This window comes from Lepidochelys kempii, chromosome 11, assembly GCF_965140265.1.
Source record: "Lepidochelys kempii isolate rLepKem1 chromosome 11, rLepKem1.hap2, whole genome shotgun sequence".
NCBI classification, from domain to species: Eukaryota; Metazoa; Chordata; order Testudines; family Cheloniidae; genus Lepidochelys; species Lepidochelys kempii.
This window is the reverse complement of record NC_133266.1, coordinates 70,541,715-71,466,592: the sequence shown is the minus strand read 5'-3', so window position 1 is coordinate 71,466,592 and position 924,878 is coordinate 70,541,715. Positions and strand designations below refer to the sequence as shown.

Here is a 924,878-nt window from a genome sequence, read left to right as displayed (position 1 = left end):
CCCATTGTTATTACTGCTTGCTGTGTGCTCCACAATATCTGTGAGAGTAAGGGGGAGACATTTATGGTGGGGTGGGAAGTTGAGGCAAATCGCCTGGCCGCTGATTCCGCCCAACCAGACACCAGGGTGGTTGGAAGAGCACAGCAAGGTGTGCTGCACATCAGAGAAGCTTTGAAAACCAGTTTCATGACTGACCAGGCTATGGAGTGACAGTTCTGTTTGTTTCTCCTTGATGAAAACCCACCCCCATGGTTCACTCTACTTCCCTGTAAGCCAACCGCCCTCCCCTCTCCCCTTCGATCACCACTTGCAGAGACAATAAAGTCATTGTTGTTTCAAATTCATGCATTCTTTATTCATTCGTCACACAAATAGGGGGATAACTGCCAAGGTAGCCCAGGAGAGATGGGAGAGGAGGGAAGCACTAGGTGGCGTGGTGGAGGAGGGAGGAGGGAAGGACAAGGCCACACTGCACTTCAAAACTTATTGAATGCCAGCTTTTTGCTGCTTGGGCAGTCCTCTGGGGTGGAGTGGTTGGGTGCCCAGAGGGCCCCCCTCTCCCCCCAATCTTGGGCTATGAGGGTGAGGAGGCTATGGAACTTGGGGAGGAGGGCGGTTGGTTACACAGGGGCTGCAGTGGCGGTCTGTGCTCCTGCTGCCTTTCCTGCACCTCAAGCATACGCCGGAGCATATCCGTTTGATCCTCCAGTAGCCTCAGCATTTAATCCTGCCTCCTTTCATCACACTGCTGCCACCTCTCCTGTTGCTCCAGTCATCTATCCTCCCTCCTGTCCTCGCATTCATTTTGTGCTTTCCTGGACTCTGCCATTTTCTGCCTCCATGCATTCTGCTGGGCTCTTTCAGTTTGGGTGGACTGCATGAGCTCAGAGAACATTTCATCGCTAATGCCTTCTTGTCTGCACTAGCCTCTGGGACGGAGATGCTGGTCGCAGCCTTGAGACATTTGCAGCTGCGGGAGGAAAAAAGGAGAGATTAAAATTGAAAAAGACACATTGGCCATTTAAAAAGAGGGGCTGATGTTTTGGGGTTAACGTGCAGCACAAACCCAACTAAATCCCCACACACACACGCTTCACCCCTCCCCCCACCACATGGCTAACAGCAGGGATGATTTCTTTTCAGCCACAGGCAAATAGCCCAGCAGGAATGGCCACCTCTGATGTTCCCTTAATAAAATTCCCCTATTTCAACCAGGTGACCATGAATGATATCACTCTCCTGAGGATAACACAGAGAGATAAAGAACGGATGTTGCTCAAATGCCAGCAAACACCGGGACCACACGCTACCATGCTTTCTTATGCAATGATTCCAGACTATATGCTACTGGCCTGCCGTGGTAAAGCGTCCTACCATGGAGGACACAATAAGGCTGCCCTCCCCAGAAACCTTTTGCAAAGGCTTTGGGAGTACCTCCAGGACAGCTTCATAGAGATGTCCCTGGAGGATTTCCGCCCCATCCCCAGACACGTTAACAGACTTTTCCAGTAGCTGTACTGGCCACAAACGCATCCCAAATCTTCAGGGCAAATTAATCATTAAACACTCTTGCTTTTGAACCATGTATTATATTTACAAAGGTACACTCACCAGAGATACCTTCTCTGCCTGCAAGGTCTTGGAGCCCAGGTTGATAAACAGTTCCTGGCTGTCAGGGAGAACAGTTTCTCTGCTTGCCTGGTGTGCACTATCTTCAACCTCCCCCTCCTCATAGTCTTCCTCATCCTCAAAATCCTCATCCTTGTTGTGTGAGACTCCCCCCTTGCAGGAGTCCACGTACAGGAGTGGGGCAGTGGTAGGGGCACCCCCTAGAATTGCATGCAGCTCATCATAGAAGTGTCATGTCTGGGGCTCTGACCCCAAGCGGGCGTTTGCCTCTTGGGTTTTTTGGTAGGCTTGCCTAAGCTCCTTAAGTTTCACGCGGCGCTGCTGTGGGTCCCTGTGATAGCCTCTCTCCTTCATGCCCTTGGAGATTTTTTCAAATATTTTGGCATTCGTAGTTCTGATAGCACGGATTCGTCTCCCCATACAGCGATCAGATCCAGTATCATAGAATCATAGAATCATAGAATATCAGGGTTGGAAGGGACCCCAGAAGGTCATCTAGTCCAACCCCCTGCTCAAAGCAGGACCAATTCCCAGTTAAATCATCCCAGCCAGGGCTTTGTCAAGCCTGACCTTAAAAACCTCTAAGGAAGGAGATTCTACCACCTCCCTAGGTAACGCATTCCAGTGTTTCACCACCCTCTTAGTGAAAAAGTTTTTCCTAATATCCAATCTAAACCTCCCCCACTGCAACTTGAGACCATTACTCCTCGTTCTGTCATCTGCTACCATTGAGAACAGTCTAGAGCCATCCTCTTTGGAACCCCCTTTCAGGTAGTTGAAAGCAGCTATCAAATCCCCCCTCATTCTTCTCTTCTGCAGGCTAAACAATCCCAGCTCCCTCAGCCTCTCCTCATAACTCATGTGTTCCAGTCCCCTAATCATTTTTGTTGCCCTTCGCTGGACTCTCTCCAATTTATCCACATCCTTCTTGAAGTGTGGGGCCCAAAACTGGACACAGTACTCCAGATGAGGCCTCACCAATGTCGAATAGAGGGGGACGATCACGTCCCTCGATCTGCTCGCTATGCCCCTACTTATACATCCCAAAATGCCATTGGCCTTCTTGGCAACAACGGCACACTGCTGACTCATATCCAGCTTCTCGTCCACTGTCACCCCTAGGTCCTTTTCTGCAGAACTGCTGCCTAGCCATTCGGTCCCTAGTCTGTAGCTGTGCATTGGGTTCTTCCGTCCTAAGTGCAGGACCCTGCACTTATCCTTATTGAACCTCATCAGATTCCTTTTGGCCCAATCTTCCAATTGGTCTAGGTCCTTCTGTATCCTATCCCTCCCCTCCAGCGTATCTACCACTCCTCCCAGTTTAGTATCATCCGCAAATTTGCTGAGAGTGCAATCCACACCATCCTCCAGATCATTTATGAAGATATTGAATAAAACCGGCCCCAGGACCGACCCTTGGGGCACTCCACTTGATACCGGCTGCCAACTAGACATGGAGCCATTGATCACTACCCGTTGAGCCCGACAATTTAGCCAGCTTTCTACCCACCTTATAGTGCATTCATCCAGCCCATACTTCCTTAACTTGCTGACAAGAATGCTATGGGAGACCATGTCAAAAGCTTTGCTAAAGTCAAGAAACAATACATCCACTGCTTTCCCTTCATCCACAGAACCAGTAATCTCATCATAAAAGGCGATTAGATTAGTCAGGCATGACCTTCCCTTGGTGAATCCATGCTGGCTGTTCCTGATCACTTTCCTCTCATGCAAGTGCTTCAGGATTGATTCTTTGAGGACCTGCTTCATGATTTTTCCAGGGACTGAGGTGAGGCTGACTGGCCTGTAGTTCCCAGGATCTTCCTTCTTCCCTTTTTTAAAGATTGGCACTACATTAGCCTTTTTCCAGTCATCCGGGACTTCCCCAGTTCGCCACGAGTTTTCAAAGATAATGGCCAGTGGCTCTGCAATCACAGCCGCCAATTCCTTCAGCACTCTTGGATGCAACTCGTCCGGCCCCATGGACTTGTGCATGTCCAGCTTTTCTAAATAGTCCCTAACCGCCTCTATCTCCACAGAGGGCTGGCCATCTCTTCCGCATTTTGTGATGCCCAGCGCAGCAGTCTGGGAGCTGACCTTGTTAGTGAAAACAGAGGCAAAAAAAGCATTGAGTACATTAGCTTTTTCCACATCCTCTGTCACTAGGTTGCCTCCCTCATTCAGTAAGGGGCCCACACATTCCTTGGCTTTCTTCTTTCAGTTCTTTCGGTTCTTTCAGTACCTCCCATTCCATCCATGCTGGAGCTGTTTTGCAATTCTGGGACTCCATGGTCACCTCTGCTGATGAGCTCTCCACACTGGCCAAATAGGAAATGAAATTCAAAAGTTCACGGGGCTTTTCCTGTGTACCTGGCCAGTGCATCCAAGTTGAGAGTACTATCCAGAGTGATCACAATGGAGCACTGTGGGATAGCTCCCAGAGGCCAATACCGTCGAATTGTGTCCACACTAACCCAAATTCAACTCAGCGATGTCGATTTCAGTGCTAATCCCCTCGTCAGGGAGGAGTACAGAAATCGATTTTAAAAGCCCATTAAGTCGACAAAAATGGCTTTGTTGTGTGGATGGGTGCAGTGTTAAATAGATCTAATGCTGCTAAATTCGACCTAAACTTGTAGTGTAGACCAGGGCTGGAAGACAGCACGGCCTTGGGTACACTAGGAGCTAAAACTTTCATTTTTTAATGAAAGTTTAGTTTCTGGAGCACAACATGGCAGCAACTTATCAGCTTGAGGGCTTCACCTCTATATAATCCATGTATGCTTCATCCTCTATGTGTGCCCTGGCACAGATTTCACAGATTCTTCCTATGCTACATATCTTTTTATAAAAACCTTTTAGCTCTATATTTACCTACTTCCTTCTATTTCCCCCTGCCCCTTCACATTTTATTGTTGTTGCAAGAAGAAAGTAAAGGGGGTTTTTTTGCTGGTTTTTGAGTTCCTTTTCCATGAGTGTTTGGTCTTTACACTTTTTGTCCTCCCCTTAACTCAGATCCTGCTCTGCAAAATTCACCCACACAGATCCAAGTATCAATCTTCCCACACTGCCGACTGCTGCTCCATTTAGCCTGCCGACTCCACCTCTCCTCTTCTGAGTCGCTTTCCTCTTCAGACTTTCTTCAAGGCCAGCCTCCCTCCATTGCTGGGCGGACACAGCTGGCAGTGCAGAAAGGCAGGGACAAGTGGGAGGGTGGCAATGCAGGGAGTTTTCATTCAGCAGTGCTTCCTTAGTAACACAGCAGCTGCTTTGAAGCTCCAAGGTCCAATTTCTCCAGCTGAAGTTACTAGTAATAAAAAGTAGCAGCTAAATATATTCCAAGTGTACTTTAGAGCAAGTTCATTCTACCTTTAAAGCTTTGTCTGAGAATACAGAACAAAGGCTGTAAATACATAATGCACCAAATGGTTGGAAAGCCACTAAGCTTGCTACATGCAACATACCCTGACAAAGCCATGTTACCAATGAAGTGGAAAACTAAGCAACTTAAAACCATGCCCTCTACTCTGTATCCCACAGAAACAGACTTTACCACTTACATCTGTACATCTGTACACCCCAGACCATGCACTGCTTCCCTGAGCTCTCTCTTGTGCATACTTCACCATACTACCCCTGTCCCAAGGCAGGGTTAGCAGTCTGCTGTGGGTGGGGGAAGTTTGGTAAAGGGTGGGGACAGAAGTCTGGCAGAGGTAGTTGTGGCATAAAGCAGTTATTTGAATTACTTATGCCCAAAACCAGCCTTCACCCAATAAAGCTTTGCAAAAGTCAAGATTCACTTAACCCGTTATATTGCTACAATCAGTGCAGTCAGTTCTTTGTGGAGTGGAGGGATGGGGGGGACCTGGGTAAAAAAATAATCTAAAGAGTTCAGCTCTTTCTGTTCAGTTACATGGGAACAGGGTGACTGATTTGTTTGATGAACATTGACTATACACCAGCCTACAATTTGATTAGAGTCTACTGAGAGTTAGGCTGTTCATCACTCAACATGGGTGATGTTCACCCCGTATGCAGGAAGCCCCTGAAGGAGCTATAATAATGATATATCAGAATTGGAAAAGGTATAGAGAAGGGCAACAGGTGATTAGGGGCCTGGAATAGCTTCCATTGAGGAGAGATTAAAAAGACTGGGACTTTACAGCTTGGAAAAGAGAGACTACTTAGGTGGGATATGATAGAGGTCTATACAATCATGAACAGTGTGGTGAAAGTGAATGGAGAAGTGTTATTTACCCCTTAACATAAGAACCAGGGGTCATCCAATGAAATTATAGCCAGGTTTAAAACAAAGGGGAGTACTACTTCACACAATGCACAGTCAATCTGTGGAACTCAGTGCCAGGGATGGTGTGAAGGCCAAAACAATAACTGGGTTCAAAAAAGCATGAGATAAATTGGAGGATAGGTCCATCAATGGCTATTAGCCAAGAGGGTCAGGGAGAACCCCATGCTTTGGGTCTCTGTAAGCCTCTAACTGCCAGATGCTGAGACTGGACTATAGGGGATGGATCACTTGATAATTGCCTTGATCTGTTCATTCACTGTGAAACATCTAGCTTTGGCCACTTCCGGAAGACAGGATATTGTGCGAGATGAACCATTGGTCTGACCCAGTATGGCCCTTCTTATGTTCTTAGACATCACCAACTCTCGCAGCAGGGTCAATATTACTGTAAGTTCCAACCTATGGGTCTCATTCTCCTTACACCAGTCAGGAGCAAATCCACATAGCATTGTGCAAGAGGATCCTGACAGAGAACACAGCTTGTGAACCGATACAGGGGAGCTAAACCAAGTCCTTCAAGTCTGGAGTGGGAAAGCAGTCAAAGGTCCAGGACATGCTTAATCACATGTTCATTTCCATTAGATTTCCTTTTCTTGCCCCCCAGTTTCTGTATATTCTCCTCCAGGCTAAGAGACTAGAACTACAACCAAGTTGTATATCATGACAATGAGAAAATTTTGATTTATGTCTACATTTCACTGGTTCACATATTCATTCAAGCAAGTTGACAATCTGTGTCAGTTCTTAGGAGGGAACAGTTATAATGCCATCAGTTCTCAGTCACTTCTCATTAGGTTGACTTAATCAGAAATCAGTTTTACTATTTCATTATATTTTCCCTCTGTGTTTAGTGATGTTCCACTTGGTGGCCAAATACCAGAGAAGATATGAATGCTCTGAAGCATATTTGTAGATCTCTGACTTGAAACTGATTTGAAATATTTACCTTGTCAGGAAATTGAGTTACACTCCTAGTTACTATAGTCAACATCTAAGCTTTTGTGGCCAGTGTAACGGAATCATAAGTGGTTTGTCAAAACCCCCTCCCCTCTCAAATACCCAAGATATATCATTGCAATTTATTTCACATTTTACTGTATTCTGAATATTGCACTGTTCTAGTTGTTTGACATCAGTGGGAATTGGATCAGGCCCCAATGAGAGTTTCAGTGGACTGCAAATAAGATTTAAATCAGGTAAATTGAATTTAAAAAATGAACATAAGATTCTAGTTAGTAACCAACAATGTTTTTCAGGGGGAAGATCTCAGTGCTTGGCAAACTTTCACAGCAGAGACACAGCATGAGAGTTTTGTATGAAAAATTTAAATCATTTTCCCAGTTTTTCAAGAGAAAACACAAAGCCCCATCTCCTACTTGACTTATAATAATGCTTTATTCTAAAGAGTAACTGCTTATGTTACAATACCTTCCCTCCACAAAGAGCCAGGGTGTTCTTGAAACAGGCCGTGATATTGTCTTTATGACTGGGTCTTTCAACACATATGGAGCATCCCCAAAAAATCCATGAGCTTGTCTTTCTACACCAATGACATTGCAGGAGAGGAGCCTGTCATAACCATACAGCTAAGGGTAGCCTAGAATTCCTCCTTACCTGTAAGCGGTTAAGAAGCTCAACTAACCTGGTTGGCACCTGACCAAAAGGGCCAATGGGGAAAGAAGATACTTGCAAATCAGGGGCGTGGGGCTTTGGTCGTGTGTTCTCTTGGGAAGCAGAGAAGCATCAGGTCAGAAAACTCCTTCTATAAACCATCCTAAAATGAGTCTCAATATTGCAAAAAGAGTAAGTAAATAAAGCAAGGCGCATTAGATTATCTTTTGTTTTAGCTTGTAAATTTTCCCTTTGCTAGAGGGAGATTTATTCCTGTATTTTGTAACTTTAAAACTAAGCCTAGAGGGAGTTCTGCTCTGTTTTTGAATCTTTTGTTACCCTCTAAAGTTATTTTCCATCCTGATTTTACAGAGGTGATTCTTTTACCTTTTTTAAAAAAATAAAATTCTTCTTTTAAGAACCTAATTGATTTTCAGTGTCCTAAGACCCAGGGGGGTTAATCTGTGCTCACTTTGTAACCAATTGGTTAGGATATTATTCTCAAGCCTCCCCAGGAAAGGGGTGTAAGGGCTTGGGGGGATATTCTGGGGGAACAGGAACTCCAAGTGGTCCTTCCCCTGATTCTTTGTCTAAATCACTTGGTAGTGGCAGCATACCGTCCAAGGACAAAGGATTTGTGCCGTGGGGAAGTTTTTAACCTAAGCTGGTAGAAATAAGCTTAGGGGGCTTTTATGCAGATCCCCACATCTGTACCCCAGAGTTCAGAGTGAGGAGGGAACCCTGACAGAGCCTGAATATCCTGTCTAAGGATCATTTCACTAACCCTAAGCCTCCTTTGGGAAAGCATGTGGCAATTGTTAACTAACACAGCACTAGCATGCAACAGTTACAGACCAATAGTGAATGCAAATGGAAGTACAGAGGGAACTATCAATATCTAACCGAGAGACACCTAGTACTAGGCCAATATGAGACGAAAATAGGTTTTGACAATCTAAGGAGACAGCCTGCCAAGTTTTAACACCCGACCAGCCACAAGATGCTTATGTGCATCCCTTGGAATGGGATAGATTATTCAAGTATGTTATGTTCTCAGATATGCATTTTCCCCACGGAACATTTGACACATACCAGCAAGAGAAGTACTCAACACAGACAGGAAAAAAAATGGTTGGTGCACATAGGACAGGTGATGACAGGTCCAGGTACTAGAATGGTTTATAAAACACTTTCAAATAAAACTACACTAGTACATCATGTCATCTGCACAAAGTGCTATTTTAACATCCCTCAGGATTCCCCAGAAGATCAATCAAAATGCTAAATAAAGCCAGGTGGAGTCATACATCTCAGTGGAGCAGAGTGGTGACAGGGTGACTCATGTACTCATTTGGGTTGGGTAACCCCAGAGGAAAGCACCTTCGCGGGGGTGGGGGGGGGAAGGTGGTATGGAGTGATGGTGGAAAAGCTAACTCAGATGGCATAAAGTCCACACAGACACATGACTCCATAGACCTGGATCTTAAGAACCTACATCTCTGAGTAAGAGCATTGAGAGAGAGGTTACTTAACATGAGTGGTAATATTTTCTGTGTTCCAAAAAAGGGAAGCACTCTAGGCACAGTGCAGCTAAACACTGATGCCATGGTAACACGTCACTTTGTAGACAGTGAAATAGAACAGGTTTCAGAGTAACAGCCGTGTTAGTCTGTATTCGCAAAAAGAAAAGGAGTACTTGTGGCACCTTAGAGACTAACCAATTTATTTGAGCATGAGCTCTAAGGTCTCTAAGGTGCCACAAGTACTCCTTTTCTTTTTGAAATAGAACAGGGAGCCATGAGGATGGATATTTCTACCTCGGCTAGTTTTCCTCAACTCGGAGACATTGCCCATTATTGGCAGGTCCTATGAGGCTGCTTGGTCTTTTTCTGAAATGGAGGCTGGAGAACGCTACAGAAACAGTGTTAGAAGGCAAGTGTTGTGTGTTCTTCACTGTGGTAGTGAAGAAAGCACTGTGAGCTCAAGAAATCTGAAAGCCAGTTCTGCTGCAATTAGGAGAAAGGGAGTGCTTTGAACAGCTAGTTATGTGCCTCAGAAGGGCTGGGTTTAGCCCTTTAGAATACACTCTCAGTTCAGGAAAGATGTCTGTGTGCTTCCCAACCCAAACTGTGAAAAAAATCAGGGGTCAAGCCCCCCAAAAATCAATGTGATTGTCGTAAGAATAAGGTTTAAAGAAAATCAATTGGGGGGGCATTATTTTCCTTCAGTTTAAGTCTTTAGGAGTCATATTTCTAAGCTTCTCTGTAACCACAAGGGTTAGAAACATCCTGCAATTCCCGCATAATCAAGTATCTAGAAGCTGGGCCTTTAAGAAAACCAAGTATCACAAGACAACACAAATCCCAAGAACTAGCAGCACTGTGGTAGCAGGAGATACTACAAGGGCAGAAATGCTTACAGGCAGCTACAGAACCTTGTTCCTTCCAACGAGGTTATCAGAATACTACCCTGTTTGCTTTGAGTTGCCAGTATTCCATTGAATGGCTGAAGAAGTAGCTGTAATGATGAGCTAAGAAAGTGTAGGAAGTCAGTCCATGCCTTTCAGCAGCCTTCCCTCAACCTTTGATACAGAACCACAAAGGGAATAGTGTCAGCTCTGGGAAAGGCTGCAGCTGTGAGCCTGGGGAAGGCTGCTCGATCTGTTTAGACAAGTCTCTTGAATGCAAACTCCTCTTATGTTAAGACCAGGTAGGATTTTATATTTAGGAGTTACTTGAAAAATATTCAGCAAAGAGTCCTGTGGCACCTTATAGACTAACAGACATATTGGAGCATAAGCTTTCGTGAGTGAATACCCACTTCATCAGATGCATCCTACGAAGTGGGTATTCACCCACGAAAGTTTATGCTGCAATATGTCTGTTAGTCTATAAGGTGCCATAGGACTCTTTGCCGCTTTTACAGATCCAGACTAACATGGCTACCCCTCTGATGTCACCTGCCATGCCTCAAGGTCCTGCCATTAGCCAAGTTGGCCATATATTAATCAAAGAGGAGGAGGCTGGACAGCAGAGTTCCTTGTAACTGTGACTGTGGAGCTCAGTGCTGTGCCCTTGTCCATTCACATCTCCAGGCAGATTTCCTCTGCACCGCTGAACTCTGGAGCAGCAGTGGGTGCTGTCTGGCAGTGTGTGGCCCACTCTGGGACCCTGGCTGTAACCCTACGACCCTCCCTCTCCCATGACTCCCCGTCCTATTTTTTCATTTGTTGTCCCCCAGGCTTAGTTGATCCTTGTGGTTTCTGAAGACGGAGAGGCCCTTTTGGTTTACTAGACAGATTCACCATGTACATGGGACCAAATAGACCTGTGCACTGAATGAGGCTCCTGCTTCTCTTCTCCCTCATCCCTCTTATTCATTCCTCACCTCCTCTGCATCCCATCAGGCTGCAACTTCTCTCTTACCATCTGCTGCAGATGCCCAAGGAGCAGTGTGCACATACGAACATGTCCCCGCTCAGTTCTGATGCCCAGCACCACAGCAACCCCTGGCAGAGGGCAGAAGTAATTACATGCAATGTCATGTTCAACTTCTGAAGGCCTCGGTTGGAGCATGCCCAGAGCGGACAATTTTGGGCAAATTTAGCCGACAGACTCTAACAAGTCTTTAACTGAGCTGTATGAATGGAGATTTTGAGGCTTTCAACGTGGGCACATTTTCATGGGGATGGCAAAAGTCACATCTCTTGTATTAATACAAATATCCTGCTAAATTTCAAGACTCTGCACCAAAGCATGAGGCTCTACAGCTTCCCAATTACAGCTAGAATCTTATGTGGGCAAAAATATGGCTTCCCTAATCTTGTTCTCAGACTGAACCAATTTTACTGCAACTTTCCTAATAAACTGGGCCTGAGGCAGACACCCAGCATGGAGAATTTCAGCCCAAACTGTTAACATTTGGCAATGTTATCAGCAAGTGAAAACAGAGCCTTATCATGGGAAGTGTCTGGCATTCTTAATTCTAGCACTGCCAGCTCCACTTAGAATTATTTGTTTTGTGGCAGTGCATTTGTTGCATCATTTTTGTGGAAAGGGGGCTTCCATTCTACAAGCTAAGGTGTGTAATAAGATAGGTTTCAGAGTCCTTGTTAGAGGGGTTGTTCTGACAACACAAAAGTCAGACTGAAAAAGCATCTGGAGTTAAAGCAACCAGGATTTTTAAAGTAGATTTACGGGGGGGGGGGGGGGGGGAAGCTCACCATCGCCACCATATACAAGTCCATATAATGCTGTCTAATAAAAAGCTCTGGCGTCTTTTCAATTAATTTAAATTGACAGGAGCATCTAGTTTGTAATTTGACTGAATCTACCCTCTCTCAGCACTGAATTAAGATACTGATTGTATCCTGCAGCAATTTCTAATGAAAATATCGACGCACAGATGATGGCATCTTCCCCTTAAGAAACAGAGGAAGCAGTGGAGTCACTCCAAGCCAGTCTTGAACAAAAACCCAATAGAATTATTTGCATGGCAATTCTTGGGTCAGCTGTTGCTCTTCATCTATTGGTTCAATTCTTTGGGGGAAAAAATCCAGTTCAGTGCTCACAAAACACCGGTAGGTTGGAGGAGGGGCTGGCCACCTATAAATCCTGAGGAGTCAATGGAGACTCAGCACATCTGAAAAGCAGTCCACCTGCTTTATTGCTCCCCTCCCCTTTGAAAGGTTGACTGTGCAGTCAGAAATATTCTGGAGAGTTACTGTGAGAATTTAGAAGCCATAGTGTCTTCTACTGAAGCAGAAATTGTGGTGGTTTGTATGTTCAAGTGTCAGTGTAGACAGAACAGCGCTAGTTGTAATTATAGAATGTTTCAGCTCTTACATAATTGCCTAGCACTGTGGGCACCATCTGACACTTGTCCAAGATTTTGTTTTACTTGATTTTAACAATAAATGACTTTGTTTTAGTGCCTGTTAAACTGGAAGGCTTATACAGGGCAGCTCTGCCTAGAGCCCAACAAGGTATTGCTAAATTCTCACATACAGTTCTACAGATCAATCTCATTTTCATCACCCGCAGACACGGAGTCCAATTCACTGTTTTGTCATAAGGAGGTCTGGGTATTTATATAAAAATGAAAATGACTTTTAAGTGAAGACAATAGTTAACTATATCTTTATCATGCAAGCAACCGGGGAAATTGATTCATTGCCGAGTGGACTCAGACCTGACGGGGAGCAATACACTAATTTCAAGCCCTTTGGGGAAGTTAGATTTACCAGAAGTCAAATCCCCAAAGAAAAAGTGGTTCTAAATATCATATCAAGAAAACTAAGCTAAAAGGATGTCAAGTTGAAGTCCAGCACTCAACAGGTAGAAAATGCTAGAATTAAGATTTCCTCTGCAACCTTAATTTGGCCCCTTATTTGTATGTGTCTTTAATAATGCCCCAGCCTTCTCAAATTGGACATGCAAAATTAGCGATCACTTCACAAATCTGTTCGTAATCTCTCAGTTCCCCAGCTGTAAAAGGGTGATAATGCTCTTGGTCTTAAGGATTTGTGAAGGGAAGTACATTAGCCATTTGTGCAGCACTCATACTATGGTGAAAGCACCACAGAAGTGTCCAGAAGGCAATTAATTTTGTATGTAGGGCAGGTTTCAGTAGTGTGTGATTAAATAAGGCCTGGGACTACATATCAAAAAAGAAGGATGGGAACAAAATGGAACAGCTATCCATTCATTGAATGAGGCAGGGATCCCATGAATAAAATAGTATGTGATCATATCATTTACAAGTATAGAACCTGTTTGTAATAACTCAGTTCAATGGGGACCAACCTGAGCCCTGGAATAAATTCCCATTCATGTCTTCCCTTCTCCTGCCCCTCCAAAAGCCTTCCCGCATTGAGTCCTTTTTAAACCCTCTGCTTTATCTGTTCATCCTGCTGGAGACTTCCACTCTATCCACTCCCTGAGAAGAAACTAGGTCAAAATCATTTCCCCACTTAGGTCACCACATTAGCATATCCATTGTTCACTCCAGAGCACTGTCATTAAGATTAACAACTCTCCATTGTCCCTGGTCAGGTACATACAGGCTGCTGCCTGTGTCAGAAAGGGGTAGATTCCACACCCAAATCAACATGGTCCCTGTTGGAACACTTTAATAACAATTTCATGACACCAGCCAACAATAGTAAGTTGTACGGACAGATTCCCAAATAGTCACAGGAGCCTACAGAACACTGCCCATGTAATTGCTAGGCAAGTGGTGAGCTCTGTTATGGAAACAGCTAGTCTTAGTGAAAATGTGATTCACTCCTCTTCCCCACCCTTATCCACCCATTCATAGAAACGCCTAATTCCTACCAAGTTCTTGACCTCAGTGATATCTTGTAGCAGTGAGTTCCAGAAGTTACTCAATATGCCTCTGTGACGGGTTCAGTCACAGAGACCCCCTTAGGACTGTCACCTGACGTGCTGAGATTACCTCTAAGCCTGTTTTTCCTGCCATCTTGGGACTCCAGAACCCTGTATTGTTGAGCCAGATATGCTAACCTGCTGCAACACAGACCCAGGGTCTGAACCACGCGCCCAAAGCTGCAGACTAAACTGAAAACAGCTCAGCAAGTACTCCTATCTCCAGCACCCAGACACCCAGCTCCCAATGGGCTCCAAACCCCAAATAAATCCATTTAACTCTGTATAAAGCTTATACAGGGTAAAATCATAAATTGTCCACCCTCCGTAACACTGATAGCTGTGCATATCTCTCCGTTTGCTCCTCTGGGTATTAATCATGTACTCTGGGTCAATTAATAAACAAAAGTGATTTTATTAAGTAGGATTTAAGTGGTTTCAAGTAATAACACACATAACAAAATAAGTTATCAAGCAAAATAAAACAAAACACGCAAGTCTAAGCCTAATACATTAAGAAACCAATTACAGATAAAATCTCACGCTCAGAGATGTTCCCATAGCTTCTTTCGCAGACTGGACTCCTTCCTAGTCTGGGCCCAATCCTTTCCCCGATACAATTCTTGTTAGTTCCAGCTCAGGTGGTAACTAGGGGATTTTTCATGACTAGCAGCCCCCTTTGTTCTGTTCCACACCCTTTTATAGATTTGGCACAAGGTGGGAATCCTTTGTCTCTCTTTGGGTTCCCACCCCTCCTTCTAAATGGAAAAGCACCAGGTTTAAGATGTATTCCAGTATCGTGTGACATGATCACATGTCCTGTGAAACCCCTAGTCTCCATTCTTCCAAGGCTGGCCTGCATGTACCCCTGCAAATAAATAGAGCCATTTTCAAGTGATTTTTTCTGAAGCACCCTTAATGGCTTCCACTTAATATGTTTACATCTGTAATACAAGTTTATATCTTATTCTCCTAACTCCAGACATAGAAATAATGCTTGCAAACAAATGGGATGAACACACTCAGTAGATCATAAGCTTTGTAATACCTTACAAGAGACCTTTTGCATAAAGGATATTCCAGTTACATTATATTCACACTCATAAGCATATTTCCATAAACATATGGAGTGCAATGTCACAAGTTCTTGACCTCTATGATATCTTGTGGCAGTGAGTTCCAGAAGTTACTCAATATGCCTCTTTCATTTCTGACTGCTGAAAAGATAGAGCTCTAACAAGCTCATTTACCCTTTCTGTTGCCATCTTCTGCTGACTGTTCTGATTCCTCAGCACTACCTACTGGCATTCTGCACCTCTCTACGTGAAAAACAAGAGGGCAAAGCATGGAACTGAAGGCTGCTCCAAGGAAAAAACACACCACACGTTAACAGAACACAGTTATGAGATTTCACTATAAATCCCTTGAGATATTGCAAGGTAATTGTACCAGCAGAAACACTGCAGGGTAGTGAACCAGATACAGATAATCCCCAAATCTCAAATGCTTCAGAGACCCCCAGACTCACCATGAGGAAATTACCTTGTTTTTATAATGAATTCTTTTAAATGCACCTTTCACCTATAGCACGGATCCTTCCCTTCAATATGGGCCACTTTCTGCTCTTCATGATCCAAGGTTGTGACTTGGTGCTTCTTGTCTGCTTCCTATTTGGCACATTTAAAAGCAGCATCTTTAAACTGCTGCATTTTTCAACTGCGGGGAGAAGGGAGGCAGACAGATCAAAGGGGGAGAGGAAAAACAAATGGTGTAACAGGGACAGAGATGGGGGTGGGGGCAATGAGGAAAAGTGGTCTGTTCTATCAGATTTGTATTATGTTTCCTGGAAATTCATGGGGTAGTCCTGGGTGCTATTAAACTGTCACTCCTTCCCCTCCAACAAAGAAACAACTAAGAAATGTTTTGAAATTAAAGTTAATAGATATAGATGCACCTGAAACTCTTCAGAGAGGAATAGAGAGCTGCTAAGAAATAAAGCAGGGAATACAAAAAATTAGCGATTGGACTAAATCATTAACTCTTTAGAGCAAGGACTTGGTATGTTGTGACTGTTGGCATCTACTTTTGTAGAGTGTAGAAGAGTGAACTCCTGGCTGGAGCATCCCCTCATGGAAGAGCATGCTAGAACAGCTCTTTTCTGTATAGTGCACCCCCTGCCAATAGTCACGCAGAGGTTACCTATAATGTCCTACTTGGTCTGCCTCTTTTCTCAACTCAGCCTTTCAGCCAATCACTTGAAAGTCTCTCCCTTTCCGTGGCAACAAGGGTGCCACTAACAGTGTTCCACCTCTGCCCCATCTTGAGCTATTCCTTGGCCCATCCCCTTGAGTCAGTCTTCAGCCCAACCCTGAGCCCACCGGTCCTTACCCCAGGCATGTGCGCCCTTTCTTGGGAATGGGAGGGGACCCAGGACCAACCTGTGCTCTGGTTCTGGCCCAGGGACCCAGTTTTGAGCAGCTAGGTCTCCCTTTCCAGACACAATGTTGCTTCTCTGTACCACTTCCTGCTTCCAAGCCCTTTGTGATACTTCCCTGTGGCCTGTGCCTAACAGGTCTCTAGGTTCTCCCTACATCCTTCCTGCTCCTCCCTTCTCTGCTGGAACACCAACCCCTCCAGACTGCCTCTATGCTGTGCCCCCTTTCCAGAGCCCACCCCAGGAATTAATTCCAGCCTTATGGCCTTCAATCTACCTTCCCCCAGGCTCTTCTCAGACAGCAGGAACTCCGCACCTCTTCTCTCCTAGGTTTCTCTGTCTTGGGTCCCTCTCCTGGACTTCTCCTACAGCTTTCACTTCCTCCACAGCTGGATCAGATAGCAAATCAATGAGGTGCAAGAAAGTGGGCTGACTGAGCTCTCAGACTCCTGTGTAAACCTTTGTTCACCTGTGTGGGATAGACACCCAATTACATAGAGCAACAAAAAATACCATTGAAAGTATTCTGGTAAGATCATTTTCACTTACAGAATGACTGACATCTTGTAGGGTTCTCTATGGCAAAGCTGGAAATATGGTCTGGTACATAAGCCCTGCTTACATGTTACACGAGAAACTACTACAAAACTAGCAAAGAATGAAAAAGTAATGGGGGAACCACCACACCGATAGAGGCAACTGATTGACCTAGGTCCTCAAGCACAGAGATAGTGCCTAAAGTTTACGTGCTCTTGCCAGAGCACATAGTTGCTGAGATCAACACACTGGAAGACCATCAGAAAGACCTTATTAGCTTGGTTGCAATTGTTGACTTTGCTCTTCCACATCCTGTGGGCAGACACAGGGAGATGCAAACACCTGCTACTCAGATTTGAAGGAGCTTTAGTGTTCGTGTTCTGCCTCATGCAAAGATGTTAAGACTGTGGGGTTATCATGAAGCTAGTGAATTCTTCTATTACCAAAAAAATCTGAGGAGGGTCATTCATAGTAATCAGTTGAGTGGTACATAGGGTCAAAGAACTGGTAATGGGGTGATATATTTAGGTTCACCTCTGACACTAGTTCAAATTGGCTAGGTTGGTAGTGAAAGGCAATGGTTTGCCAATGGTGTTTGGAGGTTAATGCAAAGAGAGAAGCCATGTCTATTGCATAGAGCACTGGACTGGGACTCTGGAGACCTAAGTCTAACTTTTAGCTCTGTCATCAGTGTGCATATTGTGTGTGACCTGTGTCAAGTCACCTAGTCCCCATGCCTTAGTTTCTCAGCTGTAAAAAAGGAAAAACTGCCTCACAGGGTGCAGGGGATAACTACATTAGATGTTGAGGTGCTCAGATGTCCCAGTAATGGGGGGGCCATACACTCATGATAGAATTTACAGGTTTGTGTCTTTGTAGCATCTGATCTGCTACTATGGAAACAGTTGCCTAGACTTTTTTTTCTTTTTAATAACCTGGCTTCTTAGAAGAGTACGTGAAGAGATGTTCTTCAGATTATATTGAGCTATGGTAATAACTTGTATTTAGCAAGTCTCCTGTGACTTGCTAGATTGCTGATTTCTTTTTATAACTGCTCAAATGAAACATGCATGACCTGTCTGGGGGTAGGAGTCTCATCGTTAATATTACTGCACTCATCACAATTGAACAATACGGTGGAGAATAATGAAATTCTCTCTTCTCCAGCTAAGTAGTTTTTAATCACATTAGCCATAAGGACCCCTGCTGCTAATCCTTGCTCTGGGCCCTCCATGTCCTGAAAGTAAAGCCTGATAGGGAATCCAATTAATAATTCACCCCATAGAATAACTTATTCACAGTAACAGAAAAAAAATTCATATGGAAAAACCTTGCAGCCACAGATTTCAACTCTATTGCTTCTCTTCCACAATCTGGAATACTTCAAGCCTCATAAAGAAGAGAAAGCTTTTGACAAGGCATATCAAAACAAACCCTGAAAACTCTTATAAGATTTTGGGGCAGAATTCTAGTCTCATCAGGAGTAACTCCAGGGAAATCAATAGAGTAACCCCAGGGTAAAATCTAGGATCAAAATGATGCATTTCATATTTGTTCAGTAGTTGCCATCTGTGCTGAAGGTTCAAGACCCAATTCCCATTGTAATACCAGCACTTTTGTTTTTCAGACATCTGTCTGACCACTGAAACAGCCCCTAAAAATATGAACTTTAGTTAACTTTTTCTGAAGTTGAGCTAAATCACTAGTTAACTTCAAATTGTATATTTCAAAGGCACTTCTTTTGAAAGGGGAACTTCAGTATTATTCACGTTAAAGTTCTTTTTTGTGACCAGAGTTTTATCCTCTAGTCATAGTGAAGCTCTTTTAGACTGTTTTGTATTGTACATATATGTACACATAAGATCAGCCAAGGAAAAAGTTTTTAAAAGGGTTTTATTTGAAATAGTTGTATAGAGTAATTAAATGCAGTATAACAGCCCTCCTGGGAAGCAATTATTTTCCAAGTTTAAGTGAAACAGTAGATGTAAATACAGTCTGAATGAGCTCTTCCTGACACCTAGTGATGAGCTGTGGAAGAGGACTTCAGGAGCTGATCTCGTTTGCATGGACACACCCACCCAGCCTAGGTGCTCAGCATGATGGGGTGCTTGCCCAAATGGTCACTTTTGGCTGGTGTTGGATCCTCAGTCTCCTTGTTATTGGGTCAGAAGTAATAAAGGGTTGTTATCCTTGTGTGAATTGAGGGCAGCAGAACTGTACTTGGCAATCCTGATTGAGGGACTCACCCTCAACTGAATGGCACTCGCTAGGCAGGGGACATGGGTTCCAACTCCCAGGGAGTTGAGAGAGGGTGATGATGGGTACTTGTACCTGGTGGTGGGGCCCCTGCCTAAGGACCCCCCAGATACCATTTGACCCTTCCTCTCTCCACTGTGTAATAAAAGAGCTAATTTAGACTCAATTGAGAGTCTTGTTACAGGCCACAGCGCTGAAATCACCAATATCTAGGTTTAAGTATTAGGCCTGCTTTGGGACACTCTCTCTGATACAAGAGACTGCCCACTAGTAGTGAGGCTTCCCCCCCTCCCCAAAAGTGGAAATCACTAAGCCCTGTATTAAGTGGTGGGACCTGAAGGTATCTCAGCGAATGGCTGACAGGGCAGCCAGTGGAGAGTGTGGCACTCAGCCAGCGGTGGAGAGGACCAGAGCAGGGCCCCAGAGATTGGTGTGGCAATTGGCCATCAAGGCAGCTGGCAGAGAAGGCCAGAGCAGGGTGGCTGGTGGTGAGGAGCAAAGCCTGGCAGAGAGGTGTGACGATCAGCCAGCAGGACGACTGGCAGAGAAGCGTGGTTAGTGAGTGCCCGAGCAGCAGAGCGAGTAAGGTGCCTTCCTACCTCCTCCTCTATCCAGGGTGGGAGGTGAACTCTGCAGATGCACCTCTGAACTCTGGGGCTGCACTGACCAAGGACAGCTACTGTGAGTGGGGTGCACGTTCAGGGGACTTTTGGTTGCTGGACTTAAGAACCTGAGGGAAAAGTACTCTGCCCGACTTACTTGGGGGTGGGTCTTTTGCTCATGGTTTTTGTTTGTGAACCCTGGTTGTGCATCTTAGAAAGGGCCTCATGCTTCAGTTGACTATGATGTGAAAATAAATGAGCCACAGAAATAATGCACATTCAGAAACTGCAGCTACTACAAGTCTCCCCATATTGTACATTCCTCTAACATCAGCCTAAGGAAAAACTACTTGCTGGAGAAATTGCTGCAGAAAAAGTCCAGACAGCATAACCTTGGGGGCAGGGCCCAGAAAATATTACAACACTAACTCCCAGTCTCACTGTTAGCGCTTCCATGTTCATTCGTGGGGCATCCTTACTTGGTATTGATTTTCCTCTTCCCTCATGTGAAGGTGTGGACTCACCACTGGAGTGCCTGCTTATGGCCAGGAATGGAGGCTCTTTCCTCTTCTAGCAGCAGCTGCTCTGGTGGTCCATCTCTTCCTGGGACTTTGGCCTTCCAGCCAGCTCACAAAATTCAGTCTATGCCTTCTGGGGTAAGAAAAGTACAACTAATGGTCCAAAATTTTCTAACAGAGCCTTCTGTCCCCTCTTGGGCTATTCCTCAGCCTGGTCTTTAGGCTCAGTCTTCAGCCCTACCCTGGGCTCAGTAGTTTTTAGTAGTTAGTAGTAGTTTTACGCCGTGTCCTTGGGGCTGATAGAGGAAGCCAAACCCATCCTCTACTCTGGGCTCTAGCCCAGATTCCCTGTATTAAGCAGCTAAGTCTGCTTCTTCAGACATGCTGCTCTTTCCCTCTGCTACTTCCTACCTGCAAGCTCCTCATGTTGCCTCCTGAAGCCTGTGCTTAACACTGCCTCTCCTAGGGTCGCTGGATCTGGCTTCTCCCGAGATTCCCCTCTGCCCCCGACCCCAAACTCCTTTCTCTGCTAGGATGCCCACCTCTCAGGATTGCCTTCCCCAGGCCTTTCCCTGAGATAATGTACTCATCTCCTCTCTCATGGGTTCCTCTATGTTGAGTCCCTCTCCTGGGGCTTGCCCTCCCTCCCCACCCCGGCTGTCTGGAGTCCCAGGACCCTCACTGACTTCCTTGCTGGCAGCTGCCTCTCCCTGTTAATGAAGCAATGTTATTATAACCAGCAAGGAAAGCTGTGAGCTCCTATGTGCAACATAGGCACTTTCTAGTAAGAAACATTGTTCACTTTCAACCAAGAGAAATAGCAATCAAGAGATTTTTGGAGAATAAGCACCTGATAACTAGCAAAGGGGCTTACTCGGCAACTGTTTATTCCCATTCCTTCCCTGCTGCAGGGAACAGGTTAGCACATTAATAAATGTATATACAGGCATTTTATTAGTCTTACTTAGATAATTATAAATCCAGGTCAACTCCTTTAAAATCAGTGGACACTGAATCCAGCTGACATTAACACCTGAAAGTTCAGCATAGTTCTAAAGACAACGCTGGCATAATAGTGCAGCATTGTGACAGATTCATGTACAAGCAATTTTTTTAAAGGAGTGGTTCTCAACCAGGAGTACGTGTACCCTGGGGGGTATGCAGAGATCTCCCGGGGGTACCTCAATTCATCTAGATTTGCACCTAGTTTAACAGGCTACATAAAAAGCACTAGTGAAGCCAGTACAAACTAAAATTTCATACACAATGACTTTTTTATACTACTCTATATACTGTACACTAAAAAAGTACAATATATTGATTTTATTATATGGTAAATGAGAAAGCAAGCAATTTTTCAGTAATAGTGTGCGGTGACACTTATTTTTATGTCTGATTTTGTAAGCAAATAGTTTAAGTGAAGTGAAACTTGGGGTATGCAAGACAAATCAGACTCCTGAATGGGGTACAGTAATCTGGAAATGTTGAGAGCCAAGTGTTTATGCAGAGGTAGGGGCAGAAGCATGAAGGTATTTGTGCCTTATCAACTGTGATTCCAGTATTAGTACAAAGCTGTAATTCTGACACCTCTGTTTGTCCTAGTCTCTCCAAAGAACTCTTAACCCTAAGTAAGGTACATATGCTGGATGCATAACAGAGGATGTAGTTGTCTGATTCTGCTGTTACACCTGTGCAAGACAGAAGCCCACCGAAGTCAATGTTAAGCCGGTTTTACTCCAGTATTGCGGAGAACAGAACAACAGCCATGCCTAAAGTTTGGAGATCTTCATACTAAGCCTTGCAATCTAATTAACGGATGTATTTCCAGTCAGACTGGAGTCTGGGGGGCAGCTTACCCAGATCTCATACTGATTTTACAGTGATGCCACTGACATGAGAATCTCTGGGCCACATTCACCCCTGGTGTAGCTCCATTTAATGTGAGTCACATCAGGCGCTGTTCAAAGGCATTGCAGTTGGAACTTTGGCTGGGATTCCAACAGCAAGTGTTGGACACCATGTCCCAACAGAATACACCGGAACGAAGGCTTCTTTTCAAGCCATTTCCCTTTCTACTGCTGTGTAATAGAGGATTGGCATCCACAAACTGACACAAAGGGGCAATGGTAACGTCAGACTGTGTGTCATCTTAACCAAACAAACTGTGGCACTGTCTTGCTGAAGATCGTCTGAGACTGAGAAAGCTTGGATACACGTGAGGCAGCCCAGTGAGTTGTCTCAGCTGCAGTTCTCACGTGTTTTGGGAGAGCTGTGAATATGCAGCATTGTTAAGTCAGTTTGCCCCTCAGTGAAGAGCTGTGCATTTCTTAGTAGTGCTGCTAATTATAAAAGTAACCTCACTCAGAAAAAACATTTGCTTCCAAGTGATGGCTCCATGTAGTTTACCCTTTAAAGTTTCCTTAGTGATCTGTCTTCTGCAGCCCCACCAGCCTTCTCTCCTTTGACTAGGAAAAGGCCTTCCTGAAGCTTCAGGCTTCAATGTAGACAGTTGAGTTTTAGATGCTTAAGTTCAAAAAAAGTTCAAATCCTCACTCACCGATTCAGCATAACCCTCAGCCAGAATGGGAAAGAGCCTCTACAAAGTAGTTTAAGCTTAGTTCTCAGCTGGCTCACAGGAGAGCCAGCCTTCATGTTGAGGATCAGAGAGTTTGAGACCAGGGTTAGTCTCTGAGAGTTTCCAGATAACATCCCTGTCTTTAATGCACACTTTCAGGCCTAGTTTACTGGCACTCACTTCTTTGGCAAAGAGGGAGAGGAAAAAAAAGACTGCTCAGGAAAGTACTGCCACTGAGTCAGATTATAGCCCTGGAGAACTGTGTAGGCTGACACAGGTCACATTAAGTTACATATCTTGCAAGTACTCCAGCAGTAACTCTTTCCTTACAGGGGACATTTGCACATATAGGTGGAGTATAGTAACCCATGTAGAAGCAGGGTAAATTTAGAGCAGACTCATTTATAAAGAAAATATGTATGTTCATTTGGGTGCAATGCAAGATTAAGGACTCATTAGCCAGTTGCCACTGGAAAATGGAGCATGGAGGTCAAGTGTCTTGAGAATGAGGGAGAAGTGCCTGGTTCTATTTACATTATCTTGTTTCTGCAGGACTACTCTATAGGAAGTTACGGGGTTAGGACATTACAAACAACCAGAATCATTTCTGAGGGTGGGTCACTCTAAAGCTGCTTTTGGTTTCTACCCATGTACCCAACTTCTTCACCACCTGACAAACTTGGATGAAAGCTTCTGGGCAATTAGACATGTAATGCCTTCTATGGAGAGTTCAGAAAAGTTCCCATTCTGGTTCCGTGCTCTTCCAGCAAACCCAGTTAAGGACCAGATTTTATATTCCACTATTTCCAAGGTAAGTTTGGTGCTGGCTTTAGAGCAGCCACTTTCATGTCTCTCCCTACTCCCAAACCTTTTTCTTGCTTTTGCCCATCGCCTGTTAAACATGACTCAGACAGTGCTGAACTGGAAGCTATTATGGTACTTTCTTCCTCAGCAACTTACACTGGAGATGCCCCTCACTGAGTGGCGGTGGGGGCAGACATTCATACTGCAGTGATTAAACACTTTAGGAAACAGATGAAGCAAGAGAGCAGATGGCAATGTGCATGGAGACCTCTGTACAGGAGGGAATTTCCCTTTTCAACATCCAATCTACATATTGGGTACAAAAAAATTGTAAAGTAAGTTTGATACCCTCATGGGATTTCTGGTGACACTTGAGTATGTTTCATAATATCAGAAACCCCTTGATGGTATTATATAGCCTTGTAGTTACCTACCACTTAGTTCTTTGTATTATATAAACCATGCTGCCAGTGACTTGGAAATTGCTACAGAACCCACTAGTAAGTTATCAGCTGATCTAAAAAGGACATGAAGCAGTTACCCATTTTGCCACATGGTGCTTTGTCCATTTACAATGGTTATTGCATAAATGAAGAGCACTTGACATTTGTGCCCTCTCTAACTCAAAGCCCTGATGGTGCTTGTGCACAGGAAAACAATTGTCAGCAGAATGTGGCAGCTTATTGGCAGGACAGAAAGAAATCTGATGAGGTTCAATAAGGATAAGTGCAGGGTCCTGCACTTAGGACGGAAGAACCCAATGCACAGCTACAGACTAGGGACCGAATGGCTAGGCAGCAGTTCTGCGGAAAAGGACCTAGGGGTGACAGTGGACGAGAAGCTGGATATCAGTCAGCAGTGTGCCCTTGTTGCCAAGAAGGCCAATGGCATTTTGGGCTGTATAAGTAGGGGCATAGCGAGCAGATCGAGGGACGTGATCGTTCCCCTCTATTCGACATTGGTGAGGCCTCATCTGGAGTACTGTGTCCAGTTTTGGGCCCCACACTTCAAGAAGGATGTGGATAAATTGGAGAGAGTCCAGCGAAGGGCAACAAAAATGATTAGGGGACTGGAACACATGAGTTATGAGGAGAGGCTGAGGGAGCTGGGATTGTTTAGCCTGCAGAAGAGAAGAATGAGGGGGGATTTGATAGCTGCTTTCAACTACCTGAAAGGGGGTTCCAAAGAGGATGGCTCTAGACTGTTCTCAATGGTAGCAGATGACAGAATGAGGAGTAATGGTCTCAAGTTGCAGTGGGGGAGGTTTAGATTGGATATTAGGAAAAACTTTTTCACTAAGAGGGTGGTGAAACACTGGAATGCTTTACCTAGGGAGGTGGTAGAATCTCCTTCCTTAGAGGTTTTTAAGGTCAGGCTTGACAAAGCCCTGGCTGGGATGATTTAACTGGGAATTGGTCCTGCTTTGAGCAGGGGGTTGGACTAGATGACCTTCTGGGGTCCCTTCCAACCCTGATATTCTATGATTCTATGATTCTATGACAGATCTCAGAGGCAGTTCCGAGCCTTCCACTCCCATTGTAAAAAAAAAAAAAAGGAAGATACAATGGTCTGCTGTTCCCGGACTCATGCTCCCCTGCCTGCCTCTTAACAGAGATTCAGTAAGGCAACATTTCATACAAATACATATAAACACCATAAGGAGGAGCTTTATTCTAACCCAACATCTTTAGGTTTAGAACTCTTGGGAAAAAAATTATGCTTGGGCTAAATCTAGAAAAGAGGTTCTTGTCAGAAGAAAACCCTTAAGAATTAACATAGGAACTCCCATACTTGATCAGACCAATGCTCCTAGTAGCCTTTTAAGATACTGGAGTTGAGACTAAGTTAGACTTCAGCCTCAGACTTGGGGAAATTATTAACAAGCTTGAGTGTTACTGAGGGTCCAATAGAAATGTGCCAAGCATTTGAGACTTAATCTGCAAGGTGAGGAGCACCCTTGGTTTGATTCCTCTCCCATCTTTTGCACTTTCCTCCATGTTGCCCCCTACACTTACAGTTCTTGTAAAACAAGCTATTTCCCTTTACGCATTAACTCTCTAGAGTCTTGGCCTGCTATATTTTTCTTTAACAAAGTTTCCCCCACCCCATCCAATACTGGGAGAGGAAAAGAGGAAACTATTTTAGTTTGTGTAATGAATAGTAAGTGTCTAATGCACTATCTTGGCCCTATTCTCATTTTAATCTAGATACTCGATTGGAAGAAATGCATTGGAGACAGGAGAACTAAACTGGTTCACTGAGCAGAGATCCCATGCAGCATTCAGGAACTTGACTACTGATTTTATGTAGGAGGCTCTTGGATGCAATAATCTGCAGCAGTGTAAAACCTTAACGTGCGTAGACAAATAGTACATTTAAGTGCACATACAGTAAATGGATGAAGTTTGTGAAGGGCTTTAGACATGAGAACTTTCTGACTTAACCAGCCTTCAGTGTACAGAGAGCTCTTCCCTAACTGAGTAAGCCAGATGGCTCAGAGGTTCCTATGTAACTAAATTATTCAATTGGATCCCTAATTCACTACTGATATGAAACATTGTTCTGAATAAGCACATTCATTTACAAGATATTAATTCAAACCTGTTGTACAGCAGTGCAAGTAATTCAGAATTGCACTCAATCCCACTGCACTTGTTTCTACAGTATCCCCAGCCACTGAAGTCCACCACTGGGAATAACGGTTAATGCTAGTAGCATACATGAGGCTATAGGTGGCCACTGGGGTGTGCTAGCAGTTATGCTGCCCAAACTTAATCTGAACAGGTTTACACAACATGGCTGCAAAAATACCACAGAGCTTCTGGTGCTCTTTAAATTCATGCTCCCATTGTTGCTACCTTCCATGGAGCTACAACAGTATTACCAGTGGGCTGAGGGTACGTTTCAGAACAAGGCTTTTGCAGAAAAGGCCCTAGGAGGTGAAGGCACTTCCTCTCAGCAGTTCAGAGGCAGACCCAGAACAACCCAAGAAGCCTGACTTGCCTTTCTTCTCCAACTACTGGAACACGAAGCTTTCTCATGAATCCGTACTTTTAAGCAGTCTCTAGCTTTAGGTGCTATTCTTATGTTTCTAGAAAAGCTACGAGCAATCATCTTTTTCATGTTTGTTCACTCATTTGTGAAGCTTCATGTGTAAAACTAGATGCCTGAAGCTATCAACTATCTTCTCAACGCTGAGCTGAAGTCACCACACTACAGCCCATAAATCTTGCAGCTAAAGAGTCTGCAAAGCCACAGGCATTTTTCCAAACTCTAACTTCCAACAAAACCTTGGGATTTGAGTCCTTTCATTCTTTTTTGAACTCTGAAGGATAGTGACTTATGAACCGAACGGTACAACACTGTCACTGCAGAGTAAATTTTAGCTGAGCTACAGTGGCTGAATGACTCAAAATGCTGCCTCAAAGAGACTAAAGATAACCTCAGAGTTTCCTGAAGCATTGCCCAAAATACCATTTGGCATATTTAGCAAGAAAAAAAATCACCCAAGGGGCCCTAAGCTTCAGCTAATGACACTCAATGACAGTAAATGAGTGGTGTAAGAGTTTCTGAAACAGGAGTTCAAGTTCAGCTAATAGCTTTCACCACAGCAGACAGAGGCTGTTATGAATTGGATTTGAAAGTGCATCTGCAGTTTCTATCGTGTCTCGATTCTACAGTATCTAATGCAGATAGGCAGAGCACTTAGTGATAGCCATGTTCAGACAACGAGTTTAATTGAATCAATGTTCTTAACTCAATATGTGGGAAGAGCTCACCTCATTCTACAGAGCAAACATTGCATTAGACTATTGTATGAGAGTTCAGGGACATTAACTGACAAGTCCAATAAATTGCCAAAAGGATCTCATGAGGTTGGCCTCAGCACAAGATTGTATAGCTTCACGGCTGTGGGTCTAGCACCATGTCCTTACTGCTGGTGAAGCACTGTCAAAGCTGACCTATTAGGTAGTTGAAAATGCCATTGGCAACCACTATTAGACATATAGACTACATTTTTCAAGAGGGTCTGACTGATGCTGGAGCCTAAGTCCTGCTTTCAACAATGAACGTGGACACTTATGAGGCTAAGTGGCTTACTCACTTTTGAAAACTAGAAAGGAGCTACTGGATGAAGTTTGTAGCTGGATCCAATTTCAGAAGTGTTTGGACCAGGCCTACATCTGCTCATGAGACCCACTTGAGGTCCAGCAGTACTAGGTCTTGTTGGAAGGACAATTTACCAAATACACAATTAAGTATTACTGAAATTGACTAACAGTATTAAGAGATAAAAAACATGCTAGTACACATGACAATAGAGATTGCCTGCTTATTGCAACTGCAGCAGAGAGTTTAGGGGAAGGTAATAGCTTTCTTGAAAACCAGGCATTTTTGGGTTCCACAAATATTTGGCTGCTGGTTTCATCGTAGATCTTAAGCCAGCAGCTTACCATAGTCTATTATAGAGAAATCCACCACCAATTAATCTAGAAGGCTTCTTGAAAAGTGATTTTTTTTTCACCATGCCCACAAGAAAGTGTGCTTATTTTTGGCATTAACATTACAGCATAACAAGCACAGCTTGGCTGAGCCTAGTATAAAACATATATGTGCTCAGATGACAGAGTTCCTGGAAGTGTCTTCCCATATCCATTTGTTCAGATTCCCAGCTGATTCTTCCCAATAACACTTCTCACTTATCTGGTTTAGTGAATTAATTCTCAGTTGTCTACTACTTTATACACAAGGGAGTGCCTTGAATTTAGACACTGTTTGGGCCAAAGCACATTGGGAGCACTCAACTCTTCTACTGATGAGCAGGGGTTGCGGTACCTTTTTTGTCCTACTCTCCCGATCTATAGGCCAGCATGGCTCTTGCTCTACAATCCCAGAGGGGATCTTTGAGAAAGAAATTATCCAAATGGGCCTAGAAAGTGCTGTGGGAACTGAAGGAAGGAGTAAAATGGGGTGTTTTCAAGTCATACACAGAGCTATTGCCAAGCAGCAGTCTTTTTCTATTTGCTGTGCTAAGGTGATCAAAAAGGACACAAACTCTGGCTTGAAACCGGCAAACCCAAGCACGTTTTTTTTTTTAAATTATGCCAAAACCATGTTTTAAGCATGGAGTTGCATTTTTACACATTGGAGGTTTACAGTTAGAGGACTTTGAAAGTACCCTAACAGTGTCTGTCCTCCAGCATCTGGAACATTTAGGATGTGGTCTGAAGCTCGAAGTTGGCATGGAGGTGAAGGTTGAGGAAAATGCACTGTACAACTATTACTGCAGCTTCAGCCACGCTGTCTTACATGCTCAGATCAGGATAATGGATTGCCTGCTTTGACTAATGACATTCCATAGCCATAAAACCAGCCTATCAGTTGCATTGACTTGAAAATTGTCAAAGAGTTGAAAGCGAGGCAACAAATTCCTCATCTCATCTCCATCTCACACTGGCACTGCACCTTTTCACTACAATCCCAGGGTGCTAAGACCTTTGCAGCACAGCCCTTTTCAATACATGCAATAGTGCTTAGCTGGAAGACAGTGACTGGAGCTGCTGTACTACAAGTTAACAAGCCACCCAAGTGCCGCTCTTGAAGTTCATACCTCAATGGAAGGAAATCCTTGCAGTGCATGGATTTTATAGCCCTTAATTTTTGTAGGGAGATGGACACAATGGCACTGTGAGAGAGAGTGTTGAGATTTCCGATCATAGTAAAAGCCAAAGTTCAAATGATTCACACGTTCCCAGTATCAGAATTTTTCCCCATATCAAGTCTTTAATCTTTACTTGCAAGTCAAATTTCTACGAATGTCACGACATGTTTCGCCTGTGCTAAGTTTTCAGGTCTATTTTAATTTGAGCTCTCTTAACAAGTTATGAATATCAGCTAGTTTGTCATTTTGACAACTGAACTGCATTAAGTTTTATTATAGTGTCTGCAGTTCTACAAGTGTACACTAGGGAAGACATTGCGATGGCCTGCTTGTAAAAAGATTCATTCTTCCATCTTCTAGCTGATTTCTCAAGTCCTTACTAACAAGCACTTACTTTGGATAATTTGGAGCATAATGGTGTTGCATTCACACACTTACTACCATACAAAAAAAAACTAAAATAGTCTTATTTTACGAGATGATTTACATCAAGTAACGCCAGGCTGGCTGTTTCAGTATGTAGAATCAGAATTTATGAGCATCTATACAAGAGACGGCAGCTGGGACCGCCAAGTACAAGATGTACTTTGAAATGCTTCAGTTCTCCTAAAAAAGGAGTAGCTATCCAGTCATAAGAATTTGGATAAGTTGCTACAGAGGGTGGGGTTTGATAGTGGTTAGATCTATATGGAGAGGGAACTTGTGTTACATAATTTCTAAAAAGGATCTGTTCTGTTCTTGTTCAATGAGTAAAGACATTTTGTTTACTGTCATGGGTATTTAGGACCTGCTTCACTGTTAGAAGTAAAACTTTTTCCTTTTAAAAGCCAGACTCAATATACCTATCCACAGTGTTGCAAACACTTGTGATTTTATCGCAAGTCTTCCAAAATTTGGCATTTCTGGAATCCTGCAATTGGGAGAACTGTGGATTTCCCTTTAACTAAAAGTTACTAGCCCTCATGGTTATGGAGAAGCTAGAAAGTGTTACCCAAATGCCCCCACAACAGTTTGAACTCAGTAGGCAAAAAACCACCCAGACACTTTTAGGAAAATCATTTTTCAGCCACTTGTGACTTTTGGGGGCCTGATATTTTGTCTGACACCAGGGGTTGGCAATACTATGCACATTTAGACATGTGATGAAATGAGAGGCTGCCTCCTCACAGTCCATATTAACCAGGTACGTGTCCCCCTTTTCCTCCCACACCTCCTGCCCATCCAAGTCAAGGGTCCGTATTCATGCTGCAGTAGTTATCCCTGTGTGCATTCCCACCACATCAGAAAGCCTGTCTGCCTCAACACTCCCTATTGTTAAAGCCACATTTTGGCTGGGTGTTTGGTTTCATCAGCATTAAAGCCTGGTAACACCCATAGCTTACCTGGTTCAACTTGGTATTGATACACGTTTAGTTAAGTTGTCAGAGTAACAGCCGTGTTAGTCTGTATTCGCAAAAAGAAAAGGAGTACTTGTGGCACCTTAGAGACTAACCAATTTATTTGAGCATAAGCTTTCGTGAGCTACAGCTCACTTCATCGGATGCATACTGTGGAAAGTTTAGAAGATCTTATATACACACAAAGCATGAAAAATACCTCCTTGTATTTCCCCTTGTAATACCTCCTTGTATTTCCCCTTGTTTTTTCCTACCCCCCCCCCCCCGACGTTCTTGTTAAACCCTGGATTTGTGCTGGAAATGGCCCACCTTGATTATCATACACATTGTAAGGAGAGTGATCACTTTAGATAAGCTATTACCAGCAGGAGATTGGGGTGGGAGGAGGTATTTTTTCATGCTTTGTGTGTATATAAGATCTTCTAAACTTTCCACAGTATGGATCCGATGAAGTGAGCTGTAGCTCACGAAAGCTTATGCTCAAATAAATTGGTTAGTCTCTAACGTGCCACAAGTACTCCTTTTCTTTTTACTTAAGTTGTGTTAACCAATGTAATAGTGACCACACAGTTTTGCACCAGTTTATCTGTTTAGATTGCACTCATAAATTACATCCGGTAAGCTTGCCCTGGTAAAGCCAAGTCCACACATTGGTGTGCAGAAGTTTAAACCAGCAGAAGCAAAATTGGAGCAACTCGCTGTTAGACAAGCCCCAATTCTCCACCACTAGCAACAGGTAAAGTGGCAGATTCTTAGCCTTGACCAAGAACCTCAAACCTGAACTGAAGCTTTAAGGTTCTATGCTGTTTGGATTATGATTTTCCAATCAGTAATTAAACATTTCAGTACTTCAGCACCAATCTCCACTCTGGGAGAAGAGCTTTCTGCAGCCAGTGCAGACCCCAGAGAACTATTAAGGGTCCTACTGCTGAGTACATAGGCCATCCACACCCTAGAAGATGTCAATTTTTGGGAGGAGTGAGCCTGAAGACTTACCCTCAAAGTTGGAGGACATTGACTAGGCTAGCCAGCTGCCCTCTCAAAGTTTGAGAGATGCAGAGGGTCAGTCTGCCATGGCTGGAGCAGAGAAGTGTTCTACCTTTTTATTATGCCAAGGTAAGGGTGTCTAGGCTGTTGGAAAATCATAGGGCATTACTGGGGAGGTTAGCGTAGTTTAGCAGGCAAGATACTAGAGCTTTGATTAAGATCCAAACCCAAGCCTCAATCCTTTGGAGGTTGGTCAGGGCTTCTTTGCTTTTTCAGTAGGTCACTGACCAACTAAGCACAGATTTGTTAGCGTTTATTGAAGGCAGTCTGCCAACTCTACAGAAGCCACTAGAGTTATGGAAACAATGTGAGCTTGTATGCCACTGCACAAGCACACAACAGCTATAAGCAATGGCACCATTATTTTAACAAGTTACTTCATGCATGAGCAGCCTTAACATCAGTTCATGCCCCATGACAGAAATAGTAAGCTACACTGCTACCCTGATAGGCATACGCCCTGCACGTACCCAGGCTACTGCTACAGAAGTCACTGATCAGCTAATTGTTTCCTTCACCCATTTCAATTTGTTCAAATACTGGTTTCAATATGAAAGATACATTGGGAACAGAGTTTGCCCTGCAGTACAGAATTAGACACAAAGACAGCAAGGAGAAAAATTCCACAGTAACACCAACTAGTGAAAACAAGAAACTCTATAAATAGAAAGATTCCTTTTAAGCTGCTTGTGACTTTAAGCCCAATTTTGAGCTAATATCTTTCTATGGAAAGACTCTGCAGGAGAGCTCCCACTATCAAAGCTATAAATAGCCTGAATGCATTAACAGAGATCTTTTCATTACCAAAGTTATTTTCCTGTTTTGCATCATGTCACTGTGGCTCCCAACCCATTCTCATTTCACAGACTGCAATTGTGTAGCTTCCAACCCAGGCTATTTGCTGAGAATTCCACAGGAAGAAAACAGGATAGATACAAAAAGCTGAAGCTTATTATTCCCATGCCAGAAAAACAGGTCAAAAAAGGCTAAGAAGCATGAGCCATGTCTTGAGCATTTTCAGAGCTCCGGTAAGCTTTGTTCTCATGACTTGCTCATGTATCAAGTGCTTCAAACAAAGAATCGTGTGTTTTATTTTAGGGACCTATAATTATTTTCAAAAGGCGTTCAAGGGAAGCCAAGTTCAAAGTCAAGGAAATTGTCAGGATCAACTACAGTAGATTCTTGTATCTATGTTTGTACCAGGTACAGCTCAGGCAATAAGTGTGAGCTTCCTAAGCCTCCTGAAGTGCTTCAGTGCCTGGGAGACCTGCTTGATTTGTCATGTGGTTTCACTGACACAAGCCTTCAGCGTAGATGAGCTGCACCAGGTTAAAGGCTTACACTTTTGTCATTGCTGTGATGGGCACCAATATGGCATCTACATTAGGGGTTTGTAGCTTCACCAGTGTAGTCACATCAGTGCAAGCCTCCTTACTCTCAGCAAACCCTTTGTCCATGCCCACTCAGTTATCTTCTCTGCTGGACACCTTTGTTATTAGTGCCACCTACCTGGTGGTTTTATCAGGTGGACATGTATCCTCTAGGAACAGTCTGCCAAGTTCAGTTCCTATAAAGGAGGCAAAACCAAACTACCAGTTTGGGCTGGGTTTAAAGCAGCCTAAAAGCTAAAAATATCTATGGACATCAATCCAAACTGCTTCAAGTTCTTGTTTTAGTCCAAGTTGTAACCCAGCATTACTTTAAGTCAGCATGGTTATTTGAATGTAGTGATGTATTAACATCTCCCATTAACTGATCAGGTCATAGAATATCAGGGTTGGAAGGGACCCCAGAAGGTCATCTAGTCCAACCCCCTGCTCAAAGCAGGACCAATTCCCAGTTAAATCATCCCAGCCAGGGCTTTGTCAAGCCTGACCTTAAAAACCTCTAAGGAAGGAGATTCTACCACCTCCCTAGGTAACGCATTCCAGTGTTTCACCACCCTCTTAGTGAAAAAGTTTTTCCTAATATCCAATCTAAACCTCCCCCACTGCAACTTGAGACCATTACTCCTCGTTCTGTCATCTGCTACCATTGAGAACAGTCTAGAGCCATCCTCTTTGGAACCCCCTTTCAGGTAGTTGAAAGCAGCTATCAAATCCCCCCTCATTCTTCTCTTCTGCAGGCTAAACAATCCGAGCTCCCTCAGCCTCTCCTCATAAGTCATGTGTTCCAGACCCCTAATCATTTTTGTTGCCCTTCGCTGGACTCTCTCCAATTTATCCACATCCTTCTTGTAGTGTGGGGCCCAAAGCTGGACACAGTACTCCAGATGAGGCCTCACCAATGTCGAATAGTCCTCTTCAGTGCTAGATAAGAGGTGGGTTACCAAGCTTTATGAATGGGATTGTGGTATGTAAAGTTGAGAACCACCAATTTACACAAATGGCAGCTCACTCACTTCCTGCATGTCTGATTTATAAACAAACATTTGGCCAGTCACTCCAGAATGTGATCAAAACATTGCTCCATTTGAAGGGCAGCAGTACTTCGATACAGGAATCCCTGTGATAAATAGATGTGAACAAGGTACGTTCCACTTTCTAAGCATTAATCATTCAACTGCAGCGTTAAACTGGTAGGCACAAACTGATGTTTGGAGTCTTGCCTCTTTTGCAACAATAAACTCATCTACAGCCTCTCTCCTCCAACCACATAGCAGGACACCTCCCCGCCACACATACTGAATAAGTCCCTTCCAATCTCCCCAGCACCTCCTTGTAGCTCTCAGACAGACTCTTGCTGCCTGCCCCATGTTACCTCCCCAGCCTCTGCTCAGTCTCAGCCATCTCAACTCTGATGTTTCCTTTAGCCTCCTAGCATGGCTGCTTGTCTCAGGGGACAGCCAGAAACCAGATATGATAAGTATTGTCTGCCCTCTTAGTATGACAAATCCACCCAAGTAAATCTTCAAAGGTACCTCCCAGCAACTCAACTCTGGCCTTCACAGGACAGTGCTTTCTGCAGTATCACATCCCAACCCTAGGAAACTAGCCAATCCCCAATGTATTTAATAATTAGAGGTAATAACCCTGAGTTAGATAATTTTGTTCTTGGCTTTTGAAACCTTGGCAGCGAACTTGCCCAAGTGGCCTCTAATTTTGGGATCCTAAAATCCAAAACACTGGACATTGTTTCCAAAGCCTTGAGCACCCAGAAAGCCAGTTAAAATCACTGAGACCTATTCAGGCTAGATTTTCAAATGCAGTAAGACTTCAGAAGCTGTACACACAAATTAGAGGCCCCCTGGGGAAGCAGAGGTTAGCTGCCATGCCCAAGTTTCCCCATGTATAAACAGGAATACTATTTCTTCATGTGCATAAAGCTCTTTATGTTGTTAAGAAGAAAGTTACCTGAGGAATGGCTAATACTTGGCAACAGCTGAATGCACACTGAGGGATGAAACTGAAAGCTGAAATACCCCTAGCACATTTAACTATGAATAAGTGACGGGTCACTGCATGTTGCTACTAACCTGAGAATACCATGCAGGTTTTGCAATGCCGAGGTTCTAAGCACTCATGAAGGAAAGAACTTAAGGGCAGATCTTCAACCTGATTCAATCTGCTTCATGCCAGTAACCTGGTACTTGCTACTGTTGATTGCCAAGCACAAGGAGTATTTCTGTGTTATCTAAGGTCTCCTCACCCAAGATGTCTAACAAGAAAGACATGCATAGCTAGAGCACCTTAATGCTTTGGCAATCCTTGCCTGCCTGAATGGCTCGTTGGGGCCATGGCAGCTGGTATTTTACATTAGCCCTTAGGCTACTCAGGTACCTTACGGACCAGGCTGGTCCACAAGCAATCCTAAAACAAGCAAGCCAGCCTCAAGCACTTCAATACAATGTGGGAACACAAGAACATTACAGTGCTTTTGCTTTTCACATCCATTATCAGTTTGTGGGTTGTGGCTGTGAGGGGTTTGGGATCTTCCAGTATTTAAATAGATTTATGCACCAGAAAGTGATTTACAGTCAAACAGTACCAATTCTCCACAGTGGCAACACCGGACACGCCTTGGTGTTGTGTCCAGCGAGGTGCAGATATAAACTGAAGTAGTTGTGGTTTTTCCCTAGGTGGTTCCTAGCTTTGAGTCTAGGAACTACAATTCCCAGGATGCCCTGGGCAAAGAGGGAGAGGGGAGAGAGGAGAAGTAAGGAAGAATGAGAGCTCTGTGCAAGAGCGAGGGGTATAAACCTCACCTTTGCTATTGTCAAGCTTCCTGAGTCTTCCTTAAAGAGGTTCAGGTACCAAAAAAAACCTGGTGATGAGCATGAAAGAACGAGAGAGAAAGAGAAATTTAACTTATCCAAGTACCTCATGATTCCTGCTGTTGTGACTTGCTGCTCACAGGGAAACTCTGCAGGCCTAAAGCCTGCTGCTATCTGCAACTGCAGCTTGTGAGAAGAGAAATTTAAAGAAGCAATACTTATTTTTTCATAGTGCTCCCTTTTCCCCAGCCAGCACCTTCCTCTGCAGTTCCAAGTACCCCAGCTGCATCACAAACAGCTTTCCAAGGCCAGCCAGCCATTTCTGTGACCAGCATTTCTTACCACCTAATTCTTCTTCACCTTTCTTGTTCAATTCACCAGATGTCTCCAGCTTGCTTCCATACGTGTTACCATGTAGCAATTTCTGCCTCCATCATTCTTTATGCCTACCCCAGGAGATCCTCCACTGCCATGATAACGATGCAAGTTTTACTTCAGCAGCTAGATGCCTGCTATATTGCTATGCTTGCAGAAAGTAGAAAGCCTTACTGCTTCAGTTTCTCAATCCTGCAAGGAAACAAGTCTTCAAGCATCTCCTTCCTCCTACTGGCTAACCACAAGCTACAACTCCATATGATGCTGCCTCCAAGCCATGGCTGATTAGTAGAGAATTAAAACAAATATTGCTGAAAGCTTCAGCTTCTCTTCCCATGCACAGATGCCTCACAAGCCCAACCACTATATAACTTCATAATGTGAGATCAATGCAACTTATGAATTTCCCAGTTTCACAGATGAAATGATCAGAGATCAAATTGTTATGAAGATGACCAAGATTTGAGATTGACTCCTCATAATGGAAGGCCCTGCCTTGGAGAAAGCCATAGAAGCCACCTGGTGAGTGAAAAGCATTATCCCCTGTGCTAAGTCACTTTTTGAGCTTGTCTTTGAGCTTGCAGAGATTAATGCAGTCCAATATGAGACTGCAACCCACAAAGCTCCTAAGTCTACACCCACAATACTTTTACCCTGCTACCCACCACTAATGCTACAAATGCAGCAATCCTGGTCCAAGGCAGACTTTCAGGGCGTCCTGCCACAAAATCAGTATGCAAGAAGTGCAACAAAAGGATATTTGGCTTAAGTCTGCGGTCAATATTGTACCTGGAGTTCTCACAGATAACCTCTGTGAAAGTGTAACACTACCATAGTAGCAATGGTAATCAAGCACAAAATGGTTTCTTTATATCATCCAAGAGCTAATGACCTAGTTGAACAGGCTGGTGAAAGAAAGTTTGCAAATAAGACCATGGAAAGAAGCTTTACATGAAACTTTGCTTTCAGAACCACTCCATGCTCAACAGAACTACCATCCTTGAAATTGTTAGGAGGATGCAAGGCCAATACACTTCTTATCTGTCAAGGGCTTAGGTGCTCTTCTTTTTCAATCAAACCTTCCAATGCCACTATTCATGAAGTGTTAAACAGTAGAAACAGACCAGATGTAGATCAGTGTTGTAGCTATGCTGGTCCCAGACTTGCAGAGCAGCTCTGTGTAAGCTTGTCTCTCCCACCAACAGAAGTTAAGCCAATAAGAGATATTACCTCACCCACCTTGTATCTAGCACATAGATCAGAAAGGTGCTAAACTGCAAAAGTTTCAAACTGGAGATTGTTCCTGTGAAGCTACCATACAAAATCAAGGAAGTATTTTCTGAGATATTCATGCTGTCATAAATATAAAGGAAAGGGTAAACCCCTTTAAAATACCTCCTAGCCAGAGGAAAAATCCTCTCACCTGTAAAGGGTTAAGAAGCTAAAGGTAAGCTTGCTGGCACCTGACCAATATGACCAATGAGGAGACAAGATACTTTCAAAAGCTGGGAGGAGGGAGAGAAACAAAGGGTCTGTGTGTCTGTCTGTATGCTGCTTTTGCCGGGGACAGATCAGGAATGGCGTCTTAGAACTTTAGTAAGTAAGCTAGCTAGGTATGTGTTAGATTATGATTTCTTTAAATGGCTGAGAAAAGAACTGTGCTGAATAGAATGACTATTCCTGTCTGTGTGTCTTTTTTGTAACTTAAGGTTTTGCCTAGAGGGATTCTCTATGTTTTGAATCTAATTACCCTGTAAGGTACCTACCATCCTGATTTTACAGGGGTGATTCCTTTACTCCTATTTACTTCTATTTCTATTAAAAGTCTTCTTGTAAGAAAACTGAATGCTTTTTCATTGTTCTCAGATCCAAGGGTTTGGGTCTGTGGTCACCTATGCAAATTGGTGAGGATTTTTACCAAACCTTCCCCAGGAAGTGGGGTGCAAGGGTTGGGAGGATTTTGGGGGGAAAGACATGTCTAAACTACGTTTCCCAGTAAACCCAGTTAGAGTTTGGTGGTGGCAGTGGAGATCCAGGGACAAAGGATAAAATTAATTTGTACCTTGGGGAAGTTTTAACCTAAGCTGGTGAAAGTAAGCTTAGGAGGTTTTCTTGCAGGTCCCCACAACTGTACCCTAGAGTTCAGAGTGGGGGAGGAACCTTGACACATGCCCTTTTCAGATGACTACATCTGAGGAGATTCTTCTGTATTAATAGATGAACGTCACATTTCAAGATTGTCTACAGCTCAGCCAGCAACTGAAGAAAATGCCAATGTCCACCTTGGACTAGAGAACCTTGATGGACAATCTACAGTAGCTGGAATTGTTCTACCACCTAGTCTTCTTCCTGCCTCTCTAAGTATCATCTCACGCTTCTCCTAAAAGACTGCCTAAAAAGACTGTTCCCTGACTCATGTGACAGTTTGGAAGTGACTGTTTAAAGTTTTGCAATGATTATTCTAAAGGGGAAACTTATGTTGTATCTAGGTAGGTGCAGATAGCTACCCCGGTTTGTATTTGTAACTGTGTTCTAGGTGGCTTCTGTAGCTTTGAGTCCAGGAACTACAACTCCCAGGATGCACTGGGCAAAGGGGGAGGAGGAAGAGAAGAATGTGAACTCCATGGGCGGTGGGTATACAAGGCCTCAGGAGGCTGCCTCCCCAAACAGCCTGGCGAGGCCACACGCACACCCCACCCTCGAGCCCCCTCCTGCCTGCTTCCAGTTCCCTTCCCAGTGCTCCAGAGCTGGGGTCATGCCACCCACCCGGCACTGGGGCTAGCCTCCTCCCATGGTTTGTTCACCCGCCGCCCACGGTAAATTCTGTGAAAGCGTGAGAATAACCTTATGGTTTACCTTTGCTGTTATCAAGCTTCTCAAGTCGTCTTCAAAGGGATTCGGGTACACAACTTGGGGCCTCTATTCCAAACTCATTTTAAATAAGCTTTTACTTCAATGAATTTAGTCCCATTTACAATCAGTGAGAGGAGAGTCAGGCCCTGCTGTTATTCTTGCCCTCACATGGCTTCTGTGCTTCACTATAGATGCTCTTTCACCCATGCATTCTGTTGGATTTGCCCAGTTTTGCAGAATTATTTTCCTTGTATTTATCATGGTGCTGGATAGTATTCTGGCTTGTGGGTGTTCCCAGAGTGCACTAGAGCTTCTTTTACATGATTCTAGCCTGCCTGCTTGTGTGCATGGGAGTTTGTTGCCTGAGAAGACAACAGGGCTTGGCTACTCTTTACAGGACTCTCCAGAAGTTGATTCTAGCTGCCCTGTACCATTTCATGTCATCATCTGCCAGTATCTATTTCTTGATAGACATCAAGTTGTTCTCATTTATCAGCTTTCCACTGATTTTTTGGAAAGTTAGCCCCAATCACTGACCTGTACTGAATCCTTTCATCAGTCAATGCACATTTCAGGCAGCAACTTCAGTCAGAGACTGCGCTGTAGTTGTTTGGGCCACACACTTACTGGATTTCTGATACCCTGAACTTCATTTTGATTTCATTGATATTCAATCAGAAGCTGCTCTGCATCCAGGAGATTGTTCCCTGTCCCAAACTATACTTGTTTCAGAGTAACAGCTGTGTTAGTCTGTATTCGCAAAAAGAAAAGGAGTACTTGTGGCACCTTAGAGACTAACCAATTTATTAGAGCATAAGCTTTCGTGAGCTACAGCTCACTTCATCAGATGCATATCGTGGAAACTGCAGCAGACTTTATATATACACAGAGAATATGAAACAATACCTCCTCCCACCCCACTGTCCTGCTGGTAATGATCACTTTAGATAAGCTATTACCAGCAGGACAGTGGGGTGGGAGGAGGTATTGTTTCATATTCTCTGTGTATATATAAAGTCTGCTGCAGTTTCCACGATATGCATCTGATGAAGTGAGCTGTAGCTCACGAAAGCTTATGCTCTAATAAATTGGTTAGTCTCTAAGGTGCCAAAACTATACTTGTGTTCACCAGATTCTAGAGAACAAACATGTCTCCAGAATCTAACTGCCTATACATTCAGTTATATGCAGCTTGTAAGACAGTCTTTAACCCCATCTGGTGACCTTCAGTAGCATCTCATAAACTACATCTTAAGCATGGCAGAGCTACTTTTGACCAACCCCTATGACTAGAGCCCTTCTCACAGCTTTGACATTGAGTAGCTAATCAGTTAGAATCATCATCATATTGTCCCTTATCCCCCCCGTCCATAGCAGAGGTTAGTGAAGTGTCAGCCTTAACTGAGTTTTTTGTTTGTTTTCCCACCTTTAAAACAATTGCTCACTTGGTCTCCCTACCATGGTGCCGCTGCTTACCCTCCTCCTCCCCCCCCCCCCCCGCCCCAACCCCTGGGTCAGGGTTATTACCCAATCCTCTTTACCTTCCCTCACTATTAAAGTCTAATTTGGACTGTATCATTTTCAGACCAGGGCCCTTTCCCCATATAGTACCAGGTACATTTATGACATCTTGAACAGACAATACTAGGAAGCAAAGAACTTTCTTTCAAGCTTCTCCCTCCCACTTGGCTCCATCCTTTTTCTGAATATTCTTTTAAACTTAAGCAGAACTTTTTTGGCATCCCTTTTACATGATCCCTGAAGTTACCTAAACCCAAAACATCTCCACTCCTAAATTCCATGACACCCTAAGGACACACTATCGAGCTCACTCCATGTAGCCTACTGAATTTTCATGTCTGCTGATAAAAGATGGAAGGGCTTTAAAGGACAAATATCCTTACCCATTTCCCTCTTGTTTTCCTCCTCTTTATGGCTGTCCAGTTAAAAATAGTTTTGAATTTTTTGCTAATGGGCTGAAACTCAACCCAATCCAAGAAGTACTGACACCACTTGATCAAGCTTCCTTACAAGACAACTCAGGGAGTCGGTAGGTAAGATCCCATGGGAAGCAAGTCTAAGGGGAAAAACAATAGACAGGTGGCAGTTTTTCAAAGACGTTATTAAGGGCACAAGAGCAAACTCTCCTACTGCATAAGAAAGATAGGAAGTATGGCAAGAGACCACCCTGGCTTAACCAGGAGATCTTCAGTGATCTAAAAATAAAAAAAAAGAGTCCTACAAAAAGTGGAAACTAGTTCAAATTACAGAGGATGAATATAAACAAATAACAGAGGTATGTAGGGACAAAATTAGAAAGGCCAACACACAAAATGAGATCAAATTAGCTAGAGACCTAAAAGGTAACAAGAAAACATTTGACAAATACATTAGAAGCAAGAGGAAGACCAAGGACAGCGTAGGCCCATTACTCAATGGGGGGAGTGAGGGGAGATAACAAAAAATGTGGAAATGGCAGAGGTGCTTCAGGATTGGTAGTGATTGGATGTCTAACGTAGTGAATGCCAGTGAAAATGAGGTAGGATCAGAAGAGGCTAAAATAGGGAAAGAACAAGTTAAAAATTACTCGGACAAATTAAATGTCTTCAAGTCATCTGATGAAATTCATCCTAGAATACTCAAGGAGCTGACTCCTGCGGGAAGCGGCGCAGGCCAAGGGACGTGCTTGCCGCCCTTCCTGCAGCCCCCATTGGCCTGGAACGGTGAACTGCGGCCAGTGGGAGCTGCAATTGGCCAAACCTGTGGATGCAGCAGGTAAACAAACCAGTCCGGGCCGCCAGGGCCTTTCCCTGAAGAAGCGGGTGACCGGCTTTGAGAACCACTGGTCTAGGTAATACTTAGTCCTGCCTTGAGTGCAGGGGACTCGACTAGATGACCTCTCAAGGTCGCTTCCAGTTCTACGATTTACAGCTTGATCAAGACTCAAGTTTCAGATGGGCAGCCAAGCTTGAGCTCACCCATCACTGAGGATGCACAACCCAACCCAGTTCCCATTTAGATCAATACAGATTTTATCTCTGGGTTGCACCCGTGTGCTGCTCCCCTTCCTAGGGAGAAGTGTTACCCTATTAGCCCAAGGCGCTATTGGAAACCAGAGTGTTTTATTAACCCTCAACAGACTCCACCACTGAGATTGCACGAGCCCCACTACTGGAGTGCTCTAGGAGCTCCCAACTCTGGGCCAACCACACCTTTGCCCTGCAGAGCTGCACCCTTCGGATCTCCGTTCCAACACTTAAAGGGGCATGATACAGAAACACATAGCCCAGGCATTCCACCCAGTTCTTGCTCCAAAGAGATTTCATTTTATACCAATCTACTACACAGGCAGCCAGTTGGCAGGCAGGAAGCATCGTGCAGAATCTCATACTAATGAAAATTTACTCCATAACCATGGGCATAGTTTGGGAAGCAGAGGGCATTGCCCCCCAAAACTGTAAGCCTTGGGAAGGTGTGGAATTTGCCCACACAAGTTGGCCTGACTGGACTGAGCCCCCCCAGCCCCCCAATATAGAAGCCACCCTGTGCATATGGGGCACGACGGGCTCCTCTGCTTCCCAGGTAGTCCCAGTAGATAATTTAGCCCATTCCCCAATATCATAACTGAACTGTGTTTGTTAACCCCTGAGGAAAGATGGCAAGTCCAACACAGGGATGAGAACTCATCCAGTTTACATGAGAAGGACTAGCTGGATTTTAAAATAATGTTCATTTATTTTCATGAACTCCCCCTCAACGGTGATCTAAAGCACTTATAGCAGGCAAAGTCGACAGCAAAAAATCCCCAAGCAGTAATATCTGGTTCAGCAACACACATTAGTGTCTGATTTCCCTTCTGCAGTTTTATCTTGCCACTTCAGCTTGTATCATGCTACAAGAGCTAAACTGGACACTCAACCAAGTCTGCTTGGGCCATTATTCCACTTCCCTCTCTTTCAGCCTTCCTCAGTTCTGTATAGGCATCTTCCTATTTTTTCCTCCCTCTTTCCTCTTCCATGCTCTTATTTTCTGCTTCCCTCAAGCTGCTCTTCCTCTGAATGGGTCACAGTTTAAAGGAAAGTTGCTGCCAGACTTGGACCTCTCCTACAAGTTTTGGAAAGACTCTGCCCCTTTTCAATGTGATCAGTGACTGGCTACCACTAGCAGTAGCGATGCAGAACCTCCGCTAGCAGCAGCAATGTAGAACTGCTAGAGACCCAAGTAGTGACTACAGTTCTAAGTCCCTGCCAGTGAGCAGTTAGGTTCTGGTCGGTATTCTGACTGTGGGGGGAAATGGGCAGTTTCAGTGTGGCGTACTCCAGTGGGCTTCCTCCTCTGTTTAAAGCCTTGCAGGTTAGCAGTCATTCAAGTTGACACCCACACTAAACACTTCCAGTCTAAAAGTTGTGCTAAGAAACTGTGCTCTAAAAAAGTCAGTTGTGGGGCTTTGGTTGACCAAGTATCCATCCCTCCAAATCCCTGGAGCAATATGCCAGGTAATTCTGACACCGCTATGGCTATAGCAGTTTGGCCTTGTCTACGCTAGGATTCTTGATTTACTATTGCCAGCTCAGTCCTGCCACTGCCTGCAGTGAGAGTGGCTGTAGACAAGGTGCTGCCAGCCTTCAGTACCAGGGTCTCTACACCTGCTCTGATCAGGGTGGGGTGTCAGAGTGCTCAAAGCTGCAGTAATGGCATGGAGCCTTAACACTGTTCCTGCTCCACCAGTACTGCAGTGGGAGGGAGGTTTGAACAAGCAATTCTCCCCCCAAAGAGAGCGCCAAGCTCCAGAAGGCCAGTGGTGCATATAGGCCTCACTGAGAAGCAGTCATATGTAAGGATCACAGCAGAGCCCATGTATGTATTCATCCCCCACTGCAGGGAATCTGAGCCCAAAGCCCATGCATGATTCTATTTTAACTTCTGCACAATCTGAGTGTTGTCTCCTGAGGGCACAGGTTGGAATAGTATCACCACCATTCTCCAAATGGAAACCTGTTTGAGTACAGTACTGCTTGATGAAGGTTGTCAGGATCTAGCCTAATGTGACTGGAGCTTTTAAAGTTCTAAGCATGCACAAAAAGCCTTTTCCATCGAGCCTCAGATTACACTTACGCAGTCCATAACAGTGATCCTCCAAGCCTGGATCAGCAGATGGGGGCTCATGCTGCCTAGCTGAAAGTGTAGATGTGGTGGCGTGGGCTGGAGCTTGGGGCCTGAAGCTCATCCCCAGGCTTCGGAACCCGAGTTCCAGCCCAAGCCACAGCTTCAAAGCACTGACTACACAGCTCTGTTTATCACAGTAGCACAAGCCCAAGTCTGTTGACCTGGGCTGGACGGCTTACTGCTGTGGGCTGTGTAGCTGTACCCTCGCAGTGTAAAGGAGTGAGCGCACAGTGCCAACTTCCCAAGGAGGTCCTGTGCAATGCTGGACTACCAGCAACTTGTTGGCTTTTGTCTACGGCCTTGAGACCTGTTAGATCAGACAAGTGGTGCAGTGATTATATCAACTCATCCTAGAGTAACCCACGTGCAGATTTCAACTTGCTGGAGGTCTGTATGTGAACCAAGCTGACATGAGTAACAGCTTTCCCCCTTGCTTTCTGCTTTCTTTTTGTACACAGTATATTCAAGTTACAAGAATGTTGCTCAGTGAAGTGCAGAAAGTGGGTTTCTTGTAAAGATAAATATGCTGGTTGATAATAAGCATGCTGTGATGGGGTGAGAGCCCCACACTAGCCCTGCAAGGGCAGAGCTGAGCCAGGTGGGCCCACTTAGCTAGTTAGGCTGCAAACAGGGGAGCTTTTGGCTGAAGACAGCTAATTACAGTGAGGCTCACCTGTGCAGGGACAGTGTAAAGCTAGGTAAGCTGGCTGAAGGGGCAAGGGGGGTTCTGTTGTTGACAAAGGCTGCAATTATTCCCTGAATGGAGGGAGCTAGAGGCTGGCAAACGGAAAAGGGGAAGCCAGATAAGGAGGAAGAAGCCCAGGGAAACAGCATCCAGAGGTAGGACTGTATCTGCTTGTTATAGGGTCCCTAGGCTGGACCCAGATGTAGAGGTCAGGCCCATATTCACCTACCAGCCACTGGGAAGGGGCAAGGACATAAGAGAAGAAATGCCAGCTGGACAGTCAGCCCAGAAGGCCTTTGATTTCTCTGGAAGGGGAGGAATTTAGTGACCTGGCCAAAGGGCTAAGCCACAAAGAGGATGCTGCGGTTCCTGAGGCTGAGAGAGGGGCTGCAGGCCAGACAAAGATGATGGCATACAAACTGCGGATGGGGGGCATCGGACTGGAGCTAATCCCCAAAGTGACCAGGAGGAAGTGCCGTACCAGTGACAAGTTGTGCACCCCAGGACATGCAAACATTCATATTTGGTACAGGGGAAGGGGAAATGCTATGTATGTAAACCTGCTCCCTAAACAACTGCTGTGTCTCATTTTTGCCCTACAAATCTTTACAGTATCAGTTCAGTAATAAATGTGGCCCTGTTGGCAAAGGCAAAGTACCACCTATGTTACTACATAAGCTTGGAAACCTTAACTTGTATCTTAGTAACCAAAATCTTCAACATATATCTCATGACTATTCCTGATTTTTCCTTTCTTCAAGGTAATAGCAACTGTGGTGAAGAGATTTGCACAAAGTAAGCTGATTGTGATGTTTTCCATATGAGTTGGACTTACCGCAAAGAGCCCTTGTCTAAATACACTTGTAGTCTTTAGAGTGCAAGATTGCAAAGCCATATATGAGCAGTGTGTTAAACTACAATGACAGGTTTCAGAATAACAGCCGTGTTAGTCTGTCTTTGCAAAAAGAAAAGGAGTACTTGTGGCACTTTAGAGACTAACCAATTTATTTGAGCATGAGCTTTCGTGAGCTACAGCTCACTTCATCGGATGCATACTGTGGAAACTGCAGTAGACATTATATACACACAGAGACCATGAAACAATACCCCCTCCCACCCCACTGTCCTGCTGGTAATAGCTTATCTAAAGTGATCATCAAGTTGGGCCATTTCCAGCACAAATCCAGGTTTTCTCACCCTCCGCCCCCCCACACACAAACTCACTCTCCTGCTGGTAATAGCCCATCCAAAGTGACCACTCTCTTCACAATGTGTATGAAAAACTACAATGTTCTCCATCTCACTTGTATCATGAGACTTGTTGTGCCCTATCCTACAAAGCCTGTCACTCAGACTGTCGTTACTTCTTGGGAATGCTCCTGTTAGCTACAAGCTGCTGTGGCCTCACTGAAATATTATTAAATGCACTCTGCTTTAAAACAGTCTTAAATTATTAAATGCTCCTCTGCCATGTACATTGGTCAAACTGGACAGTCTCTACGTAAAAGAATAAATGGACACAAATCAGATGTCAAGAATTATAACATTCATAAACCAGTTGGAGAACACTTCAATCTCTCTGGTCACGCGATTACAGACATTAAAGTTGCGATATTACAACAGAAAAACTTCAAATCCAGACTCCAGCGAGAGACTGCTGAATTGGAATTCATTTGCAAATTGGATACAATTAACTTAGGCTTGAATAGAGACTGGGAGTGGCTAAGTCATTATGCAAGGTAACCTATTTCCCCTTGTTTTCCTACCCCCCACTCACGTTCTTGTTAAACCCTAGATTTGTGTTGGAAATGGCCCACCTTGATTATCATACACAATCTAAGGAGTGTGATCACTTTACATAAGCTATTACCAGCAGGAGAGTGGGGTGGGGAGAGAGAAAACCTTTTGTAGTGGTAAACACCCATTTTTTCATGATTTGTGTGTATGAAAACAAACATCTGCTGTATTTTCCACAGTATGCATCCGATGAAATGAGCTGTAGCTCACGAAAGCTTATGCTCAAATAAATTGGTTAGTCTCTAAGGTGCCACAAGTACTCCTTTTCTTTTTGCGAATACAGACTAACACGGCTGTTACTCTGACACCTTAAAACAGTCTTGTTTGTGGTCTATATTTCTCTGCCTTGTCTTTATTAAAAAGAGGAAACATAAAAGCAGGCCTCTATCTGCACCTAGATCTTTATAATTTCCAGCAGAAACTGTCCGTAATCTCAACTGATTTTTGCAGAACTGATTATGTTGTCCAAGCAAGGGTTATGATTAGGGTGTGGGGTGTAAGCAGCAGGAAGGGGATGTCTTGAGACAAGTGAGTTTTTTGTTCTAAATCAAATTTGTTGAACAAAGAACAAGGGAAAAGAAACAAAGAAAAATGTGACAAAGGAGGGTTGTTTCTAAAGGGAATTTTTCATGTTTTTCCATCAGGCATCAGCTGTTCTAGCTCTTATGGACTATTTTGTTAATATTCTTACTAATGTAATGCTCAGCTCCAGCACTACATCAAGAATGTAAAAGCAAAACACCAGCCATCTTTTTGTCATTTAGTTTTCTTCCCTGCTGACAACTGAAAGTTTAATTGTACCCATATACAATTTACGCATTAGCGTTCTCTTTTTTCGAGATATTAGATGAATATTCCAGTGTCTGATGCATAAAAGACATTTTTTCATACAAGCTAGTCAATGGCTTCATGCAGATAAAAGACAGGATCTGCCAGACTGCTTCCTGGGCACCAACCCAAGGAATACATTTGGTCCATGACACAGCTTGTGTCACACAACACCAGAGCCTTTAGACAACAAACAGTATAGAATTGAAGAGGAACAACTGTACAATATGGCTTGCAAGAAAATGAGCATGTTTACCTCTCCTCTTAAAACAATCACTAGCTAGTCTCCTGGAGTTGCTCGAGGGCTTAGCAAATTGAGCTAAAGAATTATCCTAGTCTTATCACTCAAAAATGTTAATAAAAAATCAAGGCATCCAATATATGTATAGGTGCAGATTATGCCAAGACCACTGTAAGCAGGGTGCTACATGGGTCCACAATCCCCAAGTACCTCTGAGATGCACTATGCCTCTAAGTCCCTGCACAACCCTGTACCACCCGTTGGGAGTTTACAGTACATGTGGACTGGATTCCTCCCTGCCCCAAGCTAAGGAGGCTTGCAATCAGGGGGGTGCTAACTGAAAGCAGGAACTGCTAACAACAGACTATAGGGACTACAATTTTGACCGATCCTTGAATGAAGGCATATGAAGAACACCTTGTGCCTCCCCAAGTTGTACTTGTACACTAGTGCCAGCTTCAGTCTGGCCCCAGAAACAGGCTGACATTCATAACTCCAGAGTTACACAACTCAGCAAGAGGACAGCAGTCACAAAACTCAAGTCAAACTCCACTTAGAAGCTAAATCACATTTATAAAATTTGCTTGCTTGTTCTATTTATTGAGAATGAGAGAAAGTGTTTCCTTCTCCATACTTGGTATTAGAAAAGCCCTTTTGTAGCTTACAGATGTAATTGTGTACTTCTCTCAGCACTTAGTCCAGTCCTGGATCAACTGATTCATATGCTAAACTCTGAACAAGTTTCAATCTTCATCTGAGGCTGTTAGGAATGGTTCTCCTTTCGTTGACAGGAAAGAATGAGGTTGAGTAACTTACCAGAGCCAAACAAGTAGGCTGTTGGTAGAGCAGACAATGGAATATATATATATATATATATATATATATTATACACATATACACACACATACACCCCATTCAACTTCAAGTGCTACACTCCTGTTTTTTGCCTTGTTAGAAACAGCTTCGTGGGTGAAGCTGAGCTATATAAATATGTAAAATTAAGTATCTCAGTTTTAATAATGCAGCTGATACCAAGAGTACCATGATTGTAGGTCATCATGACAGCTATTAAGTGATCAACAGTAGCCCTAACTCCCACGGATGCTGGAGCCTCCTAAGGCTTGTCTGCATTAGAAAAAGGATTACTGTTACAGACAAAAAAATGTAAAGAGTCACACACCCTCCAATATTACTCTACTGGCAACAGCTTTAAATGTAGGCCTGGCTTACAATGACAACCAAGGTTACATCCATTTATTTTCTGGACAGTATTCGTTTGCATGTGGACAACCCCACCACACACCTGTCATTTAACATGCACACTGCAGGGTTACCCCAAACAGTGCGCCTTTCCTGTATTTCAGTGCAACCCCATGTGGCGTCACTTGAGAGCTCTGAAGTCACTATCAGTCGGTGTTGTGGCTATTGCTGCAGCCTTCTTATCAGGTGCAGCAGTGGCTGCCAGCCCTACTAATGTGTAAGCTGAATCAACAGCTCTGGCACAGAGGTAAAGTGGGTGATTTTCATGCCTCCCAATGGGTCAAATGCTGCTCCTGTTTAGTTCAATAGGTGCCCAGAACAAAACAAAAAAGGGCCAAAGAAAGCACTTTACAATTCAACTCTAGCTGAAATTAATACAGAAGGATGTGGAAGTAGTACAGTGAGGTACCAAAGCAGTACAAACAGCCAAAGCAAGGTTAAAAACTGAAGCCAGTTCAATATGTTTAAGCCTATCTAGTGAAGGAAATAGGTCATTGTCCTCCTCCAGCCTTTATAATAGAGGTTAAGGGGCACAGAGAAATCTGATCTGTTTTAATGGGCTGGAAATGGGTCTTATTTAAATGTATTTAATGGCTTCAATGGAGCAAAGAGACTGAAATATGCTCTGCATATCAAATACTGTATGTAAAGCAAAAAAGCTGCAGGAGGGAAGCCAGGTGTCAGTATGCACTGCTAAAACAGATAATACTAACCAAGAGTTCCTGCTGCATCAGCACTACTCAGCTACAGATGCATTTCAGGATACTCATGGACTGAGAGATCATTGTTACAGCAAGGAAACAAGGTTAATGAAGTAGAGGCCAAGCTTCCAAGGTACCTCCTGGCATAGGTTCTGGAACTAAGGGAGCTGGAGGTGTGGGGGCACCCCCTGGCTTGAAGTCATTTCTATCATACGCAGAATTTACAGCTGGGTTCAGTGGCTCTCAGCACCCCTACTATACAATCTTTTCCAGCACCCCTGCCTCCTGAGAGGTGCTAGACTCCTTCAACTCCTGTAGCTCCAGCTCTCCAGCCTTTGTTTATAGCAGAGCTATTACTGACAGACAGGGCTGGTTTTCTGTCATGGCAAGGCACCCATGAAGTGCTAATAGCAAAACTGCAAAAACCAAAAATGTGGATGTCTCTTCCCCAAGTAATTCCTTTATGCACTCTGCAGACCCACGTGGGAGCAGTCCACTCTTCACAAGCAAAATATATAAAGCTCACGTTTTAACACATTGGCATGAAAAGCTAGAATAATTGGAGTCTTACTTGAAAAATGCATTTCTTCTAATAGAAATTCACAGAGCCTCAAATACACAGTACACAGCAGCATAGTCCTACTAAGGATAAAAAACAGTGTTTACTGAATCATTGCATTAGTCACCGTTGATAGCTGGTTTTAAGAACTAGTCAGGCTAACCAGACTGGAACCAGTTATTCTAATAGTGTCAGATAGCCACAAGTGGCTAGATTGGGGTGTTGTATTCAGGGCTACACTAATCACTTGTCTTATGAAAGGAGATTCAAAGAGCTTGGCTTGATTAGCCTAACCAAAAGAAGGCCGAGGGGAGATGTGATTGCTCTCTATAAATATATCAGAGGGATAAATACCGGAGAGGGAGAGGAATTATTTAAGCTCAGTACCAATGTGGACACAAGAACAAATGGATATAAACTGGCCATTAGGAAATTTAGACTAGAGATTAGACGAAGGTTTTTAACCATCAGAGGAGTGAAGTTTTGGAATAGCCTTCCGAGGGAAGCAGTGGGGGCAAAAGTTCTATCTGACTTTAAGATTAAACTCGATATGTTTATGGAGGAGATGGTATGATGGGATAACATGGTTTTGGTAATTAAATATTCATGGTAAATAGGCCCAATGGCCTGTGATGGGCTATTAGATGGGGTGAGATCCGAGTTACCCAGGAAAGAATTTTCTGTAGTATCTGGCTGATGAATCTTGCCCATATGCTCAGGGTTTAGCTGATCGCCATATTTGGGGTTGGGAAGGAATTTCCTCCAGGGCAGATTGGAAGAGGCCCTGGAGGTTTTTCACCTTCCTCTGTAGCATGGGGCACGGGTCACTTGCTGGAGGATTCTCTGCTCCTTGAAGTCTTTAAACTACGATTTGAGGACTTCAATAGCACAGATATAGGTGTGAGGTTTTTTTTGTAGGAGTGGGTGGGTGAGATTCTGTGGCCTGCGTTGTGCAGGAGGTCAGACTAGATGATCATAGTGGTCCCTTCTGACCTAAATATCTATGAATCATTCAGAAGGGAATCTCAATTCAGAAGAAAGATGCACACATTTTGCACATTGAAAAGTCAGATACCACTTACAGAAGATGTAGAAGTGCATTTGAAAGCCTTGTACTTAAATAGGAAAGAGTGGCTTGCTACAGCTGGAGATGCCACAAGTTCAACAGGGTTTTTAATATTTGCCAGTATGATGGGAATCCATTATGGGATAGAACAGTCATTTGGAAAAGGCCAGGAAGAACAACTGCAGGAGCACAGTTTAGTCAACGGGATACAGAAAGGACTCAAATTTGGGTTCCGTTCTAGACAGCTACTGACCTTCTGTATGTCAAGTCATTTGCCTTCTGTGACTTGCCCATCTTTTCTAGTTTGAAGTTTGTGGGGGGCAGGGACCATCTCACCTTGTTGTACAGCACCTAATGCTATCTCTCTGCTTCTGAGCACCTATAGGCATTACTGTAATACAGACAAGCACTTAGGCGTCTCAGCCCCCAGACATCTCTATTCAAGGGCCACACTTCCATCCACAGGAACACAGAATACGATAAACCAGAAAGTTACCAATATCACAACACCAATGCAATAGTAAATCCTATCCTGGGGTTCCCTAATTCATGAGCACAGGTTAGAGGATCTGGCATGTGGTGACATGGCTCCAAAAACAAAAGCACCTTAACTGTCTGGGGATTTGCAGCTACACCTAAGTGCATACTTTCAACATCAGGGCAACCCATCAACCAGTGTTAAGTAATTTAGAAGCATGATCTCACCATCTGAAATGTTAGCTAGCCATCTGGAAATTAGAGGCAATTAGCCTGATCCAATGGGTTACCAATATACTTTCAGACGCATGAAAGAGTAGTAAGAGGTTATTCTTTGTTGGTTCTTCTGTCCCACTCAACCTGGTAAATGTCTGATTACTATTTATAGCTAGTAAGAACTTGAATGTTGCTCAGATCCATAGCAGTTTTAAATACTGACATATGAATGTGTTTTCTAGCCATCAGAAAAAACAATTATTTATTACCAGCATAATAGTCATAGAATATCAGTGTTGGAAGGGACCACAGGAGGTCATCTAATCTAACCCCCTACTCAAAGCAGGACCAATCCCTAATTTTTGCCCCAGATCTCTAAATGGCCCCCTCAAGGATTGAACTCACAACCCTGGGTTTAGCAGGCCAACGCTCAAACCACTGAGCTATCCCTCCCCCAAAATACTAGGGAGATCATAGAATCATAGAATATCAGGGTTGGAAGGGACCTCAGGAGGTCATCTAGTCCAACCCCCTGCTCAAAGCAGGACCAATCCCCAATTAAATCATCCCAGCCAGAGCTTTGTCAACCCTGACCTTAAAAACTTCTAAGGAAGGAGATTCTACCACCTCCCTAGGTAACGCATTCCAGTGTTTCACCACCCTTTTAGTGAAAAAGTTTTTCATAATATCCAACCTAAACCTCCCCCACTGCAACTTGAGACCATTCCTCCTTGTTCTGTCATCAGCTACCACTGAGAACAGTCTAGAGCCATCCTCTTTGGAACCCCCTTTCAGGTAGTTGAAAGCAGCTATCAAATCCCCCCTCATTCTTCTCTTCTGCAGACTAAACAATCCCAGTTCCCTCAGCCTCTCCTCATAAGTCATGTGTTCCAGACCCCTAATCATTTTTGTTGCCCTTCACTGGACTCTCTCCAATTTATCCACATCCTTCTTGTGGTGTGGGGCCCAAAACTGGACACAGTACTCCAGATGAGGCCTCACCAATGTCGAATAGAGGGGAACGATCACGTCCTTCGATCTGCTCGCTATGCCCCTACTTATACATCCCAAAATGCCATTGGCCTTCTTGGCAACAAGGGCACACTGTTGACTCATATCCAGCTTCTCGTCCACTGTCACCCCTAGGTCCTTTTCCGCAGAACTGCTGCCTAGCCATTCGGTCCCTAGTCTGTAGCGGTGCATTGGATTCTTCCGTCCTAAGTGCAGGACCCTGCACTTATCCTTGTTGAACCTCATCAGATTTCTTTTGGCCCAATCTTCCAATTTGTCTAGGTCCCTCTGTATCCTATCCCTACCTGCCACCGTATCTACCACTCCTCCTAGTTTAGTATCATCCGCAAATTTGCTGAGAGTGCAATCCACACCATCCGCCAGATCATTTATGAAGATATTGAACAAAACCGGCCCCAGGACTGACCCCTGGGGCACTCCACTTGATACCGGCTGCCAACTAGACATGGAGCCATTGATCACTACCCGTTGAGCCCGACAATCTAGCCAACTTTCTACCCACCTTATAGTGCATTCATCTAGCCCATACTTCTTTAACTTGCTGACAAGAATACTGTGGGAGACCATGTCAAAAGCTTTGCTAAAGTCAAGAAATAATACATCCACTGCTTTCCCTTCATCCACAGAACCAGTAATCTCATCATAGAAGGCGATTAGATTAGTCAGGCATGACCTTCCCTTGGTGAAACCATGCTGACAGTTCCTGATCACTTTCCTCTCGTGTAAGTGCTTCAGGATAGATTCACCTAATGCAGTGTGAGAAGGTTGCCTTCTTAGGTGAAGCCATTCATTTCTGTTGAAGGATCTTAGTTTTCTACCTTAGAAATAAGGTAGTTCAGCTACTTTATCTTATACCCATCCAAACAATACTATAGTCAGAAATATTTACATGCACCCTGTCATAAACATTCAGCTAAGGGTAGCATAAAATCCCTCCTTTACCTGTAAAGGGTTAAGAATCTCAAATAACCTTGGTGCCACCTGACCAAAAGGACCAATAAGGGGAGAAGATACTTTCAAATCTGTGGGGGAAGGTTTTTGCTTTGTCTCTTTTTGTGGGTTCTCTTGGAGCCAGAGAGGAACCAAGGGCAGGAAAAAACATCTCTTAAAACCCTGCTTGAATTAAGATCTAGGATTACAAAAATTGTAAGTAAAGCAAGGAAAGGTGTTAGATTATCTTTTGTTTTACCTTGTGAATTTTCCCTGTGCTAAGAGGGAGGTTTATCCCTGTTTTTTGTAACTTTAAAGTTTTGCCTAGAGGGGAATCCTCTGTGTTTTGAATCTGATTACCCTGTAAAGTTACCTTCCATCCTGATTTTACAGAGGTGCTTCTTTTACTTTTTTTTCTTCTTTATAATAAAGTTCTGTTTTTTAAGAATCTGGTTTACCTATTTGGTTGGTATATTATTCTCAAGCCACCTCAGGAAAGGGGGTGAAGGGGTTTGGGGGGATATTTTAGGGAAACAGGAACTCCAAGTGGTCATTTTTCCTGAATCTTTGTCTAACTCACTCGGTGGTGGCAGCAGTACCCATCCAAGGACAAGGAAGGATTTGTGCCTTGGGAAAGTTTTTAACCTCAGCTGGAGGAAATAAGCTTAGGGGGTCTTTCATGCTGGTCCCCACATCTGTACTCTAGAGTTCAGAGTGGGGAGGGAACCCTGACATTAACACACCCCCTTTCAATTGCAGAGAGTCCAATGCAAAAAGTGAGGGAAACCGTGGGCAATAGTAAATGCAGTATTATTTATTCCAAGCTTTCCGAAATCATGCGTTGATCATGAGATTCATGAAAATCAGTTTGGGTTTTTTTAGGTCAGCTGAGTCTAAGACTCAGCTCAATGGCAACTTTCTGACCATCAGGCTGAAATGAAAGCATTTATGAATACCACATCCAATCGATCCCAAAGGGCCAAGGAATGTCCCAGGCATCAGTGGCCAGAACCAGATTGATACTGGTGAAAAACTAGAAAAAAATTGTAAAGGGAAAATGGGAGGGGGACAGACCCTCCAACAGCTGGTTAGCACAGCCAGAAGCTTCAGCCACCTCTACTTGTCTGTAGATCACAGAACTAGTAGATGATTGCCATTAGCACATTCCAGCAAGACAGTACACCCCACTTTAGCTCTGCCCATCCTCCCAATTCAAGGCATCAACATGTTAAATTGTGAGACCTTGAGAGACCCCTCCTAGCCAGAGAAGAGAATGGAGGGCACATGGAGTCACTGGCATGGAGAGTGGGACACTTGTAGGAGGTCCCAGAAATACAAGGGGATGGCACACTGGGAGCTCATTGGTGGAATGAAGGAATACCAGGTGCCCACAGTGTTTGCTGTAAGCTTGGCCTACAGAAGCAATAGTGTGAGAAACAAGGTGAGAGACCCTCTAGTTAAATCTGCCTACTGATCAGAGCTTTAGGGTGCACTCTGGTCAAGTTTTTAGATGTCACTGCAAACATGAAGGCTAGACATTTTTCCCTAAGTGAAAATGGATGATCTCACAGAGTCCATTGACTCCGGGGGCCAAGCTTTGAACAACAGCCAAATAATGATATTTCTCATAAAGTGGTTCAAGTCAGCAACACTTGAGAATATCTGCTAAGTTCATTTTAGTAATATGTAAGGGACTAAAAATAAAGGCGTTTACAAGCATACTCTAATTTTGTTACTCCAGCACCCTTATGTCAGAATCCATAGAACATATGGTAGCAGCCTTGAGTGAATGCTCCAGAATAATGCCATCAGGACAGAAATGACTTGTTTCTAAAGTCTGGTGTCACAAATGTGACCCATTCAAGCATTCTCCCTTTCAAATATAGTTGTTAGTTAAACTGACACTCCGCTACTGCCAAGCTCTGCTCCTGGGGCAAAGCCTACTCCATGCAGGCAGAGTGCCCTCTCTCAGCTGAACAGGTGGTACTCTAAAGCTCAAGATGTGCTGGGGAAGCCATGCATGCATCATACATGGAGTCCAAATACACTGTTCCCTACATGGGGTATTGCAAGGAAACTTACCACGGAGCAGGGACGGCCAAGGCTAGGGATTATAATGTTACATATCCTGCTGCAGAAAGTGAGCTCTGGGTAGCAGAGGCTACCTTAGTGATTAGGCTGGAATAGCTTCCACAGGGAAGTCTCAAAAATTCTCCATGGTCTGGAGGATGGAAGGGATTCTCCCTCTCCCCCCACTTACCTGTGGGCAATTTTTCATTTGAGATAATGGTGTGGATTTGTCCCTTTGTTACACCCTGTAGTGAGGCTGGGTGGCCTCCCTCTGAGCGGGAGAGTGAGGGACCATAACACGCACCTTGGAGGGCCTAGATTGCCCCGCCCCCCCCATCACTGGAAGTACCAGGCATGGCCAAAAGTATAAAAGGCTGACCCTGCAGCACAGTTGTGGGAGAGCCTGCAGAGGAGAAGGACGCTCTGCCTGTTCTCCCGCATCCCCGAGAGGAACCTGTGCCTGGCTGTTCCTGATTCCCAGATGCTGACAAGGACTGGCCCGGAGTACCTGCTGCTGTGTATCCCAAGGAGCTGGAAGAGGCCTGGAGACCACAGGTACCAAACCCCAGGGAGGCAGGAAGTGGCCCAGGAGCAGCCCCGGAGCAGCCGGCTGCAGAACCAGGTGCGGCTCCATCGGCGTGTTGCGGCTGGATCCCCAACGACGCAGAGGCAGCCAACCCTGCCCCTGCCAGGGCCCTGGGCTGGGACGCAGTGAAGTAGGGTGGGCCCGCTTCCCCCTGCCAGCCCACCATGGGGTGGCTGATCCCCTATGCTGTGCAAGGAGGCTCTAGCTCTGAAGAGTCACCCTTACCAGTCACCCTTAGAGACTGTTCTGTTTGCTGGCTGCCTGAACTCCACCCAGGCCACAGCCAGCCCAGATAGACTGTGTTTAAGGGTGACTACTTGAGCTACCCAAGCCCAGGCTAAAGCCTGACACTGACTATTAATCGCCCAGCCCTATTGTGGACTCTTGGCTGTCTTGCAGACTCTGGTCCTGGTCAGACAAGGCCAGTCTGAGTGGCCTCCCTCCGATCGGGAGAGTGAGGGACCATTACACACCCATGATATCCTACTGAGTTCAGTGGGACCGCACCAATGTGAAGGAAAGAACACCATCCCTGAACTAACCCCCATCAGATGCCAGACCTATCCATATGTTCGGAGGAATTCTTGTCATGCTTACCTGGCAACTCAATTAAATGTTATTTTCTGTATTACTACCAAAATAACTTTAAAAATGAGTCACTGAAACAAGAGAACCCACAAGAGTGGAGTATAACTCCCTCACACTAAGACAAGAGGGATAATTGGCCTTCTCTAGCTCTTACCTACCACAAAGTCATGGGCCAAAGGGACCACCGTAGAATCATAGAAGATTAGGGTTGGAAGAGACCTCAGGAGGTCATCTAGTACAATCCCCTGCTCAAAGCAGGACCAACACCAGCTAAATCATCCCAGCCAGGGCTTTGTCAAGCCAGGCCTTAAAAACTTCTAAGGATGGAGATTCCACCACCTCCCTAGGTAACCCATTCCAATGCTTCACCACCCTCCTAGTGAAATAGTGTTTCCTAATATCCAACCTAGCCCTCCCCCACTGCAACTGGAGACCATTACTTTGTGTTCTGTCATCTGCCACCATGGAGAACAGCCTAGCTCCATCCTCTTTGGAACCCCACTTCAGGTAGTTGAAGGTTGCTATCAAATCCCTCCTCACTCTTCTCTTCTGCAGACTAAGATCACCAGATCTAGTCTGACCTCCTGTATATCACTGGCCCCTAAGCACCAGCCAGCCACCTCTACACCAAGCCCAACACAACCAGAATTTGACTGATGTTTACAGCCCTCAAGGGACAGAACTATTGTGTGCCATGGACATCGAACAGGTCATTTGATCACAACTGCAACACGCCTTCAAGTCAGAAGTAAAGCCATCTGGTTGAGATGAAGTTCTTCCAGTCGGAGAACCATATTAATGAGAGGCAGCAAGACATGATTTGGTTTCCATTAACCACTTGAAAGGGAATTGCTCCTAAGGGTTACAGAACCATGACCTAGATTATGAAAGCCACAATATGCACTAGAATTACAGCATATAAATCAAAAAGAAGAGGTACAGAGAAGGGCAACGAAAATGAAGAGGAGTATGGGAGCAGTTCCATTCAAAGGAGAGATGAAAAAGATGGGGACTATCATCTCAGGAAAGAGACAACTGACGGGGGATATAATTGAGATCTATAAAATCATGAGTGGAGCGGAGAAAGTGAATAAAGAAGAGTTATTTACCCTTTCACAAACACAAGAACTAGAGGTCACCCAATGACATTAATAGACAGCAGATTTAACACAGACGTAAGGAAGTATTTCTTCAAGCAATGTAATCAACCTGTGGAACTAGTTGCCAGGAATGTTCATAGAATCATAGAATATCAGGGTTGGAAGTGACCTCAGGAGGTCATCTAGTCCAACCCCCTGCTCAAAGCAGGACCAATCCCCAACTAAATCTTCCCAGCCAGGGCTTTGTCAAGCCTGATCTTTAAAACCTCAAAGGAAGATTCCACCACCTCCCTAGGTAACGCATTCCAGTGCTTCACCACCCTCCTAGTGAAAAAGTTTTTCCTACTATCCAACCTAAACCTCCCCCACTGCAACTTGAGACCATTACTCCTTGTTCTGTCATCTGCTACCACTGAGAACAGTCTAGATCCATCCTCTTTGGAACCCCCTTTCAGGTAGTTGAAAGCAGCTATCAAATCCCCCTCATTCTTCTCTTCCTCAGACTAAACAATCCCAGTTCCCTCAGGCTCTCATAAGTCATGTGCCCTAGCCCCCTAATCATTTTCTTTGCCCTCCATTGGATGCTTTCCAATGTTGCCAAGGCCAAAAGTATAAAGGGGTTCAAAAAAGAATTAGGTACGTTCATGGAGGATAGGTCCATCAATGGCTGTTAGCCAGGATGAGCAAGGCTGCAACCCCATGCTCTGGGTGTCCCTAAACCTCAGACTGCTAGTAGTTGGGACTGAGTGACAGAGGATGAATCATGCAATTGCCCTGTTCTGTTTGTTCCCTCTGGATGGCCACTGTCAGACAGGATACTGGTCTAGATGGACCATTGATCTGACCCATTCTCTAGTCCTAAAGCAAGACCTTTGACATTCTGTATTCTTGTATTGCAAGACAACCTATGTATGCAACAGCAATGTTTAGTGATGGATTCCATATATGCATAGCTTTCAGATTTCTCTTGTCACACTCAACAGCCCTTCATCCTATAGCCAAGCACAGTTTGTTCTCAATAGTATTACCAACCCAGGTGTAACTTCATGTTAGAAATAAATCATTTTAACAGAGACCTAGAGCATTAGAATCAAGCTAAGTGGAATACAGGCTGTTAATATTTCTCTATGCTTTTTGCCCCCCGCCCCGAGCAATTCCAAGAAATCCATCACCAAAGTGCTTGCTCAGCCAGTTTACTTAGATCACATTAACATCTGGAGCCAGATAAGATCTAGAACCCATTCTGCTAGGCACTTTAGAGATGCAAGACAGTCATTGGCGCAAAAAGTTTAAAACTCAAATAGATGGGAGATGGGGAAGAGGAGATTCAGAGAGAGAGAGAGGAAGTGACTTGTGCAAGGTGTCACAGCTCCTAACACAACAGGTTAGCGGCAGGCCAAGGGCCCAGGTCCGATTACCAAGCTTCCTACCCTAGCCAGCACTACCTCCACACATACTTCTGCTGTGATGAGACCCTAGTAAGCACCATGCGTGGTCAGCTACCTGAACCCTGTGCTCCTGCAGTATCCTGCACTGAGACACCCAATTAAATAGGCTTCATCCTCTTCTAAGACACGTATTCTATAGCATGTAGATATTCATGACATGTTTTCCCTTACCTGACTTTCCAGCTCGATGCTCCCCCGGTGTTATTAAAGCACACATTCCTCATTGACTACATGCAAGTCAAGAACCAGACTCTGGCCTTGAGTCAGGTTTAAATAGATGGTAGAAGTACACAAGTGCAGAGTGTGTAATTCACCACTAAAATACTGTTTCAATGCTTGAAGATAAATATGCTACCTGTGTTCTTTGGCTCCTCAGTCAAGTCCAGAGCAGATATCCCTTTGTTTTTATAGTGCCTGTTCTTCAGTCTACAGCATCTGGACCTTGAACTGAAAATGCCACTTCAGCCATAATTGTATCACTTAACTTGGTGCTACAATGTACCTCACTACTGCCTGGGTGCCTAGTGTTAAGAGGAAGGAGTAAACAGCTTTGTCAGTATCCCCCAGAGGGATCCAACAGAATTGCAGTCCAGGAGCAGAGCATAGTATATTCCAGCTCTACTCCCACGGAACAGCTCACGCCAAAGGCAATGAGTAGACAGGTAGGTGTAGACTGCACCCCACAAAGAGTTCACTGTGCTTATGCAGCCTCTACATGTCCAGGATCTCTGGGAGACAATGCCTTCTATTGTGCCCCCCAGGGCTCTTCAACTCCCAACTATGCCCTATGCCTGAGTCACAATCTCACCCTCCACACATCACTTGTACCCATGTACCATATGAGTTACACACCAAGATACTGACACGACAACTAACTACACCATTGCTACTATCGGGGCAACAAACTGGTACTGTGTGAAGATAAACGGTGATTTCTTCCAAAGAATGCCTCTCCAGACGAAAAAGCAAGAGAACTTCAGCAAGTATACTTCTTTGAAAAGTAACGAAGCCATGTTATTATACTGAAATCAGTCAGCCCTGTCTTCTTTTATTTCAAGTGTGCAGGAAAAAGTTAGGGTTGGCACACAAGATCTTAGATGTGACTAAAATACAAATGCATGGTTTGCCGCTGCCACCAAGCACGCTCCTTAGATGAGAAGCTGCATTCTTTTTGTCAGCAAGTCAAATTCAGTTTTGTAATGGTTAAATTACAAGAGGTTTAAAACTACATTGATGTAATCATTTCCTTTGGATCTTGCATACATATGCACAGTTGAATCTTAATTGTGATCATTAAGATTGACATTCCATGTACCCTGCGTAGGTGTAATTAATAAGCAGACTGCAAAACCAAATCCAGCAGGCATAAAAAGGTTTCAGAGTAACAGCCGTGTTAGTCTGTATTCGCAAAAAGAAAAGGAGTACTTGTGGCACCTTAGAGACTAACCAATTTATTTGAGCATAAGCTTTCGTGAGCTACAGCTCACTTCATCAGATGCGCATGCATCCGATGAAGTGAGCTGTAGCTCACGAAAGCTTATGCTCAAATAAATTGGTTAGTCTCTAAGGTGCCACAAGTACTCCTTTTCTTCAGGCATAAAAAGGGAGGCTGGATCTTTTTCTTATTATCAGAATTTTGCAACGATGGGGCTCATCTGAATTAGCCAAGGTTTCATTCAAGTCATTGATGCCAGAGTTTACCTTGGTTTGAAAAAGTATATTGAAGCCTATTGGAAATTATCCAGTTAAATTGCTAGATCTTCAAAGGAAGGTGTTATATGCTCTACTAAAGGGAATTTCAGTGTAATAAATATGGTTGCAAGTCAATGGGTCAAACTTCAGTTTTGTTGCTTTTTGTGCACGTCTTGCTTCTGATTCTGTTCTGTAATTGTAAGATCCTGCTGGGGATTGAGAACTTCATCAACAGCAGCCCTATGTGGTGAGCACTAGGGCATTGATCAAAGTCAGCAGGAGCTCACGGGAATGGAGTCCCAGCACTCTCTAACAGCAGGAGCCCACGCTTTTTTTTTTTTTTAAACTGCCTCACTGGAAAAAGGGGAAAAGTGAAGCCTAGTAAAGAAGGTAGGGTAATTTGAAATTCAACAGAGGAAAAATTCTTGAGCAGGGCTCAGACTCTAACATTGCCACTATAGGGTACTTGCTTTCATGCTCTGACATACCAAAGAGGGGTGGAAAGGAAATGATAAGGAAGCTACTCAACACACTCAGATCAGATTGGGTGTGCAAATCTGAGCTAGGCTAACCCAATTAACATCGCCTCTCAGTTTAAGTTTTTAAATGGAGGATGCACAAGGTGAAAGTACAATTGTCATTAGCTAGAGGGGTTAAGTGAGCACCAGTTCCAAAAAAGTAGCCTCGCTGGAAATGCGCCTGCTTACAGAGCCAAGTGTGTTATCCCTGAATGTGTCAGCATCTCTAGCCACTCAAGCTGCATTCAGACAAGTACTTACACTTGAATACTGAGACCAAGGCCTCATGGATTTTGTCACCTATCAATTTTATACTTGTATATGGAAAGCAGGGAGCTACTCACACAAAGATTGTTCTCTTGCTTTTCCCAGCAATTCCCATGTGCTGCCTGGTGCCATGAGAGCTATAGTGCCAACTGGCATGCTACACCTGGCTTACTACTGACTGCCTGGACCTAATAGGCTTGAGGGCTGTCAGCTATCCATGCCACTCAGAGGCAGTGGTAAAACTTCTAGCGACAGCAGCCGCTACAGGAGGAGCCTAGCACCATTCACCAGAGCTGTGTGCACTTGGAGCAATAAGGAAACCTTATTATACTTCAGCTTGTCTCACTGCTGCATCTTTGCTACCCTTACGGTACATCTGCACTGCACAAATCTTAGTGCAGCTGTAGAGTACAGACACTGCACCCCACTCCAGCATGGGTATACACAGCAGTGTAAACAGTGAGGCACTGCTTCGGCGAGTAAAGAAACCTGAACCCTGTGGGTATGTACCCTACACAGCTCACTATACACCCAAGCAGTGCCTCACTGTCTACACTTCTTCTGGCTGCTGGAGCCTTTCCCTGCCATAGGGGCTGCCAGAACCTTCCCCCGCACCAGAACCTTCCACTGACATGCATAGCTACACACTGCAGCTTGGATGCAACTTGCCTTTCAATGCATCATGTAGTTGCACACAACTTACATACTACCTCCAGTGCTGTGCACCGTAGACGTAGTGCTAGCAAAGTAGACTGGTATTTTGGGGCACTGCATTACAGTATAGCTATTGAGAGCTCCATTTAAGAGTTGTCTGGTGAAGCTATTTGCAGTGCACACAAGCTGTTGGCCCAACGTGTAGGAAATGTGCAAAGTATTCTTCAGTGCCATCCACTGGCACCATATTTATTTAAACACTTGTGTAAGAAATGTGTTTATTTAAGTAGATTTATTCAAATAGACTAACAGTTCCCCTGGAGGCACATTCATTATCTTGGCATTGAGTGACCAGAAATCTTTCCAGCATTCTAAGCTGAATACGTAAATGGACCAATTGTCAAAAGAAAAAGCATAGCTGGCATTAGCTGATAGGGTGACTCATAAAAGTCATAATTGTGCTCTAACACCATGGCCTTCCTTCCCCCTCTCTCACATGGGGGTGATAAATTCATCCCCGAGTGAAGGTAAGAGAGTCTGCAAAATTCCAAGGCAGAGAGCTCTGTCAAGCGTGAGGGTCACATCAGGAGCATGCGTCTCCCAGGAGGGAAAGTGAAATGAAGTATCTCTGCTCAGGCCTCTGGTTTGATGTCTGAAGCTTGGTTATTACTGCAATGCTATTTCAGTTTGAGCAAAATTGGTATACAGTCTCAAAATTTAAGGCAGCTATAGAGAACTAGAGATTAATGGATGCAAGAGATAGTATTGTGTTTAACCTCCTGTATTTGAACTGCAGGTACCTACTACATTGTTTACACTCCACTTTACTAAGGGTCAGGGTTTTACAGCAGTGCCAAAAGCCAATTCTGAGTTCAGTGTGAGATTATTCCTCCTTCGGAAAGTGCCAGTACATGTGCCCTCCCTCACACTCCACCACTCCACCCCAATCTGACATCATTTATCTTCTCTGCATATGTTAGGATCAGGAAAGGCGCAAGCTGCTTTCTCACTATGTGGTGGCTGTTCTTGCCTAGGTTGTATGTGGTCAGACATGATGGCTGCAAGTCTGTGGAAATGCAAGCCCCACTGGGAATAGAGGTTAAGTCCCCATGACAACCATATGGCTGGGGGAAATGAATTAGATAGCTGAAAAGCAGCAAAGAGATTTAACAGGCAGGGTTGTCAGCTGTGACAGTTGTGCTCAGAGAAGGATAACTGATTGAGTCATAATTAAATGAAATACAATGAGATTTTAGAGACGGTGTCTGTGAGTGAGAGCACACTGAACACTGCTTTTCAAGTCCCACTTGCTAGACTGTTATTCCATTTTATTTGCATCATTCTATTTTACTGGAATCACATAAAACTCATTTAAACAGTGAAAATGGAAGAGATTGAATGCGCGTGATTGCTGACTAGCCATGATTGTTACTGTAATATTCAGTTGAAGCACAAACATGTGTATTGAAGTGTTTTCTTCTTAATGACTAGCAAGAACGTTATCTCCTGAAAATAGGCCATACTCTGCTGTTACAGGGATGAAAATCATTGAGGACCAGATCCTGCTTTTATGCAAGTCAGACCATGCCCATTATCTCCACTAGGAGAGATTTAACCCTGTGTTGACAGTAGGTTTTAGTACTTCCTCTTCAGACACCTTATTAAGATTTCTCAAATCCCCCCTTATTTTAGACTTTTGAAGTATTCCTCTCGTACAGTGATTCTCAAAGCCGGTCCGCCACTTGTTCAGGGAAAGCCCCTGGCGGGCTGGACCTGTTTGTTTACCTTCTGCGTTCGGCCGATCACAGCTCCCACGGGCTGTGGTTCGCCACTCCAGGCCAATGGGGGAAGGGCAGCCAGCACGTCCCTTGGCCCACGCCGCTTCCCGCAGGCCCCATTGGCCTGGAGCAGTGAACCGCGGCCCATGGGAGCGGCGATCGGCTGAACCTGCGGACACAGCAGGTAAACAAACCGGTCCAGCCCGCCAGGGGCTTTCCCTGAACAAGTGGCGGACCAGCTTTGAGAACTACTGCTCTAGTAGTTTTTTACTGGTCCTATTCCTTCCCATGAGGGAGGGACACTGGCCATATGGTTATGACACAGGACTGAGTTAGTAAATCTGAGTGAAGCCCAGCCACAAGCTTCCTGTGTGACCTTGGTTCAGTCACTTCATCTCTTCACGCCTCCATTTCCTAGTCAGTATACTGGAGACAAAGCTACTTCCTTCTCTCTCACCTAGCAGTAGTGTTTGTAAGATGCTCACGTACTCTGGAGTTGAGCGCCATAGAAATGTCCATGAGTGAAATCATGGCCCCACTGACAAAGTGAATTTTGCAATTGGCTTCCACAGCACCACAATTTCACCCTATAAGTCTGATTAATTTTAAAAGCAAGTTCATGTTTTGATTTACCAGATCTTCCCTGTTGTAAAGAAGGCTCCTCCACAATGACCACTCCATTTGTAGGATTATCTGCATCATAAAATTTATACTTTGACTTAGACACACAGCTTCTGGCAGCTTCAGTAAGAGCTACATGTCTGATGAAAGAACTATACCCTGTTACATAGCTGTCATAAATATAAAGGGAATGGTAACCACCTTTCTGTATACAGTGCTATAAAATCCCTCCTGGCCAGAGGCAAAACTCTTTCACCTGTAAAGGGTTAAGAAGCTAAGGTAACCTCGCTGGCACCTGACCCAAAATGACCAATGAGGGGACAAGATACTTTCAAATCTGGAGCAGGGCAGAACAAAGGGTTCTGTCTGTCTGTGTGATGCTTTTGCAGATCAGGAATGCAGCCTTACAACTCCTGTAAAGTTAATAAGTAATCTAGCTAGAAAATGTGATAGATTTTCTTTTGTTTAATGGCTGGTAAAATAAGCTGTGCTGGAGGAAAGGTATAGTCCTGTTTTTGTGTCTTTTTGTAACTTAAGGTTTTGCCTAGAGGAATTCTCTGTGTTTTGAATCTGATTACCTTGTAAGGTATTTACCATCCTTATTTTACAAAGGTAATTCTTTTACCTTTTCTTTAATTAAAATTCTTCTAAGAACCTTATTAATTGTTCATTGTTCTTAAGATCCAAGGGTTTGGGTGTGTGTTCACCTGTACCAATTGGTGAGGATTATTATCAAGCCTCCCCCAGGAAAGGGGGTGTAGGGCTTGGGGGGGGGAGCTATTTTGGAGGAAGATGTCTCCAAGTGGTCCCTGTTCTTTGTTTAAAACGCTTGATGGTGGCAGCATACTGTTCAAGGACAAGGCAAAGTTTGTACCTTGGGGAAGTTTTTAACCTAAGCTGGTAAGAATAAGCTTGGGGTCTTTCATGCAGGTACCCATATCTGTACCCTAGAGTTCAGAGTGGGGAAGGAACCTTGACAATAGCCATCTGACACTTAGTTGAAGTCCCAGATTTCAGTAAGTTGCATCTTGGATCAGCTTTACAACTAATACAAGATTTTTTCCCCCCTCTCCCACCCGAGGTCTTTTCTCCATTGTCATTACTTGTGGTGTTCTTACCTAAGAATCCTGCTACCTTCATATTTTTAGCTATAGCTCTTTGCCATTGTAAATTGTGACAGCACATATTCTGCATATACTTCATTAGAGCAGCATCCTACTCATAGAATCATAGAAGATTAGAGTTAGAAGAGACCTCAGGAGGTCATCTCGTCCAAGCCCCTGCTCAAAGCAGGACCAACCCCATCTAAATCATCCCAGCCAGGGGTTTGTCAAGCTGGGCCTTAAAAACCTCTAAGGATGGAGATTCCACCACTTCCCTAGGTAACTCATTCAAGTGCTTCACCACTCTCCTAGTGAAATAATTTTTCCTAATATCCAACCTAGACCTCCCATACTGCAACTTCAGACCATTGCTTCTTGTCCTACCATCCGCCACCACTGAGAACAGCCTCGCTCCATCCTCTTTTGAACCCCCCTTCAGGTAGTTGAAGGCTGCTATCGAATCCCCCCTCACTCTTCTCTTCTGTAGACTAAATAAGCCCAGTTCCCTCAGCCTCTCCTCATAAGTCATGTGCCCTAGCCCCCTAATCATTTTCTTTGCCCTCCGCTGGACTCTCTCCAATTTGTCCACATCCTTTCTCTAGTGGGGGGCCCAAAACTGGACACAATACTCCAGATGCGGCCTCACCAGTGCCGAATAGAGGGGAATTATCACTTCCCTCTTCCACTTCCCTATAGTCCTATATATGTGTGATGCAAGTACAGTAATCAGTTCTGGGTATTAATGGACTGGAGAACAAAGAAAAAGAGAAAGAAACATCAAGCTAAGCATGTATAATTTGACTAAGAAGCGGGGATGTAAGTAGAAACTACACATGAGTGCAGACAGAGGGAATGGCATTTATGGTGGAACATGGAGTGGAGTTAAAACTGGATAGAAGCAGTGAATTTGGACTGATTTAGTGAATCTTTACTTCCAGTTAAAGTTCTTTCTAGTTGCGGTAAATCAATTTGTGATCATACTAAGCTAAAACTGACAGCTGTTCCAACTCCAGACTTTTCATATGAGGAAAAGGAAAGTGTGGGCCCCTTAATGAATGGGCCAAGGAAAGTGTGGGCCCCTTAATGAATGAGGGAGGCAACCTAGTGACAGAGGATGTGGAGAAAGCTAATGTACTCAATGCTTTTTTTTTTTGGGCCTCTGTCTTCACGAACAAGGTCAGCTCCCAGACTGCTGTGTTGGGCATCACAACATGGGGAATAGATGGCCAGCCCTCTGTGGAGAAAGAGGTGGTTAGGGACTATTTAGAAAAACTGGACGTGCACAAGTGCATGGGGCCGGATGAGTTGCATCCGAGAGTGCTAAAGGAACTGGCAGCTGTGATTGCAGAGCCATTGGCCATTATCTTTGAAAACTCGTGGCGAACGGGGGAAGTCCCGGATGACTGGAAAAAGGCTAATGTAGTGCCAATCTTTAAAAAAGGGAAGAAGGAGGATCCTGGGAACTATAGGCCAGTAAGCCTCACTTCAGTCCCCGGAAAAATCATGGAGCAGGTCCTCAAAGAATCAATCCTGAAGCACTTACATGAGAGGAAAGTGATCAGGAACAGTTAGCATGGATTCACCAAGGGAAGGTCATGCCTGACTAATCTAATCGCCTTCTATGATGAGATTACTGGTTCTGTGGATGAAGGGAAAGCAGTGGATGTATTGTATCTTGACTTTAGCAAAGCTTTTGACACGGTCTCCCACAGTATTCTTGTCAGCAAGTTAAGGAAGTATGGGCTGGATGAATGCACTATAAGGTGGGTAGAAAGTTGGCTAGATTGTCGGGCTCAACGGGTAGTGATCAATGGCTCCATGTCTAGTTGGCAGCCGGTGTCAAGTGGAGTGCCCCAAGGGTCGGTCCTGGGGCCGGTTTTGTTCAATATCTTCATAAATTATCTGGAGGATGGTGTGGATTGCACTCTCAGCAAATTTGCGGATGATACTAAACTGGGAGGAGTGGTAGATACGCTGGAGGGTAGGGATAGGATACGGAGGGATCTAGACAAATTGGAGGATTGGGCCAAAAGAAATCTGATGAGGTTCAATAAGGATAAGTGCAGGGTCCTGCACTTAGGACGGAAGAACCCAATGCACAGCTACAGACTCGGGACCGAATGGCTAGGCAGCAGTTCTGCGGAAAAGGACCTAGGGGTGACAGTGGACGAGAAGCTGGATATGAGTCAGCAGTGTGCCCTTGTTGCCAAGAAGGCCAATGGCATTTTGGGATATATAAGTAGGGGCATAGCGAGCAGATCGAGGGACGTGATCGTCCCCCTCTATTCGACATTGGTGAGGCCTCATCTGGAGTACTGTGTCCAGTTTTGGGCCCCACACCACAAGAAGGATGTGGATAAATTGGAGAGAGTCCAGCGAAGGGCAACAAAAATGATTAGTGGTCTGGAACACATGAGTTATGAGGACAGGATGAGGGAACTGGGATAGTTTAGTCTGCAGAAGAGAAGAATGAGGGGGGATTTGATAGCTGCTTTCAACTACCTGAGAGGTGGTTCCAGAGAGGATGGTTCTAGACTATTCTCAGTGGTGGAAGAGGACAGGACAAGGAGTAATGGTCTCAAGTTGCAGTGGGGGAGGTTTAGGTTGGATATTAGGAAAATCTTTTTCACTAGGAGGGCGGTGAAACACTGGAATGCGTTGCCTAGGGAGGTGGTGGAATCTCCTTCCTTAGAAGTTTGTAAGGTCAGGCTTGACAAAGCCCTGGCTGGGATGATTTAATTGGGGATGGGTCCTGCTTTTGAGCAGGGGGTTGGACTAGATGACCTCCTGAGGTCCCTTCCAACCCTGATATTCTATGATTCTATGAAAATTGTAGAAAATCCCTTTGGTAGAGACATTCAGAACTACACTGGACAATGCACTACAAAGTTTAATAATCAGATAAACATTGCATTGGAAGGAAGATGAATTAGACATGTCTTTTCCATCTCTATGTTCTCTTAGTGTGGGCTAGAAACTATGCCACAAAAAAGGGGCAAAATACTGTGCTGCAGATAAAGAGGTCTGAAACCATAAGTTAAAATTGTACTCTGTGCTTATGGATATTTTCTGCAGTGGTATTAATTGTACTTACTGTACAAGAACAGTTAGTGAATTTTACTCTGACAGTCGAAGTAACATTTAATATGTTGTAAAAAAACTGTTCAAAAAGCACTTACTACACAGCATTCAGTTCTCTCCATACATTCTATGCAAATTTCTGCAAGCCACATCCACCTATGTGGGTGTTTCCCTTGAGGAAGTCCTATAGTATTTATCAGCAATAAAACCAATAGATTTTGTGCAAGACACTAGAGAATCTGAGTTTTTAAAGTCATCCTTGAGATTCCTATAGTTCTCCAGTACATTCTTCCTGGTGGTTGGATAACATCTACAGAGAACATCCAACTTTAGTAATGGACGGGGAAGACATCTCATGACATGGTGTACCACTACTTCAGAGCTATTTTGCTGCAATGGTAGTTACTACATTATTGGCCTGAAGCAGCAAACCTTTACATGTGGAGTACTTACTGATGCGCACAATCCAAACTGAAGCCAATAGGTCTATTGATAAGGCTTGTCGGTTCAATCATGTGCCTATCTTCTGTCACTGAGGAATGAAGTGACAAAAGCATTAATTTATTAGCCATTCTTCACACAGCTGTCAAGTTGAGCCTCCATGATTAGCTAGCTAGGAAAACCCTGTTTCCTACCAGCTTGATAAATCACTCCTTCCAGGCACTTTCTGGCATCTCCATACTGGGGTCAGGGTTCAAGTGATATGAAGCTTTAACAAGAGGAACTGAACTTCTGATATTTACTGAGTAAGCTGAACAGCTGTTCACTTGCTCCTTAACATCTCTGGATTTGCACTTTGAGTTCTGAAACTTCAAAACCACCATTGTTACAGAGCATCACAATACTGAGGTTAGGGGGCAAGATACCACATATGTGTAGATGCCTGAATAAATTGCCTTCTTCTAAGGAGTGCTGAGCACCAAGCAACCGGAGAGATGCCGGCTGCTCAGCCCTTAAAGAGTATTACTCTACATCTTTGATTCTGCACTGTGATCCCCAGTGTAGACAGAGCTGAAGACTCTGGTTTGGGTCAGGAGTCCACACAGACAGATCTCATTACCAGGTTGGAGGCCTCTAACTTCTTTTGTCCTAAGTGTTTCAGGGCCAGTCTAATGCAGCTGTGCAGGTCAGTGAGGGGGACTGACCATTTGTGCAGCTGCATTAACACTCCCTGCACTTCAGCTGGAGAAGAACCCAAGCACCTGATCAGGGAGAAAGTGGGGAGGGAATAGAATCCTAGCTCTGCACCAGCCAACCACTGAAGTAGTGCAAGGACGGAAAATAGCCTGCACTCAGTCAAGGGCTGGCTAAATTCCTTCCTCCATCCCACCCCAAAGCAAGGGAGAATGTGACAGGCACAATTCTTTTCCAGCGCAGCTTCTGCCACAGCATAGCAATGCACTATCCCCTCATAACAAAAACTAAAAACTCCATTTGGCCCCCAGTTTGTGAAGATTGGAGGAAGTTACAATGTAACAGCAGCTCCTGTGTAAGTGCATTTCTGACTGGAAATAAATGTCGGAGCCTGAAATGGCCAGTGTAGGGAGATCACAGAGTAAGCAGACGGATTGTATTTATTTGTGAAGAATCCATTAGTCAGTAAGGAACTACTCTAGGAGCCTTTTTGGATCAAGGTAATAAACCTACTTACTGAATAAAAGGAGAATTATTTGCCTTCTCTCCATAACATTGTCAGACATTATTTCAAGCACCCATCCCCCTTTTTGGAAATTGCTACAACTCCTATAACTTAACCTAGGGTGTATTCCAGGTGTATTGGGTCATTACAGGAGTTAATGCCTTGAGCAACACAGGTGTGTCTTGCACAGTTTCAATCTGTCAGCTGCAGGTAGCCTATAACAGAGCTGAAAACTGAATCCACAGCTCTCCTGCACATCTGAGTTCAGTACCTTATTGAGGTCAGAACATGCAGGGATGAAGTGAGAAAGGCCAAACACCATGTAGAGTTGGACCTTGCAAAGGGAATTAAAACCAGTAGTAAAAGGTTCTATAATCATATAAATAAGAAGAAAACAAAGAAAGAAGTGGGACCGCTAAACACTGAGGATGGAGTGGAGGTTAAGGATAATCTAGGCATGCCCCAATATCTAAACAAATACTTTGTCTCAGTCTTTAATGAGGATTTTAGGGATAATGGTAGGAAGACAAATGGGAATGAGAATATGGAAGCGGATATTACCACATCCGAGGTAGAAGCCAAACTCGAACAGCTTAATGGGACTAAATCAGGGGACCCAGATAATCTTCATCCAAGAATATTAAAGGAACTGGCACATGAAATTGCAAGCCCATTAGCAAGAATTTTTAATGAATCTGTAAACTCAGGGGTTGTACCGTATGACTGGAGAATTGCTAACATAGTTCCTATTTTTAAGAAAGGGAAAAAACGTGATCTGGATAACTACAGGCCTGTTAGTTTGACATCTGTAGTATGCAAGGTCTTGGAAAAAATTTTGAAGGAGAAAGTAGTTAAGGACATTGAGGTCAATGGTAATTGGAACAAAATACAACATGGCTTTACAAAAGGTAGATTGTGCCAAACCAACCTGATCTCCTTCTTTAAGAAGGTAACAGATTTTTTAGACAAAGGGAATGCAGTGGATCTAATTTACCTAGATTTCAGTATGGCATTTGATACGGTTCCACATGGGGGATTATTAGCTAAATTGGAAAAGATGGGGATCAATATGAAAATTGAAAGGTGGATAAGGAACTGGTTAAAGAGGAGACTACAACAGGTCATACTGAAAGGTGAACTGTCAGACTGGAAGGAGGTTACTAGTGGAGTTCCTCAGGGATTGGTTTTGGGCCCAATCTTATTTAATCTTTTTATTACTGACCTTGACACAAAAAGTGGAAATGTCCTAATAAAGTTTGTGGACGACACAAAACTGGGGGGTATTGCCAATACAGAGAAGGACCAGGATATCATACAGGAAGGTCTGGATGACCTTGTAAACTGGAGTAATAGTAATAGGATGAAATTTAATAATGAAAAGTGCAAGGTCATGCATTTAGGGATTAATAACAAGAATATTAGTTATAAGCTGGGGACGCATCACTTGGAAGTAACAGAGGAGGAGAAGGACCTCAGAGTATTGGTTGATCACAGGATGACTATGAGCCGCCAATGTGATATGGCCGTGAAAAAAGCTAATGCGGTCTTGGGATGCATCAGGCAAGGTATTTCCAGTAAAGATAAGGAGGTGTTAGTGCCGTTATACAAGGCACTGGTGAGACCTCATCTGGAATATTGTGTGCAGTTCTGGTCTCCCATGTTTAAGAAGGATGAATTCAAACTGGAACAGGTACAGAGAAGGGCTACTAGGATGATCCAAGGAATGGAATACCTGTCTTATGAAAGGAGACTCAAAGAGCTTGGCTTGTTTAGCCTAACCAAAAGAAGGCTGAGGGAGTCTTCGAAGGGGAGCAGTGGGGGGAAAAGACATATGTGGCTTCAAGACTAAGCTTGATAAGTTTATGGAGGGGATGGTATGAGGGGGTAGCCTAATTTTGGCAATTAATTGATCTTTGACTATTAGCGGTAAATATGCACAATGGCCTGTGATGGGATGTTAGATGGGGTGGGGTCTGAGTTACTACAGAGGATTCTTTCCTGCGTTTCTGGCTGGTGAGTCTTGCCACCATACTCAGGGTCTAGCTGATCGCCATATTTGGCGTCGGGAAGGCCCTGGGGTAAACAAGAGGAACATTGGTCAGTGCGGGGCTGATGTTTAGATTAACAACTCCCAATGATCCTTTTCATTCACGTCCAACTGCCTTGCTGACAAATAGTTGACACATTTGACCCACAAATTAGTTAGAATCATAGAATATCAGGGTTGGAAGGGACCTCAGGAGGTCATCTAGTCCAACCCCCTGCTCAAAAGCAGGACCCATCCCCAATTAAATCATCCCAGCCAGGGCTTTGTCAAGCCTGACCTTAAAAACTTCTAAGGAAGGAGATTCCACCACCTCCCTAGGCAACGCATTCCAGTGTTTCACCACCCTCCTAGTGAAAAAGTTTTTCCTAATATCCAACCTAAACCTCCCCCACTGCAACTTGAGACCATTACTCCTTGTCCTGTCCTCTTCCACCACTGAGAATAGTCTAGAACCATCCTCTCTGGAACCACCTCTCAGGTAGTTGAAAGCAGCTATCAAATCCCCCCTCATTCTTCTCTTCCGCAGACTAAACAAGCCCAGTTCCCTCAGCCTCTCCTCATAAGTCATGTGTTCCAGACCCCTAATCATTTTTGTTGCCCTTCGCTGGACTCTCTCCAATTTATCCACATCCTTCTTGTAGTGTGGGGCCCAAAACTGGACACAGTACTCCAGATGAGGCCTCACCAATGTCGAATAGAGGGGGACGATCACGTCCCTCGATCTGCTCGCTATGCCCCTACTTATACATCCCAAAATGCCATTGGCCTTCTTGGCAACAAGGGCACACTGCTGACTCATATCCAGCTTCTCATCCACTGTAACCCCTAGGTCCTTTTCCGCAGAACTGCTGCCTAGCCATTCGGTCCCTAGTCTGTAGCTGTGCATTGGGTTCTTCCATCCTAAGTGCAGGACCCTTCCGTCCTAAGTGCAGTTAGGTAGCATACATGGTGTGTTCTTGGGAAACAGAGACTGGAGTTAAGCTAATAAGTTATTTTGAGGATACAGCCATTTCCCTCTATACATTTGGAATGATTACTGCAGTCATTTAAATTGGTCTTTTATAATCCCAAATATCCTAACACTGAACTTATTTTCCTGAGGTCTACTATATTCTTCTGTTTCAGATTCTACGTAGGTCTTGCAGACTCCACTATTCCCCTGTATACTTCAAGGATACTCAGTCACTCTACTGTTTTACAGCTGTCATTTCTATAATTGAGATCAGTTCCGCTCCCCAAAGTCCCCATTGCTTTTCCTCCCACTATTTTACACCCCTTAGCAGCCTCTTAGCTTGTTTTGATTCACTGATTTCACTAATTAAAGCAGCCAGTTCGTGTTAGTTAGCATGCAAGATGGTAGAGTCACATTTCAGAAAACACTGCTTAAGATCAATTTTTGACTTGTGCAAGTGAAGCCACTTCAAAGAAAGTTGGCACCTACTAAGTCCTGGACAATGCTGGAGATTTTATATGCCCTGTAGTTGAAGAGCTATGCTTTAGCCTAGGAATCTTATTAATCCTTTTGGATACAGAGCGTGGTGGCCTAGAATAAAATTTTCACATTGCATATATAACAAAGGCTGCAATATGCTATTAAAGCAATCTTAGTGATGCATAGCGACACTAATCTCTCCTCCAGATCTTTCAGGATTTCTTTTTCCCATCATGTTTTATTATGTCTCATCCTGTCTACTTCTGGCAGACTTACTAGAAGATTGTTTTTTTCAAACTGTATTTGACTGTACCCCTCATTCCTCCTTTTGGTTACCAGTTTTCACTTGTACAGCACTTAGCAAAAGGAGGCCTACTGCAGTTCCAATCTTTAAGCCTTCCTGTAACTAAGCCTTTATTGGAAGAGACAAGTATTGCTAATAAATTCACCATCTAGTTGCTCACTCTAGTCCGCATACTGTGTTAAAACACTATCGTGACAAGCCCATGCAAATAAATAAATCAGCTATTGACTTAATTTGTTATTCATTTTGTATGGGTCTACTCTGGAAGATCCCATGTAAAATTCATCTAGTACAAAGTGTAGTTGCCTACTTTTCTGTCTTTCGTGGAACAGAAGTCACCTAGTCATAATGTCATCAAAATTCACTATCTGCAAGTATTCTACTGTATTCACTTACAGTTCATCAATAGTCACAAACTTGTTCAAAATATTAGTGAATAATTTTGGTGAACTTTCACTAAAATTTTGCAATGTTCACCCCCAGTTCCGGGTGTACACCTCCGAGTGTCTGCAGTGAAACAGCTATATTTACAATGCTTGATGTCAGTCTCTAGGGCTCCCATTCTGCAAAACCGTTTCCAAAAAGCTGTTGAATGCTTACCTGACAGTTGCTATCCTCTTATAAATCAACAACCCTACTGGAAAGGATCAAATGGATTCTGCTAACACACTGAGAAATGTGACTTATTACCACACCTAGCTGTGTACTGAGAGAGAGGGGCTCTTTAGTGGAGGGATCTAGACTATAGGTTTGTCAGTCCCTGAAGAACCCTAGGAATGTGGGAAATGCTTAGCTGAAGCCTTTGTAAAGGGAAGATACTGCCTTCCTTTCTCTGATTGTTACCTTACTCCTCAAATAGTTGAATAAACCAGACTGTGCTTGGCCAAGCAGGGAATTACGCTCCCCTCTGTTATGTTCTCACCTCGGCATTGACAGAGAAATACAAAAATACTCTATCTGGAAGGTTGCATGATAACACTTTATTTCTTGGACTCCAGAATCTAACACACAAACCAAATACAGACACAAGGCAGGCTGCTTCTTAAAGCAGAGAGGCACATCTCAACCTTCCTTTTTCCAGGCTGGCTCTTTGCAGACTGCCCAAAGAGGACCTATATCATAGGCCTTCCCTCAGAGCAGAACCAGGATAACCCCTTTAAATTGTAACAGTTTCCAAGACCCTCCCCTTCCTATCCCTTTGCTTAGACTACTCTCTTTTGGGTCTGGTGCAAAATCATCCCCTTCTACTGGATTATTTGCCACCTTGAGCAAACAAGTGGGCAGGGAGCTGAGCCTTGATTCCACTGTGCCCCCTGAAATGTTTGAGTAAAACACAGATTTCCCCCTCCCTTGTTATCTGCAGACTCTGTACCATCCAGATAAATGGAAAGGTTTAGTCATGTCTGACCCCCTCCCCGCCAGCATATTTATTATATTCACAGACTGAATGCACTCATTTTGTCTATTCACTCCTCTATCTTACAAGGACAGTGAAATGTTGTGGTCATGGCCAATCCAGCCTGTCTGAATACATTCCATGAACTTCACTCAGCTGATCAGCTAACTATTTGCAGTTTCCTACCCTTTTTGCATATAAGTAAATTGGGGTGAGACTGGCTCTGTGTTACCCCTTGAACAATATAAAATAGATTCTGTTTCCAGAGAAACACTTCCTCCCAGGCTCTTTCAGCAATGTGCATCTGGCAGTATCCCCCGCACTGAAAAGTAGCTTTGAATTGAGTGCATTGCTGTAAAAATTGCTACAAGTCTCAGCAGACGTGATCTGGCTGTCTACAGCTTGCTGTTAATGTAAGTGCACCACACCTAGCACATGGTAAAGACAATATCAACATATATCATAGAATCATAGTATCATAGAATATCAGGGTTGGAAGGGACCTCAGGAGGTCATCTAGTCCAACCCCCTGCTCAAAGCAGGACCAATTCCCAGTTAAATCATCCCAGCCAGGGCTTTGTCAAGCCTGACCTTAAAAACTTCTAAGGAAGGAGATTCTACCACCTCCCTAGGTAACACATTCCAGTGTTTCACCACCCTCCTAGTGAAAATTTTTTTCCTAATATCCAACCTAAACCTCCCCAACTGCAACTTGAGACCATTACTCCTTGTCCTGTCCTCTTCCACCACTGAGAATAGTCTAGAGCCATCCTCTCTGGAACCACCTCTCAGGTAGTTGAAAGCAGCTATCAAATCCCCCCTCATTCTTCTCTTCTGCAGACTAAACAAGCCCAGTTCCTCAGCCTCTCCTCATAAGTCATGTGTTCCAGACCCCTAATCATTTTTGTTGCCCTTCGCTGGACTCTCTCCAATTTATCCACATCCTTCTTGTGGTGTGGGGCCCAAAACTGGACACAGTACTCCAGATGAGGCCTCACCAATGTCGAATAGAGGGGGACGATCACGTCCCTCGATCTGCTCGCTATGCCCCTACTTATACATCCCAAAATGCCATTGGCCTTCTTGGCAACAAGGGCACACTGCTGACTCATATCCAGCTTCTCGTCCACTGTCACCCCTAGGTCCTTTTCCGCAGAACTGCTGCCTAGCCATTCAGTCCCTAGTCTGTAGCAGTGCATTGGATTCTTCCGTCCTAAGTGCAGGACCCTGCACTTGTCCTTGTTGAACCTCATCAGATTTCTTTTGGCCCAATCCTCCAATTTGTCTAGGTCCCTCTGTATCCTAATCCTGCCCTCCAACGTATCTACCACTCCTCCCAGTTTAGTATCATCCGCAAATTTGCTGAGAGTGCAATCCACACCATCCTTCAGATCATTTATGAAGATATTGAACAAAACTGGCCCCAGGACCAACTCCTGGGGCACTCCACTTGACACCGGCTGCCAACTAGACATGGAGCCATTGATCACTACCCGTTGAGCCCGACAATCTAGCCAGCTTTCTACCCACCTTATAGTGCATTCATCCAGCCCATACTTCCTTAACTTGCTGACAGGAATACTGTGGGAGACCGTGTCAAAAGCTTTGCTAAAGTCAAGAAACAATACATCCACTGCTTTCCCTTCATCCACAGAACCAGTAATCTCATCATAGAAGGCGATTAGATTAGTCAGGCATGACCTTCCCTTGGTGAATCCATGCTGACTGTTCCTGATCACTTTCCTCTCATGTAAGTGCTTCAGGATTGACTCTTTGAGGACCTGCTCCATGATTTTTCCAGGGACTGAGGTGAGGCTGACTGGCCTGTAGTTCCCAGGATCCTCCTTCTTCCCTTTTTTAAAGATTGGCACTACATTAGCCTTTTTCCAGTCATCCGGGACTTCCCCCGTTCACCACTTGATATACAAGCTTAGCCTTTAAATAGAACATGGAGTTTGTTGCTCTGCATTTAATTTTGGCTCCAATTATCCACCCGTGACCCTTTTAGAGCCCTAATAAGCACGTCAGGAAGGTTCAGGGTAATACAGGGTAAAATTCTGATCATTTACAATGGAGATGATCTGGATAATTCATTAAAATCAAAGATTTAAATTCAGATAGGATTCAAGTTCACCAGCACTGAATTTGAGCCACTTGCACCTATTTAACCACACCTGAATTTATTTAAGTCACATTTGTTTTTCACCAGTGTAAGTGACAGTTCATTGGTCTGTGGAAGTTGGAGGCTTGCCTAAACACAAATGCAGACACCTGTACTGGATTTGGAGCGTCTATATAAAGGCCTGATATAAAGCTTGATAGGAGACTTTCCATTGGTTTCAGGGGGCTTTAGAGCAGGTGGAGAAAGCTTTCCTTGGGAAAGTTTCAGTATTTGCAGGTTCAATGTATGTTAACTTGGATGCCACACCCCTACCAATCTTTTGCAGTAAGATCTACTGTTAAGTTGCTATCCTTCTGCCTCAATCCATCCACTATGTGTATGGAATTTTCAAATGTGATCTATTATTTTTTTAATGTTTGTATTTACTTTGTAAGGATCAAAAAGGAAAATTGCTCCTTACTGCCTGTCAGAAAGTCAGATGTAAAGAGCAAACAGGAACAAGTAAATTGTAAGGACACTTTTTTTCAAAATTTAACATTTCAGAATCTAACCTGTCAACTTGTGTCCCACTGTTTATTTTCTATTGGGAGGGATGAGTTAATGAAAGTTTTAAGTATATGGTTATCCTCTTTATGGGTCTATTTCAAGTGGATGCAGATTTCACTGCCAAAAGTTCACAATGCATCATTAGCTTGTCAAAAGCTAGTCCAATCAGCATTTATTTTGACAAACTTTTTTTTTTACTGATTGTTCCAATAGATGCGTAACCACTGAACTCTAGTGTCATTGCCAATACAGCGCTTTGAGCAGAAAAAGCAGAAGGCAACCTTTTACTGCAGTGTCTCTACTGGAAAGGCTTGGACAAAGTTGAGTCTTTGTGCTTGCCAATATTTAATTGCTGTGTTTTATCATTGTTTCTTTCATGAAGTAGTAATCTGCAGGATAAAGTGCCTTAGTCAGATATGCTTGAAGGCAATGCAAACCCATCTCTTAACACATTCACACCTCACCACAGAAATGTTTGATTATATCCCCTTTTGCATGATAGTTCTGAATACTCTAACAGTAAAATATAAATTATGACCAAATGAAGATAGAAGGAGCCTTAAATTTCAACTTTATTCCCTGAGGATACACAAGCACCTCCAAATATGCCCTATGCTTTGGGGTTAATCCAGATCATCTTTAGCCTTAATCTACCCCTACAAATGACAGCACAACGAGCAATTCCTAGATTCTACATTCATCTCCGCCATAGTGTCAGTTCAGTGTAGCTGTGTCAGCCCCAAGATATTAGAGAGACAAGGTGGGTGAGAAACAAATGTGGCTTAAATAAATCTTTTGTTGGACCAACTTCTGCTGGTGTGAGCTTTCGAGCTTAAACAGAGCTCTTCTTCAGGTCTGGGAAAGGTACTCTGAGCCTCACAGCAAAATGCAAGGTGGAACAGTTTGTTTAGCATTTGTAGTTATCGCACATTGTAAGGGAACCATTCAAGGTAGAGTGGCCCGTTAACAACTCTATAATTCTATAACAACTATGCAGTCATAGGACAAAAAGAGGGTATTAGTGGGTTACAGATTATTGTAATAAACTATAAATCCAGTGATCACCCTCCAGTTTCCCTAAGCCAGACACACTAGCATCTCACCTATGTTTATGTAAATAGAGGACATGAAGCTTTATCCTTTCCCTGCTATGAGGAGATCCCAACGTATCACACACTCACCTTTCCATTATACAGTCCAGTATACAGTCCAGAAATTACCATACTACACCAAACAGTTTGCCATTTTAGAGGCCAGTAATTCACTCTATCTGTAAGGACTTAAAACTGCAATACCGTTTCCATATTAATCCCCCTGTTGAGGATCATAGACCTCCCCCCATCACCTTTACCCAATCCACTATACGTCATCTAAGCAGCTAAGTGATGCGTAGCCTATTTAAAACTAGCCCAGTTAAGACTTTTACTAAGGAAGATTTCCACTTTCTGTAGAATGGATTATTTTTGTCTTTAATTCCGTGATTCACAGTCCCTAGAGCTCTAGTATCTAGAAATGTTAATTTAAAGTCTTTCCATCCATTGGGAAGGCCTAAAAGTTTTGTGTTGCCTGTTACTTTATCCAGTCACTCCACTCTGTTCATCCATCAGTGATTTTGGATCTAGGCTCAAGTTTATCTCCAAAAGATGACAATGTATCTAGTTCTGTTATTTGGCATCAATAAAAGTTTTAGAGACCTCCTGGTCTAGTCAGGAAGATAAGGACAAAGATGGCTGCTACAGTATGCTTTGCATCTGTCTGATTTTAGATGTAATACTCTCAGATCTGAGATTTGTTTTGAGAATTACCTCCTGTTTCTGGTATCCAGAAACAACTCATGATAACTGCTGAGATTCCAAACAGGTTATGCCAATTAATATTTTCAGGATTTATTAAATTGTTATTACTCAATATTATAATTACAGTGGATCCCTAAATGTCCATTGAACTAGATCTTGTGCCATGCCTTTCCTGGGTTAGTATGTCCCCTGAAGAAACAGAAAGGCAAAACCTTGATTGATCAGATTGCACCTGGTGCATTTCTGAGGGGTTGTAATGTCATCTACCTGAGAAGACTGAAATTTACATAAATACCAGCCAAATAGCTAGCTGCACCCCTGATCCCATGACACACTTATCCAGAAAATCCCCTTCAGGATGTTTCCATTAAGCAGAAATCTACCATCATCTGTTACCAAAAAAGGAATTCTAGAGATGCAGAAGAGAGTTAAACAGTAGGAGCTCTTCACTGGCTCTGGATCCAGGTTGGGGGCCGGGAGGGGGGAATCATACATAAGTTTTAAGCATGGAACAAGAATGCTTATTATGTCACTACTTTGAATACTAGCACAAGGGGACGGAAGCTCAGAATTGCTACAGGAAGATTTGTTCAGACTTGCCATAGTTAATCAATTGGCTCAAGAAAAGAGGGAAGCATGATTCGGAAAGTATAGTTTTAACTTTTAATTACATACCAGTGTTGTCCACAAGGCTTCCCTTTTGTTTATGAAGTAGCTTCAGTTTGTTCATGCCTAGCCATTTCTTCCCTTCTCTTTAGAATTTACACTTCCTTTGCAGTATCCTACGACGATGCTGACAGGATTGTGATAGAGGAGTTGCTTCGACAGGGAGACATCCTTCAGAAACAGCAGCTCTGAGGGCCTTCACCATAGATTTCAACACCCAGGTTGTGTATTTAACCACTAGACAATTGGGGAATTATGGAGCTATGCCACCCTTCAAAGCACAACCAATGTGTCTAGCAGATAGGGACTGTGCAAGTGGCACAAGCATTCTGGAGCGATTCTACGTGTTCCCCCTGGTGTGGCTGGCTGGCACAAGCAGCTTCTTCTGGTGTACTCAGGCCCCTCAAGTCATCTCTACATCCCCCTGAGCTCAGGGTCAACAATTCTAGGCCCTTGTGGGAGTGACAGACAATTTGGTGGCCACAAGATGCTACATGTATGTTAGAGCAATGCATCCTCTAAGAGTTAGAAAATCTAAACAAAATATCAGAACAACCAAAGGCCAGCAAGCCTCAACTTCAGTCCACCCTAGTAAGATCAGTAGGCTTGACAGAATTCAATTTTTAAAAATAAATTTCAATGTCCATGTTTATGATTAGGCTTTTTTTAAAATCTATTTCAGTTATCACAGTTGTGGGAAATTATGGGCAGGGAGCAGATAACTTAATGACAGTAGACTTGAGAACTAGATATGGAGCCATTAATCACTATCCATTGAGCCCGATGATCTAGCCAGCTTTCTATCAACCTTATAGTCCATTCATCCAGCCCATACTTCTTTAACTTGCTGGCAAGAATACTGTGGGAAAGATGAAAGACAGTAGATGATGAAAGACATGAAAGTAGAAGATGAAAGACAGTAAGCTTTGGTAAGATCTCTTCCAACCCTACATTGCTATGATTCCTTAAATTAAGAAGTTAATATGTCCTGCCATGTGTAGACATTAAGCAGCAGGCAATTACAATACAGTAGCTGAAAAGCCACCGGATGTTCAAGGCCATAGCAGCATAGACATTGCAGCTCATGCCGAGCTCAGGTTCTCAAAACTAGGGATTCAGATGGGCTTGAGAGATCAAGCAGCAATGTCCATACAGCTATTTTTAGCACACTAGCTGGAGCTTCGCTTGTATGAGTCAATCTATCTGGACTGGGTGGCTCACTGCCAGCTGCAGAATAACTATACTGTTTCCAGGACATAAGAGAATCTTGTATGGTGGTTTGCTCTTTGAAATGAAGTTTAAGTCTGGAGTCCTATAATTTGTCCTGATCACCATGTAGCAATTCTACAGCTCCTTCAGCAATCTTAACACCTCCTTCTGAGGGTACTCCATACCTGAAGCTGAGGAACTCCACCATGCTTTGGAGGCTTACAGATGTGATGAACTTAAGGAAATACTGAAGCTGCAGAGTACTTTAACTGAACAGATTTGAAACAGCAATTAAAGTCATGTGGCTTGGGTTCATGGTTCAGCTAGGGTTCATAGTTAGCAAGGAAAGCTGTGTTGTCACTTCCCCTTTGCCAGCACATCATCTCAGTACAATCCTCCTGTTCCCTGAAAGTTTAAAAAGCAACAGAAAGCCAAGTCTCATGCAACAGTGCTATTTTAATGCAGAGAAAGTATTCTTTTTCAAGACACTTTTGCTGCTCATTTTCTCCTGTAATTCCTGTGTAATTCCCCCTATTCATGCTAACCAGGCCCCTCTTCCTGTCACTTGTTTCCCTTTCTCTTTGTTCCCTTTTCCCCTACATATGTTATCTAGTTCCCAGGTCTGCCTCTCCATCCTCACATACCATCTAGAAACAAATTACCTGCATTGCTTCTGTAGATGTTCCATTTTAGGCTCTCATTTCCCCCCTCCTCCTCCTCATGTATCACCAGCCCTTGGAGACAGCTTGACTTTTAGGTGTCTCGGGTACTCTGCAATAAAGAGCAGTGGAATATTAGAATATAAGATCTCATCCCTTAGCCTCCTCCAGTGGAAAGAAACTAGTCAGGCAGATCTGAGTTGAGGAGCAGAGGGACCAATACAAGAGTTCTGCAACTTTATCTCTTCCCACCCCCACTCATGTTGTCAGTGCATCATACATGGGGCTTTGTTCTGCTGGTCAGGGGTGACCAGACTAGGACATACGAGGCAAAGCCATAGTGCTATTCAATTTACAACATGGGAATACCCTGAGTAACAGAAAACTGGATCTGAATTACCTCATGCAGCAACTCCTATCTACTAAACCAGGTAGGCAAAAGAGGAGGGGTGGGAGCAACAGCATCACATAGTCTCCTGGCCTTATGGGCAAGCACTGGATTTATATGGGTTTTCCTGACCTTTGCTGATGTAAGCAGAGTCAGAACGGGCTGTACCCTGACATCTGGTGGTGAGCTGTGGAAAAGGACTTCAGGGGCTGATCTTGTTCGCATGGGCACACCCACCCTACCTAGCATGATGGGACTGCTGGCCCAAATGGTCACTTTGACTGCTGTGGGATCCCCAGTCTCCTTGTTATTGGGGCAGGAGTAATAAAGTGTTGTTATCCTGGTTATGTGAATCAAGGACAGTAGAACTGTACTTGGCATTTTATGACAGAGGGACTTGCCCTCAACTAAGTAGCACTTGGTAGGCAAGGGACATAAGTTCCAAAACCTAGTGAATTAAGAGAGGGTGGGGACAGGTATTTGTATTTGATAGTATGGGCCCTTTCTGAGGGATCTAAACACTACTTTGAACCCTCCTTTCTCCACTGTGTAATAAGAGCTAATTTTACTCCATGAGGAATCTTGTTATGTGCTACAGAGCTGAAATCATGATACCTACATCAAAGCATTAGACCTACTTTGGGCTAATTGTGTATCAGCACTGAGGCTACCCTACTACCAGCTGAAGTTACTAAGAGCTAAAATCATTTAGAGCTGTGTTAAGTAGTATTAGTGGGGGTGGGGAGGCTAGCAGGAGAGCTGGCAGGGAGGAGCAGCTGCAGAAGACTGCAGCAGAACCCCATGGAGAGGTGTAGCAATTGGCTGTCAACATGAGCAGCGGAGTACATAAGGTGCCCCCATACCTTCCCCCCTTCCACCCATGCTGGGAGGTAAACTCTGCAGAGGAACTTCTGAACTCTGGGGGGGGCTGCACTGACTAAGGGCAGAAACCATGGGAGGGGTGACTTTGGGTTGCTGGACTCAAGAACCAAAGGGAAGGGACACGCCCCAATCTGCTTGCGGGGTGGGTCTTCTGGTTCATGGTTTGTGTTTATGAACCCTTGTTGTGGTGTTTTCCCAATTTAATGTTGTGTTGTTTACATCATGTTATTAAAGTTTTTTGCTACACTGAGACGCTGTGCTTGCGAGAGAGGAAGTGTTGCCTCTTTGAGGCACCCAGGGGTGTGTGTGTAATTTTCCCAGGTCACTGGGTGGGGGCTTGAGCTGGTTTTGCATTGTATTGTTGAAAGGGAACTCCTATGTACTGAACCCAGCCCTTGCTGCTGTCAACTTGGCCTGGCAGAAGGGTTACACTAGTGTCCCAAAAGCCAGGCAGATTTGGGATCATCTGCAGTTTGACAGGGTCAGACACTCAGTATGTCCTGTAGGAAAGAGATATTGCCCTGTCTGGAGCGAGCGAGTAAGCAAGCTCTATGACTGCAGAATTTCTGCACACCATCCTCCATGCCTAGGCCCAGCCAGCTCAGTTTCAGTCAGCTCAGTGCCAATTTAGGTCTTGTCATTGCCACTGTCTCCAGTGGAGTGAAGCAAGCACAAAGTGCATCTTTTCCTGTTCCAGGATTTCTCAGGGGGAATAATCACAATAGAATCATACTACTAGAACATTCATTCCATAATTCATGTGTCAGGTACCAGTTATGAAAGATGAGCATCTGTTCAGCCCATGGAACACTAAAAATTGGCTCCTTGTTCTGTAAAAAGAGAGTAATCAATATATTCTATAGTGTAGCCTTCTCATGGAGTTTCAGTATTTAACTTGAGAAGATGCCTATGGTATTTGATGGACATTTACTGTTGTCTATGATTGCCTTGCTTGGACTGGCACCCATGTGTCCCTTTTTGACAGTAGCCTCCTCCCCTGCTTGCAGCCAAGTGGAGAGGAGAGGAGCAGTGGGCTTTTTTCCCTTTTCCCCCACCTTCCTCACCTTCTTTCCTAGGGCTTGTTCCCCTCTCCCTCTCCTGAATGGCGGGTGTACTCAAGGGTGGGGCTCCCTTGGTTGCTCTTGTTGCCCTTCCCCAATCTTTTCCTGCGGTGATCATCTCAACCGCCACTGCCAGGTTACTTGCCATCACCCCCACTGGGGCGCTAACGCCAGCGGGCATGTGTGGGGACTCCATTCTTGCCATGACCTCTGCCTCCTCCACCTCTGGCGGAGCCCCCTCAGCCAGCAGGAAGGGCCAGGGGAGGAAGAAGAAGAAACAGCCTGTGGTGGGGCTCCTCCCACTCCTGCCATGGCCCTGTTTTCAACCACAGCTCCCTCTCTTCCCTCCCCCGCTGTTCCTTCCACTGACTCTGGCTCGTTCCTCAGTCCCCAGAGCGTACGCCCAGGTGGCTGCGACCCCTCTGCTCACCGCCTTGACATCTGGCCAAGTCGCCTCCTGTAGTACCATCCCTGGAGGCCAGAGCCCCTTCCCCACCCTAACCAGGAAGCATGGCGTTCACTGCCTCCTGGTCCCTGGTGGCCACAAAGGGGGTAGATCTCCTTACAGAACCCCTGCTACACAATCTCCACCTCGGTGTGCAAGTGGTGGAGTCCTCCCCGGTGCACCAGAGGTTGGTGCTGGCAGGAGTTACCAGAATCAGAGATGTCCTGGACTATGACCGGGGAGACCAGGTGGCGCTCAGTCAGCACATGGGGCTCTCCACCCTTCGTACTCCCCGGCATGTATTTCAGGAAGTGAGGGCAACTCGTCTCTCAGGTTTACCTTGAGCAGGTACTGCGGTTTGGTGCCCCTCACCCTGGGCCTCTGCCCCAAGAGCTTCCGCAGCCATTCCCCCCGCACACAATCCTGAGCCAGCTGCAAACTGCACTAAGGGCACATCTGTACACGCTCATGCTCCATACTCTCCATACTTCATCACAGTATTCAAACTCAATCCTGTTTTAAAATGTAGGCCCGGATGTCTTTCAGGTAATTCCAATATTATTTGTATCCAGATTGTTGGGTCTGCCCCCTCTTCCACCCTACTCAATCTCCATTTTATCCCTGATATTGATCCTGGACCATGCAGAGGCCTCCTTGACTTCTGGAGAAGATGACTGTGCTGTAACTGTCCCTGTGAGGGAAATTTATCTGTAGTATCCCCCTTGTGCTTGGATCTAGCAGCTAGGATTTAAGCTATGCTATCTATTAGCCATGCTCTAAATCATAGAATCATAGAATATCAGGGTTGGAAGGGACCCCAGAAGGTCATCTAGTCCAACCCCCTGCTCGAAGCAGGACCAATTCCCAGTTAAATCATCCCAGCCAGGGCTTTGTCAAGCCTGACCTTAAAAACCTCTAAGGAAGGAGATTCTACCACCTCCCTAGGTAACGCATTCCAGTGTTTCACCACCCTCTTAGTGAAAAAGTTTTTCCTAATATCCAATCTAACCCTCCCCCACTGCAACTTGAGACCATTACTCCTCGTTCTGTCATCTGCTACCATTGAGAACAGTCTAGAGCCATCCTCTTTGGAACCCCCTTTCAGGTAGTTGAAAGCAGCTATCAAATCCCCCCTCATTCTTCTCTTCTGCAGGCTAAACAATCCCAGCTCCCTCAGCCTCTCCTCATAAGTCATGTGTTCCAGACCCCTAATCATTTTTGTTGCCCTTCGCTGGACTCTCTCTAATTTGTCCACATCCTTCTTGTAGTGTGGGGCCCAAAACTGGACACAGTACTCCAGATGAGGCCTCACCAATGTCGAATAGAGGGGAACGATCACGTCCCTCGATCTGCTCGCTATGCCCCTACTTATACATCCCAAAATGCCATTGGCCTTCTTGGCAACAAGGGCACACTGCTGACTCATATCCAGCTTCTCGTCCACTGTCACCCCTAGGTCCTTTTCCGCAGAACTGCTGCCTAGCCATTCGGTCCCTAGTCTGTAGCTGTGCATTGGGTTCTTCCGTCCTAAGTGCAGGACCCTGCACTTATCCTTATTGAACCTCATCAGATTTCTTTTGGCCCAATCCTCCAATTTGTCTAGGTCCTTCTGTATCCTATCCCTCCCCTCCAGCGTATCTACCACTCCTCCCAGTTTAGTATCATCCGCAAATTTGCTGAGAGTGCAATCCACACCATCCTCCAGATCATTTATGAAGATATTGAACAAAACCGGCCCCAGGACCGACCCTTGGGGCACTCCACTTGATACCAGCTGCCAACTAGACATGGAGCCATTGATCACTACCCGTTGAGCCCGACAATCTAGCCAGCTTTCTACCCACCTTATAGTGCATTCATCCAGCCCATACTTCCTTAACTTGCTGACAAGAATACTGTGGGAGACCGTGTCAAAAGCTTTGCTAAAGTCAAGAAACAATACATCCACTGCTTTCCCTTCATCCACAGAACCAGTAATCTCATCATAAAAGGCGATTAGATTAGTCAGGCATGACCTTCCCTTGGTGAATCCATGCTGGCTGTTCCTGATCACTTTCCTCTCATGCAAGTGCTTCAGGATTGATTCTTTGAGGACCTGCTCCATGATTTTTCCAGGGACTGAGGTGAGGCTGACTGGCCTGTAGTTCCCAGGATCCTCCTTCTTCCCTTTTTTAAAGATTGGCACTACATTAGCCTTTTTCCAGTCATCCGGGACTTCCCCGGTTCGCCACGAGTTTTCAAAGATAATGGCCAATGGCTCTGCAATCACAGCCGCCAATTCCTTCAGCACTCTCGGATGCAACTCGTCCAGCCCCATGGACTTGTGCACGTCCAGCTTTTCTAAATAGTCCCTAACCACCTCTTTCTCCACAGAGGGCTGGCCATCTCTTCCCCATGTTGTGATGCCCAGCGCAGCAGTCTGGGAGCTGACCTTGTTAGTGAAAACAGAGGCAAAAAAAGCATTGAGTACATTAGCTTTTTCCACATCCTCTGTCACTAGGTTGCCTCCCTCATTCAGTAAGGGGCCCACACTTTCCTTGGCTTTCTTCTTGTTGCCAACATACCTGAAGAAACCCTTCTTGTTACTCTTAATATCTCTGGCTAGCTGCAGCTCCAGGTGCGATTTGGCCCTCCTGATATCATTCCTACATGCCCGAGCAATATTTTTATACTCTTCCTTGGTCATATGTCCAACCTTCCACTTCTTGTAAGCTTCTTTTTTATGTTTAAGATCCGCTAGGATTTCACCATTAAGCCAAGCTGGTCGCCTGCCATATTTACTATTCTTTCGACTCATCGGGATGGTTTGTCCCTGTAACCTCAACAGGGATTCCTGGCCATCTGTTCCCTGAGGGAGTCGAAGTCTGCTTTCCTGAAGTCCAGGGTCCGTATCCTGCTGCTTACCTTTCTTCCCTGCGTCAGGATCCTGAACTCAACCAACTCATGGTCACTGCCTCCCAGATTCCCATCCACTTTTGCTTCCCCCACTAATTCTACCCGGTTTGTGAGCAGCAGGTCAAGAAAAGCGCCCCCCCCAGTTGGCTCCTCTAGCACTTGCACCAGGAAATTGTCCCCTACGCTTTCCAAAAACTTCCTGGATTGTCTATGCACCGCTGTATTGCTCTCCCAGCAGATATCAGGAAAATTAAAGTCACCCATGAGAATCAGGGCATGCGATCTAGTAGCTTCCATGAGCTGCCGGAAGAAAGCCTCATCTACCTCATCCCCCTGGTCCGGTGGTCTATAGCAGACTCCCACCACTACATCACTCTTGTTGCACACACTTCCAAACTTAATCCAGAGACACTCAGGTTTTTCTGCAGTTTCGTACCGGAGCTCTGAGCAGTCATACTGCTCCCTTACATACAGTGCTACTCCCCCACCTTTTCTGCCCTGCCTGTCCTTCCTGAACAGTTTATAACCATCCATGACAGTACTCCAGTCATGTGAGTTATCCCACCAAGTCTCTGTTATTCCGATCACGTCATAGTTCCTTGACATCACCAGGACCTCCAGTTCTCCCTGCTTGTTTCCAAGGCTTTGTGCATTCGTATATAAGCACTTGAGATAACCTGTTGATCGCCCCTCATTCCCAGTATGAGGCAGGAGCCCTCCCCTCACAGACATTCCTGCCTGTGCTTCCTCCCGGTATCCCACTTTCCCACTTGCCTCAGGGCTTTTTTTTCCCCCGGTGAACCTAGTTTAAAGGTGAACTTAGTTTAAAAATGCTTATTTAGGGCTAATAACCCACCCTAGCTGCAGTAATTTATCTGCTTTCCTCAGGAAACACAATCTGTGTAAACTATTATTGCCCGATAAGTTGTTTTCCAATCCTGCTGCGCAAATGGGAGGGAAGTTAGAGTGGAAAAAGGCGCAGACCAATCACTACAAAAATAACTTGGTGTCTCACTTCAACAGTCTTTCCTATACATCCCTTTTAAACATATTGTTTTATTTTTCAGCCTGATCCGTGTGTGGAGCTGTTTGTTATGGGTAGCACTAGAGACCAGCTATCAAGTCTTAGGGCCCCATTGTGCACAGTATGGCTTGGAACTGAACAGAACTGCTGCTGGATGAAGCTTGTTTAAAGCTTGAAAGTCACTGATGCTGCATATTTGTCTCTTAATTTTATCTTACATAGCCAGAAATGATTCTTGAACCACAATTAATCGCTGCAGAAGGAATACCCAGGTTTTAACAGCTGGGGCCATTCCCAGCACTGCACTGTTAAGCTGCCTTACTGAATAGAACTAGGTCATATACAAACCTGAGCAAACCAAATACAAATGTGAAGGTGGACCCATGCCCAGGGGCCTGGGTTGGTTCTAGACAAGGGAAATAAGCAACTGGAGTTGATTACACATTTATGAAAGAGAAAGCTACAAAAAAAGACATGTAAGATGACTTCTACTAGGGAAAGGATTCCTGAGCAATGCAGGCTGGGATATTCCCTAGATTCATCCATGGACAGAAAAATGTGCTAGAGGAGGCATATAGTTGGAACTGTGTTTTCACTGTGGACTTAGACTTCCTTTTCTCTAGAGCAATACATTCTCTCATGAAGTGAGTTTTTCAGATGGCTAGTCTGCTTAGTCTAAGGAGCCAACAGCAGATGTTGAGAAAGGGCAAATAGTAACTTCATTTTAGTTTGTCTTCAAGGTCTGTGTTAAAGGTAGCAGCTGATGGCAGTTACAGTAGGGATGTTCACATTCTTATGTTAGACTATGGTCAATTATTCTGGATATTATATATTAAGTTCAGATTCTCTGCACTGACTCTTGGCATCTAAGAAGTCTTCTACAAGAGTTTCATACCCGGGATGAAAGGGCTGCAGCCAGTGTGCTAGATAAAGTTACAGCTGGTATTTCAGTAATTGTTTCAATACAAATTGAAAGAAAATGAGTTTGTTTTTAAAGTGATGAGATCTCAAACACATTAAAACCGGGCAACAGGCTCCACATAGAATCACAGGGTTAGAAGGAACCGCAAGGGTCATCTAGTCTAACCCCCTGTGAAGATGCAGGATTTGTTTTGTCTAAACCATCCATGATAGAAAGCTATCCAGCCCCTTCTTGAAAATCAGCAGTGAAGGAGCTTCCACAACCTCGTGCTAGGCAGTCTGTTACATTGTCCTACTGTTCTGACAGTTATGAAGTTTTCCCAGATATTTAATCCAAATCTGCTCTGCTGTAGTTTGAACCCATCGCCTCTTGTCCAGCCCTCTGGCAAGAGAAAACAATTTTTCTCCATCTTTTTTATGGTAGACTTTCAAGTATTTGAAGACTGCTATTATGTCCCCTCTTAATTTCCTCTTTCCCAAACTAAACAGACACAGTTCCTTCAGCCTTTGCTCATATGGCTTGTGTTCCATCCCTTTGATCATCTGCTGCTTGCCTCTGGATCCTTTCCAGTTTCTCTACATTCTTTCTATACAGCTGAGACCTAACCAGCGCTAAGCAGAGCAGTACTATCACCTCCCATGACTTGCATGCTATGCCTCTGTTGACGCAACCCAAAATTGCATTTGCTTTTTTCACAACAGCATTGCATTGTTGACTCCTTTTGAGGTTGTGATCCATCACAACTCCCAGATCCTTCTCAGCAGTGCTGCTGCCAGGCCAGTTATCCCCCATTCTGTATGTGTGCATTTGGTTTTTCTTCTCTAAGTGTAGCACCTTACATTTGTCTTTGTTGAATTTCATTTTGTTGTCTATAGCCCAGCTCTCCAAATATGTACTGGGATAGGTGCTTAGCCTGCTTGCAGCTTTGGAACAGAACCAGAGTTGTCGGTCTCTAGCAGCACGGGAATACCCCACACCTAGAGTTCCCCTTAGTTGAGACAACTGCCACAGTCAGGATAATTCTATTCTACTTACCTAAATTAGAGGTTGTACTAATGGTAGTCAGGACTCTGTGCTCAGATCATGGAATTTCCTGAGGAATCTGACTTTTCACCTGACGTGCAGTTCCCTGTTTGGCCATGGGGTCTGCCATTTTGCTGCAGCCAGGTGTCTGATGTTTTGTTTTCTGCTTCACTAGGGGCTGGCTGCAGCTTCCTCTGTGGTGCTTTCACCACAACAGGGTGTGCCTGACATAAGTGGTACAAGGTGTGCCTGACATACCATACAAGTGGTAGAGTCTGAAGGCAGGATAGACCACTTGGTTTCTCAGGACCACTCTTACCTACGTTTGAAACCTGTGGGGAGAAAGTGGCAGCCAGGGACCAAGAAGATCAACTACAAGTGCTTGGCAGAGCTCCAGGTCACCTGGGCTGTAAGTGTGCAGGGCTGGATTAATGCTATCTGGGGCCCTTAACACTATAGAAGACCCCTTGTGGCTCTATCCCTGCACAATAGCCACACCCTCCACCTGAGGGGCAGTGACCTCCTCCAAAAAAGGCAGGACCAGTAGCATAGGGCCCCCTTTTTAGTTCAAGGGGCTTCCTCCCATTGGGAGGAGTAGATGCAACAGCAAGGTCCCCCTATACATGTCCCCAAAGAGGCATGGCAGCAGGCTGGGTCTCCGCACCACTGCATACATCTTCAGCTTCTAGGTGAAGTGGGCAAAGCCTGCTGCACTATTCTCTTCCTTCAGAGTCCTCCATAAGGGTTGTATTGTGAGGGCTCCTGGAGCAGTAGGTAAGTCGTGCAGTTCATCCCTGTCTGAACTATTCTATCTGCAGACTCCAGTGGACATCACTGCATTGAACACTGAGGACTGGAAACCTTTAGCTCCCTTCCAGCCCTACATTTATATTTTAGAGAGGTCATCTAGTCTATTCCCAGCACTGCAACAGCACCAAGTAAACCTAGATCATCTCTGGCAAGCATGTGTGCAGCCTGTTCTTTAAAACTTCCAGTGATGGAATGGGATTCTAAAAGCTCCCTTGCTAACCTATTCCAGTACTCAACTGTTCTTGTTAGAAAGATTTCCCCCCCCCGCAATAGCTAATTAAGTCTCCCTTGCTACAGATTAAGCGGATTATTTCTTTCCCGTCTTCAGTGGACATGGAGAACAATTGATCACCATACCCTTGTAACAGCCCTTAAAGATATTTGAAGACTTATCAGGTCTTCTTTTCTCAAAACTAAAGATCCCAGTTTTTTTAACCTTTCTAGATAGTTCAGGTTTTCTAGGCCTTTTATTATGTTTGTTGTTGTCCTCTGGACTCTCTCCAATTTGTCCACATCTTTTCTGAAGTGTGGCACCTAGAATTGGACACAGTACTCCAGCTAATGCCTCAGGGACAAGTACAGTCAGACAATTACCTCCCATGTCTTACATATCACACTCCTGTTAATACACTCCAGCCTTTCTTGCAACTGCATCACATTGTTGACTCATATTCAGTTTGTGAACCACTATAACCTCCATGGCAGACCAGATGCAGGAGTGGTTTGGATGGGTACTTTAATGAGATTTCCCTGCCCCCAGCCTTCGAAAAGTGGCTTGGCTTAATGCACATGCTGGAGATGACCCAATCCTCCAGGCCCGTCACCAAAAAATGAACGATGGGCACCCCTTCACTTTTAGCACTGAGCAAGAGCCGGGCTTTCAAACGCTATAATCAATAAAATCACATTGTACCTGATCAAGTGTGTCTGTCCTTATTGCATGCTACTAAGGAAATAAACCTGACCCAGAAGTCTCAGTGGGGCAAGGACTGGGATTTGACACTCAAGTTTCTAACCTATTAATTTAGTTTCCGAATTTTAGCAAAAGGAAGAGTTAACAATACTTCAGTGTGGACCTTAAATTACAAACAAGATAGTTTAAAGCATTTGAGTTTTTTCAAGCTTTCTTCATGCTCACAGAGCAGTTACAAACATTTCCTGGTCTGCAGAGTGACCAGTGGGAACAGCACAAGTTGGATGGATGTGCAGAGAACCAACAGGAGTTCAATAGCTCTTGGCATCTTTTCAGGAAACTATCCCTAGTGTTCCTCCCCAGCCTCTCACACCCTAAGGTGTGAACTTAGAGGTAAAGAGCTGATGCCAGCAGCATGAACTTTCAGCAATTTCTGAGGCTATTCTGTGGACTTGCCAGAGGAAGATGTCATGTAGAGCAATTGCCTTCAGTTCCAGATGTACTCTGCTACTTGTCCAAGAAGAACCTTCAACTACATGTCCTATTCTGCTTGCGAATGTAGCTGTGAGGACTCAGGACCTCCTAAAGTCAGGTCAAACACATTGGCCCTGACTTGTACTTGGCACAGGAGCCAAGGGAGACAGGAAAGCTTGCTTTAAGTGACTTTTTCACTTCCTGTATTCTTGTCCAGGCTCCCAGCATAGATAAGGCCTAATGCTACTGTCCTTGGTAGAGATGCAATTTATACTTGCACAAGCATTCTTTTACTAGCACACCTTACAGAATCTTAGAAATATATGTACCTATGTTGGAAGGAACCTCAAGAGATCCTCTAGTCCATCAACTCATGCAGCGATAGGACCAAGTATACCTAGACCTTCCCTGCAGGTATTTGTCTAACCTGTTCTTAAAACCCTTCAACAACAGGGATTCCAAAGTATCCCTTGGTAACCTATTCCAGTAGGTAACTCCCCCTATAGTTAGTGAAGGGTTTCCTAATATCAAAACTAAATCTCCCTTGCTGGAGACAGAGCCCATTACTTCTGGTCCTACCTTCAGTGGGCATGGAGAACAATTGATCACTGTCCTCTTTGCAACAGCTCCTGACATGTTTGAAGGCTATCATCCAGTCACCCCTCAATCTTCTTTTCTCAAGACTAAACTTGCCCAGTTTTTTTCTTAAGCTTTCCTCATAGGTCAGGATTTCTCAACCTTATAATTTTTGTTGCTCTCCTCTGGACTTTCTCCAACTTGTCCACATCCTTCCTAACATCTAGCACCCAAAACTGGATACAATACTCCAGCTGAGGTTTCACCAGAGCCAAATAAAGCAGGACAATTACCTCCTGTTACATATAACAATCCTGTTGATACACCCCAGAATATTAGCCTTTTTTGCCATTGCATCACATTGTTGACTCAAATTCAATTTATGATCCACTATCACTGCCTAGCCAGTTCCTCCCCATTTATAGCAGTTCCCTAAACAAAATAAGCCATGCCGGCAAAAGAACTAGCCACTAACACTGCACCAACACAGTAGGGCAGAGGTGGCCAACCTGAGCCTGAGAAGCAGCCAGAATTTACCAATGTACGTTGCCAAAGAGCCACAGTAATATGTCAGCAGCCTCCCATCAGCTCCCCGCTCCCAGCGTCTCTCACCCACCAGCGCCTCCCCCTCCCCCTCTCTCCCCACACCTCCTGATCAGCTGTTTCATGGCATGCAGGAGGCTCCTGGAGATGAGGGGGGAGGAGCGAGGGCCCTGCAGGCTCAGGGGAGGGGGCAGGGCCTGTGGCAGAGCCAGGGGTTGAGCAGTGAGCACCCCCTGGCACATTGGAAAGTTGGCACCTGTAGCTCCAGCCCCGGAGTTGGTGCGTATACAAGGAGCCGCATATAACTTCTGAAAAGCCACATGTGGCTCCGGAGCCACAGGTTGGCCACCCCTGCAGTAGGGCTTATTGCCAGTGTAAAAATTGTTAAACCAGCATTATGCCAGCAAAAGTTTTTAGTGTAATCTTAGCTCTTTCAGTCAGAACAGTCTCAGGGTGACTGTAGCTTGTACTCAGGTTAGCCAAGAGTGGTTTGGGGGACTAGACAATCACCCCCAAGCATGCTGCTGAAACACCGCCTGTGGTGGAGGAACATAAAGGAGTCTTAGGGCAGTGGAGAATCAGGTCTATACCTTTTTGTATAATGGGTTAAAAATGATATTTTGTCAAAACAGCCACTCTTATTCAGAATAATGTCCTTTAATTGCGGTCTCAAAACATAAGCAGAAAATCCACAATGGAGAATATGCAATACTTCATTTTATATAATTAACAGTGCGATGCTGCCTATTAGCCTACCTGTAAATTGAACTATAAAATGGTACATTTATAATAATTATGCAGTAAGCTGACACATTAACCAATAATAAATCCCCTGTAACATAACCTTTGTAAAGAAATGTAAGTAAAAATACAAGATTGCAAAGCTATATTAGAAGAATCCATAAGTCAAAGTTAAATCTGTCGTGCATCTCTTTGTTCTTGGTAAGAATTAAGGGCCCAGCCTAATTCTCTACCACCTTGAACCTTGTGTATCACTTATGCCTGTGCAGCTGGTAGCATATTAAGACCACCTTGCATGCACTTTCACCATGGGTAGATGACTACACAAAATGTGAGACAATTAAAAAAAATCAGGCCTAGTATGTTTATATTTTGTTATGTGGGCAATTCAAGATTGGGCTCCTTGACTATTGATGTCCCTATTGCTCCGTGGTTAGGGTTGTGAAAGAAATTGTCACCTGGAAAAGGTACTTAATACTTTTATTCAAAAATTGGTTTATGAGAGACAGCAATGGATAAAAGGTAGACACAGGGAAGCCTAGGTGTTATTAGTTTTCATTTGGTAGCTATCCAAAATAGAATAGTTAAATAAATAATCTTGTAGTATTTAAAGCTTATGTGTGCATTAGCACCAACAAGGATGTTCAGGAGTTATATCCTGACCAGCAAAGGCCTATGAAAAATTGCTACTCACTACCCAAGAATGAGGAAAGCTGTTTCTATGGTGTTTTCCTTTCATCAGAAGATGTTAGCCTAGGGCCAGGGAATGAGAGAAGGTAAGAAGAACCAATCTGACAAGACTGGTTCTCATCAGGAATTACTACCCCAGACACAGAACAGGGATAGCTGAGAAGGAGCAATTTCTGACAGGAATTACTACCCCTGGGAGAATGAGAAACAAGCGTTTTGCAATGAGAAGCTAGGCATGATAGAAAGTTAATGTCAGATTTTGCCGGTGGCAGAAAGACAGCCACAGAGTGGTTTACTGATACTACCCTTGTTCCTGGGTATTACAGTAAGGTAATATTGAAAATATATTGCTGAGATTGACAGTGAACTAAGTTCTGCTGGTGTTCTACAAATGGAGCTAAGGCAGTCAGGACAGACATTCCTGTGCTAGAGACTAACACTTAGTATAGGTAAACCAACACTGCTGGCTCCTTCTGCCACCATATAGACACTTTTGGGTATGGGAAGATTAGTTTCTTATCAGTATAAGAGGGGATAAACAATCCAGTGCTAGAAGTGGGGAAGGAATAGCTAAGTAGGTGGAACTGTGACCCTGTTTGTGACAGAAGTCCGAGCATAAGCCTAAGTGAGTTTGAGTGGAGCTATTCTAGCTTGAAGGAAGGGTTGGTTCTCCAGTAAGAAAAATCCAGAGAAAGCTTTGTAGAAAAAAGGAAATGTTTTATCATGAGTTGAAGTACTAGAGAGGATTCGTTTGATGTAAGGCCCCGTTAGAAAACAAATGAGGAACTGCAACCACAGGCTGGTCCACATACAAATCTAGCATCCAAAACATTGGTCTTATTTCAGTTCCGCATATCAGAATTCAATATTTAATTAATTAAAATAGGATATATTGTTGAAATCAGTTCTATGGGATTATACTGTAATATGGAAGGTAAGCTAATTTGGGTGTATTAAACTACAAGTTATTATTGTAAGAACATACATTTACAGGTCACTTGACATTAATGATAGTGTAAGCATTGAAATAGAGGACATAGTACTACCCTGAAATGCTGGCAGCCTATTTCTGTACTCAGCAATCCATGCACTTACAAGCCATCCACCTATATAATTGGGTTCTCCCTTTCTCTAAAGTATTCACAATACCTACCAACAAAGCAAGAAGATAGCAGCCTATAGATTAGAAAAACATACATGTAAGCTTTTTTTCCCCTGCTTACTTTATATCATATCTCTACACTAGTTTCTAACATCACACAATATTTCACCTTCTCTTACAACTGCACAAGTTCCTAAATTGCATCTTATAAGATAACATTGCAGATGAAGATAGATATGAGGCTCCAAAGAATCAGTTTGTATTACTGATTAGTCATAGCACATCAACACAGCCCTACTTCTTTAGGGAGTAAACAGAAAAAAAATCTTTTTTTCATCTATGGTTAAATGACTTATTTCACCCAAATGACCAGAAGAGCCACGTTAAAATAAAATAATATAAAATAAAAAAATCCAACTCTCCAGTCCATCTGAGAAAATGATAAACTGTATCATTCCTTTCATTCCATAAAGAAAAAACACTAATGTTTTTCTCTTCAAACTCTGTACCAACCTACAAACTTTAACAATGACACACATTTTATATTAACCAATAATAAACACAAAGCTCACCATGCATCACCTGAATTCTTATATATGGTGGAGGCGGTCCTTTCCTCTTTCCACAGTTGTTTCTGCCTCATCCTGCGTGTCTCTGTGGGAATGAGAGACAGTTGTGGCACTTCCCAGAGGAAAAGGGATAAACTATTTCCATGCCAGGCCAGAATACAATCTGTACACCCAGTGATTTTGGAAGGTCTGGATAAATTACATATCAAATGTTTTATCCACTATTATGTTTACATGGTGAAATAATTCTACTAGATTAAAAAGGCACAATTTTCCTTTCTGGAGCTCTTGCTAGTTTGTCTATATTATGTTATGTTTTTCTAGATGTTATAATTTAGGCCACAAATTCAAAACTGGAAGTCAGACCAGTGCTGTTAGTAGGATTTGTTTTATGCTACTAATGTAAAAATTTACCAGAGTAATGAAAAGTATTTAGTTTACAGACAACTGCTTTCAAGGGTTTCTATCTAAGAATGATATTTTATTTAACTTGAAACTGGGACGTCAGGTATCTGCTGAGGCCATAGCAGGGCTCACAAAGCAATGCTGTATTTCACATCCCCTCTGATATACTATGGATTGCAGTTGTCATTTTTTTTGAAAAGACAGAAATGCAAATAACTGACATGTTAATGTTTGAACTTTTAGTACTGCAATTATTCATGCACAGTAACTTGTCTAGAGCATTTTAAATTAACATTCTGTCTTTTATCTTTTTTAGTTATTTAATAGTCAAAAGCAAACAGTGATGCAAAGCTCTGCAATAGTTCTGAGGAACCACTGAGTTATGTCTCATAGATTCATAGACTTTAAGGCAGTGGTTCTCAAACTTTTGTACTGGTGACCCCTTTCACATAGCAAGCCTCTGAGTGTGACCCCCTTATAAATTAAAAATACTGTTTTACATATTTAACATCATTATATATGCTGGATGCAAAATGGGGTTTGGGGTGGAGGCTGACAGCTCGTGAACACCTCTGTAATAATCTTGCAATCCCCTGAGGGGTCCGACCCCCAGTTTGAGAACCCCTGCTTTAAGGCCAGAAGAGTCCATCACGAGCACCTAGAGTCTGACCTCCTGCACATTGCAGGCCACAGATCCTCATCCACACCCACTCCTGTAATAGAACCCTAACCTCTGGCTGAGTTACTGAAGTCCTCAAATCATGATTTAAAGACTTCAAGTTACAGAGACTGCACTAGTTTAAAGTGACCCGTGCCCTCTGCTGCAGAGGAAGGCGAAAACCCCTGCCAATCTGACCCAGAGGAAAATTCCTTCCTGATCTCAAATATGGCGATCAGTTAGACCCTGAGCATTTCAGCAAGATCCATCAGCGAGACACCTGGGAAAGAATTCTCTATAGTAACTCAGAGCCCTTCCTACCTAGTGTCTAGAGTTGCCACCTTTCTGTTGGCTGGTAACCAGAACCCCGAGGCCCCATGCCTGCCCCACCTCTTCCCCCAAGGACCCACCCCTGCTCCACCTGCTCCCTCAAGGCCCTGCCCCCTTCTCTGCCTTTTCCCCTGGACCTCCCTTCTCCACCTCTTCCCCCCCATGGCTCTGCCGCTGCTCCACCTCTTCCCCCACCGTTTGCTCCTTTCCCCCTGACCCATCACTTCTTGGATTGTCTCAAGGAGCCTGCCTGCAGGTAGGAGATGGCCCTGGCAGAGAAGGATCTGGTGCGGGTTAGTGACCCAGTGCCTCCTCCTGCCCCACGGTAACCGGACTTTTGGGTCGGATGTCATTTAGGGTTGCCAGGTCCCCTTTTCAACCGGACTTTCCAGTCGAAAACTGGCACCTGGCAACCTTAAATGGCACCCGGACACAGAAGCCAAAACCTGGACTGTCCGGGTAAAACCCGGATGGGTGGCAACCCTACTAGTGTCCCATCACTGGCCTTTGGAGATATTTGCTGCTAGCATGCCATTGTAGGCAGTCTCATCATACCATCCCCTCTGTAAACTATCAAGCTCAGTCTTGAAGCCAGTTAGGTTTTTTGCCCCCACTGCTCTTCTTGGAAGGCTGTTCCAGAACTTAATTCCTCTAATGGCTAGAAACCTTCATCTAATTTCAAGCCTAATATTGTTGATGGCCAGTTTATATCCATTTGTTCTTGTGTCCACATTGGAGCTTAACTTAAATAACTCCTCTTACTCCCTGGTATTTATCCCTCTGATGGATTTGTAGAGAGCAATCATATCTCCCCTCAGCCTTCTTTTGGTTAGGCTAAACAAGTAAAGCTCTTTGAGTCTCCTCCAATAAGGTAGGCTTTCCATTCCTCAGATCATCCTAGTAGCCCTTTTCTGCACTTGTTCCAGTTTGAATTAATCTTTCTTAAACATGGGAGCCTAGAACTTCACACAGTATTCCAGATGAGGTCTCACCAGTGCTTTGTATAATGCACTTCCTCTATCTCTACTGGAAATACCTACCCTGATGCATGCTAGGTTTGCATTAGCCTTTTTTCACAGTTGCATCACACCAGCAGATCATAGTCATCCTGTGATCTGCTAATACACCCAGGTCTTTCTCTGCCTCTGTCATTTCCAACTGATAAGTCCACAGCTTTTAGCAAAAATTCTTGTTTTTAGTTCCTAAGCGTATGACCTTGAACTTTGCACTATTAAATTTCATCCCATTTCTATTACTCCAGTTTACAAAGTTGTCCAGATCGTCTTGTATGATATTCTGGTCCTCCTCCATATTGAGAATACCTCCCAACTTTGTGTTATCCGCAGATTTTATTAGCAAACTCCCACTTTTTGTGCCAAGATCATTAGTGAAAATGTTAAATAAGATTGGTTCCAAGACGGATCCCTGAGGAACACCACCCATTATCTTCCTCCGGACTGACTGTTCACCTTTCAGTATGACTTCACCTTTCATCAGTGATTTTATTGATAGATCCATACTGTTAAGCATTACAATAGATGATAGTTCCATGTTGTGCTGACAGGGTGTTAGGGTGCACATTTGGTATCAGTGATCTTTGGGTGAATGGATTGACACCAGCTCTGGCTCTAGTATTTCTGCTGCCCTGGGTAAACTGGAAAAATATCCAGCCCACACAGCCTGCAGTGACTTACATAATAAAGTCACTAAATGGCTTTCACCCCCTAATGAGATAGACCAGAAGGAAGTGCAGTCACAGACTACTGCAATCCAACACTTAATGCAAAATTGTTGGTTTTGTGCTTAGTACATGGGTTAATGTAATAAATGCAAGAGACTATAGATAGACAGATGAGATACCATGCATCTTTAATCTGGAATTTGGAGTCAGTACAGTAGTGAGAGGGGTCTATTTCAGTCAGTGCCAGTCTGTGGGGCTTCAAGCTCCATGTGAGTATGCCATTAACCAAATCTTCCTCTCTTCCACTATCACTTGTTATAAGCAATGTCCCTGATCATCTCTGTTACATGTGGTCAAAGTCCTCTGGCTTTGGTCAAGGTGAGCTATTTTCAATATTTATAAATGTATTATTAACTTTTCAAGGGTGCAGAAAATGTTCAAGGTGCCTCCTAAAATGAGCAAAGGCTTGGTCCCTGCCACATAGCAAATTCAAGGAGACAAGCTGAGTGAGGTCCTGACTAGAGAGGAAAGGGGGGCATGTGGGGATGGAGCACAAGTCCATCTTGCTGGTCACTCAATGAGGCATGTGTACCCTTGGCAGCGTTGCTTTCCTCTTTGGTGTCGACCCACACTTCGGGGTCAGGGAAGGAAAATCTGGTTCCCACTAAAGAGATGACTCCCCCCCCCCCATGATGGTTTCAGATAGTTTTTTCCCTTTGCACTGAGAATGTGTAACCCACTGGTGAGTGTATGTTACAAGTCACTGTCTGCAGTGATCCATAGACCACAGAGGATATGAGTTGTTACAGCCACAATTTAAAGCAGCTTGGATGTTTAGCTCAAGTTTTAGTAACATTATATGTGTAAAACTCATACTTTTAGCTCTGTAGGTCCCTGGTTCAATCTCGCATATATTAGTCAAGATGGTGGCCACTACAAGTGCGCTTCAGGGACCTCAATCCCTGTTCCCTACAGAGATGAGACTAGTGATGTATTGAGAACTGTGTTAAAATTGACAGATTTCAGAGTAACAGCCGTGTTAGTCTGTATTCGCAAAAAGAAAAGGAGGACTTGTGGCACCTTAGAGACTAACCAATTTATTTGAGCATGAGCTTTTGTGAGCTGCATCCGATGAGGTGAGCTGTAGCTCAGGAAAGCTTATGCTCAAATAAATTGGTCAGTCTCTAAGGTGCCCCAAGTCCTCCTGTTCTTCTTCCAGCACGAGGCTTTTATGTTTTTATCTAACCTTTCTTTTCCTGGGCCGTGAACGTAACAGGCTTCGGGGTGGGAGTGAGGGGTACAGGGCAGCAGACACTGATTTAGCACCACCCCTCTCTCATCTCCTCCTCCCCGCCCTGCAACCCCCTGGCTCCACCCTCCTCCCCCCCCTCCCGCCCCCGGATCCTCCCCCTTCCCTGCCCCAGCCCGCCCCCTGTTTTTCCCTCCTCCCCCTTCCCGCCCCCTGATGCTCCCTGCTCCTCCTTCCCTTCCCCCTTCCGCCCCCTAACTCTCCCCCTTTCCCGCCCCCTGGTCCTCCATCTTCACCCCCGTTCTGTCCAGGCTGTGAAGGGCCTGGTGCCTCGCAGGGACTACCACTCCCGGGAAGCAGCGCGCAGGGGCGGGGCAGCAGGCGAGCGCGGTGACGTCACGGGACGGGGCGTGGCCTGCGTGAGCGTGCCGCGGAGAAGGACGCGGTAGCTCTAGCGGGGCGGCCGAGCAAGGCTCTGTGGCGTGTGGGGTGCCCGGCCCCTCCCCCGCCCCCCTCGGCTGCTTGCGGCACCGGGCACCACAGCGAGGCCGGGGCCGGGCAGCCGTTGGGGGCCAGGAGCCGCCGGTATCCGCCCCGCTCCCCGTGGGGCTGGGGCCCCCGCGGGCCGCCGCGATGAAGTGACAGCGGGCGGGCTGTGCAGTGCGGCTGCCGGGCGGCCCCCTGTGCCCGCGGGGAGCGCTGCCGGCGCGGACCCGAGCCGAGCGGCCGCGCCATGAGCTACCAGCAGCAGCTGGCCAACTCGGCAGCCATCCGCGCCGAGATCCAGCGCTTCGAGTCCGTGCACCCCAACATCTACTCGGTCTACGAGCTGCTGGAGCGGGTGGAGGAGCCGGCGCTGCAGGGCCAGCTCCGCGAGCATGTCATCGCCATCGAGGGTAAGGGTTGCGGGCCGGGGGCTGGGCTGTCGGGGGCGCTGGGCCGGTGGGGGTGGACGCTGCCCTGGGGGTGGGGGTGGGGCTGCGCCAGGGCCTTGCTGCAGTGCCCGCGGGGCTGGATGCTGCTGTGCAGTCTGTTGGCTGTGCCCGCCTGGGGGCTGCCCTGCTTGGGGGAGCTGCACCGGCCTGCCTGCCTGCCTGCAGAGCCCTTGCTGGTGGGTGCTGCCCTGCAGCCTGCCCGAGGGGTGGCTGTGTTGGTGCGTGGGCCGCTTTGAGGCGCAAGAGCGGGGTGGCTGGATCCGTCCTAGGCAGTGGATGCCGATGCCCAGGGCTGGGTTCTTCTTTATCGCCCTCTTCTCCGCATGGGATAGCGCGTTAGTTTCTGTGCAGAGGAGCAGCGTAGATCTCCCACCTAGCTAAAGCTGGATTGGGCTGAGGCTTGGGGCGGGGGAGCAGAGCACTGTGGAGTCAAGTTTCGAGGTGCTTGCAGATCGCTGCCAGGATAGGGAGAATAGCGATCTTGTTAGGGCTGTGTTGAGGCTAAGGGATGAGTCTTTCCTGCATTCGGAGGGATTTGGTGCAAGGGGAATTCTTTGGCTTTCTGTTTGTGTTGTAAACCCTTATGCTATAAATTCCGACTTAGATATATTAAAGGGCAAGCAAGTTCTACAGCTGGTTTATAAGACAACAGTATATACAGTATAAGAACGTAGGTGCGGAGTCTGCAAAGTAGAGAGAACCAGTTTTACTTCATAGATGTGAATATGCATCTACCTATAGGACAGTTCTGAGTAGGCTATTGAACTGTCTTGGAGGTGCATGATTACAAATCCATTGCTTCTGAAAACTCAGGTAAGATAAGCTTTTTCTGTTAGATGTGTTGATGCAGCAGTATGGGAATGCATTGGAGCAAAAACCGTATATGATATAGGGAAGCTATCGAGGTCAAAAGTTGATGACCTGGACCAAATTTAGGGCAGTAATTACAAACTTTCGCAATAGCTTTCAGTATGCCTTTTACTGTAGGGGACCTACTGAGTTATGACCTCGTGGTCCTACCATTAATCTGAAGCAGAAATCAAGTTAGCAGAAGAATAATTGGAATTGACATCTAGCTAAAACCATTCAGCTTGGGTTTCTGTCTTGTCTTTTTAAAAGCATTTGTAATGAAAACCTTATAGGAATAGATGCTGTTGAGGCACAGTCATTTGAAAGACTTAATTACCCATCTTGAGTGTTATGAAATACAATTTGCGTGGCGACACACATATAATGTTACATAGCGAGTTAGTATTTGAATAACATAATAGATCTGAATAGCAAAACATAATGACAGCAATGACCAATTTGATAAAAGACATAATTTGATCCAGTGATGCATGGGGGTGGGGGGAAGGGTTCAAACAAATGCATCATACTGCTGTGTTTGCTTTGTGGTGCTTGTAACTTACCTGAAATCATGGCAAATGGTTGTCATTCTGCTTGCTCCTGTTTCTGATTCCTCTACTTTACTTTTCATTGAAGGTAATGGAAACTTATTAATGTGCACTGTTGGGAGAATGTAACACGAGCAACCACTTTTTTCTCAGTACTGTCATTTTTTCTCCCTCAGAGAGAGAGAATGCCCTGCTTTATAATGTTTTCACTGGTAGGTAACATTAAGTATGAAGGGTATGCATCATCTTCTGTAGATGAGATGCCCCGAATGTCCTACTACAAACAAGTGCATATTCATCCCTCTAACAAGATTTTGGATTAGAAGAGGCTCTCTATAATGCATCAAATTTCCACTAATCTGTTGATCCATCTAAAGGGAATGTGAAATCAAACTGTGTGTATATCTATCTACATAGCATATAATTTATGTATGTATTCTCATTTATCCCATATTATCTATATCTGGCTCACTTCATATGAAAATCATTGAGTTTTTTAATAAAACTAAGATGATGCATGGCAGTGCTGATATACTTCAAAAGCTGGGTCTAGGAGTTGATGAGTAAAAATTTCTTAAAGCATTTTGTAGCTGTGTTACTTGCATTGGACAGTGAGTCAGGAAACCAGTAAAACTGAATCATGAGAAACATGAATGAAAAAAGAGATCTTTTAAAATCATGCTACCTTATGTTCTCAGGGCTTTCCTGGTAACTGAGACTCTTGTGTGGCATTCATTCTATTTAATCAACCATTGGATTGTAACATTCAAGTCAACAAGCTCACTCTTCATTCATGTTCAATTTGCTTTAAAAGATATAGACATCTTCAGGGATAATTTATCAGATCCACAGTAATTTCCTACAGTGTATAAGATTGCTATACTCTCTTAGCTCAGCTTCTTTTGGTTATGTAAGAAACAAGTATCTGTACTTCTGACTGAACTTCATTGAACTTAGTGATATTTATGAAATATTGGTATATTCTCCGAGGAACCTTCCCCAAGGAAGTTGTCTTTCAAATTTGTTTGCAAGTTTGACATATTTGAGTAACAAAATGTGTGAATACATTGTATAACTTGCTGTGGTTTGTACAACTCCATAGTTATTAGTAGTCATGTGAAATGTTGGGGTGTAGTTGCAGGAAAACTGATATGTATGGCATGACAAATTTTGGTTAAAATGGAGTATAACTTTGACACTTATACCTTAGCAGGTACAACAAATCTGGTGGTAGAGAGAAATATGCCTGATGCCTCTGCAAATGGTATACCTGCTACTGCTGGATTTCTGATAAAGTCAGATTAGAATGGATTTGGAATTTGAAATCTGATAACTGAGTGAGGCTTATTTTAATGAATTAAAAAATACAACATCATTCTGAGAACTCCCTAAGTAAAAAAGCCATTTATCTAACAAATCGTTTAAAAATTGTAAGTACCATAGATCTTTAATTTCTAAAGCTATTGTGACATTATTATTTTAACTTTAATACCTTTTAAAAAAGATATAATGGGTTATGTCAGTGCAGCTGCTGGAACAAGAACTATTGAAATATCTTGAAACTCAGCCAGCTACAGTCGTTGACCCCATGATACTTATGATTTTTTTTGTTGTAATTTCTTTGCATTCATTTAGCTCTTGAGATGCACTTAGTCCTATAGAAGTAAGTGTATTTGGCAATCACTGAATGTGCTACCACACTGAACCTATATGATAGTATATTGCTTACCGTACATGATTCTCAAAGGTAGTGTTAAAGCATTACAAAAAATCTTGCTGATATTTGTGAACTTGTGTATATTGTTGCCTGAGTTATGACAATTCATAATGTCAGTTTTACTTTAGGTTCTTAGGGTTGCAGTATTTGTGTTCAAACACTGCTTGGAAATGTTTTGCTTAAAAACTGTTTAATTAAAACTTTTAGTTGTTTGTGTTTAATATATTTTGGCACAAGTCTGTGCCTTTGTCTTGAAGTTCAAACACCACCTAACTGAAGTATAAAATGAGTTATAATTTTCATTTGTTACACTTGAGATTTAATTGACTTACCGATATTCCTGAAATGTTACAAAACCCCAAGCAGTAACTGAAGAAAGTAATGTGTAGTATTCTTTGCGCAAAGTGTCTTAAAACAGGGCTGTTTTAAGAAATTTATCAAATATACCATGAGATGCCCAAAATATTTGGGATTTAATATCTGAATGTTACAGCAGGTATGTTGATGCCATTAAGTGAAAGATAAGTAATTAAATTGGATCAGTTTTCTTGTTCTGCTCTCTCCTGCTTTTATCAGCTCCACCTAGCATTTGATTATAAAAGCTTAACCACTGAATGGTATTTCTAGCATCAGTAATATTTTAGTAATTCTTGGCAGTATTATAGGACATCATTTAGTGATCTGTGGTCTGTAATTAAGCCAACATTACCGACTACACCAAACTTTGCTGTGGTACTTCTGTTTGCTACACACAACATAACTGACAGCTTAAGTTACTTGGTCTAGGTTTTGTGTCTTATAATACATTTCTAATTCTTCATCCAGAGGCACACTTCTTATCCTTAATACAGCTACCACAACCTTCAACACTGTTCCCTCAACTTATCCTTCTGCAAACACAACTTTACCAAATTTCTCCCTGCCAATGCTATATATAGCACAACTATTAGTTGTAGTCTGTGTTGGGTGGAGCTAATTGGTAAAACACTGCTTCAGGTGCTGATCAGAATACATTCGCTTGTGTTGGGGAGAGAGAGGCAGGAACCCTGTGTGTGTGTGTGTGTTAAACACCAAAGGACTTGGGCTGAAAGATTAGCTTTAATTGACATCTGCAACGGATAAAAAAAACTGGGTTTTTTCCATTCATTTGCTTCTTTAGGATGTATAGAAAGCCTAAAAGGTGGGGTTTGTGTGTGTGTGTGTGTTTTTTTTTTGGCAGGGGTAAGGTGAGGGTATTTTACTTGAAAATTTTGGATATGTTAATTGGATAGCCTTCAAATTTGGTGAAGGTCTTGCTATATGTCCCGGAATGTTCAGTGTGAATCTCTCTCCCTTTTAATTGGAAGGGAGGAATAGCTAAAAGATTCAAAGGTGTAATGCCTCCAGAATGATAGTTGGCTACTTAATTCAGTAACTAAATTCTAGCAATTGTATTAAAAATAATTTTCTTCTGCATTGCTCATTGTTTGCTTTCACATCATGTGACTAGAGAAGTAACATCAGTGTTTGAGTAGCTAAAACCTGAATTTCTAATTTAGGGGAGAAGGGCAGATGAGTTTTAATTTTTTTTTATGTATAAAATAGGTTCAATCCCAATTTTAGTTTTTCTTTTGCCAGGTCACCTTTAAACCTCACGTCCTACTACTTGTAGTGGCATCTGAAACCACCCTGGGCGGGGGCAGTGGGTTGGGGAGGGGAAGGAATCTGGCTCTTAAAGCTGGCAAGCTCTGCTTCACGTTGCTTCTTTTAGCTCTGTTGTCCTTGATCTGAGAGTACAGTAATAGTCCCACCACAGGAATAGTTCTAGTATATCAATACCAGGTGTGATATGAGAATAATACAAAAAAATAGGGACTAAAAGGTAGAGAAGGAAAAACAGAAGCATGTTGCTCATTTTTGGAGTTGGAATTGCATTAGTTTCTTTTGGTTACTAATTCAGAAACCACCATTATTGCATTAATAGCTGCAAGATACAAAATAAACACCTGCCTACTCATAAAAGAAACTTTACTTGGTATACCATAATGAGGTAGTAGCGTGACCCAGATAGCATAGAGTTATTGCTGCTGCTCCTGCTCAACTTCTAATCTGTCATGTGTGCCCCTCATTCCCTATGAAAATGTGGTCATGGCTAAGTGGTGATTAACACAACAGTGCATGAGCAATGTCTGTGCTTCCTTTTCACCTTTCCATCTAGTCAGTCCTAATGTACAATATTTTTAGGTTTTAGAAAACCTGACTTTGATGTGCTAATAAATTCAATTTGAATGGCATCTCATTTTTCAAGATCAGAGCTGGAGTATGTAGATGTAAGCTGCTGTACTTAATGTGTGCCTCCTCATAGGCCTTGAGGTAAGGCAGTTTATCAGGAGGTAACATGTTTCTGACAGATTCCTTTTAGGTAGGGGGTGACAGATGCTTACCTCTCTGTCAGGTTGTCGTGTATTGTCTGCCTCACAACAATGGTTGCTAAGCCTGATGCTAATCAAAAGATTGTAAAATCTACAGGAAAGAGAACCTACAGGAGAAAACAGCACAGTGAGGGTGGTTCTGTTCATGACTAAGATCAAAGGATTATTCTGATATCGGAGGCAAGCTGATATCTCATGAATGGAAGATCACAGCCAAGTCTGGCTGTAAAATGCTGGACTTTGAGTGACTATTGCTCTATAAAACATTAAAATGCCTGGTTAAGTCTAGGTTCTAGAATGCATGTTATGATTATATTTTATTTGTAACCATTTGTTTCCAATATATCTATTTGCTATCACTTGAATCTCTATACTTGGTTAAATAAACTTGTTTTCACTATAAACATAAGTGCTGTGTGTTAAAGTGAGTGGTCTGAGGTGTAATGGTAAGCTGGCGTGTATTGTTCCTTTGGGAGCAGTAAATCTGAGTCTCCTGTGGAGTAGGGGCTGGATATTCCAGGGAGATTCTTGGAGGACTCTGGATTTGGAGTGTGCCTATTGCTAACCTGTAAAGAGACAGTGGGGCCTACGTAGGCCTAGAGGGGAGTGTTCATGTTGCCTGTGGCTGGTGGAGTTAAGAAGCTGAGCCGTGGCAGACATGGACAAGGCTTGCCCAAGGTAAGGACACGTGGCAGCAAGGTGTCTCATAGCCCTGGGTATCCCTGAGGCATCATGTTTGGCATAGATCTAAAACATCTCTTCGAGATATAGTGGCTGCTTATTGTTAGTCTAACCTAATTAGGTTATTAAGATTTTGGACTAGGAAGGAGGAGAGTTGAATTATTTTAAATATTTGAATTGCTCATACTAATGTGAGATTTATTTTTGACTTGTTTTTAGACACCCGGTGCTTTAGATCAGTGGCTCTCAACCTTTCCAGACTACTCTACCCCCCTCAGGAGTCTGATTTGGCTTGTGTAACCCCAAGTTACACCTCACTTAAAAACTACTTGCTTACAAAATCAGACATAAAAATACAAAAGTGTCACAGCACACTATTACTGAAAAGTTGCTTGCTTTTTCATATTTACCCTATTGTAAAATAAATCAATCGGAATATAAATATTGTCCTTTCATTTCAGTGTATAGTATATAGAGCAGTGTAAACAAGTTGTCTGTATGAAATTTTAGTTTGTACTGACTTAGCTAGTGTTTTTTATGTATCCTGTTATAAAACTAGGTAAATCTTTAGATGAGTTGATATACTCATTGGAAGGCCTCCATGTACCCAAGGGTAAATATACCCCTGGTTGAGAATCACTGCTTCAGTGTAGTGGTTTTCAACCTGTGATCTGCAGACTGTCTAAGATTTCCAAAGAGGTCCACACCTCCATTTGAAATTTTTTAGGGATCTTCAAATGAAAACAGGTTGAAAAACAACTGCTTTAGTGCAAGACATTGCTGTGATTCAGCAACATCATTAGAAGGTGGTCTAATATTAGCTCTACCTCTGAGGTTTCTCTGGTGACAAGTATGATGAAATTTATTTTTTGCCTGAGGTATTGAAACCTAGAAATCAAATGGCAGAGGTCATTGAATCAAAGTTCACGGAAGGGGAAGACTCTACCTATTTTCCAGGTATATGGAATAACTTGCCCAAATGCTATGTGGCTCTTCAGTTTGGATATTGAATGTGCTACTAAAATTGCTTAATATATATGTGTGGTTGCAAATACAAATTCTGGGCTGACTTCTTTAACTAGTGGAGAAACACCCATGTGCATGTAAGTGTACTTCATGTTTAAGAATCATATTTAAATGAAGTGTATTTGGCTGCAGTGCTGCTCATTCTCCACACTCTATTTTTGGGCTGGATTGCTGTCATTACTTGAGCTGCTGCTGCTGCTCATTCTCTTAGCATACTGAATAATTTAAACACTTTTGTAGCCATGGAACTTTGTACTGAAATACTGTCAAATCTTGAGCTGGGGCTGGGTTGTTATTTAAATAAGGCGTCTAACGATCATCTGCTGTGTATGTTTATGAAGTGCTGATAAACTATGGCACTACGTGAATAAGTGTTAAAGGAAATAGTGCAGGTGAGTGCCAGTTGATGTGGTGTAGTGCAGTGCAAAGGGTCTATCCTCATGAGATGGTCATGGACATTACACTTGTTTATCTTTGAAACAATGAGCGTGCTATGCAGATCAATCCAAACAAGTGACAGTAAAATCTTGATACCACATTACCCAATAATATCATGTCATGTTTTTGAGACACACCTATAGATTTTTCTGAGGGTAAAAAAAATTCAGGGCAATTTTTCATTTGCATGCACATCCATGTGCCTTAGTTACTATGACTCAAGTTGTGCAGTGCTCTGAGCTGGTAACCCCCCCTGAAATTTAATAAATACAAACCAAACAAGTTTTCTAAGACTTAGTGTAAGGATTCTGAAGTCTGACAGCTTGAGGCTGTCGCAGGTCTGGACATGTATATCTATTTGGAAAGCTGGCAATCTCCTCCCCTTTCTAAAAGCAAAGCACCTGTTTCTAGCTGCAAGATAATGAATTTTAAAGATCCTTCCAGTGACAAAAAAGCTGTCCCTAGCTCAGAGCTAAGTCTTGTCATGGTGGGTGTAGTTTTTTGGGCAGTGCTGAGGGAGCCCTGATTTTGGCAAGACAATAAACTTTTTTGTGAAGGGGAGGTTGGGGTCTAAATGAACTTCAAATCTTAGAGTAAGTCATGGGGAGGTGGGTTAGTAAGAGGGGGTTCAAGTGAAGCAGTCAAAGGTGCAGGATAAGTCTTAACACATGAATTTCTTTCACAGATCTGATTTGTATGTACTTTCTGTGTGTGTACGTGAAAAGACACCATGCGATTAATGGTGATTCTAAATAGGGATAGTGGTCTAAATGTATGCCTCTGTATACTATCAGGTGGTTAGAGCAAAACTGCATTAAAGCCGTTTTTATATTTCCACTGTGGGGGGACAGATTTGTGATCTCGAATCCAACAGACTTTTAAGTTTGACAAAACAGAAACACTTCCCTGTTGTGGGTGGTATGATAGTGTTGGTTCCTGATTGCACATTTGTTCGGCCCTCTCTATGCACAGTTAGTTTTACTAGCTTCAGTAGCATATACATAATTCATAATGGCTTGTATCAAAAAAGAAAAGGCATTCCTGCCAAATTAAGACTACAATAGGTTTAAAAATCATGAAAATATTAATTACATAGTCTCAATTGCTTGGTTTCATTCTTATCTAGTGGATGATACATTCTGCTAATAGTTGTAGTAATATGTTCTTAATTGATTGGGATATGTCTCTCTAACGGTAGAATTTTGTTTGCTTTTCTTCAGCTAATAAAAAATGACTGTAGAAATTTGTAGCTTCCTTTCTTCCAGCTTCTAAGAGGACACTAAATTGATGCCATTGTGATAATATCAAAAGCTTAGTGAAGGAGTGGGTATAGCTGATTAAAAACACAATGCTGTGGTAATACTCTGTTCTCAAGCCAGAGATGGACATTTTACTAGTAACAGCTGAGAATGACCTCTCTTTTCTTAAAGCAAAGAAATAAAATAAGAGATGCTCTTGCGATGAATTATTCTGATATCTTCAGTCAATTGTGTTATGAGGGTTTAGTAGATTTTCCAGGCAGTGTGCAGACTTCCCATGCCTTTTTGTTTGGGAGTATTAGTGTACATCTGTACGGAATGATAACACAGCATAAATTAGAAGTTCACACTGCAATGTGTATAAAACCATTGCTTTTAATTTCTGTTTAAATTAGTAAGTCTTATGCACTCTGTAAGCAGTGTACATGCCGTAAAGAAAATCAGGCTCAAGCTTTAAAATCAGATTTTGACAGATCTTATGCACTGAAAGTGAAAATACATACTGTAACATACAGCTCTGTTGTCCTAATACATCGAGATCAAAGCTATCTCTACACTGCCTCATAGCTGAGACTGGGGGCGTGAATAGTAGTGTACACCAAAGCAGTGTGCACCTTTTGAAGAGGACTGCAGTAATGAGAACTAGGAACCTTTTATTTCACACTCACAGCATTCACATGGTGGCGGGGGTTACAGTGCAGCACTTCTGTGGGCTCTGCTATTCACACCTCTGTAGTTTAAACTGTGGGGCAATGTCCATGAGCTCCAAGACCATGCAAAGCTGACTATTAATTTTGGGTGCTCAATCTGAGCCACCCTAAAAGGCTTGACTTTTTCTTTCCAGGTAGTGGGTGCTTTTCCCGTTAAATAGTGGTAAATTGTGGTGTCCCCAAGGAATCTGTACTGGGCCCAGTCCTATTCAACATATTCATAAATGATTTGGAAAAAGGGGTCAACAGTGAGGTGGCAAAATTTGCAGATGTTACAAAACTACTCAAGATAGTTAAGTCCCAGGCAGACTATGAAGAGCTATAAAAAGATCTCTCAAAACTGCGTGACTGGGCAACAAAATGGCAGACGAAATTCAATGTTGATAAATGCAAAGTAATGCACACTGGAAAACAATTCCAACTATACATATAAAATGATGGGGTCTAAATTAGCTGTTACCACTCTTGAAAGATCTTGGAGTCATTGGCTAATTCTCTGAAAACAGCCACTCAATGTGCAGCGGCAGTCAAAAAAGCAAACAATGTTGGGAATCATTAAGAAAGGGATAGATAATAAGACAGAATCATATTGCTTCTATATAAATCCATGGTACGCCCACATCTTTAATACTACATGCAGATGTGATTGCCCCATCTCAAAAAAGATGTATTGGACTTGGAAAAGGTTCAGAAAAGGGCAACAAAAATTATTAGGGGTATGGAATGGCTGCCGTATGAGGAGAAATTAATAAGACTGAGACTTTTCAGCTTGGAAAAGAGATGACTGGGGAGGGGGTGTGTGGGTGATATGATAGAGGTCTATAAAATCATGACTGGCATAGAGAAAGTAAATAAGGAAGTGTTTACTCCTTCTCACAACACACAAACTGGGGGCCACCAAATGAAGTTAATAGGCAGCAGGTTTAAAACAAACAAAAGGAAATATTTTTTCACACAATGCACAGTCATCCTGTGGAACTCCTTGCCAGAGGATGTTGTGAAGGCCAAGGCTATATAACAGGGTTCAAAAAAGAACTAGATAAATTCATGGATGGTAGGTCCATCAATGGCTATTAGCCAGGATGGGCAGGGATGGTGTCCTTGGCCTCTGTTTGCTGGAAGCTGGGAATAGGCAGCATGGGATGGATCACTTGATAATTATCTGTTCTGTTCATTCCCTCTGGGGCACCTGGCATTGGCCGCTGTTGGAAGACAGGATACTGGGCTAGATGGATCTTTGGTCTGACTCAGTATGGCTGCTCTTATGTTCTTAAAATCAGGCACCTTTTGTTGAGCACTCAGAATCACTCTTCACTTCCAAAATCACTGTCTCAGTGGTTATTTTTATCTTAATCCTTTACTACGTAAACAAAATGATGATTAAAAACTGTTCTCATGTCCACTTTTCCTTTTTTAATAAAGGATTTGAGTCTTTTCACCACTTGGAAATGGTCATAATACTTAATTTAAGGCTATTTAATATTTGAAAATCCTTTGTAATTTGTCTTTGACATCCTTGTAAAATGGGTATTACCTACAGTTTCTGAATGACGAAACATTGCCACTAGAGTTCCCTGAGGTTATAGCCACAAGTAAGAGTTCCTGGTCCCTTGCTCAGATGTCACCTCTCTCTCAATTGACCTGTCCTTGTTATCTAACATTGTGCATGATGTGAAGTCCCGTAGGCAGAATTCTTAGTGGATAAGAGTCTAAACTCGTGATACTGAAATTACTACCAAGGGGTCACTGGTTCTTGACAGCAGTTGGACTGAGTTAGAAGAAACCATGATGAAACAATCTAAAAACAATATTTTCAGTGTTTGAATTCTTGGTACCTTAAACATTTTTACGCTTGGGTATCTGTTGGTCAGTGTATTTCACCTCAGTAGAGATGCTTAAGGCTCTTTTCCTGTTCCTCCTTTGAATTAAGACTCACTGCTGGAGTGCTGCAGCACTGCACTCTGATGTCTGATCTCCCTGTCAGTTTACTCGGCCTTAATCTGAGAGCTACTCTAGGATCACTGCTTTTCACAACAGAGCTTGAGAATACGAATGAGTCGCTCCATGTCTAGTTGGCAGCCGGTATCAAGTGGAGTGCCCCAAGGGTCGGTCCTGGGGCCGGTTTTGTTCAATATCTTCATAAATGATCTGGAGGATGGTGTGGATTGCACCCTCGGCAAGTTTGCAGATGACACTAAACTGGGAGGAGAGGTAGATACGCTGGAGGGTAGGGATAGGATACAGAGGGCCCTAGACAAATGAGAGGATTGGGCCCAAAGAAATCTGAGGTTCAACAAGGACAAATGCGGAGTCCTGCACTTAGGATGGAAGAATCCCATGCACCGCTACAGACTAGGGACCGAATGGCTCGGCAGCAGTTCTGCAGAAAAGGACCGAGGGGTTACAGTGGACGAGAAGCTGGATATGAGTCAATAGTGTGCTGTTGTTGCCAAGAAGGCCAATGGCATTTTGGGATATATAAGTAGGGCCATTGCCAGCAGATCGAGGGACGTGATCATTCCCCTCTATTCGACATTGGTGAGGCCTCATCTGGAGTACTGTGTCCAGTTTTGGGCCCCACACTACAAGAATGATGTGGAAAAATTGGAGAGAGTCCAGCGGAGGGCAACAAAAATGATTGGGGCACTGGAACACGTGACTTCTGAGGAGAGGCTGAGGGAACTGGGATTGTTTAGTCTGCAGAAGAGAAGAATGAGGAAAGATTTGATAGCTGCTTTCAACTACCTGAAAGGTGGTTCCAAAGAGGATGGCTCTAGACTGTTCTCAGTGGTAGCGGATGACAGAACAAGGAGTAATGGTCTCAAGTTGCAGTGGGGGAGGTTTAGGTTGGATATTAGGAAACGTTTTCACTAGGAGGGTGGTGAAACACTGGAATGCGTTACCTAGGGAGGTGGTGGATTCTCCTTCCTTAGCGGTTTTTAAGGTCAGGCTTGACAAAGCACTGGCTGGGATGATTTAATTGGGGATTGGTCCTGCTTTGAGCAGGGGGTTGGACTAGATGACCTCCTGAGGTCCTTTCCAACCCTGATATTCTATGATATTCTATGAATGATTTCAGAATAGCAGCCGTGTTAGTCTGTATTCGCAAAAAGAAGAGTACTTGTGGCACCTTAGAGACTAACAAATTTATGTGAGCATAAGCTTTCGTGAGTTACAGCTCACGTCATTGGATGCATTCAGTGAAAAATACAGGTGAATGTTTCACCTCTCAAACTGCTAGGGACGAACTATGCGTTCTCAGTAATTGAAACCTGTGAAAATTCTTCTAAAAGCAGCCTGAAGATGCTGGATACTAAATCTGCCTTCCTGCTGACTCTGTCAAATGGTGTTGGTGTCCTTTAATGGAGAGGAGCTGTTTCCACTCTGGTCTGTCTTCTGCTAGTGAATTTGTTTTTTAAAAAAAAAAAAACCTTCAGGTAGAGAAGACATCCTAGAACTAACCTTATATCATCTAGGTATTTCCTTCACATTGTAGTTTATTTTATGGAAACAAGGCTTAGAAAAGAATAGTGCATGAAGAAACCATACCACTGTTCCTCTTCATGCTCCATACAGCTCAAGAATGACATTTTCCTCTCATCAGTACTAGTTATCAGTGTTATCTAGGACAAAACATTGTTTTCTTAATTTGATATATTGCCTTTCCTTTGGCGTTAAACGGATCTCCATATAGGTTATATGGAGAAAGTATTTACATCCGTTTAACTTTATCATCAGCAATAGCTCATCCAGGTTTTCAACAGTACGTTTAATCATGATACCTCATTCATCCTGACCTTCATAGACACGAGTTTAACAAAGTATGAACCTTCTAGATGTGTGAAACCTGGAAGCTACTTCAATTCCTAGCTAAAATGTCAAACCTCTGTAGATGTGAGTGACTCACTCACCTGATGTGAGCCTCAACCTCAGCCTGCTCCAAATATCAGACCTTCTCCAAATTTTTATAAGTAGCTTACATTAGGGATAGTTTCACTTACCTAAAGATCCGGTTCTCTGTCCTTAGTTCTTAAGCTCAGGTTATGTCTCCACCAGTGCTTCCCAAACTTGTTCTACCACTTGGGCAGGGAAAGCCCCGGCCGGGCCGGTTTATTTACCTGCTATGTCCGCAGGTTTGGCCGATCGCGGCTCCCAGCCAATGGGAGCTGCTGGAAGTGGCGACCAGTACGTCCCTTGGCCCATGCTGCTTCCAGCAGCTCCCATTGGCCTGGAGCAGCGAACTGCGGCCACTGGGAGCTGCGATTGGCCGAACCTGCGGATGCAGCAGCTAAACAAACCATCCCGGCCGGGGCTTTCCCTGCCCAAGTGGTGGAACAAGTTTGGGAACCACTGGTCTACACTATTAAAAATAAAATCCCCATGGCAGCAAGTCTTGGAGGCTGGGACATAGTTGGGGATTGGCCCTGCTCCGGGCAGGGGATTGGACTAGATGACCTCCAGAGGTCCCTTCCAACTCTGATATTCTATGAACTGACTTGGACTTGTGCTACAGGGCTAAAAATAGTAGTGTAGATGAAATCTGAAATCTGGCAAGAGGGAGGGTCTCAAAGCCTGGGATCCAGCCTGAGTGGGAACAACATAGATGGAATCTTTGAGACTCTCTGCTGCTGTGTTTGCAATGTAGATGTACCCTCAGATTTCTGGCACTGAACTTCTTTACCTCCATGTTTGTTTGCTTATAGCTGCTGGACAAGATTCCTACGAAAACTGTGCAACTTCAAGCTGCTGGTGCAAGTCCTCACCACAACCTTCTTAATCATCAGCGGATGACTCGCTAGTTCTTGATTGGCTGTGAATTGATGTAAACATATTGGGAGTCCTGTGCATTATAGAACTCTGTCTTCCATCTGTCCTTGAAAAGATGGAGTTCTGGTTAACCAAAAAAAGAGGATCTATTTTTTTTACCTTTTTAAGCTCAAATACTAGAATGTGAAATTGATTTAAAATCATTCTACAAAAGACCAGAGTGGATAGTCTATTAACGTCAGTTGTATTCCAGGAGATATTAAAATGTTTGAGGGCCTCCAATATTTGAAGTTTGTAACAGATGAAATCAATGTATCAAGCATGAAAATAATCCAGTAGGCTGACTCCTGGAAGTATTAAGGTGTATTTTGCAGGGTATTCTTACTCTTGGGCTCAGAAGCCTACAGCTCTGTCCAATGAGACTTGCAGTGCAATCATTTAAATGGCAGTTACTTTAACAAGCACTTCAAGAACTTTTCTGCTTGGCTAATGCAGCTTTGAGCTTTCCTGCCTCCCTGGGTTGCAAACAAGCAAGGGATTAAATTCACCAAAAAAACTTGAATTTTTTTTTTCATTTTTCTTGAAATAACTTGTTGCCTTGCCTTTTTCATTCACTAAGAACTACTTCTTGCTTCTTTCCACGAGTAATGGCCAGACCACTGGATATTCATATAGGAAAGTAATAGTTGACTTGTCTTTTATTTCTTAAAATAGATGACCTCCACTGTTCCAGACGGAACCTTATTATATTTTTTAAAAAATTGTATGATCTCTACAAGTTAATAGAATTCTAGTTTTATCATCTATAATACTAGTATTGGCATCCTTCACCTACTAATTAAAAAAAACTGCTGGTTTTGGATGCCACCTTTGTCCGGGTAGTGCCGCAGCAGTTCAACAGAATGCTCATTCTCCCATAAGGCACTTAGGTTCAGAGCCTAGTTAGATGAGTTATAGCTAAAGCAGCGTTTGTCTTCCATTTTGATGATGAAGTTGCTTCCTGTAATTTTTTTTTAATATAGCACCAAAACAATTCCAGCATGGTTGAACCAGTGACTTCAGTAAATTGAATAAGGTATGCACTTAATATGATGGAATGTGTAGTTATTAAATATCTTCTAGCATATTGTAAGTGGATTGTGAGGGACAAGGTTGAAGATAGAATACTTCAACTAGCCAGACAAATGTGATTCCAACTGCTCTGCCTTGGATGGCACAGTTAAAAATTAAACATTTGTGAACCAGTCCATTTTTTTACATCATAATTACATAGCTCAGAATCCTGCTGTCTGACTGGATTTTTCCTTCATTCAGCCCACTTTACAAGTAAATGTTTTCCATGAGTACTTTATCTTCAGATGCACATGTATGTCTGCTGATAGATCCTACAAGATGAGTTGTAACAGTGCAATATTGTAATTCCACAATTAGACCAGAATTTTACAAATTAGCTTTATCGCCATCTCTGTGAACTTTTGTATTAATTAAATGCTAAGCACTATAATGGGATGGGTCTATTTAACTTGATCTCATAGTAAAACTAAGAAAAAAATTGCACACTATGGAATCATAGAATATCAGGGTTGGAAGGGACCCCAGAAGGTCATCTAGTCCAACCCCCTGCTCAAAGCAGGACCAATTCCCAGTTAAATAATCCCAGCCAGGGCTTTGTCAAGCCTGACCTTAAAAACCTCTAAGGAAGGAGATTCTACCACCTCCCTAGGTAACGCATTCCAGTGTTTCACCACCCTCCTAGTGAAAAAGTTTTTCCTAATATCCAATCTAAACCTCCCCCACTGCAACTTGAGACCATTACTCCTCGTTCTGTCATCTGCTACCATTGAGAACAGTCTAGAGCCATCCTCTTTGGAACCCCCTTTCAGGTAGTTGAAAGCAGCTATCAAATCCCCCCTCATTCTTCTCTTCTGCAGGCTAAACAATCCCAGCTCCCTCAGCCTCTCCTCATAACTCATGTGTTCCAGACCCCTAATCATTTCTGTTGCCCTTCGCTGGACTCTCTCCAATTTATCCACATCCTTCTTGTAGTGTGGGGCCCAAAACTGGACACAGTACTCCAGATGAGGCCTCACCAATGTCGAATAGAGGGGAGCGATCACGTCCCTCGATCTGCTCGCTATGCCCCTACTTATACAAGATCAAGTGGAGTGCCCCAAGGGTCGGTCCTGGGGCCGGTTTTATTCAATATGTTCATAAATGATCTGGAGGATGGTGTAGATTGCACTCTCAGCAAATTTGCGGATGATACTAAACTGGGAGGAGTGGTAGATACGCTGGAGGGGAGGGATAGGATACAGAAGGACCTAGACCAATTGGAAGATTGGGCCAAAAGGAATCTGATGAGGTTCAATAAGGATAAGTGCAGGGTCCTGCACTTAGGACGGAAGAACCCAATGCACAGCTACAGACTAGGGACCGAATGGCTAGGCAGCAGTTCTGCGGAAAAGGACCTAGGGGTGACAGTGGACGAGAAGCTGGATATGAGTCAGCAGTGTGCCCTTGTTGCCAAGAAGGCCAATGGCATTTTGGGATGTATAAGTAGGGGCATAGCGAGCAGATCGAGGGACGTGATCGTTCCCCTCTATTCGACATTGGTGAGGCCTCATCTGGAGTACTGTGTCCAGTTTTGGGCTCCACACTTCAAGAAGGATGTGGATAAATTGGAGAGAGTCCAGCGAAGGGCAACAAAAATGATTAGGGGACTGGAACACATGAGTTATGAGGAGAGGCTGAGGGAGCTGGGATTGTTTAGCCTGCAGAAGAGAAGAATGAGGGGGGATTTGATAGCTGCTTTCAACTACCTGAAAGGGGGTTCCAAAGAGGATGGCTCTAGACTGTTCTCAATGGTAGCAGATGACAGAACGAGGAGTAATGGTCTCAAGTTGCAGTAGGGGAGGTTTAGATTGGATATTAGGAAAAACTTTTTCACTAAGAGGGTGGTGAAACACTGGAATGCGTTACCTAGGGAGGTGGTAGAATCTCCTTCCTTAGAGGTTTTTAAGGTCAGGCTTGACAAAGCCCTGGCTGGGATGATTTAACTGGGAATTGGTCCTGCTTTGAGCAGGGGGTTGGACTAGATGACCTTCTGGGGTCCCTTCCAACCCTGATATTCTATGATTCTATGATGGTAAGCTTACACTGAATCTTAACTGTGAAAGACCAGATGTAAAATATTGTACCTGCAAGATGTTACTATAAAAAGGATTTTTTTAACCAGTTGTAGATTTTGAGCATTTTTGCTATCTTAAGCATCAAAAACTAAGTATTATGTATAGTTGGATCACAATGGTAAATTACCCATTGATGAAATAAATAAATATGAACAGTTTTTTTTAAAAAGCAGCTAAATGTCTGGTGGCCTTAATTAAATCTATAAGTTTTCTGCATTCCTTCAGTTTACATACACTTTTTCAAATGCCTTAGCTTAATCTAAGTAGATTTCTTTTGATATCGACATGGCATTCTTGGATTTAAAGCTGCTAGTTTGGAATTTAGATGAAAATACTTAAGTGTCTAACTCCAAAATATAAGGAAAAATATTGATGTACTTAGATGAAATGAAGTGAAATTTGTAGGAAGAGTAATTTTGATCTTAATTGGTGTTTCCATTAGCAGAGAAAAGAGGCAGTCATATTCAGTGGGATTCTAGTGTTCGAAAAACACTGTTTAAGATTTAGTGTATTTGTGAATTTGTCAGTGGAAGGAGGAATTCTCCATATTGCTGCCAATAACATTCCTTTGTTAGTATTGTATCTTTAGTGAGAAATCTCTCCAAAACTCTCTTGGTTGAGTTCAAGACACTCTTGCAGTGAATTGGAAACAGGAGCTTATGGCACTTACAAGCGGAGGATTAACCTATCAAACAGGATTAGCTATTTACTCTGAGTTTCTGCAAAAAAATACCATACAAATAGCTTACATAATGCTCTTATCAAGGAGTATCAACATCACCGCCTCCCTGAGATGGCCCAGACTTAACTACTTCCTTCTCCTTTCCTTTCCGTTTTCCCATTGCTTAATTTCAGCAAGGCTCTTAACCAAATACCGGAAATAAACACCTAGGATCAATAGCAAGGTTTGTAATTTTAGCTTGTCTTTTTTATTATCCTTCTATGAAAGCAAAGAAAGCTAAGGAATATAATCCTAGCATGTGAACAAAGAATATTTTTGTTTGGTGTTGCTTGAGACCAAAATCTCGAGACCAATAAAAGGAGAAGAATGGCATTTCGACAGTACTTTAGTAAATGTGTTTAAATAGTTGTTTGAGCTGTTTGAATTTCTCCTGCAACTTGCTCATTTTACAACTACAGATGAAGTTTTCTAACTGTCCTTAACTGATGCTGGGTTTTGTCCATATGTATCATCACCAGTAGGCTGATGGGCAGACAGTGCCTTGAGTTACATCTGTACATCCCTCTCAATTGCCTTTATGGTAATTCAGGTTTTAGAGAAGATAATTTGACTTACCCCAGCAGTGTAGACAAGGCCTAAGTCGACCTAAGTTATGCTACTCCCACTACATGAATAACATAGCTGGAGTCGAGATAACTTAGGTCGACTTACCGCAGTGTCTTCACTGTACTGCATGGACGAGAGATGCTCTCCCATTGACTTACCTTACTCTTGCAGAGCCACTGGCCATTATCTTTGAAAACTCGTGGCGAACCGGGGAAGTCCCGGATGACTGGAAAAAGGCTAATGTAGTGCCAATCTTTAAAAAAGGGAAGAAGGAAGATCCTGGGAACTACAGGCCAGTCAGCCTCACCTCAGTCCCTGGAAAAATCATGGAGCAGGTCCTCAAAGAATCAATCCTGAAGCACTTGCATGAGAGGAAAGTGATCAGGAACAGCCAGCATGGATTCACCAAGGGAAGGTCATGCCTGACTAATCTAATCGCCTTTTATGATGAGATTACTGGTTCTGTGGATGAAGGGAAAGCAGTGGATGTATTGTTTCTTGACTTTAGCAAAGCTTTTGACACGGTCTCCCATAGTATTCTTGTCAGCAAGTTAAGGAAGTATGGGCTGGATGAATGCACTATAAGGTGGGTAGAAAGCTGGCTAGATTGTCGGGCTCAACGGGTAGTGATCAATGGCTCCATGTCTAGTTGGCAGTCGGTATCAAGTGGAGTGCCCCAAGGGTCGGTCCTGGGGCCGGTTTTATTCAATATCTTCATAAATGATCTGGAGGATGGTGTGGATTGCACTCTCAGCAAATTTGCGGATGATACTAAACTGGGAGGAGTGGTAGATACGCTGGAGGGGAGGGATAGGATACAGAAGGACCTAGACCAATTGGAAGATTGGGCCAAAAGGAATCTGATGAGGTTCAATAAGGATAAGTGCAGGGTCCTGCACTTAGGACGGAAGAACCCAATGCACAGCTACAGACTAGGGACCGAATGGCTAGGCAGCAGTTCTGCAGAAAAGGACCTAGGGGTGACAGTGGACGAGAAGCTGGATATGAGTCAGCAGTGTGCCCTTGTTGCCAAGAAGGCCAATGGCATTTTGGGATGTATAAGTAGGGGCATAGCGAGCAGATCGAGGGACGTGATCGTTCCCCTCTATTCGACATTGGTGAGGCCTCATCTGGAGTACTGTGTCCAGTTTTGGGCCCCACACTTCAAGAAGGATGTGGATAAATTGGAGAGAGTCCAGCGAAGGGCAACAAAAATGATTAGGGGACTGGAACACATGAGTTATAAGGAGAGGCTGAGGGAGCTGGGATTGTTTAGCCTGCAGAAGAGAAGAATGAGGGGGGATTTGATAGCTGCTTTCAACTACCTGAAAGGGGGTTCCAAAGAGGATGGCTCTAGACTGTTCTCAATGGTAGCAGATGACAGAACGAGGAGTAATGGTCTCAAGTTGCAGTGGGGGAGGTTTAGATTGGATATTAGGAAAAACTTTTTCACTAAGAGGGTGGTGAAACACTGGAATGCGTTACCTAGGGAGGTGGTAGAATCTCCTTCCTTAGAGGTTTTTAAGGTCAGGCTTGACAAAGCCCTGGCTGGGATGATTTAACTGGGAATTGGTCCTGCTTTGAGCAGGGGGTTGGACTAGATGACCTTCTGGGGTCCCTTCCAACCCTGATATTCTATGATTCTATGATTCTTCTTGGGGGGGTGGGACTGGAGTACCAGAGTTGACCGGAGAGTACTCTGCCATCAATTTAGCGGGTCTTCACTAAATACGTTAAATCGACACCTGCTGCGTTGATTGCAACAGCGTTGATCTCCCTGGTAATGAAGACAAGCCCGTAATGTTCAGAGGAGAACCCAGTCTGACTTAATCTTTGTACCGTGTTTGTACTTGTGGGTTTAGTTTAACACAGCCTTTGGATTTTGTGTTTGGACACTTCTGTTTTATGAACAAGAACTGTAACGTTTAACTTTCCAACTACTTCTATTGGGTTGAACATCCGTGGTAAAACTACAGAGCAGGATTCATTCAAAGTTGCAGGTTCATGCAGTGTACTGTTACGAGGTTCTGTCTGTTCTATTCTTGTGAGCCAGTAAGCAGCTGATATATAAATGCAGGACTTCTATTGTCGTTCTATCTCCCACGAGAATGAAGCTAGTAAAGCAAAGGGAGTGACATAGCATGTCAACCAAAAGAAAACAAGTCTAAATTTAGGTCTTACAGTAACCCTGTTAGAGCTCACAGGCAGAAACCCAAAGGAAACCTCAAGTGTGAAACTTCTTTTCTGGCTTTGCAGCCACTCTTTAACAATGCAAATTGAACTACCCACTAAAATCAGATAGGCACACTTAAATATAAGTAGTTGAATATATAAATATAAATAGTTAAAATACTTAGCTTTCCAAATGTTAGGGTTAGACCCTTTTGATAAATGTGAATCAAAAGCAAGGCTCTCTAAAAATGCAGTCTGCGGCAGCTTAGTCTTGCCTTATTTCCAGTGGGGTTGGAGGGGTTAGAGACCCCAGTGAATCTCATAAGGCTCATGGGGGTGGCATGTGAACAGGTGTTGGGAGTAAACATCATTTGGGGAGCAGCTGACAGGCATACTGGGGGGTAACACTTAAGCTGCCATCCTTTGAGTCCGACAGTGCTTTGCTCAACCTTTAATTGCTCTGACAAGAATTCCTTGATACTACTATCAAACAGCTTGCAATTCATATAGTCTAGCACTGCTATACTCAGATGTCAGTGATACAGGACCCAAATTAGCGATTAGCATTATCCAAAAGATCCACAGTAGTGTGAATTCATTGTCCATTCATTAAAAGAAATCATAGTTAATTACGAGATTAAAATAGTCACGATTAATCGCACTGTTAAACAATAATAGAATACCAATTTAAATTTGACGTGGAAGCATGTCCTCTGGAATGGTAGTTGAAGCATGAAGGGGCATATGGACGTTCAGCATATCTGGCATGTAAATGCATTGCAGTGCCGGCTACAACAGTGCCATGCAAATGCCTGTTCTCACTTTCAGGTGACATTGTAAATAAGAAGCTGGCAGTATTATCTCCCTTAAATGTAAACAAATGTGTTTGTCTTAGCAATTGGCTTCACAAGAAGTAGAACTGAGTGGACTTCTAGGCTCTAAAGTTTTACATTGTTCTGTTGGAGCGCAGTTATGTAAAAAAATCCCACATTTGTAAGCTTCATTTTCATGATCGAGATTGCACTACAGTACTTGTATGAGGTGAACGGAAAAATATTTCTTTTTACAGTGCAAATATTTGTGAGCACTGTACACTTTGTATTCTGTGTTGTAACTGAAATCAATATATTTGAAAAGTAGAACATCTAAAATATTTATAATATGTTTAAATTGGCATTCTGTTATTGTTTAACAGTGCAATTAAAACCGCAATTAATCACAACTATTTTTAAAATCTGCTTAATTTGTTTTGCGTTAATCGCTTGTGTTAACTGTGATTGACAGCCTTAATATATTATTCTCACACCAAAATGACTAACCAAGTATTTTATCAACTACAATCGGTTAATAACATAGTAAAAGCATCTAGATTGGTTAAGTAAATCATAGTGTTTTAACATAATGTGCTGCAAATAGCCACAGGAGACACATTGAAGAGCCACTTGCGGCTCACGAGCCTCAGACTGAGAGTCACTGGTCTAGCACTTGCCCAATGTAGTGGATGGCACTAGGTAACTGGATGCCAGGATCTGCTTTGGAAATCACTATTTCTATTAGCTACCTGTGATGGCAATTATATAGTGTTGCTATAAAATAGTTTACCTGTTCATGTCACTTTCTGGCCTAAGGCTGACAGGAAGGCATTTAGAGTGATCTGAGAATGATCCAAGCAAAGCTCAGGATCCTGAACACCCTGGTGTGTGACAGTGTCCCAGAGGCTGCTGTTCTTTGTCTTTCAACTACTTAATAGTGCTCGGCCCAAATGCTTGTAAATGTGCTATATCAAGCAAGTAAGCAGATGTCTGGAGCAAGAGGCATATGTGATTTGTGTGACTAGCTCAACTGGTGGATTCTTGGGATTATGGCATTCACTGTAGCTCTGGACAAAAGGGGAAAAAAAAGGAAGCTGGGTGTTAGAGGTATCTTCTGAGTTGGTAGCGGGAGGATTGTGAAGTTCACGAACAGGAAGCGGTTAGGGATGTGCTGGGAATTGAGTGCCCGGGACACTATGACCTGCTGCTGGACTTGAAAGCTCAGATTGGAGCAAAGAAACTGGCAGGCAAGGGTTTCTTTCTCTGTCCCATTCCCAAACTGTTTCCAGATGGATTCACAAAGTATCTGGGGTGCTAAAAAACAATGAACTAGACAAAGTTAATAATCTGCCACCCTTTTAAAACGATATGTTTCAGCAGTACATCCAGCTCCAAGATATTGGTCTGAAATTGATCATATAGCCTTTCCTTAAGCAGTCATTAACATAGTATTTGAGTACCTGTCTGACATTATCAAGTTTCCCTAGCTCATGGGTGTATTAAGGAGATATGGAAAAACAAGACACAAAGAGTTTGTGACATGCCCAAGTTTGCAGACAAAATGGCAGAGTTGAATTAGGGCCTCCAGAATCCCAGTCTCGTGCCTTAACTACAAAACCATCCTTCATGTTAAAACTATCACATTTTGATGGAGAAAATGTCTAGCAATCCTACTGGGATTTGTGAACCAAGGTGACGAGCACTAAATTTGCATCCAAAGTAGAAAAATGACAATTATCCTTCATTGGCATTAGAATCCTGTCCGGTATTTTGTGAACAAACTTCCAGATGCGCTTGGGTTTGCATCTTAAAATTGTTCTAGTTAAATAAAAATTTAACATGGTACGAACGTAGACCTCAGTAAAGGACTACGACATAGGAGGGGCCACATAAACCGAAGCACAACACTTGTGTTGTCCAAACAAATTTTTCATATACAAGATATAAAGTCACCTGTACTGATTTTAAGTTCAGCTTGTTTCATATGTATTTGGATAGAGTGTTTCTATGTACAGTATGGTTCATTTACACACTTATATAAACTAAAATGAGATAAACATGATGACAAAATGCTAATGAATCGGCCGTTAGTATGTTGTGTTGAATCAGGCCACAGGCCTTGTGAAATGCTCTGGTGGGACATAGATTGGGCACCCCTACCTTAAGCAATATTAAAGATGAGATCTTTAGAATTTCATAGGGGGAGAAAAAGTTAAGGTTTCCACTCTGTTCATAATACCTTGGCATGACAACTAAGACCTATTAAGGCATTAATGTTCATACAAATATGTCGTCTTGAAGACATCTGACTTATTGGTGGTGGATGGCACACAACTCCTGTTATTCTCCTGTGGCTATAGGTAAAGGCATATTAAAGGAAGCAGATCCAGAGAGCTGAAACTAAAGATGAGACAATGGGTGGTTGAAACAGAAAAGCAATTGCATTAAGAATGTCCCTGTTTGGTCCTTTATTGTGCTCGTTTGAATTTTTTTTAAGCTTTTTTTGTTACGATTTTACTCTAATACCTGTAAATTAGAGTTTTTCTCTGCAGTTGATAGTATTCTTGTCAGTTTAAGAGTTTCTAGTCAATTTGTACAGGCCTTTGACACAGCAACAATGGAGAGGGAAAACTGGAATTGCTGTAGTACTTGAAAATAGTTCTGGCCTTTGACTAGATTTCAAATAGATGATCTTGCTTTACCTGTCAATGTGAAATGGTGTTCCAGAACTGAATTCAGTTCCTTGAGGGTCATGAAATTAATCTCTGCTTTATACATACACACCACTTGGTGACAACCATCAAGTCTATTACAGAAATAAAATGAAAATAAAGAAGCAAATTCATTTCCTTCATCAATAAAATCTATGCAATACACTATAATATAATGCTAATGTGGTCAAGTCAAACTATTAGCATCTAGCATACTGTAAGTGGCTTTAAAAAAAAAAAAGAGGGACTGAGTCTTAAATGCTTCCCTGGACACCATGCCATTTTGCATTTGTACTTTTTAGCTACTTCTTAAAGTAAGGTTGATTCTCATTGGTTGGTAACCATTAGAACATGTTGATTTGCAACTAAATATAGCCTTTAAACTACACTTGGTGCTGTTTGCTAACCAGGAGGATACACTTATCTGTACATAGTTAAGTACTTATATGGTTTCATTGACTTTTGTTAAGATTCTTAATTTTTACATTTTTTATTATGTTAGAAAATGGTGAATGATATAGTTCTTAAGTACTGGAAGAATTTTTTATTTGATTTGTGCCAAGCTGTATGTGGATGGGAATTCAAATTCAATTAAAATGCACAAAACATTTTCAACTACTTTTATTTAGCTAATAAAAATATCTTAAGATACATAAGAGAAAAATGCACTAGTTTATCAAAACTAAAACAAAGGAAGTCTTGTCTGTAGTTAGTGAATTGAGTTGATGGCTTCTGGTCACCATGTCCTTCAAGATTTTATAACTAGTAGATCTCATTTTCTTACACCTAGTTTTTTGTTCATAAATTAGAAGAGAAAAACAAGCTTTCCTGTTTTTTTGCATCTTAATTTTGAAGAAACTAGTTATTGAACTGAACTAACTGAATAAACCGAAATGAAGAAAATACCTCTGGGACTGGGGAAGAAACTATTGTTAAAGCTGTTGTTAAAGCAAACTCTGGTTCCAAGTGCATAGCCAGTAACTTCCATCAGTTGAGTGTCTGACTTGGCAACATACTACTTAATGTAATTTTTAATTTAAATTATTTTAATAGATTACTGTAAATTGAGGCCTTAATATAGGTTGTCATAATTTTAAATTTTATTTTAGGTACGTTTATATTTTAAAATAAAGCTGTATTTAAACTGATTTAAATAATAATTTTATTTTTAGATAGCTTTTATCAGCCCTGTATCATGTAGAAACCTTAATGTCTCGCCTTTAAAATACATTACTTATTTTTATCTCCCTTTTGCACAGAATATAGGCAGTCCCGAATACTAATTTGCTTCTTACGGCATGAAGCATTCAGTTGTGATTCTTTGCATGTGCATTTGGCTGCAAGTGCTAGAGTATCTCTTAACCTGAAAAAAGTACGTACCCATACTCACAAACGTAGTGCAGCTGCAATCTTTCTGTGATAGCTATTGTCATTAATCACCTGCAAGTATACACCACCCCAGTTCTTGAACTGTAACCTCACATGTTCAAGGTTACACTTAACATGTGAAAATAAAGAATGCTAACTACTCAGAAAAGTGCTTCTGAGTAGGATTGTAACAACTTTGAGAACTACGCTTTTTCACTCTGGGAGTTACCTTTCCTGCCCTGTCTAATTATCCTTCTCCCCTCAGAAGAGGCAAGGTTGTAACGCCTGGAGCTGAATAACTAAGATAACACCTGTTCTGTTGCCAGAGTATGCTCTAGCATTTAGTGACATAATGTAGGTGTATGTATTTAGAATTTTTGTTATTGACTCATTTTGAAAGACTTAGAACTTCTGAATAGAATGGATCTAGCCAGAGAGAAGACTCCTTGCTGAGAGGCAGTATACCCACATGTTCACTTGTGGGTGTGCAAATAGCTGCAGCCCTTGGGGAGCAGTAATTGACGTGCAATCACATTACAGATTAAAAATTCCCGCTAGCTCAAATACTCTAGTACTTAGAGGGCATATTTCCCTTGGCAATGACTGCTTAACACATTACTTAGCTAATGGTCGCTCTATCCAAAGTCATGAGGCCTGTGCGTACTTTATGACAAATACTTCCTTTTTAGTTTAAAAAAGCTAATGGAGCACAGAATACTTTCCTTAAAACACGAATAAACTTTTTGCTTCCTTTGAATTACAGTGGAGTATCATTAAAGGATTAGTAAATCAATTTATTATGCTAATTTGGCAGTCTGTGCAAAATGCATGTGCTAACTGTCCTCTGTTACAGTCCCTCTCCAATGTCTTCTATTACAAAAGGTCTTCAGAAATGAATTTACATGCAAGTATGCAGATATTTTAAGAACTGCACCAACGATACACAGGTAAATGTGTTAAAGGAACAAAGGAAGTTCTATTCATTTATCTAATGTTAGTATGTGTTAATTACAGATATTGTCGGATGCCAATGAAATTATCCAGGTGGCTCATTACACTGGGTAGGCTAAAGCAGTTTTATAAGATAACAGTTCTACAACTGCTGTATAAATATTACTGAGTTCTGAGAAGCAACTATTATAAAATAACTTGACCTGAGACTCCTAGTGCAGCTCCAGAAAGAGAAATATCCCCAACTGTTTTATGGTGAAGAAAGAATGAAATGGAATACAATGTGATATTTCAAGAACTATGAATTTACAGATTATCAAGGATATTTTTGAATGGCCCATCTCATTTATACATAACTGATGTCCAGTACATGGTGAATTTACTGTAGATGGGTTATAATGGATACTGTGTAGGAAGAGGTTTCTTTTACACTCCATGAATTCTCAATACAACAAACTGTCTGCAGAATAAGAGAAATGGACAAATTTACTCTTGTGCTGAACTTTAAAGATCATCTCCACCTTAGAATGTCTTGTCTTGGAGCATAAGCAAAGACTTCCTGTACAAATATCATAATTATGAGAATCTATTTACATAAATTAGGTTTGGCAGATTGACTTTTTTTTATAATCTCTATGTATAATATCAGTCTTTGTTTTTAAGCATTTTTAGATCATTTTAAATTTTCACTGTTGCACAAAGTTATTTCAAGCGTTTATCTGTTTAAAGTTTCATAGTTGCAGGAAATGATGGGTGAAAAATCAGACAATTTAATGACAGTATGTTGAGATTCAAAAAGTTAAAGCTTTATAACTGTTTAAAACATTGTCAAAATATACAAAATAAATATCTGTTGAGTTTGGTTTGAAGTTCTCAAGCAGCGTTTTTCTTTGTCTATCTATAAATGTTGATTATTGATGGAAATATTTTTTTCATGATTTGTGTAGTGTAATAGTTAACTGATGTTTACTAATATAAATCAAATCCTACCAAGCCTATATGTAATGCCCAGAACGTATTGAACTCCGCTATTTAGGTAGCATTTGTGTAATATGTTCACTGCCTCTTTTGCTTTTAATTCTTCTTTTTTCTGGGGGAGGATAATTTCTATTGTCTTGAGATAGTACAATGTATATACATTAGAGTAAGGTTTTTACAGGACAAGTACGTATCAAGTATTCTATACCTGTCATGCTTTGCAAATGTTTTCATTTTACCTGTCATTTGAATTTGTTTGAAGCTGTCATAAGTTGAAAAACATTAAGAGTAGGCTTCTGGGTTTGTGATTTTCAGCATGTAAACAATACTGATCATTTTTACAGGTGTAAGATCGAAAGCTTCTCTCTCATGCCAACAGAAGTTGGTCCAATAAAAGATATTATCCACCTTACCTCTCTAACTTTCACAGGCTCATTTTAAAAGGGGAGAATAGAGTGTATATATACAATGTGGCAGTTAGAATCGAGGACAAGCTCAGTGACAACTAAACTTTGCCATAAGTTGAGGAGGGAATTCCCGTACTCTTTGCTAACCAAAGATGCTCTATTCTAGAGGTGGGCAAACTACGGCTCGCAGGCCACATCTGGCCCGCGGGACTGTCCTGCCTTGCCCTTGAACTCCTGGCGAGAGAGGCTAGCCCCTGGCCTCTCCCCCACTTCACCCCCTCCCCCACAGCTTCAGCTCACTGGGCCGCCAGCACTCTGGATAAGCTACCGTAAACAACTCATATGTTGCTATTCAGTAGCAACATACTTGTCACTTAAACTTCCACTTAAGAATTGGGTTCCACAAAACCTACACTTACCTTCTAACACCTGAAAAATATATCCCTTCTATTCAAGTAAAATACTGTTGCCAAAATGGCCATTGAGTTTTTTACAGCATGTTCATAAAGGTGAATTGTGTTTTGCAGTCAAAGATCTTCTCACTGGATCCAATTAAATCTGAAACCTAATCCGCATACAAGACTAGCTTTGCCACTCTTGCATATATATTCTGACACATTTTCATTACGTGACCTACAAAAAAACTTTCATGAATGTTGAGAAAATAGAGTTCAAAGGGAATATAGACATATTACACAAACTACATTAAAACATTAAGGTTGCAAAGTCAGGAACTCAGAAGTTAAGAAATGCCAGCCTTAAGGTTGCCTGTGGAACTTTTGTTTAAGCCCCTTTATGTATATGCGTTATGAGACTCTCCCTAATTACACACTTTTTTCCACAGCATTTTTGCCTCATTCAGTGGACAGGATGGGTGTTGCTCACTTCATGACCAGATTTTGTTCTCTCCTCATTGTTCAATGTGCGACCCTATGCCTTATTTACTGAACACTATTCAAAATCTGCTCTGAATACAGAATTACTCATTTTCTCATGGGGTTTTCTAAGGTGCTCATGTCTATAGTATCTCAGTTCTTAATATTTATCTTCCCAGCATCCCTGTGGGGGTGGTATTATCCACATTTAACAGATGAGAAGCTGAGACATTAAGGTAAAAGATATCCACTAATTTTGGGTGTCCGATTTGAGGTAGCTCGGACCTGATTTTTCTGAGTAGTTAGCATTATATAGCACTTAATATGTTCAAAGCACAAGTCTCAATGATTGATTGCAATTGAGCCATGAGTGTTCAGCACTACTGTAAATCAAGCCTTAGGTTCCGAAGTCAGAACTGAAAGTGAGGAACACGCAGTTCATGACCACCTGCAAAGAGTTTAGTTAAGTGACTTCCTGAATATCTCATAAACTCTGTCAGAGTCAGAGGGACAATGTAGTTCTGCAGGGTAGTGTTAAACTTCCTTAAACATGAGAGAACCATCTTTTTCCCTTCCTGCAATCTTTTTCCTCATTTACTACTCACCTTCCAAATGCTGCAACAAATGAGCCTGGGGTTCTTCACAGTACACTGCACACTACGTCAAGCTCTGTGGACCTGGTGTTTCTAAGCGCATGCTTGACCCTCCACACTGCATTGTAAACCTGGGTTTACAGTTGCTGGATGCAGGTTTCTCAGCCATACTAATGTATCCATACTGCACTACACAGACCTTCTGGCTCGGGTCTGCAGTTTGACCTGTGTCCATTCTGCAAAATGTCAGGGCTTAAGTCACTGTGAGACTTGGTCTCTGACCCCTGCCTCCCCTCCCCTACTCTTTCCCCACCCAAGGTTCAGAACCCAGGTCCTGCATGCTTGTTGACCTAAGTGAGGCTGATTTTTGTGTGACAGAAGGGGTGCTGGGGCTTAAACCTGAATCAGAGCCTGGGCTCATGAGTGGTGTAGACGTGCCTTTAGACAACGGCTTCCTTCCATACACTACCCTGATTCATCCCCTGAGAAGGTTTATCCTGTGCACAGAATGAGGTAGTGTGCTGTGGAAAAAATAGCGTAATTAAAGATTGCCTCATAATGCATATGCACTAGGGAGCTGAATTATGGTTGCACAGGGCAACCCTAATTCTGACATTTCCTAACTTCTGCATGCTTGCCTCTGCAGCCTTCATAATCTTGCAATGTAATTTTGTTTTGTGTGTAACTTCCCAGCTTTTAAATAAGCAAACTGAAAAAATAGTAATTCCATCATGCTACATGATATTGACACACATGTGGCTTCTCAGCAAGGTTGAGGTTTCAATCTTGCTGAGAAGCCAGAAGCTAGAGGGGGATGAGAGAGACACGGGCCAGTGGTTTACCGATAATTGCTGATAGCAAAGGAATGCTGAGACTCAGAATCTTGGGTTCCATTCCAGACTCTCAAGAACAGTGGCCTTTAGTGGACACAAACTCTTCAGCTCATTCACCCAAGTTTGACCCTTTTTGCTTTGTCCCTTCCAACCTGGGTCCCAGGTGCTGGCTTGCAGCCTTACCCCAGTCTTGGTTTTGGCTCCCTACCTTAGAATTAAATTGCTTCTTCCTCCATGCTTCCTGTTTGCCAGTAAGATGGTCATTGAGAGCATAGGAGTGAGGAAAAAATACTTAAATTATCTCAGCCACCAGAGTTTAGCACAACTTTTCAGTGCGAGTTTCCTCCAAATATGTGAAACAGGGTATGACAATTGAACATTTGGACCTATAAATCTGATTGAGGATGGAATTCCTTTGGAAAACAGTTTCCAATTTCAAATGAACTAAGTTGAATTATGACAGGTTTCAGAGGAGCAGCTATGTTAGTCTGTATCCACAAAAAGAACAGGAGTACTTGCGGCACCTTAGAGACTGACAAATGTATCGGAGCATAAGCTTTCGTGGGCTACAGCCCACTTCACTGGATGTATAGAATGGAACATATAGTAAGAAGATATATACACACATACAGAGAAGGTGGAAGCTTCCATACAAACTGTGAGAGGCTAATTAGTTAAGATGAGCTATTATCAACAGGAGAAAAAAACTTGTGCATGTGTGTATGTATATACATATATAATACACACGCACACACCTTTTTTCTCCTGCTGATAATAGCTCATCTTAACTAATTAGCCTCTTACAGTTTGTATGGAAGCTTCCACCTTCTCTGTATGTGTGTATATATCTTCTTACTATATGTTCCATTCTATACATCCAGTGAAGTGGGCTGTAGCCCGCGAAAGCTTATGCTCCGATACATTTGTCAGTCTCTAAGGTGTGCCGCAAGTACTCCTGTTCTTTTTAAGCTGAATTGGTGTCTTCCTGCCTAACTTTATAGGGGTAGTCATGCTTTTAAACTGTAACACTATCACTCATGTACGCTGAAAGAAAATCAGTACACTGTATTCAAATGTATTTTTCCCCCTGTTTACCTGAGTCTTTCCTCTTTGCACAAACCAAGCCAGTCAGTGAGGCTTCCTACTTGAAAATATAAGACTTTTCTTGGTAAGTCAGAGGTACTAGCTTACGGAGCATGGTTTGTGTGATTGTGCAGATAGTGCCAAAAAATAAAATCCTGATTCTTCTGAAAGGAGTAACTAATAAGAAACCAACATTGTCCTTCATGCAGTTTTTCACCTAGTTTGTCTAATCACTTTGAAAATACAGTAGTAGTATTTAATCTGTGCCCATTCTATACACAATCTAAGGCAGAACACTTGATTCATAAAGGAAAGTGAAGCACTATGCATGTGCTCTGTGTAGTTTTAATGACGGTTATTTAAACCAAACATTTTCAAACCTGGCAAAGCATGCCACTGAGGACTACATAAATGTGAGTTTTGAAGCTTCAGATGAAGCTGAGTTGTCAGACCATAAAATTCAACCATAAATTAAAAAATGACTCAGTCGATCTTGTCAAACTTCATGAAAGATTCTGGGCTGAGAATGAGCATGACAAACTTTCTCTTCGAAAAGAGAATTTAGTTTAAAATTCTGACACTGTAATGCGATTTAGAATGGAAGAGCCATCAATTCAAGCCATGTGTTAGTGTTGCTATAGTATCTAAATGGTCAGCTGCAAATGTTCACATAAATGGGATTTTTAATTCTCAAGCCATGTCTACACTATCAATTATGTTGGCAAAACTTATGTCCCTCAGGGGTGTGAAAAATCCATCTCCTGATGGACATAAGTTTTTTCCGGCATAAGTGGTAGTGTGCACAGCGCCGTGTTGGCGGGAGAGCTTCTCCCACTGATGTCGTTACCGCTGCTCATTGAGGATGGTTTATGTTGAGGGGAGAGCTCTCTCCTGACTGTGTAGAGGGGCCATACAAGTGATCTTACAGTGGCGCAGCTGTAAGCTCTCTAGTGCAGACATAGCCTTAGTATTCAATAGAGAGGTTCTTTAGTCTGACCCTTATTTTGTGGTGTGAAATTTAATTAGGTCTCTTATGTTTCCAAGAAATTTTGGGATAAACTGGTCTTCTAAAAACTACTCTGGATAAAATATATAGGAAATGAAACTCTTAAGTCCTCTTTATGCTCCTTCTCTATTCTGCATGGCAGAAGTTGTAGGGAATACTTAATGGGGGAGTCTTCCTCAGACTATATCATGCTAGTGAACACCTGCAGAAAGAAGAATATGAATGTAGTTTAAAGTAGTCTTCCACCTCTTAAATCACTGTTTGACATGCATTACTCACTATTTTAGAAAGAAAGCTGTTCTGTGGATTTTTTTTTTTTTTTAAGTATTTCAACAGCCAATAAGTGATATGCACAAAACTAGTAAGCTTGTGAGGACAAGGAAGAGTTCAGTCTGGCTGAACCCTAATAAAAACCATGGTGTTTCTCTTTAGTCTTCCACTAGCCAACAGGACCGCAAGTAATCATAAAAATAAGCAACCCGAGAACTGAAATGATCTGGACCATTACATTTTTCTCCTCTTTCAAGTATTTAATCACTGCTGTGCAGTCACTTATTGTAATCCGTTAACTTACAGTATAATGTAAATACCATAAGGAATCTTTATTAGACTTTTTCAGTAAATTGTAGCTGATTTATATTTCCACTTATATTTTTTGTTAGCAACCCAGCATAAAACTGAGTCTTGACAAACAGAAAATCCGTAGTTTGAGAAAGAGATTGTGTATACAAGAGAGAATTGAAACACAGGTAGCTAAACAGATGGGACACCACCAATAAGTATGGATGGCATGGTGTCCAAACTGGTTATTCTGTCATGCATGCAGTTTTGCTCCATGTGAAGACTTGACTCGTCCAATAGTTGCAGTTGCACAGCTTTCTGACACCTATCTCTCAGATCAAAAAACAGCTGCTGAAGTTTGAGTAACAGCCGTGTTAGTCTGTATTCGCAAAAAGAAAAGGAGTACTTGTGGCACCTTAGAGACTGACCAATTTATTTGAGCATGAGCTTTCGTGAGCTACAGCTCACTTCATTGGATGCATACCGTGGAAACTGCAGCAGACTTTATATACACACAGAGAATATGAAACAATACCTCCTCCCACCCCACTGTCCTGCTGGTAATCGCTTATCTAAAGTGATCATCAGGTTGGACCATTTCCAGCACAAATCCAGGTTTTCTCACCCTCCACCCCCCCCCACAAATTCACTCTCCTGCTGGTGATAGCCCATCCAAAGTGACAACTCTTTACACAATGTGCATGACAATCAAGTTGGGCCATTTCCTGCACAAATCCAGGTTCTCTCACCCCCTCACCCCCCTCCCAAAAACCACACACACAAACTCACTCTCCTGCTGGTAATAGCTCATCCAAACTGACCACTCTCCAAGTTTAAATCCAAGTTAAACCAGAACATCTGGGGGGGGGGTAGGAAAAAACAAGGGGAAATAGGCTACCTTGCATAATGACTTAGCCACTCCCAGTCTCTATTTAAGCCTAAATTAATAGTATCCAATTTGCAAATGAATTCCAATTCAGCAGTTTCTCGCTGGAGTCTGGATTTGAAGTTTTTTGTTTTAAGATAGCGACCTTCATGTCTGTGATTGCGTGACCAGAGAGATTGAAGTGTTCTCCGACTGGTTTATGAATGTTATAATTCTTGACATCTGATTTGTGTCCATTTATTCTTTTATGTAGAGACTGTCCAGTTTGACCAATGTAAATGGCAGAGGGGCATTGCTGGCACATGATGGCATATATCACATTGGTGGATGTGCAGGTGAACGAGCCTCTGATAGTGTGGCTGCTGAAGTGTCTTTTATGGAGATTTCATAAGGTTTCCAGGAGCATAGGGCAATTGTGGGGCAAGAGGTTACACATACATAAATCCAGAGGGGAGACTGCCCTAAGCACCCGGGTACTAGGCTGTTTCCTAGTTGTCCCCTCAAATGGGAAGGTTCAGTTTTTGCTCAACAAGAATTTTGTTGGCAATTATTGAGAAGCACTTGCGAGGTAGTAGAAGTTGTTAAAGAAGTTACTGCAGGGAATGACTATATGGCTGCAGAGGGGTTCTCCTCCATTCCCCCATCCCTGGCACAGTGAGAGGCTCGTACAGACCTAGAACTACCAGTGATGTCTGTATAACTTGATTCTCCTTCTTGTAGTGAGCTGGGCCTGCATTGCGCCAGCAGGTCATCAAGATCCTGGCATTACTGTGGAATGGTCCTTGCTCCCATGCGTAGTCTGGCTACCTTGCATGTTGACTGGTCATTTGGGTACGGTCTTTAGTCTGGGAAGTCCATGGAAGTTGCTGCTGTGGTGACAGTTCATGTGGCTCTGTATGTAGAACTGTTGGGGTTTGACAGAGATGGTCAGTGAGCCAGATATCAATGAGGGCCAGACAACTAACTGTCTTAAGCTGTGGGAGCTAGGGATAGAACTCACATGCATGTTCTTTTTGACAAACCCAGGAGTACACTGCCAGAAGGGGGTACCAATCACCAGAGGGACACACAAACATTGGTTTTGGTCATTGCAGGTTCCTGGCCATATATGTGGAATAGCCAGGTCAAGTATATTGGGTTAGAATTTCTGAAAATGCTGAGCAATCAGAGGGAACTGATGACACTGCACAATATTACAATGAATGATATCATCCCCATGGTGACTGCTGGCTTAACAACCCTCTGATTACATAAATCCCAAACCATCAGAGCATCTGTGTGCTCAGCAGGTGCATGATGATGATGGAATGTGCTTTTGGGTGTGAAAGCAAGTGAGAGCTGACGTAGAATCTTAATTTGCTTGGTAATAGCCAAATTATGCAAAATTTAACATGTTGCTATTATATGTGAATGTCATGGTGAAATGGTCTTTGAACAATTGAGTGAGTAGGTAGTGGGACTTGGAGCAAATTGTGCACAGCAGATAGTCAAGATGTTGCACCTGAGGCTAATTCCTTGTATTAGGAGACCTCTTCCTGCTTCCCTAGAAAAAGCAGCAGATGTTGAAGATCTCCTTTTTCTCCCAGTTTCCCTATACTCTGGTATAAAGCTAGAGCTAGGGAGGCACTTGGCCCTCATTTGAGGCTACACCTACTGACTCAACATTAATGACAGCGTTCATTAGATCCACTTGGGTGCAGCAGTATTTGTACAAATAAGTGGCTTCTGGTGAAGTTGACCCTTCTTTAGTAAAGACCTGACAGGCCACCTAATCAGTGACTAGTACATCGGGTTGTGGTATTAGTAGTATTCGCATTGTTGCGGCTACTGTATCAGAGCTTTGTGGTCAAACTGGCAGGTGCTGGTGGAGAATGATGCAGTGGATGACTAATGGCTAACGTTGCTTACAGCAACATTGAGATGATAGTTACTGGAAGCGTTTTTTGTAGGTGGACACAATGTGTTAGTGTCAAAGTGCTTAGCATGCCAAGGGTGTCTATTATAGATAAGGCCATACAAAACAAGATAGCAGGTCTTTGTGACCACGTGGAATAAAGCTGAACTCTTATGAGTAATAATAGAAGATAGATGGAATTTTCAATGAATACGTCATGTACAAGAGTAAAATTTGGTGATGTGGTCATTTGAGTTCATATAGAAATCTGATCACTAATCAGGTTTGCCCTGGCAGTTTTTTTAATTAATATTTAACTTTAATATTTAATGTTAATATTTCAGTCCAGCAGAACAGCTGAAAAATAAGAGGGCTGATAAATGGACAAAGAATTTCTAAATATATGGATGTGTATGTGGGTAATAAACGCATTTGAGTAACTTCAGAACTAAAGGACTCTGGTTTTCAAAATTTATAAAACCAAACCTGTTGAATTCTCAAGGTACTCATAGCCCTATGGCTGTGAGACTTCAGACAGAGCTTGCAATGGCCATAGATTTCCTTAGGGCTTGTGTTTTTGTTTTAGTGAGACATTGGTTTCACTTGATTTCACAAGTAAAGTACTTTGAATTGGATGTAGTTTGGTTTCTGCTTCCCTCCTCCTGTTGCAAAGTGCAGATTACATGAAATGGTGGATTTATGTACTTCTAGAAGGTTATGTAATACTGTCCCTAGTGCATGTATTTTACAGCTTGCCAGTTTCTCAGAGCTAAGGTTTTTTTGTTTGTTTGTTTCTACTAATTAGTGGAGGCCTGTGCTTCTGGTTTGATTTCTAATGATGGTATCAGTATGTGTACGAACCCCTGGTTCATTATATTTAGCACCAAGTATTAGAAGTAATTATTTTGTTTTTCCACAGAACAGCAGGGAAGAAGAATCCCGCATTTAAAATAAGGGCTAGTCTATACTATTGCACTACAGCAGTGCAGCCGCAGAAGATGCGATTGCTGGTGAGAGAACGTTCTCCCGTCGGCATAATTACTCCACCTCAACGAGAGGCAGAAGCTGTGTCGACAGGAGAGCATCTTCCCCAGTGTAGTGTGGTGTGAACACCGCTTTAAGTCCATGTAATTTACATCACTCGGGGGGAGGTGTTTTCACAGCCTTGAGTGACATAAGTTACATCAACTTAAGCGGTAATGTAGACAACCCCTAAGAATCCCCCAGTACAACACTGGGAATTATTGACAGGAATAGTATTTTGAAACCCCTTCTGAATATCTTAAAGTTGACTGATTTAAAATGGGTTTTGTACACTTACATAGGTAGTAAAAATAATTTGACATTTGTAGAACGTCTAGGATTGAAAACTTTTTTGACGTCCATCCAGTTTTACCAAATAGTTACTTAAAAGACCATGTGAACAAACTCACCATATGTAGTATTTAAAGAACAAATACTGATATCCTATGGCTTCATTGTGTTTCCTCTGTTTACAATTTTAAAAAGCCTAGGGCTGAATGTTGTGAAAAGGAAACAGCTGGAGTACATGTGGGTATGTTGTAATGTGCTGCCAGTTAATACAATTAAAGTTAATACAGTATTAACCTAAGGTTATAAAAGAAGTATTTATTGACTGAAAAGACCTCAGTGTGCATAAGATGAGGAGGTTTGTAGCTCGGGGTATTTGCTGCTTTTTCACTGAGAATGCTGCTGCTTTGGCTTGGAAGTCGAAATTTGGAGCCAGACATGTACTCTCACCTATCAAGTGTTTTTGACCAAAATTCTTTAAGTGTTCTTTAAATTTCAAGGAATGGCTAAGTTTCTCAGATGAGGTTACTTATTCTGGATTGCTCAATCTACCTTTTAAATGTATATTACTTTTCGCTGTCCTGATAATTGAAAAACTGTTTTACCTAAGCCAGGCTTGCAGTGTAGCTGAAATTTAATTTTAAATATCAGTGCTCTTGGTGCATAGCTGCTGTGTACATACTTACACTGAACTGGCCAAAAGGCCATAAATATGAGCTCCAAACACTCTAAGAAACTTAGGCTATGTCTACATTAGCACTTCTGTTGTCAAAACTTCTGTTGCTCAGGGGTGTGGAAAAAAAACACCCCCTGAGTGACAAGAGTCAGTGCGGTCCACACCGGCACTTTCGTTGGTGTGGACTGCACTATGTCGGCAGGAGAGCTATCTCCTGTCGGCAAAGAGCACCTACACGGGAGATCTTACAGCAGCACAGTTACATCGGTACAGCTGTGCCACTGTAAGCTCTCTGGTGTTAACATAGCCTAAGTGTAGACATGGGCTTAGGCCTGTGCATCTTTGTTCAAGCTCTTTTCATCCCTGCAGCTAAGGACTTTATCTCAAGAAGACAACCTGAATTGTATTTAAAAGAAGTCTGAAAGGCCTGTTTTCCCCCCCACCCCTCACCATTTGTGGTCTTCTACATCATGCATTGGTCCTTGGCTCTTTATAATTAATATTGAAGACCTAGTTTAGTTAAAATGACTGATTTATATATTTTTGACCTACTAGTGTTGCAAGTAGGATTCTGTGACTTTCTGCGACCTCTGTGACTACTTCAGCAATCAGTGTGACTGATCGCAGGGGCGCCCAAGCAGCTGGCTCTGGGACCAGCTGCTTGGCTAGCCCTAGGGCCAGCCACACTGGCCACTGCTGGAATGGCTCTGCAGCCAGCCTCTTGGGTGGCCCCAGAGCCAGCTGCACCAGCCATTGCTCTGGTGACCCCAGGCAGCTGGCCTTGGGGACCACCCGAGCAGTGGCCGATTTGGCCACTGGCTCTCCCCATGAGGGGTATTTATGGTATAAGTCATGGACAGGTCACGGGCTGTGATTTTTTTTCTTGCTGCCCATGACCTGTCCATGACTTTTTACTAAAAATACCCATGATTAAATTGTAGCCTTATGTATGACTGCTGTAACCAAAAGATGAGAGGAAAAACAATTACTTCAATCTTGATTCTGCTCATTGAGTTTACAGTTTACAGCACTTTGGCTAAGTCTGCTTCCATGCTGGGTTTTTCACACTAACAAGGAGGAATCAGTGTCTAAAATGAAGTGGCAGGAGGACTAGGGGCAGGCTTTAGAAATAGAAGCTAACTTGAATTTTTTTTACATTACTTGTATTTTATGGTGATATAAATTAAAACACTAATCATAAGAGTGAAAATAAGCTTGAACACTTGGAGATGAAGCTTACTGGCAGTTTTTCATGTTTGAATATCTGCAACTCTCAAGTCTTTCTATAAACAACAGGAAACAAATATTACAGATAAAGGAGATGCACCTTTCAATATTTAAGTTGGTCGTAAAACTACTCAAAGATAGAAAATCTGATCTAAAAAGATAGACCTTGACCTGCAATCACATATATGTATCTTCGGGCACTTAAATCTGAACCTGTCACTTCAAATACTTAGGTATTTTGGACAATGGAGGTAACTTGATCATAACCTTTTTTTAAATGGGGATAGGGCAGCGTATGGGGTAAGGACCCTTTCCCAAACCTTGTGACAGTTTTCCACTGTATGTACAGTCGGTCACAAATGTGGAAGCCCTCTAATAGTTTGCTTAGGGTTACCATATTTCAGGCTCACAAAAAGAGGACACTGCGGTGGTGGTGGTGGGGTGGGGGGAGGACATTTGGGGAAACTGGAGGGTTACCTGCAGCAGGGATACTCACTGGAGGGGGAGGGGGGCAGCTTCGCTCCCTCTGTCATGGTGACAGAACTGGCACAAACACAGGATGCATTGACAGCTGTCAGTCAGCGCCTACCTCTGGGACCTCTCCCCAGGGCTGGGAGCTGGGGCCTGGGTGAGTGGGATCTGGCAGCTGTGACTGCAGTGGAATGGACCTATCCTCTGCTGATGTATGGGAGGGACCATTCGGGAAGTGGACCAATCGGGCTCTTTCTGAGCTGCAGCGTCCGCTTTGAAAAATCCTGGACTTTGCCTCTTTGAAAAATCTGCCGGAACAGAGGATGGAGGCTTAAAAGAAAGGCAATGTCCTGGAAATCCTGGACGTATTGCTAATCTTTTTTTGAAAGACTTCAGTGAGAACAAGACTTGGATGAGTATACTTTTATTTTCTCCTTGCAGCCTTATGATTGAATGCTGTCCAGTGGCAGCTCCTTCCTAAGGCTAATATGTAAAATTTACAGGGAGTCCAATTTTGAAAAAGTGGTTTATTGTATAATCAATCAGGTGTAATCAGTCTCGTTCATTCACTGTGAAATCTGAAATTTGTCTAGATTGTCACAGCCTTGAGCTGCTACCTCCTGCTGTGGGGCAGTATGTGGGGCAGGCTTTATGGAGAGCTGTGTGCTGCTGTAAAGTACACCATTAAAAAGATGATAAACCTTTCCTGTGTGTGATCATTCCTTCATCACATGACTTGGAACTTGGCACTGGTCTTGTTAGTAATTGAAAGAAGTCTACGAACTGTTCAGATTACATCAATAACTTGAGGTCAGTAGTGTTGTCCTCAAGCACATCTCTATTCCCTTTTCAGATTTGCTGTAAAGTGCTTAAATATTTGGCTAATTTGACAATTTGGTTCAAAAGTCATAGATTTGTAACTCAGCTTAGAGTTTTTCTGACATGGTTCACAGTATTTTTTTTGTCGCATATAGGACTCATTATGCTCCAGTTGATCCAGTTTTGGGGACAAACTTTTTTCAGTGGAAAAAAAGATGTTTCTCATAATTTTGATTTCTTGTTACCAAAGAAACCTGTTCCTTAGACAATATACCTAACTTATCGTAAAAAAGTCATACTAAGTTATAAAAACGGTCAAACTGTAAACAGGATCTACATACAGTGCTGACCCCAAATGTGAGAGAAACTAATTTTTGAGATAGTTGATGATAGGCTTGTTGATTAGATACTACTTAGAAATGAAAGGGAAAGGCTGTGGATCATAGAACAATAAGCTTACTTACAAATGTTGATAGTTACCTGGTTTAGAAACGGGGCTGATAAATAGGTTAGCTGATCTACAATTTACCAAATGCATTTTTACTTGTGTTTTCAGAACCAGCAAACTGATTGGTATTTTGAGTTATTGGGGTGTTTCACTCACTTTCAAACATTAAGTTGTTTAAAAATCAAAAAAATAATTTTTAAATGAATTTGGAACACTTTTTCAATTCAACCATCTCACAAGTCGATCTGTTTCAGGAAGTCTGAAATAAATGCGTGATGCCTTTGTTGTGTCAAGGACACCTGCAAAAACTGAAAAGGGAGTAAATATGGACTAATAAGAAATCAGTGAAACTAATTGTTAGTGACAGAGCCATTGAGTTATTACTAACTGCTGCGGGAGGAATGCCTTAAAATGACAGATCTAATTACATTTGTTCTAAGATTTACATAAACTGCTGGTGGGAGAATATCTATTCCGTATTTGAAGGTTATTAAAAAGACTTTGGCCACAGGTAGAAAAAGTATGGTTTTTGAAACCATATTGGCTTTCATGTGGCTTCTGCAGCATCAGTTAAATATTTTCAAGAGAATTTGTTCATAGTTCATCATGACTGGTGGGAAAAGTAACAAGCTATCACTGACTGTTCACTATCACTAAGATTTCCGAAAGTTAGAACTTTTAAAAAGGCAAATAGTGAAAATTATTGAGTGGAGTATAAATGTGCAGTGTACAGAGTGGAAAAGCATTCTTTTATAACAAACCTTCTGCAATGTAGAATAGGAGGGATAGCAAATTACGATGTAGCTGATACTCTTACAGTAACAGAAATTATCAGCATTTGTGAATATGCAAACAGTGTGGGCCGTGCTAGCTGCTTTATTGTAGTATTAGTTCAGAAGACTGTTAACCAAATAGCACCTTAACTGACAAATACTTGGTTACACTGTTGAGGTAGGCGTACACTTGTTAATGTGTTGTTAATATGTAAATGACTGCTTAACACTTCTGTACAGAAGTGAGATTGACTCAGTTCTGTTGGCCCACTTGCTTTATATCTTAGTTTTGGGACTAGATGTAGTTCCTTATGTTTGTCCTGGGAGTAGTGGGGCAAGTGTCGTTGACATAGCTAAAAATCTCTTTGCTTGAAGAAAAATTACTGCAATTACTTGAAGAAACTTGCTGCTTACAACATAAAACGTCCTGATCCTGCACAGGGAGACCTGTATGCCCATGTAAATGGAGCTCTGCATGAATATAGGGAATCTTCTGTGTAGTGCATTAGGCATAGAGCACTTATTTAAGACTTGTATAAATCCTGTTTAAATCCGATTCTCCAGCCTTGTCCAGTATTCCCTCTATTTTTTCCCATGCACGTGCAGAATTAATTTTTTGTGCACTAATATGGAGGCGATGTGTGACACATCTCCGTTTTGGTGCATGTAACAAAATTCATGTGGCGGGGGGTGGGGCCAAGGGGAGGGGGCTCAGGGTTGGGGCAGAGGTTTGGGGTGTGGGGTTTAAGGGCTCTGGCTGGGGGTGTGGGCTCTGGGGTGGGGATGAAGAGTATGGGGTGCAGGATGCCCCAGGGTTATGGCAGGGAGAGAGGACTCCCCCCAGCTCCCTCTCCACACAGCATCACCTGGGCTGGGGTGGGGTGGGGGGAGGGGAGAAGTGCCTCTCCCTGCTGCAGAAGCTCCTGCGCTGGGTTGGTGCGGCGGGAGGGGCCCCTTTTCCTGCTGTGGTAGGTCTGTGCTGGGGGAGAGGCATTTTTCCCTGCTGCAGCCCTGAGCACCTAGGCAGCGCTTAATAGGCTGCTGTGCAGCTGCGCAGCTTAGCGGGAACTTAGGCCTTGTCACTGTATCTTCTGGTACCATCTGGGCTTTTTTCTTCACTTTCCACTTAGATTCTTGTCCTCCCATCCTAGTTCTAGGTCTTAAAGCTTTAATCTCAAAGTACAGCATTATGTTTGATGTCTTCAGTATTAGAAAAGCCAGTGACGCTTACATTCTCTAAGGGGAACTCTTTTTTATGTAAGAGGCTAGGAAAAAATGTGACCAGGGAGGTTATCTGAGTCCATTCATACCAAAGGGTATTTTCGGATGTTAATAAACAGCTTTAACTCTACTGCATAGCAGTTTGACATCAACTGATCCTCATTATTGGATTAGAGCGATTTTCTGAGCTTTTAGGCTTCCCTTTATATTTATATAGCATATTATAATATCTACACCTTTGTACTGGTATCTGTGATAGCAAAGGTGGAGCTCTTAAAATGCAATGTAAAAATTAAATACAACAGTTTATCTGGTAACTAGAATATGCTTGTCTATGAATTTGTAGTGCCAGCTTTTACTTGGTAGCTAATGCTTAATACTGCTAAATAAGGTAGAAGATGAAGGAAGTTACCTCTGCTGCAGGATCCCAATTCCCTCTGCAGATGAGAACAGATAGCTTTTTGAAAAACTTCACTGGTGTCTTCACCATGCAGGATATCCTCATACACTGAATTGCAGCTTGGCTTGATGTAAAGTTTAACAATATTTGTTAAAGAAATAGACTTGTGCTCTGGTTTCAGCTAAGAACGCAGGTGTCAGAGCAACAACCTCAGGTGACAAAAACAGTTGTGTTGTGGGTTCACCAAAACGGGCTAGGAGATTGTTAGCCTGCCTGCAGTTGACCATAAGTACATGGCCACATACTGCACATGTTTGTTTTTTTGCTTTTTAAAACAGTATTTATTTGTTTGGAACTACAGTTGAGATAATTGTAATTCAAGAACTGTAGCTGGTTATGATAACTGTAAGCTGGCATCCAATAAGAACTCTAATGAAACTAACAGTTTCAGATTAGCAAATGTATTAAATATCAGTTTAGTGAAATCTTATTTCATACTTTGATAGCTACAGCTTTATTTTATGAATGCCACTTAGTAATTTTTTCATTAGCCAGAAAATAAAATAAAATTAAAATTGATAGTAACTTGTCAGTTTATAACTGGAAGTAGTTTAGGAAAATATGGCAGCAATGGAACTTTAAGCTTCCTGATCTGGCTATTTTTGTATTCTGTCAGGCTTCCTCAAACACTGGCTATTAAATCATTTGTCTTTATCTCTGATATCACTCCCTTAAGCTTTGCAGGTGCTTCAGTTCATCAAAGTAAGGATCCATTTTGAACCTGGCATAGTAAAAACAAGCTTCTGCATGAATTGCCAATGTACCTCAACTGTCTTAGGCTTTCTGTTGTAAAACCATATTGAAGTAGAAACTAGCCACTGTCAGACTGTATTATCCTGAGTATGGAACTGAGGACTAGGATCATACAACTAAATTAATTACATAACTAATCCCAATTAGATTTTTTTTTTCTTTCAAGGTCAAAGCTAGTGTGTTTTTAAATGTGTATTACACACTTTGGAGAAATGACACCTCTATCATTTGTTTGGTACCTCACTGGAGAACAGACCTTCTGTTTGTTTGGTTTTTGTTTTTTCTGTTTGCTATTTCCTTGGAAAAGAGCAATCCAATATGCTTGTAACAAAATTTCTGACAGGTAAGTGTGATTTGCCTGCTTTAATACACCAATTTGGACAGCTGGGCTCCTCTGTGACTTCTGCAGCAGCCAGTGTGAATGACCTCAGGGCTGCCCAAGCAGCTGGCTCTGGGGCCAGCTGCTCAGGTGGTCCTGGGGACAGCCACATTGGCTGCTGCTGGAGCAGCTCTGCAGCCAGCTTTACCTGTTGGTGCTTGGGTGGCCCCAGGCAGCGGCCCTGGGGACCGCCTGAGCAGTGGCCGGTGTGGCTGGCCCCAGGAGGCCAGAGCAGCCCACTGGGGCACCGTCTCCCCTGTGCCAGCGTCCCCCTGAGGCATCCCCCGCAGCAGCAGTCCTCACCAAGATTTAATCTGGGGCATTTTTAGTAAAAGTCATGGACAGGTCGCGGGCCATGAATTTTTGTTGACTTTTTGTTTATTGCACGTGACCTGTCCATGACTTTTACTAAACATACCCATGACTCAATTGTAGCCTAATTCATGATATTTAAAGTCCTGTTGTTTACAACAAAACTGCATCTTTGATGCTGTGGAGAGGGTGAAATCACCCATCTGCCAGTTGGGTCTGGAGGGGAAAATTCTTTGAGTGCAAAACAGGCAATTTGTCAGGCCTCCAAGATCCTAAGAACGCCAGTTCTGTGCTGCAAGTAAGTGGAGGGAGGACGTGGTAGTTAGCAGAAGCAAGAGGCTTTTGAAAAGCCCAGGAGAGCTTAAATTAGCGGTGTGGGGGGACATGTGAGAGCTAATGGGTGAGCCCAGTCCCCCATCCCCAGCCTATAGAAAAGTTGCAGATGGGGGAAGCAGCTCCTTTCTTGCCATATATATACTTTTATGTGCTCCATCCCTACCCCTTTTGGGAACTATTACATTCTTTTCAGCCAATTCAGGATCCCACTGTTCATTGCACTCTCCAACGCATTGCTCTATGAAGCCTTGTGGGAGGGTTACAGAGAGGAACAGTTCAGTAAGATGGCAAAGATGGTGCAGGTGACTGGTCAGTGGATCGATAATACACTTGGGAGATAATATACCTATCCTTTCCCTGAAGGAGATGTGCAAGGACTCCCAGACTGCTAGACCCAGTGGGTTGAAGTAGCAGCAGCTGCTTCCCAAACTACTGAGGTGTGGGGGGAGAATTCCTTCAAATCTCATCCAGTCAGTACTGCCCCATGAATTCAACTGCTGTTCCTGAATCCTAGTTGTTAATGTCAGTTTTGTCCATTATTGCTGGTCACTTGCACACAAACATTAAGTCAGTAGGGGGTGTAGTGGGAGCAGTTTGGTTTTGGGAAGAGCATGGCTAAAATAGAATTAATCTCCTTCTTCCCAAAAGAGACACCCTTGAAAACTTACCTCAATGTGTATAGTCTACCTGTAGCTTGAAGTTAGCCAGGGAAGTTGATTTAAATCTGTATCGCTCTCCTCAAAAGTGGCTGAAATTCTCATAGAAATCATTAACACCTGAAATAAGTATCTGTACATTGCTTGGGACCTGGGTACTTGAGAGAGAGAGAGCACCTCTCTTCTCAGTGTCAACTGCCACAATTGAGTTAAGCAGAGGTGTATGAGTTGGGATCTCCCTCAGTATAAATGAGGGAGTTACTGGTGGGTTTTCTCTGAGGACTGTTTTTTCCCTTTAGGTTCTTTAGTATGTCCAGTCTTGAGCTATCTCACTTAAGATGATAGAAGACTCTGTGGGTTGAGGTGGATATGTTTATGGGTAGTCCTTTATTTGGTAACTTCTAACTTATAGGTGTCTGCTGTTTGTATTTTAGAAATGTAAAGAAACAGACATGTCAAGTAAGCTGGCCCTGAGATCAAAAACCAGCCTGCCTCATTTTGGGAGATGTGCATAGAATTGTTACTCCTGAGAGCATTCGGCGCCCAAACATAAAAAGTTCTGCACACAATATTTTAATGACAGGTTTCAGAGTAACAGCCATGTTAGTCTGTATTTGCAAAAAGAAAAGGAGTACTTGTGGCACCTTAGAGACTAACCAATTTATTTGAGCATAAGCTTTCCTGAGCTACAGCTCACTTCATCGAATGCATACTGTGGAAAATACAGAGAACGTTTTTATACACACAAACCATGACAAAATGGGTGATTATCACTACAAAAGGTTTTCTCTCCCCCCACCCCACTCTCCTGCTGGTAACAGCTTATGTAAAGTGATCACTCTCCTTACAATGTGTATGATAATCAAGGTGGGCCATTTCCAGCACAAATCCTTTATTTATTGACAAATGAAACTTGCAGAATTTTAAAATATTGTAAAAAGAAAAGGAGTACTTGTGGCACCTTAGAGACTAACCAAGAACTTTAACTTCTTGTTGACTCTTGTTCCATGTGTGATACAGGCCAGCAGTAAACCATACAGGCTCAAATAAGTTTCCTTTGTGCTTCCTTGAGTTTTGTTGCTGGTATGTATTTCACATTAGTAAAGAGTTATCTTGCCTATCTCCTCAATGTCTTTTGAGGTTTACTGAGCATTGTAATATTTCAAAGGAAAATCAGTATACTCAGAGGTGCATTCAATAGTGTGGCATATGAAAAAGCTGTATGCAGTAATTCTGTGAGCCTAAAATGTAACCACGAGTAACAGATACATCATCTTGGATCAGTCTTCAACAAGATGGTAAATTATACTGTCTTCACTAACCTGACTTTTTACACTTGTGTTGGGAAACATAACTCATTTAAATAAGTAATCCAGCTCAATTTAATGATAGGCAGTAAAGGTCATTTGAGCCTTTGACTAGGCTTTGGGGACATAACTGTTCCTAGACCTTGCATTTTCAGTGCTATGGCTCATATGACTTGCTTATTCTTTAGATAGAAACAATGATTAATGAAATGTGTCCTCAAAGCAACTTTTGGAAATAATTTTTTTTTAAAAGATGAAACTGCCTATGAGGAAAGTTGGCATTGAATGTATAAGGTGTAACTGAGCCACACTGTAAAATATGATGCAAGCATTCATCAAACTAAAACCAAAGTAATGTCTATATGTTGCATAGGCCAGGTCTGCACTACACTTTGTATAGGTATAGCTGCGTCGCTCCGGGGTGGGAAAAATCCACACCCCTGAACGGCATAGTTATACCAACCTAACTCCTGTCGACATAGCTACTGCTTCTTGAAGAGGAGGATTAACTACACTGACAGGAGAAGCTCTTCTGTCGACATAGGAGTATGTTGACTTAAGCACTATAGTGGTGCAGCTGCTCTGATGCAGCCTTTTAAGTGTAGACCTACCCATAGTAGTAGCTCTCAAGTTGTCTTGTAGATTGAGTAGGCGTAACTATTTATTTGTTGTGTGTAATGAATTTGTAGCGCTTGGTTTCTGTGCATTTCAATAAGAAGTGCAATAATACAAGTCAATATATTTGAAGTAATTTATGAACACAGAAGTGTTGATTTAAACACAGTTAGGCTCTCTTGAGTCTAAGGCTTTGCCTACACTACTACTTTTGTCGGTCAGGGTCGGAACCCCCCCTCTCTTCCCTCCCCCCGACCAACATAGTTGCATGGACAAAAGTGCTGGTGTGGATAGCAGTATGCTGCCGCTCGTTGGAAGTGGTTTAATTATGCCGGCAGGAGAGTGGCTACATGAGAGAGCTTACAGCAGCACAGCTTTAGCGGTACAGCTGTGCCACTATAAGGCCTGTAGTATAGATGTGGTCTTGGTGCCGTCTGTGGTAGACACCCTTTGCATTAATTAAATTAGTGAGTCAGTTTCCCTTGTTGAAAAGAGGATAAAAACCTTAGATCATGGATAGCTCAGTGGTTTGAGCATTGGCCTGCTAAACCCAGGGTTGAGAGTTCAATCCTTGAGGGGGCCATTTAGGGCTCTGGGGCAAAAATTGGGGATTGGTCCTGCTTCAAGCAGGGGGTTGAACTAGATGACCTCCTGAGGTCCCTTCCAACCCTAACCTTCTATGATTCTATGATGTTGAGGATGAAAAGCTATGAAGTACACATTGTGTTTTTGTATTACAGTAAAGTTTGGAATTGCACTGGAAGACCCAACAAATGACTGACTTTAAAAACAAATTCAGTAAAGATCTTGGTTGAGTAATATGTGCTTGATAATTTCATCTTAGTCTTCATAATAGAACAGTTTCTTTGACAAGTGTATTCAGGAATAGTAAGGAATGGGAACAGCTGTTCCATAGTGAACAATGTCACTGATGGACCAGAAAGCTAATATCTACTTTAGAGAAACTTGGATTCTCTGCCCCGCCCCCAGCTGCAGGCAAAATGACATGACGGGAGGACATAGATTTTGAGCATTTAATGATGAATGCTAAGTTTTGCAGTTTCCATCAACTGTCATTCAAGCTTAACTAAATGCTTGTGAAGTATAAGCCCTTTTAGCCAATAACCAGGTGACTGCTACTCCACAAAGTTGATCAGAAATGCGATATGACACAAACCACTGTTCTGAACTAAACTGAAAGGAGCCCCAGTGAGAAATGAAAGATAGAATTTGTAATATAATATTCAGTCACAGTTGTTTTTCTTTTAACAGTTACTCAACTCAGCATGCTTGTTAACTAAAGCCCAGGAAAGCCAGTCCCATTTTGGAAAGGCTTATATGGGCTACAGAAATTCGCTTCTTGGTTACTGATTTATAGTTCTCAATACAGCACTTCAGATGCCTATGAAAGTGGCTGGTGGCCATTTAGAAAATATATGGAATACTGTACTCAGTGGAAAATAATTGAATGGAGATGTAAAATTCATATGAGTAACATAAAAGCCTGGAAGGTGCTGAAACTATAGTGGAAATTGCAGTGCACTTTTAACTTGGAATGAACTTTCCCACAGTCAACAAATTTGTGAAATTGCTTTTCTAGTAGAGAACACTGGAAAACAGTGAACTAAAGCAATTATCAAGCTGAATATCAGATGAGTAGAATGAGGACTTATGAAAAGTTAAATGACTGTTCATTAGCTTTTTGAGATTTTTAAGGTGGGAACTAGTAACTGTAAAAGTCTGGAGGTCAGTCTAATTTAGGTATGTGTAACTAACTGAAAAAAATTTTTTTATAATACCGTGACCCATTATTACTGTATGAATAAATTGTGCTTATGTTCATGGGCTCATGCTGTTGACCTAGAAAGCATACCTACAAATGGGGAGTAAGTGTTGGCAGAAAAAAATATTTTCAAGAGTAATTATGCCAGTGGGATTTGGAGTGTATATTGAAGTGCAGGTGTACTCTAAGGATTTGTCTACACTGGAACCTGAAGGACACAACTTTCCTCCTTCAGAGGTGTGAAAACAGCCACTCGAATGACAAAAGTTTTGCCAACGAAAAGCACCAGTGTGAACAGCGCTTTGTCGGCAGGAGAACTCTCCTGCCGACAAAGCTACCGCCTCTTGTTGGGGGTGGAAGTTTTTTGTCCGTGGGAGAGCGCTCTCCTGACAAACAGCAGCTACGCTGCACGCCTTTCAGCAGCACAGCTGTGTCACTAAAAGGTGCTAGGTGTAGACATAGCCTTAAAAGGTGGTGGGGCTAAGTGCTAAATTTTGCTCCATATATCTATGTAGTACTTTGTATCACTAAATGGATATTGGCATTTAGTGCTGCTTATTTTTGATAAGATTGCAAAACTGCAACTGAGTTAGATGGACTTTCTTCATTATTGCTCAACAACTAAACTATTTACTGTGTTGCAATTGGTTAAATCTGTTCAAACAGTTGAAAGCAGTGAGAAGAACAGGTGTCAACATAGACCTGATTTGTCCTAGAAAAACTTTAACAGTTGGTGATTTAAGGAAAAGGAACTTCAGCTTTTACTATTGGTTCTCAAAGCGAAAGTTGAGCAGGTGCTTGAGAATATAGATATGGAAACTGAGCATTTTTCATATGAAATATTGTTAAATAGACAAATAGCCCTCAATATTAGTTTTTCTTTTCTTTTCTTTTCTCTTTTCTTTTCTCTTTTCTTTTTTTTAAGAGCAAAGGTAGAGGAATAAACAGAACAAAAATGTGAATACCCATACATCTCTTCTCATTTTCATTCTGTGGCTTTCCCCTATGCCTCCACTGCTTGACTTTTTATCCTGTTTTTCTTTTGGCTTCTGTAGCAGCCCTGTGCTGCAGTGTCCAATCCTGTCAGTTCCACTCACTATAACTTGGTTTGGGGAATGTACTGAAGCCAGAGTTAGATTAAATAAAAGTAGTGCAAATTGAGCAAACTGCAGTGCCTTGTGTGCATATATTAAATGACAGTTGGTGAATCTACTTTGCAGGCCAGTCAATTTCAGTGGGTATCAAACTGTTCTACATGTAATGTCCTTATTATCCTCAGTGCTATTATGGTCCTTAACTAGCTTCACTAACACTGATTTAAAGCTGTTCTGCCTGATGAATTTGCTGTTCACAAAATCGGCTTATTTCAAAACTTAAAAAATAATTAATTTCAAACTCTGAAACTTGTAAAGTCCTTTGTAAAATACTGGGAGGAAAAATGAACTGGAACAACTTAGATGAAACTTGACAAACTTCTCATCTGGACAAAACTCTCTAAAACTATTGAAGTTTTTGTTCCAAATGTGCATTTTTAGTTTAACTAGTTGCTAGACTTCGCAGTGTATTGTTTCACACAGAAATTGCTACAAGAGCAAGAGAAAAATGACTCTCAGTCCAATGAAGAGGTCTGTTAAGGGCACTTAACTTGTAACTTTCATAGTAATGATCTGGTACGGACTTCTTTAATAAAAAAAAAAAAAAAGTTTCCTGAAGTTTTCTTTCATGTCTTGATGAGCCATTCAAACATAATAAAAAAAAAGGTCTTTCAGATTAATTTCACTTTGAATTATGACCAAGTTAGAAGGATGAATTTGCTTCTGTGCAGTGAGCCAACACGGGGCCTATTTAAGGTCTAATTTAGAAATGCAAGTCAAACTGAAGTAGAACGTATGTGCACTTTGTACTTGTCCTCCGCCACAGAGTGAATTGTACTCAGAATCATCTCTGCTTCACTGGAAGGCTATTCTTGCAAGAGTGATGCAATTTTTAGCTTACAAAACCTTAGGTATTGGCAAATGTATGCTTGTAGACTTATAGGAGGTTAAATAATAAAGTTTAATGAGAAATGAAAACACTTAAATCACCATAGGAAACGTTGGTTAAGTGCTTGTGTGCCATGCTTGAGACAGAGCAAATGTAAAGGTGGGAGGCTATGTACTGCTTTTACCGGCATCAATAATTGCTTGCTTTCTGCTCATAGGTGTACTAAGGTATTCCTTTATAGTCGGGACTGGTGTAGATGAAAGTAGCAGGGCTGTGATGTGTGGTAAGGACAAATTCTAACTTACTAGGAAAAACTAAATTGTTTCAAAGACACATGAAGAAAATCAGCCAACTAAGAAATAACATGTTTCAGAGTAACAGCCGTGTTAGTCTGTATTCGCAAAAAGAAAAGGAGTACTTGTGGCACCTTAGAGACTAACCAATTTATTTGAGCATGAGCTTTCGTGAGCTACAGCTCACTTCATCAGATGCATGCCGTGGAAACTGCAGCAGACTTTATATATACACAGAGAATATGAAAAAATACCTCCTCCCACCCCATTGTCCAGCTGGTAATAGCTTATCTAAAGTGATCATCAGGTGGGCCATTTCCAGCACAAATCCAGGTTTTCTCACCCTCCACCCCCCCACACAAATTCACTCTCCTGCTGGTGATAGCCCATCCAAAGTGACAACTCTTTACACAACGTGCATGATAATCAAGTTGGGCCATTTCCTGCACAAATCCAGGTTCTCTCACCCCCTCACCCCCCTCCCAAAAACCACACACACAAACTCACTATCCTGCTGGTAATAGCTCATCCAAAGTGACCATCCTCCCTACAATGTGCATAATTAAGGTGGGCCATTTCCAGCACAAATCCAGGTTTTCTCACATCCCCCCCCACCCCCATACACACACAAACTCACTCTCCTGCTGGTAATAGCTCATCCAAACTGACCACTCTCCAACGCATTATTAAGGATCTACAACCTATCCTAAAGGATGACCCAACACTCTCACAAATCTTGGGAGACAGGCCAGTCCTTGCCTACAGACAGCCCCGCAACCTGAAGCAAATACTCACCAACAACCACATACCACACAACAGAACCACTAACCCAGGAACTTATCCTTGCAACAAAGCCTGTTGCCAATTGTGCCCACATATCTATTCAGGGGACACCATCACAGGGCCTAATAACATCAGCCACACTATCAGAGGCTCGTATACCTGCACATCCACCAATGTGATATATGCCATCATGTGCCAGCAATGCCCCTCTGCCATGTACATTGGTCAAACTGGACAGTCTCTATGTAAAAGAATAAATGGACACAAATCAGATGTCAAGAATTATAACATTCATAAACCAGTCGGAGAACACTTCAATCTCTCTGGTCACGCAATCACAGACATGAAGGTCGCTATCTTAAAACAAAAAAACTTCAAATCCAGACTCCAGCGAGAAACTGCTGAATTGGAATTCATTTGCAAATTGGATACTTTTAATTTAGGCTTAAATAGAGACTGGGAGTGGCTAAGTCATTATGCAAGGTAGCCTATTTCCTCTTGTTTTTTCCTACCCCCCCAGATGTTCTGGTTTAACTTGGATTTAAACTTGGAGAGTGGTCAGTTTGGATGAGCTATTACCAGCAGGAGAGTGAGTTTGTGTGTGTATGGGGGTGGGGGGGGGGGTGAGAGAACCTGGATTTGTGCTGGAAATGGCCCACCTTGATTATCATGCACATTGTAGGGAGAGTGGTCACTTTGGATGAGCTATTACCAGCAGGATAGTGAGTTTGTGTGTGTGGTTTTTGGGAGGGGGGTGAGGGGGTGAGAGAACCTGGATTTGTGCAGGAAATGGCCCAACTTGATTATCATGCACATTGTGTAAAGAGTTGTCACTTTGGATGGGCAATCACCAGCAGGAGAGTGAATTTGTGTGGGGGAGTGGAGGGTGAGAAAACCTGGATTTGTGCTGGAAATGGCCCAACCTGATGATCACTTCAGATAAGCTATTACCAGCAGGACAGTGGGGTGGGAGGAGGTATTGTTTCATATTCTCTGTGTGTGTATATAAAGTCTGCTGCAGTTTCCACGGTATGCATCCGATGAAGTGAGCTGTAGCTCACGAAAGCTCATGCTCAAATAAATTGGTTAGTCTCTAAGGTGCCACAAGTACTCCTTTTCTTTTTAAGAAATAACATGCATCTTATGTCTTAACTTAAGGAAAGTGCTCAGTGTTATGAAACAAAGGTTCAGCTGAGGGTGTTTTAAATGTTGGTTCATTACAAGGATGTGCACAGTGATAAGTTTTTCTGCTGCTTTTGTACCTTGCTTTAATTGTTTGAGATACTGTTACTGAATACTGAAAGATCATTTTAAGTGACTGAGAACTTAATTTTCCATCTATGAGTAAAGAGTCTGCCTTGTGATTTCAGTGTTGATAGCATGCTTTCTGGAATATTTTAGAGTGGTAGCTGTGTTAGTCTAAACTATTGCAAGGATTGGTTACTCTAGAAAATCATTTAGTGTTGGTTTTTATAGCATTGCACCTGTGAGGGATTTTTTAAAAGGCATTAATTTAGCATTGTGTTCAGGATTGTTCAGAAAAAAAGTATAGGAATGCTAGTTGAAATTGTGGATTATGAAAAGAGGCTTTGCTCTCACTTGTTTCTCCTTTTCAGAACAAAATGGAGATTAATTGAAGGGATTTTAAATGTTTCTTGAGTGCAGTTTGGCTTTGTACAGAGAACATTGCCATAATTCTCTAATTTGTTGGGAGGGGTAAACACACTAATGCAGTGTAATCTGGTAGTGAGTTAGAATGATGCCAGACGGTCACACATTCCCTAAACTATTTTTGGGTGTTAATGAAAGTGTTGAATCAACATCCTGGCGTGCATTTGGTAGCAGTTGCGAATGTGTCATTTACTTTTCTGTTGGGAATGGTGGATAAAATATATTGGTATAAAAGCAGATTCAAATATTAGTATGTGTTCAGTTAGCAAACAAGTGCTGTAAGTACTTTTACCACCATTACTGCTCTGGTGTCTGTCCACGGGTCTGAAGTGGTGGTGTCAACAGGGCCTAGAGATTCAGGTTGCTCTCTACATCTGGGACTCCAACATGGCTAGGAACTACATTTGTTTAGGCAAACAGTACAGTGGTGTTACTTTGAGATGGACTGGAATAATTTCTTCATGTACTTTATGCCTGTCTGTTGAATTTGCATTGGCGAGAGGCCCCATTTGGATTTGTTTCTTTCTGAGATGTAACCCTGAAGTCATGTTAAACCTGTGCTACAGTTTAGGTTTCTTGATTAAGAAGGTTAGTTGTAATCATTTTAAAGCAAAAAGTTCTTGGACTGTGAAATTCTGAGTGCTGTGTTTTTGGTAACTTACCAATCTTATTTACGTAGCTTAAAATGTTTTTGAATTTATGAGAAGGGATGTGATAACTGCATGGTATGAAAAGCTACATATTAGTGACATTGCAGACTGATAACCTAATGGCTTGCTCCTAAATATATGTAGTGACATGCTTGCAAAATGAAATGTGGGGTTTTAAGGACAATATTTTTCAAAATTACTACTTTTGCAGCTGGCGTCAAACTGCCCAGAGGAGGTGGTTTTCCATAAGGTAGGAAGGCTCTTTTGGTGGATTTCTAAGACTGAAGCCAAAGATGCTTGAACGACCCAGGAGGGGGGACCAAAGTTTATCAATGACTATTTTGTTTTCTTCCAGGTCATGGATAATAGTGTAGGGCCAAGAACTGACACCTGCAGGACCCCACTAGAAACACACCCGTTCGATTCCCCCTTTACAGTTTAATTTTGAGACCTATCAGTTAGCCAGTGTTTAATCCATTTAATGTGTGCCATGTTAATTTTATATCTTTATATTTTTAATTAATATTCGTCCAGTACCAAGGGAAATACCTTGCAGAACTCTAAGTCTAATACATCAACACTGTTACCTTTATCAACTAAGCTTGTAATCTCATCTAAAAAGGTCAAGGTAGTTTGACAAGGTCTGTTTTCCATAAACCAATGCTGCTCTGCATGAATTATATTACCCTCATTTAAATTCTTTGTTAATCCAGTCATGTATCAGCTACACCATTATCTTGATCGGGATCTATGTCAGACTGAGAGGCCAATAATTTTCCAGGTCATCCCACCTACCCTTTTCAAATATCATAATATTTGTTCTGACATAAGTTACATAGAATTTAAATTTTTTGTGTTACCGCAGACTTCATTTCTATAATGAGTTATTTCTTTGCCTAAATGCATTTAAAATCCATAGACTAACTTCCAATGTATCTTTCATTAAAGACTGAAACTCAGCAGTCTGTTTCCAATAGTGGAAGTGAATAAATTATTTACTTTATCATTTAGGGCTGGCCGTCTTTACATGGAAAAAGGTGGATATTGAAGTGGAGCAATTCATTTTAGCACTAAAAATCAGTTTCAACAGAAGTGTCCCACCAGCTCTGTGAAGCTAATTGGCAAATCTTGGGCTTTAAATGACATGTTTCCAATGGCATAATGTCAAGATGAGAAAACATTATCCTGTATCAGGCATCTCTACTTAGGAAATGGCCAGTAAGTAGGGCTAAATTTCATTGGAAGGAAAAGTCTGTCAGCTATAAAGATTCTTTCCAGGTCTGTCACATGTGAGTCTGAGTGAGGTCAGAATACTTTAGAAATACGTGGTTCTAAGACTCTTTTAAAACCCAGGTATTAGGAAACTGAAGTGGGATAGAATCATTTGAGTATGCCCAAGTGATTGGAGAGATGAGGCAATATAGGTTGAACCTCTCTAATCCAGCACTCCCTGGTCTGGCAACATCCGTGGTCCGGCGTAGGCACCGACTCCGTGGGTGCAGAGCATTCACTGGCGCCAGGCTCCCCCTGTGGCTGGCAGCCGGGACCCCAGGCAACAGCAGAGGGGCTGGTGGCCGGGACTCAGGGCAGGGGGCCATGCTGGGCACAAATCCTGGGGGTGCTGCAGCACCAGCTGCACCTATGGAGACCTGCCGGCACTCTGCATTGACCTCCTGTGGTTTGGCAAATTCTCTGGTTTGGCCCCAGTCTGGTCCTGAGGGTGCTGGACTAGAGAGGTTCAACGCTTATAAAATTTTGATTAATAGGTCATGCTGCTTGAATAAAGGTCAGGAGTACCTGTAATGCAAGTAACAAGTGGTTTTCTTGCAACTTCCAAAGTATATTGATGTAGTTGCTTTCTTATTGTGAAATGTAGGCACTGGGGAAGAAATAAATCTGCTATACTGAAATGAGGGATGTTTCAATACTGGAAAGTAAACCTCTTTGCATTTCAGCCTGCAAAGCTTTTCACCTTTGAAGATATTTTCAAAAATGTATCTTTGACGAGTGGAGTCACAAGCTAGGCGAAAGGAAGTGCACACAAACAGGAAGACTTGGCTGACCTTGGCAGAAACTCAAAGTGTTTAGTGACCCAGCTGTGATTTGATTGTTCAAAACAATAAATATAGGCATTCAACTTCTAGTGTTCATGCGGGCCTTGTGCCACAGGTACTGTAAGGAAGAGTATCCTTTTGACCTATTAAATATCTAGTGATACTAACTTTTAATAAAATATGAAATGAATTATACTCCAGGGTATATAGGGAGGGAGGTTGCCATGAGGAATTGCTGGTTTTAAATTTGTGTTTCAAAAAGGCATACTTACATAAAGGTTGCCTAACTATTCTTTGTAAATATGAAGGGGTTTTTTTGCGTGCTAGCTTGGGATTTCAGTTTAGGTTGACAAATGAATTAGCATTCTCATAACTAGTCTAGGTCAATTCTCTAGGTTGAATAGGAATGACAAATCTGAATTCAACAATGTTAAACACAAAAATAATTTGGTGCATTGTGGGTGTGTAACTGACATGATTCTAAGTTTTGCTGGACAGTTGTCATAAGCTATTTGTGGACTAAAAACAAAAAAAATGCTGCATTATTGCACACTTATTACTCTTCACAACAATTCCTTGAGGAATTGTTGATAGCAAATCATGACCTTAAGTCCACATTTACAAAATTGGACCATATATCACTAGTGATCTGTGATGCACTTGGTGGTGGTCAGAAGTTGTGAATGCTTCTCCTTGTCTCCACTTGCCAAAAGGCATTATAAGACAGCTAAGGATGCATAACTTTTTATATTGTATGTGTAAGCAATTGCAATAGTGGTGTTATGTGGAAGCTTATGGTAGAGGGTACGGTGGTCCTCGCTGCAGACAATGCTGAGAAGTCCTGTCTTAGGCTGTTTGCCAGTCATTGGATCAGTTTGTCATATCATTATGATGAATCTTAACTGAAGACAAAAGGTGAATTTCATTTTAAGATTGTAGCTTCAAAACTGTTTTCAGCAACTTTTAGACACTACGTGGTTTAGTCTTTGCTTGGCCAACTTCCCTTACCTCACGGAAGTAAAGGACAAAATTAACCTACAATAAAAACCTGCTTGCATGATTCATCTTTGCTGACTGAGGGGTATTCAGAACACTGGCAGAGCACTTGTGAATCGTGTCCGAAAACTTATAAATGGGTTTTAGCTGTTGCCCCAAGAAATTAAGGAAAAACAATTTTGAACTGGTTTATCTAGGGAGCTTGAAGCAGTAATTAGACTGTAAAGATATTATTTAGCAATGCTAATTTGTTTAACATTGTTGAGGTTTTGCTAAAACAAACTAAGACTTAAAGAAATATGAGCATGTACTCTAATGTGCACTGCATTCTCACTGATATCCCTGGGAATAAAGCACTTATTAAAGACACTGTTTAAGTGGTGTTTGGAGCAGTAATTCATTGTTTCAACCTCGTACCTGCCTCCTAGAAAATGCTGAAAGGATTGAACGTATGTTAAAATCATTATTTTTTATCAGATCAACAGTCATTTATAAATAATCAGAGCACACTGAAAATGCAGCCTTTCTCCTGTTCAGGGTGGGACACTAATTTTCTTTTTTTATATTTTAAACATTTTTTGCTTGGCTTTTCCAAAATATTCTGTCCTGTTGGTTTAGTTTCAGGGCTTGTACTGATGCTGTGCTCAAGACCATTTTTGAGCAGGAGATGTGTTGATGGAGGCTAAGGCATGTAGCAGGAAGAAAGCATACAAGAGTGAAAAAGACCTGCTTATTTTAGCATTTGATTAGGAAATAGGCTTCATGTTTCAGTGTAAATAAACTATGTAATATACTAATCACGGTTCAGAGGCAGTTGCAGGAAACAGTGGACTAATGTATTAGCCTCTTTCAGAACTGTGTTAAAATTGAAAGCTTGGCTTCGGTCCAGTCCAAGTGGCAGTTGTTAACAGCACACTGTTTGACATAATGACCGCCTGTGTTTTTAGGAGGTTGAGTACTGGAATAGGAGAGGCGTATCTGCAGTATTGCCAACCTCGAGCCCTTGGGGCAGAAGTTTACCTCGTTTTTTCCTGCATATTCTCTTCATACCTTCTTTAATGCCACTTTAGCATTAAAATGATCAGGCGTGCTTTCAGAAATGAGAAAAATCTGTCATTCAAACAAATTGAGAACTGGTCAAAAAGTAGCATTTGAACTGCTGCAAACATATGGTAGTATCTGATAGTACTGTACTCTGTACTGTGAAATGTTGGATGGCAAAGGGGATCTTGTTAGGTTCTCTTTTGAGTACATACTTAAGCTGGTTATGAAAATATAATTTTCAAATATTAACCTGCAAAATGGGAATTTCTCTAAGTTCCGGAACTATACATTTTGAAGAATAGCTTTTTAAAAACCTAAGCATCACTGAGACCACTAAGATGAATTATAGATCAAAAGTACTCAATATATTAGTGTTTACATATGTTGATGAGACCCGTAGAGTACCTCCCAGGGTTTCTCATAGAAAGTACAATGGGGATTGTTACCCAGATCCCTTAAGGAATTGCCTGCTAGCACAGAAGAGGCCAAAGTGGTATGTTTTTCCACCTCCTTTCCAGATTAAAGGATTTCCAATAGTCCTTTTTAGAAAAGGAATACTCACTTTCATATAATAAAACTTTAAAATACATGAATTAGAGATTGTAAAAATGTTACCGTAACCAGAGTTGGGACCAGTCTCACTCCAACTAGGTGGAAGATTCATCCAGCTGTTTTAATATATAACAAGGAATTGTGGCATTTTGATGTGTTTAATCTTTCCACAGAAAAGCTACCTCAAAGCAAAAGCAAACTCTGTTAGGGTTTGCCTAGTCTAGTTAACTGTAACTTTTCCTAATAGTTATGACTAACTCTGACCTAATATCTACCTCTGGAAAAATGTTTAGATGGGGAAATTTTAGGATTTTTCTAACGAGTAAATGCTTCTGTAAAGGCTTATCTAAATGCAGTAAGGTGTATTTTGAGATGTGAAAGCTACAGTGTTCTTAACTAATGCAATTTAGAACTTTCAGTGCTTTAGTTAAAAACATAATAGTTTGCACAGCTCAAAATACATCTTTTATTGAAGCTTAGCTAAGCTCCAGATGCAACACAAGAGGCTGGCAGAGATGGTTCCTTTTTAGCTTTTTCCTTCTTGGTGAGTACTGAACAGGGTAGACACTAATTTCCAGTATTATGTGGCATTTTCATCTATTTTCCTGTGTGATCCAATTAAACTAGCCATGCCTACTAAAATCAGATCAAATTTTCCCACTGTTGTGGGCATCCTTCTGTCTCTCTCTCTCTCCAGGGACATGACTATAGTAGCATCCTATTCATGAATTTATTTTGTGAATCTTCTTGTGGACCAATAACCAGTACTGTTCCAAATTTATGTTGTTTTGGCCTTTTATTTTTCAGTTGCTATAGTTTAGAGCATCTGGGTTAGTTTCTGATTAATCATGTATTACTCAAGAGATTGAGATTTCAGAACAGGTTTTTTGAGGGTTTTCCTTAGCTCTTAATCTGTCAGTTTTCATAGGTATGTTGTATGGACATTTCATGTATTTTTGACTAAATAACAATGTGAAAACACATACATTAAAAGGGGGAAAATGACATTCTTAATACTCTGAAGGAAAGATCTCATTCTACTTAAGTTTCAGCAATTGAACTGGTACATGGAGGATCCCTTTATACTACTGGTATTTATATATTCTGAGACTAGTGCTTTTGGCCTCAGTGTAGTACTCGTCTGTAACTAAGCATCAGGATTCAGAGTAACAGCCGTGTTAGTCTGTATTCACAAAAAGAAAAGGAGGACTTGTGGCACCTTAGAGACTAACCAATTTATTTGAGCATAAGCTTTTGTGAGCTACAGCTCACTTCATCGGATGCATACTGTGGAAACTGCAGAAGACATTATATACACAGAGACTATGAAACAATACCTCCTCCCACCCCACTCTCCTGCTGGTAATAGCTTATCTAAAGTGATCACTCTCCTTACAATGTGTATGATAATCAAGTTGCGCCATTTCCAGCACAAATCCAGGTTTTCTCACCCTCCGCCCCCCCCGCCCCACACACACACACACAAACTCTCTCTCCTGCTGGTAGCCTATCCAAAGTAACCACTCTCCCTACAATGTGCATGATAATCAAGGTGGGCCATTTCCAGCACAAATCCAGGTTTTCTCACACCCCCACCCCCCCACACACACAAACTCACTCTCCTGCTGGTAACAGCCCATCCAAAGCGACCACTCTCCCCACAACGTGCACGATAATCAAGGTGGGCCATTTCCAGCACAAATCCAGGTCTTCTCACCTCCCTCCCCCCCCACCCCCTCCAAACTCACTCTCGTATGTTGCAGTTTCTGTGAGGGTGAGATGTGAAAGTGAAATCTTCATTTCTTCTGTGATTGGCTTTCCCTATTCTAAGTGCTTGCTGTAAATCACTGGTGTGAACTGAACGAGATCATTATGCTACTGTAAACTTCAGAAAATGAAATGGGAACATTTTGTCTACATACTGAAAATAAAGAAGAGTAAACGGAACAGCTCTGAATAGCAAATTTAAAAACAAGTATTTCAAGGAAGGAATTAGAGTAGTGTGCCCATTTTTTTTATTCAATCAATGTAAGCATTTTATTTCACTTTGACAACACTAAGCAGTTTTCACATAGTCTTTAAAATGCTGCCCCCTTCTGGTTATTGACATATCTGTGTGCTTGGTTCAATGGAATAAAGGTAAAGATTGATATCTATTCTGTGTAAATAACATGTAAGGTGTTTAGAACTTAAAGCCATATCTATCTGTTCTCACATAATACAGAAGGAAAATCAGGAAGAAGAGTGAAAATACTTGATTTTAAAAAGATGCCGTGAAAGGCAATAATTCATAACTAAAATTTGTTGTTAAAAATATGGCAAATAGAACAAATTCCAAATTCTGCTAGACCATAACTTTGAAAATACAAAAAGTGCTTGAAAACTGATACCTTATGTTGCAAATATTGTAGGGAAACATAAATTTTCTAGTTCTCCTGCATTAGCCCAGTCTGTAGAGTACTATTAATTTAAATAGACGTTTAATGAGCAATTGTCTTTCATTTTCTGAATTCTGTGAAACACTAAGTAGATGATGAAAAGAGTATACCTTAATTATTCTTGATTCTTTTCATAATGTAAGGTGTTACAGCATACTGATTAAGGTGAAAAAATTGTATGCACCTACAACAGGGAAAGTTTGCAACGTTCCGGAATTTTTAAAATTAATGCAGACATAATACAATACCTACTTAAGATGTAATTTTTTCAGTCCAGTTTGCTCTGTTGGGAAACCATTGCAGCTTGAGGTTGGCCTTCAGAGGAAAAATAAATAGAAAAATCAGCATTTCAGGAAGATGTTTTTGTCTTAAAATGCAATGCTTACTCAACTAGCTGACTCAGCTAGTGTTTCTGCTCTTTACATATGTCTTGTGTATACAAGTGCCAACTGATGTTACTCTACAACCCTGAGGAGCAAGAGCTGTAAAAACAGTTCTGGAGATGAGTCAAGCAAGAAGCATTTCTTTAACATCCCACCAATGCTCCCTTCTTTGGGTTCAGATAAAATAGGACGGCAGTTCTCAAACTGTGTGGGTTGGGACACCAAAGTGGTTCACGACCCCATTTTAATGGGGTTGCCAGGGCTGGTGTTAGACTTCCTGGAGCCCGAGCCCACAACGCTAGGGCCTGGGGCCGAAGCCCCAGGGCTTCAGCCCTGGATGGTTGGGCTCAGGCTAGAGGCCCCTGTTCTCCCCCCCGCCCCGGGTGGCGGGGCTCAGGTGGGCTTAGGCTTTGGTCCCCCTTCCTGGGGTTATGTAGTAATTTTTGTCATCAGAAGGGAGTTGCAGTGCAGTGAAGTTTGAAAACCCCTGAAATAGCATAATATCCTAAGCCCTTCTGTAAGGATTGCAGAATCTAAATATTACTAATTTTCAGTGTAAATACACCTCAGCATGATACATTCAACTCTTAATGTTAAGGTGCATTGAATGCTTAGCTATTCCCTTGGGCTAATTTTAAAGAAAATAAGTCCCATTTCTTTAAATCGACAGCATTAACAATAAGGTATTAAGTTTATAAATGTAGTCATTAGTTACCTGATAGCTAGAATGGGTAATTCTTGAGGGAACTGGAAAGAATAAGCAAAAAACCTCAAGCATAATTTGTTTTAAAATGGGTATTTGTTCTGGCAAAATAAAAGATATGCCATCTTTTTCACAACTACATTCAAAGTAGGGGCAAACCTACACAATAAGAAAATAACTTTGACACCACTAAAACTAGAATGTAGCTGATGTTATCCAGTTCATGGATAGTAACATGAGAACTGTTTTTTGTTTGTTTTGGTCTTTTTTTAAACAAACTTAATAGAAATTGAACCTGAACAATGATCAGATAAATCAGAGTATGTTAGAAGCAGTATTTCATGTATGGTTTCCAGCAATACTATTGCTCCTCTCCAACTTGGAATGAAACTGACAGAATCAAATCCATGCTGGAGGAAGTCTAAGCAAAAGGGAAATACACCGTACATAATTTTGCCTCGGGTTGCATTCCTCTTGGAACAGTATTAAAATGATCAGATATATAATTTTTTTCATTTTGATCATGAAGTTGGCTCCTAGAAGGACAAACTTGCTTTAATCACAGATGATCACCGATGATAAAACTGCTCTTTCTGCCAGATATGTGCTATAACTGGTTTTGAAAAAAACTGTGCCAGTATCTTCTGCCTTGTGGGGAAAAATGGAATATCGTAGAAACATAATTATGTAAGAACTAAAATAGTAGACGAAAAAACTGGTCTGCCCTTCCAGAATATGTTTGTGTACGCTTTGCACCTGAGAGCAGAAGAAACAATCACAATAGCTCCCTGGTAGAAGACTGGGAATTTGCCTTATGGAGTTCATGGACTAAAGGTAATAGTGCTAGGGAATGAATTGCAAGAGGAAAGAGAGACTACCAGGGGCGGCTCTACCAATTTTGCCTCCCCAACCAGTCGCTGCCGAATTGCCGCCGCCGCTGCAACAGCAGCAGAGCTGCTGCCCAAAAGCAGCCATGGCGGGAAGAGCAGCGGAGCTGACGCCAAATTGCCGACCCATTCTGAATGCCTCCCCAAGCACCTGCTTGGAAAGCTGGTGCCTGGAGCCAGCCAGCCCTGTAGACAACACTGGATTTAGGAATTGCCTTCTAAAAATGTTCCCTAAATCCGGAACGTATAACCATGCCTTGTAATTCTAGGCATTGCCTTTTAAAAGGGTGAAGCCCTGTTTCTGAAGTTAAAATAATGTAGAGTTGTGAATGTGTGCATTTGCCTAGTCAGGGTACATGGAACATGTTAAAAGTATCTGTACTTGTATGTTTGATATGGAATATTCCTGGTACTAAAATTATAATCTACGTTTTATCTACTGAAATTTATGTGGGCATTCTGAAGTACTGAAAAGCTTGTTTGCTGTTGTACTGCTTAACTGAGATGTTTGCAGTCTGATCTGTGACCAATGAGTAAATAAGGTGGTCAGATTGCTAGTGCACTGATGGGGTAGTTTTTGTTTCCTGTTGAATTAAAGTAATGTTGAAAATGGACAGATTTAGTGATCAAATTGCTGTAACTTCTATAGTGCTTCTGCATTTTGTAATGTCAGGCAGTCAAGAAATGTGAACTTGCAGCAAACTATGGGATTGACCAATTAAAATTGTTTAGAAAATGGTAAACAGCAAGTGTTCAATAGTTGGATCACACTTGTTCTACTTTTTCCTTTTGGATATGTAGTTGGATTAATGCAGTTCCTTTTTTCACTTGTCTTGTTGGTTTTATCAAGTTTGTTCAAAGAAGGTATATGTATACATTCAGCAAAGCTATCTTATGATATAGAAGCTTTTCTACATACATAAACACTACTATTTAAGATTGAGATTTTAAAATATAATAAAGAATAAAATATGAAGTGTTTTCGTTTAAACAGAATTTTACAACTGTTAACAGTAGGTGGAGGTAGTGAGATGTGTAAGCAAGTCTGAAATGGCCAGTTCGCATGTGTTAAAACAAATGATACAACATTGAATTGTAAATTCATGGTTTATATTCCCTCCATGTAAATTTCATTGAAATTACAGATGAATGAAAACATAACTTTTACTAAAAACTTTTACTGATAAGACATTTTACTTGAGCAAACTACTCAGTATGTTTGCACGGGGTGGTTTTCCTGACATGGCTCACAAGAAAAAAATTACTCCATCTTTTTAAGGCCATGTTGAAGTTATTTTTACAAATGACTTTAGAATGATAGACAACACTTGAATTGCTCGTCTATAGCAGAGTTTTTCCAAGGTGTGCCCTTTAGTAACTATTTTGGCTAATATTTCATTGTCTGGTTTTCAGACTTCATTCAGTGAAGTTAGCTGCAGGGTACAAGAACAAATGTCAAGATTGAAATAATAGAAGAATGGCAATGCTGACTTAACATACCAGATCTGGCCAGAGATCCTTCTTATCAGTACAGTAACTCCTCGCTTAAAGTTGTAGTTATGTTGCTGAAAAATGTGACTTTAAGCGAATCCAATTTCCCCATAAGAATTAATGTAAATGGGGGGGGTTAGGTTCCAGGGAATTTTTTTCGTCAGACAAAAGGCTAATTTTATATATAATATATATTATGGTTGAGGTGGTGAAGTCAGAGGGTGGGATATTTCTCAGGGGATGCCTTACTGCTAAATGATGAACTAGCTTTTGGCTGAGAACTCAAGGGTTAACTCGTGGTTAATGTAGCCTCACGCTCTACAAGGTAGCACGAATGGAGGGAGGGGAGACAGCATGGCAGACAGAGACCAACACCCTGTGTTGTGTGTGAGAGATGTACATTGCTCCTTTAAGTATGCTGACCCCACTCTTTTATGTACAATGCCTTTTTAAGTTAATCAGCAAGCTGAGAAGGCCAGGAAGCTGTTGTGCATTCCCCCCACCTCCCTCCCAGCAAGCAGGAGAGCAGCTCCAACGCAGAGAGCAGGAGCAGCACATGGCAGTGGGGGGAGGGACAGCTGAACTGCCAGCAATTGGTAGCCTGCTGGGCGGCTGCCGCACAGGGAACTTAACGGAACGGGGAGCTGATGTGGGGGCTGCCGGTCCAACCTGGTTCCAAGCCCCCCCCCCCCCCCCCCTCCAGCTAGCTCCAATGGGCGGCTCTTCTTGCAAGCAGTGGACAAAGCAGGCGGCTGCCAAATGATGTTGTAAGGGAGCATTACACAACTTTAAACAAGCATGTTCCCTAATTGATCAGCAACGTAACAATATTAACCAGGGTGACTTTAAGTGAGGAGCTACTGTATCTTGTGTCTGACAATACCAGTACTGCATGCTCCTGAGGAAGGTGCAGTTACGTTGTGTCCCTAAGGAAAGTTTCTTTCTAATTCTAATCACTTAATTGTTTTTATTACCCTTCTAAATTTTCTACCCTATGTTATGTAATTGACTTTTCATAATCTGTAAGCATAACATTTTTAAAATTCTACTAAGACCTTTGCCTCATGGGATTCATTATTTTGTGGCAACGAGTACCTATTTATAAAAAGGGGAATAAGGACAGCCCACGGGATTACAGATCAGTCAGCTTAATTTTGGTACCCTGAAAGATAATGGAGCAAATAAACAATCAATTTGTAAGCACTTAGACGATATAATAACGTGATAAGTAACAGGCAACATGGTTTTGCCAAGAATAAATGTGAAGTCAACCTAATATCCTCTTTTGACAGGGTAACTGGCCTTGTGGATTGCAGAGAAGCGGTAGATGTGGTGTATCTTGACTTTAGTAAGGCTTTTGTTTCTGTCTCGCAAGACCTTCTCATAAACAAACTAGGGAAATGCAGCCTAGATGGAGCTACTATAAGGTGGGTGCAAAACTGGTTGGAAAACCATTCCCAGGGAGTAATCAGTGGTTCACAGTCATGCTGAAAGGGCATAATGGTGGGGTCCTGTAGGGATCAGGTCTGGGTCTGGTTCTGTTCAATATCTTCATCAGTGATTAAGATAATGGCATAGAGAGTATGCTCATAAAGTCTGCGGATGATACCAATCTGGGAGGGTTGCAAGTGCTTTGGAGGATAGGATTAAATTCAGAATGATCTGGACAAATGGTCTGAAGTAAATAGGATAAAATTCAATAAGGACAAATGCAAAGTGTTCCTTCCTAAGTGGAGTAATCGGTTGCAAATGTACAAAATGGGAAATGACTGCCTAGAAAGGAGTACTGTGGAAAGGGATCTCAGGGTCATAGTGGACCACAAGCTAAATATGAGTCAACAGTGTAACATTGCAAAAAGAGCAATCTTTATTCTGGGATGTATTAGCAGGAGTGTTGTAAGCAAGACTCGAAGTAGTAATTCTGCTCTACTCTGTGCTGATTAGGCCTCAACTGGAGTATTGTGTCCATAGCTATTAGTTTTATAGATTCCAGCGCTAGAAGGGGTTATTGTGATCATCTAGTCTGATCTCCTATATAATACTGCCTAGAGAACTGCACCAAAATAATTTCTAGAGCAGAACTTCTCAAAAAACATACACTCTTGATTTGACATTCATGTGGTTTTGAGGTGGTTTAGGAATAAAAAAAACTATGCTTAATTTTTGCGTTTATTTTTACAGGTTTAGTCCATTCATATGAAGTTATTAATATGGCCAGTGTATTTTTCATTGCAGTTAAAATATATATTTTAACCTGGCTTCTGATAATAATTCTCTAAAGCAGCTACATTAAATTCCCAGGAATGGCTGATGTTTCCCAAACCTGCCTCGTAGGTGTTAGTCACAAGAGTTTAATAGTAATTCAGGGAATGTTTTTTCCTGTAGAATACTTGGCATAAGAGGTCTTTGGAGTGTTTGCCTTACTGTTCTTATTTACTGTATTGTATCTTGTACTGGCAATTGCTACACCCTATAAAGCATATGCACTGATTCAACAAAGCCCTGGGAAAATAGAATCTTGAAGTTGCTTTTCACTGTTCCCTCTTGAGCAGTGAAGAACAGATAAATATACACCTCTGAAGTGTGGTAGTCAAGAGGACTAAAAAAGAAGGGAATGAAGCAATAGAATCTATGAGAAACCAAGGGAAAGAGTGACTCATCAGAGGGGGGTAAAAAGGTAAAATAATGTTAAAGGGAAATCAAGAACAGGGAGAAAGTGACAAACTGAACATGTCTGCAACTAAAATTAAATTGAGTGACCTGAGAACTCTAGGAAAACAGTTGAAAAACCAAATAATCCACCCAGCAGCTTTTATTAAGTTTTCTGCATGCCAGACTTAATTATTAGTTTTTGTTTCTACTCCTTCACCTAACCCATCCCTCCCATAATTGCTTATTCCATGGATGCTTCCTAAGAAACTACCTGATGATTTTAACTTCAAGTGTTGGTCTGTAAATCATAGTTTTAGTTGTACCTTTCTATTTTATGTATGTGTGTAGGTGTGACTGTTGGAACTAAGCTTCCCAAAATAGGGGCCCCCTTTCTTTGTATCGGATGCAACACAACTTGTACCTTGCTCTCACATAAAATTAAGTTTAATTGGTTTCTATTGCTCTATTTTCAGGAGTTAGTGGTAATCATATTTCATCTCAGAAGAGCTGGAGGCTGTTTTGGTCCCCCCTTCCGTTACAACAAAACTTTGACTGAGAACTTCAGGCAGGTGCACCATCACTACAGTGGATTAAAATTGCATTAGGAAAAGCAAGAAGAAAGAAAAGCCGAGAGGAGAAGCAGAATTCACTGGAAGGTTTTGAATCCCAAAACTATTTGAGAGAGCCATAGGCATGGAATTGTAAACAGATGCAATCTGGGAACACTGCAATGCCAAAACCATGACCTTCCCTCTTCCTCTTGTTTCATCTTCTAATTTAATTTATAAATAACCACTTACTATCTTAGATCAGATGATGCATGCCTTTTCTATCACTCTCACTCTGTCTGAATATACTCTTCTAGAGGCAGGATTCAACTCGTAATGGGCTTAGGCCTGGTCTACACTTCACAGTTAGGTTGACGTAAGGCAACTTACGTAAACCTCATTATGTCAGTATAACTGTTACAGCCCTATCTCACTGATGTAAGTGCCATACTACATCGACATAATAACTCCACCTCTATGAGAGGCATAGGGTTTATATTGGCATAGTTAGGGCGACACAGTATCTGTTAGGTTGGCTGTCTTGTCAATTTCACGGCTCAGCTGAAGCCGTGAAATTGACAAGAAAGCCTGGCTACCCAGCTGGGTTTCTGCTAGGTCTCCGCTCTCCAAGCCGGGCTGCCACCCAGTAATTACTGTGGTGGCTGTAAGTCAACATAACGTAGGTCGACTTAAGATTGTAGTGTAGACATGCCCCACATGTGTAGCAAGGGAGGTACTGGTTAGATACTACAGAAACCTTGCTAACTATAAGGATAGTTAAGTACCGGAAAGGGTTTCCCAGGGATGTTGTAGAATCCCTGTCATTGGAGGTTTTTAAGAACAGCATAGACAAATACCCGTCAGAGATGGCCTAGGTATAGTTTGTCCTGCCTTAATGCAGGAAGCTGGACTAGATGATATTTTGATGTCCCTCCTAGTCTCCTTTTATAGGATTCCTATATTTAAGTGACAGGAGGTGTGGTTTCTGGGAGAAAGTGATGTTTTTAAGTAGTTGAGCAATTAAGCAGACAGGCAAAGGAGAGTTAAAGTTTTTATGTCTTGTATTAACTTCAAACTCTGAAAATTAAAAACAGCAAAAAAGTTTGTACAGCACTTGACGACTGTGGACACCTTTTTTTTGAGAGAGAGAGTTCAGTTCACCCTATTGTTTAGGGTTTTCATAAAGTTAGTACAGATGCAAGTTGATACTTTAATCATTGGCATTTTTTCTAAATGTATGATTTGAGTACTTTTTCTCGTCAGTCTGTGGTATAGCTTTGTAAGTTATTTATAGCGGTGGTTCTCAAAGCCAGTCCTCCACTTGTTCAGGGAAAGCCCCTGGCGGGAAGGGCAGCCAGCACGTCCCTTGGCCCCCGTTGCTTCCTGCAGCCCCCATTGGCCTGGAGCGATGAACCGCGGCCAGTGGGAGCCGCAATCGGCTGAACCTGTGGATGCGGCAGGTAAACAAACCGTTCCGGCCCGCCAAGGGCTTTCCCTGAACAAGCGGCAGACCGGCTTTGAGAACAGGATTTGAGTGAGTTTTGCGGGACCAGTATGATGTAATCGGAACAATCCATAATGTTCTGTTACTTGGTTATTTCAGCTTCTCATACTTTTAGTCTTGTTAAGAAAAAGATACTTTATGCAAAGCTAAGTTGTTTTTATTTTTTAAATCATTGTGATTGTGTTGCATTTTTCCTTAGTCTACAAAATTACAACTTCAACTTGCAGAGGTTGTGGCTGCTTGTGGATAGAATAGCACACCTTAATATTGGCCAATATTAGAGCATAATTCTTTTTTCTGTTGAAGGCAAACTGTTATCCAGAAACTTTCATTACCATCTCTATCACAAAGCAGAGTATAAGTTAATGCTGTTCATAAATGAACTTGGAGCTTTAGCTTGGCATTCTTTAGACTGACTAAAAGTAGACTAAAACCAGCCTTCTTACAATCGTAGCTTAATCAGGAGAGAAGCAAAAGCTGTTGGTGGTGATATACTCTGCAAATCTTATCTGTCTATTCTGAGGTCTTTCAAGTAGAAGTAATAGGGTAAGAAGTATGAGGCAATAGCTACTATCTAAATAAATGAAGGCTATTCCCTTTTCTGCTGTTCCTCTTTGGAGGAAAGGGGTTGCAAGAGGCCACATCTGATTCTCTGTAATAGGACAAAAGGACTAGTTCCAGAGTCTCATGGGGAAGAATGTCCTAAAAAGTGCAGTGTGCATTGATATAGAGGATTCATAGGTACCTCAGAGGAGAGAATTCTATGTGAGGGAATTAATGGTGAGGATTAGCCAGGAGGAAGCCAGATTTTTGGGAGAAGTCTGTTTTAGGGAACAGTGGGTTATCAGTGGCCCCAGTTTCAAATCTACTAAAAACCCTTGGAAATGGATTTTGTGGTAGAACCTAGTAGCATACTATTTTGTGTACATTTACTGTGTATTGTATTTCTACTAAAACATTAAAATGTTGGTGTTTGCTGCACATACGTGCTATCTTTATTTACTGTACACATGCATATACTCCCTATTTTGTGTTTAAGGTACTCGCATAACTGTTAGAACTATGTAACCTAGACATAAAAGGTGTGGGAGGTAAAGACTGCTTTCATAGGCCTGTCCTACACTACTGTGCCTAATTCTGACAGGAACTAACTTTAAGTAGCTGTTTCTTCTACTTAGAGCCTAGGGATGGGCTTTTCAGAGGTGTCTAAGGGAGTTAGTCAGCTCCTTTTGGAACTCCAGAGGAGTTGGATGCTTAACTTGCTTTTGAAAATTCCAGCTGAGATGTCTACTGTAGTTTATTCCATTTATCAAGGAATAGTTACCCATCCCTATAGCTTGGATCTCTATCCCTTGTCTACTTAATTGGTCCCTGGGGTATTATGGTGTTAAATATTTCCAACTGACTTGTGGAGGAAGAGCAGTTCCAGATTAAAACTGATGCCACAAACACACACGCTGCTTTTGGTCCACCTGTTTCAGATAAGGATAAAGTTTCTGTTCATAGTGCTTTTATTTGGTAAGGCATGGAATCAAAACGATCCTCTTGGTCCTAAACATAGTGTGTTTAAAGTGAGGCAACACTGGTGAAGTGTGAGGAAGGCTATAAAGCTGCTTTTCATACTTCATCTGAACTCCAGATAAATGGTTTGTCTCAAACTTAGTTCAGCATCATATAACAAGCAATGAAATCGTCCCACAAAGAGTAAAGTTGAGAGACGGAGAAGAAAAAGAGGTTTGATAAGACCTCAAGCTTGACTATTTTCTTTCTTCCCCAGAAGTGATGAACCATGGGCAGAGTAGGACAAAGATTACTCCGATGAGGCTAAAATATTATTGGCCTAGAAACATTCTGACATTCTGGAAGCACTGTGAATAGACAAGTCTGTTTGTCCTCATTTATCAATAAAACCAATAGGTGATTATCACTTTTATGTTAATGCTGGAAGTGATGGGTCTGAACTTAGGTTAACATAGAAGTAGCATACTTGGTGCATTTTGAAAACTGTTGTGAATTGATATCCAAAGAATGTGCTGGAGTGTCCTTGTACAGGCCTTATAAAATGTGAGGAATTATTCTCTTTATTTACTCACATGGCAACCATGATTCAGAATCTGCTTACAGAATGTGTGTACTTAGTATGCTGAAACAGCATTCAGCATGAATATAGTGAGCGCGCTCTCTCTCTCTCTCCTTGCTCTTACTGTATAATAGAGAGTTTGTATAGAAGTTGTCATATGGTGATATGGCTTTAATACTAAAATGGAAAAAAAGCTCTGAGCGTTTACTTAGCAATTCCAGAGGTGGGTATGAGGATGCCATTTTTTACTGTGGGATTCCTCAATGTAGTGCCTCTCTGGGCTCATGCTGATTAAGGACACATTAAATACACAGAGGAGGGTTTCAACATTTCCCATAACTTATCAGAAGTTGACTTTTTAAAATTAAGGGTTTGTCAGTGGGTCACTGTACATTCGGTTTATTTTTACATCTAAATTTCCTTTTTTTAGTTGTACAATAGGAGGAAAGTGAGGCTGAAACTGATAAGCATGATAATGCACAGGGACATTTTGTCTGGATGGCAGTGCGACTGTCCAGACACATGCCCGTGTAATATTTTATTTTTTCATTTATTTGGTGATTTGTGTACATGTGATTATGAATGTGACAGCCTTTGAATTGGATTAAACTGCATTATTATCCGTGAATTTTTACAAATGAGAAGACTATTAATACACTTGAAATGGTTATTTTATTAACTGTTTGCTTTCACCTTGTCCTTTCTCAGTTTTATTGGAAGGATTGGTTTGTGTAGTAGAGCAGAAATAAAGGCTGATATCAGTACAAACCCACTGTTTATCCTCCTTTTTGATGATTTCTAGAGCATTTAGCTAACATTACCCTTACTGTGGTATGAAATTTATTTTTACTCAATTGCTGGGCTTTGATTCTACATGGCTGTTTAAACTGGGGCACAGATGCATCTTCAGTGTATAATGCATGTGCATAATCATAAGTGCGGGATTGCAGTAAATAATTGATGTCAGCTGGGGCCCTTGGTTCTCGTAATGAGATCTCAGGGGCAAAGCCTCGAGCGCTTGGCTCCTTCCAGATGATCTATGAAATGGGCTTTGCTGTTACGGTTATTCAAACCGACAAATACTTAGTTAACAACTAATGGGATTTGTGTGTTATGGGGAAAGGAGATTCCTTAGCAGTTCATTCTATCCTACTTTCATTCCTCTTTGTCTCTTTAAGGATGAGATATAAAGGGAAACAATTTGTGGATGAAAATTAAAACATTTTTGTAGCACAACTGATGACTAGCACTGACTTAAACTCAAGTGCTGCAATAGATTAAGGATTTTTTTCGGATGTTGGCTTCCTTTTATGGGCACACGCATGACATAATGTTTGTGTACACGCCCTCAATGGGAAGAAACTTTAAAATCTCTGTGGTCAGGTGTTGGTGCTTGAAAAATAAATGTTTAGAAAGTATATGTGCCTGTGGTCAGGTTGAGGCTGCTTTTAAAAAATAGTGTTTGATCTTAACTTTATTTGGTTCAGGTATATCAGAGTTAAAATATTGTGAGGGTATTGCTAGTTTCAAACAAGGTTGGTTCTCTGAAAGGATAAATTTGGTGGTTGTTGAGATGAAACTGCTTGCTTGTATTATGTAGCTCTGGTGGTAGTGTAACAGGCTTGTATTTTCGTCTCCTGATTTGCAGCTTACTCACCATCTACTGAATTATATAAGAGAAGTGATAAGAAACATGACTTTATTTGCCTAACATAGGTTGGTTTCCTTTAATACAAGTCTTATAAAGTCCTGTAATCAAAACCTTCCAGTTTCAATGGAGCCACTAATTAGAGTTCTGAAGTTCATGTAAATGAGATACTGTAATTTGGGAACATTTTTCAGTTAGTGAACTTCCACTATCCTTTCAGTGCAATAAGAGTTGGGCTCTGTGTGTGTGCTGGAGAACCTCGACATGTATTTTTCAACCATTTATGGTTTTCCAACCATATTGAAATCCTGTGGGGGAAAAGGTCAAGTTAGCACACCTAACTGTAGTCTCAGCCTAGTGTTTACCAGGGCACATTATTTAGTTATAATTATGAATAAAGAGAAATATGAAGTTATTAATATAAATTGTTAATTACTCTAAAATATTCCTTTTGTGAATGTGTTTAATTGGTACAGACTTCCCTAGTGCGTAGTTCTTTAGCAGTCCTGAAAAGCTCCTGTAATTAATAGTAAATTAACATATGGTTATGCTTTGTGGTTTATGCTATATTTCAGCCCATCTGCTCTTCCTGACACCTGGCTTTCAGTGGTCCCCATGCATCATTGCTACTTCAGATGTTACAGCTCAGCCAGTTTCACTATTAGTATTTTCTCTTTTGCTTGCCTTTCAAAGTCTGTTTAAAAGGCAGCCCACCTGTGAATGCATGACTGTGTTCAGATTTGTATTCCTGAACAACCCAACCCCTGTGAGAGAACTCCTCCTGATCTGTGCTACCCTAATGGATTACGTGGGGAAGTGAAGTGGACTGCAAGATTCTACTCTTGAGGTGACTCAAAACATCTCCTCTGCTTGGCACTGTTCCTAACTGCATCAGCTTGTGTAATCATTCTCTGCCTCATTCCACTCAGTCAGTCCCCCTCTGCATAATACAACCTCCCTGAGTGCATCTGTTAGTGCATTTTAGCTACACGTAAGTCTCCAATGCAGACTCACCTCTGCCATGCTGTTCACAGTGAAATTCACTGACTTGTATATAAACTGCAGCCTTTCCCCTTTGTCCTAATCTTGTTCTCTGACCTATCCTTGGATTGACAGTTCCTTGGATCAGGGACAATTACTACTGAGGACATTTAGAAAGCCTCTAGCACATAATGGATATTATTGTAAACAAATTTTAAGATGGGGAACTGAACTATGGAAAGCTGATCTGCCATTATTGGAGGAAACAGGCCAGAGAGGCTGTGTCTGTCTACACGGCACCTTAGAGTGTGTGGTGTGTTGTCCTCCCACCTCCATAGACAAACTTGTGCTAGCTCTACTTGAGCTAAAAGTGGCAGTGTAGATATTGTTGTACAGGCAGCAGCTTATGTTAGCTGCCAGAGTCCAAGCTTGCCTTCCCCCCACCTCCACCCCTGGGTTCGAACTTGGTGGCTAGTCTTAGCCGGTATATCCACACTGCTCTTTTTAGCATGCTAGCTCCGGCAGAGCTAGTGCAAGTCTGTCCTCCTTGGCTGGGAGGCTCGCTCCCAGCTGCAGTGTGATATACCCAGCATGGCTTGGTTCAGGCCAGGGGTTTTCTGGATTTGGGGTGTGTGTGTTTGTGTGTGTTTGGGAGTAGCAGAGTGGGGAAGATCATGCTGGTAGCAGTTGGTCAGGATGTCTGGTGGAGGAGAAAGTGGGTGAACTTTAAAAACAAAAACAAGGACATTTTTGGTACTTGTTCTCTTGGGAATAACAGGTGCTGAGCGTACAAAGCACTACTTTGAATGGTTCAGTGTTTAGCTGTGTGGTGCAGTATTATGAATATTTTACTTAGATTTTCAGTTCCTTGAAAACAGGAGTTGTCTTCCTGTGTTTGGTGGGCATTGGTGTTTTGTAAATGCTACTATATTAGAAATAAATAATTATATGGTCACTTGATATAATAACACACCGACAAAACTCCTAACCATAAGGATGTTGCTAAATTTACACACACATACTGCCTTCATTCTCTGTTAATTAAATCAGCTTGATCATAGAATCATAGAATATCAGGGTTGGAAGGGACCCCTGAAGGTCATTTAGTCCAACCCCCTGCTCGAAGCAGGACCAATTCCCAGTTAAATCATCCCAGCCAGGGCTTTGTCAAGCCTGACCTTAAAAACCTCTAAGGAAGGAGATTCTACCACCTCCCTAGGTAACGCATTCCAGTGTTTCACCACCCTCTTAGTGAAAAAGTTTTTCCTAATATCCAATCTAAACCTCCCCCACTGCAACTTGAGATCGTCTGACTTGAGCTTTCTAGCTTGAGTAAAAAAAGGAAAAGCTGAAGGATTCAGGTATTCCCTACACACTTATAACACAGAATTACAGCTCATTGGTTTTGCAGTAAAGTGACCCTTGTGGGAGTGAAATTGACAATGTGGACAAAGTAAGTTGTTTTTGTTCTCGTTTACTTGCGCATAGATTGCTTTTCCTTCCAGTCTCTCTTAACCAAAAATCCAATCTATTCTTCTCTTCCTACAAACACCAAAAGAAAATGACTACGTTTATCCTTAAAAATAGTTGAGAGGAATTTAGCATGTTAATTTCTTATGTGAGTGTACATGGCAAATTTAGTGCAGAGCATAACAAAACAGTTAGTTCAGCTGTTCTGCAGAGACTGAATTCACAGAATAAGCATGTGTTCTGTTTTTTCCCTGAAGCTTAGCATGTAAAGATCCTATGGGTTTCTGCAGAAATGGTCAAATCCATTTTTCTTTTTGCCTCTGGCCATTAGAAGAGAGAAATCAGAGGCCTGCTTTTCAAACAAAACATGCCAAACGTTTTTCTTTCAACTTCAATGTCTCCCTGCTTTTTAAAAAAAACAAAACCCATTATTCACATTTTCACAGTTTAAAGAATTGCATAGTTGGAAAATGCAGATGAATGCCTTCAAAATAAACATGAGTAAGACAATTCTGAAAATATGTCATGGTAAGAAAGACTGAGTTCCAAGTCTTCAGACATTTTTAGCAAAGGTTGGAAAAATTTTATATGCCCATTTCAGCCATGCTGAAGCATTCATTAAACAAATGTACAGGTTTAATTCTAAACTTCATTGGCTGTCCTGGAGTTTTATATTTAACATTGGAATGTAACTATGTGAAATAAACTTTCTCTAGGTATTTAGGAGTTGATCATGGCCCTACATTTTGTTACCATATTAATTTGAAATACAGTGAAGAACACTTATTTTTTGGCTACCTGAATTGATCTTAGCTAACTTCATTGCTAGCATCTTTAAAATCCTCTACTTCATGTTTTAAAGTAAAATAGTTAGACTGCTGTGTGAGTGAATAAAAAATGAAGAAAATTAGGTTAAAATAACAAGTATAATTTAGCCTGCCAAAAGCAGCGAAATGCGGAATTAAAGCTTCCATTGTTATCCTTATGTCACCCTGTTGTCCTTAGCTACTGGAATGATCTCAGAATGTTGTCTATTCTTACATACCAAATGTGCTGCAGTACTAGGCAAAATATAGTGAGCTAAGTATGGAATAGTAGTTCTAAACTGTGTCATAAGGCTCTTAGAGGTCATTATACAGTTACATAAGTATTGTGTAGACCAGCGGTAGGCAACCTATGGCACGCGTGGGATCTTTCAGTCAGAGGGATTCTGTTTCCAGGTGAAAGCACTGATGGACTCTTGTGTGTGTGGAGGTTCTGAACATAATTTAAAACTAATCTTGAAGAATAACAGATAAAAAATGTCTAAAAGGGCCAGCATCCAAATTTAGGGTTAAAGACTTAAAAGTAGGCATATTAGACATGCCTTTGTCTTACATATTCATGGAGTGAAGAGGGTTACTGGTTTTTATTTCAGAGGAACAGCCGTGTTAGTCTGTATTCGCAAAAAGAAAAGGAGTACTTGTGGCACCTTAGAGACTAACCAATTATTATTATTTTTATTTGTGTAGCTTTCACCTCAGAAGGCAGAAAAATAACGTCTCACATAAGGAAGAAATAAGACAAGTTGCTCTCATTCTTTTTGACCAATGTAAACAAGTGGCTACTCAAGTTTTTCCTTACTAGTGAGTCTGAAAGGTTGAATACATACTAAATTGTCTTGAATTGATTCTGACCATTGACTCCCTCTTTTGATGTGTGTTCCATGAATCTCAAGATCTGCAAGTTGGACAGAGAAGTACAGGAAGCTAGGCTCCTGATCCTTAGTTGAAAGGAGCTTCTTTGCAGGCCATCCATGACAGCCCAGTTTGCCTCTTCTGCTGTCAGAACCATAATAGATTTTTCAGTCCTTCCTTGCTTGCCCAAGTCAGAAATACCACATGAAGGCAATTAGAAGTAAAATTGTAGTTTTAGACACCAAAGACTTAAACAAAATGTGTTTGGCAGTTGCAGGATGACATTGCCTATAACAAGTCCAGTTCCGAAAAGCAGTGTTATTTACTGAATAGGTTTATCAAAGCTTTATTGAGAGATTCAGTGGTCACTTCTTGTGAACTTTTTCCTAGGTACAAGAGAAATGTTTGCAATTCAATTGTTTCACTTTTCGTGAACAGTGCCTAATTGTTCAGTTGACTTAATAGGCTTTTCTTACAAAAATATATTGAATATGTGCATATACCAGTATGTTAATATTACACACACAGAGGTTATGAGAAGCAGGACACATTGGACAGCTGAGGCTGGGATTGTGAGTACACCAACATGATACACTGATACTAGCATTCAAGTGCATTACTGTGACAGTAGCAGTCAACGTTCTAATCACATTACTACAGTGACGGTTCTCCCTGTATATGATGATGACATAAAATAAGTACTAGACTAGATCAGAAAACTAGTTTTAAAGAGAGTCATTTTTTTATCCTTAGTTTGTAGGAAAAAGAGGAGCAATAAATTAAGAGGAAGAGTGGGTGACAATTGAAGTCAAATTCAGAACTGATATACATAAGCAGAATGCCACTGATTTCAGTGGGGGTCTACTAACTTATATCTGGTTTGAATGGTCCTTTTTGTGCAAAAGCACTTGTTTAGAAATATATCATCAGTAACGCCAGATGAATTTTAGTTGACTTTTTGCACTGATTTCTATTTGACTAATTTTAATGTGATTTTCTTTAGTCTGTGGAAAATCTAGCTTTTATGCTGCTTTGGTCAATTTCAGGAAAGCATCAGTCCTAAATTTCTTTTCTGTGTTCTACAACAGGTGTTAATTCACACACTACACTGCAGAGAGTTGAGGGTAACAGCAGTGAAATGTCTATATAGTTTTGTTCAATATTTCTTAATTGGGGAAAACCAAACACATAAGCAATTTGTCGAGAATAGTTGAGTGCAATTTGAAAGGTCACAACTTAGCCAAAATGTACATCCTATTCTGAACAAATGGTATTTATTACATCTTATTTCCTTGTTGATCCAGTAATATACTGGCAAAAGAGACTGAGCTCTGTGCGTCTGTCATACCAATAGTCATGAGTATTTTTGTACTAATAGACCTTCCCTTTCCTTGTTGAAAGTTAACACAGCTGCAGACATAGTCTACATGATGTAGTTTGCCAACTGAGTAAAACATCTGAGATTTATGTGCTTTCTGCATGATGACCTCTACTTGTTGATTCAGAAATATAAACAAGTGCTCTCCTGTCATTATTGGCTTTGGTGGAACTTGACCAAAAATCAAGACTACTTTGCTGTGCAAAATTTAAAGGTATGTTCTGAAGCCCTGGATGAAAAAAAATTTCCAGCTGTTTTTGAGCTTTATGAGAAATTCAGTTCAACATTTTGAATGATTTTTTCTGGAATGCAGAAAGCCATTTAGAGGGTCCTGGGCCAACAGGTTTGGGGCTTTCACCCTATTACTACCCTTTTTGTGAATCCAGCGGAGGAATGCAGACTGAGAAGCAAAGCTACTGTGTGGGGGGGAAGTTTGCACAAAGCCTGCCTGCTTTGTGCCTGGTGTAATATTAACCCTGCATTAGAAATATAGAAGCAGATCCTCTTTCCACCCTTCCAAGAAAATTAAAGAAAAACCTTGATTAATATTTTCAAAACTGACTTGAAAGCCCACATCTCATTGAAAGTCAATGAGACTTGGCCTTCTAAATCACTTCAGAAAATGGAATTTAGGCTCCTAAGTCATTTAGCGGGCTGGAAAATTTTACTTTGAGACTTTTTATTGCTTGTGTAAATTTAGTAGTAACTGAATGATGCTGCTGCATAAGTACCCTATTGTAATTGTAAAGGAAATCCAGCAATTTTTAATCTAAACCAAGGTTTTTAATGAAGTTAAGATAGCTTCCCAACTGAAACATTGTATCTGATATCTTGGCTAAAGTAGCTCTGTTTGGTTTTAGCCCCAACATTATGGTCCAAATACAAAATTTCAGAAGTAGATGTATTGGTTGTACCATGTTTGGGGATGGAAAATAATTTTCAAACAGCAGGAAGTGACCTTCTTTTCCCTAACATTTGTCTTGCTTCCAGCTATGTTGAGGGCCATCTGAATACAGAGACCTTTTGCATTAGAGAGAGCCTTTTAATTCAATATTTGTCAGTGAAAAAATCATGATTTTTTCAACTAATTGGGATATTATAATATAATGTGTAGCAAGTAAAAAAGCTTAAACAAGCTTGAGTGTAGTTGGCTAGCATAGCTTAAGCTGTGTCTTCGACCCTGTTCCCTGTGTGTGAAGACTACCCAAGGTGTAAAATTATTTAGCTCAAGAAATGGAATATAATACAAGCAGAAATTTAAAAATGACTTGTTGATTTACTATTAGGCCAATATTGCTTGCATCTTTGGTTAAATTATTAACTAGTCTTGCTTAGTTGATGATTAAGTGAAAGCTACTTATTTCATCATTATGGGATTTTGGTTTATTTTTTAAAATTTGGCCTATGTACAACTTTGAGCCTCATCTGAGTGGTCACTGAAACCTGCCAATTCACATGTTCCAATGCTGTTTCTGAGGTTAACAGATGGCACACTGTGTTTGCTACTGTGGCTCTGAGAATATGGAAATAGCTCCAGTATAGTTCTACATCTTCCCCTCTCTCCCTAGTTAAGAAACTCCGCTCATTTCTTTGGTGTCTGTGTATAACCACTCCATTAGTCATTTTTATACCATTTAATTTTTTAACTTGATTTATTTTAATAGTGCTATTCCCAGGGGCTTTATAGCATGTACAACTACATGATTTGAAAAAAAACCTCCTTTTGCTTTTCAGTTAGCACAGTCTTTTTAAAATTTGCATATTGACTTTAACACTGATCTTAAAACTAGTTTTCATAGATTCATAGATATTTAGGTCAGAAGGGACCATTATGATCATCTAGTCTGACCTCCTGCACAATGCAGGCCACAGAATTTCACCCACCACTCCTAAAAAAGACCTCACACCTATATCTGTGCTATTGAAGTCCTCAAATTGTAGTTTGAAGACCTCAAGGAGCAGAGAATCCTCCAGCAAGTGACCCGTGCCCCATGCTACAGAGGAAGGCGAAAAACCTCCAGGGCCTTCCAATCTGCCCTGGAGGAAAATTCCTTCCCGACCCCAAATATGGCGATCAGCTAAACCCTGAGCATATGGGCAAGATTCATCAGCCAGATACTACAGAAAATTCTTTCCCGGGTAACTTGGATCTTACCCCATCTAAAAACCCATCACAGGCCATTGGGCCTATTTACCGTGAATATTTAATTACCAAAACCATGTTATCCCATCATACCATCTCCTCCATAAACTTATCGAGTTTAATCTTAAAGCAAGATAGATCTTTTGCCCCCACTACTTCCCTCGGAAGGCTATTCCAAAACTTCACTCCTCTGATGGTTAGAAACCTTCGTCTAATTTCTAATCTAAATTTCCTAGTGGCCAGTTTATATCCATTTGTTCTTGTGTCCACATTGGTATTGAGTTTAAATAATTCCTCTCCCTCTCTGGTATTTATCCCTCTGATATATTTATAGAGAGCAATCATATCTCCCCTCAACCTTCTTTTAGTTAGGCTAAACAAGCCAAGCTCCCTGAGTCTCCTTTCATAAGACAAGTTTTCCATTCCTCGGATCATCCTAGTAGCCCTTCTCTGTACCTGTTCCAGTTTGAATTCATCCTTCTTAAACATGGGAGACCAGAACTGCACACAGTATTCCAGGTGAGGTCTCACCAGTGCCTTATATAATGGTACTAAAACCTCCTTATCCCTACTGGAAATACCTCTCCTGATGCATCCCAAGACGACATTAGCTTTTTTCACAGCCATATCACATTGGCAGCTCATAGTCAACCTATGATCAACCAATACTCCAAGGTCCTTTTCCTCCTCCGTTACTTCTAGTTGATGCGTCCCTAGCTTATAACTAAAATTCTTGTTATTAATCCCTAAATGCATGACCTTACACTTCTCACTATTAAATTTCATCCTATTCCTATTACTCCAGTTTACAAGGTCATCCAGATCCTCCTGTAGGGTATCCCTGTCCTTCTCTAAATTAGCAATACCTCCCAGCTTTGTATCATCTGCAAACTTTATTAGCACACTCCCACTTTTTGTGCCCAGGTCAGTAATAAAAAGATTAAATAAGATTGGTCCCAAAACTGATCCTTGAGGAACTCCACTGGTAACCTCCCTCCAACTTGACAGTTCACCTTTCAGTAGGACCCGTTGTAGTCTCCCCTTTAACCAATTCCCTATCCACCTTTCAATTTTCCTATTGATGCCCATCTTATCCAATTTAACTAATAATTCCCCATGTGGCACAGTATCAAACGCCTTACTAAAATCTAAATAAATTAGATCCACTGCGTTTCCTTTATCTAAAAAATCTGTTACTCTCTCAAAGAAGGAAATCAGGTTGGTTTGGCACGATCTACCTTTTGTAAAACCATGTTGTATTTTGTCCCATTTACCATTGACTTCAATGTCCTTAACTACCTTCTCCTTCAAAATTTTTTCCAAGACCTTGCATACTACAGATGTCAAACTAACAGGCCTATAATTACTTGGATCACTTTTTTTCCCTTTCTTAAAAATAGGAACTATGTTAGCAATTCTCCAATCATATGGTACAACCCCTGAATTTACAGATTCATTAAAAATTCTTGCTAATGGGCTTGCAATTTCTTGTGCCAATTCTTTTAATATTCTTGGATGAAGATTATCTGGGCCCCCCGATTTAGCCCCATTAAGCTGTTTGAGTTTCGCTTCTACCTCAGATATGGTGATGTCTACCTCCATATCCTCATTCCCATTTATCATGCTACCATTATCCCTAAGATCCTCTTTAGTCTTATTAAAGACTGAGGCAAAGTATTTGTTTAGATATTGGGCCATGCCTAGATTATCCTTGACCTCCACTCCATCCTCAGTTTTTAGCGGTCCCACTTCTTCTTTCTTTGTTTTTTTCCTATTTATATGACTATAGAACCTTTTACTATTGGTTTTAATTCCCTTTGCAAGGTCCAACTCTACTTGACTTTTAGCCTGTCTCACTTTATCCCTACATATTCTGACCTCAATAAGGTAGCTTTCCTTACTGATCCCTCCCTTCTTCCACTCCCTATATGCTTTCTGCTTTTTCTTAATTACCTCTCTAAGATGCTTGCTCATCCAGCTTGGTCTACAACTCCTGCCTATGAATTTTTTCCCCTTTCTTGGGATGCAGGCTTCCGATAGCTTCTGCAGCTTTAATTTAAAATAATCCCAGGCCTCCTCTACCTTTAAACCCATAAATTCTTCAGTCCAATCCACTTCCCTAACTAATTTCCTTAATTTTTGAAAGTCAGCCCTTTTGAAATCAAAAACCCTAGTTGCAGATTTATTTTTGTTAATCCTTCCATTCAATTTGAACTGAATTAGCTCATGATCACTTGAGCCAAGATTATCCCCTACAACCATTTCCTCTATGAGATCCTCATTACTCGCCAAGACCAGATCTAAAATGGCATCCCCTCTAGTCGGTTCAGCAACTACTTGTTGAAGGAATCCATCAGCTATCGCATCTAGGAAAATCTGAGCCCTATTATTATTACTAGCACTCATCCTCCAGTCTATATCTGGGAAGTTAAAGTCTCCCATGATCACACAGTTTCCATTAGTATTTACTTTATTAAAAACATTAAAAAGGGCTCTATCCATATCCAAATTAGATCCCGGTGGTCTATAGCACACCCCAAGCACTATCCTAGGGGAGGCTCTAATAGTTTTCTTCCCCAATTTAATTATTGCCCAGACAGACTCAGTCATATCCATTTCATCGCTTCTTATTTCTTTACATTCTATCTCATCATTGATATACAGTGCTACTCCACCACCTTTACCTTTATTTCGGTCTTTCCTAAACAGCACATACCCTTCAATACCTGTAGCCCAGTCATGACTACTATTCCACCAGGTCTCTGTTATACCTATAATATCTGGTTTCACTTCCTGCACCAGTAACTCTAGTTCCTCCATTTTGTTACCTAGGCTCCTTGCATTAGTGTACAAACATCTTAATTTTTGCTGTTTGGCCTCACTCACATTCTGTACCCTATTAGGCACGGTTATTTTACTACCAGTATAACCTATTAGACTTGTATCTACACTGCCCTTCCTCCTACCTACAGCTGTATCCACTCTTACTTCATTTTCTTTCCACTCTATGCTAAATTCTGGCGTGGAGATTACCTGGACATCTCCCAACCATCTCCCCCAAATTCCTAGTTTAAAGCTCTCTTAATCAGTTGTGCCAGCCTCCATCCTAGAAGTCTATTTCCTTCCCTACTCAGATGAAGTCCATCCCGAGAGAACTGTCCTCTATCCATGAATGCCTCCCAATGGCCATACATCCCAAAGCCTTCCTTATAGCACCACTGCCTAAGCCATCTATTGATAGTCATAATCTTGTCACACCTTTGTTGCCCTTCTCTAGGAACAGGCAAAATCCCACTAAAGATCACCTGAGCCTCAATTTCCTTAAGCGTCCTCCCCAGCCTAACATAGTCTCCCTTAATACTTTCCAGTGAGAATCTAGCCGTATCATTTGTTCCCACATGAAGGATAATTAGGGGATTCTTTCCCGCTCCCTTTAGAATCCTTTTTAACCTCAGGTCTACATCCCGTATCTTAGCACCTGGAAGACAGCACACCCTCCTATTTTCTGGATCAGCTCTGGTTACAGGCCTATCTATTCTTCTCAATAAAGAGTCCCCAATCACATAGACCTGCCTTTTCCTAGTGACGGTGCTATTCTCCAGTCTATCCCCTGTTCCCTCTGGCTGCAAGTTTTTTCCATTCCCATTCTCCCTTGTAATCCTTTTTCTTCAAATTGGTAATTACCAGAGATTAAAAGTTTAATAGTTTGTTTTGTAATTTTGTAAACATATATGCATAATACTTGATGTTGGATGACGAAGAGTCAGGATACACTTCGCTCAAATGAGAAATAGTAATCTTGCGTTGGGTGGGACAAAAGAGCACAGCATATGATTACACAATCTTCAGAAATAGAGATCACAGTAATCTTATAATTTAGAGGAATTATATTTTGGTAGATTGCAGGATTTGCCATATCAGTTTACTTACCTGACAATTCATAAGTGATTCTGAATCCAGAGCAAACCATTACTAAAACTTACACAGTAACGGCAAAAAATAAACCTCACAAGAATAGGAACAGTCTTTCTTACCTGGTTGCTGTCTGATCAGATGGGGCTTTCAACCTTTTGAAGTTATTACTGTTTAGGTTTTTTTCTATCGTTTTCTTCAAGTCTGGGGAGAACTTGCCTCCCAGACAACGATGTGGTTGATTGTTGCCCTAGAAAGGGTTCTGACACTGAAATATTATAAAAGTGAGGGGGAAGGTGAGTAAATGGTAAGCTCTGTCTTCTAATATTTTTCCATGTTTAGAGACTGACTGACTTTCTCATTAAGCTTTTTCACAAATGGATGCTCCACTCCCTACATCAAGAGGTGGAGCAACAGCTGCTGGCACAACAGAGGGTTCTTGAAATCCTGCTTAAGGAGCAGTAGCTCCTCCCTTCTTCTGAAAAATCTCAGGGAGCAGCAGTTAGGTAAGGATGGCTGACAGCTGAAGTGTGAAAGGAATCTTATCAATTACTGTGATATTTCTGATGGTTGCTAGGGTCATATCTGTACCCTATACTGCTTCCCAGAAATCTTTCGATCTGTCTTCAGGAGAGTAGTGATAGACTAGGCCTGTTCATCCTCTGCCACACTCCTAGGATCTCTGAGAGACTAACTCTTCTTTAGCTGGAGAGGAGGAGGAAGTGAAGTGGGATACATAATATCCCCATGGCCTCTTGCCTCCCTCTGTAGTAGGCAGATTGCCAGGAGAGGCGTAGAAACAGGCAGTGGGTTCTTGAGCTACAGCCGGAGGAGTAGGGAGCTCAAGGTCCGTTTCATAGTAGGCAGCCTGTTGAGTTTGCCTGCAACTCGTGCTCTTTGTTTCTAGCTCTGAAGCATAATTTGGTAAAGGTGCTTTTCCCTAGCTTCTGCTTCTCAGTCTATCCTTGACTCTTAGTGAGGGGTTCTGCTCCTCTTCCGCTTCTTGAAGGCACAGTTTCTATTGCCACAGGTGCAACTGTTGCAGTTGGTCCTTCTTCCTACTGGTTGCTGTGGCTTCCCTGCCTTCACTTCCTGCAGCAAAGGACATGGTGAATGGAGCTGCACTTTGAAAATGTCAGTTCTCAGCCTCATTGACAATATAGGGGCTAAAAACAATCAGGAATGTATTGCTGTAACTGACCACTACGAATCCTTGTGTTCCATATTCAGGTTCAGATACTGTACTCTTAAGGGCATATTTGAAATATTGATGTAGGTGGGTAAGGGGGAGAAGGGCTTAGGGGTATCGTGTTGCATTTTTTGGGGGCTTCCTGGGAGACAGGCCAGTCCTTGCCTACAGACAGCCCCGCAACCTGAAGCAAATACTCACCAACAACCACATACCACACAACAGAACCACTAACCCAGGAACTTATCCTTGCAACAAAGCCCGTTGCCAACTGTGCCCACATATCTATTCAGGGGACACCATCACAGGGCCTAATAACATCAGCCACACTATCAGAGGCTCGTTCACCTGCACATCCACCAATGTGATATATGCCATCATGTGCCAGCAATGCCCCTCTGCCATGTACATTGGTCAAACTGGACAGTCTCTACGTAAAAGAATAAATGGACACAAATCAGATGTCAAGAATTATAACATTCATAAACCAGTCGGAGAACACTTCAATCTCTCTGGTCACGCGATCACAGACATGAAGGTCGCTATCTTAAAACAAAAAAACTTCAAATCCAGACTCCAGCGAGAAACTGCTGAATTGGAATTCATTTGCAAATTGGATACTATTAATTTAGGCTTAAATAGAGACTTGGAGTGGCTAAGTCATTATGCAAGGTAGCCTGTTTCCTCTTGTTTTTTCCTACCCCCCCCCCCCCCCCCCAGATGTTCTGGTTTAACTTGGATTTTAACTTGAAGAGTGGTCAGTTTGGATGAGCTATTACCAGCAGGAGAGTGAGTTTGTGTGTGTATGGGGGTGGGGGGGATGTGAGAACCTGGATTTATGCAGGAAATAGCCCAGCTTAATTGTCATGCACATTGTGTAAAGAGTTATCACTTTGGATGGGCTATCACCAGCAGGAGAGTGAATTTGTGTGGGGGGGTGGAGGGTGAGAAAACCTGGATTTGTGCTGGAAATCACTTTAGATAAGCTATTACCAGCAGGACAGTGGGGTGGGAATAGGTATTGTTTCATATTCTCTGTGTATATATAAAGCCTGCTGCAGTTTCCACGATATGCATCTGAAGAAGTGAGCTGTAGCTCACGAAAGCTTATGCTCTAATAAATTGGTTAGTCTCTAAGGTGCCACAAGTCCTCCTTTTCTTTTTGCGAATACAGACTAACACGGCTGTTACTCTGAAACACTTCATCTCTGGCATCCAAATGCACCTCAGTGGTGGTCCCATGGTAATCTCCTTGCTTAATGTGGGTTGCCAGACCCTCAGATTTGCCTGCAAGCAACTATGCTTTTCTGCAAGCTTTTTGTTTTTGCTCAGTATTTCTACAGACATGTATGTAAATTGTTTCTTGCCTGCAGACACAGTAAAGGGGGTCACTTGTCTCACTTGTGACAGAGAAAAAAAGCCTATGCCTGCGATGCCTGTGAGGAAGCAGGAAACAAGTTAGAGAAATCAGTCCCTTGGTTTTTACTTTTTTGGCATTTGTGCTTCTTAGTGATCTTTAATCTTTGAGGCAGAAGGACTGGGGAAGCAAAAGAGTTTGCTCTGGCAATTTTTCCTTCAAATAATTCAAAGCAGGATACCGTGGGATTGAGGTACGTACAACATGTCTGCCATCATGGATGACTGATTCTTCTCTCCCTTTCCTGGTGCTTATGGACAAAGCACCCAGTCAATGCCTCAGAGCTGTTTAACACTTAACTTTCTCTTTGCAGCTTTCTTTAATTTAAAATTTACTGAATTTACAGATAATTTAATAATTACATATGTATGACCCTCCAAGTTGAAAAAAAGTCAGTTTCCAAGATTCAAGCACTGGTTTTTTTGCTTCAAGCATTTAGTCCTATATAAAGCTAAGTGAAAAAGCTACTAGAAATGCAGTGCAACACAGACCGTAGCGTTTTGGGCTGAGGAAAGCAAATCTTTTCTTTAAGTGAAATTAATGCTCCAATGCTTTGAGGAATCAAGTAGGTGAATGATTTCTGTGTGAGTAGTTAGCATAATTCAAGATTTAAGACCCATTTTGTATAGGTGTGTAGATTCTCTTGAGTTTAATATTCATAGGTTTCAGAGGATCAGCCGTGTTAGTCTATATCCGCAAAAAGAAAAGGAGGACTTGTGGCACCTTTAGAGACTATTTGTTAGTCTCTAAGGTGCCACAAGTCCTCCTTTTCTTTTTAATATTCATGTGACTACTGAGGATGTGTATGAACAGTCCATGATATTTTGTCAAAATTATCTTTACAGTCACTTTACACGGCTCATACATATTTTTCTATATAGATATGGGTATCTATCCTTTACCTTCAATGATTTGGTTTAGTGGAGAAGTATCTGAATTGATCAATGTGATCAATAATTATCCTGCTTTCCACTCTCCGGAGAAAGGATTTGGAAAAGAACATCTGTTTCCATGACTGATAAACAACATTCAAGTACTTTTTTTTTTTAAATTACCTAAACTTTGCCAACCTTCTTGCAAATGGTTGAGCATATGTAGAAGCTTTCGTGTACCCATAACCAGAGTAAATACAGTTTAAAAAAGTCTTTGGGATGATAAATACAAAATGGATCTGGTAACAGTGGGAAAAACAGGGGAGACCATGTGAGTTAAATCGGTTCAGTTATAATTCAAAGTTAAGGGAAGAGGGCATACAGAATAACTTGGTTTTCTGCTGTTGAAAATGATGGATTAATTGAAATTTTGACTCAATCTAGCTTCCTCTGAGCTTTTATTTAAGCATGACACAACGTAATAGCCTTGTATTTACTTTTTGATTTAATATTTTATATTCATCTAGCTCATTTTCCACTACTACATTCATTCACTTAAACTCTTGTGTAGCCATTAGTTCCTTCATATTAAGCACTTAAACACTTCCATACATGTGGCATTGTTCCACATTTACTGTATGATTTCAATATCAGTTTTGTTTGGACGTAAAGATTTTTGACCATCAGACTCGGGGGGAGGGATAGCTCAGTGGTTTGAGCATTGGCCTGCTAAACCCAGGGTTGTGAGTTCAATCCTTGAGGGGGCCATTTAGGGATCTGGGGCAAAAATTGGGGATTGGTCCTGCTTTGAGCAGGGTTTGGACTAGATGACCTCCTGAGGTCCCTTCCAACCTTGATATTCTATGATTCTATGACTCCATTATACTCTTAGATACAACTGTGTAACCTCACTAACGTCAGGTTGGGACTGGCACCTTTTTCAAAAGCTTAGTGTTAATCTTGATTTTTGACACTGTCTCCCATGGTATTCTTGCCAGCAAGTTAAAGAAGTATGGGCTGGATGAATGAACTATAAGGTGGATAGAAAGCTGGCCAGATTGTCGGGCTCAATGGGTAGTGATCAATGGCTCCATGTCTAGTTGGCACCCGGTATCAAATGAAGTGCCCCAAGGATCGGTCATGGGGCCGGTTTTGTCCAATATCTTCATAAATGATCTGGAGGATGGTGTGGATTGCACCCTCAGCAAGTTTGCAGATGACACTAAACTGGGAAGAGAGGTAGCTATGCTGGAGGGTAGGGATAGGATACAGAGGGACCTAGACAAATTGGAGGATTGGGCCAAAAGAAATCTGATGAGGTTCAACAACGACAAGTGCAGAGTCCTGCACTTAGGACAGAAGAATCCAATGCACCGCTACAGACTAGGGACGGAATGGCTAGGCGGCAGTTCTGCACAAAGGGACCTAGGGGTGACAGTGGACGAGAAGCTGGATATGAGTCAACAGTGTGCCCTTTTTGCCAAGAAGGCCAATGGCATTTTGGGATGTATAAGTAGGGGCATAGCGAGCAGATCAAGGGACGTGATCGTTCCCCTCTATTCGACATTGGTGAGGCCTCATCTGGAGTACTGTGTCCAGTTTTGGGCCCCACACTACAAGAAGGATGTGGAAAAATTGGAGAAAGTCCAGCGGAGGGCAACAAAAATAATTAGGTGATTGGAACACATGACTTATGAGGAGAGGCTGAGGGAACTGGGGATGTTTAGTCTACAGAAGAGAAGAATGAGGGGGGATTTGATAGCTGCTTTCAACTACCTGAAAGGGGGTTCCAAAGAGGATGGCTCTAGACTGTTCTCAGTGGTAGCAGATGACAGAACAAGGAGTAATGGTCTCAAGTTGCAGTGGGGGAGATTTAGTTTGGATATTAGGAAAAACTTTTTCACTAGGAGGGTGGTGAAACACTGGAATGCGTTACCTAGGGCGGTGGTGGAATCTCCTTCCTTAAAAGATTTTAAGGTCAGGCTTAACAAAGCCCTGGGTGGGATGATTTAGTTGGGGATTGGTCCTGCTTTGAGTGGGGGGGTTGGACTAGACCTCCTGAGGTCCCTTCCAACCCTGATATTCTATGATTCTATGAGGTTTGTCAAACAGTATCTAATGTTGGGGACTGCTGGCTCTATGTACTGAGAGAGCTCCCTCAGGAGTGAAAGGACGATGAGCCATACGGTAAGTGGTCCTCTTGTTTAATAATAGCTCTGCTCAGCATGGCTCATGGTTGGTGTACATAAAAGCAGATGGTGTATATTTGAAGAATGTTGGAGTAAGCTCAGCATGTAAAGAATGTTTTGGCATATTACAAGACATTCTAAGAAACCACATTTTCAAGTAAGAAATTATCTCTTCAGTTAATTCTCATTAAGCTTGTAAGGAGAAAAACATCTCTAAGAAGTTATTTACACAGATGTAATTGTCAAAAATCCTTATTTGAAAGTACTTATTATAGGACTCTAAATTTTCAGCTCATTTTATCCATTTTTTTTATGCTCAGAAAAATCAGTTGTCCTTGTAATACTACATCAAATTAATGTTCCACTTCAATTAGCAATGCTTGATAAACAAAGAACAGAGTGACAGCTCAGACGAGTGTAACATGATTTTTTCTTTAATTTGTCCATTTTGTGGTGATTTTTAAGTCTCCTGTCATCTACAGCTTTCAGCTAATGACAGGACCACTGAAGGCACGTTTGTTCTCTTCCATCAGTATGGGACCACCTTTCTTTGCTGCTGTCATGGCAACAGCTCCTCCCAACACCACTACCTCCATTAGATGTTCCCTTAGTTATTTGAAATGAGGCATGTATGTTTGTTCCAGCTCTGAGATGAGGCTGCATTATGTATGACTCGAGAATGACAGGCAGCAGGAGTGTGAAAAAACAAAGGGAAATGCAGTGAATGATGGACAGATTGCTAAAGCATTGCTAGTGTGCTTTCTGTTAAGTTAGTTGACGTAGTTGACATTTCTTAATGAATTGTCAAAAAAACCTTATTATGGGGCCTGTGTCCTAAATATGCAAATAACATTAGCAGTAGAGAAATGGTAAGCAGTCACTCAGTGTCCACAGAACTGGCAATAATCCTGTATTAAATATGTTGAAAATATTTTGAGTATTTCTGATGTGCTGTTGCCGAAACAGCTCTGCCAGTCTTCAGCTAACTGTGTCGTACATGTTCTGGTAGACTGCATTAATTTATTATCTCAAGCAGCCCAAGCTATTAGTTTTTTCTATCAATTGTATTGAAATACTTGAGTTTCTGTAGATGATACTTAAAAAAAAAAAATCTGGGAGTTCCCGCTAATTAATAGATATTGGACCAAGATAAAGGCAAATATTCTTCAAGGGATGGTCCCTATATATATTCCACACGTGGGGATATGCATGTGCCCGAGTCAGGCATGTTTTGCAAGCAACGTCTGTTGGCACACACACATGCTCAGAACTGAAGACATAAAAGGTGGTGTGGACTGATGTCTTTCCAGTTCCTTCTTACCCCTGCATGGTCTGAGTTGGAATCTTCATTGTCCTCAGCTTTTTTTTTTTTTACTGTATCATTGCTGTAAGCAAGTGTATATAGTTAGTTTTTTAAAATAGTTTTAGTAGTCTTCCCCCCAGAACTCAGGAAGTTCAAGAACCGAGACTTGGAAAACATCTGGTGGAGAACACAGTGATGACCCAATCAGATCTGGGTGGGGGTGGGACCCCATACAGCAGTCTCACCAAGTGGACAGTGTCCTTCTGAGCACGAGCTTGGGGTTGGAGGCTGAGACTGTTAAGCCTAAGGAGAAGGCATCACATGAGAGCAAGGGGACTCTCATAGACATGGGGACAAGCCATGCCCTCAAAAAAAATGCCCGCAAGAAAGAGGATTCCTTCCCATCAGAGTTCGGATAGATGGCATGCACAGGTACTAAGGACTTATGCCTGAGTGAATCTTCTCGACAGGAGAAGGTGAGCAGGGGTATAGCTCTGACAGTTCCTACGTTGGCTCTGATGGTGAAGGCTCGGGATAAAGAGCTCCTGGTGCTCCCATCCACTTATAAGACCTGATGCTGTATTAGTAGCAACACGGCCCTGGAGGGAGCCAACCGATGTGGTGACCAAGGAAGCTCTGGTTCCATTGCTCTGCCAGTGGACTCTCCTTGTACTCCAGAGCAATCTGAGACCTACATCTCATCAGAGGACATCTTGGCTCTTCCTTATCTGCATTCACCACCCCCATCAGGACTATTCTGGAACACTGTGACACCAGAGGAAGAGACTATCTTGATAGATGCAGAGTTGTTCTCCCATCTCACCTGTTTGTGTTGAGGCGCAATCATCAGCACCATTGGTTCTGCCAGAGATAAGGGATTTGGCTTTCTCTTTGGATGGGTCAGAAGACCCGCAGAAGTCTTTGGCATTGAGCAGAGGTGGCATGGTACAGGAGCACCAGAAGATCAGAGTTCTGACCTCCAGCCAGATGCAGTTGGCCAAGAGACAGGTGGTATCCTGTGCATGGGGTCTTACTCCACCAGTTGATCCAGCCTACTGGCAATATTGGAGATCATAGGATCCCTACCCTAGACATCCAGGAGTTGTATTTGCCATTGCCTGGACACGTACGACTAGCCCCATCAGAATATTCAGAAGGGGAAGGTGAGCTGGTTCCAGGACCAGTCTGGTCTTTCACAGGATGAGGCAGTTATTCTATAGTCTTTGTGTCTGCCAGATGACTTAAAAGCAATATCAGATTCAGCTTGAGTAATTCTAGGACCTCAACACAGTTTACTAGACGTTCTTCAGCCTTCTCGTCCCAGTTGAGTGACCCTCCCCATCGAGGCCATCATGGACCTGGCAAAGATGATTTCACTCATTCCTGCTGCTTGTACTCACTCCTAAGGGGGCCAAGAAGTGCTATTTTGTGCCGTCTCGGGGGGGGGGGTGTTCTCTCACCCACCCCCTAACTCTCTGATTTTGCAGGTGGCTAGAGAGCGGCCCAAGCACCAGCACCCAAAGGCTATTCCCTTTGATAAGGGATACAAGCAACTCAGCCTTCTAGGGAGAAAGGTCTTCTCTTCCACCTGCCTGCAGTTCAGGATCTCAAATTATCAGGCCCACTTGGCCAAATAGGATTTTACTAATTATACTGTATTTACGGGAATTTAAGGACACGCTCCCTGAGGAGGATAGGACATGCTTCCAGGCCTCAGTGAATGAGGGCAGGTTGGTGGCCAAAACTTCCTTCCTTCCTTCCTAGCCATGGTGGTTGTGGCAGATACTGCACCTAGAAGGATGGCTATGGATGTTATGAAGAGAGACTTGTGGTTGCAATCCTTGGGTTTCCCTAGAGAAGTGCAGAACACCATCCAAGATATGCCCTTCGATACTATAAACCTATTCCATGAGATGGATGAGTCTCTCCACTCTGTCAAAAACTCAAGGACAATGCTTTGCTCACTAGGCAAGGTGGTCTTGCTCTATACTCCTGACCATAAAAGAGAAACACCATATATGGGTATAGGGTAAGACCACCTCCTTGCTCCTTTTACCACTAACATCCTCAGGAACTGCCACATGGAGGGTATATAGATTCAGGAACACAGCCATTGCTACATACACCACTGCTTGGTACTGTGACTTCCAAGCAAAGAGTTTCTTTTTTATGGGATTGACTAAACCTGTGTCCCTTTATTGATTCCGCTTCATTCCCCTCCTCTGACATTCAGAGGCCACCGTACCCAACTTGATGCAAACTGGAGGTCCCTAACTACAGGCACATGGATATTAGAGATTTATGGTTGCCATGTGAGTTTCTGATAACTCCTACCCACAACCCCTCTTCCTGGTTCCTTTTCGGGACCACTTTCATGAGGAGATTCTATGACAAGAGGTGAACTCCCTTTTCAGTGGAGCCATGGAAAGGATTCTACCTCAACATTAGGGGAAGGGATTCTATTCTCCTTACTACTTGATCCCCAAGAAGAATGGGGAATAGAGTCCAATTCTCTTTCTGACAAATCTGAATATGTTCACGTGAAAACAAAAATTCTTCATGATATCCTTGGTATCACTAATTTCCTCATTAAAGGAGGGCACATAGTTTTTGGCTCTCTACATGAGATATGCTTTTTCGCATAGACATCCACCTGACCCGCAGGTGGTTCCTCTTTAATCAAGACCATTACCAGATCAGAGTCCTCCCCTTCTAGTCTACAGTCTAGCCACAGTATTCAGGTCTTTGCAAAGGTTTTTTCAGTAGTGGCAGCTTGGGTGAGAAGAAAGGGATTTTTATTATCTTCCTCAGTGACTGGCTTAAGACTTGTCAGTTCCTACAAGGAAGTCCAGCAGGCAATCCGTATTCTTTTCAGCTTTCTGTCTTCCCTGGGTGTCTACATCAGTCGTAGAAAATCCATGCTGACCCCAACGAGGTTCATAATTTTATGCAAGAGCATATCTACTTCTCGAGGTTTCATGTGTGCTCTCATATATCAGGTCACTCTCAGACCTAATCAGGACATCAATTAGAACTTGTCTTTCCCTCCTTGGCCACATGGCTTCATGCGCATAGGTGATGCTGTTCATCAAGTTTAATCTTTTCTGCCTACAAACCTTGTTGCTCTCTGTGTACTCACCAGAGAAGGGTAACATAAATGACCATTCTGCTCAAATTTTGAGGGTCTCTGTGGACAAATCCAGAGTAGGCTTGGGTGGGCATCCTATTCACACTAACACTCAAGGTAGCCATTGTTATCAATGCCTCCCTCTTGGGTTGGGGAGCTCAGATGGGTGATCATATGGCACAGGATATCTGGACCCTACAAGAGTCCAGAACGCATACAATTTTACTAGATCTCAGGGCAGTCTGTCAAGCCTTCAGTGCCTTCTGCCCACTCATCTGAACCTAACGTGGCCAAATATTATTGGACAAAATGACAATAGTATTTTACATAAACAGGGGCCAAGCAAGATCTCTCCCTCTGCGACAGAGGTAGTCACCCACTAGACTTGGTACATCAGCCATTGAATAAGCCTATCAGCAGCAGATTTATCAAAATTCTATAGTGGACTACCTGAGCAGACATTTTTCCACAAATCATGCACGGGAGATTCACAGTTTGGTTCTCAATGACATCTTCGAAATGCTGGTCTGGGACTTTCTCGCCTCACTAGTGAAGAGGAAACTTCCTTGGTATTGCTCCAGAGTAGCCCAGGGCAAGGACTTACAGGTGTCATGGAAGGATTGCCTGGGGTACGCCTTCCCTCCCAATCAGTTGATACCACAAGTTGTATAGAAGATTCACCAAGACAGCTTGGGTCATTCTGTGCCCAACTGATCAAGACATTTCTGGTGTACTGTTGAAGTTTTCAGTTCAACCACCATGCTGGACCTTCTAACACAGCACAGTGTCAGGGTCAAGCACCCCAGTCTGGGACTGCTGCAACTCAGAGCCTGATATTTGGATGGATGTCTGAAATAGAGTGTTCATGTTCCAAAAGGGGCAGTCCATCCTTAATCAAAGCAGAGAAGATTCTGGTAAGCTGTTATTTAGCAAAATGGAAGTTTCTCTTCTTGGACTCACCAGTGTGACTTGTTTCCAGAATCTGCAAAGAACAAAGGAAGGCTACGATGCCAGTACTTTCATTTTACATTTGTTATAAGGTGGATAGTTAAACTGTTGTCTTAAAAAAATATACACGTGCACACGTTCTTGCTTTCTAGGTTATCCTTGTCAGCCTACATACTACTGTAAGGTGTTATTTTCATAGAATCATAGAATATCAGGGTTGGAAGGGACCTCAGGAGGTCATCTAGTCCAACCCCCTGCTCAAAGCAGGACCAATCCCCAATTAAATCATCCCAGCCAGGGCTTTGTCAAGCCTGAGCTTAAAAACTTCTAAGGAAGGAAATTCCACCACCTACCTAGATAACGCATTCCAGTGTTTCACCACCCTCCTAGTGAAAAAGTTTTTCCTAATACCCAACCTAAATCTCCCCCCACTGCAACTTGAGACCATTACTCCTTGTTCTGTCATCTGCTACCACTGAGAATAGTCTAGATCCATCCTCTTTGGAACCCCCTTTCAGGTAGTTGAAAGCAGCTATCAAATCCCCCCTCATTCTTCTCTTCTTCAGACTAAACAATCCCAGTTCCCTCAGCCTCTCCTCATAAGTCATGTGTTCCAATCAGCTAATTATTTTTGTTGCCCTCCGCTGGACTTTCTCCAATTTTTCCACATCCTTCTTGTAGTGTGGGGCCCAAAACTGGACACAGTACTCCAGACGAGGCCTCACCAATGTCGAATAGAGGGGAACGATCACATCTCTCGATCTGCTCGCTATGCCCCTACTTATACATCCCAAAATGCCATTGGCCTTCTTGGCAACAAGGGCACACTATTGACTCATATTCAGCTTCTCGTCCACTGTCACCCCTAGGTCCCTTTGTGCAGAACTGCCACCTAGCCATTCGGTCCCTAGTCTGCAGCGGTGCACTGGATTCTTCCGTCCTAAGTGCAGGACTCTGCACTTGTCGTTGTTGAACCTCATCAGATTTCTTTTGGCCCAATCCTCCAATTTGTCTAGGTTCCTCTGTATCCTATCCCTACCCTCCAGCATAGCTACCTCTCCTCCCAGTTTAGTGTCGTCTGCAAACTTGCTGAGGGTGCAATCCACACCATCCTCCAGATCATTAATGAAGATATTGAACAAAACCAGCCCCAGGACCGACCCTTGGGGCACTCCACTTGATACCGGCTGCCAACTAGACATGGAGCCATTGATCACTACCCGTTGAGCCCGACAATCTGGCCAGTTTTCTATCCACCTTATAGTGCATTCATCCAGCCCATACTTCTTTAACTTGCTGACAAGAATACTGTGGGAGACAGTGTAAAAAGCTTTGCTAAAGTCAAGGAGCACCACGTCTTTGCTTTCCGTTCATCCACAGAACCAGTTATTTTGTAGGTTACTGGTGTCTTCAAGAGCTAGCTACACTTCTAATGGCCATTGACAAGTTTTCTCCATCCTGTAGATTACTAGTATAGAATTAGAAAGTGCTTTTGATACCCACCCACGTGTTGTTTATATAGACTGTTCTATTTGCTGATAAATGCAATGTTGACTCTTACATTGAAATTAAAAAAAAAAAAGCTTGTATTAACTCGCCCAAACCTTAATCTTATTCTCATTTACTACTTTAATTTTGTTTTAAACCAGTGTTTTAAGGTCCGTGTAAGAACTCTGTACTATGTTTTAAAAAATTATACAGCATATTTAAGGTGGATAATTCATGAAAGAGTTAAGCTTTTTATATTTGTGGGGCCCTTGACACACCTCTACAATTGGGCTTGACCAAAATAACGGACCTGCCCAGACTCAATCCAGAAATATGGAAACAAGTCAGTCTGGAGTTGACATTTCTCCTACTCCCACCACCTGAGTCCATGTAGATAAATTCTTAGCATCCAAATTTGTACATTAGTTTGTGCCCAATTTTTAACATTAAATTTACCTCAATGTCAGATAGTTTAGAGTTACATTATGATTGAATATGCAGAAGGCCTCAAGTTCCAACAGGTTCGTAATACTGTGGTAAATGTGTCTTTAATGGACAGGCCACCCAACTTTGAAGTGAAAATGAATCTGCAAATCTGTGATCATCTTTAGGGAAGATACAGTAATTGGACTAAGCTTGGACTAATTACACCTTCTCGCTTCTCATTGTCTCCAGCAAGGAGGTGTGTTAATTATGCCCATAACAGCTTTTCTGTTGCAGAAATCTGTTCCCCAGTGTTTTTTTTGTCTCTGATCATACTGGGTTTGCAAGAGCTCTCTGTGGGATAGCCCAGGTATAGCATGCTAAAGTGATAGCACAAGAATAAACACTTAGTAGTTTCATATTGACAAAACAAATGCTTGTGTGAGAGGAAAGCTAAAGTGGGGAAGAAGGCTTTGAAAGTGTACTGCAAAGCAAAAAAGAGTATTTGTGATAAAGGAATAGTGAAATCTTAATATTTCTGCTTTTTTAACATTCAAAAAAATTAGGTCTGATTATAGCTCTTTTGCTGGTGGACTAGATGGTGACATCTCATGAATGAAATGTGATTTGCTGCTCTCCCAAATTTCAGTTAAAAGGAAAAAAAGATGTTGAGATTAAGGTCTGATCTAAATAGTTTTATTACTGTTGCAATTCTGCTTATGGGTGTGACTGTCTTAGCCTGAAAAACAGGATGTCTTAAATACGGAGGAGTCCTCCCAACTGGGAATTAGGTAAGCGATGGCATAAGCCTGTTGTGATGTCACTTAGTCCTTCGGTAATAAACAGGGCAGTCCAGAGCTGATATTCCTGAACTTTATGAAGTATTTCAAAACAAATCAGGTGAGTAAAAACAAGTGTCACCCAATAACTGCTGATGTGTAGGTGTCGTGGAGATGCAATATTTTACATTTAGTCTGTTGGGGGCAGAAAAATCCAGTTACAGGCAATCAGAGGACTGTCTTGAAGGGTGTTTTTAGGAATGTGACTAGTAGCCATATGTGAAACAAACTTGAGGGGTTATGTAGAGCACATTGCGAAATATCGATGCATGTTTTGGGATTAGAACAAAGCAGGATCTACATCAAATTAATGCATACTAATTTCTGCTTCAGTGGTTAGATCTGGGCTAATGCAGTGTGTCCAAACAATAAACCAGGCTACAGCAAAAAAAAAAAATAGCCCTGACTAAGTCAGGGGCCTGTGCCATTCTTGCTCATGTGACTGAGACACATAGGTGACTGACTGGCCCCTAGAGCAGATTTATCTGAAGGCAAGAGAAGCCTTTTAGGCTGAGATTGTTGCAGATTGGAGTAATTTTTTCATAATTGTGATGTGTATATTTGTGCCTGTATAGTTGCCAACTAGATGTTTGTTTCCATTTACCTCTTTTTGTGTTTCTCTGTGGTGATCAGCCAATACAATTTGCAGTGTAAGGGAATTAGAATTAGGTAGAAATGTCTGAGACGGTATATTCATTCACCAAAGATGGGGAGTTTGTGCCATGAGCATTTTTCTGGAGCCTGCCATCATGCCCTTGAGAATCTAAGCTTTCACTTCCGAATTAAGTCATTATTGAGAGAACTCCAAAATAGAAGCTGTGAATAAGCTGGTGTAATGATATATTCCTGAGCCTGAAACAGCAGCCTTCCTCATTCATTTCATTGAAGTGTTGACACGGAAGCCTACCAACTATTGAACTAATTAACTATTTTGTTTCTGATCAAAGCATATAAGAAAGGAAAAGGGCAATCATGTAATAATCTGAATTATCTACTGAGATTGGCATCCAAGTTCTACTGAGGGATAACTGAGTCAAATAAAGCCCTAAGTGGAAGAGAATCTGTAGTGTAATCAGTTCCACGATTAAATCCAGGCCAGGGTTTAGGCAGACCATATGTGCTTCACTAAGGAACACAATTTGTGTTCTAATCTGCAAGCTAGAGATCCCGGTTGTTACAGGTCTGCGAGCCCAGCATCCTACGTAAAGAATTCCCTTTGTGTTTGTTATACCTGAGTTGTCACTTATATATTGCATGGCATGGTACAGTCAAGTTGGGCATCTGAACCTCACCAAGCACAATAGAGCACACAAGACAGTGTTTTCAAAACCTGTACAACTTTCTGAAGGTTGTCACAATCTGTTTTATGGGCTAGGCTTAGTTTGTGGCAGAGTTTGGATGTATATCGCTGCTTTTTCTCTCCAGCCATACCCCTAAAGATAAGGGCACATATCCCTAAATGTGAATATTAAAAATACCATTTAGGGTGGTTGCTGAGTCTCTCTCTACTCATGATTCTTTATATTCAGAAAAAAATGTAGTCCATCCCTGTTGGCCAAGTCAATACAAAATACAGTTTTTGATTGTACTGTGGGAAAAGCCTGCTCCTTATGGCAAAATACACTGGTTTAAAATTCCTAATTGTCCAGGAATTGTGTTAACTTTCTGCCCACCACTGCTCATTAATACCAATTCTGAGCACAGTGTTAAGTGGTTCGACAGTATCTTCCTGTAATTTTTTTCTGCTTCATAGTCCATATTGTATATTTTTAGCTAAATACTGATGTGATGGAAGACTTGAAAACTACAGTATACTTCAATTTTTCTTAAGTATTCTGTGGTGTGAATTGCATTGTTTCAATGGTTGTATTAAGATTACATTTGTTTTAGAGCTTAGTTTTAGACTTAGATTTTGTAGAGCTTTGTAATGTTGGCAGACCTTGAAGCTTAAACCATTTCCACTTGCTCCAAGTATGCATGTTGGTCAATGTGGTGAAGTAAACTGTAAATATTACTATCTCAGGATATAGTGTACCTGGCTCTGAATGATGGATAGAAAAAAATTGAACTTTTGCTGCATATTTTTGGTTATTAATCAATTAAGATATTTACGTTTTCTGGTGAAATAACAGTGTTCCACAAGCAATAGTAATATTTCTTGATCAGCTTAGTCAATCATCATTTGCTAATTATTTGTTTCTCTTGCATTATCTTAGAAATTATTCTAATGCTCATTAATATTTCTGGATTGACTGAACAAAACTGAAATCCTGCTTGTTCACAAAACCAGGTAAAGTCCAAGTGGCAGTATACAAGCTTTGCCACAAAACTTTGATGGTGGATCTCCGCTCTTAGCGGGAAAGAGTGCCTCTGAAGTCAAAAGTAGGTATTCCCTGCCTATTGAGCCATTGACAGGTCTCTGTCTCAGCACTTGTGAAATTGGCCTTTTTTGCTTGCTGCCACTTGCATGTACCTGACTTGAAGAGCTCTGTGGAAGCTGGAAAGCTTGTGTGTCTCACCAGCAGAAGTTGTTCCAGTAAAAAATATTACTTCACCCTCCTTGACTCTTTAGCAACCAAGAGGAACCGCTAGGAACCACCCTGTCTCATTACGAACTAGATACTATCACCTAAAGCCACTGAACAACAGTCAGATGGTTTTGACTTTCTGTTAAGAAGCTGGGCCAGGTTTGATCTGGTGAACTAGTTTAATGGTTTATCATGGTTAGTAATGTTCTGAAACATTAGTCCTTCTTACACCAGAACTGCTTGGAAGACAACTTGAGTCTTGCTAGCTTCCTAATACACTCAACCATAGTAACTGTCTTCAGATGGAGAATTCACACATGCGACTATAGGAAAAAAAATTTCACACCTGGGTATTCTTTACTGAAGGAATGTGTTGTCAGCCACATGGGACATGTATTGATTAAACGGTGTCTAGAAGTTTGTTTCCGACACATACCTTTCCATAGCAGAAGGGTATACAAAATTTAGTAATTTATAAATGAGGGAACAAAAGTTAAATTCTCTACTTGAAGTCAGATCTGCATCCCAAAATGTCTTTTCCTGTTCACTCCTATGTCACCGGATGTTGAGCTGCCTTCAGGATATGGTTTGATTCAGAAAGCCTCATCAGATTACATGGCAAGTCAATTAGTATGCTCAATAAACTGTATTAAAAACGTTACACTCACCTGTGAGTTGCTGTTGGGAATGTAACTTTAAAAGTAACCTGCCCTCTCGAATCCAATACTATTTGTTTCAGCTGTTAATTTAAAGAAAAGCTAAAATGGGACCTTCAAACAGATCTTAATGCGTCTCTTAATAAAAAGCAAAGTAAGACCCCTATGATTCTGTACTACTTAAGAGTGTTGGAAGTTGGTAATTAATGCAGCAGCAAGGACTAGTTGGTGGTTACTCCTTACAAGTCTACTCCTGTGTGCTGTGCTCAGCATTTTCAATGGAAGTAGTCTGACAACACAATCCTGACTTATTCCCCTGATCTGAGAGCCCCATGACTTGGAGGGAAGGAGTTAATTAAGTAGCATTTCATGAGGAAAAATGGTTGCTGCATCCTATACCCTGGGAAACTTGATGGATCAGGGCAATAAGATTTTGGGAGATCACTTAAGTATCCAGACTCCTGGGAGGGAATCAGTGTGGAAAAAATTGCAGAGGGCTATAACACAATTCACATATGAGGTTGGCTGAGGCTGAGGAACTGTTGTTTGTGCTGCATTTTAAAGTTACCCAGTTGTGTTAATGTTTGCAATAACGTCGTCTTTCCTGTTCCGTAAAGCAGCGGTTTCTGTGAAGGCTGTCCAGGCCTGGAGACTTTCTTGCAAGTCTATAGTAAATTTTGAAAGAATTGGGGTAAGTTTGATACAGGATTTACTAGTCATTCAAAGGTTTTTATTACTGGGAGTATTTAATTTATGAGTTAATAATACATGCCACCAAAAGAATTACTTTTGTTGTTTCATCCTTTCATGTTACCAAGAAATCTGAAGTGCAAAATTCTTCCCACCTTTTCTTTTCATCAACATTTCCCTGGTAACCCATTATGTGAATTGTGTTTGCAATATTTGTCCTTCACATGCCATATTTGAATACTCTCTCAGGTTGAGTGCAAACACTAAATTCTTTTTTCTCATTTATTGGAATGTATACCTACTCTACTTTTTCCATAATGATACAAAATTAATCTCTTCTTCTTTCAGGCCTTTCACAAATTGTTAAATTCCCGTTAAAAATACTGTGATGCAAGTTGGACAGCAAGTGAATGTTCCATATCCAAACAAAGGGAAACCAGATTAAGTATTTGTTTTCTGTCTAGTTTTTGTGTGAGTTGATGATTTCATTGCTACTGCTTCCCCAGTCTGCTACCAATTTGTAAAGGGAGGAAATTTTTCTAATTTGCTACGAGCATTGTGACTGCCACCAAAAGGTATATCAAGGTATAGTAGTAGCTGTAGTTGCTGACAGTCTTAGTAAAATCACTAAAAGACAATTGAATAGTATGTATGTTATGGTCTTAGATTTTTTTTTAAAACTCAGTACTTCTGCAGGGTTGGCTGTTACCATCAAAAGAGAAGCTGTCTTGCTAGATTTTCTTGAGTATGAGAATTGCATCTAGAATGGCATCTTATGTGACAGTGACCAGTACCAGAGGCTTCACATGTGGGGGTAAAAACCCCACAGAAGGCAGATGTAGGGTAAACTTCCCACCTTATGTCTCATATTTGTCTCTAATGGAGATAGTTTTAAGTCCTGAAGCTTATGTTTTAATATCCTTTTCAGAATTGTTATTGTACCTTTTGGATATTTTTGTAACTATAAACACTGCAGTCTCGTTTTGTGTTCATAGCCTTAACTTCCTGTGGGAATGGGTTCAACAGTCTACAGGCTAGAGTTTCCTTTTATCAGTTTTGAATGTCAGCTTTTAATTTTCTATTGAATATCCCCTTTTCTCTTACGACTCAGAGAATAAAAGTTCCATATCTACCTTTTCTATACCATTTATATACTTTTATCATGTCCTCTTATTTATGTCCTCGCAAAGCAACGTATTGTTCCTTCTGTTTTCACTTCTGAGAGATGGCTCAAATACATATACTTCTTCAATCCTAGAAGTTTTCTGCCTTTGCAGGTTTCCCATTTTTCATTCAAGTAAACTTGAATGTAAAATCCATTGTACATAAATTTCTACACATTAAATTACCTTTGCCTATTTATTGGAGATTTAAGATTTCAAATTAAGTGTTCTATATATCCATACTGTGGCTAATTTGCAAATACTGAAAGAATGTGTAATAAATCTTTTAAAAACTCCTCCTGTATAATACATGAATTTATCAATCAAACATTCTGTAGCCTTAGCCTTCAATCCTTCTAAAGCAGTATTTCCTCTAGGGTAATTGTGGTCCATGTTTTGTGCCAAGGGCAAAGTTTCACTAGCATCAAGCTAGTAAAAGTATATGAAAAATGCTGCTTTCCTTTCCTGAAGTTTTTATTTGTGTGACTAGTCTGAGAACTCAGTATGTACACTGCAAAGCTAGTAGAATAAGTAAAGTTCAGTACTGTGGCAAGATGCAATATATTTTCTATATATTAAACTCTTGTTTCAGTTCTGTAGCAATTCTAATAGATGAAAAACATGTCTCCCAACTTTAGTAATTGATCTTTTAGCTACTCTTTCAGTTACCCTACAAATAGATTTCTAAGTCAACTAAGTATAGTTCTGAATACTGAAAATCCCAAATAACGAGCTGATACTTGCCATGTGATTTACTGGGAGATCCACTTTTTTTAAACCCCTTGGAGTGGTACATAGCCTACTCAAGCAACACTCCAACATGTGCCAGGGTGTGGTATAGCTTCCATGGTGCCTTGATGAATCACAGCATTGGCCTGCTTGGAGTGAGGGAGCTGGGTGAGCGGTAACTTGTTCAGCATAGGAAGTGGCTTTGAAATTTTGTAACATGATCTGTGACCTTCTAAACTACTTTGCCAGCTTGCAGAAGCACATAAAGTAATAAACTGCTTGTGTGTTCCGTCTCAAACTAGCTCTGTGAAACAGCAAGGCTTGAACAGACTGTGATGCCACGTGTCACCACAGCACGCATCATGTTGTAGTGTGAGTGCTGGCAATATGTGATGTAGGGCAGTGTTTCCCAAACTTGGGACGCCGTTTGTTCAGGGAAAGCCCCCAGCAGGCTGGGCCGGTTTGTTTACCTGCCGCGTCCGCAGGTTCGGCCGATCATGGCTCCCACTGGCCGCGTTTCGCTGCTCCAGGTGAATGGGGGCTGCGGGAAGCGGCGGCTGGTATGTCCCTCGGCCCGTGCCGTTTCCTGCAGCCCCCATTGGCCTGCAGTGGTAAACCGCGGCCAGTTGGAGCCGCAATCGGCTGAACCTGTGGATGCGGCAGGTAAACAAACCGGCCTGGCCCGCCAGGGGCTTTCCCTGAACAAGTGGCGTCCCAAGTTTGGGAAACACTGATGTAGGGGGATCTGAAGTAGAGAGGGAGAGAACTTGAAATCATCTCTGTGCTGAGAGCTTTATCCTCTTGACACTTGTGGTGGCAAACAAATGAATATACTTCATTACAAGTTGATTTCACCTTCAAATATAGTTTATGCTACGTAACCTATAGTCACCTGAGTAAACAAAGTGATCTTGTGCAGATATAGTTGAACATTAACCAAGCAATTGAATTACTTTGATCCACAGCAGCTTCTAGTTAGCCCCAGGAAAAATAAGTGTTGATGATGTTTTATAATCTTTGTTGTTTCTTCTTAATAGTTAATGGCCTGTGTCATGACCTAATTTGATCTGTATTTTAATATGGATTTACCGTATTCCCTCCTGTATTTGCCATACTATGCTTCATGTTGAATCAGAAATAGAAACTGAGTTCTGTTGGTAAATAGCACGTGAAAGAAAATACTTGTTTTATTTCCACAAAATGTATGAATGGAAGAGATCCTGATAAAATAAAATCTATTTCATGTGCTGGACCTGAGTTGAATTGGTGTCTGCATTTGTCTAGTTCAGCATATTAGGAAGAACTGCTCCTAATGACCTTCATGGCTGCAAGCAATAAAAGGTGTTGCAAATTGATCCACGAACGCTTCATGCCATCTGGCCAGGGAGTTACAAGAATATCCCGATTTTATACATTCTGGTTCACCAAAGAACGTCATGTAAGGACTTAAATGAAAGCCAGGGGAAGACTGGTCATTAATATTGTTGTGAAATGTATGTACAGATACTATGTAAGGAGTTATGTATACTAGAAATAAGTTCTTAGATTCTGTGTCACAGCACAAGTGGGGAAACAGGTTTCCGGTTGCACAAGATATTGATTCACCTGTCTCTGTTACCTTACAATGTTTATTTACATGCTAACACAGTAGAGGCACGTTTACATATGAAGTCAACGAGGAAGAGCACACAGCAAGCAGGGGTAGAGAGAGTTTTTCTGTACTATATTTGGGGAACAAAAAACACCCTGTCTCCTGCATCTAGAAAGTAAATGAGCAGTACATTTATGCTCATGAAAATGAGCTCACAAAACCCAGCAGAGGACATTATGTGGTGGAATAAACTTCTTTATACAGGAGGTTAGCCTGCTAAGGTAAGTTTTAGTCTCTAGAAAATGTTATGACTTTGCTTTATATGTAACCTTTTGTTTCCATTTCTCTTATTCCCTCTCTATTGAATCTCTAATCTTTGATATTCAACTTATTCTTTTTCACACTATAAATATAATCTCAGTGCTGTGGTATTAAGCAAGGAGTTGACCCTGAGCAGACTCTGACAAGCTCGTGTGTGCACTGTTCCCTTGGACAGTAAACCTTGTATTCCTGAGTGTTCAGTGGATAAGGGCCTGGACGCTATCAGGGAGTACTTCAAAGGGGCGTGGGGACTGGGGGACGCCTATTGTTAACCTGCAAGACAAGGTAGGGGTTGGCATAGCGCACAGAAGAGAGCTTGGGTGGCTAATGGGCTGCTGGTGGTGTCAGTGCACCCCCCACCCCAGTTAAACACAATCAAGCCTTCCTCACAGTGGAGGCAGGTGGAGTAGCAAGGTGATTTACAGTTCTGGGTGCCTCAAGAGCCATCATACAAGTCTTTCATCTTCCTAAAGAAAGGCACTAGGAGGGCTGCTGTGAATGCTAAATGGGTCTCTAAGAAAATACATCCAGTAGTTCCATTAATTTAGATGTCACTGACACGCAACTTGATAAGAGGAAAGTTAGCCCTCTATCCCCATTCTGAGTAGCCATTTCTTCTCCTGTAGGAAGGTGAGCTTAATTTAATTGGATACCAGTGGACAATCTTTGACTTTTCTGAATTATGTGATCCACTCTTATGATTGATTGTTTACCAAACTATCGAGTTCTCTAAAAAATTTAAAATCTCTAGACTGTCCATTTTGAAGCTTCTAAATAAAAAAAAAGTTTTATAATTCATTGTGTTAAACTGTGTATATTGGCCCATATTCTGTCACCTATCACCAGAAATAATAAAGAGAACTACTTGGGTGTATGTTGCAAAGGGCAGCGTTAGTCTGAAGTGCACTCAAGTTTTAATTTTATCATGCGCGTATGGTAGTAAGTTTGAGTAATCAGATTCAAAATTTTCCCACTTGGAGAGTAGTGTGGTGGGAAATTTTGTGGGCTGGAAGAGACTGGAAACACAAACTTCCTGGGTATCTCCTCTTGAGAAAATTTCCTTTTGACTTAACATCTGTTTCTCTCTATCTCCAGATTAACCTTTAACATTATATTTGTTTTAAAGTTAACTCTTAATTATACATAGGGAAAATGGGACTGTCTTACAGCTCCATGTTTGAACTGTAGATTTTCTGTGCATGTTTCCAACAAAAGTGTGAAATTTCTGTATACTAGGTGTTATCCAACCAGGATATAAAATGATGATTTGATGCACTATAAAATATACGTGGGACATACTTTTTAATCATACTGTAGATTGGACTGCATGTGATGCTAACAGTGCTCTAAAATAGAAAACATTTCTTTAAATGTAAATTTTCTATTTCCCAAGTTACCATTCATCAAGCATTTGAAACCACACTTGTGCTTTGTTATAAATTTGGACAACACTGCCACATATGAAAGTTCCAAGCCTGGACATGCTGCAGAGATTGTCTGCCTTATGCCCATAAGTTATCTTTAGGACCAATGAAATCAATGTGCTTTCTGAGCATGTTTAGTAATGCAAGTGTCCTAGAAGTATTTTCCAACAAATATTTGTGGCAATATTTTGCCTTAACTAAGGCTGCAGAGAAGTATAGAAGTCTTTCATTAGTTTTAAACACATGCATCGTCTGTTGTAACTGTGCAAGTACTGGCTTAGTTGCTTGTGACAGAAAACTATGTTTTAACCCCTGCTGTTCCACTCTTGGATCATACTCCTCTTTGCTCATGGTAATGGTACATTTATTCAAATATTAGTACAAAGACATCCATTTCTAACAGGTATTAGATCATACCTAGTATCCCTAGCCATATCTACTCTTCAATGTAAACCCAGGGTTAGTAGAACTCGAGTTAGCAGAGCCTGGGTTTGTTAACCTAGAGTGTGAATGTCTCCACGCATATGTAATCAAGCAGGTACTGTTGAACCCTGGATCCCAACTTGCTTCTCCATTATGTGGCCCTGAGTCAGCCACTCATATCCCAGACTTATTAACGCCCTCCCAAAATGTGGTCACCCTATCCCTTTGTTCATGGTGCGATGTGCGAAAACTTGACTGTTCACCAAACTTGACTGTCCACAGGAGAAATGTCAACCCATGGGGTTATGGCATACTTTTGGCAGACTCCCAGAGTACGAGTCTGGTGAGGCTGCATCTACACTGCAGAGCAATAGTGCTGGACTCTGGGTCCCGGCTTGACTCAGTCTTAGACCTTTCATCCCCATAGCTTCCTAGGACCCTGCATCTGAGCCTTGAGTTGGTGCAGTTAGTGTGTAGTTGGAAGAGGGATTAGGCTTGAGTCTGAATTTGAACTCTGGGCTTATTTTGCAATGTAGACATACCCTGCTTGTCCAAAAGCCAGTTGGGCTTTCAGATGTCACAGCATGCATCAGTCATCAGTGGTGCCCATCTGGGAACTCCTTGCCTGATCTCTCATAATCTTATGTAAGACTGGTTGGGGGCCAACAGAAAATAAGAGAAGGTGACAGTCTTGTAAATTCCCTTCTCCCTCCCAGTATACTGCTTTCACAGTGCTGAGGTGCTCTGTCAACAAGTTTGTGGCCCTTTGAGTCGCTTTTAAACTTCCTAAATTTAGCTGTCACAATAGGGACTGCTCAATATTAAAATTTTAATTTTTATGAGTGAGTAGGCCACAAACTGGTACTAAAAGCTGTCTGGCTTCTGAGAGGCCAGTCAAAATCTAGTTTGAAGGAAATCTATTAAAAATTAGAAAATAAGTTAATTTTTTTATCAGCCTTTTACTAGGACCTACATTTTCAGAGTGAAAGGCTACACTTATGGCCCTACTAAATTCATGGCCATGAAAAATGCATCCTGAACTGTAAAATCTGATCTTCCGCTGTGAAATCAGGTCTTTTGTGTGCTTTTACCCGATACGGATTTCATGGAGAGAACAGTGTTTCTCAAATTGGGGGTCCTGACCCAAAAGGGAGTCGTAGGGGAGGTCACAAGGTTATTTTAGGGGGTTGCGATATTGCCTCCCTTACTTTTGTGCTGCCTGCAGAGCTGGGTGGCCGGAGAGCAGTGGCTGTTGGGTGGACACCCAGGTCTGAAGGCAGCGCCCCACCACCAGCAGCGCAGAAGTAAGGGGGGCAATACCATACCATGCCACCCTTACTTCTGCCCCGCAGCTGGTGGTGGCTCTGCCTTCAAAGCTGGGCTCCTGGCCGGCAGCTGCCACTCTCCAGCTGCCCAGCTCTGAAGGCCCTGAAATTAACCAAAATGGACTGTGAATTGGGTAGGGCCCTAGCTATACTGAATGAACTGAACAATATTTTCCCTGTGCTGCTTCAGGTTGTTCAGAGAGATGTTAAGCAGGACAGTGAGTATCAGGCACTAATATTGCTGCACTATTGTGCATGACCCCTGTGCAAGACTGCTTCCTCTCTTATGCTTTTTGAAGACCAGTCTAAAAAGAAATCTAAGAATAAACATAAGTTAGATCTTTTAAGGTAAGAATGTAAAGCTTGTGCTAGTGGAAAGAAGCTTTAAAATTGGTCTAAAGTTGAAAAATAAATTGCATGAAAGGTAAGAATACACAGTTGTGATGTTTTACTAAATATGTGTGATCTTTTTATATCAAAATTCTTTACAAATTACTGCATTAACATCTTAATTTGTAGAATAAAAAACTGTTTACCTTTTACCAATATCAGCTATTTGCACACTTTCTTGAGTGACCAGTGACTGATGCTGACCCTAGCTCAGTTTTTTTTATGACTTCCTTAGATTTTCAGGGAGCACTCTGTGTTTTCTGTTTGGGAAGCACTTATGACATTGTGAGGTGCTATTGGAGAAACAAAAATGCTGTTAAGGCTTAAGTTAGCATCTGCTCAGCTGCTTTTGTCTTCCCCTTTCTGTAACAAAACTTCCTCGATTTTGATAAAATATTGAAGAAAGCAATCTTGAAAAACTCTGCTTTGCAACAGAGTAGGTTTTGAGTTCTATTACAAGCAGCTGCTTAGGTGACTATAATTAGAATTTTTATGTACAATTTCTGACCATCTGAACAGTATTAGATACAGTGGGAGAGCTTATGGAGTATGTCGACATTGCAGTGTAAGCTCAGGGTTCGAAATCCGGCTCAAGCCTAACCCCCCTTCTGTCTATACACACACATCCCACTAGCCCAGGGCTTGGTCCCAGGACCTCACTGGGTTGGAGGGGCTGAGCCTGAGTCAAGCCAGTACCTAGGGTTCAAGCCCTATTGATCTGCACTATAAATGTAGCCTCGTAGAAGTGTAGGACTGGAAGGGATCTCAGGAGGTCTTCTAGTCCAGTCCCCTGCACTCAAGGCAGGATTAAGTATTATCAGGACCATCCCTGAGAGGTGTTTATCTAACCTGCTTTTAAAAACCTCCTATGGCAGTGTGTCCACCACCTCATTAGGCAATTTGTTCCAGTGTTTAACTACCCTGATGGGAAGTTTTTCCTAATGTCCAACCTAAATCTCGTTTGCTGCGATGTAAGCCCATTGCTTCTTGTCCTATCCTCAGAGGTTAAGGAGAATTTTTCACCGTCCTCCTTTTATGTATTTGAAAACAGTCTTCCAGCCAGTTATCCACCCACATTATAGTAGCTCCATCAAAAGCCTTACTAAAGTCAAGATATCACATCTACCACTCCTCACTCCCAAATCCACAAGGCTTGTTACCCTGTCAAAGAAAGCTCTTCGGCTGGTTTGACACAATTTGTTCTAGACAAATCCATGCTGACCGTTACTTACAACTTCTTATCCTCTAGGTGTTTGCAAATGGATTGCTTAATTATTTGCTCCATTATCTTTCTGGGTACTGAAGTTAAAGTGGCTGGTCTATAATTGCCCAGGTTGTCCTTATTTCCCTTTTTATAGATTTGCACTATATTTGCCCTTTTCCAGTCCTCTGGAATCTCTCCCATCTCCCATGAATTTAAGAAGGTAATCACTAATGACTCAGATATCTCCTCAGTGAGCTCCTTGAGTATTCTAGGATGCGTTTCATCAGGCCCTTGAAGATATCTAACCTGGTGACTTGAAGATATCTAACTTGTCTAAATAATTTTTAACTTCTTCTAAAATCTCTATTTTAGCCTCTGATCCTATAGTAACTCCTCGCTTAACGTTGTAGTTATGTTCCTGAAAAATGTGACTTTAAGCGAATCAAATTTCCCCATAAGAATTAATGTAAAGAGGGCGGGTTGGGTTCTAGGGAAATTTTTTTCACCAGACAAAGAACTATATATTATATCTACACACACTGTATACCTTTTAAACAAACAATTTAATACTGTACACAGCGATGATTGTGAAGCTTGGTTCAGGTGCTGAAGTCAGAGGGTGGGATATTTCCCAGGGAATGCCTTACTGCTAAATAGTGAACTAACTAGCTTGAGAGCTCAGCCAGGAGCTCTCAAGGGTTAACACGTTGTTAACGTAGCCACACGCTCTACAAGAGGGCACGAGTGGAGGGAGACATAGCAGACAGAGACACACACCCTGTGTGTGGCAGAGAGAGAGATGCGCATTGCCCCTTTAAGTATGCTGACCCCACTCTTAAGTACATTGTCTTTTTAAGTTAATCAGGAAGTTGAGACAGCAGCTGCTGCCCCAAGCTCTCTGTCTCTCTCCGTCTGTGTCCCCACCCTGCTCTATATGGAGAAGGGGTAAGCGGGGTGCAGGAGCAGGGAGGAGGGGGCCACCCTGACATTAGCCCCCCCTTCTGCCCCACACAGCAAGCAGGAGGCTCTAGAGAGCAGCTCCAAGGCAGAGAGCAGGAGCAGCACATGGCAGTGGGGGGAGGGACCGCTGAACTGCCGGCAGTTGCTGCTGGGCGGCTGCTGCACAGGGAACGTAGGGGAGCTGATAGGGGGGCTGCTGGCCCACCCTGGTTCCAAGCCCCAACCAACTCGCTCCAACGGGCTGCTCTTCCTGGAAGCAGTGGGCAAAGCAAACGACATTATAAGGGAGCATTGCACAACTTTAAACGAGCATGTTCCCTAATTGATCAGCAACGAAACAACGTTAACCAGGACGACTGTAAGTGAGGAGTTACTGTACCTCCTTTTCATTGGCATTTACTATGTTAGATGGCCAATTGCAGCTAAACTTGTTGGTGAAAACTGAACAAAAATAAGTTATCTTGCACTTTTGCCATTTCCACACTTTCTGTTGTTGTTTCCCCCACCCCCATTGAGTAATTGGCCTACCCTGTGTTTGGTCTTCCTCTTGCTTCTAATGTATTTGTAGAATGTTTTCTTGTTACCCTTTATGTCTCTAGTTAGTTTAATCTCATTTTGTGCCTTGGCCTTTCCAACCTTGTTCCTACATGCTTGTATTTATATTCATCCTTTGTAATTTGACTAGTTTACACTTTTTGTAGGACTCTCTTTTGAGTTTCAGATCATTGAAAATTTCCTGCTTAAGCCAGGGTGGTCTCTTGCCATACTTCCTATCTTTCCTGCACAGTGGGATAGTTTGCTCTTGTGGCCTTAATAATGTCTCTTTGAAAACCTGGCAACTCTCTTGAACTGGTTTTTCTCCTTAGATTTAGACCCCTACCATAACATCACCCTTGTTTTTTATACCTTTTATCCTTCCCAGAGACTTTCAACATCTCTGCCTCAGTCCAAGTGTATATATCTTTGATATAGACGGCAACATCACCTCTCTCTTCCCCCTGCCTATCCTTTCTTAGCAAGCTGTAGCCTTCTATAGCAATATTCCAGTCATGCCCATTATCCCACCAAGTCTCTGTGGTGCCAACTATGTCATAGTTGTGTTTATTCACCAGCATTTCTGGACTAGTGTTCTGGGAGTCCACCAGAATAATCCCATGAGATGACTTTGTCCTCTGAGGGACTGAACAGCTGTTTATTTCGTGCATTTAAAAAAAAGGGGGGGACAACACTTCTTGGCTGTCAAAATGTATTGGTTGACTTTACAGGTGGATGAACTCAGCAAATTTTAACTTTTCACTACTGGGCAATCCTTACGGCTCAGAGATGATAAGTATAACTAATACGAACATTGTTCCACGTTGCACCAAAGCAACCTGATAGTCAAGTTTTCCCACACTGCACCATGAACAAAGGGATGGAGTAGCCACATTTTGGGAGGGCGCTAGAAAGTCTGGTGTGAGTGATTGGACTTGGGGCCCACAGAATGAGTGTAGACACCTGAAGCCCCAAATTGGAACCCAGGATTCAACCGTTCCTAACCTGAGGTTACAAATGAGTGTAGATGTTCACAAGCTAGCTTAACAAATCCAGCATCTGTTAGCTCAAACTCTACTAACCCTGGACTTACATTACAGTGTATACATACCCATGTAGTACACAAATCCATACTACTACATAATGCATTTAAACATTCTACAACAACATGGGAATAAGTCCGTTTAATCTCAAACAAAAATCTTTATAAAAACTCTTCACTTTCTGAACATTTAGAATCATAGAATATCAGGGTTGGAAGGGACCTCAGGAGGTCATCTAGTCCAACCCCCTGCTCAAAAGTAGGACCAATCCCCAATTAAATCATCCCAGCCAGGGCTTTGTCAAGCCTGACCTTAAAAACTTCTAAGGAAGGAGATTCCACCACCTCCCTAGGCAACGCATTCCAGTGTTTCACCACCCTCCTAGTGAAAAAGTTTTTCCTAATATCCAACCTAAACCTCCCCCACTGCAACTTGAGACCATTACTCCTTGTCCTGTCCTCTTCCACCACTGAGAATAGTCTAGAACCATCCTCTCTGGAACCACCTCTCAGGTAGTTGAAAGCAGCTATCAAATCCCCCCTCATTCTTCTCTTCTGCAGACTAAACAATCCCAGTTCCCTCAGCCTCTCCTCATAAGTCATGTTTTCCAGACCCCTAATCATTTTTGTTGCCCTTCGTTGGACTCTTTCCAATTTATCCACATTCTTCTTGTAGTGTGGGGCCCAAAACTGGACACAGTACTCCAGATGAGGCCTCACCAATGTCGAATAGAGGGGGACGATCACATCTCTCGATCTGCTCGCTATGCCCCTACTTATACATCCCAAAATGCCATTGGCCTTCTTGGCAACAAGGGCACACTGCTGACTCATATCCAGCTTCTCGTCCACTGTCACCCCTAGGTCCTTTTCCGCAGAACTGCTGCCTAGCCATTCGGTCCCTAGTCTGTAGCTGTGCATTGGGTTCTTCCATCCTAAGTGCAGGACCCTGCACTTATCCTTATTGGACCTCATCAGATTTCTTTTGGCCCAATCCTCCAATTTGTCTAGGTCCCTCTGTATCCTATCGCTGCCCTCCAGCGTATCTACCTCTCCTCCCAGTTTAGTATCATCTGCATATTTGCTGAGAGTGCAATCCACACCATCCTCCAGATCATTTATGAAGGTATTGAGCAAAACCGGCCCCAGGACCGACTGCTGGGGCACTCCACTTGACCCCGGCTGCCAACTAGACATGGAGCCATTGATCACTGCCCATTGAGCCTGACAATCTAGACAACTTTCTACCCACCTTATAGTGCATTCATCCAGCCCGTACTACTTTAACTTGCTGACAAGAATACTGTGGGAGACAGTGTCAAAAGCTTTGCTAAAGTCAAGATACAATACATCCACTGCTTTCCCTTCATCCACAGAACCAGTAATCTCGTCATAGAAGGCGATTAGATTAGTCAGGCATGACCTTCCCTTGGTGAATCCATGCTGACTGTTCCTGATCACTTTCCTCTCATGTAAATGCTTCAGGATTGATTCCTTGAGGACCTGCTCCATGATTTTTCTGGGGACTGAGGTGAGGCTGACTGGCCTGTAGTTCCCAGGATCCTCCTTCTTCCCTTTTTTAAAGATTGGCACTACATTAGCCTTTTTCCAGTCATCCGGGACTTCCCCCGTTCGCCACGAGTTTTCAAAGATAATGGCCAATGGCTCTGCAATCACAGCCGCCAGTTCCCTAGCACTCTCGGATGCAACTCGTCCGGCCCCATGGACTTGTGCACGTCCAGCTTTTCTAAATAGTCCCTAACCACCTCTTTCTCCACAGAGGGCTGGCCATCTATTCCCCATGTTGTGATGCCCAGCGCAGCAGTCTGGGAGCTGACCTTGTTAGTGAAAACAGAGGCCAAAAAAGCGTTGAGTACATTAGCTTTTTCCACATCCTCTGTCACTAGGTTGCCTCCCTCATTCATTAAGGGGCCCACACTTTCCTTGGCTTTCTTCTTGTTGCCAACATACCTGAAGAAACCCTTCTTGTTACTCTTAACATCTCTGGCTAGCTGCAGCTCCAGGTGCGATTTGGCCCTCCTGATTTCATTGCTACATGCCCGAGCAATATTTTTATACTCTTCCCTGGTCATATGTCCAACCTTCCACTTCTTGTAAGCTTCTTTTTTATGTTTAAGATCCGCTAGGATTTCACTGTTAAGCCAAGCTGGTCGCCTGCCATATTTACTATTCTTTCGACACTTCGGGATGGTTTGTCCCTGTAACCTCAACAGGGATTCCTTGAAATACAGCCAGCTCTCCTGGACTCCTTTCCCCTTCATGTTAGTCCCCCAGGGGATCCTAGCCATCAGTTCCCTGAGGGAGTCGAAGTCTGCTTTTCTGAAGTCCAGGGTCCGTATCCTGCTGCTTACCTTTCTTCCCTGTGTCAGGATCCTGAACTCAACCAACTCATGGTCACTGCCTCCCAGATTCCCATCCACTTTTGCTTCCCCTACTAATTCTTCCCGGTTTGTGAGCAGCAGGTCAAGAAAAGTTCCCCCCCTAGTTGGCTTCTCTAGGACTTGCACCAGGAAATTGTCCCCTACGCTTTCCAAAAACTTCCTGGATTGTCTATGCACCGCTGTATTGCTCTCCCAGCAGATATCAGGATGATTGAAGTCACCCATGGCGTGCGATCTAGTAGCTTCCGCGAGCTGCCGGAAGAAAGCCTCATCCACCTCATCCCCCTGGTCCGGTGGTCTATAGCAGACTCCCACCACTACATCACTCCTGTTGCTCACACTTCTAAACTTAATCCAGAGACACTCAGGTTTTTCTGCAGTTTCATACCGGAGCTCTGAGCAGTCATACTGCTCCCTTACATACAGTGCAACTCCCCCACCTTTTCTGCCCTGCCTGTCCTTCCTGAACAGTTTATAACCATCCATGACAGTACTCCAGTCATGTGAGTTATCCCACCAAGTCTCTATTATTCCAATCACGTCATAATTCCTTGATATCACCAGGACCTCCAGTTCTCCCTGCTTGTTTCCAAGGCTTTGTGCATTCATATATAAGCACTTGAGATAACCTGCTGATTGCCCCTCATTCTCAGTATGAGGCAGGAGCCCTCCCCTCACAGACATTCCTGCCTGTGCTTCCTCTCGGTATCCCTTTTTCCCACTTACCTCAGGGCTTTGGTCTCCTTCCCCCGGTGAACCTAGTTTAAAGCCCTTCTCACTAGGTTAGCCAGCCTGCTTGCAAAGATGCTCTTCCCTCTCTTCGTAAGGTGGAGCCCATCTCAGCCTAGCACTTCTCCTTCTTGGAACACCATCCCATGGGTCAAAGAATCCAAAGCCTTCTCTCCTACACCACCTGCGTAGCCATTCGTTGACTTCCACGATTCGACGGTCCCTACCCAGGCCTTTTCCTTCCACGGGGAGGATGGACGAGAACACCACTTGCGCCTCAAACTCCTTTATCCTTCTTCCCAGAGCCACGTAGTCTGCAGTGATCTGCTCAAGGTCATTCTTGGCAGTATCATTGGTGCCCCCGTGGAGAAGCAGGAAGGGGTAGCGATCCGAGGGCTTGATGAGTCTCGGCAGACTCTCCGTCACATCGCGAATCTTAGCCCCCGGCAAGCAGCAGACTTCTCGGTTTTCCCGGTCAGGGCGGCAGATAGATGACTCAGTCCCCTGGAGTAGAGAGTCCCCAACCACCACCACTCGCCTCCTTCTCTTGGGAGTGGTGGTCGTGGAACCCCCCATCTCAGGACAGTGCATCTCACACTGAATAAAAATTGGCCATGCAGAAATGCTTAATGTGACTTGCAACACAGATGCACGTGAGTCTGACTGATCCCTGAAGTAAGGTTATAATTAGGAATGTGTAAATTGGCTCATTAATATTAACAGCCCTGTAGAGAGCAGAAGATTTGTTTTGATGCAGTGTGGAACAATATGTTAGTATCCAGTGATGTTTACAATCGCGGAACCGTAAGTTATTGCCTGGTAGTGAAAAGTTAAAATTTGCTGAGTTCATCCACCTGTAAATTCAACCAATGTGTTTTGACAGCAGTGTGTTTTGCTTTTTTTTTTTACTGCAGGAAATGACAAACAGCTGTTCAGTCCCCTTGTGTATATTTGTAAGAAATCAGACTTAGGGCATGCCTGCAGAACGTTACCCTGTATAAAAGGGTACAGCTTGCTCAAGATGGAGGGGCACCGAATTCTGCATGATATGTGAAGTGTTTCATGGCCCCCTCTCTGACTAATGGGTTGTTGCTTCTACCATTGAAAAACAGCATAAAGGTCACAGGGAGGAGGAAGATAAGTAAACTAAAGGCATGGAAGAAAAGTACTATTTGAGATCCCTTGGTACACCAAAAAAGCTGTAAAGCACTGAAATTGTGCGAATGGAAAGAAAAATACTACTTTCTCCCTTGCAGCAGATGTGTGGGGGAATGGAGCTTTAAATAGATCAGATATCTATTAGCTTTAACTTCCATATCAGTCTCTATCAAGCAGGATCCACATAGCATGGAAAGAACTCTGGTAGACATGCTGTCAAGGTTCCTCCCCCACTCTGAACTCTAGGGGACAGATGTGGGGACCTGCATGAAAACCTCCTAAGCTTACTTTCACCAGCTTAGGTTAAAACTTCCCCAAGGTACAAATTAATTTTATCCTTTGTCCTTGGAATATCCACTGCCACCACCAAACTCTAACTGGGTTTACTGGGAAACGTAGTTTGGACACGTCTTTCCCCCCAAAATCCTCCCAACCCTTGCACCCCACTTCCTGGGAAAGGTTTGGTAAAAATCCTCACCAATTTGCATAGGTGACCACAGAGTTAAACCTTAAGTTACAAAAAAGACACACAGACAGAAATAGTCATTCTATTCAGCACACTTCTTTTCTCAGCCATCTAAAGAAATCATAATCTAACACATACCTAGGTAGATTACTTACTAAAGTTCTAAGACGCCATTCCTGGTCTTTCCCCAGCAAAAGCAGCATATAGACAGACCCAGACCCTTTGTTTCTCTCTCTCCTCCCAGCTTTTGAAAGTATCTTGTCTCCCCATTGGTCATTTTGGTCAGGTGCCAGTGAGGTTACCTTTAGCTTCTTAACCCTTTACAGCTGAGAGGATTTTTCCTTTGGCCAGGAGGGATTTTAAAGGGGTTTACACTTCCCTTTATATTTATGACACATTCAAACATTCTCTCCCACTTCCTAGTAGCCGGCTATGAAAGTAGGTGGCTATTCTTGATGCAGGGGATGTAACAGTCTCCCAAAAATGTTTCCGATTGGTGTTTGGTTAGTAGCTTAATGACAAACTGCTTTGGACCCAGTATTCTTAGCTCATGATTGTGACAGATTTGCAGATCTAGTTCTACAACACTCCAATTTATTGTATTCTTGACCACCCTGCCCACAGCGTACTCCAGTCCATGAACACCTGCCCATATCCAACTCTTTTCTCTCAGGCCTGGTCTGCGCTGCAGAGTTAGGTTGACTCAAGGCAGTTTACATCGGACTCACTATGGAAGTGACTACACTTAAATTTCACTCACGCCAAAGTAACTGCCCCACTATGCTGACTTAACTCCACGCCTCTGAGCACCATAGAGTGAAGGCTTATGTAGTTATTTTGATGCAGGAAACAATAGGATTGCACTATAGGAAGGAGGAATTGAATTTAATGAGACAGTCACATCATTGTTCATGTTCTGCCAGGGGTATTCACTTGGTGTTCCAGTAGGTCTTTGCCATTTCTGGGTGCTATGATCATAACATCAGTTTTCAGAGTAACAGCCGTGTTAGTCTGTATTCGCAAAAATCTTTTTGCATAACATCAGTGAATCTTGTGAGACTTAATGGAGGCATTATTGGATTTTTTCCCACAACTAAAATGCTGGGACACTCATAAGCAGTTAACGAACTGTCTGTTATTCTGTTTCGTAACAAAATCTAGAAATGTAGTTGTATGTGATAGGTTAGAGGAAACTTTTAAGTAGAAGTGTTGATTTTAATGGGTTTTGGTGTCTTGTATTAGTGTCAGACTCCGGAGCCAAGCATACTTTTTTTTGTCTTCCTTGGTTTTCTTTTGAAGAGAAATGTATGTAATCTCTGGTAGACAAGAGCTGTTATGGTTCTGCGGCATTTGCACACACAACCAAATGCCTGGAATAGTCCCCAGGATTTTTTCCTAGCCTCCAAATGAAGAACAAATAACCTTTTGTGTTCTGTGAACCAGGACTTTGAGGCCTTCCTTCAAGATACACCTTACACGTTTGCAGATGTGGTGAGCACAGACTTCTCCATGCTGCAGATGGTTGCAAATCACTGCACCACTTTCAGAGAAGAGAAGAAGAATATTCCCCTTGGTTTCAGTGTGTATTGAGCAATATATTTAGTCCAATTTTTCTCAAGTTAAATTTCAGATGGAAATAGTTTAGGATCCTGAGAGCTCTTATGTGCAAATGTTACATTATGAAATAAATTTTACTAAATCACATAGGTCAGAGCATTAATTTGTTACAGGTAAAAAAGTGTAATATATGACCCAAATTGCAGACTTAGATTCTTAAGTGCTGAGTCCTCTCTCTTTTTGAGCAAGACTACAGAAGTAATTTCTTCCAGTAGCTCTATGTATTGTCTTTTATCATATAGGGTAATGGGCAAACATTAGTAAACATAAAGGATGTATTGAAAAGGATTTTGCATGTTTTTGAGAGTTATAACTGTCCATGTCACATCTCTGAGTAGCAGAAATTAGTGGAAACTAATATTCAGGGTAGCAATTGATTAATTAAATTGCAAGTTGATTCTTTTGTTAAAGACCACTAGTTGTATGAACGAAGTTGAAATAATTCTAAAAATATGTAAAGTGTCCTTTGTCCCAAAAGCTCTCCAAAACAAAGTGCAACAATGTCCCAACTTTTCACCAACAAAAAAAATTATATTGTCATGTTAACTTAAACTCCAACCTTAAATTTTGTAGGAACCAGCTATTGCAAAATGTGACTAAAGATTTCCATTAAATATGTTTTAAAACTATGGAAACCTTTTAAAAACATGTCATTCCCCTGAAGTGCTCAAATCAAGCTCTACTTTATTATGAGTGAGAATCAAATGTTGTAGAAACTTAGCATAAGAAAATGAGTTGTCAGTTGATTTTCTCCCTAATGGGCTCCTGATGTTCCATGTTCCTTTACAACTGGGTTCTCCTCATCTTTTCAGCACGGGGGTCTCCTCCTTTTTAACAAACGCACTCATGGGGTTCACAGTGTAATGCCAGGAAGCAGACCTGCTCAGAGAATTAACTGCCTCTCTAACTTCCCAGTGCTTTTGCCTCCACTTAAAGCTAGTAGCTTCTCATTCTCCTTTTTCTCTTTAGGCAGGAATTTATTTCCATTATGTTTTGGTTTTATTTTTCCTTCAGCTTGTTGCACCTGGTAGGGAGAGAATTCTTGAGAACAAAATCCCCACTAACCCCCCACCCCAAAAAGGGGCAGGGACATAGCAATGTAGCAGGCCCAACTAAGATCTAAGTGGTTCTTGCTCACAACCCCTCTGAGCAATATTGCACTGCCTCTCTAATGTGCCAGGCAAGCCTTGAGCTGCTTGGGGTGGAAATTCAGCAGCAGGAACTTGGCATTTTGGAAGAAGCAAGCCAGATGGCTTTCCCTTTTTTTTGGACTGGGGTGTGAAATAATAGTGCCCAGGAGTCTCCGAGAGGCTACTAAATCAATTGGCATGAAAAACCCACAGCACAGTGAAAAACCACTCCTTTCAGGTTGCCTCAGTAATCAGATATTTTCTCCCCAGTTCTTGTGGTCAGTTTCTTGAACCCTTGCCTCATTGGTGGTGTTGATGGCTTCCTCTATCAAAGGGCAGGTCTAACACTGAAATCACAGTTGACACCAAACCAACCACTCAGGTGGCTCAGATTCCCATTGTTTTGTACCAGTTGCCGTTACTTCAGGGAAGCCTGAGGATTCTGTGTACTAATTCTGTTCTTAGCTCCCTCAAAGATGGGTTTGTGCTGAGTTTGTGGCTGTTGAGCTTCTTTCTTTTGCGTCCCTCAAGCATGGCCTAGTCAGTCCTCAATTGTACTGCTATGTTCTGGCTTGTTTTTATACGGTGCGGTAGAGCAGTCTAGTCCCTACTGCTAGCCTAGCAGTGTCAGTAGAGCTGGGTGACATTTTTTTAATTAATACTTTATTCAAGACAAATTGTGTTTGGGGGTCAACAAACTGTTCATGAATCTTGTCTATTTTGGGAAATACCTTTGGTCAAAACAAAAAGGAGATTGTTTGGGCTAGATTTCAAAACGGGAGGAGGTGCTTGGGGGTCTTATAACTCTTAGCCCAGTGGCTAGCGTACCCATCTGGGAGACCCACTGTGTATAGTCACAGGAATGGGGGCTTGAACTTGGATCTCCCTCCTCTCATGAGAATGCCCTAACCACTGGGCTATAATCAGTCTTTTTCTCTCAGGTCCAGCTACTATTCAAGTACTTTATATAAAGTGGAACAGCTTCAACAGGAGAAAATATAAATAGACCCACCTCAAAATACCCTATAACCCAAGGATTAGGTCACTTTTCTGGGAGGTGAGAACCCTGTTCAGAATCTTCCTCCACATCAGGCAGAGGAGGGAAGTGAACCCAGGTCTACCACATCCCTGGTGAATGTCAAAACAACTTGGCTAAAAGTTAAGGCAGCTGCCGCCGCCTTGGCCTCAGGATGTTTTGTGAATCCAGCCTTTCATTTCCTTTATTTTTTTTAAAGTTATGAATAACCAGAAAGAAGTTAGTGGTTTTTTGTTTTGGTTTGACCTGAACCGATTTTTTTTTCACATTTTTTGGAACTGACAATGAACTGAAAAATCATGGTCTCTGAGGTGATCGTAATCACTGAGGTGAAATATTGTTAAAACTGATTAATTTTTGTTTCCCCGCCTCCCGAGTTGGTCAGCTGTCCAGTTTTTGCTGCTTTTTGTCATTTCACAAATTCTTTAGGAAGGGATTTTCATGTGCTCCTAGGTGTCATACATAGTCTTTCAAGGTAGACAAGATGATAATGTACAAAGCTTTAAAAAAAGTCGGGGAGGGAACTTGTTAGGGGAAAAAAGGCCTGGAAAGTTTTTTGGCAATCATGAAGAAAAAAAGCCACAAGCCCAGTTGCTACATTTCTTTCTCCCATTAGGGAGGATCTTAATTTTAAAAAAGCAACCGCCTATTCCTGAACTTCAGAAACATCCTTTGCTTTAGTCCCTGGCACTTAGCAGGGCCCACAGGTTTCTCCCTTAATTGAGTGTGACCCAGACTAAGGTCCAGTGTTAACAAATTCCAAGATCAGCTTTTTTTTTTGGTTTGTTTTTGATCAAGCATTTTGCACCAAACAAATACTGTGCATGATTTTCATCGTGTAGAAACTAACATTCAAGTCAAATGAAGGCATCTGCAGCAGAATAACACTGTAACAATTATAAACTCTAAATTATGAAAACAAATGAGTAACTTGTTCAAATGTGTGCTTTCTGAAATAAATTTTAATAAACTGAAAGGACAAAGCAAGTAATTTCATTTCATACACATAATACTTTAGAAGTGTGATTTGTCTGATGCATGCAGAAAGCAGCGGTTTTAAAATGTCGTCAGTAAGTAGCAGCGGGAAGTATGCATAAGAGGTTGACATAGAATATTGTTAAACATTGGTGAGTTGTGATGTTAGTTCCACTTTCTATACTTATATAAATTATTTGACCTCCACGAGAGGAAATGTGAAGACGTGTTTTGCCTTTCTCAGTCTTGGAAAACTATCACTAAACATCAAATCCATTAATGCTATTTACCCTTAATAGCCAAGAGTTTGTGGAACATGAGGATGTGAACAGCTGTGTTCTGTACAGGGAAGAAATAAGTACAGTTGGGAAAGATTTGCAGATGAAAGCTAATATCACAAGCAAAGAAATCAATAGTGTTAGCAAGAGTCAAATCAATTTTAGGCATTTTTTGCAAATTTTCTTAGCCCTTCTCTATCAACATGTGTTGATTTAATTGGAAAAACCATTTATAATGTCCCTTTATTTTCAGGACTTCACTGCAATTTCCCCCCTGCCATTATTCATAATTGAAGTCAGTGTCCTTCATCAGGCAGCACTAGTTGAGTACTCCGTGGGAAGGATTGGGCTTTGTCTTTAGAAAGCATTCCCAGCATGCCTCAGTGCTTAGTGTTTTCTCCCTTTTTATGTGAAGCCAAAAAAAAGCTCTGGCTCTACCATTACTTCCTTCTTGGTGGCACTGTTCTAAACAGGACATGCTTCAGTAAGGTAGGATCTTCCTTTTGTTGTCACTTCTCTACTGCTCTCTAAGCTTATCGGTCAGCTCAACATTGGAAACTTCAAACAACGTCTCAGCGGAAGTCCATAAAACCTTAACAGAGAAAGCAACTCACTCCAGGAATCTGTAAAAACCCCTTCCTAGGAAGATTTGACTACTCTGCATCTCCTGATTCTGTTGTGACAACCAGAGGTTGTCCTTTCTGGATCCTTCTGTTGACTATACTTCCGCAGTTCCTTCAGGTGCACCACCTTGCACTAGAGAGGTCACCCAGGCCAAGAAGAAGAAGAAGAAGAAAAAAAAGTACTTTGGCCATTTTATGAAGATTCCAAGGAAAGGAGAGAGAAATGATTACTTGAGACTGACTTCATGGCATTCTTTAACAGGGGAAAGGTCTGGGTGTGACAATAGGAATTATCGGCTCTCGTATACATTTTTGGAGTAGTTAACTTCCACTGGTAGGGAAAAGAGATGTTTTTAGTTACTCTTACTGAGCAGACTCTGGATATGCTACAGTAAACCAGCTTACGTTTGCTCATATTTCAACAAAAAGCTTAAAATAGCTTGGTAATTTTCTATTGACTGTAAACTTGTGGCAAAAATTGGAGTGTTAATATAACACTTTTTCTCTGCTTTATGGAGAGAGAAATGAACTGAGCAAAAACATTTTAAACTAAGGAAGGTTATTTGACTGGACCATAATTTTGTTGCCAACAGTCTTTGGGGAAATTTAGTTCGGTATTAGACTTTTAAAGTTCCCATGTCAAATTGTTGGTTATAATTCATTACATAAATTAAATGTGAGAGTGGGGACATGAAGCAAGATCTGTAACTGGTTTTTACCACTTGAGACCTGCAATCATATTAACTAGTTGTTACATTATCCAAAAAAATGAAGGCAGTCTGAGTTGGTGCTGTTTCTGATGGTTAGTGGGTGTGTATTGTGCAAGTGGAGGACTGTTCCACTTCTGTTGGCTACCTTACTGATGCTACTCGACAAAGTAGATGGCTGTTGATCGCCTCTTGGGGATGAGGTAATGGGAAAACATTATATGTTGCTTTCTCACTTACCTTCTGATGGAATTCATTCAGAACTGAATCTGTAGGAGAAAGTATAACTGAATAAACTTTGTAACACATAATCATCATGTATATTACATAGGTATGAGTGAATCAATTAACAAACCATCTAAGGAACATCTGCTATGCTTGGGCTATAAGTGTCTACATACAAATGTGAAAATATACAGCTGACAAAACTGCAAGTGTCTATATGCCAAAACAATAGAGTATTAAAACTAGATACTCGTATGTGGGCAAGAAATTACTTGTGGATTAGATCTGCTCATTCTACGACTATGGAGGCAGCTTTGGTTTTTACCTGTTCTTTGGTGAGTTCAGATATTTTCTGCTGGATTGCAGTAGCACTGCACTCTGACCCCCTGGTCACTGCCACCTGAAAGGGCAGCTCTAGACTTGCTGCTGTGCTCACAGGGTTTGAGTTAAAATTTAATGCTGGAACTTTAAATGAACGGTCTGGAATAGTCAGAACCTGTTGATCTCCTTTTAGGGCAGCCTGAGAATCATTTAGTGTTGCATCTGCATTACTTTAGCCTCCCTCAAGTGTGTACATGTTTTGTCTCCTAGCCCAGCCCACCATTTCCCTACCCTTATTACAGTAATGCAACAGATTGATTTAGCCCATGCTGCCAGCCTGACACCACTGTCCAATGCCAGCCATATGAATCCCTGTTTATATGGTCTGTTCTTTTTGTTGTGTTCTGGGCTCATTCTTTGCTCATCAGAATTCACATTTTATTCCTTTTCCACTAATTCCCTTTTATACTCTAAACATTTGCAAGTATTACCCGATCACCTATGAATACTATTAGCCTATTAATGCATTCTGTTATGCAATACTAGCATTTCCAGTGCTGTTAGTGTTCCCCAGCCAAGGGATGTTTGGCATGCTTTGCCCTGTCTTTTTCTCACAGCATTAACTTTTCTAACTTCTATACCTGCTCTGACAGTAGGGCTTCAAACACCTCCTGACATCCTTTGAAAGCAATGCTTTTACAGTCCGTTTAGAAAAACAATTCCTTGGAGAGAGTTCAGAACGCTGCGTTGCTGGGCAGTTACAAGTGCGTTCTTCAACCCTTAAATACCCTGCTCCTTTAATAAATAAATCAAAAGTGGCTGCTGCTACCCGCTGCTTTTAAAAACCGAGTTTGGTTTGAAGGTGGGGTAATGAGTTAGAAATACAGCAGAAGTCTGGAGTTGGATATACCTGTGTTCAGGCCAAGTTAATCAATAGTGAGAAACTTCTGCTTGATACCATATGCAAGACTTTACATAAGCACAAGTGGTTTTTGTGAGGGCTTGGCTACATTTGCGAGTAAGAGCACATGAAAGGAGCCCCAGGCGCACTAGGTCACTACCCGTCCGCACTGGCAAGGCATGTAGAGCGCTCTGACTCCGCGGCTAGAGCGCTCCTGGTACTCCACCTCGGCGAGTGGAATAACGTTTGGTGCGCCCCCGCTGGAGCGCTGCGGTGCCAGTGTGGTATAATAGGTGGACGCCCTCGTTTGTTAGTGCGCTCTGATAGGCCTCCAGAAGTGTCCCACAATTCCTGTTCTAGCCACTCTGGTCATCACTTTGAACTCTACTGCCCTGTCCTCAGGTGACCAAATACCAAATTCTCTGGGGATTTTTGAAAATCCCCGTCCTGTTTCCTCAGCCAGGTGTGGAGTGCTCTCAGTGAATTTTTCCAGGTGACAATGCCTCCATGCGCCAGGCGATCCCCAGTATGGAGCAGTGGTGAGGTGCTGGACCTCATCAGTGTTTGGGGGGAGGAAGCTGTCCAGTCCCAGCTGCGCTCCAGCCGCAGGAATTACGATACCTTCGGGCAGATATCAAAGGACATGATGGAAAGGGGCCATGACCGGGACACACTGCAGTGTAGGGCTAAAGTGAAGGAGCTGCGGAATGCCTACTGCAAAGCCCATGAGACAAACAGTCACTCCAGTGCTGCCCCCGTGACCTGCCATTTCTACAAAGAACTGGATGCGATACTTGGGGGAGACCCCACCTCCATTCCAAGTACCACCATGGACACTTCAGAGCCCAGTTCAACAAGGCAGGAGGAGGGAGCAGCAAAGCGGGAGCGAGGGTGCTGAGGTAGAGGAAGACACCCCCGAATCCCTAGATGCATGCGACCAGGAGCTGTTCTCAAGCCAGGAGGAAGGTAGCCAGTCGCGGCGGCCGGTGCTTGGGGAAGGACAAACACCAGAGGAGGTTCCCGGTAAGCGGTTTTCCTTTTGGAAAGGAAGTTATTCGGTGCGGGCTCTTGGGCAGAGGAGGGTTAGGGCTGCATGCATGCCTAGATGCAGAATAGGGCATTGATTGTACTCTCTCACATCGCGGTAATCGGCCTCAGTGATCTCTTCAAAGGTCTCATCCAGAACTTGGGCAATCCGCTTGTGCAGGTTTCTTGGGAGAGCCACAGTGGTCCTTGGCCTAGTAAGGCTAAGTTGTCTGCCCCACTGTGCCGTAAGGGGCGGGGGGACCATTGCTGCGCACAGGCAAGCTGCATAAGGGCCACGGCAGAAGCCGCATTGCAGTAGAAGAGCCTCCCTTGCTTCCCAGGTCACGCTCAGCAGCGAGATATCTTCTAGGATGAACTCCTGTGGGAAAATGTGGGGACAGTGTTCAGTATAGGGGCTCCCTGCCACTGTTGGCTCTCCCCAAGGCACAGAAACCTAGAGGACAGTACAGCCATGAAACAATCAGTCATGCTTGATTCTGTGCTTGCTTACCATTTTGGCGCTCCCTTGGGTTATATGCGCTCGCTTTGGGATGGGCAAATTATGCTATTGTGTAAAGTGTGCTTGCCCTTAAGTATGGGGGAATCACTGCTCTGTCTGGTGTGAATAATGCTGTCTCTGTTAAGTGTTGCATTTTGCCTTTACAGATGCAACCTTGAGATCTCAGCTGTCCATGTTATCACCGGCCGAAAGACTCCAAAGAATCATAAAGAGGCCACGAAGAAGCAAGGAAGACATGTTGCATGAGGTAATGCAGCATTCAAGTAATGAAAATCAAAAAGTGCAGGAGTGGCGGGACAGTGAAAGGAGGATCCACCAGCAGAATGAGGAGCACCGGCACAAAAGCGCGGTGCTCCGGGAGCAAAGCACGGATCGGCTGATAAGCATAATGGAGAGCCAAACGGACTCTATCCAGGCACTTGGATTTTTTGGCTTTGAAAACATTCTTTATTATTGCATAAAGTAAAAGATACCATAGCCCAAGTAAGAAACAGGCACTGCTAGTCAGCGTAGCAAACACAGATACCGACTAACATTGGAACCACTGCACTTCACTCCCGTGCAGGGCACCAGACATTACTGGTGGCTTTCGGCCTCAAATTGCTCCCTTAGGGCATCCCTAATCCTTGCAGCCCCGCGCTGGGCCCCTCTAATAGCCCTACTCTCTGGCTGTTCAAGTTGAACCTCCGAGTTCCATGCCTGAGTGAATCGTTCAGCCTTCCCTTCACAAATGTTATGGAGGGTACAGCACCCGGATATAACCGCAGGGATGCTGTCATCGGCCAGGTCCAGCTTCCCATACAGAGAGCGCAGGCGGCCCTTTAAATGGCCAAAAGCACACTCCACAGTCATTCTGCACCGGCTCAGCCTGTTGAACCGCTCCTTGCTGCTGTCAAGGCTCCCTGTGTAGGGTTTCATGAGTCACCGCATTAAAGGGTAAGTTGGGTCTCCAAGGATCACAATGGGCATTTTGACTTCCCCTATGGTGATCTTCTGGTCTGGGAAAAAATCCCGGCTTGCAGCTTTCTGAACAGGCCAGTGTTCTGAAAGATGCATGGGTCATGCACCTTTCCGGGCCAGCCTGCATTAATGTCAATGAAATGTCCACGGTGATCCACCAGTGCCTGGAGAACCATAGAGAAATACCACTTCTGATTAACATACTGGGAGGCTAGGTGGGCTGGTGCCAGAATTGGAATATGCATCCCATCTATCGCCCCTCCGCAGTTAGGTAAACTCATTAGTGCAAAGCCATTCACAATGTCATGCGCGTTATCCAGAGTCACGGTTCTTCTGAGCAGGATGCGACTAATGGCCCTGCAAACTTGCATCAACATGATTCCAGTGGTCGACTTTCCCACTCCAAACTGGTTAGCGACTGATCGGTAGCTGTCTGGAGTTGCCAGCTTCCAGATTGCAATAGCCACCTGCTTCTCCACCATCAGGGCATCTCTCAATCTTGTGTCCTTGTGCCGCAGGGTGGGGCCGAGCTCCTCACACAGTCCCATGAAAGTGGCTTTTCTCATCTGAAAGTTCTGCAGGCACTGCTCGTCATTCCAGACTTGCATGACGATGTGATCCCACCACTCAGTGCTTGTTTCCCAAGCCCAAAAGCGGCGTTCCACGGTGGTGAGCATGTCTGTGAATGCCACAAGCAAACTCGTGTCATATGCCTTACTCGAGTCGATATCGGAGCCCTCATTGTCACTTTGGATCATAAGGAATAACTCAACTGCCAAACGTGACGTGCTGGTGAGACTCATCAGCATACTCCTCAGCAGTTTGGGCTCCATTCCCGCAGACCGAAAGGGAAGACAGAGTGCGCAGTAGAAAAAACATTGATAGATGGTGCCAAATGTGGAGGGAAACACAGGGATTGCTGGGATGCGAACCAATGCATCACGGGGCGTTGGGACAGGACCCAGAACGTCCCGCCCCCTTCCCACAAGCCACAGCGCCAGAATGGTAAGAAATCCTCTGTGGGATAGCTGCCCATAATGCATCGCTCCCACTGCTGCTGCAAGTGCTCCAAATGTGGCCACATCTGTGCGCTTGCAGCTGTTAGTATGGACAGATGGCAGCGCTTTCCCTACTGCGCTCTCCAAAGGCGGATTTAACTCAAAGCGCTCTACATCCGCAAGTGTAGCCATGCCCTGAGGAAGCAGGAAGCTCATCTGTTTTTCTATCTCTTTCCTTTATTCTTTGTTTTCTTGCAGGCATGCTTACTGATGATGATGATGATCCTGGTGTTCCTCCAAAACAGAAAAGCTGTCACCTTAAGTAGAGTGGTTCTATAAGAGTTTTTAATCAGATTACACAATAATTGCAGCAGCTATGAGCATTCTAGAATGAAATGTCAACATCAGGGTCTCATTATAGTGCCTCTACTAATTTAATTAATAACGTTGTCTGTTTAAAACATCTGTTAGAAGTTTGTAACATAAATTTTATGTGAAGTATTTGACAGATTTACACTGGACGCATTCCACTGTTTTTTTTTAAAATAAGATGTTAGTACAAATTCTGCAGCAATTAAATTTCTGGCTTTTTTGTTGAAACAAGTTTTCCAGCTCAATTCCTTAAGTGCAGCCATTTTAGAAAGTTCTAGCGTTTTCCTGCTAACAACTAAATAATTGCCAATATTTCCCACTTTTAATATAGTCCTAGTGAACTGTGGCTTTCCCCCATAATTCCTGTGTTCAGCTGTAAAGGACAAAAAGCAGTAATTTATGCAGAAAGATGATCTTTAATGTGAATTGTCAGTGTAGAAATTCTTTCATTAAAATTTCACCCAATACAATGACATGGAAGCAAACACGCATAACCAAGGAAGAAATGTGGTGGGAATAGATCAGTATGGTGTTGCAGATGAAACATTTTGTTAAAATGTAGAACAGATGTGAAGTAAATTTTTATAATTATGCCAGGAATTTATTTTAAAATACCCTTTCCTGAACTGTTTGATTAGAGTGGTTATGAAAATGGACAGCTTAGGTGCCATTGCACGTGTTCTCTCAGTTGGTACTCTGCGTGTATGCATGCACACTAAAAATAAGATGCTCAAGAAATACTGAGAATTGCTTTCCTCTCTGCAAAGAGCTGCTAATGAAATATATAATCTGAGCCCTTTTAAACCTGGTCTTCAGGCCCATTGAATTAAAAGATCCTGCATTACATCTTACAAACTAGCTTATAGCTTCCCTGAATCAGCTTTAAAGATATTGAAAATGTGGCTAGATAAAGCATAAAAGCTAAAAGATGTGTCCTCATTCCCCTAGCTGCATGCATGGAATGAAGAATAGACTGCTAATTACTTGGAAAGAGGCCATTTTTTTTATCGCATATGAAAATGTCAGCCTATCCCTGGTGATCATTTCTGGATTGACCTGCATTTATATGTAGTATGGGAATAGCTGTTACACACTATGATGTAATATTTTGTGGGTGGAAGGAAATTTCCAAGAAATCTAGCACAGATCTATAAAGTGTTTTGCTTTTATACTATGAATTTATGAAGGACAGCTAGTGGAGAACTCACGGTAAAGTTGTGTGTGTGATATTTAACTAGTTCACGGTTTGAGTCTTTGAAACACAGTAACACCAGAATTTTAATTCTTTATCCAGGTCCAGAATGTATTGAAAAACTGAAATTTAACATTATTGTACCACTATCCCACTCACCATACATAGATGCTGCATACTGAAATGTTGTTCAGTTACTGAATTATTGTAGGGTTGCCCAGGAATAGCATTTCTCAATTTTCTGACTTCTAAACACTTCATAAAACTGTTTAGACATTACTCCTATTATACCAATAGAGTAACTGAGAGACACCAGAGGTTCAATTGGTTGCCCAAGGTCACACAGTGAGTCTTGGTGGTAGGATTTCTGGACTCAGAGTCTTAGCTTCAATTAGCTCAACTGTACCTGCCCCTTGATTCCAAGCTATCACACTTAGGAGTATTTTAAGTTTCTCTTCTGTTTTACTCAGGGTGGCACAGAGGTTTCAAGGGGCCTGGGGCAAAATCTGAAACTGAGCCCCCACCCCTTCCAAAAGAATGGCCACTGAGGGTAGGCCCTAGGGGAGGGAAGGTGGACTAGAGGGTGAGCTTGCACCACACTCATCCTGCAGCAGCGTCTCGGCTCCTGTCCTGCAGGGCTGGGCCCGGTTCCCCTTCTTCGAGCATTGCGACACCACTCAGGTTTGGCCTGGCCGGTGCTTCACTGTGATGGAGGGGCTGCCAGGCCAAATTTCAGTGAGTGACGCTGAGGGATTGCAGTGCCTCTTAGGTTTGGCCCACCTGCCTCCGTCATGACGGAGGGGCCACTGAGCCAAACCTGAGTGGCAGTGAGACCCTGCATGCCCTGTCACATCACCACTCGGTTTGTGAGCCCTCTCAAATGTGGGCCTAGGGCAAACTCCTCCCTTTGCACACCCTGGCTGGCCTTGTTTAGTAAGTAAAAAAACAATAAGTACAGTTATAGCCACTTTGCTTTTCTGTATTGTATGTGTCACCTCATGATCTTACTGCTTCACATACACTAAGCTTCTCAATGCTCCTGTTACATAGGAAGTACTACACCTATTTTGCAGAAGGCAAAGTGTACAACAGTTAACTTATTTGACCAAGGACATTCAGTTGTTGGGAGAACAGACATAGAACCATGGAATACTACTTTCTGCTGAATATTGCTTTTTCCTACTTTGCAAATACTTGATTGTGAAACTGTGTTATCTACCATACCTCATTCATTAGATTAACTGAAGCATGTTGATTGAACTGGTAGATCCCTGTGTGTTTTGGCCAGGAGTTCCTCTGATCTTGGTGTTCTGGCTTCCTCTGTGAGATAGAAGACCGCTTTCAAACAAAACAGCACCCTTGTAAGGCAATCTTATTGAAAAGTAGTGGAGTAATCAACCAGACAGTGATTCTGCCAATGAACAAAGACTGGAAAATGCTAGTCAATCAGAAAGGGTGTGCTAATTCTAGCTTGCCTGAAAGGAATTACAATGCAATGCATTTGACGTTGAGGGAGGAAAGTGGAAGACAGGAAAACACAGAATAGAACAGGGAGTTTTAAGGTACTCTAACCAATTGAAAAAAGGAAAACTTTACAGAAGGATCATCGTAGAACCATAGGTTTTGAAGGGAGCGCAAGGGTCATCAGTCTAATGCTCTGCTAAAATGTAGGATCATACAAGCAGTCTTTTCTGCATTGATTTTACAAGTGTATGTACTTAAATACTTGAATTGCAGACTTGCATGAATTTTATCAAAGTACTTTTTCATTAATTTTGTAGGCTCCTAAGTGCCTAAATCTCATTCACACTGAGATTTAGGCTCCTAAATCGGTTAGGCATTTCAATGCTCAACATCTAAATACCTTGAAAAATATGGGTGTTGGGGGTAGGAGGAGAGAATCCTGAACATGCAGTTAACATCTATCCTGAGGTTTTTCAAGGAAGAGCAGTCCACAGATATGCACTTCAGAGTTAAAATTCTCTTAATGCCCAAGTAGGAAAGCTGAGTTATGCCAGGGTGTATGAATGCAATGCTCCTGGGCTTTCTCTCTCCGGTCTCTGCTGTAATGACTAAAATGCTAGGTAAAGAATATTAGTCTTGAAGAAATTATTGAACATAGTGTTCATATTTAATCCACTATGTAGCAGCTATAGTCATGATTTTCTTATGCAGTTGAGAATTCTGTTAATTTAGCAACGTCAGCTAAGCAGAAAAGGTGAAGTTGAGCCAACCCCCAGCCACCTGAGATGAAATAGGGTAAAGTAGCCTGCTAAGTACAATATTTTGGGGGGATGCCCAGATCAAAGGAAGATTACCAAAAATAAAATGCACAGCAAAATAAATAATTTTGTTTTTCATTTGGAAAAACAATTTTTTATTAGAATGTCTTTTGCTTTGATTTTAAATGTTTTTCCTGACCACCACTTATTTTAACTTGCTCTAAACCAAAACCAGTGTAGAAACAGTCAGTGATCAGGGTTATTTCTTTTTATCTTCTGTGTCTACTGTTGTGAAGTCAGCCTGATTCATTCTGACAGTTCTTTCCTGTTCTTATTCATGTGATATTTATCTACATACATAGTTCTGTGCTTCAATTTTGAATGTGATGAAGTCATAAAAGAAGGTTGAGAGAGGCTTTACTTCATAAGCATAAAATTCTTCTAATGTAGCGTTTTGATTTCTGGCCTGTTCACAGTATGTGAAACCTTTGACAGAAGTCCCGATTGATTCTTCCATGTTAAATGTGTTCATTACAATGGTATTTCCTGGACAGCTGGGATTGCTTAGCTTTAGAACTAAAATGGCAAAAGCAAGGAAGTGAATTTGCAATCAGTTTTTTGAAATGTAAGAAATTTGTGCTAAATATCCCACTTTCCATATTGATGGAATTAAATGGGAAATGTTTTGGGGACTGGGGAGAGAGTGGATCAATGCTATGCTTTTTATGCCATTGTGTACATTAGAAGCCTAGTTTCAGAGTAGCAGCCATGTTAGTCTGTATTCGCAAAAAGAAAAGGAGTACTTGTGGCACCTTAGAGCCTAACAAATTTGAGCATAAGCTTTCGTGAGCTTCATTGCATCTGATGAAGTGAGCTGTAGCTCACGAAAGCTTATGCTCAAATAAATTAGAAGCCTAGTTTCAGAAATAACCTTGGGGCCTTCAAGGTGAGCGAAAACTGAAGTCATCGCAGTAATGACGTGTTTTCAAGTAGTGTGGTGGTTACAGCATTAGTCAGTGCTCCCATTCCAGGCAGTATAGTGATTTTTAAATGATACAAGACTAGGCCAGAAAAAGGACTTGGTTTGATATTGATACCATATGGGAGATGTTAATTTCTGCAGTTCAAATATCCACATTTTAATACTATTGAGCCGTGGTCTGTAGTAAAATAAAACTAAGCCAATGCATAACATAATTTTGACAATCTGTAAACTGGTGTATTTGTAAGAGAAAATGTGCACTGGTTTGTAACCTTTATCTAAAAGGTGGATGGAAGAAGTGCTTGCAAGTGTGTTTTTCACTTTTAATTTAACTTAATTTTTTAAGTCTCTCTTGCTTTTCATACATGTTTCTTGTTTGAAGTTTATTTAAATTAAATGAAGCATGTTGATTGAGAATAACTGATAATTCAGCTGGATTTAGATCAGCAGAAGGACTCGAATAGGCTCTCAGTGGATTTTACTTAAACTGCATAATAATGTATAATATAAAAGGTAGGGTTTTCCTCTCTGGTAGGTTGAATAGTTTATAGAATAAACAAGTTTTCTGATACTTGTACAGGTCTACAACAAACTTTTCAACTTACAAGTTAAATATCTCAAACTTGTCCTTTTCCATCCTTTTCCAGGCCAACAGTTCAGACTTTCTCCCACTCTGGTGGCTGCTATTTTCTTTACCCTTTTCAGGCATGTTAGCTGCATCTGCTTTCCAGCCAACTAATACCCCTACAGATCTGTCAGGGGAAATGGAACAGTGAGTCTTGGCCCTACTGGGAAAGCCCCAGACAAATCATCCAAGTGCCTCCGTGTACCCAGACAAGTGGTATGCTCAATCTGCATTATATCCAGGATATGCCACTGTGCTCATCATCATGATGTGATTGCCTTGTGATGGGGGACACTTATCTCCCGTGAGCGCCTTCTGCTGGTTGGGTGTGAACCTACATGCACACTCCACTCACAGTGCCCTAGTCAGCTGTTGGCCTCGTCAGGCGGGTCTTGCATGGCCCAGCCCTCCAACTAAGTGTCACAGTCTAAAATGGACAAACAAACCATAAGAATGGCCATACTGGGTCAGACCAAAGATCCATCCAGCCCAGGTGCCCCAGAGGGAGTGAACCTAACAGGTAATGATCAAGTGATCACTCTGCTGCCATCCATCTTCACCCTCTGACAAAGAGAGGCTAGGGACACCATTCCTTACCCATCCTGGCTAATAGCCATTAATGGACTTAACCTCCATGAGTTTATCCAGTTCTCTTTTAAACCCTGTTATAGTCCTAGCCTTCACAACCTCCTCAGGCCAGGAGTACCACAGGTTGACTGTGCGCTGTGTGAAGAAAACTTCCTTTTATTTGTTTTAAACCTGCTGCCCATTAATTTCATGCGGTGGCCCCTGGTTCTTATATTATGGGAACAAGTAAATAACTTTTCCTTATTCACTTTCTCCACACCACTCATGATTTTATATACCTCTATCATATCCCCCCTTAGTCTCCTCTTTTCCAAGCTGAAAAGTCCTAGCCTCTTTAATCTCTCCTCATATGGGACCCATTCCAAACCCCTAATCATTTTAGTTGCCCTTCTCTGAACCTTTTCTAATGCCAGTATATCTTTTTTGAGTTGTGGGGACCACATCTGTGCACAGTATTCAAGATGTGGGTGTACCGTGGATTTATGTAAGGGCAATAAGATATTCTCCATCCCTTTTTTAATGATTCCTAACATCCTGTTTGCTTTTTTGACTACTGCTGCGCACTGCGTGGACATCTTCAGAGAACTATCCACGATGACTCCAAGATCTTTCTCCTGATTAGTTGTAGCTAAATTAGCCCCCATCATATTGTATGTATAGTTGAGGTTATTTTTTCCAGTGTGCATTACTTTACATTTATCCACATTAAATTTCCTTTGCCATTTTGTTGCCCAATCACTTAGTTTTGTGAGATCTTTTTGAAGTTCTTCAGTCTGCTTTGGTCTTATCTGCAAACTTTGCCACCTCACTGTTTACTCCTTTCTCCAGATCATTTATGAATAAGTTGAGTAGGATTGGTTCTAGGACTGACCCTTGGGGAACACCACTAATTACCCCTCTCCATTCTGAAAATTTACCATTTATTCCTACCCTTTGATCCCTGTCTTTTACCAGTTCTCAATCCATGAAAGTATCTTCCTTCTTATCCCATGACAACTTAATTTACATAAGAGCCTTTGGTGAGGGTTTCTGGAGATCTAAGTACACTATGTCCACTGGATCCCCCTTACCCACATGTTTGTTGACCCCTTCAAAGAACTGTAATAGATTAGTAAGACATGATTTCCCTTTGCAGAAACTATGTTGACTTCTGCCCAAAGATTTATGTTCTTCTATGTGTCTGACAATTTTATTCTTTCTTATTGTTTCAACTAATTTGCCTGGTACTGACATTAGACTTACCGGTCTGTAATTGCCAGGATCACTTCTAGAGCCCTTTTTAAATATTGGCGTTACATTAGCTATCTTCCAGTCATTGGGTACAGAAGCTGATTTAAAGGACAGGTTACAAACCATCGTTAATAGTTCTGCAATTTCACATTTGAGTTCTTTCAGAACTCTTGGGCGAATGCCATCTGGTCCCGGTGACTTGTTACTATTTATCAATTAATTCCAAAACCACCTCTAGTAACACTTCGATCTGTGACAATTCCTCAGGTTTGTCACCTACAAAAGACGGTTCAGGTTTGGGAATCTCCCTAACACCCTCAGCCATGAAGACTGAAGCAAATAATTCATTTAGTTTTTCCACAATGACTTTATCGTCTTCAAGTGCTCCTTTGGTATCTCAATCGTCCAGGGGCGCCGCTGGTGGTTTAGCAGGCTTCCTGCTTCTGATGTACTCAAAGGTTTTATTACCTTTTGAGTTTTTGGCTAGCTGTTCTTCAAACTCCTTTTTGGCTTTTCTTACTACGTTTTTACACTGAATTTGGCAGTGTTTATGCTCCTTTCTATTTACCTCACTAGGATTTGACTTCCACTTTTTAAAAGATGCCTTTTTATCTCTCACTGTTTCTTTTACATGGCTGTTAAGCCACGGTAGCTTTTTTTGTTACCTTCCGGGGTAACAAAATCCAACAAATGGTTGACCCTCTTCATTGTCTTCAGCCCTGTCTCTGGGTCTGTTTAAATTCCAGCCCCTTTCTCAGGCCTTTTTAATGCTTTTAGCCCCTTCTTGCGGCTTAGGCCACTTCACCAGTGGCCAGCGGGGTGGGGGCTGCCTGCCCACTACTCTAGGTCACAAACCCAGGGACCCTATAAATAGCAGCCATGTGCTGCTTTCTATAATTGCTGCTGCATTTCCTGGGATGCTTCCTCCTCTGTCCCATCACCTTCTTGGAGTCTCTCTTCCTTGTTTGAGCAGGATATTTCCCAGGCCTCCTTGCCTGATGAGTTTATCTGTTTCTACCCTGACTTCTCAGGATCTTCTCTTAGCTCTCTTTGTCTGGAGAGCTTGTAAGGGGGTCTGCTCCCTTTTTAACCAGGATTCTTTCTCCTAGGCCTCTGTGTCGGTGAAGTATCCCAGCCCTCTCTCTGCTTGAGTAGGGTTTCTCCTCAGTCTCTTTCCCTGTGGAGTTGCCACCGCCTTTCAGTCCTCCTTCACTCTTCTGATTCCAGCCAATAACTGAACAGCTCAGGCCCAGTAGCTCCTTTTAACTGAGCCTGCTGCATCTGGGTTGGTTGCTTCCCTGTGGTCTTTCTGGGCAGGTCTGGAGGACCCACCTTCACTGCTCCTTTTTGTGGGTAGGGTGTGATAGGACCATAAGGCCTCCAGCAGGGGGTCTCAAAGGGCCCCAGTATATCCCATCACATGCCTATATATAGAATTGTTGGGGATACATGAATAGTCCAATAGCGTTTTAAAAAATTTACAAGACTAAAATCTTTATAAAATAGATAGTGTAGTAGAAAAGCACATAATGGTGCCCACATGGGCTGATAGGCATAACTTGTTTGTGGCTTCACAACTTGTGATTAATGTGAATGTGGGTTAGAACCTTTATACACATGATTATGGACTTAACATTTGCTACAAAAATATATACATGTAATGGGGTCAGTTTGTTTTGGTTTTAGGGAGAGCAAATGGCTGAAAAATTGTAGTTTCCTGTCACCCAGGGGAACCCCCAGCTAATATCTGACAGTCTTACAGTAGCCCACACAGCTTATATTCCTTGTGAGCTCATACGCTCAGAAGGGACTGGATGGATGTGGCCACATTGCTACTATATTATGGTGCTGGGTGGCCATAGCTGGCTAACATGCTTCAGAGCCAGTGTAAATCCAAGCGTCAGAATGAGAGAGTTGTAGCTGGCTCTTCTGTGTACTGCCTTGGCTGTGTTCAATGTGTTAGCTGACCCATGATATATAAACTGTACATACTGAGTATCATACCCTGAGGGGAATTTTCAAAAGCCCTGTGTTGGCCTAATTCTGCTCCAACAGTGTAACACTCGTGTTTATTTCAGTGAGAGTAGAATTAGTGAAAGCTCAGAGCGTATGAAAAAGGTCACCTACTATATACACCTATTAAGCCTACACAGTTTGTGCACATGTATAGATGTATAATCCACATGCTTTTTTACAGCAGCATATTATTTGTTTAAGCCCAAAGAAAAGGTGGGCAGCAGTGGGGAAGAATACCTGCTGGAATCTTCTTTCTGCACGTGTGAGACTATGTGTACGTGGTAAAGGAAGGATTAGAAACCGTGTAACTGATGTAGCTGTTACAACGCAGGTTTCTGTTACATTAATATGTATAGTATAAAAGCAATACAAGGGGAAGGAAAGTTTAGATTGGAAGAATTACACTGATACTGAATGGTTTGGTCTACAACACTTTCAAGTTTCAAGTACTGCTTAAAATGCTTTGTTTGCTTGCTAATATTAACTGGAAATATAAAAATACCTCATTTAGTATAGAAATCACTATGGTTGACTAATAACTATTAAAACTTAAAAAGCCAGATTTCCAAACATGTTTGGCAACCAACAGCTCGTTTTAAAAAAATAAATAAATAAATAAAAAGGGAAGCTGATCTGTTGTGAAAATCTGATCTCAATTAAGGGTTGAACACTCATAAAGCTTGGCCTCAAAGTCAGGGTTTAAATAGAATCATAGAATATCAGGGTTGGAAGGGACCTCAGGAGGTCATCTAGTCCAACCCCCTGCTCAAAGCAGGACCAATCCCCAATTAAATCATCCCAGCCAGGGCTTTGTCAAGCCTGACCTTAAAAACCTCTAAGGAAGGAGATTCCACCACCTCCCTAGGCAACGCATTCCAGTGTTTCACCACCCTCCTAGTGAAAAAGTTTTTCCTAATATCCAACCTAAACCTCCCCCACTGCAACTTGAGACCATTACTCCTTGTCCTGTCCTCTTCTACCACTGAGAATAGTCTAGAACCATCCTCTCTGGAACCACCTCTCAGGTAGTTGAAAGCAGCTATCAAATCCCCCCTCATTCTTCTCTTCTGCAGGCTAAACAATCCCAGTTCCCTCAGCCTCTCCTCATAAGTCATGTGTTCCAGACCCCTAATCATTTTTGTTGCCCTTCGCTGGACTCTCTCTAATTTGTCCACATCCTTCTTGTAGTGTGGGGCCCAAAACTGGACACAGTACTCCAGATGAGGCCTCACCAATGTCGAATAGAGGGGGACGATCACGCCCCTCGATCTGTTCGCTATGCCCCTACTTATACATCCCAAAATGCCATTGGCCTTCTTGGCAACAAGGGCACACTGCTGGCTCATATCCAGCTTCTCGTCCACTGTCACCCCTAGGTCCTTTTCCGCAGAACTGCTGCCTTAGCCATTCGGTCCCTAGTCTGTAGCTGAGCATTGGGTTCTTCCGTCCTAAGTGCAGGACCCTGCACTTATCCTTATTGAACCTCATCAGATTTCTTTTGGCCCAATCCTCCAATTTGTCTAGGTCCCTCTGTATCCTATCGCTGCCCTCCAGCTTATCTACCACTCCTCCCAGTTTGGTATCATCCGCAAATTTGCTGAGAGTGCAATCCACACCATCCTCCAGATCATTTATGAAGATATTGAACAAAACCGGCCCCAGGACCGACCCCTGGGGCACTCCACTTGACACCGCCTGCCAACTAGACATGGAGCCATTGATCACTACCCGTTGAGCCCGACAATCTAGCCAGCTTTCTACCCACCTTATAGTGCATTCATCCAGCCCATACTTCTTTAACTTGCTGACAAGAATACTGTGGGAGACCATGTCAAAAGCTTTGCTAAAGTCAAGAAACAATACATCCACTGCTTTCCCTTCGTCCACAGAACCAGTAATCTCATCATAGAAGGTGATTAGATTAGTCAGGCATGACCTTCCCTTGGTGAATCCATGCTGGCTGTTCCTGATCACTTTCCTCTCATGTCAGTGCTTCAGGATTGATTCTTTGAGGACCTGCTCCATGATTTTTCTGGGGACTGAGGTGAGGCTGACTGGCCTGTAGTTCCCAGGATCCTCCTTCTTCCCTTCTTTAAAGATTGGCACTAATTAGCCTTTTTACATTACATTTTTACATTACATTACATTTACAAATACATTGCCCTAAGTTGACTTGACATAATCTTTCTTGAAGACCAAACCATGATACTCTCCTTTGTGCACTTTAGCTCACTAGCAGTACATATGTTGTCCTGATAACTTGATTACATACACTTGGGAGGTATCTGCAAAGCTACTTCATTATTCACCTTCAAATCCCTCCTCAGTATTCTCTTTTGCCAGGATGCTTACCAAAAAATTGACAATGACTTGACAGTGGTTAGGCTGCTGGTTGTGTGCTGAGACATATCATACTAACCAGTATTGGCTCATTGTTTTATTATACTCCCCTGTCTGTCCATTTCTCTCATACTTGTTCCTGGAGGCAGGGACCATCTTTTTGTTCTGTTTGTACACACCTAGCACAACAAGGACCTGGTCCGTGCCTAGGGTTCCTAGGTGCCACACTAATCCAAATATGCATATTATAAATACAGTTGAGATCTTTCAAGTACATATCCATATTGAGTACATGGTGGTGTGGTGTGGCATAAGAGGTATTACTGGTATGAGCTTGATAGAAAATTACTTACGTATCACTGCCACTTCCGTTCTACGAAGGTCAGCCCAAATGAGTACTGGTAGAATTTTATCATTACACATTATTCTGTAAACTCCACAAGTCATAGTCCATTTTAGCAAAGTGTTCGTTTTCCAGAACTTATCGGGACTGATTTTTTTATCCCACCTGTAAAGCCAGATGACTCAGTTGCCATGATTACAACTACTCAGAACAAAGAAGGAGAAATGAAAGTAACTTCGCTGCACACCATTTGTGCAGGATTTTGCAGGGGTAGAAGGTCAATATTTCAGGAACCTGAGTGCCTTCCCCTCCTAAAGATAAAGCTTCCATTTCTAGATATGTAGGTTTATGAGCTACAAGACTTGAAACTTGTCACTGGTGCAGCATTGAATACTCTTCTGTATTGTTGTGCAGATGCAGTTTTGTGGAGAATATTTCATATTGGAAGGGAAGGAAGGGGCCATTTCTGTTTGAGTTCTTAAATGTACATTTGGAATGTTTGCAATAGCCTCTGGACAAAGACTAATACTAGTGAGGAAGGAGCTCTGCTTTTATACTGCTCAGCTCCCAGTTAGGGGCCAATCCCTTGTTACACCACTGCTGAGTTCAGATTCTCAAAAGTGTGGGGGCCAAGGCCCCCTGTTTAAAAATGGAAGCAATGGCTATTTGGTCCCCATCTTCAGTGCCCATGATCAGAATCTATTGTTGTAATGCATTGAAAGGCATGTTTTTGTGTGTTTAGTACAAAGTCATAGTAGGCTTAGCACAGCAGATGTGATTTTTGAAAATAATAGAAAATTATTTCTGCTGGAATGTGATTCATTGCTGGGACCTTATCTGGTAAGTAGAGATTAATTCTTTCTAAAATTCTAACTTAAATGTTTTGTAAGCAGCTTTTCTCTTGATTAGTGTTCAGTTTGGGAGTGTGGATGAGTTTTGTTTACTAGTAAACATTACTGTTGTATAAATCTATACACATTTATCTATAACACTCCTGGGGGAATTCTCCATTACTGCGCATGTGCAGAGTTTATGTACCCTGCAGAAAATAGATTCTGTTGGACAAGCACTGCAATTAAACCTTTTGCACACCAAGGACTTCTGAGGCCCCAGAACAGAGGGCAGCCAGCTCATGGGCTGGAGCAGTCAGCTGCAGATAGGGAGGGACAGTGGCTCTGTTCTTCATGGTGCTCTGCCCATGGGGCCAGGTAAGGAGGCATAGAATACGGTGGGGGATGGAAAGAGCAGGACACATGGAGCCGCTGGGGGGTCTCAGACTAGGATTCAGAAGGACTATTTGAGGGCACACTGTGGCAGGGGCACAAGAGCTAGCTGGGTGACAGCATTGAGCCAGAGGCTGAATGGGAGTGGAGGTGCAGGACCACATAGGAACATGTGTGTGGCTGAGTAGGGGTTCAGGGCCACATGGCATCGGGGCTGAAGCACCCACAGGGAAAAATCAGTGGGTGCTCTGCACCCACCGGCAGCCAAGCTCCCTGTCCCACCCCTCCGAATCTGCTTCCTCCCTGAGCGCACTGCGTCTCCGCTCCCCCCTACCTCCTCCCCAGTGCTTGCTGCTGTCAAACAGCTGTAGCAAGCACTGGGGAGGAGCAGAAATGTGGCATGCTCAGGGAGGAGGGGCCGGGGTCGGGATTTGGGGAAGGAGTTGAATGGGGCAGGGAGGGGGCAGAGTTGGGGTGGGGATTTTGGGGAAAGGGTTGGAATGGGGCAGGAGGGGGCGGGACAGGGGTGGAGTCGGGGTGGGGGCTGGGGTTGGCGGGGGTCGAGCACCCACTGGCACAAGAAGAATTCAGCACCTCTACCACATGGGGGTGGGGGGAGAAGGTGCAGGGACACATGGGGAGAGGGGCAGAAGTGCCTGACTTAATGTGCGAGGCTAGGAGTCAGCCAGCGTCTGCAAGGGAGAGGCTCTCTAACACCTTCCCGCCTCCAACCCCACCCCCCCATTCTATACTATTTCCACCTATTCTCAATAACCCTCCAGGCTCCTTCCCAGCAATTATTTCCCTATCCTTCAGCTTCTCCATTACCCCTGACTCCCACAAACTTTTGCACTGCTTCTGGGGGATGCAGGAAATATGTTCTTCTTTGTAGTTTAGATGAATTATTACTCAAAGTTTTGTATTAATATGCCTAGTAAGGAATCCTTTTGTCAAAAAAATTTTCCTGAATCTCTTTTGTTGTCTATACTGTTCCAGACATACTTGCTGACAGGTATTTTAAAATAAATTACCAAAATAATTGAAACTGGCATGATTATATTGTTGTTTTGACAAATAAAATATATGTAGAATTTTTGCAGAATTTTTAAATATTGTGTGCAGAATTTTTAATTTTTTTGTGCAGAAGTCCCCCAGGAGTACTATAAGAGCTTATATGTACATTCTTCATTGTTTCTCATTGCATGCATATTAGTGTGTACAAAACATATCAATTCAAATATTTGCAAAGCATAACATAATTCTACTTAATAGTTCTGAAGTGAATTACTTGATATTAAATTTAGTTGAAAATGTACGTTTCATCAAAGGTTTTTTCATTTGTGCTCACATCTAGAGAAGTAACATGGAGTAACTCAGCCAGAGGTTATGGGTCTTTTATGGGAGTGGGTGGGCAAGGTTTTGTGGCATGCAGTATGCAGGAGGTTGGACTAGATTATCATGATGGTTCCTTTTGACCTTAAAATCTGAGTCTGAGTCTAACCCTTCCCAACTATTAATTTGTAGACTGACTATCTCGTGTTTTCTTCATTGTGTAGACTGCCTCACTTGAACTAACAGCAGTAATGTACAAAATGGGGAAAACTAATCTCTAGTGACTTCAAAAGTGTCTTGAAAATTCAGTATCCAAAAGATGTAGGGAGGTGACATGGAGTATGGTAAATTTAAACATTGTAAGAGTTAATTAGGTGGCAGATAAACTTTAATTTACTTTACCTTTTTTATAAAAAAATCTACCAAATAGCATTATGCGGCCAGCTGGTTGGATAAGATTCTGAGGCCACTGCAAGAGTACGTATAGCCAGTACTCTCTATTGTTTCAGGTGTTAATTCTTTTTCAACATCCTTACTGTTGATTGGATTATTCTGTCAGTGAACTTTTTTATGTTAGATACATAGAATTTGTTTTGTGATTAAAACCTTTGTTTAAAAATCTGAATAAAACAGTTCATGCATTTTAAAAAAATTCTTTCTACGTGTGTTATTTTACTTTGATAGGCTGATGCTTTATGCTGCTTCACAAGTCTTCTGACATCAAAGATGATAGGCTTCCTTTAAAAAATTCATCACAGTCTGAAAGAGTCTCACACAGAGCTCCTCCTTTTGGTTAAGTTTAACTGTCTAGTGAGAAGACAACCTTAAGGTTAGCTTGTTATTTCAGTATCGACCTGATTGCAGTCAGGATGTTGTAGGCTGATGAGGAGGAATAGAAAGAGGAATAGGCAAAATGTGTTAATCATGCTGGCTGCAGGAGCTTGAGGACAAAAATCAAAAGGACGCTGCTGCAGAAGAACATTTAAGATTTTCTCCTTTTTCCTTGTAAAGAAACTATTCTTGGTTCCATTAAAAAAAAAAATTAGATGGTATGTCTTGCTCAGCCATCAAAATATAAAATGTAACAATATAAGTCCATTACTTTTCAAACACCTTCATAACTCTCCCCCTTAGTAGAGTATAAGGGGGTAGCCGTGTTAGTCTGTATCCACAAAAACAACAAGGAGTGTGGTGGCACCTTAAAGACTAACAGATTTATTTGAGCATAAGCTTTCGTGGGTAAAAACCTCACTTCTTCAGAACCCTTAGTAGAGGTTGTTTAAAGAGAACTTGCGGTCAAATACCTACCTTGCACCTACATTGTATTAAGCTGCCATAATTGTTTGTTTCCATATAACCATTGTCATAACTGGTTATGGCCTATTAAACATGAGAATGAATGGAAAAAAGAGGAAATGGAATATGTGAGCATTAGCTTTAGTAAGGGAATGAGCCTTGGTAACAAGCATGACCTAAATGGGAGTGAAAAAAGCATAAAAATCCACACTTTGAAATTAAAAGGAAAAAAATTAAACTCTTGCTATACCATATAGTTTAATAGCCATTATAATTACCTATACTGTACTATTAGAGAGGACAACCATTGTTTGACATTCAAAAGCACTTGTATCTTGAAAAGGAAACACTAGCATTGTTTTCTTAGATCTGTATTACATTAAATGATGCCTTCTCAGCTAAGAGCTTTGGATAAAAATAAAGGTTTAGGATGCCTTGCTAAGATTTTTTTTATCTTTCATAAATGAAATTGTAATGAAGTTAGCATATTTATCAATTCTTATTTTCATCAGGCATTTTTTCTCTTCCTGGTTTTAGGTTTATAAAGGGACTAACGTAGTTAATTTTCTAAATGTAAATGTGATGGCCTAGGACCTTCCTACCTGAGGCATTGCCTCTGCCTATGTAATCAGTAGAAGCATGTTCACTACAGCCTCCTCATTAAGACAGAAGAGGTGGTTTGCTGACAGGCCATTTTGCATAAGGGACCTTAACTTCTGCATTCATTCCTCCCTTGATATGAAAAGCCCAAATTAGTTGAGGTATGCGGCAAAGGCCATTTTGTTTTCCAAAGCATTTAAGGAGAGTGAGGATGGGGAGAATTGAACTTTTTAATACAGAAAATAGGAAATAACTCATGAGGTGACTTGGCAAATGTTGGTTTTTCATTGGTAGCCACTTGAATTTGTTTGGGGTTACTTAATTTAATCTCTTGCAGACAAAAGAATTGCCTACGGTGAATTGAGGCCTTACTTAGTGGACGATTGCATAGTTGTACAAGAGCTCAGACTAGTGACTTAATGCAAAACCCTGTGGCCTGAGGCAGAGCTTAGGTTTAGATTCTGGATTGCTGTTAACCTCCAGCACAATATTATTCTTATCCAGATGCCTTCTCTTATTCCTTCATTGCACATTGATTTGTAGTGACAAACAGTGGACGTAAAGCAGTCTGTCTTTATCTCTAGATAAGAAAAGAGAGTGAAATATCTCGGTTTTATTGAACTGAACTGTTCTGGTGACCTAATTTCCCTTTATTCCACAAAGAAAGTTTGCTCCAAGAGGCAACTACCTGGAGTGATACTTTGCCTCTAGAGTTTAACCTACAAGGATATTAACTGTACCACGTTATACACAACATTAAGGCTGTGACATGTGCTAACAAAATCAAGGAATTTCATTGTAGAGCCTTAAAATGGTTGGATATCTTCTGGCACTAAAGCAAAACGGAGGAATGTAAAGAAAGTTACACTCAAAGAGTTCAACTCACTGCCTAAAAAACTGTATCCATCTAAAATGAGGACTCATGACAATGCAACAGAACCATAATTATGTAGGATAAGCTAAATGATGTATAGTTTTTGTAACTTTTCAAATGCCAAGAAGGGAAGAATGGAACATCCCATGGCTTTCAACATGTATATAATGGAGAGTAGCGATAGGCAGTTTCTACAATGATTAACATTATAAGAGTATTGAATTTTTAAAATAGTTTAAAAAACCCATAATCATGACAAAAAGCTATATCCGAAGTGCTATCTTTTTAAACTGTGTGTTTGCTTAAGAAGGGAGTTTCATCTTGATATAACTTCATTAAAGATGAGCATTAGAAATATTACTTGATATATTTAACTTTTAGAGTGGTAGCCATGTTAGTCTGTATCAGCAAAAACAATGAGGAGTCCTTGTGGCACCTTTGAGACTAACGAATGTATTTGGACATAAGCTTTCGTGGGCTAAAACGCACTTCATCAGATGCATGGAGTGAAAAATACAGAATATATAGTATAGCATGTGAAAAGATGAGTTGCCTTACCAAGGGGGGGGAGGGGGAGTCAGGGCTAATGAGCCAATTCAGTTAAGGTGGAAGTGGACTGTTTTCAACAGTTGACAAGAAGGGGTGAATACCAAGGGAGGGAAAATTACTTTTGTCGTACTAACAAGGCCAATGTAATCAAGGTGGATGTCGCCCAATTCCAACAGTTGACAAGAAGGTGTGAGTATCAGCAGAGGGAAAATTACTTTTTGTAGTGACTCATCCACTCCCAGTCTTTATTTAGGCCTAATTTGATGGTGTCCAGTTTGCAAATTAATTTCAGTTCTGCAGTTTCTTGTTGGAGTCTGTTTTTGAAGCTTTTTTGTTGAAGAATGGCCACTTTTAAGTCTATTATTGAGTGTCCAGGGAGATTGAAGTGTTCTCCTAATGGTTTTTGAATGTTACAATTCTTTGTCTGAATTGTGTCCATTTATTCTTTTGCGTAGAGACTGTCCGGTTTGGCCAATGTTTATGGCAGAGGGGCATTACTGGCACATGATGCTTTATATTACATTGATAGATGTGCAGGTGAACAAGCCCCGATGGTGTGGCTGATGTGGTTAGGACCTATGATGATGTCCCTTGAATAGATGTGCGGGCAGAGTTGGCAACAGGCTTTGTTGCAGGGATTGGTTCCTGGGTTAATGTTTTTGTTGTGTGGTGTATAGTTGCTGGTGAGTATTTGCTTCAGGTTGGGGGACTGTCTGTAAATGAGGGCTGGCCTGTCTCCCAAGGTCTGTGAGAGTGAGGGATCGTCCTTCAGGATAGGTTGTAGATCCTTGATGTGCTGGAAAAGTTTTAGTTGGGAGCTGTAGGTGACTAGTGGCGTTCTGTTACTTTTTGTTGGGCCTGTCCTGTAGTAGGTGACTTCTGGGTACCCTTCTGGCTCTGTCAACTTTTAATTACTCGTTAGCCATAATCGTGGGTATTTAAAAGATCATCAAAAGGAATGTCATGAATGACCATCATGTCATAAAATATACTTGTCTTTGACAGTTGCCCTCCTATGCATTTGTCTGGTTCAGTTTCAGTGCTGATAGCTTTCAGAAAAGAATTAGAAGAAAGATTTCTATTGAATAATAGATATGCAGTTGCCCTTCATCATATAGTTGCTGAACCAACAAGAGGTGATGGCATTTTAGATTTGGTATTCATGAGTAGGGAGGACCTCATAGAACTGGTTGTAGAGGACAACCTTGGTTTGAGTAATCAAGAGCTAATTCAGTTTAAACTAAATGGAAAGATAAATAAAAATAGATTTGCAACTCCGTTTTTTTATTTCAAAAGAGCTAACTTTTTAAAAAAATAAGGGAATTAGGGAAGTGGACTGGACTGAAGAACTCAAAAATCTGAATGTGGAGGAGGCATGGAATTTTGTCAAAGTTGTGGAAACTATTTGAAGTCTGCATCCCGGGGAGGGGGAGAAAATTTGTAGGGAAGGGTGCAGACCAGGCTGGATGAATAACCATCTCAAACAGGTGATTAAGAGAAAGCAGAAAACCTACAAGGAATGGAAAGTGTGTTGGATCATCAAGGAAAGCTACCTCTTGGAGGTCAGAAAGTGTAGAGATAAAGTGAGACCTACCCAAAGCCAAGAGGAGTTGGACCTTGCAAAAGGAATTAAAACCAATACTAAAATGTTCTATAGCTAAATAAAGTGTAAAAAAAACCCAAAAAAAACCAAAAAAAAAACCAAGGAAAGAATTGGGACTGCTAAATGCTGAGGATGGGGTGGAGATTAAAGATAATCTGTGCATGGCCTAACACCTAAACAAATACTTTGCTTCAGCTTTTAATAAGGTTATGAAGAGCTTAAGGATATTGGCAGAGTGGCTAATGGAAACGAGGATATGGAGGTAGAAATTACCATGTTAGAGGTGGAAGTCAAATTCAAACAGTTTAATGGGACTAAATCGGGGGGCCTGGATAATCTCCAGTGTGTGCCTTGCACGTGGAAAAGAATGTGAACCAGTCACTCCTTGATCTGCACAAGCTGGCAACTGACAAGAATGACCCTCATTTGTGTGACTTCATTGAAAATATTAAAGGAATTGGCACATAAAATTGTAAACCCAATAGCAAGGATTTTTAATAAATCTATAAACTCTGGGATCGTACCCTATGACTGGAGAATTGCTAATATGGTACCTGTTTTTAAGAAAACCTAATCTGGGATACTACAGGCGTATTAGTTTGACCTGAATTGTATGCAAGGTCTTGGAATAAATTTTGAAAGAGAAATTACTTAAGGACATAGACGTTAACAGTCACTGGGATAAAACACAATATCGTTTTGTGAAAGATTGTGCCAGACCAATCTGATCTTCTCTGAGAAGATAACAGATTTTTTTAGACAAAGGAAATGCAGTAGATGACTTACTGAAATCCAGGTAGATTACATGTGATACAGTTCCACAGGGGAAATTTTTAGTTAAATTGGAGAAGATGGGAATTAATATGAGAATTGAAAGGTGGATAAGGAACTGGTTGAAGGGGAGACTACAATGGGTCATACTGAAAGGTGAACTGTCAGGCTGGAGGGAAGATACTAGTGGAGTTCCTCATGGATGGGTCTTGGGACCAATCTTATTTAACGTTTTCATTACTGACATTGGCTCAAAAAGTGGGAGTTTGCTAATAAAATTTGTGGATGACCCAAAGTTGGGAGGTATTGCAAATACGGAGGAGGGCTGGAATATCACACAAGAAGATCTGGATGACCTTGTAAACTGAAATAAAAGCAATGGGATGAAATTTAATAGTGCAAAGTTCAAGGTCATGCATTTAGGGACTAACAAGAATTTTTGCTATAAGATGGGGACTTATCAGTTGGAAGTAACAGAGGAAATGGAAGACCTGTGTGTTTTGGTTGATCAGAGGATGACCATGAGCCACCCATATGATGTGACCGTGGAAAAAAGGTAATGTAGTTCTATGGTACATCAGGGGAGGTATTTCCAGTAGAGAGAGGGAAGTGTTAGTACCATTATACAAGGCTCTGGTGAGACCTCATCTGGAATACTGTGTGCAATTATGGTCTCCCATCTTTAAGAAAGATTAATTTGAATGGGAACGGGGCAGAGAAGGAATACTAGGATGATCTGAGGAACGGAAAACCCACTTTATCAGAGGAGACTCAAAGAGTTTGGCTTGTTTAGATTACCAAAAGATGGTGGAGAGGAGATATGATTGCTCTCTACAAATACATCAGAGGGATAAATGCCAAGAAGGGAGAGGAGTTATTTAAGTTAAGCTCCAGTGTGGACACAAGAACAAATGGATATAAACTGGACGTCAAGTTTAAACTTGAAGTTAACCATCAGAGGAGTGAAGGTCTGGAACAGTCTTCCAAGAGAAGCAGTGGGGGCAAAAAACCCTAACTGCCTTCAAGACTGAGTTTAAGTTTATGGAGGAGATGGGATAAGACTGCCTACAATGGCCTGTAGCCAATCTGCAACTGCCAGCAGCAAATATCTCAAAATGGCAGGTGATGGGATACTAGATGGGGAGGGCTCTGACTTACTGCAGAGAATTCTTTCCCAGGTGTCTGGCTAGTAAGTCTTGCCCACGTGCTCGGGGTCTGATTGCCATATTTGAGGTCGGGAAGTAATTTTTCCATGTGTCAGATTGGCAAAGACCCTGGGAGTTTTTCACCTTACTCTGCAGCATGAGACACAGGTCAATTGCAGGTTTAAATTAGTGTGAATGGTGGATTCTCTGTAACTTGAAGTCTTTAAACCATGATTTGAGGACTTCAGTAACTCCGCAGGGGTTGAGAGTCTCTTACAGGAGTTGGGTTGGGGGAGGTTCTGAGGCCTGCAATGTGCAGGAGGTCAGATGAGATGATCATGATGGTCTCTTCTGACCTTAAAGTGTCTGAGTCTATGAATGCATGCTAGTGTGGAAATTAACTGCTACTAAAGTACAACTGCCTTTTTTCCTTGTGATTTTTCATTTGGCTTGAAATTCAGTGTGTTGTTTCCTTCTGTCACCTGTTTATCCCTAATAGGTTTGGTCATGCAACTGATACATTGTTGGGCATCTTGTTAGATCAGCTGGGCATTTCTAGTTGCAGATTTAACAGGACACAGAGATGTATTTGCCTTTGTATCTGAAAACAGCTTAAAGTCTGTTTTTTACAATGCTGTATTGGAGAAAGGGTGTGGCTTTTCCATTGTTACAGAAATGAATGACAAATCTTTAGAAGCAATCTGGATAACTGGCTTGTGTCTTACAACTGGGAATGTCAGAATGATTGCAGTCTGCCAGAGTGTTTTCTGGAAGAGGTGTTAAGACTTAACTCAAGTGGAGAGACAGATTCTCTGCTAGGAGCTTCATGTGTATGTAGGAGTCTGCCCAGAGTGGCCTTTCAGAATTAAAGCTTAAATGATCTACAATCAACCAGCAGCCAACTGGAAATATATGCGTTAACATTCGCTATATCCTTTCTGAGCTGTAACATGGAAAAATAGGTTTTCTGGCAACCTTTAAAAGAATAAATTGTCTTAATTGTTATTAAGGGATAATTTTCTGAGCATTTTTAATCCTCCCCAGAGGCTCAAATGGAAGAGAGTAAAGGCCAAGTTAAAAATAATTTTAAAATATGAACCTCTGATAACCCGGGATGCTGAGGAAGTTAAAAATAGTTCTAGAAGCAGTTTGTATCTGTAGCAGGGGCTACTAACAATGGCTGGTACTTCGTGTTTTGATCATGTTGCTATTAATGTTAAATGTTCAAAAAGTAAAGTGTGCTAGAGGCTTATATTCAGCAGTGATTTAAAACTAAACTCGATTGTGTGCTTGGAGGTGGGAGACTGACGACACTGGCTAGAAGGAAAGCACATTTCGGAGAGGTGCACAGCAAACCTTCATATGGTTATGCTGATCCACCTGAGGCTGACCTGCTGTGTTCTAGTTCTAAGCCTCTCCTGTGCAGCATGGTTTGAGTGTGAAGTTAGAATTCAGGCAAGCGTAATGAGTTGTTACCTTAGTCTAATCTTATGGTAAAGTATCTTGGTTTGCGTAAGGCAAAAGACCCGCCAAAATACTTTGCAGTTAAAGCATCTTCAAAAAATAGTTGTTTAAACACATGCAGTATTGGAGTAATTGACAAGTAGCATAAAGGGATGTTTCATAAATTAATATATACTAAAAGCCAATTAATATCCGTCTATAATATAGCTAGCAGAATTGTTTGTATCATGACTAATTGTGTGCGTTAACATTTTAAGGTGTCATTTTGCAGTAAATGTTAGTACAGTAGCTGTTTGTCCTTGAAGAGAAGCTAAAGGAGACCTGTTGGATCACTGAGTCTGCACATCTTCAAGTATAAGATAAAGCTGGCTATCTTTGTTAGAACATGTATCCACTGTGATTTTTGGTAGAGTAGAGGGAAATCTGCGAGGAAGCCAGCAGACTTGGATTTGGATAGTTTAGTTCAATTCTTGGATATGCCACAGATTTCCTGTGTGACTTCAGACACCACAGTCTCTGCCACAGTTCCCCACCTGTGAATCATAGAATCATAGAATATCAGGGTTGGAAGGAACCTCAGGAGGTCATCTAGTCCAACCCCCTGCTCAAAGCAGGACCAATCCCCAATTTTTGCCCCAGATCCCTAAATGGACCCCTCAAGGACTGAACTCACAACCCTGGGTTTAGCAGGCCATTGCTCAAACCACGGAGCTATCCCTCCCCCCAATAAGGATAAGGATACATTTTCCTGCCCCACAGGGAGATAGATATTTAAGTATTTCTGTTGTGCTCTGATACTAAATTGATGAAGGTTGTAGAAGTACCTTGATGGACTGCCCTTGAACTTGGCCAGTAGGCCACAAGAAGTGATGGTTTTATTTATTAGATATACATATTTGACATATTTAACTTGTTTTATAGCATTACTTCATTTGAAGGAATTCCCTGGAGGGAAAATGACTCCTTTAGCAAACAGTATTTTCCTGTTTTTTCTTGCTTTTAGTATGGACAGGGCCTTTGACATCGTACTTTTTGGTTCAGTGACATTTATTTAGACTTCACTGTGTGGTATGCAGCAATTTTTTTTTATAATTGTATGTATGTATTGTAAAACTAAACGTAAAGTTTACAAAGTTGTATTCCTGCTATGGTAATCTTACAGTACTTTGTTAGGGTAAAATACCTATATATTCAAGAATGCTCCGGGGAAGTTGGTAATGATATGGGGTAAATCCTTTGTCAATTATGGAGGGGAGCAATGACTGCACATTTGAATGCCAGCAAACTTGGTTGCATTAAAAGAAGTCTTATTTCAGTTAAAGGATGGTAAAAAATGCATGACTAGTCAGTCTGAACAGCAGATGAGTCCATCCACCACTGGTGGTCTCTTTGAAAGGGATTGTGTTTGTTCTTTGCTGAATGGTATCTGAACTACTCTTTAATATATGTACTCTCATAAGTGATGTGGATTGTAACAACCCCCCAAGAATAACGTTTATTTGACTGAAATAGGATAAATTCTATTGTAACAAAATCCAAAACCTGTCTGCAGCTTTCCAAGTGTAATTAAATGTTTATGCTGCAGAGCTTTTCACATGTGCCATCCTTTCCATTGGGACCTACTATTTTTTTCTGGTGGGGAGAAGGAGTGGGACTTGTGAATAGATGCCGGCATATACAGTCAACAAGGGATGTAACTACTGTGTTTTATTTGAAAAGAATAGTGTGTTTAAAGAGAGGTTGAAAGAACACTTGTAGACTATTCATTTGTGCTTGAAAGTAGTTCCACTGAAGATTCAGTCATCTAAGACAGACAAAAATGGATTCTTCCACTCTGTAGTAAGAAACCTACTTGCATGGTACAGCACAGTGGAAATTGTGGCATGGATTATTTTTTTGGAAGAATTTGCAATAGCCAATGATGCTGAACACTAAAATGTCTGTTAGGTTGTGTGAAGTGGTGTTGTAGTTGTGTTGGTCCCTCCCAAGATATTAGAGAGGCAAGATGGGTGAGGTAGTTTAAGCTGTGTAATCTTGGAAGCTTCTCTCACCAACAGAAGTTGGTTCAATAAAAGATATTGCCTTACTGACTTTGTCTCTTAGAGTTATGTTAATATTTGGTGACACTATATTACCTAGTGAAGGTATTGTGTGTGCTTTCACAAATACTGTATGATTCAGGACTACTTTAGCCCTGAAAAGCTAGAAATATTAGTCTGGAAATGTTAAATGTATAATGGCTTGCAGTATAGCGGAGTGAAATGATTAAATGTGCTGTAACTTGCACTTATAGTAAATGACCATTTAGGGGAGGAAGTGGCATTTTTAATATTCTGAAAAGCTTCATATAGATTTCAAAACTTTATCTTGCTATGGGAGTAGAGATGCAAACATCCACCCAGAAAAGATTGTAGAAATTGTGAATATTTGTTTTTTTTTAATCCGAGTGCATTGGTGTGACTGAAGTGTGCAAACTCTATCCTGGCAGCAAAATGAGCTGTAAAATACAGTGAATCATAATGTTACAAAAAGAAAGGTTAAATAGAAAGGCAAGGATGACCGATCTTAATTCACCCTATCATATGAAGTTATTTTAGAGGGTTCCAACTAGGATGACCAGATGTCCCGATTTTATAGGGAGAGTCCAGATATTTGGGGCTTTTTCTTACATAGGTGCCTATTACCTCCTGTCCTGATTTTTCACACTTGCTATCTGGACACCCTAGTTCCAACTAGTGAATGATCTGTTAGATGTGTTACAATGCATGGGGACATTAACAACACAAGTCATGGCTGTAATACAGAATCCCGTTGTTTGAAGTTGCAGTAATTTTTTGCATGTAGGTGAGGCGGTTTGCCCAATACTAAGGTTATTGTAGCACTGAAATAGGTGCATCTGTTTTGATTTAGTTTTGAAGAAGGCACAGTAGGGGCTATCATCTGCAAAACTTTGGTTTGCTTTCTTGGTTTTAATAAAATTTTCTTAGCTTCTCTAGTTTATGCCGTTTCCCCCCCAGATGTGTGTTGCTTGTGAAGGGTGCCAGATTTAACAGCACTGGAAAATGAATTCACTCTATGCACCAGATAGGCCATGAGTAGAACCACTGGAAGCTCTCCCACAGTTTTTGACCTGCCAATGAGTTTCAACCCTGACCTGGTGGCATCTACAGGGATGAGAATATAGCTCATTCTGGATATCCTTTCCATTTTTGGCTTCTTAGAGACTATCCTCAATGCCAGTTAGTGCCCTTGGTAGTTGACTGAGAGTATGTGACAAACTCAACTTATTTTACCCACCAATCAGCTGTCTTTGGTAATACACAGTCATTACCCACTGACAAGGACTGGTTTAGAAATGGAGACCAACAGGTGAAAAGCTGCATATGCCATGATAGGTTCCAGGTGTTTTTTTTTTAAATCCCTGAACATATTGATATCAACAAGTGGAGGAGGAATGACTGGAGGTGGTCTGAGATTTTGTAGGGCCATTAGATGAGTGACTTCACTTTGGAAGCAGTGATCTGGCTGGGGCAAGAGGTCCAATGAAGTGGATATTCACCCACAAAAGCTTATGCTCCAATACATCTGTTAGTCTATAAGGTGCCTCAGGACTCTTTGCTACTTTTACAGATCCAGACTAGCAGGCTACCCCCCTAATGTTTTCTCTATCTCTTGTTTGGTTCTCCTTTCCACTTTTAAAAAAGAAGCCCTTGCTGCTGTGTAATGGGCGTGTTTGGGTCGAGCCTAATCATTCCCCAGAAGAGCAGTAATCCACTCCAGCATTTCAATCCTGCCGCTACTGCTTGAGGCTGAGCTCTCTCCGAACACCGTGCGGACTATCTCCTGTTCCTGATGCTGGGGGGACTCGGCGGTGCGCTGACTGCGGTTGGAGGGGATGTTTGTGTGGGGGTCGGGTTACTCTGGCCCTCCTGCAATTGGCGGCGGCGGGCGTTTTCATTTTAAACATCTCCCTCGCCTCAATTCGGGGCAGTTGATTGTAGGGATAATTCTGCGCAATTTTCCATTCGGAGCGCGGAGGAGAGGGAAGATAAGCAGATTTATTCAGCAAAAAGGACACAATATGCCAACGTGCAATCCGCTGTAAACAATGAAATTTGCAGGCTGCTTCGGCTCCAACCCTATGAATACCAGACCCTGCTTCTCCTGAGCGATGCATTTCGGGATCTGCAGGAGGATGCATGCAGTTACTACATGGATTTTAAGCGGTGCTGCGAGTTATTTTAGGGGCGGCTGAGAGAGCTGGTTATTGCATAGATGGATGTCTTGGAGAGACCAGCCTAGCGGTGCCGAGAACCGGCGTGGAGCAGCTCCCTCCTGAGCCGGAGGGTCGGCGGGTAGGGTTGGTGATGTGAATCCCCTGCCTGCCTGCCTGCCAACCCCTGCGCCCAGCAAAGTGACTTCGCTTTGGGGCCGCCCGAGCTCGGCTGGGGCGGGATTGGTTGGCGTCGCCGCGGTTTCTGTGGCTGTGCCGCGAAGGGAGCGCTCGTCGGGGCGGCCCCGGCATGGCTCGGCTGGCGGCGGCTGCCGCCTGACGGGAGGAGCGGGGCGGGAGCCATGTACCTCTTGGACAGCAGCGAGCCGCGCGCCGCCGCCGCCTCCCCCGAGAGGATGCAGCGGGGAACCCCCCAGCGGAAAACCGTCTACCGCATCTCGGTGACCATGGTGAAGAAGGAGCTGCTGGCAGCCGAGGGCAGCGGCCCCGGCCTGGAGCCGTCTCGACCCCGGCGGCGGGCGGGCGGCCAGCCGCCGGGCTCCGCCAGCCTGCCCCGGGCCGGGCTGTTGCTGGAGGAGGCCGAGGAGGAGGCCGAGGAGCAGCCGCCCAGTCCCTGCGGCTTCCGCACCTTCCGGACCCTGAGCACCGGGCAGCTGGAGCTGGGCCGGCTGCAGGTGGCCAGGCGCGCGGGGCGCCGCTCCCCCCCCGAGCTGCCCCGCAGGTGGCCGGGGCCGGCGGGGAGCGGGAGCGGGAGCAGCCCTCCCCCGGGGGGCGCTGTCGCGGGGCCGGGCTCGCGGGGGAGCCCGTGTGCGCTGGGAGCGGTCCCCGGGCCCGGCGGCGAGAGCCCCGGGGCGCCCCCGGAGCACGGGCTCGCAGCGCGGGGCGACCCCGCGGGCCGCCCGGCGGAGGCTGAACAGGGGCCGGGGGAGCCGGGCCGGCTGCGGCGGAGCTTCAGCTTCCGGCACTGGAGCGGCGGGGACCTGGCGCGGGCTCTCTGTCGGGACACGCGCCACAGCAGTTCGGGCTGCCTGGCCCCGCCGCCCGGGCCCGCGGCCGCCTCGCCGGCCGCCCGCGCCGAGCCGCCCGCGCCCGGCGCCGAGAAGCGCAACACGCTGGACGTGGGCGAGGTGCTGAGCAAGGCGGAGCCGCTCTCGGAGCTGGAGCGCTGGGAGCGCGGCAAAGGCAAGAACCGGACCCTGGATAACAGCGATCTGCAGCGGCTCTCCGAGCGCCTGGGCCGGGGCAGCCCCCCGAGCAGCGCCGCCTCCCACGAGCACAGGCTGCTTCGCTTCTTCAGCGGCATCTTCACCCGCAGGGGCGGCACCTCCACCCCCTTCGGCAGTCCCGGCGGCCGATCACCCAGGAGCAGCTTCTCCAGGCCCAGGGGCTACTTCAGCAGCCTCAGGAGAGCCACGGCGGATGTGCAGTCCAGCAGCGAGAGCATCAACGGCTCGCCCCACAAAGGTGCCCTTTCTTGTCTGTCGGGGAGCTTCGGGCGGGGGATGTTTGGGGATGAGACTCGCAGGGTGAATAATAGCACCCCTCTGAGGAGGAGACGTGCACTGGATCTCCTGCTGCTCCTCTTACCCTTATCGCCAGTTGCACTCATTCCTTTGCTCCAGTGTCTATTCAGCGCTGCCCGCCACCTTCTACTCAGGTGCAAGAGGTAACCGCTTATGATGAAGGCAGATTGCATAAGGAGTGAGGAAACACCTTCTTGTAGCTTTGTTCACTGCTAGGATAGTTGAATGTGACACAAGTGCAGCTTGTTCATTTATATAAGGGGGATAAAGAATGCCTGTGTTACTTTTTTATATAGGTTACTAGGTCACTCTGTGCTGTATTGTGGTTTAAAATCCTTTTGACCAGTTGGAGTATTAGAGAAACTGTGTTAAGTCTGTTCTAGAATACTTCCAGTATTGGTAAGTCTATTTTAAGGGTATGATCATGAGGACAGGCAAAGTATCTGTGTTTGTCCATAGATGGTTGGTGAAGCTAAAAAGCCATGCAGATATCAGCAATGTAAAATATTCCTTTTACACATTCCATGTAAATTAGAGCTTGCAGTAGTTAAGTATTATAAACTTACTTAGAAAATAACAGGGAGAACTTCTGGGACTCATTGCTATTAATCTTTTTGGAATACAAAAGTAAACTACCTTTCAGATTAAGTTCATGGAAAGTAAGTAGAATAGTTGGGATAGATTCCCCACACTGACAGCAGTTTGTAAGGCCATCTTTTTAAATCTGGCCTGGAATAAATTGTCTACTCAAAAAGAGAAACATTAAATATCAACCTGAATTTAAATTATGCAGCATTCGTGTAAAAATCATATTTTTCTGGTTCTCAATAGTGCTATCTTCTGGAATTTTAATAGGTAATCATAAATTTTCTATTACATTAATTATATCAGCAACTAGACTAAAAATACACCAAAGAGATTAAGGAAAAAAGGTTATGGACATATAGTCTACAACTGAAGTACCTCCACTGTCAGAGGTTTTTTAGTATTTTTCTTTGCATGTGCAATAGAAAAATGTTTCCAGAGTATATACAGGTGTTCTTTTATTTTAAAGAAATAGTATTATAATTTTTCATCCATAGCAAAGTGTTGCAGATCCAGTGACCCAACAGTTCAGGTGCAAATAATGGCTGCATGCTTTAGGTTGTAGACATCATTATAGCAAAGTTGTAATGTATGCAAATAATAACTTCATGCATAAGAACACTCCATCAATAAAATATTAAATATGTCCATGTGGGATTGCAGCAAATGCTACCGTAACTTGTGGTCTGACCTCTAAAGTTTGAAGTAACCACAACAAAGATATTAGTTTATTTCACACAGCTTTTGGTATTTGCTTCATGCCAAAATGCTTAGAATGTAACTTATATTGTTTTAACAGTACAGAGATATGTATGGAAAGTACAACATTCTTACATTGGGTGTAAATATGTAAAGAGGAAGGGACACTTTCATCCGTCTTATAAAGAGGTATGTGCACTATTGGTTAAGCAAAATTTCCAGTGAGTTTTTTTTCCAAATGCCAATACCATAAAGCTTGTCAGTGAAAATTTTAAAACTAATTGCAACCCTTAATGGGCTAATTCTTACCCTACTTAAAAAGTTTGTTTTACTCTATTATATATATGACAGGTTTCAGAGTAGCAGCCGTGTTAGTCTGTATTCGCAAAAAGAAAAGGAGTACTTGTGGCACCTTAGAGACTAACCAATTTATTTGAGCATGAGCTCAGGAAAGCTTATGCTCAAATAAATCGGTTAGTCTCTAAGGTGCCACAGGTACTCCTTTTCTTTTAGTATTATATATATGAAAATATAGTTAAATGTCATGCACTGCTTACTGTGTGAGTCCCATTTTTGTAGGTTGGAGTGTCTGTTTTCAGCTCAGTAGGGTGTGTGTGTGTTTTGTTTTTAAATTCAGAACAATCTTTATTTTGTTTTTCCTCCAACAGTAACTCCATCCTTCTCCTCAAGAAAGGTGTATTTGGTTTCAGTGCTGTTGTTTTTTTGTTGGTGGTTTATTCCATTTGTTGTTGCTACTACCAGCAAAGTACTTCTTTCCAAAAAACACATTTTGAATTTAGTCTTCAGTTTGGGCTGATGCTTCTTGGTATAATGCCAAGAAATTCAGATTTAACTAATTTTGTCCTTTACTCAGCCTCTTTGTTTTTGGGTGCTGCTAGGGCTTTGGAGCTGACATGTCAAATAAGTTCCAGTATATAAATAGACTGTGTCAAGATAAGAATGGAGTGGCAGTCCTTAACTCTGCAGACTTTGACTCCTGACCGTTCAACTTTGACCCTTAATGTAACCTTTACGTTTTGCTGCCTTCAGTTTTTAGTAAACACCAAATAATATTTTAATTCATCAAGGTGTTATGGAAATCTGAGGTTGAAGTACTGGTGAGCAACAAACATCACAAGGAGCAACATATGCAGGAAGGAATGTTTTCATCTCATTTTCTTTTTTGTAGAGAGGACTTAAGTTATTAAAGCAGCTTCAGTATCATCTAATTCAACTTTCTATGAATCTTACTTTGGAGGGTTGGTATTTCTAATTTTTGTAGACATACGTGATTTTTTTTTTTAGTTCATATATTTTATATGTTAAGACAAAATGCTGAACCAAAACAAGGCATGTATAATGAGTAAGAAAATAGATGGCTTCCACACCAGTGTAAGGGAAAGGAAATTTGGTACCGATCATTCAATGTTTATTGAATGTTTTTTGTGTGTGGCTTTTGTTTTGAAATTGGCTGCTTGTCTCCAGGTAGTATGTGGCAACCTCAAATTTCTAAAATTTTTGAAGCAATACAATGACAGAAAAACATTTTAAAGCAAAATTACTTTCCAAAGTTAGGTGATGATACTTTACATCGTGTTCTCCCAACTTTAAGTGGGGGAGGCTCCTTCAGGAAAACTAAACCAGCTGTGCTCCCTGCAATCCCTCCATGCGCTGGTAAAGGTTCCAGCCCATTCCTGGTAATTCCTTTGCCTTGCCCTCTTCCCCCTCCCCACCAGCTCTGGGAAATGCATGATTTGATACTTTCGCTCCTTTCTAACATGCTTTGAACAACCTGAATTAGTTAATGTTGTCATTCAAAGTATCACCAGCATCAGAGTTACCACTCCTTAAAGTGGACAGTTCAATTCTCACCTCAACTGTTGTTTAGGCATAGAGCTAAAGCATATAATTTTCAAAAGCACCTAAGTCCCATTGAAAGTTAAGACTTAGGCTCATAAATCACATTAGTGCTTTTGGGGGAAAAAAATGCCCAAAGATTTGACTTGAAAAAAAAAAGGAGGCCTCTTTGACACTTAGACAGTTGTTTGCATCTGCCTTCAGGAGGTATGTGTGCGCCCCATATTTTGCGATGCTTTGCTTTGCATATTGAGCTAGTCATTAGCTCACTCATGGTTTTTGTTTTCATATGCATCTTATTTTTTGGTAACTTTTTAGAAAAAATCATGTATTTGTGTGTTCTAAAGCAAAACCACTCAAGGGTTGAGGAAGCAACCAAGAAGGCAGGAGTCTGGGGCCTGAGAGATTTTTGTACTGGAGCTTATGATAAAGCAAATCACAATGAGATATTGAGATCCAATTATCCTTACAAGCTCTTACCTGAAATATCTCTCTAGGTCAGAGACCTTGGGGAATTTCATTGGACTCCATAGTTTACACCATTAATTTTTTTGCTTTAGTGCACTGACCCAGAAATCCCCTTCTTCCAAGAAGCTTATGTTGACTAACCCTTACTTTGAGCTAGGGGTGTTTACATCTCAGTTGTTTAGATCAGGATCTAAAACATAATGGCTGGAAAATATTATTTCCACAGTAATTTTCTAGTCTGTAAGGATTAGCTGTGTTTTTGAATTAGAGAGTGGGCTTTGTCCAGACATTGTCATGATAAAATAAAATCCAAGTGATAAAGGGATTCTAATCATTTTAGGAATTGTCATGAGTTGGTTAAGAGATTTTATTTTTATTTATTGGGGAAGTTCTGTGTCAGGCAGACTGGATGACAGCTGTACTGATACAGCCAGATGATTAAAAACTGAACTGGTATTAAGGTCACTGGCTGTATTAGAGAGAAAGGGAAAGATTAATGTTTGTGCACTATTCAAGTATACACCAGATGCTGGCAGTGGTGGTTTTCACATTTTCTGTTTAGACAAAAATCAAATTTTAATTTCTGAGGTTGCTCTGTATTAACTTGACTGAAGTCAGTAGCTAAATGAATGGCATTTGTAACTTTGTACCTTTGTAACTTTCTGCTCAGGGCCTCAGTCTTGGCTGAACACTGAATGCTACAGTAATACAACTGATAGGTAATCCTGCATGTTCGGGTATTGGCATGCTTTCCCCTCTTCTGTCCCCCTCAAGCCAAGCACTGTTGGCTAAATGAGTATACATTTTGGCTTAAATCTGGCATCTTCTTGGCTTATGTACATGTCAGTTGTAATATTTGGCAGATCAAGAGAATTATGGCGCTTATCTAGATTAGTTGCTCTCAACCTTTCCAGACTACTGAACCCCTGTCAGGAGTCAGATTTGTCTTGCCTACCCCAAGTTTCACCTCACTTAAAAGCTTACAAAATCGGACATAAAAATACAGAAGTGTCACAGCACACTTACTGGAAAAAATTGCTTACTTTCTCATTTTTACTATATACAGTAATTATAAAATAAACAATTGGAATATAAATATTGTCCTTTCATTTCAGTGTATAGTTATATAAAGCAGTATAAACAAGTCCATTATATGAAATTTTAGTTTGTGCTGACTTCACTAGTGCTTTTTATGAAGCCTGTTGTAAAAACTAGGCAAATTTCTAGATGAGTTGATGTACCCAACGAAGACCTCTGTGTGGCCTTGGTTGAGAACCACTGAGCTAGATTATTAGACCATTAGCTACCCAAGGTCTAGAGCATAAAAATACCCTCTTCCCTCTTTTTTCCCCCAAGCCCCCAATCTTGTCTTGATCTTGATGAGCTCAGGTTGCACCCGGTAAATGGTGGTGGTTTTGTTTTTTTGTTTAGAACTCGGCAGCTTGGGTTCAAGCTATAGCAGGTCTGAATGTCCATTGCAGGGCATTGGTATTCAGAAGTGTACTTAAGCGGGTCTGGACACTTTTTTTTCCCTAAGGCAAGAAAATAGAACTCTAAAGTGTTGAAGGTTACTGCTAATAGAGAACTTCAAACCTCTGTGGTACAGACTATTACAGTTTCTAAAAGAACTTAAGGTCTGTTGAAATTAACATGGAACAGTTGTTTACACTGGAACATTATTCTTCAGTTGTGTTCCTACTATCATGTTTCCAAATAAGTGTTTTGTAGGGAGTGCAAATTAACTGCTGGTGCACTGTAGACTTGTTTCATTCCTGATGTGGGTGAAATATAAAAAGGAGCATTATCAAAGATTAGTAATATATCAGTCTTGCCCTTTACAATAATGTTAGGATTTTCTCTAGGCATCTGCAGTAAACCTACAGAAGCGGGAGGTTTGTACGCCAAAAGAATCCAGAGTGGACATTTTTGTATGTGAGCAAAAGAAATGCCATTAAAAATCTAATTTGAAAAGCAGATATCTATTCTGTTTTAGGAACACAAAGTTAACTTGAAGGAATCTTAAAAATAAACTATTAGCTTGACTCTGTTCACATATTTCAAACACGTGTACAATTACAATGTTTGTTATCAAATAATTCCACAGTGTGTACAAAATAACTCCAAAGGTTTTTTGTAGCAAACTATCTAGCAAGGTTAATGTTATTGTGATAATACATGGTATGCTCCCTGTCTTTCAAAAGTGTCACTTCCTTCATTTCTTCTCAGACCTAGTAACCTAGCACAGGATATTAATTTGTATGCAGGAGCTTCTCATTATTATTTTATTGGAGCTTTGTGTAGTTGTGAATAAAATAGCATGATCGTGGGAAGAATTAATCTAGGACCTAATTTTTCATAGATTACTTAACACCATAACTCCATTTAAATTCAACAGGAGCTGTAGGTATTCCACCTCTAAAAATGAGGCCCATGATCTACGAAAAGCACATGCAAGTTTTGTAAGAAAATAACTGAATTCTTTACTGCTACACATGAACATCCTGGTGAGAAAAGCAATAGGAATTGCAACTGATGCAAAAGCAAAGCTTTTGACACGGTCTCCCATAGTATTCTTGTCAGCAAGTTAAGGAAGTATGGGCTGGATGAATGCACTATAAGGTGGGTAGAAAGCTGGCTAGATTGTCGGGCTCAACGAGTAGTGATCAATGGCTCCATGTCTAGTTGGCAGCCGGTATCAAGTGGAGTGCCCCAAGGGTCGGTCCTGGGGCCGGTTTTATTCAATATCTTCATAAATGATCTGGAGGATGGTGTGGATTGCACTCTCAGCAAATTTGCGGATGATACTAAACTGGGAGGAGTGATAGATACGCTGGAGGGGAGGGATAGGATACAGAAGGACCTAGACCAATTGGAAGATTGGGCCAAAAGGAATCTGATGAGGTTCAATAAGGATAAGTGCAGGGTCCTGCACTTAGGACGGAAGAACCCAATGCACAGCTACAGACTAGGGACCGAATGGCTAGGCAGCAGTTCTGCGGAAAAGGACCTAGGGGTGACAGTGGACGAGAAGCTGGATATGCGTCAGCAGTGTGCCCTTGTTGCCAAGAAGGCCAATGGCATTTTGGGATGTATAAGTAGGGGCATAGCGAGCAGATCGAGGGACGTGATCATTCCCCTCTATTCGACATTGGTGAGGCCTCATCTGGAGTACTGTGTCCAGTTTTGGGCCCCACACTTCAAGAAGGATGTGGATAAATTGGAGAGAGTCCAGCGAAGGGCAACAAAAATGATTAGGGGACTGGAACACATGAGTTATGAGGAGAGGCTGAGGGAGCTGGGATTGTTTAGCCTGCAGAAGAGAAGAATGAGGGGGGATTTGATAGCTGCTTTCAACTACCTGAAAGGGGGTTCCAAAGAGGATGGCTCTAGACTGTTCTCAATGGTAGCAGATGACAGAACGAGGAGTAATGGTCTCAAGTTGCAGTGGGGGAGGTTTAGATTGGATATTAGGAAAAACTTTTTCACTAAGAGGGTGGTGAAACACTGGAACGCGTTACCTAGGGAGGTGGTAGAATCTCCTTCCTTAGAGGTTTTTAAGGTCAGGCTTGACAAAGCCCTGGCTGGGATGATTTAACTGGGAATTGGTCCTGCTTTGAGCAGGGGGTTGGACTAGATGACCTTCTGGGGTCCCTTCCAACCCTGATATTCTATGATTCTATGATGACCAATATGAGGGTGAGTTTGAAACTCACGAATAAGGGACAGTGCACTTCAATTATAGTTTCTTACATTTTCTGTAATTTCCAGTTGTTGAGGATACTTTTTAAGGATTATCAATAGTTCATATAAAGTTACCTTGATGTAGAGTTATTGTAGTCACCAAAACAATGAACATCCTTATTCTAACTTGGAAGGAGACTCCAAAGACCTGGTCGTCCCTCAGTTACATAGTGTGTACCTGGAAGCCCAAGAAACATTTATATAGCATGATTGTTTTCTTTACAAGCTCTTAAAGACGAAAAACTTAGGTTAGGTCATCTTTAAAAGGGTTGTAAAGATAGCTTCTATTGCAAACTCTTTTTATACATGAAGATGCTGTTGAAATAACTTTAGTTCCTGGAAATGCCTTTAAAATTCTTTTTAATTGTATGTTGTAGGTAGCAATTGATATTACCTCATCTCTCTAAAATGCAAACATCGTATTTCCAGATCATTTGATAGTAAAAATTCATTTGGGAGCAACATAAAGATATTGCAGAAAAATGTTATATTAAAATATTTATAATAATTACTCGATGACACACGTCATAAATCTTGTATCCATGAAAGTTGGATTTTATAAATGAAGATTTTTGTAGAATGTAAGTGTTAAAAATTATGTACTGGTTTCTAAGCCAAAATCTGACTCCTGCTATTTTAATTCTGAGACCTCACAATTACCTCCATAGAGTAATGAAGGACATTTTGGTTTAGGAGATAAGAACAGTTTATGGATGTGGCCTTTTATCTCTGGAGCTGCAATAAACTAAGAATGCAGTCCTTTGGAGCTGAAATGAATCTAGCTGTTTATTACTGGCAGTTCATTTGCAAGCTGCTTAGCAGTTGCTAGCTTATGTAATTCTTGTGTTCTTTTATTCTCCATTTCAGGGTTAGGGACAATTCTGAGAGACAGATTCCCAATTTTGGATATGTATGAATTAAACTTCCTCTTTCTACCTACAGTCCCATGATGGATTTCAAGCAAATTGCTATCTTTTATCTGAGGTTTTAAATGCTAATCTTTGTTGAAGCAGGACTGAACTTGAGATGCCAGGAATCACAAGTGGAGGGCAGAAAGCACTCTGCTGACTGCTACCAACTCCAGTGTTTGATTTGCTGTTCATGCACTGATTGCTTCAGATTTCCATGGATATGAACTTGTTGGTGGGGTTGTCCAGTTAATTGGAGAAATAGCCCATTAATACTCTCAAGATTTCCAGAAATATTTCCCAGCAGCTGTTGCTCACCCAAATTGTTGTTAATTTGAAACCTCCAGGTAAATATATTTTGAGAAGAGGTGGTTCTCATAACACTAGTGCTAGTTCTGGCCACCTATCCTCACGATGATCATTGTGTTTATTCTAGTCATTAAGACAGGAGGAAGCCACATATAAAATCTTCCTTCTGATCTGAGAATGTCTTTCCTTGTGGTACATAGTACATATGCTTTTGGGGAAAGGACTGCTGCTTCCTCTGTTTTGTAGCGTGCCAAGCACACTGGCACTCAGTGAATTTGTTTCCCTGTACATATGCACATAGTGTTGTCTACTAGGGGCAATCCTCCAAATTAGTGATGTCCCTGATGTTTTGGTCATCACTGTACTATGATGATCCCTAATTTCAGATTGTTCTGTTGTTGGCTGTAAACGTTATTGACCACTAAAGTGTGGCACTTGAGAAGAAAGCTATGCTTCTTGACTCTTTGAAAATAAAGCCGTCTTAGGAAAGAGATTCAGAATTACTGGTAAAAGAAAAGGAGTACTTGTGGCACCTTAGAGACTAACCAATTTATTTGAGCATAAGCTTTCGTGAGCTACAGCTCACTTCATCGGAATGCATCTGATGAACTGAGCTGTAGCTCACGAAAGCTTATGCTCAAATAAATTTATTAGTCTCTAAGGTGCCACAAGTACTCCTTTTCTTTTTGCAAATACAGAATTACTGATGTTTATTCTGACTAAAAATGTTCTACTTATGTGGACATTATTATTACATGACTGACTGAGAAACTGGGACACTGTCCCTAGTATTCCTTATGCAGTTGCTTCACTCTGGAATCTTCTGGTCTGACAAACATTTTTATATATATGTTGGCAAGGGAGATTGCTTTTCCATCTCAATCCCTAGATCCCATGCAGAAAATATTTCATTGTGTTAATAGAGAACATGAGAATTAACTCTCTCTTGTAGCTGTTTAGAGTCAACTCTATTTCAGCTGTTAAAATTGGACTTTAGGCCTGGTTAGAATGTTTGACAAGTTGGTTTTATTATGCACAGGACTTGAAAAATGTACCTGACACTTACTAGCTTGAGCCTAGTAGTCTGTGCTGCCACAGTAAGGGCAATTAAAACAAAATAAAAGTTGTGTACTATTGTTGTTATTAAATAGAGTAAGGAACATATTGTCAGTCACTTTACTATTTCAGCTGTAATAAACATAACTTGTAACTACCCCTTTCTGTTAAAATGTCCATTTTATTTATTACCTGAAACTATATTTTCTCTGATTTGTAAGCACTGGGCAATTGTAAAGTCAGACTGAGTGAGCTGAGTCTTGTTTAACTGTGTCCCTGACATCTCTCTATTGTTTGGTGCTGCTTACTGTTCAGGGGTTCTTTAATTTTGATAGTTAAATCAATGAGTTAGAGAGAGTAATTTGTTCAATAACGTGGAAAGTCCACAAATTCGGATATCAAAGAGCCTGGCATCCATCACTTCTGCTTCATTTAGCTCTTCAGGAGCCACTTGCTTGGAAAAAAGGAGGTGAAAGTCTACCTTGTTTTGGAAGGCATTCAGTACATTCTTGGCCAAGGTATTTTCAGTATAAAAGGAATAGTGCAATCTTTATTTTGTCCATTTCTCATTTAAGCACTTTTCATAGTTCAGTGGCTTTCCACTAGTTATATCGAGCAGCTTTGAGTTTCATAAAACACTTTACACATAGGTCTTTGTCTTGCCAAGTAGAGCAAATTATAAGAGTTGCTGTCCTTACTTCCTGTAGTTAGGATTCAGAGAAACCATCCCTCTTTTGCTTTGTAATTTTTAGTCATTAATGGTGATTTTTGTGTTTATCCTATGAAAAGTCAAAAACTAAGAATTTACTGTGCTCTAAATTGTGTTACTGCTATAAAACCACCTCTAGCTTTTCATGCTGTTGTTCCCCACAGCAAACTCTTTGATCCTAGTCTAAGAACACACAGGATGGCAGAACAGCAATTGTGTCATTATTATGCATATTAAGGTTGTTAGATCAGGAAAACACCCTATTTTTGCTCTGGATAACTTTAATATTTCTACTGTGCTGTGGAAATGTCTCATTGGCTGAGGACAGAGGCAGGGTTTGCTTTGTTAAAGGGGAATCAGTGTTCATGAAGAGTGCTGGATTGATAGTCCTAAAGGCTGAAATCTTCAGTTTCTTTTCTGAATAATTATAGTACTTTATGGGCAACAGTACGAACCTCCCCACTACGCTGCAAAATTAGATCACCCCAACAGAAACAATGTCTTGGAGAGGCGCATAACCATTCAGTTAGCCTTCCAGTTTGTTCATCTTGTGATGGTGGTTTTGTGATATGGTAAGTGTCCACTTCACCATCCATTGGCTTTTAAGTGACTTAGGTGGAATAAGTTGGTAATGTCTTTAGTTTCCTGGCAACTGAGGTGGAGTTTAAGTGGGTATAGTAAGAGTGCCCTGAGCCATCTGTTTCCCCAAAGTTCTTACACTGATATTTTTGAGATTCTTCTTTGAGTAGATGCAAACATGTATTCCAAGTAGGGGCATGCATGCCTCGCACACTAGAGATGGAGACTTTTGCCTAGCAGTAGCTGTAGAGAGGTGGCGCTCATGCCTCTTATATGTAGCCCCTCCCCTGGCTATATGAGGTGGCACCATCCAGGCCACCCTCAGTTCCTTCTCACCGCCCATCAGCTGGAGTCGGAGTTCTTTGTGGTGGTTTTCATAACCTTGCATGCATTCTTTTAGCCTAGCCTATTGACCATAGTTAAGAATTAATTTGAGTTAGTTAGGATTAGTTTAAAAAAAAAATAGAGTATACTCTTTGCAGCGTGCTCCCTGGTAATGCCCTCACTGGGTTTCAACCATTGCCCTTCGTGTGGAGTGGCCATTCCCAGCAGTGATCCCCCACATGCAGAGCTTGCTCTGTGTTGGCGAAGAGCACTGTTAGATCTGTATATCATTCAAAAAGAGGACTCAGGTGGTGCAGGACCCTCGTCTCACACACAACCTGCTTGAACAGGCCATGCAGCCTGACCTGTTACCTAGGCTTACCTTGGGCCACAGCAGCACTTTCCAAGCCTGAGGGAGATCTGCCTCTCATTCCAAGGCAGGAGCCTCTCCAAAGAGGCACAGGCGCTGTCCTCCGTCTTTGGCATAAGGGAAGAGGTCTCAATCCACCCTTGATGTTGTGGACAGCATGGCCTGGGCGATGTCCTTGGCGATTACTATAGGGAGGGCTTCCAGACTCCAAAACTCGGGGATCATTCTGGATGTCCAGGAAGCAATTGAGGACTTGCCTTTCGATGGCAGAACCTTGTTTTCAGACAAGTTTGAAGCCCTGTATTCCTTTAAGGATTCATGGCCTACCTTAAGGTCTTCCAGGATGTACACGCTGTCCATGCAGAGACATCACTATGGGGTGCAGCAACAAAACCTATACAGGCTGCAGCATCCTTTTGTGCAGCCCTTTACCCGAAAACAGTGAGACTACCCCAGGAAGAGGGACAGGTCTTACAAGAGGAAGCACTTGAGTTCGGTGCCTGTCTGGTCTGTTTGCCCTCCCTTGGTGCCTGCTAAGCACCTGTTTTGACTCATTGGTTCAGAGCACCATTCCAGTTGTTCTTCTTCCACCCTTCTTGTCTGGTTCCTTTGAGGACAGGCTGGCCTGCTTTTATGATGCCTGGGTATCTTGATTACCTCCGTTGGCTGAGTCCTAAATATTGCCAGATTGGGCTGCACCATCTAGTTCTTCTCCATGCCCCCTTTGCACACCCCTTCCTGTCCCACTTCAGGGACCCCCTCATATGAGACACTGCTCTTCAAGCAGGTCAGCTCTCTGTTAATGTTTGGTGTGATGGAGGAAGTTCCATGAGAGTACCTGAGTCATGATCCCAATACTCCCTGCCCTTGGATTCTGGTATAAGGAAATACTGGATGAGGCCTATCGTCGACTGTCACGGACTTAAAAAATCAATCCAATACATGAGGTTCTGCATGGTCATACTCTGAGTTATTCTTCCTGCTTTGTCTCAGAACGACTGGTTCATTGCTCTGGACCTTCAGGACACTTCTTTTTATGTGGCCATTCTACTGAGTCACAAGAAGTAGTTCCTTCCCTTCATAGTAGAACACCATTTTTTAGTACACAGTTCTCCTGTTCAGCCTCTCTTCTGCCCATCGAGTCTTCACCAAACGCATGGCATACCTCAGGAAGAAGGGAATCCACATCTTCCCCTACCTAGATGACTGGTTACTGAGGGCCAGCTCTATAGAGGAGGTTCTTACCCACATTAGCATCACGCTCTGTTTACTTGACTGACTGGGACTCATTCTGAATACCGCAAAGTCAACCTTGAGTCCTACTCAACAAATAGGGTTCGTTTGGAGCCCTGTTAGATTCCACTAAGTCAAGGGCATTCTTGCCAACCGACTGCTTCCAGGAGATTAAACAGCTATGTTTGTCTACAGTTGCGACCTTGCACAACCGTTTGTGTGTGTCTGAGCCTATTGGGCCACATCTCTGCTTATACCCAGGTGATCCAGTTGGCTAGGTTGTGTCTACAGACGCTTCAGTTGTGGCTCAAGATAGTTTACTGCCTTGTCTTGCATTCTCTGGACAGGTTGGGTTGCCTTTCTCCACCAGTCCTGGAGTCCTTGCGCCCGGTGGGAGTCTCCATGTAATGCGTGCCAAGGAGTTCCCTTCGCTTGGCATTCCCAGACTAAATCATTGGTTACTGATGTGTCCCTTCTGTGCTGGGGGGCGCATCTGGGCTCATTGAGGGTGCAGGGCTTGTGGTCAGAACAGGAAGCCTCACTCCATATAAATGTGTTTGGAGCTTTGGGACATCCACAACACGTGTCATGCTTTCTGAAATTGTATCAGGCATTCAGTGGTTCACATACTCACCAACAATACCACCTCCATGTACTGATCAGCCTATGGCAGTTCTGTATTGAAGACATCACCCTGGTAGCTATCCACTTTTCAGAGGTGTAAAATGGTCTCACGGACCATGTCAGCAGGATTTTCTTGCCGAGTTACAAATGGTCCCTGAAGTACAGTGTCCTTCAGACTGTTTTTGTAGCATAGAGCATCCCCACGATTGCCCTATTTGCGTCAAGGGAAAACAGGAAGTGTCACCTATTCTACTCTTGGTGGGGTATCAGCGTGGGCTCTTTTTCTCTAATGCTTTGCACTGCAGCTAGTAGTAGACTCTCCTGTATGCCTTCCCTTCTGTCCCAGTCATTCCCCAGGTCATTGCCAAGCTCAAGGCGGATCGAGCCAGCCTCATCCCAGTCGTCCTGGCATGGCCGAGATAGTGTTGGTTCTTGAACTGTGATGAAATGGGAAACTTTCTGAATATTTTGCATCAGTGCTGCATGTTTAATTAGGTGGTGGGAAGGGGTTTTACTGTTGCAGAGACAGAGAGGACCAGGTGTGACTGCCGCCTGGACCCAGACAAGGGTCAGGACGTTCTGTAACCTAGCAACTGACGACCCTGGGGACAACCCTCTGCAAGAAACCACCAGACTGCTACCAGCTGGAGAACAAAGAACTGAGGCGTAAAGCCAGGGGACCTGTTTTGCCCAGGAATCGGAACAAATGATGGACCGGGGCTGTTGGGTGTGGTATAGTGTATGGGGCTGGAAGCAGGTGACGTGCTTCTGGCCTAGGGACAAAGGGGTCTTAGCCCACCTAGAGATCCAGATGGACTATGCTGTAACTTTCTATTCTCTATGCTACCTAAGAACTTTCTATGCTGTTCCAGTCATCCAGTAAGCCCTTCTGTTTTTAAAACGCTAAGAGTCGCTCCAGTCTAAAGAGGGTGGGGGTGCATTGCTCCCTTTGAGCATGCAGGTCTTCCCCGGGGGTCCTATTCAAGTGGACTCATTGAGGGGAGCTCACTGTGTGAGGCAGGCATGCTGAAGGCTCAGAGGGTTTGGACCCAGGAGATGGTGAAGCCAAGGGGTTTACCCCAGTGAGAGTGTGACCCTAAGGGGGCTAACACTCTGAAGGTGTCCTCCCAGGAACTATTCCAGAGCCATGCGAGAACACCAGACCAGTTCTTGGACCTCCTGTCAGTTCAGGCTTCCATGACTTTTCCTCTCCTTGCTGACGACCTCGTGCAGGACTTCAGCTGCATCCTGAATCCGAAGGTCAGTTTCCTACACCTTACAGCGTGGGTGCTGTATGGCTGAATGAGGAGGAAGAGTGTTGTTCGGAGGCTGTCCAACAGGTCCTACTTAAGAGTTGGAAACCTTCCACTTGGACGGTCTACTTGGTGAAGTGGAAGAGGTTTTCCATGTCTCCTTGGCCTGTGGGACCCAGCCAGTGGAGCTTCTATCCAGGACATCTTAAAACAGCATTTCTCAAATGCTTTTCTTGTGGTCACACTCCTCCCCTTTGATGAGGGGATCGGGGGCCAAAGTAGCAGCCCCTTCCTGTTGCTCCTGGATGCACTGTCTTAGTGTTGATTGCTGGGGCCACCAGCAGTGGTTGGGCCCTGCTCCCCCTGTGGAGACACTTGGGGCACAATGTTGGAGGACCATGCAGCTGGTGAGTTTCACACCTTCCCAGGGGCAGTGGGATTCAGGCTTTGGGCCTGGGTTAGCGGGGCAGTAGGCTCTGGCCACAGAGCTTCGGGCTCCAGCCCTCCACTGCCTCCTTGTCCCTAGGCTTCTTGACAGGGCTTTGTAAATCTTCTGTGAATAGAGATTTTTGTATGTTTGTTAATCTCTTTTCACAATGGACTTACTAGCTAGCAATAAATAAATTACAATGATTTGGCCGTGTATATGTGCATATTTATTTGTTTTGCCTAAACCTAATTAAGTATTTTAGGAAAAAGCCACCAGCAAGAATTGGTGGCCGCACTCTGAGGCCACCAAAAATTTTGTTCTGAGAATCCCTGTCTTAGAGTACCTGCTACACCTTCAGGAATTGGGCTTGGCACTCAGTTCACTGAGAGTTCACTTTGCAGTAATATCCATATTTCATCCACCTAGCCAAGGGAAATTGTTTTTTTCCAACACTGTGGTGATGACATTTCTTAAAGGACTTCTCCACCTACATCCTCCTGTCTGAGAACCAATTTAAGTTTTGCAGGCTTCTGGTATGAAGGAGTTAACTACATAGCACAGTACTACAACTGTTTATATCCATGTATAGATGCATAAGTTAGGACTGTTTGCTGGATGCCAGATGAAGATGATGAAGTTAAATGAGTCTTGTTCTGAAGAACGCATTTTGTAAATACAGTGTTCCAAGGTATCTGGCAGTTAATGGCCTTTTCCAACCCACGCTGATACCCTTGTTAGAAAGAATGCTGGTTCTGCTCAGAGTAAGGAGTGACAGCTAGTCAACTGTAAAACTATAGAATTTTGGCTACTTACATGCGCATTCCAGATGTGGTTAATATTATACCTGGTTGTTTTTAAGTATCTCTGAAAAAGTGACAGGTTTCAGAGTAACAGCCGTGTTAGTCTGTCTTCGCAAAAAGAAAAGGAGTACTTGTGGCACCTTAGAGACTAACCAATTTATTTGAGCATGAGCTTTCGTGAGCTACAGCTCACTTCATCGGATGCATACCGTGGAAACTGCAGAAGACATTATATACACACAGAGACCATGAAACAATACCTCCTCCCATCCCACTGTCCTGCTGGTAATAGCTAGACCAAGTACTGAAAACACTAGCCTTCTTTTTTGTGTTTGCAATTTGTGGGCACAATAAAGCTCACTTAAATGTCGAAGCATCTGTTTTGGAGGTTTGGTTAAGTCGTTGGATGTCTAAGTAGCATTAATTATGCCTGCACTTTTGTGGGCTCAGAATTGCTTTAGACCTGTCTAAGTCTGGGCTGAAAGTTAGGCCCGTCTGGGTCCTTCATTTTTCTTCTTCTTTCATATAATCTTATAGATGGATGGACATAGAGTTGGTGATTCCTAAAGCAGAATCTAGTCGTGCTAGTTGCAGTTGATTGATTGTGCACTCAAACTTAAATATGCTCCTACTATAGCTTTCCAATGTCTAATTGTTGTTTCCTCTTCTGTACTTAAATATCTCAAATCTGGTTGTTCATAATGGTTGTTAAAGTAATGATCCAGCAGCAGACATACATGTGTGGTCTTTGAATTTTTGGCTCTCTGCTAACCTAACACCTTTGACTGCCAACATACTTGCATCAATTCTGTTGTTAACCTGAAGCAAGGAATTGGCGGTGGGAGGTTTAAAAAGAACCCACCTCAGATGTAGGGCTAATTATACTGCATTGCAGCCACTTAGTGCCTGTAACTGAGTCTTTCATTTCTCCTCAGAGACCAGTAAACCTGACACAACCAAAGAATGCTTGTCTGAAAAGCATGTTATAATATATAAATCCTTGGCATTGACACAGGAGCTGTAGACACTGCTGTAGACACTGAACTTAGGGTCTCTAAGTTCAAGCCAAAAGGATAGTTACTTTTAAGAGATCAAGACACTGGGAAACTAATTGTATGTTTATGGAGTTAAATTTTTCAGTTTCATAGGATAACTCATCCAGTTTGAGGGTATACGTTTTTTTTCTATGATCTCATTTGGAAATTCTAGGAGGTCTGGGACAACAGACTTTCTGCATTTTGTCCTAAAAATATGTTCAGGAAGGTGTATCATGTGATTCATTTTTAGCTATTATGCAGGACTTGCCCTCTGTCCATATAGTCCAGGCTTTTTTATAGTGAGGTATTTTGACTGTATTTGGCAACCCATATTTTAAAGTTTTAGTTAACTTGCTCTGGTGGATGTAACAAATGGACACTAATTTTGCCATTTCATTGTCACCAAGCAAAACAATGCTAGATTGACGAAATAATGTCTGAATTCCCAAATCAAGACTAGGCAGTACCTGCAGCTGGTACAATAGATATGAAATCTCTGTCACCAGGGAGTGTGAATGAATTTAGAGGCAAACCCAACCTCCACGTGAGTTACAAGGTTGGATATTGGGGAAACTCGTTGCAGGGCAAGCCGCAGAACATCACCAGAGTCGTGCTCTGGTCTAGCAGTTGAAGTAGTTTCTACAGATCTACTGCTCACACTCAGCTTGTGTGTGGGGAAGGCAGAAAGAATGAGTGGTCCGATTATCTCCCCCAGTTCTCTCCTTCTTACATGCATAGTGCCCCTCCAAACATCTGGGGAGCTCCATGCTGTGGTTCCTATGCACTGTCTTACCCAAATTCTTTGGATGCACTCTTGTCTGCATTAATCATTTATTGGATACCCTCTGGACCTGCAGGGGAAGGAAGGGCAGACATTGCTTCTTACTGCATTGGCAGTTCAGGTTGGAAATCTTAGTAACTGTCATCAAAAAAGCGACTTGTGTATTATTAAGATATGTCGCATGTTATGAGATGCATTTCATTTAATTTCTGAGGACAAAATTTACCTACTTCAAAAACAAAAATTGAGTGAGAGTGCATACATATACATTATATCTATATAAAGTATATTTCAGCCAGTGAAGGCAGCAGGTTCCTTTTGTCAGTGAAGCAGTGAGTCATGGGAGATTTTGGTGCCTAATCCTCCTCATCCTGGCATGACTCTGCTTCCCAGTTTTTCCTTGTCTTTCTGTCAGAAGCCACTTGAGTGTAAAGGCTTTCTTTTGGTACAGCTTTCCTCAGCTGGCCTTGAGATTCAGCATGGAGCTGAAGCTCTGCTTCTCTTGCTTCATTCATCTGTGGTTGCACCCATTGATAGTGGGAGCAGCCTGCACTGTGTTCAGGCCTGCAAAGACTTGCAACAGCCAGTTGTCAGCACGAGAGCTGGTGGGTGGAAACCAGATAAAAAATATTATGCTTCCCGGTACAGAGAGAACAAGAATTGGTGCTAGGCCATGAGAGCCAGGGCAGGGACATCAAGGAGGAGCTATGACTGGTTCAGAGTGGAAATGAGAGGGATCCCACCCATTACCTCCCTTAGATCAGAAACATGGCTCTCAATGGCCTATGCAGCCTCCGTTTCCTCATGGAAGTTATAGTTGCATGTCATCACTGGACAGGATTGAGAAGCTGGAAGTGAGAGATTTTTCTGACAGTCTACCATAGAGATGTTCCTCAAGTGCTATTTAACCCTACTGGGGTATCCTCATATTTTTCCAAGAGCTGACTTCCTGGGATCAGTGGCACTCTGACCACTCCCATAGTTATTGCTCCATTTCCTCTATCTTCAGTTAGATCTCCAGGAATTCCCTGGAAGGCTTCCCTCATCGATGAAACCACCTCTGACCTGGGTGGATAGAGAGGCCCTGTTCCATTCATGATCATCCTCCCATTCTTCACCTCAACTCTGGTGCCAGCCTGCATAGGTGCGGTGCCTAGTCCCCTTTTAGATCAGTACAAGGTGTTTGGTCCAAGGGTAAAAGAAACTTCACGTTGTTTTTTATCAGAAATCAGGTTTGTCTGGAGTTCTATAAAACTGTTATTGATACACAGAGAGGTGAGAGGTAAATTTCTTTTAGCCAAAGCTCCTTGTATTAGGTGACAGTCCTGAATTATGTAGCTAGATCTACCATATTGGAGGAACCCTACCACAACCACCAGCAGATCTTCATAAACCAGCCTCTCAGAGCCTGGGAGTTACCATGTCCCCCTCCCTCTTCCTCCCACCGGTGAAGCCACTGCTGTTCATAACTTTTACTACCAAAGCTCCTAGGAGCCCCTTGTGCTAGGTCTGTACAAACACAGAACAAAAAGGCAGTCCCTGCTCCAGAGAGCTTCCAGTCTCTTTTGCAAGTTGTGTTAAGTTTCACTTTTCCCAGAGGATGTGTGGGAGCAGCTGGGAGAAAGTAGGATTTTCTGGAGTCTGGCTGAGGGAGGGGAGAAGGGAGCTTGAGAAGGGGCTGTGGCCCAGAAGGCAGAGACTTGCAGGAGCTTCTCAACACCCTCTAAGGCTAAATTGGTGTATTAAAAGTGCGATTTCAAATTCTGTATGAAATAATCACGTTTAACAGATTAGACTAATCATTGATTCCCTCCTGTGGTTTTTACAGCCCCCTTCTCTCTCAAAATCAGGCTTAGTTACACTTTTCAGTCTTAAAATAGTTTAAATAATTTATTTGAACATATTGAAAGATTATACTCAGGCATCTTCCTCTGAAATCCCTGCAGCCCCGTAATGTGATCATGGGTCTGGGACAGACCAAGCAAATTCAAGGGAAGGAGCTTTTGGATGCGATACCTCTTCCTGGTAGGTGCCATTCTGATGTCAAAAACAGGAAACTGCCCCAAAGGAAACTAGAGCTAACAACCTCCGTATATGTATCCTGAAACATTTGTTATGGGGAAGGTCTTTAATGCTGTTGTTCACTGATAAAATATGGTCCTGTCACAGCTCTTCTTTGCTGTACCCTCTTGCTAAACCTGTAAGAAATTATAAAGGGATTAGGTCAGAGGGTTGCAGATATATGCAGAATTAACTTGTGTTATCATGTTGCATAGGTTGGGATTTTAAGTCATGCAGTCCTTATTTTTTAGGGCAGATAGAAAACTGTAAAACTACAAAACTACACCATGTTACAAAGTTACCCTTTTGACCTGAGTGGTTAGCCAAAATTTCGGTTCCTATGGGTTGCTCTCCTTTAGGAGGAGAAATTGATGGTGAAGTCAGGTGTCTGATGCAGTCCTGTTACATTACAAAGAATGTAGACACGCTCCTGTTTCCTGAACACAATAGGAATCATGCAGCTGGAGGCAGTTTCTTTGCTCACAGTTCCATGCTTCTTTCCAGCCAGCACTGTACCCAAAAGCTCTAACTACGCTACTGAACTACAGATTTCAGCTTGCACATCTGTTTTGGTCAGGGATATAAAGAGGTGTAATACCTGACGGACATAGCTGTGCAGGCAGAAGTCTGTAGCGTAGACAGCTGTACTGGCAAAGCTGGGGATTCGGGAGGAAGGATGATTATACCAGTAAAAAGTGCATCTCTGCCAGTATAGCTGTCTCTACACTGCCCGTGTTACAGCCCAGCTGTGGCATGGGCAGTGTAGTCACACCTCATCGCCGGGGGAGAGCTCTCCCGGTGATCACGTGCTGTCTACACTGGTGCTTTTCAGTGCTAAAACTTTTGTTGCTCAAGGGGGTGGTTTTTCACACCCCTTGACGACTAAAGTTTTAGTGCTGAAAGTGGCAGTGTAGACACAGCCTAGGAATGTTTTACCTGTCTAGCATACTGATATTCCTGTACCTATAAATCACTCCTAGTGTAGTCATGGCCTCAGGGTCACACTAAATGTTTTGCTCTTGCTGTCTTTGGTGCTTCCTTACTGCGTTCTATGTGTGCCTCTGTGGTTTCGTCTACTCTCTGGCTGCTTCTTGCTTACAGACATATAGCCGCAATCAAATCAATACCTGGCCTCTGCATTTGTTGTTAGACCTCCAGGGAAATCCCGTGGACTGCATGGTCCATCTATTACCCAGGGTGGTATGTGGTCTAGTAATTGAGTGGTGGATTTCCATTGATTCAGCTAGCATTAAACAAAGGAGCATTTAATTGTTAGCTTCCTTCCATTCAGGCTAATGAGGTGTCATGCCCAGCCCTTCCAGAGAGGTTTCAGAGTAGCAGCCCTGTTAGTCTGTATCTGCAAAAAGAACAGGAGTACTTGTGGCACCTTAAAGACTAACACATTTATTAGAGCATAAGCTTTGTGCATCCGATGAAGTGGGCTGTAGCCCATGAAAGCTTATGCTCTAATAAATTTGTTAGCCTTCCAGAGTGGTTCACTGGTTGCCCATCCCCCAGCTTAAGTGTTGTACCTTTGTGAAGATAAACTTGTGAGCAAACAGATACAGTGAGGAAAAGATGGAATTACTTCATTGGTTTGTAGTACACAACCACTCCATTTCCCCAGTATTATATGATACAGACTAATTGTAAAAAGTTCATTCTTTCATTCACTAGCTTAACTTCTTTTCTGCAGAATAACTCTAGGAATGTGCCATTGTCTTCATCCCATATAGTGCTGGGCTTGTTTATTTGCACTTGCTGCCCTTTGTCAACTACCATTCTTGCACCCGCCTGTGTGCTGGCACAGGTTTAGAAAGATCCATAGTTTAAAAAAAAAAATCCTTCAGAACCTTATAGAGAAAAGATTTGGCAGGAGAGCTATGACCTCAACAAAAATGTCAATTTTTCTTTTTGCTAAAGTAATTAAATGTAAAACTCTAGGTATTTGTTTCTTCTGCTGCAGAAAACTGCGTGGTGAAGAACTGAAATTAGTACTGAGGACGCAGGTATTGGGATGAGATACATGAGCATGGAAAGGTTAGCCTGTGTATGGAAGATGACAAATAGCGTTCCTGTAGCATATAATATTTATCTTTAAGTGCTTTAGTCACATACTGACTAAATTTAGCATACGAAAACAGGCAGTATTCATACCATAAACATCTGCTGTAAAATAGCCTGTTACATATACATCTAAAGAACAGAAATGTCTTTCTGACTATTGTATTGTTGTAATGGATTTTTGTGGGTACTTTGAGGTAGGTATAGAATATAGTCTGTGTATGCATTGTACATTTGACTTACTCCTTCAGTTGGTGCTGTCAGTGTGCTGTTGATTTGAATATTTGTTTTTGCTTTGATCACAATTATGATTTTTAATAACTACAAAAAGATTGGTTTCAGAGTAGCAGCCATGTTAGTTTGTATTGGCAAAAAGAAAACGAGTACTTGTGGCACCTTAGAGACTAACAAATTTATTTGAACATAAGCTTTCGTGAGCTACAGCTCACTTCATCGGATGCAACCGATGAAGTGAGCTGTAGCTCACGAAAGCTTATGCTCAGATAAATTTGTTAGTCTCTAAGGTGCCACAAGTACTTGTTTTCTTTTTACAAAAAGATTATATTTATTTGTTGGTTGGGTCTGCTTGTATATCTGTGTGGCTGTTTTTCTGTGAAGATTATAAATAGCCAAATATGTTAACAGTACAGTGAATCACTGTTAGAAGAAGAAAAGGAGTACTTGTGGCACCTTAAAGACTAACCAATTTATCTGAGCATGCTCGGGGGTCATCAGATAACGAACGAGACTCTGGCATGCTAACTAGTTATGCGACCCCCGAGCATGCTCAAATAAATTGGTTAGTCTCTAAGGTGCCACAAGTACTCCTTTTCTTTTTGCGAATACAGACTAACATGGCTGTTACTCTGAAAACTGTTACAAGAAGTTCTCTTCAGCTCAATCTTTTCTAAGGGTTCTCTTTATTTAAAGCTCTCCTAGCATCTGTTGCCATTTACTAAAATTAAAACCTCAATATAAACAACGCAGTTTTGATTGAAAAAAGAATACAGAATGTAAGTGAGGAACTGTTCAATTATGTATTTAAAATTGTGGCTCAAATAATTAAAATGGCTTTTAGGAACACTGTTAACTTACTGGACATGAATAACAGAAGGTTGCCATAGTTAGACCGTTATCTGAGTATGGTGTCATCCAGAGTTTGTGGTGGGAGGAACTGCAGTCCTTGTATCTGGGTTGATATACAACAAAAGAAAACTTTATCGCTAAGAAGAATTTCCTTACTTTCAGTGTTTCCTTTTCTTAAAAAAGGACATGTAAATTAAATTCTACTTCTGTCTGAAATGCTTTGTAACGTAACTTGGTTAAACACCTACAATTACTATAGTCAAGAGTACGGTTTTTTTTCTGGCTTGCTCATGTCACATGGGACATTGTGGTAAATTATGGATTACTACTACTTGCATTATCTGTATCTCAGGGTAACTTTTTGTTGCAGTATGGGGCAGTGTTCTGTCAATCTTAGGTGTAAACACAGTCGATCATTATTAGACATCAATAGTAGACATTTTATGAGAGTGCTTAGATACGCTTATTGGTTGTTCTGTGCTCTGTGGTACCGGTGTACCAAAAAAAGCACAACCTGATGAGTAAGCATCATAGTCCTCTTTTGCACTGTAACCTCTGTATCTCTCACTTATCCATATGCCTTAATTGGCAATCTTACTTCTGCTGTTATCAGTGTGAGGCTAGCAGCGGTAAGAATTTGTTTGTGCAGGGAACCAGCCCATGTCTATAAGCACCCATGATTTTGGGTGGTATCTATTCTGTATACAGGGGTCAGAGCATATGACTACACTGTATTTCCCCTTTGTGAGAACATCAGTGTTAGCCAGGAAAAGAAAAAATAAAGTGTGTATTTGGGTGCTGTCGGTCAGGTGAGATATTAGGTCAGATTATTTAAGAGTACTGTTGTTCTTCTCTTCCTGCTCCTCATTTTAACTCTTTGCTGAAGTGTAGGCTTGAATTTTCTTTTTCAAGACTTTCTAGAAACCGCTATACATAGTCAAACCCAGGGGTATTGTATACAAAAACCTGAGGTAATGGCCTAACTGCTCCCAGAAACGTGAAGAAAGAGTACCCCCAACATAACATGTAATTATTTGTTTAATACAATCATTTTTAAACAGCATATGAAATATTTGAAACAATGTTAAGGGTGTTACTTACTGGGTAGTAAGTCTAGAGGTAGTGTGCTCTTCCTAAAGAGTTTTCCAGTCTGATGGTTCTGCTATTACAGTGTAGCATTTCAGTAAGACATTTAACCTTCTTTACTTCAGCATGCACACCCACATTTTGTTTCCCTGTGATTATTTTAAAAGATTGTATTTTAGGAGATTATTTTGAGAGAGAGCTACTCTCAGTAGCTCGTATGTTCCTCCCTGAGTGCTTAGTGGCTCAACTCTCAGGCTGAGGATGTGAACGACCTACAGAACTGCCTGTGTGTAATAGCGACTTTCTGTAACTTCAATAAAAGCAGGGTCCACAGCCAGCAAGTCAGAATCTTTAGCTAGGTTCTTTACTTACTGAGAATCAGGTTAATATTCAATGTACAATGAAGTATTTTCATTTTCTATTGGAGCTGCTTTTTTGGGACTTTTATTAAGGCAAAGCTTCTATTAGTATAGCCATCTTCTGGATGTGTCTGGGTGCTTCTATCCGAGTCCTTTGTACTACACTTAGCACGAGTGTACAGACGTAGATTCAAACCAGTCCGTTCCATGCCTCATCCCCACTGCTTTCTTTGGACTACAATAAAAGAAAGTGCTGCGGCAATAAAAGCACATTGGTTACACGTCTGGCTTTTAGGTCTATAGCCACAACACTTTCTGCTTTAATCCATTTCAGTACAGTCATTTCTTCTCATGGTGTGGGTGGTTGTGGCCACCAGCAACAGGGAGAGAAAATTCTAATTCTGATTGTAAAACCATTATAATTGTCAGGGGACTGGATCAGGTCTAGTTACTGAAACGGCTTTTAGCTAATTTTGTAAGGAAGCTAACTAGATTTCATGTTTTTTGTCTTTTTATTCTTTCTAGTAAAGGGAGAAAATCATTTGGACTCTTAAGGCCCTCTATCCCTTCATTCCTCCTGTCATTGCTTTTTGGGCATGTATGTAGCAAACTCCCATGAAATAGGTTGGAAACTAAATCCCCCGCAAAGTTGGTATAAATGTGATTGTTGGTCAGGTAAGATGACAAGGTACATATCAATCTCAGAAGAAGTCCTTCAGTTTCTGGGCAGGTATCAAATTTTAGGAATAACTACACCAAATGCTATTGTCTTATCAAAATAAATTTGTATTTGAAAGCAGTTTCTTTGGTGCTAAAAGTGTGTGTAAGATATATTCAGATTTTCCACAGTGGGTTTGTTTATAACCTATAGAATAATTGGGTAGTTGATTTATGTCTTTATCATGTTGGATACCTGTGTATGTTGCCACCTGCTTCTGTGCTCTGTGTGTGAGAGACACTGTGCTAATTGTAATATGCTTCTGAATTTGGGTGAGCAGTGCTGGAGATCAGGTGATCCATTTATTTACAGTTCACAAATCTCCAGCTTTCACAGCCAGTAGCTACTGAAGTGTATCTAATTCACTGTTTGACTTCCCATTGTGCACAGTACAATAGGGATTTAAGGCACTGTAGGCAAGCACTAATAAATTTAATGGAGGACTCCAACTGTAAAAGCTGTTGTTCTTCATCTTACTGATACAGTACTAGGAGTGTCCCACTTTAGCAGAATGAAAGAGGTTGGTGTTGCATGATGATGTCAGCTCTAGCCGTAGCTTTTTAGCTGGTGAAATGGAGCCCTTTCAGTACCATGTCACAAGCATCTTCCAGAGGTGTGCAGCACTGTTTCCATAATGCACTCCAGCTATGATTTGGAGTGTATCTGCAGATAATGTAGGTTATAGTGTACATCAGTAGCACCACACTAAGAGAAATGTTGTGAAAGTGAGTTCTTTGAAACAAATTATAATTTAACTCTCTGCTGTATACAAGGTAACATTAAGTGCAATGTGTTTTTCTGCTGTGGCTTTCATTCCCAGCGTGTTTCAAATTGTGTTCCAAAGTAATGAATTATATTTCTGAAGTAAATTATTGAAGTGGTGATTGATACTGCAGGGCAGAATGACACATTATAATTGAGAGCCCCTAAGAGAGTGGGTTGTGCACTTTTTGGTGATTACTGCTTGTGTGTTGGCAGAGGTGGCAGCAATGATATGCTCAGCAGTAACTCACCGATAGGTTTGGACATTGGAACTTGTTTATTGAAAGAGAGAACGACTATTTTATGTTTTAACTGTAATCTTCAATAGGGGTTAGTTTCAGCATGTTGATGTAAGTTTTGAATCACACCTCCGTTTGTTTTGATTTTTGGGGGATGTTTAAGTGGCAAATATTAAATTGAACTACAATATTGTAAGATTACCTTGTATGTAATTGATACATTGATGGTGATATACAGGAATTGCAATGGGAGGACAAGTGAACTTCTGCTTTGGTGTTTGAATAGGCGACTACTTGTGGAGGAGGCTCTTCTGGTTGTCTTTTGATGGAGGAATTGGAATGAACATTGTCATGTTCCAAAATCCAGACCTTGCTATTTTAGATTTTGCTCTTTATTGCACAAACACTGGTAAAATAAGGGACCATAGGTGATTCTAAAATCAACAAATTTTTAGACCATTGCAGCTTAATAAAAAAACCCCTTAATTGCATTGAAATCTGTGAAGTTTATTTTAGTGAGATCATACTATAATCATGGTTTAATTACTATCTCACTTTTTTTTTTGCCTTTTACTTTAGTTTTGATTTGGTGTTGGAAGATAGTCTCTTGAGAGATACTAGAGCTAAAAACCAGCGCTGTACAGTATACCAGCTTCCAGAAGTGATAGACCATTGGTCTTACTCCAGCAGTCCAAGAGATCCTGTGTTATACAGGAAGTCAGACTAGATGATCACAATGATCTCGTCTGGTTTTGGAATCTATAAAATCATTTGTATGACTCCTTGATTCAAGGAAAGGAGACTCTGTTGCCATTCTATACCAAGGACAAAAGATCTTTGCTCTTAAAATAATTTCTCTTCAGAACAGAATCTCTTCTTCGGGCTGTTAATCGTTCCATAGATCTCCCTTGCTCTTTCCTTGATCAGAATGGAAATGCTTCATGTAGTTGTTGTCCTCTAGAGCAGTGGTTCTTAACCAGGGGTCTTGGGCCCCCTGGGGGGCCGTGGGCAGGTTTCAGGGGGTCTGCCAAGCATGGCCAGGTTAGACTTGCTGGGGCCCTGGGCAGAAAGCCAAAGCCCCACCGTGCAGGACTGCAACCTGGGGCCCCAAGCCCAATCACCCAGAACTGAAGCTGAAGCTTGAGCAACTTAGCTTCATGGTGTCCCCTGTGGTGTGGCGCCCCAGGCAATTGCCCTGCTTGTTACCCCTTATTGCCGATCTTGGCATTTATGTGCAGGAAAATAGTTGTGGCACAGCTGGGCCATGGAGTTTTTATAGCATGTTGGGGAGGGGGAGGGCTCAGAAAAAAGAAGGTTGAGAGCCCCTTCTCTACAGTGTGTGTCAACAGATGACTACCTAAGGCCTTCTCTGCATGAGAAAATTGGACCAATTTTATTTAAAGGGTGACTTTGAAACTGATTTTAGTTAGACTAGTGCAAAAGTCTTTTACATGCTTTCAGTTTTAAACCAGGCTTATTATGGTTTAGTTTAAATCCCTTTAGGAATCTGTGTGAGCTAAGCCAAAATAAACCTCTCATAAACTGGTCCAAATCCTTGTGTAGACACTACTTAGGCTTCTATAACTTGGTTTAAAAACCATTTAAGTTAAACCATTTGAACTTTCTTGTGTAGACTAGGCTATTTTGTCCCTGACTGTCAAGCTGTGTTTCCTATGGTTCTATGAGATGCTGTCTGCTGGTTTTCTAGAAGGTATAGGCTTCATGCCACACACCAACATGGACCCTTGTAGTGGTATTCCTAATGATATTGCTTCATCAGTCTCTGTTCTCTGGTGGAGGGGAATTAGTTTGCCACCTCACACTTTACCCATAAGGACAGTGGAATACATCTTTTAAATCATTTCTCCTTGTTGTCCCTGACAGATCAAAAGGGAAACTGACCTACATTGGCCTAAAGTGGTTCATCAACTTTGTAGTAAAAATCCATTTCAGGATGTGGCTGTCAGTTTGTGATACTAACAACTGGTGTGGGAGACAGCTAGGCACCGGCCAGTATCCAAGATATGTACATTTATCATCTCCTGTATGCTGTCCCAAATGCTGATCAAGGTTCACATAGGGCTACCTCCAGCTCTTTCACTGGTTGTGTGCGCATATCTGATAACACTTAAATTTCTTTGCAAAAACTACTGTGGGAGTTGCTGGAGTCCTCTAAATGTAAAAACTGGCATCCATCCCCCCAGCCTGGATGACTGGCTAATCTGGGCTGTCTCCCAAGAAGCCTAACTATGTGCAGTATAGAGTACTACGGGTTTTTGATCTGTTAAGCATGATATGGTTAAAAAATCGTTTTCCTTGGCAGTCACTATCAGATGTAGAAATGTGGTTCAGCAGCAGAAAGGATAAGTCCATTGTGTTGAGTACACAACATAATGGAACTGCTCAAATTCAGTGCTCAGATCCCCAGATTCTCTCTGTCAGAGGGCCTGAGATGACTTTGCTACCATTAGGGTCTCTTATGTAGGAGTTCACCTCTGTGTGGGATTGCGTTTCAGAGCCTTCCTATTGTTTCTACTACACCATGGCATGGTGAATAAAAATTAGACTTTCATAAAAAAAAAAAAACAGGAATCCAATTTTTATTTAAATTGGATTTTTTGATTTTGTTAAATTATATTTATTTTTAAAAAGAAACCTGTTTAAAATGAAATCTGAATTTAATACAAAATATGTTAAGGCTCTTCTCTTCTTATGATTTAATTGGAAGTGTGAAACATGTTTTGGTAAGAGAAGTTTATGTATCCAAAACCTTTGATGTTTTGTGTAATAAAAATAAATTTTAAATATTGTTTTGTATGTGTAATTAAATTCTGGTTACCATTCTAATGCAGCTTGACACCAATCATGAGCAAAAAGTTAGTTATCTAGAAATAAGCAATATATCATTCACCATTTTCAGACGTACTAAAATATACAATTAATACACATCTGAAAATATTAAGCTATATAATTGCTTAAATAAATATATATAGTGTATCCTTCTAGGTAGCAAAAAGATGCACCAAATCTAGTGTGAAGGCTCCATTTAGTTGTCAACATATTTTAAAGGTGATCTTAATCAATTAGAAGGCACATTTCTTTAGAAAATAAATTAAATAAAATGGAAAAGATCATGAAAATTGGTGATTTAAATTGAGGGTTTCTACTTGGTGATTTAAATTGCCTTAATTTAAATCAGTGAACCCTGCACAAGGGGTGCCCAAATCTTTTTAAGAATAATTAGGCAGTCTGTTAAAGAGCAGCTCTGCCATTCTGGTTTTTATTATGAGTAGTCATGCACAAAGCTAATTGTTAGATAAGGTTTCTCATGTTCCATTTTAGTGACTTTTTCAAAGTTAACTTTGAAATGGAGTGAAATAATTTTATTTTTAGTAGTTGTTTCCTATATACATAAGATGATCAAAACCCTCAATACACAGTCCCTACCTCAGTGAAGGGGACTGGATTAGATTGCTTCCAGTCCTACATTTCTATGGTTGCTGTGAATAGAGCATGCACCCAGTTTAGTCATGCACAGACCTGAATGCACAAGTGCAAGTTTGAGTATGTATGCACAAATGTTGACACAGCCATCCATCAGGAATAGGGGGTTTGGGGGTGGACCTTCACATGTATTCTTTGAAGATTAGACCAAAAATATAGCTGTTTGTATTGGGAGGAAAATTATGCTCACCACATAGTCATAAACAATGACTTGATTGGGAGGTCCCAGTACATGCAGTTTAAGGAATGTCTCACATCTCACTGCTCATAATTTAAACAAAACGTCTGGCCAACTTAGAGGCAGAGTTTATAGGCTTTGAAAGGACTCTAATGCAGCCTTTGACTAAAAAGTAACAATTATGTGAAATCTGGAGGGAGGAGTGTAACTTGGGATGAGGGGTTGAGAGGAAGTCAACATTTCAAACTTTCAAATGCCTGAGGTCTGTTTTTTACAAAGAAAATGCAATTTTAACGAAAAGCTACATTGATGTTCGGTATTTACTTTATTGTTTAATGTGACAATGAAATTGGTAGATCCACCATGAAATTACAGCCCATTTCCTGGGCACTGTTTGCCGACTGTTGTATGATAAATCTGTTTAGGTTAATTTGGCTGAGTGTCCTGTCTCAACCACCACTAGAGGAAACTGCAGTACCTTAATATGGCTCATTCCATTTGGTTGCCTAATTGCTTATACGCAGGATCTAAATATAATTTTTAATTACCATCTGATCTTGCTCAACGTGATGTAACTGTAGTACCAATAAGATGCTATAGACTTATACACAGGGTTGGGAAAGCTATTTATCAGATGTGGTATCAGCATGGCAGCAATTATGTACTTGGATTGTGAAGCAAGATCAGGTTTATTCTAACCAAATTAAAGTAAGCCCTCTTTGGGAAGTAAGCTAAAGAAAATTTACTTAAGTATCCCCTGTTTCAGTGCTGTCCCTTTCTGATTCCTTTTCTGAACACAATAAGATGGGTCGGGACAGAATGACCATGTGGTAGCAGTTTTGTTTGTCAGTGAGTTACTTATCAGAAAACACCCTAGCATCTCTGTGACTTCCTCCTTGCTGACTCTGCCAACAAGGGTGTAAGGAAGAATCAACTGCCTTCACCCCTTAACAAATTCGTTACTGATGATGATAAAGCTGAAGTGTGTATTTAGTGCAATATACATCATCATGCTCTAACAACTGTTCTGTGGACTTGATTTTCAGGTGCAAAGAATCCTAGTTCTTGTAGCCAGCACAGATTCTGCCATGAATTGAGTGTTCCTGGTTGGCTCTTGGTAATATTTAAGTAATTAAAACCGTTGCGTGGGAGCAACTAAGGCCGTGTCTACACTACAGACCATAGAGCAGCACAGCTGCATTGCTATAAGATCTCCCTTATAGCTCCTCTGTGCCGGCTGGAGAGAGCTTTCCCACCGGCATAATTAAACCACCCCCAACGAGCAATGGTAGCTATGTCAGTAGGAGAGCGTCTTCTGCCAACATAGCGCTGACTGCACTGGTGTGTCTGTGGGTCTAACTTAGGTCATAGAATCATAGAATATCAGGGATGGAAGGGACCTCAGGAGGTCATCTAGTCCAACCCCCTGCTCAAAGCAGGACCCATCCCCAACTAAATCATCCCAGCCAGGGCTTTGTCAAGCCTGACCTTAAAAACTTCTAAGGAAGGAGATTCTACCACCTCCCTAGGTACCGCATTCCAGTGTTTCACCACCCTCCTAGTGAAAAAGTTTTTCCTAATATCCAACCTAAACCTCCCCCACTGCAACTTGAGACCATTACTCCTTGTCCTGTCCTCTTCTACCACTGAGAATAGTCTAGAACCATCCTCTTTGGAACCACCTCTCAGGTAGTTGAAAGCAGCTATCAAATCCCCCCTCATTCTTCTCTTCTGCAGACTAAACAATCCCAGTTTCCTCAGCCTCTCCTCATAAGGCATGTGTTCCAGACCCCTTATCATTTTTGGCACCTTAGAGACTAACCAATTTATTTGAGCATGAGCTTTCGTGAGCTACAGCTCACTTCATCAGATGTTTACCACGGTAAACATCTGATGAAGTGAGCTGTAGCTCACGAAAGCTCATGCTCAAATAAATTGGTTAGTCTCTAAGGTGCCACAAGTCCTCCTTTTCTTTTTGCGAATACAGACTAACACGGCTGTTCCTCTGAAACTTATCATTTTTGTTGCCCTTCGCTGGACTCTCTCCAATTTTTCCACATCCTTCTTGTAGTGTGGGGCTCAAAACTGGACACAGTACTCCAGATGAGGCCTCACCAATGTCGAATAGAGGGGAACGATCACGTCCCTCGATCTGCTGGCAATGCCCCTACTTATACATCCCAAAATGCCATTGGCCTTCTTGGCAACAAGGGCACACTGTTGACTCATATCCAGCTTCTCGTCCACTGTCACCCCAGGTCCTTTTCTGCAGAACTGCTGCCTAGCCATTCGGTCCCTAGTCTGTAGCGGTGCATTGGGTTCTTCCATCCTAAGTGCAGGACCCTGCACTTACCCTTATTGAACCTCATCAGATTTCTTTTGGCCCAGTCCTCCAATTTGTCTAGGTCCCTTTGTATCCTGTCCCTACCTGCCACCGTATCTACCACTCCTCCTAGTTTAGTATCGTCCGCAAATTTGCTGAGAGTGCAATCCACACCATCCTCCAGATCATTTATGAAGATATTGAACAAAACTAGCCCCAGAACCGACGCTTGGGGCACTCCACTTGAAACCGGCTGCCATCTAGACATGGAGCCATTGATCACTACTCGTTGAGCCCGACAATCTAGCCAATTTCTACCCACCTTATAGTGCATTCATCCAGCCCATACTTCTTTAACTTGCTGACAAGAATACTGTGGGAGACCATGTCAAAAGCTTTGCTAAAGTCAAGAAACAATACATCCACTGCTTTCCATTCATCCACAGAACCAGTAATCTCATCATAGAAGGCGATTAGATTAGTCAGGCATGACCTTCCCTTGGTGAATCCATGCTGACTGTTCCTGATCACTTTCCTCTCGTGTAAGTTCTTCAGGATTGATTCCTTGTGGACCTGCTCCATGATTTTTCCAGGAACTGAGGTGAGGCTGACTGGCCTGTAGTTCCCAGGATCCTCCTTCTTGCCTTTTTTAAAGATGGGCACTACATTAGCCTTTTCAAGTCGTCCAGGACTTCCCCCGATCGCCATGAGTTTTCAAAGATAATGGGCAATGGTTCTGCAATCACACCCGCCAACTCCTTTAGCACTCTTGGATGCAATGCATCCTGCCCCATGGACTTATGCACGTCCAGCTTTTCTAAATAGTCTCTAACCACTTCTTTCTCCACAGAGGGCTGGCCACCTACTCCCCATGCTGTGTTGACCAGCGCAGCAGTCTGAGAGCTGACCTTGTTCGTGAAGACAGAGGCCAAAAAAGCATTGAGTACGTTAGCTTTTTCTACATCCTCTGTCACTAGGTTGCCTCCCTCATTCAGTAAGATGCCCACACTTCCCTTGGCTTTCTTCTTGTTGCCAACATACCTGAAGAAACCCTTCTTGTTACTCTTAACATCTCTTGCTAGCTGCACCTCCAGGTGCGATTTAGCCCTCCTGATTTCATTCCTAATGCCCGAGCAACATTTTTATACTCTTCTCTGGTCATTTGCCCACTCTTCCACTTCTTGTAAGCTTCTTTTTTATGTTTAAGATCCGCAAGGATTTCACCGTTAAGCCAAGCTGGTCGCCTGCCATATTTACTATTCTTTCTACACATCGGGATGGCTTGTCCCTGTAACCTCAATAGGGATTCTTTGAAATTCAGCCAGCTCTCCTGGACTCCTTTCCCCCTCATGTTATTCCCCCAGGGGATCCTACCCATCAGTTCCCTGAGGGAGTCGAAGTCTGCTTTTCTGAAGTCCAGGGTCCGTATTCTGCTGGTTACCTTTCTTCCCTGTGTCAGGATCCTGAACTCGACCAACTCATGGTCACTGCCTCCCAGATTCCCATCCACTTTTGCTTCCCCTACTAATGCTTCCTGGTTTGTGAGCAGCAGGTCAAGAGAAGCTCTCCCCCTAGTTGGCTCCTCCAGCACTTGCACCAGGAAATTGTCCCCTACACTTTCCAAAAACTTCCTGGATTGTCTGTGCACTGCTGTAGTGCTCTCCCAGCAGATATCAGGATGATTAAAGTCGCCCATGAGAACCAGGGCATGCGATCTAGTAGCTTCTGCGAGTTGCCGGAAGAAAGCCTCATCTACCTCATCCCCCTGGTCCGGTGGTCTATAGCAGACTCCCACCACTACATCACTCTTGTTGCACACACTTCTAAACTTAATCCAGAGACTCAGGTTTTTCAGCAGTTTCATACCGGAGCTCTGAGCAGTCCTACTGCTCCCTTACATACAGTGCTACTCCCCCACCTTTTCTGTCCTGCCTGAACAGTTTATAACCATCCATGACAGTACTTCAGTCATGTGAGTTATCCCACCAAGTCTCTGTTATTCCAATCACGTCATAATTCACACCCCTGAGCGACATAAATTTTACCAGGAAGAGTTGTAGTCTAGACATAGTCTCAGCCGTAAGGTGGAGTAGTAAACATTTAACAATGGGAATACCCTTTCTTTGGTCCTTTCCCTATATTAAATGATTTTATTTCAACTGGGGCAATAGTTCGCACATAATTCTTCAGTCATAGCTATAGTATATGACACCGGTAATCTGTTCCACCCATAGTTACAGATATTTTTGAGACTTTAGAAGATACTAAGGGGAGGTCTACAGTTAAAAGGCTGCAGAGGCGCAGCTGCACCACTGGTTGGTGAAGACGCTGCTAAATTGACGGGAGAACGTCTGCTGTCCATGTAGTTAATCCTCCTCCATGACTGTGTTGATGGGAGAAGCCCTCCCATTGACGGCACTATCTACACCGGGATTTAGGTCAGTACAACTGTGTTACTCAGTCAGGGTGGATTTTTCACACCCCTGAGCAATGAAGTTATACCAATGTAGGTTTCTCATATAGATCTGGCCTAAATCAAGCTTAGTCATAGTAATTTCAAAGCAGGATATAGTTCAATAGAAGGGCTGTGTGAGCTGTTACTATGCATTACCCTTTCAGACTGTTAATCACTAGGCTATGCTGGCTCAATAGGGCAGGTGATACATTACCCTATCTGAGCTTAAGGGAAGTGAGCCTGTGTAGTATAGGTTGGGAAAGGCACTTGTTCTCATTGCCCTTCAATATGATGGTAATGTGTTTGTGCTACAACTGAAAATAAAATTTTTTTCCTATTCTTTTGATTTTTAAAATGTACAATTAAAGGCCAGGATCTTGACCAATTGTGAAGGGCATAAAGGAAGTCTTGCTGGGTAACTAACTGCTGTCTGTCACAATGTTTCATTGCCTGGGTCTTTGCTCATTAACATTCACTTAAGTAAGACTGTTATTAATAGAAATATCTTCAGTCACATTGAGAAATGTTGGATAACCATGAGTTCATAGGTAGCTGCTCTTAAAAGATTGAACTATATTAACTATTGCAGTTCAGTTTTTATCTTGTACAATATACATAAAAAACGACATTTAGGTCGTAAAGTTAAGCCCTTGAATGTTAGGCAGTGTCAGATTTAAGGCTGCTCACTCAACCTTAACTCTGCTCCTTTGTGCATTGAACCTGTGCATTGAATATTGAGCTGTGGGAAAAGTAGTATGTTACTATGTAATCAAAGACTGTAATATAATCCGTGTGCACAAGGGATCAGAAGTAAGGTTGCATGTACAACTGTAAATCTGCCATTTCCTGACTTTCAGGTGCGTGACCTAACAACCTAAATAATGCACTTTTAATGTAGATTCTTTGTATGTAATATCCCAACTTTTAAAAAGAAAAATAAATTCTATTGGGCACAACTGTAACAGCCCTCCCTCCCTCCCCCCCACCTCCTTCCATGAATCAAGAGCAGGGTTTGAATCCTGAACCTTCAGCAGTGCAATACAGATTGCTACACTTGAGCTAGCTTAGCTGTTAGAAGAGGGCACTTACCACAAGGCCGGGAGAGGGGTTGCTGGCACCATGTGCTAGATCTGGGAAGTGGCTGGATGGGAATTCCATGAGCATGCACTGCACTGGAGCCAAGTGTTCCTGTCCCATGTAGTGCAGATGGGATGCTTGGGGGCATTTGGTGGGTTGGGGCAAAGAGGTATAGCTCTTTCCCCTGCACCCCTCCCACTGTCCCAGCAGCTCCCAAACAGTCCTAGTACAGCGTCACTGGCAATCGCATGGGCTCAGCCTTAAAATGTTAGGGTACGTCTACGCTGCAGTGTAAGCCTAGGATTCAAACTCAGGTTCAAGCCTAACTCCAGTCTGCCTACAAAGAAATTGTGTTACCCAGGATTCAGACGCAGGGTCCCAGGGCAATACTGAGGCAGAGGGTCCGAGCCTGAGTCGAGCTGGGACCTAGGATTCTATCCCCGGTGCTTTGCAGTGTAGATGCAGAAACTGCTGGACTTGTGCTCTGGGAGTCTGCCAAAAGAATCCCACAGGCTGACTTTTTGTCCTCTGGACAGTCAAGTGTGGTGGACAGTCCAGTTTTCTCATGCTGCACAATGAATAAAGGGCTAGAGTGGCCACGTTTTAGGAGGGTGCTTGGAAGTTTGTGATATGTGTCGTTGGATTTAGACCCACAGAATGTAGTTGTAAATTCTGGAGCCCCAGGTTGGGATACATTGGGATACATTCAAGATTCTACAGTTCCTAACCTGGGGTTGCAAATGAGTGAACCTGCTCAAATCCTAGGTTAACGACCCCCCAAGGTCTGCTAATTTGAGTTCTACTAACCCTGGCCTTATGTTGCAGAAGTGAGCTGTAGCTCACGAAAGCTCATGCTCAAATAAATTGGTTAGTCTCTAAGGTGCCACAAGTACTCCTTTTCTTTTTACATAACCTTAGTCATCTGTTACCATGTTGGCATGCTGTCAAAACATTGAGGCACACAGCCAAAGGAGGGAAATACAGTTTCTAATAGTTCTTATCTCAGCCCATTCTGAACAGAATTTCATGGGACAAAGAAGAGGCGCTTTTCTAGCCTAAGGCCTTTCTCCCTTCCATTTCAAACACCTGCTGCAAACAGATTTTAGAGTTTCTAAATATCTTGCATAGTGGAAATTGTTAAACCATCTAAGTGAAGTGATTGCTACTAGATGTTCCTGTAACTCTTATGGTTAGGCTCTCTGATGTGCTTTTTCTTCCCCAAAAATAAGATTTTGAGAGGAAACAAACATGCTAGTAGATTAGCTTTTGAAGAATGCAAATATTTTCCACATCGCTAGTGTTTTTCTAGCCCTTGGCAAATATCTCTTGTCCTCTTTCCCCCTTAAAAAATAATCAACTGGCTCACCTCAACCCCATTTATTACCGCATTGTAAATTCAAACTTTTAAAATTGTGTGTAGTTCAGATAATTATTAAATGAATGGATAGTTTTAATCTGAGATATATGTAGATTTCCTTAGTTGGGTAAGCAAAGTTGACAGCAGGTAGAGAATGAGGATTTTTAATGGTTTGTGTTCAGGTTTTATTTTTGAAAATAGAAACTGAATAGAAGTTCATTTTGGTAGGTCTCTGACTTTGATAAAAATATCAAATATAAACTATTCATGGAAAAGGGGAAATAATTTTAAGACGTTCTGTGTAATTAGGGAGTGGGGGAAGCCAAAGGTATACATAACTTGTATTTAAAATCCCTCCCACTGCTGTGTATGCTGCAAACATCAAAACTGACTTCATTAGCAGAATACGAAATGCCTGGTTACAAAATACCTTAAAAGCACAAGGCACTAGTTCATCCAAGACACAAATGTATTTAAAGTAGGTGTTTCTGGAGTAGTAGTAAAATCCAGTTGTGCTTAACAGGCTAATGGGCATCGACAAGTCAAAAATTACTGAGACAAGTTAGATTTCAAGTCACCAGGGCCTCATGAAATGCATACTAGAATACTCAAGGAGCTGACTGAGGAGATACCTGAGCCATTTGCAATTATCTTTGAAAAGTCATGGAAAACGGGAGACATTCCAGAAGTCTAGAAAAGTGCCCATCTATAAAAAGGGAAATAGGGACAACCTGGGGAATTACAGACCAGTAGATGTGATATATCCTGACTTTTTAGTAAGGCTTTTGGTACTGTCTCACATGACCTTCTCATAAACAAACTAGGGGAATACAACCTAGATGGAGCTACTATAAGGTGGGTGCATAACCGGTTGGAAAATCATTCCCGGAGAGTAGTTATCAGTGGTTCACAGTCATGCTGTAAGGGCATAACGAGCGGGGTCCTGCAGGGATCAGTTCTGGGTCCGGTTCTGTTCAATATCTTCTTCAGTGATTTAGATAATGGCATAGAGAGTACACTTATAAAGTTTGCAGACGACACCAATCTGGGAGGGGTTGCAAGCGCTTTGGAGGATAGGATTAAAATTCAAAATGATCAGGACAAACTGGAGAAATAGTCTGAAGTAAATAGGATGAAATTCAATAAGGACAAACACAAAGTACTCCATTTAGGAATGAACGATCAGTTGCACACATACAAAATGGGAAATGACTACCTAGGAAGGAGTACTGCGGAAAGGAAAGTGGGGGTCATAGTGGACCACAAGCTAAATATGAGTCAGTAGTGTAACACTGTTGCAAAAAAAAGCAAATCTAATTCTGGGATATATTAGCAGCAGTGTTGTAAGCAAGACACGAGAAGTAATTCTTCTACTCTACTCTGTGCTGATTAGGCCTCATCTGGAGTAGTGTGTCCAGTTCTGGGCGCCACATTTCAGGAAGGATGTGGACAAATTGGAGAAAATCCAGAGAAGAGTAACAAAAATGAGTAAAGGTCTAGAAAACATAACCTATGAGGGAAGATTGAAAAAAATTGGGTTTGTTTAGTCTGGAGAAGAGAAGACTGAGAGGGGACATATGTTTTCGAGTACATAAAAGGTTGTTACAAGGAGGAGGGAGAAAAATTATTATTGTCCTGCTCTGAGAGTAGGACAAGAAGCAATGGGCTTAAATTGCAGCAAGGGCCCTTTAGGTTGGACATTAGGAAAAACTTCCTAACTGTCAGAGTGGTTAAGCACTGGAATAAATTACCTTGGGAGGTTGTGGAATCTCCATCATTGGGGATTTTTAAGAGCAGGTTGGACAAACACCTGTCAGGGATGGTCTAGATAATACTTAGTCCTGCCTTGAGTGCAGGGGACTGGACTAGATGACCTCTTGAGGTCCCTTCCAATTCTATGATTCTACGACTAGGGGGGTGTTAATATCTGATATGGTCTGGTTAAATTGCAAGCCTGCAATAAACCCTGATTTGCTAGTAAAGGGCTGCACAGTCAAATTAAACTCTGAGCACCTGCTGATTGTGGTTTAACAAGGAATGAAAAGCCTGCTTCCAGTGAGTTTTTCTCCCATGATGCTACACATAAGTCATCGTCTATTTGGATTGCCGGCAAAACCTCTATGATGCTGCTGAAAGTTCTAAAAATATTTCTTGGCTCCTACAATAATGGTTTATTGTTCCTTCCTGAAGAGCTGAGTCCCTGTAATTAGTGAGATTGTGAAGCTTATTTTTGGTTTTGGTTTGTTTTAGTTTTGGATGCTAAAGCTACTGTATTGTAGTTAAATATTGACACAGCCATGATGAGACCAGCTACAATTGTTTCAGCTGCTGCAATGTGCACAGTTGATAGTGTAACTGGATGTCCTGAGTGTGGTCTCTTGTTGTTTCCTCCCCCACCTGGCCCGGAAGAACAAATTCTTACAGTTGAGGCCTTACCAAATTCAAGGCTGAGCAAAATGCCATGAAATTTGATATCTTCCTTGAAATCTGGCTCGTGTATGGGAGGGGCAGGGCTGGGCGCTCTTACTGTGTGCCGGGCCCCAGATGCTAGTCTGGACGGGCTGTGGAAGGACAGGACTTCCTCTTGCCCTGGAGGGGCTGCTCCTGGAGCTGGGTCAGACCCACCTCCAGGAACCTCCCCAGGTTGCAGGAAGCTCTGCGGGGGTAGTAATACCACGCCCCCCCACACAATAGTCTTGCAACCCCCCGGAGCCACCTTTTGTGTCAGGACCCCCCAAGCTTACAACACTGAAAGATTAAAATATCTGAAATAGTTAAATTTGCGATTTAAAAAATCCTATGACTGTGAAATTGGACAAAATGGACTGTGAATTTGGTAGGGCCCTACTTATAGTGGAGGAGCTGCCAAACATGATGTGACTTAGAACAGAAGATAATGAGGCTTTTGACACTACATTCACAATCAACGTATTTCCTGTTGGAGATGGTTCTTCCATTTTGCATTTACTTAGGAGGGGGACATCTTTGAAACAATGAGAAATTGATTCCTTTTAATTTGCAACTTGCTTGTATACCAGGGAGTTGATTTGTTTTAGGAACATACATTTCTACCAAGTAAAATCCAAAATAATTTCCTTGCCTTCTTCCCATAGGTGTGGTTTTTAGAGGCTAAAATGGTCATGTTTGGGTCTCCTTTCTTTAAACAAACGCATCACAGCAGAATTGACTACTGGGAGTTGATTCTGGAAGTTCTTTTTTGTTTAGTAATGATCATACGGTGTGCCCGATGAAAACTTTTCTGTTAGAAGCCTCTGCCATGTGTATTTTTAATAGGTTTAGTTTGAACTATCCATATTGATAAGCTGAAATTCTTTTCTCTAATACTTCAATTTTCCTTATCTCCATTCAAAGGCTACCTTTGGGATGTCTTAATGGCTGCTAAATCCAGTCTCTGGGACTGAAGCGATCTTGTGTCATTTTCTAGCTCTGCCACAGACTGCTGGTCTGACCTTAGGCAAGCTACTTTATCCCTCTGCCTCAGCTCCCCATCTGTACTGTGCGGAAAATATCAATTCTTTAACTCACTGGTGCTGAGGATACATTTTTTAAGTAAGAGCCTTTGGCCTAGGAGAAGCTGCAGTGGACTGGGAATCAGGAGACAATGAGTTCCAGTCCCACCTCATGTACTATGACCCTGAGATACCGTGGTGGTGATAAACTATTGTGTCTCTAAATCTTGATAAGGCTGTCCAAGGATTAAAAAAAAAAATTCTCAAGGTAACTTAACATTGAACAAACGCTGGTGGTGGTCCCTGCAATTCAAAATATGTTAGAGGAGCAGAGCGGTGTAGTTTGCAGTGCAGCTTCCCATTCACCTGTTCATTGGATATGTAGAAGACTACATTCTCCACAGCTGTCAGGATGATGTTAGGGTTGGTGGTGATAGAGATTCATTCTGTGACAGGTTGGATCACAGAACCCCCCTGGGAGCTGCAAACTGATGTCAAGACTACTTCTGCCCCTGCTTTCCCTGCCAGCTTAGGACTCCAGCACCCTGTTTTGCTGAGCCAGACACGCCAGTCTGCTCCAACACAGACCCAGAGTCTGAACCATGTGCCCCAAAGCTGCAGGCTTAGTTGAAAGCAATTTAAGAAGTGTGCCTGCCTTTAACACTCAGAAGCCCAACTCCCAATGGGGTCCAAACCCTAAATAAATCCTTTTTACCCTGTGTAAAGCTTATACAGGGTAAACTCATAAATTGTTTGCAATCTATAACACTGACAGAGATATGCACAGCTGTGTCATCCCCCGTCCCCCCCAAGGTATTAGTACATACTCTGGGTTAATTAATAAGTAAAAAGTGATTTTATTAAATATAGAAAGTAGGATTTATGTGGTTCACTTTGTTCTGTCTGTTACTACTTGGAATTACCCAGCTAAATAAAATAAAACACGCAAGTCTAAGTCTAGCACAGTAATAAAACTGATTACAGATAAAATCTCACCCTCAGAGATGTTTCAATAAGTTTCTTTCACAAACTGGACACCTTCCTAGTCTGGGCACAGTCCTTTCCCCTGGTACAGCCATTGTTCCAGCTCAGGTGGTAGCTAGCGGGTTTCTCATGATGGCCTCCCCCTTGTTCTGTTCCACCCACTTATATATCTTTTGCATAAGTCGGGAATCCTTTGTCCCTCTGGGTTCCCACCCCTCCTTTTCAATGGAAAAACACCAGGTTAAAGATGGGTTCCAGTTCAGGTGACATGATCACATGTATCTGTAAGACCCCAAGCCTTCATTCCTCCCAGCCTGACTCATAGGAAGGCCTGCCTGCAAATAGAGCCATCCACAGTCAGTTGTCCTGGTTGATGGGAGCCATCAAGATTCCAAACCACCATTAATGGCCCACACTTCGCATAATTACAATAGGCCCTCAGAGTTATATTTCATATTTCTAGTTTCAGATACAAGAGTGATACATTTATACAAATAGGGTGACCACACTCAGTAGATTATAAGCTTTGTAATGATACCTTACAAGTGACCTTTTGCATGAAGCATATTTTAGTTACATTATATTCACACTTATCAGCATACTTTCATAAAATCATAGAGTGCAACATCACACATTCATTTTGTTTGATTTTCTCCACTGTATTGCTACAAAAATATTTTGGGATTTTTATTTTGGTTATAAGAATAAACCCAGACATGTTCAGGTTCACTTGTCTTTGAAGGCATTCCAGCTGAAAGAATCATAACAACCATTCCACCCAAATTATGTCCCAGTATGACAAAAATACATACCGTTCATCTCGTACTTTAAACTGAATTTCAACTGCTTTTCTGTTTAAAAGGGGAACTCCGTATGACCAGTGCTGAGCTTTTCTAAAACTGGAAATATTTCCTAAACACTACAAAAAACTTTTCCATGGGGAGAAAAAACACAATATGCTTCGAACAAACAGTGTAAGAAGTAAGAAATAGAATATAAGAAGTTACCATTCAGCTAACTTTTCATTTCCATTTCATGGCATACACGCAAGAGATATCGAGTACAATTTCAAAAGAACTTCATCAAGATCCCAATACTCAAACACACACCTCAGACAAAACTTATTTTATAACACTGTTCTTAATAAACCTCTAAGTAATTATGATATTCACCTTTAACTGAATACATGGTCCCTCTATTTCTTTCACTCATTTTACAAAACAGCTTTAATATATCTGAAACCCATTATTCTACAACTTTTTAAATGACTCCTCCCCCTCACTGTTAGGATCATTAAAAAAATAAAGGTGTAATTTGTACAATCCTTCTTGCCCTCCCAGTTCTCCTAAGTAGATCTCATACCACTTTGTAACAAGCCAAAATGTAAACTGACTCCTTTCTAAAAAGACTATATCCAAACACTGCAGAGATATAACTGTCTCTTCCAGTTCTGTTTCTTATTAAAGCCATAGCTGTTCTCCTTTCTTCTCCTTGTCCCTACAGATAAGCTAGCAGGGCAGCTATTTTCTGTTATTTGCTAAACATACTAGTGTATTGGAAACCTTTTGTGGTTTTGTGAAAGAGTGCTACCGGTGATCTGGAAGACCAAACTTCAGGAAGTTTTATGTAAATGTAATTTGAGACCCTAAAGATGATGATTTTTTGTTCTAATAGGGCATATATATTGAACTGATGGTAGGTGTGGGTTGGTTAGAACCAAGTGAATTCCACAAATCTCTTTCCCAGTAGAATTTGTTTTTACTAGTTAATTTTTGCTTTTCAATACAGACAAAATCCAACAAGAAAACTAATTTAAAAATTGAACTCTCTCTAATCTTACAATTACCATTGTAACATGCAGGATAGTGTTAATATACATATGCAAAAACCATTTAAACAATCTTAATATTTAAACTATAAATCCAGCGGAGTCCATACTTTTCATCTAATGCAGGGGACACCACACTGACAAGGCAGGGAGGGGAAGTATGAAAGCAGGGGAGAAAAAAGGAGGAGAAAAGGAAGGGGGCAAGAGGTCTGAACCAGCCATTACATTCTAAACCAGAGGTGAGCAAACTACAGCCCGCAGGCCACATCCGGCCCGCAGGACTGTCCTGCCTCGCCCTTGAGCTCCCGGCTGAAGAGGCTAGTCCCCAGCCCCTCCCTCGCTGTCCCCTCTCCCCCGCACAGGGCCAAGCTTACCCATACGCAAAGCACATCTGTATGCTGCTCTGGCTCTTCCCCAGGGCCCCGCCCCTGCTCAGCCCCCCCCCCCCCCCCAAACAAAGCACTCACCGGCAGCGTGGCTGAGGCCGGCTTGCTGCACTCCCGCGGCCGGTGAGTGCAGGCCCAGCCCCGCCCCCACTCCAGTTCTCCTGAGCTCTGCACCCAGGCTGGGACTGCACTCACCGGCCACGGGAGTGCAGCGACCCGGCCTCAGCCACGCTACCAGTGAGTGCTGGGGGGGTGGTTCCCCCCCACCCCTCAATGCAGCCCTGCCCCCACACGGAGGCTGCGTAGGGCCCCAGAATTACTGGGGATGGCCCTGCCCCTGCAGCCTCACCTTGCTGTACCGCCAGTGGTCTGGCTGGTTCCGGCCGGGCCACGCAGCTGCGTGCTCCTGCCGCTCTGAGCAGCATGGTAAGGGAGCAGGGGGGGTTGGATAAGGGGCAGGGGGTCTAGGGGGCAGTCAGGGGATAGGGAGCAGGGGATGGTTGGGGCAGAGGTTCGGGGGGGGCGGTCAGGGGATGGGGAACAGGGGGGTTGGATAGGCTTGGGAGTCCTGGGGGGCCTGTCAGGGGGCGGGGGTGTGGATAGGGGCCGGTCAGTCAGGGGACAGGGAGCAGGGGTGGTTTGGATAGGGGGTGGGGTCCCAGGAGGGGACAGTCAGGGGACAAGGAGCAGGCTTGGATAACAATGGTAAGAATGCTCAGTGGTTTTGATTCCCCCTCCCTGCCCCCCAATCTCATGTGACATCACAGAACCTAGGAAGAGGAGCATGTTTGTTTTCATACTTCACATGGCCACAGAGGTTAGAAATAAATAGTCTTTGTGATGTGAATCCCCTTAGAATCATAGAATATCAGGGTTGGAAGGGACCCCAGAAGGTCATCTAGTCCAACCCCCTGCTCAAAGCAGGACCAATTCCCAGTTAAATCATCCCAGCCAGGGCTTTGTCAAGCCTGAAAAGCCTTACCATTAGAACACTCAGTATGACAGCTTCCCCGAGTGCAAACGGTCAGTGATGTGAGAACTGAGGGACAGAGGCTGATAGGTGTAAAATAAAAAGGGTTTTGTAGCTAAATAGCTATTGACTGTTCTTACCATAAAGTTCCTAATACATTTACAAATCAAACAGTTTTCTTTTTCAAAGGAGAACTGAAAGATGCCTACACAGTTCCATATAGAAATCAAGGGCAATAAATATGATTGTGCTGCATTTCATTACATATTATGCATGCCCTACATGGTCTCACAGATAAATGTTCCTAAACAATTCAAACACACACTTTTTTGTTATTTCTTAAATGGATTAATTTTTTGTGTAAATAATCGTCCCTTTTTCTGAGGTGTTTTCTTAAAGACCACAATCTGTGTGCTTTAAATGCAAAGGTGGAAAAAATGGAGACAAGTCTCCCTTTTTTTGCTGAGTTGTCCAGTCAGAGCACAGGGCTCATTTACTGAATTATTGCAAGTAGTTGCAAGGCATGAGGCAATAGCCATCCTGAGCATCTCTTCCCCATCTCAGCTAGTTGTGCAGCTGCTTTGGTATCCTGCTTTGCACTCAAATGGAAAGAGTAATGCCAGTACTGCAAGAATATTTTGAATGTATGCAGTGTCTGTCATCCAAGGCTCTAAGATCACTGGTCAAATGGGCACCAATTTTACAAAAGAATAAAAATGTAACATGCGTAGAGCCTAGCAGTTGCCCAAAAGTTGGTGTCTGTTGTCAGAATCTTAAATAGAGCCCAGATCTCCTGATTTTGGTCCTCTGCTCTTACCATTAGGATTGATGCCTCTATCCCGCTTGACTTTTGTGTTTTTGCTGTAACTAAGGCCTTCACGCTAATTCCAACACAATATTAATTCCCTTTGAGAGAGAACTGGATTGTATTAACATTTTTTGACATTTGATGAAAACCTTTTTTTAAACAAGTCAGCTGTGCATTAGGGCAATAAATGTAAGAAGAGAATAAGATTATTCCTGCTGTGCTGCTCTCTGTTCTCATTTGTATGTTTTCCAGGAATTGTCTCCAAATCATTGCATGAATTATATCAAATTAGGGAAATTGGGCTCACTGTTACATATGGTATGAGCTGGGAAAAAGACAGTCTGTTTTGACAACCAGCATTGCAATCTCTGAGACATGACTTGAATAGTAAAAAATGTTTATACAACAACAGATTTCTGAAAACAAGTCATAATTCTCCACATAGAGAAAATGAATATTTTTCCAAGAGTGCTGTTATGCTAATGTGTTGGACTCATTCTCTGTAGCTATGATTTAAAGCTCATAAAAGCTAATTTAAACTTACTAATAAAATACAAATTAAACAGCATTAAAAATGAACTATGAATTGATCAAGGAATTATAGAGTTAAGACTAACTCATTAATTCACATTATTGTGTCAGTGTAGTGCAGAGTCTTAGACGCCTCACAAGATAGTGTATAATAGTAATAATTCTTTAGATGTATACCTTTACATATTGCGGAGTCCTGAGGCGGGCTGGGTGGAGTGTATGCTGTTTTCGCAGTCTTGTTTAAGAACTGCTTTTTAAAAACCAGCTTGCATTACACCAGCTTCCAACTATGCTAGGCTAACTACTATGGATGAAAGTGGACTAATCAAATGCTTCTCTACGGTTTTAACAATGGTTTTAGTATGTTTCGTTCCAGTCACATGTAGGCCATTTTAGGGGGAATGTCTTCAAATGCTCAAGCACTGCCTGTGTAGAAAATCTTTGGACCATGAGCCAGATTATTCCCTCACACCCATATAACCACATTGACTGGATTTGTACATGGCTGTACAGGCAGAATTTGGCTCTATGTATATTAACCACACTCACTGCTAAAATACAGCTACCTCTGAGGTGGAATGTGATGGCCAATTCCACAGCATTGCTATTACAGTTATTAGAAGTGAAGAATGAAAGGAGGTTTTTTTATTCCATGTAAAAACATTTCAATAACGTTTTAGAAACATTCCTTGGTGACTTCACCCTCCATGCTGATTACCCTCTCACCATGTGGGTTGTTGACTTGATTTGATCTTCATGAAGCACTGCTTGTTTTCTTCTCTGTTGAGTTCCCCCTCTCCAATCATCACCTTGTCTTTTTCAGCATCATGCATCAGCCTCCTTCCTCACGCCCTGCCTTTCTGTGATGTCCAGTCCATCATCATTGACAACTGCTCTCTTCCCTTCCATTTATACTTCTGTTGATTCTCTCCATGCTTCACTCCACTCTACCTTTGACTCTACAGCTTTTCTCTTGCGTTGCAAATTCTACCCTACCAACCACTATCCCTGGCTCACAGCCAGCATCTACTTCCTCTGCTTCTGCTTTCATGCTGTAAAGCATCCCTGGCAGAAATTTTGAGACCAGGCTGACTTCCTCCACCATATATTTGTTCTCTCCTCCTTTACTTCTGCCATCTTCTTTGGTAAACAGCTCTATTTCTCCATCTTAACTGAATAACACACCTGCAATCCTAGTCATCTTGTCGTCATCTTTGACTCACTCCTCAAAACCCTCCCCTCCTTCTGCCTTCACATGTCTCTCTGCACAGGATCTCACCATTGTTTTTCTAAGACAAAATCTGATTACCTCATTTCCACCCCGCCCCCTTCAGTTTGTCTTCCCTCTCTCCCACGCCATCTCCTCCTGCTTCCGGTCACAGATGCCCAAGTTTCTAGTCTGCTTTTGGCTAACTTCTCCACTTGCTCCAATGACCCCATCCCATCTCCATTGTGTCCATTCTCATCCCCTCCCTCACTCCTCTCCTTAACCTCTCACTCTCCTCTAGCTTTCCCCTCATAGTACATACATGCTTAAGTTTCTACCACCTTTGACTCCACTTATCTCTCCAGCTACTGCTCAATCTCCCTGGTCTCTTCCATCTTTTATCTCATTGAATGTGCTGTCTACAATTGCTTTCTTGAGTTTCTCTCTGTTCATGTTTCTGTCCCATGCAGTCCACTAAAACTGGTCTCACCAAAGTCTCTGATGTCTTTCTAACCAAACTCCGAACCATTATTTCATCCTTATCCCTTTTGACCTGTTAGTCATCCTCTTCTTGAAATGTTGTCCTCCCTTGGGTTCTGTGATTCTGTCTTCTGGTTCTCCACCTATCTCTTGATTTACTTCTTCAGCATGTCCTTTGCAGGATCCTCCTCATCCCCCCTCGCCCCCCCCCCCCCCGAAACTTCCCTGTGGTTCCACAGAGCTCTCTCCTTTTCCCGTTTTTTTTCTTTCTCTACAATTTTAGTCTGGGTAACTTCCTCCACAGATTCAACAGCTGATGACCCACAGGTCTCCTTTTCTATTCCAGACCTGTCTTCTGTCCAACCTAAAATCTTGGCCTGTGTCTCTGACATCTTGTGGATGTCAGTGTGGTATCCCTAATTTCTTGATCACTGTAAACACCACCATTAACCCTGCCTGTGATCCAGCCCTATAATCAGGGTGTTATCTTACAGATGCAGACCTCTCGTGGTCCTCGTATCCTGGCTATGTCTAAATGTTGCCAAATTTTTCTGTGCAACAGCTTTCTGATACAGCCTTCCTGTCCAGCCACACAGCTAGAACTCTCATCCAGGCTCTCATTATCTCACATCTCAATTGCTGTAGTATTCTTTTTCTCTGGCCTTGCCAAATGTAATCTTTCTGTGCTCATATCCATTCCAAATGCTGCTGCAAAGATCATTCTCCTAGCCTGTTGCTTTGACCATGTCACCCTCTCTTTGAATTCCTCTGCTGGCTCTCCTGTCTTTATGGCATCACCCATAAATTGCTTGTCTTTCCTTTCATGGCCTTTCACGACTTACTCTGACGGTTCCTGTCATCTCTTATTCACATGCATGTCAGGTCACATCTCCAGTTGATGCATGATGACAACCTCCCTCTCCCTCTTCTTAAATTTTTAAACAATCATCTTCATGCTTCCTTCCATGCTGCCCCTCACGCTTGGGAGGAGCTCCCTGCAAACATTTGCAAAGCCATCTCATTCTCCTTAAACCTCTCTCCTTTCTGTGACACCAACAAAAAACTTACAGGTAAGCCAATAATGTACAGACTGTCATGTTGACAAGTGTTGTTTCATTGTTTCCTGCTACTCCCCCATCTGTCTGTCTCAATCTGTTGTTTCTTATTTTATACTTAGCTCTTTGGGACAGGGACCATCTTTGTGCTGTGTTTGTACAGTGCCTACACGAGTGGAGTCCTGGCTCATGACTAGGACTTATAGGCACTCTGGAAATACAAACAATAAATAATTGTAAATAAGTTTTTCTTCACTTTAAAAAAAGAATTTTCTGAAAGGCACATGTTAGTTCTGATATAATTTATTATAATCATCTGCATTTATTGTATCAAATGGCACCAAAGAATTTCTGTCATCCTATTATATTGATTCGTTGTCACCACTAACTTTTAAGCATTACATAAATATTGACTATGAGAAGACAACTTAATATACTTAGGAAAAAATGCACTAATACTACAGAATTTCATATGCATATTTGCATCCATGAAGGAAAGAGGCCAAGATTTCAGCAGTGACTAGTGACTTTGAGAATCTCAACTTTGGGGTCCCCAGTTTGAGACCCATTAAGAGTCTGATTTTTTTCCCATCATTCTGTAAAACTCGGGCCTCCTAGTTATTTCAGGTTGAGCGTTTCAGAAGGGATGCTCCCTCCCACAATCACTAATCATTTTTCAAGTCTTGTCCATAGACTTTCTGCTCATTACAGTTTAAAAATGTATCCCCCTTCAGACAGAATCTAAAACAGATAGGACACTTTGACCTCCTTTCTGGCCAAATAAAAACAATAGGATAGATTGCAATGACATGGAGTCTGCATGGACCTCTGATTTGTTTTATAGGCTTACGTGGTATTGAAATTTTCTGCTCTCTGTACCATTAATAGTTGCATTTAAACAGGCTTTGAAAACAGACATGCACTTAAGTCAGAAGGTTCATTTACAAGCCTGCATGTCTTATGCTAGATGAAAGATCACAACTTCATGGTGGTTCCCCTGGCAGATGCATGTTAGATTTCAGGCACCTGCACTGTCAGGTGACCCACCACCATAAGACAGGGGGAGGCGTTTAGGGTCGCTATTGGCTTGCACACCTACCAAACAACTAGAACCAAGTCATGCTGCCTGATAGAGCCAAATGACCTGGCTGTGGAAAGAATTTTAGGTAAGGCTCCTTTTTCTACTTCCCCTATATCAACATGTTTGAGTGGTAAGGTCAACTTATGTCTGTATAAGAGAATATATTATTTTATTGACCTATCAGTTAAGAAATGTATTGGTCTAACAACAAACAGTAGTAAATCCATTGCAGTGGTAGGATCTCAGACACAAATCAGTGTGATTTGAAATGTATTACATTTTGATAAATGACTCTGGCTTCACTTCGGTGTTTTTTTAGTATCAGGAAACCAAGATCCCTGTCTGTGACCACTTTTGTTCCTTGAACAGGCATTGTGTGGGATCTAATTTAAATGAGAAACACAGCCTAATTTATACTGAAAATAAAAACTCTTCAAGAAAGCTTTGCCAGCCAGACCAAGGAAATTCAGTTAAGAAAGATGTTCCATTTTCACCCATAGCACTTGCACCGTTCATAATTACACTGTGCCTACCTAAAAATTTTCTCCTGTAGTTCCAGTTGAAAAAAGTAATTCTCTGTTGCTAACCATCAGTTTCTTCTCACCTTCCCTGCGTGTGCCTGCATTTCAGATATTGCATGAGAGTGAAAAATAACATACAAAATGAGTGTGTGTTTTACTTTTCAGTGATTTCTGTGCACCACATGGATTGTCTGGCTGTTAACTTTGTTATTTATGTAAAGTCTGTATTTCATTCAATGCTTGTTTTATTTGAATTCTGCATTAATGATGATCAACAGTTTACTCCTGGGGGAGTTGTGCATCCCTGTGTGTGCACAAAATTCATGGCCCCGCAGATTTCTTTGCTTCTCCCCAGAAAAGTGGCTTCTGATAGGGAAGCAAAGAGCCCCTCCCCAGGAGTGCAGGCAGGTCGGTTTGGGTGCCTGGAGTAGCCAGTAGAGCCGTAAATCACAGCTGGGGGAAGGGGATCGTCAGTCATGCATGTGTGAGAGAGAGACGCTCTGTCCTGCTTGCTTGCTGTTGAGGCACACTCAGTGTGGAGGGCAGGGCTTTGCGGTGTTTCTGAGGAGGTGGGCGTGGGACAGGCACTGTCCCCTCAGGCCGAGCAGAAAGTAGCAGCCTGCCTGCTTAATGACTTGTCCCCATTGTTCTTGGTGAATTCCCCCGAAGTATAAAACAGGTGTAAAAATGTGAAGGCAACTTTACATCACCAGAGTGGTGTAAAGGAGCCTTATTTTAAAGGACAGTATGGCCTTATAAATGTTTATGGTGTTTTCAGTCCAAAAATGTAGGAAATGCTTTAGTGATTAGAACTGGTCTATCAAAATGTGCTCCGTGAACCGTTGCTACTGACCTTTCTGGCCATGGTCGGTAGCCAATATAAATTGTGAGTTCGAGTTCCCAGCTCTTGCTTGCTCTTCAGCTACCTATTGTGTAACACTGAGCATATGGTTGCATATATTGACTAATAACTAGAAGTGTCAATATTAGCTACATTACTATTAGACAGAAGGGGTTTGTTGATTTCTTCCAATGCTCCCCACTCCTATTCTCCAGCCATTGTATTGTAGTTTAAATAAATTACCAAAATAATTGAAACCAGTGTGATTACACTGCATTATTTTAACAAATAAAATATGCAGAATTTTTGCAAAATTTTAAAATATTGTGTGCGGAATTTTTAATTTTTGATGCACAATTTTTAACTTTTTGGCGCAGAATTCCCCTAGGAGCAACAGTTCCTGCCAATGCTGAAATGTCAAGATTTTCCTGAAATCCTGAGGTGGGCAATCCAGTAATATTTTAATTTCCCACCCTCCAAAATGCCTTGACAAGAAAGTTTCTTGTGCTTCTATCTTGATTTTTAAAAAAACTACCGTAATAAATAATCCTGCTTTATTTAAAAGTCTTTCAAACACTAATATTATTCTTTGACAGCTAATATGTTTTGGAGGTTTTCTCTTCACTGTTCACTAAAACTTTGTAGAGAGAGAACTGAATTCTACTTCTACTTCCTATCTAATCCTAATCTTTTTGTACATTTACAAATGTGTTAGATTAGAATCTCTTATGCAATAATTAAAAAATATTAACTGCAACTTAATATATCCTTTCAAGAGTTTTCTAAGGGTAGAATATTCCTGCTGCAGAGGTGTGATCTTTTCTGGTGACTTGAAATCTCACTGCACGTTTGTATGTACAACATACTTTGTAGCCTCTCCATCCAGACAGTATAGATTGGAAAGATTAATGGAGCTATAAGTATCCATAAACCAGGTATAATTGTGGCTTCTTACTGTGCATCTGGTTGATAATTTATGAGAACAAATAAGGGGTCAGTTTCCTTATGTGGAGACAGAAGAAAGCTGGGAAGATTGATGGCACATTTAACTTAGTGAAGATGAAGTTTGATCTGGGTGATGACCTTTAGCATCTTAGTCTTTTCTTCTCTGCTTTATTGTTGCTTAATGAGGGAGAACCACAAGCTAGTGGGAAGTTGCAGAAATCATCTACAGCAACTTCTGACAAAGTATTTTATGAAGTGCTCTGTTTCAAAGTAAATTGACTTTAATTTTTCCACTTTTATGTTGACAGAAGGGGGCTACTTACATGCCTGTTGAAGATTCTCCTTTCCCTTTCCCCTCGCTGTTTTTGCCTACTTTATATCCTTTGCCTTGAGCCCCCGTGGTGTTACCACCATCCTTTCCCTAAAAGAGATTAGTTGGGTTGGTTCAGCAGTCTGTTGGCAATTATGCTGAATGACAAGGAAGTATGTTAATACAGCATGTTTTAAAAATAATTCAAAAAATGTTTTTACTCAGGATCTGTTTAAAAACAATGCAAAAATGCTCTCTTGCTTTGGCTTTGCGCCAATGCATCTAGGGCTTTTCACAACCACTATATGCTTTTCAGGCAGAGAACAAGGATTAGATTATTTGTGTAGGTAAGAATAACCACAGATGTAGCAGCTAGAAAAAACAAACAAACATGGCATTATGCCAACATTTCTGATAGAGAAGTCCATATCAAGTTTAAAAAGAAACTGTTATACCATGATGGTGAAGAGATGATTTTAAACATCCAGGCCCAGTGTTTATTGTATTATATAACAGCAAAATTTAACTTTGCGGTGGTTGCTATTACATTTTGTAGCCTTGGCTATCTGGCTAACATAGGTAAGGCTTTGTTTTGCTTGCTTATGCATTGATAGGAATATTAATAAAACTGTTTTGGAAAGAAGTCTGCTAGTTAACTGTACAACAGCACAAGTACGATACTATTGCAGTCAGAATTAATGGTTATTGAAAAATACTTCAGTGTTCATTTATGAATCTTTAAATGTATTTCTGTCAAGAGGGTAAATCCCTTCAAAATTCAATAAATTAGAGGCTTAGATCTTTAGTCATGTTAGACCTAAGCTACTTATGTATCTTTGTACAAGCACTAAGTATTTAGATCCTTTTGCCGGTTTCTCTACATATTTCTGACATGTCTTATGGGTGGGTAGTGCATCTATGTGACAAATAGAAAATGTTTAAATTAAAACCATATGTGCTGCTAAGTTTTCATTCTTTGCTCCACTGTGGAAAATATATTTGTGAAACAATCTGTCCTAACAACAAATGAACTGTGATGGAAGAAGAAACCATTAGATTAAATAAATATATCATTGTTAAAAACAATGACATAATATACTTTTGTAAAAAGACTTCTGCTTTTAAAAACAGTTTTTGTGCTTTAGAGCTATGGCTCTTCTTGGAGTGCTTTGTTCATGTCGATTCCGATCAGATGTGTGTGCGCACTTCTGCACGGTGGCTGGGAGATTTTTCCTATAGCAGCATCTGTTGGGTCGGTCCGGGTGCCCCCTGGAGTTGCGCTTTCATGGTGCTCAATTTTGAGTCCTGCCAACCTGCCACCTGCTCAGTTCCTGCTTACCCCCTCTTCTGACTCCCCGGAGCCGTGATATGCTGTGGTCCCCAGGGTTTAAAAACTCTGTGGTCTGCATAAAGTGCATGTCAAAGAGTGATCCACACTCCTCATGTTTATGGTGCCTATGGGAGTCCAAAAGGATCGTTGTAAGATCTGCCACGAGTTCCGCCCTGAACTCATAAAGAAAGGGAGCAGTGGCTTAAAGTGATCCTCTTGGAGGCAGCTCTAAGCCCCCATTCGGACCCTGGCTCAGAGGACCTGGCTCCTAGCACTTCCTTGTTGATACAGAGCGCCCTGCTGCCATCGAGTTTGGTGCCAAGAAAGGGCTCGTCCCGGGTTGCTCGGCACCGGCACGGCACCTCCCGAGGCCCAGCAGAGAGCAGGCACTGGTCTCACTCACCGGTGCCTCAGAAGAAAAATAAGCTGGACAGTTGGTCACCCCCGGCTAAATCTAAGGAAGTGAGACTCCAGGTGGGCCACAGTTCCGGATCTCCCATTAGGGCTGCATCAACTCCTGCCCAGGCGAGGCAGTTGAGTCCGGGTCCCCCACTCCCACCAGTCCCTACAGGCAGGCAGCTGCCGCTTCCTTCAACGTCGAAAGCTTTCGAAGCTGCTCGGGATCTGCTGCACCTTACAGTGCCGTTCTCGCTCCCTAGGAGGGAGGAACCTCTGGCTCTGGCGATCCCACCCTACCCCCAGGTGCAGTCAAGAGGGAAGCCGGCAGTGATATCCAGGCATTCCCCCTCTCCACATCCTTCGGCACTGGCCCACTCGGACAGAGAGCCTAGTCTCTCCCCAAGCTCAGCTCCTCTGTGGTCTTCAGTCTCAGAGACCTCAGAGTCTGACTCCTACCGCCCTTGGAGGAGTAAGAGCCAATGATCAAGGTCAAGGTGAGAGCTCCAGGCGTGGCCACTCAATGGCAGAATACACCACAGTGGCCATTCTGGACCCCCTGGGCCTTTCACCAGAGCCAGGGAGGGATCCAAGGGCATCGCTCCACAGCGTCTTTGATGGCCTGAGCCACATTCGCCCCGCCGTCAACAGTGCAGCTCGCCTTGGTGCCTATCCACACGCTGACACCATTGACTGTGGCGCCTTCACTAGCATTGGCATCAGCGACTCTTTTGACCTTGGCGCTGACAGCGATCTCTGTGCTGATTGCTGCTCCGGCACTGACAGCATTTTGGGCACTGACAGTGGCACCTTAGTCGGCTAAGGCACTTGGTTCGGCACCAGCTCCACCGGTGGCACCATCAGTGTCTCCGGTGCCCGCACCAATGCAGAGTTCGGTATTGACTGCCCTGGCGTGGACAGGCACTTCATCGGCACCGACTTTCCCGCGGGACTCCTTGAAAGCTGCTGGCAGGGAGCAGCTGCTCCTTATAGGGGCTTCCTCCTTGTTGTCTCTGGACGAGGCATTGGTAGCCATAGCCACAGCCCCAGCGCTTGAGGACAATAGGGTGCTACAACAGTTGTTGCGAAGGGCTGCTTAGGGTCTGGGCATTAAGGCTGAGGAGATGATTGAGGAGGCTGATCTGCCTCCTCGGGTCCTTCTCGTATTGCCGTACCACTTAAGATTATTGTGGATACCACCAAGACCCTGTGGCAGATCCCAGCTTCCTTGCCACCCACTGCCAAGCACAAAGAGAGGCATTATTTCATGCCCTCCAAGGGGTATGAACATTTGTATTCCCTCGCGACTCTCTTGTTGTGGGCGCTGCCAATCAGTATGAGTGGCAGGGTTTCAGGGGCCCTCCAGTAAAAACAGTCCTTTCGGGAGAAAGGTCTACTCTACAGGGGGTCTTCAGCTCCATGTTTTGAACCAGCAGGCCACCGTCAGCACCTTTTACACCTATGTGGCTATGGCCAAATTTGCGGAACTCTTCCCTTCAGAGTCCTGAGCCGAGTTCTTGGCCTTGGTGGAGTAGAAAAAGCTAGTCTCCTGAGCTTCCCTACAGGCTGCGTTAGATGGTGCTGATGCCACCACTAGAGTCATGGCTACTGGGGTGGCCATGAAAAGGGGTTCCTGGTTCCAAGTCTCGGGGCTCCCTTATGAGGTCCAACAGACCATTCAGGACCTCCCATTTGAGGGTGAGACTCTTTTTTTTTCTATGAAAAGACAGACGAGGCTGCATAGCCTGAAAAACTCACGAGCCATCCTCAGGTCTTTGGGCCTGCACCTTCCCGTCACACAGCAGAAATGCTTTAGGCTGAAACCTCCTCCAAGGTTCTGTCAGCAGAACCGCCAGGATGGTTCTCGCAGGAGGAACACGAGTGGCAGGAAAAGACAACACCCGTTCTCAGGCCAGGGTTCTGGCCAATCCAAACCATCTTCCGGTCCGAAACAGGCCTTTTGAAGGTGCAGTAGAGGACCGCGCACCAGATCCCCAACTGGAGCCAAGCTGCCTTACCTTCTTGTTCCGACTGTCCCCTTTCTACCGTGCATGGTCCTGTATTGCCTCGGACCTCAGGGTGCTCTGAGTGGTAGAGAGAGGAATACTCCATCCAATTCTGTGCCCTCCTGTCCTTCCACCCTCTTTACCTGTCGCTCTTCAGGGACCATTCTCATGAGTAGCTCCTTATCCAGGAGGTGCAGTCACTCCTATCTCTAGGGGCAGTGGAGGGGGTTCCTCAGGAGCACAGGGGCGAGGGCTTTTATTCCTGGTATTTCCTAGTACCAAAAGCCAAAGGCAGCCTCAGGCCTATCTTGGACCTGCAAGAACTCAACAAGTTCTTGAAGAAACTCAAGTTCCGCATGGTCTCTTTGGCCTCCATCATCCCCTCACTGGATCCAGCAGACTAGTATGCCGCCCTCTACTTCAAGGACGCATATTTTCATATCGTAATCACTCAGCCCCACAGGAAGTACCTCAGATTTTGGTCAACAGTAACCACTACCAGTTTACCGTCCTTCTCTTTGGCCTGTCAGCAACACCTCGAGTCTTCAAGTGCATGGCAGTCGTCTCCGTGTTCTTGCGCAGGCACCAGGTACAGGTGTTTCCGTACCTCAACGACTGGCTGATCAGGGGCCACTCCAGGACCCAAGTGGAAGCTCAGGTCAGATTCATCAGAGCCACCTTTGACAACCTGGGTTTCCTTCTAAACGAAGCAAAATTGGCTCTGTCCCCTGTCCAGAGGATAGAGTTTATAGGGCAGTAGTGGACTCTACCCAAGCCAGGGCATACCTTCCAGAAGCAAGGTTTTAGGCCCTGAGTGATACCATTCAAGGCCTCAGACAGTTTACCACCATCACAATGAGAAAGTGCCTGAAGCTTCTCAGACACATGGCTACCTGTACCTACATTGTGTGGCACGCCAGACTCCGGCTTCAACCTCTTCAGTCAGGCTCTCGTCAGTGTATCACCCAGCCTGGGACAGCTTGGACAGGATCGTGACCCTGCCTGGCCCGGTCCTTGACTTTCTCCTGTGGTGGCTCGACCCTCAGGAGGTGTGTTCAAGGGTTCCCTTAGCCACTCTGCAGCCATCTCTGTTGCTAGTGATGGACACATCAGACTTGGGCTGGGGAACACATCTGGGAGACCTCAGGACTCAAGGCCTCTGGTCTCAGGTGGACCTGGGTTTCCACATCATCGTCAGAGAGCTGAGGGCGGTGCGCCTGGCATCTCAAATCTTCCGGGCACGCTTAATGGAACAATGTGTATCAGTCATGATGGACAATACAGCAGCAATGTTCTATATCAACAAACAGGGGGGCGTACACCCCTCTCTCCTGTGCCAGGAAGCCCTCATGCTGTGGGACTTCTGTGTAGAACATTCGATACACCTGCAAGCATCGTACCTTCCTGGGGTACAGAACGAGCTGGCGGACCACCTCAGCAGGTCGTTTCACAGCCAGGAGTAGTCCCTTCGTCCAAGTGGTCCCTTGGTCCGGACGTCATGATTTCAATCATCCAGAGGTGAGGCTTTCCCCAGGTAGATCTATTCGCCATGCGACACGCTACGAAGTGCCACCAGTGCTGCCACTTCCAAAATCACAGCCTGGGCTCCAGTGCGGACGCGTTCCTCCTCCACTGGGGAGTTCTCTCCTGTACGCCTTTCTGCCCGTACTGCTCGTTCTCAAAGTGCTCATCAAGATCCAGACACAACAAGCTCTGGTCATATTGATAGCTCCAGCCTGGGCCCATCAGCACTGGTACACATCTCTCCTAGACATGTCAGTGGAAGCCCTGATTACCCTACCACTCTTCCCGGACCTTCTGACACAAGGTCACGTCCGTCTTCATAGAATCATAGAATATCAGGGTTGGAAGGGACCTCAGGAGGTCATCTAGTCCAACCCCCTGCTCAAAAGCAGGACCCATCCCCAATTAAATCATCCCAGCCAGGGCTTTGTCAAGCCTGACCTTACAAACTTCTAAGGAAGGAGATTCCACCACCTCCCTAGGCAACGCATTCCAGTGTTTCACCACCCTCCTAGTGAAAAAGTTTTTCCTAATATCCAACCTAAACCTCCCCCACTGCAACTGGAGACCATTACTCCTTGTCCTGTCCTCTTCTACCACTGAGAATAGTCTAGAACCATCCTCTCTGGAACCACCTCTCAGGTAGTTGAAAGCAGCTATCAAATCCCCCCTCATTCTTCTCTTCCGCAGACTAAACAATCCCAGTTCCCTCAGCCTCTCCTCATAAGTCATGTGTTCCAGACCCCTAATCATTTTTGTTGCCCTTCGCTGGACTCTTTCCAATTTATCCACATCCTTCTTGTAGTGTGGGGCCCAAAACTGGACACAGTACTCCAGATGAGGCCTCACTAATGTCGAATAGAGGGGGACGATCACGTCCCTCTATCTGCTGGCTATGCCCCTACTTATACATCCCCAAATGCCATTGGCCTTCTTGGCAACAAGGGCACACTGCTGACTCATATCCAGCTTGATCAACATCCAAACCTTGAGTTGCTTCACCTTACTGCGTGGAAGCTCCATGGTTGAACCCGATGGAGCTTTCCTGTTCAGACCAGGTTAGACACGTCCTCCTTGGCAGCAGAAAACCCTCTGATTGCCACATACCTTGCCAAGTGGAAGAAATTTTCAGTCTGATTGGCTCAGCGCCATTCATCCCTGACGCTTGCCTCAGTGCCACATATTTGGGACTACCTCCTCCATCTGAAGCAGCCGGGGCTTTCGTTGTCATCAGTAAGGGTGCACTTAGCTGCCATCTCGGCCTTCCACATGGGCACGGAGGGCTGCTCTGTGTTTGCTAATCCTGTGGTCAGCCTGTTCTTAAAAGGGTTCAACGGGCTATACCCTCACATCTGGCAGTCTGTCCCTGCCTGGGAACTCAACCTGGTTCTTTCTAAGCTCATGGGGACTCCGCCCCCAACTTTTAAACCATTAGCGATATGTGCCCTGCTCTATCTCTCTTACAAGGTGGTGTTCCTAGGAGCGATAACCTTGGTCAGGAGGGTGTCTGAGCTCAGGGCCCTAACATTAGAGTCTCCCTACGCCATGTTTTATAATGACAAAGTTCAGCTCAGGCCTCATCTTGCTTTCCTCCTGAAGGTTGTCGCAGTTTCACATCAACCAGCACATCTTTGTCCCGGTATTGTACCCTAAGTCTCATTCCAGCAGCAGGGAGCAGAGGCTCCACTCTCTGGATGTCTGCAGGGCTCTAGCATTTACATCGAGGGAACAAAACTGTTCAGAAAATCAGTCCAGTTATTCGTGGCAGTGGCGGACAGAATGAAAGGTCAGCCTATGTCGTCACAACACATCTTGTCATGGATAGCGTCCTGTATTCACAAATGCTACAGTGTGGCAGGGGTTCCTGCACCCCCGATCGCTGCACACTCCACCAGGGCGCAGGCTTCATCAGCAGTGTTCCTGGCTCAGGTTCCCACTCAAGAAATCTGCAGGGCTGTGACGTGGTCCTCTTTCACCACGTGCTATGTGATTCCCCAGCAGGCCAGAGGCGATGTGACCTTTGGACAAACAGTGCTTCAATCAGTGGAAGACTCTGACCCCACCACCTAAACTTGGGCTTGTGAGTCACCTGTTTGGAATTGACATGAACAAGCACTCAAAGAAGAAAAAAATGGTTACTCACCTTCTTGTAACTGTTGTTCTTCGAGATGTGTTGTTCATTTCCATTCCAGTACCCACCCTCCTTTCCCTCTGTTGGAGTATCTGGCAAGAAGGACCTGAGGGGGCGGCGGGGCGGCGGGGCTCTATATTGCGCACCATGAAGGTGCAACTCCAGGGGGTGCCCGAACTGGCCTGACAGATGCTGCTATGGGAAAAATCTTCCAGCTACCGTGCAGATGCATGCGCACACACCTGATTGGAATGGACATGAACACCACATCTTGAAGAACAACAGTTATGAGATGTGAGTAACCTTTTTTTTCCGCATTTTGCATTTTCGTTTGGACAGAAAAGATATGTGCCTAAAACTGAAAACTGGCAGTTTGCATAAAAATCTGTTTGTGTTTTGTATTTTTAGAATTTGATTGAGTTGCACATAAACATTGGCAGCTAGTCATTTATTCAATTTTCCATTACAATTTCCAAATAGAAAAGAGCAAAATAGAAAGGAATTGACAGCTTTTTTAATGGGTGTTTGTTTTCTTTTTTTGACAATAATGTAAATGGACCTTTGTTAGGCACTGTAACAGTGTTTCTGTGTGGTGTGAGGAGAAGGCCAAACTGCATAAATTCTGTACTTCTTTTTATAGTCTGGCCAATTAATTTTTTTTATAAATTCATTTCACTTAGTGATAAGTTGGTAGTAAATTTCACTGTTCCTTTTTACAATATTTTGCGACTAAACTTATATCAGTGAAGTGTAAAAACATGGTTAACAATATGTGGGGTCACTTCTGTACTTTAAACAAAGATTTTTGAATTTTTGATAGAATAAATGATAACATTGGGGCTCACCAGGAGATAGTCCAGGAACCAGCCTGTGTTCAGGAGGACATTTAATTTGTGTTTCAAGTGAATCGCCGTTGAATGGCCTGGGTTTCTGGCTTTGTGATGCATGTCAGGTGAGTGAAGAGAATGAGCAGAGATGGTTTTGGAGAGAAAAGCTTTGGAGAGAAAACTAAAATAAGCGTATGTGAACAACACTGTAGTGGCAGAACTTCCTTCTCGCTTCCTGCTTACACCAGTGGTACAGTGAGTATTGAAGGAAGTTCTAGAGCAAACAAAAGGAAAATTAGGAAAGTGATGTCAATCTCTATCCTTCCTGCCTCCCCCCCACTCCCGAAATAAAACTGAATAATGACAAATTTTGAAGTTGACTTTGAATATTAAATCTACTGGATATTGTGGAAGTATTTTATTCCTTATATTTATTCTTGTCGGTTTATACCACCACATCATTGATTTATATGGAATTTAACAATCAGAGGGAGATAAGACCTCTGCATTCATAAACTCAGTCTGACTCTAAACAGGTTTAGTATAAATGACTTAATATTTAAGTGTAAGTAGAAAGAGATGGCATTGAAGAAGGATCAGCATTGGAGCATAAGTGGAAAGCAGTAAGTGTTAAGGAGATATTGAGAGGAAAGTAGGGGAGGTGTTTGCGTGTGGGTAAAGGAGGCAATTCCAAGGTAAAAGCCATGAGATGACAGTATTGGAAGGGACAAAGACAGCACTAGGGGATACAGATTAGGTAGACTATAGAGTGGAAGGGAAGTGTAAGAAAGGAACAACTCTAGAAAGCCTAGCAGGAGCTTGTTTTATGCAGAAGAAAGAGCCCATGAAAAAGGGTTGCGGGTTATGTGGTCAGATCCAGAGAGAATATAACAGTGTAATGCTTGATATTCTAAGTATAGAGATTATTTCTTGGATATCTTGTAACAAATTTATAAATGCACAGAGTAAAGGGTTTGGTTTTTGAGACCGACTGGAAAAAACAAACCAACAATGGCGTCAATGTGTGTTTCTTATGTGACTGTACCTGGTTTACATTTAAATTGATTTTCACTGTAAATCTATTGTGCAATCAAGAGAGGGAAATGAAGCAAACTTCTCAGGTATGTCAATAAGTTTGTGATATCTGTACTCCGTCTCTCTGCCAGTAAGATAAGTATTGAAGGATTCATGCTCTTGAGCACCAGAGTCATAATTCAATACTAGGTTAAAATTTTTCTCTAGTACAGAAGTGTACCTATGCGCTACACAGAATGATGCATAGGTAGGGTAGATTGGAGGGAAGGTGTCCTAAAAATGCTTCTCAAGTTCTCAAAAAACTGGGCATTTCAACTTAGTTTTATTTATAAATATCTGTTTCAAAACAGAAACTCTAAATAGTCTTGTAACCTTTAGACAAAATCACTGATTCGTATGAAACTCATCATACCTCTTCTTCAGCTTTCCCAGGAATACACAAATAAGTAGCCACAGCAAATATGCTGCTGAGAAACTTTTTGGAAATATTCCGTATCCACAAACAATCAGAGGACTATATTGTGTACATTTATTTACTTATGTGTGTTGTTTATGTATGTGTATAATAGTTTGTACATGTACTTTATGTAGCTTGTATATTGGTCCCATCTTCTCAATAGATGCATAATTACAAATTAATAATTTAATAAACAAAGTAGTTGAAAGTGCTTTAGGTCACGCAAAACCCAACCATAGGAATTGTTGCACCATACAACTTACTACATTTTTACTTTCTTGTGATTCAGTGCACCATCTTTCTTCTTGTTATGCTGAGAAAAGATCCTTTTGCTACACGTATTCCAGAAATAAACCCCTTACTTTCTTTGTAGTGCCTTGTCCTATAAAAGAACAGGAAAGGGACCTTGGGATACCCAGAGGCAAGCTTTTAAGAGGCTTTCTAAGAATCATAATAGATTCAAGCCTTTTATGTCTTTTCTTGAAAAGCCTTTCTTTTCTTTCCTCTTTACTCCCTTTAGGGACAATTGCTATGTTTGTCAAAAATATATCTGTACGATTCATGAGTTTTGGTTTTAATTAATCGTCAAGGCCAAAATAATGCAGTGGTACAAGGGACAAAGTACCCAGGCGGAAAAGAGATTGTACAGTAAATCAGATGGAGTAGGCATAAGGGCAGCAGCAGATGGATGTATTAACCTTGTCAGGTTGATAACAATTGATTGCATGTAGAATCAAGGCATATAGGCAGTTTGATCAGGTCTCAAAATATAAGCTGTCTTCTCTTGTCAAAACTATGACAAGATACAGACTGAGAAAATTTAGATGGTTTGAACTCTTTAAGCAGGAGAGACAAAAATGTGGCGGGGGAATATCTATCTGATAACATTCAGATACAACTACTGAATCGGTAGCATGACTGACTAGCTGGCTTGTTAATGAAGCTCTGTGGAAGGAAACAGTTTGATTGGAACTTCAATATGACACAAATTCCCAAGTGTAAATTATTAAGGCATTTTAAGCCGATCAGATTGTGTTGGCCCTGGAGCTAGGAAGACAACTACTTGCCCTATAACCATGCTGTTAAGGTCAGCTGTAATGCTTTTGCTGCTAGTATCTGAAGCTGGACTTAAAATGGATGGCAGAGCTTTCTTAGTAGAAAGTTATCTCATTTGGCACGCATTTCCATGACTGTATGTGCTCCAGTTACAATTCGGTGGCTGTCAAGGCACAATGGGGCAGGTTTATTGTATTTTGTTTAGTGTTGTATTTAAATTTTTTTGTGATGGCATGGTGTTCTTCTCAAGTAACCAAAGTGGCATTGTCAGTAATTTTTAGGGTTTGTGCCCACTGTGTATTTTATTTTGAGCTTCTCCCTGTCCCAGCATCTATTTTATTTATAAAATCCGTTAGTGTGCACCAGTCCAAATTTCAATCTAGTGTCATTACTGAAGGTAACTGTGGTTATTTCCTCAGTGGCCAAGATCTCAGTGTTGCTAATGGGGAAATTGTTGCCTGATAAAGTCGCCTTCTCACTATATAGGCCCTTCACGGGAAAGCCATGTCTCTATAGATATTGCCTCACTTGCCTCCTTTGGGCATGAAAACTCTCATGTGACATCCAACTAATACAAAAAATGAATTAAGAATTGTTCTCTGACACCATTAAGGGCCTCTTCAGGCTTTCACAAGTAATGCTAATGCGGGTGAACGGTGGTATACACATGGTCTCTCTCAACCTGAAAACCTCAACCTCTCTCAACCTGAAACTCGCACTGCCTCTGAAAAAGATAAGGGGGCAGAAATCTCTTTCACACAGATGTAAGGGACTTCGCTTTTACTTGAACATCTGATCTCAAGTATCAATTTCCTTATCAAAGTGATACAGTGGGAAACTTCATGTAAAGCTGAGACTATTCAGTGATGGGAAGAATTGACTTACAATCCTGGCTATTACCAGGCATGATAGAAATGAGTATTAGTCATTTGGCAAGTTGAAGCAGTTCCTGAGATACAACAAGAGAAAATAGCACCTCTGCACCTGGTAGCTAGAACAAGTGCAGGGTGCTGATGTGAGGTTCACAGGCATGCTCAGTTGTTGCAGAGCTATCTGCATGATTCACAACCAGCCCTGTCTGGAATTTGACCATGTTTCAGGCTCATTCAGTTTGGGGGAAAAAAAAGTCTGCCTATAGCTTTGGTCAAAATGAAGCTAATGGATGTTGTCTAGAGGGGGTACTATATGGAGTTGTGCAAGAATTGCAGGAACAGCTAGGTGTCATTCCCAGTGTAAAGCTACCCATGGGCATGACAGGACATGATTGAAACCATCCATGTATGTATAATCAGAGTAATATAACCCATTTTCCATATTATTTCTCTCCTCAGACAGTAGGACACAAAAAATGGAGGGCTCTGTGTACAACACTGGTTTTCAACCTTTTTTCTTTTGTAGACCCCTAAAAAATTTCAAAGGGAGATGCGGACCTTTTTTGAAATGTTAGACATGGTCTGTGGTCCCCAGGTTGAAAACCACTGATCTTACAACATCTGAATAAGTTCCTAAAGGAGTGTTATCTGCACATTCCCATTTTATCATCCCATAGATAATTGCTCCTTATGGATAACATTTCTCTCTTTCCCCCCTCCCCCCCAGCTTGATCAAGACCTTTTTATCTGATACGTGCTCTGAGTCTCTTCTAGGATCATGGCAATATTCATACTGGCTTTAAAGCACAAGCAAACTCAACTACTCTCCCAGGACAATTTTTCTGATTAAAGCTTTGTGGAATATATCTTGTGTTTGTAATAAACAGACATACAGTGCCAGTGAAGTCAGTTCTTGGCCTGGGTTCCGGATGAATGCTATCAAATCCAAGGTGTCATCTTCGGAAAATGTTAACAGAAGGATAAAGGAGTTTGAGGTGCAAGTGGTCTTCTCATCCATCCTCCCCGTGGAAGGAAAAGGCCTGGGTAGAGACCGTCGAATCGTGGAAGTCAAAGAATGGCTACGCAGGTGGTGTCGGAGAGAAGGCTTTGGATTCTTTGATCATGGGATGGTGTTCCAAGAAGGAAGAGTGCTTGGCAGAGATGGGCTCCACCTAACGAAGAGAGGGAAGAGTATCTTCGCAAGCAGGCTGGCTAACCTAGTGAGGAGGGCTTTAAACTAGGTTCACTGGGGAAGGAGACCAAAGCCCTGAGGTAAGTGGGGAAGCGGGATACCGGGAGGAAGCAGGAGTGCGCGAGAGAGCAGGGCTCTTGTCTCATACTGAGAAAGAGGGACGATCAGCAAGTTATCTCAAGTGCCTATACACAAATGCAAGAAGCCTTGGAAACAAGCAGGGAGAACTGGAAGTCCTGGCACAGTCAAGGAATTATGATGTGATTGGAATAACAGAGACTTGGTGGGATAACTCACATGACTGGAGTACTGTCATGGATGGATATAAACTGTTCAGGAAGGACAGGCAGGGCAGAAAAGGTGGGGGAGTTGCACTGTATGTAAGGGAGCAGTAGGACTGCTCAGAGCTCAAGTATGAAACTGCAGAAAAACCTGAGTCTCTGGATTAAGTTTAGAAGTGTGAGCAACAAGGGTGATGTCGTGGTGGGAGTCTGCTGTAGACCACCGGACCAGGGGGATGAAGTGGACGAGGTTTTCTTCCGCAACTCACGGAAGTTACTAGATCGCAGGCCCTGGTTCTCATGGGAGACTTCAATCACCCTGATATCTGCTGGGAGAGCAATACAGCGGTGCACAGACAATCCAAGAAGTTTTTGGAAAGTGTAGGGGACAATTTCCTGGTGCAAGTGCTGGAGGAACCAAGTAGGGGCAGAGCTCTTCTTGACCTGCTGCTCACAAACTGGGAAGAATTAGTAGGGGAAGCAAAAGTGGATGGGCACCTGGGAGGCAGTGACCATGAGATGGTCGAGTTCAAGATCCTGACACAGGGAAGAAAGAAGAGCAGCAGAATACGGACCCTGGACTTCAGGAAAGCAGACTTTGACTCCCTCAGGGAACTGATGGGCAGGATCCCCTGGGAGAATAACATGAGGGGGAAAGGAGTCCAGGAGAGCTGGCTGTATTTTAAAGAATCTTTATTGAGGTTACAGGGACAAATCATCCTGATGTGTAGAAAGAATAGTAAATATGGCAGGCGACCAGCTTGGCTTAACAGTGAAATCCTTGCGGATCTTAAACACAAAAAAGAAGCTTACAAGAAGTGGAAGATTGGACAAATGACCCGGGAAGAGTATAAAAATATTGCTCGGGTATGCAGGAGTGAAATCAGGAAGGCCAAATCACACCTGGAGGTGCAGCTAGCAAGAGATGTTAAGAGTAACAAGAAGGGTTTCTTCAGGTATGTTAGCAACAAGAAGAACGTCAAGGAAAGTGTGGGCCCCTTACTGAATGAGGGAGGCAACCTAGTGACAGAGGATGTGGAAAAAGCTAATGTACTCACTGCTTTTTTTTGCCTCTGTCTTCACGAACAAGGTCAGCTCCCAGACTACTACACTGAGGAGCACAGCATGGGGAGGAGGTGACGAGCCCTCTGTGGAGAAAGAAGTGGTTCGGGACTATTGAGAAAAGCTGGATGAGCACAAGTCCATGGGGCCGGATGCGCTGCATCCGAGAGTGCAAAAGGAGTTGGCGGCTGTGATTGCAGAGCCATTGGCCATTATCTTTGAAAACTCATGGCGATCGGGGGAAGTCCCGGACAACTGGAAAAAGGCTAATGTAGTGCCCATCTTTAAAAAAGGGAAGAAGGAGGATCCTGGGAACTACAGGCCAGTCAGCCTCACCTCAGTCCCTGGGAAAATCATGGAGCAGGTCCTCAAGGAATCAATTCTGAAGCAGTTAGAGGAGAGGAAAGTGATCAGAACAGTCAGCATGGATTCACCAAGGGAAAGTCATGCCTGACTAATCTAATTGCCTTCTATGATGAGATAACTGGCTCTGTGGATGAAGGGAAAGCAGTGGACGTGTTGTTCCTTGACTTTAGCAAAGCTTTTGACACGGTCTCCCACAGTATTCTTGCCAGCAAGTTAAAGAAGTATGGACTATAAGGTGGATAGAAAGTTGGCTAGATTGTCGGGCTCAACGGGTAGTGATCAATGGCTCCATGTCTAGTTGGCAGCCGGTATCAAGTGGAGTGCCCCAAGGGTCGGTCCTGGGGCCGGTTTTGTTCAATATCTTCATAAATGATCTGGAGGATGGTGTGGATTGCACCCTCAACAAGTTTGCAGATGACACTAAACTGGGAGGAGAGGTAGATACGCTGGAGGGTAGGGATAGGATACAGAGGGACCTAGACAAATTGGAGGTTTGGGCCAAAAGAAATCTGATGAGTTTCAACAAGGACAAGTGCAGAGTCTTGCACTTAGGACGGAAGAATCCAATGCACTGCTACAGACTAGGGACCGAATGGCTCAGCGGCAGCAATTCTGCAGAAAAGGACCTAGGGGTTACAGTGGACGAGAAGCTGGATATGAGCCAACAGTGTGCCCTTGTTGCCAAGAAGGCCAATGGCATTTTGGGATGTATTTTGGGGCATTGCCAGCAGATCGAGGGACGTGATCGTTCTCCTCTGTTCGACATTGGTGACGCCTCATCTGGAGTACTGTGTCCAGTTTTGGGCCCCACACTACAAGAGGGATGTGGAAAAATTCGAGAGAGTCCAGCAGAGGGTAACAAAAATGATTAGGGGATTGGAACACATGACTTATGAGGAGAGGCTGAGGGAACTGGGATTGTTTAGTCTGTGGAAGAGAAGAATGAAGGGGGGATTTGATAGCTGCTTTCAACTACCTGAAAGGTGGTTCCAAAGAGGATGGCTCTAGACTGTTCTCAGTGGTAGCAGATGACAGAATGAGGAGTAATGGTCTCAAGTTGCAGTGGGGGAGGTTTAGGTTGGATATTAGGAAAAACGTTTTCACTAGGAGGGTGGTGAAACACTGGAATGTGTTACCTAGGGAGGTGGTGGAATCTCCTTTCCTAGGTATTTTTAAGGTCAGGCTTGACAGAGCCCTGGCTGGGATGATTTAGTTGGGGATTGGTCCTGCTTTGAGCAGGGGGTTGGACTAGATGACCTCCTGAGATCCCTTCCAACCTTGATATTCTATGATTCTATGAAGATGAAAAGGAAAACACAGGGCTTAACAGAAACAGTAGTCCAGTTCATATTATTGGAGCCTATTGGGAATATGGATTTCATACACAGATATGCTTCAGTGTTCCAGAGTTCATATGAGACATGCCCAGTAAGTCCTGTGATTCCCTCTGCATCTTGCCCCCATCATATTCATTTTCACAGATAAAGGTTCCAGTGTATTTTCTTAACTGCTTTGACTGGTGATGTAGCAAATCAGATTTTTTTGAGGGGATCAACTCTTGAGTGACTCAGTCAGAGTGAATCTTATGCTAGATGCTAGCTGGGTAAGGGAGGGGGTTCATTCCGGTCCCAATTCAGTTAAAGGAATAGGTCCCTGAAAAACCGCTAGGAGAGCATCCACCAGTTGGAACAAAATGATTCATTGTAGTCAGAGATCACTGTTCCTTCCATGGGTACTTAGATCTGTGGTGTTCAGGACAGTCCGGAAGTCTGTTGGAATTTCCATAGATAACCTAGAACAACACAATCATCCCTACCTCAGAAAATCAACCCCTACTAACCGTTGCAGAGCAAAGTTTCCTGTCTCTAGCTGCACTGCCCAGTGAGGGGCAGGAGGACTCAAGACTTCATGTCAGAAGTTGGTTATCAGAGTGGCTACTGCATCCAGGAATATCCTCACTAATATGGTGCACTGGTGATTGACCTCTTTGCTTCTGGGAATAGTGCCCTGTTGCCTTTCCATGTGTCAGGATCTAGGATGTGAGGTTGTGAGTGATCTCTTGAAAAGCTGGACAGTGTGTCTGCAGTATGCCTTCCCATGTTTTCCACAAGTTCCTCGGATAATGCAAAGATAGGAACAATTGAGCAGCAGTTTATACCTTTCTGTTGAAGAAGCTACAGCTCTCAGACTTGATTGATTTAATGCTGTGGTTTTTTTCTTTCTCTGAGGTTTGATATTGCAAGACCAATCTTCCATCTGGGACCAGACAGGTTAAAATAGATGATGAAGTTATCGCTCTCAGGGACTCTCAGAAGTCAATAAATAAAACTTATTGTACTGGTTGCTGCAAATTCCATAGCTGAACTGCCATGCTAAACTAGTGTGCAGTGTTGTAGCCCTGTCAGTCCCAGGATATTAGAAAGAGATGGTGGGTGAGGTATTTAGAGAAGCAGCCGTGTTAGTCTGTATTTGCAAAAAGAAAAGGAGTACTTGTGGCACCTTAGAGACTAACAAATTTATTTGAGTATACGCTTTCGTGAGCTACAGCTCACTTATGAAAACTTATGCTCAAATAAATTTGTTAGTCTCTAAGGTGCCACAAGTACTCCTTTTCTTTTTGGGTGAGGTAGGATCTTTTATTGGATCAGCTTCTGTTTGTGAGAGAAACAGTGTTTTCTTTTGTGTCTCACCAGCAGAAGTTGGCCTAGTAAAAGATATTACCTCACCCACCTTGTCATGCTAAACCAGGGATTGGCAACCTTTGGCACGTGGCCCGCCAGGGTAAGCCCCCTGGTGGGCCGGGCCGGTTTGTTTACCTGCCGTGTTAGCAGGTTCAGCCGATCACGGCTCCCACTGGCCGCAGTTGCCGCTCCAGGCCAATGGGGGCTGCGGGAAGCGATGGCCAGCACATCCCTCGATCTGCACTGCTTCCCGCAGCCCCCATTGGCCTGGAGCAGCCAACTGCAGCCAGTGGGAGCTGCAATCAGCCGAACCCGCTGATGCGGCAGGTAAACAAACCAGCCCGGCCTGCCAGGGGGCTTACCCTGGCAGGCCGCATGCCAAAGGTTGTCGATCTCTGTGCTAAACTATTGAAATACAGCCTTGAGTTCTTCCAGGAGGGCCTTAATGTGGGTTTGTAAACAAAAAGTCTATTCTTTTCAAGCTTGATTCCCTGCAGATGTCCTCCTCCTTCCTATCCATTAAATCAGACCTTCTAGTAGCTACTCTCTCCAATCTTATGAATGTTATAGTTGTGAGTTTTCTCAGCTAAGACTCAGTAGTCTTTTAATACAGATATGAGGTCTTCACGATTGTCATAGCATTCATTCCTTAAGCAAACTCAAATATTTTTCTGACAGCCAAAAAAAAAAATAAAATTTTTCCTACTGTTTAGCATTAGTGTCGATGCTCTTGAGGACTGGATAATCGCAGGGCAGAGTACTCATGTCTCCTGTATGAGATCTAATAGGTGGCCACATGGCTATCAATATATATGTTCAATAAAATTCCACTGGTTGGTCATCCAGTGTTCAGCCATTCCCATATTCGGCAGTCTTAACATATTCCCAGGGAAGATGGAGGTTTATGTAATATGTCTGGTTTTGCATGATCCTGTTTCCCACCCTGGAAGGCACGCTGCTACAAAAATACCATTATGGGATCTCTGGACCACAGCACAAAGAAGTATAGGAAAATGCACATGCTTACCTGAAAATTTCCTTTTTTTGGATAATGAGGTCCACAAATGAGTCGCACCTTGGAGCCAAATGCATCCACCAGAATAGAGGTGGAAATTGATATCCATGGACTTAAATTAGTTTTGTTGGGTAGGGCTTTGGAGCTGTGCTCCGGCTCCGCTCCAGCTCCAGTCAAAAACCTGCAGCTCCACTGCTCCGGAGCTGCTCCGCGCTCCAGCTCCGGGCTCTGCTCCAAAGCCCTATTATTAGGGAGATTTCCCATAATCCTCAGTAGGATAAATTGTTGTGCATCCTCCTCAAAGTATAATTAACATAGTCCTTAATTTAGAAAAGTAGAACTGGATTATCTTGGCTATGGAAGTTGACTTAACTGGAAGAAACTTCAGGTTGTGGGACATTCCCCTGCTGCTAGTGACCAATGGGTCTGGTTCTTCCCTAAGCTACAAGCAGGCTGAAGGATGCATTGTAATGGACCTGTGGACATTATTACTGGAAGAAAGGTAGTTCTCAGGTAAACACATGTACATTTTCCTAGTTTGTCAACAATACAGATGAAGTTAAACATTTCAGCACTAACTTCTCAATTTAATATCTTCAGTACAAACATTAAATAGTTTGTCAAAAACCTATATTTTGTGAGGGCATGTGGGAACAACTCAGCATCTCATTTAATACTTTTTTAAAAAAGTTAATCATTCTCCAGTGTTTGCAGTTATTCTACTGCAATTTTTACTTCTACAGTAGAACTGGAAAGTGAAACTATAAATAATTGAGTGTATGTTCAAGGTTAATTAAAGTGTTAATAAAGTGGATAACTAGCAAAAAGTGTAGATTCCAGATTCATTTAATGCATTGTGAGTAACACAAGTAAGGAAATGTATTTTAAGAATATTTTAGGAATATAGTTTTACTTGACTTTGACTTCACCTTCTAAAAATTAAGGGTTGGCAACATACAAATTATAATCAGTGTATAACCTAAATGAACAAGACACATAACTGTGATTATTTTTAAAATTCATTCCTTTCCTATGTTGTTAAACGTGATATATTGCATTCGCTTGAATTCCAACATTAAAGGAATGTAAACATAAGCCTCACAGTTCACCTGCTTCATAAATGATTCTTTTAAATATGCAAATCTGTTCTAGTATATTTAAATCCACACTTAATAGTTTAGTTTTTTATTGCACTAACTGTGTACTAACCCAACTTTCCCTTAATGTGCTATAAAGTGTGGAAAAATAGGGGAAAAATTGTATATGGATCTGTCTAATTTGTGACATAACATACCCACTAACTCAAGCTGCATTGCGTTCCTTGTATGGAATGAATGTTAAAAATCTTGTCAGTCCTGTTTTACCTGCAAGTCTTTAATTTTTCTCACCTAAGTTCTCAAAAGCCCCCAAATTAACTCAGAATCAGTCATTCATTATTCCAAGGTTTCTGAGTTATAGTACTTATTGGTGATATGTATATTTCTTCTTCTAACTTCCACTTACATAGCGATTTATTCATCTTTTCTTGCATATGTCATTTCCGCTGAAATTATTGGAGGTACTACATGCCATAAGGAGAGGTGAACAGGTGGTGCTGCATGAAATATTGTGTGTTTAATTCTTGTTCATAATTGCCCTCTAAAATTACCATCTTAATTTATAGTAAGAGGGGAAATATTCCATCAAAAACACAATTAGGTTAAAAAGACAAAACAATAATAATGAACTTTTTGGGGGGCAGGGAAAAATTGTTTATACTTATTGAAGATAACTGACTTTTGAAAAGACTTAACTTAATTTTCTGGGCTGAAGTACCTTTACTCTTTTAGTAGGTTGTAGCTTTTTAAATAAAATATCTAGAGTATTGAAGATTGGGGAAAAATTATTAGACATTGAATTTGTTGTAGTGTGCCATATGTCACTTGTAGATCAGAGTTAAAATGCTCAAAAAACGAAAAAGAAAAAAAGAATCCTCTAATTTAAACCAAAATGTCAGTTACACAATAAGTTTGTATTTATTGTGGATAAAGTCCTGGGATATGTTAGGCATGGAGTCATTGCTTGTCAACTAACTCCTTCTACTTAAAATAAAACTGTTTGTTCTAAACATTTCCAAATGAGTACATTATTTACATAATAATTTAAACAGGAGCCACTGTTTATGCAACCATTTTGTAAAAGGCAGAACAGTCTTCCAATAGCTCAGGCCTCTGGATTTCACTTCTTTTTGTGTACAGTATTTTTACTGTAGCCTTTTAGTGAAGAGAAGGGGGTCAGAAAGGGGATTGCCACTCAGGTTTTAAGGGGACCAGGCGCGTACAATATACCACTGGGCCCTGGTTGAATTCTCCTTTACTCATCTGGTATACCTACTAATGATTTCTCACTTCATATTTTTTGTCACAATATACAGGCTCTTGGGAATGACGACTCAAGGCTCTGGGCTGGAGTGGGACCCTTGGGCATAGGCATAGTTTGACTTCTGTTTTTTTGGGGCGGGGGGGGGGTAAGGGCTGGTAGGGTTCAGGCCAGCTCCGTACAGTGGAGGGAGTCCAGGGAGGGAGCGTCACCTCCACCCCTTGACTCACCTCAGCAGGCCACCTAGCCTGTTTGGCTTGGGGGTGGGGTAGAGGGGCTCAACCAAAAAATATAACTCAAAGCGGGGACTCAGCTCAAAAAGTTTGAAAACCACTCAGGGTGCAGGCAGGGTGTAGCTAAACACACAGACGTAGAATCATAGAATATCAGGGTTGGAAGGGACCTCAGGAGGTCATCTAGTCCAACCCCCTGCTCAAAGCAGGACCAATCTCCAACTAAATCATCCCAGCCAGGGCTTTGTCAAGCCTGACCTTAAAAACCTCAAAGGAAGGAGATTCCACCACCTCCGTAGGTATACCAGTACTTCACCACCCTCCTAGTGAAAAAGTTTTTCCTAATATCCAACCTAAACCTCCCCCACTGCAACTTGAGACCATTGCTCCTTGTTCTGTCATCAGCTACCACTGAGAACAGTCTAGATCCATCCTCTTTGGAACCCCCTTTCAGGTAGTTGATCCCCCCTCATTCTTCTCTTCCGCAGACTAAACAATCCCAGTTCCCCTCAGCCTTTCCTCATAAGTCATGTGTTCCAGTCCCCTCATCATTTTTGTTGCCCTCCGCTGGATGCTTTCCAATTTTTCCACATCCTTCTTGTAGTGTGGGGCGCGAAACTGGACACAGTACTCCAGATGAGGCCTCACCAATGTCGAATAGAGGGGAATGATCACGTCCCTCGATCTGCTGGCAATGCTCCTACTTATAAATAAGATGATCCATTCACTTTGGCAACTAACTGCATTGCCTCTGTAGTGCTGTTGCCTTAGCTGGCCCATGGAATAAGGAATCAAATAGATTCACAAGCAGAACTGTTGCATACTCTCACAAATTATTGTTGTTCTACCTCTTGGTCAGCAGCAGTGTCCCCTCTAATTTTTCCCATGCGTGTATGGAATTAATTTTGTTATGTGTACCAATATGGAGATGATGGTTGGGATGGGTTGGAGCCGGTGGAGGGGCACCTCTTCCCCGGCTGCAGTGGGTCCGGGACTGGGCTGGGGCTGGTGGGCAGAGGCGCTTCCCCCTGCCGCGGCAGGTCCGGCGCTGGGGGAGAGGCATCTCTCCCTGTTGCAGCACCCTAGCTATCTAAAACTAAACACAAACTAAACAAGGATGATGAGTGCTTGCTCATGTCTAGGGTGACCTGACAGCAAGTGGGAAAAATCAGGACAGGCGGTGGGGGGTAATAGGCGCCAATATAAGACAAAGCCCCAAATATCAGGACTATCCCTAAAAATCGGGAATTCTGGTCACCCTACTCATGTCCATTCTAAGTAGGTGTGTACGCACGCCACGTGCATGGTTGTCAGGTTTTTCCCTTAGCAACACCTGTCAGGTCACCTGTGGAGCCTCCTGGAGTCACAGCTTCATGGTGCTGTATATTGGGCCCTGCCGACCCCCCACCTCTTCTGTTCCTTCTTACCACCGTGACGGTCGTTGGAGCTGCTTTTCTCTCTTACTGTGACAAGCGATTCTCTAGTGGACATTTCTCTTTGTATCCTGTAAATAGTTAGTTTACCCTCCTAGACCTGTCAATGGACACACCGATCACCATGCCCGGGGTCCTGGACTTGATCACTGAGGACCACGGCCACCTCTGGCATCCCAGTCTTGAGTCTATTCACCTCACCGTATGGAAACTCCATGGATAAACCCCTTGGAGTTGGCATGCTCAGACCCTGTTAGAGAGGTCTTCCTTGGCAGCAGGAAACTATCAACTATGGTCACTTAGTTAAGTGGAAGAGAATTCTCCATTGTGTCATTACAAAAGGACACTCCCCCTCTACAGTCTTTCAGAGTGGTAGCCGTGTTAGTCTATCAGCAAAAACAACTGGGAGTCCTTGTGGCACTTTAGAGACTAACAGTTTATTTGGGCATAAGCTTTCATGGGCTAGAACCCATCTGATGAAGTGGGTTCTAGCCCACGAAAGCTTATGCCCAATTAAATGTGTTGGTCTCTAAGGTGCTGGAAGGACTCCTCGTTGCTTTTACAGTCTTTGGTTGCCTTTATCCTGGGCTGTTTATTACACCTGAACAGCAAGGCCTGTCGGTGTCGTCAATAAAGGTGCACCTGGCTGCAATCTTGGCCTTCCATCCCAGATTTGCCAGTCTATTGGTTTTTGCTAACCCAATGGTTGGCCACTTCCTCAGAGGACTAGATAGACCGTACCTCAAGTAAGATAACTGATCCCTGCATGGGATCTTAACTTGGTACTTCCAAGTCTGATGTGGGGGCTCGCCTCTGAGCGCTTAGCTACATGCTCACTTCTTTACCTTTCCTGGAAAGTAGTGTTCCTGGTGGCTATAACTTCAGCCAGGAGGGTGTCCGAGCTTAAGGTCCTGACTGCTGAACCTCCATATACTGCCTTCTGTAAAGACTACGTTCAGCTACGACCCCACACGGCCTTTTTTCCAAAGGTGGTTTTGCAATTCCATGCAAACTGACATTTTCCTTCCAGTTTTCTTCCTTAAGCCACCCGTCAACAACTGGGAATGCTCCACTCCCTGGACGTCAGGCATGCATTGGCCTTTTCTGTCGAAAGAACTAAGCTGTTTAGTAGATCAACACAACTCTTTGTTGCAATTGTGGAAAGGATGAAGGGGCTTCCAGTGTCGTCCCAAAGGATATCCTCATGAATCACAGCCTGCATCTGGGCATGCTATTACTTGGCAAAGATACCTGCCTCTGCTCTGACAGCGCACTCCACAAGAGCACGAGCATCCTTGGTGACATTCCAAGCTCAGGTCCCCATTCAAGATATCTGCAGGGCAGCAACATGGTCATCAGTCCACACCTTTACGTTGCACAGCACCATTACACAGCAGGCCAGAGACGGTGCCGCATTTGGAAGAGCGGTGATGCAGTCTGCGACCTCCATCCTCCTAGCGAATGTTTGGGTGTCACCTACTTGGAATCAACATGAGCAAGCACTCGAAGGAAAAACGGTTACCTACCTTTCGTAACTGTTCTTTCAGATGTATTGCTCATGTCCATTCCAAGACCTACCTGCCTCCCCCTCTGTTGGAGTAAGCAGGCAAGAAGAACTGAAGAGGCGGGGTGGTGTGTGGGGGGAGGGACGTGGAGCCGTCGGCGGGGCCTTATGTATGGTACTATGAAGGTGCAACTCCAGGGGGCTCCACAGCTGACCTGACCGGTACCAATAGGGGAAAAAACCTTCCAGTGACTCTGCACACGGTGCACACACACCTGTTTGAAATGGACATGAGCAGCACATCTCAAACAGTTACAAAAAGGTAGATTACCCATTTAGGGAAATACTGGTTTATTTTGTGTCTTCCCGCCCCTCACCCCCACATTAATAAGAATATATGCTGGCACAAGGGATTAATACTCCACATGACTGCAGGGGGAAGAAGGGAATTAATCTTTCTTGTCTTTTATTTTGTGGTGGTTGAATATGCCACTTTGAAAACATCACAGTAGTAGAAAATACTCTTGAGCCTGCTTAGTAGTCTAATACTTAATACTGCATTGTCTTCTGTAACACATCAGTTGAACTTTGAGGATACTCACATTGAATTAGCAATAGACATCCTTGTGGTTTATTAAAGGACTTGCATCTAGCCATCCTTAGGTGGCTGCAAACCGGACCCTCTGGCTTGGGTTTTGTAAAGGAGGCAGATTCTCAAGACTTTACATTGGCTATTCAGGACTCTTCAAGCTAAATCATAGTGGCTTTTTACAGTTTTGCTTTTGAGATTATTAATACAGTAGATGAAACCTATGGCTATAATAATTGCAGAGTAGGTTAAATCAGTATAATAATTTTTAGAAACCTTACATTAATATAGGATGACATAAATAGCTTAGCATTTGATTTTGTTAAATTTACGTATTTTACAACGCCAGGATGTGTTGCTCATGTCCATTCCAAGACCCGTCTGTTGGAGCAATGCCGGTAAGAAGGAACTGGAGAGGTGGTAGGTCAGCAGGACCTTATACATGGCACCACAAAGGTGCCATTCCAGGTGGTGCCTGAAGAGACGGGTACCGCTAGGGGAAAAACCTTCTGGCTACTGTGCATGCAGCATGCACACGCCTAATTGGAATGGACGTGAGCAACAGATCTTGGTGAACCACAGTTACGAAAGGTAGGTAACTGTTCTATGAGGGCTGAGTATAAAAAGAAGAGAGAAAATGCTTCCAAATCAATAGGTGATACCCAACTGTGTATTAAATAATTACATTTTTGTTTGAGGGCTGGTGAGGGGGAAATGTGCATAGAGTAATGAAACATTAAGATAGAGTGAATGCTCTGAGATTTCTCCCATCATTCATAAAAGTTGCTGGACAAGTTTGCATGTAGTTCATGCTTAGCTTGCGGAGAACACAGATGGCATTTGTAAAGCATTTTCATAAATTGTGAAGTAAGTAATTACGAAGTAAGTAATTTTTTATCGTGCAGTAATTTAGGGCACTACTACTTCAGTGCCTGAGACTGATTTCTTCTTCAGTATGCTAAATAAACTTTACCAAGAGAAGAGAGATGATACTGAACACTTGCTTAAATGTAGAAGGAATTGGCACATTTGTTTCTCCATAACAGAACTAGAGGTTTATTTCTGCCACTTATAGGCAAGATTTTACGCAACTTCAGCTACATGAATAACATAGCTGAAGTCGATGTACTTAGATATACTCACTGCGGTGAGCTGACTGCTGCTGCTCCCCCGTCGACTCTGCCTGCGCCTTTCGCTCTGGTCGAAGGGAGAGCGCTCGGGGATCGATTTATCACATCTAGACTAGATGCGATAAGTCTGCACCCTCTGGATCGATTGCTGCCTGCCAATTCGTGGGTAGTATAGACATACCCTTAGTGTATACTGAATTTAGGGTGTAGTGTTTGACATTTTCAAGTTGGCTGTGAAGAAAACCTGTATCTTTTACTGAGGTTTGAATGGGGCTTCTGGTTTTTCCTTTATTTTAAGGTGCTTTTTTGGCTGCTGCACCAGGAATAAAAAATATACAGCTTTACTAAACTAATAGTATATCTTTCTAAATATATGTGTGGTTTTTTGTTTTTATTAACAGATGCTTTTGTAAATAGCCAGGAGTGGACACTAAGTCGATCTGTACCAGAACTGAAAGTGGTAAGTAATATTTTATATTTACATGTGTTTTCTTTACTTCTGAATTCCATTCTTTCTGCATTTACACAGAAATGGAACATTCGTAAGGTTATATTTTAAAGTCTGCCAGATTTTTCCTTTATAAAAACATTTAGAGGATTTTAAACCTTGAATATAAATCTTAATGGGACATAACGTAAAGACTCCTTTGTCTAAACTTTTAACCTACCACTGTTACTGTTAACACCTAAGAATATTGCTGAGATTGGAGACAATGCTTTTCCCTTTTTTTTTCCCCCCCAGCTTGGTTACTTAGTACAATTAACAGTGTTTTGTGTGTAGTAGTCATTTCCCCAGTGTAACTTGTTTTGTTTTTTGGGGGGTAGAGACCCCTTGCAATAAAGGGGTGTGGGGGGGGGAGAGAAAAATGTTTGAAAATAAAAATATTTTAAAATGCAAAAATGGGCAGGTGGACTAGCAGGTACATGTAGTACCTGAACAACTTTTTAGCACTGCTTGAAATTGATCACTTTTTAAGGGGAATGTGTCTATCAGATTCCTCCAGGGTCTCTGCATAGGACCAATCTTTTCAAGGTTCCTTCCCCACTCTGAACTCTAGGATACAGCTGTGGGGACCTGCATGAAAACCTGCTAAGCTTATTTTTACCAGCTTAGGTTAAAACTTCGCCAAGGTACAAACTATTTTACCTTTTGCACTTGGACTTTTGCTGCCACCACCAAACGTCTAACTGGTTTTATTTTATTAGGAAAGAGCCCGTTTGGAAACATCTTTCCCCCCCAAATCCTCACCAAAACCTTGCACCCCCTGGGGAAGGTTTGATAAAAATCCTCACCAATTTGTGTAGGTGACCACAGACCCAAACCCTTGGATCTTAAGAACAATGAAAAAGCATTCAGTTTAAAAAAAAAAAAAATCAAAATGAATTGTCTAGCTGAAATGTTGGTTTTTTTCTGTTGTTTTTTGTCAGGACTCCATTTGATTTCCTAAAAGACTGGAGATTAGTGGGAGGCAAGATACCAAATGGTCTTAATGTTAGTTCCAGAAGAATGCAAATTAAAGCAGCCTTTTATAAATTGTTTATTTTTGGCATTACTTTAGCTGAGCTTGAAGAGAGTATAGGTGGGAGATGCCATCGACAAAAGGAATATCTGGAGATAAAAATGCATGGCCTGGATGAGGGAATTTCACAGAGCTGCTATTTTGAAAGCTAAGAACAACGCTAGAGGCAGGAATTGGAGTGTCCCAAATGATAATGGGGTTGATAGAATAGCTGAGAAGTTCCCCTTCACTGTAATGAGGCAGTTTTTGGGTTGAGGATGGAGAAAGAACTTCCTTCCAGCATTCAGATGGGGGCAGGAAGATTTCAGAGTTACCAGGCACCCAAGAGATACTGATACGAAGCAAAAACTGTGTGGAACCTGCTGGGGACAAACTCCTAAGAATCCCAGCACTGAGACACAGAACTAGACTTATTGCCTCTGAATGTCTGCAGCTTGGTGGTGGGAACTTTTTTGTGTGCGCACATTTGACTTCTATCGTGATTTCTGGTTAGTGGGTTGAGTTCTCTGGCTGTTGTGTGGTAATTTTTCAAGTCGAGAGCATAAAGCAGGGCGGGTAAACTTTTTGGCCCGAGGGCTGCATCGGGTTTCTGAAATTGTATGGAGGGTTGGTTAGGGGAGGCCATGCCTCCCCAAACAGCCAGGCATGGTCCGGCCCCGGCCCCCGCCCCCTATCTGAACCCTCCTGATTCTTGCCCCCTGGCGGTCCCCCCCCGGGACTCCTGCCCCATCCAAACCCCCCGTTCCCTGATGGACCCCCAGGGACCTCTGTCCCATCCAACCCCCCTGCTCTCTGTCCCCTGACCACCCACAAACCCTCTGCCCCTAACTGCCCCCTGCCACCCCATCCACCCCCCCCTTCCTGGCTGCCCCCCTGGGACCCCTGCCCCATCCAACCACCCTTTCTCCCTGCCCACCCCCGGAACTCCTGCCCCTAACTGCCCCCTGCCACCCCATCTAACCCCTCTCTTCTTCCTAACTGCCCCCTGCTGCCCCATCCAACCCCTGCGCTCCTTCCTGACTGCCCCCCTGGGACCCCTGCCCCCATTCAACCCCCCTGTTCCCTGCCCTCCGACCGCCCCGACCCCTATCCACACCCCCAGTCCCTGACCACTCCCCGAACTCCTCTGCCCTCTATCCAACACCCCCCCACCCGGCCCCCTTACCGCGCTGCCTGGAGCACCAGTGGCTGGCGGCGCGGCTGCACCAGGACAGGCAGCCGTGCCATGCAGCACAGAGCCCCGGGTCATGCCGGGCTCTGCAGCTGTGCTGCCCCAGTAGCTCACAGCCCTCCTGCCCAGAGCATGGCATAAAGTAAGTTACAATGCAAAAGATCTCGTTGTGGCCCAGAAGAATTGAATCCCCAGTAACTCTCCTGTGAACTCTCAGCTGTGTGTCTGTCTGTCCTAGGATATTTAAGTACAGTGGGACTAGAAACACAAGAGTAGCCTCCTCTGAGTTTCCTTTGCCTGTGGGGTTCTTATGACAAACCTCTCTTACTTTTTACCTTGTTGAATTGGTCATAGACTTCTTGTGTCTGCATTATGCTGTTACACCATACGTAGTATGTCAATTGAACCTAGAGTATCATAGAATCATAGAATATCAGGGTTGGAAGGGACCCCAGAAGGTCATCTAGTCCAACCCCCTGCTCGAAGCAGGACCAATTCCCAGTTAAATCATCCCAGCCAGGGCTTTGTCAAGCCTGACCTTAAAAACCTCTAAGGAAGGAGATTCTACCACCTCCCTAGGTAACGCATTCCAGTGTTTCACCACCCTCTTAGTGAAAAAGTTTTTCCTAATATCCAATCTAAACCTCCCCCACTGCAACTTGAGACCATTACTCCTCATTCTGTCATCTGCTACCATTGAGAACAGTCTAGAGCCATCCTCTTTGGAACCCCCTTTCAGGTAGTTGAAAGCAGCTATCAAATCCCCCCTCATTCTTCTCTTCTGCAGGCTAAACAATCCCAGCTCCCTCAGCCTCTCCTCATAACTCATGTGTTCCAGACCCCTAATCATTTTTGTTGCCCTTCGCTGGACTCTCTCCAATTTATCCACATCCTTCTTGTAGTGTGGGGCCCAAAACTGGACACAGTACTCCAGATAAGGCCTCACCAATGTCGAATAGAGGGGAAATAGAGTAGCAAACATGTAGTTAACGGTAGGCATTGGCTATTCCCCAACAGTTCAACACCTTGGGGACTAACCAGTTAAAAAAGCTGGGCATGCTGCATATGCTTGCTGCTTTCAGGCATTGCTGGAGGGGTGGAGGTGAGTAAGGGGCCTCTGTTTGTTTAGTCACAGAGGCTTTGGCTTCATTGCCCTGAAAAAGGCTTTTGCTTCATATCCCTGTTACTGTGGGATGACTAATACACATTAGGATTTTACAGAAGTATAGCTAGTGGAGACCAGGCAAATTGTAGTTTTACCTGCCAGGTAAAAAGTCATGGTCAATGCCCTACCCTCATTTATGGCTGACCTCATCTATTTACTTCACAATAAAAACTCCAGTGCCTGGTCTGGACTAGGGTTTTGCAGCGGGATAGCTGATGTGTGTGTGTTGTCCCTCAGTGAAAACAAAGCCGAAAACAGGATCTCATGCTGTTTGTGCAGGGTTCCACTGCATGTCTCCTTCTCTTTTCTCTATCTTCTCCCCATCCCATTTTTTGCTCGCTTGGGGACTGTGTGTGCATATGAGGTGGATTGTCTGAATTTCTCTTTTGCCTTCACTGGTTTGGGGATATGAAGAAGTTCCCTTGCCACCTCACATTTTTCTTGTGCAACCAGATCAGAGTCTCTCTCTCTCCTGCTGCCTTTTTAAAATAGAATCTGCATGACAAAGCTGATATGATTCTGTAAGTTTGTGCAAGGATTTATTCCTGGTCTACATTACAGAGTTAATTTGATGCAGGGCAGCTTACATCAATGTAGCTATGTGTGCGTATACGCTTACATTTCGCTCCCACCGACGTAACTGCCCTGTTATGCCAACATAATAAAATCACCTCCCCCATTGGTGTAGAGTCACGGTCGATGTAGTTAGGTTGATACAGTGTCAGCGTAGACGTTGTGTTACTTACATCAGCGGTTAATGGCTTCCAGGAGGTATCCCACAAAGCCCAGCAGCCAGCTGGCCAGAGAACTGTCTCTCGTCTTTAAAGCCCTGTGAATTTTTGAAATTCCATTTCCTGGTTCCCTGGCTTGGAGAGCACACCTAGCAACTGCCTAGCTGACCACACTGGCTACATGCTGCAGATGCTCCCCTGCCTGGAGAAAACAGGAGATGCTGGATTTCCTGGGTCTGTGGGGAGAAGAGGCTTTGCAGGTACATCTCAGATCCAGCCATAGAAACATTGACATCTATGAGCAGATCACTCTGGGCATGGAGGAGAAGGGCTACAAGAGGGATGAAAAGCAGAGCTGTGTGAAAGCCAAGGAGCTGCAACAGGTGTACCAGAAGACAAGGGAAGCTAACAATTGCTCTGTAAAAGCAGCAAGTTTGTGACTATGCACCAAAAAGCTGCATACTATCCTTAGATGAGACTCCGCCACCACCCCCAAGAGCCCTATGGATACTTCGGAGGAGCCAGAGTCAGAGGCCTCTCCTGTGAACAGTGAAGAGGAGGTGTTGGATGAGGAATTGGAGGAAGAGTAGCATGGGGGGGACAGGTGATTGGGGGGGGGCAGCTGCTCAGCGAGCCAGGACATGTTTTTGACTCCAGCGCAGTCCAGCACAGGCGATCCTGATGCAGGGGAAGGCAACTCTGGTAAGTATGCTGTTTGCTTTGAAATTACAGGGATGGAACCCACAAAATAGCAGTACACATCTGTTGATCTACTCTTATTCTAGAAGAGGTAGTGAAACAACGAATAGAGGAAGAGTTATTGTCTGCTTCTCATCCCCCTCAACTGTTAGGCAGAGGGGGCCCCATGGAACACACTATTTATGTGCACCAGGATGTCCCATGAATCTTCATAGATATCGCGATGAAACTTTCCTGGAGTTTGTCTGCAATCCTCTGCTGTAGGTTTCTGGGAAGGGCTGCCTCATTCCTTCTTCCGTGGTAGGACACTTTCTCATGCCCCTCAGCGATTACTTGAGCGAGAACCATTGCAGCATAGGGTCCCAGCCAGCAGTCAGCCTCCATTACCCTCAGGGGTGAGAGGTCAGCTAAAATCACCACCGCCTGTGGAAAGTGGTACCAATATTCAGTTCAGTTGCCCTATACAGACATACTCATGACTGTGAGCTATCCCCTCTCATTTCCCCAATTTGCCCCCCACCCCAGGGCTGTGCTCACCATGGCTCATGCTGTATAAATCCCAATGAGAAGTGACAATGTAGTGCTTACAACTTGTGTGGATCAAAGGGAGTGAGTTCAGCCTCCTAAGTTTTGGCTTATCTCATAAATGCACTGACAATGGTACTTCTGTGTATTGTATCTTCAGCAGCTGCAAATGTGGCCATGAGGGTTTCTCCATCCACACCAGTGGAACGGAAGAGCCAGATAAAGAGAAGAAGGAAAAGGACTTGGGATGACATGTTCCAAGAGATCCTGCAAGCTGCTGCTGCCTCTGATAAAAACACTTGGAGGATCACCATTGCAGACAGCATGGAGAGGAGAAAGGTGCAGGAAAAGAAGAGGGATGTGCAGCTGGAGATGCTTGCACTTCTCAGGCAGCAAACAGACATGCTGCAGACTCTGGTGGATCTGCAGGTTCAACAATCCTGTGCTTGCCTCTTTCTGCAGCCCATAAAGAACTGTATATCTGTGCCCCCTGTCCCTCAATATTCTGTGTGGCATCAGGTTTCTGCACTGTCCTTACCATTCCACCCTGGGAACATTAAAGACATTCACAGCTGCACATATGCTGACCTGAGAAAGACATAGTTGGTTTATGTGAATTTGAAATGGAAATGACTGTTCTTTCCCCATCATAAGTTTTTTCCTTAATTTTTGAAGTTTAGTAAAGTTTAAAATGTTTTTTTCTGTTTGCATCATTGTGGAATAAATGTGTTTTTGGAAACATAATTCATGTTTATTAGTTCATAACATATGCTAGGTGGTGCTGACATCATTCACAGACTATATTAGTAGGTGCATTGGCAATGTTATATTATTTCACACACAACACTCACCAAATGGTTCATACAGGGCTGCAAAAGGGCAAGGACAGGTAGAGCAAACTACAGCAACACACTCTACTTTGGCTCACTATTAAAATGGTCTTTCAAAGCCTCCCTAAGCCGTATAGCTCCATGTTGAGCTCTTCTTATAGCCCTGGTATCTGGGTGCTCAAAATCAGCAGACAGCTGCTCCATCTTCACTTCCCTTTGCTTCACCGATACTATGCAGGACACAGCAGGCAGCGATAACCATTGGAATATTTTTTTCCCTGAGGTCCAATCTCATGAGTAGACCACGCCAGCAACCCTTCAAATGCCCAAAGGCACATTCAGCTGTCATTCTGCACCTGCTCAGCCTGTAGTTGAAGCACTCCTTGGTGCTGTCAGGGTGCTGGTGTATGGCTTCATGAGCCATGGGAGCAAGGGGTAGGCTGAGTCTCCCAGGATCACTAGTGGTAAGCTGCTGGTTGTGAAAGCAAGTCCCTGCTTTCAGCTCTCTGAAGAATCCTGCATGTGTTGTGCACCTTGGCCAGTCCACACTGAGGTTGGTGAAGCATCCCCAGTGATCCACCAGCTCTTTTTGTATTACCATGGGAAAGTAGCACTTTCTGTTGGTGTACTTGAAGGCAAGGTGGTCTGGTGCCAAAATGGGGATATGCGTGCCATCTATCACCCCACCGCAGTTTGAAAAGCCCATTGCTGCAAAACCACCCACTATGTCCTGCACATTGGCTAGATTCACAGTTCTTCCTAGCAGGAGGCAATTAGGGTCTGGCAAGTGTGCAGGGCCTTTGTTTTGGATTTCCTAACTCCAGATTGATTACGGACTGATTGGTAGCAATCTGGCATCGCAAGTTTCCACAATGCAATCGCCACTTGCTTTTCCACTGTCAGTGCAGATCTCATTTTGGTGTTGCTATGCTGGAGGGAGCTCTGCACACAGATCCAGAAATGTGGCCTTGAGCATCTAAAAGTTCTGCAGTCAGTGCTTGTCATCCCAAACCTGCATGACCATCCTTATTTCTTGGGCCCAGAATTGGCGCTCCACTGTCTGAAGCTGCTCCATAAATGCCGCCAACAACCTTTGAATTGTTTCTTTCCATGTCCCACAGCAGTCTAGCTTTCAAGGAATAATCATATTCCCCGCAGCTCCTCTTGCGGCTCTGCACATATTGTCCTGTGCTCACGCTTATCACAGTAGTGCAGAGCTATGCAGAATCCATACTTCTGTCACAGATGGCAGACAAGGAGGTGGGACACACAGGTTTGTGTGGGTGATTTTGAAAGGAGGCATGAAACAGTTTGGGATAGAAAACACTGCATCATGGGAAGTTAAACCCATGCTCCGCGGGATCCCTGTGAGACTTGTTTCTGCCCCATGAGGCATTGCAAAACCTTCCCAAAACACCCTATACGGTGGCAAGTAGCACAGTGGGATAGCTACCCATGGTACACTGTTCTCTGCATCTATACAAGCGCTCCTAGTAAGGACGCACACCACCGACACAAAGAGCACAGTGTCGACACACACAAACTATGTAATAATTGTGCTGGCTGAATTCCCATGTAACTTAAGTTGATGTAATTCTGTAGTATAGATATGGCCATAGATGATGTTGCTGAGATGAGGTGAGAAAAGAAAAGACCAGCCCCAGCTGATAATGCATACCGCAGGTTTCCAGCAGGAGCAGTGATGAAAACTAAGAAGATTATGATAAGATTAACTCTTTTTTGCTCAGCTTTTCCCATTAGGAGAGCACAAAATGAAACGTACAAAATTATATTAGTTTAACTTGAGAACACCTCACTCACTAAGTAAACTTTCTTGTACTGAGTGGGAGTCTCCCCTGCCCCCAGCCTTGGTTAAAGTGGAGATTATCCCAGCAAGCAAGAGACCGCAATGGTAGATTTGCATGTGCCAAATCCACCTATCCATCAGAGCAGCATCACAGCTGACAATGTGTTAATGACATGTCAGTAAAGTTTGTTTTTATTTCAGAAGTGTACATGCTACAGGGAGGGTGAAACACATGGTGATACCTAGAACACGATGATATTGAATGAAGTGCTAGTGTGACCACAACAGATTGACTTTCACTAACACTTAAATAGCCTATTGAATTTTGAAATAAAGGGAAGTTAGTTGTGTACTCTGTTAGTACTAGCAGTGTTCTGTTGTACAATTGTACTGGTTTGACAAATCATTTGCTTAAACCATGGTTAATGACACATATGATACATCTTCTCTTTACCTTCCTTGTCTCCTTGCTGTCTGTCTGCTTTACATACCACGCTTTTTGGAAGGCTTGCGTTGCCAAGTGATCACATCTTGGCTGAGTATGAGAGCCCATTTCACCATGATTCCTATCCTTCTGTTTCCATAATACTGGGGACAGGGACTTGCAAGTAGAGGAGACAAACTTTTGACGTGTAGCTGCTGCAGAGAATGAAATTCAGGTTGTCAGGCAGCACAAGTCTTATGATGACCTTCTGCTGGTTTTGTTTTTGTGCAACCCCTGCTAAAAGCAAAACTCAGTTTTACCATTTAATAAAAACAGAAATGTGATTATACTACTGAAACATCATTCAAACGAGCAGTACCAGCTGGATGGCAGGATGGCCAACTAGTTCCACCTCATGTACATTCATTTTTACCCATAAATCTCCCCTCATGAAGGAACTTGTGTAGTGAGTCATACCCTATAACAGGTCATGTTCCCAGACTAATGATCAACTATGTAATATACCTGAGGAAGTGAAGGGCCATGTTAACTGCTAAACCTGCCTCTCTTGTGCCACAGCACGATCGTTATGTTCACTGGCACTTAGATTAATTTTGGGTTGTGCGCTTCTGCTTGTGGCTCTTTAGTTGAGGGATTTATGGAAATATGAAAAGCATATAACATTTGCTCCTGTCACAAGCTAGCATATTAACAGCCTCAGTTAAATGGACCAGTTAGGATGCAGAAAGGAGAAGATGTTTACTGTAGTAAATATCATATGCTTTGGGGTTTGATACTTTAGTTGCTGAGTACTTCATGCAAGGTGCTCAGTGCCTACAACTCCCATCAGTTACTGGGGGTTTGCTCATTTAGCTTCATTGGACTCTGTGTATATAGAGTTCTAGGTTGTCCTCTCCTGATCTCATTATTTCTCTTTACACACTACTCAAAAATACTGGGAGTTGCGAGTTAAACATCAGGAGGGTGGGTTAATGTATAGCGGAGCGGAATATTACGTCATGTGGTATTTTCCCATTTCAGTGGTGTTTTCTCTGCAGTGCCAATCAATGAATTTAGTGTTACACAATCTACTATAGTTGTGTTATGTACTAATGAAGAAAATGAAGCACAGGGAAGTAAAGTGACTTCTCAGAGGTCACATTAGCAGTGTTGTTGAAATAGAATGCAAATCTTTTGATTCCTAGTCTGAGGTTTTAATTACAAAAGTATCAACCATCTGGCTAGTATACAAAAATTACTTCTAAGGCAGAGTTTCTCAAATGCGGCCACCAGGGGCTCTTCTTGTGGCCACAGCCTCCTGGGCAGTGATTGGCCTGGGAGGGGGGCAAAGAAGTGGGCCCTCTTCTGGCTGCCAGCTGGGGTTGGGCCCTGTACCTCTCTGGAGCCACAAATGCCGGAGGAGCAGGCAGATGATGTGAGTTCTCCACGTTCCCAGGGGCAGTGGGGCTTGGGCTTCCAGCTTCTGCCTTGCAGTGGCAGGCAGCAGGCTCTGGCTGTGGGGCTCCATCCCCTGGCTGGGCCCCCACCACTTCCCTCAGCCCTCTATCGCCCCTGACCCCTGCTGCCTCCCTACCCACCTCTCTATCCAGGGCTTAATTTGTCACCCAGTTTGTGCCGGAGCTGAGTAAGTCTGCTGTGAAAAGCGATATTTGTATGTATGTTAATATCGCTTTTCACTGCCTCCCAGCTAGATAATAAGTCTGCTTTTTAAAGCGATATTAACAAACATACGAATATCAGTTTTCACAGCAGTAGACTTACTGGCTAGCAAGTCTAAAAAAAGAATCAAAAAAGCAAAAGAAACAACAAAAAAGACAAGATCCTGAAGAGCATCTTACTTTGTTTCTGTTCTGTCCAGTAAAGAATACAGACAATTGTACATTATTTTTATTATTGAGTCAGCAAAAAACCCTACTTACATAAATTACAAACATTTGGACATGTAGATGTGAATATTTGTTTTTCCTAAAGTTAAATATTTTAGAAAAATTGTGAGAGTGGCCACCAGCAAGAGTTGATGGCCACACTCCTAAGACCACCAAAAAATTTCTTGTGAGAACCCGTTCAAGGGGAGCAATGTCTATTTGCTGCCGAGAAAACGGATTACTTAACCCATGTGGTCAGGACTTGGAGTGGAGAGGAGGAGAAGGAGGTGGTTGGTGCTCTGCCAAATTCCGTTTGTAAACCAAGCTCCATTTATTTGAGCTAGTCAAATGAGACGGTACTGGCTAAAGAGTGTGCGTATGTAGTTTGCTGAGTACTGCTGAACTCAGGCTGGTGCTTCCATCATTGAGGTTCAGATATATCCCTGGGCAGGGCTGGATTAAGGCACAGACACAGTTGGCATGTAGTTAGGTCCTGGCTCCCAAAGTCAGGTAATGTCACAATCTCAGCTTTTATTTTATCTTTTCAGTTCCTGGAGAAGCTATGGTAATCTTCCCCCCTGGAGTAGAACACAATCATAGATAAAGCATTCGTAAATTTAATACAGCAGTCCCCAAAGATACTGCATGGGGTTGCAATGTCTGTCACAGTAGCCCCAAAAGTGAGAGGTTACTGTTTTGGCATGGCCCAATAAAATTTGAGCCCTGCTTGTCACTAATTACCACAGATAACATTCTGGCTTTCTTTTTATCAAGTTCTTCAATGGTGGGATTTTTTTTCCCCAGTAAAATTTCCCTGTGTATTTGTGACACATCAGCTTGTAAATGTAAAGGCATTATTTTACTGCTTGCTTTCTGAAAAAGGAATTTCCTAGGGTTATGATTAAAGTCGTGGGCACTGTTGTATAGTTGTGTGGGTCTTTGACTTGCGTTATCAATTTTTTTCTCCGTCGTATCTGTGGAAATGTTTTTATTTTGTAACTTTTCTTGCGGACCCCTCCCAGGTCTCTGTGCTGTGCAAAAATTGAAAAGAATAAATAGATCTTGTGGGACCACGAACCCAAACTATAGGGTTGTATTCATAAACAATGATATGATTCTGTTAAGTGAGAGTCTATTGGATTTTTATTTTTAAAATATTTTTGGGACAAATTCTTTACTGTGCACAGTTGCTGGCTAGTTTTTGTTTCAGATATTCAGACCTATACCTATTTCTGGTAATTTAACACACGTTGTGATTATTCATCTGTTTTCTTTGCAACTGATATTACACTCCTGAGAAGTTATTAAAATAGTGCTGAGATTTCCACTCTGGTCCAGCTGGTTTTAGTATCTGTGTACGGAAGAACAATCATTTTCTTAGGTCACTGTAGGTGTAGCCTCTGCATTTATTTATTGAGAAATCTTGCAGAATTTTGAAATATTGTGCATAGAATTTTTAATTTTTTGGTGCAGAATGTCCTCAGGAGTAGTTAACTCATTTGACTTGTCAGGTGCATTACTTACGCTCATAATGCCTTTTTTTTAGCCAACGGATTAAAATATTGGAACCATGAAGACTTGTATGATAAATGCATATGGGCACTCTGTTACGTTGTAAGATTTGGAGAATCTTGTACATTAACGGTGTATATATAGCAATGAATAACATTTGTGAAGTGTAATGCTTTTGATCCTCAGGACTTGAAACTAATACATAAAAAGGAGACAAATAGTGGGGAAAATACCACAATTATTGAATGAACAGTTGGAACCTAATTACATTTCCTCACTGGGACCCTTCCAAAAGATAATGCTATGTCTCACAACCAGAACATTCGGTGTGCTTTTCTTGGTCAACCGTGTGCATCAAATGGCAATGGAGTTGATACATGTTTTAAAAGAAATAAACTTCAATTTGTTGCAGACATCATTAAAGTGACCTCTTACTCTAGACATTTCAGTCCTTCCTACCTAGTCCCGCCCTGCTGTTTCATTGCCCTCTTCTCCACCAATTTGTAGCATAATTTCTCACTTAGGTTGTGAGCTTTTCAGGGCATGAACCTTATCTTTTATGCATACTGTGAGGCACTCAGCAGAGATTTTCAAGTGGTGTAAAATAATAATGGAAATCCTGAAAAGGCCACGGATACATCCAATGGAAAACTGATGTGTAGACTAAGGCTATGTCTACACTACCGTGGTAAGTCGACTTAAGTTACGCAACTCCAGCTATGTGAATAACGTATCTGGAGTTGACGTATTTTAGGTCGACTTACTGCGGTGTCTACACCGCGCTGGGTCGATGGGAGACACTCTCTCATCGACTTAACTTACTCTTCTCGTTCCGGGTGGAGTACCAGTGCCGACAGGAGAACGCTCTGCTGTTGATTGAACAGGTCTTCACTAGACCCGCTGAATCGACACCCGGTGCCTCGATTGCTGGAGCGTCGATCTGTCGGTAGTGTAAACATAGCTTGAGAAATAACAAAATGTCTTTTCAAATACCTGGAGTCTTTGGGTAGATAAAAACAAACAAACCAAAAATAACTAGCCACAATAAAAATAGACTTCCTTTCTTTGTACCTCTGTTGTGTCATTCTGGAATCTGAGTTCATGCTTTTTTGATTGTTGCAGGCAGTTCCACCTCTAACAGACTTCTAGGTTTTTGACAGCCAGCATATAGCCTATGGGGGTAGAATCAACATGCGCTTGCTTATGTTCTCAGCTACAGCGTACTTGCTGTGAGAGAGCAGATCCTGCCACTGTGGTGGTAGAAGTGAGATCATAACAGTTCATTGTGGGGCCGCAATGACTATTAGTGGACCTGAGCCATTGTATGGCAGGCCTGTTCTGTTCTGTTTGCCTCATGGGACTTTCACCCTCTTCCTTGCAGGGTAGTATGGGAGCAGACGTGACACTAAAGCTCAGTGCCCTCCCCCAACCACCCCAATTTCACCAGGCAGATATCTTCCTTCCCTCTGATTCTTGGGATGCTTGGGAAATTCTGGGCACAAGGAGGTTCTCATTCACTTCAGAATGGTCCTGCTAGTCGTGCTGTTCAAACAGATGACCCTCTTGTCCAGAGATTCTCTTCTCCTTCCTTTCTTACCCAAGGTCTCTTATTCAAGGCCCAGTGTATTGCCAAAATCCCCCCCCTCCCCGAAAAAAAAAAAGAGAGAACAATAAAAAAAAACAATTTCCATAAAAGGTCTGGCTCAAAAGAGAGAGCTCTTGGCTAAACAGCACTTGTCAGACCAGGTAGTCTCCACTTACAGAAATCCAGGGTGGCTATAAAGAGAAGCCCCTTCCTCTTCCCTCAAGTTCACCTTGGGCAAGCACTAAGGGGTTCCTTCTGTGGATTGCTGGAAGTGTTTTCCTAGAAGGCTTGGAAGGGGCTGCTTCTGTTGTGTCTCAGAGATGGACATTCATCTTGAAGGGAGCCAATTAGAGAGTTTTCCATGAGCTCCTGTCATGTGATCGCCAGGTTCTTGAGTGGTCTAGAATCTCTTTGCTGGACCTCACCTCCTTATGCTGGTGTGGAGTATAACTCTCGTTCTGCATAAATTTTGTTTTCCCTGTTTCAAGCTCCTATGGCTTTGGTTTCTCTCCTGCTTTTCAGTCAAGACACTTTTGGTGGTCAGGTCCTGAGCTAGGAGGTTGAGAATATATCCATATATATTGAAGGTACCTTTCCTGACAGTACACAATAAAACAAAGTTCTCCCTGGGTGGCTGTTGATTTTTTTTTTTTTAATTTATGGCTATCAAGCCATTCATTTCTGTGCCTCCTGTCCTCCTCTTAGATGACCCTGTGGCACTACAAACCAGTAAATATTCTGTTTGTGTAGAATTCCATTTTTTTGCAAATTGAACAGTTTTTGGCTGTTGAAGGTGCAGAAATTTGGAAAAAGTTCCCCGTTCATAACACAGTTACTGTGCAGCTAGTGGCTTTAAGGCAATGTGCATAACAAAGGGTGTCTTTGCCCTCTGAGTCTCAGAGTCTGTTCCCTTAGATTTTTTTTGCAGTGCACATTTAAACTGGTTGGTTGTCAGCTGGGTTTGACTAACCAGTTTAGTCTAGCCAGCATCTGAGCATCCCACTGCAAAGTCATACCCATGTTACCTAGGGTTGCCAACCCTTCAGGATTTGCCTGGAGTCCCCAGGAATTAAAGATTAACCTTTCATTAAAGATTGTCATGTAATGACATCTCCAAGGATACATCCAACCAAAATTGGCAACCCTACATGGTAAGGAACAACTTTATTGGAGTAGACAAAGCTGTGGTGGTAATATGTAGCACATGACAGATAAAGCAACTTCATTCAGTTCACAAGTTCTAAATGGCATAGAATTACCGTGGATTGAAATGAGAGTTTATGGTATTAGTTGCCACACTTCTCACCTGATGCATCTAATTACCCCCCAAGCCCCAGTTTTGAAGTTTAAGGGTATGTCTACACTACGAAATTAGGTCGAATTTATAGAAGTTGTTTTTTTAGAAATCGGTTTGATATATTCGAGTGTGTGTGTCCCCACAGAAAATGCTCTAAGTGCATTAACTCGGTGAAGTGCTTCCACAGTACCGAGGCTAGAGTCGACTTCCGGAGCGTTGCACTGTGGGTACCACAGTTCCCGCAGTCTCCGCTGCCCATTGGAATTCTGGGTTGAGATTCCAATGCCTGATGGGGCTAAAACATTGTCGCGGGTGGTTCTGGGTACATATCGTCAGGCTACCGTTCCCTCCCTCCCTCCGTGAAAGCAAGTGCAGACAATCGTTTCGCGCCTTTTTTCCTGAGTTACCTGTGCAGATGCCATACCACGGCAAGCATGGAGCCCACTCAGCTCACTGTCACCGTATGTCTCCTGGGTGCTGGCAGATGCGGTACTGCATTGCTACACAGTAGCAGCAACCCATTGCCTTGTGGCAGCAGACGGTGCAATAGGACTGGTAGCCGTCATCGTCATGTCCAAGGTGCTCCTGGTCGCCTGTGTGAGGTTGATCAGGAGCGCCTGGGCAGACATGGGCGCAGAGACTAAATTTGGAGTGACTTGATCAAGTCATTCTCTTTAGTCCTGCAGTCAGTCCTATTGAACCATCTTATGGTGAGCAGGCAGGCGATATGGATTGCTAGCAGTCGTATTGTACCATCTTCTGCCGAGCAGACCTGAGATGTGGATGGCATGCAGTCCTTCTGCACCGTCTGCTGCCGGCCAAAGATGTAAAAGATAGATGGAGTGTATCAAAACAAGAAATAGACCAGATTTGTTTTGTACTCATTTGCTTCCCCCCATCCCCCCGTCTAGGGGACTCATTCCTTTAGGTCACACTGCAGTCACTCACAGAGTAGGTGCAGTCAGGTAAATCTAGCCATGTATCAATCAGAGGCCAGGCTAACCTCCTTGTTCCAATAACAACGATAACTTAGGTGCACCATTTCTTATTGGAACCCTCCGTGCAGTCCTGCCTGAAATACTCCTTGATGTACAGGCACACCCTTTGTTGATTTTATCTCCCTGAAGCCAACCCTGTAAGCCGTGTCGTCAGTCTCCCCTCCCTCCGTCAGAGCAACGGCAGACAATCGTTCCGCGCCTTTTTTCTGTGCGGACGCCATACCAAGGCAAGCATGGAGGCCGCTCAGCTCACTTTGGCAATTAGGAGCACGTTAAACACCACACGCATTATCCAGCAGTATATGCAGCACCAGAACCTGGCAGAGCGATACCGGGCGAGGAGGCGACGTCAGCACGGTCATGTGAGTGATCAGGACATGGACACAAATTTCTCTGAAAGCATGGGCCCTGCCAATGCATGCATCATGGTGCTAATGGGGCAGGTTCATGCTGTGGAACGCTGATCCTGGGCTCGGGAAACAAGCACAGACTGGTGGGACCGCATAGTGTTACAGGTCTGGGACAATTCCCAGTGGCTGCGAAACTTTCGCATGCGTAAGTGCACTTTCATGGAACTTTGTGACTTGCTTTCCCCTGCCCTGAAGCGCATGAATACCAAGATGAGAGCAGCCCTCACAGTTGAGAAGCGAGTGGCGATAGCCCTGTGGAAGCTTGCAACGCCAGACAGCTACCGGTCAGTTGGGAATCAATTTGGAGTGGGCAAATCTACTGTGGGGGCTGCTGTGATGCAAGTAGCCCACGCAATCAAAGATCTGCTGAGATCAAGGGTAGTGACCCTGGGAAATGTGCAGGTCATAGTGGATGGCTTTGCTGCAATGGGATTCCCCTAACTGTGGTGGGGCCATAGACGGAACCCATATCCCTATCTTGGCACCGGAGCACCAAGCCGGCTAGTACATAAACCGCAAGGGGTACTTTTCAATAGTGCTGCAAGCTCTGGTGGATCACAAGGGACGTTTCACCAACATCAACGTGGGATGGCCGGGAAAGGTACATGACGCTTGCATCTTCAGGAACTCTAGTCTGTTTCAAAAGCTGCAGGAAGGGACTTTATTCCCAGACCAGAAAATAACCTTTGGGGATGTTGAAATGCTTATAGTTATCCTTGGGGACCCAGCCTACCCCTTAATGCCATGGCTCATGAAGCTGTCCACAGGCAGCCTGGACAGTAGTCAGGAGCTGTTCAACTACAGGCTGAGCAAGTGCAGAATGGTGGTAGAATGTGCATTTGGACGTTTAAAAGCACGCTGGCGCAGTTTACTGACTCGGTTAGACCTCAGCAAAACCAATATTCCCACTGTTATTACTGCTTGCTGTGCGCTCCACAATATCTGAGAGTAAGGGGGAGACGTTTATGGCGGGGTGGGAGGATGAGGCAAATTGCCTGGCTGCTGGTTACGCGCAGCCAGACACCAGGGCGATTAGAAGAGCACAGGAGGGCGCGGTACACATCAGAGAAGCTTTGAAAACCAGTTTCATGACTGGCCAGGCTACGGTGTGAAAGTCCTGTTTGTTTCTCCTTGATGAAACCGCCCGCCCCTTGGTTCACTCTACTTCCGTGTAAGCTAACCACCCTCCCCTCCTCCCTTCGATCACTGCTTGCAGAGGCAATAAAGTCATTGTTGCTTCAAATTCATGCATTCTTTATTAATTCATCACACAAATAGGGGGATGACTACCAAGGTAGCCCAGGAGGGGTGGTGGAGGAGGGAAGGAAAATGCCACACAGCACTTTAAAAGTTTACAACTTTAAAATGTATTGAATGCCAGCCTTCTGTTTTTTGGGCAATCCTCTGTGGCGGAGTGGCTGGTTGGCCGGAGGCCCCCCCCACCGCGTTCTTGGGCGTCTGGGGAGGAGGGCGGTTGGTTACACAGGGGCTGTAGTGGCAGTCTGTGCTCCAGCTGCCTTTGCTGCAGCTCAACCATACACTGGACCATACTGGTTTGATCCTCCAGCAGCCTCAGCATTGAATCCTGCTTCCTCTCATCACCCTGCCACCACATTTGAGCTTCAGCCCTGTCTTCAGCCCGCCACTTACTCTCTTCAGCCTGCCACCTCTCCTCCCGGTCATTTTGTGCTTTCCTGCACTCTGACATTATTTGCCTCCACGCATTCGTCTGTGCTCTGTCAGTGTGGGAGGACAGAATGAGCTCAGAGAACATTTCATCATGAGTGCGTTTTTTTTTCTTTCTAATCTTCACTAGCCTCTGGGAAGGAGAAGATCCTGTGATCATTGAAACCACATGCAGCTGGTGGAGAAAAAAAAAGGGACAGCGGTATTTAAAAACACACATTTTATAAAACAGTGGCTACACCCCCCGTGGCTAACAGCGAGGAACATTTCTGTTCAGCCATAGGCAAACAGCCCAGCAGGAATGGGCTCCTTTGAGTGTCCCCTGAAGAAAAGCACCCTATTTCAAGCAGGTGACCATGAATGATATTTCACTCTCCTGAGGATAACACAGAGAGATAAAGAACGGATGTTGTTTGAATGCCAGCAAACATACACTGCAATGCTTTGTTGTGCAATGATTCCCCGAGTATGTGTTACTGGCCTGGAGTGATAAAGTGTCCTACGATGGAGGATGCAATAAGACTGCCGTCCCCAGAAACCTTTTGCAAAGGCTTTGGGAGTACATCCAGGAGAGCCGCGAATGCCAGGGCAAATTAATCCTTTCACATGTTTGCTTTTAAACCATGTATAGTATTTTAAAAGGTACACTCACCGGAGGTCCCTTCTCCGCCTGCCGGGTCCAGGAGGCAGCCTTGGGTGGGTTTGGGGGGTACTGGCTCCAGGTCCAGGGTGAGAAACAGTTCCTGGCTGTCGGGAAAACCGGTTTTTCCGCTTGCTTGCTCTGAGCTATCTACAACCTCCTCCTCATCATCTTCTTCATCCCCAAAACCTGCTTCCCTGTTGCCTCCATCTCCATTGAAGGAGTCAAACAACACAGCTGGGGTAGTGGTGGCTGAACCCCCTAAAATGGAATGCAGCTCATCAAAGAAGCAGCATGTTTTGGGCTCTGACCTGGAGCGGCCGTTTGCCTCTCTGGTTTTCTGGTAGGCTTGCCTCAGCTCCTTCAGTTTCACGCGGCACTGCTTCGGGTCCCTGTTATGGCCTCTGTCCTTCATGCCCTGGGAGATTTTGACAAAGGTTTTGGCATTTCGAAAACTGGAACGGAGTTCTGATAGCACGGATTCCTCTCCCCATACAGCGATCAGATCCCATACCTCCCATTCGGTCCATGCTGGAGCTCTTTTGAGATTCTGGGACTCCATCATGGTCACCTCTGCTGATGAGCTCTGCATGCTCACCTGCAGCTTGCCACGCTGGCCAAACAGGAAATGAGATTCAAAAGTTTGCGGCCTTTCCCTGTCTACCTGGCCAGTGCATCTGAGTTGAGAGTGCTGTCCAGAGGGGTCACAATGGAGCACTCTGGGATAGCTCCCGGAGGTCAATACTGTCAAATTGTGTCCACAGTACCCCAAATTCAAGCCGGCAAGGCCCATTTAAGCGCTAATCCCCTTGTCAGGGGTGGAGTAAGGAAATCGATTATAAGAGCTCTTTAAGTCGAAATAAAGGGCTTCATTGTGTGGACAGGTGCAGGTTTACATCGATTTAACCCTGCTAGATTCGACCTAAAGTCCTAGTGTAGACCAGGGCTAAGGATGCAGACTAAGTTCCCTCTAAGGTGCATTGCCATACAGGAGGTCACCAAGGGCCGTGCACTTAACATCCCCAGCCCCGGGGCTGCGGCGCGGCCAGGAGACACCCCTCTCCCTCGCAGCTCCAGGCCTGCAGTGGGGAGAGACACATCTCCCCTGGACCCAGCCCCAGAGCTGCTGTGGTGTCAGAGAAGAGGCGCCTCTCCCCAAGAGCCGCTGGGGCGGTGGATGGAGAGAGGAACCTCTTCCCCTGCCCCAGCCCAGGTGCTGCTGGGACGGGGAGAGACGCTCTTCCCCAGCCCAGGTGCTCTCTCCCTGCCGCAGCCCATGGCAGCCTTCACCCCAAACTTCTCATCCCTGGCCCCAATCCAGTGTGTGTACCCCCAGCCGGAGTCCTCACCCCCCTGTACCCCAAACCTCTGCCCCAGCCCTCAGGCCCCTCCTGCACCAATAACCCCTCATCCTTGTCCTGCACCCTCGAGCCCACACCCCCAGCCGGAGTCCTCATTCCCCTGCACCCCAACCCCATGCCCCAGCTCTGAGCCCCCTCCCACACTTTGAACCCCTTCGGCGCCACCCCCACCACAGATCATCTCCATATTGGTGCACATAACAATTCATTCTGCATGTGGATGGGAAAAATTAGAGGAAATGTTGGTAGTAGAGTCTAGTACTCAAAAGGTTAGGATTGCACAGACAACCTTAATTTGCCCCCATGCAGGTATGCATTATGTGATAGTGTTGTTACACGCTATACCGTACTATTTTTTCCACAGGACACCTGCATCGTTCAGGGCATAGGGTTACTCCTGAGCGTATTCTGTGTCAAAAAATTAAAAATTCTGTGCATGGTATTTTAAAATCCTGCAAAATTTAGTAAGTTTTATTTGTCAATAAATAAATGCAGAGGCTCCAGCATGGCAGCCAGGCCACTGGCTGTATGAAGGTGGGGATCACCCTGCAGCCTCCCCACCCCCAGGACATGGGTCAGTGGTGAGGCTGCGCCCGACCCTGACACGGCACAAGGCCTGGGCCTGGGCCTGCCACAGAAACACACTGAGGCCCTGCTGCGCTGCTCCAGGTGTGGGGCAGGCAAGCTCAACCAGGCAGGATCCAAGAGTGGAGTTGCTCAGTGTGGGGGGATCCAGGTGTGGGGTGAGAGGATTCTGTGTGGGGCCATCTAGATGGAGGCAGCTCAGTGGGGGGTCTCAGTGTGGGGGATCTGGATGCACAGAGGCTCGTTGGGGGCGGGGGTTCCAGGAGCAGGTGCAATGGGACTGGGCCTTCCAAGTGAAAGTGGTTGGGGATCAGCGGATGGTGTGAGGGTCTCAGTGGGGGTGTCTCTGTGCTGGGGGAGTGGGGTTGGTGGCGTGGGGGTCTGGGTGCAGCCAGTTGGGGGTCAGTGGCGTGGGGATTTGGATGTGCGGGCTCGGGAGTGCAGGGGCTGGGGCTCATCAGTGTGGGGGTTTGATTGCAAGGAGCTCAGTGGGAGGTGGTCAGGGTGCAGGGAGGCTCCAGATGCAGGGGTTGAGATTCAGTGGGGTGAGTTTGGGTATGGAAGACTAGGGGAGTTCTGGGTGTATGGGGTGAGGCTTGGTGTGGGTGTCTGGGTATGGGAAATCCAGATGCACGGGGGTTAGGCAGTTGGGGGAGCAGATCCGCACGCAGCTGAGGAGCGATGGGGGCAGGAAGCAGGGGAGGATGTTTCTGGAGGTGGGTCAGACACAGCCCCAGCCACTCCTTGCAGGGGAAGAGGAAGTCCTGTCCTCTCCTGCCTCCAGCCCAGCCGGGATTAGCAGCTGATGCTGGCTCAGGGTAGGAGCCAGTGGCTAGGGTGTCCCCAGCCCTGCGATGATTTACCTCTTTGCTGGCTTCTCTGGGTGCCTGAAACAATGAATCTACACAGCTAGGGACTGATGCATGATTGCTCTTGCAGATTCCATTTGCCTCCCTGTCAGAAAGTCACTAAAAAAATAAATTGCAAGTAATTGCAGTTTTTAAGTGCACTGTTAAACAATAAAATACCAATTGAAATTTATTAAGTATTTTTGGATGTTTTTCTACACTTCCAAATATATTGATTTCAATTACAACACAGAATTGGAAGTGTACAGTGCTCACTTTATTTTTCATTACAAATATTTGCACTATAAAAATGATAAACAAAAGTTCACATCATACAAGTACTGTAGTGCAATATCCTTATCGTGAAAGTGCAACTTAAAAATGTAGATTTTTTTTTTGTTATATGATTGTACTCAAAAACAAAACAATGTAAACTATAGACCCTACAAGTGCACTCTGTCCTATTACTTGTTCTGCCAATTGCTCAGGCAAACGAGTTTGTTTACATTTACGGGAGATAATGGTGCCCCCTTCTTATTTATAATGTCACTTGAAAGTGAGAACAGGCTTTCGCATGGCACTTTTGTAGCTGTCATTGCAATGTATTTACGTGCCAGTTATGCTAAACATTTGTATGCCTCTTCATGCTTTGGCCAGCATTCCAGAGGACGTGCTTCCATGCTGACGCTCATTAAAAAAAACAAAACGTTAATTAAATTTGTGACTCAACTCCTTGGGGAAGAATTGTATGTCTGCTGCTCTGTTTTACCTGCATTCTGCCATGTATTTCATGTTATAGCAGTCTCGAATGATGACCCAGTACGTGTTGTTTGTTTTAAGAACACTTTCGCTACAGATCTGACAAAATGCAAAGAAGGTACCAATGTGAGATTTCTAAAGATAGTGTGACAAAGTTCCTCCTGTGCCTTGGTGGGTCCTGCCCTTATTGGCGGATTTGCTCGCCTCAAAGGTTCACAGCAGCCCTCAGTTTGGCCACTTTTGTGGCTCGAATCTGCTGTTCACTCAGTTAGCCTCATCACTGGCCAGCATGGGGAAAAGGAAGAAGAACAATCCCCTCAGTTTCTGCTGATCCACCTAGTGGATCGGGGAACAGGCCAGAGACCTTCCCCTCTGGTGGAACCCACAGTCCAGGTCAACTCCTCCGGTATCAAGTAGGGAGTTGGGGTAATGGAGGGATGGGGGGAACCCGGTCCCGCCCTCTACTCCGGATTCCACCACAGGGCCCTGTGGATTGCAGCTGTCTACAGTGGTTCCTGTAACAGCTGCGTGATAGCTACAACTCCCTGGGCTACTTCCCCATGGCCTCCTCCCAACACCTTCTTTATTCTCACCACAGGACCTTCCTCCTGATTTCTGATAATGCTTGTACTTCTCAGTCTTCCAGTAGTACGCCTTCTCACTCTCAGCTTCTTGCACCTCTTGCTCCCAGCTCCTCGCACGCACACCACAAACTGAAGTGAGCTTATTTTTAAACCCAGGTGCCCTGATTAGCCTGCCTGTCTTAATTGATTCTGGCAGCTTCTTGATTGACTGCAGGTGTTCTAAGCCTGTCTGCCTTAATTGTTTCCAGAAAGTTCCTGATTGTTCTGGAACCTTCCCTATTACCTTACCCAGGGAAAAGGGACCTACTTAACCTGGGGCTAATATATCTGCCTTCTATCACTTTCCTATAGCCATCTGGCCTGACCCTGTCAGAATAGCTACAGCACTCAACCCAAGGATTAAGAATCTGAAATGCCTTCCAAAATCTGAGAGGGACGAGGCGAGGAGCATGCTTTCAGAAGTCTTAAAAGAGCAACGCTCCAATGCGGAAACTACAGAACCCAAACCACCAAAAAAGAAAATCAACCTTCTGCTGGCGGCGTCTGACTCAGATGATGAAAATGAACATATGTTGCTCTGCACTACTTTGGATTGTTATTGAGCAGAATCCGTGGAGCACGTCCTCTGGAATGGTGGTTTGAAGCATGAAGGGCCATATGAATCTTTAGCACATCTAGCATGTCCATATCATGTGATGCCAGCTACAATAGTGCATGCAAACACCTGTTCTCACTTTCAGGTTGCACTGTAAACAAGAAGCGGACAGCATTATCTCCTGCAAATTGTAACCAAACTTGTTTGTCTGAGCAATTGGCTGAACATAGATGGATTTGTAGGCTCTAAAGTTTTTTGTTTTATTTTTGAATGCAGGTTTTTTTGTACGTAATTTTACATTGATAAGTTCAGCTTTCATTATAAAGAGATTGCACTGCAGTACTAGTATTAGATGAATTGAAAAATACTATTTATTTTGTTTTTTACAGTGCAAACGTTTGTAATAAAAATAAATATAAAGTGAGCACTGTACACTTTGTATTCTGTGTTGTAATTGAAATCAATATGTTTGAAAATGTAGAAAACATCCAAAAAAAGATTTAAATAAACAGTATTTTATTGTTTAATAGCATGATTAATCACAGTTAATTTTTTTAATCACTTGACAGCTCTATGAGATTGTAAGCAATTTTTCAGTAATAGTGTACTGTGACACTTTTTTTTGTATTTTTAGGTCTGATTTTGTAAACCAGTAGTTTTTAAGCGAGGTGTAACTTGGGGGTACACAAGGTAAATCAGACCCTTGAAAGGGGTGCAGTAGTCCGGAAAGGTTGAGAGCCACTGGGCTAGGCTGCTGTATAGTAGTAGTAGAATGTTGAGCAACACTTTTTCAGCCAGACTGCAAGTTCACCCTGTGCCAGTCATGCAATTGGAGATGTCAAGACAATTTGTACACATAAATGTCTGTTTTCATGCAGGTTGGTCCTAGGATGCAAATTTCAGAGACAAGTTTTGAAAGTTTGGCCCAAAATGTTTGCAGCCACACAATTACGTAGCTGTCTTGTATGCTTTTAGAGGTCTGCCAAATGAATTGGCATGCCCCATCAGTCTTAGCAGGGTTTCAGCTTTTACCTCTAGTCATGACATAGTAACCTATAGACATTTTTGTCTTCAGTTGAAGCCATGTCATAGGTTACCAGAGAGCATCCTTTTGTTTAGCTGGTGTTTGAGAATGAGGCAAATCCAAGCTGTCGAAATGATTGAACTTGTCCAGCGTCTTACCTAACACTTATTTTTAGATGTATATGTTTCAGCATGTACCAGCATACTCAGTAATTCCTCTTAGATGAAATTAGATTAAAATCTTCCGGTGTGCTCTGTTTAAACACTCTTCAAAGTCGGCTCACACAGAACCGTGCTGAACAGATGGCCTTCCTACTACCACTTAGCTCCAGCTTTACTTGGGATTTATTTATTTTGGTCTGTTGCTTAGGTTGGTAGCACCTATGCTCGTAAATACAGTGGCATTTCTCTTGACATAATCCTGTTAGTTTCTTTTGCTGCAGGTGACTCCCAAACTGCTTGTGATCAAGCTATCTCCCCCGCAACAGCTGATTCATAGACTTGTGTTCCCTCATGCACTATGGCCCAATGCAGTAGCTCTGATCCCTCCATTTCCCCCTTTCTCTCTGCTTTTCTTTTCTTTCTTGCCCTCCTTATTATCTATTTTAAATTCCTTTCTGTTTTTATTCAGGAGAGTCTCTGGCACTCCTTCCTTTTTAGGGGAGGGAGGGATAGCTCAGTGGTTTGAGCATTGGCCTGCTAAACCCAGGGTTGTGAGTTCAATCCTTGAGGGGTCCATTTAGGGATCTGGGGCAAAAATTGAGGATTGTTCCTGCTTTGAGCAAAGGGTTGGACTAGATGACCTCCTGAGGTCCCTTCTAACCCTGATATTCTATGATCCAGGGCAACAAAAATGATTGGGGGCTGGGGCACATGGCTTACAAGGAGAGGCTGAGGGAACTGGGGTTATTTAGTCTGGAGAAGAGTGAGGGGGGATTTGATAGCAGCCTTCAAATACCTGAAGGGAGGTTCCAAAAAGGATGGAGCTAGGCTGTTCTCAGTGGTGACAGATGACAGAACAAGGAGTAATGGTCTCAAGTTGCAGTGGGGGAGGTCTAGGTTGGATATTAGGAAACACTATTTCACTAGGAAGGTGGTGAAGCACTGGAATGGGTCACCTAGGGAGGTGGTGGAATCTCCATCCTTAGGGGTTTTTAAGGCCCGGCTTGACAAAGTCCTGGCTGGGATGATTTAGTTGGTGTTGGTCCTGCTTTGAGCAGGGGATTGGATTAGATGACCTCCTGAGGTCTCTTCCAATCCTAATATTCTATGATTCCCGCACTTGTAGTCCACATCTCTCCCTGCACCTGAAGGTTTATATGGCCTATTGGGCAAGGGCTGTCTTCATGAGCTTGGATTATGAGCTCTTTGCTTAAGATACTTCCACAGCTGCATTACTGGCTACCTTTGGAGTATGGAAGGAGAGTAAGCAACTTTCAAGAAGCTACCTTTACCTATTCTTTACTGGAGTATGCTTGCAGTGAGGGAGAATAGATCCAAGATCATAAGGCTTTCCCCAATTGGGGGGGGAGGAATAGCTCAGTGGTTTGAGCATTGGCCTGCTAAACCCAGGGTTGAGAGTTCAGTCCATTTAGGGATCTGGGGCAAAAATTGGAGATTGGTCCTCCTTTGAGCAGGGGGTTGGACTAGATGACCTCCTGAGGTCCCTTCCAACCTTGATATTCTATGATTCTAAGCCCACTGCCCAAACTCTGTCACTTTGGGATTGTTTGGTATCCTACATATCATTTTGAACAAACCACCTTAGTTCAGCATGCCAATAAGAAGGATCCCATGAAATGGATAGAATGTCTATTAATTTTGTAGAAAGAAAAGGAGTACTTGTGGCACCTTAGAGACTAACAAATTTATTTGAGCATAAGCTTTCGTGAGCTACAGATCACTTCATCGGATGCATTCAGTCCCCACTTTTATTTTCCACTGAATGCATCCGATGAAGTGAGCTGTATCTCATGAAAGCTTATGCTCAAATAAATTTGTTAGTCTCTAAGGTGCCACAAGTACTCCTTTTCTTTTTGCGGATACAGACTAACATGGCTGCTACTCTGAAACCTATTAATTTTTTGTTCATGAAACACCTTTATTGTGTTCAGAGATCAAAAGTGCATAGTGGCACACAGTTACTGACCCAAGAGCTTAAGTACTGAACTAGATGGATAACAGAACTGTTGAGACTCACAATGAACAACCAGGAAAAAGTGTGGTCTTGAAATCATGTATAGTAGTATTCCACCTTTTCAGAAAGGTGTATTATCAAGTAAATGCTTTCAGAACTGTATTTTAAGGAGGAATTTGAATACAGGGGAATGATTGACAAATGCACAAGAGGGTGCTTCTTCCGAGTGTAGGGGACAGCTTATCAGAAGTAAATGAAGTAAATGAGCTACCAAAGGGGTGGTTTAGAGCAAGAATTTGAAGCGAACAGAGCAATTGTAACTGACACTTATTTGCAGGTTTTTAACAAACAAACAAAAGAAATTAACTTTGTGTGACTCATAACAATAGTGTTTCTTCTGCTGACTCCGCAGCATCAGTTACATCAGAATTGTTACCTGAGATCATTGATGTGTTCTGGAAGTCTGGCATCCTCTGCAGGGTGGGGGGCAGAGCTAAGATTGCAGTGCACTATTGTATATAGTGTACAGTAGTGGTGATGTGTGTGCCGGAGGAGGAGTAGAGGGAAGGGACTGTAAATAGCTTCACTTCTCATGGCATTCCTTTTGCACTATGTATGCGGTGTGCAGCAGCCTTAGTGCTCTCACAATGAATTTTTTTTGGGGTTGTGTGTTCTGAGATACATTGCTAGTTTTTCTTATAAATGGTATTTCTCATAAACTTAGAGGTTAAAATATTAAATCTTGGGTTATTGAGAGATTTTTTGTTAAAAGAAAATTATACAAATCATACTATTTGTTATATTTTTTAAATATCAGAAGGTTTGATTATGGCTCAACGTGTATCATCTTTTCATTCCAGGGAATTGTGGGGAATTTAGCTAGTGGCAAGTCTGCACTTGTGCACCGGTATCTGACTGGCACATATGTCCAGGAGGAATCTCCTGAAGGTAAGTGGATATGCGGATGATTAAAAGCATGCTGATTTTAGTTCTTTTGCTTTCATGCAGTGCACTGTTAATTGATGTTTTAATATATCATACAGAAATAGTACAGTAAAAAAAATCATCATTGGTCGTTCTGCAATGTTGGTAAAAAATAAAGTATGCTTCCTTTGAACATTTGTCATAGTGGAGAGGCAACAAGTACAAATGTATACCTTTTTTTTTTTTTTTGTAGTATCTTATCATTTTTAAATGCTTTCCCATGAAGTATTTGTCCATATGGGAAATGTTCTTAATCTCAGATTCATAAATTTCACTCACTACCCAATGTAATGCTTACTACTATGACTACTTCCATTAATTCCAATTTGGCTGCTGAAGGCAATTACTACCACCCTTGGTATTGGATGTATACAGGATTGGGCCCTTAAGTTTCTTGTACCAGAGACCATAAAGATTTTGAAATAAAACTTCTGTGTTATGAATTTGTTCCATTATTTTTTAGATCACTAATTTTGGGGCCTGGAGAAGAACAGGTTTTTTTGTTTTTTTTTAATTCTAGTTTTATGCTACAGTTTAATATGTAGTTCAAAACTTTCATTGTATTTGTTATTTTAATTTAAGCTTAGTCACTTGTACCATTTGAGACTATGTATATCATCGTAGCACATAATTGAGGTATATTTTTCACTAAAAATATTTTCTTGATTTTTATTTATTCTCCTTATGAACTTTAAATCCAACTCTGAGACACTGAATTTCTGGTTCCTTCTTTTCCTTACTGGCTGTTCCATTCTTTGCAGATATGGATGCAGGTAACTATTCATTCTCTTCATGGCAGTGCTTGTCTTGTTTTGAAGAGGGAGGAGACACCGCTTTTGTACTGTAGTGTTTTCCCCTTGTTTTGTGTATCATCTAAATTTGTTTTTCTTTTGATTTTCTTAAGTTTTAAGCACATCTCTCTCTGTCTTCTCCCTTTCTGTAGATGTCTTTTTAGCAGTAGTCATATGTAGTTTCATTTGTCTACTGTAACACCTGTTTGAAATTAATGCTTGTTGTAGGAGGTTATACAGTTCAGAATGTTAGAGCATAGTATTCTTGAGGTTTTAACTAGTCTTTGTAGTTAAAAATCTGTGTGAGGCTCCACTGTGGAGTCGGCCATTTTCATGGGAAAATGCAATAGTGATGCAAAAATTTTCTAGATTTTATTACTTCACATGGAAGGGACTTAGGTTGCTTCTCTACTACTATTGATAGAGGTGATGTTTGAGGACCATTGTATAAGTATAAGTAGGGGCATAGCGAGCAGATGGAGGGACGTGATCGTCCCCCTCTATTCGACATTGGTGAGGCCTCATCTGGAGTACTGTGTCCAGTTTTGGGCCCCACACTACAAGAAGGATGTGGATAAATTGGAGAGAGTCCAGCGAAGGGCAACAAAAATGATTAGGGGTCTGGAACACATGAGTTATGAGGAGAGGCTGAGGGAACTGGGATTGTTTAGTCTGCAGAAGAGAAGAATGAGGGGGGGATTTGATAGCTGCTTTCAACTACCTGAGAGGTGGTTCCAGAGAGGATGGTTCTAGACTATTCTCAGTGGTAGAAGAGGACAGGACAAGGAGTAATGGTCTCAAGTTGCAGTGGGGGAGGTTTATGTTGGATATTAGGAAAAACTTTTTCACTAGGAGGGTGGTGAAACACTGGACTGCGTTACCTAGGGAGGTGGTAGAATCTCCTTCCTTAGAAGTTTTTAAGGTCAGGCTTGACAAAGCCGTGGCTGGGATGATTTAATTGGGGATTGGTCCTGCTTTGAGCAGGGGGTTGGACTAGATGACCTCCTGAGGTCCCTTCCAACCCTGATATTCTATGATTCTATGATTCATTGCAAAAGGAGCAGCAGTTGGATTTGTACATGAACGCTCAGAAATCCTCTACTGGAATGTTGGAAAAGGTGTTGGAAAGTCACTGCCTAGTACTGCCACTTCAAGTGGCTATCAATAATGAGAAACAAATAAAGATAAATGGTGGGTAAATCCCGAAACTGAGAGAGCCTCACAATGAAAAGAGCATAATCGGTATCTCCACTGATTTTTATTTATTTATTTATTACTCTCATGAGCAGAAGGTAATAAATATTTGATTAGTTCTTTCAGGAGACAAACTTGTTTCTGTTCTGTAGAACTTTAATGGCACTCAGACCTGGAATATTTTGTTTTTCTTGATTCTGTGATTTGTTGCTCTGTTCTGAGCGTATTCCCATCTGTCCCCTTTGTCTTTAGGGGTAGTTATTTACTGTCCTGTACTTGAAAGTTTTCATGGACAGGATTAGGTCACCAAAGCAGAGTCAGATCATTTCTTTGCACATAAATGTAGCTGACAGGCCTTACTAATGGCACCATGCATTTTCATTAGCAGGTAAAATTGGAACAATTAAAAGCCATAATTCACCTTGTAAGTGATAGGGTTAGGCGGTCTGATGAAATCAGTACTTAGGAATTTAATTAACTCTGACAACCTGTCATTAGTAAACATCATGTTTGGAAATAGCTCTAGCCCCACATAATTTGTGACGGTAATAGTTTATCCGCTCATTTTTATATATAAACTATATATAGTTTATATTCTCGTGTGAAAACATACCCTGTCAGTGTGGGTCCACACTGGCAGTTCGACTGAATTTAGGCAAGGAAAGGAGCTTGTTGCTCCAAGTTCCGCATTGGGATTTAGTTTCAAGCTCTATGCATAATAGTATAAGGGTTTCGGCTGAATTGTTAACAGTAATCTTCAGATTGGATGCTAATGTGAGGTGTTGCCTTTGCCCCTTGCTGATGACTGAAAAAGAATATGGGCTCTTTAAGTTGGACAAAGAGTAGAACATATCTGAGATGTTGCGGCCTATGCTATTTCTCAAAATAAAACAGGTTCTTATGTCAGTGCTATTTGTGAGCTCTTGGTGAGCGCATGTTGGGTACCTTGCTAGTTTACTCAGCAGCTGTACTACCAGTATCTACCTGTAATGTGCTTGGGATATAAAAGGCGCTAGATGGAGCCCCACACTATCTTTGTTCCCTTTATCATTTGCCTCCCAAGTTGCTGCCACCACAATAACCCTCATCTTCTGGCATGGGTCGGCTAAGTGCCAGACCTACTCTATGGCTTTCCAGTGTTTCTCATTATGCCAGCAACTGTTTCTAGTGAGCATTTAACCATCAGTATGGGCAATGTCTGTTTTCCTTCCACTTTCTTTGACCCTAAGTGTTTCTTCCACCCAAAAATACACTTGAACTACATCAGCATATGGTGCAAAAAACCTCTTTCTCATCACTTATCTGGCAATACTTTGGATTTTTAATTCTAAGTGAAAATTATGCATTGAAAGCTGATTTATTTCCTTCAGTAACAATCCAAGAAATAATACAAGTACAGCAGGCTTTAATTCATTATACCAACCTCCCACTATGCATATATGCATACCCAGTGGGACAAGCATTTTCATTATGGAGGTATTCTGGTGTCTGACTTAAGAGAAAATAGATGTCTGAAACAACCTTGAAGCCAGAGTAGTGTCTGAGATTTGCAGTTACATCACGCTAATGTAGAAAAAAAGGGAGCTGATTAAATATAGAAGTCCTATTGAAGTTGTTTGCCTTCTCATAGTAAAACAGGGAGTGATTAGAAAAACAGCCACCAATCAGCAACTTCTGTTGTGCAAGTGGAAGACATGTAGCTGAGCTGTGAATATGTCACATTCAAACTGTCATCTTCACACCTACATTTAAAGAGTAGTTCTGGTTTCTTGAGAGGGGTGAACTGGAAACTGTTCTCCGTTGCCAAACTTGTCGTCTAACGATTATCTGTGGGTATGTTTACACTTCATTGAAAAACCCCTGGCTGGCCCATGCCAGCTGACTTAGGTTTGCAGGGCTCCAGCTAAGGGGCTGTTTAAGCTCTAGCCAAGCTCTGGGACCCTTCCACCTTGCAGTGGTCCTAGAGCCTGGACTCCAGCCCGAGCCCAAATATCTACACTGCAATTAAACAGCCCCTTAGCCCAAGCCAGCTGGCATGGGCCAGCCATGGGGTTCTGATTGCAGTGTAGAATCACATATTTGAACTAGTAAAAAGCTAATACCATGGAAGGAGTTTTTCTGCAAACATGATCTTATTGTTACAGAACCCTTCTTGTGTGATGCATTCCATTTTGATGATGATACTGTGCAGTTCTAGGTCTCCTTCCATTTGAGAATATTAAAATGTTTTGCAAACATGAATGAATTAAGCCTTGAAACACTGGTGTGAGGCTGGTACTGTTGCCATTTTATAGAAAGAGAAACTGAGGCATGGAGCAGATATATGACTTAACCAAGGTGTCACATACAAGAATAAAATCCAATCTCCTTACTTGTGTCATGGCAATTTAGAGAGGTTTTGTCTGTTTCAGCCTCCTTTTGAAGCTTCAAGCAAGTTAAATGGAAAGCATGATAAAATACTTCTCCTATTCAGGAAGCAGCTGTCAGCATGGGGAGGAACCCAGTACACACAGTAAACTGTGGGCCGTGTGGGAGGGTAAAGCAGGCAGCTGAGGGAAGGTAAACAAAGAATGTGAGATGCTCGGTCTGCCCAGGGTGTTTTCTAGAGATTGGAGGAGGGAAAGGAAGTAATAAGGAACTGTTAACTGGTTCCCTTTCTTTGGGACACAGGAAAGTGTAAGAGCTGGTTCTGAGAGGGAAGCCGGTCTCCCGCTGGAGGGATCAGAGACAGGATGAAAGATAGCACCAGGTTATGGCTGGCTACCAAAAAAAAAAAAAAAAAAATTCAAGATTAGAACACAAACACAATGGAAACTTCAAAAGCTGTTGTATATTTAAAGATACACATGCTTATTTAAGATTGTAAATTCTTATAATATATGCTGATACTTAAAATTACCAGTACACAGACATTACAAAATCATCCTTTACTTAATTGCAGAGATTGGAGGTCAGAGTTCTTTTCCTCTCTCTGAACAGCTGATATCCTCAAGCAGCTCCTGCTCTGCTTTAATTGTATCAGATTATACACAGCAGTATTAGTACAGGACCCTGAGTGGCTGCACTTTGGTACTTAAATTAAGGAAATATGCACAAAATATTAAATTATATTTAAAACTCTAGTATTTCAAATGTTTTTAATGGGTGAAAAAAAAGGTCCATAAAAGCAATAAAAACCCTCCTCTTCCCTGATTTGAAGTGAACAAACATAGCACCCATTCTTGCAACTGATTCATTTAGGCAAATACCTGATGAGGTCAGCAGGACTCTGTATGAGCACAGGACTGCCCATATGTGGGACAGTTTACAGGATGGGGGCTGTAGTGTGGATCGAAGTGTGGCACAACACCCATTCCCCACCCTTTACACTTCTACTCCTGCTTAAATCTTTAATGTGACACTATAGAGAAATAACCTCCTACTCTGAAACTTTTAAATGAGGCATTGTTTTTATTTTCCAGGATAAAGATTTTTTCCCTATTGTCTAGTGTCTCCAAAGCTGGACAGGGCATGCAACGTCACTGAAGTATTTCATCTTAGTGTATTTGCTTTGGTTTCAGGCACCTGTCTAGAAGAGTTGCATGATATCAGGTTTTATTCCTCTTTCCTCAGGGTTTCTCCAGACTTGGTAAAAAAAAGTGTAGATTTCAGTTTGTGGTAAACTTGAATAATGGCTATTCCTTTAAATCCTTGGAGATTATTTGCAATGTCCCAGCAATGAGTGTGCTTAAACAAAAAAGAAATATATAAGTAGTAAATAAAATGAGCAACAGAAGAGATATCATCTTCAGCTGTTAGTTACATAATAGAATGAACATTTTGGCATAATTATCATCAATAAACTTTAATTAAGTTAATTTGTTACCTAGCTTATTAAAACAAATGTAACCTACATTTTGTACAGGAAAGAATGGTTTTCTAGTGCAGGTTGGCCATAGGAAGTGTGAAATTGTTGCTTTTTTATGTATTGATGCTTTTGCTTGTCATATGAATTTTACTCTTAGTTTTGTTCTTCTGTTGTGTGTTGTCCAAGATATGACCTCTAGTGCCTGTTTATTTTTACATACCTTACTGTTTTGACAGGAGATAATTCTGTGCAAGAAAGAGTGGGAGTACATTTTCCTTTTAGAATTTCAGTCACTTTTGTGGTTTAACTTTCCCCTGATATTCCTTTCATCTGGTCGTAAACTCATAATAAAGTAGTTGAATACATCTTTTACTGGAAAACTTAAATCTAAGAAATACTCACTTTGTCAATCTTGATGATCTTCCATTTGATTTGTTCAGCTGAGCAGTTCACGAACTCATTACGATGCTTGATAGTTGAATAAATACACAGACTGAGTTTGAGCTTCTCCTGTTTTTCTAGTCAATTCAAAGTTTTTACTTTGTGTTTAATGTATTTTGCTTTGGGGAAGTGTTTGGAGTAACAAGATTTGAAAGGAACATCTTGTCCTGACACTTTCGTTTTTCCCTTCCAAAAGCTTCAGTCACCCCAAATTTCCATTTCTGCCACTGGGACCCCAGTAGTGCCTTATTATGATTTCCGATTCTGATGGACTTGAAATTGTAGCAGGTTCTAACTATCCTACATTATGGAAGGATTATCATGTGTCTATCCCCTGACATGCATATATGGGATGGAACTATTTAGAACAAAGATACTTTATGCATTTGTGTTATAAATGTTGTAAAGAATGTTATAAAGAATAAAGACAGACAGCATACAGATTTAGATGCTGAGGGGTAGATCTTGCAATTAAGTCCACACAGACAGGCCAGGTGTAAGGCGTTTCCCATGGAGATCTGCTATGTGATTTCTGATTTCAATCATGTACTGCCCAGCGTTACATTCTGAGTTGAGTTTGCCCTGTCCCAAAGTTTACATTTTTTGTGTACTATACAGTGCAAGTAATCCTTCAACATGTGAGCAAATAAAGAATGCTAAATTATAAAAGTAATTTTTTATCCTCTGAATAGAAACTCCTCAAAGGACCTCCAGGCCCTGCTGAAAATTCCATAACTGATGATCGAATAAAAATTCATGGACTTGTAAACCACGTAAACTAACTCAGCTGTGCAATGCCTAGAAAAATGAAAATAGAATTCCAAATGCTAAAATGATAGGATTTTCTTCCTGAAATGTGTTAGAATGTAATCTGATATGATTGGACAAATGAACTTTATCCAATTTGAACTTCACATAGATAAATACTTAAGTATTAGGGCTCTACTCTTGTTCCATGTCCCTTTTGAGTGGTCTGAAGCTATCTCCGTTCTGCTAGCATGTAGTACCTTTCATGATACCATTGTGCTCCACTGAAATTGTTTAGGTGATGCACAGGTGCATTCAGTGTGGAAAGTTGGGACGCGAGGAAGAGCTCTCTGGACAATTGAGGTCAACTCTTTACAAATGATGATTGGGGCACTTAAGAAAGATAAAGGATGCTGTCAATATGAAGAAAGTTAAAAATAATTTCAGTGTTTTCTTTAAAAACAGTCAATTTTGCATCACACTGTCTGACTCTCCTTTTGCCAGCCATCATCATGTAAAAGAGCCAACCGTATAAAAAAACAATGTTTTTTTTTTTCTTGCACACAGTACACAATACCCTCAACCCTCCTCTCCCCCCAACCCTCCTCTCCCCCTGAGATGCCTTGCACAGATGTTTGGTTTCTAATAAGCTCAAGATTTTTTAAAATTTGCTTCCGATTTGGAGATTGCTTATCCGTAGTGGCTTTTCTGGGAAGCTGCTGTTGGGGGAGTCTGTGTCCATGCTCTAAATACATGCTGCCACACTAAATTTACAAAGGTCTTCCAAACATCTTGGGGTATTTACCTTACTAAAAACATATTTCAGTGATAAGTGAGAGTTGATGAGAGGTATTCTAGTTGTATATTAATGTAGAAATAGTAAAATTAAGTTGACCAATGTCCCTGTAGGGTGTGCAGAATATCCCACCTACTAAATGAAAGCTGTGTAACAACTGAAAGAAGCCAAAGTTATTTGAAGTGAGTTGGAATGTTTCCACTAGCCTTGCAGACCATCCAGCTGGTGTTCTGAGGGTGTATGAAAGGATCGAGTTTTTGTCCTCAGCCAACTGAAGAGCTCTTATAAATAGATTTAGAGGGAAGCTAAGTGGAGTTGCATGAAATTGTTCTTCCTCTCTACTTTTTGCTCTTCACAGCAGCAGGAAAAGGAAGAAAATGGCTATTCGGGCCTTGTTGCTGCTGATGGAGTGGCTGATTAGGTGCAGGATCTACTTTTGCAGTAGAATTTCACAAAATCATAGAAACGTAGGGCTGGAAGGCACCTAGAGAGGTCATCTAGTCCAGTCCCCTGAGCTGAGGCAGGACCCTAAGTATACATAGACCATCATATTCAGGTGTGTGGAATTTGAGGTCCTAAATATCATAGGCTCCTTTAAAGATTCCAACATAGATAACAATTTCAGTCAACTCAGATTTATAGCTAAGATTACAGGTAAATCTGCTGCTAGTGGTAAAGATAAATCCTGCCAACAAAGCACTGATTGACTTTCTGTGAGGGTTAGTGAACTAGGGGTAACTTGATAAGCTATTGGTGGAAAAAGGGAGTTCCTCACTTCGTTTTATATATTTGGCTTTTGGATTCATTTTAAAAACCACAAGTTGACCTTTTAAAAATACCTTTCTTGTTAACCATCTTAAACCTAAGTTAAATTTCCCTTGACCAATAATGCAGTGGAATTTTCCCCAACTTCTATTAGATTTGATATTCACTAATTTTTATCCATTTAATTAATCCGTTGTTCCTTTTTGGGGTCTAGTCACAAATGTATGTGAAACATCAACTTCTTGCAGGCCCTTAAGTCTTCTTTGCATCAGATATCATTAGCTGATGTCCATTGTGGTTACCAAGAAGGGTCACGGTCAACTGCTGTAGATGCTTTTTCTGCTGGCCTCCCACACCGCCAAGCATGGCAGGCACCTTCTGCCTGGCCTTTGGAAGTGTGAGGGGAGGGAGTGGTTGGTTGGACTGTGAAGAATCCCTGTTTTCAGATGAAGTGGGAGAGCAGAGCTTCCTAGACAGAGAGGGCCTTTTGGATAAGGACACAATCCCTTCACACCCAGAATTCCAGCCATTCTGACTCAGCCACCTGTTTACTTTTTCCCCAAGTATGCAGATGCCTAGGTGAGCCTATGCAGGGGAAACGAGGGCTGGAGTGCAGGACCAGCCTTGCCCCTCATGCCCATAGTAGGCAGTTCACAGGAGGAAAAACCAAGCAGAATTGTGAGGAGGAGAGAATAGGTGTTATTTCAGCAGAGACTCTCTGTACCAGAGAGGTCACCAAGAAGATTGTGAGCTCTTTGGGACAAGGACATCTTGATTATTTGAGTACAGTGCCCACCACAGTGGGGCCTTTTTTCCGATTCTAGCTTAAATCTTACTGTGTTACATATTAATAAACTATATCTGTGTGTCCCAGCTCCTATCAGTCATGAGTAGCGAGTAGCTTTTCACCTTCCTCCAGTAAAATGTCTGTAACAGGAATTCAAAGGATTCTGATTTCATAGTCTGTGCAGTATACCATGTTCCCCTTAGATTTCTGGGAGCAATGGCAAAAGGATATTTTAGGAAGAACTTTCAAAACTCTGCCAGATATATGATTTCATGTGAAAGAAAAATGAAAGCTTTTGCAGCTTATCTTCCTGGAAATTATCTTTAAGTCAAGAAAATAAAATGGGTGACTAAAATACTTCCATTGGTTGGAGTTCCTAATTTTGTGGACCTAGATCTTAAATTGTCACTGCTTAAAGTTAACTACCTAATAGACTGTTTTCATAACATAGTACCTTCTTTTCATTTCACTGGAGCTTCTGGGTGCTCTCCACTTAAGAAAATAGGTCACTTAGATTTCTAATAGTAAGCCCCTATTTTTGAAAATGTTATCTGTGGGCTTTCAGGTGTTTCCTTTTGTCTGCATTATCTCTCAGCAGTGTTTGGTATGGACATGGAAGATGTTTAGTAGATATATAAAATAAAAGTGAACATTACATGTACAGTTTCTAACTTTCAGTTACATGGTAGCATGCTCTGTCACAATTACTATACATTTTAAAACAATCTTCGTTGAAAACTGAGAAGAGAACCTGTTTTTGTGTCGCACGAAAATGCATAACTGTTATCCCAGGCTTCCTTTAGTTTTATTGCAGTTATTTTGTTTGATTAGTTTACAGGTTAATTGCTGCTAGATCAGTCTAACTTTAACTTCAAGGTATTAGCTGCAGTGTAATATTGTGATAAAATGGTATCTACTGTACTGTCCAGAAGCTTTGTGGAGTTCTGTTTTAGATAGTATTGGCATCTAATTTGGGCTGTGTACATTTGCTAAACTCTGTGAAATTATGCTGAAAGCTTGGGAGGTTTAGCTGGCCTAAAGAAACTTTAGAGAGCTGGTGTTAGTGAGAGATTGTTGTGTGTTCCCTAAATAACCTACAGAACATGTGTTAATGTTTGGTGAAATGAGCTAATGTTATGTAAGCTGAAACATTGAACATCTGTCTGGTTTGGATTTTAGGAAATGCTTTTTGGAAAAGAAGTTTTTTGTCTTTTGTTTTGTTTTTTCATTGGGGAATAAAAAATTAAAAGGGCAGAAGTACTTTCAGTTGTGGAAAAACTTTTCAGAGCTCCTCTTCTTCAGTAAGCACTGTTGTGTATTTGATCTTTTAGAACTTAAACATGAGTTTGAGCAGCTTTGTAAAGTATACACTTCAGTATATTGTGTCCTGCCCGACAAAGTGGATCGCTATTTTGAGTGTTTTGGAGAATGGTGTGTTGATCAAATACATCTTACATAGACTGTAATACAGAATTAGGGGGAGACTTTCAAAGGCACAGATGGTAATTAGGTGTCTGACTCCTGTTCTTGCATTAAAAAATCTCCCACTTAATGCCTGCACCTAACAAGAATTATTTCTTCTAGGTAAAACTAAGCATCACTAAATGTGCTTCATTACAAATAAATAACATGAAAAATGGAAGTTGTGTCTACCAAAACTGAATAAATACATTATCACATAATCTGGAATGCCTGGCCCTTCATGTCCCTCCCAGATGCTGGTGTGTTTTATCCTAGCTCCTCTAGGGAAGGTATCGTTTAGGTTATAAGATCTTCAGGACATGGACTTCTCTCCTGTGTTTTATGTAAAGCACCTAATACTTGGTCCTAGAAAATAACGATGAAAATGTTTTTAGAAGCAGGTTGTTGATGGAGATTATGAAAAATTCATATTCTAATTGTTATAAAATAGGTTGAAGAATTTAAGTGGTTTACGTAGCTGCTAACTATGTTATGGGGGGAAAATTTCCCTGTAGGTGGTAATTTACATACTGTGTTTCTATACTAATTGGGGGATGGGAAAGGAACCAAATATATGGAGAGAGGAATATAATTTATAAATTGTGAGGATAAGCAGAGGAAACCATTTTGAATTTTTATATTAATCTTTATCTTGTACCATGCTCAAAATTTTTATTTGAGAACAGTTTCTATTTGGAGTTTTGTGTAGATTAAGCAGAAGAACGAGTCAGAAAGATACGGAAAAAAACAGGTAAAATATTTGTGGGATATTTTAAAACTTGTAATAGGATACTTGAGATATTAAACTTTAAGTCCTTTTAAAGATCCCACTAAACAATTACTTGTTTTCACTTAACCCATTTTAGCACAGAGAAAAATCATGATTTACTTGATGCCTCAAAAATCTTTGTTAGCCTGCTAATCAAAGCAAAATTATAGTCTAAAGAAGCTTGAGCAAATGTGATGGTATTGTGCAATCTCAATTAAATAAAACTAAGAGGAAATGGTGTTAGGAAAGGGTACTGAAAATAAGGAACAAAAGTAAAACAACAATGCAGGGAGAATGCCATTTAATTGTTTCAACCTAAACTTCAGTTTCAGGATTCAGCATTATCATGTAAATTTGCAGTGATACAAGAGAAGTAATAGGTCTTCATGGAAAGGAGGCAAACTAGGATCAGGAGCAGACAATCCATTTCAATGAGGGTTGTTGAAAGCATGGCTGGAAAAATCTCTGAGGAATGGAAGCTGTCTAGCTGTGGTTTACATCCACTTTTTTATTTTAACTGTTAATTGAGTTTTAAATACAGCCTGAAAAAGGACGCATGTGGTTATGAGCATTTGGCTGTAGCATGGGGTTGAGTTGGGTTGCTACTGCACTGATCTGTCTCTGAAAATGTCCCACCATTGCAGCTCTCCCAGTACTTGCAGCAAGGGAAGTGTTAGTAAAGAATGCTTGCTGGCACTTTTCTCATCCTGTCATAGAACTGTGCTAGTTCAGATGACATTGTTAAAAAGTCAGTGGTCAGTCTGCATGAGCTATGACAACACTGTGAAGGTGGGACACTTAGGATGGCCTCAGGGTAGGTAAGTTCCTGGAGGTTCAGGTAGTCTTTTTGTTAGACAAACAAACCGACCAACAAAAAAAAGAGACAGTGTCAGAGATTCAGCCTTCATTCATGTTAATAGGCATTACATGCATCATTGAGAAAATATATTTACTTTTAAAACATGTAGAGTCTGCATGTAGATGTCACAGTTCAGGACAACTGCTCTGACCAAGCAAGGGCTCTCAGTCAGGCTTCTGGCTTCCCAGCCTGTGTCTTTCTGGAGTGAAGACCTGTGCCTCTACCCCTCCTGACCAGGGTATTTCCAGGCTGAACAGTTCCCTGCCTTCATTGTTGTTCCCAGCAAAAGACAATCTGTCTATACAGGCCTGCTTGCTTTCTCTGTAGAGAATAATAGTCATTTCCAAAAGTTTTAAGTTTTTATACAGTTTTTTTCTAAGCAAGCATAAGGTAAAAGCACTACAGAGAAAACGTATTAAAAACTGTAAAAGAACCTACTTGTGTGAATAAGCTTACAAGAGGACATCTATCCCATCCCCCCAGTCTCTAGAAGGGCTCTGGTTGGTGTAGGTCCTTCCAGGCCTTCCCTAAGGATTGAGCCCTCCGTGGAATGGGGGGCCTGTCTATTTGCTGGATCAGAACCAGCTATTTGTCCAAAAATCCATTATTTGTCATTGGTCCCTAAAGAATCCAGTATGAGGTATCAGGGGGTGTTTTCAAAAGGGCTGATTACCAGAGGAATTATATTAGCATACCACCTCCACCTAGAGAAGCTACCTCCAATCTCACGATAACACATAAACAATTGCATTTTTAATACAATGGACCCCAAAGGTATTAAACTTAGTTGAGTAAGGTTTGTCCAGGATATGGCAGGAAATTGTCATAATTGTTGCAGCAGTTTTCAGGGTCTGGGGCATATGCTTCTTACAGCAATGAAGAAGTGCATTTCCCCCCCTTATTTTAAATTCTTTGCAAAACTGAAAATACTTGGCAGAAGAAAATGTGTTAATTCACAGTGCTAGTTAGTATTGTGGACTCTTTAAAGCCCTGTCTATATTAGAACACTTTGTACACATATTCTTGCAATGGTCCAGCTGTACAGGTGTGCTCCCTAGTGTACACAGTGCTCAGGTGTTTACTGCCTTGTAATTTATACCCCTTAGAAGGTGGTAAATATTGTGCAGTCATGCCAGGTTGAACCCTGAAGAGTACTGAACATCTCAAACCTATGTTGTTCACTAGTTAGGTATCACTGTCACATGCAGGTTTCTTATGCATCGTGATAGGAGAGACGCTGATTTTTAAATACACATCTGTGTAAATGTCATAGAAATTTATAATATTTTAGGTGTGATATGAAATATACATTTAATATTCTAAATATGAACACCTTTTCTCTTTGTTAGGGCTAAACAATAAGGTTCACAGGAGAATAGAAGTGAGATCAGGAAGATACCAATTAATGCTTCGTTTTTTGATCCATCACATCAGAAGCAGCTAGAGAACAGTGTCAGGTACCTTTGTGTAGCTTAGTGTTTGCTTTTATGTCAGCTATTAAGTAGGGAGATTAAACATCATTGAACAGATCATGGACAATTGCAGATATTTTTAAATTTAAGTGAATAGGGGCCAGATTTTCAGATGATATAAAACGATGTTCCTTTATTGAAGCCAGTGGGACTATGCTGGTTTACACCTCTAGTTGTCCAGAGATCTCAATCTGGCCCCTTATACTGACACTAAGTCCTCCTATATGTCCACTAAGCACGTAACCAGTACATCTATGGTAGGAGCAATACAAGCTTCTGCCTTGGCGCTATAATGTATGTAATGCCTGACTTATATGGACTGCCTCTGGGAGTGTAAAGTTGTGCATAAATTAAGCTTTTTTGTCAAATTCCTCACTGATGCTACCACCAGTTCAGTTCCACTGACATTTGCTATTGTGGGAGTGCTACTCCAGACAGGATAGCCATGGTCACTGTTACCACCAATGGGAAAATTTTAGCTAAGTCTACTGTAGATAAGACCTAAGCCTATTCAGAACCTGGACTCTTGGTAAGACTCCCAACAAGATGTCAAATATAATGGTGGGTTTGGTGAGTATGCAGTATTTTTCTCTGCGGAAAGCTCCACATTTCCTAACAGTGGGTTTCCAGAAGTATGGACTTATCATTGAAGAGAAACTTTTAAATGGCTTTATTGATACTAAATGCATCAGCAGCCACTACGTGTTCAACCAGATTTGTCAGAAACAGATGAGACAAGAATTGGTCCGCTTCTGTGCAAGTGATCTTTTACCTGAGACATTGGTTTCTGTTGCAAAGGAGTCACCAGAAGTTAACAGCAACATTTGTGGCAAAAGGTATCCCAAATCAGTAGGTTCCTGAGATATCACACGGTAGCGTAGCCAGACAGGATGTTAGCTCAGTGGGTTTCAGAGTAACAGCCGTGTTAGTCTGTATTCGCAAAAAGAAAAGGAGTACATGTGGCACCTTAGAGACTAACCAATTTATCTGGGCATAAGCTTTCGTGAGCTACAGCTCACTTCATCGAATGCATACTGTGGAAAATACAGAAGATGTTTGTTTTTATACACACAAATTGTGGAAAAAATGGGTAATTATCACTACAAAAGGTTTTCTCTCCCCTCACCCCACTTAGTGGGGTGCTTCTGTTGGTGGAAACAGAGCAAAGTACTTCATAAAGAGGAGAATAGTCAAAGTATCAAGCAGTAAGAGATCAGGGTGATATGGAATGGCCTTGAAGCATTTAGTATCGCTACTCAGTTGGGATGATCACACTATGATTAGGCTTGGCAGAATATTTTCTTCAAGTAATTTCTTCTTCAAGTGATTCTTCTTCAAGTGATCCATTCCTATTAGGTGTGTGCATGCCGCTTGCATGGTAGCCAGAAGGTTTTGCCCCTAGCAGTACCTGATGGATGTTGCGCCTTCATGGCATTGGATATAGGGCCCTGCCAACCCACCACCACATCAGTTCCTTCTTACCACCTGTGACAGTTAGCCGGAACACTCGTATCTCTTGCTTTGGCAGGCATCTCTCTTAGCAGTCTTTGAACCTTGTGTATATAGTTAGATTATAATAGTAGTTAATAGTTAGTATAGTGTAGCTTTTTACATAAGTTTCATTTGGGGGTACTCCCTCCCCTCTACCCCCCCCCTTTTTTTTGTTCCTGGTACCGGGACATGCCTTGGTCCCTGGGATTTAAACCCTGCGCAGCGTGTGGCAAGTCTATGCCCAGAAGTGACTCCCACACTTCCTCTTTGAAGTGTTTGGGGGAAAGCCACCAAAAAGAATGCTGTAAGATCTGCAGGGGGTTCCGTCCAAAGACTCAGAAGGAGCGAGATTAGTGCCTCAAGATCCTTCTGATGGAGGCTGCTCTCTGTCCACACTCAGATCCTGGATTGGCAGAGCCGACAACAAGCACCTCATCTTCGGTGCGCAGTGCGCCAGCACCAGCAGCACATGAATTGGCTCCAAGGACTCAGCCAGAGACCCTTGGCACCGCCAAGGCTCCGCACATAGGGGCTCCACTCAGGTCAGCGGGCACCATCGTTCTCACTCCGCGGTGGACCATAAGAAGAGACCCGAAAGGGGCCGCGCCCCTACATCCAGACTGGCACAGACGGAGTCCGCTGCCTTGAGACCCATGTCAGGCTACGTGAGTTCAGCTCTGCTGACTAGGGTCTCGTTGACTCCTGTCCCTACAAGGGGCCACTCGAGTCCAGGCCCACAACACTCCCCTATCTGGGAGAGCTGCAACCTGTAGCTGCCATCCAGGCTGGAGGTATTCGAGGCGGCCAAGGACTCATCGCCCCGACGGCACTGCCCTCCCCTCCAAGTTGGGATAGGTCCCCTACATTGGTCTCAGCAGCACCTGTGAGACCCTCGGTCCTGTCCAGGGGCAAGCCAGTGACGATGCTGCACCGGTCACCAGCACTCACATAGGGGAGCTGCACTGGTCCCCAAGTTCCCGGCATCAATCTCCGGCACTGATGGGCACTGCTCCTCTGTTGTTCTCCAAAACAGAGTCCCCTACTGGTAGAGGAGAAACAGGAGATCCAGGTCTGGTAAGCGTGGGCAGCAGCCTCATCTGAGACTGTGGCCTGATCAGTGGCAGGCTTCTGCCTAGTGTCCATTCTGGATGCTGTGGGTGTTCCACCAGGGCCAGAGTCAGAGGTCCTATTCCAGGTTGGCTTTGGTGCCTCTGGAGTATCAGCAGGACCAAGTGTTCCCCATGCCGGCACCTACTGCCCCAGAAGACCGGGTGCTGAGAGATCCCCTTAGCACCGAGGGTAAAGGAACAGGACCTGCTCCCAGCTAGGGCCTTGTCGTCATCCTTGTCTGATGAGGCGGTGGCAGGACCATCGACGGCCCCTGTCCTCGAGGAGAGCAGGGTGCTCCAGCAACTGCTGAGGATGGAGGTGCAGAACCTGGGGATCCAGGCAGAGGAGGTCATTGAGACATCAGACCCCATGGTGTCTTGCCCCCTCTGGTCCCTCCCATATTGCTCTGCCACTTACCAAAACTATTAATGGCAAAGAGGAACGAACGAAAGTACTTTGTTCCCTGTAAGGGGTTCGAGTACCTGTATACTCATCCCCTGCTGGACTCCCTAGTGGTAGCTGCAGCAAATGAGCGGGAGTGCCAAGGCTACCAGGGCCCCTCCCCCAAAAACTGGGAGGCTAAAAAGCTGGACTTTTTGGGGAGAAAACTCTATTCCACAAGACAGCTCCAGCTCAGAATATCTAACCACCCGGCTATATTACAACTCCTGTGGAGCAATGGCAAAATTTACGGAGCTGTTGCCAGAGGACTCCAGGGTAGAGTTTTCCTCCTGAGTAGAGGAGGGCAAGCTCATTGCTCAAGCTTTGCAGCAGGCAGCCCTTGATGTGGTGGATGTGGGCATCCATACCATGGCCTCGGGGATAGCCATGAGAAGAAGCTCCTGGCTTACAGGTTTCAGGACTCCCATACCCGTCCCTCTTTAGGGACCCTTCTCACGAGCAACGCCTTGCGCAGGATGTGCACTTGCTCCTAATGTTGGGGGCAATGGAAGAGGTTCCTCAGGAACTGAAGGGCAAGGGGTTCTATCCTGGTATTTCCTAATACCGAAAGCCAAAGGTGGCCTCAGGCCCATCCAAGACCTGCGAAATCTCAACAAGTTCATGAAGAAACTGAAGTTCCACGTGGTCTCTTTAGCCTCCCATTATCCCTTCCTTGGATCTGGGGGACTGGTATGCTGCCCTCGATTTGAAGGACACTTACTTTCATATTTCAGTAATGTCGTCCCTCAGAAGCTACCTCAGATTCACAATCATCAGTTCACATCCTTCTCTTCAGCCTCTCAGTAGTTCCTCGAGTGTTTACCAAGTGCACTAGTGTTCACTTGGTAAACACAGTCATGGCTGTGTTCCTTCTCAAACGTCAGGTGCAGGTGTTTCTGTACCTTGCCGACTGGCTAAGCAAGGGCCACTCCAAGGTGCAAGTGAGCTTCATAAGGGCTACTTTTGATGACCTGGGCCTTCTGCTGAATGTACAGAAGTCAATCCTATCTCCCGTTCAGTGGATAGAGTTTATAGGGGCAGTATTGGACTCTACACAGGCGAGGGCATATCTCATGGTCCTTTCCAGTCCCTTTGTGACATCGTACAAAGTCTCGGGCAGTTCCCTACTACCACAGCAAGGAATTGCCTAAAACTTCTGGAACACGTGGCTGCTTGTACCTATGTGGTACAGGATACCAGGTTGAGACTCCGACCTCTTTAGGCATGGCTGGCTTCGGTATATCGGCCAATTCGGGACGGTCTACACAAAGTCTTCACTCTTCCTCATCTGGTCCTCGACTCTCTCCTATAGTGGCTCAAACCACAGGAGGTGTGGGCAGATGTTCCCTTAGCCAGACTACAGTCATCCCTCTTGTTGGTGACGAACATGTCAGCGTTGGAGTGTGGTGTGCACCCGGGAGACCTCAAGGCCTCTGGTCCCAAGTGGAGCTCTCACTTCACATCAACGTCAGAGAGCTGAGAGCGGTCCTTCTGGCATGTCAGACATTCCAAGTTCATCTGGAAGGCAAATGTGTATCGGTTATGATGGACAATACAACAGCGTGTTTTATATAAACAGACGGGGGTGCACGCTCCTCTCCCCTGGGCCAGGAAGCCCTCAGATTGTGGGACTTTTGCATAGCTCACTCAATAAATCTGCAGGTGTCGTACCTCCCTGGAGTACAGAACGAGTTGGCGGACCATCTCAGCAGATCTTTTCATGGCCATGAGTGGTCCCTACACCCTGATGATGCAAATACCATCTTTCAACAGTGGGGGTTTCCCCAGATAGACTTGTTCGCAACGCAACAGAAAGTGCCTGCAATTCTGCTCCTTCCTGAATCACAGCCCGGGCTCCATCGTGGATACATTTCCCCTTCCCTGGAAGGGACACCTCTTGTGTGCATTCCCTTCCATACCTCTTGTTCACAAGGTGCTCCTCAAGGTTCGAAGGGATGAGGCCTCAGTGATATTTATAGTTCCAGCCTGGCTCTGCCAACACTGTTATACACCTTTCCTGGAAGTGTCCATAGAACTTACTGCTCTTCCTGGACCTGGTAACTCAGGATCATAGCCGTCTCCAGCACCTGAACCTCGAGTCGCTTCACCTCATGGCGTGGAAGCTCCATGGCTGAATCCAATGGTGCTTGCCTATTTGGGTCGGGTCCGTTCCAGGAAGTCCTGGGCAGTAGGAAACCCTCCATTAGGGCTAGCTACCTAGCCAAATGGAAAAGATTCACAATCTGGTCTTCCCAATATCTCCCGTCTCCAACATGTTCGTCGATACCATGATATTGGACTGCCTCCTCCACCTCAAGCAGAAAGGTCTTTCCTTGTTGTCAATAAAGGTCCACCTGGCTGCCATCTCTGCCTTCCATCCAGGCATAGAGAGCCGGTCGGTCTTTGCCCACCCTTGATGAGTCGTTTCCTAAAAGGTCTCAACAGACTATACCCTCATGTATGACAGCTGATCCTGGTCTGGGACCTTAACTTGGTCCTATCTAGGCTAATAGGGCCACCCTTTGAACTGCTGGTGACATGTTCTTTGCTGTACCTCTCATATAAGGTGGCGTTCCTGGTAGCAATAACCTCAGCCAGGAGGATGTCTGAGCTCAGGGCCCTAACATCTGAGCCTCCTTACACTGTGTTCTTTAAGGACAAAGTCCAGCTCAGACTGCATCCCGCTTTTCTCCTTAAGGTTGTCTCCCAGTTCCATGTTAACCAGGATATCTTCCTTCCAAATTTCTACCCTGAGCCGCACACAAGCAGCAGGGAGCAAAAATGTTGTTAATTGGACATTCGCTGGGCATTAGCTTTCTATATCGAGCACACAAAAATGTTTCAGAAGTCCATTCAGCTGTTTGTCGCAGTAGCAGACAGAATAAAGGGGCTTCCAGTCTCCCAAAGGATTTCATCATGGATCACTTCCTGTATCTGGGCATGCTATGATCTGGCGAAGGTACCCGCCCTTCCATTTAAAGCACACCCCAAAAGGGCGCAGGCATCCTTAGTGCCGTTCCTGGCCCATGTTCCGACCCAGGAAATTTGCAGAGCTGTGATGTGGTCATCAATACATATTTTACCTGTCATTACGCTATTACCCAGCAGGCTAGAGACGATGCTGTATTTCAAGGAATCCCTGTTGAGGTTACAGGGACAAACCATCCCGATGAGTCGAAAGAATAGTAAATATGGCAGGCGACCAACTTGGCTTAATGGTGAAATCCTAGCGGATCTTAAACATAAAAAAGAAGCTTACAAGAAGTGGAAGGTTGGACATATGACCAGGGAAGAGTATAAAAATATTGCTCGGGCATGTAGGAATGTTATCAGGAGGGCCAAATCGCACCTGGAGCTGCAGCTAGCCAGAGATGTCAAGAGTAACAAGAAGGGTTTCTTCAGGTATGTTGGCAACAAGAAGAAAGCCAAGGAATGTGTGGGCCCCTTACTGAATGAGGGAGGCAACCTAGTGACAGAGGATGTGGAAAAAGCTAATGTACTCAATGCTTTTTTTGCCTCTGTTTTCACTAACAAGGTCAGCTCTCAGACTGCTGCGCTGGGCATCACAAAATGCGGAAGAGATGGCCAGCCCTCTGTGGAGATAGAGGCGGTTAGGGACTATTTAGAAAAGCTGGACATGCACAAGTCCATGGGGCCGGACGAGTTGCATCCGAGAGTGCTGAAGGAATTGGCGGCTGTGATTGCAGAGCCACTGGCCATTATCTTTGAAAACTCGTGGCGAACCGGGGAAGTCCCGGATGACTGGAAAAAGGCTAATGTAGTGCCAATCTTTAAAAAAGGGAAGAAGGAAGATCCTGGGAACTACAGGCCAGTCAGCCTCACCTCAGTTCCTGGAAAAATCATGGAGCAGGTCCTCAAAGAATCAATCCTGAAGCACTTGCATGAGAGGAAAGTGATCAGGAACAGCCAGCATGGATTCACCAAGGGAAGGTCATGCCTGACTAATCTAATCACCTTTTATGATGAGATTACTGGTTCTGTGGATGAAGGGAAAGCAGTGGATGTATTGTTTCTTGACTTTAGCAAAGCTTTTGACACGGTCTCCCATAGTATTCTTGTCAGCAAGTTAAGGAAGTATGGGCTGGATGAATGCACTATAAGGTGGGTAGAAAGCTGGCTAGATTGTCGGGCTCAACGGGTAGTGATCAATGGCTCCATGTCTAGTTGGCAGCCGGTATCAAGTGGAGTGCCCCAAGGGTCGGTCCTGGGGCCGGTTTTATTCAATATCTTCATAAATGATCTGGAGGATGGTGTGGATTGCACTCTCAGCAAATTTGCGGATGATACTAAACTGGGAGGAGTGGTAGATACGCTGGAGGGGAGGGATAGGATACAGAAGGACCTAGACCAATTGGAAGATTGGGCCAAAAGGAATCTGATGAGGTTCAATAAGGATAAGTGCAGGGTCCTGCACTTAGGACGGAAGAACCCAATGCACAGCTACAGACTAGGGACCGAATGGCTAGGCAGCAGTTCTGCGGAAAAGGACCTAGGGGTGACAGTGGACGAGAAGCTGGATATGAGTCAGCAGTGTGCCCTTGTTGCCAAGAAGGCCAATGGCATTTTGGGATGTATAAGTAGGGGCATAGCGAGCAGATCGAGGGACGTGATCGTTCCCCTCTATTCGACATTGGTGAGGCCTCATCTGGAGTACTGTGTCCAGTTTTGGGCCCCACACTTCAAGAAGGATGTGGATAAATTGGAGAGAGTCCAGCGAAGGGCAACAAAAATGATTAGGGGACTGGAACACATGAGTTATGAGGAGAGGCTGAGGGAGCTGGGATTGTTTAGCCTGCAGAAGAGAAGAATGAGGGGGGATTTGATAGCTGCTTTCAACTACCTGAAAGGGGGTTCCAAAGAGGATGGCTCTAGACTGTTCTCAATGGTAGCAGATGACAGAACGAGGAGTAATGGTCTCAAGTTGCAGTGGGGGAGGTTTAGATTGGATATTAGGAAAAACTTTTTCACTAAGAGGGTGGTGAAACACTGGAATGCGTTACCTAGGGAGGTGGTAGAATCTCCTTCCTTAGAGGTTTTTAAGGTCAGGCTTGACAAAGCCCTGGCTGGGATGATTTAACTGGGAATTGGTCCTGCTTTGAGCAGGGGGTTGGACTAGATGACCTTCTGGGGTCCCTTCCAACCCTGATATTCTATGATTCTATGATTCTATGATGCAGCCTTTGGCATAGAGGTGCTGCGATTAGCGAACCTTTGAGCTCCAACCCCACTTCCGAAATGGACATGAGCAATCACTCGAAGAGGAAAAAACGTTACCTGCCTTTTGTAACGCTTGTTCTTCCAGATGTGTTGCTCATGTCTGTTCCAATACCCACCCACCAACCTCTCTGTCGGAGTGAAATGGCAAGAAGGAACTGAAGTGGTGGTGCGTCGGCGGGGCCCTATATACAGCTCCATGAAGATGCGACTCCAGGGGGTGTCCGGACCAACCTGACAGTTACTGTTAGGGGAAAAACCTTCCGGCTGCTGAGCACGCAGTGCTTGCACGCCTAATTCACATGGACACGAGCAGCACATCTCAAATAACAACAGTTACGAAAGGTAGGTAACTGTTTTTTAATTTTTGTATAATTTAGCGGATAATATCAACGTTCATTTTAAAAGTTTTTAATTTTTTTCATCAATTTTAAATTTTCATAGTTGTGGGAAATGACGGGGGGGTGTTGAGCAATGAAGGGGTCGGACAATTATTTAATGAGAAGTTGAGATTCAAAAAGTTGCTGCTTCACAACTGTTAAAACACAAATTGTCAAGATATGTCAAAATATACAGAGTAAATAGCCTTCAATCAAACTCTAATACATTCTCAAGCAGCATTTGTTTTTGCCTATCTGTACATTTCTGATGATTGTCAATGGAAATATTTTTTTCCATTGGTGTGTGTGTGTGTGTGTGGGGGGTGAAATCAACATTTACCAATAAAAATCTAATCCTTCCAAGCCTAGCTATGAGAGATAACATGCCAGCTATGCCAGATCCGAACAAGTAGAGAAGAAATGATCTCCTAACCTGCAACAGGAGTTTAGTCTTAGAATTTGAGCAAGACAAAAACCCATAATCATTATACGCACACTGCATAAAAGGGAGATTTGATCTCAGAATATATTGGTTTAGCTGGTAATAGCTGTAGCTGAATGGAATCTCCTGCTCAGTTTCTTTTCCTTTGCAAAAAAACCTTGAACAATTTAGCTTCTGATCTGTTTGCCTACAAGACTCCAGATTCTCCTCCAAGAAAAGAACTCAACTGACATCAATGACTCAAAATTTGGACAAGGTTAAGGTACTGTTGCAAAGAACATAGGTTGTCTCCAGCAACGCGAGAGGTGAATAGTATCTGAGAATTAAAGATGGGCTATCCTTTAGAGGACGAGTCGAATGTTAAAATGTCAAATAACAGCATTGTTTGTCCTACTGGAGTCCGTGGAGGAAGGCAAACTTGTTTCCACTAGGACATGAAATGTTTCTGCAGGTTCACAGGACTCAATTGTGGTAATTATCTGTGCATCAAACACGCAACCTCGCTATTGAGCAGTCTGTCCCTCAACAGCTTGTCTATTTAAGTGGCTGTTCTTACAGCTATTGCCACAGTGAGGAGACTTGGTGTTTAGTATACTACCCATGGGCCCTCAAGATTGGTTCTGAGGCCTGCCTTTTCTGAATGGAAACAATGTGACATTTTTCTCCAATGTCAACGTCTTTTACCATAGGACACAGGGAACAGTGCAGCAGTCACTCTATCTGAGGCCATCACATCCATCAGAGAGGTTAGGGCTTAAGTTAGATATGTGCAGGGGCTCTAAATCTACAGAATGTGCATAAGTCCCTTCTGAAGAGTTAGCCTTTTCTTAATCTTATATCACCTACATGCAAAGGGTATGAAAACTTCAGTCTCCATTTTGCTGAATGGGGACTATATGAGAGGAATGAGCCTCACTCATCCTTTGGAATCAAAACACATTCCCAGAGAGCAATGATGACATCCTGCAGCGACAGAGGATGCTGGCTCATGAGAGAATGTAAACAGATCAATAGATTTTAAAGCCAGATGGGAGCATTATGATCATCTAGTCTGAAGACCTCTATAACACAGGCCAAAAAACCTTCATGATATTTTTTACATCAAGCTCATAACTTATGAGTGATAGCATATCTTTTACAAAGACACGAAGAGCTGACTTTAACGGCAAGTGATGGACAAAGCAGCACATCTTTAGGTAAGTTTTTTTCCAGTCATTAATTACCTTTCCTGTTAAATTTGCTGCTTGTTTCTAGTGTGCTTCCAGTCATTGGGTCTTGTTAAACCATTTTCTGCTTGATAAAAAACCGTCTACTGTCTGAAATCTTTCCCTTGTAGGTATTTGTAGATTGTGATCAAGTTATTTCTAAATCTGCTCTTGGACAATCTAAATAGTGAGACTAAAGAAGCTAAATCTATAAGGCATGTTTTCCAAACCTTGAATCGGTTTTGTAGTTTTTTTTTCCTGCATGCCTTTCTGATTTGTCCCACATTCCTTTTGCAGCGTGGATACCAGAACTGGATACAGTATTCTAGTAATGGTCTCCTTAGTATAAACTCTGTATACTGCATTATCTCCCTGTTCATATTTGATATTCTCCTGCTTGTACATCCTAGGATCATGTTTGCCCTCTTAGCTACAATACTGCACTGGGAGCTCATGTTCAATTGATTATCTGCTACGAGCCTTTAAGAACTTTCATGTGTCAGTGAATTCAAGAAGAACCGTCTCCCACCATGTAACTGAGACGTACATTCTTTGTTACTAGGCATTAATTCTTTTGCATAGAGATACACATCTGACATCAGGAATCATAACATTCAAAAACTGGTAGGAGAACACTTCAACCTCTCTGGCCACACAGTAAAAGACTTAAGGGTGGCAATTTTGCAACAGAAAAGCTTCAGAAACAGACTCCAACGAGAAACTGCTGAGCTTGAATTAATATGCAAACTAGATACCATTAACTTGGGTTTGAAGAGAGACTGGGAGTGGCTGGGTCATTACATATATTGAATCTATTTCCCTATGTTAAGTATCCTCACACCTTCTTGCAACTGTCTAAATGTGCCATCTTGATTATTACTACAAAAGTTTTTTTCTCATGCTGATAATAGCTCATCTTAATTAATTAGCTTCTTACAGTCTGTATGGCAACTTCCACCTTCTCTGTATGTATATATATATCTTCTTACTATATGTTCCATTCTGTGCATCCGATGGAATGGGCTGTAGCCCACTGAAACTTATGCTCTAATAAATTTGTTAGTCTCTAAGGTGCCACAAGTACTCCTGTTCTTTTTGCAGATACAGACTAACACGGCTGCTACTCTGTAACATATGCATGTTAAACTAAGTATTTCAACAAGGGACACAGAGTTCCTCCAGGTGCTTCTCAAACCAAACCTTGCTTGAAATAAGACAAAAATAGAAATTAGGTTAACAAGCCTGCCCTGATATCTTCAGCCCAATATTCTAATCCATGCCAGGCCTATGCCGTGACTGACAAATCTGTGGCTGATGCATGGATTTATTTTCATTTTACATTTATTGAAACCAGGCCCTTTGTCAGATAGCTGGGCCACATTTAACTGACGCTCTAGCCTTGTATAACTATCCTAGAATTTTAGTTCAGTATGGGGGAAGGGAGCGTGAGAGAGAGTTTATTAATTTTTCCCTAGTCATGAGCACTTTCATGCATATGTGGTTTATGGTAGGCACACACATCTCTCAGTGCATGCGTGCATGCATGAAGTTTTCACATATACAATAGTTGAGTCTGAGTCCATGCAGACATAACTTGCACAGACACTGACATGTTTGGACGCAAAAGTTGGTGTGCAGGTTTGAAAACATGGGCTTGTGTGAGTACTTCCTAAATCTGCTCTGAAGAGACTGAAGAAATACTAGTTCTTGCCTTGTGCAACATTTTCAGTCATAACACTGAAGTTGAAAGATAACACGTGTTTAAACTGATCTGGAACTCAGACTTCAGTATGCTGAAGTATCCCTCCAAACAATCCTGACTTTCTCCTCACAAGATTTTCTTCTTGTAAAGCTGATGTGACTTCTTTTGAAGTCACTACATCGGTAGTATTTTTTTCTAATTACACTGGTCTGCCTGATAGCAAAGATTATTTGTCCATGAATCGATCAGTATGTTTAACAGGGCTTTCCCCGACCATCTTTCTAATAAACATTGCAAAACAGGTTGAAAGAGGGTAGCTTCATGTGTTTACAAAGCAGTAATTGCTTGGATTTAGAGTTTAGGGATGAATTCCTTCTCTTTCTGAAATAGGGGAGCTCAAACTCTATTATTCACTTAGCTGTTTAGAATATCTCTTAGGGCTGGCCAAGCTTCAGAATTTTTTTTCCTGGCTGCATCCTTCAGGATTTTAAATTGTGTAGGTGGGGTATCTTGGGAGGAATCCTATCTGTCATTTATAACTTAAAGCCAACCAAAAATGAGTATTTGAATGAGACCAATATCAATATATTTTCTGTTTTTGTTCTGTTATTAAATATTTCTCAGTGTCAATAATAAGTCCTCAAACTACTTATATCCTGATATTAGAATCCTGCACCAATAACTGTTATGGAATGAACATTCATTTGAGGTGTGTCAGTTTTTGTAGGCTAATGTTTTCCTTTTTTACCCTTTTAGGGTTAGAGTTTCTCACTTTTCAGTCACATTTATTTTGTAATTGGCTTCATTTTTGAGGGATCTCTTGTTTCCCAATCAGAAACTGACTGGAAAGTTCCAGTACACTAGATGTCTATGCTAGAGCATTCGTGAGCACTAGCCCTGTTGGGATCCAGGAAGTGGGCGGGTGGAAGCAGGCCAACTGCTAAAGGACCTTCCCACAGCCTAAGGGGAGGATCCACAGGTCCAGGATTCCAAATAATTACGGGGGATCGCGAGCACTGGTAGAAGGTATATAGTGTGTTCTCCTAAGCCCTGCAGACCAGAAAACCTTAAAATGCTCTGGGAGTTTTTCCTGTCTCTCACTGAGAACTAGGATCCCCCAGAGTGAAAATCAGGCAAGATAACTTCAGAAAGGTAGGGTTACAAGGAAAGTAAATCCTTCTTACATCTTTCCACATGTAAATCCAAGTTGTCATAGTATCTTGAGTTACTACAGAGGCCTTAAAATGGCATGAAAATTGGAAATAAATTAGGAGAAATCTAAGAATTACTTCAATAACTTTTCGTATGTGATCTTTTGATTTGAAGATTTGTTATCGCTGTACTTTCCAGGAATATAGGAAATGGTTGCACTAGCATGTAAGTAAGAGGAATAAAAGATTAAAATAACTTCCAAGGAACCAATGTACTCAACTTTAAAGGCAGGGTACCAGACTCATTGTATTGGAGTTCATTCTAGCATGATTTGCTTAATTAAATTGATGCAAATTTTATATAAGTAAGGTAGGAATGCAGTAATAGAAACAGAATTGTAATAACCGCCCTTTTGGTTTCTGAGACAAGGTGGATGAGGTAATATCTCTTATTGAATCCACTTCTGTCGGTGAAAGAGAAGCTTTTGAGCTACATGGAGCTCTTCAGGTCCTGGAGGTAATTGAATGGCAATGTAATATAGTGTTGTGTAAAGTGAAGATTCTTCAGGTCCCAAAGAATTCTCTATGTAGCTTGAAAGCTTGTCTCTTTCACCAACAGAAGTGGGCCCAATAAAATATATAGCCTCACCCAACTTGTCTCTCACGTATCCTGGGACCGACACAGCTGCAAGAACACTGCAAACAACTTTTGGTTTATGGCATATGTTGTTTTGGAAGAAAAAAAACGCAACCTGTTAAATAAATGAGAACTTGTGGATAACATTATACATACCGAGGGGTTGCCAAACTGGCTCGTGAGCTGCAAGTGTCTCTTTTACAGTTAGTGCGGCTTGTGGAGCCCCACTCCATTCTCCATCTACCAGACTCGGGGTGTGTGGGGGGGGACCTCAGGGATTCTTCCCTGTGATGGGGCCGGGGCTTCTGCCAGAGACTGCTTGTGCTAGCTGGGGGGGGGGGGGGAGAGGAGGAGGCAGGCACAATTTAAAGGTTTGTCGCCCTGCCCCCTACACACACAGCTTGACTCTCACCCGCAAGCACACCCTCCCTTTTATCCTCAGTGGCCCCTCTCTGCAGCTCCCAGGTGTTACCTCTGCCTGGAGAGGCAGCAGCAAACAGCTGGGAGCTGCAGGGAGGGGCTGCTGCTTTAGCTCTGCAGGGAGAGGCAGCTGCAAAAGAAGTGGCTTTACCTGCAGCTCTCAGGTGTTTGCTGTTGCCTCTTCCTATGGCCACAGCTCCCAGCTTGTTGGCTCCAGCAGCTGCTGCACAGGGAGGAGGCCTGGCGGCACCATGTGACTGGATGGGGCCAGCAAACCTTGGCAAAAATCTGGAGTGGGGAGCATGTGACCCCACGTGCTACCACCACACGTCGCCTCTCGCTTTCACCTAGCGGGGAGGGGTGTCTCGAGGCTTCGGCCCTGCAGGAGATGCCTGCCAGGGCGTGGAGCCTGGCAGGTGCACCCTGGCTCTCAAACTTCTGAAGGTTGTTGTATGTGGCTCGGAGGGTCAGTAATTTTGGTTACCCCTGTACATCACCTTGTCAGATGTTGATTTCTTCCTTCTGCTTCCCACAAAATGAAACTTTGCTGTATCAGACACCTTTAAGGATATTAGGTTCTCCCAGTTCAATGCTAGTAAACTGTAGCTGCCACTTGAGATGATAGGGAGAAGTGGCAGTCCAGATAAGTGAAGCTTCAGAGGGGTAGCCGTGTTAGTCTGGATCTGTAAAAGCGGCAAAGAGTCCTGTGGCACCTAAAAGACTAACAGACGTATTGGAGCATGAATACCCACTTTCCCACGAAAGCTCATGCTCCAATATGTCTGTTAGTCTATAAGGTGCCACAGGACTCTCTGCTGCTTTTACAGATAAATGAAATCTCTCTCTATGGTGGTTGCAGCCACGTTCTCCTTACTACCTACTTACTGTACACACTTACTGGGTTGTAATTCTCTACGTAAGCCTATGTTCCTCTTGTCTGTATTTAACCTATGGAGAGTATGTGAAAATGCATTGAGGTCTACGTGGCCCAAGACTTTTTCCCCCCACAAGAGTGAATACATTATGGATCATGAGTTAGATGGATGCTCTTTCTTAAAATGGGTATTCATTAACTGTTTTACAGTTAGCCTGTTCAGAGTTCAAATATTTACTGTTAAAAGGTGGGAAGGCTGAAAACTGAGGGCTGCTGCAACAGTTGTTCAGAATCTTCACTTTACATCAAACTACATGACCTTGGCATTCAGTTGTTTAGAGCTTAAAAATTTACATGTCCCCAGAGGAGTATATATTGAGCATTTACAATATTGAATTCTATTAATTCTTTACTAAGCTGATAAGGTTTTTTTTGGTAAACTTTATTATATTTTTTTCAAAGGAAAATAATGAAATTAATGGAAATTCAGACTTGGTGATCTAAGATGGTCAGCTTTCTTTGATCCATTTAATTTTATTTTTAGAATTCTATTAATGATGGGCTTGAAAGGATTTTTGTCTGGGACTTGATTTTGATTTTGATTTAATCAAAAGCTGTTCTGAGCTACAGTAGATCCCAGTTTTGTACAGTGTGATGATCAGACAAATCGGTATTTCCCACAATTTTACTGGTGCTCCTGAACTATATGTAATGAAGTATAAAGAAAAAGCTATGTTCTAGCCACTTTTACTCAGAGTTGTAGCTATCTTAAATACTGAATCAAGCTGTTCAGTAATCTCAGCAAATCAAGCAATTATTCATATAGAGTTGTAGCAATCAAGAAAGGGAAAAAGGTGAGTCTGAAGTAGCCAGTGTTTAATTTTGTATCATTTCCCTGAATTCCATTCAGAGTTCTGTTAAAGTTTCAAAGGATTACTGCTGGCTTCTGCATGCTAGCCTTTCTGTTTGTTGTTTGAAGAATGATACACAAAAGACTTGAGGTGAATGCTCTTCTGTAAGAACACTTATTTCAGTAGGTCACTTTCATATGAAATATTTTTTTAAAGTATTTTTCAGTTTTACTTCTATGACAAGTTTATGAAGAAAAAGTAGAGTTGCAAAATTAGGTTAAAAACAAGATGAGGAAGAGTTCTAATTGGAAGTAGCCTAACTTCTAATACAAGAGGAAAAACTAGACACATCTTATACCAATAACATTATACTATTAGCATATCTTTGCCTGTTGAACTCAGATGTGGGTTAATTGGAAGGCATTATGCATAGAGGCTGAAGTCTTGTGTGGCTTAGTCAGTAAGATAAGAATGCTTTCACTTCTAGGAGCAGAGTATAAATCCATCCTAAGGCCTTAAATGGACCAGATTTGCTAATCTTGGTTGAGGCTCAGTCAGGCTCAGAAACCTAAATGTAATCTGGTATTATCTGGAGTCTGTCATGAGAAACAGCATGGTGCCTGAAACACCTCTCAACCAAGGGAAGGATAATCCCTATCCCACCTGCAGGTCAGACTTGATGTCATTGACCAGGGCAATGGTGAGGAAACTTACAGTGCAGCTGCATGCCTCATTTAATCTGTGACAGTTGAAGAGGTCAGTTTCTGAAGTGCCAGTTCCCTGGTCTTCACAAACATTAAATACTCCATTTCCTTTCAAAATATGTATTTGAAGCCCAGAAATAGTTCTTGCTTCAGAGAAGGTTTTGTAGCTTCTACCATTTTATCTCTAACCCAAAATAAGTCTCTAATTCATTCTGTTAGTAAATGGTACAGCACTTCTTTCATAGTTCAGTACATCTCACGGAAGTGCCATCGTTGTAGTTCTTCTGTCTAACGTGTAGTGTTTCAGCACCCTTTCCCTAATTGTGACTTGTGAGTAGAGAATACCATTTTCATAATGTTAAATGTTGACTTTTAAGAACTGGGCTTCTCTTGAGGAAAAATAAAGGGTGTATGTAGCTTAATTATTTTAGTTCTCATGTGAGGTAATGTGAAAATTCAGTATTGTATGTAACTTCAGATTAATACCATTTTGTTGACACTTGCATTTCCCAAAATTACTATTTTAAACCACATCTGGATTGTGGACAAAATGACTTTACTTCATATACTAGCTATCAAAATTTTTAACAATCTCTTATTTTCTTAAGCAGCATGTGTAATAGAGCCCTTGAAATATGCTTCTCAATCAGACTTATAACTCCTTAAAATATGTAATTGAGTTAGCTTTCCTAAATAAGTCTTGCATCCATGAAACTTTATAGATTTGAGCTACATTTGTCATTAATACATAATGCTTAAGCGAGAGTCTTAGAAATATTATTTTCCACAAGTGAAGCCTTTGTTGTGTTTTACTTTTTCTTTTGTGTAATGAGTTACTTTGTGTGACAGGTGGGAGATTCAAGAAGGAGATAGTAGTTGATGGACAAAGCTATCTGCTGCTGATTAGAGATGAAGGGGGCCCTCCAGAGGCACAGGTGAGTATTGCATTTAGAGTTTTATTAGGCTAGACTATAGATCATGAAAATGAATAACTTTAATAAAATTATATCTCACTTGGTATAAGAAAAAGTGCAAAGAATTAAGTCAGTAGGTTGAGAAAACTTGATGTTTTCATAGGAAGTTTTTAAATGTCTTTAAGAATATAAATGTGATGGATTAAAACTTACTCACGTAACTCAAAACAGAATGCACTGATTGCCCTCCTATGAAGGCAGCAGAATATATTACTCCTGATGTGAACAAGCTATATCGCAATCTGCTCAGGTCACCTAACCTGAAAGCAAAGCTGGCTCATTGCCCCACCTTTTCCAACAGCCTGATGAAAATGGAGATGTCATTTAAATCTACCTTTTTGGGGGAGAATTTCCATATGCTTGAATGTGTAAAGTCATCTTTGTATTTTAAAATTACATATAATTAATCAATAGCGATGGTCTCTGGGGCAATACTTAACATCCTCAGTTGAAAATTGGTTCTTTGGTACTTACAAAATGGTTTAAGTTGTAAATTTCACTCTGATAAACTGGAGGAACATAGAACATGTGGACTTATCATGCACAATTCAGGGCTACAAAGCTGATTCACTGACCAGGTAACGACACTACATTACATTTTTATTAAACGTTCATATAAAAGGAATTGATTGAAGTATGTGATTAAGTCCTTTCATAATATTATCATAGCAGATGTACTCACACTGAAATGTGTTAGAAGTGTCTGCTTTTAAATCTTTGTCCTTCTTCCTCATTCTGCCTCATCTCTACTGCTTCTTCCTTGTAGTGTTGTGAGGCAGTCTATAGCTCTCCAGGCCTCAATAGGGCGCCATTGTAATCTTATGCATTTCCTATTTGGTTACTGAATGTTTATTTAACTTCTTTTGTCCTGTAGAAGGCTGTTCTACTGCACACAGGATTTTGATAACTCTGAAGAGGACACAGATGGTCATTTTTCTCTGGTTCCCATACTCTGGGATGATACAAGTTGAAACCATTAAAATTTTTTGTCAGCATATGCTCATATGGGCATTAGTACATATGGTGAAACTCTGGCTACAGTCTGTTTGTCTGGGGCTGTGTGTCTGGATCACCCTCTGCCTCCCCTTACCTGGTTATTAGCAGGGTTGCTAAATACAATCTACTGGCCTCACTGCCCTCAGCTGTTCGTGATGGAGCAGCTTCAAAGAATAAGCAGCAGGAGCTGCTGAGCTGCTCTGCTGCCAAAGAGCTGAATGTAGTGTTGCAAGCAACATCAGCATCTTCTGTTTCAATGCCCCACTATTGCCCATTAGCCATGGGAGGATTAAAGCATTGTGGAAGAAGTTTAGACAAAGGAGAAGAGAAGAGGTTAGGCAGAGGAATGAAGGAGACTTAGAGGAGAAGCCCTTAAGGGAAATTACAAACAAAAGGCAGGCTTACTTAATTCAACTGGGATCTTGTGAGGTAAACCTACCTGTGTTGAGGTAAGAGAGAGAGCCAGACTACTTAACACTCAGTGTGAATAACATGGCTGAGAAACGTGTTTACAACAGCCTATATGTGTATATAAAAGTTTATTATAATACACATGCTATATATATATATGTTGTGTTTGTGTGTGTGTGTGTGTGTATTATAATCTACCAAAAAGCTGTTTTCTTGTAGTATGTTCACTTAATACAACTACACACACAGTGGTTATAGATGCAGAATTTAGGACATGGCACCCAAAGCAGTGTTTTCATTGTATCTAGTGCTGCTACAAAACTATTATTTGACAGATAAATACCAAATATTAAATTGAAATTATCAGAATTTGTGTCCAACAAAGCATTTCATAAAAGTCATAATACGTATCAGAATGTATATTTTCTTCCTGTTTGCCAATCAGTGTTTTATAGGAACAAAATATATGTCTACAGAAGTAATCTCTCTTCTTAAGTTGTTTTAATTGTAATTTGGTCATGTAATATTGTTACAGAGAAGATCTAATTTTTTGTGATTTTCTCATATATCTAATTCACAAAATAAACCCAAATACTATTTCTGGACAAATTAATATTGATAATTTCTGTGATGGAAGTGGAACATCTGAAGGAAAATATTGTTTGTAACCTTCTCTTTTCCTTTGATTCACAGTGATGGCCTGATAAAGTTTTGGGTTTTAAAGGGTTTTTCTATTTTGTTTTTGTTAGGAATATTTTTTTAAATGGAGGAATAAAAGGGATGTGACTTCACAATAGGCAGAAACCTGTGCGGCAGCCTTCCCAGTCCTCAATTCAGTGGGTCTTAACCTCCGGCCCACAGGTGAGCTGCAGCCCGTGTGACATCCTCAGGGCCATACGGGTAGTATTGGATGTGGCCCACATAACACCTTGTGGGGTGCATATGGAGCCCAGAATGGTAAATAGGTTGGAAGCCACTGCCGCAGTTGAAGTGAATCTTAGAAGTGCCTAGACATTCTCTTCTTTCTTAAGTGCCAACTACTGCTCATGCTTCAGCTTATTGTGATGTCACCATTCCAGTCCTCTCGCAGAAATGGGAACTTGGAGTTTGGGAATTGGTGTTCCAGATCCGATTAGTTGTCTAATACAAGAAGCTTCAGATGAAGGTGAAAAACCCTGAAGCTGGCAATTATAGATTAAATTGCCTACAGAGAACTTTCTTTTCTAACCCCTCGATTTGGAGTTTGACTTATGCCCTGAAAAATGAAGGTTTATATTGTAGACTAAACAAAAGTATGAAAATCCATGATAAAGGTGTAGTAAAGGACAATTACTGTTTTTTGCTTTGCATTTTTTCTGTGCCAAGTTAATACATAAACAATTTTAAAAATAGCTCATTTTTGAGGATAAAATCCGAGTGAAATATGTAGTATTGGTCAGTTGATGGTAGTCTGCTTTTCATCCTCATCCTTTTTAAAGCATACCAATAATGAATAAATCGCCATTTCCATAGCTCGCCAGCCATGATTTTAGTTGTTCCTGACCTACCACAAAACTGTTCGTCTCCTATGATAAAACACAACAGTTAGGAGGGATTTGGATGGCTCATGATAGTTGCTGTGGGATACAGTTTCTAGGTTACTAGTGTGATTTTTGGCCTCATTTGAACAAGTGTTCACCTTAATTAAAAAAATAAAAATGGATGCCTTTGGTGCCATTCAAGACACTGAATGCATATGAAATTGTACTGTCCTCTCTGCCCAGAGAACTGTTCTCTGCCACAGTGGGATTTGAAGCACATTAGTGAGGAAATGAAAGGGAAGCTTGAATTTGCCATTGCCCGTGCTGTTTTTCAAAGAGTTCAGTTTCTGGGGCTGTTAACATGGCACCTTCATAACATTAAATTACTTAAGATGGTGTGTAAATTATTTCTCTCTCTTTAGTCACAAACACACACCCCCCCCCCAGAAAAAAAAGTTACCCAAGAGAGCTATTTTATAAATAGACTCCTTTGGTGCATCTCATAACCATTAATAGATGGAATACCTTTCCATCATTGTACACTGGTTTCAATAAATTTTAATACATTCTACAGAAACCATTCATCTCATAAATTATTCTTTAAGAATATCAGCGCTGCAAGCAAGAATTCTAGGCAGAATACAATTGATTCCATGGTATGAGATTAATTATACATTAAAATCCACCAGCTAGACTTCCTCCACAGTTTTTGTACCTCTCTCATGCTTTTCATTAGGCTTCCAGTTCTGACAACAGTTCAGCTCGCACACATTGACAGCGTTGAACATTTGCTGCCATATATTGTGTATTAGCACAATACAGCATTGGCAATACATTGTAGGGGGTTGGCTTATTAAGTATCTGTCTTGAGAACTGCAAAGATTAGTTTTTGCTGTTCTTACACCTTGAAGGATGTGGAAAAATTGGAAAGAGTCCAGCGGAGGGCAACAAAAATGATTAGGGGACTGTAACACATGACTTATGAGGAGAGGCTGAGGGAACTGGGATTGTTTAGTCTGCGGAAGAGAAGAATGAGGGGGGATTTGATAGCTGCTTTCAACTGCCTGAAAGGGGGTTCCAAAGAGGATGGCTCTAGACTGTTCTCATTGGTAGCTGATGACAGAACAAGGAGTAATGGTCTCAAGTTGCAGTGTGGGAGGTTTAATATTAGGAAAAACTTTTTTTCAGTAGGAGGGTGATGAAACACTGGAATGCATTACCTAGGGAGGTGGTGGAATCTCCTTCCTTAGATATTTTTAAAGTCAGGCTTGACAAAGCCATGGCTGGGATGATTTAGTTGGGGATTGGTCCTGCTTTGAGCAGGGGGTTGGACTAGATGACCTCCTGAGATCCCTTCCAACTCTGATATTCTGTGATTCTATGATCCTAAGTGAAAAGACATCCAGGTGTGTTGAAGTGTTCAAATGGTTCATGATCATTTAATGTGTATAAATTCTTTTAATAGAAATAAGACACACACCCCAAAAATAGCCTGTGGATTCTTATTTTCTTTCTGAGCGTTGAGCCTTGAGGGTTCATGTTTTCAACCACCCCCCCCCCCCCCCGCACACACACACACAACCATAAAAGCTAGGAAATTTTCAGTGTAAACAGGGATAATCACATGATCCTAGGAACTGATGCTTTTAAAAAATGTGAAGCATTGCAAACTTAAAATTGTGAGACTTAGAAATACTGAAGTAACAATGGGCATAAACTCAGGAGAACAATAATGCATAACACATATATCTAAACATAAAATACGCTAATTATGGAGAGCATAGAGGCAGTGTTGTCCAGTGGATAGAGCATTGGAGTGGAGATTAGGAAACTCATGTACTATTCCCGCTCAGACACTTGATGACCTTAGGTGAGTCACCTCGCCTCTGTGCCTCCATTTCCACATCTGTAAAATGGTGATTGTGATGTTGACCCGCTTTGTAAAGAGCTTTGAGATCTACTGATGAAAAGTGCTAGATAAGAAGTAGGTGATGTTATTTATTTGCCTAATCTTCTCTTTGCAGCAGCATCTACCTTTTGCTATGTATTTGTACAGTGGGGCCCTGGCTAGATTGGTTCTGTATGTATGACAGTAATATGACTAATAAATATGAAGAGATAATGTGTCTTATTTTAGGTTGCAGCTGGTTAGCTTTGTATTATTGGTGGAAACTTTAGTCTTGGAATGGACACAATTATAACACATGCTATTTATTAGCTTAAGAAATTCTCTGGCACTCTATAACCAAGATGAATTGCTGCCATGTTAGTTTCTTTTAATATTTCTAACTAGTACTTGTGATCTGAAATTTTCCCTACAGATATGGTTGTTTTAAGCCTTACCTGGGCACAGAAGTGCCTCTCCTTCAGTAGATTTATGACACCAGGGAAAACCAGTTCCCTTTCCCACTACAAAACCTAAGGCATAATCATTTTACTTAAACTTCTATAATTATGGCATTTGCAAATTCAGATATCTTAAAATTTGAGTTTTAGAATATAAAAGAAATGCAAGCAATATTTGAGATTTTGCTCAGATCTGAAATTTAGTGGGTAAAGTTGTAAACCCTTGAATGTAGTGTTGTGGTTTGAATGTCAATGCTGATGCTAGTTAAGAAATCAAAATACATATATTAAGGGATGAACGGAAAGTAACGTAATAGGTTTTTGAACTAACCTTTCATTTCTAGATACCTGTTTTAAAATATTCCTGCCGTTCACAAGTGCAAAGGCAAGCTCATTTCATTCCCAATTTTTCTATGCAACAAAAACCGGTTACTACTTAAAATATACCTAGAATTAATAGCATACATTTTGTCTCCCAGATTCTGCCTGATTCAAGCCAATATTATAATACGTGTATTAAACCCTTACCTTCATATGTCCCAAACTCCCTGTAAAATTAAAAAGCAAGTTGAGTTAATAGTGTTAATGGTTATATTTCCCGAATGCAGCATTCTTTCTCCCCTCCCTTCAGCACAGGATAATCCCGCTAATTTTATTGACTGCTGCTCACTGCTTTCCCACTGAATCTCTCTCCCCTCCTCCTTTTTTTTCCTCTGTAGTTTGCCATGTGGGTCGATGCTGTTATATTTGTCTTCAGCTTGGAAGATGAAATAAGCTTCCAGACAGTTTACCACTACTACAGTCGTATGGCTAACTATCGTAACACTAGTGAAATCCCAATGGTACTAGTGGGAACCCAAGGTAAGTGCAGTCTTGGTTATAACATCTCTAAGAAGATACCGGTATTCTAGTTGCTGTCTTCATATTCTGTTATCTTTGGCTGATTACCTGTCTGAAAGTGTCTTTAAAGTGACAGTTTTGTATTGGAACTTTTTTTTAAAGACAAACATACTTAACTTGATCTATTTCCTTTCATACCAACCTTTTTGGGGCATAACTGAAAATGCAGTACATTCCAGATGTTAGCAGAAAATGGCTGTCCTGAACCTCGGGGGTAGTTTAAAGTGTTCGTAACTCTGACCAATAATGTCTGCTTGTTGTTCCATCAACGAGACTGTTTTCATGCTCTGAGTTGAGTACATGCATAAGTGTTTGCAGGATCATGACCTAAATTAAGATGGGACTCAAATTGCTTAAAGATCCAGAACAGACCAGTCGTTTACTGCCCTTAAATCACAAACAAAACAGGAGACAATAACACTTGTCAATCATTCTGCTATAAATATTTATAAAAAATGAAGGTTGCCATTTGCAGGCCAGACCTCAATCCTCATTATTTTAGATTTGCTGCACAGTCACTTGCATTTTGTGTCACTTAAAAAGAAACCCCACAATAATACTTCACCCCATTTAGGAAAAAGCTATCCTGCAGCAACAGTGTTAGAACAGCAATAGCCTTAGGCTATTACAGGACAGGCGAGCTCTGAAGGTGGGTGCAATTTCAGATCCTCTCATGAAAAGTAGCTACTTATTCCCCCTCTCCCTCCTCCTCAGTGTTTTCAGCTGTGGTTTCAGACTCCCCTTCCCCTCTAGCCTGCAGCAATGTGAAAAGTTGGGGATGGTTTAATGCTGATCTAGGGCTTCATTGCTTCCTCACTTTGTCTTTTTGCCAGTTAAGACAGTGTCTGGGGGCAGGGAGTGGCTTGACAGCCCAATGCCTGATTGCAAACTCTGAAACCAAAGCTGCTCATTGTGAAGCCTGGGAAGTAGGGGGAACACAGAGGGGAAAGAATAGTAATGAGGTGGAAGCAGGTGACAGATAAAAGGGAGAAGTAGATGATACAAAAAAATCCTAGGGTGAACAGAAGAAGCTGCAGTCAAAAAGGGAAGTGAATTGCTTAAAGGGACACTGTCAACTTAAAAATTTCACAATGTGTTAACATCTAAGATAGCTACTGTAAGAGAAAGGTTGGAGGGGAAAGATATTTGTTCAGGATTTCTTTGCTTTCTGTGCCATTTTCAGTGTTTTCCCTTACAGTGATGTGGTCAGTGTTGGAAGTTTTGTATAGGTCTTTTTCCCAGAGCGCCACAGAAGAGAAGGGGAGAATTTTAATGATAGCAGGGCTGGGAGATAAAGAGGCAGGAACCAAGGGTAATACAAGGCATCATTCTTAGCTACACATCAAGGTGACACTGTCCTTTTTAATGTTATGGTGGCGATTATATCTGACTGGTTTCTGCTACTGATCCACTAATCATAGCTATTAGACTGGTTGTGAAATGATCTCTGAATGATCTCCCTAAAATGCTAGTGTCTGCCCCCCGCTGCTCCTGCAACCAAAGGTGAATCCTCTCCCCATTGTGAATATGGAGGTGAAAAATAGAGGGAAATATTTTCTCCCCCATCTCCAGGTGAAATTGAGGTCCAGATTTTGACAACAAAATATCATTTGAAACCAAAAAAAAAAGATATTTAAGTGATGCTGCTAATTTTAGATGCATTTATTGTCCACATGCCTTCAGCACCCTCTGCTGGTTTTACAAAGAAAAATCCTTAGACTTGCTTCCAAGCAGACATGTTTGTTTTTACCTTTTAGCTGTCATGTAATAGATAGCTGTATAAAAACCAGTATGCTTCAGTTGGTACCTTACATCACAGATAAGATTTAAAATTTTTGAAACTTTAACCTAAGTAATATACTTCAGACAAAAAGAAAAGGAGGACTTGTGGCACCTTAGAGACTAACAAATTTATTTGAGCATAAGCTACAGCTCTCGAAAGCTTATGCTCAAATAAATTTGTTAGCCTCTAAGGTGCCACAAGTCCTCCTTTTCTTTTTGTGGATACAGACTAACACGGCTACTACTCTGATACTTCAGACAGGAATGCCAAGTGTAGTATTGATTCACAGTAATGGCAATTTATATTCAAGTCCATATGAGATTTTATCTTATGGGAACCTCATTGGTTTCTACTAAATAAATTGTAGCTGAATCTTAGGTACATTTTTGATCACGTTTGTGATGCTGTAGTTCTTTGCATTGTTACTATAAGCTGCCATGGGAAATAGGAAAATTTTATCATTGTGTGTGTCGGTCTGATTTGTAATGGGTTTTAGTGCTATACATCTTTGAAGTATTTTACAATATCAATTAGTCCTTATAATACCCTGACTGGTGGGTACGCTAATGCTAAAAACCGTATTAAAGTAAACTGTAGTTTCAAACAATACATACATTATGATTGGGTCTCGTTGCTCTGTCAATTGTTCCATGAATAAACTCTTTAAAAAACCCTTTACTTTATTCCTTTCAATTTTCTGCACTCACTAAATCCTCTCTTCAGATCTTCTCATTTCCTGTGTGGAATAACTACATCTCCCCACTGTGAAATGAATGAGGATCATCATGAAGGTGATAGCTTAGTATGCAGAATTCACAAATGTATGTATAAAAATATAGGTTTTATTTATATGTATTCCTAAATAGCAGCTGATTATATCCAGAATGTGCTGGATTCTTTTTTCATATGAATATAAAGGTAATACAGACATTCATTTAGCAAAACACTTAAATATGTACTTACCTTTTAAGAATGTGATTAGTCAATTAAATTAATGGGACTTAAGCATGTGCGCTTTCCTGAATTGGGGCCATATAGTTTGTGAGGAAGAGGTGATATTTAAAATCTGTGTAGTTTCACACAATGTCAGTTTGTAAGTGGTACAGGTGAGAACTGCAATGTAAAACACTCTGTTGTAGTGGAGTTTTTTTCAGGACTAAACTAACCACTTTCCTAGTCAGTTGGCATTTCTCAGAGTTCTGAGAGCTGAACAATGTGAGTACAATCATATCGCTTCAGAATATTGGGAAATCTTGACACATAGGTGATGGTTTATTATGAGGATCATACTATAGCAGCACTGTGGTTTCCGATCCTTGAAGCTGAAAGATTAACATCAGTAATAGTTTGTATATTACGATGGCTATGAGCAATCAAGAGTTGATCCTCTTAATGACTTTTTCTAATTATGTTAATTGTTTATATTCAAGGGTGTTGATAAAGTCTATTTCTTTCTTGGTCCTGTGGGAGCATCAATGGGTATCTACAATCAGCTGCTATTTAGGAATACCACTATCCTGTTTTAAGTCAGTGTCATGTGTTGGGTCCTAAGGTGTGAAATTCATTTCTCCATGACATCCGTTTCTTTACTCCAAAGATTTTAATGTGATTACTCTTGAATTCTTAGATGTTTCCTCAGATACCATCAACTACTTCAGTTAACATTTCCTTCTGGAAATGTAATCAGTTAGGCATATACTATGTTACAATAGGACATTGATTGCAACCCACTATCTTGAAGGTTACATAACAGTTGCTATTACAGCCCCCTGTTTTCAGTTGCTCATTACTGACATTTTGATCTTCTGTGGATGAAATTTTCCAGAAATGATCGCTGCCCATACGTGTTAGAGCAAAAATGGTTCAGTTTTTTTGAACACAAAGAGAGGGAAACTAATAATCTTCTTCCTAGCATAAAATAATTCTTGCAACCTGTTCAGATCAGCCCTACAGCTAAAATGCCTGACATTTTAGTATTGAGATTTGTATGGAGAATAGTCCTCACTGAGGAGTACTGCATGCCTTATTGCATCAGAAAATGGGTTTGATTTCTTTGGCCTTTAAAATGGCATTTTGAGCATGTTCAGAAGGTGTGTTTGCTCATTAACGGTGTAATCCAAATCCATTGACTTGAATGGGTTTTGGATTAGGCCCTAAGTGTAAACCTAAGGAAAGATGGGCAGTGCATGTATGCATAGCCACTTTAATTTTGCAGGTTTCAGAGTGGTAGCCATGCTAGTCTATATCAGCAAAAAGAACGAGGAGTACTTGTGGCACCTTAGAGACTAACACATTTATTTGAGCATGAGCTTTCGTGGGCTAAAACCCACTTCATCGGATCATGCAGTGGAAAATACAGAAGGAAGATATATATGTGTGTGTGTGTGTGTATATATATACACACACACAGAGAACATGAAAAAATGGGTGTTGCCATATCCACTATAACGAGAGTGATCAGTTAAGGTGAGCTCTTATCAGAAGGAGCAGCTTCACTCTCTCTGGTCACTCGATTACAGACCTAAAAGTCGCAATACTACAACAAAAAACCTTCAAAACCAGACTTCAACGAGAAACTGCTGAATTGGAATTAATGTGCAAACTGGACACCATTAAATTAGGCTTGTATAAAGACTGGGAGTGGATGGGTCATTACACAAAAGAAAACTATTTCCCCTTATTTTTCCTCCCCCTACTGTTACTCACACCTTCTTGTCAACTGTTGGAAATGGGCCATCCTGATTATCACTACAAAAGGTTTTGTATTGTTTTTCTCCTGCCGATAATAGCTCACCTTAACTGATCACTCTCGTTATAGTGTGTATGGCAACACCCATGTTTTCATGTTCTCTGTGTGTGTGTGTGTATATATATATCTTCCTTCTCTATTTTCCACTGCATGCAACCGATGAAGTGCATTTTAGCCCACAAAAGCTTATGTTCAAATACATTTGTTAGTCTCTAAGGTGCCACAGGTACTCCTCATTCTTTTAATTTTGTAGTAAACGGGGCCATTCACCTATGCCCAGACCTGTGCAAAGGCTTCCGAGGACTATTTCAAGTTGCAGTGATTGTAAGAAGGGCTGCTGTATATTGGATGTGTAGTGGTCAAGAAAAGGGAACTGGCCGACTTGTGAAGTGTGCGAGTGAGGTCTCCTAACTGCCACTTATACCTAGGCAGGCTGGCTAGGGATATATACTCAGGTAAGCTAAATGTAAACTAAACTTAATGCATAGTTTGTGGGATGTATAGGGGTGAACCAAGGTTATTGCAGAATCTATACAGAGGGAAGAACTCCTGTGACCCTTGTAATGTCTGCAAGGACTGTGGTGAGAGAGTTGAATTATGGAATTTACATTATACATTTTGGAACCCGGAAGAGTTCTGTTGCCTTTGGCCCTTAGCCAAGCCTTAATTTTTATTTTTTCCATCTTTTTATTTCTTAAAAATAAACAGACAACACTATCCAACAATATTACATGAAGAGGCCATTAATATTGGTGGTTAAACACTCAAGTGAAGAAGTGTGCTTATGCATTATGGTAGTAGGTGTATCATCACTTCCCTGTCCCTATATCCTACTACTCCGTATATCAGACTGTCCATGAAAGTCATTTTTACATCATACTTAGCATATTATTAGTCAATGTGCTGGCGTTAATAAGGGATCTAAAAGTAATTTGCTTCCTCAAAGGACTACAGCAATATTGATTGTATTTTGTTAATATATCTTACTCTAAATATATTCCACCTGGTAGCCTTATATGCATTTTTATGGTAACTTAGGGGGGAAAGTTTCAATTTATTTTCTAGTTAGAATTGTATCAGTGACTGGAAGATCAGTAGTTAGAACTATGAACTTTGGAAACAAAATTTTCACTAATTACAGAGTTAAATGGTATTTTAAAGTATAGCCAGTTCTCTGGTGAAGTAATACTTGACTTTATTAAGACAGCTTGTTAGGTCACAATTAAAAGTACAATATAGTAGAAATTACTGAACAAAGTAATGCTGATAATAGGACTCTTATTTACTTGTGTTTCCTGAGAAGAGTCCAAGATGCACCTCTGAACAATAATTTTATTGTGGAATATTACTAGAGGAAACGTCCCTTTAAATGTATAGTATATGGGTGCAGAGGAAAAATTATGAAATTTACATGTCTTAAAAGGTAGAGAATTTATATAAAAGCAGCTTGTGTCGGATGTGTATTTATATGCAAAAAGGGAAAGTTACTGTTATGTAATCTTAAATTGACAGTACCTGGCTTTTTTGTTTATCTGTGCAACCTTTAGTCTCTTTATGAAGTTTTTTGTGTGGGTTTGTTTTTAGGATTACATTTAAGCACCTTTTAGGCTCTGTAGGCATAGGGTGTTTTCTAAATATAAACTGCTGCTGTTGAATACAGGATTTGTTATCAGGATAAAACTGCTAATGCTGTTGCTTTTTTCCCCCCTCTGCATGCTGTTATTATAGATGCTATAAACTCTAATAATCCACGTGTTATTGATGATGCCAGAGCAAGAAAGCTGTCGAATGATTTGAAGAGATGCACTTACTATGAAACCTGTGCTACTTACGGGCTGAATGTGGAAAGGGTCTTCCAAGATGGTAAAGATGGATTTTTTTTTCCTACTCAGTATCTCATAGCATACTGTAACCAAAGTGTTCTCCAGATTAACAACCAGTGCCTGCTATATAGTTCAGAGGATTTAATCCTGGTTGGGATCTTTTATTTTGGTAGCACCTAGAGTCCCAGTTGGGAATTGCTCAGCACTGTGCACACACATACAGCCTTCTGTACTCCAGTTGCTGGGTTCAGTCCCTTCCTGGTTGGAAAGAAACAATACGTTAGAAGCATAACATCATGAATACATTTGTTGTTTATGCAGATCATATTTATATCTACTTAAGAAATGTCTTCATGCAGGTATACTATATAACAGACTGAAGTTGTGTGACTGTGGGAAATCTTTTATGTTATTACTCCGACTTAATAGACATATATAATAAAGATATAACTAAACACAGTTTTAAAAATTAGGGGAGAGTAGAATATGAAATCTGATGAGATAAATAAAATGCATAAGATCGGTATTAAAATTCTCTCATGGCATCCACATAACAGTTATCAGTTGGCAATTTCACCTAGCCATCAGAATAGAATTGAGTCTTAGCGGTATGTCTATACTACCTGTCCAATTGGCGGGCAGCAATCGATCCAGCGGGGGTCGATTTATAGCATCTAGTCTGGACGCAATAGAACAACGTTACCTAGGGAGGTGGTAGAATCTCCTTCCTTAGAGGTTTTTAAGGTCAGGCTTGACAAAGCCCTGGCTGGGATGATTTAATTGGGGATTGGTCCTGCTTTGAGCAGGGGGTTGGACTAGATGACCTCCTGAGGTCCCTTCCAACCCTGAGATTCTATGATTCTACGAACCCCCAAGCACTCTCCCGTTGACTCCTCTACTCCAGCGCTGTGAGAGGCGCAGGTAGAGTCAACGGGGCAGCGGCAGCAGTCGACTGACGGTAGTGAAGACACCACGGTGAATAGGTCTAAGTACATTGACTGAAGTTGCGTAACTTAGATCGATTCCCTGCCCCCCCCCCCCCCCAGTGTAGACCAGGCCTTAGGGAGGGATTTAAAAGATAGGGAGTAGTGACTTTATGGACTAGTGTGAGAAGATGTTCCAAATCATAAATACAGCATGGAAGAAAAACACTAAATATGTAACTTGACTGACAATTGTTAATTTGGACGGTTACTCCTGGAAAAAGCTCCATTGTGTACCTGAGGGTAAAACACAATGGCTAAATAAACAAAACAAAAGAAAAAATGGAAAAGAAATATGCAGTTCCTAAATGTCTTCTGTGTATGAAACAAGTCTCTGTGCTCCCTCTAGTGGTAGTTCCACATACTGTGTGTATTTGAGGCATCTCCCATCTTCCACTGTACTAATCAAAACATTACTTTATCCCCAACTGTAAACTGGCCACGACAGAAATTATTCTAATTTTTAAAGAAAAATTTTTAATTAGTTAAATCTATTTCCTGAAGTTCCTTATCTCTGCCATGTTCCAGTCCCTGGGTTTTCTCTTCTAAGAACCATAGTTACCTGAGATCCCATCTCATCAGTAAGTGTCTAAGGCTATGACTACACTACACGCCACTTCTGATGGCATGTAATATATGTGTAGCTACATGCTGCAGTGAAAAGCAGGCTGAGTCCACGCTACGGTGTGTTGCTACGCGTGTCAGAGCCTTTTCCCAGTGCAAGAGTGTTTCCCTGTGGTGAGGCAGGGCTCCAGCAGCGGGGAGCTGCCCGAGTCTTTCTCCATCATCTCCCCAGTGCCAGAGCCTTTCTCTGCGGTGGAGAAAGGCTCCATCAGTGGGGAGGAAGCAGCACACTACACTGCTAAAAATAACAGTGTCGATAGGAAGACACTGCTTGAGCTAGGACATACATACCCACACCTTTCCAGCGTCTTCACTTGCCTAAGCCGCTCCTCACTGGCTACACTGCTATTTATACCTCTGCTAGGGTGGCTACGCGGGTGTGGACACTACATATGCTAGTCTACAGTATACGCCATTTTTCGTGGTAAGTGGTGTACATGCAAAAGAAGTGAGGAAAGATAGACCAAATGGACTTTCTGTGAGTAGAAGTACCGAATGAATTGCTCTTGGTTTAAATTCTAAATAGAGAGGTTATTTTTATTCTTAACAATTAAGCTAATATACTTTGTGTACCCATGTTGATCTTAGGGTATTAAGGAGAAATCCATTCTATTCTCTTCATATTCCCTGTATCAAAGATTAAATTTCTGCAATTTTGCATGCAAAAAATAAAAGTTTAATTTTCTTGTTTGTGATTAGCTGCAGTTTATTTTTCATGACATATACCCTAAAAACTTTTGGGATTCCATCCCGTCTCATTTCTCAGGGAACTCTTGAGAGATGGAACCTGTGGAATTATACAGTGATACAACTCCTCCACTTCTTGTGCATATCTGTACTGGATGAGCTGGTTATTACATACTGTGGCCTTCTCCTATAATGTCAGAACGCATCCGATGAAGTGAGCTGTAGCTCACGAAAGCTTATGCTCAAATAAATTTGTTAGTCTCTAAGGTGCCACAAGTACACAAGTATTTCTTTTTGCGAATACAGACTAACACAGCTGCTACTCTGAAACCTGTTTAAATGTTCAGTATGTTGAGTGGCATAGAATTGCCTATACATTAAAAAGTGAAGTGTTTTTCAGACTAGGACAGCAGCTCCTATTCTCATTGAACTCCGTGAGAATTATGCCATTTTCTTCAATAAAAGAAGAGGTAACCTTGGGCCAAAAGATAAATTTATGGCAGGTAATACAAATCCTGATCAATGGCCAATTGATTCACTGATTTCAGACATCTTCGAGGAAACACTTACCAAGATTAAATATGATTTAATCTGAGATTTACAGCTGTGGGAAACACCAGATTCAATTTAGTCTTTACAAAATGATGCAGTGATTCTGTAGAAACAAAATTACAGTTTCTTGAAAATGAAAAGGTCTTATGGTACCATATGTCAGTGCTTGGCCTTATGTAACGATGATTATGGGAGGGGGGAAAATAGCCGACTAAAAAGGTAGAGTTCTATTCTTATAGGAGCATGCCTGAGTAATTCCCATTAGTGCTCTGAGAAAATCTGTGTGTGTAATGAGGAATTTCTTATGTAATTATTTTGTGTCTTTGTCACCATCTTACTTTTTGGCTGAAGAACAAAAAATCTTTTGTGAAGCCATATTTAATAGGTAAGGGAAAATCAACCATTTTTGAAAGGTCCTGTATTTAAAATATACTGTGTTCTATTTTAATTTCTGTACTTGATGGCAGGTGGAGTTAAGGACTCTTTAATTTTGTATGTATACTTCTGAGCTAATTTACTGAGGGTGCCCACAATGTGTCACTACTAATGCGCTAAAACAGCTGCAAGGTTGCCCATTGTAAAAGATTTTTGGTGGAGAGAGGGCAGATATGGAACATTTTAGCTTCTTGTAGCTGTTTTGAACATGCTGTGTTAATGTTTTATTAGCTTTTATATAGCACTTTGTATGGTCGAATATCTGTAGAGGCATTCAGTTGTTATCCCTCCTCTCCTGTGCTTCCCACTGGTGATACTGAAATAGATGGAGGTAAGAATAATTATCCTCATTTTATGTATGAAGAGTCTGAGGCCCCAATCCTACAAGTTACTTAAACACCCACCTAACTTTAAGCATTGCATTGACTTGAGTACAGTGGTTCACATGCTTAAAATTAAGCATGTGCTGAACTACTTTACCATATCAGATCTTGAAGTGACTTGTCCAAGGCAGCATGGCAAGTAAGTGACATAACCAGGATTAGAACCAAGGAGGTAGTGGACTCCCAGCCCTCCATCATTCCTCACCCAGGCCACTTTACGTATTATTATTAGTAGTAGGGGAGGGGTGGTGGTGGTAGTTACTGTTTGTTCAGGCACTTTACAAAACAGGAATTCATTATCCCTTGCTTGAATTCTAATTTTAGGGACCTCCTGTGATGAGCATGTATAGGAAAAAAACTAAACAATGAGAGAATGGGATGAGTGAAGACATATTGTAGCAACAAGATTAAGCTCTGATCCAGAATAGATATGCAGACATTTTCATAGCCCAGTTACAATTTTAAAATTCTATTTAATTAAAAGTTTTTGACTTGATGCTTGCAGCCTTTGTAGAATGTCCATTTTTAAGAAAGATTTGATGGCTGTACCTAACATAAGTGTGTACATGGTGGTGATAACCTAATGAGTTAGGTAATTCCTAATAACATTTGGTGGTAGAATAATTTCTCTGTATCTATGGAACAAACAGGCTTTAAAATGGGACCTTTTTTGCAAAATCTTCACCAATTAAGCTGTCTTCGGAAAGTATTGTACACAGTATGATGCAGGCATGCAGCAAGTTAACAGTATGTATGTAAGGAAAGTGGTTAATGGAGCCATTAATAAGACAAGTATATGGGTACCAAAATTAATTGTAAAACACACCAGCTCGATAAATATCTCTTCTTGGATTTTACATTTAGATTTTTATAACTTTGTGTTACACTGATACGGGCTAGATAACTCTCTCTATTAGATATCTTATAAGCCTTCACAACTGTTTTTTGTTTGTATTATGTGTTTATGACCATCATTATGTATTATACAGATGGATATGTGCTGTCCAGTCACCTATTTTCTTATTCTCCTACTTCTTCCTTGTCTTTATTGCTGTCCTGTCATTCTGTTTTAGATTTTCCAGTAATGGAGCATGGTATTAAGCATTGTATAAAGAATAGAATTGTAGACTTGGTAGTAGATACAAATTTTTAGCATTAGGTTTGGAGCTCCCATGTTAGAATTTGAGTCATATTTTCAAAAATGACCTGTAATTTTGCACCCTCAAATACTTGTGGGTATAGGTGATGGAATATAGTCATCTACCTAACAGGTTACTTCCACTATCAGGAAATTAGGCTACATAAATTCTATTATGTAGTCTGCAGTTGATTTTTGCATTAACCACCTTCATACTCTCACACAGCTTAACTGGCTGCTGTTGACCCATAAACATGGATTATCTTTTTGCCACTTTTCAGTCTACTTCACTGTTCCTATCAATAAGCCAATTGAATTTTTTTCCAGGTAAAATTTTGTGAAACGGTATCTCATGCTTTATGAAAATCCAAATATATTGCATCTAGCGTGCTCTATTAAAGTAATGGACATTTTGCTCTTGAATTAAATCACATTTGTATCCGAAGAGCTACTCTTTATAAGTTTGTTGCTTTGTTAATATACCAGTGGTATTTTCTAGTAGTAGGTAGTTAATGATTCTTCTCAATATTATTTTTCTTTGAAATTTGAATTGTCAGGACAGCTCAGTTTTATCTTTTTTTGGAAATCTGTTCTGTTTGCTTTAGTCTTACTGTTTGGTATCCTCATGGTGGTTGATGATTTTTCAAAAGTGATTATTCGTGGTATAATAAATGCAACTAATTCTCTTAATTCCTTAAGATCCATAATTCTGGTCCCTCTGATGTGTATATGTTCAGACTTCCTCTTATGTGATTTTTTTATTAGAAGTTATTTTTGTTTGGTCATCTTCTCTTACTAATCGTTCAAACTTAATTAAATCGAATTTGTGGGTTTTTTTGGGTTTTTTTGAACATGATAAATAAAAGCCTGGTTTTGCCGCTGTTCTGCCTTGTCTTCTACGGGACTCCTGTGAGATAGGGTACTATTCAGGGTGAGTAAGCGTGGCAGAATCAGGCCATAAATTACTGCTCTAAATAAAAGAAAATGGGTTTTATCTTTGTGTGGTATTCTGTGCCAAACTTTTACAGGTCATAGGCTGTTTTTTGTTTGTTTGTTTTTGGTAGTAGGAAAAATTGTGTGAAGGGTTGTTGTTTTTTTTTACAAAAGTACAATAGGTCTTTTAAAAGATCTCCTGATTAAGATGTAATTCTCTTTTGCCACACATCAAAATAGCTTTATCAGTGAAACTGAAAATGATTATTTTAATATTTCTTGGCAGCACAGTATTGTACTGTCTGTGTTCTGCCCCAGGTTGTGTCTCTAATTACTTTAGCCTGCTTGAATTAGCTTGATGTACCATTAATACTTAAGAATTTCTTTTATTTTTGCTGATGATCTATTCATAATTGCATGGTTTTTTTCTTTTCTTTCCTTCAGTTGTTCTGTTATTTGACCCATTTAACCCCACGCTATGTAACTATCTCAATGTACACCAACATAGAAGAATGTCAAAATGTTATCTGCCTGTGTAGTTTACTTGCATCAGGTGCAAACTGATTTAAAGTTGTTTATGTGAGCCTATAATTTGAGTTTAAAGGACAGCCTGATATTGTAGTTTAGCAATGAATTTATTTTTCTGTTGCACTTAACAGTTGTGGAAGCTGGAGACAGTTGCATATTTTTTATAAGCACAACTTAAACATGAACCTCATGCAGGATTACTAACTATTCCTCACTAATACATTGTTGTTAATATAAATTAAAGTTATACAGAACACAGATATCATAGAATCTCAGGGTTGGTAGGGACCTCAGGAGGTCATCTAGTCCAACCCCCTGCTCAAAGCAGGACCAATCCTCAATTTTTGCCCCAGATCCCTAAATGGCCCCCTCAAGGATTGAACTCACAACCCTGAGTTTAGCAGGCCAGTGCTCAAGCCACTGAGGTATCCCTCCTCCCCCCCATGTTTATAGGTTTTTCACATTTCTAAATGTCTGGCGTATTTCTCTTTTAAATCAATTGCTTTAAGAATATGAGCTACTCATTTTGGTAGTGGTAATGAACAATTTTTCAAGGCTCACTCTTGTGTTTAAAGATACGTTAGCAATGAGTCTATAGAGATAAAGCATTGCTGAAATTTCAGTGCTGCTTACTGTCTAATTGTTAAGGTGCCGCTAGACAAATTAGAGCAGGCTCTGAAAATAAGTCATCACTTGAATGGAATCTTTCAGTGTAATTTAATTATCCCAATTACTGTGGGTAGTGTGGCTGCAATCATGTCTAATGAAAGGTGAATTCCTTAGCTTCTGAAATAGTTCAGAACATGTGCCAAAGGAGGAAAAAGGTACAAGGCTAAAAAAAAAAAAAAAGCTTGTTTAGGTATGTATCTAGTACGATAACTGGTGGGGTACTTTTATGGCTGTGTGTAAGATCTAGCCTCTCATCAGTTCTGCTGCTGCTGACTCTTGCATTTTTCCTTTTCTGGTTGACCGCATATTAGCTACCGCCACTAACAGTCACTACCAAAGGCTTAATGTAGTGATGAGGTTGTAGACTTGAATGCATTGTGTTCTGAGTTATATGAACCAGGTATAAAAACCTCCAAGTTGGATCAGGAGAATATTGACCGCAGTTTATAATTTGTGCCCTATGCTATGTCCCCCTGACTATGTCAGGTTGAAGGAATCTGGAAGGGGAGTCGTTAGAATCCCAAAACGCCTACTGAAAATTAAATTGATTTTATTTGATGCAGTATATATCCAATGTGGTACACATGTCAAAAGTATATTTTATTTCCAAATCCTGCCCACTGTAGTACTGACTCAACTGTGTGAGCAGAAAGGTATTTTAAAGTGTGAACTACAATCTCTGTTAAAGGATAAGGGTGACATATTAGTGCTTGTACGTTTGGATTACAGAGAGAGGCTGTCACTCGCTATCAGTCTTATAGTCAGTTTTTACAGATACATTTTCATTAAGAAATGGTAATCAGCTTAATGGGTAGAGAATAAAGTCTTAGTCCTATTTACACTGACAGATTTTAGGAAGAGGCAATCTTCACTCTTACACTGGATGTGGCCCCAAGGGTTCCTCAGTTGGAAGTCAGATGCTGGATCAATGTGGATCCAAAGTACTATGCAGAGCAAGGGAGCAGGTCCTCTGGCTTCTGTAATTACTTTGATTTCCGTAATGTACAGCTGTGACCTTTCGGTAGAATGCTTATGGCTACAGCACAGCATCTGAAGTGACATGTGGCCCTGATTACCCATTAGCCAGGCTAGTCAACGGTGGACAGTGTCAGCCTATTTAAATTCTGAATTGCTGCAGTAGAGCTGCAGCACTGAGGCATTAATCCTTTGGCTCTAGTTAGTCTCAGGTGTACGTATTTTTCCTTTTTTAACAAAACAAACAAAAGATACCCAATTATTTTGTGCACATTTAGCCTGGAGTACTAAAATCTCATGTATCCCGTTTATTTTAAGTAGCTATTTGGGTCATATGAAAGCACATTTTAGTGTAACAATTTTTTTTGTGGAAATAAAACATGTGATGTGTTTATTTGACTAGTATTCATGAGCAGCTAATTGTTATGGCACTATATTTAAGATCTGTATCTCAACTTGCTACATTCTTACTCTCAATCTAAGAGTAACATGACAGGATAAAGATTGCAGTTTTGATGTAGTCATAAAATATTAAACTCAGTGTGGAAGTAAAGTAGTAACTGTGTATCTGTTATTTGGCCCTTTTTCTGCTAATGATCTATTTTAACTAGTAGAGTATGTTTCTGTAGTGGATTAATTGAAGTGTATTCAATATCTAATTTCGTTTATAGAAAATGCATAGAGAATAGGCATGCCAGTCCATCAAGGCTGTTTTTGTTTGGGTGTTATAAAAACATTTGTCTTCTCTTGTTAACTTGATATGGAGAATAAGATTTTTTTGAAGTAGCTGCTGCTTTTTGCCTGTTATGTAATGTCCTCTTCATTTCCCTATATGCCTATACATACTTATACATAAAATCTAGTGAATGGCTCATGGAGACATACAAATTATAGTATATCCCCTTTACTTAAGATGCTAAAGCAAGTGTTTAAAGTGTACCCGTATTTATAAGACTTTAACATTCTTGGGACACACCCTTACCCTTATTCTGACGTTAGATATATGGTAAAATTTTCAAAGATTCCTAAATCCCTCTAAATGTCAAAAATGCTTTGACTCCTAAGTCACTTAGGTGCTTTTGTAAAATTTCCCCCCTGAAGGACTAGATAATTTTGTATTTTATTTATTAAGCTTAGTTTGGAGCAATTAAGGAAGAAACTACCTACCGTTGAATTAGTTTTGTTTATTTGCAGAATTACTGTGTTTATATGGAATACAGAATATTTTTCTACCAGCAGAACTTCTTGGATATTTTATCAAATATTATGGAAAAAATAAAGCATCTTTGTAGTTTAGGAAGAGGTCACTAGGGAGCAGTGTAACAGTATCCAAGGATTGCTTTTATGCAGCTTCCCCTCCTCCCTGTTACTGTTGAGAATACAGGCATAATAAAAGTAACACACTGGTTTAAGAGATCATTTAGACCTGCAATAAGAGAGACTCCATAAATTATGTAAAGTTATTGGATCAGCGGTATACAGAAGAAGAAGTTAAAAAGAAAAAAAGCGTTCCCTCCTTGGAAGAATGGAGGGGAAAGGCATAGAAAGGTTAAATAGTATTGAAAACTGGAATCTCTCTGGATTTGTGCAGCCCATTAAAAACAAAAAGTGAAGGTCAAGATCCAGCAAATGACTCATTTGCTATTACAATATTAAAATAATTTAAATATAAAATCTCCCCATGCTCCTATTGGAATCCTGGGCATCTGCCCTAATTTTTCCATTTGAAGGCTCCATTCTGGAGGGCCCTATGTTGCAGTCACTGTAGTACTAGGTTGGATTATCTTCATTATCAATTAGCTCTGCTCTTAAATTGGCCAGTGGGACTCTAGCAGTATGCTGTGTATTCTGTAGGACAATGGCGTAGCGTTCCAAATGTAATAGAGTGCACTGAAGTTATCTGAAGGTGCTTAAATTTATTTTTCAAGTCAGAGCCCTTTTTGAATAAAATAAGAAAAAGAAGAGTCCAAGCAGTGCAATATATCTCATATTATTTATGTTGATATTAAATTCAATATAAATTTCTACAGGAATGTGTTTTCAACATATGCTGCTCCTAAATTTGGAGTTTGCATGATGCTGCAGGATTTTGTTTTAACAATGTTGCATTACAAAAGTAGTTGAAGGAAAGTGGGAGACTTTGGCATGGGGTACGGAAAAGGTGGGAGGGTCTGGCAAGCTGGAAAGGATGAGAGTTGGTTTGGGTGTTAGTTGCTTATAGGGGATATATTTATTATTTATTTCCTGTAGATGGGTGGAGATAGCTTACCTCGTTTGGGAGGTAGTGGTGGAGGCGGTTGCGTTGATTTTCTAGTTCCCTGTACCATTAACGCTAGACAACGAGCAGGTATCCTCAGCCTCCATTCTCGCAACAAGAGAGATACTTGCTAGCTGGATGTTTCTCCTATAATGATCAGCAGCTTGATTTTTAGACGACATTGGTTTTTTTTGTTTTTTGGGGGCTGGGTTTTTTTTTTTCCTTTCGGATTGGTCAGTCTCTAGTCAGAAAGAACAGCAATGACTGTGTGATAATGGATGGCGTTTCAGAGTGCCCAGCATATACTTAGTGTTGGAGTGTGTCTCTTACTGGAATCCATAAACTGTCCTGGATGCTGGATTTGCTGTATAGGGTGGCTTAAGAATTTTGCTAAGTACCTTACAGTCAAATAATAAAGGCATGTTCCTGCCCTGAAAAACTTACAATCAAAATATAAGACACAATGAAAGCAATAAAAACAATGGGAGAAAGGAAGCCCTCATGTTACAAATGTAAGGTTACTTAGGTGTGTCTTAGGCAAGTCTTAAATTCCTAAGATATGTACATATTGCTTTTTAAAATCCAATTAAATCAAATTTTAATAGTGAGGGTTTTTTAGGGGGAATGGAGCTGTTGACAGGAGTTTGGGAAGGAATGTGAAAGTGGGCAAGGACTGGGAGAGCAGGGAGATGGGACAGGGTGTTGAGAGAAGCTGAGGATCAGGAATAAGAGAATGAGAAGCATGGTGGAGTAGAGCGGATGATAGTGAGATGTCATTGGCTGGTTCTAATAGAGATTTGCATTTGGAGGTGTCAGTGCCCTGCTGAATATGAAAGAATACAAGTTTTGATATTACAGAAGGTGCTACTGCTCCTGAGCCCCCTGGGTAAGTTGGGAGCTTTTGAACTCCATAGTTGGCAGACTCAGCTGAGAAGGTTGCTTCATGGTGGTGATCTGTCACTTGGATCTATTGATCTTTGGGCTGACGGCCTCAGGATCCAGTGATGGGAACGGTTAATCTTTCATGCAGGTTATAAAAAATTTAGCTTTGGGGTAAAGGCTTGACTTATTGCCAGGTACTCTGGGGTTTTGTTTCCTTTCTAGCTACTAGTTAAGATTAGGGTTAGTATCACTTTACATTTACTTCTAGCCTATATCAAACTGTATTATTGTGTTACACTTAGTAATTGAATCTGGTTTCTGCTGCTATTCTTCACTAAATACCATGTTAAATTCATTGTTGCTATTAAATGCAGACTACATGAGCAAAGAGTAAGATTCTGTGTAAATACCTGTCTAGGGTACAATGCCCTGTTGTTGAAGGTGGTGTGCAGCAGTATCTTTTTTAAAATGTACGACATACACGTTTCTGTTGCCAATCTGTTCCTGCTGTCTCCGTTTATTTCAGTTTTGCTGTTAGCACACTGTGAAAACATGCTGCTGCTAAGTGCTAGTGAATCAGATCTTGCAGAGTTTTATTCTGAATAGATTAGAAATAAGCAGCCATCCTGTCAGTTGGAGAGAGGTGAGGTTATGAAAACCATCCCGCTGTTAGGTTTTGAGTGCAAGATTTCCTGGTGGGACCAGTGGAAGAGGTTGAACAGAGGAATGATAAATTCCCAGATTCCTTTCAATGCCAAGGGATCTGAATCACAGTCTGATTACTTAACTTTGCTTATCGAGTTACTCTGCAAACTCAGGATGTTCAGTTGCAGGGGATGTATCTGAATGCAAGAATAAGAAATGCAGCTCACTTTTTGTAATGGTTGCTAGCTAGAGCCTTAAGCTCTGCTTTCAGCTGTTGCTAATGATGTTGTAATGGGGGCTGGTTGAGTTCACCACAAGGTTAGATAAGGGCCAGGAAGGGCTTCACCAGAGCATATGCTGCTTTAAGTGGTAACCATTTAAATCCCTTTATCACATTGACATCCTTTTTCTTACTTCTGACAGTCTTGTTTTCTGAAGGCCCTTCTAAACTACTGCTCATTTTCAGCACAGTTGCCAACTTTCACGCAGTAAACAAGCACCCCGACTTTCGCAATAAACCAAAAGCCAGGCTAATCCCATTTCAAAACAAGCCATTCCCTAAGAAGCCCAACACACTATGTGACTAGATCCTCCCCTGGCGTGCAGTCTGGGACTGTGGTGAGCCCGCTGTTCACCCCTGATTCTCTCCCACCTTGCCGGGAGCTGATTAAAAAAAAGAAGCAACAAGCTACAAGCCAAAAGCTAGCCAACAAGCAACTCACAAGCCAATTAAGCCAAAAACAAGCCCAATTTCTGCGTTTTTTTCATGGGTTTGGCATGTCTGATTTTCAGCACTTTTTTGGGGGTTAGACTATCCTTCACATTGCTCTTTTTTACTATGCTTACTGTAGGCTGTTGAATTTTGTATCTTGTCATATACAGGTAGCTCAAAGCTAGTATTTATAAGTGAGGGTTTTAACTGAAGTCCTGAGAGAACATCTTCAACACTTACATTTTCTTCAGTAATCCATTGCGCCTGTTCTTAAAAATGTATATAAATTACCACAATCTGTTTTTCAGCAAGGTTGGTGTTTAGCATGACATTGTCTGTGAAGTGTTTGGACTTTTAATTGTCCCTAACGTGTCCTTACTGTGTCTGTCTTACAAGGTTTTAATCTTCCAATTGCAAATATGGTGTTTCATTTTTAGTTTGACTTTAGTTTAACCTCTAGGTCTTTCATAGATTCATTTCAAACCATGTTCAGTGGCTTAGTAATAGTGAATGAACAGAGTTGGGGTAAAATTGTCAAAAGTGCTGAAGTGCAAAGATCCTTAGCAAGAGGTCAGGATAGGTATAAAGAGATGTGGCTTTCTATTATTGTTGTAAGACTTACTCTGTAACAAAAGGATACAGAATATAAGCTTCCAGCTCAGAATGTCATTAGAACAATGTTACTGCTTGTTAAGTTTCACAGCTTTAAACAAGAATTAAATATGTAAGAGCAAGAACCGCTGTTAGTAGACAGAGTGGACAGAATCAAGATACAGATACCTGTGTGCACTCTGGGTGAGCTATTGAAAATGTTTCAAGGTTTAATCTCAGTTTGCTGTCAACTTTTCTCATACAGCTTCCTATGCATAGTATACTCTCCTTTGTCGTTACTGTGAATTTCTTGACTTTTCACTTTGAGCCAAACTTTTGTTGATTCCTATCATATTTTTGTTTGAGTTTTCTGTGTTTTTTTGTAAGCTTAAAATATTTTGATGCAAGTAACTGGATAGTTATTTCATTTTCATCATATAAATACACTTGACATTGGCTGCTGTGACTTCTGAGTTGTCGAATGTCAGCCTTAGAATATGTCTAAAATTAACATAATCTGTTGGTGACATTTGATCCTGACAGTGGACGCGCATGAAGGCCACGTTTTAAACAGAGTTGTATTTATTGAAAAATGTTGCAGTTCAAAAGAAGTGCCTGAACTACTTGGGTAATTCTGCCCTTCAGTACCCATGCGCAACTCCCACTGAAATATTTACTTCTAGGGGAGCTGCATAGGTGTATCCAAAGGCACAATTCAGCCTAAACAACCCCACAAAACTTGCTTCTCTTTCCTCTCTTATGCATGCATATAAAAGTGCATGTGCGCCCGTATGTAATGAACCCATACATCACTTTCCAGAGATGAATGCTTGGACGTAAAATTACCATTTAAAATAGGGTTGAGTTTTAGGAGTACAAAAGCATTCCATTTTGTAATTAAAAAAATACTTCTTTAAAAAATATGGTTCATATTGTTTGTGGCTGATTAAAAAGCATTGAAAATGGAGTTGTTTAATAAACCTCTGACAATTGTTTTAACTGTAGTGATAACAGTATGTTGCTACAGTACAAAGTATGTTATCAAAGTAGCAGTTGTGGTAATTGCCTGATAAGAATTGCAACATCTATTCCTCTCATAATATTTTTAATCAAATTTTCATCAGTACTACTGCAGTTACCCTTAAATATAAGTTTCTCTTTACTAAGTTTTTAGTCACTTTTGTGTTCTTCTATTGGCTACAGTTCACAAGTTCAGATCCTGTACTTGAGTTAAGCTCCCTGTACATTTCATATCCTTAATTGTTCCATTCTTTGCTATCAAGACATATTTCAGTGCTTTTAAAAGCCATCCAGAAGAGGTTGGGGGTGTTTGTGTATGTGTACTCAGTACAGTAGTCAAGGCACAATGTCTAGGGCTTCATGTTTGTCATGAGGGTCACGGAAGTCACGAATTCTGTGACTTTCTCCGACCTTCGTGAGTTCTGTGGCGGCCAGTATGGCTGACCCCAGGGCTGTCCAAGCAGCTGGCTCCGGAGCGGACCCGCATCCAGCCACATTGGCCGCTGCTTGGGCAGCCTGGGGCTGCGGTTCCAAGGCGGCTGGAGCAGCCGCTACTTGGAAGCTCCTGGCAGCTGGTGCTGCTGGCCCCCAGCAGCAGACCCCCACCCCCACCGATGCCCTGTGCAGACGTGGCCTCCCAGACACCACACCCAGCAGTGACTCTTTCCCTCCCTCCTTCCCCCCCCCCCCCCGATTTAGTGTGGGGTATTTATAGTATAAGTCATGGGCAGGTCTCGGGCCGTGAATTTTTGTTTATTGCCCGTGACCCGTCCATGACTTTTGCTAAAAATACCCATGACTAAATCATAACCTTAACCATATCCATTGCGGTAAGCTAGACTTAAATTATGTAGCAAGGCCCTTGAGTTCTGCACTATTCTAGTGCCGTATTTTGTGGTTAACAGGAAATTTGGCAACAGCTTCCTATAACTCCAGAGTGGTTGGTTAATTCAATATAAAGAATAATGCAGTATGTCAGGATGGATAAAAATAGATGATTTAAGAAAAAAATTTATTTAAATTGGATTTGTTTGAATTCAATACAGGTTTGTTTTTTAAAAATCTTTTAAAAATTAAATTTGAAATAGATTGTCAATGTTAAGGCTTACATTTATTACAAGTAGGGCTGTTGATTAATTGCAGTTAACTTGTGTGATTAACTCAAAAAATTAATTGCAATTAAAAAAAATCATGATTAATTGCAGTTTTAATGGCACTGTTAAACAATAGAATACCAGTTGAAATGTATTACATATTTTTGGAAGTTTTTCTACTTTTTCAAATATATTTATTTCAATTACAACACATAATACAAGTGTACAGTGCTCACTGTATATTATTATTTTTATTACAAACATCTGCACTTTAAAAATGATAAACAAAAGCAATAGTATTTTTTAGTTCACCTCATAGAAGTACTGTAGTGCAATCTCTTTATCGTGAAAGTGCAATTTACAGATGTAGATTTTTTTTGTTACATAAATGCACTCAGAAACAAAACAATGTAAAACTTTAGAGCCTACAAGTCCATTCAGTCCTATATCTTGTTCAGCTAATTGCTGTGCCAAACAAGTTTGTTTACATTTATGGGAGAAAGTCACCTGAAAGTGAGAACAGGCATTTGCATGGCACTTCTGTTTTTGAATGCAATTTTTTTTGTACATAATTCTACGTTTGTAAGTTCAACTTTCATGATAGAGATTGCACTACAGGACTTGTATTAAGTGAATTGAAAAATACTATTTATTTAGTTTTTTATAGTGCAAATATTTGTAATAAAAATAAATATAAAGTGAGCACTGTACACTTAATATTCTGTTTTGTAATTGAAATCTATATATTTGAAAATGTAGAAAACATCCAAAAATATTTAAATAAATGGTGTTCTATTATTGTTTAACAGCATGATTAATTGCATGATTAATCACAATTAATTTTAATCATTCAGTTAATCACAATTAATTTTTTATTGCTTGACAGCCCTAATTATAACCTCTTAAAATCATTTAAATTAAATACAAAAAAATTATTAAGCAGTAAATTTTTGCTGCTAGGTTTTACAGTCAAACAGTTGGAACTGTTGGAAGTCACTGGCTAATCACCTGGGACCAGAGTTTGTTGAAGTGCTAAACAAGCTTTTGACAGCAGTAGCCCCTTCTGCAGGTGCAGACGGAATATTTTCTTCATTTCAGTTTGTTTAACTGGTTCAGTTCAATGACCATTTCATTTTAAAGTTAAGAAATCAATTAGGAGTTGAAAAAGCAGAATCTCTAACAAAAAACTAAGTGTGAAAGGATGAGATCTACTAGTTCTAAAATTTTGAGGGGCATAGTCACCAGAACCCTCAATTTTGTGCCCTGACTACAGATATCTCCTTTGTTTAACAAATCAGTTTTTAATGTAAAACATGTTTTGATCAACTTTTTTCTTATGTACCCAGCACATTTAAGGTAGTCTGATTTAATAATAATGTAATACAATGCTGCTTTTGTGCATTTTTAATTGAATTGAAATTCCATCTAAATATTGACATCACAAATAAAAAATTAATCATCTAATAAATAAGAAATGTATCATTTACAATTTTAACATAAAAATATAGAAATTAAGAATCTAAATAAATACTTAATCTATATTTATACAAATTTCCTTTATCTTGGTCAGCAAAAAGAAACACACCACATTTTGTGTAAAGCTATATTTAGTTATAAGTTAGTGTGTTTTAATGGTTACCAACCAATGAGAATTAGCCTTCTTTAGGAATACAAACAAAAGAGAACAAATGCAAAACATGATTAAAATCAATTATTTAAATCAAGATTTCCTTTTTCCTGATTTAAAATCATGATTAAAATCAGTGATTTAAATTGTGGTGATTTAACAAAATCCACTCTGCTGCTGTACAGTATTTTTTTGCTGGTATTTTGCTATTAAGTCTGTTTTGATCTGCCCTAAATAATTTTCCAATCGCAGTATGCCACAAGAGTTTTGTTTTTTTTTAATTGACACTGCATGGTTGCAAAGTGGAAATTTTCAGGGGGAGGCTGGAGATCTTGGCAGATGAGTAGGAATAGTTCAGACTTTCCTAAACTAGGAAAATTAGCCATTGCTTAAAAATGGTTTTAGCGGTGGGGGAAGCTGAATGAATTCTGAAAGCATAGGTCAGAACAAACTGAGTTTGGTGTCAGTTTGGAATTGATCCCTGTGTATACTTCAAGTTAAAGTATTTTTAGATCTTCTGGTTTGAAAGGCACTATGATGCTTATCACTTATTTTGAGCATCTTCAGAGCTGAGATTGATAGCATCTATTACTCTTTTTGCATGATATTTACACCAGTTTGAACACTTGTTCAGTCTGAAATAAAGCTTCTGTACTGCCACTGTTGCAAGTGTCACTTTTTAGCAAGATGACTGCCACCAGTACTGCTCTTGGAAATGCCAAGTTTAATGGGAAAAAATGAAATTTTTAAATGTATTACAAAAGTTGTTCCTGGTGAAATGTAATTGGTACCCATTTTGTGCAGCATAGAAGTCTGAAAGCTAAAAAAGGTAATATAGCAGAATTCACTTGATTGGCAGTCTGAAAGCAGGCATATTTGGAATAATCATGTAAAAGATTTAATATAGTGCATGTCAATGACTCAATAGATAACTGAGACACTGACTGTTATCTACCAGTAGTAGTAAACTGGTGTGAAGTAGTAGCTGGCATGCATTCTCATTTAACTTTTAGTTCATTTCATGCTGCTTCTCTATTCTGTTTAATGAAAGTTGCATTTAATGTAGTCTTTAAAATATTGTTTGAAACATTGACTTCTACATCACGCTGACAGTAAACAAACTTTCCCAACAGTTACAATGTAAGAACCACACAATATGAGAACATACTTATTTTCTATACTTGTAGGGAAATACTGCAGTAACTCGTGTACTACTGTGTGGTACTGTGCATCAGTTGAGACCTTTTAATGGTGACCATTGTAAATATTTCCCAGCATAGCGTGTTCGTACAAGTATCTGCTGTTTGGGAAAATCACTTAGGTCTGATCCTGGAAGGACTTAATCACTTGCTTGTGGGTCTCTCTCTCTCACCCCCGCCCTTTTGCTTTTTTGCTTATGGTAATAGTCAAGTCTCTGTGTGTAAATTTAATCGTGTCTGTCTTTGCAGTATCAAGGCATTAAGTGGGATGTTTGATTTCCATTACTGCCTGTGTCTGAGAAGAAAATTCTTCTTTGTTTACCTTCCAGTCTACATTGGGTCAGGAACATATTTGCCTTCCATTAGGGTAAATATTTAGACAGAGGGACAGAGAGCCCTTGACAGTCCCTTATAACAGAAGAAAAGGTGTGCTTGCTACACAGATTTCTCATTAGTGAGTCTTTTGTCCACCAGGTGGTGCTGCTGTTACAGCAACAGATAAAAATGTCAAACCAACTCCTCAATTTTAGCTCAGCTTCACCTTTTGGAGAGAAGCAAGAACCATGTCTTCAAATCTTGGAAATAGTCATTGTGTTCCATTGAAACGAACAATTAATATAACTAGATATAAAGCAGGTGTGGTGGGCAAACTGAAAGCTGTTTACTAGTCTGTTTACTGAGAGCTGGCATGTTGCTATTGCAGTCTCACAGGTGAACATGCTGCTTTTGAATCATTTGTGCTTTGTCTGTGCTCCAGAATAGGAGGGAAAATACCGATAAGCACTAATAATTGGAGTGTGAGAATTTTCTGACTCAGATTCTAAAATTGGCAGCCCTAATTTGCTTTGCACTGCTTATTATTGCATGTATGCTCTTAAAATAAATAAATAAATAAATTTTAAAAAGTCTGAAAATAGCTTCCAGCTTTGAAAATTATTTTGAATTTTAAGTTTAAAAAAATTAGATACTACAGCCTAGGGCGACGATTTTGTCACAGAAGTTACTGAATCTGTGACTTCCAGAGACCTCTGTGACTTGAGCCCCCAGCACCTGGGAGCTGTAGGGTCCCCCGCCACACCTGGTGGCTGAGAACTGCGAAGGCCCGAGCTCCCAGCCACAGAGGGAGGCAGGGTTGCCCAGATCTTCGAGGCGGCAGGCAGACCCCAAACTCCTGGCCTCTGTGGTTAGCGGGGCTCCCGGGAAATCCCAGCTGATGTGGGAACCCTGGGGGTCGGAGCCCCAAGCTTGGAGCCACTGCAGGAGGTAGGGGGACCCTGCATCTCCGAGCCTGGGTGATGTGGGGAGCCTGCAGCTCCCCATTTTGTCATGCATAGTTTTAGTAAAAGTCACCAATAGGTCATGGGCTTCTGTGAATTTTTCTTTATTGCCCATGACCTGTCAGTGACTTTTACTAAAAATATGCGTGATAGAATCTTAGCCTTACAGATAACTGCAAGGAACATAATTGACAGAGAACAGAAGAAATATTTTTTCCATAGAAAATTTTTTATACGTAAAACTTGTTTGTTAATAGAGACAGGTTATTACCTATTTCAAGTCAAATAAGCAAACTCCAAGAGATGTAGTCCATTAGCGATGAACCTTTTTATTTATTTTTTTTTAAAGAGGGAATTGTGAAAAGTCAATCAGCTACAGATCATCATATATACAGTTGACTTGCTTGCATCATTTATGCCACTTCATATAGTGGTTACAGTTGCTGACATCTTATGCATAATAATTTTCAGTACAATGGAAATGTATGTTTACATTTAAGCTATGCAGTGGTGTAGCCAAATATACCTTGATGATCAATAAGAAAACTGCCTAGACATTAATTGAAATCTGAGGTCTCAGAGGTGTTTCAGTTGAAAGAAAAATCTTTGAAGACGAGACAAACTTTGACTCTCATGCTCAGTTGTTACATGAAAAGCTGTCCAGATAAATATTTGGCATCAGTCTCATCCATAGTCATCCTGTTGCATTGGTCAATCTCTAAAGGAATCTCATGGCTCTCTTTTGCACCTGTCATTTTGTAAATGTACCATTCTTGCTGAACCTTAGTCTTGTGAAAATGTCTAAATTTTCCCATTAAGTGCTTAAAAAGTAATAAAACTAAAGCTATTAGCCTTCACTCATCAGATCCATATCAAGAAAAATATTCTTTGGTGCAATAAATCTGATCAAGTGTTCGACATTTATATCATTCGAATTCATTCTCTGGAAATGGACCTTTGAAGGTAAATTGCATTAAGCAGGGCAGTTTAAATTTTTAATACAATCTTATTGTAACTGTTAGCAAATGATTAAAGTGCAAGGGGGGGGCCTTACATGTTTTGTAAGATTTATTCTGAATGCTATTTGATGCTTTTACTCAGGCAGGCTATTGATTTTATGACTGGCATTTGTGTTTTTAGCTATCTCCCCTCACCCCCGTCCCCATGTAGAATTTAGCCATCATTACAGATTCGATAGCGTTCTGTCCACTTTCTTAATTGTGGAAAACATTTTGGAAAGAGAGATTTATTTCACTATGGACTTTAGTAGCAGTCTTATTAACAGGCTTAACAACTAAAGTAGTAGATTTTAGGGTGAAAAGTAATGCATTTTCTAATGGGAAAATTAGTGTGTCTGAAGTAGATTTTGTTGTTTCATGAGGTCAGCCCGAACTCATCAGTTAAGGGGTTTTATCAAACTGAAGTGGTGTTTTACTGGCTTGGTTTGAGGGATAATTTCAGGGTTCTTTATGGAACAGGAAAACAGTGTTGTCATTTATTTCATCTTGATGACAGTGGGCTATATTTGCATACCCATATACTTCAGATCAGGTGACATTCCCATGCACCTTTTGGATGCTGCTGTGATTATGCTCACATTTATTTAAATTGTTTTTTTTAATGTTTCATATTCAAAGCAACATGTAAATTGCCCATTAGTTTCATGAAGGAGAATGGACATTTGAGGATCATGTGTTGCCAAGTAGTAGTACACTTGTGAAGTTAGAACAGCTGTCCTAAAATTCAAGTTATTTTGAATCTGAAGGGTTCTGTTCCTTTATATCATGGTGAAGCATAAATGGATGGTATTTACTATAATCAAAAGGAACGATGTTTTTTATTGTATTTTTTGCTGGGGTGATTTGAGCGTTCAAACAGAGCGCTTTCTTGATATCACTTAAAGGTTTTGATGGACAGACTGAACTCTTCGGTCAGTAGTATGAAAACACATATGTGGGACTTGAGTTTAATTTGGTTTATAGAGGAAAAGTGATAGCAGATTAAATATATACGGTGAGGCAACAATTAAAGTTCATATTTCCTAAATGAGAGAAATAGTGTGCTTTTAGGCATAGTGTCCATCCCTTCATGTATGTTTATACAGCATCTAGCCCAGTGGTACATTGGTCCTGACTGAAATCTTTGGGCACCTTTGGGTAGTGTCTTTAAAATTCAGTTTTAATTTTGGGCATTACATTCATGATCACATAAATCCCACTTTAAAATGAATTTTTTTTTGTTAAGAACTCTAAAACTGTGCATTCCAACCAATGTGACCGTATAATCAATTCCTTAATTTAAATGGAAGAGAAGTTGGATTAAATGACTTTATCAGCGATATGAAACTGCAACAGATTAAAAATTCAAAATCAATCAGCTTTCATTGTTTAAATAATTAACATCTGGATGTGATTAGTAACAAACATGACATCTTAATCAGTAATGAACTCAGTATTCTAAATCTAAATACAATTAGGTTTAGATCACTTAGATGTTCACTCTCACTTGGGCGATTAACCCTTTGAATAGCAAACATTTAAAATGATCTACAAAAATGGCTCTGTCGACACTAATTCAGTTCTCATTTTATTTTGGGATGTATAGCATTTTATTACTGTATCACTCCCCCTTGTCCCCACGTACATTTCTGATTTGTAATGTTTTCTTTATTTTAATGAATGCTGTACTTCCACTATCAAATGCTCATAAGGGTTTTGGGTTTTTCTGGAGTTTAGTGTTTGACTTATTATGTAACCCATGAGAGCTCAGGGTTGTTTAGAAATAATGTTTCAAATTAACAGCATGATTATTAAACTACATAGGACATTGGTAACAGTTTTCAATAGGCCAAATTTAAGATTTATTTTTTTAAAAACAGAACTATAATTAAAACTTACTAGGTAGGAGACAGGGAAGTAATGTGTAAGTTTAATGCACAAAATCCTCTTTGATCAAAATTTCCAGTCACTTAATCACACTTTGTAACCGCATCATAAATTTACTGTAATTTGACATGACTAGCAGTCTGTCCATTCTAAATTCAGGACTGGAAGAGTAGGGGTGCTTCAGATTAGGTTTGAGGTTCATTGACATATCTATTGGGTAGAAGACAAGGGTGGATTGCACAGCCCTGTTTGCAATGTGCATGGCTCTGGTTAGTGCTATTGGTCACTTGCATTACAAAAGTGATACTAAACACCGCTCTTAACAAGTTTTGTGCAGCTTTTTGTATCACTTAAAATCAAGCTAGTGATTTGTGACCAACAGAATACTCCAGAGATTACAATAATGCAAATCCTATTTCTTACTAGGAGAAAACTTATTTTTAAAATTACCAAATTCACCAGGCGTATGCCGTGTTACCTACTATCAAAAGAATTGTTTGTACCCTGAGTGAGCTTTCCTTTGGCAGTGGGTGCTCTCTTTAGCATTTTAAGAGGAGGGATAACTATTTGTGTAAATGGCACATGTGCCATGGGGTAAACATCATTCTGCATGTTAATCTCCACTGGGTTGGTGACATACCAAGCCTCAGATTATACTATGTGCATCTTTATATGGAATACATGCTATATTTTTTCGTTCCAGACATACCCTGCCCCAGGGTTTAATGGCACATGCCTCAGTCTTGCACTGATACTTTTTCACAGTGTGAGGTGGTCTGAAGGACTAGAGATAGATGCTATATCTCAGTGGGGACTTGGAATTTCAGATGTACTGTTGTTGGAGAACCACCAATAAAAATCATACTTTCTGGATGGCTGAGAGAGAGATATGGAGAGAGAAAGATCGATTCCCTTAAATTTGGCTGTGCAGGTGGCCAGGAAGGACTCTTCAGACCTCTGGGGGACACACTGTAGTTTGCAAACCTTGATTATAAAGCATGAGTTTCTAGATTTGGTATTTTTTTTAGTATGCATACAGTATTATACTCATCACAGTGATGTCTGGGCACTCTATTGGACTTGGGATTGTCAGGCTTTGACTTATAAGGAAAGCTATTTTATATCCCTTTTGGAGAATTTAAAAACACATCTATGCTATTCTTTCCGGCATGCCTGATTCTGGTAACTAAGGGAGCTTGACTTTACAGATGGAAAGGATACAAAGTATTACAATTTAACAAAAATTTAACATAAAAAGCCCTAAGGAAACTTTTCTCTGAAGTGAGGCAAATGAAATAAATGTGACAAAGCATAAACTTTCCTTTGTACTCCTTGAATTAAAATTTCCATTTGTGGACAACGGAAATCTCAGAATCTTGCCTGTAAAGCCTTTCTCACACCACACCCTGTATATTCGTGTGTGGTCAGCAGTCCTGTTAGACAATTGCCAAACGTCCTGTTAGACGTGACTAAAGCTGTTTTTTAAACCACAATTTTATACTGTCCCTGAAGATGTTGCATAAAGCACTTCAAAATTTAGCTACTTACCGAAATAGCATGCCAGCTAGTAAAATGTTTACAAATAATACTGTAGTACCACATTTATTTAATAATTGATTAGATTACTCATTTTTGAAAATGTAATTACTACAGAGTGTTTCTAAGAATCTTTATTTTACACTGTGGTAGGTTAAAATTAGGCTATGAAATGAAGAATTTTGACAGACATGCTTCATTTGCATATCACCTTTCATTAAACTTGTACGCTAGCTTTTTATAATTTTTCTTCTAATTAACAGTCTGTCTTAAGGAGAGATAACAGCTTTCAGCACTTGTTCCCTTCATGTAATATAAGGTGGTAGCTGAATGTCTCATCTTACAGATGAATTCAAGTGCAAAGATCTTCACCTTAAGCACTATGTCAGAAACATTTCTGACTTGGAAAACTCTTTCTACTCACATGACAGCTTGATGAGTTGAGAAGAAAGGATGGGCTCATTTTTTCTCATTTACCATTTAGAAGCCAGATGCTATCCAGATTGTATAGGCAGTTTATTGGAATATTCACCTGTTTTATCATGGGAGGCAATGATTTGCGTCAGACTTGGGGCTATGGAGTGTTAATCGTATTCTCACGTGTGGAACAGGTTTAGTTTGGCAGTGATTCGAGATTTTTAATACAAAGCCTTATTTATAACCAGATTGGTAAAATGTGAATTGCCCTAATCTTCAATTTCTACAGCAAGGTGCTGAAATCTATATTTTTACTGACATATCAATGAAAATGTAATGCTTGACTAAAGTTGAGTTTTTTAAATACTTGTAAGGGGAAGTGCATGAAAAATTGACCTCTGAGAGTTGAAGCTGATTAAAGCCTTGTGTCTGGAGAACTCACTAGTAATAGAGGTGGTTGTGCAACAGTTTGTGACCATACAGAATACACCTATTTACACGGGTATTCCTCAATCAGTTTGAGTTATGAATTACCCAAACAAAACTGTCTCAGAATCTAGCTGCTGGGATATGAGCACTATAAAATAACAAATTTATCAGCAAGAGAGAATAGAATTATTCTTCCTAAGAATGATGTGTCCCTAAATTCTTCCAGGGTGCCCAGTTGCTGTCAAGAAGTACACTTAAGCAATGTGTAGTGCTAACAACATTCATGCTCTGCCTTGTGAAAGTTACTATGTGCAATGCAAGCTCTTCCTGAATTAGAAATACAATAGCAGGCACTAAAAGAGCATTGTTACAAAGCCTCCTAATTGATTTTTTCCTTGGATTATTTAAAGAACATCATGACTTGTGTGTGTAAATTGGGAGGAAGGACAGTCTGGGCTGCATGTTATATTGTTAATAGGACAGAGATTTTTCACTTCTAGGTCACCAGAAATTTGGATTATTAGTGATTAAAAGTTGTTAGTATCTGAAAGTTTTTTGGTCGATGGTATATATAATGAATTGTTGCTCTTGTTGAGTAACTAGTTTGGAGACGTTCATCAACACAAACCAACACAACTAGTAGTATGCAAAGCAAGTAAATGAGATCCTGTTAGAGGTGGCTCTTGGAACAGGGTTAAGGAACATTAACTTGGTGTAATGGTGAAGCTTCCTTGCATTTTCTTGTGCTTAACCTTGGGGACTGAATCATAGAATATCAGGGTTGGAAGGGACCTCAGTCATCTAGTCATCTAGTCCAACCCCCTGCTCAAAGCAGGCCCAATCCCCAACTAAATCATCTCAGCCAGGGCTTTGTCAAGCCTGACCTTAAAAACCCCTAAGGATGGAGATTCCAGCACCTCGCTAGGTGACCCATTCCAGTGTTTCCTCCTAGTGAAAAAGTTTTTCCTAATATCCAACCTAAACCTCCCGCACTGCAACTTGAGACCATTACTCCTTGTTCTGTCATCTGCTACCACTGAGAACAATCTAGATCCAACCTCTTTGGAACCCCCTTTCAGGTAGTTGAAAGCAGCTATCAAATCCCCCCTCATTCTTCTCTTCCACAGACTAAACAATCCCAGTTCCCTCAGCCTCTCCTCATAAATCATGTTTTCCAGTCCCGTAATCATTTTTTTGCCCTCCGCTGGACGCTTTCCAATTTTTCCACATCCTTTTTGTAGTGTAGGGCCCAAAACTGCACACAGTACTCCAGATGAGGCCTCACCAATGTCGAATAGAGGGGAAGGATTACGTCCCTCGATCTGCTGGCCCTGCTTATCCATCCCAAAATGCCATTGGCCTTCTTGGCAACAAGGGCACACTGTTGGCTCATATCTAGCTTCTCGTCCACTGTAATCCCTAGGTCCTTTTCTGCAGAACTGCTGCCTAGCCATTCGGTCCCTAGTCTGTAGCGGTGCATGGGATTCTTCTGGACTCTGCATTTGTCCTTGTTGAACCTCATCAGATTTCTTTTGGCCCAATCCTTTAATTTGTCTAGGTCCCTCTGTATCCTATTCTTACCCTCAGCGTATCTACCTCTCCTCCAAGTTTAGTGTCATCTGCAAACTTGTTGAGGGTGCAATCCACACCATCCTCCAGATCATTTATGAAGATATTGAACAAAACCGGCCCGAGGACTGACCCTTGGGGCACTCCACTTGATACCGGCTGCCAACTAGACATGGAGCCATTGATCACTACCCGTTGAGCCCGACAATCTAGCCAACTTTCAATCCACCTTATAGTCCATTCATCCAGCCCATACTACTTTAACTTGCTGGCAAGAATACTGTGGGAGACCGTGTCAAAAGCTTTGCTAAAGTCAAGGAACAACATGTCCACTGCTTTCCCCTTATCCACAGAGCCAGTTATCTTGTCATAGAAGGCAATTAGATTAGTCAGGCACGACTTGCCCTTGGTGAATCCATGCTGACTGTTCCTGATCACTTTCCTCTCCTCTAAGTGCTTCAGAATTGATTCCTTGAGGACCTGCTCCATGATTTTCCCAGGGACTGAGGTGAGGCTGACTGGCCTGTAGTTCCAAGGATCCTCCTCCTTCCCTTTTTTAAAGATTGGCACTACATTAGCCTTTTTCCAGTCGTCCAGGACTTCCCCAGATTGCCATGAGTTTTCAAAGATAATGGCCAATGGCTCTGCAATCACATCCGCCAACTCCTTTAGCAATTTCGAATGCAGCGCATCCGGCCCCATGGGCTTGTGCTCGTCCAACTTTTCTAAACAGTCCTGAACCCCTTCTTTCTCCGCAGAGGGCTGGTTACCTCCTTCCCATGCTGTGCTGCTCAGTGCAGTAGTCTGGGAGCTGACCTTGTTCGTGAATACAGAGGCAAAAAAAGCATTGAATACATTAGCTTTGTCCACATCCTCTGTCACTAGGTTACCTCCCTCATTCAATAAGGGGTCCACACTTTCCTTGACTTTCTTCTTGTTGCTAACATACCTGAAGAAACCCTTCTTCTTACTCTTAACATCTCTTGCTAGCTGCAACTCCAGGTGTGATTTGGCCTTCCTGATTGCACTCCTGCATGCCCGAGCAATATCTTTATACTCTTACCTTGTTATTTGTCTAATCTTCCACTTCTTTTTTGTGTTTAAGATCAGCAAGGATTTCACTGTTAAGCCAAGCTGGACGCCTGCCATATTTAGTATTCTTTCTACGTATCGGGATGGTTTGTCCCTGTAACCTCAATAAGGATTCTTTAAAATACAGCCAGGTCTCCTGGACTCCTTTCCCCCTCATGTTATTCTCCCAGGGGATCCTGCCCATCAGTTCCCTGAGGGAGTCAAAGTCTGCTTTTCTGAAGTCCAGGGTCCTTGTTCTGCTGCTCTCCTTTCTTCCTTGTGTCAGGATCCTGAACTCGACCATTTCATGGTCACTACCTCCCAAGTTGTCATCCACTTAAGCTTCCCCTACTAATTCTTCCCGGTTTGTGAGCAGCAGGTCAAGAAGAGCTCTGCCCCTGCTTGGTTCCTCCAGCACTTGCACCAGGAAATTGTCCCCTACGCTTTCCAAAAACTTCCTGGATTGTCTGTGCACCGCTGTATTACTCTCCCAGCAGATAGCAGGGTGATTGGAGTCTCCCATGAGAACCAGGGCCTGCGATCTAGTAACTTCCGTGAGTTGCTGGAAGAAAGCCTCGTCCACCTCATCCCCCGGTCCGGTGGTCTATAGCAGACTCCCACCACGACATCACCCTTGTTGCTCACACTTCTAAACTTAATCCAGAGACTCTCAGGTTTTTCTGCAGTTTCATTCTTGAGCTCTGAGCAGTCCTACTGCTCCCTTACATACAGTGCAACTCCCCCACCTTTTCTGCCCTGCCTGTCCTTCCTGAACAGTTTATATCCATCCATGACAGTACTCCAGTCATGTGAGTTATCCCACCAAGTCTCTGTTATTCCAATCACATCATAATTCCTTGACTGTGCCAGGACTACCAGTTCTCCCTGCTTGTTTCCCAGGGTTCTTGCATTTGTGTATAGGCACTTGAGATAAGTCACTGATCGTCCCTCTTTCTCAGTATGAGGCAGGAGCCTTCCCCTCTCGCGCGCTCCTGCTCGTGTTTCCCCCCGGTATCCCACTTCTCCACTTAACTCAGGGCTTTGGTTTCCTTCCCCCAGTGAACCTAGTTTAAAGCCCTCCTCACGAGGTTAGCCAGTCTCAATTTATCACTCTGACATCCTTACACATTCACTAAATGCACTATGGAAGATTCACACCTAAGCGGTAATGTCAACTTTTCTATCCCTGCATGTGATCTTAGCCCAATAGAAAACACAGCAGCACCAGAAAACAAGAAACCAACTTAAATGTGGAAGAGGAAGCACTAAACATTTCCAACCGTTCTTGAACTGCACAAGAAAAGATAAACTAATGCATGAAAACTAAATGTGTCAGGAAACTAGAAGAATGAATGAGGAAGCAGAAATTAGTCCCAGTTTATAGAAAATGCAACAACTATCCTGAAAGCAGGCTATCAATTGGAGATTTCAGTAACTTCCATTATTTCTTGCAAGTGAAAAATCTTTCCTTTGGTTTATGGTTTGAGTAACCTGGTTTACTTGTAACCAAAAGCATGCTTATTGTTGACTATGGGCAGGAGTTCATGATCTCAGTGTCTTGTTCACAGAAGAGTATAGATGATCAAATCAGATCACAGTATATTAATTTGAAAAGTTTAATTTTTTTTAAGCGGAGAAAGTTTAAAGCTAGTGTATTTAAACATCAAATGTCCATAGTATCTACTCCCTCAGCTTTTTTTGAGGGGGAGGATATATTTAAATACAGTTGTATATTTGGCTGCATGAGAAATTTTCTCCTTTCCAAAATTAACGTTAGCAGCCTTGACTTTGTTCTGTCCTGAAGGTAACTGTTTATTACAGTCAGCATTTAAATCCCCCGATTAATAGGAGCAATTAAACAATAGCTTCATTTTCAGCAAATTAACAGCCCTAAGAAGTAATTGCAACATAAATGAAGATAAATTTGTTTTAATACAATGGGATAAAAAGAATCCAGACAAGAACTGAATCTCAGATTAAAAATTCAGTCTTCATTATTTCAGGAGAAATTTGAAAGTTTCACTAGTCATCATAAATAAGTTTTACAGTAAGATCTGATTTAATCTTGAAATATGTCTCAGAAGGGCCTGTGTGAACATTCTGAGGCAGTATGCTGTGTATGCACAGTACACACACTACAGATTGCTGAGAAATTTCAGGTGCGAATTAGAAATGTTTGAATTGAGTGTGTGTATTAAAAAGGATACTAATTTTTTTCAGTCTCTTAATCTGATTATGTTAAGAACTCTTATGAGTTTACCTGTGTCATGTCAAATGAGGGAAGAAGACTCATCCCTCTCCGTCTTCGAAAAACTAGTTTTTAAAGCAATGTTATCTTAGTATGTCATAGTTTACAGACATTAACCAATCCACCTGTCATTTCTATGGGTATGTCTACACTACGAAATTAGGTCGAATTTATAGAAGTCTGTTTTGTAGAAAGCATTTTTATACAGTCGATTGTGTATGTCCCCACAAAAATGCTCTTAAGTGCATGTAGTCAGCGGAGTATGTCCACAGTACCAAGGCAACCGTCGACTTCCGGAGTGTTGCACTGTGGGTAGCTATCCCACAGTTCCCGCAGTCTCCGCCGCCAATTTGAATTCTGGATAGAAATTCCAGTGCCTGATGGGGCTAAAACATTGTCACGGATGGTTCTGGGTACATACAGTCAGGCCCCCCCTTCCCTTCCTCCTTCCGTGAAAGCAAGGGCAGACAATCGTTTTACGCCTTTTTTCTTGAGTTACCTGTGCAGACGCCATACCACTGCAAGCATGGAGCCCGCTCAGCTAACGGTCACTGTATGTCTCCTGGCAAACCCGGTACTGCATTGCTACACAGCAGCAGTTTATTATTTTTTGGCAGCAGACAGTGCAGTATGACTGGTAGCTGTCATTGACGTAGTCCTGGGTGCTCTTTTAACTGACCTCGACGAGGTCGGGGCACCAGGGCAAACATGGGAGTGACTCAGCCAGGTCATTTCCCTTTTAAGTTTCGTCTCATGGCGATTGAGTCCTACCGGCAGTGCACTGTCTTTTAATCAGCAGCCAGCAGAAGATGATGGCCAGCAGTCATACTGCACCGTCTTCTGCCGAGCACCCAGGAGATGACAATGGCTAGCGGTCGTACTGCACAGTCTGCTGCCAGCAAGATGTATAAAGATAGATGAAGTGGCTCAAAACAAGAAATAGACCAGATTTGTTTTGTATTCATTTTCTCCTCCCTCCCTCTGTGAAATCGATGGCCTGCTAAACCCAGTTTTGAGTTCTATCCTTGAGGTTTTGAGTTCTATCCTTGAGGGGCCATTCAGTTTCTCGCAAAGCCACCCCCTTTCTTAATTTTAATTCCCTGCAAGCCAACCCTGTAAGCCATGTCGTCAGTCGCCCCTCCCTCCATCAGGGCAATGGGCAGACAATCGTTCCGTACCTTTTTTGTATGCAGACGCCATACCACGGCAAGCATGGAGCCTGCTCAGATCACTTTGGCAATTAAGAGCACATTAAACACCACATGCATTATCCAGCAGTATATGCAGCACCAGAACCTGGCAAAACGAAACTGGGCGAGTAGGCGACATCAGCGTGATGACGAGAGTGATGAGGACATGGACACAGACTTCTCTCAAAGCATGGGCCCTGGCAATGTGGGCATCATAGTGCTAATGGGGCAGTGTCATGCAGTGGAACGCTGATCCTGGGCTCTGGAAACAAGCACAGACTGGTGGGACCGCATAGTGTTACAGGTCTGGGACAATTCCCAGTGGCTGCGAAACTTTCACATGCGTAAGGGCACTTTCATTGGAACTTTGTGACTTGCTTTCCCCTGCCCTGAAGCGCAAGAATACCAAGATGAGAGCAGCCCTCACAGTTCACAAGCAAGTGGCAATAGCCCTGTGGAAGCTTGCAATGCCAGACAGCTACTGGTCAGTCGGGTATCAATTTGGAGTGGGCAAATCTACTGTGAGGGCTGCTGTGATGCAAGTAGCCAACACAATCAAAGATCTGCTGATATCAAGGGTAGTGACCCTGGGAAATGTGCAGGTCATAGTGGATGGCTTTGCTGCACTGGGATTCCCTAACTTTGGTGGGGCCATAGACGGAACCCATATCCCTATCTTGGCACCGGAGCACCAAGCCAGCGAGAACATAAACCGCAAGGGGTACTTTTCAATAGTGCTGCAAGCACTGGTGGATCACAAGGGACGTTTCACCAACATCAACATGGGATGGTCGGGAAAGGTACATGATGCTCGCATCTTCAGGAACTCTGGTCTGTTTCAAAAGTTGCAGGAAGGGACTTTATTCCAGACCAGAAAATATCCGTTGGGGATGTTGAAATGCCTATAGTTATCCTTGGGGACCCAGCCTACTCCTTAATGCCATGGCTCATGAAGCTGTACACAGGCAGCCTGAAGCTGTTCAACTTCAGGCTGAGCAAGTGTAAAATGGTGATAGAATGTGCATTTGGACGTTTAAAAGCACGCTGGCGCAGTTTACTGACTCGGTTAGACCTCAGCGAAACCAATATTCCCACTGTTATTACTGCTTGCTGTGCACTCCACGATATCTGTGAGAGTAAGGGGGAGATGTTTATGGTGGGGTGGGAGGTTGAGGCAAATCACCTGGCTGCTGGTTACGCACAGCCAGGCACCAGGGCGGTTAGAAGAGCACAGGAGGGAGCGGTGCGCATCAGAGAAGCTTTGAAAACCCGTTTCATGACCGGCCAGGCTACGGTGTGAAAGTTCTGTTTGTTTCTCCTTGATAAAACCCCGCGCCTCTTGGTTCACTCTACTTCCCTGTAAGCTAACCACCCTCCCCTCTTCCCTTTGATCACTGCTTGCAGAGGCAATAAAGTCATTGTTGCTTCACATTCATGCATTCTTTATTAATTCGTCACACAAATAGGGGGATAACTGCCAAAGTAGCCCAGGAGGGGTGATGGAGGAGAGAAGCACCAGGAGGGGTGTTGGAGGAGGGAAGGACAAGGCCACACAGCACTTTAAAAGTTTAAAACTTTAAAACTTATTGAATGCTAGCCTTCTGTTGCTTGGGCAATCCTCTGGGGTGGAGTAGCTGGTTGGCCGGAGGGCCCCCCACCGTATTCTTGGGCGTCTGGGTGAGGAGGCTATGGAACTTGGGGAGGAGGGCGGTTGGTTACACAGAGGCTGTAGCAGCGGTCTGTGCTCCTGCTGCCATTCCTGCAGCTCAACCATACGCTGGAGCATATTAGTTTGATCCTCCAGCAGTCTTAGCATTGAATCCTGCCTCCTCTCATCATGCTGCCGCCACCTTTCAGCTTCAGCCCTCTCTTCAGCCCGCCACCTCTCCTCCCGGTCATTTTGTGCTTTCCTGCACTCTGACATTGTCTGCCTCCATGCATTCGTCTGTGCTCTGTCAGTGTGGGAGGACAGCATGAGCTCAGAGAACATTTCATCGCGAGTGCGTTTTTTTCGCCTTCTAATCTTCGCTAGTCTCTGGGAAGGAGAAGATCTTGTGATCCTTGAAACACATGCAGCTGGTGGAGGGAAAAAAAAGGGACAGTGGTATTTAAAAAGACACATTTTATAGAACTATGGGTACACTCTTTCATGGTAAACCTTGCTGTTAGCATTACATACATAGCATATATGCTTTCGTTTCAAGGTCGCATTTTGCCTTCCCCCTCCCCGTGGCTAGCCCCTCCCTCCTCTCCCCTCCCCGTGGCTAACAGTGGGGAACATTTCTGTTCAGCCATAGGCAAACAGCCCAGCAGGAACGGGTACCTCTGAATGTCCCCTTAAGAAAAGCACCCTTTTTCAACCAGGTGACCATGAATGATATCACTCTCCTGAGGATAACACAGAGAGATAAAGAACGTATGTTGTTTGAACGCCAGCAAACATACACTGCAATGCTTTGTTCTACGATGATTCCCGAGTACATGCTACTGGCCTGGAGTGGTAAGTGTCCTACCATGGTGGACGGAATAAGGCTGCCCTCTCCAGAAACCTTTTGCAAAGGCTTTGGGAGTACATACAGGAGAGCCGTGAATGCCAGGGCAAATTAATCATTAAACATGCATGCTTTTAAACCATGTATAGTATTTTAAAAGGTACACTCACCAGAGGTCCCTTCTCCACCTGGCAGGCCCGGGAGGCAGCCTTGAGTGGGTTGGGGGGGTACTGGCTCCAGGTCCAGGGTGAGAAACAGTTCCTGGCTGTCGGGAAAACCGGTTTCTCCACTTGCTTGCTGTGAGCTATCTACAGCCTCATCATCTCATCTTCCTCGTCCCTAAAACCTGCTTCCGTGTTGCCTCCATCTCCATTGAAGGAGTCGAACAACAACGGCTGGGGTAGTGGTGGCTGAACCCTCTAAGATGGCATGCAGCTCATCATAGAAGCGGCATGTTTTGGGCTCTGACCTGGAGCGACCGTTTGCCTCTCTGGTTTTCTGGTAGGCTTGTCTCAGCTCCTTAAGTTTCACGCGACACTGCTTCAGGTCCCTGTTATGGCTTCTGTCCTTCATGCCCTGGGAGATTTTGACAAATGTTTTGGCATTTCGAAAACTGGAACGTAGTTCTGATAGCACGGATTCCTCTCCCCATACAGCGATCAGATCCCGTACCTCCTGTTCGGTCCATGCTAGAGCTCTTTTGCAATTCGGTGGACTCCATCATCGGCAACTCTGCTGATGAGCTCTGCATGCTCACCTGCAGCTTGCCACGCTGGCCAAACAGGAAAGTGAAATTCAAAAGTTCACTGGCCTTTTCCTGTCTACCTGGCCAGTGCATCTGAGTTGAGAGTGCTGTCCAGAGCGGTCACAATGAAGCACTCTGGGATAGCTCACGGAGGCCAATACTGTCTAATTGTGTCCACAGTACCCCAAATTCGACCCAGCAAGGCCGATTTCAGCGCTAATCCCCTTGTCGGGGGTGGAGTAAGGAAACTGATTTTAGGAGCCCTTTAAGTCGAAAAAAAGGGCTTCGTCGTGTGGATGAGTGCAGGGTTAAATTGATTTAACGCACCTAAATTCGACCTCAATTCCTAGTATAGACCAGGGCTATGACTTAAATCATGAAGTAAGAACTCCAGATGAGGAAATTGAGACAAATTGAGGGCTCATGTCTTGCCAGAATTAGAACTCTAGAATTCTAGGTGTAGGCTTACAAGACTATACAGTCCTCTAGATAACACTGATGCATGCAGAGGGTGCAGATCATTGTTGACAGTGGTTTGATGGTGTTTACAGCTCACAGAAAGGAGCTAGGAAGAGGAGTTTACAGGGTCAGTTTGTGTGTACTGATGGGAACTGTAGACAGCACAACTCTTGAGTAGGAATGGGCAGTCAGAAGCTGTTATAAGTGAGATCATTGTCAGAAACATATTAGAAGAATCAAAAATGTTGTTGCCATGAAGATAAAGGACTCCAGTTTTAGAAGAGTTGTGCATGATCCTCTTTGGGGTTTACTCGTTTTTCTTTCAAGATGATGTTTTCTTTGAGATGTGTAGAAACTGTGCTCAGTGCTGTAGATATTGTATATTAGTACAGATGGACTTCACACCAAATCTGTTTTTATTTACAAAAGGCCATGTTATATTGTCATTCATCATAACATTTCTCTGTGTGACCATTTGGCTATCTGGTCACAGTCTGAGATGTCAGTGATTAGATGCTGCTATTCTTATAAATGCAAGCTATTTTCAGATATGTTGTTCCCATTGTATACGTTGCAAGAAGCAGGGCTTCTTATCTTTTGATAATTTTCAAACTAATTTTGGCCCCGTTTATCTGTTTTGGGGTGGGTATTGTATAGCACCAAATACTCCAGCTCATATTGTGGTAGCTCACAGATTTGCTTGTGATTGTTAGCCACTTTTAGAAACAGGGAAAGCAGACACTAAGGCCTTGTCTATGCTACTGTGGTAAATCGATCTAAGTTACGCTACTTCAGTTATGTGAATAACGTAACTGGAGTCGACGTAGCTAGATCCACTTGCCGCAGTGTCTACACTGCGCTGTGTCGATAGGAGACACTCTCCTGCTGACTTATATTACTCTTCTCAGAGAGCTGGAGTACATGAGTTTACCAGAGAGTGCTCTGCCATCAATTTAGCGGGTCTTTACCAGACCCACTTAATCAAAACTGCTGCATCGATCTCAGCAGTGCCGATCTAACCGTAAGTATAGACAAGCCCTGACTTTCAGATGGGGACAGTCAGAACTGGAGGGTGCTTTAGATGAATTATGACTACTGTCCTCTTTGATCTACTGTTTAGGCCAGGGAAGAGGCTCCTTTTATATTTAGTAACTTTGGTCAGCTGCAATGTAGAATGGTCAAGTAGATTAGCATTTAAGCTTCTCTTTGCCTGCTTGCGGATGTGTATTGAAAAGGGGGTAGGGGAGAGAGACTTAAGCGCACGACTAAAGTCTTTCTGTGCTTTGTGTGACACCTGCCCTATGTTCAGAAGTGAGTGAGGTTTAATGGAATAGTCAACATGCAGTGATTAACTATACAAGCAAATATAAAAAGCCTGTAATGACTTGATTGCTTAACACCTTCTGAACTGAAGTTTTCTTTTGACACATTAAAAATGATATATCAAGTATCTACATACAAAGAGGCAGAATATCTATGAACAAAAGCTGTAATACTGACTAACGTATATGTTAAATGGTATTTGAGCATACATGGTATTTTATCTGTCCCGGTTTTATACAAATATATATTATACACACAAGGTCTTTGCTAATTTGGCTGTCATGGCAGCCTCGCTTACATGAAACAAAATTAAAATATTAATAAAATAGCCACACTGAAATAGGTTTGTTAGGAAGGAGAGAGGATATTGGGTTTTTTTGTAGTTCTGAACTGAGGGTGCTGCTTGATCGTGTGGCTCCATAAAAGAGGTGGTCCTCTCAGCTGATATTGGAGCTGACTGGCCCTTTTCCAATATACCCACACAACATTACTGTTATTCATAGCAGCTAAAGAAAAACGCATCCTCTTCTGTCCTGAAATGTCAGGTTGTTCCATAAATGCAGCAAAAAAACAGACTAAAACTCCCTTGAGAACAGATTTTCTCTTGGGATTTTGAGGTTTGTACTGGTTGAAAATGTCAAGAGTAACCTTCATCAGAGAGCTTTGTTGGTTTTCCAGTCCCACCTGAAACCAAGGTATTCTAGATACATATAATAAATATATTTAACTTGCTATTTGGGGGAATGGTTTTGGGTTGGGTCTTTTTGTATCCATACCTGACATGCAGAGGATCACAATACAGGATATATGATTTGCATGTTAGTTAATTTTACATTTCATAGAATCATAGAATCATAGAATATCAGGGTTGGAAGGGACCCCAGAAGGTCATCTAGTCCAACCCCCTGCTCGAAGCAGGACCAATTCCCAGTTAAATCATCCCAGCCAGGGCTTTGTCAAGCCTGACCTTAAAAACCTCTAAGGAAGGAGATTCTACCACCTCCCTAGGTAACGCATTCCAGTGTTTCACCACCCTCTTAGTGAAAAAGTTTTTCCTAATATCCAATCTAAACCTCCCCCACTGCAACTTGAGACCATTACTCCTCGTTCTGTCATCTGCTACCATTGAGAACAGTCTAGAGCCATCCTCTTTGGAACCCCCTTTCAGGTAGTTGAAAGCAGCTATCAAATCCCCCCTCATTCTTCTCTTCTGCAGACTAAACAATCCCAGCTCCCTCAGCCTCTCCTCATAACTCATGTGTTCCAGTCCCCTAATCATTTTTGTTGCCCTTCGCTGGACTCTCTCCAATTTATCCACATCCTTCTTGAAGTGTGGGGCCCAAAACTGGACACAATACTCCAGATGAGGCCTCACCAATGTCGAATAGAGGGGAACGATCACGTCCCTCGATCTGCTCGCTATGCCCCTACTTATACATCCCAAAATGCCATTGGCCTTCTTGGCAACAAGGGCACACTGCTGACTCATATCCAGCTTCTCGTCCACTGTCACCCCTAGGTCCTTTTCCGCAGAACTGCTGCCTAGCCATTCAGTCCCTAGTCTGTAGCTGTGCATTGGGTTCTTCCGTCCTAAGTGCAGGACCCTGCACTTATCCTTATTGAACCTCATCAGATTTCTTTTGGCCCAATCCTCCAATTTGTCTAGGTCCTTCTGTATCCTATCCTTCCCCTCCAGCGTATCGACCACTCCTCCCAGTTTAGTATCATCCGCAAATTTGCTGAGAGTGCAATCCACACCATCCTCGAGATCATTTATGATATTCATTTATTTAAGATATTTATTTATTTAAGTTTTACATGATAATTTGTCTGGATACCATACATGCTAAAATAAGTGCAGGCTCTGCTTAGAAGTGCAGTATCAAAGTTGTTAGGCCTAGAAATTGACTTGCATTTAAGAGAGCACGCAGAGTGATTTTAAAAGTGGATGCTTATGTTAATGTTTCCTTTTTCACAAACATTTTAGTTTTAGTGCCTATTCTTGTCGTTATTACTGCTGCGCTCGTAATGTGTAATTGCGGAATAAATTTATTTTTTATTGAACATTTATTTATTGTAAACATGGGATATTGAACTAAAATACAGTTGCAATAAAGATACAAACCAGACTTACATCCCCAGTTCTAGCAATATATTGTGCATAATGGCTGTTCTGGAAAGGCTGGTAAACAAATTGTCATCAATAGGGTTCATTGGAGGGATGGAGAAACTAAATTGTGTGAGAGTAATGCATGGATGTATCTCATTCCTCCAACTCTGCTAAAGCATAATTTTACTAGTGTTACAGTAATCATGGCTAGATTCCTTCCATCCCTTTTTCTCTTATTTAGCTTAGGTAAGTAATTTAGGAATAGGGGCTACTACAGGGATTGGTTTATAATGTAAGACTACTTATTGGTATATTATGGCATTTTTCCCATTAGTGAGCTTAGGTGCTATTTTCTACTTCAATTTCTTCTCCTTTCCTATATCCAAAAACCTATTGCTCCCAGTCAGGGCAAGGACAATGGCTTAAGCAATTTAAAGAACCAGTACTCTTTGGTAGGTGAAATCAAACTGAAATTAGACTGTTACAGAGAGACTCATTTGAGAATGAAATAATCAGTTCTGTTTTGAGAAACTGAAATGTTCAAATTGTGCTAATTATGGTGAGACCATTTTATGGTGTTCCACTTGTGTTATATTGCTCTCTTCTTTTTCAAAGTATATCTATACATGATAGATGGATGGATAGGGAAATACATGTAGATATTAATTTATAAATATACTTTTCTGAAAATATACTGTAGAAATTTATCTGATTACTTATAAAAACTTCATTGCATCTCCACTATGGGACCTAGGGGAAATATTTTTTTAAAGGAAGGATTAATTCTTAGAACTTCCCCAATGTGCATTAGATATGTGTATTTTGCTACTGCCCTTCACTGAATATGTTCTGTCAGTCCTTCTGTGTTGAGAAATCTCTAATGTAGTGCTTTCTAAAAATCAATTAAAATAAACTTTGTGTTGTGTCGAGTTGTGTATCTGACTGGAAAAAGGCTAATGTAGTGCCAATATTTAAAAAAGGGAAGAAGGAGGATCCTGGGAACTACTGGCCAGTCAGCCTCACCTCAGTCCCCGGAAAAATCATGGAGCAGGTCCTCAAGGAATCAATCCTGAAGCACTTACATGAGAGGAAAGTGATCAGGAACAGTCAGCATGGATTCACCAAGGGAAGGTCATGCCTGACTAATCTAATCGCCTTCTATGATGAGAATACTGGTTCTGTGGATGAAGGGAAAGCAGCGGATGTATTGTTTCTTGACTTTAGCAAAGCTTTTGACACGGTCTCCCACAGTATTCTTGTTAGCAAGCTAAAGAAGTATGGGCTGGATGAATTCACTATAAGGTGGATTGAAAGTTGGCTAGATTGTCGGGCTCAACGGGTAGTGATCAATGGCTCCATGTCTAGTTGGCAGCCGGTGTCAAGTGGAGTGCCCCAGGGGTCGGTCCTGGGGCCGGTTTTGTTCAATATCTTCATAAATGATCTGAAGGATGGTGTGGATTGCACTCTCAGCAAATTTGTGGATGATACTAAACTGGGAGGAGTGGTAGATAAGCTGGAGGGCAGGGATAGGATGCAGAGGGACCTAGACAAATTGGAGGATTGGGCCAAAAGAAATCTGATGAGGTTCAATAAGGATAAGTGCAGTGAATGAGGGGGGATTTGATAGCTGCTTTCAACTACCTGAGAGGTAGTTCCAGAGAGGATGGTTCTAGACTATTCTCAGTGTAGAAGAGGACAGGACAAGGAGTAATGATCTCAAGTTGCAGTGGGGGAGGTTTAGGTTGGATATTAGGAAAAACTTTTTCACTAGGAGGGTGGTGAAACACTGGAATGCGTTACCTAGGGAGGTGGTAGAATCTCCTTCCTTAGAAGTTTTTAAGGTCAGGCTTGACAAAGCCGTGGCTGGGATGATTTAATTGGAGATTGGTCCTGCTGTGAGCAGGGGGTTGGACTAGATGACCTCCTGAGGTCCCTTCCAACCCTGATATTCTGTGATTCTATGATAGAAACAACAGCTAGGCTGGTAGACAGGGCCGTCTCTAGCAATTCTGGGGCCCTACGCAGCGCCCCCCCCGCGGGGGGTGTATGTGGGTCCCCAGGGCTCTGTGGGGGGGATGGGCCCCGGGCCTCTGTGGGGGGCCGGGGCTGGATTGAGGGGTAGGGGGGAACCCCCCCCCAGCACTCACCAGTGGCATGGCTGAGGCCGGGTCGCTGCACTCCCGCTGCCAGTGAGTGCAGACCCAGCCTGGGTGCTGAGCTTAGGGGAGTGGGGGTGGGTGGTCTATCTGATCTGGTGATCTATCTGATTTGGTTGGTTGTGGTCTCTGGTGGGGTGTATTTTTTTTAAATAGTAGATATATATGAATATTCCATCTTTCCATTGATTGGGCTTGATTTAACCCCAAGCTACACCAGCTTCTCCATTTATACCCGCCGGTCCGAGAACTGTCCTAAACACAGTTTTGGCAGAAATAATGGGCTCTCCATTTGAGCCCCTAGAGTCCTAATTGCTGCCCCTCTTGTGTCAATAAACACCGTTCCTGATAGCCATTATGTCAGCTGCTTGTGTGTGTGAGTTGCAGGGGCTCCTTACACACAGTTCTCCAAAGACACATACCCAAAGGTTTTATCCAAAGTGGTCTTTCAGTTTCATCTGACCCAGCGGTGTGTTTGCCTGTGTTCTTCCCTAAGCCACATTCTTCCCCTGAGAAACACCACCTCCATACTTTGGATGTTAGACAATGTCTAGCCTTTTATCTGGATAGAAATGAACCGTTTTGTGCTTCGCCTTGCCTGTTTGTGTCATTCGCAGACTGCATGAAGACCCATTTCATCAGATGCATGGAGTGGGTTTTAGCCCACGAAAGCTTATGTCCAAATAAATTTGTTAGTCTCTTAAGGTGCCACAAGGACTCCTCATTGTTTTTGCTAAGTGGAATACATGTGTGCATCTACTCGAAGAAGAAGAAATAGTTACTGTAACTCTGGTTCTTTGACATGTGTACTTCTCGACCCACGCTCCGTCTCCTCTGCCTCAGAGTCTCCTCTCATGAGCTTTCGATGCAAAACCAATGAGGAGTGTCAGGGCAGCGTCGACACATACAGCCAGAGCAAAGATCATGGTGGTGCCGCCGCATACAGCCAGGGGAGGGGTCACAGCCATGAAGCTCAAGCGCCACCCCTCTATGGGTACTACTAGGCACAAGTTTCTGCCTCTGCTGTGCTGGGCTCGCACACGTCTACCTGGAATACGCGTCTCCATCACGTCTCGAAGAACCACAGTTAGAGTACGTAACCATTTGATACCTTATGGGACACCTTTGAGATGCATATTATGAAAAGAGTGTGTTGGGGCAATGAGTGTGTCAGGCCTGATGTGAGTTACAATGCAGGGGGGGTCCCTCTGCCAGTTGGCCTTGAGGGACTTCTCGGGTCACAACCACTAAAAGAATTGTGGAACCATCAATGACTGTGTAGGTGACTTCTTAAAGTGTGTCTAGTATGCGTCTGTCTGCAGCTGTGTCTTTAGGTTAGACTTAGCTTTTGGCAATCCGTCTGTCAAAATGTTCTTGATGTCAGCCTCTTGAGAACTTATTTGTGGGCTTATCATTCTTCAGTAGGTGAGGTCAGTGTTGAATATCTTTAGCAAACCAAGATGTATGTGCTTTTTATCACTGGCAATGTCTCTACTATCCTTGATGATGTATCATAGAACCCTGGGGACCAGCTATGTTCAAATTCTTGAATTAGCAAATTCCAACTGTACATGCATCATCTGCACTGACTGGTGGTCGTGCCACTCTACCACAGCCAATGTTTACTATTGCCTCTACGTGCTCAGTGAGGTCTACAGTTTGATACACAGCTCTAGCTTCTTACTAATGGCCTCTGCAGATGCAATGGACAGAATCTTTGTCTACATTTCTTCTTCATGGATTTCTTGTGTTTGCGCCTCTTTGCCGTCATTTATGTTTGTGATTACTTTCACCAGCCATCTGCCTAGGTGGAGTCTTAAGAGTCCAAGTCTTGAGAGTCAGACCAATTATGCCACCATGATTGTGGCCATACCTCGTAAAGATGGTGATTCTTTGAGTGCTTGCTCATGTCGATTCCATTTTAGGTGTGTGCGCGTCCACATGTACAGTTGTTGGAGATTTCTGCCTTAGCTGTGGTACCCTCTGGGCTGACAAACTCATGCAGCAGTATATCAGGCGCCGCAAGCTCTCCACCCTCTCAGTTCCTTCTTACTCCCCATGACAGTTGGTTGGAGAGCCTTGCTTTGCATCGCAAGAGCACTGGTGCTTCCTTCATAGTCTTTTGAATAGACTTTGTTTTGCTGGTTGTTGTATGTCGTTCGTAGTAGCTATTTGATAGTGCTCAGTGAGTTAGTAGAGTGCCTGTGGGGACTTTGCCCTGAGGAGGGCATGCCCTGGTCTTCTGACTTCAAGTTGTGTCTGGCATGCAGCAGGCCGATGCTGATCAGTGATCCCCATGACAGTTGTCTCAAGTGTCTGTGAGAAAGCCACAGGAAAGACAGCTGTGGCGTCTGCAGAAACTTTCGCTCTCGGACCCAGAAGGAGTGAGATATTTGCTTGAGGGCCCTCCTGATGGGGGCAGCTCTTCGCCCCGTGTCAGAGCCCTCCACCATAGAACCCATGCCCAGTACATCGGCCTCAGTGCGCAGTGCACCTCCGGCATCGGACTCAGCCCAGCACTGCTTCCTTTTGCTGGTGCCCAGGAAGTGTCAGAAAAAGCGGAGTCACTCAGCACGGAATGACAGAGGGTTCACAGGCAAAGGACCTGTGTCAGGCCATACACCCACTGCAGGGCTTCATGGGGATGCTGCTGAGGTCAGACCTCCCAGCCCAGCTCAGGACTCACCCCCCACTCCAGGTAGGGAGTGAATCCATAGGCTCCCAGCCTATCGTGGGGCCTTCAGTGCCCGAAGCGGTCCCGGTGGCTATAGAGCAAAGCCGACCGGCTCTGCAGGGCCACGCCAGGTGGACGAAGCGACTCCGCCCCCGGCACCGAAGGGCAAGCCCACTGGGTTGCAACATTGACTGGCAGAGCTTCGCTGGACCACAGGCAGAGGTCCCTATCACCGTGGCCCCGGACCCTGGCATTCTCACTGGTTTTCAATCCCATAAACAAAACAAATTTGTATCCTAAAAAAGGAATGGTGCTACATACTTCATGGAGACTTAATAGCACTTCCATGCCATTGTTTTAGTTTTCATTATGTCAGGAGTATTAAATAAAACCAGCAATGATAAATCCAATTTATCAGAGAACTGATGGACAGGATCCCCTGGGAGAATAACATGAGGGGGAAAGGAGTCCAGGAGAGCTGGCTGTATTTTAAAGAGTCCTTATTGAGGTTACAGGGACAAACCATCCCAATGTGTAGAAAGAATAGTAAATATGGCAGGCGTCCAGCTTGGCTTAACAGTGAAATTCTTGCGGATCTTAAACACAAAAAAGAAGCTTACAAGAAGTGGAATATTGGACAAATGACCAGGGATGAGTCTAAAAATATTGCTCGGGCTTGCAGGAGTGAAATCAGGAAGGCCAAATCACACCTGGAGTTGCAGCTAGCAAGAAATGTTAAGAGTAACAAGAAGGGTTTCTTCAGGTATGTTAGCAACAAGAAGAAAGTCAAGGAAAGTGTGGACCCCTTACTGAATGAGGGAGGCAACCTAGTGACAGAGGATGTGGACAAAGCTAATGTACTCAATGCTTTTTTTTGCCTCCGTCTTCACGAACAAGGTCAGCTCCCAGACTCTTGCACTGGGCAGCACAGCATGGGGAGGAGGTAACCAGCCCTCTGTGGAGAAAGAAGTGGTTCGGGACTATTTAGAAAAGCTGGACGAGCACAAGTCCATGGGGCCGGATGCGCTGCATCCGAGAGTGCTAAAGGAGTTGGCGGCTGTGATTGCAGAGCCATTGGCCATTATTGTTGAAAACTCATGGCGATCGGGGGAGGTCCCTGACGACTGGAAAAAGGCTAATGTAATGTCCATCTTTAAAAAAAGGGAAGAAGGAGGATCCTGGGAACTACAGGCCAGTCAGCCTCACCTCAGTCCCCGGAAAAATCATGGAGCAGATCCTCAAGGAATCAATTCTGAAGCACTTAGAGGAAAGTGATTGGGAACAGTCAGCATGGATTCACCAAGGGCAAGTCATGCCTGACTAATCTAATTGCCTTCTATGACGAGATAACTGGCTCTGTGGGTGAGGGGAAAGCGGTGGATGTGTTGTTCCTTGATTTTAGCAAAGCTTTTGACACGGTCTCCCACAGTATTCTTGCCAGCAAGTTAAAGAGGTATGGGCTGGATGAATGGACTATAAGGTGGATAGAAAGCTGGCTAGATTGTCAGGCTCAACAGGTCGTGATCAATGGCTTGATGTCTAGTTGGCAGCCGATATGAAGCGGAGTGCCCCAGCGGTCGGTCCTGGGGCCAGTTTTGTTCAATATCTTCATAAATGATCTGGAGGATGGTGTGGATTGCACCCTCAGCAAGTTTGCAGATGACACTAAACTGGGAGGAGTGGTAGATATGCTGGAGGGTAGGGATAGGATACAGAGGGACCTAGACAAATTGGAGGATTGGGCCAAAAGAAATCTGATGAGTTTCAACAAGGACAAGTGCAGAGTCCTGCACTTAGGACGGAAGAATCCCATGCTCTGCTACAGAGTAGGGACCAAATGGCTAGGCAGCAGTTCTGCAGAAAAGAACCTAGGGGTTACAGTGGATGAGAAGCTGGATATGAGTCAACAGTGTACCCTTATTGCCAAGAAGTCCAATGACATTTTGGGATGTATAAGTAGGGGCATTGCCAGCAGATCGAGGGACGTGATTTTTCCCCTCTATTCGACATTGGTGAGGCCTCATCTGGAGTACTGTGTCCAGTTTTGGGCCCCACACTACAAGAAGGATGTTCCAGCAGAGGGGAACAAAAATGATTAGGGGACTGAAACACATGATTTATGAGGAGAGGCTGAGGGAACTAGGATTGATTAGTCTACGGAAGAGAAGGATGAGGGGGGATTTGATAGCTGCTTTCAACTACCTGAAAGGGGGTTCCAAAGAGGTTGGATCTAGATTGTTCTCAGTGGTAGCAGATGACAAAACAAGGAGTAATGGTCTCAAGTTGCAGTGGGGGAGGTTTAGGTTGGATGTTAGGAAAAATGTTTTCACTAGGAGGGTGGTGAAGCACTGGAATGCATTACCTAGGTAGGTGGTGGAATCTGCTTCCTTTGTGGTTTTTCAGGTGAGGCTTGACAAAGCCTTGGTTGAGACGATTTAGTTGGGGATTGGCCCTTCTTTGAGCAGGGGGTTGGACTAGATGACCTCCTGAGATCCCTTCAAACCCTGATATTATATGATTTTATGAATTAGTGCATTTTGGAAAAGATAGCCATAATAGTTAAATGTGGGGGACCTTGCTGACATGCATAGGCCCATCCCAGGATGTACCTTTTACTTTTTAACAAATTTATGGGTACAGTGAAAGTTTTGTTCACCCCAGACTAGGCAAGATTTCACTTCACTGGTCTACTGTGTGGTTTAGAGGTATCCTTGTACTCCAGGTTTAAAGAGCTAGAGCTAGATCTCTCTCTTACCTTGTGTGTTGGACTTTTTACACAAGTATTTTTCCCTCAGGAGTCCGACTTTCTTTACTTGAATAAAGCTGTACTAATGAGATTTTGGAGTCATCGCTGCTCCTGCCAAAGAAGTTTAATATTGCACAAGAAGTTGACACATGAACAGCCCTATGAACCAAGAAAAGACAGCTCTCTCTCAATCCAGTTACTCTAGCAACACTGTTTCTAATGACAGTTAGCTCAAATATTGAGCACAGTGAGGAGTTGGTTCATAATGGAAACATAGACCTTGGTTTTAGGGAGAAGAGCTAACCTAGTGTTCCTCCCTAATGTGAATTCAGACCTCGGCTAGTCAGCCTACCTTCCTTTATGTCTGCACCCTTGAGAGCGAAGCAGGAGTGCTTTGTTTTGTTTTTTAAAACTGGGGTAACTTTTGCTTCAACTATGGTTAACTCTTCTGTGTGCGTGTGTATTGGAGTGGAGGTGGAAAGAAAAAAACAATTTGCTTAAATACAAAAACGGTGTCCTGGATTTAAAACACAATGTTCATGTTGAAAAGTAGAATTTTTTTCTTTGTCCAAATTTCAGACTACTCTGCTACTCTTTTCCTGGATGGTACTACTTTGATTCAAATGTTGAAGATTTTATAAAAAAAAAAAAGCAAAAGACTGTTATCTTCCATGGTCCACTATATCGGTGGTTAGTAGGGGATGCATATCAACTGAATGATTTCACGAACAAAACAGTTCTGTTAAGATGAAAGTTTTGAGGGGTAGGAAGATTAAATTCGTTTTTGTAACTTAGGTCAAGCATGAAAAAAGAGGCATTCAAATAAGGACTTCTTGTAAAAATTTGCTCATTTACCAAAAACTTTACATGCCTTAATTTAGCAAGCCCTTAAAATTAAATCTGTTGTGTGCCTGTTTATGAAAGTGACATCTTAATTTAGAAGGAGTTCATATGAATCGCCTCTTTCGAACACACTCTTTGTTAAACGTTTAACTGAGTCGGGTGTTAGTTTTATGCTACCTTTATGGATTTTATTATTTTGACTGACTCCTGTACTATGGCCATTTTTTGTTTTATAAATAAAACATGTAATCTGGATTGTTGTTTTTTTAAAGTTAGCAAAAATTAGATTTTTTTATAGGTTTATATCTCTATAGATCATATGGCTCACAGTAAAACCATTCTGAAGTCAAGATAATCTTGTATATAAGCAATGAGAACGTAATTTTCTTTAAAATAAGGATACTCTCAATATCTTTCCTACTTTGGAAATCTATTTTATAAAGATTATGCCAGTATTATAAGCTTCAGTTTTTCATTTTTGCAAAAATCCATCAGCAGAGCTTTTATTCAGATTCACAAATACCAAGATTAGCTTTGTGGACAGAGCAGACCCTGGAAATATGCAATTAACTTTATTTTCCTTTTAACACAAAATAAATAGGTTTTATTTCTGCTATATTATACATACATACATACCATATGAATTAAGAAGTCATGGTTAGCATTCAGATTTAGTCATTTTCTTTTGATGAATCTTGTATTGCAAATGAGAGAGGTACTCCAGTTTAAAGCTAAGCTTTCCAGCAAAGGGAGTCTGGTTTTACCTTAATTAGAGACAGATAAAACCACATGTGCCTCGCACACATCATGAGTCCTAGATATGGCTGCAATAAAGCATAAAATGTATGGTTAATGTCATGATAGTGTCACTGTAGTTATGTTTTAGAAGGCCATCCAGTACTCTAAACCCCTATTTTCAGTCATTCCTAGCTATCAGACATGAACTTTCTGGTTGAATGTTTCATGTTTAGAGCCAAATCCTAGTTCGCTCTTTGGATTCAGTGGAACTGGGGTCTGGCCTTTGAGGCTGAGCCCTGAGATTTAACCCAGGTGATTGGTTACATGTGTTTGTGTATGCAGATGATGAGGCATGGATATATTTATGTTCCATTTTAAATATTTTTTTCCAGTATTAAGATGTCTCATCCTCATACGGTCACTTTACTCAGTCATGAAGAAAATATAATAAAGAAGTAGAAAACCTGTGGAATGCACCAGCACAGTATGTTAAGATACTTTCCAGTTAAGATTCTGTTGTATTTAAGTTATAACCTAAACAGATTTCACCCTGCCACACATCCAGCTAACTTTACTTTTCCCCTTCCCACCCTCTAAACAACTGCCCCTCAACTAAGGAGGGCAGCAGGAGGAGTTCAGCTGATCTGTGGGGGTTTTAAGTGCCTGTCATTTTAAATTTTAATTAATTTTTCATTTCTTCTGATAGGCAAGGCTTGGATTCAATTCTCCTTTCGCAAGGTAGCTTTTGAAGGAGTTGGCAGTTCAGCTATTACCTCACAGATTAACTGTCATTTGTTTCATGTGTGTCAAACTTTGGAGGGTCATGGTGTTTCTTTAGGTCCTTCTAAGGCTCTTATCACCACAGTATTCAAGGGCAGGTAGCCCAGACCATCCAAAATGCTAATTGAATATTGAATATGTGATCTAATTAAGGGGTGACAGCTACATAAGTGTAATGAAAGAAGCCAAGAGCATTTGCTGTCTGAGATGAGATCAGGTTGTATAATTTTGAATGGAGGAGAATTGTTTCAGGAGGAATTGGCAACTTTGGGGAGATATCAGACTTGTTGCCAGAATGGGAGAGGATTCAGGAATCTTTGCTGGCTGGGAACGGGGTTTCAGTTAAGGGCAGATCAATTTCTCCCTCTAACAAAGGATAAAACTAAGCAATTCAGTGCTTAAAAAGTACATTAAATTTGAGAATTTATAGATATAAGAAGTTGTCGTGATAGTGTTCCCACAACAACGTTGCCTTGGTTACATTGAACAAATGAGTATGTAGTATTTTTGATGACTGTTCATTCTGTTGAGTGTATTTTTGAGTTTGAATATAGTCTCCAGCCACACTATGGATATCTCTCTTGCCATTTGTAGTTATATACCAATCTGAGTGTTTCTAATACAGTTATTTTCATTATTTAGTCTTTGCTTGGATTTTCAGTCTTCAGATGCTGCCTCACATTGTGATTGAAGGCAAGGTTTTTGTGGGTAGAGTCCTGCCTGGATACAAAATTTGTATCCAAATCCAATCCACAAACATGGTCCACGGATATCCGCATCTGTGGATATAAAGCGGATATCCACAGATTTGCAGGGCTCTATTTGTGGGACACTCTGCTTGTGACACCGTAAGCAGCACAGAGTAATACAGGGAGCTGGTAGACATGGATGCTGCCATCCCGACCTTTTCTAGGATACAAGTTTAAAAAGGCTGAGGTGGGAATAGCCATGTGAATCCCAAAAGTACATTCTCTACTCAAATAGCGCTAAAAAGTGATCAAAGAAGCCTGTCTCCTCTTATATCCGCTTGTATTAACTTAGATGGTTTGAAATACACCCCTTCTGTTTTTCACAAAGACTTTCCTCAGAGCAACTGTGGGAAAAGACAGGTCATAATAGGCCATCCAAATTCTAGCATAGGATTGTGACCCTGATATCAGTGTTGTGATCAGATAAAGGAAAAGCACACACACCACCCTTCTTCTTCAGAGCAACTAACTTGGGTGAACCTGACTGTAGTAAATGTTCAGACAGATGAGAGCTTGGAGGAAATATTTCTCTTTGAAAGTCCAGAAAAGTTTCCCCTGACTTCTGGGACTTTTGTATCCTTGTGTTAGGCTGTTGCCTCAAAAAATTAGAAGCTTCTAGGAAAAAGTCTGGTTTCTAGGTCTCGCTGGTGTTTTTGAAATGTGTGTGAAACAATGTACTGTGTGTTAGTGGGTAGACCTAAGGAGAAAACAGCTCTTGTACCAACTGCTTGTCTCTGCTATTCTACTACATAGTATGGTCTTTGCTTTTGAGTAAGAATATTTTACCTGTTGTGGGAAATACTTAGGGCAATATCAGCCCTTGAGGAAAAATAGGTCAGATATATTCAATATTGTGACGGTGATCAAGTAGTTGGTTCAAATAACAGTTTATAAGTGGAGAGGGTAAAATTGTTCCCTGTGATAGTTTAAATAATCAGCAGTTTGTTGTGGATTGCTTTGTGGTTTCCTTTCATGGTAATTTGGAAAGAGAGCACAGGGCCAACATTTTAAATGTGCATGCCTATGTTTATCCTGTAAGTGGTAACTCCTCAGTTCCAATTTCAGGAAAGAAGCAAATATTTTCCTTAATTGGTAAAGTGTCTAGGGTGAGACAGAAAAAAGAACTTTTGCAAGGAAGGTGGCCTTTATTTATCTGTGAGATTTTTAATTCAATTTTTGGTCTTAATATTGGCCTTTAACATGTATAGTGAAGATCTGACCTTTGCTTTGCTCTCTGCATTCACATAATGATTTTTAAAATATTCTAATATATGACTTCCATGATGCCAGATCAATAAACCAATAGTTCTGAAATGACAGAGTATTACTATATTCCTCTGTAATTTAAGCATGATTAGCTGATGAAGGTTATGATCAATATGCTAGAAGAAGATAAATTAATTGATATCCTTTCAGGATGATAAGAGGCTTATTGCAGGTGGGATGTAACTAATGAAGCTGCTTCTTCATATATATATGAGCCATTTTTAATACAATATATTCTCACTAAATCATGGTTCTGCCATCATTCATTTATATGAAAAACATAAGCTGCAGACCAGTTCCTTATTAAAATTACATTCATCTGAAAAGAAATTGTATGCATACACAATATCTAAACTAAACAATATCTCTGTCTACATTATAATGTACTGGGAAAAATCATCTGCTCATTTACATAAATATTTTTATACTATGTAAACAAGAAAGAGATTGAATACTGCTGAATTTAATTATATCAGACTTCTAATTTCTTATAGCAGCCTCAACAATGGTTGCAGTAATTCCAGTTTAGTTACAGTTACTGGTGTGGGCAGAGCTAATGGACTACAGACTCCTTTGCAAGTTTTCTTCCAGAATTCCTGCAGATTCTAGGACAAAGTTCATAAAACAAGTTTCCCAGTTTCATTTAGAGAAATTAATTTAGATCTTAGCCTGATCAGCTTTCAGAGTGTGCGCAAACTGAATGGTATTTGAAATTAACTTTTGTACTAACAGACAAAAAACTTAGTTAGGGTGGCAACTGTGTACAACAAGAGCTATTACGATTAAAAACAGAAGACCCACCTGTATTTTTTCAAGTATGGAAATGAACAAATTAAGTGAAGGCAGCTAAATGTTCATGTACAGTTCATACAGTCTTTTTTTAAATAAGTGTGTGTATAAAATACTACACTGTATATTAAAAAAAATAACTTTGTCTGCCCTTATATTCTTGCCTCACCTTACCCTGTAGACCAATAATTTTGTTATATTCACCCACCCTGCCTCGTATACCATTTCGAGTCTCAATACTCATTACCTTGTCTGGGGCATAAAAATCCCTCAAACTGTGAACCAGCAAATAGATATGGCCTATAGACAATCCTCCATTTCCCACACTCTTTATCAGCAAGGCAAACCAAAACAAACATAGTCCAACCCTTTTCTGTTCAGAATACGGCTCACCGTAGCCAAGAGACCCCCAATAAGTTCCATCCTATTCCTCAGATATGGTCCAATATCACCTTTCCCCAACACATAATTCCACAATGAGGCAGGAAAAACTAATCTACTTTTTCTAACCTCCACATATGCACCGGAAATCCCATTATGCCAAACAGTATATTTTACATTCCCAGGGAGCTGCAAACCTTGAGGCTAGCCTATCCATCAAACCATAGAGGAGAGAAAGGAGTCAACATGTCTTTTAGAATGTATTGCATTTTCATTTGCAGTTTATGATTTCAAAAGTGTCTAAAACTGGTGTCGTGTGTGTAACCCTGTTTGATCAATGGCAGGTGCCTGTGTGTGTGTAAGATGTGCTATTTTTACATGTGTATGTTGTTTGAATGCTTGAAGTATGACTGTACTTGAATATTTGTTTACCTTCCCTTTAACTGTTCGTTTCCTTACTTTAAAAAAGCTAGAACATTCCTCACCACACATACCTAGTAATAATCTTAATTTACACTTAATAAAGTTTGTTTGCTTTTTTTAAAAATTGCAGGGCCAGCTTAGAACATGCGTGCTCCAAAGGTTCTCACCACTCCCCAGGGTCTCTGGTTCTTTGCCCTTCAGCATTTTGTAGCACATTGTTTCCCAGGCCCCCAGCTTTCTGCCATGTGGAGCTTAGAAGTGAGCCATAGCATTCCCTTTTGTAGCTTGTATGGATTCAGAAGGAACCCATTTTGACATGTAGGCTTCCAAAAGTGTACATGCCTGAAAAATAAAAAGCTAGTTTTCGTAAACAGTAGAGTTAGGGCCCTACCAAATTCACGGCTATGGAAAACACGTCCCGGACCGTGAAATCTGGTCTCCCTCCATGAAATCTGGTCTTTTGTGTGCTTTTACCTTATACTGTACAGATTTCACAGGGGAGACCGGGGTTTCTCAAATTGGGGGTCCTGACCCAAAAGGAAGTTGCGGGGTGTGGTCACAAGGTTATTTTAAGGGGATCACAGTATTACCACCCTTATTTATGCACTGCCTTCAGAGCTGGATGGCGTGCTTCTAGACTTAGCAGTCACAACTCCGTGGACTCTTCCCTTCAGGCCAGACTTGACCTCGCAGGATCAAGGGAGGCTCATCCATCCGAACCTCTCAGGCCTACATCTGACAGCATGGCTGTTGTGTGGTTGAATCCAGAGGAGGAGACATGCTCTGAGCATGTGCAGCAGGTCTTGCTAGGTAGTAGAAAACCCTCTATCTGGGCAACCTACCTGGCCAAATGGCAACACTTCTCATGTTGGGCAGTCGAGTGAAGCCTTTCTCTGACACAGGTATCATTGCAGTCTGTCCTAGAGTTCCTCCTCCATCTAAAGCTCCAAGGCCTATCACTGTCCTCCAGAAAGGTCCATTTGGCGGCAGTTTCAGTGTTCCATCCCCCAAACCATGGCAGGTCAGTCTTTGCACAGGAAATCACAGGCAGATTCATCAAAGGGCTGGAAAGGCTCTATCCACAGGTTTGTGACCCATCCCAACTGGTTCTGTCTAGTCTCTCTGGGCCACCCATCAAGCCTTTGGCATTATGGCTGTTCTGCTACTCTCCTGGAAGGGTGCTTTCCTTGAGGTGATCACTTCAGCAAGAAGGGTTTCTGAGCTTCAGACTTTAACCTGTGAACTTCCTTATACCATCTTCTTCAAGGACGAGGTCCGGCTGTGTCCCCACCCAGCTTTTTTTGCCTAAGGTGGTGTTGCAATTTCAACCAGGATATCTTTCTACCAGTCTTCTGCCTGAAACCGCACAAGTCAGAAGAGGAATGGTTTCTGCATTCTCTGGACGTAAGAAGGGCCCTAGCCTTTTATATTGACAGGACAAGATTTCGCAAATCAATGCAGCTTTTTGTTGTGATAGCGGACAGGATGAAAGGCCTTCTGGTGTTGGCTCAAAGGATCTCTTCCTAAATCACCGACTGTATCCAAGCCTGCTATGAGCAAGCAGGGATCCTGCCTCCGGCCATTGTGAAGGCTCATTCCACAAGAACGCCGGCATCCTCAGGGTCACATATTCTGATACAGGGCCGCGATTTGGTTGTCGGTGCATATGTTTGCATCGCACTTCTTGGGCATCCATTTAGCCATGGCGTTCTACCTACAAAGAACAAAACTATGTAAAAAATCGTCTAGACTATTTATATCTTTCTCAGAATTGATGAGACGGGAAGCAATCCCCTCCCAAAGGCTTTACAGGTGGATGTCAGAGTGCATTCTCCTGTTATGAGTTGACAAACGCTCCTCTGCTGTGATATTATACTAGAGCACAGGCCTCCTTGCTGCAAGTTGATCCTACTGTCAGTTGCATTCGCTTGAAGAAGAAAGCATAGTTACTTACCTTGTATATTAACTGGAGTTCTTCAAAAAATTTGGTTGCTATATATTTTCCACTATCTCTTCCCCTCTGCTTTGGATCTTGGATACAATTCATTGTAGAGAAAGAACTGGAGTGGCATACAAGGAGGAGATGGGGGCAGGCATAGAGCAATGAACACTGCTAGCAAAAAAGTCTTCTGGTCTCAGGTGCATGGAGCGCATGTGCACACACAGTTGAGTACCGACCACACATCTTGAAAAATTCAGTTATGGTACATCGTAAATAACTGCTCGTTATGTGTCTGACCTCATTTGGGTTTTTTGGAAGTTCTAAGTCTCTTTCTCACTCTCCCTTCCACCTCTCCTCCCATTTTGACACAGTAGCTAGTGATCATTCCAACTGACTAACCTTTTGTAATAGTTTAAAATGAATATTTATTTAATATAGTAATGCAGGGGTTCCAAAATTTTGGTTCCTGGCCACAGGTGGTGGTTTTCAGGGAGCTGACTGGCCAACGTGGCCTAATTCTTGATCCCCAAGTTTCATTCAAGTTCGTAGGAGCTCTAGATTTTTTGCACCTATGAAAATCAGGGCAACAGTGGTTTCTCCTTTTCCTTTCCTTAATTCCAGCTGAAAAACCAAATAAATAGAAACTGTGTTTTCACTTTACTCAGAATCACTCCCCATTCTTCCCTTCCCTTCCCCATATAGGAAGAAATATTAACCTCTTCACAACATATGTGAGGTTATAGTTCATTATGGAGCAGTTTCTGTAGCTATATTCTGTAACAATTTGTCCTTTAATCCCCTCTTTCAAATGAAATAATTTAGTTACCATAGGAAATAAACAGGAAAAGGTGAAATTACATAAGATAACATGACATAGTTAGTGGTATATGGTGGCCCTGTTTTAAAACTGGTTTAATAAACAGGAGTGATACTGTGTTTTATTATGTAAATATTGTTTATACAGTGAGCATCTCATGTTTTCAGGTATTAACAGTGAATTTTCGAGAATTCTGTGCTGTTTAGGGTTGCACATATAGTAGAAATTTCCATACCCATTATCAATTAGTAACCCTGCACCAGTGTGTTATAAGCATAACAAAGGTGTTTTTACCAGGATTCTTTAAGGGTTTGTCTCCACGTGATGGGTTCCTGTGTAATTGTTCCTGAATAACTCCATGTGTGGACGCTCTTGTTACAGAACAAGAGTGCCTTGTTTGTGTTTAGCAGAATGGAGTAGGGCACTCTTGTTTCAGAGTAAGAGTGTAAACTCGTGGAATTATTCAGGAATAGCTATTGCACTTTAAATTTACACCCTACCTTTGTCTGTTTACTTGCAAGTGTAGACAAGCCAAAACCATACTCAGTGCAGCTAGCATGCGCTAACATTTCCTTTGTTATAAGAACCCTTGAAGCACTACCCATTTTCAGAAATGGGTAAGAATTTCTAGTTTCCCTTATGTTTTAGATGAATGAAGCTGACTTTCAAATATCCATTGACTGAAATAAATGCAGAGGGATACAATGATGAGCACACCACAGAAAAACAAAATAATAAAGTCTGCCAGCTTAGATTTTTTTGAAGTAATAGCTTTGATTTTAGGACCTCAGACCTTGAAGATTAGTAGTTTAGAATTGTTTCCTGCCTGTGTTCTTGTCTGTGTTCTGTACACGTTTGAATTGTGATACCTTGAAGCCTACACTTTTGCTTAATCATTTACATGATTATCTCTTTTTTTGTTTTTGTTTCAGTTGCCCAGAAGATTGTGGCAACAAGGAAGAAACAGCAGCTTTCAATAGGCCCCTGCAAATCTTTACCAAACTCTCCAAGTCACTCGTCTGTGTGTTCTGCCCAGGTTTCTGCTGTACATATCAGCCAGGTACAGAATGGAATGCTTGCATTGAAAAGAAAATGATAGAATGTCAGAGTGCATTTAAAGCCATTACTTTTTTTGCTGCTTTGTCAGCAGTTAGATTTTTCTAAAAGCTTACTGCGATCTCTAGTATAAAACAGTGTGTTCGTAATTGGCTCGACTTTGCTTTAAGTAACTGCTGTGACAAAACATTTTTATTGGGAATTGGCTTTAAAACAATTCTTGGTCATGCTGGTTATGTTCTCCAGCCTGCTGGTATGAGTGGAGGGATTGTTATAGTCACAAGATTTGCTGTTCTGCTTTTTTAATTAGCTTACAGTGCTTTGGTCATTGCCCTGGTTTAATCATACACTGAACAGTAGTTGGTACATTTCAACAGTTAACACACTTCAGTCTCAAATTTGGCACCACCATTCAATTTTATTACCCATTTCCCCAGTGCTCAATTGAAACCATACACCTTTAGTGACATTACTGTGAATGTTTGCTGAATTATTTACATTGCAGTAAATTGTTTGACGGCCAGAAAGTACGAGGTAAAAAATTAAACTGCTGCCTTCTATGCTGAAATACATTACTAATTTGCAATCAATGTTATAATGTATACAAACTGGATACCTGCATAACATTTAATGCTCGTAACAGTCCCATACTTTGTATGCTAGTGTATCTTTCCCTAGTATCTAAATTTAATTTTCCAAAAAGTGTACATTATAATCTTTCTTGTACTTACTGTGTCTGATATTTTGAAAGATCTTAAAATAGATTGTGAACATAGTGCAACATTGTCTTACAATATTTATTATTGTAATATCTTGTTTGGTGCCATTTTGAATGAAAATTCCATTCTGTTGAAATATTTAGGAACATTAGGAATAGGCAAGTTTAATTGTTTCCTTGCTTTTTTCAGCTTAACACAACACTATTCAATGTTGATACAAGTATGAAAGGCAAGAGAAAAATAAATTAAAAATTATGAGATATTTAAGAACAGTATCATAATATTCATAATATTTCTGCAGTATTTACTGCTTCTTTCTAACTTTGTTTTTTTCTTTTTCTTTTTTTTCTAATCATTTTGAAAGGTGGAGAATAAATACTTCTCAAAAGGTGTATGTTTCATTGGATTCCACTCATGTCCATCCACCTAATGTGAGATTATGTGAGAGCTGCCATTGGGCTCATATTTTGAACCTTTCGAGGCCCCACAGTTGTGCCTCTGTCTCATTTTCTCTCTCTCCCTCCCACACCAGTCAGGTATCCATGTTGCCTGGTCACTTCCTCTTTTGCTGCCATTAGCAGTGTCAGATGCTGTCCTGGCTCAGCGATGGGATTCAGTTCATAAAATGTTTTCGGCCACTGTAGCCGTTGACAGAGCCTTTCGTTAATCCCCATTAATGAAATGCCATGACTAAATATTTTTCATTTTTGTTGGACACATCAGCTGTCTTTTCACCAGGATATTTTCAGACTGGTTTTTTATGGAGCTTCATTGTGTGCCTGTGACAGGGCATGTATATGCTGCTCTCCTTTGCCCCAGTATCCGCAGCTGGTGGAAGAAATGGTAAAGCAACTCCCTACTAAGAGGGAGAAGCCCTGCCACACCCCAAAGGCTGCCTGCAAGATATATAGAGAGGAGCAGGCACCTGGACCTTATTGGGGGAAGATTGTAGTTGAGTGAGTTTGTTTATCTAGAAAATGTCTAGGACTGGGCTTGGTAAGTATCTGGCTCAAATTCCACTGTCAAATACATTTGCAGTGCCCTTAAATTGTCCTTTGGGCTGGTTACTGAAGGTCTGGTAGCATCCTCATTGCAGCCTAGGTCTTGCAGAGTCAGTGGAGAAAAAGCCATTTCCTTGACAATACTCTGGATGTGTGGTGGTCACTGGCTGTGGCTGAAACTGGCTGGACTTTTGTGGTGTGGTGGTTTCAGGCTGTAAACTGTGACAGGTTGGCAAAGGCAACATTTTGCTTATAAACTACAAACCCTTTAGGCAAAGGACATACATTGATCTGTGGAAGTGGGCTTACCCTCCCACCCTCCAAAGAATATACTCAAACTCTACTGTCTCAATAATAGAAGATGCAGGAAACTGAATTTGTCCTGGCAAAGAATATCCCCAAATCCATGCTATCAAAAGAATTATGTATTATTTTATTCCAAATACTTCCAGGTGCTTTAAAACCCAGGAAGACTTTGTTCTATGTTAGATCTAGAGAATACATTAACTGTCTGCTAGGGAAGAATTAACAATTGAGTTGCGGGGTCACCATATTTCTTCTAGACGCTACAGAGGAAGACAACTAGCTACATGCACGCTTCTCAGATAGGAGAGTCTCAATTTCATGATATTGTAACATTGCTGCCAATACCGTTCTGGCCTGGCATCTGCATTGCTTGTTATGAAGTACTTAGTGATAGCAACTTACCTGCACAAGATGTCTAGTGAATACGTTGTACTATTTGAATAATCCGTCACCCTGGAATGGATACAAGGATCAACCCAGCCACTGTTGGGATGCTGGTGTCACTGTAGTTCAAAGTAAATTGTCGGACCCCACAGCTAGTCACCAGAAGACACGTGGGAGTATACAGGAGCTGTGACTGGAGTCTGGGAGCTTTGACTTGACTTGTCCTTTCTTCCCAAATACAGTATGAGAAAAAGGGTTTGTCTTTGACACCAGCAGGCATTGGCAAGTATCATGTTACAAATTTTGGGTGGCTTGATGGTCATAGATGTATTGGCAGTGTCCATGGCATGTCTGTATGTGAGGCAGTCTTACTGTATCTTGGTTATTGGTAATCTCAAGGTACATGGTCAAATTACATCAAGGAGGTGGGTTGATATATGAGCTTTTTTGATTTGATCGCAGTTCAGGGACAATATTCAGTTTAGGTTTGGAATTCCAGATTCTTCAAACTCAAACTGGGAAAAGCAGCTGAATGGTGATTCAGTTGAGGAGCCCACGCAGAGGGTCCATCATACTTGGGGCACTCAGTTTCTCCAAGTGTAAAGTCTTTACGTAAATATCCTAGAAATCAGAGTATTTTTAGATTCACCAAGGACCTTCAGGGGCTTAGTACAATATTCTGAAAATTTGGTGGCCTGATCAAACCAGACAATCAGATTACCATGTTTCCAGTGAATAAAGGAGAACATCATACTATATATTCTGAAGCCTTTCCATTGTGGGTGTGGGCTCTGTCCCACAAGGCATTCCTGGTGGCCCCTTTCCTGCCAAGGAAGGAAAGTGTAACTGCAGATGAAGCAGCCAGGAATGGACCTGAGTGAATGGCCCCTTAACTGGGGATTAGTAGTGTATTAAATCTTTTATCACATGTAATTGACCTGAACAAACAGCTTCTAGTATCTACTAAAAGCATCAGGAAAAGATCTCTTCCTGCATGCACTGGAAATGCCATCTTCATATGGAAGTAAAACTGCCTATGCCTTCCCATCAATATCTCCAGCATCAGCAGTTCCTAACCCGTCTTGGGAGAGACAAAGGTTCAGTTGATCTTATTAACCCCATGTTTGCCAACGCAGATACAGTTCTCAATCTTGTTAGAGATGGCCATAAGGAAACTCATCATCTTTTGGGGCTGGCTGAAATTGATGACTCAGAACAGGGCACTGCTCAATAGCAGAGCTGACAATTTCTCTCCCTATCCTCATGGCTCTGGGGGAGGATAATGATCCAAATAAATGGCCCTTTGGGCAGGTGTTTCAGAGCCATCTGGCTTCTTGAAAGGATCCTAAAGAAGAAGATTAAAAGTTGAAAAGGTTAGCTTTCCAGTGTGTAAAGGCCCGTGTGGAAACTATTGGACAAAATTTTCATTTGTCTGAATAGCTTAAAGACAAATATCTTCATTGTTCGTTTGATAATTGTTTTTGGCTGCAATGAATGTGTCAAAGTTAGACCAGTTTTTCTGTTGGGTTTGTACAGAACGTGAGGCACTTCATTAACCACCCACAGCAGTAGGGTCATTTAAGTCTTAACCAGTCTGATCTTGAGCCACTGTTGGCTCAGATTTATTATGCGGAAGGTTATCTTCCAGATGCATGACTTCATTATATGGTATGAGACTTCGGTGACACATATCTTATATTCTGTGAAGAATAGCCATTCATACAGATGTGTCCTAAATTCCTTCCATAGCTGGTGGTTGCAGTACACTTCAATGAACCTGTTGTCCTTGCAGATATTTATCTTATGCCTGCATGCTCATCCCAGCAAGTTACTACTCCACAATCTTGATGTGAAAAGGTCCCTAGGTTTTATCTGGAGCAAACAGGAGGCCTTAAAATGCCACCCAGCTTTTTGTTTCATTTGACAATGCATTAGGTTTTGATGTTACCAAGCATATCTTTTCAAAGTATATCTGATTGTATTTTTTATTGTTACTGTCTGGGAGGCCTGCAGCTTGAAAATCATGTCAAGGCTCATTCCATTCTGGGCAAGTCAGCTTTACCTACTAACCTCTGAACTAAGTAGCCACACAGGCTTACACTTACTTCCCAAGTGTTTTCTTAGAATCTAGGCAAGAATCCAGGGTTAAATTATCAGTGTTGGAGCCCAAGCTCCAACTCTGTCTGGAGTTCTGTTCGCTATGTCCTTATTCTATTGAAATGAGTCCATCTTTTGTACTTTCTAGATGATACTGTAATCTTATCATTGCTGCTTATGTTGTAATTTAGTCCTCATAAATTTAAAGAAAAATTTCACTGCTTTCATAGTTCAAGGTATTTCATTGTGGTTGGGTTTTTTTTTTTGTGCTGATTACAGATTATTTTAGCTTTTGTTCTATGTTTTATTTGAAAGTCCTCCTTTGTGACTTTGTCTGCAAGAGAGAAAATCCAACGGGATTAGTTATCTTTGAAGAAAAGAAATTACCTACAGTTCTTGTTGTCTGAAGAAGCATATCTCCATGGAGTAGCACTCACTCAGCTCCATTTAGAAACGCCTCTGCTTAGTTGGGTGGTTTCTATAACATTTTGTTATATATAAATTTTACATTTCAGATTTTTTGGATGGATTGCTGCTCATTTTTGAAAGAATTGACTTTAGTATGCAAGGCTCAGTGTAGGAACATGAGTGGGGTGAGCATAAAATGCGTCTCTTGAGGTCTCTAAACTTAACTTGGAATCCGTACCTGCTCTCTGGCTGAAAGCAAGACCTTAGAGTGTTTCTGCATATAACCAGGGGCGAATGTGGCTCCAAGTGTCTACCAAACTTGAAGTGGGAAAATCAAGCTTTTATTTTTAATATGTCTTGAAAAATGTATTGCTTTACAATATACTGAAACAAGTTTTTAAATGAATTTGTCACATTGTGGAAGATGAAAATGTATCTACCTTAGCAGCAGAAACATCATATTTTTCTCTGAGGTGAATGGAAATGGCATTTTTTAAAAAAAGTTTAACAGTGCTATCAAGTGCTCCTAGGATAGGTATCACTAATTTGGTAAGCCAAGACACCATTCTTCCATTTGAGGGTTAAGTAGATAATGCTGTGAATTGGAGGTTGCTTAAAAGCAGCATAACACTGTTAAAACTAACTTTAATCATTGCAGACCAGTAATGGAGGAGGGAGCTTAAGTGATTATTCCTCCTCTGTTCCATCAACTCCAAGCACCAGTCAGAAGGAGCTACGGATTGATGTTCCTCCCACTGCCAACACTCCAACACCCGTTCGTAAACAGTCCAAGCGCCGCTCCAACCTCTTCACGGTGAGTGACCCAGAGAAGAAAATGTTGCTGTTTAAGTTTGACGACTGACTAAACTTAGATCCTGCTAAGCCAAGCTAGTCTAGTCTAAATAGATGTACCAGGAAGGTTCTGCTAGTTTCAAGGCAAAAGTCTGAAGATTTTTGAGGTTTTCCTTTATGTTGGAAAACTCATCTAGACACAGTGACGTTTCCTAGCATGGTCCAGGTATTTCGCTGTTATGAAACTGATCATTTACTAGTGGAACAATTTCTGTTCAGGATATTCTGAAGCTTCTGCAATATGTTATAAAGCCCTAGCAGGTTAAACATTCCATATCATAGATACATGACTTTGATTCCCAGGTGTCTCTGTTCAAGCCTAAATTCTCCAGTTTTGTCACCTTCTGAGTTAGCAATGAGAATTCTGGACCTCTGGTCCAAAACAACTGATCAGGAAAAAAAAAAAAAACTACTGATTTCAACTGTGGAAGCATCCAGTATATATTGAGAGAAAATTCTGAGTTGGGGTCTCTGCAAGGTAAGTTATACATGGTACCAGAAAACTAAACTGTTCCATACTGGCTTAAAAATACAATATCTCAATTCATGTTTCTTCATCACATTCTTTTAATTCTGGGAGAGATCCTAATTATGTGTATTTTCTTCTGAAGCATCTGACATTGGCCACTGTAGGAGACAGGATAGTGGAGTGGGTGGAACATTAATCAGATCTAGTATGGCAGTTCCTATGTTCCTGCATAAGTATTTAGAGAAATGTAAATAATTGAAGAATTTTAATGTGTTTAGTATTGTGGTTGTGATAGGAGTATTCCATTGTGTGCCATTTTTCTAAGACAAATACAATTGTGGTTTTGTACTTAGTTTTGAAACTCTATTCTGACAGGTTTCAGAGTAGCAGCCGTGTTAGTCTGTATCCGCAAAAAGAAAAGGAGGACTTGTGACGTCTTAGAGACTAACCAATTTATTTGAGCATGAGCTTTCGTGACCTACAGCAGCCGATGAAGTGAGCTGTAGCTCACGAAAGCTCATGCTCAAATAAATTGGTTAGTCTCTAAGGTGCCACAAGTCCTCCTTTTCTTTCTTCTGACAGGGTTATAACAGTTGATTTCTGTCCACACACACATTCTTTTCTCATCACAGCCGTGTGTCGGTCAAGTTCTACCTCAGTGTGTTTGTGTCTGTGCCGTCTGGGAAGAAGTCCCATAGTGCCTCATCAAGGGACAGAGTGCCCCAGGAACATACACAGAGCACCGCTAGCTGTGTGTAGGAAGGTGTACGCTGGCTGGCAGGAAGGAGGGACCAGACTGGTTGCACGTACAGCTGGGGGGGGTCTTTAGAAAAACAGTATGCTGAACTATTTATAAGAAGACAGCCATGTGCCAGCCTAGACCTTTGATGAGTGCAAAACACTGTTACCTGACATGGTTACAGAGTATAAACCATATTGGACACAAATCATGTGTAGTACCAACCTGTTACACAATCTGTTTAAAGTTGTGTCAATATAGACAGGCCTTAGAACGTCATACAAGTAGTTAAAGTTACAATGGATTAATATCTAGATATGAAAAAAGCATTTTAAAAAATAATGGTATCTGAAAGCTTGTCAGAATTGTGCTCTGACCTTTTATAAAGTGGTCTGTTTTGATTTTTAAATTTAGATCTTGTGAATTATTAACTCCACTAGATGTCAGTGTCATCCTAGGAACTGAATGCAGGATAATAAATTTGAAAGTACTCCACAATTGAAAACTGTTACAGCTCCATTTAGAAAAGCCTGCCAGCTTGCTCTTGTCCTAAATATGAATAGGATACAGGGGGGATGATTATATGTATAGTAGTTGTGATATAGAAAACTAAGGATGGCCTAAACTGGAATAGGCAGAAGAGATGCGTAAATGTTTTTTTATGCATTTCCTATCTTAAAGGAGAGAGTTATAAAAGAACATGTAAAGTAACCTCTGTCTGCTATAAGCCAACTGACTAAAAATCTGTTTGCCAAAAAAAAGTATTTTAAAGTTTAAAATCTTTTATTAAAAAAAGATAAATATTCTGTAGTCATAATAAACAAAACCCTCCGTTTTCATTGATAAAACCCCTGTATTAACTATTACACTACTGATATTGAATAATACTTAATATTGTTTAACTATTGGCCCTGCATAAACCTTTATTTTGGAGGGGAAACCCCTCTTATAATCATGAAAGTTCATTGCTGTCCAGTAATAGGTAATTGGCATAAAAGTTTGTATAAATAATCTTAAAACCAAGTTTTAGACACCTTTTAAAGTGATCTACTTGTGTGACACATGGAAGGTAATTTAATTATGTAGTACTATATACTACAGTTTTTACAAAAACTTTGTGTAAAAGCATGGATCCATGGGGGAGGGATAGCTCGGTGGTTTGAGCATTGGCCTGCTAAACCCAGGGTTCTGAGTTCAATCCTTGAGGGGGGCCATTTAGGGATCTGGGGCAAAAAATGGGGATTGGTCCTGCTTTGAGCAGGGGGTTGGACTAGATGACCTCCTGAGGTCCCTTCCAACCCTGATATTCTATGATTCTATGAATTAATGCCAACTATCTAGCCACTTGGAATAATATTATTGAGTGAATAGATGGCAGATACTTTTCCATTAGTACTGTGGTGAGGAACAGGGATTCAGTTCTCACTGCAGTTTTATAACATAAGAAAATTCTGACTTAGTTACGGTTTTGGAAGGTTTTTTTGGCAGGGGGCAAGGGTTTAGTTGGATGGATCTTAGGTAACTATAAGATACAGTGTCAGTGTACATAGGATTTACTAGAGTAGCATGGTTAACGATATAGCTAGGGTAGAATAGGTTCCTAGGTAGATACAAAGTAACATGGGGATGAGAAGTTCTTCAGTGGAAACCCTGAACTCTGGAGGTTCAAATCCCGATCCAAACTATCCAAAGACTCATCTCCGGTTCAGAGTAGAGCCAGTTAGTTTAAGGCCGAGATGCTGAATGAGGTGCCCAATTCCTATTGATTCCAATGAGAATCAGGCACCTAACTCCCTTAAGCACCTACTGCCAATCCCAGCGTCTGATGAGGAGTGACTGCAGCAGAGGCCTGAACAGGTTTGGATTTGGTTTAAGCCGATTATGTACATGCCCTGCTTTGAGCTACATTGCTCACAAAACGTTGCATCCGGCCTATACTGATAGAAGTGTGTAACGGAGCATCCCAGGGTGCCAAGCTGCGGCTGCACATTCTGGGAATTTTTGCAATAGATTGTGGGATACCTGCTGAATCTCCTTCCTTAGAGGTTTTTAAGGTCAGGCTTGACAAAGCCCTGGCTGGGATGATTTAACTGGGAATTGGTCCTGCTTTGAGCAGGGGGTTGGACTAGATGACCTACTGGGGTCCCTTCCAACCCTGATATTCTATGATTCTATGATATCAGTTTGACTAAACTTGACACTGGTTGTCAGACAGGATATGTTCTCCTCCTCCTCCCCCCCCCCCCCCCCCGCACAGTTTTCAGTTAGCATTGGAGGGGAAGGGAACCCTTCTACCAAATGGTTTTAAATGATAAATGGATGAAGTGACCTCATGCCTATTTATGAGTTTAGAGTGAGGATGGGTTTGAAGAATTTAAAAAATAATCAAGTAACAGTATTGCAGGGAGGGATAGCTCAGTGGTTTGAGCATTGGCCTGCTAAACCCTAGGTTGTGAGTTCAATCCTTGAGGGGGCCATTTAGGGATCTGGGGCAAAAATTGGGGATTGGTCCTGCTTTGAGCAGGGGGTTGGACTAGATGACCTCCTGAAGTCCCTTCCAACCCTTATATTCTATGATTCTATTGTATATGCAGCAACTGGTCTTCTCACTCTTCGCTATACATCAACTTTTGAAATCAGAGTTGTTGCAGTGTTTATTTTTTCCATTGACAGCATAATGGATCAATGAATGCATCATTTCTGCAAGTGTCTTGTATCTTGAATTTCATCCACTAATAGTAAATACATCTGTTTGTAGCTCTCATATTAGGATTTAAGATATGCATAGGTTTTCTGCCTATGGTGTACTTCAACCTATATGACTAATACTACTCCTATCCAAAACCTGGCTTTGGATAGTAACTATTTCTCTGATTACACACCTGATCTGAATGAGCCTCCAGCCAATGGAATGTCAGTAGAAGCATCTGGTTTCTCATATGAACTTAACTATCAGTTATATCATTATTATATAATGATATTATATATCATTATTATATAATGCACAATTTTAAGAGTGACTCTATAGTGATTCTAAATTAAAATCGCTACCTCTTCAGCACTGAAGTGGCACTTAAAGATTAGTACGTGTAGCCGTTGTCCTACCTAGACCTCTTTCTCATTATTACTGATATTCTGGTAATACCCAGACTTCCTAATCAGGGTTGGGTCTGCATTGTCGAAGGTGCTGTACACATACATAATAAAACACTTTCTGCACCAAAGAAAGTATATTCTGAATAACTGATTGTGAAAGGATAGTAAGTTTAGATATTAGGGTTCGCTGTAGTTCTGTCCAGGCTGTGTCTGATCCAAAGTAGCAATGGACCACATAGAATGCCAGTGCAAGGTGGTGTTTGTTTAATCATTATTTTGGTGTTATATTTTTATATCGGGGGTAGCCGTATTAGTCTGTCTCTACAAAAACAACAAGGGTCCAGTGGCACTTTAAAGACTAACAGATTTATTTGGGCATAAGCTTTCATGGGTAAAAAACCCACTTCTTTAAATGCATGGAGTGAAAATTACAGATGCTAAATGTTAAATATTAGATGTTAAATATGCCTGCATCTGTAATTTTCACTCCATGTATCTGAAGAAGTGGGATTTTTACCCACGAAAGCTTATGCCCAAATAAATCTTAGTCTTTAAGGTACCACCGGACTCCTTGTTATATTTTTATACTTCCTTAATGAAATGTTAGTAGAACTACTAAGGAAAGAGTAGTTAAACTATTAAACATAGAGAATTCATTATGAATGCTGCCACTGCATTGTCAACTTCTGTTTCTGTATACTGCAGCATATAAAATGTATCACTGTTTAGGGATCTCGGTACCGCATTGGCACAATTTGATGAGTTAAAGAACCATTTCCAAATTGAAATCTGCATTTGTCTGAAAATTTTGTGTTTACCATAGTTAAAAATAATAGCTAAGTTTATTATAACTAGCTAATAGACTAGCAAAAAAATCTATTATGTTTACTTTGTGCATTTGACAGCACCTAGTGTACAGTAACTTTCACTGTTTTCCCTTTATGTTCAATTAATAATTCCCTTGCTGAAAAGACCCTTACAAAGATGTATAGGGGAGCAGAAAAACCATTGTACATACAGATTTTTTTTAAATCAGTACATAGTACTTAAGGTGTGCTCCATCAGAAACCGTTTTTCTTTTTTAAATCAGATTTAAAATATATCAAGTTAATAATGTCCCTTTTAAAGGATGGACTGGCTACCTTCCTCAGCTCCCTGAAATCTATTTTAAAGAAGAGAAGCAATGGTTCGTTATCCTGGAAATTGGATCTCATCCGTCCCACTTGTTTTGCTTTGCCTCAGTTATTCTTTATTTAATTCCCTGGCATGTCTTTCACAACCCTGAACCACAGTAACTAGCCTACTCGCATAGAGTCAGGAATAGCACAGGTCCCCTGGTAGGTAAATGTGCTCAGTAGAATGCTGTTACTTGGAATCTTTCTCTTTTTTCTCTCTTCCCCCCTCAAGGCAAGTGTGCTGGGTGATCTTCCTTCCTTCCTTGTATCCCTTCACCGGCTGGCTAACCTACTATGGAAAACGAGCATGATTCTATACATGATTCTAGTCTACGCCCCTATTTTCAGTGTCTATTCTGACATCTCTTTTTAACTGTATTGAAAATCCAAAGCAGCATCTTGCATTACTCTGGTTTTCATTAGCTCTCCACTGTGATGCTGGACACCACAAGTGTATTCATTTCATATATCATTGGCGATTTGAAACTCACATGAAAATGTTTCCCCATTTTGAATTTTATGTGAGTAATATTCCCATTGGAAAGTAATGGAGTGAAGTTGTCACTTGTCAGCACAGTTATTAAGGAGGATGACTCTCAGATCCTTCTCTCATAATAAAATAAATCTGTCAGAAAATCATCGTGCTTGCACATATCTCACTGTAAAGAACAAGGATCTAGAGTATTTGTTAAATTTCATTGTGTTTACTTAATGGCCAGACAAAATTACACTGCAAATCCCCAGCCCCTAAAACAATTCTTGAATAGGTGGAGCTTGTATTTCATTTACATCGTAATAAAACAATTTACAGACTTTTTTAAACTTCTCTTCTCCCCCCCCCCCCCATTCGAGAGTTTGCTTCTCAGTGCTCTTACACTTTGCCAAAAGAGATTGGATTTTTCCAGCATCGGCTGCTAGGTTGACTTTGAAGTTACTATTTTGTAACCATTCAAAAGAAATAGGGGGGAAAATGAAACTTGATATAATCAAGGGTGCATCATAGAATCACACAGTTGAGTAGTTAATAGCATTTTGAACCATTCAGACATTACTTAAATATATACATTTATGTAGTAGGGTTTCTTAGTAAGAAGTTAGAACCCTCTTTCTTCCTTGGAGCTATTATAGGCAGTTTCTGAAGTGTGTTCTCTTGGTAAGCATTATTTTCCTATCTGACCTCTTGATTTCCAGTAATTGAAATATGAGCACTTCAAAACTTAACAAATTTTCAAATCTAGGTGGAGGAGGACAGTATTGGGAAGATACCTTAGAAATAAAATAAACAAGATTACATGATTGTCGCACCATTTTAAGATCTACGTTCTTTTATTTCAAAATACATATTCAAAACAATGGTTTAAACAGGGCATCCCCTCTGTGTCAACCGAAATGTTTAACAGAGTGTGAACTTTCGTTTTGCTCTGCAGTCTCGGAAAGGGAGTGATCCAGACAAAGAGAAGAAAGTCCTGGAGAGCAGAACAGATAGCATTGGAAGTGGCCGTGCAATCCCAATTAAACAGGTATGCTGCTTTTTTGCTTTCCTATAGTTAGAGACACACCTCGGGTCTTAAACACTATGATGCTGGGCCTGTGTGCCAAGATTTGTTTGATGTGCTCTGGTGATGAATGTGGAAGTCACTCACTTGACATCAATTAGGAGAGGTTCCTGTGTGTATTAAAATAGGATCATTAGAATAAGAAGAGGGAAAATGTGACAACAGGCCTAATGAAGTGCAGTCTGCCGGCCTGCATATGGAGCATGTTTCTAGGCTGAGCTGGCTTCAAAGCCTGCCTTTGTAGAGAATGCTTTGATTGGGTCGTTTGCTGCCAGTCGACAGGGGTAAATCAGATCGCTGTACAAGAGCCCCTTGTGATAGCAGAAATAGCCTGATGTGGCCCTAATTTGCTGTTGCAGACGGACATCTGAACACTGTTTCAGGCTGGTTTGTAACAACGAGGCAATTAGTTGTGATAATCATAGCCGGTGTGTCAGCTGTGTGCTCTTGTTTGTAATTTGCTAATGAAGGAATTGTAACTTTGATTAGGTTCAGTTTCATTTAGACCTTATTATATAAGAGAACATTTACAGCTGTAATCTGTGGCCTTAATTAAACTTCCCCATTACACAACAGGACTTGAATTCAAGGATTTGTTTTGGCCTGTTTTTACTAGCCTAGATGCACTTTCATTAGCCCAGAAACTGGATGCTAAATTGTTACTGTGTGCACTGCTTCATAAGGGAAAGATAATATTGGAATCTGCAGTGCAGAATGGAATAATTGACTTGTTCAATATAATTTAATCGGAAATCATGCAGCTGCGAGAGCTGAGCATTTTGAGCATTTGTGTGGGATAGTTTACAGACAGTTTTGTTAGCACTAGTTGCAAATTCTTTTCAAATGTGAGTTGCCATTATGTTAGTAGAAAAGGTGCCAAGTGAAAGACAAGAGATTCTTCCCTTCCTTCACAGCTGCCACAAATTCTTCTTTTGTTGCTTTCTATAGGTCAATTTTCCCCCTCCCTGCTTGGGCAGGGACTCCTCTCATTCCTACATCATCTTGCTGGCAAGGCTATGTTCTCCTGTTTTGCTTTTGCGCTCTACTTGTATGTGGCATTTTGTTTTCTAAAAAGCAGTTTAAAATTTTTTTTTGGCACCTCACGTAGTGAAATTGTGTGCTATTATCACTATAGATTTTTAGTAGACAAATGTAATCAGGCATGTTGCTATTGTGTGATTCCAGTACACAAACTCTCTACATTTGGCACTGCAGGGAGTGGAGGAAATTCCAGAACTGGAGGGGGGATGGGGTGAGAGGAAAAAAAAATTCTAGCACTTGCCATGGTATTAGCTGTGGTAGGCTCAATAATATTTTTGAGTAGATACAGAGTTTTAAATTTCAGCACTATGTAATGAAATGGGGCCGCTACTTTTAATGCAAAAGCACAAATGGGAGAAACTGAGGAATATTGTTGATGCACATGTATTCAAAATTGTAGGTGCCATTCTTTCTAGAGCTCAGTTACACTGAGGGGGTCAGAAGAATCTAAGCTAAAATGGACTCTTCAGAGGCTATCTTAGGGTAATGCATACACAGAGCAAAAACATCTCTTGCAGGGTTGTAATAAAATATCCACTGCATACAATAAAGTCGTCTTCTGTTTCACAGAGCTCTTACCTCTTGGTTTGAAGACTCCAGTGGCTGATGATTATCTCACTGGGTGTTGAGGGGGTGTCACTTTTCTCCCCCAGTCTTTGGGGAATGATTTTCATTTATTAACCCCTGTTCACCAAAAATGTAAGCAAATTATCCAGTGGGTCACTAGTCAGAAGATTTTTCCTGTTCAGCCTAGTGCAAGCAGGATTGGGGGAGCAAGGCGAAGTAAGATTGCACGGCTTTATCACAGCACCCACCATCAATGAGTTTCAGCTCTGCAAACTCTCAGTAGGAGATTGAATTTGCACAGGATTTGGCATGTGGCTTTTTTCCATTTTATAGATCGTAATCTGCACTTAAAATCAGTAAGCCCATCACAGGTCGCTATGGCCTGGTCTACACCTAAAACTTAAGCTGCCCAAGCTATATTGCTCACGGCTGTGAAAGATGTCATGCGCTGTGTGACACAGGTCAACCTAACCCCCACTGTAGATGTAGCTAGGTCGATGGAAGAATTCTTCCATCAGTCTAGGTACCGCCTCGTGAGGGGGTGGATTTACTACAGTGACGAAAAACCCCTTCCGTCACTGTGGTAAGTGTCTGTTGTACAGTGGTGTAGCTACAATGCTGCAACTGTGCTGCTGTAGCACTAGTAGTGTAGACATAGCCTGAGTTACATAAATTAGGAAGCATTAGGGAAAAAACAGTACCCTGGCCAAACAAGGGCACTTCGTCGAATGTATGAATGAAAGCAGCTCACTTACCTACGCCACCCAGTGGAGATTGACACTTACAGACCAGTGAGTGTTGGGTGGAGCTTTGGCACCACTGACCCTTGCCTTGTTCAGGGCATTACTTGAATACTAAGTCCTTGCGTAGGTCTTTACTATAATTCTTTAGTTTTATCTAAAACTAAAGAATAGCTCAGAGAATCTAAGCTCTCTATTCCTCTATTCTTCCTTCTATTCCTATTTTTGAATAGATTGTCAATTGATGGGCAGATTTTAATCTGTTTTTTCATTTTCCATAGGGGTTGCCTGACAACTTTCTTTCTTCAGTTATTTTCCTTCATAAGATGTAAATAATCTTTGAGGTTACTACTTAGTTTTTCATATTGGAAATGTTAAGTATTGGAAACACTAGACATACGAACTGAGAAATTTTCAATAACCGTTAAAATAAAGAGATATTAGTTTGAGGCTGTCAGTTTATTAAAAATGTAACACAATTTATTTAAAGCTAATTTGCTCCATATGCGTCGTTTTCAAAACTTGTGTCAGCCATAAGTCGGAAAATATTATTCAGTGCTTGAAACTCTGAATGTGGTGAATGATCTTGCTATTAAGTCCTCTTTAAGTCTTCTTATTCAGATAAGTACTCCCACATATTCATTCCTCCTCCCATACACTGAATACGGAAAAGATTCCTGAATATGGGATGTCTGTCACACTTGCCTAATTGTTTAGAGTGTCGTTTTTCATTAGCACTGAATCCTTAGTTACAACTGCATCTAGATAAATTGTTAACATGGCTATATTGTTCTGAGGCTTTACAGATTACAAGCACTTGGAGATAGCTCAGAAGCAGTGTTCAAAAATCTTGTCTGAGAAGTTTCACTGTTAAGTTTATTTTCTAATTTCACTGTTGTGAAAGAGGCTGGTAGATACAACAAAGAAGTCTCTTAGAAATAAGAACTTGAGTAATACTTCATTTACTTTTACATGCAGTGGTTAAAAAAAAACAATATAGCATTAGTTTATTTCAATGAAAAGGAAATGGTAGGGAGGTAGAAAGATAAATCCATTTTACTTCAGGAAGTGCAGTACAGATTGCAATATTCATAACCTCTCTGTTGCAAGAATATCATCTTGTATTGTTGTTAAAAAAAATTCTATTTCATCCCCATATTTTCCTGTATTTATCCTCCTATTAGCCCAATTGTGACCTTGCCACACTGCCTCATACTAGAGGTTATTGTCCATCAGTGACTCCAGCTATGCTAAAGGTCCTGTGACTGGAGGACCATTCCTTAAACTGCTCTTGTGAGTAATGGCTTTGCCAGCTTTACTTGTGCACATGCAGTCTTTCATTAGGCCACTGGGCCTTCTTTAAAAGCCTGTAGCTTTTTTCCAGATCTGTTGTCAATGCTATTTTTCGACACTATGTAAGTTCTTATATGGCAATCATCACTGTAACAATGTGCAGATGGGCTAGCAAGCCAGTGCTTTAGGAGCAAGACAGAAAATAGCCTTTCCTCCATGAGTCTAAGCTCATCATCACTGGCGAGAAGGGGGCGAGTTTCATGGTAGTGTTTGTGCAGTCGTACTTACTTGCGAATAAAAAAAACTTTGCTATAGAATTATGGTTGAAATTATGTTACAATGGATTCTGACTCCCCCAACCCCTGGCAAAAGATTGCATTCTACACCATGTAAAAAAGTTCAGACGTTGAAGGGAAGGGTTAATGGATCCACCTTGATCCCCTACTTCTCCTGGATGGTTCTTCATCAGTCATTTCATCTGAATTATATAGTTACCCAGCCTTGGTGTTGCTCCCTAAAATCTGGGGGGGAAATATGCAGATTTCTAGGAGATTAGAAATGGATCCCATAAGTAAGAAATAGGGCTTTATTCTCTCCTGTTCTAAAGGACAACATTAAGGTTGGGTGGACAGTGTTAATCAGGTGTGTGAATCAATGAGTGAAGGATTCCATGTCAGGGAGGAACAGACAGGATCCCTTAACTGTTCTTGTTCAGATGTTCTAACCTTTTTAAAAGGTCTAGATTTTGTTGTCTAGAAAATGTAATCTCGTTTTGGATGTTAGACTGCAGGGAAACCCACTCTCAACCTTGATTCTTCTCTAAGGCCAGGTCTACACTGGGAACACTTTGCTGGTGTAGCTATGCTCATATACTGTATAGGTAAAACACTCCAATGCTGGACAGTATATACCAGCAAAACTGCTTTTGCTGGCAAAGCTTATCTCGGTACAGCAATGTCAGTCAAACCACATCCCTGACCTGCATAGTTATGCTGGCAAACATATGTAGTGTAGATCTGGCTTATGCTTTTTGTTTGTGGTTTCCCAGTCCTTTAAATGAGCAACATATATACATCTGGATGGGTACGAGGTCCACAGGAGTGATGTCTTGCGCTCAACAATCTTCTGAATAAGGAGAGGGGAAAACCCTGAATGTTGCAGTTTGCCACTTAAAGTGCATTATGTTGTGCGGAACATATCTCTGCTCCAGTCTAATGTGCCTAGATTGAGAATCAGGGCTTGCCTCAGCCTTCTCCAAAAAACCTCCAGCTTGCCATAGATGGCTTCAGCCAGGGAGAAAGCAAACAGCCCTTCATCTACTAAATTCTTTTAAAGCAGTATATAATCTTAATTTTTCCAGTTCTTCCTTACTTTCTAACCTGATGGGCTGGATGTGCCTATGGCTACTTTTTATAACCCGGAGCTTAGTTAAGCCCTTTTTTGCTTATCTTCATCTGGGGTATCACAAATTGTCTTGATACTTTTATAATGTATCTTCATTATTTCTCCAGTGAATGTCTTTCCTTTCTTCTCCAGAAATACTAAAAAACATTTTTTCATTCAGTGTCAACAAAACAAAACAGCCATTTGGAATGTTTAGCCTGAGCCATTTTGAAGCTATTGTGAATAACTTCCCCAACCAAAAAAATTAACCAATAGTGAACTTAATGTAACTTTTCAAAACACTATAATTTGAAAACTTCTGTGCTAATTTTTACCAAATTTACTCTAGTATGAAATATAGCATCTGAAATTTCAGGAAGGTCAGTTTCTTTTCAGGAATTTAGGGGAGCTGAAAATCAGGTTTAAGATGGGAAGCTAGCTTTACTTAACTAGAGAGTAGCATTAGCCCTGTCAGCTGGCACGAATAGCTGTGTGTTCCATGATTTTCCATTAAAAACAAACAAACAAAAACAAAATTATGATAAAAGAATAAGATTGCACAGTTAATACCTCAAAAATCAAGAATTAAAAAAGATGCACGCAAATTTCACTCTTCCCCTCTGTGTGTGCATTATAATACATGCTTTAATTACATGAACACATACTATTTCTCAGATTCAAGAATAGATTCTTCCAGCAACCTTAGATATCCACGTATAGTATCTTGTATTACTGTATTCCACTCTGTGTACCAGTCAAGCAGAAGCCAGAAAAATTTCAACCAAAAAGTTGAAATTTCTGGAAGATTATGAACAACTAAGAAATAGGGGCTTAAAATGGAAGGACTTAAGCAACTTTACTATAGCTTTTGCTGGCTTCGCTGTTGTAATAAGGTTAAGATAAATGGTTAATGCAAGATGAAATAGGAAAAATAACCCAGTCTACTCTCTGTTGAAAAACATTTATGAGAATTAAGCTTTGTTTCCTGCAGAGAGAGTGAATTTTCTAAAAACTCTTTATCAGTCAAGCCATTTTTTTTTTTTTTAGATTCATATGCTTCCTACTAAGCTTCTGTAGTTGGAATGTTTTGGGAAGGTTCATTTTGTTTGTTTTTGTGATCTTGCTAAACCTCCATTAGTAGGACATATTCAAGTAAAAAAAATCACAACAACAAAAATAAAAGCAAGAAGCTCAGCGGTGAGTGGGCTTGTCATGTATTAATTTTTCATTGCTGTGGAGAATTGTACATACATAATCACTTGATTGCAGTGGGAGTTAGCGAGCTCCTATGGTGTCATTTGCATAAATCTTGTTAAGTCAATGGCAGTTAATGAAGTACAAATGAGCCTGGAGAAGGTGACATGCAAATCGTGGGTGGCAGATGGGAGGTCTGTTTTTGGGATGGCAGCTGTGTGCTTTCTTTTTTCTTTTTTTTCTCCGCTCTCTAGATTTGAGTGTAAATAAATACATAAGAGCTGGTCTGGCTTTCTGGTTTCATAGATTCTTATGTTTAGCATTTGCACTTAATTACAGATGCTCATATTATTCTATAACTGAACTATATAACCTTGACTCTGCTTTTACCCAAAATGGGAAGGCCAGGGCTTTGTTGGAAATAGCTTTTGGCATGACACTTGAGCTGTTTGGTCATACTTGTCAGTATGATATTTTTGCCCCAAAATTCACGTTTAAAAAAATTCCAGCTGCATCTCCTAGAATAACAAATGCCAAATTTTGTTTCAATGTAAAGATTTCTGGTGACACTAAAAATGACACCAGTCACATTTATGGGAAATGTTTCAGAGTAGCAGCCGTGTTAGTCTGTATTTGCAAAAAGAAAACAAATACTTGTGGCACCTTCGAGACTAACCAATTTATTTGAGCATAAGCTTTCGTGAGCTACAGCTCACTTCGTCGGATGCATATGGGAAAGCTACTTTGAGGTAGTGAAGAAGGGATAAGCAGTATCTTCACTGTCCCAAGATTGAAAGATAACCTGTGATTATTGGAATTTGGTACTTTGTCAGTGTAGCTCCTCTCATTTTAAGAAAACATAATAAAACAATATGCACTTAAATAAATGCAAAGATCCCAATGGATCTTTGTTAGTGAGTGACATGAATGGTGAGTGGTTAAACATTCATTTCTGTTAAAGACTAATTCATATTTTTGGAAGTGTGCATTATCGCTTCTGAAATAGCGGGTCTCAACAAATTCGAACTTGTAATTTCTGAATCTGACTTCAGTCAGGAAAAATATATCATTAGAGCTGGTGGAATATTCTGTCCTCCTCCCCGCCAACTCCCCCAACAGAAAACGCTGTTTCAACAAACGAAACTTTGGAAAAATTTTACTTGGACAGAACTTTTCGTTGTTCAGTTAAACATAATTTTGAAACTTTTTAAAAAGTTTTATGTTTTATTGTGAAAACACTCTTTAACTTGCTTTTTTTTCTCACTGGCAAAAGCAGGAGGAAGGCAGAAAGTATTTTATGTTGTTTCTTTCCCCACCCCCGAAAAAAGTTGTGAAACTCCGTTTTGTCAAAAAACTCCAAATGAATACCACCGTTGAATTTTCTTCATTTCTTGTGAAATACTTTCACAAAATAGTCTCTTTTCAACCAGCCCTGTATGGAATACTTGCATATTTGGGATGTTTATTCTAGGAACAACCATTGAGTTGTCTGTCTGTTTTGAATCTATTACCTGGACACATGAAAACAGGCAAATAAAATAAAAATGACTAGTGAAAAACAGTTCCGATTTTAAAATGCAGACAGAAAGTCAAAATAAGCTTTTTGTTTTAGTTGTTTGCCTGCTTTTTAAATTACAAATATCAGATCTTTTCTATGCTGCTCTTACTGGAAGACTCTATGGAGAACTAGTGGGACTGCTTTGCTGCTCCATGACTCATTCCTTCCTACTCTTTGTGTGTCTTGTTTATTTAGATTGTAAATTTTTCATGGCAAGAATTGTCTCTGACATATGTTTGTATGGTGCCTATCACAGTGGTGCCCAGAACTCAGAGTTTTGGGGCACTGCTGAAATGGAACAGTTTATATGGAAAGAAATTTGTATACAGTCTGTTTAAAACTTTGCTTTCTGTTTTCTGTGATAAGTAGAGAACGTTAAAAATTCAAACAGCCCAGCTCCTTCAATTGTGGTCAGAGCCCACATTCAAGTTCTTTAGAGTGTCCATCAGTTAAAACGAGAGATAAGGCTTGATATTACTCTTATTTCTAAAGGAGGGGGGGAAAACAGGGAAAAGTACCTTTAAAAAATTTTACAAGGTGGAAACAAACAACTGTTCAGGCTTTAGTATATCAGAAAGAAGACAAAAGCATGAACACAATTCTTTTTTCCCTTTGCTTAAATGTGAAGGAAACATGTGAGAGCTGATCCCTACAACCTGCTGTAGCCTGCTGACCTTAGCTGGCTGGTGCCTTGGAGGAACATGAGGTGGTGCATTGTGTGGCGCTTATTAAATAAAGAAAACAATAATAGATGTTTTGAGAAGGATCCACATAAAGATCAATACCATACACTGATGATTGGCCTGATCTTTGGCAGGGTGCTCCTCTTCTGAGGAAACCAAAGCAGAGACCAATCTGAACACAGCTGCTTTAAAGGGGATGGGTAGACTGAAACAGGGGAAGGGAAATCTGTTGCTTTTTTGTTTCACTGGCTGGCAGTGACCAGCCGCTTGTTTAATATTAAAAACCAATTTCTTATTTTCTGTATAGATCCATAAATGTTTGAGTTCCTCCTTTTTTCTATCTTCTGATAAAATACAATGCAGTGTAGGCCAAAAAGAACCTTTCCAGTAAAGGATACACAATGGGGTTTTTAATTCCTTATCACTAAGGTTATGGAGGTCATAGAATCCATGATTTTGTGTGACCTCTGCAACTTCAGCCCCAGACACCGGGACTCGGGCTGTTAGCCCCAGGTGGCAGATCTCAGGCTTCCATGATTTACTGTTTGTTGCCCACGTCCTTTTCGTGACTTTCACTAAAAAATACCTGTGACTGAATCTTAGCCTACTTATCACTGAACATATTCCTAAATATATCTTTATGGCATGTTAACCATCTGGAGATTATATTTAAAAGGGATTCAATAATTTAGGGATTCAAGGAATTTTCCTGCGTTAGTGCAAAAGCTGTCCCCTTTTGGTCAGGATTTTGTTGGCTTTACTGTGAGCTCAGAATTAAAATAAATGCATATAACCATTCCCAGAAAAACACCTACATTTTCCGCATTAGCTAGAATTTGTTCTCATCTAGACCATGAAATCTTTGTGCCTGACTCATGCAATTCTTTTTGTATGGTCTTTATGAATTTCCAGCCTTTAATGGCATTGCATCCTTCTCTCTTGCTCCAAGCAGTGGGACCATATCATATCCATCCTTTGGCATCTTCACTGCTTTTCTATATTCACCTTGTAGCTGACTCCAAAACTGCCTTTTTGAATTTTCACAGCTTTTAATGGACTTAACCTGACCTCATGTCTACCTACTCTCCTGCAACTCACAGCTTCTCTCTCTCTCTCCTCTTTTCAGCTTCCTACAATTATGTGTCACTCTTAGTCTTCTGCTGCCTTATCTGCAGTGGTTTCTTTCCTCATCCTAGCTAATCTTCCTGTTTCTCTTTAGCCTATGTTTGACTCTTGCTGGTGAGTTTTCTGTGCAATAGTTTATGGTACTATATACCGACTTCATGTCCAGTGCTGAATAATAAACTAATTGGTTTAATCTGACCCTTCCACTGAACCAAGTAGTATGGCTGTTGTAGTATCTGAAACAAATTTTCCTTTATAAAATATTCAGGCCTCTGTAGACACCTGTTTCAGCATTTCAGCAAGGTTCAGTGGAAATATCTTTGAGACAGATTTTGAAAAGAGATCCAGAGCTACACATAGTCAGTCAAACTGATTTCATTAGTTCTCCTCACTAGCAAAAGAGCACTATAGTGCTTCAGGCAATTGTCAGACCTGAAACCCACTATCACCATAAATAACAAATATTTTTATAGCAGGTTTTATGGATGTAAGTGCTTATATCAAACCTATGGAAAAAGAAACCAAACAGGCGACCATCTCAGCAGTAACTGTTGCGGTTTAATTAATTCAGTCTGACAAGGTGAAGGAGTTGGTATTGCAGGAGTAAAACTGATTCACAATGCTACCAGAAAGAGTAAGCATGTTAAAGGGTTTGTTGTCATTTATGTCAAAGCCAAAGTTTAACCAACTATTTTCCCTATTTTATATGTAATATAAAATCAAACCAACAAAATATAACTGGACTTCTTAATGCCAAAAATTATTTCAGTTGCCCAAATCAAGGGCTGTAACATAACTAAAATCTAACCGATTTGCTCAGTGACCCATCAAATTCAGCTCTAGGTATCTCCCCAATCTCAAATGCATGTACTTTTGCACAATTTTTCTGTTTCTCTGAGCAAGCAATGTATGAAATACTTAGAGATCATGTTCTGAAGTTCTTAGGGCTATATTGTTAACTTTAACCCACAACATTTCTGTCCTGTTGCTCTTGATTACTCTTGTCTAGTATATTTGAAATTCATTTTTCAAGGAATATAGTCAGCTCATTTGCCTCTACTTTCTCTGGCAGAGGAAGTGTAAATCTTAAGTATTTGCCTCCATTCTGAGTCTCCAAATTTTGTATTTTTCATCACTTTGCCTTTTATTGAGGTTGACAGCGTAGTAGAAATGTTTGTTTCCATCTTGCTTATCAGTAAATGAGTACCTTTGCTTATGCCTTTTGCTCCCTACATTTGAAGCAGCACTAAGCTTTGAGCTCTCATCAAAACTGCTGTTGCAGAAAGTATACCTTTTTATAGCTGCTGTTGATCTCATTCAGGACATCTTCCAAGGCTGAGGTTTTGTCCTTCTGTTTGCATCAGAGACATTGCTTCTAACACCTAAAGAAGAGGGCAACTGAGGCCTTCTTATTGGTTCCTTTAGTTAAAGAATTCTAGGTTAGGTTTTCCATCCTTCAGGCATACTTTCTGTGTGTGCTATTGTTAGGTCAAGTTTGTATATCATGGGGAGTCATTTGTGAACTGTTTAAAATCTCTAAAAGTTGAAAACAAAGGCCAGCAGATATGGTATGTCTACAGAACTCTTAATGTCCCCACGATCTAATATATAATTTTATACCTTTCTCAATGCATTTTACAATGGGGAAGAATTCCTTGTGGGACAATGTCCTCAACTCAGAAAAGAAGAAAAATATATCAACAATTACACCTCAAGAAAACGAGGTCTCAGAATGAGGAATCTTTACATCACACGGATGTAAAGGAAAATATTGCCTAAATGAATGGATGTGTCACCGGGATTTAGGATGCCAGATTTGAAAAATTAGAGCAGAAAGTTGAAACTTAACAGCAGATTCCAAAAGGTACCATAAAGCAAAATATTTTGAACCTAAATCAGAAGGCAAAAGAAAGTGGAGTTAAGTATAGTGCCTTTGAAATGAGTGAAATCTTTAACTGAAAAATGTCAAGCCCTTTAAATGTTGATTCAGCATTAGAATATCAATATTGTATATGGATATCTCTGATCCCTGTCTGATCAGCCGGGCACATGATACAACTCAGAGTTTTGGTTTTTTTTGGTCATCAGACTGACTCTAATTTTTGTCGTTTAAGTTGTCCAGGAATGAGAGTGTCCCTTGCAGATCTTATTATAATACTGCATACTTTGAAAGTGATTGTGTAAGGCATTATTTCTATACACACACACACTCTCTCTCTCTCTTTTCTGTATTACTTCTGTTAATTCAAGTAAAACAGACTTCACCAGGTATTGATAGGCAGATAAAATAATGAGATTTATTTGCAGACACCATCATTAAAGATGGACCATCCACAATAACTGAGAGGTCGCAAAGAAATTACTAAAAGAATTAACATGTCAAAAGAAAAGCGTTGTGTAGCTTGAAATCTTGTCTTCGTCACCAACAGAAGTTAGTTCAGTAAAATATATTACTTCTCCCACCTTAACTCTGTATTGTCTGAATTTAACAATTCTAGGTTGAATTGCAAAAGAATAACTGTTTCTATCAAACTGTAAAACCAGTTATCCCTAACTCTGTCTTTGAAAAGTGAAGAAGCTACAGCAATCAAGCCATCAGTTGACTGGTTGTATACTCCCTGGAAGGGACACCAGAGACTTCAATCTAAACATTCAGACCTGTAGTCATCTCATTGGACAAGCCTGGGACTTTGCTTTCACTCTAAGCAAAGGATCCACTCAGATTCCCTGAACTGAGACTTCTTCCCTTCCAGGAAAAAAGTAATGGAATCTGCATCTTGCTTGCTTCCTTGGCAACTGGTGTGCTCTAGCATGATGTTCTTTGGGACTGGCTCACAAACTTTTACATGATAGAGCCAGTTTAAAGGTACAAAGGATGTGAGTCCATCAGTAAAAAGGCTAAAATATAAATCGAAAAAGCCATGGCATCAGAGAGTAAACAGATAGCAATTACAAGCAGATTTCACAACTGATACTGAAGAGAGAGAGCAATTCTGAAGGAGATCACCAGGACTACTAGGTAGTAATCCTACAAAGAGCAGTGTCTATGAAGAACAAATCCATTTTGCCATCTTGTATTCATCAACTGTAGGGAAGACAAACTCGCAAATTTCAGACTGGAGCTTAAGGCTGGTGGAGATCCCAAGGCTTTCTACTTTACTTAGAAAATGGATGAAGTGAGACTGACAGGGCTACAACAACACTGCATAGGCTTTCTCTGGTGCGCCTCGCTAATTATCTGACCCATTGACAAGTACTAATGATATGACCTTTCAACTGCCTAGAGAGGTAGGGAGGTGTTAATACTCCCATTTTATAGAGGGGTACCAAGGAACAGAGATATTAAGGCCCAGGCTACACTTAAAATTTTACATTTCACACCCCCTGAGAAATGTAGTTAAACTGACCTAATCTCCAGTGTAGACACCACTAGGTCAACAGACAAATTCTTCTGTCAATCAAGATACCTCTTTTTGGAAAGGTGGATTAACTGGAGCAATGGAAAAACTCCTTCCATTGCTGTAGCTGTACCCTTGTAGGATCTCTAGTGTAGACATAGCCTTAGTGACTTGCGTGAAGCCACCCAAGAAATCTGTGGCAGAGCAGATAATAGCACCCTAATCTTTGGCGTGTCAGTCTGATCCATAAGGACCTTCTTCCTTCCCTTTCTAAATAACCCTATCTGTGCACTGACTGAGATAATAGGATGAAGGTAGCAGCTGTCTTTATAGTTCTAAATGACATTAGCTTGAAATTGTTTGTTTAATATTGATATTACATGCATTTTACTGAACACTTTTTTTGCAACATGGCTGAATTTTACGAGAAAGCAGAAAATTTCCTTTCTGTCATGCGTACGTCTGAAGTAACTTGAGAATACATACAGCTCCTTCCTTGAGTGTGTAAAAACGGTTATAACCAGTGTAATGTAGAGTACTTGATTTGGATTATGTTAAACTGTCAGTTTATGTTCCTTAAACAGAATTTACTAATTCTTTTTAGATTAGCCTGTTTTATATAGTTGCGCAGGCAGCTGATTTTGAATGCCAGCATGAGGGACCCTAAAATAATACGTTCTGGACTGACGTTATAGTAAGGGTGTTATTTTCCCAGAGCCCTTTCATTTATTTTTAATTTACAACACAGGCGAGCAAAACTTTATCTCCCACTCATCTGGTGCTGCAGAATCCCATGCCCCTTCCTAAACTGAGTCCTGCTTGAAGAAATGTAACTGCTGTGGATGTCCATTGGTGTCACACTTCTAGTATGCACGTTTTTTGAGCCATCAATAACATACTAAAGTTGTCATCGCTTCCTTTGTTTCCCACTATCTATATTACTTATTTCTACTGTACTTCTCCTGTTCTCCTTCCTGCTGCAAATTCCTCTCCCACCACTATGAGCCTTGATCCGTATAAATAATTAAACTAAGAATGCACTTGTTTTTCCTGGCCCCAGCCACAGAAATTATTCATAAGAAAAATCTAACCTCTGCCAGTTCTGCCTCCAAGTTGACTACCACTCTTCCACACTGATTTTGACCACTTCACAACTGGTGTGGTCAGTGAGAATTTCAGCAGTGTCTGTTGCACCTGACTGAAGCTATCTGATAAACCCAAAAGGAAGGAACCAGTCAAGCTGGACAGGTTGCCCTAACAAGCGTGGGAGTTGAGCCAACATTTTTCATGAAAGCATCTAAGAAATTGTTCTTTGCTCAGAATTCATATCTGTAGTGAATAGCTCTTTCCAAAACTCAGTCATAACATGGCTAACAAAGAGATAGAGATACACAAATAGAAATACTGATTTGAGGTGTAGCATCTTGATTAGCACTTTCATCTAATCTTTATTCCTTCCCAGCACACAGTGATGCATACCAAAATATGCTTGTAGAAATACAAATACCCTTCATTCCCAAATATTCTTAATGCTGAAATCTTCTAAGTAATTCTTCTGTAATTGTTGATAATCATAGTACCCGCAATTTGCTATGTTTTTAATTAGTTGATTACTAGTTATAAAAATGTTCCATACTCACTGTGGTTCTGTAAATTGTTAACTGGTAGCTACCAGTATAATTAAATATTTCAGAGCACTTGGCTACAGTTCCATTGAACTGTGAAGAAATAATATTATATAGCCAATCAAAAAGAGATACTTGTAAACTCATTTAAAGCGTCAGTGTATGTTAGGACTATCATGGTGATGCTTATTGCAAGAGAAATTAAAGATACAGTTTTGTGCTAAGAGGCAATACAGAAATTAGTTCCTGAATTAGTTGTTAATTGATTTGGTAATTCCCTCGGGTCTGCACGCTCTTTTTTTCCCCCTTTTTTGTTGTTGCATTCAGTTAACAGTGACTATTCCCAGAACACTCAAAATATTTTTTCCAATTAGATCAACTGTGCCCTTACATCAGAGGAGTGACTGTAGCAATGTGTACCTGCTTAGAATAATGCTAAATTGGAGGGTGAAGGCTATTTTTTGTGTGTTCTTAACAATGTTTTCACATTTAATATCAAGAAATCCAGTACTCCTAAGTATTTGCACTGATATCCCATGCAAAAATATATTCCAGATCTTGGTTTTAATGGAAATTTTCCTCATGTTCAACAGGAAGCTTCCTTTAAGTTAGTTCTTTATGATGCTAAGTAGTGGAACAAATACTATGAACTTGATATATAGATAGCTCTGTTGTTGTTTCTTCAGTTTAGAAGAAATAACCCAGCAAAACTGCTAAATATGGAAAAAAGTAAATGTTTCTGTGAGATACACAATTGTAAGACTATTTTGGACCTTTTGTTCTGGTTGTCATCTTAAATAGATTGCATGCAAAGGGCTGCATTCAACCATCAAGTTTCTGACCTGCTACTTTTAAGTCTTTCCCATTCTCCTATCATTGAACATTCTGCAGAGTGTGTACTGAACTGGAATTGTGAATGGGCAGAGTCCATCTCAACGGAGCACACAGACCAGTGTTAGTTCCAAATTTGCCCTTGTTCTGGGATTCTGGTTTAGTTATATAACTCAAAGAACAACCCAGCATAAAGCCTGAAACGGTTTTAAGAAAGAGCGTCATTGTGGCCTTACTCTGGGAGACCTACCTCAGCACCTGCAGGGGAACTGAGTTGGCACCAATCTCTCCAACTTGTTCTCTCAGGCTAAGGGAGCTGCACTCCTCTTATACAGAAGTTGAGGGTCAAAGACACTGCTGAAATGTGCGCATATGCATGAGATGTGTTTAGAAATTGAGGGATACTAATAGGTAAGGTTTGTTGCCTCCATAATGCCTCTTCAAAACAACACTGTTTCATACGTCTTGACTCAGACTGCTGCTTTAAAGGCAGGCTTTATCATCATTGAAGGGTACTTAATCATCACAACTGACCTGTGTTGGACCAATCCTGAGTTTGCCAGGGACCTATGTCCCCCCCGAGGAATGTGCTGTTAGCATTCCAGAATTGGTGGATATCTGATGGTTGATTATCCCTACTGGCATACCTTTGTTGCCACAGTCCACAATTTCCACTCAGTATAGATCTGTTAAAACCTGCCAATGCTGTTAATATTGCAGTCAGTGCTCACATTTACACTGTAGGTATCTCTGACGGTGGACATCAGCATGGATGTATATTTACCCTCAGTAGATAATGTTTTCGTATATCACTTCTCCTGTATCCCCTGTTCTCCTGCTACCTAGAGAGAAGCTTAAACTCAACAGCTCTTTTCTAGACAGCTCTGTAAGGGTCTCTAAAGACCAAAGTGCATGACAAGACTATTTCATTCTAATTCAAGGAAAAGAGAGTTTAGGGTGAAGAAACTGTTTGGGCAGCTAGAACAGCTAAACAGGAATACACATTCCCCTGGTCTGTCCATCCCCATTCCAAAAACTCAACAGACACAGTGTAGATAGAATTTGCATTTTTCTACCAGCACCGGACACACTGGGAATTTGGCAAAAGGCAAGCAGATAGCTAATCTGTCAGCAGTTTACGAGGCTAATTTAAATCATTTCCATCATGAACCCACAGATTAGCCAGCATACCTCATGGCCTGCGATAACATCAGTTTTCTTTGCTTCTGTGAATCTGTATCTTCAAGTGAGCCATCTGCCTCCACTTGGACTCTTTTTGAATACTTTGATTCGTTCACCCTCCCACAGACGTAGGAGGATGACCGCCAGGACCTGGAGGTCCCTCCTGCCCTGAATTCAATCCAGAGGGAACAATCCAGAACCTGGAAAAACTGTTGTAAATGCTTATTTACTGGTAGACTTCTACCAACACCTACCTGAAAACACTTGCCTTCCTGCTAATAGCCATGTTTAAGAGGCCCTAGAAAAGGTGTTTTCTATCTCTCATACTGCAGACTGCCCTTATCTCTTCTTCTAAAAGCCAGCAAAGGTCTAGATCAGAGGTGGGCAAACTATGGCCCACAGGCCACATCTGGCCCGCGGGACCATCCTTCCTGACCCCTGAGCTCCTAGTCGGGGAGGCTAGCCCCCAGCTCCTCCCCTGCTGTCCCCCTCTCCCGCAGCCACGTGGGCAGCATGGCTTGCACCTGCCCACCTCCCAGGCTTTTCAGTAAACCTGTCCTGCCACTCTGAGCGGCATGGTAAGGGGGCGGGGGCAGCGGGGGTTTGGATAAGGGGCAGGAGGTCCCCGGAGGGGGGGGGGTGGAGGTTCTTGGGGGGGTGGTCAGGAGACAAGGAGCAGTGGGGGTTGGATAGGGGGTTGGGTCTTGGGAGGGGGCAATCAGGGGACAAGGAGTGGCAGAGTGGATGGGTTGGGGGTCCCGGTGGAGCTGTGGATAGGGGGTGGGGCAGTCAGGGGACAGGGACTGGGGGGTTTTTAGGGGCGGGGGTCCTGGGAGGGAGCAGTCAGGGGACAAGGAGCAGGGCGGGTTGGATGGGTCTGGGGTTCTGCGGGGGGGGGGGGGGGCGGTCCGGGGGCAGGAAGTGGGAGGGGGCAGACAGGGGGCGGGGGTCAGGCTGTTTGGGGAGGCACAGCCTTCCCTACCCAGCCCTCCATGCTGTTTCGCAACCCCGATGTGGCCCTTGGGCCAAAAAGTTTGCCCACTCCTGGTCAAGACTAATGTGCCTATTACTGCCCATTAGCATCAATTAGTACTGACTGTAAGATACTGACAAAATATTTTCTCCAAACTATTATTCACTACAATCAAGGTTTCTTAATTAAACATAGATATGGGGCTAGTGCAGGGGTGTGCAAACTACAGCCTGGGGGCCACATCCTGCCCTTCAGACATTTTAATTCTGCCCTCGAGCCCCAGCCGGGGGGTGGGGTCCAGGGTCGGGGGCTTGCCCCGCTCCATGTGTGCAGGGGTTCCGTGTGGCTCCCGGAAGCAGCGGCATGTCCCCCCTCCACTTCTATGTGGAGGGGCAGCCAGGGGGCTCTGCACCCGCAGCTCCCATTGGCCAGGTAGGTGCCACCTGGAACCTGCATCCCTGATCCCCCTCCTGTGCCCCAACTTCCTGCCCCATCCTGGAGCACCGTCCTGCACCTCCAACCCCTCATCCCCAGAACCCACACCCTAGCCGAAGCCCTCACTCCCTCCCACACCCCAATCCCCAATTTCGTGAACATTCATGGTCCAACTTACTATTTCCATACCCAGATGTGGCCCTTGCCGCTTGCAACAATTAGCGAACTGAAACACAGATATGGGGCTAGTAACTTGCAAAAATGGGCAAACACCCAATGTACATCTTTCAAGACTCCAAATGGTGGCCTCTGTGATGCTTATGTGTGGGATGTGGGTAGTTTAAGTCATGATGTAATCTGTGAGGGTCCTGCATTGTGTTTGAGATTTCTCCTTGGAGGTGACTTGCTGATAAGTTAACTGTTCATTTCTCTGTTTTCTGTTTGTGTTGGTGAAGGTATGTATAAGTTAGCAACTTCAGCTGTCTTTAAAAAGCAGCTTCTTGTTTAATGAGTTTTGTTAGTTTTGAACTGGTTTAGTGTGTGGGCTTCATTTCGAAAATGTTATTCCCATTGTGAATATGATACAATGTTGGAAAATGCATTGAAGGATAGCATCATATTGTTTAAGGGGAAAATGAAGAACAAAACCACTAAGAATCTGACAATGTGTGAGGAAAACCCTGAATGATTCTGTTTTCTTAGTATCTGTCAAACATTTTAAAATTCAGGTAAATGTCATAAGAACTCATATAGCCTTGTGACTAACAGTAAAACTGAGCTTTTTTTCCTTTTCCCAAATTTAACAATTTAAACTTTTCTTTTTGTTTAAAGCAGCTAGGAAAGAATCACTGAATTGCAACTGGTAGGTAATGATTCTTGGTTGGTAAAGCAAGTGTGAGAATAGCTCACATGTATCACCAGATTTCCAGGGGAAATAATCAGGGCTATGCTTGGGAGTAGAATATTAATGAGATCAGGCAACACTTACAGAGTCAAGGGAGAGACATTGGAAGTATGGAGACTAGATGTGGGGAAATTAAGGAGAATATAAGGAGGATGCTGTCAGGGTCTACATGCATACCTAGAAATGGGGGGTTAACGTGGGTGATATTAAAAATAATCACTGGTTAATAAAACAGTTGCTGCTCCTCAGGGTTGGTTAACTTGCTTTCCAAGACTGAAAAATGCCTCTTAGAACAAAGGGAAAACAAGCAGATAACTCAGCCTTTGGAGTATTGAGGATTTGGGCTACTACAGTCTGGGTTTCTTTCTGGCTTTCAGGGAGATTCCAGCAGAGGCTGCCTGTTGTCCCCTCCCTCCACTCCTGGTGCTACCAGACTGGCTTCCTGAAAACTGACTGCTTGTTATCCCCTTGATGAGGCACTATCCCTAGCTCGAATCTGCAATAAAAGAATAAAACAGTCTCTCCAATGAGAGCAGCCACTTGGGAGACCTTCACATGCTTAGGAATGATCTTATTCATCATTCCAACACAGGACAAAGTCAACACACCCCATCAAAGGGGGCAGAGGATGCAATGAAGAAAGATGTAAGATTGTTTTGGAGAAGAAGAGGGGGGAGTGATTGAAAGCAATGAAGACCACAACAAAGGAAGCTATGATATGACAAAGAAATCATGATTTTTCAGTGCTAAAGTGTTGTAACAAATCATGGTGGCATCTCGAAGTGTGACATACAGACATTGACAGGCATGAGGTCAAAAAGGTGGTCCTCATGGGACCCCAAGGCTGAGTTTGATCTTCTAGCCAAAAGTCAGTGACTAATACAGCCATAAGGGGGTATTTCTTGAATTGTTTTCTCCATGTTGCACCTAGAAAATGCTTACAAGGGGTATTCTCTTTATTTCAGCCATCTGTGTGTACCCAGATCATTAAAAAGAGCCATAGAATCACTCACTAGCTTATTGAGTGTGTGAGATTTATAAATAGTGATTGGTGGTAATTGTTGAGGACTGTAGAGGCTTCATAGTGGTGGTCCCTTTTTAAGAGATAATTGTTATTAAGGATGTAGTATAGCAAACTCCTCAGGATTGAGACTTTGTTTTGAAGTTGTGTATCACATATTGGCTCTGTATGTGGAAGTTCATTCAAACCACCAGTACAAGATACACCATGGTGTCTTGCAAAAGTTCTGTGGTTTCAGGGGACATCTTTTCAGAGAGAGAGAATGTATAATACATTAAAATTCTGGGAGCCAGAATCTTTTCATCATGTGCTCTAGGTGGGGAATTAGAATGGAGATCAGTGACATATATAAGATTAAGTAGAATGGTGATGACTGTTAGCAAGTCAAATTGCCTGTTAGAGTTTGGTTGACACACTGATTATTAATGTGTTGTAAAGATGTTTTGGGGATTCGCCATATTTGTATGGTTGCCAACAAAATGTTGACAGTTGCATTGTGGTTAATAAATTCATTTAGATTTATAAGCATTGTTTACAGAACCTGTTCGCCTGCTGAAACTCTAACAGCATCTGTTCCTTCGTACTAATTAACTGCTAATTACGAATGAGCTTTGTGTGTTTGTCAGTATAACTGGCTCATGCATTTTGTAAAGAACATTAACAAATTGATTTACATAGTGGTAAAGCAATCAAAAGAGTAAACTGAACAGCAAGCATTTAAAGCCTTTAGCCTGATTTTTGAATGAAGCAAACTTTTGACATTACAAATATTTCCATAAATGTTCTGCTACCTTTAATTCTGTGGCAATCCTAGATAATCAAAACCAGTCTTTGAGGGCACACCACACTATAAAATTGGAGCAGAATAATGTGTAAGGAGAGAAGTGTACAGGGTGCAAGTAACAATGGCATATTAAAAGAAGCTAAAGGAGGGGGAAGAAGTGCTAGTCACCCTGGAAAAAACATTCACACAGTGTATGCAGTGCTGAATGACTCCCTTGTAGCAGGTCTTCTAAAAGAGTAGCGGTGTGAGAGTTAAAATCTCTTCCACTGAAATATTGTTCTTTATGGTACAAAAGTAAAGGTTTTGGCCTGTTCTTAGTCTATACAAAGAATTGGCATTAATTTGCAACCTCTCACCCTTATTCTCCAAAAATTTCGAACTACACTAATTAGCAGTACATGTATAAAGCTTCCTTAACAGATGTGCCAGATGTTGACACTTAAAATAAATCTTCAGAGTTTAAAGGGAAGAATCCAGAAATGCAGTTTTTGAAAGTAATTTAAAGGTTATTTTACACAAGTTAGTTTGTTAGAGATGAAGCTGTAAATACTGACCATTCTACTTAGGATAGCTGAAGATGAAGGCTCCAGCATTCTAACGATATACTGTATATACTCGTTCATTAGCCCGTTCATTTATAAGCTGACCCCCGCAAGATGGGTAGGTAAAAATAGTAAAAACTGTGTGACCCTTTCATAAACCGACCCTATATTTCAGGGGTTGGCAAACTTTGACTCCCGGCACATCAGGGTAAGCCGCTGGCGGGTCAGGGTGTTTTATTTACCTGGAGCGTTCACAGGCACGGAGCCCCTCAGCTCCCAGTGGCCACGGTTCGCTGTTCCTAGCCAATGGGAGCTGCAGGAAGTGGCGCGCCACTTCCCACAGCTCCCATTGGCTGGGAACGGCGAACCGCGTCACAGGGAACTGAGGGGCTCTGTGCCTGCAGATGCTCCAGGTAAACAAAACGGCAATGTATTAGATATTCAATTCAATGATTTCATAGAGGTGAAAATCATCACATTTTGGTGTAGACCTGTTTATAAGCTGACCCCTGCTCTTTGATGCGTCACATTTTTACCAAAAATATTCGACTTATGAATGAGTATATACGGTATATATTATTTGAATAACAAGATCATAGATCATAAGACAGAAAATATCATAATGCCACTAAATAAATCCATGATACACCCACAGCTTGAATACTGTGTGCAGTTCTGGTCACCCAAACTTAAAAAAAAAAAAAGCAAACATATGTTAGAAATTGAAAGGGCACGCAAAGGACACCAAAAGTGATATGAGGTATGGAACAGCTTCCATATAAGGACAGATTAAAAAGACCAGGACTGTTCAGTTTAGAAAAGAGATGACTTGGGGGGAGGGAGTAATCACAAAGTTCTATAAAATCAGGAATGATATGGAGAAAGCGAATAGGGAAGTTTTATTTCCCGCTTCACATAGCACAAGAATCAGGGGTCACCCAATGAAATTAATAGGCAGCAGGTTTAAAGAAAATTCTTCTTCACACAATGCACAGTCAGCCTATGGAATTTGTTGCCAGGGGATATTGTGAAGGCCAAAAGTATACCTTGGTTCAAAACAAAATTGAATGCATTCATGGAAGATAGCTTTTAGCCAAAATAGTCAGGGTGTCCCTAAACCACTGACTGCTAGAAGTTCGGATCGGATGACAAGGGATGAATCACTCAATAAATTGCCCTGTTCTGTTCCTTACCTCTGAAGCATCTGGTGCTGGCCGCTGTTGGAAAACAGGATGCTGAGTTAGATGGACCAGTGTCTGACCAGCGTGGCCATTATGTTCATAGCATGGCATTAACACGCTTCCTTGACAGCTGACCAGAAAATGAGGTAGGTAGCAAATACTTGGGATTTTATCAATTTTATACCCAATTTTAGGTTTAAGGAATAGAACAGCACAGACACAATAGGAACACACTGTATCCTGAACAGCATAATAAAGCTATGAGTAATAGGCAGCATGATTTATAAAGAATAAATCTTGCCAGACACACCTGATGGCTGTTTGATAGAATTTCAAAGTTAGTGGATGTAGGGAACACAACAGATGTTAAATATTTGGATTTTATTGAAGCATTTGCTACTATTTCACTAAATTGTAATTGAAAAATTAATTCAAATTAGCTTGGCTAAAAACAGTTATGTTGATTGAAAACTGTCTACAAGATTGTAATAAAAAGGTAAACCAGGATTGGAGTTGGTGTAAGTAAGTTGTCAAGTTGGATAGAGCAGGGATTAATATTATGTCTTTTTCTAGTTAACATTTTCCTCAATGATCTGAAAGATGGAGCAAACAGACTAATGGGATTCACATTCTGCTAAATTAGGAAGAGCTCCGAACACCAGTTGGGATGGAAAAATTATAAAAAGGTACAATGTCTGGAAACAGTGATAACAAATAAAATGAGGATCAACTTGTAAAAAAGCAAGCTAATATATTTAGGCAACACTAATCCTAACCACATGTACTCACTTAAGGCTTATTGTCTTGATGTTTCTCACCGTTGCTCCCACTAGTGCAATTTCATTAATGGTAGGAATGCTGAGAGAACACTACTGTGCCAAGGCACTGGTAGCTGCCAGCATCTCAACCACCTTGTCAACTAGATTTTCTCTGGGAAGTTTTATATGGCACTAGTGAAAAGTTGCTGAGCTGTCTAGAATAGCGCATTCACCATTGCTGCTAAATTGGTGGTAGCCAAGCTGTGGGAAATTTTAGGGGAAAAAGCTGAATATCTAAATAGGAGGAAGAAACCTGGAAAGCAGTATTGCTCAAAGAGATGCAGAGGTGTCAGTGGTCAGCAAGTTAGACTTGAGTTTGCAACTGGGAGGTGGGTGCAAAACAGGTCCATGTTATTTGGGGCTGTATACAAAAACCCATCTTGTCAAAAGAAGGGGACGTATGTGGCTGTGGTTCTACTACACCTAAAATTTCAATTAATTTCTGGGCATCATATTACCAGTGCTGTTAAATTTGAGGGAGTTCAAACAAGAATAGCAGCTAGAGAAATTAGTGTATTGTGAGGATCCATAAGCTAAATAAACAGGCTCACTGGCAACTAGTGAGTGCAGCATGAGAGTGAACCTAAGGTTTTGGCTCCAAAAACAGACCTCTGTGGCTTCTTTAGTTAAAAGATCCTTTCCTAGCTGGCAGCAGTAGTAAACACTGTGGCCACCACTATGTGGGGGCAACATGATCTGTTGTATTCACATCCCACATTAAAAGATTAAAAGGGCTAAAGATGTTTGGCTTAGTAGGCTACTGCTGGGGACAGTGGTAAGTATATGGGGATCTGAAGGGTACAAACACTGAGGAAGAGGAGAGCTAGTTTACATTATATATATATATATGCCTCAACATTTTTTATTTATATATAAAATGTTGAGGCACACCTACATAGGTGTGGGTTAACAATATGGAATGAAAACTTCAGGCATGTTAAGGAAAAACTTCCTTAATGCGGTATCTGTTAGGCTGTGAAATATTCTCAGTAGGGAAACAATAGAAGCCAAATCATTTACTTTTCTAAAAGTAGATAGAAAAAAACAGAAAATGTATTGTAGAGAAGAATCCTGCATTTGTAGACAGATCAGATAGCTCATTTCCTTCTCTGACTTCTGTGATTCTTTAGCACAAAAATAAAATACGTTGAACTGAGAGGTCCAATTATGAGTTGGTTTATAGTACAGTATATCACCTATTATGAATGACAGTATTTAAATGATTGGGTAGAGGACAGGAGAATAGTTACAAATCAAGTAGCTAGATTAACACCTAATATGCTACTGTGCTGAGTGATTATTTCAGAAAAACATGTAATTGTGAGAAGTCTTTTGATTTCAGAAACTGCCATAAGCGTTGGAGAGAAAAAGTTTATTAAAGTAGTGTAGTGTAAACATGGAATCCAGGGCTTTGATGAAATTCTCAAAAAAAAGCCACCCTTGTTTTAAAAAAAATTCTTAAAGAAATTGTTCAGAATGTAGAAACTGAAATGGAATGTTTTGTATAAATTAACTGTTCATCTAGTGATAAAGGTTGCCATTTTTATGTTTTGTGTAACATGTATTTGCAGATATAAGAAAAGGTGCCTCTGATATGAGGATCTTTGACTCAAAATACACGTGATAAATCAAGCACACAAAATGCCTCCTTATATAAAATGAGAGATTAAAAATACAAACTCTTTATTCAGTGCAACAAAATCAAAGAACAAAAAAGCATTAGAGGCACCCACTAATCTAGGAAACATAAACCAAAATTATAACATCATTCCATGCCCAAACACATAAGTGTTTATATCCTCCAGCAAAAGGTATGTGTTAGGAATCCCAGAATGCAAGCAGAGTCTGTGAATTTCATTGTGGACAGATTGGAAAAATAGTTCCAAGGACATGAATTTAAGAAACATAAAAGTAAGGAAACATGGGGTTGGTATGCTTTTAATGAGAAACTGTCTCTTAAGAATATTTTCAAAGAAAAAGTACTGGAAAATCAGAAATATTTAGGCATAGCTTTTCAGCGTCATATCCAATGGACTAGTCACACACACACATCTTCCAGTATTAGGATGAAAGCTGTGCATCTACTGAAAATGTATTCAAAACATCGAAGTCAATGTGTTGGCAAAGAACTGCCATGACTGGACCTAAGGATCTGGTCCTTTGGTTCTGTATGGTACACCCCTGCCACCTCCTCATCAGTCATGATAGTACATTAGTACTAGATTAGCAGAAGTTGAATTTGTGCATGCATGATCACTGTGGTACATAGGAATGGTCATACTAGGTGAGATCAGTGGTCCATCTAGCCCAGTATCCTGTCTTCTGACAGTGGACAGTGGACAATGCTTTAGAGGGACTGAACAGGATAGAGAAATTTATCGAGTAATCCATCCCATCATCCAGTCTACGCTTCTGACACTCAGAGGTTTAGGGACACCCGAAGCATAGGGCTGTGTCCCTGGTCATCTTCGCTATTAGTCCTGGATGAATCTATCCTCCAACTTACCTTATTCTTTTTTTAATGCATTTATACTTTTAGCCTACACAGCATCCTCTGACAAGGAGTTCCACACGTTGACTGTGTGTTGTGTGAAGAAGGACTTCCTTATGTTTTTTTTTTTAAATCTGCTGCCTATTAATTTGTTGGGTGATCCCTGGTTCATGTGTTGTGTTAAGGGGTAAATAACACTTCCTATTCACTTTTTTTGCACCATTCCAGATTTTATACACCTCTGTCATATCCCCCCCCCCCGTCCCCTTAGTAATTTGTTTTACAAGACGAACAGTCCAAATCTTTTTAACTTCTCATATGGAAGCTGTTCCATGCTGTCATGGTTTTGCTATTCTCTGTACTTTTTCCAATTCTAGTATATCTTTTTTGAGATGGGATGACCAGAACTGCATGCAGTATTCAAGGTGTGGGCGTACTATGGATTTGTATAATGGCATTATGATACTCTCTGTCTTATCTATCCCTTTCCTAATGGTTTGACAGCTGCTGCACATTGAGAGGATGTTTTCAGGGAATTACCTATGATGGCTCTAAGATCTCTTTCTTGAATGGTAACAGCTAATTTGGGCCCCATCATTTTCAATGCATAATTTGGATTATTTTTTTCCTGTGCGCATTAATTTGCATTTATCAGTACTGAATTTCATCTGCCATCTTGTTTCCCAGTTGCCCAGTCACCCAGTTTTGTGAGATCCCTTTGTTACCAACACTTTGATCTGGCATCCTTGTGATTTCTCTAACTACAGGCACTTTCTAAAATAAATCAGATGTATATGAAAATGAGTAACATTTCATGAATTAAAGAGCTCATCAATAAAAATGTTTTTCTATCCAGTTGGCTTGCCAATCAACCACCTATTGCGGCTCTTGTCTCTGGTAGTATGTGTTTAGTTACATGGGATCTGAGACTCTAGGCTTTGTTTTGTACATTGCCTTAGAAGGCCTGGCTGTTTTTTTTATATACAGATACTTTTTTTTTTTTGGTCTACATAATGTGACAGGGTCGGGCCAGATGGCTACAGGAGAGTAACAGATGGCAGATATATTAGCCCCAGGTTAAGTAGGTCCCTTTTCCCAGGGTAAGGTAACAGGGAAGGTTCCAGAACAATCAGGAACCTTCTGGAGATAATTAAGACAGACAGGCTGATTAGAACACCTGCAGCCAATCAAGAAGCTGCTAGAATCAATTAAGGCAAGCTAATCAAGGCACCTGGGTTTAAAAAGGAGCTCACTTCAGTTTGTGGTGCGCAAGTAAGGAGCTGGGAGCAAGCAGTGCTAGGAGCTGAGTGAGAACACATACTGTTGGAGGACTGAGGTGTACAAGCATTATCAGACACCAGGAGGAAGGTCCTATGGTGAAGATAAGGAAGGTGTTGGGAGGAGGCCATGGGGAAGTAGCCCAGGGAGTTACAGCTGTTCCAGGAGGCACTCTAGACAGCTGCATTCCACAGGGCCCTGGGCTGGAACCCGAAGTAGAGGGCGGGCCCGGGTTCCCCCCAAACCTCCCAACTCCTGGTCAGGCACAAGAGAAGTTGACCTGGACTGTGGGTTCACGACAACGGCCAAACTGAGGGCTGCTGTGAAGCTCCAAGGCAAGCAAATCCGCCAATAAGTGCAAGACCCACCAAGGTAGAGGAGGAACCTTGTCACAATAGAATGTAATATTGGAAAGAGAAAAGGCAGTGTTAATTGTAAATCTCTTTGAGATGCAGTGATTATGCATCTATTTCTGTTCAGTTTGCCTGAAATCAGTCAGGATTTTCTCCCGTGATACTAGGAGAAGAATCCACATGAATTAAGACGTTTAGAAAAGTGTTCTGCTGATAAAGGCATTACCTTCTATATTTTCACCAAGGTCTATTTCTACATAATGTATAGCAGAGGTGTATGGTCCCTTTTACTCTTTGTATTTCTTCATCTGCTCACCTAACCAAGTCTTGTTGAATTTTTTTCCATTAGTTTTAATGGAAAGATACCAACGGTCACTGCTGTGAAGACCAGAGTCCATTTTACAATGCTAGAAGGTAGTTTACCAGAACTCCTGTTTCCTTGCCATTAGAACTGGCTTTTGAGCTTTTGCAGGTCTGTTGAACAAAGATTCTAGTTGTCCCTATTGAGGTTGTTGAATGGTTTCCATTTTATAAGTCCAATTTTAAACATTTCTAACTTTCTGGGAAAATCTCCTTCACAAAATTGTTCCTGTTATCTTTGTTCAGAGGATCATTTATTTAATTTTAAGTTTGAGGTTAATGGCACTAGCTGACTTTAAGTTATAAGATGGAGAAAATGATAGGGTTTTCTTTCCATTTCATGTTGTTTTTTTCTTGACTTCTTATTTTGACCATTTTTAACTCAACAGCTTAATAGTAAAAATCAGACTTGCTTTGTAGGCTCGTCACCAAAAAGACTGCCCAGGATTCTTTTTTAACAAATCAGCATAGAAACATTTTTAATTGTGAGAAGTGATCTCTGCAAGTGACCTCTGAGAGTTCTAGTGATTATTACTGCAACAGGACACTGAGCCTGGGACGGAAAGGTGCATCTCAGTGTGCCTGTTAACAGGTTTGGAGCTTTTTAAAATTGAGAGCTATATACACAGGGCACAGGACTGGGAGTAAGCATGTGACCGACAGGAAGCGAGATATAAATGGTCTTGCCTTTTGGGCAGGGCCAGAAAACAGGAGACATCGGGGTGAGGGAAGCCCCAGTGTGGGTCTCCCCAGAACAGCCAGGAAGGGCTACTAAATGGGATGGATGTGTCCTCTCCCTTCCCAGCTGTCAGAAAAACACTCTTTAGTGGGAAATAGATTACTGAGAGAAGGGGAAAAAACAATAAGCTTTAAAGGTTTCTAGACAAAAAATTTTTTTTTGTCCATTTGTGCAGTTAAAGAAAGGAGGAGGGAAAGAATGGAGGACAGTTTTTTTTAAATTTTGTTGAAAGGAATAACAAATTAATGAGGAGCGCATAGACACCAAAAGGCCATGGTACTTGAGGTGCTGATGGCTTCAAGCCTGAAATGTGGAGATGAACCACCATTCGAGTGCTTCACCACCCTCCTAGTGAAAAAGTTTTTCCTAATATCCAGCCTAAACCTCCCCCACTGCAACTTGAGACCATTACTCTTTGTTCTGTCATCTGCTACCACTGAGAACAGTCTAGAGCCATCCTCTTTGGAACCCTCTTTCAGGTAGTTGAAAGCAGCTATCAAATCCCCCCCTCATTCTTCTCTTCCGCAGACTAAACAATCCCAGTTCCCTCAGCCTCTCCTCATGAGTCATGTGCTCCAGCCCCCTAATCATTTTTGTTTAGTGAAGCACTGGAATGCGTTACCTAGGGAGGTGGTGGAATCTCCTTCCTTTGAGGTTTTTAAGGTCAGGCTTGATAAAGCCCTGGCTGGGATGATTTAGTTGGGGATTGGTCCTGCTTTGAGCAGGGGGTTGGACTAAATGACCTCCTGAGGTCCCTTCCAACCCTTCTATGATTCTATATCTTGTGACAATGACTGTTTTCTAGGTATGTTCAAGTTTTGTAAATGCCTGTCACCCTGGTATCTGAGCATTAGCATAATGGTACAAATTATAGAAATATTGGTAAACACGTCACTGTTATATCTACCAACATATATGTGCTGCCGGTTGGTTACCCCCCTTAAAATTATAATCAAAGAAAGTTAGGAGGATGGCAGTGGCAGTTGTTACTGTACCAACACACTGGCATTTTAAAACTTTACAAGCCACACATGAGGGGGAGGGTCCCAGAGCCCTGGCTCCATCCTGAGCCCTAACACCTACACTGCATTTTACGACCTCGCAGCCTTTCATGGTCACCCGAGTCCCAGAAGACTAAGTCAGCTGATGCCAGCCAGCCACGGGTGTTTAAGTGCAGGGTAGACATACCCCCTGTATAAAAGGAACAAAAAAGGAAAGGGAGGAGGCTGACACCATTATAGGAGCAGAATAAAGATAGCTGTGTTGTTGCTATGCACTTTGTAAGTTTGTGTAACATGCAGCATGTTACATGTAAGTTGTAACATGCACTTTGTAAGTTTGTGTTAATGAATGACAGGCTAAGTTGGGTTTCAGTGTATGTATAATGTTAGTTGGAGATTTCAGTTTATTTTAAATTATTCATCTGGTGTTGCATTTCTCAACAACTATTAGCTAACTGGTGTTTTGTTTAGGCTTGCGTGTGCCCCATTCAATTGTCACCATTAAACAAGTTTAAAATATTTACAATTAATTTATTTCCTAATGTTCACTGTATTGCCTATGCCAGGTTTAAGAAATGCTACAGTAACATTAGGTACTTGCAAAGAGAACATTCTAAATATTTTAATAGTGACCTGTAGGTGTGTACTACTTTCCATGATCTTCAGATTAGAAGTATACTCTATCATAGTGTTGTTAGATTTATGCTTTAAGGCATTTAACCAATGGTAACTATAGCTTTGCCCTAGTTTTTTAGTTTCCTGAAGATCCTTGAAGCACTTTCCCTTTTCATCTGAGCTAAGCAGGTATCCTGTTGGTGTTGTTCGTTAGAGCTCAAAGTAAAAATGACTTTGTTCTTTGCTATGTTAAATTGGCTGGTTAATTCTGGTGTTATTTACCCTGTAATTCATTAGTTTTACTCTGCCATTGGCAGCTGACAGGCTGTAATTTCACGCCTTGCAATAAAAGATGTCTCATAATCTGCTTCATTTAGCAGCAAGAGAATTTAATGAAATTAACTGCAGTCCTAATTATGCCAGTGAATACTAAAGACTGCTATCAAGTTTCCTGCGCAAAGGACAAGGTCCACCTCATGAAGGATTTAGAATATAATTTCCTGGGAAAAGTTGCAAATGTCTCCTTCTATTGGCCAACAAGAGCCAATTAAAAGTGCTGATGTGACTTCAGTGAACTAGTTTGTTCTGAAGATCTCTCACAAGGAATCATTATTATTTTTAATCAAGTTTTTTAAAGAAGTTCCTTTACTAGGTGGTAATAATTATCCTGCAAATGTACTTATTGTGCTTACATTTCTAATAAACTGTTTTTCTTTTGGTAGTAACTTGTTACTGATATGCTATTCTCTTGAAGCTGAAATTCTGGGTTCAAATGCTGTTTTGATTACTAGTGAAAATACTGTATTGCTCTCTGAATGTATAGATCTCAGTGGATGCTTCTTAGTTTGTCCTAATTTGGCATCATTGCCAGTTGTTTTTCTTGAAGAGGTGCCCAGGATTTCAAAGTCGTAAGATTTTCACAGATCCTAACAAGCACGCCATCCGAGCCACCCCCTAGGACTGCTGCTGGCAAAGAATGCTTGATAGGATCAGTGACAGAGATCAAGGTATTCATGACTGAGCTGTGAGGGGAAGCTTACCCAAAGTAAATCTGCCTGCACCACTCCATGTCTCCATATGTGCTATCAGTCCCTTAGTTTTGCAAATACTTAAATATGCTGAAGATTTTGAATGGGGGACGAACTATTAATTATTTCAAATTTAGCATGGTGCTGGCAGTTTGAGGTTCTGTAGCCCTAAGCTTATTTGTGAGATGTTAGTGTATGTGCATTGGCATGAAAAACAGATTGAAATATCCAGAGTATTGAGCGACTTCTTCCTAGTGTTCCCATTTCATAAACACGTTCCATACTTAAAATGGAAAATAAAAGAGTAAAGGATGGAATTTTATAGCTGAGCTAAATTACACATTTATGACCCTTTACAGAAATGTGAAAACTCACAAAAGGAAGAGTGATTGAAGAATGCTAAAATTGCATGATTGTGAGAGAGGTTTTTAGAGGGGAGCAGTCCTATGTTGTGGAATCTTTAGAACTTCTTTACGAAGATTTTGCAAAGTGTTTCTTCTGACTCGTACATTTTGTGTGTATTTATAACTGATATTCTATGGATCTTACACTGTCTATTAGCAGACTGACCTTTAGTTTCAATTTTTAAAAATGTATTGGTTTCTGAAACCAAATCTGTGCTAAGTGACTTCTAAGCAGTTACTAGTGCCACAGCTGGACAAAACACTGTGGAATTTAACCACCATTTTATGGCTTAAATGCTGGTAAATGTAGTTAATTGGAAAAACTTTTAACTGCAGAGAATTTCCCTATGAATAGCCTTCATAATAACCATCTCACTATAAAACGCAAAATGCTTTGCTCACAGGGACAACTGTACTATAAAGGTGAAGTGTATTGATCAAATTACCTGAGATGATAAACTTTGGGTGAATAAGTTCTGTATTGATGAATGGGAAAAGTAGTCTTTTCTACCTAATATTGCCAGTGTGGTGGGGAGGGGTGGTGGTACTGCACATGCACTTGCCTCCATAGTTCTGTTCATAGTTTGTAACTAAATGTCTACAAGTTCAACTTCCAGGGGAAAATTGCTTGGTTTTGACCAGCCCTTTGCCTCTCTCTTCCTCTGCCTGCCCTTCACTTAATACTTTGTTTTCTGTGGAGGTAAAACACTTAATATTTTGGAAGCTTAAAAAGTCACTTCTCCCAAACAACTTACAAAGCTTTCCAGTTTGAATTCTGGCTATGAACTTCTCTGTAGCCATTGGTGAACTTACTAACCTGAGGTCAGAACACTGCTGGAGTGCAGTGAAAATTATGGAGATCCATGTATGTTAGGAAGGAGAGACTTTGGTAGTCAAAGAGAGAATAAAATCTGGTTGGAGAGACTTGAAAGACTAAAGAGAAATATATTTTATCTTTGCAAGGGATTTCTCTTAACTACTGGACCTTTTATTGCATTGTTAAAGGTCAAGGAAAAGGAACAGATTCTTCTCAATGTATTAAATTAGTGATATATATTGAGGTCAAAGAACCCTAAAAAACCCTGTGCTTTTCCATCAAAATCTCCTTTGTAAATCTGAGGGCACTTCGAAAACTGGTTTGTGATGTGGAGGAGCAACATGATGCACAGAACTGTGATCGAACCAAAAAATAAAAAATGTCAGCTACCTAGACAATGTAGGACACACCGACTGATGGAAATAAACGTAGCGATATAGTTAAGAAAAATAGTGCAGGACTGTACCCTTTTCTACTTTGTTTTTTACAGTATAACGATCGTGTAGAAAATGAAATGTGATCGAGTATCTGAGGCATAGTAGTCATTCTCAATTTAGAAGTAAAATGAGATCTAAATAGTTGGGGAGGCCAAAATAAAAGTACACTGAAACTCAGTAACTCAAATTTTAGGGGAATAGTAGAATTCTGGGTCAAACTGAACATGGTAAAATAACACAGGAAAAGTATTCAAAGATAAGTATATTACTAAATGCTAAAAATGTGATCAAGAAAGATACTAGGAATGAAAGAGAACAACAAGAAAATGAGGTGAATATGCAAAGCTGAATTTAAAAAAGCACAGATGAAGGTTACAGAAAAAAATTACATGTAGAACAATAAAAACATATGCCAAAAATACTGTACAACATTTTTTTCAACTTAAGGCACAAGAAGTTAGTGAGACTAGGCCATGGAGATGTCCAGGGTTATATTTTAAGAGGTGTTAGTTTATGAAGTTGTTTGCTTTCATGTTCACGATGAAAAATGTTGAACAGATGTTGATGACGTGTTTCCAAAAGGTGGAAAGAAAAAAACAACACTGAAAAGACACTCAGGATCATCACATCTGAAAAGATACTCAAGAAATTAGTTTACCTGAACGCTGATGAAGTTCAAGTCAAGAGGTTTCCTCTTCACATTTCTAAAAGATGAAGCAAATAATAAGGAACTCCTTGTTCTATTTTGTTTGGTTTTGAGTTTTCATTTGTCTGTATCATGTGCTCTCTGCACAGTAGACACTAAAAATATCAACTTTGATGCAAATATATAAAATAATTCTCCTAAAAATTAAATTCTGGAAAACCTTTCCAATGCCAGACTGTCTTCATCCCCTTCTCTGGAAACAGGTGAGCCTTGTAGAAAATCCTGAAGGCCCCCAAATCGAGACCCTGGTAAACCAAATGGGAAGTGACTGGAATATAGAGAGAATACAGAAAACTTCACTTCTGAATATGTACTCTACAAAAGGGAAAACGATCCAGAACTGAATGTGCAGAGGCAATGCTCATGGAGCAATGATTTAATGACAAACATTTAGATTTTATAAAAAGCAAGTATTACAAAGTTTTAGATTGATAGAAATAGCTTGATGAACAGTGTCTTGGATTTCACCTTTCTCATGCAGTGTTTGCAACCCTGCCATTGCACCATTGCAGTATTTCACTAGTGCATGATAGCCTAAAATTGCAATGAAACTGACTAATCTGGATTTCATTATCCAAGTCAAAAAGCAAATATTCTTTGTTAATGGTTAAAAGTAATATTGATTTTTCAGTTATTTCCGTTTTAATAATCTGAAGTCTTGCAACAGTAACAATATTTATTTTTTAATAAAAACAGTTTCAATTTGACAGTGTCATTTCAATGAAGATTGGGAGCATGGATTCACAAAACTGAAATCATGCCTAACAAATCCACTAGAATTTTTTGAGCAAAATCACTACAGGTGGGTTTTTCGACCGTATTAATGCAGCATTGAGGAAGGAGAGAGATTTCCAAATATAAAATATTTAATCTCCAGGTTATTTTAAAATATTGCTAAAATATTTTATAGTGCTCAAACATATGAAGGATTGTGGGAAGAAAGGTGGCTGATGCAGTTGAGTGTAGAGACAAAGTCATGAAATGAGCCTATGGACAGAACATGAATAGTTAATATAATTTATAATAACTCTGGTTTAATACAGATAATCCTGAATTAAGACTACTTTGTAGATAAATTACTACTTTCCAAATAGTGTTTAACAGCAATTAAAAAAAGCAAACCAAAAATGCTTGGATGCAAAAATAGTTTCCATAAATTGGAAGCAATTCTTCTTCTGCTGTAAAAGGGAGCAATGAGACAATGTGAAATACTGTATAGATCTGGTCATCTTATCATAAAAAGGATACTATAGAAATGGAAAAGCTTCAGCAGAGGGCAATCAGAATGATACAGGGATTTAAGGATCTCACTTGTTCAGAAAGGTTAGAGAAACTGGGTCTGCAGTCTTTGGAAATGAGATTTAGTGGAGCCTTCGTTGAATAGAGTGGATCCATGCTACAAGACTGTTTGAGCTGATGTCAAGTACAAGACAAGGGGGCAGGAACTTAAGCTAAGGAAAGGCCAGGCACCTCAGGAATTTAGATAGTGATAAAATAGAAACTGTCAACATGTTACATGGAAAACCAAGTTTGGAATATTAGTGAATGTTAGCTTGGTTAAGGGTTTAAGTGTTCATTTCTTAGCTGGACTTCAAATTGTCCAGTTAACTTCAAACTTTGAAGGAATAAGATTTAGTTGAGTACCAAGGAACTAGACTGCCAAACTTTTAGCACACAAAATTAAAAGCTCAGTTTAAAATGTGAAATAGATCAGAAGCCCATGAAGGAGGAAACTTAGCTGTGAAAAGGGGCTTTGATGTACATAATGTCTATTGTTTAATGTCTGGTTTTTGCTTTTAAATGGCAGTGCACAGCATGGGCGCATTGCCCTCCCATTGTGCAACAGAGGGTGCTTTGGGTGGTAACGAAAAAAAAGAGAAATGTTCCATCCTGTGAGGAAAAGGTGTGAATGCTTTTGGAGATCTTTTTTAAGAAATTGTGTTAAAGTGTGCAAATTTGAAGTAAGCATACTGTGTGCATGTGTGCAAGAGAAAGTTAGCAGTCAGTCAAGTTTTATCTCTTAATGAATAGAGACTGCTGAAGTAAGGGTTAGGTAATTGAGTTTATAATTAATTAGCCATAACCCTCATCAGATAAAGCAGTTGTCGAGATTTTTTTTATCTCCTTTCTCTCCCCAGGGTCTGCCCTTCTTTGTCCTTGCACTGACAGCCAGCACTTATCTTAGGCCTTCTCCAGGACTGTGCCCATCAACCCCTCCCCCCTTTTGCTGATTTTGGTGGTCAGCTGAGACCCTTATTGTACTATAAGGCTCACAATCAGCCTAGCTGTCGGGTGCTTGGATGATGAATTAGCAGTAGGAGTTTACGTATAGGTGAACTCCAGATTGGACCACCGATAGCTTGCAGAGTGGCTTCTGTTTGTTAGCCTTTTTCTACAGCTCTGATATACTGCTGACACTTTGCAACAAAGAGGTTAAAAAGGTAGATGTAGCAATGGTGCATTCCTTCAGAAAGTTAGGTTACTTACAAAGAACCCTTAATTCCTTCTGCCATGCAATTCATTATAACAATACAGAGAAAATAAATGAGATTTTACACCATTTCTTTTGGTGACTTTATCTCCCTTATATTGTGGGTCAGACTAGTTTGCTTACAGGGGCACAAACTTTGGACATATATTTTCAAAACATACAAGGTGGATGGTATCATTTTGTTGAACCCGATTAAGGGGACTTATATGTCAGATGGCTTCCTCTATCAAAGCACTGTCCTTCTATAGATGTGTTGGAGAAAAGGCGCTTTCATGCTGTGATTGCGGTAGGTTCATGTCATTGAGTTGGTTTTAGACAGGTTTACCTGCTGAAGAGGAATAGCGTTCAAAAACAATGCTGGGGGTTTCTGTTCATTTAGAATTTCTGAATTAGAGATGAGAGAAGAAAAGACTCCTGTGTCTTGTAATATTGTCTTTCAGGCTTATGATCAGTCCTGTTTCTTCTTAATCTGGGTGGGAGCACAACAGAAAATTGTAGCTGAATCTCCTGATGAGGGAGGGGAGTTGATTCTTCTGACCCTGCTCCCCTATGGTTGCCATTCATTTTTAAGTAGATTGGTAAATCTTTTCTTTTCCCTTACAATGTTAGCTGTAACATGTATTTCTAGTTTGACTTTGACAATCCTTTGTGGAATCAAGTAACAGAAACCTTCATTGGGCATTTGTGTGTGTTCCACAGTAGAATTTTACTGAAAGTTTAAACAGCAGTGTAGTACTTCACTTTCTTTAAGACTGTAGTTTTTGTGGGAGATTACTGATGACACAACAGACTAATTACATTTTGTGATAACAGTAGACAACCAATAAGCTAGCAGTTGACCAAATAAGTCTTATAACGCTACAGCTATTTTGCCATAGCAGAATTATATTTATATTATATTTCTAACATTGTGAGATCTGCACTCCAGATTATCAAAAGTCATAAGGAATAAAATTAGCTGTTCTGAACTTTAACAGTGTTTTTGTTGTTGAAAATCTTCAGTTAGGCAACAATGTGCATATAGTCCAGTCTGGAAAAGTGGAATTCCATTTACCCTTCCCTTGAGTAGTTCCCTTGGAATTCCATTAACCCTTCCCGTGAGTTGAGTAGTAAAAGGAAGGAGTGAAGAAGACAATTCACTGGACCACATTTTGCTGTAAATCTGGGTCACGCTCTGATAAGCAGAATATAGATTTGTTTTTTGAAAATAAAAGTTCAGCGTTCATAGCAAAACATTGAAACGAATGAGAGATATTCACCTGCACTAAACTGAATTTGCTGCTTGCATCTCGTACTGTATCTTTTTCAGCTTAAAGGTGGTTAATTTATTTTGCTGGTTAGTTCAGCTGAAACACTCTGATATGATTTACTAGTGTCATTTTAGAGAAGAATCAAAATGGGCAGTTTACTAGTAAACATCACCATTTTCTTTCACCCTGTGAATGTTTTGTCTGCCTCTAGTTGGTGATACCTGATTTTCTTTCTAAGTGGATTTGTAGAAACAACTTGTTGTGGTGTTTGCTTCTTAATTTTTATCATTAAGGAGAGGGACTCTTTCCAGGTCCTGTTTTGTTTGTGTTTAGCCTCTTCAAGATACCAAAAGTATGTATTCCTTAGTTATATTACTTTGGGCAAAATGAAAAATAATGAAGTGGGGAGGGGGGTTGTTTTCCCTAGAGGGGTTGAAGCTGCATGGGACAAGTGTCAGTTACTCTACTGTGATGGGGTTCTATTACTTGTGTTTGGCTATGAAATGTTCTGAATCATTAGCTTTGCTGGCTACCATAAGGCAAATTCAGTTCTTCTTTGAGCGCTTGCACACATTAGGTGTGTGTGCGCCGAGCACTGTTGCCTGACATTTTTCTCTCAATGATATCCATCAGGTTGGCTCTAGAGACCTCTGGTGCTGCACGCTTACACGACGGTAAAAGGAGCACTGCTGGCCCCGCACCCTCTCAGTTCCTTCTTACCACCCATGGCAGTTGCTGGAACATCTCCTCTTGCTTCGGCAAGGCGTATTCAGTAGTTTTTCTCTTCAGTTTCGTTTATTAGTTCAGTAGTAGTGTAAATAGTATTAGTTATACTAATATAATTATATATTATATATAACTAACTATATATTAGTTAGTATATAACTAACTATATATTAGTTAGTTAGATCTTTCTTATCGTAGAGAGGCTCCCTTCGCCCCGGGGGCCAGGCATGCCCCGGTTTCAAACCTTGTGCCTACTGTGGCAAGCTTATGCCATGAGAGCCCACACTCCAGTTATCTGAAGTGTCTGGGAGAGAATCACATACAAGAGCGCTGTTGGATCTGTTGGGACTTTAAGCCTCATATGAAGAAAGACAGGGAGGCTAGACTGAGGGCTATCCTAACAGAAGCTGCACCTAAGCCAGCGTCTGAGCCAAGGCAATTGGATTTGTCAACGTGCACTTCGGCTTCAGTACGAAGCACCCTTCAGCACCGCACATTTCTCTGCACCGTTCTCCATCCCTAGTGTGTAGGAAGAAACAGAAGAAACAACGATCTGAGAGAGGATACTTGCCAGTGCCGAGACAGGATGAACAGGGAAGGCAATGGAGTGTGACCTGCGTCGGGCCACACCTGCACCTCTGGTCCCCCGACGGCACTGTTGACTTCACCCCGTGGACCATTAAGTTTGGTGCAGTACCTCCCACTGACGCCAGGAAGTCATTACAGTTCCAGAGGGATTGCAGTGCCTTCTACCCTGGAGGCCTTTGCAGCGACTAGAGACTTCCTATCTTTCCTGGTACTGCCAACCTCAATGGGACAACCGCCGGCTCCAGTGAGCATGAACAGAAGAGAGCATGGGGCTCCAAGCTCTTGTCTGGCACTGGGGCCCTCGGTACGATCTAGAGGCAAGCCAGCCCTTCTTTCATCAGCGAGGTCATCCCCAATCTGGCACCGGTCCCCAGACCCTCGGCACTAACCAGCAGAAGCAAGGGGTTCCATTTCCCCATGGTCACCTCCAGATGACTCTTCTTCAGAGTCTGAGATGGAGCCCTATGGCTTTCCCAAAAGCCACCGCAGTTACTCATCCTACATCCCGTAGGAACCCAATGCATGACATCCCCCAGTGGCATCTTGCTGGGAAGACAGTGACCGATGTAATGGCTGTTCTGGAACCCATGTGGGTTTCCCCCAGTACCAGCACCGCCGTTGCACCCATCCTACTTTGTTGCATCCGAGAAGCAGGACCCAACATGGCTCCATTCAGCCCTGACTAGCCAACTAGCCCAGTACTGACAGACAAGACATGGGGCTGAAGAAGAAGAGAGAGCTCCCACACTGGTTCAGGCCTCTTCCTACTCCTCCTCCTCACTAGATGAGGCCATCTTGGGGCCGAGCAGCTCGCTGCCACAAGATGACTTTAAAGCCCATGAAGAGCTTCCAAAGAGAATAGCTGTTAATCTGGGTCTTGAGGTTGAGGTACTCAAGGAGTCTTCCCATAGCATCATTGATATTTTGGCTACAGCAGCACCATCTAAAATGGCCCTACCCATCAACGAGGCTGTTATGGGTCTGGTTAGAGCCCTGTGGCAAACTCCATCTTCTCTCCCTCTCACTTTGAAGAGGGCAGAGAAGAAATATCACTTGCCGGTAAAGGGGTACTTGTATTCTCACCTGCCTCCCGGGTTTCTAGTGGTCACAGTGTCCATGAGAGGGGCAGCCCCTTGGGTTTTTGTGAAATGCATGGCGTTGGTAGCGGCCTTCCTCAGAAGGTGAGATATTCAAGTCTACCCAGGCCTCAATGACTGGTTGATCAAGGGCTGCTCAGAGGCTCAAGTAAAGAACAGCATCAGTCTGGTCCAAACCACCTTCCGAGCACTGGGCCTATTGATAAACTAACAAAAGTCGACTCTCTTCCCAGTACAGAGAATAGAATTTATCTGGGCAGTGCTTGACTCTACCCAGGCCAGAGCCTTCCTTCCGGAAGTTCAATTCCAGACAATGTTGGATGTGATATCCAGGGTTCAGGCCCACCCTGTCATGAACCCTGGTTTTGCCTTGAGCCCTAATCCTCACCTCTTGTGACGGGCGAAAGGACCTCGTTTCCTTTGTCAACCCCCTCCCCCAGCTGTCAGTAGCCCTAGTTTCAGATGCTTCCAGATTTTTTTTAATCCTGCAGTTAATTGCAATTTTTTTTCATAATTACACAGCCATACTACAAAGCAATGTTTATTCTGTGGTTATTTAAAACCAGGACAGCAGTGGCCAGCAACATTGTGTGTGGATACCACCACTCCCGTAATACAGGTGCCATTTTTAGTTTGCTTTCTACCCCAGCTCTTTCACCTGTTTTAAGGACAGTTGGCAAGAGTTGTTGTCATTGGAAAAGTGTGCTTTCCACTCTCCTGGTCTTCAAAAAATGGATAAATTTATTTTGCTCATAATCAAAAGTTTTCACCTCTGGGCAGCGACTAAGAAAAATTCAGCTGAGTAATTGAAACTAGTGACTTAGATTGCTATGGATTTTTAACTATGGAGAGTGTGCACATGTATGCATATGGGTATGTAAAATGTACTTGTGTATATATAGCCACTTTTGAGCAGTAGAAGAGCAAAATGCATATTAAATAGGGAAATGTTGTATTACGCATCTCATTTAAAAAATTGACCCCTGCAAAACATAGTTCCAGGTTGAGACTTTATACTTCAAAATAAAACCAATCCTGTATTACATTCATATAATGCTTCTCACTCTGAAGGATCTCAAATAGTTTTGCAGACAGTGTACTTTCCACATAAGGATAAGCTACGTCTTGAGGAGAACAGGGAGCCATTTAGTGCCAGAAACACAACACTGCTACTTTTAGGAAAGTGTGATGAATAGGTTCTCACATTTAAAATTATCGGTGAGGAATCTAAATTATCCCAAGTGTGAGCCCAAAGCAGATTTTTAAGACCGAACTAGTAATATCACCTAAAAAAAAAGGTGTATAGTAGTAGTATGGATGCATCCTTAACTGTACTAGTCCATGGGCTTCTGTAATGGTATGAGGAAAAAAATGATACTGTTAAAATGTCTTTCTGGGAAATCTTTGGGGAAAAATATTGGAGTGAAAAATACTTTTCACTGTGCTGACATAACTTAGTTATCAACAGATGATAGTAGTGCAACATTTCTTTTTAGTACTTGCAATTTTAATAAAATGTCTTGTAATGTCTATAGTATTTTAGCAGTCTGGCACTACTAGACCAAATTAAAAGTCATAATTTGAAGATGTGGTTGCTTATGAATCTCCCTTGCCAGAGGGGAATGTTGTATCATAGAATCATAGAATCATAGAATATCAGGGTTGGAAGGGACCCCAGAAGGTCATCTAGTCCAACCCCCTGCTCAAAGCAGGACCAATTCCCAGTTAAATCATCCCAGCCAGGGCTTTGTCAAGCCTGACCTTAAAAACCTCTAAGGAAGGAGATTCTACCACCTCCCTAGGTAACGCATTCCAGTGTTTCACCACCCTCTTAGTGAAAAAGTTTTTCCTAATATCCAATCTAAACCTCCCCCACTGCAACTTGAGACCATTACTCCTCGTTCTGTCATCTGCTACCATTGAGAACAGTCTAGAGCCATCCTCTTTGGAACCCCCTTTCAGGTAGTTGAAAGCAGCTATCAAATCCCCCCTCATTCTTCTCTTCTGCAGGCTAAACAATCCCAGCTCCCTCAGCCTCTCCTCATAACTCGTGTTCCAGTCCCCTAATCATTTTTGTTGCCCTTCGCTGGACTTTCTCCAATTTATCCACATCCTTCTTGAAGTGTGGGGCCCAAAACTGGACACAGTACTCCAGATGAGGCCTCACCAATGTCGAATAGAGGGGAACGATCACGTCCCTCGATCTGCTCGCTATGCCCCTACTTATACATCCCAAAATGCCATTGGCCTTCTTGGCAACAAGGGCACACTGCTGACTCATATCCAGCTTCTCGTCCACTGTCACCCCTAGGTCCTTTTCCGCAGAACTGCTGCCTAGCCATTCGGTCCCTAGTCTGTAGCTGTGCATTGGGTTCTTCCGTCCTAAGTGCAGGACCCTGCACTTATCCTTATTGAACCTCATCTGATTCCTTTTGGCCCAATCTTCCAATTGGTCTAGGTCCTTCTGTATCCTATCCCTCCCCTCCAGCGTATCTACCACTCCTCCCAGTTTAGTATCATCCGCAAATTTGCTGAGAGTGCAATCCACACCATCCTCCAGATCATTTATGAAGATATTGAATAAAACCGGCCCCAGGACCGACCCTTGGGGCACTCCACTTGATACCGGCTGCCAACTAGACATGGAGCCATTGATCACTACCCGTTGAGCCCGACAATCTAGCCAGCTTTCTACCCACCTTATAGTGCATTCATCCAGCCCATACTTCCTTAACTTGCTGACAAGAATACTATGGGAGACCGTTAAAAACCTTTGCTAAAGTCAAGAAACAATACATCCACTGCTTTCCCTTCATCCACAGAACCAGTAATCTCATCATAAAAGGCGATTAGATTAGTCAGGCATGACCTTCCCTTGGTGAATCCATGCTGGCTGTTCCTGATCACTTTCCTCTCATGCAAGTGCTTCAGGATTGATTCTTTGAGGACCTGCTCCATGATTTTTCCAGGGACTGAGGTGAGGCTGACTGGCCTGTAGTTCCCAGGATCTTCCTTCTTCCCTTTTTTAAAGATTGGCACTACATTAGCCTTTTTCCAGTCTTCCGGGACTTCCCCGGTTCGCCACGAGTTTTCAAAGATAATGGCCAGTGGCTCTGCAATCACAGCCGCCAATTCCTTCAGCACTCTTGGATGCAACTCGTCCAGCCCCATGGACTTGTGCACGTCCAGCTTTTCTAAATAGTCCCTAAAACTTTGAAAGTTGGAATCTCTGATTTCCAATGATATAAAGTATTCCTTTCGATTCCTGCCAAGATGCATCTTTAAAATCACATCATATTGTTTACTGTTTTGCTTGCTTTCCCCCCTGAGTTGTGACATATCATCACTGGCTACTCTCTTGAGAAACCTTAGCACTAAGAGCCATTGGAATGCAAACTTTCAGATGACATAAAGCAGTAATCTGTATACACTGCTTTGAATTTTAAAACATCACACTTGAAATGTTGAATTGGAGAAGTAGGCAAATGAAGGTGATTGGAATGAGGAGTTCTTAAGAGCTAATATCTTGTGACCTACAATGGTTATGCTTTGACCAGCACAAATGCCTTCAGGACTAATAAACCTTTTCAAGAATAGGACTATGGCCAGTGGCCATAAAAAAAGTTCTATCTTTGTAGAAGGTTGTATAGGTCAGTGCTACTTCAGACAAACGGGCAAAGTGTGTTAAATCTAGATAATTACAGGGAGCTATCGCATCACCAAGGATTTTCTTTTTCTAATTTTTTTTCGGTCAATAGCAAAAAAAAGTTTTTATTTCAGGTAATTAAGAGTTTTGAGAACAATTCTATGGTTCTATTGGACTCCATTAGCTCCTTCCTCTTTCCATATTACAGTGGATCTTAGAGGGGGGGTTGAAGGGACAGTTGTGTCCCTTTTCCTTCATGAGCCTTGTGAATTGATTAGGTAATTGTGGGGTTTTTGTTTGTTTTGCCACTTTCAGAGAACTAACATTTAAATGACAAAAAATGTCTGACACGCTTGTGACAAAAAATGTCTGTCTGACATGCCTGAACATGGGGGTTTTAAAGTTGGTGGGACCAAGTATCATCATCAGCCATAATTGACAAATAATACCCCTCATAAATACTGCCAGTCTTTTCAATTAGTTTTCATCTAAAATTTGGTATGCAAAATGATGGCCTGTCAACTGACAATGGATGACAAAAATTAATAAATGGTCTTCTAAATAGTATGGACACTTAAGAAAAATTGGGCAGCCAATTTAGCACAGTGTGAACGGGGGGGGGGGGGGGGAGGACCTTTTGTACTGTTGCTGTGCCACTAATGTTCTCTGGGTCTTTATTAATGGTGCTTGGCTGCTGCTGACAGTTTTGTTGCTACTGGCAACTTTCTTCATTAAAATAAAAGCCAGCGTCAAATCCCATTAGCCACACTCTGGGTACGTTGCAGTTTTATTTATATATTTTTTTCTTTATTAACGCATTCTCCAGCCATAAAAAGTTGGAGGAGGTGGGTTAATACATGGTCTTTCACTTTGTCCAGAGCTGGCCACTTACTTTAAAAAAATAAAAAAGAAGAAGAAAAAAAAAGCACTTAAGTTTTCTAACGCAGTACATTACACTCTTTCCACGGCTAGGTAAGGTTGCACAAAATTCCATATAAGTCCCTTTTAAATTCTCTCTTGTGCACACAGCGTTGGGTCTTCCAGACGTGTCTTTATGAAGGAGTAATGTCCTCTGAAGAAAATCAAAGGCCTCTTACACCATACTTGCCTATTACATCACTTCACTTGCCAATCTAAAAATATCATTAACTGAGGAACCTCTCTGCTTACGGAAGGAGCAACTAATTAAAGCGAGTTACCTGTCTCTACTTTTACAGGAAAAAGCAGCTGCCTTAAATCTCTCAAAGAACCTTATTTGGATTAATTAAATTTTCTAGAACAATTCCTTAAAAACAACTTAGTTTTGCATGCGAAAATGATAGTATTCCATGTCTAAGTAGCTGATTGTAGCTCACATGAGGTAGCTAGATAGGCACACCTAAGATTTGAACCACATCTAATTGGAGACCCAGTTGGAGACCCAAGATGAGGCCCCTTTAGAAATGTGGCCTTTATTTGCCATGAGGTTGGCAAAAAGTTGAGACTTTTGGATGTCACAAATACTGAATTGTGGTGGTGTCAAGAATTGAATGATATTTTCATTTCTGGAAAAATTAAAATAAATAAAATTTAGTCATTGGCACATTTGTTGCTAACAAGATTACTGATTGTAGTTCTTTGTGCAGTGGGTATCTAGTTACTAGAAAGGGTACCAATTCATTTCATGCAAGCTGCTGAAAAGTAATTTTTTTCTGATGTGGCTTGGACTTGTGAACTAGTGATCTAGAGGTGGAAAGCTTTGCCCAGTTACCAGTGAGCCATCTGGTCTGCCATAAGGCTTGGATTTAAAGGTAGAGATAGTTGATGTTTTAGAAGGATCAAATTCATTGTGTCATTTTTTGGCATGGGTAAGGATGTAAAATGTGGAGTGTGTTCCTGATATGGCACTAAAAAAATTCCTTTTTACACTTAAATCAGTATTTCAGAATTGCAGTATGTGTAGTCTGTCACATCATGTCCAGGAATGAAAGCACATACCATTATATCAGTTAATTGCCTAGTGACCATTTGTTGCTGTTTGTGTGTATGAGAGAGCTGGTGAGTCTCTTTAAGAAAACTGGCAAATAAGTGTTCAGAATGTACTGTCTTCCAGCACACCATTTTTATACCAGTATAAATAGTGCAAGTGCTGTATAGACAATACCACTTAAATTTTCACTTAAATGGCTGCATTTGTGAGTTATCTTGTCTGGCAAGTGAAAAACAATTAACTGTTTAAATGCTATTTTAAATAGTTGCACTGACAGCAGTTCTTTTGACTGAAATATATGCTTTATGGCTCTCAAGTCTGAATTTCAAATAAACTGAAATGTAGATTTAAGTGATTTTATCATTCTTGAGAATGGGTGTTTGTATAAAGAAAATAAACTGGGAATATAGAATCACACAAGTACAATAAATCCAGTGGCTGTCCCAGCTCTTCCCCAAAAACCTTTTATGCTTAAAAGACTGTACCAGTTGTTCGTTAATTGTTGAACGAAGCTTAATATCTATGGAGGCAAATTAGGCAATAAATATACTATATAGAAAGTATTGTATCTCAAGTGATTTTAACATTAAAGCAATAATATAGTTTTTAACTTGCTGACACAGTATGCAGAACCCTGGGTGTTTTAAATGTCATTGATTAATGCTGAGTGGTTGAAAGGGCTCTGAGTGTGAGAGTCCGTGTCTCTGTCAGTAATCTGAAAGTGCAGTAGGCCCCGAGAGCAGTGAAATCTAGCTACTGTTCAGAGGTGTTTTTAAGAGCGAGTTTGGTTGCATGAAGGCTACACATTGCCAATGTGCTAAAATGAAATTTTAAAAAAAGTCTAATTTTAAAGCACTGGTTTAGAACCTCTTGGGATAGTTCCTTCTGAACGTGAATGCTGGCAGCTTTTTTGCTTTGTGTTAATTTCTGTAGCATCTATCACAGCTGTAGCTATGCACCTCAGTTAGACAAAAATACACAAATTAGTTGTGCCATTTGGAAAAAGCAACTTAAAAACAAATGTAAAAGTGTTTGTTTTTAATGGCTCTTTATTATGCCCTTAACATCACTGGATTTGGCCTCTGATGGATTGCCAGTGGGACTAAGGAACAAACTGCAAATCCTTTACTTTAGCACAGCCACCAGGTTTATGGTATACATTACAGTAGTTAAGCCAAGAGGTGACAAAGGTATTGATGACCCTTGTAAAGCCTGTTATAGAGTGAAATGGCCACAATCTCCTAACCAACCAGACCTGACGCTATAGACCAGCGTTTCCCAAATTTGGGACGCCGCTTGTTCAGTGAAAGCCCCTGGCGGGCCGGGCTGGTTTGTTTACCTGCCGCGTCCGCAGGTTCGGCCGATCGCGGCTCCCACTGGCCGCAGTTCGCCGCTGCAGACCAATGGGGGCTGCAGGAAGTTGTGCAGGCCAAGGGATGTACCGGCCGCTACTTCCCGCAGCCCGCATTGGCCTGCGGTGGCGAACTGCAGCCAGTGGGAGCTGCAGTCGGCCGAACCTGCGGATGCGGCAGATAAACAAACCGGCCCGGCCTGCCAGGGGCTTTCCCTGAACAAGCGGCGTCCCAAGTTTGGGAAACACTGCTATAGACCATTGGTTCTGCTAGAAAATGTAGGAACAGCAGAGTTTCCGGTGTGGCCTTAAGTCTGCAAACCATTTTGGCAAAAGGCAGGAATATGCACCCTCAGATGATGCAGATATGTTGCTCTGCTCATTCCTCTAAATGGTTATCTTTTTAATTAGCTTGTTTTTCATTGAGACATCTATACCCTCCTGCCAGACCTGGGGCGAGTAATTAGTCAGTGGGATTTGGAGTTCTAGGGCAAGACGTAGAACATCAACATATTCACACCATTGCAGCCTTAGCCTTCTCAGTCTTCAAATAACAGTTGAACAAGAAAGATCCTCTGATACTTTTTAGAGAATGAGCAACCCAGTAAAGGTACACTCCATCCATCCAATCATGTAAGATCCCACAGGCAAATCAACAATACCTTTCTGGTCAATGATATCAAAAGCTGGGCACTTTTACCTTTGTCCAACACTTAGAGGTAGTTACATATCAATACTTGTGTACCCTTTTACATTTGAATCCAGAATGAACCTTTGTTCTCATATTATAAACTACATTTTGAATATAAACTCAGTCCAAATGCATAGTTTCAAAAGCAGTTTTGTGCATTCTCAGAAGGCTCACTGAAAAGATGGGGCTGCTACTGCCACTGATATGGTCTATCAAAAGTATTTTTTCAAGCATATTTTGAACTTAGGCCTTTGTTCAAATATGCTTAAAAATAGTACTCTCTTTGAATACCTCTGATCTGAAGCTCTAGCCTCCACCATCTTGGAAGAAGATGGTATTTCATAAATCCTCTAAACCCTTGCAGATGTTCCACTCAGCCTCCAGTTGTTTGCATTTATCAATGGACAGAATTATAAGGACATCCACATGTCCTGGGATAGAGTGCTAGCATAAGGTACATTTTCGGTTGTCTGTAGCAAGCATTTGCCTGTCTGTATGTGTGCATATACTGTATATTGTCTGTAAATAAGAATGTTTCACAGATATCCTAGGATAGCAAAATAATCTTGCAGTCTAGCTTTATTTATCCTCTGTAGACTCTCTGGTGGGATATTAAAGACTATATTGTTGACTTAAATCTCTGCTCATGCTGGAGAGAGAGAGAGGATGTATCGGGGACCCAAGGAGGATTTCTAACCTGCTCAGCTAGAAAATCTCCTGGTATTCCCAAGGTGGGTAAGCTACAGTGGCAGCTCTGTCAGAATGAAATAGTATGTATTTTTTACTCCCATCCCACCTGCCCAACTCTGTTGGTCAGTAGAGGGTGGGTGGAATCCTGACCTGGACTTTGACTCATAGGAAAACTTCTTTGACAAAGATCTGATATTCCGGGAAAGAGGATTACTGTGCTGGGAGGGGCTCCATCTATCAAATACTGGGAGGAGCATCTTTGGACATCCTCTGGCTAACCTGATAAAGAGAGCTTTAAACTAGGTCTTACTGGGGATGGTCACAGAAATCCATCCAATGTACATCTAGGCACAAATAATGAAAACAAAGGGAAGGGGCTAATCTCTGGAGAAGGGACTTAAAACCACCATTGCATTAAAAAGGCAAGAAGAAAAGCAACAGGGCAGTCTGCAAAATATCTTCGATGCCCATATACAAATGCAAGGGGTATGGGGAACAAGCAGGATGAACTGCAAGTCATGGTATGTGAAGAAAATTATGACTTAATTGGCGCTACAGAGACTTGGTGGGACATTTCCCATTAATAGAGTACCAGCATTGAGGGATATGATTGTCTAGAATTATAGGTGTGGGGGGAAAGGAGGAGGCATTGCACTGTATGTCAAGAATGTATACACTTGCTCTGAGGTTCAAGAGGAAGTGATTGACAGTCCTACTGAAAGTCTTTGGGTGAGGGTAAAAAAGGGTAAAGAATAGTAACAATGTTATGGTGGGGGTCTATTATAGACCACCCAATCAAGAGGAGGAAGTGGAGGAGTCATTCTACAAACAGGTAACAAGATTAGCGAATGCATGAGCTAGTATTGAGGGATTTTAATTTCACTGATATCTGTTGGAAGACCATTACAGCAAAATATATGTCCTGCAAATTCTTAGCATGTGTAGGGGACAACTTTGATTCAGAAAGTTAAGGAAACAACTAGGGGGTCATCCATTCTGAATGTAATTTTGACATACCCAAATTAGTTGCGAATTAGTTGCGAATTGACAAACACAATTGACAAACATGAATTACTTGCAAATGTGAGGGTGGATGGAAACTTGGGAGGAAGTGATCACGATCTAATAGAATTCAAGATCCTAAGGAAAGGAGGACATGAGAACAGCAACATAAGGGCACTGGACTTCAGAAAGGCAGATTTCAACCAACTCAGAGATATAGTAGGTAAGGTCCCATGGAAAGTCCAATTAGGAAGAAAAGGAGTTGAAGGGGCCTGGCAGTTCCTAAAAGATGTAATACTAGAGGCTCAACATCAAGCTCTACTGATGCAAAGAAAAGATAAGAAGACCCACAGGAGGCGAGTTTAGCTGCACAAGAGCTTTTTAGCTATCTAAAAACCAAAAGGGATACATACAGGAAATGGAAGGTCTGGCATTTCACTGAGGAAGTACACATTGGAATAGCAAGATTGTACTGGGACAAAATCAGGAAAGTCAAGGCAAAGAATGAGTTGCAGCTGGCAAGAAATGTTAGACAACAAGAAGGGGTTCTTCAAATATGTCAGACAAAAAAGAAAGATCGGGGTAGTGTGGGTCCTCTGCTCAATGGAGGAGGTGAACTGGTAACGGAAGATGATCAAAAGGCAGAGCTACTCAATGCCTACTTTGCCTCAGTCTTCTCACAAAAAATAAAATGTGACCAGACAACTAGCAAAATTACCATAGTCAATAAAAGGGAAGGGATGCAGATTGGGATAATTAAAGAACATGTCAGAGATCTTCTGACCAATTTGACTGAATTCAAGTCAGCAGGGTCTGATGCTGTTCACCCGAGGGTACTGAAGGGATTAGCTGAAGAAATCTTGGAGCCACTGGCCATAATATTTACAAGTTTATGGATGATAGGAGAGGTCCCGGAAGACTGGGGAAGGGCTAATATAGTGCCCATCTTTAGAAAGGGGAAACAGGAGGAGCCGGGGAGCTATAGACCAGTTAGTCTGACTTTGATAACTGGGAAGCTACTAGAGCAATGTATAAAACACTCCATTTGTGAATACCTGGAGGATGACGGGGTAATCACTAGCAGCCACCATGGATTTACTAAGAGCCAACTATGCCAAGCCAGCCTGATTTCCTTCTTTGACAGGGTGACTGGTTTGGTGGATAGGGAGAGTGCAGTGGACATCATATACCAGGACTTCAGCCAGGCTTTTGACACCAGTCCTACAGGAAATTCTGATAAGTGAGCTGGAGAAATGTAGGTTCCACAGAACTACCATTAAGTGGGCACATGATTGGTTAAACAACTGCAGCAAGAATAACTGTGAATGGAATGATGTCAGATTGGTGGGAGGTCTCAAGTGGGGTTCCACAGGGATCTGTTCTGGGTCCAGTGTTTAACTTCTTTTTTAATGACCTGGATGTAGGAATAGAGAGCACACTGATCAAATCTGCAGATGAGACAAAGCTGGGAGGGGGTTGCAAGCACTTTGGAGGATAGAGCTAACATTCAGCGGGATCTTGATCAATTGGAGAACTGGGCTATAGCCAACAAAATGAAATTCAACAAAGACAAATGTAAGGTGCTACACTTAGAAGAAAAACCAAGTGCACAAACACAGAATGGGGGATAACGGGCTTGGCAGCAGTACTGCTGAGAAGGATCTGGGAATTGTGGTGGATCAGAACCTTAACATGAGTCAGCGATGCAATTCTGTAGCGAAAAAAGGAAATGCAATTTTAGGTTGCATTAACAGAGGCACAGCATGCAAGTCATGGGAGGTGATAGTACTGCTCTGCTCAGCACTGGTTAGGCCTTAGCTAGAATACTGTGTCCAATTTTGGTCACCAGTGTATAGAAAGGATGTAGAGAAACTAGAAAGGATCCAGAGGTGAGTGACAAAGATGATCAAAGGGATGGAACACAAGCCATATGAGCAAAGGCTGAAGGAACTGGGTATGTTTAGTTTGGGAAAGAGGAGAGTAAGGGGGGACATGATAGTGGTCTTCAAATACTTGAAAAGCAGCCATAGAAAAGGTGGAGTTGTTCTCTGTTGCCAAAGCAAGCAGGACAAGAGGCAGTGGGTTCAAACTACATCATGGCAGATTTAGAATAAGTCTCAGGAAAAACTTCCTAACTCTTAGAACAGTAGGACAATGGAACAGACTGCTTATGGATGTTGTGGAAGCTCCTTTACTGGGGGTTTTCAAAAGGAGGCTGGATAGCTGTCTGTCTTGAATGGCTTATACATAACAAATCCTGAATCTTGGCAGGGGGTTCGACTACATGACCCTTGCAATCCCTTTTAACCCTATGCTAACTTCTGTGCATATTGTCTACCCTCCTCAGGTGCAGTGTGGCTGCTGACCCTTCTGAAGTGGTACCAGGTTTGGGGAGGGGGTGTAGAAAATGCTCTTTGTTTTCTGTCCTGTCTTCCCAACTTTCATCCTTGTGATAGCCCTTAAGAAGGTTCACAATGTGATCTTAAATCTGTTAGTCATCAGAACCTCAAGATAGGATTCCTTTATATTGTTACTTATTGCTTTACAACTTCATTTGTTTCTATGTTACATAGATTTGCTACTCTTTCCAACATACACAAAAATGTGTAATTTTAATGGGGAAAGCAAATAGCTGAAATACAAGAAATTCTTATTCTTATCACTTTTTGTTTAGGAGACTAAACCTCAGTATATTTTCAGATGTTTATATCTATGAAACTTTTCGTGTTTTGTGGATTATGCCATGAAGTGAAATTACATTTTTAACACTATCATGATTTTTTTCTCAAATTTTCATTTTCTTATTTCTTAATTTACTAATATAGACTGCATTTAGTGAACAAAACATCACCCACAAATTCAGACAGATATTAACCAAAAGACTTTGTATCCTAGTTGAAGTGGCTGCTTTATATTTGAAAGATATTAAGTTCAAACCTTGGTGTGGTTGTGTGTTGTGAACATTTCCATATAATTCGAGAAATCATAACAGTCTCTACACAATTGTCTGTATTGTCCAGAAATTGACATTTATCAAAATTTATCTTATTGAAGAGGAAATGCAATATTAAATATTTTCCCTGAAATACAGTGACAATGGTGATATGAATGTACTTCACCTATATATTGAGTTTGTTTGACCTGTGTACTGTGTTACATTCTTTCTGTCTTTCTGTTGTTCTCATGGAACAGAATGTGTTCTGTCTGGTAGCTGATTTTATAATTTCTCACCTTTTTTTATTAATAGTGTATCACTTTAGATTTCTGTTTTTTCCTCTGTTGCATGTATAAATTAATTCTTTCCTAAAGAACAAAAATAAATCTGTTCCACCCTTCCAACTCTCCAAAAAATACTGTGTGGAAAAAGTCACATTAGAAAAATGAGTCATCCATACAGCAAATATGATGTATCTTCTGTAAAAACAAAAAAAATCCTCATTAGAGAAGTTCAGTTGTTTAAATGGGCAAGTTAAACAAGATACAATTATGACTCAGTGGGTTCTCCCTCTCCCTGCCCTTTTCAGTTCAGAACTTCTATATGTTTTTTTATGAACCTTAGGAAGCAGGGGTCCAGGTTAGCCTAATTACAACTTGTTTGACTTGACCATTTTAATGACTAACCCTTTTTGAATGTATTGCTAACACATCTACATCTCTGTGTGGCTGCTTTTTCTGATTTTCTTTTTAGTATTTGGAAAATGTTGTAAGTGTGTGTGCTTGTGTAATGCACACACACATATATATTTATGTAATATAATTGTTATATATTATTTTTCCACTAATGCTACTCAAATACATATAAGCTATGTACATTACTAAAAGAACCTACCTTTAAGACAAATGTTTCAGTTTCAAGGCATTGGTTTTGCTGAATTACTACCACTTGATTCTCAGTCTTTTTGGCAATTGGGCATTGGCCTGTCTTCTTCCAAGTTCTATATATGTCAGCCACCGTGCATTAAATCAGTGCAACAATATTACCTGTATTTAGGGAAAATAAATTGGTCTCTGCAAGTATGATGCATTTCCTTAATTAAAGAAACACTCTGCAGCACTTATGCCCCTAAAATAAGCATAAGTGTCTGAAATGCACGTTCATTAATGTTTAAATGCATAGTTTTTGTGGCAAGTTGTATATAAGTTTTTCAGAAAGAGCTTAAAAATTTATTTCATTGAATTCCTTATCGTTCCTATTGCCAAATGTGCTGGCTAGAGTATGGTAGGTGCCTAAGTGTGAACAGCCTGCATCTACTGAAGATTACTGTTTTAATGCTCATTCCTCTGGCTGAATTGGAATTCTCATGCAGACATGGAAGACAGTATATTTCTACACCATTGTAAGTCAGAATATGGAATTGTTGATTTTTTTTTTTAATTGTTGGCCTTAGGGGAGGTCTGAGGTGGGAGTAGGGGATGGGCAGAAGGGAGAATGATTGAGCATCTTTGCACCACTGAGCCAGCTCAATAAGTCCCTGGGTGATGGTCAGCTTCCTGGAGCAGCTGAACTAGTTTCACCACCCAGTTATTAAGCATAGATATTGTAGTCACTGCTGCTGAGGATCCTGTGACAAGAGAAGGACAGGGTGAAAGGAAAGAAAAACGAGGCAATCAGAGATAATATTAACTAGAACAATAAAGAAAGTACCTGTCAGCCCTAGGAAAGAGATTCCCCCCCCCCCCCGTCTTCTTGTAAAGGATTAAGGGCCAAATGTACAGCAGCTGAATTAAATTATTTTTTAACACAGAACACTTCTTTTATTTAAAAAAAATCTCATAGTTCAGAGTTTCTGAGGGTTGCTCATGGAGACCTTTTTGGTCCCAAAACTTCACAACATGAAATGTGAACCCTTTCTTCACAATAATATGGACCACAATTTTTTAAAAAAATCTTCCTTTCCTCCATCAATGTTCCTGGTTTTGTTATTCAGTAGATGCTGTATTAAATTGGATTTTGTGTCCATCATTATTAAAATGTGAAGTGTGTCGGTCACAAAGCATACATTTCAGGGCAGTTAGCTGAATAATTCTTTTCTTTATTATCCCAAATTACTGCTGAGCTCTGGAGAGGTGAGCAGTTTAGCCAATTATTGCCATTTGAGCTGGATTTGTGGGTGATTAGCTCCTGGTCGAATTCAGTCCTGGCAAGGGCTTTGAAGCCTTCGCTTGTGTGATTTTCACAGCAGTGAGGTAGGAATAGACGCGGCTAATGACAGGAAGGTCGCTTGGGTTATGTGACCTGTGAGGGGAGGGTTTGGGTTTAGCAAATAGGGCATCCACAATAACAAGTGTGTCACTAACCCTGCCGTGCATAATCGGAGTTTTATAGGATTGTTGGAGATGCTGACAGCTCAATTAAAGTGTAACCCTTTGTACCATATACCCTGGCAGAATGACAGAAATATTACCAACAGAAAAAGGAAGGGGCCACAAGGGAACTGGTTAAAGATCCGTTATTCTTTTTCTTCCCCCCTTCATCGAAGCTTGCACAGACCAAGCAGCAAAAAGCATCCATTTGTGAAATAATAGGCTGTCCGGGGGAGGGGTATGGTACCAAACATGTCTACCAAAAAAAAAAAAAAAAAGTCTGTTAAGTGGTCTTCCTAATGTTTCTATGGAAACACTTTAGATCAGGATGGAAAGTTAAAATCTGTTTTTAAGCCCAACAGGGCTTCCTTCCATCAACCTACTCCCTTCCCCATGTACCTCACTTTATACAAATACAATAAAGAGAATTCCATGGTGCGGGGAATTGAGTTAGCACTTGTGCCCACCTCGGTGTTGAGACGTCTGCATAATGGTCACTTTTGATTTTTTCCTTATTGCTTTTGTCTCTTGAAGAAAAAATGATCTGTTGTCTTAACTGTACAGCCTACTTTGCAGCTGTTGTGTCATGGTAGGGCCCTTCCTGTATTCAATGTGTAACATTGTAATAGTTGTTTATGCTGCCAGTTTGAAATGTTTATTTTATTTTTAAGTAACAGTGTTTCGTTGATGTTTTGTTTGTATTGGGGCAACGTCATTTGTCCCAATATAGCTAGAAGACGGTGCATGATACAATAGCCACAGCAAGAAGTATTGTTCAAACAGAGCTCATAGCTGCTGGCTTCTGTACTTCTGACTTTGATCCCTTGGTATCAGCCCTCTGGTTTCCCCAACACTAAGTTAATGATTTGTATTGCAGTGCATTTTGTATGAGCACTCACAGTGGTCTCAAGGAAACCAAAACTGCCAGTGCCAAAGGGTTAATAAACTTTTGATTATTAAAGGCTGTGATTTCTACAATGCAGGATAAATGGGAATAAACGGTGAAAGACAACAGAGCTCTCTATATGGTAAGGCAGAATAAAAATGTTTGACTTGCTTGGTGACATGCCTAGACTAGAATAGCTAATGGAGTTCATATCAAGGAACTCACAGTTCCTTTTTAAAAATGAGTAAAATTTAAAAATGAATGTAAATAAATCAGAAATAACAGGAAATAACTGCATCAGAATATAATGTCCTATTGATACAAATCCTTCAGTAGTAAAAGTAATGATGATCAAGGATAGCGTACAAGATGGATACTCATTTATCATAATGCTGTCATCACAGGAGTGATGAAGAGCTCTCACTTCCCTCAGAAGGTACATTCTGTATTATTATACTGTGCATTGCCCACTGTACTACCAGCATGTGGCTGGTGGTAATTCCTATAGCTTTAGGGTTATAAAACTGTTACTATCACCTCACCAGAGCGTTGTGTGCACCTATAGTGGAGTTACAGCAGTACCTGCTGCCTTTAGCCATCAGTTCCTATTTCACTGCTGACAGCAGAGGAGTTGCCTTATTCTGCTGTTGCATAGAAGCCTTTTTGCCCTTAAAATAAGGAAGCATCCTCTCAGCCAGTGAAGAGGATATTGTTGCACATTTGATACCAACCCACCACTTTTGGTTCCCCATACAATGATTTCTTGTCACTCTCCCTCCTGTAGTTTAGTAGAGATGACTATGACCAGAGGTAAAACTACAAATTCAGCATGATTTCAGGTACCAGGATTCCAGTAGGCAGAGATTCTTATATTGAGAATTGTCTGTGTTCAACATGCAAGTCAGTAAGTAAACCTTACACCATTTTCTTTTGTAAATGAGATAAGACGATATCACCATGAGAAAATTCAAACTTCTAGGTTCAGTTTCAAGGGTGCTCAGTACTTACATTATGCTTCAAGGGCTTGAAACTCCAAGCTGTAGCCTGCATCTATCAGCCCTGTGTGATTTCCCTATGGAAAGGAGATTGTAAGATATCTATCTTGGATTAACCAAATCAACTCAGGCACAGGTGTCTTGAGAAGTCTCTGAAATACAGCAATATTAGGTAGACATTCTGCAGAAAAAGCCAGTCTTGCCTGGCATGTAGTGTCCTTCAGCCCATGTCACCAGGCAAGGAAAACATGTGTACTCTTGGTAATTCCTGATAATCAGAATTTCAGGCCTAGATCTCATAGCTTTCAACTACTGGTAACTAGAGTTAAGTTCAAAATGATATGTATGGGAAAGGAAAAATTCTACCTCTGCTAGAGAAAAGCTACTCCCTGTGCTTTTTGGAGCTGATCTGTGCTTCCATACACATAAAGACAATGTGCATCCACCTACTGATTCTTGCTCTATGCTCTGTTTGGGGAGCAACACATAATCTTACGCTGGATCTGGGTGACAGACTCCCTGTTAGATGCAGTGGCCTGGTCAAGGTCCAGAGGCCACTTATAATCTAATAAGGCTTCCAGATTTATTCTGCTCTGAATTATGACTACGGCTGTATCCACCCTGGGATAGAGAGCTCAGTCACAGTATTTGGCTTTCAAGGCACTTGGTTTCTCCAGAGGGGTGGGGTCAGCAGCTGTATACACTTCAGTCTGTCAGAGGCCTGTTCTGGAAAAGATGGCTGTAATTCAAGTGGACAATAATGCTATCTTATCTACCAACAAGTAGCAAAAGACTCTATGCTCGTGTGACGGGAAGCCCTGCAGAGGGGGAGCTGGGCAGTATCTCACTAAATGTTGCTGCTTGTTACTTGGCAGGAAAAGAAAATATGGTCACAGATGTGCTCACCTGGTCAGTAACAGGTCCTCACATGTGGTATCAATATTGGAAGGGATAGGTAGCAGATCTTTCTCATGTGGAAAACATCTAAGATTTATCTGTTTGGCATATATCTGAACAGAAAGATATCATTTTTCTGAGTTCACATGCACAAGACAGATGTAGCCCATGGTAGTAGATACACTCTCATACATTTTTTCACTATCCTCTCTGGTCCTGCTAGTGGAAGGGACATCTGGGGGCAGGAGATGATGTGGCTGTGGGATCTGATGATCACGCAATCCCACGCTGCTTGAAGGCCCACTATTGGTCCATTACCAGTTGGTAGGAGCTGCTCTAAGTTACTTCAGGGGCTAATCCTGGGAGCAGAAGTTATGGAAAGATGGTGTATCTGCTGCTCTCCTTGAGTTCTGCACTTGAGTGTAGCTTGCCCTTGGCTGAAACCAAGGATCTATCACTTTTTAAATGGGATGTCTTGTGAGGTGCGGTATAATGGGCCCGTAGTGGATTATTTTGCTTGTCCAACACAACAGTTGTTGAACTGCTTCCTCTTACCATGGTGTGAACTCCATACTTCATTCCTAGGGGTGGTCTCTTCATGACATGGTGTAGGTCGACCAGCTCCTGTTCAGACTCCTAATTATCAGAGTCTCTGGGGTCTTCATGCATTTAAAAAAAAAAAACTATTATCAATCCTTTGGAGCTTAATGTTCTTTCAAATTTGATCAAACCTCCAGTGAACCATGTTGTTCCTCTGAGCTTAAGTATTTTCAGTGGAAAAATTTATTCCTTGCAAAAAAAAACCCACACCCCTGCCGGACAAAAGCTTTACTGACAAAAGTGCCATTGTGGACAGCACTATATTGGCAGGAGATGCTCTTCCGCTGACATAGCTACTGCCACTCATTGTGGGGGTGTTAATTATGGTGTCAGGAGAGCTCTCTCCTGCTGGCATAGAGCAGCTACACAGGAGACCTCACAGCTCCACAAATGTAGCGGTACAACTCAGTGTATGTTAGCAGTGTTGTGGAACTTCTGAGTTAAGAATGCCCCAATTTTCCCATTCTTTAGGTATATTTATTTTGCCAAGGATTGTGCTCTAGTTCAATTTTCTTTGAGTTATCTTACCACTCCATTTTTATTAATTATGTTGGCACTGGCGATCACACTATTACTATTACTTTGAAGCCTGTTTTTGTTTTTTACAGTTACCCTGCTGTGTTAACTTTTTTAGCTTCCTGGATAGTGCTCCAAAATGCTGACTGATACTACAGTCAGTTTCTAGGAACAGAGGTTTCATTGTACTTAAATTCTGGAGAATAGAAAGACACTTACGTGTAGTCGTTGTATATAGCAGGTATGTTGCAATGATAGATCTCCACACACACACACCTTTCTTCCCCTGAAAGTTAGGGATACATTTTGAACATCATTTTTTCAACTTTTTCCTCAGCTGAACTGATGCTTAGAGGTAGTAGAATCATAGAATATCAGGGTTGGAAGGGACCTCAGGAGGTCATCTAGTCCAACCCCCTGCTCAAAGCAGGACCAATCCCCAACTAAATCAATCCCCAATTAAACTAGTAGGGGCCACTACCATCATCTTAGCAGGCACACATGCGCACGCTGCTTGCTGGTGAGGTGGTTTAATATTTATAGACCTGAAGTTGTCACCGATCACATGCTGGAAATATGGGGAGAATTGGAGATCTATTATCGTTAGCGTTTCTGAGAGCAAGAATTACAAGTTAAGACGTGTTCTCTTGCTGAGTTGGACAAAACAGACAGTTGCAGTACAGTTAGTATAAGAGATCACAAGACTTCACAGGCCATCTTAGGTGATCTATTGTGGGAACTGCAGGGTTTGTCAGACTGTTTACAATGCTAATGGATTTAGAAGGAAGAGGATGCTTTATTGACCAAAATTCACATACAACAGATGTTTGTGAACTTGTCTGTGAAAATTGACTCAGGACTTTTTTTTTTTTAAGTGTGGTTTTCCTTGTAAATAGTATGCAGATTACATGGCTGGAAAATACTTAGCACTGTTAGCTGCTAATTGCAACAGCTACAGATGAACTGGAGAGCTCTGTGGGAAATTAAGGATTTATGCAATTTATGATTAAGTGAAAGATGACATTTCATTCTATCAAAACAACAGCAGGAGAACAGAAACAAATATATACAAATATTTTCTTCTCAAGGTGGACATGGTGGGTGAAATCCTAGCTCCACTGAGGTCAATGGGAGCTTTGCCACTAACTTCAGTGTGGCCAAGATTTCACTCCTTGACTTTAGCTCACCGTGGTAAGAAAAAGCAAATATTTCTGAAAGTCCTCTTCGTTTAATAATAATAATAAAAAAAAGGCAGTGCATCAAAGATCATTTGAAATGTGTAGTAAGACTAGAACCTTTGTTTTAAGGAGTAACAAAAAATTGAGGTGTATTTTTATTGATGTATTAATTTTCGCATCAGTAAGCCTCACAGAGTCCCACTAACTCTCCTCTGCCTGCCTCCATAACCAAAAGCAACAGTTTATAAGTTCCTATAAAACAGGGACGCAAAGGCAATATTATGCATCTGTAGCTTTTTCAACAAAAAATTGTTTAAATGGTTTTATTGTGTAAGAATGAAAAAATGTGGGAAATGGAGAGTTATTTACACAGCCTTGTGTATAGTACATACAGCTCCACTATGTAGAACACAAAACACACATTAACTTAAACAAACTCATGGTGGTTTCTTCATTCACTTGCATTTAAAGCTGCTTAAGCAGGTAAGGATTGTTGCCCAAGGCAAAGAATTCATAATTTCTAGATTTAATTGTTAACTAGATATTCAAACTGAGCTGGTTTTTAGAATACATACTAGTCCCTAGAGTTTCAGCCTACCACCTTACGTGCAATCAATCCCACATGGGAGTCTTGTCATTAACTGTTCCTCGGGTTGCCATAATGATCAGGATACCAAACCTGACAGTGGTCTGTAGCATCTCTTGGTACCTTGAAGCTCAACAACAGCAGCTGATTGGCGCAGTTAGGCCCCCGATCTCTAACAGCAAATGCAATCAATAAATCTTTGTTGGTAAATAATTGCTATTGAACAGAGTTTTAATATAAATTTATGAGCAGTGTTTTATCACAGCTTGGGGCTACAGCAAGCCACTGAGTGATAGATTTCAGATAACACTTACATTCATTACATTAACTTTGTAAGTTATTTAAAGCTTGTACACTTAACATTGCTTTTGGCTTGCAATGACCTCCTGGGACTAGATTCAGCGTACACATTACTAATAAAGAGATTGCATTACAGACAGACAGTTCCTCTGTTTTTTGCACGATGAGAAAGTTCCTTGAGCAAAAACTAAGCAATGAAGTGTGTGCACTCAAATCAAAGTATTTTTCTTGTAGCTCATTAAAACCACACAAAACATGATCTGGTATTAAATACTGTAAATACGAAGTATCCCACTATTAAATCCACAGCAGTTTTTGGGGAAGGTGATAAAATTGAATTTGAAGTGTTAAATGTTTTTCATAGTTGGTGAGCAAATTGGAGGTGTTAAAATCTGAAAGTCTTGAGGCTTGGGTCATCCATGTCTAAATTGTACTGCTAAAATTGTCGAGATAGAGGAAAGCCTGAAACTGAAGTATGTACATGGATCAATTGTCAGATGAAATGATACTATCTGGTCAATGAGAGTTTTTGAAACAGACTTTTTTTAATAAACAAAAAGTGATATCTTGGAGAGATTTGAGGGCTAGAAATTATTATTTACTTAGATCAGGTATGTCCCTGAGTTGAATGGCCTAAGGATAAACATGATTTTATAATGTACAGAGTGTACACTAGTAGATCTTAGTGGTAAGCACCACTTGAAAGTGGAGTGAGTTGAAGATTTTTTTTAAAAAAAGTATATTTCTTGCTTTGTGTTGTGTATCTATATTTTAAATCTAGTTCATGGTTAAGTGTATTTTTTAGCTATTCTTAACTCCTAGATTAAGAACATTCTCAAGACCATTCTCCAGGGTTGTCACAGACAGAGTGGCTCTCTTACATTGGAAAAATAGATATGTTTACATTTTTGCTTGATTAAACGTGTTAAAATGGTGACTTCATATAATTTTGCCTTTTGATCAGCATGATGTTAATTTTGAACAGTGCTTTTATCTTAGTGGAGCAGAAAGTAGGTTTGTATACACTTTTCTACCTGCCCTTTATAGTCTCTGATTTCCTGGACAGGTGTCCCCTGTATTCAACAATTAAAATACCTCCCTTCCATTTTTTCCCATTGTTTTCCTGCCTGATGTTTCTATACATTTCAGAGTAAAGAGCGAATTGAAGTTATTCATCCAGTCCCTTTTTTCCCTCTCTGCAAGAGGGAACCAATTCTGTTATGCATCTGAGGAGCATGGAAGAAATGAAAATAAAATGTTAATGTCTTGCTCTGATATGGAAAATGAGGTCAGGGAGATCTTAGGGACTGGCGCCGGGCCACAGACCGGCTGTTGAGAAACACTGCATTAGAAGAGATGATGCAGGGGGACTGTAATGTAGTCTCTCTTTTCCTTCCACTATTCACTACCTAACGTGCACTTACTCAGAGGCTATAGCAGTGGTGTCCAATCTGTGACTCTCAAGATTCTAAATGTGGCCCTTAAGGACAACTATGTGAAGAGACTGTGTATTTTTAGGTATGTATGGATTAAAGAATAGACAATGTGCTTCCTGAGCATCACCCTGTCACTTTTAACCAGAAGGTTTTGAATCAGCTTTGACATCACGGGGAGGAGTTAGGGGATCCTGCAGTCTCAGGGGTATATCTACATGGGGATAAAAACCCCATACCTGGCCAGTGTCAGCCGATTTGGGCTCACAGGATTTAGACTAAATATTGCTGTGTAAATGTTCAGGCTCAGGCTGGAGCCCAAGCTCTGGGACCCTTCAGCCTCGCAGGGTCCCAGAGCTTAGGCTTCAGAGCAGGCCCAAACATCTACATGGCAATTTTTCAGCCCTGGAGTTTGAGCCCTGCCAGCTGATCTGGACCAGCCATGGGTTTTTATCCCAAAGTAGTCATACCATCAGGAGCATTCTGAGCAGTTACAGTGTCCCTTCTCTTCTGCAGCTGAGTACCTTCCCCAGGGACATATGCCTGGAGAGGTGGAGAGAATAAGCTCTAGCTGCGCCATTGCCTGCTTCCCTCCTGTGAGAGCGCCAGGAGAGCACAGGAACTCAACAGGATCTGCCTGAGACTAAGGGAATGGCTAGCAAAAGATGGCTTCCCCTTCTCAGCCACCTAGGACAGTCTAGGCAAGGAGAGAAGGAGGAGAAGCTGTAAAACAGTTCCCTGATTCTCATATAGCATGATTTTAAAGAAACCTTGGAATTGCTTTAGCTTGTGCTGCCTGACTTTGATCTCCAAAGGAGGTGTATCAGCAGTGCTTCAACCACTCTCCCGCCTGGCCCCCTGAATACCTCTCTGCCCTGGACTGAGGGAGGAAGGTGCAGGAGCTGCCTATGATGACTCTGTATTTACTGAGCCAATCCTTACAGGGGAATTATGGGTTGTTTCCACTCCCTGTGCACCACCCAAACAAAGCAAATAGATCAGAACAGGGAAAATGAGAGTATCTTCCCCAAAGTATTGTTGGCAGCTCCTTGTTCTTTTAGAAATAGTACATAGCACGGGCCCCCTCAGGCTGAAAAGGTTGGGGCAGAAGATTGAGAAAGCCCTTAGAATCATAGACTATCAGGGTTGGAAGGGACCTCAGGAGGTCATCTAGTCCAATCCCCTGCTCAAAGCAGGACCAATCCCCAACTAAATCATCCCAGCCAGGGCTTTGTCAAGCCTGACCTTAAAAACTTCAAAGGAAGGAGATTCCACCACCTCCCTAGGTAACGCATTCCAGTTCTTCACTACCCTCCTAGTGAAAAAGTTTTTCCTAATATCCAACCTAAACCTCTCCCACTGCAACTTGAGACCATTATTCCTTGTTCTGTCATCTGCTACCACTGAGAACAGTCTAGAGCCATCCTCTTTGGAACCTCCTTTCAGGCAGTTGAAAGAAGCTATCAAATCCCCCCTCATTCTTCTCTTCTGCAGACTAAACAATCCCAGTTCCCTCAGCCTCTCCTCATAAATCATTTGTTCCAGTCCCCTAATCCTTTTTGTTGCACTCTGCTGGACTCTTTCCAGTTTTTCCACATTCTTCTTGTAGTGTGGGGCCCAAAACTGGACACAGTACTCCAGATGAGGCCTCACCAATGTCAAATAGAGGGAAACGATCACGTCCCTCGATCTGCTGGCAATGCCTCTACTTACACATCCCAAAATGCCATTGACCTTCTTGGCAACAAGGGCACACTGTTGACTCATATCTAGCTTCTTGTCCACTGTAACCCCTAGGTCCTTCTCTGTAGAACTGCTGCCTAGCCATTCGGTCCCTAGTCTGTAACAGTGCATGGGATTCTTCCGTCCTAAGTGCAGGTCGTTGTTGAACCTCATCAGATTTCTTTTGGCCCAATCCTCCAATTTGTCTAGGTCCCTCTGTATCCAATCCCTACCCTCCAGCATATCTACCTCTCCTCCCAGTTTAGTGTCATCTGAAAACTTACTGAGGGAGCAATCCATGTCGTCCTCCAGATCATTAAAGATCCCTTCTTTCCGTAAAACCAAAGTCCCCTTAACTACAGCTAAGTAAAAGTAATGTTTAATTCCATATTTTCAACTGGTGTTTCTAAAGTTGAGAATCCTGCTTTTCATGGGGATATGAATAACCTTGTGTTGAAATTAACTTACTTTGTGTGTACACTGACTATTAAAATCTTCAAATTTAGCCTTTGACAGAGGGTAATTTTACCCTGGAATCTCTATGCTTAATGAAGAGAATACTGCAAATAATGTGGTGATATGAATTGCTTCTGAAGTTATTACCGCTGTACTAGACATGAGTCTGAACTAGAACCCCAGATGTGTTCCATCTCAGATCTTGGGAATGTTCTGATCCAGAGTAGAGGTGGAGGTTCATTTTCTGTCCTTAAATGAAGCAGTATTAATTGTTCTACCATGTTTTGAGTGCCATTGTGGGTCAAATATCTCTTGTGAAGTATTTTATGTTTGGACTGATGGAGTGAATGGCTGACACTAGCTATAAATACTACTTTAGTCAGTTAACTCAAATAGTTAAAACAACAACAAAAACAAATCACATTGCAAGGGAGGTTAGATGTACATAATGTTCAGTAGAACGCTACCATACATAATAATATAGTGGAATCCTCTTTTTTAAAAAATATAAAGCTGTGTAACTTGCATTTTGATTGTCAGAGTGATGACTTCATCCAGATCCATGAATTGGAACTTCCTAACTCTTACATGGATAGTAGCGAAACCTTCTTTGTGTAAGAACCAAGTGCATTTTAGACATTTTAATATCATGGAACTGTTAGGATTGCCAAGGAATTAAAGATTAATCTTTAATTAAAGATTGTCATGTGATGAAACCTCCAGGAATATGTCCAACCAAAATTAGTAACCTTACACTTCATTGATCTTATAATTGCCTTGAACAGGCACCTCCAAAGTAGTAAAATGTTTTACCTGTAATTGAGTGGCAGTCAAAAATCAGTAAAGTGCATTTCCACTTCTTGAAAATTTGAAGAAAGTGGATAGAAAAAATTACCAACGTGATGCTTTACAGTTTAATTCCTATTAAAGAGTATAAAGAAAAAACATATCAGCACCAGTTGGGGAATAGCTTTCGGAAAGTAATTTTTTATTTATAGCACAGTGATAACAGTGCAATCTTACATTTATGGGAATTCAGTTTTAGTTAGGTGCCGTATAAAAGACTGGAAAGGTGAAATGACATATCACCTCTTACAGACGAACATAGAAGTCAAAGGCAGATGTAAGCTTTCATTTTTAATAGAAGAAAACAGTTTCTCTTGCATGAGAAGACAGTAATTAGCGCACAAACCTCAAACTTGCAGAATCATAGAAAGAACATTCAGAACCCTGTTCCATTTTTACAAGTTTGAGGTCTCCAGCCCTGGGAAGTTGTATCCAACAGCACCAAGAGAAACCTGACCCCAAAACTATCAGAAAGTTACTACAACACATTTGTGCCTAATTTCAGTCATTTAAAGTGTGCTTTTGGGTACAGTGTCTTTCATAGCCAATGTGGATTCTGAAAGGTCACTGTTGTGGCCTTTATTTAAAGAGTGTGTCTAGTAAAGGGCAGTTATGACCCTGGGACTCCCCTGTGGAACCATCTCCATGGTTGCTAAAGGAGTATTATGAGTCCATCTGGATTGTTGCATGAGGGATTTAGTTGAGGATTATGTCTGTCAGTGTTTGGGGGAGGGAAACTGTTTTCTGAAGCAGTGGAGCAGTTGTAATTGTGCATTGGCACAGGTCTGACCCTTGTCCCCTTGTATTTTTGGGACTCAGTCTGAAATGACATAATTTTATAAAGCAAGCTGTGGACTGAAAAAGTAAGCATGCATCACAGCTTGCTTTAGGTTTATTCATTTTAAAAATTTGTACTACATAACGTATCATAATAGTTGGAAATACTACACCTTTTACTTTCTATTTCCTGCTGTATTTTTCATGTACTAATATTGAATGCTATTCCTTCATTATTTAATTTTATTTAGTGGAGACATTCTTCTGTTAAATTCATGGGGATAAGATGAAACCAATGCATGTTTTAGTTCAAATTGCTGGTTGTGTTGAGTTTTAAATTAATAAACATAAGAGTCTGATTTTGGTTGGAACTGATCCGTGCTGTTGAGCACCTGACACACCACAGGATTTATTGAATTTGCAGATTCTTCTCAGTACAAAATGACCAGGCCTAGCTGTGGGTCCCCAAGATGGTACTTGGGTACAAAGATAGAAGTTTGATATTTGCCTGAGTAAGAGCAGTTTAACTAGAAATATTCCTCAACCAAATTATACTGTGCAGCATTCATTAAGAGATGTCTTATAATTGCGTTTATCAGAATTTCCTAGACAAAACTGTTCCTAAGGCATTGGTTGGCATACCTTGATTAGCCTACTGTGGCAATTCACTTAGTGCATTTCAGTGTGCTTAGCTTTTTATTTACTTCAGAATACACTGAAATGCCACAGAAGTTCCAGCCAATCTAACTGTGATAATGAATTTTGAAAATATAAATCATGGCTTGTAAAACACTAAAATTCAACTGAGAGGTGTTTAGATCAAATGCCATATTAAAGTGGCTATCTTTATAGTGTTTCTGTTTTTTTAAACTCGTGATGAAAGACCTTGTAGTTATTAGCGCTAGTTATTGAAAGTTGCAAGTTCCACATGCATGTTTAGTATAAGTTCAGTGTTTCAGTCCTTTTCCTTTTGAGTGTTACAATTACCAATATAGATGTAAACTATATTTCAGCATGGGCATAACTGGAATTGGAGAGCCAGGTGATAAGATTAAATGAATTGTGTATTAAAAATTACTTTTGTCAAATGAAATTACTCCATCTGGTTTCCTGTCTCTCAACACCCTAACCAGTCAACGTACAGTGTAATGTTGGGGGGAAATGTCCACTGGGTGAGACTACTTCCTTAGTGAACGTGAAATGACACCATATGTTTCATGAGTTAGGTTGGTAGTAATTAAAAAAAAATCAAGTACATAAAAATATTTAGTTTTTTCTCTTGATTTTCTTTTCTTGCTCTTTCTTCTGTATTTTTCCCGTGTTCCAGTTGCTCATAAATTCCAGTTTAGTTTTGACTGCAACTGGAATTCCTTACAGACCATTTTTTGTCTTGAGTTTCCTTTTCATTTTGGTTCCTTTCCTCTCCAGTGTTTTTGTGTACTTTCAGTAGTTTTACATCTTAATTCATTGTTCAATCATCTCTTCCCTCTGCTGTGGTAAATTACTTCCTGTTTGGCTGCTCTTATTTTCCTTTGCACGCCCTGGAAATACAAAACTTGGCCTCTTCCCTCTCTTACTCCATGACTCCCAAGTTGTGCTTCCATCCATCTTCTTCCAATGTTACCTTCTGATTACTCAAAAGTTCACTCTCAAGATCTCACCCTACAACTTGCTTTAGCTTTATTTCCTTGTAAGGGTCTCTCCTGCTGTCACCTGCATTAGCAGTGCTTCTCCTTGCTAGGATTATAAGTAACTGGAAGAATTTCTGTGCAGTGCCATCGCTTGGGAAACGGAGAAGAAGCTGCACAAATTAGTAGAATGAGTGTTCAAGCAGAAACAATCAAATGCTAACTGCTGCATTTCCGTGCCCAAGCTGTGGCTGAGCTCAGATACAGCAGAGGAATCCACACATAGTAGTTGCTATAAAGGAATCCAAAAGCCACACACCAAAAACACTAGAATCCATAATTGCATGGAAAATCCATTCAGACAGAAATTTATTATTTATCATTTATTTTATCGTGCCCACAAGTGTACTAGGTGTTTGATCTTTGCTCAACTTAGAGTTTATTGTTATGGCCATAAATCTGACTGAGTGCCACCATTAAAATATAAATTCCAAGGGAGGTATAATTCAGTACAAAAGCTTCTCGTGATAGCCCTAGTGGACAGAGCAAATGTTGACACAGACTATATTTTGTTGGACTAATCTGCTTTATTGAAAACCACGTTGAAGAGCTACTACTCTACCATTACTGGGGCTACTGGTAGCTGCCATTCGATATATTTTGGCAGAAAGACAAGGGAGAAACAAAGTGAAGAGATGGAGAAGCGTGTAGGGAAACACAGTACTAGAATGTTAGTAAATATGTTATAAGTTTCTGCTGCCCTTGCCTTTGAATGGCTATACATTTGCAAAAGATCATGTTTAATTCCTTTCTCAGCCTTTTCCTCTCTCCTCCTCTCTAACAGGGTGTGCTGCTAAAGCGAAGTGGCAAGTCATTGAATAAAGAGTGGAAGAAGAAATACGTTACCTTGTGTGACAACGGTGTACTGACTTATCATCCCAGTTTACATGTGAGTATGCCACACTCTTTGCAGTCAGCACTTGTCAGACCACAGATCAAGTACTGTTAGCAGGCTCATCTGGACATGGTTTGACAAAAATATCCTGTCTCTGGTGGAAAAAAATCCTGAAGCTATGAACCTGTGGGCACACTGGAGCTAAATTCCACAGTATGATCACTTGTACAACAAGATAACCTTCCTTTATGCAGTTTACTAGTTGTTCAGTAGATGTAAGAGTTTATTTAGTGTTGGGCTTCTTCTAGACTTGCAGGAGAGGCTGTAAATATCAGGATTTTAAGAGATGACACTTTTTGGCTTGGGAAAGGTGATTTGAATGCAGTAAATAAGAATGTATTTTTTTAAGTTTTCTATAGTTTGTGTTTCCTGGGTAGCTGTGATGGTGGCATTTTAAAAATAAAAAAACCCTTTTAACACCTTTTTTAGATTGTAAATTACTGGAATTTTCACATACACCATTAAACTACCTTATGTCGAAGACACTATTGCACCGATTTTGCATTGGGTGAAAGCATGAGGCACCTCCCCTCCCTTTAGGCCCCCCTAACCACAATCCACAGTCACAATCATCTGGGGGAACTTGGTTGCTGCACAGTGCTAGCACTCCTGTAAGCACTAGCTACCTGAAAAGAGTGGAGAATCATAAAATATCTGGGTTGGAAGGGACCTCAGGAGGCCATCTAGTCCAACCCCCTGCTCAAAGCAGGACCAGTCCCCAACTAAATCATCCCAGCCAGGGCTTTGTCAAGCCTGATCTTAAAAACCTCGAAGGAAGGAGATTCCACCACCTCCCTAGGTAACGCATTCCAGTGTTTCACCACTCTCCTAGTGAAAAAGTTTTTCCTAATATCCAACCTAAACCTCCCCCACTGCAACTTGAGACCATTACTCCTTGTTCTGTCATTTGCTACCACTCGGAACAGTCTAGATCCATCCTCTTTGGAACCCCCTTTCAGACAGTTGAAAGAAGCTATCAAATCCCCCCTCGTTCGTCTCTTCTGCAGACTAAATAATCCCAGTTTCCTCAGCCTCTCCTCATAAGTCATGTGCTCCAGACCCCTAATCATTTTTGTTGCCCTCCACTGGACTCTTTCCAATTTTTCCACATTCTTCTTGTAGTGTGGGGCCCAAAACTGGACACAGTACTCCAGATGAGGCTCACCAATGTCGAATAGAGGGGAATGATCACATCCCTAGATCTGCTGTCAATGCTCCTACTTATACATCCCAAAATGCCATTGGCCTTCTTGGCAACAAGGGCACACTGTTGACTCATATCTAGCTTCTCGTCCACTGTAACCCCTAGGTTCTTTTCCACAGAACTGCTGCCTAGCCATTCGGTCCCTAGTCTGTAGCAGTGCATGGGATTCTTCCGTCCTAAGTGCAGGACTCTGCACTTGTCCTTGTTGAACTTCGTCAGATTTCTTTTGGCCCAATCCTCCAATTTGTCTAGGTCCTTTTGTATCCTATCTCTACCGGCCAGCGTGTCTACCACTCTTCCCAGTTTAGTGTCATCTGCAAACTGACTGAGGTTGCAATGCACGCCATCTTCCAGATCATTAATGAAGATAATGAACAAAACCAGCCCCAGGACCAACCCTTGGGGCACTTTGCTTGATACTAGCTGCCAACTAGACATGGAGTCATTGATCCCTACCTGTTGAGCCCGACAATCTAGCCAGCTTTCTATCCACCTTATAGTCCATTCATCCAGCCCATACTTCTTTAACTTGCTGGGAAGAATACTGTGGGAGACCGTATCAAAAGCTTTGCTAAAATCAAGGAATAACACATCCACTGCTTTCCCCTCATCCACAGAGCCAATTATCTCATCATAGAAAGCAATTAGGTTAATCAGCCATGACTTGCCCTTGGTGAATCCATGTTGACTGTTCCTGATCATTTTCCTCTCCTCTAAGTGCTTCAAAAGAGTTTGCTCCATCGTTCAGAGCTGATTGGTTAGGTAGGAGAGAACTTGCTGCTGCATCTCTTTGAAGGGGGTGGAGCCAGAACTGCTTCTGCAATGTGGGATCCCAATACACTCAGGCTCTTCAACATGCTGTCCAGTATAGGCCATGACTTAAAATCACAATCTAGGCCTATGTTTCTGAATTTGCCAAGATCACAGAGATGGGATGTGTGTGTATTTTTGTGTTGTAGAATCACATTCCTCACTATGATCAAAGGTCTGTCAAATTTATTGTCATATAAACCCAGCATCCCAGCAGTCTCATCTGTCTTTAAACTGAACATTTAAATAGTGAGCTCTCAAGCATTAAAGAATGTAAATCTTTTCTCTAAAGGGATGCATCGTAGTGGAAGTGCTTTGGCGTTCATAGATCTGCACGTTGGTCCTAGTTTTAGTGGGTTAAAACTGTTGGGGCCACCTGCTGCCCTGCTTCCAGTGCTGTACCAATTGAGTCTTTCTTGACTGCATTCAGCAGAAGAGCTCTCCCGGGACTACAATCCACTGAGCATTAGTGGTTGATCTGGCTTGGTACAAAACTGCTCAGCCTTACTTTCTACCCTCTTGAGAATGTCTTACTGTCATCTCTGATGTCACTTCCTTGATTCTTTAGAACTATTGATTTCATAAATTGCATGGCAGTTAGCTGCAAGGCACTCACCCGCAACAGAATTCATATCCCAAAATCTTTGTCTACTCCAGCAGGGCTTCATCCCCTGTTCTTCTGATGCTTTCAGAACAGCCCAACTGCATCTGCTTCTCTGGTTCTTCCATTAAATTGTGTGAGGCTGGCAAGGAAGTCTCAAAGCATTTGACCTTGAAGCAAGAGTTGAGCCTCCCTGCTGCAAGTCAAGACTATCTGCATTGCCCTTTTGTGAGCAATGCTGATACAGGGCAATCAATTCTGGTTTTTGCTGAAGGTATATCTCAGTGTACTACCACTTGCTCACCTTCCTCCCCATACATCTAAGGGTTTTATAACTTCTCATTACTTTTCCCTTACAATTTAAGTGTTAAAGTAATATCTACACTATCACATTGAAAGGAGCCAGCCATTTGAGCACCAGGAGCAGAGAGTTTCCTTAGCAGGGGTGTCACAAAATGTCTCACTTTCGATTAACTGGCTTAGAATTTTAAAGCTATAGGAATTTCCACCAAGTTAGTGGGTGCATAAAGCCAATAGTAATCCACTGAAATGTACGGTTGCAGTACAGGGTGAAGATTGATACTTTAGCACACTCTCCTTGCTATGGCTTGGTGTGCAGTCATGTGAATTTAGCAAATTTAAAATGCCTGTCTGTTTAAGGTTAGGAAGCAGCTACATTATATCCTTACTATGGAGTGAATGATAACCTATATTATGTGATTTTAAATGTTATTTCCATTGGCATTAGTCTTGAAGAAGCCATTGAAAATCATTCCAAAAGTAACAAGGGTATCCATGGAAGATCTTTATTTTTGTTCGTTTAGGTATTATCAGTGTAGAGTGTGGAGCACTCTTACTCTCTCTGTCAACCAGGTGGCAGCCAATCACTATGAATAGTTTTTTTGCCTCCTCCGGGCTGTAGGTGCTTTCTGCTACTCATTCTGCAGCAGAGTTCCATGCAGAGTCAGTGGTCCGCAGAGGAAATGGGAGAGTAAGGCTAGTAGATTTGGGTAATTCTGTCTCTATACTTCATCGTGAACAAGTGCTGCTCTCCCCTTGGTGGGTTGGAAATGCAAATAGCTTCTGCCCTGTCATATATGTAAACCACAGCTTGAGGCAGAATCAGGTATTCAACACTCAGTTACATACATAAGACCTGTTTATACAGAATTTCTACATAAGCAGTCTGCTGTGTAGACTCCCAGCTTGTTGTGAATATGAAGCTGGAGTGAATTTCACTCTCCAGAACCTGAAAGGAATGATCCAGAAGTGGATTCTCACTAGAAGGAAGAATCCATGTAACTCATCTCTTGTACAGTGCACAATATTTTCTTGTGGCTCTACATCTGTTCTTGAACCTGTTCAGAAAGCAGCAAAAGAGGCTATCATTGGTTTTTCCACCCGTCATAAGGTTGCTACTGATTAGTCTATAGAGGTGTGTTCATTCCATCTTCATTCTAAAACGAAGAATGCCCTTTCCTTACCAAACTCAGAGCCTTTGCACTAGCTCTCACGAGGGGAAGGAATCATAGAATATCAGGGTTGGAAGGGACCTCAGGAGGTCATCTAGTCCAACCCACTGCTCAAAGCAGGACCACTCCCCAACTAAATCATCCCAGCCAGGGCTTTGTCAAGCCTGACCTTAAAAACTTCTAAGGAAGGAGATTCTACCACCTCCTAGGTAACGTATTCCAGTGTTTCACCACCCTCCTAGTGAAAATGTTTTTCCTAATATCCAACCTAAACCTCCCCTACTGCAACTTGAGACCATTACTCCTTGTCCTGTCCTCTTCTACCACTGAGAATAGTCTAGAACCACCTCTCAGGTAGTTGAAAGCAGCTATCAAATCCCCCCTCATTCTTCTCTTCTGCAGACTAAACAATCCCAGTTCCCTCAGCCTCTCCTCATAAGTCATGTGTTCCAGACCCCTAATCATTTTTGTTGCCCTTTGCTGGATTCTCTCCAATTTATCCACATCCTTCTTATAGTGTGGGGCCCAAAACTGGACACAGTACTCCAGATGAGGCCTCACCAATGTCGAATAGAGGGGAACGATCACGTCCCTCGATCTGCTGGCTATGCCCCTATTTATACATCCCAAAATGCCATTGGCCTTCTTGGCAACAAGGGCACACTGTTGACTCATATCCAGCTTCTCGTCCACTGTCACACCTAGGTCCTTTTCCGCAGAACTGCTGCCTAGCCATTCGGTCCCTAGTCTGTAGCGGTGCATTGGGTTCTTCCGTCCTCATTGCAGGAATCTGCACTTATCCTTGTTGAACCTCATCAGGTTTCCCTTGGCCCAATCCTCCAATTTGTCTAGGTCCCTCTGTATCCTGTCCCTGCCCTCCAGCGTATCTACCACTCCTCCTAGTTTAGTATCATCCGCAAATTTGCTGAGAGTGCAATCCACACCATCCTCCAGATCATTTATGAAGATATTGAACAAAACCGGCCCCAGGACCGACCCCTGGGGCACTCCACTTGACACCGCCTGCCAACTAGACATGGAGCCATTGATCACTACCCGTTGAGCCCGACAATCTAGCCAACTTTCTACCCACCTTATAGTGCATTCATGCAGCCCATACTTCTTTAACTTGCTGACAAGAATACTGTAGGAGACCGTGTCAAAAGCTTTGCTAAAGTCAAGAAACAATACATCCACTGCTTTCCCTTCATCCACAGAACCACTAATCTCATCATAGAAGGCAATTAGATTAGTCAGGCATGACCTTCCCTTGGTGAATCCATGCTGACTGTTCCTGATCACTTTTCTCTCGTGTAAGTGCTTCAGGATTGATTCCTTGAGGACCTGCTCCATGATTTTTCCGGGGACTGAGGTGAGACTGACTGGCCTGTAGTTCCCAGGATCCTCCTTCTTCCCTTTTTTAAAGATTGGCACTGCATTAGCCTTTTTCCAGTCATCCGGGACTTCCCCCGTTCACCACGAATTTTCAAAGATAATGGCCAATGGGTCTGCAATCACAGCCGCCAATTCCTATAGCACTCTCAGATGCAACGCGTTCGATCCCATGGACTTGTGCATGTCCAGCTTTTCTAAATAGTCCCTAACCACCTCTTTGTCCACAGAGGGCTGGCCACCTACTCCCCATGCTGTGTTGCCCAGCGCAGCAGTCTGGGAGCTGACCTTGTTCGTGAAGACAGAGGCAAGAAAAGCATTGAGTACATTAGCTTTTTCCACATCCTCTGTCACTAGGTTGCCTCCCTCATTCAGTAAGGGGCCCACACTTTCCTTGGCTTTCTTCTTGTTGCCAACATACCTGAAGAAACCCTTCTTGTTACTCTTAACATCTCTTGCTAGCTGCAGCTCCAGGTGTGATTTGGCCCTCCTGATTTCATTCCTGCATGCCCGAGCAATATTTTTGTACTCTTCCCTGGTCATTTGTCCAATCTTCCACTTCTTGTAAGCTTCGTTTTTATGTTTAAGATCCACAAGGATTTCACCGTTAAGCGAAGCTGGTTGTCTGCCATATTTACTATTCTTTCGACACATCGGGATGGTTTGTCCCTGTAACCTCAATAGGGATTCCTTGAAATACAGCCAACTCTCCAGGACTCCTTTCCCCCTCATGTTATTCCCCCAGGGAATCCTACCCATCCGTTCCCTGAGGGAGTCGAAGTCTGCTTTCCTGAAGTCCAGGGTCCGTATCCTGCTGCTTACCTTTCTTCCCTGTGTTAGGATCCTGAACTCGACCAACTCATGGTCACTGCCTCCCAGATTCCCATCCACTTTTGCTTCCCCCACTAATTCTTCCCGGTTTGTGAGCAGTAGGTCAAGAAAAGCTCTCCCCCCAGTTGGCTCCTGCAGCACTTGCACCAGGAAATTGTCCCCTACATTTTCCAAAAACTTCCTGGATTGTCTGTGCACTGCTGTAGTTCTCTCCCAGCAGATATCAGGAAGATTAAAGTCGCCCATGAGAACCAGGGCGTGTGATCTAGTAGCTTCTGTGAGTTGCCAGAAGAAAGCCTCATCCACCTCATCCCCCTGGTCCGGTGGTCTATAGCAGACTCCCACCACAACATCACCCTTGTTGCTCACGCTTCTAAACTTAATCCAGAGACACTCAGGTTTTTCTGCAGTTTCATACCAGAGCTCTGAGCAGTCATACTGCTCCCTTACATACAGTGCAACTCCCCCACCTTTTCTGGCCTCCCTGTCCTGCCTGAACAGTTTATAACCATCCATGACAGTACTCCAGGAGGAAAAGACTACCTTGTTTTGTGCGTGAAGTTGAAGCTGATGGGCAGCTGTGGTGTCACAGCAAAACACCTTCTTCTTCGAGTGATTTCCCTGTGGTTGCTCCACTTCAGGTGTCAGTGCGTCCCAGTGCCTTTGCTCAGAGAGTTTTAGTAGTGCCCATACTGGTCACATTTGTGTGGCGCCGGTCTAGTGACACTGTTGGTGCCTCATCCAGTGTGCGTGCAACCCAAACCCCTTAGTTCTTTGTCAACCGTCCCCAGCCTGAGATGGAGCTCCCAGCACTCCTGTAAAAATTAGATAGTACTCCTGTTTAGATAGTTTAAGATAGTATAGGCAGAATAAGTTTTAGTTCTTAGTTAATTACCTACCCTTTTTTCACAAAAAAAATATATATTTTCCGTTTATCCTGTAGAACAGTTAGGATAAGACAGCAAAATGCTAAAATGCTTGGTTCATCGGTCTTTAAACGCTGCACGATGTGCAGGGAAGCTATGCTGATGTCAGACAGACACATTTAATATGTCTATTGCTTGGGGAAAACGCACATTGCTCAGAAATGTGTCCATTGTAGCAACCTCAAAGCCAGGGCTCTCGGAGATAGAGACATGAGGTTGAAACTCATTTTGATGAAGAAGTCTCTACGGCCAGCCTCTGACCCGGGGCAGGAAACCCCTCCCGGCACAGGTGACCAGACATTTCTCCAGCAAGGTCTCCTAAGACTCATTCTTCCAAAACACCTGCAAGGAAATGGGCATCCTCTTTGCCTCGTAGAGAGCAGACCATGAGAAAGCTGTCTCCAGCCAGGTCACTCTCCTCGGTGCTGACCGCGCTGCGGCTCAGCACTCATGAAGCTCCGGGAACCTCTGGCACTGCCTGTGCAGGGGCCTCTGCAGAATCCCAGCTTTCCAGTGCAGAGTCAAGGGGCACCAAGCCTACTTCCTCCACTGCGGCACCGTCGATGACACTGACGGAGTCGGAACAGTCAGTCACTCTGCCAGTTATGCCGCCTCCCATGATGACAGCAGCTCCGACAAAGACCGCGGCAGCGGTACCAACTGCTACATCAGCGAAGCAATCGGCACCCACCTCATCGATGCTGAAGCCCCAGGCACTGCGCCTATTTCTGCACTAGAAAGACTTGCTGGTCTCATTGACACCAGAGTCCCCACTTCTGGGCACCGACAGCTCCCCGGTGCTTGCAGTAAAGGAATTACCTCTATCACTGGTAGCCCCCTCCCACACACACACACTTTCAAGTGTGGAGGAGCATAAGGAAGAAGGGGTGTTCTCATCTCACCATTCCTCTCCACTCAGAACATCTGTGATACCTGGACCCCTATGAGCAAGGTTCACATAGGGACAGGAGGCACCACTATGGTGTGGACACCTATGATGGATCCACCCATACCATTCCCCACTCACTGGCCTTAATAGGAACACTAAAAACCCCAATCAGATTCTTAAAAAACAGAACTTTATTAGAAGCACAAAGAAAAGATAAAAGAACAACTCTGTAAGATTAGAATGGAAGATAATCTCACAGGCAGTCAGACTTAAAACATAGAGAATCCCTCTAGGCAAAACCTTAAGTTACAAAAAGACACAAAAACAGGAATACACATTCCCTCCAGCACAATGAATTTCACAAGCCAAAACAAAAGAAAATCTAACACATTTTCTAGCTAGGTTACTTACTAACTCTAAAGGAGTTGCATTGCTTGCTTTCTTGATCTGTCCCCAGCAGAAGCATCAGACAGACAGACAAAGCCTTCCACTCCCACCCCCCTCGATTTGAAAGTATCTTGTCCCCTAATTGGTCATTTGGATCAGGTGCGAGCCAGGTTACTTGAGCTTCTTAAGCCTTTACAGATAAGAGGATGTTATAGTACTGTATCAGAGCTTCTTAACCCGTTCCCTTTATATTTGTGACAGAAACTATGTGGCACTACTTGCCAAATATAACCACAGAAACTATGGTAAATTCATGGATTTTTTTCCTCAGAAATATTGCTAATAAAGAGACAATTTTAAAGCACTGGTTTCTGAGGGGCAAATGATAGCGAGGATGGCCCTACAGTTGTCCCTAGACATAGCAGATACTGCAGCAAGATCCACTGTTCACACGGTGGTCATTTGATAGCTTCATGGTTGAGCTCTTTGGGGTCCCCTCAGGAAATGCAGGCTAGTGATGAAGACCTCCCATTCACTGTCAAACCAGCAAGGTGTTACACACCATGAAAAATTTGCAGGCAACACTCCGCAGGTTAGGCATTTACACACCTGCCTCGAAACTGAAACAAAATAGGTATCAATCATACCAAAGAAACAGATGTTCACCCTAACACAACAACATCAGCACCAATAAGATCAACAAAAACAGAGACCACAAAGACTCAGACCCCTACCACCTGCTGCGACCCAAGCTCCTTCATCCAAATAGCAAATTTGAAGGCTTGGTCGACGGTCTGAAGGACCTCCCTCACGTTACAGTGCCAACTACACGATCTGTTTGGAGATCATCTCCTCCCTTTCTACCTGAAGTGGTCTTCCATCAGCATGGACAAATGGGCCATAGAAATCATCCATACTGGCTATTCCATCCCCTTCATTTCTATACACCCGCCCGCCCCTTGTCCCTCTTCAGGTTCCCACTCACGACCACCTTCTACAGCTAGGTGCAGTGGAAGTAATTCCCACTCAACACAGAGGGAAGGGTTTCTATTCCCACCAGTTCTTAAAACAGAAGAAAAACGGGATGGAGCCCTATATTGGATCTCAGAAAACTCAATAAATTTGTGAGAAAATGATGATTCAGGATGGTCATGTTATCAACGATAATACCAGCACTGGAACCAGGGGACTGGTTTTCAGCTCTCGACCTACAAGATGCTTATTTTCATATTGTAATATACCCTGATCACAGGTGGTTCCTAAGATTTACCTTAGGCACAGACCACTATCAATACAAAGTGTTATCTTATGGCCTATCTATCACCCCTGGCACCTCAACTCTTTTCCAAAATTCTCCCAGTATTAGCAGCACACCTAAGAAAACAAGGGATAATAATATTCCCTTATTTGGATGACTATCTTCTGAAGTCACCTGCTTGAATAGTCAGCATCCGGACTACTCAACAGACGATAGACTTCTTCCAGAGTCTAGGTCTACAAATAAATGAGAAAAAGTCAACTCTAGACCCCGTTCAACAACTAGAGTTTATCATGGCTTACCTTGATTCAGTGGAAGCAAAAGTGTCCCTACCAATAAACAGATTGGACCCAATGACCAAGTTCATAGCCGTACTAATGAGCAGCCCACATATATGAGCCTACACATGTCTCCAATTTTTGGGTCACACGGCAGCATACACATTTGTGGTGAAACATGCACATTTACCTATGCAATGCCTTCAAGGATGGCTAGGAACTGTGTACAGGCCAAACAAACATGGCCTAAACAGATGACTAATGATGGCACCCAAAGTCAAGGAATCCCTGAAATGGTGGACGCAACCCAACAACTTGTGCTCGGGGATTCCATTCACACAGGAACCACCATCATAGGTGCTCACAACGGATGCCTCCCTTTTGGGTGGGGAGCACGCATGCAACAACACACGATTCAGGGACAGTGGTCCACCGATGAAACGCACCTACCCATAAATCTGTTAAAACTCTGCGCAGTTCACAATGCTTGCCTCCATTTCCTACTGCTGCTAAGGAACCAGAACATATGGGTATGACCAACAACATTGCATACATGCTCTACATAAACAGGCAGAGAGGGGCCCGATCACACTCACTATGCACCGAAGCCATGAAACTCTGGAACTGGTAAATCCAACACAATATCATCATCTCTGCCTCCTACCTGCCTGGATGCCAGAACACCACTGTGGACAAACTTAGCAGACAATTTCCCCATCATTACAAATGGGAGATGAATAGGGTGATACTAGAGAACATATTCCAACAATTGGGTCGTCCAGCTATAGGCCTCTTCACAAAAACTCAAAACCGCAAATGCCCACAATTCTGCTCGAGAGTAGGTCTGGGAATCCGATTGATGGGGGATGTATTCCGAATCAAATGGGACACATCTCTCCTGTATGCATTCCCACCCATACCACTGTTGAAAATGATACACAAAATAAGAACAATAAAGCGAAATACCCCCCACATGGCCAAGACAGCAGTGATATCCGTACATAACCCAATCACCCTACTGCTTTAGACGGACCTGCTAACACAACACAACACAAGGGTCAAGTTCACCACCCAAATCTAGAGATGCTCCATCTGAAAGCATGGCTCCTCTATGGTTCACTTATGACGAATTAGCCTGCTTGGAACAGGTCAAACAAGTGTTGCTACATAGTAGAAAGTCTATTACTTGTAAGACTTACCTACAGAACAGGTCAAACAAGTGTTGCTACATAGTAGAAAATCTATTACTTGTAAGACTTACCTACAGAAATGGAAGAGATTCACTAAATGGTGCAATGCCAAACAAGTCACCGCTATGTCAGCACCCCTTCCACTGACACTAAATTACATTCTCAAATTAAAAAACTCTGGCCTATTCATAAGTTCGAACAATGTACACCTTGCTGCTATAACTGCCGTTCACCAAAAAATTGATGCAACAACTCTGTTCACACATCCAGTCACCAAACAATTCCTCTAGGGCCTACAAATAATCTACCCAGATGTATGCCCACCTATACCACCATGGGACCTTAATTTGGTTTTAAAAGGTCTCACCAGAACCCCATTCGAACCCTTAGTGACCTGCTCCCTCATGCACCTATCAATGAAAGTCACCTTTTTAATGGCAATCACATTGGCTTGACGCGTGGGAGAGGAATAGGGGCTCTCACGGCAGACCCACCACATGCTATCTTTTTTTAACAGACGAAGTTACATTAAGGACCAATCTAAAATACATCCCTAAGATATACTCGCCCTTCCATTTAAATCAACCAGTACATTTTCACACATTCTTTCCCTAACCATATGAGAATGCACATGAAGCTACATGACACATCTTGGATGTTAGACAAACTTCAAGCATTCTACCTGGGTAGAACCAACCCATTTAGGAAACGGCTAGGATTAGCGGTGTTATCCTCCATCATCCAACCAACTCCGAAGCCCCTTCCATGCTCAGGAGGACAGACTGTCCTCTACAGTCACCTGAAGTAGAGCACCCACACGGACATCACTTGAAGAAAAGAAAGTTACTCACCCTGTGCAATAACTGAGGTTCTTCGAGATTTGTTCCCCTGTGGGTGCTCCACTACCCACCCTCCTCCCCTCTACTTTGGAGTGTGCAATATGACTCTACATTAAAGAAGGAACTGAGAGGTTCAAGTCACACGCATGCTAGATGAGGCATCAATGGGGCCATGAGACTGGCACCATGCATGTGCGACCCGTATGGGCACTGCTACTGAAACTGTCCAAGTATAGGCACAGAGATGCACTGATACCTCAGCTGGATCACTCACGGAGGGCGCATCTCGAAGAACCTCAGGCCTGGTCTACACAAGGGTGGGAGTTCTATCTAAGTTACTTATCTTCAGCTACGTGAATAACGTAGCTGAAGTCGACATACTTAGACCTACTCACCGCGGTGTCTTCATTGCAGTGAGTTGACTGCTGCCGCTACCCCATCAACTCTGCCTGCGCCTCTCGTGGTGGTGGAGTACAGTAGTCAACGGGAGAGCGCTCAGGGGTCGATTTATTGTGTCTAGTCTAGTCTAGACGTGATAAATCAACCCCCCCCACTGGATCAATCGCTGCCCGCTGATCCGGTGGGTAGTATAGACATACCCTCGGTTACTGCACAAGGTGAGTAACCCATTTCTCAGAGCTCTGGAGTTGTGGTTCCCTAACGTGTAGCACTTGGCAACCCTTTCAGAAATAGCAGGGATGGGAACGGTATATGGGGAAGAAATAAATGAAAAGGCAATTTCAATCCCTCTGTACTGCAGTTCGAGTTGATGCAAAAGTTGCAGGGACTAAAATATTTAATCTAGTCTTTAAGAACTGACAGTGTGTTTGGCAACGTTGCTTCATATCAGGTCTAAGGTCATAATGATCACAAGTCCTTACTCTCAGATATGTTCAGCAGCCTATGAGAAATGATTCAGTGGTCTTGGATCATTTCCGAGTGAAAAGTCTGTCACACAAACCGGTATCAAAATTGGCACCCTTGTAAGCAGTCTAGACATAGAAAATATCACAAAGATGCAGAAAGTGAACTAGCATCTAAGTTCTAGAGGTGATACCTCCAGAAGAGTTGAGAGACAATGGCAGGGCAGCATGGGGAAGTTTGAGCTATACTTTGCTAGCTAAATAAGTAACTTCAGTTGTTAATGCTGTCAGCCTGACGCCTTTCACAATCACTAAACGCATTTTCCTTTTCTTGAAGAAGGGTAAAATATATACATAAGCAACCTACATTTTCAGGACTTGGTGCTGACAGTTTTTTTCCAAGAACCTTAAACCTGCCCTTCCCTTGGTGTGCCTAAGGGACTGCCTTGATAGAAAAATGGAGGGGATAATGAGAGAGAACTTTGACCTGCAGGTTTCACAGTACACCATCTCTACCTATTCATCTTACATGTCTGTCTTGCCTTCACAAAGGGACCCATGAGAGTTTGACTAGGCATCTCTTGGTTCCTAATGGCATAGTGCCATGTATCAGGGCTCCCTGTGTATATTCTCTGGGATACTTGCTGAGTAGTGCTATTTTAATGGTGAAGGACAAGTTCGTGTTTGAAGCCTCTTTAACTTAGCGTTATCCTGATGAATACCTATTTTGACACCCATCTACCTTTTTGGGTTTTTTACCAGCATGCCACAGGTCAGCAGATGACACAGCTTTAGCTGTGGTTGTCCTCAGTGTAAAGTGTTCTGCCCCTGGATCCACTTCAATTGTTCACTTTCCCACTTCTGAAAAAGAGAGATGAAAATGTAACTTTTTCCTGGGGGGATTTTAATTTGTTTTGTATTTGAATCAGTTTGTTTCTATATTTGTGTTTTTTACATCAATACACAGCTCCATGGTAGATTGTGGGGAAGGGAGGGTTTTATCATTATCCTGGTTATATGGCGCATGGGCTCCTTGGAAAGTGCCTTTCATCAAAGCTCAGAATTGTCTTTGTATTTCAAGAAATACAGCTTATTTTGAGAATTTCTGAAGACTACTCCGAAGATTGCTAAGGAGATGCTCCCTACTTTGTATTCCCAAGATTTCAGTTCTTACCTACTTTTCTTGGTACTCAAAGCTATTGTTAGGGCATGTCTCCATGGAGTAAGTAAAATTAATTTGAATTAATAAAAGGTGTAAATTTAAAGTGGATTAGTTAAACTGCATTAAACCCCTGTGTGGACATACTCATTCAGAATTAAAGTTGTCTTAATTTGCTTTAGGTTACCGAATCCACTTTAAATTCCCACCTTTACTTAGTTCAAATTAACTTTCCTGAGTGTCCCCGTGCAGACAAACCCTGAGATTCCCAAGCAGAAAACCAAAGCCTAAACTTTGCCAGGGCAGAAACAAAGCTCCAATGGTTCCGTTCCAAAAGTTCATTTCATCTCAGAATAAGGATGAAGTGGGGGATGATCATCTAGTTCCAGCATGCGTGGCTCACCATTGATCTTAGACACAGTGGGTTCAAAAGTGTTCCAACAATTCTGGTATCTCCCGCCATGCAAAAGGTGGTAAGTTCCAACATCTCTGTAAAGGGAGGGTCTCCTCTTCCTCATGATGCCTGTGGGAAAATGAAACCATTTAATAACTTTGTTCTGGGAAAAAGTTTCCACGGCTTTATTCTTCTTTCATTGTCTTCCAAAATAACGAAGAATAAGAGGGAAATCCTGCTGATTGTCCTCATAAAACCCAGCTGTCCATCTAGCACCTATAAATCTTGGGTACATATCCAAGAGAATGGTTTGACTGTGTACAGAGAATAGCATTGTATGGAGGCAGTTTGGCCTAGTGGATAGTGCACTGAGACTGTGGAGATATGGGTTCTGTACCTGGCTCAGTCATTGGCCTGCTGGGTGACCTAGGGCAAGTCATCTCATCTCTGTTTCCATTTCCTCTTCTGTAAAATGGGGGTACTGATACTGACGTCCTTTGTAAAGTGCTTTGAGATCTACACATGAAAAATGCTGTATGAAAGCTGGGTGTTTTTATCATAATGTTCTGAGGTCTGAGGCATGAGAGCACTGCTTCTATTTCATCTTTCTCCCATTTGGGATAGACTCTGTTCAAATGACATTCACAAAGGTTGTTGGGATTGTGGTGGTGCTGCAGGAGTGACACACAAAAATGTTGTTATACTGTAGCCAGATGAGACTCATCTGAATAAGTTTGGCCTGGGAAATCACTAGGTGGTATCCACAACTCTGGAAATCCATTTTCTTATGAGCAGTGCTAACTGAAGGGGAAATGAGCTCATTCCATCATTCATAGAAACGTAGTTCACGTTGGCTTAATGATGAAGACCTTAGGAATGATTTTTCCATTATCAGACAAAGTAATCATGTTTCAATAATGGTGTGTAAAACTTCAGCATGGCTAGGAGTTGTCTTGCTTCGCACAGATGTGCTCCGATATATTGTAATGACACTACTACCATAACAGTACCTTGGCTTGTGAAATTCTACAGGCACTGACTGATCTTCTAGGACCCAATCAGAGTTTAAATGACGATCCATGTAAAAACTGTTGAAATGTGACATACGAGTGTCCAGCGGTGTAGCCAACTCCAGCAATGTTCTCACATCTCATTATATTTAGTGTTGTTTTCTTAAAGCCTTAGCTCCTCAAGCCATGTGATTAAATAAAGCTGGGATTCTCGTGTTAAAAAAAAATTCCTTGACTTAATGCTTCTGCAGAAAAGCTTGAAAATGGGGACTATAAAAACTCAGTGGCCAAAAAGAACCCAAAATATATTATTGTTTTTAGGCCAATTTCATGATTTTGGGGACCTGACGAATGATTTTTGTAAGTATGGGGGCTGGCAACATTGGTTCTTGCAGTCTGGCTATCGTAGTATTTAAATGCTGTGTTGCACAACTGGGTATATGAATAACTTTGTGCAAACATCTTTGGCTGGCTCGTCTCTTGCTCCAAAAAGTGTGTTTCCCCTTGAACTGTTTCACAGCCCCAAGGTATGTATAGGTATGTTGGATTAACAAACTACCCACACTCTCCCTGATGATCGTAGTCAATAAAAAATAGTTTGTTTCAAATGAAAATACAACTCTAGATATCTGTGAAGTCTGAATTCTCTTCTTTAATAATTTTCTGGGAAGGGCCATAGTAATCATAAAATCAGGTCATGTTGAATAGGTCTGGGAATTGACCCAAAGATTGCTTTGTTTATGACTTCATATTGCTATGTATCAATTAGAATGCAGATGTACTCTTTGAAACCTTTTGCATTCAGGGCAGACCCTGGGAAAGAGAAGTCGACAGGGTGATTTTAGGGGTAATATATGTTTGACAAAATTATCAATGCTCAAATTTGTGTTATAGTTATTTTTTATCAGTCAATATGAATGAAACACTGGAGTAAATGGAAAACAGGCATGAAAGATATATAGTGTTGTGTCTAATTCTAGCTGCATATCTGAGGTATTGATACCATATATCGTCCACACGAAAATAATTGTGGACAAGTTTAATAGCTTCTGTCCTAAAACTTTGTTCAGAATAGTATACCGCTTTATGATGTCATTTGTTACAGTTCCTCTGGGCTTCACTTCTTAATTCTGTCATACTTTGATACATTGCTGCAGTTATTTTGTAGACGCTACATGGTAACCTCTTCAGCAAAAATGGTCATTAGAGCCTGTGCTACTTTACCACCTTATGCCGTGATCATATGGGATATCACACGTCACTGCTGTGTGTTTTCAACTAATATATATATTGTGTGTGATAGCATGTGTGCTTGTGTGGGAAACAAAGGGGTTGGTAGCGCGCCAGAGGGGACCGCTGCAGGAGATCATCCATGCAGTTTGTTGTTTACAAGGGCGTTGTTTTCTTGAAATAGTGCTTCAGTAAGGATTAGTTTAAAAAAAAAACACACCTAAATACATAGTTGCCATCCTTAAGGTAAGGATTGCACTGTGGGAAAACTGTCGAGGTAAGTAAATTTTAAATCCTAACAACCTTAACAGTGTCCCTTCAAACTGAGCATAGCCCTAAATGAAATCACCACTGCACCTGCTATGCCAAGTGAAAAATCACAGCAAACCAGGGGCATAATGAAATGTGGAGTTCTCAGTGTCCTGTATAATGGTCAGTAAGCTGTACCATAAAAGACTCCCACTTAAGCAGTCTGTGCTTAGGGTAATGAAGACTGATTATTCCTGCTGTTTCCATGTAACTAGTCCCACAACTGGGTAGAGATTCTCCTTGTTTGTGCATTAAGTGACCTGTGAATATATAAAGCATATTTAGCTTGGAATCCATTTGTTTCAGAGCATATGACACAAGATTTATCACATGTAATTAGTGTAGGGAACTGCAATGCACATGGAACTATTACTTGCAGAACAGTGTAAATGTGCAGTATGTAATAGATATCAACAAAGAGTGAAGCTCATTGTCAAAAAAGACTGTTTGGTTATTTGAACAAGTTGCAATTTAAATAGGCAAGGTATTGATTTATGAAGAGATGATTTATGAAAATAAAGCTCCATTTCTAGCAGAACTAACCAGTATAGACATACATGTTACATAAATTATTTGTGATAGACAAATTGTGGATCTAGTGCTTACGAAATGTTAGATCTGTTCTTGTTATGATCTAGTGGGAGCAGGGGGGATTGAGGGGCAGAGACAGAATAACCTGCTCAGATTTCCATGACAATGTGCAAACTATGAAAAATTAAATATTTTGTATGTTTGAGATCTGGTGTTATACATTGAAAGACCGCTCCGTCCCCAAGCATCAACTGATCTGATTAATACTATAGCATAGACACAGTGAAAGTTTATTTTATTCCTTTAACTTCAGGGTCTCAGTTCCCAATGTTAATAGTAAGGGAACAAAATGACCTTCTCAGAAGGAGCTTTAGGTTGATCAGAGTGTTTTCCAGAACAGACTGACACACACATTTTAAAATGACTAATTGTCCCCCAATGTTATTTTCTGGGGAGGTAGCTTTGTAGTACCTTTTAAGAAATCACAGTGCACTAAGATGTTAAAGGACGTAATGTCCATATCTCTCTGTAGGAAGGAGTTTAGGGAAAATGTTCTTTCACTGCTGCTTGCACAGAAACCTGTGATAAATATTTTCTTATGTGGCTCATAACCGGACTGTAGGTTTTTTGCTGAGTTCTCTGCGAAGAATGGGGGAAGTGGAGTTGGAGATTGTTGTTTTTTTGCAGGTGTGCCTGTGGCCCCAAATGGAAACCAATCAAGGTGCGATTTATGTTCATTAAGTGCTTGTCAAAACTGAAAAATTTTCTAATCAACAGCAATATAGCAGAGGCCCCCTCTATGGCTGGGAGTGTCGCCTCCGCAGTATCGGCTATTTGCCTGTTACAACTCTAGGCTAGAAATCCACTGATGATTACATTAGGCTAAGCTGTGAAGTAAATGAACCATGTCTTATTTAGGTGCAACTAGCTTCAGTGTAGTCCTGCCCCGCAGGGCACTTTATAGCGTTTTATGGTTTTAAAATTAGTGTAGCTTCCCATTTGCTGCAGGGTGCTGCATGTTATGCCTTTGAACTCAATAAGCAAAGGGAAGGGGGCCTTTTGTTTTTCCCCCTTATTTTTTTTTCCTTTGCAGTTTAGCAATTTTGTTTTGCATCTTTTCCAGACGGCATTTTGCAATAAAAATGTCTGACTGCCATGTACACACAAAAGTACGGCTTCAGCATTTACCAGTCCACGTCTCGCACCCGCTTCTGACAAAGCAGTTGTTGCTGACAATGAACAATAGCTTTGCAGGTTACCATTCACGGCTCCCTAAGTCAGTATTATTCTCTAAAATATGCCATCTTGATCTTAGCTCCCTCTCTCCAAAAACTTCCAACATTCCATCCTGAGATACAAACACGGGCTCTCTGTTTTAATACTTCGGCAGCATCTTTCACCTATGGATAAGGAAGCCTTAATGCAGTGAGCCTCACAAACATCTCTGTATGATAGACAAGCTGGGTCTCCTATCTGCTGACAGGGAATCTGACATACATGTATCAAATATCTGGCCCAGCACCACAGGGCAAACCAATAATAGTAGTGGGAATAGAACTCCTAACTACTTGCCCTGTGTCTTAACCAGTTTCTAGCATGGGGAATGGGAGCTGTCAGATTGTGTCAACACAAGTCACAGAATGGGAAGTGTGTGTTTTTTTTGGCTGCTAACACTTTGAAGACTACAGAAATATTCATGTACCACGTAATATTTGACTGGAAAAAGCCAACACTCTTCAGGTTAAATTCTGTATTTTATTACCTTAGAGTAAGTTATTGATGGGAGATAGAGAGAGGGAAAGGAATGCAAGAAAGAAAATGAAAATTTGAGGGACCAGTTTTTTTCCGGGACTTTCTAAGAAGTGAGAGGTTAGATTAGGTTTAGGTACATTAATTTTGTGACACACAGTAACCTTGCAATGAGTGTTTTGATGTTGAGCATGCAAGAAGAGTGTACTCAGCCAAACAGCTGTCAGTGGTTAGGGCCCTACCAAATTCACAGCAATGAAAAATGCATCACCGTCTGTGAAATCTAGTCTCCACTGTGAAACCTGTCAATTGTGGGGCACTCCCTGGTATTGCCACCCTTGCTTTTGCACTGCCTTCAGAGCTAGATGGCCACAGAGCAGAGGCTGCTGGGCAGGCGCCCAGCTTCGAAGGTAACACCACTGCCAGCAGCAAAGCAGAAGTGAGGGTGGCATGGTACAGGGAGGTTGTCACTTTTGGGGTGGGCCTTATGGATGGACACAGTGGGCAACTGCCCAGGGCGCTGTGTTCACACACACCCCCACGCCTCCACACACACACAGCCAGCCCAAGGCCCCTTTAAACCTGAGGGCCGGGCCCAGAGCCGGAGAGGAGCAGGGTTGGGAGCATCCCAGCCAGGGGCTCCTACCATGCATCTGGCTCCAGCTGCTAGTTCTGCCCGGGCAGGGGTTGGACTTCCTCTTCCCCAGCATGGGCTGCTCCCGGGGCCCAGTCAGACCCACCTCCATGAACCTCTGCCAGCTGCAGGAAGCTCTGTGTCTGCTGCCCGGGAGCCCAGCTCTGAAGGCAGGGCTGTCACAAGCAGCAGTGCAGAAGTATGGATGGCAATATTGCAAACTTCCTACAATAGTCTTGTGACCCCCCACCCCCTTTTGGGACCCCCCACAATTACAACACTATAATTTAAATATCTGAAACCATGAAATTTAAGATTTTTAAAATACTATAGCTGTTAAATATACCAAAATGGACCGTGAATTTGGTAGGGCCCTAATCATGGTAAACAGTATGTGTATTCTGTCGTGTGAGGGGAAGGATTGTGGAGAAGGGCTGCTTCAACTATAGTCCATCCAAATGCAACCAGACGGAGTCCGAAGAATCCCCTGCTCTGAGGCCTCCCAGGGAAAGAGCTGATATGGTTTCTATGCATGGAGGACCACACTGGAACATAGGACCTTTCACTGTAATTTCAGAACTGTCCAGTATCAACAGTACAAGGTACAGTGTCTCCCGGTCCTGGTCTGCTTTTGCAGCAAGAATCTGAGTCACTCATTTTTGTATATCACATAAAGCAGTGCAGAATACTCCCACTTAGGCTCCCAGGGTCTATAGCTATCTACTTGATCATTTCATTCTCTATTAAAGGTCTCACTTGCTTTGCAATACTCAAGCTCCATCTCTGCTTCTGTAACTCTGACAGACCCCGGACGGTGGTGGGTGGGATCAATTCTGGGACCTCTGGAGCTTAGTGCATGAGCCTCTACTGTATGAGCTAAAAGCCAACTGACTGTTAGCTAAGGCTGTAGAGCAGACTCATTTTATCTCTCTCTAAGTGGTCTCGGTGCCACTAGATGGGACAGAACACCACATCTAGGAGGTGTGTGGGTTATGCTTCCTTGCTCTTTGTATGGTTATTTATATCTGTGCAAAGTAATTGGAATGGTAGTATTTTACACCTACTTTTCACAAATGTTGTTTAACCACAAGGAGAAATGCACTGGAGATTAAGGCCGTCAGATATACTGGATTTTAAACCTGAAGTAAGTTTATGGTATTTGGTTTCTAAAAATTGAGTTTGCATATTGTATTAGTTTGTACATTTCACTAGCTGTTCTTAGCTTATTAGTCAGGTTGTAGAAACAAAAGTGATTGGGTGCTTGCAGGGGTTGCTCAATGGCAGGGGTAACTTTTTAAATGCGATGGAGCCATGAACAAATGGAGAGTATTCTTGCATAATAAACTAGGTTTTGGAAATAGAAAAAGTGAAATGCAGCTGATAGACTTTGGTAATTTATTTATTTGTATTTCATCCACAATGTACTGTGCATTTAAATCATATGAACAATATAGTTCCTGTGCCAAGGCATGTAGAGTCCAGACAGGCAACATGAGGAATGGAGGGAACATACTGCAGGAACGCGCGTGGTCCTATAGTTCTGCCTTTAAAATAAACTCTGTGTCTGTGTTGTAAGAGAGCATTGTACACGCCTCCAAACCTGGTGGAGCTGTGTTCTGATTTTTTCTTATTTGAAGCAGTGTTGAAATAAAGGCCTATTCTCATGTGCAGACAGTAGTGTAGAGAAGAAATTAAACTACTGTGCCCAATGTTATGTGATATGGAAGGACATTTTTGTGGTTCCTTTCTTAAGTTTTGAAAATTAAAGTTTGATTTTTTTTCCCTCTAGACAAGATTGTGTGCTTCCATAACATGAATAGTGGTTTTGTTGAAGAATTCTTCATAGCAATTTTTATTAGATTTTTTTTTTATAAAGGAGGATTCTAATTGTTTTGGGAATGAATGTATGATAGTTGGACACGGTGTTCACTGAATTTTGTTTGTGTGAGAGTGATTTAAAAAACTGAAGCCCACATGAATGTATACCAACAGTTGTGTAATGTTTTCATTGCAATTATTTATTCCAGTCAGTAAGGAACATCCTTAAATAGCAGTATTAAATATTCTCAAGACAAGGCCTATTTAGAAAGCAAAGTCATATCTATCTCTTTAGTCAGTCTTTGTGTTTGCCTAAGCAGCTTCCATCCATTTCACTGTTTAACTTAATTATATTTCCATTTATAGTGTTTCTGAAAAGAAAGCTGTATTATTGTGTATCATGTCTTTTCACTATGGGCAATTCATTTTGAGGTGTTATTAAATAACATTTTGCAGCTTCCAGAAGTATTTGTCCTTTCTATGGCAATCACGGGTATTTTAGCAGTTAATTTAGTCTTATAGATACTAGTCACTTGCCTTGAGTAGTCAAATTAACACTCAGTGGCGCTATATTTGAGCAAACTGCTAAAGGTGTTACCTCAGGATGAAAAGCAATGAGAATCAATATAGTGAGTGTATTTTTAGGGAATATTGATTGATTGATGTGTTCTAGGCTTAACTTCAAGTACCAGCATGCCCCACAGCTGACTAAGATGAAGTCGCCAGTTACTGATAACTGTAGGCCATGACTTATGTAGTATTTCACAAGCTCGGAGATTAGATGAACACTTTTTTAAACAATTTTTTAGCTAAAGAAGTTGTGTATGCGGTAGTTACAATATCTGTAACGCCTACCAAATCCTAGTAAAGTGCCTCACATTTTCCCCACTTACAGTGCAACTACCTGCCATTGCTGTGAGAACTGGAGACGACATTGATTTGATTCAGTGCAGCACGGTATTCCTGTAGGGATCTGTTTGGTACACTGAGGCATTAATGACTTATCTCCCTTCCTCGAAAGGCAGCTCCACAGAAGGTGGTAGCCATGTTAAGCTGTGCTTCTGTCAGCAAGCTGAGAGCTGTGTCTCTCTGACACAACTCTCGATTGCTAGCAGGTTTCTCTCATTGCACCTCATTTGCATCTGGGACATCAATTAGCATGTTTGTTGAGGCTAATTGAATGAAACTCAATCATAGCTCTTAATTGCTTGACTATGTGAAAAGAAATCACATTAATGCAGCTAATTAAGTATACGGCAATAGATGCAACATAATTAGGAGTGAAATGTGAAAAACAACTGATGGCAAAGGTGTAAGAGCAGGAGTGTGGGGGGGATTCAGGCACTCCGTTATCTTGTTATTGACGCATTTGGGGAGGGTTCCCTTTGCTCTGGTGCTTGTTTTTTTCACAGTGCTGAATGATGAACATGGACAACTTGAGAAGAAAAATGCAAATGGATTTGCAATTACTACTTTTTCAAGCTGTTGAGGGGCAGAAGATGGCACTTCTGGGGTGGCCTGCTGTTGAGTAGGCTCTAGGGACTTGTTAAGTGCTGTTTAAAAGTACTTGGCTTTGAATTACCCTCATGCCTTGTTAAAGAGTTTTTTCCCCTTTTTTCTCAGATCAGCGTTTTCTACAACTAACATCTAGGGGAGTTAAATCTGTAACATTTGCATATCAAATCAGACTTGCTGTCTTCTCTTTAACACATCATATTCCAGATGACAGCGAGACCCTCATCTGTTCTAATCTGATCAAACCACACGTCACTCTTCTGACCATGCTGTATTATTTTGTAGTTGTAACTTTTAATTCAAGTACAGATCTAAGATGCGTGGATGCAGGGCTAGGAGGGAGTTGACATCCTAGTGGAAGGAAGCTCAGTGCTTTCCTCTCTCCCTTTACAGGGAAATGTACAGGATTATTATTATGCACCCAGCACAGAATGAAAGGGTCTTTGTCATGTGCATTCAGTACATCCATAGAAAGTAATAATGTAAACTGTCATTTAGTGCTTGTGGGGCTTCTATTTTGTTTGGGCACCTTTGTTTAATAGTAAAATAATAGTTACAGTATATTTATTTCCTGCTTCCCAACATTAATTTACTCTTTCTTCAGTGAGTTTATACCTCACTTTCAAACCTGATTCCTTCTCTATTTAAGGCAACTTAATCTGCACCTGAGACATTTCCGAAACTGAGTGTTAAAGGTGATTTGTGTACTCGCTCCAGTTCCAGAATTTGTAGAGATCACTTTAAACTTCTCCATTAGCAAAATTTAAATGGAATACATCAGTTATTGTATGTTAAATAAAATGTGTCTATTAAAAGAGCGCATGCTGAGGTTTAGTCACTATCTGATTAGCCTCATTTTAGAGCCCATAAGCAATAAATGCTCAATTACGTTCCTCTTATTGTATTTTAATTTGTGAAGAATTGGCATTGAACAAGAAAGTTATACCAAGTTGATGTTTTATAAGGGGAGCTATTCTTTTCATCTTGTACTGTACCAGAAATTAGTGAAGGGAGGGTTTTTTAATTTTCGGCTACTCCTCTGATACTTAATTTTCAGTGTCACTCTGCACTCTAAAACCTCCAGTGAACTGTTCCGACTCCCCCTTCATACCATGTAGATATTTACTGCATTCACAAACAACCTGAAGAAATCTGATATAATTTCTTTATCAAATTGGATAAGTCTACCAGAAAATAAGTATTGCCCCAGTAGCAGAGTTCAGCATGTTTAAACAGAATGTGTATTTCATATTGTAAAATTTGTGTTGCTGTGTTAAAGGTGAAGTGGTGTTTATGGAAAATAAATAATTTACCAAATTGTAGCCATGTAAGAGTTGCAGTGATTTGGACCCATAACAGGCCTACGTGCAAAAAACTATTTTAATCCTTCTGACTTTAATTCAGCCTTCCTAATCCCAACATTATGGAATCAAGTCAATTACTTAATGGGAAACAACCCTGAAGAGAACATCGTTGTTATCACAAAAATAAATGTTAGCCTGGCAACTAAGAATTACAAGACTGTTTCCAAAAAAGAGAGCAATATAAGATCGTTTCAATCCATTTTATTTCCATAGTTACCTATGGAGTTGAGGAACTCAGAAATATGCAACTCTGGTTTTTGTACATGCCGTTTTGTACCACTAGCATACTAACCACTCAATTTTTGGCCCTATTCGTGAAATATCTGGTTGCTTCAGATATAGTAGCTATTAGTCTGGCTAAGTCTACATGACAATACTATTACATTGGTCACCCCACATACTGTTAGAGAATTCTATGGAAGAATTCTCTTTGGAGAACAGATGCAAAGGCCTCTTTTTTCTGGAGACTCTGTGCGGGAGTAAAGAAGATGAGTGTAATTTGCTGTGCTGCAGAATCCTAGTAGACAGGTGGTTGTTTCTATGCAAGCCACTGACCAACCTCTTTCTGCATTAGGATCTGTCCTCTTGGTGCATTTATGTATTTGATAAGAAAGAATTATGAAAGTCTTTTCCCACTTTTAGTCTCCAGTTCTTAATATACTATTCTAACTTCTAGTTTTCTTGTACCTTTTTGATTTGTATTGGTTTGTTTCTCTGCAGGACTATATGCAGAATGTTCACGGAAAAGAAATCGACCTTTTGAGAACTACTGTGAAAGTGCCAGGAAAGAGGCCACCTCGAGCGACGTCAGCTTGTGCACCCATTTCCAGTCCCAAAACGAATGGCATGTCCAAAGACATGAGCAGTTTACACATCTCTCCTAATTCAGGTAAGAGAATAGCAAGTTGAGCAAAACAAAAGAACATATGTTCTCTTCCAGTCAAATACATTAGTGTGTGAGAGTGAATGCATATGTTCATACATATATACCACCTATGTGGAAATGATAGCTATGAAATAAATTACAAATTCAAGTGACAAATGACATCCATGACTATTAAACTTTCCCTCTGTCTACTAATCCATTTCCCACAAGAGATCTCAAACCTCTGAACACCTTTGAACTGCCACCTTTTAATTTATTTTAAAGAGCTTAGCCAGTGAAATATTTCCTTATTTCCCTTCTAAATTACACAAAGGCTAACAATGAGAAATATTCAGTCCTGTCCCAGTGCGAGGTTATTGGGTCCAATATGTTGCATCCCTGCTGGGCTAGAAACAGGAGATTTATGCCATTGGAAAAGAGCACTTCCAATTTGCCAATGGGATTCACAGCACCCATGTCCAACTTTTGTCTCTTCCCTCTCCATGTTCTTGTCAGCTGTTGGAAGCAGGGTCAGAAGAGGAACATCTTCATTTGCAAAATCCTCCCATACACTGTGCTGCAGAAAGTGAGAGCGCAGCTTCCTTTTTAAAATGTCCCATGCTCCTCCAAACCGGAAGCAGGGAACAGTGGGTGAGAGTGGACGCTTCATTTCTTAGAGAACATAAGAATGGCCATACTGGGTCAGACCAAGGATCTGTCTAGCCCAATATCCTGTCTTCTGACAGAGGACAGTGCCAGATGCTTCAGAGGAAAGGGATAGAACAGGGCAATTTTTGAGTGATCCATCCCCTGTCGTCCAGACTCACCTTCAGGCAGTGGGACATTTAGGAGCACCCAGAGCACAGAATCATAGAATATATGGGTTGGAAGGGACCTCAGGAGGTCATCTAGTCCAACCCCCTGCTCAAAGCAGGACCGATCCCCGACTAAATCATCCCAGCCAGGGCTTTGTCAAGCCTGACCTTAAAAACTTCTAGGGAAGGAGATTCCACCACCTCCCTAGCATGGGACTGTGTCCCTGACCATCTTCACTAGTAGCCCTGGATGGGCCTGTCCTCCATGAACTTATCTAATTCTTTTTTGAACCCAGCTATAGTTTAGGTCTTCATAACATCTCCAGCAACGAGTGCCCCAGATGGACTGTACGTTGTGTGAAGAAGTACTTCCTTATGTTTGTTTTAAACCTGCTCTCTATTGACTTCATTTGGGTGACCCATGGTTTTTGCGTTATGTGGAGGGATAAATAAAACTTCCCTATACGTGTTCTCGTAACCATTCCTGATTTTATAAACCTCAGTCGTATCCCCCCTTCATAATCTCTTTTCTAAGATGAACCAGTCCCAGTCTTTTTAATCTGTCCTCATATGGAAGTTGTTCCATACCCCTAATAATTTTTTTTTTGCTCTTCTGTGTACTTTTTTCCAATTCTAATATATCTTTTTGGAGATGGGGCAACCAGAACTGCACACAGTATTACATAAGAACATAGGAACCAAAGGTCCGTCTAACCCAGTATCCTGTCTTCCGACAGTGGGCAATGCCAGGTGCCCCAGAGGGAATGAACAGAACAGGTCATCATCAAGTGATCCATCCCCTGTCGCCCATTCCCAGCTTCCGGCAAACAGAGGCTAGAGACACCATGCCTGCCCATCCTGGCTAATAGCCATTGATGGACCTATCCTCCATGAACTTATCTAGCTCTTTTTTGAACCCTGTTATAGTCATAAGAACATAAGAATGGCCATACTGGGTCAGACCAAAGGTCCATCCAACCCAGTATCCTGTCTGCTGACAGTGGCCAATGCCGGGTGCCCCTGAGGGAGTGAACCTAACAGGCAATTGGCCTTCACAACATCCTCTGGCAGAGAGTTCCACTGGTTTACTGTGGGCTGTGTGAAGAAATACTTCCTTTTGTGTGTTTTGCCTATTAATTTCATTTGGTAATCGCTAGTTCTTGTGTTATGAGAAGGAGTAAATACCACTTCCTTATTTACTGTCTCCACACCAGTCATGATTTTATAGACCTCTATCATATCCCTCCTTAGTCATCTCTTTTCCAAGCTGAAAAGTCCGAGTCTTATTAATCTCTCCTCATACAGAAGCTGTTCCATACCCCTAATCATTTTTGTTGCCCTTTTCTGAACCTTTTCCAATATATCTTTTTTGAGATAGGGCACCCACATCTGTACGCAGTATTCAGGATGTGGGCATACCATGTATTTATGTAGTGGCATTATGATATTTTCTATCTATCTATCCCTTTCCTGATAGTTCCTTGCGTTCTGTTAGCTTTTTTGACTGGCCCTGCGCATTGAGAGAATGTTTTCAGAGAACTTTCAACAATGGTCCAAGATATTTTTTTTTTTTTTAGTGGTAACAGATAATTTAGACCCCATAATTCTGTATTTATAGTTGGGATTATGTTTTCCAGTATGCATTACTTTGAATTTATCAGCACGGAATTTCATCTTCCATTTTGTTGCCCAGTCATCCAGTTTTGAGAGATCCCTTTGTAACTCTTTGGAGTCTGATTTGGACTTTGCTATCTTGAGTAATTTTGTATCATCTCCAAACTTTGCCACCTCACTCTTTATCCATTTTTCCAGATCCTTTATTAATATGTTGAACAGTACTGATACCAGAACAGATCCTTGAGGGACCCTGCTATTTTAACTTTTCCACTGTGAAAACTGACCATTTTTTCCTACCCTTTGTTTCCTGTCTTTTAACCAGTTACTGTTCCATGAGGAGCTTCCCTTTTACCCGGGACTACTTACTTTGCTTAAGAGCCTTTGGGTGAGGGACCTTAAGAACATGAGAGCGGCCATACTGGATCAGACCAATGGTCTGTCTGGCCCAGTATCCTGTCTCTGACAGTGGCCAGTGCCAGATGCTTCAGAGGGGATGAACAGAACAGGGAAATCTTTGAGTGATCCATCCCCTGTTGACCAGTCCCAGCATCTGGCAGTCAGAGGCTTAGGGACTTCCAGAGCATGGAGTCAAAGGCTTTCTGAAAGTCCAAGTATGGTATATCCAGGGAATCCCCCTTGTCCACATGGTTGTTGACACTCTGAGAATTGTAATAAATTGATGAATCATGATTACCCTTCCCCAACAAATCATATTCTTCTAGATGTCTTATAATTCTCTTCTTTTCTATAGTTTCAACCAGTTGGCTGATATTGAAGTTAGGCTTGCCAGCCTGCAATTGCCAGGATTGTTTCTGGGACCTTTTTAAAAAATCAGCATTACATTAGCTATACACCAGTCATCTGGTACATAGGCTGATTTAAGCAGTAGCTTACATATCATAGTTAGTAGTTCTGCAATTTCATATTTGAGTTCCTTCACAATTCTTGGCTGAATGCCATCTGATCCTGGTGACTTAGTTCTGTTTAATTTATCAATTTGTTCCAAAATCTCCTCTATTGACACCTTAAATTTGTCATCTAAAAAGAATGGCTCAGGTGTGGAAATCTCCCTCATATCATCTGCTGTGAAGACTTGATGGAAAGAATTAATTTAGCTTCTCCACAACGGCCTGGTCTTCCTTGAGTGTTTCTTTAGCATCTCAGTCGTCCAGTGGCCCCATTGGTGGTTTGGCAGGCTTGCTGCATCTGATGTACTAAAAAAAAAAACGTTGCTGATTAGACACCTCTTTCCTTAGTCAACCACATGGCCAATTTATCAAAACACTGCTGATCACTGGGATGGTTTTTCCCCTTTATTACCGAGTTAGCAATCAACTTTGATATTTGTGACCTTTTCACTCGCATTTGAAGGGGGTTGATGGATTATTGTTATTTACATTTTAAAAAATAGAAATAAATCCTTAAAGTATTTTACATTTTTTTTAAATGTATGAATTGGTGACATAACTTAGTAGGCAAAAGACGCTTTATAGTCCTGATGTGAGTGTCTTTGAGAGGCAGTTCTACCCTTTTGGCATCTTCTTCAACCAATCGGAGTGAGGTATATATTCAGGTCATTCTGTTTGGACATCAATCCCTATGAAGCATATGCTGTCCTCCAGCGTGTGATGTAGGAGGGGAGCCAAACTGCAGCAAACCCTTATTAATAGGATTGTGGGAAGGGTCACGCTAGGAGGTGCAGGTGCATACAGCATCTTTCCCATTGTCCAACTTGGTGTATAGTTGCAATACTAGTTCTGTGCTTAACTTCACTCACCAGAGCAGATCAGGGCCAGACTACAATTCAGTGCCAAATAGAGAGTGGAGCTGAGGGAACAATTCCTCAACACAGCTTATTCCTGTCTCAGGGCAGCAGAATTTCTAGTGCCCTTTCGCTGCTGCCCTGAGACTTTAACAGACTTGGGCGTGGGTGAGTAGAGTGGGGATATTATAGTTAGACTGGTAAGCCAGTCAGCAGCATGACAGAACCAACAGCGCTGCTCTAGAGAGCCAAGATCTGTAGGTCAAGGTTCTTACTCCTATGTCATCCTTTGTTGGGATTTAGAAGCTCTGTCCTCCTACCATTCACCGGTGCTATTCTCACAAGACAGTCGAGGGGAGTATCATCTCAACAAAGGTTACAAACCTCTAGCAATATGTTTTCAACTTTCTCCATGAGATTCCCATGACCTGGAACTAACAAGCTGCTTCTCACTTCCCACAAGGTAGGTGGATGGATTGCTCTAGTACTGAAAGTTTGGCTCCAACACTGCCCCCTTTCAGGAGTTGCTTGCCCAGCACTTAGGAATGCTTCTGCCTTCCGTCCAGAAGAACTTGAACTGTCCATTCCATGGGCAGAGCAGATAGAAAGGCAGGGAGAAAGCAAACTGTAGTGAGAGTCTGAAATGGGGGAGATTCTCTTTCTCATGCTACCAGCCATATTCTCTGAATGTCAGGGTGGGTAGTTAAACAAGACCTACCTCTCCTAGGGCAGACTTCCCAACATTCAGAGGATCCTTAAGGTGGTTTTGCACCACAAACCTTGTCTTTCTACCAGGGCTGGCACCCAGGTATGGCGGTTGCCATCATTGCTAGAGCCCTCTTCATGGCTTACTAGGACAGCTATTAATATTGACAGGTTTCAGAGGAACAGCCGTGTTAGTCTGTATTCGCAAAAAGAAAAGGAGTACTTGTGGCACCTTAGAGACTAATAAATTGGTTAGTCTCTAAGGTGCCACAAGTACTCCTTTTCTTTTTATTAATATTGAGTGGCTGAAGTCTCTCCCGCATCTAGCAAAACTGAGTGAGTTGGGTATAGTGAGGAATGAAAGGGAACCAAATGATCAGACCACCCTCACTTCTTCTCCTGTCCTGCTTTGAAGGCTATGCCCCATAGTGGTTTCCATCACTCAATTCATGCAGCCATTCTTTAGCCTGTGTGTGTCTTAGATGAGCAACTCTTTGATTTCCTTGGCTAGGGAACTGCTTCATGTGGATCCCTGATTTTTTTTAATATAGACTGATTGCAGAATTGTCAGTTTGTATGATAACAGAGCAAAGAAGATGGTGTATTTTAAAGGATAGCACAGCTCTGTAGACAGCCTTAAGTTCAGACCCAAATATGTTATTTTTTGGCTGTCTGATCCACGATCCCTTAGTCATGGCATGGTAGGGATCTCTGTCAACAGAACTTCCCAAAAGTGGGAAGTACATAATTTGTTATCCATCTGACTCTGTGCCCAAGAATGCCTTCTGTAGGATTCTATTGAGAGAACAAAGATGGTATCAAGTGTTGAGAGGGTTGCTGCATCCTAATGCCTATCAAGGGTGATATAATTTCCATAGTTGAAGAGTGAGGAGCTACAAGAGTCTTCCATCAGAGGACTCTTTCTTACTTTTTAAGCTCAGCTTGGTCCAAGAGAGAAGAATCTGGCTAAAATTGTGAAACCAAGAGCAAAAAATCCTCCAGAGGGACTTCTCTTTCTTTAGAGAGACTTTTTTTTCAGCTCTATAAATCTGACTGCTTCTGGGGGCTTTTTGAAGCTTTTGTTTTAAGGTTCTTGAATCATCAGATTCACAAAAGAGACCTTCTGAACATCCACAAGTGTCTATTTGAGCGTCCAGGAAAGATGATGGGGATTCCAAGGAGTTGGCACCAGGTAATGAAAGGTGAATGAGCGCAAACTGTCTCAGGATGTGTATAGAAGGGGAGTGATGGGACTGGTGTCATCCTAATAGGTCCACAGGCTTGGATTCTCTTGACAGGTGTAAATATCAGCCTCTTGTCCATGGAAGTAACCTCTCTCCAGAGACTACAGGACCCAATGTTGCCAGTACCCTGTCAGGTTCAAACTGATGGGCTGGAACTTAAGAGGACAAATCTTTTGAAGACTCTGGGTATGCTAAACAGTTAGCTGATGTCTTCCTACAGTCTAGACTCTACATCCAAGGCCAAGTGCCATGTCTAACACATTTCAAACACTGGAATGCAAAAATCTGTCCAAAATCAACAGCAGTCAAAACTTGCCTTCGTTTTCTTTCTGATGATTTGTTGAAGGTCTGACCTTCAGCACCTCTCTTATAGATGCATCTGACTACATTAGTCACCTTCGATTTATATACGGGGGAAAGCATCTCAAGCTCCTTATTCTAACATTGCCAGGTTCTCCAAGGTAGTCGTAAAACTGTATCCTGTAGTCATACTCCTGTAGCCAGCTGGAAGATGAACTACTCTTTGAACCACCGATTGACTTAAAAGTTTTTAATTGTCTCAAGTTTTACTCAGTTGTTTCTTTTTACCATTTTTAAATCCAGACATCACACCTCCTTTTCAGTCCTTCTGATTCTTAGGGAAGTAAGCGGCATCACCAGTATGTCTGTCAGGCTATTACATTACCTGGACAGAACAAAGTTTGTCAGGGAAAGACAATTTATTTATTTGTTCCATGGGCAAAAATTATGGTTTCAGAGCTTTAAAATCAACCGTCTCTTGCTTGGTCTCAGCCACAATTCTTCTTCGAGATGAGTGTCCCTGTGGGTGCTCCACTGTAGATGTCGGTGCGCCCCACACCATTGTTCAGAGATTTTTACAGCAGTATGCGTATTGGCTGCCATGAACAGAGCCTGCCTCACATACCAGACTTGTCTTAATTGTGTGCATGCGTGGCTGAACTCCTCAGTTCCTTCTCTACCGTCCCCGGCCCGAGTCGGACCTAGAGCAGACTCGTTAAAACTTTTTCTTTTACCCATTCTACATCCTTTTTTCCGGTTAGTTTAGCACTCTAGTTACTAGATAAGTTCATCCCTTTAAAAAAAAAAATTCATTCCTGCTTGTTCCTCTCAGCGTCCAGCTGATGCTAATATGCCTGGCTCCCCAGGATTTAAGCGGTGCACTACGTGCAGGGACGCCATCGCTATCTTGGATGGTCACTCTCAGTGTATAAAATGCCTGGGGGAGTCCCTCATTCCTCAAAAATGTGCCCATTGTTCCAAATTAAAATCCCTGGCAGGTAAAGACAGAGAACTCCGCCTGAAAATGATTCTTGGGCAGAAGTCACTCGGACCTGCTTCTAACCCAGGTACGGGCTCCTCAGTGAACTGCAGCCCTCCCGCCTCCAAAAAGGACAAAAAGAGAAAACAACTGCCTCCCTCACCCAGAAGGGAAACATTGCAAGCAAAAAGATGGCTGAGCAGGTCTATTTCTTCTATGCAGACCTTCCCCAGGCTCAGCACCTTGATGTGCCGGTTCCCCCGGCATCATGGTAATTCCTGCCTGTGGCTGCGGTGACAGCGCAAGCTCCCTGTGCCGAGGCTTCAGGCTTCCAGTTGCCTGCCTCTCTCATGGCACCATCTGGCACCGCAGTGGACACGGTGCCAGCACAGATTACCTTGCCGGAAGAGACGCGGGCTGCGCTTACCTCCCCGGCACCACCGACCTCAGTGCATGCATTGAGCGCTACGGTGCAGAGAATGTCGGTGGCGATCAACCCTCCAGTGCCACAGGCACTCCTAGCGGAGGGTTTATCTCACACAGGCTCTCCGGCACTGCAGTTCATTCATTCACCAAACCTACAGGTGTCACCTAACCTACAGTCACCTCTACTTGACACCTGTTTTTCTCCGGACATTCGCATGTGGTCCAGACACCTGTCTACACCTGTATCTCACTTTTCTACTGATGAGGAAGCCATAGTGCAGGGAGACTTTTCACCATACCAGTTCTCCCAGTCACAGACCCAAATCAGCACAGGTCACTGAAAATCTAGATCTTCGCTCATCAAAGACCTCCCTCCCTGGTATACAAACCCGTGGATGGTACCACCTATGCCCTTCCCCAGTCAGTGGCAATACTGGAGTCCATGGGCACCATATAAGCGATTCCACTATGATCACCAAGATGCCAAAAATAGGAGCAATGCCACCTCGCCGCCACCACCATTGCATACGGCTACAAATGAGACACAACAACAAGCTGTTACTCCACACTTCGATGAACACACTACACATGCCTCCCCAACCCTTATGGAGCCCGTATCCACACAGGATGAGGCTATACTGCCTCCCCCACCAACACTGTTGGATGACTTCTTAAAATTTCAAGACCTCTTCAAAAGAGTTGCCAATGAGTTGAGGATTAATCTGGAGGAAGTTTCTGAAAACCAGCATGAGTTGACTGACATCCTGCAACCTTCCTCCACATCCAAGATTACCTTACCTATAAATCCAGCCATTATGAATCCTGCCAAAACCATATGGCAGACACCAGCTACTAGTACACCTACCTGTAAGCGAGCTGACCGGAAATATTTTATTCCTTCCAAAAGGTCTGAGTTCCTTTTACTCACCTAGCGCCAAACTCATTGGTAGTAGAGGTAGCTAACCAAAAGAATGAACCCCAGTTCCCAGGTCTACCCCAGCTGATAAAGAACGTAAAAGGCTGGACCTGCTTGGTCATAAAATATATGCTTTGTCCACATTACAATTCCGGATATCTAATTTTGCGGCCGCTCTGGCAAAATATGACCACAGAAATTATGAGAAACTCATGGGCTTTATTGATGACATTCCAGAGGGCAAAAAAAACAGTTTAAAGCCATAGTCTCTGACAGACAAATCATCTCCCATACCGCACTACAAGCTGTGCTTGATGTTGCTAACACAGCTGCGAGGTCCACTGCTACAGCAGTCGTGATGCGTCCAGCTTCCTGGCTTTCGTCGTCTACTTTTCCTTGCGAGGTTCAGAATACCATCAAAGATCTCCCTTTTGATGGTGAAAAAACTATTTGCCAGTAACACCAACGATGTGCTTCACTCCACGAAGGACTTGAGAGCGACAGTATGGTCTCTCAGTATCCAAACCCCTGCAAATAGGAGGAGACAATATAGATACCAACCTTATCAACATCCACGCTACCCAATGTATACTCAACAAAGTCATAGACCATATGAACAATGTCAGTGATCAAGATACCAACGTCACCGCACCAATCCATCGGCTCTATGTCAACCCCCTCCCACTAATAAGCAAATGTGAAGATGTGACTGAGGGTATAGAAAACGTCATCCCTACTTCAGTGTTTATTCTTCCCCACCCCCCTGCCCCCGTCCCTTTTCAGGGACTCCTCTCACAAACAACTGTTCCACCAAGAGGTGCATCACCTCCTCCAATTAGGAGCAGAAAAACCAGTGCCTGACAACACAGAGGAAAAGGGTACTACTACCATTACTTTTTAACACAAAAGAAAACTGGGGGATGGCGACCCATTCTCGACCTCAGATGCCTCAATAAATTAGTTAAATAAAATTAAAAAGAAAAAATACAAAATGGTGACTCTTGCAACCATAATTCCAGCACTGGAGCAGGGAGATTGGGTTTTCAGGCCTCAGCCTGCAGGATGCTTATGTTCCTGTGACCATACATCCTGCCCACAGATGTTTTATTCGCTTCTTTCTGGGCTCACAGCACTCCCAGTACAGGGTCATACCTTTCGGCCTCTCGTCTGTGCCTCGTGTCTTTTCCAAACTCCTCGCAGTCATAAGAGCTCATCTCAGAAGGCAGAGAATCATAATTTTACTTACCTCAACAACTGACTTTTCAAAGCCAGGACCTTCCAAGAAACCATTCAGTCCACACAACGGACAGTCCAATGTTTCCATGCTCTTGGCCTGCAAATGAACAAAGAAAATCTTCACTCACTCCCACCCAACAACTGGAGTTCATAGGAGCACATTTCGACTCACGCAAAAGAATAGCATCTCTCTCACTCCACCTTTTTAACATCATCAACCTTTTCGTTCCCAAGCTGTGCAACAGTCCACAAGTGGCTGCACGAGCTTGCCTACAACTCCGAGGCCACATGGCCTCTTGCACTTTTGCAGTCAGGAACACTCACCTCTTCATGAGGTGTTTCCAAAGCTGTATTCCACGGTCTACAGACCGAATGTCCATGGTTTGAACAAACTTTTATACATACCTCCCAGAGTCTAGGACTCCCTCCACTGGTGGACATTGTCTCACAACCTTTGCTCCAGGGTCCCATTTCTACGGACATCCCATCTGTTGTCATAACTACAGACGCATCCCTTACGGGATAGGGAGTACACATGCCCCAGTACACTACTCAGGGTCTTCTGTCTCCTGCTGAGACGTCCCTTCACATCAGCGTCTAGAACTCTGAGTGATACGCAATGCCTGCCTCCAATTTCTCCCTTTCATACAAAACCAACATGTCAGGACAATGACCGACAACATTGCCTGCATGTTCTATGTAAACAGGTAAGGGGGGGTGAGGGCGCAATCTCATCCCCTTTGAACAGAAGCAATGAAAGGATGGAACTGGTGTCTCAGACACAATGTCTCAATATCGGCTGCATACTTACCTGGCTCTCTCAATACCACTGCGATGACTTCAGCAGAAGATTTCCCATAGACCACGAATGGGAACTAAACAAGGATATAGTACTAGACATATTCCACACATGGGGATACCCAGCCACAGACGTTTTCACAACTGCAGCAAACAAAAAATGCCCAAGATTTTGTTCCAGAGCGGGACTAGGCAAACACTCACCGGGGGATGTGTTCATGTTCCCATGGAACACCGACCTAATGTATGCATTTCCCGATACCGCTCATATACAAATTATTGATAAAAATACGAACACACCAAGCCAGGGTCATAATGATAGCCCCACATGGCCCAGACAGGTATGATACCCCTTCCTTACCAAGATGTCGCTTTCCGCACCCATCCCACTACCCTCCACCCGAATATCTTGTCCCAACAACAAGGTCTACTACTCCACCCCAGTTTGACCATGTTACACCTCAAGGTTTCATAGAATCATAGAATCATAGAATATCAGGGTTTGGTTCCTTCATGGTTCTGAACTGGCTCGGAGCAGATTCAAAATGTACTGCTTTGTAGCACAACAAATTCTACATGCACCACCTGCCTTCATAACTGGACAAGATTTACACACTGGTAGATTGTCACAAACACCACTCCTTTTTTCCATGCCTTTCCCACTAATCCTTGACTATCTGTTTAGAGATTAAATTCTCTGGACTCTCCCTGAATCCCATCAAACTCCACTTGACTGCAATTACAATGTTCTATGATGCCATCGATGATAGTCCTATCTTTGCTTATCCCATTACTAAGCAATTCCTTAAGGGACCCCAAACCCTATACCCAGACGTCAAACTGCCTAATCCATTTTGGGACCTCCCCAAGTCTCAACATGCCTAACCAAAACCATTTGAACCATTAGCTACATGTTCCCTCCTACTCTCTCTATGAAAACAGCATTTCTGGTAGCAATTGCCTCTGTGAGACGCACAGGAGAAATTGCAGCACTCATGGCAGATCCTCTATACACCATATTTTTTTAAGGACAAAGTCACCCTACGCTTACTCTCTGAAATTCTCCGAAGGTGCACTCATCTTTCCATGTCAGTGAGCCTATCCATCTTCCTACCTTTTCCAAAACCACATGCAAATTCCTTTGAATCTACGATGCACACTTTGGACATGCGCAGAGCTTTGTCCTTCTGCTTCGACAGGACTAAAACCTTTAGGCGTTCCAACAAGCTATGCATCCCCATTGCAGAATGCTCTAAGGGCTCATTTATCTCTAACCACAGACTTTCTAACTGGATCTCGAGTTGCATTTGTCTGATCAACTACAGAACATGACTCCTCCTACCTTTATCAGGACTCACTCCACCAGATCCATGGTGGCCTCAGTGGCCTTTCTACTTAACGTCCCCCTTTAAGGACATTTCCAGAGCTGCCATTTGAGCTTTTGAAAATACATTTGCAAAACATTATGCTCTTACACAGGGACCATCACCGATACACGTGGGCAGAGCTGTTTTATCGACTGTATTCCTTCCAGATCCAAAGTCCCTACCTCCTTGAGAGAGACTGCTTTTCAGGCACCTACAGTGGAGCACCCACAGGGACACCTCTCGAAGAAGAAGAGGAGGAGGATACTCACCTGAGCAGTAACTGATGTTCTTCGAGATGAGTGTCCCTGTGGGTGCTGCACTCCCCTCCCCCCCCGCCCCATCTATTTCGGAGCTGGGACAGCCTCCATTGTAGAGAAGGAACTGAGGAGTTTGGCCACGCATGTGCACTATTAAGACAAGACTGGTACATGAGGCAGACTCCACGCATGCGCAGCTGATGCGGGTACTGCTGTAAAAATCTCCGAACAACGGCGCAGGGACACACCGACACCTACAGTGGAGCACCCACAGGGACACTCATCTCGAAGAACATCAGTGAGTAACCTCTTATTGAATAAAAACAAGATAATATTAAAAACAAGTTAAAAAAAAAGGCACCTGCTTGGGCTGGTTTTACTGACTGTGAAATGTATGTAGGTTTTTAAGGTCAGGCTTGACAAAGCCCTGGCTGGGATGATTTAACTGGGAATTGGTCCTGCTTTGAGCAGGGGGTTGGACTAGATGACCTTCTGGGGTCCCTTCCAACCCTGATATTCTATGATTCTATGATTCTATAGCAGAGTTCCATTCTCAACATATTTTAGCATTCAATTCAATAAAATTGAGGGGGTATATAACAAGCGATGGCTTTAAAGAATACTATGGAAATGTTAGTATTTTAGAAGATTACATCGCAATCTATAAATAGGTTTGCTCTTCTGACCCTCATAATGGTGAAGGATGCTGGAAACATTCTTCACACAGATAGAGGATCACAGCTTCAATTCAACTAGAGAGGAAATATAGACAGATGCAGTTCAACTCCCATGCACAGCAGATAAGGTTCCGAAATCAGTACATATTTAAATTACACAATTGAATGTGTGTTTTGGTTGTGCTGAAAATATTTTTTTCAAAAGCTTTCTCACTATAACATCTTGCACATGAGTATGAAGTGACTGCGAAGAGAAAATGCACATAAATATGTTTTGAAGTACAGGAAACCTATATGCAGTGTATTTCACATTTGAGGACCTATTGAAAAACTAGTAGTGGTGGGGAGATTTGAACACTTTGTACAATACAGTAATGACAGATTGGAAACACTTCTGTTTTTGCATTGGAAAAAGTTACTGAAAAGCAGTGATAGTGCATAGCTGATAAGAATTGGAGAGACATTATGTGAATTAGCCAGTGAAAATCTTTTTCTGAGGTGGCAATGAAAGGGGAAATTTCATGGCCTGCTGTAGAAAAGTGCAAAATAATTGTCTCACAACTGAAAACATTTGTAATTTGACCCTCATTGTGTTCATGGTGCTTTCACAGAAAAGCAGGGGTTTTGTATAAAGATTATAATGCAGTTGCCTTCAAGTTGAGTGTAGTTAGCTTAGTGATGTCACCTGGTATTGTTCCCAGATCGGGTGAGTCTATTCCATGCGCTCAGGAAGGATCAGCAGATGCTATTTTGACTCTTGGGTATTTCTAAGACACTTATCACAATGGTATTTAACCATTACAGTAATATTTAAACTGCATTTCTTGGAGGGAGAGACTACGGCTAAGAAGTTAGACAGAAAATAATTATATTTTCCCCAATTTTTTTGGAATCAATAGTAATTACACAGTCCAGCCTGGGAATGAATTCTTGTCAAAAGTATATTTGGGAACTAGGTTCCTGTTAAAATTTTGAGAAGCCATTAGCTACACTGAATTTGAATATTATCTATGGTTTTAACAGAGAAACATAGGCAGCCCTCTGAGAAAGTGGAGAGGTCTGCACTCCCTTTGGCCTTATTTAATCCCCCCATTTTATACAGGCAAGGAACTGTTGCATTTTCCTGTGTTTGATATTAGTATGTGTTTGTTTATTGCTTCAGAGTTTACCATTTCCTAAGAGGAGCAGTTCTCTGTGGGTTTTTTTTTGTTTGTTTGTTTTTTGTGTTCTGTCATTGTAGACCTAATGTCTCTGGTGCATGATAGAGCTCCTCATACCAAAAATGCACGCCTGGCTGGCTTTCACTCTTATGTGACAAAACTACATACTTCTTTAAAAAAAAAAAAAAACTGTGTTAAAAGAACATAAAGGTTGCAAAGTGAAATACCCATTTAGAAAATGTGACATTTATAATTCCTGTCCAACTTTGATTCCGCTTCTTTGCACTTATGCATTATGATAGTCTTGGGCAACATCTCATAGGAAGTCGACTGGAACCCAGCAGTTCCATGCAGTGTCTTAAACACAAGAAAACATACCTTCATATTTAACAATTGTGTGCCTTATTCAGTGTCTCTCTTGTGCGCTACATAGGGCAGGGATCCCGTAAAACACATGATAATGTAAATCAACCTGTAACATAATACATTTCCACAAGAGGGCAGAATTAAGATTGCACCTTAATTCCAGGGTTTTCTGACCCTTGAGTGCTTGATTTTGCAACCTTACATTCTTTTAACATTTTTAGTATGAACTGTCCTGGGGTTTTTTAAGCAAACTGAAAAAAACAGAACTATAGTGCCCTCTACATGGGCCATCCACTTTTTAATCCAGGACCATAATATGCACATCACAGACTTCTACTGCTCAATCTAAAGGAGTAAATGACAACAATAATAGGCTATTGTCTTCCATGAGAAGAGGCCACTAGAGGGGAATGCTACGTACGCTTTGCCTGTGCCTTATACAGCTGTTTGCTAGACAGCAGAAGAATTTGGGAATCTGGAATCCTAGGTTCCATTTTGGGCTTTTTAGGGAGTGGAGTGTCATCTGGCAGCGTAGTAGGAAGAACGCCTGAGATATAAGCCCTAGTATCAGAGGGCTGGTATGAGGCAGAACCTACTCACAAAATCTGGCAAGAACAGGGCTGATATTGCAAAAATACACATTCCTAAGAAGTGCTAGTCACAGAGTACTCATGCAAACATATCCCGTTATCAAGTGGTACCAGAACATCCCGATATCAAGGATGGTACAAAAACATTCCCCAAGGATAACAGTAATGACCCCTGACCCCTCCTAAAAGATAAGGTAAGGATTATAGTATGTAATAAAGATGTTTTGATCGAACCAACATGTACACGGTGAGGGGTAGTACCCCTGTGTCATGGGGCAGTATGTAACTTGTTTGCATCAGGGTATAAAGATCTATCCCAGAGGAAATGTCTTTGTCTAGCCTAGAGAGGAATGGAAAGTCCCACCGGTCACTGAGCTGGTCCATTGTTACAGGCATACATATATTAGTGGTGTGGTAGAGTCTGCGGGATACTAGTACCGTGCTTCGTCGACAATAAACCTGGCTGGGTTCCTGCATCCATTAACTGCTCTTATAGTCATTGGGCGGTTTGCTCGAGGTCTGCCATGCCAGCTGTCTGTGCGGGGCTAGGGCAACACACAAAGGGAACACACGCACACACAGTCAAACGTCTTATCAACATCTAACCACAGGTCGTTGCCGACAGCACAGCATATGGTTTTGGCTTATTAATTTTGAATAACATTGTAGCTACGTAGGTAACACTGGACTCTCTTCAGAGCCATGCCAAAACTGACCTTGTGCTCTTTGAATTTCCTTGTTTGTAAAATGGTGAGAGTGATACTTGCCTAGGGAGGCAAAATCCCACCAATAATTATTGTGGGCTGTGCTTTTGTCTTTTGGGCCACAAGCACCTTGCGGCCATTTGCACCTTCTTCAGTCATGAGACAGCTCTGCTGCAATCATAGAATCATAGAATATCAGGGTTGGAAGGGACCTCAAAAGGTCATCTAGTCCAACCCCCTGCTCAAAGCAGGACCAGTCCCCAACTAAATCATCCCAGCCAGGGCTTTGTCAAGCCTGACCTTGAAACTTCTAAGGAAGGAGATTCCACCACCTCCCTAGATAACGCATTCCAGTGTTTCACCACCCTCCTAGTAAAAAAGTTTTTCCTAATATCCAACCTAAACCGCCCCCACTGCAACTTGAGACCATTACTCCAATATGAGCTAAGAATGCTTAACCAGCACCTAGCCTCGCTTTTCCAAAAGATTACCTGTTGGAGCTCACATGCCTATATGAATCATTATCCATGTATATGATAAGATAGAGATTGGGATGTGTGCTTCAAAGGTACCTCTGTTTATTGTGCTCCAAATACAGGGCATAGCGCTCCTCCCATAACTTGTCAATCTCAAGATGTCATTAAATAGGTGACCTGTTCCCTGTCACCACTGTTTTCTGTGATGGTGCTATAACATCCCAGCTCTTTCCTGTCCTCTCACCTTCCATCTCAAAAGCCTCTCTGTACATGTGCATTTATTGCACATGCAATCTCTCTCATTCTTCACCTACCAAAACCCAGACATATTTCAAAGATGTCTGCTATAGTATTTCTGCTTGCTTGAAAATTCTAGTGCAAAGGGGCCTTACAGATTCTTTTTTCCATGCTTCCAAAATTTTTAGCAGCAAAATTTCAGCATTTAAAATAGCATGCAAAAAAATGGCAGGATATTTTTCGTGAAATACCAGTGAAATGTTTTTGCCATTTCTGCATACGGCTACCACAAAATGGCAACTGGAGTTCCTTATCAGTAATTATCCCCATTGACATTTTATTTAATGCTGAGAACAATGTCCCAGCTTTGTAAAAAATATATTCTTGAAATAGCATGACAAAGGACTACAGGATGGCTTTGCTACACGTAGTCTTGTGGTAAAAAAGGAAACAGGCAAATTGTGGTGAGGTTGTAATGAGGCTCAGCAGTTACCCCATAATGTAAAATTTGTGAGCCAAACAGCACCTGGACGTTACATCCGTTAAATTGGCTTTGTAAAATGATGTATAGCAAGTACAGCATAGATTTCATGGGCAAAAATGTGTTTAACTCTTAAGTCAATGTTGAAATTTTCTTCAAACAAGATTTTATGTTTTACTTTCCACCTTGTCCCATCTGCTTGAGAACAAAGGTTTAGCCTTGCCTTGAGACATGTATCCCAGTTCCAGCAGAACTCTTTTGCTGGCTTTCTGTATTCCTGACTTTAAAGGCTTCACCAAGGGCACAGACATAACTATCCATAATTTTTACCTCCTGCCAGGCTGTTGTCAACATCCCCAGCATCTAGGAGAGTAAGCCAGGGAAATAAATTAACATCCTAAAAACAAAAAATCAAGTTCCCATTCTCCCCTTACTTAGCTCCAATTTTAGATGCTCTCTAACTTACTGAAGGAAAATAAATCCCTTAGTGAAGGTATGGAAAGAAAAATTCTGAGTACTATCAATCACTTCCTTTCCAGAACCAGTAAAACTGATTGCTGAAAAGCTTTTCCCCCTAACCTGGAATATGTCTCTAATTACGGCAGGTGATTTACCTGTTGGAGGCAAAGAAAAATAAACATCTCCTTTCCCCTGTCTCTTCCTAACAAGTCCTAGGACCCGACCTGAAGACATCTAAGGGCTTGTCTATATAGTGCATTGTCCACACTAACGTGGTCTAAATTCTTGTGCACACTAAGCGGCTAGTGTGGACCATGCTGGGCGTATTAAAGTTCCCTAGCGCACATTAATATAGACTCTCGGGAACTTTTAGTGTACACCAGCAGGATCCGCACAGGCCAGTTAGTACGTAATATGCTAGCGTGCCCTAGAATTTACACCCCTCTAATGTAGTCTAATGCACTGTGTAGACAAACCCTAAGGTAAGAAGTAGGGGAAGGAGTGAGTTTGTTTTTTAGTGAAGTGCCATTTGTGGGAAAATCCCTTGAGAGGTTTAAGCTGTAGATAGTCTTCCAACCCAAGTTCCAAGGTTAGTTTGTTTGCAATGCCTATGATCCAAACTGCAGGTTTTAATTGGGGAATTGGGTTTGCAGAGACTTGCCCACAGGCTAGGCTACTTGCACAACAGGTTGAGCAGAGAGGAGGATGGTACAAATTCTCACTTCAGTTAGCATTAGCAAGGCTCATTTCCTTCACAACACACTTTTAAAAAGTTGTATTGCTGTCATGGCACCCCAAGTCCAAGCTGTGGAATATAACTTAAGTAAACACAACATTTTATTTATTTAACTTTCAAGGTGAAGTGAAATTCTGTTTAGATTTTGTGACCGGTGGTAGACAAGCTTCACCATGCTGAGCAGTCAGTGTGCCTCAAGCCTGACCTGGGACTATCTCTACACGGGGTAATTTCCAGATCCCTTCAGCTTCTGCTGTATCCAGAGATACTGCCAAAAGATACTGCTGTATCCAGAGATACTGCCAATTCTGGGGTAATGTTACTTGATGTGGACATGTGTCCACGCGCTACATCAGCTGCTGAACAGCCGTTCTTCTGTAGAAGTTATTAGCACAACTCTCAGGTTTCAGAGTAACAGCTGTGTTAGTCTGTATTCGCAAAAAGAAAAGGAGTACTTTTGGCACCTTAGAGACTAACCAATTGCTCAAATAAATTGGTTAGTCTCTAAGGTAGCACAACTCTGTGCCTTCAGATGGAGCAGACTCACAGGCCCAGTTTTCAACTACTACTGACCTGGGTTAGGTATGAGTTGGTGATCTGTGTGTCTGATGACTTGTCCCCGGAGCCATCCATCCATTTGTTTCTCTTACAAACAAACAAAACCACATCATATTTCGAGTCACTGAGGTAGAAAGTTCACATCTAGCAAGGTTTACTGTATCAATGAATTGTTGAATAGTTAACACTGTTAGTTACAGAAGACTTCATATTGTATATTCACCATTGTATGTAAATTTAACACTGAAGTATTCAAAAATGTTTGTTAGCTGCACAGCTGTCACTAAGTTTGTTAAACACTATTATCATCTAACAATGTGTGACGCTTCGGACATGTTGCAAAAATGTAAAGATGCTGTTCTCATAAATGTGAGTTTCATAATCCTGATCATCTATCAAAGCTATGCAGTGGCCATTAAGTAATCTTATTGTACGCTGAAGTGCTTAGAATCAGATTAAGTTGTAATGAACTGCCTTCCAGACATTATTTAAAAAATGTTAAGTACAGAATTTATTTTTAAGTTAGACTAATATACTTTTAAAGTATCTAATATGGTATCATTGGGTTCTAATAGTGATAGTTTTTCCTTACAACTAAAAGTTATTTTCTTTTAAACTGAAATGAAATCTACCGCTTGGTCTGTGTCACAGCATATAGTTTCCACAAAATATTTCATTACAGTAAACCTGAAGATTAGTGGCAATAGCCTTTAAAATGTATCGTGGTACTCATTTAAAAAAAAAATCGGGAGGTGGGCACAGGGGAAACTTAATATAAAACCTAATAATACATGGATAAGGTAATTTATCTGTCTTAGATATGTATTTTTAATTTTTGGCCTGATCCAAAACCAACTGAAGTCAGTCTTTTAATTGACTTTGGTTAACTTATGTGTGTGGTCCGTTTTAAATTGGGGGTATTGTGTGGGTTTAGATTTTATGATCAGGCATTTGCACCAAAGCCAGTAAGCACTGGCCAAGTAGTAAATATTCTCAGGATCAGTCCCTAAATTTTTAATCTATTCTGGAAATAAATGATCAGCAATGAAACTAAATGGCCCAGAGTGCTGGGGTATTGTTCTAACACTGAATATTTTCATTTTAAAATATATTTTGATAGTGTTGGCTGGCGAGGGTGTAAAAAGGAGCAGGAAAGAATATTTTCTTAAGAAACACCTAATTTTTGTCTAAAATAACTCTTACATAGTATGTAACACTTACAATATGCTATATTAGCAACAGTGTAAATGTGAATTATTTTAACCTATTCCAGTACTCTAGCCAGCATTATGCAGTTAACATGAACTGTTTTCTCTCCTTTCTTTCTCACTTGGACACATTATGTGATTATACTGCAGACTGTAAACTCAAGAACTTGTGAGGAATTTTGTTCAAATTTTAACATTAATTACCAAAGTCTATTTTTGCTTTGACTGGGTTTCTACAAAAGACTCTCAGATGGATCATTTTATTTCTTTTGACAGGTTTCAGAGTAGCAGCCGTGTTAGTCTGTATTCGCAAAAAGAAAAGGAGGACTTGTGGCACCTTAGAGACTAACAAATTTATTTGAGCATAAGCTTTCGTGAGCTACAGCTCACTTCATCGGATGCATTCAGTGGAAAATACGGTGGGGAGATTTATATACATAGAGAACATGAAACAATGGGTGTTACCATACACACTGTAACGAGAGTGATCAGATAAGGTGAGCTATTTCCAGCAGGAGAGTGGGGGCGGGGGGGTGGAACCTTTTGTAGTGATAATCAAGGTGGGCCATTTCTAGCAGTTGACAAGAATGTCTGAGGAACAGTGAAGGGGGGAAATAAACATGGGGAAATAGTTTTATTTTGTGTAATGACCTATCCACTCCCAGTCTCTATTCAAGCCTAAGTTAATTGTATCCAGTTTGCAAATTAATTCCAATTCATCAGTCTCTCGTTGGAGTCTGTTTTTGAAGTCTTTTTGTTGAAGAATTGCAAGTTTTAGGTCTGTAATCGAGTGACCAGAGAGATTGAAGTGTTCTCTGACTGGTTTTTGAATGTTACAATTCTTGACGTCTCATTTGTGTCCATTTATTCTTTTACGTAGAGACTGTCCAGTTTGACCAATGTACATGGCAGAGGGGCACTGCTGGCACATGATGGCATATATCACATTGGTAGATGTGCGGGTGAACGAGCCTCTGATAGTGTGGCTGATGTGATTAGGCCCTATGATGGTGTCCCCTGAATAGATATGTGGACACAGTTGGCAACGGGCTTTGTTGCAATGATAGGTTCCTGGGTTAGTGGTTCTGTTGTGTGGTGTGTGGTTGCTGGTGAGTATTTGCTTCAGGTTGGGGGGCTGTCTGTAAGCAAGGACTGGCCTGTCTCCGAAGATCTGTGAGAGTGATGGGTCATCCTTCAGGATAGGTTGTAGATCCTTGATGATACGTTGGAGAGGTTTTAGTTGGGGGCTGACGTGATGGCTAGTGTTATTTTCTTTGTTGGGCCTGTCCTGTAATAGGTGACTTCTGGGTATTCTTCTGGCTCTGTCAATCTTCAGTCTCTCTGGTCACTCAATTACAGACCTAAAAGTTGCAATTCTTCAACAAAAAAACTTCAAAAACAGACTCCAGCGAGAGACTGTTGAATTGGAATTAATTTGCAACCTGAATACAATTAACTTAGGTTTGAATAGAGACTGGGAGTGGATGGGTCATTACACAAAGAAAAACTGTTTCCCCATGTTTATTTCCCCCTCTGTACTGTTCCTCAGACATTTTTGTCAACTGCTGGAAATGGTCCACCTTGATTATCACTACAAAAGGTCTCCCCCCACTCTCCTGCTGGAAATAGCTCACCTTACCTGATCACTCTCGTTACAGTGTGTATGGTAACACCCATTGTTTCATGTTCTCTATGTATATACATCTCCCCACTGTATTTTCCACTGAATTTATCTGATGAAGTGAGCTGTAGCTCACGAAAGCTTATGCTCAGATAAATTTGTTAGTCTCTAAGGTGCCACAAGTCCTCCTTTTCTTATTTCTTTTGCTAATTCAGTTGCTGATAGCCGAACAACACACAGCCATTCTAGAAATTTTAAAAATGGTCACTTTTGTCACTTTGCAAACAAAAAAGTGTCAAGTAATAAATATCTTGGAGATTACCCTTTCATCCTGCTAGAGGGTGCTCCCTCAAGGTCATTTTTTCAGTTCTCTTCATGACACTGTTTGCCCCTCACCAGTACTAGAGAGAAATAATCATACTTTTGTTTTCAATATTCTGTGCTTCATAGAAAAGGGAGGGAAATATCAGGGCTACTTGAGTAAGTGTTTTGGGGGTTTGGTTTTAAATCAGCATGAAACATTTTTGTCTTCCTTTAAAAATTTCTTGCTTTGATTTTAAGTGTGCAGGAGGTTTGACTGGGATTCCTTCTTCCTCCAGTTCACAAATGGGGCTGAAGTCTAACAATTAGCAAGACAAACATTAGAAATATGTTCTGAACTTTCATGGACCTGAATGTAGGTGCCAGAGTAGATGAGATCATTTACTGATGAGACTGCATTTGTTCCAAGATGACTGATTTGTATGCCTCACTGTACTCTTCCACTATATCCTGGATAAAATCACAGATTCGTCCAGTCCCACTGATGGGGTCTTGTTGAGTTTTGACTTTTACATATTGTAATACTAACCAGTTGGATGTTCAGACCATTGCAAAACTGCTAGCTCTTTTATTCCCCCAATGATTTTAAAATATTAAGGCCATCAAGGGGGTTGAAGCTGATTTATCAAAAGGAGAAAAAAATGCACAAATGTGTTTGGAGTATTGAAGTGCCGTTGACATCTAAAGTCCTAACCATGCTGTTTTCCTCCACACTCCAGCAATCAGGACATCCAGCAAACCCATAAAAAACCAAACTAATAGCATGAATATTCAGTGACCTAGAATACTAATTATTGTCATGAATATTAATGTGATCGGACTTGCTTTTTCCCCTTCTCTTTCTCTCTTGCTCTCTTTTTTTCCACTCAGCCGGCTCTAAAGATGGGCCATAATGAGAGCATTTAAGAGAGAGAGCGCTCTCCGCCGTGACAGGGACTGGGGTAATAAGGAGAGCTTGATTAACGTGGTGCACTTGGGGGAGAGATGAGAGGATTCACGTGGTCCTGTTGTGGGGGAGGCAATGAGGCACCGGCGGCTGTGTTGCTGCTCCCTCAGATTAATGAGGCCTAAGAGTGCATTAGGAACAGTGACAAAGGTTTGATCTAATGGGCTCAGTCATTTTTCCTTTGAGTGACAGACGCACAGAAGTAATTGGCTGTGCAGAATGGCAGCTCATTGGCAGTACTTAAGGATACATTATCCCCGTTGTGTGGCCCGCAGAGGCTGTTTATCAAAACTGCTCACACTGCAGACATGCATTCGCTGAGCTGCCGTTACAGTGGTAATAGCTATAAAAAAAATTTAACATCAAAATCGTAGCTATTGTCTTTTAGAAAGAAAGTTTCTCTGTTTTAGTTTTAAATGATCTAGGAAATATTTTAATAATGATAATTTACTTTGTACACCAAGCATGAGTATTTTTAGGCCCACAATTATGGGTGAGAATTTGGGAAAGTCTGTTTTACTGGTACAGGAAATATGAAGTTAGTTTTTGCCCATTGCTTAAGTCATATGTTAATTGTGTCTAATTTAGAGGTTATTTATCTAATGCCCAGGTAATGCTTTTTTCCAGTTTAGTTATTATTAAACAACTTCCATAAGTCTTCACAGAGATCCCAAAGCACTTTACAAACTATGGCCCCAAGCCTGCAGATATTTCCACATGTCCTTAACTTTACACATGGGAATTGTACTCTCTTTGAATTTACTGATGTTACATTAATCAATTCAATGGGACTACTCCCATGCGAAGTGTTAAGCACATATATAACCGTTGGTATGACTTCGGCCCAAATTCATAACACACACAAAGAATGTAGCATAGCCAGCTCTGGGATGTTACAGTAATAGTAAACAGTATTTGCTCAGAAAATGTATAGCAAAGGGAAACCGTGCAAAGGGAATATAATATGAGCAAACTGGATTTTTGTCAGGATGATTTAACTAGAAATGTCCTTACTTTGCAAAATGTGCCATGGGATCTTGAACAAAATCAGTTGGACAAGTTTGTGATCTGTCTTTGCATCCAAAAGATGGTACATGTGAAAACATAATTTCCCTAATCATATTTGGAGCTAAAAGAAAAGCATACCCTCCTGTTGAATCATTAATACCACTTCCTGCAGCACCAGAGTATTTTCTTGGAGTCCTCCCATGCGTTCATTAAGCTTGACTCTACTTAGCTTGTGGCTACCAATGAGATCCCAGCCTGAGGTTGCAGAGCTTCAGGCCTTTATTATTGTATTGTATTATTATTGTTTTGGTGTGATTACTGACTATGAAAGAAAACTGTATTGAAATCGCACAAAGTAATTCACTTTGGAAAACGGCTTTAGACAAATATACAAAACAAAGCTCTTGGAGGATTATTGAAAATGAATTCTGGGCATTTTAATGGGGGAATTGGGGGTTATTTACAGGACTTTGGAGCGGAGCCCAGAGCTGGAGCGCAGAGCAGCTCTGGAGCAGTGGAGCTGCAGGTTTTTGCCTGGAGCTGGAGCGGAGCCGAAGCACAGCTCCAAAGCCCTGGTTATTTAGACCCCTAGTCAGGTCCGTCCAGGAAAAAAAACAGAGGTGCCATGCTGTAGGCTGGTATTGCAGCTGGGTCCAAATGGAATTCATAGGAAGGAGACAGGTAAAGAAAACATGTTCTTTTGCCTTTCTCCATTAACAATCCCTGCCAATAACCTATCTGGCTCCTGCTGCTCATGGTACCTAACTCCTTTCAGTAGACAGTCTCTCCCCCACTCCCCCTGCCCTCTTACGGACTCATTCTGAATGGGTTTGGGGAGATGCTGTCCAGTTAGTAAGAAGTAGTGGTGCATCTTGATTTCACCACTGGGCACAAATTCTGCCCTTGGGCCAGCAGGGGAAGGGAAGAAGCACCTTTTATCTTCTTGGAGAGAGTTATGATGGGATCCTACGTGACATGTTGTCAGATTCCTGAGGGGCGTTTCCAATCGCTGTAGTGAAGGTCATCGCAATGTGTATGTTAGTAGGCACTGAAGAGAGGACAAGGCAAATGGGAAGGTGCTGGAAGATTACTTGCTTCCCACAAAAAGTTAGTCTGCCAAAGGTGATTTCTGCATAACTCTGGGAATTGGATTAATTAGGGTAATGGAATACTGAAGGAAGGGGGAGCTTAAAGCACTTCTCACAAAAGTAGTGTCTTTCCCCTCTCCTCGTCTACACCCTCATCCCCAAAATAACCCCAAATACAGAAGATTTTTGGCCCCGATTTTATAACAGCGGGTCAAGCTGTGGTTTAATCTTCTTGACAGTGCTGTTTAATGAATTAGAGAGCATTTCAGGAATATGCAGTATCTTGCAACATAAATTCACCCAAGATGATTTGGTACAATTAACCCTCTGATACCAGGAGTCAGGATTTCCTGACCCACTGCTCTAATGTATTTTTCATTAGTGTTAACAGCTGGGGAGCTGAGCCCTCTGGCCTGGAGAGGTTTATTTCCTTTTGGAAGAGAAACTCATAGTGATCATAAAGAGCATAGCACAAATAAACCATGAATGTAGTGAAGGCAGAGTAATGTGGTAGAGTTCACCCTATGCCCTATCTTCTTCTGTTCTAATGTAATCTCTCTCTCTCCTGGTTTCACATATACACAGTTTCTTGCAAAAATTGAATAATGGTAGATTACCCAACTCTGGAATCATATATTCACCTCTTACTTTGAAAATAGTGTACTGGGTGCACCCTGAATAAAACCCCTTACAACTCAGTTGTTTGCCTTGGGGATGGTGGGAAATCACAAATGCACATGCTGCAATGAATGCAGGCCGCTTGCATGCATTTAAATTATCTGTATCTCACTTTTTTATGGTACAGTTGTGAATTATATTCTTTTTGCATTTGTAATTAGTGGGTAGAACAGATGGTGGAGGCTTAGTTTGAAGTGATGTGTCCATTAAAATGACCTGTGCTGCCCAGTGATGGTTCACGATAACATTTTTTTGTTAAACTGAAATATATTGGAAAAAGACCGGAGTTACAGAAGCACTCACCATTAGTGTTACAGTAGATACTAAAACTGTGCAAACAAACTACAGACTTCTGCAGAGCAAATGACTGCTTCAGAATAAGAATACCTTTTTATTATCCTCACTCTATATTCAATAATTTTTATTGAAAATTTTCATAACGTACAATTTTATTGTCTCTGGTTATAATTGAATAGGTGGTACCAGGTAGGCATTGAATGGCATGAAATCGTGAGTTTGGATACATCTTCATTAGTGATATTTTTTAAAAGATATTTCTAAATATTATGCGCCTGAGTTCTGTAGGGTCTAGCAATTTTGTGACATATTTGTGAAGACTGTTTAATCAGGCAATGTATACCATGTGAATGGGGGTCTGTTCTCCCCACATTCCAGCTCTTTGTTTTCCATTGATGAGTTGTTCGCACAGGCACTAATGGGAACAATGCTACGCTATTTTCATCCATCTACATTGGGCCTATCATATGGGCAAGTAAACCTTTTGAACTCTCTTTGCAGTTTGATGCTGTCCACATTGGCTTAATGAGTAAATAAAGCACAAATTTCATTCGCCATGCATCTTCCAGTGCCTCACATTAAAAATCTCCCTCTGTTGAAAGGTGATTTTTTTAAGCATTGACTAAAATTGGGAATGTGCCTTGAATTCTAATTGTGGTGGTCTTTGAAGAGGTTAATTGTTTGTGAAAGTGTAATTGAATGATCTGCAAATTGTATCATAACAGAATATTTTAGAATATCAGAAAAGATCGTTTTAAATGTTTTAAAGCCATCTATAGCTAGAAAGAGGAATTCTTCTTTTGATGCTGCTTTGGTAGATGAAAACATTTTTGTTCAATAGGAAACCAGCATCTTTTTTTGCTCATTTGAGATCACTTCTGGCAACATACTGATATTCATTCAAATATAAATGCCATGTTCACTTTGAAATGCAAATTGTTTAAAGAAAAATAGCATATGGTAGAGGTAAGTACCTTTTCAAATCAGCTCCTGCACTTTAGGGTTGTGAGTACAGCTAAAATTATTCTTTGGAAAGAAACTGGAGCCTTTGACACATTGAAGCTTGAACTAATCAAGGCTTCCCAGTAAGCATATACACATATCCATATCAAGGAAATAGTCCTGAGAATACACGGATTAGCATAGTAATTTAACTGCCCCCCGCTAATCAACTTAAGCAACCAGCTGATGCATATATGATGTATTTGAAGAAGCATTTTTTCAGAACACAGAATGGACTAGGTAGTTGACCATGTATTTCATGTTAATGTTGATATATTGAGAGGGACAGAGAGGGAGACAGATGTAAAAGTGCAGCAAGTCCTTGCTTCTAAGGTTTTTAGATACAAAGGCTTCATATTAGGTATTTTACCAGAATATTCAGAATCTACAGTGAACATTGTTGGCTCCATATTTTGAGCTTGCTGGCTTGTCTGCTAAGAGACTGCTATGATTCCTTGCCACTGGCTCTCTATCCTCACATGTAAAATTAAAGAAATATTGCTTCTTGAAGGTGGGAAGAGGAGTTTGCCTCCTGGAGGAGAAAAATGAGTAGGAGTGTTTCCTGAAGCTTTCTGTGGCAGAACAAGTCCATAAGAACAGCAGTTGGCATTAACAAGGCTCCATTTGGATGCAAGTATAATAGCATTGTTGTCAACTTGATACGACTAAATAAGTGTGTCCAGGCATGTTATAATTAACCTGAAGGAGGAGTGAAAAATGAGCAATTGATTGGAGAAATATTTAAGTTCAAATAAATAAGGTCGTCATTCAAAGATTGGTCCTGTGTCTGTTCAGAGCATGTTTGAGAAAACGCTCTATCTCTTATTCAGTTTTGTATAGATCAGCCTTTCTGATATGTCAATGACCACATAGGGACTTTTATGCAGTTTGATTTATTTAAAAAATTTTAGTGACCTCAGACAAGATTGAAAATTGTACTAATGCCTGTGATAGATTAAGGAGCTGTTCGGTTGCAAAATCAGGCACAAAGTTAATAAATTGTATTATTGGCCACAAAACAAAGCTGCATTATGGATCACCAAGAAGTTAGCTTCCCAGATCCTACCATATTTGCTCCCAACTATCCAAAATTCCTCATGAATCTGAATTGACAGAATTATTATATGATTCTCCTGAGTAATTCACTTTCTCTGTGGTGAAATTAATTTCACAGGCCAAATCATTGTGTTTCAAAATAAGTTCAAGGAATACATAAAATTTTGAACACTGCAATGTCAATATAAGAATCAACGTTATACATATTCTTTGTAAAGTTTTGCTCTTGTATCCCATCAAGGTTTAGAATGTGACTGGGCCTTTTTGTTCTAAATCTAGCTAAATGGCCAGAAAATGTTGACATTCAAAATATCACCTTTCTCCCCCACTCAGACACCCAATTCAGACTGATGGCAATATATTATTCAAGCAAAAGTGTTCAATAATTGTTTTCCATCTTTCCATGATCTCACAAAAACATTCCATCTTTTCTTGCACATACCAGTTTTCTCCTTCTCAATCTCTGCTATGAAGATTATTGCACAGGAATTCATCAAAAATAACTGTCCATTTTATTAGACATGGAATGAGAGATAGTTAAAGGTTAAAAATGGGCTTACATAGCATCACGCTTCAGTCCAGCATGTTGGATGCCACTTGTAAGGTCTTTGAGATGCCTTTCAAGGAGTTTATCAATGGGAAATCTAATTCTGCCTCTGAAAAATAATGCATTTTCAAAGCCATTTACCCATTGTATTCTAAAGGTGCTAAAATAGATGCCATGGTGAACAGGAATGCAGGATCACTCTGTTGCGGTGAATATCTGTCACCTTGAATAGGTGGTTTTGTTCAATAAAGCTAATTGGGAAGTTAAGATTAATGTAGATAGTTGAGAACAAGCCTAGAAAAACGCTGTAAACATTCTAAACAAGGCTTAAAACAAGTAAAATATAAAATATAATGCATGTAAAAATCTTTACCCCCCTCAATGGTCCAAACTTAAAATTAAGGGAACCCAAAATGATATGTGGATTGGGAGAAGGTACCATTTTGTTGTGTAAGGACTTTAATAAGGTGCAAATAGTTAAGGAGTTTAGAGTTTAATGCGATACAAATGTGGTTTCTGAGATCAAGGAAGTGCAAGTAGAATTGTTTTGTTTTCAGATGAAAGAAAAAGTGAAAAGACCTGACTTATTCATCCAGCTGCTTCTAAATAGGTACACCGTGACAGAATTTACCTGATTCCAAAACAAATAATAAAGATTTCTAGTGACCCTACTACTCGGGTCAGCAGCAGTCCAACTCAGTAATCCTCTTCTAACACAAGCTATAAACTAGGCATTATTTCATATATAAGAGAGGAGAATTTCTAATGTGCAACATCTAATGTCCCAAATTCAGCAGTTAGGAGGCATGATAATAGCACATGCTTCCACAGGTAGTATGGGCTATTTAAGCCATGGATATTAAATATCTTTGGTGTTATTATAGTCTGTTCTTTGAGATATGTGGGACCTCATATATCCCCTAGCTGTGGCCTGAAGACAAGACAGCACCATGGGCAGGTCAGAAAACCTTGGAGTGCCATGCTCGGAATGCAAGAGTCAACGACCAGGCCAGGGACCAATAAGCCTTACTGGAACATCAAAGCAGAACAAGACAGCTGCTAAGACTGTTTGACCCCCTAGTGTGACCAGACAAGCAGCAACATTTGCTCTTGACCCACATCCGATCTGCACGCCTTCTGTGAGTTTGAGACTGTTTGTTTTCAGCTGGGCTACTGGCTCACCTGTACTAAACTTTGCTGTGAAGAAAAGATCTGTGACCAAAGTCTTTAAATATAAAAACTCTAAAATCAGTTCTGAGGGAGTACATTTAGTCCTTAAAGGAAATGTGCATTTTATAGATGCCTACTCACTAAGACCAGAAAAAGATCATTGTGACCATCTAGTCTGACCTCCTACATAACACAGGCCATAGAATTTCACCAAGTTCTTGCATCAAGCCCATAACTTCTGGTTGAGCTAGAGCATATCTAATTGAGTGACTTTCTGTCTTGATTGAAAAGATGTAGTGATGTAGAATCCATCACATCCCTTGGTAAGTTGTTCCAATTGTTTATTATCCTTTCTGTTTAGAAAAAAAGATAGTGCCCTCTTACTAGTCTGAATTTGTCTAGCTGAAGCTTCTAACTATTTGATCTTGTGTTATGCCTTTGTCAGCTAGATTAAAGAGACCTCTACTATCATAAATCATTCCGTATAGGTACTTATGGACTTCAAGTTAAGTTGCCCCTTAACTTTCTCTTGTATAAATTGAGCTTCTTTAGTGTCTCATATAAAACAGGTTTTCCAGACCTCAGATCATTTTTGTAGCTCTTTTCTGAACCCTTACCAGTTTGTCAATATTCTTTTAAAAGTCTGGACACAGGATTGCTTAAGATCTCACCGATGCTGTAACCAGTGATAACATCTCCATACATCTACTCAGTATTCCCCTGCTTATACATCCAAGGATAGTATTTTCCATTTTAGCCTCAAAATCATACTGGGAGTTCATGTTCAGCTGGCCATCCACAATGACCCTTATGTCCTTGTCACTCACTGGTTTCCAAAATACAGCCCCTTTTCCAGTAAGTGTGACTTACTTCATAACCTCCTAGATATGACCTTCCATTTAGCTGTATTAGAACATAAGTGATCCCAGCTTATCGTGTGATCCAGATCGCTCTATAGAACTGATTTGTCCTTATTATTTACCACTCCATTAATTTGTGTTATCTGCATACCTTACCAGCAATGATTTATATGTGATCACTGATAAAGTATGGAATAGCACTGGGGCTAGGACAGATTTCTGTGGGACCCCATTACATACATAAAGCAATACAGCTTAGCCTTTCTCCAGCTCCCCCACATTTGCAAAATAATAGCACAATAATGTGATGATGAACTAAGTGATTCACAAATTAGTAGTGTCTGGTCTCTCTGGTATATGTGTCCCTATGTGTCTGATCTGCATAAGATAGGAGTCCGATACAGCTCACAATCACAGAGTTTGGCTTTTTCCTTCAAACTGTAAAGAATCATCTTTCAGCTCTGGAAGTTCCTGGTGTGTCAGCCAAAATGGAGTTGTCACAATAGTATTTTTTTCTCATTAGCAACTTTTTGACTCACGTTTTTTTCCCAGGCTATAAAACCTGGAGGAAAAGTGTGCTGATATTGTATCATCAGCTGGAGTGCAGAGAGATTCATTTGGAGGAAAAGTATTTCTTTAATTAGAAAGAATGCAAAAAACTGTGTGTGTGCTCTCTTTTAGTGAGACTTCAGTCAAGATGTGGGGTTCTAGTCTGAATCTTCACCACATATGTGCCGTTTTGTGAGCAAGGTTTCATTGCTGACCTTCACATGTGTACCGAATGCTTTCTTAGAAAACACTGGCACAGGACGTTCAGATACTAGCCTTAGTAAAATGCATTAAATGTGTTTGTTCAAACAGGCTCAAAAGAAGTGTTCACCTGTTGTAGTTTTAACTTGTGACCAGTGTAATAGATGCCAGTCTGATTATGGAGATCACATGGGTGAAAGGATGACTTGGAAAAGGGGATTAGAGAGGAAGTCCAGTGGTAAAGGTACTGGCCAAGGCTCAGGAGAACCAGGTTCAAATACATGCTCTACCATAGGCTTCCTATGTGAATTTGGGCAAGATATTTAGTCTTTCTCTGCCTCAGTTCCCCATCTGTAAAATATCTCCTGGTTATGTTGAGGATAAATTCATTAAAGATTATTGCATCTGAAGAAGGGAAGTTTTTACCCACAAAATCTTATGCTCAAATAAATCTGTTAGTTTTAAGGTGCCACTGGACTCCTTGTTGTTTTTGCGGATACAGACTAAAACAGCTACCCCCTGATTAAAGTTTGAGGTGCTCAGATCTTATAGTAATGGAGGTTATAAAAGTACCATAGACAGATTGTGTTTGGACTCAGGGAAGCTATCTCACAAACTCTAGTGAGCACAAAGTACTTCACAAAGCTCTACTTTCTTTCAAAACACTGCTGTTGGGAAAAGTCGTGATGATGGAACTGGGAGTCAGGAGATCTGGGTTTTATTTCCCACTCTGCCACAGTCTTCCTCCCTAAGCTTTGGTCATTTAATCTGTGGGAAAAGTGGGAAGTAATAGTAGATAATAATTAACTTCCTCACAAGAGTGTTGAACCTTAATTCACCAAAGTTTCTGAACTCATCGATGGTTGTCCAATTGAAAGTGCTATGGAAGCGCAAAATTTTCGTGTGAAAGTATCTTAAAAGTGTGTGTGTGTGTATATATACACATAGAATAGAGTGAGTCTTTAATAGCAAAGGATGGCAAGGTGCTTTACAAACTTTACTAATTGTGTACTGTGTGTAGGTTTAGATGACTTTGCTTCTAATTCAGCTCTTCTGGAAAGCCATTACTAGTTATTTTGTCTTTGGATGAAAATACTAAATGCTTTAAATCTGTCTATAAAAGTATTATTCTTAAAACCATTTAAACCTTACTGTAGGATAGCCTGAACAATGGATTCACAATGTCCGCTGTGTTTTGGTAAAGTCTGCCATGAAGAGATTGCAGCTATTAGAACATTCTTACAAAAATCAAACTAACACTTCAAAAATATTTTAAATTTGTTTAAAAAGTAATTTCTAAATCAGTAATGTAGTATACGATTAAAAACTAAACGTCAGAGTGATATTTCTAGTGCATGGCAAACACAAGAACAGAAAAGGTAGACTGAGACCACTGGAAGCCTAAGTTCATGGAGAGGGTTTTATTTATGTTTTGTCAACTAGATCACTGTTCAGCTATTTTTAATGCTGTGAATCCCATTTCCTCCATTAAACTTTTTACTGAACTATTACTGTCACAGCCCTTATGGATCATGAAATCACTAAACCCATTGCTAATTAATATACAGTGTTTAAGGTTATTGTTCATATTATCTTTTAACAACCAACCAATTTAGGAATAAAGAGTATGCTGTTGCTTAACAAGAAGTGACTTTTTATAATGAACAATACATTGGTGTTGCCTCCATGTTGGTGATAGTTAAAAGTCTGTGGAAGATGGGTTTTATAGTTGATTTTATGCTACTACTACCAGTTTATTTACTGGCACTGTAGATTTTTCAATTTTGGCTTTATTCAGCGGCGGGGTTACTCAATTAAAATAATTGAATTAGGATAAGAGGGTTTGAAGTGTCTCCATTTGATGTAGTTATTACACGTTTTGTATGTTAGAGTTATGTTTAGAGGGTCATGTTACATTTTCAGGACTTGCTTTTTTAAGAGTACAATGGATGGTTTGCTTAATGCTTATTAGTTTTTAAGGATTAGCTTTTTTCCACGTGGCTTTTTTTGCACTAAGCCAACACTCCCCAAAGCCTGCTAGGTGGTACGAAGGACTAGCTAGGGCAGTGCAGAGGATATATAAACTAAGATGTTCAGGCTTTTAACAACATAAATCAGGGATGCACGTATTTCCATTTTCTAGAAAAGGGTCCGGGGGAACTCAGCTTCCAAAAGTTTAGAGAACACTGCACATTAATGAAATTAGTGCTGTCTCTGCTCTGCGGTACTATTCTCCTTAATGTAAATCAGCATTATCTTGTACAGTAACATGATTTGTTTGTTTGTTTCTAGGAAATGTGACTACCAGTACATCTGTGTCTCAGATGGCAAGTGGGATCAGTCTAGTCTCCTTCAACAGTCGCCCCGATGGTATGCATCAGCGCTCCTACTCAGTTTCCAGTGCTGACCAATGGAGTGAGGCGACAGTCATTGCAAACTCTGGCATCAGCAGTGGTAAGAGACAAGTTGGGGGTTTTTTTGTAGAGCTCTTCTTTGAGGACTCAGGTCACTCATCTGGGTACATTGACCTAAGCAAAGCTGCAGCCATTTAAACAGAACAAAAAGGATGAGAAAGAGGCAGAACATCATAAATTAACAAAACGTCTCTTCCTGTGGCATGGAAAGGCTAGGAGTGCTATGGAAGCAGCAAACATGACTGCACGACGAAGGAGATGCCTTGTGTTGTCAACTACCCCATGCCTGAAATTTCACATAGGCCCAAAATTATTAAAAGCATAGCAAAGTAAGGGTTGCTTTCTAAGTGCATAGCTTCCAAGGCATCTTCACTGCATCTGTGTATGGAGGTACACAGTTCTTATACCCTTATTCCCTTTGTTTATGGTCTTAAGTGTTGAACTATTTATTATTTTATTTTTATTGTTGTAATTGGTTAGCTGTAGGCAGAGCCAGCCTTTGGAATGTGTGAATCCTGCAGCCACTGTCTCCATAACCTCAATTGGAGGAATTTGTAAATGTCAGAACTACTCTATTTACTTTTTTAAAGATGTTTCTAGCCATCTCTGTTGTGAAGAGAGCCTTGAAAATGCTGACCAATCATAAGGGTTGCAAGTTTGTCATAGTGATTTGTCCAACAAAATCACAGGGTATATTCATGATTTTCATATAGCCACTTAAGGATTGTCTGTGGGGCCAACAGATCAGTTGTCATTGATATCTTGATTTCTGAAAAGATCCCAGACCAATTTGATGTTGCGTCAAAGGTGTTGCCTGAGCTGCTACAAGCTCCCTATGAACTTGTCGCAAACTGTTTGCAGTTGAGCTTGTTCCTCTACTAAACACACATTGTGGGCTTTGTCCTCAAGGGGGAATGTCTGAATAGCATGAAAGGTGCTGTGGTCCAGTGGACTACACATAGGATTGAGAGCAAGGGAGTCCTTTATTCCAATCGTAGGTCTAACACATAATTTGTCTGTGACCTTGGTCAAGTCACTTCCTGCCTTATTAGTCCCATCTGTAAAATGGGGCTATACTACTTACGTCACATGGTGAGTTGTGAAGATTCCATTAATGTTAGTAAAGCACTATTCAAGTGCTAAATTTGTAGTACTTCAAAGAGAGACAAGGAGAAGCACCATGGAGAGCCCACGAAAGTAATGGTGGAAGTAATGGAATGGAGAAATAAGAATGTGGAAAGCAAAGGGAACCTTGAACAGAGTAAATGGAGGAAGGGTATGGACACCATGGGATGAAGTGACTATGAAAGAGAATTAGAGAAAAAGAAACTGCTGCTTTTGAGGCTATTCCTTAAAATAGTGACAATTGTAAGGATCTCAGAAGGACACATTTTGTGGCACGTGTGCGCACGAACACAGCTGTGGCTGTTTTGGGTGTATCTGCTGATCTTAGCTTTTGTCTATTATCTGGGCAAGCCCTACAGCACTCATGAGTGTGTTATCTATGCTGGTATGAAAAAGAAGCCTTCCCTTTCTCCTACACCCAGTTACATTTTATACTTCTTATAGTAAGGACATCTAATTCTGTTTTATGACTAGGCAATCATATGTAATTACTTCTGAATCATAAGAGACAACAGCCAGGGTCAGCTGTACTACATTTACTCAAAGGACACAGGAAGACTGAGAAGTAAATAATGATAGAAAAATCGTATTTGCATCATTTCCTGCTTTGCTTTTACATTTTGAAAATACTGGGAGAACTTCTTTTAACTAAGTCAGTGCTTAGTGGACAGTCTTAGACAAACAAATGTCAACATAAACATTAACTATTGTGATTGATTAAACTACTTCAAAACTCAAACATGATTCATCTCCATCAGCGTATCCTCTTTCACTTAGATTGTAGAATTTATCCTTTATGCTGGCAGTTGACACATGAAAAACCCTTTTTAATTTCAGCTTTTTTGCCCCAATAAAAGGTTTTGAATTTTAGAATCATAAAAAGATAATGCTGTGAAAGCAGCAGGGATAGGGAGAAGCTAAGCATCTTTTGGAATTCAAATGCCAGTGTACTGGAGAATATGCCTGCTTATTGTCACATGGTTTTATTGTAGACAAAATAACATATTGGGATTCAATTTTTCTCTGAACCTTTTTTCACATTAAATTAATACTTTGTGTGGCTCCGGAGAACTTTTCAAAGTCTTCCTATCCAGACCTTTGGTTTCCTGGGGCTTCTGTCTTTTAAGCAGCTGTGAACATCTCCTAATTAGATAAATTACTTTGTAGTGGGCAGAGCCACAAAACAGGAGGTGCTGGTTAAATTAAAGGGGAAAAAATAGAAAAATCCATTCTCTGAAATGGAATGCCCCACTGCTTTATGACTATTACTGTTGTAAGGTTTTACATTTAAGTACCTGAGGTTTAAAATTAAATGTCTAATATAATTTGGCTCTGATAACAGGAAGCCTGTGACTGCCCTTAGAGAAAAATCTAGACAGCTTAGTTCAATGTTTCAAATTGCTGTCTGCTTGAGAGTGAGCAAATCATAGATTTGGATCGCTATTTAGCTAAATACCACATGCTGCTCAACATAATTTTAAATGCAGTAACATGTTCGTCTTTAAGTTTCTGAATTTAGAAAGACTGTTCCAGGACTACATGAAAAATTAATTTTTTTACCTTTTTTCTTACTCTTGTAAGTGTTTGACAGAAGTAATTTTAGCTGCAAGAGAATAAAAACGGGGGGCAGTAAATCCCCTGTCTGGGAACCTCTTGTATAGATTCTTTATGGACCTAGAATTGATCTACTTGTCAGATCCTGATGTAGCTTAAACTGTTTATCACCCTAATGGCAGAAGTAAGACCATGAACATAAACTTATAATCCTCTGCGAAAGAAATTGGTGTTTGCAGTCAATGAAGGAGCAGCTTAGGTGTACTGATAGATTTAGAACAATTACCTCTGCAACAACTATTGGCTGATGGGTTTTTTTGAATCTGATTGGAAGCCTGAGATTTTTTTCTTTGATTAATCATTTTCTTGATGGATAATTTTCTTTAGAGGTGTAATCTGTGGCTTTACACTCCTGAGGATAGGAGGGTCATATAGTCTCTGGGGAGCTATTCCTAACTTGCTTAGTTGTTAAATTTTACTTCAAGACAAGATCCTTTCTGTGTGCTTCACACATGCTTTTAGTGGAGTAAATACTGACTCTGTTCATCTAACCATCAGTTCCATTTTTTTTTCTTGGCACAGGAAGGAAGTACACACCCACTTTTGCATTTTCTTCTGCAAATTCAGTTCTAGTTTTCTCTTGCTTAGTATTTAGACTTCAGAGTTCTTGTTGTTTGTATTTTATTTTTTATATTGTAAAAATGGAAATAGCTGTATTTCGCTGGGCCTATGAATTTTTGGTCAATCATTGGCTGTTACTCGAATTATGAAGTATCTCAAGCTTGCGTAGGAAATTCAGTCTTCCAGAGGAAGATCAGTTGATATTACTAGCACTTTATAGAATCACTGGTGAATACTGATCACATCTGTTCTCCATTACATACAAATTATAGATCTTAACAGAGCTCAAGAGAGAGAAATTCCGTGATCTTAATAGGACGATCTCTTTTGATAAAAGGTGACCATAGCCAATTTTATGAGATCAGGAAACTAAGTTCTCCAGACCTCATTAACAAAAGGTTGAACATTCTTTTCCATCCCAAGATATGCAGTGCAACTCATTCATTCTCTCTTCTGAGAAGTCCATTCACCCTCTTTTCTGAGAAGTTAGGATTTAAGGTTTGATTTGTTGGAGTGTGTCCCAAAAATAGTATATTAGATACTCTTTCCATTTCAAGAGTAACAAATGTTTATATATAATAATAGTAGTAATAATACCTAGCTCTTGCATAAGTTCTATTGCCTCAAACTAGATTAATTCACATGCAGCCGGGTATTTGTACTCTGCTTTTATGGAGCATCACATACATTTCTAGTATAAATGATTACCGTATTGTCACATGCCATCTTCTTGAATGCCATCTGCATATATTTTATCTCTGAAAGATGGTTTATTGTATTTACAGTGTCATCTCTTCAATAACTTGTAGAAAGCACAACACCTAGTTTCTATTCAGTCTCTAGCAGTTTGGTGTTATCAGAGTTTATCAACCTCAAATTAAGATCCTGCTGTGCCAGGGGATATAAGTGGTATTTTGAGCTTCTACGTTCATGCAAGCATTACCCAGGTTACTTTTCTGATGGCAGTCACTTTGTCTCGTACAATTAGTGAGTTATGGGCTCTGAAGACCTATGGTACATTTGAAGAGAGAGGTTTGGCTTTGTGTGCGCACTCAGGAAAATTCTTCTGGCCGTAGTTTCAAAACTCAATTTTGAAGGTGAACTGGAAAGATTTTAGTTTTAAAGAATGATTTATAATCCCAAATCAATACAAATCCCAAAACAAAGTTCGAGTAAGGTAGACTATATTGTATTTTTAATACATTCACAAAGCTTTTCAAAATTAGTTCCTCTGTGACTTATCTGCTAAGTCCTGCATACAAGATTTGGTACGTTCCCTATAATAGTTAGTATCATCACAAAACCCTCTAAAATAATGCTGGGATTCCTGTTTCAGGTGGTACTCTCATCAACAGTTGCAGAACACGTATAGAATCCTGAACTCAAGTATCAAGTAGTAAACAGAGGAGGCATGGATTTTCAAATCTTTTCTTTTAAAATGCAAATGTGGGGCTTTTTTACTTTGTTGAAACACACAGGTCAGGTTACTGCTTTCTGGTTTTCAAATTAAATGTTTACATTTTGCTTTCAAACAAGTATTGCAGTGCCATTATTTTCTAATTCTTTCTAGCTTTCAACTTAGGGGAGCTTTGTTCTGCAAATTAGTTGCATCAACAGAGTCTCTTTGAAAAGTGGGGAACGCCATTAGAGAATTAATCCACCATTTTTGTTTTTCTGTAAGAGTGGAACAGAAAGTAAGCCTCTGTCCAAAAGAACCCTTTCTGATAACCTATCAGTGTTCATCTGTCACTGTTGCACCGTAGTAGCAACATTGAAATTTGAAAGGGCATGTCACAACTCAATCAATCATGCTGCAGCATCAACAAGACAGGCTTTGGTCAGTCCCACCAGATGAGATCTGCAAGGCTGCAACATGGTATTTTGGCCATACATTTTCCAATCATCATTACAATATTTTTCTGTGGTAACAAAAACAAAACAACAACAAAGATTTAAGGTTTGGGCTATTACCTAGCTGAGTGCCTATATCTTCCCTATTTCTTAATTTGCTTTTTATCTGCTATAAGATACGTTGTTAATCATAATATAAAGAATGATCTAAAGAAAATGCTTAGCTGCTGCTCAAAAGGGATAAGTCTTGATTAAGGCCTTAGTCAAAGAAGTTTACTTATATCTGACACTTCTTAAGAAAGATTTTCTTCCTTCGCTATTCATCTAATAGCAGATGAGTGGTGGCTGGTTATATTACCATGCAGTACTTATCTTTCCATCAGAAAGAAATCTCTCTTGGTTTTCCAGCAATATAAATCCTACAGCCAATTTTCTTTCTCTTTAGAGAAATGAGATGGTTTTACGTAGAGTTCTGTGCATGTTGTGGTATTCTCCCATTTAACAGTTGGTTAGCGCTCTGGAGTTTACTGTAGTGTCAATTATTTTTAACTTATAAAATTCACTGCTTATCACTGCATATACAAATATAAAAATAATTTTAAATTGTTGTTTATCTTAAACAAAAAGGAAAGAAACAGTATGCAAAGAAAAAATCTCTACATACAGACTCCCTTCTCACTACAAAGCAAACCACTCCCTGCAGAAAGTCAGTGTGTCAGAATAGCAGGGAAAACAAATTCCACAATCAAGATCCCTCTACTAAGAACATCATGAAGCCATGGGCTAAATTTTCCAAATTGACTAGTGAGATACCATCAAGGGACTTAATAATTACAGGACAGGTGTTCAGCACATTCTGAAAACCAGCTCCCTCACTGAATCTGAATACAGACACCTCAAAATTGGGGCACCCAGATTCACTAGTCTCTCTTGGAAAATTGTATCTCTCATGATCCAGCCAACTACAACTTATGTGGCATGCACGGAACACAGGCTAATCTCTTGGGTATCTAAAACTCTAACCATATAGTGACAACAACGTCAGCACCTTCACCCATATGTGAAAATTATTGGGAAGCCCGTTCAGTTTTTGTGGATGTGACATCTTCTCTGCAGCTAATAGTGCCTAACTGGGAAACAGCCACATTCTGTATTACTTCTAGATTCAGAATGCTCTTAAAATTTAGCCCCAAGTAAAAACCATTGCAGTTCTCCAACCTGCAGCTATCCAAAATAAGGATAGAGATGTCAAAATCCAGACTTAAGGGGTATAATTGCAAAGGTGCAGATAAAAAAAATGCTTTTGGTCTCTCACATCACTGGGATTCCCAGAACAAATTGTGAATTACTTAATTAAAAAGCGGCTCCTTCCTGATCTCAAAAGAGGACAGGAACTATCCTTACCATATGTTCGAGATCCTTCCCCCAACCCCTAGTCATCATCACCAACTTGTCCAGATTACCCTTCAGACAGTTCGCTCTCGTCCAGATTGCATTTCTCACCAGGCATTATACCATCTATCTAGGTGCTATATAGGGTCCTCATCACTATAGTATCAGAGCACCTTGCTAAAGTACAGACTCTTACTTCTGTGTTCTTATGGGAGTGACATGCAGCAGCTCATATCATTTGCATATTCATGGTCTTGGCTACATATAATGTCATACTTTCCCTTAGCAGCATCACATATGTGTTAAACTGAAGGGGGCCACAGAATAGAGCCCTGCAGAAACCCATAAAAGATGTCAAAAAATAATCTGTAGAACTGTTTGAGAGGGAAGAAACAAGACTGGTTCAGAACTAAAAGTTACTTAGAATCAAAAGCGGCTAACACATACAGAGAAAAGTCATCATGGATACCAGATCATTGTCCACTAGCATGAGATCACCAACCAACAGGGCCAGTGCGATCTGTATCATGCCTAGGCCTAAAAATAGATTGAGATAAATGAAGGAAATCTGAGAGCTCCAAAGTTCACTGCAGTTGCCTGATTATAATTTTCTCATGATCTGTCTGGATAAGGAAAAATTAGTTAATGGCAGTAACACATGGTGGTTCCTTGAGTAAGTCCCTGATGACTTAAATTAAGTGTAGCAAAGTAGCCTATCTCTCTATAGGAATCTCAGCCAACTGGAAATCCAGTGCTTCCCAGTTGCTTTTCACAAGCCCTGAAGACCATTGATCCAATTGGCAGGTTGTATGCTAAGCTCCCTGAGTAATTCTAGAATCTCATTGAGGAGTTTCTGCCAGCTTCACTTAGTGTCAATGCTATATTTGTGCTCTCCACACATGGAAAAGGCCCGGGCTGGGACCACTAAATCCTGGAAATAAATGCATGTCTACACAGATGGTCTCAGTGAAAAGGCTTTGGCTTTTGACGATGAGTTGATGTTCCAGGAAAGAGGATTACTGTGTTGGGGGGGGGTCCGTCTATCAAATACTGGGAAGAGCATCTTTGGACATCGTCTGGCTAACCTTATAGGGAGGGCTTTAAACTAAGTCTACGGGGGGTGGTGACAAAAATCCAGCCAATGCACATCTAGGCTTCAGTAATGAAGACAAGGAAAAGGGGCAAATTTCTGGACAAGTACTTGAAACCACCATTGCATTAAAAAGGCAAGAAGGAAAGCAACAGGGCGGTCTGCACAATATCTTCGATGCCTGTATACAAATGCAAGGAGTATGGGGAACAAGCAGGATGAACTGGAAGTCATAAAATATGAAGAAAATTATGACTTAATTGGCATTACAGAGACTTGGTGGCACATCTCCCATGATTGGAGTACCAGCATTGAGATATAGCTCGTTCCGGAAGAATAGGTATGAGAAAAAAGGAGGCGGCATTGCACTATACGTCAAGAATGAATACACTTGCTCAGAGGTCCAAGAGGAAGTGAGCGACAGACCTACTGAGATTCTCTGGGCCAGGGTAAAAAGGGGAAAGAATAGTAGTGATATTATGGTGGGGGTCTATTATAGACCACCCAGTCAGGAAGAGGAAGTGGAGGAGTCATTCTACAAGTAGGTAACAAGATTAGCTAACACACATGAGCTAGTATTAATGGGGGATTTTAACTTCCCTGATATCTGTTGGAAGACTATTACAGCAAAACATAATACATCCAGCAAGTTCTTAGCATGTGTAGGGGACAGCTTTCTGATTCAGAAAATTAAGAAAACAACTAGGGGGACATCCATTCTACATCTGGTTTTGACGAACCAGGATGAATTAATTGAGAACGTGAAGGTTGACAGAAACTTGGAAGTGATCGTGATCTGATGGAATTCATGATCCCATGGAAAGGAGAACATGACAACAGCAAAACAAGGACACTGGAAATCAGAAAGGCAGATTTCAGCCAACTCAGAGAGACAGTAGGCAAGGTCCCATGGAAGCGCTAATTAGGAAGAAAACGTGTCGATAGGGGCTGGCAGTTCCTAAAAGATGTAATACTAGAGGCTCAACATCAAGCTATTCAATGCAGAGGAAAGAGAAGACGACCCATGGGAGGCCAGTTTTGCTGCGCAAGGGTTTTTTTAGCAATCTAAAAACCAAAAGGGATACATCTAGGGAATTGAAGGTGGGGTATGTCACCAAAGTAGTACATATGGGAATAGTGCAAGTGTGCAGGGATAAAATCAGGAAAGCTAACGCAAAGAATGAGTTGGAGCTGGCAAGAAATGTTGGCGGCAACAAGAAAGCGTTCTTCAAATATGTCAGACAAAAAAAGAAAAATCAGGCATGGTATGGGTCCTCCGCTCAATGGAGAAGGTGGACTGGTAACGGAAGATGATAGGAAGGGTCAGTACCTACTTTGCTTCTGTCTTCTCACAAAAAATAAAATGTGACCAGATGACTAATTACCATAGACAATAAAGGGGAAGGGATTCAGATCGGGATAAGTAGAGAACACGTCAGAGATCTTCTGACCAATTTGAATTCATTCAAATCAGCGGGGCCTGATGCTATTCATCCCAGAGAATTGAAGGAATCAGCTGAAGTGGAGCCACTGGCAATAATATTTGGCAAGCTCATGGATGACAGGAACGGTCCCGGAAGACTGGAGAAGGGCTAATGTAGTGCCCCACTTTAAAAACAGGGAAAAGGAGGATCTGGGAAATTACAGACCGGTAGGCCTGACTTCGATAACTGGGAAGCTACTAGAACAATGTTATAAAACATTCAATTTGCAAATATCTGGACGGGGTAATCACTATCAGCAAGCATGGATTTACTAAAAACAAATCATGCCAAACCAGCTTGCTTTTCTTTGACAGGGTAACTGGTTTGGTGGATAGGGGGAACGTGGTGAACATAATATACCTGGACTTCAGCCAGTCTTTTGACACAGTCCCACACAGCATTCTGATAAATAAACTGGAGAAATGTGGGCTCAACAGCAGATACATAATTGGTTAAACAAGTGTGAACAAAGAGTGTGGAATAAATGGAATTATTTCAGATTAGAGGGAGGTCTCAAGTGGGGTTTCACAGGGATCTTTTCTGGGTCTGGTGTTGGTTAACATCTTTATTAATGACCTTGATGTAGGAATGGAGAGTATATTGATCAGATTTTCAGATGAGACAAAGCTGTGGGGGGGGGGGTTACAAGTACTTTGAAGGATAGAGCTAAATTTCAGAGGGATCTTGATAAATTGGAGAACTGGCTTATAGACAACAAAATGAAATTCAACAATGACAAATGTAAGGTGCTACGCTTAGGGAAGAAAAACCAAATGCACAAGTACAGAATGGGGGATAACTGGCTTGGCGGCAGCATGGCTGAGAAGGATCTAGGAGTTGTGGTGGATCACAACCTCCACATGAGTTAGCAATGCGATGCTGTTGCAAAGAAAAGCAAATGCAATTTTAGGTTGCATTAACACAAGCATAGCATGTAAGTCACAGGACGTGATAGTACTGCTCTACTCAGCGCTGGTTAGGCCTTAGCTGGAGTACTCTGTCCAGTTTTGATCACCACTGCATAGAAAGGATGTAGAGAAACTGGAAAGGATCTAGGGGTGAGTGACAAAGATGACCAAAGGGATGGAACACAAGCCATACGAGCAAAGACTGAAGGAACTGGGTATGTTTAATTCGGAAAAAGAGGAGATTTAGGGGGGATATGATTGCGGTCTTCAAATACTTGAAAGACTGCCATAATAAAGGTGGAGAAAAGTTGTTCTCTCTTGCCACAGAGAACAGGACAAGAGGCAATGGGTTCAAACTACAAAATAGGAAGTTTTTTTTAGATTTAATCTAAATCTGCTAACTGTAAGAACAGTAGGACAGTGGAACAGACTGCCTAGGGAGGTTATAGAAGTTCCTTCACTGGAAGTTTTCAAAAGGAGGCTGGAGCCGTGTGTCTTGGGTGGTTTGACACAGGGTTAGACTAGATGACCCTTGCAGTCCCTTCTAACCCTATGATTCTATGGATCTGCTGCCCAAATAGTGAGTAAACCTGTTCTGATCTGATTCATTTTGTAGATGAAAAATTCTTCCAGTAAAATTTGTTTGAGCAGAAGCAGCCAATATTTCCTAAGTTGGTAACCATTAAGAACATTTTGCTGAATGTTGCTCTATATTAACAGGGGATCACAAAAAACAAAAGTGTTTTCCGTCAACATCCCATCATAGGACATCAAGGACTTTATCTATGTTATTTGTAAAGTACCTGTTATCACGTTATCTAGGCTGAGTCTACTGCAATTCATTTAACTTGAAAGATGACTTCCACTATTGGCACTCTGCCCCTCTGTTTCATCTAGGGCAGGTCATGTGTTAACCTCATGATTTCTTTCAAAAGAGAGATGTATAGAAAGCAGGTTCTTAGGAGCCACACCAATTGTGGAGGGAAAAAGATCATCCTAATACACTATCAGTAAGGCTACGATTTTGTCATGGATGTCATGTCAGGGGTCGGTCCTGGGGCCGGTTTTGTTCAATATCTTCATAAATGATCTGGAGGATGGTGTGGATTGCACTCTCAGCAAATTTGCGGATGATACTAAACTGGGAGGAGTGGTAGATACGCTGGAGGGCAGGGATAGGATACAGAGGGACCTAGACAAATTGGAGGATTGGGCCAAAAGAAATCTGATGAGGTTCAATAAGGATAAGTGCAGGGTCCTGCACTTAGGACGGAAGAACCCAATGCACAGCTACAGACTAGGGACCGAATGGCTAGGCAGCAGTTCTGCGGAAAAGGTCCTAGGGGTGACAGTGGACGAGAAGCTGGATATGAGCCAGCAGTGTGCCCTTGTTGCCAAGAAGGCCAATGGCATTTTGGGATGTATAAGTAGGGGCATAGCCAGCAGATCGAGGGACGTGATCGTCCCCCTCTATTCGACATTGGTGAGGCCTCATCTGGAGTACTGTGTCCAGTTTTGGGCCCCACACTACAAGAAGGATGTGGATAAATTAGAGAGAGTCCAGCAAAGGGCAACAAAAATGATTAGGGGTCTGGAACACATGAGTTATGAGGAGAGGCTGAGGGAACTGGGATTGTTTAGTCTGCAGAAGAGAAGAATGAGGGGGGATTTGATAGCTACTTTCAACTACCTGAGAGGTAGTTCCAGAGAGGATGGTTCTAGACTGTTCTCAGTGGTGGAAGAGGACAGGACAAGGAGTAATGGTCTCAAGTTGCAGTGGGGGAGGTTTAGGTTGGATATTAGGAAAAACTTTTTCACTAGGAGGGTGGTGAAACACTGGAATGTGTTGCCTAGGGAGGTGGTGGAATCTCCTTCCTTAGAAGTTTTTAAGGTCAGGCTTGATAAAGCCCTGGCTGGGATGATTTAATTGGGTATGGGTCCTGCTTTTGAACAGGGGGTTGGACTAGATGACCTCCTGAGGTCCCTTCCAACCCTGATATTCTATGATTCTATGATGTTTTTAGTAAAAGTTATGGACAGGTCACGTGCAAGAAACAAAAATTCACAGAAGCTGTGACCTGTCCCTGATTTTTACTAAAAACATCCCTGACAAAATAGGGAGGGAGAAGGGTCAAGCACCCTACCCCGCTGCATGCAGTGGCTGGGAGCTGTGGTCCCCTGCCCCTATCCCGTGGCTGGGAGCTTGGGGGGCAATCCTCCACCACCCTGAAGAGCTGCGGGGTGGGGGTGTTCCCTACAGCAAATGGGAACTGCGGGGGAGGCCTGCACCGGCGGCATCTAAGCTACACGGGGCTGGGGGAGCACTGGGGGAGCTACAGGGGTGGTCCTCCGCCACCCATGGCAGCCGGGCTGCTGCAGTGCCCCAGTGTCACAGAATGTGTGACTTCCAAGCCCTCCGTGACATAATCGTAGCCTTAACTATCAGTCCTTCAGTAGTGAGTCACCAGCTGCCAAGTTTAGACTAATCTTAATGTTGAAAAGTTTGAATAGGTGTTTTGGAATTTGGCTTTAAAAATAACGTTTTGGATTTTTGAGTGTGTTCTCCTCTGTGGCATTTTGGAGTAGCACAGCTGCGCAGCGCCGCAGATAGGTATTTTCTGTAACTTTACATAGTGTGGCTGTTTAACTATGGAATTGCACAACACAGCTTTGTACAGTTTCACAGTGCTACCGAAATGTACCTTCCTTTTTTGTCTTCTAAAATACCCTAGAATATTAAATTTTTTAAAAAAAAAGAAAATATTTTTTCAGACTGTACGTTTGAAAACAAAAAAGGTAGGAAACGTGAATGTGTTCCAGTAATTTCACCATGGCCACCTTAAGTATATATAAGCATTTTGTTTACTGTGAAGGTTGCTGAACGTTTAACTCAGAGTTATTTACAATGTGACCAACTCAACTTTGCTACTAGAGACTTAAAGCTTTTCATTTCTTGACATTTTGGTATCCAGATTTACAGCCTTAATGTTGATTTAATGTGAATTTTTCCCTTTAGTTTAGCTTAAGATTTAAACAGAAATGACGGAATTGCGTGTGGCATATGCCATCTGGCTGGAAAAGTTTCCTGTTTATTTTTCCTCTGGATTATTAATTAATACTGGTTTAATTTGACTTGATTATCTAGATAGGTTCAATACATCAGTCTCTTTTCTACATATAGTTAAATTTGTTTTCCCGCCTTCCTCAGAAAAATTACTCCTTTTATTATGCAGAATATGAACTATTGCTTCCCAAGATTTAGTCAGAATTGTGAATGTTCTCTATATCAGGCCTTCAAGATTATATCCCAGAGAGATCATAGGATTCTGACCTTTCAGGTAAAAGGTTAGTGCTGCAGTGTACTGTGCATGCAATTTAAACACCACCAAAACTTGGTACTTATAAAGTAAGGAAAGTGGAAATCTGGCACTGGTATCCCTAGAAAGAGGGAGCACTTTTAACTTCAAGTTCTGTGAAAGCAACTGTCTGCTTGTGTGACTTCAACTACAAGATTGTTCTTTGTAGCTCAGACACTTGACATTTGAGAGATACAGTACTTAGAAGATTATAAAATACCTTCAGTTTTCAATTTCTGTATTAATATTTGTCAAAAGTTAAAGGTCAGTATTGAAGGTGATAATCCTACATACCATATACATTAATGTATTCATCAAAAAGGGAATATTTTAATCTCATTTGTGTAAAAAAGATGGTTTAATTTTTTTAATGGTTTTAATCTTCGAAAGATATGGCCATAGTTTGTAATATGGTTTTATTATGATGCCATTGTCAGGTTAGCCACCACCTAGTCTGAGATATAGTTTCAGCTATGATGGGGGGTTTTTCCACCTCCTTAGGAATAAACATTAACTATGTCCTTAAATTCCCTACAATATATATGCAGTAGCAGGTACTTCATTGTGGTGTTTAAATTCATCAACAGTAGAAAAGACAAATCTTTTGGCAATAGCTGTTAAATCTTAGCTGACTGTATTTTTATCTGAGGATATATTTATGCATTCTGAAGGGATTTCTCTTTATAAATCATAATCAGAAGGAAATAAGTATGTGAAACTCCTTCCTAGAATACTGAAGTTGTAGAGGATTTTTTGAATAGGAAGATATTTGTAGTAGTTATGGATTGTGTATGCCAAAGGCCAAAATTTCACATCCCCCTGCTGAGCAAATCATTATCATAAGAAGAAAATGTGGGGCTTTTAAACTCCGCTGGTGGTTTCAGCAGAGTTTATAAACTCCATCCATTTCACAATTTTGGTTCAATGACCTTGCCTTCATCTTTGCCAGTGGAATGAATAAGCTCTCCAGCCCAGTAGGTTTGGATTTTTCATCAGTTCTGTTTGAAATAAATGTGGAGAAATAAAATACCAAATTTTCGGTTTAGCTAATATTCAGGTTTAAGTTTAAACACACAAAATCGGGGAGCAAAAGGATTATAGTTCTGACAGTATGTAAATTCCCACCCTTAATGTTATAAAGTATAAGATTTTTTTTTCTGTATTTTCATGTCTATAGTTTTGCATCTTGATAGGTATTTATAGGTATGTTTTAGAAGGTAGGTCTGATTAGAATCCCAGCAATATAATATAGTACAACACTTTGTTGTGTTAGTTTCTGGGTAAAGCATGTTACAAGTATATTTGATGCATTTCTTTCCTCCCAGGCTTAATGAAGTTTCTGTTCCAATTAATAATGGGAGAGTAGTTGTTTCATCAGGCATGTCTCTTTGCAGGCTTAGTTTCTTTCCAGTCTAGATCACAGAGCTTTAGGTGGAAGGTCACCATGTATACCTTACCTATGGAATCCAACACTTCAAAGCTTCTTCATATTGTATACAGTTCAAGGAGCGAAAGAGACCTGTGTGCTAAATCTGATACACTGCTCCTTCACAACCTTGTGATTGTTAGGGCACAGGTGAAGCACAGAGATTGGGACTTCCTGCAGATGGAAGAGCATCTCTTTTCAAGTTGCTGGACCCTTCATTTGTTGCAATTGATACCATCACTTAACTCAGCAATCATGGTGTGCTACCCACAATCCAGGCTGGTGTAAGAGATAAAATATCCAATTTCAGCATCTCTCAGCAGAGATACTGTGCTACTGTTTCTCCTGGTGCAGGGCTTTCATAGAGCAAGGAGGGAACTCTTGAGGGCTGGGAATTCAGGACTAGCACTTCTTTCAACTTAAACACTCAAAAGAGCTAGTAATTTCTGCAAAGGTAGAATGAATAAGTGATGCAGTCCAAAAAAAATCTGCTTGCCAATGACCATTATGTACTGTTGTATAGCATCGGACATTTATAGAAAGAGAACGAGGATGTCATATCAGTAAAACTCAACTTCTTTCTACTAAGTGCAAGATACTATAATTGACAAGTAAAAGACAAGGTTCAACTAATTTGAATCAATTAATTGTATCTATTTAAAAGTGTAATTTTGTTTGGATCCAACCCTGCTCAGCTGTTTTGGAGCTCGTACAGTGGCACAGAAGCCATGTTTGTTTTCTAGTTTGAAAAGAGTTCAGTTGGTGTCTCTTCCCGTATTTCCTTTATTTTCTGATGCTTATGTTCTTGACATACATTACCAGAAGGATCTTAACCTTTTTCTACCTAGCATGATGCAAATTAGCTGCTTGTTCGTTATATAGCAGTTGCTCAGCTTTAATTGTAACATGTTAATAGTAAATGTCTCTTGATTTTGAAACACTTCTCATTTAAGTCCTGTGGGCGGACAATTAAGATTGTCCTAACCTCTTCTCAATTACCAGTGCAGTTTTTGATGCTGGAGGTTATCCATAGGTTATATGGAGGGTAGGATAATCTTGTGATTAAGGAATAGGTCTGGAGTCAAGACACCTGGGTTCTGTTCCTAGCTCTCACGGATTTCCTGTGTGACCTTGAGAAAGTTACTTCATCTCTTTTGGCTTTTATTAGCCCATCTTGTAAAGTAAGGATAATATTTTACTAAATAATTATTTAGCAAGGCATGCATTAATATTTTCAAGTGATTTGAATAATGTTTGCTGTTATTAAAGCACTTGCAGTGACAGCAATAGTTAGATTACAAAAGAACCCCCCAAGACTTGCTTTTGTTAGGAGTCTGCCAGTGTTGCCATTATAAACCCCGTATTTTAGAAGGTTGAAACTTAGCAATAAAAATGTGCTTTGCATGGAAATTTGGTAACTAAGGTTTCCACTCAAAATTTTTTCTCTACATTCAGGTGTTTATAAGATTAAAGGAAGGCAAAACAAATAATATTGCGGGGTTTAGAGGTAACTGACATTCTAGAATTGTCTTTAAAGAAAATAACACAAAGCTTGTTTTGTTTATAATAAATATTGTGGGAAACCCATTGTACAGCAAACAGCCAGAACCCAGATTGAACCAACCCACAAGGGCTCACTGATGCCAAATGCATCTAGAATTGAATAGCTGCTGCTTTCTCAATCATCGTCCCTTAAAAGGAGTTGTTTATGAGTTGGCAGTATTGGCATGTACACCATCATAAGAAAATTTGAGGAGGGGACAGAACTCTGCATACTTGAAGTTGATCAGTATTGTTGTCTTGGTGAGCAAAGGGTTAATAATGTTTGTCAGTAATTGCTTCACAATTCCATCACTTCCTGTAAACACTGAGAATGGGCAAAGGTCAGATCTTCAAGGGACAGATCTCAAGGAATGCAGAAGACATCCTTCACAAGATTAAATAGAAGCAGCCCATTGTGAGCCGACAGTTCTCAGAATCTAAAAGCCTGGAGATGATCTAGGTTATCCATAAAACACAAAGCAAATTCGTCATAATAATCTGTTGAAGGAACACATTACTTACAGATGTTTATGGCTAAGGATAGGAAATGTCTCTTGGCCTTGGTCATATAATCTTCTATATGCTTGAAGATGATCAAACCACCAGTGTCCTAGACGTATCCCTCCATCTGCATCCCAGCTGCTTCCACTCCTGCAGATCACCATTAACCTATGGGTGTCTCTGGGTATAAGAAGATAATGTGTTTATAAATAAGGAGACGTCGAGCCCCCAGGGCAGCGATAACAGCTGTTGCTAAGCTGCTCCACCCCCTGGCTTCAAGCCTTTTTAGGTGTGCCTCATGACCATTGAAATGCAGGGGTGACGGACAACCCAGCCAGCATGGATGACATGGACACCAAATATCAAACAAGACTCTCAAGAGAGCAGAGTCAGAAAGGTCAGTTCTGTGGGGCCTCTCCTCACCACCTGGATGAAATCCAAAGTCAGTTACATTCAGGAGAGTTGTGAATGCGTCCTTCTGAGCAGATTCCATGTTCACATTGATATCTCAGGGGACAGTATTCCACAACGACTCGAACACTAGTACGAGCACCTACTCAGAGGGCTAAGTTCTGAAACTCTTCATATAACCTCATGATTTATATATAAGCAGGACCATAAATTTTGGTTCTACCTAAGAGCACAGGTAAGAATCGTTTGCTTGAATAAATGAATTTCCACCATTCGTGGTCCTTTGAATAACTTCCCATTTCTTCATTCTGTATAAAGTTGGTGACCAGAACAAGCTATGCCTATAGTGTCTGTCATCCACCCAATGAATGTTCAAGGCAACACTCTGTGATAGAATCATGAAGAGTGCTGGACAAATTCAGAATAGATCTGACACTGACCAACCAAAACATCATACAAGAGGAATCTGAGTTATCTGTTAATGGTCTATGTGGAGGCGATGGAATTTACCTTGAGATGCTGTGGTATCTTAAGGTATGTCTGGCTTTTTAAAGGGCTTTTTAATTGCAAGGTGGGAGGATCCCAGAGCTTGGGTTGCAGCCCAAGCCTGAGCGTCTACACCACAGTTAAACAGCCCCTTAGCCTGAGACCCGCAAGCCCAAGTCAGCTGGCATGGACCAGCTCCGGGTGTCTAATTGAAGTGTAGGCATATCCTCAGAACATCTGAGACTTACCTCTCCTTAGAGAATCACACTACTTGCTCATTTTCCTCATCTGCCCAAATCACTTGTCACTCTTGATCACACTACATGGAGCATTCAACACATAATGGCAAACAAGGCAAACACAAAAATGCTTCAATGTAATATAGAATAAGACAAGTCTCCAAACTCAACTCTAGGAGTTGATTTATATGACATTAAGGATCTGAACTAAATCATATACATGGTAGTAATTCAGAGTGAAGGGCTGGAATTTTGTCCTTATTCATCTCTCTGATGCTAAGTATCAGAGGCTCTCCAAAATGTGGCTGATCTTCACTGCTCATGCTTGTTGCGATATCTCAGTACAGTAGGGTGAGTTAGGGATGGATTTGTTTCCTGTTGGTGAAGAAAGGAACATCATTTCCTGATCATGATGCAGTGAATTTAGTTTCTTGGTTAGTGAGATTTTAAACTAATTTAAGTGATACAATCTTTAACCTCCAACTTCTCCTGCCGACCCTCAGATTTCCAGGGGCCGAGTGGTCTCATACCAGTGCTGTAAAAATTTATCTTTGGGGCAGGAGACTTTTGGAAAACAACCTACTCAGATAAAAACTTGCACACTTCATTGTTTACTTTCATGAGTCCTTTCAGATGTTCAGAAATCACAGGTCAATTGGAAATGAGATCTTAAATAGAAGTGCCTTAGTGTTCCCTCCATATGAAATAATTTGCCTAGGGGTTTTCCTCCACAAAAGTCACTGAAGACAGTCATTCTAATGTGTATACTTCAGTTGCAAGACTATTTTTCCTCCCACAAATCTGCCAATAAGGTAACATTATACTTCCGTGTTTAAATGATCCTTGTGTTCTAAACTTGACTCCATGTCTTTTGCTCGAGGCGTGCAAGAATATCTCAAAAGCTACAGCCACAGAAGTAGGGAGATTTGTGTTGTCAAAGAGAAATACTTGTTTTTCTTATTTAATTGAAATTGCCATTAGAGGAAGAAAAGGCTGTCAGTAACTTGGGCATTCAGTGGGGCATTCTGTACATGACAGGATAGCTTTGTGATTTATAGGCTCTAGGCATGAGACTGGAAAAATGGTAGATGCAATGGAAAAAGAATACTCCTGAGGCTCTTTCATCTCCATCAAGCTCAGAGCTCTCTCTTAATTTCTTCAAGTGCAGCAGGTTAATTTAAACCCTCTACAGCTTGAGTGTGGAACCTCATTCAGTTAAACAATGACCATCTGCCCAGTACCTAATTCCATTACAGATTTGACCTACACCCAACTTAAAAATTTGTTCACCTTATTTCTTTGTCTCCTTCTTATAACCCCACCCCACCCTGCAAAAAAAAAAAAAAAAAAAACTAAATGGCTACCCTGACTTTTACCAAAGGACAATTTTATCAGTTTCTTGCTTTAAGTACAGTCACCCATACCTCCCTGCCTGACTTCAGCAGCAGCTGCTTTGATATCATTGCAGCATCCCTTTAACTCAAGTTTGAGGCAGAATGGGAATATAAAGAGCTTGATAGAACATTTATGGTGATCGGTGTAAAGGGACACTATAGAGCATTGGATTTCACAGTCAGAAAACCACAGCTCAGGAAAATGGGTCTGAAATATAACTATAGACGGTTTTAGTCTTGTTCTTCCCTCTTTAAATAAAAAGGTTGCTGTTTTCACCTCTTTATTTAAAACACACATACAGTAGATGAAAGTGTCTAGGTATTTTTTTTTATTATTATTCTGTCCAGCAGTTTCAGATGTCTTTGGTCTTCAACACTAATAGCATAGTAAAAGTTCTGAAATGCTCTCTTTGGATTTAGCCTTCCTTGGTTCATGGTGAAGATTCCTGCTGCAGTCAAAGCTGTTGCTGTTGTTTTCGTCATCGGTCTTTTCTTTTTCTGTTGAGCCTCGTGGTGTTAATTGTGTTGCCGCTTCTGCTCTTTAATTGATCCCATTCACAGGTTCTGCTTTTGTAATATCTGACTTCTTGCCACTTTGGAAAATCAAAAACCAAATTAATCAATCTCCTGCCTCCTGAGAATAAGACCACATTAGGGAGCTAGGCTTGACAGAAAGTCTAATTTCACTTTGAAAGCCTGTTGGAAAATTTTAACAAGAAGATGCAAGAAAAATGTAAACCAGATCAATCCAGACTTTGGTCTGTGGAGAATAGCATCACCTGTTGAGTTTTTTTTCAAGTTTTGTAAATAGGTGATTTGACAAAAATATAAAATAAATCAAAAGATAAATGGGTAGCAAAGGTCAGAATATCCTTGTTTCCATTTTAAATTGTTACATGGGAGAGACAGGATTGTGTGTGAATGGGAACTGTGGTCCAAGTAAGAAACTCCATTCTTCTCTTTTTCTCTCAACACATCCTTTGTGTTGCATATCTCTTGTCCATCCCATGTTGCTTGTCTCCCCATGGTTGCACTCCCCACACCCACCCATGTCTAATGTCACTAATTTTCTTCCCTCTCCCTCATTCTTGCGTTAGCATCTTCTGCTGCTCCACTTCCGTGTGCACTGCTAGCAGCACAGTAAAAATGACTAGAATACCAATCCTTAAAGTGCTTTATGCGGGCACTTCAGAGATTGGGGTTCTTGGTAATTTCACTGTGCTACAAACTCCTGCACCAGAGGACAATAGGCAGGGGATGGCTTTGAACTAACCTCCTCACCCTCCACAAATCCCATAGGAGGGCTCTTGCATTGTCCTTGGCTGGTGAAAATTGAATTGTCTTTTTCTCCTGATCCTGGAGCACATGCAGTTCTGAATAACAGAATCCATAAAGAAATGTAATACAGAGGACTTCTTTTTAATTTTCTGTTTCACAACTGTACTATACTGAGAGAGGGTCGCAGACGTGCTTAAGAATGGAAGATAACCTTGGACTGCAACTCAACCTCCAAAGTCCTAAGTGGCCTCCACAGGTGTCCCCTACACGATTGCTTAAACTAGTTTAATCTGAGGAGGATTAGTTGATTGTTGGTATCATTTATTCCTCTTAGTGCTGTTCTGTGCTTTTGGGTGAGCAGTACTCTTCACCTCTTCCTCCCAGTTTTTTCTCATATAAGTCAAGTGGTGTGAGTAGTATAAGATGACTAATAGGTACTAAAACTGTGTATAGGGGTGTGATTGACTGTACACACACATAGTGTAAGGAATGGAGTATGTAGGGGTACAATAAAGGTGTTATCTGGATGAGTTTGGGTTTGATCTTGTTCATCGCAAGTGAGTTACACAGTTTGTGTCAAACTTAAGCCAATTCAAACATAATATTATGCCGTAGCTTATAGAAAAATGTAAGAACTTTAATAAAAATCATTAGGACCCGTTTTCCCTCTGCTTGGTAAGTCAGGGGCCTTGGTTATCAAGTGTCAATTGTACCAGGACTAAGGCGCAGCCATTAAAAATTCTAAAAATGAACTAAAATAACTAACAGAAAAAAGTTCTAGTACCTTAGGACATTTGGGGGCTGGAAGCCTTTATTGTGTGCCATATAGGAAAATGACTCTGCCCTCTTCTTTGGTGTAACGCTCCTATTATTTCATGACTGTGTAGAGCTAGAAATGGAAGTTGTGTGCCATTGTCAAGGGGAGATTCCCAAATACAATATAGGTCCTGCCTTCTGCTTCATGGATATATTATGGTGAAGAAGCTGTAAGGAGCCTCTGTGTCTCAAATCTCAAACTACTGCTTGATTAGGGCTAAAAGCTGCACCAGCCCATGTATCAGATTTCCAAGGGAGCATGGATATGGGGGCATATCCATCCACAGCCAACTAGTGTATGTTGTGGTCAGCAGCAAGTACTAGCCAGGGGTACATGGTGTTCCTTTTCAGAGGAAAAAGTGCTCTTCTGTGCATTTTACCCCTCATGCCATTTACAGATCTGCCGTAGGAGTTCTGGAGGAAAGGATGCACTGGCCAGCACACAGGGTTCCCTAGCAATGTGGACAGGACAGGATTTTGTCCTTAATGTTATTTAATATAGATATACACTCCTGAAAACGATGACCATCATCAGGGAAAGCTGCCTGTGCAGTCCATCAAAAACTGCAGAGCTAATGATGGGTTGGGCAGATAATCGTGGGAGAGTTAATTGTACGGTTCGATATGGCATCTTGTCAGTAGAGATAAGTTGTCACGTTTTCCACTTGAGCTGAAACTAAATGATTGTAAAATAAGTTATGAGTGTCCTTGGGCCTGTCTGCCAGAATGATGGCTAAGAATACATTCCTGGCCCATCAGTCTCAAGCAGCCTGCTTGATATTTATGCGAACTGAATGTTATTTTATTCCCCCTCTAGTCATGCTTGTCAGCTTCCCGAGTGAAAAGTGAAACTGCTTCTTTGACTCATACTTCAAGTATTGAAGCTCGGAGAGTCTGCAGATTGTTATTATTATTACTAGTATTATATATTTTTTTGGGTGTGCGTTGAACATTGATGCCCGATTGGGAAGAACTAATGGCTGACATTGAACATACAGGATGGCTGCAAAACAGCCCATCCCAAATCAGTGAAACGCAGCTTATGAGTCCTAGTGCCTCTGTCAAAGCTGGTTTCGATGTGGAGTAATGAGGCGCTTGCTTTTTTTAATTTGGCGTGCCTTCTTCTTTTCCTTTTTTCATATTAATAGCATTGGCACTGGTCGTCTGTTCTCACGCGTGGTAATTGATACAAAATAAAATGCATTATTTGTATTCAGTCAGGAGTAAGAAATTGCATTCAGTGGGCTGAAGCTTGAACTCATTTACAGTTTTCCGAAGCCGGGTTTTCAGGAGCCCTCTTTTCAATTTGAAGAATACCTTGTCAAGAAAGAGAAGTAGTCAAAGATGGGAAAGCACAGCGTATAAGCCTACTACATTTTGATTGCTCATATTTTAAACCAGTAGAATGTTAAATAACTTCCATCTTCAAAAGGTGGTCTCTGAAACTAGAATATAGAGCTTTAATACACTAATAATATAAGCTCAGCATCGGTTTACCAAAGATTCACATTTCTTTTCTGGTTGTGGAGGAGGGAATACCTCAGACTCTTCACTTCAGAGCCATTTGACTCAAGGATAGTAGGTTATTATTTGAAAAGGATTGTTGGATCATAAGGATTTACCATATTAGGGTAATTCTCCAGGTCTCATATATGAGAGAAGTTAGGTTATGCATATTTCAGGGCAAAACAATCTTTACAATCTGGGAAGGTCACGGCTGGGCTCGAGGGGGGTGGGGTTTGCAGGTATCTGGGCAGGGGAGGACGCAGCTGGGGAAGGGGGGGCGACTGAGGCTGGGCTCTGGGGGGGAAGGATTGCGGGTATCTGGGCTAGGGAGTGCCTTGCGTTTGGGCTCTTAGGGACAGGGGTTGTGGGTATCTGACCCCCTCCTCCCCCAGCTGGGCTCTGGGAGGAGGGGGGAGCAGAGAAACAGGAACTGGGTGGTCGTGGGGGTTTCTTTAACTCTCTACTCCTGGAGGAATTTTTGTGTGAGTCTGTATTGTTACAGATATACTTACTGACAGGTATTTTGAAATAAATTATATAATAACACCTGTTTCAATTATTTTGGTAGTCTTATTTTAACAAAATTTGCAGAATTTTGCAGAATTTTAAAATTTTTGGCGTAGAAGGCTCCCACGAGTAATTAGTACACCCGCAGAGGCATTAGAAAATATTAGCAGCCATAAGAGCATTAACCATGATTTGTACGATGAGTAAGGCTATGTTTTAGTCATGGGTATTTTTAGTAAAAGTCACAGGCAGTTAACAAAAATTCTTGGCCCATGACATGTCCATGACTTCTACTAAAAATACCTGTGTCTAAAATTTGGGCGGGGGACCACGGGCGCTCTGGGGTTGGGGTGCTCTGGGGGGGCCACTGGGGGAGGGGGAGAACGGGGTGCAACCCGGGACTCATGCTGGGGCGGGGAGGGTTGGTGGGGCTGGCAGGGATTCGCTACACGGCTCCGCATCCCTGCAGCTCCTAGGCAGTGGAGGGGCACAAGCGCCGGCTCCCGCAGCTCCCATTGGCTGGGAACGGGCCTGCAGGCATCAGCAGCACGCGGCACAGAGTTTGTCTCCCCCTAACCCCTCCACCACCTAGGAGCTGCAGGGCCATGCCAGTGGGAGCCCCCCACCCTGAGGTAAGCGACCCCCCTCACCCTCCAACCCCCTGCGCCTAGCCTTGAGCCCCCTCCCACACACCCGAACTGCTGCTGCTGACCCAGAGGCTACCCAGCTTGGGCAGCCCCTGAGCCAGACCAGCCGCTGCAGAAGTCACGGAGGTCACGAAAAGTCACAGAATCCATGACCTCCATGACAGACTCACAGCCTTAACTATGAGTAGTCTCATTTAAACATAGGAGTTTCTTCTTTTTTGGCAATCTCATGTTTTTATGGTGTCCTAGGTACAGATCATTCCTGGCATCAAACATAGAGGAAAACATACAAAACAAGTAATGCTTTGTCTGTTTGCTTCACCAATTTGGCCTTGCATTTGTATCTTTCTGATCTTTTTGATCCATTTTATTTTTGCTGCACTTTCTCTCAGTATGGAATGGAGAGGAAAAGACAAAACACCCTTCCCCAAATGGATTTTGAATCTTCTCAGGAGTAGCAACTTGTTCTAATCCAATATTTATTTTTTTATTTCTTTGCGCTTGGAGAAGTCAAGATCTTTAAAGCTGTGTCCTGCTTCAAGCACCTCTTTTTACAGTTACTTAGATCTACTGTACAGTAAATATGTACCCCATGCTTCTCTTTCAGTTTACACCATAAATTGCCTAATTTAAAAATATTCCTACAGACGTGGAAAAAGGAATAATGAGGCTTTTATAGGAATTTTTTTAAATCCCTGAAATATGCCTGTGTAATTTGCCACCCACAGCTTTCTTTCAGTATTTTCCAACTAAGCATGCAATTAATAAACAACCATTTATTCAATAATTAAATCAGATATTTTCTTATAAGGTGTTTCTTAACCTTTTTTAAACATGAAGAAATTAGTTTGATTTTTGTGTGAAAATATGAAATCAGCAGTATTGCAGTGTTATTGTGGCTGTGTTGGTCCTTGATTATGGGAGAGGGTGGGCGAGGTAATATCTTTTATTGGACCAACTTCTCTTGGTGAAAGACACAAGCTTTTGAGTTCCACAAAGCTCTCTGGAGCTCGAAAGCTTGTCTTTTTTACCCACTGAAGCTGATCCAGTAGAAGACATTACCTTTCCTACCTTGACTCTCTCAAATCAGGTGTAAGCAGTGTTAGACACTGAGTAGAAAAGAATTCATCTTTGTTCTTCAACACAGAAATTGCAGCAGTTCCATTTTCTTTAATCTTTTAGAGTATTTTTTTAATGTGTGGGACGTTATACTGAGTAAATAAAAAATAATTCTACATATTTAGCACTGTTCTTAACCAAAACATGAATTGCTATTAAACTGAAGTCCTATCTACCCTTAATCAGAGACTGAATGAAGGACTCCTAAGAAGTGTATCCTCAGTAAAAAATCACCTGCAGATTCAGAGGAAAAGTACCATAGAAGTATTTCTTTCAACACAGGATCCCATCATATAATTAAAACTGTGGTTAAATGATATTCCTGTTTCATTTTTTTAAGACTGTTGTGGAGACTGGGGGGGAAGCTAGCAAATATTTTAATTTGAACTTTTTCTTTGGGGTTCATATTTGGCTTTGCTTATTTTTAGATACTTTATGAAGTTTAAAAGGGGGAAAAAGATATATTCTGAATTAATATTTTAGTGTTTATTGGCTAATTTCCAATATACTTTTTTCAATTTTCTTTTTGTATTGTGTCAACAAACTAACAAAATAATAGAACATTAGGTATAACAAATATATAGTCTGCCTTTTCTGTGCATTATATATCTCATGTCAATTGGTTGTTGATTATGTTGATCCATTCAATCAGAGGGCCCCAATCCTTTAATGGCGTCTTCTCATGCAGCGCCCCCATGCCTGTGCAGTGTCCCAGGATTAATTTGGACTTCAGTGGGACTGCACATAATTGAGAAGTCCTCGTTAATAGATCCAATTGCAAGTTTATCACATGAGATTATGGCCCAGTGATAATGAATCACAGATTATATTATTTTGCTTTATTCAAGAGAAAGGAATTTTAAAATCTATTTCAATTGTTAGTATATTACTGTAAAGGATTATTAAATTATTTTTTCTGCTGGCATATTTATATATTCCATTACAAAAAATATGTTAAAAGATTAAAGTTACAAAGCAAGCACTCAATAGTTAAGAAATACCAAACTTAAGGTTGCCTATGAAAATCTAGTGTCATTTAAAAATCCAAAATGACATGGCTTTGACAGTATGGCAAATCTAGGTGGTATTACTAATTCCTACAATTCCACAATTCCCACAATTCCATTTGTGACTGGTGGGTTCCTTGAACCTTTTGCCGTGAATCAATGTTGTGGTGTTAATGTTTTTTTTTAAAATATATGAAATACATGGTCGTGGTGATGTAATTTTATACTGTATTGCTGCCATATATATATCGAGTTGCAAAACCAGCAAATGAGAGGGACTTTCCCCTTTCTCTGTATTTGCCAACTCCTATCAGAGAAATTGGGCCTGAAGAGCTTGTATACAATAAAATAATCCACCAACAGCACATGTGCTTTAAGAATGATAGAAATTTTTAGATGAGTCATTCTGTTTCAGATCATTACCCCTCAGTACCTAAGCATGGGATACAGAATAGACATGCAGGAATAAAAGTGTATTTATGAAAGTATGAGAGATGGCATAGTTGCTATGTTTAAGTAATCGTACCTTTGGCTGAGTACAAAAGAGGTGACTTGATTTATGTTTGTAGTGTAGCTGTGTTGTCCTGGGACAGGAAAGACAAGGGAGGTGAGGTAATACATTTTATTGGATCAATTTCTGTTTTAACAAAGCTTGGTCCAATAAAAGATATTACCTCACCCACCTTGTGTCTCATGATTTATTTAATTATGGAGGGAAAAACTACTTGCCATCATTATTGCTCAGAAAACTTTGTATATTATCCTAGAATACTACAGTAGTGGGCAAGTAGTGAGAAACAGAACCACTAACCCAGGAACCTATCCTTGCAACAAAGCCCGTTGCCAACTGTGCCCACATATCTATTCAGGGGACACCATCAAAGGGCCTAATAACATCAGCCACACTATCAGAGGCTCGTTCACCTGCACATCCACCAATGTGATATATGGCATCATGTGCCAGCAATGCCCCTCTGTCATGTACATTGGTCAAACTGGACAATCTCTACGTAAAAGAATAAATGGACACAAATCAGATGTCAAGAATTATAACATTCATAAACCAGTCGGAGAACACTTCAATCTCTCTGGTCACGCAATCACAGACATGAAGGTCGCTATCTTACAACAAAAAAACTTCAAATCCAGACTCCAGTGAGAAACTGCTCAATTGGAATTCATTTGCAAATTGGATACTATTAATTTAGGCTTAAATAGAGACTGGGAGTGGCTAAGTCATTATGCAAGGTAGCCTATTTCCCCTTGTTTTTTTCTACCCCCCTCCCCCCCCCCCGACATTCTGGTTAAACTTGGATTTATGCTGGAAATGGCCCACCCTGATTATCATGCACATTGTAGGGAGAGTGGTCACTTTGGATGAGCTATTACCAGCAGGAGAGTGAGTTTGTATGGGGGTGGGGGGGGGAGAAAACCTGGATTTGTGCTGGAAATGGCCCACCTTGATTATCATGCACATTGTAGGGAGAGTGGTCGCTTTGGATGAGCTATTACCAGCAGGAGAGTGAGTTTGTGTGTGTGGTTTTTGGAGGGGGGTGGGAGGGTGAGAAAACCTGGATTTGTGCTGGAAATGGCCCACCTTGATTATCATACACATTTTAAAGAGAGTGGTCACTTTGGATGGGCTATTACCAGCAGGAGAGTGAGTTTGGTGGGGGGGGGGGGGCGCGGAGGGTGAGAAAACCTGGATTTGTGCTGGAAATGGCCCAACTTGATGATCACTTTAGATAAGCTATTACCAGCAGGAGAGTAGGGTGGGAGGAGGTATTGTTTCATGGTCTCTGTATATAATGTCTTCTGTAGTTTCCACAGTATGCATCCGATGAAGTGAGCTGTAGCTCACGAAAGCTCATACTCAAATAAATTGGTTAGTCTCTAAGGTGCCACAAGTACCCCTTTTCTTTTTGCGAATACAGACTAACACGGCTGTTACTCTGAAACCTAGTAAGAAAATGTTATTTTTGTAATGTATTGGCTATCTGTCAGTATACACAAATCAGATACCCCATCATCATCAGGTGGGAGAATTGATATTTTAATAAAATCACATTTAGATGGTAAATTAAAAAGAATCTGAATATGCAGTAATATAAATAACTACTAGGCAGTACAGAACTGTAATCTCTCAAAACATTCTTATTTTGGCAGGATCTTTCAGGCATTTATTTAAAATGATGCACTGTTCATAGAGTTTCTCACTTTTTGTCTGCTTTGTGCAAATTGCAGATACTGGTTTGGGAGATTCTGTGTGTTCAAGTCCAAGTATATCCAGTACCACAAGTCCCAAACTGGATCCTCCTCCCTCCCCTCATGCCAACAGAAAGAAACATCGTAGGAAGAAAAGCACGAGCAATTTTAAAGCTGATGGTATCTCAGGCACTGCTGAAGGTAAGCTTTCTATGCTGTCGGGAGGTCTAGATTCCCAGTGTTGTTTCATTATCCTGAAAGCCTCCAAGTGTTGTCTTGAATCTTTGTTGTTGGATACTAGTTTAACTTGATTGCTAGATTTGTATCTTTAAAGGTGAACAGAAGCACATGTAAAGAGAAATCCAGCAATCCAACTTTTTCATGAAAAGCTGAATGGTAAAAGAGACATCATAACAGACAAATTTCTGTGATCCTCAAATCTTGTTTCATCAAATGGTGTTTGCTTTAAGAAAGGTACCCAACCTGTTCCTTAGTCATGTGCATGTGTGTCTGTCATCATGGGTAGCACAGATGAGGTTTGGGCCTTTTTATAAGACAAAAGTAAGTTAGCATATATTCAGTACATCTCCAATAAGCACAACTTAAATCCTATATAATCTTTGCTCATTAAGCACACTCCATGTTCAGAGCCAGTTGTCAATGCTTTTGATGCCTGCTATTGTTTGTTTGACTAGTCAGCTGCTCGTGGAAAGATTGCATTATTAAGAGCAAGGAAAGGGAAGAGTTAAATGTTTGGGTTCATTTTTAAGAACCAGACAGCAAAAGCCAAAAGAGGTATTTTATTCCCTTAGTTTATCTTAATATTTCCAATGCTATCCATGCTCTTAGTTCAACATCCCGCTGAAGAGGTAGCAATATGTACACAGTAGCTAGATATGATATAAAAACATACTTCTATCTGTAGAAAAGAAGAATAGAAACATGCTACAATTCAACTGAATGAGCTCCAGAAAAAAAAAATGAACAAGGGTAGTGGGAAAGCATAGAAACTGGAGAGTCAAAAGGAGAGAGTGGAATAACTATGTGGAAGAATAGGAGTGTTAAGAAAAACGTTGGAGGGTAAAACTAGCTAATTCAATATCGAAGAACAAGGGGGCAAGTTCTGGAAACGGGATGACAATTGCAGGCATCTGAGGAGACATTAAAATAGAGATGGGATAATAGTATACAACTGGGAAGGGACATATTAAATACTACTTAGTCATCCTTATTTTCCATTTACTTTAATTTCTCAGTTGTGGTGCTGTCACCTGTGGATTATGTTTTATTTCCATAGCTGCATGTGTGAATTCTTTGTTGAAAACCTTGGCTTTGTCCATAATAGCTCCTGCTGCTTTCTCTCCATGTTATGTGTCATCTTTACCGTTGGACTCCCCCTAGTTTGACCGTGGAAAGCCAAATTTTATTTTAGACATTCATTTTTTACTTGGGTTCTTTTTCTACTCCACTTTACACATTTGCACATATTTGCACACCCAGAAGATTAAGAATGGGATTTTTCAAAAGTGCTCAAAGTCAGCTCCCATTGAGGTTAATAGAGGTTTTACCATTGCCTTCAATGGGAATTGAGATTAGCCAGTACCAAAGGCATTTGAAAATCTCACTCTTAATTTCTCAAGGGAAGGACAAAAGGTTAAATGTGATCTCCACAGATTCCCCAGAGTTCCAAGAGCCACCTGAGCCATATATGTTGGTGAGGAGATCAGTATTGTAAAGGAATAAATGACTCCTTCATCCTCATTCCCCGTCCCCTTCGTATCCATGCAGCTCAGGACTTCTGGCCTGTCAACAAATGTGGGGATTTTTTCACATCAATTCCAAGATTTCAGTATTTTTTCTTGTCTGTTCTTGTTTTTCAAATCTTAGTCATAATTGTTTTCTTAGTCAGGAGACTGGGGAGCTTAGGTTTAGCTCTCAATTTGTTGTTGTTGGCTCATTATGGCTGAAGGCAAGTCTGGCCTGGGAGCATGTTTCACTCATACACAAAATGGGTGTCTGATTTACTCTCAAGCTTAAGGGGTTCAAGAGAAATACCTCCAAATTTCCCATGGAAGAGACCTTAGCTTCCTAGCCTGCAACCTTTTTGAACGCAGTTACAAGTCTTTCCTCCTTCTGTCTGAAGGCTTTAAAGCACGTTCGGAAGGACAAGACATGATTGTCAAGCATTAGAAGATGCTACAGCAGAGGTGGGCAAACTACGGCGGGACCATGCTGCCCGGCCCTTGAGCTCCTGGCCAGGGAGGCTAGCCCCGGCCCCTGCCCTGCTGTCCCCCATCCCCCGCAGCCTCAGCTCACTGCGCTGCTAATGCAATGCTCTGGGCGGCGTGGCTGCGAGCTCCTGCCGGGCAGCGTGGCTGGCTCCAGCCGGTAGGGAGGCAGAGAGCAGGGGGGTTGGATAAGGGGCAGAGGGTCCTGGGGGGCAGTCAGGGGACAAGGAGTACGGGGGATTGGATAGGGGATAGGGTCCTGGGGGGCGGTTAGGGGCAGGGAGTCACGAGAGGAGGCGGTCAGGGGACAAGGAGCGGGGGGGGGGGGGTTGGATAGGTCAGGGGTTCTGAGGGGGGCAGTTAGGGGGCAGGAAGGGGGGGGCGAATAGGGGGCAGGGGCCAGGCTCTTTGGGGAGGCACAGCCTTCCGTACCCAGCCCTCCATACAGTTTGGCAACGCTGATGTGGCCCTTGGGCCAAAAAGTTTGCCCTCCCCATTCTACAGTATCTTTGACAGCTGCCCATAAAAGTAGCACCCAGCACAGACATCTGCTTTTACATGCCTCTCCCTGAAGTATCAATGCATTTTGTCTGTTCCTGCCACTTCTGCATAAGGTTTCTAGTCTAGCTTCTAGGTGGGCATTCTCTTATGCTTTTGGCACTTAGCGCTTTCAGCTATCTAGGATGTGACACCATCTAGCCATTTTAAGAACAAAAGCATAAACTTATCCCTCAACATCAACTAGAAAGTGGGTCAGCTCCCTGTAGAACTCTCCTCATGAGTCAGAAAGTAACTCTCAGTACCCTTCATCCAAACACCTACCCTCGTGGCAGCTTAATGGGGCTAAATCGGGGCGGGGGGGAGATAATCTTCATCCGAGAATATTAAAGGAACTGGCACATGAAATTGCAAGCCCATTAGCAAGAATTTTTAATGAATCTGTAAACTCAGGGGTTGTACCATACGACTGGAGAATTGCTAACATACTTCCTATTTTTGAGAAAGGAAAAAATGTGATCCGGGTAACTACAGGCCTGTTAGTTTGACATCTGTAGTATGCAAGGTCTTGGAAAAAAATTTGAAGGAGAAAGTAGTTAAGGACATAGAGGTCAATGGTAATTGGGACAAAATACAACATGGTTTTGCAAAAGGTAGATCGTGCCAAACCAACCTGATCTCCTTCTTTGAGAAAGTAACAGATTTTTTTAGACAAAGGAAACACAGTGGATCTAATTACCTAGATTTCAGTAAGGTGTTTGAAATGGTGCCACAAGGGGAATTATTAGTTAAATTGGAAAAGATGGGGATCAATATGAAAATTGAAAGGTGGATAAGGAACTGGTTAAAGGGGAGACTACAGCAGGTCATACTGAAAGGTGAACTGTCAGGCTGGAGGGGAGGTTACCAGAGGAGTTCCTCAGGGATCAGTTTTGGGACCAGTCTTATTTAATCTTTTTATTACTGACCTCAGCACAAAAAGTGGGAGCGTGCTAATAAAGTTTGCGGATGACACAAAGCTGGGAGGTATTGCCAATTCAGAGAAGGACCGGGATATCCTACAGGAAGATCTGGATGACCTTGTAAACTGGAGTAATAGTAACAGGATGAAATTTAATAGTGGAATAATAGTAACAGGATGAAATTTAATAGTGAGAAGTGTAAGGTCATGCATTTAGGGACTAATAACAAGAATTTTAGTTATAAGCTGCAGACGCATCACTTGGAAGTAACAGAGGAAGAGAGGGACCTTGGAGTATTGGTTGACCACAGGATGACGATGAGCTGCCAATGTGATATGGCCGTGAAAAAACCTAATGCAGTCTTGGGATGCATCAAGCGAGGTATTTCCAGTAAAGATAAGGAGATGTTAAGACCGTTATACAAGGCACTGGTGAGACCTCATCTGGAATACTGTGTGCATGTTTAAGAAGGATGAATTCAAACTGAAACAGGTACAGAGAAGGGCTACTAGGATGATCCAAGGAATGGAAAACCTGTCTTATGAAAGGAGACTCAAATAGCTTGGCTTGTTTAGCCTAACCAAAAGAAGGCTATGGGGAGATACGATTGCTCTCTATAAATATATCAGAGGGATAAATACCAAAGAGGGAGAGGAATTATTTAAGCTCAGTACCAGTGTGGACACAAGAACAAATGGATATAATCTGGCCATCAGGAAGTTTAGACCTGAAATTAGACGAAGGTTTCTAACCATCAGAGGAGTGAAGTTCTGGAACAGCCTTCCAAGGGAAGCAGTAGGGGCAAAAGACCTATCTTGCTTCAAGATTAAGCTCAATAAGTTTATGGAGGAGATGGTATGATGGGATAACATGATTTTGGCAATTAATTGATCTGGGACTATTAGTGGTAAATAGACCCAATCTCCTATGATGGGATGTTAGATGGGGTGGGATCTGAGTTACTACAGAGAATTCTTTCCTGTGTATCTGGCTGGTGAGTCTTGCCCACATGCTCAGGGTTCAGCTGATCGCCATATTTGGGGTTGGGAAGGAATTTTCCTCCAGGGCAGATTGGCAGAGGCCCTGGTGGTTTTTTGCCTTCCCCTGCAGCGTGGGGCATGGGTCACTTGCTGGAGGATTCTCTGCACCTTGAAGTCTTTAAACCATGAGTTGAGGACTTCAATAGCTCAGACATAGGTGAGAGGTTTATTGCAGGAGTGGGATTCTGTGGCCTGCGTTGTGCAGGAGGTCAGACTACATGATCATAATGGTCCCTTCTGACTTTAAAGTCTGTGATTCTATGTCGCAGGGCAAACGAGTCTACATCTAAAAATAATCTGTAGTATTTTTTTGCTCAGCCTTTTTGCCAAAGTCAGAAGTAGATGAAAAAGGAGAAGATGTAGTCTGCTTGAACTATTTACTTGTAAAGGGTGTTTAGATTGTGCTGCAGCAACTGAGGTGTCTACCTGTTTGTACTCATTCATAGTGACAGATTATCTTTATTGTCAGGTATCCAGATTATGAGTTGATCTGAGCCCAGGTTCATGGCTTGATATCATTTGTGGTGACCAGACTTGTTTTCTGTCTTCCTCCCTGAGGCTTCAGCTCACCAGGATGAAGCTGATTCTTCATTTTGCTTATCTTTGTAGAAGTGTCCTGTGGGACAACCTTGTAGATTTGGAACAACCTTTTTAATTACTCAGTCACCAATAGTGGTCACCATTTGATTATGCCTCAGGGTCAGCTGGTGCATCATGCACATTTCTGCTAGCTTCAGAATGTACCCTCTTCAGACCTGACTTAGTACTCAATATCTTTCCAGATTCAATAGCCTCAACAAGGATCTGATTTTCCCAGTATTTGTCTAAAAATTTCTCCTATCCAGTGCCCTAAAGGGGGAGGGAGGGGGAGTTCCTTTTGCTTAGCCTTCTCCCACCTTCATAATAGGGATAGATTTAAAACCTCCAATAGGAGAGCTCACCCAAGGTATTTGGACATGTCGCCTGTAAAATTCAATGAAGTCCAAGTTATACATGAATGTGTTAGAAATTGCCTCCTTCTGGGATGACTTTGCTGCTTGTTTAATATCAACAGTGGGGATATATGAAAGCAAATTTGAGTGGAGGGGTGGTGGGGGAGAGAATTGGTTGTTAATCAGTGATTAGAACTTCAGTTTCGGTATATTTCCTCCACAAATTCACCCTTACCTGTCTTTCTTCCCCATTTCTTCAGAACTTGTTTCCCATGCAGAGAGGGGGGACCTTTATATGCTTCTCTTCAGAGCCTTTATTTTGACACTTAGCTGCACTGTGACATGAATCCCCCTCTGAGAGCTAAATAATTTCAGTCGTCCTAATGTCTGTGCAGCCCATCTCATGGGCTCCAGGTGCACGGGTATGTGAGGCAATATATTTAGAGAACCCCAGTTACTGGTAAGAACATAGATTTTGTCTTTTCAGTATGTATTAACTCATACATTTCAACACTTATGTCCCCCTTGTCCCCACACTCAAACCAAAATGGTTCACAGAAGAAGGGAGAGTAGGGAAATGCCCTCCTCAAACTCAATATCCAGAATTCATGGGATATCTAATACTGTGTAGTACAGTCATGATATGAAGAACTAAAAATACTGCATTTATTCACATATATAATATATGATACACGAAAAGAAGGGGTATAGAAAATAAATACAAATGTTACATGTAATATTTCTTATGCTAAACTTCCCTTTCCATGCTCCGTATGACCCCAGGCATTTCTCATATCATATTCGTTTATAACTGCTACTATTTATTTAAATACTAAGAGTGCTTAACTCTGTACAAAATGCAGGCATTCCCTGATACAGGAAGTTATACAACAAATATAAAGTTAGCACATTTACCAGGTGATACACAGTAGTAATAAGTCCATTATAGCTAGAATAATTTTAAAAGAAACAAACCAACCCCTATGATGAGGCATACAAGGAAATTCTGTATGAATGAGGTCAGTGCAAATGCCACTGAGACTTCGTCCATTACACAGTTTTCTAACAGGAGCAATAATAGGTGTGGTTGGAGGGGAATGAATTCTGCAATTGAAAGAGGGAGAAATTGTGTAGCTAAAAGTACTTATACCTTCATATATCTTGAATATTTGCAGATTGTTATTGCTGTGTTGCTCCTAGGGATGCAAAAGACAAGGGGGTGAGGTAATACCTTTTGTTGGCCCAACAGAAATAGGTCCAGTAAAAGATATTTACTCACCACCTTGTCTCTCTTCACAATTCAGCATCTTTGTAGTAGATGCAATGGTACTTAATTAACACTAACTCTTATTCTACTGCACTCGCAGTTAGCCTCAGAGAATCTCAGTTTCTGACATCAAAGAGTTAGAATGCAGAGTCTAAAGATCTTTGGTTAACATTGGAGAGGAAAGGGCAGTATTCTGATTCCTTCAGAGTGTGGACGATTCCCCTCCAGGCCCTGGCAGAATGTCGTCTATAACATTGTCCAGAGGACAGCGTGATGTCCTGCTCAGAAACCTCTTCAGCACAAAAAATTCACTGCGTTATCACTCCCTTTTCACAAGAAAGAAGATGTGAAATATGTCTTGACCTGTTGCTATTCCATGGGAAAACTGCTCACTTCGTAAAGAATTTATAACCTTTGGGCTCAAATCTGATGTCAAGGTCATGTCTGGATTATGTTGCTGATGTAATGTATGTTTAGTAATAATGCCTAAAATTGAGTAATATTATTGATGTTTAAAATTAAAAGGTCTTCCAGATTAACCACATCCAAATGAGGAATATTACTGTGATTTGTATAAGTAAATAATCATTTTCCGTACAGTAAAAAGTTGTTTCTGATAGTCCTTTCATACCAATTGTGATAGATAGTAAATTCACTGGAACTGGAGGAGCAGATGCAGAGGCATTACTGAAGAACTTCTCTTAATTTAGTAAGTGGATGAGCCTTGTTTTGTAGTTTTACAGCCACAGTGAATTAGGTAAATCAGTTAAAATTCAGGGAAGGCCATGATTCCTAGTGAGTTTGTGAGATGTTCTGATCAGTTTGCTGAAAATCCGTATAATACCAGAGTTAAGGTTGGGGATAAGTAAGTGAAGAACTCCAATTACTGCACAAAGTGAGTAACCTCTCCTTTTTCAGCCCTCTTAGTCTGTATTAACACACATCTAGCTTTGGGCTGTTCCTTGCTAAAACCTTCACTTGTTTCTAAGTCTTCGAGTGCCTAACTGGACACTTCAAAGGGCCTGATTTTCCAAAGGCAGGTACTCAGCAGTTTCTGAAAACCATGTAGCAGAGAAATCAAATTTTCCATGCACCAAAACTTTTGCCAAAGGTAAGTTTGTATTTTTATTATTTATCCAGGGCCACCATTGTGCCTGTATAATTTAACTCAAACCATTTACTTACTGCAGTTACACAGGTAATTGTTACACAGATACATTGCTATTGTAATTATGGAATCTTGTAAATTATATGAAAGAATGAAACTGATTTGGAGTAGATTTGTTTCATTCTCAGACAGGTTATCTAAGAACATTTATAGTTCTTTTCTGAGCCAGAGGTTTTTCTCTACAATTATGCAGAAAGTATGATGTCTTAAAAGATAAAAATGAGGCTCTCATTCTGCATTTGAAAAAAATGAGTAGTAGCAAAGGGTTTAACTACATTTTCCTTCCATGCCTATATAGACATTTAGGCAATATAAACTGCATTTGACTATAATTGTAATCAGTGATATTGAATGTACATGTATCTTTAAGGGTACTGCAACTGTCTCCAAAGGTTTCCACCTATTCAGTGTTCACTATAACTCAACTGATCATAATGACTTAATTCACTGTCTTGTAGGAGATATAACAGTGGACTATCACTACACACCTGAGAAACAGGAGGGCAGAAATTAATAAAATCTAGACCAAATCTACAGAGATTCACTTTTAACCAGGGGACAAAGGTCACAAGTTGGGAAACTTTCAGCCTTAGTTGTCACAGCCTATCTGACATAAAAGGTTTGCTGCTAAAAGGCTGTTATGTTGATGCTGAGGAGAAGATAAGGGAGGTGAAGCTCATCTATTGTTTTAACCTACTTCATTGCGGACCAAACAAGTTGAAAGGTTCCTTCTGGTCTTTAAAAGCCGTGTTATCTTCAGGGTCAGAAGGGGCTGCACGTTCCGCCTCCCTGGTTGGAGGGAAAAGTGTCACAGTGGCAGTCAACAGAAAAGGGGATTCTGGAAAGGGCGAGTCCCAGGATGAATTGGTGGTTATTGCAAGTATTTGCATACCTGGATATCTCTAAAAAGATATAGAATAAAAAATATCACTTGTCTGTCTCAGAGAAGTGATCCCAGTACCCCTGTGGCATTTTAGGAACTATGCAACTCTTTGGTGTACAGCACCTGATGTATTCTGAATGGGGTAGGGCACTGAGTGCTGCTGTAATACGTTTTGACCAATCTTTTTCTTGATGAGTAAAGGTTAAAATAAAAGTACTCTCTGGAGCTAGATGACACCTTGGGAGTCCTACTAACTTCAGGTACTACAGCATACTTAAAACTATTCTGTCAGTCAAAGGCAACAGCCCTGAGCAGGAAATTATTTGTGGCTCTTTGTTCACAAGGTGGGTGACTGGGAATACAGGGGGAAAGCATTTTAAATGGGAACTGAAAATATACACAATTTTAAGTTTACTGGTGGAGAGGGATCAGAGAATTTCCTATAGTGCCTCTTGTTCTGCCCTGTTTTGGAAATCATAATATTCCCTGCCAGTTTCTCAGGTAGGAAAAGAACACGTCATGTTTGTTAAAGACAGTTATGGATCTTGTCCGAAGTAAACTTCTATTTGTACACTGAACTTCCAACAGACATTGAGAACCCTGATGCAAAGTTTCAGTGTGCAGCAGTGGCTATCTAAAACTAAAATAGTGCAATTAAAGATAATACTAAAGATGCTGATGAATAAAATCAGCTTCCCTTGAGGAGAATAAGATTTACATGTGACTGGACTCTTGTAATTACATAAACTTCGCTATCTACAGAAAGGAAGGGTTCATTGCATACTGTTTTTGCATTTTATCTTTTGCATTCACAGAAACTTACAGTAACTTAAAAGTTACATGTTGTATAACATGGAACTTAGAATATGACTCTACTGTTCATCATTTTTATAATCTGGGTAAAACTAGAACTTTACAATAAATCAATTATTTGTATAAATGTGTTTTACGTAATTTATTTTGTTCAGCCTGAAGCACAGCCCTGCAGGGGGTATTACATATTCTAGATATAGAGCATTTCCTGGTACCAACAAGACCTGCAGTACCCATCCCCCAAAAACATGGATTTTCCAGTATGAAATGCAAATGAACAGGATGTTTGACTAAGCAGGGGAACTAGTTCCAAAGTTGAGGGCCCCCCATAGATGGTGTTCTACCAGCAACTCCCTCCGTTTTATCCTTGTGCAAACCAGCGGGAGTGCCTCTGCTAATCATAGCTGTCTCAGTGTGGCATGGGAAAGAGGCAGTCTTTCAAGTACGCAGCTCTCAGGCTATTTAGGGTTTTATAGGTAAAAAACAAATGCCTTCAACTACACACAGAACCACACAGGTAGTCAGTGCAGATTGCAAGCTGCTAACATTGCTGGGAACTGATCATACACTGCAATCTATTTAATACAGACTTGCCCCTGAAGGCACACAGTGGCCTCTTTTGTGGGCAGAAGATGTCAGCTGACGAGAACCTTGTTCTTTGATTCATGCTGTATAATTAGGGCCCTACCAAATTCACAGTCCATTTTGGTTAATTTCACAGTCATAAGATTTTAGAAATCGTAAATTTCATGATTTTTGCTATTTAAATCTGAAATGTCACGGTGTTGTAATTTTAGAGGTCCTGACCCAAAAAGGAGTTGTGGCGGGGGCACAAGGTTATTGTAGGGGGGCGGGGGGGCGGTGCTGCTAACCTTACTTCTGCACTGCTGCTGCTGGTGGTGCTGCCTTCAGAGCTGGGCAGCTGGAGAGCGGCAGCTGCTGGCCGGGAACCCAGCTCTGAAGGCAGAGCCGCCGTCAGCAGCAGCTCAGAAGTAAGGATGGCCTGGTATGGTACTGCTACCCTTACTTCTGCGTTGTTGCCTGCAGAGCTGGTCTCTCAGTCAGCAGCCGCCACTCTTCAGCCGCCCAGCTCTGAAGACAGCAGCGCAGAAGTAAGGGTGGTATGATGTGGTATTGCCACCCTTACTTCTGTGCTGCTGCTGGCGGGGCGCTGCCTTCAGAGCTGGGTACCCGGCCAACAGCCACCGCTCTCCAGCTGCCCAGCTTTGAAGTCAGTGCAGAAGTAAGGGTGGCAGAACAGCAACTCCCCTAAAAGAACGTTGCAACACCCTCCCACAACTCCCTTTTGGGTCAGGCCCTCCAATTTGAGAAACTGTGAAATCTCTAAATCTGTAGGGTAAAAGCACACAAAAGACCAGATTTCATGGTCCGTGACACATTTTTCATGGCTGTGAATTTGGTAAGGTCCTATGTATAATGCAAGGGTATTGACTAATGGCTTGATCAGGAATGTGACCTGTGACTTCTGCATGTGTTTCTGAATCCTGGCTAGATTAAGACCTTTGTTAAATGAGACACTACCTTTCGTAGACTCTGTTCTTCATGAATCGAGGGAGAATTGAGGAGATGGTGTGGGTATGTTGAATCCCTGTGGCATCAAATCGAGGTCTCCTTCTCCAAACCTAATATAATGCATCATCTAATTTGTGTGTTTCCAGTCAGTTAATAGGGGCTGATATTGGCTTGCAGGTTACCGTGTAGCTCTTAAGAGTTGCTCTTCGACTTGATAGCCCCTCTCCATGGTGGCACTGGGATCCCTGAGAGTGGTTGACTCTGATTTAACACAGGCAATGGAGAAGGTCCTCAAGGAATCCATTTTGAAGCACTTGGAGGAGAGGAAGGAGATCAGGAACAGCCAACATGGATTCACCAAGGGCAAGTCATGCCTGACCGATCTGATTGCCTTCTGTGATGAGATAACTGGTTCTGTGGATATGGGGAAAGCGGTGGATGTGATATTTCTTGACTTAAGAAAAGCTTTTGATACGGTCTCCCACAGTATTCTTGCCAGCAAGTTAAAGAAGTATGGATTGGATGAATGGACTATAAGGTGGATAGAAAGCTGGCTAGATTGTCGAGCTCAACGGGTAGTGATCAACTGCTCGATGTCTAGTTGGCAGCCGGTATCAAGCGGAGTGCCCCAGGGGGTTGGTCCTGGGGCCAGTTTTGTTCAACATCTTTATTAATAATCTGGATGATGGGATGAATTGCACCCTCAGCAAGTTCGCATTTGACATGAAGCTGGGGAGAGAGGTAAAGATGCTGGAGGGTAGGGATAGGGTCCAGCATGAGCTAGACAAATTGGAGGATTGGGCTAAAAGAAATCTGATGAGGTTCAACAAGGACAAGTGCAGAGTCCTGCATTTAGAAAGGAAGAATCCCATGCACCGCTATAGGCTGGGGACCGACTGACTAAGCAGCAGTTCTGCATAAAAGGACCTGGGTATTACAGTGGACGAGAAGCTGGATATGAGTCAGCAGTGTGCCCAAAGGCCAATGGCATTTTGGGATGTATACGTAGGGGCATTGCCAGCAGATCGAGGGACATGATTATTCCCCTCTGTTCAACACTGGTGAGGCCACACCTGGAGTATTGTCTCCAGTTTTGGTCCCCCCACTATAAAAGGGATGTGGATAAATTGTAGAGAGTGCAGCGGAGGTCAACGAAAATGATTAGGGATCTGGAGCACATGACTTACGAGGAAAGGCTGAGGGAACTGGAATTATTTAGACTGCAGAAGAGAAGAGTGAGGAGAGATTTGATAGCAGCCTTCAACTACCTGAAGAGGGGTTCCAAAGAGGATGGAGCTAGGCTGTTCTCAGCAGTGGAAGGTGATAGAACAAGAAGCAATGGTCTCAAGTTGCAGTGGGGGAGGTCTAGGTTGGATATTAGGAAACACTATTTCAGTAGGAGGTGAAGCACTGGAATGGGTAATCTCCATCCTTTGCGGTTTTTAAGGCACGGCTTGACAAAGCCTTGGCTGGGATGATTTAGTTGGTGTTGGACCTGCTTTGAGCAGTGGATTGGACTAGATGACCTCCTGAGGTCTCTTTCAACCCTAATATTCTATGATTCTATTGCTTCCTTTGATCTGAGGCTGGAGAAAAGGGTTGATTTACTGGTTTGCCTTCCAAGGCTAGTAGAACCTGTTTGGTTTCCGATGACTCTGAGGAAGGATATCACTTAGCTGATTGTCCTCTCTGTTGATGGCTTGGTAGGATATTAACATAATTTTCCCATCCACCTCTGTTCGTGCACTGGTGCTTAAAAGCTCTCTTTCTTAGCTTTATCTTCAAAGATCATGACTGTTTACTAATTACCTACAAAATAGGAAACAGGAGACAAGATAGGGTGGAGTGCTAATGGTGGAAATCTCTTTCTGAGCCTAATTAATTATGGCCTCAGGAATTTTTGAAGTCCAATCTATGAATGTAGTTAGCCTCTACCATAGCATCAGCGAAGTTCTTCTAAGCAAACCTGTTCCTGGTACTGAACCATATGGTTAAACTGGTTAACAGTCAAGTGTTCACTCTGAGGAACTCGCAAATGCTTGATAAAATAAGAAAACTCTGATTCAGACTAAGTGCTCCATATCCATGCTAGCCGAGCTGTGTCTGAGAGGGTAAAAACACAGAATTGTCCAAGGGTGAACGTTAATTTATGGTCATTGGCTCCTGGCTTATTTAAGGTGGCCTTGGCCTTCTAGACATCACTTTGAGGGAAACCACATTATTTTTTTCAACCACTGTTAAAAACACATAATCCAATTGCTGCTGTTTGAAGAGCACATTATGACTAGTTCCTCCATCTCCACCTCAGTCCCTGGAAAAATCATGGAGCACGTTCAGGGATTCAATTCTGAAACACTGAGAGGAAAGGAAAATGACCAGGAACAGTCAGCATGGATTCACGAAGGGAAAGTCATGCCTGACTAACCTAATTGCCTTCTATGATGAGATAACTGATTCTGTGGATGAGGGGAAAGCAGTGAATGTGTTATTCCTTGACTTTAGCAAAGCTTTTGACACGGTCTCCCACAGTATTCTTGCCAGCAAGTTAAAGAAATATGGGCTGGATGAATGGACTATAAGGCGACTAGATCGTCAGGCTCAACAGGTAGTGATTAATGGCTCCATGTCTGGTTGGCAGCCAGTATCAAGCGGAGTGCCCCAAGGGTTGGTCCTCGGGCTGGTTTTGTTCAATATCTTCATTAATGATCTGGAGGATGGCATGGACTGCTCCCTTAGCAAGTTTGCAGATGACACTAAACTGGGAGGAGTGGTAGATACGTTGGAGGGTAGGGATAGGATACAGAGGGACCTAGACAAATTGGAGGATTAGGCCAAAAGAAATCTGATGAGGTTCAACAAGGACAAATGCAGAGTCCTGCACTTAGGACGGAAGAATTCCATGCACTGCTACAGATTAGGGACTGAATGGCTAGGCAGCAGTTCTGTAGAAAAGGACCTAGAGGTTACAGTGGAGGAGAAGCTGGATATGAGTCAACAGTGTGCCCTTGTTGCCAAGAAGGCTAACGCCATTTTGGGATGTATAAGTAGGGGCATTGCCAGCAGATCGAGGGATGTGATCTTTCCCCTCTGTTCGACATAGAATCATAGAATATCAGAGTTGGAAGGGACCCCAGAAGGTCATCTAGTCCAACCCCCTGCTCAAAGCAGGACCAATTCCCAGTTAAATCATCCCAGCCAGGGCTTTGTCAAGCCTGACCTTAAAAACCTCTAAGGAAGTAGATTCTACCACCTCCCTAGGTAACGCATTCCAGTGTTTCACCACCCTCTTAGTGAAAAAGTTTTTCCTAATATCCAATCTAAACCTCCCCCACTGCAACTTGAGACCATTACTCCTCGTTCTGTCATCTGACATTGGTGAGGCCTCATCTGGAGTACTGTGTCCTGTTCTGGGCCCCACACTACAAGAAGGATGTGAAAAAATTGGAAAGCGTCCAGCAGAGGGCAACAAAAATGATTAGGGGACTGGAACACATGACTTATGAGGAGAGGTTGAGGGAACTGGGATTATTTAGTCTGCGGAAGAGAAGAATGAGGGGGGATTTCATAGCTGCTTTCAACTACCTGAAAGGGAGTTCCAAAGAGGATGGATCTAGACTGTTCTCAGTGGTAGCAGATGACAGAACAAGTAGTAATGGTCTCAAGTTGCAGTAGTGGAGGTTTAGGTTGGATATTAGGAAAAACCTTTTCAGTAGGAGGGTGGTGAAGCACTGGAATGCGTTACCTAGGGAGGTGGTGGAATCTGCTTCCTTTGAGGTTTTTAAGGTCAGGCTTGACAAAGCCGTGGCTGGGATGATTTAGTTGGGGATTGGTCCTGCTTTGAGCCGGGGGTTGGACTCGATGACCTCCTGAGGTCCCTTCCAACCCTGATATTCTGTGATTCTATGATCTCTCAGTCACAGGAACATTGCTGAGTATTGTCCCATGTAGCTTCTACTAGACACAGCAATGGTTATCTGTCCTTTGGTAATGTCTCAGCTGGACTTTTTTTACTCATTGGCTTGTAAACCAGCAGATGCAACACTGCACATATTTTATCTTGGAATTGGAAGACAGCTCTCCTTAGTTTTCATGCTGATCCTTAAGGCCAGAAATGCAAGTCCATTTCTGAACTCAAAATTAGGTTCAGAGCCGAACTCCAGGATCTCAGAGAGCTTTAGAACAGAGAAATCTCTAAGTTTGGGCCTCATAGTACTGTAGATTTATCTACTAGTGACAACCTATTAAAACTATTGTCTACTCCATATCTTGTTTCAGAGTGGTAGCCGTGTTAGTCTGTATCAGCAAAAACAAAACAAGGAGTACTTTTGGCACCTTAGAGACTAACTAATTTATTTGGGCGTAAGCTTTTGTGAGCTAAAACCCACTTCATCGGATGCATGCAGTGGAAAATACAGTAGGAAGATATATATACACAGAGAACATGAAAAAATGGGTGTGCCATACCAACTGTAACAAGACTAATCAATTAAGGTGGGCTATTATCAGCAGGAGAAAAAAAACTTTTGTAGTGGTAATCAGGATGGCCCATTTCAAACAGTTGACAAGAAGGTATGAGTAACAGTAGGGGGGGGAATTAGCATGGTGAAATAGTTTTTACTTTGTGTATTGACCTATCCACTCCCATTCTTTATTCAATCCTAATTTAATGGTGTCCAGTTTGCAAATTAATTCCAATTCTGCAGTTTCTCTTTGGAGTCTGTTTTTGAAGTTTTTTGTTGGAGAATTGCAACTTTTAGGTCTGAATTTGAGGGAGGTTGACCAGGAAGGTTGAAGTGTTCTCCAACTGGTTTTTGAATGTTATAATTCTTGACGTCTGATTTGTGTCCATTTATTCTTTTGCGTAGAGATTGTCTGGTTTGGCCAGTGTACATGGCAGAGGAGCATTGCTGGCACGTGATGGCATATATCACATTGGTAGATGTGCAGGTTAACGAGTCCCAATGGTGTGGCTGATGTGATTAGGTCTTGTGATGGTGTCCCTTGAATAGATATGTGGACAGAGTTGGCAACGGGCTTTGTTGCAAGGAGAGGTTTCTGGGTTAGTGTTTTTGTTGTATGGTTGCTGGTGAGTATTTGCTTCAGGTTGGGGGGCTGTCTGTAAGCGAGGACTGGCCTGTCTCCCAAGATCTGTGAGAGTGAGGGATCGTCCTTCAGGATAGGTTGTAGATGCTTGATGATGCACTGGAGAGGTTTTAGTTGGGGGCTGAAGGTGATGGCTAGTGGCATTCTGTTGCTTTCTTTGTTGTGCCTGTCCTGTAGTAGGTGACTTCTGGGTATTCTTCTGGCTCTGTAAATCTGTTTCTTCACTTCAGCAGGTGGGTATTGTAGTTTTAAGAATGCTTGATAGAGATCTTGTAGGTGTTTGCCTCTGTCTGAGGAATTGGAACAAATGTGGTTGTATCTTAGAGCTTGGCTGTAGACAGTGGATCGGGTGGTCTGGATGAAAGCTGGAGGCATGTAGGTAGGCATAGCGGTCAGTAGGTTTCCGGTATAGGGTGGTGGTTTTGTGACCATTGCTTATTAGCACTGTAGTGTCCAGGAAGTGGATCTCTTGTGTGGACTGGTCCAGGCTGAGGTTGGTGGTGGGATGGAAATTGTTGAAATCATGGTGGAATTCCTCTAGGGCTTCTTTTCCATGGGTCCAGATGATGAAGATGTCATCAATGTAGGGTAAGTAGAGTAGGGGCATTAGGAGACGAGAGCTGAAGAAGCGTTGTTCTAAGTCAGCCATAAAAATGTTGGCATACTGTGGGGCCATGCGGGTACCCATAGCAGTGCCGCTGACTTGAAGGTATACATTGTCCCCAGATGTGAAATAGTTGTGGGTGAGGACAAAGTCCAGCCACCAGGTTTGCTGTGACATTATCAGGGATACTGTTCCTGACGGCTTGTAGTCCATCTTTATGTGGAATGTTGGTGTAGACGGCTTCTACATCCATAGTGGCCGGGATGGTGTTTTCTGGAAGATCACCAATGGAGTAGTTCTCTCATTGATGTAAGTTAACACACAATGGAAAAAACTTTCTCTTTTACCTCAGGAGTCCTGGATTCAAGTCCTAGTTTTACTCAACTGCAAAAATTAGTTTGATAGTATCTTACTAATTGCTAGCAGATTTCTATAAACATATTCTTACTGCTAATTTATATAGTGTCAATTGCTTTGGCAGCCAAGTGTATTACCTGTAAAGAGCAGAACACACAAACAGAACAAAAACACTGTCAAAGGCTAAACAAAATCAAAATATCTTTTGTCGTACCCTGTAGGACATTGGGCTCAGTCACTACCAGGCTGCCAAAAGTGTGAATTTCAAAGGTAGGGCCTCTCAGTTGAAACCTCTGTCCACTGTGCCACCCTCAACCATTCAAAGCCATGAGTTAGTCCTTCCAAATTATGAGTTTGTTTGTTTTTTTAAATCTCGTGTATTTTAAGCCCAATACATTTGGGATCCTTTTTATTTTTCTACTGTTTTTGAGCCTGCCGGGTCCACTCAGGTCATGTTTTCAAGTTTTTTTCCACAAACATGAGGGACAAAAAGTTATTCTTCAAAAAAAAAAAAATCTGAGATTCCCACAATTCCAGGGGCTAGAGCTTTAAGTTGCCACAACAAATTGAGAGACTTGCAATAAAATTACAAGAATTGACAACATGGCCTGTCATTAAGCAATAAAGTGTCTACACTGATCTTCCAATCGCAAGTACTTTCCCACCAAACAGGTGAGATCGAGCATGGGACAAAAGGTGGGCTCTTAGATTACCAGCTATGACCAGAGTCCCAGGGGAGCCAACTGAGGTCACTCAATTAGGGTGAACTGCAAAGAATGGAGCAGACAATCCCCAAAGCTGGTGGATATTCCGATACTTAGATTCACCAAGCCAGCACAAGACAGCTTCTATAATACCTCACTGGTTACCCAGAAGCCAACAACACAGTTCCCTTAAAGCAACCCAGCCTCAGGCCTCCACCCAGGTACCCAAGTCAAATATGATGAGGATTATGGAAAATCTTATTCGTCATATAAGAAAGTTCTGCCACTCCCAAAGGATCGGACACATTACCTCCCAGGTTAATAAATATTCCAGATCTTTCCCAAATACACGCTTACAGCCAATTCTTATTAACTAAACTACTATTTATTAAAAAAGAAAAGAGAGAGTATTGGTTAAAAGATCAGTATACATACAGGCATGAGTACAGTTCTTGAGATTAAATTCATAGAAAAGATGGTGAGCACTGTAGATGCAAAGAGTTCTTTCAGAACTAGTTCATAGGTTATAGTCCAATATTCATATTCAGGATGATTCCAGGTTAGAACTGGAGATCTCAGCCTTGTGGCTTAAGCTTTCCCTGCATGAAGCATCAGGCAGATCTGAGATAAAAAGATCAGGACCCAAGGGTCTTTTATACAGATTTCTAGCCGCCACTTGACCATACAGTCCTGGGTGAACAATACCCTTTTGATGTAACCGTCTGTGTCCCAAACTTCACCGGTAATTAACTACACAAGTTAACCTAAGGCAGTTTATTCATTAGGCAGTCTACCACAAACTTTAAAGAGACATATAGACCATGACATTATTGCACCCAGCATTCATCTAAATGTTAATATTTCCTTTTGATCTCTGAATCAATAGCTATAGTAACAAACAGGAATTGTCTGTTTACATGGCTAGCATTTAACAAGATATAAGTAAACACATACAGTTAGTATCACCTTAATTCTTTAACAATACAGGTTTGCACTTCAAAGTTCTAGTCTATCTAACACGGAATGGCCCTAATTACCATTCACATACTTTTCTAACATGTCTCTAAAGGTTGAATCTGGGTCATTTATCCTACAGGGTGCTTAATGCTTTCTGGCCATACGTCACACTTTGTGTAAGATTTCTTTCAAATATATAACAGTATCACCATGCAACTCATTGTTGCTACCATTTTAATTAGATAACGTCACATCAGCTTCCGGACCATTTAGGACTTTAAAGATTACCAGCTCCATCTTAAATTGCACATGGAAGTGAAGAGGGAGTCATTGTTGACTTAAAACAGCTGTTGTGTGTTCATTACAGTCCACACTATTCAGAATTTTGACAGCTGAAATTGTACATTGTTTGGAGCTTCCTAGCAGACTTCAAAGACTACGCCCTAAGTAGAGCATATTGCAGACACCTAGCCAGGAGATAAAGATCTGCATGACAGCTGAAAGCTGGACACTTGAGAGGAGTTGTCTTCTGATCGGTTATAGATAGCAAGACATTATGTGATACCTCTGCTAGCTGGTATATTTAGTCTTGAGCAAAGAAGACTGATGGGAGACCTGATAAGAATCTTCAAATATGTTTAGGGATGTTCTAAAGATGTTGGTGTTCAAATGTTCTCCATGTCCACTGAACGTAGGACAAGAAGTAATGAGCTTAATTTAGGTTAGAAATTAAGAAAAACTTTCTAACCATAAGGGTACTTAAAATTCTGGACTAGGTGTCCAAGGGAGTTTGTGGAATCCCCATCAGTGGAGATTTTTAAGAACAAGTTGGACAAACACCTGTCAGGAATCATCTAGGTTTACGTGGTTCTGCCTTCGCACACGGGTGTCTGAACGTAATGAATTCTTGAGGTCCCTTCCATCCCTACATTTCTAGGACTCTGTAATAAGGAAAACTTTTTTTGTTCTCCAGGGATGACTGCTATGTTGTGAGTTATTACCTTTATATTCTCTTAGATAGTTGCTTACCTAATATGATGCAACACATATTTGTTCAAAGTCCATGACAGAGTACTTGCCATCTTTGTATTTGGTTTCCTGCCTTTTTTTGCAGGGAGATATACAGTACATTAACAGTGTGTCCTGTTTTGTCCTTCTGGACACCAGAGACCAGTTTAATACCCTTATGGAAAAGTCCTTTAGAATTCAGTGGAAAATATGTGGACCTTTCTAATTACATACTGGATTTATAAAGCCCATATTTGACAGTATGTTCAAAAGACTCCTTAAATAGGATGCACACAGTACAACAGAATGTGAACTGAAATATGGAAGAGAAGTTACCAGCGTATGAATAAATAAGTCTCCTTGTTAGACAAAAAAACATTCCTGAAAATTCTGTTCCTGTTTACTGTTTTGTCTGCTGTGACCCATTCAGGAGAAGGTAATTCCCTTCCTAATAGACTATGGAGAAGTCCTGTTGAATGTAAAATAATTAAACCAACAAGGTTCTGTTTTGATCCTACAAAAATTACACTTACAATTACTATAGTGATGACCTTCTCTATGATTTTTTTAAATAATCATATAGAACTTAATAAATAAGTATATCCCTTCTATAAAGTTAATGTATGTAAATGAATCAAACTGTACCATAGAATCTCTATGGATAGAAATTCCATGCTCTAATAAGAATATCATCGTGGTGGGGATATATTACTGACCACCTGACCAGGATGGTGATCATGACTGTGAAATGCTTAGGGAGATTAGAGAGGCTGTTAAAATAAAAAACACAATAATAATAATTATGTCACCTCAGGACAGGATGCAGAGATAAAGTTTCTTAACATCTTAAGTGATTGGCTTCTTGGAGCAGCTGGTCCTGGAACCCACCAGAGGAGAGGCAATTCTTGATTTAGTCTTAAGTGGAGCACAAGATCCAGTCCAAGAGGTGAATATAGCTGGACCACTTCGTAATAGTGACCATAATATAATTAAATTTAATAGCCCTGTGGCAGGAAAAACGTCACAGCGGCCCAACACTGTAGTATTTAATTTCAGAAAGAGGAACTACACAAAAAGGAGGAGGTTAGTTAAACAGAAATTAAAGGGTACAATGCCAAAAGCGAAATGTCTGCAAGCTGCATGAAAACTTTTTAAACACACCATAATAGAGGCTCAGCTTAAATGTATATCCCAAATTAAAAAACATAGTAAGAGAACCAAAAAAAAGCCACCATGGCTAAACAACAAAGTAAAAGAAGCAGTGAGAGGCAAAAAGGCATCCTTTAAAAAGTGGAAGTTAAATCCTAGTCAGGAAAATAGAAAGGAACATAAACACTGCCAAGTGAAGTTTAAAAATACAATTAGGAAGGCCAAAAAAGAATTTGATGAACAGTTAGCCAAAGACTCAAAAAGTAATAGCAATTTTTTTTTAAGTACATCAGAAGCAGGAAGCCTGCTAAACAACCAGTGGGGCCACTGGACAATCGAGGTGCTAAAGGAGCTCTCCAGGACGATAAGGCCATTGCAGAGAAACTAAATGAATTCTTTGCATCCGTCTCATAGCTGAGCATGTGAGGGAGATTCCCAAACCTGAGCCATTCTTTTTAGGTGACAGATCTGAGGAACTGTCCCAGATTGAGGTATCATTAGAGGTGGTTTTGGAACAAATTGATAAATTAAACAGCAGTAAGTCACTAGGACCAGATGGTATTCACCCAAGAGTTCTGAAGGAACTCAAATGTGAAATTGCAGAACTACTAACTATAATCTGTAAACTATCATTTAAATCAGCTTCTGTACCAGAAGGATAGCTAATGTGGAGGATAGCTAATGTGACACCAATTTTTAAAAAGAGCTCCAGAGGTGATCCCAGCAATTACAGACCTGTAAGCCTGATTTCAGTACCGGGCAAACTGGTTGAAACTATAATAAAGAACAATATTGTCAGACATGTATATGAACATAATTTGTTGAGGAAGAGTCAACATGGTTTTAGTAAAGGGAAATCATGCCTCACCAATCTACTTGAATTCTTTGAGGGGGTCAACAAGCATGTGGACCAAGGGGATCCAGTGGATATAGTGTACTTAGATTTTCAGAAAGCCTTTGACAAGGTCCCTCACCAAAGGCTCTCACACAAAGTAAACTGCCATGGGTTAAGAGGGAAGGTGCTCTCCTGGATTGGTAACTGGTTAAAAGATAGGAAACAAAGGGTAGGTATAAATGGTCAGTTTTCAGAATGGAGAGAGGTAAATAGTTCTTTCTTCTGTGTTTAAACTAAAATCATTCCAAGTATGTCTTGTGAGCAAGTCTCCCTTTTACAGAGGAGGTACTCCAAATCCATTCTAGGGGAGTGACAGTGAAGATGTTTTCAAGGAGTTCAGATTCAAAAGTCTGTGCAAAAGATATTTTCTCATTATTGACAGGGTCCTCAGATCTGACATCTCATTTAGTACCATCCCATAGGCATTTATATCCTTTGGAGCATGAGTTGGGGAGCACTGCAGGTTGATGCCCACTTTAGGTTTCAGCAGTTCCAGCCAGGTTTCCTTCCAGTAAGGTGTTTCTGAATGGGGTTGCTTTGAGCATCTCTCTCTCCTAGGCTTCAGAATTCAATAATAGCCTCCAGATCCAATGAGTCTACTGTCCTTTTCCACTATTCTTCCCATTCAGTTTGTTTGTCAAAGTGTTTGTGATTTCTTTTTGAAGGCATATCAAATACTAAATTGAGCAAAATGAGTCTGTATCCATATAAGTGCATTAAATAAAAATAAATATCAAGACAAACCAGTCTCTTGCCACCTTTAGAGTTCATGTGGAGCTCGTTTTGCTGATTTGTAGAAGAGGCATTCTGGAGATAGCAGTTGCCACAGCTGCCAGCACGTAAAAAACTTCTGACTTACATTTGCTTTGTCCACATATGTTCCTTCTTGTGATTCCAGTAGTATCAATTTAAGAGAGGGGTATAGGCAATTTACTCAGATTTATTGGGCCTTCAAAATGAAGTTCTTTCTTTCCCTTGGTCAGAGAAGTTGAGTTTCTTCCCCCTTCCCTTTTGTCCCTTTTTTTATTCCCCCCGCCTTTGTAGTTCTGATGCATCAACACTGATGATCACTTATTAATAACTTAATTTTTCTGCAGCCATTCACTGTTCCCCTCTTCCCTCTGGTTGTGTGAATCAGTTTGTGGAGAATCTGGAGAGGGGTAAAGTTGGTTGTATCGGGGCTGACGCATCAGCTTTTTATGGGCCACAAGGGTCACTCTGGGCACAATCATGGTGCAAGTAGCTTGATGACTATACATTCTACACCTCTGCATGTATTACTGTGTGGTTCCAACATGCTAATAATGCCTACAACTAATGCTGCTATTTTGGTGGTATTTGGCACATTCTAAAATGTGGAGATGCTAAGCTCCTCCTCCTGCCCTAAGAAGAGGAGAGCCTGAGTACTACTCCTTTGTGTAATTATGTGCCACATTAATAAACAAGCTTTGTGATAAGGAAACACCCAATGTCCAGAGTGATGTGTGGAATTTATTATCCCAAATTTTACCCTGATACTTTTCATCTAAGATATAGAGATACGGAGAGAGAGAGAGAGAGAGAGAGATGGCCCTTTGGTTTAAAGAATTGTTTTAAAAACATGGGCCTAGGAGGTAGGAAAATGGTGGATTTTGACATATTCACTGTTCAAGAGAGAGTTCTGTGTTCTCTGCCTGAAGGAAAAACAAACAGAAAAAACAATGTGGTGTTGTTTTTAAATGCTCCCTGTTCTGACTTGTGCCTCCCTGGGAAGCAATAGGTGCTTCTTCAGACAGACCAGCCTCCCCATTTGAGAAATGCAGCACAAGAGCAATTCCAGTTTTGAAGCTCTTATGATATTGATGTTGTCATTACAGGGAGGCATTCGCATGACAACCTTTAAAAAAAAAATCCACATCGCTGTTGTTTATTTCAAACTCCTGATCATTCTGTAATTTCAAAACTACATTGTTGTTCTAAGTTTTAATCAACTACTTCCCTTAAATTGGCTGTCAAATTCAATCAGCAGTACTCTGTATCTATCTATTTGCAGTCTACCTTTCATCACATAGCTACGTGTGGTTTTGTTTACCCAGCCGCATGTTTGTTTAGTAATCTGTTCATTAATCTACTTGTCTTCCTTTTCCACCTTTGCACCCTATGTTCTCTCATAGATCTGGATTGCGTATAATAGATACCAGGCATTAAATGCACTGTGTATCTCCATAAAAATAGGTAAAAGGAAAACTTCAACAGGCCGTGCCATTTACCCCCCCCCCAAAAAATTAATAAAGGCTTCTTTTGTAAGTGAGAAATAAAGAACATTGGCCATTTGTGTGTGAGGTAATAGGCTTTGCTGTAATATGAAAATCCATCAAATGATTAAATTCAGTGACATTATATCAGAGTTCATGAAAAGAGAATACAGCACACAGTTTAATTCTATTTAATTTAAGGAAAAAAAGCAAAGAAAAATTGTTTGAGTTTCTCTTAAGCTGATTTCTCTCTGCTTTTTCTTAAAAGTGCCTTTCTAGTTGCCACACAGTGATGTGATCATTATCTGTCACATCGTCGCCTTGCTGCCTCAACACACAGTAAAATACAAAAAAAAAAAAAGACCAGAGGAGCTTGTGAAGTATGACTTCCTATCCCAAGACTCATTGCCTGCGATTCGTACCGCTTGACAGTAATGATCTTATTACAGTACTCTGGACCTTGAAGAGATTTCATGAGGAGAGTGAAAGGACGTGCCTCCATGTAATCAAGTGGCGCTGAATATTCCACGCGTTTTTGATCACACACTGATTGGGCACAGTTTTAGCCCATCTTCTAGTCAATTATGCATGGCCCCTTGTGCTCCTGTGATAGTCAGAAACATTGATAGCTGTTGTCTGGGTTTTGGCAGCCAGCCAGGGGTTTGAAGTGCCTTACGCACAGTCATTCCAGGATAAGTGCTTTTTAGTTGGAATTGATTACCTTTCTTTGGTTTTGCTTAATAGCAAAACTGCATTGGAGAGGGCTTCAGGTGAAAAATGGACATATTAGCCATTTAGAGTATCTGAACTCCTAGTCAATTTTTAGCTTTCCACTGTTTCTGTCTAATTTATATTTAATGATGTAACATTTGATAATATTTGAGATATTTCATTTCAGTTGCTGTTGAGCACACATGTTGAGTGTGTGTTAAATTATAGCATATCAATTTTCAGGTTTTCCAAATTAGTCCAGTTTAACCGTCAAACTACAAGCGAGGGTGTGTTGGTGCTTGTATTAGTGGGTACTTGGGTTAGCCACAGATATTACAGAGTTTACTTGATCATTTAGAATGAACAAACTCTAATCTCACAGTGAGGGTAATCTGTATAAATTTTTAAAAAATCAAGGAAAAGTATCGGTTGTTTGCCTTGTTTTGTTCTTGGTTTAGATTCTTATATTGTAGACACATTTATGAGTTGGTAATTTATCACAAGTAAAACTCTCTCATCATACAGATGACTCCTAAAATCAGAAGATCACTGTTTGATCATTTTACATCAGGGGCCTGGGTATCACACTTTAAATATTTAGTCTGTCTATTCAGCAGTACTACCTTTCCAACACCGAAAAGCTGGCATCAACATATAGGTGTGAAATAAAACAGCCTCACAACAGGAGTGTGAAAATGATGCAAGTAAATCAATGTGGGATAGCTCAGTGGTTTGAGCATTGGCCTACTAAACCCACGGTTATGAGTTCAATTCTTGAGAGGGCCATTTAGGGATTTGGGGCAAAAATTGGGGATTGGTCCTGCTTTGAGCAGGGGGTTGGACTAGATGACCTCCTGAGGTCCCTTCCAACCCTGATATTCTATGATTCTATGATCTCTTCAAGTCCTCCATCATGGGACTGCTCTACTAAAACAGATAGAACATCAGAATCTACAGGGCTCCTGAAACTGACAGGATGTGAACAAAAGCTTAGAACTCAAGTTTAAAAACAAACCTCCCCCTTTTAAAGCATAGCACTGCCTGTTGTTTCCTTTTTTTTTTTTTAATCAGACTTTTGTGGTTCTTGTAGAGAGCATTGTAAAACTGAGCATAGATTGACCAACCCTAGCTCTTACAAAGCAGCTTTGACTTCTGTAGATTTCCACTATTCTTTTGCAAGGCCAGTTGTGACTTCCTTCCTCTTTAGAGAGCAGTCCAGAGTCAAGTCTAAGCAAGGTCATCAAAGTTGCTTCCTTTCTTCAAGCTTTTCAAAACAGAGCCCTTCAATCTTCTTCCAAGGATTTGAGGTTTAACTGATGTCTTAAATTCCAAAGGCTAAGGTTTGGTTTTGTTTTTTAACCTAAGACCACTGATAATATTTTACTACTCCTATGTAGGCCACAAGGGTTCATAGTTCCTTTTTTCTTTGAAAGAAAAATCTTCTCCCAAAATCTGCTATCTATTGACAGAAAAATAAGTCCTCTTTCAAGGTGGCTTCTGCATATTCCCACTTGTGGGATGCATACCCTGGTTTCATGGAGTTTCAGCAACCTTCTGGAAAGCAAGGTCCACTACTACCAAATTAACACTCTTTTGTGACACCAAACATTCAAAGACCAGGTTATAGAGACCAGGCAGTGTCCAACCACCTCCTTTCCTTACTTTCCATGGCCAGCGCTAGGTGTTAGGGACCATCTCCCCCAGTCAAAGCAATATCTGGGGGATTTGACAAAAATCCATTAATTTCTAGCTAATCAGTTAATAAGTGTTGGTCTGCTTTCTTATTTAGTTTTTATTCTGGACATAGAGACACAAGATTTTGGTCATTGCTAATCAGGTTTTCAAAGACACTGATCGAATAATGGATTTAAGCAACATGCTTCATTCTCCATGTTCCCAAAGGTTGACACGAAAATCCGTCTTTATCGGGTGGAATGGCAGGTGCTCATTATTTCTCAAACAGTTGGCAGGGGTCACAATCAGTGAAAGAGTGAGAAATTCTAAGGCATGTCAGACCTGCAGTATTACAGACTCTGAAAAGATGGACTTTTAGGGGAGGAAAGTCGACTTCTCTGGTACTTTAAGTGTCTCCATGGACAGTTACTGAACTGTTAACCTAGCATGAGCTTAATATTTGGGAACGGGTGCTTCCTTTAATCAGCTAAAGAAATATTTCTAAACAGTAATAAGTCACCAGGACCAGGTGGACTTCTGAAGGAACTCAAATGTGAAATTGCAGAACTACTAACTGAAGTTTGTAACCTTATCATTTAAATCAGCTTCTGTACCAAATGACTGGAGGATCGCTGATGTGATGCCAATTTTTAAAAAGGGCTCCAGAGGTGATCCCGGCAATTACAGGCTGGTAAGTCTAACTTCAGTATCACAGAATATCAGGGTTGGAAGGGACCTCAGGAGGTCATCTAGTCCAACCCCCTGCTCAAAGCAGGACCAATCCCCAAACTTTGCCCCAGATTCCTAAGTGGCCCCCTCAAGGATTGAACTCATAACCCTGGGTTTAACAGGCCAATGCTCAAACCACTGAGCTATCACTCCCTGCTATAATCCCTCCCCTTCCCTCCCCCACCCCACCTCCTAGTATCAGGCTAACTAGTTGAAACAATAGTGAAAAACAAAACTGTGAGACATGTAGGTGAACATAATTTGTTGGCAAAGAGTCAACGTGGTTTTTGTAAAGGGAAATCATGCCTCACTAATCTACTAGAATTCTTTGCAGGGGGGTCAACAAGCATGTGGACTCGAGGGATCCAGAGGATACAGTATACTTAGATTTTCAGAAAGCCTGTGACAAGGTCCCTCACCAAAGGCTCTTAAGCAAAGTAAGCTGTGATGGGATAAGAGGGAAGGTCCTCTCATGGATTGGTAACTAGTTAAAAGATAGGAAACAAAGGGTAGGAATAAATTGTCAGTTTTCAGAATGGAGAGAGGTAAATAGTGGTATCCCCCAGGGGTCTGTACTAGGCCCAGTCCTATTCAACATATTCATAAATGATCTCGAAAAAGGGGTAAACAGTGAGGTGGCAAAATTTGGAGATGATACAAAACTGCTCAAGATAGTTAAGTCCCAAATAGACTGCCAAGAGCCACAAAAGGATCTTACAAAACTGCGTGACTGGGCAATAAAATGGCAGCTGAAATTCAATGTTGATAAATTGTAAAGTGATGCGCATTGGAAAACATAATCCCAACGATACATATAAAATGATGGGGTCTAGATTAGCTGTTACCACTCAAGAAAGAGATCTTGGAGTGATTGTGGATAGTTCTCTGAAACATCCACTCAGTGTGCAGCGGCAGTCAAAAAAGGGAACAGAATGTTGGGAATCATTAAGAAAGGGATAGATAATAAGACAGAAAATATCATATTGCATCTCTATAAATCCATGGTACGCCCTCATCTTGAATACTGCATGCAGATGTGGTCACCCCATCTCAAAAAAGATGTATTGGAATTGGAAAAGGTTCAGAAAAGGGCAACAAAAATTATCAGGGGTACAGAATGGCTTCTGTATGAGGAGCGATTAATAAGACTGGGACTTTTCAGTTTGGAAAAGAGATTATTAAGAGGGGATATGATAGAGGTCTATAAAATCATGGCTGGTGTGGATAAAGTAAATAAGGAAGTTGTGCCTGCAAGGGCCAGGGGGGAGATACCTGCGAAAGGAGGACACTCAGGCCCAAGAATAGTAAACTATGCTTTATTGAAGGAGGGAAGGAAGAACTTACGCTCCAATCTGCGTGGGGAGCCCCTAGGACACGCAGAGGGACTGCAGGGGACTCTGGCCGTTCGGGACAGCTGACCAAGCAGGACTCCGCCGCGGCGGGGAGTCCTCTGCAGTACTATATTCTCCACGCTATAATCTCGGGGTAACATGGGGTCGCAGCTGGTTACATTCTTATATGTATAATTTATGCTTATTACATAAACTAACTTGTTTACAGGCAAAAATATGCTGAGCTATGCTAAATATTTTTTGGCAGGGTCTGTCAGACAAAGTTCATTGAAACTGCCTACATCCTCCGCTTACATCCAGTCACATACTCAGTCCACCACTTAGCTCCTTGCCAATCTTCCGCAACCTTGCCCCTACACTCCACCCCTTGGCGGACTGAGGTGTATTAGTTACTGCCACCAGTGCACAGCGAGCATGTGCACTGGTTTGGGAGTTGCTAGTCAGGCCAGGAGGGCGGAGGAGCAATTCACGTAGCATTGAAGAATGACAAACACACATACCAAGCCCAGTAATCTAATCAATAGCAAGAGCCCAAAGCATCTCCTCCAGGGGCCAAGATCCAGAAGCCAGGTGATTAGCCACCGCCAAAGGTCATCCCATACAGAAGTCTGAGCCCACGTCATGTAATACCTTCAAGTGGTCCGTCATATTATGAACATCAGTCTCGATGCGCTTATCCTGATTTGAGTAAAAACAACAACTTTCATTAATCAAGGCACAAATGCCACCTTGAGCGGCTAATAAATAGTCCAACGCCATACGATTCTGTAATACAACTTGCGACAAAGAAGCTACTTCTAATTGCAGGGCTTGGATTGCATCTATGGTATTATTCTCTATAACCTCTAACGTGGCTGAGATATTTATAATAGCCCGCTCCAGTTCGGCCACCCCTAGCCAGGGGAGGAAAGCGCGGACAAACTGATGAAAGCCCGTGGGTCTCTGCACAATGGGGTTTGGGCTCCATCGTGGATATGCCACCAATATGTAATTATGCACTGCATAAGCATGCATGGTTGGCATTCCATACGTACAGGGGAGGAGCCGTCCCAATGTGCACCGTCCACACCATTGGTTGGGTAGGGTTTTATACGCTCAATGGCCGCATAGCCAGTACAGCCCCAGCAATCCTGCCTTGGGGAGCCATGTGCTATCTGAGGTGTTGCAACACCAACTATCGGAGCTTTGGTTACACTGAGACCAATAATGTGCATGCAGGGTTTGCCCACACCTAATTGTGCTGAGGGGCATTCTCCATATGGGGGCACTGGCATTGTAGGAATACAGAAAACCTCCCATTTGGCCAGGAGGGTGTGTTCAGCCTCAAGATGGACAAGAATGTGTGGGGGCAAAAATGAAAGGCACTAAGATATTTCTGTGCCAGCTAGAAGTGAAAAGCATCCATGTCCTCTTCCTTATGACATTGTAGATCTTACCCAACATCCTCTGACTTCCAGTGTCAATTCCAGAAAAGGCTGTCTTCATAACATCAGAAGAAGCCAGGCAGTGTAAAACATTTTGGGCAGAGAACTACTTCACCAGCCACACATTCATCTTCCTCATTAGCATTCTCAAAATGAGGTGTGCTTTCCTTCTCACCCCACCTCCCCTAATCCTTTCAGTCCACTTCTTTGCAGTGTTGGGGTGGAATTACTAGAGTACACAGGGAACTAGAAATCATTCAGCTCAGCTTTGTGTTTCAGTTATGCTTCATTTTACTTAGAATTTTCAGCTCTGCCCCTAAAACCACTCCCCAATTCCCTTTACTAAATGCACTGAGTTCTCCTTCTCCTATGTTTGTGCACAGTACATGACACGTGTAATGAAAGTGCTCGTCTAATATTTTATTGTGTTGGGAAACAAATCAAAGTATTTTATTTTAAAAATAAATTAGCAATCTCAGGCTACCGTCGGTGGTGCCTTGATTTCTGAAAGTGGTGGCATTTGTGACATCATAAAGATAACTATGTAGAAGACAGCCCACCATTTTCCAGCCAACTTTCTTATGGTTTTTTATAAATTTATACTCTTTTTTTAATGATTGTTAAAGTTCAGTTCACAGTTTACTTAACCTGCATTGAAATTGGTTGGCAGCTATCCTATTATATTGGGTTTTAATATTGTCATTGTCACACACATAATTACTTTTTGGTTGGATGGATGGCAATGAGTAGGCTGTGACTGGTCAGTTATAAATAACTTGTTTCTCAAAAACCAATTCAAATTTATGGTGAGATGTGCTTAATGGGAGTGAACTGTCAGATTGCAGCAGAGGGGACAGAAAGGTGTATTCAGTGAAGGAAACAGAGTTCAGTGTGGAGTTCTTATCCAAAAGTCTATGCATATTTTCCAGTCATTATTAATTAACAGAAAAAGACTGCTTCTTCAGGTGTAATTACAGGTTCACAACTCCAATGATTTTTCTTTTCTGCTAATTCTTACTGTCTTATCTGTTGTTCAGAATCCATCAAACACATTTTGATCATAAAGGAAATACAAATGTACTTCCTATAACCTGGCCACCAACTTAGACTCACACCCACACTTCTCACTTTCTTATTTAGCTACTGAGGAACTAAGGTAGGTATGTCTTTCTGTGGGGGAGGTGGGTGTTTTTAACACATTTGAATTAATCAAGACAGCTACTGTGTGAGGGAAAGATGTACACATTTATTTTCTTATTGCAACCTGATCTGTAGCCCATTGATTTTAGTTTGTCGAGCAGATCAAATTTCCAGGTATGAAATTAGGATATTTATACCACACAAATGATGACAAATCAGATTCATAAGTGGTACTGTCTGTGGGCTGTAGTGATATGATCTGTGTACTATTGTATTATCTATCAGTGCCTTTGAGACGTTCGGCTCTATCTCCTTTTCTCTGACCTAAGAAGCTGTTTCCCTACTTTATCAGTTACTGGTCAGAGTAGGGGCTTGGATGAAGTTCTGTTTGAACCAAAATCAGAATAATGCTGATGGGGAAGCAGCAGCATGTTGAGGAATTGCATAGTCTGTTACTATTCCACCAGTTCAGAGCAAGTTCCCATCTTCTTCCCATTTACTTGTATTCTTGAAGTCATCCTAGACATATCTTCCTAGACTGCCAGATGATATCAGTGCCCCAAAACACTTAAAATTCTGGCCTGCCAAAAATATTTTCTTTTTTATGAAGATCTCACTTTGTTCATCCACACGCTTGTGCTATCCAAAATAGATACCACAACACAATTTACTTGATATGACTAACTGCAGTGGCTAGTGTGCACCTAGCTGCAGAATGTGTCAGCCTGCCATCTAATAGTTTTTTCCTTGTAGAAGGAGAAGGTGGCGATGGGTACTGTTGCCTCATAACTTCTTAGCAGTAAGAGTGTTAACTGTTGGAGCATTTTACCTGGGGCTGTGGTGGATTCTCCATCGCTGACAATTTTTCAATCAAGATTGGATGTTTTTCTAAAAGGTCTGCTCTAGGAATTATTTTCTGTGGCCTCTGTTATACAGGAAGTCTTACTAGATGATCTCAGTTGTCCCTTCTGGCCTGGGTATCTATGTATCTGTACTTTGAAGAAGTTGACAGTAAGCTATGAGATGAAATTCAGGGGGCTGATTATTATCTACTGTACTTATGCCTAAATGGGCAAGAACCCAGCTACTTCAGTGCATAGGCACCGACTCTGTGGGTGCTCCAGGGCTCTACACACACCGGCAGCTCCCAGCCCTGCCCCAGCTCACCTCCGACTCCTCCCCCGAGCGCACCCCCGCATCCTGCTTTTCCCCCTAGGTCCCAGCGCTTGCGCCGCGAAACAGCTATTCCCCATGGCCGGCCGGAGGGTTGGGGGGAGAAGGCGGGGCTGGAGCAGGGATTTGGGGAAGGGGTCCAATAGGACAGGGAGGGGTGGAGTTGGGGCGGGTACTCTGGGGAAGGGGTTGGAATGGGGGCGGGGGGCAGGGGTGAAGTCAGGGTGGGACTGGGCGCAGGGGGGCGCGAACACCCACCGGTGCTGAGAAAAGTTGACGCCTGTGCTTCATTGAACCTGTAAAACTTGCCTTTCTGGCCCCGCGTCTTCAGAAATGACACCTGTTTTCAGTGTCCTCCATGGTCAAGGTCTTTTCAGAACCCTTGTACCAAATATGGTTGCAGAAAGTTAGGCCCAAAGTCTCTTAACTGCCACGTACTGTCATGCAGAGTCCGTCTCCCTCCCCCATTTCTTTGTGTGTATATACATATTGTAGAGATATCGTTACTGACTCTATACTTGCATTATGATTCTGCTTAAAGCAGGAGTGAAATTACTCTGTTGTCTATATTATTAATTGAATATAGGGGTGTACTGTGTGAGATTTTGTACATACTATAGTGAAGGTAATGGCTGAGATTAGAATCCTAGAATATCAGGGTTGGAAGAGACCTCAGGAGGTCATCTAGTCCAACCCCCTGCTCAAAGCAGGACCAATCCCCAGTTTTTGCCCCTGATCCCTAAATGGCCCCTTCAAGGATTGAATTCACAACTCTGGGTTTAGCACGCCAATGCTCAAACCACTGAGCTATCCCTCCCCCATGATTAATGAACAAGAATCTTTATGGGGAATGGTTAAAATTTAACATGTATAAAATATTATTACAATGAGAATTTATTCAAAACTGTTTTAGGACAGATAAAAGTATTATTTCTGCAAATTACATTAAGAATTGAACAAAGTTATCTTATTAGAATCTGACAAATACCAGAATATTATTGTAACGGGGTCAGCACCCACCTCTTGTGAGCACCCCCTTTCTCTGGCTGATCACATGCAATCACAATCTTTCCAACGGGACAGCACCCACCTCTCACGGGCAGCCCAGTTTGCTTGGTTGGGTGTGAGCCTATGTTTGGTTTTTTGTTCTTTCAACAGGGAGGCACCGTCTATGGCGAGCGCCCTCCCAGCTGATGGTTCTCTCAGCAGGTCTTCAGCGACTCAGCCCCCCGGCCAAGCCACATATGCTGTCCCCCCTTCCAGGGTATACGGTCCCAAGTTCTTATCATGGCTGTGGTATGGGGTTGTAGCTCTTCAGCTTCTTCCCAGTCTTCTTCAAATACCCAGCCTCATTACCCTCAGTTGGTGTCCTCCCTGGGCTCAGTCTGCAACCAGACCAGCAGAGCCCTTCTCGGTAGCCTTGTCTGGTCTGGCCAGGTTCTGGGCTCAGTCCCCTGTGCTCAGCCTGCCCACACTGACCTTTCGATGGTCCTACTGCTCTTCTATCCAGCCAGCCAGACGTCCGGTCTTCGGCAGCCCCCTTCCCTGGGCTTGGTTCTATCTGGTGAGCCCTCTGCAGTGATCTGTCTGCAGTCCTGCTGTTCGTCTAGCCAGCCAGGTACCCAGTCCTCCCTCCTCAAGCTCACACAGCAACCAAAGGCTCTGCTCTGCTCATTGCCTTTTTTCTGGCCCTTTATTGGTCACTCCAGCAGCCCCTCTGATTGGCCGCTCCTCTGCAGCTACTCTAGCTGCCTGGAGGACTTCTCACTGCTCTATTCTGAGGCAGGGTGATGCAGGCCATGAGGCCTCCAGCAGGGGGCTCCAGACCTAGTCCATCCTGCCACAATTACACTATTTTATTCCATGAAATATAAAACCTGCAGATGCAGTTGCAGATTGTGTGAAATGTGTTTTTCCACATGCGTTTTCTCACTTCTGAGTTTCCCTTGTTTGATTTTCATCTACTTATATTAAAATTCAAATGAGACTATGACACTGACTTTCTAGTGCTCAGGATTGGGTGGGAAAACTGATTTTTATATGCATACTAGCTAAGTATGATCTTATAAGTTGCAGTAAAAAATAAAATCTTTCAGACCGTGAAATCTGCACTAAGAACTCACCTGGTGTAGATAAACAAAAAATACTTCAAAGTATCCTCAAGGTTCCCAACACAGTTATGTTAAAAAAAAACATATTTGCTAGACAACTGAATTGTTCTGCTCCCTAGGGGAAGGTGCATAAGTGTGGTTTAACTGTTTTGTAACAAACCTTGCTCTAAAAATTATGTACATGTGGTGTGATGTTCCAAAATAATTACTAGAGGAGGGTTCAGCAGATATTTTGTGAGGTGGATAATTGTCTTTACTTGATTTTTCCCTCCCTTCCATGGTAAATTCCCAAAATAGTAAATACTTATCATGTGGATTCCTGTTCATTAGTCTACTTCAGCTCACCAAGTCAAAATCCATATTAGTAACTAGATTATTAGTGCTCATGGGGGATCATTTAGATTTCCTAATACCAAAAAATTGGAGAAGCCAAGATTCAATGATGCAAAATGCAGGATATTTAGTGCCTATAGGACTTTGGCTGCATTTAGGGTATTTTAGAAGGTCTGAGAGAGCTCTTTCTTTCCTAGAGTGAGGAGACTGATCCTCTGATCTAACTGTACATGTGTTAAAACACATTAGTAATAGAGTAGTATTCTAACAGTCACCTGTAGGTGGTAAAAATATTTGCTAATTCAATCAGCAGGTAATTCTATAGGACACTTGCTGACACTGTTAGACTAATTACCAGGAAAAAGATGTAGTTTGAATTATAACTAGTCACCTAAACAAAATAACTAATTTCCCCTTCTGTCCAAATGTTTGATTCTGAGCTATGGAGCTGGTTCCAGACTCCTGGGAGAAGTCCAGTTCCAGATCTGCTTCTCCAAACTGGAACATGCTCAAAATTCAGGGGGTTTCAGATTCAGGGTACAGGTTTCAGCTTATCACACACTTAGAGAGATTTATACAAAACCCTCATCAAATCTATGTACAGGTTTTATTAACAATGACATGAGAAAAATAAATAAAAAGGGAAAATTGAGCCTGTCCTTATCCATAGTATTAATTATTCACCAGCTTTAGAGGCACAAACGATCCACTTTTTGTGTAGTAGCAATACAATTGATACACTTTTTCATGGATTCAGCTTTATTTTGCTATAAGTGTATTCCGCAGCAAACAGCTGAAGACTATTAGGAAATACTTCAAAATATTCTGTTTAGAATGAACTCTGCTTATGTTCCGATATATTTTCAGGACTTTATTTCTACATTTACTGAATGAAAACAATATACCCCTAGGATTTTGGCGGCTGCTTCTGGTGGCTTTCAACCTGTAAACATTAGCCTCTGTTTGTGACATCATAATACTTTCCTCAGCAACCAGTGGTGATAACACAAATGGAGAATTATTGCTTTTTATGAGCAAAGGGTAGCAAGAAGTGGCTGAACTCAAACAAGTTTGCCTTTATATGAACTATTTCCAAAATAAAGAATGAAAGATAAGAAATATAGGAAAATATGATGTAAAGACAGTTTTGTTTCTAAGTAGAATGATTTTCAAAGATTTTCGTGAGTTGTCCATAGATCTTTAAGAATAGGACGGAGTGCGTATGAATTGTTTGTATATCAGTTTTTCTAGTGGCCAACTATCTTTAAGTGAATGCAATGACTGCACAAAGATACCCTTCTTCATGGGTAATTAAGGTATTTCACTGTCTACAATTCTTTATCCTAATGAAGAGGAAAAAGTTTCTTTTTGCCAGAAATATTTCTTTTAAGCTTTTTTATTTCCTCTGTAGGCTTTGACTTGGGAAGATGTTCTTGTTACATATCATCAGGTCCCATAATTTGTCATAATACTACTCAATGGCTCATCTCAAAAATTTAAAGGAATACTGTTAAGGTTGGTAGGTCCAATGTTTAACCTACAGTGCTTTTGGAAAAAAAGTTGAACTTAAATCACCCCCCAGAGCCTGAAAAAAATCTGACAGCTTCCAAAATTAAAGCTGCAACCTGGATCAAATCCAAAGTCCTCTGCTAGGCAACTTGCAAAGTCAGTAGAATCATAGAATATCAGGGTTGGAAGGGACCTCAGGAGGTCATCTAGTCCAACCCCCTGCTTGAAGCAGGACCAATCCCCAATAACCAATATATATATATATACACCCAGTATATTGGTTTCTTCAAGAATATGCATGTGAAAATTGTTCTGTATCTTGTCACTGCCTGTCAACACTATTTTTAGGAAGATAGTAAATAAAAAAAAACAACCTTACTCTACAATGTACTTAGACAACAGGATTCCTGTATTTGTCAAATACCCTCCTTTATTTACAAGAATGAGGTAGGTTAGAGAGGTAATCCCATGTGCATGCATTTGCAATCCAAAGGACAGTGACTCTGTTAAACTTTTAAGAATTATGATATCTCGCTTTTCATCTGTTGCTTTACAAATGATTTACTCCTAGGGGAATTCTGCACACAATAGTTTAAAATTCTGCATATTTTATTTGTCAAAATAACACAATATAATCACACCAGTTTCAATTATTTTGGTAACTTCTTTTAAAATACCTGTCTAACAATACATACAACAAAAAAGATTCAAGAAATGTTTTTTGACAAATAGATTCTTTACTAGGCATATTAATACAGAACTTTGAGTAATAATTCATTTAAACTACAATACAGAAAGGTATTTCCAACATCCCTCAGAAGCAGGGCAAAGGCTTGGGGCAGTCAGGAGTAATGGAGGAGCAGAGGGAGAGGGAAGTAATTGCTGTGAAGGAGCCTGGGAGTGAACCTGGAGGGTTGTTGGGTGTGGATGGGAGAAGTATGGAAGAGGTTTTTTTGGGGGGAAGCAATTGTTAGGGTATTGGGGAGCCTCCCTCATGCAGACCCCAGCTAACCCCTAGCCTCTTCCATTGTCAGGCACATCCGCCCCTCTCCCATGTGTCCTTACACCCCTCTCTCCCCCCAGCCCCATGTGGTGCTGCACCCCTACTTCCATTTAGCCCCTTACTCAATTATGTCATCCCACTAGCTCCTGTGCCCCCACCCCAGTCTGTTCCCCCATTATACCCAGTCTATGTGACCCCCCCAGCAGCCACGCTGTCAGTCCCCGCCATATCCCATGCCTCCTCGCCTGGCCCCGCAGGCAAGGTGCTGTGAGGAAGGCAGTCACTGCGCCCTTCCTTTCTGCAGCTCACTGCTCTGGCCCTGAGCCAGCTGCCCACTCTTCTGGCACCACAGCAGCCCCTTGTGGGTGAAAGGTGTGGTTGGCGCACCTCCCTGGCAGAATCTATTTTTTGCGGGGTGCGGGGAAATCTATGAGGGACATTAATTCTAAATAGTGGCACAGAATTCCAAGAGTAATGGTAATAGTTTTGTCCCATTCCCATCATGGGCAAACCACAGTAATTTTTTAAGCCACTGTTTTTGATTTGTAAAACTGATGTCGACATGGTTGGGGTCCAGGTTCCATTCTGTCTATATTGCTAAAGATTCTAGGGGCTAGAAAGTTTCCAGATTTGCCTATCTGTAATTAAAAGTACTATCACATGCTATGCAAGCAGAGGTGTGTGCTCTGGGGGCAGTATAGGTAAGGGAATCGTTCACTTTTCCATCAAGGTGATAGTAATGGACTTGACTGAAATAAGAAGGCAGTGCACTATGTTTGCCATGGTTACTGGAGAAGCCATGCCTTAGACCCCTTTGGGAATAGATTTCGCTACCTTCCCCCTCTCTAGATGGAACCACACAGTCCATCCACTTAGTATGTCTACACTGCACACCATGGGCAGTGGCATGTAGGATATGGGTAATTACACACCATAGTGAAATGTGGGCTGTTTCCTCTGTGTGGTGTGTAGCTACACGTGGCAATGAGGGGGGACAGCAGAGAATGGGTACCACAGTGGGGAGCTGCGGGAGCCATTCTCTGGTGCCCTTCCGTTGCCAGACCCTTTCCCTACTGCTTGAGTCTTTCGCTTTGGCAGGAAAACCTCCCTCAGGGAGTTGCCGGAGTCTTTCCCTGCTGCCTCTCTCCTGGGTGGAGTCATTCACAGGAGCAGGGAGCTGCCAGAGCCTTTGCTCAGTGTCTCCTTTGCCAGGTCCTTTCCCTGCTGTGGGGAAAGGCTCCTGCAGCTGGGAGGCAGTGGGACACTACACTGCTAAAAATAGCAGAGTAAATGGGGGAGGCACTGCTTGGGCATGTGCCCAAGAGAGCGATGAAGGGTACATATTTTTAAGATTCAGGCATCTTTACTCATCTAAGCAGATCCTCACCGGCTACACTGCTATGTATACCTGTGCTAGGAGAGCGTGCATTGTATGTACTATACAGGCTACCATAAGGAGTGTTCAATGTAGACATACCCTTAGAGATCCAGTCTATCTTTGCCAGCTGGGTTATCCCTGCCAGTCCAAAATAGATGTTTGGCTCTGCTGTTAATCTCCCTCTGGTATCTGTGACAAAATAAGGTTGCAGTAGCACAGGAACATCTTCTTGAAAACTAATAGATAGATTCATAGACATTTAGGTCAGAAGTGACCATGATGACCATCTAGTCCGACCTCCTGCACAATGCAGGCCACAGAATCTCACCCACCCACCCACTCCTGCGAAAAACCTCTCACCTATGTCTGAGCTATTAAGTCCTCAAATTGTGGTTTAAAGACTTCAAGGAGCAGAGAATCCTCCAGCAAGTGACCCGTGCCCCATGCTACAGAGGAAGGCGAAAAACCTCCAGGGCCTCTTCCAATCTGACCTGGAGGAAAATTCCTTCCTGACCCCAAATATGGCGATCAGCTAAACCCTGAGCATATGAGCAAGATTCACCAGCCAGATACTACAGAAAATTCTTTCCTAAGTAGTATTTAGTTGTTAAAGGGGACTATGCTTTTAGGAAAATGGGTTAAAACAGAGTCTTGTGTGCGTGGTTCCTTACCTAAACTTAATTTCTCTATCTCCAGCTCAGGTAGGTCCAGCTTATTCCATCTTACTTGTAAAAGTCGACTGTGCTGTTCACAGTATGCACGTGCGCTCTCTCTCTCTCTCTGTCTGTGTTAGGTTTGTTAGCAGGGTGAGGCTTTCTGCAGACTTAAGGTTTTAATATCCCCTTTGATCTTTGAGTGCTTGCTCATGTCCATTCCATTCTAGGTGTGTGTGCTTGCCACATGCACTGGTGCGGGAAGTTTTTCCCTCAGTGGTATCTACAGGGGACCGGCTCTGGCGCCCTCTGAAGTGGCGCACATATGCACCGGTGTAAGGGGCAGGGCCAGCTCCCCCACTCCCTCAGTTCCTTCTTACTACCAGAGACAGTGCTGGAATGTCTCAGTGCTTCGGCAAGCTTTCCTCCTCAACTGTGCCTAGTTGTGAATTCTCTGGTATATAGTTCTTAGAGTAGTCTATTAGTTCTCTTAGTATAGAAGTTAGAAATAGTTAGTCCCCTGTGACACCTAGCCTAGAGATGGGGCATGCCCTGGTCCCAGGGCTTTAAGCCTTGCGACCGCTGCAAAAAACCTATGCCATTCAGTGATCCCCATCAAAGCTGTCTTAAGTGTTTGGGGGAGACCCACATGAGCAACAAGTGTCGCATTTGTAAGAGTTTCAAGTCCCAAACCAAAAAGGAGCGGGACATTCATCTTTGAGCGCTCCTTATGGAGTCGGCCCTTGCACCGGCCTCAGAGCTGGACAGATCAGACTCTGCTCCAAGCACCTCAGCTTCAATGTGGTGCGTGCTGCCGGTACCAGCCTCTGACTGGTGCCAATCCCCCTCCCCAGTACCAGCTAAAAAGCAGACAAAGGCTGGGAGGAGGGCATTGTCCTACATCCTGTAAAGGGAAGGAGAGAGCCAGAGGAGAGCAAAGACCCATGTGGGGCAGCTCTTCCCCTCCGGACAGTGGCCAGGCTGCTGAGCTCTTGAGCCCACTTCATGACCCGCCTGCCATGCCAGGAAGCAGCAGAGGCACTCGGCACCTGGCAGTGCAGTCTACACCGGAGGCCTTTCAGGTCACTAAGGACATATTGTTCCTTCCAGTGATGCCCATGCCAGCCAGCGAGGTGCCCCATTTGAGGGGTAAATCTGCTCTGGGACCTTTCCAGAGGTCCCCATCAGTGCAGCACCGCTCCCCGACACACAGGCTGCCCCTCCAGCACTCACTGGAGCAGCGTCACCATCTTACCCTTCAGAGTTTCCAGTATCGTTCCCCGAACTCTAGACAGCATTCCCTGGGATCCCGGCATCATTCGCCGGTGGTCTGGCACAGACTTGTGGAGACGCGTTGCCAGTCCCTGGACTTGTCCCTGGAGCAGCGGGGTCCATCTCCAAGCTCGCAGCAGACACCGGTCCCCAGAATCCCATCTCCAGTTCACTGCATGTACAGTGTCGATTCCCTGAGCCAAGATGTCAATCCTCTTGCTCCTGCTCTCGCTCCTGATCCCCAGAGCAGCACTGCTCTCAAAGCGTGAGGCGTCAATTGCCGGGGTACCAGCGCCAATCTGCCAAATGCTGCTACCGGTCACCAGAGGCGCGCAACCAGGAACCGTTTTCCGGTACAGGACATGGGTGAAGACCCATGGAGAGGGCCAACAATATCTGGGTAGATAAGTGGCATCAGCACTGTCCTGATCCCTGGTCCCCCAGACAAGTCTCTCCCTCCTCAGGTTCAGAGAGTGAGAAGGAAAATCTACCAGCAGGCCAGGACCACCCACCAGGGGCATCAACATTCCTATCAGGACCACCAGTGTCCGCATGGCCCCAAGGTCAATGGCCAGCTCGCTGGCAGCTATGGGACCCCTGGGGGTTTCCCCAACCATTGCAGGGGCATCTAAGAAACAGTCAGCGACTGTCTCCCGCCCACCCCCGGACTTGGAAGCAGAGTCAGACAAAGGTCCCCAAGGTCAGGCGGCCCTGGCTGGGGCTCCCCTGGCAGAGGCCACGGAGGTGGCAGACCCACTGTTACCGGCCTCCTCATCCTCTTTGCCTGATGAGGCAATAGCGGACCTTCCCACATGGTCCCCCGGGATGATAGTAAAGCCCACCAGGAGCTTCTTAAGAGGGTGACTTTGAACTGGGGTTAGAGGCTGAGGAACTGGCAGAACCCTCCAACTCCCTGTTTGATGTTTGAAGCACAACTGCCCCCTCCAGGCTGGCATTGCCAGTCCACGAGGGAGTGGTAAAGCTGATCAAAGCCTTGTGGCAAACTCCCTCCTCCCTGCCTCCCATCTCTAAGAGGGTGGAGAGAAAGTACTACGTCCCGGCTAAGGGATTTGATTACGTATATACACACCCCGCTCCTAGCTTTCTGGTGATATTGGCAGCCAATAAGCAAATTTTATTTGACGGCCAGCCTCCAGTTAAGAGTGGCCAACCATCAGGTCCTACTTGGCCTCTACGCCTTTTACATTTGGCAGTCCATGGCCAAGTTTGTGGACTCACTGCCAGAGGAGCCCAGGAAGGAGTTCCTGGCTATTCTGGATAAGGGCAGAGCTGTAGGCAGGGCAGCCCTCCAAGTGGCCTCAAATGCAGTGAACTCTGCAGCCTGGACCATGGCTTCGGCCATTTCCATGAGGCGTGCATCCTCGCTGCAGTCATCGGGCCTGTCGGTGGAGATTCAGCAGTCCGTCCAGGGCCTCCCTTTTGACAGCCTGGCGCTGATCACAGAACAGAGAGAGACAGCAAGTCACATGGCCTGAAAGACTCTAGAGCTACCTTGCACTCACTGGGCCTTTACGTGATGGCCCCTGCGAGAAAGCACTTCAAACTGCAGCACTCCCACAGGTTCAGGGGCCAATCCTGAACAGAGCCCTTCCACAGAAAGAATAGCAGCTGCAAGCTCTGGCAAGACCAACAGCCAGCACCCTCAGCTCCCCCAAGCTCTACCTGCAACCAGCAGGGTAATAAGCAAACATTTTGAGGGTGCGCTCAAGGACAATCTTCCAGCCTGTCCTGAATCCAGCACCCTTGCTTTTTTCCAACCGTCTGTCTCCCTTCCTCCCTGCCTGGGCTTCTATAACATTGGACCAGTCAGTTCTCAGCACAGTAGCAAGGGGGTACACCCTCCAGTTTATTTCTATCCTCACACCTCTCTCCCAGTCCCACTTCAGGGACCCTTCTCATGAGCATCGGCTCATTCAGGAAGTACAAAGCCTTCTGTGAGTGGGAGCTGTAGAGGAACTCCCTCTGCATTTGAGGGGGCAAGGATTTTATTCCTTTCCTGCTTGATTCCTCTAAGGACCCCTTGTTGATCTCACCCCTTAGCAAGTAATTTGTCATCCCTCAATACACAGAGGTATGCACATTTATAAAAAATAATAGACATTTCCCAGTTCGTAAGTACGTTTTAATAGATATTTGGTTTTAATAACATTTGACATTGATCTTGTACCAGTAAGTGTCTTTGGGTTTTTATGTACTACTGTTGTTTAGTAGCACTGTCCACGTCTTTATTAACTCAATATGAAAAAACACCACACTTTGCACTCAAAATAGCAGATTGATGGTTTGGAATACAGTAGACTTCTCCCTGATTCCTAGCAATCCATTGTAAAGGAATGAATTTTATGAATTACTAAGTAAGGCCTTATTTTAGCGAAGCACTTAAACATGCGTAAAATTACGATTGTCTAGTGCAAGAGATCATGATCTAGTTTCATTTACTATGTGCAAACAAAATATAGTCTCGTTCAGTAATGTATATATACTCAGAGGTTTAAAAAGATTAAAACGATCATGAGCAAACTTGTTTGGGAAGAAATGCTTTAACCATAAAAATGTGAATGGTAGTTGGGAATTGTTTAGGAATCCTTTATTAAATGTTCAAATAAACCACAATTCTGCACTCTCAAAAGCAGGCTTCTTTGGTTAGAGCACCACTGTTAGGAGGGGACGTGAGAAGCAATAAATATATATATATATATAAATTTGAAAAATGGGTAAGGTGACAGCAAATATAAATCAGCAGTTAGGCAGTGTAGACAATTGAGAGAGGATTCTGAGGGTATCAGTAAAAAAAAAAAATCTATGGCCAATTGTGTTAACAACAATAAGAAGGAAGTATTGAAATATTCCACTGACAAATGGAATCCTAACAGTGGTGTAGATCTGATAATATACAACAGTGCTAAGATTATTAATCATGATACAGAAAATGCAGAAGTATTCAATTCATATTTCTGTTCTGTATTTCGAAAGAAGCAGCATTAATATCTTACAGTGGTCACGAAATACTTTCTGTTTCATAATTTACTAGGAAGGATGTTAAACACTATCTACTGAAGTGAATTATTTTTTTAATATGCAGAACCAGATAACTTTTATCCAAGAGTATTAAAAGAATTGGATGAGGAGTTCTCTGAGCCATGAATATTGATTCTCTTTTTAACAAATCTGGGAACACTCTGAAAGTTCCATAAAGCTGGAATAAAGATTGATGCTGTGCCAGTATTTCAAAAGGGTAAATGGAACGCCTTGAGAATTTATAGGCCAGTTAGCCTGACATTGATCCTGGGCAAAATCATGGAAAGGCTGATATTGGACAATCATTAAATAATTAAAGATGATGGAATAATTAATGCCAGTTAATATGGTTTTATGAAAAGTAGGTCTTATAAAACAAACAAGTGTGTTTTGATCAAATTACAAATTTAGTTGATAAAGATAATTATTGGCATAATATACTTAGGCTTCTCTGAGTCATTTGACTTAGCTCATGTGTCATCCTGATTAAAAAAAAAAATTTAAAAAGCTATACAAAATCAACATAGCCCATATTAAATGGATTCAAAACTGATTAACCAATAGATCACAAAAGTAATTGTAAACTGGTAACTGGTAACTGTCATCCACTGAGAATGTTTTTGAGATCTGTTCTCAATCCACTGCTATTCAATTTCTTTGTCAGTGATCTGTAAAAAATCCTTGTTGGTAAATTCTGTAAAGTAGACAAAAACTGGAGTAGTAAATAATGACTGGGATAGGTCAGTTATACAGAGTGACCTGGATTGCTCTCCTCCCTGCCCTCTCTTCCCTGTCTTTCATTGATATGGTTGTTGATTCTCTCCATGCTTCTGATGAAGTGAGCTGTAGCTCACGAAAGCTTATGCGCAAATAAATTTGTTAGTCTCGAAGGTGCCACAAGTACTCCTTTTCTTTTTTCTCATCTTCCTGTGACTATTTTTCATTCTGTCCCATCTCAAGGTCCCATTTCTGAAAAGGACTTGGGGGTCATATAAGGTAACCAATTGAACATGCCCAGTGTGATGTGTAGTGAAGAGGGCATAGGTGATCTTTTGGATACATAAGCAAAGGGAATATCAAATAGGAAGAGGGAGGTGGAATTAGCTCTTTGACATTAGTGAGACCATTGCTGGAACAGTGTGTCCAGTTCTGGTGTCAATGCTTCAAAAAAAGGACATTGGCAAATTTGAAAGAATTCAGAAATAAGCTACAAAAATGATTCGAGGTCTGGAAAACATGCCTTTATAATGAGAGAAGCTCGGTCTTCACAATTTGCAGGTATGTATCTGGGGAAGAGATTTCTGATAGTAGACAGCTCTCTAATCCAGGGCTTCTCAAACTTCATTGCACCGCGACCCCCTTCGGACACCAAAAATTACTACATGACGCCACAAGGTGGGACTGAAGCCTGAGCCCGCCCCAGGTGTGTGTGCTGGGGGAAGTGGCAAAGGCAAAGCCCAAGGGCTTCAGCCCCAGTGGGGGGACCTGTAACCTGAGCCCTGCCACCCAAGGCTGAAGGCTTTGGCTTGGGCTTCAGCCCCGGGTGGTGGGGCTCAGTCTTCAGCCCTGGGCGGTGGGGCTCAGGCTTCAGCTTCAGCCCCAGGCCACAGCAAGTCTAATGCCAGCCCTGGCAACCCCATTAAAATGGGGTGGCAACCTACTTTGGTGTCCTGACCTACCGTTTGAGGACCGCTGCTTAATCTGTGGCCTGTGTTATGCAGAAGGTGAGACTAGATCATCATAATAGTTTCTTCTAACCTTAAAATCTATCAATCTCTGCTTATGTGGTTTGCTGAATCAGGGCCTAGGTGAGCAAATACTAAGAAGAGTAATGCATAACAAACTGTATTTGTTCGTTTAGTCCCCAGTCCAGATAAACACTTAAGGATGTGCTTAACCTTGAATATGAGAGTAATTCTATTCGGTCAATGGTAGTTCAGCACAGGCGTAAGTACTTTGTTGAATCAGGGCCATAATTTGTGAATGGTTTAGTTTTATTTATGATAAGCTATTTCATGCACATTTTGTAAATAAAAATGAGGGCTAACATAATGAAATGTTTGTGATATGAGTGCTCAACTTCGTATCTGCCTTTGTAGATTATTGTACAATTTATAAGGCATGAGGTTTAGTATTGTAGGGATTAGCCAAACTGTACTTTGTGAATATAAAAACCTTTGACACATCACTTCTCAGTTTGAAAAAAATGAAATGCTTTTATTTTCTTTCTTCAGATATTTTTTAATCTACTTGTCCACATTAAAAGTCTGGAAATTTTGTATTCTATATTTCTTCATATACAAAGATAAAAATTTTGGATGCTAAATTGAGAATACTGAATACAGTGTGCATTTCTGGTTGCCCCATCTCAAAAAAGGATATATATTAGAAATGGAAAAGGTACAGAGAAGGGCAACAAATGATTAGGGGTATGGAACAGCTTCCATATGAGGAGAGATTTATAAGACTGGAACTGTCCAGTTTAGAAAAGAGACGACTAAGGGAGGATATGTTTGCGGTTTATAAAATAAGACTGGTATGGAAAAAGTTAATAAGGGATTGTTATTTCTCTGCGTGATTGTATTCCCCTGTGGGTTACATGTGTGCCCGGAGACGGAGAATTTGAACGCAGTCTCTGTTGGTCCATGCATGCACCCTGGCTCATCTTGTGCCTCCGACTAAGGGTTTAAAGGGCGGGAGGACCAACTGTCTCTCCAATTTCTTCTCACTGCCTCGTGGTCTAAGTCGGAATCTTTAGTATCTGCAGCTTTGGTTTAGTTCTACAAAATAATGAAAAATAACAAATAAAATGGTTTTAATAGTTTTTACTGTTAATCATTAGTTTAGACTCCCGGGGGGAGGATATCTTCCCCCCACCCCATCCCTGTACCCCATTTGGGTACCGGACTTTGCCCAGGACTCCGGGCTTCAAACTTTATGCTTCCCGCCCACAATCCTTCTCAATCAGCAACAACCATCAACTTTGGATACCAGCCTCCTCACCTGCTCTGACGACCCAGACAAGCAGAACCCCTCTCATACTGGGAGATCTGAATCTGTTGCTGCCTCACAACCCCTGATCCTTCCCCCACACACAATTTGGGGGTTGACTAGTTCTCTTTTTCAACATCTGGAGAGCAATAACAGACAAGTGGATGCTGAATGTCTATGACTCTGTGTAATGGGATGAGACTCACTCTGCGGTGCCTCCTGCTGGTTCCTGGGAATCAGCTCTTTTTCCAGGTCCAGAGCGCCCTCTGCAGGCCGGTGTGCCGCTTGCCGCTGGCCTCCATGTCCCTCCCGGACCCCAGTGCCCCTTTCCCTGGCATGCTGCCTCCTGGCAGTGCCCCACAGTCTCTGGGTCTCCCCTCCCTGGGGAACCCCCACCCACTATCCCCACCTCACCTGAGTATATGGCTACTGCCCAGTCACCATCTAGCCCCCGTTCACTGGGGCAGACAGCAATATATAAGCCAATCATCACAGGCAAGGGGGGGTTTGGACTTGCTGCTTCTGCCTACCCGTGGGCTGGCCCCTGCAATGCCAGTACCTATCTTAGGCTGACCACCAGGCCTGCAGCCTGGGGCTTTTCCAGTCTGGAGCCTCCCAGCTCCTCTGGCCTTCCCCACCCTTACTTCATCTTAGGTACCCAGGTATGCTCCCCAGCAGCCAGGCCCTTCTCCCTCTAAAGGCAGAGAGAGACTCTGCTCCTGGCCCACTGCCCTCTTATAAGGGCCAGCTGAGCCCTGATTGGGGTGCGGCCCCAGCTGAGCCTGCTTCCCCCAGTCAGCCTGGGAACTGCTTGCTCCCAGCCACAGCCCTCTCCCGGGCTGTTTTAAGCCCTTTAAGGCCGGAGCGGGTGACCACCCCACTAAACTCTGGCTATATGATAGTTTGCCATCCCTACCTCCTCTGCCCCCCTTCAAGGACCACTCTTATTAAAGTATTTTCAAACAAGAGGTGAGTTCCTTACTGCAGCGAAGGGCAATGGAATACACCCCTCCTCAATACCAAGGGAGATAGTTTTACTCAATCTATTTCCTGATACCCAAAAAGAAGGGTGGTTGGAGATCCATTCTCGACTTCCACCATCTCAACCATTTCATTTGCAAACTCAGATTTCAAATGGTCATGTTGGCAGTGATAATTCCATCTTTAGAAAGATCCACCTCCTTGTGTACAGAAGCATTCAGCCTCTGGAGCAATCAAATCACCCTGTCGACAGCCTACCTTTTGGGGAAACAAAATGTGCTTGCAGATTCCCTCAGCAGATGTTTCGCAGTCAACCAGGCGTGGGAGCTCAATGACTTGGGATTCTGCAATGTTGTCATTGTGTGGGGAACCCCAACCAGGGATCTGTTTGCCTCTCAGGCAAACAAGAAATGCACCACATATTGCTGCAGAGAAGCCCTACACTCCCAAGGTGACGCTCTGCTTTTTCCTTGGTCAGACCAGTTCAACTATGCCTTCTCCTACCATGAGTTCTACACAAAATCCTGATTGCCCCCTTCTGGCCCAAACCATTCTGGTTTCCCAACCTTCTGCTCATGTCATCCCAACCATTAATAATCCTCCCATCATTCCCTGAGCTCCTGACCCAGGAGGAAGGCAAGATCAAGCACCCTTATCTGCCTTCACTCCACTTCAGGGCTTGATATTCAGATGGGCATCATCTATAGAATGTTCACGCACTACAGTGGTACAAGAGATCCTCTGTAATAGTAGAAAAGACTCTACTAGAAAATGTTATCAAGCTAAATGGAAGCATTTCTCTTGGGCTCACCAAAGAGCCACTTTCCCAGAGACTACAGATAATTCTACTATCTTAGTCTATATCCTATCTTTGAAGACATCAGGTTTGTCCATCAGTTCCTTGCAAGTCCACTTGGGGGCAATAAGTGCATCCCATCCACCTTCTCAGTGCTACTTGGTCTTCGCACATCCACTGACTAATAGATTCTGGAAAGGCCTATTTCCCACCTAATCAGAAGCCTACTCTCCAGTGGGACCTAAACTTTCTTCTCTCAGTACTCACAGTACTCCCACCTCACCTTTAGCTACTTGCTCCGTGTCCCTCCTTTTCATGAAGGTCGCTTTTGTTGTAGCCATCACCTCAGTAAGAAGGGTTGGCGAGCTTGTGGCAATGGCAGATCTTTCATACTTGTAAGGACAAGGTTTCTTTGCGTCTACACCCCAAATTCACCCCTAAAGTAGTTTCGGAATTGCACCTTAACCAATCCATCCACTTACCTGTATTTTTCCCAGAACTGCATGCTTCCACAGAGGAACAAAGACTCCACTCCCTTGATGTTCAGCGGGCTTTGGCATATTACCTACACAGAACAAGACCAATCAGGAAGTCCCCAAGACCATTTGTCGCTATAGCAGAAATAGTCAGAGTCCACATCCCTTCCAAATGGATCTCTGGCTGCATTGTATTCTACTTTCAGCTTTTGAACTTATCCCCGTCTCCAAGGGATAAGAGCTCATTCCACCAGAGTACGAGCAATAACTATGGCTTCTCTTCAAGAGATGCCGTCCTGGACATCTGTAAAGCAGCTGCGTCGGGCTCCATTCATGCATTTGGAAGACCTTATGCTCTGGTGCAGGACTCTTCTGCTGATGCCTCCTTTGGGATGGTGATACTCCTCTCAGCCCTACCATCTACATCCTCGCACTCTCCTATTTAGGTACTTCTTGTCAGTTACCCACAGTGGAATACAACAGGGACCATCACTCAAAGAAGAAGGGGAGGTTACTTACCAGTAACTGGAAGTTCTTTGAGATGCCTTCCCCTCTGCTTTGTATCTTATATGATTCGTGGTAGAGAAGGAACTGGAGAGGTGGTCCACCCCGCCCTTTATCCCCTCGGTTGGCAACAAAAGGTGAGCCAAGGCACATATGTGGACCAATGGACATTGCTTTCAAATTCTCGAGCTCCAGGCACATAGTGCACATGTGTAACCCACAGTAGAATACAGATAGGGACAAATCTGGAAGAAGCTCCAGGTACAGGTAAGTAACATCCGCTGACCCCATCGTGTAACACAAGAATCAGGGTTCACCCAATTAAATTAATAGGCAGCAGATTTAAAACAAACACACAATGCACAGTCAACCTGTGTAACTCCTTGCCGGGATTGTTGTGAAGGCCAAAATCATAAGTGGGTTCAAAAAAGAATTGGACAAGTTCATGGAGGATAGGTCCATCAATGGTATTAGCCAAGATGTCAGGGATCCCTAAACCGATGACTGTCAGAAACGGGGACTGGACAATAGGATGGATCACCTGCTGATTGCCCTGTCAGTTCCATATCAGTTCCTACATTCTTAAGTGTGCTTCTAATGAGAGAAGCATAGTAACTGTCTGAGGTGTTTGCTCATCCTTCAAAAGAAGGAAAAGAATGACTGAATACATTTGACTTCTGCAGGAAGTAGAATGAGGCTATAGTACCATCCAGATAAAGTTTCCATTGGTGTGCTGCTTATAAATATAATGTTTCATTCATTTTTCAAAAAAAAAAAATCACATATCGTAACATCTTCAAAAGAAGTCACATCCCTCTCCTCCATCTGAGGGAAAATGGCATTTGCTGCACACAGCAGGAAATGTAATATTACACTACAATGTAACAAACAACCTTGACAGGGTCTGTATGATGCTGCAGTTCAGATTTTGCCATCAAGGAAATCTGTAAACTATACTGAGCTTTCTGAAATCATTAATGCCTTAGTTGTATTGATGATTTCATTTCTCTGTTACAGGAGTGTGGCCTAGATACCTAGCTGCAAGCTTCAGCTTATTGTTTTTATGATACTCCTCTTTCTTCTTTCTTTTCATGCTCTCCCTCCCCCATAACCAAAAAAAAATCCATTGTGTAAATTGATTTGGGGATCAGCCTTGATAAAATACCAGCATTCAGCCCCTCACAACATCATAGCTGTATTGTTAGCTGTACTTGATTATTTGGATGCTCCAGTAGAAGCTGCCACATCAGAGTTGGAGGTGTGCAGAGATTAACTGGTGTCTGTCCAACCATTTGTCATACAAATAACAGTGCCGGTAGAGTGAAATACTATAAATCATTTTTTTCCAGGATTGAAACCTTTTATCAGTTGTGTCAGTTTCATTATTCAATAAGCGATTAGTAACAACCATTGTCATTTAGCTGTTTAGTAGTTAACAACTCAGATTTCTGGCTAGTAAAAGAACTGTTTGACACTAGCATCTGATGTAAAAGGAAGTTTTAATATACAGGTGAAATGCAATTGGACTTGCTGGTCAAAATTACTTAATGCTTTTTGACAGATTAAAGACAATCAACCCTAGTCTTGAGACTCTTAATTTTATGGTGGTTGTGCTTTCTCAAACGGCTACTTTGAATTCAGTTACAAATAGCCTGTTCTGTGCAAATGTTTTTATAAGATATGTTAAAAATGTGTGACTATAAATCTGACCTCATAATTTTCCCTTTTTTAACTTAATTGTTCAAAAGGCTAATCACTGTTGTTCATGGGGATCTTTTTCTGCCATTCCAGTTATCTTTTATATAAGCCAAGCTATAACACTGCTAGTATTACATTAATGTAAAAACTACTGAGTAGAGAGAAAAATTAACCCTGAGCATGCTGGCTTATCTCAAACATTACTCAGAGTTCGGAGTGTGCTTGGGTATTGTGTATCCGCATCAGACTTCATTATAGTTTGTTTTAGGTATGTCATCAGGAAGGTCCTGAGAACCAACAGTAGGACATAAGTAAAGCTGAGGAATCCTAGCCAAGGTGAACCCTAAGTAATACACACATGAAGGAGTGAAATTTAAAATAACAGGCATAATTAATAGAAAACACAAAGTCGTCTATTTTATTAATAGCTAGAACATTTTCCTACCCTGTCTGTAACCTTAAATTGGAAAAATCGCAGCAGTTACAAAGGAGCAACCAAACGGCAGTTCTTCCTCCCTGTGTAGCTCCTTGGTTTTTTTGGACACTTACCAGTAAGAACTATGTCACTGGATAGCCATTGGATTTTACTGTTTGCAGTGTTGTTGTAGCCATATTGGTCCCAGGATATTAGAGAAACAAGGCAGCTGAGATAATACCTTCTTTTGGACAGCTACACAGAGCTATGCTTCAGGTCTGAGAAAGGTACTTAAGGCTAGTGTACACTAGATTCACTCCAGGGGCACAGCTGTTCCAATGTTGCCAGTGGCACTGGAAAACTTTTTATAGTGGGGGTGCTGTGCCTCCCCCTTACCCCTGTCCACACACCCCACTACACCCTAGGGCTGGGGCCAGGAGGAGGGCCGTGGCTCTGGGATGGGGGGACGTGGAAAGGGGGAAGAGGCTGGGGCCACAGCTGAGGGCGGACACGGAGCCCAGGGCACAGGGCTGGCAGCTGAGACCCCGGGCATGGGATCAGGAGCAGAGCCCTGCATGAAATGTGGGGGTGCTGCAGCACCCCCTCCTCCCACATCACTAGTCCCCATGCCTGTGGATGGAGTTTGCTGCTGTAGTGCTGGTAATGCAGATGCTCAGAGCTCTCCTGTCGGTGTAGTTACTCCACCTCCCCCAGCACTTAGGTCGGTCTAATGTATGTCGCTTGGAGGGTGGATTTTCCTGAGCAACTTAGGTTATACCAAAGTAAGCCTAATGTATACAAGTGCTTAGTGTGTCTCAGCCAAATACAAGGTGGAATAGATTGTTTAGTGTAAGTGGTTAACGCACATTGTGTGAGATCATTCAAGGTGAAGTGACCTGTTAACAACTCTGCAATAACAGGACTAAAAGGGAAGGTTAGTGGGTTACAGATTCTTGTAATAAACCATAAATCCAGTGTTTAGTTACATGTCTAGTGTCTAAGAACTAGGATCACTCTGCAATGTGCCCACCTCTTTACTGGTCACCTCAAGGAAGAACTTCCAAACAAATGCACCATGAAACTAATGATTTTCCGGAGAGAGATTGATTTACATTTATTACCTTTTACAAGTAAGTTAACATAAACTTCAGCCTTATTCCTGTGTTTTAATTTCCCAAGTTTGTCTTCTGCCCTAACTACATGAATAGGTGGTAGCTTGACTTCATGTATAGTGGAAACAGAATATTATAATTAATAGAAATTCACAATAACATGGTGTAATTAGACCTTCTACTTTTATAATTCCCTATGTACATGGCCACACCTACCTTAAACTTGGTATTGACTATATAGTAAGTCTCTCACACACAAAAGAAGTAGTTACAAATGCCAATAAGTCTGTAAGGTGAAAAGACCTTGCCAAAATAGATCTCTACTATTAAGAGTTTTTCATGTGAAGAATCCCTGTTCTAAGGTGTTAAATTAATTATGGTTCCATAGTAGTTCTTATATAGTGTTTCTCATCCTTAGATCTCAAAGCACTTTTCAAGTGAGGGGTACGTATTTTTATGCTCACTAGACAAACAAGAAAAATGATCTTCAGAAAATTAAAGTTAATACAGATCCAATGGAAGCTGTTAGTATGTCACGACAAAAGTATGGGCATGATTTTCCATCAAGAATAGTCCAAACTAGTGTTGTGCATGCCTTCCCACAAAGTTCTTCCAGTGCACCTCAGTCCTCACCTGCATTGCAAAAGAAACTCCAGCCTTGCACCTCTAGAGAGCAAACTACAAATAATGCTAGATGTTGCAACATATATGGATACTAGAAACCACCAAACCCCTCGTATGTATTTTGGGTGAAATTCTCCGCTACAAAGAGGGCCAACACATGGCTCTCTTTTCCATTACTTAATTTTCACATTAGACCTCAAAACAGGGCTGAAGTGAGATTTAACAATCTTCTAGTGAAAACTTTATTTTACATGTATTACTTTCCCTTCAACTGCCTGCCTGAATGGTTCCTCAGCGACACCATGAAACATTGCCTTATTTCTTGTAGGTACCATGACTAAGGCTGTGAGTCTGTCATGGAGGTCAAAGATGTCCTCCATGACTTTTGCAGCGGCTGGTGCTGGCTGATGTAGCTTTAACCATGACAGGAGTTGAACTTGAGCAGAGTATCTGAAGGAAAACTTCAGTTTAGAGAGCACATTCCTAACTCACATTGTACATAAATATTTGTCAGTCTTTGAACACATTATTTTTATACCATATCAGAGAATGGGTGCCCTGGAGGCTTGTCTCTAAATTTCATGGCTTTGTTTGCATCATGGTAGCTCAATGAATAGTCATTTTTTTTTAATTTACTGTTTTTTTCACACTGACACCTAGTATACATTGAAAAAGAAATTTCATTAAAAGGTGGTGGCAAAATAAGTTCAGAAATTTCAGGATCCCTGCTTTGAGAATAAAATTCCTTTTAGCAGTAACATCTTTCTGCTGTTTTGTAACTGTTTTCTTGACAGTAGTTGCTTGCACTATCAACAAAATGTGGCTGCGTTTTGCTCAAAGAAAGAGTACAGAACAATGCATCTTTGGTTAATGGATTTAAATGCTGCTTGTTTATCAGCCTATAATGGGCAAAGTTGCACGCTCCCTGTCTGTAGATGAAACTGATGGTCCAAGCCAAGAATAAATCCATCATGCCATAAAAGTAGTGGGTCTTTGTAGGATAAGCAAGTAAGCATTTTCTCTTCACTGTGAATCAATACTGAGTCTAAACAGAGGAAATAAGGTCAGCTTATTGAGAAGAACATGGTCACCTTTGTTCCATACTTGCTCTTCTAGTATTCCTCTCCTTTAAGCCCATTTTGGGCAGTATTCCCTGTTAGTGGGTTCTTCCCCACCCCTTTTCTTTGCTGCCATCTCTTATTTCTCCCCTCCTTTTTAGGAGTAAATATGTTCGCTTATAATGCTAACACATTTTACTGTATGCAGTGGCAGCATTGCCAGTTGAGGATTGACTATCAAAAGCCATTTCATTTGTGATCTAGGTTTGTACTTGATTTGTTGTCACAAATGTAGGGCTTTAATCTCCATTCTAGCAGCGTAAACAGAAGTCCCGATTTGTGTAACAGTACACTGGACCCTCACTAGAACGCACATCTATATAGTGCGAATTCTCATATAATGCGGTCGTGGCCATGGATCCCAAATTTAATTACTTTAATTGCATTTCATTTTAATGCGGTCCCCACTATAACACAGTCCCTACGTTAACACGGTACCGCGCATGGATCCCAAATCTCATGTTCTAGTGAGGGTCCGGTGTATATTGTTTCTTGATCCTTAAATTGTAAGACTTGAACAAAGCAGTGGCACATGAGAAAGCAATTTGGCTCAAGCAGTGACTTGTCTGTGCAGTATCCTGATCTGATAGTGGCATCCAGTGTTTTATCTCCCGTGTTTGGAAGCTAATTCTATATTAATTACATGATGGAACCTTCACCTTGGCACAAGTATAAGAATGTTGATTAAGTTTGGTTTCAGAACCCTAAAATCTTTGAAATACCAGAATTTATATAGGATACCTTCTTAATGTACCCTAAAAGGAAGTGTGAGAGTCAATGATGGTAACAATGTATATTATATATTTTGCGCTTGGTATTAAGTTCAAGAAACTTTTCTATGATGAAGTATCTCTAGTTAAGTATCTTGTTCTTAAACACATGAAAACACAGATCATATACATAAATGTAAATTGTTGATAGGTTTAACAATGACAAATGTACCATCAGGCGTTCTACTGTAACATGCTCAATTGTACAAGTCACCGATAGACTGATCTTTTAAAACTTTTCTATAGCTGTTCCACTAACTCAGAACAAATGGAATATTGATGATAAATATCAAAAAGCAATTAAGGACAAAAATCCCTTTTATCAAGCAGTTTCTTGGTTTACATTATAATTACTGGAATAAGGTGGGCTGGAATATATAGAAAACTGCCATGTACCATTAAAAAACACTTTAAACCTGGGTGGTGATGGCCCCCAGTATGGTGTGTCTAGAGAAATATTTTTGTGTGGTGGTGTTAGAGAGGTTTCTCTTTTCCCCACCAATTCTCTCTAGTTAAAATATGTGCAACAAAAATGGAGGTGGAGTTATAAACTGATTATCTAATCTCATAATAACTCAGCTAGCCTCATGAAGCTGACCCAGTTGTCGAAACTAACCTTAGAAATTGGTCGATCAAATGCTACAAGCAGAGTACTTGTTTTCCAGTATAGAAGCTGGTGGTCTAGTGATCACAGCCAAGCAATTATGTCCCTCTTAGATAGCATGAGTACTAGTCATTAAATAATTATACCTTTGATTAGCTGCTTTAGCTGTTCGTTGCCTTTGAAATATGATAGCACAAATTAAAGCTTTTATTAAAAGACAATTTTTCTAGATGGCTGAAAAAGATTTGTGTGTGTGTATAAAAGATGTGTAATTTTCAGCTGCAGGAAATGAAAAAGCTGAGGAAAAAATAAAAATGTTTCCAATTAACATCTATTTCTGTCTTTGTGAATCTTGAATGTTTATAGCACATTGCTAAAACACTGGATAATCCTTTACCTTCTGCAGAAGTTTTAGTGGGGAAAAAACCTTATTCAGATGGAAAGAAGAATTAATTATTGTTAATATAAAACACAATTCTTCATTAATATTAGTTTGAGATTAACTTTTGTGTAAATGAGTATATATAAAACTTTAAATTTGTGTTAAGTGGTGAAGATAAACTTTTCTTCTCCCAATTTTCATCTTTTCTTTCTTTGAAATATATGAAGATGAAAAAGCTGCAAACCAAATTTAATTAAAATACAATTAGTACCCTTAGATTGTTTCATGGTTGTAAAATGGAGCACTGATGGTCAGTTTCCATTTTGTTGTCAGATGTGAAATTTTAGTGTACAGTGTAAGTGATCTTCAAATCCAGAATTCAGTATTCCTACCAATTTCCCTTCTCAATCACCATCCTTCCAAAAATATTCAGGGCCCGATTATTTAAAAGTGGGACCACATTTTCAAAAGAGTTCAGCACCCTGCAAGCTTGGATTTCTGATTTAATGAAGTACCCAGTTGTCTTTCCTTTTGTTTTTATTTCAGCTCTTGCCTTGGTCTGGTGGTACATCTGTTAGAATCCACATTAACCCACTAAATGGAAATCTTCTGAAGCTTTCAAATCTCTTTTGAGTGTTTAAAGCAATTTTACTGTGGAAATCTAGTGTAGTATGAACTGCAATATGACCTACTCTGACAATTTGCTGGGAAATGCAGAAAAGTGACAATAATTCTTCGTCTCTGTTGTCAGATATTTGCGCTGTTTTGAATTTTTTTTAATTAAGTTTAATTTTTTCATTAATTTTGAGTAGAATTTACAGGCATAATGTTACTCAGAGTCAGAAACTCAATTCAGCCGGGTTATTTCTGAATTTATGTCCTGTGTTGAATTTGCTTGGTCTTAGTTTTTTAATCCTTTCAAAGACCTTTTAATGGATGTTTCAACTTTACTACTTCCCTGTATGGCATCCTCTAGGAAAAGACCATTGTGTCAAGCCCCTTTGCAGTTGAAGTAGGGAGTTCACATAGTGTAAGAATCTTCTGGGTTGCATCTTATGAAATAATTCTACTCCTATTATGAAAGAACAGAACATTTACACAGTCTTGTTGACCCAATGAACGTTCAGATGGCCAACATAAAAGAGATCCCCAATCTGCAGCTTCTCAATGAAATGACAACTGATAAAAGATTATGGGATGTAGAGCACTAAAAAGTGTAAGAGGAGAACAAAACAGCAGAATCCTATCCCCACTGTGGTGTGTTAGCTTTATGCAGATTGTCCTGGAGCATGGGTCACCCTAAAATACCCCTCTGTCATGCAGGCCTGCCTTTCTGCAAATGTGGTATTTATACAAGTGTAGCATAGATATTTAAAATATACAAGTTGGGCTGGTATGTGTTATCTGGAAAGGTTATCTTACATTTTCTCTTGCTTTACCTTGTGTTTCATAAAAAATAAAACTTCTTTATATGAATGGACAGGGTTATTTATTTTGTGCTGGTGATGATGAGATTCTCAGATATGAGTGGCACACCAACTACATCCCCATCCCCCTTCCTCCGGTGTATGTGAAAAGATCCTATTATTTCTGATAATTGATGCTGAGGGCTGTGGCGTGCCTCATTTAATCAGCACTGTACAGCACACTCCAGGGATGTAATTCATGCACACTTTAACATCCAACATGGCTGACAAGGCTTGGGCACACAACCTAACGGCTACATCATTTTTTAATCAGCTATCTGAGGACTATTTATCTAATCAACAATGAGCTCTGTCAGATGGAGTCCAGAGGTGACATTAACAAGTCTGTAGTTTCTTGGTACAATGATGGAAGAAGATTTTAGAATCAAACTGTAGACATTAGAACACTCCTAAGAATGGAAGTGTATTTTTATTTCACTTACCAAAAAAAAAGCAATGAGTTGTAATGAGGTTTGTTTTAATAAGGTTTACAGGAGATTATATTCGTAGGTTCCATTAGGGGGTGTTCCAGGTACTAAATTAATTTATATACAAGCACCCAGGTGGTTACCGTGGTTTTGGAAATCACATAGTAGTAGTAATGGTGGTAAACATATTTGCTATAATATCTAGATAATAAAAAACCAGGGGAAAAATAGATTCATAAAAGTGAAATACTTGGGATCCCTGTTAAAGAAAACAAACGCACACAAAAATCCTGTCTGCCATGGGATAGTCACAGATGTAAAGCTGTTGTCTGAAAAAAATACAAAGATGTGCAGTAATTGGGAGTCATTAAGTTTAAATAATTCCCAATTACTCCATATCCTAGCAAAAGCAGCATTACTTTCTTATAGACACACTGTCCCTCTCTTTCTTTAATATGTAAGGGGTATGCATATATATTTTAAAATATAGAAATGCATGCTACATACAAAATACACCTGTGTTCAGTTTGCAAAACCAAGCACTTGAAAGTTAGTAAATTGCAGACTTAAGTTTGCCTTTGCCTCACAAATACTTATGCATTTATCTTTGTAACACTCCTGTGAAATAGCAGAGAATTATTATCCACATTTTACAGAGAGACCCCTTATGCAGAAGGAGACAGGCCAAAGCTTTATAGTCTTCACTAATTTTGGGGGGGCCCAATGATTACAACCAAACTTGAGAAACCCCCAGTACTCAGTATTTGTATAGCATTTCATGTTCAAAGTTCAAACTAATTATTGCTTACAAGTCCCCAGTGTGAGAGTTATCCCCATTTTACAGATGGGAAAACTGAGACAAAAACAAAAGTGATTTGCCTGAGGCCACACAGTGAATCAGTTGCAGAGTTAGGATTAGAACTCCGGCCTTCCTGATTCCCCACTCTTGTGCTCATTCTTCAGACTACACTGCCACACTGGTCGAAAGGCTGAGCATCCAAAGGTCCCATTCACTCTGGTTGCAGGTGAGTGCTCAGCACTTGTGTATGTCAGGCCCCACCTGCCTCAAGTTAGGTACTCGGAAAATGAGGAGCACGCAATTAGTGGAACACCTGGAATTTTGATTTAAGTGATTTGGCCAGAATGACATCAGAAATTTCTGACAGAAGTGGGACTGAGCTTTCCTGGCATTCACCTGCCTCAGTAGCGGTAGTGGTCTCTGCTGTGTATCTGAAGGTTATAGGTTCAAAGGCAGCCGATGATGCATCGGAGAGATGGATATGTGTAGGCTAGTGTGAAAACACTGGAATAATTGTTGAAATGATTTTATATTGCAAAACAGTATAATTAGAGGTGAATTTGGATGTTTTGTTAATATTTGTTTTATTGTATTATATGTATTTTAGTTAATGGGCCCAATCCATTTAAGAAAGGGTGGGACACATTTTTTGTTTGAAGAAGATTGAGAGCGGGATGCGGGAGATGTTGCTTGTGACCGCAGACTGTATAAGACCCTGCCTGTGTAAACTACAGAAAAGGTCAGAACTTGGTTTAATAAATTTATCTTCCAGAAAACAGACTTCACACTTGAAGGTGTAAGATTAGTACAGATTAGGAGACTTGGATGCCTGAGGACATTTGCTAATGATGAGCATCAGAGCCTTTTGCCTGTTTGGTTGCCAGTACGAATCCAACCCCACTCAGGATTAAAAGTGATTTCTGTCTAATGGATGTTTGGCAGCCCCTATATGAGAAGAGTTTGGGGGAATCTCAGCTCCATCTCCCTAAGCACGCATTCACTACCTTGCTTTGCACTAATTGGCAGACTCAACAGAGAAGCTAGGAACTTCCTGGGGCCTGGAACCTGAACTTATCCCAGTTACCCCTTAAGGAAGGTCCCCCACCCCACCATCCAATCAGGGTCAAGACACACTTGCAGGGCAGTGTGTGTGGAAAGCTTACCCAGCTGCTGTCCTGTAGATAAATGGAGGGCTCCTTTCTCCAAGGTTGCATGAGCACTAAATTTACACAACATTTCTGAAGCCAGAGTTTATGGTTACATACAAACTAGTTCAAATAATTTACATTTCCATAAAATGTTACCCATGGAGTGAACAAAACTTGGCAGGTATGTAGAGGACATCACATACCACATTGAAACAGTGGATTATATATGTAAGAATAGCCCTGTTCTTACAGAAAACAAATCCAGAGCACCTCACGTGGTATGGCTGAGATTTGGGTCTGCCACACTGGAGTTCTGGGTTCTGTTTCCAGCTTGCGTGACTTGTGAGGCATTGCTTACTAATAAAAGCAGTGAAAAAGATAGAATTATTAACACCAGCTGGTAAAAGTGGTGTGTCTAGAGAATATATGATCTCCTGGGTTCCAGTCCAGTGTCCTCTCCCCATAGTCCACATTTTGATGAGACAGAAAATGAGGAGGAGGATCCATTTCATAGAATCATAGAATATCAGAATTGGAAGGGACCTCAGGAGGTCATCTAGTCCAACCCCCTGTTCAAAGCAGGACCAATCCCCAATTTTTGCCCCAGATCCCTAAATGGCCCCCTCAAGGATTGAGCTCACAACCCTGGGTTTAGCAGGCCAATGCTCAAACCACTGAGCTATCCCTCCCCCCCAGAGATTCTACCCAGTGTGGACTGCTGAAGTGAGATGCTGGGGCAATGCTAAGAAAATCATGAGGGTTTCTGGCAGCAAGTCAATTTAAATGGAAACACCAAAAGAAAGGTGCCTCCCTGATGCCAAATTTCAAAATCCTCCTACAAGCCAGGCAAAGAGTGTTTAAAGCACTTAAAATACTTCTTCAAATTCTTTTAATAAGAAAAGTAACAAGCAGGGGTTGCTGCCACTCCCTCTATAATAACCATATCTTATTTATGAGGAAAGAGAATCATATGGTCCTGTCATTTGGGTACACAATTCCCTATCAGGAAATATAAAAGAAATTTAGCCACAATAAAAATTACTGCATATAAGAACCGTTATAATTAATGTTTTACATTGATCCTCCTTGGAGATTGGGAGGAACCAGAGAAGTTCCTAGTTTCACGTCTGATAAATTGGTGTATACTATTGCATAACTGTGCAGCCAGGAGTGTATGATTTCCAACTTGGGTAGACATAGCTGCACTCTTTCATCAAGCTTGCACACTAAAAATATAAGTGTAGCCACAGTGGCTTGGGCTAGCTGCCCCATGTTCAATTTCGCCCAACCCCCTCCTACCCCCAGCCCCAGTATGTATTCAAGCACCTAGTCCCTGCTGCTGCCCATGCAGGCACACTTATGCTGCTATTTTAGCACACTAGCTCAGTCAAAGCTAGCTGGCTGCAATGTGGGCATAGCCACAGTGTGCTGAGGCACTGCTAAGCCTTTAATGTTGCAACAGACATTTTGGGGAAAGAGGGGAACAGGTCCTTCACTTGAGCATTAGACAAAAGATAGAATATTATGCAGTCCATAAAGAGGGAAGACCGATGAGTTTTCACGAAGTATATGGCTGTATCGCATGCTACAACAGGGCATATTAATGGTCGTTATATTTTTTCCTCAGAAACTTTGTTCTAACAGGACATAGGTCACAGCAGTTGCTGAATTTAACTAGGTAAATATTTAACAGTTTTTAAAATGCCTGAACACAATAAAGGAACCACTCTCTACCTCTTTTTGACATGAAAACATCTATATACAAGCTACACTTTATGAAAACTCATCAGTCTTCCCTCCTTATGGATCAGTCATTCTGCTGGATTTGATGGTCTTAAACAGTATATTTGACCTACATAGTCAAGGAAGTTTGTGCCATGCAGAAGCAATAAATCAAATCACAGAATGAAATGATTTAAGCAAAAGTGGCTGGCTTGAAAGATTTCAAGAAGTCTTTTTGACCCCTTCATCTTAGAACACATGCTTCAGAGCCATGGATTCAAAGTCTTTTATGGCTTATCATTATATAATCTCTTGCTATGATAATTATAACAGGAATTTCTGGGCTATATTTTGTGCTGAAGTAAAATATTATAACAATTTATGCTATTGTTTCACAGTGTAGCACCATAATGCAACTCTGTAGTTAATAACATAGCTCTGTATTGCCAGGCTACATATAATGACTTATTGTACCCGTCCGGATTGGGAGTCAGAAAGCACAAATTAATTTTCCTGACTGACGGGATAGAAATTTAATCTCAGCAGTCTAAATTCTAGATGTTAATTCGTTCGGATGAGATCAAAATTATACTTGTAATCTAGCTGCGCTCTCAGGTTGGAATTTTTTGGTTTGTTTTTGATAGACAATGCGAAAATGCAAAATCAATGCAAGTTCAAAGACAATAAAAGGGTTCGTTAAAACCATTTAAAATAATACATTGATACTGCAGGTTATGGTATTTCAACATTGTAGACAGAAAGCTAGATATGTCAGGGAAAACTAAAGAGCTAAAACTTGCATTTCTTGCAAAATTAGTAGGCTAAAAAAAGAAACTAGTATTTTTTTAATGGAGGAGAGGCCTAGGGGAAAAGACTTTAGCAAATCCAACTATTTGAAGATTCTTTCTAAATAGGAAGCTGAGCTACCATTAAAAACAAAAGAAAATAAATATTTATTTTAGATTCTTTATATAGAAAACTTGTTATGAGATTTAATAAGCAATGCACATCAGAGGTTGGAGATATAATCATCTTCTGTTGAACTGGCTTTTGAATTAGAAAGAGAGTCCAGACTAGATAGACAGAATGTCCTGCGGTATGAGTCAGTGACATATCAGGCACATAACTACCTGCAGTGCTTTGTAAGGCCTTGTTTGTAAGTTACAAACATTTGTAGTCCATGCGTAATCATGAAGGCAGTCAGGGTAAGCTGTCTAAGATGGGCCTTGGTGTTCTCACATACATCAGTCAGAATCCTGGAGGCTGCATTTGGCATTGTCCAAAGCCTGCTGATGGTAACAGTATTGTATTATCTGAGGCAGTGAAGCACCACAAAAAGTAGACTGAAGTCCAGTCAATGCTGCAAGACACACAAGGATGTATCAGGACCTCAGCTTCAGCTAGAAAATGTCCATTTGTTTAAAGGAAGAAAAAGGCATGACATTTAACACATTTAAAATTGATTATTTCATCAATAGGTTAATAGAAAACCAGGCTGCAAGTTCACTCCTGCTTATACATCCATTCTCTAATGTGCGATTAGAGTATGAAAAATGAAAAACATAAAGCAGACTGGGAAAGGGGCTTTATGTACTGGAGACAGCCTCCCCTTTCAGGGGGGTGCTAAGTCTAGACTTGGCTATGTATATGCAAATTTTTTTCAGAAAAAGTAAGTTTTCAGCGGGGAGATTGACCCTCTTTAGTTGTTACTTCCTGCTCTGACTTGCTAAATGTCTCTTAAAACTAAAGGTTCATAATATTAAAGGGCACAGTAGACAGACACTTTTAGACTTGACCAACTTAAATGTATAGATAAATCTGACTGAATCAGTTGGTCTCCTGGATAATATTGTAGATTTTCATTTCAGTAATATATATTTTTAAAGTTAAGGGGATCGGTGACAGCAGTCAAGTGTCCAGATTTCCATTTTTTCCCTTATCAGTGCATAATATTAAACACTGAATGCCACTGCATTAAAAGAATGGATAGGTTGTTAACATTCTAGGGTGTTTGGGTACTGCTCTTCAATTACAGCTGAATTGCCATTTTATAATAGTGTTTCTGGTTGCATGCAGATGGTAGTTATCATTCTCAATGCTGTACATGAGGAATTGTTCCAAATAGGCAACTTTCTAATACAGGTGGTAGGACAGGGTTTCTCCTTACAGCACGAAACTGAATTCACCATATGATCACATCACCTACTGTATGAATCATGTTATGTGCTCAATCTTCTGATTGAGCTACTTGTCCATTATGGGAAAACAAGTATTTTTCCATTCTTAGCCATTCAACTGAAGATACAGCTTTTTGTTAAACATTTGAATGAGTTAACAGTAATGTTACTTTTCCATATAAACAGTCTTTTGGTTGAAGCACTTCTTGGCATTCTAAAATACACATCTAGAAAAGAAAACAAGAAAAAGACTTTTTCAGAGTTTGCATATATTATTTGTTGTGTGCATATCATCTCAAAGATTGAAGGGGCATACTAGGCAGGAGTGGGAGAAACAATATATACACCTAATTATGACAGATTTGTTACCAACAGGTCCCCTGTTGACTGAGATGGTAGACTAACCAGTTCACTGCAATGCACCATCACAATTAACCTTGCAGTATTTGACAGCCTTAGACCAAGATTTGCATGAGGGAAGACACTAGGTGGAATATAAGGCCTGCTGAAGTGTCTGTCTGTTGGCACTTCTCTTATTCTCTCTTCTGTCTGGCTTGAAGATAGGTATGAGCTCTAATACTGCTGACAGCTGGTGGAGGTTTGCCTTTATCACTGTTGTTAGTATTGTGAAGTCTGTTCTCCAAGCTGCATGTATACAGTTACCTGACAATCACAATGCCTGCTAAGTGGTGCAGCCATGAATTGCTGCTTTACCACCTCATCCTGAGAAGTGGCCCCAGTAGGTTACATTTGAGACCTATTTTGGGTTAGCGATGGGAAAGCTTGCTCTGCTACTGTCCATACATACTAGTTTGGTGGATAAATAACGGGTCGATTATCCAGTTGGTTAATGTTGGTTGTTGTTAAATGCCAACAGTGTGTGTCTGTGCCTGGTGTTGTTTTGAAAAGAAAGATACAGGCCATGCCCCATGAAATTGACTCTAAAAATATTGTTAGTCTAGTTTCAGAGTAGCGGCCATGTTAGTCTGTATCCGCAAAAAGAAAAGGAGGACTTGTGGCACCTTAGAGACTAACAAATTTATTTGAGCATAAGCTTTCATGAGTCCTCCTTTTCTTTTTGTTAGTCTAGTGTATTTCTCATGCTTTCAATTAGCTTTTGGGGAGAAATATATAGATTCTGCTAAAAGACAGTGAGAGAATTAATTTCCCATAATGAGCAGAGGATTTAAGTGCTTTTTGTACAGTTCTGCCTATTAATGTCAAAAATGGGAGCTTGAAACAGAGAGATTTAAAAGTTTGATGTGATTCTAATACAGCAATGATGGCATTATGGTTTACCGTCCAAACAAGAATTTATACTTTGCCAGTAACCTGCCTCTGAAAAAACAAGATGTGCATAGTAACAGTTTCTACTTGATATTTATAATAATAATAATAAAGTAGAACAGCTAAGCATTACACTAGAAATAATGCTTATGGTGGTTTAGATTATTTGAACCTATTACCTATTACATCATCACCTGGAATTAAAGGTTTTACTGTTATAGGCATCTAGTGATTAGTGTACCGTCTTAGCAAAAGGGGAAATCCTTTGGTTGGCAATTCTTGCTATAAATTAAACAGCATTATACCTCAGTAGTTGTCTTGTCTCTAATAGTGCATCATGTATACAAGAAGCACTGAGTGCATTTTCTATTCCATTGTTCATTGCTATTTTGGATCCCATTACTACTGACAAGTCTTGTCATGTTGTAAAGTCTTGAAAGTATCTTTTTCAGTGGAAAAAAAAGGAGCAAGGCCTTCCATGTTGGTGGTGGTTCTGAGAAGCTGTGTTTGTGTTTGTCTATGTTGCTGCTTCACATATAACAGGCTTGTGCTGGTATTTTACTTCACATGCTACTTTGACATTTCTTTTCTCCCCTTTTTCATATTTTTCTTTTCTTTATATTTTATTATTTTCTCTTTTTTTTTTCTTTCTCTTCCCCTTCTGCTCTCTGGATGCAGCCAAACGCAAAGCATGGAAACTAAACCGTGTTGGTAGCCTGCGAAATATATACAGCAGCAGCAGCACCAACACTGAAGGTAACAAATTAAAACAACACGTTTTAGATGAACACCTTTCCCTCTCTCCCCTTTATACCTGCCTCTCCAGACTTGCTCCCCTTTCCTCTCACTTTCCAAATGCAGGAATGGAAATCAAATTTGCCCAAAGCATGCGTGCTTTCATCTTTTGTTTGCAGAGTCATTCCCATGGTCTTTTCATCTTTTTGTTTGTGCGTTTTATTTTGCCATTCATGTTCCTTTCAGCTTACTTAAATTCTGACCTTTCCCTCTAGTCGTGGAGTGGTGATGTTTAAATTACTTCGGGAACCCATTTTCTTTTATTTATTTATTTTTCCCCTTTATACATGTGGGTACTCAATGTAATATTTCCCAAGTTATTACAGTTTTTAAAAGTGTTAGTATCAGGTGTAATGATCTGTAGCCAAATACAATAGTGTGCCGTGACATTTAAGTAACAGTCTTAATTTGTTTTGTGAAAGCGTTCTCCATAATGCTCTTTGCAGCTCTAATCCAAAGGCGAGACAGAGCCAGGTCATTTGCATGTGCTACTCTTGCTTGTAAATTCTGTATATTGTTGTATTTCTAAAGGTCGCCTGGTGCCAAAGTTCACAAATTGACTTACATTGCTTTTTTCACTGAAGACAGCCGTCATGCCTTTTGTATAATAGCAGATTGAATTTTTCCCCACCTTCATTTGAACAACACAATTATAAACTGTCTTCTTTTTTTTTATTATTACAAATGTCAGAGGTCAGAATTACTTGGAAGCCAGGCAAGGAGAAAAACCCTCGGCCACCATCTCAGACAGCGAGTAAGAGGGAATGGTATATGAAATATGGAATGCAAAATAGGTCACATCTCGGTAATCTTGATATTATAGGGGGGAAATCTTTTTTTCACTTAAGTGCAAACCAAATGGGTCAAGTAATCACAAGCGCATGCCCTAACGCTAATTGACTTATTTTGGAATGATTATAACTGTAATATTTTTCTTAATGTCACTGTTTTCTGGGCTGTTGATTTTAGCTATTGCCAAGTAGTGGCATTAAATCTCTTGTAAATTTTAAATTGCATGCTATTTCTGTAAACAAGTCCCTCTGTTCACATCCTGATCATTAACCTTTGGTGATTTATATCACCATCCTTTTTTTTGCACAATTACTACCGTATTCCTGTCTGATGCCTTGCTCTCACCGACAGATACAATGTGTCTGGGAAACAAAAGTGTGTTTTTTACTGCAGCTTGTTAAGGAAACACATTATATTATAATCTTGTTTTATTTCTCATTGGAAACTTAAAATTCTCACCTTTTAAGTAACAACAACAAAGCTATATCCATTGTGATGCTTTTGTGTTACCTTTTAAAGCATTTAAGCACAGAGTGTGAAATGAATTGGAGAGAAATAAATACTAGTTGCTGAACATGAATAAATAAGCTTTTTGCTATTTAAAAGGAAACTTCCGAGATACTTTTTTGTAATTTGCAAAATGTGGGGGGGAGGGGGTTTCCTCACTGGTAATCTCTTTTAAACTTGTTATTTTCCCGGATCAAACATGCAGGCATGTTTGCTATTGTAGGGTGACTCTTGACAAACATGGGATTTACTGTTCTCTTTTTGCTAAACTTTTAACAATAAAATAAATAGAAATAATTGCATATATTTTACAGAAAGGGAGTTCATATTTGGGGGCCTGTTCAATCTTAGGTGCCATTTAACATACTGATACGCATAAATTAATATGAAAGGTATGCTAGGGGTGTGTTCATCTGTGAGAGAACATAACTTTAAAAGTTGAACTCCTAAGACTTGCAACTAGCAGCACCAATGAGATTTTCTCTATCTTAACTAATTAGGCAAGGGGCGGGGGGTGCTCTTTCTTGGAAGTACTCACCACATGGGAAAGAGAGTCCAGGAAATTTGTGAGTAATAATCGTGCATCTTTGAGCTATTAAACAAAGTCTGTGGATAATGGCTAGCATTGCAAAACTGGGGAATGCTCAGTAAATCAGGAGTGTACACAGTAGGAGTCTGTCACCTTGCCTCAGTGGGCCACAGCTGAAAATATCAGATTCAGGACAAACCGCTGAGAAATGGGGCAGACTTCCCTCCCCCCAACTGGTGGTTATTCCTTCATAAGATATACTAAGCCAATAACGAAAGTAAACTTCTGTCTCACCACACTGGTTAACATGAAGTCAGAAATGCAGCCTCCTTGGGTATCCCAGCCCTTGTTTCACCATCCAGACACTATACTGAATGATGAGTGGTTATTTAAAACCAATTTCATCAAACAAAGGGTTCTTCTAATCCCAAGAGATCAGCCACATAGCCAGGTCAATATATAACTCAGATCTTACCCAATAATCATGCTGTTGCCAATCCTTTAGTATCTAATATCTAAAGGTTATTTATAAGAGGAAAGAAAGAGGAGAGAGTTATAATGGTCAAGGAAAACAAATACATACACTCATTGCAAAATTCTTGTATCAGGTTTGAAGCAGTGATGTTATAAACTGCTGGCTTGTTAAGTCTCTGGTAATTTCCAGAAGATTGAAAGGTTATCTTTGTCACCTTTGTCCGGCTTGTCCTTATCCGTCCTGCCACGAATGCAAGTCAACACCACACCATTCTGTTTTGTTGCGAGCATGTTCCTTCCATTTCTGGCCAAAGAGCTTAGTCATGGTTTTGGCCCCGTGTGTTTTCGGTCTGCCCAGCAGTCACTTGTGGTCTCTGGGGATCCAGTCACTGATGATTGAAAGGTACTCAGTCCATTAGTAGAATGCTCCTGTTAATGTAATTCCATAGTCCAGAGATGAGAGCAGGAAAGAGGTAAAATGCAGATGCTTACAGGGTTTGTTATGCCTTCTCCCATGTGGAGGGACTGCTCTCAGTCTTAGTTTGTGGAAAATAACAGGCACAAGGAGTCGTCCACGGTCACATGAGCTGGTCACATGAGCTAGTCACATACTCTTGCATGCTTCAGTGAGTCATGGAAACGGTCATTACTAGTATTCTGGCTAAAACTTCCCCAGGAAGGACCATCAGGCACTAGGTGCGTTCCTCAGTCGTTTAAGTGTCCTTTAATGGGCCATCAGTTTGAATAGTCCATTCACAATGTGCTGGCCAAACTGGATGTAACTTACCTTGTGGGTGTTATCCCAGGAGCAAACACACGTGAAATACTAATTCATAGTTAATATTCATAACTTTAGATACAAAGACAATACATACGTACAAATAGATAATCATATTTGATAGATTATAACTTTTCCATTGATACCTTACATGACATATTTCATATAAATTTGTTGTAATTACATAACATTGGTAGCAACGGTGATATACATCATCATATTTTAATCATACAACATCACAGAGCCCCATATTAACATAACTATGCTTTCAAAAAGGGAAATGGTAATAGGAAATGGCAATCCAAAATAGCAGATATGCTTTAGAATATGCCTGTTCAGTTGCGTTTAAACCTTTTTCATCTGGACACCCAAACCTTGGTTGCTACAACTTCCATACTCTGTGTTCTCCATACTATGGATCCCACCACTTTCCAAGCTTGCCCCAGGCTCACTCAAATGGTATGTATGTCTACACTGCAATCAGAGATTTGACTGCAGCACATGTAGACAGACTTGAGCTAGCTTTGATCTAGCTAACTCAAATAACAATAGCAGTGAAGTCACAGCAACATGGGCTGTATAAGCCTGCCCAGATCCTTAAGTATGTAGTGAAGCGGCTAGTCCATTTTGCTATGCATGCCACTGTGCCCAAAAATTACAAGTATTCTGTTGGAACTCTTGCATCCACAAACTGACTAGACTCATCATTTCTTAACTGTGATCTTGTCAATATCCTAGCCCATGACAGCATGGATTTAGATTAGTGGTTTTCAACTTTTTTTTTCATTTGCAGACCCCCTAAAAAATTTCAAGTGTAGATGTGGACCCCGTTGGAAATTTTAGACGTAGTCTGCGGCCCCCAAGCATCTGCGGACCACAATTGAAAACTATTAGACTGTTAATTTTTTGACATGCAGAGAAGTCCCATAGAGAGAGAGAGCTAGCTGAAGCTGGAACGAAACCAGGTCTCACTCCCTAGGGTGTTACCATTAGGTCACTAATACATAATAGGTAATATATGCTAAAAGTGACCAGTGGAATCCCAGCAGTTCAACATCCTTACACCCCAGGGCCCAAATTCCATCCTCGTTTAGACTTGACCAACTATGCTGATTTCGCTGGGAGTTCTGTGGATGTAATTGAGGGCAAAATTTGGACAATAGTACCTGTCCAAGTAATAAAAGGGACTAAATTTGTCTAACTTCTACAATCAGAAAAGAACAAAGCTGTTTAGACCAATAAGGTTGTCTGTGTTCAAGGAATTGCCCCCTTGCTCTTACCTGCAATTTAGTGAGACTCCCATTATATATTCATTCACTGATTTAGTTCTACGTTTGCAAGACCATTATTAGGGTTTGCTGCAAACATTAGGTTTAAGATTTTATTCTACCATAGAGAAGTGACAAGTTGAATTCTTATTGCAGGCAAAGCAATGGTCACTCTGAGTGAAAGATCCAAAATGTTTAGAGGGGAAGGTATATAATATAAACTTGGTATGTTTATAAAAGACACCTGACCCCTCTCACCTTTGTGATTTCAATTATCGTAGTTATGCTGTTTAAATACAAATGTGATTTTTCAGAGATCAGCACATTTGGAGCATTGTACACTGGTGTAACTTTCTAAAATTAAAGAAACTGATGCTGTGTTTGCTCAGTATGCTATATTTAAACATCTATAATTATATCAAAACCACATTTCTTCTAGTCTTCATTCAGGACTGCATGCATGACAAGTTTTGAGTGTTAAACCCAAGTTGTATTTTAGTTACCAAGTATAAAAAAAATCTGAAAACGTCTAATCGTATGAAAAAATGTGTCCATTAACTCCAAAATGCCTGAACAGATTTTTATGAAACAGTCTCTTTAAAAAAGTAATACAGAAGAGACATTTCAGCTGTAACAATGGCTTTGCTGCCTTGACACTATCGTTGTCACATTTAAATGTACTTAAACTCCTAACATTTGAATTATATGTCCACTTTGAAATGTAAACTATAGAACTGCAAACTGAAATGTGAAATTGTTTTTAAAAATATTAGAAAAATTATCCATCTAGCATTGACATATATCCTGCATAAACTGACTGAAAATGATTTTATGTATTTCCTCAAACCCAAGTGCCCTACAAAAACAACGAATGCCTACAATAAAATAATCCACTCCCCTGAGCTAATAACAAGCTTTTTGTCTCCAGTTTGTCATGTAAGGGTGGTGATATAATTCATCCAGTAGATCACAATCTTTTTTCAAGAGCTGTGGGCCAGAATACCTGTGGGTGACTAATGGCAGAGTCACATTGACCTGATAGGGTTGAATTTCAAAACTAATTAGATTTAGACCACTGGATTTGGAGAGGGGAGAGAAGTATTAGCATAGTCATGCCCAGTGGGACATGGCACAAATTTATTTCCTTAATTGGGGCTGCTAATAAACATACTTATAATCTTCCAAGATATGAAGATAAATTACACTGAGTGACAAATGGTAATGATAGCAAAAATTATCAAGTACCTAAATAAATTAAAACAAATACCTTTGGTTTTGTACTTCTTTCACAACTATATGGATAGGGTGTAAATATCTATTGCCTATTTTAGGGCATGAATATAGTTTTTTGCTGCAACCCTAAGTCTTTTCAAATGACTGATTCAAAAAAGTGGGTGGGTAGGAATTTTATGTGGGGGAGGGCTTGGCTGGGGAAGTTTAAATCAGTCTTTGATACCACATTGTTATGAAAACTAAGCTTGCAATATGTCATTTCAGGCACGTGTAGTAGAATGGGTTTCAAGCTTCAGTCCCAACTGTTGAAGATGTTTTTGGATCATTAAAAATATACCAATATCTTTAGTCCGACCCATCACTTGTTGCTATATTTAAAGGAAAAGTACATGGTCCCTGTTGCAAAGTTAGTTGACTCATCCAATCTAAATGTGCAGTGTATTTATTAATTAACAAGTAAGCAGCCAGCCTGATGTACCTGTGATAATGGCTACATTATAGTAAGATTAGCATCCCAAAAATACGAAACCTGGTACCATGAAAAGAAGATTAATCTTATGATTAAGTCACTGGACTGGGACTTGAGAAGTCTGGTTTCACTTCCTGCCTCTTCCAGACCAAATATCCCTTACTCCCACTGTACCTTAGTTACGAATCTGCAAAATCTTCCTTTCTTTCTCTCTCACTCTCTTTCTCCCCCTGTTGTCTCTGTAGATTTTAAGTATTTCAGGGCAGGCACTGTTTCTATGTCTTTGCATGATGCCTAATTCAATGGAACCCTGATCTGAGGTGAGGCCTCTAGGACCTACCATGATACAAACCACCACCACCAGTGGATGCATAGCTCAGTATATGTTTGAGGTGACTCACGTCATTTAGATTAGACAATGCTGGATATGGCACCTACGATCACAAATTGATCTAGACATGATTTTAGAATTACTCTTTCAGATAAAAAGCCAATTGACATTTGAAAAGTTTTCTGGGAAGAGGTATAGCCTTTATGAAAAGAAAGTGATTTGAGTGAATCTTATTCCTTGGCCATGTCCAATATAATTCATCAAATTAGGCCTCTCCACTTGCTATCTGAATGTTAGAACAGGAAGACACTTAATGACATTCACTGTGGACCCACTGCCTTTGTCTGTTTTCCATTGGGATGCTTCCTCACTTAGCATTTATGGGCTTACACAGAAGGGATACCAGAGATATCTCTTGACAGAGAATAAAGTTTATCCAAAAAGAAAAGCGTTGAGGGATCCATCCACTGAGGTAGCCTGAAATAATCATTTGTAAGTGTTATTTCATTGAATCCATAAGAAGTATTATCCATTTATATATGGTGTATCAATGTTTGTTTTCACTTGTATTGTACTTGGTATATAAGGAATATTTCTTTCTTTCCTAGGGTGGGTAGGTTGTTGATGCAATAACTTTCCTGTTGCCCCAACGAAAGTAACTGATAACCACATATAACTGAAGATGTTAGGCAAAATTAAAGGTGGTGGTGTAGGAAAATAGTAAAAGCTAGATCTGGAATATAAGAAGTGATATTCTAACATGAAAGGGGCAGCTGTTACACTGAAACTTAAGAGAACTCTACAGTTTTTCTAATATGCATTGTCTTGGATATCCAGTTCTCATTGGTTCTTTGAAAAAGCATCACAGTGATGTATTACTCTTTAATTATAATGCAGTGGAATCCATACATATGTGTCTCCCTCCAGCTCTTTCCAACTCCTTGTTTTCCCATCCAAAAAGATATTCCCGTTAGACATCTCCTGTTGATAACAACTTCCAAATGTAAAACAATTGCAGCTGTTTTTTAGCACTTTAACCCTTTGTCTGCTAGGCTTCCAGGAAATAATTGATGACTGATTGGCCCATTAACCTTTTAAAAAAAAATGTTTGACAGCCTGGACTTGTGTAATGAGGAGGGATTCCTTGTGAAATCAGTTTGATGGCTGAGTTGCTTTCCCCTGAGGATGCAAAATTAGCCCTGTGGGACCTCGTCTGCATAGAAACTGGACACAATTAGTGTAATATCCGGTGTTATTAATGTAGTTTGGAGTAATTGGGCAGGTTGATTTCGACAGGTTGATGGTGCTAAAATACTATTATAGTGGACCTTTCTATGAATAACTGTTACACACGGAAACCTGTTTGATAAAGTGTTGTGATTAGACTCGGAGGGGTTTAAACAGCTCAGCGTATAACACTGCTGGGTAAAACCCAACAATTTCATCTTATTTTGTTACATGGATTTTTCTCTCTGTGTATGTAGCATTTAAAAATTCTAAACATACATGACCTAGCGGTGCATGCATTTGTGTAATCACAGTAACATATAATACGCTGTATATTTGTTATTTTAAGATCACAGGTTTGAAACAGTAGTCTACCATATTTAGAATAGTTTAAACAGAAAAACTTATAAGAACAGAGATCTTCAGCTGGTGCAGTTACTTCTGATCTCCTGTTTTTAGCCTCCTTCCCCCTTTTCCGGGGAGGGGAACAAATTCGAAAGTGGAGGGCATGTGAAAAAGAATACTAACTTCCATTTCCTTCATGGGCTGCCTCTCTCAGCCAGTTGTGGTGAACATTTTGGCAAGTTTTCAGACCAAAATAGAATTGTAGCTCAATCCAAAAAATTACATCGCCCCTTTTACTAAGATGGGAGTACATGTAATAACCCTCTGGTTATATGTGTTATCTGTGCCCTCTGTGCCTGAGCCACAAAGGGTATGAGTATGTTAGAGCCCATAATACGGAGTTTAGCTGGAGACTTCTGCGTTTAGCTTTGAGGTTCCCAGCTCATACCCCAGTGTGTCAGCCAAGATGGCAGCTGTCACAATGTCATCTGGTCACAGCAAAGAGGGTCAGGAGATTAAACAAGAAATTTGTGTATCAAAAACTATTCTTTGGGAAAAGATAGTTTGTATGTAAAAATGGAACGTTCCAAAAGGTGCTTCTGTATGACACCATGTAATGTTCTTACTAGACTGTTTTGTACATAATGTATTTGGTAGACATTTCTGTAAACAAGGAAAAATGTATAAATTGACTGAAATATTCCTGAGAAGCAAAACTGGCAGTTGAGACACATATTGATGGAAAATCACATTGGCCAAATGAGATTCTAACTTCTGGTTGTCTCGAAAGGGATACTGTGTGTTCAACACCAAAGTCAGTTCTGCCTGCAATACCTTGGCTGTCAAGAATGCCTGCCTAGAGTATAACAGGAATTCTTGTAAAGTCTTTAATGCAAAGCCAACATTGAATACTAATGTGTGAGAACTACATTCTGCCTGTAATCTACTCTCATTTTAAATTCCTTGCCATTGACTATGGATGTTCAGAGCTTACTATGATACTTGGACTGGGGAAGGAGGAAGAATAATTAGTAATGAAGAGAGCAGTTGGCTCTGTCAGAAAACCAGATAAAGTGCCTAAACATGATCAAGTGTTGATGCCAAATTTTACTGGATATAAAACTGGCTGAATTGCTGAATTTATTCCTAATCCCAAATCCCTTGTTCCCACTTACGAAGTTAGCTTCTCTAGCCATAGTATGATATAGGATATAAGCAATGAAAGGTAAGAGAATTTAATCAAACATTTTTTTAATTTTCATCTGAGTCACCAAGCAATTAGCAGAGACTTCCCAAATCCATACCAACTTAAAATATAGTTGAATTACAAATAGGATCATTCTCCACACAGTTCTCATAACTTGTATATGTGTTCAAAAATCAATCCTTTCTTAAGTATGAGGGGGTTTCCCCTCTTTATCATTATGCTCCTCGTATTTTATTTTTCTATGAAGATCTCTTGGATCTTCACAGGACCTTCTGTATGCTTAGCAAAGGAGTTGCCTCAGTGCCAATGCACTCAGTGCATTTTTTCATTTTGAAAGGGGCGATACTGAAAATTTTGCCATATGCTGTTGCTTCTCACTTCTCTGACAACACATATTGTAGCTGAGCAGATATATTTCTCTTGTACAAATATATGGGAGCCTATTTATAGGATATACACCAGGAGGTTTTTCTTAAGTGGCAGAGGTGGTGCCACTGGGCCTATAGAAATTCTTCAATACTTGCATGTTTGAAGGAAAGTCCTATTAATCCCTTAGAGACCATTAAAAAGAGTAGTAATGATAAACTCTCAAAGTTGGACTCCTTAATACAGGAAGCTGCTAAAACAGGGGCTGGATCCTTCCCTTTCTCTTTTTAAACTAGCCTTCCACATTTTTTGTTCTGGCTCTCTTCCCCCTCAACAGCACTTGTAAGATAACTTATTTTGTTAATGTAACTTTAGTTTTGATAGAGATTATACATCGTAGATGTGAACAACGATCTAATAATTCAAGAAAGCAGTTTGGATGACATAATCACAAGATTTGGATGTCACTAAGATCTGTGAGAAGTAAATCCATGGTTTAACTATAGTATTTTATGTAACATGAATCTGGCTATGTATTTTGGCATTACACATCTTGTTTTGGCATAGGAGTAGTTATATCGATGTCCAACTAGGAGGTTGCCGAGTTGAATCTTCTTACAGAAAGTTTAAATAAATAAACCCTGATGAGAGCTACTGTTAAATGTGGCTGGATTTCAGATCCTTTACATGCTTTCATTCATGCATAACTTTACTCACTTGAGTAAGCCTGCTGAAGTCAATAAGACTACTCCGCATTAGTGAATATTTGTAGGATCAGGGCTCAAATTAAGGAGAAAAACTGTTGCTCTTGGCCCTTACAGTTCTCTGGGTCAATTCTTGAGCTCATTTTCAGTTCTTACTCATTCCTTGGGCAAATTCCCACTGAAGTTATATGGCACCACATGTGTAGATTATGAAGTCTTCCTTCCAGTATTTATGTAAATTAATTGTTATTTGTGATGATGGTAGAGCCTAGACCCATCTGAAATTGGAGCCCCATTGTGTTGAGCGCACACAGAGATGGAAGACACAGGAGGTGTCTTCACTGCTAAAAAAGGGCTTTTTTTTACCACCGAATAATTAATGCGCTTTAGCTATTCTGCTGTCAAATCCTAGAGGAGACACAGCATCTGTAGTTTTTACTGTGAGGTCAACCATAGTCAGGAGAGAATGCTGACCTCACCTAGCTACCTCGTGGTAAAAACTACAGGCATCTTGTCTCCACTAGGGTTTTACAGCAGGATAGCTAATACATGCTAGTTATCTTGCTGTAAAAATGTCACCTGTTTGGTAGTGAAGACATAGCCACAGAGTAAGAGACAATCCCTGCCCCAAATTGCTTACAATCAAAATAAGCAAGACAAAAAAAGGTGAGAGGCAAGGGATATAACGCGCAAGCAGTGTGCATAATGTTGTGGTTTCCTAGCGCCATGTTAGTTCCATGATTTTTTTATTTTGGATTTTTGTTTGTTAACTTTTTAGAGGTGGGAAGATTCTGCTAGAAGAGTTAATAAAAGAACAGATGGAGTGTGGAAGATAAGTGGTGGCAGGAGAAGTCAGAGGAAGGGAAGGTGCATGGAGGAGGGGTTGGAATAAGCAGCCAGTCACCAAAGAGGAAAGAATGTTCAGAGTAAAAGCAGCAGAAAGCTCTCTCAGGACTATATCAGTGTCTGCTCATGCTGGCTGCGTCTGCTCAAGAGCAGATTCTGCCTTAGAATATTTTATTTTCTTGGAGCCCAGTGACAAGAGGGGGCATGGTGTCGCATGATTCCTGCGGTTCCTTGGTGGTGGTCTCCAGCTACACTGTTTTTGGGGGGAGTAGGGGAAAACAGATAGTGTATTATTATGTAATGTATGTTGTAGTGTAAAGTAGTGATCCCTTGTGATTTTCCTGTTGGTTAAACAGTATATCATTGTTTTGCGTGGATAGGAGGGACTGTATCTCTCTCTCTTTTTTTTAATCATGTTTTTAAAAGTTGTAATTCACAATATTTTGATGCCAAACCAATGAATCACAAAGTTGGGACTCCTTGTAATTCACTGATGTGGCGTCCTGATCAATAATTGCAACATATAATTCAAACTGTGGGCCAGCCCCAGGGGAGTACTTCTAAAAGCCGCAGCTGGTTACAAAAATGAGCCTGCCAAACAGCCATGGCTTTCATAAGCCTTTGCTGGGTTTTTTTACCCTTCTATGTTTTGATTTAAAAGGCCAACTTGAGGTGTCCTGATTCACCACAATATAATGTTTGCATTCTCTTCCCCTTGCAATCACAGGCCTTATCTCAAAGCTGACTTGCGCCTGAGGGAACCTTTTGTCCAGCCTTTGATAGATCTCTTCTTTGAGCCAGGCTGGGCCTGACCTGTCCTGGACACGTCATTTAAGTAAAAGTGAACCCTGGGCATCTTAAATTTGGGGCCAAATTATCTACTGATTTTTAATTGGCAAAGCTGTAATGAAGTTAGTGGCGCTCCACCAATTTACATGAGTGGACACTCGGCCTGTGGACTGGAGTTTGAGTTTATTGGGGGAAATGTGTTGCCCCAGAGATTGAAGGAATGATTTCCAGTCAGCAGTAGAGCTATATTTAAATGGACTAATTTTTAGACTTGTCATTTATCTGTACATGTTTATGAATGACAAAATAATGCAAAAGTTTCTTGGCTGTAAATGTGTAAGTCGTTGGCAGACAAGTGAACATAAAATCCCTCTCTAAAGCAAACCCATTATACTTTTTGTTCACTGGTACATTATACTCTCTTATTCTAGTTGTTCCATGATTCCTTGAGCTTTTTTCAGCTTCCTTGAACTTTTTTTATTTGTCTTTGGGTGTCCCAAGTGTGTTTGGAATCTGTGTGTCCAACCCTGCAATATCGCTGATACTTCCTTACACTGTGTTTGTTCCCCTGGCCCTGAAGTATTTTTCTTATGTTCCTGTTATCCTTGGATATTCCATTGACCCTTTCTGTTGGCTCCTCAAATCATTTTCACGGCTCCTTTAGTCTCCCTGAGCTGCTGAGAAGAAAGTATTGGACTAATATTAATCCTGTAATTAATATTGGACTAATATTAATCCTGTATTGCAATTTTTTTGAGCTGTGGGGAAAAGATATTATTCAAGACAGTTATCAGCTGTGTGCATGTGCACTTAAAATGTATGATGTATATTGTATATGATACATACATGTAACATATACACAAGAGAAAAATTTACTCCAGAGGATTTGTATTATACATTTTTTATTTGGTAGAACATTCATCGTAAGTTATTTTTCTAAGTGCTTCAGCAGATTTTACATTAGACTGATTTTACTTCAAATATTGGTTCTTAGATAGCTCTGAAGGTTAACAGAATATAGGCTGGGGGTTTTTACTAAAATTTGCAGGTCTCCCTAAAATAGTTGGTACTTCATCCTCATAAAATAAAGTTATGAAGCCAGGAAACAACCAATAAAAAACTACAAAATCTTTGAGGCATTTGCTGGCAAAGCGTGATGCTTCACGAGAGGAGAGATGTGTTTGGATTAGAATCAGATGTCCAAACTTGCCTTTGAGTGTAACACCATAGAGGTTCTGTCCAAGTAAAAGACAGTTTTTAGAATTGATTGCTGGTTTCATAAAATGTAAACTGTTCATCCCACTGCTGTTTTTCAGAACAAGAAGAAAACTTTGAGTTTATTATCGTTTCCCTCACCGGCCAGACGTGGCACTTTGAAGCAACTACATATGAAGAAAGAGATGCGTGGGTACAAGCCATAGAGAGTCAGATCCTGGCCAGTTTACAGTCATGTGAGAGCAGTAAGAATAAGGTAAGGTGCACAACATCACACTGAAAGTGAGCAAGGGCCATTGATCATTAGAGATAATTGAGGATCTAGGGTATTGTGAAAAGTAAACATATTCCGCAAGGTTCATGTACTTGTTGGACACAGCTAAGGAAAAGTAAACCATGCAAACTTGTATGCCTCCGAAATAATTCAATATGAAACATTTTATCCCGTTACACATTCTGATTTTATATTTAAATAATTAAAATTATTTAATTTTTTTTGCCTTTCCATCTCTCATCGTTTTAGATGTAGAATACTCTTTTAGTTGGATCACTTGCTTTAACAATACAAACTGTATTTTGGTGGGGAAGTCTATGGGAAAGCCTCTAAGGGCTGAGAAAAGAACAGCTTATTTACAAGCTAAGTCTCTACTGGATGCTACTGGGCTTCTCCATGGCAATGTTCCATCAAATGCTCTGGATTACTTAATAGTAATGTGCACTGCTATTCCTGTGAGTAGGAGCAGACTTGTGTATAAGGTGGTACACATTTCAAAAGTAACGATCAATTGTTTTTCTGAAGCTACTGTGTAGTTTTTCTTTCCTTTAATTAAATGTAATTTATTCTTTGTGGTTTTGCTAATAGGCCAGTCTCAGGGGAAACCAATCAGGAAGCAAAAGCATGGTCCTTTTCGTGGTGTCCTGGGGATAGGCTTCCCCCATCACATTCATATTTGGCACAAGCAATTTCTTCTGCTTTCTCTGCAAAACAATTTATTGTAAACTCTGATACCTCCCCCCAACCCAAACAGTTTCTTTCTGTAGAGGGCTGACAGTTTGCTATTCTTGAACCTCTTGATTTTTCAAACGTTTAATAACTAGAAAACAAGAGGTGAGCGAGGAGATTCTTTTCATAGACCTGTAGATCCTTTTGCTATCTATGTAAAGAAACTTCTGCAATGATTTATATTCTGTTTTGTTGTTAAGAACGGGACCTATATTTTGACATGACTGCTTTTTTTATTACCTGTATAATCAGGGTAAACCAGACCACAGTAATTATCATTGTAATGTAATTTACTTCCCATTTTTTAAAAAATTGACTTTTTATATCTGAGGTGGAGAAAAATCACTGCCTATTTATTTCTCTGTGGCCTGTCTTCATTGAGATCAGTACATTATAACAAGATGACAATGGAAATTAGGCTGCAAACATTAATACAAAATGTTAATGTAATAGGAGGTAAAGAATGCTGGTTTGAATATTTAACACACAGTAACTGAAGAGAGAATTACATTTTGGTTATATAAAGGCAAGAGTCTTTTTTAAAAAAAACACTTAAAAGTTATATTTGTATGGAGGTTTTCTTGCAAGGTTTTCTGGGAGAAGTTTTTATCATTCACCTCTGGAACTAGGGCTCAAGAAGCACTTGGAAGGCAAAAGTGAGATGAATTAGATTATCTCAGAACTCAGTGTCCTGTTGACAGAGCAGACGTATATATCTGAAACTATCTTATATATGATTTGATCGAGCTCTCATTTAATTCAGTGGCAATAATTTGATGCAGTTAACACTTTTTGCCTAGGAGAGATTGCAAGATTTAGCTGGTTTTGAGGCCGAGCTACCTCTACATGGGCAATTGTCTCTCCAGGTCAAAGTAGAGGTTATGGGCAGGCCACAGTGGAAAGAAACACCCATTGTAGCCATCTGATAAAATCTGATCTTTTGATGATAAAAGGCTTTCAGTTCAGCTTCCTTTGCAGACCATCTCTTAGTCTTCAAGTACACAAGCATACATACCAGCAAAAAAAAGGAGGGGGGGTATAAATAATGTTATATAATTTATCTCCAAAAAGTACTTTACATGTGATCATGAATGCTATGCTTCATTTTTCAGCTCAGCTTTCCTATACACAATCCCATTATTGGTCATAGTCCAGTCCAATATCTCATAAATGCACAGACTTCCTGTGTTCTATGCAGGGAGCTTCAATAAAAGTTTGAGCTGTCAGAAATATGGATGAAAATGGGTAGCTGTGCTCGTCAGGCACTGAGCTGCAGTACTTAAAGATGCCAAAGGATCAACTCTTTGAGAAGCAAACTAAAGATGTCAAATTCCCTGATCATGTTCATTCAACCCTGATCTGAACTTTTTTTTTATTTTTTATTTTTTATTTTTTTGCTTTTCACATTGCTGACAATTGTGTTGTCTAAACCTTTTCATTGGGTTCTTATTTCTTGTGTGTGTGTTTCTTTAAATATACACAGTCCCGACTGACAAGTCAGAATGAGGCCATGGCCCTTCAGTCAATAAGAAACATCAGAGGCAATTCTCACTGTGTGGACTGTGAGGCACAAGGTAAGTATAGCCATTGCTACAGAAGGACTGTTATCCTTGGCTTTATAAAGCTTACGCATTCTCTTTGGTCCAGGGTTACGTGAACACTTGTTCTGATTCTTTCCCTCTTGGTATTGTATTCCACATACCTTTGCAAGCTTGGTGTTCGTTATGAAGGTTGATTCATCAGGTTTACTTCACATTAATTTGTTATTAATATGTGCTATGTTATAATAAGCCCTGATTTTTCACCAGTATTTCATCTGTCACATTAAACATGAGGTCATACATTTTGTCTTTGAAGTTGAGGAAAAAATGGGTTTGTTTCGTGTTTCTTTTCAACATAAGATGCTACCGTTGTCCTCCAAGAAGGGGAAAAAATCAGGTGCCCTAACAGTGTTGTTAGACATGTAAAGCTTTGCTTGAGCTTTCTGCTTTTCTCATATTGCTGACAGAGGAGAATAAAGCATTCTCTAGCAGTGGAATGCTACAAAATTGATTCTGTATTTCCTTCCCTTAGTGCTTTTTTTTATTCTGAATTCTTTTTAAATATACGGACTAACAGTTAGCAAAGGATTGGCCAGTTTAATTTCGGAGGTGCTGTTCTTCTTTGAGTGATTGCTTATGTGTATTCCACAATAAAGTGTGCATGCTTGCCACGTGCACCAGTGCCGGAAGTTTTTCCCCTAGCAGTACCCGTAGGGGGAGCTTCCCGCCGCCCCCTCCCCCCCACCCCGCGACCCCTGGAGCAGCAAATGCCTTGCACGGTATAAGGGGGGCTGCACTCCCCCACTCTCAGTTCCTTCTTGCCGCCAGTGAAGGTGCATCGGAACTGCTCAGTTCCAGCTTTGCTGCAGCTCGTCCCCAGAAATCTTCGTTTGCTAACCTGTAGTCCGTAAGCTAATTCAGTTAGTTTAGTTAGTCATTGAGCCTGGGCCGGGGCATGCCCCACGCCCCAGGCTTGAAGTCGTGCGGCTCTTGTAGGCGCTCAATGCCAAGGAGCAACCTGCATGCGGATTGTCTGCACTGCTTGGGAGAAACCCATATCAGTGCAAGATCTGCAAGTCTTTCAAGCCCCGGACTAAAAAAGAAAGGGACATTAGGCTCCGGGCCATCCTGATGGAGTCGGTGCTGGCCCCGACACCGGAAGGCTGCTCCGAACCAGTACCTAGCACCGTGGCATCGGTACACAGAGACCCTCTGGTCCCATCGTCCAGTCAGCACCATTCCCTGTCCACGGGGCATGCCAAGAGGACCGGAAAGACTCCCTCTTCACAACGGCACCAAAGGAAGTCTGGGACAGAGGCTGCGGCCATGTCGGGTAGTCCTCGATCCCCATTGGGCCCTTGGCATCCAACTCATGTTGAGAGGAGTAGCCCGGCCCCTTCGGAGCAGGCCTCTCCAGATGCCATCTACGCCCAAAGCCCTCCAGGCAGCCAGGGACATCATGTCCATGCCGGTGCCCGGAGCTCCACCGATGTTGGTCCCACATTCCAGAGGCAAGCCGCCGCTGGGATCACTGCAGTCACCACTGGCCCAGTTCCGGTCTCGGTCAAGGGAACGTTCCCGACAACGCTCACCGCCCAGCAACTGTTCAGGGCTCAGTCCATGTAGATCACCCTCGACGCCGGCCAGACTGTCCTGATGGGTCCCGGCACTACTCGTCTTCGCGAAGCAGGACCGTAGCAGATGTCGCCAACAGTCCTCGTCTCGCAGGAGATACCACAGTCGGTCGTGGCACGATCGTCGACGCCATTCCCGTTCAGACTCCCATTACAAGTCTCCACCAAGGCACCGTAGCCCCGGGCTTCAATCGCCGGCATCTCGCCAATGCGGAGCTGCCCGTCGAGGCCGTTCGCGGAGCAGCTACTACCGTCGGTGCCGCTCCTCCTCATCAAGATTGTGGTCCTGTGGCCTACATAGATCCCAGTACTGCTGATTCTCCCGGTCCAGAGGCAGCAGCGGATCATACGCCAGCCTGGCCTCCCCTCACAGCCGCCCGTCTACAGGCCAAGCTAGCCAGCCCGAACCGCCAGCCCCGCCGGTGCCTCAGCAAGCGCAATGGCACCAAGCGTCGTGGCCAACCCAGTGGGCACCATGGCCCCCGGTGGGGGCTCACTCAGTGGCCGGGGCCTCAGAAGCACCGTCGGCGTCCATCTTTAGACCACCAGAAAAAAGGTTGGTGGGACCTGTGTCCTCGGAATCGTGCCCGGAGTCCGACCAGGTGGTGGATCCTCCAGTGCCTGATAACACCCAAAGCACCTCACTGACCTCGTCCCATCCGGAGGAGCTGATTGCCTCCCCACCCTCCTCCGTCACACAGGAGGACTACCGGGCCCACCCAGACCTCCAAAAAAGGGTGGAAGCAAGCCTCCACTTCCACGCTGAGGAGATGGAAGAGCCCTCAGACTCCCTTTTCAATGTGCTGTCCCCTTCAGCACCAGGCAGGGTGGCCTTGCTGCTCCATGAAGAGGTAGCAAGAATTTCAAATGCCCTGTGGCAAACACCAGCCTCGTTGGCTCCCATCTCTAAAAAGGCAGAGCACAAGTACTTTGTACCCATGAAGGGACACGAGTATCTGTATACCCACCCGGTGCCCAACTCCTTGGTGGTCGAGTCGGTCAACCACAGGGAGCAGCAGGAGCAAACCAGCCCTAAACCCCAAGAACAAAGACTCTTGGAGGCTGGATACTTTTGGGAGAAAAGTTTATTCGTCGTCAAGCTTTCAGCTATGAGTAGCAAACCATTAGGTTCTCCTGGGTCACTATGAGTTTAACCTCTGGGAATCTCTCCCCAAGTTTGAGGACTCTCTCCAGGAACGCGATAAGAAGGAGTTTAAGGCACTCGTGGAGGAAGGGATGGCGGCTGCAAGGGCATCCCTGTAGGCCGCTTCGGATGCAGCGGACACGGCCGCACGGTCCATGGCCTTAGTGGTGTCCATGAGACAGGCATCATGGCTTCTGCTGTCTCGGCTCTCCAGGGAAGCGCAGTCGTCAATGCAGGATCTCCCTTTTGACGGGAAGGCTCTGTTTGCTGCGGAAACAGACAAAAGGCTGCATGGCATGAAAGACTCCCGCATGACCCTCCAGACCTTGGGCCTCTATGTCCCTCCTCCAGCAAAACCCAAGTTCAAGCTGCAGCAGGCTCCCACCCAGGCTGTCCTCCTGAAGTACGAGGCTGCCCACAAAAAGCAGTGGGACTACAGAAAGCGCCCGCAATGGCAATCGCAGCCTGCCCCCCAGCCTGAGACTGCTAAGGTCAAGCAGGCAGGCAAAAGGTGTTTTTGACAGGGCGCTCGGGGGTACCCCACCAGTTCTCAGCAGGGACCTGCCCCCAATAAAGTTCCCTTTCTCCAATCGGTTGTGTGTTTTCCTCCCAGAATGGTCGTGGCTCACCTCAGAGCAGTGGGTCCTCAACAACCATCTCCTGAGGTTACACCCTTCAGTTTACCTCCTCCCTGCCCAACTGCCATCTGCCCCGTCCCTCCTGGGGGACCCCTCTCACGAGGCTCTGCTCGAGCAGGAGGTGGGGCGGCTCCTGGACCTAGGAGCTATAGAGGCGGTGCCAAGGAGTTCCTGGGCAAGGAGTATCACACCCGATATTTCCTTATCCCGAAGGCCAAAGGGTGGCTCAGGTCCATCATGGACCTGCAAGGCCTAAACCACTACATGGTGAAACTCAAGTTCCCCATGGTTTCCTTGGCTTCCATCATCCCCTCCCTGGATCCCGGGGACTGGTAGAGTGCCCTCAATCTACAGGATGCGTAATTCCACATCCACATATTCGAGAGGCACAGACGCTTCCTCCGTTTCGTGGTAGGACTGAGTCACTACCAATTCACGGTGCTACTGTTTGCCCCCAGGGTCTATACTAAGTGTATGGTGGTGGTAGCGGCTTACCTCAGAGGCCAGGGGGTCCAAATATTCCCATGTCTGGACGACTGGCTAGTCAAAGGCACCTCCCGGTCTCAGGTGAGGGATCATGTGGCACTCCTCTTGTCCACATGTACTGCCCTGGGCCTGTTGATAAACAACGCCAAGTCCACATTAGTCCCGGTCCAACGCATAGAGTTTATCGGGACACTACTGGACGCAATGTCGGCTAGGGCCTCTCTCCCACCAGACAGGTTCGAGACCCTGAAAGGGCTCATCGACTTGGTCACACGGTTCCCGGTGACAACAGCCAGGGCTTGCCTGCAACTGCTGGGTCACGTCTGCGTGCATATATGTGGTCCGTCACACCAGACTCAGAATGAGGCCCCTCCGGCTCTTGCTGGCTTCGCAGTTCTCCCAGGCCACTGTCAGAATGGACAAAGTCCTCACCATGCCGAACTCGGTGATCACCTCCCTGGAGTGGCGGTCCACCCAAACAACATGCTCCAAGGGGTCCCGTTCAGGGACCGGGGCCTGTCATTGGAGCTGGTGTCCAACGCGTCAGACCTGGGTTCAGGAGGCCATGTGGGGAACTTTCAAACCCAAGGCCTGTGGTCGGCTCAAGACCTGACCTTACATATAAACGTCAAGGAACTCAGGGCAGTGCGACTGACGTGTATGGCCTTCCGCTCGCACCTGGAGGGCAAGGTAGTCAGGGTCCTCACGGACAACACGGCCTAGATATTCTATATCAATAGGCAAGGTGGGGCCCGATCCTCTGCCACAAAGCCCTCAGTCTGTGGGACTTCTGTATAGCCCACGACATTTACCTAAAAGCCTTCCACCTGCTGGGGGCCTGGAATGTGAGGGCGGCTCGCTTGAGCAGGAATTTTTCCTCTCAGCACAAGTGGTCTCTGCACCTGGAAGTGGCTCACCAGCTCTTCCAAAGGTGGGGTACTCCCCAGGTGGACCTATTTGCGACCTGGCAGAACTGACGATGCCCCTGGTTCTGCTCCAGGGAGGGGCGCTATCTCAAGTGCCTTTACCCTGTCCTGGTCAGGCCAGCTCTTCTACACCTTTCCCCCGTTCCCTCTGATCAACAGGGCCCTGGAGAAAATAAAGACAGACAAAGCCAGGGGGGTCCTCATTGTCCCAGCGTGGACCAGGCAGCACTGGTACGGGACCCTCTCGGGGCTGGCAGTAGCTCCCCCATGGCAGTTCCCGCTCCGCCAGGACCTGCTCTCTCAGGGCCAGGGCCCCCTCCTGCATCCCAACATAGCAACACTTCACCTCACGGTGTGGCTGCTGAGTGGCTAGGTGGCGAGGAAAGGACATGCTCAGAACAGGTTCAGTGCATCGTCCTTGAAAGTAGACGGCCCTCCACTCGCCGCTCCTATGTGGCAAAGTGGTCTTGTTTTTCGAGGTGGGCGGCAGGCCAGGGTGTTTCCCCGATGGCCTCCCCAATCCAGCTTATCCTTGATTACGTCCTCCACCTGAGGGCCCAGGGACTGGCGCCCTCGTCAGTCAGGGTACACTTGGTGGCCATATTGGCCTTTCATCCCCTGGTGTAAGGGCACACAGTGTTTTCCCATGGTATGACTGGCCGGGCCCTTAAGAGTTTGGACCGTCTCTACCCATATTCCAAGCCCCTGGTTCCACAGTGGGACTAAACCTGGTGCTAGCTCATCTCACAGGGGCCCTGTTTGAACCACTGGCCACGTGTTCCTGGTCTCACCTCTCATGGAAAGTGGCCTTCCTGGTAGCTATCACGTCTGCCAGGCGGGTCTCGGAGCTCAGGGCCCTAACCTCTGAACCACCGTATATGGTTTTTCATAAGGACAAGGTCCAGCTCCGCCCACACCCCGCGTTCCTCCCTAAGGTGGTCTCCGCCTACCACATGGGTCAGGACATTTTTCTGCCAGTCCTCTGCCCCAAGCCTCACATGACTAGTGAGGAACACCGTCTCCACATGCTCCATATGAGGTGAGCTCTGGCTTTCTACCTTGAGCGGACGAAGCCATTCAGCAAGTCTTTGCAACTGTTCGTTGCCTCGGCTGAGCGTGCAAAGGGTCAGCCAATTTCCACTCAGCGGCTTTCTAAGTGGATCACTTTGTGCATCCGTTCCTGTTACGAGCTGCCTTCGTGGCCCACATCCCCATCCAGGACATTTGTAGGGCTGCCATGTGTCTTCAGTTCACACGTTCACTTCGCACTATGCAATTGTCTCCCAGGCCAGGGATGATGCTGGGTTCGGCAGGGCGGTACTCCATCCCGTGAACTTGTGAACTCCTACCCACCTCCAACAGATATAGTTTGGAATCACCTATTGTGGAATACACATGAACAATCACTCGAAGAAGAAAAGACAGTTACCTTTTCCGTAACTGGTGTTCTTCGAGATGTGTTGCTCTTGTCTATTCCACATCCCACCCTCCTTCTCCTCTGTCGGAGTTGTCTAACAAGACGGAACTGAGGGTGGAGGGAGCACAGCCCCCCTTATACCGCACCAGGCAGGCGCCACTCCAGGTGTTGCGGGGGGGCACTCCCCACATGGGTACTGCTAGGGGAAGAACTTCCAGCACCGGTGGACATGGCGAGCACGCACACCTATTGTGGAATAGACATGAGCAACACATCTCGAAGAACACCAGTTACGGAAAAGGTAACTGTCTTTTCTCACTACTCTTTATTACCCCTGCTTCTAGGGGTTTATAAGTCAGCTATAAAAATTAGCTCAGGGCTAAAACTTAACAATACAAGGTCCCAGCTGAGAAACAGTCAATTGGAGAAATAGGACGAAAGGGTATTTGAAAATCCTTATTTCTTTTACGTTTGAAAATCATACTCATTTTTTTAATTGTACAAGGACCAAAAATGAAAATTTAGTAATTTCTGTTGCTTTTTTGTTCTTTTATCTTAAAACTGATATTTTATAGACACGTTGTTTTATAAACTTGTCTATGTAGTTATCTACTTAAATCTTTTTAGCACCTTCCCTAGACTTAAAACAATTCATACAGTAATGCAGAAGCTTTCACACACTTAATTCACTGTCCATATAATGACCAATAAAATTGATCTCAATAACTCACCAAGAAACTCACCATAACCCTATCCTATCAACCTGCTTCTTTCTCACTTGACTTGGAGGGAATGTGGGTATCAAAAGACTACTGGGCATTTAGAATAGAAAGATAATGTATAAAGAAAACATTTAAATGTCCCTGTTGCTTTAGAAAGAAATTTTTTACCTTTTAAAAATGTGAGTAGAGTCTACTAAGATCCTCTTTGTTTTCTCCCTTTCATTGCCCCTTCAGAGGGCCCAGTTCATACCAACACCTCCTTGCAATTAAGGAAGGTTTGACATTACTTCCATTGAAATCTATCAAATATTCATAGGTTGTTGAGAGTGGGTCAAGAGTAATGCCAGTTGCTCCATCCCCCCAGGAGCTGAGCATGCTGGTTGTGTAGTGTTGGCCTAATTGTCTTGGACACTGAGTACTAGAGCTCTGGACCCTAATTTAGGTACCGTCAAGGCAGTGCATTGACCTGCTCTGCACAGGTCTTTGATGTAAATTTTACAGATACTTTTCATAGGGACTTTACATTTTATAAGCCGGTAATCCAAAAAAAGACTATATATGATAAACTAATGGGTTTGTTGCTTTAGGATATATTCCATCATAGACGGACTAAAACAATTGTTTATTAAAACATCTTTCCTATTATTATGGTTATCAACGTTGAGATTTACTCAGCGACTGATAGAGCTCAAGTGAAATATATAAAATATACATACAAAAATAGCTCATTTCTATAGGAATGCTGAGAAACCGCCTAAATATGTATTTTGTTCATTCAGAATACTACTGTAGGTCAGTAAACTACATTGTGAAATTCTATTTTCCTGCTCCTGTCTTTTACTTTATAGGATTTCACTAAAACCTCACTCCAGTTGCCCAGAACAGGCTGGAAGGGGATATATGATACCTTCACAGGTCTACCTCCTAGACCTTGCTGCTAAGGTTCAACCAGTCAGTTATTAGTGTACTCAAAGGCTTAGCTCAGAAGTTCTGTGGGAGGGGCAAGTGGCTAAAAGTCTCAATTTCAAGGTCACCATTAAATGTGAAGCTTTTATTTTGAAAAGGTATTCTTCAAGCATGCATTCTGAGAGAGCATCTTTTAAACAGCATTTTGCCTTCCTGGGCCTGCCACGGTCTCTTTCTTCAAGCCTTGCTTTTGTAGGTTCCCACTTCTGCATGTATGCACTCCAAACATTAGAGCTCAGAACACTTTGGAAAGCAATGGCCATTACAGGCCAAGTCTGCACCCTCACAAATCCAAATATTCAGAAGCAATGGGATACATAAGAGATTGCATCCCGCAACCAGCCTTCAATTCCTTTCAACTACCATCAACAGCTTCATGATCAGAATCCTCATTCATCCTGTTTTTTCAATGTTCTCATCAGTTACCTTGTTAGCAGCTCGTTTTAGTGATGTAGGTTCTATTGGTGTTACTACTTTTGTGTTGTTTTATTGGTTAAGAATAGTCATTGCTTGGTTCCATCAGCCTGGCTCTTTAGCAGCTTTGGACTTAGGTTTTATCAGCGCCCTTCTGTCATAAATATAAAGGGAAGGGTAAACACCTTTAAAATCCCTCCTGGCCAGAGGAAAAATCCTTTCACCTGTAAAGGGTTAAGAAGCTAAAGGTAGCCTCGCTGGCACCGGACCAAAATGACCAATGAGGAGACAAGATACTTTCAAAAGCTGGGAGGAGGGAGAAAAACAAAGGGTCTGTGTCTGTCTGTGTGATGCTTTTGCCGGGGACAGAACAGGAATGGAGTCTTAGAATTTAGTAAGTAATCTAGCTAGATATGCGTTAGATTATGATTTCTTTAAATGGCTGAGAAAATAAGCTGTGCTGAATAGAATGAATATTCCTGTCTGTATGTCTTTTTTGTAACTGAAGGTTTTGCCTAGAGGGATTCTCTATATTTTGAATCTAATTACCCTGTAAGGTATTTACAATCCTGATTTTACAGAGGTGATCCTTTTTACTGTTTCTTCTATTAAAATGTTTCTTTTCAAGAACTGAATGCTTTTTTCATTGTTCTAAGATCCAAGGGTTTGGGTCTGTGGTCAACTATGCAAATTGGTGAGGATTTTTACAAAACCTTCCCCAGTACAGATGTGTACTGTGGGGACCTGCATGAAAACCCCCCAAGCTTACTTTTACCAGCTTAGGTTAAAACTTCCCCAAGGTACAAACTATTTTACCCTTTGCCCTTGGACTTCCACTGCCACCACCAAACGTTTATCTGGGTTTATTGGGAAAACGTTGTTTGGAAACATCTTTCCCCCCAAAATCCTCCCAAGCCTTGCACCCCACTTCCTGGGGAAGGTCTTGGTAAAAAGAAATTCAGTTACAAAAAAGACACACAGACAGGAATATTCATTCTATTATTTTCTCAGCCATTTAAAGAAATCATAATCTAACGCATATCTAGCTAGATTACTTACTAAGTTCTAAGACTCCATTCCTGTTCTGTCCCCGGCAAAAGCATCACACAGACAGACACAGACCCTTTGTTTTTCTCCCTCCTCCCAGCTTTTGAAAGTATCTTGTCTCCTCATTGGTTATTTTGGTCCAGTGCCAGCGAGGTTACCTTTAGCTTCTTAACCCTTTACAGGTGAAAGGATTTTTCCTCTGGCCAGGAGGGATTTTAAAGGTGTTTACCCTTCCCTTTATATTTGACACCTTCTATTCTGTTCCCATGTCAGCACAGAGTGGTGGACTAGTTGTCCCAGGGCAGAAGGCTGGCCACAAACACTGCACCTTTTGCATGACTCAGATGTCATTGCCAGACCAGAGTACTTGCTGTGTCTCAGAAGGACACTGCTGTGGCAGTGCACAGCTTGTGTTGCCTTATCCCAGAGGGTATTAAAGGAATTGGAATCCCTGCTTTGACTTCCTTCTTGAGGAGCCACATAAGACAAGTAGTGTTGCTGAGGAAAACCCAGCTGAGTCTGTGCCTCAAAGTGCTTTGGCTCTTTCCATGAAGAGGCCTAAGGGGAGATCAAAGGATAGATCTGAGTCCCGTCCAACGCCTTCAGAGAAGCTCCCGAGAGCCAGGGGTCCAGTGAGCTTAGAGTCTCCAAGATCATAATGAAGAAAAAAGAAGAAGAATGGATGTGGTAGCAGTTCAGCACAGCGCAAATCATCTCATCCAAAGGAGCTGGGACAGTTAACACCTTGGTATTAATGCCATTTTTTTAGATGATGACCAATCTGATAGTGGTTCTCTTCCAGGTGAAGAGAAGGAGGAACTTCTTGGCAGGGATAATGACTCTGAGCATCTCCTTCAACTTGATGCAGAAGTATTTGTATCACCATTATCTCTTGTGAATTTCAAAAGTTTTCAGAACTTCTTATACGGGTGCTGAAGCTTTTAATCTGGAAATACCAATAGTTCTGCAGAGGTCATATTTGCTCTTTGACATAATGGAGAAAAAACGAAAGGGAAGAATGGCTCGTCCAATAAATACAGCTCTGCTTGAACAGTTAGAGATCTTTGGCTCATTCTAGCATTGTCTTGCTGTATCCAAAAAGGGGAAGAGAACCAATCATGTCCATACAAATGGTTTTGAGTATTTTTACAATACTCTAACCCCAGGATTATTGGCGGTATCAACAGGGAGTGAAGCATGTTTGGTCCAAAAAGTCCTTTTGATTTGCACCTTCTGAAAAAGACAGCAAGTGTATTGTCAGTTATCAAGCTCTACTTGATAGATATGTTTTTAACTCTGTATCAGTGATGAACCTTTTTTGCAACGCATGACATGAAATTACAAGGGAAATACTCACTTTCATGTGGCATGCTGGAGGTGCAAAGGTCAGTGGCACTTCTGCTTTGTTAAATTTCAGAATAGAGCTTCTCTATGCTCTTACTTTTATTTTACAGCATCACACATGATGAACTCCATACCGTTCACCAATCAGTTCCTGATGTCTGCCTTTAAATTCATTTGAGAACAATTATTCAGAAGAGTACATTGAAACAAAGGTCAACAAGAACACTATTGCTTTTTTTTCATAGAATGAAAAAAATCAAACCATTTGTTTCAAGCTTGCAAAACTTTGTGGGAATGGATTGATTGTTTAATTCACTCCTGTTTCTTTCTTTGTTTTCTTGTTGGAACTGAGGTCAACAGCCTTGGTTTTCTTGGGGTCATTTCCAAGGATCTCAGCCATCTCATTCTTAAGTCTGTCCATATCTACTCACTTAAGATCTGTAATCTTCATATCTGGCCATATTTTCTAGCTATTGAAACTCAGGATACCGTCCTGAAAAGATTTCTAGTGACTTCTTGATTGTATTAGAATTTGGTATGCTACTTTGATATTACTACCATTGTCCGTGGAAGTAGATTCTTCATAAATATTTCTTATGAATACTTCTTCAGCAAAGGATAGGGAAGGTGAATTTAACAATGCTCAAAGACAGTCTAAGTCTCCTGTCATCCTGCCATCAGGGATCCAACACAGAGATCTTTAGTCTTGGCATGTGCAATTATTAAAAGTCTCTGAGAAGACTAAGCTAAATATTTCCTTAACGTAATTTTTGTGCAAATAAATCTGCTGAAGCCACCTTTTGAGTTTCTTGCAGAATGTTCTCCTTTCCACCAGACCCTGGAGACATTTTTAGAGGCAATCACTTCTGCAAAGAAGAGTCTGAGAGATACAAGACCTGAGGACTGGTTCTCAGTGTTTCATAAGAAAATACTGTAAATTCTTCACTAAGGCCCTGATTCAGCAAAGCACTTATATATGTGCTTAAATCCCATTTACTTCATTGAGGGTTAAGCACATGCTTAAGTACTTTGCTGAATCAAGGCTTATGATGGTTTCATATGTTCATTTACAACACTCTATAAACATGCTAATAGTTTTTCATAAGTCTGACATACTACCCTGGGAGGCTAGATTACATGGTGTAGATGAGGAAAGAGAGTGCATTTGTAGAACAAACATATTTGCCCAACTTGGATACAGTCTGTGGCTTGTGGGGATAGATCTAAGGGAAGTCCACCTGTACTCAGAGCGGTTTCACAGTAGCAGCCGTGTTAGTCTGTATTCGCAAAAAGAAAAGGAAGACTTGTGGCACCTTAGAGACTAACCAATTTATTTGAGCATAAGCTTTCGTGAGCTACAGCATCCGATGAAGTGAGCTGTAGCTCACGAAAGCTTATGCTCAAATAAATTGGTTAGTCTTTAAGGTGCCACTAGTACTCCTTTTTTTTTTTTGTACTCAGAGAGAGTCTCTAAATGAGTGAGACTGTGTATTAAATCTTGCTATGGCCTTAACTCCAAACTTGAGGATGCTGAGCCATATTCTGTTAGGTCTCAAGCAAATTTTACCGCATACTTGACATATGACTGTCACAGAAATATATAATGCTGATATTTGGAGTTCTGTTCAGTTTTTTTGCACCTTTGTTCACTTAATCTGGTTATTTGATATGATGCCCAGTACAGAAGAGCTGTCTTGCCATTTTTATTTAACAAATACTCCTCAGAACCACCTCCTTTATAATTTATTACTACTTGATAATCTTTCGGTGCAGATATGTCTGAAGAACTTTGGTTCTTTGAGATAATTGCCTATATAGATCCACATTCCCACTCTGCTTGCTCATGTAGTCAGAAAAGAAACTTTATATATCCTCACTTCTGAGTATCACAAGACCTAAAATAGAGTATGGACCTGCAGTTTCCCCTTTGGTTGTTAGCAATATCATCAGTGTTGGCGGAGAAACACAGAACCCTGAACTCGGGCTTTGGCAGGTCAGTGAAAGAGATTTTATTCCAAGTTGCAATCGTTTGAAAATTGTAATTTAACACACATTCTCTTACTAATTTAGACCTTAAACAATTACTTTCTTTTAATCTTTTCAGCTAGCTTTCAATACTACACAAGTCCCCCTATGTACTGTTTGAGACATGAAAATTATCTATTAAAGATGAATGGAGGGTGAGGGAGGGAAAATAATTTGTCCCTTTTGTAGATCCTGTATGATGTACAAAGAATGCATGAAAGGAATAGCAAGTCTTGTCTTCCTTATTTTCACAGGACTCATTGGAAATCTAAGATTTGTACTGAGCTTTCTCAACACTTAATCAAAGGACTAGGAGTGACAATGAAGCTTTAACAAATAATTCTGTTCTTCTGTTTGAACTTAATTTTTTTAAAAATTCTTTATTAGGGCTGTTCAAAACATTTCCATCAACAGTTTTCGAGGGAAAATTGGGTTTTCAATTAAACAAAAAAATTTATGGAAAGTGTCTGCCTTCCTTGAAAATATTTGAATTTTTGTCCAAAACCCAAATTTTTTGGCAGAAAACCAGAAAATATTTTCAGGTTTTGGCAGCTTTCAGTTGCAGAAAAATGTTCAATTTCTGTTGCAGAAAATTCAGGAAAAAATCATTCTTATTGAAATGGAAATTTCTTACACCAGTGAGGAAATCCCATTTTCTGACCAGTGTTTAAAATTTACAGTGTGAATAAAAATCTCCTGCCCTATGAACCAGGTTTTTCCTGCTTGATATCATGATATACTAGCTCTTCAGAGCTCCATAGTGTCTCCCAGGAAAAGAAAGGTAGACAAGATCTGACATCAAGAAAAGCACCTCCAAAAATCCTCCCTCGGAAGTGTTTCATTGCATGTGTTAAAATTAATGTTTGTTCAAGAGAGGTTCAGACAACTTGCATTTAAATAACATAGCATGGTGACAAAAATGAAACATCTTGAGAAATGACTTCGAATTACTTGGCTTTTGCCAGGTTTCTCATAGCCTTGTCTTTTGGGCGGTAATTTTTTTTCTGTAGAATTGTTCTTCCTAGTACACTTAAAAAAAAATTGCACATTTTCATCTTAGTACTTATCTCCCTGATCTTAAAGATGAACCATACCCCACAGCATGTTAGATGTATAAGTCATAAGTAGGTGATGATATAAATGGTTATTAAGGGAGTTGATATAGTTAGCAACAGCAACATTGTATCAAGTAACTTTTTCTTTTGTAGTAATTGTCTACAAGTCGTTCCAGATACCCAAGGAGTGGCTTTTTCTACCACTTCATCTGGGCTACCTGCTACCATCTTTTTATCTTCCCTATTGCTTCTTTTCTCTTTAGAATTACAGGTTCCCTTTGTCTGTTGGAGTGTTGCATGCGCCTTCCTTTGAGCCCACCACTACTTCTTGTCAACTCATTTAGGGTCTGTAGGAGGAATGTCACATTGAGAGGGCTAGACCTAGGGACCAAACTTTTGCCTCCACTTCCTGTCAGGCTTCCTAACAGTGCTGTGAGACCAAGAGACCTGAATATTACTCCTCTAGCTTCCCCAGCCAAAATCATTATTCATAAGTTCTTCAGGTCTGAGAGAGGTTTGAATATGTCACAAGGAATTTTGTTTTGTTTTTTTTAGTGATTGTTTGTGTCTATCTTCCTGTAGACCCTGACTGGGCCAGTCTGAATCTGGGAGCCCTCATGTGTATCGAATGCTCAGGTATACACCGGAACCTTGGCACGCACTTGTCACGTGTACGGTCACTTGACCTGGATGATTGGCCTATAGAACTCATCAAGGTGATGTCATCCATTGGGAACGAGTTAGCAAACAGTGTCTGGGAGGAGAGTAGCCAGGGACGTATGAAACCGTCTTCAGACTCCACAAGGTAGGCTATTTTGATCCCTTTTGTGTACAAAGCATCCATATATCAAAACTGTGACTAAAATTTTAAAAAATGAGTATCTAAAACTAGGCACATAAATACATATTTAGGCATCTAAATCTATGTCCTGATTTTCAAAACTATTTGCTTCAAGGGGAGCCTGCTGGGTCTTAGCACTTTTTACTACTTATGGACTTCTAGGAGCCAAATTTCAGGCACCATTTTAGCATATGTCAGGTAAATGTGAAGTCTGACCAAAAAGTGCCAAAAATTGAGTGAGCTTGGTAACTTTTGTACTTGCCTCAGCAGTTTCGAAGTCTTTCAAACGGTGGGAAATTTAAGCCTCCCAAACTTTTGTTCCATCATTTTCATTAGACTGTATTGTGTGTTTAGCTTTTGATAAACCAGTAAATCTGACCTCTGGATACTTTACTGTAATTAGCAATGTGCTTTCCATAATCGTAAGCTAACCCAGCAAACTGCTGTCTTCTTTTACACCTAACTGTGAATTCTTGGGGCTATAACGTTATTGCTCTTATTGTTTTGAGAGTTCTGTTCCAAATGAGGCTGCTTAATTTCCTTATGTATGTAAAGGAGTCGGTCTATTGGGTAAGTGTATGTTTTTCCATAACTAATACAATATTTTATCTACAAATCTTAGGTCAGCATACAGAAGATCCTCTCACTATGGTTTGTTATGCTAAAAGAAAACTAAGGTTGTTTTGTATTGCATCCATATTATCAGTGTCAAATGGGTTAGAAAAAAGTTTAAATGGTTCAGAAAGAAAAGTTAACAGTGATGGGTGTTAAATGTAAGAGCTGTTAATCACACTGAACAATTAAGAAATACTTGCTTGGCGAAAGCAATGTGACCGCTGGCAGTCTCTATATCAGTAGAGCAGGTTTCAGACATGAGGAGGAGCCTGGACTACCTTGCCCAGCTAGTCCAACCTTTTAAGTTGCCTTCAGAAGTGCGTGTGTTGCAGTTGTCACAGTGCCACACTCCAGGGGGCTAGCATGTCGCACTGACTGCATCTGAGCACCGTTTAGTCCCCAGGTGTCAGATATTCTGATGGAGGTTTAGCACTTGATGTCAGTGTTTGCCTCCTGGAGGTAAGAGAATACAACAGAAGGGTACTTTTCCTTTTATTTTAAATGCATATGCTTCATTTCTGGGGTTTATTGTACCCAATACCAGATTTACTGAAAGGATAACTGAATCTATACCTGTGCCTCCTTCTACAGAAGATAAATAGATTTGTCCTGTTGACTGTAATAAAGTTAACCATATCTTACTGCATTATTTCGTTTGCACTGAAAAATGAATTTGTGGTGCCACCTTTGGTTCATCTTAGAGAATGAAGGCAGTGTATTAATCTGGCTATTTATATACACAACTGTCCATCTAAATATGTGCATACTCAGATATACACATGGAGTTCATATGCATAGAACCTGTATATGTGTGCATATATTTGTAACACAGATCAAATAAATTAAGAATTTCACAAATTAAACTAGATCTAACTTAAAATATTGTTATTAAATCAGCAGCATTATCTAATAACTTTAGACTTCATCTGAAGACACTGTTTTGTTTGACTATAGCTCTTTAATAATGAGGCATTGGAAAGATTTATTGATTCCAAATATTAAAGATAGGCTTCACTCTCAATATTTCAATTCACAATATTTTTAAAGATTTCTGCAAGGCTGGATATAATAAATGAAAGAAATTGTCTTGGTAAACCCATGCCACAAAAAAGATCTCAATGGAAAGAGAATACTAGTGTTGAAATCAAATAATTCAGTTCTCTGACAATGTTTGAATTAAGGCTTGGCTGAGTGGTTGCATTTTCTCTTTATATTCCGTACTTAGAATTTATTTTAAACTGTCCCTGCATCTTCACAATTCCTTCCTGTATGTATTTTGTAGTGTAGTTTCCAGCTGTTTTTATATTTGTCAGTAACTTAATTACCCTTCCCTCTATTAACTTCCCTCTGTTACACATGTTAATGAATGGGTTTTTTTCTCAAAATTTGGAACAATAACTCATCATGGGACAATTGCATTTGTGATGGCCTTTAGTAAAATATTTATTAACTTTTGCACAAGAAACATTTTAAAATCCTCCTAGTTTGAAGTTTAACGCTGTTCTGTGACATTTAATTGGGTTCATCTGGTGTAAAATAATCGTAATCATACTTGGTTTCACAGTTTTACTCACCACCTCTTGGACGTAAGTTAGACACTAGAATTTTAAATATAACAAATTATTCACCTAGTAGTTGTGTTACTCCTGAGTTGAGTTTCACAAAAGAAAGCCAACAGCCAGACACTCTACTATGGACGTGGAGTCTTGAGGAAAAAGTGCTGTTGTGGGACATGAGATAGGTTATGGGGTTGGATGGGGTAAGCAGGAAAGTGGGTGAGCTGGATGGAGAGCTGGATGTTATGAGTTATAGTGGCTGGGTGACTTTATCATGGGGTTTGGAGGCTGAAAGCAGAAGGAGAAACCACTAGCAGGAGGGAAGTCAGTCTGCTCTGAGCCATAGCATGAGTTCCCCTCCACACGCTAAGGCTTACTGGTCCTTCACACAGCTCAGAGGCCATCCAGAACCTGAGATCTGCAGGCTGGCACATGAGGAGCCAGCAGCTCATACACTCACAGCTTAGTGGCTCCCCATCCTAGTGAGCCATAGAAGCTCCATAGGGCAGAGGGGGTAGAGAATCACTAGTGCCTCCCTTCTTTCCCATCCTCCTGCACTTACCCATTCGTCCTCCACCCCCAACATGGTCACTCATCTTTCATGGCCCCACCAGTATCTCCACTCCCCCATCCCACTCGCTCCCTCTCTCTCCCACAGGCCTGCTTAATTTCTCATATTTCCCACACCACTCACCTCGCCCACTGACCCACACTCCCTCTTGCTTGCCACATACCCCTCTAGCCTCTGAGCAGGGCCTGCAGACACATGCTAGGAAATGCAGGAAGAGAGGATAGCACTGGGAACAAACAGTAGAAAAGAGTCAGAGGGATAAGTAGTGTTTTCTCCCAGTCCACCCTTCACGGTAAACTGTCCTGGGTTTCATTTAGAAAACAGGTGGGAGTAGATTGGCTGGGGAGAGGTAAGGGATGAGGACCGTGGCTGAAAACTTCATTCCTCTAACACAATGGAACATTCTACATACTTGTAAAGCTCATCTGTTCTAGAGATGCCAGCCCACGACTGTGGAACTAACTCACACAGCAATGTGTAGCCTATAAGGCTATCCTGCTTGCTTGCTTATATATCTTTTCTTATGAGTTTAATCATTTGTTATATTATAGGTTTGTTGTTTGTTATTAGAATGGGTTTATCAATTTGTATTAGAGTATTTTGGATGGTTGTATTAGAGTATGTTAGCTGTAACTCAAGGAACCTACAGGCAACATCCTGTATGTTAAGCTAAGGCAAGTGAACATACTTATGTTTGAGACCTTTACCCTAAATGGGTGATGATGAGCTAAAGCATACAGTATATATGTTTGTGACCTTTAACATAGATAAATGGGCATGTTTAGAGCTAGTTGGTAGGTAAGGCCACCCAAGTTCATGGCCTTTTTCAGACTTTACAGGTACAGCACAAAGGACATGGAAACAACCAGTTAGGACAGAAATAGCAGAGGTGAGGATGACTTAATGGTCACTAATAGTTATGAATATGTCATTAATACTCACGATCATGTCAGCCTATAGAGTAAGGGAACCCTAACGTTTTCATAGGGAGGAAATTAAGTTTTGAGGAGGGCATTTAGGGAAGAGGGCACTTAGGGATCAGGCCCTATAAAAGAGGCAACCCACCATGTTGGGTAGGTTCAGCTTGTTCATTGGTAGTTCATCCTTGTTAGTTCTTAATGGATAGTTTTAAGTAAGCTTTAAGTTAGCTTCTACAGTCTTTCAGCAGCTTTTAGCTGTAGCTTCTTCTAAGTTCTTCACCTCCCACTCAAGACTTGAGAAACCTGAACCATCGAGCTCTCTTGGCATGCCAGAGGCAAGGCTGGTCTTTTGTCTCCTATCACCAGGTTATCAAGGAAGGGTGTGAGTATATTAATCAAGAAACCTTTATAGTATATAATACCACATATCCTGCTACAACAATATTACTGCTTTTATAATTGATGGATTATTCGATTATTATTTGATTACTATTAAATTACTATTCCATTTATTTCAATAAAAAGCTTAAGGCTGCATTTTGTTCTCAGTGAGAGTTTTCTTGTCAGACATCCTGAGAGTCCTGGAAAATTCTGTGTAGCCTGATTCTGGGACAGGAACCTTATTATCTTCTGATCAGATTAATGGCGAGCCTATAACCAATATTATCTATTAATCTCCCATAAAATCAGGCAACAACTGAAGGATGAATACAAACCTCATCACCTTCTGCTCTGAATGTAAGGCACTCTTCTTTTGCCTTTGGCTTTCTCTAACACAGCAGTTCTTAAACTGTAGGTTGGGACCCCAAAGTAGATTACGACCCCATTTTAATGGGGTCGCCAGGGCTAGCGTTAGACTTATTGGGGCTTGGGGCTGAAGCCCGAGCCCAAGCCCGACAGCTTCAGCCCTGGATGTCGGGGCTCAGTTTTCAGCCCTCCCACCAGCCTTGGGCTGATGCCCTTGGGTTTTGGCCTTCCCACCTGGGGCAGTGTGGCTAGAGCAGGCTCAGACTTCAGTCCCCTTCCTTCTGGGGTCATATAGTACTTTTTTTTTTGTCAGAAGGGGATCGCGATGCAATGAAGTTTGAGAACTCCTGCTCTAACATAAACATATAGCTCTGTGTGTGCATATATATATAAATATTTCACTTTTTTTTTAAATGTTGCCGCACACACTTCTCCCTCTGCTGAGGGGATGGGAGAACAAACATGACAGATGTCAGTCATGTATGTTGTGTCACTCATGTCACTTAATGCACTTCTGCAAGGTTCTCAGATATTGTGGTGATGAGGGCAGTATAAGAACCCATATAGAATATGGAGGAGTTGGACATCCTTCTCTTTCCTCCCAGCTGCTAAAATTCTCCTGTTTGAACCTCTGTAGCCCCACCAAAAGCTTTCTTTGCTCCCCACGTCCACAGATGCCCTGTCTTTTCACTTTGAAAGGGTGGGTTAAACATTCTGCAAGAGATGATCACAATGGTCTCTTCTGACCTTAAAGTCTATGAGATTGCCCCCCCCCTCCAAAAAAAAAAAGGCTAAATAAGAGAAATTAAACACAAACTCTGTCTCTCTCTGACAGGCATGGTTCCCAAAATACTACTACTTACAGAAGATATGATGCAAGGAAAGGTTGATTTTAAGATGCATTTGTTAAGGAAAACAGAGCTACGTGGGTTTCACCATTTCATAGTATAGTTTGTCTGATGTGAAGCTACCAGTGGCTGCCTGCAGGCTTGGGGTGGGGGAGGAGGGAGAATGATTGATTCTGGTCCACAAATAGAGTACATCATGTAAGGGTGCTCAAGGCAGCATTGAGGTGAAGCTTTAGGAAGTACTGTAGTAAAGACATTCTCTCCAGTCTCTTTCACACAGGACCAGGAGACGCTGAAAGTGCTGGACATCATTTCAAGAGCAGTCCTTCCACAGTGTTAGGAAGCATCATTGACTGGCCACAAATGGAGTCCCATGCATTTGTCCTCTCTGGAAAGAGTGTAAGGGGGTGAGATATGCAGGTCCTTTAGGATGGAATTGTAAGCAGGTCAGCAGTAAAACACAGAATATGTGAAAAGCCATTTCCCAGAAAGTGGGAAGGGGCACAACTGTCATCTCCCAAACATTTTGTTTTATACATTTTATTTAAGTGTGCCTATCCAGGACTCTAGCTGCATGTACAACATGTGTTTTAGATGCACATGCAAAATTGAGTTGAACCAGTATCAATACCAAAAACCTCCTAAATGAAATTCTTCCTTCTCAGCCCACTCAAACCTCTCTTTGAGGAAGACTTAGAAACCAGACAGGCTTTCCAGCATGTTCCGAAGATCAACAAATGGAGACTCTATCAGACTGGGCCACATAAGTTCCACCACTGAAGATTCTTCACTGAAAATGTCCTGCCGCTGGCAGTCTTGCTTTATACCAGGGGCTGTTAGCTCAAACACCTCTGCTGATCTTCGTGTCACATGAGGGGTCAGAGACAGTCTGTGAGATAACAAGGACCCCAGACCATTTAGAGGCTATATGTCAAAACCAACACCTTGGATTGCACCAAGAAACAAATTGGAAGCCAGTGCAGGCTATGGGAACACGGGTGTAAAGTGCTCCCTAAAGGAAGCACTCCTGAGTAAATAAGCAGCCACAGTCTATACAAGCTGAAATTTGGGTTGAGGATAGTTGTATGAAAATGATGAGGAAAGAAAGAAATGTGTGTAACTAGTAAACATGGAAACTTTGTTAATGCGGGGGGAACAGTATGGTAGAATTTGTGAAACTAGAAATAAAATGTGAACAGCTGGCCTTCTGATTGTTGTCCATGGGCCCCTGATTAGGTCAGCTTTAGAAAGCTTGTAATTGGTTCCAGCAATTATCAGCAGCCCTGAGAACTGCCGTTCAAACTTCTGGAGCATTGTGACAAATTGAAGCAGACTGCTGCTGAAGGAGTATCGACTTCCCATTTCTAAACAGGGAGATCATTAGTCAAGAAAAGCATCTTTTAATTACTCCCAGGAAGAAAAAAAATCTTTTTGGTATGGATCCTGCAACAACTTCCATTTTTTCCAAGTGTATTCAATATTAAATTTATTGTCTTGGGGGGTGATTTGCCCTCAATCCTTCCCTCAGTAATGTGGGTTTAATTTGCAGTGAGAAGTCAAATTAGAGTAGATCAATATTGCAACAATTAACCGGATCTGAGGGTGAAATCAGGATTTTCCCCTCTAATTGCTATTGATACTATTTAAGCACACACTTAAAAAATTGATTTTGAATGGTGTAATCCTGAAGTGGTTTGTGGATAGTAGCAGTGGGCAGGTGGACAGAATTTACTTGATAAAGGAATGTGAAGATATTGTTGGAGGTAAGAGATGGAAGTCGGTCTTTGGAATCATCATTAAAGGATCTTATGCATAATGTTTGTATGCGCCTTTGTCAGTATTGTTTTGAAGTTACATCAGAATAGTGGATTATTTTGTGGACCTTTTCTTGTGTGTGTATATATAATATATATATATATTAGGGCTGTTGATTAATTGCAGTTAACTCATGCGATTAACTCAAAAAAATAATCGCAATTAATCGCACTTTTAATTGCACTGTTAAACAATAGAATACCAATTGAAATTTATTAATATTTTGGATGTTTTCTACATTTTCAAATATTTTTATTTCAATTACAACACAGAATACAAAGTGTACACTGTTCTCTTTATTATTATTTTTGGTTAAAAATATTTGTACTATAAAAATGATAAAAGAAACAGTATTTTTCAGTTCACCTCATACAAGTACTGTAGTGCAGTCTCTTTATCATGAAAATGCAACTTACAAATATAGAGTTTTTGGTTACATAACTGCACTCAAAAACAAACCAATGCAAAACTTTAGAGCCTACAAGTCCACTCAGTCCTACTTCTTGTTCAGCCAGTCACTCAGACAAACAAGTTTCTTTACATTTACGGGCGATAACGCTGTCCAATTCTCACTTTCTGGTGACATTGTAAATAAGAACAGGCGTTCGCATGGGACTTTTGTAGCCGGCATTGCAAGGTATTTACGTGCCAGATATGCTAAATATTTGTATGCCCTTCATGCTTCATTCCAGAAGACATGCTTCCATACTGATGACACTCATTAAGAAAATAATGCATTAATTAAATTTGTGACAGAACTCCTTGGGGGCGAATTGTATGTCTCCGGTTCTGTTTTACCTGCATTCTGCCATATATTTCATGTTACAGCAGCCTCAGATGATGAATCTGCACATGTTCTTTTTAAGAACACTTTCACTGCAGATTTGACAAAATTCAAAGAAGGTACCAATGTGAGATTTCTAAAGATAGCTACAGCACTCAACCCAAGGTTTAAGAATCTGAAGTGCCTTCCAAAATCTGAGAGGGACGAGGTGTGGAGCATGCTTTCAGAAATCTTAAAAGACCAACACTCTGATGCAGAAACTACAGTACCCGAACCACCAAAAAGAAAATCAACCTTCTGCTGGTGGTATCGGTCCACACTGCTTTAGATTGTTATCATGCAGAACCCGTCATCATTATGGATGGCTGTCCTCTGGAGTGGTCCTCTGGAAGCGTGATGGGACAAATTAATCTTTAGCGCATCTGGCACGTAAATATCTTGCGACTCTGGCGCAACAGTGCCATGCAAACACCTGTTCTCACTTTCAGGTGACATTGTGAACAAGAAGCAGGCAGCATTATCTCCTGAAAATGTAAACAAACTTGTTTTTCTAAGCGATTGGCTGAACAAGAAGTAGGACTGAGTGGACTTGTAGGCTCTAAAGTTTTACATTGTTTTATTTTTTAAATGCAGTTATTTTTTGTACATAATTCTACATTTGTAAGTTCAACTTTCATCATAGAGATTGCACAACTTTACATGTACCACGTGAATTGAAAAATATTATTTCTTTCATTTTTTACAGTGCAAATATTTGTAATAAAGATAAATATAAAGTGAGCACTGTACACTTTGTATTCTGTGTTGTAATTGAAATCAATATATTTGAAAATGTAGAAAACATCCAAAAATATTTAAATAAATGGTATTCTATCATTGTTTAACAGTGCGATTAATAGTGTTTAATTCTTTTAATCACTTGACAGCCCATAAATATATAGTGACCGGGCCAGATGGCTACAGGAGAGGGATAGAAGGCAGATATATTAGCCCCAGGTTAAGTAGGTCCCTTTTCCCTGGGTAAAGTAACGGAAGGTTCCAGAACAATCAGGAACTTTCTGGGAACAATTAAGGCAGACAGGCTGATTAGAACACCTGCAGTCAATCAAGAAGCTGCTAGAATCAATTAAGGCAGGCTAATCAGGGCACCTGGGTTTTAAAAAGGAGCTCACTTCAGTTTGTGGTGCGTGCGAGGAGCTGGGAGCAAGAGGCGCAAGAAGCTGAGAGTGAGAAGGCGTACTACTGGAAGACTGAGAAGTACAAGCATTATCAGACATCAGAAGGAAGGTCCTGTGGTGAGAATAAAGAAGGTGTTGGGAGGAGGCCATGGGGAAGTAGCCTGGGGGTTGTAGCTGTCACGCAACGGTTACAGGAGCCACTGTAGCTCTTATGGAGCCCTTACAGAGATGAACCACGACCATGATGGGACACAGATCATACGGGCCAGCAATTGGCTGCAGAAAATGTCAGGGGAGGATGACATAGAGACATATCTCCTGGCCTTTGAGAAGACAGCCCTACGGCAGTGGTCTGGCATCCTCGCCCCATTCCTGTTTGGGGAGGCCCAGAAGGCCTTTTATGATCTGCCTGAAGAAGCTGCAGCAGACTACCCCCAGATGAAAGCAGAGATCCTGGCCAGATCTGGGGTAACGACCGCAGTGCGGGCCCAGCGGTATCACGAGTGGAGATACCAGGAAAACAAAACCCCGCGGTCCCAATTGTTTGACCTCATCCATCTCACACGAAAGTGGTTGCGAACTGAGTCCTGGAGTCTGGAGGAGATACTAGAGGTTCTGGTCATCGACGGGTACATGAGAGGACTACCGCCAGACCTTCGTGCCTGGGTAAGCCAGAACTAACCCTCCACCTATGACGAGGTTGTCGCACTGGTAGAAAGACAAAGGACGGCGAGGGAGTTGCCCCGACCAGTTAAGGAAGAAGCACCCCAGGTTAAACTAGCAGCACCAAGCCCTAGAGCTTGGGTGACTGGGCCACCAGGAGAACCCAGGTGGAAAAAGAGAGAGGGGCTGAAGGCCCACCAGAAGCCACAAAGAGTCGGAACACTGAGGGGGAAGAGGATCATGATGTTAGACTGCCCAAACCAAGAGACTGGGGAACGCCTAGGGCTCCATATGGATGTTATGCCTGTGGGGAGTGGGGACACATAGCTGCACAGTGTCCCAATGCTGAGGAGCCTATGCAGTGTAACCTGGGGAACTAGGCAGACCCATGCTCCCTAATCCACCTTGTGGGGGTCTCACTAACCCCACATATGTACACCAGACCAGTGAAGCTAAATGGGGTAGAGACCACGGCACTGGTTGATTCGGGGAGTGCTATCATGCTTGTCTCGGGGAAGCTCGTGAAGCGTAGTCAGCTACTGTGGGCTAAGCGTGCGGGGATAACATGCGTCCAGTGGGACAGTTGGTTATTACCCCACCATCCCAGTAAAAATTGACATTCAGGGGAACGCTACTGAGGTAGCAGCAGGTGTAGTCCCTAAACTCCCATACCCGGTGCTCATAGGGAGGGACTTCCCAGGGTTTGGAGACTTACTCCTGGTAGGGGAATTGGAGAAAGGAGGAAACCCTGAAGGCAGTGAGGCATCCACAGTAGATTGTCAACCCCCAGTCTTCTCTGAAATATCCCCAGATTTGTTCTCCACTCCCAGACAGGGTAGAAAGTCGAAAAGGGAAAGGAGGGCAGCTAAGCCCTTGGGAAACCGAATACTGACCCAAAGCCAGAAGGTCACTCTCTTAGGTAGGCAGACCCAAGCAGCTGAAAAGGAGGCCACCCAGGAGGGAGAAGCACCCGAGTCTGACCCACACCGTAACGCCTCTGAACCAGTAGAGGCAACAGAGACTGGCCCCCTAGATCTCGGGCAGATTAGCCCCAGGAGAGGAAATTTTGGACGGAACCAGGCTGAAGACCCAAGGTACGACAACATTAGGAAGGAGGTGACCGAAATAGATGGGGTCCCCATGGAAGGGAAAACCCAGAGACCAGGACCCTACTTCATAACGAAGAAGAATCTCTTATACTGGGTTGCACCAGTACAGGGGCAGAAGGTACAGCAGATCCTAGTACCTCAAAAACACCAGAATACTGTATTAAGTCTTGCCCATAGTCATCTTTTTGGGGGGCATTTGGGGGTAGAGAAGAGCCTGGCACGGGTCCTGCGACGATTCTTCTAGCCCGGAGTACATGAAGAAGTGCGGAGGTACTGTGCATCCTGCCCAGAGTGCCAGCTGCACAGTCCCCATCCCTACTTGAGGGTACCTTTAGTACCCCTTCCCATCATAGAGATCCCCTTCGAGCAAATAGCCATGGACCTAGTGGGACCCCTGGAGAAGACAGCCCGGGGCCACCAATATATACTTGTTCTGGATTATGCTACTCGCTACCCAGAAGCCATCCCCCTGCGGAACACGGCCTCTAAAATGATAGCTAAAGAGTTGGTGGGGATCTTTGCCCGAGTGGGGCTACCAAAGAAGATATTAACAGACCAAGGTACCCCATTTATGTCGAAGCTAATGAAGGACCTCTGTACGCTGATCCATATCCATACCCTGAGAACTTCAGTCTATCATCCACAGACCAATGGACTGGTAGAAAGGTTCAACCAAACCCTCAAGGCAATGATAAGGAAAGTGGTACGTCGGGATGGGAAAGATTGGGACACCCTACTACCCGACCTTATGCTCACAATCCGGGAGGTACCTCAGGCCTCAACTGGGTTTTCCCCTTTGAGTTATTATATGGACGTCACCCCCGTGGCATACTAGATATCGCAAAACAAATCTGGGAAGAGGAACCCAATGAGGGGAGCAATGTAATTAACCATGTAAAAAGAAAAGGAGTACTAGTGACACCTTAGAGACTAACCAATTTATTTGAGCATAAGCTTTCATAAGCTACAGCTCCTTTTCTTTTTGCGAATACAGACTAACACGGCTGCTACTCTGAAAATTGACCATGTGTTGCAGATGCGAGAACGGATAGCCCAGGTCACCCCATTGTATGGGAACATTTGGAAAACGTGCAGGAGACCCAGCGAACCCATTACAATCGCCAGGCAAAAGTCCGACAGTTGCTACCGGGGGATCGGGTGATGGTGTTGGTACCCAAAGCAGAAAGCAAGCTTTTGGCCCAATGGCAGGGGCTCTATGAGGTGGTTGAACCTGTGGGGGAAGTAACCTACAAGGTGTGGCAGCCAGGATGCCAGAAACAAGAACAAATTTATCACATTAACCTCTTAAAGCCTTGGCACCAATGAGAGGTGTGTGTAGTGGCCCAAGAGACCCTGATCCAGGGAAATAACATGCAGGAGCAGATCAGGATATCCACTGATCTGACACCAAACCAGCAGAAGGAGGTAACTGAGATGATCAACCGATACCAGGACGTGTTTTCAACCAAACCAGGTCAGACCACCGAAGCATATCACCACATTATCATAGACCCTGGGGCAGAGGTAACTTTAAGGCCCTATCGGGTCCCAGCAGCAAAAAGGGAGGAGATCAAGGCAGAGGTAAAAAAGATGTTGGAGTTGGGAATCATCGAAGAGTCCCACAGTCAGTGGTCAAGCCCGATTGTGTTGGTGCCCAAACCCGATGGCACCACTAGGTTTTGTAATGACTTTCGCCAGCTGAATGAGATATCCAGATTTGATGCATACCCCATACCCCGTATCAATGAGTTAGTTGACTGCCTGGGCAATGCCCGATTTTTGACCACCCTTGATTTAACAAAGGGGTACTGGCAGATTCCCCTGGCCAAAGATGCAAAAGAAAAGACAGCATTCTCGACACCAGAGGGTCTGTTTCAATATACTGTTCTTCCTTTTGGACTGCATGGGGCACCTGCCACTTTCCAGCGTCTTATGGACAAGCTCCTATGGCCCCTTACCACTTATGCAGTGGCATACCTGGATGATGTGATTATTCACACCCCCGACTGGGAAACCCACTTGGAAAAGGTGGAAGCGGTTCTGGACACGCTAAGACGGACTGGCCTCATAGCCAACCCAGCCAAGTGTGCTATAGGGCTAGCTGAGGCTAAATACCTTGGCTACATTGTAGGAAGGGGCATGGTCAAGTCCCAACTAAACAAACTAGAGGCTATCCAAAATTGGCCCTGGCCAAATCGGAAAAAGCAAGTCTGGGCATTCCTGGGTGTGGTGGGGTACTACCGATGATTTATTCCCCATTTCACTACCAGAGCGAGTCCCCTGACAGACCCTCTATTCCCACTTAAAAATTTACCCCAAAATTGAGGCATGTACAATGAGTGAACACTATACTGTTAAAGCGGCAAAGAGTCCTGTGGCACCTTATAGACTAACAGACATATTGGAGCATAAGCTTTTGTGGAGGTATTCTATACTGTTAGCTACCTTTGTGTACCAGCTGAAATATATAAGCTTTCCTGACGCAGTGATAAGCAGAAACCTTCAACATAGAGTGTCTGGTTTTGTGTTATACTGCCTAACGCACGCTTCTGAATTTGGGTACAAATGGGTTGGACTCTGCAGTCCGTTTTTCACATTCAGCTGACATAAGAGTGAGGAGGAATTTTTTGCTTAAAAATTTGCAGCCTTTCCTTCCGTGTGGATTACAAAACCTGTCATAGCTGAAGTTCTTGGGGATGGTGGGGAAAAAAATAAAGCTTACTTTATCCCCTACATTGTATGTGCTTCCTCTTTTCCTACTATCACTCTAGAAATATAGTGCGACTTTAAAGTCATCACCATGGTTTGCTGCCCTCAGCGTCTATTCTCTTTGAGTTCCTCTCAGATAGTCCATTTACATAGTGTTTTTTTTCTATTTGGCAAAGCTCAAAGGAAATATGAAAAGATTCTTAATTCAGTCTGAGAACTTTTGAATTAGGAGTTGAGTTTCTGAAATTATCCTTTACCTTAAAACATTAAGTCTAGTTTGACCCCCACTCTCAAATGAACTGAGTAAGATGGTCTCAGAGAAAACATTATGCAGTTTGGTATATTTAACAGACTTTTTTTTTTTCCCCAAACTCCAGGCTAAAGTCTAAACTATCTCCTTACCATACACAGATAATGATCACTACATAGGATTTGTTGGTCCCCTGTACTGAAGGCTCTTTCGGGTTAACCAGAAGCTGATTTATAGGTTAAATATGTTTGTCCTCCCTTTTTCTTAGAATATTAGTTCATTCCTATTTATACCCACAGTAAATATTGATAAAGGGCAAATATATCAAAACTGTGAACAGCTGGAGCCCTGTAGCTTATGCTGAATGTGTAAAGATAGTCCATATCAACCTTTCTTTGTTTGTTCAGTTTGATCATAAGATCACAGTATAGCCATGTCGATCTCAAATTTCTGGCATAAGGATGCACCATTACAAATGCAGCCTCAGGGAACATTAGTACCCATATATCCAAAATTGTCAGGTCTTATTATTTCTTAACAGTTCCTGGCCTGATGAGGTCAGTGTTTTGTCCCTTTTGAATGTTGTTTCGTGCTTGACACCTTTCCCATTTTCTGGGGGGAGGGAGAGAAGGGGTAAAAAAAAAAAAAAAGACTTTATTGTGATGGGCTGACCAGAGCCCATCTGCAGTTGGGTGGCATCTGCTCCCCACATGTCACTTCCCTCATTAACAAGCAATTGAATTAATTAAATGCTACTCAGAACACGCATAACAAGCTACCGGCAGTGTCCAAATTAGCACTGATAATCAAGGATGATTTCCTTTATTATCCTGCTAAGTGGTGTGCAGGCTCTGATCTCCCTGTCTGCCCTCATCTATTTACATACCCCCAGCTTCTGCCTTTAGAAGCTGAGGTTATCTTACCTAGTTAATTTGCCACGATCACTAAGCATGGCGGATTGATATTCCTGCCTCTGCTGAAGCAAACCCCTTTCTCTCCCCCTTTCCTCCCTCCCCAAGCCTGGTCCTTTGTATCTCAAGCTCACTGATAAATTAAAAGCCACCCCTGTGGTCTCTCAAGTGAGTAATAGAGGCAGAAATTTCATTTTGCAACTGGCTGATTTAATGATCCAAAGGGTAATTAATGGCCTGATTATCTTAATGTTAAATATGTCCGGCAGCAATTACTGTGACCTCCCGCTTGTCAAGGTCCGGGCTATGCTCTTCTTTCAATTAAGTTCTCTGGGGCTTAATGGTATGAATAAACTCCTCTGATTCTATCATTCCGGACTCAGATTTAAGCGAGCTAGGGGCTCGTTTGGAGTTTTAATCAGCCCGTCTTCTACTTGAGCGATCAGAGTTAACAATTATAACAAGGACAGTTTAACTTTCTTCCCCCCTCCCCCACAACCGCTCTTCTACTTCTTTATATTCTATTTTATTTTGTTTAAGTGCTCCAAGGGAATTCTGTTGGCTGAAGCAGCAGCATTGCGAGGCTCGTCTCTCCCTATATAAATTATCATGTGAATGCTGCTGTTTTTCCATTTGACGGGCTTAATTAATTGGCAGGAGAGCCCAAAAATGACAGTGCTACTAATTGCAACTCAAAGTAAATTTCTGTCATTGTGGCACGCTTGTCAGCGGGCATGCCCCAGTCCACACTGCGGCCAGAGTTTGTTGACGTTTTCCATTTCAGTTTTCACATCTCGTTGGGGAGCGTGATCATATGTGATAGCACTAACGGACCAAGATGTGCCTCTGGGTTTTCCAGGCACACAGTTTGTGTGCAAGAATGACATTTACTGCCAATAAAGTTTAGACAACTGTGCTTCTGTGGTCCAAACAGCTGTTAGGGGACTTAAGATTTTACTTAAGATATTTTAGCGAGTTCTGTTAGCCAGAAGACTTTGAATCAAACTGTGAGTTGTAACTCACTCATTCTCTCATGACTGAACTACCCTTATTAACACATCTCTAAGAATGCTAGACTTTACTTCAGTTGTGCATTAGGATGCAAATATTTCATTGTATGTATTCGGTCAATTATACAATTGCATAAATTAAAAGTGCATGGATACTGATATACATATAAATAAAAGATATACATGTAAATAAAAAATACTGATCTATTATGGCCAGTTAAACCAAAGCTTTTCAGCCCACATCACTCTGTAGGAATGAACCAATTCTGACATGTTAGAATACAGTACTTTCAGGTGAAGCTATTGTCACTTCTCAATAATTCTCAGAAAATGCACCTACTGAGAATAATTCAGCAAAAAAATATTGTTATTGCTCATCTTCCACCTTCAGGAGGCCTGCAACTCACAAGAGAAAGCTAAGTGCTACAAAATGTTTTATTCTTCTCAGCGTCGGAGTCAGTAAAACATTGGTGCCTAGATACCACTGATTGGTGCATGATAGATAAAAAGATAGTCCAAGCACATGCTGATGACCGGTTCAGATAGAGATCATGCTTCCTGGTGCAAATGTATATGTTTATGTAACAAAATTCACCTTTAATAAAACCAAACTACAGCTTACAAAGCAATTTCAGTTAATACCACTAGAAACCAGACACAATCTTTGTCAAACTCTGTGTGAATATAAACTTAATGTTTCTCCATTGCAATGTATATGACAATGAATAACCTACAAAGGAATATTTTTGCTTCCTCTGAGGTTTACAAAATAGTACCTAAAAGGCAAGAAATGTATAAAAAATGATTTTTAAAAATCTTTAACTTTCTAAGACTTGTTTAATTGTTTTATAAATCACTTGTCTTTTAACAACTTTGTATATATGTTATTTTGTATCTCTAGCATGTACACGTACGGTGCACACATACATGACACATCCTGTGTGTGTGTGGGTTAGATCAATATGGTAAATTATGAGGCCAATTGATAGATTGACATGTCTTCCTTGAACAGAGATTTCCAGTTGTGCTAAGTGGATAATGGCAGTGTTATATACACCTTCTAATTCCCAGTAGCTCTTAGAGTAGCAGCCGTGTTAGTCTGTATTTGCAAAAAGAAAAGGAGTACTTGTGGCACTTTAGAGACTAACAAATTTATTTGAGCATAAGCTTTCGTGAGCTACAGCTCACTTCATCAGATGCATTCAGTGGAAAATACAGTGGGGAGATTTATATACATAGAGAACATGAAACAATGGGTGTTACCATACACAGTGTAACCAGTGTGATCACTTAAGGTGAGCTATTACCAGCAGGAGAGCGGGGGGGACGGGGACCTTTGTAGTGATCACTACAAAAGGTCCCCGCCCCCCTCCTGCTGGTAATAGCTCACCTTAAGTGATCACTCTGGTTACACTGTGTATGGTAACACCCATTGTTTCATGTTCTATATGTATATAAATCTTTCCAGTAGCTCTTGATACCATTGACAAGTTGGTATATGAGTTGATTAGAGATCTTGAAGGAAAGGGCCAAGCAGCTCTTCACTGGTGTCTTTCTGCATATAGGGGTATTGCTGAGTAATTGCTTGTCCTTTTTAAGTCTTTCACATGCAAGGCTCCCTATGGTTCCTTCTGTCACTCCTCTTTTGTGATATTCATATGCAGCCACCAGGGGAGATTGAGATTTTTCCACACCGCAGTGTCACCAGATAGCTAATGATAATCTGCTCCCCATCTCCTCTTCATCAAATCCAAATTCTATAATATTACTCTCCAAGTTTCTAACAGGGATGAAGATCTGGTTGAAAATTAACTGTCTGTGACCCAATCTGAAAGTAGGCAGGGGATAATTTTCAGAAGTAAAAGAGGTGCCTGTACCATCAGGTGAAGGTTTATACCAAACTTCCACCAGATGTTGATCAGAAGACAATTCCTCTCAAGTGTACTGCTTTTAGTTGTCATGCAGACCTTTATCTCCTGGCTAGGCATCTGCAATATGTTCTACTTTGGGCCTAGTTTTTGAAGTCTGCTTAGAAGCTCCAAACAATGTGCAATTTCAGATTCCAGAATTCTGAACAGTGTGGACTGTAATAAACACACAACAGCTGTGGTAAGTCAACAATGAGTCCCTCTTCACTTCCTTGTGCAATTTAAAGTGAAGTTTGTAACCTTTAAAGCCGTAAGTGGTCTGGGCCCTGGTTATCGAAGAGTCTTGCTTTTGTCCCATACCATATCTCACCCTGTGTGGTAGAGAAATACTTGCTGTTGGAAGATCAGTATAAACATTAGTCTATTGCCTAGTGACAGGCCATGTTGTCAGTTCTTTCAGTTTTTTTCCTAGTCTCTCAATTTGCTGTGCTTTTCTTAAAACTCCGGCCTCTAGAATTGTGGGAATCTCAGACTTAATTTATTTAAGTAAGTTTTTACCCCTCAGGGATGTGGAGAAAAGCTTGAAAACATGACATGAAGGCTCAGAAAACAGCAGAAAAATGAAAAGGACCCCAAATTTATTAGGCTTAAAAATCAGGAGGTTTTTTTTACTCTCATAATTTTGTGGGTCTAACTCATGGCTTTGAATGGTTGAGAGTGCCAGTAGTGGATAGAGGTTTCTCATTTGAGGGGCCTTGCCTTTGAAATTCACTCCTTTAGCACCCTGTTAGTGATTTGGTTCAATGTCCTTCAGAGTACAAAACAAGATGCATTGATTTTGTTTAGCATTAGACATTTTGTTCTGTTTCTGTGTTTTTTCTCTATAATTAATGTATTTGGCTACCACAGCAATAGACACTATGTAAATTAGTCATAGCAATATATTTAGAAGTCTGCTAGGAATTAGGATGGTATTGTCAAACTCATTTTTTGCAGTTGAGTAAAGCTAGAATTTGAATCCAGGACTCCAGAAGTAAAAGGGAGAGGATATTTTCCATTGTGTGTGAACTTTTATCAATTAGAGAATTACATGATATGGTGTAGATATATAGTTTTTCAGGTTGTCACTATAAGCTAACTAGAGCTGTAAATCTGTGTGCAGTATTAATGAGGATCAGACTTCTGATCCGTGTCTGTGTTCTAAAGTTCTCTCTGAGATCTTGGAGGAGTTCTGCATTGAACCTCATTCTGAGTTTAGAAATGGATTGGCCTTCACTGTCAGCATGACAAAGCAGGGTCACTTCTGCACCAACCATGGAGAGTGGTCTTTCAATTCCAGGATATCATATGTGCAGTGTTTTATCGGCTGGTTTAGAAGACAGTGAGTAAAAAAGCCCAGTTTAGAAGGTACCAAAGAACAGAAAACCATTGCCGTGCCTAGGAGAAGCTACGTGGGACAATGCTGAGCAATGTTCCTGTGACTGATAAATGGAGGAGGTAGTTAGCACAATAATCTGACCTTCAAATGGAGAGAAACTGGATTATGAGTATTTTTAATGATAATTGAAAAAAATGTTTCTCTCAAACTGATGTCTGGAACGGTAATGCCACCTTAAATAAGCTGGGAACCAGCCACCATAAATTAATATTTATTAACTCTGAAAATCATCTGATATCCACTAAATCGGTTTGGAAAGACATGAATGAATCAGAGCCTTTCATCAATATACGTATGAAAATTTACCTTGGTTATACCCACAGAAGAAGATAGAACTTCATATTACCAGTATAACAACTATTCAGACCACACTGATGAATATAAGAAGCAATAGGAGTCATGTAGATAATAAAATTATTGTCCTAAAATTGAGTCCTTCAGATTTCCACATCACAGAAAAAGGATTAGAGATATGGAATGCATAAATGAATTGACGATGATCTGTAGGAGAGAGCAGTTCTAAATTGTTCCACCACCCACTTTACATGTTACAAATGATGCCCAGGTCCAAAAGCATAGAAAGCTGAAGATGGATCAGAGAGCATTCCTGGACAGCATACCTTTGAATTAGATTGCAGCAAAGGACAGTTGCAAACTTTTATAAGAAGTTAGTCCAATAAAAGATACTATCTCACCCACCTTGAGTCTCAACCTTTATAAGGACATTATACGATCATCATCCTGAATCCAGACCAGGTTTATTAGTTAAATCTTATGTGGGAGTACAAAATGAAGCTGTAAGGTAACTTCTTTCCTTAGAATTTCATCAAGAACTAGAAGCTTGGAGATAACTTGATACATCTTATCTGATATTCACAGTTCTGATCAAGATACAAGGTGCATCAGTGATGAATGATTTTGAGATGGGTAACAACCAGGATCTGATACGTTTTCTGTATAATAATCAGAAAATTGCCAACATCTTGACGAGCTTGACATGTGCAGTGTGAATTTAGAATTAATGGTATCCAAAGTCTGGACCAAGATTAATGGCCTGAACTAATACCCTACAGGTTTGTCTATACAAACTGTTAGTTGGTGGCAAGCTGGGGTATGACTCTACCCTATACTAGTCTACCACAGACTAACTGCCTGTGTAGACCCTGCCGACATGAATTAACTGCTTGTTAGTGCACCTTGATCTAGTCCTCTTTGAAATAGGAGTCGATCAATGCATATTAGCAAACTTTTAACAGGCATTAGCGAGTCCACACAGACAGTTCGTCTGTGGTAGATGCTGCTAGAGTCTCACCCCAGTTTGCTGCAAACAAAATGTTTGTGTAGACAAGCTTTAGAGAAGAGTAAAGCAGGGGCATTGGTTAAGGCCTGCTAATTAGCTAATGAGTCTTTCAGGTTGAAAATACCATTATCACAATAGCCCTCCAACGTTACTCGTATCTCCAACCAGTAATTTTTAGAATCCAGTAAATCAAAGTGAACCATGGAATTTTAGGTTTACGATGTACATTTCATCTATTTAACATAAAATAAATATTATGACATTGGACCTAGGAGCATGCTTAGTGCAGCTAATATGTAGACACTCCATGGGGCTGTAGCATGCTCAATACAAATAGAATCTTTTGAGATCTTAGCAACAAAAAATTCTATTGATCATGTAGAAAATGATGACTTTCAGAGGATTATGACTGTGCCAAATCTGGATGGCTTTTCACAGGGACAGCAAAAGGTACCTTCCTAGTTCCAGAATCATCTGTTTCCCAAATTTCAAGCTCCTGCAGCAAAGCTAGAACTCTTCAAAGGAACAGTTGGGGAAAATATTTACATTGACAAAAATAGCTACATATCCTTAATCCCATTCTTATGAACAGCTTAATTGTTTCTGCTGAAACTTTAAGAAAAAAATCAGTCTGCAGCGTAGTGCAAGCGTGGAAAATTTTAGCTTAAACAGTTAATGTCTGACAAAGTTAAAGGCAACTGAAAATGGGTATTTACAATGTAAAGTTTTAGGCATCCTTAATTGTAGGGGTTCCTGCCAGCTCAACCTTTAATACCTGTGTTGTTTTATTGAGACTTCTTGAAAGAAAAGAGTTCAATTTAACAACACTATCAGTTCTAAATTGAAGACATCTGATAGACGTAGCCCTGCAACAGGAGGAAAAACCCAGTAGTGATCAGAAAAAGAACATGCCGAGGGCTTTTCTACAAAGCGACTTAGTGCACAGCAAGCTGGTGTGCTGTCAGGTCTTACCCCGCCTTGCCGCCTGGTAACCTGCTATGTAGACAAGCCTTAGTACCAAACATCAGCTATTGTGGAACCCTTAGAAAGAATCATAGCCAAAGTGTGATGTTTGAGATTTGTTGCATTTAGACACCGAATTTGAGCAACTAGTGTTGCTGAACGTACAACTTTATATATCAAAGACAGGTAATAATTGATTGAGGGGTTTTTTTAGCTAGCCAACAGTGGTCAATTTTTTAAGGAGTGGCTAGAGCTCATCAGAATACTCTGAGTGAGAAAAATCTGTTAAATCTCTTCCATATACTCCATGCTGAAGCAGCTGCATTTCATTCCCCCTGACCGAAGACCACAGTATCTTAGTTCTGTATCTTGGGACTTGTCTAAATGCAAAGTTGCACGTTTAACTAAAGGAGCTAAAATCATTTTATTAAATTGGCACAAAACCATAATGTTATGTATTGTTAGCTTATTTGGGTGAAGAACTGACTTAAGCTAAATTGATTTAAGTGTGTCCATATAACAGATTTTCACTGCTAGCTAACTAAATCTGTTTTTAAATCAATTTTAGTGAAGCCCATGCAACTTTGTGTGTAGCCAAGGCCTCAGTAATACACTGTTTTGGCTGGAGTCAGATAAGATACAAACTGCTCTTGTGCATGACCCTAGCTAGAAGTTCTTTAGTCCTTGTGGTGGTTCATCAGCATTTTGTGTTTCAAGAGCCAAGAACTGCAGGCTTTTAGTAGTGGTCACATTAGATTGTTCTTCACCAAGTTGTGTTGCATTCAGTAGTTATCAAGATAGTAAGAAGCTTTGGTGAACTTGTGCCATACTGAAAATAGGAAGATGTCTAAAAAAGAGAGCTAGTAATGGCAATGGTAATAAGACTTTAAAAAAGAAAAAAACCCTGCAGCTTCAGGACCTTGCAGATGATACTCGCAGCTTTGCTGGTCAGCACCACAGTGACACTGGGCATAGAAGTAGCAGCAACAGCATGCTTCTGCTTTGGTCATAGTTACAGACCCTGCAGGACTCCATAATAGTAACTGTGACCAACTTTCTCTGTCTTGTGATTTTTTTCACGTTTTTCTTTGTTTAAGACTGAGCTTTGTTTCTGGCTCTGCAGGTAGCTGGTAGCCTGTGGCAAGGGACTGGGGAGATGAGACTTCAGTGAACTAAATGAAAAGGACAGCAGATTGCAATGAAAAGATGATGCTGGCTTTTCACTGGACTGAAACTTTATATGAGTTGTCATCCCAAATATAGTTTTCTTGCAGGTCTAAAACTTTGTGAATTTGTAACATAGAATCATAGGACTAGAAGGGACCTCAAGAGGTCTTCAAATCCAGTCTTGCACTCAAGGCAGGACTGAGTTATCTAGACCATCCCTGAGAAGTGGTTGTCTAGCCTGCTCTTAAAAATCTCCAATGACAGAGGTTCCACAACCTCCCTATGCAATTTATTCCGTGCTTAGCTATCCTGACAGGAAGCTTTTTCCTAATGTCCAACCTAAGCTGCCCATTGTTTCTTGTCCTATCCTCAGAGATTAATGAGATCAATGTTTCTCCCTCCTCCTTGTAACAACCTTTTATGTACTTGGAAACTGTTCTATGTCCCCCCTCAGTCTTCTCTTCTCCAGACTAAACAAACCCAATTTTTTCAGTCTTCCCTCAAAGGTCACGTTTTCTAGACCTTTAATCATTTTTGTTGCTCTTCTCTGGACTTTCTCCAATTTGTCCACATTCTTCCTGAAATGTGGCACCCAGAACTGGACACAGTACTCCAGTTGAGGCCTAGTCAGAGTGGAATAGAGCGGAAGAATTACTTCTTGTGTCTTGCTTACAACACTCATACTAATACATCCCACAATTGTGTTTGCTTTTTTTGCAATAGTGTTACATTGTTTACTCATATTTAGCTTGGGGTCCAGTATGACCCCCAGATCCCATTCCTCAGAATTCCTTCCTAGGCAGTCATTTCTCATTTTGTATACTGCAGATGTTGCTTGCTTGTGCAACACGTGTAGTGTTATTAAGGACCCAAAGGTGAACCCTTGCAGAGAGGTGTAACCAGAAAAACATGACCACTATTATAGAGACAAGGTGTGTGAGGTAATATCTTTTATTGGACCAACTTCTGTTGGTGGGAGAGACAAGCTTTCAAGCCACACAGAACTCTTCTTCAAGTCTGGGAAAGGCACAGCTACAACTACACTGCATGACCACTATTATGACAGCTTTAAAAAAAAAAATAACCAGGTTTTAAAATTGCAAATTAAAATGTGCTTAACTGAATGTAGGTTAAGTATTCAATAGTCTTTGGACTCACTCTGGATTTGGGGATGTAGTGAAATGAAATCTCTATCTACTGTGCCCATTATTTAGATTGTGTAGTTGGAGCTAAATACTAGAGTATTTAAGAATTTTTGTCTGTGTTGAGACTACAGAGTGACATAGAAGGAAGAAGCCATCTCTAATGGGTTTAATAGATGATTATTCCATAGTCTAGAAATCTTCCCAAGTACAGACTTTATCAAGAGATTTCAAGTACATCCTGGGTTCAGCAAGATCAGAAATACTAGGTGAGAAATTTTTTGTTTTCACTTCCCGTGCCAGCAGTATAGAGGCACACACAAAATTAAAACAAAAGGAGAATTTATCGCTTGAACCGAAAGAATGACCTCCAATGAACACCTTCAGCCTACATTATCAGATATTACTGAGATGCACAGTTGGTCAGTTTTTCAGTGCAAGGAGCAAGACTTTCCAGCTATAACACTCAAGAGCTAATATATACATATACGCACATGCACTCTTTACTTCAAGAGCTAGATTCTCTGCATGCCTTTTGGCTGCTTTGTGCCACTTTTACAGTGCAGAGTAGCCAGAAATCCAACATAAAAGGACTACCTAGGGAATTCCCTAGTGCAAAGGGACTCAGCAGGTGCTTAGAGCCAGCATGGCCCAAACTAGTACACATTCACTCCTGTTGCTGGCACAGAGTGCCCGAGGCAAGCAACAGCTGGGTTCATTGCCCAGTGTGCATCGCGCTAATGACCACAATGGGGTGGAGAAGCAGAGAGTTTTATTTGGAGCTCCAAATAGGGCACAGGGAGACTGAGCTGTCTCAAATCCTGCAGCAGTGCAGCAGATTCCAGTATACATTTTATACCTTTTCCTACTTCACTTCACAAGCTTATGCAACCAATTACCTGTTGCCCCGTACAATACTGTAGCCAATCAGCTAAAGCAGCCAGATGTGTTTTTCTCAGTAGCATTGCCCGAGCCTTGCCTTATTTGGTCCTATTTGTTACCAGTTTTTGCTAAACATTTCTGCCTTATCTATCTGTTTCCCAAGCCGAAGCTGGCTTTGGCTGGCGAGCCGTGTGCAAACCTGTCTGTTTATGTGCTAGCTTCCTCAGAGTTATGCAGGATCACAGAGGGTTCAAGAAGCAAAGGGACCTTCGTTTATCCGGGCCTAGAGCAGGAGGGCTTCATCGACACTCGTGGTCTTCCACCCTCCCGAGTTACCTAGTGTAGTGCCCAGTGTCCCCAACAGTCCCACAGATGGAAAAGTAGCAATAAGGCTTCATTTTATGGAAGTGACATATCAGTTTGGTTATAATTTTTTGAGTGTTTCAGAAGTTTTATTTGACCAAACTCTGGGTGTTTTTTTTTTTAAAAAAAAAAAAGCTTTTGAAACACCCAACATTGATTTTTTTACACAGTTCATTTTAAGAAGTAGCTAGTACAGTTTATTTTGCTAGCCATAATTTCTGTGTAGCCTCTGTACGGCACATTTTATAAGCAGTACAACTATGCAAAACTGAATGGTTTCAGTTGGTAGGGGATTCATGCAAGCCTGTTTTTCTTTTTGTAGGGATTCACACCTTCCTGAGTTTGGTTTTGAGTTTTGGCTTTGAATGAAACCAAAAACTCAAAGCAACAGTCCTGCATTTTGTATAGCTGTCTATCAAAACCTTGCAAAAACCATCAAGTTCCATGTAACAGATGTGTAGAAACCATAAAGTGGCCCAGGTTCACTCAAAACTTGGCTTTGGTTTGCTTAAAGATTCACTACCTCGTCAAACCTAGCTTGTATGGTAGATTTATAAGGAAACGCCACAAAACAGGTGATATCAACCAATTTAAAATTTAATAGTCACATTTTGTACAACTCTGGATCCCTTTCATTTTAACTCTTAAGAAGCCTTGACTTAGGCTACTGTTGTGCACTGAGTTCTCCATTAAAGCCAATGACAAAAGATGGACGCCTAGACTTTGAACAAACATAAACCAAGATTGTCAAAGTGACGAGTGATTCTGAGTGCCCAAAAGGCTATGCACCCCCTGAGAATCAGGCCCCTGTTGGACATGCAGTCAACTTTACTCGTCACTTTTGAAAATCTGGGCCACTGCTTTGATACAATATATTGCACCTTATGAATTTGTTGGATTATAATTTGTTAGTATCCTTTCTTTTGTCTTTCTTTGAGTAGCATAATCAAAAATCCCATGGAGCTGCAACTTTGCAGACAAGATATCAGCCATAATGGGGGTTTTTTTCCATTAACATACACTATAAACATTAAGCTTAATTGTAAAGGTCATAGAACAACATCAAGGAAAAACGAACCTCTTTCAGTTTCAAATAGGCAAGAGCTATGGACATTCTCCCCATCAAGATAGCTAGCTTTTTACTTTTCAGAGTTCTCCAACCTTACTAGGTTCATTGCTCTAGGGCAAATTTAATTAAAGTCAGCAGAGGATTTAAAAATGGGGAAGGGGAACAAGAAAAAAAAACATTTCTTAATTATGCTGTGGAATTTCTCCCTGTAACATCTCAGGCAGCTCCTTTTGAAACAAACTCTTAGTGAAGTATATGGCATCCTCTACAGATCAACACTGAGACACTACAGCTATGCATCTGGCATACAGATTTTTGATTTTTCCATGATTTAGCAATCGGGATTTTTGGCGGTTAAATAAACTGTTGTTTCAAATTCCTTTTAAATACCATTAAGTGTCCATTGTACATCATTAATTATTCTATTTTTAAAAAGTCGTCATAATTTCTACGTTCTTCACACAAATGTGAGGTTTAATATATAATTGTTTATGATGTGCCTTAAGATCCTCAGAGAGAGGGCACTGTCTGGGTTTAGAAGGAGAGTCTCAAAAGTACAAAGTTAGGTGCCCAGCTCCTTTTGATTTTCAGTGGCAGTTACGTACCTGATTTGTTTCTGCCTTTGAAAATCTCCCTCTTAAATATAGCTGCTAGAATTACTGTTCCTATGTAAGTAAATTAAAATATGAAGTAGGATATAAGTTATAGTTCGTAACACATATAATTGTATGAAACTATTCCAGCCTAATCACCCTTTTTAGGACAGCACAGGAGCCAAATCAGATAAGCTCATAAATGTCCCTCCATTTGTAAGTAAACAAGCAATATTGATTTTGACATAGAAAAAGTCCCATTCAGTTTGTCAAATTTTATTGATTAAAAAGTTATAATCTGAAAGAATATAAAGCAAAAGTATCAACAAAATCTGAAAGATAGCCACTACATTTGAATGAATATATATATATGTATACACACAATTATTTATTGTAATCTAAGAAAATAAGCTATAAATCGTAATGTACCAATCCTACACATAAACACCAACTTGACAGTCATGTTGTATATATTGGTTAGCAAACTCTTTTCTTAATTAATATGAGGCTTATTCTGGTTTTCTCTGCATCAGAGTCTGGCACTGAGTCACCACTGTTCTCTTTGCTATCAATTTTAGCTAATTAAGTTTCAGCTTATTTTTTGACCCAGTAGATATATTGTTTGCTCTGTTATGTGACTCCAAGTCTTCTTGGGTGAAATAAACTCTCTCTGTATCATGGCTGGTGAATGATATTTTTATCGATAAGAAAGATGCCTTCAGTTAGCTTAAGTTGTTGGTCCCAAATTTGGAAAAAATAAGAATCCATCACTTTGTATTATTGCCTTTCTTCTTATGAGCTGAAAGTAGTACTTTTTTCTTTATCCTGGTAGTCATCCATTATGTACAATTACAATTTGTCTTTGTAGCTGAACCCCTTTGGTTATTTTTATTCGTGTCACAGTGATGAGATGGTCATCTCTCACATTTAGATTGTGTCTTTAAAATCATTTCTCATCTCCTCTTTCCCCCTCCAAAAAAACCCTCAACCCACCACACTAAAAACAGTGGAGGATCCCAACTCTCCTCTTTGTCAGGAAGTCCCAACACATATGGCTGGTTCTTAAGTAGGTCCATCCTATATGAAGTTTCCTGAGGATATTTTCCTTGTCCCTAAAACATCTATTTTGAGGCCTATGTTAAAAATCCCAAGATAGTCTTCATTCTCCTATTTTCAAGTTCTAAATTCTGCACTCTGCAACACAGCACATCAGTGTAGTGTTCAGCCAATTCAATGTGCTGTCCATCTTTACAATAGTACAAGAATGGGACCTTCAGCCAGAACATGCCTAGCTGTATGCAAGACTAGTGATGGAGGCCATATCAGTGAGGCCTGTGGTCTCACTTACCACATAAAAGGAATTTTAGGGTTGAAAACATCTTGTTAGTAGATTTTGGCACCAGAGAAACCTGATGTTTATAGTCACTCCTTGAGTCCAAACTTCACAAGATTGGAAATCCATAGTGTTATTTTCTGGCCACTTCCTTTTCCCATTGGGTTTTCCTTCACATGTGGTCTGCATGTCCTCAGCTTGATCTGCTTCTTCATAAGCTGTTAGCTCTATAAATTCATGCAAATGAATCAACACTTAAAAACCAACCGAAGATCATACATATTTTTCAAAATCTATCATTTTGTTACACAAGGAAAGAGATGGGCAAAACAATTTACAAATTGGAATTTTGCTATTCGAAATAAGTTAATAAAACTTCAACTCATTTGATGGCTCTAGAGCATCTTAGCATCAGTCCTTCCCAGCCTGGATTATCTTGAAGCCAAATCTACCACTAGGATTGGGTGTGGGATAGGAATCCAAATAGAATGGCGGAGGGATTGGGCACCAGGATGTGTTTTCCGATCCTGAGACCAAAATGTAAGTGTGTACCTTGTAGGGGAAGGTGATTTGAGGGGGAAACCAAACTTACGTTTTATTCCATTCTAGACCTGTCATTAACAAACAGATAGCAGAAAAATTAGAGAGTTCCAAAGGCTGCATTGAATGACTTATGAGGAAGTATTAAGAGTTAACTACGTATATCTTGGCTAAGTGGTTATTGTGAGGAAATGTGGGGACCGAACAGTTTACTAATATTTGAAGAGTGTACACACCAACAAAAAATGAATTGACACAGTAAAAAGAGTTATAGCTAGGAATAATGGGATGAAATTAAGAGAGGAAATATTTAGGCTGATTATCAAGAAAATCTTCCTGGCAGCTAGATCTATTAGGCTGTGGAGTAGCTTCCCATGGGAAATGATGGAAGCCTCATCACTAGTAAATATACAATAGGGAACAATCCTGTACTAGCAAGGAGAGGCACTGAAAAAACGTCTTTTTTTTTGTTTCTAGAATATTGATTCTATTATTAGGGATTTTAGAAACAGACCATCCAGACTAACATAATACACTTCCTAAATTTTTGTTTGCCTTTTACCATACCCTTGAGCACTCAAACAAAAGCAATGAAGTACAAAAAATGAGCCTGCAGCTGAAAGGCATGGGAAGGAGAGATACCACTGAAATAAAGGTCTAATTCCAATGCTGATTCCTCTTGTGTGCCCTCTCCCCCTATTGCATCCGCTAGATGTCCATTTCTGTAAGTTTTCCCTTCAGAACAAACCTATCATTTTTCACCACAGGATATTTACAGCTTCAATCAGTGCCAAATTCAATTGGCTTCTGATCTCATTGCTGGAAGTTATAGATGCAGATATTATTTGCACTGCGGTTAATTATGGAGCAATCAAACTTTGGCTTTTCCACTGTAATTTCCTCTGCCAGCTAATTTAATTAATCACCCCCAGCTCAGCTCTTCCAGCTGCGACCGGCAGGGTCATTAATTAGGCATGTGGCGGTAGCTCATAGACCAGTTCCTGTTAAGGGGCTGCTGCCCACTTGATCTCTAAGGGAGTGATAGCTTTTTCTAAGCATCCAGGCAGGATTAGAGGTGGTTGACACATTGTCTCCCCTCTAGAAGGAAAGGCTATTCCCAAAAGATGTTCTAGAAGTAAACAACATGATTGTTGTGACTACTGGCTTAGTTCACTGGCATGGCTAAGAAAAGGAGGCGGCTTTATCTCGTGCAGTATTTTAGGTTTTTTTAAAAATCCTGTAGTTGATAGATGTGAATGCACACTGTGTAGGTGTGGAGACTGCCTGCAGCCCTGCCAAGTGTTTAAAGGTTCCATCCTTGGTATTCCTAATGTAGGACCCCCCCCCACCCAAAAAAATAAAAATAGAACCTAAATGCTAAAAGCCTCTCTACAGCTGTATTTGGGAGCTGATCAGTTTTCAACAAGTACATCTTAAATGTCCTGTTTCAAAAAGGCAAAGCACATTTTCACTGCCAAAAGAAATATAATTGTAGTTTTGTCTGTTCAGTTAAAAAAAACCCATGGTAATAACCCAGTAGGTCTGTGTCTTGTTCTTCTGATCTGAAAATAATCAGCAAAAAACTGGTGTGGGGTTTTTTTTACATAATATTATGCAAATTAATTTGTATGACTCACTTTGTATTTATTCAGATTAAGAATCACTTGCTGAATGTAAACAGGAAAGGCCAGTAATGTGATACGCTGGTCTGATAGGCTTCAAAATACCAAGCTCCAAGGCCATTTAAAAAAAAAAAAAGATAAATCCTAGTCCCCTCATTTGGGATCATGTATTATGATATACACCAACTACATGTCTTTCCACCAGGTTCTGCCTTGTATCCTGATGCTGATGCTTGTCTGATCTTCCAACTCAATCTCTAAAGCTCCTTGGTGTCCAGGCCCTGAAAACAATATTATAAAACACCCCAGCTTCTTTGTGAGTTCTTTCTGTCCCCCTCGGATAACAGGAAATCCCCAGAGTTCCCTTAATATAGTGTAATATTGTGTCAGCCTGGACTATTGGAGCAAGTTTGATAGAAAAACCAAAAATAGGTAAAGTTAATTGCAACTCTCAGGCAGCCACTGACTACAGCAAATAACTTGGAAAGAGTTTTAACAAACTTTGAATCTGAAGCCCATCTCATGGACTGACTGGTATTTCTAGTCAATGTATCTATCCACCATATGTAGGTCACTGTTGAACTGGTTGGCAATTATCCCACTTCCTTCTAGAATAGACAGACTGTACTCAAGATAATTGTGTCTTGGGAATAATTTGCTATAGAACTACTAGCAGGTGCTTCAAAGTGCTTTCTTCCATTCACAACCTTCCCAAAAAACAATCTCACACACCAAAAAAAAACTTAGTATAAAGGAGATCAGTTGCCTCCATCAAAAGAATAAGTGCAATTGAGCCAGTTTCAATAGAAGAGTAATTGTGTGGACGTTCTGTTTCTAGAAAGAAGATGACATTTCTGATAAAAACTCACTTCAGCATTTTCCCTGGCGATTGCCTTACTTCGTTGGATCTCTCAGAAGTTTATCTGCACACTCACATAAGAACTTTGTACCAGAAATCTCCCAGGTCCCAGACTTTTCTTTTCTCAAAGATGCAATTAATAGTCATATCTCAATTGAAGTCATAGAGATTGCACACATCCCATTTTCTTATCAAGCCTAGAACCCAAAAGGAATCCATTCACAACAAATACCCAAGTCACCACTGAGACCCTGGGTGAAATAGGTTTGTAATTGACATACCCCCAAAGCAACCTAATTCCTCACAGAAAATTCTGCACTTTCAGGTCTTCCTAGCTATGAAGTAAGGATGAGTGGCTTTGTTTGTGGTTTCACTGGTAATAGCTTATCTAAAGTGATCACTCTCCTTTCATACACATTGTAAGGAGAGTGGTCACTTTGGATAAGCTATTACCAGCAGGAGAGTGAGTTTGTGTGTGTGGTTTTTGGAAAGGGGGGGGGTGAGAAAACCTGGATTTGTGCTGGAAATGGCCCAACTTGATTATCATACACATTGTAAAGAGAGTGGTCACTTTAGATAAGCTATTACCAGCAGGAGAGTGGGGTGGGAGGAGGTATTGTTTCATGGTCTCTGTGTATATAATGTCTTCTGCAGTTTCCACAGTATGCATCCGATGAAGTGAGCTGTAGCTCACGAAAGCTTATGCTCAAATAAATTGGTTAGTCTCTAAGGTGCCACAAGTACTCCTTTTCTTTTTGTTTGTGGTGAGTTTCTGCAAACTCCAGCAGACAATAAGTAAATTACTAATTCAAGAACAATACATTTTGCAATCTTTCTTCAGCCTTATACGGCTTATGGACTGAAAATTCTGCAGTTAGAAGGATGGAACATGAGACCATTAGAGCCTGATTCTCACTGAGTATCCAAAACCTCAAATGTCCCTGGACCACAAGTTAACAACATGCCAGGAGGTGCAAAGGGCAGACCAGGAAACAATATGTTTCTTCAGCTGAGTAGATGAATTTTATCAATTACATCTGTTCATGTAAAAGAAGTGCAACAATAAACATGGACTGGCACATCTCCAAACAATCCGTTAGGAAGAATAGAATCTGAAATACTCCGAGTTGCAGCAGATCATAGTAAGAATCAGGAAATTCAATGATAAATGCTTCTGCCTCAGCAGTGAACAAAGTAAGAGATACATTTCAACAGAAAAAAAAATCTCAAAGCTAAGGCAGTGATTTTGCTATCATAAAACTAGTTAGTCAATTTATATATGCCTTTCCCCAGTTTATGCTCACACGGGAAGTGCAGAAAAATTAGAATAGATTTAGTAATTTTAATAGTCCTTCCATTAGCCCAGGAGATCTGATTCTCAGAACTGGTTTAAATTTCACTAGAGGGCTCTTTCAGTCTTCCTGCATCATCTATTTCAGGTTTCTGTAAGTATCAGGATTACTAAAATGGAGATGATAGAAAATAATCTAGGCTCCCAAAGTAGAAGAAATTATGATGTCATCTAGAAGAACATCTACTGCAAGAATTTTTTCTAGAATGAGTTTCTGTAACTGGGGTAAGGAAAAGGAGATAACCAACATCTTATATATTCTACAGCAGAGCCTGAAAATGAATTTTTTTTAGCTGTTCAAAAATTACAAGTGTCAGCTTTACACTCGGTCTCATCAGCAGAATGCAATCACCCCATCCCAGTTCACCCACACATCTCACTTGTTTTTGTTGACAATAAATATCTTAAATCTTCCCCATGCTATTGAATGCCTTCAATGAAGACTCACCATAGTCCTTAAAGCATTCATCAAGGCCTTCACTGAGCCACTGCATGAAGTATCCTTCTGCTTCTTATCAGTCAAAACAGTTTACTTATAACTCTTTTCTTTGGCTTCCCAAAGTAATCAACATTTGATATTCCACAGATTGCAGAATGTTGTCCCTCTCACATTCTGTGCTAATTCATCACATGAACAGGCGTAATTCAGACAGAAAAGCATTAAAGATTTAAATGAGCAAGAGTCATTCCATAAGTGAATCTGTTAACTGCACCAGATGTCAGAGCAAAAAAGTATTCAAGACTCCAGCTAGATGACTCAAGAATTGCCATACTGAAACATACAAAGCAACAGGAAGTATGCATTCTGCAACAAGAAAACAAGTTTTTCATAGCATCTGTGTGTCTGTCATTGGCTGAAAAAATGAGTGTCCCAGTAGAAGAAATACGTAAACCAGCAGTATTGTCCATTATGTATACCTTCACGGAGCATAAATTTAACTTTCAGTATTCACTTGAAAATCCTTTGGAAGGAGAGTGCCACAAGATGAGGTTTCCACTTACCAGGGTTTTCCAGACTGTTGAGGGGTCAGATTTACTAGTTTTTTCCTGATTTTATTTTCCTTCCTCTTTGCTAGCATTTTAGAACTTCCCAAAAGTGTTGGATTAGTGGACATATGCTTTCAAAAGAAACTTGTCCACTAATCAAATGTCTTTTCCAAAAAAAAGTCAGTTTTACTGCCCATATTTGTAGTGAGGAATTGGCATCATTTATTCATAATTTCTCTTGAGTATAATTACTAGTTTATTAGCTTTGGAAGAACTTTTTCTGTGGTTAATGCAGTGGACGGTCCCTCCTGACAAGAGCACCCTTGGGAATCAGGTCTGTAACTTTTTTCAGTACTCCAGAACTCAGTTTAAAAATCTACAACAACTTCTTTTCAAGCTTACACCAATCTCTGACTATTAACGGTTACAGGAAGACTATTCTAGGGAATAGATTCTCCCACATCCTGTCCTGCAAGGTTTCTTGCACTTTCTCCTGAAACATCTGGTGCCAGGAGACAGAATACTGCACCAGATTAACCATAAATCCAATCCATTTTGGCAATTCCTATTTTTCTATTCTATGGTAAAGGACTCAAAGGTCTCATCTCAGAGAAAAGAAAATGTAGGGAAGAGAGTGCCTTTGGGTGGGTAAAATGTGATTTTTCCTGCAAAGTATGGACAAAATGTATATTATTCTATTTGGGATACAAATATTGGACTAGAATATGGATTATGTATATACAGCCCTAGTGACAATTGTGAATAAGGCTTCATGCTGTCCAGTGTGATGTGGACCAAACTGTGGTGCAAGACCCCATTTGATTCAGGTTTTCTTCTGAAATAATTCCTGCTTTCCTTCCTTAGTAGTAAGTGTCTCCCTCTAGCTGGCATTGCAAATCAGTATGTCCCTTCCTAAGACAATACTATATCCAACCAATGGGGAGCTGTGAAACAGAAACACCCTTCTTGCATGCTTATTACCTTTAAAACAAATCAAAGAAGACGAAATATCATAGCAAAAGAATTTAAGACTTTTTTTAAAGAGTGAGTGGCAAGGGGAAATTATAAAGACTTGAGACAGTAATTATCAGTCACTGAGACAGCAAATCAAGCTGTCTGGGCCAATATACAGGAGAAATGTGCTGCAGGGGCTGGGTAGAATGGTTAGATTAGGCCCGCTTGGGTGCGATCTGTCTGATCAGTGTAAGGTACTGATTGTAGTTGTCAGTTTTCTTCTGTTATAAGCTCTTCTGTTATAAGTGCACCTCATTCATTGCCTTTTAAAAAGGTTCCCTAAACCTCCCGTCTGTACCCTTCTGCTTAAAAAACACAGTGGCTGACAGTCCAAATGTTTGAAATAATTGGATTCTGCATTCTAATTCATCTGTAAAGTATTCGTTGATTAAATTAGCCTAATAGATATTATTTCTTACATGACTGCATAATTTCATCCTGATTGGATCTCTATGGCACTAACGAGTCCCCCAATTTACTATTGACTTGAGAATCACAGAAGGCTAGAGATAACTATCCTCTTGTTTCAAATTTTTTTTCCCAGGCTAAAAGTTAAACTGATTTATACTAAAAGGGCATACTGCTAATGCTGAACTGCAGTTGTGCAGTGTATTTGATTCTTCAAGACCAGCGGAAGAAGAAAAAATACTGTTTTATATAATCTTGAGCCCTCATATTTACTCAGTGGGTTGTTCTTGAAGCAGAAAGATTAACCTTTTAAATTCCTTTGGGGCAAAATTGGAATATTTTTAAATAAAATAAGTTTGTATTATCTCATCAAAACAATTTTTCAACTCACAAACCCCATAAGAACTGCACACATTCAGTGATATAAAAACGCTCTTTTAAAGATAGTGTTTCAAATAAAGTGGTTTTATCCTTTATCAGTAAGATTATCTTTGAACTGCAATTTAAATTAACCAAGAGAAGTTAAGGAAAGCAAAAGCAACCATCAAACTAAAATGTTGTGGAGCAGGGACAAATTAAAAATAGGCACCCTAGAATCCCACTCCGTCAATTTTTCATAAGGAAAATGCAGCCTGTGATTGTACTAGTATCTTTTCAATTCTCTGCATGAAATTAAACCACTACCCAACAAATTCCAGTTCTGGAAGTAACTTTATGTTGGGAAAGGGTTAACAGTAAAATTCGCTTTCTCCCTGAGCCAGGAGCTGGAAACAGCTGGTGGGTTTTGTATTGCGCTGGTGAACTGAGCAGTAGAAAAAAAAAAGTTTTGGCAAACACTTGGCCTACCCAGGACAGAAGAGATGGGTAAACTCAGGAAACTGTTTTCATGAGTAAACGGAGGAAACAAAGGCAGCTCAGCAGGAACAGAAGGGATACCCACTCCCTCTGAATAGCTCCCCTAAAAACAGCTGAAAAGGAAGAAGGCCCATTTGCTTCTGGGAATCCAATAAATTGTTTCGGGAAGTAAAAGTCTGTCCACACTAATGGAGCTGTGATTGACAGTTGGATCTCATTACGGTGCCCATCAGGGGACAAAGTGCATTCCAAAGTTATTTAAGAGGTTAAGTAGAAATAAAATGCAGGTGACAGCCCAAGGCTGAGGCATCTTGTGACACTGTTCATATGTTTATATGGAAAGGCTCTGCAAAACTTAAAATGGGTGAGGGCAGAGGTAGCTTTTCTATAGCAAGCAAAATAAAATCTTATCAAGACTGAAATTTAGTGAAACCAAGAGAGCAGGAAAGAAAGTCCATTTTTTTCCTTCAGTTTGAACATTCGTTTCAGTGAATTTTAGTGTTCAGAGTTCGTCTTCATGAAAGGTACCAGACTGGCAGTCACTGAAGTTCTCTGACTGCAGAATAGCTACAACATAGGTTGTGAGAAATGTGAGCTGCTTCACATCGCCCACTAATGAGTTTCAGTCCTCACTTGGACTTTCTAGCATAGGAATAGGAGGCTAATTTGACCTCCCTGGCCATTTAGCTGATGGTGTGTCAGTGCTAAGATTGCAAACAAGGATATCATATGGATGTCATGCTAGGTTTTTTTAACGTCATCTTTGTCCCCTAGGAATGGGACTAAAAGTACTAACTCATTTCATACAAGCCACAGAATATATGCGATGTAATGACCTAAGCCTGTTGTGCAGTGCAGCAAGCTGGAGCCAGGTCTTCTGGCATGGCAGAATGGCATATCTGCTGCAGCTTTATTTAAACTTTAAAATGAAGTTTTAATTAAGTTTAGAAATGAGTACATTCAGTAAAATTGCCCCGCTTGACAATAAATTTGAAATGTTTAATGCTGTCCACATCCTTTCAATTTTTGATACCCACAGATCTTAGTATTGGCAATGCATAATTGCTTTGTAAAATTTGTTGGAAAAGCTGGTAGCAGGAGACAGCTGGAGCTCTTGTTGGCAAGTGAGGATGGGGGAGGTAGTTTGGAGTTGTAGGATAAGCACCTGAGTATGATGATTCTGCTAAAATTATCAGCAGTGAATTAGTTAATATTAACATTTAAATTGTCATCTGTAGGTTTCAGAGTAAACACGGTGAATGGGCCAGTTTGCACCTCGCATAGCTATTGTTTCAGCTTGTCTGCTAAAAAAGAGGATAACACTGAATTGATGTACACTCCCCATGTTTTCAAGTCTTTATTACCATAAGGGCTGGACACTTTGTTTGTTTGTTTCATGGCAACATGAATTCTGGAGAACAACTGAGAGGCAAAAAAGTGGATTGCAACAATGCAATGACTTTAATTCATTACCTGCCTGGACCAGTAAAGGGCTCAGCCCATCACTAAACCACTGAGCCATGCAGTCCCTGTTAAGTGCCCTCCATTTTCCTTATGTGATAGAAATTCTATAATTGTACGATAATTGTCCACATGAGTAGAGCTGGACAACATTTTTTCAGCAAATAGCAAATTTGCTGAAAAATACAGACTGAAGCTATATGAGCCGTCAGGTGAAATTTGGCAAATAGTTTCAACCAAATAAAAAACAAGGGGAAAAACTTGCAAAAGTCAAAATCTTGTTTCACCATTTTCTAAATGAACAGTTTTAACATTTTGTTTAAAAGGAAACATTGTTTCAAAATGTCATTTCTCAGCATTTCATTTTTAAAAAATTAATTTTTGTTTCAGCAAAAAAAATGAAAAAATTCAGTTTTGCTTTGGCAAGAACCAAACATGTTTTCAGATCTTTCAGTATGGCCACGAAACCAACAAAATCAGTAATTCACTCAGGTCTGTACAGGAAGTTAGTACCCTTTGTGGGTTCTGCCTATATCTCATAGCTTGTTAATATTACTGCAAGTTAGAGAGGAAGATGGTAGAAAGAGATTGCATTTGTTCATTGCTCTCCTTGGTAGCAACTCAGTCAGCAGGCCCCCATAAGTGTATGGCTGCAAGAACTAGTGAGATGCAGTAACAGTGTTAGCTTTTTGTCTGCTGATGGTGCTGTTAGCATGTGCCAGAACTTACTGCTACACTTACTAAGGCAAATCATGTAACATTTAGTACAATCAGATCAGATTTGATCAACTGCTAGCACAAATGGCAAGTAGTTTTGCAATGAAATATGTAAAGGCCCACACAGTGATATAACAGCATGTTTACATGACACCCTTGTCAGATTCTGATCTCAAAGACTACTGAAAGAAAAGAAGGTGGTACGAGGAAAATGTGCTCCGAATTATTAATCTAAGGTGCCTCGTACTGCCCGTACATATTAGCATCGTGATCCATGTCAATGCAGTACCATCGTAAACTGATGAGTCTGGCATGGCTTTGGACATTAGAATGCTGACTTCTGTGCATCTTATATTGCACTGAGTCAGAGTTAAAACCAGAATCCTTATGTGGCCTTATTCAGCAGAGAAGGAAGAAAGGAAATACACTTGATGTAATCCAAAACACAGTGTTTCTTGTATAGATATAAGCACCAAGCGGTATCAAAAATAGTGGCCAGAGTAGAAAATGTATTAAGCAGGCTGAAACCAGACTTGATTTTTTTTTTTATTTCTGTACTTGATTTTTTCCTCGCTGACTGTGATGCCAAACTAAGCCATTATTGGGTATCTGGCACTTTTGGGTGTCATAGTGAGAAAGAAGTGTGAGATGATGGATCTAATATGAGTCACTGTATTGATAGAATAATACATGATGCATGATTAAATACAAGGATGTAATTTAACCAAGAGATTCACGGATGGCTTGTGAATGACGGTGAAACTCCCAAGTATGAAGTCTGTAATAAATCTGGTTCGGTACAGAATTAATGTGGTATTCAGAATTATTATTTACCATTTGAAGTACAGACATGACTATAAACAAGAAGAATAACTGTACATAGGGTATAGGGAGAGGGCACTTAGAGGGGAAAAATAACCCAGTGTGGTGTTTCACAAATACATTTCTGGGTTAAGACTAATGAGAATTATGCTTCGGAAATCTAGATGCTGGATTGATTTGTGATGAGATCAGCTCTAAAGAGTACATTTATGGAATGATAACCTGATTGGTGGCACTGCCTCTTGAATGGCTGACGGGGTCTAATTGGCATATAACGCACTATAAATTTATTAGCATGTTCTGCTTTCTCATTGGTAGGCCCTTTACTGCTAACCACCAGGAAATTACCAATTTTCAGGAGTTAGTCACTCAAGTCGCACTGCATCTGGGTTTAAAAAAAAATCTACTTTGCTGCTATTATAAATCATGGGGTTATAGCTTGTACATCAATAGTCCTTAGAAAATTAGTCACTTTGCTAGTAGGCTCCTTGAACAGCATGGCAGGCTGAGTGTTTACTGTTAAACTTTCCTTCCCTTCTTACTGCTTCCCTCCCCCATCCAAGTTTTGCACAAAGACCATTAGAAGCTAACTAATCAGTTAGGCAGCCCTTGGGCTGCAGCTGCAATTGACCAATGTATGCACTTTGTAGAAATTACAATTTTGTGGCAGTTTATGTTCAGGGCTTTGATGTACTTTTTGATACATTCAGCCCTAGGGCACATCAGGCAAAAGAAGACATACCCACCCTCTTATTTCAAGAGCATAATAGAAATATTCAGGAGCAGACATAATTATTTCAATTACTTCTCTCTGGTTTTGAGACACACACTCAAGAGTCACAAATTAGAAAATAATATTCACATGTTTTTCTAATTGGTAACAGATTAGAGACATTTTATCTTTTTTTAAATAATTTCCAAATGTGCCCTGAAGAGACTATGCAGGAAAACAGCAACAACAACAAAATCTTTTAAGCAAATATTGTTTTGGCAAATGGAACAGAATAATCCATTTTGGTGCACATCTGAAATTCCTTGTAGATACTTCCATCGAGTCTCTGTATAATAGGAACTTCTTGGCCTTACAGTTGGTGTGTATCACCTGTGCATGTTTACTTTTGCTTACAAGTTGTCAGATTTTATGTGAGTTTTTCATATTTTACAGATACAGGTTCTGAGATAATGTTACTAAACCATAAAAGCTTAAGTTTCCAGGCTTGTCTAATGATTTTTTGTGCCCAATTTCAGTCACCTTAGAGAGACCTCAGTTTCAGAAGATGCTGGGCACCTACCAACTGAAAATCCAGGTCCCTCTTAAGTGTCCCCAGTTGGACTCCCAAAAATTTTGGCCAAGGGACTATTCTAACTTTGTAAAACTAAGCAGATCTTTTTTTCCTCTATTCTCACCTCTTCTCCCAACATCACAATCTCATCTCCCTCCTCCCCTTCTTCCTGGCAGCATGGTTACATTGACAGCACAGTGACAGCCCAAAGAATACCCCAGCGTGTTGCTGCATATTGGGCTGAGGGTGGTGTTCACCAAGAGCCATGCTCCCGGCAATTTTTCACTGACGTTAGACTAGAAGAGTAGCAGAGAGCCTTCAAAACTTAGTTGGACTGTGGTGATTCCTTATGGGCATCTAGGAGAGCATTCTCAAAGACGTGTGCAGGTTTTTTAGTTGTATTATTCCCATTAAAGTAAATGGGAATCGCACAACTGAAATCCCAGGTAACTCATTCAGAATGAAACCCCTTCCTTTCCTCCTCTTCCAGTGCCTACAAGCATGTCAACTTGTGTTAACTCACTGTGAATGTTTTTCACTGGAATTCAGCTGAATTCCATTTTCATGGCACTTTTCCAAAACAGTGCATGAGATCGGAGTATTGGGCAGTCAGAACTAGACAGGCATTTTACACAAGGCCTTCTATTTTCCTTGTTGCAATTAAATAACTCATTAATGGTTACTGTGTTGGTAAGAGTCTAAGATTCCTTTGCTTTTCATGTTGTTTGTTTTATTTTTGTTTCTAGAGGAGTTACTTGAGATGTTGTACACTTTCAGAAAATGTTGGATGATACACTTTCCCAGCGCCAACTTTAAATGTTACCTCTGGCCTGATTTTTCAAAGGTGCTGAACACCTGTACTCCATTAGCTTCTAATGTAGCTCTTAAGTTATCGGGGGAATATGATGTATTGATGAAAAGAAGACACTCCTTCAGCTGACCAACCACGCCAATAGATAGAGCTTTATCACAAAATGATGTGGCAGTCAGTGGCTTGACATTTTAAACATTGTTAATACACCACCAGACTTCTTCTATCAGTTTTGGCTCCAGAAACTTGCATTAAATTATGATGGAGGTAAGAGAGTCCCAGAGTGGCTGAAGAAGTAGAGGTGACAGATGACATGGTAAGCAGGACAAAGAGAGATTTGGGGGGAGAGAGAGAAGAGACTACAGTGTCTGAGAGAGGAGACGAGAGAAGCTCAAAGTGGTAAAGGATTGGAAAGGGAAGCAGTGATGATTGAAGGTTCTCAAATGGAGTCACTGGAAAGGGAGTTACTGACGATAGAGGTCAGTTGTATCAAAGCAAGGAGAATTTTCTGCGTTAAAACTTTGATTACCATTTAGAATTTGGATATTTTTGTGATGTATTCTTTGGTTTTCACACACTAAAACTTCAACTGAAATTGTGCCTGTTCTTTGCTTCTGACATTGAAAATATCAAAACTTTTTTTATTTGTTTGTAGCTCTGAATGCAAGTTTTTTTTCATAATCTGTGCTCAAGTACTGAGTTTTAGTACTGAAGTTTTTTGTTTAGCTATAATTTCATGTGTATGAGCCAGTATAATCTTTTTTTCCCCTCCCAAAGAGTGCTTTTATTTTTTATGGAGGCATAACAAATGTATCTGCAGAGATGGTTTCACTGGTAAAATATTTGTTTTTAAATTGTAATGTTATAACATAGTGAACAGTATGCAATGTAGTTGTAGCTGTGTCAGACCCAGGATATTAGAGAGACAAGGTCGGTGAGGTAATATCTTTTGTTGGACCAACTTCTGTTGCTGAGAGAGACCCACTTTCGAGCCACACAGAGCTCTTCTTCAGGTCTGGGAAAGATACTCTCAGAATCACAGTGAAAGGCAAGGAGGAACAGATTGCTTACCATAAGTAGTTAGCACACATTGTAGGGGACTATTCAAGGTAGAGTGGCCTGTTATGCAACATGTGGTGTACCTCGTCCAGTGTACCTAATGCCGTGATAACAACTATGTGGGTGAAACCAGACAATCATTGCACTCCTGAATGAACTCACACAGGAAAATGATAAAAGACAAAAACATGCTCTCACCTGTAGGTGAACACTTTTCCCAAAATGATCATTCCATATCTGACCTAACAGTCCTTGTCCTCAAAGGAAACCTGCACAACACTTTCAAAGAATGAGCCTGGGAGCTAAAATTCATTACTCTGCTAGACACTAAAAATCACGGGCTGAACAAAGACACTGGATTTATGGCTTATTACAACAATCTGTAACCCACTAACCCCCTCTTTTTGTCCTATGACTGCAGAGGTGTTAACGGACTACTCTACCTTGAATGGTCCCTTATAATATGTGCTAACTACTTATATTAAATAATCTGTTCCACCTTGCATTTTGCTGTGACACTGGGAGTACCTTTCCCAGACCTGAAGAAGTGCTCTGTGTGGCTTGAAAGCTTGTCTCTCAGCAACAGAAATTGGTCCAATAAAAGATACTACCTCACCCCTTTGTCTCTCTAATAGTTAATAGGGTAATTTTTTTTTGTAGCCCAAATGGTTATATAATAGGTTGTTTTAGAAATTAACATTAACAAGAGCTTTGGATTGTCCAGTGATTTTAAATTTTCTATGTAAGCCCCCACATGTACATAATACGAACATCCTCCTCTGTTTTCTAGTCTTCAAACAAAAATGTTATACAGATTCTGTAGCTCAGATCTTCCCATATCTTTCCATTCCCACTACTCAACCACTCCTGTGCAATCTGTTTGGTTATAGGCAAGTCCTTGTTTGAGATTTTTTTTTAATGTGTAAATTAAGTTTATTAGCTCTTGGATGGAGCCTGCATTTTTCCTTTTCATTATTTGTAAAGCATTGGTGCACTCATAGCTATGATACTTATCCACTTTATAATATTATGAGCAGAAGAAAAGCTCCATTTCTCTTCTTTCATCTGTTTATGATGCGATACGTTCCAAAGCAGATCACATCAGCGACTGTTATGGTATCCCTAATGCAGTGTGATAGTTGCATCACAGAAAGTACTTCTGTAAAGTACATTGCTGATGTACATCCCTGTTATATGCCACATTACCAGGTCTCTGAGAATCTCACTTGACTACCTCGGTCTGCTTCTCACCTGGTACAGATTTATTGAGATTTATGCATTGAAAAATTTGTGTCACATTTTTTCTACTGCTTAAATACTGTACAAAAAACTCTACGATTATATGAACATTAAAGCAGAAGCCTGATGGATTTTGGTATAATTTACATTAAAGTTGTCACTCTTTTTCATAAATAAATAGGATTAAAAACTGCCTTCATTTGCACAAAATGTTGTCATGTTCATTTTGAATTGAAATGTCCATTCAAAGCAAGTCTCCAGTTTTTGGCTTACCTTTAGTGTGACAAATTCAGCATGAGAATAGAAATTGGTATGCTGTTTTTTAAAGAAGAGAATGCATTTTTTACAACCCCTTAAATGGAACTTTAAAAAATGCTTCCACTTTTCTAAAATGTGGTCTCCATATGGGAGACAGATACCTTTAGCAACTGGCAAATTAATGGAATGCTCCATTAACATATAAGTGATATATATAAAATTGTAAACTGAAATTTCCAATGGAAATTTATTATTTACATACTTAATAGATATCTAGATAAATCAGAAAAAGAAAAGGAGTACTTGTGGCACCTTAGAGACTAACAAATTTATTTGAGCATAAGCTTTCGTGAGCTACAGCTCACTTCATCGGATGCATTCAGTTTGTATGATGAAATGCAGTGGGCATACATTGCCATTAATATTCTCTTTATTTACATATTACTGAATTCCAAGGCAGTCTTGCCATCAATTTTGTGGACTCAAAAGGCATTCAATAGTGTAAACAGACAAACAATGTGGAAATTGTGGAACAATATGGAATTCCAACAAAATTAATCAACATTATGAAGGCATTCTATGCCAACTCAAAATGCTGCATGAAAATGGATTGAGTAAGCCATTCAGCATCAAGACAGGTGTAAGGCAGGGGTGCATACTGTCTCCTTTTTTGTTTATGGTAGTCATGGACTATGGATTAAAACAATGCAACAGTGATAACATGTGGCCTAAAATGGAACAATTGAAGGCTATTTGATCTAGACTTTGCTAATGATATCGCCCTTATCAATGAAGATGCCAACGGACTACAAAAATGCACAAAGTAAAAAGTAATGGAGAAGATAGATTTGAGATACAATGCAAAGAAATGTAAAGTCATGTTAATGGGGACTACAGGGACAGAAATCAAAACTGAAGAAGAGAAACTGGAGAAGGTGGACAGTTTTACGTATCTTGGAAGTACGATCAGCCAAGATGGTACTAGTTCCAAGGAAATAATAAGAAGAATTGGGAAGGCAAACGCTGCATTTGGAAGACTCAAAAACATCTCCCTCAAGACAAAACTGAATGTGTATAAAGCAATTGTTATTGCCATCACAACATATAGCCATGAGACATGGCAACTTACCAAGAAAGATACGCAAAAGCTGGATGCATTTAATCACAAACGTCTGAGAAGAAATTGGGAATAACATAGAGATAGGAAGAAGAATGAAGAAGTCAGAAAAATTACTGGCCAAGGCACCGTCTCACAAATAATCTACAAAAAAAGACATCGGTGGCTGGGATATGTGCTGAGAATGGAAAAAGAATGCTTACCAAAGACCACCCTTGAATGGAAGCCAGAAAATGCAAGACGAAAGAGAGGAAGACCGCGAGTAAAATGGAAACGAACAGTTCTGAACAACACCAAGCACCTCAACATGAAATGGGAAGATTTGGAGAGAAGGGCAGTTGACAGGCAAGGATTACAAATGTGAGTAGCCCAATGTACAGCAAGGCATGGGATGGACTAAGGACAAAGGAATCACCAAGAACGTACTCCAGGGTTTATAATTTGTTTGTGTATCTGCTGTAAGATAATTTTGTGACTTTCTTTTTATTAAGTAAATTTTTTGTATGCTTTAAAAGTTGCCAGATTGGCAAGGCTCTATCTATATGGGCTGATACATAGTTTCAATGTAAATTTCCCAATGCTACTCTGAGATGAAATAATGTACCCTGTGTCCCTTGAATACATCCATTGCCTCCTAGTGATGACACTGCCTGCAAGAAAAACAAATACGGGGGTGGGGGGGCCTCAAGAATGTGTTGTGGGTGGGGACATCTGTCTGCCAGGAACTGTTGAGATGGCACCAACTCTGTTCAATTTCTGTGTGCCTTCAAAGAGCTATTGGAAGATAACTTGCTTTCACTTCTGTTTTGGGCTGGGTTTGAACGATTCTGTGGCCTGTTAGAGATCCCACAAGCCACCCATCTCCCCCCCCGCCTCCTCCCCAGTGTTTAGTTTCATTTTATTACAGATTTTTCCAAGCTGTGCATGGAAAAGTGTTATGGTTCGCTGCATTATTTTTCCTTTCTTTGCAGCTGTTGGTAGGACTGTCAAAAAATGACTAGTTGTTTTGGCTTCGATGAGAAGATACCAGCTCTGGAAGGCATCATGGTTTATGAAGTGCATGTCTGACAGAAAATGTGGTTAGATTTGAAACAGGAAAAGACTTAACATATTTATAGGGTTTATAGTTGTCACACTTACAACCTTGTCATTTGTCTTTGATAACTTAAGAAAGCTTTCCTTAGTATCTGCAGTATTCCCTATGCTATGTTGTGTGACTTTTATTTAATCACATACAGAGTAATCCTCAGATGTGATATATTTTATCAAATGTGCCTTAAAAATTATTAGGTTTAGTTGCGTGTGCTGCAATGAAAACACTAAATTTACTGCTGATTTATATAGTGTAGCAGAGTCCACAGTTACAGTATATTTATCCAGTTCAATTCATGTCAGTAAGCCTTGATGTCCTGGCCAGGCTGGTAATTAATGTTGTACAGTAGTAACTCCAGCAGGTGTGTAGCACCTGAGGGAAGCTCAGGTTATTTCATGGCATCACTGAAAAACAAAGCTTGAAAATACATGAAATGCAGCTATTTGAAAGACCCGGGTGGTGGTGGAGTGTCAGAAACGAAGTAGATAAGAGGGGCTGGTGTCTTCAGAAAATCAAAAAGATTAAATGATAGGTAACCTTCAATAAGTGATTAATCTGATAGAATGATTCAAGTCAGAATGCTTGTATAAGAAATCACTGCTATTAGGAGCTCCTGAAATTTGTAAGACAAGTTTGTAATGATATGACTGAAGTACTAAGTACAGTTGTGGAGTTACTGATAGAAAAACTTTTTGATTTGTGGGCTACTGAATCTCTCATGAATGATTTTTTGTTTTGTTAAATATCAAGTGAAACTTCCAAAACATCAGAAAATGTCTCTTGCATCCTTTTGGTGTGAAGCCCCTTTTTGTTTAAAAAAAAAAAAAAAGTTGGGGTGGGGGGCATTTCCATCTGAAAAATAGACCTGTTATTAATGTGAAATAGGGCCTGTATTCATATTCATTATGAAATGAGAATAAACTTGAATTTGAGTAGTTCTGTAACACTGCATTATGAATTTTACACCTCTTCTTTCTAGTAAACTGGAAATAGAACACCATCCTCATCCAGATAGCTTCTCTGCCCACAACAGAGAATAAAAGCATTTCTCAACAAGATTCCCTGCATTGACTGACCCTGAGCTCACTGGCCAAGTATTGTAGACCATGCTTGTCTGCTTATTGCCGCAATACATTTGGATGTTGTCCTGTCCACAGCTTTTCTACGTGGCCCTATTTCATCTGTCTGGTGTATCTAACTGTAACTTTTAAGAAGTAATAAGCTTAATAGGTTGACTTTATTTATTTAATTATCCTTCTCTGTCCTTAAAGTTCATAAAACACCCTGCAGCTTGGCAAAACACTCATAATATTGATCAAGAGCCACAGGAATATTTATTTCCTCTATGCCCTAGTGCACATAAATCCTTGTCCTTTGCTTCCCTTTCTCTGCATGTGGGATTTACAGTGGCCAGTTTCTTAAAGGCTTTTGGTAATTAAGGAATAAATATCCATCGGTCTTTGTTTGCTGTCTGCGGCCCCCTTGTTAGCCAGGGGCCTACATCCCTAGCGGGCCTGTGCTCCTTCCCCCTTAGCAACGCAGCCTAGGAGAGAAGGCATGCATGTGAGGAAGCAGTCAACTGCTAAGCACTTACTTTGCAATAGAGTGGGGTCTTCTCCTGCAGAGAGAGGAAGCCCCCTCTGTTTTCTCAGCATATTGTTCCTAGCTCCTCTTCCATGCCTCTCCTCCCAGTTCCTGCTTTGCTAGAGGCAGGAAGACACTTTGAAAATTCCTTGCTGCTAGCCCATTCTTCTTACCTTCTCTTCCCCCCACCCCCTTTCCAGTCAAATTTTTTAAAAAATTGTAAATGCCTCCTACCTCCTCACCCTTCCAATGTCTTTGTTCCATTGCTTTTCCCTACGAAAACACTACATTGCAAATTCCAACAAAACCAGGTGATAATTTATCGAATACGGAAACGTATTGTCTTGAATAGCTTTCTTTAAAGAAAATCTGCAGCATGATCTAGTGCCAACATAGCTTATGATGAGGTTGCAGCTTTGCTTGTATGATGCATGTTCCCTACATACTGAATCACTAAGTTAATGACACATCCTGGGATGCTACAGGAGATGCATGTAAAGCCAGTTTTAGGGGTTGTCGAAGGGGCGGGGGGCTTTACTTCACTTTCTTGGAACCGACGCATTATCCTTGTCAGTCTCTGACAGGCTGGCAAGGCTGGACTACTCATGCTGAGTTAGCCAGGTTACAAGAAGTTAAACATTAGTAAACTTGTTAAATATGCAGCCATAAATGGCAAAATAAATGTGATAGACACACTGTGCTTAGGTTTGAGTTGTCAAATATATAAAAGATAGTGAGAACTGAGAGACTGTCTCAGATAAAGCATTATCTATGACAATGAAGGTGTATTGTTTACGTATTTTTGTCGGGTTGGGGGATGTCGGGGGATAAAAATACATTTTAAAATGTTGACTCTGCAGACTCGCTCTGTATTTTGGCTGGTATGTGAAATAGGCATGATAGTGATTTCTTGATGCAATAAACCACCTACCACTTTTTGTAGCATTTCTAATACAACCTTGCAACATTCCATTCACCTACTTACTTGGGATGAATAATTTTAGATAATGGGTGACTAGAATATAATTTTTTTTCTTATCAGTTTAATAAGATGGAGCTTGTAGGTTTTATGCCTGGGCTGGTGAATTCTCATGGCAAGTTCCCTAGGCTTTTCTCTCATACACTGTATTGACTAAACAACAAATTGTAAATTCCCACACTAACACTATTTCTGCTTCCAAAGTGCATGTTATTTCCTTATCTTGCTTTCTGGTTTCTCTGCTTAGTACATTTGAGGAGGGAAAATGAGGTTGGAGGTAGAAGTATGGAGGGCGAGTAGGAATGATGCCAGCAATATTAAGCTTTTACCTGGATCTGTGTCAAGTATATAAACTTAAATACCTGATTGAAAAAAGAGAGCCAAATGATGCAGTAGAAGTGAGTCTGGACTTCTAAATGAGTATTTTATGCTCCAACATACAAGCACACAACACAATCAAGTTCATGAAGCAAAATAATTTTGTCTTAAACAAATATGCTGTTTCTACCCTCTCATCCTACCTACTCTGTCCCCCTCCCTTACAATCCCCGGTATGTATGTTTCCATAATAGTGATCTGATGTGGCTGGCAGAGTAATTTAAATAATTGGACATTATCTTGAGAAGCAAGCACCTAATTATATCAGAATAAACTGAGGGTTGAATTTTGTTCCATTTGTCATAAACTTTGGCTCATATACAGTATCAGAAACACGGCATAGTTTTCATTATTCACACTAAAGTGGATTAGAGTTCAGTGATGATGGAGACACATACTAAAGTAAGGAAATTGATGGTGCTTTTTGGTCAAGACTTTGTGCATCATCACTTCCTCGACATAGAGGAACAACATGATAATGATTATTCAGTTGTATCAGACCTTTATATAGACAACAAGGCTTTAAGTTTATATCAGTAAACTAGGTTCAAATGGATTGGTATTTACCTGAATAAAGGTAAAAGGTGCAAGGTCCACCTAATCTAATTTACTGTACTTCTGCTTGTTGTTGTTAGTGTTATTTGTTTATCTATTAGTTTGTAGCTGATCATTAATCCACCCTGTGCATGTGTGTTTAAAAAAAAAAATAGTATAGTGCAAGTAGGCTATATTTTGAACCAGCAAGGTCATTGAAGAAAGGCAGTGTCCTTCTCAATCACTGCATACTGGGTCAGGCAAGCTAGAGAAGATCCAGACACATCGTATTGTAACATCTCCCAGGAGCTGGCCTTGGCCTGCTCTCTGATCCAGAGAAAAGGATGTTAATGAATTTTGGAAGTCACAGTAAACAAGCAAGCTAATTTTGTTTAAGATTAGGATTTGGCATGCTACAGCTACATCTGGGGTCCCTAGCACAGGCGAGGTTACCCAGAAAGCGGTTAATAGGGTTACAAGTGAAAAGAAGAAGAATATTTATTAGCAGATGTTCAGTTGCACATTTATTTTTAGGGATTGGTTCAGTGTCTTTCTCCTGATTAGTTGCTCTTTCTCTCATTTCCTCTCACTCTTAAGCAGTTGATTTATTTAAAGGTATGTCAGCACAGGCTGAAATGAAGTACTATGCCTCCTCTTTCTGCTTATTGCTGACCGTTCCAATCATTCATTTTTTAGCTCATTAGCTAACGGGGGATGTGAACAGTGGTCCTCCAGGGGATTGGAATGAGGTTAAGTGATCTACTGCTGACAACTCTGCTCTTGGACTGGCCTTCCTTTGGGAAAATGAAAACTCAACCAGGACAAGCTGTGGATCCCAGAAATGAAATTGTGACATCAGAGAAACAGTTACACTATTTATGTCTTAGTGTCATAATTCCTAGGGTGAGCAGGTACAGTGAAGCCAAAATAGTCTTCCAGGAAAATTCTGAGAACTTTCCATTTTAAATTAAATCACTCACACCAAAGGAGAGAGAGCCTGTATTAGGGGAAATATAGCAGGAGAGGATGTCTGTGAAGCTTTCTGGATTTTTACTCAAAAGAGTAATAATTCTGAAGTTTGAATGCGCCGACCCAGGGGAGTGTGGGGAACACACTGCCAGCTCCAGACAATGATCAGCTAATCAAAGATAGTTTCCTGTAGGAATACCCAAATGGAATGTCTCACTTGTGCTCCATTTTGCACATTGGTTGTGTTTGGAACCTCACTTGTCATCAGAGGTCAGAAATGAGCTGCCTCAGGGTGTGCTAAACATTTAAAGCCTTTTTATTTGTGTTTCATAGAATCATAGAATGTTAGGGTTGGAAGGGACCTCAGGAGGTCATCTAGTCCAACCCCCTGCTCAAAGCAGGACCAATCCCCAACTAAATCATCCCAGCCAGGGCTTTGTCAAGCCTGACCTTAAAAACATCGAAGGAAGGAGATTCCACTACCTCCCTAGGTAACGCATTCCAGTGGTTCACCACCCTCCTAGTGAAAAAGTTTTTCCTAATAGCCAACCTAAACCTCCCCCACTGCAGCTTGAGACCATTACTTCTCCTGGCGGGGAGGGATAGCTCAGTAGTTTGAGCATTGGCCTGCTAAACCCAGTGTTGTGAGTTCAATCCTTGAGGGAGCCATTTAGGGATCTGGGGCAAAAATTGGGGATTGGTCCTGCTTTGAGCAGGGGGTTGGAATAGATGACCTCCTGAGGTCCCTTCCAACCCTGATATTCTATGTTTCTATCATTCTGTCATCTGCTACCACTGAGAACAGTCTAGATCCATCCTCTTTGGAACCCCCTTTCACGTAGTTGAAAGCAGCTATCAAATTCCCCCTCATTCTTCTCTTCCGCAGACTAAACAAGCCCAGTTCCCTCAGCCTCTTCTCATAAGTCATGTGTTCCAGTCCCCTAATCATTTTTGTTCCCCTCCGCTGGACGTTTTCCAATTTTTTCACATCCCTCTTGTAGTGTGGGGCCCAAAACTGGACACAGTACTCCAGATGAGGCCTTACCAATGTCGAATAGAGGGGAACGATCACGTCCCTCGATCTGCTGGCAATGCCCCTACTCATACATCCCAAAATGCCATTGGCCTTCTTGGCAACAAGGGCACACTGATTGCTCTTCCCATGGCTTCCTGCTAGAACCCTCAAGTGGAATTTTGGGAATCCTTAACCAGGCCGGTCATTAACATCATGTGGTATTCAGATGAAAGTTTCTGTGTTATTCATTAGGAATGTACTTAAAATAGCTATTGTCTGTCTGGATAACAGGCTGACACTTTCTCTCCAGTATATTCCCCCAATAACTACTGTGTCTAGAATTGTTTTGAAATAGTCTTGCAAACTAGAAACAATTATTGACATTGAAGTATCTTCCATCTGAGGATCTCAAGGTGCTTTACAGACAGTAAGGACAAGATTCTGCCACACTTACACACCCTGAATTGTATCTTACTCCACAAATAGTCCCACTAATTTCAGTGGGACTACTTAAAGAGCAAGGCTCTACTCAGTCTGAGCGAGGGTAGCAGAATCTGGCCCTAATGTAATTAAGACTCTCAGTACTCATAAGAGATAGGTGAGTATTATGCACATGTTACACATGAGGAGATGGAAGTAAAGTAAAATTAAGTAACCTGCTCAAGGTCACACAGCAAGGCAATGACATGACACAGTGGCAGAGTCTAATATAGAATGCAGAACCCTGCTCTTGCAAGTAGACTCCCATTTCCTGAATATCTTGGATTACCAGTAACTCTAGCCATTGCCCAGCTCTGCAATAGATTTAGTGAAGTTGCACAGAATTCTGATCACAGCATACAGTAAGAGTCAGAGAGAGAGACAGTGGTTTGTGTCACGAGGTTATGTAGCGGTAGAAATCTTTAAGAGAGGGACCGGTTGCATCCTGCACTTTGCCTTCCCCTGCTAAGCCAACAGGACAGCGAGGGTGGATGGCCTGTTCCCACCCCCACAGACAGACCCTATTAATGGATTACCCATAATAACCTAACAAGTTTGTGGTCTGTCCTCGTTACCCTTTTTGAAACAGTGTGATCACGTGGTCCCAGTTTGGAGCTTAGTGGCTCATTCCTGGTTCCCCCAGGCCATCCAGACATGACAGGATCTCATTGTGTGATAAGCCTTTGCATCACTATCCAGCAGCTTTTTTTTTCATATGCGTAAGATACACATTTTTAGAAGAGTTAATGTTTCTCATAAAAACCGCTTTTGGAGCGTATGTAAATGCTGTGGAGGACAAATAGATAAACTGTTAAAAAATAGTGTAAACATAAAATACATTCTCATGAATTTTGTAAAACTTTGGCAGCCTAAGGCTCTGAAAACGTCCAGCTGATTCTGGCACTTTTAGTTGCTGCTTCTGTACACACTGAGGTATCAGCTCTCATGGGTCTGACTGAAGTTATGCTCATCTTTAATAAAAACAAAACAAAAATCCTTTTTCTCATAGCTGGATTGTGAGTAGAATAGAAGGTTTGTTTAAAATAGCTTGTTTCTCTGAACAGAGAGCAATTTCTGTTCAAGTCACGATTCCCACAACTGATGCCACAGCTGGGATTGGAACACCTGTTGCAGAAACAACTGCAGGTTGCTGTTGCTGACAGTCACCAGTGCCCTTTAAATTTAAGTCCTTAAATTTAAGATTTTAAAGTTTTGTTGTGGAGCAGATGGGTAGAAGCAGCTCTGGAAAAAAAATTGGATGTATGATTTTAAGAGGTATAAATTGACTGTCCCCTGACTTAGGCAGTGGTCCCACAATAACACTGTGAAATGCACTTAATCTGGGAGTCCTGCCCATTTTATAAGGGTAAATGATATATTTATAAAATATTTTGTACATTACACACATTTATTTTTAACAAACATTAAAACATTTTAAATGAGGCTTACCAAATACTGTACCTGCTTGCTCCATTGACTTGGAGATGTAGAAGACCTGGATAAATAATAGTTTTACAACGATCTATGGTTATTTTTTAAGAGTGCATAGAATACCAAAATGGCATCATGTGACACAACTCCACAGAATTCATGACATTTTAGGCAGCTGGAGCTATGCTATTCCATCCTTCTCACAGCATTGGTACTTGTTGGATTTGATTTTATTTGTACACATCAGCACAAGATAAGTGGAGTATTAACCTTCCCTCTCAATGTATGTTTGTGTCACAAGGTTAACAGTATTCAGAAGTTTTCTCTCGTGGTGAATGTTTTAAGTACTCCTTTTCTTTTTTTAAAATAGAATGTACTATCAAGCATCAGCATCACAGGCTATTTTTCAACCCCCAAGATGGTTTCACTATTATTCAGAGTGTGGTGATCGTTTGAAGGATTGTCCGAGCCATAATTTTTGGAATAAACTGAAAAATTTATACTTTTTTTATGGGGAAAAATGACTGTATATTGCAGTTATAGGTTGACTTGTCATTTGTGTAGAAAAGTGCATGCTTTGGAAAGCTTTGCATGAAAGCATCCAGAGGGGTCAATGTAAGGTCACTCCACATGTACCAGGAAGTGATGCAAAACTAATCCAGATTTGCTGTTGGAACTATCTGTTTACATAAGTATTTAAAAACAGATTAGGGCTAACCTGACACTAGATTACTGGGAGTAGTGTAAACACTGCTGAAAGGTGTAAACAGAGCTTTTCTTTCTGTACTTGAGAGGGAAAAAATGTCACCAGTAAGTAGTTTTCCTACTAGGTGCTATATATAGTTTTCACAGGATAGACAGATTACCATGTAGATACCTGAAGTATTAGGCAAAGGGCACCTGTCAATGGGAATTTGCCTGTGACCACGTCCCCCAAAGCACATCAGTGTGTTTTGAAAAGTTTTTAACAGAAATTGGAGTTACTTGTAAAATGTGGCATTATCCTACAATACAAATGTATCTAGGAAGCTTTTGGTGCTTACTTGGTACAGTGAGAGGAAATGATGCTTTAAAGTACTGAGATTTTCCTTAAAAAACAAAAACCTCCTGAACCTCTGTCCCATTGTGAAACAAACTGGGATGCTGTTGTTCAGTGGCCAAACCTTACAGAATGAAAAAGCAAGGCAGTATCTTTCATTAATTTCCCTTTTCTTTCTTTAGATGCAAGCAGGAGTCAGTTTGTTCGTGGGAGTGAACTTTGAGGAATTTAGTGCTGCCACTGGCTACATCTAGGCCCACTGCAGGCAAATTCTGTGCACATTTCCCTGTGTAGCTTTACCAGCACATCTCAATCCTGACCTGGAGCTCCGCTTGGCTGCTCCAGTCTTGGGCCTCTCTTGAGTAGAGATGGTCGGTTTTGCTGACCTATGCCAAACTGCATGGCACCAAACTTGTTCCACTTGTGGCCCAAGGCATGCTTGAGCCTCTGTTTCTGGAGGTGAAAGGCTGGTCCATGAACCCAGTATGTAATGTAGCTCTCCGGCCAGGTACAACCGGGTGAGAAATGTGTAAGTGTAATAAATTTTGTCTCAAGTATAAGGCATAAACGAAATGTTTCAGAAAGAAGCTTTTTTGCTGACATTTACAAGAAGAAAATGTTTTCTTGCTAATTAGCCTCTCTGTATGGCAGTGGGTTTTTTGGATTGTTTGTCTCCAAAGGTGAATATATAACATCACACAAAGGCAATGGAACCAGTTTTTGAATGGCATGTTTCTTTTTGCTTCTCTAGGGAAGAAAAAGAGCGCTGGATACGTGCTAAATATGAACAGAAGCTCTTCCTTGCACCGCTGCAGTGCCTGGAACTTTCTTTAGGCCAGCATCTGCTACAAGCTACAGCTGATGAGGACTTGCGGACTGTCATCCTGCTCCTGGCCCATGGAACCCGGGAAGAAGTGAATGAGACCTGCGGAGATGGGGATGGGCGCACAGCCCTTCACTTGGCATGTAGGAAAGGAAATGTAGTGTTAGTTCAGCTCTTAATTTGGGTAAGCAGCTGCCTTGTGGTGTTGGGTATGCAGTGCGGAGTTACGTTTCACTCGTCCCTATTGTCTAGCAAACATTACTTCAATATGGCCTTTCAAAATACTGCTATGAGCATATTCCAGTGGGGTGCTCAAGGTATCTCCCTCTTTTCCTTAGTCTAAATGTTCCTGTTCCTTTCAAATGATGGCACTTAAGCCTTCTTGGAGGTTGCTTGCAAAATGTGTCTTTTTCCACATCTGTTTAAATGTGGTAAAAACTGGAGTGAGGCCCGGGAGAGGGATAGGTGCACACACTGTGGAAAATCCACATAAAATGCAATGGTGAGAGAGTATTTGCATGACCGGCAGCAGGTGAGGTACTTCCAGTAGAAAGCTGTATGTGCATGAAGCATGTTTGTCATGTTTAGATTTACAAACCCTTCAAATAAGGAGCGTCTGTCTTTGAGAATTTCTCTCCATCCGTCGCACCCCTCCCCTTAAACTCAGCTCTAGCTGTGCTGTTTTCTTTCACTCCATTTTAACGCTGTGTTAGCAGCAGGGTCTCAAATGACATTTGTTTTTTTCCACAGTATGGCGTGGATGTTATGGCCCGTGATGCCCATGGGAACACGGCTTTAGCCTATGCCAGGCAAGCCACAGGCCAGGAATGCATTGATGTTCTCCTGCAGTATGGCTGCCCTGATGAGCGCTTTGTCCTGATGGCTACTCCCAATTTGTCCAGGAAGAACAATAACAGGAACAACAGCAGTGGAAGAATGCCCACCATCATCTGAGGAACGTGCTCATTTCTTCACTGACCTGAGTAACATCCGCAGCCTCATACTGCTCCATTTTCTTCACAGCTCTGACCTGTGAGTCTTATACCTCCGCATCTCCCCTTTCCCCTCAATCTCTGTCCTCTCCAGAAAAATCACATCTGGACAGTGTGAAGTGACCAGAGGAGAAAAGGGGGCTGCAGAAACCATTTATTTTAATAAAAGGTCTTGAATAAGGAAAACTGAAAAAGAGAGGGTTTGTGAGAGAGAGTGGTTGTGAGGTCTCTAATTATAGCACGACATGGGACCATTTTACTAGTTGTCTTTAGACAGAGGTTCTAGAAGTGTTGAAAGAGAGGTTGGAGGGAAAAGAAAGGAGGAGGAAGAGGAGAAGAAAGAAGAAATGGTAACTTTCCTTAACTGACAGTTAAGCATATCAGTACATTTCACCTCTACCAAACGGAACACTTGGATTTCATTCTCTTCTCCGAAGAGCTTGACGGCATAAATCAGAAGCAAGCACAGAGTTTGTCAGGTTTGAAGTTCCTATGATGGTATGTGTCAAATCAGTTGTAGCTAATCTGTCCAGGGAGAATACTGGCTTCATTACACTTGTATAGTTGAGTTCTTCCAGCATTACTGCTGTTTAATAGAACATGATTAGTCATCACGGAGAAAAAAGCATATTAGCTGAGGAGGTAGTTACATGGCACGCTTCGGTGATTGCTTGGATGTGATTGCAATATTCTTAGAAGCATCATATTATCTCAGACATGTTCTTTCAAGCCCTTGGAGCCCTCCTTTCTAAATTCACTGTCATAATTTAGTATCTGTTTAATTTTTCAGTCCAAAGAGAGGAAATCGGTTGCTGAGTGTTATTTGACTGCAGTCTCCTTGGTGTAAAAACAAAATGGAAAAAATAAATAAGAATAACTATGAAACACAAAAAGAAATAATGAATACTGCTAAGGAAAAACATTTCAAGTACATTTAGTAAAATAAATAAATGCATTAAAGGCTACTATTTTTTTCAGTCACAAGAAATATGTTATGTCATTTTGCCAAGTAAGTGTGTTGAGTTTTTTGATTTCTCTTGTGATGCATTGCCTAAATTATACAGATTTTGTATTGTGTCTTTAGATTATATGTATGTAAAATCTATTTGAATAAACAAGTTCATAAATATGCATTGATTTTTGTACAGACAAATGACACCTCTGTTAATTTATAAAGTATAATGGATGTGAACGAAATAATGTGCAAGTAGTTAGGTTCTGAGGTTTACAGATAATTGCACATTGAAAATATTCCCAGCAGTGAACTGTATTTCCATTTGTTTGATGCAAACCTTTGAAGAACATATCGGAATGAGAGGATGGCATATTTGGCTTACCAAAAAAAGGTGTACAGAATCTATTAGGAAGAAAAGGAGGATGTCTCTCAGTAGCGTAAACATATTTTACATTAGAAGCTATGATGCTTTCACAGACCAAGACACAGCCTGGGGGTGGGAGGAGAGATCAGATTTGTCTAATAGCTAAACTTAATGTCGTTCTCTGAGGTGGGCATGGCCTGGCTCCTTTGACTCTCAACTTGGCTGCTTTATGGTGCAACAATGATTTGTGGAAGGAGTTTGGACAGTTCATCCATCTGCCAGTTTTAATACTTGATTCAATATTTTGATAGCACTAGACTGATGCTGGTTTCTGAAGTCTTCTAAAAACTGAAATTGTGGCACAGAGAAGTAGATTGCAAGGTTTCTGGCAAAAAGAGAAGTGATTTTTAAGTAGCATATGGTAATATGAAGGTGGGAGAAGGGTGTATTTTAGAGAAAGTTGAAATCTGATCCGAATCGTGGCAGAGGAACAAGTGCATGAAGTTGGTCAGGTGCACACAGCACACAAATTTGCTCATCTGCCTGATCTTCTTGTATTTCATGAGTTTCTGCACTTCCTGGGGCTCTGTATATCTGTTCAGGTCAGAATGGGAAAAGAAAATAATAAAATGTATGTGGACAAAATGCGGGGGGGGGGGATTTTATATCCCATGGGTGTCCAAAAGGGGCAGGTTTGGCCCAAAAGCCATAGTGATCAGGTGAGAGAAGCCCCAAGGGCTCAAGCAGGTGGACATTGATGGGCTTTCCTGGTCCTTTAGAATTCTGCTTTTATGCTTTGTTGCAATAGGGGCATTTAAAGGTGAATGGAAAAAGCTTTTAGTGTTCATTTTACCAGCCTAAGCTGGCAGCATCATGGGTGCACATGTGCATTCAAAATGATAAAGCTATTTTTTGTTTTTTTTAAAGTAGTTTGCATCATGGTGCCTTCTTTACTCAAATCTGCCGTCTGGACTTAGATATTGACAGTTGTCTTCCTCCAACCTTGGATGACTTCGCTAACATCTAGAACCGAACATGAAACTGCACACTCAGCATTCTGCTGCTGGGTGTTGGTGATTTTACCATCTGTGGCAGGCGACTCAGTAACCTGATCTCAAGTCTCTTGGCAGGCCGGTGAAGTAGAAATTGAGAGTCTGATTTCCAAAAGTGCTAACCAGCCCGCCTCCATTTAAAATACTTTGTTTTAAAACAAGTTGCCATTTTTAAGCCTACAACACAAATGCTTTTTCAAAGCCGGTATTCTTCTAGGTTTAAAATGCTTTTCCATTCACCTTTCAATTATCTCTTTAAACCAATCTTCCTAGCATGAAACACACAAGGGCATTGAGAAATAAGGGGAACCGGGCTAAATTGTAACAGGTTTCTGACATTGTAGAGGTCCATCATATCCTTCTGTGGTAAAGGAGGACATTCAGAAATTGTAGCAAAGGAGTCTTTAGAAAAGGAAACTCTACTGTATCATAGGAAGGATGGTTTATTCAGACAAACAGAATATTAACACACTACTTTAGATAAAGCAGTAACACAGTTGTGTTTAAATTAGCACATCTTTTTCGTAGACATATTAGTAAGGGATGATAATAGCAATGTAGACCAGTGCTTTTGTAGAATATGAGATAGCTTACCTCTTTCTAGTGGCATATCCCAAAAGTCAAGGGATGTCTGCAGGGAAGATATACAGCCCATCCACTTGGTGGCATTCTCTGTGAAAGACTGGGAAGGCCACCCATACATTGTCCCTGGAGACAATGTAATGCTTACTAGATGTGGAAGGCTTGTCATTGCTTTGATAGATGTGGTTTAGGCCCTGACAAAGCTATGTTTTTTGTGCTATCTAATATGCATACCTGTAACCAATTCCCCCTCGCCTCCCATTGAGATGTGAGCAGTAGCAGAAGTGTTAATGAGGCACAAGCTATCATATGTGAGCAGATTCAGGTATATTTGTCTCCCAGGAAGTTTGCATCCTCAGGTACATATTCAAGGAAGATTGGTCAGAAATGGCTGGAAAGGGGTAAGGCATTGCTTGGCCTTTGGTCTCTAGGACTCACCGTGAGAGGCAATGTGACAAGATCAGGCCAGTGTGAATACCATCCCCTGCTTGTTGCTAGCTCTCTGTCTTGTACAGTGTAATTAATATGCACTGTACTTAAAGAAACAACAAAAATCTTCTTACCTGGTGTTCCAGTCTCTCTCCTAAGTTTAAAGCTAAGAAAAGTCTCATGTTTTCCTTTGTAAGATAGACCCCATTTTACTTCCTTCACACACTAGGGTACAAGGTGCCCAGAGCTGATGTTTAACAAATATTAGCACCTGTTAGTCATCTCCCAGATATCCAGCAGACCTAGTCTGACTTGGATTGGCATTAGAAACTGAGATTTGTTGACACTACGCACTTATAGGTGCTGTGGTAGCATTTTGCAGAGGGTGATCCTGACCCCACCAAGACATTGAAACACAAAGGAATACAGTAAGACTTCTAGACTCCACGGTAATTTTTTTTACACTGATTCTGCTCTTTTAACCTGTCCACTTCAGTTCCTCACTTTTGCTTTTAGCCCCTCTTCTTGCAATTCTGGAACCCACTTGCCAGAATGTTTACGCCTTTTGAGCATGTTAGGAGCAACTTAAAAACCAATTGAAGGCCAGGCAATAAGAAATCCCCACAGAAACATGCTGGGGAGCTAAATCTTCTCAAATAAATATTTCTCAAATAATGGAGATCCATAATGTCACCCATTCAACCCTTTTCCTGCTCCCATTATCTTCTTTCCTATCTCCTCTGCAGTTTATCCACAAGTAATAAGACACTAAAATCAAAGCCATCTTTGCTTTTAGCATTGGCGTTTCCATTCTATTTATTTGAATCCAATTGCTGTTGAACCATAGAGATGAGCCTGATGTACAACACTGGGGTCTTGATGTTCCCAGAGTTTGGAAGGCTGTTTCTCATCTTGTAGACAGAGGGGCCAAATCCAAACTTCTGGAAAGTTTTAGGATTTTCCAGATCAAGGGGTTTGGTCAGGGATCCTCTCTGTTTAATAGATTTCAGTTTTATTGCTAAATGGGGGCAGAAGAATAAATGTGTCTTGAAAGTGTTGGTGCATTCTGGTTCACATGCCATTTAGAAAGCTGTTTAACTATTCATTGGGAAAGGGAGAAGATTTTTAGGCATTGCTACTTAGGTACAGTGTATAACTGCTGTGTAAATATTAATACTGTTTATTTTGCATCTCATTCCCCCACCTCCTTCAATTATACTTTGTAGGGAGCAAAGAGCTTCCCCTTCACTTGATATGAGATTTGCTCATGGGAAGGGGAAGTTGAGTAAAATAGGAAAGAAGCTAGAGAGAGAATACATAATGTTAAATACACTCCCCTAACAATTGTATCTAGCACTACAATGTACCATTATTCATGGGGTCCGCACTGAGGGTCCAATTTGTTGCTATTTTCATCTTTTATATTTGTAAGGTGATCAGTGAAGTAATGTGTGGGTTTAATAAAGTAGTAGTAGCTAAGAAAAGCACAGATTTCACAAAAGATTTCTAAATAAGTGGATTCCTTCACTACTGTCTCGGGGAGCCATGTTTGCACCCCAAGAGGGAACAGGTGTTCATTCAAGCTATTGCTACTCTAAGAATGCAAATGTAGGGGGACCAAATTTGGGGCAGTTTAGTCCTTGCTTGGGAAAATGCTGATGATTCCCTTGTTCATGTTTTATATTAAAGCACCTTTATTTTCCCACAGTGAGCTGCTTTTGTCATTAGTGTGGGGGATCTCTGACCTTTGCTTCATTAGTCTCGGACCCCTGATTTATTTTAACTTCTCTTCTTCCATTTTTGTAGATTTGTCATTTAGAAAGGCAATCTTTGGCATTTTATCTGTTTGCTCCATGTAAAAGCACTCCAGATCACAATGCTTTTTGATGAAAGAATAAAATAACACTAATAAATCTCAAGTTTGAAGTTGTGTTTTTCAGATCAGGGTTTACCTCTTGCATATTGAACTACAAGAAGAAGAGTGGTTCAGTAGTTTTAGTTTGAAAGGGCTCTCCCATTTGGAAAAGATACAGATTACAGAGCCAATTATACAAGCCGTCGATTTGTCATGTGATCATGTCCGGTTTGGTTGTCATGAGCCAGGTTTATTTTAGGTCACTGGTGCTCCCGTCTCATGGCGCCAAGCTTCATTTGACTGAGTTCACGTCACATATTTTAAGCAGAGGAGATAAGGGGGTTTCAGCAGCAATTAGTCATTTTGGGTACATCCATTGGGAATTTCAGAGGGCTGGGTGCCCAACATGCCCTGAAAATAGGGCCCTCAAACTGGGCCCCCAAAATCGCTAGTCGCTTTTTTGGAAATCGTAGCTTTTGCTGTTTTATTTCATGTGACAGCAATATGTGGGTGAATTCATTCCCTATACTTGTCCTCTGAGCATTTTAGGGACTTTTGTTTAATGGGCAGATAAAAATAAACATCCTTCAATGTTTTAACATGGTTAGCTTTCTTATTTACATCTCACGTTTCCAGCACATCCACTTGACAAAGGTGAGATTCACTGACTCTCAAAAGTTTCGTCTTCTCTTTTGGCCACCAACCGCTGGGTGTTTGTATTGAATGCCCACTGCTCAAAGTTCTAACAGCTGAGGTTTTGTCAGTGCTCCAGAGCTAGTCACTTTCAATGTAGTATGAATGTTAGATTAAAATGTGAGGGAGAAAGTGGTGTGGGGTGTTATAAAAGTTTTATTGGCATGAGTTTGGAATGACCGTATCATTGACCAGCAGTGATAACACCATCAGGTACTTTATGTGGCCACATATTTTACAGAAAAACTGATCAATGATTTCTGGTTTCTGCAAATATCAATGGTACAATTTTTCTTGTATCCTTCCACCTTTAAAGCTAAGTTGTCTAAGTCAAGGTGGAGGATGGGAAAAAGGAATACATTTTAGAAACCTCTTGAAATTATCTAAAACTTTTTATAAGTCATAGTATTGCAGCTTTAGTCTGAAATTTCGTGTCTTGTCACAGCTATAAACAGATGCTCTATCTGATTAGAAAATTGGGTCAGTCCTTGCTCCTCTCCAGTAGCATTTAATCTTTTCCTAGTCTTGATGGACCACAAGATATGGGATCTTAAACCTGCCACTGGTGGAGGACTTAACATTGCCCAAACTGTGGATAAGGCCAGTGTAATTCTCAAAGCTAATTCGACAGTTAAGGTGGAGGGAATGTGCAGCAGGTTAATTGTGGGGTTTTTTTCTTATACAAATGTAATGGTGGTTGTTTGGCAAGCAGCTCAGTGATTTGGAATCTTAGAATGAGACCCAGTAGAGTTAGATTATTACTGGGCAGAGTGCAGGAGAAACTGGCAAAGTTGCAAGATATAGGCAATGGATGGATACTACTAAACGTATGAAACAAAAATATTCTGCAGTCTGTGTATGCATATGTTAATATATACATATATGCTATACATAACACATGCGATATAATTTTATATATAGTGTGTGTACATATATTTACATATATGCAAATCTATAGTGAGTGCCAGGGTTTCAGTTAGGTGTGCATAACTGTGCACATTTTCACATTCCTAATTTATATGCGTGAATATGTGCATGCATGAAGCAGGTGTCTGCAAGCATAAATGAGGCATGCATAGAACTGTGGCTGCCCAGTCAACAGTATACACTGTGTATGTGGATATAATTAGGCAGAAAGAGACATAGACAGTGGTACTTTTGGGTGCCCATTGAACGTAGGGGGCTCTTAGTTCAGATGATGGTGAGGCAGACAACTGGTTGTGAGCATCAATTCAGCTCATTCAGAAGACTCCTTCAAACTATAGGTGCACGCAGTGTCTTTATCAAAAAAACCCCAAACTCACCACTCGTCGCGGGATATGCCAACTCTACCGTGATTTAAAATGGCATAGTCAGCCGACTGGGTTAACCGCTGTGGCCTAGGCAGCCATAGTGGTGTGTTTCTATTCTATGAAAGATGAGCAAAATTCTAGGGTGGGAAAAAGATGCAAAAGTTGAGAGCGGGCTCACCAGTCAGAAGCCGATTTCGATATATATAATTATGGGGAAAGTGCTGAGAACTTCAGCTGACTGGCTGAATTGAACTCTGAGAATGACAGTCTGACCTTCTGCAGCTGTTTTAAATTAATGCCATTTGACGTCTTACTGCCACTTACATAATGTGTGTGTGGTGTATGTATATAGGATAGTTCAGGAATCCACTCTGAGGAAGATGTTTAAAAGAGCTCTCTCCAAGTTGATAGTTTCCTTAGACCTCTCCCTGCCCTTCCCTTCACATGTTTGTTAGCTAAATTGTGGCAGTATATTAGTTTCTGAAGAGATGGTAAGCATTGACTCTAGGGTATGTTAAGGCACTGCATAATAGTGGGCAGTGCATAAATATTAGATCATGATTCACACCATTGCTTTCAGTGACCATTTCAGTTTATAATCGTGGTAGGGGAAATAAGTTAAAGAGAGCTCAAACCTGATAAGGTAAAGATGTCAGTTCTCTGCAGTGAAGGGAGGTATGTTGGAAAACACAGCTGTGGGGGTGTAATCTTTTTTTAAATTTTTTCCCTTTCTTATACCTAAAAATCCTCTAGGATGGGGTAATTCTTCTTCAAAATGACTGATGTATTCCAGGCTTGAATTGGATTCAAGATGCACATTGCAGGTCTGCACTGCGTCCACTGGGGTCATTTTGCCAATCCACAGATAAAGTCTGACTGAAGTGTCTCTAAAGCACAGCCCTCTCCTCTGTGGAAATATAAGGATTCCTGAGCCACAGAATGAGGGATACAAATTGGTCCAATCAACTTTATTTTTTTTTAGGCTAAAGAAAACTTCAAGATAGTTTTTAATTGTTACACAGTTTGTACAGACTGCACAAAGTGAGAGGGAATATGTGGACTGATGGTCTTTTTAAACACTTGTTAGGGAGTTGTGCTGTTTAGAAAAGAGTCGATAGCTCTTTGTAGTTTCTCACTTTGTCTCTCCTAGATTTAATGTTTGGTGTGAGCCCAGTCCTGCAGCCTTTACTGTGGCAATCCTTCCATTGGCTCCAGTGGGATTTAAGCACAACCTTAGGTACTTTGCTGAATCAGAGCCTGAGTAAGGGCTGCAGAATCAGGCTGTAAATCACAAAGGGCTAAATTCTGGACTCATTGAAGTCAAGGGGAGTTTTGCCCCTGAGATCAGAATTTAGCACTCAAGCCAGCCAGCATGGCTTATAAAATTCCCATTGTTTTGGAAGACCCATTGACCACCAGTTTGTGGTGGTTAAATATTTGAGTTTTATACCCTGCCTGAATGCAAACCTTAGATTTTTAAACTGTTTTACTGTTCTGTCCCATTCAGCCATCAAACCCTTTAGTTTCCCTGCATTGTCACATTGGCATGTTTCTTAAAGTGGGGTTTGGGGGTGGGGGGAAGGGAGCAGGTGAATGGTGATGCCTGAGAAATGTTTCTTGGGTAGAGGCAGGAAATGCCTAGCACACAGCAGACTTTATAGTGTGTTTTTTCTGTTTCTGTAAATAGTCATGTATAAATGACAGAGCAGTGTGGAAATTATTAAAAGAAAAAAAAAGGCTCTTCTGTTGTTGTTTTTATATTACCTCATTCAGCAAGTTTGTTTTACAATGACGCAATGATGCTTTATTTATATTGTTTGTACTGTAATTAAAACAATTGACAGACATTTCACTTTGCTTGTTGTTTCATATGATCTTGTTTTGATTAAATATGCTGGTTTGTATTATGTTTCCCCTCAACCCTTGCTCCACCTTGAGATTTTTGTGTCAGCTGTACAGTATTCTGAGTTTTTAAGAAAAATGTAAAGTAATGCAGAGAGGGACTGCCATACTGTATAGGTCTCTTTCTAATAAAGATGACAAAACATATCTGTCATGGCTTTGGTTCTTTGCCTTAGTCTTCACCACAGAGCATGTTGGGAGATAACTACTCAGAACACCTGTCAGGCATGGTCCAAATATATTCAATCCTCTCTCCGCACCAGGAGCTGGAGAAGATGGCCTCTTGAGGGCCCTTCCAGCCCTACATATCAAGATTCTACTTTTTCCTGTTATGAATGATAGGAGATACTTTGATTTTATTAGAATTATTTGGAAGGGTCAGCTAAAGTAGCACATAAAGGGACCACTGGTCGACATAATTTATGTTTAAAGTCCTTTGACAAGGTTCCTCACAAAGGCTATTGAAGAAGCTAAGTAGGCATGGGGTGAAAGGCATGGCTCAAAAACTATCTAAGCGTAGTAAGTGGTGTGTTTTCATCATGACAAAAGTTAAAAGCAGAATACCACAATGTTCCTTACTGGGACCAGTCTGTTTGTTTTTATTAATGCTCTGCAAAACAGGCGGGCAGTGAGGCAGCAAAACTTGCAGATGACACAAAATTATTTGATTAGTCAAGTCAACGGATGACTATGAGGACCTAATCGAAGTAGGTGGATGGGGCAACACCATAGCAGATTAAATTCAATATTGATGAATGCAAAATTGTGCAAGTTGGAAGGAAAAACTGGAACTACTCATGGACTTTACTAGGTAATAAGTTAAATATCAACTCAGGAAAGGGACCTGGGAGTCATTGTGGACAGCTCAAAGAAGACTTCTGTTCAATGCGCCACTGTGGGTGGAAAAATCCAATAAAATGTTAGGATGCATAAAGAAAGGGGTGGAGACTAGCATGGGAAATATAATGCCATTATATAAATCGATGGCTTATCCTTAGCTGGAATACTGTGTTCGTTACCAGTTATCCTATCTTAAAAAGGATATTGCAGAAAGAGAGGGGGCCCAGAGATGAGCCAGGAGAATGGAGAAGCTCTCGTGTGAAGGGAGATTGAAAAGATTGAGATTGTTTACCTTAGAAAGACAAAAAAGAGGGGACATGATAAAATTATTCAAAATAATGACTGGTATAAAGAAGGTGACATATAGTAGCCGTGTCTCCTGTCGGTTGTCATACATTGGTCTAATTTCAGTTGTTGGGCTCTGTGTATGGGTGCTGGGTTGGTGCCCTGTGATATGCAAAAGGTCAGACTAGATAACCTAGTCTTAAACTGTATGGTTCTAAGGTGGATTTCTTTTCTCCCATTGATGTAACAAAAGAATAACCGGACATGCAATGAAATTGAAAGCCATCAAATTCAAACCTGATAAACAGACGTACATTTTCACACAGCACATAGTTAAGCTGTGAAACTCATTGTCACATGATGTTAATGAAGCCAATAGCTTAGCAAGATTCAAAAAGAGATTGGACGCTTATGTGGATATCAAAAATATCCAGAAATATAGTAATGAATACATTTTAAAAAAAACTTTAAAGGGGATATAAAATTACATGCTTCAGTATTTACACCAATCCCTAACCATTTCTGGTGTTAGGTCAGTGTGCCATGTGAAGAGGATGCAAGCAGATTATCCCTCTTCCCAACCTGCAGGCTTTCTTGCACCTTCCTCTGAATCATCGAGCAGTGGCCACTGTTGGAAACTGGATACTGAACTAGGGGAACCATCAGTCTGATCCATTGTGGAGATTCCTGTGTTACCATGAGTTGCTTTACTCAGTTACAGAACACAGCCAAAGGCATCATGACAATGAGGCAAGTACTACATCCCCTTCCTTAAAGACATCATGAGACCCCTGACTGGGTGAATCTGCAGCCCAACTGCCAAAGGGCCTGGTTTTTAAATCATGCCCACTTCACGTTACAAATCCTGGGAGGAGGCTGCTGGAGAAGAGATGTTCATCAAGATTCCTCCACATCATCACTTTGAGAGGGTGCGGTTTGCCCCCAAGCAGCAAATCCCTTCTCCAAATCTGGAGAATCCCTATGGGTATGTCTACACAGCGAAAAAAACAACAAATCTCACGGCTGGCCTGGGCCAGCCAACTCAGGCTCACGGGGCTGAGGTTGGGGAGCTGTTGTATTGCTGGGTAGACTTCTGGGCTGTTCCAGGACCTTCCCACCCCCACAGGGTCCTAGAGTTTTGGATTGACCAGAACCTGAACTATCAGGAGGCATGATCAGATCCAGGCTCCAAGTCTGAAATATGAAGATGTTTGGATTGGAGGGTTTGTTTTTGGTCTCTCTGTGGTTTAGAACTTCAGGTACAACAGAACTCTGAAAGAACAGGCTAAAAGAAAGAAAATAGAAACTGGGGAAGACTGAGAGATTGAATTCACCAGATTAAGTGTGAAACATCGTCATTCCCTCTGCCTTACTAAAGAAACATAACTGTTGACTATATGACAGGCCTGGCTGAATGCTGCTGATTGAGTTTCCCTCTCTTCCCTAATAACACACTTTCTAACCTCTGATTTCTTATGGAAAATTCTGGTGTGAGAATGGCTGAGCAGATTTAAAGATGTCTTTTATTCCAATGTTTCTTACTACCCGAAACCCACCTCCACACACCCTTGCAAATTCTCTCAGCTGGTGGCATTCACAGATCTCTAGGAAGAAAAGAAAATGTAACACTGCAAGGCAGCAGAGGTCAAAAAGGAGATTTGAAAGGAAAACACTGCAGCCCTAATGGGAGTGGGAGAGCCCCCTTTTCTAGGACGATGTAGCAATTACTATAGACACAAGACTGTTGCTCTGTCATAAGGCCCCTCCATTCTTTTCCACCCTCTCTGACTAAGAATCAGCACTGCTGGGGCTGAGGAGCAATAACTTAGACACTTCCAGAGCACACAGGCCATAGGTCTGATCCTCCCTGGTACCAAGTGCCCTTGGCTCCTAGTTAAAACACTTTGCCCTGCGGTGTCACTGTTTCCCTTTTGTTCTTTTGAATCAAATCCAAATGGGAAAAACAGGGTGGGAGGAGAGAGAATGTGGATGCAACATACACATCTCACACAATGCGATGCTGTCATCAGAGCTGTATATCTCTCCCATTTGAGATTCCACAGCAGAGTTGAGAATCCAGCCAAAAAGCAACACCAGATCCATATTTGTTTAAATAAACATTTCAGTTCACTCAAACATGACATTTTTCACAGATGGGTTGAAGACCACCTTTTCCTTGTTATATTCACATATTTTTCTCCTCATCCTCTGACGTGTCAGGGCTATCACAGTTTTCCTGCCTACTTGGAATAGAAAATAACTGGAGGGTATTGGCCAGCAAATGTTGACTGTGCAGAGGTAACTTCTGTGTCATGCTGAACCCTGTAGCAGTCTCATTCCTTTGACTGAGCTCTATGTCCTACACATAGCAACACAATAGTACAAAGACTCAACCCCCCCGTGTGATAATACAGTACAACCCCTATTTTTTTAATTAATTGGGGATTGAGAAGATCGTAAAATTGAACATCTCCAGGTTATGGTAGGCATGACGCATAAGTGGCAGTATGGTGCACTGAATTGCTTTCTTGTCCTTCAAACTACTCCAAAGCAACTTCTCATGCACTGAAGGCATTGGGATGTGAAAGGATGGTGACTTGTTCTTCGCTGACATCACTTTCATTATGAGATTCCCCCCGCCCTTGGGAAAAATGGTTCTTATGACTGGTCAGTGGTAAGATTCGTGTTCATAAAATCAAGGCTCTGCTGTCTCACTAAGTCCTTTCAGAACAGGACTGGGGGTTTTTTTTCACTTTGCCTGAGGAAGGAACATTATAAAGGTGACCTACTCTGCTCCTCGGGCAAAGATTAGCCTCATGTCATCTTGCTGAGAAACCTCCCCTAAATGAGGGGTGCCCAAAAGACCCCCAGCTCCTGCATTTAAAACATCACCCTTCACTACAAATACCGTATTAAAAGGCCAATTACAAATACACTAGCGCAGAGTAGTCATGAAAACCTGGAAGACAAAGTTCAGATGGAAACGCCATTTTATGTGTGCCATTAAAAATGATTTAATTAGCATATACATAGATTTCAGTATTTCCCATAAATGTTGCCGTTACATTGTATTTGGTATAAACATTTCTATCCCTACTTTACAAATAGGTAAATTAAGGCACAGGAAGATTGTCACTGGACCAAAGTAGCACAATAAATCAGTGGTAGAGCTGGGCCTAGAAAAGAGATCAGCAGATTCCAGTTCTGTTATCCTGTACACTGGAAGTTTGCTATTATGCTCAGAGATGGCAAATTCAATAGAAATATAAGCCCAGGAAGCCATAGTAAGGCTTGAGTAGATCTGAGAAAAAAAGTGTCCTTGCTTTGTTAAATTTCCTTTAGAATTCATTTCCCACTCCCGCTCCCACTATTTCCAGGTCCTGGGATTCTTCTGAACGGGTTGCAGGTAGCATGATTTCCAGCTGATGCAGTACTGTATCTCTATAATGCCACTGTGTTACAATTCCTACCACTGACAGCTGGAGTGATACTCCCGAGAGCCCTAGATTGGATGAGTTACTGGGAAAGGCCTGTGGAATTTATTAAGAAAATGCATTTAGTTGTGGTGAAACCACTAAATGTAATGCAGTAAAACCACAACCCACATTCCCTCTGTGACATGATGGGTGAACCCACTAAACTGTAATTTATCTCTTCTAAAGTCCAGTAAAGCTCCTAATTGGCCAATAAATGTGGTCACAATAACTGCACTTGACACACAGTGACACTGCCTGCAATTAGCACTTATTTATTTGCATATGATATTGACCGATCTCCAGCTCAACTCGTTTTCAAGATCTGTTTGTTCTGAAGCCAGGAAACATCTCATTTGCCACAAAGGAGAGAGAAACTAAAACAGCTAAAAAGTAAAAGGCAACACCATACCAGCAAGCAGGACTGATAAAGGAATCTGGCCTTGCAAACCTAGCTGCTGGGAATGTTACAACATTTCTGTAATTAATTTTATGCTGGCACTGAGTCTTCTAAAAAAAAAGTTACTAATTGGTGCTGAGATTCTGAATTCTTCCATTGCAAGGAAGGGAAAGAGGCAGGTGGATTAAAGAAGACACTAAAAATTAGCCTGATCAAAATGACTATGATTTGCTATCGGAGTTGACAACACCTCAGACGAACCTTGCTGGGTCAGAGTTGGCCTGTCTGTTCAAAACATTCTGCTTGGATGAAATTGCTTGATTAAGCCAGGACCTCTTGAGGGTTTTTCTCTCCTACATTTACCCGACAGGCCGGGGCAGTCCGAACCTTTTCTATTAGTGAACTACGTCCTCATCTTGAGGGATGCCATCCTTTTTGTGGGGAAGGGAGGCTGGCTAAGAGGCAGCTAGTGTACTCAGGCTGTCTCAGACCTGGTAGCTCAGCTGCCATTGCCAGCTGTCATGGATTCTACCTCATTACCTGGACGCGGTTTTGTGACAAACTCATCAAGGGCTGAACAGCAACAACACGAAATAGGTTTCATCCAGGCAGAGAGACCCATGGCTGTGATTTTAAATGGCAAGCTCTGTTATGACAACAAATTCAACCAGCTCTCTCTGACTCACTGTTTGATTTTTTTCCCCTCCCTTTGTTTCTTTGCTATTGAAGTATGTGGGACAGCGTAATTCTTTGGAGTCCTCCCCACCCCTCATCTTCAGAGATGCCGGACATTCCCTATAAGGTGCTGAATGCCCTCAATTTCCATTGACATCAGTGCAGCTCGGTGGGACTCAGCACCTTTCAAATTAAGGTTGTTACGTGGGACATCCCACCTGCCCCAGACTGCACAGCTGTGTTAGCAGCTTCCCTGCCATATATGTCAAAACTAGAATACAGCAGGGAAAATGTAAACAAGGAGATAATGCATCATCATGTGATGTTCATGACTCTTATGTGTAATCTGTGTTGTTCTGTACTTGCATATTAATTATAATACTTTGCTGTGCTATACGGTGTCTTCCATCTGATGATCACAAATCTTTGCTCTGCTATGTTGTACATGTTTGTTAGTAAAGTCATCATGCTTCTGTCAATGGAGACTGCACCAAGGAGACACTATGAATGCAGCGTGTGATGAATCCAGACAAAATCTCTTTTACTTATAGCTTTTCAACATTGTGCTGTCACTAGGCCATACATCAAGATTCTGCCATTGCTGGCAGCAGTCACTAAGGACTCCCGTGCCCCAAAGCTTTCAGTTGGATGAAGGAGATGGTGTGAGGGAAGAATTTGGAGCCAGGCAGAGAAAATTGAGCAGTGCGTTGTGGTGGGGAGGGGTGAAAAAAATTAAATGGGCCAAAAAATAGAAATAAAATCCCATGTTTACCCTTCTGAATGTGCAGAATTTTGTGACATTAGCCCTTGATTTCTCAGACTTTGTGGCCTGGAAAGTGTGTGTGTCGCCAAATTGTTTTGATCAGAAGCAAAGCAGTGTCATTCTACCTTGCGCTCCACAGTGGGACTGATCTCTTTAGGCTTTTTACTTCCTCTTTTATTTCATGATCCCCAAGATTGATTGTCTCCTGTGACTATTGACAGATGAAGAGCACTTGGGGACACTGTTCCTGCCCCCCCATAGTGAACCCCACCCTCCAAAACAGAAAGCTATCATAACACCCATCTACTGCTAACAGTGCACAGTTCCAACTGGTAACAGCCGAGCTGATTGACTGCAGATTTCCCTGTAACTGAACTTAATTAGCAAGCCATTCAGGTCTGGAGATGGTTCCAATTTATTTATTGGCTGATGGCATCCCACAAATTGGCCTGGCCAGTTAATATCCACAAAGTTGAGGTTTTGTGCCAAGTGAATAAATAAAACAGGATTTACGCATTCAGCCATGCAGTGACTTGAACAGAGCTGGCAAACTCCTCTTAAGCCACTGGGAAGCCTCTGCCCTTAGATTTTGCAAAGCGATGGGCTGGAATGCTGGACAGTAGCGGCAAATCACAAAATCCTCTTCCAGTGACAATGGGTGTCAAGGTTCCTCCCCCACTCTGAACTCTAGGGGACAGATGTGGGGACCTGCATGAAAACCTCCTAAGCTTACTTTTACCAGCTTAGGTTAAAACTTCCCCAAGGTACAAATTAATTTATCCTTTGTCCTTGGAATATCCACTGCCACCACCAAACTCTAACTGGGTTTACTGGGAAATGTAGTTTGGACACGTCTTTCCCCCCAAAATCCTCCCAACCCTTGCACCCCACTTCCTGGGAAAGGTTTGGTAAAAATCCTCACCAATTTGCATAGGTGACCACAGACCCAAACCCTTGGATCTGAGAACAATGAAGAAGCATTCAGTCTTCTTACAAGAAGACTTTTAATAGAAATAGAAGTAAATAGAAGTATAGGAATCACCTCTGTAAAATCAGGATGGTAGATACCTTACAGGGTAATTAGATTCAAAACATAGAGAATCCCTCTAGGCAAAACCTTAAGTTACAAAAAAGACAAACAGACAGAAATAGTTATTCTATTCAGCACAGTTCTTTTCTCAGCCATTTAAAGAAATCATAATCTAACACATACCTAGCTAGATTACTTACTAAAAGTTCTAAGACTCCATTCCTGTTCTATCCCCGGCAAAAGCAGCGTACCGACAGACACAAACCCTTTGTTTCTCTCCCTCCTCCCAGCTTTTGAAAGTATCTTGTCTCCCCATTGGTCATTTTGGTCAGGTGCCAGGGAGGTTACCTTTAGCTTCTTAACCCTTTACAGGTGAGAGGATTTTTCCTCTGGCCAGGAGGGATTTTAAAGGGGTTTACCCTTCCCTTTATATTTATGACAACGGGTAACAACCAAAGGTAGGGAGGCCCTGGTAAGAAAAATCCCACCACCGCTCTGTGTTCAATTAGAAAAAGAGGTGCATGAACTGTACAGGCTGTGAAGCAACATTCAGAGTCACAAGAATTTGAATTCAAAAATTCACCTACATACATGTGACATGACCATGTGTTATGACTTATCCTAATGGTGGGGGAAACTGAACAGAGCTAAGGAATTTCTCCAAGTTAGCCTGCTGTAATGGCTGTGATGCTCAGCTGAATGTGAATGGTCAGTGATGTGGCGTCTGTGGTTAGGTGACTGAAAGAAGAGGGTGGCATTCTGTTTTCTGTGTGCTGCACCTTTCAATGTAGACAAGTCTCTCTGCCAGCTGCAGAGGCTGTTTTTTCAGTTCAGAAGCATGACTGAGTTACTGTGATCTCTTTTGTGGAGACTTTGTATTTGTTCTTTCTTTGGAAGTGTTTTTCCTGATTCAGAAGTAAAAGTCATCTAGCTGGAAAAGGGCTCGTTTTGCTTGGAAAACATAATACATAACAAACCTGATGAAATTATTGAGTAGCTTTGTTATGTAGAAGACACTTCAGTCAATAATACCCTTCTTTCCTGATTTCCATCACCTTCTTGTCAACACTGTTAATGGTTACCTATAACAGAGCTTTTTCCTTCATTGGTCCTGTACCCTTTTCAGTTTCTTTACCTTGGATAAAGATGACATGAGAAGTGTAGGGTTTTTTCCTTTAAAAAGAAAAGGAGGGAAAATAGCAGAAGATGTGGCATTCTTGCTCTCCCGTTTTCCTGGAAACAGCTAGTGACTGTCTTGGGGGATGTGCATTGTTAGTGCTCTGCAATTTAAAAGGCAGGTGGTTTGAATCTTTAAAACACTGTTTTTGTTAATAAATTCTACATCAATTGCTAATTAACATGTTGAGGAAAGGATGTCTTTGTTAAACAGTCTACCTAAAAATCCTTTCCCCTCCCAATTGCTTCAGTGTTTATTGTTTTCACTCTTGTGAGGTCATGTTTTCATTAGATCTCTAGACATTCAGCCCAAAACAGGACCTACCTTTCTAATGGAAATAAGGAAGGGAAGAAGAGACTTTCAGGCCACCTTCCATCGTCAAGAAGCAAAAAGGGCACAGCCATTTTCTTTTCATAGAATCATAGAATCATAGAATATCAGGGTTGGAAGGGACCTCAGGAGGTCATCTAGTCCAACCCCCTGCTCAAAGCAGGACCGATCCCCAATTAAATCATCCCAGCCAGGGCTTTGTCAAGCCTGACCTTAAAAACTTCTAAGGAAGGAGATTCTACCACCTCCCTAGGTAACACAGTCCAGTGTTTCACCACCCTCCTAGTGAAAAAGTTTTTCCTAATATCCAACCTAAACCTCCCCCACTGCAACTTGAGACCATTACTCCTTGTTCTGTCCTCTTCTACCACTGAGAATAGTCTAGAACCATCCTCTCTGGAACCACCTCTCAGGTAGATGAAAGCAGCTATCAAATCCCCCCTCATTCTTCTCTTCTGCAGACTAAACAATCCCAGTTCCCTCAGCCTCTCCTCATAAGTCATGTGTTCCAAACCCCTAATCATTTTTGTTGCCCTTCGCTGGACTCTTTCCAATTTATCCACATCCTCCTTATAGTGTGGGGCCCAAAACTGGACACAGTACTCCAGATGAGGCCTCACCAATGTCGAATAGAGGGGGACGATCACGTCCCTCGATCTGCTCGCTATGCCCCTACTTATACATCCCCAAATGCCATTGGCCTTCTTGGCAACAAGGGCACACTGCTGACTCATATCCAGCTTCTCGTCCACTGTCACCCCTAGGTCCTTTCCGCAGAACTGCTGCCTAGCCATTCGGTCCCTAGTCTGTAGCTGTGCATTGGGTTCTTCCGTCCTAAGTGCAGGACCCTGCACTTACCCTTATTGAACCTCATCAGATTTCTTTTGGCCCAATCCTCCAATTTGTCTAGGTCCCTCTGTATCCTATCCCTGCCCTCCAGCGTATCTATCACTCCTCCCAGTTTGGTATCATCCGCAAATTTGCTGAGAGTGCAAAATTGCACTCACCTTTAAATCTCTTGCTGAACCTGTAAAGTAATCTGCTAAAACAACTCTACAGAGCTTCTTCTTTGATTTGAGTCTCCTGATGAAGATACAGTAATGATACTTGATGGCTCATTATTGGGTGTATAACAGAAGCCATTGCATTTCACGCAGTTACCCCTGTGTTGAGCCCAATAACTTGTGTTTAACCAAAGCATACCTTCTGTTTGGCTAATGTATATCTTTTTTTATCTGTGCTCCACTGCACAGAGCAGCGATCAGGAGTGGCTTCCTCCGGCTCCCTGCCCGGGCCTGGCTGCTAGGGAGAGAAGAGGGACATGCTGGGGGGAGGGGTAGCCATCACAGCAGAAGGACAGAGCCCCTCCCCCCCAAAAGTTAACGTGGGGTGGGGAGAATGCAGCGGCCCCGGGCTGGGGGCAGGGCGGAGGAGGAGACACGTGGGGCAGTCATATGTCCTTCCCTTTAGATTGCTCCCCCACCCCCCAGTATGGGAAGGCACCAGTGGTCTATGGGGACCGGGTATTTTCTGTCTGTGAAGGAACTGATACGCTGTAAGCAAGTCACCTCTCAATCTTCGTTATGATGATCTAAACTGATTGAGCTCTCCAAGTCGCTCACTGCAGGGCAGTGGGTCTCAAAATTTCTACTGGTGACCCCTTGCACACAGCAAGCCTCTGAGTGCGACCCCCCTTATAAATTATAAACACTTCTTTTCTATTTAACACTCATAAATGCTGGAGGTGAAGCGGGATTTGGGGTGGAGGCTGACAGCTCGCAACCCCCCAGGTAATAACCTCACAACCCCCGGAGGGGTCATGACCCCCAGTTTGAGAACCCCTGCTGTACGGCATTTTCTCTGGCCCTTGCATCATTTTTATGGCTTTTTTCTGCACCCTCTCTAGTTTTTCAGCACCCATTTTAAGTCGTGGGCACCAGAACGGTGGCAGTATTCCAACCGCGACACGCTCTCACTCCCCAGTTCAACACCCAGCCAGGAGAGGGCTCCGCAAAGTGCCAGGCAAACAAGAGAGAAGATGAAGAACTTGATGAAGGCAGGAAGGAGGAACATAGCTGAGGAGAAGACACGGGGTGGTGGGATGGGGGGATCTCAGAGGTGCTGGGGGCATTGGGAACATAGACATACAGAGGTGGTATGGGGGGCATAGAGGAGCACTAAGAGGGAACTGTGAGGTAAAAGTAGGGTGACTAGATAGCAAGTGTAAAAAATCGGGATGGGATGGGGGGTAATAGGTGCCTATATAAGGAAAAGCCCCCAAATCAGGACTGTCCCTGTAAAATCAGGACATCTGGTCACCCTAGGTAAAAGAGTACTGATAACACAGGAGGGATACCCTTTTTGGGGGGTGCTCCTAGATAACACAGTGTTGGGTGTATTCTAAATGCCTTGCTGGAGAGTGGGGGAGGGGGATAACCAGGGTGAGTGAGAGAGAGAGAGAGCAGGGGAGGGACAGGATAGACATCCAGGAAGGAGAGAATGGAGGGAGGAGAGATGGTCAAGAAGGGGAAGTAAGGGGGAGAGAGGGCAGGGACAGGAAGAGTCTGCGGGTGAATAGAGACATCTCAGGGAGGAAGTGCTAAAGGAGAAGAGACCCCAGGAGATGAGGCCCAACGTACTGAAAGGTAGGTTGGCTTTGTGATTAAGGCACGCACTGAGACTCAGGAAATCGGGGCTCAAGTCCTAGCTCGGCCACAGGCTGCCTACATGACCTTGGCTTAATCCCTACTGCTGACACGTGCCCTTTTGTGCTTCAGTTTCCTCTCTTTAAAATGGGGATTGCGCTTTCCTGCCTCGCCGAGGTATCTGGAGCCTCAGCCATTAATGCTGGCAAGGGGTGGCATCACCATACTGGCATCACCATACTACAATGATGCGGGGAGGGAAGTCATAAAAAAGGCTGTAATGAAACACTGGTGAGACCCCTGGAGGTGAGGTGGAGGTATCTGGGGATGAAAATAACAGGTTAGGGAGGGAGGATGGAGCCAGGAGTCATACTGTGGTGATTTGTGCAATATAATACATGTGGAGGGATGCAGAGAAAGATTTATAGGGAGAAAGGACGGGAAAGAAAAGGTCATTGGTGGGAAAAAGAGACAGGTAGATAGAAAAGGAGGAGCAAAACCCTTAAGCACAGAGGGACCAGAACAAAAAACAGAGGGAGTCTAGCTATGTCCGTTGTCCTGTTAGGTGCCAGAATGTTACATACACACTGTGCTTTATCTGACATATCAAGAGACCTCACGGTACAGGATTCTCTAGGACAATGGCGCTTGGGAGCCCACTGTGTCCTGGAAGTTTATATAAAATGTCCTCTCTCTGTGTATAGAAGAGGAGAACCCGCTTTGTTCTGATGTGTATATGTTTAATAAGGGTGATTCTGGCTAGTTTTTACATACTCAGGGCATGATTTTGCTGTGCTCTGTGTAACTTCCCAAACATCTGCGGCCTTTCCCAGATGTGTGCTTCTCTAGCCATGCGCAAGTGCAACTAGGGGATTTGCGCACACATTCAGTTGGGCACCCAGAGATATGCATGCGCAAATACCTGCCTGCTAGGGCACGGAACACCAGCCTAGTATGATTCTGTATTCATTTAATGGACGACATGCAAGTTATCTGGGACACTGGGCTTTAGTTGCAATTGGTCCATGCATTTTAACAGGGCTGTCTCTCCTTAGTGGCATATGGAATCTAAATGACGTGGCCCTTTCTCTCTCAATAGCACCGTCCTCTGGTACAACACAGTACACTCTGTACCATATCCCTTGTAATTTATTGCAAGATTATTTGGCACTACCTGTAAATTTCCAGTTTCTGGTGTGACACAGCCTTTGGTACTGAAAATACAGAAGCACAATAAAGAACCTGTCAGGGAAAGCTGAGAGTTTTGGCAGCTGGTTAGGGAACAGATGGGGGTTTTGGCATCCAGGAAAGCATGGGAGGTGACACAGTTGAGGTTTTTGGTACTGGAAAATGGTTGAAGCTCTTCCTTCCCCTGTTTGGGCAGGTCTGAATATGATGTTATATTTTGGGAGAAGGGGGGTTTAAAAATAATTGTTTCTTAGCCCAGCAGCCAAACCCATAGCCGTCTCCCTTCACTCCCATCTCCACCCCAATATCTGCCACTCCATCCAGGAGTGAAGAACATTAGCTGGGTGGTTCTGCCAAACTGATCAGCTGGGAAATCTCAGAAATGTAGGGCTGGAAGGGACCTTGAGAAGTCATCAAGTCCAGCCCCCTGAGCTGTGGCAGGACCAAGTAAACCTAGACAGTCTCTGACAGGTGTTGGTCCAACTTGTTTTTAAAAGCTTCCAATGATGGGGACTCCATGATCTCCCTTGGAAACCTATTCCAGAGCTTAACTACCCTGATAGGAAGCAAGTTTTTCCTAATATCTAACCCAAACCTCCCTTGCTGCAGATTAAGCTGATTTCTTCTTCTCCAGTCTTCAGTGGCTACAGAGAACAATTGATCCCTGTCATCTTTATCACAGCCTTTAACCCAGTGCAAGACTGTTATCAGGTCCCCCATCAGTCTTCTTTTGTCAAGACTAAACATGCCCAGTTTTTTTTAACCTTTCTTCATAGGTCAGGTTTTCTAAACTTTTAGCATTTTTGTTGCTCTCTTCTGGACTCTCTCTAATATGTCCACATCTTTCCTGAAGTGTGCAACCCAGAACTGGACACAGTGCTTCAGCTGGGGCCTCACCAGTGTCTTACAGCACTCCTGTTAATACGCCCAGAATTGTGTTAACCATTTTTGAAGCTGCATCACACTGACAACTCGTATTCAGTGTGTGGTCCACTCTAACCCACAGATCCTTTTCAGCCCAACTACCACCCAGTCAGGTTTTCCCAGTGTTGTAGTTGTAAATTTGATTTTTCCTTTGTAATTCAAATACTTTGCACCTGTCTTTATTGAATTTCATCTTGTTGAATTCAGACCGATTCTTTGATTTGTCAAGGTCATTGTGAATTTTAAACCTGTCCTCCAAAGTGCTAGCAACCCCTCCCAGCTTGGTGTCATCTGCATATTTTATTCACGTACTCTCTACTCCATTATCCAAGTCATTAATTAAAATATTAACTAGTACTGGACCCAGGCCTGCCCCCTGTGGGGCTCCAGTAGATACACCCTCCCAGTTTGACAGCAAACCACTGATAACTACTCTTTGAGTACCATCTTTCAACCAGTTGTGTACCCACTTTATGGTAATTTAATCTAGCCCACATTTCCCTAGTTTGCTTGTGAGAATGTCAAGTGGAACTGAGTCAAATGCCTTATTAGAATCAAGATATATCACATCTAATGCTTCCCCCATCCACTAGGTCAGTAACCCTGTCACAGAAGGAAATTAAGTTGGTTTGGTGTGGTTTGTTCTAGGCAAATCCATGCTGGCTATTCCTTATGATCCTGTTATCCTCCAGGTGCTTATAAATTCATTGTGTAGTAATTTGCTCTAGTACCTTTCCAGGTATTGAAGTTAGGCTGACTAGTCTATAGTACCCTGGGCCACCTTGGCCCCTTTTTAAAGATAGATACTATGTTTGCCCTTCTCCAGTCTTCTGGCACCGCTCCCGTGCTCCAGGAGTTCTCAAAGATAGTAGTTAATAGTTTTGACATCTAAGGCATCACCATCCATTTCAGAGCACCAGCCCCTGATTTGTGTGTGTGTGTGGGGGGGGGAGGTCAGGTCCCTCTGTGGGATGGCTTCTGGCAGCTAACTCAGGCAGACTTCACTGCAATAATTACATTCACACCAGTGAGGGATAGGTAAGTGGTTGACAGAGGTGAATGGGCCACTGAGGAGGAAGGACACAATGGAGCAGAACACTGGAGGACTAACCAACAAGAGCAGAGTGCCTATGATTGGGATTGGGGCATGGAGTGGGATGGAGGGAGAGCACCTGGGAGAGGAGTGCAGCTTCTGACCACCAAGGGAATCCCTTGGCCTGGTTAGGGTGTAGGAGAATCCCTGGGTCTGCGGAGGAAGAAGGTGGAACTCCTGGGTGCGGGGAGTCCTGGGCCTGCAGAGGAAGAAGGTGGAACTGCTGTGTGCGGGGAGCCCTGGGCCAGCAGCAGCCAGCAGTTGTGTACATCAGGTGCCAAACACTGGGGGAGGACTCGTCGCTGAGGATCTGACCAGTGGAGGAGTCAAAATTTAATCCTTCCTTCTTCCTCTTTTTCTGTTCCTTTCTCTCCTTCTCTGAACTCTTAGGCTTGGTCTACGCTTAAAAGTTAGGTCGGAGAGTTACATTGGTCACGGGAGTGAAAAATCCACACCTGCGACCGGGATCGCTATGTTGACTTAAACCTCAGCATAGAGACAGTTACACTGATGCTTCCAATGACCTATTTACCATCATTCAGGGGGGATGGTGTTCCTGTAAATAGACAAAAGGCGAGAGAGTGAACAAGTGCAAAGAGATGACGTGATTTGCCCAAACTTACCCATCAAGTCAAAGGCAGAGTTGGAAATAGAACCCAGTTCTTTTGAGTTCCAGTCCTGTGGCCAGTCAGTCTCTGACCTCTGCCAGGACTGCCTACAAGAATATCTTTCATGATGTGCACTGAGAACGTCACAGGTCGTGGAGCAGTTGCCATATGGCAGCTGGTGACTCAGTATGAAAAGCTCTGTCTCCCATCTCCAACCTCCTCAACCACCCAGTGCCACCAGCAAATGAAGAATCGAAGAGCCGCGGCTACATTTTAATTGAGGAGCTTCCCACACTACAAGCCAGTACAATGGAAGCAAACAGAGGTGAGATATTATGAGAACAGAAATAATTGTAATAGAGATGCATACAATCGTTTAGTATGTAGAATACATTAATCCTGAGGTGCACTCTAGAATGTATTTACATTCAACACTGTTACACGGATAAGCAACAGCACACAAAAGAGAGAATTCTCCAACAAGGGGTACAAAGCTGGTATAAAGGCTCTAAGGTTAGTGAATGAAAAGGGGGTGAGCATTGTAGAAGGTACATATGTGGAATGAGAGGCTTGCTAGTATTGCCTTATATATCATATGTTTTTGCATGCACATGGAGCAACCATACACTTCTGATGTAACATTCATTTAATTTTAGCTTAAGGAAAGACAATTATAAGAGAGAACAAAAGTCATAGAGGTTAAGGCCCAGAGGGACCACCAGATCGTCTAGAAAGTAAACTCTCCATGGGTGAGAGCGCAGTGAGTGCATGTCTTGTCTTTTTGACGGTCTGCATTGATCTCAACAACAATTGGCTGACAGTCTCTGTGGTCAGAAGAGACCGTGGAGATTTAAAGGTGCAGTGCACAGAAAACAAAACCAGTTACATAACTGAATACAGCACAGTAGCCACCATTCTTTATGTGGAGTGTGTGTTTGGGTGCCACTAAAGCAGTTCTCTGTTGATACTGAGATTGGTTCGGTATTAAAAGACCTGCTTTTTTCCCCCCTGGTTTCCTCAGAATAACTGTGAAACCTCCTTCTGAATTAAGAGTTATTAGCGGGAGTAATTGGGATCACCTTACTTTACAAATGTTACTTTGCAAAATGAGTCAGGAAGACAGATCCATCTCAACTATTATTCATGAAGGAAAGTCCTTTATAAATCCCAAATTAACAATTTCTCTTAGAGAGACTTACTATTATCCTTCTTTCGTGGCAACTTATCACAGCTTTGGAAATGTTGAAATATGAAAATAATTGAGGGGAGATAAGGAGAAGGGAGGAATATAGCAATTTTAGACCTAGGAGCAAGGCATCTGCTTAAACAAATACTGATGTGTGTTTAAAAAAAGACCATTAGCCTGATGGTGGAATGCAATGTGTTTATCGATAGATAATATTAAACTAGGAATATAATGATGTTCACAAAGTGTATTTTTAGTAGGGAAGAGGTTATTTGTATGTAGTGCATCATGTCACTGTACAACTGCCAATGGTTTTATGAAGTTCTTTTATACCTTATATTCAGGCCAAGATCGTCAAAGGTAATTCCATTGATTTCAATGGAAGTTATGCACCCAAATCCCTTTGAAGCAAAGTGAGGATGCACTAATAGGTCTAGGAAGCCATTGTTGCTGGATCCACTAAGTTACTTTGCCAGTTGTTGGTAATGTTCCCTATATGTTTATATAGAATTGTATTTCTGCTGAGCCACCAGGAAAGTTTCATAATTTGGTCCTTTACATATATAGTAAAACTATGTTTACCCAAAAAGAAAAGGAGGACTTGTGGCACCTTAGAGACTAGCCAATTTATTTGAGCATGAGCTTTCGTGAGCTACAGCTCACTTCATCGGATGCATACCGTGGAGTGAGCTGTAGCTCACGAAAGCTCGTGCTCAGATAAATTGGTTAGTCTCTAAGGTGCCACAAGTCCTCCTCTTCTTTTTGCGGAGGCAGACTAACACGGCTGCTACTCTGAAACCTGTGTTTACCCAGAATCCCTTGAATGCATCAAAGGCATTTGGAATAACTGAATGAGCTATTGGTGAAGAGATGCACATTCTGGGGCTGTTACTAGGACTTGGATGAGAGAGTTTCAGATTAAAAGGGTTCAGATAAACAGGGCTTTACTGGACTGTATCAGTTCCATTTCCTACAACAGGAAGGAGGAACCAGCCCATTTTGCTTTAAAGATTTTTTTTTTTCATTGTGATTCTTTTTTCAGGCATAGCTCTCAGACATTCTTGTTTTATTAGGTTGTATTATTGTGTTCTGTGTCACAGCTTACACAGGCAAAACTCCCATTCACATTCATCTTGACTCAATTGGGAATTTTGCGTGTGTAAGGACTGTGGGAATTGGCCCCATGGAGGATCTGTGACCTCAAAGTTCTAGTGTTTCAAAGTCAAACAATGGGAGGAATCCTGTTTGTCACATGTCACTGATGCCAGATCTGTCAGCTTCTCCTTTTGGTAATGAGGTGAATCGGCCAGTGGATAAACAATTATTTAATTTGCATAATTACATCACCACTTTGATATCCCTGTTTTTTTTTTTAATTGTTCCTGTTCTGAGGATATGAGGTAGTGATGCCGTCCCTGGAAATGCTTGCTGGTATGTTGCAAGGGTACATTTTTTCATTGTTCTCTTTATCAATTCTAAATGCTTAAGCAGCAGCAGTCATCCAGAAAAGCATATTGGAAAGTACAATAGCAAGCTCTGGTGCTGAGGAGTGAAAGCATGTAAACCTTTGCCACCTATTATCAGGGCCTTCTCACACAAAGCATCATGAAAAGTTATCTTTGCAAAAAATAATTAAAGGAAAAGCCCATATTTGAGGCAACAACCTTCAGCTGATTTTAGAGGAAGTTCATAATAACTCCACTCAGGTAACTTCAGATAAGCCATATTTGTTCATAATGTATGTTTAACTTCTGCATTATGGGTTTATGAAACAGCAATGTTTTGTGTTCTTATTCATTTTTCTCTCCTTTTTCTTGCTGTGGAAAGGGAATGATGACAGACACTTTGAAATGTGTATTTACACACTTCAAGTCAATTTACTCATTGTTTATAACACTAGTCCTAAGAAGTTTATGGGAACCCTCAGTTTGTCTTTTGAAGCATCTCAGTTACACTGTTTGAGAGTTGAAACTATGCCCATGGAAGTCAATGGCAAAACTGGCATTACTGCCAATGGGACAAGGCTCAGACCTTTTGGACCCAGATCCTCAAAGGGATTTAGGTACCAAACTCCCATTGATTTCACTAATTCAATCATCCTGATGGATTTAAATAAATTACCCATATTTTTCCGCACGTTTTTAGAATATGCTCTAGCTTTGTGATCATTTTCCCATTGGGATGCGGGAACTAATTCCAAGCATCCGTTCTTTCACAAATGGTGGGGTGTCCTATCACGAACGAAAAGTGATGCTTCCACTGGCAATGGATAAAGTAATTCCATGAGTTTAGTCTCTCTATCCAAATCTAAAGAAATATCATTAAACAGACATTCATTTGATACAAATACATTTTGTACTTCTGACATTTCCTGTAGACAAAGAGGACTGATCCCAAGTCAGTGAGAGCCTTTCCATTTATTTCACAGGGCTTTGGCTGTGGGTTCGGTTGTCAGCTCTGCCACAGATTGTGTGACCTTGGTCAAGGCACTTAGTCCTTCTCTGCCTCAATTCTCTGTCAGTTAAAGGGGGATGATAATGCCTTGTTTCCCCTACACTTTATCTGTCCTGTCCACTAAGATAGTAAGAGAATTCCAGCCCCACAGAATTTACAGCCTAGCACAACATGGTCCCGAGCTGGGTTGTTCTTGTGACACAAACAATAATTAGGGCAGATCCTGTTCCTGTTTAAACCAGTGGCAGTTTTGTCCCTCGTTTTGATGAGAGCAGCATCAGGACCTTCCTCTCTGTTCTCCACTGTTCCCAGTTTCCAAGATAAAAACGGCAACATTTTCAGGGACTGCAGTTGCACCTCCCTGGGTCCTGGGAACTATGGGTTTGGTTGTTGGTTTTTTGGCCCTTTGATCGTATGCACCTCCAGAAATGCGCAAAACTCTGTGAATTTTTAACCGGTGCACATGCAGGATCACTGGGCAAATTCAGTTCTCTGTGTATGGCTATCGCCGGTATTCTTGGCCTGATTCACCAGCGTCCCCTGGGGTACCTCGGTTGAAATCAGCTGAGCAGAGCCGGCTGAGTAACAACACAGCGCTGCTGCTTCCTCTGTGCCATAGAGCGAAAGGGAAATGGGGGGAGGGGAGAGAGACTTAAGGGACACGTGACTCAGACCTGCCTTGGGATAATCAAACCTCCCTGTGATACCCAACTCGAAACTCAACCTCTTCCTGCCGACGTTTTTGGCTAAGATCAGCCCCAGTGTTGTGTGTGCGCGCTCGCGTGCAAGTGTAAATCACCAGAGAAAAGTTAAGTAAGTTTGCAGAGCAAGCTGAAGGGAGGTCACTGCAGATCGATTGGCAGAGTTTAATAGGATCAGGTCAGTGTAATCCTGTTTTATCTATTGTAATTCAGGCAGCCAAGGAGACCCCAGACGAGAGGGGACGGGGCTTTAAAAAGATCAGCAGTCATACCACAAAGCCAGGGGCTGGTGCCATGACAAAAGCAGGAGAGTGGATGAAGTGGCTTGAAATAAATAGATTAGAGTTCTCTCTGTGGCCGAGGCTCAGCAGGGAAAAAGAGCAACTCAGGGCCATGCAGACTCGGTTCTCTAATGCCCAGGTTGCCCTTGCATGGCCCTTCCTCTCTTCCCAGGGCCGGGCTGCACTTGTGGAAGCCCGGTGATTTTCTGAGAGGGAGGGAGAGGGGCAGGATTGTGTCCCTCTGCAACAGACACTGGGACTAAATGTAATATTGATTGGCAAAGCAAGCCAGAGAGAACAGAGAACCATTTAATTGAAGACCAGAAGGAAACATTCTGAATGGCTGGATTAAAAGGCAAAATGAAAGCATGTGCCTCCCTCCTAAATTCGGTGGTGTTTTCTCACACACACACACACACGAGTTTGCCCCAAGGCTATTGTTATAGGTGCTGGGGTCTGTGCATGGAGGGAAGGGCGTGCAAACATCTCACTGCTTGGTGAGAATCTATCACCCTTATTTATTACACGTCTCCTGCCCTTGAATGATAGCGCCACGTGAGTTTCCTCAGAGCCCAAACACAAATAGCCACTGTCTGCTCAGGAAGCCACTGTACACCTTGGGGGTGGGTGGGGGGTGGAAAGCTGCATTCAGCATAGCAGCCAAAGATCTAAAACCAATGCAGATTCCAGAGGTGTCTGAGGCTCCAGGTGATTTCACAAACTGAAATTCCTGAAGTCCTTGTCTCGGCTTGCGTGAGTGCAGAATTCACGGGTGTTTCGAAGCAGACACGAATATACCTATGACCTTAATGACTGCAACACACAAGGTAGATCGAAACAAGCAAGAACACAAGAGACACTTTTGCTTTTCTAAACGCTTGAGGGTAGGAAGAGATGCTGCAAACTGTGGCGCGCCGCTGGGAGTCTAGCAGCAGATTAAAGGAATAGTGGTAATCTAGGCATTTGGAAAACAATCTGTTGGCTCCATTTCTGTGTATGCCGGAGTTATCTGGTCCTGATCTAGAGTGGGGTGGGGGTGTACTGCTCGTGGTCTAAGTACCTGGTTTAGTGCTTCCGAATTTGCTGGCCTGTCTGTTATGCAACAGAATCTGGATTTAGATTCTGTTTGTAATTTCTCTTCCCTCCCTCCCCCCCCCCGCGTCACATCCAGTGGTTGTTCTGACTCGTGCGGCTAACACTTTCTCCCAGGGTAGGAAGACGATGCAAGCAAGAGTAGCCCATCACCTATCCAAGGGGTGCGCTGGGACTTGCCCGCCTGCACTACGCAGCTTGACGGTCACAGCTGCAACTTCCGATAGCGGTGCCTAAGGGGCCGTTCAGTGACATCTGGCAGATGGCATTCTCCAGTGAGCCCCTGCTCCGCCCCTACACAGGTCAGTGTCTCTGGCGCCTCGCCCCCCAGCTGGAGGGCATGCAAGCAGCTGTCTCCATGGCCAATGCCGTGCCGCTCGAGTTGGCCAGCAGAGGGCGGTGGTGTAAGGTGCAGCCTGCTGTGACATTTGGGGATGGCACTTAGTGGCCTGGAAGTTAAGGTCACCTTCTGAAATCAATCCCTTAGTCCAGTCCAGGTGTTTGAGAGAAGGAGGTTTGTGCCTAAATTACCTGAGTTGAGAGATGGGAAGTAGGAGGGTCAAGACCCAAATAAGAAAGTTGGGTGCTTGCATGTAATTAGAGGCCACCCCAGGCTGGATGGGATTTGGCAAACCACTAAGGCTGCTTCTCCCAGGCCCTGGCCCATGCCAAAATATTGGCTTTACAAAATGGGTGCGATCACCAAAAGGCACCGTGACCTTTAGCAAGAGAGAGCGAGGTGAAAGTCAACACCGATTTGTGTGTGTGTGTGTGTGTTTCTGAACGGTTAAAATGGGCAATCAATTTTTATGATGTAATTTATAATTCATACAGGTTGTCTTCATACATATGGTGTTGCTTTTGTGTGTCAGTGTTTCAGGTACTTTATTACGGTGACAGTGTGATTTGCATTCATGTTCAGTTACCCTGCTCATATTTCTCTTGTTTACACCATAAGGTCCGAATTATGAAGATTGATCTCGCTGGAGATGTTTGCTACATCCCAGTATAGACATAGATAAGCTTGGCTCGGTCCAGATCTTGCTGTCCGATCACTGTTTACCCGGCGTTTTAAAAGTGCTGATATATAATCACACCAGTTCTTATTCTTAAATACAATTCCTCTCTCTTCATTTCAGTGACTGCTGTTTGACCACATTACTCAGTCTGCCTAGAGATCCACAAACTTTCTCTCGAAATATTCCTCACTATAATATTAGCTCAGCTCCAGAGGAGGATTTTGGATATTTCCCGGTAGTTTTTTTAGAAATCGAGATAAAGTAATTGTTACATTGAAATAAAATTAATCTTTTTTTATTTAAAGGAAATTGATTTCAAACACCTGATTTCGTAGGGGGACAATGATCACTTTCCAAACTGCTCTTTCTTGGGAAAAGGCATAAGAATGCCAAGCTTGGTTCAGTTTTACTTCTGTTTTGGCCCTTATGTGCCATTGCTTCGCGTGGGTTTCTGTCCCTGCTGCTTTAACCTTTCTGTTTGGCCACCGACTATTTGCAAACATCTCTTCCAAATCTCCAACCTATTGCGTTGTCCGCTGAAGGCCAGTCGGGTTACTTTCCCCCACTGCCTGAGAAGACAATCAGCGACAGATAATAATAAATTAATTGCGAAAGCATAATCTCCCCTCCCACACACCACCTTTGCTGGGGTCTGGGATAATAAATTCATCCCGCGTTTCCAATGGAAAGCGAACAGTTCTACTTTTATCTCAATGCTTCAGCACAAAGGGACTTTTGTAAATTGCAGGATGGCTAAGCAATCTGCATCCTTCTGACAGAGATCACTGGCAGACCCCTGGGGCAGTTAAAAAGGTACAATGCTGAGTATTGCCAATCACAGCTGAAATAATTAAACCAATTAAGTCAATACAAACAGAAACAAGATGGAAGAGAGGTCTGACCCTTCGGAGGGGGGAGGTGTCTCGACTTCTTAGAACAGATGTGTTTGCCCCAGAGACATATGTGTAGTGGTAAATTGCATGCAATATAGGGAATAGCACGATGAGTTTACAATAATACAACATATAATGATGGTCATCAAAGCTATAAAAACACAAGTGGGAAACGCAGTCAATGGGGAACCTAAAGATCACCACCAAGAAGAGATGGGAGGTCATGTTAATAATAATAATAATTAATTAATAATAAATCCAAACCTGCTCGCTCAAGGACTAAAGAAATAGTTGTGGTGTGTAGGAGTATTAAACCCAAATTGGACACAAGGATTCGAGTCGTAGCAGACCCTCTACAGAAGCCTTCCTGATCACTGGGAAAATGTTAGTACCTTTCCTTTTGAAATGACACCTCTAACAGAACGCCAGTTAGCCCTTTCTCCTGCTTCCCTGACATCAGTGCAATGAAAGTTGCTAAGTTTAAACACACTCTGCTTGTCAGTTAAGCACAGCTCTAGCGTGGCAAAAAGCCTAGTCTCTTCTGATAGCTTTGTTTTAGATGCCTCGTGTGTGTGTGGTAGGGGTGGTGGGGAGTATTTTCTACCAAAATAATCCCCCCCCATCATTTTCCTAATGAGATGATTATAAAGATCAGGAGTGTATTGAAAATGCATGTATCTGATCTAATAGAATAGCATCGCACCAAGAAATGAGAGGGATTGTTTGCATGAGAATTAGTGGTAAATTTACTTTTTGGAAAAAAATCTAATATTTTATAATAAAGTGTCATATAAGAGGGCCAGATGAGCTGCGAATGGCTTGGAGAAAACTCCCAACTTTGGGCTGGTCAGCTTGGGCCCCGATTTCTGTTCTATGACTGAGGCACTGTAATGATTTGAGCTGCAGATGTAACTGGAATTTATTGTAACAACAAATATAGTGATGTCAAACCCCAACCTTGGATTAAAGCAGGCAGCCAAAGGGGAAGTGGATTAATTTCAAACAGCATCACAGGCCAGTGCCTATTAGGACGAGCTATTCTTCAGGCCCCCCCATCAGAATTAATCATTGGGAGTTAATTTGAAGCTCAGACAAGTTGCTGTTAATTTAGTGCAGGGAGGACGGGATGGAATAAAAAGCTGAGGTGCTGGCCAAGCCTCCTGGGTCTCATTAATCAGCGAGCTGAGACGGCCTGGCTTGATTACAATTTGCAAAAAAATTCATTAGAGCCTGGGCGATTGACAATTTTTCTCTCTGCCTGTGATCTGACTCATTAGGCAGCCAAATGAAAGCCATGATCGTGGTGATGATGACAGCTATCAACCCCCCTCACTTGTTTATCTTCTTTTCTTCTGTCCCTGTTTCCACTTCAGGGCACCTCAAGCCCTGTATCTCCCTTTCTCTCTCACATACTTTGCAGCTATTTTATTTGGGTGGGGGAAAAAAAACTTGATTGGTAAGTAACTTTGCTAAGCATTTGGCAGCTGCGTACTTTTATTGTATTTACTGTCGCGTGTGTCTCTCCCCTCCCAGCCCCCTTGGCGGAAAAGGGGCAAAGAACAGCTGTTCTTTGCTCAGATGAAATCCTCCCAGCTCTGGAGCGGTGTAACTGACCCCAAGCCAAAGCGCTCGCGTCATTCTCGCATTCCTCCCAGCTAAGGACGGCTGGAAAACTTCTTAAGCGACTTGAGCTTCTATTTTCAGGGTTTTCTAAGAAGGGACAAACGGTAGCCACATAAGTGTCTGCGCTTCCCTTTGTAGACTAAAGATTGCACTATAGTGCTTCTGGCATCGCTTAAAAATACATAGAGATCATGTATTGAAAATTTAGGGTTTGTCATGGGGCTACGCATTTTTATACTTCCCATACTTTCTTTTTACTTCTCCAGGGGGTGCGGTTAGCTCATACATTTCTCTGCTTGATCTGGGTGTGTCAAGTATGTGTTTGACAACTGTACGGGGACTGCACCTGGGTTTTATATATAGCCACACACACGGAATCCCCACGCTCCAAATTCCATGCAGACATACACCAGCCCCTTGCCTAACGAGCACAGGTACATGACAGCAATTCCTTTCCTTCTGCACTTTATTCCCCTAAAACAACCCACATCCATGCGATACACCGCTCACAGTCACACTTTATTCCTTCAATGCCTCTGCGGCTATAAATTGTTTTCTATGAGGTGTGATTCAGGTCAAAGCCTCTGTATCCATAGATTTTTTTTTAAAGTTCCAGTTATTATCTGCTGGTGCCGAAATATTTGGCCTTGTCCTTTCAGTGGCCGTGATTCAAATGTAGGCTATCTATTCATGATCCTCTCCTATCATTCTCTTTTAATCCATCTAGGCCGTTTATCAGTCATTATAAATAATATAGTCCTAGTGCAAAAGGGGAAAAAAATCGATGTTGATCAGGCTACTTACTTGGAATATTTTTGGGGCAGTTTAGAAGGGAAACCACAAACAAGATGCTGTGTCCTTACAAAGCTTCATTTCCAGACCGTTCTAATGCAATTTAAACCCCAGCATTAAAAAAAATATATATGATGAAGTGCAACTGATATAAATTATGTCAATATTGGTATTGACCTTCTGGAACATTTGATTTACTCACTGAAGCTTAAACTAGAAGTCTCAGCGCTATCTGCATAGCAACTTGCTCCTTGCAGCTCTCCTTAATTGTCCACTTGCACAGCCAGTTAGGAGCTGGTTGCTTTTTTTGTTTGTTTTTAATTTTATTTAGCAAATTAACGCTTTTAATTCCTGTCTTTCTATTTGTAGGTCGCCTCTGTCCCTGATGCCCACAGTAGATGCGTTATAGGCGAGTGATAGAGACAATATTTTTGTTTAAATATCTGTGGGAGGAAAGGTAGTATTTAGCTCCAATGATTGTTAATAAATTAAGTCTTTTTGTTAGCAAACAAGCTTTCGATAGAAGGGGGCGGGGAAGAGTAGACAATCAAATATATGTTTCAACCGTTGATGTGTATGCTCATAACCAGGCGGAAACAAGTTCTGGTCTCCTAATCCCATAATCGTGTGGAAAAGAAAAATCCCCCATTTCGATGGGTTTATTTTGGCTGAGCTTTTAGCGGAATATTGTCATTTTTATCATGTCGTTACAGATTATTGCATTGTGCGCATCCCAATTAGTGTGGCATCATGACAACTTTGGGGGTGAACAGGGGGCTTTGCTTTTAAATATCACTAAAGACCCTCCACAGTTCTGACAACGTTGCGGGGTTGCAGTTTTTCTTCCACCTAATCAGACAGAGCGTAGGCAGCGAATAGATACTGACTTGGCCCTGTTAATTTCCTAGAGCGTTAATCAGATACAGCGCGGCAGGTCAGATAACAATACAAAGTCAGTCCCACTTCAAGAGTAAACTGCCTGGATCTCTCTCATTGTCTGACACGCCACAGTAACCCTGCACACGACTGGAGCAGAAGTAAAATCAGAACAGTTCACTGACCGACTTTTCAGTACTGGCTGGTTTTAAAGCGCCAGGTAATTCGGTGCATGGGTATGGGGGTGTTGAATATTTACGGAGGGGGCAGAAGACCTGTCTGATCCTTTTCAATTCAAGGTACCTAGAATCACAGGCATGGCTACCGTATTCCCTTCTGGTCAGCTCCCTCCTGGACTAGGTTCTACAATGCCAGCCTGTTTCTATAACATCCATTTCAGCAGGGTTTTGTTGACTGTTTATTATAGATTAAATTCGCTTCCATAAACTCAGCTATCACCTTGGTGGCAAGCTCTCCCTTCCCCCAGAGTTAAACTTTAGGTATTTTGCGAAATGTTTCCCATTGACAATAAACCTCACCTTTAAGAAGCAGAGGACCCATACCTAAACTGATACTGTCCTAGGAGGGAAAATGCTCCCACTCTCACACAAGAAATTCGGTACAGAAGTCGGCTGGGTTTTTTCTTTTTCGCTTTTGATTTTGTTTATTCACAAGACTGAGTTTCTTTTTAAATTTCATAACTTATCAGGAAAAAGCTACATTGAAATAAATTAAACACAATAGAGAGGATCGTGCTTTTCAAACATGGCTTAGTAGAATATGCAACCAAATCGACAGAAAGCCAGGCAAAAATAAAATAAAATAATTCACCCAAATGTCTGCCACTCAGCCAACCCAAAAAAGGGAAAACAAACCTCTTAGTTTTGTTTCATTTTTACCTTTCAAAATGATAAGGAACAAAACCCCAAAGATGGGTAATAGGCATTGCAGTTTTTGTTTGTTGTTGTTCTTCTGGAATGTCAGAATTCATGTCACTGGTTGTTGGGTCCCAAAAGAGTCAAAACACTGCAGCTGACATCCAGCACTTTATACACAAGGTAGGACAGTATCATAAATATTTATTAGGTCTCTTCAAGGGTTTGATATTCCCGCTCCAAAACAAAACACAGGTTTTAAGCCTCATTAATAGATTCTTGCTTTACTTGATATGTCGAAAGGTTCAGATTAAAGTTTGTGTGTGTTTGTTTTTAACCCGATTTCGAAACATTGATCAAAACTTTTGGATGGGGGGGGAGGGGTAGTGGAAAATGTATCAGGGTCTGGCTTGTTCCAGCTGCTGGTGCTGACTTCTGATGGCAAATCTGCTGACATGGACGGGGATGGGTACGACGATCTTGGGGTTTCTGGATGGTTCTCCTGTCTTCGAGTTGGCATTGCCGGCTTTCACCCTTTTCCACTTGGCTCTTCTGTTCTGGAACCAGATTTTGACCTGCACTTCACTGAGTTTGAGGGCGTGAGCGATCTGGGATCTCTCTGTCAGAGACAGGTACTTTTTGCAATGAAATTCCTTTTCCAACTCTAACAGCTGCTCGCTGGTAAAGGCTGTTCTCCTACGCCTGTTTTTGCCAGTAGATGTGGTGGTGTTTGAGTTATTTGTGCTCTGGGTGTTTTCTTCTAGTGCGTTGCCAGAGTCCTCTTCTTTATGAGCGGCTTGGCTTGTGATATTGTCATCAGAGCTATAATCTAGATCGCTGTCCATCGAGAAACTTTCCTCTTTGCCTTTAGAGTCGTCTTCCGCTTTGGAATCATCTTTGGCCTGAGCCCGGCCAGCCCCTACTGAAAGCAAACCAAAGGCATTTCGTTACATTCTGCACGGCTAGCTCTGCAGACGTCCCAGAACATTTTCCAGCATAAATTTTAGTTCTACTGAATTAAATCCTCCTCGATTTGTGTCTCTCTATTTATACAGGGGAGGAAGATCTATCCGGGTTTGATGAAAGCAAGCGGGATTATAGGGAGGAAAGAGAAAACCGATCTTGGCAGACATAAAGTAACATTTCGGGACATGTAGCTGTTTCCTTTAGACTGAATTTCTCACTGCCCGTTTCAACACTTCTCCCCTGGCCGATATTTTCTCATCATTTGTTGGAATAGCAGCCACCATCCCCCATAGCCTCGCACCAAGCCGATTTATGAAATGTTACCTTCTGCCACAACACAAGATTGAAGAGACAGTTCTCTGCATGCAGCTACTGGTAGCCATGTATATTTCACTTGCCAATATTTTTGTAACAGTGGGAGGAAAACCTCTCAAAAAACGGAGAAAGGGAAACTTAATTTGTTTGGGAAGTACTTAAACTTTTCCTCTTTGGATAGTACTGTGAACAATGGGAAGAAAGTGTTGAAACCGAGATTAGTTCTCTCTGGAAAAGACATCTTTCCCCGGAAGGATTAAATATTTCAGAGATGATTCTTTCCTGCGTGCGATTTTTTTAAACGCTTGAAATCAATTGTAAAATCCAACTGGCCTCCTGCAGCACAGCCAGCGCTGTTATAAATAGCGATTAGACAGACTGTAGTAATTACATGTGACATAGATTTTAAGTTTTCAGGTTGATAAGGTTGCGCTTTGCAGTGTTATAGCTCATCAACCCTTGTCGAGTGCATTCCTTTGGAAATAATGTGTGAGACTCACCACCTCCCCCAGGATTTGAGTGGGGGAGAGGGGTTTATTTCCTAGTAAAAAGTAGCTGGAGATCACCTATTTCGATGGAATGGAATTGCTAAATTTGTGAAATTGACATGGTTATTTTATGGCTGGACACACACACGATCTGTCCTTATCCCCTGGCAATAACCCTCCCCCCCCCCACCCCGGCTTCACTGAAAGGGAGTAAAAACTTGCTCTAACTGAGCGCCCAGAAGAGTCATTTGTCCACTCACCCAGGGAAGCCTGCACGGCTTCTGCGGCGGCGAATGACAGCAGCGAGCTCTCCTTGCCCAGGAAGGATTTCCCCTCTTCGTTCTCCTGCGCGAGCCCTTCGCCCTTGTCGAAGTTGCCCTGGAGAGCTTGGGGGGCAAACTTCCGGGCCGCCTCCTGGTGCTGCGGGGAAGCGGAGAAGGTGCTGGGCAGCGTGGCCATGAGCGTGGAGGTGAGAGCCATCCCTTGGGCCAGGCTGGAGCAGAAGCCGGGGGGCAGGCTGGGGATCTGGTGGTGGGGGTGGGAGGGCGGCAGGGCGGGCTGCAGCGAGGCTTGAGGGAGGGTCGGAGGGGGCGGGGGCGGAGGGGGCAAGACCACCGGCCGGTAGGGCATGAACATGGGGTAGCCGGTGTAGACGAAGTGGCCCGGGCTGGGCTGGGGAGGGCTGCCGATGAGAGAGTCTATGCTGAAGGCCGTGCTGCTTCCCAAGGGGCGCTGCATCATCATGAGGGAGGACTGGAAAGCCGCGCTCATAGAGCTGCTGGGGACCGGGGGCGGCGGAGCAGAAAGGCAGGAGCGGGCGGCCCGCCCCGCGGCGCGCAGCCAGAGCCGGGCGGATCCAGGCGCCCCGTCCCGCGCGGGCTGGGGAAGGGGGGCGGGCCGGGGGGTGCCGGGCAGAGAGACGGGAGTCAGGCCGGGGTCGACGCCGGGCCGCCTCCGGTGCTGCTGGGGGGCATCGGGGGCATCCCCTCGCCGGCTCCTGGGGCCCCGCTGGGCGGTGCGCAGAGGCGGCCGCGGAGACGCTGCCTGGGTCGGAGCGCGCGGGGCTCTCTCCGGGCGCCGCCAGCACCTTTAAATTGCGCTCTCCTCTCCCATTCACGTTTTGCCGGCTTCCGACCCGCCGCCCGCCTCACGTGGGCGCCCGCCCGGCCGCCCATTGGCCGGGGGCGGGGGGCGGGGGCGGGGCGGGGGGCCTGGGCCCCGCCTCCCCGCTGGAGCTGGGCTCTGGGCAGCCGCCGCGGCCGAGGGGGCGGGGAGGGGTCAGAGATGCCGAGGGCGAAGGGACCGGCCCGCGCGTCCCGGGCAAACTCGTGAAAAGCCACTAACGCTTCCGAGGGGCCCCCTCCGCCGGCCCCAGGCTCATGCAGCGGCCCCGCCGGCAGCCGCCCCGGGGCCCAGGGGCTCTGCTCCGCGCCGGCAAACGAAAGTCCCCCTGGCCCTGAGCCCGGCTCGGGATGCAGCTGCGGTTTGGTGCTGTGTTTGTTTCACAGGGGGCAGGATAAGTCCCGGATGGTTTGCACGGGGGGATTTCCTCCTCCCACCAATTCGGTGTGTTCCCTTTTTCGCGGAGAACAGCCCCGCTTCGGAGGTTGTTTTGTTTTGGTTTTGTTTTTGTTTTTTTAAATTCTTCCTGGTCTTTTGAAACCCTAATACACCTTTTCCGGGCACGCACCCACCCACACTAACGGCAGGGGGGATTACGATAATAAAGGGAATAAAGGGAGAGGCTGTTGGTTTTTTTAATGTGGTCGGTCCTCAGGGAGAAGCGGGGGGCTTGAAATGGTCGCCTGATGATATCGCTGGAGCCTGATGGAGGCTTTACGATGTTTGTTCAAACAAACCCCCACTTTTGAAAATATGCACTCATTAAATGATCTTTTCTTTTCTTTTTTTTAAAAAAAGAACAGGAGATCCGCTTAGTTAGTAGGAAAAGGAAGATTTAATAATAATGAGCTGTAGCCCCTACTGGCTTAAAACTGTCTTTCACTGGGCTGATTTTCTGTGATTAAAAGGTTATCAAAAGTTGATTTCTCTCTCTCTTAAAACTAAGATTAAAATATAAAAGATTCCACGGGAACCTAAGCCGGGGATAATACAAGTCAAACCGGTGTACAAGCCAAACAGATCTACTGAACAGATCCCCACTGATTTACCAGTGCTTTGCTGTTCCGTTTTAACAGCTGCAATAGGACAGAAGCTGGGGGGGAGGGGGGCGGATATCATCCTTTTGAAACCTTAACCGAGATAGTGATCAGAGAGATGGGTGCTGTTACCCTTGTGATGGGAGTCTTTTTACATGAACATTTAATTGGAAGATAAAGGCAAATCGATATTTATGAAAGTATCGATCCAACTCTTTGCAAATCTGTCTGTCTTTTTCTCTCCCAGACTCCTAACTCTATGGCACACTAGGGAATATCTTCATCCCAGTATAATTTTTCCAGCGAGGTTACTTGATGGGGGGAAATCCACTTTGCATCACACCGGACTGTCTGTAACGCTGCAGACTTTATCCTGAAGGGGGAACACAAACATCCCCCAGCACATTTTAAAGACATCTGGTAAGTGTACCGGGAGAGCCGTCCGAATGCCTGCATATTTGGAGGGAATCCCTTAGAGCACCGTGTATATTTACATTAATTCGTTATGAGTGCGCAGGCAGAGGGGGCACGACTCTGTGGGTAGCAGTAGACAATTACATTTCACATGAAAAACTACTTCAGAATCTACTGATGTCACCTGAGTCAAAATCCAAATAGAAACTCTGAAGCCCGGAGGAAGTTAAATAATCCCACCCATTGAAATACCACAGCAATTCACCCATTTACTGGCGTTTCAAAATGGTTATGACAGCCCCTTAATCTTTCTGAAAGTTGTTTGGTTTATCTTGCCCTGGCACTTGTCACAGATGTGCCCATCAGTTGATTTTTAAATCGCCAGGCGAACAAATATTTCCAATCAATCAAGAAACAAACTTCTGAAATCCTACTTTCAAATACCATGGTGGGAACTTTCGATGTCTCGCGAAAATTGCCATAATTCTGTATTCAAATGTCACTCACCAAACGATTTAAAACCCCTCCAAGTACCTCCACATTTAGAATAATTTTATGGCATATTATTTGCATCTATAAAGTGCTCCTGGAGATATCGACGGCAGAGGGCTTGTTGTATAGGGATTCCGGCATAGCCCCATCAACGGGCGTTTTTATTTACTGGTGTGCTTTTCCTAAAACGCAAAAGTAATATTTTCTCATTTAATGTTTAACTGCTTAGAAAACGACTGTACGTGTCATAAAAGTATCCTTGAGTTTTGTAGTGATTAACAAGATCGATCCCAGCCACCACAAACTATCTGCAATGCGTTTAAAGCTTGAGGACTGCAGATAATAAAACCCTTTACAGTTTTTAGTCTGCTCCTTGTACAGATTAACCAGTATCTATCTATCTATCTATCTATCTATCTATCTATCTATCTATCTATCTATCTATCTATCTATCTCATTAGCAGAGGGCCGCAGTCTATTCTTCTCATGCTCTGTATGCAAGCCAATTTGCATATATTCCTTTGCAACTTCGATCAGCAGAGGAAGAGCAAAAATCATTTCAGGAAAGCCACCGAAGCTTCACAAGCCAGGCACAAGTTTAGCTCTTTCGGTAAAGCAAGCACTCTGTCCGTAAGCAAAGTTTACAGCCTACAAGGTCACGAAAACACTCCTGACACCAATTTTAGACCGGGTAGAGGCCAGTGTTAGTCAGCATCCCGGGCACCAGCTCAGAAGTCTCTATAGCAACGCCAGATTTTGTTTATTTCAACGTGCATATTCTTGCATGTAGGTGTGTAGTGCCTGGAGTTAACGGCATGTAAGTGGTTGGTTTCTAGCTGAACACAAGCAGGGAGAGGGAACTTTAATGTGGATTCCTGTAATTTTCGGTGGAGGAAGCGCCCACCTGGTCGTTTGCTGATGTTACCGGGATTGGAGAGGAAATAACTAAAGGAAACACAGCACATAGGCAGCATGTGAATGTCTGCTTTCAGCACTCTTCCTTTTGCTTGCGGTGCCGCTCTGCACTTCTCGCTTGGCTAACAGAGCAGCCCCATTTGCCCGGGGAAATGTGTTGGATTTTCAGGGAACTACTATTATTGGGGGTTCTTTACAACGCCCGGATCAGTCAATCATTATTGCAACCTTTCCTGGGAAAGGTTGGGGAACCTTTCCTGGGGAAAGGTTGGGAAAGCGTTGGGAAATAGCTGGGGATGGTTTTATTTAGGGGCAGGGCGATTGCATTCATATCCAGCTAACCTAGAAGACTCCCTCAAGTGTCCACGATGGGCTCACAAAGGGGTTCTTGTGTAAAATCCCCCATCAGACACACCAATTTGCAAATGGCAAAGCATTAAAGCCTCATCTTTTTAAACGATTTTATTCATGCTTCTTCTTCGTCTTCTTTTTTTAATCTGAAAGCCCAAAATAGACTCCATGCGGTTCTAAGTGAAGTCAGCCTCTGGCTTGGCTTTGAAACAGCTCCTGCAATTATGTAAAAGAGCCATTCACTAACAGGGTGGAATTAAAAGCGATCTAGCCTGCTCCCTTTTCACGGGCAAGCCTCTCATGTTTGGCGTTTCAAAGCCCTGCCAACACGATGTCTTTCTCGAGGACAAAAGGCAGAACAAAAAAAAAGTCCCCAAACTTGTAAATTGAACGTCAAGGGAACTTTAAACAATTTAAAGCCCATAAATAATGATAAAGAGACCTGGCAAAAAGGCAAACCCATTCAATTAATAGAGTTTCCCAAGCAAAGATCAAGTGCTTTCCAAAATACAATAAAAATAAAGTTTGACTTCTATTCTTCTGCCGCGGTGGAATTTAGAAATGTAGGCAACACCCCCGCCTCCCCACCCCCCGCCCGTCTGCTTCAAACCTCACTGGGGGATGGGATGGGAAATAAACGTATTTACTGGTAAACTTCTAACTAGGCAGTGGAGTGCCTGTATTCTTGTTTTGGTTGCAAAGTTGGCTTGAGGGAATTTGAAAGTTTGCATCCAGCCAGATGACTTTTCTTTTCTTTTCTTTTCTTTTCTTTTCTTTTCTTTTCTTTTCTTTTCTTTTCTTTTCTTTTCTAGAAATGGCCTAACCCTCTCTGGGTTATAACTTGGTTACTTCAGACTTGTTTACTTAGACTTTGCCATTCCATGACCATGTTTTCATCGCCTCTCATTAGTATTTCTATCCTTACAAAAAAGCAGTAAATAGCGCTAGGCTCGGGGAAAGGCAGAATGTGTTTGAAAGCTCTTGTTGTCCTGTGCGGTGTTCCCTGGCTGTTGGACTGTAGACACAGGTCCCTGCAGTCACTGATGGCTGGGGTGGAGTTGGCAACTACAGATTTCGGCGTGACCACTGGGTAATGAATAACCTTGTTTGTCCCCCCCGCCCTTTTACCTTTTTTTCCCTTATAATTTTCTCCCTACCTCTTTTTGTTCTCTGCCAAGCTTTTGATTGAACACATACGCAGAGCACTATCCTCATGATCAGAGGGAAGAGAACAAATCCAGTTCTCCCACGTAGGAAATAAAGCAAGTACCAGTCCCCTATTTCAATCGGCCAGATACAGTTTGTGGCTAGACGCAAACTTGGTGGAGGCGGAGGTGTCATTCAAAACGCACAGGCCGTACAATGGCTCGCAGGAAACTTTCTTGCAAACCAGAGGGAATGTGCCAGACTTGTGCAGCTGGGAAGTGTCGGACCGAGCCCGTCTTGTGCAAGAAAGGACCGAAAAGAAGGGTAGAGTGAACAGCTGATCAATGAAAGGGCTAGGCTCGTCTAGAGGAGATCAGGGGAACCCTGGTTCCGCAGGAGGATGGCCAGATATCAGCTAGCTAACGCTACACTTTGAAGGGTACGAAGAGAAATTACAATCCAAGGAGAATTGAAGTCACTGAACCTCTCCCACGGGAGAGTGGGGCTGTCCTCGGGACGGTGCCATCTGGGTTGCTGAAGCAGGCAGACGAGTGGGTGTTTGACGACAGCCTGTGGCCGGCAGGAAGTAGTGGAAAGCTTACCCTGCGGGTTTCCAGGGGCCAGGTGAGTCCTTATCTCCTAGCCCTAGAGATTTGTTTTTCTGCCTCCAATCTGCTACTGATCTCCTGCGAACTTCAAACGCTCCCCTATCTCCCTCTTTAGACCAGTAGCCCCACTTTTGTATCTGCCTGCCACCGAGTATTGTTTGCGAGATCGCAGATATGCTCATCCCTGGTACCTGTAAACACGGGGCGGGGACAGGGGGAGGGTGAAAGGGGTGACTGAAGCACCGCATTGTGCGCTGGGTTTGTGGATGTGTGGCTGCCTTTCAGGGCAGTTCGCTCTTCAGCAGCCCCGCCAACTCTGAGGAATATTCCCCGCCAGCTAATTGAGCTCCTAAGACCAAACGCTTATGAAGGTTCACAAACAAATCTCAGCCTTTGCAATCGAAATGGCCCAGCTGGGTCAAAGTGCCTTGAAATTACTCGTCAGAAAAGCAAAATGAAACAATCCAACCTGGCTGAGCTGCTTGTCCAAAGAAAGAAGAAAAAAACTGGCCCCTGTGCCCAGGCAGGGGTTGATTACACGACAGGCATTTATAAATCATTGGATCAAATATTTTCTGGGGAAATGAAAGAAAAAGCAAGACAGATGTTTGGCATTTGGCTAAAAAGGAAGGGCTGGGGGGGTGGGGAGAAGTGAGCAAAATGACAGTAAATCAAGGTTGAACGATGGGCGCTAAGGAGCCGGGTCAGGAAGGAGGAGTAACTGGCAAGCATGCATTGCTTACTGAGCTGTTCCAAACGAAATGCGGAGTAACTGAGCTCTGGCATTGCTGGGAGGGAAAGCCTATGCTCAGGCATCTCTGTCACAGCAGTTTATAAAGCAGGCCAAAGCTCAGCTGGAGAACCCCCCTCGGGAACAGCAAAGTGGCAGGAAAGGGATTAAAGTTTTCCAGGGGGAACTGTGTTTTCCTTCCTTCCCCATCCCCCTATTATTGTTGTGTTTGTAATGCAGCCGCACCTAGAGGCTTCAGGAGAGAGCAGGGCCCCTGCGTGTAGGCGCTGTGCAAACACATATACTGAGTGTCCCCTTAAACCAACTGTCCTAGTCCCAGAGACTTTATCATCTAAATAGACAAGATAGAGAGAGGGAGAAGGGAAGCAAAACAGAAGCAAACAACTGGAGTCAGGAAGGTATTTAGGCCCCTAACTTCCATTGAGTTCTTTGTGGATCACTTTGTGGAGCTGGGTCTAGGTGGACGAAGTTTCATGATATAGTAGGATTTCTTTTCAGTGTGAAGGGGTATTCTCTTAGGTACATCAGTATATCCCTTTACATTCACATATTGTAGGGTAGGGGGCTCATCTCCCCTCTCTCTCCACCCCTGCACTGATTTCAATAGGAGCTCTGAATGCACAAGGGAAGCAGACATGGTGAAGTCCTCTCAAGACCTAAGGAGCTGGACCATATACTCCCATGGCTTGCAAGCTGTAAAGCCCAGCAGCTTGCTAGACATCTGCCTCCATGTTCTAGGCAGAGGCTAAATAAGCTTTTCCTTGGGAAGCTGCCATGTAAATTACAACGCACAAGGTAACATGACACGGCAACCCCTGGGAAAGGGGGCGTGGCTTGAAAAGATGTGGGAGGAGTTAGGGGCATGTACTGTTGCTGCTACCTTGGAAAAACAATGTAAAGGCCAAATACTGCTCATTACAAGGGTGGGACTCAGAATAATTCTGTCCAAATCCATTTAAATCAATGGAGTTAGTCATGAGCTCAATCCCTGTAAATGAGAGAATTTGGTCTTCACCTACTCCACCAAGCAGACAGTAAGTCAATGCTGTGCTATGTAGGGCTGTTTCTTTCCTGGCCCTGCAGTTGGGGCAGGCTGTCCCTTGTTTATCCCACAATGACCTTGCAATACAAGCCCAGAGGACCACAAGATTATTGCGGTTTCCTCATAAAAAGGTTTTGTTCAGGGCCTTCCTCACAGCTGGTGCACAAGGGGGCTGCAGCATGCGGGCTCATGGAACTGAACAGCCACAGTTGGGTGACCCCCTCAGTGGGCTGTCCTTTGCACTCTTAGCCTGCAAAGTTGTAGATTGGCTTGAAGGTCCACTTGTTGACTTGTAGCCCTTATTACTGCAGCGTTGGCTATACCGATGTCCGCCTTGATCATTTCTGTTAGCCTCCAACTTTCAGGGAACCCAGGGTCAAGTCTCAGGTTGGCCGGTGGTGAGTTACTATTATGTACAGTAGTTCCTAGAGATCCCATTGTGCTGTGTAAACACACAGTAAGAAGCAGTCCCTCCCCCAGACAGTTCAAAATCTAATCTAATTTTACAATCTAGACTAATAATAATCTAATTTTACAATCTAAGCAAGACGGTCAAAAGGTGGAAAGAAAGGAAAGATTCCCACCCCATTTTACAGATGGGAAAGTGAGGTGCAGAGAGATTAAGGGTTTGCCTACATGGTGGAAATCGAAAGGCATTGCTATAATAGAATAATTATCCTGCTACAGCTATGCTGATATAACTCCACATTCGGACACTCAATTCTAAAGTGACTTTTAGACTCTTCCGGTAGAATTACACCCCTTCCACAGTGGAACAGCATCTAAATGCCTTTAAAAATCTGCACCAAAGAGCCTCAAACTTAGTCATCTGAGACTTTCAGAGGCTTGGAAAAGTTTTCTTTTACTACTCATTTCCATACGCCCCGCCCCCATATTACAGATGCTGCCATATGTGTAATAGTTCAGGGCTCTGTAGCTTCCCCAACACAGAGTCTGTAACTTTTTGATCTCTTTAGTCAGTGTTTTCTAGTGTGCCCACTGCTAGTTCCCTCAGATGTTTTCTTTTTTTCTTGTGACTGCAGGATCTCTCCATGTTCATTTTGTGTGATCATTTGATGACCTCAGCCTTCTCTATACCTCTTGACAACAAAGAAGTGTATATGGCCCATTTTAATTAACAGAGGCATTCTAATCTCACAAACCTTTGGCTGCACTCTCTTCTGGCTTCCACCCTGTGTCGCCGCAATGAAGTCATCGGGGCTGCAGAATGTGGGGTGCTTGGCACTCTAGGAAATCAGGCTGCCAATTTAGGTGCCAAAATATGGAATTAAGAGGTTAGATTAAGGCCCTGCTTTCGAAAAGCTTGTCCATAACTTTAACTTCAGCACAGCTACATTCAGATGAATCAAAAGTATCAGTGTAGCCTGAATTCAGAGGAATCAGTTCTGCACTCCACTCTGGCCTCTGTATGCTGCTGTGGCAGTTTGCAGAGGTAGAGGGAAACAATCCCCCAGACTGGTGCAAGTGGCTCTGTGCTGCTTTACAAGCCCAGCGTAGGGAAGTGTTGGGGGTGGAAGGGTGTGTGTCTCATAGGCCCTATGAAGGATTCTGGGCTCTGGTGCAGCCTGTAGACAACCCTGAGGAGGGTGCTGGAAGATAGAGCAGCCCTTAGGGGCTAGGTTGGCTACTGCAGAAGCCCAGAATCAGTGCAAAAGTAGTGTAAAAGTCACCTTTCTTACCTCTTCTCCCGAGGCTGCTCTGTCTGCGTTTCCCATCTCAGGAGATGCAGCACTGTAGGTAGCCCAGAGTGTCATTCCCCCTTGTGGTAGGCTACCCAATGCAGAAATCAGAAGCCCAGCAGACCGCATTATGCTGTGAAGAGCAGAAAAGTAAATATTTATGAACATATATTTGATTAAAAAATCTTCCAGGAAAGGACGTTGGCATGCCAGATAATTAGACCTGGTAATCTGTCAGCACATGGCACTGTGCACCAACACTCCAGCTCTTGTATTGTCTGACCCCTTAAGAATCTGCCCACAAACAAGTGCACTTGTCAGACAGGAGTATTAGTTCAGATGAGACCAGACTTTTGTGCTCCACATAATTAGCTGATTTTTCTCTAGCGAACTGCTATGATTTCTGATTGGTGAGGAAATGAACCAAGTGTGATTGCGCCCATGAAATGGAAAGCAGGAGGGCCAAGTTGCTCTCTCCATTCCATGCTGCAGCGGATACCAGGGTGCAAGGGAGCGTGGGAAGGCCCCTAAACTTGTGGAATGGGGGGAGTCATCCTTATTCCTGAGCATGTGGCAGGGCTCTGTGGGTTTAGGGTGGTGTGGCTGAGGCAAGATGGGGGGAGGGAAGCAGAGGTGGGTAGCAACTGCAGTGCTTTGGGCCCAGTAGGGAACCAGCCTTACTTTCCATCTATGTCTTCTACACCCTCCACCCCCAGGAAGAGGCTAGTGCCTAGGGTCATATTGTGGGAAGGAGAGGGGTGGCATTCTCTGAAGTGCTGCCTACACAGCACGACTCCCCCACTTATGGTGCCCAGATGAGCTATCCCGGGCTGGGCTCTGGGCGAGGCTCCCCCGGCTGGGTTGGCTTTTTACCCTGCCTGTGTTCTAACTTTGGAATTGCTGTGGCTGCCCTGGCTCCCTTCAGCTCTCATGTGCTCAAGTGCAGGATCAGCCTCAGCTGTGGTGCTCGGGACTCTCTCTCTGTGGTGTGGTCCGCAGGCTCCTTCTGCAGAAGGGGCCAAGCCTGGCTGTGGTTTCATGCTACAGCTCCATCACCTCCCTAATGGCCAGTGGTGCTGAGGCCAGCCAGGGGAACAACATGGCGGAGAGCTACAAGAAAGTATTAACTCACTGGATATACATGCAATGACCCTTCCAGCTGCTCATGGGCTGAAGGGGAGTATGGCAGGGGAGCTCCTCAGAGAGCCATGCTGACCCAGGCCCCGAGGAGCGCTGTATCCCTTTCCCAGGCATCACACGTTCTGCAGTGTTTGGTCCTGAGTCCCTTGCAGAGCTGGTGGAGCCATGCGATCTACAGGCCCTGCTGCTCTCTCCTCTATGAGACGATAAGTCCCTCCTCCCTGAGGGGAGCAGGAGGCACCAAGTCTCATGCATGGAGCTGTGGGCCCTCTCCATAGGTTTTTTCCCCTGGGATGGTCACATGTAGCCGTGAGTTAAGGTTCTGTGTAAATAGAACCTCACAGAAAGGCAGAGAGAACGGCTGCTTTCCCCGGCATTATCCCTTCCCTCAGCCACATGGGCATTTCTGTCGCACCAAGTCAGCCAGCATTAATGTGTGTGGCTGTCCCCACCACACGGCAATTGGCAGCCCGGCTCCTCTGCAAGATTGGAGTGAGAGATGTGGAGGCTCTGCTCCTTCATGTGGATAGTTCTGGTGCCTGATGGATCACCTGGTTCCTGGGTATCCCATCCACTGCCTCTCCATTGTGTGGAACAGGAGATGGGGGGGAGGGATAGCTCAGTGGTTTGAGCACTGGCCTGCTAAACCCAGGGTTGTGAGTTCAATCCTTGAGGGGGCCATTTAGGGATTTGGGGCAAAAATTGGGAATTGGTCCTGCTTTGAGCAGGGGGTTGGACTAGATGACCTCCTGAGGTCCCTTCCAACCCTGATATTCTATGGTTCTATGGGGTAAATGCTACTCCCCTGGGCGAATGACCCGGTGGAAACTCTGCAAATCCTTACTCCAGTATTCTCTCAGGGCTCACTAATAGTAGTCCCATGCACTTTAGAAGTTTCCCATTAGCATAACCGGGCTTTGGATCAGGCCATAGCATAGGAATAAGCCACCAGAGGATGATTCAGCCCTCAGTTATGGAAGGTAGTTGTATCTGAATAAGCGACTTCTCCATTACAACCTGGCTTCTCTTTTTGCCTGCCCTTGCAGCTGCAGTGAAGTGACAAAAGCCCTATTGCATCAAAGAGTCTTGCCCAGGAAGTGATTGCAATGCCCCAAGCACAGCATTGGGATGTCACAGGAGGATCAAAATATCCAGGTATCTTTGCAAATTCCTTTGAGTAGTGCGTAAAAATGGCAAAGGGTAAAATTTTCAAAAACACATGAATGACTTAGGATCCAAAGTCCCATTGAGTTTCAGTGGCACTCAGGCTCCTAAGTCACTGAGGCACTCTTGAAAAGTTTGCTCAGATCATCCCCCATAAAAGCAAATGTAAGGGAAACAGGAAAATCCTATGTAGGACACAATTTAGAGGAGGAGGTTTAATTTGAGAGGAATCAGAAAAGGCAAGAAAAAAATTACATGAAAGAGAGTACTTCACAATAAGTAACCAAGACAGCTGGACTAATCGTGAGCTAATATGGGAATGCCTGAGCACTGTACAAGGGGGAGGCACATCAGTGCTAAATAACAGTAACTTCCTTTCCAGGGAGTGGATCTTGCCTGCTTTGAAAATCATGGGGGCTACCATTTCATGTAGGATTTCCATTGCTGCTCCCTTTCCCAGTTCTCAGCTGGGGAGCAGGATCAGGATTTACTGGGGTTGTGGAACCTTTTCCTGTACATTCCTGGTAGTAAGCAAGCCTTCATCTCACCATCCATCTTAGAATTAAACAACAAAACAGGGACACCAGTGGGAGATTGTCCTTCCATGTGGGGTGTCTTGCACCAGTCATCAACCTTGCTGTCATAACCATAAGGGTAGCCTAAAATTCCTCCTTACCTGTAAGGGGTTAAGAAGCTCAAATAACCTGGTTGGCACCTGACCAAAGGAACCAATGGGGACAAAAGATACTCCCCCAAAATATCCCCCCAAGCCCTACACCCCCTTTCCTGGGGAAGGCTTAAGATCCAAGGGTGGGTCTGTGTTCACCTGTACCAATTGGTGAGGATATTATTCTCAAGCCTTCCCCAGGAAAGGGGGTGTAGGGCTTGGGGGGATATTTTGGGGGAACAGGAACTCCAAGTGGTCCTTTCCCTAATTCTTTGTCTAAATCACTTGGTGGTGAAAGCATACTGTTCAAGGACAAGGTGGAATTTGTGCCTTGGGAAAGTTTTTAATCTAAGCTGGTAAAAATAAGCTTAGGGGGTCTTGCGTGCAGGGTACCCCAGAGTTCAGAGTGGGGAAGGAACCCTGACACTTGCATTATAGGGTATGCACTAAGTTGGGTAGCACAGGATTTTTGTCTCCATGTTAGTCATTGGTTCATTAAGATTTTAGCCATTGTTTTTCCAAGAGGGGGAGAGGGGAAGGTTGGGAAATGGTGATGGAGGAAAATGGATAGAAAGGTAACTTGCAATACACAAGAACTAAAAGCAAGAGAAAGTGGCACGTGTCCCCTTTAAATGCAGGCAAAACTCTGAGCTACAAGGCGGTACACACTGCCAAGTCTGGAATTGTACTGCACTTGGATCTTTAACTTTGTGCCTCACACTTACATGGGTGTAAATGGGGAGTAATCCCATTCCAGCCAAGGGAGTCACATTGATGTGATAGGAGAATTGAGCCTTTTATCTTTCCTTATCCAACTGCACAGAAACATTACAGCCCCTGATGTCAGAACTCCACTGAAATAACTCTGCAGGCAGTTACTCCATGGCTGTGGGGATGAAGTGCTGTACGTATCCAGCATGTAGAGTCTATTGCGCTGAACTCCAATGTGCCTTCTTTCCACCCAGTGCTGCTTCTACTGTACAGGCAGGGTGGGTAGAAAAGGGGTGGGAAGAGCCTCTGCAGGCTCGACTGGGCAGTCTCGTTGCAGGATTAGATGAGCCAGAGGTTAGAACGCCGGAGTCTTGACTACATTACAGCTGCCACCTTTGTAGTGCTTTGCATTCCATGTTCTAATTTTCCTCATGTATACAAGGCTCTTGCGTCCTGGAAGGGGTGTGCAAGTGGGTTTTAAGAGGGACCATACAAGGCCTAGCTCATGTAGGAACATGCTCACAATATTATACAATTTAAGGGCCAACTCCTCCAAACGTGGAGACTCATCGTGTTGGTATATGAAGAGCATCACTATGCCATGGGAAGGGCTGTACTGAACATGCATGTGGTCTGTATTTGGCAAGTCATTGTTCCTAACTATGGGTGTGATCCAAAGCCCACTGAGGCCAATCGAAAGACTTGTGTTAGATTTAATGAGCTTTGGATCAGGTTTAGCAGCCTTGCTGACTTAAACTGCAGAACTGAAGCCTAAGGGACCACCTGGAAAGCTTTGTTTTATGTTTTTTGGTTTAAACCAAAAAACTAATCTTACACCATTGTGCAGGGCTGTACATTTTCGGATCATGTAACATCAGCTTTTTATTTTTAAATCTGGTAGGTTTAATTCCTGGCATTCGGTAGAGTTAAAAAAAATAGCCAAATACTGCGAAAAATAAATAAACAAATTATAAAGCAAAACTAACTTACAGAGGCTCTAACAAGACAATCATTTAAAACAAGCCTTGCCTTCATCTGGGAGATGTGCTGAAATTGTAATTACACAGTACATGCATTTTAAAGCTCCTCACACTAATATGTAAACTACATGCAATTAAATCAATTTTAGGGGGGAAAATAACCTAATGTGCCTGGGCAATGTTTAATGATATGTAGTTTACATGTGATCACTGAGGACTTTAAAATAGGAAAGAGACACAAATAGTATCCTTTAGTCCTCAGGATTTCATTAGGAATTTTGCCTGACTGAAGATTGCAGGATTATACCTGCATTTTCACCACTTCACCATAATAGCACTGGCTACTCATCCGGTGGATATTTACTCCTGGGATGGCTCTGTTGTGATTTGCTATGCTCAGTTGGATATGGAGAAGTGTTTTTGGTGTCTAGCATGTGGCAGAATTCCTGCTTTATCCCCCTTCTTTCTCCTTAGCCACTTCCCTTTTGTGCTCAAAGGGCAAATCCTGCAGGCCTCACTCCTGGCAGTTTTGCCTGCATGAGGGAGGCAGGATTGGATTCTATGCAGAAGGCTGTGGAAGGCTGTTCTGCACTGATTTCTGCAGGGCTGATTGTGACCAAATCACAGTTACTGTGACAGGCCTGCTAATTATCCCCCTGTCAAGTGCAATCAGGCTGCTGCTCTTTGACACTGGGAGATCTCACAGCAGAATGTGACCCCCAAAGCAGGATCGCTGCAAAAACTCTTAACCAGTGTTACAAGAGTGAGCTGGGTATTTAATAGTGGGGGGTGTTGAGAGCCACTGAACTAAACTGTAAATCCTGTATATGCTGGAAACCACTTCATGCCAGGGGGGTGCAGTTCTCCCAACACTGCTAGTTCCAGCACCAATGCTCCCCATCAAACTGCTTGTCAGCCCCTTTGATTGAAATCTCTCTCTTTTTGTTCTTCAGGAAAAGAGAAAACATTCATGCTTAATCCAATTAGCTCGTTTGCATGTTTCTCTTTAACTCATTTCAATCTAGTGACTATGCTTCAACAACTAGCTAATTTCTCCCGGATTGCTTTCCCTATTTGCATAGAAAGCATATCTATGAATTCTGTGCTCAGTGTTGTCTCTTTTGGGGAGGGTTGTAGGTTTCCTTCTTTACATGGCTCCTGGCTACTGTATACATTTGTTTTGTTATTTAATTCATACTTGCTGCCATAAAAGGAAACCATAGATGCTGATCTTAATGAAAAAGATTTAAAAGATTTTAAAAAATCAGAGGATGGCAGAAAAATGAGAGATGGTTTGAATAATCTTGGTTTATGTTCTTACATTAATTAATTCCGATAATTTGCTGACCCAGATTTGGAAATATATTTCACTGGATTTTTGGAAAGCAGGAAAAGTAAAAATACTGTAAGAAAAGTAAAGCAGAGGTTAATAAACCTGTGGTTTGCAAAATTCTCTCTCTCTCCCTCTAGATATACCTACGAACACACGCGTATACACTCACTCCTTCATGGACTAGAGTTGAAGAATCTGCTGGTTTAAAATCCCGAATAAAAATCTAAAATATTCCCAGGTCAGTGGGGCACTGTCTCATTAAAACCACCATGGTCCTGAAACTGCAATGCAGACATTAAAGTGCAGTATTTTTCAATTAGAGCTGACGAATTCAATCAAAATTCCATAGATTAGGATGAAATGAGGCATGGGTCATTTACAGGGGAATTTAATTGCAGAGCCATTAGACAAATAGTATATTTGCCATTCTCACATTATCCATCATTTTAGACATCAATAGAAGGAACAGCATCTTTACTAATACTGCGGCACTTCCCAATCTCAGCCTGTAAACACTCCCTTTCCCCAGAGCTCCTGATTATATCTGATTTCATCTAAAGCCACGGGGGATTATAAATGTTCATGCAATCAGGTTCATTAGGACTCCGAAATCTCATTTCTGATTTGTATTGCTTTGTGGATCAGCCGCCTCAGTGCAGCTTGTGGAAAGCCTCTGCTTTTAAAATCAGACGGTATTTCATTACAACGGCCAGCTTGGGGGGTTGTTGTGGTGGTTAGCGTTTTACCCAGTCAGCCCCAGGTAATTTTGTAAGTATATTTCCCCCCCGGAATTGAGGACCCGCTCCTGAACCCCAATGGGGAGTTGCTCCATTGCCTCCTGGGGGGCTGGATCGGGGCCCTGTTCAGTCGTGCGGATGTGGTTGAAAGGCTAACAGCGCCAGTAGTTTAAGTAAAGCAAACTACACCCCCCCCCGCCACAATGCAAATCTAGGACAGGACAATGGGACACTCTGTGTCCAAAGGGGGGGGGGGGGTCTTGCCAGATCCAGTTTAGCACTTGGGGGGGTGGTGGCGGGGAGGGGTCTTGCATTTCAGTGCCATCGGGCTCCTGCCTGGGCCAGCAAGGCGAGATTTGTTGTGTCTGTGAGGTCAGCTCGCTGGTTGTCGTGTCTGGAGCCACTCGCTGGGAATGGGCCAGAATCCGCCCCTACCAGGTTAAAACCCCGAGTCACCCTGGAAGTAAGAGTTGGCCAAGATGGCCTTGCAACTCGCTGTTCCTCCTAAATGTGCCGGGTGATCAGAAGACACACGGAGACCGTCGCTGCGTGGATTCCCAAGCCCTGAATAGATCTTATTTAGACGAGTTGGGTTTTAACCTGATAATAGATCTTATTTAGACGAGTTTGTTTCCTGGCAGCGTCTCACGATTGAAATCTACCGTGTGACTGCCAAACCCTTCAAGGCTCCCTTCTCGCTGCTACTGAGTCAGCCCCACGCCGTCTCTTCTGAGGGTTTGCCTATGTTTCTCGTTGCAAGGCACACACTGGGTAAGCAACTCGTGCAAAGAGAGGGGGAGACGTGTTAAGGTCACTGACATTTCATCCATAATAGCAGCTTAATACTAACTGCATCTCATAAAACACACGAGCATTCAGAGTAAAAAAAAATCCACACACACACACACACACCGCCCGAAAAAGCCTCATTTTACCCAAACGTATTGTGTGCTCATTGCTGGGTTAGCTGCCTCAGTAACTTAATTGGAATGAAACGTGAAAAATGTGTCATTTCTGAAGAATTTATGCATCACTTCCTAGAAATCTCATTGTGTTAACTAGCAGCCTACTGTGTTCTGTTTAGCAGTCATCATCGCATTTTTATGTGTCTCTGTATTATAAGTTAATGTGACCTCCTGTCTTTAGCTGATGAAAAAACGGATCCCTTCCCACAACATCTGCATCAAAACCAGGGGCTGGTAGGAAAATACTGAAATGTGCATTTCAAAATGTTCCGAGGAAACTTGCTAACTTTGCTCAGAGATGGGGAACAAAATATGTACAGAGAACTGCCTAACTACGCAGAGAGTTAAAAACCACTGCATTTAGCATAGGCAACAGCCGATGCTGCATTTTCAATCCTGTTTATTGCTTACAAATTACGTTACAAAAGAAATTTACTCTGTTTATTGGAGTGCTTAAGCAAACACTTTTAGAATGGCAGAGGCATTGAAATGCCCGATCTCAAAAAATGACGCCTGCAAACCCTAGGTACTTACCTCCCCAGGGTTAAGTGTATAATTCTGCTAAAGGCCTGGTTGAACACACGCTCGGGAATGGTGCTGTCATTATAACATCGTGATACAGAGAGGCGGTTTAGCCCTGCATTTATGCACAAACTCATAACCTAGACAATGGTCGTGATTAATACGGAGAAGGCACGGCCACAATCCAATAATCAATATTGTAATGACTGAAGCTCTCTGGTCTTGGGCTGGGCAGGACAGGCCTATATTCTACTCGAGCCACACAAGGCTGCTATGTTCCCTTAAGGAGAACAATCCGCTCCCCACGCCAAACGCCTTAATTCGGTCCGCTCCCCACGCCAAACGCCTTAATTCGGATGACACGCAGGTAAAGACCACCAGCCAGGCTAATAGTGCGACTGTTGTGCGTATGGCGCCACCTGGAGGATGCAGGGAAGATGCGGTCAATCCATACAGCAATCAGCAATTTCACTCGATTTAGAAAGCTGGGTTATGCTGTTCTGGAGGTCGGCTCCTCTTAGATATTTTGCAGTGGCTGTGGATGCATGTAGATCTGAGGCTGACACGGGTCTCCTGTTCTATACCTGGATTGGCAATGACGACACAGGAAGAGATATTTAAAGAGAGTGAGGTGGGAACCTATTGGGTTCTGGATGTACTGGTCAATCAGGATAGGAGAACATTGATAATAAGACAGGGGGCTTGAAATAAACTAGAATAAGTCATGGGCCATGCAAATCTCCTTTTTCCTTGCTAAGGCCATATTTCTTATCTGTGAAGGCCAGTTTACCTTCTCATTATACGTTCTGGTGGCTTATACACTGGGCTGCCAATTTACTACCTTGTCCTGTGCTTTCATTCTGAAATATGTGTTGAACACTACACTCAAATATGTACTGTTTTATTGAGTATGCCCCTCTGAGAAGTTGCCATGCTAATTATGTTAAAAAGCGCCAGTAGGATATGTGACTGCTACAGTGAAACTGTTTTTCTTCTATATGCAACCGTGCAGATGGAATATGAAAAATAAGATGGGGTGAAAACCAGCCCTATCTTTGCTGGCTTGGATACAATGGTACTCAGCTCTGACACCCCTTATACCCAGCCTCCCCTAGCCCCCAGATAAACCCAGCCCAAAACAAAAAACAAACACCCCCCCCCGAAACAATCAACCTTTAAAAAAGGTTAATGAAATCTTACAAATCAAAAACAAACACGCTCCACCAGACAGAGTTTTTACCTTTAATAGGGTGCCAGAGACTTCATGAAGTCCACCACAGACTTTAGGATTGCTATAGATTTTACATGAAAAGGTGCTCAGATAGAATGGTGATGGGCAGCAGTATGGGCGATGCCTGTTGAAGTTATGGATGCTTATGAATCGCTGGGAGTATGGGCTTACAGACAATCGCATGTTTAAGTACTTCGCAAAATCTGGGCATAATTCCTGTTGTCATTCCATTCTCTTGTGCATATATGCTACTGGCAACAGCCCCAGCTATTATCTAAGCCTTCAAGTGTGGAGCAGAATTTTGGTAATAGGGGGTCTCTTCAGTCTAGCAAACAAAGGTATAACAAAAAGAAAAGGAGGACTTGTGGCACCTTAGAGACTAACCAATTTATTTGAGCATAAGCTGTAGCTCACGAAAGCTCATGCTCAAATAAATTGGTTAGTCTCTAAGGTGCCACAAGTCCTCCTTTTCTTTTTGCAAATACAGACTAACACGGCTGCTACTCTGAAAGGTATAACAAGATCCAATGTCTGGGAATTGAAGCTACACAACTTCAGACTTAAAATAACAAGCATGTTGGGGCCAAATCAGAAAGGCTACAACGCACTATGAGTTATGTCTAGCAAGGGACACAGAAGGCAATAAAAATAAGTTCTTTAAATACATTAGGAGCAAGAGAAAGATGAAGGAAAGTGTAGACCTTCTACACAGTGGGGAAGGAGAGCTAATAAGACTGATGACACCAAGAAACCGGAGATGTTTAATGTCTACTTTGCTTTAGTCTTCACTAAAAAGGTTGACGGTAACCAGATACTCAACACAACTAATACTGTATTAACAACAAAGGAGAAGGAATGCAAGCCAAAATAGGGAAAGAACAGGTTAAAGAAAGAATGCATTCAAATTGGCAGGGCCTGATGAAATTCATCCTAGGGTACGTCAGGCACTAGCTTTAGCAATCTTGGAACAGTACCTATCTTCAAAAAGGGGAACAAAGAGGACCCAGGGAAGTATAGACCAGTCAGCCTAACTTTGCTACTTGGAAAGATACTGGAAAAATTGTTAAATAATCAATTTGTAAACACCTAGAGGATAATAGGGTTACAAGGAATAGCAGGCATGGAATTGTCAAGAACAAATCATACCAAACCAGCCTAATTTCCTTCTTTCACAGGGTTATTGGCCTAGTGGATGCGGGGAAGCAGTAGATATAATATATCCTGACTTTTAGTAAGGTATTTGACAAAGTCCCATAGGACATTCTCATAAACAGACTCGGGAAATTTGATCTAGATGAAATTATTATAAGATGATCACAGAACTGGTTGAAAGACTGTACTCAAAGAGTAATTATCAATGGTTTGCTGTCAAACTGGGAGGACATATCTAGTGGGGTCGTGCAGAGGTCAGTACTATTCAGTATTTTAATTAATGACTTGGACAATGGCGTGGAGAGCATGCTTATAAAATTTGCAGATGATACCAAGATGGGAGGGGTTGTGAGCATTTTAGAGGACAGGATTAGACTTCAAAATGACCTTGACAAATTGGTGAATTGGTCTGATTTCACCAAGATGAGAGTCAATAAAGACAAGTGCAGAGTGCTTCACTTCAGAAGGAAAAAATCAAATGCACAACTACAAAATGGGGAATAACTGGCTAGGTGGTAGTATTGTTGACAAGGATCTGAGGGTTATAGTGGATCAAAATATGAATTGAATATGAGTCAACAATGTGATGCAGTTGCAAAAATGGCTAAAATTCTGGGGTGTATTAACAGGAGTATTGTATGTAAGATACCAGAGGTAATTGTTCTGCTCTACTTAGCACTGGTGAGGCCTTAGCTGTGTCCAATTCTGGGTGACGCACTTTAGGAAAGATGTGGACAAATGGGAGAGAGTCCAGAGGAAGCAACAAAAATGATAAAAGGTTTAGAAAAACCCGACCTATGAGGACAGATTAAAAAACCTGGGCATGTTTAGTCTTGAGAAATGAAGACTAAGGGGGACCTGATTCAAATATGTGAAGGGCTGTTATAAAGAGGACGGTGATCAATTGTTCTCCATGACCAATGAAGGTAGGACAAGAAATAATGGGCTTAATTTGCAGCCAGGGAGATTTAGATTTGATATTAGCAAAAGCATTTTATCTCTAAGGGAGTTAAGCTCTGGAACAGGCTTCCAAGGGAGGTTGTGGTATCTCCCCATCAGGGAAGTTTTGAAGAACAGGTTGGACAAACACCTGCCAGTGATGATCTAGGTTTACTTGGTCCTGCCTCAGCACAGGGGACTGGACTTGATGACTTCTTGAGGTCCCTTCCAGCCTGACATTTCTATGATTCTATAAGGCAGTGGTTCCCAAACTTGTTCTGCCATTTGGGCAGGGAAAGCCCCTGGCGGGCCGGGCCAGTTTGTTTACCCGCCGCGTCCACAGGTTCGGCGGATCGCGGCTCCCAGTGGCTGTGGTTCGCTGCTCCAGGCCAATGGGAGCTGCTGGAAGTGGTGGCCAGTATGTCCCTCAGCCCACGCCGCTTCCAGGAGCTCCCATTGGCCTGGAGCAGCGAACCACAGGCACTGGGAGCCGTGATCAGCCGAACCTGCGGATGCAGCAGGTAAACAAACCGGCCCGACCTGCCAGGGGCTTTCCCTGCAGAAGCGGCGGAACAAGTTTGGGAACCACTGCTATAAGGCATTAGTTTTTAACAGTTAGGGTAATTAACCACTGACCAACTTACCATGGGTTGTGGTGAATTCTCTGTCACTGGAAGTCTTTAACTCAAGACTCAAGATTGGATATTTTTCTAGAAGACATGGTGTAGGCAAACTGGAATTAATTCTGGCAAGTTCTCTGGCCTGTGTTATACAGGAGGTTGGACTAGATGATCACAATGATCCCTTCTGGCCTGGGAATCTCTGAGTTTATCCCCATTTACTGGGTAAAATCCTAGCCCTACAGAAATCAGTGGGAGTTTTTGGCCATTGATGGCAATGAGGCCAGGATTTCACCTACACCTACCTATTTGCTGTAGGCTGGGATGCTTTCGAAAGGCGCCTAAGGGAGGTTGGTGCCCAGTTCCCATTGGCAGACATGAAATAGTGAAACTCATTGGCAGCTGGACACCTGGCTGACCTTTGAAAATCCCCGCTCCAGTGCCTGAATGTAAGAGGGTTAAGGAGAGGGCAACGGCCATTAGTCTAACGCTTCATGTTTTGGTCAGAACACTATTGTTTTAAATTTGTATTAAATAGATTTAGAAAAGATCCTAAACGTCTTCCCTTAATTTTCAAACAAACACTCCCCAGCTCTCCTGCATTAGTCTATACCAGCGTGATCGGAGGGGCCCCGACATGTGATTAGGCTCAGTACATCGTGACACATGCTCAGAGCAGAGCTGCACTCATATGTGGTGCCAAGAGCATCTTTGGAGATACTGCAAGCTGCTTGTGGTAGGATGGAGCCATTTTAATTTTAATATAGGAATCAAAGAAAAAGTTTGTGTGTATGTAGAGTAGCCAGCTTTCAGCCACAGCCTGGTCTTTAAAGGACAATTAAAATGCTAATAGGGTTTGGTCTCTATTTAGGCTTGGAAGAATTAGATTTTTATTGGCAAATGTCAGTAAATGCTGATTTCACCATACACACACAAAGTGATGAAAAAATATTTCCATTGATAATAATCAAAATTTACAGATAGGCAAAGACAGACAAATGTTGCTTGAGAACTTATTAGAGTCAAAGTCCAGCAATTTAGAGTTTAGAATTAGGCTTGTTACAAATGGACTAGCAAATGAATAGTAAAAGTAGGGGTGATTTCCTGATTTAAGGCTTTGTATATTTTGACATGTGATGTTGACAGTTTGTGCTTGAGTGGCTTATAATGCTTTGACTTTTTGAATGTTAACAGCCACTGTCATTAATTAATTGTCTGCCCCCACCTAATTTCCTGCAACTTTGAAAATTTTAATTGATAAAAAATGCTTAAAGTCCATAAATTGGTTAACCATGAAAATTTACATATATAAAATCTAAAAAGATGCTCAAAAATAAATACTGATATTATCTATCAAAATGATTTAAAAAAATAGAATTCTGCCAAGCCTTTCTATATTATAGGTTATCCTCATCAGTTTGAGCATTCTGCCAAAGGTTACAACAGTGACTCTATTAAGGGCCAAATTTGGCTCTCTTTACTCCTGGGAGTGATACCACTGAAATCATTAGGAGTGCACGTGGGTTAGATCCTGCTGATGCTTACACCCATTTAACACTATGCATATGCATCATCTCATTGACTTCAATTAAGTTTTTGTAACACGTACTACTCATGTCTGTAATATGCTTATAATAGCGATTACTCATTTGTTAACCCATCATAGACTATTAATAAGTATAACCTGAACATATAATGTGATTAAAAAACATTCCATACAAATTTTCAACTGAAAGCAAATTTTTAAGTTACAGTGTAAATCCCTGAAAAACAATTATTTATAATGGAAATGACAGATCTGTAATTCTAAAGGCACACACAAAATATACTGTGATATACTACTGAGTATCAGTTAGTAAAAGGACAGCACTTCAAACCAGTATTCCTTCAGGTTCCAGCAGCAGGTAGTTTTGTAGGGGTTTGGGCACAGGCAATAAGGGGATAAGGTAGTGGCATTTGATGCCAAACTTTTTCCGAATGGCACAACGGCACAAATGTTGCAGACCCCGAGGTGTGCATGACAGCATGAAAAAGGATTCGTAAAAGGGCAGATGCATCTGTAAAGCAAGAGAGAGTAAACCTTGAATTCAGTTTTTGGATAAGCTAGATAAAACAGAGAATTTTCAAACTGAAAATCAATAGCATGATTAGATTAAGTAAGGTAACATCATTACCGAAACTTGTTCGCATGTTAAGAACTTTAGGTACTGGTAGGATTCTCTGAGATGAAACACACCTACAAAAGTAATTCCCATCAGAAAGGACACACAAAATTTCTGCAGGTACAACACCTCATTGTGGAAAACAGTTTTATTTTTTTGTGATTTTAAATATACTTGACAGCAGAATTCTTCATAAAGCATTAGCATGCTGACTCGAAGTATAGGAGGCATGGAGCTTCTAAGATGGCTGCTTAATCCTTGGTAGAAACAACTGCAGAACGCACAGAGAACAGCCCTTATATGCCAGCTTTCTTTTTCTTTCCAAGTGTGGCTGGGGTAGATCTACGAGGATCAAAGGATGTAGCAACAATCAACGACTGCCACTGTAGTGCTCATTGCTGCCTATATGCTGCCATCCACCAGTTGTAAACACACAAGGGTGAGATTTTAGCTGGGCTGAAGCCTGGTCTCCCTGCCTAACAATTTGATGTGCCCCCAGAAAAGGAAGGGGTGGAGATTTTAAATGTTGTAGCCCTAGGGCTTCGAAGGAGTTTGGTGCCCAGACCCCATTGACTTTGTGGGGGAAGGCTCGGGGTTTTCAAAAGATTGACAAAGGCCAGGATTGTGCTTTGTAAACCCCAGCCTTATCCCACAGCAGCTAGCTTGGTTCTTATGACCCGAGGACACAGAAACCACAGGCCTGAAATTAGTGAGCTAAGCAGCAACTCTGTTAGTGGAAGGAAGCAACAGAAATAGGGGGCGACGTACTGCATCCATTCAAAGCAGTTCACAAATACACCAACCAACAAATGATAGATCTCTGCTGTGGTTACAGGAGCAGTGCAGAGACTGAATGCTGCCATAAAGAGGCAGCTGATGATTGACCTGGTATGGGGCATTATGCCAGCCCCTTCTTGCCTCCTTAAAAACGAGGAGTCTGGTGGCACCTTAAAGACTAACAGATTTATTTGGGCATAAGCTTTCACGGGTAAAAAAATCCACTTCTTCAGATGCATGAAATACCCATGAAAGCTTATGCCCAATAAATCTGTTAGTCTTTAAGGTGCCACCGGTCTCCTCGTTGTTTTTAAGGATACAGACTAACATGGCTACCCCTCTGATACTTGCCTCCTTAGGCAGGGGGCATATTGGGGCTGGCTAGGAGTAGGGAGGGGGGTTCCAGGTAATAGGAGACATGATGGGGACTAGAGAGGGGGGAATCAGAGTGCAGTATGCTTCATTGAGCTCTGGCTGAAGGAACAGTCCCTAGGGAACAATACTGGCTGGTGCTAGCTAGAGCTAGAGCTGTGCAGTGGCTTTCCGGGACTGGGACGGGTGTAACAGTGGCTTAGAGCCACTCTTGCCTTCCTTCCCTGACCTATGCCAAGTGTGAACTCAGAATATTTGAGGACTGACCCACGATCGCAGGACTGAGCGGGGAGAGGGGATGAGAGCACATCTAAGGGTAAATCGGAGGTTTGATTGGAGCATGGGTAGGAATACCTGGGTGAGCTTTAATCTAGCTAGCGTGGCAAAAATAGTGGCAGTGAAGATGTGGTGGCACATGACTACATATTCAGGGTCCCTGGGCAGGCATGTACAGATCACACTGTTGCATCTGCACTCATATGCCTCAACTTCATGGGTGATGGAGCACCCACGGGGAAAAATGGTGGGTGATGGAGCAGCCATGGGGAAAAATGGTGGGTGATGGAGCACCCAGGGGGAAAAATGGTGGGTGCTGAGCACCCACTGGCAGCCCCCCATCAGCTCTCCTCCACCCCCACCCAAGTGCCTACTGACCACCGTGGGCCCCACAGATCAGCACCTCCCCCTCCCTCCCCACGCCTCCCTCCCACTGCAATCAGCTGTTTCGCGGTGTGCAGGAGGCGGGGGGGGAGGAGGAAGGAGTGAGGATGGGACACACTCAGGGCAGGAGGTGGAATGGGGCAGGAAGAGGTGGTGCAGGGTTGGAGTGGGGGTAGGGGTGTGGCATTGAGTGGGGGCGGGGCCTGGGACATAGCCAGGGGTCGAGCACCCCCTGGCACAATGAAAAGTCAATGCCTGTGTCTACACTGCTGTTTTTATCCCTGCTAGCTAGATCGAATCTGGTGTGGGTATCCCTAGCTGAACTGCAATATCATCTTAGACTGTAATGTAGACGTTCCCTGAGGAGATAGAGCAGGAGGGAGGGTTGCCCTTTGATTAAGGCTGCAGCCTGGAGACCGGGATTGTGTTCCCAGCTCTGCCATGGACTCCTTGTGAGACCCTGGGTGACTCCCTTACAGTCCCTATGTCTCAGTTCCCTCTCTGTTGTGAGGCTAGCTGCATTAAAGATTGTGTGGTGCTCAGATGCTATAATAGCCACTCAGATATAGCTATCATAGATATCAAGGTCAGAAGGGACCATCATGATCATCTAGTCTGACCTCCTGAACAATGCAGGCCACAGAATCTCACCCACCCACTCCTGCGATAAACCTCTCACCTATGTCTGAGGTATTGAAGTCTTCAAATCATGGTTTAAAGACTTCAAGGTGCAGAGAATCCTTCGGCAAGTGACCCGTGCCCCATGCTACAGAGGAAGGCAAAAAACCTCCAGGGCCTCTTCCAATCTGCCCTGGAGGAAAATTCATTCCTGACCCCATATATGGCGATCAGCTGACCCCTGAGCATGTGGGCAAGATTCACCAGCCAGATACCCAGGAAAGAATTCTCTGTAGTAACTCAGATCCCACCCCATCTAACATCCCATCACAGGCCATTGGGCCTATTTACCATGAATATTTAAAGAACAATTAATTGCCAAAATCTTGTTATCCCATCATATCATCTCCTCCATAAACTTGTCATCCCAAGACCATATGCCAGAGATTGCTTGTGCAAACTATCTAGAACTATAGCAGGGTTCAAGAAAGAACTAGCTAAGTTCATGGAGGATAGGTCCATCAATGGCTATTAGCCAGGATGGGCACGGATGCAAAACCATGCTCTGAAGTGTCCCTAGCCTCTGTTAGAAGCTGGGAATGGGAAACTGGGATTTCACTTGATGATGACCTGTTCTGTTCATTCCCTATGGGGCACCTGGCATTGGCCACTGTTGGATGACAGGATACTGGGCTAGATGGACCTTTGGTCTGACCCAGTATGGCCACTCTTATGTTCTTATCTAGGGATCATGGTGCCATGAGTTTCTGTATACCAATGCTGTAAAGGTGCCATAATCATCTCATGTTCTAACAGGGTCTCTGCCATCTTCACTCTTCAGTATTTCATCTTTTCAGTGTTCTCTCATAAATCTCACCAGGAAGGGACAACCTCATTTCTAGAAACAGCAGCAAAAAGGCTCACACTGAATTCTTCCTGAACTTCTAAATTTTGTTGAGTGAATCCAGCACGTATGAAAGGGACAGGCTTGACCAGACTCCTCTGTATGTCCACGGCAGAGAGACAGCACTAGAAGTGCACGTGCTTCCCCCGCTCTTCACACTAACGTAACCTCAGCTGGGACCTGGAGGAATCTCTCCTAGGAACGAGATTGTCGTTCAGATTTCAGTCCTTGGCTTCCCTGCTACATAAAGCCAAACGGTTTCATGATGGGGAAACCTGCATACTAGTAGCGGGCTTGAGACCATCTATTTATTTCACAGACAGGCATCAGAGGGTAACAACTTTTGATCACTATTAATTTTATTATAGGTATGCCTGGCAAGGGTCCTGTGGAAAAAATAGAATGTAATGAAGACTATCATAATGCATATGTCCAAGAGGGGTTGAGTTAAAGTTGCCAGGCATTGCCTAACTATTGAATGCTTGCCTTTGCAATGTTCCTTTAATGTAGGGGTTTTGTGTGTGCAATTATTTCTAGTACAGTAATGCTTAGAGATGCAGACCAAAACTGGGACCTTATTGGGCTCGGTACTGTACAAACATATGGTAAAGAGACAGTCCTCACTCCACAGCATTTACAATCTAACTAGACAAGGGGTGGGAAGGGACAGAGTGGATCGTGCAAGGTCCCGCAGCAGGTCAGTGGCATAGCCAGTCTCCTGAGTCCTAGGTAAGTGCCACACCCATTGTACCATGCTGCCTCCAGCTTGGATCAGAGGTAGAACTGACCTAGAGGACTCAGTGTATTCCCCTTTACCCTCAGCTATTCACTGCCACTCCATTATTTTTGTTACTTTCCAACATTTAAAAAAACCAAACAAATGAAAACTAAAGCTATTCTGACCCGCTCTCTTAAAACTGACATTTAGCTAAAAAGGACAGGATTTGTACAGACTCTCAATATGGAGAAAACTGGAAAGAACATTCAAAACAAGTGGTTGGTTGTTGGCCCTTTTGATTGTAACTTTGTATGGTTGGATTTGCACTGTCCATCGCCACTCATTCCTATGTCATCAGTGCAGGACTTGCAGGGAAGTGATGTCACAAATGCACGTATTGGTTACCACGTTGGGCTTTATTGTGCTCTCATGCTGGTGTAAATCAGGAGTAACGTTTTTTGAACTGATGGCGTTAATCCAGTGTAAAACTGAAGAGATGAATTTTAGGTCTGTTCTATATAAAATGTTCCCAGAGTAAACATTCTTTTTTTAAGGTCAGTTTTAACAAAGTTTAATATTCATTTTGGAGTTGCTCCTTTCCATTTGTGCCATCCGCTGGAAACTGTACTTGCCCTTGATGCCATTTGGCTATTTTCATTTTTAGAGCAGGATCCTAAGCTACTGGGTGCAAAGCAGGGGCTCGATTTTTCACTGCCTTGCACCTTATCTGGTTATTTACATCTGTGCAGGGTAGGTGTAAGAGGCAACCATTCTGATAGTGGGAGTGGTGTGGGAAGGAACCTGCAGTGCTCAAGGTCTCATGATGGCACGGCCTCAGGCACTGTGGGATATGAACTCATGTCTTAGGAGGCAAAACTGTGCCACTGGCTATATGCCTATCTAAGAAACCAGCCCACAGCTTTCCTACCTGAAATATCTCCTCTGGAATAGCCTCCCGCCACTGCTCGGAGATGGGGACTTGAGAGTAGGAATTGAAGAGGATTTCAATGATCTCTGGCACAGATGCACAAGACCTCAGCACCTAGAAGAACAAATGTAGAGGTGATGTTGTGAGGTTTCACTGGGGGTCCTGTACACGCAGTGCCGAAACTCTTAAAAATCCCAAATGGGACGACTGGAGGTTTCACTTTTCATCATGTCACTAGATGAAAGGATCAGAGGTTCCACCAATGACAGCCCAATTATCTGTGTAAACCACTTAGCCAAGGCACTTGGGAATGGTGCACACAACATTAAAAGAAGAAGTTCTGCTCTGTAGCAAGTCCCTAAATCTCCTTCATATGCAAAAATAATTGGAAGGCTTGCTTTTATTGTGAGGTTATTTTCACTGGATGCACCAGTTGCTTTTTCAACGAGAAGTCCTTGTGGTACCTTAGAGACTCAGATTTATTTGGGCATAAGCTTTTGTGGGCTAGAACATGCTCATCAGAACCCATGAAAGCTTATGCCCAAAGAATAAGAATCTCTAAGGTGCCACAAGGACTCCTCGTTGTTTTTGCTGGTACAGACTAACATGGCTGCCACTCTGAAACCATTTGTTTTTTGGTTACACTCTTTGCTTGTACATAAGCCAGGATAATATTTTCTTTATGCTTTGAGGTAAAAATCAATGAAATGCAAAGCAATAGCAAGATACTTTGATGACAAAAATACCAAGTTGATATGCCGGGGCTCTGTGATAGATTAGATAGATTGGGCACTCTGTTTCTCAGCCTCCACAACAGAGCTAGTTTCAGCCTATCCTAACCCTTTCCCCCTTACCCTCCTATAGACTTCATACACCCATCACCACAAAGCATTTCATTCACATTTTAATGTTCATTACTCCAGGCAGCATGATCCCAGTGAAAGGTTCCCCCCTCTCAAATCAGATTGAATTTGAGCACGTTCAGAGGCCATCAAAAAGTCATCCCTTTACAAAGCAAAGCACTCTGGGTAAAAATTTTAAGAAGTGTCTAGATGACTTAGGTGTCTAAGGCCAATGAAACATTCTCAGCAGGATAGGAACCTCTCTGATCACTGAAATAAGTTTCCAGCATGTATTTAATTCACACAAACATGGAGGGCAATAAGCCCCTGCACTTTTAAAAACTTTACCCTCTGTCTGCATGTGACCAACATTGCTCATTAAAATGTGATTTAAAGCCAAATGATGTGTGACGTTAAGGGCCTGATCCTGAGAGACACACAGCGCCTCTCAAGGTCAGGCCCCAAATGAGGCGGCAAAAAATATACAGGGTGTGATTCACTACTATGTGACTTAGACTATGTCTACACCGCGCACCTTTCAGTGACACGGCTGTGCTGCAGCCATGCTGCTAAAAGGCGTGCAGTGCAGCTGCTGTTTGTCGGCTGGAGAGCGCTGTTCACACTGATGCTTTTCATCAGCAAAACTTTTGTCGTTCGGGGTGTGTGTGTTCACACCCCTGACCGACAAAAAGTTTGGTTGTTCACGTTCCAGTGTAGACAAAGCCTTAGTGGAGGCACACCAGCATCAGACTGGACTAACGCAGTGCTGAATTGGGCACACACACAAAAAAATCACACCGTACACAGTTGTTCACATGAATTCTTAGTGTAGCTGCACTGACTTCAGTGAAGTTACCCTAGGGAGGAACATCACAGATTTTGATACAGATGGATAAATAGAACAACCCAACCTTGCCTCCTTCCCAAACCCAGAACCATTTGTTCATGTCAGGGGATGCGATGGTCCTTTAAGTCCCCAATGGAACTAATTAGCTGCCTCCCAGGGTTCAGGTCATAGCTGCAGGTCACCTGGTCCTTAGATCAAAGGCCAACAAGCAGCTAACTGCGGATACAGCTCTAGCTGCTTGCAAGGAGCAGGTAGGCACCTGCACAAGGCCCCCAGCTCAGGGGAGAAGGCCCTGGAAAGGGGCCAAGCAGCTGGACATGGTTTACCTGTTTAATTTATCTTGGGCTTTTTTTTGTTTTGTGAAAAAAAATTGACATCCTGCTGCAGTTTGAGAGCTTTTATTTGATGCCCTACCTGGCTTAGAGTTTACCAGCTAGATGCTCCCAGCTCTGTTGGTTCTTCCTACACGTGTGAGCACAGAGTAGCCCGTGTACATGGGACAGAGTTCATAACTCAGAAGCCTTCTAGGGCCAGGTTAAGATCTAGGGTAACTCCGTTTTCTTCACTGGAGTTACCCAGAGGAAATGTTTAGTCCTCAACATGTAAGTTAACTGACTACGTGTTGGCAACGTATTTAAAGTTTGTAACCTGCTTTGGGTGCCGTATTCAAATGACGAGTTTCTTAAGAAAAGGATGTAAATCTACCGCAAGAAATGTTCCCCTCTCAACATGGAAGCTAACAGTCACTATTATCATGCTGGGGAACATTTTCCAAAGCGCCTCTGTTGATTTAGGCTCTTCAGGCCTGTAAGCCTGTGGGACTCACCCCTGCGGCGCCTTCTGCTGGGGTCCTGGGAATTAGCTCTACTTCCAGCCTTGGAACACCCTCTGCAGGCCGGTGTCCCATTTACGCCGGGCCCCCGTGTCCCTCCCGGACGCAGTACCCCTTGTATGTTGGGGTGCTGCACCCTGGCAGTAACCCCTCACTTGCAGGGTCTCCCCTCCCTAGGGAACCCCCACCCTCTATCCCTACCTCGCCTCAGTTGTAGGCTACTGCCAGTCACCAGCTAGCCCCCGCGCCCTGGGGCAGACTGCAGTATGAGCCACTCATCACAGGCAAGGTTGGGTTTGGACCTGCTGCCTCTGTCTAACGTTGGGCTGTCCCCTGCAACCCCAGTACCTGTTGGGGCTAATACTAGGCCATAGCCTGGGGCTTTCCTGGCTGGAGCTCCCCAGCCCTGCTCCAATCTAGGTACTCTGCTTAGGTCCCTGCAGCCAGGTCCCTCCCTCTCACAAGCTAGAGAGAGTCTCTTGAGCCTCAGCCCAACAGCCCCTTTATAGAGCCAGCCGAGTCTGCTTGGGGTGTAGCCACAGCTGAGGCTGCCTCCCAATCAGCCCAGCCTAAGGCTCCCAGCCCCAGCCCTCTCCAAAGGCTGGCTTTTAACCTCTTTGGGCTGGGAGCGGGTGACCGCCCCGCTACAAACCTCTTGTTGAGGTTCTGGCTGCACTTTTCCCCACACTTGTTCCTCTTTGCACACCCTATCCGTGGCCACATGAAGTCGCGAGATCTCCTCGTCAACCTCCTCCTGGGTCTGGCCAAAGTCTCCATCTACAATACCAGGAGGAGGATGTTGGACAAGGGGGTGCTCTGTGACTGCAGGGCCTATTTCCGTTCCTCCCTAGTTTCACGCATCCGGGCAGAGTTCCACTGGGCAGTGTCCGCTGGCTCCCTTGACAGCTTTGAGGAGCAGTGGGCACTGTCCAGGGTTCTCTGCTCGGTGTCCTCATCCGGTATCCTCATTTTGAACCTCTGACCCTTACTCCGGTCCCTGTTTTTCATTAGTTGTCCCCCGTAATCAGTTGGTCCCTAGGTCCAGTGGTCCCTCCCGCTAGGCTGGGGGAGGGGTCTTTAGCAGTGGGTGGGCTTGCGCCCGCCCACCTCCTGGGTTTTTCCCATACGATCCTGCTACAAGGCCCATTTTCAAAAGTGACTTAGGAACCTTCATCTCATTGCAAACTAGTGGAGCTCAGGTTTCTAAGTCCACTTTGCAAATCTCCAGTGACTTGAAAAGAGGTGTAAGTCACTTCTGAAAATGGGACTTCAGAGCCTAAGTCACTTAGGTGCTGTTGAAATTGTTACCCACTGTCACTACACATGAGGTGAGTGGGGCGCTGTTAGCTTGTTGTTCCTGTTCCTACATTGACTAGAACTGCTCATCACTCTCTCAGCGGCCAGCTGAGTACTGACATCGGCCTTTTGAAAGAGGCTTTGTCCTCCCTTCTTTAAAAGAAACGTGTGAGTGAATTTAGTGCTCAGGCAAGGTGCTGGGTGGCTGGCCTCAGAGGGCTAATTCCTCTGCTTAGTTACAGACCAGGGACAGTACAGGCAGTTACATTGCAAGTTTCAGCCCTCACCGCCCCACCACAGCCAAAAGGGTCACTTCAAAGGGGGCTAAGAGATCAGGTCAGTCTCTGCTGAGATGGCCAACAAGGATGCCAGTGCTGTGATGTGAACTCCTGTCTGCTGAAAACTTGCCTGAAACCACCAAATCCTTTTCACATAGGCCACTGCACAGCCCTGGGCTGCTAACTGCCCTCAGCCATTACTGGCCTGGATTAGAACTAGCAATCAGTTGGCCAACCTTACTGTAGCCCTTTACCGATCCCCTTGGAAAAGGCTCGCTGGTATTTAAGCTGGCTAACTGCCTCTGCCTCTAGCCAATGCGTGAGACGGTACCTTCCCGAAGGCCATAGGCCAGATTTTTTGGGAGCCATGGTTCAGCAATGTCTGCACTGTGAGATGTGGCCTCAGTTGCTGCTTGAAGGCTGCGGTCTGTAGAATACAGGACAGGGGGGAGACTCCGTTGTAATCAATGGCATTCACATCCGCTTTATTCTGCAGCAAAAACTGGACCAAGCTGTGACTGGCATTCTTGCAGGCTTTGTGGAGTGGACTCTTCTCCTCTTCATCTGTGGTGTTGACATCTGCTCCGTACTTGACTAGCAATCTGCACATCTGCAAGTAGCTTCCTTGCTCCGCTTGTTCTTTTGCCTGTCCACAAGTCACGCTGAGTGCCGTTTCTTCCCGACTGTTCTTCCTATCCGCACTAGCGCCGTACCTCAAGTACAGGAGAGCATGATCATAGAGGCCATGTTTAGCTGCTATGTGAAGGGGTGTCTCCTGTGTCTCTTCACTTGGTAGATCAACCATCGCGCCATACTTCACCAGAAGTTTCGCACATCTGTAATGAAGTGACACGGCCATTTACTGAAGGAGAAATGGAAGCTGAGTTGTTTGACTTGGTTATTATTGGGCCATCTTTGCCACCTCCCATTAACGAGACCACTAAGATTAGAGAAAGCTCTTGGGTGGCCTCCACTGACTTCTGATGGGACTTGTGCTCCTAATTCACTTAGGTACTATTGGCATGATGGGACACTAGGTTGAAGGAATGGAAACAATGTGGTTAAGGCTGGGGTGCCCACCTTGACGGGGTGCCGACGCTCATATGAGCAGCCTTTATTTAAAAATGAACTGAAATGTACCATAAATTGTGTTTTCTTTAAGAGCAATGCACAGAAAAATCTGCCATGTCTGCCTGAGATGGTGGCAGATGCAAGGCAGCCAGCACATGCTGGGCCACCAGAAGGGGAAAAAATGGTGTGTATGCTGTTTTAGAAAACACTCTTAACCTGCTACTTTTCGCCAGTGCAGAAGAAGTGAGTCTTTTGGCGAGTTCTGGAGGAGGGAGTGGGGGACGCTTGGCAAGCCAGCGCTGTGTGGGCATCCTGTGTATTGAGGGTGGTGTGGAGGAGCAGGGGGAAGCATAGAGATGAAACTGGAGAAAGGAACAAGGCGGGCATCCTGGGTGGGCTGGGATGTGATCTGAGAGGAGGTCTGAGACAGAGTGGTATGTAGGGTCTGGAAAGGGAGAACAAGAAGGTTAAGCTTGATGAGGCGAGGAAAGGAGAGACAATGGAGGCATTAAACGGGGGTAGATGCTGTGGTCAAATCAGTGGGTGAGATAACTGTGTTTTGAAAGGGGTGGTGGCCAGGACCGGGGTTCAGAAACCGTCCCACCCAGAATAGGGAGCACAGCACCAGGCTGCGTCATCACATTGCTGTGTCCGGAAGGGGCTCCACACACAAGGGAGCCTGCTCAGAATAATCACGGAGGGTGATGCGCAGGCAGAGCTCTCGGAGCCTGGCAGACAGCACGGCATTGGTGACTTGACCTTGAGGCAAACACCCCGTGGCCCGGTGTAGAGCGCCCTCTGTTCTTCAAACGGGCTGTTAAAAGCTGTGAGTCATCAGACCTAGGAAGTCTCCTCCAAAGACATCCAGTTTCCAGCCCCCTCTGCTGGGCTTTTCAGGCAACCACTCGGGAACGCCAGAGAGGGAGCCTGAAATGATCCCAAAGGCTCTGCATCCTGGCAGGGATGGCTTCCTTGCTTCCCTCTCCCTTATCTATCCAAGGTACTTACATGTCCTCCATCCCCTCAGTGTTTAAAGCATTTATCCTCACAACACTCTCATGTAGTAGTGCAGAGCTGTTATCCCCAGACAGAGGGGACCTGCAGCAAGGAGAGGCGAAGCGATGGCCACACAGGAAGGCTGTAGGGGAGTAGGGAATTGGACCTGGGTCTCCCTGGCAGAGCTACCCAACAGCTGTGGTTTCCCTGCAGAGCCAGCTGGTCAGCGGGGGGTGGGGGTGGGGACAGCAGGCTGCAGTGCAGAGTAGGGGGCAGACAGGAAGCTCATCAGCAGATGAGCAGATGGGGAGGGAGCAAGATTCTGGCTCTCCCTCCCCAGAAAATACTCCACAGGGAGAAGGGGGGATCCCCTGGCCCTGCCAGAGCTTAGGGGAAAATGTCTTGTTGCCTCAGGCAAGACAGGAAAATCAGGAGTGAGGGGGGAAGGTGAAACTCAAGGAGGAAGAAAAGGAGGACTTGTGGCACCTTAGAGGCTAACCAATTTATTTGAGCATAAGCTTTCGTGAGCTACAGCTCACTTCATCGGATGCATTCAGTTTTTTTCCACTGAATGCATCCGATGAAGTGAGCTGTAGCTCACGAAAGCTTATGGTCAAATAAATTGGTTAGTCTCTAAGATGCCACAAGTCCTCCTTTTCTTTTTGCAGATACAGACTAACACGGCTGCTGCTCTGAAACCTGTCAAGGAGGAAGCAGGAGCATAGGGGAGGGGGGCGTTAGAGAGGATTATGGAAATGTGGTCATGCATATTCACTGAGCATGCATATTGGGGTACTATTTGCATAATCCTCCAAATCTGCAGCCTCATTAACACTGGAGCAAGGTGAGAGCAGCTCGCTTCCTGCATGCCATGGCTGTGCCTAGCAGTTAGCTAACCTCTACAGCTTTCGGGACTGTGGTCCACACAGCCACCCACAAGTGCTTTCCAGGCACGGGGAGAAAGGTGGTCTTCTTTGGCTTATGTGAAAGAGTCTTCTATCCCCAGCTGTTTAAAAGTTAAGGCTGTGACTCTGGCTGATTGCTGTAAGTGCAAACATTGGGCTAAGGTCCAGAGCCTTGTCCACACAAGGAGAAAGGAAGGGCACTGGTTGGAAAGGTTCACACTCAATACCAACCCCAGGCACTTTACAAATGTTGAGTGTAAGTGCCTGGTTGCAATGCCTTGGGCCATGATCAGGTCTGGCTGTGTCAGTGTAGGCTGCTGTGGTTTCTTCTTCATATGGATGGGGAGCCACAAGCAGTAAAGCAACGATGCTTCAGCCAGTCCTCCCAGTGCCACCCAGCAAGGGCTCTGGGCACCACATAGTAGGTGCTCCTGGAGACCCCGCGTCCACTGGTACAGGCAAGGTTACAAGGCGGGCACTGCATGTGGATGTGCCAGAAAGGTTTTGTCAAAATCAGTGTTGCTCTGGAGACACATTAAACTATTGCAAGGACACATGAGACAATCAGCCAGTTCACGCAATCAATGTGTCTGCAGTCATTTCATCTCTTGGTGTAGATAACAGCCCCGGAGTGTTATGCAGACTATCCATATAATCCAACTCTTGTCTGACACGTATGCCTTAGGGCAAGGGTCTGTGAGTAGGCGGTAGGTGGGAGGCAGTGTGGAAAGGCAAGGTTCTTTATATAGATGTCAGCTGTAAGTGAATCAGGGAATGAGTCTCAGCTGAAAACATCAAACCCACTGTCTGGACCTTGGCTGCTGGTGATCAAGGCTGTTCACGCTGGTATTGAGCCAGAATAACTAGAAGGGAACAAAACTTCTATAGCTACTTAATGCATTGACTTGGGCTGCTTTGAGACACATGGGGTGCTGTACATGGGCAGGTTTGGCATTAAAAATGCTTTCTCCACCCATTTCTGACAGTGCCACTTAAGTGACCAAAACTGTCGCCTATGCCTTCTCCAAGTTTCAGAAACTAGTAAAGTGCTGAAACATATTCCCTGGCTCTCCAAATGTAGAGTAACTTTACTCACACTAGAATGGTCTATTTGCAAATTGTTGCCAGAGAAATCTCTCAATAGCCTTGCATCAATGGGAGAACAGATGTTTAAATTGTGAGGTTAAAACTTTGAGTTGGAAGAGAATTGGGGCATGGGTGGCAATTATCCAACAAGAACTACTCTTCCGGTTTGTTGTCTTCCTTGGTCAAGCTCTGCAGTCTTTCCTGAGTCCCTCCTTATTCAGACAGAAATCCCACTGATGTCTATGGGAGTTTTGCTTGAATAAGGAATGTAGGATTTCACTCCTTGTGCGTACTGCAGGGGAACACTTCCTTTCTTGGTTCAAGCCCACCGAAAGGAGTGTATTTTGTGAGCAGTATACCGAATTGCTTGCTACCCAACTTTGGGGACTGTCCCATGTGGCAGCACCTGCCATTTCAAGAAGAACAGGGTTTGTGTTTAAACAAAAACATTCCTGTAATACAAATTATCTTGGAAATTTGTAAAAGAGTGATCTCAGATCAGGGGAGGCTGCCATGAAACCTTGGCCATTAAAAGGACACCCCCCCCCCTTTACAATATTCTATTTACAGCACAGAATGCCTTCTGACAAACAGAAGGGGGTTAAAGATAAACAGTCCACACCAATGGTTTCTTAATGCAAGTAAGTGAATGTGATAAGCCAGTCTAAACGAATCAAAATTACTGCTACTTTTTCTACTAGAAGTTGACGTTGTAACCATTGTAACGGTGACATGGTGGCAAAACAATGTCAAATTCTGCAGTACATGCAAAGGGCAGTTGGCACCCATGCCAGTACAACTGGCCATGCTGTGATTAGGATTTCTATTAGGTAATGAGAGGAGGGCAGCAGGGAGGAGGGGAGACTCACAGGTAATAATGCAAGACCTTGAAAATATTCTGGGATGTAGATTTCATAGTAGAGACTGATGTGACAGTACTGGGCTCAGCTGTACAGCAATCCCTATCTCACGGATATTGTCCACCTCTGATTTATTTGGTTCTATGTAGATATTTACTCTCCTTTGTGGCTTGGCCAGTAAAAATCCTGTCTAAAGTTTCTTCTTATGTATACTGTGCACCTATTTTGCTCAGATATGCTTCTACAGAGTTTAGTGATGTTCAGTGCTTATATTTAACTGAAATGAACCTTGCTCAGGTCCAGATTGACTCATGCAAACTTCAGCAGGTTTTCTTCCCCCTAGCTCTCCTTATACATTGCCATTTGGCTTTGGTGCCTAGAACAGTCTGAGTTGTAACCATGTTAAAGACTACCAGGTGCCTAATGAAAAATCTGTTTGGATACCCTTCTGACAACATGTTATGTAGCTACTTAATTCTTCTCTCTTCTCTAATTTTTCTTTCATTAAATGGTTATATTTCCATGGAAGTTGGAGGTAAGGGCTAGATCCCCAGCTCATCCAAATTGACGTAGCTCCATTTGGCCCTTTGGTTGTGGAAGATGACCTGTAAAGGACAAATGAAAATCAAACTAACCTCAGTACTGTAGTCTTGGTTTAGGAAAGCCCTTAAGCATATGTGTATACCACTGTTTGGTGCATGTTATGTGTCCCCCTCTGTAACCAGTTCACAGTCTGCTACAGGCCCAGGTTCTTTAGATCAATCTGTAGAGACTCAAATATTTAGCTCTGGAGGTCCCTGGTCCAATCTCCACTGTTAGTCAAGATAGTGGCTATCACATAGCAAGGGCGCATGGGGACTTGAACTGCTGTGGGCCTGAGAATGAGTGTCTTCTCTCCAGAGGAAGCATGTAACCCACTGGTTAGTGTACTGTAACTCCTCACTTAAAGTTGTCCCGGTTAACGTTGTTTCATTGTTACGTTGCTGATCAAATTAGGGAACATGCTCATTTAAAGCTGTGCAATGCTCCACTATTACGTTGTTTGGCTGTCTGCTTTCTCCACAGCTGGCAGCCTCCCTATGCCCCCCCCCTTCCCACAGAGCCTCCTGCCCGCCGGCAGACCCCATGGATCAGTGCCTTCCCCCTCCTCCCCCTGCCTCCTGCCGGCGGTAATCAGCTGTCTTGAGGCTTGCAGGAGGCAGGAGGGAGGAGCAAGGACTCGGTGTGCAGGCTCCCCCTCCCTCCCCTGCCTCCTGAGCACTGCAAACCAGCTGATTGCCCCAGGCAGGAGGCAGGGGGGGAAGGAGGGGGAGCCTGCATGCCCAGTCCTCACTCCTTCCCCCTCCCTCCTGCCTGCTAAACGCTGCAAGCCAGCTGATCGCCCCCAGCAGGAGGGAGGGGGGAGGAGCGAGGACGCAGCGTGCAAGGTAAAGGGGGAGGAGGTGGGGGGGAGAAGAGGAGGGTCAAGGGTGGGGGCTTGGGGAAAGGGGTGGAGTGGGCGGGTTGAAGGTTGAGTGATGATGATCCTGACAGTGAACAAAGCTCCAAAGTGATTAGGGGAGTTGGTCATCTAATGACTTGCTATAAAGAAATTTACAAGAAAAGGAAAGGAAAGCAAAACAATGTCTAGATGTTTTTTTTGAGTTCAGAAAGTTCAGCAAGAGGAGCAGCTGGACAATCCACCCTCTTCCACTGTCTGACTCCACCACCTCAACCAAGCTTCTTACTCAGGAATGATGATTGTAGTATTAAATTGCTTGTTTAAAATTGTTTAAAATGTATATAATGCCTTTTGTCTGGCAAAAAAAAAAATTTCCTGGAACCTAACCCCCCCATTTACATTAATTCTTATGGGGAAATTGGATTCACTTAACATCATTTCACTTAAAGTTGCATTTTTCAGGAACATAACTACAATGTCAAGTGAGGATTTACTGTACTATGTACCTGCCTCTATGCCTGATCCACAGAGGATATGTGTCTGTTGAAGCTCTCAGCTTGAGGCTCTTTCACTCAAGGGTTGGGACTTGTGCTTTCTGCTCTGGCGGTTCCATAGGCACTGACTTCTGCTAGCGCCAGTGGGTGCTCGACCCCTCTCAGCCCCCCGGCCCTGCCCCCATTCCAACCCCTTCCCCAAATCCCCACCCCGGCCCCTTCTCTTCCCTGCCTCCTCCCCTGAGAGCGCACCAATGTGTGGTGATTGGTCCATGTAATCAATGTATATTCGTAGCTAGATGACAGGGCCTGTTTGCTAGCTTCTCCTCCTTGACCTCTAGGTTATGGGTGCTGGTGGATGTTGGTGGCCTGACACATACAAGGAGGTCAGAGTAGATTGTCTGGTGGTTCCTTCTGGCCTTGTACACTAAGACTCTATGACACTGTTGATCACACACTCCTTGAATACTTGTGCTCTTTTGGCTTTTGTGACTCCTTCCTCTCCTGGTTTTCCTCCTACCTCTCCAGTCACTCCTTTAGTAACTATTTTGGTAATAAAGGTAAGTAACACATAAGACTGTGGGGAAGTAGATCTGGTCAACATTTTTTGAATCATAGAATATCAGGGTTAGAAGGGACCTTGGGAGGTCATCTAGTCCAACCACCTGCTGAAAGCAGGACCACTCCCCAATTTTTTTTGCCCCATCCCTAAATGGCCCCCTAAAGGATTGAACTCACAACCCTGGGTTTAGCAGGCCAACGCTCAAACCACTGAGCTATTCCTCCCCTCAGATATTGACTGAAAATATCTTCCACTGTGAAAATGAGGTTTAAGTCAAAAGGAAGATTTTTGTGGGAAAATGTCATTTAATGCAATGTATGCAGTGCTGTTGTAGCCATGTTGGTCCCAGAATATTAGAGGGACAAGGAGGGTGAGTAATATCTTTTATTGGACCCACTTCTGTTGGTGAGAGAGCCTGGAGAAGAGCTCTGTGTCAGCTAAAAGCTTGTCTCTCTCACCAACAATAAGATATATTGCTTCACTCTCCTTGTCCCGCTAATTGGAGGCAAGGAGAATTTTCATTTTGTTTCTATTTGAAAGTTTTGTTTAGGTTTTTAAAGATCAAAACATATTTGAAATGTAGAATTTCAATCTCCTCTTTTTGACAAGGTGCAATAACATGAAAAATGTCAAAGTTTTCTTCCCTCAACACACTCTTCCTCTCTTTCCCAAGCTAACTTTTTACAGCTTCTCCAATGTTGGAAAAGTTAGACAGGGAAGAGGATGGAAAAAATCAAGGAAAAAGTGGAAAAACTCAATGACATAGTTCATTCTGTGGTGAAAAAGAAAAAACAAATAAAAAATTGGATTATTTTAAAATCCAAAATAAAAAAATCAAACCATTTCCAAAAATTTGCCACAGAAAATCAAAATTTTGAATGGCAAATTTTTGTTTACAATTTTTTTTCAGGGGAAAAAATGGATTTTTTGTACAGCTGTATTGGTAAGAGTAAATGTTTTCCTCCTGCTCCTGGTCCTGCTATTGTTATCCTGATCCATATTAGATAACATCCCTTTCACATAGCAGAGCTCAGCATCCTATTTCTCCAGTGGTTACTGTTACATCTTGCCTTTAAAGAAAACTTGTGTAAATTAAATCAGCCATTCCAGCTAATTAATGTAACACATATGGAGACATCTAGGATGGAAAGTCAGGGTAAATGCTCTGAGCTCCCTGACAGAGGAGAGGCTTATCTGACTTTTATTGGTGGACATCTGTCAATACCAACTCCAAAATTCAGTGGTTTGGTGCTCCTGCTTCTTCTGCGAAGGCTTGTTTTAGCCATTGAGTTGACTACATCACCTGGAACATCTCTTTGCTGTGTACTGCTGTTCTCAGCACAGAAGCATGGACAGGGGCTTTCTGGGTGCTCTCCAGAAGCATAGGTAGTATCCTTCTTGGTTTTGTTCAGGTGTTTGCTGTTCCTCCTCTGGGACTGATCTCAGGAATCGTTCTGATGTAGGACCTTGGTGCACAAAGTTTGTTGGAGACTCTGTTTGGAGTCTAAAATTCTTTTTTCTCCAGCAAGAGGTGGGGGTTAACTATTTGGCATTCTTGTAATATTTCTTCTCTTCTAGTTTCCTGTTGCAGAGCTCTTTGGAAACTTTTTTAGGGTTAATTATTTCTAGCTCAAGGGCCTTGTTAGGCAGAAGAATAAAAAACCTTAGTGCCAGTCTATGAACTGGTGGATCTCAAGGCGTTGTGAAGCGTATTGCAATATTCCAGCAATGCTAAATATGGGTCCCCTGAATTTGACAGGGATATTTAAATGATTGTTTTTGCTATTTGTAATGATTCTTACTATGCACAGTCAAATACATTAGCAGAAGAGTATGATGTGGTGTGCTTGAATTGATATTTCAAAAAGAAAGGCTAAAATGAGCCACTAACTAGTTGTGGGCCATTCTCTACTAGCTCACCAGGTTTCCATGAGCAAGAAGTGATACACGTGCTCTTATAGCACTGCTACATGATATGTCTGTGCAACAGCTGAGTCTTAAAAATGACAGGTGTAGTTTGTTACAAAGGGATTATCTTTCCCCTTTAATTCAGGTAGCCCTTCACCAGCCTTTGCCCAAAAGCCATTTGAAATCACATGTGGTTTCAGTGGATATTTTACATTCTGTTTCCTATATGTGCTGAAAATTTCACACATGGATCTTAAGTAGCAGCACCCTCTACCCTTTTGATTTCTTGAAAACATTATTTCATGGAAAACTTTGAAGCATCAAAATCGCTGCTTCCAGGTTGCCGCCAGGTTCCTTTTCAGACTGAGGAATTCAGGTGGCTTAACTTGCTCTCTTTGTGCAAAGATTCAGTTTACTTCTGACACCATATAACAAGAGCATGAGACCCGCAGGGGTGACAGTAAGAGACTGTGTGTTATTTTCTCGCCCCAGTACCTGGTTAGGGTTACAACAAGGTGGGACCCTGTAACAGGGATCACTGTTCAATGACTACTACTCCACTCTCCATGGGGGTTCCCCATGGACTCTTCCACTGGCACCTCTCCCTCCTCCCCTTTATAGACCTCGGAGTGATCTTCAGCTCATATATGTTGTCAGCTACCATATACATGCTGATGTCCCTCAGATCTGGGTCTCCACTCCTGACCTGTCCTCACCTATCCATATCCACACCTCAGCCTGTCTCTCCAAAACCTCCCCTGTGCCTTACGATTGACTTCAGTTTAACATGGCCCAAAACTCACCTCCTTATCCTGCTTTCCAATCCTTTCCCACCATCTCTGTCACCATCCTCCCCCGTTGCTCTCAGACCCATAGCATACAGGTCATCTGTGATACCTCCCTCTTCCTAGGCCCTGTGTATAAATCGTGATGCTTCTCCCTTCTTAAAATTGCTGAGACCTGACAGCCAAAGCTGCCATCCAGGCTCTCACTATCCACTATCTTGTTGGCTACGACATCCTGCTCCTTGGTAGAACCCTTCACTAAGACATAGGTACCTGTCCCAAGTGGCACAGAGTTGTTTGTTATTTACTTATCATTGGGCCAGGTCAACAGGGAAAACCCTTACGAGATTCACAGGAGGCGAACAGCCCTAGGAGGTTTCTCTTCTGGATTTCCCTGGTATTATCCCGACTGCTGGGAGAGGAGCATAGGGGTGCTGTGGGTTCTGGAAGGCTGAACCCTTTTCAACCATGGGGATCTCCAAAAGCCACCATGACAGAGGAGCTGCAGCTGATTGTGATGGCACCAACCATCAGCTGCAATTGGCAAGGCTCCCTACTGCCATGGGTTGGGGTCCCAGAACATTAGTACCACACAGAAACCTAGGAGGAGAGCTGGGACAGGGGCCTGGGAATACTTGCTCCACCCTCTCCCATTGCTGGCTTCCAATCCACGGAGCTGCTCCAGAAGCACATCTGTATGAAGCAATGGGATGGAGTCAGGCATTGCCACAGCAGAATCTCTCTTCTCCCGTCCATGTAGAAAGCAGGAGATGTGCGAATGGAGGGCCTAACTGCATGCACAGGTTCACCTGGAGCACACCAGCCCATTGCTCACCCTCATGTTCCTCACTGAAAACAATGGATCTTTTCATTTCATACAAATGTGTCTCCATCTCGGTCTGAAGCAGACAGAAATGTTCCACAGATCCCAGTAGTTCAGCACCAGCACACCCGACTCTTTCCAGGCTCCTGTTTTTATTTTCTCCTGGAGCCACTGACAAAGTTTAGAAGCAAAGAACCTTTTCTCCCCCTCAATTTTAGTCTCTTTAGAAGAAAAAAGGAAAAATCAACTCCATTCTCCTCTTTTTAATCATCCCACCTTTAGCAAAAGGGAAAAAAGGACCGAGTGCAGTGAATTTAGCGACTCGTCTTACCCCACCATGTTAATTATCTCTGCTGTAAAAAGGAGGTCAAGGAGAGGAACTCTCTACTAAATAGGGCGATGTTGGCATGCATGGCTCCTAAAGCGAAGAAGGTAAGAGTGAACTTTACTGGAACTTTTTTTTTTAAATCTCTTCAAAAAGCTCCTAGATTAAAGCTCTGATATGCTTTTTTTTTGGGTTGAATTCTCATGGATTCTGAAGCTCAAATGGCTGGAAGGAAGCCCAGGTAATTTTTTTTTATCCCAGTCACTCAGAGGCTCAAAGGTTTTAAGTCCTGCCCCCATGGTGAATTGCCGACTATATGGGAATACAGAAGAACCCGACACATAGGTGTTCTGGCCATTGTTATCAAGAGGGAGAAAAATAAAATAGCTCTGTATGTAGGTCAATGACCTGCTCTTTACTGTCAGTAAAAAATTAAGGATGACCTAAAATCTACTACTCAAAACCAGGGACAAGTAGTCTCTCTTAATCAGACGAAATGTTTATGTTACCAAAAGCTTGACCTCCTCAGTGTCTAACTTTAGCAAAAGTCTTTGCAATTGAAAAGCAGTGGTCGAAACCTCAAAACCTGTCTGAAATGTCTATTAATTTTTGATCCTTCAAGGTAGTTGGCTTAGTTATTGTAGAGGCGCCCGGTAGCGCTGCTGTAGTTAAGGGTCTGCCAAAATTTCCATTATAAAGCCCCAATATTCAAGGGCTTATAACTCAGCTGTTTCCACATTGCCTCTGTCTGTAACTTGGATTACAGGTTGGCAGCTCAAATGCCATTTCACCCCTGCCTCCCCATTCCTGTAAAAACACGTATATCAGCTAAGGCTGGAGAGTGACTAAAAGAGCCGAGCAAAAAATCCTGTGTGGGAGACTTTTATATTTTATGCCAGCAAGTAAAACTGTCACCCTCCTTCCCATAATTTTTATGGTATGGAAGAGTGAATTTGGTGTCTGGGCAAATAAATAGTTTTGATTGCAAGGCTGTGGTTAACAATTATTTTAGGTCATAGGCTTGTGGACCAAGCTTTCTCTTCCAAGAGAGAAAATATTAAAAGGGAAATGTAGGGATTAATCCTGCTCTGATAGAGATGAATGGGGGAGAAATCAGGTCCTTTATTAGCAATTGTGGCTCAGTGTCACAACACAATATTCATCCAGCTACCCTCTTGGAAAATCATTTTTGCTTTGTTTGTGTCACACAAGAGCTTCCCTGCATCATCAAGTTGTTGTTCTATCTACCCATGTATTTTGGTTGAATCATTAGTATCTTTTGGTGCTTTGCAAAGATTCACATTTATAGGAAATGCTTGAGAGATGTAGTTTTGAAATCTGCCTCCCCTGAGCGGATACCTTCTTTTCTTAAGAGCCTTTCTCACACACCTGTCCAACATGTGGCCCATCATATTTGTGTTCTGTAGTGTTACCCCAGACTCTCAGTATAGTTTTGTTTAGCGTCTCTATCTGTCTAACAGGAACTGGTTTGAAGCCAGGATGGCACTTTATTGAAACTAGCAGGCAACAAAGTTCACTACACTTGTAAGCATTGTTACCAAGATATCAAGGTAGCCTTGCTTTTTAAATAAAAAGCTTTCCAAGTTTTAATGATTCAGACACTTTAAGTCATACTGGGCTGAAACTTGACATAGATCACAACCAGGATGAATGTTTCTTTAAACATTTATACCAGCGTCTTAATCTATTCTGCTGTAACACGTGGCATGTGTACTCTTCCTGAGGTTCCAGACATTACTTTATTGCTATGTCACACTAGAATCAGTATAGTATTTGTTGCAAGACAGAAGGGGCTGCAACCCTGACGAAGTGGGTATCTCCTTCTACTCACAGGGCCTCACAGAAGCTAAGGGAATTCGCTCCCGGAAGAGGACATGCAGAGTTTCCATCACCACACCCCTACGGGAGATATTGCAGCAGAGGGCTGCTTTAAAACCTGCCAGGACCCATAGGTGCACTACTTTCAGAGACTACCCTGCAGATGCACTGAATCATCATCATGTTCCATGGTATCCTGGCTATACTCTCTCCCTGGTCATCACCTGCCCCATTGCTCTGCTGATCCCCTGCAGAGCGGGAGTGGGTGAGGGCGGGTATTGTGTCTGCTTTCCACAGTCACAGCCTTCACTCTGTGGACTTTCTGCCTCTGGGGGCTCTGGGCAAGTGGCAGAAAGTCCATGGAGGGGAGGCTGTGTGATGGGTGTCTGCCCCACACAAACTCTGAGGGGGTTAATGTGGGCCTGGAGGGGCCCATTAACCTAAGATTGCTGCACCTAGAGGCAAACTACTTACCAATGGAACAGCCAAGGCTTCCTCAGCAGTGGCCTGCTTCTACCTTGCAGCCAGGTGGCGCTGCTCGGGCAGGGCCAATACGTGCCCCCCGGGAAGGCATCTGCGATGGCCTGCGGGGGCAGAGCCTGCCTGGAGCGGAAATGGGTGTGGCCACGGCGAATGTTGACGTTGACCCACAGGCTGGGTGGCTCTGAGGTGAGTCTGGGGGGGAGGTGGCGCTCCCTCCCCACCCCCCATAGAGGCTGCCCCAGGCCCTGCCATATGGGGATGGAACGAGCTGCGTGGCATTGGGGGGCGTGCCCCACAGTTTGAAAACCTCTTCCCCAGAGGGAAAAGAGTTGGCCAGGGACAGGAGAAGATCAAGCCCTGGGGTCCTGCCCTGGCCTAGAGCGTCTGACAAGTGATCTTGAGAAGTGAAGTAGCCAGGGGGAGTGGAGGAAGCTCCTGGGGTGAAGCCAGAGATAGGCAAGGAGATAGAGAGGTGAGGTAGGGAGGAGTCCAGGGAAACAGCAACCAGGTTGGAGACTGAGCAGACCTGGATTGCCAGTGAGAGGGTCCCTGGGCTGGGACCCGGGGTAACAGGTGGGACCAGGTTCCCAGTAGCACAGGACCTGGAGTTGGAAGAGGAGACTGCCTGCAACAGTATCTGGACAGCTTGTCCCGTGGGACTTTGTTATCCTAGAAGGGGGCACTATACAGTGACCTGGCCGGAAAGCTGAGTCACAATGAAGGAGGACTGAGTCAAAGAGAGAGAGGGGGCAGTAGTGCAAGTAAGCGTCAGAAGGGGGCAAAAGCTAAATCCCCAGACCCAGCCACCAGTAGCAGTGGGTGGGGAGCCCTTTACAGGCTGTGACTGTGAAAAGCAGCCACAGCACCTTCCCTCACTCATTCCCCCTCTACAGGGGACCCGTAGGCAGATGAATTTAGCTTAGGGCTGTGCTTTGGTGAGCAACAGTGTTGAAACAGTGAGCATTTTTACTCCCAACAAATGTGGTTTTGTGTGAGTATGCACAATATCTGCATGGCATGGCAATGTCTGTGACCAATACATTTGTTTGTCTTCTCCAGACGCCCTGTGTCAGAGGGCTGTGTGTGGGGTGGTGTCTCTGATTTGTGCAGCACAATATATGACCCTCTGTAAATTATCAGTTAAGTCATGTTTGCATAAAGTGTGGTCATACCATCCCTCCTGAAATTTCACTTCTCTGTGGAATGACTGCTGGTAAAAATTTCATACCTGGGTTTTTTTTCCACAACTTAATTTTTTTCTAGTGCTGGCAAAATTTTTTCACAATTAATATTAATAAAAAATGTTTACTGTGTTTAAACTTCAAAAATATTTTCATAAATAAAAATAACTGGATAGTGGGTCAAAAAGATTACTTTTTGCACTTTTTTTGTTGGGCTTTATTTCCCTGTTTAAATTCACAATCAATGAAATGTGGTCAAAAAAATCCAAGTTTGAAAAATGCTGACCTGCTCTATTTGAATCCTGCTAGCACCCTAGTTCTGGCTACTGGCCACAGACAACCAGACAGACTCTTTAGAGCATGGATTGTAAGGCCCTAACCCTGTCAACACTTACGCATATGCTTTACTTTATTGCCATGAGCAGTCCCATTAAAATGAAACACCTGTGTAAGTATTTGCAGGATTGGAGGTTAAGACAAGAAGCAATATAAATGTGGTGGAAAGAGAGATGCAATCATAGTATGCACATTTAACATATTTAACATATTTAAATGCCCCAGCTATATCCAAGTGCCTTATCACCTATCTTATTAATGGATAACTTTTTGTTGTAGGCATTATGGAAGAATGAACTGATTTTGCAGTTCACCTGGGAGGCAGGGTGTTCCATGGAAGCAAGGTACAAGTAGTAAAGGAAGGGAAGTGCCATAAAAATGGCCTCTGAAGAGCAGAAGGCAGTAACATGGTCGGTGTGGTAAGGACGGACACAGGACAGATGGGATTTGCTCAGCCACTGGGTGCATGCTCTAGAAATGTCAGAAATGGCTGAGGTCACCTTTTGTTTGGTGACACAGCCAGCTATCTTACAAGGGAAAGTGAATGTGATTCTGTGGAACCTGGAGGGAGGAAGTTCATATTGATGAAGTTTTTGTCTGTGGGAATTCTGAGGAAGAACTTAAGGTTGAAGTAAGTTCCCAAGGCAGTTGTGTGGCTGCTTGGCTAAAGTGATGAGGCGTGTACGCTGAAGCAAACCCAATGGCATGTTTTAGGACATGTGCTTGATAGAGGATGAGGGAAGAGCCAGAGGACTCCTAGAGCCAAGCTATAGGACTGTATTAGAGCTGATGCTGTTTCTAGTTATAAAGAAGGCAAATTTATACCTCAAAAGGCGAAGCTACTTATGTGATTCTTAAAGCCCTAAGGATGTGGGCCAAGACACCAGAGGAGGGATGGTGCAGTGGTTAGGGTGCTAGCCAGAGACCAGGTTCAAGACCCTCCTGTGTAACCTCAGACTCTGTGGCTCTGTTCTCCATCTGTGAAATGGAGATAATACATCCCTACCTCACAGGTGCATTGGGAGTGGTGCAGATACAATGGTAAGGGGCACCTGAGGATTTAAACAATCTCTTAAGCAGGCTTCTATTGACCATAGCCCCATTACTGGCATTTGACGGCGTTTCCAAGCCTACAGTCATTTCAGCAGATGCCAACAGCTACACCCTTGGTGAGTTGCTACTCCCAGTGGCACAGATATGGCTGGCAGCTTATAGCCTATTCTAGGTACCTTTGTCCCCCAAACAGAATGTTTGTCTCTGTAGGGGTGTGCAAGAGTTTAATATGCTACTTGTACAGTCTTAATCATTTCAAGTTGCCCACATCCACAAGCTGCTCTTGCTATTAATAACTAGAAAAGACCTGGCTGCTGCCAGACCCACCACCAAGGGCAGAACTGATTAAAATAGCCATTACTGTTGGCACACACCCGCAATAGTATGCAATAGACATTGTTGGCCAAGTTATTTGCCACGGTCCTACACCTAGCAGATGAAATCTATGCTCTGAAGCTGAAGGTCTGATTAAGTATGGTGATATTACTCCAACAGTCCTTGAGGGATACCTGAAGGATACCAGGGCTTTAGATAACGCTGGGATTGAGCCCGAATGGCAGTGTTGTGGCCCAGCACAGGGAAGAGCCTAAAATTTAAGATAGAATCACGTGAGTCTTGCAAAATGACCAGGAAGAAATTATAGAGAACGTCACATCTTCCATGTACGTGTTCCAGACACTACATATGCCTTTGGGAAAGAATAGCACCAGAGCTGTGTGAAAGGGATGCACCTACGTGGAGCGACAATTTTTTTACATCTGTAAACATTCTAACTAGATCTACAACTCTCCAGGTCAGAACATCTTGTCTCATATGGCATTCTGGAAAGAGAGAGTCCCTGATAATGGACCACAGTTTGCCAGTTCTGAATTCCATGCTTTTGGGAAACAGTGTTACTTCATGCATATTCCAGTCCTCATCACCATGAGAGAATGAACTGACTGGTGGAGAGAGCAGTACAACTAGCTAAGAGCATACAAAAGGTCCCCTGTATTAGCTCCGCTGAGTGACAGGGCATGGCAGCTGATGATAGGTCAATTGGCTCACATTCTGAGCCAATGTGAAAAAGTAAATCATCATCCTAAATGGCCTCGCTTAAAATGTGCAAGGCTGAGAGGTGCCAGATCTATGAAGTTTCAGGCTGTCTTCCTCAGCTGCTGGCATGTAGCTCAAAACGTATTGACATTTAGAAGAAAGACACTTAGTCTTGATAAGACTGGATAAGGCAAAACGGTGGCCACCACCCATTGCCACTGGATGTAGCTGTGCTCCATTCCTTGGCCCCATGTGAATCCACCTGACAGAGACCAACTAAGGTCCTCACTAGAGCTGTCCAGGATTCTTAGATGACGTGTTTTACTGTCGGAAAATACCAATGTATCAGGAAGATTTCTCAGCTCCATGGTGGAATTTCTGGTATATGAAGATGGCAAACACTGCCTGACAATAGCTTAATGGCACTCCTTTGGGATGTGTGATACCCAGGTTCAAGTCCTGCTCTGGTGAGGTCACCAGAGTAGTGACTTGAACTTGGCTCTTCTACATCTCTGGTGAGTGCGCTTACGAGAGGGCTATTCTGGGGTGGCTCACTGATGCTCCATGAAAAAATTCAAAAGCTCTTGACTTTATCCAAGTGTAAAAGGAAACAAAATGACAACACCCTCAAAATTTTTTGTCTCTAGAATTCCTGTTTTCCCATCAGCCCGAGTCCTCAATACAGAAGGACCAGGCAGCATCCGCAGCAGGTTCCAAACCCAGCTCGTTTGTGAACCTACTTGCATCATGGCCAGGGTGGAGGGAGCTAGTCCTGCAGAGGAGAGTCCTAACCATACTGAACATGAGTCTCCACTTCTTTGGATTTGATAATCGCTGTGAGTCAACTGGACAAAATCCTCCTCAAGGCTAAATTGTGACTGGATTTGACCTAGAATTAGTTAAACATTAATTATTGTTATATATTGCTTATGGGAAAAAAGGTGGGGGGAAAGACATGAAGTTGTGGGTACTGCATCTTTACATTGATAGCAGTAAGCTAGAAGCAGCAGATGGACAAAGCTTGTAGGCATAAGTTCTACAGTGAAGCAGAGTCACTTTATTAGAATAGAGGAAACAAGCATTTTTGCTGAAATTCCTTGTTCAGTGTTAGAAGAAAGAGACTGATTTTGTCACTGTCGCATGGCAGTAATAAGTGTGGTAAAGCAGGCGTGCTGGATCTGCTAAGCAGGGGACTACAACTCCCATCAGTTCCCTCCCCACGGCACATCCTTTCTGCTGGCTAGGTAATGAGAAAGGTCCTGAAAGTGGCTGGGCTTAGTTGGGAAGCAGCAGCTGGCCTGCGTGGTGAGCCAGGAGCAGCAAAGAAGCTGAACACAAAGTGGAATCCCCAGGAACGGTATGTGGAACAAGGCTGTGCGTGCTAGTTGTTACAGCTGGGAGCAGGTATGGGTGAGGCTTATCGGGGAGCAGCAATGGCTGAGCAGGGAGCCAGTGCAGATGGGTCCCAGTGAAACGCTAACTGAGCCTGGCCTGGAAACCTACAAGCTCTTACTTGCTGGAAAAGAGACTGGACTGTTTTGGAAGTTTGCCTGAAAAGGGCTGTGCCTAATTCTGCTTTCAGTTAGTACAGAATAGATCAAGAGTAATTCCACTGAACTGAATGGCATGATAGTAGCGTGGACTTGCCTTGAAGTCAGAACCCTGCCAACACGGCCAAATTCAGCTTGAGTGTAAACAGTAGTGAAAAGTTATGTCAAGGGTCAGAGAGGAGTAACAGTATCACACGTTCAGCGGGCATGCAGAGTTGGTACCCCTGCACGTAGGTAAATCTTGATCAGTCACATGATGTAACGCCAACGTGACACCAGGGGAGGAACTGCTTCAGTTATTTCCATCAGAATGGAAATTACAGCATGACCCAGACGATGCAGTAGGAGGGGCTTTATCTTTTGCTGTCCATTGCTCTTCCTGCTATACTCAACGCTCGCTCCCTTGGCATGTATGTTACCCATTTTGCACAACCACCGAATACCAAATCAGTGGACGCGACACAGCTTTACCACTTTCATCCACTTGGCACTGGGTGTTCCATGTTTATTCTTCTCTCCAGGACTGTGGCATATGTAGGCTGTGGTGATTAACACTGCTTTCTACGTACTGCTGCACCGTGATGTTTTTAAAAGGAGTCTGCCTGGCTGCAGCGGCAACTGCTACCTGCTGATAGTGGGAGGGGGGAAGAGTAAGGGCAGAGGACTTCAGCAGTGTTACTGAGCATGCTCAGTCTGTGTGAGCACGCTCAGTACAAACCAAGCAGCAAATGGGGGGGGGCGGAGGGCACATGATCCTGCATGCCCCCCTGCCCCCCATGTATCACATCTGCCTGGCTGATTTATGAGGCAAAGTTGATACAGCATGTTAGAGGCGAGAGAGCCACATGTTCACACTGAGATCTCTCCTGGAGACAGCTTTGCAATTTTCCTTATTCCAACATATGAAAATCAAACTTGTTTTGTGGCAAAATGTAAACATTTCCCGGTTTTGCTCAGATGTACTCCATCCAAGTCAACTTTTTATTCTGTCAGCTGGAAAGGCTAACTGGTCTTGGTGTTGCATAATCTCTCTTCACCTAGATCAGTGTTTCCCAAACTTGGGACACCGCTTGTTCAGGGAAAGTCCCTGGTGGGCTGGGCTGGTTTGTTTACCTGCCCCGCCCGCAGGTTCAGCCGATCACGGCTCCCACTGGCCGCGGCTCACCACTCCAGGCCAATGGGGGCTGTGGGAAGAGCGGCCAGCACGTCCCTTGGCCCGCGCCGCTTCCCACAGCCCCCATTGGCCTGGAGTGGTGAGCTGCGGCCAGTGGGAGCCATGATCAGCCAGTGGGAGCGGCGCTCAGCTGAACCTGCAGACGTGGCAGGTAAACAAACTGGCCCGGCCCGCCGGGGGCTTTCCCTGAACAAGTGGCGTCCCAAGTTTGGGAAATACTGACCTAGATAAAGCAGAGGGGTATGATATATGTAGTTAAGCTGCAATTGTGGTGGACACATCTGTGCATTAGACTTAAAGAGTCTATGCCTGGAGGTTAACCAAGCTAAAATCCAGTTCCCTGTTGCTATATTAACTCTGCAGGGCTAACAAGTAGTAAAAACCGATTCCAGTCATTAACAGAGTCAGAAGAGGAGATGCTGACTACACACAGGAAGTACATCTGGCGTGTAAGAAGCAGTCAATTTTATGTAAATTCTTCTGACTCTAATTCCCCTTGAACTCAGTATTATAGGGGAAAGTCACATTGCTTGGGGCAGGTTAGTGCTGAGCAATCTCCAAGAGGCTATAGGCTCTATAGGAGTCTTTCTATAGGCTCCAGTGGGCTCTCGATCAGGCCCACGTAGAGAAGAATGTATGGACTGGTGGAGAGAAGAACTGCACAGCGAAGGTTAAATGAACATTACAATTGCAAGGGTGGTGGTGGTTAATAATGGGAGAGAATGGGGGGGGGGTACGTGCTGCCTGGCACAGCCCTCTTCTTACCCCAGCGTGTTCTGATTGGTGCACAGATGCAGTGGTGCCAAGCCTTCCTCGCTCAGGAGGTTGGGGTTGGCTCTGTGCTCCAGCAGCAGCTCCGTGCAGTCCGTGTGGCCTCCCTCGCAGGCCTCATGCAGAGCACTCTGGCCTCCTGGAGCCATGTTGGGGTCTGCCCGCCAGAAGAGCAGGTGACGCACACAGGTAGTGTGTCCATTTCTGGCAGTGATGCACAGTGGGGTGGTCAGTTCCCTCTTGTATTCCAGGGACCACAGGCCTGTAGGGCAGAGAGAGAGAGAGAGACAGAGAGAGAGAGATGTGAGAAGGATGGACTTGTGATTAGGGCACAGGATAGGGACTCCTGAGATCCAAGCTCTTCCACAGGCTTCCTGTGTGACCTTGGGCAAGTCTCTTAATTTTTAAATGCCTCAGTTTCTGATCCTCAAAGTGGTAGCCATGCTTCCCTTCCTCCCAGGGGTGAGGATAACTTCATTAGCAGCTGCCCAGCTTTGATCATTACAGCGCCAGAGGGAAGCCAATAAATGACTGGGGTGAGTGGCAGACACAGATGTCAGAGACTTTGCCCTTTTACACCAGACAGACAAGGTGGCTGAGGTGATATCTTTAATGGACCAACTTCTGTTGGTAAGAGAGACAAGCTTTCGAGCCACACAGAGCTCTTCTTCAGGTCTGGGAAAGATATTCTGAGTGTCACATCTAAACACAAGATTGAACAGACAGAATATGTGCGGCTAACTGCTTATGCTATGCTAAGGGCCCATTCAAGGTGAAGTGGTCTGTTATTTTATACAAGACATACAGTAAATGTTATACTTTTCAGCTGCACAAACTAAGGCCCTGTCTACACTACAAAGTTATGTCAACCTAACTTACGTCGACATACAGCCCCGGCAGTTATAAAATAGCTTGTGTGCGCACACTTAGCTCCTGGTGTCGGTGGTGGGCAGCCTCACCAGGAGCACTTGTATCAAGAGTATTGTCAGTGTGGGGCATTGTGGGATGGCTTCTGAAAGGCAGTAAAAGTCGACGTACGCAACGCAGTGTCTACAATGCTGCTGCGTCGACCTGTGTACATTGACCGTGACTCTACGCCGCTCGGGGAGGTGGTGAAACTAAATCAGCATAGACAGGCAAATGACATTGATGGGAGCCAAATTTAAGTGAAGCCACTTCCACAGCGATGTAAGGCAGCTCATGTCGAACTAACTATGTAGTGTAGACCAGGTCTGAGAGAGGAGCAATTAAAATATAAAGCAAAACAAAGAGACTTGGCACCTGCGGGCCCCCTCCCCTGCCTGGCACACAGTGCACAGGAAAAGGAATTTGAGAAAGTTTTGAGCTGCAGAAAATGCCTGAGTGTTTGCAGCTCTTTAATGCACATTGCTCTCGAAAAGGATTACTGGCTCCGCATTCAACACAATTCTGGTCTCTTTCTTTCCCCCTTTTTAGTTCTCTGTGTGTGCAGCCGGTGCCCTTTTGCTGAATAAAACAGGGCAGTGCATGTACATTTTTTCACTCTCTGAAAACTTCGGGGCTTTCAAAAGGCCCGTTTAAGGTTGTTAGCCACTCTGAGCAGTGGTGGCTATAGGGGAAAAGAAAATTCCCCAGTGAATGCACATCAATGGGCAGGATTTCACATGGTAGGAATACCGTCTTATAATGATGGAAGAATCAATATCATGCCTGTAATGAGCCGCAAAGGGTACCTTATTCAGAGACTTAACTTCTTCCCCTGAGCCCACGCTGAGAAGTTTTAAAAGACAGCTTATTAATTACCCACCTGCATCTAATACAGATTTGTAACCTGTTGAGGGCTGTGCCTGACCCCTGGGTGTGCAGTTTACTGCTCATCCAGGGGAAAGCCTGCGTTAGCTGGACTCATAGTGGGCCTGAAGTAACAGAGCCAAAACAGGAATTTGATACGACAGTGACCCTGGACATAGCAACTGCCCTGGCAAGGATAGAGTTTGGATTTGCAAAGAACTATGTGCGTGCATTCCATTCAAGAGGCTGGCTTCTCTGCTTCGTAGCTCCTGTATGAAGCTAGCCATCAGAAATGTGCTGGTTGCTCAGTTCCACTGCCCCCTGCTTGCTTTATGTACACACAATCCCCTAAAGCCAATATGCCATGACACATAGCAGGTCAAACCCTGCAGGCTGCCTTCTGTAGATCAAGAGCTACATTAGTTTGGGAGCCGGTGCACCCTCTCTCTAGGTACTCCAATAGCTCTATAAGACCCAAGTCGTGCCACCAAAACATACATAAATAGATTTCCCCAGCATGCTGGTGAAGCATTGGCACGGGAAGCATTGTCCCCTCTTTAGACATGGGCAACTGAGGCAGAGAGATGAAGTGTGGAGTGATGAAGTTCCAGGTCTCACGGGGAGTCTGGGGCATCGTTGAGGTTGCCCAAGTCCCAGGCTAGTGCTTTCCTCTAGTGGTGTAGTTCCACATAACCAGACTTCCTCCCGATGCACAGGTGGAAATCCTGCAAATTATTTAATCCCCTTCCCTTCAGTGGTAGCGACTCAGGATATTAAAATCCAGGAGTCAATGATGTATGCATGTATGGTGTATCTCCTCTCCCAAACCCTTCCATTGCAGGAAGGATGGAGGCTATTGTTTCAGACCAAAGTTTTGGGCGGGAAGATTTTGTGATTGCTTTGACTGCCTATTTTGGGACTGCTTTTGTCCCAGCTTTTCCCATCCCTTGAACCAAAGGAGGTGCTGGGTAAGCGCTATGAAATGTCACCGATCCCATTCAGTATAGACACAGTGACACATTAAACGCAGGAAAGCGTTTAAAGAACTCCTTAGACAAATGTCTCCCCTTGAGCCCCTGGGATCGGTTCAAATCTTATTTCTGTCACCACTCCCTGAGCCAGGACATCTAGCACTTCATGGCAACAGCAGAGAGGGAATTCAGATTCGTCTGCTTCAGAGGCCACTTGAGCTAAAGGGGCAAGTACAGGGCCTGTGACCTACAGCTGAGTGGTGACGACACTAGGTGGAGGCATACATTCATACTAGTCGTGTGTTCGTTTGTAGGTGGTGAGGGCTCAGCCTAAAAGTCAAACTCTCAGTTTCTGCATATTTTAATATGTACAATGTACTCAGAGCAATTAAAAATAAACCTCATTAAAGCAACTTAGCCCATTCTGACATGAATGACTTTTTTGTCTATTGAGGCCGTTTCAGTGACACTGGTAGGAGCCCTGCTTTTTCAGGCCTTGCCTCAGCAGCCATATGCCTAACTTCAAGCAGGGAAATAGCCCCATGGAGTTCAACCTCACCTGCTTTAAAGATAGGCACAAGCTGAACTGCACTTTAGCCCTCTGCAGTGTGGCCTAGTGGACAGACTGGAACTTGGGAGACCTGAGTTCTATTCCTGGCCTGCTGGGTGACCTGGGAGTCAGCCTGGGGCGTGATCTCACTGGGTGCGGTGCTTACTGTTGGGTAGAACTGATTGGAAAATGGAATTTCCATCCTGTGGGAAATTGATATTTGTTTGTGTCCTGAACTGGGACAAAAACCTAAAATAACCAAGCTTGTGGCACAGTAAGGAGTTCAGAAAGACTTTGATTTGGAAAGGTTGAAACGCCATGGAGAGGCAGTGGTGCATCATGGGAAATGTAGTCCAGCCAGTGAGATGGGCTCATAGGGGAGTATGGGAGCATAAGAAATCCAGAAGTACAACTCCCATCTGGCCTGTGGCAGCTCAGCACACTGACCTGAAGGAAAACATTTAATTTCAATTTTCTCTAATGGAAAATTCTGTGAAAAGCCCTCTCCTTTCCCATGGGAGATTTTGTTTTCAGTGAAGCCCCATTTTCTGACCCTCAAGTGTTTTGTTCAATGTTTTTACCCAGCCCTGGCACTGCGAATATAGTTCCATTGCCCATGGTGGTTCTGCCTAGGCCTTATGTAGGTGCACAGTGGGAGGGAGGGAGCTGGTGCAGTCTGTGCAGAATGGTATTGTGCGCACTGGTTATTGCAGGCTCTGCTCCCTCACTACTTTCCCGGGGGGTCATAGTGCTAATGGGGGGCTAAGAATAGGCAGAGCCTGGGTGTAAAATGCTGCAGGGATATAGCACACTGCATGCTCCAGGAAATCTTCCATCTGCCCAGGGCAGGACATCTCCAGCGCGCCCCCTGCTGCAGAGTCGCTCTGCACCCCTTTATCCCTCTGCCCCGAATGCAAAGCTACCTGTGAGCGGCACAAACTGGTCCCATGGGACTACCCTTGGTAATAAGCACTGTGGATACAATGTTCAAACATGCCAAAGTGCCCTATTAAAAACAAGTTAGGCACTTTAGGCTCCTCAATCACTGAACATTTTACCCTAGATCTGTTAGTGCAAATTTGCAGAATCAGGCCCTTCATTTTCCCTGTCTAGAGCACTTGCTAACAGCGAGGCACTGCAAACATTTAGCACAAAGGGTGCATCTGCCGAGCACATTGTACAATCATCTCAAAAGAAATCAGACTCCTCTGTAACATATTAGCAGGCTACTTAAAAACAGAGTGTAATTCATTTAATATAAACACACCACACCTTTCTTTCAATCAGTGTTAGTAAGTGCCTGTTTACTTTTTAAACTGGTCCTTGAAAGCAAGAGTACCTGACAATCCAAAAGAGGCCAGGCTTTTCACTTGCCATTCCAGCTCATTTTTACTGATCTCAAAAATCAGATTGACGTCTTCATAATATTTATCAGTCAGGACCTTAAGGTTTCTCAGGTCTCCCGTGACCAGTGCTGTGTAGTACTTGTCGGCTGGAGCATGAGCCATTAATGGGTGCTCTGATTCCACTTTCCGAAGGATCTCTAGCTTCTCTATAACGGGTCCCGGCAGCTCAACCATTGCAATGCACTGCAACTTATTTTAGTACAAGACCTATCTGTGTGGATAGATGGTCTTTTATAGTTATTTCCATTGTCCTGTTACCATTGTCCAATTATAATCCAGTTAGGGCTCTATTGTTGTTGTATTTATAACTCCAGTGGGGTCAGATGATTATGGTTACTTGATACAGTAAGGGTCATATGGACTTCTGGATACAGCAACAGCAAGTCTGCCTAGTTATATATATACATATACATATGTATTTAATCACAAGGTGATAGCTAAGGTCAAATGTTCACCGTGCAGCTTTGTGTCAGCACCTCTGTGATTAAAATCCCGTTTTAATTCCAGACAGCAGGTTGGCGGAGAAAGAGACCAGTTTAATCTGGGAAGAAAATTTTCCCATAATAAAAGAAACCACCCATCCCAAGGCCTTTAACGTCTATTTTTCCCTGGCTGAATGAATTTATATCACTTCTGGAGTCTTCTGGAGTCTGTGTAAAAATACTTGTTGTAAGTGGTTTATCTGGGAGACTTTTTTTTCAGGACTATGATCCATATTTCCAGTGCTATCGACTGTCATATGCTTTTGAGCACAAAAGAGCCATTAGATGCAATTGGGTTTCACATTAAGTGATAATACTGTGCTGCAGAAGCCGTGCTCAGAATAGAGTCTTCTGAGTATCTCAAAGCACTTTACAAACATGAATGAATTAAAAACTCACAGCACCTTTTGATCTAAGGATTAATATCCTTGTGCTGTTTATAGCAAAGAGACAGAACCTAATCCTGTTACCATTTAAATTAATGGCAAAACTCCCATAGACTTCAATAGGGTTTCAAGGGTGTTTCAGTTCTGCTGCTCTCACTGAAGTCACTGGGAGTTTTACAATGGGAGCAGGATCAAGCCCTAACTAATATACTCAAGCTCACACAGAATGACTATGCAGAGTCAAGAATCGACGATGGCTCTCATGACTCCCAGTCTGATGGCTTAAGCACAAGAACATTCCTCTCAATTAATAGGTTTCATATAATCTAAAACTTTAAGATCCATGTCCATACCCCCCCAGAGTAAATATCCAAAGAAATCTCCTTGAGAAAATACAATGACACTAAAGAAATTGCAACCCAAAGAAGCCAGCAAACAGTGTACAAAAATGGAGGAGTTGTGGCCTTGTGTTGCAATTCTATTACATCTCTCAAACTAAATAGGGTCACTAGTTGGATGGAATATTTGACAGACTATGTAGGTGAGGATGGATGTGATTTTGGCGTTTCTGTAGAGGGTGTTCTTTACAATTTGACAGCTTTCCATTGTTTCCCAGAGTTTGTCACTGTATTGCTTTGTTTTCCTTTTACCTTCTTTCCCACAGACCCATGTGTATCATTGTGCTACCATGTCTGCAGTATAGATGCCACTATAGCCTCTTGTGCCACCTCATCAATGCTACTGCAAAGAATCAGAGGACCATGTAATGAAGCACAAACCCCCTGCTCAAAGCAGGACCAATCCCCAACAGTCCCAAATGATAAGTTACTTATGTCTCATTCCACTGGAACCAATGGCACTAGTTGTGGAGTAAAATGCTTCTCTATCCGACTAAGGGTACCACAATGTGTTCCAAAGTGATCGTCCTAGTTTCAAAGTTTTTGTCATTCTTCCTTCCTCCTAATCCTCAAGAGAAAGTCCTTGATATATAGTTTCACTGGATTATTTTGGGTGGGCAGACTAATAAACAAGTTTTAGTTTTAGGGCCTGATCCTGACAATAATTATGCATGTGAGTAACTCTACTTAATGGACTGACTCAGATCTGTAAATTACTCACGGATGTATTTGCAGGATAGGGCCCACAAAGGTACAGCACACAAGCATGCCTCCTCCATTAGCAATAGCATTACAACCATTAATCTTTAATATGTTGTAGTATCTTACCCTTCTTTCTGAATGTTTGTAGAGTACACCTCATTTAACAAAACATTAAGCAATTTTACTTCTTCAGATCAAGTGTGTCTATTAATAATGACTCAGATTGTCTGAGCTGATTTCACATTATTAGGAAAACTCATTATTGTCAAGTGAAAGAGCACAATATGCAAAACTAAAAAGAGTAAATTGAGAGCATGTTTCCTAATTTATTACCCTGAAGCTGCTACATAACAGCTTAGTTAGTTTCTAACATTATATAGGTTTCAAATCATAACTTCCAATACTGTCAAACCCAAGGATTCAAAATCACAAGATTGGCTTAAAAATCAGGAGATTTTTACATTTGGGGGTTTTTAGACTCCATATGACTTTTAAACCTTTAGGGTGTATTCTGGTTAAGTTTTGAAGCCTTGCTCCACAACCAAGAGAACTAGACATTTTTTAAGTGAAATTCAAGATTTTTACATATTTTAAGAAAAATTCCAAATAAGCATGAGAAACATGATAGTTACAAGAGGTGTCAACACTGATTAATAGTGTAATCTCTAATGATTGTGTATGAACAAATTTAAAAGTAAATAACTAATTGTAATTGAGACATGAGTATTTCATCCATAGTTGTGTAAATATAGAAAAATAAACAAACAACCCTTCCCCCCACAGGAGATAGGAATCTCATTCGAATTCTTAAAGGAGGTAAGATGCTCTTTGACTGTGATCTTAGCTCTGATATTTGTAGTCCATGAAAGTACTAGTAAGTGCTAGTGTTGGCAGGACTTTTTGTGGAAACAAGAAATTGAGAAAATATTGGAAAATATTCAGCATGTAAATCATGCAGTCATAAATATGAGCATTATTAACATACAGTTAAAATTTTTCAAGTAGAAGAATCTCTTCAGAGCTTACCTTCTAGCCTTCTTATCAGAACAGTACTTCTTTCATTAGTACTATTGTGATCAACACTAAAGGTGAGGTAGAAGAGCCTGCATTTTATAGGCTCCTAGACGTCTCTTCCCATCATGCTTTGCGAAAAGCAGGTTGACCGAGGCCTCCCTTTTCCTTGCTATTTCAGAGAATCATGTCTGCTCTAACCATGTCTTAAGTGTGTTCTCCAGGTAAGGATGAATTTTGTAAGGTCTGCTTCCTCACTTTGTTTTTTCTCTCTCAAACCATTCTGTCCCAGATGGATAACCCTGTGAAAGGAAGAAGGAACCCATTCTTTTTCAGGGCTGCATTCTTTGTTTGTGAACAAACAAGGAGGGAGGATGCATTTATCTTGTTACAAAGCATGGTACCTTTTCCCCTAAGGCCCTTTTCTCATTCCCAGGGACAGTTTGCTTTATTGCAATAGCGTTGATATGTTTACAATTATTGTGCTGCTTATTTACCTGTGGAAATTACTCATGTGACTTAGATATCCAATTAAAACAGCTCATATTTACATATCGGGTTCTTGCAATTGATTGCACACATGCTATAGACTAAGAACTTACCACCAACATTATTAGGAAATGATGTTGAATCATAAATAAATTTGAGACAACTGCGATGGAGAAAAAGGCAAAGTTTGTCCAATAAATTATTAATTATAAATTATTTGTCCAGCTCAAGCATAAACTTATTGTTCTTGAGACTGATTCTCTGCTGTCTTGCATCGTGTGATTTGGGAGCACTTTGCACACTCTGAGATATGTAAATGAAGGCACAAAGTACAAGGCAGGGGAGAACCAACACCCTTGGTTGGACTGTAGATCTGACACACAATTATGTAGGTCAGGGAAGACAGAGAGGACTGTGAAACTCTTCTGAGAGACCGAGCAAAGCTAAGCGAATGGGCAACATGATGGCAAATGAAGTTCAATGTTGATAAATGCAAAGTAATGCACACTGGAGGGAAAAATGACTCGTACACCTTACAAAGTTCGGAAGTAACCATATTAATTCAGGAAAGAGATCTGTCATTGCAGGCTGCTCAATGAAGACCTCTGCTCAGTGTGGTTAAATACACAGAGCTGGTCAAAATTATTCCAGTGGAACAGCTTTCCATTGGAAAATGCTGATTTGACTAAGTTGCCTGGTTTTGTGGGAACATATTGATTTCATCAACATTTTTGAAGGGAAATTATCCAAGCATTTCGATAAGGTCACAATGTTCTGTTTTGACTCATATCACACACACACATATACACACACACACACATATACACACACATATATACACACACATATATAACACATTTTAACAGAAAATTCCTGTCCATCTCCAATAATAGTGTACTAGTGTCCCCTGCTGTCTTTTAAATTTGGTTTGGTGCCGGCAGAAAAATTATAGCTCTCTGTTTAATTATAAATAAAGACGTTCAGATATGGATTTAGGTTTTCACTGGCCAAAGAAAGAACACTCCCTCAATATCTATGTAGACATTTCATCTGAATCCACATCAAATCAAATTTCCCATGACGCTGATGTTGGCAAAGAGAACATTGCTTATTATTTTTGCCCTGTGTCACACAGCTATGAAATGGTAAGGTGAATAACAGAGTGTGAAGCTTTGGCAAACTGACCTCATGTCGTATGGCTTGTGAAATTCCATCAGTTACAGAAGGTTTGCTTATTAGCATACCCCATAGTGCTATCACATATACAATGGTCTCTCCCCACTTCTCAGTGATAGCTAAGTACAGTCGTGATGTCTGACGTTACCAAGACGTCATTATTTTCATAAATTGTGCTGGAAGACACTTACTTGTACACCATGAAGTATCATAAATAATTTAAAGTAAGCTCCATTTGTCCAAATCAAAGTCAAAAGTATGCAATGATGCATTATCCTTGCTCTCCTAAACTGTGTGTTCCCTTCAAGGCTAATCCACAACATCTGGTAACTCGCAATGGGGCTTCCAGTCATTAATGTGAATTTTCAAGGTTTTACCGCCTTGTTCAAAGATGCAGCATGACGGCGAGGGCAGAGCTGAAACGTCACCTTTGAACACAGCTGACTTTAAATATGAGGGGAGTAGGGGCTTGAATTCCTCTATGTTAGCAACTCCCAATTTGCTCCCTCTGTCTCTCTAGCTGCTTTTATATGCCTTATTGCCATGTGCCTCACGATTGTTAATGACTTTATCCCTGCAACACCCCATGAAACAGGGCGGTACTTCTATTCCCATTTTGCAAAGGTCCAGAGGTACTCAGACTTCTAAGGCTACTGGGCACCTCTGAAAATCAGGCCCTGTGGGACTTGCCCAAGTTCACACATGCAGCCTGTGGCAGAGCTGGGAATTGCACCCAATCTCTTCATGCCAGGCCAGTGCCTCAACCACTGACCCGTCTTCATTGCCCACAACCTCTGCATTCTGACCCCGCAGACTCCAGGCTCCAAAAGCTAATTCAATACAGAGCATTTAAGCAGCAGATTCTGCACTCTGATACCCCCAGGCCTGAGGACTGGGCCTAATCAGCAGTCCTCCCAGACCTCTGATAGCACTGCTTCTTCTTCCCAGCTGCTCTCTGTGTGCCTGCTTCATGGCTCTTTCTCTGAATGCTGCACTGCATGGGAAACCAACTTACCTAAAAGGGGAAATTAAAAAGTCTGATTGTTCTCTCGGATAAGTTCTGGCTATTCCCCTTGTATTCCTCCCTCCCTCCAACTTTTTCTTGTATTTGGAAAAAAAAATTATATAGAACAGTTTAAAAACAGAAGAACAGGAAAATAATGTACCCCCCGAGTGGATTAGACAATGACAGGACATACTGAGTTGGCTTACTTGGACAAGACTCATCCTTTTCCTCTCTCTCGTTCCGCATGACTATTAGAGTTGTGGAGACTATGGCCACGGTGTCTCCAGCATGGCCAAAAGTCCTGAACGTGTGGAAGCCATCCTGAGCGCCAGTGAAATCCCCTTTCCGTGTGCTATGTCCTGAATCCAAGTCTCTGCCTTCCTCTGAGAAATGGTTACAGGCCACTCTTGGAACTAGTTCTATATCGAACTTTGTTCTGTTTCCTGGCTGGACAGAGGAGCTGCGATGCTCAGAAGTGTGCCCATTCCATTTTTCTCACTATTTCCACGGGAAAGAGCTCCTGTGTTGATACAGAGGCATAACACTTTTGTCTGCACATTGTCCTCATACACACGATGCAACAATAACTTCCGGTTGCTTTAATTTTAAGAAGTGACGTAGTGTTTGCACTCTGGTATCAAGATTTTCTTTAAAGGGTTAGAGTGTTAATATCGAACTCAAAGCAGCTGAAACAGAAGCAAAATCGTTGTGTGGCGGTCGTTTTGGTGCCACACTGCCCCTACGGGTGACAAAAAGTAGCTGTAAAAGCAGTGATGTAAATTGTTCAGTGTAACAGAGGAGATTGGGAATGTTGGGGTCAGCACCATGTCATCGGGTGGCTTGCCCCTCTAAGGCCAGAGGCCTGGAAACAATTAGTCTGGGCTAATTAGCCTGCCCACCACAGCTGAGTGGCGATGTGGGTATTAATTCGCTGGCTATAAAAAGGAAGCTGCAAGCTAAGGTGGGGATGTTACAGAGGGCACCAGGCAGGAAAGCCTGCGACAGGGGCTGAACCAATAGAAGGGACTGCAAAGATGTCCAGCTGGGGAAGCCTATGGGAGACTCGGATCATCTAAGAGAGAGACTACAGAGCTATCCAGACAGCAGGGAAGCCTGGGGCTTCCTGTAGCAGGAGCTGCTGCTAGAGGAAGCTGAGATTAACTACTCAAGAAGCTGCTGAACTAGCAAGGGAGACTCATCCTGGCCTAGCTCCCTGAAAGTTTTGCTTGGGCTCTGTGCTAAGCGCCTTTAAACCATTGTGAAAGTGCTCCTTTCAGAATAATTTATTAAATGGAGGGATGCTGATGTTAGTTAGAGAGTTTGGCTGCTCCTTGACAGGGCTGTTAAAGTGAACTAATTGTTACTTTGTCATAGGGGAAACTGAGGCAGGCCACAGCAGAGCCACAGGCAGCCACAAGTGAGTGCTTGGGAGGTGACAGTGACCCTTGGGCATACCAGGTAGACAGAGAAGCCAGCAAAACTCAGTAACCTGGAACATAGAGGCCTGAGTGCTAGGATTGCAAAAGATTCATGTGATTATTCCTGTTAGGGAGTGGATGGAGTACTTAGCTCCGTTAGATGGGCTTTTGTTCAAACTCTAATTTACAGAGAGAGGCAGACTCCAACAGAGTTAAATTATGAGTGTTATCTGCCTGGAAATTGTTCTAATGCAAGGTAGGGTTGAGAAACACTCTTCAGTGCGGAGAACAAATTGATCTTTGATCCTAACCTGATTGCTGCACTTACGGAGGCCTGTCTGCTAGAATAATGTATTCAATTTTTTGAAACATGGCAAACTCCGAGCATAGGGTGGAATATTGGAAAGAGGCGAAACTAGGGTGATGATAATCAAGCTTGGAGCTAGTCTAAAGTGCCAGCTCATAGCATGGAAAACCAGTGCCCTGTTAGACTATATCTAATTTTCAGGTAAACAAAATTCCGTCAATTTCTTCCCATTCATGAATGCTACTTCTTCACAGTATTAAAATAATGCTATTTTAAGTATCTATTTTTGCCATTTAAAAAAATATCGCAGTTACCTACTAGCACTAAAGGGTGCAGTTGAGCTTGTGGCTCCTTCATCCAGTCATCATTAGATAGCTCTATGGTGGCATTCACATGTTTAACTTCAGTGCAGATCAAATCCATCACTGTGTTCTCATCCCCGACTTCCAGGGCAGACTTTAATCTCTTCACCAAATCGGAGCTGGACGGGTGATCAGGAATACAGTCAAAGCTGGACATTTTCAATTCTTTGCACTTGGGAAGCACGTTTTATTATTTTTAATACAGCGTACAAAGTCAGCCAGTTGTAAATGAGAAGCGTGTGTGCTTTTGCTATAAAAAGACAGCTCCGCTCATGTTACACCAGTTGGGAATTACAAGGGGAGAAGGAGCCAGATGTAAGGGAGCCACTGAAAAGAACCATACACAATAAACTATCTTTCGAAAGGTGGAGGTGATTTTTTTTTTGTTAACTTTGTGTTTGTACAATAAGTGTAGCAGGGGAGAAATTGAGACAGGCCCTCCCAGAGGACTTCCAGAGGAAAGGCTGTTGCATTCAGAACTGTCACACAGAACAAGGAAAAAGAAAAACCCTCACCCAAAACACAATAAACCCTCTGTATAATGCTTAAAAAATAGTTTGCTGAGATTAGAGTTTCAAAACCTCTGCTCAGCAGGAGAGAAGCTTTTTGATATTTCGCTCACTTGAGAGATCAATTCTAGTTCAGCAGGGGGGTCAGTCTGACCAGAATGGTCTAATTTTGACCAGAACTTTGTTTTAATTTCCAGTTTTCCCTTTGTCTGCTGAAAAGACAATAATCATCCAAAGAAAGAGAGACAAATAAAATAAGGCCATGCTCAAAAAGAGGTCTGCCGATTAAACAATGCATCACACATTGGAGCATTTGAACTGTAGGATGGATTTAAGGAAATATCCTGTCTACTGTGTATTAGGCAGAATCAAAAAATGCTTGGGTGGATGGACAAGTGTTTTCATTAGTGAGGTGAGCTGGTTAATGATTTTGTAGTTCTTGTGGCTAAATTGTGTCCCCAGGCTAAAATCTAGATTGGACGTAGGCTGAATAGCTGGGCTGGATGCTGGGAGGTGCAGTCAGGAATCTTCCTCCACCCCTGGTGGTAAAAGCTGCTTTAGCCCCATGACTGAAGTGGCATATGGAATTGCACATTTGGAAATGGCCACAGATTGGCCAGCAATCAGGGCAGCTGCATTGGTGCTGACTCTTTGGTATAGCCCTGGGCAAATCAGGGTTTGGACCGATTGCAAGTAGGGATAAACCCCAACTAGCTCAGTGTATGCAAACCCCTACATGTAGAGGTCAACACGAGCTCAGCTACGCTGATCCCTAGCCACTGATTGTTGAGTTGGGGCTATGACCCAGTACTAACCAAGCCTGGGTGTGGATCATATGTCGCCTTCCGGTGCTGAGATCTGTGCAGTAATGGATGCCCTGCCTCATGCCCACCCATCCAGCATAGCTCCCCCACATCCAGCCCCCCCATTAACACAGCAGAACCCCACTAATTGCCCGGGGTCTTGCCCAGCTACAGAGGAGAGAGTTGGACTTGCTCCTCATTGACTCTGAACATACCCTGCGGTAACCCAATAACATCAGTGATGTTTACCATAGACTCTCACTGGTGTAAGTGAGAGGAGAATCAGGCCCAACATTAACACAGTTTTGAATTAGCTAAGCAGGAAACTAGAATTCCCTTCAATCCCCTTCCCACTGAGTGATGACCTTCCAGGGTGGAGATGCAGGCACACACCCCTCCCCTGGTTAATATGGGGAAGTGGGAGAAACTCTTCTATGAAATACCCTGACCCAGGAAATAACTTGTCTCTGGGGAAAGGTAGCAGCCATATGGTAACCAGCTCAGGGCAGCTGACTGCAGGGGAATCTGCTGTGATATGTGGGGGAGCAGGCTAGGACTGGCAGAAATTGCACCTGGACTCAGGTCTGTACAGACTTTGTTGGGAAGCTGCAGAGACTGGGCAGGGGTCCTGCAGCCAGACGGCTGAGAAGAGAGGGGCCTGAGGGAACTTGTGGAGATGCAGAACCAGCAGCTGGCCTGGGCTCTTAGAGGGATAGGGACCTGGAGAAGGCTACACCCAAGGAAGTGCCCTAGACACTGAGAATTAGCCTGGGCAGTGTACCCTAACTGGGATTGATCTCAAGGGACTGCCCTTGTAAAGGGCAATTATATACAGCCAGGGCAGTGTGGGCTCTTGCAGCCTGGCAACCACTGTGGCTGAAGAAGCTCGGTGTGTGGAGGATGCCATTTTGTGCTACAGAATGGTGCCCACCACATGGCATGACCTCTCGAAAGTTCCAGAGTGTGTCCTGGACCATTCTAGCACCACGACACCACTGGCCCCAGGGCCCAAGCAAGGAACCACCCATATTTACTTTCAATTGTAACTAGTTAAGCTACTGCACATAGGATATTTGCAACCTTCCCCTTTTCTACTAGCCCTATTAAAATATCCCTACACTTACTTATGTGGGACCCACCAGGGCTATTGTCTATAGGGCCCAGCAGCTGACACACCTTTAACACTTGCCTCCAAGTCATGGTACATCTGGCTTCAGAGGGCAAGTTGTGTACAGTCTCTGAAGAAATGCTGCTTTGTTGTTAGTTTTGTGATGCAGGTTCTTTTGGGGAAGCTTTTGCTCTGTGCCAATAATTGACTCTCTTTAGAGAGATTAGGACAGCGTTGCTCCCTGAGTACTGTTTGGGCTGAGATTCCTGAAACAGAGGCTGAGGTTCCTGAAACGGGTTTGCCCATGTGCTGTTTGTGACCACCCCTGTTCAGGGACTGTTGAACACAGTGTAAATAATTTGCACTAAGAAAATATCCATCCACCACATCACAAATTTCTCCTTCAATGGGAAACTGACCTGTGAGGCCTGAAACCTGCTTCTATTTGGCATAGGGATTGCCAACAGTGACCTGCTGAGATGATAACGGTTGATCACAGGGGACTGCAGCCCAGGGCTCAGTCTGAGAGTGGGAGAATTGCGTGATTCCACCTCTAGAGAGAGGGCGCCGACTCCGTGGATGCTCCAGGGCTGGAGCACCCATGGGGAAAATTTAGTGGGTGCTCTGCACCCACCGGCAGCCAAGTTCCCTGCCCCACCTCACCTCCTCCTCCCCTGAGTGTGCCGTGTCCCTGCTCCTCCACCTACCTCCCAGTGCTTGCAAGCTTCTGGAGAGAGGGGGGAGGAACAGGAACGTGGCACGCTCAGGAGAGGAGGTGGGGAAGAGGCGGGGCCGGGGTGGGGATTTGGGGAAGGAGTCGGAATAGAAGCAGGGAGGGGGCAGAGGGAGGTTGAACACCCACAGGCACCAGTAGAAGTCAGCGCCTGTGAGAGAGGTGGTGACTAGAGGTCTATGTGGGGCGTGTGCTTTGAGAGACCAGGAGGGGTCAGAGGTGTAGTTAGCAGGGTAGTGGTGACAAGTATCACTTCCTAAGCACAATGATAAATCTTAGCCCACTGAGCTGGGGGTGGAAGGACCCACTGACGCCCTCCAATAGAAGGGAGAAAAAGTGTAGAGCCCACCCCACCCCAACAAGAAAATTGTGGAGTGGAAGATGACAAAGAGCAGAAAAAAAAACTAGTTAAAAATCAAAATAAAAAAGACACATTAATTCATACAAATAATATAGTCTCTCTCTCCCTGATTTCAGGATTGGCATCTTGTTTTGATAGCAGGGTTTACAATCAAAGGCACTGATTATGTTGCGCACAGTAGTAAAGCAAAGCACATGCAAAAGTGTTTGTAGCTTAATGCTTTGATTTTGGAAACATGTAGGGCTTTGCATGACTTGATTTGCATGAGTAAAATTCACCATGTGCCTAAAGTCTTGGTTGAGTGACCCAGGTCCAGTATTCGTGATTTAAGAATAAAGACTATAGAGCCATGATTAAAAATTTTGACACTGGATGCTAATAGTTGATCTGTGAGAATTAAAGCTGATTAAGGTGTGCAGCTGTTCACTTGGGGGGCAAGCTGAGAGAGAGATGGTGGAGAACATGAGAGGTGTTCTCATAGTCTCAATGGAAGGGAGTTAGAAAATACGCCAAAGAGCAGAATGAAACATAGTAACATTGCATTTCCCTATACATTGGAGCTTCTGATTTTTAAGTCAGTGTCCCAACGTTGGGCTAATTCCTCTGTCTAGCTTCACTTGGGAATTATATCAGCTGACACCAGTTGAGGATTTGGTCTGACTTGTTTTGCAGCTCAGACCTCTACATAGCGTTTGTGGGTTAGATCCCTGGCTGGTACACTTTGGCGTAGCTCCACTGAGAAAACCTTCGGAGATTTCAAAAAAAAAAAAAAGGCTTTCAGGCCCAGTTCTAAAAGGTATACAAGAGTCGAACTCCCATTGATTTCATTGGGATTTAGGCAGTGGTGCTGGAACAATTTTTATAATGAGGGTGCTGAAGGCAGAAACTGTATTTGGGTTGTTATTACTACTTTAAGCTGGGGGAGGGGCAGCACCTACGGAGTTAGATACCTAACTACCTTTGAGGAGTTAGGCCTCAATCCCCCTTTATACAGCATAAATAAGCAAAAGGGCACAAGCCTGTTCTTTTCCTTTGAAGGACAACTTAAAAGTTGGACAAAGATTCAGGATAGTTGAACCCCTGGCAGGAAGGGGAATTTCACTATGGCATACCCCATAATTTTTTTGCTACATGCTGCTTTGGGGTTGCAATGATCTTAAGATAGGAAATTCTGTCAATGTCTGAAAAACAAGAAAAAAAAAACAGATTTGGAGAATTTGAGCATTATTCAAAAGGCCTTCAGTTGCCTGATTCAGGTAACCCTGCAATAAGAGGCTGCTCTAAAACTTTCTTGGAGATGTGAGCTCTAGCACTTTAGGTCACCAAGAAAATTCAATGTGTAGAGAGAGCTGAGGATGCAGGTGATGTTTGTGCAGGAGTCTGTAGTGTCCATAACAATTTAAATTCAGGATAATGGGAAGATGATTGCAGGAATTCGGGTAAGAGAGATGGATATTAATTTTGAGGTGGACCCATTTTTTAGGGAAGAAAGTAACCATCAGCTGTGGGGAGAAAACACTAAAAATAGCATATTTATGGAGCTATTCTCCAGGTACCTGCTGCTAAGAAGTTATGCAGATAATTGCTTACTTTCTGGGATGCAGAACAATAAACTTGCTCACCCTTTTAAAATTTGTACTTTTTTGGGGGATTCATTTATTCCTTAGCAGTGGATACATTTGAACTTCACTTGTCAGCATTAATTAGTGGGGACTCTGCCTGTATAATTGTGGACACATCATCTTTTTGGCACATCTGTAGCTTAATGAGAGAACCATCTGGTTTCTTGAGATCCACTTGCATTTCACTGCTTTCATTCCATGTGTCTTTTGGATGGCTAGGAATAATGCAAAGGAATGGGTTATTCCTCGTTAACATCAGTTTCTCAATTTGAACTCAAATGAATCTGTGAGTAGACACATTCTAAATTACAGGATGCTGAAGTTTTGGAACAATGTACTAGATTCTTTGGGTTGGGCACGACACCTGGTTCCATATATCATTTTGTCAGCTCTCAGCATTTTGCTGCTGAACTTTTTTCCCTAATGGTGAACTATTTGTCAATAGGGAAGCAGCCACTATACCCAACAATTACCTAATTGTTCACTGTCTAAATGCTATGTTTGCCTGGTATTTGTTTCTACAGACTTTCATGAACCATTTAAGAGTAAGATAAAGAAACCAAAGTTACATTTTTCCTGGTACACAGATAATTTTGTTAAATGGTGAATGTAAAATATCAGCTAAGGAATGTTTATCCAAGATCTCGGGAGGTTGTGATTAATCGAGCACACAAGATAAATGTAAACACCCGATTCTTACTGGTGACTAAGGTATGCCAGTGGGTGAGAGAATCTAGAAAATGTAATGGAAGTGGATTGGAAAATAGATGGTAATTGGTAACTTTATTGTTGCAGGGTGATAGTTGCACTTACTCAGTACATTTGCCTTTGTGAAAAATGGCCCATGACTTCTAGGTTTCTCAGGGAGTGAATCTGAGAGAAGCCAGTAGATTTTGGATCTTATTTCAGGCTTAACAATTGCACTGAGATGACCGGAGCCGGGTGAAATTTTTTGGACAGGTAGTGTATTTGCTGAAAAATGCAGTTTTAGGTTGACCAAAACGATTTGTGAATTCAGTGCTGCCCCACAGCGTAGAGAGGAAACCAGGCCAACCTGGCGCATCATTTGCTCAGAGACGCCTAATTTCCAACACCGAGCCCAAGGATAATCTCATTCAAAAGGATGGACTCCTCATTCAGGGGCATACCTACATCCATAAGGGATTCCTCCATTTGGAGGTCATATGCATTTGTCATCACATCCCTTGGGCTGGACACTTCAGTCAGGCAAAGACCACTCACATGACATATCGGTTGTTCAGGTGGCCAAAACTATGGTCTGACATTCAGGCCTACCTCAGGTCTTATGACACCAACAGCTGTACCAAAGTCCCCTGAACTAAATCCGTTGTGATGTTAATGTCTGCCAAGGCTCCCTTGAGGCTTTGGATATAACAATGGACTTCACTGTCAAATTACCATAATCTGAGGGATGCCATACCATGATCTGAGGGATCAAAACTGATAAAGATGGCACACTTCATTCTCTGCGCACTTCTTCGCACCACCGAGGACTCTGCTCATCACTCATGTGTTCCATCTCCATCGCCTCCTGGACCACATCACCTTAGACTGGGGGGACTCAGTCATATCTTGGTTTTGGCAGGAGGTGTTCTGCCTACTAGAGGTGTGTCTCCATGCATAGACTGCCTACCATCCACAAACTGATGGCCAATCAGGAAAAGCAGCTTCATAAACTGCCATGAAAATGTCTGGGCCTCACTGATTTCATATGTGGATTTAGTGTACAACAACACAGACCATGCCCTGACCAAGATGAGCCCATTCTTTGAAAATTATGGCTTCCAACCCTCTTTCCACCTTGCACTGCCCATGGCACTCACAGTTCTCACAGCCTCAGACTTGGTTCATCAAATCCATCAAACATAGATAAAGAGTTGAAACAAAACATAGGTGCAGCCAACACGGCATACAAACATCATGCTGACCATCGTTGGTGGGAGGGCCCTACATTTGCAGTAGGACAAAAAGTATGGCTACTGGCCAAATAACTCAAGAAGGGCAGACCCATGTGTAAGGATACAGGCTGCAGGAGCTGTCCTGGGAACAAGCCCATCATGTGCACACTCCCCAAAAGGTCAGAGCCTTCCACAGAACCCATTCAGATAAGCCCCATCTTTCAGCACCCTGAGGTTACCCCAAGGAAGGAGGATGATGTCAGAATCCCAGTCCTGAACTGAGGCCCTGTGATGGGGCAGCTGCCCCTCATTGGTATGGAAGGGGTTAAAGCAACTCTGGGGAGGCTGCACAGAAGGCAGCCAATAAGGAAAAGGCTTGTCGTGCCAGCCAATTAGGGGAAGGTTTATTGGAGGATGGCCCATATAAGAAGGGGCTGCTGAGCAGAGCAGAGGCAGTCACTCCCTGGAGTTTGAGGGAGGAGGACTGGCTGCTTAGAGGGCTGGAGCACCATGGGCAGGGCAGGGCAAGGCAAGGCAAGGCAAGGCAGGGCAGGGCAGGGCAGGGCAGGGCAGGGCAGGGCAGGGCAAGGCAAGGCAAGGCAAGGCAAGGCAAGGCAAGGCAAGCAGAGTATGCAAAAGCTCCAGGCTGACGGCTGCCAAACTGATGCCCTGATACAAGGGCAGAGGAGGTGCTGAGGCTGCGGGGAAGTGGCCCAGGGAAGGAGACAGCGGAGTTAGAGGAGGGGCAGTATTTGGCTGCTAGCTATAGGGTCCCTGTGTTGGGGCCCAGAGTAGCGGGTGAGCCAGGCTACCCCCTTTTGCTCCCACTGTCCACTGAGGAAAGTGGCCAGTGCATGGACTGCAGTCTACCACTGAGACAAATGGCTAGGACCTGGACTGCAGATTGCCACTGAAGCAAGTGGTTGGACTGAGGACTGTCGGCCCCCGGAAAGGGGGAAAGAACTGAGTGGGGCACAGCCAGAGGGCTGTGTCCAGAAGACAATAATGTAGTCCTGGGGCCATCCCGAGTCCTGGAAGTGAAGACAGGAGTGATGACGGATGAGACATCACCTGAGGAGGGCGCACTGGCAACCCCGAGTTAATTCCCAGGGTGGCCAGGGGGAGGCACCGCAGTGGCGAGTCGAACCCCGTCACAGGCTCGCTTGGTCCTTTGAGGGCACCCTAAGCCTCCTTGCCATGGTGGTGCACTGAACCACCACCTCTGACCAACAGCCAAAGTGTTAAAGGCCCTACAGCCCCACCACAGCCGTAGCCCATGATTGGCTACTGGACAGACAGCATTCTTGTTGGGAACCTGGGCTGTATAAAGACCCTAATGGGAAGAGGAAGTTGTTTGAGCAACAGGCCATTGGCTGCTGGCTGCCTCCTAGACTGCCTTGCCCTGCTGCCTCTTCTGACTCTGCCTTGCCACCTTGTCTAACCTCACCTCCCTAACCTGCTGACCCTTGGATTGGATATTTTGGCTACTGACCCCTGTGAGAACTCTGACCATTGCCCTGGACTACCTCTGATATCGATTGACCTCCTGGGTACCTGACCACCCCCACACACTTGACCACTGCTCTGGACTTACCCCCTAGCCTACAGCAACCACTGGGCATTCAATCAGCTCCCTGGTGGTGCTAATCACCCATGTATGGGAAAGAGCCAGTACCACTCTGTACCATGTCCAGGAGCGCATGAGCTGTCATTGCAAATAGGTATTGAGATCAGCCATAGTGTCATACCTCGATCCATGGGAGTGGCTTTCCACCCCCTGAATATAAGCAGTCCTCTTTGATTTGGCTCTGTGTGTTGTTTCCTGGGACATCAGTCCACTGGCGTTGTAATAGGTTGATTTTATCTGTCACAGCTCTCCAGGCAGACTTAACAGTAATGACATCATGTTGAATATCGGGCAGAGCTATGTGCTCCAGCACATACAGACTGGAGGTTGGTGTATAATTCAAGCAGCCTCTAACAATACGAATGGCTGAATTGAGCTGAGTGCGGTGAATGCATCCCCAAACTGCTCAGCAGTATTCAGCTGGTGCAAACACCAGGGCCAGTATAGATGTATGAAGGACTGAAGGGTCTGCTCCCCAGGAGGTTCCAAATAATTTTCATATCAAGGTGGTACAGGAAGAGATCTTCATTTTTCATGTGCCCTAGGTGAGGCCGGTATATCAGGCTATGGTCAAGTTTTACTCTCAGGTACATGACAGCTGGTTGCAATGGTACTAGCCATCCTTGTACATGGATTGAGGTGGGTTGATTGGCAAGACGATTGTTTAGATGGAAAGTATTTGCCACTGTCTTGGTTTCACTAAGGATTAGTCTCCATACTTTTCAGTCTGTGTTTCAGGAAGGTCGTATGTGTATATATTAAACAAAAAGGGAGCCAAAAGCTTTGTGGAAGGCTGTTGCAGAGATGTTGATTTTTCTCCCTGACTAGCAGGATGAAGCTTTGGATGAATCCTGTCTCGGCTAAACACACCATTGGCCTACAAGTAATAACTTGCAGCAGCTTGGGAGTCAGCCAGGCGTGCCATGCGGTGTCATAGGCTGCCGTCAGGTCAATAAGGACAGCACCAATTTTCCTGACTCAAATGTATTCTCTGTGTCTTGAGTCAGACAAAGTACCTCATCTTGGGTGCATCACCCCCTCCAGAATACAGCCTGAATGCCAGGCAGCTCAGGATTAACTACCTCCATTAATCAGCCTCAGGATTAGTCTCTCCATCAGCTTTTAGGTAACACAGAGCAGAGAATTTGTTTGGTAGCTCTTTGTGTCTAACAGTGGTTTTCCTGGCTTGGGAGCAGTTACAACCTCTGCTCTGTGCCAGACTTTTGGAATGCTACAATCCTAGGTACAATGATTTGGAAACTGAAGCAGGCAGCTTTTGCCGATTGGCCCAAAGTGAGTGAGAGATGAATTCATTGTGGATGTTATCTAGAATTCAGGTTGAATTTGGCAACTGGTTTTGTCCAAATTCTTGTGTGTGGAAAAAGTCAAAATGTTTCATTTTTACATTTTTGAAATGAAATGTTATGCCTTTTTGTTTCAAAAGATGTTTCATTTCAAAATGTAGCTAGCTTTATTTAAAAAGCCTAAAAACAAGATGTAAAAATGATTCCAAAATTAAACAAAACAAAAAATCTGACAAATATTTAGTTTGACCCAAAAGTTTTTCATTTTGCGAAAAAACCTCAAAATATTTCCATTTTGGGGTGACCTGAAACAATGTTTTTTTGATTTCTCAGTTTTGTGATCAAGCGGAAAAATCAATTATTCACTCATCTCTACTGATGAGTACTCCAGCTAAAGAAATGGGCCATAACTAAAGTGTCTTTAAAGGAAGACAGTAAGGGACTTTGGGCCGAATTCTGCTGTAAATCAACTGAAGTCAGTTACATGGGTTTAACAGAGAGCAGAGTTCAGCCATTTGATTTCACTTCCAGGATATGAGGAATCCACTTGTCAAGTAGATACAGTCTAGCTTTTACCATAGCCTGGTCTGTTAAAGAAAAATATACGTGGTTGTATTTTTATGGCTTGTTTTAAATTAGTTTGGTTATGATTTAAGGGTAATTGACATCTGATTTGCTTCTTACTTTGCATAAAACAGAGCCGATTGCACTCACTATCATCTTCAATCCATAGGTATGGCCTGGGCATGCTACAAATCCAGTCATGCAGAGGAACAGTTGTTGTCTCTCTGGCCCACACCTGTCTTTTAAAGAAGGGAGTAGCTGCCAGTTACATTGAAAAACTCTGTGGGCTGTGCTTTTGGCCAGTGGTTCTCTATAATCTTGATTGGAAGCAGTTTTAAATAATTTACAGAATGCCTTTAACTTTTTCACAGAATAAAGGATAAATGTTCTTATGAAAATAGAAAAGGAGTACTTGTGGCACCTTAGAGACTAACAAATTTATTTGAGCCTAAGCTTTTGTGAGCTACAGCTCACTTCATCGGATGCATCCGTGAGCTGTAGCTATAGCTCACGAAAGCTTAGGCTCAAATAAATTTGTTAGTCTCTAAGGTGCCACTAGTCCTCCTTTTCTTTTTGCGAATACAGAGTAACACAGTTGCTGAAACCTGTCCTTATGAAAATAGTTTCCAATATTCCCCATTAATATACTTTGTAGAATATTGTTTGCCATGTATATATGCTGATGCTAATAGCAAGTCACATTGTCTTCCCAGCGAGCCTACTTATCATCTCAGGTTTCTAACAGTTTGCACCTTTTGTTGCTTTGCAGTGTTGCAGCTGTGTCTTGGATCTGTTCTAGGCAAAGCTGTAGGTGGTGCTAAAGAGGACAGAGTTCAGTAGCAGTACAGGGTGTGGGCAGAAGTTCTCCCTTTCCCAGTGAGGATTCTGGATTTCAAACACCATCAGAGGCTTTATCTTTGTAGGGAGCCAGGGTGGCCTCCCTCCGAACCAGAGGGTAAAGAGTCACCCGCTCAGCCTGAGTGGGCGGGGCGAGACCAAGTTTACCCCACTCCCCGGAAGGGGAGGGGTGGAACAGGAAGTACAAAGGGCTGGGCCCTTTGCCCAGTGAGAGGAGCACCAGGGTGGGAGACAGACCCAGGCTGTTCCCTCCAGACCCTGCTGCCGACCCAGGAGAGGCCCTGGGCCCAGAGAAACCTGACCTGGAGGAAGGACTGAGGCGACCAGGACTGCCAGCTGCCAAGTACCCGGAGGACCTGGCGGGGCCAGGCTGTAACCCGGGCCAGCGTGAGCCTGACACGGAGCGGGAGCTGCCAGCAGCGGAATACCCGGATGAGCTGGAGGGACCGGAGAGGCCCGCTTGAGAGACCGGGTAGGAAGTAGCCCAGGGGCAGAACTGCACCGTGTGGGGGGCGTATTTGGTCAGCGGGGCACGGATGGCCCCCCGCTGATCCAGCGGCGGGACCCTCTCCTCCCGCCACTGTCAGGGCCCTGGGCTGGAACGCAGTGGAGGTGGGTGGGCCTGTGTTCCCCTGCCCCGGCCAGCCCGCCTTGGGTAGCAGAATCCCGAACGTCACAGACGCCCCCCCCCTCGTGCCGGCGCTCTCCCCCGCCCCCCCCGCCCGAGGGGCGCGCCGCCGACTCTGGCCGGCGCTCTCCCCCACCCCCCCCGCCCGAGGGGCGCGCCGCCGACTCTGGCCGGCGCTCTCCCCCACCCCCCCCGCCCGAGGGGCGCGCCGCCGACTCTGGCCGGCGCTCTCCCCTGCCCCCCCCCCCCCGCCCGAGGGGCGCGCCGCCGACTCTGGCCGGCGCTCTCCCCTGCCCCCCCCCGCACCCGAGGGGCGCGCCGCCGACTCTGGCCGGCGCTCTCCCCTGCCCCCCCCGCATGAGGGGCGTGCCGCAGACTCTGGCCGGCGCCGCCCCCCGCCCGAGGCACCTTCTCTGCTAATTCCCCAGTGACCGAAAGGTGAGACTGAGGCCTGCCAGTGGGACAATTTTTAGAAACTCACTCAAATAAACAGACCCATAAATTCCCCCAGATCAACTCAGAGAGGGGTAACATAAACATAACTAAAAGAAAAGGAGGACTTGTGGCACCTTAGAGACTAACCAATTTATCTGAGCATAAGCTTTATGCATCCGATGAAGTGAGCTGTAGCTCATGAAAGCTCATGCTCAAATAAATTGGTTAGTCTCTAAGGTGCCACAAGTCCTCCTGTTCTTTTTGCGAATAGACTAACACGGCTGCTACTCTGAAACTTATAAACATAACTGAGATCAATCAACCCTACACACAAGCCCCAAAATCTCCTACCTCCCCCACCCCATTCTTCCCAACGCCTATCTCCTCAGGAGACCTGGAGAGAAGCTGGGCCTTTTTGTGTGCCTGAGTGCTAACCACTCTGCTAATGGTTGTTACAGGCCTGGGGAGGAAGTGAATTTTATTGAGGTAATGTTGAAATAAGGAACGGTACAGAGTTCAAGCATAGAAGTTTCTGGTTGTCAGGGGATAAGGTACAGATTATCAAGGGATGCAAAATTCGATTTAGGAGCTGGTGGAGCAAGGATCACATAATAATCTGCAATCTCCCCGACTGGGGGAAAAGTTTAACCGGTCAGAGTACAGACATCGAGAAATGGGGTAAGTTATCCACGCAGCAGCTATGTTCAGTATGCTGGGTACAGTGAGTGAATACGGGAGTGGGGATGGGTCTACCCTCATTTGGTGGGGTTTAATGTTCAGCGGGTTTACGGTTCCAGTTCATACGGTCCGATGGGGAAGGCCTCTCAGTCTCTTTCCCACAGTGTATGCACAATGTCGTGCCGGCTCACTCCTCCTGGTACTGTCGGTGGCCGGTGATGTGCTCGATATAGATGTCCCTGGACCATCGGATGGTGTCCGAGACCATGAGGCGCCGCATGAGCCGTGCGTAGCGTCTACCGATCCGCAGGTCCGCAGCACACGCTCGTTGCAGGGGTCCCAAGCGCCCAGGGCTCCGACAATCAGGGCGTCCAGCTGCACCTCGTAGCCCTTCTCTCTCAGGGTGTCGGCCAGAGGGGCGTATTTTTCCAGTTTCCGAGCTCGAGCTTCTCGGAAGGCTGGGGTCCTGTTCTCGAAAGGGACCATGATGTCGACGAGGATGATCTTTTTCTGGGTTTCGTTGGTGACAACCACGTCGGGTCGCAGCGGGTTGTCGGTACCGGAGATGGCGCAGTTCACGGCGACCTCCCCCAGGCTCGGTGAGATGGCTTTCACCAGGCGGTTCTGGATGGCGTTGTGGCGCAGCTGCCAGGCTCTGGAGTGGGGCTTGCAGCTGCACAGGACGTGGGGCAGGGTCTCGTTGGAGTAGCCGCACTTCCTGCAACACTTGTCTCGGTTCCCGTGGCGGACGGCTCCGTTGAGCGGGACGCAGTTGAGCCGGGCGCGGTGGATGAACCGCCAGTCGGCGAAGCAGGAGAAGCCGCCCCTGGCGAGGAAGTGGTTGCTGGCGTCCCGCTTGCTGGTCAGTTCGAAGGCTTTTCCCTGGTCCGTCTTGCACTTCAGGGTGTCTACGTACAGCAAGTGGGTGGCTGCCTTCAGGGTCCTCTCCAGCAGGCCCCTGGCGCTCTGGTTGACGATGGTGTTGCCCTCGGACCTGATCTGCGGCACCAGGACACCCAGCTCCTGGCGCTCCTCGCACCACTCCCAGCGGCAGCCGATGCGCTTCCCCAGGCGGCGCATGGCATTGCGGGCGCGGGACCACAGCGAAGCAATGTCACCCCCATCTCAGCCGAATTCGCCGTCCAGGGAACTGCTCAGGAAGCTGGCGGTGTCTTGGCTGGAGGGGGCTCTACCGATCCGCTTTTGCGTTGCGTCGTGGAGGGCTTTCGCTGCGATGCTGCTCACCATGGCGTCGGGGCATGTCAGCAGGCGGAAGGCGTGGGTGACTACTGCGATGTCACACAGGTCACCCATGCGGGGGACATTGGCACCGCCATGCCTGTGGGTGATATAGACCAGCTCGTTGCTAGCTCTCTGGGGAAGGAATAACCACTTCTTCACCAGCTGCCGGATGACCTTGTCCACCTTGTTGAGGGGTACCTTTGCCACGGCGGATCCCCTCAGGATGAACAAGATGCGGGGGATCAGGAAGGTGTTCAGGGCGTTTATCTTTTGCCACGGTGCTAGCAGTGAGGTGTCGATCTTGGCGGTATCCTGTAGGATCTCTTGGATGATGTCCTCGGGCGTCTGTCGGACACGGAAACCCGTCGGTGTGCCGAGGTGTCGGTAGGCCTGCCCCTCTGCTAGGGGGATGACGGGCTCGCCCTGGATCTGGAATTCTGTCCCCTGCATGGAGTCTCTTTTGCTGCCATCTATGTGGAGGGATGCGCATTTCTTTGCATTAAAGCGAAGCCCCATCCAATCGGCAACTCGACTGGTGGCATCTAGCATACGCTGGAGGTTCTCTGGGTCGTCTGCGGTCAGGACCAGGTCATCCGCGTAAGCCAGGACACTCACCCTCTTGCCGTGGAGGTTGAAGCTGCCTGCGCCCTTGGAGATCGCTCGCAGCAACGGCTCCATGGCGAGGTTAAAGATGATGGGGCTGAGGGGACAGCCCTGCTTGACTCCGCTCCGGATCGGGATCTCGGTCTCCCCTTCGACCGAGCGAATGGTGGTGCTGCATCCCTCATACATCTCTTGGATCACCCGGCGGAAGTTCTCTGGCATCCCAAACTCCTGGAGCGTGGCAAAGATGTGGTGGTGGGGCATGGACCCAAAGGCGTTGGCCAGGTCCAGCCATGCTATCGTACCCTGCCTCCGCGCCCTTCTGGTCATTTCGATGATGGTTTGGAGGACAAAGTTGTGTTCGTAGCAGCCCTCGCAGGACATGAAGCCTTTCTGGGTGGAGCTGATGGCCCCCCCACGCACTGACCACTCCGTGATCCTCGACGCCAGGCAGCTGGCATAGAGCTTGTACATCGTGGAGCAGAGGGAGATGGGCCTCCAGTTGCTGGGGTCATCGCACTCACCCTTCTTGTACACCAGAACCGTCATGGCCTTCTTCCAGGAGCTGGGAGTCCGGCAGAATCGCTTGCACTGGTTGAAGGGTGTGGCGAGGACCAGGCAGCTGGGATCTCGCTTTTTCAGGAGACTGTAGCGAATGCTGTCTTTCCCGGGAGCTGTGTTTTTTGTTTTTGAGAGCCTGGCCAACACTTCCTTGGGCGTGAAGTCAGCTTCCAGGGCGCCCGCTTCGTCGACATGGGGCAGGGGGCGGAGGCACACGGGGCGCAGCGCACCATCCTGGGCTGCGTGGTCGAATACATCCTTGAAGTAGCTGTAGAGGCGCTCAGTTGGGATCATGCAGTAGGGCGAGGGCCCGTCAAGGATCTCTCTCATGGCTTTGGGGCGGTTTGCCCGGTACAGCTTCTGGATCCTTGAAGCCGCTGCTGGATCGTAGCGGCAGTTGGCGCCTCTCCTTCTGGTTCCCCTGGTGGTGGTGTTGGGGTTTGGAGCAGGCGTTCTATGGGCAGGCGGGACATTCTCCTGGGTGGGACGTCTCCTGGGAGCGGTTTCTGCAGACAGTTCTTGGGTGAGTCTGTCTACGAGGAGGTCAAAGTCGTCGAAGGAAGCTGTCGCTCTTAGCTCCGCGGTCCAGGCAGTCTGCCACGGAGTGGCAGCCCTCTCCACCGGCTGCTGGCCCTCATGGTCCTCGACCTTGTCTGAAGCAGACTCAACACCCGCACAGTCGACCTGCCGTCTATCCCACGAGTCACCGTTCCCTTCGGTTGGGAGCTGGGGCGGGAGCTCTGGCGGGATCCTGGCATTACTAGTGGTCAGAGGGACGCGGTCCGGCTCGGGGGTTGCCGGGACATCGCTGGTCCTTCTAGGGGTGGCTGCTGCTTGGGCGGCTGCTGCTGGAACGTGAGATCCGCTGTTGGCAGCGTCCCGCAGGATGGACTCGGGGGCCGTGCTGGGCCGTCTGGTGATGAGGGCCCGGTGGTTTTCTGTGGCTGCGGGGTTGGTTTCTTCAGCAGTGCATGGAGCTTGCTGAGCGGCCTGTGGCTGGGCACTGGCTCCCTCGGCTGCTGGAGTTTGCAGGGCGGTCTGCGGGGCGGCTCTGGCTCCTCCGGCGGTTGGGGTTCGCAGGGCGGCCTGAGGGGCAGCGCTGACTCTTCCAGCGATTGGATCTCGAGATGCTATGCGCGAGGGGGCACTGATCCTTCTGGGGACGGGGACGTGCTGGGCCGGGGGCAAGGTAGTACTGAGCTGTCTCAGTATGGAGATTTGCCTGGCGACGTGGGAAGGTGAGACGGGCCTCCTGCTGGCGAGGACCTGGGTGGCGTTCCCCGCGGCAGCAGGCACCTTCTCGATTGCAGCACCCTGTTGCGCTGGTCTGGCGACGGGGGCAGCCTTCTTGACGGCAGCTTGCACAATCGCTGTTCTTTGTTGAGGCTCAGGAGCGGTGGGCCGGTGCACAGCAGCAGGGCTGGGAGCCGGGGCAGGAGGCCATGTGGTTCCCTTGGAGCGCTTCCTGCAGGTGACTTGCTGCGCCTTGCATTGTTTCTGCATCTCGAAGGGCAGGCTGCAGAGGGCACAGCTGAAGGCGACCCGCTTGCCGTGGCATCTCTTTAGGTACCTGGTGACTCCACCAAGGAGGTGGAAACTTCGGGGAGGGAAGCAGATGGGGCAGATGAGCACGTCCGCCGCGAGGGGGTACTGCAGGTAGACAGTGTCCTCATTACCTTGCAGCGGGGGGGTGCCGACGGCACCAGCGGTATCGCTGGCTGGTTCATCCCGGTGCGGGCGGGTGGGGTCGAGAGGTCCGGCTGGGGGGGCATCTGGCAGGGGCCTGCTGTCTCTTTGGGTGGTTTCGGAGGCTGGGCAGGCATCTGGCAAGGCGCTGGTGACCCTCTGGGTGGTCTCTGGAGAGGTGCTGGTCCCATCAGCGGAGATTCCTCTCTTGCTGGTGTGTAGAGCAGTGAGGGCACCCTCCGCGCCAGGGACCTGGGCAGCTGCGGGGATGGGAGGTGGTCGCCTGGGAGCCTCTTGCAGCGGCGGCGCGGGGGGGCTCTCCAGTGGTGGCTGGTGTTGCTGGAGAGCGGGGGGGCTCTTGGTCAGCAGCTGCTGTAAGGCGGGGGGGCTTGCCCTTGGTGGCTGGCGCTGCTGGGGAGCGGCGGGCATGTTCCTTCTGGCGGTGATGTCCCGACAGGCTGGCCTCTGGATGCAGGATCAGTCTGCAACAGCATCTCGGAGGGGGTCCTTCGAGCAGTCGCTGGCCTTCCTCTTCGTGCTGCTGATCTGTAGCGTCCTGGAGGCACCGAGGGTTTTCTTTGTAGTCGCTGCTTGAGGGGCCTTCTGTGGAGGAACAGCAGCGGTGGTACACGGAGCAGCTGAAGGTGTCTCGGTAGCAGGAGAAGGATTTTCTTCCAAGGCAGCAGCGGTAGAATATACCTCCAAAACGGCATCGATTTTCTCAAAGATGGCAGCCGGGGAACCCATCTACGGCGCACGTGTTGCGACCTCCTGCTCCGAAGGGAGAATTCCAACGGCCAAAGTGGCTCCTCCGGGACCGAGCCCCAGGCCGGGACCCTGTGGCCAGGCTCTGTCCCTGCAGCGCAGAGCGTGTCTCTCGCCAGAGACAGAGGGGTCTGGTCAGCCAGAGCGCCGGTGCCCACTGACCAGTTGTGGAAAAGAACTTCAGGGGCCGATCTCATTTGCATAGGCACACCCACCCCGCTTAGAATGAGGCCATAGCTGCCCAAATGGTCACTTTGGCTGCTGTGGGATCCCCAGTGTCTCTGTTATTGGGGCAGGAAGAATAAATTGTTATTACCCTGATTATGGGAACTGTGCTTGGAACTGTACTGGGCCTTTTGTTATGATGGAGGGACTCACCATCAACTAAGTGGCACTCGCTAGGCAAGGGTCATGGGTTCCAAAACTCTGTGAATTGAGAGAGGCTGGGGACAAGTATTAATAGTTGGTGGCATGGGCCCCTTGGTGAGGGCCTTCCATGCTAATTGCACTTCCTCCTCTCTCCACTGTGGAATATCAGAGCTAATTTTGATTCTGTTAGGAGTCTAGTTACAGGCTGCTGAGCTCACTTTGGGCTAATGGTGCACCAGCACTGAGGCTCCCCTACTACAAGCTGAATTCACGAAAGAGCTGAACTGACTAAGAGCTGAAATCACTGAGCGTTGTGTTAAGTAGTGGGGGAGCCTGAAGATATATAGTGGAGCAGTTTGCGGGAGGGCTGGAGTGCCTTGTGGACAGGCTGGTGGAGCAGTTCATAGGACGGCGGGAGCTGCTGGTGGGACGCGGAGCAGTTTGTGGACCGGCTGGTGGAGCAGTTCGTGGGACGGTGGGAGGTGCTTGTGGGCCGCGGAGCGGAGCTGAGCGAAGGAGTTCGTGGGGCTGGCGGAGCGGAGAGAAGTGAAGTGAAGGCCTATGGAGCTGTGGGGCGGTCAGCTTCAGATCATGTAAGGTGCCTCTTACCCCCGTCCCATCTCCACCCAGGTTGGGAGGTAAAGCTCCGCAGATAAACTTTCGAACTCTGGGGCTGCCCTGACCAGGGACAGAGACTTTTGGGTCATTGGACTTTTGGGACTTTGGGTGATTTGGGGTTGCTGGACTCAAGAACCAAAGGGAAAGGGGCATGCCCCAATTTGCTTGGGGTGGGTTTTTTTGCTCATGGGTTGTGTTATGAATCCTGTTGGTGGTGTTTCCCCAACATAATGCCACATTGTTTCTCTCTGTTATTAAAAGGCTTTTTGCTACACTCAGAGTATGTGCTTGCGAGAGGGGAAGTATTGCCTCTTGGAGGCGCCCAGCGGGGGTGGTATATATTTGTCCCAGGTCACTGGGTGGGGGCTCGAGCCAGTTTGCATTGTGTTATTGGAATGGATCCCCTAGATATTGAACCCGGCCCTTGTTGCTGCCAACTCTGATGGGCAGAAGGGTTACATTTTTGGGGGCTCGTCCGGGATGCCTGGGTCAATACCCCTCGCAAGCACCTGTTGAGTGATCCACTACATTGGGAAACAATTTATATTTTTTTTGTTTGTGCTTATATTTTGAGGAAATTACTGTTTGTATAATGGCTAATATGTCAGGTTTGTTGGGCCCTGGCTCAGCAGCTTCTAGCTCAGAGGCTGCAACCTCGGCTGATTGGACAAAAGCTCTGGGGCAAACATTGGAAAAGGTTGTGCTGTCCCATACTGCGTCAAACTCTTGTCGTAAGTTAAGATTATTTGCTGGGGAGGAGGAGTTTGAACTCTGGTTAGAGCATACCACTGAAATGCTGCAAGAGTGGGCCGTACCAGATGCAGAAAAGCGAAGATGCCTCATAGAGAGCCTTGGCGGCCCAGCATTAGATGTGATTCGCACCCTGAAGCTCATTGACCCTGGGGTCAGTGTGAAGGACTGCCTAGAGGCCCTTGAACACAACTTTGGGAGCGTGGAGGGCCCTGAAGACAGCTATTGTAAGTTCCTTAATTCCCGACAACAAAAGGTCGAGAAGGCTTCAGCCTACATACAGAGACTGGAGAGACTGCTTCAGAGAGCTGTCATGAGGGGAGCAGTGACTGCTGAGCAGATGGATCGGACCAGACTGGCTCAAATTGTAAGAGGAACTCAGTATCAGAACCCGATTCTACTTCATCTCCAGCTTAGAGAATGACAGGAACATCCCCCAAGTTACTCCCAGCTGATAAAAGAGGTCAGAGAGGAGGAAGAAAGGCAGGCTCCAGTGAATTTTGGGAAGCCCAAACATCGGATCCAGCCACCACAACACCACTGCAAACAGCCAGTGTACTGATGGTGAGCATCAGAGAGGAACTTGACCAACAAATGCAGGTCCTGACAGAAAGGATAGCTGAGCTGCAAAGTACCGTTGACCTATTTAAGACTTCCAGGAATAAGAAGCCTCAAACTGAGGCGATTGAGAAGCCCGCACTTAGAGCCACCATCCCACCCAGGCGAAGGGGGAAGGGTCAGTTCTTCTGCTACTGATGTGGTCAGGATGGACACAGTGCTGCCAAGTGCCATAATGAAGAAAACCCCTCCTTAGTGTATGGAAAGCTGAGGATCAGTTGGGAGAGATCCGGTAGCTGCCAGAGGGTCTGGGGACGGGGACACCCCAGGTCTGCAGGATTTGAAGATTCCCCCAGAAAAGACTGTCCAGCTGGGATCCCCACAGGACTGATAGGGCCTCGAGCAGAGGTCATGGTGAGGATTGAAGGGGTGGAGTGTAAAGCAGTGCTTGACACTGGATCTCAAGTGACTATTATATTTCAGTCATTCTACCAACAGATGCTTAGGCACCTGCCTATACAGCCACTGACTGGCCTTGGCCTGTGTGGCCTCAGCATGGATGAGTACCCCTACCAAGGGTATGTCATAGTGCACCTGGAATTCCCAGAGGAGGTTGTTGGGGTAAGAGAAGAGGTAGACACAGCTGCCTTAATATGCCCTGACCCTAAAGGGACTTCTGATGTGTCTGTGCTGATAGGGACCAACTCCAGTCTCTTCAAGGTACTCGCGGATTACTGCAGAAGGCGGGCCGGGGACCAGTACCTGAATACCCTGATGATCCATACGCTTTGTGCTGAAGCCTATAGGAAGATTGAGAGCACTAAAAGGGACACATCTGAGCTACCGCTTGGGGCACTGAAGTACGCGGGCACGACCCCCTTAGTAGTGCCTGCAAGGACGGAGCAAGAAGTGCTTGTCATGAGTACCTGTCTGAAAGGCAGCAAACAGACATTAGCAATGATAGAGCAGCCGACGGGAGGAGAGCTCCCTGAAGGAGTGCTGGTCCCCAGTGGAGTCATAACTCTACCTGCTGAAGCCCAGGAAAGGGTGACTATACTGATTGCTAATGAAATGAGTCGTGATGTTGTTGTGAAGCAAGGACAAAAGATAGCAGACCTCTTTGAGCCTGAGTCGATTGTAAAACCCCAGTGTGAAACTAAGTTCCGACAATAGACCCAGCAAAGTTTGACTTTGGAGATTCACCAGTGTCCGAGGACTGGAAAGATCGCCTGAGGAAGAAACTTTGTGAAAGATCCAAGGTGTTCTCACTGCATGAGTGGGATGTGGGACGTGCAAAAGGAGTAGAGCACAATATCAGACTACATGACTCTCGACCTTTCAGGGAGAGATCTAGGAAGATTACTCTCTCTGAGATGGAAGATGTGTGACATCATCTTCAGGAGCTGGCTGCGAATGGCATCATTACAGAGTCCCGCAGCCCATACGCCTCACCCATTGTGGTAGTCCGTAAAAAGAATGGGAAAATCCGGATGTGTATTGACTACCGCACCCTAAACAGCCGTACTGTGGTCGACCAGTACACTATGCCTCGAGTGCAAGATGCCTTAGACTGTTTGCTGGGAAGCCAGTGGATCTCTGTGTTGGATCTTCGACCTGGATACTACCAGATCCCTCTGGGAGAAGAAGATAAGGAGAAGACAGCCTTCATCTGCCCATTAGGGTTTTATCAGTTTGAACGCATGCCCCAAGGGATTTCTGGAGCACCTGCCACCTTTCAATGTCTCATGGAGAAAGTTGTGGGAGACATGAATTTACTACAAGTGTTAGTTTATTTGGATGACCTGATTGTGTTTGGAGGAACCTTAGAGGAGCATGAAGAAAGACTTCTTAAAGTGCTTGATAGGTTGAAGGATTATGGTCTGAAGCTTTCAATTGACAAATGCCAGTTCTGCAGAACCTCAGTGAAGTATGTGGGTCACATCGTGTCCCAAGAGAGTGTGAGTACTGATCCTGATAAAATAGAAGCACTCACTACATGGCCACATCCAAGTAACTACAGAGAACTCAAGACCTTTCTTGGATTTAGTGGCTACTACCGCAGATTTGTGAAAAACTATGCTACGATTGTAAAGCCTCTGAATGATCTTACCAGGGGACATCAGTCCAGCAAGAACAAATCTAGGTCCAAGAATAAGGGGAGGTCCCCAAAGCCTCCTGTGCAGAGACACTATGGCCCCTTTGAACCATTTGGGCCACAGTGGGATGAGAGACGTGAAAGGGCTTTTCGAGAAATCATTACTTGTCTAACTCATGCTCCAGTCCTAGTTTTTGCTGACCCAAGCAAACCGTTTATCCTGCATACTGATGCCAGTTTGGAGGGTCTGGGAGCAGTCCTGTACCAGGAAGTGGAAGGCAAACGTAAACCTGTAGCCTTTGCCAGCCGAGGATTGTCTGATAGTGAAACTCGCTATCCCACCCACAAGCTGGAATTTTTGGCCTTGAAATGGGCCATCACTGAGAAATTTCGAGACTACTTGTATGGTGCTCAGTTCCAGGTGTGGACAGACAACAATCCACTGACGTATGTGTTAACAAGTGCTAAGCTGGATGCTACAGGGCAGAGATGGGTGGCCGCCTTGGCTAGCTATGAGTTCAGCATTCAGTACCGATCAGGGAGAAGCAATGTAGATGCAGATGCATTGTCCAGGTGTCCTCAGGCTCCAGAAGTTGCTGTGATACCCACAGATGGAGTGAGAGCTATTTGCAGTGTGAGTCGCCGAGAGCCAGACACCCGTGAGAGCCTTCAGGGATGTGTTGCAGAAGCTTTGGGCCTGCCCCCTGAATGCATGCCTTCTGCTTCAGTGAACTATATTGCATTGGACCAATCTCCTTTGCCCATGCTCAATGCGGCTGACTGGCAAGAAGCCCAGCGGCAAGATATTGACATTCGTGATACACTACTTGCCAAAAGGGAGGGGCGAAGCCCAGCTGCGGTTGTCCCACCTAACCCGGAGGGTAAACTACTATTGAGAGAATGGACCAAACTAAAACTGATTCAGGGAGTGCTACACTGAATGACCACTGACCCTTTACAAAAACAACGAGCACAACTAGTACTGCCAAAAAAGTACAGAGCCCTGGCCATGAGGGCCCTGCATGATGACTTTGGGCATTTAGGGATGGAGAGGACCCTGGAACTTATTCGTAGTAGGTTCTATTGGCCCCGAATGGCTGAAGATGTTCGCAGGAAATGTGAGACTTGCGCTCGATGTGTTCAAAGGAAAACTCTGCCCACGAGGGCTGCATATCTCAAGAAAATCACCAGCAACAAACCTTTGGAATTGGTATGCATTGATTTCTTGTCTGTAGAGGTAGACAAGAGGAATGTTGGGAACATTCTAGTAGTGACCGATCATTTTACACGGTATGCACAAGCATATCCCACACGTGATCAGAGGGCCACCACCGTTGCTCGAGTATTGTGGGACAAATATTTCTCAGTCTATGGATTCCCGGCTTGGATCACTCTGATCGGGGCGGGATTTTGAGAGTCACCTTCTGAAGGAGGTGCTGAAGATAGCAGGAATTAAAAAGTCTAGGACAACGCCTTATCACCCCCAAGGTGATCCTCACCCAGAGAGGTTCAACCGAACCCTATTAGATATGTTGGGAACTTTGCGACCAGAGCAGAAGGCAACCTGGAGCAAGCATGTCGCATTTCTGGTGCATGCTTACAATGCCACAAAGAACGATGCTACGGGAGTCACCCCATATCTCTTGATGTTTGGGCGAGAACCAAGATTACCCATAGACTTGTGCTTTGGTGTATCAGAGGATGGAGATAGCTATGAAACTCATCAGCAATATGTATCCCGACTAAGAGAAAAGCTGCGGGATGCTTATCGCTTCGCTACCGCTGCGGCTCGGAAGAACACAGACCGCAACAAACATTGATATGATGCTAGAGTGCGTTCGCAGGAGCTCCAGCCGGGGGACAGAGTCCTGCTGCAAAATTTGGGTATTGCTGGCAGACACAAGATAGCTGACAGATGGAAGGCAATACCTTACCTGGTGATGGAAAAGCTGGGAGATCTGCCGGTCTGCAAGATCAAACCTGAAGATGGTCCAGGGCATCTTAAAGACGGTGCATAGAAACCTTTTGCTCCCTGTGGGGGAATTGGTAAGCACCCCTTATGAGATGGGCCACGACAGGGCAGCTGGGCAGAACAGAGGTGCTAGACCAAAGCCGCCATCCAACACAGACAGCGGGCCCCGTGCAGCTAACTTACCCCTATTCTGCACATCTGAGAGTGAGTCTGAGGAGGAAGACACAACCCTGGTGTATCCTGGGATGGAGACAAGATTTCAGTCTCGATCAGCTGAACCAAACGAGAGTTTTCCCTCTTCCGCCCTAAACCCCATGGTGGAATTATTTAGGCCCCTTTCTGACACCCCGGTGCTGCTGATGAGACCCCCCTGTGATGACACACACAGGTTATTGGACAATGAAGACACACAGGTAGAGGATGTCCTGGGCACCTTGGACCCTCCAGCGTTAGAACTAGGAGTGCAGGGGCCTATGCCAGTAGCCGAGGGACCCTCCAGGGAAGCCTCTCCATCCGTCACTCAAGAGGATGTTCCCCCTACCTCGGCAACAGAGATTCTCAATAGACGAGACAGGGTGATAAGACCAGTGAAACGGTTATCTTATGATGCACCTGGGGTGACTAGTGAGGAGCCAATACATTTAGCACACAGGCTTGTGGAAGCTAAAGTGGGCTTCCTGAGGCCCTTTGGAGGAAACCAATGAGTTGGTATAAAGGGAGTGTGATTTGTCGGGATGACAAATTCTTGGCTGGGGGGAGGATGTAAGCAGTGGCAGGATGAGCTCCACCCTGACATCTGGTGGTGAGGTGTGGCAAGTTGTGGAAAAGAACTTCAGGGGCCGATCTCATTTGCATAGGCACACCCACCCCGCCTAGAATGAGGCAATAGCTGCCCAAATGGTCACTTTGGCTGCTGTGGGATCCCCAGTGTCTCTGTTATTGGGGCAGGAAGAATAAATTGTTATTACCCTGATTATGGGAACTGTGCTTGGAACTGTACTGGGCCTTTTGTTATGATGGAGGGACTCACCATCAACTAAGTAGCACTCGCTAGGCAAGGGTCATGGGTTCCAAAACTCTGTGAATTGAGAGAGGCTGGGGACAAGTATTAATAGTTGGTGGCATAGGCCCCTTGGTGAGGGCCTTCCATGCTAATTGCACTTCCTCCTCTCTCCACTGTGGAATATCAGAGCTAATTTTGATTCTATTAGGAGTCTAGTTACAGGCTGCTGAGCTCACTTTGGGCTAATGGTACACCAGCACTGAGGCTCCCCTACTACAAGCTGAATTCACCTAAGAGCTGAAATCACTGAGCGTTGTGTTAAGTAGTGGGAGAGCCTGAAGATATAGTGTGGAGCAGTTTGCGGGAGGGCTGGAGTGCCTTGTGGACAGGCTGGTGGAGCAGTTCACAGGACGGCGGGAGCTGCTGGTGGGACGCGGAGCAGTTTGTGGACCGGCTGGTGGAGCAGTTTGTGGGATGGTGGGAGCTGCTTGTGGGCCGCGGAGCGGAGCTGAGCGAAGGAGTTCGTGGGGCTGGCGGAGCGGAGCGAAGCCCTATGGAGCTGTGGGGCGGTCAGCTTCAGATCATGTAAGGTGCCTCTTACCCCCGTCCCATCTCCACCCAGGTTGGGAGGTAAAGCTCCACAGATAAACTTTCGAACTCTGGGGCTGCCCTGACCAGGGACAGAGACTTTTGGGTCACTGGACTTTTGGGATTTTGGGTGATTGGGGGTTGCTGGACTCAAGAACCAAAGGGAAAGGGGCATGCCCCAATTTGCTTGGGGTGGGTTTTTTTGCTCATGGGTTGTGTTATGAATCCTGTTGGTGGTGTTTCCCCAACATAATGCCACATTGTTTCTCTCTGTTATTAAAAGGCTTTTTGCTACACTCAGACTGTGCTTGCGAGAGGGGAAGTATTGCCTCTTGGAGGCGCCCAGCGGGGGTGGTATATATTTGTCCCAGGTCACTGGGTGGGGGCTCGAGCCGGTTTGCATTGTGTTATTGGAATGGATCCCCTAGATACTGAACCCGGCCCTTGTTGCTGCCAACTCTGATAGGCAGAAGGGTTACATAAAGGCCCATTGCCTTAAGACAGATTGTCCTGCCAGCCAACCCCTCTCTTGTACCGAAGGAGCTTCAACTCCAGTGCTTCTGCTAGCTGCAACTGTGGCAATGTGTTGCATGAATAGCATAAATGTCACTTCTAGTATAGAAACAGCAATGGATCCAGGCCTGTGGGAGTTAAGGATCTCTGTGGAAAAAACATTTGAATGTACCTGTTTGTGATTATCTTTATTTTAAATCTGGCCTCCCATTGCTCTTTAAAAAAAAAAAAATCTCAGACAGATGTGAAATCTGCTCGTAGCTTGAGGATGTGAAGCGGAACGCTGTAACTCTTTCATGCTTGACCAATATGCATGTGAGTAATCAGCTGTGAAACAAGTGCTTCCCAAAGAACCTACTTCATCAAATACATTTTCATTTCCAGAGCGGGGTTGAGCGAGTGGCGTACAGATAGAGAGTCCTGGCCTTCATCTTCCCCAATCTCTCTTTCAGATGCGCTGAGTGGTGGTTATAGATCAGTGTGAGCCCTCTATAATCTCCAGAACTGCTTACTTGACACAGGCCATTTCGCCCCTAAAAGCAGTTAAAATGAACCCAGAAGCTAAGGCACTGACTGAAACAGAAATAGCAACATTTAGAAAGAGGACAAGGGGGAACAATCTGGCAAAGGTCAGCTTAGCTTGTTAAGAAAACTCCATTTAGAACGATCAGTCCTGTCCAAAGCTGCTTGCAAGGAAAGCTTCAAGAAACATGTCAAAATAAGCGACAGTGAACCAGCCAATGTCAGTCTTTTACTAGACCCGTTCTGTTCTCCATGGGTTTTCATAGTGCTTGGAGTCGCTCTGTATTTTGACCTGAAACAACACAAACAGTGTGTAATATCAAGCACAGGCCTTTCTCAGAACACTGATAGGCCACAGCATCAGAGTGTAGAAAAGGGAACCAGGATGTTTGTTCCGGCTGGGTATTCATAGGCTAACCTGGCTTGTGGGACTCGGAGTGTAGAAGCAGCCGGTGAGCTAGCAGGCTTTAAACTGTTTTACCAGCCAAAGCCTCATAGAATCATAGAAGATCAGAGTTGGAAGGGACCTAAAGAGGACATCTAGTCCAACCCCCTGCTCAAAGCAGGACCAATCCCAGCTAAATCATCCCAGCCAGGGCTTTGTCAAGCCTGACCTTAAAACCCTCAAAGGAAGAGATTCCACCACCTCCGTAGGTATACCAGTGCTTCACCACCCTCCTTGTGAAAAAGTTTTTCCTAATAGCCAACTTAAACCTCCCCCACTGCAACCTGAGACCATTACTCTTCGTTCTGTCATCTGGTACCACTGAGAACAGTCTAGAGCCATCCTCTTTGGAACCCCCTTTCAGGTAGCTGAAAGCAGCTATCAAATCCCCCCTCATTATTCTCTTCCGCAGACTAAACAATCCCAGATCCCTCAGCCTCTCCTCATAAGTCATATGTTCCAGTCCCCTAATAATTTTTGTTGCCCTCCGCTGGACGTTTTCCCATTTTTCCACATCCCCCTTGTAGTGTGGGGCCCAAAACTGGACACAGTACTCCAGATGAGGCCTCACCAATGTCGAATAGAGGGGAATGATCATGTCCATCGATCTGCTGGCAATGCCCCTACTTATACATCCCAAAATGCCATTGGCCTTCTTGGCAACAAGGGCACACTGTCGACTCATATCCGGCTTCTCGTCCACTGTAACCCCTAAGTCCTTTTCTGCAGAACTGCTGCCTAGCCATTCGGTCCCTAGTCTGTAGCAGTGCATAGGATTCTTCTGTCCTAAGTGCAGGACTCTGCACTTGTCCTTGTTGAACCTCATCAGATTTCTTTTGTCCCAATCCTCTAATTTGTCTAGGACCCTCTCTATCCTATCCCTACCCTCCAACAAATCTACCTCTCCTCCCAGTTTAGTGTCATCTGCAAACTTGCTGAGGGTGCAATCCACACCATCCTCCAGATCATTAATGAAGATATTGAACAAAACCGGCCCGAGGGCCAACCCTTGGGGCACTCCTCTTGATACTGGCTGCCAACTAGACATAGAGCCATTGATCACTACCCGTTGAGCCCGACAATCTAGCCAGCTTTCTATCCACCTTATCATCCATTCATCCAGCCCATACTTCTTTAACTTACTGGGAAGAATACTGTGGGAGACCATGTCAAAAGCTTTGCTAAAGTCAAGGTACAACATGTTCACTGCTTTCCCCTCATCCGACTGTTCCTGATCACTTTCCTCTCCTCTAAGTGCTTCAGCATGGATTCCTTGAGGACCTGCTCCATGATTTTTCCAGGGACTGAGGTGAGGCTGACTGGCCTGTAGTTCCCAGGATCCTCCTTCTTCCCTTTTTTAAAGATGGGCAATACATTAGTCTTTTTCCAGTTGTCCAGGACCTCCCCCTATTGCCATGAGTTTTCAGGGATAATGGCCAATGGCTCTGCAATCACATCCGCCAACTCCTTTAGCACTCTCGGATGCAGCGCATCCGGCCCCCTGGACTTGTGTAGTGAGTAATATGTAATAAGGAGCTTCTGGGCCAATTATTTGAACGGAATAAGGAGACCTATATTGTATGCAAAGGCCCTCTTACTTGTCTGGGGTGAAGATGATAGTGCTGTGTGCGTAAGTCAAGGCTTGTCAGCAGTAGGAATATACTAAACCACAGGGATATACATTAAAAGAATGGCAGCCCACACTGTTCTGTAGAGGTATTACGGCAAACACTGCCTGGCATGTACAGCTACTCAGTCTGATGACACCTTAGCACAATGAGGTTGTTTAAGAAGATGCTATTTTAGCCTGAACTCTGTAATGGTGAGCTCTTGCTGGTTTAACCTCTGATATGCCGAGATCTGCCGGGAGTGTCACAATCAATAAATACGAGGCTCCCTCCCAATACTTTTTCATAAAATATATGTAATCCCATAGTCTCAGCAAAGTTTCCCAACTTTAAGGACCACTCACCACTCCATATTTGTTCTGTACTGTATTTACTTCTAGGGCAGGGATTGTAATTCAGCTGTAAAGTGTGCTGATACCAGTGGTACTCTAGAAATGCGTAATCATTACCATGTACAGGCATTTAGAAAGATAGTACTTGACGTGTTTTATTGTTGTACAGGGCTCAGGTCCTGAAGAAGAGCTCTGTGTGTCTCGAAAGGTTATCTCTAACCAGCAGAAGTTGGTCCAATAAAAGCTATTACCTCACCCACCTCGTGTCTCTGTCCCATGCTGTCAGACGTCAGGGCACAAAGGAGGCTCCCCCATCCCTGTCTAGCCTGAGCCATTCTTTGCATGTCCTCTCTGTTGCTAAGTGCCATAAGTTTTCCCTTTCTGAGTATATTTGATGGAGGGATTCTTTTAGTCGGTCCCTTTTGTGCATTCCTCCACTGCCCAATAGCATCATCTGTTATGGCAGATGCTCTGGCTTCATTCTTAACACATGTCCCGCATATTTCCATCTTCTTTTCTGGATAACTCTAGAGACAAGGGGTTGTTGAACTCTGACACATCTCAGCATTTGTTGTAAATTCATTCCATTTTCTAGCTAGTGTTCTTCTAAGGCATTTGCTTTCAAAGGCATTTTGGATGTCTGTCTGTATCTTTGGTGGGTTTATAGTGGAAACATTTTACACACCTTTAAAGTAGAACTGTGGGCACAACTACAAAAACTCTCAATAGAAAGCAGGAGATAGCTGTCCTTTCCTCAGCTTTTGCATTGTTTCTTTGTTTGGTTTTTCCAACCTGTTCATTGCTCCAATTGTTCATAATGAGAATGTGATATTCTACCTAACCTCTGTTTGCTTTATTCAGGGCGTGGCCTATAATAACATTATGTGCTCTCCAGTCTAATTGGTCCTTTCACAGATATGATCTTCCCTAGTGCTCTTTGATTTTTCTGGTGTTTTTCTTTAAATTTTAACCACCCCACTTTTGTTTGGTATTTGTTACATTCATGGCATACAAGCAGAGACGTTGGATAAACAACATGAAGCACTCTTGCTGGAAGGTTGCAATGTAACACTATTTTATTTTTTAGAATTCAGAACAAGGGAACGCTAAAACAGAGACAGACAAAGCAGGCTGCTCCCTAGAACATCCCGATTACACGCACCCACCTTATTCTAGGCTGTTTGCAAACTGATGCTTCCCTACAGAGCCCCCTGCCCTACCCTGCAAGCAGAAAACCCCCCTGAAATTTAAAAGGACAGTTTTTACAATTTTAGCATAGCTCTCAAATACACCACAGTACTCAATCTCAATTCAATTTTAGTTAGATACCTAAAGGTTCATGCCTTAAAATAGCCTTATGTGGTCAGATTTGGTGCTTTCTCTCCACTTTTCCATATGGTTCACAACAGCTGAGATTCATAGCATAGTTATGGTGCTGTGTGGGATTCAAATGCAAGTGTGTTGCTTCTTTTCATAACAAGTTAATTTCTATAAAAATGGGTTCAGCCAGTCATATGTTTGGCTTATATTTTGGCAAAACATTAGTGTCCTGTTCTTGTTCTGGGTGAAAATATCTGGTTTTGAGTGGAATACTTGGTCTGTGTGGCTCTGGGGTGTTGGTCACTTGCCAAATTCCCTCTAGTCGCTTGTGACATAATCAGACACAAAATTCCATTTCCCCTTTAACTCTTACTCTTCTTCTATTACTATTAGGGGGATTTATAAACTACAACAATTCAAGCATCTGTATTACAAATCTATAACACTGTTGTCAAATAATACATTGTATTCATGAATCTGTTCAATGACACATGCCAAAGTCCATTGGATAAAGTGTTAGGAATGGGTGGTCTGACCAATCTAGTCCTAACAGGTATTGTAGCAGGCAGGCAATAAAGCAAGCCCTATAATTTCTCAGCTATTCCTGTATAGCAAGGAGTACTCAGCAAACCACCTCAGACTATAGCCAAAATTAAAATGGAAGGCATGGTCCCAGCTCCAGCATTGCCATATACTTGAAGGAGCATGTGGTAAACAAACCTGCTTTTTCCCCCGAGTTGCGGCCTTATGAGGAAGATTTGGGTTCGAGACTTTGATCTGGGCCTCATCTTTAATTTTTATTCTACACTTTCAAAAGCTTTGAAGTCAGAACAAGAGACAACCAGAGCCGGTTCAGATCACATAACAGACCCAAATCTCTTTGGCACTCCAAGGTTTAGACAAATGAATGTAAGAATTAGGGGAAAGGGGCTGGGGAAATGTATATAGTAATAATTATTATTGCTATTGTGCTAGCACCTAGGAGCCCAATCATGAACCAGCACCCCATGGTGATAGGTGCTTTACAAACACAAAACAAAAGGACAACCCCAGCCCCAAAGAGTTTGCAAGGAATCCTAGAAACTAAATAGAAAATAGGTTCTTGGTACGCATATTCTGTGCTCAATATGGCCAGTGTGAGGGATAGGGGTCTCTCGACTCTATCCCCATTTCAGATATTATGCTTCAGGTCATAAGATAGTCGCTCCCAGATTGGGGTTAGGGTAAATTTTCCCCCTTAGGCATGGTATTGCATAAGTCTCTATTATGGGGATCGTACACCTTCTCGCCAAACCTTTGGAGCTAGCCACTGTTGGAAACGGGATACGGGACTAGAGAGACAGCTGGCCTGTTTCAGCATGGTATCCTGTTCCTATTATCAGTCTTGTGACTCACTCTTCTGACTGCCCTTTAATGGAGTTCAGGCTAAATGCAGGTGGTGCATTTCCTGGAATCTGCATGCATTGGTCAGGACTGGAATCTGGCTCCACAGTGTGGCTTAGGGATGGGAGGGCAATCTCAGTTGGAGGTTATCATTAGCGTGGCCTGTACGTTCAGATGGAATGCATGATTTCCCAGCTCCAAGCCTAAACCATCAGGAAGAGAAGATGTAACAATGGTGTTTTTTCCCCGAGGTGAAGAAATTCAAGAGGAGCACGGAGAACTTGCCAAATCGCATCCTGGGCTCCCTAAACAGCCCACTGGTTTTAAGGAGAGGCAACCATGAAGATTCTAGGTAAGAACTTTATTTCCTTCAGCGAGTAATGACTGGTCCCACTGCCAGTCTTCCAACATTGTGAGTACCATAGCAATCCAAATGAACTCTGTGGCAGCTGAAGTCCCGATTTTCTGAGCTG

At 42.4% G+C, this 924,878-nt stretch overlaps 3 protein-coding genes and 1 long non-coding RNA gene across 11 annotated transcripts; 2 read left to right on the top strand and 2 right to left on the bottom strand.

Annotated features, from left to right (window-relative positions):
• Window positions 1–103,273: 103,273 nt before the first annotated feature.
• On the top strand, window positions 103,274–797,373 carry AGAP1 (ArfGAP with GTPase domain, ankyrin repeat and PH domain 1). 8 transcript variants are annotated; one of them, XM_073306799.1, is made up of 20 exons: window positions 103,274–103,765; window positions 340,983–341,041; window positions 368,220–368,307; window positions 369,105–369,116; window positions 399,765–399,850; window positions 405,882–406,023; window positions 412,323–412,457; window positions 467,339–467,466; window positions 473,036–473,191; window positions 480,136–480,228; window positions 548,241–548,345; window positions 573,725–573,893; window positions 607,580–607,741; window positions 636,206–636,367; window positions 702,179–702,256; window positions 715,477–715,631; window positions 717,862–717,952; window positions 732,320–732,542; window positions 787,039–787,294; window positions 787,861–797,373. In XM_073306799.1, exons 1-20 carry the CDS (start codon window positions 103,603–103,605, stop codon window positions 788,062–788,064), a joined length of 2,667 nt encoding a protein of 888 aa, XP_073162900.1. In that variant the 5' UTR covers window positions 103,274–103,602; the 3' UTR covers window positions 788,065–797,373. The 8 variants fall into 8 exon arrangements, with proteins under 8 accessions (XP_073162900.1, XP_073162901.1, XP_073162905.1 ...); XM_073306798.1 differs by lacking the exon at window positions 103,274–103,765 and adding an exon at window positions 260,724–262,595; XM_073306800.1 differs by lacking the exon at window positions 369,105–369,116.
• On the top strand, window positions 343,862–347,136 carry LOC140895906 (uncharacterized). The gene is made up of 2 exons (XR_012154392.1): window positions 343,862–345,870; window positions 346,553–347,136. It is a non-coding gene; the product is annotated as an uncharacterized lncRNA (long non-coding RNA).
• A 26,959-nt stretch (window positions 797,374–824,332) lies between the features above and the next one.
• Window positions 824,333–827,038, bottom strand: GBX2 (gastrulation brain homeobox 2). The gene is made up of 2 exons (XM_073304773.1): window positions 826,479–827,038; window positions 824,333–825,371 (listed from the first exon to the last, which is right to left on the bottom strand). The coding sequence occupies exons 1-2, from the start codon at window positions 826,987–826,989 to the stop codon at window positions 824,848–824,850; spliced, it is 1,035 nt and encodes a 344-aa protein (XP_073160874.1). The 5' UTR covers window positions 826,990–827,038; the 3' UTR covers window positions 824,333–824,847.
• A 22,790-nt stretch (window positions 827,039–849,828) lies between these two features.
• On the bottom strand, window positions 849,829–884,740 carry ASB18 (ankyrin repeat and SOCS box containing 18). Its single transcript, XM_073304772.1, has 5 exons — window positions 884,500–884,740; window positions 879,864–880,131; window positions 859,523–860,027; window positions 855,097–855,210; window positions 849,829–850,014 (listed from the first exon to the last, which is right to left on the bottom strand). The coding sequence occupies exons 1-5, from the start codon at window positions 884,738–884,740 to the stop codon at window positions 849,829–849,831; spliced, it is 1,314 nt and encodes a 437-aa protein (XP_073160873.1).
• Between the last annotated feature and the right edge of the window lie 40,138 nt (window positions 884,741–924,878).

Excerpts from the sequence above, each read along its gene's own strand:
- GBX2 (XM_073304773.1), bottom strand. The coding sequence starts at position 826,989 with ATGAGCGCGGCTTTCCAGTCCTCCCTCATGATGATGCAGCGCCCCTTG. Across the intron at positions 825,372-826,478 it reads AGCCGTGCAGGCTTCCCTGG|TAGGGGCTGGCCGGGCTCAG; the intron begins GTGAGTGGACAA and ends GTTTGCTTTCAG.
- AGAP1 (XM_073306798.1), top strand. The coding sequence starts at position 261,473 with ATGTACCTCTTGGACAGCAGCGAGCCGCGCGCCGCCGCCGCCTCCCCC. Across the intron at positions 480,229-548,240 it reads GTGCAATCCCAATTAAACAG|GGTGTGCTGCTAAAGCGAAG; the intron begins GTATGCTGCTTT and ends CCTCTCTAACAG. Across the intron at positions 702,257-715,476 it reads CAGCAGCACCAACACTGAAG|AACAAGAAGAAAACTTTGAG; the intron begins GTAACAAATTAA and ends GCTGTTTTTCAG.
- ASB18 (XM_073304772.1), bottom strand. The coding sequence starts at position 884,740 with ATGGTTGAGCTGCCGGGACCCGTTATAGAGAAGCTAGAGATCCTTCGG. Across the intron at positions 860,028-879,863 it reads ACCAATCAGAACACGCTGGG|ATGTGCGAAACTTCTGGTGA; the intron begins GTAAGAAGAGGG and ends ACTTCATTACAG. Across the intron at positions 855,211-859,522 it reads GGCCTATGGCCTTCGGGAAG|GTGCTGAGGTCTTGTGCATC; the intron begins GTACCGTCTCAC and ends TTGTTCTTCTAG.